Genomic DNA, 1,153,433 nt, shown 5'->3' on the forward strand with positions numbered 1-1,153,433 from the left:
ATCTTTATACAAACATGAAACCTAATCTGTCGAACGTTGTAATCCTTATTTTGATAGAACAAAATGGATCATACGTAATTCGATAAAATGATATAAAACGGAAAATATTGTGCATCCATTATTTCCTTATAAAACGAAAGAAACTTTTCGGACGATCTAATACAAGATTTAATTGTTTAGATCATATCAGATATTGAATGATATTACATTATCCCTTTTATAATAAAATGTCGAAGAATTCATAATAGATCTCTAGCCTCCAAGATTTCCTTCATTTCCAGTACCAGATACATATTTTCAACGTTTTATAGAAAATGAATATTAATAATTGCCTTATGTACTATAACATTTGAAATGTGAAATTTATAGTTCTGTTGAAGAGTTAATATTTCTATAAAAGTTTAGTGTCTCTATAATATGTTATATACACAAACGATGATAACGAAAACAATGGTAATACAAAACATTTACAATGAGTAAATACTATTCTGAGACTAGTGATGTTTTTATTTACTTTGACTCTTAACTTCTAACTCATTTTACATTACTGGAATATTATCAATTGCTTGCAAGTACAAATATTTTCCTTTGTTATGTTCCTGTCAATTTGATGTTACTTCCTACTTTCAACAGAAAAAATTCACACCAAAATTCAATGTTAATGTTTTAACAATTTTACGCTGTTAGACTCACTAATGTGTAAAGAATATCTAAGTACTTAAGTCAAGGTACACATAGACCAGACTGATACCCGCGTAATATGAATTTGAAACGCAAACGCGGTTATATCTGTTACACGACCATTTTGCTATGGCTATGTGTCGAGTTAGAGATAAACGCCAACGACGTGCAATATTAAATTACATTATCGTCTAACGTTAAAATTATCTGTACATGTCAAGACAATACACAGGAAAATAAACGTAGTTAATATAATTAACATGAAAAATTACGTCTTTGGTGTTTTAAAACCTAATAATACAATATTCTTAATTTTTTTTTTATATAAAGACCACCGATAAAACATATAGAAGATAAATTTCAACGAAGGTATCAGGAGTGAAATTTTAGCCTGAACGAATAATCTTCATATGTATTATCATTTATATTACTTGTAACTACCGCAAACAATAATTTTTCTATTATTCATCCAATAATAGATAACGATAAATAATTTAATTATGTTTCTTTGACTTTATCGATTTATCGAAATTTCATCTATAACGTAAACGTAATTTTAATCTTAAAGATTAAAATTCTAAGCTGAAAATTATCTTTTCGTTCGATGTTGCCATTAAATACGAGTTTCTGTTATTCTCTTGAACAACTAAAAGATATTAATAACATCGATATTCACTGAATTAAATATAAATTAATATTAAACAAGTTGTATTAATACAACAACAAAATTGATATTATTCGTCTTTACAAAACATTTGTAAATTTATACTTATACTTATCGCTTGAATTCTTCGAATCTACCATTTCATATTAACATACTTAATACTGACATAAAGATAAAAAAATCAGTAAAGATGAACTGTCTGGTGATTTTTATATCATTTCAATTACCACTACTTTAAATAATAAGCTTCTAACAGATCACTTGACAATCTGTTTAACAATCTCTTTCAGCAGCATATTCGTTGAAACTTTACACGCATGTATGTACGTACATGCATATGTATCATGTGTTTCGGGCAACATTCATGGACATATTTATTGTGCAATTGCATACGACACGACGCGATCATCAGAACAAAGAGTAACTTTTTCTTCGCTCTTTTACGACTTTGGTCATCGTTAATCATCCAACACACGAAAATTTACGTGCTCCTTGTTAGCATCGTTTTCACGTAAATGGTACCTGATGGTACTTATGCAGATCATCTGCGCTCTATGGATGACAAATGAAATGCATCGTCCTTTGGATTTCTTTTGTTTTTACTGACTCGTTTACCTTGTTCCAAGTGAAAATATTGTTGAACATTTTGCACAATCACCGACACGTATACATTTTTAACGTGAAAAATAAGCTACAAATGTTTATGTATTTAGATATGGACGATTCAGATATGCAAAAACGCACAGAATGCACATAATACACTAAAATATATAAAATATTCTGAAAATAAATTTCCATTTAGGTTCCATTTCTTTAATTTTCTTCGCAAAAATGTGAATTTGCATAATAGATACATATATCAAAATACTCAAAATATAAATTTTCATAATATATAGAATATTCTAACATAAGTATAGTAAATCCTCATAATATTTAAGTAAAATAAATTTCTATTTGGAGTCTATTCTTTTCTTAGTTATCCTTAAAAAATATAAATATCTGCAATACGTTGCTCATGATAAAGAAAGTTTATCTTCTTTATTTGCCTCAATTGTGTCAACGAGAGAAATTCTCAAACTACGGAAATAGAGGGTTCCCCTTCTCCCTTCATTTTCTGTTACGCAATTGTCAATAAAAAGATGCTCAGCTATACTTTCGTTTTCTCGTTAGTAACAGCCATGGATTTCATATTGTGTTCCTTTTCGTCTGCAGATATATCAGTGCAACATGGATTTCAACAATATCTATTTAATCACACAGTTGCTGAATAACTCGAAGCAATTCGTTTGTATTTTCTATGAAAGTTTCTTGATGCAAATATAGAAAGCGAAACGGATAATTGAGTGTTTTATCTGTTCGTTAACATAACAAACTTTTATGTAGAGATCAAGATCAAACTTACAAGAGTCTTAGATAAGTTCGGCCTGCACGTGAATACGTTTTATTGTTGATAAAAGATATATGAGAGCTAAATAGACAGTAATTTTTAGATAATTTTTTAACCAGCATTTCTTGTATACAGCTGAGTACAAAAGTGTTCGACCACATAGATTTATTCGCTTAATATTCGAAAAGCGACGTGCAAAAGTATTTTAAATAACATTAGGTATACAAACGTTACAAGTAAAATGAATGGTACATTAAATAAATAGTATTAAATATCTGAATGCCACAGCCAGAGCGTATTAAGTCATACTTTTTAAACTTTAGAGCAGAGCAAATCAAAATTACAAAAATCTTGCACATATATAATATGCACTTAACATCATTTTTACGCTATTATATTAAAAATTAAATGATTTAAAACGAAAATGTTTTTACCATCGGGAAAAGTAAAAAATTTGATACGGGAAGCACGTAAAATGTAATTTTAAAAGAAAGGTTGACTTAATACATTCTGCTTTTGGAGTCCAGATATTTAATTAGTACGTAGTTACATACGTAGTTTAAAGTTTGTAAAATATCGCTTTTGGAATATTGCACGCCATGGAATATTGTATATATTTCCTAAAGAAGGAATAAAGTAATTGGATAAATACAGCTCGTGTACATTGTAACCATGAAAATGCAAATTAAGCTTCTGGAAAATAACTATTAATCGTATTACGTTGTGTCACTGCGTGAACAATAAACCTGCTGGCACTACGTTGAGTCAATTGCACGAAAATTTTCCATGTAACGCAATTGATAATTACAATGGTAATTATTTACTATTTCAAAGAGAACACAAAAGGCGCACAAACGTGAAAACATCGATCACACGGTTTATCAAGAGAAAAGTAAATAACGAGGAAATGGTCGCTGCACGAAGCAACTGCTTGAAAGCAACCGGTAAATTACGATGATTTATTTCCACACCTATCCCTCATAGAAACGAAATTACACTACCACTGATAAATATCCGGCTACTTTGATCGATTTTTCGGAAAAGAGAATTTTTGTACCAAAGTACAAATTAGTAGTAAATCAATAACTAAAAACATCATTTCGTATTTTTTAAAAAAATAGTGTAATAATAATAAATAGCGTACAAATTAGTGTACCGGTAATAAATCTAAATCACAGATTTTGGATCTAAAGAAGCCTTTAATCCAGTAACAGGTTGCCAAATAAATTACCAAATAAATTATTTACTAAATTACCTTTGCTTAATAAATGGTTCATATTAAAAATTACGTGATTCGTTGATATGCTAAGCGATTTTAAGTATCGCCGTATAAATTAATCTGAACAGTTTTTCTATCTATTTGTAATTACGAAATTAAATAACCTGAAGATGAGAACTTGTCGAAGAAAAAACAATTTCATAAGGTTTGCCCATTATGAACGCCAATTCCTTACTGCCCATTAACTTTCAAAGATTACTTTTGTTGCGTAATGATATTTTACAATATAATAGTAAGATACAAGATTACTCGTACAAAAACAAAGACTATCCTGCATCGATTCGAAATATTTCAAAATAATAAAATTAATATGAAAATACGCCGACGTTTCAACAAAGATACAACGAGTTTGCAAAATAGCCTGAGAAATTGGAGATAATTGTTTAAAAACAAAAATAGGATAAATACGTCGAAAAGATTCGCTGAAGTGACATATAAAACACAGAAAACTATGTAAAACTATGTAAAATCTTATCACCTAATTTCTTTCGCCATAGTTGTAAATCACAAATTTCCATCCGTTTCTCAGGATTTTGTCGATTATTGCTCGGAGTTCAAGTCATATATACGTATATTTCTAAATAAATTATATTAAAAAATCTTTCGTTGCTTTATTCTCTTATACATTTTTCTTTCACTCAACCATAGATACGATAATAATAAATAAAATTATTCCATAGTAAATTCAAATTTTTTCGCTCTTTATAAAATAATTTTAAAACAAAATTACTTCTAGTCAAAAATGAACAAACATCCGGATATTTCTACATAATGCACCTCTGTATAGGACAATTATTCGAATTCACTGAATTGATGAAAAATCACAATAGAAAAGCGTTTTACTTATTAACGTATACGGTTTATGCATGGACAAAAAAACGAAAAAAATATATATATATTTGCATATACAATTATATAAATATATATGCATATAATATAAATAATAATAAAAATAAATAAAATAATAAATAATAAAAATATATGCATATATAATTCCTGCATTCTAAGGTTTCATGGGAACATTACGTAAGAAAACTCTACGATAAGACGCGTCTTTGATTATAATGCACAATGTTATTGGCCTTTTTGGCGATTGAACTCGTCAAAGATATCGAAGATAATCGTTCGCAACAACGAAACGTATCGAACCACGACAATCTTTACACTTTCTTCTTTCTTTCACTTGGAACTTTGGATAATGGAGGATACTGGGTTTCGTGAAATACTTTATAATGTTAATCAATTTACTATGTTGTCCTATCGACTGGATTCATCAAGCCATTTATCAAAAACCAGTCGAGACTAGCTTATCTAACCATTATAACGGATACGTGGATTTTGCATCTCATTTTAGAAATGGATAGTACGTGTTCGGAGTGCTTGAATTAAAAGACCGAGAAGTTAATTGACTTTATGTATTCACTACTTTCATGATATTTTAATTAGAATTCAAGGATTTAATGGAACGCATGTTCCTCTGTTTAATTCATATCTTAATCTCTTCAGGAATGAATTTATTAAGACCTGAAGGATATAATTATTTCTTATCTTTCGATCGTATTTATTCCGAATATAATTATGAATATTAAACGAAGCAGATAATGCCCCATCCGAAGGAACAAAACGCGAGGATTTTATGAATCAATGGAACGACGACCTTGCGTGAAGTTTCGTACGAGAATAGTCCAAAGCAGAGATTTTATTTACTCGTTTCTTAAAAGTCGTAACCTAATAGTAATATAAGAAACCGATATATTCCAATTTTAATTTGTTTGACAATGTATACTGTACAACGTACTGTAGAATATAGTAGAATGTAATCTATATGGAGATTTCAATCGTCTCAATAAACAAAATTCCATTCACAGTTTCTGTAACAATACTGTTTATCGTTACAAAAACACATACCCATGGTCACTTTCCAATTTTCTTCATCCTTCCAGAAGATTAAAATCACAACTTGGTGTATGGCAGGCGCTGGTACCATTTTTCTGGCCAAATTAAATTTTCCGGGCAAATTGAATTAATCAAATTATATACCATTATAAAAACAGAGCCTAGATAGAAAATTGTTTGACCTGCTAAATATTATAGCGAATACTATATTTCGAATATTGCGCATATTTATGTTTATCTCCACTGGTTGATTTCACCACTGACACGTACAAATTTCGAATATCATTTTGTATCAAACAACAGTCAAGGGAATATTTTTTGTACAAGACATTGTACTTTCACTGCATTTCCCAACGTATTGTCTGCGTTCATTTCGTCCAATCAGAGCCGATCAAATTGCTCAGGAACGAGAAGATGAGCAAGAGTCGCGTAAATGTTCGTACGAACTGCGAAATACGTTTCGTGGAGAAAGTGGGAAACGTACCTACACCCGCAAGCAATCGCACAATCATCGTAATTCCTGGACTAGTCGTATTCTGTAATTTCTAGCAATTCTAGGATACATATATGTGTTTACAAAATATTGCTGTAACGTATGTTTTTTTCCAAAAAGACGAAGATCACTGAAAATGCAACGATTCATTGCAATAATTGAGAAGGAAGCGTAAACAGCGTGTATTCCTTCTGTTTGACCTGATTTCAACTCATTCGAATACGTGAATGAGACTTTCTCTGGTTAAATTGTCGCGTGAAGATACAAAGATATCATATACATATCACATTTTACGAACATTGGCTTGCTTAAAAAATACTAAGGATTATTTTTGAAACGAATGAAAAATCGAATTATCAAAAGAAATTAATAATTCGTGTATAGAAATTGTAATCGTTCGTTCATTTTATTGCACAGTTGTAATCATACAATTATAAGTAAAAATAAATAGAACATTTTTACGCGTAGAAATTTACCTACACAGGATAGCCATATGTAAAAATGCGTAAAATATCAAAAGTAGAGTGCCTATGTTTAATGAATGGAAGAACTTTCTATTTAAATTCCATTTGTTCAGTCACATTCATAAAAATACGAAATTGCATAAACGTCCGTAGTATAATTATCAATATTCGACAAAAGTAATAATTATAAAACAATTTTAAGATATTATAGTAATACATTATTGATTTATAATTGATAATTATTTCCTTAATAAGATCATGATTTTGTATGATGTATAATTTTGTATTATGGTCATATGTATTATGAATCAATTATTTACTAGAATGTTGTAGCATCCTTGATTTTTTCCTTTTCTTTATGATACTTTGCCTTTCGGTGTCTTAACGTTTTTCTTGTGGTGTATTAAAAAAATTGAAATATTATAAGGAAAGAAGGAAAATCAACGATGTTATAACGTATATGTTATGACGTATGTTATAACATGATAAAGCTAGAAAAAGATATTGAAGTAATTTTTGTGAGCACAGTCAAAGTAAAATAATATAGAAACATAATTAATAAATTGGGATACAATTTCAATTATTATAGATTACTCTAATCACTCACCGATTAAAGATTGTTCCACTCCTTCTTTAATTTTGCATATAAAACGATATAAAATTCGTTCAATAGTCGCATTTATTCTTCATTTATTAACTAGAACATAAAATTATACACAAATCATTAACTTAAATAATGTGTAAAAAAACATATAAAATATCTTAACATTTATTGTATTAATATCATTTTTAAAAAAGTACACAATACTGTACCTTTTGAAACAATAATAATATATTCCAAGTATTGTTTCCGTGTAAGCTAAACCATTTTTTGGTACTAATCTTTCAAATGCGTATGTATGCAAATTTTCTAAGAATGGCTATTTAATGTCTATTAACGTACACTTTTAAATTCAACTAAAAATTAAATTTAAAAATTAAATTGAAAAAACATTCGTCTTCTACACAAAACAGACAGTTGTCGTCGTACTCGTTTTCGTCGTCATCTTCGTTCTAATTTCACCGTACTGTATCCCGTTTAGCAATTAACTCGATGAATGACAGATAAGAAGAAATACGTGACTCTTGTGTTAATAATGATATGATCTATTGTGAATTTATAGCTACAGTTATACCATTGCTTCATTAACATAATAACGAATGAAAATGAGCAACGGCTGATTATTATTAAAAACTTAGTCATGAAATAGTTATGAAAAAAGGTTTCATGTCCCCATCAGAACAAGAAGTATGATCTTATGTTTGACTAACTTCACGTTTAAGATATCTTCGAAAATTCTAAAAACAATTCTTTAAAAAGTGTTATAAAATTTAAAAATGAACTTCGGAATAATCAAATTTTGTAATAAAAGAAGAAGGTTATGATACGACAAATTCATCCTAGAAAATTCTAGCCCTTAAACAAATTGAGCAAATTGATTTTTCATAAAAATGTTAATTCAGCAAAACTAATTTTCCTTAGAAGATTCTAATATTTTAAATAAACTGATCATACTGTGTTCTTTGGTTGGCAGTTACAAAGTTTTGTTACACGAAAGCTACTGGAACATATCATTACCACCCAATCGACACTATCTCAGAACAGATGTATTTTTAACCTTCCAAAACGAAAAAAACAGGTTCATACAAATCCACATAAAAGAGTAGTTCACCTCAATTTCTACCACCAATGTTAATTACTACATTATAATGAGTACATGAACTGACGGTTTTAATCGCAAACTACTTTTGCAATTATACAGACGTATGTAACAGTTGGCATCGGTACTAATTATAAGTACGTATACAAATTGTTATTTAAAAACCGATTAATCGGACTGCGATCTCGAAACAGAAATTCGAGATCTTAATTTTTCGAAAGAAAATATCGTATACTTTTTTATAACATGCATATTACGTTTATATTAAATGAGACTTATAGAGACAACATTGATAATACATTGTTATTCAGTTCGATTCATTAGAAATCGAAGAGTTGGTATGCTCTATTAAACTCAGCTATCAACTACTTTTCTTTAATGTAAAAACACCGTAACAGTTTTAAGCAACATTTTATTACTTAAAATTATGGCTAATAATTTTCTAGCAATATTTGCGCCTTTATAATAATTCACAAATTTCACTATTTAATGAATTTAATACAGAAATAGATATAATAGAGTCTGTACTACATCCCAACATTAAATGTCGATAATTTGAAGCGATATCGATATATTCGATATATCCGATTGCTTCGATAATTATTGTCATCGATTAAAACTAATCATCAATAAAATGGTCTTAAATCTGCTCTATTTATTTGAACCATTTGAATAAATAAGATGAATAAATTAAGGTAATTATTAATTAATTAATATATATTTAAAAATATTTGAACTAAGTTACGGATAAACTAAGCTGCCATGATTTACTAGGAAAAATATCAGACACCCAGTATAGAAAAGCATTTTGCACCAATGCACCGCGAGCTACTTCGTGAAGAAAGAAATAGATTCAAAGGAAAAATATGTTTTCACCGTGCGGGTGGGGACTGCACACCGATGCATAAAGCGCATAATCGTACACGCTTAGAATCTTTTGATCTTCTCTGTATATACACATAATGTATCTTAAGTGGATGTTTGTGTCACTGTCGTGAATACTCGCTTTCTCTGACAGTAGCGTACCTACGATCTTTCTCGACATCGATGCATCGATCTGTATTAGATCTACGATTAAAATCGATTTGTTAAATTTTATTTATTAAATAAAATATATGCAATGTGTTAAAATTAAGTTTAATTATATGGTTCAGAATTTTCTAATAAAATATTTGCAAATTTTAATGATAGATGAGATGTTTTTTATTTATTTAGCATTTATGATTTTATATTATTTTATTAATTGCGTGATTTTTAATACTTCTATATTTTTTATTGAATTTATTTACATACTTTCATATTTATTGATATTTATTGATATTCTTAAATTTTTCACATACATTGAAAAATTAGATTGGTCATTTAATATAGTATAATAAAAAGTATTCGTATTGTAATTTACATAATATTAAATAAAAATTAGACCGCAACGAGAAACAGAAGTAAAAATTCAGTATAATTTTTATATACGTACTATGCTTACCATTACGTTCCTGATTGGAGAAAGGGACACTTGTTTCTTATGCACGATTCAAAGCATATAATTTAGCACATGAACTAGAAATATATTTTTCAAACAAAAACAAGGTCAAGAATAAAAAGTTTCAAAATTATTATCATTTGTATACAAAATTTTATCCAATCATATTACAATATAAAAAATATTATTTTTGTAACAGAGAACATTCTTAAGTTAATAAGTTTTCCATACAAATATTAGTGTAGCATTTTATAATAATCGTTTTACTATATATTTCTTATCTTAAAAAATAGAAATTTTTATAGAATCACCAATAGTATCACGGAAAATGAAAACAAAATAAAACTTACTCGTATTCCTTAAAAGCATACGGCTTTTTTAAAAAAGTATTTTATTTTAAGATTATCAAAATTTTTAAGAATATATTAAATTTATATACATAATATTTCTCAATTCATCCAATTCATCCAATTCATTAATACCAGACTCCATTAATACATATAATTTTGCTGTAATTATTGCATGCTGACCTCTAGCGATGATATGTTACAAATAGAAGAGTAACATGTATTCTTTAATGTTTCCACATTTATGATTGATAAAACATCAAACTTTCTAAGTTATATTCATTTTCGAATTAATCAAGAATATCAAACTATAAGTTGTGTGTGTACTATATGGATTATATGTGTTAATATTGTCACCTTTCTGAGAAACAAAGACAGAGAAGACATAACCTTACTCATAATCAGTCATGGTATTATTTCTTTTTATTCGTTATAACCAATATTAATTAAATGTAAACAAAACGTGAATTACTTGCTATAGATTTTATAATAATAATTTTTGCCTTTGCTCAAAAGTTCATTCTACTGATTTGTTTTTTTATCACGTAAACGATTTGAAAAAATTGCATGATATAAATAAACAAACAATTATGCAGACCATCAAAGTTTATGTTTGTATTTCCTCATTTAAATACACCTATTGTTCTGTGTCATTAAAATAAATCAAGCAGTTTTGTACTTACTACTTAATGCATATTTTATATACTTCTATAAAACATATGCTGTGCCATTTATCAAGTGGCAATTTTAGTATTTAACAATGGATGGTAACCAAGTAATGGGGAGGAAAACGATAAAACTTATTATAAATACATTCTTATAGTGAATATCAAATTGAAAGATTATTGTGTAAACATTTTCACATGAAATTCAAGAACTCTGTTTCTGAATTTTTATATGAACAAATGTATTTATTTGTCAAGGGTTATATTCAGCCCTCATATCTACATTTCTTGTATAGAAATGTACAACATTTCTTTAACATTGTATAACATACAAATATTTTTCCCTTTAATTCAATTTTCAGGTAATTCTAATTGACAATTCATTTTTAATATCCAATTTTAATATCAAAGCTAAGTTTCACATATAACCTCATGTATACATTTACTTTGTCAAGAAAATATATACTAAGAAATACAGTTTTAAGTTCATCATTTATTATATCTTATGTATAGACTTCTATTATAATTTATAAGTTTTGTTTAAAAATATGTGTGCCACTAAATTTATATTCGTATTATTTTTTCCTTATTAAATTTGAAACTATTTTATATGAACCATGAAAATTTCTTTTATTAATATCTAAAATGTGGGAAAATAAAGTAACAGTCTATTTGAATTATAAATTTACATCAAAGTTTTTGTTACTTGTCTTTTTAAAGGTACTTAACTTTAATCTTTTTCAAAAAATACAACAAAAAGAAATATTATGAAGAATCTAACAACAAAACAATTACAAAGAATAGAAAAAAAGAAAAAGAAGATGGCTGCACTTCTGGAAATAACTAAATTAAATGATAAAGATAGAGAAGCTAAAATGCTTGCTCTTAAGAAAGCTGTTAGTATACTTGACTGAGTTATAATATTTTTGTTGTGAAGTTCATATGATAAATATTATTTTAGTCTACAGAAGCAGATCAGTCAAATGCAAATGATACAGACAGCAGTGAAGTCTCCATGGAAGATAATGTCACACGTAAACGTCCATGTAATGAAGATTTAAAAGAAACACTTTTGGAAGATTCTACTAAAAAAGAAAATGTAGGAGGTATAGAAGAATCAAATACACTTGCTAACAAAAAGCCTAGGTTTGTATACTGTAAAATGTTTATATATATATATATATATATATATATATATATATATATATTTAGTGTGATATATAAGAATATAAATTATTTTTATTTGGCAATACAGATTAAGTGGAGACGAGTATCTAAAATTGAAACAGGAATTAAGAGAACGTAAAAAGAAACTTAAAACAATACCTCGATTTCATTTAAAAGTAGCTGGTGAAAGTGCTAGCTTAACTATTAATGTTAAAAGTGAAAACAGGATTCCTATTTTTCTTAGTGATATACAACATTTATTATTGTATTCATTACATGGTCATCACTCACCCTATGTGCCAGCAAGATGGTGTCACCTTGAAAAATATAATAGGGTAATATAAATATTGAACATATATAATATTAAAAATTTCTGAAATATCGTTAAACATTAAACATTTTTTAAAAAGGTCACACACACTGTGGTTCTTGTTGTTGAAGGGCTTTCCCTGTATCATTTTATGGCTTATGAAAGTATGTTTCCACATATAACATCAAAGTTGGAACATAGGGTAGAAGTTGTAACACCTACAGCATATGGAGGGTCTGTAATAGAGGATCTTGCAGCTGTTCCCATAACCGGGATGCAAAGCGATAAATTACTTAAACGTATGTACATTTTAAAATACTATTTGTTATAATATGTAACAAGCATACATGGTGTATAATTTTTTAGAATATGGATCATTAGAGGCTGCGTTACAAAATAACAGTGATGTAATAAAATTATTACTAACTGTTTTCCCAATGCATAGAGATCCATCAACAAATGCGGAAAAGTTTAAAACAGAATATGGCCTCCCAAAGACTGATAAATTCCCCCGTACACTATTACTTCTATCTTTATGTCAAATGGTAGAAGAAAATTATCCTGTCCCATTAAAGGGTGAACTAGCAAAAAGGTTAGTACCAATAATAGAAATATTCCGAATTAAATTTATGCATTAAATAAACAAATATTTTATGTTTAGATACGGAAATTACATAATGACAAAGGATGTTTATGTAGAAGCTAATGAAAGATCTCCAATGTTTGGTCTAGACTGTGAAATGTGTAAAACAACTATTGGAGAATTGGAATTAACGAGAATATCTCTCGTGGATGAAAGTATGAATGTAAGTTCAATTTCAAAATTATTATGAGGAGGGTATCCAAATTCTATTAAATTCTTGTCACAGGTTATTTATGATAGTCTGGTAAAACCAGATAATCGTATCATTGATTATCTTACTCAATTCAGTGGTATAACAAAAGAAATGTTGGAAGGTGTCACAACTACGTTGTCTGATGTTCAACAAACGTTACGAAAGTTACTTCCCGCAGATGCAATTCTAGTAGGACAAAGTTTAAATTCTGATCTTCATACATTAAAAATGATGCATCCATACATTATTGATACATCTGTTATTTTCAATATTACTGGTGACAGGTGCACAACTTATTTTCTTTATATTACAGTTATATTCTCACAAAAATTTTCCTATGCAAATATTTAATTACAGATATCGAAAGACAAAGTTACAAATTTTAGCAAGGGAATTTCTTGGTGAAAGAATACAAGAAAGTAGTTCTGGTCATTGTTCAACTCAAGATTCACAGGCTTCTATGAAATTAGTGCAATTAAAATTAGCAAATAGTGTGGATTATGGAGATGCCGTGTTACTTGGTCGTTGCAACATGGAAATATTGAAAATGAAACCAGAGAAAAGGACAGATAATCAGCAATCATTAAAAATTGAAATACGGAAGTATGCTACATCAATTTTCAAACATGTAACGAAGGATCAAAAAACTGCTGCCATTGTGGGTAATGGAGAAGTTATGAACGAATATTCTAGATATTTAACTTCTTCTATCAACATTATGGATGATGAAAATTTCGATAAAAACGATCAAGTGTGTACCTCGACCATAAATTGAATTATTAAGGAATCAATTATTTGAATTATTAATGTCTACTATTCGTATTATCATAATTTTATTGTTATTACAGGTACGTCTTGTAGTGGCAGACAATAATAAACAAGCCGTCCTGCGAGCTACACAAATAGTCATGGAACATGCCTTTACTTTATGTCATGTTAGGATAGGACAAGAAAAATTAAAAAGTGATAAAATAGAAAAGACGTTCCGTACTGTAAATAAATGGGTACATAAATTATGGCAGCATATGGCAGTGAATGGTCTAGCATGTGTTATATTTGCGGGAGAAAATAATGCAGCAAATGGTGCTTGTTTTTTGAATCTGAAGAGAGAAATACCTGAAGAATATACAATACGCACTTAAAAATAAAAAAATTTATCATTTATATACTAATTTAAAAGGAAATTATTAAAGAACTATCTTTTTAGTAATATGAATTGTAAAGAAATGTATGACAAACTAAAAAAGTCTCGTACCGACTAATTTCCATTCGATAATTATTTTATAAAAATGTACAAATATTGTATTATTAATAAACTTTTTTATTCCTTGTAAATTTAATAAGTCTTTATAATATATATAAGCTCTATTGGATAGAGCACATACATTTACGAAATGGACAACGAATTAAAGAGAATGTCGAATTTAATTAGATTGATTTTCGTTATTTTCATCTTAAACATTAAAAATTTGTTTCTATAAAGACGATATATTATCATACAGAATAGGGGTTATTTGAAAAATATAACAATAACAAACATGATAAAGTTAGGAGTTACGAACAAAAACGAATATCTATATTATTTTATTTTTATACTACATCTTAATTTATCATATAGAGCGAATTAGCTATAATGAAGTAAGCAAAGTTTAATACGGATACTTTATACTTGGGCATTTTACCAATAAAAATATGATTTTGACTAAAATATAATCGCACTTTATATTAAAAAATATATGGTACATTATTTTATACTAACAATAAATTACAAGATGAAAAATAACCATAATTATTAAAACCAAAAGTAAAACGACTTTTAGTTTAGTATCTTTCAATTTTTCGAAATTACAATAAAAAAGCGAATATGTAAGCATTAGAATAATCAGTATTATTAAGATAATTCTGGAAATAGTAAGCAATATATTAATCATTTTTATCTGAATTGCATTGTAAAAAAAAAAGATCGCTTTACTAACTAATACTTGAAACTATTCTATAATGCCTACAGATCATATAACGTGGAATATCAATTAAAAGTTTAGTATGGCTTATCATAAAACTTTCCTTTATCCAATGACTTTTGCTTTTTCAAATATGTTAAATAAGCAGAAATATGTTGTCGTGGATTCCTAGCAAGCATTTTTTCTCGGAATAAACCTGCTTTTGGAGCTGTCTTTTTCTTTTTAATTGTTTCAATATCGACGACACTAAATTCAGTTGTATTTCCAGCACAACTTGGTAGAGTAATATCATCTTCTATGTATATATTCTTCATCTTTTTAGGTTTGAAACTGCACGATGGAGATAGGGAAGATTTTTCTTCTGATAATTTTCTCTTTTTTGATGATTTTAATGGAACATCCGATAAATTTTTAACAATGTAATCCGGAAGCTGTTTAATACCTTTTTCTTGTATGCCCGTTTTACTAAGTTCTGTTACCTGATTTTTGGATTTCGATTGTTTAATCTTAATTTCTTTTTGTTTTTGCATCTTTTCATTGTGTTCTCTTTGTTTCTTTTTTTTCATTTCTTTGTTGGCTTTAATATTATCAGCAGTACGTTTTAAATCTTTTAACGCCTCATCTCGAGCTTTAGAGAATGTAATCGTTTCTGGTCCCTCATCAGAATCTGATACTGCATCGTAAAACTGTTGTGTTTTATTAGATGCTACAGTATATTTTATATTATCTGTCTTCACACCTTCTAATAATTGCTTTTGCTTTTTCTTTGATGATTTTTGAACTGAAGTGTTTTCCTTCTGATCTGAAACATCACTTGATAATTTCTGCTTTTTCTTAGGAACCTTTTTAGGTGGAACTTCTTCATATTGCAAAGCATCATCTTCTGACAATAATTCCCTTTTTTTCTTAGGCAACTTTTCAAGCAATGCTTTTTTATCTTGCAAAGCAGCATCTTTTGCTAATAATTTCTGCTTGTTCTTAAGCAGTTGCTCGTTTGGAATATCGTCACCTGATAAAACGACTTTTTTCTTCTTTTTCTTTACTATTTTAGTCTTTTCATTTGTCAAATCTTGAACGTCTTGAACATCTGGAACTTTTTTCTCTTTTTTTTTCTTCTTCTTTATTTCGTTATGTATTTTTTCATCTTGACTTTCTGATTGTATTTCAGTAACTTGTTGATCTGACTCTTCTTGCATTTGCACATCGGTATTATTTCTTTTCTTCTTCTTCTTCCTCTTTTTCTTATTTTCCTTTTCTGTTTCATTATTATTGTCAATATTGCTAGTGGGAACAAATTGTTTAGCTGTCTTTAGTAATTTTGAATCATTATTTTCTGGGAAATCAGTTTCAGATAAAGTAGACTTAGTAACTTTTTCAACTATTGGTTGCTTTCGTTTTTTACGTTTCTTTTGATGATCACTTTCTAATATGTTCTTTACTACTTTAAGCAGCTTTTTCTTTAATGAATCATTTGGACTTGGTGCTGCTTTTGTGTTTTGTTCATCATTGTTTTCATTTTCTTCTTCACCTTGGTCATTCTGTTCATTACTGTTACTAGTATTTGTTAATTTTTTAAAATTAGCATTTAATATTGGTGCACTCTCATTTAATTTCAATGGTCTTAAGTATTTTGTTGTAGGTGTTTCACTCCCTAAAACTATTGTTGATTTGTTTAATTCTGGTACTTTAGATGACATTGGTCTTGAAAGATTTGTTTTTGTTGCTAAGTCAGTTAATTCAGATGGAAGACTTCTATGCATGAGAGTTTCATTGTTTTTTATGCTTCTTAATTTTTTTACATTTTGTTCTTCCTTTAATGTCAAGTCTTCGTCATTTTCCTCATCAAGGGAGTCATTTTCTTCAGCACCACAGGTTTTGACATTAAGTTTCTGTTGTTTAGATACACTTATTTTGGGAGTACTACATTCCATTGATTTACGAAGTTTTAATACTTTTGTATCAAATATTAGTTGGGAGTCATTTAATGACTGTTCTACACTTTTAACTGTAAATTCTTTAGAGTTTCGCTTTTGTTTCTTTCTTTTTGTTTCAAAAGATAAATCAGGGTTATCTCCCTTTTCATTTTCTTCTATCTGGGATCTATCTGTTTTAAGATTCTTGTTCTTTTTCTTGTCGCTTCTAATGGTTTGAGACATACTTAAATCACCAGATTTTCTTGATGTATTTTTTTCTTCATTAGAAGCATCTGTCTCCTTACTTATACTTTTTTCAGCGATATTTTCTTTATCATTTTCATGTTGTTCTTTCTGAATTGTTTCTTGTCCTATCCCTTCTTCATCATCTCTCTGATCTTCTTTAGTCTGCTCCTCATTTTGTAATTTATCATTTTCAAAACTCCCATCTTTATTCTCCTCACTTTCGTCTTCTTCTTCACCTTCAATTTCATCATCATCAACTACAAAATCTGCAAGATCTGACCCATTATCATCTGGGTCTGATGATTCTGTTTCTGATGCTCTACATTCATCTCCTGGTACATCATCATCAGAAAACTTTGCAACATCTTTACCATAAAAGTTATATTCTTTTTGGATATCAGAATTTATAGTGCTATTAGATTCACTATCATTGTCGCTGTTACTATCGCTTGTCCCGCAAAATAAAAACTTAGGTATTTCCAATTTATTATGTGAATCATCGGAATTTTGACTTTCATTAGAATCGGATCCCATGTTTGCTATTGTCGAAAAATTTCTATTCAATTTTTTCTTTGTTGCACTGTCTTGCTTTTCGCAAACTTTTTTTAAATCATAATCAGACTCTTCTGAATTTTCATCTAACTGTCGTGGTTTCATCTTTTCCTTTGAAGTATTTAACGACTGATTTGTCCCATTTTTCTTAGCAGATGTAACTATATTTTCATTACAATTAGATTTATTTAAAGATTTTAGTTTTTTTACAGTTTCCGCTGCATTAGATTCTTCAAGTCTATTTGCCCCTTGCACTGACTTATTAAGAGATTTTCGTCCTTTTGCGACATCTTCAGACAATTTACTTTTATTTAATGATAAATTTTTTTCCCCTTCAGTTGTCTCATATGATTCAGATAAACTGTTATTTTTTAACGATTTCCGGAGGGACGTATTACTGTTAGGAGTAGAGCATTTATTACTATCTTTCGTCGTAGACGTATTCTCACCAACAGTAATTGATATTTCTTCATCTTTTGTAATATTTTTTGTATCTTCTACTGTATTTCTATTTTCTTCTTCATCTTTATTTTCGTTTTGTTTCGTGTTCTTCTGTTTTTTTCCTTTGGGAGATTTATCCTTACTATCATTTAATTTACATTCATCTTGTGATATATCCATTAAATTATTTTCATTTTTTGCTTTCATAGAATCTGAATGTGCTTTTAATATAACGGTATCATCTGAATCATAATCAAAAGATATTTTCTCCTTGTTTGTTTTTAAATTTTCCGCGGCTAACCATGCCTCTCTATCGACTAAAACAAGATCACATTCGGCTTCACTTTCATTTTCAGTTGTCTTTGAATGTATAGAATTTTTGTCCATATCATTATTCTTTTCTTTCCATTCACTGGCTGAGATATCTTGAAATGTATGTGACACACTAGTATCAGAATCGTTATCATCAGCTTTTATATTTTCTTGACATTCTTCAGAGGTCACTTGGATAGTGTTTGTATGTTTTTCATTTGATTCTAATTTGTTTTGATATTGTTTCTTCAATTTTAAAGGATCAGTAGAATCATCCAGTACAGAAACTTTCTTTGACTGTTCTCCTCTTTCTGGTGCTTCTTCAACAAATTCAGCAGGAGTCTCTGTAACAATGGAAGAGTCACTACTTTTAATCACATTAGTTACATTAGCTTTATTCATATTAATTAATGTAGAATCCTCTATGCTCATATGAGCATCCGAGGATTTTAACAAATTGCTCGTATTAGGAGATAAATTATTTGTTTCACTTATATTTTTTAAAAAAGGTACATCCTCATGCTTTGAAATAGTTAAACGGTGAGTATCTGAAACTGATTTCACATCCACTAAATTTGACGAATCTATGTTACTTAATTTAGGAGATGAAATCAACTTTGTACAGCTTATATCATCATTTTCATGCACATTTTCTGACATATTTAAGTTATCATTTTTACTTTTCGTGTCATACTGATCATCAGTTATACATTGATTTATATCATTTTGTTCAGATTCTTCATTTTCATTTATATTTTCCTTTGTATTTGAGACATCCATTTCGATGTTTACATTTGCATTACTTGCATGAACATAAGCTTTCTTTGATTCTACATTCAATTCAATACCAATTTCTGTAGATTTATTATCATCTACTGTATTTATATCTTCTGCAAGCTCCATACTTTCAACATTATTGTTTGAACTTGCATTTGTAGATACTACTTGTATAGGACCATTTTTATCTAAACTTTCACTATATGGACTTCCAATGACTGATTCTGTTTTTGTACCTACTACTAAGTTTTGCATATTATTAGAATTGTCTTCTTCATTCATTGAAGTATCCAGACCTTCAGTTGGTAAATTACTAATTACACCAGCATTAACTTCTTTCATAGAAACATTTTCATTTGCTATTTCTAATGATTGTTTAGAATGACGACGTTTTGGCGATACACTCGTTTCAATGCAAGGATATTTGCATTTTTCTTCGGTTGACACATTTGCATTCAAATTATTTATAGATACGTGTTTCGGACTTTGTTGTGTATTAGAAATTGCATTCTTTATATCCTGTAAGCCAGTAACAATATTTGTTGTAAGATTCTCTTTATTATTATGACCATCAGGTTTTTCCATTGAATTATTTAAATCTTCAATAAATGTGTTTTCATCTTTATTTTGTGGAAGTATTTTAGATTCATTATCTATTAAGGATTTTGCTTCATTTGTATTATCTACAGGCAGTGTTTTGCTACTTTCTAGTATATTTTTATCTGATATTTTCTTATCAGTAAATACATCCTTTTCAATATCTCCAAAATTATTTGAAGAAACATTTTCTGGAGGGTCGTTGTGTGGTCCCTTAACTGTTGTAAATGTAAATATCAGTTAGTTCTTATATTAATTTTTATTAAGAAATGTTATTCTAGAACTTTTTAGTTATATAATTTTGTCGAATTTTATACAGATAAAGAACTATTTTTGCAATAGATTGCAATCTGATTGCGATTAATATAGAATACTGAAGTATAACAATAAATTAAACTTACCATCATCTTCTGAATGTTTTTCATTTATACTGTTACAACTTGTATTGAGTTTGTTTTTCGAAGTTGGCAATGATTCGTTTTTTGATGATGTCTTAGGCGAATTTTCTGCACCTACAATTCCATATGGAATCACAGAATTAAAATTTTTTTAGTTTAAATATATTTTCGAAATATAATATACCTGATTCTCTAATTTCAACAAGATCAGGTAATGTGCGATCTAATGTCACCACTGGATACTTCATATATTCTTCTTTTTCTTCTACAACTGGTTCTGACAGTAGCACCGAAGTTCGTCTTCTTGTCCTAATAGGTGTATTGGCTAATTCACTGTGCTGTTGTTTATTTGGCGTATTAGCTTCGGGCCCCACGGAACTAGCTCTTACATTACGTTTAACAAGTCTTGATGCTGATTGTGGAGATTTTGCTTCTGAACCGGCTCTTGTAAAACGTTTACTAAACAATAAGTATATACAAAACAAACATAAAACAAAAATTCATACATATAAATCAATCATTAATCATTACAGATACCTTTTTCGAGTATTTGTTTTATTACTATCATTGGAAGTGTAATTTCTAGCTTTCTTTGTCGGTGTGCCAACATCTGATTCTGGGATTTCATTAACATCTGAGGATATAGAACTTATTCTAGAACGTAAAGTTCGTCGAGTTTCATTGATAGCAGAATTGTCCATAGCACTGGCTCGTTGCCTTGTGATTCTAGAAGTTTGTGTAGTGCTAACGATGCTTGAGTCGCTTAAAGGCGATTCGGGCGAAGATTCATTTTGCTTAACGTTTGGCTTAATTCGGGAGCTGCGACGAAGTGGAGAATCAGCCGATATTACCTCGATATTGGCACGGGTTTTGCGACCTTATATTTTAAAGGGAAGATAAAGAAAAATATAGTAATACAATCAAATTTCGCGAGATATCAATTATTTACTCCAAGATGGCTTGAAATAACGTTTACACAGACTGTATATTACGTTGTTAAATTGATAAAAGTACAACATACAACTTCGAATCGACCGTTAGATTCGGCAACTGAGTGAACCGCGTGCGCATAGAAACCAAAAAATGAAAAATACAAACCAGGTTTCACATCTATTTCTTCATCTGATTCCTTTACAAGACGCGACATTTTTTTTACTGTTTACACTGTATAACAACAATAAGTCGTATAAAAAAGATAGTAATCAATAAGGGGTTACGTATTAACACGTGTTTATTCTCTGAATTTAAACTGACGACACACTCAACCTTCACCACATTGCGCGCGGATCGTCCGTTGTAGAAAATGCACTCAGAGCCACCCAGTGACAAAATTCAGCAATATTTCAATTTCTTCAATAAATCCGTTAAAAGAAATCTCTTTTAGGTAATTTAAACAATCAAAAGATAATATTGTTTAAATAAAAAAGTACACATTTTTATTATTTCTTTATTATTTGTATTGTTCTACTCGAAGTAATAAAACTTATAGTTTTTTAACGTAAAAATTAACTCGTAACCATTGTGAAAAGTGCGGGAAATTAATAAAAGAAATATGTAAATCAGTGCATCACCGATAATGCAACCAGAGAGTAGGAAATATTCTTCTGTAAGTTTAGTTTTAATACTATTTAGATTTACATAAAATAATGATTTGCTTAAAATCAATATTTATCAGTAATAACAAATAATTTTATAGTAGAAATGCATGTTTTAGCGAAAGGAATCACATGTGTTCGTAATATTGCTATTCGTTTTGTATTAATTCGTTTATATTAATGCATAAATTATTAATCTTTATATATTTATTTAATAGATTTATTTGAATAAGTTATATTTTAAAGCACATAAAAAATATATTTCTTTAAAGTACGTAGTATCAAGCCCGGCTAGCTCAGTCGGTAGAGCATGAGACTCTTAATCTCAGGGTCGTGGGTTCGAGCCCCACGTTGGGCGATATTTTTTCTTCCCTTTATCTTTTTTAAAATTATTTTCAATATTATTACGTTGTAATTTATACACATTCTATAACCTATATACAGTATTATATATAAAATATGCATCTATTTTCTAGTGTCTCAACATTTCTTTATTTTCTCAACTTCGTTTTTACGTTTCTTAGAAACTTCTGTGATTATAACCTGTTCTCATCATTTATTTTCATGCAAACACATATCCTTGATGAAAGGCGAACTGTACATTAGTATGCATGACAAATCATCTTAAATATATAATGTCTACAAGGACGTTGCTGCAAAAAAGAACGCGTTTCTACAGCAATTTATTTAGTCTTTTTTTGCGTGGTTGATCACCATCAATAATAGCTGGATCGTCAACTTCGAGCTAAAAAAATGCATTATCGAAAAGTACGTATATCGTAAAATAATCGGACTTGTAACAGTAATGATTCACATGATTTATCTTCTTCAATAATTTACATGGGGTATCAACATATAAATATTTACAAGTTGATTTGATTCGGGACATTTTGAAAAAGAAAAATCATTTCAGTTGAAATACTTTGGTGAATGTAGAACAAAATAGTGTCCGAAATTGTGCGTTGTGTGATTGACGTATGCGTAGAACTGAATTTTTTACTTGTAAACTTTGAAGAGCTGGGTACAAGTAAAAACGTGATAGAGATATAAATAAGAGAATATATGTAGTTTCTTTTTAATAGCATTTAGATCATAGTAGTTGTAAATAAAGATAGAAGAGTTTCAAATTTTTAGCAATATAGGTAAATACACATAAGCGAATTTACTTGAGAGATTGGAAAATGTATTTTATCGTGGAACTTACAGGTAAATCGATATTATAAGCAATTTAATGTAATTAGTAAATATTCATAGATTTATGGCAAATTTAAATGTGGAAACGTGTATAGGAAGCATATAATATAGAGAAACGTATAAAATATTGAAGATAAACCATATTATAATATTTAGTGGGACATGTGAGTATATTATTTTATAACTTATAATATTCATTATAATATATACAGGCGAATAAATTTAGGTTCCATTGCATTAATTGCGTTTATAAAAATGTGAGTCTGCATAAAATATTTATTGTTGGTACTAAGACATATTACAACGCAATCTAGTAATTAATTCTTAGCGAAGTAATATTAATCAAATGAATGTTTTTTGAGTTATCAATAATTACCATAGCAGTTTTCTAAATGTACTTATATTAATATTAAAAAGCGATCGATTATCGAATTCGAAGAGCCACTGTTCTTATTACACGTTATGAACATGTTTCGGTTATTCTATTTGTTAATTAATAATTCCAATATATATGAAAAAATACGTCTTAATTCTTACGATTCTGAAGTAATAATTTCAATAGGATAACGTAAATCAAGAATATTATACCTATATAAAAATAATATTATACATGTATATCATTTAATTTAAACCAAACTCTAAATCACGCAATACGAGACAAATTGACTAATACTTATTTATTTTTATTTCGAGTAATTTCATTTTATTTTATTATATCAGTGTTATAATTCCTAAAAAAAATATAAGAAAGTTTTAAAAATGTTTGCCAATAATATTGATAATATATCTATGGAACAGCATAATTTGAAATATTATTTACGAAATACTATTTACAAAAATATTAATATTGTACTTCTAACGTCCAGATAGGCCATTGATTATTATGTTGTGTTTTGTGTTTACGATCGTGTCTGCGCGTCTGACTCTTCTCAATGCTTCACTACTTAGAAAGCGTGAGACCAGCCAGCTCTTTATCGCCAAATATAAATACGAATCATCTCACGTTGCGAAATATCAGGTTTTTAAACCTGTAAGCTTATATTGACAAAATATTGGGATTTACAATCGATAGCTCGTGTTACAATATATTAAGACACGAGATCACCGGATCGTATTGCTAGATATTGTTATTTACTACTGAAAATTCGTGTAGCAAAATATTGGAATAATATAATACATTGAAAAATATGATATAATAAAATAAAAAATAGATCGGCAAAATAGACTTATTTTCGTTTCTTCGACGCATGATATTTCTTTCGTGAGAAAATTTATAAATCTTAAATTAAATGTTAATATAAAAATAATACATTAAATAACTGTAAGAGACACGTTTTAAAAATATCTATATCTCGATTACGCAACAAAACATCGGCTGTATTGACGTTATTTTAAAACGTTCAGCCAACCTTAGAATTCAACGATACAGCGTGTTCGCCGTCACGAAAAGGAATAACTCTGCTACAGAAATGCAAGGGGCTCGTTGCCTCGTCCATGAGGTATACGCCATCGTCATTCTTTGTCGGTTATCCTATGTTTTTTGTATAGTATACTATATAAGATACTTCGGCATAGCGTACAGTCTAGTCAAATTAGCCTTGAACACAACAAAAAAGAAAAAAAGAAAAAAAGGGAAGGTAGGTGCCTGAAAAAATTATGTTTAGGAACAAATTTCATATGCTTGTCAATCAAGATTTCTTGCAGAGAATTGATAAATAATCTTGAGATTTACCGGAAACAACTTTTTTTGTTGTGTTTTAAAAACACAAACGACAGAGTCAGCCTAAGAAATATTTTACGCTTACATAATAAATTAAATATCAACATAAAAGTTAGCACAAAATTTACAGATTATAGAATAAATTAAAAAAATATATATGTTGCCTTTTTAAGAAATTTTTATCAATACAATTTCTTCCATGAAGATATTTAATGTTCGAAGCTTATGAAAATATTTAATACGTTATTAAATCAGTTTCAGATTTATTTTAATAATATACATTTTTCTCATTTCTCTCATGCTGAGGTATAAATTCACTTATTCGTGTCTAGGAAGCTTTATCGATCGAACAAAATTCTTAGAAACAGGAAGACAAGCTTATGCTTCCTTTGTAAATGACCTAATATTAAAAAGTATATTTTCTTCTTCCAGTCCATAAAAGTATAAATATAGTTAACGACAGACTTCTGCTAATAGCTTCCCAATATGTTTCTTATGCCTCTCTTCTTTCTTATGACTTCAATCCACAAACGAGGATGAAAGCACAATCAATAACAAACTTTCGACGAACTAGCTTTTCTATATATCTTTTATATTTTCTTATACTTATCTTTATGTTTCTTCTTCATATCGTAATCTCATGAGAAAATGAGGAAGTGATAGCAAATTTTCTTCGTATCTTTTACAATTTAATTCTTCAGAGTTTAAAGAGTAATGGGACAATACATCCTAAATTAACTGCTATAATTTTTATAATTTTTCTCAGATCTATTGAAACTTACGATATCGTTGTTGGTGGAACCGCGCGATTTATATTGAAAATTACGTTTAATTTATTTTCCAAAATTTAAACGCATCATTGTCCGTATTGTTACATTATCGCGCTCATTCTTAAAAAAAAAAATCTCTCAAGAGGCTTCATTCTTTCCTTTAATTTAATTTAATTTAAAAAACAACCATATACATCCTGCTACAATTACAGATAAATTGCTGTTTATTTCTTTTACTCTATTTTGTATCGCTTTCATCCGATATAATTTAGAATAGGCTGCTGCACTTTTGATCCCTCGAATTCACCCAGAACGTCGTATTAAGGTTAAAGGCTTAGGGGGATCCCTACGTGACGTTCTGGTCAACTATTTCTGCCTTCCGTTTCGCTGCGGATGCTATCGACCCTGGACAACTTTTAAACCCCGGATCTTGTACCTTGACCTAATTCTGTCAGACACGTCCCCATATTCTTCGATCAATAGTTCTTTCCCATTTTTACGATACACGTTCGTAAAAAAACAAACAATTTTTATCAGACAACTCTTCATTTGCATATCTTAATATCTAGAATATGAAAAAAGATTTAGAAATATTAGACAAGTTAAAGTTGATTCGATAAGACTTTTAATAAATCGTATCATTGTTGCGAGAGTTGGAACATAGGCCAGTCACTGTAACGTTGTTTCAGTTAACTCTTTCGGAACAAAGATTTTTTAACAATAAATATAATAATATTTGTATATAATATTTGAATATTCTTCGATTTGGAAAAATAGAAATTTTCAAGATGACATATACGTATGTATAACTCAATTTATAGGATTCTAGTCTCATTTATCCTAATCATACTGATAATATCAAATTATTGCCAGTGTAAGGGGAAGTAATTGTAATTAAGCAAATAGGCAATTGCGCTGTGAGTTGTGTTCAAACGATTACATCAAAGAGGCTGTTATTGACTAAGGGAGCGTTCTCCACGTTCCTGGATTAGCGGTAATTTTAATTCTATTTAGGACCTAACACACATAATTGTTTATTTACCCAAAACATATAAATTAACGAAAACTCATATAATTATAGAATATTGCAATACTATTATTCTATATATTATCTTGATTATTAATGTATACAAACTCATTTTTAACTATAAAAATTGTAATGTACAAATGACACTACAAATGCAATCTTTTGTCGATAGAATTCAACGAGTAATTTTTCAATCTCTCGCAAATTGTTACTTATTTGTAATGTATTTCGAGCAGATCACTAAACCGTAGGAAAACAGGAAGCGAGATTTCAACGTAAACTTCCGTAGGAGACTGTTAGGTTTCTAAATTGTATACGTAATGCACAGAATGAATCATAAGGAAGTCCAAGAAGTTGCTGTCCTTATCAATTAATTTCCTTACCATACATGCAAGTATTCGTATCTCGATTTCCTTCTCCCCTTTCACTGTTCTCCACTCGTATTTTGTTCACAGTTTCAAACCATCTGTTTCTACTGATGTCACAAAGTACATCAATTCTATACATATTATACGATAAGAAATACGACTACTAAACGAAAAAGGAAAACAGAAAGAAAACACGGAAGATACAGCAATGTTTTAAACAAGCCGAATGAATAATTTCGTTTCTTTAGAATTAAATGAAATATATGTGGAAAGTAAGCAATCGTTCGGAATTTTTCACGTACATATTATAAACATCGATAACGAGTAGATTGGATGTTTAAACATTTATGGGAAATCTAAAGATGCAAAATACAAAAAATAATAAGATGATTAAAGTATGGTACTCGTTAGAGTTCTTAACGAGTGCAACGAATCTTTGCTCGAGGTTCTTGCTTCTTTCTTTACTTGTGTTTCTAAAAATAAGAATTTGCACAGACATTCGTAATCTGACAGTAGTTTTTAATTTAACAATTTTCATTTCGTTTTTTTAAAATCAAATAAACTATAGGCGGAGCACTTATTTAGAATTTATGAATATTTATCGATATAAAGATCGACTAATAATTTTAATTCTAAAATTAATTCAAGTCTACTTTCGCAAACAATATGATTTCGGTACAATATGATGTGGCGAAAAGAAAAAGATTTATAAGAATTGAACTTATTGTGTTACGTAATTCTCAAAATGAAAGTATTACCCAAACAAATCCGGGAATTTGAACACACGATAAATATGAAATTACGAAACTTTTTCAACGAAACTGAAAGTAACTATTGATATACACACAGGTATGTATGTACCTTTTTACGATAAGCGTTCTACGTCCCATTGACAAAGGTGCATTGACTCTAATCGTAGATGCATTGGCGCAAGGTTGAAGGCCAACAACTCGAAGAGTCGATTCAACGCAAATTTTAGCCCCATTTTTGGCAGAACAATTGATTTATACCGATGAGAACACTAATCTAATCGTTGCTGTCGACCTATCGTTTGCTCAATGGAATTCGAAAGAATTTGCTGTACGTCAGGTTCCCTTATCCCTCGCGTTGTTTGAAAAATATTAGGCCAACAACATTGAGCCAACGCTAGGAATTCTATTTCCACGAGCTCTACATCTTCGAAGTCACTGGCACTTATCTGGGTCATTAACACCTCGAAAAAGAAAAGGGGAACTTCTTTTCCCATTGATTTCACTCGTTAGCTCTAATATTTATTTATTTAAAATCGATCATTGATTTCTTAAAAAATTAATATCTTATGTAATAGCTTGATTTGTTAATCGGTTAACACACATTTATTTCCAACTTGTTATATAGACAAATTTACAACAACTTTAACTGTAGAACTAATTCAAATTTATTCCTCGAAACGGTATGACTTACTTTTAGGAAAAAAAATTGTTTTTAGACAGACAAATGTCATTAGTCTAATGTCAGTTACTTGAACTTTTTTTGTAAAATTCGTATTACGATTCTTCTTTAAGTTTTTGTAGGAAACGAATTCTCTACGAAATATCTTACTTGGAGTTAACAGGTATAATTATATTGCTTGAAATAATCGTGTATAATTGTTCTTTGTTTATTCTTGTCCTTTGTTCTACTTTCCTTGAGTGTTTTGTACATATTCCGTTATTAGTACGTTACCTAGTCGAAATAGTAAACGAAAATAAAATTCATTTTCTTATTTCATATTGAGAAGCGTTAAACCGTTTCCAATTAATTTCTCGCGAACCAATTGATTGTGAATTGAGTTGTTTGAAAGACTTGGATCAAAGAAAGAATAATAATTTTTATATTCTAAATAACAAATACATATTAAATATGCGTACCATATATATTTTTATAAAATAAAAAGAAACAAGGGGAACCTAAGGAATATTTAATTTCTTAATCCTCAAAACTTTTTGCATTTTTAACAACAAGTAAAAGAAAACTTCACTGTAGGTTCATACGTATAATAAAATTGTATTTGTTTAATAAATGTATAACTAAGAATTATGTATTCTATGTAACAAAATTCAAAAAATTTACGACACTGTATTTACTAGAATCTTTCGTATTTTTCAATATGTCCAATTCGTATTTTCCCCAATTATATTTATTTGCTTTAAAAAAGAAAAAGCCAAACTCACTCCTATGCAATAATATAATACTTGTAAACAAAATTAGATCGAGTATCGTTAGTTTCCACAAAATAGCATTCACTGTTATATTACTACATTCTTAATAAGAAAAATTCATAACAATCCAGCAGTCTGTAGAAACAAAGTTACCTTAGATTACATTATTTTTGTCAAAATGAAAAGTTGACATACGTCGTCCAATGAATCTCGAAAGGGTTAAATAAGAAGAAGAAGATCTGTTCATTGACGCAGAGGCAAATCTCTGTCGATTAAACTCATTCATTGCTTCCTAATCGTACAGCGAGTCATCCCCTCGTATTAATACTTCCTTTTTGCATTTTTCCATCGGCAAGTCGGCGAATACGAAACAGTGAAATTGTTTATCTAACTATAGCAAAAGGGCAGAGATGCCCGGCGTCTGCGCGTCGCGACGCGTGCTATGTATAGCCAATGATACGTCTGGTGGCCGGGGCATCGGTTCCTCAGTGCGAATTATATGTTCATTGCAGGCTTGGTCATCGGCCAAGACGTACGGTATTATGTTCGCATCACGAAAAAACGAGCTTGCAGCACATTGAACGATTCATCGGCCTGAAAACTCGAAGGTGCGCATCCAGCTTTTAGTCCTTGTTTCTCGTCTCGTCTCGTCGAATCGGTCGCCATGAGCAAACGAACCCTTTAAAATCCGCGACGGTGTTCACAGTTTCATTTTTCCTTTTTCCCGAGGAACAATTTCTCCCGTAAAACGGAAACGTACGAGGGAACGTTTTCAATGTAGATAACTCGGTTGATATCATTTAGAGTGAGTGGATCAGAGACAGATGGATTAGAAACGCGGCAGAAAGAATGCGAATTTGAAGCGCGTGATCTTGAAGACGCAATCGAAGGTGCATGTTCTTCGTCTGTGCTTGCAAGGAATATTCTTCCCGCTGGAATTTGTACCGATAGGAGCGTGTGCGTATCGCAGTTGCTGTTTACACAAGAAGGTAATTAATTGTGAAATGTGCTCAGTGTCGTCCTTTTCTTTGTTAAACGAACTTTCAGGTGGCCATTGTCTTTTTTCATTGAAACATATTCTTCTTGAGAAACGGTCGTTTAACGCGAACGAGGAAGCGAATGTTTTCGTAAAAATGAATCTCTAGTGCGTCACGTGCGATTGTTATGGTAGATTAATGATGTCGTGCAGTCATTGTGCATAGGGTGGAACGTTAATCGCGAAAGTGAACCGATTCCAATGTCCTTTCGAATGGCACGTGATCGGCAGATAAATATCGATACGCTTGTTTAAATAAACTGAATTTACTTTAGACAACAACTTTTACAGAGTTCGTAGAATATTGATGCAACGTGCCTGTCGAGATCTGTGATAAAAATTCTAGATAGGTCTGTGATAGCGAGTGAAGTAGCATGAAGTTAAATTACGCGGGAAATAAATTAGGAGCATCTATATTAACTTCTTTTCTTTCTTATTCCATAGAAATTATTGGTCTATCCGTGATCGTTTTATTATTGAACGTATCTAATAGTCATTTTTCATAAATTGTTCTATATAAAACAGATTTTTGGGATATAATATCTAGTGAAATTCTGATGAAATCAACGTTAAAATTTTAACTTCTATTTATGCACGTAATTGTACTTAAATATGAAACGAATAGAGCTTTCTAATATATCCATAAACACTGAAGCGAGCTAACCACTTCTTTCAACTTTAATCTCGTTATACTCTAGTTACTGTTTTAAGCTTGTTATAGTTTTTAAAAGGGCTGGTAAACACCGTGCTTTTTGGTTTTCAATCAACGATGCAACTCCTCTTTGACGGTTTAATTAAAATTTCAAGAAAATAGGAATTATATTTTTAATTACTTTTGAAAAATAATGTCGGTACTTGTACTTAAAATAATACCAATATAAATTTCAATTTTTTACGCGTTCCATGAACCACGACAATGAAAATATTTGGTCGCGAGAATAAACATTCGATTTCCGCGAAATTATCGTCTAAACTTGTTTAGCAATTATTATCAAGCACGATTTAATTGTCAATAATTATTCTTCCGATTATTTTAATCGCATCCACAATGTTTTCTTTTGGACTAGACGTTACTTCCGAAGATTAGCACAGTAAATTGCTGCGCTTCCACAGGTTTACCTTCTGTATTTGGGACGCTCGTTAAACAAGTTCTTTGTTAGGCGGTACGGAGGCTATAAATTCACTAGTAAATACGTACAAATGTTAAACGAACTTAATTAACAATGTGAGATACGATCGAATTGTCGCTAAAAAATTCTAGCATATTTTACTCTTTTTCTTTCTTTCTTTCTTAATTTTCTTTTTTTTTTTTTTCTTTTATAAATTTCTATAAATCGAAATTATACGAATATCCAGGTGAATTAATAAATAGAATTATTTTCGTTAAGAATCTTTCATGTAATTTTGAACAATAATATACTACTCTGAATATAATATCAGGATTTTCTAATATTTTTGTAGATTAGCAATTGTAAATAATTCCTAGAGAGCAAAACATAACGTGTTTTTACGGTTCTGTAAGCACGCATGAAAGCACACATTATTATTTCAGCTTGAATTCCTCTTTTACGGGTTAAGTCACGGATTCGTAAGATTGATGACGTGAAAGAAACAAGATATATCGAATGCGAATACTTAGAATCACGGGAATAATCGATACATGTTTTCAAATACTGAGGAAATATCATGGAAACACAGTGGCTTCTTGTGTCTAAAATTCCATTCACAGAACAACTGTATCGAACTGGAATTCCTTACGTAGGAAAAGATTTGAGAACCTGAAGAGTTTTTGTCATATGTTATTGCTTTCAAAGAATTAATATTTAATGTTAGAAATATTTGAAAAAAGCTAATATTTAATATTACGATATTTTTTAGGAATTAAATTAATCGACAAAATTTTATAACGTAAAATTATGACAGATTTCCAGAAAAATTTTACACAGATTTGACTTTATTAGTTTACAAACTATATATTATTTTTTATACATTTAAAAGGTACTTCGTATTTTTTCGTATCTTAAGATTTTACAAATTATAAACTGTTGTATTTGTTGCCATCGATTTCTATTTGTGGTAATTGATAGTCTATCGCAAAATGTAACCCGGCCGTTCCCCTACGATGACGGTATAATTACGAGGTATAATTTTTACGAACAGTTGTCTGATCACCGTAGGCGTGTACCACTTAAACTACTCAATGTTTTCCTACCTACTCGAATAGATTGCAAGAACCAGAAATGACAGGTTTATAAATACTTAGATATCAATATGTTTTATTTCATATCTTTTAAACGATTAGAGTTTGTATTTCTGGAACACGGAAAAAAAAGATTAAAATTCGCTAAATAACAGTTACGTTATAAAATGTAATATTATAAATAAAAAAAATATATATATTATTCTTTCTTCTACTTTTTAATATTCTCTCTGAAACAACTTAGCATTTAAATAACACTTAGATCATTTATTTATAATTCGATTACGGATATTTATGCGTGTACGAAGAACTTTAAGGTACGAAAATACGTGGATTACATATAGTACACGAAAGTACTTAAATATTTCATATTGGAGAAAATATATTTTTGTTTTCCTTTCATTCCTATAATTACGTTTATGAAATCATAAATTTTCACGAACATCCGTAATCTGCTTGTAACGCATGGATTGAAACAAATTTATCTTTCATGTAATCATACGATTGGTTACGAATGCTACAACAAACGTTAATATCGAAATAACTATAAATATTGAATTAACGATCAATTTTATCGTAATCGCCAACGAACGTACATTGAAGAAATCTGTTTCTGTACGCCGATCATAGGGAGGAATTGATCAGGTTCTTGGAAAATGACGAAGAGACATATCTCGAAAGCGATAAAATCGTTACTGTGGTGTATCAGTGGCGGATTTTGCGCACCGGAGCGTACACCCTCTTTTCCTCCTTCTCCGGCTGAGGGTGAGGGATTGGCAGAGAATGTAGACCTCCGTAGCAAACTGTACACCAAGCAGAGAGTATTGATCACGCGATGGTAGCAACGGTAAACTTTAAAGAGGTTGCTTCAGAGATTTCAAATGAAAATTTAATATTCCTCCAACTTTTATTCCGATGGAAAAAATTCTCCTCCCTGAGATCTTTTGAAATGTAATTGAGAATGAATGGACATTGGTTCATTAAACCATTAAGAATCCTGATTTTTGTAGTTCCCAAAAGGAAGTATACATATGCAACGTTGAGAAAGAACGAGTCCAAGACTTTTAAAGATAAACATTTGAAACATGATTGTCAATAAGTCAACATTTGTTTCTGTATTAAGAAATCTGACTGGTGTAGATTATAAAATGAAATATACGTATAGAATGTTGAAAAAAGAAATGACTAAGGCTTCGAGGGCTTCTAATTTTCACGAAAAAGAGTAAAATATATTTAATCAGTAGAGTTTAGAAGATCAATACTTTTAATGTAAAACGTAATGTGGAACTATTTACGAACCCTCGTTGCGTGGATTGTTTATCCTTCAATGGATTGAAATAAACGGAGTTTTATCGTAATTTACTTTAACTCGAACCAATAACTGTCGTAGTAACCTGTAACCCAATGATTCCAATTCAGAGTTAATATTAAACCACCCCAAGTGCCGAATAAAGCACCATTGCCAACAACAGCAATCAATCACAAGCAAAGGGTTCGCATGAATCATGTAGATTTAAATCTACGCGTGACAAGTAAAGCTATCGTGTGGATAAAATTGAGGCAATGTTAATAACAAAGCTTATTAATTGCTACGAAGTTCTACAAATAGCTGCATATCAATAATTTGTGTTCTTTCCTGTGCCTCTGTTACAGCTTATATTCTGTTTAACATATTCCGTATGCAATACTTTTGTGTCCTCGTTACTTTGTTAAACATCCTAAATTTTCGTTGTCAAATCGAATAATACAGTGATCAAAAATAAATACGCAGATAATGCGATCAGGCTTCTAGCATTTTCAATGATATTCTAATCGGGTGATTTGTTTGACCATTGGGATTACAGGGATATTTCACCATATGGTGTAGTAATACGTTAAATACATTAAATGATAGCCATACGTATATGATCGTATACGATGATTATATATAGTGTAGTAATACATTAACAGAATTAAACAGCTACACATGTATACATGATCGTATACGTATTTAGCAACAATTTAGACAAGCAAAGAAAATTTGTCCGACGTAGTGCATGTATATATGACACATTTTATTTAGAGAAGCGAAATTTCTGCACATGATCCTAAATACAATCAATAATAAAAATTACAATTAATAATAAATATTTTTATTCGTGTCTGAAATTTAAAACACTATATAGTAGCTGGAATATGGTAAATAGTAGCTGGAAACCCATGACGGGATCAACGTAATTTCCTTTGATACTAGTTGTTTCGAGGATTAAAATGACAAAGGATAAGCGAGCAATGAAACGCAAGCGTGAAATGGCGAAAAGTAAACGAGAGTTCTCGTTACATTTGAATTCCATCGATCGAGACTCGCTTTCCTCGAAGCAAAGCGGCTTTCACACGCGATGCGTGTGCGACTCGACAGGTGTAGCGAGAATAACAACAACGATCGCGCCGCTTCGCGGTTTACGCATGTTAGGCGCGCTGTTCTCAGGTAAAAACGTGAAATTATCAGGCGTGTGTCACATGTGAAAAAGTCGATCATTTGCAAGATATGTTCGAGCAATAGGCCAACACGCACGTTTGTAAACGAGGTGTATTTTCCCGCCGTATCACGTGCAATTTTGTCTTATGACTCATTGACGTGAAATTGCGAAAATGTTAGACAGCAACGTGCCCGACGTCGAATCTGCTTAGGTGCGATTACATCGATCGCGTTAAACACATTTGCATTCCGGGTCTCGCTATATCCTTACCGTGTCTCCCTTTTTTCTTTTATTGAATATTGAAACTCTTGCGAGATTAATTATAGTCTTTATATATTATATATAGTCTTAATAGAAACGTTAATTATAGTCTTTAGCTACTTCAAATAATTGTTATCAGTATATCTTATCAACCAAATGTATGTACAGTGGAACTCCGTTTATATAAACGAAATTGCAATAGTGTCTGAGTATCTGAATTTCAACTTGAGCTCTTATTATTATCTGAACTACCATCGAGCCTCGATTCACTTGAAGTCTAACAACAAGATATAAACAGTAGGGGCACGCGTTACGTGGCACGCTCTCGTGCTCTGTAATTGATACAAGTTTGCAATATTATTATGTATTTGACAGCGAATGTTTCATGGAATCCTCCTATGTGAACATGAACTCCCATTTACTGAACAAAACATTATCAGATAGTGGAGAGAAATAGATGAACTCGTGTTACACTTGTCCCCCGACAGGTTCATACATATCAACAGAGTTCTACCGTACATAAAAATAACTAAACACCTTTGTACAACAATAAAAATCGAATTTACTTTTCTAAATTATTAACCCAGGTTATTATTATCGATATAGGTATTTTAATTAAAACAATCGAAACATTCTCAAGCCAAGATCATGTACACAACAATTTTTAAATACGTACACCTATTAATTAATAATGTGTTTTACCAGTTTACGATCAACCGATCGTCATTGGAAATTATTTGTCTGCCGTACATCCTTCTGCGTTCGTATTGGTGAAATAGGATATTTTTAACGAATTGCATATTAGTATCAAGGTCGTTTCAAATGTATCATAATAGACGGAACAGTTGTGTAATCCTACTCCTTGTCATCTTACTGGAAACACTGTTTCATCGAGCGAGAATATAACTAATGTTGCAAGTTCGTGCTCGATGCGACGATTTAATTTACATCAGTTCGTTGCCACGTAATCTGGTTTTCAGCGATGTTGCGTTACTCATCAATACGTGTGCGTTTCTGCGGCACGTTTAATGTCGATATATTGCAAACTGTTTATGTTCTCGCATCATTGAGATTTCATAGTGATATAAGCTAGGGATGTCGTGTCTACTAACGTTCAAACAATGCGAATGTATTAATTAGGTTGTATTACAAAATCTGCTTCGAATGTAAACTCGAAATATCAAATATGGTAAGATGAGACGATAATAATCGTCACTTTCATATTACATCCAGATACCTTGATAAGCAATTTATATTAAAAGTACAACGTGTTTCTATAAACAATTATCTTTTTATCTCTTCGTTTTCTTCTTCCTTTTAATCATCAGATCTTGACTACTTTTTTCTCCTATTATTGTTGTTGCTATTGTCGTTATTTAAAGCAGCATGTGATTCAATAAATGTGATATCAATAAAAAAGTTGGAAAAATGTCCAATTATGTTATGTGATAGCTTTTCTGTAGGTTGACCGAAATTGCATTCAATGAAATTTGAGAAATCGGACAATACCCAAGGAGTATGATTTGAATTTATTTATGAGTTTATAAAAAAATGCTAATTCTCAATTTTTTTTTATCAGTATAGAAACCATTCCCTTCTAAGTAAAAGATATTTTTATGATTTTTCGATCGAACATAAATGGTATTTAAAAAATTTTAAGACATTTAAAGGTGAGTATCATTAGGGATATCATCATTTTCTATATCACTAGAAACTTTTTAACCATCGCTTTATAAATAGATAATGAGGACACGCCAACCATCAAATATATAGCTAATTGCAGCTGTCATATGACACTTTGCAAATGTTTGAACAGTAATATTTATTAGTTTTCCATGGAAACAGATGCAATTGTTCGTGACCTCATCGCTTTATCGTTATAGATAGATAATACGGTGCATTTTTAGCACTAAAATAATACAATGTATCAGTTATCAGATTTATTGCTCTCTATCAATATTTCCTTCCTTAAAGATTGTCTAACTTTATTATTAACTTTATCCATGAAAGAAAAATTGAAACAACATTGAATTTTTCTTTCAAACGATTGATATTCTTAATGAATTGATTAATTATGCTGTAATATCTGTAACTACATTATGCATAGATTATTATATATTTGTATAGATTATTATATAATATAACATAATACTTGTATGACGAATTAAAGGAGTACAAGCTCAGTATAACACAAGCAATTTAGTGATTACATCTGTTAGAAAACTCGCAGGTTTTACTTTATTTAACATTTTATATTATAAAATACATATGACACAAATGAAATCACAAATTTGTAGTAAAATAGATTAGAAAATAAAAGGTGCGAGGAATATTTCACTTATACCGAGTGCCCTAATATTTATAAACTGTAGTGTACATTATATATAACAAATCGTTTAAAAAAAGACATACAGTATTTTTCTGTGTAATATAGAATATTTCCTATTTTCAATTATCAAACAATTATCAAAGTGACAAGTTTCATATTCCTTGTGTTTTTGCAACTTGACCAAAGAGACTTTGCTATAAAAAGACTCTTCTATATTGACTTATATTTAGAGGGAAACATAATCATATATCCATTTCTTTTCATTTATTACTTTAATTATAATCTATTACATGTAATATATTTTACGTTGTATATTATAGGTCGATTGTTCTAATCGATTAAAAGTCAGAAGTTTATAACAAAGAAATTAATATCTTCGACTATAGAGTCCCAAATGCATAAGGAAATCCGTTTCTCCTAGGATTAAATCCAGTAAAATATTTCCACTAGAATGAAACTTCCCCTACTTTCCAACCACTTTTATGAATAATAGTACAAGAACTTCCCTTCGGAACTGGGTTTCTACCACTTTCTGTCTCTCTTCAACTTCTGCTTAACTTCCTTCTCTATCTCTCTCTTTCCTATTACGTGGCGCGATTTTTTCCAGGATTCCCATTAATGATGCTTCGTCTTTTAATGATCGAACAGCAGGAAAAAAGAATATCGGTCAGTGAGGTTTATTCCATTCTAACCTCTTGCAATGGGACGTCATACGTATATGACACATTATACCCATACCACCACGTGTGCGTGTCAAAAGATTAATCACGTGATTCCTTGTAGACAGGATGCTGGTGGTCACTTTTGAAACCACAAAAGCGCATCAACTTACTGCCAGTCGGTTCATTCTTCGAGTGTATTTCGCGCGGCACGTGTTTTAACAGCGACGCTAGTATCGGTTCTATTAATCCTATGATCTTTGACAATTACAGAGTTCAATATTTCTCCTATTTTCGAAAAAAGACTGATAGTTTTATTGCTGTGAAGGGGAAGTCTGATACATTTGTTGTTCTACAAAGAAATCAGTGGGTTGTAGTCGTTTCGTATTTAATTCTTTGATTGAAGTTGGAACTCGTGCTTGATAAACTGTGAGATATCGTCGTTATTGTCACAAGATAGCAGTGTTATGGTACGCTATGTTGTCGATCTTTAATTGTCAGTTATGTATTTATCAATTGTAAACGTTCTATGGCGGGAATTTAGTAAAATTACCTGATATTTTGTTAAGTGTGTTGTTAAATTTATAACTTTCTTTGATATGTAAATCTGTTTTGTGTTTCGAAGTTTGCGATGAAGAATCTTTAACCCCAGTTTCGATAGTTACACGTAACATTATACATATACATTATACATTATACATTATACATATACATATACAAGCAAGGAAGAAGCATTTATACACGGAAATGAAATAAATGAATTTAACGAAGAATTTGGCAAAGAAGGTTAACTAACAGTTAATATAGACTATCTCTATTTGTTTTTCTACGCCTGTCTTATGTTTAAGAGCTTTTGGTGCACAAAGAAACGTCAATTACAAATTTTGAGTAATTATGTATAAATAAAGAAGAAACGTTTACACGTATAAACTAAATAACCGAAGTTAGTAATAAATTTAACAAAAACTGATAATTAAGATTAAATATAGTGTCCTATATTTGCTATGCTACATAAATATTTTTCATATTCGAGATTTCTTGATACATAAAGAACCACTAATAGGAATTATGTATGCAAATTAAATAAATGAGTTTAGTAAAGACTTCGACAGAAGTTGACTATTAATAATTGAACCTTGTCTTTGAAAAACATAAAACAAAAGACTTTTTTCGATCTCCATTTTGAGATATATGTATGATTAATTTTAGCTGCAGCTGAAAGTTTGAAAAATCCCTTATTTCTAAGACATCTTCTCGTTGGGATTAAATTTAAACTACGTTCGCGAGTTATTAATGACATATGGACCGTTATCGTGTCGCGACTTGATGATATCGGAACTTCTCGACTGTTTCGCGTGTAGTGTGCTGTGGTTTGTCAGCGAATGGATCGTTTCCCTTACGTTCGCGTTCTACAGGAATCACGTAAAAAGAATCGATGCTGATCCGATAAACATGCGATTATTTGGATTTGGGAATAAACAATCGGACGAAGAAGCGAATGGAGAAGGTGAGGATGGAGTCCAAGAAATTATAGAAATTAAGAATCGGGGTTGAAGAAAGTTTGTTTCTTTTTCAGATAATTATATAATAATTATGTAATAAATTTATATATGCAACATCTAAATAAAGATTATGGAGATGTTACACGGTATAGAAAATATGTTTTGCACTTTGTAATACCGTGTGTTGTATATTTATGATGATAATAGTTATGGCAACAAATTTTGTATAGACAAAGTATAAAGAAACTAAGGAAAAAATATTATAATTTTCTTTAAATTTTGTTCAAACGTTGATAAATGTATACTGTTTATTTAATTTTCTATCATTTCATTAAAGATATTTAATTCTAATTTATGTTAGCAATTTATGCCTGATTTATAAATTAATCTCTGAATAATTTATAGCCTGTAAAGTAACTTGTGGAGAAAAATTTAAAGCTTGAATATTTGATATACATGTTCTTGAATAACAATTTGAATACTTGATATAATTTATAAATTATAGCTTAAAATTCTATATTATATTTTAGAAATTCCAATATAAAATGAATATTGAAGACAATGATATATGATCTAACGTTCTCTAAAAATGCTAGACTACTTAATTTTTACCATCATTACTATCACTAATTTCTTCCTATATATATACAAATCCAATATAATTAACTTTTAATACATTTTTGTTATAAATCGACTTTCTTGATCATAGCTGTGAAACGTTAACCGTAAAACATATTAGAGAGATAATAACGCGACACGTAGGTACAATCTTTTCGAAACAGTACCATGTTAACAGTTCGTAACAATTTTACGATAGCGGAATGTATAAATTGAATAATAACTCTGTCCTTTTGTGAAAATATAATTATACACCTAACTGTAACAAGCATATAAGTCTTCCGCAAGTCAGAGAACAAAAAAGACATTGTTCCATCAGGTACTGAATATCTTGGTTCGCTTAATCCGATATTAGGGACCTTGGAAAAAGACATGGTTTCTTCAAGGATTTACCGATACACTGCAATCCTATTAACAAGTGGTTCTTGCATATTTTGCCATTGTAAACCCTCAGTCTTCTCATACGACGATTCAATTCACGATGTGTTTTCAACGATGTTATGAATGTACAGCTTTTATCGTTTCTTGAATGTACCACTTTATGGTAGTTATCAAAGTACGCTACTTATCGTCGTTGGATGAATTCTTCGTTTAATTACTAGAACACATTTTCTTCGTGAATGTCTAATTCATACGTTTCTTTAATTCATTTATATCTGTCCAGAACGATAATTTCCAACTTTATATATTCTGTGCCTTAATATCTGAATCAAATATCTGTTGTATATTTATAGTTCATCTGTATTTAATCCAAGATTGTATAATTAAGTCGAATACATAGGACGAATGTTTGCTGTATATTTGATATTTAGATCTAATACTTGCACTGCATGTGAAATTTTGCGACATTGATAACGTGGAAATTTTTATTTGATTTCGTTTTTGCGTTATTCTTGTGTTATATTTTATATTTACATTCTAAATATCCAAAGATATTTAATATCTTCATAAAGATATGTATAATCTCTGTAATTATAAAACTTATCTTATGTACAGTGTGTTCCAATCTTTTTCCGGTCAAGCATTGTCAGTATATTCTGTGGGTAAAGATAGAAAAGAGTATCATACGAACATATGTCACCGAATATTACATTTTGAAGTCTATATTTATTATAGAAGTAGAAAACAGAGTGTACAACAGTTATCACTCAGAAAAATAAAAAAGGAAACTTAAAACCTAAAATTATTAAAGAATTCTAACAGAGGGACGATATATGAAATGCACGATAAGGAACACGCGTTATTACACACATATTATTATAAGAATAAAGTATGAATAAATCAGAAATATTTACGTCAAGTAGTAATCATCGAAGGTATCGTAACACTTTTATAACCTTAGCTTCAACGAGTAATGGACGAGGACTTAATGTAACATAGAAAACTTAATGTTACAAAGAGTAATAAATTCAATTTTTTGCCGCTGCCAATCTCGTATTGACAGGAATAGAAAACATTTTTAAATGGAATTGTAGCTGGAATTACAGAAGTATCATGCAAAAGTATTGTGTTAATTATACCTCTGATTACTATTAGATATAAATATTCCTGATTTATTTATACTTTGTACTGCAGTAACGCACGTTTGTTTCCGCTCATTTCGTCGCTTTTTGTTATAACTTTTTAACAATGCCTTCAATGACATACATTTATATGACTTTTTTCCTTATCTCGGTCTATAGAATATAGTGACAACGTTTGGTCGAAAAATCTGGGACACCCTACGTATAAAAAGATTAGCCAAAGTCTGCAATGTATTCATGCAACGTTTTCCTTTTTTCTTTTTTTTTCAACGCGTGTTAATTTAATTTCACAAAATTTCATCTCAAAAGTGCGTTGAAATTGCCAGTCGATCGTATCGATAGAAGTTTTTGGTCTGCGAAGGAGTAATATCTACCCTGTATTGAATATTTCCATTGAATAATATTTATTCGCTTTATACGACGCTTTTGAATATATATTATACAAAGGATAATATAATTTATTAATTTGTTTTATTTATATTATCTTTCTTGCTCCAATTCAATTCAAGAAGTAATATCTACCCTGTATTGAATATTTCGATTGAATAATATTTATTCGCTTTATACAACGCTTTTGAAGATATATTATACAAAGGATAATATAATTTATTAATTTGTTTTATTTATATCATCTTTCTTGCTCCAAGGTGTCTCGAACGTTGTTATCCAATTGTCTTATTTCGTTAAATTTAGAATTCTCTTAGACACGCGAGATTTTCTTCGCGTTGCTCCTAAAGGACCAAACAAAGTCCCTATATCATTGACTTTCTCTCGTTATCGACGATCATCGACTAGTTTAGACTTTGGTCATCGTCAATACGGTCGAGGAAATACGAAACAGATAATTCCGCTTCACCCTGTCGTAAGTTATGCTCTCGTTACATGTTCCAGCTCTTACCCTCTTCACATTCTTCTTTGACAGCTAATGCTTGTCCATTGTTTCGAAAGAATCCAATAATATGTTACATATTCTTCTCCGAGCAGTATGACGCGACTTGGGTACAAGAAAATAACTACAATGCAATCAAAGAGTTTCTCTTGCGTTGTTTTCTCTAACGTATAACTAAATTATAGTTTTTCATGTATGTCATTACATTTTACTTAGTCCATACGGTGTAAATAAAGTTGTATTGATTACTTAATTATGTTGTTTCAACCGATGAAATATATATATATATATATATAAATTAATTTCTTTTAAATTGCATTAGAATAAATTAAATTAGATTCGAAAATTTGTTGAGCACAAGTTGCTCATAAGACGACGGTGTTATAAACGGTATCTTTTATAAACAAACTCGTGGAAGTTTATTTAGTCATTTGTCGTTTGAGAAATTTTATTAGGATAATCGGATGATTTGTAATTTGTAAAATTTACTTGTAAAATTTCTTTCGTTAATCTTGCGCTTTTTTGTTCTTCTGTCGATTATATGAAACAGTCTATTCGTAAAAACTTACCAGATATGAAATTAATCAACTCTGTTTCTAAAAAAAAGACTCGTATAGGAATAAAAATAAAAGTTGTTAAAATTTGAATACTTTTTCAGTAGAGAAACAAAGTAATCTAAACATCTAAAGTATTACGTTTCCCAGAAAGAGTGTACAAAATGATATTTCTACTAAACTAAAGTAACTAAATAAAACAATAATGGTGCACATATAACTATTACAATATCACGTGAAAACATATCATTATCCTTTACGTTTATTATCAATTGCACCAAAAGATTAGTTCATTCTTAATTAATTCTCGAAACACTTACAATTTTCTTACTTCACTATCTTTATCCTATCGTGTTGGCAATTAAGTGATTACGGATTTTGCCATTAGGCGGTAATAACAAAATCTGCAATCACTTAGTTGTCAACCCAATAAGTTACGATATCATGAAACTCATCATTTATAATTATGACTGTGGATTTTTATACGTTTACGGACAATTTAAACGAACGAACACAATATGCAAAAATATTCAAAGCTGAATGAAAATATTTGAATCTAATCAAATCTACGTAGGTCCCGTTTTTAGAAAAGTAGATTAATTTTCATACATATGCGGAAGCTATCCGTAACAAATAAATTCGTATGTGCATGAGTGACGGATACCATGTATAAACTTCCGTTTCTTTTTTCACGTTAAAAAAAGGAAGTGACGCGTGTACAACTAAAGCGCGATCCCCAAGTCTTGACGAAAACCATTCTGCGTACGAGACGTTGATTATGGTTTCAAGGCTCTACGAGTCGACCACTCGCACGTTCTTATTTCGATCCGCCGCGCCGTTTTTTTCCATTCATCCTTTTCTTCGTTTCTTACCTACATTTTTCGCTTTCATGCGATACTGTCATCGCGTTCGGCTTTTACCATCGACGCTAGTAGAGCATGACGAATGAGCACAGACAAAAAGGTGATACCGAAAGCTGCGTGACACTCGAGATCATAGTATAATTCATCGTTAGGTTCCACTTTTTCACGTTGATACACTGGAACGTTCGGAACCAATGAACAGCTTGGAATTTTTATTGTTTCTTCCCACTCTTCAGCGAGAATTATGTTTCTAGAACTAAATACCTGTCGTTAGGTTCTTTTCCCTTCAAGTTCTTTTTAACCTTCTGTAAGCGCACCTCTCGAGTTAAAGATACGTCGTTTTTCTTTCGTTAAGCGTAAAAGGAAAATGTTGACCCCTAACTTTACAATTTTTTTGTAGTGATTACTTAATCCTGCTGCGATCTTTAAATTTTTATATCTAAATCGCGTACTTGTTTTAACAAACAAACGAACGTATAATATTCTCACAGGATGCGTAGCAGAAAATTAAACAGCAGTAAGAATCATTTCATCTTTCCCGGAAACTTCAGTTTATTAAAGGTAGAAGATACGATTGGGTCGAGTGCGACTCAAAGAACGTTGAAGGGTTAAATAAAGCTTAGTTTTTCACTGTCGCAACACTCTGTCAGATGCGAAAGTATGGGAACATTATACGTGTAGAAGTTTGTGTTTACTAATTCTTACTGAAGAATCGAAGTTAAGCTTGAAGTTGAAATTAAGCTTTGTTATAAACGCGACGCATCTTTGTCGTGTAATAATTATCGATATTATGATTGAATAGTAATAGAAGTTGACGACGATTAGACAAAATTAGAATGTATTTGCGATCGTTAATTTCTGCAGTGTTATGTGGGTCATAGATTGCCTCTGGACGTAAGGAAAGGGAATTATATGCGGGCGAAAATCAAATAAAGCCCTTCGAGTTCTTTTGATCTAATTGATTCAATTGTGAATAACAAAGTCGACGTATTCTCCTCCTTAAAAAGATTATATATCGAAAATTCCCACGTTTGATTTCATTATCCTTCTTTTAGTACAAACCTTCTAATAAAAGATTTATTTCTGGAAGTTTTGTTTTTTTTTTTTTTTTTTAGTAAAGATGCAGTCCAAATTTAAGTTTTATTACTTTATACCTCGAAGTTACTCGATATTCAGTGTAACTGTTTTAACGAAAATATAAAATTAATTTAGAAATCTAATAATATAAATAATAGGATCTTAATGAATGCAAAACATTTTGTTGTAATATTTTTCGTTCCTAATATTGCTATTAATATCAGCATCTATTATTAACATCATTACTATTTCATTACAATTTTTCTTTGTTTAAGCTCAAAAAATATCTTATCATAAATATTGTATTACTCTTTCTTGTATTTCTTATTTTCTGTCTCTTCTAAACATCGATAATGTTTAAATCGAAATTATATTTTTCAACTATGATGACATTAAACTAAAATAACACGTCAATTTCAATGGATACGAGAAATTCTTCAATAACATTACATCATTGAAAGATTATTTCATCTCATTCTACTCCTTATTACGATAAATTTCAAGATAATATCGAAGATTCACCTCTTATTGTTCCACATGATGTTACATAAGTAAATAGACTATTACTCTAACTACTCTTCGTCGGATTTATCGTTCGTTGTCGCTAATTTTCTCTGTAAACTTGTAAATATGTGCCGCGACCATGATTGACATTGGCATTTTGTTTTAAAGCTATGTACCTGCGTAGTGTCATCGTTATTTTTCTATTCCTACATTTTGCCAAACATTAGAAAGAGAACAGAACGAAAAACTATGTTGTAACGCACGATTACCGATGATGTTGTTCAATGAAAATAAGTAAAAGATATCATAAACAAATAATAAGAAGATATTTAATTGCAAATTATGTTTGAAACAAAATTCACATTTTTCCTATAGTATCGATATCTGTGTAAATATTAATATGTAAATTTTGACGAAGGTAAAATCGAATTCCATTTTAAAAATGAAGTTTTTACAAAACGTTTGATATCCTGATTAGCGTAAATACGAAAAAGACTTATTGAACGATCTTTTGATCTGAAAACCAGGCCAGAATTCAAGGAAACTTCTTTTTCTCTTTGTAACTGAACGGTCATTGACAGAACGAGATAGCACAGGAAGAGTAAATAGGCGACAAAAATTTGAAATAAAAATCCAACATGAAGTTCATTTTTCTCTTTTTAATATCTCCATTCGCTAAATCTACTTGGAATAAAATATGCAATATACAATATTTATAAATATTATAGCATTCATTTCTAATATTTAATGCTACCAGAAATATTCTTTTTGTAAGTTTTACATACTTTATATAACAAGAAATAATTTGTCAGAAATATTAAAAGCTCATGGGTATTCTGTTCAAAATTATATTTTATTGCATTATAAAGAAGAAAATATGTTAATTTTTCTAACATGACGTATGGCTCTTATTCGTTTGATACCTGAATCGTGTAATATACTTTTCTATATACGAGAAATTTTATGGATGAAAAATGTTAATTTTATTAACTATTCTTAAATATTCTATATTATCATGTCTATTAAATATTTCTTTTTATCAGAGATACGCAGATATAAATTTTTGATTTCATATGACTAAACATCATATGACATTTCTTTTGTTAGCTCATGATGCTTCTAAAACATTTCTGAAGTAAGAAACAAGCCTTTTTTGGAGTCATAAAATCGGGTTTCAGGTTGTTTTCTTCGTTCAGAGTCCAATTATTCCATCTACTTTTTACCATTTTTTCTGCCATTCTGTTCACCATACGAGATGTTGCAACGTAACGTTTTTATCATACAAATTCACGCACCACTTTTTGTCATTTACTGTGATAGGTTGCTCGACGAGAGTATAGGACACGTAATAACGAGAGACAATATGTATATTGTATACCGCAGACTTCGAGGCCACATTCGTTGCATACGCCTACGAAGAGAAATGTCGAAATATATCTTGTAAAACACCACATTAATTATATTTACGGTTCTGCTTTTTCTCTTCAGATTCATAATTAGCCAGCATGAATTTCAGCTTTGATTATTCTTTCTTTTTTTGTTGGTATCTAGGGAAAAAAAGAAGGTATACAAAAGTGTGTATTTCATAAGGAAAGATACATTAATAATAAGAAAAATTGTTTCCTTATGCTGACATAAAGATTTATTAAACGAGTAAACCTTTCAAAATATTTTTCTATACTTAAGAAATTTATTATTTAGAAGTATCTCATTAAATTAATTCTATTATCAAAGAATTATCAAGTATTTTAGAAGTTGCTTCCTTATATATTTTCAACTTAAGTAGTTCAATTATTCTTTTCGTTATGAGAAGTGATAAGTTTACATTTGTTCTTAATTGAGCAAATACTATCAGTGGAGTCTCAATCGCTATTATTGACAGTTATATCTATTATTGACTGAGCATTCGAGTGACGATACTGCAACAGTAGATGTATGAACAATATTATCAAAATAAATTTCATGATTATTGAAACTATATACGTTCATTTCGGACAGTCTCTTTCTAATAGAAAATGTTGAACACCATATTTAAAAGCTTTTAATTCCAAATAAATTTTATCTTCTCTTTTCGTTTTGTATATTACTAAATAAAATAAATGGGAAAGTTATGAAATACATATAAATCATAACAGGAAAAATTCGATGTCGCTTTGCATATAAAATATACAATTATTTAATCTAATAAAATATATTAAGCATATATATTGGAATAAATTAAATGTAATTTTTAAATAGTTCACAACTTCTTCTCTAAAATTTAATTCGCTTATTCTTTGGTTAAAACTAACACGAATTAAATGATACGCATAATATCGCAAGTAATTATATTATCGACGAGTCAACATCAATGAAGTGCTGGAATCGATAGTCGCAGAAGGTGATACATACGACCGGTATAAAAATGAATTACGTCTTTGAAAACACAGACAGTACTCATTATTATTCACAATATATGCTGATCGACATGCGTGAATCTAGTTAATGCAACCGTGAGAAATTAATACGTGCATCGGATTAGAAACATGAACTGAGATTTTTTCTTTTTACACCCGTCTCCAACACTTACTCGATACTATATCATCTGACGCATAGTTTGAAACGATTAGAAAATAGTGAATTTATAATTTATAAAAATTATAATTTATCAGATATATTACATATATTCATAGAGTTACAATTCTAAGAAAGTATAACTATAGAAAACGAATGTTTTATACTTGGAAAGTTTTTCAACTTTCCTATTATATTACTTATTTCGTATATTAATTATAATTATTATAATTATATTATTTGCTCAGTATATCAAATCATACACGAGCTTATAACTTATAAAGATTATAATTATAAAATACTATAGTTTTTTTTTTATATTTCATATAGATACTATTATGTAAATAATGTAAGTGAGAATCGAAAAAGAAAATTCATTTTCAATGTTCATTTTATATAATTTTGCCACGTTATTTTCAACACGATTAATTTTGCACTACATTCGTGTATCTTATGGTAATATAGACGCGTATGAAACAAAGAAATTAATCTCAATTGAATTAAAAGGTCGCGTTGGAGCTCGTTTAGCTTAATTATCCGTTTACACATGGATCGTGTTAAATTCAACAGCGTTGTTACGCAAAATTTTATTCAACAAATTCACCACGTGTACATCGGTTGTAGCGGACCGTGTATACATAATCTGATACAAGTAGTTTATCCAATCCGTATACATGCTTATTTCTTCTTCCATTGTTTAAAATCTTTTTAGAATCATATTTTTTAATCGATAAACACGTCTAAAATTATTCATAAATATATCATTCTATGTAATTTATATCAAATGAACGAATAAATAAATTATTTCTTCGGATATATTTTGAAATTACAAAAAGAAAAGAAAATAATAATAAAATTTTTAGTAACATAATTTCTTTATTTTAGAAAAAAGTAACATAAATTTTGTTTTAATTCAGAAAGAAACACGCTATCGTAGCTGTGTGTTTATACTCTCGGATTAAGATTAGCCTGAATAATTTAAGGGTTCATTGGCGCCCGGATTCTCAAGGTTAGGCTTACCGCCATGTGAATGATATTTTTGGGGCAAGACAGATTTTTACTAAAATTATTTGACCCCGGTGGCCAACGTCCCTCTGGGTTCTTGCCTCTGCTAGCTCTAATTTTAACGAAACCGTGATTCACAAGCAACGAAGAATTTTAGTAGCGTTCGCACACTATCCGAATTCTTCGTGAATCTCTCGTGTCTCAAGCTTCTTTATCTTTCATCATTATGATTATTACGAAGAAAAATTTACGTGACAATGACATTGAAATGATCAGAGATCTTTTTCAAGACACGGAGAATGGTAATTTCCTTTAATACATAACAAATCTAACTATCTTTTAATTGCAATCAAAATGTGAATTCCTATATTTTATTTTTAATAAGTTTCTTTCCTTTTACAATTAATAAGAAAAATAAATACTAATATCAATATCACTCTGATTCATCGATTGTATCTAATAATTCTGATTATAATTAACCAAAATAGTATTTTATTCAAATAAAAATCAAAATCGTAAAAAGACATTTCGTAGATAAATTAGTATCGTCCTCCAAGTTTCATTCTACTTGTATAACTATGGTGTAACCTTGGTCCCGGCCTTCAAAATGAAATTACTCGTGCACGTCTCGGGAATTGCAATCAATTAACGCGTGCTAATTATCCGTTTCAAATGCAAAACTATATTAACACAGCCTCAAGACTTCTGTCAATCACGTTTTGTTCGACATACAACAAAGGAAAGAGAAAAAAGAGAGAAGGAAAAATGGAACATGATGGAACATAAAAGTATAGTGAGACCTCTGATGTGTCATGTCAAAATTGAACAATGATCCGATTGTATTTTTGGCAATACTGTGTATTTTATTCTTTCTTTTTTAACGAAATATGTAAAAAGAAACCGATAAAAAATGACATGGAAATATTTCCTACTGAAAATACTATAATACTGAAATAATATGAATGCGTTATTTTTTAAACCAAACGTTTAAACTGTTAAATCATAAATATTTCTCCCAGCACTTTTGCTAGTTGCAAATTCTATTACATCAAAATTGATATTGCTGACGGAATCACTTTTTTACGTTTTAATTGATCATTGTAAATATACGAGTAGGATGTTAAATATTAAACAATGTAAAACTTACATAGTAAATAATTTTTAACTATAATTTGTAAGTAAATTTATAAATTTATAACTTGTGAGTTCTATGGCAATATAAGTATAGTATAAAACAATGCCGTATGCATCAAATTGCTGACCAAAGCAGTTTTCAATGCTTCGAAGTATCGATAAAGTGTTTCTTTAAGGCACAATAAAAATGTATTCCACGAGTTTGTTCACGAGATACTTTCTATCAGTGATAGTATCTTAGCTAATGGTAACTACTTATTCACGAAAAAGAATTCACGAGAAATTTATATAATGCAATCAACCCAAAATAATGTTACACAAATATATAATACTTATGAAATCATATAAAAGAAAATAGGATATATTTGTATTTGGTAAAGGTATAAAAATGATTTTTTATTTCAAATGTCCCAATTTTTGGGAATGGCGATCAGTTATTCAAAAGTAACAGAAGGTATTCCAGATATATTAAATAACTTCACCATTTTGTAACTTTTTTGTTTTTAAAAATATTGAAAAGTAAAACTAGAAATTACATCAACATCCGGAACACCCCAAACTTTTCATTTTCTAATTACTTATAAAAAGATTTCTCAAACTTCATTTCCTTCAAGATCATGAGAACATCTCTTTATGCGGCCACAAATATCGGCCAAAATTATTTGCTAAGAACGTAGTAGATTCGTTTTATGTAATGCAATAATCATAAAAATAGTTATCACAATATATGAATAATTATAAAAAATATTTACATATCTATATATAAAAACTATCCTCATCTGCAGCTTTCAAAATTACCTTCGGTGTCGTATCTTCCATGCCATAGAGAAAGAATTAAAAGTCCGAATCTACTTAGCTTGTTACCAGTTACCTTTTATGCAAATTCGCATTTTGACTTCTCTCAACTTAATCCTTTGCATTCCTATGTCGAGTGTGACTCGACGTCAATTTTTATCTCAGGAGCTCCTTTGTCGTGTCCCACCTTATTTGTGAAAGAAAACCAGGACTGCATCCTGGAAATTGTTTCAAGATATATCACACACTTAAAAATTACAAAATACAACAATAGTGTGAATAAAACTAGTATTTAAGTGAATTTGTTTCTTCCTTTATTTACTTAAATTGTCTTACTTTTTAGTTAAAGTAAATTTCAAATAAAACACTTAAAAACACTTGGGAGCTGTTGCTAACGAAATTGTAATAAAATTCGAAGTGCAAACGGTTAATCGAACAAACGGAATCCGAATAGAAATTTATTTCATCCATTGAATATTATAAGCGCTATACTCTGAATATCTCGTATAGTTCTTGCACATGATGTGCATATCTATGTCTTTCTGCACTTCTGCAGATTTCCTCTAAACGCATAAAAATCCATAATCCAGTTATCTCGCAAGCCAAATAAAATTCCCATAGCAGTAACATCCTTTCCGACGGTACGAAGCAAACCAATCGGCTTTCTTTTCCCCATCGATGTTCGACGTATCGATAAGACGGTGTCACGGACTCGAGACATTCCACGGTGCCTGAGACCTTTATCCGTTGTTTATAAGTAATTGTCGTTGCAGTCGATAAAACGTAACCGCATACATTTGCATTTTAAAACGAATCCCCCCCGTAGACTGACTCATTCATTGCAGCCGCACGAGTCTGATCGATCTGTCAGTCGAGCGAGGTTGTTCGCTCTGAAAGGGTTGCCGTGTCCACTTTGTTTCGATCGAATCGATTTGTCGGCAGAACAAGAAAACAGATCTTAACTTAAAAGATAAAAGTATGACAGTGAAGTTTCTTCGAAGAAAGTTTGTTTGGTAGATCCTTGCGTGAAGATGCGTGAAAATATGAATCGTAATCGAATATTGTTTTTATCGTGAAGATATAGGATTTTTGGAATTTCAGAGACTCGTTGCGTTAATTGAGAAATTTCTTTCGTTTGGATGACGTAACACGCGGATAATAGACGATTAGTGTATCGAAGAGTAAAAATAGTGAAAAGTAAGAATTTCATACAGCGTGTGTTTTTTCCGGAGTATCGTTTAAATATAAAAGCAATATAAAGTAAATAGATAAATAGTGTGGTGAAAGTAATATTTTTTATCGGACGATCTCATTATTTAAATACTTCGACAATATTTTTCCTTTTATTGTTATTCCAGACGATAAATTCCATTGGTAAAATTATAAGACAAACAGTAAAGGATAACATAATTTCAGAAAGTAAACAGTGAAGAATATGTTGAGTGTTGATATTTTTTAAGAGTTGCTCCTTACATTCCTAAAAACTGAACCTGACAAAAGAAAACAACTTTGCGAACCGCGTCATCAACATGACAGTCGTATGCAACGATGGTAAGATGCACATTTTTCTGACGCTCGTTTAACGAATGTAACATAGAATTTTTATCTTTGCGTTACTCGGCCATCGAAATTCTATGCTTGTTACATCGATAAATAGGCACCAATTGTTCCTAAGCAACGCTTCTTTTCACGAAGAACTAAAATATAAGAATTGCGGTCAACAGATATGTAGAAAGTTAACATCGTATCTTCACTATCGTAAAAAGTTACTTAACTTAGTTTCCACGTTTCTTTTGAACAATATTAAATCGTAATGAATTGATATTAAGAAATCCTGTCGCTAAGCCAATTGGTATAATTATAATGTCTATTACAGAGAAATTTAACGGCACGAATCTCGTACAGTAGAAATTTCATGTAAGAACATTACCAGTTCATGAATTTGTTTGCCATTGCACGTTTACAATAAGAACAGGATGCTCTTCTGGCTTTCAGACAAAATATTTCGTCTAAAGAAATAATTTCGTCGAACGTATGAAGAACACACATAAAATTTTGTCAGCTTTCGACATAACAGTCTACTAAACTCACAGCATACTGTAACTTTTCTTTACTTAAAATGTAACAAATTTTACATATCCTTCTTTCTATGCTTTGACAATTCTCATTTTTAAACGTGTAATATAAAAATCACTTAAGCATTGTTGAGAACTTGATTTTTCATTTTTATAAGTCACAGGATATAATTTTCTTCCTCGCTATTTCAATCAGGAATATAAGTACTGTTCATTATCTCAATGAAAAAGAATCAAGAGGTAATCAAACATAAAATGCTATCTACGGTGAACGTTGCCAAACTCTTGTATGGTTTAGATACTGCTAGATTTTTTCGTGTCTACATAGCAAAACATCATCGAGTTGCTTGATAAAAGCGTGAAAAAATAAAAATAGCACTCATTGATTCTTGGTCTAGTTGGCGAAATATGTGATATTCGAATAAACGATTCATCGAAGGTATCATAAAAATAAATATAACTATTATCTGTTTCTGGTTACGCATCGTTGCGACATAAGCCTATCGCATATTATCGTTTTATTGAAATTCGCACCTTGAAAGGATTGTAGCTTTTGCATTCCGAATTGTATAAAATTAAGAAGGAAAAGCTTGAAAACCCGTAATATTTCGAAATTTCTATGCCAAGGTTTGCAGTCGTAAAATGTTACGTCTATGAATTTATGTTGGAATTGTACTCTAATTGTTATTGTTTAAATGCACACTTTAACGTGTAAATAATAGGCAGTAATAATAGAAATACGTAACATCATTAAAAAAAAAAATATACCGATATTAAAATTTCCATAAATATCAATATTAAAGAAGATTGTTCGTATTTCCCATAGTTAAAGTAATAATAGCGTGTATAAAATTAAACTGTTTGATATCTAGTTTTATAATATCTAACTGCACGACACAATATTACAATTATTACAATTATTAATATTACAATTATTATAATTACAATTATAATATTTATAATATACTACATAGTATATATTACATTATTATTATTTTATAATGTTGCATAAAAAAATGTTGATCCAAACCGGTAAAGAATAAATAATAAATTTAACGATAAAATTTAATTAGAGTCTTGAACGAAATATCTATAAAATAAATATTAAAATCACATAAATTCTATAAGACATTTTTGATTTTCGAAAAACAATTGAAAGATTACTACTTTAAAGAACAATGCTGTACGAGTTTAAAAAATGTTGCGTAACATTTTCCTAACAAAGAATAAACATTAGTCGAACAAAGTCATAGCTTCCTTTGTATTAAAAGAACATCTAAAGACCAATTGTACTTTACTACCGATATAATCTTTGCAACGTAATTCCCTGCTATACTTTCAAATATTTCAAAACAAGGAAATTAGAAATTTTAATTCAGGTTTTGCAACCTGACCCCTGGAGTATCGAGTTTCTTGTGTGTTTTGTTGCAGACGACAGCTCACGATGCGCTCGCACCGAGTCTGAAAGGACACGACAAAAGATTCAGGAGGGTGTTAGGATTCGAATCTACTCCAGGATTATAATCCTACCCGTAATCGCGTGGGATTCGTTGAAAGAACTTACGATCCTTCGAAACTCGACGGAAGACATGGCTCAAGTTCCTCTTATCGGGACCGAGGGAAATGGATCGACGGAATCTTCGATTCGTAACATGGTGATTCTTGAGGTAAAAAAAATAAAAATAAAAAAAGGAATAAAACGAAAAAGTTCTCCATACCTTTCATGATTTCATGAATTGTGTGTATTGAATGATGTATGAATAGCGCGTATTCACATTTTCTATGCTTACGTATCCTTTTATCAACATCTTATCGATCTACTTTTTTAATCGTCTATCAAATGGCGTTTTGATTTGAATTGCATAAACTGCGGTAACCTCAGTGTAATACCTTTTTGCTTATATCGGATTTAAACAGAAAAGAAGACATTTTGTTTGCGCGTGTACGATACTATCCGTTGATGTTTGTTAATCAATAGAAAAAAGGGTATCGAAGAAGTTGATTCGATAACTGTTGCACTAAATGATTTCTATAACGTTATAGCTTGTTTAAGATTCTATTTTCTATTCCTTTTAGAAATTACGTTACATTCGAGAAACAGATTACGCGTGGCGTAAGTATTATACTTTTATCTAAAGGATTTTGTCTATATTAAAATTGTACAGAATGTCTTATCTAAAAATTTTCTCAGTGTTTAATGTGTATATGCGTGTATAATAACCTGTTTTAATCTTTCAAAACATCTAAAGCCTCATATCGTAAAATTTCATTCATTTTTCTCGTATTACAGAATTTTATCATTTGCATCACACTTCCATTCAATCATATACGTTACACAATAATTTTAAAGATCTACAAAGTCGCTCAATCCTCTCGTTCTCTAATTTGAATAGAGAACCGAATATGAGACTTCAACACAGAAATTTCGTATCTGAAAGATAAAGAACGCTGTTAAGAAAACTATAACAAGCGGCAGAAATCATTACGAAAGAAACGGAACTAGTCAGAAAAATCGAACGCTTATCACTATGTAACAAATATTATGAAATATTATGAAATATTATGATATTTAGTAGGTAAAACAAATTTCTCTGCAGGTTTCATCTTTTACATTCTGTTCGTAAAAATATGAATTCACATAAATATACGCATTCTGCTTATCACGCATCTCCTGAATTCATTTCTCTCATTTACGAAACCTGTATTGGTTCGCGTGATCCTGAAACACAATGAGAAAAATTTCTTCTCTTCTTTTTAATGTCTGGTACTGTATGTACATATCGCATTTAGGTTGGTCGACCCGGAGACACGTGGACCTACTGCGTAGGAAGGCAACGACTCGCCGAGAAATCGGAATGTTTCCGTGCTATGCTCCTCGGTCCTTTAGCGCCTGCACCAAGCGATCCTCCACCTGTGTTGAGATTACAACACGTGGACAAAAGGGCTTTCGATCATTTACTCAGGTAAACACAGTGTCGATAGTTATATTAAAATTAGAAGTTTGTGGAGATACGATTAGTTCGACTATGGTAGAGCTCATCTAAATTATAATAAATCGGGAATTTGCATTGTAATTCTAGCGGAAAGGAGGCTGCCACGGGAATATTTTCTAGCTGCTCGATAAGGAAAAAGAATAGATCTAGCGCATAGAGGACAAGCTCATCTGAATTTAGGCGAAATAATATTACGTAATATACACTGGAGTTTAAACAAGCGTTAGCTGTATTTGATAAATTTGGAAATTCAATTTTTTATTTTGTATTGTTTGAAATTCTTCGTAACTTTATAAACGTAATAAAAGAAGAAACACACGTAGGAGTAAATAACAAAACTATATCATTTTTTAATAGCATAATTATTTTATGTAACTTACAATGGGAGAGGGGAGGACTAAAGACAAAAGTGGTGATCTTCCACAGAAATCAATCATTATAAAAACATGGTTTAGAGAAGGATAACCTTTACGACGTTTTAATCAAAATCATAGAAACGTAGTAAGAAGAATTTGATAAATAATATCTCTCGTCGTTCAACATCTTAACTCTCTTTTATAAGTAAAAATAAGAATTCTTTTTATTAGAGAATCGAGTATTTTTAGAAAGAATCGCGATGCTATTATGGCAACGTCTCTGTACACATTGACGATACTCGGTACCATCGCTTACTTTTGGATTCTTATTTTAATTACATTCCCGTTGATAGTCCGTTGCAAACGAAGAATGATCACAGCTCGACGTCCGAGGAAAAGATGTAGTAGATGTAAATTTCGACAAAAATTCTCTTAGAACTTGTCACATCCAAATTAGCCCAAATCTAAGCGAAAGGTATTTGATAAAATAATTTCTTACCTAACAGTACCTACGATTAACTAAAGATTAGGGCAGTTTAGGAGACTTTAATATTTTAAAAATTCTTATTGGATAAAAGAGGAGGAATTGGTACAAATCTGAACAAACATGGCTGAAAAATATGGTTAAAATCTGTAATTCAACGATACAAATCTTCAGGCAACTGTTTTCTTTCATACCAACTCGAAGCACGTTCATCTTTGTGCAGATACCTTCTCGACGAGACGATCAATTTCCATACTGTGACTATGGCTAAATCAACACTTCATGCGGCTCATCAGTATCTTTGTCCAGGATTAGTACGATTGATCGTTGAGTTTCTCGAAAGGAGCCTAACTCCGATTTCCGCGCTTGAGATCTACGAAGGCCTCACTCTTTACGCGAACCACATAAGCTGGGATCCCAACTGGTCACCTACAGCTCCTCCGGCTCCCGGTGATGACGCTGCTGAAATAGGTATTGTCACTAAATTGGCTTTTTAGAATTTGGACAATCCTTGATTAATATTCCTCGAATAACACGCTCGAATCGCACGAGAAAAATTACAACGGAAATTCCATGGTGAAAGTAACAATTGGCATAACACGATAAAAATTCAAGCTATCTTTAAATTTTTAATTTCGAATCGTATGGAAATTTCTACGATCGTTAAATAATGCTTTAGTCAATATTTTATTATTCTATTCATTATTCTACGTTAATAATTGTTTAAATAACTAGAGCAACCAATTAAACCATCAACTTTTAACGCTGAAATTCGTCATATTTTTTAATAATTTGGTGACCGTAATACGTATGTCGAGAATTTGTAAAAAGGCGACAAATCTTTCAAACAATGGTTCCACGAATAAAACTTTCAATGCCATCAAGTATATCGCTAAACGAGTGGCATTACTGCCACTAATTGAATTAACCATGAAGCCACATTACTAAAACACAACCGACCTATCACACCCACAAAGTAAACACTACCGCTATTGCCACTCCTTGTAATCAACTTATCTTAAAAAATTCTACAAATTCATCCTAAAAAATATTGCGCACAACACTAATTCACCAGAAAACATAATTCCAAAAAACATTAGTAAATTCTCAAGTTGTTCAGCAAGATGAGAAAAGTTAGCCCATAGAGAGTATATTATTTAACAAATTCTAATATCTACTAATTTCTCCTACCATTTCTCCTTCCTCCAGGATTAGAACCTCGATAACTAAAACCTCGTTGAAATCTTAGCCGCAGTCTGTACGCGACTTCTTCTCGCTTGTTTGGACGTGATCGACTCGGATCCGGAGACGGTTTTCTGCCAGGAATACTTCCAACAGTTGAGTTCTACTGAAGTGAAAGAATTGGTGTCTCGAGACACCCTGAGGTTGACCAAAGAATCGATACTGTTCGAAGCTTTAGACAGATGGGCCATGTTCGAGTGTAAAAGAAACGGAGTCAAACCAACCGCTAGCAATAAAAGAGCCGCACTCTCGGACGATGTTTGGTATAGCGTCCGATATCTTCTTATGACTGACAGAGAGTTCATCGAGGGCCCTATGGCGAGCGGAATCTTTTTTAGCGAAGAGTCGGCTTATATCGTTGCCAGGATTTTGGGACATACGGTAAAACACGAGGAAGAGAGGGTACGTTCACACTTTTTCGCACTGAACTAGTATATATCATTGGACCAAACGATATATAATTGTTTGGGTTACATTAGCATTCATTTTCATGTGATAACAATTTTTGATCAAAGTGGTTTTGGGAAAAGATGTTTTGATTTTTTGAAGGATAGGAATAAGATCATACATATGTAATTGATATTTATTTTCACCATATTTAGATACTTAGGAATGAATTATTCTAGTCCAAACTGTTTTTGACTATTTGGGATTCGATAATATCTCTTAAGAAGATTAATTATTTTTTCTCCCCCTTTTTTCCTAAATTTCAAAAATGAACACTTTACTTTTTAATTGTCTGTCTATAACATGTTTAAGTAAATATTACACATATAAAATAAGGTTACACATTTGAACATTATATACTCTGATCTAGACTGTTTTTGATTATTCATGATCTAACAGTACCTGTTGAGAAGATTAAAATTCTTCTTTCCTTCTTTTCTGTTTTAAATCTCTAAAGTTTCATTTTTGCTGATATATTAAACAATAACTGTTTGTACATATTATATCTGGTACTAGAAAGAAATTTTATTGTTATAATATGGAATATGATATTTAGACAGAGTAGTGAGTAAAATATAATAGTTAGGTAATGTCTGATTCAAGTAAAATTAATTAGAATTTAAAAAATTGTCAATATTTATACATGTATAACATATTACTGTGTTACTGAAGTTTTATATAATAGAATTGTTTACTAGCACAATTATATACTGCGATTATCTTAATATCACTTTTATTTTCGAGCATTTCTTAACTTTGTAAAATATTCCCTTTTCCTACACCACCAGTGATACATATCTTATTTCGATTGTAAGTTTCTTTCTTTACAATCATTAAAGATGTGATCTATGTAATAATCATGTTTGATAAGAAGTAATTAATATTTCTTGTCCAAACTTGATAGAACTATTTCTGCTCGTTTTTTCACGTTATACGTGTATATTGTTAATTTTCCGCGATTCGATAAGAACTATATCGCTCGAGGTGAAAGTGAAACACACCTTCTTTATCAGACGTTAGTACTTATCTTGTTGCTGAAAACGATGTCCACGATCATTATCAGACAGTACTCTTTTATCTGACCATGGTTTATTGATTTAACAGTGCCCAAATCCCATTTATACCATATTCATTTATCAAATCACCTATTTTAGTTCTCGACTATCTTTTGTGTAATATACTGACATCTAAGTGTGGTTTTATGTGAATATTTTCTTATCTCTTTGTGCGATGTTCAACTAAAAGTCGAAGAAGATAAAATAAAGATCTTCGTATATCGCAAAATTTAATAAATACGAAATATTCGATAATAAGTTTCATTTTTGTGGTGTATTAACGTATCTATTTGCAAAGTGTAAAATGACGATTAGAAAATATAGGATAAATAACAAACTTGAAGATGCGAAACATAATAGCAGATATGAGAGACGTAGAAGAACGGTAAATAGATTTATACTTTCTACATAAATTTTTTGGACAGTTTGGATGATAATAATTAGTGCTAGTGATACCCAAATATAATATCCAATAATTTCTAATAATTTTATCTACAAAGATGTGAATTTCAGAATTTATTTGGGTTATATTTATATCATTTCCTATCATCGGATAAAATGATAAACAAACGTAGCGATCACAAAGGAGCGTTCAGACGACCAACATTACATATCGTTAATATGTTTAAGATTCTCAATGTCATCATATGTAGGAGACTCTCCAGGCGATCAATATATATTGTCAATACAATGTTGAAAACTTTAAATATTGGAGAAAGTATCGATAATAATATTGATCATCTGGAAGCTACTTTATACAATACTTCACATCATAAAAAGTCACGTTTACTTTGAAGCATGTTGGTACATATAATATTCCATCTCAATCAATTTATATTTAGATAAATAGACACAAAAGGTTTTATTTTTTCTAAAAATACGTGTAACTTTACTTTCAATAATAAAAGTAAAATAAAAGTTTCATTAATAAAATCTAAAATGAAGATTCGACTAACTTTCTGTTAAACATGTTGTGTAATTTTAATCTATTCTTTGGAATTGGAATTCAATTGAAAAATATATAACAAGTATAGAATTAATTTATAATTAATTATAAATATAATGTTTATAATAATTATAAAAGGTTTATTATATTCTTTGTCCATAGCTCCGAAATTCCGTAACTGGAACATTACCCAAGTTGATCAGTACTCCAAGGATGGGTACGAGAATCTGCGAGGACCAAAGCTACAAAATATCGAAACCAGGGAAAAAAGAATGCCAAGACAATCGGAAGAACAGGAGAAAGGAATGTGCAAATCAGGGACAGAAGACCTGTGCGAGAATCGGTAATTGTCTCGTACGAGTTCTCGCCTGTATTTTCGACTGAACGACATTGAATACGGGGCCAAGACGAAGAGGAATCGATGACATTGACAGATTCTTGAATCTCTCACCGAAAGCTAATTTCTTTCCTACCGTTTTTCGTATCTTTGCAGCATTACGTGAAACTTTTGCGTTAAAATTTTTCGAAGTTTCAACAGTATTATGATATGACACTGAGTTATGATACTGATTTAGGTACTAAGGATAACAATGTTTTGCGTTTAATCGATATTAACATTCGTCCGCTACATACTACTGAAAAATATAGTTTATTCTACAATTTCCTCTCGTTTTCGTGAAGTATTTTTTATTTTATTTTAGTTTCGCAAACAATGGATGCTATACGATGGCAAGAAAGCTGAAAGAGGCTGAAATCTAATTATTATACGTTTGTTAATGTCCCTTTCCGCTAGTTTATAGATACTTTCGGATATAACGTTCCTCCTCGCGAAGTGATATTTTCTGAGGATAGAAAACTGGATTTTAAACGATTCAAATATTTTTCAATTTTAAATAATCGTTTTGAAGTTTACATATTTTATTGTCTTCACATTTTTTATAGAGATATTTACTTCTTGTCTAATCACAGTAAATTTTAATTTTGAGAAAATATTGTAATGAATTTTGTACATTGGAACATTTTTATTGATTATTTGTATCTACTCTTTCTTATAAAATAATAACAATTATATTATTATTTTTTTAAACAAGTATTTATAAACCTTTTGGCAAAATTGTAAAAGTAATTGACGTAAAGCAAAGCAAAGAAAGAAACTAACTTAAAACTCCTAGCAATGGCTTTGGCAAGTACCATTTTAAAATCAATCAATTTAAAGAACACTGAAAGAAGATTGATCTTACATATTTTTAAACGTCCTTTGTTATCTTTGATACAAAATTTTACGCGTCTTTTACAAGTAAGTTCGCTAAAAATGTTTAAACAGTATTTGTAATTTTATTATAACGGAAACTAAAAATTTTATACAGGCTGAGCTACTATTTCTGCTATAATTTCTCATTTCTCTTCTACATTGATTCATATACTGGTATCTTCTAGAATAATAAAGATAGAGGGTACCAGATATTTTTCGTACAAATGGCAGTCAACCTGTTTAGTATTTTTAGTTTTCCATCGTCGCTATTATCTGTATCCTGTTATACGTTAACGGCTACGTTCGTTGTGTTCATAATTGCTGTTCAGAGTATATAGCGTTCAAATTGTAAGTTAGAGCGTGGAACCATGGCTGGTCCGTGTAAATACGACGTTCAATTACGCAAGCTTCGTTTTTGCAACAATTTTTCTATGCTTTATACCAAATTTTTATAAACAACAACAGCGATGCATTTTTCATGATCGTCATTACCTTTGAAATTACTGACTTCGAGTGAATCATTACGTCGTTCGAAATCAACAACTCTGAATTGTCCCTTTAACAACGAAGAATTTTGGAGCTTAATTAAAGGGGGGAAATCAATTTGGAGTTGGTGCGTTTAACATCCGGTTCAAATCTAGACAGTTGGTTAATTTCTTTAAATGATATCGATTCTTTTCATTCTAAATATCTTAACTATTTATAAAAAGATTTAGAGGACTATTATACACTAATAGATAAGTTACAGAGAGTGTTAAATATGATATGAAGAATGGAGAAGAAATGATACTTTATTGAAAAACACAATACAATGAAGAAGTTCAGAAATATCTAGAGATACTGTTTTTATCTTTCTTTATATATACATATACACATCTTACGTTCACATACCTGAACGCTTAAATAATTTCTTTATCAATTCACTAAATTAATATTACATACCATATTTTAACAAGTGACCATTCAACGTATATTTGTCTATTGGTAATTAAGTCAATTAATTTCTTATTACTATAGTTATACCAAGTGTCTAGATTTACATTGTAATTAATATACCATTGTTAACATCGAATTTTATTAATAAAGGCAATGTCGTGTCGTTATAAAAAACACGAGAAAGATGACATTATTGAAACGATGTTCGTCGTTTTCATAGTAATTGTCATATTCGTTTAACAATTACTACTAGCTAATGCCTTTCGCGAGCTAATGTCATAAATGGCCGCTTAGGTGTGTTCTATCGTTACCATTATACGTTAGTCATTAAATTTCGTGTTGCTATTTGATCGGTTAAATTTTATTCGCCGCGACTCGTTGTACTCAAATTACGGTAAGATCAAATGTTACTCTAACGAGTGTCGCTGAGTCTATTGTGTGTTAATGATTATTTAGAAATCGATGGAATATTGCAACCTGATTACTTGTTCGGATTGATTGCGTCAAATTGGTTGTAGAAACGACTACATTCATTTTGAACCACTATTCGTAGTTGCTTCTTCGAATATACACATGGTAAATCTTTCAATTTATTTTGTGCGTTTCCCATATAAAGTCTCTGTGAATGCCAAACAAGAAGTATCGATAGCTGCAAATAAAGCTTGCAAGTGTAATAATAAATTTAGTAAAAATAAAATAAACATAAGAACTTTACTGCCACTATATTAGTCCTTTTCTTATAATAAGTTGAAAAATTGTAGAAAGATAAGTTTCAAATTGGTTAAAAATATGGAACAATTTGAGAAGATAAAGTTTATGAATTATATACAGATAAATTAGAATAAATTTGTAAAAGAAATCGTTAAGAAAATCTAAATATTGAATGAAAAAGACACAATATTTTTTAATATTATAATATGTGTAAAATTTAATAAATCATACTTTTTCTTGATAATGGATACTGAACAACAGCTTAAGTACAGCTTGGTATATGTATAAAATTGCTTATTGTAGTAGGGAATTAATGTTAACTTTACTTCTTTTACAAAAAAGACATATACTTTCTTATTTTTTCAATTTTCGATGCTTTACTTTTTTTCTCTAAATGTAAGAAGTACAAAAGTGTAAAATATAGTACTTGTTAAAGATCATGTTCTATAGCAGTTGCATATAGAGTATAAAAAGTAAAATTTATTACAAAGTTGTTAATATTACAAAATGAATTTCGCAAATATTTTATTATTAAATAATTATATCATAATCTCTGTCTCCATTCATAATATATCTTGAATTTTTTAAATAAATATTACTTTGTTTATTGTTCTAAAAATTTATATATTCGGTATACGATTTTAAATTCGATACCCATTTTCGAGATATAATGGCGTCGTACATACAACGCAGTTTAACTACTTAACGTCAATATTGTTATTGTTATTATTAAATATTAGAAATTAATAAAGTGACGATAAACCTATAAGCAATTTGTCGAAGACATATAAAGATCTTATCGATTTTAAATATTTAAGCAAATAACTGTTGAGTGTTCTAACCTATCTCAGTGTGTTAGTGCATCATACATATATCTCATATTCGTGATATCCATGTTTGACGTTTCTATTCAGACAATATAAACCTGTATAAAAAAATGCATACAACTGGAGATTTTGTTTTGCACGGTGGTAGTGCAGAATTTGCAAACAGACAAAAATTATTGTTTGATAAATTGTCAGACGCAGAACAAGAATGTAGTAAAAATAAAATGGTCACTGAATCTACAGAATCTACACAGGATATTGACAGCGAATCAAACTATTCTCAAATCCTGAGAGCTGGCCGTAAAAGTCAAACAAGAAGATTTCGTGGTAAAGAGAGTATCTTTAAACGGCCAGAAGGCCCAGCACCACGTGCTATCAGTAGAAACATACCAGACTTTCACAAAAATCCTCATAAGTGGAAAAAATACAGTCTGGATGATGTGTCCAATGATGATATGACTGAGGAAAGTAATAGAAGGGCTGCATTATCGTTTTTAAAAGAATTGAAAGCAAGAAGATCAGTGGAAAAAATAGAAGAATCAGAGGGAAAGGATGCAGATGAATCTGATTTGGTTAAGAGGAGTCAACCCAAAATAATGTTTAAATGCAAGAAACAAAAAATATCAATGGCAGAAGTTGAATTTAAGAAACCTGAAAGTAACACAAATGAAACAGACAATACACCAGTTATCATTGAAAGTGATGATAAGCCAATCTTTAGGAGTAGTAAAATTATTATGCCAGAATACGTTGTTGGCCAGAAAAAGAAGAAAAAGAATAATAGAGAAATACATCGTGTGAAAATAGATAGAACAAAACAACTTAAATTAGATCATTTACAAGAACCTGATGAAGAGGAAAATTGAATATATATATATATATATATGTATATCTGATATTAATATTGTAAATTTAATTATAGTTTTCAAGTTCTCTGTATAATGTGACCATTTCATATATTTTATCAGTTAATGTATTTTGAATATAGTAGTAATAAACATACTGCACATCTTAGGTATAGAACATCCCATATTTTATAAGGTTTTAATTTTTTTCCTATGTTGACATGTTATAATAATCAGAATAGGCTCCTAATTTTGAAAAGTGGGAACGAAACCGCTCTGATAGGTTCTTCCGGGAACGATGCGATTGCGCACTAACCATCGCGGGTTTCGACTGTTTCCTGTCGGCTTTAGTCGTAGACTATTCAAAAGTCGCTAGTCAATTGCGACTATTTGCGATTTTCACGCGTGTGATGCCGACTAATGCACAAAATACAATCTATTGGACTTTGGTAAGTGATGTAATATATCCTTGAAAGATTACACGTTTCGCTAAATAACGATGAATAATTTATGTATACAATTGGAGGGGGAAGAATTCATAACCTGTACATATACTATTCCGTCATCGATTCAAAATGGCGTATTACAATTGAACGGAAAAACGTAGATAAAATCTTTATTTCATGGTGCTAAATCCGTCGTTCGTGTTTTTATATTTGGTGAATTTAATATTCTTGCTAAGAGAGCAAGAAAGGAAGAGGTTATGACACAGTTCCCGTGTGTGTCGTTTTAGGAAGTCCGTTACTATATTCATAATCGGGGTACGGAATTAATAATGCAGGAAATCGTTCTAGCAGCCTTCTCCGTGATATCGAGTCTACTCATAGTATTTGGCCTGGTGCTGCTGGGTAAGAACGATAGATAGTAACGTTTCGTTATTGCTGCGCTACAGAGTGTTTCGAAACATTGTTATCTGGCCTGTCGAGTAGTATAGTTTCAAAGTCGAAAATATAGTAGGAGAGTTTGACTATATACTTAACCTTTATCGTCACGTGTATGTGCAATTTCGACGGCTATTCTAGGTTTCGAACAGTTAAAATTTCTTTTGTTTTGTATCTTTCCCCTATAATGTATACTATCGACAAGGTATTTACTGTAGTTATGTCGTACATTGTTTGTTGTGTGAATTATATTTTCATCATACTATGTATTTATATAGTGTATCCAAATTCGATCTGTGATTTTTATAGGATCTCTTCTTTACATGCATCTTTTGTCTGTCTTTTTTAGGTTGGTATTTAGTTTGGAAGTTTTTCCTTTCAAGGTTCAGGTTTGTCCGGGAATTATTGGGTGGAATGAGTGAATCCTCTCCTGTAAATGACTTAAAGAATGGTAGATCTCGCATGAAAAAAATTCGCAAAGATTAAGGACACGTTTTTATATTTGAGACAAGAAGATTATTAGAAAGAGAAAGATCATCAAAAGAAGAAAATTGACCAAAGCAGAATTGTCTTTTATTTATATATCTATAATATTTTAATTTATCAAAATGTCTATAAATATACGCTGTGCTACGACAGATGATTTATTAAATATACAGCATTGCAATTTACAATGCTTGCCAGAAAATTATCAAATGAAATATTATTTATACCACGCTCTTTCGTGGCCACAGTTGAGTTATGTGGCAGAAGATGAAAAAGGCAGGATAGTAGGCTATGTCCTTGCTAAAATGGAAGAAGATTGCGAAGATAATCCACATGGACACATTACTAGTTTGGCAGTAAAAAGGTCACATAGAAGACTTGGTATTGCACAGAAGCTTATGAATCAAGCTTCCAGGGCAATGGTTGAATGTTTTGGTGCAAAATATGTTTCTCTACATGTTCGTAGAAGTAATCGGGCAGCTTTGAATTTATACACAAGCAGTTTGCAATTTGAAGTATCAGAAGTTGAACCAAAATATTATGCTGACGGAGAAGATGCTTATGCTATGAAACGCGATCTTAGTAGCTTTTATTTGGAAAAGAATGCAGCAAAAGAAAAAACAAACAAAGATGGTAATACACACATACATACTGGCAGATGCTGTGATCGTTCATAGTCAAATTGGGATGTTTACCTATAAGTCATAACTGATTCCACACGTCATTAATTCAGTACTGTTTGAATTCAAATCAGTATCATACATATGAATACATATAATATTTTTCATAAATAGATTTCCATGAAAAGTGCACGAAATAATCACGAGTCAAGCATCATGGCTTGAATGTTTGACATATTATCATTATGAAAATTTTGCAAATACTTAGAATATTAGTGTTCATTCAAGCCTTACCTGAGACATATGAAATGTTTTATATACCGCTAAAAAAGGGGTGTACTTGTTAATAATTATACAGCAGATAGGAGAGAGATGAAACTAATGCATGTAACGTATGTTCAATGCGGATTAAGTTAAAAAGTTTCTAACAAATGTATCACTGCGTGTAGTTAATCAATATATTGTGTTATTTAAGACCTACGACTCTTAATATAATAATAAAGATGATAAGCAGAGATGACAATGAAGGTTTTATCACTTTCTACCTGTGTATTCAATTAATCTTTATTGAACCATTGAAACTATAATATACAAGTAACGCGCCAGTATACAAAATTATCACCCAGATTTCACCAAGCAAATTAAGTGCAAGATGATACCAACTTTTTAAAGGAGAACACTTTTTAAATATTTATGCTCGTCATTCCATCTTTATATCTGCGTTACGTGAAACGATTTTAATTATCCCTGCTGTTTGTAAATACTTGATGCATTTCCACGAGTATGATTTTATGCTTAAAAATTAACGTTTGACGATTGCACGATTTTTAAATATTTTGTTCTTTTCTTTGTCACTGCTGCGTTGGTACATTATTGTATTTGTGTATACATTGTAATAGGAATAATTATAATATACATATATATGTATATATATATAAATATACTTATGTACACAGTAAATGTCCTTAAAGTAACATAATTGATTCAGTTCGAAGGACATGCTAATCCGATACGTCGATTAATTTTCCAATTTCATAATCGATCGATTATATATATATATATATAATTTATGCAATATTAAAGTTAACGTAACGGTAATCAATGAATCATCAATATTTAATGTTTAACCGAAAGTCTTCGCTGACAAAGACTCCATTGATAAAACCTTCCATAATCTTAAGAACAGTTTCCGATTGTAATATTGTTTCGGTGTAAAGAAAATTCCAGGTACGATGTACGATCAAACGAAATGACGCGAAACGATAAAGGCAATTGTGTAATCTGTGCGTTTCACATTCTTTTTTTCTGTTCGATGTAAAGAGAAAAAAAAAATTCATTTCACTTAATAGTACGTCACGATCAATCGGAATACGATTTTTAATGAGAATGTGACAAGCACCTATTGATATATCGCCTATGTATAAATTCTAAATATACAGTAAACTCTAACTGCCTGAAAAATGCGTTTTATCTTACAAAAACGTTCCACCAATAAATTATAATACAAGTCTCGTAAACGAGGTTCATGTTCACGCGATATGCTCCGATTATATAATCTCTAAAAAATAAACTATAAGCTATATCGTGGTGAATACTCCCTAATCGTAAGTGCCGGATGATCGCCTTAATTTCTTTTCTCTTTTTCGACTTTTCGATTTCTCGCTCGAACGATCTTCCGTTTTCTTTTTCCCCCTGTACAAAAGGAGAAAGACAAAAAGGCTGCGTCTCGAAAGGCGGAAAGTAAATACATGTTTTGAATGATACAATCGATCTTAAAGCTGCGACACAAATGTGCGGTTGTCGATTACCTTTCGTAATACCTAAGAATGTAGTTTTTCACGGTTAATCGGAGAAAATAATTAGTACAATTTATTAAATTTAAAAACAAATTCAGCAAAATCAGATATAGACGTTGTTCATAGTTTTCATAAATCTATATTATCTTTTAACAAAAGAAGCAGTCCTGCCGATTATAAAAATTATTTAATCCCTACGCCCTATGCCTCTAAAACTAATTTCTACGATAAGGGAACGATTCGATTGCTATGATGAAAGTTTTATAATCGGTAGGAGCGTCGTCGGCCTATGATAATCGATAAAATGACCGTGTATAAGGCGTATCGTTTCGTACTGTTTCCAAGTTATTGTTTCTGCATCGCTCCTGTAAAGGGAACACGCTTTGTAATCGAATTAGGTTATTGGAATGATTATAAACAGTCTGCAAATCCGATGCAATTTCTTTTTGTTATCATCAGTGTGTGTTTACGATTGATCGAATAATGCTGCTGGAAGAGCCCGTAAAAAGGCCTGACACGAAAAAGTCGTGACATGGCGGTAAAATGGTATAAAATTCGTTCAAAATTGGCCTCTAAAAAGATAGCGTTCCTTGCGTTCTTCGAATTTTATGTATAAACGTTAATGCCATAAATGTAGCTGTTATAAAGTATTCTCGATTAGAGAAAATTCCTTTCTTGTATCAGTGGCTCTTTCTCGCAGTATATATTAGGCTGTTGCGTTTGTTCCATTTTCTCAATATTTTTAGTCTCCTTTCATTTCAATCCAATTAATATTTTCATCGCAGTATAATCTATTGTAAATATGCGTCCAAATGAAAATGTTTCATATTTTAATAGAGTTTTCTCTTCACATGATACACACCTAGGACGATGATTAATACGCTGGCAACGACAACTGCGTATCAAGTTCGAAATGATCCTCGTTTTCAAGCAAACAATACACCGACGTCTCGAGAATTATTTCGAACACGTTCTACACGTCGCTTAATTGATTCCACACCTCTAGCTAATGAACGACACGGTTACATGGTTTCCTAGAAAAGTCTACGTTCTCTATATTCTCGAGTACATTACAAATATACGCTCGTCTCGAAGGAGCTTTTCCCTTACGTTCTATATACCTGTGGCTTTGGCAGTTGCGTATCTCTAAGTAACGATAGGCCTCGAGAATTCTTTATTGCGTTCAAGAGGGAAGGATGTCGTTTCTAGTCGGGCGAAAAAGCAAGTTGGCGTTTCCTCTCTGGTCCAAATTCATTTTCTCGTCGATTAAACAATCAGAAATTCGTGTATCTACGATCTACTTTGCTATCATCCGAGCCAAAAGACGGATTTCTTTGTTTATAGCTGTTCGTTAAAACAAATCTATCAATCAATAATTATACATATAATCATATATAATTTTTACCATCATTTATTTAATTTACTTTGAATTTCTCTTCATCGTTAAAATCTCTACGTTTGACTGAACGATTAAGCATCGCGATATTCTAACAGGTGAGCCGCTCTTTTCTATTAAATCGGCAGTGAATACACGCTACGACATATATTTTTATTTTCCTTCTTCCAATCGATCCTACTGTCGCATTACGTTTCTAGCGAACAGAAACTGTTTGATCATTAGGATTGTAGAAAACAATCCAAGGAACTTGATGGAGGCGTCGTGAATTTCACGTAACGTGACTTCTTCCTCGAAAGAAAAATAACAAATAGTTCTCAGCTCGCGTGTATCCAAGATATCTCTTCTTTTTCTCCTTTACCCTCTTTCGTGTCACAGATTAGGATCTGATCTTTGGATGCTCAAGGCTGTTGCGCGGCGTGAATCATGGCGACCTTCAAGTCCTTGGCCAAGTGAGAGACGTCCACCACGCTGTCGACCATTTCCTGAACAGCGGATACGCTTGGGAAGAATTGTGCCGCCTGTTTTGTCTTCGACACGGTCTGACCCAGAGCCTCGTTTAGAGCGTTCGCGCACTGTAGAACGCGTGTTCTCACGTCGTTCCTCGTCACGTTTCTGTGCACCGTGTCACCGATGTGCACCAGTCTATGAGCACTCAGCACCACGAACTTTCCATGCGCTAGGAACACCTGTTTTTAAAAGATAGAAAACGTTTCTGTTAATTTAATTTTATCATTTGACTTCTTTTCTCGGTCACAACGTTTCTTGATTTTTAAATCATAGGTTTTCCTTTCCCTTGTCTCGTTTAATATCAATGAAGCAATGTTATCCAAAGAATTAGCGAATAGCGTATGTTGGTAAAATATTTATCATCTTTAAAATATGTAATTATTAAAGAACTCTACTGTACTGTATTCTTTCTACATATAAATAGTAATCATACATGTCAATTCTACATATAAATAGTAGTATAATAGTAATTAATAGTTAAAAGGTAAGACAAGGTGATGAGCTAGGTGGAATTGAAATTTCTAAAAGATATGTATGTATGTATGTAAGACCCAACCGGAGCCTAAATACCAGTAAACAAACGTATAACATATTTTTATCCGCTGTTTCATCGCTATTTATTTTCTCGTACTCCCTTGAACCTAATTTCCCATTTTATCGTTCATCGATTTCAAATTGAAATATACCCTCAATTAAAACTACAATACTTTATAGTAGAAAGAAATTCTACTTTTCCTACTACAAAGATTCTCCGAATTAAAAATCATACTCTTAAATTTGACTTTTCATTTTGTTATCCCTTATTACCAATTAATCCTGTTTTATCCCGTAAAATGGAACTTCTCAATGCTTCTATCGCTCCACAATCTCTGTCTTCGAATCTTAAATTCTAACTTGAGATACCCTTAATCAAAATACTTCGAATATTGTAAAGTTATCTCAGTAATAATACTCCACGAGGCCTTATTTTTCCATGGCATATTTTCTTGGCTCATGGTTCATCCGAAGGACAATGGCCATTTAGATTTCCAGGTTTACGGTACTCGCCTTTGGTGGTTGGTTATGCTCGACTGTCTGCATGAAGGCGTCAATGGCGTGAGTCAGGTGATTGCCATGTGTGATCACCTGGGCGGCATAGAAAGCCAGCAATTGTTTGTCGTTGGGATCCATGGGTGTCGGTGTCGTGGGTGGCATTTGAATCGTGGCATTGTCCGACTCGGACACCAGGAGATCGTAATTACTACGTAGTTCCTGTGGCAGCGTTGCCCTCACTTCCTCGCGTTGCTTCGCGACTACCTCCCTCGAGTCAAGATTTACGTAATCGTAATCCTCGCCGGCGCCGCTGTTGTTGCTGCTACCGGTTGAAATGATCGACGACCGTTTGAAGAGCAGGGTCGAGTTGCCCTGTTTTAGACAAATTTTACAGGTTCGATTATTTTAAGGAATTCGATTACGAGCTCGGTTTGTTTAGGGATGAGAAACGATGATAAGACTGTACGTGTGATTTGAAAGTAGTTAGAATTATCTTGTGCGATGAAACGTAGGATTATGAATTAGAATATGATGGGAAAAATAATTGTCGTTGCAATGAAATTGAAATCGGAGAAGAGGCTGTTAGAAGAAAAGGGGAAGGAATTTGGTTACTGGACATTTCTGTGGAATGTCAATTAATAAATTTTTAGCGTATGTGTTTGTGCAATGCAATATTTGATGATGATATGTTTTCTACCGAGTAAATTAGTAAGTTTATTATAAAAATGGAATAACAAATTGATAAGAAGTGGGAAGAGTGATCTCATAATTGACAAATAGCGTAGCGTAGCGCGAGAAAATGATTGAAATTTTTGCAGCTACCAGATAGAACTCGTAAGATTTGAAAAATTTGCCTAAATAATGCGTTTTTATGTTTAGAAAAATACAGAATTTTCTATTAAGACTTAGTCTCATCCATCAAACGAAAGATCGTACGAATTCAAGTTTCTAGGGGCTCGAGAAAGTGTAAGTCAAAATTTGGAGAATTTAGATATAACGTAGTTCCACTCTTAAAAATGTTATTCTTTCAGATTTATAATCAAGTTACAAGCGTTACTTTTTCCGCGATATTTTTCATGACTTAGCAAAATATAATAAATATTGTAATAATAATAGACGCTATATTATGAAAAATATCAATGGACCGTCATACACCACTATGATCCTCAGTCTTCACCATATTTTCCTCGATGGTACTGAAGTTCCCGAATTTTCATACGCGTCTATGAAAAGATGAGAACGGTGTCGGCGTATCGTACGATTAAAAACGAGAGAAAGATGTTACATGAACAAAGTTCGTAAATGCCTTGTAAGTAAGATACGCAAATCATAAACGACTGGTTCCTCTTTTGATTCTACGTGGAAACGACGTGAATTTTGTATTCACGAGAACGGACTGCACTTCGAACAAGAACCTCGGTAAACATGACCAATCGATCGAACGATGATCCAGTCATCTATAATTTCGCTATTCTTGTTAGAAGTTTGTAATAAAATATTTACAACCCTCTCTTTATACAACATCATTTTCTTATTTTCAATCATACAATATACACCGATATCGTTTGGCGAGACAAAACTGAAACACCCTGTGTACGACGTATCGAACCAATTATACCAGTTAACCAATTAGACGCTCAAATGGCTAATCCTGCGTGCTTTCTCGCGTCGCGAGTGTCTTCTTTTTTCCCGATTCCACCAACCAGAGAGATCGTAATTTCGTTTCTACTCGATGCTCACCTGAATGAAACTTGCGACCTGACGAACGTCTTCCGTGAGTGCCTGAGCGCACGCGATCAGCTGATCGAGTGGATCCGGTTGCACCGGCGGCAACAGCGAGGAAGGTGGCCCGTTTGTAGGTGTCGGGGTATCACCACCCCCGCGACACAGTTTACCCGCGTCCCATTCCATCGCGTCCAGTTCGGACGCGGCTTCCTGCACGAGCTTGTCAGAATCGCGGAGAGCCTTGACCAGGGGTCGTAGCTTCGAAGCCAACCCTTTGTCCGGTGCTTTGCCCGCATTCCCCAGCGTGCCTGCGCAAGAATACAAAAATTATGTGTGTAGAGAAATCACGGCAAGTCTCTTGGGAGAATCCTTTCCGGCGTGGCTTCGTTGATTCGACGCGGACCAATTGTTCCACGTCGACAGCCACTCCGCCTCGAGATTCGCTCCGCTCTTCGTGAAACTAATTCGAGCATGGGGAGAGGAATTTTCTGTCGTCGTCAATGCGTGCATCGTGGATTTGCGGCGGTCGATGGGTTTGCAAGTGCAATTAGAAATGGGGAGCGTTTTCCTTTTGATGGATGTTGATCGTAATTGCGATTGTTGCGTGGGCGATGATGTTGAGACGACGTTAAGATTGCAGACTGGTACTACAATAGTTGTACATAATGTGATTTCCTTACTTAAAAATAGGTCGAACCTACTATTTCAGAACTGAAGGCTATTTGTTTGTTTTCAGTCGATTAAAAATATCATGTTAACCTGCGCAGTCTCAAACGTTTAAACATACCTTGAACAATTGACGAACTCTAGGTAGAAACTCTAGGTTTCAACTACTCGCTTCGTGTGTTTCATATATTTTGTATACTTTGTATATTTCTTCAAAGGCACATGCATGTTTCATATTCGTATCTTATGTCCATTGTACAGGAGACTGTATTCTTCGAACCATTTGTTAATCTAATTTACTGAACCATTTGGTAAAAAAAAATTAATAGAAAGTTGAAATTAATAGAAGTACAATTCACCTATTCTTCCTTAGATTCTGATAATAATATGAAAATTCAAAATTGATACGTATATATACAATGGAATGCACGTAATGAAAACAAACTCCCGTGAGAGACCAAACGAATGAATGGATCTTGTTAAGAATTAAGACAACGACTAGATATTTTTCTTCTCCGATCATCAGATTTTCAATTCACGTCGAAGGGGAACCGAATATATCTTCCTCGTGTCAAACAAATAATAACGAATTTATGAAAATTCCGTACAATATGTCTATATTTCAGCAAAGTGAGAATTACCTTCGGCAAATTCAGCCAGATCGTGCAAAGACGTTCTCAGCCTGAGCGCAGCAAGCCTAAGATCCATTAGGGTGGCGTCTAATCGTTGAGGCGTTCTCCATGTGGGGCTCACGAAACCGAGTAACCTGGCTATCGCTGCGGATGCCTCGCTCTGCAGCCTTTGCAGACCTTCCAAAGCGGAGTCCAACTCCAGGGGAAGCTCCTTGCTAACTGGAACGTCGTAGATCTGCTGCGTTTGCGGCGGAGGTGGAGGTGTCGGCGTTTTCGGCACGGGCGTGTTGTGTCGGGACGGTAAAGAGGATGCTGGAAGACGCGATCGAGGTACATCGTAATCCTGAGCAGCCAGGCTGGATCTGAAACGAGGCAAACGTTTTGTCAGTATAATCCGTGTATACAGTCTTCGTTCGTAAATACGATTTAGCAGTATGAATTATGATTCGTTCGCTAATTAGAACTTGGACATTACGATTATTGTGATATGTATAATTTTGTGTGCTGGACTAGATTGGCCGCGTAGTAGTGGCACACGTATGTGAATATGAGTGTGTGGGAGTATATGTGTGCGCGACGTCTCGAAACACATGAATGTAACTGTTCCGTTGGCAGTGTGGCGTGGAAGATGGTAAGACAAAGAAAGTGCTGAGACGCGTGCAAATGTATATCGACGAAGATCCTGTACATCGTTTATTAAATAAATCTAAAATTATTTTAATACGAATTCTAAGCGTAACCTTAGTGTTCCTTTACTTTTATTTCGGCAATTAAGATGCATAATTCTCAACAACGATAGATCTTCTATAGATCTTGGACAAAACGTGATACACTGGAGTCTCGATTAACAGGATGTGAATTAATGAAACGATCGATCAATGGGCCGGTCCTCTTTTTTAGAAAATATCGTAAAGCAGGAAAAAAGAAGCGAAAGAAATTGTCACATTGTGATCGAGGATTTTCTGTTCTGTTTAATATTAATACAATGAATCCGTTTATGATATCGATATTTATAAAGTAACTCGCAATAAATGAAAACAGTGTTATTCGATTATCTTAACAGCGAGTGTCATAATTGGTTCGGATAATCGAAGTTCCAGCGTAATTAACCTATTTATGAGAGAAATTCTTAATAGGTTTCTAACGAATTTTCAAGAGCATATTCAATCTTTGCTCTAAATATAGTACGTTCATGAATGTGAGATTTACGAACATATCTAGACGCAAGTGTTTGAAGATTCGAATTGAAACGTCGGAGGAAACAAGTTTGTTATTAGTTTCGTTTCGTTGTAATTAACTTTAATTCGTTATTAAAAGTTTATCGAATCAAATTTCAGGAAAGTTTCCCGAGTTTTAACTTGACGCGTAGATTTTCCATTAGCGTAGCGAGTTTCTACAACTTTTCATTGAGCGTAATTTCTATCATTTGCGGAGACAAAGCGAAACGTTTTTAAAATCGTTATATTTAATACGTTAGCGTGGAAAGAATTTATACCTGCGATAAAATTTCAGATTTTAGGATCGTTTTCAATTCTTAACCAACCGTTGTACGATAAATTCCTCGTAAAACATTTTACGCTAATGCAACACCGTGTGTATTCATTCGAGCGTAAAATTTCTCGTCTCTGTTTTGTCGGCCGCTGTTCTAATTTTTCACAGAAACAAAGAAAAAGAACTAGCCTGAATTTTATCGCTGAAAACCTAGCCATTTCAAGAGCCATCTAAAGCGTATTTCCATTTGGTTTCAACTCGTTTCAGTTTCCTATTCATTTAGCCATTAGGGGCCACACTCCCATCGAGTACTATTAATCAGTGGCAACGAAAGGGATGTAGAATAGAAATAATAGTTCCAAAGGAATAGTTCCAGAAGTAAGAAGCCTGTTATCCTAAGTACTTCGTGCTATTAAGTGATTAAATACAATTGATGTTATCAGTAAAGTCGAACGATTACGAAAGTTGGAAGACATTGAAAAGTACAACTTTTTCATGGAATAATGACAGAACCACAGTTATGTAAAAACAAAAAAAAAAAAAAAAGAAAAAAGAAAGAAGAGAAGAAGGTAACGAGAAAGTTATTTCTGCTCGAATATTAATTTTAGGTCATAGAGTTTTATTTTTCTCACTTCTTTTATTACTAGATGCTATTAATTAAGAGCAATATTTATTGTTGACAGTTTACAGCCAGAAATTACAATTATATCTGTTTAAACAATCTGGCATTGCTTTTAACAAAGGGAAATTTGTAAAATTTGGTTCTATATTTCTATAATCCAAGGGTGGATAAAAAGGGATTAATCGTCTTAAATTTGAACTTTTTAGTAAGACAAATTTCAGTGTTGGCAAAGTAGTTCCTTAAAGATATGTTTTATTTGTTATATGATCTATTACGAAAGAAATAATTTTCATAATAGAATCCAAGTCCTAGACCAGTTAAAGTCTCGCTGAATTAAAAAGATAATTTTCTACTGATAAAAATCGATTTAAGCTATCTAAAAACCAACGATCACTGATTTGGCAAAAAAGTTTGAGATCAGCGAAAAAATTGAGAAACAGTACGTGAGTCTTAAAAAAATATTGCGTATTGGAGCCAATATCAAAAACGATATTAGTGCAAACCATTTATGTACATAAAAAGTTGTTACTAGACAAAGAACGCGTAATACAGGCGAATTTCGCAATATTTATTTAAATATTTTCAATATACTGATAAATTTTTATACATCATTAACATATTATGTGACATGTATATCATTCTACACTGAACGATTAACAAAATTTTATTTTTATTTCTATTCCCTCTAAATATCACGTCTAGGTCTTTTACTTCGAATATTTCACATTTTTCCTCGCAAGCTATATACGTTCTGTATATTTTTACACATTTCAGTTTCCCATAAATGCATAAACATACACAGTACGTATTATATCGCTTGAAAATGATCGATGTCTTTTTTTTCTCCATTCTGTACAGGTGCCAAAGCGTGTAAAGTAAAATTTTTTCGACTAAAAGAAAAAAAAAAGTAAATTCTAACTGAAAATCGTAAAGGAGACTATGACGAGCGTCATTCTATTCTTTTTCCTAAACCGTAAATGGAACCGATTTCTCCGAAACTGCAGTAGGAATGACCGCTGTTGGCACCGGTCCGGTATTTAAGCTCGAGCTTCTCGAAATAAATCACTTCCTAGCAGCTGTATGTCTCGTTACGCTAGCGAACGTATAAAGTTCAACGTACTCGATGTTGATGCCTCGGCATAGTCATCAGATAGCTGTCGTAACGAAAAGGAAATGCTAAAACCTGGTTTAACGAAATACTAAAACTTCAAAAGCTCGAAAGGGATACGGTTTAATTTAAGGTGCACGTTCCATTAGAATGGATTAGCTACGAGTAAAGAATTTTAGGGTTTCTGGACGTTGTTCACGGTTATGCGAAGAAGTAAAATGCTAAATATAAAGATAATGGCTCGTGTCTGCTACTCACTGTTGAAACCTGTACAATGTACATAAGTTCTCTTTATTTAGACCCGTAGCGAATGTTTATGTTTGCACAATTTCTCATGATATTTGTGATCTAACGATGATTCTCCGTTATTTGTAAATTATAATTAACGATTATATTTCATATTCTCGTCATTTTGATATTTTTAAATCTATAACGAAGGAAAATTGTGTTTTTATTAGAAGATAGACGATTCTGCTCGGATTATTTATTTATTATTGATATATCGATAAGTCTTTGTGCCATATAAATTATATTATTAATTTTATATATTATTATCATATACGTTGAAGGAACGCGAAACTTGATTTTTATTTCTATTCAGTTTGCGAAAAAAAGAATAGCAAGTAGAGTGAGATTTTTGAAATATTTCAGTGAATTCTTTTCATTCGAGTTCGTATATCGAATAACATACGCTAGGAAAACTAAACAGAACTTTAATCGACAGAGTATACAAATTAAAATTCACGCTTATTAAACAACGACATTTTTTCCAAGCGAAGGGAACATATTGGAAATTTGATTTCTTTTCTGAGCAAGAGGTTTTTCCCTGTCAATTTCTTTTTCACTCTGCGGTATAGAAACAAGCGCATTTAGAGTTCAAAGAAATCTCTGCATTCCAAAAAATGGTAGAAATTTATGCATAGATGAATCTCAAGTTCGTTACAACATTATGTTTTAATTAAAAATTATTTTAACCGTTGTAACTTCGTATTTTCCAACGTTAGCGCGTTATAATTATTCTCCTCCGTTGAAATACACAATTATGCGTTTAATTCGTTTTAAACAACGAAGCAGATAATCCCCATTGATTTCAGTTTTATTTAAATGCAAATTTTCCTGCAATTATTGGCTGAAACAGTGATTTTAATGATAAATAACAGTGACAAGAGAGGAAATAGGGTCAATTTCCTATTAAAGAACACTTTTCCGAGGGATTTTCTAATAATAAATTTCACGTTAATTTACTGTTATATTAAGCTAGACTACGTTGATTAAATGTTTTTTCACTTTCTCGCGGAGAATTAATAGCAGCAGAATTTAATTAGATATCTTTTAATCTTCTACGAGCACAAAAAGGCTTCTTATTCTCTTTTATAAAAGAGACAGGAAAAGAATAAAAAGAAGAATATTAAAATAACCAGTTTTTAACGTTTTATATATGTGTCACCATGTAGTAAAATACTCCTTGTCTTTCAAATATGCAAGCCATTGTAATCTAATAACTTATTAACCGACTAATCTGCAAATGTGTATTTATTTTTAATAAAACTAACCTTAAGCTTTAGTGCATGTTTCCCTTGCAAATACATAGAAATGCACGCATTACTATTACTCAGTATTGAAAAAAAATGAAAAGTAACATATCCATATTCTTCTCACTTTAGCTGATTATTTTATCCAATGAAGAAACTTCATGGATTCCAGTTACGATTACGATATCATGTACGACATTATCTTACAAAAGATATTATTATGCATGTATTTTCGTTCTCAAGAAAAAATTCAATTATTTTTTCCTATCCACAAATAGATGAAAAATTTACGTGTCAACGGATTAACCGAAACGTCGCCTTAACAAACGATCCCTCTAAATCTCCAATGAGACGTACATCCCATCGAACAACAACGAAACAAAACATCTTGCAAAAGATATCGTGCATCTACTTTCACTACCATCGCTAAGCTTTTACTACAAAAAAAAAAAAAAAAAAATTAAAATGATCACACCTCAATGGAGTGATCCTCACTGATAACTAGAAGAGAAATTCCTTCCTGAGGAGTTAACCGAATCATCATTTACCAAACGATCGCCCTATACTATCAGACGCTAATCCTGTTAGACAGCGATAAAATAAAAGATCCGCTTGTCTAGCCATCGTATATCCTCTAGAGATCACGTACCGATTCGATCCGCTGAGGGATCCATCGTTGGTGAGGCTGGAGGCCGAGCTGCTAGGGGTAAGGGGTTGCAATGGTCTGGGCACGTCGTAGCAATCGAGAGGCGTCACGCCGGATCCTCCAGAGCAGTTCGAATTCGGCGTGCAGGAGGTAGGTGGCCTGGGGATGTCGTAGCACGAGGGTGCCGGACTTGGACTGCTCGCTGGCGATGGAATCACGGGGACAGCTCGTGGTGGCACGTCGTAACATTCGCTCGCGTCGCCACCGTTGTCCACGGAACTTCTGCTGCCAGTTGTGTATCGTCCTGCACACGCACATTCGCCAGAAAATTAATTTCAAGGCAAAATAAATAGTAAAATGTTGAGAATTTGGTTTCGTGATTGTAACGCGTTTATGTCTAAGCCTGAACGACTTCGGTTCGATATAACGTTTAGGCGTTTCCCATACTTGTTTCAGTTTCAGATTTTCGTATTACAGCGCCAACATGCTTCTAAACGAGATTTCCATCTGTCAGTAGAAATTCGTATTTCAAGTCTGACGTTTATAGGACATCTTTCCTTCAGATCAGACGTTTGTGGCGAAAGATCGCGAAGCAGTGTTGCTCCATACTCGTCGGTCTATTCTTATTGTTGTACATTTGTAACTTTTGTATACAGCGGTGTGTTTATAAATAGGGAAAGTTCTTATAGCAAATTCATAAATTTTGGAATTCATTTTTCTCGAGAACGTGGCTTCAAAGGTGCAAGAAATGTTATTCTATATTTACAATTTCTTATTGCGTGTACAACGATCTTTGGCTAATTGTTCATTTCTGTGCTAGAAATTAACCAAGTTCACGTATACTTGACGATCTTTCAAACTTGACGAGATTGGAGAAAAGAAAGGATTTTCAGTTTTCAGAGATTAATGCACGTTTTCACTCACAGACGTGTATTATCCTCTCTACAATCGATACTTATTTCCTTATACAAACGGTACCAGGAAATTTATTTTCTTACGCGTCGCTATATTATCTGTAGTTTTCTTATACTTCACACGACGAAATTACTTCCAATAGCAAGTATACACTTGCATAATTAACAGTGACCTGAAGCGATCAATGTGCGTACTTCCAAACCTCTTGCAAGACGAAAGAAAAACTCAAAAAACGTCACAGATATCCAAACTTCCGATTATCTAATCTAAACTGCAATAAATAACTAATACTAATACCAATAACGATAAAAATAATACTAAATAACTAATATTATAGCACGACTAATAACGTATAATAATTATTACTTTCTGAATGCAACATAATCTATTCGCTGCTAAATTTATTGCCTATTACAAACAGATACGATATCGTCAATTTATTTACTAAATATCCGAACAATCGAGATACCATTGTTCTCGGTAGGCGAATTTTTCAAACGGCTCGTTGCAGACGAACGAGGTTAGTCGGTCGATAGGAGAACCGTGACAGGATCAGCGATCTTTCACTTCACAGATTGGTTAAGGTCCCGCGAGATAGCTTTGTAATTTCCTACGTTAATGGTCCACGATCGCGGAATGTCCCGGATACGTTGATTCGTGAAAGGAACCAGCAGGCTATTTTTCTTCGATCATCCGAGATAAATAGCCTCGGTACCGGACACGCGAATACGCACAAATAAGATAGCACACGGTACATCTTCTTCTTCATCGTCCGTAACAAATGGAGTACAATAGCTGCGATTCCTTTCAGCGATTGTAGCGATTTTCTTGTATCGTTCGAATACAATTACGCGACAGTTTTTGATCTTGTCTCGACAAAACTGACTTGGTTGTTGACATCGTTTTGCTCGTAGTATGAAAATTATTTAAAGATCGAAATAGTTTTTCGCGTAAGAAACGCAATTTTCTTTTAGTTTATTTTTTTTTTCACACTTTATTTCAACAACTTTATTTCTCAAATACTACTTCTCTCAACGTAACGTAGAGAATTTTTATGATTTTGTAAAATGTCTGTTAAATATTGATAACGTAAAGTGGACTCGTATGGATTTATCGATTTATTGAAAAATTCGAAAGTCATATTTTCTGTTTTTTTATGGGGCAGCAGTTTTAAAATTCAGTAGGCTACGAACCAATCGCGTATCGTCAAAACATTTTTCTTCCTTTTTTTTTTTTTGCTTCTATCATTTTCGTATAACTTCGATTTTTACGATACTTCCTGGATTCATTATCTGTTCTTAAAGCATCCTCGTTTTCGAAGTTGACAGACTAACAAATAATAGAAAAGCTCGCGATCTGCAATTTATCTCAGCTTTGAATAGCATTCTAATAAGCGATTGCTGATCGTTTTATTTATTATTGCTACATGACAACTACGTGAAAAAATTACGATTATATTTATAAATATCCTGTGACATCCTTCAGTAAATATTAGAAAATGCAACGTAACAATCAATTATTTAGTACGAACAGAGAATTTCTGACAAAAAGTATACGATACATGAAAACTACCATCTACAAACAATAAATAAATAAACCTCTACACGTTTCTACAACTTCATAAACTCGTTTCCTATGTCTAAGGAAGTAAACGTATCGAAACATGAATTTCCTAGAGTTTCTGTAACGTTTTCCTCTTTTTAACTACAATTTCCACACAATAAATAAATTAAAATAATTACACCCTTCGGTAAATATTAGAAAATGCAACGTAACAATCAATTATTTAGTACGAACAGAGCATTTCTGGCAAAAAGTATACGATACATGAAAACGTCTATCTACAAACAATAAATAAATAAACCTCTACACGTTTCTACAACTTCATAAACTCGTTTCCATGTCTAAGGAAGTAAACGTATCGAAACATGAATTTCCTAGAGTTTCTGTGACGTTTTCCTCTTTTTAACTACAATTTCCATACAATTTCTTCAAAGCTCTTTTGCTTTGTAACCGAGCGTATGCTGTCTGTGTGTGTGTTCCGTATCGGTGCAGTAAAAATTTTTCCAAGTATTTCTACATTATTGATCTCTCGATATAACACCGATGATACAAGCTGAAAGTTTTTATCGTAAATATTGCAACATTGCGTATACGTACATTCACGAGTCGATATGTGGTTTTTCGAATGGAGATGGAAATCGTGTTCGCAATAGCGCCGTTTAATGAAAGAAATCGGCGAATAACATCGACGTGCTATCGATTCTCAATAAACGCTTTCTATGGAAATATCTTGTTTTCAACCGAATACCCAGCAACAAAAGTATAATGGCCGATTAAACGGATTAAAAAGATCGCTTTGTCGTGATATCTGTATATATCTAAACCTTCTCGATATACAGGATAAGCCAGCTGAAGAAAACCACTTAAATATCTCCTTTGTCGCTAATGTCATGAAAAATGCTTGTAAGACGATTTGAACGATTTCCAATTTCCAGATGAGAAAAAGTTTTCGATTGGCTCCTTTTTTTCTTCTAATTTTTTTTTTTCAAGGTCATTGTCGTATTTTAATATAGAAAACGCGTGTCCGTTCCTGTTGCATCGTGTCACGGACGAGAAAGTACATTTGAATATGCCTGAACCATGAGCTTCGAATGACCTTAGACACCAAGAGGATGATGACATTGTACGACGATGTTAGGATCTGAACTTACGATATGCCACTCTATTTGTTCGATGCAAATTACAAGGCGTCCGCTTCTTTATCAAATACTTGGATCGTTTCCCAGCATTTTAGACCAAATACTTTGTGTTTGTTTTTTATTCTTTTTCGTTCCTTTCTTGAAATTTGCAATTTCATAGTTACACGGAAGATTATTTCCCAATTTCGAGGTAGCGGAACTTCGTTGACTCGGCGAACAAGCAAATAAGAGTCGAGAGTTAAATAGACAAGTGACGGAAAGAAATTTGAATTGTCGCGAAATTGTAAATACATTTTTATTTTATTGTTACGTACGAAGGGCTGAAAGAAAGCGCGATAAAGTGAAAACTACGATGAACGTTGAACTTCAATGGAGAAACGTGTATATGCTTCTACAATAAACGTTAAATAATAGGAAAGAAACATTCGCTTTTATATCTATATCGTTTTCGAAGAAAAATGCCTTTGAAACAATTTTTCATCACTTTTCCACTCCTTTGTACAGTTACTCTCTGACGCAGTATCGAAATATAAGTATAACATTCCAGAATAAATGTAATAATTCTGATTGTTCTGTTAATGACAAAAACATCCGATAAACTGCTCTATTTTTTTATAATTTTTTCCATCGGAGATGAAGCGAGAAAAGTTATCAATTTCGAAGATACTAATTGAAAAATAAATCTTCTATATTTGGCATAATTTTATATTCTCTTTGTAATTTCTGTGTTCTATTTAGCGTATCTCTAAGTATGAAATGAGATTCGTACGAGAAGCATAATAGATAGATGAACAATTATTCCATTCGTTAAAATCGTTCGATACTTCCTGTTGCACACGCGTGCCAAAACAACATCCGGTGCGCAATTTTAATAAAACGTACGCGACCGTAAACGAGATTCTGTATGAAACAAGAAGAATACAAATATATGCAAATCTATTACGAAAATTATGAATAATGTTTATTCGAAACGAAATAATTAACATTATTCTCTAATATGAATTCTTTATGCAACTTTAATCATTTCATGATACTCAAATCAATATTTGTCCGTACATTTACTCGCGGAGTGATGTTAATTGAAAAGTATGCAATCGCGCTGTATCTCCAGTTTAGTTCTGTTTAACTAAAACGTTTCAATTGGAATTCGCGTTAACAGAACGATCAGAATATAAAATAACAGAGTAATCTCTGTATGAATAAAACGACGAGTACACTAAAATATTATAAAAATATTATAAAATATTACAAAATATTATATTATTAAATATTACAAAATATTATAAAAATACTATAAAAGAAATAATTTTATTCGAATACAAAGTATCGTTTGCTGGAAATTTTGTAATGCCTCGTTAAAGTATCAATTTATATTTTGTACAAATTTCTCACACACGAATAAAGTTACTTTTTCTATTCTTATTTTTATATCAACTTTTATATTAATCATAAACAATATATACGTATACGTTATTCGAATGAAAAATTAAGCAATATAATTTGAATAATTTAAATCAAAGTTACTCTTCAGCAAGTGAAATTATCTGTTTCTATCCAGCTTTTTATTTATTCAAATTACATTTATTAAAAAGCTACGTCATGAATTAAACATTAAATAGCATGATTACATGCAAATATATACGTAAGGACGTTTCATTTGAGAAACACATTTCCACGCAATTTTCAGCGTACACTCTATGAAACTATTGAAGTTGCTACGTCGCGAACGAATCGTTGGAGAATAAACCGAAGGGTTGCTACGCACCTGAGTTGTGTAAATGCTCGTTATTCGAATTCAAGGGTGAATCGTGCCTGGAGGGTGGAGCAGGACTTCCTCGGCTCGCTGGAAGATCGTAAAGGTACACGTCGCCGCATTTCTGTGGCGTTACCACCTGCGCAAAAAATCATCAAACGCTCGTTAATAATCGTTCAAAGATCAAAAGATTATCGACATGTACGTTGGGTTTTTCCTTGACACGTCGATACCTTTGTTTAAATTTATGCAAATTTTTTCATTACGAATAATTAAGCGCTCGTTTGCCATTTTCTCTTATTTTCCGAATACTTTGCGAACCTACATTTAAAATATAATATTTCTATAAAATATCTAATGTATATAATTTAATATCTAATAATATTGGCTTTTATCTTAGTCTTAAGAAAATAGAACGTCAAAAAAACACCGAAGAAATTAAGATTTTGTATCGAAATTCTGGTTAATATATCCAGATATTTATATTTATGGAAGCTATTCTCGTTATAATTATGCGCTGAAAACAAAACACATTTCAATCAACTGCTCCTTTATTTCTCTTCAGTTTAATATTTGCGACGTTGTGAATAGTAATTTGTGAAGATGATGTTTAACGAAACGATTATTATAGAATTAGTGTTACATATTTCGCGAATTCAACTGGTATAGATAAAAGCAGAACGTAAATCCGCTCTAATAATCCTAAATGGAAATATAACCTCGGGCAGCACATGCATGTATTCTGATTATCAGAATGAAAATGTTTTGCTGAACGTTACGAAAATGTTGTATATCTACCAAATCGATTTGTTACTAGTCCATTAAACCATTCGCTTAATTAAGCAATGAACTATGCACGACATATTGATAAATGATGTCTAAATTATATGAATTCATACTGACGATTTATTTCAGAATGTATATCTTTCATCAATATCTGGAAAACACAGTAAACTGAATTGTATAATTATATTATTAACGGTAAAATGGAAAAACTACATGTGCATGCATTATAGCGATAAAAAGATATATATTTTTCATCAACGGCAATGATTTATTAAGCTTTTTTTAATAGATTGCTTGAGTGGTCATTTTTACGGAAAGCCTAAAGTTAGAAGAATAAAAAACATTAGAAGATCTTTGGAACGAAGAAAAAATTGGAATTTGGAAAAATTCCTTTCAATCTGCTTATTATTATTAATTTACAGGAATACAAGAAACTCTTCTTGCGCTCAGTTTCATCGATAATTATGCTAGTTTATGTATTATTCATTATGAAATACTATGTCGCTGATTGTCAATACTTTAATTAATAACATCGAAAATATATCTATTCGCTAAAAAATAAAAATCCCGCTAATTTTTACAGGTTTCACGTGTTTACCATAAATAAAATGAAAAATTGCTGTTCAAGATTAAATTTCTCTTCTCATTTTCTTTATCACGCTGAACGAAGAAAAGATTCAATATTTATGCAATCTCATAAAATCACATAAAATCCAAAATGAATCAAGGTGAGGGAGATTTGCTTCAAAAATTGAAGACGATATTATTCCAAGAAAATGTAAAGTCGTTCGAGAGAAAATTGTTGGACGGGATCAGAGCGCAGCAAGGAAGAGAAAAGTCTGGCAGGGGAAGTATCTTTGAGAAGTTTAAATCGAGATCTGTCGCGAGAACAGGCGGATTATCTTCGTCAATTTAAACGGTAGACGTCTGCAGCGCGTTGTTAATGAATTTATCAAGGCGAGTGCCAATCAGCCGCTGCTCCGTTTCTCGATTTCGCAAAGTAGGCCCCGAGCAACTTCTTCAACTTTTTCTCCCCGTCGAAAGCTTAATTGCAATACCCTGTTAATTGAGTTTTCTCGCAGCAATGAACGGACCCCTTCGACACTTCGATCTCCTTCGAAATACAACAATCCTCCATCAGGTTTCCATGAAACGTTGCGGAAAATTAAGCGAAGAAATTGGAAATGTAAACAATAAGGTAAAACAGGAAGCAGAAAGCAAGGAAATAATTTATATGACTTGTATATTACTTTAATTAAATGTACCGTGACAGACGAAAGAAGGTTTATAAAACGAGAAGTATAAGACACCATAATTTTGCAAAATCGATTTATATCGAATAGAAGACTGCACTAGAAATTTTTTATCATATTGGTTAACAAAGGTTACTAAAATTTATAGTGTGTCAATTTTGAACTTTATTTCATCCAGTATGATATATTGACGAAACTAAGTCCGGTTACAGACTTATTTAAAGAAATATTTCACACGTAACGATCTAATGAAATTCGTAAGAAATAGAACTTTGCCATTGTGTATATATATGTATGTATGTATAGTTGTATCGAATCGGTGAATTAGGAACAGATTCTTTTTTCTCTTGAGTGTCTAGATATAGTCTAGATATTAGGTTGTTTGAAAAGTTTCTTTCGTTCTACGAGGAAATAATAAATGCACAACGTTTCTTGTTTCATGTTATTTTATTAAATTACGATCCATTCTGTTGCAACAGAACATACGTATTAATTCGATGAAATAATATAAAACAAAAAAACGTTGTGCATTTAATATTTGCCTATAAAACGAAAGAAACTTTTCGGACAATCCAACGCATAAAAATAATGGTAAAATTTGAAAAATTATCGTTGCAAAAATATTTAACAAGTAGATTGATGGGATTATCCAAGTAAGAGAACGAAATATTTACTGTTAGCAAAATTTACTCTTAGTAAAATGGATGGAACTGAATATTTAACAGATTTATGTCGTAGTATTTTTTTTTTACGATGTATTTATGTACGATTTTTATAGATGGTTGGAAGCATCGATAAAACCTAATAAATTAAAGAGCTGTGGGTGGAATATATTCGTAAGCCTAAATTTTTACGGGCTGTCGATCCATAAAGCTGCATTTGTAAAGTTGTCGACATTAATCTGCGCAACCTATAAACCCGTGCACCGTGAAATCCTTTTAAATGTACAGAGGCCGAATGAAACGTTAATTGAAACGGCCGGTAGTGTACGATTAAAATCTAGTTCGATCTGGAGAGAACGAAATTCGATTTACGCCTTGCGATTCACGTCATGATTTTACTTCCGATAAAAATCACCACTTTGTGTCGCGTTGTCTTTCGTACAGTTAATTGCGATAAGAAAAAAAGTGACGCGAAACCTTGCAGAAATTAAAAAACGTTTCCTCCTTCTTTCCTTATTTTCATTTCTGTTTTAAAGAAAAGAAAGAGATAATTAAACAATTGCAGAAATTCCAATTTTATTTACGAAAAATATAATAATTAGATAAGAAGATATTTTAACCAATAAATGCAATTATTCATGCCACATGTAAAAACGTATGAGAGACGCTTAAAACGGTAGATCCAAATATTCCACAATTAAACTTAAGATACATCTACAGGATGGTTGGTAACTGGTGGTACAAGCGGAAAGGGGGTGATTCTACGCGAAAAAAGAAGTCGAAAATATAGAATAAAAGTTTTTCGTTTGAGGCTTTGTTTTCGAGAAAATCGACTTTGAATCTTTGCTCGGTACGCGTGCGGTACGTTATAACGGATCTCACTGTAGATCGTTGTCTCGATGGAAAAATTAAAAAAAAAAAATTTTACCAACCACCAACCACCTTGTTTATTCCAATCTAAAATCAAGCACAATTAAAACTCAAGCACACACACCGTAATGCTACCGTACAAACAATAAAAGTCTACAGTTGACTCACAGTATCAACAAAAATCTTCAATTTCCTTAAAGAAGAAAAAAAGAAGAAAAAAAAAGAAACAAATCCTCGAAACTACTTAAATAAACAACTTAATTCCTTAAATAAAAACCCCTATGACGTATCAAAACATTTTGATTCAGCCTCAACGTATTTAGTATCCTCCCTCGGAATAATTTAAAGGCGTAGCCTGTCCCAATTACGTGAAACGTTCTGTATGACAGTTGCGTTAGTTTGTATCTGTGTGCTACGTGTGTACGAGTGGATACGCAGACACACGCCTGCGTTCGTTTCGACCGGTGAACCGCGATTCTGAACCAAGAGAAAATGCAATTTCGTCGACAAAACGCGAGCGGAAAAGAGGATGAAACGAGAGGAGAGAGAATGTTGTAGAGAGACACAGAGGGTAGGGAGTGGGATAGTAGAAGGATGCATCTCTCTGGAGCGCAATCTCCGAGCTCATCGTTCGCTGCTTTACAATAATAGAGGCTCTTCAATTCTTGCGTTATACATAAGCGTGCTACAATTTTTATTCTTTCTTCTATCGCGGCTCATGGTCCACGTGACGACTAAGACCTGTCCTCGTTGAAATACGTATATACCATGGATTATTAAACTTATGAAGGTATATTAGACACAATATGTTATACGAAAGAAGAACGATGCCTTTTCTTACTGTTTCTGGTTCGCAGTGTGTTCGATCGAAGATAGTCGATAAGACAGCGCGCGAAAGCAAAATGGTAGTAGCGTTCTTTGTCGTAGATGCGATAGAAAGTGGAACAAAAGACGGTACAGTTGGCGGGTAATGCTGTGGAAACTTTGTGGACAAAAGAGAGGTGCTACTTTATACATCAAAGCTGTAGTTTTTGCAAGTTGCTAAAAAGACTCGGTTTCATGCACTTTTATATCGTCAGTTTTATATTATATTAAGATAATCCCGTAATTAATAGTAAGTTTCTTTTTAATAGCTTTTATTTAAGTTTATTTACAGCTTTTATTTAAGTTTAGTAGGTTTATTTTTAATAGCTTCAATTTTCTACATTTCTACAATTATTTACAGAGGCAGATTTTTTAAGATTCTTCGTTCGATCCTTCGAGTGTCGAAGCTTTGTTTTTATTTGTTGCTTGTTAACTTGGAATTTTATTGCATTTCGTAAATGAGATTCCCGATCGAATGAAATGATATTATTGAAAATATTTATCCTGTCAATTTAGGACTCTACAGTTAGAAGTAGTAATAAATTCAGTTGATAAGAATCACAGTGAATATAGTAATAGCGAAAGAAAGTCAGCAATATTTTTAGCTGACCTCGGACATGCTTGCAAGTCTTTTTATCGTTCTAGCATCGATTGGCAAGGCTGCACAAAAACTCAAAGGTACAACATCTAACGAAAGCTGTAATGAACGTGGCATTACGGGCACAAAATTACAGTAGCTTTAACACGAGCGTGTCTATATCTATTTTTCTTCCTTCTACCTCTTTCAACTTTTCATTTAGCAGTTACAGATAGGATCTTGCGAAACGGATTTAGTCCTTGTATATTCACATTACGTTTAAAAAATGAACCATAAAATTGCTCTAGAATGTCTGAGAAAACATTTATTTAGATATAATCAACGATACGTTCCAGTTTCTACAATGCCATCGTATTAAATTATTTACAAGAAAAATCAATATTACGTAATATGCAATATAGAAATCACTGTTCAACTACTCGTAAGTCACACCTTCTCCTATTTGTTCAATTGATTGGAAAATGATACCTGCGATCAACTGCTTTATTTTCCAGCCAATTAAATAATTATCAACAGCAGAGCACAATAATTTCTGTCCAGGAACTTTACACAAAAGCCTTTGCTAAAATTCACAAAATACTTTCTAATTGTAAATTCTAAAAGAAAACAAGTCCCAACACAAGTACAATTCAAGCAAATCCCATAGAATATTCGGAACGTTAGCTCCAACCTTTATTCCCATTTTATTCCTCTAAAAATGAACATCAGCAAACAGAATAACATTTCAATTGTGATTCCTATATTTCATAAATTGAACGGTATCACTCTGAAGAACAGGAGAGAGATTGCCGATATTCTTTTTTTATTCAAGCTTATAAATAATCTCGTCGATTGCCCCTCGGTTTCTTTAGCTTATAACGCATGTTCGTGTTCTTCGCGTGATACTATAGTTTCCCGTATTGTATTCTTCCCGAGCGATATTAGAAACAGCAACCTGATTACCATAGTATGCAATACTCTGGTCTAGTTGATGTCTTTTCTATATCCTTTCACGACATTCGACGTTCCGTGTTTCCCATATTTAACGCTTAATGTAATATCTGTTTGTATCAGTTTATGCATTCCTGTTCTCTTCTAACTTACGTAACATAGCTTTTACTATCGTGCAATGAGGTTAACGTCCATTAATAAATAAATAAATAAATACTACTTCGTTCTCGTTCGATCGAATTATTCCAGCGGCTGTCTCAACGAGATATCAACATCTATCGAAGCTCGTAGACGCGACGAACTGGCAATTAGCGATTTTCCAGCCGCCCGACCCCATTGTTTCAAGTAAACCAACCTCTCTTCCATCAAGAGGTAGCCCGAGAGTCTTCGATCAGTCGAAAAGGAGGACAACAACAGGCGAGAGTCGGTTGCAGGAGGCCTAATATCCTGCCAGAAGTATCCATGAGAATGTGGGTCAGTCCTTATCGTTGCGTCGGCGTGCCAACCCTCGAAATAACAGACTGCCACACCCCTTTCGCCCGGAACGTAGCTCGGTTAACTCTCCCTAGGGAGGACTCGTCATCGATAAACCGTGATCGAACCTCGACCGCAAATCATTTCGGCCCCATTTCATTCACCGATCATGCCTGATCGGTTGCTATGGCGATACGTTCCGACGTTTCTCCAAAACGACAGAAAAAAGACTGACAAAAAAACGCCTGCAGAGTTTGCGTTTCGAATTCATTTCATACATCGAAGAGAACGTTTTTTCTCTGTTCCTCTCCTTTTTCTTTTTTTTTTTTTATCATTGTTTCATGCGCCAACAGCTTTGTATTTTGATCTTTTCAGCGAATATTTCGGTTGAAAGGCAAAGTGTAAGAGGATATGTTTCGTGCGCTATGTTGAGTACAGCGGGTGACTTTTTCACGAAGTTTAAAATTGTTCGATGTACGTTTGGCTCTAGAACTTTTTTGGCAACGAGATTAAAATCCGTTCTCTTTTTCGGATATTGATTTTGTACGAAAGAGATCGTAGTTTGGATTTAACATGGATTTTCTATTTATAATGAGTCGGCTTTGTCACATAGAAACTAGTTTAGAAGTGAAAAATTATACAAATGAGATAGAGTACGAGGTTCGTATCCAGTTCTAATGACTGTTCTAACGTTTCACATGAATTTGCTATATTATGTGTCGATGGTTTTCTTCCTTGAGGAATTTTTTCCACGATCGTATCTACGTCTATACGTATATACGTATCCGTACATCTACGTATGTACGGAACATAATGCAAGATTATTAGTGAATAACTTAACATTGAAATGCCACAAAAAATATTACCTTAAATTATCTTTAAGAAGTAAAATATGTCAGTGATAGTAGTATATTTATTAATTTCAGCCGGTCGGCCTTCGAACGAACTTGGTTACATTGCTCTTTATCTCGCTCATGTTACATTCTTCCAACCTGCAATCCCTTCAAGAATCTTTCGTTTCATTGCTTCTATTGCTAATTACTGCTATTCTTATCGCTAATTCTCACTACGCTGAATTTGTTCATCGTTTCGTTTCTCTTGGTTCTAAAATATACTTGTTAGTATGTATAATAGTTTGTACGAATGTTATAAATTTTCCATATTCTTTGAAATATATTCTCTCATTATCTTTTCCATTGTTTGTTTCAACAAATTCTCGAGATAAGTAAAATTTTTTCGATGTATTATACGTCGACAATATATGCATCTCATTATTTTACATATAAATGCTTCGTAAAAAGTCTGTAAATATCTCTATCGTTTCTGATATTTCATTCACTGCCTAGTATTTAATATTCGATTGGCGTTTTACGTAGCATTTAATTACTTTCACGAGTGTATTTTTCAAATACATAGCTGCTTGGTTACGTGTGATGTCGAATTACTAATGATATTCGACTCGACGGTTTCGTTAAGTGGAAATGCTGCTGACATTAAATAAAACAGGAAACGCATGAAACTCTCGGAAACAAGTTTAATCAAATATTAATGGCTATTTGATTGTATTTTCTCCCGATAAATTTAATATTAAATTCTACCATGGCTTGATATTTATATGTCCGGAATATCACCGATGAATTTATCTTCTTGTATTTTATTCTTCATGAAAACTACCTGAACTCAATTCTCTCTATCGTTCCTTCATCTTTCGAGTTATTACGTTTGTGTTAAAATAGTGTGGAGGTCATCAACGAACTAAATCAATAAACGTTTCACCACCAAATTATCTGCCACATTCTTTCGAAAATCTAACAACACAAAACAATTCCATTCTGTGTTAAAAGAACATCAAATTCTTGGGCTAACAATAAGAAAGTAAAATAATAAAAATAATATAAAAATAATAAACAACTTCTTTGTAAGTTTCCAAATAACTTCTTGCTTTTCCCGAACAAGGTGTTTGAACTGTATCATACTAACTACGAAAAATATTCGCACGTACTCTTTTCTCTTCAACGAATCTTTTCCCAGCTTCTATACATGTCATTTCCATAGTGTCCAATTGAATATTTATGTTCATATGAAAGTACAACTAAACAATGCGAAATGTAATATTGCAAGACTCGAGTAAACCGCTTGTAAACGTTACAATAAATACAATTAGCGTGCCAATATTCATCTGTATACTCATCAACTGTGAAACACATCTGCGAGATGATCAAAGAGTTGCGCGCTTGACTCTTCTTCGCCGAAACATCAGCACTAAAATACTAATTGAAATTTGTTCCTAAGTACCAAGGAGGATTTGTTCGGATTTAACGTTCAAAAAATATAAACTAAAAGATATTTCTCGGAACATAGAGGATACGTTCGTGTTCGTAAGCGCATCAAGAGGAACGAATATTCGAGCGTATACAGAGTGGAATAGACTCATCCGACGTACGTACGATTTTCCTGGCCGATTGCAAATTCGATCATGCCTCGTGGCTCGATACACCGTGACTCAGAGCCTTAGCCAATCTGATTACAACTGGTTTACACGAGAATCTCCAGACGAAAATGGAGCGCAGCTTTCCGAGAGGGTGCGTGCGAACAAAGCGAACGAAACCAGATTATCTCTGATTTTCGACTGCGTCCGCGGGCGGATCCATGCGACGAGCTAATTTACGACGCGGAATTAGGTGACAGGATGCATCGTGGGGGAAGATCAATGTCCGGGAGATGCAATGTCAAGTGGAAAAGCGGAAGAGATGCGTCGGATGCGAGGGTAGATTGGATCGTTGTTCGTTTGCGTCTTGTTTAGAAACGATTATAGATGTGATGATAATTGACGAATTGAGATGTGTAGCAAACGATGCTAGTAGCAAAAAAAGGACAAATTTATTATTATGGAAAATGATGGAAATTCTGTATGAAACATGGCGAAGAAAGTTACAACGGTTACACGGTATTGGTACGCACCCTTATTTTCCAACGAGGAGCTTTTTCTACCACGCTCGACATTTCATTTTCGCAGTATCAAAATTTCGTAGCCACGTGGAAGTGCTATTAAATGATTCGACATTTTTCATATATTTGGATTTAATTAGCGTGTGAGTACTGTAATGACTGTAACAGTGCGCGAATGTACACTGTAACGAGTATAATGACGTGGCTTTTTACACCCACTGTATAGGTAGTTAGAAACATAAAATGGTAATGACAAGCGTCCATTGGCACATTTAATTTAATTTCATCAACCAAGAATGTAATGTACGTTTCATGTATACTGGCAATGCTAGAAATTAAATAAATTACCACGAACCTTTTAGTTTCTAAATAGTTAATAATTTAATGAACGACGACGAATGGAAATTGTCTCCGAAAAGGAAGACTTGTAATCCTCGATAAAGAACAATTAGCATTAGCATGAATCAAATGAACCGTGTTTCAGTCGGAATCGCTAGCAAAGTCGGATGCGCTCATTCGTTACAATACACGTTCCGGATATTTATTCGTCTTGATGCGTTTACGTACGCACGCGTACGCGCGTGCATAAGCGTCGTAAATCTTGGTTAGGGTAGGGCCGTGGTCTCATGGGCGTTGCTCGTCATTTATCGAGCAGGATCAACGACATCGTTGGATTAGTAACTCCCCGGTGACGTAGAAGAGAGGCGGCAGCCGCGAAAGGCTTTTCAGCTTCCATTGTACGCCGAGCTTCTGACGAGCCAAGCAAACCGGGGGCCCTCGAGTGCCACTTTATCTATTTGCATGTTCAATTTCGTTCTTTGACGCGGCGACGCGAACGACAGACGCGACAGAATGCCCATTGTTCCGCCGAATGCGACGATGCGATCGTGTTCGTACGATGATCGGAAGTAGCCTGTTTTCGGAGATCGTTTCGAAAGCTTCTTCTGGGAAACGAAGTGATTTCATAGGGTTGGCACGATGATAGACAGGATGCGCGAATTCTACGGTTAATTTTAAACGTTTCACGCTTCATGTTGCTTTACGAGACGTTGCAGCTTGATAAATTATCAGGTTGTCCGAAAAGTTTCTTTCGTTATATTAGAAAATCATAGACGCACAATATTAATTATATAATAATAGAATAATAGAATATTAATTATATGATAATAGAAATATTACGAAATGGATCATACCTAATTCAATAAAATAATATAAAACAGCAAGTGTTGTTCATCTATTATCACCTTATGAAACGAAAGAAACTTTTCGGACAACCTAATAGTTGGCCTCTTAAATCGATACTTTGCCAATTAGCTAAACGATAATTGTGTTGTGTCTGATCTCGCGTTTTAGTACATTGCATCTTCTTTGCCAAACCATCCGAAAAACGTGCTTCTGTTATTCATAATTAATGAAAAAAAATCTTTTTCGCAGGATAAAAAGTTCGACTTCGACAGACATAATACAGCGTGTTTTTTTTTTTATTTCACATGACAGATAGCTTTTGGGGAAATTGGGTATGTTTTAATTGGAACGATACTGAGTTTTTTTATAGCAAGAAGGGAGCGTTTTCGATGGGGAATATTTTTTAATTGTAACGGCGGGCACTTTTTTTAATCGTCGACCTTTTCAGGGTTGAATTGCATTCGATTGCACTGAAGGGCAATTATTTTTATTAATCGTTGATAATAGAGGCACGTTTCCGCTGCTGTTTGTCTCGAAAGATAATACAGCGTTCTAAAATTTGACAAGGTTGGAAATAAAAACATTCGTCGTTTAGTTAATTGATAACTCGTTAAAGCGTCAAGGTACAGGCTTCTTATTGCGAAGACAGAAAGTTCTAGGATAAAATATCTTGTAATTACAACGAAGAGATAGATGTTTTCAATAAGGAAAGCCATTTCTCAGGGTTAATGTATCGCAATACAGTTAGAAAAAAGTAAAATATCAATAAGATAAATTAATAGAAAATAGATAAACTGAACGTTTCTATACATATCAGAATATTAGATATTAAAATAAATTTGGAGAAAAGAAAAGAAGACATTTTATGTGATAGATGTAAAATATTATAAAGATGTCTGGAACAGCGAAAAATTATATTTCAAGTATTTAAAGATTTGACATGGAAAAATTTCAAACCGTAATAGAAGAACCATCGATAGTTGAACGCTTTTCTAAGAGCAAAACTTTTCACCAATTACTAAATCTATTGCTCATTTTAATATTACAGTGAAAGTGCTTGGCGAATAACTCATAGCTGAGAAATGAGATGAAACCGTGAAGAATTTATCGCAACAACGCGGCGCCTGTCGGTTTCGTTATAATTGAATGCCATAATATAGAGCTTCTTGACCCAGTTACGAAGTTCTATCGGAAATTCCAAAGTTTGCTCTCCGTACATATTAATATTAGATACATCGTTTCACGTGAAGTGCTTTTTCCAAGCAGCTATCTAAAAACTTTTATCCTGCCTTCCGAATTAATTACAACAAATTAAGGCACGTAAATAGATGCTTCTTTCATCGACATTTCACTTTCATCATTTTTAAACGTGTCTTTATTAAGTTAACGTTTATTACTAAAAACTTTCGACACTTTATGGCGGATCAACGATTTAACCTATCAGGTACTCTGAATACTAGAATATGCTTTAATTAATACTCATTAATTGTACATATAATTACAATATATATAATAAACAAATTTCACTGTGAGTATATAAACTAACGACTACGATACATGAATTTTATCGAAATATACGAATTAATGGTAAATTGAAAGCTATACTTACTACCTTCTTATAAGAGTAACAAATTATATATTTAGATGATCCATTAAAAAGCTCAACGATAGCTCATCTTCTTTTTTTTCGATAAAATACACGATCATGTTAACGTGCTTGTCGTATGTCAGATATCACGATTTGAAATAATGTTGGTAATCTTTCTGCCAGTTTAGGACAACTTTCTTCATCCGACTCGTAGCTTAGAAATTAGATTCCTATAATCTTTTACAATTGCCAGGTACTAATATTGTAATTGTATATCAATACCTAGGAATTAATTCTATCGTCATAACGTTCTATTATGTATAACTTCAATTTACGAAGTATAAAATTACTGCAGATCCCTCCATTTATAATTTTGTCATTGAATTATATCCTGTCAAAGATAAATAAGTATCAGGACACTTTTGAAGGATAGTGTACGTCCAATTAATTTTCCCCTATCATTCTTGCGTATTCTGTTAATGTAGTTGCTATATCGATAACGATTTGTTTCATTTCCATCTACTCCGATGTAAAAATATCCTTTAAATTACCTTGAAATATTTAATGATTATTTAAAAAATCCTCACACACGCTTCTTCACACATACAGCGATCGGAAACTTTTAATCCATATCATATGTATACCGATTTACGTCGAATTAAATCTCGCATAATAGTTTGAATACGAAAGATTAATTCAAGTCGAATAATTCATAACCACAGTGCCCGCAGCAATTAAAAAATTATCTACGTTTACATACTTGATCAACTTGTCCCAGTGACAACCGATTAATACAACTGTCCCCATAATTATCTCAGCTCACTTTTCATATTTTTTAACACGCCACTTTTCTCCATCCGCTATTTGCTGAATCTTACGGATCGTGACTCGATATCGATGTCATCGTTCGAGTTTTCGCCTGTTAATTAATCGAGCCCAACCTTCAATTATCGCGTGTTTCCGCGGCGACTTGTTGGATACGATTTCGAAACACTGTCTCCGTTCGATCGTCACGAGAAACAGTGCGAATCGAACGAAAGACCAAGGACGAGACCCGTATCGAGTTATTTCTCGACGAGAAACTCGTTTCCTGGCGACTAAACCGCCGTTTCATCCCTGAAACTCGCGAACGCTCAGCGAAACGTAAACGAATTTTAATTTAGATTTTGTAACTTAAAAAATAGCAGTGCAAGCGTGGACACACAACAACATAGCTGCGATTCGGTGGAACAATGAAACGACTGCAAACTTGCAGATTTTGAATCAAATATACCAATATACGAAATATACCAAATATATGAAAAATACAAAGTAGCCGATCGCTCCACTATAAGAATTTTATAATTTTTCGTACGATGATGTAAAAGTCAGTTGTGTGGCTAATTCGGAGATTTATTTTACTTTGTCGGTGTAACAGCGACGTAAACGTCAAATTCATGTGCTGAAATTTTATTAATATTTCGTCGAGTCTACTCTTTAAACGTTTGATTACAAAAAAATTTTTTATTTGCATATAAAATTCAACAATATCATTTTCGACTAATTCAGTTTTAAAGGTAAGTCGAAAATGTTAACAATTGTTACAATCCTAACGTTCTAAAATGTTTCATATAATTATTCAATTTTAACAAGTTTTATTAAATGAGATTAGTTTCTTTTGTTCGCTGAGAAATCCCTTTTCTGCAATTATCGTAACACTCTACTCGAAAACTATTTTCTAAGAAATTTTAATGATTTAAGTGACGATATAACGTAACGATAGAACTTTAAAATTGGACATTTCACAGTTTAGTTACTTTTGTACTATTTTCTAAAAAAAAAAAAAAAAGAAAAATATTACTTCCCATGTTACTAAAATTTATTGCAATAACTGAAATCTAAAATAATTTCCATTTTCTAACTTATTTTGAACACATTCAGATTCATTAACGCAAATCTTTCAATTATATTAGCCACTACATTTAGATCTTGGCCTAGTGCGAAGCTTTTTCAAGGAAACAGAGTAAACGCTAAAGAAAAGCAGTTGTTTTCCCCCATGTTTCATTCGGAAGAAAATACCTAAGCTGAAAGTTTATGGAAGACTGTTTGCATTTGCTGAAACTGATAACAGCCGATAGATCGATTTGGAAGGAAGGCAACACCAAAGGAAACTTCTCTGTGCAACATCCTCTCTTCTTTTTAAGAAGATAATACTTTCGCGATCCGTTTTATGGAATCGGTTGAATAGGTCCGATAGGTTCGAACTGGATTACGAACGATAAAACCAAGGATAGAAAGAAGTTTCGGATGGCAAACGGAGTGGGAAGTAGCCTGGAAAAGGCGACGAATGTTTCATTTGTCTTGCTATCGGAAGAAAATGATTGGAAGTGTTTGACAAATGAAAAAAAGTTATTGTATTGCGTTGATTTTGTGAATATAGAAGAGGATCAATTTACTACGATATTACTGTTTTATTTAAGTAATTAACGTTCGTTGCTTCGATGCGCATAATCGTACACTCCAACGTTTTGAAAATTTCTTTCTGACATTTGTTTAATTAAAGAAAGTTCCCTTTTGCGGTAGCTTGTCCGAAAAGTTTCTTTCGTTTTATAAGGAAATAATAGACGCATAATGTTTCTTGTTTTATATTAATTTATTGAACACATGCGCGAATATAATGATAGAAATATAACGAAACGGATCATACGTAATTCAATAAATTAATATAAAACAGAAATTGTTGTTCATCTGTTATCACCTTATGAAACGAAAGAAACTTTTCGGACAACCTAATAATATTCGATTTCAAGCGATACGTTCGTGTTGCCTATTACATTTATTTCATTTATTTATAATAACTGTATAGTGGTCGAAAAAGGCGATATTTCTTTTCACGATGTTACGTTTGACGAGTAGAGAGAGCGAAAGAAATTTCAAGTAATTGCATTTACACCCTTTTAATAATAATAAATTCTAATAATAATGATCTAGTTGTCCAGAAATAAATTCTATCGTGTTCCATATTTAACTGGTAAAACTATTGAGTCTGTTGACCAACTTGGAAATTCGGACGAGTGTTATATAAATAGCGAGCGTCACTTTGATAAAATGATTTTATTATAAACCGCGGTGTACGTGAATTATTTCGATACGCGTACAATAATGTTAAGTTGATACGATCTTTCACCTTAAAATACGAATAGCAATTTAATCTTCTTCCGAGATTAATCAGCACCAACCTTATAAAAGTGGCTGACGCGAATAACAGTGTTTCCCAATTACAAGTTTCTCATTGGGAATTCCTATGTGTTATTTGTGACGAGGTGTTGAAATTCCCACTTTTTCAATCCCAAGAACATCCAGATATATTTTTCTAAATTTCTTAAAGTAAAATTTATTCTCTGCCTTTTGAGACGATGCGTCAAATGTCGTGACTTTTTAACAATTGTTATGCGTGAACGTTGTGAAACCTCCTTTGTCTACTTGCGAAATGCAGTGAGAAGTAAATGTAAAGGCAGACAAGAGGAATCCATTTGCAGAAATTATAAGGAGAGAAAACGAGGAAAAATTGTTTTCACGTGAATCAAGATTTATTGGCTTAAAGTTTCCAAAATAGGATTTTTATTTGTCAAATAAATCCCGTTGGACAATTGAAGTCGACGGTAGATTATTTTTTTTTTTTTTCAAAACATAGCTGCCATTTACTGTTTCGATAGTTTGATAAACGTTCGGGGCCATGCCAGAAACGTCAAACTCCGAAATAACAGGGAAAATCAAATTTAAAGAGAAGAGAAAAAGTGTCGGAAAGAATCCACCCGTCGAATCTTCAACGATGAACCCGAACTTCCAATAACGTTCTTTCGCTTTCTAACCAAGTCTCTGGCTCTTTATCACATCATACTCTTAGTTCTATTTGAACCAATCAAATATTCGTTCAACTACCTGCAGAAACATCATTTTTATAATATCATATTTGGTGACGTATTTCTAATAATAATAATAGTAATATTTTAGTATTTTTCCTAAATTAGGTTTTCAAATTATGTCTAACTAAGTTATATTTTATTAGGAATTGGGAGAAATGTAATTTGAAAGTTATTAAAATTTAATAGAAAAGAGCTGAGTAATTTTTGGAATTTGCGCAGCTTCTAAAATATACAAAATCAACACAGAGTACATATGTTCGTACAGAGCATAGAGCGATAAATAAAATTAAAAGCGAAAGAACTCATCTCATCGTATACGTATACCGATGCATTAAGAAAAATTGCACAACTTTCATCGTGTGGTAAATATGCCAAATCATAACTTTCCACGATGACAGAATTACTTTCTTTGCATTTGACGTTGCCTAGAAACAACACTGTGTACTTTGAAATATTATTACCGTAAATTCATCTCCTCGTACGTATAATCAAAGGAAATGGAACTTCAGTACAAATCTGTTTTTAATTAAACGATAAACGTACAAACATTTTGACTGAAAATAGTCCTATTCTCAATGGATTACGAGTGTCTTGCAAAAGGAAGAACGTATTTCTACTAAGGATAATTGAAAACAAAAAAACATGTTTTCACCACAATGCAAGACACACTCGACCATGAAAGGTTTAAAGAACCTAAGAAACATACACGAGTCATAACACACAGTGCAACATATAAATTTATAATTTATATATTTTCACCTATTCTATCCTCTTTCAAAATTATAAAAAAAGTCGTCCTACTATCGACAATCGTGAAAGAAAGAACGCTTTCTATACGGTCCAAGAAACGTTCGACCGTGAAATCGTTAAAAAAAAAAGAGGACCAAGAAACCGAATATCCGACGCAACACGACCCAGACCGCAAACAATTAGCCTCTTCTAGCCCCAAAACCTGTCGTTTGATACCCAACTTTCGCGTGATCCCCTCGCCCACGCCCCTCTGGTTACAAAATCGCAGCACACGCGACCTCTAACAGGTTGATTCGTCGATTTGCAGGGCCGCGAGTAGCGTGAAAGAGCGTGGTTCACCGACGAGTATACGCTGCTGTAGGCGTAGCAGAGAGGCCGAGAGTGACATTGACACGGGGTGATCCGATGTCCAAAAGATGGAAGTGTGGTCTATGGTCATGATACGGTTTCTGCTTTGCTGAATTAAAGCAGCACGCGATTCCGCTATTACTCTGCTTGCCGGCATGAATCGAATAGTACTATGGTAGTGGACTCGTAGTAGGGAGGACGAAGGGCGATAGTCGAGGTGGTGCAAAGGGAAGGGGGTTGGTCTCCAAGTGAAAAAGAGGGTGGACGGTTGGCCTGGCACGAGTGTGCATGGAGGGAGGGATGCGTCGGTCGATACCAGCGTCGCGGCGCTAACTGTGAAAGCTCGTATTACCCCATGCACGCGAGAGAAAGAGAGAGAGCACAGGGGGCGGGGAGGAGGGAGGGAAAAATGAGGGTTGGATAGAGGAGAAGGGAATGTTGGAAGGATAGAGGTGAAAGAGGGAGAGGAATGGAACAGATGGATGGAGAAAGGAGAGGGCCAGAGAGGTGAAGGAGAAGAGAAATACAGAGGGGTTTGTGTAGGTGGAGGGAGGGAGAGAGAGGGAGAGAGAGAAACGGGTATGAGAAGCAGAGGAGATAGAAAGACGGTCTCCATGGAAACGCGAAAGGAGCCTCTCTAACTTCCTGCACGAGCAGGACCTTCAGGCCTGTCTCAACTAGTGATAAGGATTTTTCTATTCCGCCCTATGTGCGGTTAGAGGGTTCTGCAGCCTGTATGGAGTGAATGAAACGCGAATTTAACACTATGTATTGTTTAGGGCATGAGTGCCACTTGCTTCTCTTCGTTAGGAGGCGGTGATACGCTTTGCTGGACGGCGGGGATGTTTGGGTGTGGAATTGGGTTTTAGGAGGAAACTGCACGAGTCTTTGTTTGGAGACGATATCGTATGTAAATGTATGATAGAGGTATGCAGATTACGGTGAAGCAGATTTGGCTTGGAATAGAATTGTTTTCGTATGGTACCGTGTGGGGGATAAGGCTAGGATAGTAAGTGTTAGACGTAACTTTGTTTGTGATAGATTTGCAAGTAGATTAGTAGGTGTTCGTGCATTCATGGCAAACATCAAAATATAAAAATGTATGAAACATAATGTGTAATGTAGAAAGATATGTGAAATATTTACAGAAAAGCAGTCGCCTTATTCAGCTTCTATCTCTTTAGCTACGTCCATAAAGATATTGAAACTACACGAACATCCACATCTACGTATTTAAAAGGATTACAGTTCTGTGAAATTAAACGAGGATTAATATCGTTTGGCGAAAATCTTTTATTAATGCTGAATAGGAGCTGAAAAATGTCTAACGAAGATCTAGGGCGATTTAAAAATATTCTAGTAGGAATAAGTACATTTTTACCGCCAATATTGAGGTAGATATTGAGAACTGATAATTTGATAATTATTAAAACGAAGGCTAAAAGTGTCAGTATATATAACGATACTAATCAAAATGTATATTACTCATAAAATGTTGATACAATTCGTTATGTACAATAATATTCATAAATATATCCCACTATTTCATATATCTGTATTTCTAATAATATTCGTCGAAACTTATTAAACTACGTTGAACGAACAGGTACATTTTTCTTAAATATTTTTGTGAAATTACAGAAGCGACAATGATACATTCTTCAACTATTTAAAAAGTTATTTTATACGAAACAAAGGCTCTATTCTTCGCGATGTGATAAAGATTTCGCAAACAACTATTATTTCACCCACATTTCTGAAGCGTATATCGATAATGACAGGTTTCACGTTACTCAACAAGTTCATAGCATCTAATCGCATCCAAGTTGCACGTTTCTCTGCGAAATCTAAATGCTAGGAAAATCGTGGGCACGTTAAATCGGCTGCTTACTAAACTCCTTGCGCGAGACTCGAAAGTCCAAAAGTTCTGGAACCGCTTCTCCCCTGCAAAAAGACACTTTCCTCTGGCTCGCTAATTTAGTTCTCGTAAAATGTAAATTAACCAAGATTTTACACGACCAACGACAAAGGAATTACCAAGACTGCCGAGCGTTAATTCCTATCTTAAAAACTTGTCGCGAGGCGCGATAAGGATACATCTAACAAAGGAAGAAAGAGAAGCTACTTTTGCGAAGTAGCTGTCGCGAGAAAGAACGTTGAAGAATTATGCAGAAGGAACGTTTAAGTTCAGTTTACCGTAAATGAGAAACTTGAGATACCATAGTACCCTTTGAAAATAAAAGAATTTAAACGACACTTTTCCTAGTCCGCCAGTCGAAGCATACTTATTGTTCTTCGAGATGCACTTCAAACGTTTAAAGGTATTCGTGAGGCATTTTTACGTATTAAATTTGAAGACAAGTAGTAGAAAGGAGTTAATAATATAAGGAAGTGGATGAGTCACAGAAAGCTTCGATTCTTACCAAGATATTTCTTCAATTTTTAAAACAGATATTGAAAATTTCAAAGATATTGAAAACTCACAAGTGAAAGAGGATATCGAAGAAATCCTACTATGAATTGTAAAATACATTTTGGATTATCAGAGTACCATTCAATACGTTCCACGAATCTTAGAATCTTATTAAAATATAAAATTCCTTTCGATCGAGAAAGATATTTTTCAATTAATCATACAAAATTACTTTCCATTATTTTCATTCTTTGCAGCAACTCGTTACAACGACCTCGCACAAAATCTAACACGTTATACATTAGTCCTATTTCCATCGTTTATCGTTCAAACGAAGCTATAACCTACGAACCACGTACATAATGTCACAAGCATCGCAAACGTTTTATCATCCGTCAATTTACGAAATGATCCGCTCGCCTCCTAAATCCTATCCAATCTAAGCTTCTCTCTGAAATATTTTCAGCCCTCGAAGCAATTCATTGTCGTTGTAATTTGGTACAAAATCTAACACCGTATCCATTGATTCCATTTCCACGTATTTATCATTTAAACGGAGAAGAACCTTCGGACCATACGATATCACAAACGTCCAGATAATTCCATCAACCGTCAAATTACAAAATCTCATTTTCACTTTCTAATTTTACGCATTAATTTCCTTTCCATTATTTATCGTTCAAGCGAAGCTAAACCTGCAAACCCTAACCCTAAGCGACATTACAAATGTCCAGTTAATTCCGGCAACCGTCAAATTGCAAAATTAACCTCAGCCCCTAACTAAACCCTAGTCCATCTAAACTCGCTGCTGGAATATTTTCGTATTGCGGGAATTCTACACGTTAATATCCATCTGCACTATGTATCACTGAAACGGAGATAAACCTTCAGACTATACGATATCACAAACATCCGGATAATTCCATCAACCGTCAAATTACGAAATGCCCGCTCTCAGCCCTAAACCCTATCCCACCAAAATTCCCTCCTCAAATATTTTCACCCCTGGAAGCAATTTGTTGCGCCATTATCACGTCCATCGGCGGGCCGTCTCGCGGAACATTTTCCATCCCCGGCCGCAGTTTAATCATTTTCCTGGCCGATCGATAGGAAGGAAGCACGGTTCATCATAAACTGGGAACGCCATATTTTCGCGGTGCCGTAATTATCGCGCGGTCGGCGGCCATGAATGCAACAGCAAAAATCTCCTCGGCTACGAAGCTCTTCTCTACATCCCGTGAACATCTATCTCGAACGAGAATCTCGATCGTTCGCCATCCATCGTGATGTTATACGAGTCGAGGACATCCGTGAGTCTGGTTCGTTGATCTTCGTCGATTATCTCAGCCGTTTAATTATTACTTTTCCAACCGGTGAGCAATTTATGCGCCTCGACGAGTCGATCTCTCGAGTCTTCGTGCAAAAAAAAAAGACGAAAAGGAAGGAAAAGGAAGAACACAGGGAGAAAGAAAGAAAGAGAGAGAGAGAGAGAGATCTCGCGATGGATTCGAATGGGAATGCGTCGATAAGAGCGCCGACCACCGGCCTCAGATAAGAAAATTCGATTCTCCATGTAAATTGCCTCGCTGGATAATAAGATTTTCAACGCGGGTCACCGAATCCCTGCCACCTTCGTTTCCACGGATAATATCGTTTGTTATCGCTTTAATAACCGGCCCAGGCTATTTCGTAAACTCGCGTTCGATGTTTTCGTAAAGTCGATTCCGAGGAGCGATTTCGGTGCAATGAACTTGAGAATGCTTGTGCTTCTTGGTTATGGGGAATACGAGATGGTGGATAATGTCGTTTCAGATAGAATTTACTTGTTTCGAAAGAAGAAAAAGCTTTCGTATCGTTCATCTTTCGACGAAGTGAATTTAACCAAGATATCGTAAATTTTTGCTTTTCAGGATTTTACGAAATAACGTCGTTCTTTATTGAGACTTTATATTGAACATAGTAATTGAAATTTTTATAAAAAATTTGATATCGTTTGTAAATATATTATTTATTTATTATTCTGACTAGGCAAGAGATAATTAGGTAATTAGATAAAAGGAATAATGCTGCTAGAAATTGCAAAATAAATACAAGTATTTCTCCTAACTCAGGAAGGATAATAGAAATATCTAGATTAATTAATAGTATTTTATTCTCGGAAATTTCAGATACTTTTATTACTTTCAATTTAACTTTGTTTCTTGATGCTTCTTCGTAGTTTGTATGTCTTTAGATAAGGCAACAACGATGAACTGACTTTTCATTTAAACACTGTCGCACAATAGTCGATATGATAAGAGTTGTCAATCACGCAAACATCTTTGAAACAGCACGAAAAGTAATCGTAAAAACGTGAAAGACTGTACCCATTATACTCTCGTTAGCTATTAGACTGAAAGTGGAAATAGCTTTAAATTTGGTTCACTCGAATGCAATGAATTAAACTAGTTATGATTCTTTCTTCAGACAGAAAATTGGTCGGGCAGCTAATGGAAAGGTGCGAATGAATATTTAAATATCCAACCTTTTTAAAATTAATACGTACAATTGCAGAAAAATGACTATTTCAAATATTTATATTACTATAATTTTTATTATATTATTATATTAAATATCTATTGATAAGGTTGGATCCTTGAAACGATATAAATAAAGTCTCTTGGACCAATCGTGTTTCCGTCGTTAACAAATTTTCTATTAGATTTTAAGTCAATATCAAAGAATCGTTATCGACACGTGTCATTTTTCCTTTCAATATCGTACTAACCATTCTTCCAATTCAAAATTATTTCATTCGTTGAAACGAGAGCCAAAGTGGAATACACGTATGAATTCGAATACTATAGCAGAATCTTATAATACGTGAAATCATCGTTCAAGTACAAATTAGATAAGATAGTAACGAAACGTGTTTTCAACTATGAAAAACGTACATGATGATGTAATGGGAAAAGCCTCTAAGAAATCTACTACAGGAAACAGATAATCAACTGTATAATTAGTCTATATTCTATTTTACTTCCTCTTACGCATATCGATCACAACTATTAAAACCTTATAATTCATCTTAATATCCTAAACTTCTGAGCAATCACATATACATACATATTATGTTGGCAACTAAGTGATTGCGGATTGGGGTGAATCGTGAATCTTAATTGGCGAAATAAAATTAAAGGAACACTAAGGTTACACTCAGAATTCGTATTAAAATAGTTTTAGATTTATTTAATAAACGATTTCCAGGATCTTCGTCGATATACATTAGCACGAGTCTCAGCATTTTCTTTGTCTCACTATCTTCCATACCAGACTGCCAATGGAACAGTTACATTCGTCTGTTTTTCGAGACGCCACGCACACATATACTTCCACACACTCATATTCACATACGTGTGTCACTACTACGCGGCCAATCTACTCTAGCGCACAAAATTATACATATCTCGATATATGATAATGACAAAATCCGTAATCACTTAATTGCTAACCTAATATACAGGGTGGTTGGTAACTGGTGGTACAAGCGGAAAGGGGGTGATTCTACGCGAAAAAAGAAGTCGGAAATATAGAATAACAATTTTTCGTTTGAGGCTTTGTTTTCGAGAAAATCGACTTTGAATTTTCGCTCGGTACGCGTCCGGTACGTTATAACGGATCTCACTGTAGATCGTTGTCTCGATGGAAAAATTAAAAAAAAAAAAAATTAAAAAAAAATTTTTATTCTATATTTTCGACTTCATTTTTCGCGTAGAATCACCCCCTTTCCGCTTGTACCACCAGTTACCAACCACCCTGTATATATATAGTAGAAACTGCATTCAAATAAGAATTATACATGGGGGAGAAGATAATACGTCTTTCTTGAAGCGAGCTATAGTTATCAGAGATATTACGTAAACGTTGTACGAGCTGTCACGCTTCTTAACTGCTTTATGGAATTATCGCTTACAACGAAACGTATATGGATAGGATATATTATACCGTCTCGGCGACGAGGGACTTTTATCCTCTACAGCGTGCTCCTCTGTCGGTTTTCCTTGCCAGCAGCCGGAAAACATGGAATATCGATTTCGAATCGTCACGTGTCAGCGTGCAATCGCATCGAAAGATTCAGGAAATTAGAATGGAGAAAAGCTAGGGTGGAGAAAGTGTCTGACTAATGCGGTTGACTTGCTCCGGTCGTGAGAAAAATGTTAAACGGAACAACCATACAATTTTTTGACAAGAGAATTGTCAATACATGTTATCTGATATTAGGAAATTTGTCATACGTGAATGATTTTCTTTCAATTTATCAAACGAAAAGAAAAAGAATATCTCAGGATTGTTCATTGTAATGTAAAATATTACGTGTGTTTTCTTCTTGTTTTATAATCACAGGCTATTAGTTAAATACGTTACTTTATTAATTCAATTATTCAGATACAAGAGGCATCAAACATATTATTCTACGATTGTTTTTATATATCGTTTCTGTGTCTGATTTTATTTTTATATCTACGTATGTGCGAACAAATCGAGTTACAGAACAAAAGGAACAAAATTTGTGTATATTTTGTAATGTGCAATATTAAATAATTGCAATAAGTGATTAAAGGTATTGATAAATGTATTGATTTCGATGTCGTTTTTTGATAAATAATTATTTAAATTTCAGATATTTTCAAATTTTCCGACACTTTGAAAGAAACGTCATTTGGTGGATAATAAAATTATTTTCATCCATAAGTATGATTTGAATTTTATTTAAACAGCCGGCAAATTAATTTACACACCTAGTAACAAGGAAACAAAATCATAAAACTTATAACTGTTTTCGTACGAAAATTCAATACTTCGGTGCGTCATTTATATTATTTCCAGTTATCAGCGCCGTTACTGTGTAACAGCAATAACTTGCGCAAGTCGCGTTTGTACAGATGACCATTTCAATATTTCGTTAGCATTGCAAATAACTTCATTAACATTCTGCAATTTACATGTACATATATCAATGCCCCTGAACACTCTTCTATTTTAGTCTTTTTAAAAGTCAATACAATAAAAATCCTAATAGAAAATATCCACTTTCAATATTCTATTTAAACCATTAACCCATATAATAATTTTCCCATTTTTCAATTACAAGAAAATCATTTCTATCGTATAGAAACCTTTGACTATCAACCAACTTTCACTAAAGTAACTATTAAATGATTTCTTAATCTTGTTATCTTTGTCCTCCGCTATTGAACCAACATACGCAATGAATCTATTAATGAAATTTCAAGATGTTTTACACGGCGCACACGATATATTTGTAAAATGTAGCGTTACAATATCATCGTATAAACCTGTGTAAATTAAAAAAAAAAAGCCTATCTGGTCAGAAACTTTTGCACAGCGCTGTAATATAAATTTAGATAACGATTCTCGGTTATAAATACAAAATGTTACTACCGACAAGATTCCGTTTGCTTCTAAATTACGAAATTCAATAAGATCATATTGTAAGCGAAAGCAACTACTCCAGATCGGAAGATAGTGGCTGTCCAATAATTTCCTAGGCAAAATGACGCAAGGAACGTGTCTAGAGAGAAAATTTATTTCAAATTTTGTTCGGATGTATCATTACAGCGAAGGGGAAAGTCGTGTTGTTCATGAAAGCTACCTGTTACGTTACAATCGTTCTTGTTGATCTAACCGATGATTTTAATACGCCGAATGACGTAATGACTCGAGATAGCTCGATAGGGATCGGTACGCGATCGCTACGCGTTCGATGAACCTCACCTGCGATCGATCCTACGCATTTCCGGAATCAACTCACCTACGTATGAAAGTCTTAGAATTTTTGCGAATAGGCATGTGCACGGTGTGTGTGTGTGTGTGTGTGAACGATCGAAGAAAATGCAAAGTATGTTTCAAGATTTTACACTATTCAAGCGCATAGGACAGGTCTAGTTTGATTTAGATTGGTTCGTAAAATAGTTAGAATAATCTTAATCCATAATAGATCGAATTAGATTTGCATTAGATTATTTAATTCTAATCTAGGTATAATATTTATCGATGACAAATTGAAATAAATATTGTACAACTAAGTAAGATAATTCGTTAACGTATAATTAATATACCTAAAATTACGTAACTGACCTCAAACTCTTATAGATCACCCAAGATCCAACGATATTGAGTGGTTTAGAAAATCTACTTTCTAAGCTACATATTTCATTATTTTCAATTGCTCTAACGTATGCTCTAAAATGTATCTACTGAGATTATGCGATATTGTAATAGGATAATTTCAATAGAAGTTTAATTGTTTCAAAGTGTTAAGGCTTCTAATATTCCTCCAGAATAATATTCTTCCATACCAATATTCTTCGATAATAGGAGAACTGAAGTTAAGACTCACTTCGTAAGTATAACGGAAAATATCTCTTGTAACAATAATCAGAGCCACGATAGTTTCGTTGCATGATCATTAAAAATTTCAGACAAGTTTTCCCTTCGAAAAGATACATTTCATCATAATAATGAAATACAAGATCATTTGGAAAATCCTTCGAAATGAAAGAAACTTGATCCACGAGCAACAAATCTGACCAAACACGAATAAAACACACGTTCTTTATAAATTACGGCAAAAGTATGAACCGACATATTATTCGTCAACAGAATGAAATATAAAATCACTCAGAAAGCTGTTCCAAATAGAAGAAACTTGTCGCACAAGCATCGATCCTCGTCAAACACGAATAGCATCGTGTTCCTTCTAAATTACGCGAAAACTACGAACAGACGAATTCACCAAAAAGAACGAGGCATAAAATCGTTCCAGACGTAAGAAACTTATCCCACAAGCATCAACCTCAACCAAACGCGAGAATACCGCGTACTTTCTAAATTATGGCAAAAATATAACAGATACATTCACCAAAAAGAACGAAGTGTAAAATCATTCAACAAATGCTTCTAAATGCAAGGAGCTAATCCCACAAGCATCAACCCTAACCAAACACGAGAACACCGTGTACTTTCTAAATTACGGCAAAAGTAGGGAATATCGAGCAGCGTCGATCTAATCACCGGTTCCAGTCGCCTCTGCAGCACCGTTTCTCTCCTGGCATCGGTCTTACAGCACCACCAGCCAATTCATTCCGATCTATCCTCCGCGTCGAACATCGTGCTACTACCGAGCGAGTAGATAATCCCACGCGAACAAGTTTCGCAGTTCATTGATACTGCCCCGTTAAAGACCTCGGCCCACGCCCAGACAGCTCCTCTATCCCCTTGCTCTCTGCTCTTTCTTCCTCTTTCTTCCTCACTAACACCTCTCCTCCTTTCCATCCGTCCACGGATTTTCCCCTTTCTGTTCCTTTTTCCATGCCATTTTCAGCCGGTGCAACGACAGTTTGCACGCTCGCTCGGCGACGGCAGTGACGGTTTTAAGATCTTGTCACCCCGGGCGACGAATCGGTTCCTGCACGCAGCATCCTTCGTTAAATCTCGGCCGAACGTCGCGATTGGAATCGTGAAACGTGTCTCATCCGGCACACGCTCCCACTTCCGGCGATCGAGACACAGTTGTCGCTCTCTTTTCTCAGTCACTCTTTTTCCATCCTATTCTTCCTCCTTTTTTTCTTTTTACTTTAGTTCTGTCGGATCTTAGCTTCGGGAAAAGGCAGAATTTTCTCGATGAATCCTCTTTCCTCTTCTCTTTCGTTTCTTTTTTCTGGATTTTTCGCTGAATATTCTCGAGAGGAGGGACGGAATAATTACGAGGATAAGGGCGAGGGTTTCGAGGGTGGATGGTGAGACGCGTCTCACGCACGTTTAGGAGCTGAATGTTTGTTGGAAGAGATTGTAGAGAAATGGTCCATGGAGATAAAGTTCCGCGGAGAAGATGGATGATTTATGGCGGGGTTTCGTGGAATATTTGGAAAATTCATGCGCGAATAAAGTATAAGATGTATGGCAGAGGATTCGCGGATGTTTTACTTATTTTGATTTTGTTGCAGATATGTGTACGAATGTTTTCCTTTGGAAGATTTTGTAAGATTTTTGTTTTGGAAAGAGATATGCTTTTAGTAAGATGGAGCTTTTACTAATTGCCAAACTAGTTTCTTTGCTACAGTTCTACTAGCTGCAAAGCTTAAACAAATTTTTAAGTTTACAGACATGTAGCGATCTACTTCTAGCTTCTAGAGAAGCGTGAAACGTCTAATTCATAATATAATATCTAGAATCAATTTTTTTTACTAATTATTTGTAGATAACATAATATGGATTTTGTGACAATAGGAAAAAATGGAAATAAGAAAGTCGGTTTGAAAGTGCACGAATCACAACCATTGCAGGTAAACAATTTTACTTTATACAAATATGTATTTCTCGCATAACCACACTTTCTACTCATTGTTGTAATATAAATGTATTGTTTATTACCGTTGATTTGATTAAACCCATAAAGAATCTTTACAATGACATATAAATATTTCGTTATAAATTTTCAAGCTTCAATGGCTAGTACAAATTTTTCTATTAAAATTTATCACAAATATATTTGCAACATTTGCTCTATGTTCTCCAACCATTTCTGAAAAAAAGCATCACCTTCTCCACCTTCCATTTACAGTTATCCTCCAAAAATTACACGCTAAGAACAACGATTACGATCTCCGTCAAATTACCGAAGGTCTTTGCATTCTTGTAATATCCTCATTAGCAATTTATTTTACCCGTCGTTTCCATGCAGCAACGTGATTCTCATGGTTAATCGTTGGACACCGTAATTTCACGAATAAATGTTAGAAGACACACAGACTTTTCTATTAAAATTTCATTTTGTTCACAATTCCGTCACGTTACAAAATTCTGTCACGCGTACTAATTTCCCTTCTCCGAAGCTCCTCTAACGAATTATTTCTGAAAAAGATCATGGTACTTTCGTGAATAAATACTACGAAGCATATAAATTTTTCTAACAAAGATTAACACAGTTTTCCTATATTAAACATTTATACATTTTCTCTAACAACGAGTCCTTTAATTATTCGTAAAAAGTAGCCCGGTAATATCCACCTCCCATTGAGGAATCCCAGAAATTACACACTAAAAGCCATAGCCATCGTTTCGGGCTAGAGTCAACGATAACGAAGAATGTTTGCATTCGTTCTATGTTCTCATTAGCAATTCAGTTTCCTCGTCCCTTCCACGCAGTAACATAATTTTTATAATACAAATCTTCCTATTAAAAGTTGATCTCTGTGCTCATTATTTCCTGGTATCAAACATTTTCTCACGTGTATCACAATTTTTTCCCTAATTATCTCCGAAGAGGAAATTCCCCCAAAATTACGTATGTAAAAAAAGAAAAAAAAAAAAAACTGTAACCATCATTTCGAAAGAAGATCAACGATAATGACGGATTTTTGCATTCGTTTAATATTCTCATTAGCAATTTATTTCCCTGGTGATTTCCACGGAGCAACGTGATACCGGTTGTTAACCGTCGAGCGATGTAATTTCGCGAGGCTTTTGGCCCGGTAACGCTTGTGTGTTCGTTTGCAACAGAAGCTGCAGCTCGCGATGGAAACCGCCCAACGGAGGAACGTCAACGGCCGCGTTGTTGTTCGAAAGTGAATTTAATGCGCGAAGTTAGCGTACGTTACTGGTCGTTACTGACCGAGGGAGCCGAACCAGCCACGATCTGGTTATTCTATTTAACGTCGCCGGAGCACGAAGCCACTTTCGCCTACGTCGTGAATACTCCTGTTTCTCCTCTTGCTTCCCCATGGTTACACTCAGCCGGCCACGATATCTGTCCGACACAACGAGATCTCTGCTTGATTATTTCTCTTCTTGTTTCTACCCGATTCTTATCGTACAAACTATATTCATTTTTTAATTTTGCTGTTTCAATTCATCCGTTTTAATTGGGACGAGACTTTAATTCGAACGTACAGTTAGTCCTTTTTCCTTGATGTTTTTATTTTATTGCAGTTTTATGGCTACGATGAACGTTTTAGTATAAAATGTTCAAGAATGGAAAGAGTCTGTTAACCTCGAAGACGTAGTTGACGAAGTTGATGTAGAAATTAAAGCAACGATATTTGTCAGGGCAAACGATTCCTTTAAAGATGATTCATAAACTTTGTGAAAGATAAGAAATCACATACTTCTCCCGTAATTTTCAAATAATAATACCATTTTACGTTGTCTTTTTTTCTGCCCAGGATATTGTTTAACTAAAGGAACAATTTCTATCAAATGTGTATATGTATATATAATAGATGTATATGTGAAATTGTTATATACGTGTCTCGTTCATGGATTATCGTACACACGATTAACAATTTGGTCCTTTGGCTACACGTCACACGAGTTACAAGCCCTGTAATTGTGCAATTAATGCACCCTTTAATTCCATCTAATTGAAGCACTTTAAGCTCTAAATATTGTCCTTTCGTTTTACCTCGTGTTACGAGAAGAGAAAGGGGACGAAGCGTAGGGGACACGTAGGAGAATCAACAGGCAAAATGGAGAGGGAAAAAACTGAAGAGGAAAATAGAGGGGAAGGAAAAGATCGAGCGAAAGTGAAAAGGAAAGTGTTGGGATAAAAGAAATAAGAGACCGTGAAACAGGAGGAAAAGAATAAAGAAGACGGCCAGACGGATACGCGCGCAAGTTTTGCATCTATTTTTACGAGAATACGAAGAAATGAATAGAAAAGAAACCCAAGTAGGAAGAAAAATGCAAAAAACAAGAACCTATACGCAAATGGATGGTTGAAAGAGAAGCTTTCTTTCCAGAAAAATAATTTCCATGCGCAGGTGCATCAAAATAATTTCACGCCTTTTCATTTTACCAAATATTTCGAACAATCTTGTTTATCAAAAATCCTTTGGAATCTATTTTTTGAAAAAAAATAATTACTTTTAAAGAATAATTGAATCAAACAGAATTTACCGACCTTAAATCACGTATTATATGTTTACAATGTGGAAATTTCTCGTTGAAAATTATTGGGATATTTATAAAAATGTTCATTAAGGGTTCATTGGAGGAGGTAATTGAGGCGTGTCGAATATCAGAATTAAAGTAGAATCGAAAAAGTTGTATAAAATTGAAAGAATAGTTTGAAGAAAAAAGAATAAGCGAGCGAATCGAACGAAATTCGGACAAATCGACTTTCTTTCGAAATCTGATCATATACAAATGAATAATCTGAGAAATACCAAGAAAATCTCTTTCAATCTTATTACCTTGTATAAGCATCCAAGCGTTATAAAACCTCTTTCCAAATTTAGCAGAAACTTTATCACTGAATTATTCTCTTATCTTCGCTGAGTAATTTCCGGTTCAGTAAAATCTCATAAAATCCACTTCCTTCGAACGATTTAAAATAGAGTTACACAGAGTAAATATCACTTTAAAAGCAATCGCATACTGGTACCCGCTTAACACGCTGCTCCGAATTGCCTTCGCAAAGTTTATTCACCCAAGACGAAAAAAACGAGGAGACAAAATCCTACTCTCAAACCAGATAAGCAAGTTTCGAATGATTCATTACGATCTTCCGCGTTTCATGCGAAGAAAATCAGGAAGAAGAAGAAGAAGAAGAAGAAGAAGAAGATAACGAAGAAAAAGAAGAAGACTAACAAAGGGAAAAAAAGAAGGTTCGAAGAAGAAGCAAAGGAAGGTTGTTTGAAGATACTTAATAGAAAACGCGAGAGACGGACCAGTGAAAGAAATAAAGCTGTGCCGGATGAACGCGCAAGAAATGGAAAAGAGGAGAAGACGGCAACATTTTGAGACAGTGATAAAAGAAGAGACATCAAGATTTTCCAAGAAGGAAGGAAGTCAATAAAGACAGATACACAGGGGGAACGAAGAGAAAAAGCGCGAGACGAAGACAGAGGCCGAGTCTGACCATGGATATGTACACGTGATGAAACGCGTCCGCCCTTCTTTGAGCTAAACCGCCCTGCGCATTCCATCGAGATGACTCCAGGGACCCCACTTTGTGTTCCCCGCACGACGGAACGTGTGCGGGTGTTTCTCCGCGCGATTATCAACCAACACCAAAAGTGACTCTGCAGAGTGGTTGGCACAGTATAGGTCGTAGGTAATAAACGAACTTCGAACAGGTACTTTGGATCGGTAAGTGCAAGTTTCTTTTTCTTTTTTTTTTTTTTTTTTAACGAGTGACCACTTACGCGGGAACTTCACGAGCGACATTTTGCCGTGCGATATCGCTGCGATCGAATGTTTGTCTTTGTTGTTCTTAAATAGGAAAAGAAAGAAAGGCGTACACGGTCGAAGGCGAATCGCACGGTAAAATGTCGCTCGTGTGCGTTCAGCCTTAGATGGGGTTATATGTATCGAGATTGGTTGCAGCAAGAGATCGTGGAGATTTTTAGATCGATAGGACGCGGTGAATTGACGTAATGTACGCGAGGTTTGGTACAAGCGACGCGTGGAATAATTAATCGCGATATCATGCCGGCAATTATCTTAAAACTTTCCAGCTTTGAAATTTAGAGCGAGACCTTCGTAATTTATGAACTTGAATATTTTTTAGAACTTGGATTACGCGACTTGAAATTGTGAAATCGTAGAATTTGAAGTTTCTTCAGCATCAGAATCGGAATTAGAAGTTTTACAATTTTATGGATGTTCAAATTTGCGATTTTACTCGTAATTTATGCTTTCGCGATTTTGGATTTGGAAATCTCGTAATTCTGTTGTTTCGGAATTTCAGAGTCCGCGATCCTCTAAATTCTGGAATTTGAGAGTTCGCCACTCTGTCTGTTTCAGAATTGGAAATTTTACTCAAATCTCAGAATTGGTAATTTTGCAAATTTTCCAACTGGACGTCTTACGATTGTGCTGTGTTTGAATTTGGAATCCTGCGATTGAAAAACTAAGAAACTTGCAATTCTGTTAATTTAGAACTTGAACTGTTGCAATTTTTAGCATTTCGAAGTTTGCAATACCGCTATTTTAGAATTTCTAGTTTTATCAGCTTAAAATCGGAAATCGTGCTATCTTGAAATCTCAGAATATGAAATTAAAGATCTGCGATTTGCGAAATGTCAAACGTTCAAGTTTCAAAGACTCGAATAGACTTTGAACACGTTATAAAACACGGAATTAAATAGCACGTAAAACATAAAACGAAGGTTTACTTTCATTCCTTCAAATTGTAGCTTCGATAGGTTTCCCCTTAACATTATCGATCCCTGGCCGTGGTTTCAATGGTCTGCGATGAACTAAAAGGCCGATGTTCCAGCCTGAATCGACGTTCAAATTAGAATTGGCTACGTTGAATAGTTTATTTCTAATCGAGCGTCGGATCGAACACAGAACCGCTCTTTTCCAATGGAATAAGAACGAGATGGAAATAGAAATGAAAGAAAGAGGAGGTATACAAGTGGCGTCGGGGACTGGATATTGTCTGGACTTACGGACATATAAGGATACTGGTGGTCTTTGCACGCTGAGCGAGACAAGGGAAGCTCCATGTAGGGTATCCTGTAGGATCGACTTCTCGTAAATCGTTCCAGGGTGCAACGGTATGCTACCGTGAAAAAAGCAACTACTGGAAAAATGTTCGGGCTCTATTTTTACCTGGACATTTTCAAACGCGTCCCTCAGGTATACGATGTACAAAATGAATTAAGTGTACTATCGTTCATAAATATACAGACACTTTAGTCAACTTGTGTCAATGTCACTTGGATGTAAAATATGATAAGAAGAATATTTATTGTTTTCTTACAAAATCATCAAATAATAAACTTTAATTATTTGTTTCAATATCCGACGTTGTATTAAATTTTTTTTTGTTAAGGAGTTTTTATTAAAATTTTGTAAACACCACTGTTCAAACTACCGACGATGAGTTTAGGAGAACCTGAGTTATGTGATCTGTATTTTAGAAATTAGACAGTCTTTTTCAAAATAGTTTGATGTGAATGTGGCATAACTTGTGTCATTCTTGGATATACAAATATTTCATAGCACCATCTACTAGTCTTTTAAAGATTTTATCACGTTGTAATAATAAAATAACAATAATAAAAAACCATTATTTATTAACGTATATTTTAGTATAGCATGTGCATGCTCATATTTCAAAGGTTGGATCTATCCATTGGAAACAAGTAGAAAAATGTTGTGCAAATGTAGATTACATATGTTGGTCTTCAAGTTAAAGAAAATTAAAAAACGTTCGGTGTGTATGTTTTTCCTAGTTCCAGTGTAAGTTATTGAAACGTTTCTTCCCATTTCGTTGCTTGGAACACGGCGTTAAACTTTCAAATTACGTTATCCATAATGTGCAGCGCCGTTTACTTCCTTTAACGAATACATTCGTGCTTCGAAGTAATAACGTGTATTTATGACATCGTTTGTACAAAGTAACTTATTTGCTTCGTTATTCCTCAGATAGAATGCAGGAGCGGTAAATTTCACGATAGTCTTTAAAAAGTAATATTTCTAACATTATCGCTAGATTACGTTTATACAAACTCACGCTTTTACGAACACGATTAATACAACAGAAATAGAACCTGAGTAGAAATTTGTTGCATGCGTCACATATTGCAACGAATGTAAAACAACACCAATGACCGACCAATGAATGCATAAATAATATATAATCATATACAGAATAATACTAAATAAATAGAAAACTATCCTTTCGATATTTGACAATATTTCATATACTCTGTGTATCCTTGAATTTCCCACAAATACACACAAACAGCCACAGTCTCGTTCAATCATCTATCCTTTCGATATTTGAGAATATTTCATATACTCTGTGTATCCTTGAATTTCCCACAAATACACACAAACAGCCACAGTCTCCTTCAATCATCGCCATTCCGTGTCTCAATTTAGTCTCGATCCAACTTCTCAACGACTCATTTATGCGCGATACTATACCCCCGTACAAACAACAATCCCGAAACGACTCGTGGAACGTCTTAATCTCGAGGAGTGAGGTTCCAAGAGAAGGAGAGAGAGAGAGAGAGAACGGTGGTCCTCAGGAGGAGTAGATTTCGCGCGCGATACCAAAAGAGCGGCGCACACGCGCGCGGAGTGGTCACGCGGCCTGCTGAATAATAAAACTAAAAAATAAAAAATAAAAAAAAAGAAAAGATACCGCTAGAAGCGTTTCACGCGGTACGACCCTGAGCACCTGCGCCTCACCGGTATCTGACTGGTAATTCCGTCGTGACAGGGCAATTTCGAGGAAGCTGGACCGCGTAACGTTGACCCTTAGCTGACGCGCCGCTCGTATTTCTGTCGACGCACATGCGGGCTCGGGCCGGACGCGTCCGTCCGGATCTTTGCCGGCAAAAAGCCCAACCAAACGCAGAAAGAAGAAGAAGAAGAAGAAGAAGAAGAAGAAGGAGAAGGACAAGGAGAGGAGGCAAAGGAAGAGTCGAGGAAACGCCAACTCCGGCAAGAAACTCGGAATCGCGAATCTATATCTCTGTTCTGCGGTTTTTGCGCCTCAGAGAGGCAATGGGGATGAGAAGAAAGAAAGTTTCTTCCTGTCTTACTCACCCTTTTCTCTTTAGTTACGCTTTTGAGAAACCGAGAATGCAACCGCGGATCGAATTGCAGTAATTTTTGGCCAGAGAATGGATTTTCTGTTAGCTGGCTTTGATGTTGATTTGTGTATGATGTTGTTTGATCGTTTGTGTTCGATGGTTGATATTAGCAATCTGTTTGGTTTATTATTAATCTTGTTAAGGTCTTGCAAGGGTTTATTATTAATTTCGTTTAAGTATTAGTTTTCTTTATTATTAATTTGACATTCATTTTTATTTATTTTTAATTTTATAATTGATACGTAATCGAAGGACATGAACAATTTCAATGTTCTTCGTTTGTTCAATGTTATTATTAGTCCTCGCTAGTCTTTAGTATTTACGTTAACATCTACTTTAACATTTCATCATCTTTATTACAATTGCTTAAATCTGAAATAAACACTAAGTTTGGAATTATTATTTCCACGATTATCTGCATTATCATTTCTATTTAATCATGATCAAACTTAATACACCACTGTAGATATTAATAATTCCATAATTCGCGTAAATTAACTATCAGTGTTACTCTTAAAAATTGCTACGATATTTATTTTATATTTACTTACTTGAAATTTAATCGATATTTGTATTGTATTGTATATAAAATTAGATAAAACTCTCTACGAGACATTAGTAATAATTATATTCTTAAATCTTATTAACTTACCAAACGAGGAACGAATTATTATATCCAATAAAATACAACCGATAAGAATAAAGGAATTGGACGTTTCGTGTTTATGCTACGCGAACCTTTTTACTTTATCAAACGTGTATCACCTAAATTGAGTCCAGACACAACAAGCTACGTAAATCCTTTTGCCCTTCAGCGATTCCAAACGTCGATGTTGCATACAGCTTTTGACATTCGCTGTGTAGCTATTTGTATCGGTATTTGAATAACAAATGTTTGTCGGTGGAGGCGTCCCTTTTGTTTCATTCTTCAGTCCTTCCACTCCCTTTCCTACCGAAATATACGCCGCATAAAAGAACAGGGCTGAGTTATGGCTGTCGGTCCCGCGGATAGAGCCTTCAGGGATTACAATCGAAAATTCAGCTGGTCGAAAAACGCGAATAAACGTTAAAGGATGACGTAACCGCGATAAAAAGGACAACAACTATACTTCGTTGAATGAAACGTTAAGGATACTTTATTCAGAATTGTTTTGGAATCAGGAGAAGGAAATTTCTGTTGATTCGACAAACCGTGATATAAATTGTTTCATGTTGTGAAACACCGTGATGCGGCTTCAGTCAGTAACGTTTTACGCTGAAATATCATTTTAATTTTTAAAACTGGTATGGTGAGATTCTATAGTCTACACTCTAGACGGTGTAAACGTTGTGATAAATTTTCTTTTTTAACTCAGCCACTTGCTCTTGAATTTCTATTTCTATGTTTCGTTTTTACTCTTGTTTCGAAGAGTGAAGAGAAATTTTAATGTTTCAAGGACAACTTTGGTATAAAAGTAAAACGAGGCGTGTCAATAAGGATTTTTTTATATTTTCTTCGAAGTTGTAGAAATTTTTTAACGAGAGTAGCAGAATTAAAGAACACATTGAATTAAATATCACGATAGTACTGAATCTAGTCGCTGAATTTTATTTAAAATTTTAAATCACCAACATTTTCCAGTTAACATTTAAGATTTTTTAATTACAAATATCTTCAAATTAGCTAGGTATGTTAATAACGGTTCCAGATTGGAAAATAAGGAGAAAAATCTTTAGACTATTCCTTAAAGTATTCAAATAAATTTCTATTCTATAACAGTACAAAATAAATATTTTTTACGTAAACTGTTTGTCTAATCTGACGAGGAGAAAATGTCACCATGTTATTTACAATTCATACTATGTACGCTGTTATGTTCTATGAGTGTAATCAAAACTAAAAATCCCTTTGACGTTTTTTCAGTAGCAGCTCGCTGCAGAGTTAGTTGAAATATTTGCATTTCACAAGGATTAATAATGTCCTGTGCGAGATGCTCGAAAAAAGACGAAACCGAATGATTCTCGCGTCCAAAAGCGCGAAATATGGGAAAAAATGTTTTCATTTTTCACAAAAAAAGCCTTCCAGAAAAATTATATTTAACAGGAAAGGTAAATTAATTGAGAAATAAATTATCGACATTTTGGAAGCTGACAGGTATCGTTTAAAAAATTCCTGAATTATTAATGCTACGAAGTAAGTAATTATACTAATATAAAATTGCTTTTAATGGTATAAAAATTCCGTAGAAAATTAACGAACGTGTGTTATTCTCCGTGAAACGAAACTTTACCGATAATAACTTCATTTTTGATTTACTAAAATCAGGCTTGTTCCATTCAAAACGATGAAATGACGCGTTCGAAGAAATAATTTTTCCAATCATCCGGTGTGATAAAAAAGATCGCAATGAAACTAGTTTTTGCGCCAATGCATGGCAAATTACGAAACGTACGAGCTATAATAATGAATGATTAAGAAAGTTAAGAGTAGCGAAATATTAAGAGTCGCGACCCTCCCTCGTGTCTAAATGCGTCTGGTATGAGAGGATAAAGTGAATTATGGCTAATGGTATGATGGATACTCGACCGGAAATTCAATAGCCAGAAAAACAACACCGACAATGGTATAACTGTAAACAGTTCGTCCATCGTATGCTGTAGGTATTAATAACCTGGAATGCAAGAGGTAAAATGTGCAGATAAAACGGATAACATACGTCGTTGTAAATTGAAAATAAAAGAAATATTTGGCGGATTATGTAAACAATGATGTATGAAATTCTAGGAATGAGAAATAAATGAAAATAAAAATCCAGGTGAATATTTCGAATATCTTTAATAAATCGACAACACTGCGGTATTTACAAATGTTTGAAACAACTGGTAAAAAGTTAATTAGTTTCGGCGCTTTATGTTATAAAATTGGAGCTATTCGAATCATTTGTACACGTTGATAATTGTATAACAGAAAATAATTTTTTAAGCGCTTCTCTATTTTGTATTCCTAAAGATTTTCTTTTAACATTTCTAAAAGTTTTCGATTAATTAAAATATTCAAAACGATGATGGTCGAGCAATGAAATACATTTGTACGCTTTGAACTTGGTCTTCTATGTAAACCTTTAAGGTAATCTTTTATCTCTCATTTTATTATGTATATATTTATTGTTACAATACATATCATTGTCTTGTGTATATTATTATCAACATATTTATTCTTTTTTGCATCAGGTCCTCGGGTTTTCATTTCATCCTAATAAAACTTGATACGTGAGTTTCTTTCTTAAAAAATTAATCAATGAAATAAGTTAGAAGCAATAAGAAGAACAGATAGATGATCAAAATTTGAAAAAAGGAAATGATTGTCGACTTTAAAAATATGACAATTCCTTAAAGAAATAGGAACCTGTTTAACGTGGATGGATAAAAGCGAATAGAACTGAAAACCACTAGATGCTATTAACTCGTAATCTAAGCACGTCCAGTGTAAACCAACATTTGCTTACAGCGCACATTTCAAAGATTTTTATTGCGTAACAAACGACGGATGTTAACCAACAAGTAGAATGAAAATATGGACCGTTAATCGCGACAATTGTTGCATATTTAACGCGTCCTGCTTTACATTCGTTTCAACAAATTACACTAAATTGTGAATTTATGTTCCGCGATGAAAATTCCCAATTAAGATTTTCATGCGTTACGTATGAAAAGTGAACGCTAACAAATGTAATTTACATACAATTCACTTGCCAATTGACCGTCAATTGACGTACGATTTAGTTAATTCAATATATCGATAGTTTAATATATTTTACTCTAGTACTACACTTTAGTTGACTTAATATAACAAATATATTAAGACAGAAATTGCTAAATGTTACATGTATGAACCACAATAAAGTGAATATTGAATTTATATTAGCATTGATTTATAGAATATTTACTTATATAGAATATTTATAGAATATCTACTTTATAGAATATTAAATTTGACGTACATTTCATAAGAAAGAAAAGGGAGAATAAACGTTCAATTATTATTTCAGAATAATTTAGATCGCTAAAACGAAGATACACTTCAAAATACAAAAAAAAAAAAAGAAAAACAGAAAGAAAAAATAGCAAATAGAACAAAAGAGGAAATAAACTAGTAAATTACCAATTACCATTCTCAATTATTTTTATTAATGACTACAATCACATATATTCTACAAATATATAAAAATTTAAATAGTATCAATGTACGTGTTTAATCTCGTACAGTTACCTTACCAAGTTAATTGGCAAATAATTAGATAATTCCTAAACGTCTGTTGCCTTCGGGAAGCTTAGAGCCTCTTCACATCGTGTTCTATTAATAAACCAAACCAAAAAAGGTGCACGTCAGAAAACGAAGACGTCAGAAATGGTGACAAATAAACTCTTTGCCCCTGAAATCGAAACATGTTTCTGCCAAAGCATCATATGCCGACGCGGACAATGGGAATTTCTTTCTGTTCTCATTTCATTTGCCTATCAACCCTTGCGACTGCACTTCTACCGTTCTATAACCGTCCCAACCATCGACCGAGTCAATCGAGATCAAACCTCGAACCTGTACGCGCCACCCACTTACGCGTACCTATACCCACTTGAAACCACACCCTCCACACGGTGTATCGAAAAAACCATGGAAAACAAAGAATTCATTTTCTATAACGTCGCGACGTGGTTTCGCCCGACAAGGCAAATCGAAGCAGATTCGACGAGGCCGATCGATCGGCTATATTCATTTCGGTAAATTGGCGCCGGTTGACAGATGCTAAACGATGCCAATGGCAGACACCGGAGCAAACGAATTGGTAGTCAGCTGATTCTGACAGATCCCCGTCTCTAGCGCGTACCAGAGACGACATAAGGGGGCACGATGGGGGTCTGCGGCGAAACACAATGGAACCGCCGCCATTGTGTGCTACGTTTCACGTAGAAGGTCGATCGATGGGACTAGGGCGCAGTGTAGGGGTGGACTTTATAAATTTCTACGTCTTTTCAGATCCAGAGCAAATTAATGCAAGATGGCAGCTGCGCGACGATAAAGCACGCGGTCGAGGGGAACAACGGGTCGAACCGTTGCGCCGATCGAGGCTGAACGAGTTGGCTCGATCAAGTATTTAAATGAACAATCGAAGAAATCGCGTGGACAGATATCTAGATGACTTTTAGAACGTATTTCTGCTGCTTCGATGAGCTTTTTACGACTTGATTGCTGATTCGTCGAAGGATGAACTTTTACTTTTGAATGAACCAAGTTGATCGACTTTCGATAATAATATCGAAGTGATTAGATTCCTGATTTCTTGAAAAGGAAGTAATTCGTAGAAAGAAATGGACGAAGATACTTTTTGTATGTGTTATCGTTACGCTATGTGACTGTCTTTTGAGTTAAATGATTATTCAGCTGACTGTGTTTTCATAACGAGCAATGAGGCTTTATACAGTTAAGCGTTAATTTCCTTTATAAGAAAACGACTTGTTTTTCGATTGAGTTTGATTAATATTATTCATAGAATAATAATGTAGTCTCCGAGCAGAAAATTCTAGCTATATTCTATCACATAAAATTTAATAAAAAAAAAATTCATACGTCGATAGTGAAACCTATGAACGTAAGTGCAATATTAAGTATCAAACGAAATAGTTATTATTATTAACGTGTATGTATAATACGGAATAACAATTATCACAAAATTAAATATCATGCATTTCTATTGCTCAATCGAACTTCTAAACCTCATAAATCACTATTTATTAAAAAATTCATACTCATTCGATCATATCCGATCTCGAGCGTTAATTTCCAATTAATTCTACACCCTGTGAACTCGAATTTCTACCGTTTGATTTATTATACGACGCTGGCGATTTCGCGGAGGAGAATTTTCATAAAATCTCGAGTGCTCGCGCATAAATATACGCACACGCGCATACTATAGAAATTTTCTATGCCCCATGAATTTAATAATGGTATCGTATAGCAAGTAACTTACCCTGTTCGGTTGAACGTGCCAGCTACGCCGTTTTCCATGCCTCTGTATGCCGTCTTCAGAAATGGTTAGGTCAGGTCTGCTGCCAACCAAACAGCCCCCTGTATCATATTGGCCGACCAGCAGTCTCAATCGATTTCCTGGACAGATGCCCTGAGCAGCAAAAGGAAAAAAGAGACGTATAGCAATAACATCGTACAACCGGCGGGAGTAACAACGGTTTAAAGTAATATCATCGGACTCGCCAAACTTTGTTGCGGCGTACATCCTCGTTTCAAGAAGATACATTGCTCCATACAACTGAAACATCAGTTGTTAGAGGGAATTTATCGTTCTATGAAACGTTCAGTGTACGCGGCGAATTAAATTTTTATCTCTGACAGTCGGTGTGTTACTTTAAATCAGCCGACTATTTAGGTGACAGGTCTATTCAGGGCTATTTTCTTTGCAATTCTTTGTAAGGAATTGCTTTCTCTTAGCAGAGTGACTATTTCATCGTCGTTCCGTCGTACGTATTTATCGTTAGTTGCTTTCTCTTTGTATTTGATCTGCGTTGGGACTAACTCGATCTTCAACGAAACTTCTTTTTAATGTTACTTTGATCCATTCTTTAATCGATAATTCTCTTTCACTAACTTTAACCCTTCACCTGCCAATAATCGTGGAAGATATTTACACGATAGGTTATTGAAACAGTGCCAAGACACGTAAAATGAAAATAATAATCAAAGAATAAGACTCGTACAATTTATAACATCGGACGTCTAGAAGTATCTACCAAGAAAATAACAATTTGAGAATAAAAATCCTATTATTCGGGATATAATAAACGTTCGAATATCACTTGCGTAATGTCTGACTAATTCCTGACTCTATCACACCCTGAAATTCTATACAATCCTTTCGTTAATTCGCTCTAACGAACAATTCTAAACATCCCAATTTGTTGGGCCAACGAGTCAACTTATCAAGCCCAGTAAATTACATTTTCTTCCATTTGACGAACCCATTATCTTTTGAAAAGCGCATTCGCGTGATAAAGCGACGGTCCGTGAAATCGATTTCATGTATTTGCCAACGATGTTCCACGAGCCCTGCTTAAACACGAAGCAAGAGGAAACGTAGACAGGAACATTGCCTCGTTGTTGACGATTTCACCACTTTACTCAACGTTCAAAGCGTACAAGAAATACTTGTCGAATCGTCGCCAGGAAACGAAAGGAGATTTCAATTAGCAGCGTGTACGGGCGGTGACGATTCCGTGAAATCGAAACGAAAATAAACGTGTTAGCCTTGCAGCTTTCCATCGTATTACGGAAGGATCTTGCCTTCGTCACGGCGAACTGGTAGATTTTAACCCCCTGAGGTCGTATTCAGCTTAGATAAGGGTTCTATATTGGTCCAAGTTCGTTTATTGTTGTAGCGTCATTGTGTATGTGTTAGTATAGTTAGTACTTGTTCGGTGTTATTGGACGAATAGTAACGATTATATTGGTTTGCAACTAAGTGATTGCGGATTTTGTCATGAGGTGATATTGACAAAAGCCGCAATCAGTTGCCAATCTTAGTTGCCAACTCAATAATATGCATATCTATATTTATGCAAATTTATATCTCTATGAACGCAATTGAACAGCCTTAGACAAATTGATCAAGGCTATTTTTTTTTTATTAATTATTCAGTCTCGTTGATACGATGAAGATATCTCTTTGATGAAAATACATTTAAAAAACAATATTTGTAAAATTACCATTTTACTTTGCTTTTCAATTTATGAAGTTGATCGATGTTGTTTCTGAACATGCAGTTAAAGAAATTAAATGCAGAAAAGAACAGAATGCAATTAAAGAAATACAAAGTAAACAGACTCGTTTCACCTAGTAGGTTTAATTTTACGGTATACATCTTCCACTGACCTTCTTTCTGTTACTTTAAAACACTGAAATCCATCTCTTTGTTTTCTTGAAAAATATTTTAAGCTTAGGTCACAAAGATTTTCATCCAGATCTCTCAACTGCTTCTCATAAAAATTTCATGTTTTTCATAGAAACTTTTAGCGATCGTTCGTAAAGATTAAATCGAGTATCTAGAAGAGTCGGACGAGCATTTTTGCAGCATTTTTGAAACTCCTTTAGACCGTTCGGACGTTCGATCTGCAATTCGACCAACTCGTCAAACGACCAACGAATTCTCGTTCACGCTGTCGATTTGCTAAATTCTACTAAAACGTGGAAAGAGCATTCGTTCGCTTGTTCTGAACGTACCTTTAGCGTACTTCAACCCGAATCGGTGATATTTCTCTCTCGTGGAGCAAACGACACGTTTTCGAGGTCTCGCGACAGCGGCAGCTGTCGAATGTCTGCCTATCTGAGAGTTTCATATTCGAATATGTACGAGAAAGGTGAAACGTAACGTAATCGTAGCCTGGCGACAGTGGAAAATGGGATCGTGAAATCTGAGGGCTGTTGGGGGATTTGGTGGGTAACGGGAAATATGGTCGGAAGTGGATGGAGGTGTTTACTGAAAATGGAAATATACTGGGTTCAGTGAGTAGGGGATTAGCTGAGTAAATGAATGCTGTTGACTGGTAAAGTTTATGCTAATGGATTGGTTTGATAATTTAGCGGTGTGACTATGTTAAGTCGTGGATTTGCTTAATTGTCATAAGAATATTTGCTCGTTTAGACCGGCTATGTTTTCTTGCCCTATATTCGAGCAGGTAAAACAGGTTTTAGTCGTATAAATATGATTTCATGCATCGAGAATGATGTCTGGTGGGTTCACAGGAAATGGGTTAGGTTTGTTTGAAAAAGGAAGCAGTAATTACCGTCTTTCAGAGGTGATATTTATTAGGATTTTTTTATCTCTTTCATAATAGTTAATTGTAAAGTTGCAAGCTTCTATTTGGTAAGTGTGACTTAATTCGTTTAAATGTGTGCTCGCACAGAGGAACTTTTCACTTAGATGATTGACAGAGACAGAGATTATAATGATCGAAGAATTGTAAATTAAGAAAAGACTTCCTTATGAGAAGATGTAAATTTCCTGTGGAATATGATGAAAAAGTTAGAACCGCTTTTAGAACTTTTTTTTTTTTACATATAATGCAAAGTCAATTTTAATTAATCCGATATATCTTTTATTCTTCCTCTAAACCTATAAAGATACTAAACTCCGAAAATCCAGATCGTTCAAGTGATAGACGATACAAATACCAATATTTTTTAATTTTTATTTATTAAAATTTACAATTAATTCTCGCATTGAGAATTTTCAGTAATTTTCTCTGGCGTGGCGCAGTGACATGGCTAATTATTTATAATAAGTTAATACTTATTATAGATAAGTATAATTTATAAGTAAGTATTATAAATAAGTAAATATTACTTAATTTAGATAACTAATTGAATCTAGCGTTTAGGTCTAGCGGGTAGTGTCTCTTCAGCCTGCGGATCTGGTCCGACGTATCAAGTAGTCCAGTAATTAGGGGGTTTCGATGTTTGTTGACTCTTTTGCTATATCTGTCGCTATATTTTGCTATTTCCTCTTTGACTGTTGGTATCATGAGGTCGCGATGTATTAGTTCGTTGGTGACATACCAGGGAGCATTTATAATGGATCTTAGCGTTTTCGATTGGAAGCGTTCAAGTATTTCAATGTTGGAGTACCAATATTAACAAAGATATTTCTCTTGGAAATCCTCGCCTGTGGCACATATATCACCAAAAATACGCCCCTAAAGTATTTGTCATTTAAAGAAAACACGCGTCTCTTTTCATATGTGAAACGCTCGGAAATCACGTTGGTTGAAATTGAAATAAATTGAAACGTGAAGAAAAATGAGAAACACAAACATTGTTTACGCGTACTATCTGCCTGTAATAAATACAATCGTGAAAAGTCCTTTGTTTTTCGAAACGTTGAATATTAATTGTATACCTGACTACTGAAATTCAGTATTTCATGCAAAATGGAGTTAACCAATTTCACGACCTAATACGTGAAATATTCGCTTGTTCCAAACAAACGGTTTAAACGGTTCAGGGCACAAACAGGAGCAAGCGAACGCATATGCGGCAAGTTCGCGTGTACCGGTGACTAACAACAGCGCGTTCATTTTCGAAACACCAAGTCAGTCTGTGTACCTAACTCTACAAAACTGTTCATTTGCCGTAGCATAGGAGTAGGAGGCGAAAAACGACAATATGCAGGGACAGAGGCTTGCTCCATTACGGATTCTATTGACTCTCTATCAACGGATACAAACAGCCTATTCCGAGCAGAAACTGTTCGTACACCCGTTATGTCGCAGGGGCGCATCTGCCGTTAATTTTCGTGCGGACGTGCGAGACAAATCGACTTCGAAGTCAATGACGTGTCCGGTGTTAAGAAGACCGAAACCACTTTTGTAGGCAACTTTCGGTGCGAATGATCGTGGCCTGGTTTCGACTCATTAAATGAAACTCGAGGACTCGTAAATCGTATCGTATATCAGAGGAAACCAAATAAATCCAATTGTTCCAATGGCTTGAAGTTTAACAGACGTGATATATATTGAGATTTAAGTAATATTAGGTTGTCCGAAAAGTTTCTTTCGTTTCATAAAGTGATAATAGATGAACAACAATTTCTGTTTTATATTATTTTATTGAATTAGATATGATTCATTTCGTTCTATTTCTATTATTATGTTCGTGCATAATGCAATAAACTAATATAAAACAAAAAAACATTGTGCGTCTATTATTTCTTTATAAAACGAAAGAAACTTTTCGGACAACCTAATACATTGTCTAACGATAATTTGCTACTTTGCGATGATTTTGTCATTTTGTACATATGTATATTTTGAGGCTTAAAGTATATACTAAGGTAATTCAAGCTATACCGATGATCAATTGATATTGGAGAAGCATAAAATAAAACGGTGATTGTTTATAGTAAATATTTTGGAAATATCTTCAATCATCTTATCTGTTAGATTTCAGATAATTCGAAAAAGATGTTGAAGCAATATTATTGTGTTTCTGACAGGAAAATTTAACAGAAGATGCAGTTTGTTGAAGATCGCAGCGTAATTCAGATCATCTTTACTACAGTGTTATATTTATTTGTGAATGAGTTCCACGTAATTTATCTTTATTTTCGCTCTTTAATCGTTATTTAGTCGGCTCTTATTAAGACATCGTTAAACTTAATAGTTTCAGTTCTTTACGTTAAAGACAACGGTTTTAATTGGCTCTCAGTTTCCTGTGCTAATTACTACATGAAGTTTGCAGGCCGCAACAACCTTTTATAAAATTCTTAAACATAAAAAGGAGAAGTAACGCCAGAAACGATTTCATGTCTCATTGTTTAAGATGGATACAATGTTTAAACAAAAGAAATATTGGTAAAAAAAATCAGTATCTTCGACAACGATACTTTTCAACATCGTTCACAATTTAATACATCGAGGCTTTTAACCGATCGAACAACACGTTCATGCGATTACACGACCTATTTTTGGTTCCAACTTCTTTTAAAAGTTAATCATAGAAGAAAGCTTCGTTATTGTTAAATATAAAAGTTGCGACGGGGCAAAACACAACGAACGAGATTAATGCACAACTTCGAAACTAAACGTACGAATTACGCTTTACGCAGAAAGTTGATAATTCAGGCAAGTGAAAGTTGAAATTTTATAACTGCTCCACGTTGATGCATTTATCGTGTAACGCAGTGGCTTGTAAATAAAGGATGAGGCAGTCGTGCATCGGGTCGCAGCTGCAGTTATTCGTAACGCGAACGCGAGTAATTTCCTCGTAAACTTGTAGTACATCGGCGTACCCCTGTTTTCCAATTTCCAATTCGAACCACCCCCAACAGTTCCTTTTCAATGAGCACCATATGCGTTATACCGTGCCTTCTGTCTACGTTGAAGGGATTGATACGGCGAATGATAGATTCTACGAGCAAGACGTTGCGAAACAGAATCTCCGCTAGAAGAAATACAACTGGATACAGAGATGCGTATTAATAAGTAGACTATTACGAATTTTTGTGTATTTAGAGTTAATTTGGAAAGTGGAAAATAGCACAGAATGCACACAGTATGAGAGAAATATATGAAATATCCAAAGTATAGTATAAGCTTTGTATAATATTGTATAGTATTTGATATGCAAAACAATTTTTTACCGTGTCTGTACTTTGTTAATTATATTTTCAAAAGTACGAATCTTCGTAAAAATCAGTGATCTACTAATACGTTTTGGAGAAAAACTTGTCTTTCGTGAATAGAGTTAGATGAAATAAATTTTAGAAATAATGTGGGAGATAAATTTTACGCATTTAGCGAACAATTTACCAAATGTCCAGCTGGACAAATTGTAAAGTACAAGTTAAACAATAATAATAAAAAAAAAGAAATTTAGCGAATGATATGCGACAATTAAATATATTATAAAAAATATAAAAGCGAAGAATATGAAGTATAACGAATCAATTTCTAAATTTGAAAATACCACAGCTGTCAATCAGGAATTAAAAAAATATATAAATATACGAATTTTCAATAAAAAAATTTATAGAGTAAAATGTATATACGATTCATTTTTTTATTTAATCGTAGAATACAAAAGTTCATAACCTTTATGCTGTATCTTTGGATGATGAATTCTTATGACTAATTAAGCTTTTATGTGAATTAAATATGTTTGATCGATTTAGTCGATATAGACTATTGACTAAATAACACGTGAGAATATTAGCCGAAAATAAAATATGCAATATTGTGTCATAAAAAGAAAAATCAGAAAACGCTCGTCGTTCGTATAAAGCGTTATTATTAAAAAACAAATATGATTTCAATAATCAGAAAGCCATTCTAAGAATGCGTCTTCGTCAAACGAGCTAAACGTCAGCAAGGAATGTACTTACTATACCTGTGTTTATGTGCAGTGAAACGTAAGAGCACTTCCAAGGATGACCAATGCGTTTTAAAAGCGAAGAATGTGAGTATAACGAATCGACAAGCTTTTAAAGTCAATGTTTGAAAACACCACAGCTGTCAGTCGAACATAAATTGTACTGCAATATACCAATATATCAATCGTTTTACTCATAGTTATACTGCTGTTATTATAGTATTAATCACATTACCGCTTCATTTGTGAAACGCTATATGAAGAAACTTTTTACGAAAAATTGTATGAAAGAAATATTACTACAATAAAATATTCGTATTATCAGTCATAGATACTAACGATACTCAATTTTCTTTTTTCAAAAATAATACAATTAATAAATTTGTAAATCTATCTATCTATCTATCTATCTACTTACAAAATAAACGAATTTATCTCCAAATTTAAAACAGTTCATATAGCAACACATAGAGACAATAACGCAAGACAAAGTTCGTATAACACAAATTATCGACACAATTACAGTGTACTGCTTATGCTTATGAACGGAATAAATCACAAAGCCTTGAAAAGCGACCGAACAAATTTCCCTGAAAAATTAACTTAAAAAGCTTCCACGAAAAAAATCACCCTCGAAGCTGATCTAACTCTTTCACGAAAAAGAATACGGTTCGACTCGGCGCACAAAAAATTCCAGTCGAACTTCCTTCCTTCTAACAATGTTCCGATAAATTCATCTTGTGACAAGTTACGACCGGTAAGAACCGACCTCGCTTAACCATCATCGTTTCTCCGCATTCCAAGAGCATCCAGCGTGTTGTCCGAACAGACATGACGTGTACTGCTGCTACGATGTAGGGATAGGTTTCAGAATATCATAGATAAGCATGGCAAGGAGATTGCCGTAGGTCGTGGAACCGCCAGACATCGCATCGTTTCGAAATTTTTCGAACAGATGTCGAACGCGGAAACGATTCTAGCTGGATCGCACTTTCGAGCTCGTTCTTACGGCTCTCCTCTCTCTCTCTGTCTCTCTTTCTCTCTCTTCTCCTAAAGTTGTAGATGAAGATCTTAGATCAGAGGCTGTAACGGTGCGGCCTAACGTCCCATTTCCGCGATAATAATGCCGTGTCATGTGCTAAGAGAAGAGGAGAGAAAGAAAGGAACAACGTCTTTGTCCAGATAAACGAGTCTAGTCGCATCGAGCAGCATAGCTCTTTCATTTGAGTTGCGACGTCGTTCATGCGACACTTGCATTGTCAATACATTGACTGCTAGGCTAATTTTATATGCATTTTGTCCTGACATGGAGAGAGGGGGAGAGTGGACAATAAATTGGAGTATGTTACACCATAGTATTTAACTATTAAATTATTACAAAGTATTTGCGAACCTTTTACTGCCAATGTTATCTGTCATTTACATTGTTGAGCAGTTTTTGATCCGTGAAATTTATCTTATTTTAATCGTTTTGGAGAATTTACTAAGAAAAACGTGAGTCACCGATGACCATCGTGGTAGTCAAGTTATTAATCTGCTCGTTTAACCTGTTAATCTTCAACTGTTAAGGGGAGGACGAGTTGACTCGTCAATTGAATTGTCCATCTCTTGTATGTATAAACTTCTTTATTTAGGAATCTCTCGTTCTTTACGTGCTATGTCGTTCGTTTTGAAAATAAATTGTACTATATGCAAGTTTGTAGAGACTGAAACGGATCTAATCGAGATCTGTCTTTATTGACATTTAACTCTGTGATTTTGTGAAAGCTTTCGATAGGATACAAGTCGCAAGCCGAAGTGAACGATACTAAATGAAATATATGTCACACTTTTAATAGATTTATTTGCTATTACGAATTATATATGTCTTGATTATAAGCGCCTTGGAACTATAAAACACCATGATCGATCTAGATCTGAGAAAATATTGAAAGGACCAGTATATTGGGTTTGTTCAGGATATCGATCTAAAGTATAAGATAAAAATGAGCAATAGCTGTTTGTAAAGTTATAGAAAAGTAATTAATTAATAATTACGCGTTGCTATAAAATCCTGATCAGAATTGAACAAATTTAATATCAAACTTAATACGAGAAGTCAGAATCCAAAAAGTGTTCAGTATCTGTATTTGACTTACAATTCGTTGAAACATTTAATAACTAAATAGATAACACAGAAATTCAATTTACATATACGTAATCAACCAGGTCACTGTTATTGAATATACAATTCCTTCGTAGCGAAACATTTGAAATGAGATGCAAGATTATTTTCAAAGATTTTAATAATTTCCTAACAACCTATTCCCTATTAACACTCACCTAACTTCTGTTAAGTGTTCTAAAGATTATACAATTTTTCTTTTTTTATTATTTAATTTGTACTTTACATTTTGTCCGGCTTTGCATTTGGCAAAGCTTATAAATTATACATATTCTTTATAAACGATATATATATTTTATTATCGTGGAGTGTATACATTTAAAATTAGATATCGCCTGGAAATTAAGTATCCACAACATATCGTGAATGACGTTGGGTCGCCTGATATATCATCGGTGAATGCAAAGAGAATAAATAATATTCTGATGGCGCCCATACTCTGGCTTGTGTGTTTCTTGTCTAGAACAGCTGATAAAGTCTGTCGGACATTGATAGAGCCACCGAGAGGCTTTCACGAGCGAACACATGTGATCTCGATGAACGCGGACGTTTACGTAAGTGGCTGTTCGATCGTCAACTAGGGCAATTGCGAAATCTTTTAAGGATCAGAGTGGGAAGCTGGTTAAAGAGAGCTTCGATGATGGACGATGGTTGAAGCTTTCTATTTAGCTATATGAGAATGTATGCTGGCTATTGTATGCAGATAGAGACTTACGCAAATGTGGAACTTTGATGCTGAATCGATTGACAAAGAATTGTATTACCGAATAGCTTGCTGGGAAGCTTGTAGGCAAAATGATAATCGAAGATTAATTAAAGATGAAATGATAATTAACTTGAAGATTTCAAGAGACGCGTGGGAACTGTTTACAAGTGAAACGTTCGCTTCTGAAAATCGATGTGTAAAAGACAGTTTTATAGAATGCAATTTCTTTCCCGAGAAAGATTATATACCTTTCGAATTAGTTTTGATAATTTCGCGATATATCTCTGTTCTTGGTTCTAAATTGAAAGTTAAAAACCATTAAAAAGAATAGCTTGAAACGTATAGGGAGTCACCATTCGTGATTTCTTATCTAAGAATTTAAGAAACGTTAAAAAAATATCCTATAGCTATGTATCGAACTCTGAAAAACCAAACTGATCAACAGCATATTTTGTTTGTATCATATTGCATACATCGATCATTTCAAAAAACTAATGAATTTCTTCTATGAATTTATTTATCGCATTAACTTGTAGATGATATAAAAAATTATAAACTGCAAGGTAATAAAAAGATATGTCTGCAATATTATTATACAATTTTTCTCTACTTTTCAATTTCATAGAGTTGATCAGTACGGCTTCTGAGCAGCTTCTACAAGACAAAAATATTGAATATTCTAATAATTAAACCAATCTAGAAATACCTTCATTTGTATTAGGTTGTCCGAAAAGTTTCTTTCGTTTTATGAGGAAATAATAGACGCATAACATTTTCTGTTTTATATTATTTTGTCGAATTACGTACGATCCATTTTATTCTGTTGAGATAAATATTACACAGACTTGGTTTCATGTTTGTATGAAGGTGCATTGTTATTAAAAAAAACACGTTTGCGAAAGAAAAACACTTTCCGGACAACTTAATAGTTTCGTAACAACTTAATCTCTTTTGACACATAATATTCATAAAAAAAGCAATTTCATATAGCATCAAAGATTCAACACACTCTCGCAAGAATTCTTCTTTTATAATCAAACCGTAACGTCAACGTATAATATTTAAACATTTATCCAAAACCTTAATGAACTTCCATTTCTCTAAGGAATTTTACGTTATACGAGGTAATTACACGGTTAATTAATTAATAACACTAAGTTATTTACGCAACGAGACTCGACTGTAAGACTAGTCTCGCCGTATTTTTTTACGTAAAATACTGTAGCCGAGTAAAATATAATCAGCTTCTTGTTGAAAAGTAAAAAAGACGGAAAGTTCCGTTAAAGAAGGTAATTACCTGTCTACCTCGCAGAGCGCACAGCCACCATCCCTCGAGGCCAGCGGTGTTTTGTTCCAGGACAGTAAGAACATCGCCCTTTCGAAAAGCAAGCTCGTCCGGAGCTTCCGCGATATTGTCGTACAGGGCACGCGCTTTCACACATTTTTGCTGCAAAAGAAATACAAAATTTATGCACCAACCGTTCATACTGTAAATCTTCATAGTTGAGAGTTGTTATTATTATTATCATTATCATTGTTGTTATTGTCATTGTCATTGTCATTGTCATTGTCATTGTCATTGTCATTGTCATTGTCATTGTCATTGTCATTGTTATTGTTATTGTTATTGTTATTGTTATTGTTATTAATAACAGATCAAAAAGGAATTTCTACAGAGTTCAAATAATCATCGGTGCTGAAAGAATTAATAACAGCAGTGGAACATTCAAGTGTGACAAAAAAAAGAAGGAAAAGGCATATGCCAAATAGATAGAAGAAAATCAGAAGATAATCAAAAATATGTAACAATAAATTAGAGATTGATTGATACAAATTTCAGATAAAACGATCGATTTGATTTTCTTTGAAAGAATAAAAACGACGCAAACTTGCCTATCAACATTCACAGAATTAGCGACCAACAAGCCACGTTTCCTCCTCTCAGAGATTGCAGGCACGTACAAAGCGAGCTCGTCCTTCTAATCAATTGAATCCCATAAAATCCTAGCCGTTTCTGCAACTCGAGCGGCTATTTCGGGAAGCAAAATGTCGCTACGAGATAGAACGAACGTTTCAAACGAAACGGAGGCAAACAATGAACGTGGCTCGCTTACGAGGAAAACCGCCGCCTCGTGTTTCACTGAGGCTTCAAGTGAGTTCAATTAAAGTGCCTCCGTGCTATGACAACGGGATCCTCGCCATCCATTTTTCAGGGCAAACAATGATGTCATGCCGCGACTTTGACGAATGTCGCCGAGGAAACGTGGCGCCTTGATGATCTTAGCCTAAATTAACGAGCGCGTCACACTATCGGTGTGGTTGAACCGTGAACGACCCCGTTTCCTCATCAATGAAAAAAGTACGTTTTGTACGTACCGTATGTTCTATCAAATGTTTATTGTTCTTCGTCGAACACATTGTGTATAGTTCATTCGCGATATGAAAAGAGCTTTATAATTTTTTGAAACTAGGAATCGGAGATTTGCAACGGTAAACGTGTAAATAAGGAAACATTTGTTCGCGGGATTCAGCTACGTATATTACGAAATGATTTTTAATTAAAAGTTTCAGGAAGTTCAGAACAGAACAGTAATTGCAAATTAAAACGAATTGTATTTTTGGTATAAAAACTTGTCTTTATTTATACGCTTGCTATTGGACGATAGATTTTGTAAAATGGGAACAAGTTAAAACAGGCAAAAATTGTTCAACTGTATTTCGAAATTTTTTGGCTCTGAATATAGAATACTATTTTTATCGATAGAAAGGTTGGTTTTGTAAAATTACAAAATTTATAATGGAATAGAGTTGTTCGATCATATCACGAAATTTTGTTCTGGATATGCAAATCTATCGATATTTTTACATTCAGATGAATGAAAAAGTGCAAAAAACTTTAAAACGAATGAGAATACTTCACTTACACATGCAATGAAATTTCTTGCTTTATGTAATTATATTCTATCGCAATATGATTTTTTTCCACAGAGCGTGAACGTTTCGATCATACACATATTATAAAAATTCCTTTTTTGGACCATTTTCTGCTATTTACTTTATTTTCTGCTTTTATTTATTCTACGTTTTGTTGCTTAACGTACGTGAAAAATCACTGGTAAACTCAAGTGATTACAATTAGTCGGTTAAATATTAAGAAACAATTTATTGCCAGTGATGCGAGTAACGAGTAATTGCTATCACAAAAAATTGTATAACGTATCGTTATTACGATTCAATGGAGAATTTAATAAACTGCTAATTATACGGTAAAAGCTGGAATCTACAATTTGCTGTTTCTACAAAGTAATTGGATATTATCGTGTGGCAGATAAATTAATGATACGATAACGATATGTTATAAGGAAAAATGAGCATTGAAAGCTTCCACTTTTTACGATTATCTACGTTTGCCTTTGACAACTTTTGAAACAGCAATTGAATAATGGAAACTGAATGACAGTTTGTCGGAATGATCAAAGTTCCTTTCAACTGAATTAACGGAAACCGTTGGAACGTTTTCAAAGCTTAATCCTCAATTACCTTGAAACATTCTCGGCTGAAGTTCAGAAAGCAACCTATGACATTTTAGTGTTCAAATACTTCAATGCTTTTCCGACTACATAAAATTGAAGAAAAAAGACTTTAATTTTCCATCATTGAAATAATATACATTCGAGTATTTATTTCCATATAATGTAAATCAAATTTTTAGAAATAAAATGAGACAAATTAAATGAAAATATAGCTACGACATATAAAAACTATTTTCCATTATTTACAGTTAAATTTCTATTTCTTCCTTTTTATCATGAATACTTTGCTCGAAGAAATTTAATTCAGAGAATTTCATTATGAAACAACAATGCAATCATTCGACTGTAATTCGCCAATTCTTCAAGACGCTACCTTTTATCTTCAACAAGAGAAGTAAAAGTAAAATCCATTAATTATTGCCCGTTCTTAATTACTGCATTCTGCAGCGTACTCTTAGAGGTATGCCGATAATTAGCCCGCAGTTTCGTCACCTCAATTAATCATGAATTAAACGATGACATTTCCGCAATGTAGATCGTGCGAGCCACGAAGACGATCGAAAGCGTAGCCAAAGGTTTTAATCAAGAAGTAATTAGTAGAAACCGCTACGTGAGTAACTGCCATGCACGAGTGATCAAACGTGATTGGAAATTAATCTCGAATTAGAGAAATTAATTTCCCTTCTAATTCAGCTTTAAATGTCTCTTGATCGGTCACTTTGACATTCAATTACGAAACTCCAAGATTTATACCGAAATTAATATATTGGATGTCGCTATCATATTTATTGATTTATTGTGATATAACTATATTTCAAAATCATCTCGAATTTGTTGAATTATTCGACACTTTATATATGTATATGTGATTCTTTTAAATTCACCTTTGGATAAGATTGAAATTATTATTTTAGCTGAAATAAATTTCATCGGTGAAGATATATCTTCCAGGTACACTAACATAATATAGAGATTAGCTATGAGTTTGTTAACTCTTTTTAAAACTCGTTTTAAAATCTACTAAATATTTTAAGGAAACTAAAACACCAGTAACTCACTATAAGGGAGCTAGCAAGGAAGTACGTGATAAAAAATTTCAATTTTGAATTTTTTAATGAAACATAATTGCTTCGGTAAATCTCATCGTCGAAAAACTATTAATTTCGCTGAGTGTATTTCATTTATCCATGAAATTAAAGACAAGTAAATTGTATTTCAAATCGAGCACAAATATATTACGCTATCGCATTAAGAACTGATCTTTAAATCTTTCTTCAATGTTCCAGAATCATTAAGCGTTACGAAAAACAAATATACTCAGTCACTAAGTACTTTCCATACATCAACCGATAATGATATTAATATTCTCCTACATACATCATCTAAAACCAGGCTAACGATTCAATGACTCAATTTCATCAACTCTCCCCTACATTATCAATGTGCAACGCAACAAGTGACATATGACGTCCAAGTAATTGAAATTCCACTCTCACATACTCTAAAACTTTCTCTGTTAATTAATATCCTGGCGAATATTTCAAGTTCACTATAGCCAGCGTATGATCCACACATCGATCCTATTTTAAGGAGGATCGAGCCGTGGCGAACCCGACGTTAAGTCGTCGAAGAATGCAGTTTAGTCCCATAAAAGGATGCTGGGATGCCAACGCATGTCAGGCTAGTCTGGCAGGTACACGCAGGTACTCACGACCTTTCGAACTGACAGCTTTCGGTTCTCAACGGTTAAAACGATACAAACCGGGTCATCGAGCGACTTCCGCAATACGAATAATTATATGCGACGAGCGAGCATAATTAGGCTTTCGATGTATTTTCGCGTAATAAATTTGGAATTCTATTTTACAAATAATTTTTATAATCTTGTAAGTTACGAGTTAATAATTGAGGAAAAGGGATTAAAAAATACTTTTTAATTGAATCGCTTCTAAATACTTTTGAAAGTTTTTCCTCCACTTAAGCACGCCGTTATCTTCTTTGTGTTTAATTTTCTTTGAAAAGTTTTCTTTATATATATACCATCGTCAGTTTTATATTAATTTTGCGAGCAGAATATACTTCATCTTCAAAATAATTGAAATCTCTATATCGTTTTTCCATCTGGTAAATATTATTCCAGATATTCCAAATGTTTAAAGAATAAATTTTCCATTATGTGCGAAAATTGTATAGGTTTTGAAATTTCACTGTCGATTCTGTTTACCACATTCTTCGATATTTCAACCCTTCGATTATACGAGCTTTCGTTTCAAGCTTTATTTCCCTGTACAGAAAACAAAATGTCAAATAATATGATTACTCTTTCGATTAAAAACAAACAAAAAAGGCTATAAAATATTCGAGATAAATTCGCCAATAATTGTATGAACAGTTTTTATTCGAAAATATAAAGACACTTTTATTGGTCGACTGCAACATCGTTCGAGGTATTTGTTACATCTCGAAATTAGCATTGTTGGAAGCGGAAATGGAGTTGATGGAATTGTTAATGTTATTTGATTATTTGAGCGGTAGCGTGAAATTAATGGTTTCGTGTAATTACATTTGAGATCTTTGTGCCGTGAACCATAGTGCGCTTATGACATCATTGCAATGGAATATTCCTTACGGGGATTCACGTTAAACCCCTTGGTAAGTGGGACTCTAACTTGACGGAGATAAGTGTAATTGGTGTAATTTAAGGTGCACACTTAAAACGTTTCTCTCCTTTGTTATGCCAGGTCAGTTTGTGGCTATGCTTTCAACGAGGCCCCTCGTAATTGCTACGTTTACGTTAATTAAAAACAAGATATTATCTTGGCAACATCTTTGGTGGTTCATTGACATCGTTTGGGAATTGCGAGAAAGGAATGAAGAGAATCACGAGATAAAAAGCTGTTAAGTATTGTTTAAAAGTATCTTATTAATTAATACGATTTATCGTGATACTCGGTTAATTAACAATCTCAATATATTCTGTGTCAATATATTCGTTTTTTTAATAGAAAGAACAAATTACAGATTTTAAAACGCATGGATATATTTTTGCGTTAGAAACACTTTACAATGATCAAGTTTTGCACGTGTGAAAAGCTAACAAACGAGAATACATACATATGAGAAAATTGGAAAATAGCTGTACACGCAGGTAACATGCAAAAGAATTCAATTTTTAAAATAATTCTTTAAACTTGCTTCACGCGCACAAGCAAGTGAAAAGAGAAAAAATATCGAGTTTTGTCGCTCTATAGGTGGAATTTTATTTGTGACCTTTGGAACTCCTCGCTTTGATACGAAATGCAGAAATCAATAATCGCAATGGACAGATTGCTTCGTATCGATACGATGATATAGCAGTGAAACGCAATAGTATAATAGCAGCAGACAGACTGGTCAACTCTATGTATTTATAAAATATCTAAATACGTAAAAATATATAAAATTTCCAACGTACAATTTTTGTTATAACATTCAGAGACCGAGACAAATCTCTGCTTATCGTTGGCAGAGACTCTACTCCTTTATTTGTTTATAAAAATATGAAATTCACAAGATTTGAGAATTTCATTTCGAACAGACGAATAAAACAAGATTTAAAAAATATATATGCGTAAAATAAATACGTCATTTTTAATAACTGTAACGTACTAATCCATTAAATTAACTAACTTAGCTAACAATAAAAATTAAAGACTATAATAAATATGTTATCTTCCATTCAGATGACACGTAAAGAAAAAAAAAACAGAAAAAAACAAGAATCTACAGCAACATCCCATTTTCCACGCACAAAGAATTACAATCAGAAACTGCAAGCTTCAATCAACTTCAGGTTCTGCACAAACTACATAGAGGCAGTGACGCGACAGACGAAAGTTCGTCAGTTCCATTAACGGCGTGGCGCGTGTACCAGCGTTGGCGGAGCATTAACCCGAAATAATCCCAGCGAATCACGTCGATCGGACGATGTAATTCGATTAAAATCCGCCCCACAGCGAGCGGCCCCCTATGCAGCATCATTGTATCTTCATAATGCAGCCTTTGTTAGCGAGCATACCTGTACCCGACACGGATGCACCTGCGCAAACATTTTCACGCGAGTCCTCGTGATAGCATCCACGACTGAGTCCGTGCTCTTGTGTTTCAAACGCACGCTCTTATGCATATTAATGTTTACGATCAAATCAAATCGATCAAAAATCGAGCAAAATAATTTCATCAATTTATAGTAACAAACAGGGAAATGCTACTAAAATATAGTATGTGAGTTAATAATAAGTTAATGAGTAAAAAGTATGTTTGCTATCTTGTTGAATTAGCTGATCATAAGGTCCAGGATCGTGATTATGAACTTGACCATTTACCAATAACATATCGAGTCAAGTAACTGATGTAGTTAATACGTCAGTGTATTGAGTTTCAAGAAACTAATAATCAATGGAAAATAAAATCAACGATAATATTTAATACGAAGACTAAAAGGAAAACACCCCACTGACCTCACTAAAGAAATAAAATAGCCGAACTATGGTATCGAAGATGGTATTCCGAAGATGGTATCCCGCTAGGGGTAGTCATGCACATGTTATTTAGCAATTAAGTTAGAAAAATTTACCAAATGTCCAGCTGGACAAATTCTAAAGTACAAATTAAATAATAAAAAAAAATATTTAATACTATACGATAACGATAATATGTTAAGACTTGCACAAGCCAGATTGTCACGCTTAATAATATTAATCGTCACAGGGTTGTTGAAGGCTTTCAGGTGGAAGCCGTGTCTAAACGGAATTTCTTTCCCACGTTTTGCAGCTAGTTTCTTCAAGGTCTAAAAGCACGCAACGAAAACTTTTTTCTTCAGATCTTGAATAAGCTACCTGTAACGTTAACGAAACGTCAGGAAGAAATTCCAGTTGGACACGTCTTCTACCCAAAAGCCTGGCACTGCGTTCCGCACAACTATTCAATGACCATTCAATTTATGCTAAATATCCAAAAGGTATCCTAAAATCCTAATGCTTATAACCATCGGTATATACGTATACACGGATGAACGTGCACATGACGATGTATCGTTCGCTTGTATTATTGCTACATCGTTCTAACCGTTGTAGATTGCAACGTGTTATTCCAAACACGAGGTCGTCTTCCCTAACATTCCCATTAGGGGGACCACGGCTACGTCCTCCCAACGACCATTGTGCGATGGCTCCTGGACAATCTCCATGCGAAGGATGAAATTATTCGCTGCTCCATGGCGGCTGGTATGCGTCCAGGAAAATGGTTTAACCCCTCGGAGGGTCGTGTGAGCAAACACACAGTGCTTCGAAAAATTCTGCTAGTTGGAATTTTCTGTGTCTTTAGACGTTGAGTCCTATGGGTTAAGTATGCAAGAAAGTCGTCATTCTTTACGTTCGTTTCGCTAATCTCGCTTGATAAATGAAATTTTAATGGAGTTGTTTGATTCTGGGAAAATTAAACGAAGTTGGTGGATAAAGAACAAAGACAAAAATAGGTCATATATTTTTTTTACGGTAGTAAGTAAATTGCGAATATTTAGATAGATATGTTGATCATTTGTCTCTTTAGAATTTGTAATTTAAATTGCAGAGATAATAGTTTTGCCAATGTTACGAAGTTTAAATTGGTGTCTCTCGTGTATTAAAATTAATTTATCTCTGTCAAAGAAGCTTGTTATACGGTACATGATGTAGGAGTATAATGAAACTTGTATTGACAGCAGCATATTGCATCAATGTTTCCTGAACCTCTTGCAGTCCTTGCGAGCTCAATATGTTACCAATTTCGGATAATATATTAAAAGAGACGTTCCATCGTAATACAGTCTCGAGCTTATATACAACGCTTTGCAATATTTTGTTGTACTTCGTATCAATAATAAGATACTGCGTGAAACATTGAAATAAGTGTGAGCTATGCTCTAATACAAAATATATGTATTGTACAAAATATATGTATCGTGCAAAATATACAACATAAAAATCGATTTTTGTAATCGTTATAGTAACGGAATATATTCAATTATTTTCAATATTGTTCGTCGAGATGAAACCAATCTTCTGATGGGATAATCAAAATTTGTCCTACTCGTTATGAAACAAAAATATTAGAAATTGATATTGAAAAATGACCATCATATTGGATGAAGAAAAACCAGCGATTTATTTAAATGATATTCTAGTCTGTAAATGAATATTCTAAAGTCAATTTACAAGTAGAACTCTTCATCAACTTAGATTCGTCCATGCATTATCTCCTTCTTCTTATTTCATTTCATACTTTTCGTTAAAATTTTCACTATAGTCTATAGATATAGCTGCGAGTTATAGTTGCTAGTTGAACTGCACCAGAATTTAATCGAGGAAATTTAATTAAATGTCGAAACGAATGTAAATGGGTAGGAAAGGCAGAAAACGATAGTACAATTTTTGTAATAAATGGAAGCAGAATATTGGAGAAATATTAGGTTGTTCTTGAAAATTATTCCACGGACAGAATTAAAAATATGAATATTAACGAATTAAGCGAAATGAATTTGAAAGAAAGTCCTCTTTTTTGCTCCATGTCCTGAATTTTGATTCATTAGGTCTCGAGTATATTTGCAAAGAATTCTTTCCAACTGGAAAAATAATGCGATAAAATTTTATGTTTAATTACTTTGTGTCTTCGCTATTCTAACAATGCTATTTTAACATAAATTTTGAAAATAGACACTCGCACGTCTGAGTGTTAATTTAACGCGTTCTTATCAAAAGAACCAACATTAGCGATTTATAGAACTCTATAAAATTAGACGAACGAGGTCATCTGAGAGATACCAGACGTTTTCTTCAAATAGCTCTATTTTATTAACAGAATGGAAGTCTCACAACAAACGATTCGAACAAATAATTAAACTTTGGTACTTTATCACAGCCTATTTACATTTGGACTACTCGTGTTCTACTTCACTCTTCGTGTATTTAGCTGTGATTAATAATAGAACTTATTCAGTATTTAGTAACAAACATTCGATGTATTCTTTTAATTCAAAGTTTATTTAATCGTTGTTATTTAGCAAGTATATTAAATCTAAATTACTAGAAGATACACAAAATCATAATTTAAAAGTAAAATTAAGCAGACAAACAGATGGGATATAAACAGCTCTTAAAATCCAGGCAAACATTTTTGATAGAATAAAATATACAAGACGTGTGTACCACATCGATAGTTCTTGCACTACGTAATTCATTACGTTTTAATAAACCCCAATATATAGCAGGACGCAGGAGGTAATTCAACGACTATTGTATGCCTAAGATATGCTGTATACTAACTTTTTATTAAATACGTATATATTCGCAACGAATATCTTATAATTTCTACATAGACTGATTTTCACATTGATCGCAAATTTTACGATGATCGTAACAATCGAGTTTCATTATAGCGTGAAAAAATTTCAAAATGTTTCATATAGCGCATACGATATGCACATCAAAGTTTTCTATAATAATTGTTCAAATATTTCACGAGCCAAAGTATCGTCTATGCACGAGCCAGAAATATATTCAAAGCGACTCGAAACGTTTCGCAGAGTACACCGCTGCCCATAGAACGTTGCATGGATGACGAACTAAATATTAAGATCGAAAGGTTTAATAAACCGATCCATTTAATAGACTACGCACCTGACTAAGTCCATGCAAAACGTTCAACACCGATGGAATTTAATATCCGCGAGGAGGCAGCCACTGAAATTCCAGATCGATGAGAACGGCCATATTTTCGAATTGATCTACATTCCGATCGCTCTCTGAACAAATATTTATGCGACCAGAATACGTATATAGACCGAACGATACGCGTCTACTGGTGGAAAAGGTGTTTCGGCGGCTCTTAGGTCCACTTCTAACGTTACGTACTCTCGTATATCTCGAATCTAAAGCGTGGGTCGATCCTAAGCCAATATTTTGACACGGGACCACCGTCATCTTTTCTTCGAGAGCTTGTACATTGACTAGGATTCAGTCATCTCGCGGTTTATGACATTAACATAAGTAGAGTGTATATATCGAACGACATACACGTGAGATGAGAAAAGGGGATAACGGAGCGGTAACTGAGTAAGTTGAATAATAACGTTTTGGATAATTACTAGACTGCGGATTTTTATGCGTTTATGAGAAAATATGAAAGTGTAAAATTACACAAAATGCACGATACAAAAAAAAAAAGAAAATATATAAAATATACAAAGTGTAGTGTTTTGTGTAATATTGGGTTGGCAACTAACTAATTGCGGATTTTGTCATTAGGCGGTATTGACAAAATCCGCAATCACTTAATTGCCAACCGAATACGTAGTAGATAAAACAATTTTCTACCGAGGTTCTAGTTTCTTCGTTATATTCTCAACGACGCGAATCTGCATACAAATTCGCAGTCTAGTAATTATAGTAGAACTTCGTTTAACTAAATTTGTTAGGGGATGAACAATTTATACGTATAATTGGACTTCGTAGATTTTCCTTACCACGTATTTATTATTTTTCGTTCGTATAAGAGGAGTTCTCGTTGAGATAAGTGAATTTAATCAGCAAAAATTCATTGATAAATAATCGAGTATTAATTGGTGTTTCGTTCCACTAAATGGAATGCAGATAAATGGAGTTCTACTGTATATTATGTAGAAGATGACATATGTCATGGATTTCAATGATCTTGATATATGTTATAACGTCGATACTGTCGATACACGGATGCACATTAATGACAATTCAACGTATGGTCAGGATATCTTGTAACTAGTAATGAAGCGGAAACGGGATGATTCTACGTGATAAAATAAATTGAGGATGTAGAGAAGAATTTTTTCCTACGAGCTTTTGCTTTTCGAGAAAATTAGTTTTAAATATTTGTTCGGCTATGTTCCATCTAATTTCGTTCGATTTTTATTCGTCTTTCGAAGAAATAGGAAATATCGGATGATGTTTAAAACAAAGATTTATTTAGTGTTTAATGAAACTGATTATCAGCATACGCTAGAGTGTGTTCGCAGAAATTGTCATCGATACAAGGAACAGAATGAGAAACATTTTCGACAATTTATAAGCTAACAAACTTCACTGTATACTGTCAATATGCTATTTTACAGTGTATTCTGTTTTATCCAATGCAATAAATATAAGCAAAGATGATAGTGATCTATAGTCTTTAAATTGTATGAGTACCAAGCAAGTATTCAAAGTCAATTTCCACGACGATACAGCCTCGTATAAAAAATGTCTGTTCTACATTTTCAATTTATTTTGTCATCGTGTAGAATCATTCTCCTGCTGGATTCTCTTGTACGATTGAATTATTAGTGAAATTTTACAAATCAGCAAAGATAGTAAATTTCTTTGAACAAGAATAACAAGCTATTTTATAAATTGAAAATTATTCGGTCCTTCGTTCCTTAGAGTAGTCTACAACCTACAATTTGTATCTTGTCAATTTGCCAATATCATCGTAAATTATTCCGCAAGTGGAACCCAATTGCATCTAGCTGCCGCTAGTCACAAGGCATTCTGTGCATTGAATTGGTCCAATTATTTAGACAAACTGAAACAAAATCTCGTTATTTCTTCGACATGCCATATATATTGTTAAGAAACGAGTTTGTCGTTTGTTTTTCTTACTTTTACCTTGGTTCGATTTCATCGGCGAAATTATTTAGCGACTGTGTTCCATATGCAAATGTGTCTACAGCACTGTCGTCAGATTTTGTATTTTCCTTCTCGCGGAAAAATAAATCTCGGGACTTTACGAGGATAGAGAACCATAAATACGAGACGGAAACTCAGCTAAAACTAGACCAAACAACCGTGCCCCCAGTTATTTGTTCGGCTGGCTTTATATGGTAAATCACGCGAGGCTTTACTTTCGCGCGTTGTCCCTCGTTTTATGGATCATCTTTTCTCTCTATTCCAAGCAATATAGTACAGCTATCCGAAAGATTTTTGCTTCCGTGAAAACATCAGAGAAACGGGTTTATTTGTTTATCGTCCATTGGCATACATATTTACAAATTTTACGTTGTCAGCTTTTTATTACATACGAGTATATGTAGTAGTATGTATTTATGTAAAACGATACGAATTTTAAAATGTACTTTGCTTTTGACACCTTACGTATATTTTATTATTGTAGGTTTCTGCATAATCGTACTCGCCTTAAATGCACAAACATTTTCAATCTCGTTACTACTGTCGTATAATGAATGAAAGAATGAAAGAATTTGATTAAAATTTTTTAATTATTTCCTCATTGAATTCCTATTCTTCAATCACAAAAAAGAAACCAATAAAAAGATCGTTACATAACATCGTTAAAATTTTTTTCAAGATACTACACAACCCAGAAACTAGTATAAAAAGTCTCACGGTGGCTCGATAAATGTTTCTATTGAAATATCAATACACGAGAATAATTATTCAATTATCGTACAAATCAATAAATAAGTAAATTCTAACAGTACCAACAATTTCATTTCCAGAAACGAGAAATCAGAATAAAATATCGTACAGGTGTTCGAGAAATATCTACACCGAAATACCAATACTCTAAAACAATTATCTCACAAATAAGAAACACATAAACCTCTGGATATTACAAAAAAAATTCCTATCGCTTCAAAAACCAAAGCTGATAAATGCTACGAGAAACGATTCTACAAGCGGTATTTATTTTGAAATGCCCACGCATGAAAGCAATTATTCGAGTATGTTACACATAAATTCCAAAGATGTCCACTCGAATAACCTCGACAAGTGAAACTACTTATGAAAGGAACTTACGGATGCTCGAGAAACACCAACAACGCAACGATGCGAAAAACGAGCGCGCGAGTAGCGTAACAAGTGCAAGCTAATTATTTCACGCTGTCGGCGAAAAGCGCATCGTCGGCGCGGTTCTCGAGCGCGGCACACCGGCGATAAGGCGGGTTCGCACGAGGGCGGCGCGCGATAAGCGTACGGATTACACGCTGGATATTACGCGACGAATATTTTACCGCCGCTTTCCCGCTCGATTTCGTATGCAAAACGCCGGTTGTCCCCCGCTGTTAGAGCCGTTTGCTCGACCCATGGCAGCTCGTAGGCCAGGCAGGCTCGTCGTGACTCAGTTTCCGAAGTGTATTTGATCGAGAGGGCACACGTGCCGGATCTGGGGCTGCACAATGCTCCCGTGTCGACCGAGAAACTTGTTCAAAACCGTCCACGAGCTCGACGAACACGCGTTATTTCACCCTCCCTATAATAGGCGCAATTTCCCGTGTACAAAATACACGTGCGCGGTTTCATAAGGGGCTGCAAGAGTTTTCGCGACAAGGAGCCTGAATAAATTTGAGGGATGTAAATATTGACGCGCTCGTGCCACTGTTTTAGTCGTGTCTCTCGTCAGCTGTGCGAAAATTTTAGGATTATGCAACGGGGTTAAAGAAACGATAAAACATTGGTGGTGAGAATCGGGGAAGTTCGACGAGCAATTGGAAGAAATACAGCGATACGTGGGCCAGAGAGTTTGATGTACCCAGTGTCTTGCGGGGTTTTTTGAAGACGTGACAAGTGTGGAATTTGGAGATGGTCCGGCTTTGGTTTGAAATTAAAATGTAAAACGTTTGCAGGAGATACTTACAGGAGTTTGATGGATCGAGGAAATTTTACTTTCATATCGTATGACGGATACTTGTTGCGATTTGATATTTTTATTTACGTAAAGCTGATCTAGACGATAGATAAACAGTTGTGACGTTTTTCAAATTTCTATAAGAGAATATTATGATGTACAAAGTTTACAAACACGTTCGAATATGTAATATAGAAATATTGCGAATCTTCGAAAAAGAAAGTTAAATTTTTTCAGGGATGAAGTTATTGAAATCGGAGAGAGATAATTTTTTATCCTGTTTCTCTTTTTCTATCCTTCAAATGTAATTATTTAAAACATATTTATTTGTAGATATTAAACGAAACACGTGACGTTAAAAAGTATTTTTGAACGTCTAAGAAATATTGAGTAACACATACGTATATGACCATTGTATTTTTGATATCTTTTAGATTCGTGCACGAACTGAACAAAATTTCATTTTCCTTATCCTCCTCTAAATTCATCAGCTACTTTTCCTTTACAAGCGAAAATCAGTAACCGATTAAGACCGACAAATCGATCTAACATCGTCAAAAACCAATCTTCATCTACATCAGCCAGAAATTCTTTAATCAATCATTAATTAATCATACTTTAAATAATTCTTCTATACAAAATTACCCTGCCTCCGCAAATAAACCAACGAACTACCTTGATACGCGTATTCCACGTTAAAACCACCCCTAAGTCACATCTTTAAAAATCCTCGCTGTTACAGCACCATAATCTCATCGAATACCCGGTATCAATATGGAAAGAAGGAAAACGAGAAGATCCCTTCGCTGCAGCCAATCCCAGGAGCCAATCGAGGGATCTTTAAACGACGTCTCATCCCAGAGTCACCCCCGTGCTCGCTAGGGTAGCGACACGGGACGCGTTTTCCTGGTAGCCGAGCGTGAGCTTGTAAAAATCTTCCCTTTTAATCTGCTTTTCGGTCCACAGCGACATCGACATCGACAAAGGTGGCCCGATGACGAAGAGCTGAGAGAGCTTGCGCACAAAGCAGGCCGCGCCGGTATCGTAATACCACAAAAGCCACACAGCCAGCTCGCGATAAGTAGCCTCATACCGATACAGATTCGTCGAGGCGTGTTTAACTACAGGGAGGGTTAAAATCGCTTTGCGACACGTGGCCGTTCACGGGGCAGAGCATCATCGCGAAACACAGCCCCTCTCGCCTTCGACTTCACCGGGCTGTTCGACCATTTTCGTTGTCATCGTGCGTCGTCTGAACGATCGGTCCTCCCCGTAATTAACGTCCCCTTCCCCATCCCTCCTTCAGCTTCCCGACAACCTCTAATTACGCTCTTCCGCGATGAGAGAGCCTTGGATAGAAGACTGATTAGAAATTGAGCCCCGAGAGCTTTTCCACCCCTTTCTTTGATAAGAGCACGGCCCAGCCACTTTCAACGCTTTACGATGGAAACTTTTTAGCATTTATTCGCCGTTATATACTTTGGTTTCCTTTTTCCAAGGGTTCGGGCAGGCGAAAGGTTTCCAGAGACGATTCAGAAGAAGATCGATGTTAACTTTTGCTGGCTATATCGGTTTTCCGAGATCGTGGAATCGAATGCTTTTTCTGATAAGGATTAAACTATTTTTAGATACTCTATGTTGTTCCTATTTATCTGCTTTCGTTTTATATCTATCTTATTTGTTTCTTTGGTTTTGATTCTTCAATCTTGCCGCTATTTAAATTTTGTATACGTATAAGAAAAGCGTAGGAGATTATCTGAGAGTAACGTAAAATCTGATCAACGTATATTACACAATTTCCATCCCTTGTAGTTTGAAGTTTGAAATATCGATTTTATAGCTACGTGAAAGTAACTCTTTGTGAAACTTTTAATAGAAACTCTTTGATACAATATACTTAAAAGTGCGAAAAAATAAGAACTTCGTACTTATCATGCAGAAATATCGCAAGCTTATTCGATCTTTCTTAGTAAAAGGAAAATCGCATATCGCGTTCAAAGATATAAATTACGCCATGTATAAACCCGAATACTTCGATAAACTTTAAACTATTCGATGGAATACCACGTAAAGGAACAAAATCTGCGTGTCCAATGAACCGTGCAAACGCACATTACTATGCCACTTCAGATAGCACTTTCTAGCATCTCATCCTACACACTTAAACACGCTTATACAACGCTATTCGCGAGTGTCACTATGTCACTATTACTTTTGCATCCGCTACTCAGGCGCCGATATACGTTCGATATACAAGGTGTCTCGAGTTTTTCTGAAAATATGATACCAGGCGAGGGCTAAATCCTGCTAATTTTTCGCTAAAATTGTCTACAAGCGAAAATAAAATGGCGCGATATCTAATGGCCTTTCCCACCTGATATTGATGCTATAACTATCAACCTGTAATGTATATTTAAATATATTAATCACATCGGTTATAATTCAAACTATACTACATAGTATACTACATATATACATACTATACAAACTATACTAACATAAATAATATAGAAATCATTTGTCTGTCCCAGTAGAAGTTAATATCAATTCTACCACAAACATTTGTATATTTTTAGTAGTGTAAAAACAAAAACATCTATAGCCATCTCTTGGCTAGGTATACTCTTCCATATTTCATACAATATAAATGAAACGAAAGCGAAAGAATATTATATATTTCTATCTTTTACCTATTCCTCTTAATCGTTCCCTTCCCTACTTCTGTATTAGGTTGCTTCTTCCGAAAAGTTTCTTTCGTTTCATAAGGTGATAATAGCTGAACAAAAATTTCTGTATTATATTATTTTATTGAATTACGTATGATCCGTATTACGTATGATGATAAACTAATATAAAACAAAAAGCATTGCGCGTCTATTATTTCCTTATAAGACGAAAGAAACTTCTCGGACAATCTAATATTTCTATTTTATTCGTCCTTTGGCATTTGATTTTTCAATTTCCCTCGTATTAGTCGAATCACTGTATCAAACGAAAAATTCATCCAGTCCATTGAAATTTATATTCACTTCATTGTTACGATAACTTTCCAACGAATCGTTAAAATCGTCAATTTCCCTCCTAATAAAGTACAAACTTACGTTTATGTGAAATCTGTTTCTTATTCTCGTTCACAGAGTACTGCTATCATATTGTGGAAATAGATTAGCTACAAGGACACCCTGTAGATATATAAATTTATTTCACCGTCTTCGCATCCGTCTTCGAGCCGAGTCCCGTTACGGCGATAGTTTCAAGTGGACTCTCGCAGAAGAGTGTACACGAGTGTCTGCAAGTCTGTAATCCAATTACAAGCAGGCTCGTAAGCTGCTCCGTGTAGTCCGAGAATCGTATAAGTGCTGTTTGCGCGTAACGTTGAAGCTAACGCATCGATAGGATGAGAAAGAAAGAGAGGGAGAGAGAGAGAGAGAGGGCAACGAATAATAGGATCGAACTAATCACTTGTAAAGTCGTCCGGAGAGGATTTGTCGTGCTTGCCGATTTTTTTTCGTGATTCAAGCGCCGTAAAATCCACCATCCAGCGAAAACCAATCCAACGTCTGGATTAAGCGTACGCTCGATTAATTTAAATACCGCAAAATTGATCCACGTTTTATACTAAATCGCGTACTCTGGATGTATGTATAAAATAAGCAAACAGATCGTTAGAGAAAAAAATTTCATTCTGATTCGCGTGATATGTCATGTTGATCGTTGCATAAAGATAAATGTTCTGTATTTGCAAAGATATTTTCGTTTTTAGCGAGAGGAATTAAAAAGCGTATTTTTCAGTCGAATGTTTTGCACGAATTGTTTCGTTAAAGACGAGTGCGTTTGTCATATCAGTAGTTCGCTGACCAGAAGCATAATTTTGAAAATAAATTTCTATACGCGTCATTCTTTAATAAATTTATATACGGCCAGCCCTTTATCAATTCGTAAAATATTCAAAATCACGTGCAGATTATTAAAATCGGGAATTATTATTTTCACAAACGATAAATATTATTGCAATACTTGTTATTCGATATCAATAATAAACGATACGTAGCACGTGGTATTTTTCCCATAAACTGTAAAAGGTAAAATACTTGTTATAACACGTAGTAGACGCAAGAAAATTTAAATCCTACCTTTTTCATAAAAATATCTAAATATTTCAAAGAAAACTATCTATTTACGTCTTACTTTCTTTTCACCGTCTAGTCACTACGTATCTTGCACCTTTCCTCGCACTTCTTTTCTTCAATTAACGTTAACACCGATTACCAATCCTATGTAAAATAATCACATTGCAATGCCCAAGCATAACGTACAATGAATGTGCGTGGAAAATAATAGCACGGAATAACGTAGAGTAAATAGTAGAATATACAAATAATAAACAGAGCTTCCTTGTACGTATGTTCTAAAATCCTCGTATCAATATCTCCATTAATTTAAAAGACACAATGCAGTAAATGATACAAAGAGAGACTTTGATACACTCGTTTCTCCTCCATTCCCATAAATTCCAGCCAACGGGATCACGAGCGCGCACGCGATAATTCAATTCCACAGAAATCGAACAACGATTCACTTTGATAATTACAGACGTTACGAAAGAGCACGTCGAACATGACAGGGGAATGGAAGGTAGCAAGTCGAAAGGCTGTTCGTCAAAATGTGGCTGCACCAGGGGGCTAGCTATATTTCACGTAAAGATGCGTTTCTGACAGAATTAATTAGAGTGGGACCGCACGCTGCGTACTTTGGAAAAAAAGTAGTAAACGAAAACGAAAGAAGCAGAGAGAGAGAGAGAGAGAGGCGGAAGAATTGGAATTCCTGGTCGGGGGGTGGCGGACGTTCGAGCGACGATGGGGGGTGCTTTTCAGTCGCAGCACGACGAAACAAAAGCCCAAGCCATCGGAGAGGACTGATTAATGAGAGACGTGCGTGCAGAGAACGACGACAATTATGCGACTCAGGATACAAACTGCCCACGCGTCGTCTCATTGTCAATGGAGGAGCGTGTGTATTCTCTGCTCTCTCTTTTTCTATCTTTTAACTCTCTCACACTCATTTTTCAAGGAGAAAATAATCGTGAGACTGGCATCCATCGACGGTGGCCTGTCATTCATGAACACGCGTGACTAAACGAGACTTCCTCTGCTCGCTGCGATTTTTTAAACTCTCTGGAATGACGCATGGATTTCACATTCTTTTATCGTCGATAAAATGTATCAAATATAGGAAATTTGTCCGTGGTTTTATCACGTAGTACGTGAATATTTGGTCCTCGTTTTTCAGAGGATAACGAGGAAGAAATTAAAGACGTTCTTGACGAAGCAGATAAGGCTTGTAACGTTTTAATATCTCTAGGATTGCAAATTGTTGTGAATTCTTTGTGCTGTTACGATCGACGAAGAAAATGGAAACTATTGGAGGAAACGAGGAAAAAAGATGTTATAATTTCTTGGCCACGTATGGATGATGGTGTTCTAATAAATTATGTTTCGATAAAATCCGATAGGTTTTTATGCCAAGCTTTGAAAATTTGCGCTGGTCTAGTATCAACAAGTACAAAATTTGTATCGTGCGTTTATCTTCGATAAAATTATATCGTGTGTATTACAATATACCTATAAATATTAGCCGTATCTATAGTAACAAACATTGCTGACTGAATATCGATTTGGCTGTAATTTATGTAAATTTCGTGTCAGATTTCTATCGTGAGATATTAGAAACGTTTATAGCTCGGCGTAGCTATAAATCATATCAAGGGAAAATAACAAAAGCTACAGATCTATTTTGTTAATCGTAATTATGCACATTATCTTCGATAGAAATTCTGCATACGAGGATCGTAAAAATCCATCGAAAAGAATAAAACCTCGTGAACAAAATCGACAGTCCTTTCACTAGTAGCTATTTATGTTCAATTTCCCTTCACTCGTACAGTTGCATGTTTGAAATATCTGTTACTCTCGGCAGAAGAATTAGTAAATTTCAATATTTGGCGATTTAAACGTTTCACTTACCATGGAGAATTGCTGTAAAATTGGAAATGCAGAGATAGAAGTAACTGTTACGCAGGACACACATCTCCTGTGTTTAAAACCATAAATAATACATCCTTTATAATCGATACAAATTTAATATTAATTCGCAAGTTCCGCGAGACAGGAAGAAGATGCCATTCCACAAGCAGACATTTTTTTAATAGAAAACACTGGCCACAGAAAGATGTCTACGTTTGAAATGTATTCCTCAAAGTTTTCTTATAATCCGGACGACCGTAGTAGCGAAACCCAGGCACAGGACAATGGCGTGTCTGGTATAATACCAGACAGAGAATAATTTAAATACGTGAAACGGTATTCAGCCGGGACTCGAGGCTAGTTGCACCTTCTGTTCGCGGAAGGAGGAGAATCCGAGATTATACGGAATAGAGGGATGCTATCATCGAGAATTTCGGCCGGTGGAATGGACGTAGCTCGCTAGAATTTACATAATTCAATTCCCATCCGACGGAAGCTCGAATTGACGATCTTATCGCGTAGCTTCTCGGCCGAAGCTCGCCTTAAAGTGGCTGTCTAAGAATTATGTATCTATTCGTCTATCGAGCCAGCCGATTTCTCGTGAGAAGCTAACGTCCAGGCTTATGGCAACGTAATTTTCAACGAACCTGAAATTGTTTACTAGAAGCTATCACGTTGTATAATTTCTTCGAAGAAATCAAATTTCCATTGGAATAGAAAATGAAACCGCGACTAACAACAATAGCAAACGATTTTTTGAAGAAGATTATCGTTCGTATCGAGGCACGACCAAGCTGTAATCTCAAGAATAATAATAACAAAGAAAAATCACCTGACAAAGGAGCGCGTCATCGTTGATCGCAGAAGACAGATCATGAATAGATAACAGATAGATGAATAGATAATTCAGCGTAAGAACCACCTTGAGAGACAATTTATAGGACAATGAATCGATGCAAAACCTACTGCACTACTTGAAACATATCGAACTTTACAACAAATTGTAAACTTCGCCTTTGAGTCACTAGAAACTTAAAGAAAAAATAAAAAAATAAAAATGGTCCCTGTAACGTTCAAGAATCAAAATAAAGAAAAAAATTCCAGTAAATCCGAGGTAGACACCTAGTTAAATATTTGTATAAAAATGTTTCTTACGTGATTTTTTCATAACAAATAATAAAGAAGAAATTTTCTTGTTACCAACGTTATATCGTTTTCTTCGTTTATTCTCAATTTGCATTTTATTGAAATCTTGCTATCTTACAATTGATAATATTCTTATTACCGACATAATCAATTTTTATGATTGAGATTGTTTTATTTTATTTTATTAAACGAGCTCGTACAAGGTAAAACGATTGTGCGATTATATGATAAGTAGGATGAAATTATGGTACAACAAATTGCTTGATTGGAACGTTCGTCGAGGGTTAATCATAATAAGAGACTCATTTTCGAATTATGCTATTTGCACATCTCTATACGAAGTGTATCTTCTGCTCCGCTATTTCTACAACGATCAGAGGAATTTATTCAACAGGAGATAAAAGATGTAATAAATAAAAATGGCAGGAATTTCTTATTTCTAATTTTGCCTTCCGCGCGACCACGAATACCGTGGATGTTGAACGATAAGTAATAAAATGCAATAAAGGAGTTTATTTCGTGCACGATACAATACAGTGCGTTACCGATCTCCGCGTGGCCACGAGCCAAATAATCAGAGCGTGACAGTTAAAACAGAAAGAAGATTAGAAGTACGTGAGTACAGGTGTCAGCACGAGCCAAGCGCCAATAACCGTATACCAATACCAATAAAATAAATTTTCGATATTCCAAAATTAAAATTGGTCGGGAAATATATTGGGTTGGCAACTAAGTGATCGCGGATTTTGCCATTAGATGGTATTGACAAAATCCGCGATCACTTAGTTGTCAGCCCAATAGAAACGTACTGAACTCTGAAATTTGAAAAGCTAGATATGAAATTTCGTATACTTTTCTAATAAGAACGTAAATCTTACCTTGAAATTCATTATCATCGCATAAATTTTCAATGAGGAATGATTGTCCTATTCTACGATCTACATAGAAATTCTATTGGGTTGTCCGGAAAGTCGGTACGTAACGAAATTCAAGAAAAGTTTAAAAGCAATCTATACTTTCAAAGAATTAGCATTTTATTGAATGATGTATGTGCCATTTCTGTCGTGACATTTTACTATCTATCGTGAGCTTCGCGAGTTCTCCTTTAAAACACTCCTTTGGTAATAAATTACACGAAGTAGTTTCCTAGTTTAGACTCTAGCAACCGCAATTTTCTCCAATCAAAAATTTGTATCCTTGTTTCCTTGAACCTTTCACTTTGTCATTTATTACAACTCCATGTTCCTTTACTTTTATCATTAATACGAAATATATTTTTTATGCCGACATTTCTACACAAATTTTCACACTCAGAAATGGAACAATCAACACGGCCAAAAAGTGATAATCGCGCGAGATAACAAGAGGTAGGAATTGGATCGTGCAATTGTCGTATGATAAATGTAGAATGGAAACATTACGGACAGGGAGTTGTCAGCATATCGTAGGTAATATATCTCACGCAAGATAAAATGCAAACTTTCGTGGTATATCTACGTCGCCATCCTACTCTAATCTAACGTAGATATTATCGCTTAAGGAGAAATTATCCCAGAAACGCGAAGAGATAGTCTTTAATGAGAAGGGGAAAAATGGGTGTAACAAATGCGTTTAATTTCTTGTCTGTCAAAGGACAGATCGTTTGAAATGATCAAATTCGTGCAAGACTGTAAAATGTAATAATAATTTTCAATGAAAAAAATAATACCTTTTGTCCAAAAGAAAAAGGAAATCTATTTTTTTTGGAAGCTTGTTACATTATAATTCTGATGAAATAATAAGTAATTAACTATACCTGGATAAACGTTTAATTAAAACACGATCAATACATTCAGACATTATACGGACTTTCAAACAAACGCGTTTCGAGCTAAGTGTTTTATAAATTTCGATACTGATATTTTATTCAATTATACTCGTACATAGCTTATTAAGACATTTCGATCCTGATATTCTATCAATTTCTGTACAATTCGTATTGGCAAATGAAAAAAAGAGAGAAAAAAATCGTAGGATACCAATTAATAACCAGCAGGAAATTCAGCGGCATTACACACGCGTTATCCGGTGTCCAAGCACTCGTACGGTTTATTTAAGCGAAAAATGAAATGGTCTAACAATTTCGCAGAGAAATGACGAAACGATGAAGCAAAGGGAGGGAAACAGAGGGGAAAAGGAAATGGTAGAGAAAAATTAAACTCCATGAAATGTGTGGGAAAAAATATAAAGTTACACGGTTGGTATACGCGTAGTCAGGTGTCCAGTGGCAGAAAAAGAAACAAGGGGAGAAAAAGAAAAGAAGAAAATAACATAGAAAGTAGGAAACAATGAGATAGAAAGACCCACCCTGGAATTAAAATGGCTGTATAAAATACAGGAAAAATAGCGGCCGCCTCGTGAAGAGTAAAAGTACTATCCTTTATATGCCATCCGAGTGTGACATCGGTTAAAGTACTTACATCTCCAGTTTCGTTCTGGTACTTCGTAACAGATATACATAGCCGTTCACACGCGCAAGAAGCATGTTGAGGCGAGTTGTACACCGAGTACCGTTCATCTTCTCGTCACTCTTGGAGCACCGTGCACGAAGGTTAACGACTGTCGAGATTAAGCGTGGAATATTTCCTAGCCTTCACGCTTACAAAAATTTCCTCGATAACGAACACTATTTATACTAATGACAATTGTAGTATATCTGCTTCTACGCGAGATGTGATTTTAGAAAAATACGTATCTAATAGAGGACAAAATGTTATTTATTCGTGTCCTTTGGACTGGAATGAAATTTTGTAAAATGCATTTTTTCCAAAGATTATGAAGCAGCAATAAAGTAAATCGTGCAGTGAAATACTATTTGTAACCTTTATGAAGCAGAACAAAATGAAATGCTATTATGAATATATAATATATATATATATAGTATTATGAAACGTACAAGTATTGATTTAAATCGTGCTATGAATTAATGAACCGTAATAATTTTAATGTGTATATTAAAAATACAATTGTACAATTCCGTCTCTTGCACTTCTGATTTAATCACGAATAATAAACTCACCAAATTCTGTTAACAAGGCAATAAATTCTTGCCGACTCTTTGTAAAATTCCTTTTATATCCTCTTTAAATCTTCCTTATAATTTTATGAAAAAAGAAATAACGATTCTCGTAACGCAAGTTGCAAGAAGTATTTTCGGGAGCACGAACAGAATTGAATGAACTCAAATGAAGTTTTGGATCTCATTTATGACATACGTATATATATATGTGAATATTATGTGGAAATCCACTTTCTAAAAATAGCCTCTACAATACTAACTAAGTAGCCTTCGGTATGAATAGAGATTATTAACCCTTTAACCCTAACGACCATGTCTGTCGTGGGCTAAGCTAGATATACACGACGTTAATGATACAGTTATTCTAACTGGTCGAAATATATAATTTATTCGATATCTTATCAGAAAATACGTGTATATCTTGTATTATTATCGCTTACTGTAATATGTATATGTGGATAAAAACTAATTTCATTGGAATGCTTGCATAACTGATTTAATCTATGAATGAACGTCATGTTTACTGAATGATTCCCTAATCGTACAATAATTTAACTGTAATATGAAATTATAGAATTTCATATTTATTCATAACTGAGGACTATACGAGAAGAATATAAATTCGTTTCTATTGATTTTCTTTTTAATTTTAACGTTAAGGCGAATAAAACGGAATATTTTAATAGCATACAACATCGAAGAGAGCAACAAATTATCAAATGCAAATACATAAGAATATAATAGATGACAGGCTCATAAAGTTTTGTGGAGAATCAACAGTACAGTTATAGTTATGTTATAACGATTAATATTTTTGAAACATTTAAAACCAAATTTTAGCATGTTTCATCACACTATCGAATGTAAACGTAAATTTTGTTATATAAAATTAATTAATATTATAGTGAATTTTAAAACTACCATATAGGAAACGAAAAATACGACTTAGCTTCCCCTTTTAATGTCATCAATTACAAGAAGTCGCAATTAACCTAGTGATGCGTTGAAAGTCAATATAAAATTTCAATATTAAAATTTTCTCCAGAATTTCCATCCATTTACCATATGATTCTCATAAAAAAAAAAACAACATCCTGGATCGATAGGAAATCTAAACAGCCTCGATCTAGCCGTACGCATTCTAATATCGTGCCTCCCTCGAAATTAATTTCGTGCTGGGTCCCCTAATTTTATGTAAATCGGAAAATTAGACGAGCATCTAGCCGCGTAGGAATTAGAAAGGCATCGATGATGAGTCATCATGGACGCTGAGAATGCCGTCGTAAAAGTGGCGTCGTGACGACCATACAACAAGGGTGAAATGAGTGAAATGAACAAAGACGCAGAGGATCTTAATTGTTATTTCCGGGTCAACAATTAGGGTTTAAAGTCATCGATACTAATCGCGCCGATTACATGCAAATTAAGATTAATTTGTCTTTTTATGGCGGCTGATGATTCACGAACGATGAAATAAGATTTGTGAGTTAAAAATAGGATTATGTATCTTTTCCGATGGTATCTCGCTGGGAGTAGCCATCCACATGTTATTTAGCAATTAAGTTAAGAAAATTTACCAAATGTCCAGCTGGATAAATTGTAAAGTACAAATTACATAATAAAAAAAAATGTATTTCTTCTTTCTGAATTGGATTAATCGATGTAATATAATGCCTTGATTATAATACGATTTGATATAGATAAGGTTTATATAGATAAGCTTCGAAGCTACTTAATCGTGAATCAAAATATTAAATCAATTAGTATAAAAAAATTCTTGGAAATTGGATTATGAATGACTGCAGTGATCTAGCTTAACACGCTTCACTTTATTCTGTATATTATACTTAAATACTGAAAACCATTAACAACCTTTATCCTGTTAAACGTAAAATACGAAATAGAACGAATTACTGGAAGATTAAGTAACTTTTTAATTTATGATGGTTACTTATGATTCATCTATAGCAGATAATAAAGACTGTAGAATATTGATTGATCGTTAATATAAATTTTAAGTACTAAATTATCTATCTGCACGAAAATCTTTTAGAAAGTAGAAATAAATTTTATAAACGTCGAAAGTTGGGAGAATTTTAATTAGAAGAAATAAAGTAGCTTCGTGCTATATTAGAGAATCGAAAGTATAGGAACGTGATGTTTATAACGGACACGCATAAAAAATTATTCGATTAATTCTTGCTAATAATGAGAGAACGGATTCATTATTGCCAGTAACAGAGAGAATCACAATTTCTCTAACAGAGAATAATTAAAGCTTCGCCAGTTGTCTGCTGAAACGAGACATCGAAGTTCGAATCAATACTCCTATAGCCAACTGCGTCACGCATAAATCGCCGCTTAATTTGAATTTATGACATCGCGAGGGTGAACAAGCGATCCCATAATAATGCCTTCACGCCTTATGCTCGTGGATGCATCATCGTCTATTTTTAAACGAGCTTAATTTTCTTCTTACATCAAATCAATGATCCATAATGAAGCGTATAATTGATTACACAAGATTTTTAACCTTAAGTTTGAAGAACAGAAGACGTATATAATTATATTTAACGAAGTAACTGAATCAAATATCGATTAATTGAATAATTTTCATATATATTAGGTTGTCCGAAAAGTTTATTTCGTTTCGTAAGGTGATAATAGATGAACAACAATTTCTGTTTTATATTATTTTATTGAGTTAGGTTTGATCCATTTCGTTCTATTTCTATTATTATGTTCGTGCTTAATTCAATAAACTAATAATAATTCAATAACAATGTTCAAGAAACATTGTGCGTCTATTATTTCCGTATAAAACGAAAGAAACATTTCGGACAATCTAATACAATAGAATTTTGTGTACACCCTTTCTTTTATAATTTAGATCGACGGTATGCGTAAGAGATAATTCTATTTTAGAACGATAAGTTAAGAACTGACAATTCTTGATTAACTAACGAAAAATTCTGATTTAATAATATTCAAAGTAGGGTTAGTTATCGTATTATTATTTTTATTCTATTATGTTTTTTCTATTATCTACACGGTTTACTCGCAGTTACGTTTATCTAGCAATAACCATTTCCGATATTAAACACAATAAATTAACATAATTGTTCATTAAACGCAAGACACCATTTCCCTTGCTCGTACATAATTCAATAAAATTTCCTATCAAGACTAATTAATTAAAACTACCGACAACAAACATATATTTACTACCTTGTACGAAATAATTAGACGGACAAATCTAATTTATCAAAATCACTTGGAGATATCAAAACGAATTAATCGACGTATAGAATTCTCTAAAGAGAAAAGCTCCAAGTCAATTTTTTCATACCTTCTACGATTTTCGGTAAGCGGTACGAATATTATGTTAGCTACAGTGGCTAATTGCATTTGTGCACATCAAAGAAAGTCACGTGAATTCATCTCTCTTTCTCTTGCAATTTCTTAGGATAAATTGATCAAGCCAAAGCAGCATAAAGCGGTGAAAACGGTCCAAGCGCAGCCTGGTAATTGAATATGCAGTGATTAGATCGAGGCGTTACGTTTCTAAACATAGTTTACAGAGCTCTGGGTACATCGATATTGAAATTATCGTGCTCGTTACACGGCCCCGGTCATATCGTGTCATTAAATTATTACCGTTAACCAAGCTCGCATCAGAATGGGCTTCGACGCATGACTTTACGGACTCGTTCTCGACATCACGCTAGAATAATTGCGGTCATTTTCCGATCCTCCCGTCGACAAACATTCGCGCGCAATAACGCATAAACGCGTGATAAATTGATCCATGGTAAACAATTAATCCTTGCTGATGCTCCTAGATATCTCGTGGAAATCACAGGTTAAAGATCAAATTGTGTTTATGATAATCATGTGTAAGTGTTTGGTGCAAGTGAAGGTTCGAATATTACGTTCGATATCAACACTTTATGAATAGGACAGCATTTTTCATGAGTACACGACCTGCGTTACTGGAAACGTTTTTGGAAAATGAAATTATTTTGTCAAATTGTTGTATCTGAAATAGATTTGTTGAGACGATAAGTATGAAAATTGAAGGACACTCTGAAGAGTCTCCGATTTTCATTTCATTTATATAACATTATTCATCAAACAGCAATATTGTCGAAAATGACAACGTGAGTTCGCGCTTGCTATCCATATGCAGATGCGCTTGTTACAATAAATAGTAACTAGAAGATAGTTCTAGATATAATCGATGGATTTAATTTTTGTTTTTATCCCTAGACCATGTAAAAAAGTGCAATAAAGGTTTTTCGGCTCAGAACGGTGTGATAGATTTATCCAAAGAATAAAATTGTAATCCTACATCTAAATAAAGATTCATGTAGGAGGTCAATTAACACTTTAACTGCCACGCCGAAATCACAATGTTTCGCTGAGGACGCCACGGGAGTATTTTTATTATTCAAAGCATATAATGGTAAAATAATAATAAAGTGACGATGTAAGACAACATTCTTCCCCGATGGACCGTTTATCTTATTGGTGATCACGGATGACCACCGTGGCGCCTTGGTAACAGTTGATAGCGAAATATTATAACAAGGTTTCGTTTATTTCAACAAATCATTCGCATTCGTTATTTCGTCGTAAGCAAAACGTGCAGAATATATCGTTGAACCGTGTAGAAGATACTAGTAAACAGTATTTGCTCATTCTATATATAATAGTAAGGTATGTTCATTCACACTTCTAACTTCAATTATATGATTATAAAGCAGCATTTACGATTATTTTTTAAGGTATGTTTATAATGATATTTGTAGATTATCCCTCAAAGATATGGATGCAAACACAGTGCACCGTTAGATGCAAGATTTGTCCTCTTTTTTTTTTTTATTGACGTTCTAATAAAAATGTTTAATCGTTCAATGGGGCACTTTTTACTTCAAAGTATCTTCTATATATCGGTTATATTCAAAATGCCCTGACTGTCAATTTTCATTCAATTTTTACAATTGTAACAAGTTCAAGCGCTCCGGTCACCAATGACCACCGTGGCAGTCAAAGTGTTAATGCGTTTCGTCGTTAGAATGGTAATATATTCGTAACGAATTAAAGAAAACTACAAGATTCTGTAGTTAAAATAAAGAACAAGAATTTGGAAGGTTTTTACTATTTTTATTATTATTCGTGTTAGGTAAGAGTTTCTCTTTTCCTTACGATCGCTGATAATTGGCTTGCCTGGCTTTAAACTCGTTAGCATTTAGGTATTAAAAGATGTATTAAGATATCGATACGGAAAATTTAATATTGTCCTTGATGCTATAAGACGTCGAAACTGAAAATTAGAATTGTAAATCTGGTATCAAAAACATGGTAATTAGAAACTAGCAAAACTATCGTAAATCTGTTATAGAAGCATCATAATCGAAAGCCAAAATATTTTAATCGATGTTGAAAATGATCTAATCAGAAATCAAAACTTGCCATTACAATATTAAAGATGAAAAATATAGTAGAATTATACATTATTTATATTACCATATATATCATAATTAAACATACTACTGTTTCTTTCATCTTAGCAAATACAAATTGTTAAAGCGATCGCCTAGTAACGATGAAATGATTAATGGAAACGATAAATTTCATAACAAAAGTAATCCCATTTTCTTGAGAGCGTTCAAGCATTGCAGCATAGTCGAATCTTTAAGTAATTCCACTCGCAATCTTCAGCCGCCAAGTTCTTGAAATCTCCAGAGGCGACAATTCGTTTCTTATCCAATGGGAATCGTATATCACATGGAATCTAGAAACTCGTAATCTTACTTTTGCTCAATTCGACTTAATACATCGAGAGAATACGATCATTTAATCAAAGCGATATCTTGCCGAGCGATATTTCTTTCAAGAGATGATGTGTATATATGATCAGGATGACTAAAAAAAATCTTGCAATGTGTAAATTACATTCAGATACTTATCGTAATGCCACGTTATAAACGTCATGCGATAAGTTTATAGCACTGCCTCTGTGTGCAACCTACAATTAGGATCCGCTAATTTTCAGGCAGTCAATAAATAAATCACAGAAGCACTTTTTGACTCAACCGGTTTTCTTTATATTTAATAAAGAAATCTTTTTACCTTTCAAAGAAAAAAATATCGATGTTAATATCTATTCTTTTTACTTCTGGATATTATACGTAAAAAATTCATTTTTACTAACTCGAAGAAATTAATAATAAAACCCTTAATATTGTACAAATTTCAAACTTTAGTAAAATCCATTCGTATTTTATCTTTTTCACCTTTCAAGATACGTCTTTCCCAAGTTTATGGAAATCCTAAATTTTTAACGAAGGTAGAACGAAAGCTGCCAACCTCTGCCACAATATACACTCAGTTTATGCAAATTTCTTAATTTTGGGAAACCTAGAAAAGAGATTCTCAACATCTGGCATAATATACGTTCTACGTTTTCCCTCCGTAGAATTACGATAAAAAAATTCTCTTGCTGGTATTTGAGAAAATTCATTTTCACAAAAGTAGAAAGAGAATTCTCAGTCCTTAGCCTAATGTACGCTCTTCGTTTCTTTCGAATTACGAAAACTTTCGTCCCCGTGAAATCCATAAACCTTCGATTTCCTTCGAGTTCCCACGTAAGAAACAAAGATATCGCTGGGTGAAAGAAAATTTTCAAGGCTATATCGTTGTCACAGTTAGATAATCGGCTAACGGAATTGCAAATGCCCGGTCAACCAAATAAATCCGGTCAATAAAATAAAGTGGAGCAGCCAGCCAGGATTTTTTCGTCGGTGCGATCGAGCCAGAACAAAAGTTTGCCCACGAAAGAGTTTCTGAAATAGACGCGACCTGAAAGAGACCAATTTATTCATGCTCTTTGACATTACAAGTGCGCAACCCAGTTTCGGGATTGACTGTGCAAGTAGTTCAACTTAGGATATTCTATTTTTACGAAGTATCACCGTACGATCCCGTACTGGGGACGCTAATGTGTCGTCGTTAACCGCAATTATGGCCTAGTCGCTATCTGAACGATAAACGAGAATTTATATGTTAACAACGAAGATAGGTGGCGGTTTCTTTCGCGCGTGTAATATCGTTCCACTTTCGTTTGAAACGCATTGTGCGTACAGCAAAGCGTGAATTAAACGCGACCATATCTTATTAAGTTCATCGGTTGAACGAACGTTAATACGAAGTGCAAGAGTATAATAGAGAAACTCTTTCGACGATAGCTTAAAAGTTGGGTTAACTGAATATAACTCATAGTAACAGCGACGTAATTGATACGAAGGGTATGTTAATGAGCAAAGAAATATCAAACGGTTATGCCCTTGATCGTAAATCCGAAACATAATAAAGGTACGATGATGATGATCGTCGTTTAACTACGTATATTATTTGTCACTTATTTGCATATGGAGTGACGGCTGGTGTTGGTGTTTTACGATGGTACTAAATCCTCGTAATTAGCTAACAATGAACGTTTCTCATTTAATTTAACGTAGGCAGTGAAGTTTGATTCTAAATAATTGGGTGTATCAAAGGCAAGCGGATAATAGTCGAATGATTCTGACGAGATAAATATGGTACATACACAAATATATAAAATACAATATGAATCGGTAGCAGTGACGAATATCGTTAACTATAAGAATCTTAATCTTTCGCAGGCAACCTGAGTTTGCAATCCAACACGTTTGTACCATTTTCTTGCAAATTTTTTTCTCTACTCGATACAATTTTGTATATTTCATCTAACGATTGTACAATGTGGTAGAAACACCGATAAATATCTCGGAATTTTGTCAAAAATTTTTCGATATTTTTTTTTTCGGTAAATTTTTCTAGCTAAAATTGAAATTACGATATAAGCTTCACCTGATAATCCCTAAATTCTACCTAATGTCCAAACTGAGGAAACAGCCAACAGATCTCATAAAGGATATAACCTAACGAACACGAAGATGGTACCCTGCTGGGGGTAGCCACCCACATGATAATCAAACAGCCAAAAAATTCTACCAAATGTCCAAATTGGACAAATTGTGAATGTAAAGAATTAAATAAAAAAAAAACCTGATAATCCCTAGATTTAAACATTAGATTCAGCTACATACATACAAACATACGATAATCATTTATTATTCACGTTATAGTACCACGCCAGAATAATTTACTTATAATTCTCAATGAGAATTCATTGTAACCTACTACCAAATAAAAAAAAACTTGATAATCCCTAAAAGAACAACAGCACATCCAAACCAGCTGGCTGCTGAAGCGAGCAAAACTCTCATAAAAATAAGACTAAAAAGAAAACACCCCACTGACCTCACTAAAGAAATAAAATAATCAAACTCGAAGATGGTATCCCGCTGGGGGTAGCCATCCACATGTTAGTTAGCGATTAAGTTAACAAAATTTACCAAATATCCGGACAAATTGTGAAGTACAAATTTTTTTTTTATTTAGTTGTTTACATTCATAATTTGTCCAATTTAGACATTTGGTAGAATTTTTTGGCTGTTTGATTATCATGTGGGTGGCTACCCCCAGCGGGGACCATCTTCGTGTTTGTTAGATTATATCCTTTATGAGTTGTTGGGTGTTTTCTTTTTAGGAAGTACAAATTAAATAATAAAAAAAAACCTGATACTCCTTAAATCATCGAATCACGAGTGACGACAGAGAAATTGGAGCATCGTTCGCTCGTAAACGGCGATAAATTTCTGCGATTGTCAAACTGACCAACGATACTCCATAAGGATGGATTGTGCTGCAGGCTCGCATGCGCATCTTGTAAGGACTAAGGACCCTTGTGAAACAGGAAAGGGGTTGTCGAGGACGTGAAGGCTTTCAGGACGAATGGATAATCGGGAGTCTTCCCGCGTGCTATCCCCTCGCTGCCGAGTAATAAAAGACCGAGGTCCTCCCTGTTAAGAGTACCTTTTCGTGCCCACTTTTTAAACGAGGGCGTACCGCACCGTCGAATATGAAAGAAGAGAGAGAGAGGGAGAGAGAGAGAGAGAAGAGACAGTGATCTCGCCCAATGAAATATTTAACAGCTTCAATAGCACGCAAATACGTACATTTTCGTGATTCGTCACGAAAACGTTCCTCCAGTAATGATTTCGTGTACGTACATATGTATACGCTATACTTGAAAAGTTTCCAAATGAAATATTTGTCTCGTGGATAGGAATCTTGGATCTTTTTAAAGATATGAAAGTACAAATGAATGTTTGTGCGAGGTTTTACGTACAAGTGAAGCCTTTACATAAATATTTTAAATTAGTACGTAACAAATGATATGCAATTATCAGTTTACCATTATACGTATTACTAGACTGCGGATTTTTACGTGATGTTACATTTTTAGCGAATATATTTGGCCAAAGAAATGGGACCTAAATGGGGATTTGTTTTCTCAGTAAATATTTTTAGCTAGAAAAATTTACCAAATGTCCAGCTGGACAAATTGTAAAGTACAAATTAAATAATAAGAAAAAAAATATTTTAACGAATACCTTACTTCGGACATTTTCTATATCCGTTTTTATCGTATCTATGCATTAAGTATTCTTGCATCTCTAAAATTCTTTTCTGTTTTTATTTATTTAATTTGTACTTTACAATTTGTCCAGTTGGACGTTTGGTAAATTCTTCTAATTTTATTGCTAAATAACATGTGGATGGTTAGCCTCAGCGGGATACCATCTTCGAGTTTGTCTATTTTATTTCCAAATTTCCTTTAACAACAGAAGTCTAGTTATTATATTTGATATCGATACGATCATCGACTGTGTATAATACGATAATCAAGGTGCATAATGAAACGCATAATTAAACGAACACTATGAAAAACTTATTATTCTATGAAGGGATTAGAAATTATAGCGCATGTACACGTGTATCCTATGGTTTTTTTTTTTTTTTTTTTAATTTAGTTGTTTACATTCACAATTTGTCCTATTTGGACATTTGGTAGAATTTTTTGGCTGTTTGATTATCATGTGGGTGGCTACCCCCAACGGGGTACCATCTTCGTGTTTATTAGGTTATAACCTTTATGAGATCTGACCTATGGTATCAAGACAAAATCTAAAAATTTGTGAAATCATTCGAGACGCGATGTGCGAGAAGGAACATCAAATGTGACAACGCAATAAGAAAATCTTCTAATCCGCTTACGAAAAACAAGATATTGCGAAGTACATGGAATTCGTCTGAAAAGCGCGAGTATGAAAAGCGAACCGAATCTTTCAAACGGTAACGTACATGCCGGACGTTAAAAACGTCTCTCGAGCAAGGAAACACGAGAGGAGAAAAACGAACTGTATATTTACAGGAGAAAGTGTGGCTAATTACGTGAATTTTTAGAACCACGCGAAAAATGACGTTACTACTTATGTAGCCGTTAAAAGTTCTCGGCAACGTTATTAATTAAAGTCAACTGTGACGTTTTCGGTCCCCTCTCATTCAATCCAGCGCGCCATTAATTATTCCTCTTAGTTGCGAGCCGTGGCTCGTAATTACCATACAAATTCGAGGGATTTAATTGAGGAAAAGATATATCCAGCGTCGGTCCAACGGTTTTGAGGTTTTTCAGACGTCGACACGAGAGGAAGTGCAACTGAAGAAGGTGGATGTAAGGAAGAAGAGAAAAGGAAGAAGATGCACACGCGTCGACGTACGAAACTCGCTCTGTCGCGTAACGCGGCGTTGAAATTGCCGATCATTAAGAACATCCGGTCGCTAAAACGGCGGCGGCTCCAGTTTACCAGACCAGTTTCTGCGGCCCGAATCAATTTGCAGAAGCCACGTGTGTCGCTTCTTTTCCCGAACGACCGATCGCGAACCACCGATACAGTGAAAGATACACGCACGATAAATACCAATAAATGACACTCCTAATAAATTATTTTCATCCGTTGCCTGGCTTTCCTTTTCCGTCGAACGTACGATTACTTAATTCCTGTTTTTACGATCGAGGATATTTTTTAAAAAACAAGTTTCATTAGATCGTTTATATGTGTTTATACATTTACTTCAGGATGTTTAGCAGTGTCAAAATACACCGTTCGCGACTGGAAAATTGCCTAATGAATGGAACGAAAATCTGATTGATTTACAGCGTAGTGAGATTACCTTTTGAGACAATTTTAAAAATATTAGTCATTTTTTTTCTAATTTGTGCTTTAGAATTTGTCCAGGTGGATATTTGGTAAATTTTTCTAACTTTATTTAACAATATGGCACATGAATTTTCGTTACTCGTCGAAATGACCATATCTACAAATGAATTTACCAAATGTCCAGCTGGACAAATTGTAAAGTACAAATTAAATAATAATAAAAAAAAATCTACAAATTGTTAGATCATCTATGGATCGGTGGATGTCCATGTATAAGATGTTCTTTTCGTGTATTGTACTATCGATGTTCTTCTTTCCAACTGCGCAAAGTACTGAATACAAGTAATATATAAAAATAAATGTAAAATACACATTGTTACATTTAGTGAAATAATTCTTCATTTACATTCTTATCATCTTATCGTATATTTCTTACGTTCGGGAAAATACGAATTTGCATAGATATTCGCGATATATTGTCTTACTATTGTCTTATTATTCTGCCAACAATTCTGCTATTTTTTTTTTTTTTTTTACTTTTTGTTCCTGCTACGTAAGCTTATTTTCGGTATATTTAAATGCGTATCGTTTACAGGTGAGCGTGTACTAATTGCTGAACGAAGAAAAAATTTGGGTGATTAGCATTGAATCGGAGTTCTACCTTTTGCGTCTTTGTGCGGTCGGAATGAGAATTACTTACATACGCATGGAATTCTGGATATGTGAGAAATCTTTGGATGTATATTTTGATGTGACTTTTTTTGTAACTTTAAAAACCGTATTTTTTATAAATAGAACGATTTTCAGAATTGTTGTCTCATCTTTCCATGGCAAGATATTGAACGACAAAATACCTAATATTAGCTATACTAGAATCGCTAGATACATAAATTATCAACAACATCAATCGACAAGTCAAAACTTCGAAAGACTGTCATCGAATTTGATGCATTAACAAATATTGCCACAGTGAACGAACAGAGGAATGAAACAATTTGTACCAGTAACTAATAACGAAAATCACAAAAATTCGCAATAAATAAAATTTCCTTTTTTCCTTTCTATTATTTAATTTGTACTTTACAATTTGTCCAGCTGGACATTTGGTAAATTTTTCTAACTTAAATATATAAATTAAACGTACACTTTTAGAAAATAGTCCATTGATTTTTCCCAATTGCTGTCTTTGTATCAGAAACGTCCAATATAAATCTCGAAACTTTCCAGTCAACAAATGTTCTTCGACTGATCCTTTTCAAACACCCACACAGTTGAAAAACAACTCTGAGAATGGTCGGATCGTGACGTCATCCTGGTCTCGCTTGGTACTCATCCTCGCATCTCTGCTGCAACCAGTCTTTGTCTAAATCGATTCCAGATGTTACCCCTAATTCTATCGAAGCCACAACCGGAAAAAAGAAAATACGTGCCGCAGGGAAATTCTAGGACGGTCAGCACGTGTCGCAGAGTGAATTTCGACAAGGTGGACGAAGAATAATGCAGAGAAAACCGTTCTCAGAACACTTAATGCACCCAGTATAGCGCGTATATAAGTAGCCGGCTTGAATGGACCCAAGTTCTTCAAAGTTTTTGCAACCGATACCACGTGCAGCACAAATGTTGCGTTCAACCCGGTTTACCTTCTAATGTTTCCGTTTCTGTGCTTAGAAAGATATTAAGAGCACCGGACGCTAGTATATGATTTTACGTTACCGAGCCATTAGATTCAGTTAAAATCAAACATACGATAATCACTTACTATTCACGTTATAGTACCACGCCATAATAATTTATTTATAATTCTCAATGAGAATTGATTGTAAACTACTTCCAAATAAAAAAAAAATGTTACCGAGCGATATGCCTGTACGACTGATACTACAGCTTGGAAACCAACGTGAAAGTTATTTTTTGTCTTTTTTTTTTATTTTTTAAATTTACTTATAATTCTCAATGAGAATTGATTGTAAAAATTCTAACAAATAAAAATTTTTTTTAATTAGTTTGTACTTTACAATTTGTCCAGCTGGACATTTGGTAAAAACGTGAAAGTTATCATACTTTTAGTGACTGGTTTAGCGAACTTGGGATTTTAAGCTTTCACGATAGTTGGATGACATATTTGCGATTCTTAGGGTTTCGGTCGTGTTTTCAGTAGCGCGTCGTGCTGTGTTTCGATGTTTTGTAAATATTCCAGGTCAGTAAAAGGACGATTGAAAGCCGAAGAGTCAACAAATATTTTTCAGTGAATGTTTGGAAAAGTATGAATAAATGTTAGGTTTTAATTCGCAAGAAGTAGTGTTTCTTCCTACGATATTTTTTTTTTTTTGTAGTTGTTTACATTCACAATTTGTCCGATTTGGACATTTGGTAGAATTTTTTGGCTGTTTGACTTCTTACCATATGAATAGAAAATATACGTAATCTTATTTATAAACATCGTATCGTAAAACGATGAATTTCGTTCGGAACGAGTGATTGAACGTTTACGTAAATTGAAAGTCCGATGCATTCTAGTCATCATTCATTATACAAATTACTAATCTTTGTCTTATTCGATGTACAGTTATTTGCGCGACGGAAGTCTATAACTTACAACTTGACACTTGTGTCCATACAGTTCCTATACTTGACAAATTATTATACAATATTATACTCTGTATAGTCATTTTTCCAGTCAACTCATTTCTTCCATTATTTAACTTCCCGATTAACTTCTAACAATTCTAAACAAGCTATACAGCTGTTCCTTATTTCCACACAAATCTCAAACTGTAGAAGCAGAAAAATTAAGAAAAAAGAGAGGAACAATCTTTTAACCAACTTTTCAACTCCAGTAATTTTGTTCGTTCTTTAAAATCAAGTGAAAATACGCGATGCAGTTCACGAAAGTACCCCCCCCCCTCTCTCTCTCTTTTTCTCTCCAGTAAAAGAGCCCTTGACCATGCAACAAGCAGTCGGTGGACGACGAAAAGGGCTTAACAAGTTAAAACCTCTCGTGGGAAGCAACTTCCCAGTAATTGCGTACGATTCGTCATTATTCTTCGTGGAAGGTCTCCGAGCGTTTAAGGGACCGCCTTTAAGGACTTCTGTAGAACACTGCGACAGAAGACCACCTACGCGCGTCTCGTGTTACGTGTATTGTGGCGTAGGACGACGGTTCTGTGGCCTATCCTGGTCTATGTCGGCCGTGTGACTCGGTCGGACCAAAAGGAAAAAGAATGCCGGGACGCAATACCTGCGAAGACCAAGGACAATACGCCTGCGAATTTCTTCAAGACCTCGCCCTTTAGTCACGCCGTGAAACTGGACACTTTTTCGTCAACTCCAACAAGTCATAAATATTTTTTTTTATTATTATTATTATTTAATTTATACTTTACAATTTGTTCAGCTGGACATTTGATAAATTTTTTTAACTTAATTGCTAAATAACGTGTGGATGGCTACCCCAGTGGGATACCATCTTCGAGTTTGACTATTTTATTTCTTTAGTGAGGTTAGTGGGGTGTTTTCTTTTTAGTCTTCTCTCTACGAGAGTTTTGCTCGCTTCAGCAGCCAACTGGTTTGGATGTGCTGTTGTCCTTTTAGGGATTATCAGGTTTTTTTTTATTTAGTGGTAGTTTACAATGAATTCTCATTGAGAATTATAAGTAAATTATTCTGGAATGGTACTATAACGTGAATAATAAATGATTATCGTATGTTTGTATGTATGTAGCTGAATCTAATGTTTAAATCTAAGGATTATCAGGTGAAACTTGTATCGTAATTTCAATTTTAGCTAGAAAAATTTATCAAACGTCCAGTTGGACAAATTGTAAAGTACAAATTAAATAATAAAGAAGAAAAATTTGTACGATATTTCCCTGGATAAGAGGCACCTGTTAAATTCAAAATTTACTTCCTCCTTTCAACTAAGAATCATGATATTCAAAAATCAAATAGTTCACAACGTCGTGTGAAATACTATTTTCAAACTAACACGGTAAATAGCTGTGTATTACGCACGACTAAAAAATTCATACGATGAATTCTTCAAGAGGAAATCTGTCGATAAAGGACGGCCATAAGTCACACATAAATACGAACCACGAAGCATTGGACCGATAGTCGAAGAGCGAATCGAGGATTTCACCAGCCAACATTTTCTTCCGGTTTTACTTCGATTCCGCTAGAAATCTCCCATTCGTTTTATCGCGGTACTAAATATACCACGAGAGCGATGCTTTTTTCCTCGTCAACGTCTCGATAGCGCGCTAAAGTTTGAAAATATTTCTGGAAAATGCCAAGCTCTCGCTGAGTTATCGACACGTGGTTTTTCTTCGCGGATAAAAGTTTGCGGGTAATCGAGATTTCAGGGACTATGCAGGCTACTTTACGAGCGAATAAAAATTTAATTCGTCATTTAAAATGATCGTGAGAAGAAAATAAATAACATATAAATTATATAAATATCCCACTCTTGCGTTGAAAATCACGTAACTTACAAACATTCTGGTTATGAAAACAATACAAAAGAACTGCTATCGAATGCAATGAGGTAAAATTTTATTTACCAAATTCATCAGACAAGAATAAAAATACTCGTAAAATAGAATCAAGCGTGATTTTTATCACTTGCAGTTTATAGCCTTAAGAAATCCTCAAGAACTTTCTTCTGCTGATAACTCTGAGAATATATTTTTTATTTTTATAAAACCAAACAGTTAGCGAGAGATTGTTAATGAAATATTTCACGTATTTTGATCAACCAAATCAATTTTTATAGAATTACACATATTACAAGATTTACCTGTCAAACGATCCTTTCATGAAAGGGCAAGCTTTTCTACAGCACAGAAAGAACAAAATTAAAAGTTCGGATAAAACCTCAATCCATCATTTTAATAGACGTGTAAAGCGATTTATTGCAACGTTCATTTCCCAATGAACAGTCCGAAAAAGATTGATACGCGTAGATCTAAACCAGCCCTTCGTGCAACGTAATTCATTTCCATTCTCTGAACGACGTAACGGAAGAATTTCAACAAACAGAAAACGCCATCCGAATAATAAAGGCAGCTGCCTATACCTGCAAAGATTTACTTGAAAGACCCAGATCATCCTGAACAAAATTACACAGCGCTCACAATACGAATTCCGAACAGGCATCTCCGGCGCACGCTAAATCGGCAAAAAATGATCATCTGTCATTACACGATTTAAAATTTCAGCAGCAGCAAGTTTACACGACATTGCTGATAATAATAACCGTACGCCGAATCAACTAATAAACTTTTAATCATCCCCGGTGTATCACCCTGTAGGTAGACGCGTTTCGTGTTTTATTTGCTCCTGCTGGTCGCTCTGTCAAATTACCGGGGCAAACATTCGTCTGCATAAACATTACGTCAGTCGTTAAAATGCATATGAATCCTTGGCGGGGCCCGTAATGCATAGGTGGAACGTCGAGCCCCGTAACAGATCGTGACAATGGCCAAGCCGCGACTGCACGCCGTCATTTCACCGCGAAAATCACACACCATTATCGAGTATCACCGTCGGTTCTGGGCCGTGCCGTTTCAATAATATCAATTTGTAACGCGTTACGGTAGAGGCGTGTGATCAATCCTGGACACGTCGATTTATAGACCGTCTAATCACGGCAGAGAATTTAAAACCCTTTATTTGCTGGTCGCCAGAGAGATACAGGTTACATTCTTCCACGCCTTTTCGTGGCTGTTCGATTGTTAATTCGCGGTTGGCGCAACAGAAATAAAAGCGACCGCGTCGATTCCAGAAAAAGATCGCCAGCGATATATATCGTCAGCGGTAGAAAGGCTTGGTTTAATGTTTCAGAGGCGTGTACTTTTTGTCCGCGGTTTTTATTCCACGATGAAGTAGATTTGAAGTGGCTCGGATGATAAGGCAAGCGATTGAATGAAATCACTTGTTTCGGCTAGTTGTTTGGGTACGAAGTTTTTAAGAGATCGTTAATTAGCTGGCTGATGATAACTGGATTTTCATGTGGAGAAAGAGAGCGAGAAGAGACGAGAAGAAGGTGAGAAGAAGATCGAAGCAAAGCATGAAAAGGGATATTCTGTGTACCATCTTTTACTCGTTACGGCAAGACCCAATGAAGTTCAATTTATTGCGTAGCTTGTGTTTTCTTTCATATTTTCGTTGCGTAATCCCTTCACATATATTACGATCTAAGTAGAAGTTTATCAAATAAATACAGTTTCGTTTCATGTTCGAATTTTCCGCACGCTATTGTTTCGCGAAAGAAATAATCTCGTCATAAATTAACATATTTTTGTAAAATCAATGATCTTACTTGGGAACGTTCGAGCACGTCATTATATTGGATTGACAACTAAATGATCGCGGATTTTGTCATTAGGTGGTATTGACAATATCCGCAATCACATTTTAGCATAGAGGTATAGAAAAGATATGGAACATGCATAGTTCCAGAAACATATTTTTTTATCAACAATCGTTTACATCGAAAAACGGAAACAAAATCTTAAAGTTGAAGTTTAAAATGTATTTCTTGGAATATCTTCGTAACTATTATGAAAGGATAATACGTAAGCATATTGTCAAATATGAAATTCAAGCATAAGATGTCAGGGTTATAATATCGGTATAGAATCTGTTAAAATAAATATTTTTGGTAGCAGTGAAAACACTTTAAGAAATTGACGAGGATACAGCAAAGATTATCTAACAAGGCATAGCTGTCCTGCACTTTAAGTACATAAAGCGACTTTAGTTTTATTAAGGTTTAACACATGCTTTTACATGTCTTTATGTGTGTGAAGGATGTCGTTGTAAACTTTAAGACACACAAATGTGTACAATGTACAAAATAAATACCAATCATTTCGAGTATTATCCAATTTAGGCTGATAAGAAACTACGCGATAATATTACAAAAAATTTTAAACAAGAAAAAACCCGTATAGAAACTTTTATAACTATGTATCTTCTCTACATCGAGGATAATCCACAATAAGAACACTGGATCGTTGAGAACTCAAGTAAACTTTTATCCTTGAATATCCTTTTTTGGTGTTTCTATTTTTCTTGAAAAAAGATCGCCAACCATAGCATAATATAGTAGAGATGATATCTACGTATAGATAAATTTTTACAATTTTTCCAAAGTTTTTGAAAGCCCAAAATAGCGAAAAAGATCAAATCTGGATATACAGGGTGGTTGGTAACTGGTGGTACAAGCGGAAATGGGGTGATTCTACGCGAAAAAAGAAGTCGAAAATATAGAATTAAAATTTTTCGTTTGAGGCTTTGTTTTCGAGAAAATCGACTTTGAATTTTCGCTCGGTACGCTATAACGGATCTCACTGTAGATCGTTGTCTCGATGGAAAAATTAAAAAAAAAAAAATTAAAAAAAATTTTTATTCTATATTTTCGACTTCTTTTTTCGTCCCCTTTCATCACTCCCTTTCCGCTTGTACCACCAGTTACCAACCACACTGTATAAGCGATCGGATTTGTTTAAAAAAAAAAGATGTGAAAAGAAGCTTCCCTTACGAAACGTCGATCGTCCAAAGATCTGTCTCATGCACAAGGCTTTCAAACTGTATAAATCAATTCAAAAACAACTTTAATTGATATTAAATGAAAACCAAAGGAATAGCACGTTAAAAGGCATAAAATGATTCACAAAAACAAAAGGCGATATTATCGATATAAAAACAGGTGCACGAGCAAAGATGTTTGAACAAAGACAAACAAGATATATTTACGTACATATTTATTGGCGTTTTCCTGTTTTTAAAGGATCCGTCGGGCACTTACGCAGCGTTAAAAGGGTTGCATTCTGACAGCGTACATGATGCGCGTAGCAAAGTATTACGTTACAAGGAGGAATGCACCGGGAAGGAATAAGAGAAAAACAGCGATGAAAGGGGAGAAGATGCACGCGATGATAAAAAGTCGATGGTAACCACTCGGAATCAATACTTCGCGATGCAACATCGCTGTATACGCATGTACGTTCGAACGGTTCTATCGCGACGCACGGTATCGATGTAATCGTTACCCTTCTTTTGGTTTGACAGCTGACTGCTAACTATCGTGTACCTTTCTGTCAGCCGGATAATATTTTTTTTAATGGAGTCACGTTTATTATGTGTTCAAGCATGCTAAAAATTGAAATACATTTGATTTTCGGACAATTACACGATGCCACTGATAAGAAGCGTTTCGATTTTCATGGTTTTAAAATCGTATCTATGTATTTTGACATATTGACGAAACATTCGTTTCCTATGGAATTTGTTAATTGTTATATTTCTTTTAGAATGGAAGATGCGTTAGATATAATGTTACAAAGATATGACAGAAGAGAATAGGCACGAGAAGGCAGAAATAAATTTATAGAGAAAAAAAGAATATGGAGTTTCTTGTAACAGCTGATTCGACGATTTAGGATATTAATTCAGTAAAAGTAATTTGATCTTCCGAAATAATTTTGGATCTATGCGAGCAGAAGCGAAATTTCGCTTTTGAATAGCTTTAAAATATTTCAACCTTTAACAACAACATTTATAATTAGCTTGAAAATTGATTAGGTAGCGAAGCGAAAATACTGATAGGTTTGTCCGAAAAGTTTCTTCGGTTTCATGAGGAAATAATAGACGCACAACGTTTTTTGGTTTCGCGTTTGTATGAAGGTGCATTGTTGTAAAAAACGCGTTTGCGAAAGAAAGACATTTTTCGGACAACCTAATACTAAATACATAAGCCTTTTGTAGCTAAAGATTTACAAAATTTGAGATGAACAAATAATTTACTACGGAAAATTAAATAATATACTACAATTTGACATAAGTTACTCGTTTCAAGTAACTCGCTTTATGAAAATGCTTGCCTTTTAATTTTGAATCTGATTACTAATCCTAAACTAATTGTGGAAATCAAGTTACCAAGGCCAATTACTGAAACGTATATTCCATCCATCTTTAATCGGAGCAAAACCTTAAATTTCATTCCGTTAATCACATTACAAACGTAGCATCTTATCAGAGGAAAGTAAGAGTAAGGAATGGAAATGATTAAGTGGTTCAAAGTAAAAGAGGCTTGCCAAGCAGCTTCGTGAAAGCGACTTCATTTACCCAACGCTGCAACTATAAATTCACCATTGAATACTCATAATTTAAAATTAGTCACAACCACACTGGCAATCCTAAAATATTAGCTATTCGAAGGATTAACGTGATTAATATGTACTCTGTTGTAACTAATTCCCGTTACTCGACGACAAAACATGGGTCTGCCACAAACTTACGTAGCTCTTGAGATATTTATTTACCTTGCATCAAACGTAAATGTGCCTAATAAAGACGTATATTCCAAATATACAAAGAAAGAAGGGTGTGCTACCGAGAAGCGAGCCCTTGAAACTTTCCAAGAAACAAACGCAAGTCCTACAACTCCTCTCATACTACCGTTCATAAATACGAGTAAAGCGTGTACGAGTAATGCGGGCGAACTGCGCTTTAATTACAAAATTACGATAATTAACTGTAACGATTTTATCCTTTATAATTATCGCAGGTTAAATATAATGGAATATTATTGATCGAATTGGTCGTTAAAAGCCAAATTCTGCAGAACTATTTTGATATTTGATAAACTTCCAATCTCTTTTATCTCTGAATTACAAATCAGACTAAGAACGAAACAAGCAGAGAAATTTACGATGTTAAAATATTCAAACGATATACAATAATAATACAATAAATATTGCGAAGTACACATATGTAGATTACTACAGATATTATTCCTGTATCTTCTGATACATTACATAATTTAAATATTCAGTCCGTGGATTCGATGACAAGCTATTAAGTACCGCTTCTAATTATTAATTCGTCATTGATTTGTACACTCTGGTTAAATTCAAATATTGTTAACACGAATGGATGAAAACGTCTAATGGTCTTGTTCGACGAAAGATCTTTTCCCCTAAACCCTCGAAACTAAAAACAAATGAGCAGTTTGTCCAGATTTCTGTCACAGGTTTCCATTGGGGTTCCAGGCATCGTAAAACGAAGCACCATGGTCTTCAACGTCGTTAAATCGAGCTAATGTGTTTCTAAGCCTAGACATCTCCGATTTCAAAGCGAAAGCAACGCGAGAGTTTTACTCGTTGTTGTTTCTCTAATTTTGAAGCAGCGCCGTAATCGTGTGTAAACACAAGGGGCTGTGCTACTGGGTTTCATTCATGCATTTGTCGTGACTCTGTCCCCCCCTTTTTTTTTCCTCGGCGGACAAGTGTTCGTGGGAATCGAAGTAGGGGGTTGCACCTCTGTTTCTTCCCTTAAAAAAAAGCGGGGTCACGAATAACCGAGCAACGAAACTGAGACGCTGCGTAATTTTTTTTATGCATATAGCAAACAGGTGGACATTAATTGGGCTGATACGTCGATGTCGGTGGGTTGTGGGTCGATTTAGATTGTTTCAGATGGCGACAGATATCTCCAATTAGTTTGAAACGTAAGATAATAATATTTTGATTTTTATTTCATATTTTAGTTAATTTTTTTGATATCTGTTAATTGTCATTTGTACTTTGTACGTTTATAATATTAATGACAATTGGAATTTCAAGTTTTCATATTTCAAACTTTTAAACTTTCAAACGCTTACATCTGCAATTTTCAGATTTAAAGATCTGCGAGTCTTCCATCTTAAACACTTGAGAATATATCAGACATTCTAATTCTTTTTTGCATTTATAGCGAAGTATAGAACAAACATTTACTGATCCAGTTGTTTGCCCCCTGCGATATAATATATCGTGTAATTTATCAGAGGCGAAAGCTAACGCCATCGCATTAATAGTGTTCCGTGGCCTGTAATAAAGTTTAAACAAGGTTCTCATGTAAAACGTTCGGTGATTTTCAATTGCGGTCGCATCGAAATTAATATCATTATTGCGAATTTCACGGTGCTATCGAGGCCAGAATTAAGCGAACCACAGGCATTTCTGGTAACGCAGAAACAGGTATCCACCGTGTGACGAACCGGATCTCCCTCGATAGGACTTCCGGTTAACCGAGCCCTCTAGCTTCCGGCGAGGAGACCGATGACTCGTGAAATCGAAGGGTACTAGCGGGTAATTCGATAGAATCCGTTCCCCTCGAAAGCGAGAATAATCGACAACTTGACTTTTTTTCCTCCTGCACGAACACACCTTTCTACCATTTCAAGATTTTTGCAACACATATATGGCTAATAGTTCCGATGAATCATTCGATGCTACTAACACTATGAAACTACGCAAACTTAAAAACCTACCCATCTCTATCTTTTACCAGTTAGAAAATATTTCCAATAGTTTTACGGCTACCACGTAGATGTAATAAAAATAATACTTCGTGAAATGACCATGCAAATTACTATCCACGATATCATACCCATAACAATTTCATCGAGAATTGGATAAAATTGCCGCCAGCCATAAAGCCAATCATGATATTGCCACGTTATAATTCAACCGTTCTACCATTAAACCATTAAAACCATATTATAATTGCCAGGCATAAAGAACAAATCTTACGACGAAGTTCATTACTTTTCTCCGTTTAACCTAACAGACAGAAACACGAAGAAAACGGTATCTGAACAACATCAACAAGAACGACAACAAGATTCATTGAGCAGTAACGACATTCGTCGTAAAGAAGAATTCCGCGTTCCCACAGATTTCGTTCGCGGGTCCATAAATAAGAGCAACCAGCCGGTTCGCGAGTGAGAGCAAGATCCAGTATCCAGGTTACACCTTGAAAAGTAGCAAGCGCGCGTTGCTTATGCGCGAGGCAATAAATTCTTTCGAGCTTCGGCAGAGGGAAAGAGATTGCGGTCTGGTAAACGTCCGGCGGCGGCTGGTCGGCTGAGGCCAGCTTGTAAGTCGGTGAAAGAGTTAAGATTTTACGACTTGTTCGGAGCTGGCCGCGCGCGAACTTCCAAGCCGCACGCGTGTGTGCGCCGCGGCGATTACCATAGGCAAGCTCGTAATTTCTTTCGTCTATCGTGTAAAGGCTTGTTCCTGAGTCGACTCGAAATTAGAATCGATACGGGAACACGTGTAAACTCGGATCTACGCCAACATTGTCCCATCGGGGTCGTGTGAAAGTACGTTTATTTAATTTTTCTTTGTACGTCTGTACTTTTGAAGTATGATGTTTTACTTGATGTTTCGGAAGGTTAGAAGTTAGAAAGCATATAAAGTTTATGTGCTTTCTATGTATACACACGCGTACATTTATAAAATAAAATATTTGTAAATACATATATCCCTAATGTGGGCATTTCGGTTTCTAAGAAATTTCTTAATTTCGCTATTTTTCTTTTTGATACTTTTACGTCAAAACGTATGGCAATATTTTGAATATTGAAACTTATTTCATGTACAAATTTTTAGTTACTTGTTGAATGATCACCATTTTGGTTGCCTGGATGAAAACTGTACGTATGTAGATACATAAAATACTAACGCGTAATTAATCTTTTCAGTGGCTAATATTTTATATTTCATAGCTAGTATTGTAAATATATATATATTAATTTCCCTATAAACAAACGTATGTACAACGTAGTATATTGTTTTTACGTCAACTTCGAAGCACTATTTGTAGATAATTAGACCTTTTTATGCTACAAAAAAACAACGAATATAATGTGTTTTTTATAAGGTACGTATCATATGTACATTTTAATTGACAATTAATTGAATACAACAACTGTAATTAGAATATCGTAGTTTGAATTCATAAAGATCAATTACTGAATTACTATAACTGTCAAGCAGCCATACGTATTAGTAATATCTATAAAAATACACGTTCAGCGATCATATCTGTCAAATGTTAATTTTGTTAAGAAGCCAGGATGATAATAGCGAGCTCGCAGAGGTTAGAATAATTAATTACAATTGTCCCGCTGCTCTCTGTAAAACGAGATTGTCTGCAGAATACTTACCTTTTCCTACGTGGAAGCTAACTCGAATTAAATTTCATGCAATCAAATGAAAGTAAATTAAGGTGAAACTGTGTTTTTCGTGTTACCGTTTCACACGGTAACTAAATTTTGTTTAGATTCGCGCGAACGTAATTTGCAATTTAACTTTCATTATCGAACAGTTAATTTCATCGACGACAATGTTTCAGCTAAAAAGGACACAAACATAAAATTACCATCTTTCTCGAAATTTATTTAACGATTCCAAAAAACTCGATGCGCACTAATTACAAGATACCCGAAATCTATATCTTTCATACGACTTTCCACTTTACATCAACGTAGAAAATTTCTGAAATTAAACATCAAAAACTTTCTTAAGAAGTTAAGAAAAAAATATCGGTTTTAATTAATCGAATTCCGATATGAAATCCCAAGACCGCCAAAGAGTCGGAAATTTATGAGTTCATTAAACAGCAAATATTTGTTTCGCAACTTTCTTCCCTAAAGAGAAACCGATACCAGACGTACGATCGAATGAGTCACGATCCCGGAGCGTACATACATCCGAGAATCTTAATTCACCGGTTTTTCTTCATTGCATAACGTTCTCGTCTAAAATAATCACAGCTAAAAATAAATCTGACGATCACGCCTGTTCCATTCGCGATAGGTTTTTATTCGCGAGCAAAAAAGAAAAATCAATTCCGCAAAAATCCTATCCCGTCTAGACAACCTTCCCTCCCGCTGGCCGCTTATTAATATTCATCTCACTCGCGGCGTTCTCGCGCGCGCGATCCAATCGATCGAATTCTTCTCCTTCGGCAGCCCCATCGAATATCAATGAGATCTGTATCGATAAGCAAAGGAACGCGACACTGTGAAATCGACCACGTAATCTTCCCACTGGAATTATGCTGGAAACGCGACATCGCGGTGCCTATTGGACCTAACCTAAACGAGGAATGCCTTCGACGAATATCATTAAGTCTAGGGGATCGTATGGCAGCCATGTGAACTTTAAAAAGCAAGTGTTGCCTTTCCTTGCATAATGTAGTTCTCTTGAGCGAAACAGAAAGGGGCTCGCCCATCTCATGAAAAACATTTTGACGTTTTTTACGTATATTGTACGAGTTTTCAAAAAGATATTATTTTATTGTAGGTTATTGGAGAATATTATGCGTAGAATTTAATTACATCGTATTTATATTATGCACATATATATACAGAATATTATATTATATATGCATTGTATCAAATTCTAAATAAGTTAATCAGACGTTAATAATAATAATTCTAAGTAACAGAATATTAATAATCTTGACAGAGTTCAAATTATATTACAATTTTCAGATACCAGTAGCATCAGTATGTATCTACAACGTAACATATTTTATTCTGATATTTAATACATAACGAAATAAATTTTACTTTAACATTTTCGATAGCGTACGATTACGCGATACAACTGGAAATGAGTATCTCTTGGAAAGACGTGATTAAATTTAATTATTGTAAAAATAGAATTCTATTAGCTTGTCCGAAAAGTTTCTTTCGTTTTATGAGGAAATAATAGACGCATAACGATTTCTGTTTTATATTATTTTGTCGAATTACGTACGATCCATTTTGTTCTGTTGAGATAAACACCGCGACATTTCACACACTTGATTTCACGTTTGTATGAAGGTGGATTGTTGTAGAAAACACGTTTGCGAAAGAAAGACACTTTCCGGACAACCTAATACATCGTGATTAACTTTGGAGAACACATTAAATAAATACCATTAATATTGTCGATATTAATATCGTCGAAAGTGTATAATTTATTATTGTTAGTTTGTTACATCTTGGTCATTTTTTAGAAATACAGCAAAGAATTATTAGTATCATTAACGATATAAATGTTATCAAAAGCACGCGCTATAATATCCGAAACTGTGAGCGATTTAAAAAATCAGTTGCAAGTTTAGTCGCAGACAAAATGTCTCGGCAATCTTATCGCTCGAATTCGTGCGACTGCATCACGGAGGACGTAAAATCGGAGTTATAAAGCGACAGTCAAAGTTTAGAGGAGCGTCAGAGTTAAGTGCATTCCTGGATATCGCGCTTCCTTGCCGGCATCAAGCGTAACCATTGTAAGAGATTTACGTGAAACTTCCGAACAGTAGGTTCGATTCTCTGGAAACTCAGGAAACGTCGCATCTTTTCGTCTTCGAGTTATTCAACTTATTGGATTTTCGCGTTTATCTCACTGGTTCTACAAACGATGAACGAACAACTCAGCACTTCTGTCACCTAAACTAACGATGCATAGAAGGTATTTTAAGGATGAACGAACGAGCATAAAATTAAGATTGATAGAGATAGAAGAAATATAAAAGGAAGACTCGCTGCAATGTAAGTTTGTTATATAACGTAATTAAATCATGAATTATCAGTATCAAAGAATTATCATAATTGCAAGTTTCTACGCTTTAAGATGTTCAATTATCATTCTAAGGTATTCAAGTATTATCTCACCGAAGTATTCATAAAAATTTCATTTCCATTTTACTTCGTCTCCGTAATATTAATTTTTATGAGTGAGAAATTCTACAAGACGACAGAGCATCCGCGTTGACTGTCGTTCCATAAAGTTCTTCTACCAAAGATTCTCATTGCCAAGAATTTAACAAATAGTATGAAGTCTAGTGATTTTACAGGAACCGAGAACACAGTTCTTAATATTTAAACTGCGAATGTTTATGCAATTACTTATGGAATTGAAATTCAAAGGTGCAAAAATTCACATGATGAATTTTTAGAACATAGTATTCGACATTACAATACCTTGTAGGTGAAAGAAATTTAAAAATACGTTCCATCTTTTTAACTATGTTCGTATCTGCATAAAAATCTAATTAATCTTAAAAATAATAATCTTTCCTCTGCAAGCGATACATAAAAATCAACGGTGGATTCCTTCCTCCATTATCGAAATATCTTCCTCATAATTCTTAAAAATAACCTCGCTGAACATCGTTTAGCTTCCAATACCTTCTCCCCCATCCCTTATCGATCCAACTTCTCCTTTCGCACGAAAACTTAGACACAAGTATCAAAGATGTTGCTGACTAGAAGCGCGGAAAACTTTCGAAAGCGAAGTAGCAACGCGTACCGGAGGCTCAGACACAAGGATCGATAAGTTTGTTCCTACCAACGACGTTTAAAACAGCCCTTCAGCCCTTCCCTTCGCAGCTTCATCATCTCCTCGTCTTTCTTAATCTCTGCTCAGGAACGAAACGCTTCTTGTCGTTGCCTCTTTAGCCGCGACCACAATGGAACAAGCTAATGACAAAGTCTCGAAAAAAAAAAGGTGGAAAGAAGAGAGGTAAGGGAGGTAGAGCGAAAGAACTAATCCGTCAGTCGTAAAATCGATATCGACGTCGTTTCGTGTTCGCTGTTCCACGTCGTGAAACGACCACTCTGGTAAGCCAGGCTGAATCAACAGAAACGAACGGGCAAGGACTTGTATATGTGCGTACACGCGTGGCTTAATCCACCCCTTCGGTCTTCTACTTTCTTCATTTCTCCAGTTACTCTGCCTTTCACTTTTCTGCCTTTCTTTTTCCACTCGTTTAACTTTTTTGACAATTTTTTACTTCCCCGTATTTACTTATCGATCGTTTCGGTTTCTTCTGCACTCTATTTTCGTACAACGAGTTTCATTGACTTGGTAAATGGGAGGATAAAATACTTGTTCGTGACTAATTTTGTAATTTTGTATATTATAAATAACAAACATTGTTTTTAAATTAGTTACTTCGAGTCAGTAACTCGAATGAATGAACCATGAATGATTTAATTAGTGATTGGTCATAGCGTTATCTAAATGTTTAGTTTCTAAGAAAATGTAATTTCTACAAATTCTAGGAAGTATAATTGGTATAACATAAATGTTTCTAATTGAATGTTTGAACGAATTATTCAAAGGTACACGTGGTTGTAAATATGAAATTTATATCTCATTTTCTTCTACAAATTTAATACTAACAAACTCTTACAGTTTAGATAGAACACTCCTGATGCAAAATTAACTGAAATAACCAAACTATTTACTCGACTGAAATCTCACCTACACAAGTAAATTGTCGTACATTTCAAAGAAATGATCACAGAACGAACAGAACTTGGAGAGGAGATTGCAGCTGTATTTAATAAAAATATAAGATAAATCAAATGTATACCAACAGACAAATCTTGTGTTTTTGTATTACCCGTAAAAACACAAATATTCGCTTATTAAACCCAATATCTTCTCCCTTTTCATTGTCCTGTTTTCTGCTTCCTCGAGTGTTCCACCCTTTTTTTCATGAACGCGCGGTTCATTGTTCAAGCCAACAGAATTATTCCCATCCATTTTACCGTTCGCCTCGATCGGTGATAGCTTGAAACGAACGCTTACCTACCGATCGAGCTGATCGAACATGATTGGCGAACATGGAACAAATGCTTTCTTCGATATTTGTTCTGTCACGGCTCGACGTTTCGATTTGTAGTTACAGCATGATGGTAATTGCGCCGTTAATCGACGACAACGGTATCAAGAGAAGTTTACGAGAGAAACCTTTTTGTTTTTGAGACAACTGATGATGAGATCCAGCTCTCGTAATTTAAATTCTATTGTTTACACAGTGACCTATATTATTGGAGTTAATTAAATTTTTTACACATTGTAACAGCTTTAAAATTGTTTGATCAAGAAATTGGAACCTTTTTTAAATAGAGAAAAAATTAAAAATGATATATATATAGTGCGGAAAAAAATAATATAAATCAAAGGAGCAGAATAAACTATTTCCAGTCGAGACCTAGTTTTCCATGAAAATAGTCTTTGAAAATTTGCTGCGTATGTAACTAAGTTACAATTCGTCGAGATAACATCAATTTTCTTTTAAAAATTATCGGAGTCAAGGAAGCATAAAGAACAATTTTATCGACAATATTTTATTTTATCTAATTGTGAACTATATAAGTACGTATATATACAATGGATTTTTAGAATCGACTTTCTCGGAAACTAAAGCTTCGGCGAACGTATTTTATTCTGCGCTTTAAGTGCATCATTGCGCAAGAAATCATCTTCTTGTTCGTTTGTACAATACTTTTAACTGCACCTCGTATAATACAAACTATCGCGGACTATATTAAATTCTTTCTAATGGTTGGTTTCTATCTTCTACTATCGATATTACTTGCGAATGTCCACCATCCCGAAGTTCCATTAAAATATTTCAAACCCGTCAGATTTATTGTGCATCAAAATATCTTGTCCATTTGTCCAACTAAAAATGTCCAATTTTTTTTCAAATTTATTGAAACTCCGGATTTATTATAAGAACAAAAGCAAATTCATGTTCAGCCCTGTATTAAATTTTACATATCAGTTATAATCCCTTGATAAATACAACATATCCACATATAACGCGTTTCGATAACCATGTAACAGGAAATATGCGGACGAAAAATCTCAACACCTCGTGTGCACGTTTCATGGATTAATCTCGCGAAACTCGTTACCGAAAACAGAAAATATTACATAGATAATAATCGAAATGATTGGAACAAGGGATACGCGAAATAAACGAATGCTGACAAATAACCAATAGAAAGATGGTACGCGCTGCCCACGTGCTTCATGTATTTAAATTGCGTTTAATTGAACGTCATTCAAGCTTCAATAAGGTGAATTATCTATCGGTATCCTGCAGCAATTCCCAGGAATACCATTCGTAATTTATTCTCCTTTCCTGTCGTGGCTTAATTGGACGAGCAATGACGTCCAGCTAAAACCAAAGGTCGAGACTACCCATACCAGTCGACCTAATGACAAGCGATAAGTGCGCGCTCGCTGCTCGTCTCAAATTGAATTGCATCCCATTGCTGACGAGCATTCTCGGAATTATGTGCTTTCGCGAAATAGAACTGCAAACGCGACTCGCCAACTGTTACACGCACGGTTCGTGTTTCGCGTAACCCCGAAACCCGTTCAATTAAACGAATTGCTGGCGACGAATGGCGAGAATGAATGGAAAAACGTTCATGTTCGGTTGAATAACGTCAGCGAAACATGTTCATTCAATTGGACAATTTCTGGCTTTTATTTGTTGTTTTGAATTTGAAATTCTAAATACTTGTAAGAGGGGACAGGGCAGTATTTTTTATCTCGTTCTCATAGTAGAGACCCAAAAGCAAAATTCCTTACGGTCGACGTGGGTCTTCGATCCCGCGAGTATGGTATATGTTGAAGTTGACACGGTAATTTTATCAGTTCCGTAGCTCCCTGTAGCAAGTGATGTAGCCAGGATTAGATAAAAATTGATTAAAGCGGTGTATGTTCCTTCTCGAGGTACCAGCTTTGGACTCTGGTTTCGATCTCAACTACACTTGTTGTTTCGATTCGAATTTTAATTTGATATCACGTAGCGTTATAATCGTACCTCGAGAAACAATTTGATATATTTCGTAGTTTTGATATTGGAAGTATTTGGTAGAATCTTTTCTTTCGAGGGAGGGGGGCGGGTTCTTCTGTGTGAGGACTTTTTTTTATACTTTACCTAGTACTTCACTTTTAGACTTTAAATAGATGTTTGTAGTTCTTTAACACGTTGACTGCCACGCGTGTTTTCAAAGAAATCTCCATCAGGCCACGCGTACAGCAGTACCAAGCGTTTTCTGATAGGTGCTCCGATCGATATTTTAGTAATGCGAATCGCTCAAGCGGTGGTCTCAAGAATGATCTTTCGTTTCATTTGTTCGCAACATTAAAACCACTAGCTGTTGTTGAATATAACGAAAGAAAGTGTGGTATAGATTATTCCGACCAAATGGTTTCTTATGCCACCACAAATAGAAAAGGAATCAAATGGTACAGAAAACTTGGCATTCAATTCTTTCTGGGAATTTCTGTTGCAAACGCTTTGACGGTTTACAAAATTGCAACAAGAAAAAATATAAATATTAGAATATTTAGACAATTATTAGTTGCAAAATTATTAGGGTTGTCTGAAAATACAAAAAAGCCTTGTCTTCGACGGAGTCAGCATAATATCGCCGTTCGGAAAAATGATTCCGGAAGAAGCATTAGACGCGCATGCAAACTATATTATGCAAATAAAAGACGTCGAATGGACCGAACAAAAGCACAAAAGAATTTGAAGAAAACAACAACTTATTGTCCAAATTGTCCCGACCAACCTCAGCTATGTATAGAATGCTTTAAAGTTTTACATTCTAAATAATTTTTTTTAATAAACCATTTTCGTATTTCTATTTTATAACAATTCAACTATTATTACAATTAGGTGTTAATTAACAATTTATTATTATGGAATATCTTTTCAAATACCTACGACGATCCTTCGCAAGTAGTCAAATAAGCGACACCCGAATATGGGTTACGTGACCTGACCAGAAACTTTGCTGACACCCGAATACGGGTGTCGTGGCGGTCAACGTGTTAAGTAATTATATTTATTAGCGAGAACGACTATTTTTATCAATTTGGGCTATCTCGATTCGATTAGTCTTTTTCAGTATTGGTAATACTGTAATATCATAATAGGAATGATATATTTTGAATGTCATGCTACGATAAGAGGAGATTCGTATCGCTTAGATTATAATTTCTAGATTTTAGATAGAATACAAATTTCAAGAACGACCTCTAAAATTTAGTCGAGGAAATCGAAAGATAAATACAAAAAATACTAGAATATTTCATAAGCCTGAAATTCAGCTGTGCTTGATCAAATGGAACGTTTTAGAGACAGTAGCTTAAATTTAAATTTAATTAATTAATTTAACTTTATTTATTGTTTAATTTATTAATAAATGTAGTAGCTTAAAAACACCAGGCAATCGCAATAAAATTTAGAGTTCTAGAGATTTGTATCTCATTTATATTTTCGATTATATCTTATGTATAATAAAAATTAAGCTTTTATTAAAAGATATTTATTCCTTTTTAATTTTCATATTCTAGAATATTCATTCTACTGTAAAACAAAGCTGAAAATATTTTTACGTAGAAATATGCGTTAAAATTCTTTACTACGCTTCACACGAATGTCACGAATTCTTAATTACATTTAACGCAGCGCATCTACGTGACCAACTTACACGGTTCTCTCTTATTAAATCTGTCAGAGTTAACGAAACGAGAAGAATTAGACGATCCCTGACAGTAGTGAATGAAATTTCTTAATGAGTTATCGTCCCACGGCTGTGAAGCTTCGTAACAACGGTAGGTCGTAAAGTCCGATACCGAAATATTCGTTGGGAAATGTGGGTGAGACGAATCTGACCTTCGTCAGCCATCACGAAAGATCAATGCGTCTTAACCCTTGTCGAGAAACTGATCCCCATGAAAATCTCATGAAATTCCTGTTTTTTTCCAACGATTCATTCGTTTCAGCTGCTTGATGAAGTGATTGAACGTTGAAAGCAGTTAATTAACTCACCGATTAAGTAATCAACTTCAAAGCATAAATCTTACGACTTATCTTACGATTTATATTTATTATTGAAATTATTTTTGCATGTAAAGCACGAATTTTTGCTCATAATATTGTTTCTCATTATAACTCGTGATAATTTTCTTAGAAAATATCAATTTTGCTACATCTATGTCTCGAGTGTTTAAATTGATCGTAGCAATCATTTACAATTTTGATAATAATTCATGCTTTATCTTGTGCATGTAATAATTTGAACCTTTTACGTCTCATTGAATAGAGTAATACAAATTTTAATTTGTTTATTTAACAAATCGCAAATAATTGTATACAAACCGAATGTACGTAAAGAACGAACACCTCGACTCTTAGGAAAATACAGATTTCTAGAGAAATATAGGTAGGAAACACTTACTCGGAAGAACGTTATATTAACACCTTTCGTGTTAACATTCATTATCATCCTAAGACAAAGATTTTATGTTTCTCTTGTTGCTCTGCCTTCGTTTCTCTACCCAAAACCCGTAATTTAAAAAATTCGTGAGAAAGTAGAAAGTTTAGATAAATAATACTCATTTGTACAAATGCGTCAATATCCGCACCTTCGAAGTTTCTAATTACCCCGTCTCCCTTCTTAAAATAATCAGAAATTAATATGTTAAAAAAATGCAGTTATATACTTTCTAAGCTAAGCTGCTTACGCTTACGTATTTTGCTGAAAATTTAACTATTCAAAAATATTCAAAACATAATAGTTAACATGCAAAAATATGCAAAACAACCACAGTAAAATACTCGTTATAGTATTTATGCGATGAAACAAATCTCTACTCAGCTTTCTCTTCTTTAATTACGTTTTTCTAAATTTAAATTTGCATGAATATCGACAGTGCACTAATCCTTTGAAAAAACATTTCTTTTCGCTTTTATATATATATATGTAATAAAGTAAATAATCACGCCGAGAAAATGACGCAAGAAACGCCAGATGTTCCTAACCGCTGTTTCTAACCGCTGTTTAAGGGTTGGCACCATATCCTCCCCTAAATATTACCTCGCGATGACTCGAACAATTTCGCCAGCTCACAGACGATACCTAAACGACGATAGAGCGTGTCGAATGTTTCGAAAGTTCGCGAGATTGTAGCAAAGGGAAATGATATTTTTCCTTAGAGTCAAATGGGGTGGCGCGGAGGAAGGCAATATTTCTCGGTTCGTATGGCAGCAGAAGGGACCAACATGGAACCCATCGGTGAACTGCGTGCACCTCACCCTTGAGAGAATCTAATCTTTCACAGAGAAGGGAGGACAGTCACGCCAAGGGGCGGTGGATGTCTCCCGACCCTCTTATATAGACTTTTAAACTTCGTAAAAGGGAAAGCAGAGACTGGAGGAACTCGCGTGCAAACAACGTCAGTTTATTTGACTGCTCTTCCTGTCGAATCTCGCGTGGTAACTACGATTTCCAAGAATTTAAACTTACCAAGCCCTTTGGGCCATTTAAAAAAAAGAGGAAGAAAAATGACAGATGCAATCGTGTTTCTTCATCGTCGAAGGATTTCTCAATCTCGAAGTAGGAAAAAATAAGTACGTACGTCGTTTCTTGATTTGATCCTACGTTAAATACCTTCTTAGTATGTTAAAAACAAACCAAAATGTTATTCCCTTGCTTTGCTTGTTTATAAAAATATTCCGTCTTACAATATTTATATATATATGTGTGTGTGCGCGCGCGTGTGTGTGCGTGTGTGTGCGTGCGTGTGTGTGCGTGCGTGTGCGTGTGCGTGTGTGTGCGTGTGCGTGTGTGTGTGCGTGCGTGTGCGTGTGTGTGTGTGTGTGTGTGTGTGTGTGTGTGTGTTGGATAAGATAGCAGCTGCACAGACTGGTAAGTAGAATATCCTGAAGCTTGGAAGAACCTTAGAAACGAGATTCATCTCTTCTGGAATTACCCCAAATCCGGACAGGGAAAATCGTAAATTTTTCGGGATTATTCAGGTGGAAACACCGTTAAGCAGTTCCGACTGGGACACCAAATCGAAACACGTAAGGAGAGAGTGTGTGTTTTTGTTTCTCACGCGGGTGAAGAATTAACGAGACAGGCGTGAATGAATAGCGAAGACAAGGGGAAATCTTTCAGCGTGCCTAAGAAAATAGTCGGACTATACGGATAAATAAATGCGTTGCTTTGAGCAACAAGCTTGCGGCAACTTCCGCTTTAAGAAGATACAGATTTGAATTTCGAACCAGTTTATCCCTGTCCGCATAGCGACGCGAGTTTTCTCTTTCTTCTGCGTAAATACGCGTATGAAATTATTCAAAAATTCCTCTGGAATCTCGCAGTGACAAAATTGAGTCGGTATACTCGGCCACGCTACCGAAACAGCTCAAAATCTCCCCTGATGTACGTTAGTGAGAAGTAACCTCAGTTTCCTCGTATGGGATTACGTTAAAATTTTATGCGCTGCGTGTGCATGCTTCCTTCTTTTCAGGCATGATACAGTGGAATTCAATTTCGTGCAAGCTACTAGCAGGAAAGTTCTAAACTCGTTTATTGTTAAGGCGCTAGAAAATTCTGCGCATCTCGCAGTAAATTCTACTCTGCAGATTAAAACATAGTACTTTCTGTCTCGTGACTATTTTCGGTTTTAATTCTTTTAAAATTCAAAGTGCAAAATGCAAAATTCTAATTCATATTCAAATTCAATAATGCGACCCTTATTTACGAATGAAGAGACGCAAAAACTGTTGGATTTTACATGCTAGAAAGGTCAATTTCATTCATTTGCGTATTCTATTATTTATAGGAAAAATTGAATAGTCCAGGACCTTGCAAAATCTGCACGAAAGAACTTATTGCTGAGAAGAGGAAGAGTTTTTCAGAAAAGGATTCGCGAAGCTATTCGGCTATTGCCAATTCTATGAAAACACACTGGCTTTAAATTTTTCATAAATTTTGCTATAAACTTTCGCGAACGACGTAATATTTGACCAACTTGAATACTCGACTCATGCGCGTACCTTCGATTAAAATTGGCAAGATTCTCAGAGAATTCCATACACGTAATAAAAATTAATATACAACACGAGATACAAAAACAAAATTCATTGTAATCTCTGTGAGGCAAATATTATATGATAAAACAAAATTTCTCGTAACGAGATACGAGAACGAGGCATTCGTTTTAAAAACATGTTGGAAAATGTCAGATTTACATGGAGTACCTTTACACTGTCTTTCTCTCTGCCTTTTCTCTCAATACCACATTTTTCATGCGCTTAGCGAATGTAACCATCGCGTGTGCCAAGTCCAATAGAGGTAGCCAAATTAGCAAATGTAAATTAGACAAAGTCGAGCGGCTCTGCTCCATCCATTCTCTCGTCGACCGGTACTAGGTTAATTTTCTTTCCTGGCCCGCTGACCGTGGCAGTGCAGCTAATTTAAAAAACGAGGGCACTAGGAACGTTTTCAACCGTGGTACTGTCGTTGCTCCGCTCTTGGCCGAAGGTGGTCCGCGTGTTCCAGCGATCCGGCAAGTCCATCGAGGCTAACTGCACTTCGCGGAGAGGAGCACACTTGGAGTGACGTGCTTGCAGCGAATGTTCGCGACGACCTCGTTCCTTTTCATCTCGGTCCTTCTTTCTCCTAGATCTCCTCGTCTTTTTCTTTCTGCTTCCACGTTCACCTGGACACTTTTTTCTCTTTAATTCGCTGCACGGTTTTGCCCTGCTGTTACACTTTCGAGGACCGTCGAGGAAGCTAGTTTATTACGTATAAAGAAGACCAGTATCGCGGTGCCATTTCCTTTCCACGATTTTTCCACGATTTTTCCACGCGCGCGATTATTTTCGTTGGAATACGCTGATGTATATAAAAGGATAGCAACTTTTTCAATGCTATTAACCTACATATGTCATGTTCGCAAAATCATTTATCATGAGCTACGAACGCATATGTATGTTCTCACAAAACCATGCGATACAATCTATTTTAATATCCGATAATTATTGTTGGAATTTTCAGCGATAACATTTTCGCCACCGTATTTTTGGTACGCGAGGGCGGAGGTCCCTCGCTTCGATCACCTGCACTTTATTGCGCTGGCTTAAGGATACCGAGAGGACGAAGGAACCAAATCTGTTCGGAGATAGCCGCCAAGACCATAGTTTTAGCGACGATCAAGTACCAAGACTGATATTACAGTTCTTAAAGATAGCATAAATTCGCTTACATATAGTTTCGCTTCATAGGTTCACTTTATCGTCTATGTACTCTTGATACGTACTGTTACTTAAATGTAATATACCAAAGAGACCCAAACACTGGACTACACTCAAGTAAAGTATATTCGAGTAAAAGCTTCAAATTTATTCAACGCCGTATATCCTCTGTCGTGAGAAATCGGCAGTCCACAGCACACGCTGAACGTCGCACGATTCAGCACCGGAAGAGTTAATATGATAATGAAAGAATGAGAAAAAAATATCGTGTACTTCAGGTCCAGCAAGCTTTCACTGATACGTGTTGCGTTATCATGTCCTTGTTTCGTTTTCTCTTCCGTCATATGCCTGCTTCTTTTCATCTTTTTCCTCTCCACCCTCTGTATATATGTGCGGGTCGAAAAGAGCGGCTGTTGAGAGAGAGGAGAATCGGAGCGTGTAGAGAGGACATCAAACGGACGAGAAGAGAGGAAGAAAAGGGATGGAGGAAACAGTGCGGGTTAAATGCGAAGCATCGTAGGGGTTAATGGTTCCAGGGATGCTGGTGAAACGATTGTCCACCCTCTCTCTCTTTTCTATCTATTTCTGCTTCTTCTTTTCTCTGAAGCTCGTTGGCTCTCGGTCGACGACCGTGAGACACGTTTGTCATGCTTGAGAACGAGCTAATCTGGGAAACGAGGAATTGAACTATCGGACGAAAAAATGGGGCGAATTGAACCTGCCTTTCTTCTGCCGTTTTCTCGCACGAGGAAACATGGACGTGAGGATTTTCTGCTTGAAAAAGTACTCGAGTGATATTTAGAATCGAAAGGATCTCCTAATATGCTGGTTGACAAAAGATTGAACGATGTTCGAGTTCGATAAAATCTTTTGTATACTGGATATATTATATAAAATAGTAACAGCACGAACAAAGTCAAATCTCTCAGGAATGTAAGGTAAGTTTCAGGATAAATTTACCTCGGTACTTTTATACTCGGAATTCCCTATTCTATCGCAATCCTGCGTAAATAATCGAGGACTATATTTAAAGAAAAAAAACCCTAAAGAAAGTATCGTATTATTTCTTTCTATCCTACAAATTTTATATGTAACATTTTTATTTAGGTATTGCTTGAAATAGCAATTATAATATAAAATTATATTATATAATAAAAAAAATTATATGATAAAAATTATAATATAAAAATAATATATTGTAGATGGACAAATTTGATAGGGCAATCCGTGTATTAATTTTTAACTTTTGTATAATGACCGATGTGCAATATGGATTGAATATGATCGGCTCGATTTCGTATCGAGCTTACAAAGTTTTCGTAGTATCGATTGAAAACTGAATAAATGTTTCTTGTTCGTTTATCTAATCTTATCGTCGATGCTTGCGTACCATATCGAGTTTATTGTAACAATCTTCTGGATCTACAACGTTAACCAGTTATATGATTTAGAAAATAAGTATTCTTGATTTTTTACTTTTTTCGACTAATGTTATTGAAATAGTAACGGCCACTGTACGATAACAATGGATGGCACTGTTTAATTGAGATACATCGTACGGAAGAGATAAAAAGATACATTACTCTATGATGAAACGATATCGCTATTTTTCTTCGTATTTTCTAAAAGAAATAAAATTTCCAAGAAGAAAAATTTATTCGAACATCGTTAATCCTTTTATGCTCAACGTTGCATAGGAAACGATTAACTATTCAACGCGATAAAGCTATCTATTCTCGATAAAACTGGCCTCAAATTCTAGTGCATTATGTTCTTTTTACAAAACCGCGTGTTTATATATATATTTTTATTATTAATAATGGATAAAGGAGAATTTTTGTTATAACCAGAAAGAATCGAGATCAATTTACCTATGAAGGTTAATTAAGAAAAGAATTAAAAAGACAATTTATAAATAGTTCGGGAAAATTTTTCAAAAATTGGTTCATACTTCGGCTCTTATATTTCTCGTTACCATATTTATGCTTTCATGTATTCGTCTCATTATCATGAGCTCTACTATGCTTTTATGTATTACCGAAAGTCGGATAAACTGTTAAATTTTAAGCAATATATAACATAAAATCAGTGTTTGAGGCAAAACTTTATCGCGGCAATTGAATCTCACTAAAAGGCAGGAATTTAAAGAGAAAAACACTGCATTCAAGATTAAAAGATTCCGCCACTGATGATCAAAGACAGAAAGTAAGCTCCGATGCTAATGTGGATTTACCACGGTATAATTAAGAACCTAACGTAGAAGATCGTTCCCCTAAACGCAAAATGTAGAGCTACTCGCGAGTTCGAAATTCTCTGAATCGTATCCGACTTTGTGATCATTTCAAAGCACCCAGAGCACACAGAAAAGGAATTAATAAAACGCGGGGCGAATTTCCACGTCGTATTTTCGGCCCAATGCTCTCGCGAAGTGGTAGGAAAAAGGAGCAAAGGCAGGTGCTGGCCAGTTGCCTGACCTGCTTGGACAGCATATCGAATGGCGGGCCAACGTAAAAGGATGAGAAATTGAAATGTCCTCGAGATAGGACCGCGATTGAAACTCGCCGATCTTCTAGAAAAGAAAAAAGAAAAAAGAAAAGAAGCACGAAAGAGAAAAAAAAATAAAAAGGATTTGACTGTTGAAGATTTGCTACAAAGAGAAACTTGACTGTCATTAACGATCACTAGCCATTCACGTATATCTTTCGTGACTTTTTTCGAATTCGAGCTTTCACATAGCGATCGTCCTTCAATCGATTAAACTGGTTTATGGTCATTTCAAAGTTCATGGCCGCGAGTGTCGTTCGAAGGTCTCCAAAAGCCATCGAGCGATACCGTAGCTTGCAGATTTATCTTACGATCGGTCGCGCGCCATGTTATTGAAAGCGCTTGTCAGGGAAGCTCTCTCGAGTTCAATTAGTCCAACATTTTGAAACGTTGCCCGTGGGGTGAGTCCCGATCGTTCGATACGATAGACCTGATTAAAAATCATATTTTCTGGCGAGGAAATTGCGAATGAAAAATTGATTGGCAAGTTGCTGAGAGATAATGGTGGGAGATAGTATTTCATGGAAATTGGAGCTTCAATAAATAGAAGCAAGGTTATTTTAAAATTTGTCGAGCGTTTTACATAAAATTGTACTTCTTTACTTTTTATAACTACTTTCAACGTGTTTGATAGCTTATTTATATATTTTTCATGCGTTTCATATATATTTACTATTTTATTTTCTTCCGATTTTTGTCAGCTGCTTCTTCTAAATCTCGTTCATCTTCAATCCTTCTATACTTAATCGTAGATCCGAATAACAGTTATCACTAATCAATATTTCAAACCATTATTCAATATTTAATTATTAATACCAAAACTTCGATGCAACAATGTCAAGAATTTTTCACATTTATCATATCTACACGATAAAACACGTAGAAATGGCATGGTTCAAGAGCGATTAAAGCTTAATTGCTTAACATGAAACACCAGACAAATTCCATTTACCGGTCATAAGTAAATAAAATTCTCAATTATTCCCAATTATCCTCAATTTCTCCTTTTATTCTACTAATTCTATTAGCCTGTACTTTCTCCGCTTTAAAGCGACGAGCGCAAATTTTTCCCATTACGATCGAATCAAAACTCATTAACATAAATTATATATTCGCCGAGTCGAGTAGGATAGAAACGCGTGAGGCTTGACAAGAAAAATTGAATCAGTTTTTCAGGGACAGGATCATTGACCTAAGAATAACAGAGACTATCCTCGGTTAAGACAGATATGAGTTACGCGTACGAACCGTCCATGATTTATTTCTTCCGACTGCGCATGTTCAACAAGAAAGATGTTCCTGTTAGAATCCTTTTTCGAGGCAGACACGCTATTGGTGGCCCGGAATCGAGGATAAATTCGGATTCTCAAATGCGGTACTGTTTTATCTGGAAGCGTGGAGAGGCCGTTAGCTCTGTTGCTTTCAACAAGTTCAAAGACATCGAAAACGCGAAATTCATTTTTCTCGAGTGCAAGTGCAGTGACCTCCGCTAAGATTTTCACCAGATAATTTTTATTCGTGCGTGGAAGTGCTGCTTTGTGTTCGAGAATAGGTCAACTACTATTGTCCGCCTTTGTATCACGACTCTACTTATCACAGATCCACTTTTTACAAATTTCTCAATTCTAGTGCCAGAATTACAGGTATACTTTGATACTCTTTGTATACTTTGTATACTTTGTATACTTTGTATACTTTGATTTAGTATCGATTAATCTGAACGAAGAAATTCTTAGTACGATGTCTAATGTATCGAAATAAAAATTCGCATTTTTCTCTTTTCAGTGTTTCAAAAATTTACGTATTAGTCACAAGTCGTCATTCCTTTTTTCATCAAGGAGATCTCGGAACGGAATGCATGGAAAGTGAGTCCCAAGTGGGCCTGCAGCCTCATTTAAAACATCAGTCCTAATGATTATTACGATGATCAGTCCTAATCAACTCAATAATTTAATTTACGATTTCGTTATATTCTGACCCGCACTTTAGATAAATATTTCAATTATTTTCACGTGCGCGTTTACGTATATTATTTTATTGTATTACTTATACTATAAATAAAAATAAATAAAGAAAAACTCATTAATTTGATAATTTCTTTGAAGGAATCGTTAATCGGCAACCTTTGTACGAGTCGAACGCAAATGTTTAAAGATATTTTCGTTACCTGTGATTAATTTCACCGAAATTTCACGTATCTCGATTTAAACGAAAACTGATTTCAATGAAAGAGTATTTTATTTTAATACTAAATTGAGATAACGATATATGGAACCAGGATGAGATAACACATCGTCTATATACTGCTGGCAAAATATTCAAGCACTACCTTTATTGTTTAATATCTTTAGATTGTCAAACGGTTCTGTTCGTAACATTCTCACCACGAGCCATGCCCACACACGGCTTATCGTGTTTTCACAAAAGAAATACCGCAATGTTTCGCCAATAAAACAGATAATAACACAAGTAAAAGAATGTCCAACTAAACTGGTCGTGGAAGACGCCAACGTCTTGCGATACATATGAAACTTCTTGAAAATTCAGTTGCTATAGTGAAACATATGTAGACGTCATTTATTGCAACTATACACTTAATGAAAAATTAGTATTCAGCGTAAATAGGAATCTTAAACAATTAATGCAACACATGATCTTACTAAATATTGTAGCTTATCGATATAACGAATAATTGACTGTGATCAAATACTTTCACTTGTACGTTTGCAATAAATATTTTCCAGCGTCTAAATACATTTTCAGACTCGTTCAAATTCTACGAATATAATAACCGAGACTGTCTTACAAATAAAACTTCGACGTGTTTCGTGTTGTACACCTGATACGTTTATACAAATTTTCTACAAGTGTTCAAATATTTTGATAACATTTGCGAGATGTATGTCTTTCGCAAGAAACATCTTCTAACTTCTAAATACATTTTCAGATTCGTTCGAAATTTACTGACATAACAGCGACTGTCGTGGCTGGTTGCAGCGCAAATGAAATGTCATAATGTTTCGCATTATACACGTAATATATATTTACAGAAGATTTCTACGAGTTTTTAAATACTTTCACAAGACCACTGGTACATCGATTTAGAAAAGATCTTCGGAATTCAATGATCGTGCCAGCTGATACACCCGAGATATAGAGAAAAAGGTTGTCTTGTTTTAGCCTGCAGCTAAAACTCGTATCGTAATCACGAGACTTCACGACATCGCGTGTAAACGTTCTATTTATATGCGCCGCTAATTCGCGTCGAACGAATCGAGAATATGGAGAAGGAAACGTGAGAAAGAGAGGAAAGCAGATAGAGCGAGAGCGGCGGCAGAAAACGAAAGAAAAAGGGATCAGGATGATGGTGGAGGACGTTGGAGGCAGCAAAGTGAAGAAGAATGAAAAAGTAGGACCGCCTACGGCAGGTAACCGTGCACCTGCTCCATATACGCAGGGTGCGTCAGCTTCGAGATGAAATCTCGACTTTCGAGCTGATCACGCGAAACAGATTACATGTAGCGGATGGTAACACGCAAAATCATTGAGTCCCTAGACCGGAATAAAGAAGTTTATTAATCAACGCGTTCGGATTTCGTATCGGTTACATCGCCATCTTGCGTGATTACACGTACGATACGATGCATGCTGTTTAAATATTTGAAGGAATCCGAGCGTGGACGGGGAAACTGCGATGTTTGATATTCCGCTCGCGACTAAAGCTAGGAACAAGTGTTTTTGCGTTCGATATATATTGTGTCTTAATAATTAGCGTTGCAATGATTCATCCACTGGTGTATAATAATTTTCTGTAACGATATATGAACATCTAAAGAGAATAGAGGGAAATAGAAAAAAATTCTTCAATTATTTAACAACGTACTGCTTCGATAATGTACATATCTATCATAACATTTGGTATTCTATATTTTATATACAGGGTGGTTGGTAACTGGTGGTACAAGCGGAAAGGAGGTGATTCTACGCGAAAAAAGGAGTCGAAAATATAGAATAAAAAATTTTTTTTTTTTTAATTTTTCCATCGAGACAACGATCTACAGTGAGGTCCGTTATAACGAGACGCGATAAAGTGCACGCGTACCGAGCGAAAATTCAAAGTCGATTTTCTCGAAAACAAAGCCTCAAACGAAAAATTTTTATTCTATATTTTCGACTTCTTTTTTCGCGTAGAATCACCTCCTATCCGCTTGTGCCACCAGTTACCAACCAGCCTGTATAATGATTTACTATATAAATTATGTATTGGATTGGCAACTAAGTTTTGTCGTTAGGTGGTAATGACAAAATTTGCAATCACTTAGTTACCAACCCAATAGCAAGTATACTATAGTAATCTCCCAAGTATTTAAAAACGTTCTACATTTTTCACGGATAAAAAAGTATCGTTCGAAAAGAACATTCTGCAAACAAAATATGTTTGTCGAATAGCTCTATCATCGTAAAAATACTACAGCTGGAAAGAGAACCAGGGAATAACATAAAATCAACGAAAATAGAGGAAGCATTCTGTGAATGCTGAATATCAGGCGGCATTCGAGCCCGGCACCCGGTCGATTTTTAATTTGATGTTTAATTGGACACGCAGATATACTCGTCGCAAAATGTCTTTTTCACAGTACGTCGACGGTACTTGTCGAATAATCCTATTGTGCACGAGCTGTACCGACAGCTGTCAGCTTTTATCAGAGCGGTGTTTATGCCTCCTGGAATATTTTATCGTAATTTAAATTTACTGTAAGCCTGTGTATTCAGCGGGAATCGTCTGCTGCCAACATCCAGCGACATTTACATATCGCGGAAAATATTTATAACAAAAAAAACTCGCATCGAATTTCTATTGGAATCGTTGAAAGCGATGAACGTTCGGATGAAAAGAATAATTGCGAAAAAGAAAGATATTTCAGATCGAGAACTGTAAAAAAGAAACGTACGAGACTGAAAATCGAGTAAACGAGAAGGAACGTTCGAGATGAAAGATTCTCCGTAAAAATATTCTGGATGAAAAATTGCAAAATAAAACAGAGATTCAAGATGGAAAGTTGAAAAAATATATTTAGAATGGAAAATTTAGAAAGGAAATATTCAGATTCAGCGAGATTCATCTCTCGAGATGCTTTTTAAGTATCACGCTGACGCACCCTGTATATCCTCTGACAAGTCCTGAACACCTTGAAATCGTAGCGTGTCAGCCGAAGGTGGAGAGAAACACTCGCGTGTACGAAGAATCTTGAAGACCGTGGGAACATCGTCGGAGATTACGTCGTATCCTATGTCCTCGATCTTCTAAATTACAACGCTCTCTATCCCTCGGCCCTACCTCTAGCGAAAACGACTTGAAATGGAAACAAAGATCTTAAATGATCTTGATAATTGTTCTTGCACTGTACGAGATAATTACTGTGAGCTTTCTGAGACAGTTAATCGTTTCAAGGCGACTTACATTTTGTCTAAATTAGAAGATTCTCTTAATTTTGGAAGTATAAGACTTTATATCGATATAAGCATTTCTATTATTGAATTCAGCTAGCATAATTCGAGATTCAATTGAATTCGATCGAAATTGAATATTTGCAACCGTTTGGTTTCTTAGATGAGTGTAACGATGCTTCGATCTCTTTTAATCCTCTATTCGTATCAAAGTTTTATTCAACTTTATTTTTCTACGTTCACGTATATTTGAAATTAATATCGTAATATGCAGGTCTAGAATTTTGTTATCATTTATATAAATACGGACTAATTAAATAAATAAGAGACGTGACTGTAACAAAAATCGGAAATAAATAGCGGTAGATACTTGTATGAAATTTTGTATATTTTTCTTCTAAACAAATTTCCTACACATAAATTCCTTACTACAAATCTGTTACACAATGCCAAAAATATTCCAACTTTTGTTATAAGACACACCGAAAGCCAACCAGCCAAACTTCTTAAAACTTTCGCACAAAGTATCTACCCTAAAATTCCTGGCAAGCGAACCAACAATTTACATGCAAAATCTTCTGAATTTTCTTTCACGGTATTCCCCGCAACAATTCGAATTTTCCTAAAAATCACCAACGTACTCGTTCGAGAAACTCGTCTATTTACATTCGGCTTATAGACGACGTCGTAGAAAATACACTTGTTCCCGTCATACTGTTCCAACCTTTTCGTAAAGCCCGTTACAAGCATCGATTGGCAACTGTCGAGAGACCAAGAAACTTCGTTCGTCGCGACGTCGAAAAACTTGGAAAGAAGATACAAGACCATGGGTGAAGAAGGGCAGGAGAGCAAGCTCGAGTAATCGAGATCGAAACGGAGAAATAGGAAAGGAAAGAGACAGGAAGAGGAGCGACCGCTTCTTGGCAGCAGTGTGTCTTGGGCCGGAAGTTCTGTCCAAATATTTTATACGAGGGTGCCAAGGGGGTGGTACAATGGACAGGTCAGTGGCCTCGCTTTAAGAAGATTCTGTCGTGTAGGATCTTGCCACAAAGAAAGGAAGCTGCTTTTGTCAACCGAGAAAAGGACGAAGATTCACGAGTAACTTTCTTTACTGAATCGCACCTATTTCTATATGTCACCGCTTCAAATGCCTGAGAACCAACGATTCAAGCGTGTAACACTCGATAAGGTGGGGTGTATTTCGTACAGGTATAGTATCTATATCGATGTTTGGGGATTTGAGGAAATATGCTTACTTTGGAAGAGAAATCTTTGTCGTTTCTGTGGTTTTATAGACGATGATAAATAACGAGGGTATTTCGTGACGTTTAGCTATATAACTTGTCATCCGAATCATTCTACAAGCAGAAATTTCTATAATCGTAAGATTAAAGATTCGAAGAGACGAATCAATTTCAAATTCGATTTTGGTTCTTTCAAATATAAATGTGATATCATCCAACTTCGATCGAGACGAAATATTACATTAAAAAATATAGGATGCATAAGTAAAGAAATTATTATCGGTTAGAATTTAATTTGTATCCTAAGTCAATGAATATTTTGATAAATGAATCGGTATAGAAAAGAAACACATATTGAGGCACTAAAGTTGATGTATAGTTAACTAGGCGCATGTATACTCGTGTTTACACATTCATCAATTACTACCAAAGTATAGAATTATGTAGACTATGATTACAACCTGTTTATTTCATTAGACAAATTCATTGAAATTGACTCGTTCTTTTTAAACGTGTCAATTAAGAATCATAAATTTATTTGTCATTATTTATTATTCTTTTTATTATAATATATTTGAATATATTCAAATAATATGAAGCTTAATACAAAGTTTATATTTCGACAATCGAATCTCGCTTCCGAATTCCTAAAAATATATATCTTAGCAGGTAAGGTATCAATTTCACGGGATATAGTCTCACGTCAAGATAGCAAGATTTAAAAGCACAGCGAGCAACTCATCTCATCGCTCACGACGCAACGCAAGGGTTTGCTTGCTATCCGGCTATCCAAGCTGCGTTTACGCGGCCATAAACGAGCCCGGAAAAAAACGTATAAAATTTTTTAACTACGCTGCAAGTCGCGTATCTGTCAAATACGCGTAGTACGATCGATATATCTCTTGACGATGACAGATAATATATCTTCCAATGCCAGTAATCGTTCGTTTCACGTGTTTGATACGACACGGCTTAAAGTGTTAACCGAACACAAACGAACACATAGCTTATCGCTAATGTCGCAATAAAATTGATAGAAGCCCTACCTCCACCTCCCTCTCTGTTCTACATTTTTTGTATACCTTGCTCGATATCCTCCTTCGAGGAAAGAAACATCGGTATTTCTATTGCTAACAGTTAAATCACCGTGTCAATACAGTCCCCTTCAAACCTTTCCTCGAATCACTCTAAGTTATTATTTAATATTAGTTCTAGCACATTCGTGATTTGATAACACTCGTGGTTTTCCTTTCGTTCCGCAATTTTGCGATACGAGCGTTTCGAGGATTGCGTCTCGCTTGATGTAATAGAATGTGACTGAAATAATGAAAAGCTGCTTCCTACGTGGCCCTTTGAAATTTAAATTCGTTCTTTATATTCCCTTTACACACGGTGATTTGTGTGGAATCTGGCAACATTATTCATTGTAGAACATGGTATGCAAATTTGGAAGCATCGTATACTCTAACAATGACATATAACTTCTGACAGCTTCGATGTTTCAAACGTTACAATAAGCAAAAACATCTATTTATGTATACCAATCATTAATTGCTACTTCTCATTAGAATGATAATCCCTATAAAGATATCGCACATTTGACGCATTTATTAATTATTTTACTTATTATTGATCTTATCATCGAACAGTTTATACCAATTGTCTAATACCATAACTGAACGATGTTTCTTTAGTCGCAAACGACTTAATTGTAAGATTCAGTCGTAGAAAGTCTCGTTACAATAACTTTTTGTAATAAGAGCAAATTGCAGAATGTTGCAAAATGTGGCAAATTGCCCTGTTATTGGATAATCTATACCAATTATCAATTTCTATTTCTCCCTACAGTACAAAACTATTCGATCGTTACTTTATTATTTCTGAACAAATTGAAAAGCAATTGTGAAAAGTTACGTCGAAATACCATTCGTCTTAACCTTAAATCGCAAGATATCGCAAATTGATTCGAACGTGCTATGGCTCGCCAAGTATTCCCTGTTTTGGAGTACAAGAAATGTTTACAGCGTACATCCACGCATCTGCGTGTGTGGAATATTACACCTGTAATAACAGGAAACGAAACGAATTATCAGAATCGTGATGTATGCGTGACTCCATTCGACTCTCATTCATAATAATAATCACATGTTAAATTCCGCGGCACCACTTTATCTGCTTTTCGTCTTGCTTCTTTGTGCCCACACAGTGCCCCTTCATGCATCATTCATTTGTTCACCCACACTAGCCGCGAGCACGGTATTACGCTCGATGAATGACAAAACGAAGGGCAACGATAATGACAGTACACACGGGACTAATAACTTTTACCGGTCACTTGCTTTATCGCGATATTTTCATTTTGCAATCTAGACGCAATCGAGACTCGCACGAGTCTCGCGATTGAACCATGAAACGTGATTTCACGTAAGAATAGATGAGATTCTCCGGAAAATAAGATGATATCGCGTTCATGACATTAGAAAGAATAGACAAATCTCTTGGGATATAATTCTCGTATTTGTCAATTGAACAATGGGTAACCCTAGATGGGATTTCTTGGAAACTAGTGGAAGATAAGAATAAAAGTATATTTCTGTTTTTATAGGTGTACTATCTTGTCAGGATTATGTGATTAATTAGTTTTTATCCACGAGTCGTATTGTATATGGTTACAAAAATGTTATAGATTACGATATGATCGAAGTAACACGTTTCTGTTAAGAAGCTTTCAGACCATTTAAGTAGCTATCGTATTGGAATTAATTGAAAGAGGATGAAAGGAAAATGTAGATATATTACGGTGTAAAGAGGAATGGCAGTCTCTAATTTTGACTATCGTGGCTCTACTTAGTATAAATAAAATTACATAGAATTGTAACAATTTGTACGTATGATTATTTCAACATTTGAATTATTCGAAATAAAATATCTGTATATTTGTTAGTTATAAGTAAAACGAAAGGCGGATTACTAAAACTGTTTTACAATAATCTCACGATATTAATCTGACATTTCTTCGTTTTAGCAGTGTACCGCGCGATTTTATATACGCGAATCTTTCCTTTCGTGATCGTAGGTCATATTTAAAGCGCTCAGTACACGTACAAACATTTCCTAACGCGATTATTTTGCTAACATAAATCACAATCTACGAAGTCGTGTAACTGCAATAACGTAAAAACCTTGCAAAAAGTTGTATTCTTTTTTCCTGTATAATTGCGCACAATATATTAATATATTCCGATAAGAATATGTCGTAAAAAATATCAACGAATTATCACTAAATTTATGAACCGCGCAATATAAAATGAGCGCATTAAACAAATATTTACGTTTTGATAAATTGTCTCGACTCCATTGCTCCATTTAACTGCAGCTTTTATTCGAAGAATTTCTTTCGTAATTTCCATTTCAGAGAAGCTACATAGATAATTAGCAATTATAAATAAATAAAAAATCATAAATTTCCACTTCAATTGGAAAATGAGCTGTTTATTCATTTTTAATTTCATTTCGTTTCGACATGTTCAATATCGACCACGCTACACGATGATGCACTTACGTCATGTCGTACGTATGTGCAAGTAGCGCATCTCGATGCTTCGCTATGCGCTGCTTGAAATTTCATTCCACGAATGACTTTTGCTTTCGCAACAGATTACTTACATTAAACGTAAACGTGCGTTCTATAATCGGAGCGGAATTCACATTTTTTAACCTTCCTGTATATCCACGTGAAACCGAGATCTGAGGAAAGTATTGAAATATATTTTTAAAATCATACAATTTTCCTTGCATAATGCAACATTTTTTTATCGTTCAACTAATCTTCCGATCAACTGACAAATTTTTATAGTAAATATCTAATAATTTGCTCTAAACGATATTCATACGCCGATTTCTATTTTCAACTATCTCATCAGAATATTTTTCTACTCAATACCCAATTTTATTGGAAAAGATCCTTTCGAAGTATTAAAATTTCATTATTCAAAAAACACGTCACATTTGTCATTCTATATGACTTTAATTTAGACAAATAACATTTTGCTCCCGCTCGCTTCATATACTTTAATCCACATCGTTTGGAGTTTTTAAAACACTAATTTTTTTCAAGCAAAAATCTCGTGTCAGTTCAAAAGTTGAACGATAAATAAATAAATTTACGACCTGTCAAACAGGAAATCACGAGATTACAAATTTTTCAATTTGCCGGCCTTATATGATCATCGTAATGTTCCGGTTGGAAAATTAATGGCTAAATTCTCCTGGAAAATACAGCTTCCTGACGTTTACGACTCAACTACGCCAATGTTCGCATGAAGAAGACGAGCTTGTATAGGTATAGATCGTAACGCTGGAAGCACGCAGGAAATTGTCGCAGAGGTTAAGTGTCAATAAATAAAGCCAGCCGTCACGAGGCAATCAGGCTAAACTTTACGTTCTATTCTTCTTGATAGCGTTTGTCTTTCTAGATGCCGAAATCAATTGTGACGATACGTCGAATATTTCCTCACGCGAAGCTCTTCTCAATTTCTTCAGTGATAGCGGTAAGAACAAGCGTAAAGCAAATTGTGGAATATCTTTGGTTGAATTGAAACAAGTGTAGCGTAGATTCAAAAAGCAAAATTATGGAAGAATGTGTGAAAAATAATGATTACATAATATTTAACGAAAGATATAAAAGTAGGAAAATATTATATGAAAAACATGATGTATTTTTATTGTTACTGTAAGCTACAGATGTATTATAAATTATAAGCACGATCATTCAGATTAATTGATATATTTTATTTGTTAGAATGTTGTAAGAATTAATCTAATATTTTCACAATTAAAGATAATCAAACACTGAGGCTTTTAAAATTCTCTACTAGATTGCAATAAAATAAAATTCGGACTTCTTTGAGGAACGTGATTTCCATAGCTAAGGGTCAATGTCCCTGAAAAACAGATCACACGCATCTATATAACATAGTAAAGAACTGTAAATTTCTAAATTAGCAGCTCGTATAAATTTATCTAGAAAATCCTAACTTGACTTAAATATTGCAAAAAAGATAAAGAAATAAACCTTAGAAACATAGATTCCCTTCATATATATATGTAGTATCTAAATGGTCTAGAGTAAGGACAAGAAAGGATGTTCTATTTGAAGTGAAGTTTAGTTTTATTTTAACAAGCAATACCCAATGCAAAAATTGACTACAATATCTTCGTACGTCTTATTCTAACACTCGGCTCATAACGTCTGCCTTCCCAGGTCAAAAAATGTTGACCCTCAACCCTCGCACCCTTCTCCCATTCCTTTACTCATTTAGCTTTGACGTGACCAAGGCATACACTCTTACTCTCCCTCTCTCTCTCTCTCTCTCTCCCCCTCTCTTTCTCACTCCCCCAGCACTCTTACAATTTTTAGTTTATACCTTAAATTTACAACTTATACTATCCCGAGAAAACTCGAACTTAAATATATGAGCGTATAACCCCCCCTCTTTTTGATATTACATACATATATATTAGATCGTTCGAAAAGTTTCTCTCGTTTTATATGGAAATAATGAATGCACAACATTTTTCGTTTTATATTATTTTATCGAATTACGTATGATCCATTTTGTTCTAATAAGATAAAGATTACAACATTTGACAGATTAGGTTTCATGTTTGTATAAAGATGCGTCGTTGTAAAAGACGTGTCTCTAAAAGAAAGACACTTTTCGGACAACCTAATACATATATATTAAAAATCTATATAATTAGTGAAAAAAAAACGAAGATTGTTTTCAATTATTATCAATATAAAATTGCAAATATAAGATTATGGCTAAATCCATTAAAATGCAAGTAGACTTGTTTGCTGTACAAATTGCTCATTTAGACAGGCTATTCTTCGTTGTCAGAACAATGAAAGGTAACGCAATCTTTTCTGAACGTGAAGCGAACTGTATCACGATTTCTTTTCGAGCAGAGGCATTCAAATGATCTTGTTACTCAAGATCGATCAATTACGATTACGCTTTGCCGCTTTCAAGCGGCAGGATAATACGATCTGTCCAGGGACAGTATTACTACCTGGTGAAGTATAAAGTTACCAGATCCATCAATCGTTCTTTACAATATCGTTACTCGTGTTACACTTCGTAAGACAAAATTGTGCTTAGCCATGAGACTCGAAGCAATTTCAGTTATGCGCCATGAAATTACGGTACTTCTCCATTTATCTAGTACACTACGATCATGGAATTCCATCTATTATTTACAGTATTGGTATATTGAAAAGGTATACATGCTTGGAAAATAATAAATTGTTCAAACAATATAAGTTCAAGGTTTTAAAGAAATTCTTTAGCTATATTACAATAGCCAATTTAAATGTAATTTAATATTAAATAAATTTAATTTAATTTAATATTAAACTTTAAGAGTAATACGGCTTTCCTCGATGTTGAGTATCTAAAATACTGGAATTAATTATGAGAGGGGTTTTACAAAAGAAGAATGAGAAACTTAGTAGAAAGATAACGAACAATTATAGTAAGCAATGGAAAATACACCTAATATAGGCAAGTACATACGTATAAAAGAAAGAAATATATTCCTTTTTTTTTATATATATCTTTTTTCCTTACGTAGATTAAATCTATTCTTAGTCTTCTATCAACGAAAAATTTCCTAATAAATCTTACTAAACGTTGTAGAAGTGAAAAATAATTAAGATTGAAAGGCAGCCAGTGAAGGAACTTACAAATTAAAATAAGATCCTAAGAAAAAAGTTAAACGTGATTTAGTCGTATCACGTGCCGCTCTTATATGTCAATTTCAAGTGGGTGCCCGCAGAATCGCATTGATAATTATCGAGCATCTCGAATTTCCTGCTAACCCCTATAAACCCACTCCATATTAACGAGAAATTAATTTCAGTAGTTATACGTATACTACTGATCGATACAGATTGAGCATATATCCAATATACTTTCTAAACTCTCTCTTGCGTGTTACACCTACCACTAAAGTATCAATTTCTTCGAGTTCCAAGTCTCTGGGTTGTTAAACAAATAAAATATTAAATCGTCGTAAAAGTACACATCGATTTCTATAGTACATTTTCACGATGAATAAACCGGTTGTTTGTCTACGCAAGCTTTTTAAGGGACAGAAAGAGAAATAGAGACAGAACTCTTCTATAAAATATAACTAACATAGAAACATAATAAAACTAAATTCAATCGAGTTCATCGCTAGCGATACAACGTAAAACCTAAACTTAAAACAAATTCTACAGCTATGATTTTTCTAAAGTATTATGATGTCGTATTCGAGAGGGGAAGAAACAGTTCGTTTAGTTTTTTTCTTTTTTTATTTAATTGTTTACATTTACAATTTGTCCAGTTTGGACATTTGGTAGAATTTTTTAGCTGTTAGATTATCATGTGGGTGGCTACCCCCAGTGGGATACCATCTTCGTGTGTTCGTTTAGTTGTATATTTCACATTGTACGTCACACGTCTGTGTTGTTCGACTGTCGAAACGAGAACAGTTGATACAACCCGTTCGGTGGTTGAGACATAACACAAAATACGTTGATAATAACATTTTTCACGATTAGTAGGATTTCGTATCTATTCTAACATATAACACAATCCCAGAAAGGGCTCCATTTAGAAAAGAAAATTTTAGCGACATAATCACGATAAACGTACGTCAGTACAGTATCAATTAAACTTCCAAAAGATTACGTACAATACATACTATGCAAGCATGTTTCTAAACATCTTCTACGATAAGCACTCGAATGCTACATGAGTCACGATATATCGTCAGCGTTTCTAACGCGACATCAGTGTGATGCAGGTGGTTAAACATCTCACAAAGTTCCAATCGCTTAAGCGACTGCCAACCTAACTCTGATCATCCCTTGATCCAGCATATACCTGCCATATCTTGCATTTAACACCCACGATGGCGAACAAACTATTGAACTAACAGCAACCGAAAGTTCGCTAGATTGCACGCGAAGTTTGGATAAACGCGATTCTTGAGACCGCCTTTAAATCGAAGAAACTTCCTTCCGCCGGCAAAGATTCGCGAACGAGGAATTCTATTAAAACTTTTTCATGCATCCGCGGTACGGTTGGCGAAAACAAGTTTCACGCGTATAGGTGTACCTGGACCGGAAGTAATCGGGAAGAGGCACGAGCATCGAGAAGAATGACCACGGAGAACGCCACGAGATTCGGCAATTTCGAGCAATGCATCGATCTCGCGTGCTCAGTTTCGCTTTCGTCACAGCCTTTCTGTTTCGTTGTTCCGTGTGCTACGTGTGTATACTTGAAACGGAGCAGAGCACGTAGGTCTGTGACTACTTGTTGCTAACTAAACGCTCGGCCGAGAGAGCGAAAACAATCGCGCCGCCATAAAGATTTCTCGCGAAGCAATGGCGCAACAAGCCTTCCTATGTCCTAGAGCTCGTATACGCCGCGATACCGACGTTACCTTTGTTCTCTTATCGCCGTGACACGGTAATGCATGCCGGTGATAAATAAAAAGAGCTTAAAGCGGTCTGTACCTCTGCCGGGGGAGCAACGCGATTCTAATTGCAGCCGAAGCTTTCGGTGTCCCCCTCGAGAAGAATTAATTGTGGACTTTGGGAAATGACACCTTTTTGGTGGTAACCACTGCTGTCACGGTCTTGCTACGGCGTTTTTATACGCAAGAATTTATTGCAAGAATTATTGTCTTTTCCTCTTTGCTCTCTCCTCGCTTTATCGAATTTTCTTCGCAGCTTGTGTTTCGTAGGGAAGAGAATTTAAGATAGTTCGAATGTAATTGGAAACACGTTGAGAAGAGTGTGAATTATTCTTGATAGCATCGTAATTATGTAGTGGAGGATGTAAGGTGATGTAGAATGAAGTTCTATTGCAAGTCACGTGAAATTACTCTCCTTTAGGTTATTATATTTTGTACAGAGAATTTTCAATCCTGTATTTTTGCTTTGGGAAGAATTTGTATGTCTATCGAAGAATGTTTCAGATGAGCAATTCGATGAACTTTTGTACGATACAGAAACGTTGATAAGTATCATAGAATTTTTTCGTATTTCTTGAAGGTGTAGAGCAATAAAGAGATTAGACTTCGATATGAGCGACTCAATGTGCTTACGAAGTATCAAAAGCTATATTTATCTATGAAGGGTTAATGCTCTAAAAAGCCAGTGTTCGAGTAATGGAAAACGTTAAAGTTTTTAAAGGTCTGATACTGACAACAATTTGCTTCGTAATTCACATTGAATGATTCAAAATTATCGCTCGAAACAAATACTGTGGTTTTTAACACAGTACTGTTTAAAAAATAACTACATTTACGTAACACTGTACGAAAAATTTTTGTAAAAATATTGAACACTGTAAATAAAAAATATTTGTGTATAGACAAATTTTTGTTTTCGTTTAGACTGAATACAGCCCTACGCGTTTTTATGAACCAACGCGTAAATATTTGCCGGTTCAGTATGTTTCCCAGAAAGTATGAAACATGATTGGAAATTAAAAAAGAGGGAGAACGAAGGGTGCGTTTGAAAGATGTCTACGGTCGTGGCATATAGGGGTTGCTTGCCTGGAGTCCGATCGATTCCGGGCTTCTCCAGCCACCCCAACCTGGGGGGTCCTTTCTACCCTGGTCAATGTCACGTTAGATTAGAAATCCACCCGCGCTTTTGCTCCAATAGCGAGGTTACGCTATTCCGCAAGAATCTTTCGAAATACATTTCATTCATACACCATCAACTACCTTTTGCCACCAATTTTCTTTTCAATGAAACTAAAAGATGACAAGAATTACTTAAAACATAGGAATATATTATTATCAATTTAAATATTGCTTTAAGATTCTTAAAATAAAATTTGACTCCGCTAATTTTTAATTCCCTGACCCTTAAAAGTAAGAAATTTATTTAAATTTTATTTTATTTTTATTAATATTATTTCTAATGTGCAAAAAATACGTTTAGGCAATAAAAATTTAGGCAATAATAATAATATTAACTTTACTATAATATTGTTATTAAAGAATTCCAAATATGAAAAATAATAATAATAACAACAATAATGCTACAATTTTTTATGTATTGGTTTTAACAAATACTACTTACACGAAAGTTACAACAAATAATAAAATAGACATCGGGTGTCAATAAGAAAGAACCGTCCTGGAGATAAACAAAGTTGTACGAAGTTTTCTCGATCTTGGAACTGAAGAAGAAATAAATAAGAAAGCATTTAAAGTTTGCGACATAAGCGAAATTTACGCAAATCCTACTCACGTTTCGAGAAAATTGTTACCAAACTAATTTCTGCAAACTTATGACCAATAATTCTACTGAGAAAACATAGAAGCTGCCTTAAATTGAATCGCAACGAATTCAAATTACCTCGATCAATTCTTTCGAGAACTAGGACGGACGTTCAATCGATTCAAGACTTTCCAACTCTAAATTGATGATTTATGCGATTTGCATCAAGGTCCATAACCATACCAATTGACCGTATAATTTCGTGAACATGTGCTATGGAAATGTTCTCGAATCAAATTATACTACTACACGATTCATGCAATTCGACAAATACCAAAGCTTATATTACGGCTTATATTAAGCTAATATTACAAATGTTCCCTAGATATTAAAGTTTTTCTTTAGAATCTTTAAATTAAAAACGTATTTCGAATTGAAATTTTTTATATTAATATATCTACTTTAATCGTATCAACAAAATTTCATCAGTTTTTCGTGATTACCTCCACAACACGAATGAGTTTCTAATATAATTCTTCCGTCTTAATAACATTCGAATACTATGCATATCTGAAAAGAAACTCTATAATAGTGCGTTTCATTTCCTGTTAAAACCTCGAACAAAGTAGACTATGAGAAACTCAAATGTGCATCTAAATAAAATTATCATAAATTTTAGATTCTAAATGTCATCATGCGTAATGCAATTGTTTCCTAGAAAAAGCTGAAAGTATATACCTATCATATTTAATATAAAAAATACAGAAATTCTTAAGAACAAAGAAACAATTATTTCCTAAATCGTTTATCCTCAATTCGTTAAATCGCACTACTAAAGGACTGTTAACTAGACTGCGGATTTTTATGAGAAATTCGACGGTGAAAAAATGCATAGATAATACGTAATATAAAGAAGCATAGAAAATATCGAAAGTATAACACTCGTCACAACATTTAGCAGGCAAAACAATTCTCCGCTTAGATTTCATTTTTTAACTGATATTCACAAAGATATGAATCTATATAAAACATCCGCAATCTCGTAGATCCAGTGAAACATCCTCCTATCAGGATCGAAAGCCACACCAAGCCCCGGAAACCACGTTTTCGTGTCATATGCTTCCATGTGACCGGTAGTGTGTCCATAAAACGAGGAAAGGGCAGTTCGTTCCCCTTCCATTTCGCAATGGCCATTCTCTGGACGAGTAGCCGGCGGATAATCAGGAGTGCAGCTAACGGTGAATTAAAACACATTAAGACAACGCGATTAAGACACTCAGCGGGGGCTGAAGAGGAAGCGAGGGTGCGTTTAAAGCTGAAAACCATCACACGCCACGACCACCCCTAATTACGCTATCGTTGGCGAAATCTCATTAGGAAGTGGACCTTGCCTTTTAGAAGTTAGATCGGTCGGTCGTGTTCGCAACGTTAGACCGTCTCACTGTAACGCGATACTCTCTCTTAATGAGAACGTAATGGAATTCTTTCGATGAAACGACTGGATAATGATAACCATTTAAGTTTAAAGAAAAAAAGATTTACCTGGTAACGATAAAATATTACGTACCGGGTGTGATAAAAACGATAGTGCGACGTTAAGATAAAGTAGATGGTAGAGGACGTTAAGGAAGAAGCATTTACGAGTTGAACGGTATATAGGTCACTAAAAAGTGGTTGTTGAAAGAGTAAAGGTACTGTAGCACCGGTACATAGTCGTTGAGCAAAGTAAAAATGTCATATAAACGCGTGGAAAGAGAACACTCGACGAAAAGAAATACTTCTTACGTGAAACGTAATTTTCCGTCCCTGTCGTGTATGCAAATTACTTCTCTGGCAGATTTTGCGCTTTGAAGCTATGAGAAACTAAGTCTGCAATATATTTTACGGTCGTGGAGATTATATAATTTTCTGACATAAGGTTCAGGCGATTCTTTCTGTAGAAAGTTTTGTTAAAAAGTAATTATTTTTGAAACTACGCTAAATAGAATAGCATATTCGATACAAATAAACAATGAAACATAAATTGCTAGAAACTTGACTGAAAAAATGATATTTTTGGAACTATGTAACTTCGAATACTTTCTTTAGAAAAGTGTTTCAGTTTGAACGATATTGGAATTGAGAACAATTATTACGATGCTAAATTAGTGTAAATATAAAACACGAGGAATTTTGCAATAAATAATACAATAATTAATTAATGAATTAATGCTTTCTGCGTCTCGAAATGAATACATGTTAGCCTTAAATCTACGTAAATTAATTTAAGCTTATAAAAACGAGGATATTGCAGAAAAAAGTTAGTAAAGTAACACATCAAAGAAACATATTTTTATAAAGACTGATTTCCCCTCAACTTAATAATTTAACGAAACGTCAGATTCTAACATTGTATCGATCAACCAAGTTCTTGTCTCGAAATAATTATCGTTCGTTAAAGTACTTTAAAATGTATGGGAATATCTTCCTAGATTATAATCAACTCTTCAATGTCAACCTGGATTACTATTAATCATTCGATCAACTATTAGTAGTTAGACGTTCTAATTCTAAGGCGAATATATTATGCTGACATAATGATAGAGTGACCCACCGTATATTTAATTCATTCCCTATTACTTTCACCTACCATAAAAATCCATCATTATAACGCAATTAAAAAATTTTTCTAATAAAGATCTTAATTAAAAATTGAAAATTACTACATTCTATCATCCGTCTTTCAATTTTATATTGAATAATTCTTTTAAGTTAATTAGATAATCCTAGCAATAATTAACAGACTTTTAATCTACCAATAATCTATCTTCATTTAAAGCAGAGGATCTATGTATATACATTATCTGATAAGAAATGAAACCTTCTATTTCCAGCACTTCGTTAGGACCGATTTCTTCATTGTGATGATCAAAAGGCTGTAGTTAATTAGCACGTAACTTATAATTAATCAAATGCATACAATTGGAATTCCTTAATTATTATAGGTAATTCAACGAAACCATTGTGCAGAAACAGTTCACGAACAAAGGTATCGAGCAAAAGGTAAACGTGAGCGATAACTGACTCCATGGATTATTTCTTATATTTTCCCGCAAGAACGTCGTTTGTAATTTCTTCCCACAACGAGACGGGGGAAAAAGTCGATGAGGAATCTGTGAAGCGCGTGAGGATTTCAAATTTTTTCGGATTACACCGTAAAAGAGCCCGAGTATCGGCTTCTTCACAAAATTATTCGGACAAGCGGGACGAATGAACGAAATATTAATACTGACCCGAAAGTGGGTCGAGCACCGGTGCTTATTCACCAACATACACGTCGAATCTATCAAAATTAATTGGAGAAATTTTACGATTCGTAAAACCGTATCTTCGTTCATACAGGTTAAGAAACATAATCGACCAATAACATTTACTCTATTAAAACTTACAAAAAATATACAATTAATCCCTGTGTGTATTTATACGAGTTCTATATATCGTGAGTTAAACTTAATGAGAATTTTTTCAATTTATTTTATCATAAAAGGGGAAATTTTCAAAATTGTATAATTTCTTTGTGTATTTATTCAACCTTAATTTTTATTATAAAATATTCTCTTGTTGCAATAATTCTATCGTAGAAATTACATATTGGAAATATCAAGTTTTTGTGAAAGATATTTGGACCGGGAAGAGGTTAATATACTTAGATTTGTAAAAGTGCATGTTTCGAGTCAGGTTTTTGACCCAGCTCATTCTTAGACACTTTTTTATGTTTCTCCCGTCTATTTCATAAGTTGATGATAAATCCGTAGTAATTATCATTTATCTTATCTCAAGAAAAATGCGTTTATGGCGCCAATAGTATAGATTACGAAAAGAATTTAAGACAGACATTTGACCGTGAGCTGAATGTTAATATCAACACTTTGACCATTCAAGTTTGATCAGATAAAAGCACGTTCTATTTAGTTTCATATTAGAACACGTTCTTACAGTTTTTAAAAATATATTGAATCTTATAAAATATTGAATAGTATCTTATAAAAAATAACAGTGAATTGACTTACACAATCACGATTCACAACTCACCGTACATGTAATGTATACAGCATCTGTTTCTACAATATTTGTTTAAAATTTAAATCTTAATCAAATATATGCTCCAAAAAGTCCACTAAAATATACGCTCCAAAATACTATTGGGTTGTCAACTAAGTGATTGCGGATTTTGTCTATACCACCTAATGACAAAATCCGCTATCACTTAGTTGCCAACCCAATACATACTCCGTTTGATACCATTCGATATTATTACAAACTTAAGGCGGCTATTCATACCGTATACTAATTTTCTTATTAAATACAAGTTTGTAACAAATATCTTGTAACTTCTACTATATTTTCCGATCGATTAAAAATTTGTTTCAATATACGTAATCATAGCAATTTTGCGTCTCGTTACAGTGTTACCGAAATTTCAAACTGTGTCATATCATATTTTATATAATTCTATACAATATACGTACAAAATACGTATAAGTCTTTTATAGTAAATTTACGAGTACTTTCGTGAGCCACTATACGTTTGAGCATCGTTTCAACACAAATCGAATGAAGTATCTCAAATTCCATAATTTCTCTCCTCTGGTTGATACGCCAACAATTAGAGGCATTTCTGTTAGGACAAACGCGCAGGAACGAGGAATTTAAATCACAGTGTACATATATTCAGCTGTCGAGCAGCGGCTAGTAATACGTTTTCGTCGTCAAAGAACGCAAAAGCCGGCACACAAAGCTCGATGCCACAGAAGTCACAGTGTTCGTGACGAGGAGGTCGAGAGCGGCGTCGTTAACACATAACGTGATCGTTAACCACAAAGCAAGCGCTCGAAGAATAGTAAATCTACATCATTAAAGTCCTCTGTTCTTTTCCATCGTAGAAATAATCGCGTTCATTTCTTTTGCGTAGAACTGCTCTTCGAGATGATTCGTTATTAAATTTCGTTTCGATGAAGTCGCAGCTGAGACAACTATCGATGAAGCATATAGTATTTTGGAGAACATTATATTTGACTGAGATTTAAATTTTAAACGAATACCGTGGAGAATCTAAACTTAATCTAAATTCAAGTAGCTATATGTTGATATGTGAATCATGTTGGTGTAAGTTAGTGTTGTGATACATCTGAGGAACGTTCTTATACTGGAACAAATCGAAGTATACGAGAAAAATGAAATACTAAAACAACATTTTCTCTGTTTTATTTTTTGAGAAATCTGCGCTCGTTGAAAGTGACAAGTGCAGCTCCTTTTGTGTCAATATCGTGGAATTGAAAAGTTTGTGTGTTCAATTGTAACGAAAGGATAACATTTTTCAATATCGAAATAATATTTTCACGGCCGATTATATTTTATTTGAAACAAATACACGTTTAAATCTTACGTAAACTTTACGCTATTCTATTTGTTACGTTGTCTAAAATTAAAACGAGTTCATAAGATCCAATATCGATTTCTATTTAAGATAAAGATGAAAGTTACTAATAGCTAAAACCAAAGTTTGTTTTATATTCAAAAAGATTGATCAAACGATTAATTAAAAATCCTTATACTAAATGTCTACATTATTAGTAAAGATTTATAATAAATTATTATTATCTAGTGTTCGAAACAAAGCTGCACTTCATCTTTCATAGCGCAGTTATTGTTAATATCAAACCAATTTTACTTAGTTCAAAACTTTTGTCGGATATACATACGTATATATTCCAGTATCGACCGATTGTATTCGAGCTTCCTCAAAATTACCAAACTGACCCCATTCTCCTTTTAATGCGATCTCATGGCTCTTTAACGTGCCTCAGACATGCGACATTAATGTCTTAACATTGCGAATACTTTCCTTCATTTATCATACTATCGACGTTTCATCTTAATCTTCCCTTTTTACACCGCGATCACGTCATTTCCACTCTTGCGAAATCTGCTGTGATCGTTTTGCGTGGTGTTTGCATGAAGCAAACCTGATAAAACAATAGTAGTAACCAAACTATAATTCGATAATATGCGCAGGCTTTATTTACCACATTATTTATCATCAGATTTATTTATCACATTATTACCTGATACTAAACTTCCCCTTATATAAATCATATTTTTCTAAGAAATAGAATCGTACGAAATAATTTTTGAAATATACAGTAGAAATAATCTTAAGCCTTAAACTACTGGCACGAAGGCGACTGACTTTACGTATTATAATGTAAATATTTCTTCATCTATATAATTAAATATGAAGATTTCTTTTTTATTTATAATTCTTTTAATTTTCTTTACGTGTCATTTTTCTTTACGTTCGAACGTATCGTTCCCGTTTTATATAATATTAGGTTGTCCGAAAAGTTTCTTTCGTTTTATGAGGAAATGATAGATGCACAGTATTTTTCCTTTTATATTGTTTTATCGAATTGCATATGACCCACTTCTATTACTTCAAAATAATTCTATAAATATAAAACAAAACAAGTTGTGCACCTACTAATTCCGTATAAAAAGAAAGAAACTTCTGGGACAACCTAATAGTTTACAGTTAACAATATAAGAATATGTGCTTTTTATCGGAGAGTAACAGAAGCTTCGTGTTTGTATTGGTGTTTAAAAATATCTAACGGAAATTTATAGTTATCTTTTCATTCTATAAGATTAGTCATTGTTTATTTAGTTATCTAATTATTCTTTATGGTTATGCGTATGGTTAGATCTATCATCGCATTAGACCCATAACAAAAGATACTGACCAAGCATCTCGTATCAGGTAACGTTTTCATTACCATTTTGTTTAACTCGATGTTTCCGTATAATAATAATTAACCTTCCACGTACGTTCATATCGGTATCCACCCACACAAAACCACCAATTAGCAATAATATAGTCATACATGTACGTACAATACATATACATAATCATATCGGGCGTTGCAAGTAGTTGTGTAAGCACGCTTAATCGATACGCAAATAAACATATGAATGATTAAGAAATTTCTGCGAATCACTTCAACGTATTTATTATACTCTGGATCATTGAGCAACCAACCGTATACATTATACATACTCGTACGTTTCCGTAAATGGCAACGAATGTGTGCCAATGTATCTTTCCTACGTACGCTTTCGCCGTTATCTTAAATAGCAATTAATATCAAGGCCGCAAATAGAACAGCAATAGTTTGTTGCTAAGTTAAGAGCCAGTTCCTTTCAGACTCCAGACGTTGGTCTAAAACTGGAGGGTGATTCAGTGAAAAGATCTCTTTCTCATTGTTCTCTGCGGTTGATGGGAAGTAAGAAGGTTTAAAACAGTTATTTAAATATCAAGGATGAGAGTAGAGAGTTTTGTACTCGATGTAACAATAGTTTTACTGAATGGAATTTCGAAGTTCAAGGTTCACTCTGACAATGAAGACATCTCGATAAATAATTCCTCGACTACTCGGCGCGGTTTGCATTATTAACACGATTGAACTTATCGTCCTTCGAAGCCATCACTGGTTAATACAAAATTCAGAATGGTTATTTAAATATTAATCCTTGCGCTCGATGAAACATTTTCGTAAGTACAAAATACTACCTAGACAAAGTCTTTTCAATAATGTTCTTTTGATGCTTTCGAGATACAATCAAGAAGATGCGAAAACAAAAGTTAATAAAGTAATTTAGTAAAAATATTCTTGTATTTACGCGACTAGTTCTCCGAAAAGAGTGGAAAGGTCTCCTAACAAGTTTCGTGAGAAAGTTTCAATGGCACCGCTGGTGTTCGCGAGTTTGTCGTCGTCTCCAGTGCCAAAGGTTCGGATAAAAGTATTTTATTGGATTTAGTTTTATTATATGGAATTTCAAGAATGAAAATTTTGGTGATCGATAACAAGGTTTTAATGGATTCTTAACAACAGAACTATCAAACTTGTCAATGTGATTTTCAGATTTATTATATTTTTATAATCATGAGAAGTACATATGCGGGTCCTTTTGGCAAATTTAATTTGAATTCTTATTAATATGAAAACATGATTATAATATAGCTATTTCTCTTCGTCATAGCATTTTAATTATAATTATTTAAATATACTGTATATAAATAAACATTTTTCAAGTTCGTAATTTTGTTTAGCTATCTCTAGAATTTTCTGAAGAATTTCTCAACAGAGAATTAGCCTAACAAAGTATAAGGTAAAAAATTCACATTTATATTCACAAATGCAAATAAAATCGTACTATGAAATTTGTAATTTCGTAGTTGGAATTGCTGAAGCATGTCAAACTGCTAATAATTGAAAGTTACAGAATCGATAGTGTAGATCGATATATACCGTGATTACAACATTAATTCGAAGCATTACTCTGCGCGAATATCTGTTATGAAAATCACGATCGTGTTTTACAGGGACTGCAATGTCATTCAAATATCCTTCTTGTGAGTGTTCATCAGAAACAGGTCATCTTTTAATATTTTTCTAGCAGATAAAGAATACGAAGCAGACGTGTTTAGACGATTTCAATGGGTGAGTATGACACGGCAAAAATTATGTTTCATTTTTTCGAAGCTGCTGAGTCATTAGCATTTTTACGACCGAATGATAAACAGTTTAAAACACTTTTATGGCTCTTTAGTGTATCCTAAGTACCCTCCAGTTTCTTCGAAGTTAACAAATAAAAAGTTATTAATAACTATCTTTTAAATTTAAGATAAGGATAAAACAGAAGTAGATAAAATTTATCCCTAGAATAAACGAATGAGTAAAGAAGATATGAAATTCATCTGTATCTAACCTTTGTTCATGTATTCTGTATTCGTTTGCACTATTTAAGCTTATTTTTAATAAAATTAAATAGAATCTATTCATAGAATAAATTCGCATTCGTTATAATAATTAAAAATATAATTATATAAATATAATTTTTAAACATATAAATGTAATTTATTTTTTAATTAAAGTCAGCTTATTAGCATACTAATTACTTCAACAAAAATATTTTAAATGCTACAAAATGGAACTCCTCTGTCTCAAACAAATTTTCTATATAGAAAACGTCAATAACAAGTACCAAACAAGTTACATAATTAAAACACCTGTTTAACTCTTCAGAGACGTAACTACGAAACAAAAATCTCGCTTTCATAGTACAAATGTGAAATACTAATGTGACTATACGAGATCAAATTTATAAAATCGTATTATCGATTTTATTTCGAAAAGTACGAATTCTGTTCGTAGCCATGCAGAGCGAGCAACGCGGTGTCGACTTTCGAAACAATCGATAAGAGTCTGCCTCAAGAATTCTCTGGCCACGTACGTCACGCACCTTTCCACGAACGATAAACCTGAAACGAGCGTGCCGTTCAAGTTCGACGAAATCCGCGACAGTGAAACCTGTCGAGGAGAGAGGCAGTAGTGGGCGTGTTTCCAGTCATCCAGAGTACCCGGAAAATAGGATGACATCGGCAAACGGAACCACTTCCGCTCCGCTACAGAAATCGGGCGAGATTAAAATCAATGAGTCAAATATAGAATTCTGAAAATGTTTGTCACAGGACTCATATTTCCAATGCGTGGGAATCTTAGTCATAATATTTACATTCCAAGTTGATAAAAATCTTTGATTAAATGATATTGTACATTTATCAGAGATTTCAATCAGCGAGTTGATAATATACCAGTCGAAAATTGTAATCAGAATATTTGTAAATAAATTGGCGGATATTTAAATAATTAAATAACTGATATTCTAGGTTCGTTACAATTATTTTGTCCTATACTTTATATTTGTTATACATTAGGTTGTCCGAAAAGTCTCTTTCGTTTTATAAGAGGATAATAAACGAACAACAATTTCTGTTTTATATTATTTTATTGAATTAGGCGCGATCCATTTCGTTCTATTTCTATTATTATATTCGTGCATAATTCAATAAACTAATATAAAACAAAAAACATTGTGCGTCTATTATTTCCTTATAAAACGAAAGGAACATTTCGGACAACCTACTATATTCTGATATTCTAGATAATCAGAAGTTTTGACGAATTACTTTGTCCTGTATTCTTCTACGTTACTGAATGATATTAATCGAAAAGTCGATATTTCAGGCCGATAAAGATTTTAATTAACGAGGCAATGAAGGATTTCACGAAGCCTACAATCTAAAAGGGCGGATATTCTAGATTAATCAATATTTCAAATTAATCGACGAATTTAATATATTATTTCTTTCTATATCCTTTCATCTTTCTAGGAAATTAATAATTTTAGTCGAAAGATTGAACCAATATATCAAACGCGTCAATGATTCGAAACAAAATTTTTTGTTCTGCGTTCGTCTATCTTACGAAAAGAAAATCGGAAAATGTAATATTTTATAATTGGTTAGCCACTTTGACCAGAGAATCACAAAACTCTTTTTATTATTTCGAGTTATTTAGAACCGCCAATAAGTAGATCCATGTGGGCAATCGATACCAATAAAGCCAATGATCGCGGTTTGCAGTGATTACGCTTTTCTAATTGGAGCGGAATCGCGCGAAGAGGGGCGTTTGCTATCAATGCGATGATGCTGTTGATGGAATTTATGGTAACGTAAGCGTGGTTGCGGTTAGACCGAAATACACCTGAATTATTTTCCATTAATTGAGAATATTCTATTATTTTGATAAGAGAGGCAAACAAATGTAGGTAATATTAACTATCTAGCACAGCAAAATCTTTGAAATTGTAACATTTTTTACGAATGATTAATATAATCGAAAAATGTAAATGGTCGTTTTCGAACACAATACGTATGTATGTTTCCATTATGTATTATAGACATAGCCATTATGTGTTTTATCTTGTGTTTGATGAAAAAGAAAAACACACGTAGCTTATATTGATCTTAATGTTAATTGAACTGGTAACATCGATAATTGTTACAATTGTAGTGTTCACTTATACGGTTGTTATGCTAATAGACTGGAGCTCAATTGTTTGAAATAACAAATATAATATTTAATAAGCAAGTAACAGAATAGAGAATCAGAATATTATAAAAAAAATATGGAATAAAATTAGTAGTACAATATTAACCCTCCCTCCATAGGCAAATCGTGGATCGTTTATGTTTAAGTCTATTCTTATGTTTCTAAACTTACGAAAAAACTTTATAAAATATAGATAAAAATTTAGAAAAAAATAAGTGTGTAGTACCGCAGTTTGCCAAAGAAGAGTTAATATTACTAATAAGTGGAAAAAAAAGATCATCAACAAAATTGAAATTACTAAACATAATCAAAACTTTTCATATAATAATAAAATTTGCCACGCTCATCACGGTCATCACGAAATGATAAAAAGTAAATGATTTCCACAAAGAAACGACTATTTAATCAAATAAACATCTGTTACCTAGAATGACGCCTTAAATAATTTTGTTGGCTGGTAGGTGGAAGGAACTTCTTTTTTCCTTCGTTTAATATTCTTTAACCGAGAGTTTCTTTGCTGTGTATTAGCAATAAAAAGCGATACACAGGCAAAGCTATTGTATGCTCAATGTCATTCTCTATCTTTCTATCTTTTTCCTATGACTGTAAAATATTACTTGTACCTATTTGCCTAAAAACGCTCGTTTGCTTTTATAACCATTGTGAACAAGTACTACTAAAAACTACTAGTACTACTCGCTTTTTTAAGCTACCCAATTTGCACTATCATTCCAATCGTTTATTTAAGTCATATTCTCCGCCATATAAATTTGCTATCATGATTTCTACATATATATTTTTACTACTATTTAAAAACATACTGCTTAGTTAAAAATTATTTAAAATCATGGAATTATTAAATGTTCATTTTTATTCTAAAAGAAGACCAGACAGCTCTAATTTTTAAAAGAATAAGAGTGGAGTTAAGTTACATATTAAATACGGAATGTCAGTGGAGTTCATATGTATAACCTCAAATATGTATAATATATCAAAATTTCTGACGTTATAAATTAGATAATAATTTCTATTTAGAAAAAAAGATCTGGAGAGATCTAATTTTCATTAAACTAGAAATTAAGATCGATATAGGATGTAGATCGTTGATAAAATCTAACCTCAACTGTATATAACATATAAAACTTGTACGTAAATATCAGAGTATAGAACATGAAATATAATTTTCTAGGTACAACTATTACTACATACTATACATACGTAGCTTCCTACGAAAATGAAGAAACGTTATATGTACCTGCTGGCAGCTTTCAAGGTCAATAACCATTTTAATTAAATATCACATGCCGCTTAACTTAACCTTAGCTTAAATTGCAACCAGTTGCAAGAAACGGAATTCTAAGTACATTCTATGAAATAAATACGATGGCTCGCGAGGCAAGGAACTTGAAACCCGTTTACGATACGCCAGTTACGTATAAGCGACACACAGCGGGTTCGCACGTTTAAAATAATCCAATGGAATTCGATTAATCGGTTCCCGAGACATTATCGATGAACTAACCTGTCGTCCAGCACTAATTACCACTGACGTTTATTACATTGGGAAGGACCATAGACGTGAACGTGTAATATTGACATAACGTGATGTGCGATATAAAGAACTTTTTGTTCTCACAAGACGATGTTCTTGAACCGGCAACTACGAACCGCAAATATTTGTCTTTTCCACGCCATCTTGACAGGAATGGCGCGTTGCCCCAACCTGTGATATAGTACTGTTATAATAAGCACCAATAATACCGATCATTTCGAACATTTTCCATTCGATTAATCGATATTGTCAAGGGAATTGGAATACTTTGGATAATTTGTACTGTAAATATAAATGTTAGACTGAACACTACTAATATCGATAATTTTCATTTGATTAATCGATATGTAAACTGATATACGTATTTCGAATAATCGATATTACAAAAAAGATTCATATACTTAAAATAATTGCAAAATATTGTACTGTAATCGTATAATTTTATCTCAAACGGTATATTGATATTGGTAATAAAATTTTTATATTTTAAATAATCGTGGAAATTATACTGTGAACTTGAATTCGTTAAAATAAGCACTATTAATATCGATCATTTCTGACAGTTCGCATTCGTTTAATCAATATCCCAAATATTTCGACCAATCGTCGAGTCTTATACAATAATTATTGTATTCCTGTCTTCACGTAACGAAGAATACATAAGGTTATTCAACACAGAATCTCGCAATCGGTATTTGGCGGTTACCACTACTTTCGACTTCGCACGTTAGCAAATCGATATAATCGAACATTGGTTATGTATCGTGTTTGTGGTATATTAATGCACATCTACGCGAAATTTTCGATAAAAACTGACGAGTCACGTCAAAGGCGTTTCACAAATTTCTCCACGCTGACGAAACAAGTTTACGTTACGAAACGAAAGAGACACAGAAAAAAGGTAGTAGAGCAAAAATCCGAATGTATTTGACGCGTAAGAAAATTCCTGGAACAGACATAAATACAACGTCTCTCGCGTGTCACGGAAACAGAACGTTCGCGTTTCGCCATCGTCAGTAAAAACACACTGACCGTATCGAAACAGGCAGAGACTTTCAGGTTGAAGGTCACTACGCGGAACGAGTAAAATAAACCAAAAGTAATATTCGAATCGTTTTCGCTTACCTGATTCAAAGTCGTAGGAATAATGTCAGGGGTCTGTGGTAACATTTTGCCAGTGATCTGTAGTCGACTGCCCCTCGAGTCAAAACGATCTTACAGCACACGCGATCGGTAGCATAATATCCTGACCAGAGAACGGTAGAAAACACCTTGACAGGATACACACAAGAATCGATCACGAGCGACTCAACACTAATCGTTTATCACTGACCGATCGTCTTGACACACTACTTGTTTATCACCCGATGGTCCTTTTACGTCTTTTTTAATATAGTAAACTAATCGTTTTAGCGTTAGTCGTTTACGAAAATATGATTGATTTTTTCCGCGTCGAAGAATAAGCAACGAAACGAAGGAACGCTTCCTCTCACTACGAAATCATGCGCGAGACTGACGGGTCCGGGCGGTGTAGCTAAAGCCGAGCGTAACCGAGCGATCACGAGAACAGCCGAATAGCTATCATCCCCCCGAACACGACATATACCGACACTATGGTATTTCTGAAATTTAATCGCTATCGACTACCGATGAAGGAATTGTCATGGGAATGATGGCCTCAATTCGTAATAGATATTGATATTAATCAAGTTTTTCATGAGTGGGAAAAGTATTTTCTTTTCAATGAGGGTTTGTTTATACTTTAGGATTAATTAATTTGAAAGTTCTAGGTATAATGATCCGTTTTAATCCATGTTAATGGAATTAATAGTATAGAAAGTTGAAAATGTTTATACTAAAAATCTTTTACTATAGTAATAACAGTTATCTATTCTATTGGCAATTTAAAAAATAGAGGAATAGTCGTAAAACATTTTTCTTTTATTATTTCATACGACTGGTTTGTAACTTTATATGTATAGATTTATAATATTTGAATTATTGTATTATTGAAATAAATAACTTTTTTATCACTTTAAACTTGTATTATAGTAATGTTTAATCTGAAATAAGAAATAGTAAAACATTTAAAAAATATATTTTATTTAATATTTATTCTTTCATTAGAAAATTCCAGGTTTAATTAAAACATGTGATATCACGTTTTATGAAAGTATCAATCAAAATTTAATTTTCTCGTTTCTTTAACTTCTTGTATTTTAAATGATTCTTTAAATGAACTGTTTCCCTGGTACCTATCTATCCATTATTGCAAATGATAGCATTATAAACTGTAATTAATATAATGTAATGATATTATAGAGCGATAACTTTAAATAAAATTACATACGATGTACTGTAACTCTTATCTTCGATATGCTATAAAACATAATTCAGTTAATTATTCAATACAAAAAGCAGTATGATTATTTCATACTTGCTTATATAATTTGTTCATATTTTATATAATGTTCACATTATTATATAATTTTTTCATATCATGAGATAATAAACTCAAGTATCTTCTCAAATTTTTAAACAAACAAAAATTTATATCGAGATACGACTTGATGATCTATAAAACAACATCAATATTTAAGTCTCCAGATCATAATGTGTACGCGTTAAAATCTAATAATTAAATCGTTTCATCACAACACTTACTGTCAGTGAAATTAGACACTGTAATGTAATTCTTTACTTTTTACTTTCTACTATTTCGCTCTATTCATTTTACCATAATACTCTGCTAATTCACAAGCTGTAGGTCTGTCGTATAATTCTTCGTCTTTGTAGGCTCTATTATTTTTTCTGTTCCTCCATTATTCCATTGTTCTCCAACATCCCGCCCGGGTTAAGGACGAGAAACTGTGTCACATTATTATTACATTATCGCACATACGTTTTAGCAGGTTGGTACGAGAATACAGGAGGTTCGCGAATTAAAACCTGTCCGATACAGCAACCGCTACTGTACGCGTACAGGTACGGTTCGTTCTACGAAATACGACTTCATTTCTGAAGGGGGGAAGACTGGTCCGCCATCAGAAGCTCGTTTGTATTCACTCTGTAATGGTTGCCTCGCAGGACGCATAATAGTCGTATCTAAAGAGTTGCCTTGCAGACGACAAATTCCTTTCTCCGGCTGCTTCGGCCATACATGGAATTTAAACGCCGCCTCCGCGAGACGAACCTTTGAAATTCACGGAAACCTCGTTGAAAGATCAAACACTCTCGTGGCTGACATTACGAGGGGTCGACGTGAAAGCGGCGAATGGGGCAAACTGGAAGGACGAACATAAAACAGGACCACGAATCGGCGAAACAAAAGGGCTCAGTTAAAAATATCGGTTACGTCAGCTGGACTCTTCTAACGTGGGGACCATTAAGTAGGTTCTCTACTGAATCGCTTTTAAAGAAGTATGTATATTATAGTCGTGATTAAGGGTATTTATGTTGAGCTAGTATTTCGGTTTTTCATGACTTTGTGCATTTTTGAAGCCAATTTCGAATTGTTATAAATGTATAATAATAAATATTGATAAAGCGTACATAACAACAAAAGTTTTAATTAAAAAGCGGTTAATTAAAACCGGTCACCAACTGGGCTCCTAAATGAGAACTATTAAATTAATCCTCTATTAGATTGTGCTTAAAGAAATGTATATGCTGATACAACATACATGAAGCGCATTTATGAATTAGTAATGAGTTATTTCACAAATTTAGGTATTTTTAAGTCAGCCTATTATTACTATAAGTATATAATAAGGACACAATAGTTTCTGATTTTTGAATAACTTTCAATATCAATTGCAACATAAATATTGTGATTTATCAATAATTTAAAGAAATTTTATTTTAGAAAAAATTTGTGGAATATTTCAATAAATAGCAATTTTGAGTTATAATCTAATAAATTGTTTAATTCTAGCTCATCTTACATACACTCCCCTCTCTTTAAATATATCCTTTTTATATTTGTAAGACATTAAAAATATTTAATTGGAAAAAAGAAAACAGTAGAAGTTAAAACAAATTGATACATTCAATTGATTAAATACACGATACTTTTTGAATAATGTATTTCATGATAAAGTTTGTTATTTTGAAAAGGGATTAACAAAGAACACTTTTTCCCTTTTCGTTCGTTATACAGAGATGCAGAAATTTAAAATAAATGTAAAATGTCATTAAAATTAAAAATCTTTCACACGAAACGAAGTAGGACGTAAAAGCTCCAATATTATTTTACGTTATATTTCTTTCATTTGTCCTCCTTTCAAGTAAATTTTTGCACTACCGAATGGAAAGTCCATGAATCTTTTTAAATCCTGACACACCTGTTTAAAGTACCATAAGAACGAAGGTTACATCACGAGGTATGAGTCAGACAAGTAATTCTCATTAGTGTCGACGAATTTCGTTGTCACAAAATGAGTCTTCCACTATGGTTAATGTATCGGAAATGAGTACAGCTTTTACCAAACATGGTCTGACCAAATTTTGTTTCAGATTCCATTCAATTATCACAACTTGTTTGAAGTTTCATTCATCCATGTCATTAAATGAACTCTTGACATTGTCAAATCTCGAGATATACGTCGCACTTGTAGAAATTTCTTGTATTCACGTATGATAACGTTCTATTAAGAAAGGTGACGATGACTAAACTAATTAGGAGAAGCTTTATTATATACTTTATTAACTATCTGGGTATGTAATTACTAATTAATAATAACGGAATATCTGTAATAGTTCTTTCTTTCTAATATAAGATTGTTATTCAATCCTCAAAATTACTCTGATATTATTACGAATGCTTCAGGAAAATATAATTTCTACTTTTACAGTTATTCCATCCAGTTACTCCACTGTATTTCACTCCATCCTTACATATGTTCCTTTTTACTTGTTCAGTTTTTATAATCAGTCAATCACAAACCATCTCCTCTCTCCTTCTATTAATGTATACATTTATATTGCATTTATTGTACTTCAAAATATTCCCTTAACATAAGCAATCTTTACTATTCTATAAAACATAAGATATGCTAAGTAATATTTTAATACAATGTAAATGAGGAATTTAATAAAGGAGATAGTATCTATAATATTCGTTTTTCTAATTTTTATAATTTCATCTTTCCTTGTACATTCTCTATTTCATATCAATATATAAATCATATCAATATTGATATAATAAATAATCTTTGTTATATTGTAAAATGAAAAATATTCAGATTTTGATAAAACTTTTTCTGATGAATCTAGAACGAAAGTAAACTTTAACATAAATAATATTAAATCATCATGGAATTCATGCCCAGTATCATTAGAGAGATTCTATAAATATCTGATATGTATTCGATAAGTATCTGATTAACTTCGATTTCTCAAAGAGCATTCGTATATCATGGCTTTTCTCTACTTTTCAATTGATGCAATTGGCCAATATGTGGATTCTCAGTGGCTCAATTATATTTTAATAAATCCTACACTAAATGCTTCAAAAACCAATTAAACTCTATCTACGTGTTCCTTTCTATTCACACAATATCCACGATCGATCAAAGTTCAGAAATTTCACTTTCTTTCATAGATCCCATTTTCTATTAGCAAACAATCGTTCCCAGGTTATCTGCTTTACGTAACCAAGACAAAAGATAAATTAATTACAGAATCTTCACGGATCGATACAAATTCACTTCCTACTCACTTTCTACGTCCTACGTTAATCCGTCATAGAAGAATGGTATTATCCGCCGATCATTTTCAAAATAATTCATCCTCAAATTTCACGACATTGTGGAGACCGGGCACTCGCTACTAATTCCAATGTCTCATTTACGTTTACGTTCCTGGCTCGCTCATGATAGCAGTAGATACAACGACCGGTCGATGTATCTATGGAAGAGCTGGCGCCGCGAAAGCTCTAGAAGGCTATCCATAAAACATGCTCACTCGAACGAGGAGAAAGGAGCGAGCGAAAGAGCGAGCGAGATGAAAAGGGTAGCTCTGACGAGAGAAAAGAAACCGAACGTCTTCTCGACACGCTTGTCTTCTGTGGCCACCAAGAAGCGTTTAGCCAAAGGGAGTTCGTTTACACGGAGGGTGTAACGGAGGGACGTTAAGACAGAAAGAAAGATGGGAAAAGAAGCTGTTGAACAGTTACGGTCCATCGTCAAGGGAATATCCACTTAAACGATCGATCATATGGTATAATGTAGTTTAATCGTGTAGCTCTTTGGATGTTTTGATATCGCATCGTCTGTTCTCGAACCTTTTTAATTTCCGATTATGTTCATATTTTCTAGTGAAGCTCTAGCTTCGGTAAATATTTGTGTACTGATGAATAATAACATCGAGGTGCGTTAAATTTTAATTAGGACATAAATTTTTGTAAAAATACCTTGTTTGTTAGGAATATGTTTTTTTTTTGGCATAGTTAGAACATTACTTATCTGATTCGAAGTACAATATAACGTAGTATAAAGAATAGTTGAGAAATAGTTACATAGTGTGACACACGTTACATAAAGGTTCGATTCTTTAGTAATATGTAACTTGAAATATATGTAATGCAAATGCTATGAAGCAGATCTTTGTAATTCAGCATCGCAGTTTTAGAAACTTTAATGCTTTGCGTATTTCGAAAAGTACATTTTAATAACATGATACAACGTTAAAAATTAATTTCCTTAATCGTTTGTCAGAGTAAAATTCTTCACTCGGAAAGTGAAGAAATAATTATAATCATAACATTGGTGTTTGTATTGAAATTAAAAATACGAAGTACCTTCCCATAGAGCGAGAAGTTTGAATATTCACACGCGTGTGTAAGATACTATCTTTAAGTGATTTTAAGTGGTAAGTTTAAAATAACTTTAAGGAAATCGACGTTCACATTCTACCGGTACCAATTATACAAATCAGGCTTCCCATAAAAATCGTAAAACTTACAGGAAAAGAACGAACATCGCTAATCGCAAGAATTTATGTACATTGAGCAATGTCCTTAGATAATACCGTCAACATCGATACAGGAACTTATCAATTTTCACATTATCAAAGAAAAACGAAGCACTTCCATAGAATTTTAATGTTCTTTCATTAACTAGAAGCGATCAAAGGGGATGCCTTTGCGGGAAGCAGCGTCAGACGCACAAAGATGCAAACAGACACAAATTACGCGGTGCTACGCTAGCTACGGCAATTTCAGCTTGTTTCCTTTTAAAGTCCCCCGCCCGACGGCTTTTTGCGTGCCCTTTGCGCCGCGGAATAGATCCGCGAACCGACTCGATCTTCCTATCTCTCTCCATTCATAAAACATAACCTTTTAAACGAGAACGAAGGGCATACCTATCGGTGACAGAAAGACTGGCCGGAGAAAAAAAGGAGCGAAACGGAAAATCGAAGAGGAGAAAGAGAACGATAATGAGTACAAAACGGAAATACGGTTCCTCGATGATGAGAGGGAGCGAGTTTTCTTGGCGTTCGTTTTATGCGAAGATCGAGGGACGTCAGACAAGAGGTTAATTTTACCGTAAGACAGAAGAAAACAAAAAGATAAAGAGAACGAAGGAGAAGGAGAGTAATAGGAAAGAGCAAAAAAGATGTACTGAGAAATATACCGCGCGAGAGGTACATTTCCGTGAGTTAATTGAAAGTTAGATACATGCGAAATACAAGTTGCTCGAGCATCGAACGGTGTCAGGGGTCGTTAGTCGATGAAATTATTTCATCTCGATGGCTCGTTAAAACAAACATGGCAACGGCGATGCACGCTTTGTGCCGTTGGATTGGAGGAGAATTAAGTACGAAAGGACATGACAAAAAGGAGTCGAATGGTTCCACTTCGAGCCCGAGTCTTTCCTTTCTTACGCCCTGTGTCTTGGCACGCATTAATTCGTACCACGTTTCTTTGGTATAATTGATCCACATACCGATCCAAGTGCTTTTAGGCACGAGTGGTCTCTGCGTTTTCGAGTGGACGTCTTCTTTTTTACTTTAGCCCCCCTACAGGAACGAGCCGGCCTTATCCGTGCTCCGATTCTACGCTCAACGCTAGGCTATTCGACTGGCGAAAAAATTTCTAGCCAGATAAACGGACAACGCGTCCACGGACGCTTTTAGCATTATGATTTTTACCAGGTTGAAATGTTACACTTTGATAAATGAACTAGATAGTCGAGTTTCGGTCTGACTTCGCGTTACTGCCTCGATATTGAAGTGTTTCTTTAGTACAAGTTCGTTGTTGATGCAAGATGATGTATAGGAGAAATATACTCGACCTATGATTTAATGCGTGATTTGAATAAATGAGACTTACTATATATTCATGAAATATAACATAAGTTATAATTTTTTGTAATAGTATATGTTCGAGAATTCCTTGAATATAAATGCACCTAAACTTCTAAACGCCTGTGTAACACTATCAATAAACCATTGTCAGTTAAAAATGAGAAGAAAAATGAATACAGACGATAAGTGGTTACTTTTTTACTCTGAGAGAAGTCTAATAACGATAGAAATCGTCGTTTATAGAAAGTTTCGTACAATTAAAATTTAGATATCCGTATGTCGAGATATTTTTCAAGCTTAATTTTCCAGAAAAAGAAAAGAAAATCTTACATTAGAAAACTTCGTTCTACATATTCGATCATATTTTCTATGTAAAATTGTTCTATTTCCATACTAATGTGACATAAACATAAACTTTCATATTTGATCAATTTTATTTATTTTAAGAAAGGTATAGAAGATATCGCATCTCTGGAAATAGACTTTCCCGAAATTTCAGCTTGACAGGAACTGGAACGCATGTTACTAGAATTTCAAGTAACAAGTTCATGTGTAGTGGCGAAAATAAAAGTGGAGGATAAACTTTAATTCCAAGCTGCTTGGTTGGCACGCAAGGTAAAACCAGACGCTGGAATCTTGGTAGTGCAAATCAATCTTATTGCTAGTCTCGTCTAGTTTGTTTCTGGCAAAAGGAATTCCTGGAATTTTATCAGTGGCGTATTCAGAAGGTATGCCAGCTTGTAACAGCACCCCGGAAATTTTCCAGTATCGGAATATCCGTTTACGTCTGTGCTTAATGTTTCTTTCCTTTATCATTGCACGAACAGAAGTTTCACAGGCAACTAAAGAACACGATCTCACTTCGATGTTTTAACTTCAACTTAATTTTAACGATTCGATAATAAACAAATAGTTCCGTGATATGAATAAGAAATCCTTACCAAAATTCTAATTTATTCGATTAGATTTCAATTCAACTTTTATTCCAATAGTTTTTATTTAATTTAGTGTAGCTTTTTCTCGTCATTTTCACACGATGCTCCTTTCTCTCGACCATCTTTATTCACTGTTAAGTTCCAGAATAGCAAAATGAAATGCACCGTAAAATTGTTCTATGAAATAAAATGAAGTGAGAAAATTTAAAACGAAACATGCAGTAATTAACAAGTATGAATAGTACTGTGTATTGCCTAAGTACGTTACTGCATTTTATTCGCAACCTCCTCGAAAAAAATCGTCGAAACCGAAGTGGATTCCCGATCGTGAAAGAGGGACGGCGATGAAAATAGATCTTCTGGTTTTGCCTTGCAGATTCCTTCAGGTGCACCGAAATTACATTTACCGAGGGAAACGTTCCGAGCAGAGATAGCATTGATTATCCTCCGTTTGTCGCGTTGCTGGACAGCTTCTGTTCACTTGACGAGAGAAAAAAGAGGCACGTACTTCCAATTATGTAAATTAACAGCGGGTATATAACGAAGTCATCTTTTGCATATGTATGATCGAATAGAAATAAGAAGAATCGAAGGTTCGGTAAAGAAAGATTTGACTAATCGTGGGTGTCACGTTTATTTTTTCCTTACTTTTAACAAACAAGTAAAATCTATGTCTTCTATTGTTAGGACAATTTTAGACGAAGCTATTGATCATTTGAATATAGGAAATATTATAGAAATGTCCCAAGATCATACGTACAGTTAATTACAGTGTCGAAAATACATATATAGAACGTGAAATATAGAAGAAAATACATATTTAAACGTGAGAACTTCAGGAACGTGAAGGGGAACGATAAACTAAGAAAAATGTCCTGCAGAGATTTGCTTGCTTTCGCTCCATTTTGAAGAAGATCGCGAAGAAAGAAACAAAAACGTTTTCGTTTTCTCACTTATTTATTTACACTTGTTTATTTATGTTATCATCTATTCAACGAAGATGAGATCGAATCGTAGCTGCAGTGCGTCAAATATGACCTCAACAATTCCTTATTCCAACTATAACTGTCACTGTTAAATGTAATGCTTGCGTTACCACAAGGGGCCAGCATTTTAAACAATGTCTTCATTAAATCTTATCTCAATAGATATTAATCAGTAGCATAAAATTCTCTCTAATTTACAAATTAAAAATTCTAGTTCCTCATATATATATTTCTTGTAATTGCAATACTAAACTCGTTCGTCTCTATCTCTTTATCGTGCATAACAATTTTTTATCGCAGCGTTATTAATTATAAGATATTAAGATCAAACGTATACAATTCCTGCGATAATCCATCAGCTTATCCTTCCTCCGTGAGAAAAGAATTACGAGCTGTTTTCCGGAGCCAGAACAGAATTAAACGACCTTAACAAAACACGCAACGAAGAGCCGCGTTTTCCCTCTATGCATTTATTATAATTTCTTTGCTGAATGTGTAATGTCCCGATCTTTTATACGAAATAACAGCTCTTCCCCCGACCCGTTCCCATAAATTTGCTCTTAGATCATCCGTGCAATCAACCGTGTGTAATTTACTTTGGACTCGCCGTACACGGTTTTATTATCAACCGTCCCTTTGTAATTTGTTATTCGATAAAACACAGGATGGGAGGAGCTTTTCCTTTTTCTTCGTGTCCATCGCGCTCTTACCACCACGAAAACTGCAGAAATTCCCTTTTACCGTAATTATCATCCGCGAAACCTCGGGGCTCAAAGTTCTCTTTCTAGTCGTCGAAAAAACGCGAAGACGGTTTTCACAATGCGTTATAAAGCGCGCGTAACATGTCCGCCGCTCGTTACAGTTTGCCCAATAAAGAGCACAAAGAATATCCTTTCACGCGGATCCATTATGGCGTTCGTGAACGCATTGAAGCCTCGTTTCGCGACGCTTAAAAATAGACGGTAATGGTTTTCGCGTAAAGCCCAGCCGACTCTTAATTATTAACACTTCATAACAATGCCCGTAATAAAGTACGTTCACGTGTACGTGTCTATATGTTGATTATCGCAATACGCGCGTTGCGACGAAATGTCCTGAAGTGAAGGAATTGTTAGGGAGCGTTTGGAACGAGTTTAAATTTAAACGTAGACGCCTGGAACGTCTCGTTTCGCGCGGATTTTAGCAACACTACCGTTGAATTCCGCCAGAAGACTTTTAGGCAACTAATAATAGTATTCGGACGCTTATGAAGATCTTTTCTTTAGGTGTTTAAGGGCTTGGTTATTTTAAGTTACTGTCTACAGGGTTGCAGTCCTCAGACTTGAGACAATGTTAGAAGTTACCGCGAAGTAACTGTATTTTTTCTTTACATTGGTACAGCAAAGTCAATATGAAAATTCTTCTTTGAGAAACAATTAATTGTAGCAGTATTTTACTGTCTATGGATTACAAAATGTAATAGAAATACAAAAAGTTTGAATTACCAAAAGCAAGAGATGTTGCCTACATTTGAAATGTTCGAAAACTCGTTTCTAATTAAGTCTTAATTTTACTAAAAAATGTATGGCTCGCTGCCAAGCCCAACTTATTCTTTTATTGATTAGCCTCGTTAAATTGCAAATGCTTAAAAGAATTATCAAATATTTACTAAGCATCGTATATATTTATCAACCTACGATAAACCTAATTTTCGTTACTATTTAAATTAATCAAATTCTACATCCTCCATTGTTAAATACATTAAATACGGTTAACAATATCTAAATCAGTACACTTCCATTTACAATATCTTCGGACTATTCCGAATATGTAGCCAATTATAATCTACGCCACAAAATAAATAAAATTCTACTTTATCGTACAAAATAACACTTTTAATAACACTTATTATCTTCTTCAAATATAAATAATTGGTTCAACGGTCGTGCTAATCTTACCACGTATGCACGTATATTGACACGACAAGTAAGCAAGAAAATAACGAATATAATTCACATTTACTACATCAAATTATTTTTCATCGATAAAATATATTCAAATAATTTCCTTTCAGATCGCAATTATAACCAAGCGTATGATTAACGTCTTATTGATGGACACGTTTATGATGAATAACGACCTATTATCATTTATTGCCACGGGCATTTAAACAAAAATGAGGAAGAAGGTTGATCGTTTCCCTCAAATTGTTTAATGTGAAAGAAAACACTCTCGATATCTACGTACCATAATACAATAAGTTTTTATAAGACCCTAATGGACGTTCCTCGTCGTTGGTATAGTATTAACATTATCTTCTGATATTCAGTCTTCTATCAGAATTTTATAAAATAAAATTTAACAAATGTAAAAATGAAGCACTTAAATAGAACTCTACCTTGTTCTACATTTGTTTTCTATTAGTGTGATGACAGTTTTATGGTAACAATCGTGTAGTACATACCATCGAATTTTATCGTACAACATTCGATGCCTCAATAACTTGTTATGGTAATAAAAACTTATCGTTAAACAATTTATTAAAAGATTAATTATTCGCTGTGCAAACAGAAGGAAAATTACAACAAGTTTTATTATCGTTCGACCATTGTTGTTCGAACAATGAAAAATTTCGGAAATTTCTTTATTGTCGACAGAAAAATGAACAAATAACACAGGAATTACTTGAAAATATTATAAAAATTGTCACTGAAAGAGCACGCATTTCTAAAGCAGCTAGAGATGGCCATTTCGTCATTATCGTACTTCACAGATAATTGTAATAAAACGATAAATTATTGATAAACGACATATCTATCTAATTTCGTTTAAAAATTCTTTAAACACAAGGTGACAAAACTTCGTTTATATGGTCATGCATATATGCAACTACCATCAAAAACATCAACGAAACTATCTCCAGGCCGGCTCTATCTATTCTACAAAGACGAGTTTCGCAGCAGCATGGTACTTAATCCGTCGATCGAAATAATCTCATCGTGTATGCAGATGCATCGTTTCGTCAAGGAATCGGAAAAGTAACGAGTGCACTCTCTCTCCGCAAAAGAAGAGAGGCTCGCTCGAGGTGTTTTGAAACGTATGGAGGTTGCCGAAGGAACGGTCGAACAGATATTCCGGTTCGTGAATAAACTGCCGATGGCAAGGCCACAACTAACGGCCGCCAGACTGGCGTCGATAATCCTGCTGCCGTTTTGCACACACGTTCAACAATCCACGCACCGTTCCACCTCCGCTTCGCGCGGCTTCCTCTTTCGCCCTCTTCTTTTATCTTCATCGCACGGTGTATCATAATTCGGTTTTACGACGTCGGCGACACCTTCGAGATCGCGGTTGCGATCCGCTCGAGAAAAGGCAACGTGCCCTCCGCTACTTAAAAATTTGTGACTCGCGTTTCACGGACATCTTCATTCAAAACCGATTACCTACTCAACTTGTCGGTTAATTAATTCGACCCGCAGCGAGTATTTGGTTGCTTCCGCCATGATTCCGGCATCGTGATAAGTCACAAAGTGGATTTTAATTCAATTTTACTGTCAGAGACGCTGTCAGAGACGTTTTCATGGCCACGTTTAACGCATCGATAAAAGGAACCCTTTTTTGGAGAAGCTCACGACTCGAACAAGTTTCTTCGTGCTCTTTCGTTTCTCCTTTTTCTTTCGGTCATTTTTTCGGCAGATTTCTTGCTGGTTTTTTTAGCAGGTTGCAAGAACAACTTCATTTTGCTAGCGTGATATTCTTGTTCCAGTTGTTGGTATACTTATACCGATCATCATACATTTTGTATTTTCGATCGATTTAATTAATTTGGTTAAAGATAAAAATTGATTTATCTGTAAAAAAATATGTAAACTTCTTTCTAGAAGATAAAGGTAGGATGTAATTAATTTGTGAAATTAATACCAAGGGAATATTGAGAAATTATTTGCGTAATCGGCAGGTGTGTAGTTATCGGAAAAATGATATCTAGTGAAATTCTAAAAATCAGCTGCAATGATTGCATTGGCAAATTTTTAATCATTTGTATTGTCACCGCTATCGTATTTCTCAATATTCGATATTGCGGATAAGATATTTGACCGAGCAATTAGCTAATGTTGAAACGTCAAGATAACCATACTGACTCAGATCACACAAATATATCACGTGAATGAGATATGATTGAATCCGCTTTCGCGATAATTGCACTCGAAACGCTCAAACATACTCTCGACAAGATCACCTGTCAGAGCAACTCGTGAAATCAATAGGTTACATGAAATTTATGTTTTAAAATACAAAAAAATGAAGATGATAAATTATAACGAAAGAAAGTTACCATTGGATATGATCGCTATTAATTATTAAGATGAATAAATGGTTTCAAGAAAATGTACGATATAATAAAAAGAGAAGAAAACGCTGAGTCCTCCGTGAAATCAGGAGGTTAATGAAAAATAGATACGAGCGTTTAAAATAAGATTTTTTAAATAAACCGTACTATCGATACAGATTTTATTTGAAATATGCAATAATAATAGAGCAAAATTAATACTACATGCTTTATTTGAATATTTATCAAATCCAGATACAAATTTAACAGAAACTAACGAAAGATGAGAAAGAAAAATTGTAAAGATCCTATATGTCCAACGAATCGACACCCTTCAAGGTACTTGAAAATAATTGTAAAAGTGGTATGAATATTTTTCATGCAAAAATTGTATCGTTTAAGGCATCGCTCTACGAGTAACAGCAAATCAAAGGATCGAACAACTACATCAAGAAAACGCAGTCGCACAACGAGTTGTAGAAAGTACTTTAGATAATCTTTGCGTTGCATATTTTTTTTTTTTTTTTTGTTTTAATGATTTTGCAACTTCGACAATTATTTTCTTATGGTTATGCGACGAAGATATAAACTACATGATTTATAAATAAAAAGGTATGTTCTATGAATAAAGATTTTCATTTGATTTCCAGCAAAATGTGCCAAGCTTCGAGATCGACCGTAGAAAGTTCAACATCGATGTCGAGGACACGGTGAGAGGGTGATAAATAAATTATAGTCTTTGTTGCAGCCACCTGCATATTTTGCATGGAGCGTCGTAGCGACAGATCCTTTACAATCTTGCATTCTTTAAGATCCTCATTCCCATGCCATTTCAGTGATTCACAGAATACCTACTACAGTCGTTAAAATTAACACGTTACTTAATATAATAAACACGCATGGATTTCGAAATACAATTAAATGTACTGAGAATCGCTCGTAATTATTCTATATTAACATGTCGAATAATATTATACTCATCGTGCATTTTAATAACATTATATAACATGCATTTTATGATGTTAGAGAAGTAAATGTAGGAAGAACTAATGGTTCACTTGGAAGACAGAAAATATTTTTCATGTACCGTTTAAGTGAAATAAGTGTAAGAGAAGATTAAAGTGTAAAATTTAGTACAATTAGTATTTTCTGATTCTACTATAACTTCTTTATTCGAATACTAGTCAATATAAAACATATGTAGAAGAAGATATTAACTTCTCTGATTTTAAACACTAAATACCTAATAAAGTCGCAATTATCAATTTTTACATAAAATTCGAGTAAAACTTGTCTTAAACTATAAAGATTGCCTGTGTTAGAATAATTATGAGCGTTATTGCGCATGCATCGAACTAGAAAGGACTTTCTTCCTAATTCATAAGTATTTAACTTTTGAACCACAGTACAAGAAGCAGAGAATCAATAAAATCATGCAGATCGAGGTCGATCTGTTGTAGATCGCGCAAAAAAAGAGTCTGCCACTGTCGCAGAATACGAGAAGCTCGCAAGCAAGCAAGTCCGCCAAGAAAGAAAAAGCGCATAAGATCTCGATGTAAAACGTTGAAAAAGAACCAAACGCCTCTTTGTATATGCGTCAAAGGATCCAGTTCGCAAGATCTAAGGAAGAATTGCAAATGCCCATCGACGTGCCCAATGCTTTCAAAATATGATGATTGTTGCTGTATAAGAAAGAAGGTATGCAAAGCAACCAACTTTAATCAACAATAGAAAGGCAGTATAGTCATCCATTATTTCTTATAAAAATAGTAACTTCGTATTATAATTCAAGAGAAAAATAATCTTCATACTAATAACATAATTTTAAGAGATTAAGTTTCTATTTTAGAGAAATAGAAGCAAGAAAGGAAATAATCCAAAAAATAATCCAAGAAACAATCCAAAAAAGAATCCAAAAAACAATCCAAAAATTAATCCAAATTCAAATCCTGGAAGAGGAAGATCGACACGACAATGTCGCTGCAAATCACCTACATCAAAGTTAGGATCAATTAAATAACATATATATACATATATAAATCCTCCTTTATATCGCAAATAGAGTAATATTTTTATAATTGACATTTAGTCCAAAGAGAAACATATTTGCAAGAGGACTATCCAATTTACGTAAGAAGTTACAACAATTTGAACTTCCTTTCCGTCGGTATGAAAAACTAATATACAATGGTAATAATCGAACAAATATGGCTATTAACATTTTTGTTTCAAACCTAGACATAATAGGAAACAAACATGCAGAACATGCACCGACCGATGCCATTCGAGAGTTTCTTCAAAGAACCGAAGTCAAAATACGCCAGTAAGCATTTGCGAAAACAAATGAGTAAGCAGACGGTATTATATTATTGAAGTAAACATATTTTTTTTTTATTTTAGGAGAGGAGGAAAGTGAAATTCTGCAAATAAGGGTAACAATGAATTGGTATTTCTGATAAATGTTTCGTTTGTATTTGCTTACAAAATCAATGTAAGTGCTCGAAGACTCGATGAACAGGCGAATGGATTTTGTCGTGCTGGATATCTCTCGCGTGTTTCAGAAACACGCTGAATTATACATACAAGAAGGCGTAGACGAACGAGCTGACCCACAGTTATGATTCGTAGGCTCGAGGCGAGAGAAAATTGTTCGTCACGAGTCTTTTGCATGTTGCCAGAACATTCGCCAGCATTGTAACTGTATACAGTTACAGACAAGTGATTAATAGTGATCGAAAAACGCCTGTGTAGTATCGCACGACAAAAACCACTCGTTTGCATCGGGACTGAGAGATATCTTCGATTTACGAGCTAATGGCTTGTACGCTTAATAATTAAGTAATGCGAATATAAATTATAAATCGATAAATCATACGAAGGTATTAAGCAGCGTCCAGTGAGAATCATTTTTTGCAAGACCTTTGACGAACTAAGAATCTGCTTTATGCTAAGAAAAAAGAAAAAAGAAGTACATCGCCAAGCGGAGCATATAATATGAACGACAAGAACAATGAACAATCTATTTGATACTTTTAATTACGTCAACCAATACTATTCAATCCAAGATACGATACACAAAAATACAAAAATGAAATTAGTGTTTAAATATTAACGTATATCTTTTATTTTTACGATATTAAATAGTCCATATGCATAAAGAAGTTTCGTACATATCCGTAAGATACTGTTTTATAAGTATTCTAAAATCTATAAACCTGAGCTTTGAGAATTTCAAGATCGTTTTTTTTTTCAAATTAATATTCTTCTAACAATTAAATCTATAATCTGACACGCTACATCTTCGCAGATATGTCATGCCGCAATTCTGCAAATAAGTATCATAAATAGGTACAGCTGAAAAAATATAAAACTGTAATATCTGTAACAACAAACTACGTTTTTTATATCGTGTGTATTTCGTCTATAAATATAGTAAAATGTTCCATGTGACTCGCCCAAGGCAGTGATCGTAAATGAAGAAGAAAAATGTCATGATTATTTCTCATACATACTCGAATACATATTGTATGTATTCATTCATCATACAAACGACATTTTATTAAATACCTACACTATTTATACTGCATCAATCATCCTTTCTCCATTGAAACGAAATAAAAAAACATCTCTGGAGCTTGTTTATTGTTAAAATATATGTATATCGTCGGTCTCTGAAGCACCAAGCTTCAAACATCCTGCTTCGATGCGAAGTTCTGTGATATAATGAATCGAGACGACGCTCGCGGATGGTAAATTAAACTATTACGTAACATACTATATTATCTTCAATACATTGGAATGATCAGTCTCTTCTCACAGAATTGGCTCTCAACCGCTTCTTAAACAGATCCAGTTGATTGTCAAGCCAAGCGAGGCAATCACATTTTTACATATGGCATGAGATATTTAATAAGAGTTTAAACAATTCGATTAAATAGGTGCTATAAGCGCCGATAATTGGCAAGTCTAATAAGGTATTTATCTCAATACCATCCCTGGTTCTCATTGTTAGGGAAAAGATACGTATACATGAAAATATAAATTCACCGTGTACTGCGTCTGTTCGCATTACGTAACTGCTTTTCAATTTCAAACTGTCTCAAATCTGCTCTCTGTAAGAAATCTTGACGTTCTAAATATCCGTCTTTACCTTTGTTGTGAGTACTAATTTCTTCCTCTAAATTTTCTTGTTTCTTATAATTGTCCCAATCCAACTTGGACTTTTCTAAAGTACTAATTTTCGCCTTTTTTCCTAATTGACCAAGGACAGAAGAAATACCTCCCAAACCAGCCCGTTTAAAACCTTTACCCCTTCCGGATCCTCTTCCTGCAGGAGGACCAGGGTTTCCTGTTTTCTCAGAATTTTCAGCAGAAGATAAAGATAGTCTTGCTTCCGCAGAGTCTATCGAGACTTCTTTCTCAACCTTCACTTCTTCACCAGCAAATTCAAATACCTTAGTTATCTTTACTTTTTCTTCAACTTTTGGCTTTTCTATGGGTGGTGATTTCTCTTTTGGTTTATTTGTCGCGCTTTGTGGCTTAGATTTAGGTACCGTTGCTTTAGAAATTAAAAACACAATAATAGGTAAAATAACAGCAATGTACGTATAATTCAGCAATGCTAATCAATTTATGGCTTAAATTATTTACCTGTATCCTTCATGAAGTCAGCCCAAAGAGAGTCAGCTCTCTTTTTCTCTTCTTCTTCTGTAAGTTCTTTTTTTTCTTTTGATCCTTCTTCTTCCTCTTCCTCTTCTAGCTTTTCATCAACCTCATCTTCTACTTTTTTTCTTGTTCTTCTGTGCTTCTTAATTTTAGACTTTATGACTTTGTTCTTTTTTCTTCCTCTTCTCTTTGTTGTTTCTCTTTTGTTTTCATCATTTTCATCCTCAGGACCACTTTCTGCATCACCTTCAGATTCTACTTCAGACACAGGCTCACTGTCTGCACCATCAGGAACATAATCTTCATCATCTTCATCAGATTCAGAAGGCAATTGATGTTCCTCAGTCATACTTATATAATTAAAACTTTACTTTTATGATAACTATAAAGAAAGCATATTATGTATTTATCGAATCCAATCTAAATTAATCAACACAGTGTCGTTGTTTAATGTTCCATTATATTAACAAAGAGTTATTGAAAAATTTAAATCTATATTATTTGTAAAATAAAATTTTAGATATACACTTACTTTAAAAGCTTTCACAAGAATTTATACAGCATTTGTTAATAAAAAAAATATAAACTTTTGGACTCAAATAATACACAAACTATTGTTTTCACAAAATAAACTTCATCGCGTTTCGTATACAAATATACAACCTAACCTCTTTAAAGTACGCAATTCCATTAATAATCGGAAGTCAATAACTTAGTTATTGATTATGGATATTTTGGTACTTACTTATTTTCTCAAAAACACGACCGATCGTGCTAAAAATTCAGTTATACGATGAGCTACCTTCCGGAACGTTCGTTAGAATATTCGGAACGTTATCTTTATTTCGTCGTTTGTCACTTAATCGTTGTATACTAAGAAACTTTGAATGAAATTTATAACTATTTTAGAAACACACAAATGAAACATTACCACACGTGAGAAAGTCATGAAAAATTAACAACCGAAGAGTACGAATCGACACACGATTCGCAAATGCGTTCGATGCATCTTGCCAGCCATATTTACTTGCTCATCGAGCGCCCTCTTTCGTGAAACTCTAAACTACAATATCCTGCGTGAATTTGCAACAGTATATGTATGTATAAATAAATTGCGCTCGCATTAGGCAAAATATTATAATTTAATAAGAAATAAACAATTCGACTTTATTATAAATAAAGTACCTTTTAAAAATTTTGCAAGCAACTTATATTTCACTCGGACAAATGCAATGTCGACATCTATGTGAAACTATGTCGATAACTGTAGGATACAACAGAAAATCAACGAATAATTTCGACTTATCTATCTATGTAATATTTTCACTTTTCATGTCTAGTTACCACCTTTCTTTATTACAAATGATTTCTTGATGTAAACTTAATATGTATCCAAAGAAAAATGTTTATTAAATTTTACATAATTTCTATCAAAGGCATAATTTCACTTCAATATTATTTACTTGTAACCATTTTTTGAAAAATAATAATTTAATAACAATTTAGTGGAATATTAATAATATTTATTTACGTATAATTATTTTTAATCATACAAACGTAAAAAATATTTATCGATACAATTATTATATTGAAATTAATCATATTGTAATCTCTTAAAAATATTTTTGAAGTATTTTTAATTTATGATATTTATTATGATATATTTATATCTTTAAATATTATCATATACCTACAGTATATTGTTTCAGAATTAATTATTAAAATTATATCTGAGAACTAGTTTAATATTTTAGTGAATAAGAATATACCAATAAATCAATGTATTTTCATGAAATCTGAGATCACAGTAATTTTTACACTTTTGAAATTCCGTCCTATACAAATGTTTAGTTACAAATATCTTGAGAAGTGAACATGGTCAATTACATGGAAAGGAGTCAAATTGCTAAGGAACTTTCACGAATCTGTCGAGCAATAAGTCAACTCCTGCTTTAGGATAAGTAGGATCAACTAGGTCACCGCAAACCTCGTATTACAGGATCCATTTCGAATCCTCCTTTCAACGAAATGGTCGACAGCCCGTTCACGAGGATTTAAACCGGATTAATAGATCAATCGGCCCTTTCCTCCTACACGAAATCTTTGCAAGAGGAAAAAAAAAATAGTAACACTGAGTAGAAAACAGGAATAGAAAATTAATCTCATCACGAGACAAATACCATTAACTTCATTTGATGATATAATTAAGATATGTATCTAGGATATTCATAAAAATTTGAAAGGTAATCTTTTTTTAAAGTAATTTCCAATTAAAAAAAAATTCGAAGCAAAATTAAGATTATGATAATAAAGAATATAGGAGATGATTAAAGATAGTTTTATGCAATGAGAAATCCATCGTGAAGAATTAACGAATTTTTCTCACTAAATAATTGTTGTTAATGAATTTTGTTAAATAAATACTTTACTAAATTTTGTTACGATATAAAAAACTAATAGTAAAAATCGAAGGATATAAAATAAGTTTTCTATCATTATCTTTAAATCTTTCGTTCAATGTATAAAATTGGCTTCATTCTATACCATTCATAAACAATGAAATCATTGATTGAAACAGTGACTTACGAAAATTTAATAAAAATTAAACTATACGTATTGCAAAGATTATCAAACTTTTACCAAAGAATTATCTTCTAATGAAATAAAAAAACCTTCACAAAATATTCATTTCTGAAATCAGTCTCAATTACATCTAACTTTCAATTCATGCATTTAATTATATTAAATAGGATTTTAGGGGACAATAACTGTTTAAAAAAACGAGACGGATATCCGGAAGAAAAACATTCGGAGCAAAGGTCAATTCCATACGAAAAAAGCGCTATTCGTGGATATGCGCTTCAAAAGAGGATAGAAGAGGAAAGGATGGACCAGGTGGCTGCAGATGACGCAGAACTAGACGATTGGGCGAGAACTTTGAGGAAAAGCAAAAGAGGAGGCCGTGGCCAAGCCGAAGGAAGATGCTTTTACTGTTCAGAAAGCTCCGCCCGATTTTCAGAGGCGTCTCAAATCTCCCTCTTCCCTACCAATGTTGCTTTTCTTTTCTCTTTCTTACGTTTCCTCTCAGCATCCTTCTCTTCATCCTCCTCTTCGTCCTCCTCTTCTTGGCTAACAGTTTTGACGTACAATTAGTTTCGCGCGAGCGTCGCGAGCTATCGTGGCATTCCAATAATACAGATCGAAGAAAAAATCGAACTCGTCGGAAGAAAGACAAAGGTGAGGTGTCCCATCTTCAACCCTTGCAAAGTTTCAACGCTCGAAAAGGAATTGGTGCTCCGAAATTCTGCCTCGATCTCGTTATTATTTTTCTTTTTCTTTTTTCTTTTTTACGAAACAGTGAAGAAAATTACAACATATTCTTTCCCAAGGATTTCTTTACGTTCTATGTGTGCCGAATCTTCTATTGAATCTTAAGAAATCATCGCAAAGTTTCACACGCGAAAGGAATTTCTGTTGAAATTGACCCTGATCTTCTGCTTCGAGCCCGTTAACATTTTACATCAATGAAGATTTTACATGATTTTAAACGAGTGAAGATAGTTCGTAACTCAAGAGTAATATCTTCTTTCCCCAACAAGGCTATCTTTAATTCCGTGTATTTACGTGAATAAGTTAGAATCTTCTTTTGCTTTTTTTTCTTTTTTTAATCTTAAGAAACTCGTTTGTTAAGAAACTTGTTCCCTGCAGATGCTGTTAAATGATTAAAATAGCTCGTTACGACATTGTAAATGCAAGGTTCGAAGGAAATTAATATGCAAGGATTTGCATAGTAAAATGAGGCAATTAATAATTGCAGAAAATGCCACGCAAGCGACGTGCTTCGACGCCGACGTTGGAAGTCGATGAAGAGGAATTCGTTTCGGAAGAAAAGTATAGTAAAGACGATTTGGACAGTCGTGCGCCAAGAAACGCGGCGAATGCGAGGGAACGGGCTCGGATGAGAGTACTCAGCAAGGCGTTTTGTAGATTAAAGACAACTTTACCTTGGGTACCAGCTGATACGAAGCTCAGCAAATTGGATACCCTTCGTTTAGCAGCTACTTACATTGCTCATCTTCGAGCGGTTCTGCGAGATGACGGGGATGCGCACTCGGAGACTACCAGATCCTTATCTTTGGCTTTGGTAAGTTTTATTTGTGCAATTTAGTTTAATTGTTTTGATAAACGACTGAAAAGATGTCTATGTTAATCGAAACGCGTGTGATAGAATTTGATGTAACGTAGCGTAGTATGGTTTTTAATTTATTACTTAGTGTGTTCTGAAAGTTTTCCACTGTAATTGTTTTTTTTATTTTTTTTAATTTTAATGTAAGTTATTATTAGCTTTCTGCTTTTTCGTGTGTATTATCTTATCCACTGTCTTCCTTTTCTTTTGTGTATTCTCCACGATTGCTTCGCAATTCAGGAAACAGTCGTTTCTTTTTACTTTGTAATTTTCTTTATTTGCTTACTGTGTTTCTCCTGCTTCTCTCAATACGTACGATCAATGTCTCATTATTTTGTCTGATCAGCTTCTAAAGATTAGTTTTCCACCGACTATCGCCCTTTTGAGTGTCCTAAATAGATTGTAGTCATTAATGTGGATATTTTTACTTCTTATGATTGAGGAGTTTCAGTCGTAAAAGAAGATGATCTGTACAAGTAAACATACAAACCGAAGGATTTTTGAAGCTCCGAAGTATTTTAGACAATACGAAATTGTCATTATTTCAGAATGGGTTTTACAAGTGAATGTACTAGAAGATACGCGTAAGATGACGTGTAACACGTGAATATGTTGATGTTGATAAAAATATGAAGATTTTTATTTGACTCTGTGATCATTTGCATTGTATACATAGTATACATAGTATTGTAAAAATTAACAGATTTTTTTTCCTTTTAATGTTCAAAGTTACTTGCCTTAAACATTGTTATTATACGAATTTTGGAACTACATTAACCATCTAAAAATAAGCGGAGCAAATTGTCGAGTTTTCTGCATAATTGCGATTTTCAGTGTCACGATTACGAGTTCGTAAAATAACAGAGAATCCAGGTGGATCCAGTCGGCGTCACAACGCGTCGTCTTCGCAGACACGTTCTCTGTTTACGTCTCTCCAGGTGGATCGAATCACCCTCAAAGCTTCTACCCGTCTTTAGTTAGTTCCATTATTTGGAGAACAACCGTTTATTCCTTTTGCATTACGGGCCAATCGAATTTACATCCTTCTTCTTGTTTTTACGGCCGACCAAAATTGTTCTTTAATAAAAGAAAGATTGAAAATAATTTAAGGTAGCATAAAAGAAATTATGGTAAAAAATTGTTTAACTCCAAATTGAACGTTCATTTTATTAGAAAATCGTCAGATAAAATTTGTAACGCGCAGAAGGAGAACGTTTTTCAACGATACAAGCTTCTCGAGTTCGGTTTAACGTTTCTTCGATCGAAAGAATGGACAATTTCAAAGGAAGCTTTGACTAAATTTTTTCTCAATATTTTTTAGTCTTGGCCGTTTGCTCTTCAAGGTGGGAACGCTTCTATGTTGATGAACAACAGTTGCAACGTATCATCGTCAACGTCATCTAGTTCTAATCAGTACCGTGGTCAGCAGGGAAACCATGAGATCCAGAATTTCCATCATTCTGGACATCAGAGCGTGTCACTGCGTCATAATCACGAGCCACAACTTTCCTATTTCTAATACATCTGTCAGTGAAGACATTAAAGAGAATATCGTGAGAAATAAAAGAAGAACGTTTTGCTCGCCAACGAGAAGTTTCTTCGTTCACAAAAGTACTAATAATCGAGAAAATCTATTTATTGCAGGGTGCCTTATTATTCTGCTATTTATTTATCTACTCATTTATGTTTGAAAATCGATTATTATAATATATAGATATCGTAAATATCATTGTAACCAAAGCATAAGTGCTAGTCCAATAAAGTATTTCTATAAATTATAAACTACGATGATTATATATTTTCAAACTTCTTCTCCCGTAATTAATTTATTTAACTTGGAAATGAAAATCTGAGACGTAATTTTATTAATAAATACGTGATTATGATGATATTTTACGATTAACTTAACAAACGTGTAAAAGTTGGAGAATTTTTATGCCAGTTTAAATAAGAGTTTTAATATGTATTTCGAATAATAAAAAAAGATAGGAAAATATTAAAACTAATCGACTGATATTGAAATTAATTTTCATTTAATTGAATTTTATCTAAAAAATTTAAATGACGCGATAATATAGGAATAATATGATAACTTATTCGAGAAGATAGCGCGATAATGTTTCATCTATAATTACTTTCATATACTATATTACTTTAACGTAATTAATAATTTAATATCACGAAGTCGAGATTTCGTTTAATCTCGGAAATTCAAAAATTTATCATTAAAATAGCATTCCGTGTAATTCCGAAGATATTAATTCCGCGGAAATTTCGAACTGTGGTTGGAAAAATTTATGCTGTTTCCGGAATGGAAACAGAGGAAGGACGTGGTAAGAAAAGAAGGATAAAGAACGTCAAGTTAAATAAACAGCCCGAAGGGCTTTTTGTATAAACCCAAAACTAAAATAATATATCTCGTTCCATCTACAAATCGACCGAGGTTGGGCGTATCGTTTAGGTCCCTCATATGTCAATACAAACCATCTCTCGAACTTTGTGAATCATATGTTCCTTTCCATACTTGCGTGAACGTTCTCAAAGATGTTTTGCGCATTGTACTATTAATGTCCATGAAAAATGTATCAACTTTCCCGTTTCGCTTCAACATTTATTTCATTGAGGACATAAAACATTACAGAGTTTATGAATATCATTCTACGCAGCTTTGCTTCTTTCTTTAAGAGAAGTTAATAAGTACTACGGAGAATGTGCGAGAATGTTACTTAAAATTATTAAAAATTCTAGTAAACTTGTAATGGACGCACCAATACATTTACGACGTGTCTATGTTATAAATTTAACGTTTCATAGGTAAAGAAGAATAAGGTGATGAATTTTAAAAAGCTGCTATGACGCTATTTCAGCACGTGCATATTAATTTGAATCTTATTTCCAAAACGAATAACTTTCAACGCTATTTATTAATAGTGTCGTTATCTTATTTTGTGTTGAATTAATAATATTGAATATGATGTGAAAGTAATAAAAGAATTTAATACAGAACTTCATTGAATATTATGTATGCTGTGTATCGTCTATGTTAATATTCTATTTTTTAAATTCCTGATATACCTACGTAATAATAAAAAGTATTGTAACATAAACGAGAAATAATACAGAATTGGCACTTTATTAAACCTCGAGGTTAATATTCTGGAATGCCGACCACCAAAAAATCAGAGTGTCTCTTACGTCCTCTACGATATTCGTCGTCTCAATCGTCGATTACTCAATCGTCGATAAGGATGTCATCTACAATGTACACCTCGTCTATACTATGGAACGTCACGTTACATGCTCTGCAGTACCGATCATTCAAAAGGTTTTTATTACGCCCCCTGCAATTTATAATTTTGCGTCGAGTGCAATTACTAGTTCGTTTGAACACGCTCCGTTTGTTTAAACAAAATTTTAGTTGGTGTTTGATTAAATAAACTTCTGGATCGAACTCCTTTATCTGAACGTGAACTACTATTATGTGAACGAGAAATTGTAAGTAGTAAGGGGAACCAGTAAGTTCTTATTATATAAATTTTAGTTATACGAAGTATTTATGATTGTCCCGTGACAGGTTCGAATAAACGAAATCCACTGTATATTTGATTCAAACACGGAAGTTAGAAACAAAAGTACTGTAATTGCGACGAAGAACAGAATAGACGCGACATGAAGTACATCTGCGTGACCCACGATTTAAAGGTTTGTGTATATATTTATGATTATGAAATCGAAAATTATTATACTTCGTTGTTACGAAGAAATAAAAATTTCTTCGCATCTAGTATATTACGTGCCGATTAATGATTGATTAAAACAATAATTTTGATTAAGAGCTACTACGCTCTTACCTTTCTAACCACGTAATCAGAATCATCTTCGAAATTATTAATCGCATAAACTATTTCTTTATTTCTACTCTGATTACCACGAACAGATGTGCTACGAATAATGATCGGATTCCATCACTCCATTTTCTACCCATTTTCTAACTAATTGAATAATTGAACTAAAACGATACTTTAACATAATCTTATATTAGAAAATAAAACAAGGTTGTGTGTAAACATATTAGACTTGTATATTTAGTAAGTAATTGTCGAGTAACGTTGTATACTTGAAATGAAATTAAGAAAATTTATTAGTTATAAAATATAAGGATATATAAGGATTAAAGTAAACATTAAAAGACGATTCCTGAGAAATCTGCAATTATTATTATTGGCTTAGCTATTGTAGTATAACTATTTTTCTCATAAACTGGAGCTTAATACATGTAAATTAACACGGTTCTCGAACAAAAACTAGTACCAAGGAAGCGTAAATATTGTTTCAGCTTGTAAAAAATATAAAAGCTAGAATAATGACTAGCGTCATTGACTAGTGCTATTGCAGTAAATTAGTGAATGCGTCACGTCTATTCTGTCTTATTTTATACTAAATTGATACCGTTGGCAATAACACTAAAACAGTGAAGAAGAGTAGAGCAGACTCTGAAGCTGGTCTAAATTCTAGAGCTTCCGGAACGGAATTATACGTTTGAGGATTTATTCATTCCGTTCTTTGTTCGTGATTTTAGATTTTGTAAAAATGATATTTTATTGTGATATGAAAAATCGAATACCCTACTACATTTTTTACTAACAATTTATTCTGTGTTCAATTCACGAAAAAATGTTGAGGTTAATAGTATCACGTTTTCTATTTTTTCAATCGAATGTCAGTATCTCACGTGAGATAGCGCTAGTTCCTTGATCCATAGCAGAAGTGGACTTTTCTGAAATTTTTCAAAAGATGGCGCTCGCTACAAGTTTTCTCCATAAAAGATTTCGAATATAAAAACCATACTTATATCAAATGTTAAGAAGATAATTATAAACGATCGTAAGCGCAAACGTAACTCTTTTAGTCAATCCTTTTCTGAAAATTTCGTTCTCCTTAGGAACGATTACAAACACGAGTGCTCAATTAAATGATTCTTAAATTACGTAAGGTAAATTGGTATTGTAGTAACTGCACTTTATCCTTTAAGCACTCAATCGATTATTCTGTTACGAAAAAAATAATCGAGAAGCAAAAGGAAAAAGGTTCGCGGAACGGAAATTCCTTCTGTCACGGCACGGAAATCGCGTTTCAAATCCTCAAGGTAAATCGCAAACATTACGACACGATGCGTATGTGAATCCTGAGGCGGATTCCTATCGACGATTCAAAAAAAAAAAAAAAAAGAATGCATACACGCATCTTTCTTGATTGCGATCAAGGCCTCGAAAAGTCCTCGTCGCTCGTTTCTCGGAAATTCTAATATTCCCTCCTTATGAGTTTCTTCACTTATATATGTATATATCGATAATAGATAAAATTGTTTTACAATCACTTTAGAATGAACCTAATTTAACGATAATACTATTTAATAATATCAAAGGTACTCTAACTTCAAATAATAACATCTAATAATACTCAACATGAATTTGTTCGTATTAAATAACTACTAATTTTTTATTTTTAATTTTTCAAAATTTTTATTATTTAATAAGTTACCATTCTATCAATGATATCCCATTCCCTGTATTACATTACATAGATATAATCATACTCTGATCAATATAGTAACTAGCAATAGTTACTAACTAATTTAGCTGAATTTAGCTATTTTGTTGACAGACATTTTTTAACAATTAGAAATGATCTATTTCGTCGAATCTTATTATGCAATGTTATAAGAATACTGCAACAAATATTATTTTTATTTTTCATTCAAGTGATAGCCGATGTGTTATAAAATATATTTTTTACATCTGATTTTGCTTCGATAGGTAGACTCAAGCACATTAAACAGGTGTGACTTCGCACGTCGTAATTAGTGTCGCGTTAATGATGGTCGCACCTTCTCTCGTTAGAAATTCAAATGGCTTAACACGTAGATATTTCTCTAAACTCATCTTACGTAAGCCGTTTAGAAAATCCCCGTTTCGATCCATTTGAATAACGCGACTCGCAATAACCGCAGGATACTCTTGACATCGTTCTAATTGGCGCCACCTGACAATACCTATGCTTTCGAAATATGCTCTTCAACTAGCTTTAGAAATTAGCTCAAATCGATTCAACCAATCGATGTCCTTCTTCTTGTCTCTTTTTTTTTTTTTTTTTTTGCTGTGACTAATTACATCATGGTCATAATACCAATTTAAACATCATGCATCGAAGCGTACGTGCCAACTGTCGAAGGCTAATTTACGTATTCGTCATTTACTCCTTTTTTTAATAGCCTGAAACAGGAAGAGAAGACTATTTTTCTTTCCTCTTCTTCTTCTATAAAAAAATGTTTGCATATTCATAAATACAGATTGCAGGAAATATGATGAGTCACGTTGTTCATCTTTTACGTGCGAGTAATTATAAAATTCAATATTCCATCGATTCACTCACGAGGATATAACAGCTGTATATGTAACATTTTTTTGACATTGTATTTTACATATATATACAGGGTGGTTGGTAACTGGTGGTACAAGCGGAAAGGGGGTGATTCTACGCGAAAAATGAAGTCGAAAATATAGAATAAAAATTTTTTTTTTTTTTTAATTTTTCCATCGAGACAACGATCTACAGTGAGGTCCGTTATAACGAGACGCGATAAAGTGCACGCGTACCGAGCGAAAATTCAAAGTCGATTTTCTCGAAAACAAAGCCTCGAACGAAAAATTTTTATTCTATATTTTCGACTTCTTTTTTCGCGTAGAATCACCCCCTTTCCGCTTGTACCACCAGTTACCAACCACCCAGTATATTATATTATATTCAAATTGTTTTGGCACATAAAGACAAATATTGTTAAGATGTATCTGTAATGTAATTGCAATTTACTCATGTTCATTCTTATTAAGGAAAAGATATATATATATATACATGTATATTTTCATTGTACTCTCTTTCCTTAATAAACATGAAAATGAGTAAATTGCGTTACATTTTCACGGTATTTGTATTCAAGTGCCAAAAGAATTCTGAGAGCTGTAATATTCGATACTTCAGTTGGTATATGTAGACTTTTGCTACTGACCACGTAATATAATAATAACATTTGTAACAGAGAAAAGTATCCGCTAGGAGGCATTTCGTTCGGATAATAAAATATGTAGATAGCAGAACGTTCGGAACGTACGGACGTTTTGATATGAACTCCACTGTAATTCTCCTGCTTCAAACTTTTTACGTATAACGTCATTATAATTGTGAATACAAACGTGAACGACAAGTTTCTTAAACGATCGCGCGTGGTAGATGGTCCTTTAGAGACGGGAATACGCGTTACGCGCACAGTTCTTTATGCGGATAGCCGCGCATACAGGCGGCGCGTTTAAATTCAAACCGTTCAATGGTCAATAAAAGTTTATTCCTACACGCGTGGCAATGAAAATTTATCGCATGGCTGTGATATCATGCGAAACGAAACGCAGGTGCGCCGGATCGTTGCCGCGAATTCACTTGCGGTTTCTACAAAAACACAGAAACGCGTAGCCCCTTTCACGCCGGCACACCGCCGTTAAACTGTGTTCTTCGGCATTTCTTTCTTCCTTTTTTTATTCTTTTTTTCTTTTAACTTAAAAACCATATTTTCACCGTTATTACATAAAGATTCAATCTCGACTGTCACAATTCAGCGGTTCGTTCTATTGTTGAAATATCTCGGAACGAGTCTGTATGTTGGCCAAAACGCAAAGAAAACGACGCCAGAAATAAAAGATAAGAAAGAACCTTACGTATCGTGGAAGTTTACGACCATTCGTTATTCCTGGCTTTATTCATAGCCGAATCATTTTCCAATGAACATTTTACTGTTACTGCTCGTCGTTTCTCCGGTTTCACGTATGCTGGAAATTTTGTATCCGCATGAGCTCGCGTTACGAAAGAATTAAATTGGAAAATGGTACTTTCAATTCCTTTTCTTTGTATTTCGTAGTTTCGTGAAATTTCGTGACGTTCCTTCTCTTTTTATTTTTCGATTTATTTCTTTCTCTTTTGCGACCGTTTTTTACATTTTATTATTCGATTTTCATCGAAGGCGTATGGAAAATCGTTTGGAAGATTGACATTTTTATAAAAATGAAAATAAACGTTTTTAAATTTGCTTTGCACCAAGTTTCGTCAGGTACACTGCCGTCCATAAGTCATCAAACATTTGCATACTCCGTGCAAAATGATTTTTACAATGTAGATACTTTTAACATTGCGTAATCTTAATATTTGAAACGTAAATACTAACTTTATTTCCTAATATAAGCTATTTCATAATATAAAATGTGTACTTTAATTGTAACCGTGAATAACTTAAGGATAACTAATAAAATTAATGCAAAAAGTCGTATCTATATTTTAATAATAATCGTCTTGCGTAAGATAAGCGTATGTCCAGCGATTTATAAGACAGAAGCGTTCTCGTTATGAAAATGTAATTACATCGGACGATGATAGGATACGAATAAAAATAGTAAACACTTGTCGGAAGAATTTCCTAATATTACGATAAAATTTAGATGACAAAACTTTTGCGTAGTATCGAGATTCGTAATGGTAAATTTACAAATAATTATCAGGCCTGAGGAAAGTAACGGAATTAAAAGTTTCACTGTGAAAGTACGTCATCGTGAATAATATATTTTCACAAGGCGAAGTTTCCTCGAAAAGCAACGAACGGAAATTACGCTTTGCAAGTACACTGTTATCGTGTCCTGAGAAAAAAATGACCACTGATAAGAACACACGTGTTCGAAAGACGAAACGATCGCTCCCTCGAGTCGTATTAACTGCACACAATCGAGGAATGTCGCCTTCGAGTGCAGAAGCACCTAAAATCGCGAATATATTTCAAAACTCGTGAAACACGATTCTACGTGGCTTCCGTACGCTCCAATCGTAGAATTCTTAGCGTAACGAATAAGAAATGAAACAACAAAACAAGCTCGTACCTGGTGCAAGATTAACGTTAACTTAAAGAAACAAAACAAAAAAAAAAAAAAAAAAGATGCAGATACGTTGAAATAGAAAATATCGTGGAACTTCGAAAAAGATTAAATCGAGGATAGAAGTTGATTGAAAATTATCGAAAGGTAGATCCGAAATTAGGTCGTCCGAAAAGTTTCTTTCGTTCTATAAGGAAATAGTGGATGCACAACATTTTTCGTTTTATATTATTTTATCAAATTACGTATGATACATTTTGTTCTATCAAGATAAAGATTACAACGTTCGACAGATTAGGTTTCATAAAGGTTTGTATAAAGATGGGTTGTTGTAAAAGACAGGTCTGTAAAAGAAAGATACTTTTCGGACAACCTAATATTTATAGAAACATAAATTTCTTGAAGTTTAATTATGATTATCGTAAAGATAATCGACATTAATAACAGAGTACGAAAGTTTATTTTCGTATCTTTGGTTCTTATTCTTCTATCGTTATTGGAAAATTCATTTTTCTACGAGAGACTGTGTATAAGCTGAAGCTCGTTACGTCGATTCCGATATGCGTATGTACGTTTACGAGAAAGGCTTAACGTGCAGTTGCATTCGATTGAATCGAAAATCAATTCCCGTGTATCGTCGTCGTTTTGTCGACGAGGCACGTCCCAATGCTCTACGATACATCCAATCGACTCTTTGCAATTTAATTACCAATAAAACTAAAAGATTAATGATTTTGATAATGGTCAATTGGTTGCGGGAAAAATGAATTAAACGATAAGTTCATCGGCAATCTGTAAAATGAATCGGTTCGTATTAGTCGAATATAAATCAATTCTCCGATATAGCTGCGTTTAAAATTATTTAATTTCCCAATAAATAACCGAATCACGTTTCGAAATTTAATCGAGCCAAATAAAGATACAATATTATTTTAGAAATTTGTGATTTAGATTTGCGATGTGAAGTGTACATAGGCGAAATTAAATTCCAAGTATTTATTAGATAATGTTAATCAATAGTCGTGTTAGTAATTATTTAATACATATTATTACGTTCCTTATCGATTGTAAGAATTATTTACGCAAAGTGCGTAAACTTAGGTCCTTAAATTCTTGTGATTAAAAAAAAGGTAATTACGAAAAATCGATGAAAGTTTGTTTCAAGTAGTATGCAAAATTATTGTAATTAACGCAGGAAGAAAAATTTTAAGAATCAGTCCGATACATTATTATAATCTACATCAGATGCGATGTTCGAAAAGTTTGTAAATATAATAGCGGTGTAGGTAGAAATTTATGAATTTCTTACTTTTAAAATAGAAAATTCGAAACAGATATTTGCACAGAACTAATATGGGGTAATTCCAGAACATTGTCTGGCTAAGTACATCAGTACTTAAATTATCCGACCTTATCAGGTTTACACGCCATTATCGTTGTCTGATCTTTCAATTTCTTCTTTGTCTAAACACGAGTCGTATGTTATCCATACTGTATTTGAACAACGAAACGATATTAGTGCACAAACATAAATACAGAGTATTCTCGAGAGCAGGCTGACTAAACGTACATAACCAGAAATTAATAAAATAATCATGTTTATTTTGAAAATTATTCAATTTAAAAATGATTAAACGTTCGATTTCTAATTTTCGTAGTAGATATAACAGCGTACGTACATACGTAAAATTAACCGGATTTTCTACTGCGTAGTTGAGCTTTCCAAGAGCAACATATGCTAAAAATTTCTTTAACACAAATGGAAAAAACAAGCCTTACCGTTCCGTAATGAAAAGGAGAAGAAAATGTATTGCAATTGGAAATAACTTGTAAAAGATGTTATTAAAAGTTATCCACAGATTTGTTAATATTATTATTCATAAAATCCGTATTTCATAATATGTTGGTAATGATGCAATAAGTATAATCTTAAAATGTCATTTCTTACGTCTCATACTTGAACAGGAAAGATAAAAAGATACGGAATTATCAGCGTGAAGTGCGTATGTGCCATATATTATTGGATTTACATTAACTATCCGATTCGTACATAATTATCAGTATCAGGCATCGAAATTTAGTAATTCTCTTTATGGTCCTAATGACTCGTACCGGTCATAAGAAGGCGATAATCGAAAACGATCGTTTATTTTTGCTCGATAATGCCCACGTGTTGATAAATAATATCAAAATACATCTAATACTACATGTTTGCGTGCACGTGTACTCGATGATTTTGATTTCTAGAACGTAAATTATCCTGTTGGAAATTATCAGAAATATACTATCAGTGTAAGAATTTTAAATTATCGTAACTCGCTTAATTATGATTTTTTAGCAGCTTTCTATTGTGAAAAATGGAATATTCTTCATTTACATTTCGATAGAATATTTTCAGAGTATTGAAAATTTGTCGACAAAAACGATTGAAAATGTTTAAATGGCGTTTACAATTTTTTAATTATTTAGCACAATAAAACACGAACATTACATTTTGTTCGTAATAATTAACAGTACTCGTAATAAATTTTCCAATATTGAATATCAAAGTAAATACTTGTCGCGAGAAAATAATCTAAATCGGATTAAGTACCTAAATATTATACGAGTACATAAATACATTAAATACATAAAAAATACATAAGAACAAAAATAAAACAAATAAATACATTAGTATATACAGAGAATCATGAAATTTGCAAAAATGTATTACCAGCACGGAATAAGAATTGTTTCAAGTACATCTGCAATTTTCTTTATTGCATTCAATACGACAAACAAGGTAGCCATACTTGTAAATAACTACGAAGCAATTTTAAAATGCAAACATTTTCCTGTTCAGTTTATTTATAGTTATCGTACGAATATGTAACTCGCATGAAACTATGTGTCGAATGTCAAGCGAATTTTAGTCGCAGCTTTTAAGTACGCTTATTGTGAAGTACGATTAAGATATCACGTCGACCCAGTATGCAAATCCAAGTCACTGTACCACAAATCTTATAAGCGTACTGTTATCGTTCTTGTTAAACGCGTGACAATTCTATGCCAAGAATAAATTAAATCGGTCAAATGGTTGTATCAATAGACTATCAGAAAATTTATCAAATGTTGTATATTTCGACACGTTAACACATTAAACGATATAATTATACGCTTTTACGCGCGTTTAATCGTGTCTCAATTTCTAATAATTCCTCTTAACTGATCGAGTAATTCAACGAATAAATCAAAACATATTGATATAACTCGTCAGTATGTTATTAAATGAAACTTAATCTCGAAACGAACTTCATTGATATTTTAAATAAAATCAGCAGTAGCTGGCTATAAAAGTCGCTCGGTAGAATAATTATCTTCGAATTGGCAATTTAATATGATATTTACGATTTTCATAGTACCGAAAGATATTAAAGTCAACATTTAATTATTGTAATGAATAAAGATTACATTTAAATCAAATAAATATTTTAAATAAATCAAACATTTCACGATAGCATAAAGAAATTATAATCTGTTTGAATCTATTTTTTTTTTTTTTTTTTTACTCAAGTAAGATTTTAATTAGAAATATAAAATTACTATAATGTTAGAGGCGAACAGGTGTTTTAACTTGGGGAAGTAACAGTTATAAAAATGGTTTGAAGTACGGTTATTTCCATTGTGAAAAATAATTCTCAAGCTAACAATTGTGCGATTAGGTTTTTTTTTTCATTAAATAACTTTCACGTCGTAATTACGTCAAATAGAAGAGAGACCGCTTCTTTTATGCTGAACGTTAGCTTTGCTCTTATTTCGGAGCTCAGCTTTTCCTATCGCAGTTAGAAATACGAGTGCTTCCTTCCTGTTTGTCTAAAAACTTCCCTGCCAACGTGATAAAAATTTCAATCGCTTAGTGAAAAATCTGCTGTTATAACTTTCGAATAATTTATCGTTATTTGAACTTTATTCAAAGAGTTTAAGTTAAATTCGGAACAAAATTATCGATCGTAATAGCTTGGTAATAAACGATAATATAAATCGCACGTTAATCGACGATCGATTTTCAAATGGGAGAAATTTCTTCCATTTTGCTTTTAATCGTCGATGAACAAATTTTTGAAACTTCTTCATGTACAATCTTTATCACAGTTAAACTAGATGAACGTAAAATATTGTCAAAAGTTCCTTCGATTCTTTCAACTTACAGTACACGAATTGTGTTGGCAACTAAGTGATTGCGGATTTTGTCATTACGTGGTATCGACAAAATCCGCAATCACTTAGTTGCCAACACAATAGTTTGTCTGTATCTGTTCTTAAGTTCAGTCAACTGACATTTCCCACAACATTTCTCTGCAAGAATTATTAGACACTAGCGGATTATAATTGGAATTATTTTTTCTTCTATCAAACGACCGTATAAACTGCTTGAAATTCGAAAGTACCCTGTAATCTACTTAAATTGTCTACAAAATTATTCGTCTCTTAAATAATTCTAATTAAGCCCGTTTTCAAAATAGTTGCCAAATAAAATCCTATTAAAAGTAAGCGCTCTGTAAGCTACTTAAATCGCTCGTCGTATAATTTTGCTCGATTCAGAAATTCTTGAAATATCTTTCGAATAAAATATTGTACAAAATACCCTTTAACGCTTACCTTCTTCTGATATATATATTTTTCACCAATTTTCATCTTTAGTCAAATAACATTTGATAATAATATATGATAATATTGTTTATGCGTGTTACAAACAATGAAATTATTTTTCAATTAGTATTTTTCAAATAGTATTCGCTCTAACGTGAACTGTTCGCTATTTTGTTGCCCTATCGTCGAAACGTCTAAATTTCGAAACATAGTAACTACGTCGACGTTATTAGGTATTTAAAATTAAAATGCAGCAATGATTAAGATAAAATTGAATCAACACGTCGTATGCGTCACTAGCAGAAAGCGATAACTTGCCTGAAGCTCTAGCAAAATCGTTGGCTCGTTCAATAATTCTGATCAATCTGAAAATTCCAAAAATAGTTGAAAACGTTCAAACAACAAAATAAAGGAAACTTCAAACAACGCAATACATTTTCTAAAATCCCATTCGACGTTCGTACTTACTTAGCAGGTATAATAAATGTAAGGACGCGTAATTTGCATAACGACCTCACCTAAAGTCACGGTCGTCTCGTGCAGCAAATCTTATAAATATCATGTGCAAAAGGTCAGACATCGGTAGAGTCGTGAACAATCGTGTTGCATTGGTCGACAATGCCGCTTACAATGGGTGTAAAGGTAGAAAGTGAAGGCATTCATTGGTCACAATCTGCTCCCCGAATCATTATACCTGGATAAACCGCTTACATCATAATCAGCATCTCATTATATCTTCCCTATTACTCATTTCGCTTCTTGAGTTTTCGTCGTGCATATTCATGAACGACCTTTTATGACTGTCACCCGCGTGTTTTGCTTCCACTTTCGTCCCAAGGTTCGAAAACCAACGTGGCTACCATGTCAGCCAGGTTTCTCCATTTCCACGCGTTTACCATCTTAGAAATGATAAATTATAACAGCTTTATATTAGAGATTGATTGTTTGTAACTGTGGAATTTCACTTGCTTGCAAGAGGCAAATTATGATTCATTATGGTCTCTCACTTTGATCTGAAAATCAAAGACCTAATAATTACGATGTAGATCGCTTGCTATCAGTGTAATGATATGGCAATATGTAAAATGTAAGTAATGATATACAGCTACATATGAGCATAATAAAATTTATGATTTAGGAAATATGCATGTATGATCTATGTCGCACGAAATTATAGACGCTTAATAATGGAATTGAGATATTATTATAGGAAAAAATGGAGAAACTTGAGGCGTAATTTTTAAATCATAGCGTTTCCTTAAACATGTGGTAAATAACAAATTCGATGCTCGTAAAGATCTGTGATCTAGTAAAGTAAGGGAAATATTTAAAAATACTCGCTATACTATATAATTTAATTATGTAGAATAAATTTTGAGCGGAATGGAGTGGAAAAGTTTCGAAGGTCAAGATTTTAAAGTCAACAACAAGCATGCGTCTACAAATAGCACTGAAATTACAATTGCAAATTGACGTTATTATATTATTACGTTTGCAAAATTATATACTGTACTTGAGTTAAGTTCACAATTTATGAAATATTTGCACAGGACTGTTGCATACGTTTTCGAAAATGATAAATTTCTCTTTTAACGGACACTGTACGACGAGATAAAAAAATTTAATATGCTCACAAAATATTGAGTTTTATCTGTATAAATAAATACGATGATTTACGATGCGGATTCAAAAGCGAAACATAAAATCAAATTGTCGTAACTCAAAAACAAACGTTTATCCCATTTATAAACTCGTGTCATCAGACATCGTAACAAACTGTTCATCGATTCGCAGACAGAAATTAACGTCTATTTACAAGGTTTACTGCGACTTTTTTGCATTCGATTTTAATTATCCGACATAAATAATTTTTAAGGCTCGATCCGCTAACTACCAGGAGGCGGATAAAAAGTGCTTTACCGCTTCATCGAAGTATTATCTTTATCACGATCTTAAAATTCGTTCCTTTCTCAACACTTCCATCGTACGTAATAATTCCTAATAAGCTATTAATTATAGGCTCGGTGACTCGACAAATCTTCTCCGTATCGTATAATCACGATCATCCTCCAACTCTTGCTCATCTATCGATAAAAAGGAAACTAATTATTTATTTTTCATCTATAAATACACACGATATTCGCTAATTAACGCTAATAACACTGTGTAGTAATGCAAAGAGAGAATTATAGCTACCAGTTGATCACTGCTATGGTCTTCGAATTTTTATGTCCTCGCGTTCAACAAGTAAGAAGACATTCGATAACTTAAAAAAAACTTTGGCATGACGTTGAAAAGAAATACGTATATATTAAGTATTACGTTAATTATTATATCAAATATACATATACATATTAATTATACATATATGTCAATGATTCTTTCATATTCTCCTCAAACGTAAATAATTTTATAACGCTAGAGAAACAGTTGGTAAAGTCGTAAACAACGTAAAACTCATAATAGAAATGGTAATATTCGTAGCCTCGTTATCGCGCAAAAGTCGCGATAAATGTTTAAAAGGTCTATTTGTCGCATTTCAAAATAGCGAGTCTTTATCCCCTTCTGTGTTTTTCATAAATCTACCACTTAGAAAAAGAACGCTGACGATTAATAGCGTGAACGATAATAAGCACCTTATGTATTTATAATCTGTATAACGATTAATGCACTTCTTGCAATCGCATAATTAAAGCCTATAAACAATTTTCGTAATAAATTCGCGTTAACGAACTCTCATTCCGGTTCTTACCGGTGAGGCGGAGTAAAACATGCCCTAGCTGCGCTCGTAAACCATGCTCTTGTACCATGATCGGTATGGGAAAGTACGAGTGTATACGGACAAATCACATTTTCAAGAATCCTTGCCAGCTCGAGTTACAGGCGCGGGCAGTTTGCATGAAAATTTAACGCTCGAAAGCGTTGAAATGTCGTCGGAAAACGCGGGTACCGCGATCGTAAGACAGAAAATCGACGCCGATAGACGGGCTAGGCTTGGCTTGGAACAGCGGCGAGCGCCGCTCTGAATCGCAATTACAGCAAATGCAAATTACCGTGCGGCTCATGGCCTGACATGAACTGGTTCAACGTGTCATTATTGTTTATTAACGCGAACGCTCGCCGTTTTTATCGCCAACGAGATGCAACGTCGTATTAAGAATAACAGCGAGGCCATATAAGTACGTCCACTCGAACAATAATCCCACGCTCCAGACTATAACGGTTTCCGTGCAGCCGATAACTAGGAAAAATCATTTGCAACTTTTAACGTGGAACGACGAATAGAACGACACCTGTGAGGATGCCACGTGTTGGCGAAATTCGAACTGAAAATGTACACGGGTTGCTTCTGTTTCTGTATTCATAAGCATCTCACGGGAATGTTTTTGCGATAGGATTGGAATTCTCGACGATGGGGCTTGGGATGGAGTTTGTGATTTTTCTTCCTTTTTTTCTTTTTTTTTTTTTTTTTTTTTAGAGGTATTTTAGGTTCTATGTTAATGAGTTCGAAGGATATTTGGATATTTCAGGAAATCTATGAGGAACTGAAATTTGAATGATATTTTTAGAAATCTTTGAATTAATTGTCACTTGTCAGTGGAATGTAAATAGATAGATTTAAGTTTCGTTAAACTTTTTCTTGGACTACTTTCACGATCGCTTTCTCAAAGTGATTGTGAAAATAGTCTGATATAGTCTTCAAACCTCGGGAAATTAGCTTTAAATTATGTATATTACTTTCTAAGTCAGTCAGTAAAAGCGAATCCACTGACAAAGATTCTGTTGAGACTTTAATATTCCGTTTCGCTTTCTAAGATTCTGACTGTTTAAGAAATTTCAACAGATCGATAAGTCACAGAGTAATACATCAATAGATACTGCACAACGTGTTACATCGGTATGTGTATATGTTATTCAGTAACCACCTGTTCCATCGGAAAGCCATCTAGAGAAGAAAGATAACCGAATAGTTGAGATTCGGACCGAAAGTGTTAAAAGATTTAAAATATATTTTCATTTGGAAGAAGGTCGTAAAAAGTAGCGTAGAAGAGTTAGATTACGTCCGATTTATTCGAATTACCGATCCTTTTCATTTATAAATTAATTTTTTTTCAAACAATTTCTATTCGAACCTCACAGAAGCCAAGTTAGTTGATTTTATCGAGGTTAATCGCGCGTTAACGTTAACCCAGATGTGTCTATCATGCTTAATTTACTTGTAATTTTATTTTGCGATTTCTCAACACTATTCGCTGTCCAACATCATTCTAGAGAGATAGCCATCTTTTAAGAAACAAACTAATACAGAATTTAATCAGTAAATTGGTAGATTTTCAGCTTATATGAAAGAAAACCTACGTTATTTCAAATATACCAGAAAAATGTGAACATGTCTGAATTAATCGTGTATTCTCATACGAAAGTTAACAGATCTTCAGAAAATTGAATCGATCGGCTTAATTTCCAAGTGACTTATTTATTTTCAATCAAAAAATTACTTCTCCCACGCTATATTAAAGAAGAACAACGTTAACGATTGATACGGACGTTTGTATGTTCGTAATAAGAGCATAATTCAACGAGTTAAGAACGAATTTCACCGATTTCTCACGCTAGCACCGTAACTATTTCACAGTCTCCGAAGTTTCCCTTCTGCTGGGAATGGCGCTCGTGCAATCGGACCGAAAGAAACGCGAGACTGAAAGTCAACAACAGCTTGTAATCGCGCGAATTAACGCGCGTGAGTGCCGGCTGAATGCGACACGCGAGTGTCTATTCTTAAGAACTCCCATTGATATGCAAACTCAGCTACGGCGTGGCGCGCGCTAGATAAGCCTTATCAGCGCGGCCTACCTACTTACACGCGTAGGAGCTGCTGGTTCATGTATTCGTGGCGATTCAAACAACTTCGTAAAGCTTCGATTACGTTAATTAAGTATCATAATTTACGATCATTTTCTCTGTTCTCGTCGTAGTAACGACCGTGTTGCCCCCTATGTCGATGATCTTTCGTACGAACCTTATTAATAGACTGCGGAATTTTGAAATGCATTTATACGTAGGAAATTTGAAAGTGCAAAATTCCACGGAATGCACATAATATGAAAAAATAAATAAGATATAAAAAATATGAAAAAAGAGAATAAATATAAAATGTCCATGAAATATCCTTCTCTGTGACACGATGGGTAAAGCTTGCCGTGAATTTTCCCGAAGTTCTATCTTTTTAATTATATGTTCAAAGATATGAATTCGCATAGAAATACGCGGTATACTTATTGGCAAGTCGTTAGCAAACTATGAGCTTACTGTCTTTCTCGTTTCGTAGAAACTTTTATATTGCTGTTTGAAAAACTCTCTGTTCTCTATTATCTTTGTTGGTTTGGGATTTTGGAATGGCTTTCATCAGGTTATTATCAGATACTAGTTATCATGATGTACTTCAAGTATTATTTGGGATTAACCGAATAAATCAGTGTTTTTTTCTTTTTTTGGTAACTGTAACAAAGAATTAAACGAATCAGAATATGTTTTCCTTATTATAAATATGTAAAAATCTTTCTTTATGCTCATAATTCGCGATAATTAGACTTAGACATTCTAAGACAGTCCTCAGACTTGCTTTTTAATATGTTGAATACCGCAAGAGAATCGAAAAAAAGAAAACCGAAAGAAGAGAATGTTGGATGTCGCATTTAAATATATGTCACGTTCCAAACGGTAGTGTAATATATGTACGTTAATTATTATGATTTATTTCCTTTCATATGTTTTATACTGCATGGTTTACGATAGCCAATAAAAATAAAATTTATGGTAGGGATAAAGATATCGGTTCTAAGGAAACGTGTGTACAAACAAAGTTTTCAGGAAGGACCAACAAGAATATTATTCGTACTATCTTGAGCTTTCTGCGACGAACAAGGTCTACGCAGTAAAAGTGATGACATGTGCCAAACATCACGTGCTGTGTTTGCTTTTATATTAACTTGTAAATAAAATTTACTATTTTTCTATAATGTTCAAGAGAGATACCAGAAAGGATCATAAAGTGCCAGAAGCTATTAAAACAAAAATGAAATATTCTTTATTTCGTGAGAACGCTTCCTTTCCATTTATAATTATAGAGAGATAGTACTATGGAAAAGTAATGATAGTGCTGCATTCTTAACACGCATTCATCCGAAGAAAGTTGCGCATATTTTTGTTATCTATTGTTAGATACCAGCCTTTTACCATAACCAAATCAGCAAGCTGTCCTAACTACTTTCGAAAACGTGTTATTCGTCGCTCCATTAATTATCCTCTCAAACATCAAATTCCCATCCTCGATTAATCAATTACACATTTCAAATATCCGTCTCTCACTAAAGGTACGTATGTTCACGCAAGTTACGGAATAAAGAGGGATGTTTTATTTTGACTTTTATCAATATTTAATGTGCTTTCAAAGAATTCATACCGTATCATTGATAACGCGGCAATTAGGAATTTATTCCATCCGACATATTCTAATAAGTACACTGCTTTGAATATTTTATATACATATTTGTGTATTACGCGCATTCTACAGATTTCTACACTTTTAAACTTCCCTAAGACGCATAAACATCCGCGGTATAAGTATCAAAATAACCTGTTTCCCAGCCGGATCTCGACACGTGAATACCGGTAATCCAGAAAATAGAGAACGTGTTAATTTACCCAGGAGAATTCGCTAAACACGTGGAATTTCTCCGTCGACTGTAATGTTTCACGCGCCAGTTGCCAAAGAGGAACGGAAATAGGGAACATAATCAGCGATTAGTAATTACTTTAACGGCACTTTCTCGTCCGGTTGTCCTCTCTCGTTCCGCAAGAGACAACACGGGTTCCTCGTCCAGAAGCAGCTTCACGTTCCGTCAGACTAGAAATCCGAGGCTGTTGGCGAACGAAGGAAAGATACAAAATCGACGAAGGAGAAAACGAGATACGTGGAAACGAGGTGACGTAAAATCAAACGTCGAGCCAAGCTACGGGGTTCGTAGCGTTCCGGCTCGTAAAGTAGCGGAAGAAACAGGCAATTCGTTTGATTTCTTCGTGCGGCAAAAAGAGCGGGAGTGCGTTGCACGTGCACCATCGCAAGTGGAAATTTAGAAAAATTGTTACTAATCGTTGCAAACAGCGGAACTTATAGATATTTATGAGAAACTTAACCCGTTGGGTCGTGAAGGCTCAACTCGGTTTCCCAATCTCTTCGATGGTAAGTTTCTTTATTTAGAAATTCTGAAGTTTTTAAAATTATTCTTTAGTTCCAGTGGAAAGTAACTTGTATCATATTTTCATGTGCAAACTAATCTGATTCTACGTGATTCGACTTTGTTAGTTATTTGTGAATCTCTTTGACGTAATAATTTCTTTGTTTAGGGATCCCTTATTTTTTATGCATTTTCTATTTCTGTTAAGATTAAACGATATTACAACTAAAGACGCAGAGACTAAAAGTAACTTAGTTGAAATTTATTTGTTTTTATCGATTATGCGATTATATTGCTGGTTAACAGATCTCAAAAAATGTGTAGGATATACATAATTGCAAAAATATTAAGTTAGTCGGAAGTTCTGTCGTTTTCGATCTTTTAATGGAAGGAAATCAATTGTTTTGCCTGGGATTTCCATTAATTTAATCTTCAATATAGTTACGACTATTGCCGGCTTATCTGGAAATTTATTTATTCCATTGATATTGAAAATTTTTCATTTGCCTTATTAATTAATTTTGTAATTAATTAAATTTTCTTATTAAATTTCATTGTTGTTCCTCCAGAGCCTCTACAGCCTGATTGAAACTTTTTCTTTCCCATGAGTTTTATAAATATTCAGCAAACAGCCAATCTACTTAAAAATGTCTGTGAAAGTTGCTTTCGTTAGAAATTCTTTCTCTTTGATATTCCTATAAAATAAGACGACTAATTTTCTCATAGAATTATTTATTGAGCTTTTCAACAATTTTTAATATCACTTTTTATATCACCTATATCTCATACGTTTCAACTATCTCTGATTTCTCTGATATCTCTGATTGATGAGAGTTATCATTGTAAAGAATTGTATATAAAAGATTGTGTATAATTGTACAAAATCCGGCCTTTCAGAACTTTCAGAAAAATATACAGTACATCTAATCGTTATAATATTTAGCGAGTTATATAAATCATTATTTTTATATAATAATATGAAATTGCATAAACAACCACGGCTTAATTTATCGTGTTTCACAGCGGGATTGTGTAACGAAGAACACGAACGAGTGATTAAACTTCAAAAGAGAAGCAACCAAAAAAATAAAGAGGAGAAGGAACTTGAACGTGAACTTCTGGCGAGGATTTATTTATCGTTCGAACAGCGACGTTCGATCTGAAATATATGAAATTTAATATCCTTAACCTGCGCGCAGGTAGCACCGATATTACGTGTTGCAATAGATCGGTATCATCTGTTAACAAGTTGAATCACCGACGAGAAAATAAATCTCGAGGTCTTGATTTATTCTTGTTCTTTTTTTCATTGTAAAGAATTTGTTTCTGGTTATCGACGAAGGTATGTAATTGATAAATTGGCTTTTCAGTCGAGTCGCCCGATGTATCGTTGCGCTCACGAATGAAGCTCGTTTCTTTGTCGCTTCGATACACTTTATTCAACTAGAAAATGATAGTATCGGCGATTAAACTCGGAATAACACCGGATGTTTTCAAGATAACGCGCCTCGAACATGTGGAACAACTAATGGCTTGAAAACAAGTCGTTCAACAATAGGGTTTTTTAAAGCTGATATCGATGTTCGATTGCATTCAATGACGTTTTAAATACCAAACATTATTTCGTGCTAATTCATTGGATTGAAAATAAAATGATTTACATTTTCTTTTATCGTATCGTATGCAAAAGGATTGTGTTTTAAATCTTATGAAATCTTTTATCAATTTACGATATGCTCTTGTTTAAAATTATATTTTATTATAATAAAATATTGATGATTATGTTTCAATGAAATATAAATAACAAGTAACATAGTAATATAAATATGGAAATTAAAGCAAAAGTATTAAATCTAGATATAAATACGTTTCTTTATGTGTATATATATAAATATTAAATCGATCGCCTGTTTGAAATTTTTTTAATTGATTTTACGTACCTTGCAAGGACTTTGACATAATTTAAGTAAATGAAGTCTGCTATTATACTTCTTTTTTCTCTCCATTTTAATTTAATGCTTACTCGTAATCGAAATAAGTTTATCCCGTTCTTTATGTAACAAGTATGTTACTCCATCGCTCGAAGAACGAGTACCCGCAAAGTACTCAAAATTATTGTAATTTCTTGATCACCTTACAATCTCGGAGCATCGTTCGACTACTTCATTTATAAGAAAACTATAGAGTCGGTGATCCGCAAAAATAACATGTATCTAAATTATAGTAATCTTTAGTCCATTTTCATTAAAAAAAAAGAGAAACAAAATAATCGTAGCAAAGAGTAACGAGTGAAAAACCTTCGAAAAAAGAAATATAATTTTCAACACAAATTGCTTTTAAAAATTATGATATCCTTGCCTCGGTATCGCGTACAACCACAATACATATTCATTAAAATTGCAGTATCGATAATTTCCAAGAATGAGGATAGCTTAAAATATGTATTTCTAAAGTAAATTACTTATAAGAATCATTATACTTTAACTGCAGTTCTTCTATATGCTCCTAATAAACCTTCACTTCTCTACCTATTTTCTAGAATTGAATATTGCTCGTTCTTTTCTCCAAAATCTCTCTACCAAAATTTTTCAAATACAGCAACTCTTATGCATTAATACTCGGATTCCTCAGTGTTTGAGAGAATATTGCTTTATACGTTTGTTTTTAATAGAGTTATTGAATTGATCGTTTCTTTAACAAATTACAACACTTATTGTAATTAGTAGAGACATAAAGTTTATTTACTTAATGCACGTAGTTTCCGCAGAATAAGCGATAAACTAAATAAAGGCAGAATTTAAAATTGCAAAAATATCCGAACAAACAAGATACATTGAAACTATATAAAATATACGCATGTACAATTTATATATTTGAGATATATAAAATTAACATAGAGGTGTAACTTATCCATTATCCGATTATTTCTGCGATGCTGTTTACTATGTGCGTTAAATCAAATTTATCTTTCAACTAATTACAATGATACAACAATTAATTCAATAATATACTATAATAAACAAATATATTACAAACCAGTAACCTCTCAAACAGCGTGAAGTACAAATCATACTCCAACGAAATAAAAAAATTCTGAAGCTACAATCCGGCAATCTCGAAATCACTCTATCAGAGCCAAAGATATTCTATTGGCTACCTAAACGAATCTACAACCCTTCCAAACACCGTGACGAAACAGCAATCAAATCGTCGCTGAAACAGGCATAAAAATCTGGAGAAATAAACAAACGATGCTGGAAGAAAAAAAGGGAAAAATGTTAATATAATCCAATGAAATCGGATGCATGACCTTTTCGGTGTGGGCTCCGTGGGAGATAAGGACACGAAGAATGCACTCGGCCGATTTGTGTCTCGGGGCCGATGGCGGAAGGGGAGCTGAGTCCTGGTAGGTGCGGCCCTGACTGTCGGCTCTCTCAGCGAGCGAGTGCAGGTGCGCGGCCGCCAGTCTGTCGCCAGGGCCCCCACCAGATCTCCATGGACCCTTCTTCGGTCCCACTGCTCTCCTTGCCCCTGCTGGAGGACCCAGAGATCGCGGACCCTTCCGACTGCCCCCCCCCCCCCCGTCGCTGCTCTCCAGCCGAGGGAAGAACGAACGGGGACCCTGCGGCACCTTCTCTCTCGCTTTTTTACAAGTCAGACCCCGTTCGCCTCTCGTCTCTCTGTCCGTTGTTCGTCCGCGTTCGCAACAGGTAGTGCGTACACGAGGGCCGCCTGTGAAACGAAACCGCTCACGCCTACCGCGCGCCTCGCGGATTTGCTTTTTTTAATGAAAATTCGGACTTGGCTAACCGCTAACGCGTTCTCTCCACCTCTGTAACCGGTAACCCTTGCATCTCGCTAAAGACGGAATGTCGATGTGCCTGATCACTAAGATGGTGTTTAGGTCGCGGAGTTGGCGCCTGGTAATAGCTTCAGGTGGATTCTCGAGCTTGATGGATTTATGAGGGAAAGTTGGCTCGACCCCGCATTTTTGGAGAACAGGAACGATAAGGTGCAGTTGAGATGTTTCCTTTTTTTTTTTTTTTTAGGATGATGCAAATATAAGGTGTAATGGGTAGGATAGGTTGTTGGGATATTAATCGACGAATATTTATGTTGAATACATTTGGAAGGAAACGCGTGACATTTTGTGCACCGTGTTTCTTTCACTTTTCGTGCTAGGCTACTGGGATTTCGTAAGCTGTTTGGGTATATTTAATAAGGATATGATGCATGATGTTTTAAGCAATTTGGCGGGGGAAGTGTTACTGCTGGTAATAGCTGCTGTTTGTTAGAATTGTTGGGCAATTCTTGTTTCGATGAAATCAAAGCCTTCCATGTCATTGATGTATTATGTAGCTCTTATATGTGAAAATATTCAGCGGTAATATTTGTCAATGGAATTAATGTTAATCGTCACGAGATTCCAATTGGCTCAATTATCGACATTCGATGTCTACGATGATAATTACAATCCCAACTAAATCCCATACAGGGAGATTATGATAAATTCATTTTTATTGATTGTTAATTTTTATATTACTCGACAGCTAGAGAGTACAACAAGTAATAAATCCAGAAAGTCTTTTAACAAACCAACGACATAATTCATTCTATGACGATTAATATTTTCGAAACCTTTAGAAGAATGGAAATATCATGTACGTATATGATTTAAAAATCAGTAAAAAGAAGTTACGGAATTCAGATTAATTTGGGATTGATGTAGAATTCATCAACAACGATCATTACTAATTAATACAGGATCAAATGGTATGGTATTAATTATGATGGAATCATTATTAACACAAAATGAAAATTGACGTCTATTCGATTTTAAACTTATTCTTCTGTAAAATAAGAAAAATACGACCTGTATGGTTTTTAATTGCGTCTTAGCAAATAACTTTCGCTATTCAACGCATTTTTCCCAATTCTTCCCATCGATAGACGCGATAACGTATAATATATACGTCCAACCTTAGGATATCTCTACATCAGATATTAGAGCGAACGAGTAACTTTGTAGGCATGTCGTTATCAACAGGTAGCGGGACTACAGTCTATAGCAAAATAATAAGACTTCCAACAGGTGGTAGAGGCTTGGTTAAAACTGCGACTAAACCGAATAGATTAATGGCGCGACGGTTCGCGCGCTGACGACGATAAATCGAGGAGGACTCGTAAAGGTAAAACGTTGGAAGATGTTGGGTGGCCATGTAGCAAGGTAAGAGCCAGGACACATCTGAACTCGTCATGACCTGTGCGTGAGCTGAAGAAAAGGAACTGAAAGAAAATACTGGATTCTCCTACGCTTGAAAGCGGACCGAGTTTCGGCCATTTGAAATTCCTCAGTGGCTTAAGCCGCTACCTTATATTACCTGGCGCTCGTTCGAAGCCAGATTTCTGGATAAGGAAAACAAAACACACCGCTGTTTTGATGTTCACAGACACTGATGCTACGAAATATTCGCGCGGAATATTCACAAGGCGAGAGATGATTCATATTGTTTAAAAAAGGCATAAAGACTAATTTTATTATATTTAATTTTGACTGAAGCGATAAAACGACTGCTCGATAACAGTTTTAAGCAATATTTACGATTAATATCTTCGCTTGTAATTATCGAACCAAACGCGTAGATTATAATTCAAAGAAATGTGAATCACAAATGGAAAGATATCAAAGGTGGATAAAAATTATTTTTATGTTCCGTATCTAGAACAAATACTTAGCATACACTTTTTTGCGCGGGATGTTAAGAAAAAGGATTTAAGACTTTAAAAGTCTTTGGTACTCGTAAAATATTGACACGAAACAATAAATATATCAATCAATGAGGAATACAGCAGAATTATTAAAGAACACGTTTATAATTTATCATTTACAATTTATAACGTAAACATTATATGCAAATAGGAGTAAGACACATTTCAAACCTTCTATAAACAGGAAATAAAATGTTATTTATGTCGTAATTTCTCATTAATATCGGTGATGACTTTTTCATTACAATATTTTCCTTGACATTTCCTTAATCAGTTTACATATTTCCCGATCAATTTTTTTTATTCGTATTTATAGCACGTTACGCGATAGTGGTTGAACCATTCGCAAAGTTACATTTTATCTCGAAGGGATTGACGTTGGGTTCTTCATCCGAACAAAAATTTTTTACTCTTATACACAACATCCTGTATATAAATATACACACTTAAACGTATGATTACTTAACACTAGCCTAAATAATATACCACAAAGATCATAAGATAAAATAATAGAAGGTTCAGCGTTGCAAGTTTATTATTAAATATAATTAAAAACCATGAACCAACTGTTCAGCGTTTAAAAAGATTTCAGTATACACATTATCTAAGACGATTATCATAACGGTACGCACAATTTCTAAATCGCTCCTAGCAGTTTCACACACAAAAGTTACGATACTTCAAACTTCCTCAAACATCGGTCTATCAATCAGAAACAAAAAAGAAATCTTAGATACATCCTCAATAACCTGTATTAAATTCTAGCCATCCAATCTTAACTAAACCCTATATCCTCCTAAACAAAATTCAATCAGCCTTTTAAAATTCAACACCTGTACGAGCTTGACCATCATTACGGTTCCCTCGAATTTTCCCGCGAAACCGTAAAGCCCTGATTATTTCCAGTAACGTGTCTTCTTATGATGCCACAGTATCCCGTTCCTCCCGTATCGAATCGATAATTTTTGCGTCGTTCTTTTTCCTCCCCACTTGAAGTCACTTGGAGCAGACCTCGCTTCCACGCGTGAAACAGGGTGTCCTTCGAGAACGCAACAAGAGCGCCACGCGATGAAAATCACGGACCGCGAGCTTGGTTCCCTTCTTTCCATCGGTTCTGGCACACGGGAAACCGGCAGGTGTCGGTCGTCAACACTTCTTGCGCCGGTCCAGCTGTCAACGATCATTTTCTTTCCTGGGTGAATTTTCCGGCTCGGGTGTGCACCACTGGTGTACAATACTATACAACGGGGTGAAACGCGATTGTCTGAGAAGACGACACGCAAAGAGGACGTGACTCAACATCCACTTTTACAGCCGGTTGCTCATTTCGGTCGGTGAAACGGGTCGTCCTTCGAGGAGGTCGGACTGGCCAGAGCAGAGAAGAAAAAAACGGCTCGTTGCCTTATGCAGTGTCAGAAACAATGGGGGTATCTATGGCGTGACGAAAAGATATCGGTTGATCTTCGCCAACCGTACATAATGACATTGTCATGCAAAAATAAGCGAGCCAAGGAAAGTCCGATGAAAACGAAACGGACTATTCGTCGTTTATGGAAGTCCATGGACACTGATGTTTACAATGCGACACTATCGAATGTCTCAGCTGGGTGACAACACTCGAGAATTTTCAGCTACCTGGCCTGCTCATTCATCGAATTGTGTTCCAAGTAATTGTAAAGAACTTCCGGTGAGAGTTTCGACTTTTCCATAAATCATTTATTAAGAATGTCAACGGGAATTGTCTGAGAAACCAAATTGTAGGTGTATCTGACTTTACGACACGTGATACGCGTGGTTTATACTAAGTCTTTACAAAAGATAAAAATGTGCAGTCATTTGAGGCAAGTTATGCGCACATGACGTTTAACGGAATCGAAGGATCCAGGTTTTCGAATAATTTGGAAGGGCTATGAAAGGAATGAAAAGGGCAGAGCATACAGAAATGCCTGTTATGGCGATATTTCCCCAGGCGATGTAATTTACGTGGCGTATTCAAGGTTTTAATATACGAGTGTCTCGCAGATGTGCAAAACCATTTGAGCAAACGATTCTACCTAATTGCCCGATGTGTTGTTTATGATATTGTCATTATTATATTGGTATTGATTTGAAGTTCAGATGAACGATGAGGCTAGTTATCGCAAAATGAGATCCAAATTGCGCGTTATAAATATTTGTGAATGCGGTAGACACAGCTCAGATGCAGCTATGTTAATAATGTTTTGAGAAACAAGCTCTGTCTGCCGATAAATTTAACAGGTTTGTAATAATTGGAACGATAAATAAAGCACATTTGTGCAGAATGTATGCACTTGCATTTGAAAGATATTTTTTCAATCTTTATGTTACATCACAAATGTAGTAATATTATCAGTATTTTTTCAGAATGAACAAATTTTAAACACGAAAGCTTAAGATGAAAGAAAACAAACTAGAGACCGATGAATAATTTTAGCATTAAAAAGCCAAACAATTCGCTAATATCATTATAGTGAGGCAATAATTTATCGAGTACTATACACCTATGAAATTTAATATGAATTATATTACCTGTATCTAATATATTTAAAATTTGTTGTCCCATTCTTAGCACTAAAAACATCAGAGCTTTATCTTGCTGATACTAATCTTAAACAGATATAGTTCTATTATTAAATCTTAGCAACGAAAAATAATTAAAAAATATTATTACTTTAAATAAGACAGATTAAATAACACTCTTACCCTATTTCGCACGATATAAAACAAATAAAAACCATTAAGTGTTTACAATAAATATTTTCCGTTTTAATACCTACATAATAATTGGCAAGCTGGCAATTAGTAAACTCGAAATATATTATACCCTCTAATTGATAACCTTCAAACATCAACCTTTTTCTTCTATCTACAAGTATCTTAATCTGAGAGGATCTTAGTCTCGTAAAGAAGAAATAATGATACATAAATCAACAAATAAAAGATCAACTTAGAGACAGAATATACGAATAAACACGTTTCTCCATCCATAAATACAATCTACCATAAACACATCGGAGTAGGATTTCGAAGCCAAATGAAATAATTGCCCGCAATTATGCTAGCGCATGTGAAAGGATGGATCGATCCCGTTGCAAACGCAAACAAGATCGAGCTCGAAGGTTTGCAACAGCTTTGGCTACTGTTTAATTAAACGTTGCCGGTTGTACAGCGTTTTCAGCGAATTCGTCTTTTTCAACTGGCCGTGCAGTGGCAAGCCCGTATAATCTTTAACGAGCGATAAGTCTCGGCCGTGGATGGCGTGTAATCACCAAAACGGTCATCGTTGTCGCTTGTGACGGGGTTTCACTGCACCGCTAGTTCCCGATTCAGAGTGCTGGTGTACCTGTGCCGCGCACCTGTACAAGCCCAGCTTTATCGCCGTATAACCAGCCTGCCACCTGTGCGGCAGAGATGGTCGCACAGGTGTCTTTTAAAGCATTTCATTAATTACAAATAGGAAAGCCGCGTGCAATCCTCGTCGAGAGCCCCAGTGTGTCTCCGCTTGGGCAAACCGGCAATTCGCAGGACACCTGGCCGAAACATCACGGATTTTCTGCTGACGACCTCGACGGTCCCCCGAAACCTGCTCGTTTCCTGGTAGACTTGATCGAAAGGTTGCAATAAAACAACTACTGCCAGAAAGGGGGAGCGCGCGTTTAACTGCTGACGAACCAGCAGAATTACCTTGGTACGTTATTACCAAAAAAAAAAAAAAAAAGGAAAGATAGAAAGGAAAGAAAAGGAGAAGGAGATACAAATTGGCAAAGCATGATTCGAATCGAATTAAGCGAAGAGAATTCCTGCTGGAACGAATTGGAATTATTTCGAGGAAGAGGAATCTTGTTGTTGGTTTCTTTGTGAGAGTTTTGGCAGTCAGGTTGGCCAAGAGATTCCAATGTCAACTACTATTCGCGTATAATCGATCTAACACGTAGCTACGTGTTTTAGGTAACAATTTACGCAAGGGCATCTATACAAATATAACGGTACACTCGAGAATCTCCAGGTGCTGCGGCAGCCTAACACCTGGTCGAATATTCGAATTTTCTCAGGGACCCCTACCTCACCGAAAGTCCAAGGTTTCCAGGACCCCACTGAGTGCAGATGTAGATCAAAAATGTACCTTTAAATCCGCGTAAGGACAACGATGTTGCAAGAACATCTGCAGCCAGAGCGTCTCGGACTTTGAACGTTTTGTCGAGTTATATAACAGAGCTGCAAACGCGTCTGACGACACTTTACCGCCACGTGTGTAGTAAATTACGCGTGTGCACGTAAGTATGTGACATTAGGTTCGGTTTGGAGAACGCTATATAAACCTGATCGTCTTATTGATCGGTGTCTGGACGAACGAAGCATCGCTTGTCACGTGTCGTGCCAATGCGTCTTTCTTTCACCGGAACGTATTAACGCAGCTGTGCCTCGGAGTAGAGAAAGCTGAACGCGCCAACTCGCACGGAAATCTCCCGAGAGCCTATTCGAAAACAATTTAGATTACTTGCTTTCATATTGACTGTTCCCTGCATGTTTAAGAAAAGTAATTCTATCGTAACTTTGAAATTTCAGTCGTATAATTACCGTGTACTTTTAAATGGCAGAAAATTAATTAAGGTCAGACACTTTATTAATCACGTCCGGTAAACTGTTATTTTCGTTGCGTTAAATATTTTTAATTCTTAAACTCTGATTTTTCAATTCTTTTTACCTTCAAAATTTTCCAAGTTCGTTTGATCGTCTTCTAGTTACTTCACCACAAACACGATCAACGTCAGTGTCACTTGGAAAATCGGTAAATTTGAAGAGCCATAATCGTAAACTTCATGTTTTCATTTTCACTGTCACTTGTTGTCACTTATCACTGCCCATATTTAAACGGCTTAAGAAATTAATTCACGTAACAAAACACTGAACACTTTTACAACTGTTACAACTTGCAACTGAGATATAATTGCTCTTGATTGATAATATAAAATACGAGATATCTCGTCAGCGATATTTTACCGCCCCTAGCGGAAAGATACGAAAGACGAGATATTTCGTCATCCGTCTGCAACGTGTTAAGGATTTGACAAAAGAATTTTTGATTCCTTGAATCGATTTTACACCTTGTAACTACGTAATTAATTACATTTACCTTTTTCATTAACTTGTGGTTTATGTATTTATTAACATTATGTTTAAATGGAAACTATCGTGTTCGGCAATTTAACCCTCCGCGACCAAAATTTTGTTTGCTTATGAAAACAAAGAATTCTCTCTTTGAATCTTAAATTTGCCAGTTAATAATTACCATAGATAGAAAATGTTTATGGTAACACAATAACGTATTAGTAAAATACAATAATACAATAATAAATAAATTAAATTAAATTAAAAAAGAATAAACGTAAAGGTATATCATTTTTATTACACACGATATTATAGGCGATTAATATTAAAAGCATTATACAGCTTTCCGACTTTCCTATTTAACAAATCACAAATAATGTATAAAACTTCTTTTGTGGCGTAATAAGGAACAAAAAATAACTAGTCAGAGATAAACGGGTTAAATGAATGTGACATAATTCCATACTTAATATGCAACGTTAAACGTGTGACCAAGAATCGTGAGAAACGTGACAAATACATAGATTGTGGCTTGTATTAATCAATACCAACCATTTTTCCACCGACAAGAAACTCTAGTACAAATCGACATCTGCGATCTCACTAAAAACAGGATATTACGTTTTTTGAAGCAGCACAATTACTTGCATTGTTAATGTATCGTGCACATTTTGTTCACATTTTTGCCTGAAGTCGAAATTAAGTCTACTTATCGATTAAGTAACACATTTTTCTGCATAGTTATCGAGGATAAAAAAGAATGACAGACCACTTTGCAGAAAATTGCGTAAAAACTCGTCGAGAATATTCTTATCAAATTGAATGGAAACCTCGAATAACACACATTTAACATTCATGAGAAAGGACAGCTTTTAAATTGCACTATTTCATAAGTTTCAAACGTTCGATGTTTCTTAAACGCTTGTTTCTTAAAACGAACGTAGAATCCTACTTTACAGTTAACTCAACTTTGACCAAAAATTCGAGATCTTCATTCGATAGTTATTGACCTCGTAAAATTACGATCGAGAAATTCCTATCTTGATATTCCATACAAAGAGGAAGACACAGATAAAGACCGCTTGGAGATAGTTTCCAAGAACGTTTCGAGGCCTCTGCACACCTGAGGAGGACTTACGAACGGTGTCGCCTAAGGCGTGTTCTCCAATCTTAGCAGAAATTCGAGCTCTCCCTCGCGGTCGTTCAACAATAAAACAACGGCGTGGGGTCCGTTCAAATGTACAGGTCGCGATGGAACAAGGCAGGAACGGAAAACAGGCTCCCACGAATCCCACGACACTCGTTTTGAGCCGTGAAGGAAAGGCTGCGGGTGTCCTGGTGGCTCTTTCGACTCAGCTAAGTGACAGTTTCGAGTTGTTATTGTGCGCGATCAAACGTTACAAAGAAAAGATCGATTCGAATGGATAATACGCGAAATAATCATAATCTCGAGATAAATGGCGGATACTTAAATTATTTTGTACTCCATAACGGTTGGGTGACTGGAATTGCCATCGCGTACAATCGTGTGTTTTAGAGAAATAGTCAACTCGAATCACAACACGCGAAATAATCATAACTTTGGGACTAATGGCAGAGATATAAATTATTCTGTAGTCCATAAGACTTAGGTGCAATAAAAGAGAAATAATATAGTGTTCTGTAATAATATAGAAATAATATAGTAGTAATAATATACTTTTCTAGAGTGTAGTACAGTTTGTAACTGTTAACCATAATACTGGAATTCGTAATTGGTACAATATGGATGCGGGCAGATTTATGACCACCTGGCCATCACACGTGTGCAACAACGGTGACGACTGTGCGCATTCGTCAAACTTCTACCGTTATCATGTATGTAGTTTAGGTTCGGTTCTCTGGGTTCGATAAAAACTAAGAGTTACTTTTTACAACGTTTCTTATAATTTTATTTTAAAATTCAACAGGCCGCTGGCAATATACAGACATACGGATTAACATTATCTGCCACCTGATTATTCAGTTATTGGTGATTTATTTTTGCAATATATGCAGACACATGTCCGCAGGGAATATGTATACGGATTAAGATAAAATCGTTGCCGTGCTAGAACTTGCTCTGTATCTTACAACGTCGATTCGTTCTCCAGCGAATGATTAATAAGTCGATCCATTTTTCTTTTATTGCAATTCGATAGAAAAAGCAAATAATCGTTTCAGTTGAAATTCCTTTTCGTTACGTTGATGTTCACTTATAAATAATTGTTCGCGCGGATAATTCTTATTGAGAATATTTCAAATTCATAAAAGAAAGTAATGAAAAAACCATTTGTAATCTTTAATAATTTTAGCGTTGCTCTAAATAATTTATATGCTTTTAAGATAAAATATCACTTTTCGTGGTCGGACTATTTTAAAACATTGCGATGCGTCACGAAACTACAACGTGACACGCTATTATTAATTATTCGTAGACTGCGGATATTTACCCACGTATTTATGAAAAATTTAGAGCCGAGAAAATGTACAGAATGCATATATAGTACTCGATATAATATTATATAAGGTAAGACAAATCACCATTTACATTATTCCATTCCTTTAATTGCACTGATAAAAAAGCAAATAAAGATTGTAGCTGATTTCCTGATCTTGTAAGTAAAAAATATGCATAAACATCTGCGATCTAATCGTTAGTCTTGCGTAAGCCACATAGATCCCAATGACTATCCTTCATGCTGATAGTGCAACATTATCAAGAGCAACCAGGCTTCCCGTGCAATTTATTAACCGGCAACGAAAAACGAAAATAACAACTTCTCTGCCATCTCCATGAAACTCTCGCGACACAAATTGAGACAAACAACTGGAGTGCGCGCTCGTGTGCGCGCTTCTATGGCTTCTAGATCGCACGCACACATTCAGCCGGTCTGTCTCATACACAGCACCGGCCGACTTATGAATGGTATCTGCACACGTTCCCACGTCACTGAATGAGTCTCAGGTCTCTCACGTCCGGCAGGATTATCGTGCCCGGTCGCGTTCTTCGCGTAAACCGTGCGAGTCTCCTTTCACGTTTCCTCCCTGTTCTCTCGTGTCTGCTTCTGCTCTAGTTCTGCTTCGTAGGAAGAAAAAAGAGATTTCGACGGCGCTGTAGAACGACAGCTTCAGGGAAGAGAGCAGAGAAGGAAGAAGAAAGAAAAAAGCGTGCGTTGCTCTCCTAACTCTCGCTGGGTGCATGGCGCACGGTAGCAATTCTAGTTGCATAACAAGTCACATTCCGCGAGTAAGACAATGCCAGTTTGCTTCCCGGAAGTTGGTACACGTTCAGAGACCTGAGAAAAAATACATGTTTATTGCCGGTTTTTCGATACTGCAATTATACGGTCTGATGTAAGGCGCCGCTTTTCATTTGAGATTGTGTTGATTAGGCTAGGACTTGTTAGGAAACTCTAGCAGCTTGTTTTATGATTTTATAATGAAATGGTAACTGAATATACTATTTTATTAAGCTTTTTCCCCGTTAACTTATTTTACTAAATTGAGAAAATACGTATATATATTCGTGATGTGTGTATTTGTAGCTTATAGTTATACGTAATTTGATGCAAGTCGACTCTTTTTAGGTATTTGTATTTATTTCTATCGATTAGACTGATCCTATTGGAAAGCTTCAGAGGTTTGTTTGAAGATTTCGTAGAATAAACGTCGATCGTGTATATTATTTTACGAAGCTGAGAAGATATGAATATGTAATGTTCGTATTTTTATCCTATAATTCGACGTAAGGTGTCAGATTTGAATTAATATTTAAGATTAATTGAGATTAACTATTAACATTAATATTGATATTAATATTAACCGTACGAGTAATATACTATGTACATATATTAATTCACAAGGCTGAGAAAAAACATATTTGTGGTTGGTCTCTCGATCTCACAACTAACGTGATGCAAGATACTATTTTTCATTTGCGTTAGTCGATATTGATCAGGCTTATCTTAATAAGAATCTTCAGAAGTTTGTTTGAAGATTTCATAGAATGAATATTGATCGAACATATTGTTTTACAAAGATGAGAAAGTACGTATTCGCAGTGTTCGTATCTTTATTCTGTAATTAATTAATTAATTTAATACAGGCGGCCAAATTTAGTTGAATTTACATTTAATGTTAGGATAGACTTCAGACACTTGAGACGTTTGTTTTATGATACAGGAATGCTAAATGAGTAGACGTATTAATTTATAAAGATGGGAAAACACGCGTTTGTAGTTAGGTTTATAATCTTGTAATAATTAATTTGATGCAAGGCGCCAGTTTTATTTGAATTAATATTAGTTAGGTTAGAAAGATGGGAAGTTTGTTTTACGAGGTAGTAATATTAAATGAGTACATAGATTAATTGCAAAGCTGAGAAAGAATGAATTTTACGTGTAGTTTCATTTTATAATTAGTCTGATACACAATGTTATTTGAATTAATTGCTGATTCGCTTAAAATTCTGAATTATTAGTCAATTCAATTGTTAATAATGTTATCACATTAATGCATTAATAGATAAAGCGATAATCGTACGACTTTAAGTATCTATAGGATACTAATTAGATGGAAAGAAACTCGTCTGAGAGGAAAGTATCAAAACCAAACTACTGTAAAACAGTTTTATTTATTCCATATAAAATGGTTGAAATAAATGTAATTTTCTTTCACCTATCTTATCATGCAATTATCTGCATCAACGTAAATCAAGTCTATAATAATTTCATATTCGCATATAGACCGATAACTGTTACTTCTATAACTTGCAGCAACTTGATAGCAGCAGTTCATAACTTGTCGCGTAATATATTTTGCGGCTGATTACAACAAAGTCTCGTTTTCCAAAAAATTGCTGTTCCGTCTCTTATCAACGACATTTCACGCTGAAAGAATATCCCACATAATATCTAAAAATACCACATTCTGAAGGAATACTATATGATAGCGACACGTACTTAAAAGACTTATTCTATAATCTACAATGAGCAATCATTTTCCACAAAGATCGATCTTTTGAAACTTCTCTTTTTTCTTATCACCATGATAATTCGCAAGGGCGACTAGAACCATACGAAGACATCCCGTTTAATACCATTATCGCGGACAACGAAAACGCATTTGAATAATAGCTTTTTCCACAATAGAGGCGCCTTTCTTGCAGCTCAGGGTCTAATCCTGCAGCTTTGCTGGATGACCACGCGTCGATGCAAACATTATCGATTATACCGTAAACCAGGTAGGAGGGGGAGGGGGACGTTGCGGAAAGAAAATACGGATTCCTGTCACGTTCTCCTGTTCGGCGAAAAAAGAAGTTCGCGCGGGGCCTGTCGGTCGGCCGGGCGGTTCCGCAGGGCCGTAGCACAAAACAGGTGCTTCCAAGAAAAACAGGTGTTCGCTCGTAGCCGTCGCTAGTCCCGGAGCACGGCTTAGATTGCGGCACTGACAGACGTGCCGACCGTCGGACGAACGACGGACACCTGCACGCCTCCGATTGTACGTAAGATCGGTCCTTCGGAGTCTCCTTTTTCCCCTGTCTCTCTCTTCTTCCTACAAAACCTACGCTCATTTCGTTCTTTCACGGTCTCCGGTACCTATCTCAGGTCCCTTTCTCAGATTCTCGTTGGTCCTTCCGTGGCTATTCGAACAGCACAGAGGTGGCCAGAGGACGGTGGTAAGGGGAAGTAGAAGAACGAGGTACAGAAATCGTAGGAAAATCTACGCGGAGACGTGGTAGAAGAGGGACAGAGTCGAAGCTCTCGAGGAGTCAACGAGACTCGAACGAAGACGAAGAGAGAGAGCGCGTGATTACCATAAGCGGGACGAAGACGCTTGCTTTGGCGCGAGCAAGCGACGAACGAAGAGAGAGATTTCTGAAAGAAGGAAGAGGAGGAGAACGGGCCTGTCGTTGAACGAGGATAGCTTACGTCGGCGCGTTAAAGACGGAGAAAGGCGCTTCGTGGGACGAAACAGAAGGAACAGGCAGACGAGGCATGCGAACGAAACGAAGATAGAACGACTGGCTCGGACGAACCGACCAGCTGAAGAAGGACGAAGAGATTGGGTTATGTCGGAGGCGCCGTGATTCAACCGAACGCGCAGGTGTGCCGCAGACTGGCCGGCGCCTCTCTGGAATGCGCGACCCCTCTCCGCGACTCCCCTCGCCATGCCGCTCGCCTCGTCGGCCTCCACCCCACCGCCTCGCTCGAACCACCACTACCGACCCTCGCGGCTTACCCTCCTCCGCGACCATCCGCGCGCTAGCCAACAACACACCGCTTCACCACTACCAGTCGCGACACACGATCGAGACCGCGAATTGCTAGCGATGGAACCGATTCTCTCGCGATCTTCCAGTTTATTAGAGGGCAACTGGAGGTTTTTACAGGTTCTTTTTACCGCGTTGAGTCTGATGGATGATTGGATGTTTTCTGCCCTTGGATGATCCCTCGGAAGACTAGATCTGGTTGGCTAGATTGGAAGATGGATAGTCGAGGATGTTGCGAGTGTTTGTAGGTTATTCGTTGTGTTCGGATAGAGATAGAGATGTTTCTCGATGTTTTAGTTTTACGCAGCTTCTTCGAAATTTTTAGGATTAATTGCACTTTGAGAAACGTCGCACTGTTGATGCTGATAAATCTATTTTTCTTTCGTTGGAGAGCAGTAGAAATATTTTTGATAATAGGTCTGCCCGAAATCAATCCTTCGCGATGCAATATTTCGCTTAGCTGTAGAAATTTTCCATTTTATTTTTATACAGTTTACTTTATTCGAGTATAGTAAACGTCTAGCTCGACCGTGAATGTATTCGACATTCTTTGAAAATAGGGACTTCGGAAAAAATGTAGGGCATGCTTAAACGATTGATTGATAGATTTAGAACGTGCACTTGAAACAATAGACGTTACAATAGGTGAATTGAATATAATGCGCGGTGATCAACAGCTCGTTGGCGTTTGACTACGTAATTAGGATGATGCTTATATGCAAATTTTTTATTACTCGAATTCACTCGTAATAATAGCTAGATGAGAGATTCTGAACATCTTGGTGAGTCATAGTTTTGAGTCACAGCTTTTAAGACGAATTCCAAAACCATAAACGCTTAGTCAATCTTTGCACAACTACCAAACAGTTATTATTAAGGTCAAACAGTGAAAATGATATCTCCTAGTAAATTGTTATCGATCTGCTAATATTATCGTTTTGCGTCCATTTTTTCAAAATTTTTCGAAACTGTTTGAGATCAATGGTAACTAGTGTACCACAAAATATTTTTATCCTTTGTCTCATCTTCTATATAATCCCCGTACCAATTCCATATATTATATGTATACTCTTGCAGTTTACGATGAATAAAGTTCATACCAATTTTCGTATCTTAACCGAACGGATAATACAAAATACAAGCGGTGTTTTCAAAAAGAATTCCACTAATTCCAATACAACCGCGACGTAAAACAGCAAAACCACGTTATAGAATTTTCTTGAAAATACAGAAATACAGGAAGCATCACCCCTCTAATTCCCATTTCGAGTGAATCGAAACCAGCTGTATAATCGCAAACTTTCATCTCCCTGGATGCACCTATTTTCCTTGAAGAGCACGGCGCACCTTTATTCGTGTGTTGGTTCCTTGAATGAAGGTTCGTGGAGTGCTCGGCTCGGTCCCATCGCTAGAGCTGCGGGTCCACACAAGAGTAAAAGACACGTTCGTGTTGCATGCGCGGCTGTGTGGCTTCGACGACGACTACGTCACGTCCTCTCATGGCAATCAGTGCAGCTGGCCACCAACGCGTTCCCACGGGGCCAAACCGACCAGGCCGGCCAGCTTCGGTCGCCTTTGCGAACGCGCCTTTTACCTCTTTCTCTTTCTTCGTTTCGCCCCTTGGGCTGTCTCCCTTCCACTCGCCACCTATCACGCTCGTCTTCTCTCCTTTTCTCCCTATTTCCCTCCCTGTCTTACTTTTCCTCCTTCTCTCTTCCCTTTCTGTCTGTTCCTTTTCACCTCCGCTTCATACCTTTCCACGTTGTTTCGTGAAGATTACTCACGCTGGTGCAACAACGTTTTTACGCGGCGCACTTGCCGTGTAATTCCAACGGTTCTACCGGATAGAACGAAGCCCTCCAATGCGATTTGATGGCTTTTTGCATGACACGGAGATTCGTTTTCGAAACGTGCTGCCCGATGATGATTTATGAAAGGATCGTTAGGATTTTATTGCTACTTACGGGACGGTGCCCAAGCATAAGCAACGAGCGGAGCTTAATGGACTGCCGCGCGTAACTGACTGTTCCTCCTCGACCAGATAGTCATTAATTAAATATCTATCGTAAACGATAGCCGCTGATTAAGAACCCGCTAAAAGGCTGATTCTTCTCCGAATACCTGACTTCTGGAATATTATTCGATAGACATGCGACGATTATGAAAATTTTAACCTGTCAACCGGGCCGTTTCTTAATTATAGGATTAAAAGTTGGAGAAGACAAATCAATTTTGGTTCAGGTTGGTTTTAAATTTTGGAAACGTAAGTACGATTATTTTGGGAAAAATACGATTCACGAAAAGCTAGAGCTAAATAAAGAAATTATTGTGTCTTGCGTTCGAGAGATTGACTACAAGTTATAATGAAATCATTGAGAAATACTATTATCATGTACGCGCTTTGATGAGCAATATACCGAGCAAGTTGATAGAAATCAAGGGTTAATTGCATTCTTTTATTCATTCAAGAGAGACTCACTTATGTTTTTTCGTTGTTGAAATAATTTTCTAAGTAAGATACGTAATATGCAGGATATCCTGTGTAATTGTTGGTACTATGTAAAAATGTAGATTGAAAATACGAAATAAAACTTTTCTATATAAATATCTTCTTAATTATCGAATACAATAAAGACGAACATAAATAGATACAATTAATTAATCCACCGCGAGAACCATTATCACGCAGATATTGAAGGAAAATTTCCTGGGAAACAAAATCTTGTACGAAAAGATTTTATTCTATACCTTCAATTTCCCCTCTCTAATAGAACTAATAGAACTTCCTCCTCAATTGTACTATCAATTACGAAACACCCTCATATAACTATAAACATCCGCGTATAACGATGATTACAATTCTTTCACTTTTATAATTACAATACTTGCTATTAACTAGATATACATTTTTTATTAATAATATGACAAATTTATTTTTCAATCAAGGCATCGTATTTGCACGTGCCTCGGTTCCCACGAACGGTTAATTTAATTTGAAAGGAGTTTCATGGAAAATATTGTTTTTCCAGCGTTTCTTCACGTGTTGCAGCCCATCGCTCAAAGAGCCGCATTGCTCGTTTCAATGGAACGCGTACATGCATTTTAAATTTAACTCGGTAAAGTCTTTAGCGGGCACGCGTATCATTAAAATGTTCCGCATGCGCTAATCACCAGACACACGAACGATTGACGTTTCATTAAAAATATCCGCACGCACGATTCCTCTTTGCTTCGTTGCAACTCTATTCCCGTTGCCGCATAGAAATGTATATTCAGCATGAACTTTCATTTCCATAAAGGTTACACGATTCCGTAGAAAATTTTTAACGTAGACAGTTAAACATGTGCATTCTTCCGCTGAAATTAGTCCGTTTCAGAAAATTAGAGATTTTAAGATTAAACTCATTGTTTCTCCACTTGTAATTGAACATTTTTCCAAACTCTTTTCTATTTCCGATGAATTTTATTATTCCGATGTATTTCTATTTTGTCGAATGACAACTTCATAATTTAAATTGCAATATGCAGACAAAGATATCTAAAACGTATGAAATTTCTGATCAATATATTGGATACATTAGAAATTGATGCTTTTTGAAAAAAATAGAACAAAGTATGAAAAATATCATATATAAAAATGTGGCGGAAAAAACACGGATAATAAATCACGCGACAACGAAACCTCATACAAAAGACAAAAGCAAATTATCTTGACGCGTATACACTTGTCCTCGAACGGTACAATTAACGTTTCATTGAAAAAGCTTCTTTGCTTCGCAACTCTATTCTCGTGGCGCACGGAACGAAACAGCACAGAGAAACGAACACGGGGGTCCTTCCTCGTTCTTTTTTCCTTCCTTTCTTATCGCCTTCCTCTTCTTTTTACCTTCTCCCCTCTCTTTTCCATTTTCTTCCTTTTTGTTTCTCTCGCATTTCCTTTATTTCTACCGACGTACCTGCTAGCTAATGCAAGAACATGTTACATACGTATGCGAGAAGCCCGCTTTCGAGGCTTTCTTCTTACAGAATTCGTCGCCACGGGCGTGCTCGTGGTAGGCTTTATACGGTGTTCGAGATGGAGATGATCAAATGAATTTATCGTCGTTGTTATATTCCCCTATGTAGTATCGCCAGGCTCATATAATCACCATACAGGACCGCCATGGTGGTTCTGTTCGATGGACAACGACGCTGAATGAAAAACATCCGTTTTTGGTTGACTTATTTCATTGCGAGAAGCAATTGATGTTTCAATCGAGATGATTCCTATAAGGACTTTATTTGAATTACAATCTTCACTTGGTAACCGATAGATTTAATTTTGCGAGATTGGAATACAATTTTTCATTGGCTATCGTTCGAGAAAAGCAAATAATTAATAGGTCATGTTTGTCTTTATGTTAATTCCGATTCAGTTGATATTTTTAATAAGACCAAATGATAGTCTTGCAAGGAAAGCAAAATAGTTTGTTAAATGAAATTGATACATGTAATTTGATAGGAACATTTTTAATTAAAATTTAATTTTTTGTAAACTGTGTAGATAGATGTACATGTCTGAATTTTCGACTAACAAAAGGCTATATGAAAATATTAGTAAGATGAAATTAATGCTTAGATTAGTCGCTTATACATTTGTCGTTTATTGTAAAATATTATTTAATATAAGAATTCTATGAGATTCTAACATTCATCTATAGTTTTATTGTTTCGATATTAATATCACGATAAGGTCACTTTGCATTATATTCATCTGATTAATCGTTACGCGTTTTACACAAAAAGCTGTTCTGTATAGTCAAGAGGAAAATGTAGAGTTGAGAACAGAGGTGGTCCTTGTGATATATACCGTTATCGATCCGAAGTGAAGTAACGTTGAGTGATGTTACGAGGGTGGCCGACGTACTTTTGGGCTTTTCATGACTCGTATCCAAATTTTGATACGCGAGTCGTGCCTCGTTTTCAAGAAATATGATGACAAGGGTAGAAGGGTTACCGTGGTTAATGGAAATCTATGCTTACCGTACTCGTTCGTTTTATCTTGTTTTTCTTCTCACTTGGATTTACGAGATAACGATGTTTCAAAGAGTAACAAAATGAACTTTCTTTTACAATTTTTCGACACAACAGTATAATAATAACATACAATGTTTATTTAAATCGATTTAACGAAGTTTCTAGTCAACTGTAATAATATTGCAATTTAAAAAAATTATTTCAATTATCAAATTGACTATATGAGTACGATGTTAATAAATATTTATTTAAATTAGAATACGAGGGATATGTCAGTAATATACGTAATAAGTGTGTTTAATTCTTGTTCGATACAGGGAACAACCTATCCCTATTTTATTACATCTGTAACACTAGAATCTTATATTACATTTATAACACTAGAATCTTAGAGATTTCAGTCTACCTAGGACCTCATTAATGGTCATTTTGATAGTACACGATTTTCTTTACTGTGTGTATCTTTTTAACAAACATTCAGATATATTCTACAATTTTCTTCATTAGCGTCATATTCAATTGTCTTTTACTGATACATAACATACATTGTGTAATAATCAATCGTTCTATTTATATAAATTTCTAAAAATTAATGTATATATAATTCATATATTTTATTTCAAAATGTATACACCGAACAGTAAAGTCGAATTACAAAGAAATAATAATCTTAAATAATTACAAAGAGGAAATTCTCTTAATGAAATATATAAATACATTGATTCCCTTAATTTATTTTTCATCGCGCAAATTAGAATTTATACACGAATTTCCAATTTCTCGATAAGTATAAATAATATAAATAAAAATGACAACATTGTACAATACTTTTCGTACATAATATTGCAGCGATAAAACCTAAAACATCATTGAGTGCTTAAGGCAGAACATATGGAGATATAGGGAATGGAAACGACAAGGTCAAGCATACGGGTCCCTAATGTTAATTCGGGGTTTTCCCAACAAGACTAATCTTCCTAATTTACAAAAATACAACGCCCACTCTCTAGTAGTTATTTTTCTTTTCGCTTAGTTTTTGTTAAGCCCTAAATTATGGGCCATTTTCTGTGTACCTGGGCTATGTACATTACGGCTGTTTTCGCAGCCACTCTTAGCTTCCCAATCAGCTGCGTATATTCAAGTTAAAACCATATGGTGTACTGTGGATTGTTTTTTTTTATTTAGTTGTTTACATTCACAATTCTTCCGATTTGGACATTTGGTAGAATTTTCTGTGCATTGTGTGCCGAAAATCGGCAAGAACGTCTCGTCGTGTCGCAGTGAATGAGCAAACCGAACGTTCCTCGTGACCAACCATGTACCTTGGACGGTATTTGGCATATCTGAATTACCTGATGCATTTACTTGGAAACAATTCCCAGAAACGGCAGAATTCCAGGCTTCGTATAGATTTCACGTTGAACGGTCCTCGTAAGTGACTCGAGACCAAATGAATTTCACGGCGCGGCAACGATGACCGTGAAAACGGACAACTGTACACGGACAGACGTGCAGCATGCACGCAGGTAGCGAAGCACAGCTTAAGCATTCATTCGGCAAAGAATGAAAGGGGAATAAGAAACAATTGTCTCGGTCTTAATGGGATTCAACTGGTTTTCTGGCTTGGGCATCGCACAACTGTGCGTTGGAAATAATAAAATTCAATGTCTAGCCGTACAATGAGCGGCTCTGTTCTCCATGGAACGGCCTCCGGTTCCCGTAGCTAGGTGAAGAAGCCATCGACGTACCTAGTGCTCTAGATCTTGGTTAAACCGGAGAACAAACGGCCCTCCTAGGCTCTTACAACGAAAAACGGGTCACGAAGCGTTTCTTCACCGTGTTAATGACTAGGCCGTGGACACGGGTGTGTTCTATGCACGTAGCAAATGCGCACTCGTCACTTGACGGATATTTTAAAAACCGGCGGCGAGGTGTAGTATTTTCGCGGTACGACCCGTTTGAACAGCTGCGCAAATAGCGGATCCTCGCCGCGACGCGATGCCGCGATTTTTGTCTCCCGTTTCGGAGCCGAGTGTATTTTTATTGCTCGCCCGATTGCGAGCCACTCTTTATACTGGCTGAAATAATCGGTCGTATAAATTAACCGGTTATTTTCGTGTCTCGATCTCACGTCGAATGACAAAGAGATAAGTGACGTAGAGAATGTCTGTCTATCCGATTATTATTATTATCAGGTATGAAAAGATCCATTGATTAGTATACTACATTTTTCTATTAATATCACAGTACTTCTATGTACTTCTGATTACACTTTGTCCACCTTTTTTAACATCCGTTCGAAGGTTTCAGAAGTTTAGTTGCTTGGTAACGTTCTTATTTTAAAGTTAATTGTTCAAAATTTTCTTAGTCTCGACGAAATATTCGAAAGTGAAATTTCATTTGCACCTAGATATACGTAAGGGTATTATAGAGGCTTTAAGCTCTTAAAAAGTGTATAATTAAGATTATATTCATTAAATGCTTTCTCGGTTAATACAAGATAAACAAAAATATAATTCAAAAGTCTCAAAATATTATTTGAGTCAACAATGAAACAATGGAATGAAATTTCACTTTCCCTATTTGTCTACTGGAGTGGAGAAAATTCGTATGTACCTAGCTACATGTGTACCATACTCCATACACTGGAAAAACCCGTACGTACATATACATAACCCGTAAGTACCGTACGCTCTGTTCTAAATAACAAGGATAATATTTAAAAACACTCTCTGTATATTTGCAGCTCTTCCTTACCTAATTTTTTTTAGATAGATCGGTCAAATTGTTAGATATCGATCGATGGATTCATTAAGATCTCTCGAGAAAAATCTCAGATCAGTCAACGTTCGACTAATGGATGTTATTAGTGGAAAGGGGAGGTGCTGTCCTGATTTGTCTCCATCATTCGAAACATCAACGTTCGTGTTTCGACAGTGACGCATAACTTAGTTTCTATTTATCTGTTTTCTAATTAGCGACCTATTGGTACGTCGCGTCACTGTGGGAGCAAACTTGTAAAAGATATTCTCTTCCTGACATATGCACGTTTGAACCGGTTACCACGAAGTCGACCGTGTAAAACCGGATATTGAAGGATTTTTTGAGGAGGAAAAGAAGTCGCACATGATACTTAATTTGTAGCGTGTATGAGGTCACGTATGAATTTAAAATTAGCTTATCGTAACTGATCGTCCTTTGGCATTCTTGGGAATATAAACGCCTCAATTTTGCTATTATTGTCATCTTTGTATTAAGGTATTAGAGCGTTAAAGCATCAACGAGATAGCAATATAATTAATCATTTTTTATCGTTCTTTCATTACCGTTATTTTTTACTTTCTTATAACGAAGAATGATTATTTATGATACACTTTGAAATTCTAATGATATTGAATTCTGCAAAATATACGACGCTATAAAAAGATCCATCAATTCGATAGCCGTATATTATAATATAAATTATTCCATTTTATCATAATCGTTATTTATTTTCTCGTATCAAAGGCATAAAATACAAGAAAAAGAATCCATCGAACGTAATCAAAATTTATTATTCTCTACAGACATTTTACTTATCAAGTTATAACGAATATAAAATTAGTTAGTAAAATGTGAAAAATACAAGTAGAACATAGAGAACAATCAAGTCTAAAACACTTAATCTCTAAAACAATGAAAATCACAATGAACGATAACCAAACAACTTAAAAGCTCATTAATTCAATACAATTACCAGATTATAACACGAAAAATTCCATTTTGTTGTCATCGTTTATTCCCCATTATCAAATTATCGTAACTAAAGTATTTTAAAAGTAGCGAAAAGACCATTCCTTGTAACAACGTCCACGTCTAACAACATTTAAATTGTGCAGAAGACACCAAACAAAAAGCAGACGATAAGAAAGAACTTAAACTCTCCACAGTTGAAAAACGCCCCTATCGAATCGCATTGCAGCGAAACGCGTTAGTAGATCGTAAAGGAAGATAGTATTGGATCGTGTCGTTCCCGATTCCACGATTTCCCTGCGTATTCCCGCGATCGTGACGGCTGAGAAGCTCTGCGCTTACAATTAGCACCGCGTCAGAATAGAAGAGGACAGAGATCGTAAAGTGGAATCGCGGCTGAACGAGGGAGCGACGAGGAGGAAGAGAGATGAAGTACGACGAGGCAAGTGTGGGTATATAGTTATAGCCGGCGTGGCCCTGATACGATGTTACAGTCTGTAGGCAGTCAGGAATCGGGAGGGTCGCCCCACAGCTAACACGTGCAAGGCGCACGTGCACTCCGAGAGACCACTCTAGCCTCTGGCGCACAATCATCGGATGCCAAGATACACTCCACGGAATAATTTTCGTGGGGCACTCCCATGCCTTCCTCCTTCGACTCTGTGCATCGCGAAAAAAGAGATTTACCTACCAACCAGAACGGGTTTCGTCGATTTACCTTTCGACGTAACTCTATTTTTATTTTTTTTTTTTACGGCTCTCGTTTGCGAGAATAGCGGGATTATTCGCCGGGCGAATACAGTTAAATTTTCTAATTTTAGTCAATCAACAACGATACTACTGCTTTTGACAATTCTTTAAGTTTAAACTTAAATTCTTTAAGTTTCAGATATGTTTCGAGGAAATTTGGTAAAATATATTTTAAAACGAAAGGAAACTAAAATCGTTAAACTTTATTGTATTGTTATGCAGATTAACGAATAAAGTCAGCATGAAATTACGATAGCTAATCTTCGAGTAGATGTTGAGGAAATGTGATTTCATTTTGAATAAAATTGAAAAAATTTGAGAAAAAAATTAATTTTATCGCTGACTAGACAGAAGTAACTGGATATCGAATTTGCTTGAGAAATTGTCTTTGATTTATAGGTCAATTATTAGATTCTAAAGCATATGAAAAATAGTTCCGAATCAGTGAGGATAAATTTGAATACTAATGTATTCGAATTTCTGTTTAGAAAGAAGATCGGATATTATTGCTTTTTATTGAATCAGACTGTACCGAGTGTTTTCAATATTCTTCGATATTTTAATTATTTTTTCACGTTGCTACCAACAATTCATCATTCAATTGTCCACTGCAGTCAAATCAATTACTATCGCTTAACACAACACCAAGCTTTCAAACGAATCTAGTACTTTCCAACGAATCATTGATAATAAAGAATATTTCAAATTTATTTCATTACTTTGAAATGCTTTATTTTTCCAATAATTCTTCGTCTTTCGTGTAATTAAAATTACGATTAAATTAAAAAATGACGACTCATTTATCGGGACAAATAAATTAAATTGTCCCCTGTTTATATGATACGTTTCAACATGCTATACAATATCTTCTACTTATCTTTGAAACATTAAGACCGTAACCTTTAATATATATAATCTATATAGTCATCCATACCAACGTGATTTTTTCCCAAAGGAGCGTTCATATTTTCGCCGATTGCAAAATCAAAATACCTGTAACTCTTCGTTGCGATAAATTTAATTGTTCCAATATCAGAAACACCCAAGTTCGGACATAATTTGTGCAACTACATAACGACATATACCCTTATAAAATCATAAGATATGGAAATCTAAATATCACAGCACCAATATCTACCAGATCCATCTACTTTAACCACCAGCCAACCCCCTGAACATCAGAATCCGCAAGCTTCATCCATCAAACATTTCCACCAACCGTATCTCGTTCGATTGCCCCGACCATAAATCCAACAGTGAATCCTTCATTTTCCGCTGATCGCGCAGCAGAGACGAGCCACAAACGATAAAGTCTCTCTGGTTTCCTTGGTTTTTTCTGAAACGAAAGAATCGCCGGCGGCAGCCTTGCACGCGCGCACGCCTCGTCGGCGGCGTAAATTTATTCGCGCGAGTGTACGACCGAGCGTGTGTACGAGGTGAGTACCTACGCATGCTATCGCGACGAGCGACGGACGCGATGCGGCAGGAAGCACACGATTACCGGCTCGCTTTGGGGTCGTTCGCGGCCGGTGCGTGCGCGCCAGCTGCAAGAGATGCGAGAGCAGTTTCACCGGTCCGCAATCGTGCCGTCCCGATTTCCAAGGGGCGAGCACGCGAGTACGCTAATTATAGGTGTGGGTACGTTCTCTAGCCTTTCTTCGCGACAAATCGTACTTAGGAGAGCGCATCGTACGGCGACGACCGATCTTATAATCGTTGGATCGAACAATGAGAACGTTGATCTATGATCGAGTTTATCGACGAACCACGACTCTCGTCCAAGTTTCGAGCGATAATAGATGGACTCCTGGGCACACCTGACTTCGTCGTTCGGCCGACACTGCCGCGTAATTACGTGAAATATCGAGCTATCTCGGGAATTTTAATGGCTGTACGTTCTGCTGTGGTAGTTTGTTGTTGGTGGCTTGAGAAGTAATTCGCGTGGAGGTGTTTCAATAGCGATACCGTAAGATGCTATCGAAGAAGAATGTTCAATTTTATTTATATATTATATTTATATTTGTTATATCATTATATCGCACAAGTGGACAAATTATACGGGAAATATTTTTTTCGTTCGTTCTGCCGCTAAGAGTTTGGGAAAATAGGTCAAACTTCGTTTCGGGGCGTCACCTCTTGCTTAACTATTTTTGCGTCTTCCGATAGTAGTCGACGAATAAAGACAAAATATAGCGATTTTTAATTTGCGAATCCATTGGTACGAAAGTTATTGACAATGTATGAATCGATTTGTCAAACATCATTTCGTATAAGGGTACTGACCGCCTTCCGGCTGCCGGAGAAATATACAGGGTGATTCATAAATGCAGGTTCACGCTTCAGTGAAGAAATCTATACAAGTAGAAGAAACGAGTAAAGAACGTCACATATGTTCGATATACCTTAGTTTTTGAGTTATCGATGATTAAAGAAAATATGCGAAATGACCGCCTCGTATCTCGGCAGACGCTACTGCACGAAGGCACTCATAGAATTGAGTTCCGCACTCGCTCCAAAATACCACATATTCTTCAAATAGTCCGAAATCCATCTGGTACGAACATTATATGTAAACATTAGATAAGGTCTGTACGTAACTCGTACAGCAACGTGTGTCCACACACGAGAAGGCCATATCGAATATTTTCTTTAATCTCTCGTACTCGAAAACTAAGGTATACCGGACACGTGTTCGTATGACATTTTTTACTTGTTTTCTTTCCATAGATTCTCCTACCGAGATATGCACATGCATTTATGAATTATCCTGTATAGTCCAACCAATATTACACCGATAACACTCATAGTGTGAACAAAGACTAACGCTTTACGGCCTGTCTTCAATGCATAAAACGGAATATATCATACACAATACATTACGTATGATGCAGACATTCTAATCTATTACCAATTCTGAGAAAGTTTAAATTTTATTTATATCGCAGAGAAAAACTAGACGATAATTTATGAAACGTATACAAAATTTTAGTTCATGTACTTTGACCTTAAAAATTGCAAGTAATGCTTTGTAGAACTTATTTAATAATTTGGCGAACTAATTATTCAAACCAGATAGTGATCGTTTATTAATCAAAACTAGATCCTCCATTACTAATAAACCGATAAACCATTGTTATACAGAGAATGAAGATTTATAGAAAATAGAAATTCGACGAAACTAGGTAATAATTTATAAAATACCGTGTAGGAAACATTCCTCCTTCTACTTCGGCCTTAAGAATTCCATACAATATTCTTGCAAAACTTCTCGATAAATAGTAAATAGTGACCTAATTACCCAAACGGAGTTGTAAACTTTGATTAACCAAATCGAAATCCTCGAGCAGTAAACTGATGAACCTCCGTATAAAGACATCGCAATCTCTCCTAACGTCATACCGATCGCTCCATTTTTGAACGCGCCACATACTCATCTCTCATTGTTAGCGAGCGTTACGTGACTCTGAGCAATCTTTGTTCGCGCGATAGTTTCGTAAACGAAAAAAAAAAAAAAAGAAAAGAAAGGAACGAAGGAAAGAAAGATTGTTCCCAGCGGCAACCGTAGTTTACCGCTCTGGTATGCGGAAAATCGGTACGGATCGTAAGCTCGATCGGACGATGCGTGTCTTTAGCGTCGATATAATGGAAACGAAACTGCACCGTCATACGTCTAATTACGTAACCGACCTTTCAGCCTTTCGTTTATCATAAAGCGTTACGAAATGTTTTTGTGCAGACTCGACCTTCGTATCGAGGAGAAACGAGTATCTGCGCCAAAGATCGTGCGTCTGCTTTTTTTCTTCCACGTCCGATCCTCAGGCGCGAAGAAGTGCGTTCGATCGACCCGTATTCGTACACGTCGGCTTACGTTACATTCTCGCCTGCACTATCGCACGGTAGGTACTTACATATGTATGGACATGTGTCTATATATAGACATAGACATATGTAGGTACTTATGTATCATTCATTGATTCGTTTGGTGAGAAGGAGAGGATACCGAAATCCATGGACTTTAAGAATTTTATGTACTTGAAATTAGTAAATGGTTGTCCTTCGAGCAGGTTTTGAGAAAACTTGTCGAGATTTCGATCGAATAAAACTTAAGCGATAAACTGTCAGAAATTAGTAAATAATAAAATATTAGAATAGTTGTCGTTCGAATAGGAAATTGATGTCTGATATGTTTCTTTAAAAAAATGGAAAGACATTAAAATTCATGAACTTTAAGAATTTCGCCAATCTTGAATTAAACAGACGAAATCAAAATCGTAGTAGTTGTTCTTCGAGTAGATTTCGAGGAAGATCTCGTTTTAATTTGGTAAAATTGATAAACTGTCGAAAGTTAATGAATAATACAGGATTACGATATGTAGCTATTCTTCTAATAGGAAATTTAATTCCTGCTTGTTTATTAAAAAAAAAAAAAAAAAAAATAGGAAAGATGGAACTATAATTGAGAGGATTTAAATATATTAATAAATAAAAAATTAACGATTGTTAAATTCTGAAATATATAAAAATCAGCTTGGAATTAATAATGACAAGTTTGATATATTCGAACTTCTACTACACGGAACATACTCGTACTAACTTAATTTATATTATCACGAAATACATACATACAAACGACCATTCATTGGACATCGTCTGCGTGATGTTTGAAACGTCACTACCTCGAGAATTCTTCAATCATTACGTGACTCAAGTGTTCACGAAGAAAATCATCAAAGATCTAAAACAATGGATGAAATGAATTCTTTTCCCTTTTCTTTCAGATCACTTGGATTATATGATCGTTGCGATAGGTGTAACACCTGGTGGCTTAATTAAAAGAAGTGTGAGACGACTCGATAAAATCGCATCGCGACGCACCTGTTTATCGTAAACAGTCTTCTATCGAATCTCTGTCTAGTTAAATCTATTTCGATATTTATCCAGATTCAAAATTCATGTCAGATTATAGATAATTGCGTCACCACGTTGAGTTCATTCATTTGTACGAGTGAAGCCGAGGTTGGAGTAAAGTACATCTTTTATCGAATATTTTCCTACGATTTCTTGTCTTTATAAACTGTCTTGGTGTTGTGAGACGGAGAAAGATTATATGGGAGATTCGTTAATATTCCCAGTATTCTATCTAAAGGATAAATAATTCCATTGAAGAGATTTATACTATTTATCGTATTAGATGACGAGTGTAGCAAACTAATCGCAATTTATATTATATATTTTCCTTTTAACGGTAATGTTATTCAGATTCGTTCAGAATTTTAGATTCTTCAGTGTTTCAGATTCATGAAAAATTCAAAGCATTGTTATTTAACATTAGGAGTACTATTCGTGAAATATTTGAAACTTCTCTTACACGTTTAAAACTATTGACGCTATGTCAATATTGATGTCATCAATAACGAACTTCGAATTTAAAATAATTGCAAAGCGACATTAACTAGCCTCGACAACGTACGATCACATCGTAATCCAGTTTCGTAGTTTTCCTACAACGTCCTATCGATATCTATGCACGGAGCTAAGCAGAAAAATCGTTGGCTGTAAACAAACAACGTAGACAGCGTCGAGGAAAGTAGCTGAAAAAAGAAAATAACAGAAAAATTGTGTCGAGTGGTTTATCGAAATCCGACATAGATATCGCGATTCGACTAAACTTCGTAGAATTTCGGTTCACCTGTACCGAATGTGTACTTACAAGCGTAATCGCGATTCCTTATCGCGGTACCTAGATAAGCCGATTCTTTTGCCACGAACGGAACTCCTTCAAGTGCGTGGTCAGTACAGCTGACCGAAACACCTGGACGAGCGTCGATCGATTCCGTCAAATCATTTCCTTTCGGTGAATCACTAACCAAATCGCGTACACAATCGTGCACCTCCGAGTAGGTGTGACTCAATTTCTTTCGCAGTCACGACCATCTTCTTTCTCTGCTAGTGCTCGTTCGTTCGTTCGTTTTGCATTCTAGCACGTAGCTTGTTTTCGCGCCACGTAAATTTCAACGATTACATTTCACTCGACACGTGCAGCACTCGAGGCTCGCGAAGATGTTCCTTGTCCGACGGCGGTGAAGTTTCGAAAGCGTACGCTATTTCGAGGACCGCGAACGTTTATCGAGATACATAATCATTTATTAATAGGATGATGGCTGGAGAAACGTAAAAGGACGTGACATTTACCGAGAGACGTATTTATATGTATGGGTACCTGTTAAGTAGTTGAGAATTTGGAGCAGCTAGCTTATATAAGTGTGATTCTTCGCACTCTCCAATTTGTTGGATTAGGTTTGATTTTAGGACCGTTATTCGTATCGTTGAAAAAGTATTAAGAGACATAAATGGTTTTAAGAAAACAGTGGACTTTGGTTATGGAGGTTTAATTTTAGAGTATTATGATTTAAAGTGGATTAGAATCAGGTTTCAATCGAAATTTCAATCAAAGATATTTTAGTTTACTCGTTGCGTTATAAATGTAATCTTAACGGGACAATAGAGAAAATAATACAATAAAAACAAATAAATATGGAAACAATAAAATGAATTACACGAAAGAAAACTTTACAGGACACGAAATCGGAAAGTATATTGGTAGAGAAATAGATTGTTGAATATCTAAAACTAAAAGATTAGAGTATTTTTTGATACTCTATCTATCTAGCATTTTATACGTAGAGATTCTTTTTTTCCTTTATGGGAATTGATTACTAGCAGAAAAAATCATTTAAGTAAGTACTGCTATTTACTTGGACGTCATACATGACGTAAACGTCGAGTGACAAATAAGTTGCGAAGTTCGGAAGGAAGAAACACGAGGTACGCAGAAGACTAAAGAACGCTGGACAAGTTGAAGTACAGTAAAAGCAACGTCGACATAAGGTTATAGATAATTTTGTATATACTGCGTCAAGAATCACATAATGATGACATGTTAATTATTCTTGGAATATGTACTTACCATCGTATTTACGTGATACTCGTTCGTTCGATATTCGTTCGAAACAGTCCACAGAACAGTTAGCTTAAGAAACCTCTATATTATATGCAAATTTCTTTTCATACAAGCTACTTAATTTTACATTCTGCAATTTTAATTACGATATACTCGCGTTTTTAATTTACTTATTACTTATTCAATGAAACTATTTGTGTACTACATAACAATCTTTAAAGAATAAAAATAATTAAAGACAAGGTTGCCTCATACAGAATGCTCTGTGAACAACTGACATACACGAATGCAGCTTGCCATTTCATCATTCACAAGAATTTATGTTGAACTCTCTTGAGAAAAGCCTTCATTGTACGTTTCTTTCATTTTTAATATTTCTTTACTGTTCGTCGTGAGCCTCTTTATCGTGATATCTTGTCTTTTTCTTGATTCGTTTATCTCGATAAAGCTTGTCTGATAAAGTGCATCTTCGTGTATATACACGTACACGCGATTCGACCGCATGGTATATAACGAAAAATTACGTAATAGCTTTGTTGTTTCCCTAAAAAACATTTTATCGCTTACGCAAACCCATTCTCGCGTAATTAGTTCAGGTGTTCTCTCGTGAAGCAGCAAATAATTCGCTTACTTGAGATACGATATTCTGTTTACGTGCTTAGTCGTGCTACTGTACGTGATTCTTTTGCGTATCATATGCGTTAGCGAAGATTTGCCTTTTTCGCAAATTCTTCCGACGAAATATTTTTCGGCAATTATTCGTCGGAAATAATTAGTATACGTTTATTTTTTGCCATCCTTATTTATTACATTTTTACAACTAAATACTACTCTTTTTAATAATTCGAAGTTTACAAAATTTGTACAATTATATATTAGTTACGATATAATAAGGTATTATATAAAATAGTAACAAATGGAAAGATAGATACGTACTTAATATAATGAGAAATATAGTGTCAAGTAAGTCTGATTAAAAAATAGATCTATGTATATCTTATCAAAAACACGAATGGAACAAGGATGAGAATAGATTCACAGTACATATGAACTTTTACGTTAAGAAAGCTTGCTATCGTTTTTTGAATCTCGTTTATCTATCGTATTACAAAATACAGAGCAAATGTTCATACTCTTGCACATAATAATACACGCACGTATATTTAGAAACAAAAAGTTTTTCGGCTTCTTCAACAATTAGAGATCTCCGAAGATACCACTAAACGGAAATATTTCTAAATAAATAGCTAGCTAACGTGTTAATCAAAGAGACCAAATCGATGTGACGTTGTTCAGTCAGCTGGAATACCAAATATTAATATAACCGTACTCGCGTATTTTAACACGAACGTTGAATATTGCGATACGAGTATCGCATATGCAGCATAACAAACATAGCGTCGCTTTCGAAATTCCTCTGGTTCACTCCGAAAACCGACGTGTCGTGAATGTCGTTCTCGGAAACGGTACACCGAGGAAAATCTATGATTTTTACAAAAACAGGCCACGTAGCCAACGCCGTGATCGTTCATGAATCATTCATAATGCATGAGATAATAGCGACGAGCAGTTTGAAGTCACCCGTTGACGAATGCGTCCGCAGCGGCTGTGCGTTTCCACGCGCAAGACCGACAAAGAACAGACGCGTTTCGTTTCGTCCCATTCAAAAGGTCTATGGATTCCTGGTGAAATCGGTAAATCACGAAGGAAACGTGGCTTTTTGTACGTCGGACAGGTAACCCTTTCTTTCTTCCAACTTATGGAAAATGATTCTTTTGTGCCTAAAAGATAATGCGCATACTAATATAATCGGTACTTGTACGTTGCAACGAATATCGTATTGAAATTGGAACGGGGGACGAATAGAAACAACGAACTATTTTATTGGTGATAAGAGGAGAAGTCGAAGGGATTGTAGCAACAAAGAGACAGCTGCTTTCTGTATGCCTATATTTTTGATCGTACATATGTCTTGTAAAGAAGAATATACGGGGAGTCCCAAACTTAAACAGTCAAGGGTTTGCCAGACTTGATTTACGGGAAAAAAGAAGAAAGAAATGTTATATAAAGTTTGTCAATAAACGCTTTGTTTCATGGCTATACACAAATATTGTATGCATTTTCCATCACAGCACACAAGAGTTGGGTGGAAAAAAATAATTCTGTGTCGTTAATAATTATGGAATACAATAATACAATAAAAATGCTCATCTGGTACTTTTAATTTCATATTTCAAAATGTTGCCCTTGTGTTCGGACACAAGCAAAGGATCAACGAACAATTATTGACCTTCGATAGCTGCGTCGTTACCTACTTCATGCGCACAGTATTCCTTTATTTCTCTGCGACAGTGCGTTTATTGACAAACTTTCTATAACATCTGTTTCGGATTTCTGCCAGCAGATTAGACTCTCGCAGTTGGGACTTTCAAGTTTGGGACGCACTCTACATATGGTCCTTAGTAGGTGGAAAGTCATAAGACGTTATAAAACTATAAATTATAATTTATAATACAATTCCATTATGAAATCACATGTATAACGAACCAGACTTTACACTGAAACCAAACAGCTTCAGATGTATCGAACCGATACAGAAGGCGAATTTAAAAACGATATCGCTTGATTATGTTTTAGTTGAAACATTGTACGCGTATTCATTACTTAATCATACTAATTACAACAAATTTATTTATACTTTATTGAGTACTTCTTCTCCTTTCTTTGATGTAAAGGGAAAAGTCATTACTCGTAATTTGTAATATTTAAATTGTATTTTTTAAAGAAATTAAAAAAAATATCCAATAACCGATGATTATATTTAAAGATTCGATGGTATCATATACAACGGTTCAATAGAAATATTTAAACTTTATTACCGACGATATTAGTTCAGTATGAATAAATCAAATAGCATCTTCTTCGGTTAAATTATATCAGTTAATTTATTTATAGTACAATATATAAGTAGAAATCATAAAATTATAATCGTAATATAGTAGAAGATAGATCGTATATTCGACGAACTATGATAGCAATTATAATTCTCGAATCGAGGCGAAAATGTCATTGTGCAAACGTCAAACATGCATAATGCAACGTAATATATTCGTCGTTTAATTATTCCAGCCGAATCGAATGAAATCACATTCGATACACGAACGATACAATTTAGACAGAAATTAAACGGTATAAACAGAATCGGTATGTAGAATTTTCCGTGTCTTCTCTGATAATTAAGATACGATAATGATATTCTACTAACAAGGGACAAATATAATCCACCATGAGTCATTCTATATTTTACATCGTAATAACCGACCACAGAATGTAGGAGGTTAATCGTAATTTCGCTCTCCTCCGCGTTGTGATTTATGTTAATTACCCGAAGACAGGTGAAGCATGGGATGCGTACGTATAAATTTCCTCTGTCCCATTTTCCAGTGGTACCGCAAGTGGCACCGACTGTCAACGGCAGCAGAGACGACCAAGCTGTTTTTATTCTGGAATCCCCGTGAAATGACGGATTTCTTCCTTTTCAGCTAATCGAGGACGAATTGCGAAGCAAATAAAAGGGGCGAGGCGCGATCGATGAATTCACGCTCTGATTGACGCTGTTCCAAAGCGTACAACGAAACTGCATTTCGAGTATTCGTGTTGGATCGTGTTTGCATGTCACAACGATTCTCTGCATTCGATTGGTGATTTTACGTCGAAACGGTACCTGGATCATTCGCTCGATTTCTCATTTTTCTTTTTATTTCCATTTTTACTTCCATATGACGTTCTTTCGACGGATCATTTTCTCCGACCTTTTTGCATTTTGCATTTCCCCAACATATTTGCATATCGCAATGATCTTCCATATGATTCGTAATTTTACGACCGAAACCTCGATTTTTTTTTCCTTATTTCTGTAAATATAAAGTTCTTTCGAAAGATCTTCTTCAACCTTTTCGTATTTTACATTTCCTCGATATATTTGCATACTACAATGATTCTCCATTCGATTCGTGATTTTACGTGGAAACGGTACCTCGATCGCTCGTCCGAGTTTTCTTTTTATTCTTTATTACTCCCGTATAACGTTCTGTCGAAAGATCATTTTCTTTTTTTTCGATCATCTTGCATTTCGCATTTCTCCAATATATTTGCATATCACAACGATTCGTGTTTTTATATCGAAACCATACCTTCATCGTCCGTTCGACTTTCCTATTTCTTCTTTATTTTTACTTTTTACTCCTGCGTAACGTTCCTTCGAAAGATCATTTTCTCCAACCTTTAACGACACAAAGTTTATCCTTATTTGCATTCATGACTGTACCATGTGCAGTTGAAAACTACAGCTTGATCGGTCTCGCTAACCAGATCGCGTTTTATAAGATTCGCCACGATCGTTATATGTATACGAACAAGTATCTATCTATCTCTGTTACCAACGCGATAGTACCATCGAACGACACGCATTCTCGTTCCCTCGGAAAAGTCGTCGAGCAATTACTCGATAATTTATACGACTCGTTGGTGCACCTCTTCGCGGCGTAAAATGGCCGATTAACTTGTCCAGGCTCGAAAAAGATTTATGTAATGCGTGCACGATTACGGTTTATTTAAAACCGTGCGTTGCGCGTTCTATTGCGTCTGGTCACGGTTAAAAACATCGAACTGATATCGGCCCCGGAGGAATGTCGCAGTTATTTTCGATCCAATTCCAGTTCAGTTCCTCGTTACGTATGAAAGCGACTCGATTGCAAATTGTATCGGGTCGCAGTCAATGGCACGTCATCGATGATTTACATAATCTAATTTATAGTTACGTGTCTGGCTCTTATCTTTTGCTGATCTTGTTCCAACTCGAGTCATCTTACCACCTTTTTTTTTAACCTAGAAACCTTGATACCTTTTCTTTTATTCCTGTTACCATGATATTTCCTTTCAGTGTAGCAATGATAAAAATATCGTTTAAGTAACGTTATGGTAAAGTTCAAGCTTTATAAACGTTGATCTAACGGCATTGGTGTTAAGTACGTGTAGTTGATATAAATCAAAAAGATAGAAAATATACTTAGCTCGTTATCCTGTTATTTACGTCTTCGTAGAAACGCAATGACGCATAAGGAGAAGGGCTAGTAATTAAAAGGCAAAGGTCTCGAATGACTGATGGCTAATATGCAAAATATTTCGAAAAGTTGCGATGCGCTGACATTTATAAAAGATAGTTACAATCGTATCGTATCGTATTGTGACAAGCTGATATCTAACAGAGATCAGCAGGATCAATTCGCAATCTTTCACGGTAACTTGATCTATAGATTTGAAAGGATTCGTAACGGAGAAATTTTATCATGATTTTTGTAAAATATATACTTCCCTTGCGTTATGGATTTTTCTCTATATAACTTTCCTCTTATCTTTTTTTTTTTTATTTCTCTGATACAAGTCTCACACTATAATTTTCGGTGTATTATTATTGAAGTACGCTATCTAAAATTTGAAATCTCCATGTATTTCATAGAAATGAAGAATTTAAAGAAAAAATCAATTTGGAATTCCCGATACAAGACACTATCGAAACTAAAAAATATCATTGATATTTGTAACATTAATTTGAAATTAATAATAAAATTAGTAGGTGATTTATTATATACTCCGGTCATGTTTTTGTTTAATTCTCATAGAATTGATATAATAAAGAATTTTACAAAACGCAAATCGTACCCACGACTAAACATAAGATCTTTACTTTATGAACCAAATATTGAAGCGTGTTCTCACGTATACCGTTTTCTTAAAAGATGTAACATCCAACTTTAAGCTTCCTACAATTGGCGTTTAAAACCTCACGCGCCTCGAGAAACAGCAAACTTACAATACAAAATCTTTATGTAAAAGTTAATGTAAAGCCATACAACTCTTTACAAATTTTTAGAGACTTAAGAATAGAAGAAAACAACTGGATAAGTAATTTTTCACTTTTGGTTACATAGTACGTTTTAGTACATCTATATTCCCAATCGACCAGTTACATAACAAGTATGTTACCCTGTCCGCCGGGGTTAATTTCGAATGACACTCGAGCTATCCAGAGTCAATGAAGATCCGGTGCTCGTGAGACGAGCTACGTGTCCGGCATTCGAGTGATTTCCTCGACTCGCGTTAGTATTCCGTAGAATTTCCACGTAACGCGTTACTATTCCGGTTTCTAACGGCGGACATTGAGCTTTTTTTTTCTCGTAGGAAACTGCTCAGTTCAGAGTGTAGATTGGCTGATCGTCTAAACTAAACGACGATCCAAAAACGTGTCCAGCGAAACGACGCGTGTAAGTGAGACCCACGAGCTGAAAATAGGAACACGGGAATAATTATCTCGTGAATTTCAGTGGAAACTGAACGTTTCGGAGGGTAATTAACGATCGAGCAAGCGGTCGATGTCGTAACATATAAATCGAGAGTATAGTCTCGTTCCAGCTCCCGAATCATTTCAAGTTTGCGTTAATAGTTCATTCAGTTATTTGATATATAATTTTATCGAATTCGAGCCACCTGGCTTCAGGTGGATTTCTAATGGAAAATGGATACTGTAAATGGCATTGAGAGAGATCGCGAAAGAAAGGAAAAAAAAACACGAAGATAACAGTTATTGTTCCTTCGAGACAAAGAATAGTTGGAAGAATATTAGCTTCGAGAAACTTGGAAGGATATTTCAAGCGAAGTAAGATAATAGCTGCAAATTAGTAAAATGGTTTCAAGCTGCATTCTTGATCACACGCAGCTTGGAGTTAACCATCTTGACTAGCAAAAAACGAGGATAAAAATTGAAAAAGATACTTCAAATCAAATAAACAGCAAGTAAGTAAAATAATTCCAGTTAAGTAATGATACACTGGTCGAACGGAACGTTTCCAGTCGACGTTTCTTTTATCCGTGACTATTCGACTCGTTAGAAAGCGTTGGAATATAGTAATTTACTTATCTCCCTTGGAACTTAATGCGAAGCTACGTTTCTCATGCTAATTAAGCTCGTAACATATCCAGATAACCCCAGCGACTATAAACGTAAACGCGGTTTTTCGCTCGGTACACGTGTAATGAGAAACGGAAGCTTAAATAGAGACGCCGAAGGCGATCGATTGTAACAATTAATTAACGAAATTAAACGAGGTTAAAAGCGGGTGCTCGCGGTCGTTACCGGTAACTAGTGTTCTCCGACTCGCGATCCCGTAATGACAGATAAAGGAACAGCGTGCGCGGTATCCAGTTTCAATTACCGGGTACCACTTAATACTTTGCTTACGCGTAATAGAGCCACGATACCGGGGAAAAGTATAAATACACTTGGGCTAAAATGATACTGCCGGGCAGCGGTTTCGTCAGTTTATTTATTCCCAGGTCAAGGGAACTCCATTTCTTAAACTCGAAGGTCAAGAAGTCAATGAGATCCGGTTGCTCAGGTATGTAACCGCGCAAGTGCCCGAGTCTCACGGGCGTTTCGTTCGATTTTATTCCCTGTAATTTTCCATGGAATCTTCGTGCCGGTTAGCATTGACTCTGCATCGACAAACACCAACGATCTCTTCATCGAGATATCGTTCACGTTTGTCGAACTAACGACACTGATTATTATACGCGATCGTCATTGCTCGATAATCGTACGTACGCACCAACTATGTTAGAAGGTGGATTACTGCATTGTCAAGTTATGCGTTATTGTTTCGCGTTATTGCAAAAGGACAAAGATAAGCATCGAAAATTCCATGGTTTTAGTTCACCGCTCGTATGCAGATTAACTTACGCAAAATCGTTGATGGTATCTGGTCGAGAAAGGGTGATGATTGATTTATGTCGATTAGATAAAATATGATTTATTAATAGCTTTTTGCCCGTGATACAAAAAGCTGCTATAAATTGGAATAATTTTTTGTAAGATTTGTTTGATGGAGTAATAATGACTTTGATTATAGCTGTGCACTGACAGCAGCTGAAGTATTATGATTTGGCATCGAAATAAAAAGTCATTATACGCATAATCTGTACGAAGTCTTCGGTATCTATCTAAAAGAACAGCGAAAAGTTGGAAGATATTCAACAGTCTGATTTAACTTTAACTTCGCTTAAAGCTATAGTAAAAATATTAATTTTATATTTAACGTCGCTTTATAAAAATAGAAGGTTTATATGTAACGATATTTTCATACTAGCTGTTACTTATAATACAATAGAACTGATGTGCGCACAAGTATACTATATATACATATATAAATAATTATAATCAAAATGGTATGCTGAACATGAAGTAAGTACATTAATACCTTTCGACTTCAAAGAAAATCAACTTCAATCTTGCAAAAACACCCATACGTTCTTATTAATCGCAGAAAGAGAGAATCGAAACCCATCATTTTATGTTAAAAATATTTACCTAGGACTTGAAGTGCCTTTATCTTGCCATTCCATCGCGTTAACATGTCAGAACGTCACGGCGTCTTACATGCTACTTAGCGCTTTAATTACATCCACAATTCTTATTACCACATCATTTTCTATTTCTCCTCGTTATTCTTTTTTGCTCGTCTCGCGCTCCACCGACAGCTAAACGGAACATCCGGCGCGCGTCGTCGTCTGCAGCTCCTCGATTAGCAAAAGCTCGCGAATTACGTATTTCTTCCACGTTTACCGTTAACTCCCATATTCTTCCTCTCGATCGACTCGACTCACGCCTTCGCTTTTAGCCGAATGGAAAATCGCGGCTTCCAACTCGGCCAACTATTCCATGGTATCTAAAATCTTTATCACGACGAGATTTCACGCGCAATGAGGCGCGCTCCGTTACGCTTTGCATTTCCGATTATCACACTCGCATCTCTCTCAGCGTTCTCCGTTTTATACTCTCGCCGCGTGTTTCTCCTCGGCATAAACTTATTTTATCCGCTACAGCAGTATATTTTCTTCTTTCTCGTTCTTAGAAATTCTACTTTTCTATTTTTTTCTTTTTACCTATTCGTCCAACATTCGACAAAGTTTGCTCGCGAAGATATTCAATCTTCTTCCTCGTTAGACATCGATGAAAAAACAGCTTTACCATGAAGCAGCTTTCTCACGAAGATCTCATCCTTTTCCGATACTAGATAACGTTATCTTCTATCTCCAGAGTTTTAATTTTCTTTCTATAGGAGAATGTTACGCGTGCTTGTTACGCGAGATGCTTCGTAACTGCTAGCTTCGATGAGAAAGCGATTTATGCGAGAAAATGAGATGTAAACACGAATAAGATTTTGTATATAAATTTGTTTTAAAGATAGGAGATTTTGAATGTTTAATAGATACGTGAGTATTCGAGTGTAACTGTGCTTGACAAATTTCATCGCGATGTGTCATACTCGTGCATCATTTTCGTTCGACGATCGAATGTAAACGTAAAAATGTTTCATCTGTTTGATTTTAACGTAAATATCGTTCATCTCTATTGAGAAATGTTAAAAACGTTTCCGAAATTCTAGAAATTTTAATCTTTTTCGACGTTCTTAACTGATAATGATTCGAGTGTACGGAAAACTCAGAAGTATATCTAGTTCGCTGAAATTCTACGAACACCTCTACTATGTAAACGAGTTCTAAAATACACAATAGCAGATGTGAACTTTGCTCTACATTTTGTATCATGTTCAACCCCGGGTTCTTTCGGTTCTTCACCGCCGCCGTGAACTTTGCACGGACATTCGCTACGTTCATAAACATAACCATGAGGCAAGCTGGCCCACAGCGAATTATACTCAAGTGCAAACGTACCTAAGTTTGATATATATTCATAAGCTTCATATATATTCTGACACTAGAACCTTGTTAGCATTTTTCGTTGAGTTTTTTTAACTACCATAACGATTAACGAATTACTTCTTATTGAACTCTTTACCGAGGTTGAATATATTAGAAGATATAGGAAATAAACAACAAGTTCACACTGTATGTATGTAATTTTGTGGAGATAAAATGATATTCAAGACTGTTTCATTTAAAATCCTATGCATGGTGAAGTAATATCAGAGCAGCTACAGCGAAATAATAATTTTTACAAAAGTTGTATATCTGTCATATTCAAAAAAAGATACGATACTGTGATATATTAGTACATAAAGGTGCCAAAGAAGGGAAACCAAAGAAAGACAAAAATAGATACATCCGAAGTTCTAACATCAACCTTCCTCGTGTCATATATCCATTCTCTGTATATCATATAGGAACCTTCCTCGTATCCTCACCGCCGCGTTCGTGCAATCAGTACCGACTCACCCTACGAATCAGAGATCTCCCTCGCCTCCTCCTCCAACGCAATTTCACCGAGACGTCTCGTGGGACTCGTATCCGAAACGTAGCGCATAATAAAGGACTCCGCTCGCTGTGTGTCCGTAGCGCCGGACAACGGATGGGTTCTTGTCCCGGCGACCGGTAACGAGACGCCGAAGTAACCAGAGAGTCACGAGGAGCGAGAGCGAGATCGACGAACCGACGATCGGAGGAAGAACACGAGAGCGTGGAGTCGTATGTATACGCGCTAGCACGCAAAGTCAAGAAGGCGAAAGAGTCTCGGCGCTGGGCACCTCGCGCATGTATACATATATGCGTGCACGTACATATAGATATGCTATACACGCGCGTACATATATAGAAAACCGTAGCCGGAATCATGGTGTACAGGTTGGCGGTGCACGGTGCCGCGAGAGCTCGTGAACCATGAGCATGCATGAGAGGACGGTGGTTGTCGTCGATGATGGTGGTAGTGAGACGACGCGAGTTGGTGATGGTGGTGGTAGCCGTGATGGCTAGTGGCTGGCGCCGCCGGACGTTCAACAATGGTCGTGTCTCCCCTTTCCCCCTCCCCGCGACCGCGTACAGCCGCGCAGCTCTCCCACCCCTCCACCCGCGCCTAGAACCCTTAGCGCGCACCCCCTCCTACCCCGCCGCCACACCGCTATGCCTTTGCCCCCTCCCCTCAAGCGCCGCCGCCACCAGTGTCCCTCTCGTCGTGGGCAGCTTTAGCTTTAGCGGCGTCGCCCTTCTCTTCCACGCCCGGCTTGTCCCGCCGACGCCTCTGGTCCCATGGTCGTCAAACACCCCCGACTACGGTTGGCTTCGAGCCGAACGATTTTCGCTGGAACAAGCTCCATGACCGGGGAGGAGGTGACGGAGATAGCGAGCAGGCGTCCAGCAGGAATTCCTGGCGGCGTTCCTACTCGCGCCTTTCCGCGAATTATTCGTCGCCTCGGCTCACGATACGTGTACCCGTCCGCTTCTGTCGGATTTTCTTCCCTCTTTTCTCCTGTTTGTCTTGCCTCGTTCTTTTTCACTGCTTCTTCGGTTAGCTGCTGGCTACAGCTTGTGAATGGAATATAAGGGATGCCTTATAGGGGGTAACAGAACGTCGTTTGGAAGAATGACGAGATCGATGGTTTGGGAACGTGTTTGTACGTACAATATGGTGTTCGGTCGTGGTACAGGATTTTGGGTTATATAGAAGTTGTGTACACCTGGTATGGCTAAGGAAGTACGGTTGAAGTTCTTAGGTAGTTTGTATGACTTTGGGCTACATAATACGTATGCGATCATACCGCAGGAAATTAATCCGTGAAAAGAATATATTAATAGAAAATGATATATCATGTGACACATTTTATACGTTACTATTTTGGTATTTCCGTACTGATTAAGGAAGCTGAGTGTTTGCTTTGAATAGTAGCAATTGTTTCCATTGGTTGTTTAATAACTACTGTATTTGTAGCTGTACATCGACGAATAAATTAAATTTATGAAACGAATTACCTACGCGATATCCTGCCAATATGTATATCCCTTTTTATTAAACTACGTACCAAAATAGATGGCGACAATTACAAGATCTAAAGTCTAAAACAAAAAGAAAAAAGGAAAAATTAGGTAAAAGAATCTTCAAATATAAATAAATATTAACATTCTTCTTTAATAAACCAATCTAGCCGATATTCAGAACGAAGCATCGATGCGACACGAATACCACTTTATACTTCGCAGTAAAATAATTTTTCTAAAGAAATCGACGCTCGGTTCACATGTACCGGCAAATAGCCCGCGCAATCGAGTACAGTGCAAACAAGATTATCGTCGATTACATTATCTCCGATCACAAATAGCGGCCATTTTTTTCAGTCGATTGAAAAGAAAGAGAAAAAAAAGGAAAAAGAAATTACCTATGCATAAATATTTACCAAAAGTGCATATATAAATAGGTCAGATAACAATTCGTTTCGTGAGCGATTCGAGTCCAACGCTATTTTATTCGGGCAGCGATTGCGCCGTATGGATAGTGGAGGCGTCGCGGGTAGAACGGTACCGGGTGGGGGAAAGCTATATAAGCGCGCAGGTGAGGGGCGGAGGCCAGTTGATTTCGATCCGTCGAGCGTAACGTGTACGTTACAAGGAGTACGCTGCACGCTCTTTTCTTGCGCACTCGTTGCGTTCGGAATAGTCATCAGAAAATTTCTCTTCTCGAATTAACAAACAGTTCGATCAAGGCGATGTTCAACGCGAGTGTAACTATCTTGCGATAACACAGACAGCCATAGAAATAGTGTGTGACGTTGGTGTTGTAAATCGTCAAACTTCACCGAAAGGAAAAAGGAGCGGCATACAAAAGTGGACGGAATTAGAAAGAAGAACGAAAGACCAAGATCGCGCGAGTCTCTACCGCTATCTCGTGCGCTTACTTTGGTGGGTTGGTTCGATCGATAAATACACGGGGTGCGTGCACTGGCGTCCGGCAGATAAGCAGCCGTATATTTCGGAAAGTGTGCTGCCCGATCGAATTAATCGACGACCCACATCTTTTTCGCCGCTTAACTGCTGACTGTGTGTTTAGCGAGCGAACTCTCGCGTCGACTGAAAATCGACCAGAAGTAAGAAACACGCATATACGCGTACGACATGAAGGCGATGGTGGTAAGCCCAGTGGGCGGCAGAGTACCGCCAAGTCGAGGTGTTCTGCACAGCAGCCTGGGCATCAACGGAACTCGTCGTGACCTGGAAGCAGAAGAAGTGGCCGCTTACCTAACGAAGCTGAGATCCCTGGTGCCTGACATGCCGAGGAAACGGAAGTTATCCAAGCTCGAGGTTATCCAGAGGGTGATCGAGTACATCTGCGATCTTCAGACGACTCTGGAGGAAACGAACGTTCATCACGAATCCACCGTAGCGAAAACGACACCGAGGCAACCGTTGCAACCGTTGTTGAATGCTCCGACGACCGTTCCAACGACGACGACAACATCGTCAACATCCACGATCACCGGAATGGTCGCGGAACGGTGACCTGTATCGGCGAACGAGCTCCAGTGAGGTTCAGGTCGCTGCGAGCTTCTTGTCCTCGTGGGCTGACGGCTTGACCTCCGTGTTTCGACGTCGCGGGATTGTTCGAGTCATCTTCGGGGAGTTGAATCGAGAACTCGGCTCATTGTGGTAGCGTTTCACCGAAAGAACGTTGCTACAACCATGTTTTGTGCTCGTCTTCGACTGTATAGAGATTTCTTGAAGATTTCGAAGGTCCAGAAGGGAAACAGGGATGAAAGGTATCCTGATGTTCAGGTATTCGGGAGAAGAACGGGACTTTGTCGAGCGTTTCGAGAAAAGAGCGAGGACATCGAATAGGGATGCGCTCGACGTCTCGAGGCGGCGCGGCGCCTGAAGAGAAGAACGAAGACGACGTGAAAGAAGGACGACGAAGCGGGCCGATTACGGCCGATCTTAACTTCTTTCTTCGAGTAAAGATGTAAATACTTGTACATAGAACTCACCGCATTCCTCGCACGAGACTCCTTTTCTCATCTTTTAATCGATTCACTTCTTTTTTGATCCACCAAACTCTCTCCGCCTTCCGACCTCCCTTCTCCGATTCTTATAATCCTCTCCTAATCCGAACTGTGTTACACGTGTCTCGTTTCTCGATATGGTGAACGACGATCGCGTTGATCTTTTTTTTTTTATCATTCTCTTGTTACTTTGTTTCGTAATTCCGAATTGTAACATATAGGAAGATCGTTTCTTCCCGTCGATTGATTTTATAATATTGCAACTATTCGTTTCGACAAGAAATTCCGATCGATTTCGATAGTTTAGTTCGAAATCTAGGAAATTTTTCTATAAATGTTCGTTTTAGAGGAACGAATGTATATTTAAGGATCGACGAAGATCGAAATCGAATTGATCACCTGCGTTTTAATTGTAAGTACCACCCCCTCGTCCACAACCAGTCGTGAATGGATCGCCTTTCCTTTTCTTTCGTAGTTTTCGCGTGGAAGAGAAATGTTTATCATCGCGTTGATCAGAGCATGTATTATTTTGAACTCCCCCTTGTAGATAATAAAGCGAATTTATTTGTATTATGAATTATTACATTAATCGCAACGGTCGATTCTATATTATTATTATATTATATTATATTATTATTACATGATTATCATTGTTATTGCTTTTCATATTATAATTTAGAAATTTTCTCCGTAATTATTGTATATTCGCGAAGACTGAAAGGCTGTAAAGTGTAAGTATATTTGATGTGTGAGCTGGTTATGCTCGCTCGCGCGCGAAATAAAATACAAACTGTGTCCATACGATTACTTTTGTGTATACTGTTTTCTCATCAACGATGATCCCTCCCCTTAACAGGTTAGTTGATTAACAAAAAAAAAAAAAAAAAAAAAAAAATCGTTTAAGCTGTAAAAAGCGTATAAAGAGGAAAATGCAACTTGTAATTTCAACTAATTATATCGTGAAATGTCTTTTTTTCTTATAATGTAGAACAATGTTTGTCTTTATTTCGACTAATAATTACAAACAAAATTAGGACTGTTTCTATTTTTATGCTCCCCACTGTGCGCAACGCTGAGAAGAAATAAGAGAAGAGTCGTATATTTATGTAAGTTGTTATCCAACAGAAAATCTCAGCCTTTCGAAGGAAACTAAAGGTAAAAATATAACTTGACAATATATTTCCTTCTTCATAAATATAATGTTCCAAAGCACGCAGCCTTTTCGTAAAATATCGCCAATAAATTCATATACACCTTACTTTTGCCATTCTCCTCCAAGTTTTACCCTAAAAACTTCTAGCGATTACGCCAGCCCTTCTACCCAATCACCAATCCGGGAGATCCATCTGATACCATAATCCTTTCACCCTCGGTCCAACGCATACATCACGCTAAATTGCCCAAGGCGTTCGAGTATAAAGTCTTAATCATCGATAAAACGATTCGAATAGGTGATATATCCCGCGCGTTCGTTCCTGCCAGCACAGGTGCCTATTACAAGAAATAGAATGGTCCAATAAAGGTTTCCTTGGTCGACGAGACGCAATGGAAAAGCCAACGAAGTTGTTGGCGAATAAGGTGTTCCGGGGACATTACCTCGAAAAAGGGACTGTTCCCGACAATCGAGCTCAACCCGTAACGATCCCCATCGGCAATTTCTTCTCGTTAGGTCGCTGCATCGCTTTCAACGATAAATCCGCGAGCGTCCCGTGAAACACGCGCGGGGTGGGCTGACTTAAATGGACACACGTGTACGTAATAATCCGTGCACACGTGCGAGGAGGAGGCGGCCCTTCGGATGGTCGTCCTCGTCGAGGCAAGGAGAGGACAGGGCTGGTAGTGGTCGCACGATGTATCGTTGTAGGAGTTCGCTAAGTTCCCGTATTGATCGTGTGTCCCCTGTCCCGGGTCGCGTGCGCGCTCCTGGGAACCTCGAGACCACGGAATACCCACGGGAACTGATTCCGTCCGAGCGCGTGTGCCCCCGGCCCGGCTAGCTCTCTCATCTCTTCGACCACTCGAGTTTGCTTCGTATTCATACGGTGAGATGGGGAGGAAGCACCATAGGGAGATAGAAAGAGAGAGAGAAAGAGAGAGATAAAGAGGGTGGCGGACGACTAGTCGACGCAAACCACCAGGCTGGATATACGCGTGTATACGCGCTAATAAACGAAAGTGGAAGCTGACTCACGGCAGCACAACCCTCCTACGCGGGTTAAAAGAGCTGATCAATGCTGGGGATAAGGAGCGAACTCGTACTCCGCAACCGTCACCTTGCGAGCGTGTAACGACGCTTAAGTGACCGATATGACTTCTGCTCGCCCACGCGTGCTTCAATCACGAGATACCGAGGAGGCGGAGAGTTTCATAGGTTGGAGGCTTGAGGGGTGGATTCTGGTTGTTATGAATTTGATGATTAATAAAATGTGAATATGGTCGATCAAATGAAATTTTTAATACTATTAAATATTAAGAACGGAGAAAGCTAATTGAATACGTAGTCGTAAAGATACAAGCGTAGAAGTATTTATTTCAATTTTCTCGGTTATAGTACGTGATATAAATGAGTTTCTGCAGCTACACGCTTGTTTTCTTTCTTTTTATTCATCTTGATTCACTCATTTTACTCATATTATAAAAGTGGTAAACACTAGTGCGCGGTTTTGAGACATCATGCTTATCGGGGAAAGAACTTACATCGTACGTGAATCATAAGACTGGGAAAGTAAATGCCAAAGAATATAATGCAGCAATTTAAAAAATGCCGTCGTCATTTGATAAAGTTCGGTAGTACGGACTGTAATATTCTTTCGCAGCTCCTGTACATTCGTTCGAAAGAATTGCAACGAAATTTGCAACGAAACAACGAGCAACTATGCACGCAGTCGAGGTTCCTTTGAAGCAACTGTTGTATATGTGTACCTGTTTGTGTGTATGCGTGTGTATATGTATGTCTGTAAAGGCGAATTCTACGATGTCGTGTGTTACAAGAGAATCCTTGTAATCTTCTTTTTCTCTAAATTGACTCGAAGCAACTCGTGTTTTATTTTTAATACGTTCGCAGAATGGCATACTGTAGCCCTTTAGATTTCCTACTGTATGAGAAATTGTAACAAGGTAAGGACAAGAACTCAAGACAAATAACTCATGGTACTACTAAACATGAGTGATCAAGTATTCCTTGATAGAGTCTTTATCCCTGGCAAGCCATGCCGCGTTCAATCTGATGGATTCGGCGCTCTGTTGGACCGTTCTTTCGGTTCCCGGTGTCGGGTGGTTCTTGAAGAATTCCTCGACATCTTTGGCTCGTTCCTCGGTAACGAAATTCTCCGTAGTGAATTTCACCAATCTCGAAATCAAGAAACCGCCACCGTATCGATCGAGCAGGGTCTTCCAATTTTCCTTGAAAAAGTCCCAAGCCATCACGCGGCCTTTGTAAGTCATTGCCACCGACATGATAGCAAACACTGTATCCTGAGCTCTGACTTCGTCGCTCATAGCGAAATCTAGAACCTTTGCCAACAAGGTTTCATCTTTGATCGCACCTAGCGCTCTCAGTATTCTGTCTTTCTCTTCGTGCAAATCTGCTTCTCGATAAAGCCTCAACATGGTTTCATAAGTGTCGGCATCACCAACAGAAAGTACAGCCCTGTAAACAGGGCTGCGTAAATCGGCAGCGAGTAGCGTGGTGCCAGAAACGTGCAACTCGAATCTCTTTTTCGCTTCTTGTATAGTATCCTCGTCGTTCAATGCTGCCATACGACCTAGAACAAGGGATCGTAGAAGGGTGTCCAGATGACATTCGTTAGGTTTAGGATCCCAGCCTAGTTTGTTGGTAATGTCGCGCATCAAGTTACGTCCAAACGCTTTAAACGAATCCTCAAAATCCAAATGAGATACGAGGACTCCGATTTTTCCTAGGCTATTGACTATACTAGACCATACAGTGAAATTGTCTTCATGTTGAAACGCTTGCATAAGTTGAAGTACTTCTACGGTAGAAGCATGACCAGCTTGTACCATAGCAAATAGATCGTCCAGTAGACCCAGTCTATCTAAGGGAGGTAACGCGTGATCTTTGACAGCCGGTAACAAGAGAGACAATGCTTCAGGGCTATAGTGAGTCCTGTAAAAACCGATTGTTCCAGGGTTGATCTTTACCCAGTGATCTTCAGGAACGTTTTTGACTCGAAACTCTTTCGTCTTCTCGTCGAACAAAGCCTTAAGTACACACTCCTCTGGATTCTTCGACGTACTTATGCTAATTGGTATGATCCACAAACTGTTTCCGGTATCCACGGAACCATCAGCTAGGAATCTTTCCTGAGACAGAGACAGAATTCGATCACTGCCTTCTTGACGATGTTGAACTCTGACAACAGGGAATCCTTGCTGTTCGGTCCAAGTGGACATCACGCTGCGTACGTCCTTATTGCTGGCTTCCTCCAGAGCGTCCCAAAGATCTCCAGTTTCTGCATTGGCATAGCTGTGCTTTTTCAAGTAGAGATTCATACCCTTTCGAAAATCGTCGTCTCCAATGTAGGAATGCAACATTCGAATAACACATGCCCCTTTATTGTAAGAAATGTCATCAAAAATCTCATCGATTTCAGAAGGGTGACCGACTGGTACCTCGATTGGATGACTATTCTTTAAAGCGTCAAGCTCTAATGCTCTGATGTACGTGTCTGTCACAAATTGAGTCCAAATATCGTATTCGGGAAACAGATGGGCAACGCATAAGAATTCCACAAACGAAGCGTATCCTTCGTTTAACCATAAATGCGTCCACCATTCCATGGTTACGAGATTTCCAAACCATTGATGCGCCAGTTCGTGCGCTACGACTAAAGCGATCCACTGTTTCCGCACAGCGGATGTGTTTTGTGGATCTACTAGAAGACAAGTTTCTCGATATGTAACTAGACCCCAATTTTCCATAGCTCCGGATGAAAAATCGGCAATCGCGATAAGATCAATTTTTGGGAGTGGATAAGCAATTCCAAAGTAGGTTTTATAATATGGCAGTACTTTTGTCGCTACTTCCAACGCGAACTGTCCTTGTTCTTTCTTCGATTTCGGGGTGTAAACGCGTACTAGTACACCATCGCTCGATTTGTCTTCTATGTAATCGAATTCACCAACTACCACTGCTACTAAATATGTCGACATGATTGGTGTCCTCTCAAATACTAAAGTCTCGACCGATTCATTCGTTACCTTGCTTTTAATAGGCTAAAACAAATAAATAAATATTTCTTCTAAAATTATGTATATGTTTAATAATATTAATGTTTATTTAAAAAAGAAAACAAAAGAAAAAATAAATAAAACCACATGTGCTAGGCGCTGCTTACCATATTGGAAAGTGCTGTAAGACCTGACGGTACATTTAGAGTAATATCAAACGTGGCTTTGTGTGCTGGTTCATCCCAGCATGGGAAGCAACGTCTAGCATCTGTTGGCTCGAATTGAGTTACAGCTGCATGTTCAACAGTTCCATTGGTCCTGCAAACACATAAAAGATCCTTGTTATTTTAAAAATGCCAATCATTGCTTACCATATTTGATAAACCAACAAGTGACATATCACGAGGAAGCACAAGTTGTATAGTAAAAGTAGCTTTTAATGATGGCTCATCCCAACAGGGAAAAAGTCTACGAGCTGATGTAGGACATAAATAAGTTACAGCATAGTACTTATTTTGTCTACAAAATGTTAAATTCTTATAATAAATGATAAAAAAAAAAAAAAATGTATAACTCTTATAATAAAATAAATATTTGATAGAATCATATTATTATAATTCTATACAAATTGTAGTACCCAATGTATTTGCTTCTATAGAAACCCTTCATTTTATCATTAATTTCCCCAACGAATTCCAAGCTCAAGTATCCACTTCTACCCATTGGTAATTTTTCTTCAAATACCAAAGTGGCTGTTTCTTCGGGTGAGCAAACTTCGATTTGTTTTGTTGGAATAACTTTTCCATCATTATCATTAAAAATTACGCTCTTTATATCAATGTCCAATGAATTTAAAACAATAGTGTCTGTAGATGACTTGACCTGCAAATATTAAAAAATCATAATTAATAAAGTGACAATAAAATTAAAAGAACGTAACATTTAACATCTTGGCATAAAACATCAAATCAAATATCTTTCATATGACTATCTTATCATGTTCTACTTTTACTAATCATACACATTTTCAGAATTTTAAGGACAGATAAAGCAAGATAAGAAAAATGCCTTCAAATTTACTGTCATTCAAGGTTATATTAGAATTTGTTTTATATATAGCGTATAAATTTTGTGGTTATGTTTGCCATATGGTCAACATTTTTTGTTCTATCATTCAAATTACAAATTTACTAGGAGCCACGTGAATAATTAATATGCCAATGAGTGATCTAGATTGACTGAGCTTACGTCAATGTGCACATCCTCCTTGCCGTCGAAAACAAAAGTTTTCAGATTCGGTGACAAAACGATATTATAGTGGTAAGGCTGAACATCTGTGGGCAGCCGACGAAATGGCTTTTTTTCTACACTTGACATCGCTCGATGTTGAACCGCGATTCGAAAAATCCTTAAATATCGAAATGTCTTAAAACCCGTTTTGAGCTTTTCCTTTTTGCCGACTCACAACGCGAAAGTATGCACTAACACGCAACGCCTCAAACCATCGCAGACGCATGCGCAATATGCATGCTATACACAAAGATGCGAATAAAAATGGAACTATAACTGTTAAAAAGAACAAATCACGTGCTCTGATGTCGCCATGGACGTAAACGCGCAAATTTTGATTTTAATCCATATCCTATATTCTAAAAATTTCAGTGTTACTGTTTTATTCCAACTATATTAATTTTTAATTCCTTAATATTATAATTTTCCTATTTTCATTGAAAACAAGTCGTTGTTTCACTTTTTACTTGACTTAAATGTAAATATTTTGTAAAATTGTTTAATTAACTGTACACGCGCGTCCGTACTTGAAGTGAATTGAATTAGAAAAAGATATAAGTTGCATAATTTAGGTACAGCTAGAATAAACGGTTAACGCTTGCCTATGATTATGTAATATACAGAAAGGAATATTATACTAGGAACTTGTTTAGGTATATTTTACAGTAATGAAAAGTAGATTTTAAATTAGCCGAGTATGTAATTGTGTTTTAAGAATAATTTGTCAATAATATGGCAAATAAAAACTCAATATTTGATATTGCTCGTAACATGAAAACTGACAATATGTAATTGATGACTTTATTTATTTTGCAAAATAAATATAAAAACTCACTTTAAGACTCATATACATATTATTAATTAAAAGGATTACACAATGCAATAAAATATATACAATGTAACTCCAGCACCAAAAGAGTACGATAACGAAATCCAGGTGGGTGTAAACGAACACGTATGAAAATCCTATCGAGTAGCCATTCTGGTTGCATGTTGTATATACACAGGCCAACGTAGATCGGCCAGTTTCAGACTTTTGTCTGTGGCGCGAGGCAGTAGTGGGGCTATGGGAATAGAGAACTTCGTGGGAGAAGTTTGTTCTCGCGGATGAGTTATTCGAGGTAGTGGTGGCGTGCGAGAGCACCCGCCATATATCCAGGAAGTCGCGATAGAGAAACCCGGTTGCAAAAGATATTTGAGATATTTCACTGAATCGAGAACGTGTAAACGTTCAGCGAGGTCTAACCGGGGATAATATCGGCGGAGCGCATAGCACGGCGAGAGCGCACGGCGCGAGATCTTTAAGCGGTGAACGGGAAGACGGTGGTGTGTTTTTCATGGCGATCAGTTCATTAGGAAAGTATCGTACGCTGCCACCGATGTACAAGATACGGGAAAGGTGAAGGAAGTACTGGCCGGACCTGACCTGCCCGAGAGGAACACCACGAAACATAGCTTCTCACATATACACACACACTGTGCGTCACCGCCCATATGTGATGTGTTTCGTGCGTTCGAGCGAATGAGTAATCATGTACTGTCAAGACAAGGGCTCCACCGCCTCCAAGAGCAAAGAGGGTAAGTTGACGCCCGCGAGATCCGACTATCACAGAACTAATTCCCCGGCTGCTCCCCCCCCCTTTTTCATTTTTCCGCAGCCTTAGACCGTGTCCTCGACGCTTGTGTACCGCTTTTCGTTTTTACCCTCTGTTCGTGTTTCATTGCGAATTGAATCGTTTCTCTGGTTTACACATGTGGACTTGGTAAAACACAATCGAGTAGTGTCGGACAGAGTGTCAAAAGTTGCGCGATTATGGGGGCGGACATTAGTCCGACAAAGAGAGACAAAGTGACAGGCGAAGAGAGTGCAGCAAAGCGAGAGGCAAGGAGAGCGTGTCGTTTACTAACGAGAGGGGTGGGGGCGGACAGTATGTATTTCGAAGAGAGAAACGATCATGTACATTCTTGGCGAAGCTTTTTATCGAACTTCGGTCGCGTAGACGAGTTTATCAGATGTGAGATTGTATCAAAGTTGTGCATCGTCACCTCGAGTGCTCTGGATATTGTAGTGCATTTCCATTGCCGCGAAAACGTTACTCGTAGAACCGCGACAGATGCGTGAATGGAGAAAAGTGTTTTTGTGTACGGGGAAGCATGCTGAACACCGTGAAATGAGATGTGGAGTCAGTAGTCATTCTAAAGATTATCAACGTAATTTATCTATCGTTATTTCACACGTTATAACTAAACTTTCTTTAGTTCATTGACCTGTAGTAACAACACATGTGCGTATACGCATGTATGTACATTGTACGGTGTATATACGTTATACATGAGATACACATAAGCATACACATCATGTATTTATGTATGCATATATATATCAAACTTCTAATTATTTGTTGCTTCCTAACAATGGAATTCATGTTTATAGAGCTATAAGATATTTGCTCTTAAGATATAAACTATAGGTTTTTAAAAAAAACTTATCTTATATTTGAAAAAATGTATGATCACTTTCAAATTCTCATTATCATTATGTATTAGCATATCATTGTTTCAATATCATAATCTGCTAACAATTGTTCATGTTATGTATTAATTCATGAATTTAATTAGATATGAATTTTCTTCAATAGAATAACTTTGTCAATGCAGTTGAACAACTGGTGCTATTATCTTTTCGAATTGAGCATACATACTTATATGGTACATAAATTAAGAAAGAATGTCGTTTGTATTTGTAGAAGCAGTTATAAACTCTTCTGCTCTACTATTTCATTGTTTCAACGAACATACTGTTACATGGTGGTAATCTTTACTTTATTTAACAGAAGAAAAAATATTGTTATCTATATAAACAAGATATATTCTTCTTTCTGAAAGAAGTGTTCATTGATAATATTGTCATATATATATAGCACTTTATCCAAGACAAATATATCTTACACATCCCTGCCACTATTAATCATAAGATTGAGGAACACTGGCATTGCACACTGCATGATGTCATCACACATGTAATAGTCCATAATGTTTGAATTATTCTGAGTTTCTTGGTTATATATTATAGTACGCCAATGTCTGAATTTATATATCTTTGTTTTGATTTACAGTTGCTAAAGATTGCGCTTATTATGCACAGGGTCTGTGACAATGCGGGAGAAGAAAGGAGGTGCTCTTAGCAGAGTACAAAAGCTGAAAAAAAGGCTTAGCCACAGCTTTGGAAGACTTTGTAAGTATAATCAAAATTATCTAATGTTACACAACATTGATATATTATGTAAAATACCTTATAAAATAAAAAGATAAGAAGAGTTTAATACCTATTACTTAAATATAGTACTTTTTCATTATATAAAGATAGGTCATAAAAGAATTAATGTCCATTTAGACACTTAAAAGGTTCCACAAATGTAATTTCATTATCATTGATATTAGTTTTGTATTGTAAAATAATATTGCTTATCGCATGTACTTCCAAGTTAATTAAGTAATTGCTACTCTGATCTTTATTTACATTTTTTACTTTATCTATTTCTTATATTGAATTGTATAGTAAAGATTGATAAAAAATGTTTTTAATATTAGTTTCTCAATATTATTGGTTTGTCTATTTTAGCAATATCAAAAGAAGAGGCTGATGATGCTGCAAACAGGGGTCAACTGCCATATAATGGCTATTCCGAGGAGTTCCTAGACCGTTTAGAACCAAACGGCAATATACCTGCAGATAAGGATCGTCGTTATGGTAAGTGCAAAATTTATTTATTATAAAAGAAAGTATTATATTTTTTATAATATATGGTATGACTATAAATAGTTTAACGAATAACTCTATTTATCAAACTAAGTTTTTATAGTGCACATTGGCACTTATCAGGAAGCTACATACCATCTTTTTTTTGAAGTCATAACATGTTAAATAGATAACTGTTATGAAAAACATTTACATCGGGGTTTGATATCTGTGGTAAATATTTGTTACTTTAGTAGTTAATAGAAACCAGTAGTATTATTAAATTGACTCATTAAAATGTATTGTTTACTAAATATGTATTGCACATACACTAAAATTTTTATGTATTAATAAAATATTGAGGGATTATAATTCTACGTGGATTCCTGTTGCTGTTATTTTAAAGAAAGTTTTAAGGACGAAATTGGATGTCATAGAATGGACAGGTGTGGGCGACCATGAGAGAGTGCATCGGCAGCTTTCCGTTTCTAGTGATTCCAAGCTTCTCGACGAGGATATACGTGAAGAAGCGAGAGTAATCTTAAGACCTCGGCGTCCACCACGACCCAAGTCAGAGGTCTTCCTTGGGCCAGATCCACCTCCTAGAAGAACCAAGAGATTTTCAGCATTTGGGGTAATGCCAGGCTCATATTTACTTATATTCTTTCAACATTTTAGTGTTAACAAGTGTTTATGTTTATATTCGCAGGGAGATTCTCCTTTCGGTAAATCCGAAGCTTATATAAAACTGGAACAATTAGGGGAAGGATCGTATGCCACAGTGTTCAAAGGCTATAGTCATCTTACAAATCAAATGGTGGCACTTAAAGAAATTAGACTACAAGAGGAAGAAGGTGCTCCATTTACTGCCATCCGCGAGGCAAGCCTTCTTAAAGAATTGAAGCATAGCAATATCGTTACTTTACACGATATAATTCATACGCGCGAGACTCTTACTTTTGTTTTTGAATATGTTCATACTGATCTATCGCAATATATGGAGAGGTATGGAAGCGGTAATGGTGGTCTAGATCCACGAAATGTTAAACTATTCTTATTTCAATTATTAAGAGGATTGGCGTATTGTCACCGCAGGTAAAAGCACGCGTACATATAAATTTAAGATTTTCGAGTTTAATATTAATAACTAATTTATCGTATGTTAATTTAGGAGAGTATTACATAGAGACGTGAAGCCGCAAAACTTGTTAATCAGTGAAATAGGAGAACTTAAACTAGCAGATTTTGGTTTAGCGAGAGCTAAATCTGTACCGTCACATACGTACTCACATGAAGTTGTGACATTATGGTACAGGCCACCTGATGTTCTTTTGGGTTCCACAGAGTATTCTACCTCGCTTGATATGTGGGGAGTAGGTTGCATATTTATGGAGATGTTGACTGGTGAACCAACATTCCCAGGTGTACGCTGTACGTACGACCAACTTGATAAAATATTCAAAGTATTGGGTACTCCTACTGAAGAAACTTGGCCTGGTGTCACACACCTGCCAGGATATAAACCACATAGACTGGGATTCTATCCTCCACGAAAATTGGGTCTTTCATTTCCTAGACTCTATGATATTGCCGAAGGTGATAATATGGCATCGTCGCTTCTGCAGTTAAATCCGGATCAACGGATTGGAGCTGAAGAAGCGTTAAGGCATCCTTACTTTGCCTCTCTTCCTAGAAAACTATACGAGTTGCCTGACGGTAAGTTCAGTATATTTATTAAAAAAATATATATTTATCTTACTGGAACTGTAATTTGTCATTGATCGGATATTATTTCTTTACAGAAGTATCGATATTTAGTGTTGAAGGTTGTCATTTGTATACAAATTCGAGGCACGGGTGTGCAGATTCGCGTCACACAGCCCTTAAGACTTGAGGTTAAAAGTAAACGTAAAGAAAAAAAAAAGTAAATAATAAGTAATTCCCAAATTCACATGTTCAATGAAACATTCATTCTCATACAGATCAAATTCACACAGGCAACATGCCTTAATTCACCTACACGTTATTTCCACGCGCGTCAATCGCTCTTTCTCAGGGCTGCTCTACAAATTCCAATCATCGTTCACACACATGTTGATATGTGCACACACAAACATGAACACATTCATATACATAATTGCGACATTCGTATTTTTGTTTCCTTTTTTCCTTTCTTTTTTCAAGACTAGTACACATGTATCAAATGAATTAACGAAGATAAATTATTAACTGGCGAAGAAAATACGAAAGTAAGCTATCTGTGGCTAAATGAAGTAAAACGATTTTATGAGATTTGCACGCTCGATTTAGAAAGCAAAAGCACGCACGACCCATCCTCGCACTTCGTCCAAATACTAGATTTAGATTGATACCAATCAAAAAAAAAAGTACTACACCGCCTTGTGTCTCTTGATCCCAATCTGAGTGAAGTCTGGAGATGGCGGTTTCTGGTTAGAAAAAATATAATAAAATAATTATAACTTAGAAAAATTCTGGAAGACCTGTAATACTTTATATGAATTTTATGCTGTTTTTGACTTTACCGTTGGTTGCTGAGACAGTTGAATATATTGGTATATAACGAAAAAAAATCATTGTTCGAATTAAAACTAGTTGTTAATTATATGACGTGATGATAGAAAATAAATAGAAGTTTAAGAAAATAAGATATCAATACGAATCAAGTGTCGTAGCTACCAACACCAAGAAACACGGCAAGACTAACGAAAAAAAACTCATCGTTGATGATATCGACGGTAGTGATCTAGTTGTAAGAATTAATATTAGCATCTAGGGTCGATCAAAGTTCATTATCGACATTTACAAAGTAGTATCTATCAGTGATAGTAAAACAAGAACGAAGTAATAATTATAGACGTAATCAAATCCAATTTGTTCAATCGCTCATATATTTAACAGCCAATGGTGCTTGAACGAATTGTAGGAATAAAATGTTAATAATTTCGTATTAGTTATTTAGAATGGACCGTTCGGCCAATCTTGTTTCTAAATGGTTTTCGATGACCATATATCTAAACGAACCAACTTTAATAATGTTGCAATAGTAATATAGGATAACATAAAACGGTGTTACAGTCCTTCCGAGTTTTCTCTAAGCTACGATGATTATTACGGTAAAATATTACTCCTTTAGTAGTTACATTTATACCGATTTTTCAGCACACTTATAAAAATATCAACGAGGCGAAAGCAAAAAAGAAAAAAAATTGAAAAATATTTCGAAAAAATTTGAGACACGTTATTGCTACTATTATTACTTATTAAAAATTATTATTTGAAAAAAGACGCGCAGAAGGTAGATTGTATATAGAACAACAGGTTCGTATTATTGATGATGCTGAGATAGCTGAGCTGAACTAATAAATGTGACTTTGTAATAAATTAAAGCGTAGTTCGGTACACTTCAGACCCTATTCTTTGTTAGGTTTTTCCATGTGCAGCAAGCCACAGGATCGTTTAGACTTTTAAGTGTAACATAATACAAAAACACTTATATCTGTAATACTTGTTCTGCTTAAGTATTAATTTTATACACATTTATTTCCTTATAATTATATTTTATTTGTAATTTTTCTAAGAAATTATTGATATTCAAATTGCTTCAAACCTGTACTGAGAAAGATAAAGAACTATGTTTTTGAAGTACATGTGTATGTTGACAAATTTATACCTTTTATATGTTATTCAGTGTACCACGGAACTAGAACCTTTATAAATTATTTAAATATTTTTTAAAAACTAGAGGTTTAAGTTTTGTCTTGTTTTACAATATTATACAAAATGCTTACAAAAAGAACGGAAATTTAATTTTACTTATTAAGAGGAGTTAATTATGCATTATTTCGATCCTTCAACAATTTGACCTAATTGAATTTTATAATGTAGTATTAGTCGCATAAATTTATGTTAATCTGATATACAAATAGTTAAATACATTATTGCGAGAGATCTTTTAAGAATTCACGTGTTCATAGTTGCCAGTTCAAAGGCGCTAGTTTACTAACTGACATCACAGAGGGTAACATGGCTTTGTTGTCATCTTAAATGCTCCGCTGTGTTGCGTAGAGTCAAGTGATTTCTATTAATATACTTAATCAAATTAATGAAAGCATGGCACGCGCTTGAGTAGGTTACTATTTTATTCATCAACCTAGATGGACATGTCATTCTCTCTTAACGTTCGAACAAAGTGAAAGCTATGGCTGGTGCTACACAAGAGGTTAGAGATCCTCTGTCTACAGACAGTAAAGGTAATAAATATTTTTTAGTAGTTTAATTTTATGAAAAAATGTTTACACTTTCTATTTTTTAAATAATATTCATATATTACACAAAATCACAATTTGAAATAAAAACGTGCTTTTAACGAATATAAATTGTGTCACTGGTACCATAGAATATATACACGTCATCGGGCAAACGTTAGGGCAAACAAATTATCCTATATTAATTTTTAATAATGTGACATTCTTGTCGTGAGAATGTCATAATATTGGATTTTTACTTATTATTTTAGGGTGTGCGACTGTAAAACCAACGATATCATATGAAGAAATTGCTATCAAGCTTTTAAATGAAAAGCTTTTATTAACGGCCTTGGAATTACACGCAGAACTATGCGAAGCTGGAAAAGAATTACCTATTTTAAGAGAATTTTTCTCAAATCCCAATCATTTTGAGAGTCAAAGTATTAAACCAGAACCATATACTCCTATGCGTATGTATAAAATATATGTTAGAGGAGTTATTTATTTTTCTTATACAAATTTGTAAATAATCAAAATAAATAAGAAATCAATAGAATTCAATACAAAAATTTAATATTAAAATAAATTTTTGTCATTGTATTTATATTGTAATAATTCTTCATTTTTATGTTACAAAAAGATTAATTAAAAAATATAAAGAAAATTATGGTTAAATATTAAAGCTTGCTTATTTGTTCATATGTACGTATATTTGTGTGCATATTTCACTTCTTGAAGTAAATTGTGTATTTAATTTCGTAAAATATTACAAGAGTAATACAATATCTAAATTTTAATTTATTAGCTAGGTCCTCTAGTCAGGCTACTTTAGACTCACTTGATATGACCAGATACTCAGAAGATGGTGCAGGTGTTGATGAGAGAGTAGCAATTTTAGAATTTGAATTAAGAAAGGCCAGGGAAAGTATTTCTGCTCTTCGTGCAAATCTCACTGTAGTAACAGGTTTCTTTCAGTTTGACTATTACAATTTCATAACATCAGTTATGACATAAAAACTGATATTTATTTTAATATTTTAGAGTCAGAAGGGACTACACCTGACAAATGCTCTGATAAGCATCTTGTTACTGGAACACCCATAAAACCTCATGAACAAAGAGCTATAAATTTTCTTGTTAATGAATATCTGTTAGCAAGTTCTTACAAATTAACATCAATTACATTTAGTGATGAAAATGGAAATCAAGATTTTGAAGATTGGCAAGATGTAGGGTTGAATATCCCAAAACCAGCAGAATTATTACAAATATATAGGGAATATATGAAGGCAAATGGATATGATAAATTACCTTCTGTAAGTGTTGGTGTGCAAACTGATTTCTGTGAATTAGAACCAGAAACAGAAGCAGAGAAGGATGAGTTCAAAGAAATGGTTTGTAGATCGTATTTATGAGAAACTTTACCTTCTGGTATAATGTGCTGTATGGATGATTTGTTAAAAAATAACATCATTAACAGGTAAAAAAAGTAGAAGAACTTAAACAACAGACTGCATTATTAGAACAAGAAAGGTTGGACTTGCAACAATTTATTGCCACTTCGGAAAATCTATCTCAAAATCCAATTAAGGTATAAACTAAATTCGTGTACAAAAATATTAAAAAGATTTATTTTCTAGATTCCTATTATAGATGTATTTTCTATGCAGCAAGGTAGCAGCGGAACGATACAAACGATAAATTCGAATTCTACTACTCCAGATAAGTTTGAACTCCTTGAAACTCCAGCTCGTGATACGTCGACAGTGACTCAAGAAGCCGAGGAAGACGATAGCGTTTCTGTTGTTGTTAGTCTTGGTGAAACAGATCCTGGAGATAAAGAATGGACTAGAATTCAATTGCCTAGGGTGGACGTTACTGAAGGATCATCCATCCTTCCAAATCCGCCATCTAGGTATTGTATTTTTTCTCAATAATGTGCATATTTTTTGAATATATAGAAATATTTTATAAAAAATAAGTATTTTTCAGACATTTACCATTGAAATTTAAAATGGAAGTAATATCACATTGTTTGGTAAATGTTCCAAGTTCTGTAATATCGGCAGCAGAAGAAGTTTTCAAAAATGGAGTTACGCGCGATACTCTCGTTCATATTTTAGCACAAACGTTACCTCGCATCGTACCCAATGTTATCTTAAATAAACGCGAAGAGGTAATACCATTAATGTTAAGTGCAATTCGACTTCATAATGACTCTACAGAAAGGGAAAAATTATTACAAATGTTATTCAATCTAAAGAAAAGGCCACAAGAAGATGAAAGGCAATTAATTTTAGCTGGTTAGTTATTAATGCAAATTATCGCTGATGATATAATCATTTTAAGTAGAAATGTCTTTTTATTTATTCCTTTTAATACTAGGTTTCGTTGCTATGGCTAAACTTGAAGATGAACCAATGGAAGGTGAAGAAATATTGACCATTTGTTGGGAACAAAGTCAGCATAAGTATCCTGAGAAAAGGTTGTTAGCTGTTGAGTGCTGTTCTGTATTAGCTCCATACATGTCAGTTGGGATAAGAAATTCTTTAATGCTCTCCATGCTTCAGCAAATGTTACTTGAAGATAAAGATCCAACAGTTAGAGCTAGTGTAGTGAGAAGTCTTGCACTGTTGATAGCTTTAATGGATGATCCTGATAAATATTTTCAGGTGCGATATAAAAAGAGAAGTTACTTAACGTTTAATAGAGATCAAAATGTATCATATCCATGATATTTATTTTTACAGTGTGAAGAATTAGCATTAACGGCACTTCATGACACGTCATCTATCGTCGTTGACGTTGCATCCTCTTTGCTTTTACCAATTTTAGCCCAGTGGGCACTCTGTCTTAAAAGATTACAAACACATTTATTACCACGTATAATATCTAAAGTAAAAAGTCATTTAAAGTCTGGGTATTCTCAACATTCGCCTAACAAAGATCATGTTGATGAAGGAAGAATAGTATCATCAATCGCGGTATTACAGTATTTACTTCCACATATGGTTATTTGCATTGCAGATACTGATTCTGTTAGATCTTATATTGAGCATGGAACACCATCCGATTTACGTGAGTATATCGTATATTTGCGTATAGAAAATATTTAAATAATTGTGACATTTTAAATTTTACATATGTTTTATTATGCAGCTGATGTGTTCCTGAATTTGTGTCATTCCAACATCGTTAATCCAAAGCTATTTTATAATGGAGATGTAGATATAGGATCTCTTCTAAATACGTTTTTTGCAAATACATGGGAGAATGATTCATGGGGAGAATTAGAGTGGTTTACAAACTCACTGTACTTGATATTTTTCCTTTAAGTTCTCAATCGATACTTTCATATACTTACAATTAACACTTTCAGAGTATTGGACATTTTGGAAATGGTAAAATCTGTTGAAAGTACACAGGAGACCATTTTAAATGCTCTTTTAACATATATTCATTCTTTGTGTTTGGGTTTTGGGAGATATATCACGCAAACGCGGGTAAACTTGATAGTTTAATGAAGTTTGATTATTATATTATATCACGGACATAATTAACAACCTTCTATCTTTTAGATCCAACCGATAGTCGTATCCGAAGTAACTGAACTTGAGCAACAATTAACGACTCTTGCAACAGATAAAAAAAGTATGAGTTTGACGTTAATCCCAACATATTTAATTATATTGTCCACTTTAAACGGTATAGATGTTTCTAAGTCTTTAAAACAGTTCCTTGTTGCTTTATCTATGAGTGGCACCAGTATTACTAGTTTACAGATCGGAATCATTATGTTATGTACTCAGGAACATATGCAAGAATACGTCCTTAGTGGTTTATGGGATGGTTAGTTTTATCAAATAGTTTTGATAGAATTTTGTTGTTTTTTTAATTAGAAATTTAGTAATCAAGTTTTGTTTTCCATGCTTTTTTTTATAGGGGTAGTGCACCAAAGACCCATTGTAAGATGTGCAACCGCAACATTATTTGGTTGTGTAATAGCTCACGTTTCCGATCGGTTAGCAAGTGCTAAGGTAGTTCCTGCAATTGTTACGCTCGTTAATGATCCTGATATGTAAGATATCTTTGTAAATATTTCGTTTATTTCAAATTAACTATTTAATACTAAAATAATAATAATAAAACCATTTAATTAAATTAATTAAGTCAATTATCTATTTTGAAGCAATATGAACATTTGTCATAGTTAACATACTTCTAGAACTGTTCGATCTGCTGCAATTCCTTCTCTCGGTCGTTTAATAACGGAATGTAAAGTGAGAGAGATGCGTGATAAAGCACGCTTAACTTTAGAAACCATTGCTAAAGAACCTCAAGGTGTTCCGCCTACTTTAGCACTCCCACTGGTTTCAACATTAGCATTTATTGCCCCTAATTGTCCTCAAAATTATATAGAAGATGGTAAGATTTTATAAAAATTTACATTTTTAATATATAACACGCGAAATTAAAGTCTTTAATTCTGTATAGTTATAGCTACCCAATTAATGGGGATAACTTCATCAGCGTTGCAACAAGGTCGCAAGATCGATCTCATTAGTGCTTTGGTCGAAGCATATTCCGTCTTGGTTTATTGTCCACTGAGTAATCAGTGTGTTTCTGGCGCGTTACTGCCGGGATTGAAATATCTTGAACAATTGGTTAATCAATATTTACCTCAACAGAAGGAAGCTGTTCGGTCACTTTTGCGAGAAGCCGAATCTCGGCAGGATCTTTCAAAACCAATGGAGAGGTAAATACACAACCTGTTTATTTTGGAAATAATTTTGCAGTGGATTGTTTATTGCCGTTTTCTCAGGTCCTTATCAATGAGTTCTGGCCTCTCATTATCAATGGCTACAGTAAATGTAGGACAAGGTGTAGAAGACATGAGACAAAGAGTGAGCAAAATATTTCAACAAAAGACTAGTTCACCAAGTATGTCAAGTATCTTTCGAAAGAAGTAAGATCTTTTTTGTATTCATGTTTGTACACAAATATTACTTTTTATCATTTCAAAATTCTATATTCCCTTTTCATTGTTTTCAAATTTTATTTATTCATAATTTCTGTTGTACTTACCGCATGTATATGTATTATACGATTAACGGTACAAGCGATGCACAACATTTACACCAATCAGGATATAATATTATGTAAGTATTACTCATTATAATCGGAATACATATAAGTTTGAAGACAAATATTATTGAATATTGCTGTAATGATGTGTGTGCCTTTTAAAATGTAATTTTAAATCACGTGAATTACGAAATCTAACTGTTTGGAGATAGAAGAAAAGTCAATAGTATATTAATTTTGTTTTTTAACTGCACAACTAAGTATAACGTTAAATACTAAAATAGTTGCAATGTTTTATATCGTCATTTTTTTCAAGGCATTGTAATAAGTAGAATGTTGTTATAGTCTGTTATTTCATATTTTGTGACCTTATAGTATATTTATTAAAATGAATCTCACCACTTACTAACGCCGATAATTTATGAACCGTATAACGTTATCGTGCTCCTACTAAAAAAATTTTCAAATATGTTCTGCCATAACACGACTACGAATTTAAAAGTAAAGTTTTAAGAGTATTTGCTATATCTTAAATTATATAGAAAAATAATTATAGGTAAATTAACTGTGCAAGAAATCGGTTGTGATCATTAAGCGTTGAATGTCGGAAGAGACAATTTCATTTTGTATTACTGTTTGATATTACGAAGCAAAATAGTCTTTATTCTTATCACGTTTAAGCATTTTGTGTGATATTATAGATCTATTACAATTAGGACATATGTATGTATATTTGTACTTAAATCGGTTACATAAATATAAATCGGGTAATATTATCTTCTTCACTGTAAACGAAAAAAAGAAAAAAATTAATCAAATTTATTTAAAATAGATCATATCTTGTAAGAATATTTTATTGTATCTATATATATATACAATTACATTTCCCGTATATACATATATGTTGATACACATTACATGTATATAATCCATGTATACGTATATATGTATATATATGTGTATATACAATGATCAATAATTTACTTCGTATCTCACGATCAATGTATTATCGTTATTTTACATACATATATGTACATATATACATCCGTATACATGCATATGTATTTACGTTTATTAAATATTAAATACTGTAGCATATATTATTACCGTGCAAAGAATAAATTTTATAGTATATTTATTCTAAATGCATTGTCCTAAACATATTCGGTTTTCTTAGACATATTAGAAACTCTGGTTATGTTTGTATGAACCGATGACTCGCCAACTGTTGGCCACAGTACGTTTTATTACGATATAACGCGCGAAACATTCAATAGCGTCCGAATTAATTAATCGATACCCTGAGCAATCTAGATAATAGTTCTAAATCTAATTTTACTTTGCGTGGACAATTTTCCCGCCGTGATTCGTAATTTTTACACGGGTTAGATTTGGGGAACTTGCTTACGTCTAAGAAACCTTCGGTGTAATACTATTTATGTACATGACTTTGAATTTTAACGTGACATTTTAATAAAAGGGAAGAAAGCTTTTCAGTAAGCTCTACGTGAGTAACAACGATAAGTGTATATCTGTGAATGAAAATACATAGTAGTTCTCTTTTATTATGCCTTGTTATTCGAACGAAACAAAAAAACTATATCACAACTATCGTATGCGTATGAACTGCGCAATAAATTAAAAAAAAGTCAACCGTTGTCTCCCTCTTTTTCATATTTCTATAACTACGTGTTTTTTGCAATATGAACTCTTGTATTGAAAAAATGGTACGATATAAAAGCTTAAATTTTCATAAATTAAATCGCAGTAAAATAAAAAATCATTACAATGCGAGTTAAATAATAAATACGTATCATTTTCCTTCCTTACTTTCTTTTTTACTCTGGATTTTAACGTTCCTTTCGAAAATTGACTTCATTCGTACGAAATAAGTTCTTCTTCTAGGATTTAAGGAAAAGAAAAAGAAAAAAGGAAGAAAATTCGTGCTATACAAACGCCAGACTCATTTAACGCGACTTTTTAGTGATCGGTATATAATCTTCTCGTTCCGTACGTCGCTTGTTTAATTCTCACGAAGACAACATTTCTTGCTTCGTCAACGATAATAATACTAAATAAAAATGGCTATCTATTCGTTGAGAGGGTAGTAATATCAGCAAGAATTGAACAAATTTATACAGTGCTGGAGCATGCCTGATTGAGAAGCGGCCTGCCACAGACACGGTGTGTTCTGTATCTTCGATGAGCATGGAACGAGTTGATGAAATACTCTCAAATAGTTTTTTTCCTCGTCTCGGGGTTACCAGCGAATATATGACAGTATTCTGCTCTTGCTGATAATGCTGCTAGTACGAATTCTATTCAAACATAATAGAGAACAAAGTAATTACTGTTAGAAAGTCAAGACAACTTTCTATCTTAATATAGCAGCTTGGTTTAAGTAAAACATACCAAAATTTACTGTTGTGTCAGCAAAATCGATCTTTGCATTCTGAAAAATTTTATCAGATTCTTCCGTTGGCGTACTTAATGAGAGTTTTAAAGCCTTTCTTAATTCCATTTTATTGATACAAGATAATGACTTGGTACCACATACCTATTGATTATGACGTAAATAATACGTATATGTAGCAGATATATAATTTAGAAGATTATTTTTTATTGGTACTTACTTCGAACGCTGTTTCGATTTTGTCTAGCTCCGAGTTTGCGGTTGTTGTAGCTAACACCGTGAATAAATATTCTTCCAAATCTATTTTACCATTTCCATGCTGGAATAGTTATAGGATGAGTAAGTGATGTGTTGTGTATAACAAAAAGTGAAATATTGGTTATATTAGAATTATACAATGAACTATGTACCTATGTATGATACACAATGAGAAACGTTTATAAAGAATGTTTGGAGAATTACAAACGGAGCATAGCTATTTTAACACATCGTTATAAATGTATACAAAATTTAATTAAGAGAGAATATGACAAATGATACAGACCCTATCGTGTATCCGAAATAATTGCTGAGTAACAGGCTCTTTTTCATCTATTCTGAGGATTTGCGCAAATTCGTGCAAATTAACTTCTTCGTTAAATCTCTCTGTTTTCTTCTGAACTAACTCCTCTTCCGTTTTGGCCGATACCAAACTGTGGAAATATATTGCAAGATTAATTATATAATATATATTTGTATTTTTCTACACACATGTATTTGGTTTCAACGACATACCCGAGTTTGTTACGAAGTTTATGGGCTTCCACTATGATGGATGCTCGTGGTATGTTTAGCTGATGAGCTTTGCTAATAATTCGGCAATCGTCATACGTATAATCTGACACGGGAATCTGTAATGCCCTGAAAAATAAATAAAATTCCATTTTTAACAATGTACTTTAAAATACAGATTTCATTTTCATTTCTTTTTCTATTAAGTTTGAATTCATTAGATTACTTATAGATTTTAGATTAATTTTCTTATTAGATTTTATTGTTGAACATGTTAGTAACTTATGAACATTCGACTTAAGTCAAACACGGACAAGTTAAATGACTTTTCAGTATTGAGAAACACTTGTTTGGAGTAACGAAATGTACTCACTCCGCCATAAGACGTCGCACGTTATTTGCATAAAGCTTGGGATCTGTTTTCTCCGCTTCGCTTGGTTTGTAAACAGGGAGGAACTCTATTTCACAACTGCTATTCAGTTGTGTCAATGTAAGCCACAGTAGCTTTAATCTGAAATTAAAATTTTTGTAACTTAACATTTTGATAAACAGAATGTCAGGAGATCTTCCTGTTTAATTTCTAAAATATTCAATTTAGTAATTTTAATTACAAAAAGACATTTAGAATAAGACGCTTACGCCCCAGGACCTTCCCACGTCCATGTTACGGTGTCCAATTTGTTAGGATATCTGATGCAGACTGGCTGAACAGGAACACCAGGATAAAATGCACCTGATTTGAAAGTAATAAGGCACGATCGATTTGTACAAGTACCTTCCGGGAATATCATCACCTGTAGAAGAAAATTCTTAATTTGATTTAAATATTTTCTAGTAAGGGATCGAAGATAAGACTTTATTGTACAAGATTCAAAAGATTGTACACATTTTCAAGCGAGGTATTTCTTAAGATGTTTCTAATTAACAAATAATAACACTAATACCGATGCTAATTTTAATTTTTGTTGCAGATGAACGATTACCTTGCAAATCGATTTAGAGCGCTATATAATTTTAAAAAAATTATACGTAAAAATTATATATAAAATTATAAAAAAAATATACGTTTAATTTAAAAATTATACGTTACGCTGCTGTACTTGAAAGATTTATGCGGATCATAACATCAAGAGTAATTTTTAGAAAATAAGCGACTGCAGCGAGTTCATAAGCTTATTTTTAATAAAGGTATTATTTTTATGAGGGCTACCTGTGGCCAATCCTCTTTTGAAGTAGCTCTTTCGATAATTTCCTTGATAGTATTTTGCCGTGAATTCGGATCTTCTCTCCAAACATAGACCGGTTGTGTATAGTTGATAAGCTCTGTGAGTACATCATAAAAAAGTGCATAATGTAACAAACGGAAACGTAGTACTGCTAAATCAATATTTGTTATGCAGTTTATATGCTGTAGAGAAACCTACTTTCTATAAATTTTATTTATGTAGAAAGAAGAGTTAATAAAAACTGCGTATTTTATAATACTTTTTACTTTTTATCATATTTTCTGTGCTATGTTTTGAACCTGAATTTTCTTCTTTTTATTAAAAAAAAAAATTTCATTTCTAGATAATATCGTGGCGAATGGGACAATCCATAAAGAAGTTATTATTAAATTTATCTTTTTTGGAAATTCCTTCCAATTGATAAAAGATACACTTGAAGCGTTATTTGTACAAGTAACCATTAAATTACCAGTGATATTTGCATACAATAGGCGTTAAAACTTTCATTAAAGCTATCGATAAAACAGTTGAAAAGTTTTAACGTTTATGTTATCGAATCGTTATACTATTATGTCTTTTTATTACTATAGGTATCGGTAAAATATTTCTTATTGAAATGGTTGGGCATCCTTTTGATCAAAGTTCGAAGACTTCATGATTTTCCAATTAAACTAATAGAGGTTTTCAAGTGTGAGTCATATTCTTTTACAAGATAATGAGACGAAATACAGGAACCGAAAACTCAAAACAGAAATATTCGTATCGATTCTATTTATAAGTAAACGAGACTGTCGATATAGTTCACAGTAATACATAAATCAATTTTCACGATGAAAACAATCGAAAAACTGTAAAATATCAAAACTATGCGGTGTATTGAAAAAAAAAGAAAACTTTGAGAAAAAGGAATAAAGAGCGTTTTAATCGATGTGGGTTCTAATATTAATAGCTTCGATGTAAAATATAATTTTATACAGTCTTGTAGAAATACTTAATGAGCTAAATTTGCACCACAACAACGTTAGTTAACTTAGTTAAGTTAGAACAATGAATGGCAAATGTGTATACCACGAGGTGAAAGAAAACTTCAAATGAATAAAAATTTCACGCCTACGAATGGTGTGTTCGAATTGCACTACTGTATCTTATATCTCCGTTATATTAACGACAATCTTTCATCATGATACGATACTTCTTCCTTTTTTAAGTTTTTTAAATTAATATACAGGGTGGTTGGTAACTGGTGGTACAAGCAGAAAGAGGGTGATTCTACGCGAAAAAAGAAGTCGAAAATATAGAATAAAAATTTTTCGTTTGAGGCTTTGTTTTCGAGAAAATCGACTTTGAATTTTCGCTCGGTACGCGTGCGGTACGTTATAACGGATCTCACTGTAGATCGTTGTCTCGATGGAAAAATTAAAAAAAAAATTTTTTATTCTATATTTTCGACTTCTTTTTTCGCGTAGAATCACCCCCTTTCCGCTTGTACCACCAGTTAACAACCACCCTGTATGATATTTCCTTATCATTTCTTTAATTAATTTTTAACCCATTTTCAACAAACGTAAATAATTTACACATAAAAAATTAAATTTCCCTCTCGTAAAAGAATTAATTTCATCTTTCTTTCAATGACAATGAAATATTTCTACTTTTCTCAATGAATTAAGTACCACGAAGCATCCAAGTCTCTAAATTTTCTCTTTAACGCTCTAACGTAACCCCTATCATCATCTATATCAAATCCAATTTAAGCAGAAAAACCTCTAATAGTTTGTGCGTTATAAGTTTTATGTTTCATCCTACAAACGGTTAGTTCAACTGTTTTCGTTAGAACCACCGATCTATCGAACAACCGCCATTACGGAAGTGTTGCGACAACCACGGTTAGTCTACCGTTAACGGAGAGGGTTAATCGTGGAAAGCGAGCGTGAAATCGTTTCAATAATTTGCACATACTTCCGATAAATGGGTTCAATCCTGATTCTCGTCTTACGATGATCGAAGGGAACCCGGTTATGTAGACGATCCCTCCGTCCATGAAGGTCGAATGGGGTGCAACCACTAAAATCGGCGCTTCCGCCCTCGTCGCCTGTCTTCCACGCACAATGATTCTCATTCCTCCTGCTTGGTATGTCAGCCGGCCCATAAAACACAGCCAGGGCACTATTTTGCTGCAGGTTTCAATCGAGCATGGTTAACGAATCCCAATTACATTAACGCGATTTCTTGCGTTCTATTTATTTCGTCTCGAGATTTCAGCCTCGAGAACACATCGTTTGGACGTTAGACGCTCTTAACGAGCTCAACGTTTATTTCTTATCTTTCCAAATTTTAATACAAGCTGAATATTTGTCATTGATCGCTTATCAATCGAACGTTTGAACGGAGTGGATTGTTTAAGAGATTATCGAAGAGCTCTCTCGAAAAGTGATAATTTCATATTTTTCTCTTTTTGTTCGTTTTTGTTTTTTTTTTTTTTTTCATGCAACGTATTTTTATACAAAGGAATTTCGTTGGTGACAAAAAATTTAGAATTTAGGATGAGATTCGTTGATCTTGATTTGACTATTTGTATTTCATTGGCGCTACAGTGATACTGATATTGATAAGGCGAACATTGTTTCTTTTTTCCCGTTTTCACCGATAAAAACGGAAGAGAAAAGAAGGATACTATATAAATAAATTTATGAATATTTAAGATAATCCTTTTTGGTATGAAACCCCGGTTCCAAACGATTTTATTACAGAAGCATTCTGGAGGTGTTGATAGATCGTATCATAGAAAATTTAATATCGTACAAATTTTCGCAGTTTATTAGCCAAATAACAAAGAGTCGATAGCCAAAAGATCGAAAAAGATGCAGCTTTTTAGAATTTCGCGGCCTGGATTTTTACATGTAACGTTGCTCGAAGTTTCTGTGGGCCACGTTACTCTGCTCTTTTCTTCGAATCGACTTTCTAAGACAAGGTAACTTTACTGTGGAAATCTCGAGCAGCATTAGCGACGTTGAAAATCATCGTCTCGTTATATTAATGGGCTCGAAAGCATGCAGAAATTCATTGCGTATATGTATATATGTATATCCAAAATCGTCGCGTGCTCGTTCGCTCGAACTCTCAGTTGCATATTCTACGGAAGTGATTTACAGTTTCGTCGATGCAAATATATAATTAGCGCCAATTAACGTCTTGAATATTGTACCAGCGTAAAGTTACCCATGACAAGAACTAATGATAAACGTAAATTGAAAGTTAGCTGGCGATAATTTTAGCATAAACAAAAGTTTTCTTTTTTGGGTAATATAAACTTCGTATCATATCGCATTTTTCGATGGTGCACGGTTCTTATAGCGCATTGCATCAAAATAGACAGAGCTGAAAATATATCAAGCACTTTTTATCTCAAATAGGTAGAGCTGTAATGACCTATTATAGCAGAAAATTCCACGATCAGGTTTATTTGCACAACAGTGAAACTTTACGGCTTCAAGAGCCACGTGACACTGCAACGAGAAAGTTTACGCAGCCGTGAGTTCGTTACTCTACGAGTACCGACAATTTTCATTTGTTATATTATTACACCTAGGAAAATATACTTCGGAAAACTTTTTCCTTTTTTCCCAAGCAATTAACCTTTTCGGGCTCTATGTTGCGAAAATACGTAACATCGTACTTTGATAAGTTGTTGATTAATGAAACAATAAATGTAGTTATCTTTGCAGTTTGTAGTTAATGCACGGTATATTCCTTATTATTGTTCAGTATTGTCCTAATCATTAACCATCCAGTGCACGTGTTGGATCGTAGCCGATTAGGTCGTGCCATTTTTTTCTCATTTCTTTCCATTCAACTTTCTTGGAATTTACTTTTCACTCGTACATTGGAGGGTTAATAAAAAAAAAATAATTTTTTCGAAGATTCCAAAAAAATTCCCGAAAGGGTTAAAAGGAGAAGAATGAACTTTTATGTTGTTTTATACGCAACGATTAGGTACATCCAGTTTTGAGATTACTCTAACACTAGAATTACTGATTTGTAATTGGTGTCCAAAATAATGTTTCAAACGATAAGTACTAGTTACCGTGTTCCTTCAAAAATAATAATATAACGTTTATAAGTTATTGAACGAGGATTAAGACTTTCGTCAAAAATATCTGCATGTTCTTAATAATTGTCAAAATAAAGAATCTGAAATTTGTCGTTTTAATTTGCCGATTTGATTAATTCCAGTGTTAAAGTATAGACAGAAAGAAAGGAAAAGTTAAAAAATAGAATAATTAGAGAATAAAGGAATGAATAAATATACGAAGCGGTTGGTAGCGTCAAGCATTAAAAGTGTAACACTTTGAACCTCGCAATGGAAAATAATGTGTTCCAACTGTGTTCTAGAACGTTAAATAGTATCAGTTAATAGCATAGGTATGCCCATTATTCCATAGCTTGTTAGTGACGATGTAGATGTTCCCATTCACCACATATATATGTACATTTCTCTGTTAACCTAATTTAGATAACTCTGCTTTTTTCTGTTTTCACAACTGTGCATGTGTATACAAATATATAGTTTCGCAATTGATATGTCTACTATGATTAACATTACGCATTTCCAAAAATTTGAAGAGCAGTATGATCCTGTATAATTTTCAATACATGTAGGCAAGTAAAATTGTTTTAACGACATGATTGAAAACTAAATCAAACGAAATTTTTACGAATTGCTATTTAAAAATTCGCTTTTTTTTAGAACCTTAGTTTTTTAACTTTGAACTAAATTCTTTGGTCGTCGGATACAAACTGCAAGGACTCTTGGATACTAATGAAACTTTCCAATTTACGAGCTTCTAGTTCAACATATTTCTTTGCCAAGTATCGATATAAAATAGCGAGTATGAAAGGATATGTTCGTATTCAAGTATTTAACTTATAAGAATAAGGTAGAGGATCTGTAGATTTGCATATGTATTATAAGACGCATAAAAGTCGTGTTCCACCATTTCATGTTTCTTAAAATGAGCCAAGCAAATGACGTACTTTCTTTTTTTATTTAAAATTGTATTTTAAAAATTCTCCAATCTGTTTCGCACAGTATCATTGTTGCGTCTTTCAAGAAAGGAAATAGAAAGCTATGACCTCTTATGTCCAGGCTATTATTAATGAAATTTTACAAGTCACAAGTTATTAACATAACAGCAACAGGCTCGAATATCAAACAAACGAAGTTGCACATCTAAATTTTACAAATTGCCAATCAGTTGATTTAATGCAAAATTATAAATTTCCAAGAAAGACAGAAATCTATAACCTGTAACTTATGTCGATTCACTAATGTCATTATATGCTTGGTAAATTATCGTATTGAAGGATTCTCGTTATTATTAATCTCTAATACCTATCACAGTCCTTAACATTTAGTTGTCAATTAAAAAAAAAAAGCAAAAATTGCAACAAATTCGTAAATGAACTATAAAATTATAAAACAATAGTTCTTTAGCTTATTTCATTGTTTTAGATGCGAAATGTAAATTTTAATAATACTAAAGAAATACCACGAGATGGAACAACGACTCTGGTGGCTTGACAGAGCAAAAAGTAGGAGACCTACTTCCGAAAAAAGGAATGCGTCCGATCTCTGCTTTGGCGACGATGCTCGGTCCGCCGAGGTAAACAACCGGAAGTGCATCGAAGAAGCTTGAATGCGGAGCTAGGGCTAACACGGGGGCATCCTTTGTTTCCGCTTTACGACCTTTGACCTTCAGGTGATGAAATCCCCCGCAGATGAACAATGCTCGTATCATCCAGCAGATTATAATTCTCATATCTCTGTTTTTTCCATTTTTTTGTTTGTAGTAAATATATTTAAATAATATTATTTGGTATATATAATTCTACTAGTTGCTACATCGTGCAATCTATATTTCCCAATTTACGATATTCAGAACGATTGTAAAATTCAGTAGAATTTCGTTTACAACATGCATTATTCGACAACGTCCTCTATTTATATCTCTTTTTCCTTTTCTATCAAATGAAATTTAGTAATGTAGAATAGTCGTGGATATGCATGTATAAATTTATTATTTTCCTTTTGGTAACCGAGATTCTACTGTGCTGATTACAATAAATTTTTTATGAAATTATTTATAGCCAATAGTTAAACTGATGTAGAAATGAGGTTATGCATATTGTTTCGATTAAAATCGTTATTCGGTTGATTGGAGGAAGATATTCCAGTAAATGGCAAAATGAATTCGTTTTGTACACGTAATATTTTTTCGCACTTATTGTAACATGCAAAGCATTTTAACTACTCGATATATTGATATTACAAGACATGCATGGCCTTTCTGCAAATTATTTTGAAAATTTTTGCGATAAGAAAATAAGGGTATAATAATTTTCATTAAAAGAAAGACTTACTACGATAAACAAAATACACATTTGTTAGCATCTACAAAAGATAACAAGTGCATTCGTGAAACAAAAATGTTTATAAAAATTGAACAAAGTTTTGGAATATTTATTGTATATACGTTTTATGACCAGTTGAGATTTCTCCTACAATATATAGAGGACAATTGAACTACTTCCTTAAAGATTACATTGAATCTGAAGTCTATACTTTGTTACTAAATTCTTTATCAGGAACTAGGCACCGGCGATGTATGTTAGATCTAAGGAATCGTTTATATTGATTATTACATGAATAAAGAAAATCATCGCGTGTACTTTGGCTTCACCGACTACGAGTCAAGCTTACAGAAAAATGTTTACTCGATCTTTATTTCAAATATCCGATGAAATTATTTTATCAGTCTACTTTATAACTGAATTTCTCTTTTTATCATAGACTTCAAATATATTTAAAAGACTCCGAGAATTTAGATTTTAATCGTTCGTAAAAAGCAATTAATAATACCAATTACAAGTTCGGAAGAAAATAGGTTTTTGTTTCATTTGAACATATTTTTAGTACTAGCTATTCACATTCCTTTAAATGTCTATTATTTAATTAGAAAAGTAATGTCAGGATAATTAATTACCTCTGGAGGATTGATATTTACAAATATATATTTCAGAGGATTAATAACCTACATGGTATGCTACACCTAAAAACGTATAAAACATAAAATCAATATTCTACTTCTACATCGTGCATGGAGGTTTGCATTTCCAGTTAATAATAAATGCCAGGTATGTATCTAATATTTGGCGTGCAAAGTAAAATAGCAGCTAGGATAATCATTGTTTTATGCAAAATGCGATTACATTTGCGTGTGAACTAATATTTGTCAATAATATTTCTCCTTTTCATGTATTCTTACGGAAGATTTTATTATTCTAAACAATGTCCACGTGTGAAAGTGTTAATGAAAGTTGCAATTCAGTTTGACACACTTTCTGCTATGGAAATCCAAACAATTATGCACACCCAAATAAATGCTCCTATATGATTACCATAGTAAAATGAAACAAATTTTCATGTTATAGCCTTTCCCTCGTCATTAATTAGAAATGATAAAATTATAATATAAAAAACTAAAATATTATCAATATAAACGTAAATATCGCTTCCTTTTCATTGAACTAAATTCCAAATATCATTACCATGTTACGAAAATTTAATTATTTAAAATTTTAATAAAAAATAACGAAACCTATAATTACAATAAATAATCGTGGGTACAATTTTCCATTGAATCATATTCTACATTCATTAAATTTTATCAAAAAAAATAATAACTAATGCTTTCATTTTTACTATAAAAATAATAGTATAATCAATAATACAAATTTCTAATCGCGATTTAATAATATAGCAGTACCATTTATCTAAATAAAACTCTCGAATTATTTTCAAAAATCTATTGTACATTTCTATGCGAAACTCGTTTGAAGTATCGTTCGAATTGTGAGCAAAGCGAAGTGCAATGTCACTTACTACGATTAAATGTCGCAACAATCGAACAATCGAAATGATGACACACGATCAACGAAAACATCTCAGGCAAGCGTATTGTGAATTACTTCGATTCGAAGCTCATACCGAAACGGACGTGAACTACTTATCCGACGCATACTTTCTCCCGTTACTTATTCTTTTTATCGTATCCTCGCTCGTTTCTTCACCGCGGTCATTCACGCTCTCTCCCCACTGGACATCTTCAATCATTTCAAGTGTATGACCATGAAATAAAATTCTTCAAGGGATTTCCGCAATTTATCCTCATCATTTCGTCTGGACGATAATACGCCTTCGCTAGGAACCATATGCTTATCTCTCTCTTTAATCATGAAAATTTTAACAGACATTCATTGCCTCAGTATTTCTTTCTATTTGGTTCAGGAAAATATAAATTATAATATTAGGATAAAGACTACATGAAAAAGTGTTACATAAGGAATAAAAGAAAAGAATTGAAAATGAAATTTTCTGTTGAAAATGATCTTAGTTTGAGATTTAGAAACTTTGTATAATTTCTAGAGGAACTTGCGGATTTATTAAACGTTTGGTATTTTCCACGTCATCTCGATTGCACATTGCTCATCTTTATAGTGATCTAAACTAACTTACGTATTATTTTTTCTTATAAACTGCATCCGTTTGTCATAAATTCTAATTTTGTCTTTGTGACTCCGTATCGTTACGTCTCATCAAATTAAAATTTATCTAAAAATAACGTCTGACCGGATAATTCTTAAAGCTCGTGCTACATATAAATAAATAGTGAATATGCGTATTTTTTGTATGACGGCATGATACTAATGTTTCGACCTAAATATAAGTTGCTGTGCGAGTATGAAGCAAATGAAAGTTAAGACTGACAAAGAATGAAGAACGCGTGGAGAAACATGGTAGGTCCATTTTTATTGATTGCATAATTTTAGTATCTTTCGGTAGTTGGAAGGTAGTATTTTCATGCAACATTTGAAGAAAGAAACTCTGGCTCAAAAGTATAAGCTTCCTAAAAACCCACGATAAATCCATAAAATTTTATGAAGAAACGTGCAAGCTATATAACAGTAATTATTATTACGATTAGCATAATTAACATTGTGATAGTCAATATCTTTAGTAGTGTTCAAGGAAAAAAGAAACGATCTTGATAATATGAACTCGATTAACATAGTAAATTAAAAAAAAAAAAATAAAAATTATTCAATTTTCTTCAGTGATTTTCAAATGCAATGTTATCATAGACATATAATCGGTACAAGCTCTGAAGACTGAAAGCGTGAATATATTTAACGTCATCAAATAAATTAACATATACAAGCACACAAAGTAATGGAAGCAAGCGGAAACTCATCATTTTACATGCATAAGAATAGAATAAACGAATATATGGTCATTAAGTGAAAATGAAGTAAAAAATAAATAAAATGCTCGATGCTCGCGGATAGCTGTGACTACAAACTGAACATCAGAGAATGAGATGATGCGTAGATGATATATATGCATATATGCAAGGAAGAAAAACGTAACGGTAAGTTGATGTATCTTACCGTCTCCACCCTGTCAGAGGTGCGCGACGAAGATCTTCTTCGGACAATCCAAGAAGACCTAAACAAGCCAGGAGCCAGGCCATGATCACCAGAGCCGTAATTGCGGCCAGTCTGAATGGTAGTAGTGCTACCGTCAGGAATGCCGTCTGAAACATGAAGCATTTCCGCTTCAACAACCACTTTCAACGTATTACAGCGGTCGAGAGAAGAAAAAACTGTCAAGTTCTACAACCCTCAGAGAAAGATTGTACGTCAAAGCGTCGATTTTATGCTCACTACCTGTTTATCATTTTACCGTTTGACTCTTTGTAGTCTAGCACCTGTTTATACGTTGTTGGTTAATTTTACGACAGCTGTATCGTTGATAAATTAACAATAAATTGTTCACAATTTGATAAAATTAAAGTTTTAGTTGTTTGCGATTGGTTGAGATTTAAGTATGATTCGTTTTCATATTCGCGTTATATTACACTGTGTTCTCTTAAATCGAATAAAACATATGAGACTTTAAGACTGTAAGACATAATAACTGTAAAGATAAACTCTTCAGTTTGGTAAAATGTAGAGTTCGGTTGGGATTTGAATAATTTTTTGTTTTGATATTCATGTTGCTTTATTTTATGTTTTTCTAAGTAGATTGTACAGTGTGTCACTCTATTTTTATTATAAATTAATGATTATATAATTTTCAAATAAGTTTCAGATATTCGTATTTCAGTTGAGTTTTGGATATGATTTATCTGAAAATTTGAATTGCATTATTTTGCGATTTTCTAGATAAACTACATAAAGTATGATTTTAATGCATTAAAATACATGCATGATTGCGATCCAATATATATATATATATATGTAAGCAAAAATTTATTAAAACTATCTTTCAAAGGTGCAACAACATAGTAAGTTATAATAATTACATGTTGAAGCTGATAACGTAAATCTTACTGAAAAAATTTCATATGAATTAGGAAGAAAATGTCCATTGAAAATCTGAATCTGTATTATAAGATTGTTCGTAGCATATATAGAACTGAATTACATCAAATATAATAATAATACGAATGTACAAAATTAATGAAAATGGCGATCGAAAGACACGACATATGGACTAGAAAACAATAATTTTATTGTAATAAATTAACGAGATTTCCAAGGAAAATAATAATTCTCAAATATTTTAACAATTTCCTAATGTTACGTTCCAGTTTACTCAAATTTTTGTAAATATCCTAATAATTACGAACTGGTGTGTAATATACTACTCCAGTTTATGTGTATTTCAAAACGTCAAAACTGGTCGATAGTTTTAATTTGCTACAAACACGCGTAGCATAAAATGTTCCAAAATTTTTCAAGCAAAATTCAACGTCGAAGCGAGCGAACCCAGAAAGCGGCAATACGCTGGATGTAGGTCATTTGCCAAATCGTTTCTCAAGGAAGAAAATGTTAGAACAGGTCAAAAAGGAAGGGTTCGTGGTTCTTTATTCGGCAATTACTTGAAGGTGGTGCTTCACGCCATTTTCAGTTGTTGACGGTGACTTAAATTGGAGGATGGACAAGTATTTCGCTGATAAGGCCAACAAAACCTAGATCAGCACATTTTGTACATTCATCGGCGGACAATGAGTAACGCCACAAATATTCGATAGAGCTCGTTTTGCGTGATAATCGATAAACTTTGATCGCCTACCTTCTATGACAAGGAGCGATGAAAAGGACGACGACCTTTTGTGCTGATTACTTATATAAAATTTTTTTAACCTCCTTTCCATCTATTTGCAGACTTTTATTTCACACCAATCATCATTACGTCAGATTATCATTGAGTCTCATTTATTTCGTTGTGGTATTTTCAGAACTTCCCGCATTTCTTAACATTTCCAAATTTCTTTCCAAGAGAAGATACTTCTTGTCGTAAATAGATAATTTTTCTTTCGATTTGTAAACTTACATTATCGACAAGTAAATAAACATCTTTTCTTTTTTTAAGTTAATCGAGCTTACGCTTTTTGCATGGTTGTTCGATAATTTAACAATCTAAGAATTTCGATAACTTTTTCGTACGACGCCCTGTATCTACAATTTCGTTTTAACATTTTTACACGTGAAATTTGCTCCAAAGAAGGTTCATGTGCAAAATGGATGGTCAATTAGTCGATATCCAACGAACAAGTCAATTTTGAATTAACCGAGTGAATTTTTCTTTCTCGACGAGAAGAACTACTTTTTCCTTCAGTGGGCCAAGGCTACGGGACTGTAGATGATTTAGGATGCTGTCTGGTTTGGCCGATAAAGAGAGGAACGTAAAGGCGTAGAAAGACGGAAGGGAGAGCGAAGAGTAAAAAAGGAGAAAGAGTACCGTTCAGTCGTTCCGTTAGGCTCCATCTCACCTGTTAACTTCATTTCGTCCGTGTATTACAGACAGACGCACATGTATTTACATAACACGCACACAAGAAACTTTCAAGATCGAGGTTACGACCGAGTAATCCTTTCGACACTTCGAGCTTCCTAACAAATGAAATTCCTTTTCACGTTCTATTTCAAAACAAGAAAAAAGATTATGCATAGATTATTTTTTTACAATTCTTTTAGCAGATATTCCTCTTTGTAAGTTGACTTTTAACGAATACAAAAGGCCTGAGTAATTTAAATTGTATTTCAAGTTTCACTTTTTCTTTATGACGTCGGCGGTAATTAAGTGCAGACTTTAATTGGCCAAATTGTTACTATGCGACTGGTAATACTAGATGCGATAAATGTTTGAATACAATGTAGTTGATTAAATGGACAGTGTCTTTATATTGTCCATATTTTTTGTAATTCGATATCTTGAAGAAGAGAGAAAAGGGGGAGGAGGAAATTACAATTTTTAATTAAATTTTTATTTCTATCGTATAAAAAAAGTACTCGATATAAAGTTGAAGTTATTTATAAAAATGGGATAATAAAGTTATTGATTGCATGTTTAAATTAGTGTTTTAGCAATTTGTTGTTCTAAAGCATGTTCCCATGACCATTTTTGACCTTAAAAAATTGTTTCATGTACATTTTTAGCAAGATAGGTATGCAATAGTCTCTATGAAAATATATTCTAAGTAGGACGCACACTGAATTTAGAAGCCATTGGATTTTGAAGTATGAAATCATGAGATTACTATATGTAGGCATACATTGATGAATCGGTGTTCAATGCCCCCGGCTTCTTGTTTAATTTCTCATCTATTCATACATAATGTATACATCATCTGTGACTTTGAACACCAAGGCTATATCCAAGTAACTTCTTTAACATTCTATCTTCCTCAGAAATCTGCACATTTAATCTCTTGTCCTCCCACTAGAAATATTTCTGTTCTATATACGTCAGATTATGGAAAAATGTAGATTCGTCTTATTATTAGAAAGAACTACCTTGATCATAACTACCTTGAGAAACTGATATTGTTTATACTCTCTACGATCTCGTATATAGTGAAATAAATTTAATGAAATTATGAATCTAAAAAAAAAGAAATACATTTTACAGTATTCTTTTTTGCATGACGAAATAATAATGTGTAATAGTGATGTGTAATTTTAAGTAACACGAATTTTAATATACTTCAACATGATCATTTATCGTGAACTATCAATATAAGAACATGTACGTTTCTTAACTTCTTACAAACTTAATGTCTGAGAAATAAATTACGCGTGTATATTAAAATTATCTATGAAAATTTCGAAATCTTTAAATCATGGATTTTGTTGAATAACTATTCTACGAGATCAGCGTTTTCAAAATGATTGTATTTAGGTCACTTGCAAGTAGCCTATAACTACACCTTTTATATTCTGCTCTTCTTTGTTCGCGTTGCATATTACTCTCGAATATTATACAGACTAGTAGATCAATCGAAAAACTGAAAATGTGACGGTGAAAATTGATCTGACAGTTTCGTTCATCTGACATGTTCGATTTCTCGTCCCCCTTCTCGCTTAAAAACTTTTCAAAGAGAAAGATCGGTGAATGTTTACGAGGCAAAGATCATTAGTCTATTCGCTTTCAGCCGACTCGAAACTATCGTTTTTGCATTTTGCTTTTTGTCTTCTGTTCACGAAAACAATTTCCGTAAAGTTACGTTTATGAGAGAAAGTAAATAATAAACTTTTAGTGATATTGCAGACTGTGCAATTATAAATACAAACCATACATTAAGTCTTGTCGTTTTATCATTAGAAAATATTTATTTGCTTGTGGCTACCTTACAACCAATTATTAGACATGTTACTAAGTTCCATAGAAGACGCTGATAGTGAAATTCACCACGTATGTGCACCTTTGATCGTATAGTTTCTTCTCTTGAAATTTTCACGAGATACGTATCTTTAAATGATGGAAAATCTTAACCTAGATCTTGAGAGAAAATAAGGAAATAAGAATACTGATTTTTATCTCTTTAATTACCTACTACTATTATAGGTGTTGAAAGACATTGAAATCTTCGATAGATCAACAATGCGATGATAAAAAAATTTTATAAATATATCTAAATGGATGAAAAATATTTAAAGTAATTTTTTAAATAAATCTATCGTTTGCATACTTGCTCGTCTTTGAGATAAACTGTTTTTGTTTTTGTAGTTGCTCGAAGGTTGCAAAGTACCGAGACCTCGTCCTATTTCTAAAATAAAGTTTAGGCTAGTATTGTCATGTTGATCATGGATGATTTAAATTAGAGACCGCATTAATGTTTTCAAAAGTTTGAAAGTTTTGCTTTTTCGCGATTTTTGGTTGGTTTTTAAATGTTTATATGCCTTAAAAATGGTTACTTAATTATTAGATCGGTACTTTTTCGACTTACGATAAGGTTTCCGACGACGCATGGTGAAAAATTTTGACCATTTTCGATTATTAAAATAATTATACTTTTCTAAGCCGAGGCTGTCATGCCATCGTTCTCTTATACCAGGTCATACCTGGTAGTGTACAAATCCAAAGATCCAAATGTCATTCGGTAATTAATCATACATTTTTTTATAATTTTTCATTTTTTCGAAACTCTTGTTTGAATTTTGCGTTGCTTAAAAAGATTAAGGTAAAATGTAGTAATAAAAACTATTGGATGATATTCTGGATACTTGGGAGAATATTAAAAAATCTTTTTGGATTTTTCAAACGACAAAAACCTAAAAAAGAACTGCGTGGGCTTAAACGACTTAGTATGCAGACGATGTTTGTAAAAATAAGACGTTGGGTTAATAAATAATGTTCATACATATATTTTATTTTACTAGAATTTCATTTACTATAATTTTATTACAGTAAAAATTTGCTGAAACCTTTTCATTTTGACCTACATTTTCCATAAATATAACGAGAACAAATTCTTAGGGTACATTTCTTATAATGTTCTTATAATTTTCAAACAAAGATACTTTGCCTGAAAACGAACATTGGATGAGGCTGCGAGAACCATGATTTTATAAGTGTATTCATGGTCAAATATTAAGTACAGTCAAAGACATAATTGATCGAATGAGGTCTTTGCTAAATTAACAATTAGTATTCGAAAAGAATGAGCGGCATCTACGTAAGACTTCGTTCAGAAACTTTCAATGAACTTCTCAATGTCGTGCAAGGTATTTGTACGAAATCTAGAAGGTTGTTCATTGAACATCGTCAATGATACGTATTGTATATGCTGTAATGAGACGGAAAACACGTGAACGAAGCACGAAGCACGAAGCACGAATTTAATCTACCGTGTATAACATTACGTTGTGAATTAATGAACTCATAGCTATTTGGGTTGACGGTCAGAAATTGTGTCAAGGCTCTTCAGGACGATGAAGATGAGGAAAACACGTGATTTAAATGTTAGAATTTTCAAACGTGTATCGACAAGGAGCTTTACATGCCGTATGTACCGAATCTGTATGTACATACGTGAAACATATCATAAAACATGAGAACTTTATGAGAGCGACTAATATTTTTGCGCAACCGATAAGATATTTCCAAAACATTTGATAGAAATATGTATATATGCTATAGACAGTTTTTACCAACTCTATAATGATTTTCCTCGTACCTTTTAGTTATGTTATTTTCACAATCGGCGTTATTGAATCAGAAGAAACTATGTACATAGTTCTACGTATATATACGCTGTACATATAGATATGCATATATTTAAATGTCACGTGTCTTGTGATCAAAAATATGATGAATTTTTAAATAAACCTCACGAGTCATTTAATTGCAATTAAAATAATATTAGGATTACCTAACGCTTTTTTATTAAACTTCCTGTATTCTATTAGCAATGACGATATTTCTCGGCATGAAGTATTAAACTCTTAGATAATTAAATGCTATGACTATATTTGCACAGAAATATTTCAATACTCATTTATAGGTGTTAATACTACATTTTTGTGTTTTTTCTTTTCTAAATAACCGGAAATGTGAAGATTACATGCATAATTCGGTGGTTCGATTATTACCATCAAGCATAATTTTTCTCCGGTATAATTTTTATAAAAAAAGGGGAGAAAATTCTAGGACTGCTTTTCTGTCTCTCTTTTTTGCTCTTTGTAAAGAATACGTTCCACGGAGTAAGTTCTCTGCGTACTTGTGACCCACATTTCGCGCAGGCGAAAGACTTGCTCTTCTACCAGCAAAAATTGACGAGAATTGTTTTTCCAGCCGTTTTACATCGCTCATTTTCTTCACGTCAGTATTTGGCGCGTTTTTGTGCAACCGATCAAAATTTGCCAAACACGATATTAATCGATGATAAGACAGAATATCCTTTCATTTTACTGAAGTCTTTTCATATCTTTTATCTTAAGAAAGATTAAACGACGTGAAAGTAAAACGTGAAACGCAACGATGAAATTGCGTTGAAAAGTCACCGGTAATATTTTTATTCGTCTTTTTCTGTATAAATTATCTTCGTACTTCTTATTTAGTATTTATTTTTAACAATTTTTAGCCTCGTTTAGTGTGAAATCTAGTTTATTCTGTACTTAACTAGGTGAAAAAATTCACAAAGTATACATTGTAATGATTCTGTTATAGACTATTAATACACATATATTTTTACTTATAAATTTTTAATAATCTAAAAATTTACAAATAAAAGTTAAAAATTAAAATCAACATATATTTTATATAATTTAAGTTGTTATCGAAGATGAATTCATTTATTAGATACTTGTTTTAATTACATGAAATTTAATAATTCGTTGCTTCTCGATATATACATATTGTGCCAATTTATATGGAAAAAAGTTGCAACCGGTAAATACCGGAAGCATATCGTGAATCCGATAGAGTATACCATCGTCAGATTTTCTTGTCGTAGTTAAAGAGATTTTCTTCCCGACTGAAAGGATATTTAGAGGCTTCGGAATTCAATATCAATTACATATGCGTTGCCTGAATATTTTCTGTTTACTATAATAGGACACCATTTTACAGACTCTAAATAGCTGTGTCTTCTTTATATTTATAACATATACACGATGTGGTAAAATGTTAGTAAATATTAAAAATATCTTTCCTATTTTGCAACTAAAAATAATACAGCAACTTGTAACTGATCGTAATTAAGAGATTATTATATCATATCATATATTACTTAAATATTATTATTAAAAAGTAAATTTTATCGTCTATTTTAACTGAATTTCAATCTTCAAATTTCTTATTTCTTACATTACATAATTAATCGAAACCAGGCTTTATTATCACTTCATATAAATTATTAATTTTATTATAAAATTTTTGCACGTGTTGTAATATCAAATTATTTTAAAGAAAATAACATCAGTAATTTATCTTTGACATTTAGAAATACAAATAAATAAACAAATACATCTTATCTATACGAAGCAAAGAACAATTTTTGAGAAATACACTTTTTTCTTGTTATGAATATAAATACCTTTTTCTTGTAATTTGAAATGACCAACGTTGTGTCAACTATAGAATCTCTTTGCAATATTCTATTGCAATATCTTTTCATACTATCGAGTTCCTGTTGCATAATATCTCTGCAATAAACGTACAAAGGTCAACGAAAAGCCTCTTGTACGGGGACACAACTTATTGAAATTCGCACTATTGAAAAAAAAAACTTTTATTATAATTACTTTGTAATACTACGTTATTTCTATTTACGCTGGTTCCGGTATGTCCAGTTCAAACGGAGAAAGTTCGATTCGTGTGCACAGGCGTCATTTGTGCGAGAATTAAAATGGTGTCAAGAACGATGATATTACGTTAAAAATATTACATCTTAATTTATCATTTAAAGAAAAGTACAACTTTTAGAAAAGAAGTGTTGCAAGAGGAATGGCAAGTGGAAGCTTTATTTTTTGCAAAATTCTAAAATATGTTATGTTTGTGAATATAAATTAACAAAAATAAAAAATCAAACAACTTACACTTGCAATATTATATACGTAAAATAACGATGTATCTGGTATATACTATTTATCGCCTATGATATATGTACTTATTATCGGATCTTCTTTTCTATATCTAGCTGCCACAGAATTTTTCTTTTTAACCATATGTTCATCATCGCACCTCTTTTCTTATTAGATTATGACAGGGCAATAAAATGCTTCTTTCACGATATATGTGGTTATTCATCGAACCATCTGCGCGATGCAATTTCGCTTAATGTACGCATCAAATTTAACGGTACCTACCCTAGTGGATAAGACCGAATGATGCCGTTAAAATTGTTACAATATGTATCTGCATCATGCTTTTCTTATACTCCTAAGTATATAAGATAATATACAGATAATACGCGTAGCAATGTGACTAATTTGATAAATGTTTCTTTGGTAATGGTTTACCCATAAATTATAGAAAATTGTATTTCACACTGAATTTAAGAAAACTCATAATTTGGCACAGTAGTTTATAAAATGTGAAAATGTATACATTTTATACTATAGCGGAAAAATATAAAGGAATATATCGTTAATTATAATTTTGGTTGACCTACATATACTTCAATTTTCTTTTTACGATGTTCCCTCTTTTTTATACTAATGTTACTTCTTTTCTATCGTAGATTTAAATGGCATATATTAATGATATTTTTGCATTAGTGCTTATTATTAATGTAGTTTTTTGTTGTCCTAGCAAAGAAATAACGTTAAAAGACGTCAATATTATTAAGAATTATTAATGAAAATTATTTTATAGATAAATGTCATATAGATTTTATGATCAATGTTAAATGTAAGCTATCCTAAGCCAAAAGATAAGGGTTATAATGATAAATAAAAAAAACATGTTTTATCCTTTATGACAAGATAAGAGACATTTTTGAAATAATTTGTTGTTTGTCATGAAATGTGAAAATACATAATGTTTGATCTTGAAAAGATATATAGATACATAGTATTAATTATTATTTTGATTGGCATAAACAGATTAAGCTGTGCCTATAATATAGCGTCATACTTAATGTTAACACAATTTTAACTTATGTGCCTAATATTAACGTTATGGCTATAGACAAAGTATAGCTCTACTAATAATATCTTTAAGAAATGAATGTTCGTCATTTCATCATATGATAGGATTCTATTTATAAATAAACTTACTTGTCTAATCAGTGCACTTTGCCTATGCTATAGTTATCGAGTAAGAAGATCATCTGTCAATTAGAATCCAAATTCAACCTATCTGTAACTTATCCGTATCTTCATCTATTTCTCCGTCTTTTTACAAAATATTTTTCACTACTACGATAGACCTACGATAGAGCAACTTTTTAAAACGATTAATTTTATTATCAGCCGGTCATTTATTTCACATAAAAGGAAAAGACAGTAAAAAGAAAAAATTTCAAATGCAGACTTTGTACGTGGTACAAAACGGTTTTTAAACACGTAGTGAAATCCGGATGCTCGACAGGTTTAAAAAGCGAATAAGAAACGAAACTAAAAGAGTCGTGGAATAAAGAGAACGCGATCTTTTAACTTGTTTCATCTCTGACGATTGCGTGATATATACGGTCCACAATGTAGAGACAGTGATGCCCGCATCAAATGCGATGCAGCACGCTTTCTGAGCCTCTTCTATTAAAAAAAGTCTCATGGTGCGTTTAAGTTATGCGCCTGCACGGGTCGCTGTAAGATAGTGAACATGCGTGCTAATTACCACGTCAGACGAATTTTTGAGAATTTGTGGCCGGAAGCCATAAAATCTTTCTATTAAATAGCTGGTTTTTATACATTTACATATTTTTCTACATAGAAATTCAAGAGTACAGATAGTATGGAAAAATATATTTATATAATATCCATAGTATTCGTAACAATTATATTTATGACCACAATTAAAGAAACCAAAGTTAAACAGTATCTGTATTATTGGCTGAATATTAATTACAATAGGTATTCCACTTTAGATATTTTATAGATACATTCTTGTATATTTTTTGCACTCTTAAATTTCCCATGAAATCATAAAAATCCGTGGTTTACTTATAATATTTATTAGATGAAATACTTCTCTATTTATGTTCGATATTTTTAATTATGTTCCTATAAACATAATTAATTCGTAGAAGAATATCTACGATTTACTTCTGGTATTCAAAAAAGATTTTTACTCTTAAAACAGAATGTAATACTTGGAAGGAATTGTAAGCATTTCATTGATAATGGATTGCTTAGGATTAAATTGCTCTTCGATTTTTTTTAAATAGGTTTTGATTAATTTAATTGAATTTAGTTATGATCTTCAATCATTATGCGTATAACTCAATGGAAAAAATGGTACGTCAGTAATAAAATCTTCAAGCTATATTTTCATAGAAAATGTTTTGTATGTTTAAAAATATTTAAACGTTGATGAAATAAGCGTTACTATCGTCATGAGAAACATTTGTATCGTTTCTTTCCTACGTAACTACAAATTTTACCTTATTTTATACAGTTACATAGTTGAAAAAATGTATTTGTATTACTTTTCCAATCAGCCCTTCTATTACCAAAAAATTGTATTAAGGAGGTAGATCAAGTTACGAAACGGAAGAAATAAAAGGAGCAATAATTTTTACATTAAATTCTATTCTAATTCGTTGTTCGATTTTTCTCAATAAAAATCTGTCGAAAAATTAATTTCCTTTCGGCAAAGTGAAATTGCTCAGTGGTTTTTGTTATTACTGATTATGATATTAAAATGCATAACAGTTGAAAAAGATGGTATTTTGTAATATTTATCAATGTCAATGGTGTGTCAATGAAGAAACATTTCATTGTTACGGTAAATGTATATCGAGCGATCGTATAAACGATCGATGAAATCATTGATTTGTCATTAACGTTTGACGAATCGTACAATACGTCCATATAAAATAATATAAATATTAGTCACAGGTATTTCACACAATTTGATATCGATTTTACGAGGAATTTACATTTTAATCTACTTTTGCTTAGCTAAAATATTTGTGGTGAGGGAAGTTCAATAGCTCGTAAGCTGATTTAGATGAATCGTAGTGTATTTGAGGCTGAAAAATTCGATCACATCCATAGCGAAGTTGTATCACTTCAAATGACAAGAACAGCTAGAAAATGTCGATAACTCGATAATGTCAAGGTGTCAAAACCGTGTGCACGTAAACGCGAAAAACTTTAAACAGTTTTTGCAGTTAGTCTTCGCTATCATAAAAGGAAACGATATTTTTGAATCTTATCTTTTACGACATTTACTTTTTCTAAAGCAGATCATGTATGTTATTATTTATATTCAGTCAATTAAAATTAACCGATTTCTTCATTAAATGTCAATAATTTATCTACATTAAATTAATCAAAATCATCTATACATTTTATCTATATATATTTCCGAGTTCAAAACAAGATCTTTAAAAGATCGACTTTAATTCAGATAAGGCTTATAACACAACAGATGATACTATTTATGTATAAAGGAGTTCATGAGAACTTACGATTAATACGAAATACGAGCATTTCTGTCGAAAATTATATATTCATCGGATGTTCAATACCTACATTCGATGATGGCTCATTAACGTTGTTAAAATATCATGAGAATACATTTTCGTTAACACAACGAGTAACGTTACGCGGTCCATGCGTAACCAGGTGATTCAATCGTCAAATTTCGCCCCTAATCGGAAACCGATCATTACGTCGTAACAACGATTCGAACTTTACGTAACTGTTCGCGACACGATGGCTCCCGAATAAGAAAAACACTTGAGATCGAACATTTGATGATGTATCCGTGACGTAGAGTTACGTCGCTTCAGAAAAACTTCGTTCTATTTTTACGAGCCAGATGGTAGCCGTCTACCAAGTTCATCTACACACAGACCGGCATGTGCAACATAGAAAGTATAGAGTGGTAGCCGAAAAGTGACGGACGTAAACGTTGTTGGAACGATCGCAAAATTCCCCGCCCCGCCCTTAACAACCCCCTGAAACATTCGGGTCCAACGCGTGAACATCGATTCCATGGAGCATTTTAGCGTGCAGGAAGATTCGAAGAACTACTGACCTTGAGCTTGTCGTAGGTTGTGTCGAGCTCGAGACGGTGCACGAAGGGGTTCAGGATGTCAGCGCTGAGGGACGCAGTATCCACGTCCTCGTGCTTGCTCCGCATTTTTCCGTTCGCCTCATCCATATTCTTTTTTCCGAGTGTTCACGAACAGAAAAAGAGAGAGAGAGAGGCAGAGGATACGAAGGAGACAGAAGATTGAAGAAAGATATATACGGAGGGATAGCAAGACAATAAACGCGGCTTAGTAGCCTGACGTGTCACACACTGCAAGTCGCGAAACGTCGATATATATCGGTATGTGCGAAACTTTCCGGCGATATGCTTGAGCTTCTTGACACTGTTTATAATGAGGTACGAGCAGAGACAGACAGGTAAAAAAAAAATGACGAAGAAAAAAGAAGGGAGCTCTTAATCAGCCGTGGCGAGACATGATCGTACGCGAAGGGGTTGTCGGTCGACGATCTACTGTGCTCGCGGTCGACTCGACGGGACGAACCGGCCAAATGCTCTCCGACCATTACCGAACCCCACCGAATGCATGGGGGATACTGTCGGATGCGTGCGCATCTTGCCGCCTAGTCGAAAGTTCCTTCGGGTATCTCCGTCAGACTGCCCCTGTGAAAGCGAAGTGGCAGGAAGAAGCCGAGTCAGGGCCGCTATCTTCGTTCCTAGGTGCCCTTCCCTTTTCTACGTTTAGGTTTCTGAAGAGCTTACTTCACTTAAGATAAGTTTACTTTTAAAAAATAATCTTCTTTTTTTTTTTAGGCGAATAATTTTATATTATTCTTTTTTCTAAATTGAAATTACAAAGTAAAAATTAGAAATGTAGTGCATTTATATGCTGTATCATTTAATCTTAAATATTTTGTATAAAACTGTATAATATTTAATGCTTTTTTATGTTTTTTACTGTATACTACTACGTGAATGAAAAATCTCATAATAAAACGTCATTTTATTAATCGTAAGACATTTAAAGGAATCAACAGGGCCGGCGTGACTTTTTGCGGGGCCGGGTTCAAAAATTTTGCGGGGCCTGAATACAGATTCAAATCCTACACTTAAATTTTACAACGAGGAATTATTTATTTACAAATGCTGTTACATATTATATATTTTTTATAAGCAGTTTTTTAAACAAATCCGAGTAATATTTTTTCACATCCATAATTCGCTTTCAAGGGGCAAAAAATTCAATGAAAGTACAAAATCTGTAATAATGTGTGACTTTTGCAAAAAACTATTGATATAGTTTAATTTCTCTGAAAAGTACATTTCAAGTACAGGATATGTGGACTTTCTGGAGTTACACTGAACTTTGATGATTTTTGTCACTCCTCTAAACTGAATCGTCGCTACTAAAAAAATATCTTGCACCTGTTAATGGTATTATCATTTTGTAAAGAGTTAATCAAAATTGGTGTTTTTTAATTGAGTAATTTTCGTAAACCGGGGACAGAGCGGGAGAAGGTAAGACTCACTTTTGTAGGGTTCCGCGCCGAAGGGGGCGCTGCGCCACCCTAGATGGTTATAGGGGTCGACACGTCGAGGAGGTTCTAGGATCTCCTCGGACTTGCACAACGGCCCAGGGGATGGCGTTAAGAGGTCTGGTCCCTCCCAATGCCCGAATTAACTTAGGAACGACTCCTCTAGAATGGGAAAAGACGCAGGACTGCTCCGGTAGTAATTCGAAAGAGATCCCGGGGCACCCTTGTAGGCCGTCAGGCGGACCACCGTGAGATTTTAGTCAGTCCGACACTATTCCGCCGCTTCTTAGAAGAGCGGCAGGGTGTTCATGAAGATTTCCCCAAGTATAAAAAAAGAAAAGGTTATGTTATGTACAGATAAATTAAAAAATGTAAGCGTACGTTAGTGTCAAAATTTTTAATCAAACGTTTCGTTTAAAAATGTTAGAAGTATAATCTAGGAAGGGAAATAATCATGATAGAGAATAAATTTTAATACTTGCTCCTTTGAATTAAATAGTATATTTTTGAAACAAATAAATAGCCGTGTTAAATTAAATATATAAAAAGTTTTAAAATTAGGTAAGGGTCTAAAACTATTCGATGTTCATGGTTACGAGAAATTCACAGAATCAGGGAAGTAATTTTTGACGGAGTTAACAAGTGATTTCTGACCAATTCAGCTAGAAGAACTATTGGAAATTAACGTCTAATTAACTTACTTGGTATCTAGTACATGAAATACATGGACTATAATAGTTGCCCAATAAAAGTAGCATTTTATGAAAAATTCTGGAACCTAATGGCAGTTATAATATTTTCGATATTAAAAACAATCGTATATATTTTTATAATTTTGTTAATGTTAATAAATTCTGCTTATAATGCTCTTATTTAGAATTAAAAAAATATTCTTTTAAATTTTATATGTAGGTAATTTAATTTTTAATAACGGTGTTAAGTAAATAATTTTTAAGTGTGTCAATTGTTAAAATTTGTAGTTACTTTTTGTGAAATGAAAATTACTGCCACTAAGATACTGTAGTAAACCCAATTGTAAGAATGATCAATAAAAGAACAAAGACGAAGGAAACAGATACGCTTTAAAGTGTAGTTTATAAATCAGAAGTTTTTCCATACCTTCGTTCTCAAGGTATCGAAACTTTAAACATTAATGATATAGAACGTTCTATAGAACGAGGAAGTTATATTCTCATAATCGTGTAAATAAAAAATTTTGTTCCAGTTCAAGGCACGACGATAAACCAATCTTTCAAAGACTACTAACTTATTCTAAACTAAACTAAGTAATCTGAAATATTATTTAACAATAATTGAATATTTCATAGATACATTTATTATTATCAATGTAGTTAAGTAAATTATACATAGGTAAATAAAAGATAAATATAATAAATTAATTCTGTATTTATAAATATAATAAATTTTCTGTATTTCTTTAACACTATTTTTATATTTTCTGTAATTTAATATCGATGTTTTTGCATTTATATATGTATGTATATTTCAGATACAATGGTTGTGCTTCGCTCTATTCTAATCACAATTAAACGGAAGAAAGGTTCTTGTTTCTCTCTGTTTCATGTAAGCTGTGCTTCTGTATGAATAAATGAGTTTACACAAGAGATCAGTTTTACGAACTTTGTGAAAGAGATCTCAAATCGTCAATGACAGTACTATCAATGCCGCGATTAACCAGTAATCAAGTGTTTTTTATCTAAATAATTATAATGATAATGTAATATATTGTATCTACAGAAATAATTCGATTCATAAAATGAAACAAACAATTGCATTAATTGCATAACTTATCCGTGATGGTCAATTACAGTTACATATTTAATAAAAAATGTTTTATTGTCTGTTAATCGTTTTTTATAGTAATTTTCTTCACTAGAGTGTATTGATAGGTGCAACAACGTTTGCATATGAAGTAGGAAATTGTGTAAATCAGGATTTCTAAAAATATGATTACTTAAACAATATCTTTACATGTCCAATTATTATTTAATATAATGATAGCAAATTTTGGATTGATTTCATCTATCTGTGTTGCGAATTTTGTATTTATAACACATTGGATACATCAATACAAAATGTTCTTCGCGGTGATAACATTAGTGTGAATCAGCGCTCTCTGTTTCTTTTACCAGAAGCTATTAGGACATGTCCAAAGTTGTTTAATAACCTATAGACGGCATGGCAAAGGAAGTACATAAATGTTTGATAAATTATTTCTCACAGTTAGAGAAAGTAGATTGCAAGTGGAATGAATTATCCGAGGAAGCTAAGCGGCCTCTACACGCGTTGAGAAATCAATCAGAGCAACTCCGACTCGTCATAAGGTAACGTTAACTTTCTATTTTTTGTCACGAATTTTATCACTGATTCAGACGTAATGCGCATACAGTAGCTAGAGTAGAAACTCAACACATAATTCCGAGCTACGTCGATATTTCAGAGAAGTAGAAATTTCATTGATCTACCATCAGATGTCGTTCTGTTACAGCAGCGAAGTTGATGATGCAGAACTCTGTAAAGTAGATGAGCTACGCGAAAGATTGATTTTTAAAATTCTTATGGGGATCGACAATGAACTGACATTGCTGTTCAACATTTTAATGCGATTCAATAACATTAATCAAGTAAATAAAATTTTCATTTCTACATTCATATCTTACTTGTTTGTTACACATATAACCTTAATTAATTCTTCTTCTCTTATTGATTACAAAGAATTGAAGGTAGTACACTATAATTTATATAAAAAGATTAATTTTCCCAGAAACTGTTACATAATATCGCATATAAAAATATGTAGAGATAATTATGTCAAAGTAAAAAATTAATTAATCGGTGATGTGATAGAATTATTGAAAATGTTACTTTAGGACTTAAAAAATCGTTTAAACAATCTGGAAGATGCACGAAGCAAGGTTTCGCTAGACGAGGGAACAATGAAGGAATTAATCAATGGAACACCCTATAGACCACGATTAAATTTGCTCTTGGAATGGGCTATTGAGGCTTTCAATTACTACCATGAATTGTATCTTTTAATTGGAAATATTTCTCAGATTTCAATTTTACTGTATCTATGTGTAGATTTTTCTTAATTTATAAGATCTTTAGATATCTTTTGATCAATGGAAATATGAAACAATTCAATTACAAAGATGAAGATACGATTGAAAATTTAACGAAGTCTTTCGTCGAGGACAGGTTTAAAAGGGCGCACATCGAACGTAAGTGCCTGGCTTTAATTAGCATTTTAATTAATTAGCAATTTTGTCGTTAATTTGCATTATTTATTGCAGGTATACTATATTTCACGCAATTCTTAATAAAAGAGTCTTTACGTTAGAAATTTTTTTTTATTGCGTATAACTATTATAAATCTTTATAAGCAAATATTTTTAGAGCCTGCAATATTTTATATATAATTAGAATAAATAAAAATATCTGTATTTATATTATTTCTTCAATGACCTCATCTTCCTGAAATTTAAAAAGTTTCTGCACACAGCAAACCATAAGTATACCGAGTGAATTCGCAAATATGTGTTTTTATATTTGTATACTTCACAAAATCAATATATGAAAACCTAATTCATACAAAATAACGAAAACTAATTGCCTGCGGATTATGAAATCTATAGTGAAATAGATATTACAAGTAGTATAACCTGTTATATAAGTTCACAGTCACAAACTGCACGGCGTGTTCTACTTGTCTGACTCAAAGCAAGTTTATCTACTGAAACGACGAATGTATGTATAAACTTCTTTTATCTGCAGGTGACAGCAATAAAAAGATACCACAACTTTTCTTGCGTGAACTAATGATTCACGATGTCTGATATGTTATTGAAATGAAATTTCAATTAAAACTTCGCTAACTTTTTGTTCTATTTACTATACCAATATGTATGTGAATTTAAATTCATTTCATAAAAAAGGAATTGACATGGAAGGTTTGATATTCCTTTTTGTATTAACAAACATTCTGACATGATACAAGCAAAATTTGATTGTTCCTTGTCCCAACTAGCAAATACAAAGCCGCTTCGCTGTCTATCGGAAGTAAAGCGTGCTGTTTAATCGAAATGAGCGTTAGCTTGAAACAATATTAACGATAATTTCATTACTGTCGCTGAGGTTTACCCTCTTCGCATTACTTATCCATAACACGAGCAACTGGTAATTGGAGGAAACAACCACTTAGCGAAACATAATTCCTTCGCGAGATGAAGTAAAGTCCACAACAGAAAAAATAATAATTACGTAATTCATGACTTTTTTCTGTTAGACATGTCACACTTGGACACTTTCTTCTACATACGTATATATAGAATAGTAGAATTCGTGTTACTTATTATCGATTCAGTTTTTGTAAAGGCCAAATGCTTTTATTTAATCTTTCACCGGAATTTCCAATGTAATTACCTACCCAGATAAAATCCTATGCATTCGATACACCTAATCTGTAAAGTCTATTATAAACTACTCACCTGTTACGAACTTTTCCAACTTAATAAAATTATTATGCGTTTCTAAGTATTTGGAATCCTTTTTAAAAGTTCCTCTTTAAAAAATCCTCTTATTCGTTAATTTTTAATGAAGAATTACTTAAAAGTATAATGCAAGATAATGGAAGATAATGCATTAATTGCAAAATGCATTTATCAAAATCACATATATACATGTCTATACGTGCGGAATTTCATAAGGAAGAATTCCATTTTTCCGTAATATTTCAAACTAAACGATTGTAATATCAGGCATCGTCTCGTGTCGTGTTACGTTTGCGTTTTAGCCCTTTGATCAACGACAAAGACGCGATGACATTGGTTATTCGCCACATTCCTACGATCGGTTTGCCGATCATCGACCAATCTCCTGACAAAAGGGGCTCACGCATATTCCGGTCTGTAGGACACGGACGCATTGGGGCGCCGGCGCTTGCTATTGATTCTGTTGAATATCGTGATTTCAAAAGTTACCATCGTAGTAGAGGGTGCCACAGTAGCTCACTGCTCCTCGAACCATAAGGAGGCCCTCGCGCTTTTCTTTATTTCACCCCAACAGGTTAGTGACGAGCTTGCAATGTTATTTTCTGACTAAATGGCACAATTTTTTTTGTTAATAATTTTGTATGAAGTCGATATAGATCGTATTACGTTGTTGTTACGTGAGATTATTTTGTGAAAACAACAGGGTCGAATCGTATTTATTTCATTTCTTTCTCTCCGGACTTTTGAATGAAAGCACATCAAATTACGTTCGTACGAATAAGTTTCGTTGAATGAATGCAGTTCGAAATATTTGGAAGATATTTCTCAAAGCCGTTTTCAATTGGGAATATTACGTAGGACGAAAAATGTCACTTGACTAGTGCGCTCATGACGTCAATGGGAACGATAGTTATAGTGCATGTTACTCGTGTAAAATTGCCGCCCAACATGTTATCGAAAATATTTTTAAAAAATGATTATATTTCACTTGATTTTTATTAAACAAAAGCGAAGGAAGTTGTATGAGAATTATTCCTCTTAATGTCATTTTCTTTTCCGAGTAAATTTTTATTCATCAAATTAGCGCAAATCGTTCGGTTGGAAAACTGTAATGATATTCGATCGTTGATACGTCACAATCGACATGGAAGTAAACATTTTCAACGGCAAGTGTTCTCGATGTAATCATACTTGCAGAATATTTAGTGACTCGCAATTGACTGTCAAGTTTTCTTGTATATGAGGTCAGGGCCGTGGTAAAGTCGCAAGGCAAACATCTGACCCTCCTAACTAATTGTCCTATCGATGAAAAAAACGACGTGTGCCAGGTTCCTTGAGTAGAATTATTAAGACATTTTCCATCAAGTGCTTTTCTCACAGCGTAGAGAGCGTTCAAATTAGTAAACGGGAAAATCGCGTGCGATCCTTTACACATCACTTGCTCTCCCTTATCTATTGTTTACTTTAAATCCTCACGACTATGTTATAATTTACATGTGATATCTATGTTACATAATCATATGAATTTGCTGAATATTGAGTAATTATTCTTATTTATTGTTTCAATTGTTGGAAAAAATAGACGTTTTTAAAAATGATTAATAAATCAATAAATATGTAAAATCAATGAATATATTTAATGAAAAACTGTAATTGAACATTCAAATAACGTGTTGAATGTTCTAAGCCATATTTTGTTTTTCAACAAATATTTTATTGAAAACTATGATCAATGAACGAGTGAAATAACTAGAGGTTCCAAATGTAATGTGTCGAGTTTATGGAGCGTGTTCTTACAAATGGGACTGTAAAAGGCTGTACTAGTCGTAGTCCTTGCTTGTACTTGTTAACACCATAAAACGGAACCGAGAACCGAGAACTGTGAACGCGTGTGGAACGAAGAGTAATTCAATAATTCTTTCTGAAACGAGCCTAATTTTAATTCCAGAAATGTATTCATTTCCTTCCTTTATGATTTTTTCATAATTAACGTAAAATAAGATGCTGTAATAGAACCTTTCCGACGAACAATATTGGCATTTTATTTCGTTAGTACCGTTGAAACACAGGATATTGAATTTTATGGTATACAAAAATTTTTAAAGAACAAAAGTATTTAATATCTATTAGCTGTCAATTAATTATTAATTGAACTCAATATTAGCGTAATAAAATTAAAAACTACTAAATTAAATAAAAGCTGAATAATTATAGTTTGCATTTATATTTATCTATGTACTAAAATTGAATATCTCAAACACGAATACTTTTAATTTTTACGTTTAATTTTTTCGCCGAAATTTGCATTTATTAAGCGACTAAAATTTACTACGTTTGTATCTACAAATTCATTCATGTTTATGAATACGTAGTAAAAGTTATACTTTTCTGTTTTTCTCTCTCTTTTTCTTCCAACCTTCTATTGCTATTTAAATCTTCGAACCTTTACATCTTTCACATTTGCTGCTCTTTTTCCAAGATTACAGACATTCCTCCATAGGTATAATAGTAATTAATATTTATATGATTATAAAATACAATAGACATTTTAATTTCAACAGGATGGAGTCCATAGGCGCGCGTGGTATTTTTGTTTGATCTTTCGAAGAAAAGAAAATCGTGGTCGCACAATAAACAGAAAGAATGGCAAACACGGCCCACCTCGTCCGGCGGCAAAGTTCGCGCGACTTGAAGCCCCAAAAAAGCGTCGACAAACTCGAAATGAAGGAAATGAGAGGAAGATTAGTGGTGGACAATAGAAAGACTAACACCACTGCCAATTACGGGGCCACGAACGCAGCCTTTGAGGACTCCAGTCCTAACACGAAGGTAATAATGTCAAGCAATAATAATTTGAAAAATATTATAAAAATAATACGTCACGACAGGAGGAACAATTATAAGAAAAATAGAACTTGGAAGTTAAATAAGTAATATAAATTGCTTGTAAATTTAATTACTTGTATTTGTTAATTTATGACTAAAAAATGTTTGTTACGTGTGAATAAACGTACTGTAGAGAACATCTGTTATTAACTGAAATAAGTAATCTGGTTATTATTTGTGATTGCAGAACAACAAAACGGGGAATGAGGGCGGGGGTAGCAAGCTTGGAAGTAATGAAGGAAAACCGATTTTCCGACCAGAAGCGGGGGAAGATGAAAGAGAAAACTGGGATAGTAAGCTTACGTTTCTATTAGCAACCGTGGGGTACGCAGTAGGGCTTGGGAACGTATGGAGATTTCCATATCTCGCGCAAAAAAATGGTGGAGGTGCGTTGATTGTTTTATAATGAAAAAAAAACATATTTTTAAAAATTGGTAGGGCTCTGGAATGATTAATGAGTTATTTTATTATGGAAATTCTAAATATTTAAAATTCACTGTTTTCTCTTTGTTCGAACCATCCAAAACAGGTGCATTCTTAATCCCTTACTTTGTAATGCTGGCAATCGAGGGTATCCCTATATTTTATCTGGAATTGGCAATTGGCCAGAGATTACGAAAGGGTGCTATCGGTGTATGGAATCAGGTGATTGTTGAAAAATGTATAACTTGCATCCGTCAAAATAAACTTACGCTTACGATACATCATACTCTCTAACAGGTTTCTCCATATATGGCTGGTATCGGCGTAAGCAGTGCTGTAGTATCTTTCAACGTCGCTCTGTATTACAATACTATTATCGCCTGGTGCCTCTTTTACTTTGTTCAAGCAAGTATTCATTCATCTTTAAATAGTTGCTCGCTAAAAAATTGCTAATCTATAATTCTTGACACTTCTATAACGGTTGCCAAAAATTCCCAATCAAAGCATAATTTTATTATATCGTTGGGATAACATAAAACATTTGTGAAAAGAAGATTTTATTAATGCATAATTTAGACTAAAATAGAATCACACTGTGATACAACTCGTATGCTAATTTTTTTAGTACTTATATCTAACTATAGCTAATAAATAAATTAACGAATAAATCATCTCCTCTCTAGAGTTTTCAATCACAGCTACCATGGGCAGAGTGTCCTAACGTATATTTCCAAAACGGATCATATGCGCCTGAACCAGAGTGTGTGGTACGATTGATCGAATTAATTAATGCCTCCGTGCTTAATCGGGATAATTGCGCTATAACCAGTGATTGCTTCTCAGGTTAGCAGTCCCACACAGTACTTCTGGTATCGAACGACATTGGCAATCTCCGAAGATATCAATACCCCAGAAATATTTAATTGGAAAATTGCTCTGGCATTGGTGATCGCTTGGATTCTCGTCTATATGTGCATGATCAAGGGAATCGCGTCTTCAGGGAAGGTATTCCTTTAAAGTATTCAAACTTTGACTGCATGATTTTATGTAATTATGTGTAGGATTATATGATCAATTTTTCAAACAATTTTATAAATCGAAATATCTTTTATAGGTCGTGTACGTGACCGCCACATTTCCATATATCGTTTTGATCATATTCTTCTTCCGTGGCGTCACTTTGACGGGGATGTCTGACGGTCTACGTCATCTTTTCACTCCAAAGGTACGATTTTTCAATTTTTATCAATAATAATATTATTAATATGAAAACCACAGGGGGAAAATATGATAATGAGATACATTTTATAGCGGGATTTAACAAAATTTATACCTTCGGACTTAACAAATGGTTCTTTTTCCAATGGTTGTCATATTAAAGTATTTCATTTTAGTCATCAGGTAACATAAAAATTAGAACATCGACAGATATAAATTTATCATGTTAATCTTCATTAGTTCCCATTTAATCTTCATATTATAATATGTATTAGTATTATAGTAGATGAATATTAATTATTATTATTAATTTCAATAATAAAATAATTTGTTTAGTGGTGGAAATTAACTGATCCGGTAGTATGGCTAGAAGCGGGCACTCAGATATTCTTTTCCCTCGGTTTGGCATTTGGTGGTTTAATAGCTTTCTCTTCTTACAATCCCGTGAATAACAATTGCTATCGAGACGCTATCATGGTCAGTTTGACGAATTGTTTCACTTCGATGTTTGCCGGGATTGTTGTGTTTTCTATTATTGGTAATTATTTTTCTACTGATTTTTAAATAATAAATACGAAAAAGGATATATTAAATACATATGTATGTGTATTTGTTGAAATATAGGTTTCAAAGCTACTATGGTTTATGAACATTGTTTAGTGGAAAGGAACATGACGCTCATGAATGTTTTTGGTCAGATAGATAAAATACCGGATGAAATACCAGCAACCGGTACACTTTTGAATATTACTACAGGGAATGGAACGCTGGATAATTTAATCATGCCAGAATTACCCGAATGTGATCTCGAGAAAGAGTTGGATAATGTAAGTTATAATAATGACGATCAGCCTAATTCTACTATTACAGAATTTATCTTCAATTGTTTTAGAAGCTTAATCTTTTTCTAATGATCATTTCAGTCAGCATCTGGCACAGGTTTAGCGTTTATCATCTTCACAGAAGCGATTAATCAATTTCCTGGAGCACAATTCTGGTCCATATTATTCTTCCTTATGTTATTCACATTGGGAATCGACTCTCAATTCGGCACTCTCGAGGGAGTCGTTACAAGTATCGTGGACATGAAATTGTTTCCAAATTTACGAAAAGAAATTCTCACAGGTCAGCGATTATTAAAAAAATAGCTATTCATTAAAATAGTTAAACGCGACTAAAGTTAATCATTTTCAATATAGGAGGTATTTGTTTGGTTTGTTGCACGATTTCAATGGCCTTTGCTCACGGTGCTGGTAGCTACGTGTTCGTATTATTCGATAATTTCAGTGGAAACTTTCCTCTGTTGATTATCGCCTTCTTTGAATGTATCGCGGTGTCATATGTATATGGTTTGAAAAGGTATATAATAGATATAATAGATATAATATAATTATATCTAAAATATAAGTAACGTCTTTCATCGATATTATCTGTAAAATCATTTGGATTGTTGGCGTTATTTCGTTAATAGATTCGCCGATGATATCGAGCTAATGACTGGCAACCGTCCAGGCCTTTATTGGCTAATTTGTTGGAAATATCTCAGTCCGTTAGCTATGTTGAGCATTTTAGTTGCCTCGATCGTGGAAATAATTGTCGATGGAAGTGGTTATCCAGCCTGGGTTGCCAGCAAAGGTATTACGGAGAAACACGAGTGGCCGGTTTGGGCCTTGGTTCTCATCGGTATCCTCATTCTCGCTTCTGTTCTTTGGATTCCCACAGTTGCTATTTGCAGGTGATGTTTTCGTATTTTTTCAACTTTTTTTTTATTATAAACCGCTAACTATAAACTTCGTATTTTTCTATTATTACAAACAAATTACTCGATGATTCTATTTATTAAATTGTGCGATAGAAATTAGTAGATTAATCTAACTATTTCCTTCAACGATACGCGTTTTTTTTTGTTAAAGATTTTTATGGTTAAAGATATTTAGATCATGATAATGGAACAAAATTTCGATTCTCTCCTAAGAACATGCGACCTATAGTCAAAGATTAATTTCACGTTTCAAATATTTCGTAATATCCGGAACCAGTTTATATATGTATTTTAATATTTCATATTCTCACAATTTTTCGTCATTCATTTCTCAATTTAGACTTTTCGGAATACTCATAATCGAGGATAACGAGAAAGCGTGGTTCCCCGCAGCCGATCTGAAAGAATTTCACGGAATCGTACCACACGAAGTTACACCTGCTGAAACTTTGTTATTCTGTATAAGAAGCGATGGCTCAGAGGGTCTTTGTTGCCCAACTGGTGGACCCAGCGATGACGACGAGGATCTCACCTAGGAATGGTTATCCTCGTATATGTTGGATTAACGTGTGTTTAAATGGTTCATAGACAGAGAAACAGCATTTTTTAACTTCATGTCGAGGTTTGCATCGTTGGAAATTAATTTAAGCGTAACCAGGTGTTATGATTACCATTTTTCGTCTCAATTTAAATTTAACACTTGACATCATTTAATTTAATTTCGAGAATATTTAGAAGGGTACATCGTGTCAATTAATCTGGAAATGACGTTTATATAATTCGATTTACATTTACATTGCGGTGTTATGATGAACTTCTTTTAGAAGATATATCATAAAACACGTTTGAATAAGGGAGAAATTCGAAAGTACGAATTTAATATGACGATTAAAGCGCAATTAATTGCTCTTCGTTTTTAGACGTGTCTTTCCGCTGATTCTCGAGTCTCTGAATCATTTAGCGGTACGTGCGAATGTCAATATTAATTGAGAAGGTAAAGTAGAAGCGTTTAACATTTTCAATAAGTAATTTCCAATATGTGGAAGCGAATACAAAACGGATAAGGATAAACATTAATAAGAAACTGCAAGTTCTGTTTTTAATATAAACTTACAGTTTCTTTGATGATGCAGATATACGATACATCTATCGATACGATATACTATCATTAGATCTATTAAATTCCATTATTTAATTCGATTATTATATTCGATATATCAAAAACTTGTAAGAGATAAAATTTTGTTTTTTACACATTGCGCGATAATGAAAAAAAAGGAAAAGAAAAAAGAAAATATATCTATTCATAGTATATACAGCGAATAAGAAATCATTTTAAATTAAATATAACAAAGTATTTCAATCGTCTTCTAGAAAGAAAGAAAGAAAGAAAGAATCCTATCGAATAAAATTTCATAAATTAAACCATATGTTTCGCAATAATTTAAGAGATATATCGTATATCCGGACTATTTAGCAATGTAACGCGTCATTTTAGCATTTACAATATACATTCTTAAAAGACAAGTTGAATCTCTGCGACAGGTTGCAGATCATAATATAACTAGGATAATATTAAAATTAGACTCGAGAGAACTTTTACCGCTTAGCAAATTTTAAATAATGTGAGACCTAAGATTAGAGTAGGAACCGTCCAATGGGCGTAAAGAAGGGGACGTTCCCGAATCGTATTGCTTCTATTCTCGTTTTTGGTGAAGGTATTAAACAGCGCTATTTCGCTGATTGATTCTCCGTTAAGCTCTTACCATTGCGTACTAATATTACATGAAAGTTATATTACGAAGGTAACATCTATATTTCATTGCAAAATTTACGACGAAAGTTCGAAAGTAAGAGAAAAAGCAATCAGATTAAGAATTATATCAAGAAAAAACCTTTCCCAAGGTGTGATCAAGTGTGCTGCATTCGAATAATTAATATTCCATCGTAGCCTTCTTAAACGAATATCAGTTACTTTAACGGTATCTCTACATACATATCTTACGTCTCGAATTTATAAACTTTGTTTCTTAGTATAGCCGAGAAAAGAGAACGAGAATTCGAAGGGCAAGTGAGAATTGATCAGCATGTTTGTTTGGTATATCGCGTTGAAAGTACCCCGATAGGAATAGAAAAGAGAAAAAAGAGGATCGCATATCAAAACGACGTATCAGGCGAGAAAAAATTTCATTGCGATTGTAGCGTATGTTCGTCGATCTTGTCGGCGAACGTTCTAACGTATAAGGACAATAAGAAAATCTTTTAAGACTTGATATTGACGAGGAATCGTACGACAATAATGAGATTCGATTAATCGGAACTTTTAATCGATTAAAAAATTCGATAATAAGATAAACGTATGCACTGCACTTCTTGCACATTCACCGAGGCCTATGAAATCGAGAGCTACTGCATCGGTCGAAGGAATAGAGAATTTCGTTTTCATATATTTTCTTAACGTACTATATACGATGTATTTTATATATGTTACGGTATCGTTTACGTTATTCCAATCGTCTTTGTAACATGCAAATGAGATAGCATACTTTTTAGATCAATTTTACACTTTAAAGGATCTCTTTAAGGCAAAAACCAAAAACGATGCAAATCTATCGTAAACATTAAAATCCAGAAATATTTCCGAAATTGGTATTTTACGAAAAAGATAAACGAATCCATTCCTTCGATAAGAAAATCGTTTATTAACAGAGACTAGAGCAGTAGTGAGATACGCTCTAATCGCGTCTATTTGTACTTCGAATCTCTCTATTTTGTATGCGCGCTTTTGGGTATGGTCTTAACTCTTTTTGACAAATTGTTGATCACGAACTGTCACATGTTTCACTATCATTCTAATGAAACAGCTTGAAACAGAAGAAATTCATTGTAGAAATCGCGCACAGTATCGGAAATAGGTTTGCCATCATCGGTAAAGAGAAGAAACTCGAACCTTTATATTCGATAAACTAATAACCACATATACTTTTGATTTCGAGTTATTAACATTCGCATAGGTCGTTTTTCTCTTGTTTCCTCAGAAAGGTGCTAAACTATGATAATATAAGAGAATTTAATACAAAATGATATATATAAACAAAATCGTTGATAATATTATATTATACTTGTTAAGGTCCTGTTACCGACTTAATAACAGTCCCGAGGATTAATTATGTTGCTCCTGAATCGATTAGTGATTTACTTGTATTCGTATATTATATTATTATTATTCGTATGGAATAGTTCGATTGTAAATAATTGTTGAAGTGTCTTTTAAACTCTAAATGGACAATAACTTGCGGGACAAGGAGCTGCCGCGTGAAACATGATGAATCACCACTGCAATGAATAGTACAAATGTTTCTTTCACTATCATGTGTTTCGTATGCATTGCCTCGAACTATGAAACATATAAATCTCAGACAATAATTCACACGAATTAATTTTATTTCTTCGTATCGTTATTCAAGATCTTGAGCCTGAAAGGGCTGCGTTGGTGTATGCAGTGCGCTAACATCGTTTAATTGTTAATCCGTAATTGTTAATATCTTCGCAAATTATTTGTAAATGCGAAGTGTTACTACCTATCGATATCGATAATAAAAGAAACTTAAGTAAATAACGCAAATACGAAATGCAGTAAGTATTATTTGCCTGAGCAAAACAATACGTAATTAGCAGACAATAATTAAAAGATAAGAATTTAAAGCAAGAAAAAATAAAATACAATTTATTTAGCGCACTTTGTACACTTATACGCCGATTTGAGTAGTTTAAAATCCATTTATAGCATTCAAGGCTAAGTGAAGAACGTTGTTTCATGTCGATGTTCGTGGAGTGCACGAAAAGGGTCAATGAAATGTATCAATAATAATTATGAACTATTATGTGCTTAATCAAGGATAACAAAATGGATTATTAATCTTAATATCTTAATTTTAGATAATTTCGTTTGTCGTTCTCCTACATATCTCATTGTGTTTTCAAAGTGTAAACAAGGAAGTCGTGTCCATCCATACTTAAAATACAATTTAAGCGTGAAAGAAAGGTTGATATATCGGTCAAAGAGACACGAGCGTAAGCTGTGAAGTCAGATTTTGAGGATGATTCGTGTTATATTAAAGTTTTAATGATACATCGTATCAAGTAACCAAAGTCGATGTAGCTTGCGCAATAATAAATAAGATATAAAGATCAGGTACGGACGGTAGCTAATGTTATAATTATATATAAAGAATAATGAGTATATACACACTGATATTACGCATACATAAAACTGTACATATATATATTGTTGTCAGTTGAATGTTAAAATAAATACCGGGCGTAAATGTGGATTTCTTATTATATCGATTTTCTTAACTTTTTAAGAGATAAAATTTAGTTTTAAATTCAGAATAATATATTCATATTAATAATATTAATATATAATGTTATTTTAAAATTTACATAAAATATCATTTAAAATAATATTCGCAAAGTATTATTTTATAATTGATATCAAGATCTTTTCATTTTGATCACTAAAACTAAGGATATAAAGCGTTTCTTCAGTAAATAAAAGTATTCTTCAATCTACCATACAAACAAAATACAAAGAAATTCGTACAAAACGAAAACATTTCGGAAAAAATTCAATGCTGTTGCAATTTCTTTATAAATAAATATTTTTATGTAATTTCTTGGTTATATATCGAACATCTGCCAAAATTCAATCTTTGGAACACGAAATATGTTAAGAATATAGGAAATAGAAATTATTTAAATTCACGCCGCTGACAATAGAATATTATACAGTAAATCATAAAAACTATCATAAAATGCAGAAAATATATATTTACGTACTTTTTATGTCAGTGATCAAATCGCTTCGATGAATCATAGTTTTCAGTTTCCTAAAAATTTTTCTTGGTTTCATTACACTTAAAACAGGCGAAACGAGATGTAAATGCGCTTTAAAGAAATATACACATATATTCCGTTTTAAAGAAATGCGTTACCGGTAAACAAGATACGAAACAAATGAAAAGGTATTTTTGAGTTAGATATATGCAAAGTCTAAGTAAATGATTATGATTGGTTAAAAATGTGCGCGAAAGTATGCCACCTGGTAGTGAAACAGAATAGTAAAAATACGCGCGAAAAAAATTAAAAATTTAACAGTATCTAGTTTGTATTAAGTTGTATTATTTTATTATTTATTTCTCAAGTAGTATATTTCTAATTACAGTTTATAATATTTAATACACATTAGTATGTTTAAAAAATATCCATTTATACTAGAAAAAATGCAGTAGTCATTTTAACACATTATATGTACTATTACAAGGAGAATATTGATGCCCAATAATTACATAAATTAAAACTAATATTTTAGGAATTATCATATTAAATGATCTCTTACTCTGCTATAGCAGAAAATAATTTCAGATACATGCATATGTACTTATTCACATACATTTATCAACAGTTCATCAATAAATTCCATAAATTTGTAGAATACACGTGCTCTTGTAGTTTGCAGTGTTTAAAATTAAAATTATATTTTTCTGCAATTATTGATTTCATTTTATTTTATTCCATTTCATTATTTCTGATTTATGCATTAATTATAACGCAATTATTATAAATTCAATCATTCAATATATGATAAATTCTAACCTTAGTTTTAATTTGTATCTTATATCTATAAATAAACTTATTATTAATTACATGTTTGACATAAATCTTTCATAATGTTTTTTATTTCTCGTTTCCTAAATAAATAGTTGTTTTTGGTAATAAACTTCATATCTGCGTGAGTTTATCAGAAAAAGGTTATGCTAAAAGTTTGTTTCACTCAATTAATTCGTACACGAAATATGAGTATGTTTATTCAATGCCTGAATCCTTTAATTGGGACTGTTAATTGGGAGGAAAAGGATGAAAATTATGATTATCATCAAGAAGTTGCTAGATCAGCGTTTGCTGATATGTTACATGACCATGAAAGAGTTAGTACTATATATTATATAGTTTTAAAATAACTTTTTACTTGTACTGTTTACAAAATATTTTTATAATTACAGAATCAGAAATATTACCTAGCTCTTAAAGCAGCGATTGAGAAAAAACATAAAGATGGAGAAGAAGCTAATGTACTTGATATAGGAACTGGAACTGGTTTATTGTCAATGATGGCTGCAAGATGTGGAGCAGATAGTATAACAGCTTGCGAAGTGAATATTTTCACAAAAATTATTATGCATTGCATTTATAAATTAAAAAGCTTTTATGACCTGGCGGCATTTTTTAGACTTTCATACCAATGGCTAAATGTGCTATAAAAATAATTCAAGAGAATGGTTTTGAAGACAAAATTAAATTAATACACAAACGTTCTACAAGAATGACTATTGGAAAGGATGGTGATATGATAAAAAAAGCAAACATTTTAGTTACTGAAGTATTTGATACCGAACTTATTGGAGAAGGAGCACTTTCTACATTTCGTCATGCTCATGAAAATCTCCTTGAAGTATAATCTCATCTTTAGTTAATACAATTTTGAATAATATCATTTAATATATATGCATTTTTACTTTATTCAAGGAAAACAGTATTGTGATTCCACATAGTGCCACCATTTGGGTACAAGTAGTGGAGAGTCCTACTGTGTGCTCGTGGAATACAGTACATCCCATCCAAAATAAAAGTAAATATTTACTAAATACCCCATGTTCTGTAAAATCTTGTTCTGGAGCAGCTGCAGTACATGATATACAGTTAACACAATTTCCCGATAATGCGTTCAAACCTTTATTACCTCCTCAGCCTATCTTTAGGTAAATATATGTTACATATGTATGTAAATTGTTCAAGATTGAAAAGACCTATTAAAAGGTCGAAGTATAAAATGAATATTTTAGGTTCGATTTATCTGGTAAATCAACTCTATTATATAATGAAAAAAAGTGTTTGCATGTAAAACCAACTACAAGTGGTACTGCACATGCTATTTTTATGTGGTGGGATTTAGTTATGGATGTAAATAATGAGGTATGTAATCATTATTTATTAAAAGATTTTAAACCTGTCACTAAATAGTCTTTATGTAGGTTTTGTTAAGCAGTGCTCCAGTGTGGGAACATCCAGATACAAAAATTTTACAAAATAAAGGTTTCAGTTCGCAAGAAATAGCAGATGCAATACCCTGGAGAGATCACTGGATGCAAGCTATTTACTATTTACCCGTTGAAACCTTAGTTACTGTTAACAAAGAAGTTAGCTTGATTGGATATCATGATGAATATTCATTATGGTTTCAATTAATAAATGAATCAATGTAAGCTGCTTTAACGATCTTATTATTTTGTTTTAGTTGTTTTACTTTTTCATAAGAATAAATACAATCTTGTTTGCAGAAATGAAGCACCAGATTGTGAGAGACCTGTTTGCAGCTGTAATGTACACGTAGCTTATTGTAGAACTCGTATAGGACAATTAAATGATCATATACGAAATGAAAAATATATCAAAGCTCTAGAAAAAGAAGTTACACCTGACACAGTGTGTTTATGTCTTTCAGACGGCTCTCTATTGAGTCTTGCAGCTATTCAATTAGGTGCAAAAAAGATTTTCATCTTAGAGACAAACTTTTTGTCTCGAAAATGTATCGAAATGTTTGTTAAAACGAACGAGCTATCCGAGAGAGTAGAAATTGTTGAATCAGTAAACGATTTGCCTCCTGAAAGTGCAATTAATTTAATTTTTGGTGAACCATATTTTATCACTTCAATCGTACCTTGGGAAAATCTTTACTTTTGGTATCTAGTTTCAAGGTATTCGCCTCAAATACAAAGAATTCCAATCGCAGCAACAATAATGGGCGTTATAGTTGAATTTAAGGATTTGCATAAAATACGAGCACCTCTTGGAGTTTGTGAGGATTTTGACTTATCTATTTTTGACAAACTTATACAAGTAAGTACAGCAACACAGATTATAAAATGATGAAAGTTTAATTTTTATAATATTTAATTGTAATGTTAATTTTAATTATAATGTTTATAGACATCGAGTGACAAAAGTGATAGTTCTGTAGAAGCTCAACCATTATGGGAATATCCTGCCAAAGCATTAAGTTTACCTTTTGTTATTAAAAAATTTGATTTAACGCAAAATGTCAATGAATCTGAGAATGTTAATATTTCAGAAAGTGTACCCATTTTAACGTAAGAGTTTGTGGTATTTTATGTTAATGGTTATTACAAAATCGTGTTTACATTTTTTATATTTTTTGTTAATTTAGAAGTGGAATGTGTAATGGTGTAGCCTTATGGGTTGATTGGCAATTGAATTCCGAAATCACAGTATCATCAGGACCTACTGTAGAAGTACAATTTGGGAAACGAATATCATGGGATCCATTTACAAGACAAGGTGTACACCTATTTAAAGACATAACACAGGTTACACAACAAAGTACTGTTTTATGGTCATTTAGCTTTGTACCACGATACGGAAATATTACATTTGATTTTCGCATCTTGTCAAAAAATATGAAATAATATGATGTAATATTTATAAAAATATACTTTCAAATTAAAAATTTTATTCGTTTGTCTTAATTACCTCTTTGTTTATTTTTTAAATATGCTTATAAAAATTACATATTTATTATAAAATATTTCCTTATAAAAACTATTACATAAAAAATGTTATGTAGATTCTTCTGGCAGTATACGTAATTGCTTAGCTAGTCTTCGTCCTATTAGTTTTGGATAAGCTTTCTGTTTAATTAGAAATTCTTTACTTTGATGAGTTACAGCACCATTTTCTAGTTGAAACCTAAAATTTTCATAATTATATTCTCTTTCTATATAAGATGTAATCTTATATTACTCGAATAGAAATCTTGCCTGCAGAGATAATGTAAAGGTCCAAGCATTTTATTTTTTAATTCTAGATCACCTTCTAAAATGGAAAGAGCAAATGCACCAGTTTCAAGTGTAGACAAACAACCTTCAGTTGGTTGTGTTCTAATAACATATTCACTTGTTGGAATACCAACTAATTTACATGTTCGTAAAACACACAGTGCTGGACTTGAATGATATATTGCCTGTCACAAACAGCTTCTCCTTTATTCATTTTAGTATATAAATTGGCTAAGTTACAAGATACACTACCTTCGCTTGTGGCCAAGTTCCATCCAATAAAATAAGATTATAAGGTTTCTGTTCATTAACTCCAACAGGATTTAATTTATCAAGTGCTATAGCACCCGGAGATGGGTATAATAATATAGTATCTTTGTCATTTAAAATTTCAGTTAAGCCTTCATGTTTTGAAAGTGGAAACTTTTTTCCTCTAAAATAAAAGAATACCATAGCATTATACATAACTACAAATTTTAATATTATACATCAATATTTTAAATAAATCACCTATAAATTACACATTTTCCAGGTTCTAAACCAAGAGCAAGCATAGGCGCAGTTCGTAAGCAACGTTTTGCTTCAGCTGGATGTTGTAAAATTATTATTCTTGATGCAGGACATACAGGATGCTTTGGTAATCCCGGACACCAACATACTGGCACGGGCCTTCTGTATATAACCCATTAATCAATTTTAATGGAATCAAAATGATATGTGAAATACATACAGATATATATAATTGCTTAAACATAACCTAATTTCATATTTATACGAACTTGCATTGCGAACACTTATCTCTTGTCTCTGGAGGATCAGCAAGTATTTCTGATAATTCTTGCCACACAGTTTCTTCATTCATTCTAGTTATGATCTATAAAGATAAAAGAAACGATCAAACAACGTAATAATTGATAGAAGTACATGCATAACGAAAGACAAGATAGTATTGATAGTATAAAAAAAATATATATATATACATATATATATATTAACGTTATTGTTTATAATAACATAATAGTTTCTTTAATATTAAATATCAATAAAACAGCAAATTAAATATATTCTATAATCATATTTCTTTTTACAACAAATAATTTCATATTTTTTTCCTATTGAATAATGAAAGTTTAAATTTCGCGCCTTTGTAGAATCGATAATCGATAGGATAACAAATGATGCGAGAATCGCAAGCAGTTCAGTTTCCGGAAAAGTTTTTTAAGTTTGAAAGTGTCGGTTAAGAGAGTCTTGCATTTTTATTGCTGAAAAATTAAACAAAACGATGAATAAAGCAGTGTAAGTATTTTGTATTCCATGTTTTTATTTCTTTTTAATGGAATTAGTTTCTATTGCGTCCAGTTTTTTGGGCTATAGTCATTAAAGCAATGATATAAGATGCTCTTTAAGAGATTTGATTTGTAAGCAAACTGTACCTTATTTCATAATATTTAATATTTTATTTTATAAATATTTGTGTTTTTTGCGATTATAATCATTCAGAAATATGAATTAAAAAATTTTCTATAAATAACAAGCTAAATTTAATTGAAAATTATATTCTATTCAGTTTAATATTTCATTATTTACATATATTCTAACAAGTACTTCCAAAATTTTTGTTTAGGCCTATCGTTAGCCCAGAAAATCTTTACAATATTTAAACTGACGGTTCATTGCACGGTTTTGGGCGGAAGGAGTCACTAGTTGTACCTTGAAACAGGAATCTTGCTGTTGAAAATTGTGGCGGTAATGGTAAGTATAATACTAATCATTTATACGTATCGACTACGTATTGTTTGTGCATGATTACTAGTTTTACTTAATCCTGCTGCGTTCTTTCAATTATTGTCCATCCAAGCGTATTTCTCTATCGTTAACAAATTCCTTAAACTTGAGGAAAATATGGAATAATTGTTACTGATATACGTGATTTTTTATTTTAATTTTTTGATAGAAAATTTTTTAAAACTGTTTGTTAAAACAAGATTGATATTCAGATATAAAAAGTTTAGGACTGTAGCAGGGTTAATTAATATTTGTAGTTCAATGTAGATAACTAAAAGTCCTAAAGGAAGTTCGAAAAAATTTTAAATAAACTGCAAATACTTCGTAACTCTGTTATTAGCTTGAAAGACGTTATAAACTATATCAAGGTTAATTACACGAAAGTGATTCTCTGTGATTGCTATCTTATTCTACGTTATGTCGATAACGTTGGTAACGACACTAAAATAGTGAAAGCACACGGTTATGGTTTGATTTCTGTCTTCAATTATTTTATTTTTTAATGATTTTTTGTAATAAAGTGTGACAGGAAAACTATCAAATAGGAAATGTTTAAATTCGGATTTTCGGAAAATAAACAGGATGAAGGTACTTTTATATATTTCACTTCCCTATAGCTAATTAAAATTCTCAGCATCGAGAATTATTTTTGAGGTTATACTTGCGTTATACTTCTGTATATATATAATTGTTGAACGCGATCCAAGTTTTCGTTGAATTAGTGTTTGAAGAATAAGTTTACGAAGAAGAAGTGAATAAAGCTATTATTTTAGTGCGAGATGAAGATACTAAAAAATCAACACTCAATTGGATACCTGCCTCAGAGGTGGAGGTATCGGAATCGGAATTGCAAATCGAGAACCGATATAAACCTAATGATTACAGAGAATGTCTGTTTTTTCCGGATTGCAAATTAAAATTAATTCAACCTGAAAGGGCGTTACGCGATTTGCAAAAGTATAATTATACAAATATTCTAGAGGCAGAATCGCAACATTCTGATCTTATTCCCGCTAAATACGAAGGTAGACTATATCTAATTTTTCTTAAAACAATATCATTTATTTTCTAAAAAAGTTTCGTCACCATTAACGACAGTAAAAAATTGTTGAATTGTTCGATTTCTTGTATAAAGGTGGCTTAAAAATCTGGGAGAGCAGTTACGATTTAGGCCAATACTTATTAAAAAATATCGAATTTCAAGATAAATTTGTTTTGGACTTAGGATGTGGTACCGGTATTATTGGTCTAGTTGCTCTTCTTAAAAATTCCATCGTTCATTTTCAAGATTATGTTCGTATTTATCATGATATGTTCATGATGTGACTTATAAAATTGATTTTACGATTAATTACCATTGCAGAATGTAGAGGTAATTAAAACTGTAACGATCCCGAATGTTTTATTGAATCTTGAGGATCGAGATAGCATATTAAATAGGTGTCAATTTTTTTGCGGTGATTGGGAATCGTTCACAAAATTGCGTGATTCTAACAATGGGGATGAATTCGTAGAATACGATCTGATTTTCACAAGTGAAACAATTTATAATCCCGATAATCATAAAAAATTGTACGAAGTTTTCAAACGTAGGCTTAAAGCGAATGGCGTTGGGCAAGTACAATTATTATCTAATCTTGGTTTCGACTTTTATGAGAACACAATATAACATTAGCTCACGTGATGTTCTTAGGTTTATTGCCGGTAAAAGTTATTATTTCGGTGTCGGTGGAGGAATGAGGCAATTTCAGAACCTAATAGAGGAAGATGCTATTTTTGACGTTGAGATAGTGTGGAGAAATAGAGAGGGTATTTTTCTAAACAAGCAACAATTATATATATATATAATTTATTTATATATGTAGTTCATTTATATAGTTTAAAATATATGTAGTTATATTTGTATATTATATATATATATATATATATATATACATTTTTAGGATTACAAAGAGAAATTCTAAAAATTACAAGGAAACAACAATCTTAGGCTGATTCAGAACTTATTATTCTAGAGGCATTATTCTTTTTGTGATTTGTAAAACAAAAAATGTTATTTAATAAAAAATATTCTTTCTTGTATCATCTACGGAGATAATCTTTCATAAACCCATCCGTCATCTCCCCGATGGAGTAATACATTGTCGATTTTTTCGTTTGGCATAGGCCGTCTGAAATGAATTCTATCGTGTAAACGATCGCTTTGACCTTGCCAAAATTCTACGGAATGTGGAATAATGATATACCCTCCCCTAAAAATTAGATTAGATTATTATCGTACATGATGCGTTTTTAATAATTCATCGAATTACCAGCAGTCTGGCCTTTTAACTTCACCCTTTGGGAACTGTGCCAGTAATTCTCTTTCTTTCACAATAAGCGTCTCTCTACTAGCGATCACACTACTTTGTTTACTAGACATTGATCCTATTTGACACGAATATGGTCGTGTTTGGAAATAATGATCCGAGTCTTCTGGAGAAGTTTTTACTGCTCTGCCTTCCATACGCACCTAATAAAAAAATTTGTTCAACATTTTCATTAAACATAATTTCTTACTTTAATGGTATAATAATATGCTAATAATTTGTAAACGTTAATTTAAGATAATATTTTATTTCTTCCTATAGCTAACGTATATTGGTATAACGTCTCTTACGCCTCGTCTCAAAGGTTGCCAATAGAAGTACGCCGCTACATTTGAGTTTTGAGCCTAAAAAAATTGTTAAATATAGTACTTATACATATCGTTACAACCGTTGCAAATTGAAAATATAATGTACTTACTATATCGCGACCTTTTTTACTTTCGTAATTCGTATAAAATTTGAAACCATCGTTACCATAATGTTTTAGTAACACTGGTCGTATGGACGGAATTCCATTTCTGTAAAAAACGATATTGTAGGAAATATCTTATAGTAGGCAATGCCAAGCGATTTATTTAGTATTACTTAGTAGCTGTGGCAAGAAACATGGTGTTTGGCTCCATAATATTCGGGTTCTTGGAGGCTTCCTCGAACCATGCTTTAAATTGACCAATAGGCTCCTTGCTAACAAGTTGTTCCTCCGTAAAAGTTTCGTCTTTGCCTTTGTACCTAATTCGCATATCTACAAGAAGTAAGTAATTAGATATTTAGAAGTTTACCTTCAACTTCGATTTCGATGATTTTTTAATGCGTTGTAAAACTCAACGTTTTAAACTTTTCCTTTTTCCTATATAACTGTAGATTAGCTTTAGTTTCGTTTAGAGATATTCACGAAAGTTATCAGCACTATTATAGTGAATTCTGCCTATAATTATACGTCTGTGGTAGCGTTTGCTTCAGTATTGGTTCTCGGTGGCCTTGTAGTGGACAGGTATAATGATACAATCGAAACCGAACTTTTATGTTTTGTTTAAAGTATATGTAAACGAGAGTCGGGCGAAATGTCTGTAATATTTTATAATTGAGTAAGAAATGTCTGCTATATTTTATAATTCAACTAAAAATGAATAGCATTGATGTATTGCGTTTGGGTTTGGGCTAATATTTTTAATTTGGTTGTCGCAAAGTGAAATAATAAAAATTTATTCTTTTCGTAAAATAATAATATCAATGATAAAATAATATCAGATGTGCATGAGGGTTTTAAATTCACCCGATCTTCGTTTGTAGACATAATTCGTAGAATTCACTATTGTGTCCGACAGATTTTTACCGAAAACTGTCAAAACTACTAAACTTCAAAATACTGATTTCTACAATATATTAAAAAATTATTGAAATCGATGAGCAGGGCATTGTAAATAATTACCAAAAAATGTTTACTTTAAAATCGTGAAAGGCTTTCTCTTAATAGTTACGTAAATGGTGATAAAAAGAAATTCTCTTTTATAATAATAGTAATTACAAAAAATAAATTTATACCTCCGATGTCAACACCGAACTTCGTATCTGCAGTAAGCTTTGAAGATGACATGATGCTGATGCTACTTAGAGACACTTCACACGCCAAGTGTTGCAAAAATGTAAACTTAACAATAACAGATTATGAATAAGTATAACATCGAACAATCTTATCAAACCGTGGAAAATATACATATCAGAGAAGTAACAGAGCTCATATCCATTGTCCTTGTTCTTCCATAGTACAGTGCTGTCCCTAGCGGTCTACTACTGAAGGTCCTATTTATTGGGTTGGCAACTAAGTGATTGCGAATTTTGTCATTAGGTGGTATTGACAACCCAATAGTTTCACCAAAACGAGGTATAATCGCCATTGTTTCACGTTACAAAAACTTTACCATTACAGTTTTACGGAAATTTATACTTTTCTATCTGAGATAGATAAATATGAGAATAACATAACCGCGTTATGTTTTATCGTTTATTCATGCAAAAGTTAGAAGTCTATCACAGTTGACCTTATCGTCTATGGTAAAGAGGTTTTCGATAATCAATATCGATGGTTTTTGTCCGTGATAAAAAAAGGTTTGTGTCGGTAACTGTACAATGGCAGTTCAGAGAACTTGTGCACTTTTAGGATAGAGTGCACTGTATTATTCGGCCATTTACTTTATAGTAAGACGAGTTTCTGTGTGTTGTTATACAGGTAGATACTGTATGCAACACTATAGAATTTTATTAGATGATATATAAAATCATTACTTGTAACAAATATCGTTATTAAAAACACATTTTGTGACCTTTCAAGAACACTATCGTAGACATAATGTGAGGCCAATGCATACAAATGTACGAAGAGAGAAACATAATTAAATGATTATGTCACGATGAAAGTAAAATGACATCAAAATCTAGTTTCATATTTTAAGGATATAGTATATAATTAATAGTTAATTACATATAATAATATATAAAAGTAATAATTTCCATTACATCTCATCACGTTTTTCGTACTACGGTTGTACAATGGGTGGATAAAGGTACATACCTATACTACTAAAAATCACGTAACTAATGATATTTCCATCGAGTATAATACATGATTTGTTGCATATTGGTATTTTTAAATTTTTCAATATATTTTAGGAAACTGATATTTATTATTAATTCATTGATTGTACCAATAACATATTATCCTTGTATGTTTCGTAAAATAGCTTACGTTTTACATTCTTGTAGTTAAAAAATGTTTCACCATTTTCTCTATAGACAAGCAGGTTACTTAGTAGGTTACTAAGTAGGTTACTTAGAATATTTACTGAAAAATTTCCTCATACATTTATTACTAAATTACCAAATTAGCAAAATATCATTGGGAACACCATACGATCCATAGTTTCATTTTTATATGACGCGTAATTTAAATTTTTATATAAGTAGAATCCATAGGAAAGAAACTTTTACATTTCTAATAGGCTAGGATAAAGTATTTGCTCCAAGTTTTTATTAGCAGTCACGAGACACCGCAACGAGACTTAATTAACTTCTTGAAGGTAATAAACTGTTTGAAGCATTGGGATTGTCGACAATACAATTAAAGCATTCGTGGAAGCGGCACCAGTCGATAAATAACTGGGAAAGAAAGAGAGAGAGAGAGAGAGCCCGGTAGGACACGCGAATAGTATCGGAAGGTGAGATCGTGCCGACGACGTCGCAAAAAGCGGATGACGCCGGTATTTTTAATGGAAAGCCGAAGGCAAGTTGAATAGAACAAGCTTTTGGGTAGGGAAGCGACACTCAGTTTCTTTGATCAATAATGAAAGTTCTCTCTGTCTCGGTTTCACGTTCTTCTTCGTTTCACTGTCTTCTTTGGCCCCGAGCTATTGGCCCTCTTTTTCTCTTTCTTCCACCACCGACGTTCTCTATCTTATCTTATACATTTTTAACCCTTATTCCGGCTTCCCCTTCCCCTTCGTGCGAAGGAGGAGGACGAAACGGTGCACGAAAGCTCAAAGCGAAAGCCAAGTTCTAACAAGCCTCGAGCCGAGCACCCAACGCTGCTGGCCCTCTCCCTTAAATAATCCACTCCCCGATCCATTCGTACGAAAGCCTTTTTGTAAAAGCCTGGATAGCCATCATTCAGCGAGGAGAGAGTCTTAAAAAATTTGGGACTTTCGTCGGTCTCTTCGCTCGACAGAATTAAGGATCACGTGCCTGCAGATGGTTGAAATTCGTCGGGAAATATTTCGACATCGGATTAGATGGTCGTCGAGCGTCTTAAGCTGCTTCTTTGATACATAAAATGACATTAGAATATTCATGGAACCGAGGTCGCGGTATTTACTTACATCTTTTTGGGAAGAGAGAAGTCGAACGTGGGAAGTAAAACAGTAGTCGTAACAGTAGGTAGAGGAATTAAATTCAGATTGATTGGAAAATACTTCGACACGGATCAGATATTCGTCGAAGGTTTCAAGTTGGTTTCTTGATATTTTTTGCCGTTAGAAGATGGTAGATATTTTACATTGTTTTAGAATCTATGGTTTTACATGCATGTTTGCATTCGTATTTATATTTTTTTTAGGGCAAAGGGAAGTTGTAATATGAACGTAAGATAAATGTGAGAAGAAAGACAGTAGTCGGCGGAATTAAAAATCATGTGTCTATAAATCGTTAAGATCGGTCGTAAAATATTTCGTTATTGGACTGAACACTCGGTGTAAGGACGAAAAGCCGAAGATCCAAAATCTAAGCCGATTCTTTGATAGTTCTTTCCTAGTAAATTGCGATTCAAGTGGATTTCTTAATAATCGTGGAACTGAATCCGTGACATTTACATGTTTTTTATCGGAGAGAACAATTGTACGTAAAAATAGTGCGAAATGTAAGAGAAAGGACAGTGGATGTGGGAATGGGTATCTAAATTTTGAGCTTTCAAAGAGGATGCGAAAGATGTTTCTATTTTATTTTATATTTCGAACTAAATAAATACCGAGAAAGAATATACAATATGAAAATGAATATAAAAATGATTCAAGTTATTAAACTAATATTCAGATACATGTTCTTTCATTTACGACGTTTATTCAACCGGGACGTATAAAAATCTTGGAGAACTCTTTAAACAGGACATCGAAACGTCAATCCTTTTCAACGTCGATTCAAAAACTTTAATTAGTATTTACGGATCGGTGCTCGTGGAATCGTCTGAATGTTTCCGGCGCCATGACTTCGGCCCTTGTAAATATTGTAACAAAAAGGACTTCCGTTTCTTCCGCGATGAACAAGCCCATTGTGGCTGGTTTCCTTTGACATTAGCGAAAAACGAGGGAAAGGACGGGTTTCTTGTCTTCTTCGACCTAATAAAAACCTCAAAAAGATCGGCGAGACTACCATCGTAGGTTTCTCGTCTTTTCTTTCGCGGCTTTCTTTCTTTCGTTTCTTTCCCTTGTTTGCCACTGTACCTCGGTCAAAAGCTTACGGAGAACAGAGGGGCTCGGGACACGGATTAGTGTCCTTGCGTAGGATCCGGGTACGCTAAGCAAGCGGTGCGCACGAGGAGGACGAAGAATACGAGAGGAGGGAGGACGAGAATTCGTACAAAGCGAAGGGCGAAGAGGAAAGGGGGTGGCAGGGCGCGGAATAATGCTTAACAAGCCGACTTGAAAGGACGGCCGCCATTTTGAGTCAATACTTGAAAGTCTTTGCTCATTAAGAATATTTTACGTCTCCCTCTTCCAACGGAATCACTACCCTCCTCTGGATCACCCACCCCCCCTACCCTCGGTTCGACTTTCTTTTTCCACGTTTTTTCATCCCCTATCCCTCTCTCCTTCTGTTCCGCGAGTCCATCCCCCCGATAGGAAGGGAGAAGAGGAGGGGGAGGGGATGGGAAGGAGGAGGCAAGCGGGTGGTTGCACCCTCGAAGATGGAAGTTATTTACGCGGCACTCGGAGCACCCTCCACCATCGCAACCCCGTAACCATTCCCTTTCCTCGTCGCGTTTCTACGCCGGCCTCCCCCTTTTTCCTTCGGTAAGACGCAGCAATACTGCTACCCCCACCATTTTAACCCTCGCGCTTGCTCCACTCTTTTCTTTCACCCTCGTTCGTTCTAGTCGCAGTTCCACCATAGACTACCGATGGCCAGCGCAACCCCCTCAACGCGGGCTAAGGGAATTCCGACTTTGCCGCTGGGCCCACCTCTTCGTCCGACCCACCTCCTCGACCCTTTCAACCTTCACCGACGCTCGCTCGCTCGCTCGTTCTCTCGTTCACCTCCGCCTTGCAACTTTCCTTCGTGTAATCATCGTCCCATTTCGTGGCGTTTTTCCTAATTCCTACCCAATTTCGCTTTTAGCATTTCAATTTATGGCCGCGAACCGATTTGCTAGACGTGCCGACCCTCTCGGATCGCTGGATTACAAGAGCAAGGGAACGACGAGAAATTTCGATGGATAAAATACACCCGCTCGGTGAAATGTTTCTTTTTTCCACCGCGTGTTCTTTCTCTTTCGTTTCGTTATTAAGGGCGAGGGGGAGGGGGGCAGTAACGTTGACGAATTCGACTCGCGTATTCGATGGAAAAATTGAATTTAACAGAGAGAGATTTGTATGGAAAAGGAGAAGTTTGTCTTCGTTTATTTTTTAATCTAGAAGCTTAGGACTCGTTGATTGATTGATAGATTCCTTTTTTGGTGTTATCTTAAATTACATTTTTCGAATTAAACTTTATCGGTCGTATGTCATTTTTGACGTGACATTGCAATTTTATTGGAAAAGCCGTGTGTCACGTAGGCAGCGACAAGATCGAATAAAAATTCGATTCAGTAAATTATATACAGTGTCATCCAAAAGTATTTGATTTTAACGAACGTTCCAGAAATATTATGAAACCATTTTAATACGCGTCCTTACAAATGATAGATATTTTGTTCCATATCAGATTAGCAAGTGTATTGCATTCAATAAAATCTCACGTGTTTATGTACAATTTTTAGATTTTAAGTGAACATTTGTAATAGGCTCGAAAAATTATGTTACAATTAATTACGTTCTTCTATTTTTATTTTATACTTACATTTTAAAATGGAGCATCTATTCTCAATTCGATGAACATTTTATCTTGTACAATCGATATGGATGATCGATATATACAGTATAACACAATGGAAAGATGAATTAAAAAAGTAATTTTCTTTCTTGTAAAATCGAGGTAGTCCAAACGTTCTTAATTTGCTTCTAAAAATAATAACGTCGTATTACCAAACATTTTAGATCTTTTAAGTTTTCAATATTTATAGGGTTTGCAATAAAACAGGAATATATAAAGTATTCCTTTCAGGCAATTAAACCGTAACACCTTGTGCTCTTTCTATGCTAATTACGCGAACATCATTCGGATGCAAATGAGTAAATATAAAAACAATACAACAGAACCATTCCATGGCCGTAAAAAACAGCACACTGGTACTATTTTGTATAGCCGTTCGGCCTTTTAATTTAGCAATTTATGGCGTCACATGCCATCTCGTGTCGGAGTGGTCTATAGGGGATGTTGTGTCAGTGCGTGGTCCGATGATTAATGGTTGCGTTCTGTACGGTGCCACTAAATTTCGAGTTACGACAACCGTGTATGGTACATACAATTATTCATTCAGATCTAGGTATATGCTATCGTCATTATTTGATAGAAAAGTATATGCTTGTGAAGTTTTTTGTTTCTCTATATTAATGGGTCCTAGATTATTTACTTGCAGATCGTTCTATTACGATTTCATATGAAAATAGTTTTAAGGAGTATTTAGCCAATGACAGACTGACAGTATCTAGATTTACAACAAAATAGATCATTTTAATATATCAAATTTGTTGGATTTTTTATTTTCTGTCTTCTCTTTTTCTTTATTTACAAATTTTCAATTTCCTTTTTCACGAATTGAACTTTTATAAATTACTTTTATAAATTAAAATTAATTATTTTTAATTTTATAAATTAAAAATTAATTTTAATTTTATATTTACACAGGAAAATTATTGGGTTTAGCACACTTAAATATTCTTTACTTTAGACTTACAACGAACTATTCTTTAAATTTTGAAGTAAAGAAAGAATATGTCGCTATATCTATGTCTTTTGCGTAATTCATTTTTCCAAAAATATGGCGATCGGTTGTATAACGAGAATTTCCTCTACCACATCATAGGAAACAGAGTTATACGAAGTATATGTATCCGCGTTGTAGATTGTACAAGTCGGCGTAAATGGGGGTGCAGTGTACATGAAAAAGCAGTATATTAAAATCGTGATCATTAGTTTTCGAAAACCATTAGGATATTAAAACAGCTTACAACGCATAGTTGGGAGACATTTTTCTTCTACTTTGTTCGTTAAAGTTAGATTACAATTACGATTAGAAAGAACCGTTTTATGCTCTTACAGCTACGTCGATAATACGAAAATTGTTTCTCTTGTTACTCTCACCAGTAAAACATTGAAAACGAAAGAGTCTGCTTTATGAATAAGCTCATAAACGTTCGCGAAGCCTCTTCCTTTTTCAAAACAAAAAGTTTTGCTATAAAAGTAAAACTATATTGGAATCTCCTTGGCTGATCGTACCATAAAAACTTTCGCAGTGCAAAAGACTTTGACACAAGGAGTATAATCATCAACTCGGTTCTTTACAACGGTAAGAAAAACGCAACAGTTCGATACGCAGCGGAACCAGTCCTCCTCTCTCTCCCTTTTCGCGACATTCGTTAGCCGTAACGAACTTTCCGAACAAAAAGGCTTGCGTGTCGAGTTTTTAAGTCATCGCGAAGGTATTTTCGCCTGCCAGGCGAACGGTGCATGAGAGAAAAGACAATGGGACCGATATAGCCGGGTGCTGGGCGAGGAACGGCGCGCGGGGGGGAGGGCTGACTGTAAAAATAAATCACGCGTGCAACGTCGTCGTTTCTCGCTCAATTGTATCAACTTTAACCCCTTTTATTGTATCGCTTTTTTTTCCATCGTTCTCTCTTCGCCGTTTGACCGGATTCGCATTCGACCCTCACGGTTTCTCTTTCTCCTGGTGGCCCGCGAGCGAGCGAGCGAATCAGGTTCGAAGCTCGCCCGTGCGAACACAATCGACCGTGCACGAACGCCAGAAAGCGCATATAATAAGCCATAGAGAGAGAGACAGAGTGAAACAAAAACTGGTCTCGCTAGGTAAAACAATAGAGGGGGTTCTTCGGCCGGGGAAAGAACGACAGAGGAGAGTAGAGATGGTGAACGCGCGAGCGAGTGAAAGAGCGCGCGCGGTTACCCGGGTCGGCGAGAAACAAGAGGGTGAGAAAGAGAAAGTAGAACCGCCGCGGAGAGCAACCCCATAGAACCGCGGCACGACGTGTGTGAAATTCAAGAACCTGTAGCGTCAAGAAGAACAAAACGACGGTGCCAGCTGCACGGTGCATACGTTATTAGTGCGTCGTTTTGTCCTTTCGCTTCGAAATTTCAATATACCTGTATCGGCGCGCCGAAAAAAGATCATCATAACTCGTGAGACGGCAGGCTGGCTAAGGCGCGAGTGAAAGAATTCCTTCGTTCCTCTTAGCGAGCTTCGGATCGTTTCTTCTTTCTCTGTCTCTTTCGTCTCTTCTATCTCCGTTACCGTACGCTCCCTCTTCGTCCGCGGTACCCGAGAAACAGGTTCCTCTTTATTCGTCCTGCTTATTATGCAAGTTATTGTTTTCGCTGAGACACGAGAGCTCCGGGAGTGGTACTGGTTCAGAGGAAAGAAAAAAAGGAAACAAGTCCTCGAGTGATTCTCTCGTTCGTGCATCTCGTTCTCAAGGGTTGTGCGAAATAATTATCATAACTCTGTATCGGTAGTCTGGTTGAAGTACCCTCTCTAGCCTCTCTGCTGTTGCGAAAATCTCGCAGACGAGATTCTCGTGAGAAACGGGGAATAAATTCAAAAAAAAAAAAAAAAGGAAAGAAAAAAAGAAAGGAAATATTCCTGGATGAGGAGGAAAAGCGCAGGGAATTAATGGAGTGGTATAGGTATGGCAGGTACGTTAAAGTTCTTATATGATGATGGACAGTGGTCCATGGCGCAATACCCCTCGATATACGGTCGAATGCAATGGCGATCGATGGCAGATGTCCAGAGACGACTGGAAAGAGGATTTTTTTTGCTATGGGCTCCCGCGGACCCGTCCAGGTGTCCATTGTGGGTCCGAGCCAGGATTCTCAACCCTTAATCCTTAACCCTTTGGCCGCACGCATCCGCTGCCAAGCACCCATTTACCGATTCTGAAACAATGCCGACCGGACCGCACCCCGGATGCGCACGTTTATTAAGTAATGTCCCCCTCTGGTTTTGCGTCCAACAGCTGCCTTGCCAAAAAAACCACTGTTGCTTTTGTCTATCGCATATTCTCATTGCATCGACGACGGTTCCGTAAGGATGAAGCGCAAAGATCGTTACATTGGGACGTAAGATTTCGCCTCGTACGAGCTCTGGTCTGTTATTATTCTTTATAAGCATCTAACGATAAGTCGATATAGATCTAGATATGTTGGGTAACACCTTTTGTTAATATATTTTTTGCCAATGAAATTTAGCATAATATCAAATGATTAGTTTCATTGTCTCGCCGATCTGCACCGAGTTAGATCTGTTTCATACTGGTATCAAGTTTGAGGAATTTTTTCGAAGACCTATTTATCGTTTATGTATAGTTATTTAGTTGGGGACCAAATGATTACAATGATATTATAATCTTGTAGAGATGTTAAGTTTGAAAAATTGTATTTCCTTACATAAATCTATATGGTTTTTTTCTATACCGATTTATTCTATACCGATATATAGCGAATGGATAGAATAATTCACTTACTTAATTTTAATTTTAATGCTTTTCTGGTCGGATTCAAGTGACTTGTCTTCCTGACGTTTTGGTCAACCTCTTTTCTTCGTGACCCTTTTACCTTCTTTTTACGTACTTTCTATATACACGAGCGTATAGGTAGTTACGAGTCTTCCGTCGATTTAATTGATCGTGAAATTATTTTCTGTTCATCAATCATCGGAGATATATTTTTGCCTAAAATACTATGTACATATTCCTCGAATACCCGTTGTAGTTTTATATTAATTTAAAGATAAATAGTACATATTTCACGTAAGTTATAAAAGCAAAATTTTCACGGTACACAAAGATATAAAAATATAATGTAACGACACAAAAATCTAGTACATTTCACACGTTAACAGAAATATTTCTTAAAATATCACGCATGATATTACCTGTGCCTCCTTAACGAACACGACGAATAAAAAATAATTCTCGAATAAAGAAACCAAGTATACTTGCTTTTCTAAAGTTACCTTCTCGGTAAGTAAGGTTATACATCTGAGCAAGGTCCAGTTCTCGTACCATGAACTGCCATAAGAGCGAATTCGTATGGAATCTTGAAAGGGTCATGTGAAACCTGACCGAGTCCATGAGCTCACCCCACCACGTGGTCGACGAAAGGGTGGTCTTTGCCATTGGAACCAGTCCTACGTTCATGCAAAATGCAAGAGGCCAGTTTCAAAACGACCGGCCATCATATCTCCACGTTATTACGTCTCTGAATTATCCCCGAAGAGATAGTAAAAATCGGGAAACGAGTCACGAGTTCATTGCATTCTTGAAAGTCGTAACGAGCAAGGTAAACGAGAGGGAAAGGGACAGGGGAAAGTAATTGCTAGAGACGGCTGTGGAACAATCAAGGGAAATTGATTTCCAATGTTTCATTTAACGACTTTAAAGTGTTCGCTTCATTTAGAAAGTCGCGTTGCTGTAACATGTACCGTGTTGTGTTGTATCGTGTCGATTTCTTAGAGGTGATTTCTAAGATTGCTCATTTTGCATTGTTATTTGAGTGTGATTATTGAGTGATTAAGGAATTATGTAATTAGTGAAGAAGAAAGATAAGTCTTCGCTTCGAAATCAATCGAATAGAAAATGAGTAACTCGTTAACATACAATTTTATGTAATTATATTTCTTTTTAGATTTTATAAAATCAGAGTAATTGAAATCAAAATTCTATGTAAAGTTGCTGAGTTGTTAAACTTGATTGGAAAATTTGTTGAACAGCGTAGAGTCTTTGATTGCTTCTCGATGGTGTAGAAAGTTCGAAAGGGTTCGTCTTTCTAAAATTATTGTTATTACATTTCTCGTTGAATTTTTATTCTATTTTTTGGTCGTTTGTTTTGTAAGAGAATACTTCGATCTTTTCGTATAGCTTAGAAACTTTCAGTGTTTAACAAGTTTAACATTTTTCTCTTATTATAGTATTATTTATATATCAGCATCAAAGAAACAACTTTGTGTAATTTCGTACCAGCTAATATAATTGCTTATTATTATTCCTTTCTTTAACATATTATACGTACCCGGTATTGTTGTATATTTACTGAATAAATAAGATTATAACATTGTAATAAAATTCGTGGAATATGTAAAATCGAAATTGATCATTGGAGAAGGACAATCATTTTGAGACGATCGAAAAAATTCTTTTAACAAGCAAAAAGAAAATAAATTTTTATTTAAAAATTTTTCTTCACATCTTCCATAATAATAAAAAATATTTTATATGTATTTTTCAAATAGAAGTGTCTTTTTGATATATACTTACCAAAAGTAAAATTATTATTGAACTTCTTTGATTTGTAGTTTTTTAATTTTGTCTCTTAATACTGGAACGAGAATTTGATTTCGAGAGATTCTTTCAGTAACATTGCGCCAATTAATTTTAATTAGCTAAAAACTTTTTGGGTCGCCATTTCAAGACGATGACCTTAATCTCTACAGGATCAATTAGTCGCTGATTAATTTTCGCGAAGTATCCTCTCGGCCATTTCCTCTTCGATTGTCTGTGAAATTATCGCGCGTAATTCAGACCTCATAATGATCAGGTCGACTTTCTTCCCCTCGACTTCTATAAAGTTGCAGCCCATTCCAGTTCGCGCCTAATTACAGCTAATTAGGACGAGATTCGAAGGGTGACCCTCGGTTTAAGGTTACATATTTTTTTTAATAAAATTTGATACGGAAAAGCGAAGATAAAAAGGTATGGATGATAAGTACACGAAATTAACGTATAAAAAAATTAGTGAAAAAATATTTTCGTAATTTCCAGATAAATAATAATCACTTTCGATATACAAAACTTAATTAATAAATTTAATAACTTGAATTATATTGAAACTAATTATAATAGAAACTACCTATAAAAGAAAATTAAAAAATCTAAATCTAAAAAAATAATGAATTAGAAATAATAAATTTCAATAAATTACAAATTATCGATTCTACCAAATTCTTCTATTAATTTCTATGATTATTTAATATTTTTCCCACTTATTGTTCGAAGATCGCTCAAATTTATCATCCTTATCTTGATAATTTAATTCCTCTAAAACTATAGCTTGCTTTATCGAATATGAAAAGCGACGTTGAGCACGATCTAAAATATTCGTATTAATTATGAGATAATTCCACAATAAATCATGTTTTACTGTACTGCCAGAAATAGATCGTTCCACTAATTAACCATAGCGGCTTCATTAACAGATCAAATTTCCAGATTTCTTTTCTAACTATGAAAACTATGGCAAAGATCCAATTTATTATTTCAAAGCGTTTAAAAATTACGGTTAATAGATATTTCTTCAGAAATCGTTCAATTCTGTGCAGAAATATTTGAAAATTGTTCCAAGACGCGATCAAGATCTATGATAAAGAAGAGAATCCTGGCAAAAGAACCGAACGAACCAAGTCAATTATTCTGGCGGAATAATCTGAAAGAAGCGAATCTTAAAGGCAAACTGAAAACAGGGACAACAATTGCAAATGAGGGTGTGGTTGCTTAAAATGTCGGCCGCGAAATCGTCCGTTATCATTCTTTCTTTTGGTTCGCGGCTCCTGGGGGGTTGGGCGGGAGGATGGGGGAGGTAGATCCCACCCACCCTTTTGTACGTCGAAGGTATGGAGCCATTGATTTTGAATATGTAATCTGAGGCATTTTATTATTCCATCGTACTTGGAAGTTGGGGAAGGGGGTGGCGTTCCTCTGTAGGCAGGGGCGGTTCGACCTCCACCGCCATCGACCTTCGTCCCTGGTCACAGTCGAACACAGAAGGAGGGTGGGGTGAAGACGAGGGGGTTTCGAGGGTGATTCGATTCTCTGCCACTACTACTACCACCACACTCGCAAAACCAACACTACCACTACCACCACCACCACCACCACACCACCACCCTCGAGTTCTTAACGCGTGATTGAATATTTTTTCGCTGTGCGCGATTGGTTCGTCGTACCAGTGGCAGGCAGAACAAACGAGTCTGGAGGAGATGGAGGGTGCTGGGGGAGGGTGGTTGGCGGTGGCTGCAGCCACCTGTCAAGCAAAAGAATCGCCATGGTAACCAGGCCCCGTCGCCATCGGCTGAAGGGACTCGTTCGACGAGGGGGGTGGCGACCCGGTCTCGCAGGGGTGCCCGCGGGGCTTATATTGAATTTTAAGGAAGTTCCTGCCGGCGGAAAAGATACATGCAGCCGTGGGGGTGGCTTCTCGCGGAAAAATGTACTCACTGGTTATCCACGATTTCTATAATTTTTATTCTTCATGGTGTTTCTATATGATCTGACGAAGTTCTTTCGTTCTCTGTCAGTGATACCTAGTGGTCAAGAAAAATGTATGTTTTTATCCTTCCATCGAAGTCTATAACCTTTTATAATTTTTTGAACGATTATAAGTTCAAGATGTCGAAATCGATGGTGAAATTAAGACATTATTTCATTGGATTGATCGGATTATGAGAAGAAGATTGGATATATTTCGTTGTAGCTGCTGAATCATTTGAATCATGTGCCAAGTATACACAACAATATCATTGTGAAAATCGAGGAAGCTCGTCTTCCTTCTTCTGTAATCAAAGTGCTGGTTGGTGATGTTAAATCACGCTTGCGATTGCGAATGTTCTATATTTTCAGTACTCTTCATATTTCTCTTCGGTTCCTCCTTTTGTTTTAAAAGGAACAATCTCCCGGAGGAGAGCGCTCGTAAACTTTGTACGCTTAGCTGCATGGACCTTCCAGTAGAATCAAACAAAGGGCGCGTACAGCTTTCCGCTATATTTTTCACTAAAAATAGAAAAAGAGGAGAATGCTTGGTTTTAGGATGAATATAATTACTTTTAGTAAATTAAAATCTTTGTCACACTTCTACTTCGAAAATGTATCGGTCATCGTTACATCGCGAATTGTAATAATCACTTCGAATATTAAAAAGTAATTTAGTACGATAGATTTGATAAAGGTATAAATTATTACAACATTTCATATAGAAATAGTTAAAAGAAAACTTTAGTATATCATTCTAGTATATCATCAACTATGGATTTTCTATATTTTTCGATCTTTGATTTTACAACTTCTCTTTCTGCATTACTCCATACATGTACATCTCATTTATTATCAGTGTACCTACACGCGTATATATTTCACTCAATTTACGTTTCTAAATTCAAATTGGATACAATGGTTTCCATTATATTTCGGATACAACATAGTTTCCAGAAGCAGCGTAAGATACGAACAAGATATATTTCGCAATCTCTGGAAAAATGATTCAACCTTTTTCCGTGATATTTTCAATAACGCATTATCAAAAGTACTGCACGATACGTCGCGATTCATATATTTTCCTCATTCATATACAAAATATTTTATAAAGTTTGAAAAAATGTCCACATCTTCCCAAATGAAGGACCATATATTCCAACTCATTACACATGCAACATTCGTACAAAAATTCGCCTCGTATGACGATACCGATACAAAATTCTCCTCCATTCAAGAGATTGAAACGCAATATTCGAACGATGCAACTCCGTTAAAAGGAAATCATCACCATTGAACCGGTTTAACCGTGAAGAAATCACGGTAAGACGCGGAAATTCACTGTCTGAATTCGCAGGCTCGGTCGCGGGTGTAGCAAGTGGAAAGAATTCACAGCCCCAAGGGTCGAAAGCGAGCGAGAGAAAGTGAGGACTAAAGAGGAGCTAGGGAACGAAGGGTGGTGCTCGGTGGGAGTCGGAGTCGGAGGCCTCTGTAATGATCTTACGGCCGTGGTAACTTTTTTAATCAGCGCCCGGTTTAATTATACGGTCGATGAGGAAGGTGCTCGTCCTCCTCTTGCTCTCGCGTCCCCTTTCTACACCGCTTCGTCCGCTCCGTCACTGCCTCTTCGAGCTTTCCTCATCAATCCCTCGCGCAGACCCGGCCAGTCGTCCTAACTAGGCACCGACTCGCAAACAAGATTTGACTTATTGCGCCCGAGCGATTTCTCCTTCGTTCTCTTTTGCCCTTCGCGGTGAACCCCGACAGAAAATTTTGAAATATTTTTCTGTAATTGAAATGCTGCTCTCGTGATCACGTCACGATCAAGGAATGTCGATCGTGATGATGGCTTCGTACGGTGGATACTGTGAAGTTGTTCGTATGATATCGAGATGGTTTATTATCGATAGACGTGAAAGTGCAGGTAGAAAAATTTGTTGCACATGTTGGTTTTTAATCTTCAACCATTGCAACAGATAGAGAGATAATTGCAATGTGTAGGAAAGTAGCGTATATTTTTATTTGCAAGGGATATTCATTGTTTTGCCGCTACTGATGCATAAGTTGCATTTTGCCAGATTTTTGGTAATGCTGTTGACACAATTATTACGATTTCGTATTTATTAAATACTTATCGATGTTGAATCTTCGTGGTTAAGAGAAGAATATCGTGAAACACGCGAAGAATATTCTGATACGTTGGTATTTGATGAGGTTACTCATTGATTTTTTAAAATTGGTTTGTACGAATAAGGGTTGATAACAAAGCTGGATGCAAAGATACTTATGGGAAAAGAGTACGTTACTACAGGGGAGAGAAAATGAAATTTTAGTGGCAGCGACAGTGTTAAATATTTAATAGTATTTTACGTTATATATTTAGCATCCATTTTCTTAATAAATATTTACATATGAAAACATTATGTTCTTATATTTTAAATATTATTAAGTACATAGTTAAATATTTAATAATACAAATTTTCATCCGAGCAAGAAAAGTTGAAAGTAAAAAGAATATCAGGAATTTGTATACGGACCTTAATAGATCATTATATTAATGAGGTTTGTATTCGAGTAGCGGGAAATTGCGATATTCTTTTTAAGCCTTTTTGCAGCCTCACTTTCAGAATTAAAAAAAAAAAAAATTTCATAATTGGAAAATTTTAGAATTGTTTTAACATCTTAAGTTATAATTATTGTCGGAAAAATTTCATTAGAAATATCACATCTTTAAAGAACAGTTCTCTGATTTATTTTTAATTGTCGTTCTAAAAAGAATCAAACATCTTTTCATTATTTTGATATCATATTCATTATACTATTTTATCATTATACCATTATTCTATTTCTCAGAAAATGGCAAACATCTGTTTTCAAAAATTCTATTTTACTTATTTTCCATTCATTTTATATTATACACCTATCATATATATTTGCATGTTTTTAAGTTATTAGTTTCTACTTATATTCCGTTAAATATATTTCCATTGTAACATGAAATATTTTCCAAATTTTATTGACCATTGTCAGAGATTTAATAATTAGAATACGAATAATTTTCCGAATAGAATATGGTGTTTGTATCGTCACAGAATAAACGAGGGTGGTTGGGGTGGGGGTTAGAGGGTGGTTCCTCGACCAACGATACAATTCAAGCTCCTCTTCTGTGCAATGGCGCCCGTTTGAGTTTTGTGTTCCTTAAATGCTCTCGTTAAATCTATTTAATTAACTCATTAATCGCGGTAAGGAGAAATTGGAAAACTCGTAAATACATTTCAATAAAATAACGAAAACCATACAAGAATCATAATGTTGTGACTCTATTTACAACTATATCATTAAATATTCTACGAATTCTTACGGACACAGTGTATTATTTTATAATTACAAAATATTAAGAATATTTAGTAATTTAAAAGCAGTTACATTACAACGATTATCTCAAAATTCTCTAAAAATATAAATCTAGCATAAGATTAAATTAAATTAAAATTAAATGTCAGGAGAAAATTAAGTGATACGATAGCGAAACAAGTTATTTGTTTATATAAAAGTTACTACTTTATTTATAAAAATGACATCATTAGAATTAAAAGCTAAAGGAAGTCCTTATTCTTGATTGAAATTCTTTATTGGAACGTGTCAAACATTGACTACTCTTGATCTTGTTGAAAAGGTAAAGGCTACCCCTCAATGATATTCGATGTGAACCTGCGGATGGTTTTACCTGGTCGCGTGCCACCTACCTGCTGCGCACCGAACAGGTACGATATCGATTCTATTGGGTATCGAATCAATGGTGCGAAAATAATAAAAGGTATTGATACCTGTTGCTGGAAGCCCGATTTGTTACCTGCCTCCCTTCCATGCACTGCCAGGCAATTTAACCATTTCCTTCTGTCGAACAGGATATATTTGTAAACAATATTCATCCATTACCCCTATTTTCTTCAATAATTTAACGTGCAAGATATATATGTAAAAATCGTATATGAGATGCATGATGAAGATGACAAGAAAGATTTTTTACTTTTCAAGTTTAGTTATTTCTGTGTAGCGTGAAAAAGTTTTAGGTTTAGTTTACGCGTATATAAGAACACGTAAAAAATTCTGAAGTGGTATTTATAAATTAGTAAGATTAGTAGGTAACTTAAATGATGGAGAAGAATTTTTATTTGTCAATTTAATGAATTATAAATATCCGCTTTTATTTAAAAACAATTAAAAGCAAATAAAATAAAACGGTACAAGTAGTATTTTTATAAAAATAAAAACGATGTAATATCGTAATAGTTTGCAATAAATATTTTCGATATCAATTAAATTTCAACGAGCTCGTCTGGCTCATTCTGAAATTATCCATGCATCATTTTACTTTCCTCGAGAATATTGAAATATAACAGGTATTGAAAATATTTTCAATTTGTACCGCATAATTCTTTGTTTGTCTCGGTATTTGCTAAACGAGATTCGCTCTTACATCGAAGGGGCCTCAAACACTTCCCGTCTTCAGCCACGTTGTTAAAAGTACGAGCTATAAGCGAGCGTAAAATGAAGTTTTAATGGCGTCGCGTTCAATTCTACCGGTCCTCTCTCCCCCCATCGTCTTATTTTGTTTCCTCTTTTTTTTTCGGTGGGGGTCGATAATCGCCATCGTCACGTTTTATTCCGCGCCGGCTACGGTGGTTCGGGTTTACGAAGGATTTTCGAGGTAAGCGGTGTAAAATCGCTTCGTCGACATTCTACGACTTCCTCCCTGACGATGGTGACGACGAGAGTTAATTACGCTGTAATTAACGTATAAGGTAATCCAGGACTTACATTTCGTTCGAACAAGAGACCGGGATCGCAATTAATGCGCAGCCTTGTAAGATCTATCACTTTGTAGGGTTAGTTTCGGAGGGAACAACGTTTTAGAGTCGTAACGATTTCGATTTCTGTCGATGTCTCTCGCCCAGGTCGTGTAAAAAAATGTCTATGTATTTGTTAAGTATATTAAATTTATTTATTACTTTTAAAGTACGACATCGTTTCAAAATAACATTAAAGAATGGGGTAAGTAAAATATTAGTGATTCTATACAAAATGATTTTGCATTTCTTTTATACGATTTTATAGAAAATATTATAGAAAATGTAAAAAAATCTAATAATAGCGTTAGATATTCTTCTAAAAATTCTACTTATAAACATTACAATTTAAAATTATTTGCAAGTATAAATGTTTATTCGAGCTAATAAAAATGAAAATGAAATTTACGGTACTAAATGCAAAATAAACTATAATTACAACTATAAATATTTTATTATACGATTGTATAAAGATTTTAATAAAAAATATTGAATTTTAGTTGTAAAATTTACAAGTGACAAAGGATAGCTTCTCACTTTTCAATTGAATCTTCGGGCAATGTTATCGGCTGTAAAGCCACCCTTAATATGTTTCAACTACCCTTCGCTAGAGGGTAGGCGCATCGAACACGTTTTTGGTTAAGGTAGAAATTTCCCTTATCTGTAGAGACCTTTGCGGTTATAGATTCTTGTTTTACCACACTCAGTGGCTCTCAAAATTGCATCCCATGTTAATTTTCACGTTTGAAGGTATCTCACGTATTAGACGCGTCGCATCGGCTCGCTTCTAAACGATTTATGTGCGTGATAAAACAGTCACTTACGCGTTGAAAGCAGGAAAATTGCTCGTATAAATTCGAATTTACCATCTTAATTGCTTTCGTTTATCTTCCAGCGAAAGTATTTCCACGCATTCAAACGATCGCTAATACGTAATTATGCTTTACGGAAATGCAATCGTGATAAAATTATGTACGCTATTAGGTATTAAAAAATCATATATTTAATTATCTGAAAATCTTCTTACGTCTCCTCTTTTGTATTGTCTATCAATTATGGTATATATTCTAGCTTTAACAATAAAGTCTAATCCTTTCAAATAGGATCGTGATTGTCGAAATCCGGGATAAATCTATTTTAGTGTGTCTAAACATATATTTAAAGACAATAGTCAAAGAGTTAAGTCATTTATTTTTTGTTATAGAGTTAAGTGTAAATATAAATGAAGTGAATATCTTACAAAAGTGTAAAATATAAATAAAATAAATATCTTGTTGAAAATGACAATGCTCGCCATCCATATGCAGATGCGCTTGTTACAATAAATAGTAACTAGAATAGTTCTTTTGTCTTTATCCCTAGTCCATGTAAGAAAGTGCAATAAAGGTTTTCCGGCTCAGAACAGTGTGATAGATTTATCCAAAGAATAAAATAATAGCTATTGTCATCTACCTCTGAATACAGAAATAACAACAAGTAATGGGCCCAGGTTCAATAATTAGTTATTATTTTTATTGAAAATATTATTAATAGTAATAATATGGAGGAGCGCAGAAGATAACCTAAAAACAAAAAAAAAGAGTGCGTGATCGTTGATTCATTCATTTCTGACAATAAAAACATTCGATGTGTTTTACTTTATTAGCTTTAATAAATCTATTTTTAGAAAGAAATCCGTTTTTTTGATAACTGCATTATCACGTAAGCAATTATATATTCGATAAAGCGCTCTTATGATTGAATATCATATTCATTATATGATTGAATATCATAATCATTATATGATTGAATATGATTGCTTGTAGTTCCGCCCCCCCCCTATTTCTATTTCTAACAACGGCATGTGGTTTGACTCTGTTCTTTTTCCTACTTTCATGCCAATTATCTCTTCTGTCGCCTCCTGGTTGCCAATCACATAATCTATCACTGAGTTTCCTCTCTCCCCAATATATGTCCACTTCTCCCCTTCTTTATCTCTTCCATTGACTATTATCCAGCCTCTCTCTTCCAGTTACTTTAGCAGAGTTCTTCCTTCCACGTTTATTGTCTTGTCCTTTGATCGTCTGTTTTTTTCTTTTCCTAGATCCTCATTTATCGGCCCTCCCTCTTCTCCCGTTCTTGTATTTCAGTCTCCGCCGATGATCATCACTTCTTCTTCTCTTCCGTCTACTCTTTCCTCTATTTCTTTCCATGTCCCTTTTGTGTCTTGATTATAAACTACCATTACCCTATACGTCTTATCATTGTACACTATTTTTCTTTCCACTATATTATCACTTATTTCTTTGTATTCTATTTCTCTCAGTTCCTTATTTATACCCGTTATTATTCCCCCATTTGCTCTTCCTTTTTTCCTTACTATCATTGCTGCCCTGCATTTCCAGTCGAATTTTTTGGGTAGTTTATATTTTAGTTTTTCCCAGTTATCTTCCTCTATCCAAGTTTCCGTGAGTCCGATTACGTTGAATGTCTTCAGATATTCCCACACCTCTTTGTCCTTACTTATTAGCCCTGCTACATTCCAGAAGCACATTTTTATCCCCTTTGTAGTCCCCCCCTTTTTCCTCTCTTTTCATTTTTCTTCCCCTCCCTTTCTTTCTTCCTCCAGCCTCTGCTCATTTTCGTTCCACCTGTACCATCTATTTTCTATTTTTAGTTTCTTATATCCAATCCTTACATATTCGCCCTTTTCCCTTTTTACTCTGGCTATTCTTCTTATTTGTTGCTGTACCTCCCTTTCTTTTCTTGTCAGGTCGTCATCTACGTATATCCCCTTTTCCAATTTGCTTTTCTCCTTCATTACCCTTATTTTTTTCTCCATTGATTTCATCGTCGCCACTATTATTGTGTTTTTGTCCCCCACCCTTATCATATGTGTTCTTTCTACTTCTGCCCCTATTTTCATTTTTTCTCTTATGAACTCCTTTACTGTCCCTTCATTGCTTCCTTCGTTCCAGTCTACTCCTTTGATTACTATGTTCCTTCTTTTCTCTCTCTCTGCTCTGTCCTCTTCCTTGATTCTTCTAATTCTGCCCAATGGTTCCTTCTTTTCCCTTTCCTACTCTTCTCTCTTTCTGGCTCTCTCTCTCCCTCTCTCACTTCTTTCCCTTTCCTCTTTCATTTCCCTCTTCATCTCCTCCACTTGTTTTTCGAATATCCCTTTTATTTCCTTTATCATTGCTACGAATCCTCTTTCCATTTTCTCTATTTTTTCCATCATTACCTCCATTCCTCTCTCCCTGGTTGGTGTCTCTTTTTCTGACAAGCTGTATTTATCCAATGTGTTTTTGAAATCTGCCTTATCTTCCGTTTTACCCGCGTTCCTTGGTCTTCCTCTGTTTGACGCCATCTGTCGTTTCCCTACCTTACTTTATTTGCCGCGCTTTTGACTTCCTAACCTCTTCTCCTCTAGTTTTTCTAATTTGTATCTCTCTCTCGTTCCTGACTTCTTCTCGCTTTTCTTTCATTTTCTCCTCGTTTCTCCTTTGTACTTCCTTCTCCTTTTTCCCTTCACACTTCACTTTTTCCACAGAGCTCTCCGTCCGCGTGTTACCCTCGCCCGAACCAGTCCGAAAGTCCCTATTCTCTCCTGTAAAAACAGTTATTATTTTTCCGACGATTGTTCGAGCAGGCAGATGTATACTGAAAGGTCGTTCGTTTCTTCTCTCTCTTTCACTCTTTCTTTTCTCTCTGTTGGACTTTCGTGTTCGACAAAATTTGCATACACGGGAACGAATCGCAGGATCCGGAAGGACGTCAGGTAGCGATGCGTCACAGCTCGCGCGTCGCTGTGTGCGTGCATACGGTGAAAATGAAGTGGCCCAGGGCATTAATAACTGTACAAAAGGGCCTTAAGACCGGGGTGGGAAACGTGGACCACGATGCATAAATTAAATCGAAACGAGTTCCGCGAGACAACAGATCGAAAAGGGTCGAAGCCTCCGTCATTTTCTGCTCGTCCAGAACACTCATAGTACGTTGCTGTTTTCATTGACGTTCGCTAGTAACGATTCAGATGGCAGTTTCCTGCTATTAACATATTAATGAGTTCTTTGAACGTAGTTCTTTTATGAATATTTATTGTATAATGGTTTTGAGAAGATACTGGGAAGTTTAGAATATGCGAACGATACGAAAATATTTCGACATTAGTAGATTATATCGTTCGAGATATTGAGAGAAATAGGAAACTAATCTCGATACTAAACGAACTAAGTAATTCCATATTTAAAATAGACAAGAGCACAAAATATTCAGTACAATTGATCTCGTTGTATGTATCCGGATTTAATTTGGAAAAAATGGATTTCTCCATTTTTATATAATTAATACAGCTTATTAGAATAAAGTACACTCAGAAAAATTGTGATCTAGTCCACTTTTGCAACACAATGTAGCCATTTAACTCATTTATGATTATTTAATAAAAAAAGAGGAAAAAGTACTTTTGTTGTTAACAATTCCACATCGGCGCAACAATCAGATGAATTTATTATCGAAATAAATTAACTGATCGGTATCTACTCGAAAACTAATCAGAATATAATTTAATTACATCGGGGATCCGTGACAAAGTCTGGCCCTTGAACGCTGTGGATGAGAGTCATGTCGTGTTGTAACGACTTTTGGGCGGAGGATTAAGCGCGATGATCAGCATCGATAAAGACACAAATCCCCGAGGAGGGCAGGAAAGAGAAAGGAGCAGAAGTAGGGAGAGGAACGTGTCCACCGGTGCTGAAGAATGCGAGGACATTACGATGCTCTTATTTTTCGATCCCCTTCGGTTGTCGTAAACGAGACAGAGACACCATCATTCCTGATAATCCTTGTAAATTGGCACGATCGTTCCTCATCAAGTTTATTGAATTAATGCGCGATCTCTTTCACGATATTGCAGCTTCAGCACTCGATGATCTTCCTCAAACGTTTCAAGAATTCGTAAGATTTTTCGCCATAATTTCATCCTTGTTCGTTTGAAGTTTCAATTTTAATAATAATCCTCGATTTAATTCATTTTACAGTGAATGCATGTTCTGACGAACTATCATTTTGATGAATTTACCACAGGCTCACGAAAGCATTCAAACATTTGTAGACACTTTTTATGAATATGTTACGTGTGTTGCACGAAACATTTTGAAATTTCATCGGCATTGTTATGGGACCGACTATCATCGGAAGTTACAAGATATTTAGTACAATTACGCTCGTATATTGCTTAGAGATCGTAAAAATATTTAAACAGTGAACTATCCGCTATATTAGCGAACCTCGATATTCAGCGGAACTATCTTCGACGCTTATTACATGTTTAACATGACAATTCTTGTCGTATACTATTTTTTTTTTGCTAAATAAATGTTTCGTAACATAACATTTCGTAACTTGGACCTATACGTTCAAATTGGTTTCAAGATTCACCGATATAATCATGGCAATCGAGTCTCATTACAGTGCAGTACCACTGAAGTTTCAGAATGTTTTATATAACATATACAATGTGGACATAAAAGTTTTCTGTGTTAAGTGCTCAAACACTTTTGTGTGTCAATGTATATAGATTCCCACAAGAACATGCCTTTCGATCTTCAGATGTTTCATTCATCCCAACGACGATTCGTCGAAACACGCATTTACCGTAACCTTAAACTTACAATCAAACGATAATTTAATTAACGGGTTTATACGATACTGATCTGGATAAAAAGAAAAGATAGAAGAAGAAAAATGCTGCGTTTTTGCCGTCGTAGTAGACAAAAGCATCGGATGTCATCGGATCTTTAAGCTGTCGCTGTAACTCATCTTGTAACTTTCACCCTGGTTGCCTGTACACTACCCTAGACAGTTTTGTTCCTTTCTGTCAGGCGGAAAGCAATTGTTTCGACCTGGCAGTTTGCAAGAGAGAAAGAATAAAGTACGAAGAGTGGTCGGTAGGTGTGGAGGGGCGGGAAAAGAGAAGAGGGGAGGTGTGGGGGACAGAAATTATAAATGCGCGACTGCCAGCGACACCCCATTACTCGGTTGGGGCCCTCTTCTTTTCGGCGCCATTGCATCGAAAATACTCGCACGACCGAAAACAAAAGACGAATACTGCAGCCTCCCTTTCGAGAGTTGTTTTTTCGCTCGTATTAATGCGGTACACGGTGCAGATACACGGTTAAAATATTAAAACGCGCCAGAATTACAAGTAAAACGAAGCGCGCCGCATGACGACGAATTTTGTCAGGCAAACTTTCTACCCTTCTCGCGGCCGGTGCCAAGAAAATCCGACCGGCGAAGATCACGAGCGTTTACGTGCCGGGGACAAAGGGGTTAAGCGTCAGGTCAATTCGCGACTTTAATTCGGAATGCGGTTGAACAAACAGTTTCGCAGAGAAGAATAATATGCTTGCTTTTGTTCGGAAAATTGGTTAGAAAAATTTATCGATACTCGTACAAATAATCTATGTTGGATAGTAAACGAGGTTTTGTTTTCGGCAGTTATAAATGCAAATATTTTTTAAATCCAAATAGTTCGTAATTATATGATAGTAGTTTGTATTTATATGAAGTATTATATTTCAATATTTAATATTTAGGTATATCGAATCAGAATGATTCACTTATTGTTATACAAATATTTCTATTTCAACCTTTTACGCAGGGACTATATACGTGGAATGTATCCGTATGGAGCGTATACGTTATTCTTTATATTTTAATTATTCATACGTATGTTCTTCAATTAAATACACATATATCTTTGCAATGTGTGTGCGTTCAAAAAGCTCGCAATGTTAAACTGATTTATAATTTCGCGTTTCGTTCAGTGTTCGTATATCGCAGGGCTTATACGATAAGGTCAGGAGACACGACTGTTCCCTTTTCTTCTCGTCTTCTTTTTTCCATTCGCTTCAACCTCGTAAATCCGCGTCTATGTTGGTCTGGGGTTGAGCGCGCACTCCGACGCGCATCGATCCGAGGCGTCGCGTCGCCTGCCTCTCTTTTTGGATCCTCGGCATGTGTTTCCCTTCGAACCTACCGACGAACACTATCTCCATCACGTTCTTTCCCTATCTCTATCGATGGAAGTTGCAACTTGCAATCGACAAAATCTTAATTATAACATTTTTATTCTTAGATTATTTTAGATGATATGCAATCGAAGCGGAGTATTTATTAATAATCAAATTTCAATCAAAATTAAATCAACTATAGATACTATAGCCTTTTTAAATAAATAATTTTAAATAAATAAATAAGTAATTATATTAAATTATATAAATAATATTTTTTACTTTTTATTAATACTAAAGCTGTCAAACTTTGATGTACATCTGAATATTTATCATTTTGTCTTTAAATATTAGATATTGTGATCAACGAAATGTACTCGTTTGCTCATATATGTAATATAACTTTTTGAAAAATTATACTGGAAAAATTTAAAATATTATTAAAAATTTTACCTGTTCTTTATGTATACAAATATTTTATACGCTTATGGGGCTGAAATAAAATCTCGTATGAGATTTTAATCGTTTAATACGAAAAGAAATGATTACGATTATAATGTGATAAATGCGAATAAGTATATATAGTCACGGTTTTAATTTAATAGAAGTTAACGTTAATTTGGCTAAAAGTGCCTGTATATGGCAATTGTAAAAAAGGAAATAACTGTGAAACCGAGCATTTTGACAAGTTTAGTAGTTCTATTATTAAGTACATGTGATAGTTATTTTGTTATTTACTAAAACAATAATCTTAATACTCTTATTAAAAGTAAAATATATTATTGATAAGAAAACCTAGAAATAAGTATAGTAATCTTACTAAATAGAAAGACTTGTATTTTATTAATACTATCAATTCCAAAAAGATTTAAACTTGGTGATCGTTTAAATTTCTTTTTATAAATTCAAAAATATTTGGATTTGATGATAGTTTCAACTTATATTTAAAAATTTTCATCTCCTCAAAGACTGTCCCTGGTATTTTTCAATTTCATTTCGAACAAAAGCCGGTTCAACTGGTCCCGAGGAAGGACTTAACTTCATTAGCATGTCGTAACTTCCTTGGTATTATGGTAAATGTTACCGCGATGCTTACTCGGTGATTTCCCGTCGTCGGATTAATTTAATACAGACACACGGATTTCAAACTAATTTCTTATCCAAGGAACCGAGATCTTTTCAAAGTTCCCGTTTGTTAGATCACTCTAAATTGAACGGAGTACGGAAGTCTCGAAGATCAAGTAAACCCATTTTATCGCTTTTTCATGTTACGGCTTACTGGCGTACTGCGAATTTGCAGGAACATTAATTCTAACGTAGAATAGAGAGATCGAGTCTATTTCACGTCTCTGTGAACTATAAACCCGGAATTTCTTTATTAAACGACGAGTTATTTAAACGTCTGTACAAGTACGAAATTTTTGGTGACTAACGCTTTGATAATTGTTTCATGGTACCGTGAAATTTTTTAACACAGTATTTTATCTTGGAAAACCAATGTAGGTAATCATATTTTATATAAATAGGTACAATAATGAATTATCATTTAGTTATGAATAATGAATTAAAATGTAAAATTGAAAAATGGATGAAAAGATTGAAATTCATAATATGTAATAAAATTAACGCGGTATATAATTTCCCCAATAAAAATGAGCTTGAGAAATATATAAAATTCTGTGCAAATAGAAAGTGTGAGATCTATCAATTTTAAACAAAAGACTTTATCTACCCCATGAACTTAAACAGAGTTGCTGTTAATTCTGAGAATTACCATTAACATCATTGTATACCTACACGTCGATCATTAGTATTAGAATACTTGCTGTATCATATATTGCTTTCATCTATTAATTATTTTATTAAATCTATTATTTTACTCGCATCATATCTAATATAAAATACAAAATAAAATATTTATTAGAGTTTCCCAATAAATGCACAACCATCAGCTGTCCTAATGTTTCAGTCATTCATAAGTCATATTGGCCAATTGCATAAATCGAAAAGTTCAGAAAAGTGACAATATTACAAACGTTGTTTCTTAAATTTTCCTTAGAATTTCCCGTTATTCACGTTATCTTCCCGCGACAAACGAACTTATGGAAATAAGTATTTGTTTTTTGAAAATTGAATATCAATTGTGTGTACTTATGCAACGAGACAAAGAAATTAATAAAAAGTGGAAAGTTAACCAGCTTAGCTTGTAAGTGGTTCTTTTACATCAGACAATATACGTTGACGGCGTGCCAACAACGCGTCTCCAAACGATATCTTGCTCGGCAGCGATGAAATGGTGGAACGATGGTCGAATCGTGCGAAATACTTTCTATTCTCGAAGTCGTCCGCATGAATCAAGTATACGGTAATACCGGGTGGAACTCTGCTGGAATAACGTCACATTCTCTTCCTCTCACGTGAAGAACACGGGGAGGAAAGGAGTTTGCAGAAGCGGGGACCGGTTTCTCGTATTTCCTGCCTCTTTCTCGCATCCACCCGCGATCAATAGCGTGTATTCTTGACGCGCACACATTGTATCCGAAGAGAATGAGAGAGCAGGCGCCCAACCGCTCCTACAACGAAGACAGAGAGACGCGAACACGCGCGCACACTCGCGTGCCGAGCTCGTGGTACATGCGTGTGCGTTCGCGAGGGAAGCGCACACGTGTGACGGAGAGAACGCGGAGAGGAGCAGACGGAATATGCGAGCACAGAGACGACTCGCGTAAGCTTCAATCTTCGCCTTCCATCGCGAGAGAGGCGAAGAGGGTGAAGGAGAGAAGGACAGGGTGAGACAGGTAGGGGCCAGGGTGGAACGAGAAAGGGAGCGAGAAGAAAGACGAAGGAGAGCTCGACCAGGCCGAGGGGGTGGCGGCAAGGAGAAATAGAAGAACTTTTATCCGACCGGCACCGAACCGAAAAGCTTTTTCCAGCTTTCGAGCTTTTACACACTCGCGCTTTCCCGAGCGACGAAAGGTCGCCCCAGATGGAAATCGCTTCAACTTCTTCTCTATCTCTTCGTGCACGCGTGTAGTATGCGCGAGTGCTATACGTGATTCTACGTTTTTTTCTATTACGTGGCTTTTTTTTGGCAATCTGGATCGGGGTTAATGTTCGTTCGATAGTGCATTTCGGGCATGTTAGGTATATTCCTTTCTCACTACGTACAGTGTGTACACTATCGGGGACGTCTGGTGCAACTCGATTAAAAGATTAAGACGAGATCAACTACTCCGCTAAATGTAAACTGAAAGAAAAAGTAAATCTGCATTGGTCTATTTCCGTGCTTGTCTATAAGAACTACATAATCGACGTTTAATGGAATCTATATAAACTTTTATAATATTACTAAGAACATATATTTCAATCGCTTCTAATATCGTACAGACTTAGTCTATTACTTAACTCAGATATTAGGTAGATCATATTTTTTATATTGCATATTGCGCTATTTTTGTTTCCTATTGACCTTATTCTTTTTAAACTTTACACTTTACTCTTCAAATTCATTTTAGAAGCAACGATGATACTTTGTAAAAGAGTTTTCACGAACAAATTCGACGCACGAAGTCGAAATAACGATCGGTGCAGGTGGTGTACAGGCGAACTTCCTTGGTATTCCATAAGACATTGTTTCGGTGTTTTCTCCGGTGATTTATTGATAATCGGCATAACGGGCACGATGCCGGAGACGCTATAACGATGCCACTCCATCTTGGTTCGCCCTGGCGACGCTATTCGTTGCTCTTTTCTCTTCCTCCTTCGAGTTTTTGCCTCCTTCCGTTCGCGCCCTCGGATGTCGGTGATGAATGGATCCTGGCGAACCTCCAGGACAGGGAGAAGGGAAAAAAGATATCCCGGCCTATGCGGGAATTATTCGAAGACGAAGACGTCGTTGTCGGGGGTGTGAAAGAAGAAACGACAACACGGGCCTCGAGCTGCCTGAGACGGACAGGGAATGGGGAAGAAGGTCTGCCGACGACGTCGGGCTTTCGTATGATTGATCGAAGCCACTATAGTTTACTATAGCGGATGATCGTTAATGATATCCATCGACGGAGAACCTGATCCATTATTAACGTTGTCATCAATATCTTTTCGCGAGCATTTTGCTTCGCTGTATTTCCAACCACGTTCCATGCAATGGATCTCGTTTATAATTCTCCATCGCGACAGCCGATTTTTACCCGACCTTTGTCAACAATTTTCCGTGAAATATCGTTGTCTATCGTTAGTAAATTTTTAAATTATAGATTTGGTTAATCACGTTCGTGAGTTGAAAATTACCGAAACGAAGGGAGACTTTGTTCAAAATTGCAACACCACTTGTACATTCTGCGCTGAATATTATTCAAGCGAAGAAATTATTTGCCTGAAATTATTATATCATATGACTCTGTTCGTTTCAAAAAGCGGGGTTTAATTCATTTCATTGGGCAACGTTTGCTTGAAAATTTCGTAGCATATCTCTCTCATCAAATAAAATTAAAGTATTTTAAATTGGGATGAAACCACACTTTCAGAAGTAATACGATTAAAAATGGAATAAAAGATACTAACAGAAATTCATGAAATTTACATTCAAGTATTTTTATTCGATGATAAAACATTTTCCATTACACGTTTAATTCTGTACGAGCAAAAAACGAACATATAACCGAAACTCATAATATTTAGGAATAAAAGAAACTATTTAAAATTCTCTTAAATAATTTTAACATATGTCGGTGCTCCGAATACCAGGCTCATTAGCATCTTTTTCTCGTGGAATATCAATGGCTACCGATACGTGTCATTTTCTTTCTTTTCCGCGTCACTACGCACCTGCCCCGTTCAGGGCGCAGGTAAAACACACGTTGGATGTTTAAATTAAACGTGGGAAAGGGATGGTGTGGCCGTTTTGACGCTCTTCTCACTGAGAAGGTCGCATAAATCAGCATACATATGTTCGTTGAAGAAAAAACTTGAACGTACTACGTTCGAAGACGAAGGGTATGTTTTCCTTCACAGGAGTTTCGAGGGCCTTTCCATGGCTGGGAAGGGGGGGCAGGGAGAGGAGGTAAACTGAAGGGCTGGAAAAGAGCGAGAAAAATTCATCGCTTGAATTTTCCATTTCCAAGAGCGTGAACCCCTTCGTGCGTTTTCGAATAATAGTCAATAGTGTTCTGAGGGGTGAGGCAAGTGGGTATCAAATGTCATGTCCCATCGACATGATTTCACTTGTTTAGCTTTCGAATGCGTACTACTGCTGTCGAGATTTGATTATAAAAAATAATTCATTTTTTTTCACCTGTGGAATTATATTAACGTTATTTTGTGGGTGAGATGAAATTTGTAAAATTCTATTTTGGAAAGCGGTGAAATCATAATTCTATTTTGCGTTTGAGAAGTGAAATTATACAATTTTATTTTAGGATTACATGAAATATTATTTTATTTCATTTGACGAAAAAAGGCAATAATGTGATATTTCCAATTTTCTAATAGCATTTTTAACGCTAGAATACTTGAATATCAGATTATAGTTTTTTAAGTAATTTTATCGTTAATTCAACGTTTATCGTTGTACGAAGTATGATATTGCACTGATAATACGACTGAGTACTTTTTAATAATAAAAATAGTGTCCGAAGGCACGTGACAATCGTCACTAATAAATCAAAATCGTGTACATTGTAAAGTGGTGTGACAAAGGATTCGATAGATCGTATATCCTGGGACCGCAAGCTCCGCGGTTTACAATAGCGCTGCGGTACAATAGTGACGATACAAATATGCCTTAAACGTCAATTAATCAATCCTGGGCGAGGTCGAAGGTCGAGAGCGATTCGACAAACTGAAGTGCAGTTAGGAAACGCAGCCATCCTGTTGCATAAAAGAACTACTTACAGTTTGTCAAAGCTGCATCATTTATTTCAATCTGTTATGAATTTGATTCTTTTTTTTGATATATCACATATCATATTCGTAACTGATAAATAAATAAACGAGATGGATGTTTATGCTAATTGATATTTCAATAAATATAATCAAAGAAATAGAACCAAGGCAAAGATTTGTTTCATCCATCAAATATTATAACGATCACTGGTTTGGATATTTTGTACGATTTCACATATTCTGTGCATTTTTGAATCTTTAAATTTTCCGTAAATGCATGAACATCCGCAGTCGACGAATAAGAAACGTAACATTATCAACTTCGTTTTAAATTTGAAGGAAAACAATTCAGATTATTCGACAAGACGGATAAACGAGGGTTCGTGTTTCTCCACTTTAAAAACAATTATTTGCAGAAAAGGAACAAAGTGAAAGGAAACGGGTCAAAAGGTATCGGAGGATGCTTAGTTAAAAATCGATTGAAATCGGCATTTCACGGTGCGCCTGTACAATGGTGTTTTCATTTCTCCGATCCTTAATGATGCATTCTTTTATGCCAAGCTTCAGTTCTCTTATTTTTTCTTTTCGTCTCCGTTCCTCCGACTCCGTTCCACCTTTTTCTTCCCTCTTTCTCAATTAAGGAAGCTGAAGATCGCGCGCCGACGCGCTCGTTTAACCTTCCATTTTTCCAGGGACTCGTCCTCTATTTATTTTCTTAGTAAATTACTTGAGGACGGTCCGGGACACGGCGAAAAGGGGTGGCCGGCCGGGGTGAATTGTCGGAGGGGGTGGCGGGGTTTGGCCACGAAAGAGAGAGCGAGAGTGAACAGTGAGGAGAGGGAAAGAGAGACGGACAGAGTTTAAAGACGTCTACACCCACCTGTTGAGACGCTCTCATAATTAATTCCATTTCATACCGCCACGCGCTTACTTTCTTCGGACCACGGTGGTAAGAGCAAGAAATCGAGTAGGAAAAGGATAACCAGAACGATAGACTGCTTATCGCACAGTTTAAGCAAGTCTATTCTGCACGTGTTCGTTTCTAATTCTCAAATTGCCTTAGGGTAATTTCTGTTAATAGGAAAGTTTTATCCTTTTCTTTGTTACGACTACTCGATAGCCTTAACTACGCATTTTCCGATTATTAGTCAAGGCAAAGGAATCAAACTATTTTATCATTAATTTACAGCAATTACGTCATGAATTTTATTTTATTCGCCTTGACTGATAGAAATAAAAAATTTAAGAATAATAAAGAAATGGTAGTAATTAAATATTCTTCGGAGAGTATGGTATTCCCGAAAAAAGTTATACGATACGTTTATTCGTGTCTCGGATCAAAGTATTTAAATATTTTAAAACCGAGATATTAAAATATGATGTTACGTAAAAACGAAAAATAAAATATCTTTCACTCGTTAAACGAGAAAGACGAGTTAACTCCTCATTCGAATAATAATTCCTTTTATTTAGAAATTTCCTATCTTCTTACATTAGTTTCGTTTTTGTTAAAAATAAATTATACTTACATTTCCAAGGACTGAAACTGACCTAATTGAAGTTGGTTTGCCCTTATTGGAATTTTCGAATTCAAGGATGTCTCGATTAATATGTTAAGGAATGTAATATTTATTGCCGGCAAAATTACGCGATATATTTATTTTCTTTATAATAAGAGATAGGTTAGAGAACGCGAAGTCGTCGTTAAGAATGAATATCATTATACAAAAGTTATAATTCAACAGTTACATTTAGATTTTCCGGTTAGTTTTCAGTTATAGAAAGAATCACTCGAGACTCGGCGGAGAAACCGGGCGCACACGTACACAGAGAGATCGGTTTTAGTTTAGACGGAGTATAGTTCGGCGGCAAAACTTTCTTTCGCATCCATTCGGTCGCGTTTTAATCTTTCTCCGGGTTTGGAAAGCCGCGGGGCCGTCTGCTCCTTCGGGTAGTTTCATTTCAATTTCATCCCCCGTCTCGTATTCCAGCCATCTCCAAACCTCGAAGCTAACGGAAGAGGCAAGGAATAGATATCTACATTATGCTGATACGAACCAACTACGTTTCATCCGCCTCCTACCCACGATCCACCCTCGTATCTTTCTGGCCAACCCCCTTTTTCCCCTTTCTTCCCCCGTGTTTCTTCCATCCTTTGGTTTAATCTTGCCAACTGCGATATGTAAGATTCTCTTACGAATTTACATGATATATAAGGAAGAGTGTATCATATAGTTTACGAAGAAAATAGTCCCCTTTCGTTAACTATAAAGTTCTTTTAAAGATAATAGGTTCTATGTAAATATGAAGCATTGGTTTTTTAAATAAATATATATGTAATTTGTTTTAAGTTAAATTATTTTCGATCATATTTTTTGATATCGGTTATTTAGATAGCATATATCTCGTACTTTTTATGCTTTTTAATTAATCCAGGAATTTATCATGGAAGTTCATTTATGTTAATGCCCAGAGACGAATAAGAATTCGTTTATACAAGTAGATGGTTAATTTTTATTGTTTAATAACTAGGTACGTATAATATATTTTAATAAACTGCGCATAAACATAACTTTTAATAATCCTACTACTTTTTATTGATTATTATATTATATACTTTATTACAGCACTACATATAGTAAGTGACGTATCAGTCTATCAACTTTATGCCTGATTGATGCAATAGACTGTAATAGAGATCCTCTAATTGTTTTAAGTAGTGAATATTATACAAAATTAATCCTTCATCATACCTCAACTCTGTTCCATACATTTACTTGCCATTAAAGCTTCGCTTTGAGCCAAAAAAATTTACGTTAATGCTATTAACAAACACTATTTCAGCGTCAGATACGCCAGAAGAAAGCGCGAGAATTTATCGTTAGAATTCAGTGCGCGTATCGGAGTTTAGATTCCCGTGACTCTGTGGGGTGGCATTAAGAGAAAAACAGGATACGTAAGAAAGTAGCCATCGTTCGGCTAAAAGCGGAAAAGGAAATCGTTCCCCGCCCCCGTTGACGCTGGGGGGTGACCTTCTTCCTTCCTTTTTTTTCCAAGTGAACTCATGCGAAATATCGATTCGCTATGGCAGCATGGAGCATATAAATAAGAAGAGTTTTCCTGCGTGCACACGCGTCACTGGCCACGCCACGTTCTCGCAGCCCCTCCAGCCCATTTCTCTGGCATTTACGTCACGGCACTGGGGGGTTTTACACCGGAGATGGGTGGAGGGCTGCGCTCATGGAACAGAGGATGAGCGAGCTTCACCGTCGAGAGGGGGTGAGAGGGATGCGAAAGAGACGGGCCAGAGGGACGGAGATTATGCTGCAGGACTTCTGGGTGGGGGGAAACCTACTGCCTACGAACGAAACATCTCCCTCAAAAACCACCCTCGCACCCTCTCCCGTGTCCCTTCTGGCCTGTCTCGTTCTCTCCATCGGTCGACCCTGTACATCTACCTCTGGTATCGATTCACTCGCGATCTTGCCACTGACGACGAGATACCTTCGCCCTGACAAAAAAAAAAAAAAAGACAAAAAAGGAAAGGAAAGGAAGAAAGAGAGAAAAGGGAGGACCGATGATAGCGCGATAGGTGAAAGTGAACGGCAGCTGTACGTCCTTTCTACAAAGTCGGGTTCATCGATCTGGTCAAGGATTACAAATATTTGGACTTCTCAGAATTTAGAAATTGAGACAAAGTTTAGAGAACGAGAAAGATTGAGAAATTCTTCTTGCTACGATATTCGAGAATGAAAGTGACACACTCCGTTCGAAGAGGTTAATCAAATATCATATGTTGCAATCGGACAAACCAACTCTCCTTATCCCAAAGCATTTCGCGTAGTTTGCAATTACCTCGAATTTGTCGCGGAATGCAATAACGCCGGGTCTCTACGATCGCGATTGCGTAGGATTACCGTCGTGGGCGACATTAGAATCCTCGTTTCAAAGTGTCGAGCAGTCGCGCGGCATATTGTTAAGCGACCCTTTCGATGCCGATGTTCGAGGAAAAGTTGGTCCTCGGGTAATAGAGAGAGAGAGAGAGAGAGTGAGGGAGAGAGAGAGGGGGGGGGGGAGAAATAAAGGAAAAAAATAGGGACACGATCCGCGACTCCGGAATTATTCGATCTGTGCTTCGAGATTCGAGTGGAGAGAGGGTCTGGCACAAGGGTCAGAGGTTGAGGATGTTTTGGGTGACTTGGAAGGGCAGGGTGGCGTTCGCGTGGCTGCTTGGAAGTTTGCCGGGTGGAGCATAATGTCTCTAATGAATCCTCAAACTCAAATTAAAAGTTCGAAATTGTCGGCAGTCAGCGAATGCGACACTCGATTCCGTAACAATGCAAAGTTCGCTGTTCCTCGTGTACCTCCGGCTCTGTGTTGCGAACGAGAGAAGAGGCCCAAAACAAATTATCGGCTGTCTCGTTCACAATACGCCTTCGAGGGGTTTCCGTGCATACCCCGACTATAGGAAAGAATTTCTCTTTCTTACTTGACATCTTGTTTCCCTTGCGCAAAAGAAGAAAGTACTCGTCTCATCGGCCACGCTCTGTCGTGCTTCTTAATCCAGAACAAATTAACTGAACGGTTCAGACGACGATTCCACTAACACTTCTTTGCTCTGTCCTCGTTCCGCGAAAAGCGTTTCGTTGGAACTTAACATGTATAAAGTTGTTGCTCTTTTTATTGTGAAATAAGGGTACACGGTTTTCTTTGCTGTAAAACGATTTTATTCGGTAAAGAGATAATTGTTGACAATCGTTAATGTAAAATTTATATACATCGGTGTATACAGATTATCAGAAGAGATTGTTAATTATAATAAAATTTTACGTTCAGGGACGTCGAGCTTAGTAAGGAAATTGTTTGTTCGAATTAGTTTAGATCTTGATGAATTAAGAAATTGTAAGTAAGAAGTAATACCGTTAAAACAGATTACTATTTAATTCGTATAACAAACTTCCTCTTCGTGTTAAATTATTGGCCTTATCCGTTGGGCAAATAATCTTCAATTACTTAACTTTCGAGTAGGAAAATCGAGGAGTTCAACTCAAATGTTATTCTTTGCAAAGTACTTCAGCGTTAAAATTGTTTGCAGAGAGCGTTTAAACCTCTCATTATGTACATATTTTTAATAATTTGCTCCCATCTTTATACCTTGGAAGTTAGCACAGCGTTAATTTTTATATTTTACATATTTCAATTATTCTAGGTAAGTTATTAAAAAAATTAATTCCTTGTATAATTACTTGTAGTAGTAACATTTTATACGATAAATAATAAAACTAGCGGTACAAATAGTAACGTAAAAATTACTACAATACCGAAACTCTATTCAAATTCGTTCAAAACACTGTCAAAGGAGGTAAACCGCCAACAGTAGATCGCAATTAGACCTGTCGCAATTTCTCAATAACCGTACATCCACAGTGCTCTAAGAACAAAGAAAAATCGCTAGTCCCAGCCACCAGATACAAACTATCAAACGACCATGATTTCTTTCATGTCCCGCTAACAATAACTCCCGACCAACAAATGCTTGGTCTGAAAAAAACCCCGCCAGTTGAATCTCGATGCCTTACTTGTCCGTTCGTGGCCCCGCGCCGCTAATAATTCAATAAATCGCGTCGACATTGTTGCAGCGTCGGCTCGCTGCGGCTATGCGTATGTTTGCCAGCGCGTTCCAAAAAGAAAATGATTACCCGTGACTCCGCGGCCAACAGCGTGGGTAATTTTCCGCAGGAAATTTACCGCGGTACATCATTACCTGCTGCAGTCGCCTCCCCCCTCCTCTTTCGTGTCTATGTTCACAAAGAAACGAAGCGTGCGAGCAGGAGCAAGTAAGAAAGAAAGAAAGAAAGAAAGAAAGAGGAGGAACGCGGTTTGTACCACCTCTTTCTCTCTTTTTTCCCCTTTTCTCTTTTCCTCTCTTCCTTTTTCTACGCGTTTCCCCCAATCATCCCTCTCGCTCTATAGTTTCTTCTCGCTCTTTTCTCCGCGAAAAGCGAAAGAACGTCGTTAGCTCGCGTACCGTACCGGCTTGCCTTCCACACCATCGTTCCCCTCTCCGTATAGACGTCGCAAAAGCTAACGGGGAGAGGGGAGGAGGGTGGCTAGTGGTGGGCGTTGGTTGCCGAGGGTCGTCGTCGACCTCCACCCTCTCTCACCCGGTTCCCCTTGAACCGCCTTCCATGCACAGGCCCTGTCTCTCTCTTTCTCTCTTTTCCGCTCTTTCTCTCTCTCGTCTTCTCTCTTTCCCCTCCACCCTTCCGGCCTGAGCCGCGTTCAGCGAAGAGAGGGTGGCCTGGGGTGGGATTGTGTATTCGAGATAAACCACCCTCCCCGTCGACGGGGCGCTGCTGCCACGTGTGCGCCGACCATTTTGCTGAAACATAATGTAACTCGGAACGATGTTAAAATATGGCGCGGCCTCGGAATTACACGCACCCCCGCGTGTATTAGAGAGCCACCAACCACTTTCATCCCTTCCTCCTTCACCCGCTCTTATCGGGAATGGATTCTGGCAGGTTCACTTCGCGCGATTGAATATCAAGCAAAATGGAAAGAAAATGAAAAATGTTTCCAAAGCATGGATGATGCTTGTTCAGCGCCTAGAGACAGTCGTCTCAGCGAAATGCAGTATCTACTCTCTCTTCCCTAGTCTGTTTGCTTCGATGTACAGGTATATCTCGTGGCCGATGTTTGTCTTTAGTTCAAATAATACTTACAATATTTCATTGTTAAGTTTACGTTGTTTTCGCGTAACAATTTCGAAAATTTATCGATCGAAATAGATCTTCAATAATTACATGGGCGATGGTACTTTGCACGATTTGATCGATTAAAATCTGTCGATAAGTTTCTCTTCAACTACGTACGTAGTTGTAAATCCGTCTCGTATACGTAGTTTAAAGCTTCGCTCGAAATTCATTCGCGTTGTCTTAAAGGAGAGAGGCGCTTGTTCGAGGGCGAAGTTTCGAGATGAAAAGCCAGTAATGCAACGGGAAAGACATTGATAACAAGCTCGGTTGCGTTTCGACAATAATATCGCGCGACGTGGTTATTTCGTGCATGAACGACAAGAGCGGGCTGGTTCGAGCCGGCGGACGGCTCGTTAATTTTCTATAATTTCAACGAAAACGCGGTCCTTTTGCGCCACGGCGCGCGTTTAATTTATAATTCTAGCACATGCTCGGCGAATTAAGCTTATCGTCCGTCCCGGTCTCACGTGACGGCTGCGTTGCTCGAGAGAGAAAAATGTCACGGTTATGATTGAATATTTATAACGAGACCGTGTTACGTTTTCGCATCGAATCTCGCCCAGGAAACTCGTCCTGCAGAAACTCTATTACAACGTCGCCGTTTATTTATGTACCATTAAAACTTATAACGGAACTTTTCCTTCCGTGCCTGCGACCATGTAAGAACTGTCAGAACTTCGTCTTGTGACATTATGAAATTACTTGTCCGTTCTCGTCGAAAAGCGTGCCGGATCCCGCATAGAATAAACTTAGACCGTGTAGATGTGATTAAAAACTTTATCGCACGACGACAGTTCGTACTTTTTTTCTCCCCTCTATCCACCTCAACTTTTCGTTACATCATGATTTTATGATTGAATTTGTAAACCACACTTTATTCCTCTCTTGTACACGCGGCGACACTAACGATTGCAAAACGTATATATATTTATATCTTTTTCCTTCTTTTTTTTTTTTTTTTTTTTTTGAAAATCGATAGAACAGCTGTCGAGGATTTTTCTACGGAAACGGAATCGGTTATGTCGCTGGACACAATCACGTGTCACACGTTCAGAATCGTTCGTAGAAATGTTGGAGAAAAATATGTAGGTTCGATATATGTCACTCGCGCGAGGTACATCGAAAAGTGCCGAGGGGATGCACCGAGCGGTCAGTCGTTTTGCGAGCTACTGACCACTCGCAGTTGCATCCGCTGCACGAGATGCATTCACACACACATGCGATCATCTCGTCACATACTGCACCAACGAGAACGAGGGAATCTGCATGATGGGGCAAACACTTGGCCGTAATTCGATCTCCGGGATTAATTGTGTTACGTGCTTGGACATCCGTGCACCTTGGTTCCCGGTTTTATTTTCACCTGGCTCTGCGTATTTCGAAAATTCACCGGGCGATCAACTTTTAACGAAGTTGACGTACGAAAATTACACTAATTTAATAATTAATACATTAATTGAAGAATTAAACTTACAGACGATCGATAGTAATCGATGAATTATTTCTAGTACGACAAAAATGTTAAAATATTGAAAATAATCGTATATAAATTTTTCAAAATATTAAATTTACGTATCACGTTGAAAGAAGATTTTCCTGGTGTATACTTTTGATTACAACGGTTAATTATCTAATTATTTTAATGAGCGTACGATTTAATTTTAATTAATTATTTTGAAAAAACTCGGATACAACGGCACACTCTCGTCTACAAAATATACACGTAGCAATATCGAGCCGCGTGCAACTATTTTTTCGACCGAAACGTCGCATAGTCCCGTAACGACTAGTGGACCTCACCCCTTTGCCGCGTCTTTGAATAATTTTTTTCTCTCTTTCCCTCTCGCTGCTCGCTCCACCCTCCTCCCCATGAGTCTCCGGGTACGAACAAAGGCCTCGAATAAATACAAATAGCACTTTCGAACAACGGCCAACGAGGTCTCCGCCTATGGCGTTGTCTATCACACGGCCCCGTCCTCTCTCGTTCTTCCTCCTTTTTTTCTTTCATTTGCTATTCATTTTCTCACCGATGCGTCGCCCGTGTGCGACCCTCTATGCGTTTCACGGAGACGTTTTTCGAGAGAACGACCTATAGGTCGAACGAGACGGATCCCCATACTATAATTGGCTTTCTCCGGCGTATCGATATTGCATTATGCCTGCTGATTAGCATACTCACCTCTCTGAAGATCTCTTTCGTCACGCGCATAATCGTCAGGTACGGGAGAGCAAAGGGTCCTCGGGCTCTTTGCCACGGATGAATGAATTGTCTCGTCTGGAAGCTGTGAATCGTCGTAGAATGTTCCTAAGTTCGTAAAAATGAATTTTAATTTATTAGTTATAGATTTACCGTAACTAAGACGAAGCAGTATTTATCTGAGCTGCGTTTGTTGGATTTTAAGTTTGGTGACGATGAATTCCATTTTATTTTAGTATACTTATCGTAGTTAAAATGTAGTACTGTTTATTCAAATTGTACCTGTTGGAACGAAAATTTATTTTGTAATCTAGTTTACCGAATTTTAGATGAACTTATATTGTGTCAACTATTCTTAAATATTAGTATAACTATTGTGAATGATCGCGATAGATTATGACTGATGAAAAGATTGCTAAGTACTGGAATAGACACACGTTGTGTTCGAAATTAATTTTCTGAACACAAATTCTTAGAATTCTCGATGAGAAACTATAGAACCAATTGCTATCGTATGAACTATCCTATTATCTGTAATTTATACAAACATTTATTTTATACACATATATATACAAATATATAAATTGTTAAATAAGCGATCGTATTTGACAGATCGTGATTTGTTCGTAACAGTTTCTAATGTTAAGCGTTCGATTGGTGTTCTTTATTGTACGCTTTTGTTTTCTCGTCTGTTGCTTTTTTGCGTTTCTGTTTTATGCAAATCAAATACGGGATTACGGTGCCAGGGACGGCTGTACTTTTGCCAGCCAGACCTGGTTTTGAATAATTCCCCTAGAACCCAATGTCACGGTGTCACCTGGGTGAATGAAATCCGAATAGCCATGAGACAGAATGAGACGCTTAAAATTACGTTCAGACCGTGACGCAAAACAATTCTTTCTGTTAGATTTTCTAAACAATACTATTTTTACAGCCTTTGATAACATTCTTTCCAATGGGTAAATACTGTTTTTATTATTTGAAAAATATTAATATCATTATATTTATGTGTAACAAAAATTTATTGGTTCGATGTTTCATATTTTCTTCGTTATCTATTGAACATTTTTGAAATTGCTATTTACAATTACACAAGCGTCGCAAATTTTATTAGTCATGAAGGATAAAATATCACAAGGACGATTGATTGATCGAAGCTTTTTCTTTTTCATAACTTAAATTACTGACTTTTGGAGGATATTAAAAATCATATTTCGTTCCTTTTAAGTGCCATATGTAATATGCAATACCGAAACATGTACCGAACAAATATCGATATTTCAACAGCGAGAAAAATAATCAAAGTACTCGCTGAAATTACATTATATTTCCAAAAGACATTAGAAATTCTGCTAATAGTTTAAACCAAGCGTAAGACCGATACTAGGTTACTCACGTAAGAACGTGCACCTTGTGGAAATTCCTTTCTTAACTGAGCACAGTTGGTGCAGTTTAATGAATATTAATGCACGTATTACTTGAGCGAATGGTTACACCGTCGTCCCGAGGGTCTCGTGAGCTCACTGTTGTTACAGACGAGCAGCGAGAACCTCCCAGTGGCAGAAGTTAATTTTGCACGGATAAGGAACCATAGAAGAAAGAGAACGACTGTATTCGTCAATGAATTTGCGAAAAGCTACGGTTCGTAGTGGTCGTAAAGTTTTCAACGGGTCGAAGGTCGAGCCCGTTTTTAATTCGAGGTCAATGGTACTCGAGGGAGATTTAAAACTCGGCCGAACGATGGGTCTGTTGACCCCTAAGATTTTTTACTCAGGGTGGCTGAAATCGGACCACCCTGTCATTAGCATACAAAGGCTTGGTTCTCCGGCCGAGAGTCCCGCACCGTGGTTAACGACAGTCATTACGTGAGCCTGGCAGCTCGTAAACTTTCCTTGCGGTTCTTTAAAATTCGTCCCTTCTCTACAACCACACTTCCGCATTCACCTTGTTCATTTAACGTTTATTCGCGCGTTATCGCTCGTTTCCTCTGTGCTGACCCTAAACGCGGAATTGTACGATCACTTTAACCATTGAATGACTCATTTCGGCTATGCTACCATGAATAACTAACGAATTGATGCTTAGACGTTAATTTGAATCGGGTAATATTTCTTCTTGTATAGGCGTTAGAATGTTTATTCCTTTAGAATTTTATTAAGAACCCTTTCAGTTTAAATTCTAATTCCTTTAATCGAAGAACTTAGGAAAAGAATTGATTCTTTGTGAAAAAAATTGGTATACTAATATTAGAAATAATTTAAATTTTTCGCAATATACTCCGAGTAATTTTATTTTTACTTTTCTCAAATTACTTAGATACAAGTTACTGGTAAAATATTTTGAAGTCTACAACCGAAACTTCTAAAAATTTATAAACTATTCAAAGTGTTTGCACGAACTTCCAACCATTTATTAATGCAGTAAATGAAAATGTATAAAAAATGTAACTATCTTGAATGAACAATATGTAACTATAATAAACATCTGGAATATTTCATTTAAAAAGAAGTATCTATATTTTATTTCCCATCATATCGTTGAGGATATTAAACAATTTTCTTGTAAATAATCAATTCAAGATAAAGAATTATTTTGCGCAATGTCCGCGGTGTTTCCTGAACAAAGACCTCCATACCCATTGTACTCTAGAAATTCAATACCTGAAATGATGTATAAGTATAATACACTACGTGCACGCACATTCAGTACACAATCTGAATGCGTACGAAGGCCATGTTGAGAGACATTTCGCCAGGAAACGCCAACATCTTGGAAGAAGGAAGACGTTTTTTTCTGTATTCCTTGGTCTTTTTGCCCCCGCTGACTGAAAAGGGTTGTAAGTAAAAGAGAAACGGAAACGAGGGAAGGTTTTCGAAAGAGGAGGAAGAAACGATCGCTGTTAAGACGTGTGGGAAACTAGCCTACGGTATGCAAATGTGCGGCCGAAGGGAAAAGAGAGGGGCACAGGGGTACTCGGTGCAGAAAAACGCTAACCTTCAGGTTGGCATTGTGTTCGCTTCTTATAATGGGCCAGTGGCACCGATCTTATGTAAATCGTCGCTGTGATCAAAGACGTGCCAGTTTCCTTCTTCCTCCTCGCTTTCTGATCTTCTGATGTATTCCATCGATTCGATGCAACGTTGCTGGACTCCTCGACTTAGTTTTCTTTGCCCAATGAAAAAAGTGTAATTGGTCTTTACGAGCGTTTCATTTGCTTCTCACTCGAGAACTCGTTGTCTTAGTAACGACCCGCTGCTCGAACCGGTAGATTTTATTTTTACTATGGACCGCGGAATGGCTGACAGAAGATACGATTAACGGAGGGGTGAATATATTTTGTAAAAACGTTTATTGTATTGAAATGAACATTATTCGATTAACATTTATATCTTGGAAAGGAAAGGGTGGTTATGTTATGTTTTGATGTTTATAAAGATTGCTCCTCTTCTTGATAAGCCAATTGGATGTCGATATCTCCTAAACATTCACGAAGTTCTTCGAGCACTGCCATCTGAATTTGATCGACGTCCTCTGACGGACAATATTCGTCTTCGCTGGATCTGTGAACAAGAGCAGATATTCTTCACTTCATGTGCTTTCTCATCAAAGTGTTCCGTTGACCAATATATCGGCAGTTATATAAATGTTTAATATATAATTGTTATAAATGTCTATTATATAAATAAATATATATATTGAAGTTCTTTAGAGAAAGTAAAATAAAAGATGGTAGCTTGCAAATAATTCTACACTACGTATAATAGAACACTATGACTTGATTTAAATTGATTTTTACAATTGACGATTCCAATTGTAAAATCTTGTAGAACTATTTTGTTACTTGACAAGTTCTTTATCTTCCGATTCTTTAATTTCTGAATTAGATAGAAAATGACGTTCATAAACAAACTTGATACTGATACAGATGATACAGAGGCAGATACAAATATCGATATTTAAACAATGAATGTATGTAGTAGACATATCTACTGTGCATTTTAACAGCTAACTTAAATTTCTAGTCTGCTGATCCCATGAAAAATGATTATAAGTAAGTTTTAATTATTTATTTGTTATTAATTTTGGTTAAAATCAAACGTCGTTGCTATAAATCAAGCGAAATGTGTAAATAATTATGAACGATAAAGTACGTAGATATCGTAAAATCGACTGAATAATGAAGAAATTGCGATGGATAGTGGAAATAAAAATAATCAAAGATTTGGTGAAATATAAACATCACAGGATAAAATGTACATTTAGCGATAGTAAATAGTCTCTTTTCGGTCTCGTAAACTCGCTCTCTCTTCTTGTTTCTGTTTAATCGCCGTCTGGCAAACTGAAAGAGAACCTCGGTGCCGTCCAGAGGCGACATCCGGCGGCGTTTCCGCGTCTTTCCCGGAAGCTAGGAGTGCTGGGGGTGGAGACCAAGGGGTCGTCGAGGGCTGCAAGTGGGCCGAGTGGGATGAAATCGATTTTTTTTCTGCCACTGCCGGAAGTCTGAATGCTATTTCCTTAATTTTATCACGAGATGGCGCCAAATCAACCATTTACAGATTATTCCATTATTTTTACCCACGTTTCCATTGCATAATTTGGTTTATTAGATATTTCTACGAGATGAATAAGTATAAGTAATATAATTTTAAATACTCTATCTTCCTTTTGACACGATGAATGCTATGAAATATATTTCAGACTGTAGCATAAATGGTATTAGAAGAAGAATTATTGTAATAAGTAATATACATTGATATAACACACTTAGGTGTACTTTTCTTAGTTTTGAGTATATAATGACATTCGTGTTTTATTTTCTTATGTGAAACGGTTCAACCATTAATAAAATTTATTGACCTAAATAATCGCGTAGGTGGATGATTTAGAATGACTATATTTCCTAACATACAGCGATATCATATTTGCAGAACAAATTTAATTAGACTAATCAGTTGAACTGGCTTCAAATAACAATGAAATAAAAGAAACCTCGTTTTAAAAATTATTACATACGAACGTAATGATATACGAATACGAATACGTAATGATAAATCTAATGGTAATTAATATCTGTAAATAGACAATACCATCAATAATGCATAGTGGAACTAAATAAAGCTATAGCATAAAGCTATGAACTTAATCACGTTTTGCCAGAAGAAATCGTAGAATTCGACTCTAGACAAGCTTCAGAGAGTCCGTGGAAAGATCTCCTCTCTGGCGATGATCTCATTAGTATCGTCGCGTCTCGTATGTTTCATAAATCACAATTTCCCGTGGCATGGCGCGTTTATTACGAGAGCCGGCAAAATTGAGAAACGGATTACCGTGTCTCGCCTTAATCATCCGGCCAACTAGACCGTAGAACAGAGATAAAAAGGAATAATTAGCATCTGTCGCGGGACATCGAAGACAGAGACATCTGACAACGAGTGCCGAAAGGTCGGGGATTTGATTTTGTACACCCCTTACAAGGCCACCCCTTGCCCACATGGGAGGTGGGGCTTCATGGTAGCAGAACGTCCATGAACCCACCCTTCGTCCAACCCAACCATACCTCCCCTACGATCCTCCCTTTTTCTCTATTTCCAGCCCTCCCAGCATCTTCTTCCACGCCATCTGCGACCCTGCCGTTCTCTACCTTCGATAGAGACGGGCAGCCTTGGAATTCAATTTTACGCGTTTCAAAAACATTCCGCGGCGCGATTATTATCGATGGCTATTTTTGTTACCATCCTCCTTTTAGTGATGGACAGTTTCGTTTATTTTGGGGAAATGTTTGGGGAAGATTGCTTTGTTAAGTTTGCTGCAGGCTATGTTAACCACTTAGCTGTTTTTAACGACTATACGCATCATGAAGAAATGGCAATACTTTGCCATGACGAGCCCTGTCAGTAATAAAATTAGAAAATGAAACAGTCATTTAATTACAACTTAATTCTATATTGTAACAGCCACACATATTCTGTGTTTGACGAGTATACTCGTCATCGCTTACATTTTACGGCACATTTTAGGCACACACTTTTCAAAGTTTTCAAAGAGGTCGCTACAGTTAACTAGTTAATTGATCGAATGTATTATTCAACTGGGTCACTATAATAAATAGGATTACGTAGTCTGGCGTGGGAATTTTAGAAAATAATGTTAAAAGAATCGACAGGTAAAGGAAAACATTTATCGCGTATGAAAGAAAAATAAATTTGTTGAGAAATCGGTTTAAAGTAAGAAATTCTGAAGTAGAAAATTTCCTTTTATAAAGTAGCTAATAGTTTTGTAGTTGTAGGAGTTTTTAATAAAATATTATTTATACGTGCTGTTTATTATCAGCTTGAAACAGCTCATTTGAATTTTTACGTTATTAAATACGATTGCAGTAGAAAAAGGCATGAATTTCCATTATAATTTAGAATGTAAAAATTCGATGTATAAGAATGTACTATCCCTTCATACCTTGCAATTGTTACTATCGTAGGAGGAGTCGGCAAAGCAGTCAAAAAGGATCTGAATGTTACGCTGATTAATCGATTGAGGTCATTAGGCGTAGTAACATGGTCTGGCAAATCAGTATCATCTCTAGTGCACCCTGCATTGTGTATCATTTTCCAATCAATTTCCGATTGCTTGTAAACGCTGATCAGTTCGCGATAGATTAATTCCACTGCCTCATATCTGAAACACAAAACAGGTCAAGGTTATAATATTTAATCGTACGTAGTAGTTAATTGAACTGTTTGCTTAGTATGAAATACACAAGTAGATCTCCAATTATTTTCTAGGTATTTCGTTAAAATTTGATTGCAGCATCTTTAATATTGATGAATTTATGGTAAATTTTATAAATCGAATTTGCCTGATTATAAATTGATCGGTCGAACTTAATTCATATTTAAAGTTTGTATACATATAATCTGGTCATTGTTTTCATGTTTCCAGGAGAGAGGAAGAGTACATTTTGAAAATATTATATAAATGTTAAATAAACGACGAAAACTAATACACATTAAATAGCGTCGTTCACTATATTTCTTTACTTCATACAAGAAGAGTCTTATTAACTAATCTGTTACATCATTTTTATTATTACAATGATACTATGAAAATATTATCTTTTCAAACATTATAGATAATTGAAAAAAGAATGTATTGCATTTAACGGTATCGTTACAGTATTAATGCAAAATATAACCTTACAGTATAATAACTACAAAGTAACGAATATCTAACGAGGAATATTGGTCAATGATTTGGGAAAATATGTTTACGAAGAAAGTATAACGAAGACTCTACGAGTTCGACCGAGTCACAAAATTCTAGAAAACAGTGCAAGGGCAAGCCGTAAATTTCGTTAACGCGTCGTAAATAATGAAAGCAAACAAGGAAAGGGAAGAAGGAAAGGGAGAGGGAAAGGCCGAGCAATGGAAAGTTTATAATGCCCGGACGATAACACGTGGCTGCAAAAGTTGAGGCATTTCCCGAAGGCACGCGACGAAAGTTAACACGGCCACGAGACCAGTTCCGGGTGGTCGTAATTTGTACTCCGCTTTCCTCCGACCCCTCATCCGCTATCTCTTTTTCTCTAACTCTTTTATACCGCTCTCTCGCCTCCCGCTCTCGCCCTTATCTGATCATAAGTTTTCCTCGTTTTCTGCAGCTGCAATTCGTCCTGCGGCTCGGTCTACACGCTTTCGTTATCAAGGCTACTGAGATTTCACCGGAAGATTGCCGATATCTATGTTAGTAGATTACGATTTATTCGTGAAACCGTGCCTCATGATCGTTCTGGCTTGACATACTTTTTTTAGTTATCGTTATACAAATTTCCGCCATGAAAATGGGGAACTTTGACATGAATCGCTATTTCGAGAAATATATCCACTTAGTTGTTACACGAGGCTGTTACCTTTTCTATTTTAAGGCGGATAAAAGAAAGTTTAAACCTAGTACCTGTACACTGTGCAAACCTATTCAACTATTCAGGAACTTCATCGTTTCGGATAGAAATTCAAAAGTTCCAGGAGTGCGGTAGGAATCCAAGAAGTCCGATAAAATCAGTCCCACGAAATTTCCGGCCAGGTACCGACCAACAGATCAAACTTGAAACAATTACGGTGTAAGGACGATCGACAAGACGAACATAATTGGGCCTGGAAGTCTTTCTTGGGAGGACCAGCTGCGTGTCTAGAAGCGATGTGCCCGTTTGCTAACGCGCTAACTGTTCATAAGAGAAGACTATCGCCGGCTCTCGCCCACTTTTTCCTCGCTGAATATTAATTATTCTCTCGAAAGGTACACCTGCCCTCACCCCTTGGACCGGACATAACCTATACATGCCTGTATATGTGTATCACGGCTCATGATTCTCGCCGCAGATTATCCTAACAGTTGTGTAACGAAGTCGGTAACAATCGGTCTCTCCAGGTTACAAAACCGGTCCCCTATGTCCTGCGACCTGTTATTCCCAAAAATGACTGAAATTCTTTAGAATACCCCATTTCCTATAGAATGCCTATATTTTTAGCATTATGAAGTTTTCTGTAGGTTTGAATCTTTTTGCATATTATATCGATCACTTGAGAGCTAAGTTAAGAGAGTGATTTTTAGAACGATCATTGAGAAACTTATCACAGATTTATGAAATTTCGTGATTATGTTAGGGCCATTCGTTTTAAGATGATGTGCAGGCTTAAACGATACAATAATGAAATTTTATGATGAATTCAGCAAAATTTTTGGTATTCTTCGTTTCTGTGTTTCGAGCTCTTAATTAGAGAGCTTTTCGTGGATTGTTTAATGGGAAGTTTGTATATAATAATTTTATATATAACAGGAAGAACGTTTTATTTCTTTTTTTGTTTTTGCTTAATTATTTGCTACAAAGCGGAGGAAGTATGAGTATAATATCTAGCTCTTTCTGGTAAAGAAATCTTAATTTAGAAATATAGAAAGTTGAGTTGATCTATTCTGTAAAATAAGGCATATAAAAAGGTTAACAGAATGATTAAATAATGAAAAAAAGAACAAAAGTGATTCACGATAACGAGTACTTAATTGCAAAGCATAGAATTATGATCTTCAATTTTAAAGCTTCCTTCGCAACAAAGTTCTACACTTGCGTCATAGAAGATCAAATTAGATAATTCAATTATCACACAGACAATTAACCTACAGTAATATTTAAAAGCGAAGCCAATTATTATTATGAATGCAATGATCCTTGTCACAGGATCATTCTCACGCGTCCCACACGACGGCTGCGCAATGCAACAAAACCTTTATCAGCGATCATTTTGTTTTCTTATGTCTATCTCGAAAAGCAGATGCCACAGTATAGAATCCCATCCACGTTTTCACGCTTCTAGCTTTATCTCTATGATTCATATTTTTCGACGCGTAACCGGTTCTGTTATTCTCTGTCGTTATTTTTTCTATTTTTTTTTTCTTAACGCGGGTTCCCAGCCTGGAAGGTCGCGGTTCGGTTCAAACACGACAGGAACACACCGAGTGGAGCGAGTGAAATACAGAGAGCGAGGCGAAACATTTTAAATGAGACAGAGACAGGGACAGAGAGAGAAAGAAAGAAGGAGAGAGAGAGAGAGAGAGAGAGAGAGAGAGAGAATGGAGACGATAGAAAGATGAAGTGGATAACGAGGAAGGAAGGGAGATACGAAGCTGGTCCACGGTGCCACGTCGAATGAGTTAACGGACAATGGCGGTCCACGTTAAAAAAATAAAGAATGGTGGTGAGGAGGGGCGAAGGGTGGGGCCCTCATTACGAAGGGCGCCCCCGGTGTATTTGTCGATAAGGGGGCCTATATGCAAATGGTCGTCCCTCGCCAGGCGACGGAAAGAAAAAGTTTCCTTCTCTGTTTCGCCCGTTTACTCTGTTTCCCTCGGTGCACGAATAATGCCCTCTCTGACGGTGTACCAAAGTAGAAAAAGGGGGGTATAATGTATCGTAATCAGATGATCAATTATTAAGAGCGCGGCAAAAAAACAACGAGGGTTGACATACGACTGACAGGAGTGGAGCGTATCCGGATGCGAAGGGGGTCTTCGTCCTTTTTTCTTCCTCCTTTTCTCTTTTTCTCTTTTATTGCCGGCTCGGCAAACGACCGCCTCTCGTATGTAATCGATACTCTAAATTTTAGAACGTGCATCGCGAATTTCATTTTCGAAAGTCGACCATTCGTAGATGTTGTCTTTTCCAAGAATGCGAGCAACTGTGTTAATCGAGTTTATCAGCGAGAATAATGGTTATAGAAGAGGATCAAACGTCGTTTTTATATTTTTTAAAATTTTTGTTATAAATGTTTATCACTATAATATCGTATCTTATTAATATGCCGTTACGCAGACACAAACCAAGTTATTTATATGCAATAATTAAAAATCTCTAATTATACGTTTAAGAATATATTAATAAACTGTGTCCAATTACAATCTTTTTTCTCATAAGGAAATAAAGTTCTGGTTATAGGAGATTAAAGAATTCGTTCATCGTAATCATTGTTATACTTCCCACGAGTCCACGATTAATTATTATTATTCGTTTTTTTCTAAATAGATAGAGTAAAAAGTTAATTTAAAATGGTGTCCGTATAATGTTGTACGGAGTAGCACGATGTTGCAATATTAATATTGCGTTTAAAGAAACGATACGTTATTTGAACACAGACATGAACAGAGCATGTTAGATGAAAGATAAAATAACAAACTTCCTGATAATAGAAAATAATTGTAATATGAAAAACATCGTTCGTTCAACAACATAAATTATAAATTATGCTAATAATACGTCGTCATATGAAACAAAATGTATCTTTCAACTCGTTTCTAATGTTATATTTCCTTATTATTTTAAGATTCCTTATATGTAAAATTATTTGAAATTATGCTTTTTATGCCATTATAAAATTATTTGAGATATTATTTTATTACACAATTTTAATAATTAAATCATCAAAATAAACTGTTCTCCAAGTGATCAAAATCTCTACGCAAAAAATACTATCCTAATTTTAAATATTACGTTATAGAAGAACAGCTACTGTTCTACGAATTGAATTATACAAATAACATTTACATGAGAACGTACACAGAGAGATACGTTACAACGTAGGTAGAGTTTTTCATCTTCCGGTTCGGAAGATTCAACGCGATATGAAATCGTGCGCATGAACAAACATGGTTCAGGAGAAAACCCGTCCAGGACATTGTTTAGATATGCATAATAAATGTATCGCTTTCTTCGGATCTCCAGTGCATAACTGAGCAAACTTTCTAGGCATGTGCGTCGAGTACGTTAGGACAATACTCCGATATCGAGTTACCAATTTTTAATGGATGTGGATCTGGTAGCGATCATGCGTGTGATCGGAGGTAAAAGCTCATCGAGGCTGTTTAAAACACGTGCCTGTTATATGCAACGCTTTGCTTTGTAATTATAATATGCTCCTTTAACCGTACAGTGTTAAAAGTGTGTAGAATGCGTGAGAAATTTGGTAAAAATCAATCTGTAATAATATAGATGAAAATTCTATGTAATTTTTAATTAAATCATTGTTGAATATAAAAAAATTTGTTTCTGCAAAATGGGTTGTAGTAGTGTGGGTAAAAAATTTATAATTTCAATTTTCGCTATATTTATAATTTAATTTTAATTTGTGAAAATTTTAGTTTAGTACAGTTTTGATGTACAAAAATTCTAAAATGTAATATCATTTTGTTTAAATTATCTGTATATTATGATACTTATGTTTTATATTTTAGTTATTGATAACTTTAAAAATGTTAAATTTTTAAAGCGATGTTGATAACATGTAGATACGAACGTGTGAACGTAGAATCCTTCGTATTATTACTTACGTTTTTGATCAGTGACACGATTTTTAATATACAATCATTTCGAGTTAATCCCCGGGTTGTAGTTTTCTTCCTAAATTTAATGAGATATCTGAGCAAGTTAATCCCATAGCAATTTCCTACCATCTTCATTATTACACTAATCACAGTGATTCTGGTAGAATATAAGGTAATTATCGTCATTTTAAACGCGAGGAACCGTGACATTCCCCCGAGATCGCGGTGAATAATAAATCACTCTATAACAATTTAGAAATACAACTTTTCTAGTTTCATATCAATTATTTAAATCTTCTCAACATTTCAGATTACCATCAACCTATTTTTCAGTATTTTCATACTTTTGAGACACAATTTTCTAATTTTTTGTTCTATTTATACACCGAATATTTAGTACAATTTAACTAAAGTTTGCTTCGTATACAACGCGATAGAAATTTGTATTCTAATTATTTTACATATGTATATATTATTTTAATCTAATTATTAGGTGAAATCTAATTATTAATCTTACTTTATAAACTTTATAAATTTTTTTTCAAGCTAATATACAGTGATTATCGGCATCGACTGTTAAACTAAAAAGGACAACGATGCGTGCCCGATACTGTGTGGATGTACCTGACTCGTGGCACGTGGCTCTGAAAACAGGACAATTTGCTGCATACTCGCAGGTAGCACGAATATATTTGGGGTTGCGGCAGGTATACGCCTATATATCGAGGCGATTGTGAGGGGTGGCTTTGCCAATCAATAGATATTCATCCCCATCGAACCATCGACACCATTGTCGATACACGATGCATTCAGCTGCAGTGTGGGACACGCAGGTTGCACTTTGATGTACCGTACACCGAGTTAAACAGATCATCCACAGATCGATCGACACAGGTTCTTATATTTTCCAATTACTTTTTTTCTAACTTAAGTATGTTATCAAACTACTAGAAAATGTGATAGTCCGCTAACGCTATTGTTACCCCCTAACCCCAATCTAGTAGCAGCTACTTGCGCTAATTATTTTTCATACAAATCTCTCCAAATTTCTACGTTAATGATATAAAGATCTAAAATTACTCGGAAACGACGAATGTCCAATTATCCTGAAAAATTATTACGTAATAATAACAGTTTCACATGGAATAATACTTTTTAAATGTAATGAAAGGGGAACGAGAGAAGGAAGGGGAAAGATCATTGTCATATGTTTTTATTCTCCCAAACCAAAGACTAATTAGCCAAAATTTGCTTCCTTATGGCACTGCCATTGAACATTTCAATCTGGCAACGGAACTCCCTTAGGCCCCTCGGCACGAAATTAATTAATTAACGGTCGATTCGACATTGACGACGACTGAGAATACGTGTCGTGCAAAATCGTCGTACGAACGGTTTCCCTGCATTGGTACGCGGAACGAGAGAAAGAGGGTGAAAGAGGAAGAAACAGGGCGAACGCAGTGAAGGGAGGCTGGTTTTAACCTCTGCGTGTCCCGCTGAGCGAAAATTTGCATACACGTTCAGGACTTAATTAGGTTACGCCTAGAAAACGGGTTGAAGTTCACACACTTCATTAGAAATTCCAAAGGGCCGTTTCGTTTTGACGTATGCACCTCTCTGCTTGTTTTTCTCCCCGTTCGCCATTGCCCCTTGGTTCCTTCGCATCCTTGCCACGATAATTGAATGCAGAGCCTTGTGACGGCATTAAAGATTTATTTTCATCATCGCTGATGTTTCTTTTCATCCTCGATATAGACCGTAACTAGCAGTTTATTTGCATGAATTTTGCTCGAGGGAAACGAAGCAACCCTTCTTCTTCGAACGTTTCTTGATAATTACACAACCGAGATAGAAGTTAGTACGCCGTTCCGAAAACGAAGATAAAAGAAGCTCAATCATTAATGGTACTTCGCGATGGTATAATTAAAGAATTTTGCGGAAAAATTTCCGTGAAACGACTTCTAGATCGATAAATAGGACGAGATATCGGTGATGCGAAATTTTCGCCGGCTAATGTCCCCGTGAAATTTACATGGCTGCCAGGCGAGAATATTTAACGAGACGAGAAACACGAGTAACATGATACGATGTGAACCGCATCCGTGGCGCACGTCGTCGCTATTATTGCATTTGCATTTGCATAAAACCGGCCCCTACTAATTATAAATTTCATGCGGTGTAACCGTGTAAGGGTGCCTATCTTCCGGATGGACGAGACACGAACAACGTGATCCTGATGCGCCTTAAATCAGAGCCTTATGCAAATGATATCCTGCGTGCCCAAGCATCAGCTGTCTTAACCTATTCCTAGACACGATCTCGTAAGAAATAAAAATGGATCGACCGTCATCCTTTCGTAGAAGGGTCATAGGGCAAAGGGTCTCACGAGAAAGGTATACCAAGTTGGCAGGAACTCGATCTCGTTTCGAATCGACGCGGGAGCAGAACTCTCAACAGAACGGTGTCTTAATTGCGAGCGCGATCGACAATTTGTACGGGAACGGCTTAACGAACTTTCCCTTTGTCACTCGTCCCTATCGATCGCGGTTGAATACCGTCGGGGAGTCGGTGGTAATAATTTTTTAAGAACTCTTCACTTCCTGGCTCCGTCTCCACCCCACCTGCATCTCTGCGGTCGCGATTCGTACAAATTGCAATTTAACAGTGGCAAGAAGGAACTAAAGAGCCAAAGAACCGAAGAAAGAAAGAAAGAAACCGGTGGCCGGTTCTTTGCTTTCCCCGAGGAATTTTATCGAGAGACGTAATCCCGAGGAAGCAGGAGGCGCGGGGTCGTTTAATAACGTAATTAGCCCGAAGGATCTTGAATTTCTGCGGCGGATCGGGAATAAATTAATGCAATTATCCTTGATCGGGGGCGACCGCGAGTGGACGAAAGGGGTGGAGTAGTTCAACTTCCTCCTTTCCATCCCCTTTTTTTTTCTCTTCTCCCTTGGTCGCGACACAAGTCTACCAATGATTTCGCCTTCCTCGTAACTCATTGTCGCCATTCTATTCTTTCTGAGAGAGTTCCCCGGAGTTTTAAACCGACGAAAAGCGAGCCCGGTTTTGGTCTACGTTGCGGACGGAACGCTTATTAACATCTCATCGATTCGACTCGGCCAATTAACTTACTTTTTTTGTGCGCCGCTCGAAAGCTGCATCCTCGAACTCGTTTTTAAATGAATACTCCACGGAACCGGCCGCCCCGCGGGTGGTTTCTTTAGTATGCTAAATATCCCGCCGTACCGCCCCTGGGGAAAAACGTAAGTTCCTAAAACGCCTGACCATCGGTTAACAGTCCCGTTCTTTACGTTCTTTTCTTTTTTGCGAATTTTTTTATTTCTATTTTCTTCCTTTTGGAGGAGGTTTTAGCTTTCCGTGGCCGAAGCGCGTAGTTACGGTCAATTATTAAGTTAACGACACACGTCGACGTAACGTGTTCCCTGAATTGCTTCACCTGTACGAGACTTTCATCGTAAATATTCCGCTTTGTAAGTCTGATATTATGCAAAACGATTCTCTCCTTTTTGCGCTTGCTATGCCGCTCGATAGACAGATACACTTTGTGAATATAATTTTTTATGAATTAATAGTGCTGGGTTAAAAAGCTTCTCCTTGGTTTGTGATCTACGTGTTTCCTATGAATCTGTAATAATCTTCTTTACGGTGACTAATGATTAATTAGGTGAATAATTATTAATGTATTAAGTTTTTTCTTCTCGATTATTTACTAATTTTCCCTCATTGTTAGTAGTAACTTTCGTGCAGAGGAAAAATGTTTCTAAAAATTCAGCATGTCTGATTGGTTTTAGTGGTTTAATATCAAGGCATGTGACATGCAATATTCACGAACTTGTGACCTCTTACGAAATGAAACCATTATTTTTGCACATCGTTTAATTCGTCACACCAAGTGTTTCGAAATAACGCTCTCCTTGAAGAATTAATGGGATTTTTAAATCTTTGTCACTGCTCTATTTACGGAAAATATATTATAAATTTTCAATAATGATATCAAATTTGTTTGATATCAAGCAAATTTTTATAAGAATATATTTTCGATACCTTACTTTATTAACTATACTTTAACTACACTATGCGATATCCTATTGTTCAATTCAGAGAGACACAACCCATATGCTAACATTTAAAAAATTTTTCCTCCAGAATAATTGTTCCATAAATTAGATATTTCTTTCCTGCAATATACAGGATTTCCCATAAATTTTCTCTATAAATAAAATCCACATAATCATGTATGTGCGCGCACAAGTGATATCGTATCTTTCGTTCTTTTTAAAATAATCTATAAAGACAGAAATAAAGAATTGTTCAAAATTCATACCTTATACATGAAACGAGTATGAGAAAGCACACAACAGAGGGTGCACAAGATATTCCATAGCGTGTATAATCCGCAAACTTCCCGCCCTCGTCTTTGGACACTGATCTGATATATGTATAGAACTCTAGAAACGATTCTCTTGAGCGGTAGATCATCGGTTAGCGACGTGATCTCGCACGAATTAACGGGCCCGCATAAGAAAAACGGTGCTCACATGCACGACCGTGTGAGTCATGGAAAAAAAGAAGAGAAATAACGAGAAAGTGGGAGAAGGGGAACTAGTATAATTCGTACGAAGGGGCACGTCTTCCGTTCTTCTTTCGTGGATGGGTCTAGATTCTCAGGCACGGCCATGTGCAGCTATGCAAATGTACATAATGTTCAGGAACGTAGTCTATTTTTAGTCACGCCCTATAGCACCAATTTAATTTGTGGACCGATGTCTTGATGCTTGATGATTTATTAATTCGTATGAAGTGTATATAAAGTAGCATTGAAATTTGAAGTTAAGGAAAAGGAGATATTTATATGTTCTTATGCGCCTATAGGTTTCAGTTTTAATTTATAACAAATTAAAATGCATATACTGAGATATGCGTTAATAGTTATTACATTTAGTAGAAAGTATCAGATTGTTTAAATAATTGTATTTTTCTTTCTTACAGATCGTTAGCTTCTTCCTTAACAAATTTTCTTATCCCAGTCCTCATACTTCAGAAAATGAGTGGTTTAAAGAATCATTATTTATCGCACCTTTCTTTATTCCTGATTCCAAGCGTCTTCCTTGAAGTATTCGTACTAATATCATTTTACTGTTGAACACACGTGTGGCACAATTTGTAACTTCCATAACATTAACCAATTCGTTTATAATCCCGATCCATTTCACCGAACAACGTTTCCTGTTCCTACCCCTCAATTTCTCCACCTCAAATATCAAAAATCAAGCAAGGAGAAACTTAACAGAAACTGCTGATTTAGATCAATGTATGTTATTTCGATGAATTTCGTCGAGTGTCGTGGTATCGAGAACGCAGCGCGGAAATTGGAGGAATCGACGCGACAGATGCGCCTCTAAATCACGTCCCTGGGAAAGAAAGAGCCCTCAAGGTGGCCGTGCAAAGGGCCCATTACGCGAACCGGCCCCGGAACAAGAAAAAACGACACATTGTGATGCGATGTATGCGCAAAGGGTCGCGCCGTGGGACTAGAACAAAGCACCGCGATAAAAACTGGGCATAAATCCGAGGGTCCGACCATCCGAGGATGAGGAGGAGGAGGAGGGGACGGCCAGGGGGGCCAGTGGGGGCCCTTAACGCTTTCAAACCTGCTCCAATACTTTCAGTCATCCGCGCGTATTCGAGCTGCGTTTCCGCTCGTTTCTTCGCTTCTCTCTTTTGTCTCTACCGCTACGTTTGCACACGCGATCCGCGCGATCCTCCAGCGCGATAACGATTCGCTGCGATCGTTACTCGCCGTAGCTTTTGTTGCCTTGGTGTGCCTCCTTTTACGCTGCCTTTCAACCCGCGAATCGCGAACGGAATTGTTCGACGAGGTTTTGTGAGAATTAATTGCAAAAAAGAAAAAATGAAATAAGTGAGAAGAATCGAAAAATTATTGTGACGTTTGGAAAATGGAGACTACTGAGAACAGTGGGAGAAATTGAGGATGACGTATATTATCGAATGTAGTAGTTGAAGTATTGGTTTGAGAATTCTTCGGAACTTCGCTGTTGTTTAAATAAAGTGGTGTAAAGGTAAAAGTGCAAAGAGGAAAAGGTTATAGACTACGGGTATGAATGAAGTGTATAGGGTTTTTTCGTCAAGTCCTAAGATCCACTATTCATAAAAGACTTTTTGCGCACCTTGAAGGTTCCACGTGGTCCAGGCAGGTCTACAAGGACATGGACCGGAAAGGAATCAAGATTCGTGGGATCTCGAGAATCGAAAACCGGAATGATCTTATCCCCTCTTGTTAGATTTGCACGCGTCTGGTCCAATCGTGGTTCCACCTTGGGCCTGAAGCGACCAGTTTTCGAGCAACTCGCGTTCGGTAAACCTGTTATAATATATAACCTCTGATAATCGTCGCGAAAACAAAGGATAATATTTTTCGTTATGGTGTGGTACATTTTTACAACATCAAATAATTCGGGACGATTTTACGACGTTTAACGTGTGACGTAAAGAAGGTGCGATAAAACTGATACATAAAATAACGTGTTATTTACGTTGGTGCTATAATACAGAAGTATTCAACATGTTTGTCGTTGGGAGGGTGTTTCGCAAAGATGGCCGCTGGTACGTCGATGGCCATGCTACGGGGATCTGGAGCATTGGGGCAGTTCGAGATCTCCACCCCTGTTCGTAGGGCGCAAAACTGCGAAGGGTGGTCAGACGTTTCAAGAAGTTTGTGTCCTTAAGTAGGGAACGTTTTAACACGCTGTTTCGAAACATGTGCCATAAAAATACTACAGATATTAAAATATTTGAAGGGCATCTTCCGCGACATATATTACCGTCGCTGCTACTTTAATAATCCGTAATATCAATGATTTATAACAATTTATAAATACATCACTAGGATAAAGTACTTGCAACTTTCTTCAGCAACATCGTTGCTTCGCCGTGAACGATCTTTCGTTTTTACTAGCGATAAAAGAAGTGATGCTCGAATTGCCCGACTAATATCTTCGTTATTTGTTGCATGGATGGCAAATATTTCCTGGAACGCGTAAAAACAACGTCGATATTAAATACGCGAGTTACGCGTGGAGATAGCGAGTCTACCTGGTTAGCCGGGGCTTTCATCCCTCGCGATATAGGGAGCACGTCTCGAGAGAAAGAAGGGGAAAAATAGTACGAGAGGGAGGAAGATAGAGAGAAAGAGAGAAAGCATAGCCGCGTATGGATTTGCTTGGGACCGTTTCAAGGGTGAGGTTAGACCAGGGCGGTTTGAAAATGATGAAAAAGCTTCTTGCGTCACTGTCAGCCTCTGTCACCCATCCCTTTCGCCCTCTCCTTCCCTCGTCACCTACAGAAGAACCTGCACCCTCGCCCCTATCCATCTTAATATTATTATTTCATTCCGCGAGCCCGTTTTTTAGAGCCTTCTCTCTTGCCCTTCTTTCTCTCTTCTTCTCTTCTTCCCTTTCCTCTCCTCTCTCTTTTTCCCGATTTAATCGTACGAGTACGAGTTCGACCTCCGTTCCCTTCACCGTGAAAACCACCTACCGCCCTTACCCAGCCCTGGAACCAATCCACCCCCGTCAGGGGACACCCTCCACCTTCCGGAGCACCATCACTTACGGATCAATAGGGTATGGAAGATAAACGCACCTAGAGGGGAACCAGAGGGGCTGTCGGTCGAAAGGAGGAGTAAAAAAGAGGAAACGCAAATGGTATCCACGCTGACTCTCTATCTCTTGTCAACAAGCTGTGGGAATTGTCTTGTTGCTGATGCTGTCGCTGTGGCTTGCAGTTTCCGTGTTAGTCGCTTTCGTGTTTGATGTAGCTATTATAGGACTAATGGAATCGTTGATCAATGGGTATAATATAGTACTTACTAGGAACAAATTTTTTCCTTTTTTCTATGTCTAGTTAGTCTTACGTCTACTTTTTTTTCTTGTTTTATGCAGAACAAAATATGAGAATAAAAACAAAAAAGGTTGTTGTGGATGTCGACTTAATGTAGTTTCTTCGCACATTGTTTTCATGTTTGATGAAGTTGTTGTGAAATTGATGGAATTATCGATTAAGAGAATCATTGAACAGCTAATACGACATCGTTGTAGGAGAGAATCTTCTTTTATTTCTGTGGTTACTTTTTACGCTTTCCTTATTTAAATATTTTATACAGGATAAAATTGTTTTATTTGCTGACATTCTCGACGTGGTTTACGCTTTTTGTGCTTTTCACTTTCGTGTTTGATGTAGATATTCCGATACAGATGGAACTATTGATCAATGAATATAACGTATTAATAAAAGGAAATCTTTTTCCTTTTCTACAGTTGTTTTTTAATTTTCTTCTTTGAACGTTCTGTATCGTATAAGATGTGAAACTTGTTTTGTGATGCTGATGTACTCGCCGTAGTTCGTAATTTCTGTGCTTGTCGCTTTCAAGATCAATCGAGTCAGTCAATACAGCACGATAACACGAAGAAGTTTCTTCTCGTTCCTATAGTTATTTTTTACTTCTTATATATAAGATGTTTTAATAATATTCCAAATATCGAGTTCGCAAATTGGCAGATGACTCGATTATTTGGTCCTACATTTTCCTCGCTATCTTGCTCATGAATATTCACGAGGTTGCAGCAGGTTTTTAGATTCTCGTTAAAAAGTATCGATGTTCCTCGGCTGTGGTGGAAGAGGACCAATCTCCGTATCAAGACGAGCCCCCGAAAATATATATTTAGGGCGAATCCCGTGACGTTATCGCGAGTATCTCGCATAGAAACGAATAGGAAAGGGGGAGGGAACCTTATTCAACGTCATTTCTTTTATCGATGAACCAGATGAAGCCCGAGTTCTCTCCTCGAAGAAGGAAATCGTTAGGAGAGCGACATGCAAATTCGTTCGAAAGTTTCGCCCACCTCTGGCTCTCTAGCACCCTCTGGGCAAGAAAAGCGGGACAAGGGTAGGCAGAACCCTCGAAGAAGGCGAAAGAGTACGCCGGCGACGAAGAAGAGGAAGATAAAGAAGAGAAGGTGGTCGCGAATGTTTTCTGTTTCTGGCTGCTGGCGATTTATGCGCTCGAAATCGTATCGCCCCTGGAAATGAAACGACGAGTAGGAAGGGCAACGACGCTTCCACGCAAGAACTGCGGGTGATCTACGTGAGATGTTTTGTCTTGAGAAAAATTAGAGATTAAGAAAAAAGTAGAGAGGCTAAAATATTTTTAAGAAAAGCTCTTGAAGATCTTTTTCTTTGCTTGTCTTCTGGTTTAGAAGCGACTAATACGACGAATGTGATACACATTTTTAGATAGTGGTAATTACGCGAGTGTATAAGTTTGCAAAACTTCGAAGAGAGTTTTGTGCGAAAAATATTAACTTTTGCTTTGATTTCGTAGACGTGAAGTATTTTCGTATTATCCTGTGATATATATCGAAGAGTATAGGATACGATTGGAATCTCAAAGTCGGTTCAAAGCTTACTTGGTTGAACGTTCCGTTAGCATCGCAGCGAAGATCAAAGAAACAAGTTCTCTTTGTCTTCTGTCGAGGGTTACTTCGAAGAGTAGCGAATATTAAAATCTGGGAAATGAAATTTTGAACACGCCTTCAAATGTTCATCTGCAAATTACTATCCCTATATATTTCATCTATACTTGCTTCTTTATCAAACAAGAGATACGCTATTCTTTTCGTTGTTTATTCACTAATCGATCGTATGATATTCAACCAGATACCAAATAAATCTTCGAATCACCGTATGAATTCGCACAAATTCGTTTCTTTTTTTGTCGATTTCGAGACTGAAAATGCGAGAATCAGAGAATCAATTGGACTCGTCGTAAAAATAAATTTCACGACGGAAAAATGATGCTCCTATCAGGTGGGGGGGGGGGAGGGGGAGGTTGGTGGAACTCCGAAGCATTCAAGGGCTGTTTATAGATAACAAATTCTCGCGGTATCCAATTATTTTGATATTCCACCCTTCGCATAAATCTCGTAAAATGCGAGATAACGCAGTTTCGGTCTGCGGGCACAAACGCGAAATCGGGCGCGAGCCTCGTTTTTCAAGCTTCGTGAATTTTTATCGCGCCGCGGCACTGCGTCCGGTGGCGTGTGCCATATTTCCCCGGTCACCCGATAGATTTTAGGCCAAGCAAAAATATTGTCAAGCAAGATAAAGTACAAGGGAAAAAGTAGAGGACAAAACAAAAAAAAAAAAATATGAAAAAAAGGAGGAATAAAAGGACAGAAAAAAGAGAGACAAAAAGGATGAAGGAAACAATGACCGGTCGGTTTCGGATCACCGCAGCCGCCTACCAACTTCCACCTCCTCCTCTTCCTCTTCTTCTTTCCTCGTCTCTTCCTCTAGCTCCCCTTCTCGTTTTCGTCTTTCTTTTAATCGGCCGCGTGCCGTCGGCACAGGGGCGGATGGCAATATTCGAAGCGAACCGAGCCAAGCCAGTTTAATATCAGCAGATCGAGGCACAAATGAATATTCATTAAACACATTTTTCCGATTTTAATTACATCCCCTAAGCGGATCTGGCCTGGGCTTACGCAGCGGTTCCCTTGGCTTCTCTCTGCCTTTCCTTCTCCACATCCGTCTCTTTCCGCGTTTTTTTCCTCCGCTACTTTCTCTTTCGACTCTGCTCCCGCCCTTTCTTCGCCTCTGCTCCCGCCCTTTCTTCGCCTCTGTCCATCTCTACTCTACCGTTTCCGACCTTATCATTCGTCGTTTCATTCGCTGTCCCATTCTCGCCTGTTTCCTCGGTCTCTTTGTAACCTATACGCTTTTTAATGAAATCCACCGCGGTGCAAGAGCAGCGAATGCCATTATTAATATCACCAGCCTTATCTTTCAGCAGTAACGAAGAATTACTTTGTTATTAATTCCAATGTTCGGCTCTACGCGGTCCGTTATTCGAGTTTCGCTCGTCGAATGAAATTGACGTGGTCAGAGTATCGAATTGAAACGCTCATAGTTGGGGAATTTTCTTTCGAATCGCAATTTAATTTACGGAAGAAGAAGATAACGAGAAATGTCGAAGTGTTAAAGTATAGTTGTCTCTTCGTTTGATGTCGTCGATTTTGTGCCTCGATAGTCTAAACAAATTTTCTCCGTTGCTTAATGCGAACCAAGTGTACAATTTCACGCTATTTGGCTCCTACTTGGTCTTCTAATTTATCAATTTCGATAATTCTGATTACTAGTCGTTGAATTCTATCGTTGCATTTCTTCTTTAACCGAAGTTTATATTATATTAAAATGCAATGTGTGTTATTAATACCTTTTTGAAGCTAATAGTCGCAAGGTTCTATCATTTTTAAAGTCGCAATATAAGTAACATTCGAAAAGTTACAGATATTTTCATTCAACAGAAAGGTAGAAAGTTGTAGATCGTTTCATTCGATAATTAAAAGTGGCCTTTCGTTAAACGAAATTCCAATCGGCCATCGTTTGTCACGTAAAATTTGAACTTTTCATACGTGTATCTCGTGCATCCGGCAGAAATCTACGTTCATCGCAGAACACGTAAAAACCTAACACCAGATTATCTAAACGATCCATTATTCCGGTCGCTCACGAAACATTCTCGCTCGCTTCGAGGATGCGCGTGCATTCAGGCGACGTCGTAACGTCTGAGGAAACGCGACGCGTTCATCCTAAAGGGGCTCGTTAAACAATCGTTCCGGCTGTTTTCAATCCTTCCTCTCTTCTCCAGACACCCCCAAATTTTTCTTTGTGCCATACCTCTCCCCCATTTCTCGGCTCACCCCCTTATTCGCCGTCGCACACAGGATCGCGCACATATGACGCGATGGCGAATGGTGAATCGAGCACGCATGCGCCCGACATCGCGTTTTTTTCTCCTCTTCTTTTTCGTACCCCACCCCAATGGCCAGTTGCAAGACGAGGGGTGGTTTGGTGGTTGGGGGTGCGGGTCGGCGAAGTAAGGGTGTTGCCACGGGCAACGCTAACGAGCTCCATGAGCGACGTTAGATAGAGCAACACACCCCCATGGTACCCTCGGAATTCCCCTCCTTTCCTGCTGCTGCTGCTGCTGCTGTTGCTGCTACGACAAACCCCGTAGAAAGTTGGTTATGTATAAATACTCCCTCTTACGTGTGCTACCGTCTATGCAATACGCGGCGGAGGATGAGAGTATGGCAAAAAGAGAGAAGAAGACGGAGCTTGTGGTTCGCCTGCACGTCTATTCAGACCACTTCTTCTTCTTCGTCTTCGTCTTCTTCTTCTGCTTCTTCTTCTTGCGCTGCTGTTGGCGTTTTTTCTTTTACCTTACAAGCCGTACAGACGTAATTTAACCACTTTCGCGTGCTCTTCGTTTTTCTTGTCGTTACAGCCTGCAGCTTTGTTTCCCGCTGCTTTATGTCACGCCTCCGGTTTTCTCCGTTCTGTTGTTCTTACCGACACGCGAAATTGATCGCGCGTTACCGTGTGAAATTCAAAGCACTCGTTCTCTCGTTGGTGTCCGAACTGGTTAAGTCGTTTCCCGGCGAGGCGAACGGATTTCACGCTGGATTTTGAGGGAATTGTTTTTACGCAATCGTCCTCCGTCTCGTTTCCTTAACGATGCATTTTTACATATAATGTACGTTGTTTTGTCTGTATATGAGATCCATTTCTCATTATATGTACTTTGGAATTAAACTATTGGAATACGGAAACATCATATTCGTAATATTTATAGTTTTTTATAATTAATCGTCGGACGATTATTGTATCGTAATTGCATCACAGTGTACAGAGTTCTTCGTTTTTGCTCCAGAATGATGAGATAGAAATACGCCTATTGAGTTCTATTGTTTTTCTGTGATGAACGCACGTAAATATGTTGTTAAATCACATTTTCTATGTTAATGTTCGTCTACGTTGACAGAGTATTATAAAATTGCTTCACAGTATTATTCTTCCACTTTAACCGTTTTATAACAGTTTGTAAGTAATTTTATGCTACCCTTGCTCTACCGCAACAGTTTTAAAATAACTTCGAAATAGCTTTATACCATTGTTTATTCACTTTATAGCTTCATAACAATTTTTAAACTGTTTTATACTACTCTTTATTTTATAACAGTTCTATAATATTTTTTAAATGTTTTTCTTCCATCTGTACAAACATGTTTCATCATTTTACGTCACTTTTTTCATTTTCCGTTCTCTTCTCCGTGATGATTAGGTGATCTTCATAGGATAGACGATGTACGTTAATAGATACTTAAGAATTCGCGGCCGAAGGAATTAATTTGAGTTAAAAGGGTTCCTTTCTTCAGGAAGATGTTCAGGGTGAGGATCACGCTGCTAGGGGTGAATCAGCGGGGGGTTTACCGGCCGCGACGGGCTGTGGGAGGGTGATTGTCGGAGCGGGAAGGCAATTACGTAATCAAGTAATTAGTCCCTGACCTCGGTTAACAGGTTTCACCGTGCCATTCAACCGTCCTGATTTCCTACAGAATCTCGGTTTCCTTCCTTTTTCGCTCCTTCGTGAACGATCCGCGCTTTAATGCGCGTAGCAATAAATTTCCACGATCCGAAATTTTTCTCTTTTCTCGATTAGTTTCTCTGATACATACATTTCTCGCGTGGTTATAATTTATTAATCGAAAACCACACGAAAAAAATATGCTGAATCTATTCCTGTTGATTTTCTGATTTTCGTTCTGAAGTTCTTTGATAGGAAATAATTAATGAAAAACAAAAAGAAATAATCTGTTATCTAAGACATAGAGTCTTTTAGAAATACTTTATATATTCACCAAGTTTTACGACAAAAATGAATACAACCAATGTTGTAATAATCAATAGTTCGAAATGTTTAAGAGTGTGCTAAAAATATATATTTAATTTCATTGCATTGAGTCTTAAAACCGTCCTTTGTAACAGACAGAAAATGTGATTTACATATATCGTTCTTTTTCCTGTGATCTTCGTTTAAATATTGTCCAAATATGAACATTTTTAAAGAATAATTTAACTTTGCTTTCTTTTTTCATTTTTCTCAGACGTATCGACTTCTTAGTCATTCGGAATAAAATTGATACTGTTTTGGATTAGGTTCAACTTTTTAGTATATATAGACTAGAACCTTCGAGTAATTTGATTATGTTTTCCTGTGGTCCTTGGATATTAGTTACTATTATTACATATTAGTTGGTGTTAGTGCTGTGTCTAGAATTTTTATATGAAATAATAAATAAAAAAGAAAGACAGTTTTCTATTCAATTAACGCATCACTAACTCATTAGTGATTTTACATTGTAAAGCTATTTCGACGACTTAATCGTTCTTTCTCGTTTTACCGAAAATGGAAGAAACACGCGAGGTCAGTGCAATAAAACTAGGAAATGAACGAGCCAGAGTTTGCACAAATTAAAAGATTCCTTATAGAACCATTCACGTTCCGTTTGATAACCAAGAACGGACGAATCATAATGCGACGGAACGAACCATCATAAAATAGTTGCGTGTCTACCATGACAAAGTAACGCGATTTTTTTCGTGCGAGGAGTGGAATTCATGTAGAAATATTTATTGGAGCGAGAAATGTGTAGACCGTTTTTTCTCTCCTTTCCCCCTCCGATACGAAAGTTTTGAGCAAATTTTTAAAAGCACGATAAAAAGACGAGAAATGAGGTAACGAGAGGACGGGCAAACGAGTTTTGCGCAAATTGGAGAGTTCCTTTTCGCAAATACAGTTATGAGAAAATCGTTACATTTGAACTGCGTATACTATACATACGCGATAAAGAGAGGAAAAAAGAAAAAAGGAAAAAGGAGAAGAAAAATTATGTTCTCACTCTTTGTGGAAACGCGTACGGTTTTTCCTAATGAGATATTTTTGTGCTTTAGAGGGGAAAATGAGTTTTTAGCCTTATAACGTGAATTATGATTTTTGAAATATCGAAGAGAGTCATGTCGCTGTATCAAAAATATCGATGACCATATATGTACAGATATAGATATATTCATCTGTCTTCTTTGCGTGGAATAAATGATTTTTTAGACTGAATAAAGAAATATTGATAATTCAGGTAATTATTATATGATAAGATTTGTAATATATGACTTACGGCATAAAATATTTGTGTGTGATGATTGAAAAAAACGTTCATACGATAATCAATTTTAAATCATTGATCAAGATATATATGTGAATTTTTATCATCCCATTATTCTGTTAGAAAAGGCACTGTTTGTTTGAAATTATACATATTTTATAACCACGTTCCTCGTGTGTATTAATAATAAATAAACGAGTGAGATATATATCTATATATATCTATATAGTATATAATATTCGTGAAACATAGCAGTTTCGTATATCAAAGACTGTACGAGGAGAGTTGCCAGAGAATTTAGAATATTTCATATCTTCTTTGTTCTACGAGGAACATTATGAGCGTCCCGTCTTCATCCCAAGAAATGAAAAAAAATCCCGCGAGCACACGGGACAAGAGGGTGGCTGCAGAGGGGTGGGGCTTGACATCGAAGGCAAGAGAACAGACGGAGGGAACCTTACTTATTGCTATGTTTTAATATAACGATGCTATAACGATGCTTCGTCTGCTGTTACGTTTATTCTGATGTTGCTTCCCCCCTTCTCTCTTCCCATCGTTCTCTTCTTCCTGGTTTCGCTTCAATAATCCATTCGTGATACTTGTTTTCCGTGTGTTGGTAAATCCGCGACGTCATCGTTGCCCGACATACTCCTGCTATTCTTGATTTTTCGCTGCAGTATCGTTCGATCCAGTCGCGTGACGATTGCTCGAGCTTCCCATTATATTTCCAGAGATCAACCCTATGTATGCAGCAAATATTTCACAGTTTGAACGAATACGCTATAAAGTATCGATGGACGAATGAAAATATCGCGTAAGTTGCATTGTTCGATTGAATATTTTCGAGCTTTCATAATTTAGTGAAAAATTAGGAAAACCAGATCAAATTTTCTGTTTCATAGGTAATAAGTATCCTATAGAATGTAAGATTTATTCTATTTATTGTTTTTACATTTTTTATTCATGATATAGAAACTTTCGTCATTTAATAGAAGAATTACAGAAAAATAATGAAATTTTTCTATAGGCAAAAAGATTTTACATATTTTTAATACAATTCTTATCAAGAGAATAGATACTCAGTTGTATAAAATTTTGTCATATGTAAAAGTTCACAATTATTTTTTTCAAATTCTAATTCCCATTAGTCATAAAATCTTGTTTTGTCCGACATACTATGGTAATATTATATTTTCGTAAAAATATTAAATGATAAATAGTCGTGAAACGTTAACGATGGCACTCAATGACGATCGCACTTCATGGCACTCGAGTTTTCAAATATTTTGTCAGAGAATAAATTATTTCTTCATTCGACGGTTGTCTAGCGAGGGCCGTATGTCTCCGATGAGTTGCAACTGTGAGGGTGCAGGATTGGAAGGACGAAGATAACCCGGCAGCGAAGAAGAAATGATCAACGAGGAGGAAGAGTCACAGGCGGCGGAGTGTTCTCTCTCGATTATTGTGCATAGCACAAAGCACGGTTCTTTCTCCATTTCTTTCTCTTCTCTTTCCTACCGTCAACCTCCCTCCTCTGACTATCCTTCTGTATCAGTTTCTCCACTCGGCGTCCTCATCTTGCTGGATAATACCGGCTTGGATATAATAATACTCCCGCGCAAAACACAATGCGATATTTTCTCTTGGTAAATTATCTCTATGTTGCTTTCTCAAGCTTCTGCTCCTTTCCACCTACTCTGCCTTCCGTCGTCTCCCTTTTGACGATTACTTACTCGCCCTTTGCCCTCCTTTCTTGATCCTGCGATTTGTCTCTTGGCAATACGTCCTCTACCGAATGCACCGTAGATTTTGTTTAGTAATGAATTGCCAAGTTATTTCACTAGAAATACTGCCAATTGTTTGATAGACAATTGTGAAAAGAGCGTTATAGAATGATCTGTGTATATGTAAGCATGAACGAAGGGATTGGTCAATGAATAATAGTCGAAACGCGGAGAAAAATGTGAATTGAATTAAACAAAAGTTCCATTCTAAGGATTTGTAATTGGAGCGTTTTGACGTTTATAGTTTAGGTTTTTACAATATTTATTGACAAAGAGTACCTATCTATAGAAATGTAGAAAGATACGATACACATAGAAAAGTAAGATTATCAACGGTGGAATTACGAAATTTTTACTACTTTTGCAATTATTAAAATTATTCCACGTGCTTTTGATAAAATTAATATTGCCTTTCATGGAAACGTGATTACGTGTATATACTTTTGTTCTTTGATTATACCACTTCCACTAGAATAATTTCTGTATGATACGAATTGTAATAATTTACGTACATGCCACGGATTAACAGCTCTAGTTCTCCGTTGAATGCTGATTATACATTTTTAAATAATCGAACATGTCCAATCGTCGAAATAAAATCGCGAGTTATTTTTCTCCGGAAAAAATTTCAACAATACACCAACAAAATAGAAAATGTACGGAAAGCAATTGTATCTTTATCCATCGAACGATCTTTGAATTTTCACCTCTTCAGTTTCCATGCATCAACGTACGTCGATAGTAATGCACATATAGAATTGTACATACATACGTAGATATATTCTATGCGCTCCGAATTCTTTTATTTTTACAGTCTACGCTGCACGGCGTGAAAGCAATCCGCGCGAAAGCGGAAAGCACAAACAATCTGGCGCGTTCGCGGATGACAAATGTTTTCGTTCCGCGGTGCCATCGAAGTGTAGCACTTTTAAATCCAATTCCTATAATGCCCGCCTCCCCCGTACACCCCTCATCGACCATCCCTGCGTCTTTTGCTCGGTCTCTAGCCAAGTGGAGGCGGCGAAAAAGGGGGGTTGCGAGCATGGCCGCAAGCGCGTCCAAACAAACCTAGACCGATGGATTTCAAGCGCTTCGGCTTTCCAGGGATTTGAGGAAACGGGCTTGTATACCCCAACCGGTCGCCCGTTTTCCGCAGCGTGGAATCCTCGCTCCGGAAAGAAACGCGATGATTGTATGATAATGCAAAACCGAGCTTCCCCTAAGATACATTTTGGCGGATTGAAACTGTCTAGATCCTCTAAGACAGCGCTTCCCAACCTTTTTTCAATTGCAATTCCTTTTTGCGATAGCCGAATAATCTCTGATTTCTCTATATGTTATGTTTCTATTTTTTCATTTATTAAAGATTAGTGTCATCGTTGGTGGAATATAGCAATGTGACTATATCAACACTAGAACTATTTCCTAAATGTGTTATATATAATAAAATTATAAAAATACGACGAAAGGAATTTTTATTTTTATGATCATTGGAAAATAACGCGATTATCCATTAACCACTGTATAATTTAACGATTGCTAGTATAAGCGTAATCCATAATATCATTTTTTGTAAATTCCATAATTACGTGATTAAGTAACTATATTAATTGCTGATTAAAATAAACGTTAAAAATGCGCAACTAAAAATAACCACGATAACCTGCCAGAAAAAGGGTCACGATTCACAAGTTGATAATCAGGGTTCTAAGACGTACGAATGAGAAACTCGACCAAATTCGTAGCTCTAATTTCTTTTTTCGAATGATATCCAAGATTGTAGAGCAACATTTCATTCCGGGGACAGAAGGAGGAATATATAAATTTTCGGGGCTGGGAATTTCAGCTGACAAAGCGAGTAATTTCATCGTCGGACGCTCGGTTCCTTTGAAACGGACATGGTTACGCGCGAAATTACGAAACCGTCGGAGTAAAACGTTCTTCACCGACTGTAGAATATTTCGTGCGCATTTTTCCGACATACTCCACGACAATGTTTCGTCTGTGTTCGGTGAATTTCTTTTGCATATAAAAGAAAATCGGTAACAAATACAGAAAACGATATATGTGTATCTGTCTGTTATTATTGGCGTTAGTTGAACTGTAAATTCTCGTAAAACGAGAGATGTGATGGTTAGAACGCGTCGAATACAGTAGAACAATTAAATATCAGTCTCGAAGAAACCAAACTCGGCTTTCTATGCAGTTATCGATTTCGCCATTACCTAGATACGTAATTCATATACAATATCTCAAAACAAAAATCTTATTTTCATAAATTTATTTATTATAATAGGATAGCAAGAATGATCGCAAATGTCGAGATAAATTTTTAAAAATTTCATCTGTAATCGTCAATTTTTTATCCGTTCCATTTCATGGAATTAAACAACATGGCTTCTGAACGACTTATATATACATTCTTATGAGTGCAGCACGCATTTCAATCTTCAGGTATTCGATTCGTCAGAAGGACAGTTCTTCAGAAAGTGCATCCATTGTAACGGCAATCTTAAGCAAAGGATCGGCCGGAAATGACTAATTCCGTTGGTCTTCTTCGCGATGTTACGGAGTCGGTCGCGTGCAAATCCACGAGGAGGAAGAGTCACACACAGTTGCTGTCGCAAAATAATCCCCTATACCGGCTTATTGATCAGATCACAAGTCGTTGGAGCACGCCACCCCATTTCGTCTACCCCTCTCTGCCCCGGTCTTCCCACCTCCCCCTCCCCTCAACGCTCAGAAACCGGGCATTTTTATTCGTGCAGTTTCACCCCCCTCGTCCTTCCTTCCTTCCTTCCATCTCGCCTCACCTCCCCCACAGCCGCCCTCTCAACGACACTGGGGTGGCAAAGTCGTGAGAGCGCCATTTTTTATTTCACCTACGTCGAGGAACGGCCGCATGGAGATTCATTAATAACAAGCTGCGGCGGTTCCTACGAGGATTAGAGAGAGAAGAAGCGAATCCTCGATTGAGGGGTGTAGGGGTGGAGGGAGCGGCCGGAGGGAGGCGGGCTCGTTTGTTAGGTGGGATCAATCCTCGAACGAATATCGGGGGAAAAGGAAAATTGCACGAGTCGAAATATTCGATGGATTAGAGGACACGTGCCAGCTCACCACGACTTGCCGGCGAGTCTGAAGGAAATTGCTAAGAAATTTTAATAAAGGTTCCCGTGGCTCGGTCGCGGCTGTAATTCAGGGGGGTTGCTTTATCGCTTCGTGCACGGCTCCGTTTGATTCCGTGCGTGATTATCGACGAGTGTAATGCTCCTCTATGTATGCGAATAAAAAAAGTTTCTAAAAGTAGTTCGTCTGGGATGAAACCGTAAGTTTTAAAATGGCACGCTGTCGCGTATCGGGAATTCCAGACATCTGTAATTCAAATACGAGAGAAGCCGACGCGACCGCGCAGAGTCGGATAAGGTGTTTTATTATGCGTCAACATATTACTCTTCTCCTTCTTTTCTTTTTTTTTCTGGTCGGCCGTTTACTTCTCCCGCTCCGCCGACACTTTTATTTGGTCGATCCTAAGGGTTGGTCTCTCCGTCGAGAGAAGTGCCTTAGGGTGGGCCGTCGCTGTTGCAACGAAGAAAGAGGATTTTTGGTATTTTTCGCGAGAGCAGGGAAACAGAACGGCCGGGCGGAAAAGGACAGATTATAGCTGGTGGGGGTCGGTTAAATAAGGAACAGAAATAAATAGGAAGGGAAGAAAAGAGCTCGTTAGGGGGTCTCCGTGAGTTTCTGAGTACCCAACTACCCGGCCAAACCCTCCCTCTTCTTTCCCTTCGTTTCTCCTTTCCTTCCTGTTCTTCTTCTTGTTCTGCCTTCGTCTCTTCCTCTCGCTTTCTCCCTCTCCCTCTCTATCCCTCTTTCTTCTTCTCTGTCACTCTATTCCTCTACGTTTCACAGGCATTCCGTGTCATTCCTTTTGCATCCTCGCTTCAATGATATTTTTGACGTTGCTGTTTATTCTTTTTATGATTGTCACGCCGAGACAAGCTTATCAAAAGATTTGTACCGGAGACTAATTTGTTCAGGGTAAAAATGGCTAAAGATGATGCTAACACATTACTTCACTCAGATATGTAAACTAGTATTGTTTCATAGGATACAGCTAACAATTGTATATCCAAATTAAATTAACTAAACTAAATACAAAGTAACGATTGATAGCGTATTTTTATATATTTATGAAAAATGTTTAAATGTAGAAATATACAGAATGTACATAGTATACAAAGATATATGAAAGATTCAAAACATGATACTTGTTACAATTCCTAACAAGCGGATCAAATCTTTTCTTTAATTGTGTCACGAAAATACGAATTCGGAAAATTGGGAAGCTGAGTGAATTATTAAAGACAAACCGTCGTACCACCGATCTGGAAGTCAGAAGAACTCTTTAAGAACTCGTTTAACAGGCTATTAATCGTTTCTGGGGGCTTGAAATTTTAACGGGTTAATTTTTCCCACTATACATGGGGTGGTTGGGACGCGAGAGGGCGATGCGGAGGATGCAACCCTTTCGTCACGGAAAGGAAGGAAGGAAGGAAGGAAGATCGTCGCCCTGGCAAAGGGTCGACCAGGTTTTGTCGGGGGCTTTCGTCGGTGAGTTTAACGGGGTTTTGCTGGTCGCTGGATCGAGGGTTTAGCCTAGGTGGAAAGAGGTGGTTTAGCGAGTTACGAGCAATTGCCCACCGCCATTCTGCGCCATTGCTTCGTTCTTTAACCGACCAGCCACTTTCTCACCCCCTAAGACCGGTCTCCTATCCCCCTTGCGTGAGAGGGTAAGCGCTTGATAGGAACCGGTGAAAATTGCGTGATTAACCGAAACCATTTCCCTACCCGGTTCATCAGTACGCTCCTGCGACCACAAGGATTGGGATGCCTTCGGGTTATTTGGCCACGGACAATCCTGAAGGACCACGACGTCATCCTGTTCCAACCGTGTTTAGAGGATTGATCCACTAGTGAAGGAAGAGGGTCGTACTTACTTGGTTGGAACGAATGGAAGATCGTCCAATGTCCAATGAAGTTGTCGTTCGTTTCGAACGATCTGTTTTGCGGTTTTATTGTCGTCGATACCAGCGATCGATGGACGAAAAGTTATCGCAGGGTCAAAGGGGACGAACCCTTGAGATTACGTTATAAGTCGCCATGATAGTAGGGATGTATTGCGCGTGAGTGGAGTAGCGTTTGTGTGTAATGGAAGGTAGTGATGTGATGTGATGTGATGTACATAGATGTTTGGAGGAAACGATGGAATGACACTAACATTTTGTTACATTACATTACACGTTACATGGTGTTATTATTACGAGAATAACATTACGTTCAGCGAAGTTTGATGTAATTTTATACGTGAGAATAAGAGGAATGATTTTCTCTTTCTTTCTTCTTACGTTGGTTATTTTATGTTCATTATAATTGTATTTATAGCAGGTTAGAGAATATTTTGGTATACCTGTTACGTGGAATTATTAAATATCCTTATTTTAAATTACATATATGTGATATTTATAGTTTTTTATGATTCTAAAGTAGCTGCTGATATGAAAATATTTGTCAACGATGTCTTTCTTACATTATGAAAATAAAAACGACAATGAGAATACCAAGGTTAGTGTTCTCTCGCTTCATTTTCCTTTCCTTTCTACTTAAATTTGCCGCAGATCGAATTATCCGGCAGTCGCGAAATTACGCGAGCAGAATCAGCGCGAGGAACGAAACGAAGCGCAAAGCTTAATGTGGATAATCCGCGGTTGATTGGTTCAATTAAAGGTGTCCAGACGGGTATAGACGATTCAATAGTACACACTTTGATTTTTGTCTCCTTATACAGCGGCGAGATATTTGTTCACAAACTGTACATGAATTTACATAGATTTACATACATTTTTCTACAATTTAATTTTGTTTATAGAAAACCATCCCCTTTTTGAATAAAATAAAAATATATTCCTAAGACACTTTGCACTAAGATAATCCTGCTTTGCAATAATAAAACTATATAAATAATATTTAATTATTACGTATTAAAAAGTACCTATACCTATGTATATTTTATTATAAATCCTAGGTTCTTCATCGAAACGATGATAATTATTCTTTTGTACCCATCTACATTAGACATCTACATTCTACATCTAAATTATGCGAATAATATCTATCGGTTTTTAAAATCATATATAATAAAAATTTATATATAGATATACATCACAGATACATTGATGTATAATATTTACGTTAATATCGTTAAGGGATAAAAATTCTCATATTATTACAAAATATCAGTTTACAGCAATATAAATTTTCATAAAATGTACACACCGTATATTCAAGCCCTATTCTCAAAAAACCAAGAAATAAAAATAATATTCAGCTAATAAAAATCGAGCGCTGACCAGGAATACAGTAGACAATAGTCGGAAAAACAGTTGACGCGATCAATAGCAAAAATAAAAAAATGTTAACGAGCCTTCTACCGGATGTTAGTGTATTTAAGGTAAAAAGCATCGTCGTCCACGTTTTCCTTGGTGTTTCTCGATCGGCCTCATTCCACTGTCTCCTCTCGAGACATAGCTTAATAGTCCTGTCGCTATCTTGTATTGTAATCAGAGGGTGATAGCATGGCTTCCTGCTGCTGCTGCTGGTGACCCAACACATTCGCACGGCATTAATATTTGATCATGGCTGGCGGGGGTATGTGTATGTTCGTTCACGCAGAGAGGGCGGGGCGAAAGCACACGAAGAAATGTTACCAGGCATGAGGACTATGGACATTCCTTTCCGTTCGAATTTTCGTAATTTTCGTTCCTCGGGAAAATTCGATTTTATAGATGTCGTTTTAAAGATTAGGGAAAGTTCTGTACAATCTGGAATTTTATAATTGTCGCAGAAATTTGTTATATTGATATCTTCCTACTAAACCGATGTTTACAGATTTTTTAAAGTAACAAAATATATAGTAGTTTGATGCTCTAGTTTTAAATTCAATTAATTTTTATTTATATTTAAAAACGAAGTATATTATATCTTAAGGCGTTGTTAAATATGAACTAATACAGTTGTACGTAAGTTGCAATATAATAGTTTAAAGTACATTTTATTCGAGTCAGAATATTTTTCTAAGCGAGAAATCTGTAGCTATCCGTTGAGGCACGTAAATATCTTACTTTTAATTTATTATTTTCATTTCTGTAAAAATCTAATTTAGTCAATTATAAAAATTGATTTAGAATTCTCTTAGTAATTATCCCTTCAAATAAAAAGTATAGCCAAATAATTCGATGTAATAAAAAATGTACTGTTTATTATAGGTAATTAAAGCAACTTGCACATCATATGCTTTCATTTCCGCTAAAACACTTGCACCAGAATAATTTCTTCAAATTGTACAATTACCATTATCATACATTTCCTTCAAAATGAAGTCCAAGAAATTGCATACCGACAACGATTATTGCTGTTATTTTCCTTAATATTTATGAGATTCTTGTGTCGAAGACGACGATGTAATGTGAGGATAATCGAAGGCAATATTCATGGGCTGTAACACGTGGCGCGTCTATGATCTGATTTCAGCCCGTTCCCTTCACGGTAGCGACGGTATAATGTAATCGGAGTCGCGCAAGCACATTAGCTCGAAGCCACGGCCTGGATATCCTACCGTGTTATGGACCGTTCTAATTGTCCCTTAGGAGGCAATGTTTGCACAGGCGAAACTTTTTCTCCCGTTTCTTCTCGTGTACACAAAATTATTTCTCGATCCGTCAACGAGAGGCGAGTGTAAATATCGAGTTTCGTCGTGAGAGGGAAAGAGTTTAGCGTGGAATTACCAGGTGGAGACAATGATTGAAAACGTACACGAGAGAAAAAGCAGCAGAAAGAAGGAAGCATAAACCTTATGATTCTCATCTTTTGTCAACATGTATAATCAATAACGCTTTTAATATGGTGCATTTTTCTATTAGTTATAATGTACTAGCGCTCGTTAATTAAAGTTTTTCCACACTCTTGACCAACAGATATCGTTTTTCTGTGAGAAGAGAGATTTCGATTCGCTGGTTGATCGAAACGCAAATATTTTCTCTATATCGATCGTTGATATAACGGAACACGCGGTTTACACGGTTAAAAAGTAAGGAAAATATTTGGCGAACCTGACGAGATTATTCGTGCGGACATATAGATACGATACTGTATCCTGTTACTGAAACACAATTATAAGGGATGTTAGACGCGTTTTAGAATATTGGCAGTAAAATACACGAGGAAATAATTCCATACAGAAAGCTAAAGGCTATAAAATATCTTTTTGAAGGAACGTATAAGTACGTCTATAGTCTGAGAATTGCTAGAACATACTACTTGCATTAGTACTACTCCGGCATGATACCGAGTATATACTGTACGTGATAAACATCGTTGTTCTTGAAATTTATTTTTACGAAACTTATTTCTTTCATAAGTTCTTTCATAAGACAGAGATCAAACGAATCCAATATTTATAATTAAGGAAAATATTTTTAGTTTACTACAAAAATTATTAAGAACGTTTCTGTATCATTGTGACATTCTATGTTTGTCCCGTAATAAAAATATTAAATTAAATCAATTAATTTTTGTATGTAAAAATAGTTCTTTTTCTATTATTATCTTGTCGGCGGTATCCTCTAACATATTATATTCGGTTTTTATAAAATGGAATCATAGATAAAATCATGTATCCTAGAATATATTTTTGGTTTTATCCTAAATCATCCCGCGTTAATTTTATACTTTATTTCGATAATTGGTTATAACTCGGCTTGTTTACGTTCACAGGAGCGAATCGTTCGTTCTCGGCAGGATGACGTTAATTAGGCTGTCCCTGGTCCCTACTCGAGGGTCGTTTAGGTATCACCCCACGATTATATCGCATCTCCAGAAAGACAACGTTTAGCAAGCCTACCCGCTGCGACTTTTCTTGCCTATAATTGAGGTCGGCCGTACCCATTTGTCTCTACATTAAAACGAGACGATCGTCCGGTCTCTTCCGCCTTTGTTCTATTTACCTGCCTCATAAAGATCCTAATACACTTTGTTCTACTATAATCAGGATTGAAAAATACCCTTTATTTGTTGGTGTAGAATATTAGAATATTAAAACGCAAAACATTGTTTGATATTGTTGGAAATGAATGGTAGGATAGCTATAGGAGTATTGTACTGACTGCTTGAACGTTATGTCTGTTTCTAATTATGGTTAAAAAGAAATAGATATATTGTAAATCGTTGGAACAATTTTTATATTTTTTGGTCACCGATTTTTTACATTTTTAACAAATTAATTAGTAGATATGCAACAATTTTTATATCATTAACCAATATTTTTAGAAATTTATATATTATACTATCGTATTGTCTGTATTAACTTTATTATATGGACTATGGTGCGTTTTAAAGATCATTAATTACATTATGCGCTATGTACTATTAGAAATATTATTAACATTCAACAAATAATTCAGTTTTTACAACTATCCACTTCTAAACTCCAGTCACAAACAAATACCTCCGTCAGAAATTCCACTCTACCAAAAAAGAAAATGAAAAGAATCTCCGCCATATCATAAATTCGGCACCATAAAGGACTCATAATATATTCCTTGAACCTAATCATTGAAGGGGAAATTTTCGACTTTTTGGTCGGCGTGAAGCTTGATCGACCGGTCAAAGGAAATCTGCGACTTCCAGCCATGGAAGCGTGCAACATAGTCGTTGTCAGTTAGTATATAAAGAAACGACAGAGGTGGCGAGGATGGGAAGCCTGGCAGACGGAGCATAACCGAGTCTTCTGGCGTGAGGTGAACCATGAACGAGGCTCAATCTGCTGGAATCCTGAAGAACGGACATTGATCCACTTCAGGACCGGCTCGGCAGCAAATCGTCTGGAAGATCGTCTTCTAAAAGGACCAGACACAGAGACCGTGGCATGCCACGCGTATACACATATACACACATATATGCATATATATTTGCTGAGCTGAGTATATAGTTCCGGCCAGAATTTCTGTGCACACATAAACACGAGAGTACGTCGATCGAGCGTGAGAACGTCCTTTGCCAGCCCCCGATTCTTCAAGCTTAATTGGTCCGCGAGTCAATTTGAGAACCGAAAAAGGAAGAACAGGTACACCGCATAGACGTGGCTTCTTCCGCTCGTGGAGATCTCCTGTAATTTAGCGTTAGACGATGGAACGTTCGACCCGAGTCAAGGTCGGTTCAGAACAGAATAGAGCAGAATGATCAAAATGATACGAGCCGAAGATTGGAAGAAGTCTATTATCGGGAAGATCGATCGTTGGAAATCGATTGGATGGTATTTTTCATCCAGAGTTAGAAATTTAATGGATGTCTGGAAAGCACGTAAGACTTGTTTTAATATTGAGTTAATTCTGATGTAAGAAAATATACCTTCCGTTGCACGAAGAAAGCTATTACCACCACTCTCATTGCTTGATCGCAAATTTCTGTATTTCGAATTAACTAAAATAAGTATAAATATTAAAGTAATAAGATATACGAATATTGAGATAAGTCTTTGTTCAGTGTATACATGTTTATCGCATGAAAATTTATTCAGAAAATTCTAGTTTTCGAAGTAACGACTATCTCTATCTATGATCTTAATCGATGTCTCTCTATTAGTCGCCCAATTTTCTTGAGATACAAATGACGTTAGTCGATTATGTGTGAATCAAGTGGACAGTACATTCTTCATAAAACGATTGCTTGGATGTTATAATACTTCACTGACGATGGAATTTACTGGGTTCTTACAGAATCCCATTGTAAATAGGCATACGACAATATATATTTTCTAAATCTAACTGACTGATAGTTATTCTACGACTTTATTATTAGAAAAAAGATCTGTCTCCGAAAAACCTAAGCTTGGTATTTAGTTAATTTCTATATGAATATCTTCTGTTGCACGAAAGAAACTACTATCACGAGACAAATGGAAGAACGATCTTTGATCACAAATTTCTCTTTTACCTACCAAATGAATCGTTCAAAAACGCCTTCGTCGAACTTATCCGCCTATTACTCTCTTCCTGGATCAGCAAATCGACGTTTCGCCGAGCAGATTCCGGGGAAGTCATCTAATACAATTTTCCAGGAGCGTTGGAAATTCAAAGGATCGGAAAGAAGTCGCCGAGTCCGCGTCTCTTTCAGACGAAAGATTAATTGATACGTCTTCGGTGATCCCTGATGGAGTTTGACAGTAATCGGTTCGCAGAGGCGCGCCACTTTGTGAGTCGGTTTTTGCCGGCTCATCTTGTCCGGGAAAACCTAGGGGCAGGGAATAAAAAGTGGTGTAATCTAACAGACGATTGGTTGAGAATGGGCCCGGTGTCGGTTGAACGATTTTGCCTGCGGGCGACATGTGGACAGGCAGCAGCAGGTGATTCCGATGTAACATGAAAGTGTGAGCGCTCGTCTGCGTATATACCTGGCTTGCGTGCATTTGCACGCGACCACACTGCACCCACGTGTCGTTCTTCAAACCTCGTGCATCGCGTTGGAACGATAGCGGGCCATTAAGCGCAACGAATTGCGCTGGACAGTGTCCAGCTCGGGAGCGCCGACGAGAGCCGGTCTTTCTGTCGAGATAGCCATCTTCGTATGGAAATTTATTTTTACGGCTCCATATAAGTAGTCACGTATGTTGAAAAAAGAAGGAGACGAAGAAAAACCACGTGCACGTGAGCGAGGTAAAGGTGCTTCGTTAAGATAGATTTATGTGGAACGAAAAGCTTTTGGATGCTCGAGTATTTCGTTAGTATATATATCTTGTTTATCTATTTATTTGCTTATTTTACGTAGTGGCTATGAAAACTATATTCGCGCATCATTGTATTTATTACGTAGCATTTCGATACTAATTAATTAGATCCAAGCGTATTAAATTTCATAATGACGAAACGTATTAGATTTCAAAATTAAATATAAAAGCGCTCCACTGAAAAATAAGAGTATGAATTGAATTTAATTATAAACAGTAGGAGATACATATTATTTAAGAAAAAGAGAGAAGATAAAATTCAATTAACGCGGTCCAGACATGTACAAGCTACTTGATTTAAAAATCCTTCAAAATGGATAGATAATTTTGTACGAAAGGTTACGAAAGATGTAGCAATGATACAAAATCTCATAAAAATTAATTTTTACGATTCAATCAATTTTATCCGTATCTTCGCGATATTTTCTCTTAGTTTTAACTATTAAGAAACGTTATGCGCGTTTCTTAGCTCTCTGATAGGCCCTAATGGCAAGCCTAAAATTTGAGTCAATAAACGACTCGATCGATTTTCGATTAATCAGCATACGTGGAGTCACACGAGCGCGAATCAGCCTTCTCACCCTCCGTGGTCCCCTTTTCGCTCTCTGGTTCCTCTTTGTTGTCTCGCGACAAGTCCAGTACACAATCAAGACGAGCGGATACTGTTTACGAAGCATCGCATCAACGACGACAGGCTAATGGCTTCAAGACATTAAGTTAATTGCTCGGCACATCGTACCTATGTACTCGCATTTGCGTGTGCGACGAGCCCATCTTTCTTTCCCTATCTGCCTTCCGCATTCCCTTCCCACCTTTCTTCTGTCGTCACGTAATGTTCTCCGTAATGGAAGCATCGTAAAGGACATAAGTGCTTCCAGCGTGGACTTTTCGCGGAAAAGAGCCTCATCTTCCTCGTCAATATTCGATCCATTAAAGTGGAAGTTTTCAGACAGGTCGTCGTACTCGCGGCCGTTCATTTGAATCTAACCCAGCGCGGCTTGCTTCGAGTTACAGAAAATATTTTTCCGTCCCGTTCACACGGAGGGATGATTTTGTCGTTAACTACGGAACTCTTGTAATTTCGCATATTCTTAACGCTGTCGCAATGTATAAAATTTACGAACGATAATAATAATAATAACAACAATAATTATTATCATGACTTTAATACGCGAAAGTATTGTACAAGATGAGAGTGAAATTTGATAAAATGTAAAAAATACTGTGTTAAAGGTAGTATACAAACTTGATAAATTAGTTAACCGATAATATATTCAAATTGTGCAAGCACGTTAATAATAATAAAAAAAAAGAAAAATAAAATTGTAAAAGATTTGACAATGTATCAATAATAGAACCAGAAACAAAGGACACGACAATGTAATTAACGAATTGTGTCGAATAACGAACGAATTAAGGTATAAATTGAAAGTAATGATTACGAGAGCAGAGAACATGGATGAAATGACGAGATAAATTTATGATATCGTTAGTATACTTGTAAATTGAAAATATCATTCGACGAGACATAACATTCTCCTTCTTATACTCGATTTGCTTTTCTTTTTTATTTCTGTCTGCGATCGTGAATCGAGACGGAGCGAAATTATAACTCCCGTACATGGGGCGTACCGTTTAATGGATACTTCAATTAAAATTGGTCCAATCGGGGACGGGTTAATTAAAACAGTATTTACAAGAGACATGAAATTTAATAGAAAATTCTTCCGTTCATCCGGCCTGTTGAAAGTCATAATGCCGATTATGTAACCGAGAAGCAAGAAAGCAGCAACGTGGCATTCATTAATTCGGCGATGGGACGAAGACCGCGACGGAGCGGGTTAATCGTTATAGAAGAAACTGCTGACGAATTCACGAGCGAGCCTTATAAATATGGATGCTTTCGAAGAGCTGGCAAGGCCCGCTGCTATAACTTAACCTAGAATAATTGTAGAATTATTTCCCACGGAGCCGATCCAGAGCTACCCGGAGATTTCCTACTTTCGAACAATTTTCTTAACGACGCGACGCCGAGAAAATGCTGTTGAATCGAGTCACTCGTAATGCATATTAAATGAGAAATTTTTCGTCGTCCACGTCTCGTTAAGGAAAATATGCACGCGATCGACGATGTTTTGATCGTAACTTGTTTTTCTTTATTTCTCATTCTTGGCTATTGTATGTTTTATTAAATATTCAAGATATTCGAATAGAGTTAAAATATAATTTTTATTGTATTATATTATTTCATATCTACGAACGATTTGATCAACAATCTACTCACTGCAGAAAGATAAACAGATTAGACAATAGAAACGTTAATTTATACTTCTTATATTAAATAAAAGGCGATTAAATTTTAGGCGAAGGAAACGATCAAAGAATAAATGGGTATAATATAAATATGAAATAAATCATACGATTCGTGAACTATAATATAGTACGATTTATGCAACCTATAAAATCTACATTTTATTTATATTACAACATAACGGTATATAAATATTTTAACTCGCCCGAATGTTAATGTAACTTTATACTTCATCCTCGCCAAAAAATATAACTCAAGAGTGGAAGCAGGGGATGACAGTTTCGTCGCTGATTTTTCCTGCTCGTCGAACCGTCTACGTGTATTTACATAAAAGGGCGAGTCGTTGGAATTTTTAAATCAAATTCCTTATCGGACAAGCACGAGGTCGTGCAAAGGAGAAATTGTGGGGGTGTAACTGGTACAGGATGTAGGGATGATGGCACGGGAAAGGTGAGTCTCTATCCACGAACAGGAAGAGGTAACGAGCTCGTTCCTCCACCACCAATTCCCCTGAAATACTCGCGACCCCCTTCTCAAGTGTCATCTTGCTCCCTCTTCACCTCTCTTTCTCTTTTTTTCCTCTTGTTGTTTCGTTCCCTTTTTAAATCTTGTTTCTTATCCAAAAATTCTTCTCACGTTTCTCCAAACGACATTCTTGTGGAAAACGAGAAAACGATAGGAAAATGTAAGCTTTATAAAGAGACATTATTGTTAACACGATGACAAACCATAGTGATTTGATAAAATATAGTTGGCATAACATCTTTAACATAGTTATTTGAAGCAATTATATATTTAATATTTTTAAAATTTGTTTCGGTACTTTTTATTCTTTTTGTTCCCCTTTTTAATAATAAAAAAAAAAATATTAAATCCTATTGTGACTAAAAATATTGCTTTCTTATATTTGTCAAATTGTAGCTAATAGTGTTTGCTTTCCAATTTTTGCTTATTTCTGGCAATTTCCATTAGGTATATTGAAATATGTATTAAGGGTAAGCATGTAATTATAGTGCAATATCTTAGGTATAAGGAAACGGTAAGAGTATATGAGATTGAAAAGGGAGGGACAAAAAGGCAAAAGGAGGGGTTACCGAGGACATAAATCTTCGAAGCTTCCTTATCAAAGGTGCTCCGTTGGGAAATGGCGGCAATCTCGGACCTTTTCGTTCTTGAAATGAAGAAAAGCCGATCTCAAAGCCGATATGCCTATTACGTAGCTACATCTCATTCGACGAAATATAGATGATTGCATCAGAATTTCACGAATCTTTCACTCGTTTATTTTATATATTACCAGCCCAACATTTCTTACAATCTATTACTTTCTACAAGAATGATATATCAATAGACATTCTCATCCACATTTACCTATTTAAATATTTAGTAAACTATATTCATTTTATTCGATTCGTTACTACATTGCAGATTGATATATATTAACTTTAGAAGCTTATATACTAGTATATATATGATATATTATATTGGCTTTAGAATCTTATTGGATACAGTAAATGAATATTTAATAATTTATTCACAAAAATTCTCTTTTATTCCTCTGGAATATTTGTCTAATATTCTCTACTTAGTTAATATAATCAAGTATGATTTACCACACAATTGAAGCATACAATAACAAAATAATAGACAAATGGATAAAAAGATAAATTTAGAATATAGCTATAAACATCGGTGAAAATCAAAATTAAATTTTCCAAATACTCTTTTTATATCTTTAGCGGCTATTTGTAGGAACGAAGATCTCAAATCTCCGTCGTTTTCATCAATTTCATAATTCCTGTATCAAAAGACATGTTCCTCAACGTGACACAACTCTATACAAGTGCTTATCTTCGCTCAAACTTAAGTTACATCACGGTTCATAATATTCGTCGAACAATGCATTTCTAAAACAAGCTAATCCTATGTTGTTCTAAATAACATTTTACGATTTCTAATTTTCAAACAGCAGTGACCAGGATACTGCTCCGCTATCCACGTTCTGGAGCGGCTGACGCGAGCGTCGTTAAACTGGCATTGAAAGTACTCATCGATAGAACGATCATATTTTTTTTTCTTCTCTACTTCTTCTTCCTCTTTCCAGTCGTCCGTACGACGACACGAACTTTTCAGTAGGCGTAACAGTCGCCGTTATATAATGTATTCGCATGCATATAGTGACTGGTCGTTATCGTGGTAGTCGGTCGTTCCTTGAAGGGCTGTCAGGTGAGAGAGGGCCCTCGAGCGTAGGGAAATAGGAGTGCTATCGGGGTGAGAAAGGCGGGACGAGCGGGTGGACGAAGGGGAGCGGGTGGCTGAGGGAAGAAGTGAGAAAACACAGAGGGCGAAAGAGAGAGAGAGAGAGAGAGAGAGAGGAAGGGAGGCTGCTGGCAGAGAAAGAGGAGAGAAAGAGGAGAGAGCTCTCGGCTTTCGCGAGTATTATCTTGTCAGCGTGGATAACGACACCTCGGCGTCGTTCTACAGCCCTCATCAATTATAAATCCCGGCTACCTCTTACTACCAATCGCGATATCCCTATCTCGGGTCCCGCAATCGCAGATCGAGACGTCTCATTATCTCGCTAGTCGGCCATTGCGGTTTCGTCACACGCCTCCGCCCCCCCCCCACTCATGATGGAATGGATTGATAGAAAATATGACAACGTGTATCGATGCGGATATTGATACTTTGTAACGTTCAATGTGAAATACTTATCAAAGGCTATTTTGATCAACTTTGATCAATAAATTGAAAAGCATGGAAAAGTGATATTACAAACTCTATATCTACCGTTTTCTACCATTACGTATGCCATTCTCTTGAGAATTGAATATTAATCGCGTACTTACGTAATGGAATTAGAAATTTCATAAGAAGCGGATGAAAACGATTGGGGTTGCACGTTGTTAAAATATAAAGCAGTTTTTTAGTAAAAACGGTGGATGTAAGAGACAAGAGAGAAATAGCAGAATTACGAAAGTTACTATTATTGCTGGAAATATTAGATTCACGCATAAATTAATTCATTGTGTTTAGATTCGTCCGTTCTCTTATAATTATTTAAAATTGAAATATTTTTCCAGCACTTGTATTATAGTAGTTTTGATAGAGTGCTTATTGTATTTACATATTCTAATATCACTCATCCATCGGCCATTTTCTCAATTTTTTTAGGTTGTTTTCCTAATATCAAAATGACATTCTACGTATATTTTGATGTTTATACTAAATTAATATATGATATTTTGGAAGAAAGTGCAACAGCATTGCACAAATTTATTTTCTAACTATTTATTAACTAATAATTTAAAAATACTAATTAATGCAATAGAATTCCATTTTTATAATGATGTTAAATATCTACAATAATATAAATGATATCGTCTTTAAAATAATATATATAATTTCATAAACAGAAATAACAGATAACTACAAATTCATTGTTTCAGTTTTATAACACAATAAAAACACTTAATTTTATTTATAATTAATTAAACTGTTGTCCCTAAGTTTTAGGACATCTTCTAATATTTAACACGAACTACATGCCATTTATTGCTTTTATTTTATATTTATTATATCGTAATTGTACAATGTAAACTACTAAATATAGTAATAATATTCGATAGCGTTTTTCAATAAATGTTACGAGTGGATGTCCTAATATCTGTGATCAGCAATGTATATGGCAATATTTTTACATGAAATAAAAGACTCAACTTTTGTAGTATATTTTTCCATCACAGTGAGACGCGTTCGTGCAAAGACTTCAGTTTAAACAGATAAACGCTTGTACCCGCTAATTGTTATTAGCAGCGGGCATGTTCTTTACGAGGAACGGTAGCCAAATTATTTGGTAGCCGCTTATAGCGGTCCTTGTTGATTCAAGTTGTTGTATAAACGCGCACAAACAACACCATAAGTAAGCAGTGGACAAAATTGAAATGCCAACGCGCTCGTTAAACAGCATCGTAATGTCCTCGATGTTCAGCCGACAAGTGTAACTAATTACGAGCCGTGTTTATAGAATTCGGTATACGTGCGTTTCACCGATGAAACGTGGAATTCATACAGAAATGTCTGGCTATCGTTCGTTCAATTTATCGTTGTTTGTTAATGTATAAAGAGTCGTAATAATAGTTTGTCATGACTTTGTAATACAAAGACGTGTCGTAACTTTTAAATGAAGTATTTCATTTGAAAGAGAAAGATATTACGTTGCCAGAAGTTGTTCGGTCCTCGCTACATGTGACTTAGTCTTCAATCTGTCAAAACGGCTGGTTTCGGATCTTTCTGTTTTACAATTACTACAAGTATGAAAATATTATTGGCAAAATTAATACTCATTTTTATGGAAACGAAATATGATTATATGTAGCTCATTTATTTATCTTACATTATTTTAATTGACACCTTACAGGTTAGTCGTGTGCATCTTCCTATATTGTGTTATACTTACGTAAAATTGAAAACAGTCGTTTGACAACTGTTAACGAAATTAAAAATATCGGAAAAAGTACAGAGGAAAAAGAATTACAATTACGAGTAAAGACCAACCACTACACATTAGTTGTAGTTAAAAATTGCAATTAAGTTCCTCCATAAAATAAAAATGTTCTTCGTTAGAAATACGAATTACAATATCGACGAAGGTAAAGCTTGGCGCGTCTGTAAATTCAGTAAACCGCCAGCTATGAGTAATCCTTTGAAACAGCTTTTTTTTACAAAATTCCGAGCACTGAAAATCGTCAAAAATGTCGAGTTGCTCCGTGTCAGGGTGGCTGTTGACGAAGCGGCGAAAGTCGTGGAATCGTTGGAGAATGTACAGCTTTTGGTTATTAGGATACACTAACGATCCCCTCATTAAGAAAGTCCAAATGAATGGACTTTGTCGGTGTGTTTGAAACATAGAACGATTTTCATTGGTCGTCGCGAAGAATTCTTCGGCCCTTTTGGCCATTTCTCGTTGGAGAACGAACGAAGGTGTAGCAGGTCCACTCCCGATGGACAAAAGGTGTTCCACGTAATGAAGGGTTCTAGTCCGCCTAATAAAAAGTCTGTGCCACTGCACCCGCCTTGTCCTCGTCTATTCGACTGATGGGTACGATAAATACGTTCTCTTGTCGCAGGAAATGATCTTTCTCCCCGGATGTTGTCATAGTTATCAAGCAGATACTTGTGGTTAATGACGCGAACGATGACACTTTCAAAACTTTGAGAAGTTTTCGTTTCAGACAGTCATTGCGTCGAACGACGATTCGCAACACTTTGAGATCAGTTGTACTGATTTCTGGGGTTCCGTGAAATTGCGAATTTCATGGCGCGGAGTCGAGTGTGCTTTTGCGGATATAAGAAATATTCTATACTTCCTACCTCCGAGGACGCAATTTCCGGACCACTTATGCGAAAGTGCGCGCTGGTTATGGGGTGGGAAATGAAAAATCTGAATACGAACAAATTCGAAAGTTGTTAGATTTTCGAAATTTTAAAACCTGTATAATTTCATATTTATTTTAACACCTTCGAAAGTGAATTTATTAGAGCTGAAGCAGGATAACGATTTTGTATCCTTAGGAGAAAAGTAATAGATATACATATATATTACACGTAACGATTCAATATCAAGGTATACTGTTTATGGGAAAATTTCATATAGAAATATTTATTTACGATAATTGTTGTTTAGTAAAGTCATGGGACTGATAATTTTGCTATGAATATACATATTGATATAGGAGAATTGTAGCAAATTCGAAACCAACGTAACGGCTTATACATTAGATTTAACAATAATATTAATTGTATATTTTGGAAGTATATGCTTCAATAAAAAGAAGCTAAACTTACATATCAGCATTTATTAGAGGGTTATGACGAAGGGCATGTTTATCGTAAAGAAATACAAATCTAATTACTTGATAATTTTCCGGATGGGTAGATTTGAATAATTACACGTTTAGTGAAAGCGAAATGCCATCATGTTACGACACCGTTGTGACATAGTTGTCTGTTAGGTTGCCTAACCCTAGGAGCAAGCATTATGTATATTAGGGTCGGTTAACCCTTTAACGGATACCCTGAGCTTGGCATTCATCAGAGAACGTCTGGTTGCTCAATTTTAGGTGCAAATGGGATGTGGTATTCTGTCTTCGTTATTCCTAAACGTTTTACACGTTATCTTAAGTTTAACTTGATACTTGATACATTCCTATAACACATAAATAATTTAACAAGAAATGAAAACCAAAAATGTTCTGTATAATTATACCAATTACTTACAATACAATGGAAATAAAAAAATTACTTAAAAAATAAATAACAAAAATTGTTTAAACGTTAAAAGTACAAATACTCTATGCGTGATTATCATTTTAACTTTCCTTTCTTTTTTATCTTTCTATCTTCCTAAATGTTAGTAGGGTTGAAATCTAGAGGGTTGATACCTCGCGAATAGTACCATGCAGGACCGAGTGAGTCGCTGGCTGTAAAAAAAAGTTACCCCTTAAGAAAGAATTCTACCGCATCGATGCGATAGAGGGTCGAAAAGGGTGAGCTGTTTTATCGACCCCTAAGCTCGTTCACGAGCTAGTGTCATTTATGAATTCACCACTAGATCGTTCTGACGTGTCAAGAGTTTTCGAAATCAGGTTTCAAGGGTTTATTAAATTATCTCGCTTTTATTTTACGATCTTTAATCGGAGGGAAATAATTTTAAACTGATTAAAAGGTAATTATCTGATTTCGTTTATTACGAAGTTTTAGATGTAGAGAAGCTTTTTATAGGAATGATTAATTAAACCTCAGAGGAGGTCATCAAGTTCCTCCCCATTGTTTGCTGAGGTAAGTTTAAGGACGTTACGTGATTGAATTTTAATAGACCATTTGAATAGACCCTTTTAAGGGCACAACGTAACCAATGTATTATGATTTTGCGGAAGTGAGGACATTATTCACATTTCTATCAAAAATTCTATTAGTAAAATATATTAGGTTCAGGTGTTGTATTAAAATCGTTTTTTAAAACATTCGTACATTGCAATTAATATGTTTTGTAATTTGTCATTATTAATTTTCTAATTTGTCATTTATCGTATTAATCTGCCATATGTACCATATTATTTATGTCGTATGGGCAATTGGGAAACAAAGTGAGAAGCAATTTATGAAACTTTCAAAAACAGACATATAGCTTTATAGAATCAGTTTTGATAAATAAATTTCAATTAACGTTATATGTCTACAAATCCTGCCTCTAAATTGAAATTCAGAGATCCATATATTTGATATATGACAATTTTGTGCTTCGTACTTTACAGCAAAGAGGAAACATTTTTAATGCTTATAGTTAGGAAATCGAATTTTACAGTGAAAAAGAAAAGACCAAAAATTGCGACATAATTAGGAAATTTCTGCCTTGAATCTTTCCTAGAAATTCCTTCTACGAATCATGAACTAAATCTTTGTTTAATCCGTAAAATCCGAAATTGAAATTGAAATAAATTTCCTTGGAAAATCAGCGCACTGCGCAGCATACATAAAATCATTCAAATTCGTAAGAAATCTAAATTCTACTGAAGACAACAACGCAGACTAACACGTGCGAACAAAGGAAGAAAAATTGATGTCAAAATCACGATTTTAATTTGAGTCAGCCAAACGTGTGAACGTGGCCTGCGAATCTGTTTTTCGAACGTACCGTACGGACGTAGTCCGCGAATTTTGACTTTTGTCTCAGATCCTCGTTCAAACGCCGCATTATGCAACGTGTTTAAACGACACTTGGAACTTTCACCGCGGATCGAACGATGATGCGAATTTTAGTATTCGCGATTTAAATGGCGACCGTTCCTTGGAATGCAATATCACAGGGATAATAACTCTTGTTTTATTCGCCGGCACATGGTGCTCTCCTGTTTACGACTATTATAAAATACATATAGATATGTACATGTACAAGTGTATCAGGAGGCTGTTCGTGTCCGTTTCGCGGCGGATGTATCGCGGCGGGGGCAGAAATATCTCGAGCGTGTAATAAAGCACCGAGAAAAATGTCGAAACTCGAAACCGAGACGAAGCGCGAGCTGCATAATGTACGAGTATCATACGTCACAATCAACTGCACGCGGCGCCAAACGCTTATTTCTCGCGATGGCGCTGCCACGCTATGAAATTACACCAACTTGACTTACGTTCGGGAACGACACCCTGACGCAGTCTGAAACTCTGCTGGCCTAGCCGGGTAAAAATAATTTTCTCGTATATTTAATGCCGTATTTACGTCCATCGCAGCCCCCGGCTGGATCTGTGTTTGCCTGGTAATGAGGATTTCCCAAGGGGTTAACGAGAAACAACAAGGGGTGGTAAGCGTGTTCTTGATGAACGACTGAAAAATTTGTATTATCGTATCGTTTGGATTATTGGTTCTATTTTAAATAATAAATAAACGATATATAATAAACGACGAATTACGTACGAAGATCACAGATGTAATATTTAAATTATATTTCAAATCATTTATAAAAGTAATATTTTAAAGTTCAATATATCGTCAGCCACATAGAAAATATTTTTCCATCTGAGTTTCTTTATGTATTTTTGTCATTCTGTTGGGCGTTTGACAAATATTAAGAACATGGTTTACGCAAAGTAACATTTGTATTGATATCAACTGATTTTTTTTTTTTTATTTTTTTTTTACATCCATACAACCGTTTAACGTCGATAATTTCTTCATAGTTAAATCTTGCTAAATACCATAAAAGACAAGATAAATATTTTTCTTACAAACATGAAAATAATTATTAAGCTTGCGATAAATCGTTCATTAAATAACATTGCTTACCTGCATAACAAAAATCCGACAATCTATCGTTAATAAAATAAAAATCTCAATAATTGGTTAAGTGAACACCCAGAAGATGTTCTTAAAAAATCGACTTACGTAGCCTAAAAATCCAAACATTTCGATCGAAATTCTCAAACAATCTCTAAAATATGTACTCGACTATTCTGTCTCAGAATCAGGTCTCGCGTGTTAAAACGCGAAACAATGTATCCGCTACTAAAGCGTTCGATAATCGTCAGGCGAGCCCTATCTACCGAATTCATCGAAAATATGATACCATATGCTAATAACTCACGCATGGCTCGTCGTGGAAAAAAGGACGCATAGGAGAAACGAGGTAAGAAATTAGGGTAGCAGCGGTTAGGCTTACCGCACGGGTCGAGCGTATTATGCCGCGAGGACGAGTATAAAGGTACTGGGATTTCGCATTGTGGTCGCGTTTTCACGACGTTGGAGGAACAGAGAGCACACGTAGTAGATCTCGCGTAAGGTCAGGCAGAGGCTTTTAAACGATCGTGGAACGAGACAGAAGCCAGATAGGGTTGCCTCACCGGATGAGCGCGAGAAGGGCACCACAAACGCGATATGTACCTGCGATGCTGCTGTCCGATCGAATCAGCAGCCGGCTCGTTTCATCGGATATTCGACGTACAAAAGCAAACTCCGCGACTAGGGAAGCTCGAACAACGAGCCACGAGCCGCAAAGTCGTGGCCTGGTCCGGGATCGGTTTTCTTGTTTACCTTGGCATCTGTGCGCGGCGGGCACGCTAAGCCGCGCCAACATCTATGGAATTTGTTCGAAGGAGAAAATGTTCTAAGCAATGTATTTCTTCAACTCGCAAATGCCTTTGATTCCTCTATTTTTTCCATAACTTTATTTTTTTGATAGAGTTAGATATATTGGTCAAGCACGTTGCATAACGTAATAGTGGAAAATGATAGATAGGGACAGATAGGGACCAATGATGACGCTGCCCTTCTTAATTGAAATATTCTATTGGGTTGGCAACTTACCAATACCACTTAATGACAAAATCCGCAAAAACTTAGTTGCCAACCCAATAGATATGTCGCGTGTTTTTCATTTTTTAAGATGCGTAGAAATATTTGAGGTTTCTTGCGTTTTCTTTACTTTTCAAGTAAAGTTATATTCTACAGGATGTTACGGAGTAACAAAATAACAAAGAAAATAATAAAATACGAGTTTCTTCTCAGTGTCGAAATTGTAGATGGAATATTTTGGTTAAGAAGGGCGAGGTTGCGTTGTGGAGAAATTTCAATGTATTGTTTTCAATAATAGATTCGTTGCTCAAATATTATTCGAAATTGGAGAATACATGGTTAATAACATACGATAATAACAATGCAACTTGTGTTACTAATTTGAGGAATAGAATTTGTGGACATCTATTCTTACAAGTAAGATGTCAACACGTATATATTGAGATATGCAAGGGTTTCTTTAGGGTAGAATAAAATTACATTTTATATATGTGAGTTTCACTTGTTCATAATATTAGTTTATATTATTATGTATTTAATAATTTTATTATATGAAATCTCTGTAAACGATAAAATTCATAAAAACCGTAACAAACTATACATTACTTTATATGTAACAAACATTTCAAAGGGAAACAGTTAGAACAACAGTAAAAAGATTTCTTTATTTGTGACAAATGGCACTACCAACATGTACGCTTTATTTGGCAATTTTTTAAGATGCTTTTAACTTCGAACAGAGAGCTCCGTTACTTCGCAAAAAAAGCACGGCTAAAAGTGAAAACGACAGAAGCTTCGACCTTTCGAAAACACATATTTCATACCTACCGTGAAAGCAGTATTTTCACGACAATTGCGTGCACAGGATGAAAAAAACTCGATTCGTCGGTAAAACAAGCGACGAGCAAACAGGGTCAGTGGAATAGGAATAGCCATTGGCTTTGAGCTACGAGTTTGTCGATTGATCGACATCGGCTCCAAACCCATCAATTGGTCGAATTCGTCCCCCTTCTGGCGGACGGGGTGGACGCATTTCGATTTCCACCCCCTGCGTGCGAGGGTGCGTTTGTCATCAAACGGCTCGGCCATGCTTGAAATTTCGTGCGATACAGCCGTGGAATATCGATATTCCCTGCCAGCGTTCCCGGATTCCTCAAGGACGACATCAAAGAACGTTATTCGCGACGGATTACATTCACCGGTGGAACATACACGCGTTACTTCCTATCTTTCTGATAAAACTCGATGCTCTACGATCTTACCATTCGTAGAATCTAAACCGAACAGTAGACTGCAGAGTCTGTCGGTTGTCCGATTCCGTTTCAATCGACCACTGTTTCGTTGAAACGAGAACAACTGCTCGGTAGAAAAATCGTTGACATATTTCATGATTATGCCATTTTCGTTCGATTAAATGCAACATTTATCGTATATACATACAGTGGCTTACGAAAGTACTGGAACACTTATCATCGAAAACTTTTACGTACATGTTTTACGTGCTATGTAAATCATTTTGAAATTTCATTGGCGCTGTAATGCAACCAGATTATCATGGTTGTATTCGCAAAATTTGAAACCAGTCTAAAAATGTATGCTAAAATTGCGAGATATTTAGCGCAAATATATATATATTTTATTTATTTATTTAGTAAAAAATTAGTATATCATGGACAGCCATCTTAAACATATAATAAGCATTAGATAAGGTGCCACTGAATATCACTGGGTATTAATTGACATCCGATATTTTGAAATTAGGCCCATAAGGAGCATAGCGGGAAACTATTGTATTTCATTCTGAATAACATTCTGCCAATTTCGCCATTCACGATCTCCATTCGATTTATCATTCGCCGTAAAGACAGTGAAAGAAACGAACGACTTCCAATCCCTGCTCCATGAACAAGATCGACTCAGCCAATTTCGATCTTTCAAATAGAAAAAGACTTAAGAGTTTGAAACCAACAGCTCACACTGTTCTTCCGTCACGTGGTGGGAAAAGAGACTTCCGTGAAATTGGCCTCGATGTCACCGAGAGAAGATAATACCGAAGCTCGACCGCTCTCTCTCCTCACTACGATGGCGAGCTCTTCTGCTCGCGCGAGAATCTATGCTGGCATAGCGCATCGTGATTCTGGTTTCGAGAGAATCCCAGTCTCTTACCCTCTCTGTCCCACCCCCGAAGAAATAAATCTTCGGCCCGGGGCTCTACATCACCGGTTGGCAAGCAATTTGGGCCCCGACGATAACTCATACATGCATCGATAGTACCTGTTCCCCTCTTTTCCTCGCGTATCTACGCCGTCGCGCCTGTGTGCGCGTTCCCGCGCCTGTATACGCATAATATATTATGTATGTACGTATATAAGCCGAGGAAACCGACGGAGAAGATGCACGATGATTCGGTGGCCGTGGCACGATCTTTCGAACGGGCGGAAACGAGACGAGAGCATCGAGATACGGCCAGGATCGACGAAGAAACGAGACGTCACGGTAACAGGGAGGAACGAGCCGATGGAGAGAAAGATCACTGCCAATTTTTACGCGGATCTCGATTTTGAATCGCGTCCAATCGATTAGCGGCAAACGACGATAAGTTTTTGGCTTCTGAAAGCGATCATGCGTTGCGGTCTGCGATCGTAATTATTTTTTGACTACTTTATGGGTAAGCTTTACGTACGTGGTTCTTCTTCCAATTAGCTCTGTACGTGTTGCTGCGCGAATGTTTATTGGGACTTTGTCGTTTTGTAGGTATGAATAGAATTTTCATTGATTGTTAGTATGTTTGCTTTGGATAGGATTGATATTTGGTTTGTATGAAAGTTACGAGTAGGGAGTTTAATTAAGCGATTGATTTGCTTAATTGGATTTTGTTATTAGAGACATATTGCTGGTAATATTAATCTGTAATATGGAACACGATTATTCAAATAAGTTAATCTTTATAAAATATTAAATAGACAATTGGTTAATGTCTTGATATATTAGCCTTACGTGACACTTTATCTACCAATTACCTTTTTCGAGACTTAATTCTTAAGAAAAAAATTTCGATCTTCACAATCTCAAGACTTACATCGTCCCATTTCCTATATAACAAATAATTAATACTAAAAAGATTCGGACAGATTATTTTGAAATTAAAGAATTGGTAAAAGTTATTATTTTTACTAAGAAATAGAATTATCTATAAACACTTAACTTAAAAAAACACGAGTATTTCTTTTATATATATATTTTTTTTTAATAAAAGCAGACTATGCTAAAGATATAGAAAAAATATACTATCTCTTATTAGTAATATCAGAAAAAGGAAATTCCGGCATTTCTAGTGTTAAATTAATCTTACATAAAATCGTAGATACGTAAAATCTCGCTTCCATAGCGAGCGAACCAAAGAATATCGGGAGTCGTCTTTCGTTCAATACGCTCTCAACATCCGCAAGCGCATTTCCGGATATGGTTTGTACGTTACGTAAGCGTATCGCTCGGTTTCTTACGTAAGCTCTGACGGTACATAGGTAGTTTCGTACGTCTTTGCATATAATTAGAAGAGCATTGAATCGCCCCCCATCGGACGTCTTTTCACCATGAAAAAGCAGGATGGGACCACGGGGGTAGGTCTGCCTCGCATCCGAGTCACGGGGTCGTCGATTCTCGCTCTCTTCTTTTTTTTTAGCCTTCACAAAAAAGAGGTCTCCTTCGTTCGATGAAAAAAAATAGGGTTGAACGTTCCTTTCCTAACCGGCAGGTACATGCCTGTGACGTGTTCTGGAGCATATGCATATTACCTGACAATGGACCATCCGGAAGAGGGTAACTGAATTAGGCCAGTGCCGTACGAAACCGTCATCCTGTGTGATCGTGGAAATAAAATAATCAAGGACACTATATTTTTGTTATCAATTACATTGCATGAAATTTCCGTAATACTGTTTGGTTATTTAAGTAATCCGAGTTAACGGAAGTATTTGAACTCGTTGTATGCAGAAACATATTTTCCTCCACTTTTTACGCATACCGGATCGTTTAGATCCAATACTAATTTTTTGTTACCGTAATCGTTCAAAACATCTGAAATAATTCTGAAATATTTATAAATATCCTCGTTACATCGTATGATCGTTTATTAAGTGAAATGTTTGAAACCTTTTGTAATAAAAATAAAAAATCCGGAGGATACAGATAGAAGGATGAAATTTCGCTCGAATCCTCGATGATTTAATTCGCCCGTAGTGGGCGGATATATTAAATCACATAATCAGAGATTAAAAATAAAAGCCAAAGAACCATACGTATTATGAAATTAAAGCTTAGCGAGGTTATAACTAGGTATTTAATTATCTGAGTGGTAAAATTATACAAACTGTTCTTACATTTCTTAAAAGAAAATCTTATTTGCCCATATCTGGTGGCCTATATCCTAAGGAAGAGACGAGGGAAATCGAAGTTACGGTCCTGACGGAGCAACCCTTTCCTTTTTAGGTCCCGTCTGCTTCCTTGAAAATCATCGGCATAAATTATGCATGCAGGTAGCTGGTATTGTGCGACCGGTTACCTCAGCGGGGCCCGATGATAAATTATTGCACATTGAGAATTTCGGGACTAACGAGGGTACGAAATTTGAATATCGTTTCTCGCGCTTTTTATTCTCACGTAGCTCTCTCCTTTTCCCTCCCTTTCTTTCATTTTTTTCGCAGCCCTTCGCGCGTCTTTGCGTTCCTCTCTTACTTGCTACGCGCAGTCATCCCGCTGGCCTACCTGAGATCACGTCGGCACAATGACTTCCTGATTTGATTTATCGAACGATTTCTCTTCTATGCGAGAACTTGCATTTATCAAGCGACTTTCTTTCTGCCCCTGGAAGCTTGTATCCAACGTGATGAGACTTTTCCGCGTCGAAAGTGGGACAAATCGACGAAACTTCAGGGCCACGTTTGTTTTGTGTTAAGCTACATAAGATACAGACAAAAACGTTTAAACTGACTTATAAGCTCCTGGGTTCTATAGAAGACGATTGGTAACGATTTTAAGTTTCTGCGCGGCGTGACACAAATTATTATATAGACCATTTATCTATGGAATGATCTGTTATTATTATTCGGTATTCATACTCCGCAAATTCTTACGAGTAAATCTTTTCTTAAAATTATAACAGAACTTTAACAGCCAGCATTCGTATTACTCGTACATCGATCTTATTAAATAGACTGAAATACCAAAATACAATTGATATAAGATAACAAAGAGATGAACTTTCTCATAGTTCTTATATCATAAAATTCTTAATTTCGTTTCCTTTATAATTACATGCGTTGAAATTCTCTATTCGCTTCCAAAATACTGTACTTAATATAAAAATCACCAAAATACTATGCGTAACTCAAACCCAACGTTTTCTAATTTTATGAAACGATATTTCAACTAGCGATACAGTTCGAATAATTAATATTCATCACGAATGTAGTTCCTATTTCGACCATATTATGAAACAAAGGATTAAAAGAAACAAGAAGGAACTATTATCGTATAATGTTATCTATACGATTTCCAGCCAAACATCTACAAGTCAGCAAAATAAGCCGCCAAAAATTCCGTGGTCAGGATGTGGTATTCGCGAACAGAACGCTTCAAAGGGCCACCGAACCGAACCGCCCATCGGTGGAAAACTACACCCTTATAAACAATCGAGGGCCGGCTCGTTGGAGGGGTGGATAGGCATTATGGCCGCCAATTCGGACCCAGTGCCCCTATCACGAGTGAAAAAAATAATGAGCTTCCTACTTTGACCCCACCATTGGAAATTTTAGCCGCTATGGAGCACCGTACGCGCGAATCGGTTGGAAAGAGAAGTTTGAAGGCAAAATAGAAACCAGGAACGAGACTATAGGGTTAAAGAGAAAAAGAGACGATTTATTAGAGAGAAGAGAAAGAAAAGAGAGCGGAAGAGGAAGAACCCCATGCGAGTGATTTGCATACACGGCCAGCCGGCTGCACGATGTGAGTCAGTTTTATCGACGAGGGGTTAAGTCGAGTCGTCTCTCTGCTTTAATGAAGTGGCGTTTCAACGACGAACTTTTCCTTTTTTTTTTTTGCTGTACTCTTTTTTTCACTGCATGGGCTTTGTAAAAAAAACCCTTTGTGGTGAACACAAGGGATGTTCCACAGTCGGAATAGTGCGAGTTTGAAGTTGTTGTGTCATGTCGGTGATCGGTGATGTTGTACACGATGTAACCATATTACACGATGAAAACATGAAATTTATTTTCACCTGGGGAAGAGTAACCCGTTTAAAAAAATAACTGTACACGGTGTTTTGAAATTATTTCAAATCGAGTCGGTTAGAGATTAGAAAATGACAAGGAAGAGAGAGAAGGCTACGAGTACAAATATCAGCAATTAACGAGAGCGCAATTGTTTTCGTTAATTTCATTTCCTTGCTCCTGGTTATCTTTCGTACGTGCACGAAGGATATTCATTTAACCCTCATGCTGAGAATTTTTATTGTAATGAAATAATTGCGCACATATACAGCTTCGTAATAATTCCGTAAATCAGTCTACTTAATATGTTTTTTGTTTTTCAAGTTAACAATCAGATTAGTATTTATTAAATTTATGTTTCTACGTTTTACAAAATTAGCAATTAGATTTTGAAAAGACAACACTTGCGTTCGAAATAAACGAAAATCATATTATACAGCAATAAACATTCAAACGCTCGTGCTCTTAACAACAACGATTAGTCGGTCCTTGATCTTCCATTCACCAGTTCCTACTTTGGTCACAAAATTGGGTCACCATCTTTCAAGAACGAGCGTACATTTATTCCTCGCAAATTATTGATCGTCGAAAACAACCATTCTGTCTCACAAATATGTCGAAGAAACTGGGCCACGAATATTCCTTGTTTTTCTCTACGATTAAACTCAATCTCGTCTACTTGACATATACTACGGTCAGTCTTCGAACAATTATAAAATTTTTCGTACATAATTATGCAAGAAGATTTATTATCGAATCAACCACTTCACCGTTCGTACGAATCGTGTCTCAAGATACGTCACGAATGCTACTACAATACGACGACACTCGGGACGTTTTTCTTCCGTTCGAGAATTCTCGACGCGAGATCGCGAGTGGCACGAAAGCACTTAGCGGCGTTTTATTAATTACTGGTACGAGTTAAACGAAGGAGAATCTAGGCTGGATGGAGGCGAGAAGCAGCAGCCATCTTGACGCCTGCGTGGAGAGGCGCCGCGACGCTCTCTTGGGGCGTCGTGTCACGGGGGCGGAAAGGGGATGTGCTCTGCGCGGAGAGGCCAATTCTCGGAAAAAGTATTGACTAGAAAAAAAGTGACGAATGTGGCCATGATTTTGATTCCCGAATTTTGAAACAAATTTCACTTCCGTATTTTATTGAGCGTTTTTAATTTCCAGTCGTATGTTTAAAATAAAATTATAAAATCTCTAACGATATTTCTATACAAGTTTTTAAATTTGCTTTCAACAAAAATATAACGTAAATAAATCTATATTATATATTTCACTATATTTTAAATCGCAATTTCTGAATTTTTCAAGAGTTCTGAATTTAAATACAATACACGTATCATGATTGCTACGAAGAAAGATTAAGTTTTCTCTAAGAAATTGTGAAAAATTAAATATCACGTGTAATAATAGCAATTTTCTAGTAATTTTATCGATAAATTTCTTGAAACACGTATTTCATTTTGTTATGATACTACGGCAATCGCTAAATACAGGAACAAAACAGGAAGCGCTCGAGGTTTGTGTATCTCGATAACAGTAGAACGGTGGAATCGCGAAAACAAGAATATCTTTCCGTAGAATTTGATTGGAGCGTCGAAAGGCTTCCACATTTTCCCGAATATATTTGCGCGCACATGTAAATATTATATTATACAAGCTATGCATGTACGCGTGTATATTCGTCTACGGTAGATATATCGTATATATAGGCAGATGGGACGCAGACGCCGGCGTCGCGACGTTCGACGGTACAGTTCCCGTCGGACGGTCCTTCGAGATGGTAGGATTCGGTCCCGGATCCACTCTCAGTCCTTTCTACGCCTTCGTCCTGACACATCGTCCTTCCCCCTTATTCTTTTCTTGCCAAACTCGAGGCGAGCGGCACATGAGATTGTGAACGATATTCAGTGCCTGTTTATACGCGAATATAAAATGATTTATTCCGTCTCAAATGAAATCCTACGAAATTAAAACTTCCAACGCTCACGATATTCGATTTACATTTATTAGAAAAATCTGATAGTGAAGTGATTTTTCTTTTCCTTTTACAAATAACTTCTAACCTTATAGATTAACTTCCTCGATTCGTAAAATATTCGTTTCGTTCGATTTTACTTTCATTTTATCGTAGAATCCCTCGACTTCGACGTTGAAAATAAGACACGATGATGTTTTCCATTTTCGCGTATCGTTTACCTACAGCGAGACGACTGGTGATACGCAAACGGTTGCGCGTAAATATTATGTTACAGATCGAACAAAGAACGTTGTTGTCGGACAAACGATGTTTTTATTTTTTGCCCGTGTTCCGTTACCGAGTGTTTCCGAGGGAAGGCAACAGCTGATTGTTTCCCTCTCACGGTACGTCGAGCATCCCTCGCCTCGAATTAATTACGTCACCGCTGCCACCTCCCCGCGAGCAACCCTCCCAGCGCTCTTAATCATCCTCCCTTCCTTTCACCGTCGCTCATTCATTTTCACTTTCTCTTTCAGTTGCGTCGTACTCCGCCCGCATCGCACATTCGCCGCCGTTATTTACCTATTTCTGTCCGCGTTCCGACGGTGTTTCGAAAATTGACACGACCACGCGTTCGTTTCCACGACAGAATCGACGTGTTCGCGACACGACGTTGCTGACTCGACGCGATGATCCACGAGAAAACGAAGATCGACAGGTAATTCCTCACGGCGACTGTCAACGGTAAGTGTTCTAGAATTTCTCTTTTCTATATTACTCGTATATATTTGGTACTTGTTATTGAATTATGATGTCTGAAACAAAAGAAAAAAAAAAGAAAGAAATAAGACACGAAAATTAGATCGTCTAAGAGTCTAGATAGATAGTCACGATCTAAACAAGATTGCGCAAAAACGATGTTAAAATCGATGTTAGTAGATGTCGATCTTCCCTACTCCAGCCGACTATTGGAATATTTACGATGTTTATGAGACGGAGGCTAAACGGTTATACTTTTGCGCGAGTAATAAATACGATTTCCTTGACGGGGGGCGGAGCGAAGAACCGGGCACAGAAATTGATAAACGCATTATGGCTGAGTTGAAGCGGAAACGGAATCTTTAATTTAGAAACTGGAATATTCCGGAGGGAATATCACGAGGACGCTGAACGGTTGTGATCTAAAGTAGATCATTCACTTTGCTAGTCACTTTCTTAGTTTCGTTTTATCTGATTTTTAACCACTGACTCTACGGAATTTCTCTTATATCGAATATTCCAATTAACGAGCATCTTCAAGGGAATTTTAATAACTATATACAGAGCGAAGGACATTTAAAAATATCGAACTCGTAACAATTTAGATTTCTCAATAACAGCCACTTACTTCCAATCGATCTGAGTGATATGATCGATTAGTTGAAATTAGTAAAGTCCAATTATTTTTAACTGTTTGCAATCTATACTCACGAATAGAACAACGATTATTCACAAAAGAAAAATTCTATCTTCCCTTTCGCTTATTTTCGTGATTACGTACGAAAGTTAGTCAATTCTCTATTACCTCTCACTTTCGATATCACTTTCGGCCCCTCTGCATCGAGATTTCGTGTTAAACTGACACGTTTCCGATGACAGGAATCCGCGAGGCCGTTTTGTCGACTGTCGGGTCGACAGAGGGTGGGGAGGAAGACACCGGTTGCACTCATCAAACCCCCTCTCTCGCTACCCTCTTTAACCCTTTAACCCCCTCTACCTTTCCATTGTACTTTCTGCATGTGTAATTGCGATCCCATACAAGCGACGATAGGGAAGTAGACCATGTACCATGTTGTTGATACGATAGGCTCAGTTCCTTCGCTTCTACGATTTTTCTTTCGTTTCTCCAATATATGTCGAGTCTCTAAACTTTTATCGTGGTTTTTACAGATTTTGCAAAGCACTTTTAAACTTTTGAATCATTATCATATGTTAATATATATAAAATTAAGTCCAATTTTATTAATTATAAAAGGTTTTTAATTAAGTGTAATTAAAGGTTTAAATTAAGAGTAATTTGATGTTGTCAGTTTTACGTTTGTCTCCGAATATTCGTGCGGTTCGAAGGGTTAAAATCAAGCTCTAAGGTACGTTTCTAAGCGTTTTCAAATTTTGCAACTATCAATATACACTATATATATACAATAAACAATATACATATATCACTATATACAAAGATTAACTTTAATGTTACCGATTAAAGGAGATTTCCTAATCGAACATAAAGTAATTTAATTTAAAAAGTGATTACGTTCCCTCAGTATGTTCGTGAAGTAGCCCTCGAACAAGAATTAAGACGAAACTCTAAGAGATTCTATTTTTGAATGTTTATTGAAATTTTCATAAAATTGTTTAAATATTTCCAAACGTTTGTTACCATTATACGTGAAAGTTAAATTTTATTATTTTCTAAAGATTTTTAATCGAACACAGGCTAATTTAGACTTATGAGGACACGTCTGTCCCCTCGAATATTCGCACGGTAGCTTCGAAGAAGGATTAAGATGAAATATAGTTCCTTCGTTTCAAATCACGGCATACTTTTTTCTTCCACGGTGTTAGGTATACACGGTTCGCCTATCCACTCTCAACCCTTTTTTCTTCGCAGAAGGCGGGCGGGATTCACCCTGCGGGGCACCCCGTTGTCGCACCCTTTGTATACCCGCTCGAATAATGAATTATATTTTTCTTTTCCATCGAAGCATAGATTATAATATTTTTTACTATCTATAAAAAGCAAACGGGAGAGAAAGAGCCGTTGGTTGTTCGGCTCTGTTCCCTCCCTGTGCTTCGTGTCTCACCCTGTGTCACGAGCGAGCCTGTCGATGGGAAAAAGGGTTAAAAGGGGGAGGTATGGCACATAAATAATCAGAGCGACTCTTCCTCTACCTGGCCTGGCTTTGCATACGCGCTAACTAACTAACCAGCCTGCCGGTTAACAGACAGCCAGCCAGGCAGCCAGAAGAGACACGCGAGCCCACGACATATGCAGTGGGTTGACCCTATCTGTGTTTAATGACCCGCTGATATGCGGCTCTTTCACTGGCGCTTTCTCGGCTCTTTTTTTTCACTCTTCTTCGACCTTTGTGCTTCCCTTTGTCCACGGTGTTTTACGCGTGTTATGGAGAACACTGTGCCTATAAAGTGCAGAGTCTACTATTTATTTGAGGCATTTCGTGTTGTATTTTGGCAATGAACTTTTAGCTGCTGTTTCTTTCTTATAAAATAGTTGTTTATATTGTAGTTTAGATTTTTCAAAGTTGCAGTTTAATTGCTTTTTTCGATCGGGAAGATTATAATTATATCTTAAGGAGTATGGAAGAATTAGGAAATGTAGAATTACGAGCAAAATAATCTAGAATAGTAATTTGTAAGTTCCACGGTTGGAATTTATTTGACATATTAATTATGATTCTCAAACAAGATATTAGATCATCCGGTAAATAAGGCATTCTAATCGACAGCTAAATTTAAAATAATAGAACTCTTTTTCGTGAAAGAGGAATAGAGGAAGATAGAGGAAAAATGGAGGAAGCATAGATCACTGATTAATTATTAATAGGTAGCTTAATTATTTGCATGGAATTATTTATGAAGTAACCAAATATTATATTGTTATACATTTCTCAAATATATACATACGTATTGGGAATATCCTAATATTAAATTGAAATGTTAATAAGTGCTCCAGTTATCAATAAACACTCCAATTACCCAAATAATCTATAAAAATTCATAGCTACAATATATAATAGTAAAACTTTTTGTAGAATATCTACATATATATTTTTTTTGACTGCAAATAAATAAATAGTCAAATAACGTGACTCAGCTCGAATAATCGTCACTTTGTCCAGTTCGTTTAGCAATTCCCATCGAATCGAACGATTTGATCGTGACCAAACCTAAGCGTAGCTTGGTATTAGAGGTAAAAGGAGGATAAAAGGTGAAATCTTTTTGGTAAACGGCATTCTGGCTTGTATCCCGTTTCACACATGGTGCCGCGAACCCCTTTTGCCTGTATTCTCCGTCTGTGGCAGGTCGGAGCAATGTTTTAGATCTTATCCCCGAAATTATACGTCTGTCTGGCTGTCTGCTCCTACTCCAACCCTCAGGACGTTGGCACGCGGTATCAAACGCTAATCGCATGCCACGGCCCACCTCCTCTTCCTTCTCCTCCTTTACCTTCTACCCTCTGCCCTCCTTTCTCTTTATTCTTTCTTCCTTTTCTTCCTGTCTGGCCTGCTTTACGTCCTTCTGCCTTCCGTTCTCTATCCCGCAGGATAACAGAACGACACCGCCTGCCCCGCGTCTTTCGCGCCTCAGAGAAAACCTGGACGTGAAGCCTCGCCTCTTCGAGGGATTTCGAACATCAGGAATTCGTTCTCGCGTTCCTTCTTCGCGCACTGCCGAGCAAATATCTCGATGTACATGGTTCGGCTTGCATTGATACGTACTTTCTTTATATGTTCTATATATATTCTGGATAAATTTTACCGTTTAGAAAAGAATTAGAAAGGTAGATTATTTTTTAGAAGATGATCTATGTACTTTTTAATAGAGATTTAGATTGACAAGTATAAATTTGTAAATTATGTAATTATCTTTTAAAGAGAAATGTTCCATGTCACGAGTTATTTTTCTAATATTCGCATTATTAATCTATGTAGAATACTTAGATACAGTATACATAGGACAACAAGACACGATGGAAATGATTAATTGTTGCTGTTTTTCGATTTTTGTTAAAGATACTTTTATAGTTCTAATAATTACGAAAGCAAAAAGTCCAAAGTTCATTGGATTAGAAGACTAGTAATACCAAGTACTCGTATTACAGTGAGACAAGTGGATTAATGAAATTAAATATAATGCACTTAAATTAAGTTAAATAATTGAAACTGAGTAGTGTGCAAAAAATAAATGAAGTTGATGATAGTTTTATTTTGCATTTACTAGAATATCTATTGTCTCATCTGTATTAGTTAGAATCAGAATTATGTTGAAATAGAGTTATGTCTGTATCAATGTAACGTCTGTGTTAGTTACTTTAGCTACACTTTCTGTGGACCACCATTTAGATCTGGTGGTTCTATTTGTTATTCTGAACTTACTTCTCCGACAAGTAGGGTAGCTAAGTTTTAACAGCGCATTACGCTAAACGTATTAAAGTCACAGTTTCGCCGCGTTAGTTGCACTTTCATTCAGTAATTCTACGCTAACTCGTAACAGCAGAGTGCTATGCAGATTAGTTAGGAGGAAAGACGGAGCGCAAGCGCGGCCATCGCGCAGGACTAAACTCACCCCTAACTTCTCGTCCTGCGTTATTATGCAACAAGTTGCTTTACTCATCCTCTTTCTCTGTCTCTTTCTGGTTTCCAGTTACCCACAGTTATTAAGGGCGTCGCTTTCATTGGGCAACATTCCAACGAAACGTGCGGATATTTTATACCGTCCTTAAAGACGATGGTTGATTGTTCCTGTTAATCTTTCGCAAATCACGTCCTTTCTGACTGGATTTCCCGCATAGAAGAAAATTAAATTATTTCAATTATTTTGATTTTCTGCGCTAGGAACGATAAGAACTTTCATTGCGCTTCTTTTCAAAAACAGAGTTAACTTTTTGATAATTTTATTAGCGAATCTTACGCCTTATTTGGAATTGTAGTCTCTTACTTTCTCTCGTTTATTCTTCTTTTCCTTTCATATGTTGCAGTTTGCATATAAACATTGTAACGTTGAAAGTGATATCTACTTCTTCGTTTCAGAAATAAAACGATCTAGTATTGAACTTTTGATAAGAAATGAACAGTAAATACCTATAGTATGAACATTAAAAATTGTATACAGTTACAACGGTGACCTCTTGCAAGATATATCTATTTTATTATTTTTGCCATCTTAATTTCTTTGCAATATGTTTCTCGGTTTAGTCATTGATAATTCTACCATAAAGATCTTAATGCCATCTTTTCTCATCTTCTCGTTCCTGTTATTTGCCAAAAACGATCTATCCCAGTCTGATCTAAACCAAGTAATCAAAGCGCTATTACGTAACATTCCACGTTGTTATAGAAAGACATTCCGGGATGGTTTCAAGATTACACGTACGATATTTTCATATTGTGAGAAATGTCTAAAGAAAACCTGGAACAGAGAGAGGAAAGGAAGAGAGAAGAATAAGGATAGGAAGATTCCAGAAGTAACGTATTCGAGTCGCAATAACGAGGACGCCCATTTGAATATCCCGCCTTCCTTGCATTTTATTCTTCCTCTCCACGGCTTTTTTTGCCTGCTTCTTTCGTACATTTCGTCGTTTGCTTCCGATACCCACGCAACGCGGCTGCTAACGCGCGCTTGTTCATGCGTGACAGCGATACGCACGTGCACGGAATTGTTAGCATGGAAGCAGTAAAATTAGAGATCGTAAATTCCTTTCGGACGTTCAGACGTCGCGGAATTACGGTTTACGAGGCATTTTCGTTAGTAACGTCTAAACTATGTTACTAGTAAATCTGTGAGGTAATTAAGATCTTTAAAATGTCTAAAAAGATTCGTCGTAGTTTCTTGAATAGCAGATTTGTTACATATTGTTTATTTGTAAATTTTATCGTCCTTCTTGCAAAAGTCAATAGTCTTCTGATATTTGATTCGTTTTCCAGTATTAAAGGTCTTGTAAGTTGCTAAAATAACTAACTACGATAATATATATGTCGAAATTAATATAGAAATATGGAAATTAGAAATATTATATCTAGAAATATTTATAATATCATTGTAATAGAATGTTATTGTTGATAGCCCGTTGATGGGTGAAAAATGTTACGAATAAGTTTCATTTATACTGGCAATTATTTTTCATAACGTTATGATATTATTATTATAATTATATAGTGTTAATTCTAACGATGTCACCATTCGTTTTATAGTAAAATATTTGAACCAATATACAGTGTTCAAAATATCAAATTCGTGTATTTAGAGATACTAAAATTGTCACTTGAGCACGACAATTCCTCGACATATTGTTGTAAAGAATGCTGTTACTCGAAACCATTTTTTCCCCGAAGCACGGCCATTCTCGCACAACTCAAAATCGTACGGTCGATTAAAAAGACAGAAAAGGGTGTTTGCTGATTTATGGGAGGACTCCCTTTCTAATATCTAACCCTTTCGACAAAGGTCAGGGTGGATACTCGAAGAACGGAGGGTTAATCGTATGCATTTTACGGGATTTCTTTTTTCCATCGCGGGCCTCTTTTTCGTGTTCCATATTGCGTTACTTCAGCATGCCTGAGCAGAGCGTGACGCGCGTGTAACTTCGCAATAAATCGCGATTATCAATGTCCTTTCCGACTCTTTTATTCGATTTCACCGCGTCCATATGCAGATACGGTCGAGTTATATGGACCGTGAAAGCGGGAAAAGGCACGGCTGCGTTGGTAACGAAATAAAAAAAAAATCAGAATAAAAAGAGAGAGAAACAAGAAGAGAAAAAACGTATTCGTGTAAAGTCACATTTTCGAGGCCGCAGCGCGCTTTCACAGCGTAGCGGATCTCGCGCTCGAAAAACGTTGGGGTTACCGTGATGTATGATAGTTACCTGCCTGCTGAAGTGGTGCAAATATTTGCGTCCTTTTTATAACTTATACAATGCACACGGACATTGTGTGTTTGTTTAAGCGCAACGACTGTGTCAATTTGAAGCATCGTGTATCAGGTTACCATTTTATTCCGACCCAATTCCGACTTTGTGGTTTTAACATCGACTCTACACAGGCTGTAGCCTTCTCGAGAGCTTGAAATAACTACCTTACTTAAAATTGCTTGCACTATCCTCGTCGAATATCCTTGTCGAATATCACCTTCGAATATCACCGTTGAATATTTTCATAAATTAAGCGCGTAATTTATCGATCGGCTGCAGAGTAACCAAAAGAACATTTTTTCGGCCTCAGGCAACAATTTTCACGTTAATGCGTACCGCTATCTTTCGATCAGGTAGTGGATCATTACGGGTCTTTACACGCAAGGGAAATGAGTGTGCACAGATTATTCGCGGTGGCGTTAATGATCGCCACCGCGCACTTTGCCTCGCAGCCAAGCCGATGTAGCCTGGAATGCTTACGTCGCGACGCGTTTGTGTAGCCAGATACATGGAACCCGGTTCTTCGCGTCTTCTTACACGCGTAAGCCTTCTACGAACGTATATATTACATACGTTGTTCAATTTCACGACGTCTCGCTTCAATTCAGCCGACGGATTTTCCACCATTACTCCAGCGTATTTCTCCTCTTCCTGCTGTTTCCCCGCCCCCTATACCACCCTCCTCCTCCCCTTTTAGTTCTCTCTCCTCTTTTTACCTCCGTCTTTCCCTTGGTTCCTTACATATCTTTTGGAGTGAAGCTGTGTCAGCTTCAGGGACGGCGCACCACTTTGTGCACGAAGACAAATTGGAAATATCTTGCCGCGAAATATAGCCGCGGTACCGGCTTCGACTCACCGGAATATATGGGGCGACAACGGTATATCCGGTCGTACCGGCTCGTTATTAAATATCCGCCCTCTTCGTACACCGACACGCCCGGCACCCGCCGATCCTGTACACCTACGAGCCCTCCGAACCGGTTACCAAATGGCTCGTGGTGATGCTTCTGTTGCGCGATAACGAACCTCGAAATTGCCCTACCACTTTCCGCGATGAATTGATTTTGCTCCCGCACGTTCTGCTGCGGATGAATTTACTTCCTTTCGCGTGTTCACTTTTTGTATTTTCTATTTTCTTTGTTTGTTTGTAGGTCTCGTTTTTTATTTTCCTAGATCGATGCGAGGAATTGGTTTGTTAAGTGGATTATGAAATAGGAATTTAACTAGGGATGTAGAGCACCGATGTGTGTTTGTTGGTGTAAAGTGTAAGGATGTTTCGAGGTTAGAAGAGATAAGATTCCCTCAGTAATTTTTAGGAATAGGATGGATACGTAGATCGATCTCGAGGTGGATGTAAATAGAAAATGAGAAGATGAAACAGAGACTAATACGAATTATAATATTGTTGTGAAATCTTAATTATGTTTTGTGAAAGAAGCAATAGTCGTCAGTAGGGAATAAAATTATACGTTCTCGTCGAGTTTAAATATCTAGAAAGCAATCTAAAATATCAACAAGTACCTAAGAATATTTCTTATTTTTCTGAATCCGAGACAAAAACGCGAATAAAGAATTTCTTTTACCCTAACTACAAGTTAATAGTCGCATAAAACCTTTTCAGCTTATCTTTCATTACCAACCTTCATTTCGGAAACCAATATCCCTAAACATTAACTTAAACAAATCACAACGATTCATCTCAATTTTCAACAAATAACATTGCATTTAGAAGCTGTGAAATGCGAAAATATAGTTCTTCCTGACACGTACAAAGTGATAGCCATCAAGAGAATCATTACAGAATAATAAAGAAAAGGCTTAGCGATCGCTTAGGCACCGATTCGGCAGATTAAGGAGGAATAGCCGGATAGTTGCCGATCGTTTCAGGGGAATAGGGTGGAAACTACGACGCTGGCATAACCATTAATATCGTCGTCCAATATAATGCCGCATTAGAGAACAGTGGCTGTGTAAAAGGTCCCGAGGGGTTGCGTGGAAATCACCGTAGAGATGTTTGTGCTCGCAACGGCGGCAGGTAGTCGGGTCGTGGGTCAACGTGTGTTCACACACAACAAGAAGGGTGCTTTTTCTCTCATCCACAACACCGAATCTTTGGAAGAAAAATCAGGGTAGCCCGATTAAAGAGCGATTTCCGGAAACGAGTCAGGTGTTACAGTTACACAAAGTCGGCTCGTTTCGTGTGATTCGTTTCCCTAACAAGAAGGAAAACACTGTTTTTCATCCTTTTGTCGTTACTCAAGCGCGATGCACGAGATGTTGGCAGACTCCTTTCACCGGTAGCTTCGATGTATTTTATTTTAACAAGGGTGGCTCGAGCCAGACTGCAAACGTTGCGTAAATCTTCGCGACATACAGTGTATAGTAGGAAGAAGTCGATTGATCGAAGATACATTACGAAGATACATAAGTATTTGGACAGCTAGTCCAATTTCATCGAAAGATTTGTATTTTTCTTAGATTTTCAAAGTTGTAATAGAAGTTCTCTAATGTTAATTCCCTACCTCTTTTTAACCGACAAACTGTGACATCAAATTCTCTGCTAAACTTAAACTAAAACAGAGAATATGACTACATCACTTTAACTCCATATTTATTTGTAACGAACGATTCACGTTTTACGAAATCTATCAACAATATTTAATACAAGTTCGGTCTAGGCAAGGCGCCCATATGTTAAAATTTACAACTAACGTGGTAGTTTATTTTCTATGTCTTATGTTGCACAAGTTTCATGAGAAAAATACAACAACGATTGTTATAATCAATATTTATCCCTCTTATAAAGAAGATGTATCACCATACAAAATGGTTCGATAGATTTTGGGAGAAATATTACTCTCCAAGATCAGAGCCACGTTCCTTCTGACAATTTTAAGTAGTAGACATGGACAAAATTCGTGGACCGTTAAATGAAACAGAAAAATCACTATGTACAATGTTCAGCATCGTAAAATCAACCGTTCGTTGATATTTAAAACGTGCAGCAATGGAACCAAAACTGAAAGAGTTTAAATAATAGAAAAACGAACGACGTGAACTTACTTAGGATAACCTAATATTTATGAATGTTAATGTACGTTGAAGACCATATTCTAGCAATGTGAAACCATATAAGAGGAAGATTCACGTTTGTGGCGAGTTGGAGTTATTTTAAATGTCGGGATCGCAAGTATTCGCGGGCTCCATATGCCCAGGTAGACAAGCGGACGTGCCACCCTATTGGAAATGGTTACGCAACCCTCCTAGACAAGCACGATCAAGCGGGTGAATAAGAGAGACGAGCAGAACGTGTAGAGTAGGTAGGTAGTCCCGATGAGAAGAGGATGAGAAAGCTACCTACCTACTGAACTGTCGGCACAATGACACCAAATAGGCGGTTGATTGCACAATACGCCGATGTTTATCGACCCATCATCGATACGTGCCTCTTGTGTGCGCGCACCTAGATGCACGCCTGGGACAATCCGCGCGAGCGCGCGCGCGCACACCGAGTCAACAACCGAATGTTACACCCAATTTAAGACGGCCAATGCGGACGCGTTTGATGCGCATTAGAAAGCGAGAGAGCAGAATTGCCCTTTCGAGGATTTCATTCGAACGTCAGCGGACACCGGTCCTGATCGGTCGATGACATTTCGATCGGAGAAAATCGCGCGTAAAGAGGAATTCGGATGAACGAGATGGTTTAAATGTAACTGGTGCGATGGTAGAAATTATTTGCATATTTTTTACAGTCGAGTGGTATCGATATTTTTTACGATAATTGTCATAGGATTTGTTCGTTTTCTTTCTCACGTAATAAATTAAGATCATCCTTTCATAGTTTCAGTTTTTATAAGTCTGAAAGAATTGAGATATTCGTAAGCAATTTCTTTACGATTCAGTGTTTATAGTTGTTGGACAATTTTCTTTCTTCTTTTCATATTGTTACGAAATTAGAATCATCTTTTAATAATTCAGTTTTTTAAAATCAATCTGAGTTATTGTAATTATAATTGTCATGGGATTTTTTCTGCGTTTCTTAACAAATTAAAACTAACTTGTAATGGATTAGTTTGTCGAAATTGAATTCTTTAAAATTTGTTTCTCTTAGGCGTCAAGATATTGCATGTCTATCGTATAGTCATATTACTTTCTTTTTAACTTTTCCGAAGTATCGTAAACAAGTAGTTGAACGTTATAATTTTTTAAATAAGGCTTGTTCTGCTACTGCAAAAATGTATTAAAGTCGTATGAAGAAACGCAAAGAATACATATTTTCCCATCTGTTTTACATATTTAACGTGCGCCATTTTTAAACATTTAAACTATACATCGAATCACTGTAGATTCGCAAAGTATCAGCATCCCATAAGCCAAAAATTTGTTATAAACTTTGAGAAAAAGAAAGTGGTAATCTCGAATGTTAAGCCTCTTGATGCCAGCGATATCCAACAATTTAAGCTTTCGAGTGGACGGTCATATTACAGTATTCCATTACGTGTATTAAAATGTCCGACGTAAAATTCAGAAAGTTAAGCCGGCTGAGTTAAATCTCTTCACGGTAAGCTTGAAAACGGACGACGACTACGAGGATGAGGAAGGAACAAAGTGCATGGTGTATGAAGCGAGTGGTCGTCGAGTTAAAAACTTTCTTACGCCGTTGGCATGCTCCTTTTCTTCATCCTACACACGACGTCGCATCGTGTAAATCTCGCTCGAGTGAATTAAATCCACTTGAAGGAAATCTTGAAATCTCGCTATCGGATCGACAACTTTTCAAAATAAAAGAAGGAAATTCTTGCTACGTAACCAAGCAGCTCGCACTACTCTAACTCATTGAAGATCGAAGTTGCATTAACGCAATATTTCGTTTGTCATTCTTCTAATTAATTTATATCACTGAATTCTATTCAACTCACATTGAAATTTTGAAAAAGAATTTTAAAAATTTTACCAATATCTGTTTCGTTATCCATCTAGATCTTACAATTTTATGAAAATTGAAGAAGTAGAATCGAAGTATTATTATAACATTTTGATAAACTCTCTTAGAATCGTAGAAATTTCCTTTGTATCTCCAACTTCTGTAATGCACTTGTCTGATGTATTCTGATATGTCTATTGTTTTAATATATATTTTGCAATTTGACAAAACTTACTTTATCACTTTTTCTAATAACGTTTCGTTTACGCAAGTTTCACGTGTCGTGTCACTGTTTAGTCTTTAATGGGTCAAAAGATATGCAGAGCGAGAAGCAAACTACGATACGTGTTCTCTTAACGATAAATCAAACATGCGTAGCGTTAGTCTCGGTAACTTTTCCGCATCTTACAGATGGAAGGTTGCAAAATCAGCAAAAATAAAAATGCAAGAAGAAAGAAAGGGAGAAAGAAACAAGAGAAATGACCGAAAGATCGTCGTTAACGTGCACGGATTCGGAAAACGGTCGATCACAATAGCCCGGAATTAAAATCAGCGTGCAAGTTGTCGAGCAATGAGCCATGCTCGGCGAACGCCGTGCCGGATAACCGAGAAAGAAAGAGTGCGCCATGAGGAGAAGGAGGGTGAGCTCACAAGGGGGTTTTGGGGTTGGTCGAGGGTGGTGTGAGTATGTGGGGGTTGAAAGGCGTTGCCTGGCAACCACCCCCGGCTCTGCGTAATGGCCGCCACACACGTCACACACATACTCCCCCTTCTTCTTTTCTCCAACCAACGTTCTCTTTCCTTCTTTCAGTCACGTTGCTCGTTCCTTTTTCTTCCCTCTCGTCTTCTACTCGGCCAAGACACCGTTTTTCCCCGCATAATACATATCCCGCGCGGCCAACTTGTAGGGTGTAGGGTGTAGGGTGCGCGGGGGTAAATTCTGAAATTTTGCCCGAATTGAAAATTTCCATATCTTATACTCGTGGCGCGAGACTTGCTGCTTGCTGGCTGCAACCAGCAGTCGTTCTCGTCTTCGCCGTCTCGTAGTCGTCTTCGGCACAAGTCGCGCGACAGCTGCAATCGAATCGAAAAATTTCCCAAAGCTACCGTCCGTCTTATCCACCGATTCGCCTATTGCCGGAACGCTGGTAATCGGCGGAGAAGTGTCGCGACGATTTTCTGGTTTTCCAGGGAATGCTGCCGCGGCGCCCCTAAATGCAAGATCATCCGAGGAAATGTGGAGCAGTATGGTTGTTACTCTTGAACGATGTTGAGTTGAAATATTGTTATAGGCATGACGGCGCGGCGTTTAAATTGTTCTTGGAATTTTTAGTAACTGTATCTCTATATTCGTATCGAATGGCTGAATCGTCCAACGGAGAAGCCGTTTGTATTTCATAAGTCACATTCTACTTATCTTCTTATGAAAAAATTTATGATTGCCTAACGATAAACAAAGGTAGCTGTAGAATGACGAAGGCGAAAGTTCACTTGAGACGATGAAATAACTTTTTATTTTAATACACTCGAATAAATAAAATCCTACCAACAACACGTGCCGTTTGAAATCAAGCAATTATTGTCCTACGATTTTCTATTTATACGTTGAAATATTTATACAGCCATGCTTTCATCAATATCATTCGAACAAATCATTCCAAAGTTTTTATTAAATTTCACACTGAAATCCTACACGTGTAACTTAGAATTTGTCGCGTATAACAGATATAAATAAAGAAGTAGGTATTTTGAAAGAAGTCAAAGCAAGGCAACGATAACATCAAAACGTTGAAACGAGTTCATACGATTCCGGGCAATCCAAGCTAAATGGATCACGATGAAGATGATCTCTCCGTGACGGTCGGAAAGCAGAGGCGAAACGGGAAGCACAACACCCGGAAGCAGGAAGCAGAGGGTCGCGAGTCCTTTAATCGGATGTCGGGGCACGTGTTTCGCGGTGGCAGTACTTGCAGCTGCCAGGACATTTATGCAAATCGCGCCTCGAGCCGGCTGAGCTTTCGGCTTTATGCACTCCGTTTTAGTTGGCGAATTTGCATCCGTTGAATCGACTCGCTTTTTCTCTCTCGCTTTCCCTCATACCCTCTCCCTCTCTCTCTCTCTTCTATCTTTCTCTCGTCCTCCAGTCGTACGCCCTTTCTATTTTTACCTTTTACTCGCGACATATACCTGCGAGTACGCGTACGAGCCGCCACGTAACGCACGACAATATCGGCCAATTTGCATACGAGACGCGTCGCTACAGGCTCTTTCAAAGTTCCCTTTTCCTCCACACACCAATCAGCCGCTATCGGGACGAGCTCGTTCCTTCTCTCGTTGGCCTTGTCTATCCGTTGAAGTTGCAGGGGGTGAAACAGAAGAGGTAGCGTGCGGTTCAACGAAATCGATTGTTTGCGCAAAAGTAACTGGAACGCTTGGAATAAAGTTTGTGTACAATTTGGGTTAAACTATCTGGAAAATATGGTACGAAGTTTTGGTTTCGAGAACAATGAATTGAAGATTTGTAAAAGTAGGATGTGATTAAACTTTATGGGAAAACGCGGAATTATGATTTCTGGGTATTAAGATTAGGTTTTGAAGGAAGCCAATCGAACAATCTTGGCCGTTCTCGTCTCAAATGTTTGTTTAATAAGATTCACATACAGAAATGATAGGTAAATTGTTGCAGTAATTTCAGTTGTACTATGGTTCCGTTAATTCGTCAATTTCAATGATAAAATCTATTAAGTTGAAAGTCAGTTACTTGAAAAAAGGTTCAGTAGAACAAAAATTATATACATTTATTATATACGTTGTATATGTATAAAATATTTAAAAATCGAAGGAAATAGGGATTAAATTATAAAAAAGTAGATGACCGAAAGAAACAACAGATATAACTCGACTTACGATCATTGGATACACCGTGTACCGTCTACTCTAATAGAGTTACAGAAATAAGTCTGGCGTATTGTAAAATACATTCAAATTTATTCTAAATTCTTTTTGCTATCTTAACATATCTCAGCCAAGCAACATGTTTGCTACAAAAAAATTTTGAAATTTCCCTGGACCTCGCTAATATAGTCAACGCAAACCAAATATTCCACCGAAACCACTCTCGTAAAGTCGATCGAATCCGTGGTCGTAGGATAACTCTCGTGGAGCATCCTGTAGCCGGCGAAAAAAGAGTAACCAATCCGCGTATGCTTGGAGTGGAATAATATTGTCATGCAAATACAGCTAGTCCGCGTACGTATGTTATTACGTACGCGCACACGCAAATCTTCTAACGTGCGTGACACACGTGGCTACACGATACGCGCGAGGACGGCTGCTGTGCAGTGATTTGCATACACCTATGGAGAGTATGGGGTATGAAACAGAGAGAGAGAGGCCACGAAGAGAAAAGAGGACAAGAAAGACGAAAAAAAGAGAGCTTTCGCTCAACATCTACCTGATTATTCGTTTCGGAGACCTGGAGGGTTCACCGATGGCAAGAGGGTGCGACAGCGACAGAGTAGCAGAGAGAAAAAGAGTGAGAAGAGAACGGATCAAGGACACGGGGATCATAGATCGCCGGGGATACGTACATATTTGCAAATATATTTATCCTGGTTCGACAGGGCCGGAAAGTTAAAAGGGCAAACGACGTACGCTCGATATTTCGTCCGAACTCGTTGAGCCACGGCCAATTTAATGATTTCGTCCTACTCTTCGTCGTGTTGCCGCGAAGAAGGCTAAGGGGCGTGCCACCGGAGAATCTAATCTTATGCCACGCCGTGGAAGAAGATTATCCTATTACTAACATTTTTTACTGGTTTTGCTTTAGAGCAATGAGGCGAAGTAAAAATTTTAGTGCTAACTATATCTTTCGTCCTAGATGTGTGAATCTCAAATAGGTTTACAGGCTAGTAAGGGTAGTATGAACATTGAAAGTGTATATAAATTTTGTTACACGCTATGGGAAATAATCGTGCTATTACTCATTTAAATTTGTACAGTTTTGTTTTTAGACAATAAGGTGAAATGAGTATGTTTGAAAAATTCAATAGCGTCAGTGTGTTGAACATATACTTCGATTTTTCTTAAATGTTATACGATAATTTTGAGTTGAACTGTGGAAGAGGAAAATGGGTATGTGAACACATAGCTGATACAGGATCTGAAAGATTCCTATCCTAGTCTCGAGCCCTATTATTCGAAACCCGGGGACAGCCAATCAGGTGACGCAGGTACGCGCGTTTCTAGAACGAAAGAAGGGGTTGATCCTCGAGGTCGCAGGGTACATGATGGGTTCAAGAGTTAGTTTCTTCTGGGACATCATACGTACATCACGGTACATGGAACATAGATATATCCAGTAGTGCGATATAACATATTGGTATTCCATATTCCTCTCTCGCATCGACTAATATTTCGACAACAATCAGTGTTTCAGTGTTTGCATTTATCGAGTACATAAATTTCTTGAAGTTACAAAACACCATGAAAGATTCGAAAGTATATTTCGTGTAGACATTAGACAATCTCGAAACATCTGCGTTAGGAATAAAAAAATTAATCAGACAATATCGAGGAGTTGAAATTGTAATCGACGTAAGTGCCACAAGTAAAAAAGGATATTTCCAATAAGGATGTTAAAATGCATTTTTCTATTAATTATGACACATCAAATATCACTTGAACTCTATGGACTTCCAGTGTTTATCATTTTTGCACATACGGACAAGTGATAAAAGTCTATTGTATCAGTTAAATTCATTTATCTATACTTTCTCAATCATATTCTATAGTTGTCGCTTACATTCGTAGTTCTGTCTTGCGATAGTCGCAAAACAGATTATTCTTTAGCACTTTCTTCATCGCATGCCCCATCGAATATACTTCTCTTTTCATTAAAAGAATCATTTCTTTATTTCTTTCTTTCTTTTTTTTTTTTTTTACCTATTATACTACCTCCTCGATTTCCGCAAATACGCCGCTAAGGAAAACGTAGGATTTATTCAAAATTTCCCAGTAGAAATTCACGGGGGTCTACAGGTGAAATAAATTTGATTCGCGACACAATCGGATACGCGGGGATCCGCGAGGCGTTTCCAAAGAAGGGGCGGTGGGAAGCGGGTCTCCTTGTTCGTACGTATTCGAGACAGCTCATTCCCTATCTGGCGGTGAAATCAAATCTCCGAGGGCGAAGGAAAAGTGACAGGCTCTCGTTCGCGATCGAAGGAGGCGGCGGAATGCGTGGAATTTCTGGTAACCCGTCAGCCCGGCGATTTCCAGCCAGTCACGTACTTACAGACCAGCTCCGCAACTTCTGACAGATACAAATCTTCCCGAGCCGTTATTTGCAGTGGCGTGGCGTTAACCCCGGCGCTCGTGTGCACTCGACAAATCTCGATATGGAAAATCCACGAAACGTATAAATGTAGCTGTCAGTCGCAGCTTGCACCCCTAACACCTTTATCCTTCGGCCTGGTTGCCTCTTGCCGATGGCGTGGGGTGTGCTGCTGCCTTCCGAGTGTCTGCCGTGTACACGCACGCGTGTCGACAAAATACAGTCTGCCGTTTCGTTTACGATAATACAGACTCGTGAATTTTACATTTACGAGTTAAATAGATACCGTGTAAGTTCGCTTTTCTTTTTCTAATTTCAATTTATCGTGTTACGTTCTGTTTAAGTTATTGGATAGGGAGGATTATTGGTATAGGTGAAGAAATTTTTGTTGATCGGAGATGGCTTGACAGGTTTTGTGTATGAAGAACGGCGTTTATTAGCGTTACTTCTTCGTTTGTTAGTACTTCTTTATGCTGTGTTGTTGGGTCTTTCATTCGTATATTAAAATGAAAGGGGAATTATTTTGGGGTTGTAACGAATTAATTTTGTCTTTGAGAAGTTATTGAGAGATTTATGATTTTCGATCTTCGAATTTAGAAAATAAAATGAAGATATCGTCTTTCGATCGGAGATCTTTCAATTTTATACAATATGTTAGGACATGTACATATTTATCGTATTAATAAATATACACACGTTCTAAAAAGTATATATTTTTGAAACAGGCGTAAAATCAAACTAGCTAATATGATTTTAGAATACTTTTACTACCAATAGATATACGTACTTATTAAAATTTATAATTTTTTACCGGAATATGTATATCGTCGGTTTGCTAAAAGCGCCACAAATAAGGCAAATAAATTTACCACGAAATCTGGCAGAAATAAAAAATATTCAACGATTTAGCAATAGAAACAATTTTTATTTCCATAATTTAGTTACTAGCCTTTGAATTTCGAGAGTCTTTCGTAAAATATTATTCTCGTGTATTGTTCATTACCAAATAAAGAGGTAGGCAACCCTCTGAAAATTGTTCTAGTCCAATAGTACAGTTATATGGAATAAAATTAAAAAGACAAATCTGGTACGTCCGTTAATACCAAACGCAAACTACAATTAAACAAATGATACTGTCGCAAAATAATTTTTCTTCGTTCTGAGTACGTTCAAATTCCTCCGTAACATTTGGTTTCCTATACGAGACGCGGAAAGCTCTGATTTCACGTGGCGTGTCATGCATCGCGTGTCTATTCTGTGGCGTCTACAGAAGAATTTTCCAGAAAAAGCTCGCAACTTTCCAAGAGTGGCATCGAGATATGAAAATTCCTGACATCCTATATTCGGGCCTTGGTTGGTCGGTCGTTCTTTCCTTTTTTTCCATGAGCCCCCCTGGGGCCTCGATTCTGATAGGGTTGCCACTGGCTTTTCCATATCCGCATACATCGACGCACACCAACAACACGTAAGTACACGTACACGTTACCATCACCACGCGCACGCAGATACTCCAGCCACCCTTATCACATATTTTTGCATATCATGCCACTGTTCTCGGAACCACACCTTTCCGCGGAAGGTCGTAAGATAGAGACAAAATCGTTGGAGAACTAGAGAATGAACAGGATCGGAGGATGACGCGAAGACTCTGTTTCCCTTGTAAAATATAACCGTGGATTTTAATGGAAAAAAGTATTTGCTTGCGTTTTTGCAATATAAATACGTTTCTGGTTGTGGTTCTTGATGATGGAATGTTTTTTAGTCGTTTGTGTTTGTGCATTCAACGTTGATTACCAGTTAATTTAATTTAGTTTGTAATTTTCATTTGTGTTTTGTATCTTATAGTAAATCTTGAATCTTATAGGTTCAGCGATTACACGAATATTCTTGTTACGTTTTAAATTACGTCGTAAGAAAATTACCTTTCTTTTGAAAATTCTCCGCTTCTTGGCTGCTAGTCTTACGATATTAGGTATAAAGTTTCATAATTATGCACTTTGTATTACAATTCGTATTTTTTGTATCGACAATTTATAGATATTTATCTCAATTCAAAAGATATATGTAACAGATAAGAAAATTGCTGGGGCATACGTCGAACATTCATCGCATAAAAGCGCTCTAAAGAACGTAAACCCAGTTATACATGCCTACTTTCCAACTGTGTCTACGCTTTAGAAAAGAAATCTGCATCAGCCATGGACCGACGAAGTTTCTTTATACCTTTAAATATTCACAGACGAGAGTTCTTTGTCGACGGTATGAAAGTTTTCGTGGCCAAGCAAGTTTCTTGCTTCGACATCCACTCGCTTATAATCGCACACACGTTCGTTTCCTTTCGAATGGAAAGGGAAACACCAGCGGAAAAATTATTCTGAATCTTGTAAGCGTAACGTCCGTGCCTGAGGAAACATTGCGTTTAACTTTTCATCTGCGAGCTCGAATTTCGAGATCGAGCAGCCTCTCGAAAAGCTGCGAGATAGCGGCTAGCACGAGAAGGCGCGAGGTGGAATTGTCAATTTCATAGTCGAACGAAGAACTCGTATCCAGCTCGAAAAGCGTATTGCCTACGGTGCCAAGATACCTTGGCCAAGCCATATTTATATTATTATTAAACATTGCAATGTGCTGTGTATGTGTGTGCACGGCTCATGCATACGTTCTCATATTCCAAACCGAGCTTCCGCCCCCGAAGCTTCTTTCTTTCGCGAGATATTCCATTTGCGCGCCACTCTTTTTATTTCATCCACCTCTTTCACGACTATAAAAAATATTGTTTCCTGCTGAAACGAAACTGTTTGATCAACATTATGACGTATCGTTATAATACTTTCGTATATGAGATTTATGCTTTATTGGTATTAATTCACATATGCTCGAACATCCTTTGTGTTGTTTTTCAAAATAGTATCAGTTACCTTGACTCGTGATATGAATTGAATATATCAACTATGTTCTTGTATTGTTGTCAATTGATTTTCAAAAAATGGCTATCCGTTACAAAGAACACTGGCTAGCGTGAATAGCGTGAGAGAAATTGAAAAATATAATGAAATTATCTTCAAATCATCCCGTTGTTCTCTCTACGAAATAATAAGACTTGATCACTGAACAATTACATTCACTCGACTACTACCTACGGTTTAATCGGCTACTCGATACTCGAAAAGATGTATCGCTTGCCCTACCACACGTGGACACAAATTAGATCATACGACAAGATGCTAAGTGGCTGATATATTGGATTATCGGCTTCCCATATATTAAACGACCCAAATTTCACGTTAGGTTTGGCAGTTTCAGAAATTTCCTCAAATCCTAATCCTACACATTGCACGCAGAATCCTTCCCATTTATATAGCGAATACCTGCCAACTTTATATGTATACCGCATATATACATACACATATAAAGGCAGAGCATTGATATTTTTATTAAAAATTCAGCGAATACGAGCGCGTAGTCTATATGTACGAGGCGGTATTCACGAGTGGCAGCCGGTCTACGGCAGTGCGCTATTCACTTGAGACATTTCGCGGCGTTGGGTTTTCTCCTCGTGTTCCAGGCCGTCGAGGACGAAAAAAGGGCGGAGAGAGAAAAGGTTTGGGTCGCGGAAGGGATAAGGGGTAGCGAACTGGGTGGCAGCGGTGGTTTCCGGAATCCGAGCGGGACGGGGGTGGTTTTTTCTGTTCGTTTCTGGCGGCGAAATAGGAGGGCCGGAGGGCGAGAGCGAGAGAAGAGTGTCTTATACCGCGGGTGCACCGGCCTCTTATATGAAATACTTATACCGGGGGATATTCAGCAAGCTTATATTCGACTCGCATGCAAATCTCCTCCATACTTGATTTCTCGTGGATGCGACGCTCCGGGGGATGATGGCTCGTTTTACGCGGCAACCACTTTTCCTTCTCTCTGCTGCCTCCTTTTTCCCGTCGTTAAGTTCGACCAACGCTGGTATCGTGGCTTCTTTAAAAAGGATGCGCTCTCTGCCGCGTGTCTCGTGAAAACGCTTGCGCAGCTTCGAGGAGCAACGTCATTTTATCCGTCACACGATTCCGATATTTGTTCCTATGATTTGAAACGAATTAACCTTGGAATTGTGGTTGCGATCTTCTTCAATGTTTTATTATGTCATAGTTGTTTGATATTCTTAGCATGCAACTCTTTAGAATATACGTTTAATCTTTTGAGTTCAGATGCAGCAGCATGAATTTTTCTGAAGTCGAACGAAATACAATTTTATTTTTGCAATTTGTTACAAAATTATTGCATAAATTTTTTATGTGTAGATCTCTTTTATAAATATTTCAAATTATTATGTTTTATGATAATAAATCAAAATTCGTTTAGGAATAAGCAGTTCCTTCTTGCAAAAGCAACTACAAAATCTCAAGTAACTTAAAATTATATTGTTTTTACAAATACGATCAATTGCTTCTGTAGAAAATATTCTGATATAATAACATCGGTACGATTTCAATCAACTCCGATGATATTCAATTTATACTCCATCAATACTCGGAATTCTCTAAAATCCAGCAAAACCACTGTACGATTCAATTGTATAACCACGAATAAAAAAGGATACAGAAGAATTCGATCGAATGGTAACGAGGTAAGCACGACATCCTGTTTCTGGTGGGCCGGTACGTCACAGCCATGATTTCTCGACTATTATGGCGAGGCACATGCATCGTGGGTGGTACAATTTTTGCTGGGAAAATATGGCGACCCTCTCGACCTTAGGAATAATATAATCTCGCTATTTTACTTCAACTACTGTGTGTACCACGGCCAGGAAGAATATAGGCGGGTGGAGCAAATAGGATGAGGATGTGTGGGGGATGAAAACAGAAAAAGAGAGGGGGGACGTGATGTAACGTAGTACCCGGAGGGTGCGCGGAGCAAGGGTGGCAGGAATACTGTCGGATGGGGCGCGATGGTCTAGCTTAAAGTACCAAGACACACTGTCTAGCTACGAAATTGTTTGGCGAAATACGCTGGGACTTTGTCACTTCTTTCCGGCTACATTTTCCTGTGCGCACGGCAACGCATATTCCATTTCGAATAACTTCCGAGTGGAAAAACGATGGTTTCACTCACTCTTCGTGGGAAATGGTTCTCGAACCATGTACTTAATTCTTTGATAAATATATAGTTTCTAGGTTTTTGTAGGTTTTATTCGAATCATAGCGGAACGTAACATTTTTAGTAGAATTTTGACTGTTTTTCTTCTATCGAATCGTTAATGAGAGTAACAGTGTTTGATGTGAAAGAGACTAGTGTTATTGTGAGTATATAGCGATATTATATCTTTATTGTATTTTTTATTATATTTATATTTTACTATATTTTTGTTATCTTGTTATTTCTTCATTCATTGTTGTAGAAATATAAAGAAACGTATAATTATAGATTGAATATTTTTAATTATCGATTGATGGATTTGTTATTATCAGTTTTATCATTAATATAACGAACGTCAAGTGAATCGTTATTACACAGACAAGAAATCATATCCTTTTTAAACGTTGAGGCAAAATACGCAGATATAAAAATAAAATTATTACGAACTTATATATTTTACGAATATATTAAGTATCATTTTCTATCACCACAGAGAGGGAATGCAAAAATAAAGATATTTTACCTACATGTATAAAATGTTGAATGCCATATTCTTTGCTTTAGGTTTCTTCAGAAAATCATTTTCTTTTTATGAAAGAAAAACTACATTTTCTTTATCTTTCGTTCTCTCGAATCGAAAATCGTAATTTTTCTTTCATCCTGTCAGGCAGCGCAGGATTTTCGCTGAAAATTCAACTATCGCGATCGAAGTTGTCGAAGACAGAGAGGTGAAGGGTGCGGGACGACGTACGGATCCTTCGTCATGACGTTCGTCTCTCTAACCCCTCTGCTAGTGTATGCGCGTGTGTTGCAAAAGAGGGCTGGGTCTTAGGAGGATAGAATCCCGTGGGAGGCGTCTTGAAAGATAGGCTAGATAGTGGCTGCGAAATATGTATGCCTTCAGGATTCTGTACCTTGAACCAGCGAGTCTCGAAGAAGCTGCAGGAAGTCACTTCGCGTATCGCGAAATACTTTGCACCAGGCTTCCTTTTTATGCCTTTTCTTCTTGATACGCGAGGCAATAATGTTCCAAAAAATTTCACGTTGGCGCATATGCAAGGGAAAACTTCGTTGAAATATAATATCATTAGAGTAAAATTATTTTTAATAAAATAATTTATAAGGAGAATGCAATGGCGAAAAAGTTATCGTGTATGGCCAGTTGAAACATTCGTTTCTCTGCTGAGGTTTATAAATAATTGCAAATATTTTAACATTCTTTTAGTAGAATTCTTAATAGAATATTTCAGTAAAATTTGGTGCATTTTTATTAGAATTCTTATATGTTACATTCTTTTGATTGTCTATTAGTGATTTTAAGCAATTGTTTGAATTATCGAATAATATGAACACAAGTGAAACTATTTGTATTCTAATAGCCGAATTATTCACGATACGGAATACTAAGGGGCGATAAATTACCGCGACTTACCCCCGTTTACTTAACACACGACGCATCTATCCACTTGTGTTCATTTCTCGAACGTCCCTCTGAAATAACATCGCGCAGAGGAAAGTCCTGACCCACCTTAAGAAGTTCCGCAAAGTACTTCGCAGTAACTTTCACTCTCGTCGAATGAACTTACCCCGAGTTAACGGTCGAAGTAACGAGGAACACTTTTCCTCTCTTGCACCAGCCGTACGGTGGTGTACAATAAATCTTACGCGTTACGACGACCAACAGAAATCGTTGAATAATATTTGAGCGTAAAAAACGAAACTATGCATTTAAACAATAATATTCGCAATTTCATTTCTAGATAAATACAGAATTCAAATACTTTCTAAATATTGTAAAATAAAATAAGGTAAATAAGATATGGAACTCGATATCTATGTTTATACTAAAATAATAGGAAAAGAAATTTTCTTCCTTATTCTTTTTTAACAATTTTAAAGTAAAATTTACTATATAATCGTGAAATATTCCATTGAAATTGATTTTTTTACTTTAATTTAAAAATCATTGCTACCTAACGGAAGAGTCGTATTCAGGAGATCCCAAGTATCGCGACTATCGATTTTGCGTTTCCAGTAATTTTACGTTTCCAAGGAGAGAGACCAGGCCGAGGAAGACGGGCGAACGTGCGTACATATATACACATATGTGTATTTATATGTACGTATGTATGGTACACGCGTATGTATGTCGCCTTATGTACCACGTACGCCCCCCGTACGTACGAATACGTGTGTTGTATGGGGTAAAAAGGGGGTGACGCCGCGACGCCATGACAGATGCGTATATCTGTCGAAGAAAAAGATGGAGTCTGAAATGCTTCGCGTGTACTAAAAATACTCGAATATTATCGCGAAGAAAAATATCCGTAATGTGCTACTTTAAACCGTGCAAAATATTTCAAAAAGTTAGCCGTAAGATTTTTACGTAAATCGGTGATTCGTCAGATTTAATGTAATGTACAAGTTTTATTGTTGAATAGCATTGCAATGTTTTGCAGATTGTAGATATAGAGGATCAAAAAGGGGTTATTATCGTTAACTAAATATTTATATTAAATACCAAAGCTAAAAATTTATATTTACTTGAACCTAAAACTTCAAATTAAGATATACTCCACCGAAAATTTTTTTAAGGAAATGTACTTATAGTTTTTTTTTTTTATTATTAAATACGTATTTTTTTAAGCAAATTCCAAATCCGACAGTAGCTAAACTAATTATCAGTTATCGAATATCCTGAACAATTAATATTCAGTACAATAGATATTTCTCAGATTCTACACGTAATACAACCGTTATGATGCGACATCTTAAAAAGTGTTCCCTCACGTGTGACAGGTTTTTCATTTTTAACTTCGTAGAGTTACATGCCGTAACAGCGATCCGTGGTAATACAGTAGAATGTCGACGTTGAACCGTCATGGTGATACTTAAGAAACGGGTACAGGATATATAAGGGATGAGCGATGATGCTTGATATTAGGCAGGCACAGGACACGTTACCCCGCGAAACTTAAGTGTAACACAGAGTTGCGAGAGCGGGAGAAGAGCGAAAGAAGAAGGTGGAAAAGGAGATAGGTGAAGGAGCAGGGCGGGCGGGTGGTTGGTAAGGATATAAGATAAGGATATACGTGTGCATCGTATCCAGGATCCTTGATCCTTTATCCCAAGAGAGCTCACGCTGGAGATGGAGCTTTTCGAGTCCTCCTTTCAACCGAGACTACGTGTACAGGTCGTTCCAACTCTAAGGAGAATATGACACCAACAATCAGACACCAGTAGCCAACGAATAAAACTATTAAAATTCCACGAAACTCGCTAAATATACAGAAGCTAGAATAGTTGACCTTCAATTAAGTACAACATTTTGTAATGCAATACAGCAACAGTGATGTTTAAAATTTAGATGATTATAACTATAATCATCCACTATTCGAAAAGACAGAATGAGCAAAAGATGTAAAGCGAATGGAAGTAATTCAGCGAACGATATGATAGAGCCTACTGAAACAGCCTGTAGAATCAGCCATAGAGGTTAACACGGCAACGTGATGCGAGATAGACCGTAAAAGATTACTGCGACATACAGTGTGCTGCTTTCTCCTCCATCTCTTTACGTCTCTAGCATCGCCTCGCGATACTACCCTCTCGCGCTCTTAACCCACCCTATCGTCGAGTTCTCCTTTCTGGCGCATCCCGATCTCCCATATCATATTATTCACGGTGAATCCCTTTTCACATTCGCCTCCTCTTGCCTCATCGTCTTCTCCTTCCTCCTCGTTTTCTTCTCTTTTGGTATCAAGCTGGCCATTATGCACGTATTATCGATACTTTATGGACATCGATGCCAATGAAACATTGAAATTTCTCGGCCGCACACATCCCCTCTGCTCTCCTTCTCCTAGCCTGTCCAAGACACGCAGTTTGAATGGCAGCCGAGTATTAACGACGTGTCGTGCAAGCTTCTAGCCTGAATTTATGGTCCCATATCCCAAGGAGAAAATTGGAACTGTGGTTTTCAATGTCGGCCGCAACCAATGACGAGCTTTATGACGCGAAATATAAGGATTACTTGTGTTTCGTTATTCGCTCTTATCTTATGGAGTGGTGAATTGTCGCAGGAAGATGTGAGTAGAAATTTAAAGCAAAGGCTTCTACCGTTAACACTCTGTGATTCTGTTTTTAAGAGAATGAATTTTGTCTTTAAGAATTTAGATTTTAAGAGGAGAAATTGTTTGCAAGAGAAAGCAATTGAGAGACTCAAATGGTAAAATATAGAAGCGTAAATAACGAAGATTTTTAATACAAATTTTCAGTAGAATATTTCTATCTTGCAGTAGTCCTAAGAGTTAAAAGAAATCATTCTAGCCCTTCTATTTTGTCGTATTCTGCGCAAAAACACCCTCAAAAGGGTCTCATATCTCACAAAGACAATTTCTTTGTCATTTAAGATAGTATATGGAGTATAATGGACTACAAATTCTCATTCTGAAAATTGTATTATTATAAGATACAAAATTAATGAAATTATTTTGCTCGAGTTCCAACGAGAAATTCTACCTTTTTTCCTAACCCCAATCTTTCTTTTAATATTTTATATCCTTATTTATCCTTTAGCCTATAGACTTAAAAATTTGCAAATATGATCAAATTAAAAATACGTTGCAAATCCAACGTTGATTAGATTTTCTGTCGTCGTAACGATAAAAATCTTCAAAACCCATATTCCTCTTTCGTAACAACTGGAGAAGAAGAGAAGACAGAAATAGTGGAGCATAGTCCCAAGTTTCGATTACGCTCGCATCGTTAACAATTGCGATGTAAGGCATCGGTAGCGAGCGAGCGACCGTCTGGCAAGTCTCTCAGGGAAACATTTTAATACGTCGATCCTAATGGCTCTACAGAGTTTCACAACCGTTTCCATCGTTACGAATGCTTTTCCTGTACACACATGACCGTCCCACGAAACGTCGTCTCCTCGAGCACGTAAGAACACTAAGGACCTTGTCGGTATAGTTTTCTCAAGGGTCGTTCGTTCCTCTGAAATTCAAGTCGAAGAGTACCGGCTCTCCCTCTTCCGTACCCTGTCCTTTTCTAGCTCGTTCGAACCACCGTCGCCTTCCTTTCCTGTTTCCTGCTGGATTCAGAAACGAGGGCAGATACGGAGCGTCCAAATAGGATTTTGCGTATTCCGGCAGACGTCAGGACCATTACCAGGCCAAGAAACAGAGGACAAGGAAAACCCGAGCGCGCTTTGCTCGGAGGCAGACTGGAAGACACAGAAAAAATACAGAATAAGGGAGTGACGCGAACGAGGAAACGGGGAACGATAGACGAAACGGCGAGATTGTTATTTTTAGTATTGCCATTTCGGCTATTGGTATTTGAGTTTGCTTTCTTGTTATCGGCTCATCGTTCTAATTTCTTATAATTTAAACTACTGTCGTTTACGGATTTTATAACTTTTTGGTTATTATGGATCATATATAAATATCAAAATTAAATGATGCGTAAGCAATGGGGAAGTTGAAGGATAGTTTGACATTTTTAAGGACGAAGGACTTTTTAATGCTGTTGTTGTTACCTATACTATATATATGATAAATTTTGGCTCATTGTAAATGCTACAGAGATAATATCTACATTTGGATAGGAGACTCGTTTATGATAGATACTTAACAAGTATCGAGCAATCTTGTAAAAAACGAACGCGAAGAAAGAACACAAAGACTGACATTCTCTGACTACCTTAATTTTCCATCCATTTTTATACATTTATCTCTCGATTTTTATGCATCTATGAGAAAATTGAAAACTATTTAAAAGAAATAAGATGTAACACTTGTTGCAACATTTAATAAGTAAAACGAATCGCTACTTAGGTCTATTTTCTTCAATTATATTCACAAAAATATGTACGAATTCTATTCTCGAACCAAATTATCTAATTTCATTCCTGAAACCAACGTTAATGGTAACAAAAACGGTAGCCACCAAACAGAAACCTCAGGCAGCCACGAAAGAAGAATGGAAGATGAAGCAAACGGGGGGGGGGAGAGTTGAAGAGAAGCCATCGTACTTTCAGAATAGTATTGTATCATCGTCAGAAACATATGTGGCGAGCAATAAGAAAAGAAGGTGGATTCTTAGTAAGAGATAGGCGGATCTCTACGTAGAAACTCGCTGACTGGATCCTGCTGACTGATGGTAAAACTTGAAAGACGTTTAGAATTGGGTCGCCGACTGGGTGAGGGTGATAGTGGTAGCTCCAAGAGGGATGGTTAACATCAATGAAAACGAGGAAACTGATAGATGCAAAGGAAAAGGGGAAAGAAAAATTCTCTGTCTACGATCAGACCAATATAATATACGAGTTGAAAGCCACGCTTGAAAATGTATACACAGTAACCTGGATAGGGTGATCGGTTCGATTCCAACGAAGCGTAAGCTGGTTCTCCCGAGAATACCAAACTCTCTTGTATGTCGTGCACGTAGATGTTCGAGACTCTGACGACGTCTTTCGGCCTGATTGGCAAGCCGAAGGTTCGTTATTTGACGACCGTAGATTCCTCGTTTGAAAAGGATGGTCAGTCTGGTCAGAGAAACGAACGAACAAAATCGTGAATCTTTTTTAAACTTCCAGGGACCAAGGGATGAAACGTTTTATTGAAGATGAAGCGCACACGGGGGATGCCACTCCGAGTCAAAGAATTATCTCGAGAAGTTTAAGGCCGAGCGAACGATCAAAAGGGCTCCCGCTCGAGGGTGGAATTATTTGCTTTCGAAATTGAATAATGGAACCCTTACGTTTGCAATATTTGCTCTTTTCTTCTTTCAGATCCGACGTAGAAGTTCTCTGTTGAATAAGTTTCAGTTTCGCGAAAGTAACATGCAACTCGATTTTTAATAATTAGAGAACCTTGGAAAGGATTAGAACATTAGAAAAATTAGTTCCTCTTATCGATAATCTAAGAATATTTTTGTTATACGTTAAAAATAAAAATCGCAGAATTGTCTACTATGTAGATATATTTGATAATGAAGATAAAAATTCTCATTAATTCTAAATCAAGATCATTTGACCGATGCCGGTGTTGATAATAATTTTTCTTCTAAAATCTGTATTCATAGTCCACCGAATGAATTTCCAAGATTTTATTCATAATGCAATAAATGAAGGATATTTCGCTAAAAGATTTCGCACATCTTCATTGTAATATAATTGAAATTTTGGGTCAAAATTTAGAAAATATCTTGACTCTAATTTAACGAAAATTCAATTCTCCACTTCGTCGATCGGAATTCGAATAGGGCAACATTTTTCGAAAATCGAATAGAATTTTGTAACGCAAACGTTGACTAGGAATTTTTGCAAGAGTTCCCTCTCGTAGTCGAGCTCCATTTCAAAGGTCGCGGTGGGATTTAATTGGCATGAATAATGAATTCCGGTGTGCGGCTTTTGCTGGTACAGAGATGTACGTTGCCTGCTGGCTGGCCGGGGTTAGTTGAGGGTGGAAGTGGGGGCGAGAAGCGCAACAGGTTCCACTTAATTATTGAACACTATAACCGACTGGCACAGCTGCCACCTCCGTTTTTGCACCCCTCACAGCGGCCCGTAATCAACCACCTGTCCGCGATTACGCGAAGGTTAAGGTCGATCGTTGCCCTCAAATCAATGCAAAATTTCTCCTGATTGCTACACTTTTATTATGTTTACGATTACGTTTTACGATGGAATCACACACAAAGGAGAAAATTTGACAAAGAATTATCAAAATAAGTATAGTCTTATGTTTTATTTGTTTGATGTACAACGCTGATATAATTCATTCTACAAAATTTAACGTTGAATATTTTAGTTTTAGATTTATGGAAACTTTATAACGAATCTTCAAACGAAACTAAGTCTTATATATCTTCTATTCAGCTTAGATATAATGCACAAATGATTTATTTTAGAAATGTAATGGTGAATATTCCGGTTGATTCGTAGAAGTCTACGTTATTTTTCATCTGTCAAGGAATAGAAATCGGATTCGTCGAGCTTCGTAACCGAAGAAAAGAAATATTTCGTATTGGAGAACGTCTCGTTTCACGTTGGCAGCAGTGCACGCGGCAGTACGGGAAATGGGTTCAGAGACGCTGAGACGGTATTGATTTTCTATCCGACGTATGAGAGATGCGTGTTTCGGATGTTCTCCTTGCTCTTTGTTTTCTCCGTTCTCGTCTACTTACCATCGCAGCGCGTTGCATTCTTCAGAATGCACTTTGATAAAATATCTTATTTACGAGTTTAGAAAATACGACGTCGGCCGGAAGCGAAGAGGTAGATCTTCCGGCGCTACGCTATATACTTTTCAGAGTATTTCGCAGACTTTGATGCCAACTGAATTCCCATGCATCTTGATAACATAAAAACGTACATAAAATTCTTCCTTGATTCTTGAAAAATTAGTTTTTAAAAATATCATTCTAACAAATCATCTTAAAAAATAACAAATATATTGTAATGGATATAAGAATATTATTTTCTTTTGAATTGCTATACACCCGTTATTATCTCTTTCTGGCATATACCCCATATTATTTTTCATCTCTCCATTCAGAATAATTCGACAGTTCGAAAGAATAAGTTATCGTACGTCAGTTGGCGTACAGGCACGCGAAAAATGGCGTCCCCGTGAAGAATGGATTTCTTCTTCTTCTTACGAGGGTTTTTGCTCCCCGTAGAGAGGGTGGGTGGCTCGTGAGACCGGCTGACGTTGACGAAACGCTATTTGGAAACAACAACTATCGAGAAACTCGCGATATGGGTAAATACAGTGGCTGCTGCAGGCGGCGTCTCTCGAGTTTTCCTCCATAGACTTGCGTACACACGCGAGATCCGTCGGTGTATGTAAATTCGCGAATACGCGGAAGTGCAATGACACACATGCTGTGTATAGAAGGACCGCTTCCGGCGCCCCAAGGGGGAGCACGAACGCGAAAGAAAGAAAACGCAGTTCACCCGCTGGCTGAACTTGACAGATTCGAGAAAAGTTGAAAGAATGTCGTCGGTCTGCTCGCGAATCGTTTCAGTAATAGAGCGCTGAGAGAGAGAGGAAAAAATCCGCGCAGAAATTCGCACGACGGAGATGTTGATGCATAAACGGTACCTAACAAATGAAAATGTTGGCCCGAGCTGAGAAATATTTTTCTGTTTGCGAAAATAAACTAGGGAAACGCGGTTTGTTAAAATGAAATCAAATAACATTTAGGAGCAGTAGGAAAACAGGAGCAAGAATTTTAGCTGTTTTGCGAAACTTCTACACTTTTTGGTACTTGTGAAATAGTTTTGAGAAATTAGGAGTGATATTATATGCAGAAGCCAATATGGTATCGTCAATTCCATTCCTTTTCGATTTGAGTTTTTCAACGTCGCGTTGATTGTAGAAATGAAATGTATAATATATGCGTATATCTTTAATGTTACACCGTAGACACAAAATTGCAAGTGTTTGAAATTTCTATATGTTCTAGCATTTTTAAAACACCGCTGCTTTTCGATTTATCAATTCTTTTGTCCTAATAATCTGATTTAACATATCTACCATATTCGTATAATCTAACTTAAAAGTTGAAACTGTATTTTACCAGAATTAAGGCATCAAACGCTTTGACTCAACAGATTTAACGTTTCGGTAACAATCAAATAAAAATAAAATGACATAACAAAATATTCAAAGACGACGTAAATCTCGCTTAATATCATGTGCAAGATTTATTCAACAGTTATATCCTCAGATTTCGCAAAAAGATCAAGCACGACATAAATCTTTAAACACGTGTCATATCTTCCACGCTTGTTATCCAAACAATTTACTAACAAACGACACTTTAACCTCTAAATTTTCAATGTTTCTCGTAGTAAGATCTTCCGAGTTTTCTGCGATCGTGTAACGCGAGAACGCAGCGTTGGTAAGCAGCCGCAATTTTGCATGTTTTATCGTGGCGCGAGAGACACGCAGTGGAGTGTCGAGAAGAAGAGGAAACGATGAAAGGTCATGGGATGCGTTTTGCCTTGGCGAGAGGAGCCCGCGGAATTAGCGAGATTTACACGCGACATAAACGCCGCTGAGGGCGTCGTAAAAGTTTTCAGATGCTGTGCTCGGTTGTTGTGCGTGTGAGCGTCCGACACTTGGCTCCACGTATGGCGTCGGGAAAACGTGTCCTACGTGAGACGTTCGACGTCGCTGCCTCCGATCCCTGGGAGCGCATAGGTCGGTATCACTGCCGGAACGGTAACGGCCCCATAAAAATTCGGAATCGCGCTGCAACGGCCAAACTTTCGACGTCCCTTACGAGCGCTGGGATAAGAGACCGTCGTAGACCAACGGTTGGAGAACACGCGATGTTTTCATTGATCGATGCGCCATTAATTTCGGATCGTAGTATACCAATAAATTTGAATTCAAGGTGGATTTCTCGGGAACTCGGTAGTTGGAACGAGTTTTACGAGTGATAACGGTGTATTCAATTTTTTATGTGAGATGTAATCTTGTGACCGTAGTTTTAAATGTAATTGGGTGTCGTTTTTGGTTGAACGGTAGTTGTTAGCATAGGAACATGGATAACATTTCGCTTAAAATTATAGAATTTCTATGGAAAATAATCTTTTATCGCTTTATATATACTTGTTTATATATACTTGTTTATATATACTTGTTTTTTCGCTATTTTATATACTTGTAAGATATGAAGTATTTGCCTATATATATGCAAAAATTTATAATATACGATCTGTCATATAAAAACGAGCAGAATAAGATCATAGATTATTTAAAGCTGTAACAAATATGCGATAAGTGAAAAAGATTCAGAAACAGTATTATCGTTTTAGCTGCTATATGAGCGCTTAATATGTCTGACTATGTGTGATCTGTTCTACTAGCATCGTACAAAATGGACTGCAGCAAGTACAGTGCTACTTCTTTAAAATGTACTTACACTTTATTATTTTCTTTGCATATAGAAAGATCAACTTTTTTATTTATACATAAGATAATATAGCTGGTATTAAATGATCTCTATAATATTAATATTTATTATATAGTAGAGACGTGAATTAACGATATACTAGAAGCGAAGAATTAAAAAGAAGAAACGATAAATCTCGTTTAATACTAGCGGAAGCTTTTTCGAAAAATGTTCGTCTACGTTTATGGGACACCGTAGATGTCGAGGGGTTTGGCACAGAATGTCTCCGCTATAGCGAGCCATTTGTTCCTGCCCTATCTACATCCACAACGTGCTCAGCGTTGCTCGATGAAACATGGCCGCTTCGTTCCCGAAATGGCACTTTGCGAAAACGAATTTTCTGGTTTCCGCAATCTTCGATCGCGCCTATATGCTCGTATGGATGAACATGTGGGTCGATCTCGGCATAAAAAGAAGAAGAATAAAAGACACAGAATTAAATAATAGTTTTCCGTATCTGTAACTTAATGGGTTAATTCTATTCTAAAATAACGAAACATCAAAACATAAAAATATCAAACGAATATAATATCCGCAAATATGTAATAATTTACTTCATTTTTCTCTACACTTATGTTTGTATCTTTCCAAAAAAAAGTTTTCTTAAAATCCAATAAATATCATCAACCTCTCGGAAATTATATTACGAAAGTACTTAACATTCTTAAAGTCGTATTACAAAAGTACTTAACGCCTTTGAAATCACGTTAGAAAAATTACATTGTAGAGCTTGCTCACTGCAAACATTACTTCATCACGATATCAGACCTCTATCATCTGCACCTTCAGTTTAGCCAGCAGATAAACCCCTTTACCTTAATCGTCGATTATTTTCGTCATTTACAGCGTCGTCTTATCTTTGGTTGGCCAGGTCGAACCTAAAGATCGACGTCATCGGAAAAGGGATACGATAGAAGAAGCGGGAGCAAAGAAAGAAGGAGGATACTATGGGTGGGTGTTTCTCGCGTCACGAAGATTATCAATATCCAAACTGCTATCTCTCGAAGGCGCGTGTACACATCCCGTCTACATGCTAAAGAGGCGGTATCTACGAGGGTGTAAACCCCTTGGTAGGCGCATAAACAGCCCTGTAGATTACACGACCATTGGGCCTGGAGCTTCTCCAGCTCGTCAGCGCCCGACAGCCGCCTTCATCTCGTGTAAAATCGTTTCGTGGTCGAATTCAAACGCGTGTCGTCGTACACGAGAATCCATTAGCGTGCACTCGACGAGTCGGTCGATTCCCCCGATTCATCACTCGCCATCGTTGCACCTCTACGAAGAGATGAAATAAAATTGCAGCCAGTTATTGAACCGGCGATCAATCTTCTTCTTTCTCGCGATGCACGCACTGTGTCGATGTTTGTTTAGGCGAGAGCTCGACGCTATTCGAATCGAAGCATGACGCCGCGTATCGCCACGGATTTGCCTTTTAACCTATAAAATTAAATAAAGTAGGGAAATAGCGACTTATTTTTCGTAATGGTACCGCTGCACTGTAGAAACTGGGCTTCCCAGGGGGATTTGAGATAAAGAGTAGAGGTTTTGTCAATTCTATTATGCGAGGGGTTCCCTGAATACTGGGGAAACTGCATAGATATTTGGTAGGAATTCGCGATACGGAGTGGAGATTTCATTAATTCTATCATCGTCAGATTATCAGATTATCATCATACTACACGTCAGAGACATTGAATAAATATTTCCTGACATATGACTATACTGAATGTAAAACAAAGCGCTTATGAAAATATCTTCGTATATAACAATTGTTAATTGTTAATTGTTAGTAAATATAATGGTAATATGAAAGAGAATATAACTGTAAGCATAGTAGATTATTTAAAAAAATATAGAGCCCTTGAACATTGATATCAGACATTTTATGAACGAAATCTGTAAATTAATAAAACCTAACTACAAAATAATGATAAGATATCCAAATTGATAAAAGAAGTTTACGAATCTCCATTCTCAAAAAAGTAATTAAATGCTTCCCAAAGATACATTTCTCCTTAATAAATCTGTCTAAAATTTCTCACTTTCGATGAAATCGGCCACGACAGCACTCTAATCAGTTCCATATACTAAATCAAAGTTCGAGCATTCCGAAATCTATCGGACCGATGGAAATTATCATGGAGACCAAACTCGGCACTTCTTCACGATCTAACGTGTCCGTGCGCATTGAATGATTTCACCATCGTTTCCCATTGGCCACGAGTGCGATAAGGGCAAGTAAGAGGACTGCTTTCAACGTTTCGAGCTGGCAGTGGCTGTAGCTGGTGTAGTCGTAGGGGGTTGAAGACGGCTGCGGATGCGAGATGGTCGCTCGAAGACAGCTACCGATAATAAATCATACGATGATACATTCTATCGTTCCATTGGCGAACGCTCGCCTCATCTCTGTCCTCCGTGAAAAGGAAGATCCTGGAGAGAAAGCTCGAGCTTTCTCGAGAGAGATCACCTCTGCTGCCGGGAGAGAGCTTGCCTCGTCCTCGCGAGCAGGCAATCTATCACTCTTGGAACCTACTACCCAGCATCCCTCGCCAGCTCAACCACAGAGACCCTCCCACGCGTCTACTCGCGCCTCCGAACACCATCCACCTTCCTTATCCTCGTTCTTTACCTTCATCGGGCTCTAGACACACTGACGGTCTCTCTCGCGTGCTAAACTTTATTCCTACGTGGCGTTTTCTCTTCGATGCTTCTTTTCGAGAACGTTTTGATTCGAGCAATTGATACTTTGCAGTGATTGAAGAATAAATTCTTGATTAATTAAAAGATCTTTGGCTGAGATTTGGTAGTTGATTGTGCGCTATTTTTTAGAATAGCTTTCAGTGGTGGTATGTATGTGCCGAGGTTACGTAAGTCGTCGAAGGGCTATGTTCCTTTTCTTGTACTTTTAAATAGTACAAGATTGTTATAATTAGGTTACGGATGTTAATGCATTTATGGGAAGTTTAGATGTCTAAAAATGTACAGAATATTGAATACTTGGGGCCTGAATTTTAAATAGTTTCACAATTGTAAGTAAATGCTGGGTTAATAAAATAGAATTTATAAAATAAAATATAATATAAAGGATAGTAACTAAACGCTCTACCGGCATGAATTAAGTCGTTTTATTCTACGTTATAGAATAAAAATTGTTGTAGAATTCTAAAAGATCTCTCACACGCTAGAATCAGAACAATTGTATCTTTTAAAATATAGTATTTTAGTGATAAAATTAATTTTAGGGATACTTCCACATAACTCTGATCTTCCTAACATAATCTCCCTTATAATTTCTTATAGGGAATAATATATTTAATACCGCGTAACTAAATATCAAACTAAAAATAACAAACTTGTAATTCTTTCTTGAATTTTCAAAGCAGAGTCGCTATTTTTATAAAACGATATCACAACGAAAGGATGGAGAAAACATTTCGTGTAACGAGTACAAAAATGCACGTAGAATATCGAAGGGTTTCACGATAAGAGACATCATGTAAGTTCACTTGTTACAACGATAAGAGGATCTTTAACAGGGAGAAGAGCCAGGGAGAATCTTTCGTAACGCCATCGTAACGAACGATTATGCAACAAAAGTTCCAGGTAATTGGGGATTTGCAGGGGCTTTACACTTGAGCAACTTACGCTCTGAGTAAGCATGCGAGACACGTTAACAAATGTTGGAATAAGCAGCTTGTCGACGCATGCAGAAGAGCGATGCACTTGTGATTATTTTTTGAAATGGAAATCGCAAGGATCTAGCGATATTTCCTTCTGCAAATGACAGTGTCTACTTCAAGAATATAATTAATTTTAGTAGAAGTTAAATGTTCAATGTCTTGTCCAATAGAAATATGAGTAAACTGCACTTAATCTGTCAAATTAGCGAATATAAATAATTACTTATTATATAAATAATTTTCAAATGATTAATTTCTCTCACAAACACACATATCCACTTTAGATTTTTAATTCCTTGTCTTATAATATCGAATCAATTTTCTCTTGATTCGACAAAAGAAAATCGTGATTATAATTCTAACTTCAATTTTAGTTCTTCAGACTGAGAATTCGTAATTACTAGACTGCAGATGTCTATGTATTTATGGAAAATTCAGATGTGCAAACACGTACAAGATGGACTTATATAATAGATTAAATATATTAAACCAGATATATACAAAATACAATTATATAAAGTACTCGTTATTAGTTCTCAGCTTATTACTTTTAAATTACGTATACAATAATTTATTCATATTTTGCATCTGATACACTGTACCAATGAAAAACTAAAACATAGTTTATCATACGAACTTATTTTTTATGCACATAAATTATATACATAATTTATCAATATTAAAGAAGCAACAACATTATGAGCATAAAACTATTGAAAACGTAAAGAATTTCTTTTATTAATCAAAAGTATTACGAGGATGCCATATGGATCAGGTCTTGGGGATGTTATGATCTTCCACTCGGCTGAGTTCAATATTTTTTATCAGGACAAAGTCAAGTTCCCATTCCTCTCCTCTCTTCCTTACACTGTTTCTTTTGCCTTTCGACGCAACCCACTGTTTCATATCGTCGATTTTCTATAAGACTGACTCCAAGGCGGTCTAACGCGTCAGAGTTTTCTGCATTCGCGGTAATTTCATAAGGAGCTACCATCCGAAACGATCGCTTCAATCTTTCTCCTTTACCCTGTTCTTTCTTCTTCGTTGATGTGTTCTTAATTTAAGCGCCGTCCACATTCCTGGAATTTGAACAAAGCTTCTTTTTTTTTTTGGTGCCGCGATAAGCACAACACAAACGAGTAATCGAGATTGGGTCGAGCAAAGCGGGTGGATTTTATTTTCTGCGGTTTTTCCATAGCGTTTTGTCGTGGTTCTCTTGAAATACGACCGCTTTGAAATACCTTTCATTTGATTTTAGCCCGTTTAGTACATTCTGTAACATGGATTTAAAAAATTTTATACTCAGTTTCTTCTCTTCTTATTCCTTAATTTCTTCCGGTTCGTACAAGATTCAGTATCATCTTCTAATTCTTGTTAAATTTCAGAAAAAAATAATTCAGTATTGAATTTTTGTATAAATTTTGGAAAATTTATACGACTATTTTAGAGTATCGAGATAATATATATAAAATATACTACTCCTAATAATTTTTGTATTTAAGAATACAAACCATTTTCCATAAAGGTTGAAATTCTTTATCCACTTTTTTTTTTACAAGCAAGTTTAAAACTTGATACACTGTCAATCAATTTCATATCACTACAATTGCTCTTTTATTTTTCTTTGACATTATATCTCTTCCATCTTTTTGAACATTCCAAAGTATTGATTATCATAATATTGATTATGATGTTGAACTTTTACAAAATATCGTAGGTCTAACACCTACTTTTAATATACAATTTATATTTTCAAACATAAACTTGGACTGTTGAGTCTTATTCTATATCGTAATCAAATTTCTCCTACCAGATCATATTTTAATAAGTTTAAAAATTCAAATCAAACAATACGATTGCTGCAATATTTAAAACAAACCCACCTTTCCCAAGAATGACAAAACTTTCTCCAATAATTTCAATGATTTCAGCTAATTGAAAACAAAAAAAGAAGAGAATACAACATAGTTTATTACATTTTTTCCTTTCTAAACTTCAATTGTCTTCTCTCTATTATTATACAAGCGACAGTATAAAAGCATAAACAGTTTCTCACAGAAGAATGCCACAAAAACTCGTTTCTACTTAAACCTCTGGTTTTGTTGCAACCTCTTACAAACGCGACGTCGGTGAAAACACGCCTGCATATGATACATTTTATGGTAGACCAGCCACGGTGAAATAATAGGGAGTAACGTATAAAGTTTCGCGTGGTTTCTTTCATGGCACGTCATCGGGAGGATTGCACAGCCTCGTCGATGTCTCCTCCTCCTCGTGTACGTTAAGAGTAATAGAATTTTGATCGAATACAAACAATCGAGCGGGTGGCAACAGGAAAAAGTCGCTCGTGGGAATATGGAGAAGACTCTCTATATACCGTTCATCCAATCATCGCGCGGTTCCGCGTGTCTCCCTTCATCTCGCCACTTACTCTTTCATCTTTTGTCTCTCCTCATTCTTTATTGCATACTTTGTATTTTCCTCAATATATTTTCCGTTTTTGGAATTTGACGCTGGCTACGAAAGCGATTTGTTTGAAATTTCTATGGTTTCGTACGTTCTACATTTTTTTCCCATTTACATAATTTACGTAATAGATATATGTAATAATTTGCATCGGACAAACAAAGCTTCAACTATGAGATCCAATTCCTTAAAAATGTTTGATAAGTATATCTTACTATGTAATTTGCCAGAATATCATTCACGATGAATGAAACTTTACTTGGAATTTTTCTCACAGACTCTCGATATTAGAATCTCGTTACGAGACCTATTTAAATATTAGGCTCTCAGAAAAGCCAAACTGATCAGTTTCACTTTTTATCAATTTTTCAGTTATACGAGTACATGATTAATGTTTTCGTACGTATAATTCTGAAAAAACAAATTACTGAACTTCCATGAGTTCATTTATTACAAGAGGATGATATGAACAATAGCAAACTTCAAGATAAATTTTGAAAATAATGTTTACTATATCATCGCTCTTTACTGCTTTCCAATTTCTTCATATTCCACCAATGTGGCTTCCAAGTGGCTCATATATCGACTTATCTAGAGAAGAACGTAAACTTTATATCAGTTACTTGTATTTAATCACACACTCGGATATATGTTGCTATGTTGTTCGACAGAATCCATACAAGTGATTTTCTACATCATTTCACCTTAAATCTTTATAATTCATGAAATAGTTTTTCATTTAACGATCAATATAAATCAGTTTTATATTATACTATATATACTATCGTGTATCTCATTCTTATTAAGATACATAACTTCCTAAACATGTGAAATTTTTATATGATCCAGCGACATCCAATTATTAAAATCAAGTCCTCCAAGCATAAATACAACTTCATTCCTAAAACTTCGCGATATCGAGGTCGCGTAATAAATGACAGAAGACCTCGAAACGAACCGTTCTCCTCCCATTGTTCCTATCAATATTCCTGCGGAATCCAGCAAGAAATCTCGATGTACATATTTAGCAATTCGGTGTTTCACGCAAGCGTTGTTCTCGAAACGTACCGCGTCTCGTACAATCGAGTTCGCGGATTGTATCGTGGAATCGCGTGACACAGCATGACACGCTGTACTACGTAAATCATGGATCTTCGATTGGAAATGTGCACGTGTAACGGGGTCTCGCGATCGTCAAGGTAGACTGACGTTTCTCTTATTTGATCGTTGATTGTCATGCGAAACGCCGCACTTCCTATTGATTGGGGCCATTGGGGGTTCCTGTCCCCATCCAGTTCTCTCTTTCTGATACCGTCTTACGCGTGTGTCTTCGCCGTTCCCAGCGGCTGCGGAAGAATACGCCTGGCCTCGTGTGCGTGCGTCCTTGTACGTATCGTGGTATCTCGTGACAACAGGGGAAAAAGGAAGGAGAAGAATGCCGGGACAAATTTAGGGACCGTTCGAATGGAGATGCCGTGTCGATGTTACTCGCATTTGCATTCCGACTTTCGATACAAACCCCTTTGTCCCAGACCTTCTGCCTGGTCGTTCCTCTGTTTCCTATCTTCTTTGTTTCTTACCTTTGTTTACCCTCTTTCTCTCCTTCTTTTCTTCTTCCGACTTCGTTCCTTTCTTCTTTTAACTTTCTATTCAACGTCGTCCTCGACTGTCCTCGTTCTCCTTCTCAGTTTGCGGGGTCTAGAGTTAACTACCGGATGAAATTTAACCGAAAATCTTCTTTTCCTGGATCTTCACCCTTTTATGATTTTTTGGTAAGGTTATGCACATTAGCTGCTGTAAGTATTAGGACACCTGGTTGTTACATTTACTGCAAAACTCTAGCAGATTTTACTTTATTTAGTATTTTATACCATAAGACGCATATGAAGTAGGCAAAGTAACAGTTTTGTAGAACAATACGTAGAAAATAACAGCAACGAAAAGTATTCGATATGTGCTATCAGTAGGTGTATCGATAAGTGTGCTAGTACTTACGGTGATATTGGTACTTTCTTTCAATACTTTAAATAGTTTTCAATATCATCGTTCGCGTCATATATACGTGCACTTTTTCATTCTCCCGTACACACGTATGTTCCATTTAAAATCCAGTTAGGCTGCACTGAAATTCAATTGCAGCAAAATGTAACATTTTTACGCTATCGAAAACCGTTTCTCAAGTAAAAAGCTACGTATATCTAGGATCGAGAATTTCTCGTAATAAAATTGAAACAAGTACGCGTTCGAAATGAGCCAGAAAATTTCCAGTGGAAAGCGCGATAAAAGCAGGTCAGCGAGATTGCCGCTAGAATTTCGAGTTGCAAAGAACGACAAGGAACAGAGGACGAAGGGAAAAGAATAATGTAAGAGAGAAAGCGACGAGGCAAAGAGAAAGAGAGAGAACGGGTGAAGCCGGAGTGATATGTACGGGGCACAGGTATGCGGGGTGAATATTTCACGAGGAAAATTCAGTTACGGGCCGAAGATTCTCAGGACACGTAGAGCTCGTCCGACGGCGTGCAGCATTTCGAAGTATTTCAGACTTAGTTAGAACGTTTGCGTTTCTATTTAACGTCCGATGCCTTCGAATCCGCCGCGAGTTTCCTTCCTGTTTTCCCCTGCGAGCATACACTGCATTTTTATACGTCACTGACGATGTGGGATGTGACGCGCACTCCCTGCTCGCGATAGCTTTTACGATGACGGGCTACGTTGAAATATTTTATTAAGATCGCGAACAAACCTGCACGAGGTAACGCGTTTCTGGCGTTTTGAAAAATTTAACCTAATGTGTGAAGTGCGGCAAAGAAAGATGAATTTTTTTCTAAAACCACAAGATTCTTTACGATTGACACATTGTTGATTTACACGCACCTATGGACAATTTAGAAATGCATAGAATGCATATAATATATAAAAATATATAGAACATGCAAAGTAGTTACTCGTTATGATATTTAGTAGATAAAATATTTCTGGTTAAGTCCTAGCTCTTTCAATTATTTTCATAGAGATATGAATTTGCATAAATTGCATAAATAACAGTCTGCTGATTGATTATTGATAACTATTCGTTTCCTGTGTAATTTCATTATGGTGAACAATTTTTCATAACATCTGGAAACTAAAGCTTAAACGTAATTAAAGAAAATTGCTTCGTTAATATAGAAGAAATATATCGAGTATCAGAGGCACAAATAGAAGTTGGTATAGTGTGAAAAAACATTTCATTATTATAACTATCTACTATATATAGATATCTCAGTTCTTTAAACTTCGTAAAATTTTGGAATCTAGCTATAGAAAGAGAAATAGCAACGAAAAGAATATCGAGCAAATTCTTGGAATTCCTCCGCATAATCGCAATACGAATTTGTTAAAATTCAACAATGTTATCAACTAGATGGACTAAGACAAAAATTACGTATGAGATATTCGTTAAGTCAACTCTAGTCCTTAATAGCTTAAACTTCTTCAAACCTCTTCAAACCTCGCCACTACACCAATCGTTATCGAGATATGGAAAATTGCCACAATTTCACGCGAACTTTCCTCCTCGAGAAGGAAGAAAAAGGCGCCGTCTTGGCGTCGTATTAATATCCTCCCCACCTATTATAAATCGCTGACATCGGGGCCGAGTCGAAAGTAAAAATTCTCGTATCTCGGTGTGTGTACCGCGAGCGGAGTACTCTTTCGTGCGACGCGGTAGCGCAGAATCGAATTCTTCGCCTCATACGCGGGTTCCGGGCTGAAGAAGGAGGGTCGATGGAGGGCAAAATGGAAAGAGGGTTGGTAGCTGAGTCGACGTCTTTCACCCAATATAAGCGTGGAGTGCACATAGGAGAGAACGAGAACGAGAAAAAAAGAGAGAGAGAGAGACAGAAAGAGAGGGACGAAAGGGAAGGTAGCAGGAAAATAGACGAGGATGGAAAATGGAAAACCGGAGGAAGGCGCGGGATACGAGATTTCGTATGTCTGGCTGTCTGTCCGTCCGTCTGAACCTGGGGGTACATCAGCAGCCGCCAACGAAAGAAGAACTTGGCAGATAGACGCATGCCGCCGCGCGGAAAACGGAGCAAGGCGGGGGAGGGGAGAAAAAGATAGTACGGATAGTACGGATAGGATAGGTAACCTAATAGAAAGGGCTGGCAGGGGAGCTTGAGCCGACGTCATTGGCAGAAGGCTGTCGACTTGTCTGTGAGAGCGGTTTAAAGTCGAATTCAGAAAAGCGAAATCCTCCGGGGTTATCTGTCCTTGCGACGTGGATGCGCGTAACCTTCACGCACGTGCACCGGATAAATACCAGCTCGTATCATGCTCGTCTTTCCTTCGTTCGATGACACTCTGCGTGCCTTCGTTTTCTTCTACAGTCGATTTTTACAAAGAATCTTATGTTACATAGATATTGGCACATTATTGTATTTATTGTAGTTGATAGAGTCCAAGTATATTAAATGTCGTGTCATTTAGTAGGTGCTTCTATGTGGTTACAAAAATCTAATACTACGGAAATGATATGTAATATCTAATAAAAAAGCGCCATGTTAGAAAATAAGGATATGTGTTAATATTGTCCGTAGCTATCGTACATGTAGGTTTCTTCGAAATGTGAATTAGATTTCTGGCGGTCCTACTTTTATTTCCTAAGGTAAAAATAATTTGGATCGGTAACCTCGAAGCGAACGAGTTATATCATTTTTTATAGAACGAATTGTGTATTCCACAATGGTTTTATGAACGTACTTTCTCAATATAATATACTAACAATTTGATGAAAGAATAGAATTATAAGCAATAAAAGAAAATATTCAACGATTCTTAGTACAAGCTAGAAAAACAATCTTATAGTATCCTATAGCTAATGACGTTCCCACAAAGACCCACAACTCATCGTTATATCGCATGCTCAAATAATCTAAGGCAAATACCGTGTCTTCCTATTTCCTATTCCCCTCGAAGACCTGTTTCATTAATTAACAAAATTTTATGGCCCCGAAACGAATCCATGTCCACGTACATGTCAGACGGAAAATACTTTCGAAGGCACCGGAAGAAGAGGGTGACTACGTTGGAGCATACGAGTTTCGCGTCACCCTTAGACTCCATCCTATTCCGCGATTCTACTCACTCATCCCACTTTGCTCAGCCCCTGGGAAGCACAGCGGGACTTCTATTCCTCCCTTCGCATCCCACAGTACCCGACTCTGACGTCCCGACATCCGCAGTCCTCGCCTCTCTCTTTTCTACCTCCGTTTCCTCTCGTTTCGCGTGTTCTTCCCGCTCTCTTTCGCTAACATCGTCCTCGTGCAGCCCCTAGTTTCTTTCCAGGTCGTCGTAGCGGCGTTTTCCCTCTTCCCTCGGCCCTCGAGCTTCGTTCGTTCGTCGTTTTCAACCCTCCTCTCTGCGTCAACTCCTCCCGCCTGCTTCTCGTTCGTACATCCAATATTGTAGATATGTCCCGGTCTCGTCTCGAGAATCGTGAATACGCGCCTAGCGACGCGACGATTCGCACAGGTGTGTTACCGGTAGACAGGTGGAAGCGCCGTCCTTTCCCCGGGAATCGTGGAATTTTCGTCGATGTGCAAGAAACTGCTCTTCATAGGTAGAAATTGTTTAAATAATACGACTGTTTTTACGTGTAGCTGACCGTAAGCTTCATAAGAGTCGTTTTGCAACTTCTTCGATTGCTTCTTGTTATTGATATTTTAAAATTACTTTTGGTGGCGATGTAAAGAGTAAAGCTAGTATTTCGTGGAAGTTCCTGAATTGATTGGTTTTCCAAATTTGAGAATCATTGTCTAAACGAAAGTAGGATTTAGCATTTTTATGATGGAAATCCTTCGTGCTGTAAAAATTGAAGGAAGTTTAGAGTTTTCATTCGAGTAGAATTCTTTGTCAAAGTATAAACCAAGGAAGAGATAAACGTGACAGATAATAATAATATATTGCAATATTAATATTATTTACAATATTATCTCGTTACTGATGTTAGTACTATTATTACTAATATCTTTATTAAGCATTTACACATTTACAGGAAATTTGAAGATGCAAAAATACACAGAAACGTATGTAACATGCAAGGATCAAAGTACCGTGCCTATCATTTAGATATTTAATAGTTAAATAGCTAAAACAATTATCTAGACTTAAATTTCAGTTTCTTTATTATATTCATAAAAGTATATGAATATGAATTTGCATAAATTTCCGCAGTCTAATAATTATATTAATATTAATTTACCGTCATATCTTATTATTAATCAAACGATAAAATCCACATCTATCATTCTCTTCACAAAATCCATAAAATTTGCAAAACGGCGGTTCCCAAAAAATAATCGCATCATCCGTAACACGAGCAAAACCATCCAGCGAATTCATCGGAGCTTAAAGCGTAAATTCGATTGTCACGCTTGCGAGCTCGAATTCCACGAGGATTCATTTGCCCGGAGCGTATCATCCCCTGAGTCAACTTGGTTCCGTTTGCTCTATATTCGCCGGCGCCACCCTCTCTCATTTAAGGGTGCACTCGGAGTCAAGGTCGCGATGAGACGTGAATGAGGGAACGAGCGAGACGAGCTGAGGCGCGAGAACGAGAGGGAAACGGACCGCGAGATAAAGAAAGGGAGCAGTGGGATGAGTAAAAGCGAGAGTAAGCGGGGAAGATGAGAGTCGAAGCGAAGCTGGAGCAAGGTAGATTCCCCTTATAATTAATGTGTAAGGGTAGGTCATGGTACGACCGCCCGTTCTCTGCTCTTCCTTCCAAGGGAATTAAATTACATCAGCTGATTCGAGAGACAGAGAAGGAGAGAACCGGATAAGGGGAGGAGGACAAAGAAACCGGAGAGCCATTTCCTCACCTTCCTCCTACCATCTTCGAAGCTTCCTCTTCCTTCTGGACCAGCTACGCTACCCCAGCAACCACTTGTTAAACGGTTCCATTGTCCTCGAGACTGTACTCGCGCGAGGATGAGCAGTTGATCAAGGAAACTTTGTCAGGGATGTCGGCACGTTTACGTTGCAGCTATTGTCCACGTTCATCTGGTTCCCCGAGCGTGTTTTCAGGAGAATTTTAGTCGTTTGCATGATTTTAGAGTATGAATATTAAGTAGCAGGGTTGGTATTAGCTCTTTTCAATTCTCTTCCGTTTCTTTTCCTTTATTCTCTCTTCCTCTGCCTTTTCTCTCTCCATTTATCTTCCTACTCATTTTGCGTCTATGAAAATTCATATTATACTAAATTCTGGTCTTTAAAATAAAGGCCACTGTTTTTTATATTTTTAATCCATCATTCAGATTTTTAGCCTTGCTGCAAATTGCTAACTAATGGTTCTTGTAGCTTATATGATCTACTTAATCTACTTAATTATAACAATCTATTTAAATGAAATAATTAACTGATGAAGTAGTTCATACTAGTTGGAAGAAGGCGCAACTAGTTAGTGTAAAAAGAGTTTCATACGGACTGATTTATTAGTATTTATATAGGTTGAATTAAGTTCAAAGTCTATGAGTTTGTTGAAATATAAAATCGTTTTATGATCATATAATTTATAATCTTCTTGTAAATACTTTCTCTATCTATTTACCGAGACATAGTATATTTCCTGGAATGTCACTTTGATGATGTGCTCTGTCAGCAAAACTTGTTAGTCCACGCAACGATGTGCCCACGGATCAATCAAGAAATATCATCATAAAGAATTAATACAAATATCGTAACAGATAGGAACAAATACCACGTGGAAACCCAAAATACTCGACAACAATGTATTATTATTGTCGCTTAGTTTTTCAGTCTTCTTGAACATTCAACTCGTACCAAACGTTCTACGCATTTCCACCCTATCTTATTCTACCGCCATTCTTCAGCCTTAAATATACAAAAGCCCTCTCGACCCAAAAACTAAAAAGCAACTTCCTTCTCCCTCTTTGCCCCCCAAAAACATCATTCTCAAGGAGATCCTTTGAAATTTCCTCCCAAACGGATTGTGGCTGATGGCGAGTTTCACGAGGGGGTTGCAAATCGAGTCTAATCAGGGGCGAGCTTAGACGGATCGCGTTCGAAATTCAGGTCCACGGATCCACCTTCCGAGAAGGATCCTTTCCTGATCGTCGAGAGGATCCTTTCTACCGCGCGACACTCGTTTCGCAACATGAGATCGCGGATGGGGAAGAGAGAAGAAGAGGAGTCGCTTGCCAGAGGAAAACTCGCGGTAGATGCGAAAGGGGAGGGGGTTGCACGTTGGTAACAATCTCGGATAAGGAATAAAGCTCGCGAGGAGGTCGGTGATGGGGATGTGTTGGAGAAAGAACGTAGGGTTTAGAGGGTGCCAGCGGAGGCGGATGCGGTACGACGAGGGATGTACGGAAAATAGAAAGAATTCAGATCACGGGACGTGGCGTGGAGCGAGGGGAAGAAGGGGATGATGGTGGAAGTAAGCGACGAGGTTGGTTCTAGGAGAAGAGAGGAACGCAAAGAGAAGCGAGGAGGAAAAGAGGAGAATGTGGAAAAAGGGAAAGAGGGTAGAGAGGAGAAGGACGAGAAAGAGAAAGAGGAAAGGAGTCCCTAGAACGAGAATGGAATCAATACGTGGAGGCAAGTGTGTGCCTCTGGTCCCACATGCGTGTTTCAGTGCCTGGGGAGGCCAAACACGCGAGTTTCCACGCGAGGGGGTGGATAAAGGCAGCCGCCCCCATCTCCACCTTCTTCTCCTCGTCCTCTACTTCTCCAGTCCAACCCTCGGGGGCCACACGCGTGTGCGCGCGTTAGCGTGTGTACCCCATATACGAGGAATTCGATGGTATCGAATGTTATTGGAATTTCTTTCTGCTTGCCTCCGAGGAACAAGCAGTTTGCTCAAATATTGCGAGAAATTATTGTCGCCGACTTTTTGCCGCTAGCTTGGCGGAAGGAATTCGTAATTGTCGGGGATGATGGTATCTACCACTTCTTTCTCTCCGATTTTATTTAGCTTTGTAACGCAAAAGTTGTGCTTTTTATATCTTTCCTTTTACGTAAAATTTTATTGCTGTGATAAATTGTAGCTTTTCTTCGTTGGTTCCTTGTTGCTTGAGGATGTGTAAATATTGCAGACTATTTTAGTTCGGGCCAGTAAGATCTACGTATAGTGGTTTACTTTGTGAAAATTGTTTTAAAGAATTGTTTTATACAAGAAACAAGTATTCTGTGGCAATACAGATTCACTACGTTATATCGTTTCATATGTTCGTCGTATTTAATAGTAGATAAAATTGCACCTAATTTCCATACAATTGTTTGTAATTTAACACCTGATATGAGTCCCTGAAAATCAAAGTGATCCTCTAACTGTTATGTTACAGAATGATAATGAAGTATTCAAACATGATATAGTTGGAGAAGAAAACAATCTGTTAAATCCAAAGATGATGGTTTCTAAAAAATAGATGACAAATCCTTAAAGCTTCATAAAATGATAAAACTTCAATAAATAATTTCATGATATAATTTCAAATCGACTCAAATTGTCCGCACAAACTACCAATGAGAGTATATCGTTCTTATCTGCGTCCTTAGATTTTTATATATTAAATTCCGTGAAACGTTATTATGAAACTTCGTTTCTTTGAAAACGCGAACAGATGTCAGGGGTCTAAAAGCAACTCACGAAAACTGCGATTGAACCACACCAGGCAAATCCTTGTGCGAATTCTGCGTGTAAATCCATATGGATCGAGAGAAGGGGACTTTGAGATTCAGAACGAAACGAAACTCGATATCTCGGTAATACTTCAGAAATGACTGAAACCAGTAAATGTCGGAACTCGTTGTATGCTTGATGCATGTGTTATAAAAAGACGAGCTCATTATTCATGCCATACGGTGTGAAGTAGAAGCCGCAAAGAGAAATCTCACAGAGACACTTCGAGCAGTACACTGAAACATATGTGTTTGCATTAAAAGAAAAAAAATACAGATCGGATAAAATAATTCAACAATTACATAACTTTTGTAAGAAAAATATTGTTAAATCGGAGGAACTAGAAATTTCCATCCTATTGTTGAATATAAGCAAAACTGATTGATTTGTATCCAGATTTCGCAATAGAATAAATTTCTGTAACAAGTATTGACAGATTTATTTTTAGATTCTACAAATAAGATAAATATATCTTTCTTATATTTTATCACAGTGCATTTCTTTACTTTTTTGCATATGAAGATACTGTGATAAAATCTTTACTTACAATTCGGCAGAAAATGAAATTAATTTTCTTATACATCGTTGCTTTGCATATCTTATTTTTTAAATATGAAGGTACTGCGATAGAATTTCTATTTGAAACTTGGCAGAGAATTATAATTATCAATCAGAAATTATTCTATTCGCATTCTATGCAAATTTTCATTTAAAAAACGATAAACTATTCGAGGAACAGGAAGGATGAGGAAAGCCCTCTACGCATCTTCTTGTCTCGCCAATAAAAATGAAACTCCCATCACGTATGATCGATTCTTTCTGCCTTCATGGGGCTGCAACATCATTTTCGTCCCTTTGCCGATCTACCCTCCTGCTTATCTGACAGGATACGTACGAATACTATTCGTATAAGCAGACTGGAGGAGGAAGACAAGGATGCTCGGAGGGGGGAATATTCTTGACTCTATCAATTCTCCACGGGAATGGTTGGCAGCCACCCATGAACTCTTTGACGTTGTTGATTTCCCTCGGAAGTCTGCTGGTTCGTGTTTGATTCCTTACATTTGGCATTCGAAAAAATATCTGATTAAAATTCCAGAGATCAATACCTTTTCATTCTACAAAAAACAATGGAATCCACTTGTTATTTTTTTTTTTTTTTCGTACCTTCTTCATTGGGATTAGAAATCTATAATTTATTCCCGAATACTAATATTGAGACTAATGTTAATTAGTATCGGTACTTTTTGAGCGTATAATATTCTTTAAAAACGTGAAAAATGTGAAATTAGGAATATTTTTAGAGAAATCCTGTAAATATTTCAAGAAATTATTTCAAAGGATCATACTACCATTTTTATTTTAGATATTTGTTATACTATCATTTGTAATATTTCAAAACTCCTTTAAAATAGGAAATAGAAAAGATTTCCAATTTTCCTATCCTACGAAAGATACGCTATATTTATCAAAAATATGAAATTAAAATAATCGTTCTTGTCATGACGAAGTAGTAGTATAAAGTACATATATCTTGTTGAAACTACTCACGTAGAGATTTTTACTCCGAATGAACGCGCGTGGTGCAATGTTGTCTGTCGAACTAGTCGCTAATACTACTTAACTCCATCACGTGCAGATTTCGTAAGTGCGTGCGCGTTCCGTGGCGGAGAACGCGTGACGATACACGACGAGAAATCCTATTTAATTCCATTCCGCTCGCCTTTCGCAAAGCTGCACGGTATTTACGGAAGTACGCACAGCGCTTCGATAATTCCATTTGCCAGGTCCGTCTGCACAGGCACGTGGTCCATGGAAATCCTGCTGCATTTAAAGCAGTGCACTTCCGAACGCAATCAAGACACGAGTCAACAGCCGTTGGATTTTAATGAAACATTTATATTCTTTTAGTTACGAATTCCGTTATGTTTCGTAAATTATTACAATGAGCTGATAGACGTTTATTTGTTAAATGCAACATTGACGAATGGTATAGGTACATACATACGGAAATTGCTTGTTCCATTTCGAATTTCATTGACTAAAATCTTCTTTGCGTTTTCTCAAAAATGATATCATTAAGAATCACTTATCTCAATATCTCCTGTACGTGCATTGGGTGCTATAATTTATTGATATTTTGCTATGAAATAATATGAAATTTCTTCCCAATAATAAGAATTTCTCTTCTATCGTTAATAATTTTTTGAAGAAATTTATACATGTATTATATGTTATTGATGTTATACATGTTATATATATACGTATATTCACGAGAATCTAGCTTCTGTTGTAATATCTTCTAAGAAATTAAGATTATTACAATCAAAATTAATTAATAATAGAAAATAAGAAATTAATTCATAGCTTTTCAATGCTTTCTTTAAAATCCTTTACAAATCACATACTTCACATTGCTCCACTCTATCAAGGCATAATATTTATTTGATCATTTATTTATTGATACCGATTTATTTACTGCAAGACGAACACTTTCTGTTTAAAATTCATTTTGCCAGAAAGCCGTCAAAAGTTTGCTCGTGTCATAACAATGTAAAATCTAAACCATAATTTCTCTAAACCATCTAAAGCATCTCAAACAATTCTACAAGAGTAACCAAGCACTCGATCAAGTTTTTTCAACGTGGCAGACGTCGACACGGTGTACAATGGTGAATTTATTCAGCGGTGATTCGTTTGCATCTGCTTAGACGCGAAATTGTTGTCAAAGGGCGGGGGGAAGGGAGGCGTGTAAAAACGCATACGAGTCGCGTAACGCGTTAGACGAACGATAGAAAGAGAGAATACAGGGGAAGAGTCCTCCTGTGGACATCTCTGGAAGAAAGGCACGGGGTTGTCATGGCGACCGCGCTGAATTCCATAGACACACGCATCCCCCGGGCAGGGGTGAGTTGCACACGTTCTTCGTTCCTGATTGGGCGTTATTTTTTTCCCGATAAGGGTGCACATGGCTTTCACGGAGCCCTTTCGATCGTATCTGCGTGTGAGTGCGTGCGCTCCAAGAGTGTGGGTGGTCTCGAGATTTGAGATTTTAGGGTGGATGAATTTCTTTGTGTCACGTGCGCCTTTAATTCTTTTGTGACTTTCCGTGACATATACACCTACTTCTTAGTCCATAGATCTTGGAGTTTAATCTCGTTTTCCGACAGCAAATCGATTTATATTAGCTTCTATAGTATCGCGGATATTTTTCAGTGAGCTTTGAGAATTTTTATTCGAGCATTCTTTAAAGAACCTTTTATTTACCGTAAGTATTGAGATCGTGACTCTTTTACTATCAGAGAATTGAGTACCTTGTTAAACGACAGATTCATGTAGAAGTAAGAAAATAAATAATAAAACTTCGTTGCTGATGTATAGAAATAGTATTGCAATTTTTCTGATGTAAATCGTTTACACGCTTGAAAATTTCTTGTAAGAAATCTTATAAACTTATCTACATTTAATTTCGATAAAATTTTTAATTCTCGCGTAAGAAATAAAATTATGGGAAACTTGTCCTCAAGAGATGGAAAACTATGGATCTCTACTATAAAACTTACTATAAGAAATTTTCAGTGAACGATATTTTTGTAGCTTTGAATCAAAATAATATCGCGATATTCTGGGAACTACGTACGCGAACCTCAGTTTATGGAAATTTGCAATGTAGAATTTAGAAAAAAGATTTTTCTTTTATAATATCGCTCATATCATCAATCTGTCATTAACTAAAGACTTATATCTTCAGAACTTAAACCTTCAGAAAATTTTCTGTAAACCATATAGAATTGATAATCAAACCTCGAAACCTGCATAATCCTTGATTCGAGCCACATCTAAAAACATGTGTACATTTTAAATTTCCGTTGCCTGAACCACAACCCGCATCAAACAAAGCTAGTAAATCCAGAACTGTTCATTCATCGATACCTCAAAGCCAAAAAACCAAGCAACCTAGAACGAATCTTCGAAATCAATCAAACGGTCCTCCTCGAAGCCTCGAGGACGCTAGCCATTCTTCAGCCGGCTGCGACAAGAACGAGCGTTCAGTTCGAATTCGACGGATAGGGAAAGGAATGATGTCGGTCCATTTCGCATCCTGTCGCTGGTAAAATTCCGCGGATGCCGAAGACGGGCCGTGGCACGAAGGCGTGTTTATTTGGCCGGAAGTCCGTTCATAAATCTGGCTGTTTTCGAGTCTCTTCTGTGAAATATGATAATAGATGCGAGAGCGATGGAGGGCTGTCTGGCAAAGAAGGTAAATCCCGACGAAAACGAGAGAGCCAGAGTCCGCGGACTAACCTTCGTGAGCACTTACCGCCCCTCTTTTTCTCCATTGTGAGCCCACAGAGGTTGAAAGTAACCGACGATATCTTCGTTCAACCCTTTCTTTTTTCGTCTCACTCGCGTAACTTGCATTTCTCTGTTACGTCCGTGCCTCTGTTGGATTCTCAGGCATAAGTTTCCCTGAGAAAGTTTGCGGATTACTCATGCGGATGCCACACCGTGCAACATATCACGAAGTGAACTCGTTGGATAAATATGTTTCGTGGCTTCTCGTTGCTTAGCTCTTTCTCGCGACGTTTCGCCACGTCTCTTTCGACTTTCCTTTCCTTTTGTAATGCGTTTTAACGTAAGTTGTATTTCCGATGAACTCTGTACGTATTTATCTCTTTCTTGGTCTAATCTTTTATAACAAATCCAAATAGGTCACATTTTTATAAGGCAGAAGTACCGTAGTGAAAAAGTTTCATACAGAATTCTTGTGAAACTTTCATTTTATTCCTCTGATAGAATACAAAAGCCAACAAGAATCCCTCAAAGGATTATTTCAGATTATATTTACTTATATCGTATTTACTTAATATTTATTTAAGTTTGAAGATAGAGAATATATCAGCCTGATCATCGTACATTAAAAATATTATTCAAGACCCGCATCATGTCGTCATGAAAATCGCACAAAACACAATAACATTTGTTAACAAGGAAAACAGTTATATCCTATGAAAGAGTGAGAATTTTTAAGACGATCGTACATGTAAACACAACAATTATTTTTTATTCGCATCATCAATCCGCATAACCAAAGTAATCCTCTACATTCGCAAGAAATGGTAACGACTACAAACACCATCTTCACGGTAAAAAGAGGATATAACAGAATTTCACGCGAGAAGCAGCATCATCTTTTCTTTTTCCCTCTAATATTCCCGACAGCACATTCAACCTCTTTACCCTTTTTGTTCTGCTCAAATATACATTGCCGCTTCTTGTTATCCCTCTCCATCCCTCTCATTTGAAGGAGAGCCGCGTTAAGTAGAGGCAGGGTCAGGTTAAGGTAGGTCGTGACTCATAGCTCCTCACCTTGGTTAACCGAGCGCCTTCGTCTTTTTCCTTTACTCTTCGCGATCTTCCTCCATCTTTCCAACGAGGGTGAGCAGAATTCCTTCTTTCTTTTGTTCTCCTCTTACTCGTTCCTCTCGTTGCCATTCGTTCCGCAATCTCTTTAAGACTTTAGGACGCTGCGGCGGAGGGCACAAGAGGCAGATGAGGTAGAGTATTAATAAAAACTCGCATCGCATCTTATCATCCCCCGAGCGAGCCCTCTTAGCCATCGCCACCACGTGGAAAATGCTCACCATCGCCACTTTCCCTCTTTATCTCTGTCACTCTTACCCTCGAGGAGAATATTGTTTAAACCCACGGAGACTTTACCCCTCGTCGTTGATTTACGCGACACGATTCGCGGTTATTTATGTATTAAAATTCTTTCCTGATTTTTATGGAATTCGCATGTCCCTCTCACAGATCGCGTTGAACGCTGCGTAATATTGACGTTGACACGCGGGACTGACAGTTTGACTCGTGATCGATGGGGTGAAGTATTTGTTGCGGGACTGTTATTAGAGGGATAAATTGGACTTCGATGAAAGAAAGTATGTAAATTGGACGGAGGATTGGTTCCGGAGGTATTAGGAAGTTTTTTAAAAATTTGCTGTACGAATTTTGTAAATTAAATATTTTGATTATAGTACGATGATGTGGTTAGAAATGAAATTTATCGATTGTTAACGTTATATAACGAATATTGATTTAAAATTTATTATAAAATTATGATATCGACAAAATCTCTATAAATACAGAATAGTTTATAAATTTATTTAACATATTTAAACGAAGAATAAAGATTATTTCTCGTAAATCCTACGTTCACCATTTAATTAATTCCCCACGTAGCTATAATTCCTACAAACAACACAGAAAGTCCTCAGTAAACACCTACGCTTTTTAATTAAATAATTAAAATTCATTCAATAAATAAACTCTAGAATTTTCAATTATTATTGCTACATATGTACATATATATATCAGATAGTACCAAAGAGTTAAACTAACATTTAATTTAAAGATATTGATCCTCTGCTATTTACAATTAAACAAATTTCACAAATCTTCAATCCGAATCCATAAATCAGGAAATAAACTTAATCCTCATATATAATATAACAAATAAGAAGAATAACCCCGATGTATCTAAAATTAACGAATTTTGCGACACGCGTGTAGGTCGACTTTAACGGTCTGCCATTAAGAGAAAGTTTTGGCCAGAAGTGGGTGGCGGTTTACGTCAGGTGGGATGGACGAAACCGCGTGGATGATGACAAAGCCAAAGGGGTGGATGGAAGGTAGATTAAAGCGAGTGAACGAACAAAATACAGAAAGTGAGTGAGCGAGAGGGAGAGAGAGAGAGAAAGAGAAACGTGAGGGCGGGGAAAGGGGATAAATGTGTGGGGGTAGTTGGCACGGGGTGGAGAAAGTGGGTAATGGAATTTCGAGAGCGAGAGTCGAGGACAAAATGGCTGGCACGCTTGGTGCTTTCAGAGCGAGAGAATGAGAGAGGGTGGAACGGCTGTGCAGTCGGAGGGGTTGTAGGTTAATTAATTCCGGGACATAAACCCACCCCGCTGTCTACCAGCGTCTTTCTCTCTCGTACAAACTACGAGCTGTCGTACTGCATAGAGAACACGGCCTCGCTTCATAAACTATTATCAAGCGCAAGGTCGCGCTTAAATTGTGCCACTCTGCACAGTTTAAAGGGACCGAGTCAGAAGAATGTTTAAACCGGGACCTAATAAAATTCTGGCAAGAATGAAAGATGGGGTTTTCAGTGAAAAATTGCTCGAGTTAGTTGTACGCGTTGTGGTGGGAATATTGAATGAATTCTGAAACCGAGTGTTTTTTTTTTTTTTAGAACTTCTTATCTCCTTCTTATTCATGTTTACAAAATGTTAATCATATTTGTTCTTATGCTTTTTAAGTATATTATAGAAAAATAACTTCTCTATTCAATGTTTTGCATATAATTGATACCAAACATGGATATCAAAGATGGTTCTTTTATAAATGATGATCGGAAAAAATTGTAAATTAATTGATACCAATGGCAGTTAAAATAATTGAAAATTATATATCGATATAAAAAGTTGGATTTAATATTTCAATGAAAACTTACATTGTATGCTGCTTAGAAATAATATAACTGAAAATATTTACTTCTTTTGTTTCAAATTCTACAGATTCATTATAATTTTATTTATATAGAATATAAATCGTTTTGCGTCTCATCTGTATATGGGATATGAATTTTAAAAACTTTCTACACATACTTTAGCTAACATGTTTATAAACGATTTCTTATTAATTATTCCACAATGACAATCTGAAAGAAAATAAGAAAATAATGCGTTTCAAAATAATTAAACAAAAGCGACAGTCGATTAAATAAACTGAAACTTTTAAGACGGTAGGTTTTGCACCACCGATACACCATAGCTTTCTTCGAAATAGGTCCAACACGACGATTTCCCATGTAAATGTATACGAACATTCATCAGAGGCCATTGTAATGCCGTCTCGCGCGCCGCACGCAAGAATTTATTTCGACTTGGCTCGTTTATTGCTTATCATGGAATCCTTGGAAAAGCGTCGATAGTATGGGGCACCACGCACGATCACTACATCGCTGACACCTCCCCTTCCTCGTTTGTGATTCAATACGTAATCTACGATGCTTTCGTGGCAAAGTTGGCGATACTTGGCGATAAATCGTTTCGTATGCGAAATACCTGAAATTGCTTTTATAGCAGGTGACAAGAATGTAATTATTTTTTTTATTTTCTTTTCTAGATATATCTTTAACAAATAATTACAGAAATCTTTATTTGTTAACATTTGATAACACCATGAAACGATATTTAATTAAAATCGAATGTATACTGCATAATGAACGAGGTGATTCAATTTTCCATACTATTATTCGATTAAGTTAATGTAATTTGATATAGCGATATATATATATATATATATATATATATATATATATATATATATATGTATGTATGTATGCAATATTAAAGGATTCTACAAAACAAATAATATTTCTCTGAATTTTGTGTTTCAGATTCCAAGGGATTGTATATTTTTCCTATTTGTGGAAAAACACCAAAAAAAAGTAACCTGATCTCTTCACCAGATGTGATCGGTAATTATATTTATTTACTTCTACATAAAGAATTTGTTCTAGCATACTCGTACCCAGATTCGTTCATTTGTTGCGATATAAGCCATGCTTGTTTGATAAATTATTGTAGTAGCGGCAAAACGGGTTAAATATTAGAATATTGAAAGAGAAAATATTCTATTCGTCGAAAATTTATCTCAATCGACACATAATGCGATTAAGTTAGAAATTATTATCCAGCTTAGTACTGATATATCTCACAATACCAAGATAATTTCTATTATTCAGAGCGAAAGTAAAATTAACACGTACATGTCTATTCAGTTTTCATTATATTAATAGTTATTTTTATAGAATCTGTTTGTGCTTTATTTATGAATTATCTAAAAGAATCTACCCCGTAAATGTCGTAATCTTTAATTTACATCGTATCCCTATTAGCATTGTATATCTTTCAAATTACATAAAATTACATACTGAATCAGATCCGAAATATTTATACATACCAGGTATGTAAATATGAAACCGGAATTTTTGTATAGAAAATACACGTTTATTGTATGAAAATGATTAAAAATATTTTATTCGAAGTATTACCCATCGCTAGCTATACATTTTTCCCACCTGTCTGGCAATTGGTGGATGCCACGCCAAAAAAACTGTCGCTCTTTTGAGGCAAACCAGTCATCGAGCCATTTTCCTACATTTTCGTAAGAAGTGAAGAAAGTGCGTGTCCCATCGATGCAAATAAATAGTAATCGAACGGAGCCAAGTCTGGCGAGTAAGCCGCGTGCGAAAGTATTTCCCAACTGAACGCTTCGATCGTTTCCTTGGCCGGTTTTGCTGTATGCGATGGAGCATTATCATGAAGCAAAATTACTTTGTGTTGCCCTTTTTGATATTCTGGTCGTTTTTCACGCAAAGCTTGATTCAAATCGAGTTGTTGTTGCGTTTGAGCGTCATCCTCATCCAACAATGCTTGCAATTCGCTGTCTTGAAACTTTTTCGGTGGTCTTCCACGTTCTTCGTTCCTCACGTCAAAATTGCCACTTCTGAATTTTTTAAACCACTCGAAGCACTGTGATTTACCAAGAGCATGCTCACCGTAAGCTTCGACAAGCATTCGATGCGATTCTGCAGCAGTTTTCTTCAAATGGTAACAGAAAATCAATGCTGTCCGCAAATCGTAGTTTCCAGGCACAAAATTTGACATGTTCAACGCTATTACAAACTATGCTGTTGTACGAAACTTGTATTGTTCTGAGTCGAAAATATTTGTGAGATGTCAACAAAGACTTTTGGCATCAATGACGCAGTTTAGTGATAACTACATTATCAGCTACGGCCATCTATAGGCAAATTCCGGTTTCATACTTACAGACCTGATATATATGTATAAATCTCACGATTTCTTAAGAAACACACTTCGAAGCAGGCTTATCAAAAACTCATCACGATATCAAACTCATCCTTGGTATTTTCCTTATAATGAGACGAAAATTCCTGAAATTTTCGGGTCACGCTAAATTTAAACAATTATCCTCCTGTTCATAAATATGCGCATAAGTTCCATTGATGGGGCAAGAAACACCACCGCGTGTCGATATCATTAGGAATACTTCAGCCCTAATTGGATTACAACGAATTTCATCGACAGACTTTGGTAATTCGATTAGCATCTCAAACACCAAACCCATGTATCGAACAGCCATTTCACCAGGTGGACGGCACCGTAATTATTCAGATCGCGTTTGTCACGCGGACAATCGCACGTATAACGCGACCCAGAACCCGTTAATTAAATGTTCTTTGTATCTTTTATCAATTTTTAACCCATCATCGATTACGATCGTCCGCTTTCGTTTGCATCTGCGTATCATTTATCGAGCACCTGCTTTGCTCGACCTCGTGATACCTTGGTCTGATGACGATCGAAATCGTGTTTCTTATGGTAGCATTCACATCTGATAACTTGGAAAAATTGATATCAATTCTTCTATCGTGCATTTTTGAAGTTCATGGCCCTTTTTGCGGTCTTCGTTTAATGTAGTCTGATTTAATCTTGAAGAAAGGTTTCGTTTAAAATGTTGTTTCCATAAAGAGCCAATGCGATGGGTCGTATCTTTAATTCTCGTTCCACGCACGAAACTATCAAAAAGATGAAAATGATCGAGCTTATTCCTTAAAACGTCAGCATTTACTTAACTTTTATTCTCAATTGTAAATTGCACTACAGTTACTAGTTTTGCAGACTGATAATCTTTAAAATCTTCAATATCAAATGGCTTTGGCGAATATTATCATTAATAATAATATTACAACTGAACAAATTCGTTATTGAAAAAGTGATCTTTATCGTAAGTTTAAAAAACATATTCAAATTATTTGAAATGTTTAAAAAGCATCCACGTACAATGTGTTTTGTAGTAAGTATCATTGTCAAGAATTACTGTATATAGGCACAGAAACGAATCGAAAATATAAAAAAAGGTTACTAACACAGAGTTCATTTTCAATAAGATGAATATAAGTTTCGTCTATATTGAGCTATCAATAAACATACCATGATTATCTATAAATCAATGCAGAGAAAATTTGCATTTTCACAAAGTTCTTTCAAAAGGATTATCCTACAAACTTACAATTAGTAGCTTAGCAATTTAGTCAAGTGCACGTACGCCCGAATAATCATCAAATTCGATTTTCTTTGAAACAAAGCTACGAGTCAAACAATTTTATTTTGTTATTTATAGAAAGTTATTTTATCTTCGATTATACCGCTCACTGTTTTCTACGTGCGCTGTTCACAAAGAAAGGAGTTAGACCACGTGATCGACGTTGTCAACGAATGTGGCTGTCGTCGAGAACGAAATGCTGCGCGTTGCGTGAAATAACGTCGCTCGAGGACCGTTAGCAAGGCCCTCGATAATGGTCGAAATTTGCATAGGGGACGTTCGTTCATTATTCAAATCGAATTATGTCAGCCGATTGACACGTTCTCAGGTGGTGGCTTTTGAAATTGGTGACGCGACCGCCGGGGGTCCTCCACGCGCGAGACGTCGTGAGAGAGTAGCGCATTTGCATACGGAATTGAACTCTTCCATTCGTCGACCCCCCTCGTCCGCGCTCCAACCAAATTCAGGAACAACCCGAGAGAGAAAAGAGACCGACACATTTCTTTCAGACGCACTCGCTGTACGGTGGTTGCTTAGAAAATTATACCTACGAGGTTTTGGTTGTCACGTGGTGGGTTTTCGATTTGAATCGTTTTTGCATCGTGTATTTGATTCGAAGGAGAAGGGTATGAGGTGAGAATTAGAGAAAATGGTAATTGATGACATTACATCTAAAGGAAGTGAATCTGCTTGGTTAGTTTCTTTTATTTTGATGAAGTTGATGGCAATGATATTACATTGATTACAGTGGTTGAGTTTGATAATGAATCGTAGAATTTCTTTTAGGTGGAGATGGGATATATTTTCCGTGAAGGATTATATATTATCTCTGGAATTTTGGAAATTTATAACACAGAGCATATCAATATCTTATTAGATACATCTTAAGATTAGATTTTACTGTATAAATTGGTAATATTATCATAAATCGTAATTGGTCAAATTTTGATAAATTGTGACAAATTCCAATAGGTTTCCCAAATTTGGTAAAATTTATATTACGATCGAAAGAAGATATTTTAATAAAATTAAGTAACATAGAAACAATCTATTTGAAACGTGAAACGAAAGCGGTATTAAATTTTCTTATAAAACTTAAAACTTATGAACGTAAACTCTTTTCTTCGCAAATAATGTTCAGAAACTTCATGTTTTTTTTATATATTTTCTTATGTTTCTCACATATATATTGTGATATGTACAACACTATATAACCTGAAGTAAAGAAAATTCTGATAAAAATTGAAAAGACAAGCGAGTATAAAACGAAGAAACGAAGAAATCATTACGCTCTTCCGATCCTTCATGTCGTCTTATACCTTTAACACTTGTCAAGTAATCTCCGCAATATTAATTTGTGTATTTTAAATATCTTTCGTATAATCAATCTCGTAAGAATATTTCATTCGAAATATTCATTTAATCGTCACAAAGTTCTTAGATTATTCCACCTCTCCGATATATCAACGACAATTTAATTTCCTATTGCACAACTGTATTATGAAAACTTAAGTAAGAATATATCTCAACAGTTTGGTTTACGAAACGTATCTCTTACAATGAACTAAAAGAACAAAAAAATCGAAAGAAATTACCGTCATCGTGATGAATTTGCAAGATCGTGCGACTAGCGATCTTTCATCTATTGTCCTGCTTCCAAGAAGTGTCTGCATGATGTTAATTAATGTAAGGGAGCAGCGTAATAGACACACATATAATACACGCTTGTCTGATCTCGATCCGCGATCTTGATATCATTGTTTGTCTGGAATTGCATATTCAATAGCTTCGAGAAACAATTATAACTGTTATCTGTCTTAAGCTTATTCATAGCTGTCTCAATCCCATTCCGCATTTGCAAGCGCGGAAAATTCTAGATACTGTATACTCTATGCTTTCGTACAATTAACCCCTCTTTCTTACATGGCAGTAACTAACTATTTACTCAAAGTTTTCTCTTTCTCTATTTTAATCGTTATTGCAAATACGCATTATAACAGTGCAATCAGAAATTTTATCGCGTTTATAGGAAATTATCGAATAAGAACAGATGTTTTAAGTTTGTCCGAATAGTTCGATAGAAGATTTTGATAGAATTATTAATGGTCGAATGTTGTTCATTATCAACAGATATGTTTAAAACCAGCCACAATTTTTAATAATATTTTTCTAATATCTTGAAGAATATGTCAATATTTCAGTTCTAGTAGAATTTTCTTAATATGGTAGTATCTTTTATTATCTTATCGAATATAAATGAAAATATAATAATAAAGAAAGTGTATAAACGTGTTATGCAAATAGTGAGAAACAATATTAAATAAGAAAATAGACGTAAAAATTCAAACACTTTAATTATCAATTATGATATACACGTAATAGTTTCACTCGACCATTACAATAAAACGTGATTTAAAAGATACGAATTACTAGATGCATTTATAATCTCAGGAACTAAAATTCTTTTCGATTATTAAAACAAACAACGTTATATATCTCAGATAAGATTATCTATTTCCAATTTACTTTAAACGTTAATACATAAAAAAACGAATTTAAATCTTGATTATACTCTTATTATAGGTACTTGGAATAATCCTACAAACTTTTATTTGTAAAATTAATAGATATGAAATTCATGTTTTATACAATTCATTTAAGAAATCATTACGATAACTACTTACTATATATCAATAGACTATAACATTATATGATTGCTATTATTAGTAGCTAAGATCATTGATTATTAATATTCTCGGTGAATTAAATTTAGTATGGTATTATATTACATTCAATGCAATAGCAGATCTTTAATTTATTAATTTTTCACTTTCGACTAAATAATATTGCGTTTCAATGAAATCTGATTGCTTTGACATGAGTTTAAACTCTTTCGTTGTACGATTACCATTGTCGAAGCGAGCCTAGCATACTATTTATCTGCAACACCCGCGCATTACGTTCTATCAGGAAGTAGAGAGGCAAGCAGATACGTTGACACGTGCATATATTAGGAGGCAAACATCTGTCGGTGGGCAAAGCGTGATAGACGGCCCTAACAGGGTCGTACAATAGTCGAATGGCACCTTGAGAGCTTGGAGGTCGGTACACCCGGAAATGTTTCAAGGTTACGCGTGAAAGATCTTGGAAAAATAATTTATTTCATCATTGTCAGCCTGCCTTCGATGTTGATCACTCGACATGAAATAAAGTGAAACTTACTTTGGAAAGAGATTTGTAAATAACGCTTTTGTCAGTAATTTTGTTTAGTTTAATAGATCCGAGAGATTTAGAATAATTAAATAATTTGTCCATAATAGCTTTGGAAATTGTTACAACTGTTAAAAATAAAAATACATTAAATATTTAATTTTTGTGGTACAAACTTTTGATATTATTTTTGTAGAAATAAAAAGAAAAACATTTTAGTTGTCATATATCAATGTTATATAATAATAGTATTATATATATTATAATACCAATTTTTTTAGTACCATGATATAATATTTGTATAACTAACAGAAACATATCATTCCAAATTCAATAGTTTACTCAATTCATTTGTAAACCAAATTTTCCAGGAAAAGATTTCATTGTACTAAAATATTTTTTTAGACGAATAAAAGATAATGAAACAATAGAGAGAGAGGGTGGTGAGAAATCACATAAAAATTAATTGATAATTATGATAATGGTTACATAGTAAAAAATTATCAACCTTCTAAAATAATCGTCAATTCTCATATTTATCAAAATTATAATAATTCTATATTACTTTAGATTTCGAGTAGATAATGTTACGCTCTAATCACAGAGATAATTAACGGAAGCGTTTCGCCATAAACAGGTAGATGGGAGATGCCTAACGGGACGGTAGAAACTTATAGTGCCATTTATTCTACCCTTTTTCTTACAACGTGAGATACGTCGAATCAAATGATTTACATATAATAACTCTAGTTGCCCATCTGAAAGAAATAGCTCCAATTATGCGTATACTCAGGCACGTATCTGCAGGGCATTAAAAAAAGTTAACTAGTACGATTTGATTACATTAGAATAAATTAAAATCAAACTCTAAGAACGATATATCATAAATGTATCAAATACAATGTTTTTTTTCTTAAAATATCAAATTACTTTTAATGCTTTACTTCGGTAATTAATAGTTTCTCTATTACCGACGCGTATATTGTGTCTTAGCAATTGTTACAATTGTTATATTTTTACTTCATCGATTGTTTATAGTTATCTTGGCTTGAAAGGAAAGGTTCGATACTATTACTTGTTAATTTTTAATAATTGGTTCGTCTAAATAACGGTTAACAACAAAGAGTGTAAGAGAAGTATTGCTCATAAAAAAGTACATCACCCCTGGGTCGTATTGCACAACGATACACTAACAATATTAGTGAATTGATAAAAATGGTATATTATGGATCACAAATTTCTTCCCTACATTTTTACAATTTTTTGCCAAATTGGATAATCAAATAATCTGTAATTCGTTCAAAATTTCATGTGCAAGGTCACTTATTAATACTAGTAGCTTGTAATTTGTTATTAGTAAAAAAAAACAGGTACTCTTTTCAGCACTTTGTTTAAAGAAGTAGGAAATATTTATTTCGATCTGTTATGCATTAACTTTCGATGCGGAAACTACAACCGAATCCGTATGGCATTTCCTCGAAATGGTATTTCATTTTGGTGGAACAGATCCTCCAAGTTGCGAATCATTCGGAGCTAAATTTATTCCTCGAGGAAGACCAAAATCCTTAAATTTACTGCTTCGATCTTACTTCGGTCCTTACAGAATCCCCACGGTAAACGAGATTCGATGAGACCATGTACCAATGAGATCGATAGTCTCTCCCTACGGATAGTACTGGCTTCCACGCCTGTAAGCATGCAACTGGAACTACTCTTGCGTATAGAGATCTGTTGCCTGAAAGGATGCTGCCATCTTGTTCAGTTGCGCCGGTACGATCATATTACAGGCGTTACAGAAAAATTCTATCGCGAAAAAATTATTTGAAAAATATTGTGAGAATGATAAACGGTACGTTTCATCTTTAATCGATAATTTTACGGAATAGCCGGAAATTTGATTTAACGTATGTATATTAGAAATTTTATATTATATCATATTCTGAGATGTTTACAAAGTAAAAAATAAAAAGCAGAGATTTCACTCGCTTCAGTTTCTAAGAATTTAAATAGATTAAACTTGTATAAATAAAAGTTAATCGGCGTCAAACTTCTCATATCGTTACAGGACTAAAAATTCTGAAATCAAGTTTCCATCTTTTGAAACTTCTTTTTTCACCAACTCAAATAAAATATTACTTTTCAGTCGCATCGAGTGCAATAAAATATCTTTATTCATACAATATTCATTTTTACAAGTAATCATTATATGGTACGTAGTAGTAATATGTATGCAATACCAACAGTAGACATGCTTTGAAAATATTTAAAAATTCCAACAGAAAGCTGAAAAGATAAGTAACCAAATATTTCAACTAAATCTAATCTGTTCAACGACAAAGCAAACGATCAACCTATAAACCAAGTCATCCCTTGAATAAAAATTTGTATAATCGTGTAATTTGAAAATTGATAAAAACTAATATTTTATTTTCTCTAATAATTTTCGATAAAAATGGAACAACGAATTAAAATACAACGTGCCCATACATAAAGAAACTATCGTATTTGTGAAATTGTACAGTTGATAAATTAATTCCACTTCTCCAGTTAACAGGTTAAGCAACCAAATCTCACGAATCGATAGATGCCAATATATCAAAATCCATACACGAATCTTCGTTGGAACTGCAAGTTGTTGCACAGACAGGGTCTAGACGCGGGGCGCAACAAACTCGGTTAACCCCGAGTTACGATTCATCCCTCGACTTTTCCTACGTTCTTGGTGCTCGCGTTCACGAGAAGTACGTGGAAGAAGGCGGATGAATGCTCGTGGCTCGGCAGGGATGTTAAATCGTGCGGTAAATTCGCTTGCATTTCACTCTCTGCCGAAGCAGTCCCAAGTAATACGTCGTCCTCGCCGTCGTCGTCGTTCCCGTCGTCATGGAAGGCGTAAGAGGAACTTGGAGCTATTGGAACGGGGTCGAGTCGAAGGTCTGGAGGACGACACGAGGGGTATGGGCGATAGAAGTAGAGGGTGGGTTCGAAGTCTGATCAGTTTATAAGCGCACATTGAGTTATTGGTAGCTCATCTGCCCCGTCGATATCCGACTGGATGGCTGTTCTCCGTGCTCTCGCTGGCTCTTCTCTTCTGCCACGAAAAGAAACCTCTCGCGGACAAAAAAACTTCGATTCCTTTGTTGTTTCGTGTATAGATAGACGATATTAGTTGTTTTATTCAGCTCGAATTATATATAAGAGGCTGAGAATTATGAAAATACCGTAATAGATTCTTTTGTAAGCATTATAAATTATTAAAATGATTCATGTTTTGTATTTGATAGAAGATATAATTGGGATACTGATACAAAAATTGATGCGAAGATATGAAAATTATTTTTATGAAGATAAAACGGTGATTACGTCAATGAATTATTGATGTATAGAAAGTCGTTTTAGGTCTGTCGTGTTTAGATCGCGAAATGCGTTCTTGTATAATATTTTCTGATTTTTTAATTCATAAATACAAAAACTGTCTGGCAAGATTTAATTTCCTCGATATTAATTTATTCTGCTGCAAGACAAAACTGTAACTGTAATTCAACCTAATAACTCAACCAATAATTCGACCAAATAAATAAATATATATCCACGTTATTTATTTGATTTGCTGTCATGAACAGGATTATTGGAAATAGATATTATAATTTCATGGTTGCTATTAATATGCATAACACACGGAAATCATGAAAACGTGACATGCCGGATACAGCATGCCGGAATCAGAATTTTCTAATGCCTAAGTACACTATGCTAATTTCGATACTTTATCATAACGTCACTCCAACCGTGATAGTTTTCTTTCTACTTTCTCGTTTACCACTTGTCCATATCGATAAGCTATCAGATGTCGTTGCAAGAACCCAATGAAGTGCATCTACTTTACCAGACCAATGATCTACGGGTAAGAATTGCAGATATCCTGTCTTGTACGATCAATCGATCGATACAAAGATGACCATATAGTAATGAAATATTCTGAAAAATTTTCTGGTTTGCTTTATAAAATGTTTTTGAAGAACATAACTACTCAAAAAAATAGAACATATTTTAAATCAATTTACAACTATTTCCATGTATATAATTGTCATTATATCGATAGAATAATAATCCCTTCACCAAAATGACAAACAGAAATGTAAAATATTATTATTAATACTTCACTAACGGGGTACTTTTAATATTTCGTTCTACTCGGTCGTTCGAAAAGTTTCTTTCGTTTTATAAGAAAATAATGGATGCACAACATTTTTCGTTTTATATTATTTTATCGAATTACGTATGATCCATTTTGTTCTATCAAGACAAAGATCACAATGTTCGACAGATTAGGTTTCATGTTTATATAAAGAGGTATCGTTGTAAAAGACGTGTCTGTAAAAGAAAGAAACTTATCGGACAACCTAATATATTTTTGAAAATCAAATGCAGATACCGATATAAAAACTTAACGATTTATTAAAAGATTCCAAAGGCCCTTGATTGTTATGTGTACATTGTTTAGTTAATATCATTTAAATTGCATATTATTGGAGGAACGTATTATATCTCATATTTGCACATTGTAATGTGATTATTTCATATAAGACATTACTCAACGTGTCGCGTCGTTAAATTGTTGACAGAGAAAGACTTTCTTTAAACGAATTATCTAGTAGTTCCAGTATATTTTTCAAACAAGTCTCGCCAATTATCCAGCCTCGGAAAATATCCATTTTCTTATCGATAAAAACCCAGACAGATGATAGGAAATAATTTTAGCCAGTTAAACGAACTTTCGAAGCCGTTTGTTATAAACAGTAACTCTGACATATTTGTCGAAAAATTACATTTCGAGACGCGTTGCTGCTACTAAAGTACTTTGTCTCGAGTCGATCGCAAGATAAAAATATCGAGAGATAAATAAAATATCGAAAGATTAATAACTCGTGGCGATCTGCTAAATCAAATCTGCGAGGCACGTAAATGGAGCACGATCCTCGAAGCAGTTTCTTATTTTTGAATCGTGACAAGATACGAATGTACTTGGACTGATTAGATCTTTGACAAAAGAGATCAAAAAAGTATGTCATATGTCGCGACTGAGACAGTTATTTTATGGAAGAAACAAAAATGTACGAGCGAACGGCTAAAATGAAGCATATTATACGGGCAAACAGCGATATTAAGAATTTTTTCGCCCGGTGAGATTGCTGAAGCTGTACATAAAATAGAGCTCGATACATTAGCTCCGCGATTACGAGTATCGATACGCGAGGGGTGACTCTTCCCGGTTTACGAGGTCATTTTTCTTATTGTTTTCCCAGACTGACGAGAAAAAAGAGGAGAGCCTTATTCCTGTTTCTATTCTCGTACGACGTAGACGTATAAATTTCACTGGAGCGTTGTATTGAATTGCAAATATTTGATTGAATTCGACTATAATGGGCGGGAGTAATATTAATATTCTTCATTCATCAGAATCCTCGTATTTATTCCATTAGTCTTTTTCCTTCATAGAATAAATACGTCGCCGACGTACGTAATACGTACTACAATGCCACTTACGTATGCAAAACCCTCAATTACTTAATATGTCGTCGGCAATCGATCAGTTTCTCACGAATTTTGCTACGTAACCAAGCCCAGACAAGTAGAGACCAATATACATACATATGTATGTAAAATAGTCGTAGCTTAAATATGAACTCCAATTTAGTTTCTTATATTCGGGCTCTTCATTGTCATATAAAGAATTTTGTATAAAATATGTATATGTATCCATTATGAGATTGCTGCTAAAATATATTTATTATGAGAGGTCATTTTTTCCAAAAGTTTACTTTAAATAGAAAATACTAAAAGAATTTTATTACTGGATAGTACTTACAGCAAAGGATTTTTTTTTTTTTTTTTTTTTTTTGAAAATTTGGTTTATTACTATTGAGATTTTATTACTATAGGGATCTTTGATAAAGTTCTAAATATCTAAAGAAGATTAGTTGGCAGCTCAATTTATTCCTATGTAAAAATATCATTTCCTTCATTCATTGAACTGAAAAGAAATCGAAGAATACTGATAACCTTCAAACACTATTTAAAATAAATCGATCCTCATACCTGTTTATTGGATTGGGGAATTCCCAATGAAAAAGTATCTTTCATTTGTAATCTTTATTATTAAAAAATAGGATGAGATAGATTTGATAAGATAAGATAAGAGAGTTGTGAAATCCTTCTCGATAAAAATAACATAAGTTTACCAGACAATTGTGATAATTCCATCCTTCTAAATACTCATACTTCGTTCTTCTCGGATACCTCAGATATCTCGATATTGTCGGTTTTCTATCCAGTCAACGCTACGTTACGACATAACAACTAAAATTCTAATACATGTTATAAACTCAAAAATTGTGAATAAACCGAGCAAAACATCTTACAGTCGCAACAAACGAGAACATCTTCTCGTTGCCTTCCTAGAAAATGAAATCGAACGTATTAATGTGTCGATTTCAGTTTCATCGACGCATAAGTTTCAGTAGGGTGAATCCGATGTTTACGATGCGCTGTTCTCGCTCCACATTGGCAAGAAAAACGCGAGAAAAGATGGAATGATAGGTTTGTGCGGCAGCAGCCTCGTGAATCCCGCGGATATAACTTCCTATTACCGAACCGTGGCTCCGCGATCCGAATGGAGGTTGGTCGGGGTTTGAGGGGGTGTCCCGTGTGCCAAAGAAGAGGCGTGCATTAGGAGATTGTGTTCGACAGTTGTTTACGACTAGCACCTAACCACCTTCTTCCTCGCCTAGCCTTTTGTGTCTCGAAGCGTACGCTTGGATCTACGCGCGCGAGGGTTTCTTTTATCTCGTCTCTAGCTCCGTGTAGCTTCTCTTCCTCTTGTAGCTTCCACGGTCCTCAGAACCGTGCCAAGACACGGCAAAGGCGTGTATTTACATCGTTGCGCTCGCATAACTCTGCCCGACAAACTGGCGAACCTCTTCGTTCTCTTTCCACGATCATTTCGTTCCTTCGTCCTCGCGAAATCTCCGGTAGTACTTTTGCAAATGTTTTCTATTGTATTTCGATTTCTTCTGTTTGAATGTTTGAAGGTGGTTCGTACTTGTTAGCTATGCTAGCGTTAGAGATGAGCTCATAGCCGAGGACAAATTTATTATCAGGGCAATTTTACATAATAATTTATTAGATAATGGTATTAGTGAGCTGACGAGTTACAAATTGTAGATTATATAGATCTCCCTTTCCAATTTTATAATTTTACGTTCAACAGGATGATTAAACGACCTGTTCTGAAACAATGTTGTATGATTTGTTGTTTCTTGAATTAACACGTTCAAACCAGAGTAGCCCACCGGCGGGTTACAATCTGCATTTTTATCTGGCACACCTTCTTTTTTTACCATTCTCGCCATTTATGTTTCCAATTTTAATTTATAAAAATGTAATTTAACGAAAACGGATAAAATGCAAGTGTTATCGGCTTGGACCCATTAATGTTAAGATATTCGTAAATATATCGACATTTGTTATGAAATTATAATGGCTTACAAATATTTCTAGCGCTAGTAGTATGATTAGTGGATAGACATTGATTATATGTAGCTCTTTTTATTTAATTCCACTCTGATGATTGTTATTTGAACTTGCGTTATACAATTAAAACAATTAAAACGTTATTTCTACATATAATCCTATACGATTATATCATAATTCATAATTATTTTTATCATCAATACTTGAGCAACCTTGCCAAGCAAATTATAGATAATATCTCGTGTTTCGAGTTACTTTATCAAAAAACTAAAGCCACGTTACCAATTGTCAGTGAAAGTAAAATACATGTCTCGTAAACATTTAATATATATGGTAATGTAATAACGTTGTGAATGTAACAATTGACAGCGAATATAATAATTGACAGTGAAGGATAATTACACTATTCAAGCCTTTTTACTATAAATAGAACATAATCAATGAATTGCAGGTTAGAAATATATTAGTTCCGGCGACAGGTTTAATTTCCTTCTTCCAGTTCCCATGTCCTCGTGTCTCTGCCAGCAGATTACAAACTAGCAAATCCTATCAATATTCTAAATTGCCTGATATGCAGACTGTACATAGTAGTCTTACTGATAATCAACTAACTGGTCTAGGATGGTTTTTCTTTTTCCTCCTCGTTTCCTTCTCAACCCTCTTCGACCATTAAAACACGCTTATCCTCGTAACAGAGTCGAATAAAACTCGCTCAACGCATATATCAATCTGTTTTATTCAAACTATCCTGTTGAGCATATTTAAGAGATGTTTCGCATGACCCAGTTGATAGTGGAAATGTGAGTGTTAAACGTAAACGAACGTCAAATAGTTGGACTAAGTAGTTAAAAGAAAGTATTGAACGATGTAGGTGGCAAGAAAATAGAAGACGATTTCATTAGTGAAAAATAATTGTATGATAAGTAAAATATTTTTTGAGAGCTGACACTGAGCTTGTAACAACGAGATTTCTCACTGTGTACGATTTTATGTTTTATAAATTAAAAATAGGAAACTTAATAGGAAGATGGCGAACAAATGTAATTACCCATATAATTATCAACATTTCCACCTAGAATATGAAAAAACCGCATTGCAAACGTAGAAAATGAAGGAAAACGTTAACTTCCAATATGATTGCCAATATAATTATCAATATTTTTAACTTAGAATACGAAAAAATTGGATTATTCGTGGGAAATAACTTTAATTAATTCGATAAATTGTTTACCGTAAACGGTGAAAATCCGCAGAGTTCGTGTAATAAATAATGTTTGATGATTTTCATCTCTGATATTTATCATTGCAACTCCTCAATTTCCTTTTTCTGTCGCCGAGGGAAACGTTAAAGGGAGCCAGATTACGGAGATCCTCGTTGCTCGATCACCGTTGATTACGATTTCTTAGTTCGTTACGACGACTTGAATCGAATGAATGCGCCGGCCACAATTCAATGCGTCATTGTTTGACAGACATTGTTCCCTCGACAGTCTCTCTGCTCTTGATCTTTGGCGTGCTTTGTAACCCTGTCTTCCCGCCAAATACATGCGCCTTTCTACGCCTGACCATCGTCAGGTTGACAGTTGATACCTGGTAGCGTTAAAATCTAACTGGACTTTGTAAACATTTAGATACGAATGATAAGAATCGCAAGAAATTTAATTTCAAGACATCGATATTTTGTGAAAGTGTTGACGGTGAAATTGATTATGCTTTTCTATAATCTCATATCGAACTTTCGATAAAAAAAGGAACGAAATATTTTTACATATGAAGCGGCCAATTTAAAGTATATTTTAACTCGGCAACTTATCTTACAAATAATCTGCGTATGTTTATGCGCATTAAAATATTTTTGCATATAATTAAGCAAACAGAACCTGGATAGTATATAATTTGTATCTACTAAATATTATAGTAATTAGTGTACTTCGAATATTTTACATATTTTTGCATATTATATGCATTCCATGAATTTTTATAATTGCGAATTTCTCATAAATGCATAAAAATCCACGGTATATTTATAAAACTAGTTATTTACAAGTTACTGAAACGTTTAATTACATTTCAATAAATGAAAGATAGATCATTCGATCAAATTATAAAATAAGCAACGACAAGTAGAACGACATACGGAAACGAAACAAAAGTAGATTTTATCGATCGTGGATTGGCAGGAATATCGAATCAATTAAAAAAAAAGGCGAACGATCGAGGCGAATCGAAGCGGCACCCATAAATAGATGGTTTGAATGATAAACATATCGCGATATGGCTTGATCAACAACTTGCTATATGGATTGAATAGTAAGGTCGATATACAGAAAAAAAAACCAACTGAATTATGCATGTCATCCAATCTCCGTTATCAGCCGTGCTAAAGATACAGTGCAATATTGTAGTAATGCTAGGTGCTTGATTTCAAAACTTGTTAATTCGAAAGTTTGCTTTTATTCCTTCCAAGTGGAGTTTAGAACTTGGTGATAAATATCGATGAATATCCTGAATAAAATGAGATGAAATTAGCTACTTCCTTGCTAAAGAAGGCGGTAATTTATAAGAATTATGGTAGATTTATAGTAGTTAGTTAATGACAGTTTGCAACACATATCCGCATGTAATTATAGTATACAATAAATTTCCGACATGTCCAATTGTTGATTTGCAACAAACGATTGTATGAAATACGGATATTCCAAGTTAATTTAATTTAACATTAATCTCTATGTAATCTCTATGTTATTAATATTCTTTGAATATTCAAGAAAGTGAGAAAACATATATTTAATGCCAAAATCAAGTAAAAAGAATTTTAAACAAAGTAGTTTTTATATAGGATTTATTGTTAACATATCGAATTTAAAAGTTACGCTTTTGTAGAAGACAGGAATTCTAACTCATCACGTTCTTTCACCTGTGATCTGCGAATAAACGAAATAGCGTTTCTAACGGCAGGAATAAACGGTGCATAGAGAAGTTGCACTGGCGAATGAGATACTGCAACAAGCCGCGGGTTCGTTTATCACTGGTGCGCTCCAGATGATCCTCAAATTTATTGAGGCCGATATCGAGAAATAGTTTCGCGGAGCCATAGGCATTTTCCAACGAATAACGGCACAGAAGAGCAGCCATACGCGTAGTTAGATAAATTAACGACACTATTGGCCTTGTACGACCAGTAATCAGGAAATTTTTACGCGTTTATTACTGCGTGTGCGCCAGACTGGACTCGATTAACTCCTAAACGAAATAATCGACCAAGAGGTAACCGAAATCAACGAGAAATTAAAGATTGCGTAAATGGTAAATATAATAAAAAGGTGACTAAAGACGTGGTACGTCTGAATAAAAATGTTATTAGAATATTAGCAATCCGGTTAACAAGCTCATTCGTCTTTCTCAATTAACAAGTTGATCAATTTTGCTAAGCGTTAATATATTACATTAAACAGAGGGAATAAGATGAAAATTGTAAATCAATAATATTTCTTACGTTACCGCTAGTTATATTATATATCATTTCGTCGTCAGCATTATTCTTTTTTTTATTATTCAATTTGTACTTTACAATTTGTCCAACTGAACATTTGGTAAATTTTCAGCATTATGAGCAAAATTTTTGGAAAACATGTGTTGTATAAACATGAAGATTCAACTGGAGTCGAAAAGGTCTTTCCATATAACGTGATATTATAAATTTTATAAATATAGGGAAGGTATTGAAAAAGATATAAACAGGACAAAATGAAGGAACGATTTTCGCTGTTGAATTTTTCCCTTCAGTCAATTATGGCTATATACATAAATATCGTTTGCATTATCAAAAAGATTATAATTCTGAGAAACAAATTATTCCTGTAACGCGTTTTGCTAATTTTGTTCGAATAAGATGCGAAGAAGCATTTCCATGTTCTTATCAGAACGCAGAATTATTCGAAATTCTTTGATACTTGTCGAAATAAGTAAACTGCAGGAAAGATTATGCACAAGCGATCAGGAGATCTTAAAATTCGTCTCTTAACATGTTAATGTGTACAACTTCTGATTTTCTCGCGCATACGTTATGTTCACCGTAATTGCTTCGTAGAACCGAATGAATTGCGCTAGCGGCAATACATTTATGATAACGGAGTAATAATACTCGTGATGTCGTGTCATGAGCAAAGGTGGTGGTCATCGGATTAGCATCTGTCGGAATTATCTCAAATAAACGGGTAATTAAAAAGAAATATTTAATTCTATATAATTTACTCTTTAATTGTGCCCCTTACGTGGATGATCTTAATTGCCATCGCTTATCGAACGTTGCACCTCGCGATCGACATAAAAAATTCTCGATATTTGAGCAACATTGTATTGAAAGAAACTCATACTTACACGCGAGCAGGTGTCCTTCGTACGAAGATACAAAATTTCTCGATAAGATTAACAATTTAGCGGCGATATATATAAGGTATAATTAAAAGGCATATTGATAACGGTTTGATACTCCAAACCAATACTCCTGCACCAAAATGCTTCGTAATGGATATTAATGGATTTCAATTTGCTACGTTGAATTTCGATTCTTTAATTTCGCAATGAGACGCGTAGCAATATGTTTAACATATTACTCATTGTAGTATCGATATTGTTATCGAAATATTTTCTAACAGATGTTAGATTACCCTGATTAAAATTTTCATTTTATTAAATGGGACATTGATCTGTCAAATTCTAACGAACATAGAATATCGATACTTTCATGGTAATGGAAGTTGGAATGAATTTCAGGTACGTCTTTGCCTTATAGCAGAAACTGCTATCCAGGATATTAATTTTTCTAAATTGGATTTTGATTCTTCAAAATTTCAGAATTTAATTCTTCGAAATCTGCAACGAACGTGTCAGTTTCATTATCTTACTTAAATATAATTAATCTTATTGTTTTATTATTCTTTGTCATTTATAGAAATTATTTTTCTTACTTTATCGTAAAACATATTTCATATACCAATGATAGTCATACGTTTCTTTCTCTCTTGTTCCTAACTTCAAACCAACATAAGAATGTTCTTTCTTATATTTACATTTCCAACCAACCTCGTGGCCCACCTACGCGAATTTCACATAAAAGGGTTTCATTCATTAGCCTCTTCGCATATGTAGATCAGTCTGCTTGGAAGGTTGTTTAAACATCGATCTACAATAATAGGATATCGTTCGCTATATGATTTTACATTTGTTATCCCGGATGTAACACATTGTATCTAACTGCGACTATAAAGAATGATAAAAACTCTTGTGTTATTCATAACGAATAGTTTTTATACGGGTAAAAAAAGTACAGTGTAATTATTGATTAAATACGAACATGAATATTTCCTGCATTTATTCACCAGAGCATTTTTATAGACATTTGAAGAATTATTTATGAACAACATTCCGTACGTCGCAGTAATTTATACCTGTGTGCCTCATATTTCTTATATAAGGTGTCTATTATCTAAGTGTTTTCTGTCACACGGTGCTAGATTCTATGAACAGAACTAAGAAAAAACTTTCATACAAGTAAGAACTCATAAATGTTTCATTAAAAAGAAAAAGATGAGAGTATGAAAAAAAAAAAAAAAAAATAACAGATCAGTTTTCTTACAAACAATATTAAACTCCACGGTGGATACGACGATTAAGATCATTTTCTTGGAGTTTCAAGATTATTACATATATACACGAACGACTAAAAATTTGGAATTTTACTAGTTACACTCGTACTAAATCTCTTGTAGATTTCTTCACTAATTTGCTATTAACTCTATAGATGAGTATAACAAATTCTTTTATTTCAATAGATTTGCAACGAAAGAGTTTTCTAATTCTTTTAGTAGAATTTCGAGCTAATTTTTCGATTTAGATTCTATGGTATACGTTGTAATAAAAAACAATTATTATTACTCCTGAAGGATTTTAAAGCACTAAATTTAGCAAGCAAGAATTATTAATAGTACGAATATTAAAGATTCGTAATGTATTCATTGCAATAAAATGCCATTGACACGAAATTCGTATCATAATAAATATACAACATTAGCATTCATTGAATTTAAAGGATATCAACAAGAAATTTGTGTTCTAATAAATATTCAACACTTTGAAGTGAAACATACCTAAGCATCGTCAACCTGTTCCTACGCTTTAAAAAGACAAGTCTAGTGGTGTGTTTGCTGTTTCTTATCTTTGGCATAACATTCTAGTAAATTATTTTATGAACCTATGCTTACAGTAGCGAGCAAGCAAATGTTCCAGACATATGTAAATGAAATGAAAAATTTCATAATGTTACAAACAAAATTATAATCGATAAAAGCACCGAATAGACATGTTACATATAAAAAAATAAATAATCGTTGTCGATTTGGTAAAAGATATTTCTACAGAATTTATTAATATTAATATACTTACACAGCTAACAGTTTTACATTTTTGTTTGTTCGTCACAGAATATGTCACTTTCTTTTTCTTTTTACTCATAGAATAAACTAGCACCATTTGCTGAAAAAAAAGCGTGGGACACCCTGTATTTACATTTTCTTTTAGGATATTCGAGACGTTGTTTCATCGGAAAACATAGTCGCGTAATAAAACGTAACATGACAATTACTAGATGTTTGCGATAGCTTGTTGAAGTGGCTGGACAGCCATTAACTTCTAAATTTTAGGTGTGGCCCCCAGATCGGTTGTTAGCGGTAAACGTAACGAGAGATCCTCGACGAAGATACGATATGTTGAGTAAATACCGGTCGAGAGTGAAGTAAATGAGAGTGGTTACGAGAATATTACAAAATGAAATGTTTCCAAAATGACGTTCGCGTCATTATCATCGCAACCATGTCATTAGCCCTGCAATTAATTATTAAATAAGTTACAATGTTCAGGTTCGGAGTTTTTATCGCGTGTTTTCATTACGATATAATATTAAGTTTATTTCGTGTATAATTAACACGTTTCAGCAATCATCTACAACGGGAGGGAAATCGTGAGACAATTTTGCTGGAAACGATCGTGTCAAAGTATAATTGTTCCCTTAATTTCGATGTTTGTTGAAATTTCATTATGTTATGATTATGTACAAATTGTATACCGTAAGAAATATTTGATAAGTGTACTCTGAAAACAGTTGCGGCTTATTAAAGGTAACCGTGAAATTGGTGTGAAGTAAATTTGCTTCCTGAAATGGCTCGTTAAAGGCGCATGCCAAGAAGAAATTATTTTTTGAGAAATATTCAATTTTCGAAATATTCTATTTTGAATGGATAGCTACATTATTTTTAATAGGTAAAACAGATTTCAGCCTATGTTCTATCTCATTAATAGTTCATAAAAATGTTAATTTGCATGAATATCCGCGGTTTACTTATTGTAATGTAACTTAATATATAATATTTATAGCAAATGAAACAATTGCTATTTCAATTCCATTTATTCTATCGAAGTATGAAATTACATAAAAACTCTCGATCTACTTATTCAAAAGCTGCTCACTTAAATCACTCACGTTAAAAAATGTAACCTTCAAAGTAAAAAAAAAAATACAACAACGTCTGGAACTGGAAAGATAGCCTAAAAAGATGCACGAACTGGATACATCACGTATACTGTCAAAAGATCGCCATCGGCGAAAATGTTCGCACAGTATCGATCGTATCGATCGTCGATCATTATATGGCGTGATCAACATGTGCACGCGCGAGTCTACCTGAAAAGACAAACAGATCCGTAGCTACGCAGTTCGTGCATTCGAAATCGATTCGTTTTCGAAACGCATCTGCCTCTATGCCGACGTTGTTTGTGTAATTTTAATCGAATGATTACACAGCACGTGTCCAGATAAGAGGTTGCTGATTATCTGCCGGTGAAATTGCACTATGTTCCATCGAGAAGCAACGCAACCGGCAGTTAAGCCGTTTTTGCGAATTGGCAACGTCTTGTTATTTCGTGGCTATTTGATTTCTGGATTAAGGACCAACGATGATTAAAAATTTTGCCAGAACTCGTAGAACAAATTTTTCTTGGAATCTCTGCCTCGATGAATCCTCGTTTAAAATTGATATGATCGATGGATATTCACATTTGTCAAGGGAATTAAATTGATATAGTAATATTAATTGCTTTGTACAAAGTCTTAGATGAAAGAGTAATAAGAGTAATAGGTAAAGATAAAAGTCGAAAGAGCTTTTAATAATATATTCTGCTATATTAAATGTATAATACTCTTGTATTAATATTTAATTCATTCCATTCTCGATAATTAAAATTTGTTATGAGCATAATTCGGTAAATTTTTAAGTTGCAAAGAAGCTATACAATGTTGAATGGAAACAGTTAAATTTAACATTGGATTTGTTAATATTTCAAATTGTTCACGCATATAACTCTGTAATTGTTTAATCTGCGAACGAACTTCGTCGTGTTAAATATGATCTTTTTAATATGATGCACGTGGTAGGTAATATTTAGCATAATTTATAGATATAATTTTAACATATATATACGATGCAGACAATATCTATTGCTATTTTTTAAATATGTATAATTCGATATGATGATATTTCAATAATCTTTAATTGTCTACTACTATCAGCTATCTCATCTGTATCTTATTTTGTTCATATATTTTAATTAACATATATGATTCAGTAGAACGTAAATACTAAATGATGTATAACTACATACTTGTATTTGCATAGAAAAGGTGGAAAATCCCAGGCCCGGGTAAGGCGCTTTTTTTTGTAATTCTACAATTTATACATAATCAGTTATATAATAACTTCTTTACTAGGTATCGCATACGTTATATCTTTATTACGCTATAATTTGCTAAACGACGCATGACACGAAGTAAAGGACAACGCACATAGGGAACACATTGTGCAAAGATAAATATAGGAAGATAGCAAGAACACTCTTTATCATTAATCGTAATCTTCCGTTTTTATGCAACATATTACGAGCCGAAGTAATTAAGCCCCTTGTAACACACAGGAAATTAAATTTTCCTATATACTGTCCATTTTCACATGCCATTTTCGTAAAATACATCTTTAACAATTTCATCGCATACCACATGTTACTATATCGATAAGTTTCTATACCAAAATGACTGAATTTAGATTTTTAATTTTTAGAAGATTTTTTGAGATTTTTTTAAATTTTACGTGTTTCTAAAAATATTAATCACGAATTATCTTGGAATTATATTTCTAAGAACGACTCAGATATCTTAAAATAACTATTTAATTTGTCCTCAGTGTCTCTTATACTATACTCAAACATTTTTATGTTAATCAAATCCTTGAAATATTACAAGTTTATAAGTAAGTTTTTTAATACTGTTCCCGATCTTTGCAAAATTTTATTTTGTACAATATTTCTGACAAGATTATTTTTTGTATAAACACATTTCTCTCGCAGCTATTGTACACGCCAATTTAATTATACATCGATTTCTAACACCTAAGGGAAAAAATACTTATCTCCATTATCAACCTTAACTTCATTGAACACAATAGCACTTTACCTATCTATCATGTCGCTTACTCGCCTCAGTGTGCTATTACTATAAATTACTATTAATTATGCTCTGTGTCAGTAGAAAATACAATCTTTAACACGATCTACAATTTTAACTTTCTAACAATAATTTCTAGCTGGTCTAGTTTTCACGATCTAACGGATCTTTATGGAGATCTTCGATCGATTCTTCAGAAACTTCATAACTTCCTGCTTAAGGAGGCACAAGTACATCTGCGATCTTTATGTTGAAGTTACAAACGTCGGAACGTTAGTTGTCTAATTTGGAAGCAATCACGAGAACTGTCTTACGAACGATTAAAGAAACGATAGCCGGTCATCGATAATATCTCGCGATCAGGGACACTTATAAAAATCGATTTATACAATACAAGCAATCTTCGAATAACATGGCTAAATTGCTTCTGTACGATAACAAATTTTACAGTGCTATAAAACTTGACTGTATTTAAATAATTTATATCTATTTCGATACATATAATTATTCATAAATAATTTATATTACAATACATATAATTTATAATCTAGTGTCTTTAAAAAATGCCTGATATTCTTAAGAATATTATCCTCTACTCTTATGAAAAATCGAAAATTTATTGATATTGTCGACTTGAGGTATGGCAACAAAATATTAATATCGTCTTCCATTTAATAGACAAACGAGGAGATGCCATTCGCCTTCTAACAGTCGCCATAGGTAGATTTGTTGTACGCTAAAAGATTAGCTTCTTTGAACCATCTAATTTAAGAAATAAAATACAGTCGATATCTTCGTTGCTTTTTGAGGAAACATCTCGCAACATTATGTTACAGTCACCTTGTACTTTGACAACAAACAAAATTTTATATGCATAAAGTCTCACTTCTTCAGGGGCTCCAGTAATTAATCCACCGGAGGCTTAACGAAAGTTGAACAAGCCTTTGTTTTTATTGTAAATCATGCCACGTTTCTCTCAAATTTACCGTACAGAGAAAACGAAGACATCCAATAAAACTTTTTTCCACGGATATACAGGTACTTTGGAAACATTATGAGTAGGTTCACTGTAGAAATAAAGGTCCGTAGCAGACAAATTGAATGGCGCGCGAGCACGCAACGAATGGAGATGTTCGTATATGCACGTGGGCGTGTATAAACGTTCGGTCAGTGAAATCGACGACGTGCAAACCTAGAGAACACGATGTTTAGAAATACCACACGAACAAACAGACGACGTACAGCAAAACGAAGAGTCCGAACTGTTATCGAGGAAATGGAATATCTCGTGTATAATATATTCGAATCGAAAACGTTTCTGAAAAGGCAACCAGTCGCTTTTGAAATTTACCACAGCGGAGTTTGCGAACGTTTAGAATGTCGTTTCGTAATATTTACGTTGGCAACGTGTGTAGAAGTCGTGGGCAATCCCGAGGAGGAGCAACGCGTAATTTAAGCAGGAGAAACATTGTTCTAGCTAGATAGCTGGATAAAAAATTCTGTATATTTTATGCATTCAATGCACCGCCAACGCGAAACATATTTGTCGTGCTGGCGACAAGTGTTTTCTTTCGCCTTCTCTCGATTGCTATGTCGATAAATATTCCGTTATTTTTGCGTCATCTTTGACACGGTGTATAGACGTTGGTAGCAGTCTTGGATATGGTATGATGATCGAGCTAAGCGTGTTATCCTTTTGAATACATATGCAGGGTTGTTTCGCGCGAATTGACTATTTTAACGTTAGAAGTACCAGCGTTTTGTCTGATCTTCGTTATTTCTTCGAGGTAATCATCAGACTAAGTAGTTGGTTATAATTTTAAATACATAGAGATTTACATATTTTTCTGAAGTCAAAATACTGCCAATGATTGTATTTAGAGATAGAAAATAATATTTGTCAGGTTGTCAGAAGATCAATTTAATTCAAATGGTATGAGGTAGTATTAAGTAGCTTCATTATTGAAGCTGGCATAAAAGGGTAATGTCAGAAAATAATTCTTTATAACTTTATTAATTAATTTAATTAAAAAACGAGAAATAGAAAGAAATTCGGTAGACGAGATATCGACAATGTCAATATTTGTCGAAACTTTAGATAGAAGAAAAGTTAAGTTACATATAAAGAATATAAAGAATATATTTCATAGGATATTATTCCAAAATAATTTGAAATTGAAGTTATTCGCATACTAATGTGATACAACTTTCAGTCTGTAAATATTTTTTTACCGATACTTTTATACAATACGTTACAAACGGACATAGATTGTCTAAAGGAACTTAAACGAACACAAACGTGTGTACAATATAATGCTTTATTCCACATAACACGAATATTATCACACGCGATTGAGATCTCTTTTATTAAACGCCTCTTTTCTTCCACTTTATTCCAAAGCATTCGTGCCATTTCATTTAAGAAATCACATTTTTACATCAACCAACTAAACTATGGCCATACAATTTTCTGATATTTCCCTTATTAGAGTGCGTAATTTCTATCCGAACGCTTCTGATTATATCCAATTATTCTAATCTCCGTACAAAACTATTCATCTTAACGAGAGACTAAGAAGAGACTAAGAAGACGAAAAGTCGGAATATTCTTGTCGATACCAATTAACCGAAACGTCCAATTTAGCGCAGATTCTATTCGAAGCGATTCGCGATACAAACGGGAGAAACGAAAAAACGTAGGGTTTGCTCGGCGTGTCGTAAAAGGATCGACAGATCCTAGAGCATACGCGAGGAAGATTACGCGCGGCGTTCTTCACGATGCCTGCAACCCCTTCTCATTAGAAACTCGTAAAACTCTCGAACGCGGTGTGGTCGTGGATACGAGCGAAAAGGATGAGATGGGAGACAAGAAAGAGTGAGAGAGGCAGAGAGAGGCAGAGTATACTTGACGAGAGAGATATGAAACGTAGAGTGAAGAGGGAGACGAACGTGGAAACCAGTTTCTTGGGCGTTACTCGATCCAAGGAAGAACGATTTCTTTCCCACGTGGAAACGCCACGGATAAATATACCTGTGGCTCGAGCTCCTTTTATAGGTGTGCGCGATTAGTCACTGGGAATTCACGGGTGCACGTGTGCTTTCTTCTTCTATCGTGGCCTGTTCTGTTCGCCGCGAGTATTTTTAATTATTTCTTGATGGTCGCCGGACGTTGTTGCATTCGATATTAACAGCCCTGATAAATCACTGATGTTACCTTCTTTGGAATACGTTGATACGTTAATAGGAATTAAGAGAAGAATGATTTTTGTTTCCCGAGTTAACGAATAGAGAGAGAAGATGAAATTTGTAGAAGTTGAGCATGGAATTTTTGAGATATCGGAAGAAATTTCATTTGTCAACTAGATTTCTGAGAACGTTCAGGTGAAACAATTGTTCGTGATCTTATGCAATCATGATTGACAAGGTACGTTGCTGGATTAATGAGAAATTGGTATTAGTTAAAGTAATATGAATTGTAAAAATATATTATGTTGTCTATACCTTATTTGTTTTCTTTAAAGTTAGTATGATTTTAAGAAGAAACACAGAGATTAGTTACTTGTTAAATTTTCTTAAACAATAGTAACACGACGCCTTTGTTTCATACAAGTAAAACATGGAGATTAATTTATTATTAAATATTTACGATATGGTGAGAAAGATTTGATTCGTTAATTGATTTTAAAATTCTTCTAGATTTTTCTTAGTTTCGTTCGTTTTATGTGTAAAGAAATCTGTCTCAAAACAGCCTTTATATCAATAAAGTATCGTTTATATTCTTGCTAAGTCTTCCAAATTTTTATATCGAGAAAAGTGAGTTAATTATATTATATTATATATATTATATTAACTATAAGAATAGAATACTAATTTTTCCATTTTTAAAATACATATTTGTACACCTGTCACGTCAGATAATTTGGAATTTACGAGAGTTCTTTAGAACGACAGCCACCATTAGCATCTCAACGAAATATTCAAGAATAATGAGTTTCAATTTACTATTTTTACGAGATTCGGATGTACCATATTATTTCATAGCTTATGCAAATGCAAGAAGAAATGACGGAATAATAGTCATCGTGATTGCCTTGATAAGATTCATAGCGTAGAGCTACCTTTCATTCTCGTGTGAAAATTCCACGATCAGATGCACCTGTGGTTCGCGACCCCTTCTTAATTGCATACGAATAGCCGGACTATTTACATTATTACTTAGGTTTCCCGTTTTACAAGCGTTCTTTGCGATAGATCACTCCGCATAACATTCTACCCGCTTTGAAACTGATACAACTTTCGATCATATTACGAAAAACGGTAAACGATAGATTCATATCTCTTTTCAATTTGAAAATTTCTCAGCTTCTTAAAAGATATTTAGATAACATCTTGCTTTCGAGCTAAGTGAAATCGACTTGCATAAAATACAAGATTATTCTATCTTTTGGAAGTTCCTGTCATTGGTATTACCAACTTACATTACTACAGATATTATCAATTTACAATAAAGTTTATTTAAAGAGACGTGAATGTACACAGGTTCATGGAAATAATCGAATTCGAAGACATCTTTTTGTAGACACCTTTTGTGAACATATCAAATATTTTGAAATTCCATTAATATCGTTGTGAGATTCGGCAATCATTAAATTGGTAAAGTTTGAAGTTAATCTGAAAACAAAAATCATGTTTAAACAGTCGATTATCCATTGTATTAATAAAACTCAATATTCAGAGAGACCATCTTTGTCACGTATATATCTAAGATGGTTATTTATGTCGTACACTAATTTTTTACTATATGTGCATATGTTTGCAATAAATATCTTGTAATCTATATGTACATTTCCAGATTGGTTTTAAATTTGACCAACATAATGATAACAGTTGCGTCTCATCTCGTGCCTCGTGTTAATGAAATATCATGTTTTATACAACACAAACGATACGGATATAAAAGATTTCTATGGTGAGTGTTCAAATACCTTCGTGTGCCCAAGTAACTTCCTATTAAACAATCGATGTACCTCAAAATCATATTCTTCAGAAGAAATTCCGCGATAATTTTAGTCTACTTTGAGTAAAAACTGTATAGAAGAAAAGCAGCAACACAATTTAAATATTTCCATCATATTGCAAGCTCTTCGATTAAATTGAACAATCTCAACGGAACCAATTTTCCGAGAACAAAAACAGTCTGCTCGCGCAAACACAAACCATTTAAATAGTGAACATCGCAATTCCTCCATCAACCAAAATCTAATTCCAGCGCGAAATACCTACGTGGACGAGTTGCATGGAACTGCAATAAAACATGCATAGCGGACCGGTAAATGGGGTCATCTGCCTCGCGATATTCACAGTGGCTGGCCTCTGCGCGTTTCCGTCGGCCAATTCAACGTCCATTCTTCTTCGACGTTTCCGTCGTAACGTAAAAAAGCGACGTAACAATAAAAAAAAAAGAAAAAAGATGAAAAAAGAGTAACTTCGGTAGTGGGAGGAAGCGAAAGAAACAGAAGGCAAGAGGAGGAGACGTCAGGTTCGTTAACCCATCGCGTACACGGGGCATCCTTGCAGAAATGCAATTCGCCAGCTGACGATGCGCTTAACTGCAATGAAATGATCGTGATGCAGGACGTACGAAGAAAAACGAGAGAGAGAAAGAGAGAGAGAGAGAGAGAGAGAGAGAGAGAGAAGAGAACAGAGGCGAAAAAAACAGGAACGAGAGAAAAGGAAATAAATAGCAGTGAAAGACGGTAAGGATAGAAATAGATATAGATTCTATCGGTATAGAAGCTATATAGATATAGATATAGAGAATAGGATGAAGGAAAGGGAGGAGCATCGATGCATTCGATTTTTAATTTCTAATTATTGCGTAATTACCCTGCACTCAGACCCTTCGGTCGTATCGTGTGTGCAGACCTTATGTCTCGATAGAAGCCCTTAGTTATGGGTTGCGATAATTGCCAATTTCCATCGGGTGTTCTTCTAGCTTCTATTAGCACTCGCGCGTGTGCTGTTCGCATCTAGTTCTCGTAACCTGTGCTCACAAAGCCATGGATGCAGCGTCGAATTTTTATGGTTCTACCGGAAAGTTGTTCCAGTGTGGTTACCCGGGTCTAATCGATTACACGTGCTTTCATTTCGCTGCTACGAATGGAGGAATGTCAGTTTTATCGGCTCGAATGGGCATTCGCGTTGCTTGAAACAAATGTAGATGTAGCTTCATTCAGTCGTAGCGAGGCTGCGATCTTTTTCTGGCATTTTTGAATTATGTATAGAGAACACGGAGTGTTTCGATGTTATAATGTTTAATGTTAGACGATAAAACTTGATTGCCGGCTAGTAAAAATGGAAGAGGGAAAGAATTGTAAATTTATAGACGGAGGAAGGAAGAGAGATGAGCGTGGCGCCTTCAGAAATCACGTAGCCCCAAGAGTAATTAGAGATTCAGCACGGCGGCAATCGAATGATAAAATCTGCATATCTTAGTCACGACCGTAGATACACGTTTATCATAGACAACTTTTATTTGTGCGTCATTAAACTGGTAGCTCCTACTGTACGTAACTAATTGCGTATACCATATCCGAGAGACGAAATTAACCGCGGACGGTTAAAGACCGAATAATAAATCAAGTTGGCCAATTATTAAGCCGAACATTTTCAGAGCGTGGAAAGTAAGCTTCAAGTATATTCCTGCGAGTTTAATTAAATAATTTATCATAGCCGCGCAACACTATAGAAATTAAAAAGTCACGGGCTATAGAGAGCAAAAGTTACAATTTCTTATTTTCATTCTTGTATACTCTTGTGATGTGTTTAAACTAAGTCGTGGAATACCAATTGTTTTTATCGAGTTCTACCATTAGCAATTTTGTTAGATTTTACTTTACAATGATTACAGTTTAGTTTGTGAGATTAATGCGCAAATATTATAAATTAGTATAGCAGAAATTATATAATAAGTTCCAATCGTTTTTTAAGGCTTTAATCTTATATCATAAATCATTCTTTAAGAAAATATATCAGATTTCGAACCTTAATATTTCTATCGAGCACAATATTATATAAGAAATCTTCAAAAATCTTTCATTTCATAAATTCCTGTTCTAATTTCTAATAATTTTTCAATTATGTCACATCGAACATTGATACAATCATTGAATATTATTTACAATGAATAATCCCTATACATTAATACTTCAAGGAACAATACACGTCGTCGTCATTCAATGAATCGAATTCTTCTTAATTTCTCAGAAAAAAAGGATTAGTTTTATTCTCATTAATATAACGAAGAAAATACTTAACAATGTTTGGTACAAAGTAATTCTCAGCATATTTTTATTTACATTACTTTATTGAAACGATTAGATACTTCCAAGTTCAGTTAATTTATAATGTCCGAAATGTATTAAAGCCTTAGTCTCTTATCTAGGAAATTTGATTTAACACTTCGTTAACTATTTTTGCGGAATATACACTTACACTAAATATCTCATAGCTCCAACATACATAAATATCATCAATCATGATAATCGAATCTCATAACATTGCTAATGGAACTTCAAAATATCCTATATAATACACATAATACACCACTGGCCATAAGTATTATAAGACTTACTCGCTATATCCATTGGAGAACCGAAACAAAATTTATTTTTTATTTAGTACTTGATGCTATAAGGTACACATAATGTAAATAAAATAGCTAGGAATTTATGTACATTTATAACAAGATATCTAGAAATTTATAGTAATAAGATACTTAGCTTTATAACAAGATATCTGGGAAATAAAAGCGAGAAAAAGTATTCAATTTGTATTAAATATCAGTAGGTGTTCTAATATGTACTTATAGCCAGTAGTGTAATATTCATAAAAGGTTTTTACACTACGTTCGAATATATTCGTGATCTACCTGAATTGCTATATACATATATCCCTACACCGTGCCACAACATCCTCAATAATTTCTTCCAACTATTAACCAACCTCCTCTCCATTTACCCCCACATCGAACCCAATTAAACCAAGCTGAACCTCGATGTGAGCGTCGCTTAATCCGAGACGGGCGCAAATCATCGGGATCGCAGTCGGTGCAGGCAATATCCACTTTGTAATCCGTGCACAGGCCGGCCGTACTGTGCACGGATGCACGAGGAATCGCAGGTAGATGCACACCGGCAGCCCGGATTCCTAGGTGTGCGCATCTCCACAGTGCGCTCATGCTGCACATGCAACACGAGACTATCTGATTCCACGGCGGAAGTCCTGTTCTTGCTCAATAACCTAGGCGATCCGCGGAGAATAATAATTGTTCCAGAGGGGTCCTGGTCTCTCTCTCTCTCTCTCTCTTTCTCTATCTCTATCTCTATCTATCTAGCTATTTATCTTTCTCTCTGTGTGTAGAAATACAGCAGGTGGAAAATGCTGGTTGCGGCAACTCGTCTCTGGATTTGTGGCCATCGTCGTGGTCGCTCTTGTTGTTTGCCGGATGCGAAATGAAATTTCTCGATATTTGCGCGCGATGGGGTTGCTGGCGATTTACCCGGGGAAAATTCAAATCGGTTTTGTTACGATGAACGCGGAATACGTGAAACGAATCCGACGATCCTTATCAGGGACGCGGGAATTATCATAATTGTAATTGACGTCAAGTCGGTGAACTGCATTCGATTCTTTGTAGTTTAATCAGAGACTGAGGGGAACCACGCCAGGTCTTTTAATAATTTTGCTTTATTGACCAGAAACGGAGGAGGTTTAATGAATTGCTTGAGATGCTCGTGTACAGTGATATGTAACAGTGCACTCCCCTAATATAAAATGAACTACATCGTATTTTAATTTCATTAAAATCCTTGTCACTGATCGTCGAAACTGATAAACTTAATATGAAACGATCTAGTAATTAATATACAAGATAACATATATAGGCTGCAGACGAAGTAGTTGTTGATCAATTTTATGTTACAAAGTTGTCTGTAGATTTTGCGGATAAACCTGTGTTTTTTTATCTTCCTGAAAATTTTCAAGATATGACTCGTAATACTAATTGCAACGTTATAAATAGTAAAATATTACATGCTTTAGTAACTGTACCTTTGGCTTTGTCAATTTATCAGGTAGTTTTAAGAGATTTACACCCTTGGACAGATAATCTTCGTTACGATAATGTCATATTAAAATTCACCTGTTTAATCGGAATGTGACATTAATATCAGAAACTCAACAAAGATCAACTTGTCATGTCTTCCTTCTGTAATCTTCGTATGCAAAGCATCTTATAATCCATTACAAGATCTGTAATTAAGCTTTCAAAAAAAAGTCAAAGGCAATTCGGTTTTATCTTCGATAGCACATCTCTTTCGTGGAGTTTGAACTAAAAGTAGATTCTCATGTTCGATGTAATGATTCTCGTGATTCATTTAATCGAAAAAATGACAGATAGTCATAACGCCTTCGGACGGCTCATAATTTTTGGAAACCGATTCGTAACAGCTCCAGATGGATGGCCGATAATCGAAATGGGATAATAAATATCTTTCAAATTAGCCGATCGGTCGCAGGTGTATTACAGGTGCAATACCTGTCGCCAGGAATGACCGTGCATATGGGGCAGGTGATCTTCTCGAAGAAAAGTTCCCTCAGTGATCTAGAATCGATCTTGATGAGTTCTTCACGGGCTAATGCATCGATAACGAGCACCGACGCCTTAAATTTCGTTGTAGTCGTCGTTTCGACTTCGATTATCCAATCGTCATCTCCCTCTTCCTCTTTAACACCCTTTGAATCCGTAAGGTTTCTCACGATTAGCTACGCACGAGTTGTCATATTTTACTAAAGTATTATGTTATGTTGTTCCAAAACAATTTAGATAAAAATATAGGGGAGGATTCACCCTTTTTGGTAATTGGAATTTCAAATTCAAAATTTCTGTTATGTGCGTGATGGGTCACCTGCTGTTGTGAAATACGATTGTTATAATTGTCTAGGTTGTGTTAGCAGAATGTGTTCTGTATATTTAACTTGAAGAATATGAAAGAAGAATACGATAAGTAATATCTCTTATTTTTGGTAGGAAAGTAATTTTAAAATTTAATATGTAGTTGTACGCATTACCAAAATTTTCTTTTTATTTGTTTTTGAAGGTGAAAAGGTATTGCTCCACCCTCTTTGTAATTTTAGAAATATTACTTGGCACAGTATTAAAATATTGAAGCCAGTTGCAACTTTGCTTTTTGCAAAACTTCATCAACTTAAAAGCTATTTTTAAAAGGTTCGCTTATATACAGGGTGGTTGATAACTGGTGGTACAAGCGGAAACGGGGTGATTCTACGCGAAAAAAGAAATCGAAAATATACAATAAAAATTTTTCGTTTGATGCTTTGTTTTCGAGAAAATCCACTTTGAATTTTCGCTCGGTACGCGTGCGGTACGTTATAACGGATCTCACTGTAGATCGTTGTCTCGATGGAAAAATTAAAAAAAAAAAAAAATTAAAAAAAAATTATTGTTCTATATTTTCGACTTCTTTTTTCGCGTAGAATCACCCCTTTTCCGCTTGTACCACCAATTACCAACCACCCTGTATATGTATATGTATGTGGATCTAATGGAGTGCTTTCACTTCTTCTTTCTAGAAAGAATTTCTATAAAATACTTCCATTTCTACTTGTATTATTAGAAACACATATATAACTAGCAGTCTGCGTATCTTCATACATTCGCGAGAAATTTAAAAATGCAAAATTGCACATAATACACGGAATAAAACATTCTATACACGTAAACAATTCAAAATACAGTATTCGTCACAATCTTCAGTGAGTGAAACAAATCTTTCCATAGATTCTATTGCTTTAACTATGTTCACAAAAACGTGAATCGCCATAAGCACAATCATACTGAAATACTCTACACTTTTCGATAACTCTCATTCTCGATTCTTCGGGTTTCAACCGCGTTATTAGTACGTTGCACCTTGTGAAGTGAAGTGGAATTCACAAAACGTTGAAACAAAGAATCAGGAATATGTCATCTAATCATCGTGAAAGTATAAAATCTAAAATTCTTCCAATTCATAACGATCTTTTCTCCAAACACCCTTCCTAGTTTCACACACGACTTTCACTCTCGTTTTAAAGTTCCACCGTTGAATACTCGAAATTCTGCAACTTTCTCCAGCGCGCATTTAAAACCTGTCTCTAATCGCAACAAGGTAGAGATTTCGAGAAAAAGTTCGTAATGGAAGACGGAAGTGAAACGGGACGAAACAGAGGCGGCGACGGACGGCGCTAATTATCGATCATTATGCGCGCTGTGGGCGGGTAATTGGGATTTATGTTCTCCACGATAATCCACGAGTAATATGGAAGAGAGGGTGAAGGAGTAAAAGCGAACGAGGGCGGCGAAAGTCCGACTTAATGTACCATAGGTTTCGTTTAATTGTTATTTACGTGAAACGATCACGCTATTCTCGGGATCGAAAGGTGGCAGGAGTGCAGAACAAGTGGAACAGATAGAGATAGGCAGGTAGGCACATTGTTGAGAGAAAAGGAGAAAGAGAGAGAAAGGGAAACTGGCTGATTTACTGAACTAATTCGCGACAATTATCAGGTGGAAGAAATAGTAGCCCGAATCACGCGGATCTGTAAATCTTTCGAATGCCTCTCGCGACTCGTGTAATTCGACTGTGTGTGCACGCACACAAAGAAGATTTCGTTGATATCGCAGAAAATAACGAACGAGGATTTTTATTTTTTATGACAGGATTACTTACGAGAAGAAATTATTTTGATGCGTGTGGTAGATAGTGAGTTGGATATTTCTACATTTACTTTAGCCTTTTAACTATTTCCGCGTTTCTTAGGTCTTGCGCGCGGCAATGGTTGTAATTTATTATAATAAGAGGAGAGGATGTAGCTGTTGTGTTGTTGGTGCGAGGCAAGATGATAAATGGAGAAATGGAAAGACGTGATTTTGACGATTTTTTTGGTTATGAATGTGTTTAGCGATATTTAAAGATTGTTACGTGAGCGCGGAAGATCACGTACAGAAGAATATAAATGGAAAGAGACTCTTACGTATTTATTACTCGACATACTGCAATGTAAGCACAATGCAATATGTCAGCAGGAGATCTTTAAATAATTTTTCACTAGAAACTTACGTACAAGTCAGGGTACTATCGAATACATAATAAATTATTCAATATTTCTGATATTTTTGAGATGCATTTTGATAAAAAAAAAAGTACATTAAGGATTGATTTCAAATTGATATTTAAGAATACATATATGTAGATTTGTTATAAAGATTTATCAAGCCTGGTGTGAAGTTTTTCTTCCTAACATATTTGCTATACAAAATTTACAATATTTACAATAAAAAATTATCAATTTACATTATCAACACAAGATTTAGAATCAATACAGATCATAAGAAATAAGCTATGGAAAATCCTGCAGAAATATCAATTTATCATACATATATATATATTGTCGATTAATAATGCTGATAATGTCAATAAACATCGAACGGCATTAAGTTTCAATATTTTTCCGATATCAAAGTTAATATATAATATTTCCAAAATAAATTAAAATTAAAGGAGAGGTCACAGTCATCGATTCTGATAAAATTTTTTCTGTCGAATCTAGAGCAAAAGATAAGCCATATTCTCTTTTTTTAAAAACCATTTACCTTTAAAAACCTCTTAGCATAAAGAATTTGTAGACGTGTTTGGTAACAATTTTCAATGTGTAAAACACATCGTGGAAAACAAACCTAACTTTTACATAATTATCTTTATTACTTCTTAAATTATTACATGTTTGTAGAAATGGAAATACAGCCACTTCATTATCTGTATTCTGAAGAAAATTCAAGGGTACAGCACACGAGTTGCCCCACCATATCAGAAAGTATTTTATAACAATCCTCGTCTCATCAAATTACAAAACAGCAAACAGATAAAAGAACGAACGTCTGATACAATGATTTCGCATCGTTTATACGAAGCGTCTGCACCTTACGCTTTTTTCCGGTTGCCGTGTCGCCGTCAGACGAAATGCCGGAAGTTTCGATACCGGCTATTCGCCGGTGTAAAAGCCACGACAACACCGAGCAATCCACCGGGCAATAAAATCGGCGACGAGCAGTGAATTCGTGACACGACGACCATAAAGGGATTTATGCGCACGTTCGAAAAGTACGGGCGACGAGGTCGTCGACTACACGGCCACGACCACGGACAAGAAGAAGATACGATAGCAAACGATAATGATAGCTAGTCTCCTGTTACTCTTGCCCTCCAGTTTCATCATAGAATCTTGCAAAAGTCTCGACAAGCATAAATTTTGTCATAAATAAGCATTGCACTTTGCGAATGTGTCCCGTTTATAATCTAGAAAAATCCTCAAAATCACGTCTTTTCATTTCTCTACTCGTTACGCAAGTAGATACAGACGATAATTACGAACCTGATAATGGTTGAGCCAACTAAGCCAACCAATCACGATATTTGCGATGTAGAAGGAATATTAAACGTTTCTCGAGAATATTTATGAATTGAAATTATCTCGACTAGAAGTTGCTTGTTCCGTTTAAACGATTAACAGGAGTACAAGTCGAGTGTGGCTACATGGCGAAATACGGTATGACGTTTTATGGCTTCTAGGAGCCTGACTGAGGAATATTGTTCCCGGGAAGTGGACCTGGATGTGGTTCGTGGTTGGGAGAATGTAGAGAGAGTTGGAGATTTTTGTGTTAGAGTGTGGAAGGAATTATGATGCAAGTTATGACGAAGTTGGTGTGCCTTTGGTGTATTTCGATGTTTCGAGTATAGAACGATCGATGGAAAATGTAGTTACGTGCGAATGAATTTTTATCGTTCGAAGAATGAAAGGAAAATTTAGTCGATCTTTTGGAGACATCGATAAGCTCGAATTCTTACGAGATACTTTATTTAAGGCACTATTCGTAAAACCAAACATATTTCTCTCCTTCTTTATCATCAGTATCAAAATTCTAAGAAACTTTTAACAAAGATTATATAGGAAAAAATCAATTCTAATTCTTCTTTATACGCAACAAAAATAACGACAACGATCTTTATAATCTAAATCGAACATAAATCAAGAATTTACAAACTTACAAACTAACAATAAAGACAGACTAATAACACTTTGGCAATACATTTAGTATCGTTATTACATTTGTAACGTGAAACAATCGATTATCAGATGTTTTCAAATGTTTCAAAGAAATTCGAATATTTGAAATAAAAGGATTCGATCAAATTCAACTGGAAACCTAACCAGCCCCTATATTCTCCATATTGAAGACACAAGCAACAGTAATAGAGGAAACAAACGCGAGAAGAACATTGACATATCGCGTGTTATCGAGAGACAGAGGAACGGCATCCTTTCGAAAATGAAAGAATCCCGATGGCTTTTTTCCTGCTTTTGTTCCGCGCATCGATTCCGTCGAGCATTCGTATCCCGACAACTATTTTACAAACCACCATTGAAACAGTGCTGTGTGGATCTACGCTCTCTGTGTGGATCTACGCTCTCTGTGTGGATCTACGCTCTCTGTGCGGATGTGTACGTGTTTAAGATCCGGTATCGAGAGGGATGACGAGAGAGCGAAGAGAGAAAGGAAAAGGGACTGACGCAGTGCGCTGGAAGGATCAGAAAGCCAAAGATCCCGAAGACAGGCACAAAGGGCAGACACGGCAAAGAAATTGCATCGCATGCTAAATCTCGGACGTCAATGCAACCGCCTAATCAATCTTCAATCGACACGATTGATTCTCTCCCCTTTCAACCGGCGACTACTTGATCTCGACGCCTCTCTTCGTCGACGACCTCTACCATCTCGACGTCCCCCGGAAGCTGCACCTCTCTGCTCTTAATGCACGCTCGTGTAATGCTCGTCGATAATGACAGGAAGGAGCGTGAGTGGCAAAAAATATGCAGATAAAGTCTTTACAGTGAAGACTTGTTTGATAGATTTTTATAAACTTTTAAATTCTTAATAGAATTCTGGTTTGACATGAGGATAAATATAGAGCATTTCACAGAACTGGTTTAGTGATATCTTTAGGAATGTTTACGCGTACAAAAGAATCTTATGGAACAATATATGGATAAAGAGTACTTTTAAATGTGAAGATGTGCCTGATGAATTTTGTTTGGCTTTCAAATGATGGATGTAATTTTAGTTTGACATACAGACAAATATAAAGTATTTCGCAGTACTTGTCTAGCGATAATTAAATTTAAAATTGTTATACGTATAAAAGAATATCGTAAGGCGATGCCAAATATTGTTGAGGGGAATATACGCAGTGGAAGTGTTCCTCTAAACCTTCTGACGATTTTGCTTTAGATTTTTATCGCAACTTTGCAACAACTACTTTCTTGTACGAGTATTATAGTGTGTAGTATAAATAAAATTTATTCACGATAAGATAAGGACTTTTAATGGGCAACAAATATTAAATGAATCTTTCAGCATATCACCGTAATGAATAGAAAGTTGAAATTCGAGAAAGGATTAGATAATAATTCATTGATAATAATTCATTGAAAAAGAATTTTTTGTCTAGCGGTGTCAACTTCTAATGGCCTTTAAGAAGCCTTATGCAGCTTTTTTTTGTTACGAATTGAATTATGTTTTTAAAATTGTTTCATACCTGTACGTATATTTTATATCGTTAGTTCTTCTCGTTTAAAATCCATCTTACACTTAATATAACAATGTGTAACTATATTCAAAATAACCATATCTCTCTTTCATTAATCCTTAATAGCATCTTTTCGATCCATCCAGTAAAATACAAAATCTTTAACATTTAATTCTGCATTGTCCAATAAAGTCGTTCGTGGTAGCAGATTGAAATTTCACGCGATTCAGTCTCTCGAGCCTATCGATATATTCTACACATACTCAAATGCAAAAAAAAAACAAAATCGAAGAAATTCTTTTCTCTTTTCAATAAGTCACAGGGCACGGTAGCAATTCCTGGGCGATTTGACGTGAAATGGTTCGCGCCTGTTCGTCGTCGATCAGCAATTGAGCAAACAGCGAGTGTTAATAAAACGCGTCGAACGCAGCCAATCCGATTACGGGCTTGAAATGTTCACGTATCGAGGCATTCGTCGCCCGGCTCGAAACTCATTTTAATCCCGTTACCGGCCGCGTGATTTACGAGCTCTCCATGTAAATTGCCTCATTCTCGAATGTCTAATAAAACGTAGAAAAATCGTGCAAACTCACCGCGCCGATTTCTCGCCCTCGTAACCCTGCAGGCTCCTGTGTTCATCCAAATAGTCGAAGAGGTTTTCCAACTCGGTGAGCTGTTCGTTCCTCGCAGCGGTCGTCTCCTTCAGGATCTGCAAGAGAAAGGGGGAACCGGTCGTCAGGACACGTGGTTACGATTCATGGTTAACCGGTTAATTCGATGTAAAAAGGATTGATAGGCGCCACGAGTTATTGTCTCGAACGGTGACTGGCTGAGTGTCTATTCGTGAAAATTTTTAAGAAATTGAATATCTTGTTCCGAATAGAGAGGCAAGAAGGCGTGGAAGCGAAAGGAATCGCTAAAAGAAAATATAAATATAGTATGGAATTGTACTGTTGGGATGTTTATTCTGACCTTTTACTATAACCTATCACCTTTATTTTCTTCGTGAATATCGTTATTTTGTAATAATTTCTTATAGCTTCGAGCTTTGGATATTGATATCGATTAATATTTTTCTATTGGAAGTATCAAGGGAATTATTTAAATTCTTCTTGACTTTCAAAATTAAAACTATAGGATAAATATCTTTTAGTATTTCTTTCATGTGTCATAATAAAGGAACATATCTCGATGAACTTTTACCGATTAATTTAATTGGTTAACTGATACGATACTTTCTTGCTAGATACACTAATTTCTTTACTTATGGCTCTCCCAATTTTCAACCTACTCGTTCCATTTCTGTTACAATTAAACTATATAATACATGAATTTGGAAGAACCGACACTGATTTGATTTTATTAACATCTAATTTCATGGTCGCCGACATTTTTAGTTAAAAGATGATCCAGTTAATGGGCTGAAAACTTCTTGATGAAAATCAATCTCAGACAGCCAACCTAGTTATTAGGACTATCATCCTTGTTTAAACATACGGATATTCAAATTGCAGATTCATCTACATCTCGTTCTACCATTTCAAGTATCTTCACGTTTCATTTCCATCACTGTCTCCTCTCTTGCGATTTCTGCACAAATTGTACGTAAAACGCAGAAAGTAACGGATAGCTTCCTATAAGAGTTCGCGTAAAGACAGCATAAATTTGCAGCGCGTCGCGACGATGGCATACGTTATACACATATGCCATGCATAAAAATGGTATCCATGATACGCCGACGTGATTTACATAAATATAGTACTCCTGCCTTCCATTACGTCACTACGACGACATAAGGAATCTCTCTTTTCCGACGAGTTCTCCGGAAGCCACAAGTGCGTGGAACGGAAAAAAATCGACGTCAGAACTGTATCGTCAACGATACGAATAAATTCAAGGATTCACGCGTAACGCATCGATGAAGCGTGTCCTTCGATCTCCATCTTTTCTACATTTTTTCCATCGATCAATGTGATTTCTTTTTTTTTTTTTTTTTTTTTTTGTCATCTCCAGTTCGATTTACCTCGCCGAGTAATTATACAATATATCGACGTCATTACGCGTTTGATAAGTTACGTGATATTTAATACTTGACTTTGATGAATTAGCGAATTTTATCTCCCTTTGATCGTGATGAATTATTAATATTGTTTTTCATTCTTATCTTTTCACAAAACGGTGTGTATGTGTAATAGGTATCGTTCTGGAAAATCACACGGGAAATGACGAGGAGAATAAGAAATAAACGTCTTCTGCATTGGGGAGATCTTTTTAAATAGAACCTGTATTGTTGACGTCATCTTTTAAAATCGATGGATGAAAAGTTGCCTCAGATGACAATATGTAATGAATTAGCCTGCGTGTTCTCTATCTTCCTTTCTATCTAATCTACATAAAATAGACGTTACAATCCGACATGTGCTAATGCACACTTCGTCGATCGTGTGAAAGAGACCAATGCTATTTCCTTGACCCTTACATTCTAGAACATGAATTTCTTCTCTCTAATGGGAGCTGTATTATAGTATACTAAATCTGGCGTTAAATTCCAAACTAAATGAACTTCGGAAGAAAATCTTATTGAGAGCGATCATAATCAAGTATTACAAACATTTTCCTTCGTAAAGGATTCAACGAGCTATAACAAAATTTTTGTAGTGAGCTCATCTGAAATCATAGTCAATGGTACCGACGTTTGTATAGTTGATACCAATGAGTTTAAAATTCGTTGAGAAAAAGAAAATATCTTATTACCTATTTTTGGTGGAAAGAAATATACAACATTGCTAATTGAGTTTAATGATACAACACGATAAATTAAGGACAGTTTTTCTGCTTTCTCAAATATTATCCAAACTTCAGAGAAATATTTCATTTGCACGAATCTGATACGTGTTTATTTATTTCTTCCTCAATCAAAATTACCCGGCGCCGCAATAATTGAAACACAACATCATACGAGACTCTCACAAACCAAACTGACTAACTTTTTACATACGTACACGATTAACATTCGATTCTCAAGAAACAAACGATATACTTCCGTAAGATGACATAAATAATGGTGAATTCCGAGGTGAATTTAACTAATGATCATCTTTTTCGTACTTTTCAATTCGACAATTTATCCATTGAGAACGTGACCTGCGAACGTGCGAACGCTACCTATGAACAATCTGACAACGTGCGAACGTTGTCTGCGAACGTGGCCAACGAATTTTGATTTTTGTCCTAAATCCTCAATGAAATGCCGCACTGTGGAACGCTTGGCAAAACGAAAGAAACAGAGCAAAGAGAGATAGAAACGGTAGCGATGGTACGGGGTTCGCGACAAAGCGGGGCATGGGGTAGGAAAAAAATATCGAAGGTAGCGTCCCTCGAAAATAAAATCGGTTTTCCGATAACTGGTTATTTGCTCGCACAAGTGGCTCGCTGACTGGGCGAGCACATCGGAAGCGGTTTTCGCGTGTAATATTATCGAGTTATCGGCGGCAGAGGGGGGCATTGATCGGCTGCCGGAGGGACAGGGAGGAGAGGAATGAGACGGGTGGAGGAGACAGCCAGAGAGGGTGGAGGAGGTGGAGTAGGTGGATGCGGAGGAATAGGGTGGGTGGAGAGGGCTAGGCGAGCGTGCACTGCACGAGCACAATATATCCGCGTGATTACAATATGTCGGGGCTCGAGAGACCAATATCAACCTGAAGTCGGCTCAGCCAATGCTAATAATCCCTATTGTTGGTGCCTCCACTCGACTGCCTCTCGCGATCGGATACATCTTGTTTCGAAATTTCGAATTGCCTCGTCGTTGCGTCCACCTACCGATCTTCTCTATCTTCCCGCGAGCGTCCTCCACTCTGTATCGTGGAATTTTTTTCCACGCAACGTTTTGCATCGAGGATCGCTGCTGAAATTGTTTGACGTGGGCTTGAGATAGTTGTTTTGTGGAGTATTAAATAGTTTCCTTTTGAAAAATGCGTGTCGTTGGAGGGAAGTTTGAAGGTATAAAGTTTTCAAGCTGGATTTTGTCAAGTCGATAGTCATATTGTGGATCTTCTAAAGTATTAAAGTAGCATTCCCATTCGAAAGAGTTTAAATACATATCAAGTATACCAGTCGAGTGTACATTAAATATAGCAACTTTGATTTTAAATAAATGATGAAGGATAAAACATTTATGTATTTACGTATTAACTTACATCAATATTTCTCAACTACTTTAAAATAAAACAATAGAACAAGCTTACAAATCAAAAAATTATTCCTTTCTACAGAACGATTTTATCAGAAAATTATGACAAAGTATTTCATAAGAAAGATGAAAATTAATTCTTCCCATAAATACATTGCACATTTGATCTCAGGTGTCAAGTAACCACTTGAACTTTGATAAAATGTGTAATAATGTAACGATTGGAATTAATATCAATAGTTAGCGTAACAATCGAGCAGCAAATTGCAACAATTTCCTTATAATCTGACCAGCGATTGTTGGACAGAGATTGCATTAATTGAGCAATCCGTTTGTTACATTGCAGTGCGTGCCGTTAAAAGACGGGCCATAATGGTCAGGTATAAACGACGAAAGAAACGAGACTTGTCCTCGACGTTTATCCCTGGCGTCGGCAAGCCAGGCCTCCTTTCACACGTCCCACACGAAAGACGACGAAGCTCGATCTCTTTCAAAACAATTACGCATTCTTCAACGCCAGTTCTCCCACGTCGACATTATCGTCTTGCTGCAATGTTCTCTCCAGGCTTGCCTACACTATTTTCAGAAAAGACCACGGAAGGCTCGACGTTTACTGCTCATCATTCTTACCGAATTGTTTGTCAAGAAACAGATCCCTTTGTTGTTAAATTACTTTAATTCGATGACCTTTTAGAATCTTTATTCGGAGTAATTTTATTGTTATAGGGTCTCCATAAATACACTTTCAGTACTTTTGTAGTAATAGTAATTTCTATTAACAACGAGTCTTTTGTCTGTTTCAGATTTTGAAAGGAAAATGTAGAACTCCTCGTGCAGATGTTACAGCAATGTAAGTATAAACAATGTGTAATAATATTATAAAATTTTTATAAAAATATTAAAAACAAGTATTAAATATTAAAATATTGTTATTATTAACATAATTAAATACTATTATACGATGTACAACAATAGTTGCATGAAAGGTATGAATACGAAGTTTTATGTTTAGATCACAAATTCTCATTTTTTAATAAATAGAAAGACGTATATTGTTTTAACAAAATTTCCAGCAGAATATCCTCAATGTCCTCAAACTTAAGAAATTTATTAACGAAAGAAGAATACGATTGAGTCGAAAATGATCGGAGGTTTAATTATTAATTGCATCATAAAAAGAATATAAAGAGAATTCTATTTTATACGAAGATTAATAATACTATTTTCCACATAGTCTATATCTTATCAAGAAGTGATAATTACAATACAATCAATTTCACCAACGCACTGGCACAAAACGCAAATATAATTCATACAAAATTCCACCCAAGTAGTCATCTACCGTCATATTTCACGTGATTTAATTACAATTTTAAGAACCGAACATTAATCTCCATAACGACTAGACAGAAATTTCGAAGATACCAACCTTCACCGGTCGAAATGATCGCAATCGAATATCTCTCGTTTAATTCGCCCAGCTAACCATACCAAAGACGATACCTAACGCGTTCATCCACCGTGTGCATATATGTAACTACATCGTCCCATTTTCAGTCTACAAATTGAGCTCGTTAATCTCTTTCGAGAGTCGCGATGTGATTTTTTATGGATGTTCTCCGGTTGTAATCGCGGGTTCATATTTAATTCCAGCTGCGTGAAGGCCAGTGTTTCGCGATACAAAGACCTACTATCGAGTAACGTTCGGTGATCAAATAAAAGGGGTGGCAATTTCCGGCGCGCGTAACGAGCAATTGAAAAGCTGCAGTACGAGGGTTTAATTAATAACGATTAATTCGACCGATCGGGTTTCTCGAACGACTTTTAAAGGTACATAAGGATTTAATTGGACGTTTGTATCGTACTTTACAAAGACGCGTGTTCGATCAGGGACCAGTAATTTAAATTCAATCTATTCCGGATCGAGTGTCTTGGTCACGCTATATCCTCGATTACGAAAAGGTGACTTCGATGCTTATCGCGGTGAAACGTACAGTCTGATAAGAGCTGGTCATTGGCTCGTTAATCAGCACGCAAGCCGATAGTTGCGAGAGGCGTGTTCAATTAGCTCCGACTATAATATTAATGAATATTAGCGACGGTGTACAAGGAGAGTCGGTCGTGCGTTTCGCTGTCAGAATTTTGCCCAAGGGCTGGAAGCTTCACTGCTCGAGCTCGGTTCCGTGGTTGGTAGCACTAGCCAGCCATTAAGCGTACGAGCATGCGAGCTCTGGTGCATGCGATACTTCGTTTCTAATCGTGGCTTTATTCTGAATTATACACGGGTAATTATTGACTGTGCTCGCCTTCGACTTTTACAAGGTAACGAGGAAGTGAGTCGGGTAAATTAATTCGATGTTTCAGAACCAGCTTCTTTAGCTTGGTTTGTTTCGTTTTAGGTTTCACGTAGTTATTAGGAGATGTATTGAAATTATTCGAAGGTTAACGAACGCTTAAGAGGAAAAAGTTTCGTAAATGAATGTGTCTTTTTATATATGCAGGCCACGAGGAAATGATATGGTTTGGCAGACAAATAGTTTATATAATTACGAATTTATATAATTTTATAACTTATACAGTCCTTATTTAAATTGTAAGGAATTCATATAATAGAAATGTCCACTGATACTCCCTAACACCTACTTATAATTGTTCGTTCCTATACCAAAGGATACGTAGGTCTCAATACGTAGGAGTTTATATTCTGATAAATAGATTCAACTGGTGGGAGTTCATTTAGTCAGACAGTAACTCAGATTTCGTTCAGATATAGATAGAGTTTATAAATAAAATTCCACTGTATTAGTATAAATATTATAGATAATATCATAGGTTCGTTATAAATTCATATTACAAAAATGGAATTTTTAATTAATAGGCAACAAATAAAATATTTTCAGAGGATTAATGTAGATGTTTATCGTTCAATAATTAATACGGAAAGCAATAAGAAATAGTTTAGATTAGTATTAATGTTATACTTCCTAGATATAAAATGATAACGTAAATGGAGTAACGCATGATTATGGAGCTATTTATAAGCTGGTGAATTTATAAGAATTAAATTACGAGCTTTTGAATTACATTTGAAAATCTTGAAAAACTTACACGTTATTCTCTAATGATAACAATAATAACCTCCTCGAGAATTCATTCTGTATATCAAGTGTCTAAGTCAGACTCGTGTTTTTTCATGAGATTACATGACCATTCTGAGCTGTATAAATTATAGTGTTATTACGTTGATGTACTTAGTTGAATAATAAGCGAAGATGCTGATCGATGCTAATGTATGGTAACTTTTTTAAGTATTTCATTGTACAGTGCGGTTGAAAAATTTGGAGGAAAATTAGAAAGAATACAACAAAGAACACCAATTCCATAAAAATTTCAACATAAGCTTGTTATTCGTAATATCATCCTTCGGTTGTTTGGTTAATATAATTTACGTATAAATTAATATAAGATCAAAACAAAACATTAAAAATAATATTTTTTTAATTGAAAATATCTAAGTAAGTAGTGTAATTCATTAATTTCACTTAAGTCAATCGAATTAACTGCGAGGATAAAAACTTTTTCGTTACTTAATACGATCCAAATACAGTACTATGATTAACGAAAATAAATCAAAATAAATAGTCGTTAGAAACACGAAACTATAATTTTTGTATAGAAGAGATGAGATAAAAAAATATGTAAAGAATTCCATTGATCATTGAAAATTTCACAATTTCTAATCTCATTAATAACATATCAAAGATACGAAAATGTTTACATCGATTGATTTCTCGGAATCGTCAAAGTTTTAGCAGATAGAAAAGAAACTGTTAGTATTGTGTGTTTACTTTCACTAAGCGTATGGTTATTTCGACAATAGCTGTGTGGGAAGTAATTACTAGGTATACATTACGGTTCGATGCACGACGAAAACAGCGGTTTCAGTATATCTGGCAGTAAATATTGTTGAGTTAGCGGCAATTGTGGCTCGGGGAGGCATAATACCAGTACTTATACCCGGTATGAAATAATTGTTACGACCTGCAGTCTGTATTTTTGCGGTAAACAGTCACTTCTTGAGTTTGTAATTCAGGAAGGATGCCCATTGTCCTGCTCGAGAAATGTATTTTACAAATTGAACCTCGTTGTGCTTTTATAACTATAATTTTTGAAGTAATGTAAATTTAGAAAATCCTCTGATTTTTTGATAAAAACGTACAGGTTACATCATAGCTTATCGAAGTGTGGATCGCGTTAAATATTAAAATATCAGAGTAGCTAACATGTTCGTTAGAAGACTTTTACACGTCGAGAAGACGTAGGATGAACAATTCAAAGTCGATTCAGTTAAAGATTATGCGAGGTAATTCCCACAAACTAGAAATAATAATTTATTTTTAATTTCCCTCAGCTTGCAGATCAATTAGCTTCTGAAACTGGATCCTGTTCCAGATATTTCTTAGCGTGAAACAATTGTGAATAAATGTAGAAACATTTAACAATAAAAATATAATATCTTTTTGTATTTCACTTTAGATCTTTCATTTATGTTTCACTTTATGTAGATAAAAAGTCTCTTAGAAGTCTAAGAAGTATAAAAGTTTCACTTTGAAATTTTCCCTTAATTTTGTAATTTTTCAAGCGAAGAATACTCTCAACATTTAATTAACAATAAATCACAGCACTTTATACTGTTCAATCAGCTCCTTCTTAGTTTGAAACTCTATCAATTTTGCAATTATCGACAACTAAAACGTAATAGCTTGTACCAAAGAAGTTAAAATGAAAGATATCTGACAAAATATATAGTGCAAGGAAGAAAACAACATTCCATGCGTGTAAAAATCTTTTAAAGAAACATTTAAATGGCTAAAAATCACTTTAAAAATTATTTAAAACTATGAATTGGTAATTTCAGCCATTCTGGTCGAACTACGTACGTACAATAAATTTTTTACCAATTCTTCCAATACGAACACCTTGATGAAACATCGTGAACTCCAATCGCTGCCAAAACATCAAGTTCTTATTCGGCCATCCAGATCATCGACACAGAAGGAAACTATTTTTGTAAAAATTTCAACGACAAAGAAGAAAGCAACGTACAAAAGATCCTTTTATCAGGTATGATATCATAAATGAACGATGTTCCATTTCTCACGCAATTAGGTATCTCGTGATCGATAACAATCGAGATCCAGTTAGATCAGAATCATTGCCGGTTACATGGAAAACTACCGATAGTCAATAAATAGCACGTCGACGATCGTCGAGGCGCATGCAACCGCGTTTCCCTTTGCTATTTCCCACGTGTTTCCCTGGCTTTCCTTCACCCAGTGCCGTAGGATGGAATTCCACCGGTCCGGTATATCGACTCGCTTGTTCACGTTTATCCCACTCGTGATCGGCCTACACGCGCCTAGAATGCACTGAAATAATATGATTATGCTAATGAATCGGGGCGCAGAGGTAAAAGGAGAGGAGGGCTTGGGATTCCATTGAATTATTCCCGGCTAGCTCAACACTAGCTCGCTATAACAATTATCAACCACGGTCCATTCATCTTGATCGACTTTAAAAGACATCGCGTAACTCTTATTGTTACCACCAACATAGACAATCTTGTTTCTCACGTCTCACTTTTCTTCATCTTTCTGACTCTCTTCCATCTTCTCGTACCAATGGCGGAACACGGGGGAAGGAATGTAATTTACGGGACGATTTGTAACGTATCGGTTGGTGCAACTGTCCGACACAACGAACAGGTATTCAAAGCAGCAACAGGGACGACAGAGCCGATCAGGACAAAGTTGCAAAGCTGGATCGGCGAATTAATGCGAAAAATTCAGGCCAACCTTAGAGCCACGCTGGCCTTGAGGCACTCCTATTTTCCCTCCCTGGGAAAAACTGTATCGATCCCGATGGAAACTTTCTCCTTCGATTCGCTCTGAATGTCAGGACGGGACGGGACGGGACGGGATTCTTTCCAGTTCCAGTTTGTCTGTCACTTTCGTTTCTGGAAGTTGGAACGTTATCATGTGACTGGTGGTTGGAAACTTGAGACTTGACAGAGATAGACTTCAAAATTCAAATTGGGATTTATGATTATCTATATGTCCCTCTTTCAACAAATAAACTCGTGGAAGTGAGTTATATATCTCTCGAAGAGTTAAACAGAAGTTATGTGCAATGGATGGACCATGGAATTCAAACATTCACAGAACTGGAGTCAACTAGTTTAGATCCTCAAAGTTTTCATGGTCAGTATTATATAATTATCAAAATTGAGCTTTTAAGAAGAATAACCCTAATGATTCGAAAATATTGCAAATTGCCTTCATTCCTATCGAATTACACGCTGTGTGTTATCGATATTTTTCCACGACAGATACTGACATTATATTGTATATTATAAATACCGATAGCACGAATGTTATATTGATATCGGTATCATAATAATACAGCTCATTGAGTATCCTATACAGTACCCTAATTTCCTACAATTTTACGTTGGGCACAATTACTCCGCAACACTCATTTTCCAAGCTTCCCCAACTAAATCTCTCCCGCTAGTCGGATGTCCTCTAAAATCAATTGAAACCAATCTAATCTCATTATAAAATTTTGTCAGTGCCACCAATTCATCCAAATGATTCGAAAAGCCACTTACCCGTCAACGTGCAAATCTCTAACCCTGAAGTTACATATCGCGACCGATATTGATACGAAAATTAATTCCGCGTGAAAGGCACGGCATAAGAACTTCACCCGAAGCAAGTGTGTCGTCAGAAATTAGGCAACGATGAGAGCGGAGAAAGTGCCACGAAGGTTTTAACGAGGGCCCTGAAAATTGCGGGCGGATAAAGGTTAACCGCATCGAGATCGGGGTAAAATGGAGAAAGGATCGTTATAGCTCATTAGCCTTATCGTCTGTTGATCGTTTAACCTCACACCTTTCCGCTGGTCCGTGGCCTGGCAAAACATCTATCCATCTATAGGAATATTGGAATTTTAATAGAACAACGTTGTAGTCGAAGCAGGCGCGCAGGGTAACGCGATGCCCTAATTGTGCGATTAAGCCAAGACGATCTCGACACAATCGTGGCCCGAGATTCTGGCCGTCACGAAATCATCTTGGGCTCAATGAGAAAAAAGTCGATCTTCGGCCTCGTATAATAAACAGGGTCCCGTTCTGACGTAAGACAATAAATTCTGCAAACGAGCGAGCTGGCGCGCGCCAACGAATAGAACGAAAAGGTCGCCACACGACCAAACGATCCTCTGCTATTCCCTGCTTGATTTACTATATACCTACGAAAGATCGTGAAGATTATCATCGCTGATTCGACAGACAAGTGAAATAAATGTCAAGACACTGGGACAGAGGTCCGTGGAAATCGGCGTTAAGTTTTCTTTACACTAATGACAGCTTTCTCCGATCCTTCTGTTTTTCCTGTTTTCTAATTGTACTCTTCTAGCGAGGTTCGTAATGCTGGATCGAGCAGAGAAGCGAATTATCTGTGTTTGGAAAAGAGAATTTTTGTCTTTCCATGTTATTCTTCGAAGAAGATTTTGTGTTTTATACGAATATATATTATAGAAAGAGGAATTATATGTAACATATTTTGTGATTTGTAAAAATCGTAAAGTTTTGTAAGATAATTCATAGAAGAGGGATAAACTACGTTTTTGTAGAAGAATAGCTTGACGTTTTATTTTACTCGTTCATTGTTAATTTTGCATAAGGTGGATAGTTTATAGTTTTTCTATTTTGTTAGTTAACTGTTAGTTTTTTGTAGAACAGAAGAACAGAGAATAGTTTGGGTGATTTTTTTAATACCACTTGCATTATTCAACAAGGATGTAACACTAGATGAAGAAACAAGAAATAATTTTTCTTTAAAATACTTGTTATGATAAATATTTAGAATTAATTTCTGCGGCTTGTTGACGTAGAAGAATGTTTTGTAGAATATTTCTCATTCCGTTAGGATTACCTTAGAATTCGAAATCAACCTGAACGAGATCTATCGAATTGAAATATACAATTTCTGTTTACTATTACCTGTCTTAAGATATAAGACGATAAATCACGATACATGATTTTTAATCTGTAATAAATGCAAGAAATTGTTAATGAGATAGAAAGGAAAAGTATTTTTTCGTCAGTCAATATTCGAAATGTCATTTTACACGCATGAATTGTCAAACATATTAAGACCGACGATCGCATATCTATCATGCTGGATTTCACTAAACATTGCCGAAGGATCGTCTTATTAAAATAGAGCCTCTATAATCCGATTTCGGATCGAATCTCGAGAAAGCTGACAACGTTCTATCCCAGACCTTATACATTTTAAATCGTCCCTGGGCGTACACGTTCGTCATTTTTGCCGTTTCATTTCCTTCTTTGCTTTCACTCCTTTATATCATCATCTGTACGAGTTAATATTTACATTTATTTCAAATAAACCCGAATATTGATTCGTAACTAAATACGTCGGTCGTTTTAGGGGTAAAACATATAGCAATTAATTATTTATGAAATCGTACTTATAAAATTCTATTTTATTTTTGTAAATTAAAACTGCACTTATCCGTTAAAGTAAGATAAAAATAAAATATATTCATTTTAAGAGATTACGTGGGTGTTGGTGAGATTCAATTTTCCGCAATGTATCACAGCGTTAAAAGAGTTTATTTATGGCACGTTTATTTGCATCTTAAACGTTAGTTTCTTTAAGAGCATTCCCTTCCAGGCTGTAAATCATAAGTAATAGTGCCTGTTGGTCTCATTAGGACTCCCATTCACATCAAAATATAGCATATTTAGTGTTTGCAAATTTAATGATTTTGAAGGAAACGATTAGTTAGCCAGAAATAGCAAAATGAAATCTTCAACGTGTACAACGCAGTTCATAAATCATTTTCATGTTGCGAATTATGCTTTGACACAAATATTCGAGGATAATGAAAAGCAAAAATATACGTAAATTTCCGCATGAGTAGGTACTCATTTCAGATAACAATATCTTCTATAATATATTATATGACATTATAATGATCAAGTATATCAAGTAGATTTGTAAATTTGTCCTATCGTATTTAACCTATACTTACCTTACTGTATAATATAAATGATAGATAAGATAATATAGATAATTATTCATGAAAGTGTTAATTCATTAAAATGTCTACGTTCTTTCATATCTCTTGCGTAAAAGCACAATTATTCCAAGACATAGTCTATATTTTTCTCAGTCGTTTCCTTCCGTTAGATAATTTTTAATGCCAATTAATCTTAGCCCGCAAAAGAAACCATTAGACGAGAGGACAGCGTGCTGTCTCCTGTGTAATTGCACGACTACTCGACGACAGATTAATTGCAAGCGTCTCGTTTGTCGTTATTCGCCGAACACCACGGCACGATCCATATTTATGCGTTCAGATGATGCAACAGCACGTGGATACGGATGCCAGTTCTCTCGACACACCTGGTTAGTGGCAATTTAGTATAATTCGTGTCCGGGAGTTTGCAACTCGCCCGCGTCCATCTTCCAGACGTGTTCGTTCTCGTCCTGGCACTCGTGGCTATCTTGTTTCCAAGTTAATATTCTCTTTCGTATTTGTGCGACGTATCTAAATTCCATTGGAATTGGTAATCTTTGGGACTGAGAAATAGTAAATTTAAATTTTACATTAATGACCTATTTTGAACAAATCGAGGCCAAGGTTAAGGGTTGACAGTCTACGTTTATCAATTTGACTTTCTCAGTCTTGTAGCTCGATCGTAAATCAACACAACCCACTTTGACTATAAATTAACAACCTACGTTCGTACCAAATTAATGGTTTACTGCGAGATACAATTAATAAAAGACGTATCGATTGTTAGCACAATCGGATTGGGATTATTAATGGATTTGAAATTAGTTGCTCAATTTGTTCTCGAGATGATAAACAAAGTATCATCGTTAATTTATTTCAGTTAGTACTTCAATTGTTCATTTTTGTGTCCTTGTAATTCCTTTTGATATGGATATCCTTTAAATTCAGATTACATAATAGTAAGATATATCAATGTCGAATTAGCAATTGATTTCAAGTTGTCATATTCCATGTCGCGTGTATCGATATTAATCCACGACGGCGATTGAAATTAAAATTTTCATTGCATTCTTATTCAAATACTTTTCTATTCACATGGAAGCAGTACAAGTGTAAAAAGGAATCAAGTTTCCAATTCTCTATAACCCAAACGTTTTTGGCTTAGAAAGAAAGTAGAATTATAATCGATCACAATTTCTTGCTCCGATTTAAAAACGAGGAATCGATAATTACCATATATATTATAAATAATATTACTATCTTTCCATATCTACATCTTCCAATATAAATTCTATTCGAAAATTCCGAACTTTCAATATCCTCGCGTCATTGAACATGCAAACTCACTTCGTTATTTAAATTACTAGCCTACTTTGAATAACCTACTTGGAGTTCGAATTAGCGGTCTACTTCGATATGTAATCGAGATCCAAGTTTGGTGTCGAATTGACAGCCTAGTTCGACTTTGAATTCATAGTCGGACGTGATAGTATCCGACACGTGAGGCGCTTTCACGTGTTTCCGTGAACCTTCGATCAGATCACACTGCCTGTCCGCTAATTTCGTTCGCGCGTGGGACTCATTGACGGATAATTGCGTTCTTCCACCCATGTGGGCGTTATTGTTGTGTCATTACCATTATCGTCGCGTAACTGTTAAATGGTGTTCCATAGAAAGGGATCTGAGAAAGAAACCTGGTTTTTTCGTGGCTCCTAGGTGTACCTGGTACGATAGATAAATATATGGTAAGTAACGTCTAAGGAATAGATTTTCAACTATTACCAGCACTTTTTACTATGTTTTAACCTTTAGTAAGCAAATAGTTTTCTTCGCAATTCAAGTGAAATTTTTTAACATTTTACAAAAGAATTTTATTTCTATTGAAGAATATTGGGCTATTATAACAAAACAGAATTTAAGAATATTATACTTTAAAGGTTTTTGATACTGTTTTGATGAGCTACTAAAATACTATAGAAGATTACTATCGAATAAGATAAATATTTCCTTTGAAAATTCACTGAATTATAATATTCCTCAAATTTTATATCGCTATCTTTTTACCAGAAAAGTTTCCAAAGAAAATCACAATATTATCATTAAATACCTTTCACCGTAAAAGCGACTCAGGATCAAATTGAGCAATCACAAGCAAATAACAACCTAGATAAAGTCGTTTACAGATACATGTCCCATAAAATTAGTCTCTCAAATAAGTCATCAAAGACAATATGATATACAAACATAGCACGATATTAATTCATCTATCTAAAAAATACACCAAGCTTATAACATCGATTAAAATGAGAAGAAATATATATGTATGTATACGTATATATTTTATTAATTCCGCTATCACACCATATAAAACGCGCTTATATACATATTGCTGAAGGGCAAGCGTTAATTCACGGTTATTACTGCGTGTCCCGTTCATTCCCGTAAACTAGAACCACTTAACCGGTGTTTAAATCAGTCACAATTACGCGGCTTGCCGGGAAAGCAGGTACAGATAACGTTTCTGAAATGAGGAGCGAAATTATTCAACTTATGCGCCGGTATCGGATGATTGGCTCGTATTCCACCGATATATGTATACTTTGAATCACGAAAGTATTCGAACACTTATAAAAATCTTTTATAAACATATTATATGTGATGTACAGAACATTTTGAAATTTCATTAATATTGTAACGAGGAACGGCTATCATGATAATGTTGGTAAAGTTTAAGGCAAGGTTGAAAATATATACGGAAGCTGCAATTTTCATATTCACGAATGATTTCTATAAATATCTTAACACACACCGTAGAAAACTTTCGTGGACATATTATACGCGTTACATAGAACATTTTGAAATTTCATCAACGCTATATTAAGACACGATTGTCACGATTAGCTATATTGATAAAATGTGAAAGCAATCTGAAAATGCATATCGAAGTTAAAATCTTCATATTCTTAGAAGATTTCTATGAATGTCTGAACACTTGTCACGAAAAACTTTAACGCATATAATATAGGTACATATGTGTTATATAAAATATTTTAGAATATCATCAGTATTATAATGCGACACGATTGTAATAATTACATCGATAAAATTAGAAATCAATCCGAAAATGTATATAGAAGTTACAAGATATTCACTGCAAACATGTATTTGGTAAAAAATTAGTATGCAGCATGCATAACCATAAACATATAAATATTAAAGATAGTCGTATGGAATATTGAAATTTATCAACAGTAATTGATTATTTCGATACTTTTGTTATATTTACGGACTATACGTATATTTGCATATAATTGTAATTATTAATACTATCGTTACAATCATTACTAACACAACTACGACAGCCGTGTCACATTACAACACATATAATATATTATTTATGTACATAGAATTTTTCTATGGTAAGTGTACAAATACTTTCATGAGTCACTGTACCTACACACCCTCGATTTAATGCTCAGTCTCAAAGGCCAACGAAGCGTGGAATTTGCTTGACAAATGGCATGGAACTAGCACCAGCACGGGCTAGTACGTCCTTGAAGGAAATCGCGTTCCCCAAGTTGGCGATACGTTTGGCCGAGCGATTAATGTAAAGCGAATGCAACGGTCGAATATGTGACAGCGCTGCGTTGATACCATGCGAGGAATCGACATGAGCGAGGAGTGAATGCCATTTATGAATCGGCGGAAAATTGACAGTCACCGTGTCTCCGTAACGAGCGATGGAAAAATATGTATATGCGTGACGCGTACGCGACGATCTTAATGTTTAATGGAGAGTTAAGCGGCTTAAGTATGGCTGGACGTTTCGAAATGTTATAGTGATCGAGCATATATACGTGGAATCGTAAGAAGCTTGTTTTATTTAAGGATATACCAAGATTAGAGTGAAAGACAAAGGTACGATGGTGTGATGGAATTAGCATTTGAAGTATTGTATTTTGTATTTGCTTGAAATGTTCGGCAAATGTTAGTTGAAGAGTTTGTGAAAATGGGGAAAACTATGGTTTTCAATTTTCTACATTCAGTGTTAAAAATTTTTTGTTTTCTGATGATTAGAATCTTTTCCGTTACTTTTTATATTTTCGAACCTTTACAGTTCCAAATTCTTAAACACCGAATTATCAAATACTGTTAGATTTTCGAGTCTTTAAATTCTTTAATTTTCAAATCCTCGAACTTTTACAATCAGCAAATTCTCAAAATCTTATATTTTCATGTTTTTAATTCTTCAAACTTTAAAATTCTGAAATTTCTAAGCTTTCAAATTCTCAAGATCTCATAGATCACCAGATTTTTAACCTTCCAAATCCTACAATTCTCGAACTTTTAAATCACAGCCATCTCTTAAAAATTGATATCTATTCTCCAGCTGTACATATAATATTATAAAATAAAATCAAATTTTTTTAATTCTATTATCCTGTATCCATTTCACTAGAAATTGAGGCGACTCTTACAACAACAAGTACACATTTGCATATCTATACACAACAGGAGTAACGAAACTGCCTAAGACATGTAGTACATCGAAATGGTTAAATCTAACCTCGAGTTACCTTACGCTCTTCGAAGAACCTTCCAGTAAATGTTCGTTCTTTTTAAAAGATTGTGATAAATTTTGCAATTTAACGTGCGTACACGCGGTGTATGCCGCGAGGATAGGTCGCAAATTCGAGATAAAGTCGCCTGGATACACTTTATCGTCGGTGTTACTCGATACATACCGTGCCGATTTCAAACGGAAGCACCTGAACGGATTTATGCGGCTTTCCTTCGCTCGTTGCGTTCTCTTTTAATTGCGACGATCACAGCTGTTAACGTAAATTGGCAAAGGTCGCAATTCCGCGAATTATAAGCCAAGTCCATATACCGCGCTACGGCATTACGCAACGCGACATAGTCGGACATAGCGGAGGTTTAATTGCGATAGAGAAACATCGCCTAATAAGTAATAAGTACACGTTGCTTGATTTCGAAGAGAGGAAACTCGCTTGACTAATTTATCGTGCGTATATATTAATGATGCACGTCACACGCACAGGTAATTTATTTATAACATGAAAAATCAAAAATATGTTATACGAGAGCAAAGTATTATTATTTGATTAAATAAGAAGCTCACCTGACCAATTTATCGTGGCTGTATGTTAGAATGTGTGTGTGTTGTTTTTATAACCTTTTTATAATATGTGAAATCAAGAACATGTTATAGATATGAGAGAAATTACTCGATTAGTAAAAAGCTCACTTGACCAATCTATCATGGATATACATACGTGCATTAGAATGTGTGTAATAATCTTCTTATGATATGAAGCATTAAAAACATGTTATATGAGAGTAAGGCACTATTATTTACTAAGTGATAAGCTGATTTGATCAATTTCTCATGATTATGTATATCCTTATTATAACACGAAAACCAAACGCGTGTTATATAAGGGCAAAATATAATAGGAAACTAGTATAAATAAAACTCCGACTTTATTTTGTTTGTTACTTTCCAATTCATAATAATAATAGAAATAACATGATATGTGATGATAATATTAAAAATTCGAAGAAATATTCACAAAAATTTTGAAACTTTTCTATCAGTATTCCAAATATCTCCCCTATTGAAATCTTCGCTCTTTGCCAAATATCTCTCATTTAATAACATTCGATTCAATCATCTAAAATTGTCCTTTCAAATATCGATCTGTATGATATTACAGCATTATAACATCAATAAACCTATAATTTAACCTAGTAACGAAAAAATTTAATTTAAAATTTTTATTGAAAGAAGGAAGGACTTCGAACTTAAACCAATATAAGAATCTAATTACTTTCCTCTATTAATTATCTCTGCAACATTCACTCTTCCATGTTCAATCCACGAACCTGACATCACGGACTTATATAAACTAACCAAGGAATATAAATCATATCACAACATCTAAAAGTGTAATACGAAGAGTAAAAGGTATAAAAATTTTATTTACAAAAATCCAAGCTTGAAAATATTAAACCGATATAAAACTCTAATCGAACCATTCTCCTCAACGATCTCCACAAATGCCACTTTTCTAATATTAAATCTCTAACAATCGATCGAAAAAAACATGGAACAAAAGCAAGCAACGCGAAAGTCGATGAAACACAGCTCGGAAAGTAGCTTCTCGTCGCAGCGTGATACCAGTGCCGCGTATAATTACAGTAAGCGCAAATTAGCGTTGAATGAAATTGATTTTACAAATTATGCGTTGTTACGTCATCGTCTCGTATCGTGACCGGACGAGCAACGAGCAACGTCGTAATTCTTCTCGTTGCACGATGATCGCGAACGAGCAATTTAACGATCGCGTTTCCACGGGTTAGAATTTCGAAAGCGTTGGATAACTTCACTTTCGCCGGGAATTCAGCGACGATGGCGTTTTGAAGCCTCTCTCGATCGAAAATCGTGGCGGACTTGTTCGTGGTGAACGCAGGTGGCGAAGGTGTTAATTAATTCGCCTTTGTTCCACCGCCTCTTAGCGGCCGGATCGCTGCCTCGATGGGATCGTTAGTCATCAAAAATTCAACAGCACCTGCGAGCTTCGAACGCGCGATCGCGTTATTTATGCGCGATTATGCCTCGTGCGCGCTTATACGCGCTAGTGAGTCGCGTGCGCTCATACAGCACTATGCAAAAGTCTGAGGCAATGTTAACCCCTTATCTTATCACATTTCTTTCAAAGCGAATGTATGTATTTGTTCGCTTTAGTAACGTTACTTTAAAAAAAAAAAAAATTAAAACTTATTACTCGTAAAACTTATAATGCAGAGTTTAAGGGTTTGTAACAAAAGCAATCCTTATCAACTTTTCCTTAACTTCGAGGAAGCAGAGAAAGATTTTACTATTTGTAATTTTTGTTTGATAGATTGCAACGCTCTTTAAGTAAATATTCGTCATATTGTAGCTACGTAATCGCAATTTATCATATTATATATAACGAACGTATATCGAATTCTTGTTGCAAAAGTGACATATCTCGTCATATTATACAGAATGTATATCACGTTTTTGTTATAAGAAGTTGGTTGTCTCGAGAAACTTATTTTTTAATTTGTAACTAAGATCTTTGAAGTTCTTCGAAGTTACAGGTTAAAGAATCAAATAAGAAACACTTGACTTTGTTTTATAAATACTATTTCTTTTTTCGATGAATTTCAGTAGCAAGAAAATACGTTATTATATTAAACAAAACAGTAACTTTAACAAAGATATGTCGCCGTTGATTGTCAAAATGAACTATTTGTAAAAAGACCTCGCAAAAAGATACTGAGAAATATTTAATCTAATATCGAGGAATATTTTCTTTAATATTACGATCATAACAATATTCATCACATCTTTTTTAATCATGTTTGAATTAAAGGAGACATAAATGTATTTATACATAATGATTGACCTCTCAATCTTCCTCAAAAAGTTGATGTTGATTTGATAACACTATCTAAGATTTCTTAACGAGTATTATAGAACTAATTAACATGGAAAAAAAAAAACAAGAGAGGAAGAAAAATAGCTAATAACAATGTGAGCTGTTGGGTGGTCCGAGACTTTTGCACGTCACTGTATGTTCGTGTTTATCATCGTTTCAGTCGGTTCAATTATAAACAGCAAGCCATTAAATTAAATTATTTATGAAGCGAAACAGTAGGAGATAGCGTGTCTAGCTATTCACGAGCATTCCTCGCGGCTAAATTGCTAGATATACCGGTTACCAATTCCAACTGTTATACTTTTTGTCAGGAATAATCGGTATCTGGAACTGTACACGTACAACTCGACGATGGATTGACTCCGTGAGGATCACTTTCCATAACTCGATCCTCGATCTTAACGTGCTCGTTCATTCCCTTCGTGTAAGGGACGAATAGACCGCGAAATTAGCATCGAAGAATTCTACCATCTTCTTTATCCAGGCAATTGGAGTAGCTATGAAGAGATAATTTCGCAGTACATCGTACATTGTACATCATCAAACAAATTACAGTTACGATTACAATATATAATTTTTTAAAATTATTAGGTTTCAATTTACTTCAAAAATCATCTTTTTAGCTCTGTATGTAAGACTGAATTAAAAAATAGCATGTTTTGAGAAAAACGCGTTTTAATTATTTTCAGGGAAGAGTGAACTCAACAGAGAATTCTTGTAGCTCATTTTATTTATCGTTTATTTTATTTTTTATCATATCATTTTATTTTAAGAATATCAAATATATCTATTCGTGGATATGCATGTTGGCTGCTATAAGATTAATTTGTTAAGAAAATATGTACTTTCTGAATTCTGGTGAATTCGCCTTCACTGCTCGGAAAATCTTATACATTATGTTTTGAGGTTTTATTTTACAAGGTATTATTTTTCGCGTCGTTTTTCAAAGTTTTCTTTATTTCTCCATTTATTCTTATTTTGTTTCAGCGAATGAAAAACGTTATGAATTATTTTCGTGAAAATGATAAAGATTGTGAATTATTTTCCTAAGTATGGCAATGGTTGTGAATTATTTTTACAGGAAACGTGGCTCGTTTGGATTGTTATTCATGATTGATATTAACATGGAAAACATGGAGAACGAGAACGAGATACGTATTTTTTTGTACAAAAGTGAACGTAACATCGAGCGCGAAAAATTCAAACTACTCGATTTGCGAAATTAGGGCAAATCGCGTTTCTTTTTCCCCTCGAAGACAGAAAAAGTAGCGGAGGAATAAAATTGAATGGATAATGCACGTTTCGTTTTTCGCAGGTGCAACGATACACCTGCAACGTGCAATCACAATACTTTTCCCAACGTAGTAATTATTTTCTTAAACGTGTGCACGTAGAAACAAAAAGTTAATTTCTTTTCTATTGAAAAAGAAAACTTCTCACATCTGTATTGAACAAACGATTCATTTTTTAAATTACTTTCACATCGCCAGCTGTTTTGTATTATCGAAGAATAAGTAATTTTCTTTCTGGGATAACATAGTCAAAATCATTAATTTGAAGCGGTTAATTACAATAACAAGGGGTGAGAACTATTAAATTAGATAATAAGTTTGAAGTACAAAATACACATCGACGAATACAAATAAAACTTCTATACGCTGACAACCTCGTATTATCGATCCAAATATTATCACAGTTTTATCGTTTTAGGAATTTTAGGAATAATTGGAATTTTATTTTGTCATTTATGATTGAATCGTTCATATTTAATATTATTCCTTTATTTGAACGATTGTCTAATAATTTCTTTGAAAGGCTGGCTAACAGTAGAACAAAAATTTTAATTAATTCCTAGACTGGAAATCTAAAATAAATGAAAAATAATATTACTTTGAAAGATAATATAAAAGAAAAGTTTTATTCAAGATGAATAATAAAAGTATAATCCAACGAGCAAAATATCTACAATTTACCATCGTATACATTGTAGCCAAAACTCAAACATTTACTTAGTGTTACCCTATAAAAACTGACAACAGACGAGGATGATATTTGTTCCGCTTATTAGCCAAATCGATTAACTCAGCAAAACAAGACGCGAAAGAAAAAAGTTGATGAAATAATAAAGGATATACATCAATCAATGCTCTGGCATTAAAGTTTGAAAAAGTGGAATTAACCACTTTGGCCTGTAAATAGCTGTTTTAAAAGAAAGAAATTTTGCTTTATAAGTATTATGAAATTGTAAAAAATAAAAATATAAAAAGTGGTTATTGCTCACTGTCTTTATTTTAAATCTTCAAACTCGCGTTTCCATTCGTAACGGATCGAAGAGGGCGGAAGTAATTCGAATTCAGAGCAACAAGAGCGCGTTTTACGTACGAAAGGCGGTCTGGTAACGCGATTCCATCGGTGTATTTTTTAATTACAGACTGCCACGCGTACGCCATCTGAGGCTGGGTGGGTTAGATAGGATCTAAGAGTTGGCAGAGACCAACCGTTCGAACGATCTCGTAGATTTCATCTGCGGTAGAATTTCGCGGCGAGAAGGGAACTCGTTATTTATTCGCGACGATACGAGGCCAGGCCTGCACCGATCTTTGCCGGCAGCGAAACGTCGATGGATATTCATGAAAACGTTATGCAATTAGGATCGCTGCAAATGAGAAAAGGCGGATGGAAACGATAAATAATTAGGACCTGTCAGTTGAAAGCCGCCGACAACCTTTTTCCACACTTTTGCTTTTCCGTTGGCTATTAGTTTAATAGCAATCGGGATTTCACGCTCTCTGTGTCAGTCCGATTAGGCTTCCAGTTTCTTCATCGAGCAAAATTGTCCGGAAGTCGTTCCATTTTTATCAACTTTAATATAGTTAAACGTAATTTCTTGCGATTCTAATTAAGAAAAGTTGCAATGGAACGAGCTTATACGAAAATGTTCATTCCGCGATACAGCGAGCATTTAATTCAAATTGCCGGTATAATTTGTTTCAAAGATAACTTATTTATTACCACTCGTCGCTTTTACTTTATGGAACAAAATGTAGATATCTACAGTGATCTGCTGTTGATGTATTAAGAGACGATAAGACTGTGTAGTCGTGTATGTGTTTACATGCATGTACACTGATTTATTGTACTTTATTTGAATAGAAGAAAGAGATTTATATATGATTTATATCAATAGTTCGACACAAGATGTAGTAATGTTTTGTTACAGATTGGTAAAAGGAGATTTATATAAGATCTACATCCAAGTTCTTAGACAAGATACGTATATACGAGGTATAAAATGTGATACTGAAGTTCTGAAATTCTTTAGTTTCCTTTACCTCAATTTATGGGTTTAAGTTATTTAGTAAGGTAATACGATATCCAGATTTTGTTATTACTTGGAAATTAAAGAATGTTAAGTGGCATGTTAATCGCAGTTCTTGAAAAATACGAGTAAAAGATCGTACGTACTTTCTATCTAAAGCAACGAATTAATAAATCAAATCACTAAATTCCAACAAAGAATAAAAATTCCGATACTCAAAATGACGTGTAAAAACATATAATTTACTTTCACCTCCAATCCTTCTATGATTTTGTGCAATCACTAGCAGACGCATGTACTTATTTTAGAGTTTTCATTATAGAATCTTACTGTAATTCATCAAACAGATAAATTACTCACTTTCACCGCAACATCACAATCCACAAAAATGAAAACCTGCTTCGAACATAAATACTTTATCAGAATTATCTTTGTCATAATACTGAGTAATAATTATTAATAACAGTAATCACAGCAATATTTTTAAGAGCATACTTGCATTAATATCGGAAGAGAATTATTGTAATTTTTTACTGCTTTTAAATCTTAGATTACTGTTCCAGTGTATACCTATATTAATGAAATAAATAAATAAATAAATAAAAATAAAATATATATCACAAAGTAATTGCTTCCTCAATTATTAAAATTGTCTCTATTTGTCGTTAAAAATAAAAAGAAAGCAAGATTTGTGCGCATATACTAAATGTCTTTAAAACTATTCCCCAGTTATAATTATAATTCCCAGTTATAATTCCCCAGAATAAAACTATTCATTTATACTAGCAAGTATACCTAATAATAGATACCTATATACTAACTCTCTTTGATACTTAACGAAGTAACACAAAATAAGATTAGGCGAATGAAATTCTTTACTAATAAAATCATGATATAGGAAATATTACCAAAACATATATCATAACAAAATTTTCTATATTTTGTTCCATCATACACAAAAAAATTCACAAAGATATTTTATTCTCAATCGTAGATGAAAACCAGAATTTCTTATTAATACTTCAAATTCTATTCTTTCTTAACAAAATAAACCAAAAAAATACTGCGTAAATAAAATTCCTTTTTGTAAATGAAGATATAGTTCGATATTACAAATATCGATGAACCTAGCAGAAGTTTTCAATTATTAAAAAGGCTAGCAAAGATATTCCAATCTTAGCCATCTGTAGACCAAAACTTACTATCAATCCACTAAATTTTATTCACATTATTTAACACTGTGGAACAGATCAAAGCTAGTCAAATAAAATCCGATATTACAAATGCTGTTAAATACGAGTAATTGGATATGTGAATTGAAACGGAGCACACTTAGTACATTTCGAGAAAAACGGTTTCGAAGTTACGCTTCACAAGTTTTAAACACCCAACGTACTTCTTATGTTCGACATTACATCGCCTTTTGGCGAAATATCTGTGACCAATGCGTACTAAAACGATCGATAGAGACTGTAAAATTATACATTACTGTTGATTGAATTTTGATCAAAATGAGCTATAAAACCTTATTCGGGGTTTCCATGCAATTAATAAATTATAATACAATTTTTTATATTCATATCTCCTGTCATACTTTTTAAAATATTCTCAAATATATTCCATTTCCATTCTACGCTTCAACTAAAACTTCACCTTAATCCTCCAAATTTTCTTCTACACTTTTAGTAGTATAGTCATGATTTACTAAGTATTAATTTGTAGCTACGTTATATGCCTGCCAATTAATACTTAGTAAATCAATCTATGAAAAACACGGTTCACGGATGGGGCGAACGTGTTTCCATCTAGCTGCAGACTCGGCTTTACGCCGCGATTACGCGGGCCACGGTCGCCTCGGATATTCTGCCTGTGTAATAATACCCTGCGAACCGGGCATAATTGCTACCCTCTGTGTGGAAATGGCCATTCTCACTCGAGATAATCGTGCAGAGTCGCACGATTAATAAGCGATAAAGTCGCTGAGCCCTGCCCTTCGCCGCCCACCGCTTCGTTCATTCTTCTTCCCGTTTCTCTTTCCATCCACCGCGATCTTTTCATCCTGACCGAACCTCTCGAAAGCACGACGTGCACTCGCGTCCTCGATAAGCGTCGAAACATCATGCACCTGTTCGATGACTCTCGAGGAACACGAGAACTCTTACGAATTGTCAGGTTTGTAATGACGCGCCAAATAGATGAAGTGTAATGCGTAGAATTACTTTAATATTTGATTTCTATTAGCTGATGCGTAAGCTTGGTCTTGGGCTTTCTGGTATGACGTCGAGATTGGATGCTGGTTCAGATGAGAATTACCGTTCGTCATCGTTGGTTAGACTCGCTGCTACGATATATAAGACGCTCTTTCGTGTGTGATTTTTAACACTAGAACGATCGGATCACATTGGCGAAATTTGATTAAACGAGTTGATAAAATTATTATTAGGCTGTGGATTTCGTGAATGTATGGAAAACTGAAGGGTGCGAAGATTCATAGAGTACACATAATGTGCAAAATATATAGAGTATCTATTTATAATATTTATGATAAATTTTTGTTTACGTTTCGTTTCTTCAATTATGTTCTTAAAAATATAAATTTGTACGGTGGAACAAAATGGCACTTATATAATTCGATAAATATATATCAAGTCGAAATGTGAATCGGAATGAAATTTCCGAGCAATCTAATATTCATAAATATTCGCAATCTAATTATTATTTTCACTAGCTGTGTGTTTTTGTCCTTGAAAGAAGAGATGTGTTTTTTGAATATTTTGTTTAAAATAATAATATAAATATCCTCCACACGTATTTATACGAAAGTTCGCGGAATTAATGTGATTTATATGAATAATAATAATCTCCAGAAGCAACAGAATAATATCAATTTTTCCACCTCGATATACTTTCCTCGCATTAGTTGCCAACAAAGTGTAATCATTGACAAAAACGCACAAACGAGTATACATTATACGCATACGTTATAATCACACGCAGTTCTCGCGCAAAGTACTTCGGACATTAGCTTTCCTTCCAATCTCATTCAACAACTTCCCCCGAGAAAAAGCCAGCAGAACAACTGACGCAACGAGCGCACCATCCATCACAAACCGTGTCGACATAACCGTTGCAAATCCTAAAGCACGCACAGTGTCTCCCTGGTTCGAAATCACGCAATTAGTGGTTCTATTAGTAACGAAGACCAATTCCCTTCGCGGTGAGTGATCGATCGCTATTCTACTATCGTCGCCGTTAATAAGACCAGGACGTTGTCGCAAACTTTTCTATTCGACACTATGATGCAAATAAGCAGTCGAGAACATTGCGGAATTTGGTTTATTTCTAGAATCATTTTTCATATTAATTTGATTCTTTTATATTTAAGAGGAAAAATATTATCAAGGGTACTACAGCGTAAGATATTATTCTATGAAATACGATGAATGAATTCATTTCTATATTTTTAGAAAGAATATTCCTTTTACTTTGATTTCATTGTCTATTGAAATAATTGTAGTTAGACTGTTTGGAATTTTTCAACTGTATACACTTTTATATTAATCGATTACGATAATTATTGAAACTTTGTACATATTGTATACCGATATTTTTCGTAAAAAGCATCGAAAAGTTTTGTTATATCGACTTGTCACGATCACAATATAAATGTGTAATTCTTATAAAATATCAAAAACTGATTATAACATAAGGCAAGCATTAATTCCATTATAATTGAATATTTGATATCATGGTATGTCTATAAAGCTTCTTACGGATCGTTTCCTTTAAATCGTCGCATGATAATCGCAACAATTGTATCAAATTTTTTCAAAATGCATTCGTCAAAAGATAAGAGATAATTAATCCTCGGCATCGTTGAGGAAATACTTTCTTCACACTGAGAAGTCAACCGAAAACGACTAAGATAACGGTGTCAAATTCTTGGATATGGCGGATAATATAATTGATTGCGTTTCCTCGATTGATTTATTCCCGATGAACGAAAAGGAAACATAATTGCCTGAGTCGACGTATGCACCGGTCGACGTGTATGTACCTTTTGAACAAGTTGAAGTTGGCGTGTTAGGGTAATTGCAAGATTAATGTGTTGTATATAAAGTAGATTTTTCGCTCGCGCCCGAAGAACGATATCGATCGATCGATCGGCCATCGATATTGATAAATAATATATGTTATTGAATAGGGAGATTCTTGTCGGTGCAACGTTTCTTGAATGCAACACTTAAAATTAAATAATATGTATAAAAATCGTAAAAATAAGAGAAATGACGTTTTCATCACGATGTATTACATACTTTTGCTTTTTAGATCATTCATAATATACAAAAGTATTTTCCTATTTAGAATCTAATATCTAACAATATCATCAGTACTATTAATCCATATACATGTCATATATTCACCTAACAGAACATCTAGACTATCATGTATCTCCTAAATTAGTAGATTTTCTGGATTTTCCAAAAAGGCACTTAGCAAAAGAACTTTAGTAAAATTCCAAGAAAATTTTAGACACCGTTGGAATAATCTAAACAAACCAAAAGCCTTCATATCTGAATAAACATCTAAATTAAAACAACACAATACCCAAACTATCAGCTCCTAAATTAATGTTTCTTAATTTCGAAGAAAATTATCTAAGAATTCCCTTTGTGAAACTTCAACAGCCTTTTAAATTGCAACAGAAAAATCTAAATAAACCAAAGGCCTTAACATCTAACAATCGATTTACAATCACCTCTGCAAGTAATACCGTCTTTCCGTAACCGAAGTAAACGCTATTATTCAGTCTCGCGGATCTGGCATACCGATACCGTGGCACGAACGAGTACGGTGCGGTCTACGTGCGATTTATGCGTCGACTGTATCGAAAACAGGTGGTTGCCTAATTAATTCCACGCGATCGGCTCCGGTGTAGCGCGCGAGGCGTGCGAGAAGATAAAAGGCAAAGGAGGAACGCGGCCAAAAGAAAGGGGCGAAAGGGATCAAGCGCGGATTATTCAATCCGGGACGAATTATCGGTATCTGAGCGATGTATCAGCGTCGAGCAAATTCGAGTGATACACGTGGGGGCACCGTTATCGTGGCCAGAGCCGTGCGTATCCGCGAGCCGGCCTCTTTAAATAGTCGCAGGCCTATAGGAACGGGTTTGGAACAGGGCTCGAGAGACCAGCCGTTATCTCTCACAGAAAGGTATTTCCTGCGCGTAGGTACAACGATCGTGGCAGATAAGGCAACCGTATACGGGATACAACGCGACAATGCCACGTTTCGCAATGCATGCGCGATCCTTCGCGTGGCAATTTTCATCTGCCTGAAGAACAACGTGGTCGTGGTTGATCTTAGTAATCGATGAATTGGCTTGGAATTAAGAAATTTTTTTATTCCATCGAATGGTTGGAGAGTTGAAATGGTAAAAGATGTAATTATCCAAGTACAGTAGAGATAAAAGATCAATATTTTTATGAAGAAATGCATTTGTACGTTTTGAAAGATACGGTGGAAAACGTATTATATATTATAGGTATTGGAGTATCTAATTTATTTTAGTTTTAATTTTGGTTGTTATAATAATAGAGATATGGTCGTAAATACTAATCACATAGGTTGGAAAAAATGCGTCTAATGTGGGATAAATAAACAAGATTTAACCAATCGAGGTTATTTTTTATCATTTTGTTCTTTTGTTCCCCTTGGAAATTTGTTCATTCAACACCAAAATTATTTTTCATTTCAACTCCTCAATTCTTTGGTGTTCATGAGAAATCTATCAACAACACGCATCGGAAAATACGAATATGACGAGTAAGAAGAGAGATTGAATTTATCATAGGGATGGAGTAAAAAGTTCGCAACAATGTAATTAGTGGAGATTTTATTGTTTGGAAGATACGATTTAATGGAATTAAATTGATTCTATAAGGTGGAAGAAATTGTAATAGATTTGTGTTCTTTCGTATTGGAAATTCGAACGAAGCGAGAAAATGAAACCCGAAGAATAAAGACGACCCCACATATATAAAAATGATAAGAAAGGACCAAATTATTTACTTGAAATGAAATTGGACTAGCCGGGTTATTAAATCAAAATTCAAATTTAGATTCCTTAGTTATAAAAATCTATTGTACATCATCTGAATCTCCTTACATAATTTTATATATTGTATAACTAATAATAATAGCAGTAGTAATTTGACAAGTGAAAAATTGTAGATTACAAATTTCTATTTTATAATTTTGTTAATTTAAATTAAGTAAGATGATTTGTAATTTGTAAAACTCTTTTATTTTATTCATTTTATTCATTTATTTTATTCATTTTAATATTTCTTTTATTCATTTTAAACTCCGATTGTATAAAAGAATTTATTGATATTTGTAATAATAAAATTTCACTAGTAATATTAGTCTATTCGCACAAGAGATCGCTCATCCATCAACAAATTTTCATCTTCTTAAATCTTCTAATCTGTGAAAGAACTAAATAATTTCACGTGGGACGCTCCAAAGGGCACGTGATGAATAAATTAAACAGTCTCCGAAGAGACTGACGAAAAAACGAAGCATTCGATTCAATAATAAATTTTTCTTCGTCCATGTTTACCTATTTAAGGGACAACAAGTGTCCACTGGGAAGAGATCCTGTCACAGCCGGCGGCAGTACGAACGGGAATGTTAAGCCGGGTGTGCCGAATGGCTGGCATAGCTACGAGTTTGCAGAAATCGTAGATCAAAGCTCGATTAGTCGCGGAGACACGATCGTACCTCGGGCGATATTAATCTTTTATGTAGGCACGCCTTGTTTCATCATATGAGCGAAGGAATAAACGGGAGAAAAGCCACCGGTTATATGTTATATTGTTTGCCGTCAGATGAGACGAACGCAAACGAAAGAAAAAGAATATCAAGGCACCGAGTAATCGCATACCTCGTGCTAATAGCCGATATTATAAGAGAGAATTAAAAACAATCGGGCATTGTTGACTTTGGTTGTCGTTCATTGTATGTGTAATTAGTCGACGAAGATTAGCGTTAATTAATGATTTCGTATTTAAGTTCGTTTATCGCGCATACGTTGTTCGATATATCATATTTAAAGTTTTAAAATGATACGCGTAAGCAGTAAAAAAGTAAAAACTAATTTTTTCAGCGTGAAAGGATGCAAGTTCTAAGTAACATAATTAAAAGGTTATAAGTGATAGAAGAAATTTATTTTAGCTCCTAGAATTATCGAAAGATAGAATTTCTATCGTAAGTGGTAATTAAGCGGCGAACAATAAAATGAAAATGTAATTACAAATTTATAAATAAATATAACATCTTTTACCCTATTTTATTTCTTGATAAAGGTAGTAAACGCAGAAAATCCAAGATATTCAACTGATAAGCGATGTGAGTGGCGAAATTTGCAGAAATACGTGTTCTTTTCCTATTGGAAATTCTTACTTTTGATTTATATTTTTATAAAGTCTCGAATTGTGTGAGACAGTCGAGAAGAAACTGTCACATATTGTCTTATTTATTGATAGGAGACATCCATTAGTTCGAAAAGAAGGAAGAAGGTTTTACATGTAGGAGATATAAAATAGGATATAAAATAACATAGCGAGGTGGGGACAAAGATCAAGGCGAGGTACGAGCTCGTAAATGTTTAAGTAAGACAACCGAGACAAAAGATTAAAAGATGCATGAGCATTATTGGCATACATTATTATTCAATTAAGAGTTAAAATAATCATACGATGATGAGCAACTCGCAATAATTCAAAATGACGTAAGTTCTTAGATAGAAATAAGTTGATGTATATTTAATTTACGTTATAATAAGAAACTATAAAGATGTTGAATACTGTATTGAAATAATAAAGTTGTCTTAATAACTACATAATTGAGTAATTAGGTATGAATTCGTAATAGTCGTAAATCTTGAATATATGAGTACAGAAAACATAGAAAGGGAATATTTCCGCATTATTTAGACAACAATTTAAAAATTAATTTGGTTCGAAGAAAAGAGAGACTTGTTTCCTGCATAGCTTATATTGTATTTTCAAATTAGTTATTTAATTATTCCTCGAATATTCATGAAAAATTAGTTATACGTTAGGTTTCATAATCCATACTGTATATGTTGCAAGTAAGTTTGATAGAAAGCAAGATTACTGAAATAGATGCATAAATATTCTTTTTCGCCACACGAGCAGATAATATAGATGAAAAGATAAATAGGAAAATATGTATGAATCGTGTTCTATTCTCAATTAGTTCAAGTACTCTGATTAGCATCAGAATATTTGAGTCAGATTTCGACGTGTCACCTTCTACACCTTACTCTCTGTTCTCTTAATTACACTTTTTAGTTCCGCTACGCTCTTATATTACTACTTTTCAGCTAAACTTTTCGAACAATAATATCTTATGCGTTCTTTCATAAGATTTCTCTCACAAGATTTTGGTTGAGAGAACATGCTGACTATTCTGAAAGATTTACTTTTCGCGATTTTATAGTGATAGAGTTGCTGGCAACATGTGGCCGGCAACAAGGTCTTATTAAAAAGTTCAATTTACTTAATTATCTTTTTCCATTAACTGTATTAAATGCCTTTTTTATTGCATATTCCAGTACAATCTTGGTTATTTATGTTGTTAAAAAAACTAGTAGCACTATGTATATGTTTTGTACAAATGCTCTTTACACTATGACTTTGCTACGACCAAAGTTTCTTTTCAAAGAATATTTTATTTCTCTTTTATGTAAATAATTCTCATTAAAATCGAAATTATCTGTTACCTAAATCTAGATTTTGTTGGTTAACAATTATAAATATGAATAAATATGTAGAAGAAATACATTTTTTTTATTTAAAAATTAGTTAAAAATGTGTTCCAAAATATATTGGTTGATTTAAAATGATTAATGTTTTGTAATCAGCTAGAAGTGCTGTCGCATAATGTTTTAATGCACGTGTTTCCTACATTCCGTTATTATCCTCTCAATATTTCAGAAGCTGATTTGCCATTTTAACTTCTTTTCTTTCGATAATTTCCTTTAAATAATCCGTACAATATGTATATAACACCATGAAATTATATAACAATTTGTTTTCATTTAACAGTATGTGGAAACCTTTCTTTTAAATATATTCAGTTACCATTATAAGATTAATGATACAGATTGTAAGTAATTTAACATTTGCACAACATTATCTTCCAATATAAGATATTTCTTAAGATATTTATATAATTTTACAAGGAAAGGATAAAGAAAATTATTTGTTATTAGTAACATTTTAGTAAACACTATAGAATTATATAAATTGTAATAAAATTTCTATGTTTGTTATTCGAAATCATTCTTGACGAAAATTACATCGAAACAATTATTTGACTATTAATAACAGTTCCTTTCAAGAGAGATAAGATTCCGGCAACGTTATACAAAGTTATCATCCAGCAATAGTCATAAATTCTGATTAACTATTTAATAAGAGACACTGCGATATCGAAATATTGATACGGAAACAGACACACCCTCTTATCGCGATCTCATACAAGGAACTCATATGCCACATAAATTATTACACTCTTACGTTCTTCATTGAGTAATTTTTGCAAAAATTATGTGGCATACAAAACACATAAAACAAACACGAAATTACGTAAGAAACATAAAAGAAACAGGCTCGAGGGAAGCGTATTTATCGTTAATCGTGGCCCATTATACGAACGCTAGTATGATTTACTAATATTCCTCTATTAAGGAAATTCAATGAGGCAAGCTGTAAAGCAAAATTATTAATGAATAGTCAATCGGCGTGTTACGTGATCAGTCAAATAATTATGCTTTTCTATCGTACATAAATCACGAGCCGATTGGAATTTCACCGACAGACCAAGACTAGATCGATATCGATCTTTTGCTTGCATGTAGGTTATTTCATTACGCGATTGAAGCACCCTTAATGTCCTCGTATTAAGTTTCTATGGTCGGTATTTTCCAAGCGCGTGGCAGAATTTATCGCCGCGTCGTAATACTAATTCGTAATACTAACCTCGTATCGGGAAACTCGAGAAAATAACCTGTGGCCATAATATTAGAACGAATCTAAATTATACGAATCGCCGGAGAATCGCTGTAATTTCGATAATATGGTTTTGAAAGTGCGCGTATAACGAGCCATTGTTTTTTTATGGAAATTGAGATATATGATCGGAAGAAGTGAATTCATTCGCTGGAATTCGAAAATATTAATGAAAAATAGACATTCTCTTGCCGAAAGGAACGAGTTACGTAAAAGTGCTATCGTGTAAAGGTATCGTTATTTCTCTAGGCTCTTTCTTATCGTAAAGGTGATGGCTGTTAAAATCTTATTCACTTGTTAGTTATTCATTGAGTTAGAAATTTTACTTTTATAGATATTTTTGTGAAACTTCATGCTGGCGTCACGAGATGTTTAAATACTCTTTGTGTTTCTGCTCGTTTAAAATGTTAAGTTAGAAAAGAGATTAATAAATTTAAAAAATATCTTATCTTCTTTCTATCAGTGTATACAGTAAAACAATCTTTTGTCTTAATTTATTAGGTACATTGAAATTGAGAAAAGAAATTACAATCTCACTAACAAATCCAAAATGATATAAAGGCGATTATAAATCTAAACTAATTGAATCCATATTAACTTTATACATATTTTTGTACTAAAATACATTGTACAATTTTATACAAATAAATTGTACAAGTTTTAATACTTAAATTATTTAAATTCAAATGTATTTAAAATTTCTACCGATCGGAGAACTCTAGTTTAATTTACAAAGAATATCTCTAATACTTCTAACAAGTATTTAACAACTTACTCAACTTCGGTTTATCAAAAATTATTCCATCAACGTATCGATAAAAATTGTTCAAATTCTCTAGACTAAAGGCTCTAAAGCACCATCTTTTTTTAAGATTCTTCCATCTCACAAGTCACAATAAAGCTTGATCCTTCCACGCATCCTTCCTTACAATAATAAATAGATCAGATCAGGACAATTCACCGAAACCATCGTATCACTATTGACTACTTTAAATCTTACACGCAAAATCATATCACCATACACGAACAGCTGATGTATGTGCCCACAATTTGCAAATATAAAAAATTTTATCCTCTTTTTAAGTCGTCTCTTACGAATTTCTCTCTGCTTTATTACACCGCGATAAGGGTTAATCCTTCATGGACAAACCGAAATATTTCTCCTGTAGCCACCATCATTCAGTGCGGACGCGTTCCCAACTTTAAATCATCGTGCCATTAAGCGCATTATTACCATCCGCCTATTCCTCACCGCGAATACGTATCCGCGATAACGATCCTTGTAACGATTTTTTTACACACGTGCCACTCCGCGTCGGCGAGAGAGTTACGACACGTTCAAATTACGTACTCTGAAAGATCACTGATTTTCTTGCGATCGTGTCCTTCGTCCTGCACGGATAATAACTTAATCGATGTTTCCATTATTTTTGAGAGCCGCGGGCAACATGCGTCACGTTCGAACGGATTCACTCGCGATTCGCTTGGAATCGCGTTATTAACTGTCGACCGCGAGAATGCTCGAACTGATACGTAAATCGTTGTCAATTGTTTCCCGCCGTTTGGCGTATCGCGGACTACGTTTTTGTTTTATCCCAGACTGTATCTAGGAAATTATGCGCGTTTCTTTCAACGATTATGGCACTCGCGAACGCATTAAGAGTTTACACGGATGCTGGTATGTTACGCTCGCAACTGGGATCGTTTAATCGAATGAAGAACGTTTGAAGAACGACGCTTGTGATCGGTATGATAAGTGGGAGTATAGTGATTAATGTGGTACGTACAAAAATTGGTACCTTCGTTCTTTTAGAATGTTAATCTAGACGTTCATGATTATTTGGTTCGTGATAAATCGTAACAATAATTTTATTTAGCTTTCATTTGGGGTTTATATCGAATACAATAATTAAACATCGATATTAGTGTCGATTAATTTCAAAGAAAGAATCGTCATTCTTCGGTGAATCAGAGTACCTTGCAATCATCGTACTGGGCACCAATAGGCACCTTCCTATTGAAACGTTAATATAGATGTTCTCGATCTTTTTGGTTTATGATTATTTTCAAAATAATTATACTTAATTACCCTTGATTCGAGGGCAACATGGAATGCATTAGGTAAATTCCTATATTATTATCGCAATTATTATCCTTCTGGAAAGATGATCGGTATATTTAAGTTAATTGAAGTAGTGATGATCGTGGATGATATTTACCTATATAGTCATTTCACAGTTCAGGAGAATTTTCTAGGAAATGCAACATTACATGCATATATTGGATCACTCGGAAAGTTCGTTCCAATGTTTAAGGAGAATTAACCTTAAAAATCGGAACGGACTTTCCGAGCGACCTAATACGTACGTATAGAATACACATTTTTAAATTCAGAACAATGATAAATTAATGTTATATTTAGAAACTGATGTTGGCAGTTACTAATTGTTTAAATGAAAGACAAATTATACTACATCCCTATAACGTGATCAAAAATTTCTCTTAGCGAATATTTTGTTCAAGATTAACAGATATCTACTGATATATTTATTTCTACATACATATAAATTATCAATTATTACGGAAAATCAAAGTATTATGCTCTACACAAAGAATGCATAAATTACATAAAATTACACTCAACATGAAATATTATCCAAATTAGTTTAGAGAACTTCCTCGAAGTTATTGTAAAATTTTCTCTAGACGTTATTTAATCATATTTAATTTTCCGATATTTTAGACTATAAAATAATGAATGAAAGAAAATTAAATTAAAGTAAAACAATCGAAAGAATACCATAAAAGAAATTAAAGAAAATAAATAGAGTAGCAAATTATTAAAGGATCTCCAAAATAAATCTAACTCGGAGAATTTAAACGTTCAAGACGATTAGCATAGTTCAAAGTGACTCTTGGCGAACTCATTTGAAAATTATTTTCCATTCGACGTTGTAATTCAAGTCGAACGGAGGTAACTCGCGTTAATGATCGACCGAAGATCACGGCGCGCGGCGCGAGCGTTACAGACGATGATTTGCGGCAAACAGCGAGCCAGGGAGTAGAACGTCTCAATTAGTCTGGATGTTAATTAGAAAAGAAGCCTAACTATGTGTATATATGTGTGTCTATGTGTGAGCCGCTTTTCACGAAGATGTAAAGCGTGCAATTAGTCAACCATCTTCAATTACATTCCGGTAACAAGCATTAGGCCGGCGAGTGGCAATTAACCGTCGACAATGAGGCTGACAAATGATCGATGTTGTCGTTCTTAATGGTTCACGCTCGCGGTGATCGATCGTTTCGCCACGACTTTTTCGCGATTTAACGAATAACCTTCCACTTACATGCGCGCGTAATATCCTATGATTTTCGACTTCCAAGTGAGAATCGAGTACAGGATCGAGTATAGGAATGCGAGATTCTCAAGCAGGAAAAGGCAATTTTAACAGTGGAACTAACTATCAAACCTATCGAAATTATGTATTTCGGACTTTTTATGTTTGTAGTTGAGAAGTTGGAATGATAAACGGTGGATAAATGTCAGAGGTGAAGATTTCTAATAGGCATAGGAAACGTAGGTATTTTTCTTAATTTTTCTATCTATATTGCTAATCATTCGAATGTTACAAACTTTCATCGTTTGGTATCTACATACGATTTAGATTTAGAGAGAAAGTAAATGGTTGACTTCTAATAAATAGTTTTAATAATAATGAATAATAAGGAATTTTTATCTCGATACAATTCTTTTTATCTTAATGTCATTGTATTTTATTATCATTTTAATAATTACAATATTCATTTTTAAGATAAAGATTTATTTTCATCATACCACTTCAATTCAGATCATCTATAGAATATTAAATATAGAGAATATTAACTGATATTTAGATACATGTTACGTACTACGGTAATTTTAGCGTTCAATTCCTCCGTGAAAATTTGTACATTGTTTCAAAGGTATTTTACGTGTCGACGATAGCGATTAATCGATTGCTTAGAAGGAAATCCGTGCTTGCGCATTCACGAATGCCGGAAATGGTTGATTATCCACGATGGATTATTAAAAGAATCACATGAGAATTGCGAGAAAAATCCGTGTGCATCAACGATGTATAACGTGAGAATAATTTGTAACGCTAATTAGTAATTTCCGGTATCGATAGTCGCGCGGTCATTAATTAATACTGGTAATTAATTATGTCTTCATTACACGCTCGATTTAGTTACATGGTACATAATACAATATCTAGTAAAATAATCAATTTTTCTACTTGAGGATATGAATTATTAAACACAAATTATAACAAAGTCTTTATGTCTAAATTAATGAAGAGAGTTATGCACCTAACGATATTATCAACAGAATTTACTTAGAAATAATATAGATCGTAAAAGATAGACAGTATAAAATACCAAACAACAAATAAAATTCTACATTTTCTCGATAGTAGAATTAATATGCAATATACATTAAATAATAAATACTCAAACTTTCTAAAACACGGAATAGTTCAGAAAATTATTACTTTATTTCAGCATTTAGGAATCTCATGTGTTTCGGCTGCCGAATAACATAGATCTTCTTGTGCTTTAAATCATCGAAGCCCCTTTTCAAATGTTTCAAATATTTCCAATAATATTTCAAATATCTAAAAGGAAATACATTCTCGTTATTTGTATAAACTTTATATCTACGATATTTTCGTCATTCACGAAGCATCGATCTATTACAGAGTTAAATATAATCTTTCGTATGTTCATATTTGGATTTTCCAAGAGAATGTTTAATATAAAATTAAAACGAAAAGTCACGTATACGAATTTTTTCATATTTTGCTCAAATTAAAGATATTTTTTAACGTTAAAAAATATAATTGGGTTGACAATGAAATAACTCAGCATGGTTAATAACCATTAATGGCATAATGATGTTATATTTAACAGAATCAATTTCCTACGGCTGATTGATCATTATGTCACACACGCTATTTCTCACCATCATTTACTATCTTAGATCAATATCCGTGAATCCCTGAGCTTTTAACCTGTAAGTACTTGATGTATCGAATGTCCTCGTACTATGCCACTAACGGTGACGTGATTATTTATGCACGTGCAGAATAATAAGCGAAATTGGGGTCAATCGAAATGGCACCCTGTGAATTTGCAAAATGCACCGTTACAACGCTAATAGCGTAGGGTGTCAAGGAAAAGCGATTATAGTATCTTTACGGTTTTTTCAAGATTCTAGAAAAATTTAATAGACGTTAACCACTTAACGTACACGCCCATGACGTATATGGATGTAGTCGATATACTCGGCGCTTAGCTGCCTTTGATCTTTACAGATTCAAGATATAGTATAAAGTACACTTACACACTTTGCAATGTGCAAAGATTATTCATCAAGGAAAAATGTTTTATTCTCATGAATGGGTATAAATATCCTTGATATCATTTTAATTTCGTTGTTATTCTTTTAAGAGGTATTTAATTTTTAAATCAGCTCAAGAATTATTAATCGATTTGAAATAATTAATACTTTATGATCATTTTATTTTATTTTCTCATAAAGAAATAATTTTTTTAGGCCATTTGTTAAGTGACTTTTTCACGGATTGATTTTATACTCGTATTTTTTGATATTTTGTTTTCAGCATTTCAAACGATTAATACCCATTTTTAACCTGTTTCGGTCTCTTTGTTTCTTCTAAATAAACCCATGTGTATTCCATAATGTTATGAACAGAACTATATTTGTTTCAGCACTTTAAATAAAATGACCTAGGAAAACTCATAAACAATGAGTAATACTATAAAAGAAATATCGAAATATTCATTTACATACAGTTCCTCATAATATATTCAGTTACTCATTACGACGCTAATAAGTCAGTTTTATATGCAATATTTTAGATATATTACGTACGATAAAATTAATTTAGGTGCTGTAATTACATATATTAAGACAAACTATCTGTATAAACAATTTAAACAAGGAGTTTCATCCCAACGCTCATTCAAGAAACCAGGAACCCAGACTAACAATTTATGCGAAACTTTCTCATAAAATAGTTTAGTGGCACGGAAGTGGAACGTGAAACGCACAGTGTGTCCCTTTGCAATCGAAACTATGCAAGACACGTAGTAGACGGTTTGCCAGTATGCGTGAGTGAATTGGCGTGATTGCCATACGACGATCGTGGTCGTAGCTTTAAAGAACGAAGCGAACGAGGAAGAGCAGGAAGAGCCGAAGACATATGACGCGGTATATATCTTCTGTAATCACGTATGCACGTGTACCACTTGTTGATAACAAACGTTTTCCTGCAAACAATTCTATAATGGCGAACAAGTAAATACATCCCCATAAATACGTTCTCTCTCTGATTCTTCTTTGCCTCCTTTTGAATAACGGATCGTACGAGCAAAGAAATCCATTTGACTGTCCATGACAGTTCGTTCGTCCTAATAAATTATCGGCTTGTCGTGCACCTTAAGAAAAATGTCTACAATCGAGACGATTGTCCGACCGTTTTCCTGATGACTGTTATAAAACGTCTACCCGTGGGCAATACGTTTTGACGAACGTTTTAATGTTCTTCTTTGACTGTGGTTACGCCGTGGAGTGATTCTCGATGTACTATAATATAAATCCGCTACTGCCTTCTTCTGGTGTTACATGTATTACATCTAGCGATGGGAATAACGTGATTCGAAACATATTATTCGCGTAGTACGCGCGTATGAAAGGAATTGGTTGAACGAGTTTCGGATGTCTGTGTTGTTATGATAATAGCTGAAATTATCGTTCTTTTTCTCTTTATAAGAGTGAGTTTTTATAAGAGAATTTTTAAAGGTAAACGCTGAGATTAAATTGAAAATTGCGTGATCGAGATTTTTTATTAATTGTTTCATTAGAATTGTTATTAGCTACTATTGTTAACGATTTTATAACTTAATTGTTCTTAATTATCGATTAAATATTTGAGCATAGTTAAGTATGTTATTGAAATTAGTAGTTGAAATTTCAAGACATCGAAATTCAGAAATCAATATACTACACGATTATATATTGTCGTGATCGATGATTTTCGTAGAAAATATATGTTGTAATTCGGAAATAAATAAATAAATCTCTCAAGAAACTATCAGAACTTTCATAAAGAATTTCAATGTCGAATTTTAATCTTGAGGTCTTAAACCTTCAATATTTGAATCTTCAATGTTAGGTGTTCGATCTTTAGATCTTCAATTGTTGACCTGAATCTTCTCGATTTTCTACTTATAATCTTCCAAACAATTAAAAACAATTCTAATTTTAAAAACAGATCAGTGAAAGCGATTCAATGTCGCAATATTAAAATACTACAATATTTCAATAGTAAAGTATTTCATTGAAAAAGAACGGAATCAAGTAGCCATCACTACGATGTCCATTGTTACGATGTCTACTAGCAATAAATAAAGAAGCACAAGGACACTGAATGTATATAATGTAAGTGTATACACAAAGAACCGCATCGCTTATTAATATATTGAGCTAGCTGTTTTGTCCAGGAACAGATGGAGATATTTAAATGTCAATACCTCCTGGATACGCCGTCGGCTTCTTTACGATCGGTCGTTAGAATCGATGTAACGTACGTACGTACGTACATCCGGCGTTTACATTTTACGATCCCTTCTTCGTTTTTCTCCTCTTCTTCCTCCAATGTACTATCTACCTTGATCCTAATGTCTGCCGTTACCGTTTTTATTCGACGAGATCGTTTGTCCAGCTGCTTCACGATGAATTTCACTTTTAATCGTGACATTTTATCCTTTCCTTTCGTCTGAACATTATTAGAAATATAATGTTTTGAAACTTGAGCAAAATATTTAAAAAGAGATTGTATACAATGGCTGAAAAAGCGTATTCAATGTATAAAGCAATTTACTTTTGGTATTCAGATATGTAATAATTAGTTGGTTTTAAACATGACAAATGTTCTATAAATCTTTTTGGTTTCTTTTTTATTTTTTTTTTAAATTCTATCGAGGGTGTTTTAATCCGTTTGTAAAAATATTAAAAATGTATTTTAATATGAGAATGTTTTTATTTCTAAATTTAACGTAAATGTAATTTAATTTATCTCATTTAATCTAAATATACTTTAATTTGATCGTGAGAAATTAAAAGAAATGGAAGGTCAACATTAAAATATATTTTTTAACAAAATGAATATGTACTTTGTAAAAATGAAGTTCTCTTTGACACAAAAAGCAGGTTTAATTTCAGATCTTCATTTAGAAAAGTTAAATTTAATTACTTCTCTCCATTTAATAAATTTCAGAAAAAGGGCATTCGTCCATTTCTCGAGTTACACTTTCATATGTTCTCACGTATTAATCTTCATGGGAGGTTTTTGTACAAAAAATTATTATCGCGAGTTCTTCCCAAGCAATTTCGGTAAACCAATTTTCTTCCATAATTTCATGACACACTAAATCACATCACAAATCACCACATTACAACAGTAATAGTTACGAATATTACTAATCTACTTCATTCCACTTCTCCGATCTATCTATAATTTTCCCGGTCGATTCGTGAAGGAATTTAATTACATGGCCCTCATCCACAGTACAGTCGGCCATAATCGTCGTGCGTTACATAATCGCGGTGCAAAACCTAGGACGTAAAACGATTTTAATACGCTTGATTGTATGTGTGAATATAATTAGTAGTATCGGGAATTATTTCGAAATTAGCATAAAATATTCGCGGAGAAAAAAGCGACACTAGTAGCCGTGATACCATTAAGCCGACAGAAGGAGAAGAAGGTGGAAAAAAGGAGGCAGAACCGTAGGATTTATTGTGGTATTAGCGTTAATGCAGTTCGCTGATTATTGCTCAGCGATGATAAAAGATAATTGCATCTCGTCGAATAGCACAAAATTCAAGATACATAAAATGTCAAATTACAGTTAATTATATATAATTATCCGTACATGCTGCGAATACTTGACGTGAACGCAAAAGATGAAATTTTTAATTAATACTTCTGCGAAATTTATTCCACGTGAAAGACTGTCATGCGGATTAGGATAAAAATCGGTAAGAGTCATATCGTTAAATGACTTTACGAGCTCGGTATTTGATTTAATCCAGATAGATTTTGTAAATTTAGCTTTTTATAGAAAAATAACTCTTTTCTTATCTAAATGTAGTCTCATAAACGACCAGTTTTATCAATAGATAAGTCAAGTAGCATTTCGCTTTAATTGGAATGTTTATATCTTTGAAACACGTTATGTATGTTATACGATTTGATATACGATATTCGAAGGTGAGTAAAATAAGAAATTTATGATATCAATGTAAAATTATTGATCCTAATTCAGGTAGTTTCATTCACAATTACTTCATCTGACTTTTGCTTGTTTTAATTTTATTCTGTAGAATTTCGAACAAATCTGAAAATATATATAAAAATTGCAAGATATTTAATACAAGTACAGATATGTATGTTTCGTAGAGATCACAAAAGTATTTATCAATTATCTATAATATTAATAAACTTCAATATTTAGTGGGACCATATTTGACACTTGGAACAAAATCTATAATGTTATAGAAAAAGATATTCACAACTGCACAAATATTATAATGCATAGAAGTAATGAAAAATTATTCGACTGTACAAAACGGCGGAAAAATATGAAAATCGCATCATATTAACTTGAAACTCTCTATATCTTTTTTAACAAATCGCCTCTCGTAAGATTTTTAAAAATGTCGAAAAAATCAGCCACATGAGCAGAACTTTTGCTTGTAATTCTCGGTACCGTCAAATGATACGTTTCCGATCGTTCAGGCTGAAATTATGATCGCGGCCTAGAAAAGCGATTAATTAACGAGTTGGAGGACTCGCGTGACTCGATGAAACTCCATGAAAGGCGCAGCCGAGGCGGCGAAGGCGCGGCTTCGTTCGTTCTCAGACACTTGCCGGCGTGCCATAAATTAACCATAACGATAAAGCAATAGAATATTTTTCGCAGCGGTCCCAGCGTTCACCGTACGAACATGTTAATAATATCGGCGATTTGTACGCGTCGTTCATGGTTAATACTTCATAAAATTCCGACCGGCGATTGCAACAGTGACGATTAATAAATTCGTTAGAACGCAACTAGAAACTGCAGTGGCCGTGGTTAAAATCAATCTCTGATCATTCACGTGTAGTTTGCGCTTTCGATACGGTACTTCATACTTCAACCTGTTCTACGTACAATAATGACGGACTGAATTTTTCTAGTTCTCGACTAAATAAGAGGATGAAGTATCTGGTTCACGATTAATCGACTGGTGACAATTTAATCCCGATTAAGGATCAAATGGAATGTACGTTTAACTGGTATTAAGATCCTATTTTAAGATAGGTTAAGATGGGAATATATAAAGAGATTAATCTAAAATATTGATAATCGATGATGGAATTTGTTGTAATTCTGTGAGGAACGTAAATTCCTGTAATAATGTTTATTTCTTTTATTTATATATTTTCTCAATATCGAGAATATTGTACAATACGAGTTGCTTTGGAACTACATTGACAAACTCCGTATATTGAGAAACAAAAAGTTATGATGTTGTAAATAATATTTTTTAAATTTACCTTGGAATATTCTATTATTTGTTCTATTATTTCTATTGTTATTTCTATTAATCCCATATTAATGCTATCTTCCTACAATGAAGTCGTGGAAATAATTTTATTTTGAAATTAAGAAATAGATAAAAAGTAGACTTGATCAGTTTGGCTTTTGAAAGGCTCGTACAACATTCTAAAAAACACGAAAGATTGCTATGATTAAGTGTCGTTATAGTTTTTATTATAGTTTCAATAAGTATTTCATTTTATCGACTAATTGCTTTGCTTATAAGTAAACTTAATACATAGCAACGGGAACTAAAATCATATAGAATATAATAAAATTTATTGGATTGATTTTGTAGAATAATTAATCCTTACGAAATGATCCATCTGCGAGACTGAAATGAAATGTCATTAATGATGAACGTGAAACAATGACCGCGGATCGTGCGTAATAAAAATTTAAATAAATCAATATCACGCTTTATTATATAGAAAACATTAATTATACGCTATTAAAGTTTTCAATCAAGTATTTCTATACATGCTCTGATAATTAATTACTCTCTCCGATTCGAAAGTTCCACTGGTATTACACACAGCAAATCAATATCGTGTAACGTTTACACGGTGAGTAATGTAATTAATCAAACCAATAATAGCCTCTATTAGATTTCGAACTCTCCTCAGACCAATCTCGTATTCATTAGTGATTAAGGATAATCGCTAATCAAGTAAATTTTTATATATCAAAGATAGAAATAAATATTAAAGAAATGATATAGCAAAGATAATATATATTTATGTAAGCGTAATACATATGCATATATAGCTTATATTTTTACTCATATCATATCATTCTAACAATTTCTCATTATAAAAGATTGTTAGAGAATACATCCAACAATACTGTACATAAGTTCCTTCGAGAAATATAATACATCTGGAGAAGTAAATAATTTCCAAGAATGTCCATCAATTTGATACAATAAACCTACACTTTTTTTTGACTCGAAGAACACAAAAATAGCATATTAAGATTTTTAATCTTTCTAAGTATTTTAGTCCTCTCTTTTTTGTCAAAAATTTGGCATGAAATTATATCAAAGCATTATGATTTCAATCATCGACATATTCTCGTTGATACAGTTCCTTCTACCATTCTTTCTCTATCTCTAACTTATTATTGAATTCTTGCTCTTGTGTTTGTGTTCTTCCAATATGTGTTCTTCTGATTTAGAAAAAGGTTAAAATTTTTTAGTTATAACTTTTTAATAAAAGTTTCCAGAGTGGTCTTCAATTCCCTGCTCAATGTTGACTGTTGCTTTATTTTCTCTATAAAATTCATATCACATATACAGTTTGATAAATGCTCTTGATTTGATCTCTCAGCCATTCTTCTACCATTTTGTCAATCTTCCAAAAATTTGCATTTATTGAAATATACTTATATTATTAAATATATTATTAATACATAATTAGGCACATAAATTATTTATTACTAAATATATTCAACACATATTGGTTCAGAAAATAACCAACCAAGAAACGACATGGTCTTGACAAATAGAAAACAAAGCTTCACTAAAAATACAACCTGAAAAAACGTCAAAACTTACGGAACGACCTAATATCACACGTAAGGTTCCAGTAGCGTAAAGTTGTCTAGTGGCGAGCGAAGTTAGCGGTTCCATGATTTATGAAGCCGTAGAGCAGGATATCGTCGATGCTAGTGAACTCTCACCATGAGATTTTATGGTTCGAGGTTAAGGGGGTCCGGGTTGGGGTCTAGCGACGCGTTGGTCCTCTTCACGATCGTCCTCATTGTCTATGAGTCGGCCACAAAATTTAGCTGACGTGCTCCGTGATCTCGTAAATTTACCTAACGATCGTCTTCGTTTCTTCCTGGCCCAACGTCCAGTCTATGCCGGTCATTCTTCCGGTGAGGTACGTTCATCATCGACCGTGTGAACCGCCGGGGCAAATGCATCAGGATAATCAACGGTGAGGATGTTCGATGACGAGCCAACCAATTTATAATGTTCAGTTTGTGGCAAGGTTGGCGAGATTGTTTCGAAGAGAATAGAGTAGAAAATGAGAAAATATTATGTAGAGGAATGTGACGCAAACTAGAGAGTGCATTATCATTTAGTGGAAATAAAATGTGACTTTTCGAGGAAATAACCGGGTTATTAATAATAAATATTATTAATAAAGGGAAGATGATGCTGATTTTTCATATAATTTATGCGCAAGATCTGTGGTAGAAAAATTCACGTTATAGGACATTTTAGTAATTTTAGATTTTTGATATTATATGATATACGATAAATCTATAGAAACGTGTATATTTAGTAGCAATTTTTTAGTATTAATGTAGATTAAATAATTTCAAATTAAAATTCAACATTCATACCTCTCCTCACAAATGATTAATGTTTCTCCTATATTATATCTGCTTCTTTACCACATACTATCATATTTCATGTGCTAACAAGAAATAAATTAACACCATCAATATGAATAGATTATAACAATACACCTTTCTTACAGCCATCGAAGTTAAAGTAACAATTCATTAAACTTCTAAATACCCACACAGAACAATCTCTCAACGCCCACGCAACAGCGTCTACCTAGAATTCAGATTCTTAAGACAGTATTTGCACTTTCGTCGAAACGTTTAACAGTAAATTCAATTGGCTAACGGAACGCCCATGTACAGTTTGTCGACATGAAAGAGCCAGCCTGGTTACGTGAAATCACGAAGAAGGATAGCTTTATCAGTCATTAATCGGCATTGAGAGTCGTTAACGTTTCAGCACGAGCTGTTACTCGTTAAACTGTTCTAATCAGCCATCCTCAGTAAATCATAGAGTTATTTAAATGATTTGCCAAGTTGATTAAGTTCTATGATCGTTGAATTCTGTTGAAATGTTTAGCAAAAGGAAGCGATTTGTAAGGAAATAATGAACGAAACATATCGCTATTCCTTTTACAATCGCCTGGCGTCTTTCTCTTACTTCTTTATTTAAATTCCATCGATTCGAACAATGTTTTATCGATCGCTATTCTTGAAAAATTAATTATATAATTTTTCACTCGTATGAAAATGAGATAGTACGAAGGATTTTATAAAATAATACAGAACATGTTTCCTTACTATTACAAACTTTAAAATAACTGATCGAGAATAAATGTACGTTTAGACAGACTCAATTTAAAATACGTTCCCTTACTTAATCATCGAAAATAACATCCTTCAACAACAGCAAAATGAGCTATTAACGTCGCTAATCAATTATGAAACTTATCATAACCCTCTGAACACTCTAACTAGTTGTAATTAAAATAATACCTACAATGAATATTTAAAAGACAACAAACCCACCACATATACGAATAAATCTTTTAAAAATGTGTTCAAATTGCACGCTATATTTTATCTCAAGATATCAAATTCACGAAATACCAGTTGGATTAAAAAACTGGAATGATAAGAAAACTGTGCGACTGGTTTAAAGCCCGAAAGGTAATCCAGTTTTCTTAATTGCATTAAGCACTATAAAATCGGTTGTTGTACAACCACGACGATCTCATGCAGAGTGAATGCTCTTTCTTTAGTAAAACTAAGGTATAAACGAATATTGTTTCATCGATTGACGATTGCTCGTCCAATCGCTCCAGAAACGCCTGTTCAATCGTTAAAAATGAGTTTACGAAGAAATTACTCGATGATCGAAGCAAACACGAATAAATGATCTTCCCCTTGCTCTAAATATGTTCTTGCTCGTTTGGTCTAAACGCACTTTGAGGTGCGTGTTCGATCGAGGGTGATTGGCATGCGTTTTACTTGATTGTTTAATTAATTTCACGCCGCGTGTGCAGGCGTGGGTACACGCTCGTCCCACCGATTACGTCAGGTAGCACTTTTATTCACACGCGAGTTTATTTTTAACGAAGGCTTCTATTCTAGAAAGGATGGCTCAAGTACTCCTTCTCTTTATTTGTTTCTGTCTTTTTCTCATCTTTATGCGTTAAATTAACGTTTTCTTGCCTATACTATTTGTTTTTTTTTTTTTTTTTGCATTTTTAATAATCACATGCGTTAAATCAATGATGTTAAGTGGCAATTATTCTATAGCGAACGAATACTGCAAATAAGAAATTTATGTATTGACGCTGGTGAATGTAAAGATGTTAAATAGTTTTGACATTTTATTGATTTCATCGAATGGTAAGCCAATAAATGGTAATTATCGTATTTGTTTTCGACGTTTGAAGTGCATGGGAAAAGATATTTTCGAAATACTTCATCATCAATAATTTATAAATGATTATTATAAATTATATATTCTTATACGTATCTTAGCATAAGATATATTATTTGAAAACAGAAAAGTAAAAGACGTTTGATGCTACCAATATAAAATATATTTTTTAAAAGAGAAAAAAGAGCAACGTAGGATACTATGTACGAACCTTTTTTTCAATTCACGTAATTTTAAATTACAAACAAATTGTAGGGAATAATATTAATGAGTTTCAATGAAAGTACCACGTCAAGAATGCAATAATCAAGATAAAAATTTAATCTTAACGATGTTGTTAAGTTTTAAATACAGAGAGCGTTTTGAATAATTGCAAGTAAGAAAAATTTGTAAGAAGGAAATCAACGCAACTTTCCGCGATGGTAATTGTGCACATCTTATTGTATTCAATGTGTAATTTTATCTTCATCGTCTACAGTGTGCAAATTTCGCTGATTCTCCCTTCTTTCTATTTTTAATCATCGCTAAAGTTCGAGTAATGATTTCAAGCCAGTGTTTTAATGAAACTTGTTCTGACGTATAATCTTTTTATGATATCAAATGAGATATGTTTTCTATAAACGGAATGGCATTTCATAATTAAATATACATTTTAATGTTTCTAAACGAACATCCTCTATAAAAGGGAACAATGTAATTCAAATATAATTTCATTATACTGAATGGTTTGTTGCAAACCCGTATTATCGTTCAAGATCGATCAATTTTATTCTTTACTACAACTAACAATAATATACTCACCTTCTTTCCCATGTTACATATCTTGCCATAAACTCACTGTACATACAGTATATGATATTTTAATATCTCAATTTTAAATCATGAAATAGTTTAGAAATATAAGATATTAAAAAAATCCCAATTGTCCTTAGCGTAATTACGAAGAACTCCAAGATTTAATATCTTTCAAGTTGCTATGATAAAGACGTCGTTATTTATCCTGTACTTTACCGTAGTTATATATTTTTGTTTGAAACCTTTTCTGCTATCCTTATTTAAAAATAGTAGAACACATTATATTATCTTTCCCATTGTAATCCAAAAATGTACAACACATACACTACACGATATTACAATATTTCAATCTTATTTTGTAAAATAATCTGGAAATCTAAACTTATTAAAAAATGTTCCAGACAACCTTTCGCGTAGTTACGAAACATTTCAAGGACGATAAATCCAACATCGTTTAATTTACAATGTTAAAACGCGTGTTTCTGGTATTGGTCGCGTTTCGCGAAACTGTGATCAACAAAAAACGTTCTTTTCTCTGTTAGCAGAAAAGTTTCTGTTGCGGTGTGCATCGCGCGAGATGTAATGGAATTCGTTAGGAATTTAATTTCGAGTTGCAACGTTCCTCGACGAGAGCGTAATCGCTGTGGTTCGAAGCCGGAAAAATCGTTACGACCTAATACGCCTGAAAAATATACGGATTTTTTACCTTTCTTTTCCCAGCCCGCAATAGCGTCTGTTATTTTCAATGGCCACTTTCCATTCTCTTTTATTCTCCGTCGAGTCGGTTGCCTCTTTTCTCGAACCAAACGAAAGTATACTTTAAAGAATTTTTTAGAACTATCTATATATTATACGCATAATGAAACATTCCTGTACAATGATTTTCAATTAGATGTATTTAAATGTAACACTTATCGTGAATGAAATATCTTCCAGTAGGAATTTTATTTTAATATCATCGTACTGCAATAATACCATTCTTTCTTCTCGTAAATCATTTGTAACCTATAATAGTATCATCTATTCGATAATAATAAAACATTTAATTTCTCTTGTTTAACTTTATCAATTTTTTAATTTAAAAAAGACGTGATGCTGTGAACTTCCACCAGTAATTTTATTTATCTTGGTAAATATTTTGTCAAATAATTTGAATCCTGTATAAGTTATAAAGGATTTTATTTATTGCCATTTGCTTTTACTATCAAGACGCAATAAAGATAATACCAAAATCGAGAACATTAGGAATTTAGAAATAACTGTATTTAGAACGACGTCTGTTGAAGGTGAGCGAACTGAGAGGGGGAACACCGAATTCCAGTAGCCGTGTATCGCTGACTGTTTTAACGAGACGATGTTGTCTATCGTATTTATCGTTTCAACCAATCTTGTATCCTCTACTCAAATTCCTCGTCAGTTACTTAATTTATTCCGCTCTTTACCTTCTTCTTTACTTACTAATTTATATATCACTCATCTGTTAACATAAACTTTAACGTTATCTTACGATATTCCATAAATTTAGAAGATTACGCAGTTAAATAAGAATTCAACACATCAAAAGTACGATTTTTTTAATAATAAACATCAAAGCTTTTACCCTACACATCTAAGTAATCGTTGCACTCACCGAATGAATTATTATAATGATTGTCCATAAACATCCCCAATTAAAAAAAGAAAAGGAACTACACGAGATACAAAAATACGTAACGATTCCTTAAAACACGTGAACACCATGCATTCGCCGATACCACACGCTCGGTATTTACACAAGAACCGGTGAAACGAAAGCAAATAAACGAAGAGCAACCCTTACGCTGTGTAAAACAAACGTTCCACCCTCGGCGTTGCTTTTCGAAATTGTGCGGAACACATGGCGCGAAATAAACACGTAAAACGAACACGTTAAACCGCGTTTCTCCCTTCTTTTTTTTTTTTCTCCTTCTTCTTCGACCTTTATGCTACCGTTGACCGATCTCGTGAAAAAATAAAGGGACAAATAAATAATATCGAGAAGGAAAACGGTGGTGCTTTTATGGCGTTCTGAAACGCGAGTGTGCGCGCAGCGGGAGTTCAGGAATTTCGATGCTTCTACCGCGCGTCCTTTTATCGGTTTCAGAGCAAGATAACCGTAAGAGGTTGTTGGAGTATTTATTAGAACTACCAATTCTCTGCGAGAATTGTTCCTGTCCGAATGACGTTCTTCTCCGGATTATTGAGTCTCTGATGACATTTACTGACTACCGTACTCTGCTAGTTAACAAACAAGTAATTTTTCCCTATTTTATACTTGGAAGTACTTGGTGTAATTTGATGACTTTCAAAGAATGTTTTTAAATCTATATATATATATATATAGATTTTTAAATCTATTATTTAAAAATAATAAATTTAAATTAAAGATTTAAAAATATATATATTCCATCTTAAAAATGTTTCTAAATTACTGTACTACAATATTATATTAAAGATTATTAATAAAGGAATTATATGTCGAGGTCAGATTACTACTATTATTTAATAAGATACTATTATTAATATATTATTCATATATCAGTGCAGAGATAGATTTTTGTCTTGCCAGTTTTAAACCATTTTTTTCTATCATCACAATTTTTAAGAAAGTTGCGTATTTATTTAATTTTATCTTTGACAATATAAAATATTCGTGTAATATAATTTAATTAACCGTTGGTTACAAAGCTGCATGCCAACGATGCTCATTAGTATGCCAAGTGTAATTAGAATCACAAGAATAGAGTTCCGTTGCATTTCCTTTCTCTGGTTTTTCTTGATTTTTCCCTCGATGATCACTATCTATAGAAAAACTTAGACAATTTTCTCACAGAAAATCAACAAGTTAAACATACAGAATTAGAATTAGATGTTAACCTAATTCAAATAATAGACTACCTATACCTTGATGTAGAAACAATAGTATTGCTTTATTTTAATTTCCATAGACACCAATTTCAAGCTGAATTATAAACACGATGTACCATATTTCCCAATGATATCAAATTTTCATTGCACCATACGAATTTCCGCTTTATTATATTTTCAACACCCGTTACGTGAAGAATATTCACATGCCGTGGACGGTATCCACCTGCTAGTTCCGAGCCAGTAACCCTATTCCTCTGGTATCTGGAATCTAGAAGCCTCTCTAGACGGGCGAACACTCTCCAATTTCGGGGCCCGTCCCCTAGAAGAAGAAAGGGACCCTATAAAACGAACTCGGTGCGTTTTAGCTGCCCTACGAGGTCCACGCCGAATGCTAAGCCTCTTAAATCTCAAGCCACGTCTCTCTAGCAAGCTTCTTTCATCTGCTTACCAAAGATCTTCTTCGAGATTGGGGTGTTTCCCTCCTCCTTCCATCTCTTTCCTCTTCTCGAGGATCACTAAAAGTGCACGGTATAAAGAATACTGACACGGAGAAACGTAAGTCAGAAGATTTAGTATGCAGGATTTTTTTCTTCCTCTTTGTAAAGAGACAAAGATGATGGTGTGGAAAATACATTGTAAATTTTCGGATTAGTTAACGTTCCTTATAGTTTCTGATTAAAAGTTACACTTTGTTGTCAAATGCAATTGGTGATCGTGTTTTTCAGGTATTTTAAGAAAGTTGAGAATTTATAATGTGATTTTCGAAAATAGAAATAAAATTAGCTTTTAGTATTCTGATGGGTAACTTGCTATGCTTATTCAATTATTCGTTTGAAAAAATTATTTTGTACAGATTTTCGGAACTACATTTTCTTCTTTTTACTATTCTTTTCGCAGAAATGATTCTTCGATCGTTCACCACTATTTTAGTACAAACAGAAAATTATTTATCGCACAAATAATGATTATACTTGATAATATTTGAAAGAAGATCCATATTAAGTCAATACGTATTTAATTACGTAATAATATATATCATCCTTGTTTGAATTTTCTACATTTTTCCAATTTAATACCTACGAAAGAAATGTTTACCAAATACTGATTAAATAAACTCCCTTCTACCACCAATTACTTATAAAATATCACCTCATATGTTCGTCAAATTCTACCTGAAAAATCCTCGCGACAACAAGAATAAAAGGAGGAGAAATAAATAATCAAAAATAATAATAAAAAAGAAGAAAGAAAGAAAATGCGTACACGACATACAATAGAGAAGATTTGATCAATTTGGATGATGATTTTTCGACGAGAGAAAGTCAGAAGCAGCGTCTATATGGACGATCGGTACCGATAAGATTTCAAATCGTTTTCCGGTCGTTGGAGGATTCTTCCGCCGCTGTGAAATCGTCGATCGTTCTCGAACCACCGCTGTTAACCGGACTTTTACGATTCGTACCGCTACATCCAGAAGACTGGCGGAAGATACAACGTACAAAAGAGCAGAACGAAGAAAGGAGAGAATCGTACGGAGACATTTCCGTGGCGTTGTTTGTATGGCGTTCACGATAGCGAGCTCGTACACGGTAACGACTCCTTCGTGTTTCCGGTACGCGTGCCTCGCCATCTTCGTCCCACTTCGAGAGCAGAAACACTCGACACAGTACCATGTAAGTTTGTTTAATCAATTTATCCTTGGAATATACACTTCCTGTATTTTATATTTGTCTTCTTCGCACTCGTTTAACAATTGCTTTTATGATCGTGCTATCCAGAATCTCGATGGTCAGCTTGAGAACTGACGTAATATTAATACGTTGCAAATTTATTCGAGATTCGTTTACTCGTATTTTTAACACGCCAATGTCAGGAATATTTTATTTATTCTTTTCATAGTTTCTGTTTCTGATCCAGGTGATGATCGTAAGAGTTTTATGTTTGAAGTATCTAAACGAAAATTGACGGTATTGGTTCATCCATAGATTATACAGGTGTTTATCTATTTATGGAGAAATGAAATGTTCAAAGGTGTACAGAATGTAAATGATATACTAAGATCTATAAAATATGTACAAGATATTATCGAGAGTTATAGTTGTTATATTATCGAGAGGACGACATTTTTTACTTAAATCTCATTTTCTCAATTATGTTGATAAATATAAATTTGTAGTAAAATTCATAGTCTTGCAATCAATTAAAGTAAATTGGAAACGCTTCAGTTAAAATCTGTGGCAATTGACACAATCCAAATGATAAATCCAATTAATTGTATTAGAGTTTAATACATCTATTACAAACAAAACTGTCCATCACGTTCTTTATTAATACTCCAGGATGGAGAGGAGAAAAATATAAATTGAAATTCCTTTGGCTAATATCTAGTACGCCAATCTTCGATAATTATGCCAAACCACATGGAATATCTAATTGTTAGAATTTAATACAGGTACTATTAAAATCCATTTTATTAATTCAGCAAAAACACAGAAGGAGACATTGGTGAATTAAATATCTTTTAATTGGAAGCTAACGCGTCAATCTTCGATAATAACTAGCCCAGACCAGAAACATCTGAACTATTAGAATTATTGGAATTCGATGCAAGTGCTATTAAAACGATTTTTATTAATTTTGCACGAGTAGAGACAGAAAATTTCATAGACTAGAAATATAAAATCGAAGAGTAATTGTTCGATAACCGAAGCAAATCAAATGAAACGTCCAATTATAAGAAATCATCGATCGATCAATCAGAAATATGTAGATACTATTAGAAATAGATTGTCTAGCGTGCAATACTCGATTAATTCCATCACGTCGGCAAATACTACAAGAACATACCATTTCTAATAGATAGAAAAATATGCCCGATGTCCATAGAATCTTTCACCAGCAATTACATAATCGAATCGACGATAATTGTTCCGTCTAGTTAGCAGAACGCAGAGTCACAAGACATTCCCCTTTAATTGCATTCAGCCAACAAGACTCTCTTCGATCGACGCATAATAAAATAGCATCCAGGCGCGTTCGCAGACCCCTCGATCTTTCCTCTTAAAGAAAAGGAAGAAAAGAAGATGGTAGTAATGATAAGGATACATTCCCGAGTTCGTGTAAACATACCATAAAAGAGGTGGTAATTAAATATCGTCGATGAACCGAAGTGGACGCGCGGCAATCATTGAAAATTCTCTTACTAAAGAAATCAAAATGGCCTCCGTGAAATGCTGATGGCGTACAGGTTCGGACGAAGAGAAAATTTAATGAATGTCGCGTACTGTACGATCAACATTCCCGATGTTTCATTCGTGATTCGTTCCTCGAGTATTTCTTCACGCTACCGTCCATAAGAAATTAATATTTCATAGGAAATATCCGGTTTTAGATTACAAATAGCCGGACATTTTCGATGTTTCCTTTTCTGTGTAAAATTAACGTGGATATAACGTGGTTATTATACTCCTTGAAGACGAAGATCACTTGCAATACAATTCTATTCTTCTAATGTAATTTCACCGTTCACGTTTACCATTGCTTTTTTGTTTGAAACGATCAATGAATAGATTAAATGATCATTGAATGATCAAGCAATATACGTACGTAATATAAAAATTTAATTGATACATTCTTTCGTTAATGCGAACCTCATACAGAGGGTTTAAATGACATTATTGTACAAAATTTCAGAAAAGAAATTGCTACGTATCTCAGTAGACATATCGTTTATGAGAGTTGAAATTTAAAAAAAAAAAACAAGATTTAATTGCTTAAAGAGGAGAAAGGCTCCTTATCTGTACAGGAATTTCGTAATCGGTTCGATGTCGATATCAATTCACATCGTACAACATGAACAATCCTTTGAAAAATGTTCAAGCAATGACATTTTAATGGATTCTTTGTGTTCGCTTTGAATCGTTGCAATTAATCGAATCATTATATCTTGACTGGCATATAATATAAGTGCTAAATGCAAGTTTCATTTTTAATTCAATTGAATTATGCATAATGGAATTGTATAATGAAAAAGAAACAAATTCCTAGTATTCTTGAGTATTTTTTTGATTTGATAATAGAATTCTAATAGACAAACGGGGAATTTTTATATGTGACACCGCGGTTTAATTATATGCGTCCATAATTATCCAGAATGCATCCAGAATTATTTTAGAAAACACGCTTTCCGAAGCGAAGACTCTTCAAATGATTTTTCCGGTTCCGTTGATCGCACGCAGCGTGAAAACAAAGCTTTCACCTATCCTTTTTCCTTTATTTCGACATTTACGAAAGCCGTTTCCCGTTTGCTCTATTACCTTGGCGCAACTTTCACACAATCAATAAATCCCAATATTTTTTCTCTCAAGAATCCTTAGCATCATTTGCATCCATCGACAGTCATCTGTACATGTTGCGCGTTTTGCTAAATCAGCCACGCGCAATGAACTCTCTCAGCATTCCCACGCATGAATATCCAGCAAATATAGGTTAGAAAATGAAGAAAATCATCGTGATAAACGAAAATTTAAGTCAGTTTATCACTGAAGAGTTTTCGAGAGATCAAAAAGTCCAAAAGCAGAAATAATAGTATTATGGATAAAATTACACAAAAATGCATCTCGATATCAAAAAGATGATCGTACCGAAAGAAAATTCCTAAACCTTCGATTTAAAATCCTCGTAAGTCGGAAACATTAAAAAAAATGAAAGACAGAAGGAAACGAAATTACTAATAAAAAAATCCTGTCGATGACTAAAATCACACCGAAGTACGTTTCAACAGAGAACACTCGAAAACGATTGTACATATGCTGGTCGACTGTTTTGATCCATTTCAACGAGTGCCATATGCTTTCGAGCCACTCGTACCCCTTTTTCCTCTCTTTAACGCCCCACATTTCGAATTTTTTCCATCAACGATATTCCACGGTAAACAATATCGATTTCGTTATTTACCCAACAATTCAGAATCGTCCTCCGGTATCAAGCTACGAAAGAGGCGAAAAAAGAGGAGAAGTGGAAGAAGTGGAGGAAAAAAAGAAAAAAAAAGAGAGAGAGGAGGAAAGTATTCCAGCGCGGACGAGGACGAAAAAGAGAGACAGGTATTTACACAGCCGTGACTTGAAATACCCTGAAGCCTTTCGTATACGCTATTTAACGCTATCGAGTTCCCTCTCCGCTCTGCTCACGCCCCTCCTCTCGACAGCTTCTCTATCTGTCGGCCTAGAATGCACCGCATTAGCTTATACGCGACTAGAACTCGGCTTCGAGGAGCTTTATCCAGGGCCCGAGATAAGTTTCCACGGGCCCCAGGTCCCGAGTTTCGTTGTGGACCTGCCTTGTAATCGACGAAAAAAGAAAAGATACACCGAGAACAGGGAAAAGATACCGAACATCCTATCCTACTATATTGCGTGTAGGTGTGCCGTGAAGCGTGTGCGCGCGTAGAAAAAAGCACGAGGCAACCTCGTAGACACGGGGTGCAGGTCAGTTTCGTGTCAGCTGCGTTACGCTGTTGGTGGCGGTGCATACGCGTGGTCCTCTGTGGTGCAACCTTTTCCGGTCGACTTGCCCGGACGCGGTATCCAGACGTGAGAGTTCTACGAAGTTTAGAAGGTAGGAATTCAGCTTTTTTAATCGCGCGGAATAATAGGAGGAAATAGTGGAGGGATTTAGAAATTTATAGCGTTGTATATGTGTAATTTAAAGCTTGGCGAATGAGAATTTTATGAGAACAAAGAAGAAGTGGATTAGTGATTTGAACCGACAAAAATCTCATAGAGAATAGTTCGATGTAAATTGTAGACATAGAAAGATGGTACGAGAATGTGGGAATTTATAATTTTACATTTGAATAATCGGACATCGGCGAATGAGAATTTTATGAGAAGCAATTAGAGAATACAGATTTGAATAGGCAGAAGTTGATGTAATAGGAATTTTTGTCTTCTTTGGATTTCTATTTGTTGAACGCATTAACAACGATCTTTCATAAAAGATCTACAAGTTCCTGAACCGTATTATCTTCTATTCTTTTTATAACATACGAGATAGGTTGCTGATAATTTATACCGATGATAAAATAGTTGTCAGTCAATATTCAGTTAACTTGTAAACCTTCTTCGCACTTCGTTGATCTAATCAAAATCTTTTTGCTCCTTTCGATTGATATATTGAACATTTTACTTGCAATAAATACACCACGATTGTACATATATATAATAAATAATAATTGCATAAAAACAAAGGAATATTACAATAACAAACGAAATTATAAATTCCTATTGCTGTTAACAATGTTAATCATCTATATGTCAATGTATTAAATTAATCGATAGCTCAAAATAATAATTAAGCGTGTACCAGTCCATTTTTATATCTACCAAACGATCCGAAACCAAATAAACGAATCTACGATAATTCGCACGAACAAAAAAGGGATGGAGAACAATGTACTCCTTGTCGGCAAAAAACAATTTACAAACGTTTCGCATGCATGGATGATAGACGTACGATAAAGATCAGCCTGCAGGTATTCCTATTCAACGCCTTAGTATGTATTATCTGTATAAAAGTAGCTAGGAAACGTTAATGGTTAATCTGCAGCTCTGTTGGCCGCGAGATGAACAGATACACCGTGTATATATCCTCACAGTGGATATAATTAAAGTCTCTGTTAGAGCCTAGCTACGCACGTTCCATCTCTCTCTTTCTCCCTCCTTTTCCCTCTCTCTCTCTCTCTCTCTCTCTGATGTAATTCGTGTGGTAATCATCGCTATTATTAACCAATAACCAGTGTAATTAGGTAGGATGCTTGCCTATACCTGGATGGCAGGAGACAAATGGACGCCCGTTACGCGCTTTATGCTCCCTCTGTGTCTCGGTCAGACGTGACGAATGGTGTACATATGTATATTCATTATTGTCGTTTCTTTTCCGTCAAATGCCGCGATAGCCTTTTCGTCAGCGGGATTTCGATGGTAAACAAATTTTTCCCTGGAGGCAAGCTTAATCGATAGGAATTTCAATTTGATTTGTCCGAGTCGGACTAGAGAAGATTCATCTTCCAACGGTATTTACTGGTTGATTTTTTACATTGATTTCCACCTGTACACGTGAAAAATTGCTGGCCATGGAAATCCGTTTTGGTCAGAGTGAAACAAACCTTTTAACTTTTTTCGATTTTTTCTCCCTCCGTTTTTTCTTTTTTATTCTATTTTATTTATTTATTTATTTTTTTTTTTTTGTATATAAAGCGTTTATGTTGGGGTTTCCCGGGTAATGGAAGGAAAAACAACAGTTAGTTCGGAAGTTTAAAATGTTTTTGGAATGGGTATAGAGGTATCGATTGTATAAAGGTATCGAATAGATGAAAAAAAGCTTTCGATATAAATTTTTGGATGGATAGATTAAACAGATGACTGTGTTAAAGTCAAAATCGATTTGTTTCTTTTTTCTCCAGCGAACAAGTATTTGATATAAAATACGATATAAAAAATTTCTATAAAATACAAACTGTATATTTCTTTTGCAAATATGTTGAACAGGTCTTGTTTTTAAAGAAGCAAGTGATGTACAAGCGCGTTGCATCTAACAGGCTCGTTATATTTACGAACATTTTTGGTGTTTCAATAAACTACAATTGACGCGTATGTCAGAAAATTTTCCATATATAAGAGCGTAGAATTATTCTCCAAATTTTTAACGAGTTTGCAAAACCAACAAATATATTATACATATATATTATACATTCGTAAAGTTTTCAAGGCAAATCTCATTTTATTACTAGGTTGAATACAAACATAATATTCGAAATAATAAAAATGTTTAATCGAGATACAAAATGCTAAATCAATATTATATTCGTCATCGTAAACTGACTACAAAAAGCCTTATTGTTCGAACATATCCTTATTTTCGAATGAAACGTCTTCTTAACAGATTCAATATTTGATATGAAATCTTTGCGATCACATTGAAGTACTAAATGATACGAAATTTAATATACTTGAACCTAACCAATTAGTATAAAAAAATAAAAAATAAAAAAGAAAAATAAAAGCTATTACAGTAGATACAATGACGTACAAATACTATTGTCTACCGTGTTACGCTAGAAATTTCAAATATTCGAGAATCGATGCACAATATCTGCTCTCTCGATCAGCCGATGTTCTCAATGTCGAAGCGAACGATTTTAACCGCGAAACCAGCAGTCTGTCTCGACTACTTCTCCAAATTACCCCATAAACGGGATCGTTAGATGCACAATAGGTCCGAGAGCAAACTACTGGTTCGACTTCTCGATGGAACTCGCCGAGGGGCAGGTCTCTCAGGTAAAGTCTCGAGGGTCCAGGTATCTGGAAAACGTTCTTCAACACACACAGTGTAACCGAACCGTGGAAAGTTTGTGGAAACCCTGTGGAAGCGAACGTAGGGGATACAGGTGCATGGGTTGGGAAAAAAGCACTCGAAATCCCATAATCCCAGAGAAAGCCATTCATTCCTCTTTCTCTCTTGCTCCTTCTCGTCGTGGCACAAAAAATGCGAGGCGTGACCGATCCTTTCAGCAGGTTGATTTTTGGAATTAGAGGCTGATTAGGGATACAGGTGAAAAGAGCGAACGATCGCCTCGAACCGATAGAACGCATAATGCATTCAACATTCTGTAACTTTTTTTCCGATCATTTTTATTTACGGTGACTGGCTTGTTGAATTTTGAAGACGCCTTTGAGTGAATTTAGGTTGAAAGAATATTATTTTTCTTTTTTATTAGTACATCGATTAAAGTAGATTTTCTATATTATTTAAAGAATGAAAAAGTAACGCGAACAGGTGTAAAAAAACTATGTTACTCTAAAATATAAAGCTCTAAAGAAACATGAAACTTTCGATCTGCTTTCTTTTTTTTTTTTAACTATTTTATTCTATTGTATTCTATTCGCATCTGGTTTTTACAAAATTGGAATCAACAAACTGATATAGTAGATAGATATTGATTTCAGCGATTTTCGTTTTTTCTCAATTTTTAAAGCTTTTAATTTGTCAAGTTGTTATTTCAATAAAAGTTCGATTTTTTTTTTATAAACGATTACACGTACTAGGATGAAATTTAGCAAAGGATCATAAAATTGTATCGGTTGTATTTTACAAACTTCCTGAAATACTGAATGCGTTATAAAATTCTTCTGTTTGTACGTACAACATTGTTTCATAGTTTATATTTATCGACTGATCTCTCCGTGCAATCACGTACACACCGGATGCGTAAGAATAATTAAGCAATCAAAAAGATCATACGTCACAGCTGTACTTCGGATTATTTACCGTTACGAGCAATTACAAACACTGTTCCGTTGTTTAATTACCAATATACGATGTGGACGCAGTTCTGTCCACATGAAACATGCGTGCACGCAACGCGTTATACCTTCCATATAACTAATTGGGCAGGAAAATGAATCATATCCTTCTAAGGATCACGTACAAATTATACTGTTACCTTTCCAACATATTATCCACTTTTACGTTGTTGTTTAAACTAATTAAAATGGATTTTCCTTTATTTTCTTCCATTTGTTTCAGCTTCATGAACAGTGAAATATCAACCTATTAAACTATAATTACCACAACTATTCATCAGTACGTATCTATAAATATTCTTTCACATGACATATCAGATGCTAGTACAATTTCCTTCGAGTTTACCACATTTCGGGTCATTGAAATATTTATTGAATATTCCAATTGCTATTGAATAAACCTCTTTACACTTAGAAGAGGAAGACTACTATTTCTTATAAAAACTATGAAATCTACCTGTTGTTCAATCAAATAGCTCTTACGTAAAGCTAACAAATCTTCGACGTTCTTTTAAAGAAATGCGAACGAACTTATTCACGCAACCCGATTCCAACGAACCTTAAATCACTATTCTTGCTATCTAAATAGGCAACTTTCAAAAAAATTAATCCGTATTAAGGCTGATTGCAATAAATGTTAAAGCAACCATATGCTTTCTACGTACAAACCTAACTTTCAAAGAAATTAATTCGTATTAAGACGTAACCCGACACAGGGGATGACTGGCTGAACCGTTCAGCTTGGCCTCGTCGGATCGTTTTCGATTTCGACTTTTAGCGAACGATGACACAGCCGTTCGACTGGTCAACGTCGTCGTGTTTCGTCGTTTAAACGAAATCAATTAAGGTCGGCGACAGAGCTGTCGGCGTAATCCGTCGGCTGTTACACAGCCGATTCCACGCGACGTCGTCGCCACAGCGGGGTGCCAGCGTCCAATGGGCTTGCAGGTATTGCGAAACGCCGTGGGCATCCAATCATGTCGGCGGATCGTACCTTTAAGCCCGTCATTACGTCGAATTAGTCTTCCGGGCTTTCCGTGGATCGCGGCTCTCAGCTAGCTGTAATCCGGCGTGTGTTGCGTCGAATGGCAACGTCATCGTTCGATATTATGATAGCGATTCGTCCAGGGATGCATTTAAAAGCTGTCAGGCGATAAAACGTGCAGAAGTCGCGCGGTGATTCCAATTAAACGCATTGATTCCGTGCGAAGCTTCCGTGATCGATGCTTAGCGAGATATTAATATTAAACCGGCGCTTTGATGATTTTCTGCATATTTTTTTATCAACATTACTCGATAGAGAATTAATTTGTTTGTATATAAACGTAAAGTGACGTTAAACAATCGGAGAAACGGTTTATATTTGACATGGAAATTTCTTTTTATGAAGATTATCTAATGGAGAAATAGTATATTTGTTATTATATATAAGTTAATTTAGATATAGAGGAGAAATTATTTAAGTTGTTGGCATTTTAAAACTCGGTTTCATAACACCGGCGTTTTGGTGACTCACTGAAGGCTTTTCGACTAAGATTATTTTATTAATGAAGAAATAACGTATTTGTATATAAATATAATGCAATATTAAATAATCGGACTATATACAGGGAAAATATTTTGGAAAAGTTTGTTTTGGGTTGAAAATCCGGATGGATAATGTTGTTGAGTTTAACCTCCTTAGATAATATTGTTTTAAAGGATTTGAGATATAGGTATATTTAGTAAATAATTCAGAAGTAATTTAGAAAATGTTTCCGAATCAATTATTCGAATTCTATTTGATTGATCTTGTTCAATTGAAAATTTCCTCTACAATAGAAACCTTCTTTGTATTATTATATTTCATCTACGTAATATCAGTGTAATATAATAAAAAGAATATTGAAGATAACATTAAAGAAAAACATAAATTGAAGATAACATTAAACAAAAAAAAAAATTCTCCATTTCCATGGAAAATTATATTTTTTCTGACATAAGATAAGAAGATTGTTGCTTATATTAGTTTGAAGCAAAAGAACTTCCAAATTTTACTTTATAAATAGTATAATAAATAAGAATTAGATTTTTTCAACAATTATTTGATCTTAATCGAATTAAATATCCAGTTTTATTCAATTTCTTACAGAAATATCTCTCACTTCTGAACGACAAGAATCATAATTACCATGTAATGTTCTTTATCTGTGATGATCTATAGTAATTCTTTATTTAACCTACAAATTACGTGAAGAAACACGTTCTCGATTAAATCTTTGTTTCTTGCATTACCAACATTCCGGTAAAAATGTTGCAAGAACAATACAGACTATCCACTTCACCATGATCGCCTCCTACACTGCAAGCATAATTACAACCTAAGAACGACGAACGCCAGCCGGGCATAGTAAGCAAGCAAACAACGAGTAGTTCTTTGAATCAGTAAATTGCTGCTAATTTCACGCTCGAAAGCGAAGAGTGTTACAAAAAGGAAAAAAGTCAGATGTCTTGTCACGTGATAATCGAGCAGACTAACGAACACGCTCGTTGATCAACATGTAAACGCGAAGAGCTTTCAATATTTTCGATATTGTCCATCGATCTGTCAGTCATCTTGCGTTCATGTTCTATCAGTCAGAGAGCCAAACTATCCATGCGAAAGAATTTTTATTAAATTTCATAGACCACTTGGAATTAACTACTTAATGGACAAACTGACAGTTTAATGTATTCAAAAGCCGATGTATGAAAATATTACATAGCCACTGTACTTTGTTTGCAAGATACTTTAGATGCAGAAAGTATATAAAAGTATATAGAATGATGTAAAATATATATTGAACGTAGTTAGTTCTTCATCAGAGACAATTTGGTTCAAACCACTTGGTTCAAAGAAATATATTTTTCTACGATTAGACTTCTTTGATACAATCGATGCACTGTTGTTTCATATAAAGATTACTAAAATATAATATATATAACGTATAACATTCCACAGTTCCTTAATAAACGTTATTTTTAATTCATATAAATAGACATTAATTTTGCCAAAAGATATATTTCGACATATCTTGCGCGTTATTTATCTAGAACGTCGAAATCAAGTGACTAAAAGTGACTAAATCCCTCTTCAATATTTTAACTATATTGAATACTATATTTAACGTTATTTCATTAGCCCATTATAATATGCGTACTTTTTGACCACTCTACTCATCTTTGCAGAACGACGCAAACGTTACTTCACAAAATACAATAGTATAAAAGTAAAAAATGATCAAATGAAGCAAAGAATTAGTTTAAACGAAACTCTTTCTTTCCCTGGCCGAAGAAAAATCCGGTTTCCCGTAAAGGGTGGATGGGTTGGTCGTCAATTCCCACGTTCGACGCGCGCGCAAGAAGAGGCTGCTCAAAATTCTGTGTCACTCGAGCGATTCTTTTGTCGGCCACTTCGTTAATCGTTGCAGTAACATTCCTCCAGTTAACCGGAAACGCTTCACCCTAGCCCTTATTTTCCTCTTTTTCTTCCAAGAGAAAGAGACAAGCATAATAGCCGCGGTCCCACACGCATAATTATCGCCGACAAACCAACAGATCCTTATCGACGGCAGCGTCATAATTATCAGCGTGTCGGTGGTCACTTACACGTTACACGGCCACGCACATACCGCGCATTGTTTCGCTCGAATTCCGTGGTAATCGACTGTCACCCGACAGATGCTACGTACAAAGCGAAACGAACGAAGAAACGAAAGTAAGAGGAGAGTAGGTTGGTGCTACTGGCTAATATCGGCACCTTGTCACGCGATCGAAATCGATAACGTAGAGACAAAAATCACACGAGGCATTTCGGTCCAAGGCAGATAAATAACGGCGGCCGTGCGGTCTGACCATAATCGTCTTAATCTACTTGACGCGCTCGTTCGCCGCTCAACGCATGACTGCCTGAACTTCTTTTCCTTTTTTCATCGAAGCGTTTCAAGCTACCATACCGATCCAAGTTTCAAATTCTTGCTGCTACATTCCGGTAAATGATAAATCGAGCCAGCTTGAAAAATGGAAATGCGAAGGCCTAAGGTTTATACGGAATGGGAATTGAGTCGAAGTCGTGGATGTTGGATACCTGCATTTTAATTTTTATTTGCCGAAGAAATTTGAAATATGTTTGCTAGAGAGATATGAAAATTCTTTACACGAATACAGAAATAAATAATACAAATATCTTATTAATGTGTACGATGGTTTTGTTTCGATGTAATTCCAATATGATTTTGTTTTATCTGTAAGAATTAAATATGCGACATGTTGATATTTTATGTGATAGGAAAATTGTTGAATCGTAGAAGGTCTCGTAACGATTCATTAGAGATTTACTTCTTCAAAATTCTAAAATTTCATTGTTTAAATCTTTGAAGTATGTTCAATTAAAAAGGAAACGATGCAAAATAATTGAAAAAGAAGGTCAAAAAGGAGAAAATGGTGGACAATAGTATTCTTGCACTGTAATACAAAGTACAAACGATCTATGAAAACCTATATATACACAGTTCTGGAAAATATCGTAACTAACAATGCAAATGAAAGATCTGTTACGAGATTTTTGTAACTGTATCTCTGATTCGAAATTCAATCAGCTCCATACAACCAAATTAATATTGGATTGTTGTAGATATTTTAGTGCAGAATGATTTGGATCGTTTGTTATAAACTTTTGGCACAAAATGATAGAAATTTAAGATCTTCATGGCACTGATTCTTTACTAATTTTTTTTATCATAATTGATAATTTCCATTGACTATGCAGTCTATCTTTCACGGGCATCGCTTTATTCGATGTAAATCAATTTTGAAGCGATGGGAACATCGTTTTTCGGCGCGTTCAACCGCACGATTTGGTGGAAATTATACCCATGTGCGCCATCAGGGGCCTCGTTTGCACTGAATTGAAAGTTAATCGGTTGAAAATTTTGTGAAGTAGTCACCTGCTTTATCGACGTCGCGGGAAAATGCGGAATCCATACCGACACGGAAAAGCAAGCCCCTTGGCAAGATCGTTTTAAGAACAATATTTTATGATTACTTCTAACGCTTTGTATTTCATTAACAAATTGATAGTTCTTATACAAATTAAATATAATAAATATAAAATACTTTTTCTATATTTATAGTCATCTATGATAAAAGGATTGAAACTACGTTTAAGAACATTACCGCTCTAAGCACTGAAATTCATATATTAGAGATTATAAATTTTTTAATTCTTACTATAAAATCATTCTGAATATCATGTCACTTTTGCGTCATACGAAATGTTACATTAAAAAAGCAATAAAACGTTAGGGATACTTTCATTCTGAATTGCGTCGAATTCACCAACAGATGTCGCTAACGTCCAGTCTAGTGACTTTATACGATACGATCGATAAGCAAAACAGGGGAGTTTTCTTCTTTACCAACATAAGATACAGCACTAAATTTCTACAATTTTCAAATATTTTTAATATCGTAATATTTTCAACTAAAATACATCTGATTCTCATGAACCCGACACACAGACCTAACTAAATCTGAAACTAATAGACCATAAAAATTTGTTCATCAATTGCATTCTACGAAAAATATCATTTTTTCTATAACATTTTATTATTGTTTAACTCATAAACATCCCTCATATCGCTTATTACTATTTCTAAAAGATACGTCATACCGATACCTTAAAGTAAAACCAAAATCGCGAAAGCGCCTCATCGAAGATATGAAAAATCCTGAAACAACCCCTGTTCAAAAAAAATATCCACCGCTAGATGTCGGTAGGATGTCCAGATAGCGCTAACTAGTGGGAATTGCGTCGAGCGTTTCTCCCGCCTCGTCTCGAGGGGCTCGAGGAGAGAGAGCCATATTCCCCCGGAAAATCTGTGACAGCGGAAAAGCGTCGATGGGGAACCCGTCGAAAGGGGGCGGGGTTTTGGCGTGCGGCGTGTTTGCACCGCGGAAGAAGTGGGAAAAAGGCCGAGTAGCTCGCGCCTGCTCCGCTTTTTTCCTCTCTGTCGCTCCGTCTCGCTTCGCACCGCAGCTAGGCGGAGTTTAAAAAAAGATTTCGCGCTCTGTGAGGGGGGAGGTGGAGCCACGGACGCGCGGAATTCCGGAATTTCACGAGTCCTCGCGGCGGCGGGGGAGGAAGACGAGAGACAGTGTCGCGGATGGTATGGGAAGGGATGAAGGGGAAACATATATATCGGCCGTGTGTGTTTCGCGCGGTGGAACGCGGAGAGGGGGAGGGTGCGCGCAGGGAAAGTGGCGAAGGGGAAACTCGCCTGCTCCGGGCAGACCGATCGAGCTCGACAACAGCCAGTTCAACGTGTGCCAACCCTCTTTCGAGATACTGTCTTCTCGTGTTGAGTAAACCGCGCCGGTATCCCCGATTGCATTCGTCACGATTCACGTCGGATCTTCGCGTCGATGACAGAGTTCGAATCACGGTGATTTCTTCTCCCGATATGATTATACAAGACGTAATGCTGGTTATTTTAACGAGACGAGGAAAAGTGTGTATATATAACGTGACGTTTTGGAGTGGTCAGTGGAGTTCGTTGTCGAGTTTGAGCTAGGCTTTTCTCGTGTGACGGGAACGTGGAACGACGATGATTATCGTTTCGCGATCAACTAAGAAGGAACGCCGTATCCGAGGAGGAGTTCGTATGCAATGCGTGGATGGCTCGTTGCACTCAAGATCGTTCAAAGTTTCTTGGTTCGTATAATTATATCATGTCATGTACCTTCGAAGTGCTGTGGAAGGATATACGCGTAAGAACGAATGCTCAACGGACGAGTAGCGGCGCGATTTTAGATTTATTTGGAACGTATATCCGGAATCACGTGGTCGAGTGACGGGAGTAATGGTCGGCTAACGACTTGCCACTCTTTTGAAGTTTAAGATTTGATAGTGAACGTTCGGATAGGAAATGTTCATCGGGAACACCGTATGTTTAAAGTAGAAGCTATTTTCGTTTCGTTTTGTATCCGCGTGCTAGAGACTCGAAACTGTCCACTGAAATTTATGATGCTGTGCGTCTCACACATAAACACACACGGGAAGATGTACTTAGACACGGTGGCAATGGCTTTTAAAGGGAATAGGGCGACTCGATCGTTGACGAGAGGTCGCCTAAACCGGAAAACCGGGAAACGATTACGAGTGTGTAAATAGGTATTGCTCCCTTCGAGGCCAGTTTGCTTTCTCGTCAGAACCAAACTAACAACGCGTTATCGTCGTACAGCTGAAAGTGCTCGTGTGTACCTTGGCAGCCAGAAGTGATAACCGCGTTGTTAGCTGCAAAATAAGCCGCGTGACAAACACACGCTCAACGATAGCGACGATAAGAAACGTTCTACAACGATCAACCACGAGTTTGATGCACTACGTGGCGGACGTCTCCGAGTTTCCACGATAACCTTGATAAACTGATCCATAAATCAACTGATAACTACAAAATCGGTGAAACGAATTCCAATACTTTCAAAGACATTTCAGAATCACTCGTTCCTTTATATTTTCTCTGCGTCGTTCATTTTATCGAAATACCTCCACTAGCAAAATGAACGAACGCTGCTTTAAAAGAAGTCGAAAGATCTAAAATTTACTCCAGTCGATATAACCAAGATTCCAACACGAGCCTCGATCGCCTAATATGATCAACACTTCCAATTTCCTCCAAAAATCACGACGCTTTTCCTCCAGTCACGAGCATATAATCGCAGCGTGAAGAGCGCGTGACGCGTGCTGGCTACATTACAAAGTCCTTCTGCTCCCCACTACCACGCGGTATTTCTCGCGCATCCCCTCCATCGACGATATTTCACCACCCCTACCAGGAACTCCGGCACAGGGCGAACAAGGACGAAGACGGACGATCGTTTTCTGCACGAGACCGAGTGGAACGGAACACGTGCCGCGTCGGTGGGGGTGGAGGAGGAGCGATAAAACTGGAGGGGAAACGTGGTGGCAGCACGACGATAGGGGAAGTCGAGGACTCCCCACCAGTGGTTACCACTCCCCTTCCACCAACCAGGGGAGCGCGTTCTCTCCCACATAACGGCGCTAACCGACGGAACCTTTGTTGCCCGCCACGCTCGAACGGTGTCCCGCTCGAGAGTTTGGACGCTGGTGCCGCCCAGCGGTGATCGCAAGAACTTTCAAAGCGCGATGGTGGGGACCCCGCGGCTAGTAGTGGGAGAACCGTGGCGATAAGGTGGGGGTAGAACGTAAAGGAATTGGTGGGGATGAATGCAGAGAACGGAGCGAGTACGAGGACGGGGGCATGTTGCTCTCAGAACGCGCAGAACGTCAGAGTGGGACGAAAAGGACGGGTGTCTCTCGCTTTCTCGCTCTCTGTATCTCTTTCTCTCTTTCTTCGTTTCTTTCGATCATTTGTCTCTCTCGCTCACTCCTCGTGGAGAGGCAGAGAAAGAGAGGCCGATGGCGGGGTGAGAGCCGGCTTACTACGCGGCGAAACGCTACCACGGCGTTCAGTCGTCAGCGATCAGACCGCCGGGCAGTGTGAACCTTCCTGGGCAGTCTCTTCATCTACTACACTCTTCCTCTGCTGTCCCTTCCTGAACATGAAGCAGTAATCAGCATCTGGGAAAGCCGGAGTACAGCTTCCGTGATCGGATTTGCCTGATCCGTTCTACGATGGTCGTAGACTACCACGATCTTGAAGAAACATCACGCGTAAGGGAACCATTGTAGAAGAATTTACGCGAGAAATCGCATCCAGTGGTGAAAGAGAAGATACACAATTGGACACGCCAAACGAATTGGAGAAGGTTCAAGGAGACAGACTTGGTCTCAGACGATTCCAACTCTATCTCTTTGAATCTACCCTGATACGAGATTCGTCGCAACCGGTGACAAGCAATCGAACAATCGAAGTCTTCGAGAACGCTCGGCAGTCGTTCGATAGCCATACTCGAAGCTAACAGATGTTCAAGAAGATCTTACTAAATAAACGGTTGTCGCGACTGAAATCACCAGAGACGATCATTGTGGGAGCATTTAAAATCGCAAAGAATTCCAGAAGACGTTGGATATCGAGAAGTCGCTTCGACAACGCTCGAAGATGATACGCAACACTCTGTTCCAAACCGCAAGATTCTAAATCCCAGCGGAAGTCAATGTTCGCAATGAAGTTTCGTTATTCGAAATTTCGACATTCGGCGAGTGAACCAAAAGAAAAAAGAAACAAATTATCCCTTCGTAGTGAGATTATTGGGAAGACACGTAGGGCTCGTTCGAACGGTTTGTGCTCGGCCTCGCGTCGAGCCACGTGGTGTTCCGAATCGCGCCAACGATCTGCGCTTGATAATCTTCGGCACGTATACGTTCACTTTGCGAAACCGCGGCCTGAAAAAAAAAAAGGTGAAAACGATGGCGAATCGACGAGCACGACGAGCCGTCGCAATTCCGAAGATCGGTGAAGCCGTTCGAAAGTAGAATTTCCTTCGTTGCTCGTCAGATATGTGGTGCCGTTCGATTGTTACGTAACGAGCATCGAATAACGAAAAACCGCTCATGCATTGGCGAGTCGTACGGCGAGATTTTTGCACCGAACCGTTACTCCTAGTGCGGGATAGTGTAAATCTGTCGGGGAAGATCGACCATGCACCGAGGAAGAAACATATGCAAATGTGTGATTAAATTTAAAACAAAGTAAACGGCAAAGCAAAAATAATTGAGAAAAAGTGGAAGGAATAGCAACACGATGATTCTTATCGTCAACGAAAGTAGTTGAGGAGTACGAAGAAAACGTTACGCTTTACGGACGTGTTAGCAGCCGACGGCTCTTTCGCCAACAGATCGTCACAAATCACCATTGAAGAACAAGTGAGGTAAGAGTCAACACCGTAAATAAAGCCGATGAAATGCCTTCACGAGATTTCCCGTTCGATCGCGTCCGATCGGTACTCGAACTCGTTCCCTGAATTATCCTTTATACCTGAAGAAGCTTCCTATTCGCTCCTTTCGATCGACCTCGCGTTCATTTATGGTGAAGTGTAGATATGAAAACATTATTTGATATAATACGATCTTTCGCTATTTTTCCAATCTTGAAACGGTGATGCTTTTTGCGAGTGAAAAATCGGAAAGTGAATATAATTCACCATGATAAAATTTTATGAGATCGAACAAGCTACACAGTTCACTACTTGTCAGATTGTTGAGACAGAAGGCAGTATGCTACGCTTCTTCCATATTTACAGCGAAACTTCATTTATTGGAACGAGATTTTAGTTAGTGTCTGGCTAGGTAGCGATTGAATCTACGTGAATTCCAATTACGTAAAAAATCATTGTAACAGGAAGAACCAGTGAACATGTCTATTACATGAGCTCCGCTCATATGAACTGTAAGGGTTCAACTAAACGAAGTTTTACTCAATAACTCGAACCTACTGGTCGTCCAACTGTCTCTATTCAAACCTATTACACGAATTAGCCTTGAAAGTGGTTTTCACTCAACCTACGAAGGTACCATTAGCTAAAGCGATGCTATCGAATCGAGAGATTTTCGCGAGTGACATGAACCTTCGACGCTTTCAGCCTCGATTTTCCTCGATAAACACTAACTTTCTAGTACTGGGTAAATTTGTTCGTACGAACGTGGAACAAAGTTCGAAGTTCCCGAAGGAGTTATCTCGTGATTGGTACGGTAGACAGAGGAAACAATTTCCCAATCGATCGTCCACGGGATAGATCCACCTGTTAGGCAAACAGGCTGACCGCAAATCTGCAGCTCGAGAAGAGAGTCCACCTGTGGAGCGGTGGTGTCTCGCGTGTCAAAAAATTTCCTCGTATTCGGACGAACAGAGGAGCACGTGTTCAGGTAACCGCGCCCTCGGGGTCGCATTGTATCCTCGAAAATAGCGACAGAGTCGTTCCTCTTCCTCTCTCTTTCTCTCTCTCTCTCTCTCTCTCTCACTCACACACACACACACACACTCCCTTTTTCTTTCTCTCGATGGCTCGTGTGGACCTCTTAATCCTGCGTTCGACAGAATTGGGAAGTCAAGTGCTCCATTCAGCTTTCCGGCTACCTCAAGGGAAAATCGAGGTAGAGTATTATTTAGTGACGCATACGGTTACCTGTTCGAAGATCTTGGAAAGATTCGTGGCACTCTCGGTGTAAGTTGATTATGGCTGTATTGTGTCCGGAAGATCGAGTTGACTTGATAGTGTTTTATGTTTGGAAACTGAACAGGAAGATGGGATTAGATAAAGTGGTTCTTGAGGTTGAGTAGATTAGGTTTGGATAAATTTGGAGGAAAATGGGTTTCTTCTAGTTGCATGTTCGATAAATACGGGAAACTGAATGTTACGTTCGAGTTACGAGTAAAGTGATTTCTGAATTTGTGGATAACTCGGGTTTAGTCAAGTTCGAAATGAAATTTGTTTCTTTGGATCGTTCGTTTGATAAATTCGAGAAATTATGTGTTGCGTTTGAATTAGAATTAAGAAACCGGTTTTGGGTTCGACTAACTTGGGTTAAATTAGATTTGGAAGAAAATTGTTGTTTGATTACGCGTTTGACGAAAAGAAACTAAGTGTTATATCTGAGCTGGAATTTGGTAAAGTGATTTCTGAATTCGAATAGTTTGAGTTTAAATAAAAGAAAGAAGATTGGCTTCTTTTAAAGGTAAGGAATTAAGTGTTATATTCGAGTCCTTTACGTTTAATGGGATGAAAAAAATATTCGTTAATTTGAAGCGTGTTTGTCTACATCTTGTGAAATTCTGAAACCCGTGTGGAATTTTAAGTAGAGATTTTGGAAAAAATATTCATTAATATTATAATAGAAATTAATTCAAATTTTTAAGTAGCGCATTTGTTTCGAAATCATGTAATCCACGATATGATGACGTATCGTCGAAAGTGTGATAGCATCAGCCTACTGTAGTTACAAAAATTGGCTTCCAAATATCGCATGATTTCGTACGAACATCACAAAGGAAAAATCTGTCTTCAAACTTCGGAAATTAATCAAGTTTCTTCAATTTCCTAATTGCAACTGTACTTCGTCACATCAACCAGATATTTCTTACTCGCACTTATTCGCTTTCACAAACAAAAACGCATCTTTCCTGTATAAGATGGATGCGTATTCGCGGTAAAAGATTAATAAAACCTTCGAATGACGACTAATGACAGCTATTCACTGAGTACTCCACGATAATTAATATCAAGTTCTCCAATCCATTATTCGAATTTCATTCAAAACTTCAGTAAAACAAATCTCATACTCAAAATCCATCTTTCGGTTTCGCGAAGGTCTGATAAGAAGAAGTCTCGGGGACGTTGAAGTTCGGATCGTTCGTCGAGGGAACTATCAAGAAAAGTATTAATCACACGCGATCAAGTCGTTAGAGACGGATATCGCCGCAATATTTCACGGCGTCACGAGGCTAGCGCAACAGCCTCCGAGCGTACGCACGATTTTTTATCGTCCTTGTCGCCGGGACACAAAACCAGGCAGCTTCTATAATTCATTGCGGTTAGAAGCGTTTCGAAATCGCGCCTCGACGTCTCGAATGCGCAGCGCGGGTATAAATCTTGCTCGATAAGTCGTCGCCTGATTTTCGTGCGAGCAGTGGTTCGAAACTAATCGAAACTCTTGACAACGTTTAGTTAAAAACAAACGAGTTTAGACCGTGCTTGCAATGGATACGTGTTCTGACGAACGAAACGTCTGACGATCGAAAGCATACGCTCGTAAGAATTTGCAGAGGCTCACGAAATATATTATGTGTGTTGTGCGGAATAATTTGAAATTTATTCGGTATCGGTAAAGTTTGAAACAAATCTGAAAATAAGTATATATAGAAATTAAAAGATATTTGTTACAAGTATATATTCCGCAGTGATCGCAAAAATATTTAAACAGTCAATCATTTTAAAAAGTCTCTATACTCAGTGGCACCGTTTTCTTACTTTACATATCACATGCTTGAGATAGCTGTTCACTAGTATTTTACTTAATATCTGTCTGCAATAAATATTTTATAATTTCTGTATCCATTTTCGAATTAGTTTCAAAATTGATCAATATGGTCATGACAGTCATGTTCCATGTACGTATACGTTTTCTCTGGTAATTGTTCAAATACTTTCGTGAACCAGTATGTACGGTACACGGAATAGACAGTTCGTTAAAACACTGTAACCATAGCTTTGAATATATGTTTGATCATGAGAGCCCTGGCCGTCGGACGCTGAACATGTTCAACGCTTCGCTGCGAAGTGAACTGTAGTTGCTCGAAGATTGACTTGATTTACGATTGCGAAGTAGGAACGTGTATTAAAATGTGGACGTGAACGAAAGTGAACGAGACTCTAATTCGAATGGTGGAGCTTTGACTTGCCAAATGTAAGAGTTCGTCTGAAATATTTTGTTTGACTTTGTTTGGTGTAATTAGTTTGAAGTTTTTAGGTGTTCCTTGTAGGGTAGATGTAGGATTATGGTATATTTGGTTTGAAGTTTCTACTGTTGTACAAGAAGTCTGAGATAGTTGTTTGGAATTATATGGTTGCAGGGGGATGAGAAAAGAATTATGTGCAATTACGTAGAACGTGCATTGCGTACAAATTCTGAAATTGACGAAGTCGAACATCGAGTAGTACTGAAGTAACTAATGATTTTATCCACCTGTCAATTTATCGAGATTGTTTAAATATCTTTCACATAAAAAGGAATTCATTTCTTATCATTCTGTTTGAATGTAAAATAACAAATGCAATGAAAAATTCACACGAACACGTAAATGACAATGAAATATAATCTAAGCAAATATAACAAATGAAATTAACTTGTGACTTATCCTTTTGAGTAGAAATTACGAACCTCGTCCGTGTGAGTCCTCTGTTTCAAGCTTAACTTTAATAAACTATACGCTATTATCGTTCAAGTGATTCGTTACTATATTTGAAAATACATGGATAAAAATTATCATAGACTTCAAGATTATTAATAAAGTTCAAATATCGTAAAATATTATATAACTTCAAATATAAATTGAATTAGTCGGACAGTTACAATAATCATCTTGATCGTTATTTTTTTATCGTTCGAAACTTCAATAAAATTCGTTTCCAACTCTAATCGCCAAGCAACAAATACGACAAAGGAAAAGACACCTTAAAACAAATCGCGCAGTAACGCGAACATTCTCCTGTATTCTCAACAATATACCAAACGTGAACTAACAACAGAACTCAGTCGCACTTCTTCCATTTCCAATTTCCATATCAAAACGTTCACCTCCTTTCTGGCACTCACTTCCTAAAATATGCCCAAAATGCCACAGCTTCGTTCATCTTCATCGCTCCACGCAAAGTCACGAACACTTCTGTTACCCAGTGAGTAACCCAGTGAAACCTGGTAGGTTTAAAAGTCGTCGAGATTTAAGCACTCAATCGACCAACCACCTCGGAAAGAGAGAAAAAGAGAGAAAACGAGAACGGTAGTATCGAATAGCGTCGTGAATGAAATCGATGCGATCGATTCGTTACGCGGTTCCTGAGTAATGCGTTCCAAGAAGCGGGACAATGTGTCTCGGAACGAAAATAAAGGCTTAGACCCCCAGAAGAAGACAATCGCGTTGCTCGTGCGCGCGCGCTCGTCGAACGTCCCTTTGGGTACAAACTGCGGTTCGGTGGATATACCCCAGAGGTTCTGCCTTCTCCTGGGCCTTATAGGGGCCATTATCCGATCGTGGAATTTGAGATCTGGCCCTTTCAGCCGCGCGTCAAATTATCCCTGAGCACAATGCGCCCGTTGATTGATATCTTCAGTCGTAGCTGCTGTAACGTGGCCTGGGCCCCGTCCGTTCGTTCGACTCCTTTTGGCCTCATCTCACCTCTCTCTTTCTCTCGTTCGTTCTCTTTCGTTTGGTCCCTGTTCTTCATCCAGCGGTTTGCTCTCCGTCCTCGTCGTATCGAGTCGCCGTTCGATTTCCTCATGTTCGTTTTAAGGCCTGTCCCGCGTAGCGGCCTCGTACAAAGCGAGCGCCGAATATTTCTAGTCGTGGACCCACGCAGTCTTTCTACTTGATTTATTCTAAAACCTTTGGCTTTCTTTCGACCCAGCCACTCCCGACCTGCGGGCCGCGGGAACAAATCCCCTTACGAAACTTTTCGATTACGTTTACCTCGCAGTGTACCGTTTTTGTTACGTCTTCGAGGTAGGTTGATACTCCGAAGTATAGTTGAGAGGATAGGGTTGAAGTCGTGGATGGAAACGTGGAAATTTGTTTTTCAATTCTTTGTAAGAGGAAGCTAGTGTAGTAGTATTCTAAATTTGAGAATTTTTATATTTTCAAATATAATAGTATAGTATAATATAGTCCTCCCATGCTTGTTTTGAAATTTGGATAGTATCTGAGATTGATGATCCTTTGCGAAAAGAAGGTATTATATTACAACATGTTTGAAAGTTTTCAGTATTTCGACTGTGAGTGTGATCTCATGTTTTATTTAAGTGTATATACTAACGATCATTTCCTATCCATAGTTATAAACGTTAGAGCTACTTGCACAATGTAACGAATATCTTGCCAGTATTAACAAATTCTATTGTATAATAGTATCAACTTTATCTTATAAACTGCAAACCAAATTGATAGTCCAATTAACATAAAATTGTCAATTCACTGATATTATTAATGAACAAATTACCGTATAAGAAGATTCAGAACTTGATAGAAATGCAAATCTATATAAATGTCATACTCAGAAATATAAATTCTCGAGTGCTCCTTCGAAACGATCAACTTCGTTCAAGTGATTCAAATTTGATACGAATAACCGTTACATCAAATTATTTCCAATGTTTTTTTTCGTGATTCTTCTTTTGAGAGATCACCTGAAAGATTTCAAACAAAATAGGCTTACTGTTCGCGAATTAGACATCTGCGATAGTATCTGTATCACCTGCAGCTGCCTGAGAAATGTCTCGAAAGCGACACCCTAATCGTTGGTAATTACGCATAGCCGAATTAGGTAATTACTCGAGGCGCACGGTCATCAATTTATCTCTTTACTTAGCCCATTTTAACTCAAATTGGTGTAATTAGCACGAGTCGGAGCATATAATGCCTGACTCCCTGTACGAACTCCCGTGCCTTTCCATACAATTCATCCCCTTTTATGTAATTCTCTTTATCGTCCACGTTCCTCGTTGTTACCTCGTTTGAGTTTGTCTCCTCTGTCAGCTTTTTGCTGTCTCTATATCGCTTATAATTTCTTTAACGTCACGTTTCTTCGTGGTGCAGAATTTGTTCGTTCTATGTTGTTTATTTTCTACTGCGCGATGAGAGATTGAAATTATGATAAGTTCGTGTGTTTTGCTATTAAGAGCGATTATAATTAACAAAATATTCACTTCGTTACATCCTAACTAAACTAATGGCAGAATATTCGCTTAATTATGTCTTAACTAAAGTTGTTTCATCATATTTGCCTCTTATAAATATTCATGTACGATAACATGTAACGTTCATTATGATGAATCTAAGATGAAACTTTTGCAAGAAGATCACGTATATTGTACAATCACGTGCATTTATCTAATGATGAAAAAGAACCACTTCGAGTCATATAATACAACATATAATAAGCATCTAACTCTTACATCAAAATCATAACTCGCCCACAATTCGTGCAGCAAGTTGTTCATAATTTTGTCAATGAATTTCGCTACCTACATAAACACCTTTGGCATGTTTGCTCAAACAAATATATACCTCGAGCGAATTCTTTCTCCGACTCGATCCTCAGTCAGCCTAACCAACTCAACTGATCAATTTTCCCCCGAGTTCTCGCCGAGCCATACAAAATCGAAGAGGTTGTTCCTGCTCGTCAAAGGGTCTCGCGAGGAAATCTTCCGCGAGACCTAGCCCTCTGTGCGTTTTTTTCGAACAGCTCGACTCTAGCGGGCCATTTTTCACGGGCGCCTCTCGCCTTTCCACTCCCCGTGTTGGCATTTGAACCGGTCGAAGGGACGTCGAACGACCGGAAGCGAGTTTTCCGCGCCGTCGCCGCCGCCAGCAGCGTCGTCGAGTGGATTTTTCTCGCTTTTCCACTGGCTGCCGGCGTAACGAGGTTACGCCTTAAGTATTTGCTCGTCGATTTCGCGACGATGGGGACTGACTCTCTTTTTCTCTTCCTTTTCCCTCTCGACACCCTACGCCATCGAGGGCCTCGAAAAATTCACCACCCGGAAAAAAAGTTCTACGTGACTTTTCCTCTGCGTTCACCCTCTCCCACTCGCCTCGCGTTTCAACCCCTTGTCTACTTGCTTCTTTTCATCTCCACGGATTTCAACGCCAACTTTTTCTACTCTTCTCTCCTTCTCGTTCACTTCGCATTTTTCCCACTCTTCTGCTCTCGTTAAGAGTTGGAAAATTTTGGTTGGACAGAGACAAAGAGAAAATAATAGAAAGGCAAAAGAGGGATAATCGTCGGACGGGATTGTTCCGTGCCACAAGCGAGAAAAGTTGTGTCGTGCATGACCGGTGACGGGTATTGGACGAGAGTAACGGCGCTGCACTTTATTGGATAATTTAGTGACGATCTAGAGAACGATTTGGGGGGCTAATGGGATCGTTATTGCGTGGGCAGGCCGGCAGAAAAGTGATTTTTGCGTTTACGAAGAGGATAAAGACACGGATGGACTCGGTAGTCCGTGGTGTACGTTTGTGAATGAATGCTGGAACGTCTGGTCATTTGTGATCGTGGTTTCCTTTTCTTTTTCAAGAACACGCGTATGTGGTTTCGTGATCTGTCTCTTTTCGAGACTTAATACATTTTCAGAAGTGTCTTTTTAATGTTAATTCGTTTATTTTGTTGAAAAATTAAGATCTCTATGTAATGTTACCGATAATAAGAGATTCTATTCTTATGACTTTTGAATGAAATTCTTTAGAATTCCTGCGACTTCTTTTCGGAAGATTCTCATATGTTAAATAGAAGATTTCACTTCTTTCAAAAGCTCAAATATTTCATGATGTAACTTTGACATTTTGCGCAATGAGATCAAGTCCGAAAAACAGAACAATCATCGTATACTTCGATGTAAATTGTATTATATATTTCTAACTACACAACAGATCTTGGAATATATACATATTTCATAGAAAAGAAACGATTTTATTAGAACATTGCATATGGAAGATATGAAATGTTCGATACGTTATCGTTACATATTCATCATCGTGAAAGTATCGATTTCGATTTCATTATCTTCCGACAAATGTCAAACTTTGCATCGAGAATGCGACCGTTTTTGAAACAGAATATGATGACGATATATCTTGAAAGTAACCTTTTTCAAGCGTGAATGCCGAAGGTGAAAGAATCCGATAGTTTACAGGTGTGTCGCGGTAGCATCGTCTATTCTTCACATGCAGCCCTTTCGAAGCGACGTAGGTCGATACCTATGCTTAAAATTTTAGTAGGGCTACCGTTTCAGGTCATGCATGGCGTATAAATATTGTGCATAAATAAGCACGGTTATTTATGGGAATTTTATGAAAATTCGTTCTACCTTCTGCATAGGGATAGGAACACCGCTTAAAGAACCGTTAACTATCTGACACGTGGGTTATATATTTCCCAGTTCGAATCACTGTTAGTTTTGGCATTACATGGTTAGATTTACGAATGTATAAATGTTAAAATTCATATGGCATTTTTTATATAGCAATTTTTACATCAATTTTTCCGTTCAATTCTCCGTTAGCTTTGTCATCAAAATTTAGGAATATACGTATACAGATAAAGTTTATATAATTTTCTATATAGAAAGTATTTCATACTTAAGTTTTCCAGTTCAGATTACTACTAATCTGTCATTAAAACAGCTCAATTCTACGAATGTATAGATATAAAAACTTTGTATCAAATTTTTCAAATTCAAAGTTCTCACGTATGGAAGTTCATATAGATAGAAATCCACGCGATATACCTTTTTTTAATAATACGGACTCGATAAAAATTCAAGCTTTCTACTTTTGAAAACGGCTAAAATTAAATTTCCCCACGTATCATGTAAAACCTTGTACACGCCTCTTATACTCTTACGCTCTGTAAATTGTCAAAAGAGATTCTGAAATGAAATAAATTGTGAAACAAGGAATATATTAGTTCAAGCTGATTGAATAGAAGGAAATATTGAGTTGAAGGTATCCAGAATTCATTAATCGAGACGATAAACGGGGCAGGGTTCGTGAGAAACGAAAGGATCATCGCCTTATGCTAATAGGTGAAAGAAAAACACCCTTGGGGAGTTTTCTCACGGGATGCTTGTCGTCTAAGGAATATTAATAGGTGCCCCTCCCCCCTCTCGACCCATCATTCTCCGACACAAGGAAATTTCCGCGTCGAAGGGTTAAGGGCGAAGCTGCTGGACCATCTGTGTACCTACTTGGAAACCTTCGTTTTCTGACAAACCTTCGCACGTTCTATTAGTATGCCCGCGTTATTATAATATAATACGAGGTGGATCCATCCTGACAATATTTATTCTAGGGGGAGCAGGTAAAGGGTTGACACGGCCGGAATTTAGAAAAACTGCCTTTCGATGTGGAACAAACAGTTGCATAACTTGAACCCTTTCGTGCAGCCATTATTTCATGTTTGTTATTCAAAAACTGAAAGTAAACGTGCGTTTGTTCGTTTAAATGATTTTATGGAATTGTTGGTGCGTTTCACTTTTAATGGAAGTTTTAATGATTTTGAAGTATTTTTTGGTTGGTTGGATTTTTTATTAAAAATGTTTAGAAGAGTTTTGTAACTAATCTTATGATAGTCTCGAGTTGGTTGATTTAACGATTAGGATAGAAAATTTGTGTTTTAGAAATTTCAATGAATGATGTGTGAAAAGATATACAGATAAATAAATAATGACGATAAATCCTTCGAATTCCTAAAAATTCGGTACGTACTGAAAATCTATAAATTTTCTAGGAAGATTATAAATTGGACATTTTAATTATTTTGATAATTCTACAAAAAGAAAAAATATATAAATACAGATCATTGATATTTTAAGCAATAATTCGTATTTTTCTCTCTCTCTCTTTTTTTTTTTTAAATAGATAGCTACGAAATTACGATTTAACAACGTTAACGTTCAATAATTAGCAACGATAAAGAGAATTTAATACCATTTTATCAATTTTCCACGATGTAAAGCGTTTAATGACAGCGGCGCTTTGCAACAGCAAAATAGCAGCGATGCCATTAAAGTGTTTAAAAATTAATTAATGTCACGAAGTATCGTAAAATTGAAAAGAGGGGAAAGCAATTTTAATTACCTGCAGTAAAAACATCAAAATAACGGAGAATCCATTAAATGTTTCAATTAATTTATTGAACATTTGTCGCCGAAAACTGCATTAATGACTAATTATCAGTAATACAAAAGAAACAATTTCACATAGCTTTTTGAAATCTAAAGACACAAGGGAATCATTTACATCTCATTTTTCACAAAGATTACTGATTACTGCTGGATATTACCAAACGTTGAATTATCACAAATATACGAAGACTTTAATTAAAACGCATTAAGACAATAATTTCAAATATTATAAAGAGATCAAAAGTTCCCAAACCACGAAGAAAGCTACATTTTTAACGATCGTATTATTCACCATTGAATTAGATTGCAAATATTTTTTCTTATTACAACAAATTACGCGCAAATTACAGAGCAATAAATAGATAGAACCAGCACTTTCTACCTTTTCATAGACTCAGCGAACTATAAATTTAAATTATGTATTAAACAACATGACAATACATTTTGCTATATACTACATATATCGTATTTATGTACGTAGATAGGACATTTTAACTAAGAAGGACAATATTCCGCAAATATTCAAAGATCAAACAGATCAACACCATAACAGTGGTTATCAGAAAGTGTGTACAGAAAGATTTTGCAACACAGAAATAAAGTTCAAGAGCAAAATTCAAGTAGCTTAAATCAATTATCCACCTATTATAATGTATTCTATAATAATATTTTCGATATTTCAAAACCCAGCTCGATCGATAATTTGATTGACCACGGCAACATCCGCGCAATTCACGCGCGATCGAAAGAGAACGGAGGCAGAAATCCGCGCGATTCTCGAGATCTGGAGGCAGCCCGATCGAAATTAGCCGGGTCGTTGCACGTCGTAGAACAAAATTACGTCGAAGAATCCGCTGGCCAGTGCCCTTTCCTGGGGCCTGTTGCCCTCCCCCGTCGACATCATCCTCGTCTTGATGCGATTATAATGAACGCTCGGTTTACCGTGGAGCCTGATAACCTAACCCCGAAGAAGAAGACGAAGAGAAAAAGAAAAAGGACCAGGCAGAAAAGAGAGAAGATGATGAAGAAAACGAGCACAAGGTAGAGGGTACAAGAAGGAGGAAGAAGAACAAGAAAAAGTTGGGAATGAAAAAAAAAGAAGCAGGAAGAAAAAAACAGGAGAAGAAAAAGCAGAGAGAGTCGAGCAATAATATGAGAAGGCGGGGCAGGCCGGAATACGTAATGCGCTAAGAGCGAAGCCGAAGCGCGTCTTGAACGGAGCATGAAATTGGCTTTTCGGCTGGGATCGATTTGCGACAAAAAAGTTGTTGTTGCTGGTTGTTGCAGCCGCGATGCGAAAGATACAATCGTGCCTGCCGGACCCGACGCTGTTGCTAATTTGAATTCATTTCGTGCCTCTGTTATCCAACAGTTGCTCGCATCTTGCGCGCGAACAAGACGAACATACATTGTCTTGATCTTACGGACGGTGATGATGCGCGTGAAGACTGAATCGCGAGACGAATTTTGCTTCTGAAGTTCGAAATGATATTCAGATATCACTGATATTTTTGATCTGATATTTTTAATGGTAATTAGGGAATCTTTATGTATTTATGCGGAATTTAAGTGTTTGAAAGTGCACAGGATGCTCATAATATGCAAAAATATACAAAATATATGAGGCCTTCGTTATGATACGTTGAGGGTATAACGAATATCTATTCAGATTTTATTTCTTTAGCTTTGTTTGTAAAAATATAAATTTGGATAAAAATCTACAGTCTAATAAGTAGGTAATGATATAAATATCTCCATTTCAATCGGTTTGGGAAGAATCTTGCTTTAAATATGATTGACTTGGTGCATTCGATGGCGCGAAGTCTCAGGTTGCTTTAATTCCAGATTCGTTAGGTTATAATAGTGTTAGATAATGAATATTCTATAGTTGAAGTCTTCGTAAACAGCTGAGAGAAATGATATTCTCTTTCGACGCTGCAAAAGAAAATATAGTAAGAACGTGTCAATATTATTCATATTTTATGATTTGGGAAAACAGGAATATTACCAAATTAGTATGTTATTATTATTGAGCAGAAGATTCGATTTTAAATTGAAGTTTGAAATAACGTTCATAAACTACCATATTTTCACTTATATTGTTCAAAATTATCAAACATAAATGCGACACTCGAATACCCGCTTTTAAATATCACATATGTACATTTTGCCAAAAAACGTTAATTCGTTCGGAAATATCATACGTCTCGCTGGAAATGAAACGCAATCAGTACGATTGCCAATTTTTCTGGCCGTTCAATTTACATAATAACGATTTTTCCATAACAGGGCGAAAGAGACCTCGAGCATGTAATTTCTCCGCGACATTATCGTTTCTTCATATGCATTTACGTCAAGAGACGAAAGTGATATTCGGCGACGCTTGTTTTCTTCTCTCTTTTCAAATTCGCCGCGTTCTCACTGGACATGCCACCGTGTCCCCGTGATTTGCGATAGTGGGTCACGATATCCATATGATTGAAACCCCGGCTCGTAATAATAATAATTATTATTAAGCGGCAGCGCATGGGTAAAATCATACACTCATTTCCTGTATCTCGAAACGAAGGTTCGAATTATCGCTTGTCCGACGTGGGCCAAACAGTCGGCAATGATAAAAAAAAAAAAAAAAAAAAAAATGAAAAAAGAAAGAAAAGGAATGAAAGAGGAGAAAAAGAGAAATAAATCATTCCGTCAAAAATACGGTCGAAAAATACCGAAAAATCGTGGCGATATCGTTGGACCGTCATTCGATTGACCAACTTTTTGCGCATTTACAGGCTGTTCTTTTTTTTCCTTCCATCCTTGCCATTTTTCGGTGAGCCAGTATCGAGTACACTTGTAATCCGAGAAACTCGTTACAGCTTGTTCGAACACCGTTTCACGCGAAAATAGGCGTTGTGCAGTGAATTTCTTTTTTTTTTTTTTTTGATACCCCTACCTGTTATCCCTTCTCGACAGTAACGTATTCGTTTCGTGCAGTCATGTTGATCGACGACTTTTCTCTGTTTGTTTCAGGTGTGCTACGCTCGGTTGGAAGTGTGCTTGTTGCTTAGTGGCGGTATTTGGTAAGGATCCCCTTCCGTCAAATTGACGGGAAAATCGGAAGTGTCGATTTCGATCGCAGTGCACGAATTCGCGGTGATGGAATTGGTAATGAATTTTTTTTGAAAATGTCTATGGTCACAGTGAAGTGGTCCGTGATTTATATTTTCGTTAAATGTTTCGTTCAATTTAAATTTTCAGTCGCACATGTTTAATATGATATATATATATATAAATAATCGATATAATATTTCAAGTTCTAAGAGAAAATAGAAAAATCATACGTTTGATCGACGAATATTAAAGGAGTGCTTTCTAACGGCCGGATTGCATAAAATTTGAAAAAATACCTGGTATCTACAAAACCGTGAGCGGTCTACGGTTAAAAAGTTTCCCCATAAATTCGTCACTGTCAGAGAAATGATATACGCGGACTGAAATCTCGTCGAATTATCTCGTTCCACTTATCAGGGAATACTTCCAAACAAACCACGGTCTGGCGGCCACGCCCCGCTCTAAAAATCTCCCCTTTGAACAAACTACCAAAAAACAGGACGCACAGACACCCGGCTATCTCGAAAAAAGTCCACTTATCTCCATTTACACTGCATCAACGGATTCTACAAAAATCATTGCTCCACCTCCCGCGGGCAATAAAAGTATCTACACTTCCGTTCCAACTACCCCCTAGACACCGTTCTCACCGTCATCACACGGGAGGTCCTTAATGACCAACCCATACTTCTCTCTCTAAACTCTTCCACCAAACGCCCAACGTGTAACAATAACAAGAAAGAACGAAAAGCAGACATACAAAAACTATAAATCTAATATCTTTTCATTTTCCAAGATACATTGAAATATTTCCAGTTGTCTATGTTTTTTGCCTTTCGAGTAATGTTCTATTATACAGGCTACTACGATTTAATGACTGCTGACTGCATAGTCTTAATTGAATGGAGAAAAGGAAATGCAAGATGTAAAAAGACCTCGACAACAGAGACAAATCAATTTCAAAGATGTAAAACATCGTAGAATTTATTTTCAGCAGAAGTAAATGAATCGGTGCGTTAGAAATGATCCGAATAAAGAAATTACCATACCTAATTGTGAGAGAGTTAGGAACCAGATTAACTCTTTCCGGGTTAACAGGTTTATTATGTTTATGAAAATATGAATTTGCATAAACAACCGTTCCTTATCCTTCGAACGCACGAATTAATTATCGAAGCAGGTATTCTATATCTCGAACCCATTACCTCTTCTCGTGATCCCCAGAAATTCTCATCCATTCAGCCCCCCGGCGGTACCACTGGTACCATTTAAAAAGAAGAATGTCCTATAAGAACACTCTAAAATGAACGAAAGACAGGCAACAGAGAGGATACTAAAAAAAGAAACAAAAAAAAAAAAGGAAGTGTAAAGAAAAGGGAAGATGTTTTCGCGCTTCGAGGGGTGGTTGGGAAGGGTCTGTTACGTCACCGAGAGGAGCGAGGCGCCGAAGAATCCAGCAAGACGATACGGCCCTGCCCTTCGCCGGGCAGATAGGGTATAATCATGGCGAGTTTCGTATCTCGAAGGGGCACACGGGAAGATGGTCCAACATCTGCCGCTGCAGGGAATCTCTGCCCACATGCTGGCCGTCGTGCACGTACGTACGCACGCACACGCGCAAAAAGTGACATAGCTACACGCTGGGACGTCATGTAAATTCATTCGAAACACATGGCAGGGCCGAGGCGGCGTTTTTCTCGTGCGCGCAAAAGGGTTCTTCCACGGTGGAATCCGAGGAGCGCCGCACGGGGGGCTCCGGGTAAAAAAGGCAGACGATAACTTCGACTTTTAGACAAGGACCACTCTCACTCTCTCTCTTTCTCTGTCTCCTTACCTTCTCTTTCGCCTTCTCGACCTCTGTCTCTGTTACGAGGGACCACCGGTTCGAATGAGTCCACCGGTTAGCCGCTTCTTTTTTATTTAATCGCCTCGATCATCCAATGCTCGGGGTGTCCGATGCTTTGCAATTTCGGCTTAGCGAAAATTTAGAGGGTAAAAGCTTCTCTTGAGATATGATTCACCTTGGAGGGTGGTGGCTATTGGATTTTGTATCGGGGTATTATTTATGAGAATCTTGGTATTGTTCTAAAAATATGGCGAGAAACTGTGGAAACTATTTTTACGAATTCTGTAGGCGAGTGATAAATCAAGGATATGTTGGATTAAATAGGTCAAAGTTCGAATATGATTTATAGGATTGTTTATAGCGAGCATGAAAATACAGCATCTAATAGATGTAACTATAATCAATCGCGCGAATCCTGTTGAAGGTGTATTTACGCGAGAAGTATTTTTTGAACGATTTCAAACAGAGTACTAATCATAAATAGGTATGGGAGACGTATTAATCGGAATTAGCGACGGACGTTTTCCCTTTCTGATTAGATTTTTAATAAACATCAGACGATCTTCTCTAATTAACTTACCATTAAAACTGAGCACACGATACAATCATTAAACCGAATAGTGTGCAATTACATGTACAAGTATTAAGACAATTAGCTTCAACGAATTATACATCTCGATATCAAACTCATCATCGAATAAAAAATTTCTGAAAAAATCCACTAAAAATAATAATAAAATCCAGTAGAAATCGTAACAAGATCTAACGAAAGATCTAATTGGTCTATCCAGTGATTTTCTTTTAACGAGTCTTCGATCTGATTGTTCCGCGACGTTAAAAGAAGAAATAAGAGAAACCTAATAAAAAAAGACCTAATAAAAAATAGAATCACCGATGTAAAACGCAGAGAAAGGAGCAAGTAAACCAACAAGGAATAAAAATACACCGGCTCGAAATAACAGGGCATTCGGGTAACGAGTGTTCCTTCGTCTAACGAGGGTTCCGTGGAAATCGTTAACGGGGTAATTCTCGCGTTCCGCGGCTAATTACACGCCGAAACCATGAAAATTCCACCGCTCTTGATTCATTATGCTGCCACGAAGACAATAATGGATCGCCTTTTGTTTTCGATTCGTCAAGTTCAAAACCGGGGGAATTTCGATGCGGCTACGAGATAGGCTGGCTCGTTGAAACGTTAACCGCCGCGCCGGAAAACCGCGGCAAGCGAAAAAAAGAAAGAAGAGAACCAGAGGTTAGATAGACAGAACACAGGAGAACGATGGAAAAGAAGGAAAGGGATACACGAACAACGTGTACAAGGAGAGGGACTGTGTGGTGAAGGGGGAGAGGAGAGGGAGAGAGAGAGAGAAAGAGAGAAAAAAGAAGAGAGACAGGGAAAATAGGAGTAAGCTCGCCGCGCGCGGAATTGCAGAACTGCCTTTAATTAAAGCCATCAAGCTAGTTGAACAATTATCATTAATTATGGACGTTGCTTGGCCGCTCACACGAGCCGTCCTCGTCGTCGTGGCTACCTAGAGAGAACGGTTTCACTTCGTTCGCGTGCACGGCGTCAATTTGAAAAGAGGTGGTTGTAAGAGGAAAGAGGGAACGAGAAAGGAAAAAAGAAGAAGAGAGATAAAAAATGAATACACGGGAGATGGGGAAGGAAAGGGAAAGAAGTACACACGGCCCTGCCCTCATGATGTATTTTCATCGACGCTCTACTTTGTAGCGTCTTCCTCTTCTTCTTTTTCTTCTTCCCCCCTCTCTCCCCGCTTTTTCCTTTACCTGTTAGTCTCAGTAACTGATTTAAGAGGTACAATCCAATTTGAGATAGCTAGCAAGACGATTTTTACCGCTAATTAAAGGTGCGTTAATTAAAAAAGTACAGCCCCTGGTTTCATGCTCGAATCGGCCTTTGATCGCTTATAAATCGTTGGATCATTAGCCAGCTCGGTTGCTCGCGGACGAAGAAAACCCTTTTGCGGTTCGTGCGCGACGATCAAACGCGGGAAGAATAGACGATTCTTCTTTGATTCCCTCTTTAAGCGGTGTGAAACAATAGTACGTAGGGAGAATGAGGAAGAATGAGAAGAAGGGGAGAAGAATATTCCGTCAGAATGCATGGTCTTGAGAAATACAACGATTGTTCAGAGGCGTTTAAAATTCTTTGAGATTAGGGTTGAGAAATCGTCGACTGTAGATTCTTTCCTCGAGCGACGAGAAGCAAGCGTAAAAAAAAAAAAAAAAAAATAGTGTCATAATAAAAATGACGATTTACGTTCTATGTCATTGTTATAAAATTGGGGTCAATGATTTCAATGATCTACGCACTTCGGACACGTTTTCTCGCATCTTAACGACGTGAAATATCACTGAAGAATGTTAATCTGATGTTTTCAAAGCTATACATATATTTCGAGTTTGTCTTGCCACAATCGAAATAAAGAATGGAGTGGATTCTATTCGATAGGAGTTATTATAGTATCTGGTTATTGTTATATTTTATAAGATTCTGACTGAACGAAACTTCTCTATTATTTGAAAGCAATTTTATTCGTTGGACTAAAATGTGAACAATTTTTTTGGATTTTCGAATCTTTATGTATTAAGTTGGTTACTTTGGTTAGTTCAAAATCATTCTAAAGTTAATATACAATATTAGTTTTCATGGTATCATATTTATCTTCATAGTTAGCCGTGTTATTTTTATAGCTAAATAAAAACAGAAATAGAATATAGATATCCTATTTTGCAACAGCATAGCGCAATTTTTCTTCTATTTCTAGCTCTAAACCGTAAAGATAAACTTGTCCTAATCCATTAAGCGATAATCACAGTCATAAAAATGCTGGAACAACACGCTAGACAAAATTTTCTCCTTCGATAGTATCTCACTGTTTATCATCGTTCTCTATGTCTGTAATAAATAGATTTAGACATACACCATTATGTTCATGTATAGTCTTTAACTTTTACTCGATGCTAGGGTAAAGTATCAATTTACTTTTCCTTCAAACGTCACCTAGAGAATATAAAATGAAGTATCTACATTTACCCATTATGCCAACTAGTCTTCAACGATCGTTAACTTGGCTTAAGAACACCTTACTCTTGAAAATAAATCTTCCCTTGTCCGACTATGGCTATTTTACTTCTCTTTTTTATATTTGAGTGCGTTAATTGAGAGATTTAAAAAAGAAATGGTATAAGCGAACAATTTTTTGACAGTTAACTTAATTCCAAGTAAACTACGAGCAAAGGTAAACTTTAATGGAAAAATTTGTATACTTCTCATTACTTCATTCACGAAATTACGATTAACAATATAAATTATGCTGCTACAGGAGAAAAATTGAGAAAATAAATTGCCAATGAGAATATTAAAAGAAAGCGAAGATACTTGAATTGAATCTAACTTCGAATTTAATTCGGTTTCTTTAGAATTCAGAAATCCAAGGGAAAGACGCATAGGCGATAAAATTTGTAATTTAAGATAAACTCTCTAGATACCTAAACAAAGATATTAGAATAATCTAAAAATAAAAAATCTACATGTTTCGAACACTACCGTACGCACTTCTAAATCTTTAAAAACTCAGAATAAAATCCTCTAAATAAGCATAGATACGAAAAGATATAGGTGTACCATTTTTCCTTGGTAGAATTCTTTATTAATAGTACATTTCTCCAATAACCAGAGATTAAAACTACAGATACTTTCGTTTCCTAAACACACCCAGAGAATAGCCACGATTTCTAAAAAGAAAGATAAGAGACGAAACGGGACGAAAAACAAGCTTCCCTAACAGAGAGAAGTCCCTAAAAAACAGGCTCGGTGGCTGACCACGGCTAATCTTCTCGCGCCCCATAATTAATTACGCGTTATCTGGAACAGGTCCCGATTACGGCGTGTGTCTTAACGGGACAATGGTGAACGGGGTCCCCGATAATGGGCCAGATAGCGTGTCCTTATTAGGAAAAATTTAAGGTTCGAGCAGCGTGTTTACGAGCTGGCCCGGCGTTCGGCCCGCGCCAACGACAGAAACCGAGCCATATTTCTCCATGAAATTTAACGAACCTCTGGCGCAATGGGACACCATTAAAAAATTCCTCAGCGTCATATGCCATCGTGCACGCAACGCCGATAAACGCCGCCGGGCGAACGCAGGCCGACTACAGAGTAAACGAACAGGAATGATAATATTACCAGACGTTTCACGCAAGCGCCTTTGCAAAAGTGCCATCGGTGAAAAAAACTAATTTATTGGACTCGTAGCATAATTGTAAGCAGGATCGATTTATGAGGCCGTGTACGCGTGTCCCGTTCGATACCTTGCACATTGGACACGCTGCGTGAAAGAGCTCCCGCTACGAAGTTTCGCGGTAATTTTCTGTTTTGATATCCATGTTTTGATTCGTTTCTTTTGTCGCTAGTGAAGGGAAGTGGAAATTGTTTATGGGTAATAATGGGAACTTCCATAGGATAGTAGGAACGGCACGTTTGGAGTTATAGTCAGGAACGTTGAGAATTCTAGCTTTGACAAATTTTGGTTCAGTGATGTGGTTACTATTTGTTACGAAAGATGTCTATTATTTGTTAATCGGTAATTTTTCTTAAAATTCTAGGTGTTATTGATATTGTACTTAGATTTTTAAGAAAACTATACAAAATTTAATTTTGCTCGTGATTGATCCTATATCTAAAGATTCAAAATATGTCGACCAATATCAGAAAAAGGCAAGAACACTGTTCCTTGTATAAAATAGTTTATTCTCTATAGATCCACTATTTTTCTGTGAATATTATTTTTGTTCTTAGTATTATAATTAAAATTTCAAAGAAAATATGTTGAAAAAGATCAGAAAAATATTTCTTATACCAAATAGTTTCTCTATAAATCCATTATTCTGCTATAAATACCAATAACCTTCTTTGATAATGAAGAGATAAAGATACACCTGTATTATGACAGGATATAATGTTTCCTAAAATATTCATGAAAATTATTATTTTAGATCTCCCTCGATATAAACGAAGAACGTAAATTTTCGTAACGTAGTCGGACGGACGTTTCAATTATTTAAGCTGACAACGAGCGCACTCGGCCGAAAGAGTTGGGAAACTCGAAAGTGCATTTCGTGCACGTAACGAACTTAAATAGACGGATCGTGTGCACCGGTTGGCCCGCGAGTATTATCAGATCAATAATTGCCAAGGAGGGCCGAACTTGCCGAACTTCGGGCCGCGTTTCAAGCTAATTCCTGCCTATCAGACCCGTGTCTGTCACCCGTAGCCTTCTTGGAAGGAAAAAACGAGAAATTGGTTTCGCGTCATGGGGGAAAATACGGTTGCCATGTACCTAGCGAGACGAACCTCGGAAATTAAAATCATGAAAAATAAAGATTCCAGGTGGATTGAAAAGAAACATTTAAATAGCGAAGCTATATAAAATATTTAAAGTTCGAGTGAAAAAGTCGAGAAATTTGTGGAGTATAAAAGAATCGTCAAAGCTGCGAAACCAGTGCAGCTTGTATGTAACCAAAATTCATGTCAAAAATTTTCTACAAACATATTTCGACATATATATTTCTATAAATTTTATGTCAATTAAAAAACGATGATATCAAACCCGTATAAGGTGATTCTTTTTAAGAAGAAAAACACGGAATATTTTAAATTTATGAAACACTAATTTCCTATCTTACGATGAGCTTCAGATAACGTACATTCACTATAGCTCCATTACTACGTAAATTATTTCATCCTCTGTGCATCGTACCGAGTACATTACAAATATTAAATGAACATTTTGTACATTCTTGTATACTATATACATTCTATATAATTTTACAGGTTTCAATATTCCACGTTCGCATAAACATCAGCAGTTTATTCATTATACTTACGCGTAAATAAGAAGCGAAGAAAAAAATGAGTATTTCGTAAATGAAATAACTACTACAAGTCGACGACCTATTATCCAGAAGGAAATTCTTCGCGAAGTTAAATTATAATCTCCATTCGAACCACCGAAGCTTATTGACTATACATTGAACAAAAACTCGAAGTACCTACGTCGATGAATATGAAGGTATAATCTCTCAGCGAAAAAATACTGGCAAGGCGCAACACAAAGGTACAAAAAAACGACCTCCCGCGTTAAAGGGGTTAAAAGGGACGGGCAGCACGTATTTCTACGATCGTGCCGGGCAACAGGAGGAGCAAAATCGACGACGTTTCGCGCATAATTAAGCAGTTCTTGCGGGCGTATTTCAGGGCCGCGGTGACGTCTCTATCCCATGCGGCTCGCTCATATCGCGGCGTTTACTCGGATTTACATCGCGCATACATATGTATGGAAGAAACTACGATTTGTATCGTCACGTTGGCCAATTAAGGGGCCGGGGTCGTTAACGAAGAGAATAATTAGAAAGCGTTGGCAAGCCGACCGGTGCGGTGGACGACGTGGTGCACGTCCACCTCGCTTTTCAGCTTCTTTTTACTTTCTCAGCTTGGCTTGGCATCGCCGCGAGCCACGTTGGTACATGAAAGAAAGAAAGGAAGAAAAAATCGTAGAGAAAACGAGCGAGAAATGTAAGGGGGAGGGGAAATAAGAAAGAAACGAAAAATTCGCGCTCAGGTTCTATAGGTGGTGTAAAGACACGGGGAATTAATATGTCTACCACGTGTATTTGCATTCGAAATGCCTGAATATGAAATGGACGCGCCTCCAGGCGGTCATGGAATATCCGAGAAACGGGCAATTAAAAGGGGGTAATTGGATAGATTCCTTTTCGTAGGACCACCCAGTGCATATGTGTATTATCCGCTGTTTCTATCCGTGAGTATAAACTGTTATAGATGTTTGAATACTTCACAAAACAAATTAATGTAATACAATTTAGACCTGCGATCGTATCTGGGCAACTATATGCAGTTAACACACATTGATGAAAATAATGGGTAATATTAAGTAGCGCAAATATAAGAGCAATAATTGAAGATCAATGAAAATTGATTTTGCAGAAACAACTGAGTCGAGTGACTTTAAGTGGGTTTGCTCACTGTTGGGATCTTAGAACGATTAAAATGTTCATCCATGCTCTAAAACTTTACAGAAATTTTGTGAAATGTCTAGCGAAATGCTATACGTTCAATAATGTTCAATAATAGACCTGACTTTTGTTATTATCGAACCTTATAGGAATATTTTGTTACGTGACAAGCATTTTATCTTTAGATCTCTGAGTGTTCGAATTATAAGTCAAATTAAAAAGGATCTTTTAGATACAGAAAGACTCATAGGGTAATACAACTAGTCATATTTAAATAGTAACTATATATAGTAAGAATGGGTAATTTAACATTACTGGCCTGACAACTCCTGACGACAAGAGGATAGTGAAATTATTATTTCATATTATTAGTTCGTCATTGACAATCTGTATTCTTTGGTACCACTCGCATACTGTTATTACAAATCGACTCGAATCAATACTGCTTGAGAATTACTAAATATCTAGAAAGACAATTCTTTATGTATTATGTATAATTTGGTTCGATTGGCGATGAAAGATATATACGAATTGTAGCGACGAGTTTATTATAATATTTTAGAAGGATAGGAAATTATTACTTCAGAGTGTGCTTTACGAGTTATTTCTTTGTTCAGACTCCCGGAGATTTTAATTTTGATTGGTTCGCGCCGTGATGGTTAATTACTTCCTCGAGAAGGATTTTAATTAGTTATGGACCTCTTTCGACGGATACAATTTCATAGTTTCTTCCCTTCGAATCTAATCAGAATCTAATTTACCCAGTCTATTACATCCCCTGACATCAAACTGTGATTTTCTAACAAACGCCAGTTGCTTGACTGATTAATATCACTTTTTACGCGTCTTCGAGTTCATTTATAGCTTTACGTTATAAAATAATTAACTATATACGAAGAACGTGTTATGTAAAACATATTACAATATATATAAAACTACGAAGGACATTTTATATGAAATATATCAAGCTTTTTCACTTTTTGCTTATTATTCGAACAATATAAAAAAACATCGCGAACAACAAACCTACAGTAGAAAAATTGTGCGCAGTGTTGCGTGAATATTAATCAAAATCCTTTGATTTGTCCAAGCAGATTCTTTGAATAAATTATTCTAAAGAGGAGACAATCACGCTTGTGCATTGACCAACAATCGATTGCAATGTAGATCGGTGCTTCTTATCTGTGATCGGGAAAAATTACCCGTCATTAATTCTCACCTAGGTCTTTCAAACCTATCATCAACTATTGTATAATGAAATTGCGATACAATTGCATTTTTTCCGAAACATCTACTCTCAGATATACACACGTATACTACCATTTTTAAGTATATGGAGATTTGAGACGATTTTTATCAATTATACAATGAATTTTAATGAAACAATAATAAATGAGAAGTTAAATACACAGAGTTTAGAGAGATGTTAATTTTTAAATATTATTGCTGATATTAATCATCATAGCCTGTCATTTCTAACTTGATAAAACGTATCCTTTAACAAAACGTGCCGAGGACAATTAAAAGCCGAAATACCATATTATCTGACACACACAGACGCAATTTTTTACATTGCTTTACGATAACTTTAATAAACCTTGTACTCGTCCTGAATTTTCTAATTTCATAATTAAATTACGTTCTATACAAAATAATTTTCGTTCACATAATTTTGAGCGGTACTGTACACACAACGGATTTTTCTGCTCCAAATACTAAAATACCATCGATCAGATTCACGACTGTTGCTCGACTACACGCGACTTTACAAAAAAAAGCCAGCATGCACGGCGAATTAATCGTCTCGATGGTCGATTCGCGGGCCGGGGATCGGATTTGTTGTTTTCACCGGTGGTGCAGATTTTTTTCCCTGCCGGAGACACGTTCGCGAATTAATGGTGATGGTAGTAGTCGAGTGGCGGTAGCGGGGAGGGAATCAAGCGAGGGGAAAAAATTTGATAAACCGCGCCTCTGCGGTGGCTTTTTTTTCCCTCTACTCTCTGGCTCTCTCTGTAAACCGGCCAGTTGATATTTGCCATGAAAATCGTTCCGCATGTCGGCAAACAGAACGCCACCATGCGTTGAATCGCCTAAAAATATATTCCGATTGGTCGATCGGTGTTTCCCGAAATCGCGACCCGATAAAGAGCAACGGTTTGGAGGAAAACGACGAGGGGAGAGGAAAAGAACAAAACAGAAAAAAAAAAAAAAATACGCGAACACCGACACGATTTTCGGAGGCTGTAAAAAACACGTGTTTGCACGAGGAGCCGCGGTTGGGCCCCGATCAGATGGCTACAGGACTGATTTGCATGCGACCTTTGCCTCCAGGTGTTCCAGAATTTACATACGAAAGGGTGGCGCTCACAGATTTCTCCCCCTCCTGGATCCCAATTTCTTTCTCTTTCTCTCTTCTCCGTTTCTCTTCTCCCGTTTCGTCTCCCTCTGTACCTCTATCTTCCGCTTTCATTCTCGCATTCTCTCTCTTGTTCCCTACACGACGGATCTGTTCAACCCCCGGTGTACGCATTTATGGGTTACTGGCTCAGCGTGTCGCGTCGTTAACTCGCCGTTAAATTTTCGTTAACGTCGCTCTTTAACCGGTAAGCATTCGCCGGCTGCATGGAAATTACGATCGGCGGAAATTAATAGCAAGCTTCGTACAATGTTTCCACGTCGATGTTCATTATACATGTAGAGTAAAAAGTAAATTTGCGTTGATGTTTTTACATGTGGAACATTATGCAAGTAATGTTCTCAAAGATATAGTTGGATGAGACTGTATTTGCAAAGTCAATGATATTTGACACAACGCTGCATACAAAATCGAAATTCTTTCGCATTAAATGCATTAAAGATGTCCGATTTGATAAAATTATATTTGACCAACTATCGAAAGTCGATTATAATACTGGCAGCCACTTGAAGTTCAAAGATATTCAATTTGTGAAGATGACACTTCTCCGTAATCGATTACTCGTTGAATTTAGTTTCCGTCAAACATACAAACATTTCTACGATATTTGTTGTACCAATGTGTGACTCTATACACAAGAGCACAGAAGCTTCAGTTACTTGGAGAAAAAGAAAAAATACTCAAGAATCGCGGCAAATTTACACAAGCAAATTTGATCTACTAAGCGAACTACTTTGCTTCGAAGCAAATAACTTCTCATCGATATTCATATTTCGATTGAATTTCAAGAATTCAAGTTACATAAAGAAAGAAGAAAACAAAGCTATTAGATGTAAAATATATTCGTGACAAACCAGCTGAGGCAATATTTTTTATCGAAAATGATCCAACTGTAACCAGTGGCAAAAAAATTCCTGCTCTCGGCTGAAACGAAGAAAACACACGCCGACGTAGGCGGATTCCGCGAATAGTTCGCGAGCAGAACGACGATTGAACGACTGAAAGGCCGTTATAAATTCAATCACGCGCACGCCGGGCCAGAAACGAGCAAACTGAAAAGAGTCCCATGCAATTACTTGTGATTATGGATCGGTATCGCGCGCGATCGAGGCCGCGGCGAATATCGTTCGCGTGGCACGTAACGAGCGTTTCCACGCGAGCCATTGATTTATTTATCTCGGAACGCGAGCGTAGATCGTGTTTATCGTTCAAGATTATCCATCTCAGGTCGAGGCGGAAACCGTTTCCAGCTAATCGCATTAATGTTTTGTGGACAAGTCGAGTGTTACTACGTTACACAAACAACAAACGTGTAACAAAAAAAGAATGACTTTGAAGAATTAGATTCTTTAAAAATGAAAGTTCTTCAAAATTCTATTAGATCCTAGAAGAGTGACGTTGATTTACCTTGTTTATCGCCTTCTTATTTTTTTTTTTTTTTTACCAAAGCGTCCGATTCTCGGAATATCGAATCGCGATTTTTTCCACCGCTGGTCCCGGGAGTCCGATTGCACAGTGCCACAAGTAAATGACAGTCTTGTCACGAGACGGCTTGTTTTTCTTTAAATTGTCGTTTTCTTGCCGACTGACAATGAGGTAGTTGCAGTTCTTCGAAATGCACATTAATCGCGTGCAAACATGCTCCGATTTCTTGCCTCTACTTTCTAATTTACTTTTTCAATCTGCAACTGGTTATTCGATGTATCGGAAAATTATATAGGGAAGTTTAATGTGTACACTTGCGCGTCTCGTAAATTCTTCTTTTTCTGAATATGGAATTCGCGATACAAGAGTATAGAGTACTTATTAGATACGTGAATGAACGTTTGATTATAGTGGATAAATAATTGTTTTAAAAGTACAGGGATGGATAATGACGATTCTTTCTAATGAATCACAGTGAACAAATTTAGAAACGAAGGCGGAAATAATATAGCAGTTAAGTCTGAAACAATACCGATTTCGACTACTGTCACTCTAACTTCATGGAAGTTGTAAGAAGGATTTTTCTACTTGGCGTGATATTACAATGTCTAATCGTGAAACGGGCTATAAACTAATTCAACAAGAATATTCAAAATATCGTTATAAACTTGTAGCTCGACGAACTTCTCGTGCATCTATAACGAAGTAATTATTTTTCTTTTTATCACCCTGATTCGCGAGGTCGCAAGATTTCAACGTAAAATTCTTTTACATCAGCTCTATTATCCCTCATCGATAAGAAAATATTTTCTTCTGAACAACAAGATCAGCAGCTGCAGAATTGCGCTTATCGCAGTCCTCCTTTCTCCTCCTTCTCAGAGTCATCCAATCAACTCAATCTTCCATACATATATGAATCAGATTTTCGTGATTAGACTATGAATATTTATATGTTTGTGAAACATTTCGATTCTTCTTCTGTACGAAAAAAGAAAAAAAAATAAATGCACAGAACATGTTATAAATTCGCAGTAAAGTACTCGCTAGAATATCCAAAGACAAATCCGTATTTATATTTCATTTGTCAGTTGCGCTTATAAAAATCCAACTAGCGAAAACACTGGCAAACTATTCGCAATATATCCTCGCGTTAAATAATAATAACAAATATAATTATTATTATGAAATATATATATATATATATATATATATATATTTTTTCTTATCAAAAACATGAAAAGTTTATAGTCAACCGAACCAATTCATAGAACGATATCTATGTACATATAAATGTGTCATGTGATTTTTGTCGGTTCAGTTTACCCCCATCCTTTCCCCTCTTCCGTTCCCAGCTAATCACTTAATCTGCCCCGGAACCTCCCCGGTGTCATTGCGCCTACGCGCGCGTATGATGGCGTGCGTGTGTATGCGTGTTCCGCGATGATGAAGGAGAGGGCCGGCCGGCAGCCATCTTGGCTGACGTCAACTCATGCCGAGCACGCAACCGCGAAACACCGACTTCCTCGTTGCGATAGCGCCTTACTTTTTTATTGCTGCCTCTCTTTTCCTCTACCCGACCCTCTCTGTTCGGCCACTTCTTTTACGTCCCCTCCGTCTACACACTATGAGGTGTGCTCGTATGTATCGCGTACGTACACGTGTTTAGGTTGCGAAACGAAGCGAAACACCCCTCCCGCGATATCTAAAATGGCGGAATTTAATGGACAAACGCTCGGCCGCTATTCGCCAGTCGCTATGAAAATTAAGGTAGGCGGCGGTGGCGGCTGATCTTTATCGCGGTTCGTTCGGTTTCCCCGTCGTGAAAACGGTGAGAAAATCGCGCGCTCCTCGCGTCACTGAAGATCCGCCGCACCTGTTCAACGAGGAAAAACGGTACCGAAGAATCTAGTTCCTTGATGTTATTTGAACTCTTCGTATTGGTCTTTGGATGGTATCGCGTTTTAATCGTCGACTTTTTGGTATCACCGGAAAATAGACAATGATAGTTTGTGTGAAACAATAACACTAATGGTTTGAGTCTTTTAATGTTAATTTCTCAATGATTCCAGTATCGTTAGGTCGTAGACGATTTTAATAATTTAAGTTAAGTTTTAGTTAGGTCGTTTAATTTTAGGATATTTGATCTTAACTTGTTTTGTATATTTTAAGGAATAAATGTTACTGTTGGTCTCAGTGAGGTAACACACAGAACATACATTAAAATGAAATTAACATCGAAGGGAAATTCAATTTATTGTTAATCAAAGTTTTGTGGCGTATCTAGGAGCTTACAGTATTAATAGGAGAGTTAAATCGAGGGTTAAATACGGTTGACTAATAATTTGTTTAATGTACCGTGTAATATTTGCTATATAGCATTCGCTAAACTGAGCATTTTCTACTGTAAACTGCGAGCACGTGGTGTCCGGCTAGGGAGGGCTGAAACCACTTTTATTTCTATCTACTTGTTATTCCTCGTTGAAATCTATATCACTTCGTGTATTACTATTTTATCAATTTGATTCAATCCTATATCACCTTTATTTTTACATATTATGTTCTAATATTGTCTATCGGTATCTTTAATCACATAAACAAGAGTCAACCCGGTTCGTCTTGATCGACGATCTATGATAAATTTTTGATTATGTAAGAATTACACGCTAGTAGTGAAATATTCACGATACTAAAAGACATTGCAACTTTGTTTACAATAAGATAATTACCATATCGTAAACCATATCGTAATTCATCTTAATCCGGAATGAAGAAAACGGATGATCTATCGACAAATATTTCCGTAATGTCGAAGAACTTTCCTAAGAGCTACACTGTCTTGCCTGTTCTAATATCGTTGCAAACCAGATGTTTATAATTCGTTGGTCAGTTTGTTTGTTAGTCGTGCTAACCAGAGATGAGCCAGGTACATACATGTCGAACGAACAATGTGCAGAGTCTGGAAGTTGTCTACGCACAGGAAAATGTAGATATGAAGTTGTTTCAGTAAGCCGTGCTGCAAATACAATGAGCATTTTTTTTTAACTTTATTCTAATTTTTAACGTACTCATAGCTGGCCTCAGAAAAATAAATTCTCTAACAAGTCTATATCTTACTATTGCGTTAATTAGTTATCATTTTTAGACATATGCAGTTGGTCGAAATTTCCTTTATTAGGAATTTCATCGTTCGTAATATCTTAAAACTCGCAGACAACGTTGTTTAAGTTTCATTTTCACTCTTATACTTTATCTTTAATTATATTAAAATTGTTACATCCATAAGCAAGACGATATCCTACATTAAGTTCTTAATTAAAGGATTCTAAAAGAGAGGACAACATCCTAAAAAAGTAGAAAGTAGCGTTCAAATTAATTCGCAGGATAGAAATACGCAATCCAAGCATTTCGGATGTGTGGAAATTAAAATTCCTTAATAACAATCTACGAATAAGCTCAAACCGTATATTATTACAGATTCTTTTAATTAAGAGCCAAAGAACTGTAATCGAGAAGATTAACATTCCAATAAAGTCAATGTGAACGCACACATTAAAGCACCTGAAATAAAAATGCGAAATATAGAAAATAAAAGTTCCGAAAGTAGAAATGCGGAACCCTTAGTATCTCAGACATATATCGCTGTAAAATTGAAAAGGTTGACACATTCAATGAACTTGCATCGTTCGACGATCCTTCGATTTGTACCGTGAAGAACCAGTTTTAAAATAGCGAAAAGGATAAGAGGGTGGAAGTAGTGAAGTAAGAAGGAGTAAAAAGACTTGCCACAGCGGCCGCTGTCGTTGACTCCGATAAAAATTGTCTTTTTTGTAAAAACATCACGATTTATTACGGCGCCTACTGCTCGTCACCGATCGAAAACCTGCTCCGGCAAAAAGCAAAAGAAAAACAAGATCAATAGCCGGCCACGTCTCGCTAATCCGAAGTGAGCTCGCGTTTCGTTTTCTTCTTTCGGATGATCACGCCGGCGAGTGGTCGGTTAACGCGCGAAATGGAACGGGTAAACTGTTCTGGACGCTGCTGCACCTTTTCCAGCTGAATATTAATTTTTTATACAATCGTTGGATTCGCGTCAATAATCACGATAGTAGTGAAATAACGCTGAAACAGCAGAAATTGTATTTTCCGTGATCCTTTGTTTTTACACGTGTACGTATGTTTCAGAAACTTATAACTCTGTAATATCGGATGATTAATTTCATCGATGTCTAAATCTTCGGATAATGTTTTAACTTCTTCTAGTTGACAATTATGTTATTCATTATCTGAGAAAATTGATGACAGACTGTTTACTAAGAAACAACATTGGTTTTCACAAATGTAGAACTTTAGATTTATTAAATTAAATAGAATCTTAGTTTTATAATAATATTTCTTGATTTATACGATATTTAATAATGACGATTGTACTTTACAGGGAATCTTAAAATAGCTTCAAGAATACAAATACATTTGTGAATTAAACTTTCATTACAAAAAATGCAGCAATTTAAGAAAACCTGAATCGAATCTGATCTATTCAATTTTCTAATACATAGTAGAAATTCAGTTTCGCTTTATCTCGAGAACAGAAAATGTCCAAATGTCAGATTTTCATTTTGCATTTGCTGTGATTGCATTTTATCTCAAATTTCTAATAACGAAACTTGCAAATTAGGATTTATCAGGACTTATAAAACTTCCGCAGGGGAAACAAACGATTTGTACGTCGTGCTCGAATTAGTATTATCGTTCTGTCATGCCCTATCGCAGGGATTACTGGTGCTGACTGTTACTTGTCTACTTTATTGCCTACTGTGCCGCCGTGCTAGCACTATAATATGCTAATAGAGGGATGCTAGCCTCCCCTTGTAACGACGTATCCTGTTTACGAGAACCGACCCCATGCGTCCCTTTCGCGTTCGCAAGAACGTTACAAAGATCTTAGGAAGACTCGTATGAGCCCACTGCTTAGCATGCTTGTGTATCGACAGGAAATATCTATTACAAGGGATGAAGTCAAAGATGTATGAATTGACGAACATTTAGAACGTCATACTTCTCTACAAGTTGGCATTCTACCTATTACTTTGATAATTCATAACACTTTTCGTGATGCAAATTCCACACAAGTTTTACTATTACATACTCTTCCTTGTTTTTTGTACTTTCCTCCCTTTACTTTTTCACCGATTCCTTGTGATTCTTTCCTTAAATATAAGATTTTTCTATACATTTCTTCTATTTCTCAAACAGAAATTTCTCTAGAGATTTCATTGCGCCGAGAGTAATTAGCAATTAAATCATCACCTTGTCGACGACTCTTGCTTTCAATTTACAATTGAAAATAATTGTAAAAAGGAGACGCAGGAGACCGAAGATAAAAACAAAACTGTGTGACGCAAAAAAACAGCGTTGTGAAAAAAAGTTCATCCTATCATTTCTGCGCGTGTAACTCTATCGAAGTCGAGCACGGTCGCGTTTAACCGTGGAGCTGTAGCGTCGATCAACCGTATCGACAGAGGAAACAAAGGCCGGGTACTTGTTCCGCATGCCGGAAAATTTCGGTCCGATCTCCTCGTAGGAAACAGAACGAATCGAAAAAACTCCGGTCAGGAAAAAAGGAAGGGGTAAAAACACGGGACAAAATGTAGGAAAAAGAAAGAAGAAAAAATAGGGGTGAAATCAAAAGCGTCTCGCGTTGTTTGCACGCATGCAGGTTAAACGGGGATCGGTCGCGCGCGCACGATCATCCAGGCCGGACGATTGACCGAAGCGGAGCTGGGGGGTGGTTTGGGGCTTGGTTACGGGCGTGGTGCACACGATAAAAATGGCGCTACGTCGGGGCGAGGGTGGCCTCTTTTATTCTCGCATAAATGCCGCGTGTGTGATGCACCCCCAACAGACCGCCCCGGTTTACTCTGCTGAAAAACACCGTTTACCTTTCTCTTTCTTTTCTCTCTTATAGCCCAGTCTCCCCACTCTAACCACCCCCTGTACTTCTTTTTTGGTAGCGCGGGAACCCTCGCCCCTGATGCTGTTCTACCCTTCTCGTGATTGGGAGGCACGAGTTTCCCGCTTAACCCCCGAACAGCTTATTATGCGACAGACTCGGGATAGATGGATGGCACGAGAATGGTTTCGGGATTGTCGGAGGGCACGTCGGCGACAGATCGAAAGGTTTTCGAAGGTTTCGAAGGATTGCCGCGTAGACGTCCAGTGACACCAAAGGATTTCCTTTGTTCAAGCGTAGGGTTGATTTTGGATTTGTATTTTCGAGAAACGAATCTCTCAATAGCCTAACTGATCAAGTTTCTTGCCGTTATTGATTTCACGTTAGGTAAATATAGAATTAATAATCGACATCTCTTCGTAAATTTATCTATCGTAAGGGAACAGAACGAACAATCGCAAGTTCCAAGGGAAATTTTAAAAAATAGTGTTCGTAATTGTTAGTTTCCTATGCGTTCTGGTTTATGCATCCGGCTTGTAAATAATACAAATAAATAAAACACTATGATCATATATTAGTAGACCATATAAAGCCGGGGGATTCTATGTTATAAAACAAAGAATAAAAAAATGAGAATCAAAGTGTAAGAAACTTTTTCGATATAATTAGAATAGTCGAGTCTCCAAACGGTGCTAATAAAATTACAAAATGATTTACAAAATGTTTCGTATAACATACACAACGTGATAATAAATGATGTCTATAGGTGTTCGAATGTGAAAAGTGTCTATAAGTGTTTGGTAAATCTATGTGCGTATTACGGGCGATGTAACGTTACATGTCAGGTGCAATGTTCTATCGAAGCGGAATTACATCGCATAAAGTATCGATCGGACGAACAATGAACGATTCCGTTGTAGAGTGCCGGACGTGGAATCTGGTGCGGTTTAATCTCGCGTTTCAAAGAGCGCTCTTGACGCTGTCATAACAATAAGTCGAATAGGGGATGCGTAGGAAGGTGCAATCAATAATTAAATAAACGACGAAGGTCGCCTCGAAGCCCGACGATTGATCGCGTGATGGGCCTAATGGGCGAGCGTTATGGGGTTTCGACGTTCGTCAAGCGCGCCAGGGGGACCGGAAACTTTCGTTTCTTCTTCGTATCTGACGAAACTGCGGGTCGTTCCTTGCTCGTGACACGTTTACTTTGGTATAAGCTGCTTCTTCAACATACTGTCTTATAAGAATTTTTATGAGAGTTTTATATATTTGTGTTTGATGAAAAGGATTTTAGATACATAAATTGTTAGAAATTAAAGAAGCATAGAAAATATTATAAAATTGAATCCCTGGTTGAATGATATTATTACAAAGTTGAACGATACAAAGATAAATTTTCACATTTGTAAATTTTGCATTTATATTCGATTGAAAATTATTATCGATCCGTTGCTTGAAACGTTTACCTACTTTTATTTCATGGTTCTACCTTCTTTATATACCCAAAAACGATCTTAATAATTTTTCCGAAACATCAAATATATTTATTTGATGATACAATATGCAATCACTAAAGTAATAACCAAAAGACCAATATTCAAACCAAGAAAAACGATGTACTATATTGCAATTTGCAAAGAAAAGACAATATTTCTCGTTCAAAAATATTTCATTATCCCAGGAAAAAATCGCTAAATTCTGTCATTCGCAACTCATATCCTCTGGACGAATTACAATCCCGCTCATTGCTTTGGGAACGCGCCATTCATCGACGCGAGACAGCTAGCGCTCGTGCGGTCAGTTCGGGTGAAAAAACGAGCGTCGGAATGAAAAAAAATCAGGGTTAGGCAGTCGACGGTGGGTATATAACACGCCCCTAACAATTCCATTTCCGGATGTGATAAACCGTACGATCGCGGCCGCGCAGTAAACCGATCGAACCGGACGTTACAGCGCGACGATCTCGCCCCAAAATTCGGATCGTTTCACGCGACTGTGGCTGACGCATTCGCGTGAACATGCGTGACCTCGCCTCGACAACGATATACCTTTTCTACGTATTCATCCTGTCGATTATCTGTTGCTCTGCATTTTTTTCGACAATTCGATTTCAATAACTGATGTTGGTAAAACATATGTTCTTTTGTAGAAGATAATTGAAGATTTTACTAAGTTTTTTTTATTTAAGCATGAAAGTTCGTGCGAGGAGTATCTTCTTCAAGAACTATGTTAATAAAATATTACTTTCAAATGATAAAGTTTGAAATCATAAGTGAAAATAATTGAAATTCCTCGAATATTCACCATAGTGTTGTAAAGATTGATAATAGAGAACATTGAACATTATATCAAACGAAAGATCATAAATTAACATTCAATTTTTACAAATTACTTTTATATATGCGCTTGTTAATACAATTTAGGAAGAAATTTTTTAAACGATTCGTTTGTTTTCTAATTCCGTTTATGATCGAAGGAATTACATCTCGCATTGACGAAAAAGGGTGAGATTTGACAAATTTTACAGATTCATTCAAATTTGCTACGGAAAATGAATTTCTAATTGCGATCGTATCATTTCAAAATAACAAGTCAACAGTAAAAAGAGAAATATTTTGAAAGATCTTTTTACGATATAATTCTACAAATTTTCTATCACGAGTCACAAAATTTTTACCATCACACTAAACGTGTATTTATAATTTTACAACAAATATTCTACGACTACTGTCTCGACAAAGTTTCATACTCAATGTCCTCACTGCAATACTTTTTCCTCTCGCATTTTCTCTACACATATCATCGCTAAAAAGGATAATATTTACTTTCTAAACTATACACACGTTAATGACTACTGTGTCTCGTAATAGTCGTCTATTTACCAATTTCAACTTAAATATTCACAATACAGACGCATATATGTATGTCAAAGGAACACACGTTGCAATACCTATAGTTAGAGAAACAGAGATAGAAAAGCAGGAGCGCAGGGGGTGAATAGTCAGAGTATGGGTGAGATGACTATGCAATTGCATTGGCCACACCGTCACGTAGCCACGTTTACGTGGATGCCGGTAGACACGTATAATGGCAGTGCGCGCATCGTCGATAGTTATTGCTTTGTTATTGGACTGCCTGACGCGCAGCCGGCCGGCACCGAATGTTGGATTTCCCTTTATTGGAAATTTCCCGCGTCCCACTTCTGCGATTCCCCGATTTCCCGTCCGCAAATATAACTGGCGAGCCGTCACGCGTGCGATTTCACCCTTCCGCCCTCGCTTTCCCCGTTTCTCCCTCTCGATTCGCCACCTTTGTCTTCCTCTTTTCCATATCCAATCGCGTCGAGTCCTCTCGATCTCGCTCGATAAGGGGTGGATATAAGGACAGTTTCGCGGTTTATGGGAGTGAAATAAAATGAAGTTGGATGTTTGGATAGTTGGTTTAGTTACGTGTGATTGATAGTATGGTGAATCTTAGTCTTTGTCTTTTCTGTTTGGAGTTATACTATCTTTAAGTAAATTTCATCTTTCAGGTTTTTTTATTCAGACTCTGGCATCATTAGCTAGTTAGTTGGTGAATTATTTTGATTAATTTGATTAATTAGACATTTTTTAAATTGAAGCTTTTTTAATATGTAGAATTTTTAAAAGTAAGATTATAGCTGTAAGATGTAATTCTTGTACATCTTGTTACGATACGGGAAAAATTAGTTGTAATTAATATAATATCCTGGCAATCTGAAACAATCAAAAATATCTTCATTCTCATCATCATTTGAAACCAAAAGATATGACGGTCATTTATTTGATGTTCTTCATATTGATACCACAACCCAGACAAATAACAAGCCATAATATTCTAGCAATCTCAGACAATAAAAAAGGCCTTAATACGCGTCATCGTTTGAAACCAAGAAATCGTTTGAAAGACACGACGATCGAACAATTCTACTTTACGTTCCCTTAAAACTAGGATTTAAAAACGTTATTTGTAATAACATTAAGTTCACTTCCTAAGCGAAAATCCATCTTCTTCATAGACCAAAACGATCGAGAGTTGATTTCCTCCATTTTGTGAAAATCTTCCGACCGATCCAATCACCGATGCAACGAAGAAGAGGGTGGGGTTGCACGTGGCTTAATTGATTTGATTTCGAGGGGTTTTCATCCCACTTTCGCTGTGTACGACCCTGCAGCCCTATATTAACGTGGCCCTTTCCCCCCACTTCATGGTGTTTCCCCCCATAGTTTTCGAAAAGGTCGACCAGGGTTCGAACATCGATAAACTCGGCGGCTCACATGCTGAACGATGGCTTCCATCTTGTCATTCTTTCCAACTACGTGCAGCATTCATCTGGAAGATGTATTGCGCGTTTAGAGTATTTGATATCGTCACAGGAGACTCTGTCATTCGATAATGATAATCGTGTCGCATTTACGGGTGCAGATATCGTTTCGTCGTTACGTCATTTAAATAGGATTAAATACGTTTTATTCTGCCAGTGATCTTCGGGATGACCTCTTGGCGATATTAATTAGAAATTGCAACATTAAGACGATTGCAGTGGTTGCTTATTCATTAGTAGAGCTTTTATGAAAATTTATACGTTTATGAACACGGCTATGTATAATTATGTATTTATGACACTCTCTAAAAATTGTAACGAGAGGCTTACGTCGGATATTTTACCATATTCTTGCACATTATGTGGACTATGTATATTTTTGTACATTTAAATTCCTCATAAATGCAGAAAAGTCCACGCTCCGATATCTCCGAGATTTCCGATATCTCTTTCCGCAGATTATCAGTAGGAAATGTCACTTATATTATTATTATTAATAGTGACCATTTATGTTATATTTAGTTGTCCTATATTTTATGTAATTTAATAATTCTAAAAAATTAATTTCATCTCGTATAATTTGCTAATTCTGAGAAATTAATTCTTAAAATGAGAATATCAATAGTAATAATTTATTAGATTTGTAAAATTTAAAGATTCTGAGTAAAAGTAATTCTTGTTCTTGGAAGTGTCAACGATGGATCATATGAAATATTACACATCACTCTAAAAAAACCCAGTTTCTTCGTGTCTTCTAAAAAACGAAGGAAACAGTTGCAGATGATTCTTATTAGCATTTGCCTATCTACGCTAATGCAGTTTTTTGTTTTAATCGTAACTCGTTAGCAGTTCATCGTGGTAATCCTTCGAAAGGGTGAGTCACGATGGCCGGAAGTCGCCAAGGATGATTCACGAATCCGTCTGCTTGCAAAATCAGCACGAAAGCGATTTTTCTTCCGGTGGACTTGGCAAAATTATATCTCGCGGAAATATTCGGTGACATCATCGTGCGTATAATTCGCCTTTTCGATTCGCAACACAGCGATTGGTCCTGGTTTCGTCGAATGGAAATCGCCATGTGTTTGCAAGAGCCGCGAAATTTTGCCAGAAGACGCGTTGCGCAACCCATGCGAACTTGCGCAACGATATTCGCGAAATGAAACATCGTTTCCCAACGATCTCGAAATTGAACGTCCAACTGCGGTTTAAACTTGCATTATTCGCAATTTGTTGCAACAGAAGAGCGTCCGTAATAAATACCGATTTTATGATGCAAGCAATATCTCTATCTATAAATCAAAATTTTGTCTTGTAGTGTATTCCCCATAAAAATTCCGCGCTAGTGTTTAAGTATGAATTATTTTCTCTTGTCTGAGGAATTGATACGATTTCTTTCGTAAAATAATATTTTGCCAACATCTTAAATTGAGAAATTAAAAGAGAAGAATATTTTTAAATAATACTTATGATTATTAAAAAAAAACAATCCTTCCATTAAAATTAACAAGAAGAATGCATATAAGTATACATGTTATCAACATTTTAACGACGGGATGATTTTACCGTGAACGATGATTATGTTCAAATTTTTCAAACGATCAAGATATTGCTATAAAAACATCAAAATACATACAGAGAATCTTTTCTATTAATATTTTTACTATTATTTGAAAAATATGATACCTATATCTCATGTTTATACATTGCAAACGATTATCTCATACAGGATGTCAACTGAGATGCTCCATTGCTAATATCTTAAACTATAGAACAATTAACAATTGCAATATCGCGATCAAATTATTCTATAACAACTATATTTAAACACAACATCAACCATCTGAAATCCTCCAATACCTCACACCTCTGCACATCCTCCAAATCCTCCGATACTCTCAACAAATTTCCCCAATTCCCGTAACTCTTTATAGAGAACCAGAAAGAAAATAACCTCCCCTAAGAACCTTCATGCCAATTCATCTACCAAAAGGAAGACACGAAGAACACAGGTTCGCCTTTGGTGTTGCAGCCAGAGTTCACGGAGTAATTTTCAATATCCACCTTATTAGCTCGGAATAATATCTCGTCCCAGGAGCTTCGCCTCTCCCCAGGATTACACGGTGCTTGCTCGTTTCCATCGGCGAACGTGGCTGCCTCTAATACCGCTGCCACTCGAAACGAAATCTTATCCATATTTCGTGACTCGAAACACCGGGGATTGCGGACGACGAACACGCGGGACGGTAGGGGACGAAGATTTCCGCGAGGGCGAGCGGAAACGCGAGGAATCCGCGCGTCGAGGGGAGCCAACGGCTCGGTTTCCTTCGTCCCTTCGACACGAGCCTCTTTCGTTTACGACCACGTAGGCGTTTTTACGCGCGCATCCTCGATTTCGTTCCCGGACCAACCGGGTATTAAAGTTCTGTTTTACGCGTCAACGTAACCCCCCGCCGTCTTCCGTTTTACTCTATTTCATCCTGTCGGCGAATCTCCTGTGTTTAAGGAACGAGTGGGATTCTTAGATACCCTTTGAAGAATTTCGTCATTTTTCGAGGAAGAACAGCCCCATCGAGAACCTTGGCTCTCGCTTGCCATGCCGAATATATTCCTCACCACGTCGAGTTCTCTCGACAAGTTTGATTGCCGCGAAGCGTCGGCGGATGTCAGCGTTTGGTTCGGACAAGATGAACGAGCTCCGCTTGAAAAGCGATTCGAATAAGGGGCGTTTCGTATGGGTTCACTTTCTCTCTCTCTCTCTCTCTCTCTCCCTCTCTCTTTCGGTTTCGTGCGTCTCTCTTTTTCGGGCCTTCGAAAGAGTGGGAGACTCGAGGGGGTCGTTCCGTTCGTTTGGATAGGATACTCGCTACTCGAGTGGCCTCTGTAATAAATTGGGAATCATTTTTTGAAGGTGACTGGGTGATAGTAGTAGCCATAAGAGGAATCAATTTTTGAGAAAGTTCTAGGTTTTACAGGTTGCTTCTTGATTAGGTCGATTATAAATGATTGATAAAGAATTAAACATCAGTGCAATATGTTTTGAAGATATTTATGTTTACAAAAGAAGTCACTATAATTATGTTCAAAAATAATTGTAGTTTCGCATTAATGACTCTAAGAAGCACCACATTCATCGATATACATACGTTCTTTGCAATTTCTAGTTTTCATCAGAAGTTTCTAATATCTCGAAACTTGGTTTGAATAACCATACACATAATAGATAGAGCATAAAAATTCCTAAGCAATATGTTTCTCATATGATGAATACAAAAAAACAAGCTCGATTAAGAAGTCATTTGGAATCATTAAGAAACACGAAGTAATAACATCTGACCTATACGATCTTTCATACTAAATTTCAACGTGAACATAATTAAATAAATTGTAATTTCCAAAAGAAGAATCAAAATTAAAAAAAAAAACTTTGAAAAGCGAACCTCGAAAGTAGGCACTAAAAGATTCTCAAAAATATTCGTATCTCAATAGTCCAACACAAGACCACGACGAAACTTGAAGCAGCTATGAAACACAGCAAGCAGTTAGCGTCGAGCTCGTTGTGAAGATCATCGAAAGATTCTCGAGCTACTATTTCTCGAACTGGTTCGTCCCATTTGGCGACTACCCCCGTCCCCCATCGATATTTCCTCGTCGGTAAAGAGGAAGGATTCAGAGCGCGAGGCTCGTAACGCGAAGCAATTTCGCGGGGCCGAGCACCTTGCTATTCACCTTGAAACCGGTCCACGCCGAAGCTGCTCTTCGTTCAGAGGCCAGGGCCCGGCCGATCGAATCGAATCTTCATGTCCGATCTCTCGTTCACCCGCAAACGAGTTCCACCTCGTGCGCGGATGCGAGAATGATTCGCGAGTACCCGTGTTTACTTGCCGAGTCATCTTCTAAATTGCAGCGTGTTACGGGCCGTGTGTCGATCGTGGATCGATATTGCGATAAAAAGAGGAGAAAAACATTATTGGCCGGCAGCGGCGTTCATCGTACACCGTTCAAGTAGCCGCGAGCGGGTACCGATGTCTAGCTCTTGGCTTCGCGCTCGTTTCCCCGTTATTGCTGAGCTGCGCAACTGATGCCACCAATAACGTCGATATATCGTAAATTGCATTCTAATTAACCGTAAATTTCATCGATGTCCAGGTACCTTTTTACGTGTTCCGCGGAAATTAAGAAATTCTGAAGTTGTTTCGTATTTATTTTGACCATGTACGTTGATAGTTTCTGGCTGAATTGCGTTGGCCTGTTTTTTGGAATTTGACGCAGTTCAATGACCTGTTGGTAAGGCTGATTTCTTTTCCTTCTTTTTTCGAAAAAGACAGGCATCGATCTAGTATCTTTTACGTAATATAGATTTTTCAGACGCAAAAGGTCAATCGAATTAGTAACATGTTCTAATTAACGTTAAATTTATTCAATGTCGAGGAACATGTTTCTTCGCAACGAAAAAGATTTAAAGTATTTGACGTATTTGATATAAATTCAAAATTCTTCGAATACGTTATCTAATCTCTGAATGGTTTCTAGGAAATATGAAGTATTAATTTGTTATCTGTCGAATGATATGACATTTTTAGTGGCTGAATTATGAGTCGAATCATTTCGAATTCATTTTGTATTTCATAGAATAAACGATTCTAACGTTGAATAACTACAATGGTCAACGACCGATTATCTCCTTGAACGTAAGTCAAAGGAAAGAAAAATAATATTAAAAAAAGAGTGTACATTGTAATTCAAGAATCATATTTCATCTCGTTGATAGAATCAATATTATAATAACAATTTCGAAAACACGACGTTCTAATCCTAAATTCTCTTAACCTCGAAATTCCAACAATACTATCTCCAACCCTTTAACTTTTAACCAAATACACAAGCTCTCTCTCTCTCTCTCTTTCTCTCTCTCTCTTGATCTCTATAAATCGGTTCTGTAGAATCTAGAGTTTAGAACCACGTTGTTTGCCAAAATAATTTATCAACGTGATTCGCCTGGAAGGGTCAGAAGGAATCGCGCGGCGAGCAGAGAAAGTGTCACACGAATCTTTATCACGAGTTCGGTAGCGCACAAATTGGCCGCGCTATCCACGCCACTATCATTTAACATCGTCGTATATTACGAGCAAAGTTTGTTCGCGCGAGCTCGAGGCTCCCCGTTCCTTCCTCATGCTGTTGCACTCGAAAAGTTCGCATCGGTTCGGTCCAGCATCGAAGAGGGAGAAGAAACGTGCAGAGAGGACCTCTCTGTTCGGGAGAGAGGAAGAGATCGGCCAGTCGCGATATATAATGCCGCTGGCATGACAAGGCGAGAGCAATTAGATGTCGCCGGATGCAGCTGCAGGCGATTGCGTCATCAGAGTTACTTTGCAACCTTGATCTCTCCGGAGGGGTCTCCGTTTCCCTGTCCCCCACCTCGAAGTTGCTGGCCTCCCTCTGCCAGGTCTCAGCGGCCACCGCCTCCTCCTTCTTCTTCTTCTCTTTCTTCTTCATCGTTTTCTTCTTATTTTTCTTCTTCTTCTTCTTCTTCTTCCCATTCTGGCCTCCGTTACATTACAGCCCCCTCGATGACGTTTCTCGCGTTTTCTCGGTTTCTCGGTGAGATACGTTGGCCAACAGTCCGATGGAAGGAGGAAAAGAGTGATGACTGGTTAATAGAACTTAATGATTATCGCTGTGTTTGTTATTTCTAGCGGAAGGACAGTGAGCGTAGTTGGATCCTCAGGTGGGAGGAATAATTGATGAATCGTACAATGTACACACGTGGCGGTTTAGTACATCTAGAACGTAGAATCTTCTCATCGTTTCAGGTTTTCCTGATAGAAATACCGTCGTATTTTCGTTTACAATTTCGCTTATGCTTGCGTGCGGAATTGCACGTTCAAGCCGTACAATATATGTTATATTTGAAAGCGCAGCTGTCACGTTGATGTCTTTGAAATTCCTGCGTTTTGCATGATTTTACTCGATGTCTCATACGCGAGATTAATTTTGCCAGTATTTTATTGAATCTTTATTGAAGTTCTAGATGTTTCTTCTTCAATATTTTTGCCCAATTACTTAGTCCACTATTCTCGATACATTTAACGTATCATTGAATTAATTTTACAGTTACAGTAACAGTATTAATTTTACAGTTAAGTACACCGACGTGCTTGAAATAGAATATGCTTTGCAACAAATATAGGCCCAAACTTGTTCTTAAAGATCACATGGGAAACGATGAAATCATTCGAAAAAGTAATCGGTGTAATAATATAACCAGACCATTTTATTTGTCGGTAATAATCATACAGCTGATGAGTTTTATTTGCTGGTAATTACCTTCGGATAAAAAAGGGGGAATAGTTTCTTTCTTCCAGCATTCCTCTGAAATACATTGTAAGCAAGTTAGAAACAAAGAAAGACACTTGTTTCTTTAAAATCTAAAAACTCTCAAATAACTACTCGTTAGCGAATATAACTCTTTACTGATTAATGGCACGAAACGAATCGTCTGCTTTTTTTAACGTCGAAAACGCTATTTTAGAAAGTTGATACGAAACGACCAAGTCCAAGTAGAAGGATTCCATTTTCTCCGACAGTTGCGTGTATTTATTAGAAACACGGCGTGTAAAATAGAATTAACTCGTAAATCTGACAGTCTCATGGCGTGACCCGGAAACGGCCATCCAACTCGTATAATTTAGACGCCTATCACGCCAAGAGTCATTAAACAGTCCTCTAGTAGGAGTTCGAGATAGAAACAGGTGCGATTCTCGCGAGATATCACGAACTTAGACGCGTTCCATCCCTTTCTTCTTCTTTTCGTCTTGCTCGATTTTCCATTTAGCTACGAAACGGGACAAAAAAGCGCGACCAAACGAACGAATGACTCGGTTTTTGCCGCGCGCTGATGCTCCTGTGTCGTGATCCCCGCGGCGGAATCGTGGGACTCGTTAAACCGTGCCTTCGCTCAGGTTAATTATCCTTCCAGGCCTTGTATTTACTCTGCCTATGGGATTTTCTTGCCTGCTCGCGAGGAGAAAAAAGAGGAACGCCCACGGGGGGCCAGATTATCCAGGTCCTTTGCTATCTTCCTCCTATCAGACACGAACTTCGCTGATTCTTTTCTGCAACTTCTCCGTCGAAAAGAAACTCGACCACCTGTGTAAGTCGTAAAGGATTTCAGGAGCCAAAGTAGTGACCGGAATTGATATACGAATTTATTGTTTCTTTACTTGTTGCTGTTTCAGGATGGAATTTGACTCAAGTCTTCTTGTATCCATTCTGTTGCATCTGTCACTTTCAGCTTAATCATATTTAAAAAAAAAAAAAGGAAGATCGCTAAGAATTTCCTTAAGTTTGAAGAAGATATAGGAGAGTCGTTGATTCGTTAAATTTTTCAGTTAGAATGTTAGAAGCCTGTTTGTTTGACAAAACAAGATTGCAATTGGAACGTAAAAATTCTAAGATTAGGAATAGAAACGTGTTCATAGAATCATCTCTCTCAGAGAAAACATCTAAAGATAAAATACGTAATTTTTCCTCGTTAAAACTTCCTTTTCGTTTTTTTATGATTAATATTCGTTCGTGTATCACAAGTGTCACATATATAGTATCGTGTTATAAAGAAACGAGAAATTTAAAGACCAAGAGATCGAGACCAAGTAGGCATTCACCAATCACATATGAACTGGTTGTCTGGTTTGCTTGTCCAGGCTATAATGCTTCAAACTGGTGATTGGATTTTTTATAGACTACCTTTGGTGTTTCTTAACACGTTAAGTACGAATCAGTTTATAAAACGTTTAGGTTAATCGGTTGTTAAAAAGTTGGCCCATCAGTCCAGAACTGGAAGATATCACTTAACTGGGTAATAGAATTGGACGATCACGTTCGAAAGCGGCAGTCCAAGTCATAAAATTTCTCGTGAGGACTTCAGACGAGCTAAAAGTTCCTGTATATCTAGTCGTTGGCAAAGTCACGTAGGCGTCCACCTAAATAAGGCTACGAAACACTTTCGACGTTAACCGTTCACAATTTGGAATTCATTAAAGACGCAACGTGACTCGATATTTTGAGTAGACGAGTTTCAAATTAACGATTTTAACGCAACAACCTGCGATCTTATCTGAACGAATAAACAACCCAGGAGATTTCTCGAAAAAAGATCTATAAGATAGAACGGTGAATCGAGTAAATGGTGTTTCAAGTTTCAGTCGTATTTTTTTAAATGTTTATAAGCTTCGATATTTGGTGGGACCATATATGTTCCAATTTGACTGCTATCATTTTCAAGGTTAGACTTCATACGCAGCCTTAAATGAAATTTCAAAACGTTTTATAAGGCAGACGTAATATAATCATAAAAATGTCCTATAATAAGTGTTCACATATTTTCTACTACAGGTCTCTTCCTACGAGTTTTCCTATAAATTTCCTTTCATTTCGAGTCCCCACCCCATGGTACTAAATTTTACGACGCTATTATTATTTTTAAGAATCATCGGTTTCTTTATAGCTGGCGGTTAAGAAAGAGCTGGTAGACGGCTCAGCTTGTTCGATGATTTTCAGCAAGCTTTCGTCATCGAGTCGATTCTGGCGACATAACATAGCTCTCGGAGGAAAGGACGATGATCAGGGTAGGGGGAGGACGTATGGATGCGGGCGTGCAACACAGTTTTCTTAAGGAAGGAAAAAAAGTTCCCACGGGTCGCGGAGAACTGCGGAAGAGGGATGTGTACGGGAGCACGTGTAGCGTGGCTGCGACAGCTTAAAGCCAATTCACACATGGCCGTCCTTGTTTCGTGGTTCTACCGTTTCAGATGCGTGCACGTTACGCGTGTTCCTTCGGTATGCAAGTGCGACTGCTAGACATCTGTTTGACGTGTTTGTTAGGCGATCTACAGTCATTCGTGAAGAGGGTTTCCGAGATGAAACAGAGACCCTCCGATCCTACGAGTCTCTCGAGTGCTTCACGAAATTAGGAACGCCGGTGGAAAAATAATTCTTCGATAGAAAAAGGATTTTTGAGATTCTTCGTTAGAGTTGGTTTCTGTTAATGAAAGTACCGGACAATAAGAATTATAATACAGTGTCATTCAGAGGATATTTTCAGATTCAATAATAATAATAGCAAGGGATAATTTCCAAAACGTATCTTTTCATATTTCGTAGGGAAATTGAATTGTTTGTGTTTAGTCCTAATGTTGTTACTGTTTTAGGTTTTCAAAAAATCTTTAAAGAATCCTGAAATATTTATTAACGTCTGTATTACTTTATGCAATCGTTCGTTCAGCCATATCTTGGAATATCTTTTAATAAAAGTTAAAATTCTGTTTGAAGAAGTGCAAGGGTAAAATTTAGATTGTCTATAGAGATTCAATTAGTAGGAACAAAAATTTGAAACGGCATTAAAAAATGATGTATACAAATGGGTTAATCTTCTGTTCACCAAACGTTTTCTTTAGCTAAGCTAAACTATTAACTCTGATTCTTTGTGAAAATTTCTGTTAAAACTCATAAAAGATAAAGAGAAAAGTAACTCAGTATTGATTCGAAGTTCAACGGCGCAAAAATAGAAAATAGCAACTTCCTTCGTAAGAAAACAAAACACGTGTTAATCTGTCGTTGCATAAAGACCATCTATCTACATTTTATTTGACTTGATTGGTACAGCGGAAAGCCATTGCTGCCAGCTGTTTTGAATAATTAATCCAGCAACATCGATCCTCCGATTGCGTTCTTCAATCGAGCAAACAGCGGCGAACGGATCATTTCTTACGTATTCGGGCGAAATTTGGTTTTTAATCAACAGTTTTCTTGTAACTGTATTTTTTAAATTGATCAAGATACTGACAGCAAAAATGTAGAAATAGAGTGGGAAGAAAAAATTTTAAGATCTCTCAAGACGTCAAGTTCCATTTTAAAATTGCCTTAAAGTACATCAGTTTCCGTATTTGCCTCTATTTTATCAAGAAAATAATCGAAGCAACTATTTAACGATTGTTCATCTGTGATCCCACTAGATGCAACACAGAGAAACAAAGAAAATTGTGTGTAAATTACCAGACGTCATCAGTTTTTCTCCACGCCAAATTAATTATCTTTTCGCGGTGATCTTTGAAAAGACCGCCACGAACACGTATTTACAACGATGGTCACGTCGCGCCTCACATGGCGAACTACGAAACGGTTTTATGTAAATTCTAATCGCGCAACAGTGATATCATTCGACTGACTCACTGGCGGCGGTCACGTTGATCGGACTAATGCATTTAAGTGCGAGCAACCGGCGGCCAGTACTATTAATCGTCCGGTAATCGAATCGCTCAATTGACTCGATTTTCCTTTGAACGCTGGATCGTCTATTGTGCACCGCCTCCTCTTCCTCGGGTTCATCAAAGGTGCGCCACGCGATTTATCCCGTCACGATGATATAACGTTCTATCGATATTTACGGATCTATGCACTTCCTTCTTCTTGCTTTTTAAAAGTTTCTTTTTCATATTTAAATATATCGTTGTTTCTCTTTGCTGAATGGTCAAATGGTTATGTAAAATAAGGGAATTGTGAAATATGAGAATACAATATGTGAGATGTGGAGTTTAGCCGATTGTTTAAGCTGTCTCTGTGACGTTTGTGATATCGTAACGTTTTTTCCTTAAATTTGGAAGATTATTTTTCGTGACAGGAAGAATAAATATATACTGTGAGTAGAATTTGATTTTAACGTTTTGAATGCTTTTATAAAAAAATAGCTACAGGTATATACAGGTAAAATGCTATTCTTCTATCAATCTTTAATTTCAAGAACCGCCTAATTCAACAACATCCAATTCAAATAAAAATAATATTGATAGCATATATCGTAAGATCTCAATAATCTCGGAACAATATCTAATTCGAAATAACGCTAACTTTTTTCATATTCTCCCATAGAAAAGCATTAAATCTATAATTAAAAACACTTATACACAACTCAAAAAAACATAGACGTAAAAATATCCATCAACCTCTCCCTTTCACTTCGCGATCTCAATCAGCGGATACCAAAAACATGAAGGAAAAACACGTTTCTTACATCAGTATTTCGATTACTCAACAATATCTAAGAAACTTCCCAAGAAAGACTTTTTACACCGACTGTTCCGTCGTCATTCAGTCCAAAGACCGACGTAAAAAACGAACAAGAAAAATCTATGTTTTTCCCTGCTAGGTAGCAGCACGATCTCGATCACGCTCTCGATCCCGATCACCGGCGATCCACGCCGGCTCTCCTTCCTGTCCCGTCTCCCTTTCCTCGACGTCTTCTTCGTCTTCTTCCTCTCGGACATCGTGTCATTCTTCACCGCCAGGGGCGTTAGTGTCGCCGGTGGACTCGGAAGAAGGAGGGGAAATCAGAGGGCCGTGTGTGTCTTCACCGTCGTGTGTGTTTCTAGCCGGTGCCCCTCGAGACTCTTCAGTGCTTCGCGGGCCTTCGTGGCGAACGGGTTTCACGAAATCGTTCCAAGTCTCATCCAACACGATACTTCTCTTCTTTTTTCAACAAATCAAACTCCAAAACCGACAATCCAAAGAGTTCGCGTTGGCCGTTCGAGTGTTTAGGATTCGCCGCTGTTTGTTAAGACACGAGCTCGAGTAACGTGTGTCATTTCGTCCAACGATCTTCGTTGCGATCGGGTAGAATCGGTTACTGGTCCTTGAATGGGAATTTATCGGTACACGTTCGCGAGATCCATCGTTGGATCGATCGAGGATCAAAAAACATATTGTTCTTCTTGTTCTACGTTACGCGTACAAGAATAAAATTAAAGAATAAAAGGAGACTCGAACGAAACTTGGAATAAAAGTTTAAACAGAAATATAAATTTTCCGAATAGTAGTTTGAATAAAGATCGAGACTTCGTACCAAATCGAAGGTTTAGTACGCGATATTTGTGATAATCGGGGCACTCGATTTCCTCCGTGAGCAAGCAAAGGAAGAACTATCGGTGTGGTTTAAACAGTGTTTAGTGTGAAACAGTGACAAAAGTGATGAAAAGTACTCCAGTTGGTGTATGCCGAAGAAGATGAAGAATTCGTCGAAGAGATAGACACAAAGGAGATTATACGAATCTTCAGTCGGTACGATATGTACTCATATATGGTAGAGATCCAGCAGCGAGGTATAGAGTTCCTACGTAGTGTTCAGAAAGTAGGAACTTCATACCGTGCTCTTGGACTTGCCGAAAGATCGTCGAGCAAATTGTATAGCCGGCCGGATATCATGTACTTGCTATATATTGTGGTGTCGAGTGAGAGAAATGAACGAAACGATGCGCGGGGGATCGATGATGGAAAAGTACCGGCGGACGTAGTCAGAGGAGACCCGATAAGCACCCGGGGATTTATCAGCGATCGCTCCATCAGACGACCGTTCCAGGATGCTGATTTTGTCGAAGTAAGTCACGTTGCGAGAAACGAGCCCGTCCAGAGAAAACGTAGCCTTTTCCGCGAACAATCGGCTCACGTTGCCAGCCAACATCGCTTGCGTATCCAATCACGCTAATTTTCTTAAGGCAACAATTCATTCCACAGAACGAGTTTCCTGAACAGTTCAGATGGACGTTTCGAAGAGTTCAGAATATTTGTTATATTGGTACTTTCCTGTTGTCTTTTCTTTCAATTATTAACCAGAATGATAATTTAGAGCGAACTAATGGAAGATTTAGAACGATCAAGGTAATAGTTCAAGTTCCAGTAAATAATTTTGTAATGGTTCTTCCTATTTCTTTCGATTAAGCATTTCATGAAATTCGTGTGATGAAAGATTTGGAAGGATCAAAGTAGTATTTCTGAAGAGACGAAGCAAGTAATACGAATCTTTTGTTATATTGATATTTTCTTCCTTTCTTTTTTTTTTTTTTTTTACTTTGAATCGTGGGTTAAAATAGTAGTTGAGAGTGAATTAATGAAATTAGTAAAACGAAAGATTTGGTATAACCGAAGTAGATGGTGATCGATAGAATTTTTGAAAATTTCTATTTATTGGTTCGAGAACACTCGGTTTTGATAATCTTAACAGGTCGATTTCATGATTAGCAGGAAATCTAATAATTTTGCTTTAACAAGATATTTTTACTTAAAGAAAGATTTGCATTAGAAGCAAAGCAGGTTGAAAAACGTGCAAAAAAGAAAAAAATGACTAAAGAAAAGAGGAGAGAAAAAAGAGGAATTGGTTATACATATTTGTATATCCAAAAATAGTGTGCTGAGGTTCCTCGGTTACCAAGCAAATATGCGATTTCAGGTTTCATTTTAGACACGAATGGTGGATTTTTCTGTAACCTTCTTAAATAGTCGTTGAACGTATAAATATCTTATTGAAATATTATTGAAGAAAAGAAATAGCATATTTGGAGCACGGATGGATTTGATTGGTTCGAACGGAATTTCAGAACGCGAGCTATTTTCGTCGAATCGTATGATATGTTGGAAGGTGTAAGAAATCCGTCTGGGGAAATCGAGAAACCGTCACGATTAATAATTACCGATTAATTATCGATTCGTCGCGTCGCCTGACTGTGCACCACATGACCCTGCCTTTTACGCGAGCACCGCGAAATCGAGGCTATCTTGCGTATCGAGCCGATCACTCGCGAGCATTTTTCTTTTTATAAAATTACACGTGCAACTTAGTTCCACTAAATATTCAAATATTTTTCTAAATATTTGTCAAACTATTCTAGAACTATTCTATTTTGGGAGTTCATTAAATACGTAAAAGAACGAAACGTATAAAAATATAAATAAAAAAAAATCGAATATCTCTTTTTCATAGAATAGCAAGAATAATATGTGTTTTGTAGAATATATATGATAGAATCTAACTGAAATATATTTAACAAACTCAGAATTTAACAAAAATATTTTGGAAATGCAGTATGATACTGTAAATTGAATTGAAGGAAGCAGATAAAATTTATATTTCAGAAAGCATAATAAAAACACGCTTTTATCGGTTAGATGCTCTAAATCTATTGGAAGAATAATGTTTTACGAAATTTAAGAGCTATGGTAGGAAAATATTTTGGAGCTGGTTATTGGAGAAGTAAATACGGGATGCAAATATTTACGAGACAGATTTCTAGGAAGAGACGTCTGCAGCGTGCAACAATCTCTATATGTATGGCATTGGGTTTTCAAAACTTTACCGTGAACTACTATGTAATATGTACCAATTCTCAATGTCTTATTATTGCATCTCGGATCTTTAATGTTAAAGAAAATTTTGTGTAATTATTTTACAAATATGCAGAAATGCAATTTTTTTCGTCTAAACAAAAGCCCGTTTGCAAATGTAAGACATAAGAATTAAGAAACGAATTAAAAGTAAAGATCGTAGATTACGTTACACGAGCAAAAGAATTAAAAATATGTAAAAAAAATTCACCACTTTGGTATCAAAAGAGCTTTTGGTGAAAAATACAAAATTGCCAATCAACCCATTTGTTCTCCATCAAAAGCTAGAAATGGAAGAAGAAAAAGACGAAAGAAGAATTCGCAACAGAGGAGTCGAATAAATTGCCGCGAAATCAATATTTCCGCACGAAGAGGCGGCTAACAGATAAACGTATTGACGATTCGCACGTTCTCGATAAGCCGATATTTTTCTTCGATTAACGATAACACCATCGATCTACCATCCCCCTGGCCAGCTACACTTATCATGTAGTCGAGTCGACCAATATTGACAAACGTCAGATAGAGACCTATCTGACGATTTCGAGTATCCACAGTGACTGGAACAACAAAAATCGCCTTCATCCATCATTTGAAAAAATCAACATGAAAATATAAAAAGAAAATAAAGAAATCTTTTTACCACAGCTTTCTATGTATATAACTACATATATAAATTGCCTCTACACCTTCTATATTATATATCATGGGGTAGCCGAACAACCATTCGAACCAATATTGGTCCCGATCGATGTTTGCATGCGGTGACAGGATTATGTTTGACTCAGCGAATCAGTGCCACGGCCATTTGTCACCTCGAGATTAAATAGAGAGCCCAACTGTCTTGGAGGAGCGAATGGGGCATGGTACAAGGGTGATTATTAGGCGTCCCTACCTCCAGCCCACCCCCATGAGGTTATGTTCGCGCCTTCTTCTCCTTTTTTTTTTCCTCTACGCTAGTTAGCAGCGTTACAACCCCTATGGAGATAAGACATCTCTCGCAGAGAGGATCCTGGTCCCTGGTCGTTGAATTAGCATGCGTCGGTCGCGATGATATTTTTCACGGTGAGACACGTACGGTTTCCTCGACAAATTGTCGCTGTTTATGGGCTCCAGATGGATATTTACATGAAGGGCGAGTCCGGCCCAGGCGCTTCCCGAGTTCTTTTCTGAACGTAGAACGTCTCTACTTATTTCATCGAAGTCACCTATGATCGATATGGTTTATTTCGGAGACACTGAAATTTCTTCGTAGCGAAATTTTTAAGTTAAAAAAATGACGCGCGATAGTTAGTAAAATTGACAGTGTCTTTTAAAAAATTTAGGTACAGATACGTGTTCTTTTTGATGGATGTTAACACATGGCTGGTTTATTTCGCGAGCATTGGCGTTTTTTTGATAGCGAGACTTTTAAGTTTCGTGAGTATTTTTAATATCGTGGGAAATGTTTGATATTGAGCGAGTAGAGTATGATATGTGATAATTAAATTTGGCGTCGTTTAAAAATCTTGTAGATTATAGATTAGGTTATAATTAGGAATGTATCTGAACCTTTTTGTTACTTCGTTAAGGTTCATAGGTATTTTAGTATTTTGAGATTGAATCACGAAGCAATTTTCGAGGGAAGATAATGAAGATATCCACGAAGAGATTACGACGATGTAGACACTCATAAAAAATTTTAGTTCAGCTTAGATACGGTAAAGAACTGATAAACTCAAGTATTAACCTAATCCAAACCACTTTTTACTTTATCTCGTACAGTTGCATTTCTGGTTTTATCCTTATCCCAAGTGGTTCTAAATTATCGGATAGGCTATTTAGATTTTTATCATTAAACAAGGAATGAAAAAAATAGTTGATTTAATTATGTTTTTATAAATCAAAAAATAAAAATGTATACTTTTTTTAATATTTAAAAATCTCTTACGAATCATTAGAATTAATCGATAATAATTTGTTCATTAATTCGCATTACTCTATTCTCCAAAAAACGATTTCTGTAAGCGACCAAAAAATGATCGAAAAATCACAAAATTACATATTTTAAATCATTAACATCGATATCTTTCCCAACCTAAAGAATAGAAACACTAAAAATTATTCCATTCGATTGAAATCACAAATAAATTTCTTCCACTTAAATTACTTTCAGTACCCTTTCATTCAATCGGATGCTCTATTTTTAATGCCTTACCTTTTTTTCAACATTTTTTCTTCGCATTTCCACACGTGACCCAACTATTCTCTTTCCATCGCTTCTTTTTATTCGTCTCCTTTTGTTTTTTATTTCGCTTCAGCGTGACATTCGAAACGGTACGACATTTCGAAAGTTTCGATGGCACAGCATCTGCCCGTTTTTCCATGCGTTGCGTATACGAACGGCCCCAGCAAAAATCACGCACGTGAAGGTGGGGTGCATAAATTATAGTGAACGCCATCTTTCTCCCATGGCGTGCCGATTGGACGAACGAAAAAAATATCCATCCCTCGTCCGAAGTGGCTCCTACACACGGGCCACGATTCTCACCCCGAATACGCGAAACTATCGTGGCCGTGCGCGCCATTTTCCTTGCGCGATTTCCACCCCCGTTTTCCGGCCGTGTGCATTTCCCGAACAGCATTGTCATGCTTCGATTACTCGAAACTTAACCGGAGAAAAAAGTATATTGGACTGCTTCAAATCGGTTGTGCCAATTACATAAATTTTTTTTTCCAAAAAGAAAAATATTATTTAAATCGTTGACCTTTTAGAATACTCTACGATCTTCAAGTTTTTATACTTTAACATAGGTTTCATTTTACAAACATAAAAAAATGTATAACATTCTAAGATGTTTCATGCACACCAATAACAATTTTTTGATATTTCGGCAAAACTTCAGATATTGTTTTATCGTTAAAGAAATATATTTATGATACTTTTAATCGGTGGAAAAATAAATTTGGGTCGAAAATGATCGAAAGAACGCAGCACGGTGAAGTAAATTTTAATCGTGGTAGTTATTTTTCTGTTTTTTATTTCTTTGAATATATCTTCGAAAATTCTTTATTGTTCTCGTGTAATAATCTGAATAATTTGTCAGTGATAATTTTAATTTTATAGAATTTGATTAAAATGGTCGATCTATTGAAGTGGTTCATCATTTTTGTACTATCATGTTCTTAAGAAAGAAATTGTGAGTAATTCGGCACGATTAAAAGTGTATCGACGAACTTGATGGAATAATTTACATTTGTAAGTATCAGAAATACTTAAGAGAATAAAAACACTAGCTCTATCATTTCCATTAGTATGTTGCTGTTCGCGTGCTCGAGTACGTACGATTAATCGCCTCCTTTTCTTTTACTTACTCCGATCAATGTTTTTCAAATCATAGGTTATTTAATATTTATTACAGAATTGATAGGTCGACGTTTATCTTAATTTCCTTATAATTAATACTTATTCTTATCAAAACCTATTTAACTGATACGTTTACCAATAAAGTATGAAAGTAACAAAATAAGAATTGTTGATAATGTTTTAATCGTTCAAGCATTTTCAAGCAAAATAATTTTCACATGATAAAATTATGTGAAAAAACATAAACAGATAGTTTAACGTTTGGCTGAAGAATTTTGTGAATTGCAAAAATTTTCAAGTGTCGCTAACAACGAAACGTTTAAAGTTATCCCATGAAATTCGTCGTAATAAAAGCATTTCCGTGAAACGATCTACTTGTTAGCTTGGAAACGGGATCAAAGTTTTATGTATTCTATCGTATCGGTGTATAACTTTTTACGGCGTTGAAGCACCATTATTGAAAACGGTTCTTCGATCCACGTGACTGTCCATTTCGAGGAATTGAAAACAAAGATATCAAAGGACCGGTTATTTGCAGCAAATTTTAAATAATTTCTTTCAAAATTTGTTCTACTAGCGGTTAACAGTAACAAATAAATGCGTTTGATCAAATAATTTTTACAAAGGAAAATTCAATGGAATGCAATTATATGAAAAATAACAAAAATAAACGACAAAATTTAGCCGCAAAAATCGTTTTATTCAAGTTTGTTAAATTATAATAAAAAATATTATTTTACCGCTATTATATTTCAAATAGAAAGATACTGAAATACTGGTTAGATTAAAAATGGATATTTTTAATCACTTCCAGTCTTCTCATTGATCAGTTTTTACCACATTTTAACATTTGTTTTTGCGATAGAACTCCATTGCAAAATTCAAAACGTTCCATTTCTTTCCAATGGATTCGTAACTCTCATAAATCTCAATCAGAATCATTATTAACTGAGAAGTTGAAATGACAGAAAATGTCGGTGAAGATTTTTAATAAAGCAAAAAGTGGATTTCTGTTCATTTTGAAACGTGCATTATTTATTACTCGAACGCTAATGGATTTTCAGCATTAATTACGTTTACATATTTAGAGGAAGAATAAATGGCAAAAAATGTATTGTATGACTTATACAGTATGTACATTTCCATCTTTTTCAATTAAAGTCTAGCTGCGATAGTTCTAAGAATTAAGATAAATTATTTTATCATTATATCTTAACTTAATACATTTTCTATCGTCATTCACGTCGTCCTTCGTTTCTTTGATCACTTATCTATTTATATCTCTACCATATCAACTTCTTAATGCTTTCAGATTTCACACGTGCTTGCAACACTGTACTATATTAAGTTATTAACTAACTAAACTATGAATTGATAAAACTACTCTTAAATATTGCTTTATCTCTTCTTCTTCGCAAAGACACGCAGGGACTATACAACTTTTATGTTATTGCCTAAGAGAAAATTTCAATGCCAGAAGAGTTGGAAACGTCTTATTCGTTTCCAACTCACGTATACATAGTTTCTAGTTGATCAGCTTATTTACCAGATCGGTTAACTCCGCAAAACAAAAAATAGAGAAAATTGTTGAAATTATATGAAACAAGCATCAGTTAAATGTTTCGGCACCAGAATTTAAAAAAATTTCATAAAGTGGAGTTAATCACTTTGGCCTGTGAATGCCAGTTCTCATAAATCTTAACCAGGCCAATTCCTAATTCCCATGGGTCCCTTTTTCATTGTCTACGGTACGTGAACTTCGTTTCTTGACCCTTTCAGTTGCGGGACAAGTGTCACGTTCCAGAATGTTGCAACCGTGAGCACCTGGTGCAATTGCACATTCGACGAAAATTGCGTCGCATTGTGTACTTCATGACGCCGGTACGCAACAGCGTGTCGCAGCAACTTTGGTCATTGAACTTCGCTAGACATGTGGTTCAAGTCTCGCGTGCACAAGGTGTCCAGAAACTCAGGATGCTCGCGCAGAAGGTGCGCGAAGTGCACCCCACAAGACGAATGATGGCCGTAGGACTATTATATCGACGAGATTGAATGTGTATGGACGTCGATGGATGAGAAACGTGTCAGAGAAATGTTTAGGAAAAAATGCCCCGAATAAGAACTTAGTTATCCATTTCCCACCAACTATTCTCTGTCTGTCAAAACGATAACGTTCTCTAGTTATATATTTTCATGATTATTATTAAACATTTAATAGATTTTTGTCATTGAAAATTTGAAGGAGATTCATATAGTGGTGAAAGAATAGCATTGAAAGAGCATGTCAAGAGTATTTCCGAGATTGGATCGTGACAGGAATTTCATAAAGAATATTTTCGTAGTAATTTGCTATATCTGCAAGCTCTAGATATAAGAATATGCTTAAAGATAGTTCTCGAGGCTTTTAAATATAAATTCGTACCAGACAATTTTTAACAGATCCCAAATCACAGAAATTTTATAAATTAGGAATGAGAAACTTAGTTTCTAAATGGGAAGATGTGATAGAAAATAACATTTACATATTTTCCCTACTTTCCATCATTATCTATAATTTATCCTAATCAGCTTGAAACTCGACAATATCTCAATACTGCTTCTCCAAAATTTGCCTACTTAATTCAATAAATTTCACGCAAGCAGTTGAAACAAAATCGCAGCATATAATTTTTCAGAAGTAGCTATTACATAAAAATTCGAAACATTTTTCTCGAAGAATAGTAACTTCGATTCTGATAAAAATACGATGATGACTTCGCAGAGACATAGATTCTTTTAATAAAGAAAAATCACGTTTCAAATGTACGAGCGCAAGTTGATTCAAAGAGGCAACATCTTAGCGATGCTTGCCAGCGGAATCGATTCGAAAAATCAACACACCATCGAGAGCAACTGAAAATCAAAAGGTTGTGGAGCGAGTGAAACAGCGACCACCTATGTTAAACCCGTTCACATTCCGCGCGTACTTAAAAGCGTCCGATCGATCGTAATAAGGGCCGAAATTTATGGGGACGCGATAAACTCGACGATTTACGGCGCCATCGTCGTTAATAAATAACAAAATCGTCGAGCAGCGCGGCCGTCTGAAAACACAAAAGGCCGGGCCAGCGCGAAGTGTAATTTATAAATATCGCCCGGCCAATTTGTTCGCGTCCCCGAAGCGATAATTTCGCGTACCCGATAACCCGCTCGCATTGTGCGTCGATTCATAACTATCGTCGAGTTCCGTCGTTCGAGATATCGCTGACTGGACACCGTACCTTTCGCTTTCCTTCTTTTCTTTTTCCTTTTATAACGTCTTGCTTTTTTTTTCCTTCTTCTTCTTCCTCTTCTTTTTATTCCTGGCTCTCACTATGGCAACGACACGATGGTCTCAGAAAACTACCATAAGTGGTGATACGTTGTGTCAGACCACCGTGAGGATATGGAAGATAGCGTACATTAAGGATGTCGAGTGTCATCGATGTTCTTTTATTATTTGTCTTGGAATCTTCGTAATTTTCTTTGCTTCTGTTTCCTTTGAGTGAAGGGGTTTCATTGTTGAATTTCTTCGTTTTATAGAAGAATCTATAGAATGGGTTTCTGGATGTAGGGATGTAAGAGATACGTTCGTTGTATTAAGAATATCGTTATTAAAAGACACTGCTGCTACTAAATACAATTATGGTGGTTACTATTAATAAATTAACTTTAAATAACTTTAAATAACTAATAAATTAACTAATTTTTATATTATCATTTGTAAAACATTAGATTATTATCATTGTCGAATAATAGACATTTCATAAATAATAATGTAGAAAAGATATTTTATTTAATTTTTTACTTTTCATGTTAAACTTGTTACCCTGCTTTAATTTCTATTTGCAGTTTCATTTACAGGGATTAACAAATTTATTTGTTTAAACGTATTTCGGCCACATTCGGATTAGCAACGTGTCGAAATATCTGTTCGAACAACGCTAAAACATTTGATACGGATCGGAAAAATCGACAAAATCGTTTCGTTTATTCGTTTGAAACAAACGAGCTCATAACAGTGGAGTATCGCTACGGACCCTAAGCGAGTTTATAACACCCTATGCCGCAATTGACGTAATTGCCAGCACAAGCAAATCAAGTCGCGTCCGCCGTCGTCGCGTGCACGTATTCGAAATCGTTTCAACAGGTCGATGATCTTCCGGTTTCGTTAACAAAAATTCAAAAATATTCAAAGCTTGAAATGACTTGTAACAAAAATATCAAAACTTCATTATTAGTTGCCGTGAATAATTAAAATATTTATGTGATTGTTTCATATGGTTTTAAATATGGGGAAACTGTAACGAAAATCGTTAGAAACATAGATTTAACTTTTGGAAAATGTTAAAGACATTTTCTACTTCATCTAAATAATTTTTTAATCCATGAATTGTTTTAAAAGACCCTATATCAGTTTCATTCCAAGAATTAAATAAAAAAATTAAATTAATAAAAATATCCTCTATTCTACTTAAACAATTTTTTCGCTCATTTATTTTACATTTAGTTCAATTATTCTGAAAGAAATTGGAACGGTTCCGTTCTAAGAATTTTTGAATTTTCAAATCGACAGTTCCTATAAATCTGACGTAATCAATTCGATTAACAAATGGGAAGATACAGTGAATCGTGTAAAAATTATTTTCCTTAAGCGTACGATATTTTTAAGAAACTATGCATGCTTGAAGCTTTATTTGAAAAAGAACAATTAATATTAAAAAGTATTAATTCAAATATCATTCAGGACACTATGAAGAATTTTAATTCTATTTTATTTTATGTTCATCAATTTCAAGATAATTTAATATACAAATTTCGATTATACAATTTTTCTTCTAAATTGAAGTGTATTATACCATGGTAAATTTGTCTGAATTTCAGTGAACTCGAAATTTCTCTTATTCTACGTTAAATGCGATCCAGTATGAGCGTACATTCGTAAAGTGCATCGTTGCCCCTCGCAGGAAGTCAAAGCGGCTATAGTCGCATCGTGGTAATGGAAATCGTAAACATTAATTAGCAGGATGACCCTGGTCTGTGAACGAGAAATGGAATTCTGAACTGCAATACGTGGCTTGTGTGACGTAAATCCATCGATCGTTGATCACAGAGCATTAGATTATACGATATAGAGCACAGTTTACTTTGACAAAGAGAAATATCAAGCAAGAGGATGAATACTACTGATTTATTCCCCTTGTGCTTGTCCAATGTGCGAATATATCGGTGATTATTTAGTCGAGACTCGAAATAAGAAATGCAAAGCGAATTTTAGTATTTGAAACTTCGTAAGTGATGCATGTTTGATAAATGCATTTAATTTACTTTCTTGTATCAATTTGAATTTTGATAAGTAATCCAGATTTATCGATGCTGGTTTTTCCTTTCCCTTTAATTACTCGATAGTAATTCAGAATCTGATAAACGCGTAACATTTATCGAATGAAGTAGGGAATCGAGATTTGTTAATTACTGTTTTATCTTTCCGAGAGTAATAGAAGATAATGCTGAAAGACAGTTTCGATAAAACCTTATATTCCACGATCAATAAATTTGTCACTCAGACAGCAAATTAATAAATGCCGTTGTCAATATTGTAATACTTCATTCATTGTTATCTTATTTTATTATCTTTATCTTTGCGTGTTTTACAAAGTCGGTATCGATCCAATACAATCATGTACACAAGCAATAAAAATATTACGTTTAATCGCACACAATATTATACTAAGTACTAATTAGAAGTGGAAAAGTATGAATGTAATCAAACGAGTATTTCAACTCTAAAACCTGTTATTCATTAAATATTCCAGATTAAAAAATTATTCCGACCTGTAATACGCGGCTTTGAAGATTTATTTTTAGCGTCTTAGCTCGAAATTCCTTTTTCATTGCACAAATAATATAAATACGGATGAACTTTAAGAACGATTTAAGAAATCGGTTATTCGACCGTCTCGAACGTTTTCTCAATAATTTAGAAAGCGATTTTAATTCCGATTGTCACGATTGTATTTCGGTGATACGAGCCAGGGCAGATGCAGCCGGGATCATCTCTGAATAATCGATCGCACCCGAAACCGGCCAGAATTTATAACCGACGATCCCTCTTCGTCTCAATAAACTTGTATAATCGTGCAATATGGTTATATATCGATTCGCCATAAAACAGACGACTGCTCCATCCCGGTGAAATACCGCGAAAATAACTCGCCACGTTTCGTTTAACTCTCCGCAGATCGCCGCGATAAAATCGCCTATAAAATTCAACTACCTGTCGCGTTCATGTAAAAAAAAAGGGAGGCAGAAAAAGAAAAAAAAGAAGAAAAATAGAAACAGAGGAACGGAACGGAAAAAAAGCGTACGCGCGTACAAAACTACGTGACGTGTGTCATACACACAGGTCGATGGGTGTCACGTCACAGTCGATCTGTACTGTGCACACCGTGTTCAGCAAATCGTTATACAATCAGGAAGAAAGTGATTGTTGATGAGTAAAAGAGCGTAAAACGTACGATGCGGTTTTTCCATCTATTGACTGTGTACTACACAGCGTGTAGTTTCTTTTGAAAACGACGAGCTATAATTTTTTGCGTCGTAAAATATTAATAAAGACGTTCGTATCATATTAATCATTTGAAAATTAGAGATTCTAATTTATAGAGAGATTATAGAGGAAGTCCATATTATTTTTAATAGGAGAAGAATCTACATATCGTGTTTCTTAGAATAATAAAAATATTCATCATCTCGGCTTTTTACATATTTATGGGAAACTTAAAGACGCATAGAATACACGCAATACGCAAAAATACAAAAAAATAGTCAACAATATGCAAAGCACAAAAAGTTAAACAAATTCGTACCTAGACTCTATTCATCTAATTATTTTCGTAAAAATACGAATTCACACAGATATCCATAAAATTACTTATCACCCTTTTAAAGCAATACTAGTCAACGCAAACTACTAGCTAAGGTAGATCTATGAATGGAATAAAGTTCAGATATCAACAAGTGACTCAGTACCAAAGAAAGTAGTTTTGCTCTTTACACTCGAATAACGTTATTACGAAACGAAATTACTCAGAAGTAACTGTGCGGCATATTACGCGAACGACTCTTACAAACAGTGGAAATTTCTAAGTTTTGCATGAATATGATACTTCGGATTAACAGGATTTAGCACGCATTAAATCATTTCGAAAACCTGCTTTTAACGCACGCTGCAAATAGTTTAAATTGTCATTTCTGAAAGTCAGTTTGTACACAACATAAAATGTGTATGGAGTATAAAAAAATGTATGCGACAAAACACTGGTACGACCTGCAAAAATTCATTGCATACTCCTTTTTACGATTGTTTAAATGCTTCAAACACCAATAGAAAGAAAAAGAAGGAAACGTGTAACTTATCAACCATTCATTGTTAAAGACGAGACGAAGAGAAATATTATCGTTTTCTTGGTCTCGTTGTTTTCGCCTTTAGCTGCATTTAATTGACTCCGCGGTTTAACTGTGCAAATGTTTTGCCGACTGCTGTTGTTTTCGCACTTGCGGTTCGTCGACTCCGCGGCTTTCGTGACGATGCGACGCGACGCGGTGCGGCCAAACGTTTCGTTATTCGACGCGTCGTATTTCCGGGAGAGAATGCTATCTGTCGCGTACATTCGTCCATTTCGTTTCTCGTATTGTTTTTCTTTCTTCAATTTTCGTTTCGTTATTTTTCTTTCAGTTTTTCCCTTTCGTTTTAGTTGCTACTCTCACGATAATGCTCTTCGTCACTCGATAAACCTATCGCCTTCGTCACTTCCCGTAGTCAGATTCTCGATACCAAATGGTCACTATGAAATTTGGAAACTTCAATTGTGACTTACAATTTTTCAAATGTAACATACAAGCTGCCCTCGAATACATCTGAACCTGTTTCGTAACAAAATAGTGACGAATTTTTTTAATGATATACAGTTAGGGGCAAAAATAAGAGATCAAGTTGTGGAAATAAGTATCAATGAAGTCTCGTTAAATATGGTTTGTTTGCACAAAAATGTAAATATCAATTTCAATTATTTACTAAATAATCTGCTACAGTACTACAAGGATATATAATAAAGCTTATGTAGTATATGACAGTAATGCTAGTTTCTTTAAATTTCATTCATATCTATTTGTCTCCGACTGTATTTTAAGATCAATGTTATTCTTCTTTTTAGATCTAATAACGAACAGCATATACTTAATGTCTTAATATAATCTCAGCCGTCGCAGACTCTAAATAATAATATTTCTTCAAAAAGATTTCGACGACTTAAAAGAAATACGAATTTCTATATCAAACTTACAAGATGAACAAGATTACAGTCTGAACGATTAAAAACCATGCACTTTCTCACAAACTATTGTCATCTTCGTTAAAGTTTTACTACAATTTCAACAATTACTTGTTTCGTTAAATTCATGCGCTATAATTCAATTCCGTGTTCGGAAATATCTAACCGGACGGAAAGAAAAAAATAAAAAATGGAGAACGCAGTGGAACGACATCGCAATTAAATCCGCAAAATATGGTTGAGCGCGAATTATTAAAATCAAAACGGGAGGGGGATGAGCAGGGGAGATAAAATTTTTCAAACGAAACGCTGCTTACAACGCGGGCGCGACCGCGGGAAACCTTCGGAATAAACGAATATTTATTTCCGGTTCGCCGACTGGCGTTTTAATTTTAATAAATTCAATTAAACATCTTCCACAAACGAACGAATTTCTGTAACGACGTTTTCGCTGCACGTAAATCGTTTCGACGGCTATATTTATTCGAAATCGTCGCGGAGAGCCGGTATCATTATGAAAATTTATACACCGGCACGAAATGATTTTGCTAAATTGCTTAATTAGTAAACCGTGGTTTTAAAACGAGTCCTTCGGCTACGTTCATATTACGTGTACGGAAATTTTCGGTAATTTCGACTGTCGTAGCCAGAAATGTCCTAATTAAAGATTATCACTCAACTTCGGAACCCTGCGTAAAGAAATTGCCAGCTTTATTCATATTTGCGCGTGTCTTGCGTAAATTTAATATATTTTGTTTATTTAAATAAACGTCAACGCACGATTCGTTTCGATAAAGTTTAATGTATTTTGTGTTTTTATCGAATAGAACATTTGTAGGGGATTTTTCAAAGCTGGTACTTTTAGTGGAGTACCAGTGATTTGATCGATGCCCTCGGCTACTCGTTTGTTTCTGTTGTAATCTGTCTTTCTGTGTGGTCGATGATCATCAAACGTAGATATCAAAGGGGACGGTTCGTTCCGCGATCTATGGCGGAAGATCTTTATCTCCTAGCGGACCATTCTCCCATAGTTATATTCTTCTTATAGACCTGAAGGGTCTTTAGCGGAGACGACTCGAACTTGATGTCAGAGATCGTTGCTATCCTTTATACTTTATGCTGCTGTTATATCTTTCATTTAATATCAGCTTTCACACATTTATTATGTTAACCCTTTTTAAATGTTATTTATGTATTCTCATTCTCGCTTATCAAATCGTCTACATAAATTTAACTGGTTCTTGCTATTCCAATCGCTTTCTTTTTGTAGTTCCTATTCAAACAATGTTATCTTAGCCTTTGACTATATTATATTCCCCTTCGTTTACAATAATATTCTTGTTTCAACAATTTCATGTATCTAATATTTCTATCTCTGTAATTTCATGTAAGAGATGATTTTTCTAAAATGCGTTATTTCCTACGATTACAAGGTAAATATAAAGTTACATTAATACGCACGACTTTCTGCTACTTATTTTCGAACTTCAAAAATCTCTACATATTTCTTCGATTTATTATATTCAGTGTTCTCTTCTTGATAAAAGTGCAATTGTTAAACAATTAATTTGTAATAAATTCTGTTCCAATATTTTTCTTAAATTCATTAAATCATCCAAGGTTATCGTATACATGTAATAATACGTATGATATAAAGGATGTTAGAACGAACGGCTCTAAAACTTTAAAGGCTCCTAGTATTCACAAAGGGGAATAAAAATATTTAATCAATATAGGCATTAAAATCAATACTTTCGGTGTAAAATATAATTTTATATCTCTCTGTATGGATACTTGTACACAAAGTTTAGCAAGTAATATAACAAATCCTTGAACAACGGGTATCTATAATTAACAAATTTTTAAGCAAAGTTATATTACATAGACTGTGTTACGGAATAACAATGTTGAGATACATATCTCAATAAACAACTAAATATTTTGATCCTAACGAAGGAAAGCAAAGATGACACAAAGTAAACGACGAAACTCTAGTTTTCTTCAATTTCGAAATGGTAGATAGGCTATTTTAATTAAGAAGTGCAATATTAAAATCTTAAATAATTATTTGTTAACATCCTGTATAGAACTTACGTATGTACAACATATATACTAACTATAGTGGCTATAAAAGATATTTATTGTATATCCTTGAATGAAACGCTCCTTTTTTTAGCAAATTCTACATTTCGTCTTCGCAGTATCAATTTTTTTTTATAGACAAACGAATCTCAAGTGTACTCGAAGTGCACGAATAATTTTTGTGACCATTGTATCTACGCTCGTATTTAATGACATGTTTCTTTGCCGCTGGTGCACCATATTCGACAGTTTCTTCTTGTTAAAATCTACGTCATGATAAATGAACTGCCGATGGCCGCTAACCACGCCGGAATGCGGCGACGTCCGCTCGAATAATCACAAGATAATTACTTTCCTGCACACGGTCCGCCCAAACCGCTCAAAAGCCGGATCTCCAGTGTTCCCGCGGGAGTTCCAAGGATTCACGAACGGACGGACGCGTTAAACCGCAGGAAGGAACGGTCTTTCGCTGGCCCGGATACCTAACTCGCTTAAAACTTCTCTAAGAACAATTCAGTTCGTAACTTTTGCAAAATTAATTTCTTTTATTTCGTTCTTCCTTTACGATTCGTTCGAAGTCTTCCTCGTTCTTTGTAACAATGTGTGATTTTTAAATAAAACGCTGATTTTTGTAATAAAATTCTCTATACCATTGAAAGCTTAAATTAAAAAAGCTATCATACTATCATAAATAGTACATTATGCTAACTAGGTAAATGGATTGTGGATATTGATGTGTACTAAATTCATAATTTATGAAATATTTTATGTTGAACAATCGTTTAAAGCGAACTTCCGCGCCTTTGGTTGCGAATAACGTTATAAATAATTTCTATTGTAATTTTTGTACATTTCCTTCGTCAAAATCTAAGATTTTGTAATAAAAGAAAGAAAATATGGAACGAAATAACAGGAGATTAAATTAAACGGAATAATGGAACGAGCTCGGCACGAAGTATTCAGAGTTTGAAACAATTTAGATATGAAGTGGCAAGCACGAACATTGTATTACTAATTTAGTATAAACTTCGCGGAAACATTTCATTCCCCATCTTGAACAATCACTCCACTTTCTATTCGTAGAAAGTTAAAAGCAACATTCTTACCCCCTGTACAATTGAACTATGACTACTCGCGAAATTTTCCAAGTTATCAAGGTTAATGAATTTTCTCGAAAAATTCACTAACAATAAATCTAGTACATGTAAATTTTACCAATTTTAAGTCAACCGATTATCTTGATATACGTAATAACGTAACATTGTAACATAGAAGTTGATAATCTACTATCTGTAACTTATCAATTCATTAACGTTATTGGTTGGTAAATTATCGTGTAAGAGTGTCCTAGTATCCTTAAGCCCTACCTCCACTGACAATAAGACAATAACAGCAACTTATGGAAACATTTTGCCCATTTTGAAACAACATTATCCAAGGAACATCTGGTTTTTGTATCAGTTTCAAGCCTATTTGTCGCTAGCAACAGATATATGCCATTTGTTTCTGTTTGTTTACGTGTTGCCGGCTGCTTCCTATTTTTCTTTTATTTTTACCGCTTCGAATGGAAACAGTCAACAAACGGCAACATTATTTCCTGGTAACGAAAACACGAAGAAACTTTGAGAAACATTCGGCAACAAGCGGCGTCTTTTTCAAGAAACACGAAACAGTAACAAAAAGTTTCTCGTTGTTGCTTCAGTGGAGACAGGGCTTTACATTATCAAAAACTTAACCCAGTAACAACCACAGAACCAACCCCAAACATCGTTCAAATTTTCATCCCCAGAAAAGAAACGAATGAATTTATAGAGCGTGTCCACCAGTTCATCGAGAGGCTGGTTGTCTGGCTCCCGCCTTGTCCTGTTCCTGCACGCCTCTCTGTTTCCTCTTCGTTTCCTCTTCGTCCCTTTCTTCCCCCTTTCCTCCGACACAGGATCCCAGCTTCGGTGATGGTAACAACGGAAAAGGATCCGCGCGCGTATGTGCAGGCGCACGTAACCGAGGACAGCAATATCGGGGGTGGGATTTATGGGGCATGACGGAGATTTACAACGCTTCTCGCGTCCATGGGCTTCATGGATCGCTGGATCGTAGGGGGACCATGTTCCGCTCGCTTTCGATCGTTCTCGATCTTCTTTTCTGTTGTTGTTGGTACGCTCTCGGTGCGGCCTGTGGCTCGCTCGCTGCACCTGCACCCACGATCGCGCAATCGAGAAACGTCAGATGCGCCCGCGGCCGAATGCGAATCGGATTCGGGTTCAACGAAACGCGTGGGAGGGCCCCGCATGGCAGAACGTGCCGCTGAATCGTAATCGACTCGGTTACATCGATGCAGCGCCAGCCAGGCCGGCGTTCTTTGTTCCTCGTACGTGTCGTTTTCGTAAGTATTTTGCTGGAAGAATTTACCAAGATGCTGAAGGCCATTTTCCTCATCTTGTGGTGTGACATCTATTGCCGTTAAGTTTCTGTAGACTGTAACAGTTCTGGGTCATAGAGATTGTCATAAAAGACTGGGTCTTTGAGAGGTTAAGAAATAAGCATATAATGCTATATGCATATGCATCATTTAAACAAAGATATCCTTTTTATAAGGTGCACGAAGACTTCTACCAGTGACTGTATATACGTTATTCAGTACCATTGAGAATTTGTTTATGAATATTTATGAATTATCCACTTTGGTCTGGCCTTAAACAATGAAGAAACTTTTCCTAGTAACAATATATAAAACTAGGTACTAGGAATCGAACGAGATGAACAAATTTCATCACGAACGAATATAATCTGCATTTGCTGACCAATAACAATCGACATTCCAAGCTCCTTTCAACATTTAATATCACATTCACCGCATCGAATTTAAGCACGAACAATTGGCAAAAGACAAACTTGTTACACAGCTTATAATTCAAATTTTATATTCAAATCTTATAATTCGAATTTGTAATTCAAACAATTAACACGATTAACGCGCTCTATCGTAATAGAACAGATCTTATCCGCGCATTTCAATCAACTTCTTTCAAACGAAATGAAACTCAACCCACAGTTTGCGATTGGAAAACTTGGTTTGGCACAGCACTCGTTCCGTTTCCAAAGCATTCAGACGAGAGAAAAAGGTTAACCGTACCCCTTCAACGTAGCGATTAATTGGAAAATCATGCGTTTTCTTGGAATTAATGGGAACGAAAGCACGTGCGGCTTCGTACGGTAGTGCAGTTAATTGGCGCAGCTCGAGACGCTTTTATTGAGGGTATTAATTTGGGAGAATCGTAAACAGACGCGAACAACGGCCGTTTCTGGATATTATTCGACGAAAAACCGCAACGGCTAACACTCCGCCCGCCGGTGTTTTTTCTTTTTTCTTTTTTTCTTCTCTTCTCTTTTCATCGACGCCGATCGATAGCTAATTACGCGTTTACTCGCGTCGAAACGAATCGCCCGCGGACGAAATTAAAATGATTTTGACTTCGCGCCGACAGTTTTTTGGCCATAATAAACGGAAATAACGAATAGTCCTCACCCCGGACGTCGTTCAAATAAAAATGTACGCGTATGCCTGCTGTCTAGCTTAAGCATATCTGTTTTACTAATATGTACGTGACTTCCGTTTCTTCTGGTTTCTCATCTTTTCCTAGCTATGTTTAGTAGATCGAGTGTACGCGGATAATGAAAAGATCCTTCGAATTTAGTTTCATATAGAACGGATTAGAGTGATTTGTTTAAAGGAACTCGCTTTGGTAGTCACATTCTGATCGAATAAATGAATTTCATTTAAATAGTTGAAAAATAAATTTCTTTAAGAGTCAATGTTTTATTAAAAAAAAAAAAAAAACACCCGTTCAATCTGACACGATATGATTTGTTTGATTAAGAGATTGTAGAAAAAAAAAATGGGGATGAAAGAAATAAGTAGATATAAGTATGTATATAACGAGAATGAAATTTGTATGATGTATATGATTCACTGGTATAACATACCGTGAACTCAACTAACTCGATAGTATATACATATTTAATGCTCGAAGAATACAATCTCTCTGTCGAACGAGACCGCCCCATAAATCAAGCAGCGAGTATTTTCACGATTCGTTGTCCCATCGTTCCGTCAATTCTCCCTCCCGCAGTCTGTTTCGTAAAACCACCCAATCCGGATTTCTCCGTATTTACAAACATTCGCGCGACACGGCCACAATTCCTGCTCATACAATCCATCATACACTGCGAAGAATTTGTTTCTAGTCTTTTTAACTACACCTCGTCGATCCGCGAATAATTAATCGAATCCTTACCGAAGTTGATTGACAGCCGTACAGTGTGTCATTTAGCAATATCATTCACTTTCTAAATAAATTATTCATCATCTTTATAGTTTAAAAAAAGAGATGAAAGGCTGACGTCAAAATGATGGTATTTGATGTACCGTGGTATTTAAATATAAAGGATGTTTCTGCAGCTGCTGATAATTTCAGTAATCATTCTATTAATAGTTTTATCAAGCGTTTTCAATAAATGTCTGTTCTGTAATGAAGGTATTTTTAATTTCAGTATAGTTCTTATAACATCTACATATTATAGAAATATGACGAATATAATTTAAAAGAAAATAAAACAATAACGATAAAGTAATATTTGAATACAATGGACGCTAATAAAAGATTTTTTAAACAGATCTTTACACTGTATTGTACATAGATATTTTTTATTCGTACATTATTTTCATATTTAATTTACACAATTTAATTAATTGTTTTTATATTCATATTTATATTTGCTACACGAAAATATGCACATTATTTTCCAAAGGTTTCTCAAACGTTCAAAAAGTGTATCTTTAACAATGATTCTTTATCTTTTTTCCTCGAATCACGTATTTCCAATTTCTATTTAATATTTATACTCAAATTTGACATGTTTGTTGGAACAGTCCATCAGTCAACCCTTGCTCGAAACTCGTTCGCTCTCTCAATACCAACGAGATCGTTCGAGAAACTGCGATCGAGCGGCAAGGTCGAGCGATTTGAAAGTGGCGGCGCGCGTGCACACTGCACACGTGGACACGCGTCGAGGCAACGCCTCGCGTATATCTGCCCGCGAGGACGGGTTAGACACACACCCGTCGATCCAGTATGTAGATTTGTGCAGGTGTCGCAGCGTTTGCTCGACGTAGTTCTCAATTTTAATCGAGCAAAGGAGGGAAAAGAGAGAACCGCCCGGCTGACACGGCTCGCGCACGCGTATACGCGCCACTTCAAAACCGCCTGACACCGCTCCATTCGTCGATGTTTCTTTGCTTCAATGAGAAAAACTCCACGTCGATTCTATCCTAACCTTCTACAATCCTGTATAACTCGATAGTTGTATTCTTATGTATCCATAAAATTCATTTTGTTTTTTTTTCTCTTTGGCTTATTATCATATTGGTTCGTTAGACGAACATACATGGTATAATTAGAAGCATATTTTCTCAGATGTTGGTGTGATAGAGAAAGTTCCAAGTAGGAAGTTTGTTTAGGTTTTGCGCATGTCTAACACAATATTATTCGTGTATATTGTTAAAAAATTAAAATAGTTTCTGAAGCGTGACATTCTTCGTGTTAAATAACATAATTTCATTAGATAAAATAAAGATATTCTCATTTTAGGAAGTAGTTCGCTTTTGCAGTCAATTTTTGACAGATGTCTCAAATTAGCTGATTTTTTCAAATTTCTATCTTCTTCGATAAACCGGCGATGTATTCCCGCGTTATATCGTTGCGTTGTAGTAATCTGCTGCGTATCAAAATTGTGGAGGAAAGACGCGATAAATCATATTTTCATTCTTTTACAGGAAGATTTTACAATTTGATATACTCTCGATAAACACCATGTAAAACTTGCTTTCAAATTTCCCTTTGAGATTAAACTTTTCGCCTATCTTCAAAAACTTTGAATTTTGAGAAGTCGTCCTCCTTTTAGCTGTAGCGTGTTAACTTATTGGCTTATTAATATCGACATATCGATTTTCAATCGAACCACGAGTATTACTAATTTTATCACAAATTTATTTATACTATTTGTAACAATTTCCTTCTTCTGGCAGAATGAGATATTTTAAGAAACTATAACCTTTATCGTCGTAAGAGAAGAAAAATTCAGCAAATAAAAAGCTACGGTATTACATGTTAGATTTCGTCCATTGCGAATTGAATGTTTTAGTCTGCTAATGAGAAACTGAAATTTATTCAAAGATCAATCGCGAGATAGTGTGTCGCTTAACACCTATCACACCTCCGATCGTACCCTAAGGATTGGTTAATTTATGAGAGCGATAAAAGTTGCATTGCGTTTAAAATCTGATAATAGTATCAGTCTGTAAGAGGTGTCTCCGAATATTTATATTTAAATCAAATTATTTGAAATGATATAATCATTTCTCTCACATATAACGAGTAATGTATCCATCGTGGAAGAGAGAAAACTATTCTAAACATAGTGAGAATTATTTTTCCAAGATACGAAAAATACGTGTTCCCTCTATAACGAAGTAGACCTTATGACAATAATTTACTTCAGTCCAATTTATTGGAGATATAAAGCTTATGAATGGAACGTAACATTTTAAGAAATACAAATTTTTTAAGGACTCTTGAACCAAAGAATTCCATTGATTTTTGACTCGGCTAATTCCAAGATAATTGGAAGAGTTTTTACTCTTCCTCAAATTGTCTGCGATTGGAATAAATATAAGCAGTAAAGATTATAAAAAAAAAGAGAAAAAATACGTCCCATCAATTAACAAATAGATACCAGAATCATAAAAAAATACATGAAAGAAATTACAAGTCCTTTAAAACCCATAAAATCGAGGAATTCCATTCACTTTTAGGTTGAATAATTCCAAGGTAATCTGAAACCTTTTTGTCTCACTTTCTTAGTTTCTCTTTTTCAATTTCAATAAATTCAGCCGTCATTATTTTTTAAATTATAATTAATGCACAAGTACTAAAATTATATTCAAATTTCTGCAATAATTTACTTCATATTGCTTATTATATTCGTTTGACGTAAATTGCACCATCAGAATATTGAAAAATCGTGATAAATGCTACGCCGATGTAAATGGTTCGTTGTTGGCCGAAGCGACGACAATTAACAATTTCTCCGTAGCCCGTCAAGTATGCTTATTAATAAACGTTACTTCATGCCGCGCATAAATTATTTTGCATGATCATCGCTGCACTCGTTTAGCACATCTTTAAGGCGATCGACAACTGCGTGAATCATCGAAAAACCGAGCAACACCAAACGTCTAAGAATACGAATGACTCGACTCGATGCTTCTTTATCGTGTATTCTTCGATATTAACAATCGTTGCTTTCTCTCACATACGATTTTTTCACTGCGATTAGTGTTGTTAGATCATCGTTTTATAGTAACGAATGATACGAGACATTTAGAAAATCGTTTTCGTAATGACAGACCTGTTAACGATAATTTTAATGTCTCCTTTTCGATTCAAGTTAGACTATCCTTTGAATTTATTATGAAATTTTTCACAGATATTTGAACGAAGGATGTAACAGCCACAGAGAAGTATTATCTGTTGGCATAATTGAAAATGGAGAAGTTGACACAATCGAAAATGGTAGGAACGAGAAAGACCACTCGCCCACGCGAATGTCTATCAATAGAGTCTTTCGTCAGACCCATTTTGCAATGTGGGATCATTATGAGTTCTGAATTATGTCATTTTTTGTGTATGTGTGCTCGTATATCGAAGAGTATAATTAGTTAGACGCTGTACACTATGGGCCAAAAGTTTGAAATCATTAATTGTAAGTGTTTATAGAATCTAAAAAGGATTTAAAAGAAAAGAGTTAAGTTATAATTCTATTATCTTGAAACATTTCTTTCGTAGAAATTTATTAAGTTGAAAGAAATTACTATTTATGTCTGCAGCACTGACTTTGTAATAGTTAAATAAAATTGATGGCAGGTTTGGCATGAATACAGTACATACAACTGGGAAGTAATTCCGAATATTTGACGTCCTGTATAGGTATTGCTTTATGTCAACCTTCAAGTTGTAAAATTCTCATTTTGAACAAGAATTTATAATATTCAGTTCATCAATGAAGTTTCATTAAAAATTTTAGTAATCTCAGCAGTTAGAATTTTATGAAAATGTCAATTATTTAATTCTATTATTCCAATCCTTATTTTTACACGATAGACAAATATTTCTAAAAATTCTATACTCTTCTTATCGATAAATATGAACACAACACAACGAAAATATCTATTTTATAAATTAAACAACATTGAATATCCTTTCAGATTTTAGAATCTGCTTTTCAAAGCGTAACAAAGCTTCTTCAAAGAGAAATCTAGTATTCGTCAATTGTTTCCAATAAATTGCTTGAGAAAAGACACGATCGTAATCACGAATTTCATAGATAACAAAGGAAAATAAGAAGTCGTATCTTGCGACGATTTACGGCGCTCGTCGTTGTTCTGGACGAAAGTACTTTTTACCACACGATGCTCAAAGTTAATGTGCAGAATTAATTACTCATGTTACGACAGCAACAGCGGCGATATTGTTTCAAATACGATTACGTACCAAAAGGCGATTAAGAAACGGGAACGCAGAACGTCATTAATAAGGGTGCTTCGATGATTAACAAATTATCACACGGGCCGATCTTGACGAAGTTGCAACGCGGTTCGTTCTTATTGGTCGTTAATGCATACGTTGTTGTACATCCGTGATATCGCTGCATCTGCGTATTACCGTTTTTATCGAAAGGAATCTGGTTCATTTAACCCTGGAATTCTATTCAATATTTGTACAACATGTTCTACTTAAAATACGAACAAGTCGAGGAATAAAAAGATTTTCGTATAATAAGCAGAAACTTAAGAATTTTCTTTCTGGCATAGTAGCTTTCAATATTTACTTTACGAACACTTAAACACGAATATGTCGTAATCTAAACACATATTATAAGCAACATAAATTGCATCCTTATTCTTCTTTTCATTTCGATAATCTCCGTATGTGAAAATCTGGAGTTGTAGAAAATTTAGCCACAGAAAAATAGCTGAACTTTTCAAACTTGTATTTTCTCTTAACGTTGTTTGGATAGTGATTTGAAAATTTGACTTCGGATAGTAATAAAACAAGTTGAATTTTACAAATATGGTTTTCAAATTATAAATCACTCAACTATTCTCTTTAACATAAACCTATAAAGTTACACAAGAAATATTTATAATCTATAACTTTTAATTTATCAGTGCACCATAGTTTACTACCGTCGACTTTAAATTGTTGTGCAAAAGAAAATACAAGTTGCAGCGAACAGTATTCGTTCGAAAACCGGGAACTTTTAAAACGAATAAAATCGTCGACGAGAACATCTTTCTGTTTCGTCAAATAGATAATGAACATAGATAATGATTCGCGTAGCAGATTGCAAATAACGAACATTTTCTCGATAATCCCATTCATTCTGAAACGTAACATTTGTCATGGATAATGACCGATTGTTAAACATGAGCATTCGTAATCTGCGAGGAATCCTCATTATGCGGTAACTAAAATACCAACGACTTGCGTGAACAATCAAGTCTTTTCATAGATAGCCATCAGTCCTTACAGCTTCAGACAAACAGAACGATTTTTTCTATTCTGACGCATGACGTGATTTGCTAGTCATTAATGAGAGTTTAACGAAATGACAAACATTCTGCATCATTCTAATTGGTTTAATGACATAATCACAGCCAATAAGTAGCGCGTTTACTTCGAGGCTTGCTCGTTTCTTATTTATGCATCGTAAGTTTCTTATTTATGCATCGGTTTAGTGCTATCAATCGACTTTTTTTTAAACCTGATTGTGATAAACACGTTCTTAACAAACATAAAAACACGTAAATATTTAAGAAGTAAAATAGCATTCCTAGAAAAAGTAAAATAGGTTTTTTTTTTAAAAAGTGAGAATTAACTTCCTCGAGAATCGAATTAAATATTAATGAGAAAATATATTAGCTATTTTATATATCTTATCACACTACGTAGTTAAACTGGATCGTTCATATCCAAGTTTAATTTCTTACTGTAGCAAGCCCAATAAATCACATAATATTCTACGATGTTTATCAGTGTCTACATTATACGACTATTCGTTAAGATAAATATTTCAATACCATAAAATAGTTAAATTATTTTCAAATATTCCCAACTGCACAACCTTGCATATATCATAGTTAAAACTATAATTGCTACTTCGTAGAAATTACTTACTACAATGGTTATTTCTTTTATCGTTTATCGTCAAAATCGTGAAACAGGACTGATGAATTCCTTTGCACGATTTAATAATAATAAAGCTCTTGATAATACAACTTTTCGATCGAACGCCATTCATTAAATTAAAGTCGAATACCAATTTGATTCAATTTGTTCTAAATATTTCGCCGAAAGATAAAATCGATGCGATTCGTCATACGATCTGTTAATTCGACCCTTGACATACCAGAATATCGAATCGCATTAACGAATATCACATTCTCGCTCTAATTTATTCCGTCAAAAATCTTCCGCTACAAGAAATATTATTAATCGTATAGCAACAAGCTTCGAGCACGTAATACAAGAACGGCACAACTAAAAGAAACGAAGAACGAAAAGTAAATGGAAGTAGCGTTATTCCATCCGAAAACCGACGCAATAGATCGCGGTTTCTCTCTGTGCTGAGAGGTGAATGACTTTTGACAGCAGCCCCTAGATCGGCTCGGTCAAATGAGAAGGCTCGACCGAAAAGAAACCCTTTCTCGGGGCAAGAAACTCGGAGAGCATCAGATGGTGCCGACCAACCGATGCCCAACTGCAATGCGCCTTTGACATGTGCAAACTGCAAGTGTACACTTGCAATTACTGGCATGCGAGCGCACGCGCCTGCTTGAAAGAAACGTGCGACAGGATCCACGCGGAAAGCGCGAACACGCCATCGCCGGATGCGCTTACCCCTTTCTCAGATTAATGTCCACCTTTGCGCCGAAAAAGTCAGCGTGACCGGTTCGATGACCTCTGTCAGGTTGACGGAAAGCGTAACACAAGGCCGCGGTCAACGAACCCCGCGGACACCTCTCCCTCCGGATCTCCGATGCTCACTTCCGTTCCGATGCCACGAGGCCTGTGGAACGCGCATCAGCGTCGTTGCTTACATGATAATTCGACCGAGCAGCTCTCTGTCACCGACCGACTGTTGTTACCGAGAATTTCGAATGCGAACTTTTTCTCGTCATCGAAACGTCGTTTTACACGTTGGGTGGTCGTTACCGAACAATCGTGTTTCCGGTCGTCGAACTTTCGACGACGATCGCGGTTACTTGGTCTCTTAATGTTAAGGCGAAACGATCGTTGGATGTCTTGTCGCGATACAACGCGAAGAGATTATTGGAATGCCATTTGTTGGCAACACTAATGCACCGAGAATAGTCAGAATTCTAAATGTTTCGCGGATTCACAAACCGTCCCTCGATCTTTGTTCCTAAACTTTGCTCGAAATTTTAGACAACGCTCGATCGATCCTCCGCGGTGCGCGGTATTTTCGAATTTTCGTTACAGTCGGATCGTGCTGATCTTTATCCGATGAGTGCTATTTTAATATATTTGCAGCAATTCAATATTACATTACCTACATCGTATTGTAGTATTATATCCGAAATGCGATGTCGAGTAACGTTCGGGTTAAATGAACTCGTGCTCTAATGAACTATTATACGAACGATCGATAAATCACTCGTAGAGGATCACGTTTCGCAGAGAATCAGTGAACTTTTGTTATACTATACATACAACTTCAGTTACGTAAATTATTATAGCCCGATGGATTCAAATAAAGTTATACTATATTTTCTATAAATCTGTATAATACATATCGATTTTCAGACAAAAGCTTCGTAAGGTATCGCTGTTAATCTTAGAATAAACATCTTCTTAACGATTTTAAAATGTTGCATGTTCGATTCTATTGTACTAACCAAAATCCAAGTTGAGTATAGTTAAACGAAGAATAATGTTGCTTTCACGAGAGTTGGCGAATGATACAACAGAAGATTGATATAGAAGAGAAATGGTATGTGTGAAATTCCTTTAACCCTTTCGCTACGGTATTCTTGGAATTGGAAGCATTTTTGGCATAGCAGCCGAAATTTTTGATAACGCCCCGTAAGTAAACTAGATCGATGGCGATTAAAATTTCACTCTTCAATTTCTTCTTCCACATTTATTAATTGAATATCTAGTTTAATCGAAGAAATGTCAAGTCTTCTATTAATTAATGCATTTTCGTTTGGATTTATCAGTGCATGGAGAAAGAAGGGGAGTAATGGTAAATTAGTATACTTATGAACTCTGAAAGATTTCTGTACTTTGAAGAAAAGTTTTCTATTTCTTCGTAAAATCTTTAGAAGCATCCTCAAGATATCCGACATTTCACACTTACACAATAATGTTTTAACAGCGTATCCCGAAACAGGCTCGGGGAAATAATCAAGTACCACGATATAAATCTTGTTTCACATTTCAAATTCATTTTTATTTCTGATACAAAATTGAAATTACGCGTGTGTTTTGTATTTGATACCAGAAACTCGAGAAGTCTTGTGAATAACTATTTTTTATATTATCCATATTGAACTCTTTGCTATTTTATTACACAGTCATATAGAGTTTGTCATATGTATATATATGTATTATATTTCACGATAATATTTCATCATTATTTTTTGAAAAATGATATAACGGGAAAAAGATTTCCAAGTTTCGGGATAAAACAATTTCACGTGCCGGTGTCGGATCGTTTACTTTAAAAGCCAGACCGTTTGTTCAAGGCTCGTTTTCAATGCACGAGGGACAATTCGATTTTTAGGTATTCGACAGGGACAATGAAAGCGAAGCTTCACCCTTTGGCTTTATGGATACGTATTATATTTCGACGATTAAACAATGTGTAAGCGCTGAGAGAGCTTGTTCGGCCGTCAATAAACGGTATATCCGCGATGTTTGCTAATAGGTATTTGCGCGTACGAGCCGATTAATATTCGTATCTATATACGTATTCTATTATCCTCGAAATGAAAGTTCTCCATTTGCCGGCTGCTCGCGTAATGAATTGCTGTCTGCCTCGAATCTCAGCGAACATTGAAAGAATGCAAAAAAATCAGCAGCACGTCTGGTAAACATGGTCGCGAAAGAGATAAAAATTGATCGAGCTTATTCCTCAAACGGACGGCTTTATTAGAAATGTCTCTTCAGTTCTCTCTAGTTTCAGGTCTATTAAATGATGCACGTACTATACAATTACAATTAACGTATGCACGTACTAATGTACATACTGTGATTGTTTTAAGTTCAAATAAGCGACTTCCATCGTTTATTTCCTTAATTGTAAATTAAAGCGGTCATGCAACAATCTTTACTTCAAATAACGAAGTCGATTATAACGTTAGTCAAGTGTTAAAGAAGCTACAAATGTTTAATCCAGGAGTTGTAATGCAATGATCATTTCATTATCTTTTTGCACCTTATTACTCAACACAATCGTTATTCTCTCTGTATCTTATTTTTAAGTACAATGATTTTCATATAGTAAGACGATACGATAATCGATGTTAATGTTCATTTGAAAAAATTGGAATTCCTCCAAGGATAGGAAATTAAAAAAGAAGAAACTTTCTTTACATAATTTCTTAGGAAGTTCTTAAGAAACTCTCATATTACCCTCTCAACAAATGTACATCAATGTACATCAGCCTCCTAGTTTTCTTTAACCCTTTCCTTAAAAATTACTCTACATGCAATATAAAATTATCCAATCCATCCAATAAAAGTCCAACATAAAAGCAACACAAAATTCTACAGAAAGAAGAAGACCGAGAAAAAGAAACAATCTTCGAAATGTTGATCCATACAAAATCAGATAACGCGCAATTTCAAGCCTCGCAAGTAGCATTCCTTGTATTCGCATGAATGGAAGCTTCGGTATACCAAAGCGAGAGACGTCGAAAGGGTTCTGAATCATTTTCTCTGTACAATTACTGGTGGAAACGCATCCTGAAACGGTGTTTCACGTAACTGCGTGGATCTGACGGCATAACTATTCTTCGATCCTATTAAGAAGCGAGGACACCCCTAAAACCAACCCCCTCTGTCCCACCACCCCTGGGGAGCTTGCGCGTGACCGTTTAACGATCCGCGGCCATTTTGGACACATGGCGTCGGCGTCGGCGTCGGCGTCGCTCGTCACGTCACCCCCGGTCTGTGCGGCTTATCCGGAAACTGCGAAGAAACCCCTCGTTCTTATCAGCCATAACAGATGGCGGTGTTGGTTCTTATCCGGTTTTTCCCAAATATTTCTGCTCCCTTATCAGTTTCGTTGTTCGGGTAAGAGTTAACAAACCTTGGCCCTCTTTGGTGATCTTTGATAACATGCCAGAGACTTTTTAGATTGTTTGTACGTTTGACTTTTGATTAGGGGTTTGCATGAATTTGACTCTTTTTAGGAAGTAGAGTATAGTTTAGGAAGTAGGTTTTTATATATTTTGATGATAGAACTAACGATAAGAGAACGGAAGTTAGGAATTTTATTTTTCCTAACGGAGAATATGCGGATCATTTTCGTACTAAATCCCTTAAAACTACCCGACGAATCTGTAAAATTTTCTAAGCAATCGACTTTGAAATGTTCGATGCGGTGAGAAAAAATATATTCAATCCCATGGCCAGATAAAGGGGCAGTCTCGTGACGTGAAATTAATCGGTAAATTTCAAAATTGCTTGGTCTGCATTCGTATAGGAACTATTAAAAGGGATCATAGTGTATTAAAAGAGAAAGGAAAGCGAAAGGAAAACGGTATTTTGAAACGAAGGAAGTATTGTAATTATGAAATATTTTGTAATCTTTATGAGGAATATATTAGGTGAGAAACGAATAGTTTCTTAAATTACTTTTAAATGGTGTTTAACGACCAGAGGCTTTAATAACCAATCTTGTGCAATAACTTTCTCTTGACTAATGGTCTTATTTATCAGTTGAATATTTCAATTTCACAAATAGAGATATTTTAATTTCTTTCTAATGACGGAACGTTATTTCCATCGATTAAAGTTACGACATTATAAGTTCCACAGAAAACTAGTCATAACATGGTTTATGACAGTTTTGCGTTTACGAGTTTTTCATCGACATCGTTTAATTCCACCAATGGAACGAAGTGTATTCCATTTAGTTACTCGTTGTTAACTTGGATTTCCTAACAATGAAATACAACATGTATTGTCAGCCTTTCTTCCATAAACAATATCTATTCAATTTCATTTCAAAGACAACTTCACATTCACAATAAAATCGACACAACATTCTTACCAATGCAATACTAATCCTACCTTTTGCTTCCAACACTTCTTTACTCACGTTCTGTTATAAGAAAATAATTGCGTTTATCTATCTGTAGACCATGCAATGGCCAAAAAAAAAAAAAATATTTGTAAGAGAATTAAATTTACATACCGTTACATACCTTTATTTTCCCACGAAGACTCTTCTTTATTAGATTTTTTACATTTCATTTTCATAGTATCATATTTCTGTAATCATATGAAGATTCTACAAAACGATACGAAATTTAACGTACTTGGACCTAATTAATTGATATGTAAATCCTATAATAAATTCAATATTGTACTTGTAATGGTAATTTTTTTGAAGCCGCTATAAATCTATCACAAAGTTCTGAAAATCGATCGTTAAATTTTTCAACGATCGAAACAAACCAATCGATTATTCAAACAACCCCACAATTTTCCAAAATTATCTGTTGCGAATAATTTTTGCCTGAAGAAACGCATTGAAATCTTCCATTATTAATTTGGCATCTTACTTCGATTAGACTCTCAAGGATCGCGATATTCCATCGAAAATTACGCGCGGAGAGGCTGGCAAAGTGTTATTAAATAGGATCGACGGTTGATCTTAACGACGTGCTGCAATTTCGGTGGTTCGTCGTAAAAACAGAGAAGTGGAAGGGGAAAGGGTAAGGCTTGTTACGCATAAATGTCGCGGTAACAGCGGTATAAAGGGCGCCTTCGCGGCTTTATCGATTTAATTGTCGGAGGGCTTAATTGTAGGGGATGAAGGAACGACCTTGAGAAGGGTCACGCGGGCCACTTCCGTGAGAGAAGGTAATTACGAGAATGACCTACCTCAACGAGATTCCCCTTGCCAATGAAGAAATCTTCCCTCCGCGTGATCCAGTTTTCGTCCGGCCGTTTTAAAGAGGCTCGTGTGTTCCGTGATTACGGAGGGTCAATGAAGGAAACGGCTAACGGGTATTTTCTTGTGATACGAAACATTCGTATTTTTATGTATAACGTCAGTGTATGGATATTTATAAAGTAAGTTTATCTTGTATTATGGACTGGAAATAGGAATTTTGACGAACAAGAGGAAGCTTTGAACCTTACATTGTACGATTCATTTCAATTATTTTATGGGTAGTGATAGTTTCAAATGAAAAGGAAAATTCTTTAACTTTTATCACGTTAGCTTCTTACTTACGTTGTTGAACGGATTTCGGATTACCAATTTTATATCAATTTCAGCTTAATGTTCAACAAGTACAAGTTGCAAATCGAAAACTATCCCCAAGAATAACAGAAAGCAGCAACGTTGACATATTATCGTATGGTAAGCTTGCTTATGATTTCGAAGAAGGTAAACTTCCACTCGAATCTGCTGAATAATATACTTAGAAAAGATCAATTACTACAGTCAGATAATAATGATTCGCGCATTAACCATTTCAACACAAAGATGAATTCCATACAAACGATTTAGACAAAACGTAGAGCCCATCAGCCACCGAATCAACGCGAACTACATCAAAAACCTCTCAGCCATTTGCAGACGCCTGGAAACTCATCGAGGAAGAGACGAGCACGAAACGAAGATAACCACGAGCAGAGAAAAACCTTCCTGAGTATTTTAAAGAACGAACGTCTAGGAGGACGAGAAAACGAATACTTTCCGCCGCGTAACTGGCGTGTTTCCTTCGATGGGAAATCCGTGAAAAGTCACGATTGAATTATCCTACTGTGCCGCTACGACAGAGCAGTCGATGTAGCGGTGTGCTGTGAAGGAGGACGAAGAAAAGGAGAGAGAGAGACTAAGAGGAGGGGATGGAGGAAACAGCCGGGTTGCTGGCTGGCTGGCTGACACGGGGTGGAAAGGAAAACGAGAGAAAATAAAATACATACCCGGCCATTGGCGCGACTTCGTTTCGTACATTTTATTCGAGCCAATTGGATTTATTTATGCGGGCGGTTGCCAGTCTATGGTGTGGGGGCGGGGGAGGTTGAAATGTCGCCGCTAGAACGTGCAGCCGGTAAAGCAGTTTCGCTTCTTTCCACCCCCACCACGCCCTTTTGCTGTCCAGGATCGCACGCTTTATTGTATATTTAATTCCACGTTGTTTATCTCCGTCCTGTTTCGAGGCTTCGTATTGCCGCAGCCTCATGCAGATATTTCAACGGGGTGAACGTCGTTAAGTGGAACGAGCCGAAGGCTGGCCCGGAACAGACGAAATCCTCTACGAGACTCGCCGTTATTGCTCCACGAATTCCGATAACGATTTACGCGTGAAAACGATTCCTATGTGCTTCGTTATTTTGCAACGAACGAATGTAGGTCGATGTACCTTAGCGTGGTCCTTTTTAGATAGCTTAGACGTAGCGTTATCACTACGATCGAGTTAAAAAGTATTCTTTTCTCGTTATTTGAGATGATTTGTTGACGATAGTGAATTTCATACAGTTTCGTAAAAGCAGCTAGGAATTTCACATTGGATTATGTAACTGTTGCGTAATATTGCAAAGGGGATGACTGCTAAACACATATCTTTCCATGATATAATATCCATATTTTACAACAGAATATAGCAGTTCATAGAATATTTTCAAAAGGTAAAGGGTTACCATCGCCATCCATATGATTTTACATCACGTAATTGAACATTAATCGCGTACCTGGATAATAAAATTCAGAACAGAACAATTTTATTTGTAAAAAAACTCCAATTTTATTGGAAGAAAGGAAGGGAGACGTCAATGACGTCTAGACTGGAAAGACACAGTACAAATAACCTATAGGTATACATGCGTATGTTCCATCAATAATAGCTTGATATTAATCACGAACGAAGCAAACAAGGCACACTTCTAACGGCACTCCGGTGCATCGAGTGGGAAAAAAGCTAGAACGGCTTTAATAAATCGCATTGCTACTCTCTAGAAGGTTCGTACCGGCAAGAAAAGTCAACGACTATAATTCGACCTCGCCGAAAGAAAGGGCATGCCACAAGAAGGGAGAAGGCGGGGTACTGGCTTACTTCCGGTTCGTCTATTCGCGTCACCATCCGGCACGAGCTGCATTCTCACGCTCATTTGCATAGCCGGCTACACATCAATATTCAGGGAGGCCGGAAAACGGGCCCGTTTTGCATACTGGACCCCCCGCTCGTGTCATTTCTTCTTTCGTTGGGATCCCGGTGGGGCATCGCGACTTCCATCCTGAGAAAAAGAATCGGTACCGAAAGGATTCGACCAACCTTGATAAGCCGATCAATTGATATTCAAACGTGTCTTCGATCAACCGTGGATCCTGAATGACCTGATATTTATAATTTAATCAAAACGATTTTTCGCGAGGTCATGGAAAAATTTTATGAAACATTCTTCCCGCTATTAAGCGTTGGAGCATACGAAATGATATGTCTTTAAAATTTGAATTTGATAGCAGGAAGCATGTAACATTATATAACATAACTTATTAAATTTTATGCTTCTTTTGTACCGAACCACATAAAGAAGAAATTTACTACAAACGAGGAATATTAAATGTTAAGAAGATTTACAGTAAAAGTATGAAAACTTCATCGTTGGTCGTTATGAATAATCAGAATGTTCGTGTGATTTTCTTACGAGGTTAAATTTCTTCTTTATGAGATTAAATTTATAAGAAGTGATACGAAAATTGCTGAAAGTATGAATGTTACACTCGAGGAGGTGACCCGGTGGATTTCATCTCGTAGATCGAAGATTTTAGTCGGAAAATGTCAATTAATTGCATGTATAGTAAAATGTTTAATTTTAACAAGAATGATATTTCAATAAATTATATTAAATAGTAAATATAGCAGGAGTTCCTTTAGAAACTTGCGTAAATATTTTATACTTTTTATTCAATTACAGATTAAGTATAGAATTTTATCCTAACATTTTAGTATTATAATAAATTTTTTATAACTCGTACAATCTTCGATTATTTGCTCATTATTCATTGCGAAATATTTATGTCTAAGAATATACATCGGATAAAAGTATTTTTTGCATTTCATATGTAAACTATATCAAATCCTGCAGCTATGTAGCACGACGAACTTCATTTTTAGCAAACATACCTTTAATCCGTCCAACATCTTGACCCAAAAACTCGCTTCCGTCTCCCCATCCGCAACCTTGCTCACTAAATCCCCCTTTAACAACATTCCTATCCCATCTCTCTCCTTTCCATCCCAAAAAAGAATTACCATAATCAAAGAATTCTACCATCTATACCCTACATCTTCAAAATTCTTTCTCACATAAACATCCTGCCTGAATCTCATCGACATTGATCATCAATCAACGAATAAGAATCATCAAACGTGGCACCTTCGAATCCCACCCATGGTTCCTTATCGTACGAAAGGTCTCCCCATGTTTCTTTCTTTAGACGTCTTTCTACCCCTCTTTTTGCACCTTTCTACTGCCCCTGTGTTCGTTTAGCTCGCGATGAATTATTGTACAACAATAGATAGAGCGGACGCTGTCGCGTTGCACACATATACAGGGTGTCCGGGAATCACAAGTGAGCAAAGGATAATTCTTCATGGAAAAAATAAGTGGAAAATGTAAAATAAAGTTTTTGTTTGTGAGGCTTCGTCTTCGAGCAAAACAATTTTCAATTTTCGTCGAGTACACATGTATTAATTCTTTTCAACTTGACAAATTTTGTTTCTGCTCGTGTTTATATTATATTGCTATAATACTTCCAGTTGATCAGTGCTATAAGTCTCTTCTATCGTATTTGACTAGAACGATTTCGTAAATAAGGTAGGGCTATGTATTATGTTTAAAGATCAATTTTATCGACGTAGAAAGTGTCTTAAAAACATCGATGATAATATTTATACATACAGTCCTTGTAGTGTACCACCTGTATCATTTAATTCTTCTACTCTCATAATTAATAATTCTTCCTAATACTCCCATTATTATCAGTAAATATACATATAATAATACATTACTGGTTTAATAAATCCAACGTAGACAGAATTTCGTAAAGTAAAAACTTAATGTTACAATCGATACACGTGTACCGAGCAGATTATCGAAATCGCTTTTCTCCAAAACGAAGCACCATACGCAAAAATTCTATCCAACATTTTCGACCTATTTTTTTTTTTTTTTTTCATCATAAATTACTTCTTGCTGTACCTTCTTCAATTACTATACGCCCTGTACATATACGCGAGCATACACACGCGCTTGTAAACTTGTCTGCCGAGGAAGGAGGGCGGGTTGCGTAATTTAAATAATTCAGAAATGACCCTGACCCCAGTTAGGCCGCGGGCTGACCTGCAGAGCCGGCGATTACAATCACAATGCGGCGTCGAGTTCTCAGGGTAAGACAGGTAGCACGGCGTGCCCGCATACATTAGATCGAGCGAGGCATCTACCGTGCGTGCACACGCGGACAGACTCGCGTTCGTGTCCCTGCACGCGTGATTTTATGCACGAGAAGCGCTAACAGCATGAACGGGTGAGTCCGCGTTGTTGGCCCATAAAAGAGGGTCCAACTCTTTTTCCAAAGCCAGCTCCAGAAGCTGGCACACATTTAACCGGACCGGCCGAATTAGCATAACGACGTCGTACGATATTTCGTTGCGGGTTTGCCACTGAAAATCCCACGGTGAGGACGGATATCTTTTTCCTTGGCTACGATCGAGACGATCCGAACGAATGCTCGTTGGAGGAACGGTCGCATGGAAATTCGTGAGAAGTCGTGGATCGGACGGATCGACGTTTGCGGATCGGCGTACAAAGTGGGTCGCGGTACGCTCCAAGGGATCGCATGGAAATTCGTGAGAAGTACCCGGGTACAGAGGAGAGTTGAAGGATTGTCGGATGAATGGACGAGTCACGGTTTCGCTGATTTACTTCGTGAATTATTAATTGGAAGATCGTGCATTGTGACATGGATCCGTAACGATCGCTATGAACGTTCCGTGCTACGGTTTGGTATCGTTTGAAGATCTTGAAACGGTTTAACGGAAGAAAAATTCTATGCTTGACTGTCGAGATGTATCTTTTGTGCAGATGAGAAAGGTTCAACTGCGACTGCACCATATTTCCAGGAGGTAATTATTCTGAGATATCAAGAGAAATGTCTCGAACAGGATGTATCGATTTGATGATGTAAATGAAAGAAGTTTATAGAAGATGAACCAAGTTTTTCTGAAGCGATTTTCTTAAAATGTTAAGATATAGCGTCTTGCAAACAAAAAGCATCGATTTGATGAGGTTGACGAAGAAAACTCGTAAAAGATAGATAAAATTTTCTTAAGATGAGCGTGTTTTATATAAAGAATGATTACTAATTCGTTAAAATCTTTGTGATCACTTTTTCACAAGTTTCCAAGTATTTTACATGACCATCATCGATCAAACAATTTTAATAGAAACTCTTATTACTCGACATATCGAAACCATCTAAAATCATCTTCGATACAGATCTGTAGAAAATCGCAAGAATTAATACCGCAAAGAACAACTTTAAACTCGGTGTAGACATACAACCAACGAATCATTTCCTCTTATCCAAGAACAAGGGCAGTTGACAATAACACTTGTAGAAGATGAATCAACCCTACATTACCTACAGTACATTATACAGAAAAAGATTAATTACTTTAGTAAATTTGAATAAAATAATTATTAAATAAAAAAAGAGAGAAGGATAATATTAATATATTTTTCTACGATATTTAGAAAGTTTTTTAACATGGGTAGCAACCAAAAGATCCTATCAAAACCTATCATCCGGCCGATACATATATCGAAACCATCAGAAATCCTCTCCAATACAGATCCCTAAATCGCAAGAACCAACAGCGCAGAGAGCGACTTTAAACCGATTTTAGACGTATAACCACGGAATCACCACCCACCCCATTTCCCCTTCTCTAAGAACAATGGCGATTTGGTACCTCCGGTACAGCGTAGCGTATACCGTTTCACGTGATCGATGGCAATCGAACATCGGGAGGATGGATCCGCGAGGATAGAAATTTGCATCCACGATGCTGGAAACCAAACACTCGAAGGGTTGAAGGCTGGCATGCAGATGAGCCGACGTAGCCGCCCTCGAAAGCGGATGTTGGCAGTCTGCAGCTAGGTAGACAATGGGCCAGTGCCATTATGTCCGTCGAATCCTAAAACCCCATAGAGTCGTTCTTCTCTGTCTATTATCCCGCTGGTGGCAGGCCACATTGTGTATCCGGTCTGCTACGGGACCCCGGCTATTGTCGGCCCACCTAATTATTCGCAAATCTTCCGCTCGTTGCCAGTACATATCCCGCCACCCTCTCTGTCTCTCTTTCTCTCTCTCTCCTTCTACTAGTTTAGTCTCTCTTCTATGAGCTGGCTCTCAGCATCGCGAAATTCCGTCTTTGGCCCAGGGGCTCGTTGTTCACCGTGTGTAATTCAGCTCTAGTTCGAACTGGCTTGGCTTACGAGCGATCATCTAGGAGAGTAGGAAAGAGAGAGAGAGAGAGAGAGAGAGAGAGAGTGAGAGAGAAAGAGAGAGGGATTTCGCGTCTTGCCTCTCGACGTAGCCGCAATTAAATCGTGGGACCCCCCATTCTTCGAATCCGGTTCCGACCGATCTGATACGAGATGGCAGCGTTTAACGCGCCGATCGCGTTTCAGACCCTGTTCCTTTATACTTTTTCGTCTTTTTTTGTTCAGTTTAGGTGAGTTGTGAAGTCAATTTGCTGTTGGACCAGTGTTACGGTTGCACGGTACAATTTATGCAAGTATGCGTGTAGACTTGTATCTTGTGTTTTGCAAGCTATTTGCGCGTTTATAAAATTAATTGATTCTAGGAAGTGATAAGAGAGGTATGTTAATCATTAGATCGAATGATGTAGGTCCGATATTTTAAGTGCACGGATTTTTTATGGAATCGTACGATACTTTTGTATGCGATCGTTTTGTGGAATTATCAAGACATACGTGTATGTAATATAAAGCATAGACATGCAACCGTGCTCGTAAGTATTAGGACTGGTTAATCTGATATTAAAAGTAGGATAACTAGTTAATTTCATACGGAACGTGATAATTCATCCAGATTATTAACTAAACGAAAAATCGGTTTGAATTATGTATTCATTTATAAAATGTACGAGACCAAGGAATGAGAAACACAATGAGGCGTTTAATAATAAAAATCTAAAAATTTATCAGCGACGGAGTGAAAATTATATAAATATTTTTGTAATTATAATAATTATAATGAGGAGAAATTTAATTCTAAAGTATATACCCGATGGGGTTGTTTTATATATTTTATGATTCCAAACGAAATAATGTTGAAGATTTTAATAAGTCAATTTTTTCTAAGTCTTCTAATTACTTACGAACGATGAAAAGATAAAAATATTGCACTTTTTAACAAAGCAAGTGTAAGTAATATGATTTGCCATGCATCTCTGTGTACTCACCTCAGGATCTGTTGAGTTAGGCCGATTGAAAGCGTAGAGCGGTGCGAGTTTCTCGTAGAGATTTATACGATCATGTAGAGATTTGAAAGGATTCTTGGTACTGAAGAAGTCCAAATCGATGTCTAAAATATATGGTGTATTTCGCTCGGGAAGATATTGACGCAAAGCAGAGCTAATTGCGGTAAAATCATCTTTCTGAAACACAAAAGTTTCGATTTCGTTAAAATTATATTGACACTTCTACTATCCTGACCTTTATCGAATAGAAAAAGTGTTAAAAAAGATTCTCGTCTTCAAAACGATATTTAAAACTATCTACAAGAGGATCAAAATATTTGTCGAGGAAAAGATCTCTATTATTTCTATTATGTCCAAGATTTTCATCGGTGCTCTTATATTTGAAATATTTCTTTAAAAATAGAATACATTTCATCATTCCGTCTCCAACATTTTATAACACTTAATGAAAACACTTTATATAACGAGATATGAAGCATTTTATAAAACCGTTTTATAAAAGCAACAACAAATTATACAAATATTTTGTTACATTCATTTTATTCTTAATAGAAATACATTTTATCATCACATTGTACCAAATATATTATACTTAATTTTTTCTATATTTTATAAAAACATTCAATTACAACCATTTAATTCATAAAAAATATTTGCACACAATCTAACAAATCCACCATTTCATTTTTTCTTATTCTCCAAAAAAGAAAATACGGAAGAAAAAGTACTATAAATCGAGAAACATTCGAATCGATCACAAACGATCCAACCACTATCCATCACACGCTCAACCCTTATTTTGCAACTCATTGATCGCAATTTCGAAAGCCGGCATTTCTTTCCCGCAGGGGAGGTAGAGACTCTAGGCCAGACCAGACGGGTTGGATATTGTTCGAAACGAGGCTAAACGCTGGCCATCGTTGCAAAAAGAGGGGTGGGCTTTTTGTGACGCGCAAAAAACAATGACTGCACTCGAATTAATCCTGTTAGAATTGATACTCGTCCCGGCACCGGGATCGCAATTTGCATGCGTTCACAACAATGAAACGCGAGCGGCGCTCGCTGCCATGCTCCGCGGAGGGGTTGCGAATGTCGATCGAGGGGGTGGAGGTTTCGAAAGCAAAGCCAACAACGATCACTATGGTCAGCGGCTCTCAAACGTTTAATACGGGACCTTCGATAGGCCGGCTGTCGTGTTTTTCCTACTGCTGTCTCGAGTGATCGCGTAATGAAATTTAATTACCGTCCCCGTTTTTTTCTTTCCTTCTTTTTTTTCGTTTCGATCCTCGCGCCAAACCTGTGGATGAAACTGATCAGAACCGGTGCAATGCAATTTTATCAAGCGTGACAGGGGCGACGCTATTTAAAAAGAATTTAGGGCATTGACTTGTTTTTTCTAATATTATTTTGATTAAATATCGAGTTGTTCTGAAGTATTCGTGACGATTTATCGAATATTTATAAGCGTACAAATATGTGTACATACTTGGATGATATAAGTTGTTCAAAAATTTGGTATAGTTTTTTGTTTTTATGAGAACCGTATGTTAATTGTATGTTTACAAATTTAATTTTTCTTTTAGCTGTTTTATTTATGTATTATAAGTTAATGTATGAACTGTTCGGAAGTCACATTGGCCAGTCGTATAAATTAAAAGTAGAGGATAGCGATGATGTTATGAAAATTATTTCATTAACTTTAAAATTTATTATTATTTATGCCACTTCCTTATGATGAATAAATTTATGGAAATACGTCGTCTTTTTCTTGAAAACTGTACATTAATTATGTTCTTGTGCAACGAAATCCAGAAATATACAAAGAGTAGAGATCAATTTCGTTTCTGGCAAGTTCATATACATATAAACATATAAAAATCAAAGTGCCCTCCTACACCAATATTAATCGTTCGATCTTTGAAGGATTAAACGCTAATTATATACTGTGATACTAAAAATAAACACTTGTCAGAAAACGTAATTGATCAGTTTAATTTTTGAGTGGTTTACATATTAACTACTTCGATCAGTTGATCACGTCTCGCTTGAAATTTTACAACGTGAAATAATAAATATTTTAGCTACATGTTAAGTGAAATTAAAAATTTAATCCACTTTTACGAAACAGAATATACTACTTTCCGATTCAGGCAATATTTTACTTCTTCACATATTCATAGACATTTATATTCAAATTTATTATATATTCACTGTTTGTAATTTCAGATTGAAATAATAATTAACAATATGGAATATAAAACAATTTAACGTTAAGTTGCTACCACATATCAAAATATCAGATAATATTTCATTGCAATTGTATTTATTGATCTACGAATTTTATTACCTAATACAAACACAGCATACCGTAATTAAGACCCTACAGAGAAATTAATACCGAATACGTTCAAACGCAAGTTTACGCGATTACTATCGCCACTAATAAACAAATTAATCTGTCGTTCCCAACAGTGTAAAACGCCCGAGTACACGAAAACTACCCGCTAATTTAACGAATTCCATTTATTCTTTCGAAAATATTCTACGACATACCGTTGACAAAAGATTGGAGAAAACAACCCTTACAAATCAAACCTTTCAAAAACCCACTCCAAACCAACAAAGAGTCACTCTATTCTTTGGCAAATTTTTTCCCAAAAGTTCCTGCTAAAAAAGAGCCAAGTGTTCCCTGCAAAAATCCGAAAAGCATGCACAGCGAAACCGCATTGGGCAAACATTAGAAGCACGCTGCAGAATGGTCGGTCCTCCGTATGCGCATTTATTTGCATTCGCCTAACATCAGCTTTTTGGTTGCCCTTCGCTCCTTCTCCTTGCAACAGAGAGCAAGTTGGAAAGAGAAAGGATAAGACGAAGAAGAAGAAAGAGGAACGTCCGGACTATTTTAGCAGAAGAGAGACCGATTGAAAAAGGTGTGTTCGTTTCTTCTTTCTTTCTCTCTTTCTATTCTATTTTTTTCCTTTTTTATTTTTTTTTGCTCTGCTTGTCCTCGTGACAAAGCACCGTTCTTTTACGCTGAACTACCAAAGCTCTTTCTGACTGAAACCCGTTTCCCGTTTATGCGAACCGAACCGGCCAGGGTGTTCCTGACTGGGATCGAGGAAGGACAAAGGACTCTTACGGAATCCCCGTTGCGCTTAAACCAACAGCTCTGGCACAACACGCGTAGACATTTCTGTGACGTTCGCACAGGAAAGAGAGAGGCCAGTGTACGATGTTTAAATATTCTTGTTATATCGGTTTCCTTGCTTCCTTCGTTTTCGACATACGAGAAACCTGTTAAGTTTGATTTTTATTTTACTTTGGTTTGGTCTTTGAATTTCAGTCGTTTTATATTCTTGTTTGTTCTAGGTTTTACATTTGGTCGTTTATTGTAGATACAGTAAAATCTTGATTATTACGACGGTCCTGTAAATTCGAACTAATATTATTAATGAAATTTTATAAGTAATTTTATAAGTTACAAGTCATAAGCATTGATAAGTACACTTGAATGTTAACAAGTCTGGCAATAAAACAGATTAAATTTTACAAATTATAAATTTTCTGATTATACAATTTGATGAAAAATCATGCAATGATAAAGGTGATTTACCAATAGCATTAGTTGGTAAATTATTACGCGACAGGGAATAAAATATCGATTAACATAATCATTAACTGGTTGAACGAAAACTTGGAAATGGTACATACATTATGAGAAACATTGAAAACAAGAATAGAATCATAAAAAGATAATTATATTTTGTTGCTATTTAATATTAATATTTATAATATGACTTTAAACAAATGATTTTCTCTTCTATGCAAGTAAACTTCTGTAGTTTACGAAACTCGAAATTGAAAGTTTTTGCGTCGTTGGGAAGAAAGAAAAAGAAATGGTCGAAGTGTTTTGTATTTCAAGGCCCCGTATCGTGCACCTCATCTCAATATCTATCGCGTTGAATTTTGAGTAGCGAAGATGACACAGTGACATTTATATCGATTACTCTACGATGTCTCTACCATTCTACGATCTTATATTTTAAAAGTACAACCTACACAACCTAAACTAAAACGTACAGCACCTATTCTAAAAATACAACTTACAAATAAACATCAACCTAACTCACCAAAATTTAAGCCATACCTAAAAATCGGATCCGCGGTCAAAAACAAAGATCCCTCGATCAACATCGTCTACCCGTGTCATAAAACACCCACGTAGTGTAAAAACCGCGTGAAATCATCTTCCACGAGAAGAGAAACGCAAAACACGACAGGAAAAAAAACGAAAGGAATAGAACGACAGGGAAAAAAGATCGGGCAAACAATCGTGGAACGCGAGCGTAACGCGAGCAGAGGCGTCGAGACGAGTCATTCGGGGAATTAGGCAAAAGAGCCGCGGCCTCGCGAGTGCTCGTGAAAGCGCAACGAGGCCGGCGACACCGTGCCACTTCGGGTCAAGACAATGCGTCGATTTGCATACGGCTCTGCTCGGCTTAATTGCGCTCGTGGCGCGCTGTCGCGATAGACGGCCGTCTGTTCGCTTAATGCGCGTGGAAATGCCTTCTTCGACTTCGCCACGCGTTCCTCTTCAACCATTCGCGTGCTCGCGAATGGTCCCCATGCCACACGGCCGAAAATATCTGCCGAAATCGAACCGACGGATTATCGCGTTATTGCACTTACCAGAGAGTGCAACGGCCTCTCTTGGATTCCAAGCGAGAACCACGTAAAATTAGCAGCTTCTCCACTCGTGGACCACACTTCTTCAAATCGTCTCGATGAACGAGTTTTGCATTGGGTTTCAAGTGAGGAGAAAAAAAAAAAAAAAAGAAAAGGAAAAGCAAGAGGAATATATAAGGACTGCAGGAGAGGAAGATGATAAAAATATTGTTATCGTTTCTCTGATTTTAATGTCGCTTTATGAATTAACAGGAGAATCCTAATACGCGACATGCTGCCGGTTGTGGTACGAAAAAATCGATTTTGGCTTTTTCATGCTTTTTTATAGGCAATAGTAACTATGCTCTTTGCAATGAGGCTAACTTCAAGTTTCTTCGAATAATAAAAGTAGAGAATTGTTCGTTGCAATAATTTCAATTACGAAACATTTGTAATTGGTTGCACGAGCTTCGCTGTTCAAAACTATCGTGAACTACGTATCCTGGTCGGTCTTAAACGACATGCGTAACATAGCTGAAAACGAAACAGATCTCTCTTCTAGAGTGCATAACATTAAGTTTTTTTGCACGCTAAAGTTGTTAATCTTTTTTTATCGGAGTACGTCACATATGCGCTGCTCGCAAGCCACGTTGATTAACTCCATAAACTAAGAGGCAAAGAAATGTCACAATTTATAAAGAATTTCCTAGCAACTTGTATTTATTTATATCACTTTCTTGCGACGGATAAGCTTCTGAAAGTGAATATGTAATCCGTATCTCCCAGAAGATCGAGATTAATCGCGTATCTAGATAATAAGATTCAGAAACTTAGAAAAAGTGGAGTTGACCAGTTTCAGCTTCTCAGAGACTGACATATATGTAATGTTCTTTAGTAAAAAAAAATAAAAAAAAGGATAACGTGCGAGAAATTTGAAGTTAGACGCTAAAATGTACTCGTATGAATTCCTGTTGGTGTCTCACAGGGCTACGCATACATCGAACGATCGGCGATTGCCCACGTGAGACACGGGCTGGATTGTTAAAGGGATAATTCCCGACAAACGAGCAATACTTGGAACAGGGAAACGGGGCGTCCACGTATCTGCCCGGCTTATACGTCGAAATCATTAAGCGCGCGATTGCGCAACAGCTGTAATCCCCTATCTTTGTCACGCGATTTTTCATTTGCATCGGTGCCTCGCCGTGGCTGTTATCTCGCCGCCACGCACAAGCGTGACGAGCATCGCCAGCGCTGTTCTGCAAATACGTAGTATGTGTTCGATTCTAATGACTCACTAGATAGAGTTAAGCAATTCTGACCGCGATGTATCATCGCGAAGAAACAAAGAAAAAGCTGCCCGGCCTGACTACGATAACAATTTCCCTGTGGGTCGTATCTTCTTTGCATTGTCGTATGACTTCGTTACACCGTTTTGATGAGTAATCTATTGTAATTTGAAATAATAGAGATAATGATAATAATGTCAATGGTAGTGGTAAGGTAGCATGAGTCATAGATATGTTTGGTAACATTGTAGAATTCGTTAATTGTAGAATAATGGATTCCTTGGAAAAAGAGTGACTGTATGATATTTTTGTCGATGGTGTAATAAATAGATAATTGTTGCCTGTTCATGTCAATTTCAAATATGACAAATGTTCTACAGGGGTAATGTGATTTCAGCACATTAATCTACGGTTGTAGATTACAGGTTTGAGTAGGGACAAGTAGAACATAATGTAATAAATACATAATTGTTCTCTGTTGGTGTCAATTTCAAGTATAAGGAATATTCTAGAAAAGCAATGAGTTTTGAAGAAGAGATAGCTGTAGATTATCTGTTTGGATAGGTATAAGTGGAACATAATTTTGATTAAGTTAATTAAATTCAATGCTTCATAGAAAAACTGGTTCGTTGACAATCCGACGAGACAAATTTCCTTGAATTTCTTTGTTAGAATTTTTATTTTTAATATTCAATATACTACAATATTTAATATACGATTCTATAATTCATCGAGAACGCGGACGAGTTTCCCAGACATTTGTTAGATTTTTGGAAGCTCGGAATAATAAAACAATTAATCCTATATAATATAAGCGATCCAGTTTGCCTGCGAAAGGTTAAATTCCACGCACTGCACTTTAGCCCTTGGTGATCCGAGTCACACGAGACATTCCGTCGCATAGCGGTTCATTCTCGATAAATCATTTTCAAAAAATATACATTTCTTAATTATATCTTCATACTTTTATTATATAACCAAGTAGAAACACGTATTAAGATATTAATGCTCTTTTATAATTTCTAACGTACGACCGATGCTTTAAACTATATATTTTAAATTACGTTTAACTTCTTCTTATTCTTCGATTAATTTATTCTTGGAAATTTATCGAACTGAAAATGAAATTATCATCGAAGCCTTTGTACGGATATTCCAGCGGAACGAAACTTCTCGTTATATAAACTCAGACAAAAGATCGATATAAAATTATCTATTCTAAACATGTGCTAAAAATATGTTTACAAAACAACTTGTAAGACACAGCTGCAAAATCATATCTATAACGTAGATATGAAATACGAAATTGTTATCTCTCGTAAAGTGTCGATTATATTAACGAAATTAGAATTAAGCAGGGAATTGCAAAATGAAAACAAGCTTTATTCCATTCTAATATAACTCTAATATTCTAATATAAACTGCGCAAGGAAGTTAACAGCTCGCCAACAGATATTTATTGAGAACAAAGGTGGGGAGTGATCTAGATCGCGGCCTCGCGATTTGGTTCAAAGATCACTCGCGCGTCTTAAATCACAGAGGAGGCCGACGAACATCTGCACGGTGGAATTCGAAGATTGCGCAAAGCGTGAAGAGCTTCTATCACCGTTAAACTGGGACAGGGAAGAAGAGAAAAATTAATCACGGCGCTTCAAAGAAGCACTCATTGCCGCGCTCGCGATACTCCGTGTCTTCAATTCAAGAAAGCGCTAGATTCATCGCGAAATGACGTTTTAATGATCGGTTGATTAAACGACACAATTCCTGGAATTTGTTGCAATGTGTTTCTTGGAAATTAGAAATCTTAGCTATAAAAAGCAACAACGATTTATCGATCTGGATCTATATTTTTACATTTTCTTTAAAAAATCAGAAATATGTTAATGTGTATATGTAATTACAAATGTATTTGGGATGCTCATAATTTTATTTAGATATATTAAAATATATTCATTTGAGTATTTTCATAGCTGACAATTATGTAATCGTGGAAATTGTTATCTTATTTATTGGAAATTTTCTGGATTATTTTATACAATATGTCGAAATTAAAATTGCGATAGCTAGAAAAAATGTAAAAATCTTTATTAAGTAATATTTCTTAATAGAAAGCGAACGAATGCTCAGTGAAAAAATATAAGTTACACACGTAATCTTGGAAAGCCTAACGTTTTGTAAAACTAAAATGCAAATTTCGAGCGCTAAATACAGCATAGTTATCGTTAGAATAACTATCGCTGAAAGTACTATTATCTAAACTAGACTAACAATTCTCAGTTTATAGTAACAAACAAGTCTTATTTGAATGAAACAATGTACATACATTCCTATTTTAACACAATTTCACTTCCTTGTGCATTCTTATTAATATTTATAACTACATATTATAATATATGTATAATAATAACCAAGATGTTAATTATTCAATAGTTAGTCTACGTTTTACCCTATGACGTAAGTGATGCCAAACACTGTTCTATCTACATTAACAAATTGCAGATTTTAAGCGTTTATTTTTAATTCAGCTGTAAACTGGAATCCTCGCGAAATGTCGAATCAAAACGCAACCTATCAATGATACGATTGAAACTCGAAGAATCACAAACATATCTTCTAAAATTGTATTTCATCTTTTCTATAATCTATCTTCACGACTGTATCAATAAAAAATAATTTTGAAACAATTTCGACGATAAAAAGCGCCTAAAAGTCAATAAAGAATTCATGTTACATCTCGTCCTTTCGAAGTAAGTACAGACGAAGCATTAAACATTAAATACTGGCAAAAAACATACAGATTGGGAACAAATCGATCGACAAAGGGGTAGCATGATCCGCCCTCTTTGAATCATGTAAATCGCGAGGAACAATAGATGGACTGAAGAAAAGACCGAGGTGTGACATGTGCGCGCGAAATTCGAATTCCCGCGCGCCTCCTCGTATAGCGCTGGTATTGTTTTAATTAACACACCGTGAATTCTCGCTGGCTATTCGCAGAACTAATTCGCCTTGTGCGAGAACAATACGTCACGATCGACGTTGCATCTGCCACGCGATAGGTCGCACGCAGACGTCGCCTCGCACACGGCCGGTCGTTGATTGCAAAAATGGAATGCTATGCCGGCTGGTCTGTGCACGCGAAACACCCCAGAAATATTAAAAAGGGTGTTGAAATACAGTCCCGCGCCAACGAATCTGTCGACGAGTTTCAAGAACAAAAACCTCTCCATCCTGTGAATTAAAATTCTAGGGAGGTGGGGTCGGTTCTCAGCAATAGAGATTCTATCTTCCAAATCGTCGTCAGATTTTTTTTTCTAATTTTTATCAAGATATTAATATATTTCTCTGGTTTTTTATTAATGTAATTTTACTGATTGAAAGAAACGTCGAGAGGGTAAAATTGTCGTGGTATTTTGAGAGAAAAAACATGACTTCTATAAGTGAGAAACTGATCCATGATAGAAGTCGATTTTTAGTGACACAGATCTAACTGAAATATTGAAATTACTTATTTTATACGGATCTAAATATTTGTCATATAATTAATAGAATAGAATTGTCACATTCCGCAATGAGTACATACTTTCTCTCATATTGTTCGATCATCGTCTTCTTATACAACCTGAATTCAAATCATATTATTTCTCCGAATAATATTCTAATTTTATAGAAGCCACAAGAAAATAACGACTAATCTACGGACTTAGCATTTCTTACAATTATACTAAAAATTTGTCCTTAGTAATCTTAGTAATAAATACTTCAACAAGTTCAAAAGTCTACGGTAACAGATCCGAACTTTTATGAATGTAAAAAATTAAACGAGTGAAAATTGTGTAAAGTTTTGTTTAATTTTCCAAGCATTATAATACATGGTTTACTTTGAGTATTTTGTATATTCTTATACATTATATCTTTACATTTATGTATATTTAAATTCCACACAAATGTATAAATATCTACGACGTAAGTATGATAAATAGGCTGCGAATATTTGTGCAAATTCGTAACTTTGTGAATATACCTAATTTAAAAAATGAAACGCGCGTAAACAACTCTTTTACTTATTAACTATAACAAATACTTACTTTGAATATTTTATGTATTTTTGTGTATCTTTGAATTTTTCATGAATAACATCCGCGATCTAATTACAATGAATTATTGCCTCGTCCTCAATAGGTTAAAGAAGCAATGCTCGGAGCAAGAATTCACGGTTTGAACATCTCGAACGCTGAATGGTGGCTGAGATCCAGCAAGAAACCGAACGTACAAACGGCCGTGACGAGCCAGCACGTTTCCTAGCTGGACCTTAGAAGCCGGGGCCGCTGTTCAGTATGCAAGCTCGGTGTGGGCGCATCCGGTAGACGCCGTAAGCTCAGAAACTCACGTTGCATTATATATCCGGCTGTCGATACGAGCCAGCACGCGTCATCCCGATGATAAGAATAGAATAATAGAATTTTCTATGAGCCTGGCGGCGGTGGCCAGCGTAGTCGCCACAGCCAGAGAACCGGTGACGTGCCGCAAAACGAAGAAAATGCACGGGGACCTTTTCCGGTCTGATGATCGACGACAATCCGCTACGTGTCTTCTCCGTTTCGCGTATATCTTTCCTGTGGATCTTAACCTCGGTCGTTGCTCGTCTTTTTTTGTCTGTATGGCGGCTGAAATCCCGATAAAATGGCGTCATGGGACAGGACGTGTCGCGCTGCCCCGTGACACAATCTCGTTTCGTCCCGTGAAACGTAAGAGCACCCAAGGTGTCAGATAATCTACAAAGTTGCTGTCACCGTCAATGTTTTACAGTTTTTCTTATCTACCGTGTCAATTTGTCGCCATCGTGATTGATGTTTGAATTCGTTTACCATTACACATCTGTGGGGTTTCTCTATTTTTGGTGAAATTGCGAATGTGCATTGGAAAGTTAAAATATCGTTACCACGTTACTACGTACATCGGTTTTCTTCATTTCCTAGGATTATATTCTTATTGCATTTAAATCGCGTAAGAATGTGTTTCAAAAATAAATCGTTTGGCTTAACAAGTAGGCACTAATGTCATTAAAACTATTAATGCTTTTACGACAAATCTTTTCAAATTCTTCACGGAACAACCGCGAATCGTAATTTGATATACTGTGCAGAATAATTCTATTAAAAGCTCCGGAAATAAATTGACCGCGCTGCTTCACGTTGAAGAAGTAGGTAGATAATGGAATTATTAAGTAATTCAAATTAAAATTAAAATTCTAATGGCACATATATTACTTCCATGTTTTTTGAGTTATTTCTTCTAAAAATACATTAATGAATTTATAAAAAAACAAAAAACATATTATAATAAGCACACGATAGATTTCTTAGGTGCTAAATGATTTTTTTCATCGCTTATAATTAGACTAGATATTTATACAAATTCGTGTCCTTAAAAATACAACTATAGAAGTAGAACCTAAAAATATATAGTTATCGTCTTTTAAATATTACCAATATTTTACGTTGAATACTCTGCATATTTTTGCATATTGCGTGCATTTTGCATATTTTCAGTAGAAATATATAACATTCCCATAAATATAAAATATACAGATACATAAAGATCCACGGTCTATCTATAACATCCATAACAAAAAGAACACTCTCGATCTTTCGCATCAATCGAACCACTGCTACTTTTTATAATCTACCTCCCATTACGATCGTCTTACCGTGAAACCGACTGAAACCGAACATGATCGTGCATCGCGAATTGGCTTACGCAACCGTCTATCCCGAGATCCGCGATTTCTTTCTACCAAAATAATCCTTGCTGTCATCGCATCGAATGACGACTGGCAAAAAGCCCGACGCCGGTAGCGGTCGTACTACCGTCCAATTAACAAGGAATCAATAAAAGACGAGGCCTCGAAAGGACAGCGCTCGGTTCGTTCAGACGAATGCACACCGGTTCGTGGCGATTGCGCGACTGGTAATTGCCGGACAATTACCGTAGCGCTGACGTATTTACTCGCATGCGAGAAGAGTCAGCCATTGTTTGTTTGCTCGCCGCTAGTGAGCTCCTAATTACGTGCAATGCTCGCGGGGACAACGTCGACGCGCGATGACCCCTTCGCAGCTGTTCCTTCACTGTCTTTCGCCTGATGTAATCGACTGTTTTCACCTTCAATCCTCCTGCCCCAGGCGGTCTTCATATTTTTCTATATCTCTAAATCGCGGACGATTTTCATATCTTTCTGTTCAAAATCACTGACGAAATATATATCCTGTACGGGTTATAAGGTACAAGGGAACTCTTAATGCAGCACGAAAAACTCATGAACATGAAAATAGCGTGGCTCGTTGGAATTAACTCGAATAAGTAGTGGACAGACAGTGGAAATAAATATCAATGAGATATAATCGAACTTGTACTAGCGTCATACACGTATATACTTGAGTTTTATTTCTTACATATCCTTATAATACATAGATTATTTCAGTAAATAATTAAAATTAATATTTACATTTTTGTGTAAATAGGCCGCATTTAGCGAAACTTTATATCCATTTCCATCACCTGTCTGTTTATTTTTATCCCTGATCGCACTTATTAACAAAATCAGCAGGACGCGTCGTCCAAGGTTGCAGGGCTAAATGAAACGAAAAGTTATTAGGAAGGTGATCTTCGTAAAAGTACGACGAATAATGATCGACAATGCTCTGTTTGAAAGAATAGAAAGATTGGAAAAATCGGTTAATTCACGATTCGACTTTCTATCTCGTCATTCTCTGCGATTTTGTCTATAAAAATTTGATGAACGATAATCGATGAAGATTAAAAACAATCATTTTCTTTGTGATCTTCTGTCTGATTTTCTTTGTAAAAATTCGATGAATTACTCATACGTGATTATTCATATAAGATTATTCATATAAGATTAAGATATGGAAACTAAGAACAAATATGTACATAGAACGTGTATCTTTTGTCTGTCGAGATCTTTGACTCTGAAACTTTATTATTATCTTTGTCATTAATCGTATACATGATCACCATATGCGACAGTGTTTCATTTTAAGCGATGAGTAATTTTCGAGGCATTAATGAGTACTTACTGATTGTTTCCTTTATTGTCTTATGTTGGACAGAACAAAGATAATTCCATTGAAAGTTGATCCTTTGTTATTTGAGTATGTCTTTCGATAAGGTGACTAACAAAGAAATCTTCAATTATGAACTAATTAAAATTTAAAAACATTATTGATACAGCAATCTTTATTTACATATTACTCATTTGCTGCATCAGTAACGCATCTCGAAATTTGTCACTTTGCATTAATTAGCACAGAGAGAACGATTCTTACTTGTAAAATATACACATTCTTCTTCCCTAGAAGCATCGCCATTTTCGTGATTATAGCACTCGACGAATTATGATAATTGTAAGTTAGATGTCGTATTGTTAGTTTGTTAAAAATAAATGAAAAGATGACAATCCTATCGCCTATTGTTGATTTGCCGTAATCCACGATTTTGTAATTTCTCCATTTTTTCAAATAAGAGTTTCTCGAGACTACAATTCCGTCTTGATAATTACGCTGTGTTTGTTTGTACTGTTATACTAATTAAAGATTTGTAACTTTTCTAACTTCAATACAATAAAATCACGTTAAAAGGCACACGAAATTACGACCACCAAAAATGGATAACATTTCTTTTTAAGTCACGCAACTCGTGTTCTGGCTCTAAGAAGAAAAATACATTCTCCAACTAAACAAATAACTGACTTTTTGCCGAGTAACGGAGGAATAAAGCAATAACGCGGAGACGAGGCGGAAGACGATTCCATCAGGCCGTATCGAATCGAACGTCTTAACCACGCGGCGAAATCGTTGAATTGGGTGTTTGGAGAACACGAAAACCGGCTACGTTTCCAATGAGTCACCGATAGAGGCTCGTTCGCGGGTACCTGGACCGGTTGCCTTGTGTCTTGGCGCCTTTTAAACCGATGGAAAACACTTGTTAACGCTTGCCAGCCGAATAAAGTGCTGGCTGTCCGAACTAAACGTAGATACGCCCCTTATACGCCCGTTATCGCTATCATCTGTGACTGCGCTCGACCTTTCTTTTATAGCTCTTTTCTTCTTCTTTTCCGATAGCCCCAATCTTGTTCCTTTTCTTCGTTGTATTTACTATACTCGTTGCCTTTATTGCGTAAGAATGTTCTGAACACGTTGGGTAAATTTCGTTGAATTTAAAGATTTCAGTATGGCAATATTTTTATTGCGACGTAACTCAGATTTATATTGCAGGCTTCAGAGAAATCAGAAAATGTTGGCTTAAAGAAATACGAACATGACTTGGTATACAAAATTTGGAAGTTATAAGATTGCGAATTGTCGTTCTTTAATGTATCAATGGCTATCGATATTGCATTTCAGATATAAAGCTTTGCATCATTGGCAGAATATCGATTGACAGGATTGAAGACATTTATCATGAAATTAACAGTGGCTATAAGAGGTATTTACATTTCATTGTATTTATTACATCATTTATATACTAATTAATTAGATTCGAGTCTAGTATTCGTATCATTTAACCCCTTAACCTACGATTTACGTTTTGAGCCGCAAACGTAAACAAGCTATTATACAGGGTGGTTGGTAACTGGCAGTACAAGCGGAAAGGGGGTGATTCTACGCGAAAAAAGAAGTCGAAAATATAGAATAAAAATTTTTCGTTTGAGGCATTGTTTTCGAGAAAATCGACTTTGAATTTTCGCTCGGTACGCGTGCGGTACGTTATAACGGATCTCACTGTAGATCGTTGTCTCGATGGAAAAATTAAAAAAAAAATTTTTATTCTATATTTTCGACTTCTTTTTTCGCGTAGAATCTCCTTTCCGCTTGTACCACCAGTTATCAACCACCCTGTATATTATATCTGGCCCGATCATCGTGCTACGGGCTATGCCCGTAATATTTACGTGTGGCCCATCATCGTACTACGAGCTATGCCCGTAATCGTAGGTTAAGGGGTTAATGGCACTTTCATACGACTATGAACAATTGACACTATGAGAATGTAACGTATATTGAAAGCGATAAAAAGACACTTCGCTAGAAAATAAAGATACGTACAAATATTGTTACAAAAACTTACGGTCCCTATCCATAGTACGTTTTTGAACTCGAAGAGTAATACCATGCGGATGTTGCGATCACTCTTAATTAGTACGTTCGATGGTTAGTGGTATGCGGGACCTGGTTTCTTTCCAGGACGATTAGGACGGTCGATCCTCGATCAGGGAAAGACAGCGCTGCCTTAATTACGCAAACACCGTAATTTCGCCGTTTAATTGGAACGTTCGGATGCTCGGAACGCGACGGATACTTCGATGGATTAATTAGCGACGCGACTGGTGGCTACGCTCGAAAGAAACCGGGCCCTGACCAGGCTGCTATGGGAAATCGCGATTCCACAGAGACACGGAGGTGTTGAAAGTGTAATGGATCCTCGTCGGCTGCGAATACGCGCGGCCACGAATAATCTCGTTGATCGATTATACCGGAGAGCCAGGACGACGCGGCGTTTGTACAATCTCACATAATTGAATTGTAAAATGTCACCGCGACGGTGGCCGTGTTTGTTTTGCAGGAAAATTTGACGTGTACAGGTAACTCGTATAAAACCATGTATTTAAGCTCCTATATACGTAGATCTAATAACTTTGAATTTATGAAACAAATTGTATAATCAGAATTGTATTTATTAAATGCTTCCATAATGAACACAAAGTAAGTATTGAAATCAGAATTCAAAACATAATACCTATTTAAATTAATAAAAAAGCGAAATCTCTTTTTTCCAATTTTGATCCGCGACCCGGACAACATTCTATGTACTATACGATGTTGCTCTGTGATCTAAACTAATAATAGTAATATTGAAAATCATCAATACTTCGGATGCACATGCAGTGATATTATTATAAGCCCATCTCACACACGAATTCCCTTTAAATTTGCAATAACTATGAAAGGTATTTGTATATATCCTTATTTTCTAACGTAGCGTCTCTTTATCAGATTCTAGCTTTCATTTCTATAGTATCAAACATTTATAATCACGTGAAAGTAGGTACTAGTATCTGATACGAAATTTAATATACTTGGATCTAAGTGATTAATTAATCACGTAAATACTGAAACATACACAATGGTATGCAAATATTTATTGTAACCACTGTAAGTGATTCTACTATATTTGCAATTTTTCTCCACAATATCTCTTGCGTACTTCTTGGAGCACGTGGCAACAAAAAGTTCCTGGTTGCTGCTTCGTCGAGAAGCATATCGAAACAGGAAACACGTCGATCAATATTCCCATTGAAAGAAACCTAGATACCTGTGAAACAATCCGCGACAACGTTCACCGCCAGAAACAGCGGTTCGCTCGTTCCCGTGAAAACGATGCAAGATTTCGCGGAACGCGGTTGCTCGGTTTGTTTGCAGCCGCACGGCTCGCGTTTATTTATCACGGAGCATGGGCCACGATTCCGCTTGGCCCTGCTTTCGATCCGTTTTTCTCGGCAGTTCCGGCTGATCCCGAGACTACTAGAACTACTAGGAAACGGTGTGCGGCCTCGTGAACGGTTCGACGTGGCCGGCCCGAGCCTTCACCGCCAACTTTACGTTTATATGCGCCCGTACACGACGCTATCCCGATAGCGGGCCGGCCACACGTCACCGAATCGTGATCCTCGAGAGGCCGAAGACGATGTTGTGTCCCCCATCAAAGCTAGGAGCACTGTCCAGTTCGTGAGCCGGGCTGCTTCCTGCACGGTCGACCGTAAAATATGAAATACCATTCCTCCCTGCCCTTTGGTTGCTGGAGCGTTGCTGCCGTCGCTATCGCTCCACCAACCGGTGTCTTTTTCTGTCGACTTCGACTAGGAGGAGTCGAACGAAGAGACTGCTCGACTTTGTTCTTCCACGATATGACGAGACGAGGAACGTGTTACGGTACCTGGTGTACCTGGTACGATACCGTACTAACTGGAAAAATCCAAATGTCCCCGACACGAAAGATCGTTTTCGACCTCCCGCGAAATCTGGCTGCTCGATCTGTTCTGCTCTACTCTCCTCTCTCTCTCTCTCTTTCTGTTCCTCTCTCGATGATAATAATCGGATTACGGAAATCCTTTGGAGATGACGACTCACTGGTGTCTTTTTTTTTTTGTAAGCTGAATAAAGCTAGGTGGTCCTTTTCAGGCTGATTTTGTTAAGGTAGGTAAGGTAGGGTTATTCGAGTCAAGTTAAGTAATTTGGCTTGTAATTCCCTAAGATTTTAAGCGATCTATTTGAAATTCAGGCTATTCGAATCGTCGTTAGTGGCGTGATAAACGCCAAGGGAAGTATATCGTGTACTTACATGGATAGATGGGAAGATCATAGTTTTCTACAAGTACTAATCAAAGTGAAAGAAGTTTGTTCGATGTTAATATTTGTAGTTGTACTTATTTACTTTCTAATCGTTTTTGTAATTGCAATAGTATTTCAAATGTGACCATTATAAATGAATTCAAGTGCATGTCAGGACTGTTTGTATCGTCTACGAGGGAAAGATTTCGAATGAACCTCGTCACGGTTTAATCTGACAGGAAAACGTACGATATGAAGGTGTCGTTAACAGCATAACAGGCCATAACGTTAAAGGAAAAATACACATGGATGCCGTTTAAACGGCAATTGACACTTGCTACTCTATATTCGTAAAAATCGACACACGTTCCGATACTTTAAATGTCACGTGCCACTCAAGTGACGTTTATAAATCTCGATCTGAAAGCTGTGACTAACTAAGTTAAAGTATCATTGGCGGTTCCATAATCACGAATTGCTATCAACCATGTCAAAATCTTTTGCTCTGTACAATAGTGGAAATGTTACACGATATGTTTGCCGACTGATGAGTCATCGATATCTCGCTTAAATCGATTCGACTCGCGTTTGCATCAAGGGGTATTCAGTTCTGTAATGTACCAATGTATTCAATGCTAATACCGAAGAGGAGAATTCTTTTCGTCGAACGTGTTCTTTGGGAATATTACAAGTTGTTAACAATATTCCGAATTATTAACGAGTTATTAAATTTATCGTATAACGATTACCATATTCATGTACTATCATATCTTCAATAATTTTCGCATAAATTTTAACTACGACGAATGTAAGATTTTTATTTTCAAATTATGCAAATTATTCAAATTATTCCTATTAACGACAAACAGAGAATCTTTTTTTTTTTAGAATATTACAAATTATTAACAACGTTAGGAGAAATGATTAGACTTAAAATCATTAGATAAATTTCCAGTATGCTGAATGTAGAACTTTCTTTCAATTGTATAAATTTACGGATTTACATTGTTTATATGGCTCATAGAAGTATACGAACGAAACCGGCACATATTTTCTATGCTCTAAATTAGGCTCTTTCTAGGACAATTTTCAGTAATGAGACGTTGTCTCTTGGATAACAATGCTGATTGAAACTAACGAGCGATGATTCATAACTTCAATTCTGATATAATAGTGCAAATCTAATGGGAGATTGGACGTCTCACAGAGACTAATTGACATCGAGATAAAGAATTTTTAATTTGTCATATCAAAGGATTATTAAAAATGTAACATTAAGCCTAATAATAATCGACCATCTTTAGAATCTTACTATTCAACAGTAGGTAAACCAAATAGTTCTTCGACATTTAATCGGATTTAGTCAATCAATGATAAATTCAATTCATAACATTTACGATTGTAAATGTAAACAGAGTACATATAATTCATTTGAAAATTTACAAACCTATATAAACATGCAATAAAACGTATAAGAAATATGGTAAATTTAAATAAAGATAGAAAGTCATCATTAGATATTCTTAAACTCGGAAATTATTTAAAAGACAAGACTTTCTTACAGATAGAATTCATCTGATCATACGTACGTCGATCAAACATCGATGTTTTGAATTATTGAATCCACATGAGTGGTTCGATCGCGTTCATGCGAATCAAGAACACGCTCGCCAACAACCACTCTAATCGACCGATCTGAATCGTTCTGCAACGAACCACGATAAGCGGAATAAAATTCCGCGGGATTTAAGGCAACGCCGCTGCGAGAAAATTGTTTGCCTTTCTCGAAGCCACTTTATCTCGTTGCGGTATTCGCAGAATACCAGTTCGAAACCTTCACTTTCTGCGATCGTAGATAGAACGGAGGTTTGAAAACGACACGTCACGACGAGACGAATTATTATGTTCAGAGGCAGCGACGTTTCCATCGAAAACTAAAACATTACGTTTCTTCTTTCCTTCGATAGAAAGCTCCTATCGAATATCTTTTATGCAGAACGTTGTGTTCCATTCTTTTTATTCTGTTTGAAATCTTTTAACAAAATCTAATATCCTAGAATATTATTTGTCTTTGGGTTCGAATAATCTGTAATTTTATTCGAAACAATGCGATTGATTAAAATCTGGAATTATTGAAAATTATGCGATTGAAAATGCAACACTCCCGTTATTATATTTTATCAAAAATTATTTTATACGTTGTTAAAAAAGACAAGAGTAGAAATTTTGATTAGATAGCGACTGAATGACTAAACTGCAAATTTACACTTTTATAAACGTAATTAGAGAAACGCAACTTGCGCAAGAATTTGTTTCAGTCACTGAATATCATAATGAGCAGGTACTATGCTTTTGATATTTCATATATTTCGTATATCTTATTATATATTTTTATTATGTACATTCGTTATGTGTATTTTATATCTTTGAATATCCCATATATGCATAAGTAATCACAATTTAATATGATTCATTTTTTAAAGTCACATGAAGCATTGAAGATATATACATATTTATACATCTTTGAATAAATCAGTGTTGAATTTTGTTATGACACAGAGTCAAATGATTTGTTGTCGATAAAATGAACGATTAGTTTCATTGTTCAGCATACACGTACATAAAACAAGTGATTAGGAAAAAATTGACGAGCGTCATTCTTTGGCAAGCAGCTCGAACAAAATCTTGGCTAATAGTTGGCCAGCGATGTTTAACGACGAGCATTTACAATTCCATGCGTCGTACTTCGCGGGTTACTTGGATTTTAATGATCCTCATTTGTAAACGGAGACATCTCCCATGGAAATCGGTAGCTCTCTACGCGTGCGCGTTCGATCGTGCCGGTCATTCTATCGATGACAAGTAGCGATTTAAATGTCAATCGTGGAGGCACACGAATGGACGTGCCAAGTTTTTCAAAACTGCGTACCTTGCAACATAACCATGGAATTAACATTCCTCGTTGATCACAGCGAATGTATCCTCTATCAGTTCATAACAGCTATTTTCTTTTTTCCGCAAACGTTAATTAAATTAATTTTCTAAAATCGAGTGCAGTACGGCACAACCATTGAATGGATATACCTGATATTCTTTCAGTTTCTAGTAGCTCTTTCCCTCGCTTCAAAAATCAATTGCGTTAATTTTTGGTCAGACTTTTCAATATTCAAGAAATTAATATTCACTATGTTGATCAATATTTTTATTTTCTCCAGCGATTATTTTTTTATCTTCGTGTAAATTAGTCAAATTCTTGTTTGCTTTTTATACGAATGAATGTGTACAAGCGGAACTATATATAATGTATGAAATATATAATGAAATATGTACAGAGGAATGTGAATCTTGGAAATTATAGCAAAAGCGTTCTGTATAAACAACATGTAGATGTCTATTGCACTTTGCGTAGAATGACGTTGAAATACTGATTGAAGAGTTTAATATGTAATCACTTGTGTAAGAATATATGCATAGAACATCTAGTTCAAACATTTGATAGATAAAGACATATTTACTCTTGTTTTCATGCAGGAACTGTGCAATATTTTTAAAAATCCTAGAATTGCATCTAAATCGAGCTGTTTTAATAAACTTTCTATATTTATTATTTCAATACTACCGGTTTATCGTTACCAGGGTTTAGCAACATACTTTTTATCATTCTGTATCATTTTCTAGATATAGTACTAGTATTATTATGTAATAATATCGCTTCCCATTTTATTACATAATTTTTATATAACAAATAATTTTTTAGAAAAATATTTATTAAAGAAAAAACAACAATTTTTTCGATTTTGTTTTTGTATCGTTTCCACGACTCAGAGTAGAAGAATTCATGAATGTTCTATTAAGTAGAAAAGGACTTCACGGTCGGACATTTGGCAGCATATTAACATTTCCGGGAAACACGCATTGCATTTAATACAGTTACAAAATTTTAAAGCTGCAAAACGTATCAAACATGCCAACGCGCATATGAAATATCCAAAGTATAGTCAGTATTTATTTTAATATCTCAACAATTCTCTGTTTAGATTCTATCTTTCTTCAGTCACGTCTGCAAAAGTACGAATTTGCATAAATATCGCACATACAATATACAAATATAAACCATTTACGCAACAAAAATTGTCAAAAAAATATCCACTTAAAACCGTTCACGAAGTCTAAGCAAGTATATGTAGATATTCTGGCAGACCTAAGAAGATCAAGATAGAAACATTTCCCATCGACTCGATTTAGGGATCCGTAACAACAAAATGGATCGCAGTTATTCGAGCGAATTAAAAATTCTCTAAAGGATCTAAAGTTCGAGAAAAGGTTCTGTTGCACACACGTACACATTACGCTGCTCTTTATTTCCTTCTCGTGTACGGTTTAGCGATCGCGGATAACACGATGGCTCCGGAATGGAGATCGCAGGCCTGTCCTTTCCTTGGCGCACGGACGCGTCTGTCATTCCTCCGATAACGAGCAGCGACTTAAAGTCTTTACGGTGTCATACGGGCTTAATGCCACGGGCACGGCGACGGGACGTGAGCCGAGATAGCGAAGGCGCTATTTAATTAACGATAATAGCTCGGCTTAACAAGAACTCCGCGGCATTTTCTTTTCATTGTCTTTCCGTAATGCGACGGCCTCCACGCGGACACGTTTCTGTTTCTTCTTTGTTCCTCGCTCCTGTCGTCGTGAAGTATCGCAGTACACTGCGACCGATTTGTGGAATTCTCTTATAGATTCTTGGTATTATAGAGTATCGATACTTCGTTCTTAAATGTTTTTGTTTTAAGCAGTTATCTGTGCTCTCGTGTGATAGTTCGCGAGACGATGATATTTATCGGGGCTTCGGGTTATTACATAGTGTTTTTCGTATCATTAGTTTATGAATTAAGTGGACTTCAACAGAGAAGAGAAGAGAAGAGAGAGAGAGAGAGAGAGAGAGTTTTGCGAGGCAGTAGAGTTTTACGTCTGTAGATACGATTACGACATTGTATCGCTGTTGATTTTTTCCTAAATGTTGATTATTTGGAAATTGTTAATGACTCTGTAAAATTTGCACATATAAATAGAATGCCTGCGCAGATTTACATTTTTGCAGTCGCCTTATATCCTATCGAACTCGTTATATTTAATGAAAAATTCGAAGAAATAATATTTTATAACACACACAAGTCGTAAAGAAGACGACAGCGTTATAATAAGATAGCACATGAAAACGAAAGCAGTGAAACGCATTCAATTTAATATTTCTAGAATTTCTAAAATTTTTCTGTCGCAGTACTTCGTTGATGCTTATCTTAAATTACAATTTCATCGATTGTGTCTCTCTGAAATAAACGGCTCAGATATCAGTAGATATCCTAATACTTATGGCCAACAGTGTGTGTCAAGGTCAATACCATTGCAGCTGACTCTTCTATATTAAATAATTATCTTATACCTTCTTCCATCATGGAGGTGATCTATCCGTGGATGGAAAACGTGTCGTTCGATCGAACTAGCGACGCGCTTGCAAGAAGGGAGTTGGCCAGCCGCGCGCATAAGTCGGCCTGTGGACGCGTTGCAGATACGCCGGTGCTAATTGCAATTTATGTCTCATTGCAGCGGTCGTCGGTGCGCCACGACAAAGGACCGCACCGCGGGCGGCCGTTGCTGCGTTAAAGCGTTTCGAAAGAGAGCCTGTGCCACCGCGGTTCACGTGTTACAGGCGAACACCGCCATGACGTTGTTGTCGTTGCTGTTGTTGTCGTTGGCTGCTGTTGCTTTTGCTTGTCGGACGGTTTCACCTGTGCGTCCGCGCGAATCGACTTTACGAGGCCGGCTTTTGTCGGAATCAGCGCCGCGATTCGCGTCCCCGCTGCGATCGACGGCTGTGAAACGCGGACTCGTTCTTGCTGCCCATCGACGCGACGTTCTCTGCATGATAAACATCCCGTGGGACAGAGTATTTGTGTACCAAGGGTACGTCTGTAAGTGATTTCCGTTTGATTTGCTGATTTCGAAATTCGTTGCAGTAAGACTCGTGACGAAAGTGATTTTTTAAGTTCGCTTTTTGCAGCATGCTCTGCGATTGGAAATATAAAATGTATAGGGTGGTGACTCGTAGAAATATTCGAATACTTGCTGCGAACATTTTTGATGAATATATTATGCGCGTTGTATGGAACGGTGCGATATTTCGTTTAAGGATGCTACCAGATACGACGATAGCGATTGCATTGGTAAAGTTTGAAACATGGTCGAGAATGCACGTGGAACGTGCAAAATATTTCTTTCTTGGAAATATGCCGAAACATTTTTAGCAGAAGAAGATATTTTTTAAATCAAACAAGTACTCCAATTTTATGTATACTTAGATATATACGTAATGTTTCAAAACTCGTTACGAAGAATCTCTGAAATTGAAGGAAAAGATACGACTCTATTTCTATGGTACGTTAACATTAAGAAAGATAGGTACTTCTAAGACTTCTAAATTGTTTACCATTAATCGTACAATATTAAATAGCAAATCTATAATTAGTTTTGTAATTGACAAAGAAGAACTATAAAAAAAATTCGGTTTCAAGTATCTAGATTTTAAAAGAACGATTCTTATCATGTTTCTACATCCGCCTGGAAAATAAAAAGGAAACAAAATTTATCATCTGTTCTTGAATTTTATTCATATTCCGATTGGACACGTTCAACGTCATCCAGTGTCATGTCTACAATATGATACCGCAAAAGCGATGTCAGCGACTGAAATTCATCGAGAGAGCCAGATAATACACAATACCCAAAACCACTATGATTTTGTATTACCATAATTGAATAGATCTGCAGCGGGATTAATGAAGTATCAAATCTCCCAGGTCGGCGTAAACAATGCCGCAAAATCTATTTAAACGATGCTCGATTAAATATCCATTGGCCATCGCTTAACTCTGTTCAGCCAAATGGAACCGCGTATATCTCTTCTTGCAACAAAGACGTTACGCATCGTGTTGTAGAGCAAATTAAAACATGGCGCAATATCGTCTCGTTCGTTCAGCCCCGCTGAACAACACCTTATTTAGAACGCTATAACATCATTCACGTCGACAAAGAGAGAATCATTATCAAAAGTTTCGAAGCAAAAGGTAACGAAGTGTAATACTGCATGATGTGATCGAACGTATGTCTTTGTTTGTTTAATTCTTTGTTATTTATGTACAGTTTGTTTCTTTTTATTCGATATCATTCTTTTATATGTGCCAGGAATTTTAGACGAAAATGAAATTTTCTGATGATAATTGAGAGGTGCGTAACACGATAACTTTTTCCAGCAGAATAAAAGAACAAAAGAATACATATCAATTTTTTAAAACAATAAGTCTAGTCGTTATGTTACATAATCCCTATAAATGTATCTATGTATGCTGACATCACGGAAGAAGCATATTTAATCAAAAATTATAAAATTGTGGACGTCAGGATAAAGATTTTGAAAAGTTAAAAGTATCCTTCGTATTGCAGTAACTTACGGGACGATTCAATCTCGAAACTTACAAGATTGAAAATTCTATAATAAACATGAACTATCTATAAACCATCTATTCTTTTCAAACTTAATTTCAGTATTCAGTAACTTAAAGGATAATTTAATCTCCATGTAAAATACCAAACTTAAAAAACCTCCTAAATTACAAGATTCGAACTCCCATCACATCTTCAAAAAAAAAAAAAAGAAAAAAATAGCCAAAAATCAAAACCTATTTCATCGATTCTAACGTCCAGTCTCTTTACTTTGGTACGACGATTACCATCGAAAAATAAAATTTCCTTTGTCCACCAATAATTACCCCTTTCGTTTTCCTTCTTTCCTAGTTCTCTCGTTATTCTCTGCCGCTCTCGCCTTCCTCGGTTCTCGAGGAACGAACGCCGAAACGCTGGTCGATAAAGTACAAACGCACAATGGACGTGGAAGCATAGAAACACGTGGCGCATAAATCGCGCATTATGTGCGGCTCTTTGTGCGCGACGAGAGTAAATAGGCTGGCGTGCGCGCGCTCTCCGGCTACCCTTTCCTTTGGATTTCCTTTCGCTTGGGCTCTGACTGTTGGTGCAGTTGTTGCAGCAGCCAGCAGCCGCCGCCGCCGCCGCAATAGACGCCGGCCCGTGCGGCCATTACGCCGACGCGGCCGTCGTCGTTTTTCGCAACCGCTCCACATCGTGATTTCCTCGAGGTGCAAAGAGCCTCGACGACAGCAACGAATGCCGTGTTCGTGTGCTGCGCCTACCTCCGTGAACCTTATGTCGCATTTGCAACAAAATCCGAACGCTGGCCGCCGATGCAACTGTGCGTTATATGACACTCGATCACGAGGGTTGCGACACGTGTTACTGCTCAACCTTATTGGATATTGTGTGTGCTAGGTTTGCAGGATTTTTTTAATTGTTATTGCTATTTCTTCGTTGGCAAACCAAGCGGTTCATGTTGCAAGAGTGCCGTTGAGGTTCTTTATCTTTATTGAAAAAAGTTTCAAATATTGAACTCGACACTTGACGCATGGATATACCTCAAGCGTTATCGTTGGGATATTTATAGAAAGTCGTATTTGTATGAATGGGATCTAAGTAGAAATTTGTTTCATTTACTAGACATTATAACAAGTTCATTACTCTGGATATTTTACTACGATTTACACTAAGATTTCTAAGTACCATTTCTTTCAAGTTTTCGGAGATAATATTAAATCATACTAGTTCTTAAAGACACGGTGTTTAAGTACGCAAATTATTCATCGCGTGTGAATAATTCTCAGAACATAGATAGCTAAAGAACAATCAACAGTTTGCGATATAATGGGCGAGAAAAACTGTTTGCTTACGAAAGATTGTTATAGGTTATTATAATAAGATTGTCGAGAGATAAAGATATTCCTTCTGTACATTTGCGCAGAGATTGCTTTCGAAGAATTGGTTTTTGTTTTTATTAAACCATGGTAGCGCGTCTTACATGTTACGGGTTATGGTTGTTTCTTGGAATTTGTCGTTTGTAATTCAAGGAGAATAGGAGAGCATTGCGATTAAGAGATCATTTGAGTCGTCAAGTTGAAATTTATGCGCAACGAACGTCACGAGGAGAAAAAGTAATATGAAAGCGATCAACTACGTTCGAATCACCGACCGTAACGTTTCAAGCTTTTTCATGACATATACTATATAGTTGCAGGCAATACTATGCAATCCTTCGAATCGTAGCTTGCCACTTATCGCGTTAATTTTGTAATAAAGATAGGAAACGCGATATTTCCGGTTTCACTGATGTCTCCATACTTCGGCGATGACATCATCCATACCTTGAAATATTATGACACACGTACATATAAATTACATTGTAACATACGAAACTTCCCATTTTGTTCCATTAAGTTTCTAAATAACTCTGTTTTCTTTTTTTTTTTTTTCTATAAATATCGATATTTTTATACGCTACTGGACAGTTACGGAGATCGTATATTTTCGATATTAAATATAAATATAATATTTTTATCCTTGTAGATACAATAGAATTTTAAAGCTGAGAATTTGTTACTTTCGTTTATTTCTATTTTCGTAGAATTTCTTAACATTTACGTACATAAACGTAATCGTTTCAGAATTCAATGTAATTTTATGAATTGTTGAAAATCAGACATTTCATATATCACGTAAACTAATATAACGTAATAACAAATTTCTATATATTCCGTACTAATATAACGTAATATATAATTAAAGGACATTTTACAATTTCATCAGTTTCGTTTAAAAATTGTCTTGATAGCATTGAACGTGAAATAAAGAAAAATATTATAAACATTACGCTTCGATGTAAAAAATCTCATTTATCTCTCATCCATCAGATCCATCAACGGTCATAAACTGTTACGAGCACAGAAGAATGAACGCGGTATTTACGTATTAAACCAACGAGATACGACACGGAACGTTGCTTTTCGAGGCTTTTTTGGGGGATTACGTGGAAGTTTGTGGTTCGACCGGTTTGGTGTAAATGCGGCTTAACGTTTGGCGGCGTGTAAGTCTCTGTCCTGGTTAGAGGTACTTAATGGGGCCCCTTACATCCGCCCCTCCCTCTGCCTCTAATGATCTGCAGTACCTCTAATGTGGTACTTTTCAGCATGAAACTTATTAACGTGAAACCGCGCCGGTTTCGTTCAACGTTTCCTGAAAAGTACGGAGAAAAAGGGATATGAGAAAACGAGGAAGAGAGAGAAAATACAGAGATCTTGCGTCATTACCAGAAGTGACTCCTCTGCTTCGTATCTATTTCCAAATAGCTTTTTCTGAAGTCGAAATGTATGTGTGGAAATGTACGTTTCGAATTTTAGGCCGATTTCAGGTTGTTACAGAGATTGTATCTTTAGATTATATTTGCGCTGGTTCATGAAAAACAAAATTTCTTCTCGCGACATTAATGGTATAAAAAATATTGGAAAGATAATTAGATTCTATCGTGAAAAGTATCTGTGTGGTTTTATTATAAAATATTGATTATGTCAAGTACCTGAACAACTTGTGCTTTTAATCGCTAGGACATTGATGTTAATACGTTTACATCAAAATCTTAGAGAAATTAAATATAGCAAACACGTTAATATTCAAAGTATTCATTATAATATTTAAAGGGTAGAACAAATTTGTGTTTACGTCCCACTTCTTTAATATTGTCGTACTGGGTGTTGCATATAAGCAATCAATTTTAATAAGTTGGTAATTAACCGATAAATGTGGTTGTCTTTATTAAAACTTAAAAATTCTAGTGTATTATGATCTCCTTATAAAACCATTTCAAAAAGGAATCTGCGTAACTAACAGTTAATAAAGGAATAATTTTTCTCACAGACTAAAAAAGATTCCACGTTGAAAGAGTTGATAATGTTTGGAGAAATACAAATTTGTACAAACACATCCGCAATGAGACACGCCACCTTTTCAATAAAATTAGGAAAATAATTTAATGCTTAGTTTCTAACTCACCCCCTTGTATAATCTCAATTTGCATTTAATTTGCAGTTTGACGAACATATCGTTTGAGAATCTGTCGAGTTTATGTACAATAAAATTTGCAGATAAACGTAACTGCAGAATAAGACAGAACGTCTCTATTAAATATACACCCATAAATCTCGCATGAAGATTTCAATAAACGTCAGTCAGGAGATCTCCCGCATAAAATTAAGAAGGAAGAGCGTAGGTGACAAACACGTTAGCCATTCTGAATACGAACAGACTGCTCGTTCCCATGATCGGCTTAGGACTCTTAAACATCGATTACTCGAAATCTCGTAGGCGTAGTCGCGTCGGAAACGATATAAATCTCTCCTAACTTTAAACTCGTAACACCTTTCCCGAGAATCAAAGCGAGAAAAATGTTTCTCGTTTCGGAGCAATCGTAAAACCATGAACTACGTCCGCGTGACCACGCCAGGAGATTGGGAACGAAATTAGGAAATCGTGAAACGTAGGATAATTTTAGAAAATCGTAAAACTAGGCAACTATATTGATGTTGAGTAAATGAATTTTAAATTAGCCTATTTATAGCGTATTTTAATTGTAGTGTAATAGAAAAAAGCAAGGAATGTTAATAAAATAATTTAATTGATCAAATAAATTTTTATGACTAAAGAAATAAAATTCGTTGAATCTTTTTGCGACATAAGGCGTTATTTCCTAATTGGTAGACTGTGAATTTCGTTTATAGGAAATTACAAAATTTAACGAGAAAAAATGCACAGTAGTATACTGGCAAAAAATATACGAAATATTTAAGATAGAATGTTCGTTATAATATTTAATAAGCTACAGAAAATGTCCATTTAGGTTTTATTTCATCGATCGTGTTCAAAATTTGCGTAAATTTTTCGATCTAGTAATTAAGTACCGATGCAATTCTGTAATTCTAATTATCATCAGAATATACTTGCTGTTTTTCTTTATTCTCTACTTAATTCCTTACCTAATACATAGAAAATTTATATGAAGCTATTTTATATTCCTGCATATACGAGGAAAGGTATTAGAAGATTTATGTATGAAGAAATATACGTATGACAGAAGTAAAAGTTTCGTGATTAGTGATCGAATAGAAGGATAATGTTAATGGAAATTCTAAGGATGAGAATGGTGTAAATTAAAAAAAGAATTGGACAGACTGAAATACCTCTGAAAGTTTATTACTAGAAAATGTATTTAGAATGGCAATGAAATAAATCAGTAGTTGCTTACTGATCTCATACAAAGCAGCATTGTGCAGAGCCCCGAGTAAAGTATATTTACTGCTTCAAATGAAAGTGATGTAGTACGTCAACTGTATAATGGCTCTTACCTACACGGGAACATTCATCTTGCTAATATTTATGTTTTCGTAGAGAAACTTTATTAATTAGCCTATTGTTAGTTCGAAATGGTTCAAACTTGTACGTCTTTGATACTATATTACATTTGTTTAAGACTTTCTATAATGCATCTTAATCTTCATCAAATGATGATTCATCTTAATAATTCATCCTTCAAAATGGTATAAAATTAGCGTATATTCTTCATAGATTTAGGTGTACAAAATATTTCATCAGCAAATAAACTATTTTATTTTATAATATTACACTTCATCCTTTCTTTTCAAATTTAATAGAACAGAAATTGCAAAATTAATATTTAATTAAAAGCATATCAAATAATTTCAATTTCAACATGGATTTAATTCAATTTTCTATACTTCGCTTTTCCATAAAAATCATACTCTGTACGTAAAAGGATTATAAGAAAAATAAATTAAACTAGAAATTATTCGATATACATATACACGTAGATTTTTTGTAGGGAATTCAAGTTTTCACGACTAGTTCGTCACCGTTCTACGAAATTTTAAATTTTTAAACAACTTCTCCAATATTTTGATTTTAATTGCTTTCAAAGAAAATTTTAATGCATAAAATAATGAATTCAGAAGGAGTGGACGCGCAAGCGCCACGCGCAAAAAGTGTGACGAGAACTTAATACCTCTCGGTAAGTGGATTGTTCCCGGTTGCTGAAACTTACGTAAACAGGTGTATACTGGGTCAGTCAAACATCGAGCTGTGTTCGCACTTGATTAAATTATGCAAATCGATCGGATCGTACGTGTCCGCGGGCCGGAATGTAAATTACGCCTGGAAATACTACTGTGCTCGCAGTTTCGGTGCCTTGTGAAACGGTTTCTTGCTAATTTATTGGCCGATCGATTGTCGAACAGCCGTCGATCGAACTGTCGCGTTGCTTTATATGTCTCGTGTCAGGACATACTCGTTAACCAATCGTAAAGAGTTTATTATTTGCTCCTTTCTTCTGCGCCGTGACATTTTAATACGACTTTCAGTTGTGCAATTATCCGATATTCTCATTCAATGCAGATTTTATTAGAAAATATAGCATTCTGGTAGGTTCTAATGAATGGATGGATTAGTGAGCAGAAAATTTAGCATAAAATAATTGTGAGATATTAAGGTCAAATTCAGAGAGAAATATCAGACCATGTCAAACATCTCGTTAAAAAATTAAAGAAGACAGTGACTTAATAAATAAACTTCTCAAGTTTTCTAATTCGCACGAAATATTCTATTTTTATATCAAATATAAGTTTAAAGTAATGAAATCTAATCTTCGATTGATATTGTTAATTTCATTTTGCACTCTACATTCTATAAATCATTGATTAGAATCGTTAATAACCTTTTTTGCACAGAATATCGAACACAAATTGCAATAATAATAAATATCCAAAATTACTGTAGCAACTTATAACTCTAACCACCAATTACCATAAACGTCAACCCCTTAATATTTCAAGCCCAAAAAATTCTTTCACCAGGATTTCAATATACGCATCGCTCTATATCCTTCTATACCGTTGTTTTATATATTTTTCAAACAAACCTTTATTATCCACTAAAATCTCATAGTTTCAACGAAGATACTAACGAAGAAGTTAACTTGAAGATATCCAACGTTCAAGGAAGAATGACTAGGGAAGAAATCGAGGTAGGTCCATGGTAAAAATGCCTGATCGTAGACAACGTCGTCGTGAAGATCATATTATTATGTACAACCACGAGATACCCGTAGCGTTGGTATGCATGGGGAAGCCGATTGGCCGAGAGAAAACGCGCGTACGCACGCACGTACGGCGCAGCTGGTTTGTACGCGAGCTTGCACCGTAGTCAGAGCATATTTATGGATTAGCATACAATGGTGGTGTTTATTAGAGATTCCTCGAAGGTTCCCACCTTCGACGCCAGCTCCGTGCTTCTCCTCCGTTCCCGAGAACCGTGACGCCCTCCTCCTGGAAGCTCCGTGTCGAAAACCGTGCTCGAACCTAAGCCCCCCGATCGTTCGAGCCGCTTCCTTCTTTTCCTCTTTACGTAACCGCGTTTCTGACCGCAACATTGACCTTGTTTTCGCGTCACACTTTTGCACAACTGATTTTCTTTCGGACGGTTCGTACTAAACAGCTTGATTCGGCCCATTGCCGTAGTTTTAGAGACGCGAGGTGCAAATGGAAGGAACTTTAGTGAACAGTAGACTACCGATATTTATGCAAATACATATTTTCACGAACGCAATTGAAGAAATGGAATATAAGCGGAGGTTCGTTTCGCTCGGTAATTTTCCGTTTTCTAATTTCTTATAAACGCATAAAAATCCTCGGTCAAGCGATTAGATATGGTAGTTTGGTTGTGAAAGATTGTTCGATTTTTCGTGGACAATACGTATCGAGGTAATTTGATAATAATATTAATTGATCGTTAATAGAGTGTGGTTCTATTGATCTATTTGTTAGTTCTTGGATCGGAGAACTTTGGTAATTTGCATTTGTGTGATTACATGTTTGTGTGTAACATTTTGTCGTTTGGGTATCTAGTTTAATGTAATCTCTAGTTTGGTTATTCGATAGAGTTTCGTAGCTTTATGCTAGCCACTCGAATTTTGTAGATAGATCTTGTATGAAAAAATTATACAAGACTCATATGGTAAGTTTATTGTAATTATTTTCCAGCTTCGTATCTCTCTTCGAAACGGATAAATACTTGATGTTCATTACATACATATATGGACGTATGGACGAATAAAATGCTTTCCAATTTTCATTGGTTTTAAACTTTCATATACAATTTCTGTAGTTAGATACAGAAAAAAAAACAGACGAATATGTTAAAAGGCCATTTATTTTTCACGTCACTTTTTATCACGATTTTCTGTATCATATATTCTTCCACACTCAATATACACTCGCACGAAACAAAGAAACTGAGGAATCCAACCTGAATATCTCCTGAACTACGAAAGCATCCTATATACACTATCGACCATAAGTCACAGGCCACCCAACACACTTAACACAAGCTTAAATGGATGTTGTAATTACAAACTGAACTTCATGCTTATTGACGAAGTTGAAGATTACATCGCAATATTATGAAAATTTATGATATAGGTATAAAATTATACGGGAGCGGTAGCAATCTTTTAACTACATTATACGAGACCCTATTGTACTCGCGAACCTGTTAACCATAACGCTGCTGGTGATTTTCCTTGAATCGAGCTCCAACGCGAAGCTAAGCCTGATCTTGGAGTGGCAGCGCGGCAAGGAGTGCGAGCATCGTGCGAAGACGCTGAAGAGAAGTCCAAAGAAAGCGGCTTCCTCGGAAGCAGGCAGCAAGAAGGAACTGTACGGTATTCCAAGACGAGAGATCCCGAAGAAAAGGGGAGCCATCGGGCCAGCCAGTCGTCGCAGAATGCCCGTTTTGGTCAGCGGAGCTTCATTCGCATGCAACTTTGTCCGCGGCTCTTACTTGGAAGTACGTGTGACCACGTCGCAACCGGTACCAGGCGGCTGCTGCTCCCTATGGCCCGCGTCTTTATTTATTTCTTATATCGTCGACGAGCTTCATTCAGTGGTCTCGGTCCGAATCGCACGGACCCAACGAGGAACCAGAGAGATCATACCGCGCGAACTCAGTTTTTCGTCATCCTTCTGCCAAGGTCCAACTCGCAACTGGCACTCGTTTTCGCCCGGTTCGGAAACGATCGTGTTAAGATGACTTCATATAGAACGAGTAAGGGTAAAAGTCGTAGTTAGTAAGCTGTGTTTGTAATTTGCCTGTGTTGGATGGTGTTTTATAGGAAGAAATGATTGTGCGTATAAGAAACGATGCAGTGGTTGTTTTCAGAAGTTTCGTTAATGTTGTTCGTGATCGATTTGTACAGTGATTTCTTTAACGACACCGGCAGGTGTTATAGAAATCTGATATTTTTCAGAACAAGAAGAAACTACTTTTTAGGGGATCCAATACAGGAAATATTGATCGATGATCGAGTAGTCATTGTTCTAAAATTATTAAGACTCTAATGAACGCCATACGAGGTAGATTTAGGAGAACGTTAATTGCGGTGATTTGTACACTCGATTATTTTATTATATAGAAGTTTGTCAATTTTTTTTATTATATAAAACTTCTAATTAGTTGATGTATAATATTAATGTATAAATGACTATAATTTTCTAATTAGTTATCCTAATTGATATACAAGAAATCAAGTTCCACTTTTGTTCAAGTCTTCGAGGGACAATTTTATTTCTTACCTGTAGGTTGCGTGAAATTTACTTCTCAGGTGTTAACGATCAAAATGATCTGTGACTGAACCGAATATGAACTCTTGAAAAGTGCACAGTATGTTGTATACGATATGATGACAAACAAGGTGACAATTAATCCACGTGAAACATATACCTACTTTAGAGATACAAATGGCTGTCAAAAGCTTTCAACACGTTAACAAATCCTAAATTTACCTGTAATGAATTATTTATATATTAAAATGTCCTATATAAATCCAACGAACGAGTAAGAATATTCCTTAAACAACGAATGACGAAATCCACAGTATTGAAATTTACAAATGTTATCCAATGAAACATATTTAAATTCTGAAGCAATAAGATAAACAAGATGCGATTTATTTAAATAACATTTAATTAAATCATATTTTGTACAATATGCGAATGCTTGTGAGTGGCTGTACCTAAATTTCTGTACGTACATCCTCGGAAAATCAAAGTATCATACTTTCTCCTTCATTTGGTTCAAATGGCGAATTTCTCACGATCATCTCATGGATCGCCTCAATTAAATTCGCATCAAAATCCATTTCCCCGCGCTGATTCATTACCCGTGCACGCTTTAATTTCATTCGGCCACGCGGTATGTGCCGGATAATTTACCGCCTCGGCCTTTTAACCTGGCAGCCTTCGAGCGCCGGTTTGTCTCTAACACCGTGCACAACAGACCTACGTACAACGTACAATGTACACCCTAACCACTCGTCGATCCGGATTCCCGATATCCCGAAATTATCGAGACCCGTTATGTCGTCCTGACTTTCCCCCTGTCCATGTTTTTCTCCTTCGTCCAGGTCCACGCCTATTTCTCACGACATTATGGTCGACATTCTCTCAGAAATACAGCCATAAAACGACGGAATAAGATGAAAGAATCTTATTATTAGCAGGTCAGTGTTTCTTGTACAATAATTCAATAACAAATACTATTTATGAAATGATGAAAAGCAAGTTGTAGGTTGCATGTTACGTAAGGCTTTTGTTGTATAAATAAGTTTTACAATTTAAGTTTTGTAATTTGTAAAATTCATATATAAGTAACTCGTCCTATGATCAAACTTGGTGCAGTTTTTTTTTTTAAAGAGAATTTATTACCACTAACAAGTTATGGCTCGTATAATAATATTAGTTCGATTGTGTAAAAGGATTCAGACTCTTTCAATAAAATATCTCTCGCCTGACTCGATACACATTCTACGTAAATCGGTCGGTACCTTGTTAACCAGAGAAGACGAATTAACTCAAAGTATCAATCGTTTAGACAGAACAATTTCTTTATTCGCGTATCTCCTATCTTTCTACGCGTGTCGTTCTATATTTGTTAAATAAATTATATTCTCTTATATCTTCACTGAAATATACATATTTGCAAGCACCAACATTGGTTTAACCAAACTCAATGTGTCCTTATTAATTTTTAATTCCACTTTAAATCGTACAAGTTTCTGCTTAAGAGACGATCAACAGATTAATTATTCCACCAAGAAGCATAATATCGATAATTAGTCGCATTAATAACACGACTGAAGCACGCGTGGGCATAAGAACGAACACGCGTGCGCTCGCTCCAGCTAGCTCGCGACGTTGGTGAATGTCGTTGTAACGGGTGTTCTAAATGTCAGCCACGTTCCACGACGAAATTACGAGCCGACATTTTTTCTAACTTTCAAAACCGTTCGACGCCTGCACGGCCGACTTTAAGGTCATCGCAGTAATTATACGCCGGCCACCGCTCGTTCGATCGGATGACGAGTTCATCGATGTGTTCATCCCTTCGTTGTACATTTGAGAGAGGAAAAGAGAGAGACAGAAGGATCTAATTGTGCAACATAATCGATCGACGGATCACGGTTTTGCCGCGAAGATGAAGAATTTCGTGTCACGACTGTGTGATAGCAGCGTATATTTATATCAGTGATACGACGAATTATCAGCGACGACCAATCACATTAGCTGTTTCGAGTGTGCGGTTTGCACTGTTAAGGGATCATTTTGTCGGGTTAAGGGACGATTTTGTTCGGTGACCAGCCGACAACGTACGTGTGCTTTCGATAAATGAAGCTTTCTGTGAAATTGCTTTGCGATAAAAAGAGGTTCGTTAGGTGTTGCTTTTCTATATACAATGTATAGGTTGCCGTATGAAACCTGAACGTATATTATTGTATACAAATACATACTTACTTACGATGACAGTAGAAACACATTAATCTTATAAAACGTAAGTGTATTTATCAAGAGGATTGAATAGATACATAATTATATCTTAGAATATATAGTTGTTAGCAATATGTTGAAGAACGTCTAGTACAGAAGTTATTTAAATTTATATTAACAAATTTTCTCTTATTCGCTGCATGTTAAGGAATGAAGAGTAAAGTTCATGTGGTCCATGTGGACTTATTGAACGTTAACGGTTAAACATCGTTTTCAACGTGCTGATTTGCTGTGGTGATCATTACAAATGATAACAATTATATGAGGGGTGATTAAATATATTTGATCAAATCTGGTCAATTAAATTGCCAGTCACATCGACGTACAGTTTTCGTTTAATGTTACGGTGGCAACATGAAGTAATAAATGCATCATAAAATGAATAAAGAATTTTATTTTTTTTTAAATAAATAATATCAGTCCAATGTTACAGATAAGACATACCAAAGATGGTTTTAAACGTATTGAATGAATTGATATATGCATATTAATTTTTTTCAGTAAATAGTTTCTCAAGTATTTTAGATTGTTTTTCATACACATATGTTTTACGCTAGTTTAATAATACTACCCTTCCTCTAGAAATAAATTCTGTATTTATTGCTTAAATCATATTAATGCCGAACGAATAAATAATATGTCATGCAAACATAACATTATTTCTATATCGCACGTTAATAAGGTTCTATCAGAAATCAAGAGAGTCAATGATCGTAAATGTCACAGGTACTTGACATCCGAATAGCCAGTTTTATCGTCCAATTAAGAGTATAATTCAATGTAAATTATCAGTTTGCCGGAAGTTAGAACATAATAACTGTAATTTCACGGCTAGCATTCACATAATGGTGAACTTTTATTATCACCGTGTATATTAGCAGACCCCTTATCTCCAATGCAACACGGAAATTACTTACTTATCTTAATTATTCAGCCGCGTTTGATAAGTCCTTTCATGTACTCGACCCGCTTTGGCGATAGTTTTTGTTATACTTTTCCCTCGGCTGGCTCTGACATTTCAAACTTTTCACGCGCCATTTGCGCTACCGTGAACGGACAAATTGCAATCAAACTGTTTCAATGCAAATTAATCGATTCTTCAAATGGAACACGAGTTTCAGATTCGATTCCACCCCTTTTGTCTCAATTTCCTAGAAGATTCTCTACCGAACTGCACAGCTAACCGAAGAATATTCCCCGCGTTAACCCATTGATCACATTGATAATGCAAATTAGGATCATTATCACGTAAACAGCAATAAATTGAATTTTGTTTGGAAAGATGCTATAAAGTACATTGCAAACACGAGATTTTAACTTTTGACACTTCCACTGTTACTGATGTATCTATACATTTAATTATCTTACTTGTTATTAGATCTTAATTGTAAGTATCTATCGTGTTTTTAAATCTACGCGTTTGCGCAAAGAGATTGAAGAAAAGAAACGACACAATAAACAGTATGTTAAGATAAGTACCATTAATTAAAATCTCATCTTTAGGATAAGGAAAATCTAGGAAAGAGTTGGTCGTATCTTACGCAATGAATGTGTTCATTGATACAATGTAACACTAGTGGCAACACTAATGAATTTTCAACCACATTATGGTTGTAATTAGCTTCTCTGATCTGATAATTAAGATTGGAAATAGAATGAAACCCTCTTTTTCGCAAGACAAACAATTATTTAATAAAGGGAATTAAATACAGGAAAATTAAATTAATGGAACAGGATGATACCATGGAAATAAAATTGAAGTTTCAAATACAATCTTTTAATTATGTTCAGATGAGTTTTTAATTATATTATCAATCAAAGGTTAAACCTGTAAAATGGAGAACACCTGTCGTCGAAGAAGGATAATATTGTCTAATGAAAGGTATATTCTCTCGAGTGTAACACGTGCAATGTTACAAAAATTATCCTTAGCAAGTTTCACAACGGAAGTTTTTAATAGAAGACAAAAGGATCGTGCGATATTAGAATATTCTTAAAAACGATCATATGTGAATGTATGTACACAAAGAACAGTCAGAACGTCATGAGAAAATCATGAAAGAGTTCCCGTTGTAAAGAACGATTCTAATTAAGAAACCACATAACCTATTGTTACCAAGAAGACAGATATATGTAGAACAATGATAAGAAGTACTATTATGTATCATATCCGCCTTCCTTTATTTCATCTTACATCATAAAAAGAACTCCTGCTAGGTCTTAATTCACCAGTGATTTCTACCGCATATACATATGTATATCCATAGACATTACTGCGAACGTACCTTTTGTGTACTTTTCTGCTACTACTCTAGCGACTTATCATCCATGAATTCATTCCAGAAAACTTTTCTATTGCAAATTAGTTTATATCAAAACCGTGATTGATGAAAAAAAATAAAAAAATAAAGACATGGTGCCACAACTTTATTTTATAATAATGGAACATTAACGATAAGTAAACATTTAATTCTATAATATTTAATTCGGGACTATATATATATATATATATATATATATATAAATGGAGCGAAAAAATTTAACTGAATGGAAAGTTTCAATGAAATCGCTGACCCAAAGATTTTGCACTCTTCTTAGAGATTCGAAATTATCTTCCTTGAAAAAGGAGTAGAGCCTTTAAAAAATAAAAGGAAAAGGATATTTCGAAAACTATTATGCATTTGACTAAAATACGATATACTATATATTTATTCTATATATTTACGAGCAACTCGAAGAAATATACCTGCGCAAAATTTTAACTAAATGTCTGACTCGAAGGTTTTCCACTGCCTTTGTTAGAAGTTAGCTCCGTTTAAAAAGACATACAAGACGTTAGTCATAGGCCGTGATTACTCGTTAGTCAAGCAGAGTTTCCATCACAAGAAGAAGCATACCAAAACAATCACACAGATCGCCAAAGAATTTTACAGTGAGTCCTATATATTCTGTAATATATATATTATTATTTTGTGCTCGTATATGTAGCTATATCCATGTCAGAATTGGAGGGACGTAACGATATGAATAACATTTCCAAGATAAACATAAATAATCCGTAACAAAGGCGGTAAGATAAACGGTATCAGTGGCATTCGTTACAAATTCTCGTTTCGCGGTTCCGCGGCGAAAAATCTGTCCTTTAGTCCGTGCGGCAACGACAAGCGTGAACGAGGCGTGCCTTAAGGCAACAGGCCAACGGGGCGATGGAATGCAGAGGTGAAATTAGTATCGCTGTCGCCACAAGCGCTCTCTCGCCAGTTACGAGCTGCAATTCTTTTTTTCCGCCTCTCTTTCTCCCCCCTCCCTTCTTCTCTCTCTCTCTCTTTCTCTCTTGCTTTTATTTCTTTTCAGCGGGGCAACGTCGTAGCAGCCCCGGCTGTGTCGACGATTTCCAGGGAAACCGCCTGTGGAACGAAGAGGAACGAGCTGCCGCCGTTGAATTTATTTGCCGGAGAAAGAAAGGGAGCTTCGAGCTCCGTACCGCGCGGTTCGTACGTAGCATTTTAATTACCGCGCTCCGTCCCATTCCGTACGCGTTCTGACGCGGCGCGCATGCGCTCTCGCCTCCGAGCAACCGTAAAAATGCGCGTGCGCGCAAGCGAGCTCGTTTTCTTGCGCCGCGCCGCGCGCGAGGAATTTGACGTTAAGTTTAATGCAGAATAGTGCAATTTTGTGGAATGTATGAAACGCTAAAGAATTTTATAGGTATAAGTACTATTTTATATGTTTTACTATGTAAATATCTTTACTAAGTACATAACAGCATTTTTGTCGATTGCTCGATTTTTATGCAACTTGGTATAACTAAGAATAGGTACGCGAATATACAATAGTTATGAAAGAAAATAACCTGTTAGGCTAATAGACTTTCTGAAAATAAATATTATGAGAATCAGTGTATGTCAAAAGCATATATTTAATCTTAAAATCCAATAAAAAAAAAGGAATCCTAGTTGTATGGGAGTATGCGATCGACTAACAGCGTATTGGATTTTTCTGTTGAAATTGTTCCTCTATAAAAAGAGGAAACTGTAGATTATCATGATTTTCGTGCGATCTTCATTTTCAAAATAATAGAAAATTACGAGAAATTTGAAGATAAACTGACATTCGTTCATTCAATAAATTTTTATTTCAGCCGCCCTTTTATTTAAGAAATTCTTTTCTATTCTTTTAACATTTCCTATATCCAAAAAATACTCGCTCAGTTATTTGTATATTGCTATATTCAAATCCGTATTTTATTCCCATATCCCGATATCCAAATCCCCTGTTATCCCTTTGTCTCTTCCTACATCCAACAAGAATTCACTCAGTTATTCGGGAAGGAATCGAACATGTCAGATTAGATTAAACAATGTCAGTGCATTAATTTGTACAAAGCTCAACCTGGAAGTTCAACTTCTTTCCAAAACATCATTCTATAAGAACCAATAAAAATTCTAAGTCTCTAACATTCTGGCAGAAGCCGCCCTCTTCTTCGCGCAGATCGTGACAGGTGTCATCGAAGTTGGTCGTCGCGGATTTCAGAAGCGCGTTTGTCGACTCGCACGGAGGATGCGTCAATATTGACGTAGCTCTTGCGAAACGAACACGTGCTCCACGGATGTTCTCTCCACTCCCGAAAAGACTTTCGCTATGAGCCAAAGCAACAGATCCACGGAAAGAGACGAACAGACGCAAGGAGCGAATCCAACGCCCGAAGAGAAACGACCAGAACCAAACAGCAGGTTGCCTCGAACGCGTAGGATCGTAGTAAGCACGGTTCAAGTGATGGACAAACAGAGGAGAACAGGGGATGATATCTCGAGGGTGAATGGACCGGGTGGAGGACATGCGACGATGTGTTTCTCGAAGCATCCTCGAAAGGGCTGCTTTGAGAATACGTGATCTCGGCCAAGCCCGTTTGCGTCAATTTACGATGAATCGCGTTTCAGTTCGAGGTTCACACAGAACATGAACCAGCCTGGTTAGTCTGGCTTTAACGTATGCTATCTGTTCCAAGCGAGTCGCCTCTCGGATGGTGATGTGTATTCCGAATGTGCGCGAGCGTGGATCGTGGACTGCGTCGCGAAATGGGACGAAGAGTAATTGTCGTCCACGCTAATGCGTTGTAAGGTGAATACTTAATTGACCGTTGCTCGATTAGGTGGCGTGTTAGCCGAAGAAGTAGACCATTATTTGTCGATTCCTAGATCGATCAACCTATTCAAGGGAATCGGTTTAATAGTTAACTGTTATCCTATTCTAACGTTTTAAGGTCGGAAGGGTTCTTGCGTTGGCTGCTCCTTTGGTTTGTGACGCGTATTTTTAAATTCATTTGTTGATAAGAATTATATTAATTTATCTTTTACATGGAATTGCTCCTGTATTGATTTGAAGCCGATAAATTATTTCATCTCAATCTTTTTTTCGACTTTAATACATGTGTGATACATATCTTTTTATGTTGTAGCTTAATTCAATAGAATTATGCCAATATAGATACGTTATTTAAAAAGACTCCAGAACTTTGTTTATCTACATTCGTTGAATCTACCGATTCTCTACATTATTTCTGGAAATAATGTAGATTTCTGGTTTTTCGTTTATATAGTAAGAGTTGCGTTTGGATAAGTTCATTTTGGTGAACATTAACTTCCATTTCAATAAGTGCAGTTCTACTCTATTTATGAACATCTTTGGAACGTAGCTCATTGAATATGAATTAGTTCAAAGAATTTTAATTGTTAAGAGTAATTTGAAAGCATTGCTATCGCTCGATTAATTCTTTTCCTTTGCTTCTATTAAAGTACACATTTAATTTAACCGTATGTGTAGGAACTGATTCCAATTTGACATCCAAACAGTGCATATTTCTTCGAAATTTACTTCGTATTTCATAAAATACTAGCGCTTAAACGCACTATATAAAAAATTGTAAACAAACGACTCATAAAATCTGTCCAAGTGGATGATTACATTAACAAGCGTATAGTAACAATAAATTTCGAAATTATTAGTTTACGAGATAGAAAGCGTTTTCGCTAGCAAAAAGTCGCACGATAACGCGAACGATTCGAGCAAAAAGTTTACACGAGAGTTTCAAGTCGGACGCGACGATCCGGTAGAAACTCACGCGTGCGTGTTCGAAGATTTCAAGCCTTTCCCTTATTTGCCGACAGCAAATTTCAATTCGCCGTTTCAATTCACGCAGCGTGGTAACTGCTATGCATACGCCATATATGATAAGCCATTACTCGATAAGTATCGGATAAATGTGCAATGCGGTTTACTATTCTATTATTGGCTCTCACTCTGAACGTATCTTAAAACATCGATCGATGAATAGCATTTTTGAAGCTGTATTTATCGCATCGTTTATTTCGTTTTATAAATAATAGACGATTCATAACGGTAGAATCCAATTTTTCCTTGTTACATGATCGAATGCAATTTGAAACTCTAAAGTACATGAAATATGAGAAATGTAAATGGATAATATGTAAGTACGTGTGTAATAAAGTGTAATTCTAAAAGATCGCTGTAAGTAATAGCAACATTTTTAGTACCTATAAATTAGGCACAACGTATCATGTAGCGCGAACGTGAGACAGTCTAAACTAGATACTATATATGAACATACCTACAGCCAGGTGATTGTAATACAAGAAAGAGTATAATGAAAAATAGTTTACAAGGGAATGATAGTAGTAATGATGCATTGAAATACGAACGGCAAGTCAAAGATAGAACAGTTGTAGAGATTTATGGAACATATAGAGAGAAGCAGAGTTACATGAATCTAAACAAAAGAGAAAGTTAGATACAAAGCAAATCCTGCAATATAGAAAGTTCAGAAATATCTATTATTCTGGATTCTACGTCTATCGTACTTTAGTTTTCCTAATTTGCATTTAACGATCTTCGGCATAATTTGAAACTACGGAAAAGAATTCTATAAACGCACTAAGTTTCTTGAATTGTAAGAATAAATAGAGCACCAGTAAGAACTATAAGAAGTGAATGGAGTAGCGATAAGTAGATAAAATAAAATTTAAAGGAACATATAATATATATGGATGTGTAACTTCTAACGATGAGTCACATGACATAAAGGATTTTAAATGTCCCTCTCTAACGTCATGTGATTTAAAGCCTACATATACTTATATCCCCAGTTTATTTGCTCCTTATTCTGTCATCGTCCTTTATTACTATTTATATCATCCCTACGATCATTGAACTTCCAATTTTTTCTCACACGCTTACACAAATCTTAACCAACAATCAATAATTAGATTGCGTTTCTGCAATTTCATATTTTTGTTAGCATAAATACTACTATATGTTATAACCATTACTTTATTCCAGATGTTCCACATATTTTTATGCATTACGTGCATTCTGTATACCCTTGCGCCTTTAAGTTTCCCAAAACCATATAAATATTCGCAGTTTACCAATAACAAAATTTAATCTAAATATAATTCTCGTCAAAACTCTGCAGCCAAGAAAGAATTCCCAGAACCACAACAAAAGCTACATCACACGTAAACGTTGCAGATAATATTCATCTAAACGTTTCGCTGAAGTTACGATCTCCGATCTAAAACATATCATTCCACTCGCGATTTTCCCAATTTTTTCCACCGATTCGTATCTCAGAAATCGAGCAGGGAAAGCGTAAAAGAGGGAAGAAAGAAAGAAAAGGGATGGGGGGGTGGCGGGAGGAGAAACAGAAAATCCGAAGGTACAGGATCGACGAACACGTCCGCTACGTAGCCGAGATCTACGGCGGAGAAATTTCTCTGCGTCGTTGCCCATTATCGTATCGAGTATCGACCGCACGCCGCAATTTCTGCCCACCGGGTCACGTCCAGCCGCGAAATCGGTATGCGGAAGAGAAAATATCGATGTTTATCGCGATGCGGACGGTCGCCGTCGGTGCCCCGACGCGAACCTAATCTACCGACGCTGCGCGCCACTAACGGTCCGCCGAGCCGTGCACCGGTGCCGTTTCTTCGTTTTTCGGCACCCCGTGGTACTGTACGCAGCTGGGAAGGCACACCGCAGAGTACTGAACTCATACGACGAATAACATGGGAGATTGATATCCGTCCTGTGGTTTAAATCGACAGACGTCACAGGTATCGTCAAAGGTTTGATGATGATCGGTAATGGTAACGTTGTTGGAACGTGAGGGAGACGATGGAGTTTAACGTAATTGTGAGGTATTAACGTTTTTGAGATTTGGAAGTTATATGCAATCTTCCTTGTTATTAGAGTCATATATCGATATCGTTTCTTGAAACGTTCGATGATAATCGGCGATGGAACCGTTGTCAGGTTATGAAGAGGGTGATGGAGTTTGATGTAATCGTAAAGTACAAACGTCTATTAGGTTGGGAAGTTACATATCGGTCTTCTTCGTCATTAGAGTCACGTATCGTTGTTACAGTTTCGTGAAATGTTTGACTGTAATCGGCGATCTTAGTCTTGTGTCTTGCACAATCACCCTCTTTCGTTTGTACCTTCTTAGCAACACGACGACAATTATTGTATCGGTTACGTCAATCTACTTTTACGATTTAAAGTAAACTTCACAAATACACACCTTTCGAGTTTTAATGGAAAAGGTGCGCGTGTCTTAACGAAAGAATGAATGTACGGATCATTAGTTAGAAGATAGGCCGAGATCGAATAGTACAATTACTTTGTACTAGATAATAAATTCGTCATATAAGAACGAAATGTTGAAAGACTACAAATACAAGTGTCATGGCAGGATGAAATTGTCCATCGTAATCAACTTCATGCTACTAAAACCAAAAGCTTGTATCAATTATTAAATACATCTAGTAGTAACATCAGCAACTTTCTTATTTTGCACGTGCACCGTGTTAACACACATTCCTCCGTAACATCGATACTGGCAATCCCACGAATGGGACTGTTCGACGTTCAAGTCTCGTAGCAAGGATTATATCGAGTTTCGATCCAGCCTCTCTCGCGTATATCGTATTCTTTCCTCTCGTCCGCTTACGGGAAACGATTCCACGGTGAATTCATTTTTCTTATCTCTAGCACCGAAGGAGGTCGATCGGTCAATTAATTACAAAGGAGTGATCACTGGATAATTAATGCCGCGACTAGCATATTCTCGAAACGTTCCACTCGAACGTTGGGTGGCCTATACACACCAAGTATCGTATCTGTTTCTGTGTACAGAAAACCTGGGCGCGGACTTTTTCCTTTTACTATATCACCCGCGAGTCGTAAGAAACGCAATTATAATATAGTGCTAGCCGTACGGCGTGTCCGCTCCTCTTTTACGCTCTCTTCTATCTCTGTATTCCGCTCGAGCGTGAGCGTACATGATCGTGATGAAACGCCATCGACGTCAACCTTGACGAAACTTCGCGCACTTCGCATTTTAGATGCAATCGAAGGCTACCTGGCGTGATACCTTTTAAGGCGATTATGCGAGGAAAGATCGTGTTAAATCGTTTCTTTATCGGAAGATCGGAAGATCGTAGATCGGCAACAGGGTTTAAAGTCAAAATGGAGCTTCTCTTTACATTCACGCAGCATTCTCAAAGCCTTCAAGTTCTTCCGTTGTAAAACATCGTTCGCGAGTCTTCCACTTCTTTCCCCTGGTCTGTCCAGCGATGGTAATCTCAGCATGGCAAAAAAAGCATCGCTATTTTTGATGCAGCGCGCTAATCATTAATTAGCTGTTTCTTTAATCAGCGATCGTCTCCGGGGCGTTTCGACGGTTCTTGCTAGCGAAGAGCAACCAGTAGGACGGTTATAGCGAAAGGAAAAGGACGAACAACTAGGGGAACGAGGACGTACGATGTGGCGAACGAGGTGGAATGCCGAGGGGCAGCCACTCTGGAAAGGGCCGATTAATTTTTCGTGTCGCCGACATCGGTCGTTCGATCCTCCTGCTTTTTCGTGCGATTCCGCTCAATGAAGATCGACGAAAGACGGATCTTGCTTATGGTGGTCGTGTAGGAACGCCTGCCCGCGTCGTTAACAGGAGATCGATGGTTTCGCGTAACTGGCGTTTCGCGGCGATTCATTCTACTTTATTGTTATTGCTTCTCGTTGTGTTGCACGTTAGAAGATCGAGATCGGGACCGTTTCGATGGAACCGATGTGCTCCTTTTTTTTTTTCTCTATCGTTATTTATCATTAAACTTCTTTTAAATTTTGTTCTTGTGCAGAAATGGTTTACTTTATTTGTAAAAATTGTATTGGACATAGGATCGTAGAGAATTTGTAGATAAGAACGATTTGGAAATTATCATTTAATTTAAAGTTTAAGGATTTACAGAATAGATAATGTTCCTATTTAAAAATGTTACATATTTATCAATGTTCTATCGACGTCGAACGTAGATATTTTTCACTCATGCAATAAAATTTAATATTATCAGACGATTTATGATGGTGTATCAAGTAGCTTAAGCATCATCGTTTATACCGAAATTGACGGGTGATTTATTGAACGAAAGTTGTATTATTCTATCTACTCTGTGAATTCTTTTTCTTTGTTCTTCTCTAATCTCATAGTTTAGTACTTCACGAATATTTTTAAAATTTTTTAATCGTTGTTCAACGCTGACAATTTTCCATCCTCTAATAGTTAAGGGTTAACTTTTAATGATGCATTAAAATGACAAAGAATTCAGAACGAACTATGCGGACAATAATTATTTTTCGACATGTTTGCTCAACCTTAAGACTTTTTACATTTCTCATATCAAATATACAAGATACGTTCCCCTGAAGTAATTTAGAAACACTTTTACAGTAGCGAATAAGACGATGTAGGAATTAAACAAACATACAAAAACAAGTATTTTTAACTTTTGTGTTACATATGACGACATTTAGCATGTAAAATGTACGATACACTATATTTAACAGCTTGTCCGCGTCTCTTTCGGGTTACACTGTAAAAGGGTTAAACACAGTGGCAAGTATTCATCTTCTCTCAACAAACATCATCCTCCATCACCATCTTTCAAACAACCTTCGCTCAATGCTATCGCATCGAAATCGAACGTACAGCGTCGCTCTTTACATTTCGTGCCTGACTCGTCCAACTATCAGAATTTTACGTACTTACGGAAATCTTCTATCACGCGATTTACTAGATATAATAACTGATGCAAATTCCTTGTAACGCTTGGGCCAGCGATTTCCGTTTCTAAAGATATTTTACGATCGGCGTCGTTTATTTCCATAGCGTTCTGTCGTCCGACGCAGGTCGCTTGATCACCGAGCGGACGCGCTGCTATCTTCGCGGATATCAGTTCGAGCTATAAAGTCGTCTCACAATTACGAGGCGTCTGACAGGTGTATAGTGCGAGGAGAAACGTTAAGAGGTTCGTTGGGCGCAGGACAAGAGGCTGAAACGAAGTAGCGACGAGAAACGGCCGACAGGAGGAAGAAAAAGAAACGAGTGATGGAGGACCGGCGTGGAAATGCGAAACACGCGGAAGACCATCACGTAACTACCGGGAAATGATCCTGGTGGAAAGCTGGTCGCGATCGCGCGCTTTCTGCCATAGGTTCGCAGAAAGTCTTTTGATTAGAAATTATTGCATCGTCAGAGAATCCGCTCGTAAAATGCCTCGTAATCGACTGAATGATAATGTATCCTTGGTTTCATCGGCGGCGTTTTGTTAATTTATACGTGGAAACTATGTTATCGGATTTACGAATATCTTGCCAGCTATTTTTTATTTTTTATTTTTGCGATATATGTATATGTATGTATATATTTTGTAATTGCAACTTGTGATCAACGTTATCGAGGTGGGTCGTTTTTAATGATTATTAATTACCTTAATTACTTCTAATATATAATAATATATAATAAAGAAATTTTCAAAATATTGAATTAGTCGATTAAGTCACCGAGTAGCTCATAATTGTAATCTATAGGTTGTACGTTCAACTATTCAAATTTCAATAAATTTTAATAATTACATTACGTTGCAATATAACAACTAGACTGCGCGACTGAAATATTTACGGAAACTCGAAACATGTAAAAATGCATAGCACGCGCATAAATATGCAAAAATACAAATGTTATACACCAAACTGTAATACCGCTGCAAGTCTACTTTACCTTTCATTCTTTAGTTACGCCGATAGAAACGTGAATTTGTTCAGTCCGTAATGTAACGATAACGTATAATAATATAAGCCATGAAATTTATAGTACTCGTAAAAACCAAAAAACCAAAGAAAGAAATTCGTACAAAAAACAAGCATTAATTCCACGGGAATCGTCGTAAACACTCTCCCGAAGATCCACATCGGGCAATGGAAAATCGAATGATCTGCATCGTGAGAAAAAGAGAGATAAAGGCTACCAGATCTAGAGAAACCGACAGAAGATTATCCAAGGAAAGGGCGTGAAAGTGGGCAAGCGAGAAGGACAAAGAGAGACCATAGGAGAGAAACGACAACGATGAAAAACAGAGAGGGAGGTCGCAGAAGAGAGGAGGTCAGCGACCCGCACGGAAATAGGATCAAAACCTTAGGTAAACGTAACTTTTCCTGCGGGAAGGGGTCGGAGGGTGGAGTGCAGAGAGGGAGGAGGGGGCGAGCCTGGTTCGGCTCATTCGGCGCGTTTGGAAATCCGCCAAAGAAATCCAGGAACGGCATACGTCGCGTCGTGGCGAGCCGCGGGGAAACCGCCACGACGACGTGCCATGCTTCTCGATCCATTAGCGCGTACTGCACTGCCGGCTAAGGTAATTGGACAGCTTCGAGGAATAATAATACACGATATGTATCATACGAATCCGGACCTCGAGTCTCGATTAAACGTAACGATGGTCCATGACGCTGAAGCTCGCGCCACTGACTTTATGGATCACGAGACTGACTTATTTCGATTAATGATGCAATGGGAAATACCGATGTTTGGCTTTCATATGTTTGATATGCAAGTTTAGACGGTTCACTGGCTACTACGATTTATTTACGATTTTCTATTGGCTGCTGTGAAATTCGCGAAGTAGATTGTTTAACACATGAAACAATTGAGAAAAATCTTTTGGAAAAAGAATCTAAGTCTACGGTATGTGACATATTTTTGGTGCTTCGAGTTTCAATCGTGTTTTCATCAGTACGTTGAGTTTTGTGCATAGATCGCAACGTACCGATAAATAAAATTAAAATAAATAAAAGAGCAATCTAAAAATCGAGCATGTTTCTTGTTAGCTTCGTTCACGCCTAAGTAGGTCATCTTCCTTTGAATGTAATTGAGTGGATGCATTCAAATGTTAGACGTCAGTAATGGGATCCATGAATCCTGCGCAAAAGCACTTAAGCAAAACCGAAGAAGAATTCGCAAATATCGCGAATTCCATCCTCCGCTTCTGATCCTTAACCCCATTCTATCGAAAAGCACGTTTGAAGCAGCGAGAACGTTCAGAGGGCAGGAAAGACGAGAGAGTACGAAGCAGGTTGCACGGTAGCGGCTTATCGCTTGGTTGGTATCTCGTTGTACCGAGAGATGCTCCGCGGGTAATCTACATCGTCCAGGAAGGAGAGAGCCCAGTGGTACGAGACTCGGTGGCCGTGTACAACACAAAAGTAGAAAGTCTTTCTCGTTCGATGACCCGCCACCTTCTCCCTGTCCAGGAAGACCCCGATGCCACTGGCGTGGCTAAGATTCCTCGTGTAATATAGAAGTCGAACATCAGCCCTCTGGCCACTGGTGTTTATTCAGGAAGAGTTTTCTACCACTCGTAGATAACCGTGTCTACCGACAGTAACGAAGTCCATACGTTTTCAGCACTCTGCGCTATTCCGACAGAGAGAACGAGACGGAATAAAATAGAAGTAAAGGGAGAGCAAGATGGAAGACGAAAGAGAGAAAAAGAGAGGATCTTCGCTTGGGACCTCGCTCAGCTCCGAGATTTGCATGAACGTTCGGGTCCTCGTGGAGCACGTAGATACGTAGATACTTACGTACGACGACACAGAGTCTGGCACGAAGGAAGTCCTCCAGACCAGGTCGTAGCCGATGTCCAAGGAAATCAATGGAAACTATATTTGGATGTCGAGAAATAAATTGTAATCACCAGCGCGGCGTGGAACGGATCGCGGAAGGTCGTCGCGTATGGGACGTGCTCGACGTTTATGTGACATTCTCAGCAGCGAGATTTATAAGACGCAGCGTGGACCGCACCGGTCTTCCTTCTGGAAATCAGAGAGAGAGTCTGAACGATTTTATGGCGGCCACTTTGTGGTCTCGGAGATACGCGTGTCAGAGAAGCGTCTTCCGGCCGACACAGCACCTTTTTCTTGGACACCTTCGATATTCTTACTTCATCTTCTTGTGACACACCGTGTTTCGTTATGGGTGTCCTCGTGCATCGAGAATGACTCGAGTAAATCGATGTCATGTATGTTGTTTGTTCGAACGACACGGCTTGACTGATTGATTTTCGGGGTTGTGTTCGTCGTATGATGAATTGCCTATTATTTATTCGATTACAGACAACCATCGCGGTTAGCATAATTAGCTTTGTTTCGAATTTCAGTTCTATTCCTTGGTTGGTTAGATCATTAGTTTGCGATAACAGCGATTAATGTTGGTAGTTAATAATCGAAATCTCTGTAAGCTTGCATCTTGTTTAATAAATTTAGGATAAAGATTTCAACTCTTTCTTAGAAATACGTAACATGTTTAAATACTGTGATATGTTTAGATCAGAATGAGATAAATTATAATTTAAATTTATCTACTTCGAGCTACGATGTACATATAAAACGTTAAAGAAGGAATCGCGTGATCATATTTCGTTCCATTATTGTAAGTCCTTCAAATTCGTCTCTTTTTTCTCTCTGGTTTCTACACATTATTATCTCTAGAATCATTTACTGTAATATATTACGTGTTCTATTTCAACGAACAAGTGAAACACATTGTAACGATTGCGGATAGAAATTTTAAAGAATTCTTCATTTCAATAACTGAAGGACTTTTGACCTCTTTCTTATCTCACGTTCGCCAATTGGCAAATTATTTCACAACAATAAATCAATATCTTATCTATTTATAGGCCTTAAGTAAATCTTTCATTACTTTCAACTTGTCATATTATCGATCGTATGATGGTGGTAATTGTATTTAAAACCAACGAACGAAACAGCATTGCGTTTCTCCGATGCAATGTTCGCCTTCTGACCACCTTCCTATGGGCTACGATATTTGCATAAAGCGAGAGGTTAGCGTTTACTTATGATAGATGGATACCAAGTAAGTACTCTTGTGTTCTTCGGAACATGACAAGTGGAAAGTTCGTTAATGAATTCACCGTGATAGAAATGCCACGTTTCCCCTCCGTCCACGAGGAGATCCCCGCGAGACACGATCGTGTAAAATGCGCGAAAAAGGAAATCGATGTTGTTTAGCCAATGCAAATTTGCGTTGCACTTCTTAATATTTCGTAACCAAGTGAGAAGATGTCGATTCGAGGCATTTAGAATCGCGAATTGATTGGATGATGCTTAACTATCGGCTGTGCAGTTATTAATAAGTAAATAAGGTATATTTCGTTTCATTGTATGTGTATAATGAGTGACACTAATGATTAAAGAGGATGACGCTTTAAGAGCTAGGAATTTTTATATCTTCCATTTAAGGAATTTATCGCTTGTTTGCAGTGAAAATCACATTTAACTGATGTATTTGATAAATAATATTTTTCGTAAAAATAACACCGATTAGTTTCGTCTCGACAAATTAAGAATTATTAATTAGTTGCAAGGAAATTTTAGTTTGTAATTTATAAGAAGCTTAAAAGATAAGCAAATTTCTAAATACAAATCTACGGTATTCCGTCTTTCCACTTTTTTCTAGCTGCGACGATATACTGTCCTACAGAAGTTTCTAGTAGATTACATTTTTTTAAAGATAGTGATAACAATTCGAAACAGATACTTTATTAGAAAATAAAACTAGAAATCAAAGAAGAAGAAAGATACAAACTACCGATATAATTTTCGGATACAATTGTCTTTGAAATAAACGAGTAACGGAAAATTCTTTCGCGTTAAGGCATTATACAATATTTTGTATCTACCAATAACTATCGTAATACTTTCTAAAAATCTCAGAAGAATATTAACACTTGCCAGTGGCTGAATGTTTTTCGGGCTGTGGCAAAATATTTTTTTTTCGTCAAAAATGTTTTTTGTATCGTTTTGTAAAGAGGAAATAATATATTAAAATTAAAACAATCTTTACCAAAATTAATTATATATATATATATATCGGTTAATTCAACAGCAATTTGTTAAAGTACGTCGTTACTTATACGAATTTACGAATCTATCCCAACATAAACAACTTCTAAAACTAGCATAAAGTAGCCATTATATTAATAATTCTAGCTCGGATTTTTATACATTGATGAGAAGTCAAATTGAAACAGGTGCATAGAATGCACATAATATACAAAGATATACGAAATATGCAAAATGTAGTAGGTCAAATGTAAATCAAGCAATCTTCTGCCTAAAAATACAATTTTTTAAGTATATTTCATATATTACAACACATTATACAAATGTAAATTTGCATAAATATGCGCGATCTGTCAATAACAAAATTCTCTCACGTGCCATCGACCCCATCAAAAATTTCCATCACGATATTCCAAGTTTTCCTCGAGGAAACTTCCTTTACCTCTATTACCATTACAAAAATCTAAAACCGTTCGACGAAGCTACTTGAGATACGTCTAATAATTGATGTACCTGCCGCCGAATACCAGTCGAGCGACATCATTCGAAGAGAAAAAAAGAGACGGCGGATTTTGCAGGAAGGAAGCGGCGAGAAAGAGACGCGAAGTCTGCGCGAGTCAGATGATCGATGATCGTCGCGTTGATCGGCCAAACCATCGATCACTTGCGACCTCGCGTCATTCGACATTGTGCATCGATTGCTGCAACCTCACTTCCGGTACCTGAACAATAAACGCAGACATTCTCGAGACTGCGAGAGGTGTCCATAATGGAGAGACGATCGCGAGATTCGTTTAGGAAAGGCGCAAATGCTTTAATGGCGTTATTAGATAAGTTTGACTGCGTTTTCCTGTAACGTGGTTCTCTTAGAACGACTATTGTTTAAGAGTTAACTCGAAACGATTTTGTGGAAAGGAACATGTAGTGTTTGAGTAAAGGAAATAATTGAGTAAAGGTTTTGGATTAGGTTTTTCGAAAGATTAAAATGAATTCGAGAAATATTTATCATTTTATTTTGAAAGCTACTATAGGATGAATACTTTTCTTACGTCTCATACTACTGATAACAAAACAGTCCAATATTAAACACGAAGTAACAAAATATGTACATAGAAAGTAGAACTGAAGAATATAGTAATGAAATTTAGCATCGCAGCAATGATAGAACAAGATATACAGGGTGGTTGGTAACTGGTGGTACAAGCGGAAAGGGGGTGATTCTACGCGAAAAAAGAAGTCGAAAATATAGAATAAAAATTTCTTTTTTAATTTTCTTTTTTTAAATTTTTTTCATCGAGACAACGATCTACAGTGAGATCCGGTATAACGAGACGCGATAAAGTTCACGCGTACCGAGCGAAAATTCAAAGTCGATTTTCTCGAAAACAAAGCCTCAAACGAAAAATTTTTATTCTATATTTTCGACTTCTTTTTTCGCGTAGAATCACCCCCTTTCCGCTTGTACCACCAGTTACCAACCACCCCGTATAATGGTATTGGATGAAATAGGATTTTATGATTTACATATGAACGTGTTAAACGTTAAACGCAGAGGATAAAAGTAGCTTAATACGGTTAGTAATTCCATGCACTTGTTTTATTTAATCGTCGATCAAATTTGTACATTTTATTTATTGATAATATCTGTCTTGAATGCAAGATTTTAATATGCTATCTTGATCATAAGATCGTAATTTTCAATGTTACGTTCGATTCTCATCTTTTTGTTTGAAGTATTTGCTAATTTTCGCACCATAAAAGAAGCGCGATATAAAAAACGATACCTTTTTATTGGCAACGAAATCCGACTTTTGAATTATGTAAACGATTATAAGAAAAAAGCTTTCAATTTTTGAAGCGGCTATCAAATAGCTTCTTAACCAATCTTTTACGATGCAACGAAATATTCCTGGGACTTTTTAATAGATCTGACGACAATACCACGATGCAGACACAAAAGGATCACGATGGTATAGATCGCTCTACAGACACGTAGAACGAGCGAAATAAATGATCCCAGCTGCTAAGGAAATGCAACACAGTTGCGTGGCAATTCGACTATTAATTATGTCAAATAAATGCTACATAGTAGCCAGTCCCACTGCTCCATCCCTAATGAATTCCGTGGCTAAAGATAATCGAAATATAAATCTCTTGACTCGTTTTAGAGAATAATGGCGAATTCCTTCAAAGTACCATTAGAATCTTCTTTGATTAAAATAAAGATACTACGAAGTATAGATAAAATTAGAATCCAATTTAATCCTTCCATTGTGTTCGGGACTATATGATCCCATCGCGTCTTCAAATTACCGTAACCTTTTGTATTCAATTATACCGCAGCCAGATTGTTTCATTTTGTATATTATTATGGAGAGATACTTTAAGAAATAAGAAGCAATTTCTCGTTAGATTTATCAAAAGATGAACAATCACAATTATTACACAACAATAGATAAGATAAAGTTTAACGTATATGATGAAAGGCATAAATTCGTTTAGAAATTTTAGAATTTTTCAAAAGATTATCTTGTAGAGAAACTAAAAAAATTGTGAACCCACGATTTAATATAATCTTTTTAAAAAACAAGTCTTATACAGACAAGAGGAAAATGTTGTAACTTCTCCTATTCACTTATTGCTGGTGTTATAATACCTCTAAACTTTTAAGTTATTATTAGAACATATTATTCTTCCTATAAACTAGAAGAAATCAATAATAAATTTTCTATGAAGAAGAAAATTTACAAAGTTCTATTTAACATTTAATTACAATTTCACGTTCACGCAACAATACTACCAAATTTAATTTATTTGAACCGTTAAGTTACTCATTCGAGTTACTAAAGATGCCCCAAATATTACTAGATAGTACATTTAAATTAAATAAATATTAAACCCGATATTAATCCTTCCTAATTCTCCCTAGCCTTCATAATTAATATCGCACCAAGTAGCTATGATTTCTTCGCTTTTCCCACAAAATTCTCCTTTCCATCAACCCCCATCCACGTATCGTACTGAAAACTAATTTTTTCCGAAATACTCCCTCAACATTCGTACTAACCGTTAAACGCAATCCGTTGCACTATCGACATTCGCCCTATCGCGGGATCCCGCCGGCACGAAACGGAAACTGATACGCTAGAAGGAAGGTGGTGCAACGCCTGCAGCTGACCCACTTTAACAGCTTCTATATCGGCGAATAAACAAGACGGAATGCTACCAATGCTATGGGGGACTTTCACTCGGAAGGCTCGTTCCTCGTTCAGAACCGGGACTAACCGCGCGGCGATCGATTGTTTTCGAAAGGTCGCCGCCCGGTCCTCCATTAACCAGTTTCCCATTAGTATTTAAGTTCCTCTCTTTTAGAATCGCTTAAAGGTCAGGCCGATGGACCGATCGTTTTATCATTTTTCAAAATAACCTCATCATCGTCGATACCTCTGTGCCTCCTTCTCTTAGCGTCTGGATAAACTGCGTGTGGGATAAAAAAGGGATACAGAGGCAGAGAGAAAAAGAGAGAGAGAGAGAGAGTGAGGGAGGGAGAGGGAGAGGGAGAAGGGAAAATTGGGGGACAGGAACAGACAGGGCAGACTGACGGAAAATATTTACGTTTCATTACGTGTTCCGTGGAAGCCAATTAGCACGAGTCGCCAACGCGAAAAACGTGAAAGGGAGCTCTTTGTGTCCCTTCGTTTTACGCCGCGCCGGCTCCATAGACTGAAACATACTCTCCGGACGATTCGTCAAGGTTACGCAATGCCGCAGAAACGATTGGAAATGAAATCCTTTCGTTCGAGGCCGTGTCTTGATTGTTTCAGATTTCGAGACTTGCCGCCAATTTTCGAAAGTTTAACGACCGCGGGACAAGGGAAACCGTTGACTTTGCGGTTACGAAGATTTGTGAATAGAGTGCTCTCCAATTAGCAATTGTTCTTCGTCCATTGTTTTGAGCATTCGAAATTCATTCAACTTGACTACATTCTTGGAAGTAGAAAGAAGTATCTATATATATATATAAATATATTTTTTATTAATACAAATGATCATTTTAAATCTTCTTCACTACAGTTTTATTTATCTTCTTCTTTTATTTAATCTATAAAGTTGCTTTACGTAGTTCTAATATAGAATTAATGTACTATATTATTTCTATAAATTCTAAGGTACTTGATCTTCTGGTGTTTTCATATCACAACATATAAAACTTAGAAAGTAAAAGTGCGAATTCAGAAATTTAACATTCCTTTATACCATATTGTAATATAGCACTAATACAACAAACAATGTTGTCGATACGTATGTATCTTCTTAAGCATTTCTCATATTACCAAATATGAACACAACAGTTGTTAGATGTACAATAAATCGATACAATTTTACTTATTCTCTCTTTTCGTTTCATTATTTATTACAAACCGCTTTAAGATAATTCCAAGATATCCGGTCATTATTTCATATTATAAAATGTATGTAGAGATACTCTTGAACGTAGGGGATCGCATTCTATCCCCATTTTTCACGTGAGAGTTCGACTTCCTATCGAAAGACGTCTGTTTTGTCCCATAAGTACTGGAAGAATCGTCTCGCAGGATATTTTCGCCGTTCGTCCAGCAAAACATCCGTCACTGCGCTCGGTCGTTCCATAAATCTTGAAGAACGTTCGGTCGGCGTGGCGTACGGCAAGAAACGAACGCCGGGTCACCGGATATCGTTTAGATGCTCGCTCGGAACGCGGGCCGTACGAACAGAGTAAAGAAAGAACCGCGTTGCTCGTATGTCACTTTCCAACGGAAAAAGAGAGCCAAGACGAAAGCTGAAAAGCTTACGGAGATCGCGGTCAGGAATTATGTGAATTCATTAACAAACGTGTCATGCAATCAAACTGCTATTTACCAATCGATTAATTCAACGATCTGAGCGATTTACGGCCACGTAGCTGAGCTATCGTCGCATCGCTGCTTGCTATGCGTTACGTTTCTTTCTCCTTTCCTCGTTTCTTATCTCGTCTCCTACGTATCTGTTTCCGTCATCTTCTTTCTTCTTTCTTCGTTATGCTCCGTGATAGCGTCGATGTACGAATTTTAATATTTTATATTATTATAGTAATTTATATATCATTAGAATAATATTTTGTTAGAATTCGTTGTAATCGAAAGAATATTATTATTATATATATATATTATATATCGTTAGTTGATAATTAGCTATTTTTTGTACTGTTGCTAAATGGCTGAATAATTATTAATCGTTTACCTCAAGCTTTTTATTTTTCAAACTCTTATTCTCAAATAGAACAGCTTTGTTTTATTACACTATATCGTTTCATATCTAACAAGCGTAATAAAAAAGAAGACTCGTGTTGGATTCATCGGTTCGTTTTTTAAATTGTATTAGATCCATTAATTCCCTTCTTGAAATTCTCTCCCCGTTCTATAACTACGATGGAGAAACCACACAAGGAACTTTATTCGCCAGCAAAACTGCTTAAGGGGTCGTGTATCGTCTACTATCGTTACATCGTATCGAGGCGTAAACGTTATTCCTTCGATGCAAGTATAATTGTCGAGTAAGTGATTGTCGATGGCCAGAGGGATGATCCTTGAAACAACCGAGGTGAACACACTGGCTACACGAGGCGTTTTCATGCTTCTCCTATTCGTTTCCGTGAATTAGGTAAGAAATCATGCGTGTCGTGGTTATCTAGACTTTATAGCCGCGAAATAGGGCTGGACAACGTTCATGCTTGAGCGAAAGGCGTAGAATCGAACGATTTGGAAATGAAAAGGATTATCTGACAGGCATTGTCTGCTATAATGTGGAAACTAATCCATTCGTTTCGTCGCAAATAGCATAGTATTAACTTATTGGAAAATTTTAGCCATTGTTGGCTAGAATCATTAGCTATCTAGAAATATTTTCTAGTAAAAAGCGTTAGTCAGGAATTCTGTCCTTTTGTTATTCAGGAAGATTTCTTTTTTGGAATGAAGAATTTTTATTTTTCAGAGTGTTTTACATTATGATTATGTAACATAAAGGACTATTTTCTTATTTTGTAAAGTAATACAGTAGACAAAGAATTATATGAAGTGTATTTTCTATACATTGAAAATGCGTAAATAATTTATCTACAAAAAGTTACTTTATAATTGAAATTTTACATAAAAAGGAGACAAGAAATATAATTCATTTCATCCAGCTTGCTCCTCTAACCTAACGTTGGCTAGTAGATTGAGCAAATTATACACGGACACAGTAGTATGAACCGTTAGCGAATCAAAGTATGTACAATACGTAACGGTATAAGATTTTTTACAGATTAAACGTAATATCTTGTTAGTCATTTTCATATATTATTATTTCACCTTTCGTTTAGCATGGTATGTCATTTTTCTATAATAATAATATGCAAGATACCAACAATATCCTAATACATTTTAACATCTATTCCAAGAATAATCGTGTAAGAAAAGTTACTGACTAAATGCAGTAAATTACGTTTAATACCTAGCCATAAATTTTCTGAATATAATCTCTTCGATATACGTAAACCGACAGGTCTTGATTTATTGCTACGTTGATACATTATGCATTTTCAAAACGTTTAAACAAGATGGATATTGATCACTCTACGTCAATAATAAGGAAAATAAGGGATTAGACAGTGCATTTTACTATTGTTGCATGATTATTGAACACTGTGTGTTCGTACTGTTTATATATATTTTTAATATATTATTTCCACGTCTGCTATAATATTATTATAATTTCAAACATTGCTGCTTATTATCTACTTATTAATATCCTGATATATTTCTCCTATGTGTCGCTAACTATGAAAGATAATTTTTATGAAAATAGATCTTCAAATTCCCTCTAAAGGCAATTTAATTTAATTTTAATCCATTTCTTAATAGAAAACCATGGACCGTATCTCATTTTACATTATAACAAATTTTCCACTGCTAGATTACACTTTAATATCCATTTTTCCCCTAATTATAAAAATCTATATAAAATCCTACAATTGCTAAAGTTTTTAGTAATCTCAAACATACCACTCCCTTCCAAATATAGAAATTCAACCGATGATTTCGGCTGATTGTGAGTCGCCAATGTGCATGTGAGTAGTCACTATAACGAATGATACGACTGTAGCTAATTAATTGAGAACAAGAAAAAACAAGAAAAAGGAGAGAAGATCATGACCTTATATTACAAATTCCAAACCAGCTGACTAGAAACACCAAGCACGTAGCAAGTATCTCATGGAAAAAAGTATTGTAGTCAAGAATAGATTGATATTAAACTATTCTCGTGGAACTTGGATCGCAGCTTATTTCTAGCTGGCACGCTCGAAGCGTTAAACTCTATCTTTGTAACAAACACACGTTGCAAGTAAATTTTTCAGCAGCTCGATTTCACAGGCCAAGGTTATTAACACCCGATGGTTTCCGGTCGCTCGTTTCGCGATTTTATCGAAATAAATGCTACGTTTTACCACGCAACCGAACCACTTTCGACCGGGAACGCTTATTTGAATTTTACGACGAACCGGGTATTTTCGATTTTACAGTAATGGCGTCCTCGGTTGAGATACCTTGGAAATGCATCGTTGCATCATCGATATCTTCTACACATCGAACGCACGATCGTTTCTGCGGGATATGTATGCGCTATGACTAGTTTTAAAAGAATTTTTTCCTCCTGCTGCACCAGCGGCGGAGGCGGCATGATGCAACCGGCTGATTTTACATTTGATGGATTTCTATGGGTACTTGTACGCTTTGTGTACCAAATCAAATTCGATATTGCTAGTCGTTCTTCGCCGATCGAACGGTGGTTTCGTATACTTTTAATTCACAATTGAATTCGATACAAAATATCTGTTCGAAAGTTTCGCAGTAAAATGTAAGAAATGTTCGAGAGCTATCTTTGTGAAATCAATTACAATTCTTTACGACGTTTTATTATAATTTAAGTAACGTTATAATTTGTATTTTTTTTTAAAGAATGAATTGTTTCAATCCTTTACAGGTTACCAGCGTTCATTCGGTTTCTCATTTAGTTTTGTAACATTAAGAGTATCAAGATAAACGATATCCGGACGATGGTATTAGATGGAATAGAATGTACCAACTAAGATTGAATATATTTTAGATAGTATAGATTAGTACGTGCCAACTGATGATTGAAGATTGATATACTTTTTAATCTAATATTGTTTTATTACAAAACTCTGGATATTTCTCTTTGGCTACTGTGTTTAATGGCCAACCTGGAACAATATGTATTTTACATTTCATATTGCAGTATTTGATTTATTATATTCATAGTAAATAATCTTATCCTCTTTCTAATATGCTAGCTGTTAATGGATGGCCAGTACAGTTATCAGATCAGTTGTTCTTATTATTTCCATTTAAAGACATGAAGTTTTTGTTTCCATAGTTTGTAATTTTTCTGTGCTCAATGATAGAGAACTTTCTAAAATAAATTTAACAGGAATTTCTTGTAATTTTCTGATTTCTAACTTAAATTAAGGAAACAAATCGAGTGTTTTTTAAGTCGTCATTTATTAGCCCCCTGTGTAATCTCGTTGAAGTTCTAGCAGATTACATGTTCGTACGAAACAGTGATTTATGATCAGTTGCTTTCGATTCTTATTGCATTCCTTGAATTCCACACTTCATCGGCACGGTTCTTTTCCCTAGAATGCATTTGAATTTCAGCTCTTGAGGATACTCGTTTTATATCACCAGTTTCATTGATCTACAATATAAATCTGTAAGTACCAATTTTCAGCGAACATTCGTTTCATATTCTCTCAGTAGACTTAATTTTTTCCATCATAAATATTCAAGTAACTACTTCAAGAAAAACTCTACATCTTTATTTATGTACATCCATGACCTGCAGACTGCTATTATTCAGAAATATTCTAAATAAGGAGAGGTGCATATCATTGTACCCTTGAATATACATTATGTTTTGGTTTGCAAGGTCTAGAAATAAAGGAACTAATAAACAGATTTCTATTTATGTTCTCTATAACCTCTAGCTAAAGCTATAGGGTTAACTTGTTTGGTAATGTCCTTTTGTTATAAATATATGAGCGATCGATTCCATTGTCTAGTAACACTAAGAGAGTAAGGAGCTGAATCAGCATAAACTTATACCTTTAGTTATTTCAATATACTTTTCTATTACAAATTCATTCACTCGTTCTTCAATCAGTCGACCTCAACCTCAACAATAAAAAATGTAGCATACTGTTGACGAACATATCGTTGAAATTAACTATTCCAATCACATCAACCACGCCTATATGTGCAAAACTAATTCCATTTTCTTGGCCCAATGAATACATTCATACGATACGTTCAAGCAATACGAATATACTAAATCCTATTTCTGTGGCTAATGAATGTTTACAGATTCAATATAATTAATATTTTGCAGTAAGATTATGCGTTGTAACTTAGAATATCCATAATCCATAAAGTCACCAAAAACTTATTTAGTCCACGGATATACACTGGCATATTTAATATAAATTAGATGCTCTTCTCTGCCTTTAGTTTCTAGTTATTTTGTTATTAGGTTGTCCGAAAAGTTTCTTTCGTTTCATAAGGTGATAATAGACGAACAGCAATTTCTGTTTTATATTATTTTATTAAATTAGGTATGATCTATTTCGTTATATTTCTATCATTATGTTCGTGCATAATTCAATAAACTAATATAAAACAAAAAAACATTGTGCGTCTATTATTTACTTCTAAAACGAAAGAAACTTTTCGGGCAACCTAATACAAATCTGTTCTTTCATTCTTATCATAAGTGCTTTAAAATGTAAAATGCTAAGTAAAGGAGAAACTGTTAGATTTTTCGAATAAAGAGTATGTATAATATTTATGGTCGCAATAAAACAGCTTTTACATTAAATTATTAATTAAACAAATTTTAACGCTTTAAACAATATCGATAAGTACGAAAAAACAATCCACATGAGAAGGTTTAAGGACGTAGAATCACGCAAGTCGTCTTCCACCAACTCTCGTCCCACACTTGCATTACAACACCAAACATCCTCAAACCATAGCAAACTCGCTGCTAAATATTATCCGCCGCGCATTTAGCGATTCAAGACCAACTCACGATCAATCTCACCCACTATATTCTCGACACAAATCATACCAGTCATACACAGCATCGACAATACGTCCCACAACATTTTGTCGATGACCGCCCACTAGATGTACCGGCATAAATCAATCTTGATACACCAGCCACGAGCGACAGTGAACCAACCGGAAGAAAGAAACAAAAAGAAAAGAAGAAAAAAAAAAAAGAACAAGGAACGAAGCACAGACGACGTTCCGTAGCTCGTTGCCTGTCCGTGTCAGGCTTCTCGAGAAGCCGCCACTCCAACACGCATTTATCGATACACAGACTCATAAAACTATTCCAACACTTGTAGACATCTTTTATGAATATATTATGTGTGTCATACGAAACATTTTGAAATTCATTAACGCTGTTACGAGACTTACGTAACCAACAATGATCTTATTGATGAAGTTTGAAACAAATCTAAAAATATACGTAGGGATTCGAAGATATTCAATATATATATATATATATATATATATATATATATGTGTGTGCGTCTTATGTGTGTATTTCGTATAGATCACGAAAGTATTTAAGAGCTATTATTGATTTTGTTAATAAATATCAATATTATAATATAATACTTACTACATTCTTGAGATAGCCATTATATTAGGATAGCTATGTATACTAATTTTTATTGAAACATACTTTTAGCATCTTGAAACTTCTATAGTCAGATTGTTTCTAATTTTACCAATATACTCATGACAGTCGTGTCATTATAGTACTGATGAAATTTCAAAATGATTTATATGACACGCAGAATATATGCACAGAAATTTTGTATGATAGATGTTCAAATGCTTATAGAAACCTTTTACGAACATACAGATTGGAACTTCTATATACATCTTGAAATTAGTTTCAGATTTGACCAATATAATCATAACAGTCGTGTCTCATTACAGCGTTGATGAAATTTCAAAATGATTTATATGACACACATAATATACACGTGTAAGCTTCGTGTAATAATTTTCTGTGATATGTTCGAATATTTATAGAAATTCTTTATGAATATACCAGACTGCAACTTATGTACATCTTTCAATTTGTCTGGAATTTGACCAACACCAATATCGACATCGTCGCCTCTCGTTACAAAGTTAATGAAATTTTTTAATGTTTCGTATAATACGCGCAATATGAATGTAAAAATTTTCTACGCCAAATATTCGAATACTTTCGTAAGTCAGTGCACGTCGAACCGATGTTCGGCGTTCTTCAGCGTCGCCCGGAGACGTGGCACGATCGGTTCTCGTAGTCGGAGTTCAGTCGTTGAGATCGATGGAAGGAAGCCAGCTGCCGCGGCAACCGGTTGGCGCCGCTCTGTCGAGCAACCTCCAGTCAAACAGAATCGGCTCTAGCCAAGTCTCCGCAGGGGGTTCTCTGGCCACGTTACGCGCATTTAGCACACAATGCGCGATTACAGCTTCGCGAGCGGATAATGAAACGATTTCCGCGATACGCGAATAATAACTTTGGCCTGCGGGACCCTCTATCGCTTTGTTTCGCCAACCGACGGTAACTTGCCTCCATGCACCGGCTCTTTTCGTGGATTACGAATTATTATTAATTGCGAACATTATGGAGTTGAGCGTGTATCGTGATATTTTTATGCTCTTCCACATTTTCAGTCTGATTATTCGTTTGAGTTTATCGTGTTATTCCCGCTACGGTTCTTTCACGTGACAATTCTATTCCTTTTCACAAGTAAAAACAGCTTTAACGTTTGAAGAAAAATTTTAACACACCATCATTGATAACATCAACAACGATTCTTTTAGGCTTTCTTCAAATTTGAGAGGCTTGTTAGCACGATTGGGTCTAAAATGATTGAAAGAACATAGAGGAGTTAATAGTCGACGACTAAGTTATTTAAAATGTTGTTGTCCGACTAAAAGTATCTAATTCTATTGACGCAATCAGCATGTCTTTAGTTTTATGCGTTTTAAGAAAGTTAGTTGGAAAGCAACGGACATAGCGGGCAATGTTGCTAAAACAAATATTATTACACAAAGTAAAAATATTTTTACTGAAAAGATATGAAGCTTCTGGGGAAAGATTGTCATATTTTAGTGGCAGCGAATGTGCTAATGGATGGTTATTTGTAGAAAGCGGTTGTAATGCGGTGCGATTTTAGATTATGGTTTCTGCGAGACAAATGGAATATATTTTTGTACTTGTAAGCTATTTTAAAAGGAGAAAGAATTTATGCTATAATTACTAAGTTTCGAGTATTATACCTTGTTTTAATCGAAAAAATTTAATCGAAAATTACCAAAAGATCCAGCGTTACCTGTTCCCGACTCTTCCATAATATATTTAAAATTCTTATCTCGACATGTTCCTTTTTCAACAATTTCCATTGCACTTTTTTCAAATAAAAATAATTTCTAAAAAAATAAAATACATATAGTCATCAACACCAGCCCCATATATCTTATAAAAAATTCATCTGTATCATCTCTATCAAAAATATACTATACGCAAAGCAATGTCTCCTTTTCATCTAAAGCAAAAGGATACAGGTCGAAACCTATGAAACGACATTACAAAATGATGGTACGGGTGATAGACAAAAGAACAAGATACTCGCATCGTTGGACGCGACTCGCCAATGAAAAGCTCTTCAAAGGCAGACAAGTCACGGCTGAAAAGTCGCGTGCTTTTTTATCGTTAATTTATGGGCATCCGCGCGAACCTGCCATTTGTATTATTGTACTTACGACTGAGAGCTACTAATGGAAACTCCGTGTCCGCTAACGCATCGCGGATTAGACGCGAGATAGAGGCTGCGTTCCTACCGGAAAGAGCTGCGCTCGCGATCGTGCCACTCGCGTACACGATAAACCGAAATAGGTGTTCGAGCCTAAGCGCGATCTAGCCAGCAACGAGCCGAGTCTAATTTTAATGAGTTTCACTTTTTTATTGCGCCGGGGCAGTATCGGTCTGCTCGTTAATGGCCACGCTCCGATGCCGTTAGGATTTTTGTACAGTCATTCCTGCACCACGGGAAGCCGTTTGGCCTGTTAATTGCGTAATTACCTTTAAAGGAGAATACGGTACTGGCCGAGCGTTTTCTTTTATCACCGACCACTGGATATTTGATATTTTCACCTCGAAGCTAGAATAAGGAATTTAGGATGAAGGGTTTATAAATTGGTGGTGTTTCTCAGAACTATTCTTTATGAAATAATCAATAATAACTGAAACAAAAGTTTTGTCTGAATTTTATCTTTGCGATTCTTGATAAATCTGTTATTTATTTTATATAAATTATTATTTTTTTTTATTTAATTTTTTAAGTATCTGAAAGAATAAATTAATCGTTGGTTATAATACTTTTTAAACGTACATAATTTGAGTTGGAAGTACGAGTTTAGAGTTAATTTCTTGCCTTGCGATTTATTCTTTGTCACAGTATGCTCAATAGGAGGTAATGGTTATTATGTGCTAGAGCAAAAGCATTTATTAATATTCCGAATCTATAACTTAACCATAAATACCATTCTTATTTGTTAATTTCGATTTGCGGTACGTATCATGAGCCAGATTCGTGCATTTTTTATGTTTGGTCCGTATTATAAGTCTGATATTATGGGACAGGGAGTTGAGTATTTAGTATAAAATACTATAATACTAGAATGTCTATAGATATTCACTAGTTGATTCTTGAATGAGTAATTTTTATTGATATTCGATATAAAATATTAGGTAATAGTATTTCGTAGTGCTCGATACTTTTAATTGCAAAATGTATGATACGTTTAATAGTAAAAACTCCGAAGAAAATACGTAAGTCTAAAGAAAACAGTACCTGAAATCCTTATTTTTGAAATACGCAATGCGTTTACACGAATACATGAAAACACGCTTAACTTTTATAAATATGTATTCGAAAAAATTGCATTCCGTTGGAAAAAAGCTAGAAGCTCCATACGTATTTTGAAGGAACTATGTTCTTAGTTTAATAGCCAAGCCATTGTTCGTCCGAGAGAAGAATTTTCTCCTGAAGTTTAAACCATGGTCGTTAAAAACGTAACGAGCCGTTTCAAATAGAAAACAACAATTGTTTTCGTACAAAGAGCACGATCGCGTTGATTATTTCTTCTTCGGGTTTTACCTTCGTACAAACAGTACGCGTTCCCGGTCTGAAATAACAGCCACGAACTCTAAACCCAGTCCGAAAACACCTTTCTCCGCTCAACTATAATATAATCGCACCAAAGATTCCAAGTTTCGCGAAAACAACTTCACCGACTATTTTGCCGTTTCGATCTCCTTCTTCGTTCACAGAAACTCTATGAGAAGAAAACAGCAGAAAAGACCACAGATTCATTGATAAAAAGAAAAAGATCACAGAATTTCCTATCAAAAAGAAGAAAAACATCCAGCTACACAGCTCAATACCGATCCGCTCAATAAATTTGTCAAGTTACAGTGAACGATTTTATTGCGCCAACTAAGTAAACATAAGTAAAGTTCCGTGGGCTTATTAAATGGGCACGTTATTCATACGAGACTATAGTAAAAATTGGCAATGTGACGATCGTTTTCTCCAGTGCAATATACCTTGCATTATATTTTCCATCAAATTAACCAGACACGGATATAACCAATGAATTTTACATCCTTCTAACTGCACCGGGAAGGTAAATATTTCAACAATCAGGCAAAAAACTCGAAATTTACTGAAACCACTTTACACATAGCATTTTATGACTCAGGATACGTTTCATTTCGACCGAATGCTCGCATAAACCGGCAATAATTACAAGCTCCGGTTGCATACAGAAATGCCTATGCAACGTTTCTTAAATCAACCGTACGTAGCGCAGAGAAAGACAGAAAGGGGTGGTGCGGCTTGTTTAACAGGTGAACATTACGTTGCCGACGATTTCTTCTTTCTCTGTGCGCGGAACTCGTGCGACTCCGCTCGAGATATTAAATTTTAATACTTGTACTGGAACATCGACGGGACATCGTAATTCAAAATTCAATTACCAGTACCGTTTCCCTCCTTCTTTCTGTAGCCCGCTGGTTAAAACACTGTCTCGAAGCGACGCGAACACCGCAGCGGTCGTCACGCTCGTTTTTCCATCGGCGCGGCCGCTACGAGGTTAATGAGAGGTAAGTGCGCCACGATCGGTATAATGAAATAGCTGCTGCGATACGAAAATAATAATCCGCGTCGTGGCCGCCTACCAAGATCGAGAAGCTCGATATTAATACGCCATAAGGTTTAGACAATTAGGATAATACCGCGTCCGGGCGAATAATTATAGCCCCGCCGCTTCGTTCCATCCCTTTTCGCTCGAGTAATGGAAGAGGGAGAAGATGCGCACGGCCCAGACCCGCCTGTCGACGCGGTGTTTAATGACATTTAATAATCTCGCGATTCGCGGCACGGTAAACGCGATGTTTGCCTGTAATTACAATGTCCGCGCGGTATAAACACGAACGATACCGAGTTTCCTTTTTTCTGCACACTGCACCACCCTTCACGGCGACACTCCACCGCAACCGTATATAGGTACACGTGTGCGCAACAACGGCCGAAATTAAGCCGGCAGCTAATGGCCAGACAGAAAAAGTTCCTCGCGGTCGAACTCTTTTGTTTTATGCGCACACTTTCGCGCCAGCTTGATGCTCCGACATTAAATTCACCGCGATACAGCCGGAGACTTTTTGGCGTGCTTTAATTTCGGCTACCGCTCGCTACACCCGGGCACAGATGTTTCGACATCATTTTCGGAGACAGCTACTTTCTTTAATGAGAGGTTTCTCGGCTTCTTATGCTTCTCTTGTGATGGCGGACTAGTTCTTCGGTGCATGCACAGACAGCAAAGCATAAGGGGCGTAAGGACTGTGAATTTGGCAGATGATGCTTTCGATGTTTATGTCGTGATAAATAGATAAAGAGGGATGATGATTTCTTAGGAAAATGAGAAACGAAGTGCGTACGAAGTAATGGAATGGAGTATCTACATGCTCGATCAACGATTTTAGGACAATTGTCATACCGGTTTGTCGGAATTAGAAACAGCCAAGTAAGATAAAAAAACACCAGGAAATATCTGACATTAGATATTTTATATACGATAAAGGAAATATAAAGTTCTGACAAACTATATTAATAATTTTATTAGAAAGTACATGAAATTTAGAATTTACGTAAAATTCTTAATTTTTATGAAAATGGAAAGTGTTTTAAGATATTGTGTGAGGATCTATATATATATATAGATAATGTTATGGCAGGAGTCGAAATTTTTTCGTGTCAAATGAGGTCAGTACATTCTACGATTTAAAAAAAGAAGAAAGTTTCACAAATATAAAAATAACGATATTGGACATCAATAAGAAACTACTTCTGAAATTTATCTCGTTAAGAGCTTCTTTTTTTATTAATCTTCGTTCAGTTTAATGGATACTTGCGTGCGTTTAGCAGAAAAACTTGAAACGTACTATGTACATTGAGGTAGTAAGAAAGTATGCTATCAACAAACCAGACGGTTATTGCAGAAAAGATACTATACATTGAGTAAAAAGTAAACTATTTAGTGAATATCAAAATTACGACCGTGTAATATATTGAAATTAGTTTCTAAACGCTTTCATTAGATTTTAAAGACGGAAAAAAGGATTTTAATTCTATATATTTATATATTATATTAATTAATACAGCTAATATGATAAACTGTTTCATTTAATTAGTTAAAGGAAATAAATAAAGAAAAGATATAAAAATAAGCGTAGTAACTTCCTGTTGCATGCTTTCTTAATTGGATAATTATGTTATGTCGTGCGTTAGGTGAATCATTATAATTTACTCTTTTAAATAACTAAATAGCTTCAAGGTAATCCTAGTATCCTGGCACTGAATTTCCACGTGCATCGATTAAAATGGAGCTGCTCGAAGGAAAATGACGCATTCCGTTTCTAGACAAGAAGACAACCAAGACGAAAACCTTGAGATTCGAAAAAGTGCTAAAAAACAAAAATTATTCCCAAGCATCTAATTATTTTATTTCGCGGAGAAATAAACACGTTCGACACAAGCATTTTTTACTATTTCCAAGGATAAAAATTTCTTTAACGCGTTAATTTCTGGTGATTCACCCTGTATATTTGTTTTATGGTACGTTAAACGCGTATAATCGCTTGGAAATAATGACCAATGAAGTAGAAAATTGACGAAGGTTTACCATATTTTACCCAATCTACTTTATATTCAATAAAATCATCAACACCGTAATCACCGGCTATATACTGCGATAAATAAAAATATATTAATACTCCGGCAAATAAATAAAAATTCACCGTTTATATGCTGCAAATGTTTACCACTTAAAGCCTATGCACCTCATATGATAGCTACTAAAGCTATCAACATCAAGGTAAGAATATATTTATGAATAATTGATGATTTTAAATAAAATTCCACAAGAAGAATGTTTTAACGAAACTTTTCTGCATATAGTAGAATTTTACTACCTACGGATTTCATTTGTCTCGGTTAGTGCTCGATTAACTCAACTAATATCGATCAAATCTACTTGTCTGATCTTGAACTTCTATCGCGAGTGAAAAATACTATGTAGTGAAGAGAATTGGCGAACACGTATTACAAGAACTGTTTGACTCCCGACAAGTTCAGATAAATTGAATTCTGACTTGTTCGCTTCCAGCCATTAATACACCATTAATAGACCACACACATTCTAACTAAAACAACAAAAACTCCTCGCTACTGATCGTTGCTAACACTACCGAGATGCACACTCTTCTATATTAAACAAACTATAAAACAAATGTAAATATTTGTAGCAACAAATAGGAACGTTCGAATAAAGGATTGCAAAGAAGAGTTGGAGTTTTATCGTATTACAGAAACCGATTTGATCTTAAACGATCTCGTAATTTTAATAGCATTGTTATGATTAAAACTTTTCTTCCGATTTATTGAAAATCTGTATGAAATATTTCTATTAAAAAATTCGGATTTATAATTTGTTTATTGTATATTCGATCGACCCTTACCTGTTTAATTCATTTTCATATTCTTTTCACAATGAATGTATATGTACCTCAGTCAATGTGTCCCCCAAGGTTGAATCAGTAAAGTAATAATTATAGAATGAACTATGAAAGAACGAAATTTCTTATGAAAAATAGTACAAAACTATCGCAAGAGATATGCATAATTCGGTTATGCCTGAAATGATTCATTATTCGAAGCAGCAAAATTTCAAACCGTACACGTAACATCGAAGATTGTGTATGCAAATATACAGTTTGAACCACGGTATAATATTATACGGCATGCGTATCATATGCGCAACAGCCTACACCGTTATCGTCGTCATTGCACGTTCACTGACAAAGGAATTATGTGTAAATCTGTTTGGCCACGGAATGTCGTTAAATTCGTCACATTGTGCCGGCGGTCTGGCTCGGCCTGAAAATTAATGAAGGATTCGATTGTAGCGATCGGCCTTTAAGCTCGTAGCTTGTATTATTTACGAGAATCGGTAGCCTTATGACACATCTATATCTTCGGGTTATAGTAAATAAAGCGTAAATCCCGCCTCGTTGTGTAATCACCTCTCGTATGTATAACCACAGTATTTTCATTACTTCTCGCAGAATGTGTATGTATATTATAAGTACATACGTTGATCTACTAAAAGAGTGGGTGTACCTTCTATACTTATTGTTAGTTACAGTTTTATTTCGCTATGGACACTGTTTTGTAATCTTTACCTTCCCATTATTTCCAAGCTAATCCAACGAAATTTCCTACATTATTTTCTTCTGATATCTCACATTTAATATGTTACATTTAGACGAAAAATTTGTGTTTTCGAACCAATTAATACTCAAATTAATTTCCGCTACATTCAGTCATAGTGTCATTCTAGTGCCGAAATTATTTTACAAACTGTATCTTCTCACGCTTTTGGAGATAATCTAACAAAAATGTCTGTATTATTTTACATAACAAATGTAGCGTATAAATTGAAAAAGTTGAAGTTGATAAAGTAATTTGAAAAATGAATAGAACGTAGTAAATAGATTAATAATCAATATTCATAAGGAAAATTTTATGTCAACCGATAGACACTCGACTTAATTTCAACTTACAGACTATGACCATGCCGAACTGGCAATTTTTCATTCCTCTTATCAGTTTCTTTTCAACGATTCCGTTCGTTCATATAAAAGATCATCGGGGAAATACGTTCGACGGTTTAGAATTTTAAGCAGAAGCAGGCAACCTGTATATAAACGACGCCGTACGTATCCGGTTATATTTAACAAGCACTCCTCGTCGACTAGCGAACTGGTTTACCACAATGTTGAACGCTATCACGCGGTATCATTAATATATCAACCGATACGCCGCGCCGATCGAAATTATCTCGAGCATGGAGCCTGCGTGTATTCGCGAAATACGATGTTGCCGGACTGGCTTTCGCGGTCCACGACGAGGATTTTACTTTAGCCACACGACGAACTTTAAAATATTCCAAGCATAAATACGAGGAACGTTTTGCGCGCAAACGATGAAGTTTCGTTATTTAGCACGTCGAAGAAGAAACTTGGAAATTGAGTCTGTTTGGATTTGAACAGGGATAAGACGGCGAAATGTGGAGTGCCAGCGATTGTTACGTGTAAATGGGATTCGAAGGAGAGTTGCTCTCTTTCCCTCTCTCGTTGTTGTTGTTGCCGAGGAAAAAATATATATTGGAGGATGCATAACGGGTATCGATTTGCGATATCAGTCGGTCTTTAAATCAGAGGAAATCGAGGCAATACGGTGGCGTATACATAGTGACCGAACCGTAATCGGTTCTACGTGGAACTCGTCTGTTGTAACATTTTTTCAAATATACGTAGCTACATACATACATGTACTTACGTATGTGTATTTAGATAGGAGCAATCCGTTTCAAGCCAATGTTTCAATGAAAAGTTACTATTTCACTTAAATAGGATAAACGTAGTAGACAAAATGAAAAATTGAATTTTAATATATCGTACATGTAAATTTGGAAAGCATAAGCAATCTAACATACAAGAAAAAACAATTTCTCGTTAATTATATTGCATTCTATAGCGTTATATAGCATTCTACGATTTTATCAATAAAAACCATTCGTCGTAACAATTTATTCGTTGCAGTATCGTTCGTTTTATCGTACCCTACCTACGGTGTAATGCTACGTATCGGAGTAACACAGAATGAGTATAAACATAAAACAAGTATAGTAGGACGTTATTTTTTTTATATCTTCGTATTAATTATCCCGCCACGGGCATAACACGCATAACGTATGTAATTCTCCGTACCATATGACCGATTACAGGTAAATTACACAACACCGATATCGAACCTGTGAAAAATGTTCCCTTAATTACTACCTTCCAAGGATCAATTTAACACCCCATTAGTCTTCCGACCTCGATAAAGCCGGCAATTAAACCAGCATACAATCGCAGCTCGCGATCATCACGCACGTCCCAATCAACATTACAACAACGATATCTCATAGCCAGGTTAAAAAGATTCTCGACAAACTTCCTGGCACAAAGTCTGAAATAATCGTAAGTACATATGTAAATATATACAGGGTGTCTCGTTGTATAAGAGAAAAAGAGAAAGGATGAATTCAGCGGAGCAAAATCAGAAAGAAGGTTCGTATATATCCCACTTGCTTCCGAATCGCACTTTGTTTTATGTGAAAAAAGCTGCTCACTTACCTTTAGAGAAACTAATCGAAGCGACTATCTCCAGTTTCGATATAACCACGAATACGTCTTATCATAGATTGTCCAATTTCTCTGAACAAGTTACATGGATGTATAAGCAACTTTGATCAAGATATTAACAAATTGTTTATGTCGATACTATCAATCGGCGATTTGCGAATTACAGATTTTCAATATTCCTATATGTAATAATTAAACCGCGGATTTTCATACATCTATGAGAAATTAAAAGATGCAATAATGCACGTAATATGCAAAATTGTATAATACATACCAAGTATAATATATACAAATATAGTCCTCGCTGTAGTATTTAATATGTGAAACGTGTCTCCGCTTGCGTTCTGTTCCTTTAGCTATGTTTATAAAAATATGAGTTTGCATAAACATCCGCAGCCTAATAATAATCGAATAAGTTTGAGCCCGGAGAGCGAGCTGGTGAAGAAATGGAATCTGCATGACGTGTCTTTGCGTCAAAAAATTAGAAAGACGATTGCGGCATAAAATAAGCTGTAACTAGAAAATTATATTCTTCCAAATATGATATATGTTTGCATGAGTTTTTTCTTATTTTAATGCGCCGAATGCACCTCTGCTGTACTTTACACATACAAAAAGATACCGTGTATATATACGATACAGGTATACGTAGTTTGTTTGGTCAGCGATCACCCACCTTTAAGGAGCGGAGACACGCGGTCATTATGCAGCGAAGAGCCTCGTGCAAACGTTTCTCTCTTTGCCAAGAGACCAGGTTCGCATCGCCGACGTTAATGCGAAATCTGAACTTATCGCGCCACTAAGGACGATATTTACGGTTATCGGGGCTGCTGCACCGACTGCTAAACGCCGTAGATCTTGCTCAACGCGCGAATCCACCGCGACCGAACTTCCCGTATCTGAGACCGTAAGTGTCGCCTGGTGATCGTGGTTATTAAGTCGCAGAAAATATGGTTTCGCTATACGGGTGACGAGCAATAGAACAGAATCGATCGGACTAGTCGAATTAACGACGATCGTTCGTGCGACAACCAGTCCGGTTGAAAGGGAGATGAACGACAAGATCAGGTTAATTCGAAGGTAAATGTGCGAGCATTGGGAGGTGTTTTTTTTATTGTTTTTTAGAAGGGGAGAATATTAGAGATATTATCAGAATATTTGTTATTCTATGTGAATCGTAATATTAATCGTTTTGAAGTCAGAGCATTCGACATTTCATCTCAACCTGTTCGTATTCAATAAATTATTTTCAACATCTGTTTATAAATCGAATGAACTTTCATGATTTCGTAATTAATGACATATCTGTGTCGGCATGTTTCTACTTAATTCATTTATAACACGAAAGAATAGGATATTGGTTGTAAGTAGAGTAGGATAGTCGGACACTGATCCGATCGAGCGGCAGTGCAATTGTACGTGGACTGCTGGTCGAAAAATAAATTTGAAATAAAAGCACGAGCGTTATGGAGGATTTATTTTAAAGACGTTTCACCGGTTTAGCGTAAAGAGTACATACAGTAATTTAAATTCTTCGATGATATATGTACCGTGAAGCATATAGCTAACTAAAATTCAACGTTCTCATTTATTTTCATATATTTTTACAAGTAAATTGGAATGAAAATTTGTCAGTTTAATTAAATGTATGCGATCTTCTTACATTTAGATTTGATTTGAAGTTCTCTGAAATCGTGCGATGAATTTTGAACGTGACTAAATTTAAAAAAAAAACCGTATTACCAGGAAAGAACAGTTTACTCGAACCTACAAACTGGTACTTAAGCGTAACTCTTGCAAAGATGCGCATCTTCGCAAACCAATCTTACTACCCGCAATTACATTAATAACTACAAAAATACAAAACAAATTATTCTACACATTCCCCAAACCGTACATTCCATGAAAATTACACGGTCTTTAAGAAATTACGGTACGTAATGGACACTCGTCTTTAAATCAGCGTTCGAGGAAAACAAAAATGTTAACGCTTTAATCGCAGTCACTATGGAACTTTCGAGTCCCGAATGTTATTTTCGTCCCGTCGATGTTCATCGATACGGCTAATTTCATGCTCGAATCGTCTTTACATCGTTATTATAATCAACAGATGTACGGTAGATACACGCAGTGACGGCTCGCGTGACTTGGCCGCTATTTTTTTCTTTCTTTTTTTTCGCGAAAACCGAATAAATTGCTGACGAACCGCTGCGCGGGCTACGATAAAGACGTTTGAGATAAGTGTCTCTTGGTTCGGGCAGTGATAAGAACACCGTGGAACCGGTTGTCTCGATGGCAGTGTAACGGTGAAATGGACGGCACCGAAGGAATCCGAGTTCGTTAAAACGCATATCGGTCCTTCGTGATAACATTTTCGTATTTACGCGGAACGGCATGCTCCATCACTTATTACAGTGCTCGCTTATATCACGCACTCTTAATCACCCTAGAAATTTGCATATCGTGATGCTAGTTACTTGGAATTTTCACGTATACGTATATTTAATCGAACTTATGATCAACGAAGTATTATGGGGGACGAAATATACGCGAGTTATGAAAAATCACGACTGATCACAGGGTTTTTATTTTTTAATAAGAAACAACGTGATAGATGTAATTTTATATAAAAATCAGGGCTGATCGATATACATAAATACAGGGTGTTCCGCGTGACACGACTCGCTACTTTTCTGTCATTTGCGTACACGTAGTGCGCGACATATAATAAAAAATGCTCTAAACTATATTTTAATAGCATCGAGCGTATTACAAACGACGAGAACAAGAATACCGAAGATATTTTCTTTTCATAGCGAAACCAAGATCACCTTGGATAACTTAAATAGGACCACATGCTTTTTTTATGAGTATGTATGAGACTACGACAAATTCAAAATGTATAATATAATATTTTTATTAACTCAATACCAGATTTACCGCCTTCGGCAATTCAAGATTCTGCTCTTTTGCAGAAGTTTAAACGAGTTAATGTTATTAGAGTCGTTGGATGTACGACTCAACGTGCTGTAGTAATATTCTCTTTTTGAAATGTCAGTAATTCTGAAATGTTTCAACGAATGGAATATTATTTCCACTAAAGTAAACCTATGTATTATTAAGTTAATAAAGATATCGTGGAATGTGCTTTCTGAATTTATCGTAAAAACCTCTATCAATTTCACGGAGAGAGACATGTGGTTCTACTTACCCAAATTGATTTTGATTTCGCCATGAAAACAGTATTTTCGAAATTTGTAGTACGTTCGTCGTTAGTACATCGCTAAAAACATGTTTTTTTTTTTACATGCCCGCAAATGACAAAAACATTCTATATGGTACAGTTGATAAAGACAAGGCAAGTTTCTTGGGAATTTATCGTAATGTTAGTTAGTTTCAATGGCGTTATAACAGAAATATTGATAATTAGACGAATAAGGTGTGTAAGAGGTGTGAAAATAATATATTGAAAGATTTGGAAAGTTAAAGTTTCGATGTACTTAATGGTGTTTCAAGTTCGAAGCTTTTAGAGGAAGTTCGTAAGTAGATTATGAAGTTGAATTGGGTTATTTGGTTACAGAGTACTTAGCTGATTATTTCATCGAATTACGTTACGGCATCGTGCGTTGTATTTCAGGGGAATGGAATTATAGTACGAAATAAAATAACATAAATATATTAAATAATTATTCAATAGAGAAGTTGCTGTAACTTGATGGATTCTTATAAACGATATTTTCCTTTGTTTTGAATTTTTGTAATAACGTTTGTAGTTTTCAACAGCATACTACTGTCTCTATTCTATCATTGGACTTCTCGATACATTCATAAAAATTGGACATGCTGTATTCATCAATGTGATTCTAAAATATTTATAAATTTTCACAAGTTTTTCATCAAGATTTCATTAAAATTCCGGATGCAAATTCTCACTAGTTACAAATCAATCAATTATACTATAAATCAATGAAAAAAGTGTACATGTATCTAAAACATATCGTGTACAAAAATATTCCAATAAACCTTGAACAGAATCCCACTAATCAAGTTTTTATCTTACTTTTTCAATACACTGGCGTCGTTATACGATGCTAGTGAATATCAAAGACTGTAAAACCGGCGAAAATAGCGAGCCAGAGTAAATTACTCGGGCACCGGTATTAAATGCACGCACTCACCGAGCCGCGCGATTTTGATTTACGGCTAATTGCTCGCTGTTTTTCCGGACTTCTTAACGCGTTTTGCATCTCATGAATGACAAAGTCATTTTTACGGCCGACACCGCGCTCGTTAAATTCGCGTCCGAGCGAAAGGATAGTAGAGCATATCTTCGCGACGCTGTTCAAACTATGGATCGTGTTTGCGGATTCACGAGGACCGCAACACTCGAATCCTCAATCAAACTCGTGCGAAACTAGTTCAATGAACCGACCAAAGACACACTGGTATTTGATCTCTTCAAAGTTTGAAAAATTTCAGGTGCTAGAACGTAGAGAGCTCGTTTCTCATTCTGAATTTTTGGAATGTATGTGAAACGTTCGTTTGTATATTTCTCCTTTATTGCATACCAGTGCCTTTCTTGCTTGGTAATTTCTCTGTATGATTTTGTGAATATGTAACATTCTAAATGTATAATAACATAATCCTGAAATATGTGTCATTTTTACTATTTTAAAATGTCGATACATTGATTTTTTTACCTTCTCTTTTATCAGAATTTCGAACTATTTGAATTTGTATATATTCGTGTAACTACATAACACGTACGATCGTTTCCGTATCTTTAATGCTAGTTTCTCTGGAAAAGATAATATTCGCGAAGAAAATTATCTGCACCCATATACCGAACAAATTAACGCATAATTTGCAAGTTCTCGTAGATTTCCTGGCGTCACAGTCATTCAATTTTTCAGCCAGAACTTTCCGCGCCTAACTAGTACCCACTAAACCACTAATCGTTATCGAGACAACTTCTATTTTGCACATTAATCGATCTACGTTTTTATCGATTCATTTTATTGCGCCTACGGTATCGTTTATATCACCGCAATAGACATAACTTGTTAGCGCGCGCGCGTGTGCACTCACTCGTGCACACCCTTGCCGCGTGTAAACGCGAATTTATTCGACCCGGTAGCCACCGTTTAAGACGCACACGCGAGTGTTCCACACCGGAATCGAACTTGTTTTCGAATCACTGTGAAACCTTTACGGATTTCCGCTCGTTTCACCGGCGAATGCAATTTCTTCGAATGTTGGAACGTTGCGGCGCACCCGGCACATATCTTATGGATGACGTGCGTCATTTGCTCAAGTTGTTTTCATTAGTCTTAATCGAATAGTAAATCGAAGAACGAATTTTTAACCTACGAATGATGCTTAAGTAATTGTATTTTGCAAGATATGAGAAGATAAACCTACGCGTAAGGTTATTGGAAAAGAAACGACGTGAAAGGACGAGCAATTAGACTGGAATTGGTTGTTCTTTAAATACCATATTTTAGAATTTCATCTACACGCGATAATTATTACGCCAAAATTAGCTTTTCTTGATGAAAATGTATAAAATTCATCGTAGGATTGTTGCGTTTGCTTAAATTGGAAAAATAAATTCTCAAATTTCGGTTTCAAGTTTCTAAGCTTGAAAAGAAATGGCGTAGACGAATAAACAGATAGACTGCAATTAGGTTCTCATTGAATGTAATCGGCTTAGTGTGAGGACTTTATTAAATAATTTGAATTTATAAAATGTTAAACTTCGAAGGTTAATTGATCGGTTCCAAAAATAATTATTTTTATCCTTTTAAAGAATACTGGTCTAGATATATGTATACACGTTTGATTTTTGTTTAATAAGATACGAAAGCTAATGTTTATATAATCATTTTGAACTATGTTCCGATACTGATTACATACACATCCATATACCATTTGTCTCGTTTAATATACCAATAGATGTGAAAAGCTTCTCGATTGATCTCGACATTTCTTATGCTTCAGCTTTTATTGCCATTATATAAATGTTACTGTGTTAATGAATGCAAATTATATTAATATAAAAACTGAACATTCATTGTGTAAATTTATTTGATCGAAAGACGGTGCATATATAAGATATATTTATTGCGGAAATAAAAATCGGCATAATACTTCCCAGAAAATTAAAATACTATACATATTTAAACGTAATTAAGACAAAGAAATTAATTAAAAAAAATAATCAGTATCGCGAAAAACATTCGTACGACTTAAAGCTTCTAATAAAATTTATGCAACATTGAATACGTACGACAGTAATTACATTTATTTTCATTTATTTTCAATCCCAACGAAAATATGTTACCAATTTAATAAACTTGATATTAATAAATAATTTATTATAATTGCAAAAATTATAATAAAATTCAAACAAAATTACAGATTAATATTAACGTCAGATTACGCGCAAAAATAATTTTTAAAAGTCTTGTATGGAAGTAAGAAGAATAATATTCAAATTTCGTGCTGTGAATCATAAAAGAAAAATGTCTTTTGTCGTCGTCGAGTCATTGTACTCCGATGGAGAAAATAAATCGTATTTAAAAAGAAGCGAAACGCTAGTGTCGGTGTGCACGAAAAATATAGGATGTGTTGTCAGAGCGTCGATCTTTGCACTCTATGCGGGCATCATATATCACCTTTTGCACCGTTTTAAAGCTAGGCAAAGGTTTCCACAATGTGAAACTCGAGAATAACGTGAAAAATATCGAATGAAAAAAATAATACTGCTGAAGTAGAAACGGACTGTCAATGTCAAACTAGAGTACCATACTGTCGTGCGTCCAATCTTTTCTAAAAATTATGAACTCGACCTATGATGTCAACCGATTAGTTAGTAATATTAATAAAATTATACATTAATTATGTCATGTATATTAATGAATACAATATACACAATATATTAGGCAATAAATACATTTTCGTTTTCTTAAAAGAACACGTACAACGTTATTACTTTCATACAAAATTAATCTAATCTAAGCAATTTATTTTAATTTGCCATATGGCCTTTAATTTCTATATTTTTCGAAATGTAGGTATACGTTAGCGAAGGACGAACAAACTTATTACTCGACTCGATGACATTATAATATATGCATTCATGCATTTATGAAAGATTGCAACGTGCAAAAATACGACATGAAAAAATACTAAAAACATCTAAAATATAGTACTCTTTATAACATATTTGAACGAACCAAATTTCTTCTTCGATTCTATTTCTTTGCTTCTGATCAGAAAAATACGAACTTGCGTAAACGTTCCCAGTTTAACTACAGTGGTTAATACGACTGCAAGTAGTCGATTAAGGCAGACAAATTTTTAAGAAAATAATAAAGTCAGACACAAACTAGGAAAACCAAGGAAAAGTTTCTCATCGACAGCTTTCATTTTACTACGCGCAGCCTATTAAAATTGCAAACGTTCACAGTGTCGCCGTTCGGACTACGCGTTATCTCGCGAAATCATTATCCCGCGAAACCGCAGCCTTCGCGGCTGCCTCCGCGTAATCACTCGTTTCTCGCGAGAAGGACGTGGAGAGTGAAAGAAGGAGAAAAAGAGAAGGAGAGACGACGGTGTTCGGCCACTTCTCTCCATGCTCCCGAGAATAATTTGTTTACCAAATCTGCGGTCTGTGTACGTGCGCGATACCGCGGGAAAAAGAGGAAAGAAAGACGGAGGCAGCGAACGTTTATCGCGGTTCACCGCGACGATTTATCGGCGTCGCCGTTCCTATCTCGACCGGCTTTTGATTTGAACTCTGACCAACGCGCGCACGAGTATATAACTCTTGAAAACGGCGAAATCGCGAAACTATAACCAACCTCTCGTTCCTCGCCGTAAAGAGTCATCAAACCATCGATAGTTGGATCAGTATGACGAATATGCTGTTGGACGTGCAGGCTTTTCGAGTAAAAATGTATTGGATATTCTGTATCATTAAATAGCAATGTATGTGTGTAGAAGTTTGTTATTAAAAATGTAGAGTTATAAAGTACGAGCACGTATGATAAGATTGTGTAATGGCAGAAATTATTCTCTTTGTGACACTTTTGACGAATGGCAATGACAATAGAATTTTTGTAGAAGAATGTTTTTTCTTTTTTCTTTTCTTTTTGTGAAAATGTGAAATTATAAAACATGCCGCATGTCTATACGTATATGATAAGATCGCACGATGGTCTAAATTATTTTCTTTGTGACATTTTGAAAGAATGGTAAAGATAGTAAGATTTTATTAGAAGAACCGTTTCTACAAATATTTTATCCCTAATATTATTCTTATATATAGCAGTTTCTTCCAATAAGATCCGATAAATAAAATGTAGTCCCCTTGACGCGTATTTTTGGAAGATTGAATATTAATTGCATACCTGTGGAATAGAACGAAGCAGCATCGCGTAAAAAATTGTGATCATCTTCCGTTACGAGATTTGTGACGTTAATAAAATAATAATAGAATGATAAATAGCTATGATATATACTAATAAACGAACTCGAAAAAGGAGATTGCTCTAGGTCTCAACTAGTTCTAAATTAATCATATTCGTTTAATGATATAATTATAGTGATTTTTGTTTTAAAATATCTATAGATATAAGCACGTAATCATTTCTATTTTAAGAATAACTATTTACCTTGATGATATTATAACATGAAGACAGATAAGGATATAACTCTTTTAGATTAACCTCATATTAATTTAAATATTTATGTTGTGTATGTGCGTGTGTGCGTGCAATGACATCGTAGGTTTATACGAAACAATTACATGAAAAGCTTCTTAGGATATTTTAATTGTATTATTTCAAACGAACAATAATTATACCCTTTAAATTAGACTTTTTAAGGTAAGAAACTAAATATCAGTATTACATCCACTAATGTTTACTTAGATTCTTGAACAAAAAATAGGTGTAATTTTGAACAATACGATGGTTAAACCTACTGAACACCTGCTACCTAATTATCATGTTAAAAGCATAAGTGCTACAATGCTGTGAATGGATCGGAATTGTTTGGAATTTTGTTCCGACGGTGTTACAATGAGAACAAAAGGCAATCCTTTTGGATAGGCTTTTAATATTCATCGGCACGTTACTTCTTTCAACGGTGATGAATATATATTGTCGTTGCAAGTGCGTCAAACCGCGCATGATTTATCAAGCATTGACCGCTTACGAATATCGGGAAGTGTGTTGTGCAAGCATGCAACCGCAGGATACTTTTATGGGTTTCGAAATCCCATGCACGCTGCCAGGAATTCGAAAAACTTCCATCGCTTTGCAATATTGCGCAAGACATCTTGTAAATTCTCAAGTAAGAATTCCTCCAATTTCACAATTTTGCCATAAAATCAACGAAACAGAATGTGGCGGCGCGTTCCAACCTGTTAAAAAATTTTGTTACGTTTTCACAGTGGGATGAATGCCTATTTCGCTTTGCAGTGTCTTTTGACAGATAGGTACAACGGTCTATATAAATTCCTTGACTTTCTTTTCGAATATCTTCTTGTATTTCAATATGACATACAATTCAATGTGAATCAACCTTTCACTCCACAAGCATTTATGAATTCCTTCCTTTTCTTTTCCAATAACATTTTGTATTTGAAAATATCATACATATCGACGTGAAACATTTAACATTAGGTATTTACTTTCGGAATAACCTTTGACTCTACACGCGCATATAGATTCCTTAAATTTCTTTTCCAATACCTTCTTGTTTTTTAAAATACCATACAAAACCACGTGTAACATTTGAACATCAGCTCAATCATGAAACGACCTTTCACCTCGTAAATACCTACCTAAGTTCAATTGTTTCTTCTAATGAGTTTCTTTATTCTAAAATCAAATAGAAAATTACATACACATACGCTTAAACTGATTTCATTTCGAAAACATTCTGTAACCTTTCATTCCAAAAATATGTATAATTTCTTTGATTTTCTTTTCCAGCAACTATGTAGTATTTTAAAATATACAATGTTACGTGAAACGTGTGAATATGATTAGTTTTGAAATAACCTTCCTAATTTTGAAGTAAACTTCACAAGTAGATGGGTATAAATTCTTTCATTTCCTTTTTCAGTATTTTCTTGTATTTTTAAATATCGCACAAAGTCACGCGAAACATTTAGACAAGATCAACTTCGTAATAAGCTTCCACAGAAATTAATCATTACTGTTCCTTCAAAAACATTAAACCATTTACTAAAAAAGAAAAAAAGAACAAAAATTTCAACATTCATCGCGTTACTAAGGAAACTAAGGAACCATTTAACTCCTCAACTACATGGTTATTAAAATATCTCCTTACCTGTGTATTTTCTTTTTAATATTCTTCCAATGAAGTCCACAAATTATATACCTCCGACGCTGTTACACGTTAAGCTAAAAAATCATTAAATCAAAGTTGAACACTTTTAATCACCGCTACTTAAAAATTCATCCCATAATACCATCCGTGATTCGCCGAGCCGAACAGTGCTCACATCATCTAATAACTCTTATACACACCTTCTACATGAAACTTTTACGCGTCCCCATCCAATCGAGACTCGTTTACTGCGGATTGTAATCGCTATATCTGTTTTCACACTTGATACCAACGTTAAGCTGCGTTCTCACTGAAGCAACAACGAGCAACTTTCTGTTGCCTATCGTAGATAAATGCCTTTAAGTGTCTTTAACAAATATCAAACTATAGATAATATTTTCTGCACAGTGGATTAACAGAATCAAAGGAACATTTGGATTTTGTTTCGGTTTGAAAGTGGCACGTGTTCCTACAAACAAGTTGTAAATGTAACAGTTAATCGAAGAAGACTTGATCCTTACGGCAACGTTTATCGTTATTAGTGATAAAAAAAAAATGGAGAAAATAGTATGGATTCGACCAAGTCTTAAAGAACATCACAGTGGTATGCTATGAAGAAAAACGACATATTTTAACAAACGAACGATGCCATCGAAACTTTGTAAGATTATTAAATTCGAATCTAAAATATTTACTTCGGCATTGATCCCATTATTACAAGAATGTTAACACATTTCGCACTGTAATACCAAGAAATCAATTTTACTGCAGTTCGCGCATATTCTTGGAAAATATGTCAATGTCTATGGAATAAGAAACGTCGACTCGCGTCAACAACTTGTTAACTACACCTATCAGACAGCAACAATGCATTGTGAAGCACGACGAATTGTACACAATGAAGGAACATTTTCTTCTATCACTATATACTGTCACGCGTTTCTTGTTTTTCTTTGCTGCTCGGAACAACATACACAGTACGAAAACGTGAATAAACCTAGTCAAACATTCGACAACAATCAGCATCTTTTTCGAGAGACACGAAACATCAACGGATCGTTTCTCATTGTTGCTTCAGTGAGTGTGCAGCTTAACATTTTTTCTGTGGCTATGTAGCCAGTTGAGGCCAGGCAACCAAAACCCTCTATCAAACCACCTAACTCTCAGTTATTCTTATCGCTGTGCCTGGCTCCTTGTAAATATCCAGAGGTCCATTGTGCTTTCTTACGAGTGCATTTCTGGCGCACAATTAAGCCGGACACGAGCTACGTGTAATGACTCTCTCTCTCTCTGTCTCTCTCTCTTTCGCATCTCGCTGCCACATATGCGTGTACCTTACGATTGGCTATTCGCAGCTGCACGCGAAAACGAGATATCGTAATTGGAGAACGTCCCACCGTACGATAGAACCGCCACTGAGAGACGTCCGAGCCAACTTTACGGTATCGTGCCGACGCGATCCTCGTTTCGCCTGCATTTTACACGAGCCGTTTCTCCATCAGGGACTTGTTTCACCTCTGACGAGTATAGACAACGTTGTTGGCCGGGAAACGTAGAAACAGGCCGTGTTTGCCAGACTAATTTTCACGGTGATTTCGCCGGGAACGTTTTTCGGCAAAGATCGGAGTATCTGTTCGAATCGTAATGACTAGTTTGAACGATTAAACTGTTGTTGATGGTGGTATTAGTAAATAAACGGAGTTTAATCGTCGGTTCAAACGTATTGGTCTCGAATCGGCTCTTCACGTGCGATCGCTAACTGAAGGATGCAGTAAATTACGCGGGTATTTGCAATTCGATCTTCTTATTTAGATTTGGTTTTGTCTCCTGTGAATACCCGTTTTTGTATGCCTGGTTCGACTGTATATAATGCTCGTAAATATCAGAATATTTTGATAGAATTTTATTAAGATGTAACAGATTTTTATTATATAGGAAAAGTTATAGCGTTAAGTTACTAATAATATATCCATATTAAATTTTGCGATTCGTCGATGTGTTCGTTGCTTGTACTGATTACAATGATCTCTTTATGAATTTAATGGAACGACTTTATAAAAATGTTTCATAAAGCTTGATAAGTACAAGTATCAATTGTATCTGTTATTGCGCGTTAATTCTTAAAAATGAATTTTATCGTGTCACGATAACGTTTAATATTTAATATTCAACCGGTATCGATAAATGGTATATCGATGTTTCACGAAGGAATTTTTTTCAATTAATACGAGTTAAAAATTATAATCTACGATATACAAGTGTAACAATAATAAGAACCAAAATTATTATGGTAATAAAATATTTGGATTTCTTTGTTAACTTTATTCAAAGAAATTTCAATATCAACATAATTTCTTTAAATTAAACATAAACTTCAAATTGAATTGTTACACATTTACAACACGAAATTAAATTATTTTCACTGAATCCGATAATCCAGTAAAATATATAACGTAGCTTATGTATATATACAACATTTTCGTTAGTACAGATTTATTTATAAAATACTGTATTCCTTGTATGCGATATCGTATGCGTATCGTATGCGATTATGTATGCGATATCGTAGGTATCAAATCTAAATAATCTAGGAAAAATAACAAGTTGGAAAGAAAGTAAAAATAGTTGGATAGCTTACTTCATAGGAAGCATCGCAGTTATCTTAATCATACACGAATGAAGTAAAGTGGAACGAGTCGTGGTTCGAATGCTCGCGAAGCTCGTTATAATCTCGCGGTCAGCTCCTGTTTATCTGTAAATGCTTGACGCCGTGCCAATTTAGATACCGGTTGACACTAACCGATGCCGTATTTTACAGTGTTGTTCGAGAAAGCTTCCAAATATACCCAGCCGACACAATATTTTCCTTATTTTATAATGATAATTTTCCACGATATACCAGTTACCATCGCACGCTTCTTCCAGCTCTCGTTGAACGACCACTAGATATAGATTATAATTTTTAACTCGTATTAATTGAAAAAAATTCCTTCGTGAAACATCGATATACCATTTATCGATACTGGTTGAATATTAAATATTAAGGATTATTAGGAATTCTTTTGGTTTTAAACAGTAACGAATGAGATCCAATTAAAAATACCCTTCGCGTCTAATGTGTTACTTACTACCGGATAAATGTTGTTCACAATAAACGACTACAAAGAGATTAAGGAATTGCAAATAACGTACGTAGGATTAATAAAAGGCGACCATAATCAGGATAAGATCTGTTCCGTAAGTAGGAACAGATTTATTTCACGCCAAAATGAACAAATCCTAAGATTTTTTAAACATACAGAAAACCAGTTTCGTACAGAACCTTTTACGTTCTTTTTCTACACAAAGCTTGAGTGAATTACTTTGAATTCCATTCGAAATAACACTAATAAAAGGGGAATCAGATTAGCCTTCTTTCGCGTGAATATACAACGCAGAAAACCGATCGCGTTATCTAAAGTTAGATATCCTCTGGTTGATTTCCATTTTTCAATGTTCTCGCCGGCATAATTGAACGGGTAAAATAACGTATCCTACGGATACGAATTGCAAATTAATATCATCAGCATAGAAATCTCGGGGATCTCCCTTCGAACTAGAAACTTTCCTCGCGATCGAGCATTTTTGTCAAATCGCGAATTAATATCGTTGGCACAGAAAATCATTATTTCCTGCCGCAACCGTTAACCGTTTCTACCGATTCGAACGCGTTGGTAGAAATCGGTTCTCCTGGTCGTTTTCGAATCGCGAACTTTCCTCGGCAATCAGCATCGACGATATCTCTGTAAACAAATTCTTCATCTCGCGCGATAGACGTTTCCGTAATTGTCTCGAGGAAGCAATTTTCGTCGATCCATCATGAATCGTTGGAAAGCGATGTTCGAGATTACTTGTCAGTGACATTTTCGAGTTATAGTTGCACACGAAAGTATTGCAACAGTTATAGACACCTTTTATGAATATTCACGTGTTCCATACGAAACGTTTGCATTAGCACTGTTACGAGAATCAATTATCATGATTATATTGAGAAAACTTGGAACAAGTCTGATAGTATATATAGAAATTGAAAGATATTTAATACAAGGACAAATATATATTTCGCAAAAATCGCAAAAGTATTTAGACGATCTATTATTTATTATATTAATAAATCTCGATATTCGGTGAGACCGTGTTTAATACTTGTCGTATATTCGAGAACTCCTATTTATGTTGTATACAATTTTTTACTAGACATATATTAATAAAATATATTTAATACATTTGCAATAAGTATGTTGTAATTTCTATACTCATTGTCAAATTGTTTAAAAATTTTACCGGTGTGATCGTGAAGGTCACAACAGTGTTCAATGAAATTTAAAGATGTTTTGTATTTTTATGTTTTAAATTCTCTATGATAAATGTTCAAATATTTGTAGAAATCTTTAGTAAATACAAAGATTGGAATTCCTACATAAATTCTCAAAATGATTTCTTTGAACAATACCATCATGACAGCCGTGTCTCATCACAGTTACACCGTTGATGAGTATCGATAAAAGTTTCCTATGGTAACTGTTTAAATACTTTCGTGAGTCACTGTAAATTCACCGATTGGGCCTTTCGATCGAGGAAAATCTAGTCAAATGACGAAGTTTAGGCATCACTGATGACGATAATCGCGCAGAACAGCGATGAAGCGATCCTGACAGTCGACGGGCCGGCACTTAACGTTGATGGGGAATTGATTGAAATTCTATTTCGCTTGGACGCTCGTAATGGATGTTTCGTTTCGAACGTTTGTTTTCTACGCCGAGGAGAAAGGAACGTTCGATGATTTATGTCGCGATTTCGAGAGGGAGAGAGAAAAAAAATAACTACATAAAAAGAACAAAATCCGCGCACCGTTTAGTTGCGCTCGAACCAGCGAAACTGCTGAGTAACAGAGTGATTCCTAGCCTGCGTGTCTGGCGATTTAAATTTACCACTTCGTTCTGTGATATATTGTGAAATCAGTAGTCGATAATCAATGTTGCTATCAATCATAATTAGCGTCTGTAATGGACGAGCGAAAGGTGGATTGTTCAGAGAAATGTTTCTTCGTTCTTCGTCTCTTTGTGCGATCGATGCGCGCACCAAATGTTTCTCGTTTTACTTATTGCTTGAAAATCTTTCTTTCGATATTAATATTTCGTTATATACTTAATAACAATCCAATAATTATTTCATTATACACATATATAACAAAATATTTATTGTAAGTTTGTGAAATGATAAAATAAGGAAATTTTCGTTAGCGTCCGATCAAATCAATACTTATCGATTGAATTCATTTATATGAATTTCTATATATGCACGAAAAGTCGTGGTCAAAATCATAGCGTGAGAAACATGAACTATAATTATAAAAACTGATCATCTTCCAATGAGTTCATAAGATACGGTAAAAGGTTCCACAGCTCTCGTCAATTTATATCTTTATTCGAAAGTATCTTTGATTTTTGCCTTATCATCTTTCAGTGCTTTTTTAACGGGATATATTTATTATTTAAAATATTAGATAATTGCTAGTACGTTGTCGTTATGATAATTATTACCATCGGTAAATTCGTTTACAATTATTTCGCGTTATTTTCGCGTATCTGTTTAATTAAGTCGTGAATTCGTAAACCTGATGCCTAAAGTTGCTTACGGTACGTACAAATCGTACGATATTCTTTGCGACTGCATCTACCATGAAATATTGCCCGCGGCTAATTCAGAAACGGCATTAAACATGGCTAAACCGAAAAAAATTCAATCAATTGCTTGCTGACACAAAACAACTTACAGCGACTGAAATATTGCCGACATCGTCAATCACTCACGTACTCTCAGCATTCTGTTACTATTTAATGCGACAAAACAAGCAAAAACCATCTAAAATTATTCGAACTACATTTCCTAGAGCCTCTATCGTCGAAGCCGACTAATCTCGCAAAATCAACTACATAAATCGAATAATCCACGTTCGGGGGCAAATGGTTTTCGAGGATCGATAAAAATATTTCGAACTGTCATCGTATAGGGTAAAAAGCAGTCGCGGGTTCCTCGTGTATCGCACGGCTACGGCCGTGGCTCGTTGAAAAAAGCGAATTACATTAGTGTAGTACACGCGAGAGTCCACTATGTTTTCTGCGACTCGATGACGACCACTCAACTTTCCCAACCTGGGTTAAGCGTCAATTCTTTCCAAGCCTAAAAACCATCCGGACGGCCAACACCATAGATAGATGTCTAGCAACGTTCACGTTCGTCTCTCGATGAGTTCCCAGTAACCGCGAGGTCAACACTCACATCGGGACATGTTTGGTCGATGAGAAAACCGGGCAAGAGGAAAGAAACTTAATGACGGAAGGATCTTGGCCGAATGCGTTTACGTTTGCCACGTACACCTGCGCATACCATCATTTTCTTTCCATCGCAAACGAATTCCCGGATTAGGCCGAAGGAAAAAGGATCTCTTAGATCCGATGAGATGCGAATGCATGTAGATCCGATCGAACGTGGTTCGACATTTGCAAATATGAGATGTACGCACCTACATACGTGTGCATAGAAATAGTATGTATTCGAACATACGTCGTAAATTATAAGTTTGTGTGACGTTTAAGATAAGAGACAACGTCAGATATTATTCTGTTTATATTATTGTACGAAACGTCTATTTGGACGCTTTCCAATTGATCCTACGTGTAGATTGCAGTAAAGAATATATTAGTTCCTGACAATATGGTTTATGTACATAAAATTAAATGTTGATTTATACTATTTTGCTTCGCGTATTATTCGTTTGAGATAGCGTTGGAAGTTTGCCAGTATTCTCTTTGTAACGGAGCAATGAATATGCATGAAATTCGTGTTATTTCTCTCTTACCAGCCTAAACTTACTATTTTCGTGCTATATAACATTAACTTGTAATGACAATGTTGCTAATCAATGCGCTACGATCTTTAATCTTCTAAATTTTAGCGACGTTCGAGATATACGTCGTAGAAATCAACGAGTGAAAGAAATCTCTTCGTACAATCTATTTCTTTGATTCTGTTTATAGAAATATGAATACGAAGATAGAAAATGACGACAGAGAATGGTAAAAAAGTAATCGAAAAGATGGTGTTCAACGGTAACGGAAAATGAAGTGTAATCGATATTATTACATTTATGACAAATGAAATATAATTGGTAATATATAAGAATACAGCAACTGGTATATGGTATTTAAAGCAATAATTATTTTATAATTATTGTAAAATCCAGAATCAATCTGTTCATTATTATATTACTCGATTAATAATTACCACAATTAAGTATACCAACTATTCACGAATAAACCATTAACCATAATAAATCTAACAAAATAAATATACCCAAAGTTATTTTATAGATTCCCAAATTTAAAACTTCTGTAACGTATAATAGAAGGGTAATAAAATTCACGCGTTAAATTTCTCGATAGCTTGGACCTGGAGGCGCATCGAGGCGAAGAAAATCAATCAGTTTATACTTTTTATTAATCGCATGGCGTCTGCTGTAGGTCTGCCAGAGTCCATCGACAGGGATCACGCGACTACGCGAGAGGCTAGAATTAAGTGTCGGGATAATAAGCATGAATGACCCGGCTGTTAGCCAGGTATTTGGTTACCCTGCCCTCAGGGAACATAGGTCAGCATCGTCGTCAGCGATTTTAGGGCGACTCGCCGTACCAAGATGTTGCTGAATCACGCGAGAACGACCGGCCGTACGCGACGTTCGTAAATCAATTTGCTACCCGGTGTTCTGCTCGTGATCCCGTACGATGCTTGCGCTCGCTTTCATCGCGACAAAATGACATCGATTAGAAACTTAATCGATACGCCATGAGAAATGTGTGTTGGATAACATTTTTTGAATCACAAGGTATATAAAAAAATGGATTTTTAGGGAAATTAGAAACTTTTAACAGATGGTTCTGTAATGAATGTGGAGAAATGTTAAAATTTTTGTTCCTTTCACTTCTAAATTTGACGAAATATCGTGATAATAGCTTTTATATAACAATTTAGATAATTTTTTAATTTTTACTTTTGCAAAATTTTATGTGGTTTTCTTTGGCCACCGATATTCATAATTATAGTTTGGTACGTCCGTATGATTTTTGTATCCATTTAATAATAATACCTAAATTTGTCAATTAATTTTCATTGTAAAATATACTCTAATCTTTCTTTCTCTTTTTACGTTAGAGTTTGAAGAAGAGAGATATTTGAATAATTGTTTCTTGAAAGATGAAGGGAAATGTTAAGAGCTTTCCGTAATATCACGAATTAAATCAGAGTTAGAAGGTTAAATTAACTTGATAAGTTTTTCGCCAAAGTTTATTATTACGTCGTTGTATCACGTTAATTAATTGACGAACAAGAAAGACTGGAGAAAACGATCTTCACGCAAACAATGTTCCGCCCCCTTGGCAGATTGTTATACTTTATATAATCTCGGAAAAGCTTGACATTTTTCAAAACAATATCTTCCATAAATCGTGAATATTGTCGAAAAAATTTGATCACAGACTTGGAAAAGTAGTTACCGCCTCTTCCCCTTTTGTTTTCCCTTTCATCTTCCCTTCTACTTTCCCTTTCATGTTTCCTTTCAATTTCCTTTCACCGTTTCTTAACAGATGAGCATATATCAAAAGATTGACCAATCAGACTAATAAAATGGTCATAAACTGCTTAGTATATTAAATGAATAACCTGTGACAAAACTCTCCATGCCAGAAACATTTGCCTCTCCTATGGAATTTCAGCGCGTCGCTCCTTGTCCCTAATGAGAATCTAAATATTTTCTTAAATCGAAAGTTTTGCAAAACTGCAAAAGTATAATTTCAAAATACATCAACACGTTATTTTGTTAATTTGTATGGAGATCAAGCATCGTTTCTTATTATTTTTAGTTGACACTAAAAAAGATTTTCATGATACATTTAACTCAACTACGAAACAACAAATTAAATATAATTAATACAAAGAAACATGTAATGCCTAATTGTTTCAAATTACAATTATTACTAGTCTAATCACAGATCAGTTACGAGAAACAGAAGTAAAACGTTCTATCAATTATTTCCAAGATGTTCCCACAAATCACATTAATATAAATCCCATAAATCACATTATAATCAGCCATATTATTAACATTTAATTTAAAATATTGATAATATCATTGATAGGATAAAGCCGGTATTTGAAGAAAGAATTGACATTGAGATCGAAAATTGACGAATTTTTAGGTACGTTGCAATGTAATCAATATTCTATCAACATTCCGTAATTAATTAATGATCAGATTTCACTATTTCAAACCATATTCGCAACGTCGATTCGATTGCAAGTACAGTGGAGCTTCTCGTATCGGAAAATAGCCGGATAAAAATGATGGGATAATGGAACTTCTGAACAATAGACCTAATTTATCTAATACCACATTTTACTCGTTCAAATAAAAACCAAGAAAATTATCAATTTGTTTCAACATTTCAAGAACCCGTATATTTCTGGCCGCTAAACTGTATTTTCGGCATGAGACAATCGACATTCCTATCATTTCCATTTGATTTTTATGCTCCAATGTAATGATCATGTAATAACAGTATTTATAACAGAAAAACGCATCTGTTACTAGTAGACATTCTGTTAGGATAACAAAATATTCCAACAGTAGAACGGGAGACTGTATTGTATTTAACAATAAAAAAAAAAGTTAGTACATAATCAGATAAAGAATATCTCGTAGCCTACTACAAATGGGTTGTCGTTACGCGAGCTATAATTTTATAATCAAAATATATGTTGTCAAAAATAAGCAAGTATCCAGATATCTTTGAGCAACAAGCAACCAGTGGATATCCAAACGAGACCATAGCCGATCTGCAAAATGATCCGATAATCGTCAAGCTTCGTCCTGCGACCGTTTGGTTTCGCTCACATTTCCCATAATCTTTTGCTCAACTCTCAGCCCAGAAATCATCTTGTTGCGGATGAATCTTGGTAACAGTGAAAGAAGGTGGCAACCACGAAAGGTCCCGTTTGTTACGTGGCATCGGCATCCGATCTCGACGATGAGAAAAGAGCAACACAGTTGAGCATGAGCAGCCGCTTTTGCGCAATTTCCCTGTGGCCAGTGCCTCGTACAAGCGGCGACGTTAATAAGGTGTTAGCCGAGCTCGCGCATAATCGAGGAACACGGAGCATAGGATACGACGACGTTGCAACAAAGCGACGGTGACGGGTGCAGACGAGCCATATCCGGGACGTCGGCCAATAAAATTAATCGCTTTTGCTACATCGCCTGAATAATTTATGCTCGCTGCCGTGTCTAGGAATTGGCCGATCATCGTTCGGGACGTCGTCCGTGGCGTTCCGCTTGCGACATACACGGTCTTCATGGAACACCGAGGCCTCATTTGTATTCGTCACCACCACGAAAAATCATCTAGCCATCGACTTGATTATTTTTTTGGATGACGACTCCAAGTAAAGATCAACGGACGGCTCGAAATACAGATCGAAGATCAATGACTTCGATCAATGACTGGGAATTTGACGAACAAGATTTATGAACTCTAGTACGCTATATTTGAAACTTGAAGTAAAGAAGAGGAAAGGTAAACTACGACCATCGCTTAGGTATTTGAGAATTTACAAATCTTGTTGTTTGTTTGGAAGTGTAATCTTTGGAACAACGAGATAAAGGGAAGATCATTCTCGATAGCGAAGAATCGAAGATCTGTGAGAACAAGATTCGTGAATTTTAATATGTATATAGGAACATTGAGCATAATCGAGATAAATTCATTTGCATCTACAACGATGAGTCAGAAGCTTGAGAATTCGAAAGTTTTACGATATTTAATATAGTTTCCAAAGTTAGGGTAAAGACAAAATCGATGCTCGCAATGACTTGAAAAATTAAACAATACTATTTAATAGAACGCGCAGGAAATTTATTACGTGAACGTGTTAGAAGTTTGCAATATGGAATTTGTAAAATGTTGTGTTGTTTGAAATATTAATGTTTTCGAAGTTATACCGGAATAAACCAAACTCTCGTAAACTTAGATTCTAGAAACAAACTTTTCACACATTTAACCAGATAACAAACTATTATGTTGATTTAACTATTGCACAAAGTTTCTTGGAACTTCTTGTGCAACCAGTACGAGTCTAGGATGGTACTTTTGCGGATCATTCACTTAGAACTGATGTCTTTTTTTATCCTGAAAGTATCGCGATGGCCGCATGTCGTTGGCTCGTAAAAGCTGTCTACGTGCCAATTGGAAGATGCTTCCGTTTAACGTCTTCGTTGTTAGACAACAATGCTTCCTTCAGTCGTGGTATGCATTATTCAACGCATCAGGAAATCTGCTTCAGCACTTGAAGAGATTGACTCTTCCTCCGTAGATGGTTTCCATTTTCTGGGTATTTTTCATATATTATCGAATCGAAGATACAAAAAAGTTACGTTCGTTGAACGTTGTTGGTATTTTAATTGTTTCGCTTTTCTAGTAAATTGACGATACGATGATATGATATCGATACATGGAATATAAATTGGAAATCAGAAAATTTTCAAAAATTAGTTGATAAAGTTCGCATTACGTGGAATACATACGTAAAGTTTTGCAATATTGAAATATACCTCGTAAGAAATTATTTGCTGCCATGCGATGCAAATTTCATCGACAGTAAATGCATTCTACTTGTAACGTAACAGGTCGATGGGTAATAAATAGCATTTCATTTCTACATAAGGAATTTCATTTACTTCTTATCATAAGCGAAGAAGGTATTTCACCTTATGCAAGAAAGATTATAAATATTTTCAATCTCTATCAGCATTTCTTCCACTTTTAAGGCTATCCAACACTCTCTCAACGCAAGATTCTTTTCTATCATATTGTTACAAATAAAGGAACAAACAAGTCAAGATGCGTATGAAATACCAACTTCAACGTGGCTTTACCTCACAAAACTCATTTTCATTTTAACTCGGCGCAACAAAAATCATAGATCGTTTCCATCACTTTCTGTTCACGGCGAAATGAACGCCACTATACAGGATCCTCCAAAAGTCCTGTAACGGTTAAATATCCCAAAAACAAAAGCATTTTTGAAAAAAGAAAATGTTTCAGACGACAGTTTTCAAACCTTAAAAGTTGTGTTGCATGGTCATATCCGTTTGAGTTTGAGCCAAGGATCACGCCCACGTCGAGGTTAACATGATTTTTTTAATGGTATACCCTATTTTTTGTCACACGATGTTAGAGCAGGCGGCGAGATCTTCCAAAACACTGGTTGATGACTTTCTCTAGATAAAAATTATCTGAGTTATAAGCATCGAAAGAGGTAGTGACGTCGGCATTAGCATTATGCAGGATGTATCGCGCGGACGTTGCGTATTTTACACCTCTTTGTATGTATGCATGAGTCTGTATCGTTGTGCTTTGTATGTGTTTGGTTGAGTGGTGCTTAATTAATGAGACGTTCAATCTGATGTCTATCGACTGTTTGACGATCCCTTCAACGCTACATACAAAATTATCGACTACATTTATTGTAGTAAGATCTTTTGAAAAGATCTCCAGTCGTTAGCTTTAACTGTACATGATAGAAAGTAGGCTGTATCATTAACGAAAATCACGTTAACCTGGACCTGAGTTTGATCCTACCATTCACGGTCAGACGAATATGACCATTCGGTAGAACTTTCAAGACCTTAAAACTTTCGTCTCAAACATTTTTGTCAAAAATACATTGTTTTTCAGGTAATTGTCCGTCCCGGGACTTATGGAAGACCTTGTATAACTTCTCCTTCAACGAAAAAAGGTATCCAACGTTAAGAACGCGTCGACGATCGCGAGGTGATTTCGCGCGATGTTTCAGAAATTCCATCCGGCCGTTAGCGAGATATTTATGCCGAATAGCCGACACCTGGGCCATCAAAGTTCGTAAATATGCCATCGATCGCAGATTGAACGTCCCTGGCGCGGCGATGGTAAACAGCGAAGATCGTCGAACCTATCCAACCGAAGAGTAAAATAAAATTCAATTAACACGGTTGCGGCAGGGTAATTTCAGAGGCGCTGCAACCGCGTCTTTGTTGCCGCATTAGCCAACGATGGCGGCCCATCTTCCTTGAGTCTATCTGGTTTCCTCGGCTCGTATCATCGACGACGTGTTTTGCTGCCTTTGAATCGGCCAAGTATTACAAACACCTGCCGCAATTTACTGTAATCCGCGTGCAGTGGTACGTCTGTTTTCCACGTCATCAGCGTTAACGGACGTTTCGCGGTTGAAGCGCGAAGAGAAACCGGTTTTCCCTTATTTTAACCGCCTCAAGTCTTCTATATTATATACTACTGTTGTGTATATATATATATATCTATATATACATATATATATATATATATTTATATGCGACTATGCGTCGCGTATATCTCACGAACACCGCATCAGTGGTGTAATTATAACATTACTGGGATTTAGCGGCGCGCGATCGGTAGTGGCCGCTTGTTGGAAGGCCGTCGCGCTTTGATACAGAGTTGATGCGTGTTTAGCCGGTTAACCTTTCGCAAGTTATGCCATTTTGATGCATTGGTAGCTTGTTTCGCCGTGGAGGATCGTGTTTTCCACCGTGGAAGTGGTAGCTAAGCCAATGTCTTTATTACTATAAACGAATTGTAATCTCGCTGCTTCGTTTTATCCTTAATTAGTTTTGAATTGCTTCAGCTATTTTATCTCTACTTGTTAATACGATAGTGCGATCATTGTAATTGTTTCGTTCTTAAGAAGCGTATGGGGAAACGAAGTTTCTCTGATGTTACGGAATACGTGAGAATGATCGTAGCCGTAGAAAGTAAATCTTTTTTTTTTTCAAACAAACTACGTAAATTTCTTTGTATTCTTTGCTTTTGGAAAGGCTGTTCGTAAATTTTGTGAAAGTAAAATTTGTCTTTATAATCTGGATTTTCTAGCGTTAGCCTCTAGCTGGTGTTAGTTTCTAGTTTGTGCACTTTTTGTTTTAATACGCAAGGGTGTGAACTTTCATCATTTTTCCTAGCAAACACAACGTTCTTTCTAGAACGAGAATATTTCTTTTAATCTTCCACTTGAAAAATATAACGCTGGTTATTTTCCTCCGAACCAAGTACTTCCTGAACCTCGATTCTTCTAAGCTATTTCCAGTTTTTCCTTGCTATAGTCTCTATATAAAATAATGAACTGGTACTGAACTGAACTTCAAGTATCATTTTTTCAGATACATAATAAGCTAATACTCGAGCGCTTCACCAAATCTCTTCTCAGTGGATTTATTCGTTTTATTGTGCAGATGACTATATTGGTAGATTGGAAAGATCTTCTCTTCTATTTCATTGCATAACAGCTACATTGTACATTGATATATTGCTTTTCAGTAGATATTACGCTCATCAACCTCAGCACACGTAAATTATAATCGACATAAGTGCAAGTCTATCGATAATTATCCAACGCACAGTGTTCGACGATTAATTGCTTCAGTCGAGCGTTAACACGTTCGTTGTATACGATTCGAATTCGACTACGTAACAAGGATGATACGTACACCAAGTAAGTAAGCGAGGAATGTGGGCGATCATTTCATATGTGGTAAAAAATGGCGAGAACAAAAGTGGAACGACGTGCGAGTCTCTCGAAATCCAAACTGATCAACTCGACGGTTTATTAATTTTCCAACTTCGTTGCTACGCAATTTTAACGCTCAATCGTGAAAAGACAAATATCACACTAACACAACAATCGTGAAAAGACAAATATCAAACTAACACAACAATCGTGAAAAGACAAATATCACGACTAACTTTAAGATAATTCATACAAAGGATATGTTTCAAAATGATTTATCAACAATGATTTATCAACGCGTACATAACATTACGATTGCTGCTAATCCAAGGTCCACCTGATTATATACATGCGACCATAACTTATAAAGGATGACACACGTCCTTAAAAACGGAGAAAAGAAAATGAAAGAGAAAAAGATGTGCAAACAACAAGCGTCGAGAGAAAATACTGAAATAACCGTAGGAAATGGCTCGTGACTGAAAAATGCGTTCAATTTTCCACGAATTCTGTCATTACTCCGGGGTGAGATTCGTCGAGAGGAGAGTTTCTGTGTAACCTGGCTACGGTAGCCATTACGAACAGGATTAGCCGTTAAAGAGGCAGCGTTTAGCAGCGCACTCATAAATCACGTGGAAGCGACAAGCAATTATAATAACTATCGTCGGCTATAGACGCATAAATAAAATAGTAGAACCCCTCGGCTAGGTAATGAGGCGTGCGAAACGGGATGCGAACCAGTTTCTCGACTCGTTAATCGCGACACGGGCAAACAGGGAAAGGTACTTTCACGGAAAAGATCGTCGCGACCGACGAATATTCATCGAGTGTCATTTTTTTTCAAAAACAGTACGGATATTAATTTCATATTTTGAGAAATTGGAAGCAATCGGTTCAATAAATTTGTTACGCCGGTCGATAAATTACGAGCAACCCTCAAAAGACGATTATTAAATTGTTCGAAAAATGCATATAAACTCTGTAAAAAATATTTTGTACAGAGAGATAGAGAAATAGAGAAAAAGAGAGAGAGAGAGATAAATTCTCTAAGGTGGTCTAAGAATTACAATGGGAAATCAAATAATAATTATTAGTTTCGAAAAATTCATAGTATCTCTGACAGTCGATTTATGCGACTTCTACCATATACTGTATATTTACTACCATATTTTTTCTACCATATACTGTATGCTATGTTATCTACTATGTATTTTTGCAAAATATTGCTTCATAAGAAGGTTGCTTACAACTGTAATTAACGTCTAACTAGCCATTAATTAACATAGTTACTTAATCGAGCCAAGCGACCCAAAGTAAATAAGGACTTCAACGATTATATTGGCTGTAAACTGGTTTGTATTCTTATCTTATAACATAGTAACCGCAAGACCATTACCGTGTTTGATAGTTTAAGATATTATAACTTTTTAATAAAGTTTCAAATCACCTATGTTTATGTTGCATTTTTCGTTTAATAATATCTATAAAATACGCTAACAAAGTTCGATTATTAAACGTTAGGTCAGTTATTAACCTATCAGCCATTGAATTGGAAATACTAACAACTCGATAAAAATCACTAATGGAAGTTCACAATTCTTTTAATTATTTAATTCAATAAAAATAACCACAGAGTACTATCCTTATATTATCTTCCACAGTGATCGTAAAATAAAATTAGAAATAAATATCTTTCCACTAAATCATCGAAATCGTTTAGAAGAACAATCCAGAGAATGCTCTTCTTACGAAGTGAAATTAGAAATAAGTAGCTATTCGCTAAATCACTTAAGACCATTGAAAGAAAAAGAAAGAAATGCAGTTCAAAGAGTGCTACCAGTGTTTAAAGTTACTCGTCGCTCGAGTCTCATATTGGATCGCCAATCGCGTCTCAACGCCAACTAATATTTCGGTCAAGTATTTTGAAATGCCAATGGTAATTGCTGCTCGCTTGTCCATGCATAATAGTTTTTATAGTTCCATTAATTTCGCCGCAGTGTGTCGTCGCTCATGAAAGGACGCCTTTAGTTTTTAATACGAATGTTGCGATGATTGGCAGATCGATTCATACGAGCGTGAATTAGAGACAATATTTTATTGCAACGCGGCTTCTCCAGCGATACGTTATTGCTTCATGAACGATGATTCCTGATCTTTAACCGTGCTCCCGCAATCATTGCGAGTACGAGCCGGTGTTATTTACGGGCCACATAAATGCCAATTACGTATCAAGGCTCATAATGTGCATAGTCTGATAAAAATTCGATTCATCCCGCACGTTTGAAAAAGGGTTGGTATAAAAGATAAATTATGATGAAACGTTTTGTAGGTACTTGTCCGATGTATGCACCTTAATGACTTGTTTATTATTTCGTTATTACTACACGCTATTTCAAAATAACATTTGATTAATATGTATATTACATGAATTATATATAATAAACATTCTATTACACAAGTATAATATTCATACGATATTCAATACATATTTAATTCCTTACGCTATCATAATATCGTATATCGTGCGCTCGGATGAAATTGAAATTTTTCCATTTTTAATTCCAGTGGAAGTACAATGGTGTCCAAGTGGAAACATTTGCACATTGAAATGTTAAGATAACAAGGTATTGAAATAGTGAAACCTTTACGCAATGAAAGTTCACACAGTACTGTCTTATTGTATCAATAAAGATATAAACACACCCAGCATAAGCTGCTTATAGATGAATAGTAAGTTTAAAACAATTCGCGTCAATGAATCATAAGCCATTCCCATTGTGTGTCTCAGAAAATATTGTACATTCTGAAACTCTAATTTGTTCAGATAAAATGAATGAGAAAAAATGAAACTCGAATGAAAAATACATCATCTTAACCGATGTAAAAGTACATTCTAAATGGCGTAGATATGGAAATGTACTTCACTGTAATAAACATTTCAAAAGCGAATAACAGTTACGGCGGAATGGACTTAACCTATTAAGCAGTTTAACGTATAATTAATAACCAAGAATATCCTTGGATAAATATATCATTACGCTTGAAATATTCACAAGTCACCATTAGTTAGGTTAGCAAGTTGACTGCCACGGTAATCATCGGCAATCCGAGTTCGCTAAACTCGTTAGAACGATTAAAATAAGATAAATTTTATTAACTAAAAAATGTTCAACGATGATATAGATGACGTTGCCACAAGAAACATATGCAAATACGGTATAATATTTTGGAAAAATTAAATGTTACGGTATATTTCAATCTACTGTAACCCTCCAGATAAAATGTATAAAATTCACATGACGATCAACATGTTAACATTAACTTTAAAACTTCACATTCACCAGCCATCAGTCGATTCTCCCCAAAGATACGCGCCTAATTTCCAATTCTATTATCCAGAAACTACAGTTTTATCGATCGACTAGCATAAATTTCTCTCAATCGAGCACAAGTATAACACAATTACGATGCAACAGCACGTGTCATCGAATGTTTGCCAGGGAACCACCGCGAGGTAGGATCGTTGCCCTGTCAGCCCCTGTTATACAGCACGAGATTAACGATAACGTGACTATGTTCTGTCACCTAAAGCACATATGCCGAGTTCCCGGAACGATGCTCCACGTAGTACTTCGTTCCTGGTAAAAACGCATTAATTAGATTTCCACTTAGCTGCCCTTCCTACGTTGCTATCCAAAGCGAAGCCTGTAAAGCCTCAAGGTCGCGGATACCTCATCGACGCTGGAATTCGAGCCGAGTTTCGAATTTCGAAGCGGAATGAACGCGAGTAGCTAGTTCAAGCAAAGAGGTGAAAAAGAGAGAGAAAAGAAAGAATTGAATTGAAGACTCGAAGAAGAAGAAGAAGAGCAAGAGACGCTGAAGTAGACGTTGCAGGGAGTAGAGAAACTTGGTGAAAGATGTGGATGAATAAAGTCGATTGTGCGGAAGACACAAAACTGAAGTAATTAAGAAAACTGATAGATGACATAGGTAGCATAAAAGGAGATTTTAGTAATTATTTATAGAGCGACGACCTCACCGATCTCAATGATCTTAAAATATGTTCTCGGTGCTAACATTCTGTACAATTTTTCTCTGTTCGTGTTAACGTCGCTTGGTTTTGCTCTTCGAGATATTCGCAAAAATCTTCAGTTCAATCTACGTCACGGTCACACTTCGTTCTGAAGTAGACAGACGCCTCACGGTGTCCGTATTTTCGCGTAGTTCGACCTAACTTATTTTCGATAATCATTTTCAACATTTTCTACATTTCGTATAGGAAAGAAAAATCAATGGGATAAGTTCGAATGAGAAAATTATTTGGCTACCTCGTGCTACTGTGAGATAATTTAAGGTGTTACACAATAAGACAGACACGATTCGTATTAAGTTTTATGTTATCTCAGCGTTATTCAAAATTGGAAACACTTGAACTATGACATTGAAAAAAGCGACTATTCGATTATCAAAATCATACTGTCGTCGAACCAGAAGCCTTTACATATGTCAGAAACTACAGCTGGGTGATACCTATAGGAAAAAATTGATCAGAATGTTGATCTTGATAATATATTTCAAGATCATTGAAATCGGGAGTTCGTTCGCTTTGTAAATAAATTACCGAGATTTTTAATAAAATCCTTGTCATCGATCGTAATGTAGTTGGCGTCTACAATTGTAGCTTTATTTCGGAATAGCGCTACGAGCTAAAATAAATTATTCCAGCGTTTGTGACTTCTTTCTTTATATTTCGCATGAGATTTACATCCATTTTAATTAGAAACTGGCATTCAATCTTTTTACACTGAAATCCTTTAGCTATTTGAATTTCTGAATTGAATATGATAGTGTATAATTGTAAAAAAGAGAAACTAAAGAGGAAAATAAAGGAATGATAGAACAAAGAACGAGAAGTAACATCGCTAAAGAAAGGAAACTGAAAAAGTTCTATCTTTGAAGAGAAAGAAAAATTCTGTAGAAAAGGGAGAAACAGAAAGATCGAAGAGAAAATGGGGATAGGGAACATAAAAGAGAAATACTACGTAAAAAGTTGCAAAATAAAATCGCAAGAAGAAGACAAACTGGTAGCAAAAGGCGAGTGCAATAAAAATGTAAAGATACAAAGAGCAACCGTAAATTGGGGGAAGGAAAAGTAAATTAGCGAATCTATTTCTGTCAGCAAGAGAAGTACAAGAGAAGTACAAGAGAAGGAAATGGACGGTTCAATTGCAAAAGCAAATAACAAGAAAAAATTCATTAAGAGAACGCGAATCGGATCGTAGGAAGAGCGCACAAGATTGATCACAGAGATAATAAAAATATAGAAAAACAAACGGATAGAAGGAATTACAGAAATAAAAGAGGAAACAAATACAAGAAGGCAGACTTCTCTCTGAGAAGGGGATTACAAAGAACATGCGAAGTAGCCAGAAACGATCAGGAACGATAGAAAAGGAATATGAAACAACCAAAAAAGGATTTTCACAATTTAAATATGGAATATATATTTATGCAAACACATAAAATCATTTGTAGCTTCCAATTGGAAAATTACCGGCAGTCGTAATTTCTAACAAACGTTGTATTCGAAATTATTCGTGCGGAAATTATTAAAAAATAATGAAATACTCCTGAAACCTAATAGTTGACTTCTTGCGTCCATTACGCGATTAAGCATAAGAGAAAAAGGAGAGCTGCAGACGGGAACGAAACGCGTGGAGAGGGCAAGGAGCCACAGGGAAGGAAAGAAAAAACATGGAAAGACCGCAGAATGTGAAAAACGAACGAGCAAAACCCGGCGTAAAAATACGCGGAGGTGAAAGAAGAAAGCGAAAGCACGGCAAAAAGCGACCGATGCAACAGCTAAGAGGAGGGAACGAAACAAAAGCAACAACTTAACATGCACGGTGAAGGAATTAAAAGAAGTAAGAATACAGGAACTCGAAGTGAAGGGCCTGAGGAGAAGTGGACGAGGAAGAAGACGAAGCGGAGGAAGAAGCAGAAGTGGCAGAACAAAGGGAAGAAAGGTACAAAATAAACAACTTTGACCAAGTGGAATAAGAAGTGAAAGTACAAGATAACGTATCTAACAGGCAGAAGAATAATATAAAAAGAAGCGACTATCTAAAGCGAATAAGAGAATGAAATAAAAGAGTAAGATAGAAAGAAAGAATGACAAGATCGAGGCTAGAGAGAGTACGTAAGTGGGGCCAAAAGTACATAGTGCGGCTCGCGGACCGCCATAACCTTTTATCAGTTATCTAATTAGCCGTTGCATTTAATTAGCGACCCGAGAAGAGGGCCGAGGGAGATAGAGCAGGCAGCGCGCGAGACCGACGTACGGTTCTCTGCACAGTCGTACGTAATTTTAATCGGTGTTCACGTCAGATAACGACGGGTCGACGGATGAGCCGGCATTCGCCGCGTTTGCAATTAGCCGTGTTTTTATTTATTCGAGTATCTGGCTTCTATTGCGCCGCGCACCGACCGCCAGAAAGAGAACCAGACATCAGCAAAGGTTTCTCGAGTACGTATCTTCTTTGATTTCGAAAGATCCTCTGATTACAGCGTTGTTCGTTTTTTGTTTTCGATTCAAACTTTTTAGAGTTATTACGCAGGTTGCTTGGTAGGATGATGACGACTAATTGAAAGTAAAGATTAATAGTTGGAGAAATTGTTTGAAGTAATTGCACGGGGGTGACTTGTGAGAATCAACGAGCGTACTTATGGAAAAATACGTATATCTACATTGATCGACTTCCTATCTTCTATTTTCATCGATTCTCTAAATAAATCTAATTCTTCCAGTTTTTCTACTTTCTGATATCTGGAGGAAGTAGAAATCCAACTACTGTATAATATAGATGTAGCCACAAGATACGGTATTCTACGGAACTTTAGTTGGTAATACGATCCAAAAAGATAGGATAACAATCAAAATTTCCGTCACTGAGTCTCATCTTTGAGGTTTTAATCAAAGAATATTAGGATATTCTCGGGTAGACTGTTCGATTGTCACCAACTTTTATTTCAGTTCTGAATTTTTATATAGTTTCAATACCATACTTTATCTCTAAGATTTAGATATACATCATATTCCAATGAACTCACGAAAAAGTTCGCGCATTTCGTTGTTGGCACGAATTACAAAATCCTCTACATCTGCAACCTTGTATGAAATTTCACGGAATGCAAACCTCACGACGAACCAACTTCGAGAACGCAACCTCTTTCATCGTTATCATTCCAAAGGCATCGTTCGATTTGGTAACGCGAACACGCGTAAAGAATAGAACGATCCATCGCGAATCCAGCACGATGGACGCGATTGTTACTCGTTCGAAGCAAAAAGAAAACGTTTACGTAACGATGGACGACTTACCTTCGCCGGATCCTCGATGAAGCTGCCGATGGTCATCACGTGTAGGGTAACCTCGCGCGTGTTTTCCAACTCCTCGAGAGCAGCGTAGAGACCCTCGCTGACGAAATAGGGCTCGGGGCACGTGAGCCTGTAAACGATCGGCAAATTAGATAATGAACAGGAATGCGTCAAGTTGCATCCGTCGATGGCGAAACCGCTATGGACTAGGCTAAACGCTTCTCTACGTACAACCCCGAACGTATGTACGTACGTTGGATAACGTAATTAGCGTTATGTAAGCGGTCGAGCGAGTTTGCTTCTTGCGAGGTTTATTAATGGGACGCTATTGGAATAACGAAATACGTTCTTTATTGTTTCATGTAAAAGTTACTGTTAGAATGACTCGAAAGGATTGGCTGTTATTGTAAAAAATTTGAAAGAGTTATGGAAGTTGTAAACACGAGGAATCTGTCGATAATTTACGGTGGTTAGGTGATAACTAAGAGCGTCGATAATTTACGAGCATATAAATACGGAAAGCTTTTACGCGAAATTCTTGAAAAAATAGTCGTAATTGGGAGTAAAAATTTGGAAGCTGTTCTTTGCTTGTAATATTTCACAATATAAAACCTATATTTTTAACTGCTATTATATAATAGAAAACAGTCGAAATGAAAGTTTTAGTTGAATTTAGTAGTATTTCGAGGTAATGTTATACATTACCTAACATAATTAGTAATTTATTAGGAAATATTCCAACATTTTAACGGATTTGTGATAATGGTATATGAATTTTATCCAAATGTACGAATTAATGACGAATTAATAACTAGCAGAAGTATTGGGCTGGCAACTAAGTGATTGCGGATTTTGTCATTAGGTGGTACTGACAAAATCCGCAATCACTTAGATGCCAACCCAATAGAAGCTACGCTCACTACGTCATTGAAGAATTGATACAAACAAATTTACCAATGATATGTATATATATACAATATTTTAATCTTCAACTAACTTAAAATACAAAATATATTTTTATAGATCGTAACTACTATAGTTTGAATACTATATTACTATAGTAGTGCATACCACTATATTTCAGAAAATAGAGACAGCTAGGGACAGCTAGGATAAAAGTGCCATTAGGTCTGTATGTATATCTTTAGTCGAAATTTCTATAGCAATGCGACTTACACGTGAAATCCTCTAACAGTTTTAACTCTAAATAGTAAAGAGCTCGTATATAAGGAACGGCACAACCAATCCAATTTAACAACGTCTTCTCTAGACCGTCTTTCTCTAGACCATAAGTGCAAATAGAGCATAAGTACAATTACATATACCATTGTACAATTATTCAGAAAGCCCGTAAAGTACAGTCAAAATCACATTTTAATTTCAATTACTAAAAATTATCGCTATAATGTTTCACAATGGATGTTGAATTTCTAAATTAACACTTATTTTCCGGTACTTTTCTTAGCCTCATCTCCAGCGAAACAAAGACGAAGAATCCATATCTATGATAATAGCAACGTATATCTTTTATACGTCATACACGATATATCGTTAGAGGGATTGATCAAGTTACGCAGAAATCATGTCGATCTACTCGATTAATTAAACTACATAGAACAACGACAATCGTAAAGATTACTTTTCAATACCTTCTTTGGAATTTACAATTACTTATGCTTCTTCCTTACGGTAAATAAATTTACAAAAATAGGTTTTCTTCTATCAGATGTTAGACACCAACGATGTACCTGAATGATGTGAAACGAACAACTTTATATGAAGCGAGGTTGTTGATCTTTCGCTTCTTAGAGGTTCAAATGAGACATTGCGAGTAGAAATATACGACTTGCAATAGATGTGAAGACAAAAAGAATCAAGCTGGTCGAAACCACATTCTTAACTATAGTTCTTGTAGGAGCCTTCGTTACATAAAAAACCATGCTTCTTGCCCTTTCTTTCGCAAAACCGCAACAACATTCTTGCGAAGGTATATACACGAGAGCATCGATATTATTGCCAAGGAGGAACGCGTGGTATCATTATCGCGAGAAACAAGGAAAAAAGAGAAAGGAAGGTAAAGTGTGGAGCGAAAGGGAGGCGAAGAAGGAAGGACTGCAAGTATCCTCCTCCGTTCAGCATCGTGCACCAGGAGGTTCCTCGATTACGCGGCCATTCGAAATTTTCGAGGCTCTTCCGACAGCGGCGAGAATCACCCTCGAAATTGATGTTGCCTGGCCACGCGATCTCTCCGAGCCACTCGAGCCTCTGCTCGATATTTCTCGCCTGCTCTATCCCCTTTCCGCCACTCGAACAAGACGCTGCGTGAACATATTTATTACAGCTGCCCGTGACCCCTGCAGCATACTTTATTGGTTATGGCCTCGTAAATAGGATGTTTTGTCGAGATTCATCTCGCGTTATGCTCGTTGTTGCTCGCGATGACTTAATACCGGAAGATTGATTACGTATGGAATGTTAGTGGCGTTGATGGTCGTACAGAAATTTCAACATCATCTGCGGAAATTTTATGATATTCGATGGATATAAAAAATATTCGCGCATTGTTGTATTTATTATAGTATCTGTATATTAATTACTTACGTTACATACATTAGGCACTTTTATATCACTACGAATGTTTCATACGGTACAGATGAAATGTACAGAAGCAGATAGAAAGGAAACAATTCGTTGGAAAGCAATGGAACGTGCCAGTATATTTTTTCGTAATTAACCTTCTTGGGGGTAATGGAACATTACATTTAGCAGGAAGATTGAGAGCAATAATGGATTAAGCAAAATTTCTTTCACGAATTTATGGCATTGATTTAATCCAATAAGCTGTATGAATCGTTCGTGAGTTTTAGTAGGCTAAATGAAAAAATTATTTTGACACGATTATGTTAGAATTTTATTAATAATTTGATCTTATCTTTCAATCACGTTCTCGCAGACCTTCAGAAACGATAAAACGATCATTTAACGATTTGAAATACATCAGAAGGTAAACGATGACATTAGTAATATAAATGTATCAAATAGAAACGAATTACAGTTAGAAATAATAAGAAACGAAAACATAAAACGGAACGTATAGTATCTTTATAGCAGTATCGTTTAAATTATATTGTATACGGACTCTTTGTTAAAATAAATTCCATCTCTCATAAAACATATTAATTCATCGTTGAAAAACTTCCAACTATACAAATAATAATTTTCTCAGAATTAAACAAATTTACACATAAATCAGTATTCAAATGGTAGCTCACTAAACTACTTGTGTACCGTAAAGATCAAATCGCATTCACTAACTCCGCTAACTAAATAACCCTTCAAGTATGTTTCTTAATGCGCTCCCATTGGAAAATTTACGGCTATTAACAAACGTTCACAAATCGAACAGCATTAACAAACGAGATAGGGTCGTTAAGTCGTTGGAAATTGACCGCTAAAACGATAAATCAACAAATGTAACGATAATAAACGAAAACGCAGCGCGCACTTTCGCTTGCAGCCTTTTTAAAACATGATCACCCGTTTTCAATTATCGACTACGGAGTTACGCTTCCAGCAAACAAACGCTCCCGTCTCCTAGGTAGGGGCTTTGGATCCTTTTCAATTAGAAACGGAGTGTGAAAATTAATTACCATCGCCCAAAACCGGTCCAGCCACAAAATGCTCCCACGCGATCTTTACAAGCCGCCGCGGTTCCGTATAATTAACAATTTATACGAAGCAATTCACCGGTGGCCTTTCGCGTGGCCACGTAACCAATAGATCTCTTCGATCCTCGAATCGATCAATCGCCCACGTGGCTCTCGGTGAAATCACATTCGTTTTAAATACCAAGACCTACGGACGGTTTACAAATTTTCTTAACGATACCGTATTCTTTTTCTTTTCTTTTTTTTTTTTTTTTTTTTTTCTTAAAATTAATTGTTGCTTATACTAGATAAGATCAGGTTCTGTTGATTTTGATCATTTTCTTTGTAGGACTTTTATTTTATTTTACGCGAGACACGGATGATTAATACGACATTTAGTTATTTCAATGAGAAGTTGAAACGTTACAAGTCCCTTTCATTTGCTAAAACGAGAATAAGATTAAAACATGCTAATTTTAACTTCTCATCACATCTTAAAATTAGCATGTTTTAATCTTATTCTCGTTTTAGCAAACGAAAGGGACTCGTAACGTTTTAAGATGCCTGATAGGAAATCGAGGCGAGAGTTCACGCATACCAATAGAAAGTTTCTCGCGATTCGTTTAAGCTTGAGATATTTTTTAACGTTAGAAAGATACAACTCAGTCGAGGTTATTGGAAAAATGTGACAGATTTGACATGTTTTAATAAGATTATTTCCTAAGTAGAAAATTGTTATAAGCGTGAAACTAGAAGTTAATACAGAGAAATAAATTTCAATTGGGTTGGCTTGAATCCTCGCAGAAATTATTCTGAAGAGAAATGAAACAACGTAAAAGGATCGAGAATTTTTAAATAAAGAAACTACTATACGTACTATATGAATGAATAAATTAACACGTCCTTCTCGTTCAACGAGTTAAGAAAGAAGAAAATGGAGAAGGTAACGATAAGCAAGGCTGCTTTTCAAATTTTCTGAAAGTAATTGAAATTACACGAAGAATTATACTAATCGATTGTGGAATTTACACGCGCAAAGTGTTCGAAGATTTAAGAATCAAGAAGCTTAGATATTTAATAATTTAAAATCTCGAAAATATTCGAAAATGTAAAGATTCAAGAATTTAATGGAAGTACCGTATAGAAAAAGTTGCATGAGCAAGGGAGTAACGAGGTTCGAAGAAAAATTTCAGCACATAAGGAAGAATTTGATTAAATGGTATATAATTATTCGGAGGATTCTTGGACCGTTCATTAAATTCAATCTTTCCGCGTAACGACTTCAACGCCTATAATTTTCAATGTTCGTAATTGAAATTCGTCCGGTTATCCTGTTATTCGATCGATTTTATAGCATCGATGAATCTATAATTAAATAACAAGAAAGGTAAAATTGAAATCGAGATTTTTACATGGCCATTAATTAAAAAAGTCGAGAATTAATTATAAGAGGAATATACCGATCGTAAAATGCGTCTGGAGAACGAAACCGAGTGAATAACCATTTTTCGAAGTCTTTGCGATTCTCCAGCACGCTAGTGAAATTAGTTTTATCGATTGAAAATTATCGTCGCATAAACGAATAATAGTTTTCTTTCTTTTTCTCGCCCTTTTCCCTGCCTTTTTGTCTGTTAAAGGTCGGCTTATTAGTTAAATGTAATTTCGATTTAAATAAGAATCGCCTCCCACGATGAAGCATCTAATAAACACCTCTTAACTCTCAACATATTTCTCAGTCTGCCGTAAACATTTATATTCTGCGAGAGTAATTTACAAACGAGCATCGCGACCGAGGAAAACGCAACGCGAATGCCACTAACGATCGCACCTCGATGGCTCATTAATTTATTCGTTGCGTTTCCATGAATCATCACCTCGCCACCGCGTGTTTGATCATCTCTTAACGAAGACCATTGTGCGAAAAGTATTTGTTAAATATTTTTATCCGATAGATTAGTTGACATTTATCCTTGATAAATATGTATAGAATGGATTGTTTCATACTGTTTCATTTTTTAATGAAACGTTTGTTCTGGTAGTTTCTCCTATCATCAATTTTGCTATTGTCAAATTAGATTTCAATTAGACCGCGACAATTTGATTTAGATTTCAGTTAATCTATTAGATCGGTTAATTTTAAGGTATTTAATTTTCATTTTTCTATTTTAATATCTTACGTAATGGATGTCGTAGACACTAGCTATATGGAGTACGTAAAATATACGATATAACGTAAATTAAGGTGAAGAATAGGTACTGCAAAATTCGGTAATTTATAATTCAAACTCCCGAGCGTTATCCGCGATGCAGTGATAGGGTATAATGACAGACAGAGTGTAATTTGAGGATATTCGATCAATGAACAGTATGCACTTGAATAAAACTCGAATGGAAATCTCTCTAATCGTAATCTAATAAAAAATAGAATTTTTACAAATGATAAAGAGCAAATTGTTTCAAATATCCATCTTTTCAAAATATGAAAGAGTGAAAAGGAATTATATATGGGATTATAGAGAAAAATTGCGTTATGAAAAATATAAAATATTACATACTGACATTGCAATTGTTAGTGAGATATATCCGATATATGGTTTTATTGTTAGCTGTTCATCTTAAAAATCCTCCGTTATGATAGTCTCTTATGAACTCGAAGACACTGATGTTATCGTACACTGGCGAGCATGCACGTCCATTATATGCCATCGTTCAGCCAGTTCGGATAGCGTACACAGTTCCTCCAGTCCTTATTTATTAAATATTTCAATCAAGTTGCCGGGTTAAAGAACTCCTACTCCTACGATAGCAATAGTAATAATGATAACTAGAACGCAGACAAGAGCGTACGATACAAATGACCACAAATCTGTAATTTATTTGCCGAGATAAAAGGTTAGACGTTGCAATATTGTGAAACAGGCCGTGTGCGTAATGATACTAAAATGGGTACGGTCCATGCTTTATTTACTAATGCTACTAAAATAGATACGGTGTTTCGCAATGCAGTGTGTGTACAGTGTGTTCCATTTAGTGTAAACATTAAATTCTTTCTCTTGGAAATGTCTGTATAATTTCAAAATAATTTTGGACAAGTGAAGCGTATAATTATAAACTAAAAATCACCAGAACATCGCTATTATAATAGTTTCGAGAAGTAACAAATATGTCATATTAAAATGAATAATAAAAATTGATATTGATCCTGTAACTAATTAATTTTGACATTATGTGATTTCTAAGTTACGTATCTGTCTATTTAATATTTTTGAAGTATTAGTTTAAATTATTATTAAATTAAATATCACTGAAACAAATTGATGTAGGACTTTGCGTCGAAGTATCTTGTTTGAAAGTTGCTGAACTTTACTGCACAATCAAATATTTCGCTACATCATTAAAATTAGTAACGAATTAACATCTTAGCATAAAAAACTTCACAAAAAATTACCAATTATGTAGGCTGTCCCATTTATTACTACCATTAATTCACTAAAAACTCGCCTTCAAAAACTACTTCACTCATATCCTTCATATATACGAAGATAGTTGTACAGTAAATACAAAGTACAAACTAGCCGTGTAACCACAACAACCAGGTAAAAAAAACTCGAGGCTTCACCCGCTTGATGGTTGACGACGATATACATATATAATATAATTTAATAATTTAATAATACCATACAGGTTGAATAAGAAAATATAAAATTCAGCTGGAGCAGGTGTCACGAATGATAGCCGCTCGTGCATTTAATTACACCGCGGTTATAGAACCTAAAGACAGGAAAACTAGACAGTGAAATATTATTACGAGAAGCAATTAAGGGATCGGCCTACGAGCTTACACGAAAGAAAAACGAGTCATCGCTCAGGAATTAACTACTTATGCATCGTTCGTTCTATTAATTACTTATAATCGTACTTGCAACACTTGCTAGAAAGTTCGATATATGTAGATTGAATTTCAGCAGTGGAATCCCATTGCCAGGGAAAATGTGTCAAAAGTTTTTAAAATTGGAGGAGATTGAAAGTGAAAATGAAAAAATACATAGCGATGGGCATCGAATTGAAAATTGTACGATACAATGAAAGTTCGAGTAATTTTTCATGTGATTTGATACTTAAAACCTTCAGAGTATCGAAGAATCTCTAATCTTCAGTCTCAAGATATTTTGACTCTGAATACCTTTCGAACACTCGAGAAGTCAACGGTTATTCAATATCTTATATAAGATAACAAAGATAGATATAAAATATTAAAGATAGAATCTAACAATATAAGAAATCATATTACGACTATTATATTTATTATATATATTATTATTATTATATAAAATATTAAAGGTAGAATCTAACAATATAAGAAATCATATTAAGACTGTAAGGTTTTCAAGATTTAGATAGGTGAAAATGGTGCTGGTTATGGAATAGAATAAGAATGAGACATTCAGTGGTACGTTCGGAAGAGAAATCAGGAATAAAAATGTTTGAAAAGTAAACTCACGCGGACGTTGATACATTACAATTATATTACAATGAATTTACTGAAATAAAATTCCTAGAAACGTGGATCGTGTTTCCGATTACGTAACCGAGGCTTGGTGGCACATAATGAAACGATGGATGGCTCTAACGACGCTCGTAAACACGAAAGTATTAAAGATAAATTCATAAATCATTTTATGCTAATGTTCAACGAAACATGTGTCCCGTTTGTTAGATGGGCGTAGAATCGTAGAAAAAATATTTCCTATATGTCACGTGTGTAACGTTGAACACTGTTTCGAGCGCCGCATAATTGGCGTCCCCACTATCTAATTATTATTCCAAGCTATTTTTATAAGCGCTGATGGGACTTTCTTAAAATTTCTTTCGAAGTTTAAGAATGTCCCCTGTTATTAGCAGGATGCGTTAATTGCTAGGACGGTTGATGTTCGGAATTAATTAGATTCAAACGTGAACGTATCGTGTTAAAATGTTCTACAACTGCCCATAGGTATTAATGGTGTTCGTTTCTAAACGATGACGTGGCTGTCCCACTGTGCCTACTTCGTCGACACGAATCGCAGGCAGAATCAGCAAAATTGCTAATAACATGAGAATCATACGCAGAAATGAATATCTTGTGTAAAAAAAAACCAACAGTCACAATGTTATATCTCTTCTTTTCCGTTTTACCTATATCATTTCTATCTACGTGTGTTTTTCTTTCTTGTACATTGACACATTCGTACCAAATTCACCATTATTAATTAGTAATTATTATTTTTGTATATTGGAGTAAGAAATCTTCTTTAATTTTTATTTAACAATAAACGAAGGAACGACGTTTACGTCGGTCTGTATACAGATCGTCTCCATGAGTCAACACTACGAACGTCAACCCGTCTACCGACAGTGAGATAAAGTGCGATGGTTTTACCAACATAATTACTCGAAGTCAAAATTTGGAAGTTGTTCTATATTCATAGGATGTGGGCGTTCGACAAGTAACAGATCGAAGTATCTTCGTTATTTAATTAGAAATGGTATGAAATAGAGAAGATGATATCACATAAAGAAATGTAAAGAGTCTTGTCCATTTATGGTTATCTCTTCTTTTCGAGAAGTGCTTCAGAGTACCAGGAATATATCATTAAATCATACATAATAGAAGAAAAATAGAAATAAATTTCTTTATAATGCAATTAATTGAATTTACAAGTATTTTATTAATTATATTATATCTGTATATCAAAGCATTTTTTAATAAAATTTCTCACAACTGAAAAATAGACAGACAAAGAAATATACAGAGCTCACATTTCCCCTTAGTTAGAGATAATTCGAAATCGATTTCATTTCACGAAACCAGATTCGCTTTAAAAAATTTAATTCAGGTTTTAGTTCTCGAGCTTCGAAGCATATCTCGTACGCAAAAATTCTAATCGATCCTAACGGCGCGCACGATGATTTGCAATAAATTTCACGCGTGAAGCAGTGAAACTGATTCGCACGCACGATCACCCACACGAAATCGCAGAAAAGCATGTGGGCGCCTCTATCAGCCACGCATGTAAGTACGAACGAACTGGTTTCTCTGGCGACACAACGTAGAATTTCGTTAGTCTTGTGAATGACGGCCTATTTATCCGGCATCCTTTCCAGGTCTTCCTCGAAAAATATATTTTTCAGCCATCTCGTCTGTCGTTCGCCAAGAGATTGTATGAATTTCATGGCAACAGGGTCATCGACTCTAATGCAGTTTCGAATTTACGATAAGGAATCTGAGACGTTGAAGAGAATAAACATAGTGTTTAATCCTGCAATTTGCAATATATAGATATAATTGCGTAACAGCCACGAAGACCCGTTTTTTAAACAGCCCGAAATATATATACCAAATGTCATTTTAAATTCCACATTAACGACATTTAACGACAGGACACACCAATCGCTGTTCTACGCGAAATAATCACGTTACACCGTGTAAACGTGAGGTACAAGTATTTCAAATAATATGTAATATTTTAAAATAATTTTAAATAATATAGAAATGGTGATCGAATCATTTTCAGGTATCCTTCAGATCGAATCATTTTCAGGTATCCTTAAATTTCTGCATCAATGTGTAGGTTAATTTAAGAGATACAGTTTTAACAAAACGACTGTATAACTGTATCCTGTCGGGGAAAAAGTATTAAGGAAATATAGAATTTTAGATGAAAACCTCGGTAATCGTAAATTAGTATTAAGAATATTTTTCTGCTGCGAAAGATTCAATGGCTTGTAAGAAAATCTAATTTTCTACAGTACATGTCATATCGTCGATTACGATCAAATTTGTATGGTTAATTGTTTATTATATAATTAATTACAAAATTAAGAAAGAAAATGTCTTATTACGAAAGTATCGTTGGTGGAAAGAGACATACAATGTTGTTCATTGTTTGAATATAATATTTAAATATTGTTCAGATATAATAATATTTCAGATAGTTGGTATAATTACGTATATGGATTTTAAAACATTCTGATTTAATATTAGGCGAGGAACGCTTATTCAGAGAATTAGAAAGTTCAGATTATTCAAATTGGGTCTAAATCTAGTAAAGGACGATTAACATAATAATTTGTTTCGAAGAACGCTAACATTTGGGGAAAGTGTACAGTTCGTTTCGGAAATAATATGTATGTCGCTAATTTGAAAATAAATGGGATTGCGTGGTGAGTTAATGTAGGATCAGTGCCGTAAATCTTTTTGATGTTGGTGCTTCATCATTTTAATCACTGCTATCTTTCAAATTACTTGCATACCGACCAACTTAGTCTAACTTTTTCAATCTTATACAAATTTTCATAAATGTCCAAAGATCGGGCCAGATTCTTTGAATTCTCTACAGAGCTCAAAACAACTTCTACATTTAAGGAAATCTAAGAAATCTTAACAATTTTCTAAACATTGCAATGCGTTATCTCTTCCACAATAATTTAAAATTAATCTGAAAACTGTGAGCTAAAAGAACTGAAACAAGCAAATAAACATTAGCAACATTCATTGAGAGACTTTTTATAAAAATAGGGATCTGCAGTAGATATACAAATGTCGAGTGTATTTTTTAATCAAACAGTTGAATAATTCTAAAATTTGTTTCTTTTTTAAATCTAAAATGATCAAAGTTCTTTAATAATCACTATGATTAGCAATTCAAACATGATTGGCTCTTTTCCAGATAGCTTTTCAATTCCAGCGAATTATTCCCATTAAAAAAAAAAAAAAAGAGAGAGAGAGAATAAAAAATGCCATCGCTTAATTTGGATGAAATTAAATCTAAAAATCATAGTGCAGTCCAGGGAATCATAGAACGCTAAAACGTACACCAAAACGCTGAATAAAAAATAAATAAAAATGCTTCACCTTTAAAAGTAACAAGTAAACATCACGCCCATATTACATCGTCGATCGATTTTTATGATCCTGACGCAAACACCAGATATTCTTTTTAATCTCACATCCAGGATCGTTACCAAACACAGATATTAAATCGATACCGCACGTGATTCAACGAGGCGCAGTTCGTCGTGGGTTTCGTGCTCGCGCGTACAACTTTGTACGCACCGTGTCTGCACGTTTCGAACTAAACGAACATTTACTCACTGCGTACACGTTACCATTAATCTTCGGGCTCTGCCACGAAAGAACGGGGCCTGCTTCCCGATAATTCGTTAATCGTCGCTTAATTACGCCATCGATCGACTTAACGATTCACGCGTGCGCCGGGAAACGCGGTGAGGCTGGGCCCTTTCGAACGAAATCACCATGGCCCGTCGCTTCGGCTAATTACGAAATCGCTTCGCGTTCATCTCTTTATCAATCTTTGCTTTTCTCCTTCGACTCACGCGACACGTCTCTCTTATTCACTGATTTTCACATCATTTTTCCATTCGCGCGGAATATTCCTGTCGCAGGATTAAAAAGGTTTAGAAGTAAAGCGCGGAATTTTTTGCGTTTATGAGAAATCTGAAAGTGCAGAAAGTGCACAAAAGTACACTAATTTATATAAAATAAATTTCTGCTTAAGTCGCATTCTCTTCTTCATAGAAATATGAATTTGCATAAATATACGTAGTCTATCGATAACTGGTGGTGCCTAGAAAGTAGAACATTTGAACGTGGATATTTTGGAATTCTTATTGGAACTTTCCTAACCATTTTTTGAACGAAAACTATTCGTGGAAATTTTTTTGGAAGAATTGCTTACTGTGTGCATGTCCAATTCTCCAATGATATGCAATGTATTTTATTTATTGGTCAATCTTCAAGTGGTACTGTTGGGTTCCAAATTACTGAATTCTAAGGTATTTAATTTTAATTTCGCAGTATTCATTTCATACGATAAAAATAAGTAACTGCTGTTTATTATGTAAACTATAGAGTAAAAAATAAAATTAAATTAACCGTGTTACAATTTTAACTTATGTTTTATTCATTATTAATTGAATTAATTAGATATCATATTTCCTATCACTTTTGAATAGTTTACCATTTATGTTCCTTTTATCCAATATCAGTACATTCCAGATATATTTCATAATTTCGATATAATTATCCATTAACTAATTTTTCTTCGATATAAAAATACTGTAACTCACTTCATAAATCAAACTACTTCAGCTTCGTGTTTTTCGAAATTTCGTATCCTGTTTTACCAGTTTCACATTGCAACCTAATATGCTTCTTCCGCGAAAGGATTATATCAGGACTCTATCGTGATCGATATTAAATAAAATACTGAAACGTTGATAAGAATCTTCCAATCATGTTTCTCCAGTTTTACATTGCAACCTAATCCGTTTTTTCCCTCAAAATGATTATATCAGAATTCTGTTGTGATCGATATTAAATAAAATATTGAAACGTTGATAAAAATCTGCCAATCATGTTTGCCAAGCTGTCAACAGGGAAACACGCGTTTAGATACTTGTTACTTGGATTGTCAATATTTTTTACGTAATAATTTATTTACTCAGGGATTTGTCACTTCAAATCTATCTTTCCAGAATTTACTAAATGACGCAACTATCATAAATCCAATTCCCAATAATTAATTTTTAATTCTTCGATTAAAGAAATTCTGACCAAAAGTAACGTGATATATTAACATTAATAATTAATATTTCCTATATAGATAGAATATATATTTCGAGAATTAAAACGTGTTACTTATCTTGTCATTAAATATAAAGATTAAACAATTAATCATCCATTAAACAAGTGCATATGTTTATAATTATAGTTCATACAGCAATAAGAATTCACTTACTTCCAAGTTTTAATTCATAGGACGAATATATTGCGACTTTACGTTTAGATAAGTAGACAGAAGTTCATTTAATAATAATTTACTACTAACGCACGTGTTGCGTCGACACGACTATTCAATTAATACTGCCAATGCAATCGTTGTCTTTTAGATTTTGTATTCTTCTACAAGTTAGTAATTAGACAGAAAGAAGAGAAACAAATTAGAGGATAATGTATAGAAACAAACTATTTGAGATATATTATTTTAAAATAAAGAAATTTTTTACAGAGGAAAAATACGTCTCTAAGAATGAGTATAATAATAATGCAACAAATGCAGTTCTACTGTAATTAATATACTGTAGATTTTTATAGAAATTTGTATTTTTAAACAATCAAATGGAATCTAAGTAGATGTTTATTTCACCCATTGAATATCATAAGTACTATAGTTTCAATATTTTGTATATCTTTGTATATTATGTTAGTGCATTACGTGCATATTTGCAATTTCAAATTTCCTATAAATCTATAAAAAAAATCGCAGTAATAATTAATAATAAATAATATCTCAAAACCAAACTATTTCAAACTGATAAAAAGAAATTTAAAAAATAAAAAAAGCCAGCATCTATCTATCCGTCTTATCAAAATCGCTATAAAAAAATTTCTTTGACTCATTCCTGACGATATTCCCCTTTTATCGCAGACTACGTGAAATTTATTTGATGCTCATCGTGTAACACGCGTGTGCCGGTAACACAGCATTTAAAGCATCACGTTAGCCAGAAGCCGCGATGCGGGTAGTATTATGGAATCAATTTGCTAAATGGACAGACTAGAGGGTGAGGATAGACGATGAGGGCGGCAGAAACCGGCAGAAAAACGACAGAAGACCGATGACGAGCAGTAGGCCGAGGGAAAGACGCGAAGAAACGCAAAATAGGCAGAACACACAGGGGCAGAGAGTCAACACGTGGCCGCACCCTGATTTCACGCATGCGACGACTCGTGCAGAGGAGGAAACCGAACGTGGAGTCGCTCTGCCTCCTCTGACCACGCGCGCACGTGAAACGCTGCGGCTATGCGGTCAGGACTGATTCATAGGTTCTCCCGCGTCACCCTAAGCTGCTCGAACTGCGTTTTATTAACGCGACGATGAACCTTCAAATTGCATTACACTGGCTCAACGAAAGTATTTGTACGATTATCGTAGAATATTTCTGTATATGTATGGCGTATGTTATATAAAACATATTGAAATTTCATTTAAACTGTAATGAGACACGATCGTTACGAGTTACGATTATATTGGTAAAATTAAAAACCAATCTGAAAATGTACGTAGAAATTACAAGATATTTACAAGCCCAAATATATGTTTGGCAAAGATTGCAAAAGTAATTAAAAAGTTAATAACTCGTTTGGTTAATAAGTCACGATATTTAATGGGACCATTTTTAACGCTTAATGTACGTTTGAGATTACTATTCACGTTGTATACTAATTTTATATTAAAAATACGTCTAATTATTATTTGGTATATAAAGAATTTTTAAGTTTGAATAGTTTGCACAAAATGTTTCGATTCAATGATTCGTCTATACTTAATTGTCAGTAGGCCCTGACATACGAGAATGTCTAAACATTTAACGTATGTATTTTCTACAAAACATTAATTAAGATAATTGAATTTAGATAGAAGAAAGAGGATACATGTGATTAAATTCTCCAATTGATTCTTAATTCTTGATTCTCGATTCCAAATTCTTAATTGATTAGCTTATCGACGTAATACATTACGTTTGAATACTATTCGTTGCTATACATAGTTCCACAAATCACAAACCTGATTTATACTATCCTAGCAAAACAAGCAATCGTACAAATTTCTAATTCCGGATATTATCTGATATTTCATTTGCGAGATTCTCTTCTGCAACTGTGTCGTACTTCTTACACAATCGAGAATAATTATTATGCTATAACATCGGTTAATGGAACGATCGATTACTAGAACATCGATCAATGGAAAATTTGCGGATGATCCTTTGTAAGAAAGATTGAAAAACAAGTGAAAACATCGAACGAAACTATCACATTTTTATTCCAGATTTTATGTTTCTACTTAATGTCGATATTTATAAAATAGTTAAAATAAATTTGTTTAATACGAAAGAAATATTATATTCGATCATGCGAATAATACCAAAGATCCAAACATATGTAACGATTAATTTACATTTATTAGTTGGTATAATCGAGATATGTACTTCAAAACTTCCTCCACCAGCAATTTATCTTCAATTCACATTTCAATCCTATCATTCGACCAGAAACTTTTCTCTATCATTTAATTACACACTATATTAATTTCAATATTAAGGCCAGCGAAGAAGACGAGTCAAAGTAACCCAATTAGTTATCTCGATCGTCTACCAAGCAAAGCTTAAGACTCCATTATTCCCACCCAGACAACCGTATAACCAATTCGTTTTCTCCCGGCGTGGCTCTCTTCGTGTTCGTACGCCCGCTAATTGTCCACATATATTGTTCTACGCGTAAAATCAACCACGCACACGCGTGTATACCGCTATACCTCTCGGTCAACAAGCCGGCATCTTAGGTGCAAACGCCTCGAGTGTCTACCGGGTGGTCCATGAGACGGATCTTGTAAAGCAAAATGTCAAGTCCTCGATCTTCCTGAACAATCGATCATTTTAGGTTGCATCACGAACGCCGCGATAGAGTGTGATGCAATCCATCGCATCGTCTGCAGGACGACAATCACGTGTAACCAACACGGGCAATTTCTTTCGCTGAAATTGATTCCTTTCTTGCGACCGATCAATTTAATTGATATTAATTCGATTGTTTTAATCGTTGATTAAAAGATATCCGCGAATCGTATGTGTCTATAGAAAGAAAAATGTATTGGGTATGATGGATATAGGTAATTTATTCGTTCATAGCGATTCTTTGGAAATTTCTGATTTTCTTGGCGTTTTAATTTATTGAAAGATTATTTCTTCGCAATAAAACTTTCCGTGAGAAATGATATTTTAAATATGAGGTAAGTCCATAGTCTATTTCAGATGAAAATTAAGATAAGAATTTTGTAAACCGTAATGTTGCTCTCCAAGTATTGTTTAGAAACACTATATCAACAAATTGTTATATATCTTTGTTTCGTCCTTAAAAACAGAAATAAAGCAATTTCTGTTGATAAAGGTAGAAACACTTTTAAAGAGAGAATTATTATTTTTGTATCAATTGTCTAATTAGCGAATAGATTTTGTGTTACGAAGTTTGGTAAAATTAAATTTTTTCATTCATCTTATTTTCTTAATGAATTGTTTTAATGAATAATTTAATTATCACTTTAATAAATTGGAAGCATTAAAATTTCTTGTCTTTTCCCTTTTGTATTACATTTTACTTTACAAAAATTCCCATGTTAAGATATAATTCTCCCAATTTCTTTCTATCAGATCTATCAATTTTACCGAACCACTTATAAAAATAATATGTCAACAGAAAAACACGAATATTCCTTCCAGTTAACACAAATATACACAAATTAGTCTACAAATTGTTCAATGGTTTCAATGTATCTATATCCATGACACACTATAGAAGGTAGTATGCGTATCACGAGTTCATACAACTCACGGCAATACAAATCGCTTGATTAGACGGGCATACCGTTCTTGATTGCACATCAGCTCCGATGTTAATCGATCGACAAAAATATTCGTCTGTGGCGCCGCTCCAATTTCTACCATCGTTTCTCTGACACATTTTCTCAACCATTTTGATCGTTGCCGCAACCTGGCCGATTTGCCGGCCGCGAAACTTTCAGCGTTCTCGTTAAACAAACATGACGCGCGTTAAGCTGTGAATTAGCATTTTTATTATGCCTCGCGGCCTCTCATTGGCCTTTATTGCTCCTCCGTCAAGTACATCCTGTTATCCTTGAGTAAAGTTTAGTTTTCGAGTAAAGTAGAAGAAGCATACGACGCAAAAGTGTGCGATAACACGGGGTAGAATCGTTGAATGTGTATACGAGCGGAATCGATGTGTTCATTTATGATTAAACGTTAAAAAAGCAGTTGAAATAATGATTGTTTCGCAGGAGTATATGACAATTTAAAATACTCGTTTAATATTATCGTACTATTAATTCAATGTTATTAATTGGAAGTATTCAATCGCGAATAAATTTCAAGGAAGCAAGAATAGGAATGAAAATTAATTTGTAGGAATTTATGCCGCTTTCTTATATTTTGGTTGAGTAAGAATTTAATTTAGTTGGAAGTAATGAAATTTTAAGGAAATGTTATATTGACTTACACGGCTATGATATAATTTCATTTAATGTTTTTTAATATTGATAAAATTATTTCTTCTGATCGTATCACTTTAGAATTGACATCGAATTAAGAGTGAAATACAATTTTCACATTATTGGAAATATTCAACTGAATAAATTTTAAGGAAACAGTTGAAATGAAAAATAATTCGCGAAAGCATACGTCGATATTATTGATTGAACAAATTTTTTGAAACTCAAATGGAAATTACTTTTCTATAAGTAGGATATACCTACTGTATATAAATAAAATTATATTTTATCTTTCATCCTTGTAAGCAAGAAACAAAAATACGTTGGACATAGTCATCCTTATTTATTTCATCTTTTCATTCGAAGATTTCATTTGAAAGATACACTTTTGTAAATTTAAAGAGACAGAAAATATGTTGTTTAAAACTTCGAGTTATGGGAACCTACGTCGTACAAGGAGCAGGGAAATTATACATTGTAATAATCTTATGATCTGAATAACAAGAAATCATTTAGTTTCATTAATCAGTCATACAACCCGAAAAATGATAATTTCGAAGAATCCTACAATCATTGTGTTTATCATCTCCGGTACAAGATTTGAAAAGCGATAAGACAATACAAACAAGAAGATAGGACCAGGAATAAAAGAGTAAAGAAAGAAAACTGAGAATACGAGTAAGAAGGGAAACCTATGAAAAGCGCCTACGGGAATAATAAAATCGATGCAAAGTTATCGTGAAAGAATCGTTTAATTGCATTATTAAACTTTATCGCGTCCCTGTATCATAATTATAATGTTATTTCAAACAGGCCTACTACTTAATTAAGATCCTTTATCGATCATCTTTAACAAGACCCTTTGTCGATCGTCAGTTCCAGCATATTAAAGTATATTTGTTACATATGATAAATCTAATCCTAACCAGATATTCAAGAAAACCTGACCTATTTATAAACAAACAGACCGATGCTTTCATTAACGAAATAAAAATATAGTTAATTTTTAAAAAATAGATCTAAACTTTTCTACTCGCAATCTTAAAACTTCAGTTTCTAATAATATTATATTCTTAATAATCTCAAACTTCAATTGTTCAAATATCCACTATTATCAAGACTTTAGTCTTTGAATTCGCAGTATAATTCCTTAGCAATCATAGAATCTTAGTAATTTTGAATTCCTAAGATAAAATTAGATCGAAAGTCGTTGTAATTTCGAAACTTTAACGTTTTCAAATTCAAGCTCCTAATCGTCTTCGAAGTTTTAACATTTCCTCGCTAAAATATATTTTCTAAATCTCGCTATTTTCGATTCCCTTTAATCAAACTTCCAAGAGTATTTCAGTTCAACGATATTTCAATGATCTAAAATATAAAAATCAGTATTTTCGTAGAAAAATGTCACTGGCTCCGACGCAACCGCACCGTGAACGTTTACAAATTAACTTGCAAATGGTTGGTCGCTCGATCAAGTGGAATGGGAAAGCTCGGTCGTAAGTTTCGCCAGTGGTGGCGGCGACTTGGCAGATAATTGCGTTCTGGTCGGTAGAAAACTTGTTATTCAAAGGAAAAACAAACCTGCTATCCCTGGCCGCTGGATGGCTCGCAATTAACACAAAAGCGAGCAGCCAGGAAATTACGTTCCTTCACAGCGTCTTTATCGTCGGACAGCATGCGTTGCAACGAATTGTCAAGCGATTAACCGTCGTATGGAACAGGCCATGATGTTTTCGACTGACAAGTCCTGTGGTTAATTCAATTAACGGCCCCTAATCATCGACGCGGCTCGTACACGCTTGAAATTTTGTGGAATTCCATCGACTTGAATGGCTTACGAAAGTGTATGTATTCGAACTCTTCTCCTAAAAAACTTTTATGTGTGTATCGCGCGTGTGTTATATAAAATATTTTAAAATTTTGTTAGTAATTGTAATACGACACGACTGTGGTGATTACACCGGCGAAATTTGAAACCAATAAGAAAATGAATACAAAGGTTACAACCTTTATATTCATAAAAAGATTCTGCAAGTATTTGAAGGCTTATCGTAGAAAATTTATATGTAAATATATCGTAGATATGTGTTAATGAAATTTCATTAGCATCATAGTAATAAGATACATCCGTCATGATTACATTCGCAAACTTTGAAACCAATCTGCAAATGCATGTAGATATTACAATAGAATAAATAACCATTCAGAACATGGTAAAAAATGTCTAACACACAAACTACTAAGAGACTCGCGTATACAAGTATTAATTTCGAACTTTCAGAATAATCAACACTCGCTTGATGAATAGAGTTCGTTGTGAAGACTTGGAGTATCTCAGATTCCTTTTTACAGACGTTGTTATAATCTTCGATATGGTTAATCTACAATATGGACATGAAGGTTCTTTATAGTAAGCGTTGAAATATTTTCGTGAACCAGTGTATGTACACGTTACTTTACTCGAATAACTTTCCTAGCAAGAAAAAAAAAAAAACAGACTAATAAAATTATATTTGTATTTTATTTATTCTATTAAGCTTATTACGCTTATTATTATATTATTATATTATACTTCTTATATTTACCAATGGAAATTTATTTTGACATTCTTGTTGCCAAAGATTTTGGTACTGAATATTCTTCATTATTGTACTTATTGTTATTATTAAAGTTGTTATTATATAGTTTTATGATCTCAGAACATGGAGTTCCTTTTGTAAGATAATAATAGATCAATAAATATAAAAATATCCTACTATTAGGTATTTTTTAAAGACCTGTCATTTCGACTGACTTTGGTAGAGATAGCTACGTCTCAAATGCCGGGTAGTTCTGGTGTTAAGGATCCTTTATAATACAAGAATCTAAAGAAGCCAAGAATTAAGTACCATAAAATAATGAAAATTACAACTTTTTCACGATCTGATATCCTTTTCAGAATACTGTGCGATGCCGCTAATGTAAAATGCATCGTCTTCGTCGGCAGCTTGTACGTCGTATTACACGTGAGATCGCGATTGCGTTGGTGCTTTCTTGCGATCCGGCCATCGGTAATGTAACGAGTGTCATTAAGCGACGTTCACTTAATTCAATTATTATCATACCGCGCTCTATCTTCGCGTTCCTACCTCCCCTACTTGGCCCTTTTTTCTCGTCCGGTTCACCCGTAGCCACCGCGCGCGTTCCGCAATCGTGATTAGAGTCGCGGACTGACTAATGCGGCAGGAGAATTATTCTATTAGAGCGAAGGCGCATTAGAGGGCCGCCAGAGGATTTTTCTAGGTTCAGCAGCGACTAATAGGATGCCCATTAGCCACGCGGTACGGTCAGCCATAAACAAGTCTACGAGGCAAGGAGACGATAATGTTCGCGAGGGTGTTACGCGGTACAACGGTAATTCGCGTTTCGTCCGACTTGCACGTGTGACCATCACGCCGTGCCAAACCTTATTAGCCCTTTCGTTGAGTCGCAGTTTCGTACACGAGCTGCAGGGTGTGTCTGTTATGGCTTTGTATCTAGGGTGGGTTAGGATTAGAGTTTCTAGTATGCGAGCTAGATGCATTCTCTGATAAATATGACAAACGTTTAAACAGTTTCTTCATGTGTTTGTGCCGTGTTATTATTTAGCATTCTCGTGGTTGTAGATTATTGTATGATGTTTTGAGATTCTGTAATTTTGTTGCTTATATGCTTATTTTTTTGCTTCGTCTAGGGACAAGAATTGTTTCGTTGGAATATTTTCGTTGTTGAAAGAAAAGATAAGTTGATACTTGTATTATACCGTATGTCATATTTCTCGAAGTTATTGCTGCGTACGTTCATGTAACTGTTTATAAATAATCCATTTGTATTTAATATATAATAACACACTAACAGTAAAGTAGTATAAAACAAACGATACTGAATAGCTTTTATCAATAAAATCGAGACACTGTAACAAGAACACATGCTACCGCGATCACAGCCTATCCTTCTCACGAATGTAGATTGATTATGATTTCTATCAAAGAAAATTTGTCTATAGTTAAACATATATCGCGTACAAAAGCGAAATAGATTAATTATCTATACGGAATGGTAATTTTGCTTCAGACTATGTGCATGAAACGGATTTCACAATAATACAAACAGATATTGCAACGAACGAGAAACGACAAACAATTACGTTCAGTCTAATACATTTTGCTCCATTAAATACACTGATAATTAATACAATATCATTTCCACAAAAGCTACGAGTTCGTGATAAACACATCCAGCAGTATGAACGAAAAACAGCAACGTGTAATAATATTCCACAATATCGCGTCCCCTTTTAAAACGTTCTTTACTTCATCAACGAAACCCTATTATCCCCGAAGAAACAGGAATTCGCATACAGGATGATTTACGCGTTCACGCAACCGACACGGCCTGTTATCTGAAAATCGTAAGCGGCCATGGTTTCGTTATGTATTCAAAGCCAACGAAAAGAATCCTTATTGGCGTGCGCTGACTCGGCGCAATTAAAGTTGGCGCTCACTCGGGTTTGACCCCGGAATCCGGCACGAGCACAATGCGAACCGTCAATTATTGAATAACTATAATGAACGGCCGTATAAATTGTGCTCGTTAAGAGGCAACGAGTGAGCAAGCGGAAAAGTATAGCGCGTGCACTAACAATTCGCTCTGGCTAACGCCTCGATCGACTTTGACATTAGCGCGGTATAACCGACGCCAACAGGCTAACCGTAACCTTTGCGCCAGCCTGTTGCCGTGTTTTTCAGGAAATGTTACCCCACTGACACCGATAATTCGATATTTTCGCAGAAAACCTGTGTCATTTTCTTGCAAGGAAAATTCACCTTGTGATTCACTTTGAATGATGTTAGCGCCAAGAACAATGTTCAGAAGACACGGATTATGACAATCTACTGATCAGTAACACAAAAGAGTAGTAGCCAAATTAAGTCGTATTTTTCTAAAAAATTTAATTAAAAAATCCAATGCAAAACAGAAATATGTCACAACGGAGTAATATTGGGTTGGCAACTAACCACCTAATGAAAAAATCCACAATCACTTAGTTGTCAACCCAATATTATCGGAAGAGAAATATTACAATTTTGTTGAAAATTTGTTAGGTAGTAAATTGTAATTATTTTACATGATAATGCAATTGATAAATAATAGCTACTATGCAATTTTAACTGTGAAATTCAGTTGTACGACTTGCTTGCTTCATCATGGAATATTGTTAAATACGCTTCTAACAAATAACAAGGAAATAACATTAATAATTAACAAAAGTTTGAAAAACTCCATCTCAGTCCACATCATACAAGCCTAGACATAGATCTAACACGAAGCACGTCGATTACTACACATTCCTCTTCTTTCAAATAGGATAATCAGAACCGCAATTAACTCTTGTCAAATCAACTCCTCGTAAGAACACTATAACCAACTATCATAAATTAGAACGCCATCCAAAGCACATGACGTCCAGTCTGAGAAGTCGTCAGGAGGATTAATCCTGCCCATAATAACCGTTAAACGGTTTCAACGTTGGATAAAAAGCGGACGACTTTAATAACTTAATTTACACCTGGCATGATCGTTCTCGCAGCGAGATCTCCTTCGGAAGAAACGTAAGAAATCTGATAGCGAAGTCAACGGTTGCCACTTGCCTAAAAACGCCACGAGCGACTTGGAGCTTCTTCGCGCCATCGAAATAGAGAGAAACTCGCGTCGCGGCGAGTAAATTGCGGTAATCACGCGGCTGGATACCTGGAAGTGCAACAAGGGATCAACAAAAAGAGGAAACTCGCGGCCTAGAACGAGGGAAAGAAAAGTTGGTCCTCGGGGCAAATAGAAAAGCAAAGAGACGAGCCAAATGGTTGGACAAGGCCCACAGGGCGGACAGAAATCATAGAAATTAACGTGTTGCTTGGCCAGAAAATGGGCAATTTTGCGCTAATAGCAAACATTTCCCGCGCCCGTTAAACGATGTCGTGATATCATGAATGTAAACGGAACATCGGCAACCGAGTCGTAATTCTTCCGTTTGCTCGTTAGCCGATAGCGTGCCATGCCTAAACCGTCGCGCGCCTTTAAACGCTGTTAATGATGTTTTCCAAGGTTCCTCCGTCTGATAGCCTTCAGCTACTTACGCGAGGGATCGAACGGAATAGTTCGTTCCTTGCTTTTCTTCATCAAGGTAACAGACCAACGCGCGCGACAAGATGTGTAAGCTTCGAGTTGTTGGATTGAGAAGTGCGTATTATAGAGAAGAGAAGATGGCTAGATAAAGGAATGCGGATCTGGTTGGTTATTTCTGTTAGACTTAATGCCATCATGAAGGTAAGCACATGTATTGGCGGAAAGTACCACGTATAAAAATAATTCGTGAAACATTGCGTGACGTCGGCGTAAACGCAACGCAGAATACGATTGATCCCGAAAAGCGAAAAGCACAGCGCAAATCGATCGATCAACGTGAGAACTTAAAATCTAAAAAGACCATACAGTATCGTAGGCGATAGTGAACAGTACTTTCCTTGCTCTTGCGCGTTTCGTTAGTATCTTCTCATTTTGACGATGTTCTTGATCTTGACAAGTTTATCTTGATTCGATATATAAGATTCGAGTTATTAAAATGAAAAATATGTACACACGTGGTTTAATTTTCGTTTGGTTCTTTTTCGACCTATCGATAAACCCGTAACTTTTTATATTGTGATAAGATGAAGACACGATAAGATATGATAAGAGTATGTGTTTGAACGAGCTCAACATTCGTAAACTACACTAACAAATGCATTAAACATTAGGAATAAAATTCCTGAATGTGAAAATTATTTCAGCCATCGAACAGACCAAAACGACGCGACGCGACGGATATTATTTCTCCATACGAGTATAGCAGATACTCGTGCATCTAAATCTCCCAAAAAGTCCATCCATCAACCATTTTTTGCGCTCCATCCATTACCACGAAAATTATACAGGATTTTTACATTCCACAAATAATCAATGCCACGATAACCAGATGAATTACTCGCATAAATCGCGCGACTCTTCATGTTCGTTGTTCAATTAATCCGCATTAGACGATGGCGGAGGGAGTTTTCAGCGGAATAAATTGAGACGTTAAATGTATAAATTAGAAAGTAACGATACACGATGCCACCGGCGTGATGTCCCGATAAATTGCATCCGTTTATCGGTCGCGACTAATAAATCCGTAGAACCACCTGTCCAATCTCAAGCTGATCTTATCGTTTCAGTTTAATAATATATTTTAATAATACATTAAAATTTTCTATCGATCTTCCCCTCTGCGTTATCGATAAAGCTGCATTTTGTTGCAGGCTGTAATTTTATCCCTTTTTTCGTTTTTGTGCAATTAACTACGGTTCGATCAATTTAAAAACGATCGTTTCATTCGGTGAAGTTGCTTGTTTAACCGGTGGATAAACGTCCGAGGGGAAAGGGCGTGGATTTCCTCGTGTTTGCGACGGAAACCATGCGTGGAATCTCAGATACGAGGTTGGCACGTTGTTTGTCCCGCAGTGACTGATTTGCGGTATTCGCGAACACGTTTCTCGCAGGTTTGCGAGAGATTACGGATAAATGCAAGTTCCCTTGCCAAAAATACGGAATCAGCTACACGATAAACTGTGTAGCCCAGACGCGAACACGTCCCGTGATGAATCGTGCTTCTGGATGCTTCGGTATTTTCTTTTTTCGAAATATTCGTGAAACTGCTCGTGGGAGGAAATTTGCATAGGATCGATAGACAAAAGCGATAAATAAGCTTGTAACGGTTATTTGTCTCTTGAGAATCGAATACTAATCGTGTACTTATGTAATGAAATTAAGAAATTAATAAAAACTGGAACTGATTAGTGCGACTTCCAGGAGCCTCATATGTTGGTAATAGAAAAACGATTTGAAAATTAAACAAATCTTCTTTTTCTTTTAAAATTGAGGCTTGCCAAAAATAATTCGAGAAATAAATAACGTCACGAAACGAGCATTATCGTCTAAGAACAAATTAAGTGGAATAGCAAATTACTTAATTAGCGGTCTCATTACCTCTGCTTAATTTTCATTCTTCGACTCCTATTCACGTTAGACATCTTAAACCAGCGAACGAAGAAGCTCGCCATCATCAAGACGAATTATGCTTGAAAACCAGCATTTACCACTGTGAGTCAATAAATACACAGTCTCTTTCAGCGACGACAACGAGAAGCAAAGTCCTTTAATTAGTAGCGTCTCGTCCTGGATTTTCTTTAAAAACAACAAAAATAAGAATAATCGAAAAAGGAAGAAACTAAAAAGGAAAACGCTGCAGTCGAAGAAGATATATTATAGAAGAAAAGAGAAAGCATTCTTTGAAGCGTCGTTTCCGGGGATGCAGGCGTCTGACAGACAGAAAAGGCAGCCTCGGGATTCAGTTTAATATCACGAGTTTCCTTTCACACTCGTCCAGTGGGACGTTCTCATGCGGAGAGTGAAAAACGAGTAATTCTTTTATCGCAATATCCTGGCGGAGCTGAGCGAGAAACGCGACGAAACGAGGGTTGCGGTGGCTAGAGGGTGGAAGCATAGAAAGATACGGGAAAAGGCCGGCTAAAAGGTAGATACGGTGGCTGGCAAGTTCGCCAACTTTAATACCTCAAGTTTTCTCGCACGTATCTGCTCCTCCTTCGCTTCCTTCTCTACGTTTGCCTCGTTTTTATACTGCGTAGACAGCCACGTTGAATTGGAAATGTGTATATTACCGCGATATGCAGATTGCTGGATGTTTGTGAACGTCTTCGATGCTGTTTAGTGCGTGGATGAAGTTTTATAAGACGAAATATCGATAGAGTTGTAAGTGTAGGTATAAAGGATAAGAATATCGTCCAAATTTGTATAGTTTCTCAGTTAATAGTTCGATAGTAATATTATTATGGGAAGAACGTTTCTTTCGTGCCATAATATTTATAAAAATTTATAAAAGTTACAAAGACTGATATTAATATTAAAATCACCACAGAATTAAACTAACAGAACATTCCGTCAAAAAATCGTCAAGAACTCTTGAACAAGAAGTTGTACTCACGATCAGAACCTACGCCTCCGTTCGTAGGTGTTAGGACAATCCCTGGTTTCATATTAGATGTGATAATTAATTTAGATTATGAAAGAAATGATCGATCGATTATAGTTTTATAAAAATGCGTTGAAACTCTGTTTATAAAAGTTAGAGAAGGAACTCTTGCAACACGAGCAATTATTAATTATACGTGTTGACTGTCATAATGTACGGATTGCGCGCGACATTCAGAGAAGTTTACCTAATATGAATCGAAACTTAGGAACAAACAGGAACGAATAAAATATAAAAGTTATATATGAATTTTGTATATACGTTAAAAATCTCTATCTGCCTACGTGCAAGTTTCAAAATAAATAATAATTTCTAAAAGTTTTAATAATTCCCTAATAGTTTTTATTATTTATCTCACTTCTTGTAAGCGTCTTAGTATCTACGAACGTGTATATACACGTTATATTCTCATTCAAACTGACATCAAACTCCTGGATCTAAGCCAAAGTCCGAGTTACACATCTTCTGATCGACGTCGATCCATCACAGTCACAGATCCGATAAAAACCCGCATATCCACCCCTCATCGCCCCTTTTACGCCATACGACACGCATCAATAGCAGACGCAAGAACAACGCATTCGCCAGAAAGAAAACGAAAAAGAAACGAACAAACGAAGAAGACTAGACGGTAGGAAGAAAGAGGTTGCTGGCAGGTTCGAAAGAGAGAAGCCGCGTGGAGAGGCAAGAGTTGGAAAGAAGCGAGGGCCCGCCGCTTCAAAGGACTATAAAAGGCTTAATCCTGGCGGCAGGAGTTATGTACGCTTAGAAGGGACGCAGATAGAATTGCGGTGGTTTATAGACGCCGTGCCCTCCGGTATATTGCAATGTGGTTAGCGTCCTCATCCTCCTTGTCCTCCTTCGTCCTCCGTAGCCGTGCCTCCTCCACCTCTTCCACCTCTTCTTCTCGTTCGTGGGGTGCGCCGACAATGTGACATGCAATATGGTAATCACCGTGGAACGCTCCGGGGCCCTATGTGGATGCTGGACGTCGTGGCGCGGCCTCTGAATAGACTTCCCGGGGCTCACGGGAAAGGAAGTACGACAGGCCAACGACATACGTCCCCTTCTTGTCCCCGCCGCCCTCCGTCTACGCTCCGTGGCACACGCGGCGTATGAATCACTGACAATTTTTTCGTACCGGCGAATTGCTTTCCTTCGCTACTCCAAAGATACCAATTTTTGGGTACACGGAAACATTTTGATATTTGGCTTGGTATAGATAAGGCTATGTACGTTGAGTGCGAGTTCTGACGAACCAGAGCAACATTTTTCTTCTTCGTCTCAGGATATACAGTTGGACTAATTACTAAAATTGCGCAGCAAAAGCACTAAAAAATATATTATATTCGGTGCAAGGCAGGTGCAATCTAAGGGAAAGAGCGTCTCTGATTAATTAATTACAAAATCGCGACTTCAGAGGAATCATTATGTAGGTTCTCATGAGTGTACGCATTTCGAGCATCAGATATTTCAGAACACGCATAAACTGTAACCACAGCTTAAGGTTTCTTTTTCCATCCCCAACGCCGAATTATCACGTAGCATATATACACTACCTTTCTTAAATATTTCGACACTTTCAAATTAGTGCAAATACATAAAATATAGGGTAAGCTAAAACTTTCTCGTTTTTGATATTTTCTCTCGTCGGATTTAAAGGACAGGATATTGCCTCATTCTATCATTGTACTAAGGATTAATGATGTATCATAATATACCATCACAAGCTTGATCAAAGTTTGCAAAGCAAAGTTCAAGATTGAATTTTAAGGTGTTGAAGTTCAGGTGACTCGATAACCCTAACCCACTATATATTTTATCTTCGAGGTCAGTGGTTATCAGAAACATAAACTCAAACGCGCACATGCACTAAATCAAGGTAGTACTTGAACATATCCTACAAAACTTTTACGTCTATATTTCAACGAGACACGACTATTATATCGATCAAATTTGAAATTAAACTGAGCATGTATATAGAAGGCACGCGTTAAATATACATTCAGTAAAAAATTAATATACAACACCTAAGCGTATAGTATCAAAATAAGTATTATTTCTATATATACCAGTATTTTCAGACTTGTTTCAAACTTTTCCACTGTACCTAATCGTAACGATCGAGTTCCGTCCGCAGTGACAATGAGATTTCAAAATGTTTCGTATAACACACACAACATATTCGTAAAAGGTGTCTGCAATTGTTCGAAACCAAAAGTTCCTTCAGTCTATATAAATGTCGCAATCGAGCGTAACAGACAAAAGGGATGGTAGCGCGTACGGCCGCGCCCCTTTGCCTAATACGAAATTTCTATTTGCCTCGGAAGTGGAAGCCAGCGAGTGTGGTTAACGATGTATGTTTTCCACATTCCGGCGAGTAAGGCTGCACGCGACGCATTGATCAGCCTCCTTTGTGCGTTTTCGCGAGCAGACCGCAAAGGAAGACCGACGATATCGGTTGGCCGTCATCTATCCTTTTACAGTACAATCGCCGGCGCCGCGCAAAAATTAAAAGGAAGTCTCTTAATTCGTGTACCACAATTTTTCATCGGTGGCGAGGACCGCCAGTAAAACGAACAATCGCATATCCGGGATTCGAGCAACGCCACCGACCACGACAATGAGAAGGCGTTCCCGCAAAGCCCGCGGAAAGCAAGCACGCGACACGGGACTCGAACAGACAACGCGTAAGTACTTACTTATACGCCATCTGCGTATGTACGTTCCTGGGTACACGTGGTGCGTGAATCACGGGACATTTGTAGCCGCCAGTGTGTTACGCTTCTCCGACGGTCGCGACCACGCGAATATCCAAGAATGCGAGTCTCTTGACTAATTTCGCTGGTATACTTAACGATGTATAATATTAGGTTGGCGCGTATGAAATACACTTTCTTTGGAAATTAAATTTAACGGATCAATAGAAACCATTATCACGTTCGTAGGATTGTATTATTTTCAATTAAAATGAACAATGAAATGAAGAAGTAACGTTGTAGTACTACAATTCCACACCATATCTGGTTTATTTCGAGCGTTGTACATATTTTACACACTCGTTATGTGATCTCATCGACGACGGATAACAGCGTCGAATGTATTTAAACGTTGTCCTATCATCGATTATAAATATACCATTTTTATATATATTTACTATAATAAGGTAGGTGCATAAATATTGAATTTTACGAAGATCTGTATTAAAAATATCTCGATAGACGTTAGGAATAATCAGAGAATTCTTGCGATCTTTTTCTCAATTATCGATTACGTTTGTTATATATTCATTATATTAAGATTATGCATAAGCGAAATGATCCTGCGATTTCTTTATATGACTTTAGATTTAGATATGAGTCTAAATTCCACTTGGATAATATTGTATTGCATAATTATTGCACAAGAAACTGTAATGAGTTTAGTCGAAGAATTTTTAAATCCTAGAAATGATAATTCTTACGATTTTGAAATAATGAAACGTATAACTATTGCGACTAGCTGTGAAAGAAGTAGAATAAAGTTAGTCCATGTCAGACAGATCGAAAATATAATAAATTAAATCAGTCTAGTAGATGGTTATAAATCTACAAAACAATTAATCATTGATATATATTTATCTGATAACATTCATCTAATCTATATACGTATGATATATGTATATTCAGAAGTCTTTTTACGGCAGCTGTTTTTTAAAGTTTCCTTTATCCGCCATTAGATGTCCTTCTCAAATTTGAAGGGAACAACCGTACCCTATATAAACAAAACCAAGTATTTATCAAATACAAGCGTACTAAATGCAAGTGTAATCCATCGTTTATAAATTACCAGTTTATAAGGTATTAAAGACTCTTTATACCAGGTAATTGCAAAAATGAAAGAACTCTAGATCTCCGTGACCGACGTGCAATTGTTCGCGTAGTGGAATATCACGCGGCGAATCATTTCTAAGATGTTGCTGGCGATGTCGCAATGGCGGATTTACCTCATCCACCAGCACGACATTTAGATCGAAAGTCCATCGAATGATCTCGTCTCAGGATGATTAATTCGACTCATTACCAGTGAGTAATCACTATTATTATCCACGTGTTCTATGTAGCCCGGTTTTGTTCGCCCACGAACCTAGCTGGACCAGCGCACGCAATAGTACGGAAAACGGTGTTTGCGAAATCGATCAGGAAGAAGTAGCCTTTCACGGGAATCCGTCTGATGGACGAGACCCGATCAAACGCACGCGTGATTCTTAGAAGAAGCATCGTTAACTGAAAAACTATTGACGACTCAAACTAACGATGTTAAGTACAAGAAATTTCGTGTTTTGGCAAAATTTTTGCTCCTCTCGTGAAACACTCGAAGACAGAACAGAAACGATATATGAAGAAGAGACGAGAAAGGAAGATAGGTATAAAACAACTACATCGTCAAATATAAATTCCTAGATTTTTAGAGATTTTTCTACGTGTTTTTCAAAAAGTTCAAGGATAAAGTAAAAATGATGCATAGAATAAAACACGAAGGAGGAGAAGATACCTTAAAAAGATATTCGTCGAGCAACCATCAAACATCGAAGAGAGAAATGATATGAAACAATAGTGAAACGACTGTAAGCAATTTTATTACTATCAAAATATTTTCGTGAATTGGAAACGTAAAAGTTGATTAATCGCAGTATAACAACGTAAACGTTATTTTTAGATTTCCATAATTTGCAATCATAGAACCAAATATACGAACATCCCTTTATCAAAGGAAAGATTAAATTTTGATAATTAGGATGTAAATAAATCAATAAAAAATTATCTTGTGCGCTTGATTACTTAATAGCTTAATTAATATTACGATAAAATTATGGAGCAACATTACCAGATAAGCAATATATAATATGTACATGGAAAAAGAAAAAGCACAAAACAATTTCATGTATGTCTGTATCTATTTGTAGCAACATAATAACAAGATATAACGTTATAATAAAATATTTACGATGAATATAAACATTTCAATTCTTGTAATACGCCTTAATACGTTATAAACTCCTAATGCCCGTCCAGTTTACTGTACACGAGCCGAGCACGATGACGATGGGAGGGTACATACACGCGTTTCTGAAGGATGATTCTGCGTTTCGTAATAGCCTTTCGAGACCTGTCACACTACGCCACGTGTACGGCTAAATTTATTTGCTTCTGTTCGTCGTATATTGTACGGAAACAAATGATTGTCATTATAGGTGTAGAATTGCCTTATTGTCTTTGAGCATGAAAAAAAGATTCGACCGATGGGATTAATGGACTAGGAGTTGATCTCTGATCTTTCGTTTGTCGGATAGTCACTCTATTAGTTAGACTATTCGTTTACGACCTCCATTGTTCGAAATGATAGAAAGATATTCTTATTCGAGTAAGAGAATTTCTTTTCATAATGGGAATTTAAGCTTTCGATGTTCGAATACGTAGGTGTGGTTTCCCAGTATGTGATAAATGGCCTATCTGTACATTTTATAGTTACTTTTGTCAGCAAAATAGCTTGTTTATTGTAAATACACAATTTGATTACATTTACTTTTATGTTAGAGGCAGATGGATCATCGATGTCAATTGTAATATTTCTACAACGGGAATCTGGGCATAGTTCAAACTATGAAAACAAGTTTCACTTCCATGAAATATATGTACAGGTTTTGTACGTAAACTAAGAATATTTTCATAAAAGGATAAAAAAATTCATTATACACGAAAAGACATATCAAATACTGATCGCGCATGTTGTAGAAAGTTCACGAAGCTTATTTTACAAAATTTTCTGTATACCAATAAATAAGAAACTTCTACGTACTAATTATCGTATCTTGCTGCTACTAATCTTTCAATTAATTTGAAAAGAATAGGATTCGATAAAGGATCAACGATTAATTCTTACGAGTGTTTTCGTATTATAAGAATGGACAGTCACTTAATGTATGAATAAAACAGCAACTAAAACCGCAAATTTACATTTATTAATGAACAATCTTCAAACCCTAACTGCTTCGTAAATCATATCACCTTCCTGTACTCTTGTACGAAACAACGATATGGTCTATTAGGCATACAGCGTAAACGAAAAGGCTTCTTGTCACTAGCTGTCACCGATCGACGAAACTCGCCGAGTACCTGTGTCCCGGTAGAACACACGGAGCCAGAACACAAAAGTCCCGTTGCGGCCGCTGAGGAGCGCGTAAGTCCTTTAAGCGTAGTTAGAATAACAGAGCACAGGGGTCAGAAGCACTTAGAGGAGCGTGACTAGAGATGAATTTATAATGACCTTCTGACATGCAACAAGAGGCATCGCTTCCGCAGAAATTCACCAGAGATTATCCAACTCTCCGTTGCTCGAACGCAACAAGATCAAACGGCGGCCGGTTTGAAATCGTTCGTCCGATTCCTCCAGCTCGAACACGCTCGCGGAAGTACGTCTCACTTTCTCTCTCTTTCTCTCTCTCCCTCTCTATCTCCCTCCAACGAAATAAACAAGAGAAAACAAGCAAGACAAAAAGAACATCCGAACGATCGAATCGCGCGAGCCATCCAACCGTTGCATCGTCGTCGACCACCATAACCGTGATCGAAGATGAATTTATAATGACCAACGAACGCGTAGCGGTTGACCACGTGGACCTAGGCGGAGAGGAATAGCTCCCAAGGGAGGATGTATCGCGATGATCCCGAGAGACCGAGATCCTCTTTAGCAGAGAACGACTCTCCGCTAAAGTCAGTCTTTGCTCGCGAAGCTTTGTGGCTCCTATACACAAGATCAGATTCATACAAATGCAATCACGACGTAGAAGTCGCGGCAGATGAGACTTCGATGCAGCGTGGCGTACGCTCGCGAGACGACCGCGCTGACTGATCGTGAGCATTTTTCAGCGGCTCACGCGGTGCGAGATCCAATCGCGTATTAACGTCGACACGACCGGAACACCCGTGGTCCGATTCGCCGACGATGCACCGGCTGCCCGATTTACCCAAGCGCAGTCCCATCGCGGACGTGTATGCATGCGAAAGGTCCCGGTGCACGCGATGAACGCGGATTGCACCGGCTACCGCGACTAGGTTGGGCTTCTAGCTTTCTGGAAATTTCTTGTTTGCGGTGGATTGATAATCTGTTCACGGCAGTCAGGGTTGACCGGAGTAGATAAAAAGGATTTAGATATTGTAATCTGCAGCGCGTGCACGCGATATATGTTAGAATTTTATCAGAAGGAAAGAACTGTAATTATTAATATAATTAATTCCATAAATTGAAAAATGGAAGAAAGTTGATATTAGGAACATTATATTCGATGACTGATTAGAACAATGGCGATCAACTAGACAAATTATTTAAAAAGATATCAAAATGTCCCTGTCATTCGTGTAAAAAATTGTCACATTAGATAATTCTGACGCTTGCATGTCAATGAATAACTTGCGTTCAGATAAAATTCGAAAATTTCAAAACGTCTTTAAAAGCTGATGTTTAAATTTTTCAAAATGTGTCATTCATTTATTTACCAAATCGATATACCTTGGCACGTTTCGTGAAACAAAAATTTGTTTCTTAAATCGAAGTTTTCCTTTCCACATAGAAGCAAGTGGATTCGATTTTGAAGGGGCGTGTTCGAGCAAGGTCTCTCGCAGAGAACGCGTGCACTCTCGTATCTATATATATATAGATATATAATTGCAGCAGGACACGAAGGCGTGATGGATCGACCGAAACGTAGGAGCGTGTAATGTAGCGTGAGCCGCGGCCTTTTACATGTCAGTAACTTGGTCCGATGTTGGCGAGCTTGAAGAATGACTGCCGCCAAGGTATTGGTTTGTTTCTTCAAAATTTCGACAGCTGATTAATACGATCGCGAGTGTTTCTGAGAGGACGATTCTACCGCGCAAACGCCGGTTCAAATGATATTCGACACTTTGTTCGCGTATTCTAATAGCGTCGTTTATGGCGAATGTAACTTATCACGTCGTTTCGCTTCTCTTCTTCGCGAAATGTGAAGGACTTCGATGCCAACGAATAAACACGGTCGCTTTGGACCAACGAGAAAAGTAAGCAGAAGGACATCTTAGCTGTTAAGAGTTGTCTTGGTTGGTGGGATGTCCAACTTCTCATAGGTCAGCTTATTTATAAACTAAAATAAATCTTTGTTTTATCCATAAGTTAGTTGTAAGAATTGAAAGTGCTAACAAAACGAATAGGCACGAAACTTACTCGAAAATATTTCCACCGGAAAAAGACTTATTATAGGAAACATTCCTAATGCAATCTATTAACATAAATTGTATCATGAAACATGTAATTAAGAGATAAAAGAACGTGGATATGTAATCAATAGATAAACTAAAAGTTTAACAGAAATGTATCATCGTTGTTGTCATATGCCTGCCTTATGACTAAAAATATGTCAAAAACATATTTCGAAAATATCAAAATAATCCTTAAGTCATACCAAGCATACTTGCATCTCGATACCGATACATTAAATATCTAGATATCAAGATTCATACAAAAAATGAAACAATGTAATAATATCCATAAACCTCAACAACGATCTTCAACGATAAATGGCCAAGAAATTAACAATCATAATTTCATCGATCAATACTCTCTAATAATTTCGTTAAACCTTTCGACGAGATAAACGGAGAACTTTGGATGACTTTCACAATCCACGTTAAAAAATCTTAGAAACCGAGCAGGCCGCTATCTGATGCACCGAAAGAGCTCGATGGATGTTTAAACCATCGTCGATGCACCTTCAGCAGTTTCCTGATTTAAACAATGACTGGCTCTCTCTCCTTTATAGTCGACAGACTATCGGAGTCATCGGTAATCACGTTGTTCCCGTCTTTGCGCATTCAGAAGCTGATTAATCCTGACCGACGTCGGCGAGGAGAAACAACCGTTTCCACGATTAATCATCCATTTGACAAATCATCCATATTCGAATGTATTTTTCTACCGGTAAACTGAATGAACCAAACATCGCGTCGTTGCGTTAATAATAGTATTTGACTATCTGGATACCATTTAATCTTGCTCGTTTCGATAATGCACGGTGTGATGATTTTTGACTGTGCGAGACAACGTACGAACGTGATCGTGTTTCTACTACTTGGTGTTATTTCCATGACATATTATTATCCAAGATGCGATTAATATAACGCGATAAAATATATTTTAGAACAAGTGACATGGAATCTTCGACGAAATTTGATTTAGTGAAACATGATTAAAGGATATCGTTTTATCAGATAATTCTATATACAGTGCGAATTTTTCAAATTGTTATTGATGTTTGATTTTGTGAGATATAAGGTTTTTTGGTTAAATGAAAGGTATCGTTGAATTCCAGTATATACAGAGAATATGAAATAACATAGAATTCGCGCTTAATCCAAGAATTTACAATGCGTTTAATCACTGAACATTTAGGTTAATTTAAATACTTTACCCTCATATCACCCTCTATATCGATTTGATAAATCACTATAAATGTAAAAGGGCAATGTCTATATTCTACGCGTTATTATTTGCGAATGACGTGAACAACTATTTACTCCAATATCCAAACATGTCATTCTTTCATTTTCAACTCGAGAATCTGCAAACTATCTACATTCTCTTTATATTTATTTCGTATCATACCTCCGATGAGTACCAAGGTCGATCGATATCAAGGATAAAATTAAACTCAGAAAATGAGCAAATCCTCAGTCTACTATCTTCTTCGAACACTCATACAACGTCCAACAGCCAACATCCAATACAAAGACGTCCGCAAACTCGGCCATTTAATTAACCTCGACCAGCACAAGATCAGAATCAAGAGCTTTCAAATTGAAAACGCGAGAACCATCATATATCCGACAGCTTAGTAAATCTATCCCCTGAGAGAACGATTCGCGGGCGAAATTCAAGTTTCACATGGATACTCGCCCACTCGCCAGCTAAATCTGGCTCAGGTTAATGGCGGAGGGGGGAAAAATGAGCATCCTGACAACTGTTCGACAGAATAATCGTAATTTATCCGCGGAGTTACTTGCCGTCAGGATCTCTTTCAAACAGGCCAAGTCATGAAAATTCATAACCGCTTCCATCGTCATAATCCGACGCCACTCGACGAGATGTCACCGTTCATTTCGTAGTGCCGTCTGCTCGTTATCATCGGTCCTTTATTCGTGTCTGTCAGTGAGCCGACTCGAGCCATCGTTTCTGCTGAATCTACGAGCGGGACGAGCTTCGTAAAACGTCTTCGAGTTCCTTCTCATAGCTTTCGTGCTCCTCGTTTGAATTCGTACACGCGGACATCACGAGCATTCCGAGGCTGAGAAAGAAAGGAGAATGCTAGAAAACCGAGGAGCGTTTCGCCGTCCAAAGCAACAGTCGTCCAAGGGGTTAAAGGTTTAGTGGGCGCGTTTGCTGTCGATTCCAAGTGTATCATTGAGACTTGATCAAAGTGTGCCTCGTGGCTGTTGGTTGTAATGGATGTTGGGTAATTCTAGACTTCCTAATGAGTTGCTATGATTGCTTTATTTCGTTTGAACTGGGATATCTTGTTGATTGCCTGCGAGAGCAATCTTTCTTTCACGACTTGAATCTGTGCGATTATGGTGCGTTGGATGATTTTGTAATGAATTTTGAATGAAGTACAGACAATCACGGAAGCGTACATACACTTGTAAGTAAGAAAAGTAAAAGTAAAATAAGAAGTAAAAAAAATTATTTTACAACATTAAGGTTATATATACTTGCACGTATTAATTTTATTTTGTATATACGCAGATGTAATAAATTCGTCAAATATACGCTCAAGTTTAATTAATGTAAGATTTATGGCAAAAATATTACTGGAGCTGATGTTTTGTTATAACATGTGAAATTTAAAAAAAGCACGTAGATTTTTATAACCGACTGTACATCCTGTTACGTTTCTTTTGTTCAGCTGAAAGTACGAAGATTAACTTTTGTATTAAGCTTCACGCAACGACACGCGAAATGAATTAAGGTTAATTCATATTCCTCAAACACTTTCCTCAAGAACTATTTGGAGAGAAGCGTGAATTCATAGAACACGGTTGATTCAAAGGAAGAAACTTTGCATTGAGAGTAACATGGTATTATGTCACGACGTCATTAGTGTTTGAATACGATCTAAACATAGAATTTAGTTTTATCCAAAAGGATACATTATTCGACAAATGAAGTTTCTAACGTAAATGGCATCAATGTATCATAATGTAAGAACTACAAAAAGTATCGAAAATGTAATAAATTTCTCGCAACATGTATTGAGATAAAAGTTCACCGGTAATGAATAAAACATGCCAAGTCAAATGAACGTTATTTGTCGATTCGGAGATTCTTTGTAACGCAAAAGTAAGTAAGTAGTAGGTAAATATAAAACATTATCTCTGCCAACATCGAATTATGCAACAAAATTTTTCTGAAAGTCACGTTCCAGTCATTCGCGTGCTATAACGAAAAGAATAATTTACCAAGTTCTTCATTTTGTCGACGAAGCTATCATTTTTCCACAACTTTCTTCTACTCTTATGCAAATCACGTCAGTTTTCTGTTGAACTGTTCGTCATATTCGAAATGATTCGCATAGAAGCGAATGCAAACGACGCTGGCCCGTAACTAATTTTCCACTTCGTTAGAAATCGTCCGATTTCTATGCGATCGTAAATGGTAATCACTGGTGAAGCAATTGGAAACAGCACAACGTTGCTGGAGTAGCTACCTCGTTCCGAATGCCAGTGACTTCTATGGTATTACGCTTAATCGAAAGAACCACAAAACCAAAGAAACGATTGTTATCGTTGTCATGTCATAATCGTAGGCAATAGGCGACATTTGATACTGAAATAGAAATATTTATTGAAATGGAGATTGGAATACGTAGAAATTGGAAACTCGATAGTGATATGCGACATTAGTGAGAATGTATTGACGAATAGTAATTGTAGACAAATTTTGTTTCATCGTGTTTGGTCGAAGAGAAATATTCGCATTATTTCTAACAATCAAATAAATACAAACTATTTAAATTGTAAGTAGAGAGGAACTAGATTTGAGAAACTAGAAACAAAATATAGTTTTGATTACATTTGTTTTTATTTTCGAAGGATGGTCAGATCAAATTATAAGGGCAATTTTCATCAAATTTTGACTGAATACTTTGTAATAGATATTAAATGAATCAAATATACATACTGATTTTCTATAAACGTTTTCGAAAAAATACTACATGATGTTTAACAGATTTACCAAAACCTTACGTACATATAATGATTCGGTTTCTTTCGATGGATATGTCCCGTATCTAGTGTAGCCTAGTAGTTTGTTAGAAATTACTATCCAAAGTTTGATCGAACTTGCTTTCCTAGGTCCTGAGGAGGAATGTCAAGATAATAAATGATCGTAATTAAAGTGATTATAATGAAAATAAGTTTCTGCATCTGATCATTAATCATCACTCTACATCAAAATCGTCTGCCTATCTTTTGTAATTATGAAAGCAAGCAATCCGAAACTCATCAATATAACAGATTTAATAATACATTCTAGTGTCAAGGGACTGGAAATTCGGAGAATTTTGTCCAATTAACGTTAATCTGAGAAGATACTTTTCTAGAATGGTACGTACAACCGAATTACTTGCTATCCACACTAAATCACGATCTCTTAGAAGGACGATGTTCCGGAAACTATGGTCAACACGTGTCGCGCATAACGTTCAACGAGGTCCAAACGAATTGGAGACCCGAACCGTGAACATTAACAGTCCACTCCTTCCATCCGCATTCCTCGGCTAATTTTATTCTCTCGTAAGCGGCGTTCGCCAGTGATACCGCCTCGAGAACCCTGAAATTCACGCTCAACTCGTTTCTTTTCTCACGTGGTCTGTTGCTCCAACGGTAGGAGTCCCCTTTTGCCACTCTCTGACGAGCGGTTTACTCGCCTCCATAAAATTTCTGCGATCGCGGAGAGGAAGGTTTCGCGAGCGGCGAGAGAGACCGCAACGACAATCGTTTCGAACCGGCTATTCTCACGCCGTGCACTGCGGAACTCTGTTCGCCGCCTGTGTACCGACTCTCTCGAGTGCCGACTAATGAACACAAAACATGTCAACAGCCGTGGGAAGTCGACGGAGCGGTTTCGGCCAGCGTTTGCGCTTTAATCGAGCAGCTTGATGAAGAACGTTCAAGAGTCGGTGTATCGCAGGCAATACCACTTACGTGTTCCGCATGAATGTACAACGTATATACTGTATAGATTCGTTGGTTTTGGACATTGCTTCGAATATCGTATTTAAATTGTATTTCATCGAGTTTTTGATATATTCGCTGTACACAAATTTTGTATATTTCGTGTCAGAGTGATGATATTCTTCACAGTTTGCTAGGAGTGTCTTTTATTTCAGGAGTCAGGAGGTGTCTTTTATTTCATTTTAATGAAAGAAACAAATTTTTTAATGTTGTATTTAGTTAGCACTATATTGCTGCCGTAACACTAAAAATCTGAAGAATATAACGATTCCTTTAATTTACATATTTCGATTAATACCAACATTGTCGGTCAACCGATGACTCTTTTGGAGTTATTATAAAGTCTAATGCTGGTCACCGGTAACGTCAATTAAATCCAACGTGTTAACGTATCGTCAAATATTTTCTTCTCTTTTGGTGAACTGTACTAATTGCAGATTTTAACAGATTTCTGGCGAACGAAGATTTATCAGATTTCTCGTAATTGAGGAATATTTTCAAATATAATGACGTCAATAGAGGCACAGGATAAGCACAGGTCAGGCAAAGGTTGTAAATATGTCGAGATGCTGTTAAATTATTGGAAAATTTAGATTTTATAAGTACAGGATAATAATAAACACGAGGAGAGTACGATATGAACAATACTATTCACAATTAATAGAAAGAGATATTGGAGAAGATGTACTTAAAATGTTCGCAATTTCATTAGTTGTTAAAAATTTGATTCTATATATATTTATAAATAATAATAATACCTCGAACAATTTATACATATAACAGAATACAATTCCATTAGTTGTTAAAAATTTGATACTATTGTTTAGTCGTTTTCCACTTGGGAAGAGACAATAAGTGAATATTCAAAGAGCACAGAACCGTTTCTTCACTTTAATTGTCGCTTGGTACTTCGAAGATTAGAATTATCTATATACAGTGGTCTATTCATAGCGCAACCCGCAGCCAACCTCACAGTATATTCACCTCCTGGTTTATTTGCCGATATAATTGCCATCGAGGCGAGCCATTCTCCACACCTGGTGAAGTGGCCCATACCTTTGATACTCCGTGGTTGGACCTCACACACCAAGCCTTCGACCCACACGAATTTAGCGTACGATCCACGGAAGCATGCAAAGAATTACTATACAGGACGTTTAATCTCGCCTTCTGCTCTCTCGGTATTCCCGAAAATTTGTGGTTCGTTTTGACAAATATCTTAAATTGCGAGCTAACATGGAAACTAATTAATTTCTATCAACTGCTAGAAAGAGATATATAATAATTTAAACAAAGAAGAAGTAATAGAATATTATATAAACGAAAACTTTGCTGCAGGTACTATACTTGATATCAAACGTCGATACGTTTCATTTGAAATAAACATAGAAAACAAGAGTATAGAATAACGCATCATTTCAATAAATTGGTTACTTTTATTTTAACAATAAGTTAGAGGAAACAATGTTATTTTATGTTAAAATCAAATAAATATAACAAGATATGAAATAGAATAAAAAATTATTTCATTCGATAACTAAATTATGGATTAATTCGTTATAAGAAAAGTCATTCTCTCGTTCAAATAAACTCACTCGTAATTATTTCAAAATAACATCTTGCTAAACAAGATGGTAAATCGTTTAAATAAACATTCCTCAAATATTTCAATTCAATAATACGCAAACCTGTTCGACGTATCTAATAGCAGAACGTTTTTTTTAAATTATAAAATATCTTTCAAGAAGCGCGCCATTAAAACTATGAATACTAATAAAGGAGAATATTCCATTATATGACTATAATTTCCAATAATAATCAATTATAACCGTCGATAAGTAATTGCTGTCATAAAAGAATATTTCAATATTCCATTACAAAATATCATCATTTTCCAAGCGTACCGCGAGATTAAGCATGGAAAAGCTAACCATAAACGTGTTATTCAAATCGTACGACACGATATACCGCAAGGATCTAGGATCTAGAATGCGCAACCGCACAAATGTCGCAACGATTCCACGCAGCCAGCGCGCATATTCACACGTCGTAAATCCAAAGAATAGTAGCCCGCGCATATCCCAAGTGCAACCGGTCATCTGGAAGTTCGTAAGTCACTTCAATCAGCTAGTATCGCCGGACATATCGCGAAGCCAGCTTCGTTAAGCACAATGCATACGAATGCAAGAAATATCAACCACTGTAGCCCACCTAGTGCTCAGTCATGCGATAAATTTCAAGCCGTGGCAAACGTAAAAGCGAACCGAGAAATACTACTGCAAAAGGAATCGCCTGACAGAGAATGCCCGCTTCTAAGCAGCAGCCTTTAAAAGTTTACGGCCGATCTTTTATATCTTTTAAGCAAAAAATAAATTATTCTTCCAAAGAAAATTATACGAAAAGAATAATATTCTTGCTCGTTAGAATAGGATAGATATCTCCGTTGAAAAGGATTCTTCTTATTTATTAATAGTAGTTTCTATGAATTATCATCTACGTATCTCCCATTTTCGTTGTCGTATGCTGAAGTATCTTTTTAACAATTGATGGATTTTTTATGATTCTATGAAAAAACAAAGCGCTCAAGTTACAATTATATTTTAAGATGAGAATTGGATTATTTGCAATAAAAAAAAAGCTAATGTTGGAAATTCTCCGTTTTGAGAACGTTTTTTTCCTACTTTAAGGATTGCTATTTTTTAAATATTATCTGTTCAAAGGAAGTTTCAAGTTGACAGGGTCACATACACAAGAATACAATATATCCCCTTCAAACTTTTCATCTCCAAAAGATGAAAGAAGAGACCAATTGCTCGAAATAAACACCAACAGCAGATGAACGCTTGTTCTTAGCATCCAACAAATTTCTGCCAGTATTCACAGTCTCAGAAATATATAAATCGCCGTAGAAAATCGACGCTCCACATTCTGCTAATAGCTTATCGAAAACCACTGACATTTCAGAATTCCATGGCAGCGAATAAGAAAGAAAAGCAAGAGAAAAGAAATAAAAAAAGAAATTCTCAGAGGCTCTACCCGCTATATTCCTGTTCGTTCTCTTAACTAAGCTACCGGTCTCGCGAGCAGATATAGACATTAAACGTAAGTATAGGCATTGGAAATAAGTCGTCGTGCGCGCACAGCACTCACAGCAAGATTATAGAGTCGCGCGCGCAATAAAATAGCTTCGCACATGGACACGCACCATGTTCTACGTATGCGCGGTAAAGGCTTCCGGGTCATCGGTCGACGAGGACAAGACGAACCTCAGTAGAGAGGTCCTCGAGGAAAAGTAATGCCTCTTGTACGAGAGCGTCGAGCTTACGAGAGTCAAGGAAATGTAATAAGCAACTGGCAGACGTACCTACGTACGTTACTGTTCATCATTCTGGATGGTGAACAATGACGTTTCACTTCTTCCATCAGACGAGGACAATTTGTCCGGCAAAGGATCCCATCTTCCTTGTTCTTGGAACGGGAACGTTCATACGCGTTCGTTTCTTCTTGTGGGAAACGAGTCGAGGAAACCATTGATGTTTTGCGAATTCGCGTGAAATTATGAAGATCAGAGGCAAATTGTGGAATAAGAAGATGGTAATGATTTTTTTTCTCATAATAGCAATGATTTGTTTCTATTATGAGCGAAGGTAGTAATAGATGTTTTGTGAAATTGTAGCTGGTCAATGAGAATAATCGAGGGAATTAGCTGGGCAATGAGTCGAAGAAGAGATTCGTGTTTTGCGAATTTTGACGGAATTAAATATTAGTAATTTTGCAGAAGATGAAAAGATATTACGTTGAACAATCAAGTTTCTGTAGAATTTCGTGTAAATCGTACGAGTGGGCAATTTTCTTATATTTCAAATTTCTTTGCATTTAAAACCTTCAAGTATATCAACCTTATGGAGGATTTTATACTTCCCTAGTGAAAGATGAGAAGCATAATCAATACGTAATTTAATAAAACAATCGCTCAAGTCATAGTTCATCCGATTTTCACAAAATTCTCCAAAAGTGTTGAAAGTTACATACGAATCCAATTCTATTACGAACAGAAACATGTACGCTACCACTCAAACATATCCGAATGTATATTTTTGAGAAGATATACGTAACCTGATTACAAACCCAGAGACAAAAATATCGACAATGATTTTATTTGTTACGATCATTACACAAATTGATCCTCAAGACTCGATTCTCTCGTTAGCTGAAATGACATACTGATACTGCAAATAAACATATTCGCTTCGAAATAATATGATTTACCCTCAAAGCTACAATTTTTACGATTATGAAATGACATGAACACAAATGATCCCTAAATATTAAAATAAATTTTGATAAAACAACATTTGTCACGTCAAGTTTTTCAACTTATGATTAATTCGACATCTAAGCGACTCGGATAAAAGTGACAAAGAAAGTTACAATCTTCGGAAATAAATTAGCTACAATTTCATCAAGCTTCGTATCAACAAGCACGTAAAGGAGTCGAATGACGTGACTAAATTCCTCGTAACGATAAACCGCGGAAGACCAGTGTTGGTTAAACGGCGGCTACCTATGCAATAATCGTCCCCCTAATTGCATCCGTTGGCGCGGCTTCTCGTCGAGTTTCCCCGAACGGTGGATACCGGCGATTTCTGTATCGCGAGCCGTAAAGCATGATCCTGGCCGACGATAACCGACCATAGTATTCAATAATCTTGGAGGCGCGGGCCGTTGGTCGGCTGACCGATGATCGCGGCCCAGGCCAAGATTAAAGCAGACAGTGATTTTACGTCTCTATGAAGCGCCGATAAATCCGCATCGGGGAGGCAAGCAGACGAGGGTGCTTTAGCCAACAACGAAACACTCGCGAACCAACCGAAAGAAAAAGGTGAACAAAAGGAAAAGGAGGAGGAGGGGCAGAATAAAGAAGAAGAAGAAGAAGAAGAAGAGGACGAAGAAGAAGCTTCATTCAGCCTCCTCGAGGCTCGATTATCCCCTGCAATCGAGATGACCCGTGGTGCCTCGACGACGACCGTAACGATCAACCTGGATACGCTTCCTGCAACCTCGGTAGGTGGAAAGTTCACGGCAAGAGATAACTGATTGCTTTTGCCTCGCGGATGGGACCTAACGGGACGAACAATCTGCCTTAGACCCGGCAGGGTGAAGCTGTTTTCACGAAAAAAAAGATAAAACAGGAAAAAAGAAAGAAAGATGGGCCTGTGCATGCTTGCGTGGTAGATAGGCGTTCACGAAGAGGAGGATTCGGGGGAAACGAGCGGTTCGCAGCCTGGTATCGGGTTGCAGCGTGAAAATTGGAAGATCCGCGTCACGCGTGTCGGCGGTAAGCGTTGACAAGCGGTAATTTCCTGGCATTAGCTTGGTACCTACGAGCTGTCGAAAAGTCGTGAACGACAGCCGCAGGGGATGTATGCATCTTTCGAGGCGAAGGAATTGAAATTTTTGGTTTCGAATGTGGAGGGTGCTCGTGAGGATCAGATGATAATAACGAGTCGGTGGCAGAAAATTTTTGAAAAGGACGAAGAAACTTGGACCAGCGTATTAGAGTTTCCAATAACTGGTTTGTAAATTTGGAGTATGACGATTGGAATTGTGCGAAGTTTGCAATTTTTTATTTACACGCAATTGTATCGCTGTTGCAGACGAAAGAATTAGTCTTATTCTGATCGTCGCGATTGTTAGATGATATTCATCATATATTTAGATATTCTAGTTTCTCATATTTTAAAAATGAAATAAAATTGAGATGTAATAACTACATAAAGAGTTCGTGATAAAATTAAAATAAATTAAGATGGTCACTACATCAAAAACAATAATTAAATCAGCCGTACGGCAGACACTGACATTGGTCGATTCTCTCAGTTTAAAGATAAAAAAAGTAATGACGTTATAAACATTTTTGTCTATATGATTTATGCTATCTCCTTATGATAAATGAATTTGTGGAAGTGTCATCCGTTTCTTGAGAGATCGAACATTAATCGTATGCCCGAGTAATGAAATTGCAAAGCGTACAAGTAGAATTGATTAATTTGATCTCTGAGAAACTCAAATATCCATACTCTTTCAAATAACCTTTATATTTATCATTTTAGATATTTATCTAAATAACATCTGTTAAAAGTAACATTTAACATGTTGAACAAACGAAGCAGACACAACATGGGATTTTAGTGAGATTAGTGCAAGCCGACGATAAACGATGTTGATACGTCAATCCGTTTACCGAAATCAACAATGGTTGTTGCAGTAACCAATTCCTGATCCTCCTTTCTCTATCGAGATCTATCGATGTCGATACACCGAGATATCCCGGTAACCAAACGAGCATCGTGTATCGCGATAAACTCGTTCGAGCCATTGCAAAGCAGGAATAACAGGGTTTCGCGATCGGCTTTCCGAACCCGACCATCCACCACATCGAAGTTGCATTGCAACTACGAAAATTCGTTTACAATATTAATTGTAATACGTGTAACTTTTGTTTAACGATGAGTATGTCACACGATAAATGTAAAACCGAGTCATTAAAATACCGTTTTAATTATTTCTGAATTATTAATCATTCGAATTTCAAATTCCATAAATATCTTTCTTCTTATTGCTTCAATATAATCGAAGAGATATTATAGACTTTGTAGATTTTTGAAAAAGAATTGGTCAAAAAATATATTTTTACTACGTCTTCGAGATAAGATTTTCATAGTCAACATTGAATTATCAACGTCAATATTTGCCTGACTGGGAAATAATATTTCAAATACAGAATTCCAAGTACACGTAAATTCTCAAAAAGAAACACGGCACATGTACGACCGTCTAAATTTCTCAGAACTTTTGTTCCCACGCAGAATTCAAAGATACAACGAATCGTGGTTACTTCTCCCAAAAACCTTGAATTCTAAATTCATAACTGTTCATATACATTTCAACATACATGTATCATAATAGCCAAACAGATCAATTTTTGTAATATTATTAATGTCGGAAGTTATTATATCATTTTAGAGGGATCATCAAAATTGAACACTAGAATCTTCTCTAATATATAACTACTACAATTTCTTTGAAATATATACATAGATTCATAGAATCCGAAGAACGAAAGGTACATTGTTAGTTTTAAGAAATCATTCTCTTTCATCCACGATCTTTTTCACCTTGTCAAACTTACAGGTGGCTAGGAAATTGCCTAGTAGTGCAACACAAAGGCGTACCAAGAAATTGTTCTCTTTAAAATAAAAAAGGAGCAATTGATTCGTTGGTTCAGTTTTTAATCAGTAGATGTAGACGAACGACTACTTATAAATATGACTATCTCAGTCAGTAACCAAGATAAGCGTGTCGTCTCCTTAATTCTGCTCAACTAAACTCGACTACTATTTCATTCTGCCTTTTTTATTTTGTCGTATAAAATATATTCTTTTACTTTGTATTTAATTTAATCGAAATACGTCAACGTAGATACGTCATTAGTTACGAAAATATAAAAACACGTTCAAATTATGAATACCTTTGGAAAATAGCTTATCGAGTACGGAATCAATTGGGGAAAAATATCGAACGTTACTTAGACTACAAGGGATACAAATCCATCACAGAAGACGATCCTATTACCAACCATTAGTATAAATCGACAACTTGCATCTCTTCCTCTATCCAACCTTCCAACCACAAACAACAAGTACTAACATCCTCTTACAGATAATATCGGAGGTATTCAGCGATTTAATCGAGTGGCGAGTAATTTAGAAACTTGTATAGATACTAACCATGTGTAGATGCTAAACCTTCACCACTCACTACTAACTAGTCAAATCTGAAACTCAACCGTACCGAATACAGACACTTTCAACGCACTAAAACATTTTATAGTAAGTGACTATTATGGTAAGCTCGTAAAAGCCTTTTTACGTACAAGCACAGTTTCTTTTCTTTTCTTGTTAGCCGCCTTATCGTTCTCGTATCATCCGAGCGGAGTGTAGAATTTCGTAAATATTTTGTGGCACACGGCAATTTTTCTCGGAAACAACGAACCGCGTTGGTGTTTGTCTATTTATCTTCGACTGTTTGCACGCCCGCATGCTGCAACGATGCAACACACTCGTCACGGCCACACAAGCGCGCGAGTTCACGCTCGTGTTTGTACCGAGAGCACGGAGCGGAGGCCAGACAACGGCATTACGACGAAGGTGTATTGCAACATCCAGGTGTTTTGCAACGCGCGGCTCGATAGTCGATACGCCGTTCGCGCTCTTATCGGGGTGTCTAAAACCGCATATAGAAGCGCATTCAGGGGCCGTGTAAACACGCGTGAGCGTCCTCGAGATTCCGACTCCGGACTGCGTAAAAACCGACCAGTCTCAGCACATACGATAGCCCTCTGTGTAAGCACATGGTATTCTGTAACATTCTTCGCCTAGTCACCCCGTTCCTACTACGTCACAGCGATTTCTTCTTGCTGAGACATTGCTCGCTACTTTTTTTCTTCGACAATTCATTCAGCGTTAACGTGAGAATGGAATGAGGCTGAGAAATGAATGGCAACAGAAATTTTTAATGGCCATTGATAGACGAGATATTTCCGTGAGTTCATATTTTTATTAACAGAACCGAAGAATAGAATTTAAGTATGGATTTATAAAGAGCGTTTTAGTTTGGATATTTTATATGTCTCTGTATATTATGTGCCCTTTTCACGTTTTTGTGCATTTGGATTTCCTGTAAATATATACATATTCACAGCCCGGTGGTTATCAGTAAGAAGAAGGTTCTATTTTCTCTGTTTATATATAAATATTTTACTATGTAGACATATAATGTAATATGGTATGGCAGTATGCAATTAGGTCAAGGCACAGCTCCTTTCAGATTGTAATTACAAAAACGTGCTAGAGAAGAAAAGTGAATTCTAAAGTCGTCAGGACCACGTTTTTTCACGTATGTTCACAGTAAAACGTACGTATCATACAGCTGCATAATTTTTCAGACAGAGAAGTATTACTTATATATATACATTATTAATATACATTCTGTATATTCTACTTTTACATGTATCTTATATTTTGTTTCGCGTTTTGGCACAAAAAAGCGTTTTGATTTCGTAACAAAGTATCGGTCTACAATTATATCACAGAAACGATCATAAAACTGACAACTGTCTTACTTAAGTGATAATCTTTTTCAAAATTTAACATTCAAGAGCAACTGTGCTGTGTGAACATAATGATACCATCAATGATGCGTCGAAAACATAAATAAAGTTAATTCGTTTAGAGAAACATCCCAAAGCAACAGGTAAATAAATAAATATCAAATATTTTTCGCGAGATTTAAATGTCAATTCCTTTCAATATTTAATATTCAAGAATAAATCTGCTGTATTTACTTATTGATACTACCAAGTGTGTATCGAAAACACAAGTGAATCTAATTCATTTGAAGAGACATCTGCTATATTAAACAAAAGTCGAATACTTTACTTAAACGTCGATTTCTTCCAAATTTCACACTCGAGAATAACTATGCTCTATACTATATCTAGTTACACATTCGCGCCATCGACTATTCGTCAAAAATACAAATGCTGAATTGCTTCGTTTAGTTAAACATTACTATCTTGCGTGCATAACTCTACGTAAGTTAGAGGTATACAATAAACGTGTATAAGCAAAAGGAATGCGTGGGCCCTAGCAGAAATAAATGTTGTAGCGCGATGTGTCGCTCGTTGTTAACCTATCATGCAGTTAAGTTGAGAAATTAATACCAGGCACCGTTGAAGGATGATTGACGTGCGCCGCAATTCCTCCTGAACGTACGATAATGTAATGCAACACCGTGCAAACAAGATAGGGTACCATTAGCTAGGAGAAACATTACAAACAATTGCAACATCCCTTCGATACAGAATTCACCCGACAGCCGCGCTATTATTTGACTAAAACGCAAACGTTCCATCGGGGAACCGTAAATGCAATCACGTTTTTGCTGTTTCATAGACATTTACCTGGTTTGCCAACACCGCGTACATCGAACTGGCGGAGATGAAAATTCGTTTAACAACGAAATCGTGTACAGAATGGAGTAACGATCCAGCCAGTGAACGTGTACTGTTCGTTTAAGTAACAGAATGTACCGTGTTTACTTTATTAAAAATTCCCGTCTAACACGACCAATCTACTTTTCCCCACTCTTTTCACAAATTTAAGAATTACGTTATTACGTAATAATATAATAATAATAATAACTCTAGACATTCTCTTCTGAACATTCGCTCACGATCAGTCAGAAAAGTCTACGTACATTCGACTTGTCACGGAATCCTATACATTTAAATATCAGTACGGAATGATTTATGTCAATGTATTTTAAGAAAGAATTCACAAATTCTAAAACATTTAAATCACAGGAATCTTCGAACGAAGTTACAGCAGAGATTACAAAACATTTGAGTCTATCAATGTCTAATAAGGTGTTACATATAATGTTAAAATCCAGCTCTTTTATAATTTCATGGAGATATAACAGGCTTACGTACACTTTTGTGAAATTTTATTTCATACTTCTTTTACTTCTTCTTTCAAGTATGTACAATAAATTGCGTTAATCTTTAAATATATATCTAATTTCAAGTAGCCCTGTACGCCAATCTCACTGTCGTTTCAATGACATAAAATTGAGATATAAAAATGTACATATTAATAAGAATTCTTCCACTTTATTTGCGAGCTTAGGGAACTTTTCAGCAGCGGAAAAAGTACGATTGAGTTGAAAATGATTCAAAGAATGTAACAGGACTACTAATACAAAATTTGATACCAAAAATTACTAGGTCTAACGTTTTTGTTATATTCCAAATTTAAGAAGTGTATCACAGACTTTTGCGACTGACTGTATATCCAAACTTCTATCCTGTCTACCTACATCCTCCACCACAATAAAATTCCATGGTGTTAATCGAGACGATCTAGCCACGATCAAGAAACGTTATTCATCCGCCAAGCTGCACCTAACGAGGCGCCGGTGTCGCGAATATTTCAACGAAAGAATCGCGGATTAACCTTTGCCAACCGATAAATTGAATCCCCATTAATAGCTATAGAAGCGACCGTGATATATTCAACTAATAGACGGGTCAGAATCTCTCGGCGAGCCAGATACGATCTTATGTTAGAAACGCGTGTAACTTCCTTCTTTCTTCTCCATTCTATTATCTTGATTTCCCTTCGTCGTGCCATCACCTCTTCACGAATAGAGCCATTACAAGATGCTTAATAGATAGGCCAAACACGCAGAATAAATTCAGGAAGCTGACCGAAGAGCGAGAACACCTCCACAAAAGGGATTCGACGCGTTACTTCACGAGCTTGAAGATCTGTGGATTGTTCATTTCGCTGTGGTGATTAAATTATTCAATTTTTAATATCATTTTTAAAAAGTTTATTATGTTTCGATTGGTATATATTTCTACTGTATATTTGATAGGATTCAGAAAGAGTTATATATGAATTTTCGTTAAATAATGAAATGATGAATTGAGCAAAAGGTGTTCTTATATTGCTGGAAATTAAATGCAGCAACCGAAGAAAAAGATGCAAAATTGATGGATCAAAGAAAAGTAGTTTTTAAACGAGATAACGTTCGATCTTACTTATGAAGAACCAGAAAACATTGGTAAATCTCTATTGAAATGTTCAATCTTATTCATTTAATTCACGAGAGAATTGTCTGATTATCATTTATTCCACTTTTTATAAAACTATTTAAACGATTACAAACTCCACACGTTTTACAGAGATTTGCAAAAGCTACTTGAAATAATATCGTGTTACAAACTATAAAGAATATTTATAAAAATAGCTCGCGAATCTAGCCGATAAATAGTAAAAGAATGTGAACGAAATAAATATTCAGCACATTATTCAATGAAATTCTAACCTTACATAAACGCACAGCCTTGTAATTATTCTTCGATTTCACTGCAAACTTTCCAAACGATCCAATGTTTTGCTTCTGAAGAAATTTCTGACAAAATATTTTACTTATATGAAATATTGAGAGTAAAGGTGATATGTACTCAACAAACTGAGCAATTTCCTGTCTAAACTACATGTAAACACGAAATATCCAATACACAAATGTCCAACGAATTTCGTTATATTATCTGACTCTAATTTTGAAAAAGAAGAATCCTTCCATTCTTGTATTATCAATACGACACATTGTAATATATTAAATTAAATTATTATATATTAAAAATAAATATACCTTAACCTAAGCACATAGTTCTACTCCCAATATGTCATAATTCATTAGCTTATTATCTTGTTACATACCAAGACGCGTTTAACCGGAACTTCCGCAGAATTTTCATAATACCTGTTTTCTATATTCGTTCTTGCGATTTCCAGAGCCCATTAACTTTACGATGAATAATGTCAAATAAATAACTAACCAGGGCGGGCAACATCATTGCAAGCTATTATGGCGCGTTGGATGCGCGCGCATGTGTGTCCATGCTCGCTATATAGCTTGCTAGCACCGTTACCAGTGCACCGCGATTTATGCGCATAATTACGCCACGGTAATGGTTTAGATTACACCACTTATTGCGCGATTAATAACGCCGTCGCGTTAGCACGCCGCGGGCTGTGATTTTGCTTGGCCGTCTCGAACATCCCCGGTTCTTCTTCGCGGCGCCACTGAAAAATCTATGATGAATCTTTGAGAAAACAAATGATGTTTAGAGGTTAGAAGTTTAGAGGTTACTTCTATAAAACAGATTTGAAAATTTGAACAGTGGATATTTTCTAAGGGACATGTACAGAATTATAGATATTATTTGTAGATAAGATTCTAGGTAAGATTTGTGAACATCCTAGTCGAAAAATTCATTCTATGTTATATTTTGTTTTTCTGTTATTAACGATTCTTATATTTATCAAGCAACAGTCTGGGAGTTCTTTAGGACTAATTCTTAGGACCCACTTTCGAAAACGGTAATTTTTCAACGTGACCGCAAAAATGTGATACTATGGAAATAAGATATATAGAATTTCATAAAAAGGCGCTTTATCGGAAAATAAAAATATGTTTAAATACTTTACATAACCACTTTATAATAATTATTAGTTTTAATTTATACGTGACCGTGTAAAGCCATTCTTGCATATTCGTAATTAAAGGAACGTACATTAAATACAAAATTCTTGAAAGTTCTGACTAATGATCTCTTTCATACGAATATATCTCTTAATGTAGGTAGGCTCTTCACTATCTTAACGTTTCAGATATGGAGCTGTTAGGAAGTCTTTAGTGATGAATCCACTAGCAGGCAGCTGGCAAAACGCACCGTCCCGTCTCCTGCCTTTTCTTTGTTTCGTTCTATAATGTATTTTGAACATTTCCGTTGTCTGCATAGTACGACGTTGACTTACTCGGCTCGTAATTACAGCTATTCTTATTTCGTGATCCTTATGTTATCCTGACCTACATATCCTCCACGAAAGTACTTACTACTTAAATTACGATATCTTCTATCGCTGCTTCTCTCTAGTCGCCAAAGTACTTAAAATTTTTGAAACGCCCTAAATTTATTTCTTCGAATTTATCAGCCGAATCTGTGTAAATATCTAGACTTTTTTGAATCACGTAGATTCTCATAAAAATCCTAAAAATAAGTCAAAATTTTCTAATTGTCTTCGTTTGTCAAACTATTGACAATCCAAAACTAAATCACCAAAGAATTAATCTCTGTTCCCAAGAACAAATCGTCCCTTGTCCCATCGCCACCTTCGATCATAACGCTGCGAGACTAACTATCTTCAGTGAGCAACATTGTAGTGGTGCGATGAGGGTTGGACAGCGCCCTTTAAAGGCAGCGCTCTTTCTTGCGTAGAAATTTATCGTCGGTTAGCTGGTCAGGTGCAGAAACGACGCGGCGCCGTGCTCGGTTCAGGGCGTAGGTAGCTTCCTCAGCCTCGGACACACGTACACGGTACTCCGTAAATACAGTCTGTTGAAAACAAAACTGTCTCCCTCCCTCGCGATCTTTTCCTCTCCGCTCCATCCTCTTCCTGCCTATTTCGCTGTGCTCCCTTCTCCCTTTTTCTCGCTGGTTCCCGGCCATCTGCAGTTGCTACACGTGTGCATTATACGCGTGATGCACCGCGAGAAGGTAGAGAGAAAGGGAGAACAGGATCGTATCTCATCTGCTTCCCTTCTGGCTCTCTTCTCCGTTCCATAGATATCGCTCTCATACATTTTCATTCGGTCTTAGCGCTCGTGGGAGGAAGAGAAACGATCGAAACAAGACGAACACAGAGACAGAGCGAAGGGAGGAAGAACACAAAAGTTCTGTCCAAGAACGGAGGACGAAGAGAAGAGAACCAAAGTGGAGTCAGGGGGATGAGAACAGCTCTCAGCGAGAACATCTCTACGAGTTTCTCCTAATAAGGGGCTCGTCTTATCGCCGCCACTAATCGACCTGGCCTTACTGGGACACGAAATAGACTCTCCGAAACCTGGTCGCCGCTTTTCCCCGCAGTACAATTTGTTATTTGCCTGGAAACGGATGGTCGTGGGTATCGTGTCGCGGCTGTGATCGGGGACGAATCGTGCCGTAAGGCTTGAATGGGATACTGCCCACTTGGTTCGATATAGAAGGACAATGACGAGGTGTGTGGTAGAAAGTGACTATGGCAGATTGCCCAGAGAAATTGGCTGGTAAGTTGGTTGTAGTGTTAGCAAGTTTGAGATTGGGGGATACGAGTGAGAAAGTTCGAGAATTTAGCGATGAAAGTTAGGGGATTAGGTAGGTAAGTGTTACGATAAGCGGCTATGATAACAGAGGTTTGGAGAATGCGTAAGGGAAAGTATATGATACAGGAACCACTGTATATTAGGAAAATGGATAAATTAATTTAAATTGTCTATAATATTACAGTAACATTTTATAGTTTGAGGAAAAGTACGAGAACTATTATCAGCGTCTTCTAACGTAGTAATGTATTAATTATTAATATTATTAATTATCGTCTATAATGTTCGAGAGGTTTAAAGAATGCAGAAGCAAACATGGGAAACTTTATAAGCTAACTATTCAGTATCATCAATTTTCTTAATTTGATGATAATTTTAATCCCTCTGAATGAGCTACTTTAATAATTCTCATTTTTTTCCAGGAACATATACAACGGGCATATACAGATTATAGATTGTAGACTTCTGTTTTCTTCACAGTTTTATAATTTTGCAAGTCACAAGCAAAGCTGAATTGACGAAGATAAGATCAATTACTAGGATGATCTTCTGACATGTAATTATTAAAATATATTTCTAAAACTAGTTTTGTTATCCACTTTGTTGTTATTGTGCAAAGGAATTTATTAGTTTAGCAACTCGTAAAATTTCACTAATAGTATCAATTACTAAATCTCTAAATAACTGAAAAACACATATTCATACTCTGAACATGTTTTATACAACATGTAAGTATTTACTTACACCTGTCGCACTTATTAATCGTAGCATGCAATGCACTATTGCCAAGGTCTCTTCACGCAGCAATCTACGTACTCATAGTTAGGTCTATCAACTCGCATGAAGCATATCTACAAACACTCCAGAAACTGGCGACACATATTCAAAAAAAAAAAAAAAGAAGACGACACTGAAACGGCCAAGTAGAAATAAACGAAATTGAAAAAGCAATCAGAAGAAGGTACAACGATATAACGTTGAAGTTAAGTCTCAGTGCACATCAATAGTACGCTGTTCATTGCAGCCACGTAGGCTTGTTATAACTGATTTATGTTTAATATAATTGCGCCAATATTCTGAGAACTTGTCAGCTATACCAAAAAGTGTCGAGTGATGAATGATGCTCGACGCTGCCCGCTACACACAGCCCCCTACCAGCAAGAAGACGATGACGACTAACCGAGAGAAGCATATTGAGAAAAGTAGTTAGAGAAGAACAGAGAAAAGTGAGAGAGGGCTCAAGAGGATCGCAAGACCCGTTGAGGCAGAGTTTCAAGCTTCTCGCGTCAATGTTACATCGCATGACGTCGAAGACCTCACGACGTTGATGGTCGAATAGTTCGTCAACAAAGAGAAGATAGCAACTTCTGACCTAAGCTATATGGTAGGCTGGCTCGTGCACAACTAGCTAGGCGTAATCGTAATAAATCACGAGCGACGATAGTCGGTCAGCTTTTCTGCAAACATTCTTATCAGAACGGTTGCTTGTACGAGCAGCCATCTAGAGGCACGAGCAGTTCGGCAGCGTCGCGACTGTCTGTCGACATCAAAAGCCAGTCTTGAACAGGCCCGACGAGTCCGTCCAGCGCGCGTCAACGATGATAAATTGCTGGCCTAGCTCGAACCTCTGTGTGATCTACACAGAGGCATCGGCGCCCCGGCGCCACTCTCGTTTCTGCAACCCCAGGATCTTGCCTCGAGTGGGAAATTCAAGAACCATCGCGTAATGCTCCGTTTCTTTCACTCGTTTCGTGTACCTGTTTCACGAGATACGAATCTCGCGCTACGATCGTGAATCGTTAGCGTTTCCACGAAACCATCGAATAAATTGTCACGGTGAAACCGAGCCGCTGCCTGACTTGATCTATCGCTCGTAGAAACTTTTCCAGTAGCTACGTGTGGTACGTTGAGTAGATTTTTCTCGCGCCACAATTGACAACACACGCGTCGCCTAGCCTCTACTCTCGCTAGACCTCCTGCATTCATGGCGTGTTAAATTCAACTTTATGATCGTCTATGCGTCACTTCTCGCGCGGTTGGCTAAGCTTTTCTTCGTGTAAACAAACGTGATGCAAGGGTTCGAGAGTTGAGCAGGCCTCAACAAAGACTACTTTCCTGAACCTCGCGTGTGTCGGTCTCGGTGCAACTCGCGGCGATGACATCAGGGGTCACGCGGCTACTTGACCCGCGGCTGTTTTCCATAATATGGTCAATTAGCGCATGTCGGGCCAGTGTCGAGTGGACATTCTGTCTTTCGTACGGGTTTCTATGGGAATGAATTTATCACGGAATTGTGTGGTTCTTAATTTGTTCTTTATTAGGTCGTGTTTGCTAGTATACGTACGTTAATCATTTTGATAGTTTATTACAAGAAGATTATTATTGCCAAGAATAAATTGCATATAGCCTTTGTTTGCGATATTTATTGATACTTATGAGCTATTTGAAAAACAAACAGAACGGTATCTCTTGAAAATTTTGTATCTTTTGCATCAGAATGCGTGGCTAGTGTTTAGTTTCTCAGAAATAAAGAAAATATACATGTTCGAAATTAACGTATCCATCATAGGTGTCACCAACCGTGTATCCAATGACTGATACGTATACACCATCGATTCTCATCAAAACACTTTTGAGCTGAAAAAAAGATCTTTACGAGCAAAGGACTTTGCTTGTGTACAAATTTTCAGCAACCTCATCTAATTAAATATGGATGTTTTAACTTCAACGTAGTGGAACAGCTCGGCCCCTGTGTCACTTATACAATTAATGTCTTTTTTGACTTCAAACGAGTATACGATTTATAATGATATCTTGTAAGCAAAATGTTGAATATTCGTTTGTTCCTTTTCAATGCAAATTTGACATTTCAGTATAAGAAGATTTTCAATTTATGTCGAATTGTTTTACAAGCATTGCATACTTCGTATGCAATTGACATCCATGTACAAATTGCAATATGGAAATGCCTGTATGTATTTTCTTCATAACCAGCTCGTAGGCGTATGCCGAGATAAGACTAGAAAATGTCCTTTTTCAACTCATATTTATACATTAAGATAAGCTGTATTTTAACTCTATTGCAATCCTCGAATTTTCATATTTCAACCTTGTTACACAATAAAAAAAACCCTATGGTATTCGAAACACATATCCGGACAAAAATATAGCCGTTTGTGCATACTCGTATCCATCTCCGCAACCCATATCGTGAAGAATTTGAACACGAACGTGAATGTATTGTAATGTTACAAATTAAATCATGATATATAAACACGGCGTTACGTGAAGTACGACAAAACAACAATCTCATTCGCATTAAATACCGTAACATGTATAAAATTTGTTCGAAAGAAACGAAGATATAAAGAATATGGAAAAATATATATTGCAAAGAGAAAAACACTCGTTTATATTTTATAAAAGATCACATACATTCTCACAAATACACGGCTAAAAATTTTCCAAATTTCTATCAAAAATAACGAATCGGGCATTTTGGCCACTTCGCTAATTCCAATATTCAACCTAAAAAGATACACTTCTTAGAATAATTCAATTGTCTGTAAACTTTTGAAAATGTTCAACCACCTACGACGAATTTAATTAACACTATAGAGGATACAACGCACGGTGGCGCGACATTATCAATAAAATGTCAACCAAAACGACTAAACGTTCAATTTAGCATCAACAACGCAGAGAAAGCAACGCGTACAATGTATCGAAAGGCTTAGCAAGTGATCAGCGGATCGGGTAATGAGTGATTAACATTTCATCGTTAACGAACCACTCGTTACCTGGTCAGCCGGTTCAGCTCATTATTCGACGAAATTATCAAACTGCTGATGGCCAATATCAAAACAAACTACATGCACGATCAGCAGTACGTGGACGTGACGTTTACAACGTTTAAAATCGTGAAACGAGTTATCCCTCTTCGTATACGTTCGCTATGTTAATGAGCCTCTCGTTAAGAAACAAGAAAGCGGTGGAATGCGCGCGATAACTGACATTTACGAAACAACCATACGAAACGAAAATCGATACGCTGTGGCATTAACGAGCCATTAATATGTCATCATTAACGACGTGTTAGAAACTACATGAATAGGCGCAACCCTTGTCCCGATTAAGAATAAACCAGAGATTGACTTTCCCTGCAGCGACACGATTTCGACGTGGTATTCTCCTTATCTACGTCAACGTCGTGTCTTGTTCAAGATTTCTTAGCGCTAGCCGGATGTGGGTGTTTGTTCGTGGTATTAATGAAGCTTGTAACGTGGTATGGCTGGTTAGGAATGAACGTTGAATCTTCTGTTAACCCTGTCACGGATCTCTTGTCGTTTTTGACTCAAGTGTTAATAAATTCTCATGAAGAGATTGTTGGTGGTATACCTTGACGTGTAAATTGATTCTGTGCCTTTCACAGTGATATTTAAATTTTATTTATGGTTTGATCATGAAATAATTTCAAACCAAATGACAGATAATGTTTCTTTGATATTGTTATAGGACAGTAACCTATTAGAAAGCGGTATACGCTTAATGTTTTGTTATCTCAAGTTTATAATAAATCTTCGCTTTTCTTAAGATTCCATATAAGATTCAAGATAACAAGGCAAAAATGTGAGTTGGGTTAAAACAACTTTTCTGCATAACACAGTAAAATTAAATGTAATATAATATAAGGGTCTTCTATAGATATTTCAATCAATCATTTGACGTTCACAATCGCGACATATACAGGCACAGCTATACGATTATCTTAAGTATTTTTGCTTAATAATTTGGCTTATTTTACATCTCCACAATTCACAATTAAGGTTATAATAACTATATTACATTTCATCACCGGTTATTTTTTCTAATAAAAGAATTTTACTCGTAGGTAAAGGAAAATTTTTACGATAAAGAGTTAAAATTTGGAAATTGATTTACTTCGTTGACAAACTTAAGAAATTCCATTAATTTTCAAACTTTCTTCCTATGATTCCTCAGAAAGTTACTTCAAAAGACTATGCATTTTCTCTCCGTAAATCGCTACTCAAATCCTAATCGAATTTCGATGTCCAATTTCTAAAAATTCGCTGCGTATTCCAATATTCCATTGCCTAACAATTCTCTTTACAAGCTTCGATGTCCAAGCAAAGTAGCAACGTTGTACACATTATGCGAGAGCGTGTATTCCCCTTTGCCACCCAGGTGAGCGATTCCGTTTCAATGGTTACGTAACTACGCGTAGAGGAGACGTTTTCGTTCGAGTCAGCCAGAGAATTCGATGTTCGACCGATAATTACATGCAAAGAAGCTCGCGCGCTGGCTACCTCGCGGAGACACTTCGGCACGTAGCGTAGACGGGGCGGTAATGCGTATGGACAATTTGACATTTGCAAATAGGGCATCGCTTGTATTCAGTGGTCGTATCGGCGAGCAGCCAGCGTACGTGCAAATTACTCTGCCGCGTAGGCGGAACAACGGGTTGATGCAACGTGAAGCACGAAAGTAAAGTCGCTGTTGTGGCCATGGAATCGGAATGAAAACGCTTTGATTGCTCGATTCTCGTTCGAAGCAGGCCACGAATGGATACAACAACTTTTATACGATTAGTACAAGCAGTGTATATTGGAATATTAGCTTTAATCATAAGTTTTTCTTTTTTATTTGTTATCAAGCAGATGATATAGAAGAACATTTTTCTGCTTTTTTGACCTGTTATGACAATGACAAACAATAAATTTATTTCACGGATGAATTATTCTATTTGCATACAAAACTTCATCTAATTTTCTTAATTTATATATTATCTAACTTTTCTTGTCACATATGTACGCAGCATTTTCTAAAGTCAGTTTTTCACACGAAGGTGGACAGATGTCCGGCATCGACGAAATATTTCGCCAATACCTGCGCGTTTCTGTAGAACACGGGCAAGATTGGTAGCGAAAGCCTGTCCTGCGGGGCTTATCGAAAGTTATTTATGTCGCATACGGTAGCTACTCCGCGTGCACGCGGCAGACTGCACGCGTGCACGTGCTACCGAAAATTCCGTCAACACCCACGCACGGCCCAAGAGCACCTGGCCGACGCGATAAAAACACCGAGGAAAGAGAGAGTAGTCGGATCTTGATAAACTCGCAGACATCGCGAATCCGCTGATAAATCTGTGGCAACAACTTCGCGAATTTTAGTTGCCTTATTTTATTTTGGTGCTTCCGTCTGTTTAATGTTTCTATCTGCGAAGAAATTACCAACAAACATACAGTAATTTAAGAAAGTGAAAGTTTTAGAATACAAGTCAAATCGATCAATTGTATCGAGATTAATAGAAATAAAAATGAGAAAAATTAATCAAACATTGCATAAATGATGATTAATTTTGCTTTAATGATGATTTTTAGAAAATTAAGCTCTCTTTCAATTTGTAAAAATCAATTTGTTCGATGATTTGTAAGTGTAGTTTTATATTGTAAAATAAAGATTTTGTTTTCCTGCGGAAACCTACTGGGACTTCATTTAGTAGAATGAGTAAATTAGTGCTGAATTAACTAAACTCCTATACATTGAATCCATTCATCTGAACTCCTATTATTCATCTCGACTCCTATTATTTGCACGAGAAATCACAGGTAGGGGATACAATTGGTTACCTCCTATTATATCAACTACAGTTGTATGAATTGTTTATTCCCTGATGGGTTCAGATAAATGAAATTCTGCTGTAAATAGAGATCAAACATTTCCCTTCTATTGGAACTAATATATTTGTCGATTTTATACATATGTATTATGTACATAATACTATTGCAAGATGATAAAAGGAAGACGAGATTGTAAAAATAATTCAGAGGTGAATGAATTAAAATCATAAAGATTTAAAATAAGATTTGAAAAATATATGTTACGATATGTAATTCAACAGAAATATTAAATGTTCACCATATGAATCAATACTTAAAATTGAAGCTCGAATATAATAATAAGGAAAGTTATTGAGAGTAGGCATCTTTATATAGAAATTACGTTATAAAATATAATAACTCTATTAGGGGAGGATTAAGAGATTCTTTGCCTCTCAAAGTACGATAAAAAGATTAAAATAACTAAGAAAATCTAATAAGAGACTTTCAAATCTTACTTCCATTGTTAATAAAAAAATCCCAGTAGAAAATCCCATCTGTGCCATAAGTACATGATTAATTTTTTATTACATATAGGTTATTTGATTATCCAGAATCTTTCAAGAAAAAACCTCAGATCCGAGGTCCTAGAGAAACTACGTACACCTAGATCCTATCAAACGCAACAGCCTGCCCTTACAACTCACATTTTTCTGCAACTTTATCAGCCAAAAAATTACCATTTTCACGGACTATCTCTACTAGCAGCCTTTTATTGAGAATCGATCATCCTTCGTCTATTTAAGAAGATTCCACGGAAAACACGCACGGCGAGGAATTTCATCGAGTCGTAAGCTTGAGAATGTATCGGCGGATCGTCAAGGTCGACAATGGCAAAGGGCAGGGTGCACGATTCCCAATGAATCCACGATGCGTTGAATCGCATATTTACGGGACACTGTCGCTGGACAATTTCGTTTTATGACGAGTATCTCGCGATGCTGTATCCTCCTGGAGGAAACGTGAAAGAGGAAAAGAAAGAGCAGATGGAAAAGAAAGAGGTGTCGGAGCAAGGAGGGCTCGAAGCTCGCGGGTAATGGAACACGTCGGTGTTGGCTATCTAGCCGCACCCGCCACTAAATCACGAGATATTACCGGCATTGTGCTCACAATCAGTCGTAATACCCACCACCGACACGATACGACCCCGTGTCAGAATATACCACGATCGTCTGGCTTGGTTACCGTCGATTTCCGATTATTATTCGTGGCGGACGATCATCGGTGCTCTGGCACGACGGTTAGCAATTGCACGCCAGCCTCGTTCGGCCATTCGTAAATCCGTACCGGTTTTCGCGAAACGAGACGAGAAACGCGCCGCGAGAAACGGATAAACAAGTCGAGAGGATGCGTTTGCGCCGGGTCGAAGAAAAGTAAAGGAAGATGAGATTCGATTGGAAAATAAAAAGCCTGACTCGGAATGCGTTCGTTGTTCCAAGACCAGTTCTCCAATAAGCAAGTGAGCGGCTGTTCGACGTTTTGACGTATGTACGCATTTTTTGAGACACGTTTTACTAAATGCGAAGAAGTTTCTTTTATTAGGATACGTTCCGTGAATGTTTGTGTATGGGGGCAAGGGATGGCTCCTGAACTGGTTTTGGTAGTTATATTAATGATTCGTTTCACGAACTTCATTTCGTTCAAAAAGCAGATTGCAAGGTAATAAGTTGGTCACTTGCGCTTCAGGGCACAAGGCGGGTCTTTGAGCCAATGTTGGTAGCTATGTTAATGATTCCCTTGAGAAACTTTATTTTAACAACGAAACGAATTATAAGACATTTGCATTGATTTGAAAGATTTCTATCGTCGGGTTATCGTATACGTTTACAATTTTATTTGGAGACAATTGGAGATAATTCAACTGCGTGTTTCAGTCATTGAAATATTGGTTATAGAAAGAAGATACAATATCGTCATGAGGATTATGTGTTGCTGAAAATTCGCAATCCAAACGAAAACCAACCAAGAATGATCCTTCTGCAACTCTAAGTAAAATATACTGAATTTATTACGCTTATTATTACTGTAATTTCTTACAACAGCGCGATCACGCGATATATTATTAAAATAAAAAAAGTAATTTGTTTATCAGGATATTAAGCGTTCCATTCACATTGCTTCGACATAGCCAGAAATATTGTCATAAATGAGCAATTTTCTTTGAAAGGACTTGGAACGTCAGCATATTTTCTCCGTAGAAAATTCGTGTGTACGGTTGCATCGTTGACGACGATGAAGTGCGTCATAAAATGGTAACGAGGATCAGTATCGTGATAATTAAGCAAAAGGTCGAAAGTGAGAGTGAAAAGTTTTACGAGCGAGGTGACGCAGATACGCATTTATCGGACGGCAAGTACGAAGTTCGTCGCAATGAAATTCATGGAATTCAGGAGGTCACGCCCAAAAAGTCTACGAGTGCCGCGCGTTTGGGTATTCTGATGATAGCAGGGCGCAGCAGCTGCGCTGATAACGTCGTATGATAAATAGACGCATTCGCCGCACGTGACTGGTTGCTAATAAATTCGATGACGCTTTCCGTGTGCCATCGTGCAAGGACCGTTCTAAATACAAAAATGAAACAGAAAAAGACCGGCGGAGATAAAAATAGAAACGTTGGAAAACACTGAATTTTCGTGCAATTTAAACTTGTCACTCAAATATAATGGATTGATAATTTAGCTGGTCGATACTAAAATCTTTTAGAGGAATAAGTGAAATTTTTGATATATTAATTTTCTTTCTATAATTATGAGACCCTATGTGATGCAGGCGATTCTAGCGTAGTAAGAGTGCATAGTATTTAAATTTATTTTCAGATTTGATATCAAAATTTATTCAATGCGATAAGTAAAGTAACATGATTTTCACTATAGTATATTAGGTGAAGTAAAAAGTTCTGAGCGCTTTTTCGCTTTATTTCGACGATGAAATTAACATAGTCAAGATTATTCGATTTAGATTAAATATGCGCCGTTTTGTTCGATTACTTTTGTCCATTTTGAAGGCAATTTCATAATTCCGCGGTTGAAGAAGTCCTCGTCCCTATTGGTAAAAAACTTGACCAGCTCATTTTCACAAGCCTCTCTTGAGGCCAGTTTTGTACCATCAAGAAAATTTTGCAAAAACTTAAAAAGGTGATAATCGCTTGGTGCCAGGTCTGGACTGTACGGCGGATGCGATAGAACCTCCCAGCCAAGCTCTCGGAGCTTCTGACGCGTCGTTAAAGATGTGTGCGGCCTGGCGTTGTCTTGATGGAACACAACACCTTTCCTATTGGCCAATTCTGGCCGCTTCTGGTCGATCGCCTGCTTCAGTCTGGTCAGTTGTTGACAATAGAGGTCCGAATTAAGTGTTTGCCCCGATGGGAGCAGCTCATAATGGATGATTCCCTTCCAATCCCACCAAACACACAATAAAACCTTCTTGGCCGTTAATCCACGCTTGGCGATCGTTTGGGCCGGCCCACCGCGATTGGACCACGATCTTTTTCGGCTGTTGTTCTCGTATGTGACCCATTTTTCATCGCCAGTCACCATCCGCTTCAAAAATGGGTCGATTTCGTTACGTCTCAACAAAGAATCGCAGGCATCAATTCGGTCCAAAAGGTTCTTTTGCGTCAATTCATGTGGCACCCATACGTCGAGCTTCTTCTTGAGACCAGCCTTATGCAAATGGTTCCAAACGGTTTTCTGGCTAATCTTCAGTTCCTGGGCAATGGAATAAGTGCTCACATGCCGGTCCGACTCGACGATTTCCATGATTTTATCCACATTTTCGACGATTGGCCTACCAGAGCGTGCCTCATCTTCGACGTCCATATTACCAGAACGGAATCGTTGGAACCACCGCTTTGCTGTTGCATTCGATACTGTACTGGGTCCATAAACAGCACAAATTTTTTTGGCCGCCTGCTCCGCCTTTTCACCTTGGTCGTAGTGGTACTGAAGAATGTATCGAATTTTCTCTTTTTTTATCTCCATTTTCGAACGCTGTAACACACAACTGGCTTCACCGAACACAAAACTGACAAAGAACCTTTTTGATGCGTAATATCACCTTGAAATCGGTGTATACTATGACTCGATGCGATGTGCACATCGTGAGATATGGCTCACTAAAGACATCTAGCGAAAAACGCTCAGAACTTTTTACTTAACCTAATACATTTTAATCAAACGTTAAGTCATTGATTAAGTTGATACGCGATCTTTTTCAACCTAAAAGTAAAGTGCTAATGTCAGACGTAATTCTCATTTTTATCGAAATCCTATAATTCTGAATTGAGTTTTTGAATCTTTAATTCTCGATTAAAATCCTCGAATTCCCTGAATTGAATAATGTGTGCTATTTTTTTCGAAAAATTCTGATTATATCTATATGGGTATGTATAATATTAAGTATACAATAGTCAGTGCATTTAATATAAAAGTGGATTGAGTTATTAATGGTCAGACCACCTGTATAATAGCTTGCGTTACAAAGAATGTGGTTTATGGTATTTTCTATGATACGAGGATTGCATGGAAAGGTGGTACTCACCGATTGTACCAAACAGACTCTTTATCTTCGTCTACGTTGCGCTAACAGTGATAACTGTTATCAGGAGGCCGCGCGGTTGACAGCAACCAGACAGGAAAAGAGAAAACATGTGCACGTATAGGATGTTTCGTCAACATGAGTCAAATTTTTTATGATATATTACCGAGCAGTTTTACTCTAGAAAATAATGAAGAAAAAAGAACAAATAATTTTTCTAAAGATTTTCCTCTCTGAACGAAAGCTTCCTAAATTCTTTATTAAATCTCACATATATATTTCTGGGATGTTCTCGAAAATATAAAAGATTTCCATATTACCTTACATAATATTCTAAATTCGGTATATTTAATAATATACCTTACATTGTTAACAATTGAGTAACTCGGTGGAAAAAATAATACAAGAACATTTTTGTCCATAAATGAGACAAGTACAGGAAGTGACACGTAAAATTCGTATCAATCTAGAGAATTTTGTGATTTTTATTACGAAAACCTTCACGAGTACATGTAAAACTTAAAATATAATTCTCGCTAAATTGCACAATCAAATTTCTATTTTTGCTATAAGTGTTATTTTTCTTCTGAAACCTCTACTTATAATGTCTAAGCTTATTTTCTCCTTATAATGTCTCGAGCTTATTTATATCCTTATTCGTACTATCCTTATTTACGAGCTTCAAACAAAAACGTAAGAAAGCAAAAACAAGTCGATCAAGACGTTAAAATTAACGCGATTATATTATTATAGTACCATGCGATTACCTTGACACGATTAAATATTCATAAGCAGATTGGTACCAGTTATTCACCGAATTATTCGTCGGATTAATTGCACGTACCATGAAACAACGCAAAGGTGTACTAGTGTAAAAGGTGTACTAGTATCTTCGCCAATGTTATTAGGAATGGCACGCTTTTCCGGCGGTTGCTTAATAAAAATCCGCCTTATTAGCTGTACCTCTGGCACTCGTGAGCGGATCTTACAGAAAAGACTCGCGAGACGAGGCAAGGCGAGGCGAGGCGAAGCAAATTTATTGTGCTCGGACTTATATTGTCCCGCAAGAACAAAGAGGCAACACGGACAAAGAGGATCGTACTACGAGGAGAGAGGAAAAGAGCTCGAGAAGATGGAGACAAAGGAGGAATTTATTATTATAGCAGTGGACGTATCATTGGTGCCATGAAGAAATTAGACAAGAGCTTCGAGCTGCATCCGAATAGAATCGGTTTATCTCCCAGAAGGATCATTTTTTGTTCAAACGATTTGTAACGGGACATTGATTATGTCCGTTCTTTTCGAAAATGGGAATATTAATCCTATTCATCTCTGGAATCATTTTTTCGTTTTTATAACATTAGAAAGCTTTATGCTGAAATACGAGATTTGTATTGTCTAAATGCTATATCATAGTTGCTTTTAGGTGATTATATTAGGTCACTTTTCGTTGTTTGAGACGAAGCAAGATTAGTCAGGACGATTGCGTTAACCCAAAATTCTAATTGGATATTTTTTCATTCAATTTATATTATTGCATTCTGTTATGTAATTCTTATTAGCATTTCTTCATCCATCTGGACATTATATAAAATTTAAAGAAATTGCAATACTGTAGTGAACAATTTCTATTTAAATTCTGGTGAATTTATTTTATAATTTCCTTCTCTTCTTTTAATTTATATAGTTGATCGCATTGCAAAGTTTGTACATCTATTATTTTAATACTCCCAAATTTTCATTTCTTGTACCTTGACAAAACAACATCATCGTATCAAATCATTTTGTTTATGTTTCTCAATAACGTTACATTAGGCAATTAAAGGCAATTAAATTAATAGCAAAGGCACCCAAAGTGCCTCGTAGGTGATGACATCATTAGATGTGAAATTGTTATTCTTTGATTTATTGAATTATAAAATCAGACATTTAGCAGTGTAGTATTACACTAATATTTTGATGCAGTTTTTAGCTTCTATTAAAAACTTGTCATTGTCGTACACTATAAAGACATAGATAGAGCACTCGCAAGAAACGAAACGTCTGAGATAACATTTTCGTTAAAAATTCCTGGAAAAAATCGAAGAAAGTTATTAGAAAAAGTTTCGTGTTTGAAGCCCGTCGATCGTTAATTTGCAATGTATTTCGTTTGAGTACGTTGCCTGGCTAATAGAAATAAAATTCTCTTCTTGAGGAGAGTAAACTAATACCAGTTGCACAAGTCGATCGCTCGTTACGACCGCAACGAAATCCTGTTGCACGCTATTCAGACGAATAATTACGACACATCGCGCGACCTTAATTCCATTATAATTGGAGTACGCAAAGTCTGCGGTTGCTCGCTCTAGCTCGCGAGTGCGAACGACCTCGAGCTCGTCGCTGACGCCACAGCGTCTATCCAGCTGCGTCGCGACTATGGTCGAAGGCAACAATACCGACTGTGAGTCAGAATTGACGACAATGAACAATAAAAATTCATCGTTAAAGCTATTATGTGCTTATACGTTTGATAAAGTGTCTTTACTATTTTATAATTGAAATATTTCAAACTGGTCGATGTTACGTCTTACTTGTCATTAATACAAAAATATCTCAAATTTTTGCCTTTTTATTGGCTACTAAAATGAACAATTTTTGATAAATGAAATACAAGTTCATTTTTAACGTCTTTGATATACGAGGATGTGGTAGAAGATTCGATCACGTTTTAAAGTTGGACATTTTTAAGAATAAAATAGAAATTAATCTTTGTCACTTTTGGTATTTAAGAACATGGTTGTAAACTACCTATCTGCTTGAAATAGAAAATAGAAAATAGAAAATAGTTAAGGATCAATTATGATATTCCCAAAAGTCATTTAACGAACAAAGAAGGCTCAAATCCACCATATGTATCATCTAACAGCCATTGGATCCTTTCCATCAGCCTCGACCTACTAATTAGTCTAATGCAAATTTCTAAATATACTATTTGTATATATTTCTACAAGAAGAGCATCAATCGCAATCACAATCCAAACATTGCACTGTCCTCTAAATAATTCCTCACGGAATCGCTAACCGAGACACCTAATCGCAGTCTAACAAACGAAAGCGATCGAAATTATTTAGATATAATTAATAATTGACCATCGTCAAAGATAAATCGTCTTTATTAAAGGGGTTGATGCCTTTGTTTCAATTTCTCAACTAAATAAAATTAGCGCCGCTCAACGACCGATAGAGAACGAAATAGGATAATAACCTGGCGTATCCTCATTCGGTGGATTTATAGGCACGATCTCAGATTCGAAATAATTGATAGAAGGAAACCGCAATGAAACGAAACGGAATGGAATATCGGACGTTGGCCGTTCTACGAACGAAGGGAGAGTATACATGGGCTACTCGATTAGTTGCCGCCTTGCTCAATGCGCTGGCCACGATTTACGATTCGAACACGTCAGCCAGACCATTATAAACCGCTCAAATACCGATATTCGTCGGTTGCATGGTCGAAACGAACGGTAATTGCCGGTCAAACTTGTGATTATGCTACTACGTCGTTAATGAGTTTGTCATTTCCATGCGCATCGACTTCCGTTCGACGATATGTCTTGGATATAGATTATGTCCAATGTAGTTAGTGAAAGACGTACAACGTTGTCTTAAAATTGGACAGGTGTTGCAGTTTATATACGTATTTCGCGAGTCGAATCAGTAATTTGAAAAAAATATAAGGGGAGAGAGGAAGCTCGAGACCTCGATTAGGAGCATAAGATGTCAATTGAGAATTGTTTCTTCCTTCGTAGTGTCTACTACGTTCAAACAAATTATATGTAGCATAGAATATATATGTCAAGTAGATTTGAAAAATTCCAACACAAATTTGATATTAATGAGTTTTGCAAGTCGATCGATTCACAAATGACTTTTGCAGTTTGAGATTTAAATTCTTGTGTAATAGATAATGACATATAATAGGTATCGCTGATTAACCCCTTGTCTTATAATATCGAGTCACACTTATGATACAGATTAGATATAATTCCAATTCAACGAAGGTAGATCTCGTTTGCAGTGGAATTTAGCTCGAACTCTGACTTGAGAATTCTTCAAACTGGAAATTACATAATTACAATTATGTAAAGTTTGTAAATATTTTGTGCCAAATACGTAGCAACGTAGCAACAACGAAAATCTAATGTCGCTAGCTTTTCACGCTTCGTACTTTTGTAACTTGCTAATTGAACAATCGATAAGCGTATCTATTTTCGATAAAATTGATCCCAATTTTTAGTACAGTAAGTATATCTTCTGTTCAAAATTATCTTAAAAAAAAAAAAGAAAAAGAAACGAGTCTATCGTTAATGTAACTATTAATAAAAAACAATGTTTCTCAGAAGCTAAAAAAGATTCAATTCCAGGATTAGAATGCCAATGAAAAATATTGCGAAGCAAGAGATTAGAATTTCAATTTGCAATCTCGCTATGTAAATATATCTCTTCCAATAAGTATACGTATCACCGATTTCCTGTGCCACGTTTCCGGTGTCATTGCACGACGAATTCCCGCCTCGAGTTACCCAAAGTATCCTCTTCTCGACTCGCGATACTCGAGTTCGTGTTCCCGCGCGAAATCGGCAGCTGCGAGCGCAGGATGTGATCGACGAGTACACATATTCGTATCGAGATTCAAGTATGTACCGACAAAGATAGCAGCGGTAATGGTTATCGCTACGGTGTCACTGAGATTACTGGGAATCGGAGAAATTACAGAGCACGCAGTGGAGAAATTTCATGTACTGGGAATTGTTATGGGAATTGATTCGAAGAAAAGACAGCAGCAAAGAGGTAACCATTGACAAGATTGTTATATAAACGTGGATAGTACTTTCCTTTCTCTCTTTTTCTTGTTTCATGTGAATGATACCAAGGTATCGGAGGTGTGTAGAGATATTGGTACCAAACGGTATGATTATTTGGAAAATGCAGTACTCAAAGGTGTTATATGATAATTTATACCGTATAATTTCACGTGCAACTTCAACATGGCAATGCAAATGTGAAGATGATGTACCTGATGAAATTATTCCCAAGATATCAGAAGAGATAGAAGAATACGAAGTCATTTCTTCAAAATGCATCATGTTTATCATAAACCCTGAAATGGCGGCACGACACGGAAAGGGTAGAATCTACATATAAGAAGACTATGTAATTACCTGAATAGAAGCAATAAGAAAAGATGTACGAACGAAGAATCGAAGTTAAACTTGTATGTGCTAATATATGCAAATTTGTACAAATTTCATCGTAATATTGGAAAATGATCATCTTAGCATTCGGAAAAGATGTGCTATATATCTATCCTATGGAATATCTTGACACATTCCTGCAGAAAATTTAACAGATTCTCTTAAAGATAAACTAACGAATATATAATTATATTTTGATGTCTATATTGATTTTGCCAAAAACTTTTATATCTTTTCACGACCTGTAAATACAAAAAAAAAAAAAAAAAAAAAAAAGGAGAAAACTAAACCCCCATCTTGGTAGTTTTAGTGTTAAACCGAAACAAAATGTTCATTTCCATGACAGTATTTCCTGGTAAAATACAGCAAAAATATAATAATTCTCAGTCAACAACAGTCGACTTAACAATTTACATGTTACGAGAATGTCTCTAGTAGGAAACAAGTGTTCTCCACGGACGACCCTTTTCACGTATGACTGTTCCCTCAACTTCTGCCGCTGCGTGGTGCATTTTACGCTCGAGACTAAATAATTCCGCAATTGTACAGAACAGGAAAAACACGCGCCGTGTTGGAACAACAAATCCTCGTCGACTGCACCTGCGTACCCGCCGCGTCGCTTTACATAAACTTCGATTCTCTTTCGTAAACGCCATTGCGTTACCATATACACATCGCTGAAACTAAGTGCATTCTCTATTTACAAATACCTAGATACATATTTAGGCCTGCCACGGCCCCACAAATATTATTATATTCTTTGCGAAAAATGATATTTTATTTTCATATTTCGTATTAATTATAATTTACTTCTCCGTACGACAATTCTAACGTAGATCGGTTATCGTTAGCCCTGGAAAATTTGTGATATATGTTAAAAATAATATTCGCGTTCCCGAGGATATTAGCAGGGAATTCCGAAATATTTTAAGCAACTAAATTGTTAAGTACATATTTAAATTGTTACATATCATCCACGCGAAGAAGATATTGATGTAATTTGAAACTTTAATTATACAACTCGAGACTGGAAAGTTAACATAATGCTGCTATCGAATATTGTACACGAAGCTCATGTAGCTCAAACTTTCCTACGTATATAAAGGATTGCATAAAAATTTTACCCAGACTACATCGTTAGTTTTCACTTCTACATTAGCTTGTTTTATGAAAATGTTGAACAAATGTTTCCAAAAAATTCCTTCGAACCGACAATGCCTGTATGAAAAACATGCACTGCGAATAAAAGCAATGAGATTAAATTTTAAAAGTTCAGCTATAAAATTACCATAAAAATACCAACAAATAAAAGACGATAAAAATACATATATCGCGTTATATCAATTTTTACAAACTTTTTAAAAACCACTTTTATTATTATAACGTGAAACAAATATTTTTTAAAAATTCTCTCATATTAACGATGGTCGAAAGAAAATTTGGTTAAAATTGGAACATACATATACTTCAGTATTAGTAACTGTTGCTAAATACTTCTCATTTATTCTGGCAAATATATATTTTGTATATCGCGACTATTCATTACCTTTATAAAATAGAATTTCGTTTTCTAAAAATTGTAACAAAATTATAATAAAATATTATCTTTTAAATTTTCATTCATCCATCACTGTACACGCATAGATATGAGATTTTCATTTTTTCCTCATTCTTCCTTAGCATACGTATATACTAATATTTTATACATCTTCATTAATATTAAAAATACAACGACCGTCACGTTCACTTCACACAAAAGTGTCTACACACGTTCGCAGTGCATTCTGCGTTTCGTATACGGATCTCTATACACACGTGTTACGACTGTGTGCGTTGGCCAGATGCTGGCTGGCCCTACACGGATGGAGATTGCGTGCGGTTTCGCGTGGATCGTCTACTGATTGACGTGAGTCGAGACCACAAAAATGAACGCGGCCAATCGTGCGCTGGTCGTGCGCGTTTGAACCACAGCTATTCCGTACGCGGAGAGTGCGCGTTTTCTCTTTCTCTATCGACCTGAGTTAGAATAATTCATAAACGAAGGTATCTTCGAGTCTACGAATACCGATGAAGATAATAAATTGAAACGATTAGAAAAATAAAACGAAATGTAAGACGATCTTAAGAAACTCATAGAATTTTATGTTTATTCATGAAGTATAACATGTTGAGAACATAGACACGTGTATGATGTTCGTATTTAATTTCGTATTATAAATAAATTTGACAGTGCATATAGTCTGTCTAATAAATTTATTAATCCTGTGCAGATCATGAATTTTGTTATGTTTCAACTTTGCTCTTTCAAGTAGTGTAAAAATGACTTTTCATATTTTTAAGAACATTTTTAGCACAAAATTAGAATATTTATATTCTCTCTCGTTTATATATTTTACTTGAATTTAAGAAATCTTCTATTCAGTCAAAAATGGTATAAAGAACGTAGAAGTTTTACATTTTTAAACCAATAATCATAAAATAAATAACGATGTATAGTTTGTAATTTATTCCCCGACTGTTATCGATAAAATGTAGCGTAAGTAAATATCGGCCACTGTTTATACATTTTATAGATCTTTGCAAAATAAAGAGCGACAAATTTTTACCTTCGTAAACTTATCCTCAAATAAAGTACCGTTTCTCGTACCTTATACTATTTCAAATATCAAATTTAGTTTATCTGTCGTAAAACTCAATTGGACGGTCAGAAATTGGCGATAAATTCAAATACACGTGTCAAAAGTCCTCATTTTCTTCCTCCTTCTTACGTATCTAAACCATGAACATCCACTTCATCAAACTTAGCGTGCAATATCAGCCTCGGAATAAACCGTAGTCTTCAACCATATAGCAAAATGTACGCATACGATCATTTAATAAATATAGATCGTAAAACGACAAACGGCGCTTCTGATAACAGAGCACAACTGTAAAACTTATCAACATTGAACGTTCTACGTTCGTATAAATTTCATCATTATTACCGTGCTGCTCTTCACTACCCACGAACCAGAATATTTCCATTCGCTAGCTGAAACATTTCTTCTCCACACGCGGGTATACTATTTTATACGCGGTTTATAACGATAAAAAGAAACAGAGCCGCGTAACAAAGTATTTTAGTGCAATAAAAATCGAACTCGGGATACGATAAAATAAAAGCGTAACAATATCGAAACAATAATTTTTATAAATCTAAGTATTCAATTTTCTGTACTTTGAGTTTAATATTGTCGTTTGCATCTTATATGTACTTCGTATTTGTGTAATAATTGAAAATTTCAATACGATTTTATGGTTGGAGAACGCGGTGTATTATCGGTTAATAAAGTTTAATGAGAAATACATTGTATTCTGGGAGAGGAGAAGAGTGTGTCGCGAATACGGCGTTGAACGTAGCCGATCCGAGATAAAGGCAGATACGGCAGATTACAGATAACGCGAGACGCGTGCGTCTCTGGCAGACGATGTGAATGCACCCTTATCTCCCTTCCCGCGACGTCGTTTACAGCCACCCACTCGTGCAACCCGATTGCAATAGCCTTGAAGTTTGCAGCATGGAGAACCAAGGTCGCTATTTACAGCGGCTCGCGCGAGGAAACACAATCACTTTCGAATTGAGCGTATTCCGCTCGTTGCATGTACAGGGTGACCAGGAAAATGGATGACCATCGCATCGGATCGGGGAATGAGTACCCAACTACATGTACTAGTGACTTCGTTTCGTTTGAAATTCAATTTCAATTTTCATTTATTTCCACGGTAATTCGAGGATTATTTTGCACAGAATCATAGTGTTGCGTTTCGTTTAACTTACATTTTCTCTGATTCTTGAATACATATTTCTGCATACAGCAATATTTCTCTAGTAAAAAGATTCTTTCATGTTTCCTTTGAAAGTTTATTTATAGCTTATTATTTTACGAGGTGCTGTTACTTGGGTACCGCCAATATTCTTTTGGTATTCTTACTTCACAAGAAATACAAAAGTTCTTCATATTATATAGAAAAGCATAAATATGTGTCATATATATATAGATACTATACTATCATTCTTTAATTCCTTTATCGACTATATTTAAAAAAAGAAATTAATATCGATAGGACTAAAATGAACGTAAGAAAATGAGTATAGTAAAAATTTCTGTTGCATACATTTTTATCCTAAAACATGATATCCAACTAACAATAAATGTCACATAAATCACTAAGATAAGATATACTTTCACACGTGCAATTCATTTTTCAAATCGTAACACTTCATTATCTTCTTTTCTTCCTAATTCCGAATGAGGAAATACAAGATACATAAGGACGTACATTTCTAAAAAAGATTTCCACGCAAAAGAAAGCAAGAACAGGTGATAGGAATTACTATGTACTAAGTACTATACTATGTACCAAATTTTTGGATGATTTTACTATATCACGTTGTATAGTTTGCCGCTCGGTATTTGCGCGATCGTTCATCACGCGACCACAGTTTGTCGCGCGTTGCAGAATCATCGAGTATTTTAGCAAATTACGGCAATTGGCTTACAACATTATTCTCCAATAAAGTCATTTACTTATCGGTGTATCCTGTCTATCTCTCTGTTTGCCCGCTTTTACCGCGCGTTCTCAAACCAGACGTACTTTATTGAAGCGTATAAAGTTATGCGTTTATTAATATACAACTGTCTAGACGCGAGTTGCCCGTCATATGACAATTTTTCCACCCCAGTAATGACGCTATTTAAAAACGCGAATAGAAAACCTGAATTAGGAAGAGGAAGAATTTATTACAATTTTGAAAATTAATGTGTACTCAAAATTTAAATTACATAATTTAATCACACTTGGACGATTTGCTGAAATTCAGATACTGGCTCGACGTTTAAGATTATCTAAGACATTTGCTTTTTCTTCGAATTTACACGAAGTCGCAGTAAGTAACGCTAGAAAACTCGACAGATGTCGAATTTTTGATTCAACATTATTTACCAACAAATATTAAATACTTGAGTTAGTCAACTTCTCAATCACATAAAAGCTTCGTTATAATTATCAACTTGAAATTTCAACGCAAAACTGTAGAAGCCATTTCAATTACAACACTTCTTACAGAACAAAATCCTACTTCCAAAACACCGCAATGAGATTTCTATTCTAACCAATTTCCACCATCAACTTCCTACGATATTTAATTCCTCTGGAATTTAGAATAGTTCTGGAATTTGGAATAGGATGTTCCATCATTCTTTGTGACACCGGCAAACAGTGCGTTACGTATAGTCTAGCTTCCCGAATTTGTTTTCGCTTGCAATTCAAAAATTAAATTTTCAGAATCTACATCAACAAAAATTTCTAGGAAAAACTGGTTACTGAAATTCCGATTAGATAAAAAGATCTGACAATTTTCAATCTCCTGTATCCGCCTCATCCTCCCGCCCACCCGATATCCTTTCCCTTCCATCCAGTCCGTTTAATCGCGCTCTATCGACTATCATAATTTCCAGCCAGTTCTCTCAGAAAGAGAGCAGCGCTGCGGCGTGCGAGGTGGTTGCACACGCTTGGCGTTCGCGCGCGTGCATAAGCGGCAGCTTCTCGTGCATTGTATTAATATCTCGTTGTCAACGATGACTGGCTGGCGGGTCCGGACTGATATACTGCCGACACACCCGTCACATTGCGATATGGCAGATAGAGCCTCGCGAAGCCGTGCCTGCGAGCTCCGGAGACCGTGTTCCAGCGATACGCTTCGCGTCTGCTTCGCGGTTCCATACATATATATGTATATATAAATACATATATATACACGTATATATACAACGATGTCCCGTGGAATGGCATCACGAGTCACAGCGGTTGATACTCTCGTGGACCCTGATCGCTTCTTCTCTACCGTCTACGGAACGAGTGAAACGAATGGGGAGAGTGGAAAGAGGGAATTATAGATAGAAGGAAGCAGGTGCGACGAGGAGAAAGGATATAAGGTGAAGATTGAGTGGAGGGAGGCCGAGAGGCGGAATGATATGCGATGGAAGAGGCGGTCGTGGAATGGGAGAAAATCGTTTGCAATTTATGATAGCCTCCAGGACATTGTTGTTGCGTGAGATGGTGAAGAGAGAAGGGAGCGAGGGGGGGAAGTTACGCGGCTACTGGAACTGCCAGTCGAATAAGACGATCGCCTAGGATGCTTAAAGACTTGGCGTTTTCAGGTTGATCATTTTTGAAGATGGACCTATTAAGAGTATTGATAATTTATTTTCTTTATATATTTGTTTGTGGGTTGTCTTATTGTTTTATCGGAGAAATTTGTTATTAACGTCACTTTTTTTATCTAGCAACGTCATATCATACAAGTGTTGGTTGGTTGAATCTTAAGGAAGATTTGAAGAATGATCAATGAAATTGTCAATGAAGTCGATTTATTAAATGATATTTAGTGTGCGACTTTGTACTAAGGTTAGATCATTTTAGACTTCAAAACAAAGATACAAATCGTATATTAATTTTACAAATCAGCCATATAGCAAGACAGTCGTCGATCGCTTGTGACACATAATATCAATTTTTCAACTCAATAATACATAATTTCAATTTTTTCAGCTCAATTTTTATTTTTATTTCAAATTTCGTTGAAGTTTATAATATCGGAAATTATCGGAATGAAGAGACGTAGGATATGTGTCTCTGCGATTCTCGTATTAATCGGTGTGTCGAAAGCCATACAATAAATCGTAATGTAATGTAATGTTAATGTCCTTCATCAAAACCGATTGATTAACCGTTTGCACTCCGAATTTTATTTCAATTTCGTTACCAGCAGCTTCCAACGCTTTTAAGTGTTTTATTTGAAATTTACTATAACTAAAAAATAAGACAATTTAAATAAATAAAAGAAGAAACAAATTCGCATAAATACCAGTTTTATTCACACTATTGTTGTATTTTGTAATTTTTAAGCGTATGATATATCTTGAAACAATTTCCAGGATGCAATCCTGGTTTTCTTTCGCACGTTTCACAAAAAAAGATGGGACTGAAAGAACATCGAGTGGAACTCGACAAAGGAGTGCAAAGGGTTAACACGAATATTTCTTGTTTCATCCGCATATCTAATTCAAAGCAGAAAATTCATTCCAATATCCCTCCTTCCAATTTTAATCACGATTTTGCACCCTAAACAACACAGTCCGACAAATTGCACGTCATATCGGCATAGCTTGTCCACGTCACGGCGACTAGTGTTTACCTGCGTGTAAATAGTCGGTGAGACGAAGACGTGCGACGAGAGCGAGCGCGCGACAAGCCGTTAATTATTAAGAAAATCGATAGGGGAAGAGCCGTCAGGATGACGAGCTACGAAAAAGGAAAGGTACACAATGAGATCGTGCAAAAGGGCCGTAGTGGATGGACGTAACGTGAGAGCGATCAATCATACTTGCCGATTTAAAGACTATCGGACCTCACGCGTTACGACTAGCACGGAACGAATAGAACGATCGAGTAAATTGACGAGCGTGTTGCTTCTTAAGAAACGTTCGATGATGAAATACTTGCACGAGAGAGAATGGACCAGATACCAGGATGATTCTGCGATTACGAGAAATGAACGTACGAGGCCTTGTCAGTGAATGTCTATTCCTTTCGTTCTTGATACGAGAAAAAAAAAAGGTAAAGTAAGAGCAGAGACTTGGAATACATGGCAATCGTAGTTACACTGCCAACTGTTATGTATTAGAAAACATACTAGTTATACTTGTTGGAAAACTTGAACAGATCTTACTTTACTTAGTATTTTATATTATAAGAGACGCATATGATGTAAATAAATAAAATAACAACTCTATGATCAATTACGTATTTTAAAATATATTAGGTGATTTATTAAATAATTCAATTTTTCACACATATACGAGACGAGAATGAATATCGACGATTATACAACTTTCTTCCGGAGGAAAGTCCCACTTCGAATTTCATGTTAATTCAATTACTTGACTAGAAAAACTTAAAAAAAAAAACACATTCGTCAAATCGTTATAGATGCTCTTCTCAGAAAGTTCCTCGATTCATCATTGCTATATTTTTCCTTACTTTCTGCCATCTTCCTACTACTGTAAGTATTTTACGATTCTCCCTTTTATCGTAATAAGTTCCATTATTTTAAATTCAATTCTCAGCAAAAACCACGTTCCTCGTGGAATGTAGCCTGATATCTCCTTCCACCCTTAAATCACAAAAACAACGAAGTTTGCTTCGTTTGCAACGAAGTTCTTCTAAACGCGCGGCTCTATAATTTCAAATGTTTCTTCGGACTCAACAAAGTTTCCCGAGAACGTGCATCGTAATTGAAGAGCTCAACGCGATTAAAGCTAAATCACCACCTCCAGTGACCGTAACAGAAGAAAAACGAAGGGAAGGAATTCGTTCGAAAATACAGTTTTCGCCCCATTACCGATCAGCTCGACGCTCGTTTCACCAGCCAGTTTTCACTTGTTCTATAATGGCCGAATGATAATTATCGTGGAACGACGACGATGTCGGGCAGAGCGCGAGCGGCGGCAAACGTTTGTTTTTACAAACGAAACGACGTAATCATAATGGGCGACTTCCACCTTTGGTCGAGCTCTCCTACCTTGGCCGAATTCCATCGAACGCCTACTTCCTGTCGAGCCTCTGAATACAATCTACCGCGTTTGCGTGCCGCGTTTTCTCTCACTTTTTCGCTCCGTCTCGCTTCCACCCGGTCACCTTTCATTATCGGTTGTCTCTTTTTCGCGCCATGAAACTGTTGTCCCGTCCGCGTGCACACAACGCGGACCTTTGAAATGCAGCAGAACCTTTCACGCGTATCGTCGATCGGTTTGCACGTGCACGTCAGGGAATATCCACGGATTTCTTCGAAATTTTCTAATTTTTTTACACGATTCCGATTTCGAGAAATCGAATGCCCGATGGAAATTGTATACGTCGTATTCGTGGTGTTAGAAGGATAGTACAAGTTAGGTAGAATAATGAATTTGATTCGGTGAACGAAAGCGAGGGGAATTGTGTAAGAGCAGATTATGGAAGTTGAAAATGTTTCTCTCTTTATTTGTTACTCTATGTATGTTGTAAAAGGCAATTTTCTAGTGTTTTTTAATCGTACAACGATTTTAACGATACATACTACGTCACTTGCATTAATAAAATACAAATCTCAATAATTATTATTTTGTGTGCATAAATTTTTACTGTATCTATATATATATATATATATATATATATTTATAAAAAAATTTATGTTTTGGTATTTAATATACTAACTTAATAATTGAATAGCAAGAATTCTTATTCAAAATATTTGCTGTGGAATAAGACTAATAATAAGTATATTTATTAAATTGTCTAAATCAGAATGAGCTTGATGAAAACGTTGAGAAATTAAATAAAAAATGTTTAGGATACGAATCAAATAAGACTATGAAGTAGACTCTTCGCCTCTTCTACTAAAAAGTAAATACCGAGATACGTGACTAACTACAAAAGTACTAGTTAATTTGCATTTTATAGAATATAGTGCTATTCTCGCAATAATTCTTCAAAATTTGGAAAACGATGTCATTCATTCTGAAACTATACTTCGTAATCGTCATATTCATAATTTTAAACGACAATATCATTTAAAACGACAACAGATCTCGTTAAACAATTACAGACACAATGATTGCACATTTCCACGGTAATTTCCAGAATCTTACGTTTGTCTTTGTCCGTAAACCAATAATTTCTCGGCTGGCAAAATAGGGTTTCAAACACCTTTCTTCGTATTAAATTGAAAGGAAGGAGTCACGAGTCGACTCGATGTCATTTGAAAGAAGAAGAAACGACTAAGGAGGAGAAGAAGGGCTGAGGGAAAAAGGTAACAGAGAGTCGAAGGAAGAGAAGGTTCGTGGAGAAACGTTTCTTCCCACGACGTGGCCCCAGACATTTGGTCCAATAATAACATTAATTTCGTCTACCGAGGAAACCTATTGTTCGGTTGATGCGTCCTACAGCGGATGCCCTTTTATTCTATGTTACACGCTATGATGCAGGTATAACTGCAACACGGCGGGAATGTGTAAAACGCATGTCGGGTCTATGGAGTTTCCACCTGTTTCGTTCCGTAGCTTCCCTTTCTTTCGTTTTCCCCTTTTTCGAATTCTTCTTCCTCCTTAATATTTTATCGATCTCTTTCTCAACATCACAGACAACCGACAATCTTCTCATTAATCGTAAGAACATTCACACACGATGGTGAACTTTTACCTTTACATATATTGCAGCGAATCGTTGTATTTGAAATTTAAAGTTTGTATATTAAGCTTTATTAAAGTATGAAACTTGCACGAGAAAAATAAAAATAAACGATAATGAAACGGTATACGATACAAAGGGAAAAATACACTTTCACCTATGTAGTTTACAAAAGATCATTCAAATTCCTGATATATTCTATGAAAAGTTACGAGTTCTACATTTTTCATTACCTACTCTGGTAGTTCTAGTGTTCAAGTATCATGAGTTGTAAGGTGAAAATGAAGAACGAAGTTATATTATATACATACAGGTAATTGAACACTTATTAGATTTCTACGATTCTGCGAGTCAATTTATTTCACAAGCATAGTTCTATACTCCGCAATATACTGTAATTTTTAGGAACGTTAACTTAGATGATTCTGTTACAATGAACTTCCAAAAACGTTTCTCGATACGCGAAGTATAAAAACCTTACGTATATGTATCTACCAAATAAATACTTCCGAGTTTGATCAAATTATTATTAGCAATTCCCACTCTCGGGACAGCGTATCCAAATAACCGAGAGAAACTGTGACTATCAATTTTAATAAACATGCAGATAATCATTAAACTTTTTTATAATTATTCATTTCTCAAGATACCGCTATGTTGTTTCAGCAGCAAAACTAAAGTTGAGACAGACCATCGATCTCTACAAACATCCAAGATATTTGCAACAAGTTTGCACGCCAAACTTTTACGATCGATCACTCATCTACCAGGATTGCCTGATACTTTAATTACCGCTAAGCCCTTACAACAACACCTTAAAGACTGATTTAAAAATGGCCACTTCTAAAAAAGGTGCAAAAACAAGAAAACCATCGAAGAAATATCCAGGAACGGCGTTACGATTTCGAAATCGGCCGAAATACCGGCAATAAATCCGGCCGAACGTTTCTACGAGGAACGATTGCGTAACAACACAGTTCAGCGACTCGAGAACCACGATCTCTCTCTATTTCTCTCCTTGGCTCTCCTCTCTTCTTTTCCTCTACGCCCTAATCCCATTCTCTCTCTTTCTCTGTCTCTCTATCTCTCTCAGGAAAGTATCCCTGAGCTCGAATCTAGATAACGACAAACAAGACGACGAAAATGGGAGGAACGGGTTCGCGTGAAAAAGCTGACGCGTTATCATCCTCGACATCTGGCTGCGCCTTAATTATTTTCTCCAATGAGATGCCTGGGCCTCGAGAAACACCGGAAGCAGCGTTACGTGTATCCGCGAGACGAAACCGCCGTCAGCATTCCACTTTGTCGCCAAAACGTTGGAATGCGCTTTCAAGCATGTGTGTTTTTCACGCGTCTTCTGTGGCGGATATCAAGAGAGTCTGGTTGAACACAGTTGGGAGACAAGAATTGTTATAGCCGGGCAAAGTGATTTATAACCGTTTTATGGAGTAATAAAGAGAGAGACTGAACATCGTGAAAAACATTCAGACTGTCTCGGTCTGTTTGATCACTGACATGACTGATTTTTTTAAATGGAAGATATTTAAAGGAAAGATGAGGAAGTGAACTTACGATTATGATTTATAAACGATTGACATTTAGAAGCAGTAAGGGGTAATTAACAGAGCGCTCTTTATATCTCATAATATATTATGATGTAACATAATATAATATTATTTAGAGAGAAAAGGGTGAAATAATTTATAAAATTAATGATTTATATGTATGACTGATTTTTTAAGTGAAAGATATTTAACGGAGAGATGAAAGTAAGTTGATTTATAATGCAAATGGTTGGCATTTAGGAGCTAGTAAAATAATTCATAGAGTGTCCTTTGTTTTAACGTATTTTGTTTTATCGTGATTTTTAGTGTGTTGTTTTATGTGCAAATCAAGATGAATTAACTTCTTATGCGAACGATTGATATATGGAAGATAGTAAGTAAAATATTGCCATTTTGTTTATTTAATACTGAAAATAGTTCGTGTTTGCAGAAATATTATTCAATGGGAAGATAAACGTGAGATAATTTATAATTTGAATAATTAACTAGGAGAATTGATTTAAGAGGTAGTAAAGTGATTAACAACGTGTCCTTTCTCCTGCCATGCTTGACACAGTGAGGATAATAACTTATGATCGCTATTGAAGATAATTACTTGATATTGAAGATAATAACTTAGGATTGATGAATAGACGAAATTTAATTGTATGCTTCATTTGCACTTTATTGGTCACATGAAATTCGATACGATTATTACTCAGATATTTGTATATGTACGGTGTAACGAATTTTTCAATAGTATCACAAGTTATGATCATATCGCACGTGAGTCATATGTCCACCGATCGACAACTTGAACGATAGGTATCTAAATTTTTACACTTATCATTGTTCTACATCATCGATCTAATCTGTGCTGAATTCTTGTTAACATTTTGTCGATGGCCATTTTTTTGCTATTCTAGATTCCAGATCATAAATCAGACACGATCAAACTTACAAACGTGATACAACGTCCGTTGCAAGACAAGTAAAAACACAATCTTCGAAAAAGAAATTCCTGCAACTTTGGAAAGTTTGACAAAAAAAATGTATCGACAAAAAGACTTTCTCGCTTCGAAACTATCTAAATTACGTTTTATCTATTTTCAACATCCTTAGAAACAGATAGATCTACCTAACGTCATCCAACATCAATCTACTACTCGGAACCGGTGTTCAACTTTGCCTCGAATCAATTCACATATTCCAGGAACAGCTAAATGAATCGAAGAAAGCAATAAACTGCTCTCTCTCTCTCTCCCTCTCTTTCTTCTTGCTGCACGTACACGCGTATCTCCGCAAAGTTCAAGTACCTATCTCGCGGGATCGAAGTAAAACGAGCAGACCACCGAATCGATCTCTCGGACGTAATAGCTCGCGAGAGGTTAACGCGCGACTTCGAAATCGCTTCTTAGCCCGTGAAACGCGCTTTCGAATCACAGAGTAGCGGACGAATTACAGATTCCATATACGTGCAACGGCAATCGCGTTTTCTTTTTTTCAACAGGCGTGCACACGCTTATCGCTCGGCCGATGCAAAAACACGAAAACACCGAGCACTCGGGGATTCCGCGGGAACGCCGCGCCGAGGCGAAACCGTAGCCTAATGACTACCTGCATCAAGCCTCCCTGTAACACGAATATAAACGTTCCTCTCTCTCTTTCCTAAGCTCGTCCGCACAAGTCCCGTTTTAATATTCGCATCCGTTCCAATAGAGCCCCCGATAGAATCTCCGCGATCCAGCTTTTTGCGCGACAACACGCGTTTCCGACACGCAGCGATAGACACGCTCTCTCCTCCTCCCCGCTTCTTTCCCTTTTCCCTGCTATCGTGGTATTTGCTCGGTTACTTCCGGTATTTATATTTCACTTTGACCACGGCCAACGTTACTCCACTCTCGGGCGTTTCAACGAAGCGAGGTTTCGAATTATTGGAATAATTCAGTTCGCGTGTGTACCGCAGGAATTCGTGGCGTATGCGCGAGACGAAACCTCGTAATGGTAGGTGTGTTTGTTGTGTTTTTAATGGGAAATTGATGGCAGCGAAGATGGTCAGGAACGTAACAATGAGACGGTAATTTTGCTTCTGATGTTATACTCGAGGGTCAAAATTTATACGAGCAGTGAATTTTAAATAAGAAATATTTACGACGTGAGCGTTGGTCGAGATAGGATCTGTGGAATTGCCTTTTTTTTTTGGTCATAATTAATAATAAAAGGGGAATTGGAAGATTTACAGGAGCGAGTATGGAAATTGCTGTTTAAAAGTCTAGCGGGGTAATTTTTCAGTTTTTCTGAGATTTTTTATAAATTGTATTTTAATTTGATTTGTATAAAGAGTAGAATGCCGAATGTGAGTATTGGAGATTTTGAGCCATCGAGTCATACAATAATTTCTACTCTGTATTACAATCGAGAAATAGATTTTTAACATTACATTAACTGTAATTATTCGTAATTACTAATAATTATTATTGTAAATAAACTATATAGAATGTATCAGTATAAAGATTGTTTTCGCCGACTTCTAAAATCCATAGAAAATATATCTACATCGATGTTTTCCACGAACGAAAAAACGTTCTTCCGTATTATCAAATAAATTACGATCTTTGAAATCACTTTTAAAAAATCATCCGCCTCGACGTATACGGATTTAATCCTGTTATTAAGATTTTCCACCACCGTCTTATATAATGTTAATAATATTTCGAATTCTTGATATTGAAATTATTTTATTAATGTCATTAACGTCTACATTAAAATCCTTAATATAATAACATACTACGAAAATCAACAATACAATACTGCCGTGACACGTGAATAAAATAAAATATAGTTATATAAATGTAAAAAATACGAATATATAAATCACAGAGAAATATTCAAGTCGCATAGCCTCACAAGGGGTAACTACGAATTCCAAATTTACCTATCAGTTTCCAAAATATCAAAACACTTACACTGCCCCCCAAAAAAACCACCAATATGCAATTTGATAACATATCAAACAACGATAAACGCTCGTGCGAGATATTAAAATTATATTCGATGAATATTCTAATGATCATATCATTAAACCAGAGGAAGACTGATACACAGTCATAGGTGCGTTTTACGACTTCTCACGAATTAGTTCTAAAGTGGTATAACGCGTTTCTTTCGCAGGTACGGACGTTATTACTAGCGTGTTTTTCGCGGGGAACATACCTCGAGGGTACGACTGTCTCTCCTCTCCTCTCCTCTCCTCTCCTCCCATGGTTCGCTCCTTTATCGTGTTCGCCAACACCGCCACGCGTATTTCACTTTAGTCGCGGCTTCTTACGCTGACGATTATCCCGACAATTTATTCGCCCTAACTATCGCGCGTAATCGTTCATTCAATTACCATTCGACTATCGTCTTTATAGTTTTTCCGCGAACGAGACCGCCGTGTTTCGCCTCCCCTTAATGGGAAACCATCGCCTCTTCGTGGCTTCCGTTTCGTCTCGCGTCTGTTCCTTATATGTGCCTCCGCTCGCGCGTTGCTTGAGAATGGCGACGATACGTCGGCAAGGGCGAAACTTTGTTATTCAGTACGTCACAGTAATCGTACTACGTTCCTAGCGAACAACTATTAGTCGAAAACGAACAGAATGAAATTTTGTCGTACGATGGCCAAGTTTACGAGAAAATCAAGTTCGAAGATTTAACACGTTGCCTGTCGTTTTGCCTGCCAGTATGGTAGACTCGACGATTAATCTTTTTGCAGCAATTTAATGCGTTCGAATGTTAAACGCGATTTGATTGTAGTTATTAGGTATGCCTATTGGCATTATGTGTTATTATTATGACATTAGATTTAATTATATTTATTTAGCAGAGCTTTGGTAGCGTAAAATAATTTCAAGTTGGATACAAGACCATGGGTTTTCTGATATTACGTACGGCTGTAAAGACATGGGGCAAAATTTCAACGTTTCTAAGAAACGGACACGCGTTTGAGATGGCCTACTATATAATATGCTTCGAGTGAGTTTATGAATGTTTCCTATATGGTTTGATGAAACAAACGTAAATGTAAAACAGTGTAGATATTTGGTATTGTGTAAATTACAATTACGATTCAACAGTAGATAATCAAAAAGTATTTAGTCGTAAAAAGTCGTCTGATCGTTAACCCTCTATAGCCAGAATTCTATTTACTGATATAAAAAAAGAAGATAATCAGTTAGAATTTTCTATGATCTATAACTTGAGAGCTTAAGAACGTACAATTATATTTACATATAGATCGTTTGGTATTAATATAAGGGTATACTAATAACGTAAAATTCTCTAATAACAGACAGATAACATTAATCTTAGGTATTATGTAAATTATATATATGTAAGGTATTATGTAAATGTATATTAGGTAAAATGAATATGTATCGTGATAAAGTGTTGCAGAGGGTTAATTAAACGAATTGGTATTTATGAAAACATGCACAAGATACTACGTATTTGGTTAAAACAAGATATTTATATATCGAATAAATTTGTTTTTCCTACCTTTAACCGGAGATCGCAGGAGCTCGATTCCCATTCTTTTGTCGAAACAGGAGACACGTCGATTGTAAAATTAACTACTTTTGTACGACGATCGAATACTAAATTGTGCGTATTTAACACGGGGAAAGAGAAAACTGCGACGTAACGCGATGTTACCGAATCGAAATCCGAAACGGAACTAACCTTCGTCGCTGCTCTACAAATCTTACAATTACGAAATCAAAACAATTGGAGGGCAGAAATGCTTCGGTTTGACTTCTATGGTTTTTGTTTACAACCAATGGCACTGAACTCGTTTAAAATGTACCTGAAATCAAACATGTTCAAGAGTTAACATTCGCTTACGATAAAGTAATATTATAACTTTTAATACATATAGTAACATAATATTCTATTAACAAAGATACTATTTCTGCTTTATTAACAAACTTCTTTCTACTATATTTAATCTGTTTTTAATTGTTACTTTATCTAAATTATTTTGTCCAATATTTAATACGTAAAACTTTAAAGTGCTTATTCTGCGATGCAGATTAATTTGCTTTGTTTATATCCCGTTATAAAAATTAATATCAACTATATTCGCGTTTAACGATATCAATGTAAAATATTCATTTTAAACAATCGCTGTTCGAAGATAAAATTACTTAATAGCTATTGATATATATTTCAGCGTAACGGTGTAGAATTACCGGGTTTCGTCCAGCACACACGTCAGAAACGCAGGTGTACGGTCGAGAGCGAAGAAAAATCTATCGATCGATAGGTCGTATCGGGAAAAGATCGAGTACGGGAAAGGAAACGTGATCGAAGAGGTTTCATGATCATAAGACACGATATACGAGCAGCCTCTGGCTTTTGCCTTCTCTTTGTTTCTTCGTCTATCACTGTCTGATACAACACTTCACCCTTTATACCTATCGGATCTTCGATCTCGATGTAGCCTTAATAAATATAATAGTAACCTCGCCGTTCAACGTCTACCATACTGTCATCCTCTTGAGTAATTTCTTCCTGTTGATCGTAGATAACGATATCATCATTTTATTGAGGACCAGCCAAGTTGATTGCCATATTTCGGCCAAACTGATAGCTACCGATTAATTATGTCAAAATAAACCGTTTCATGCCATAAGGATTGCATATACATATGTATAATTTCATTTTTTCTGAGTATTCGTAATGGTACTTTGAACTACATTTTTAGTCAACATATATATTTTATAAGTTACTTGGACGTTCAACACGAATTGATATTTTATATAGGTAATACAAGTATCTATTGTCTTTATAAATTTTGGATTCATCGGACTTTCAATTGATCGGACATTAATTCACTGATCGACGATCTGGTCGTGGTTCAATAGTTGAAGATTTCTTTTGGAGCGTTGTGTTAGGTTGTCCGGAAAGTGTCTTTTTATCGCAAACGTGTTTTTTACAACAGCACAGCTTCATACAAACGTGAAACCGAGTCTGTGAAATATCGCGGTGTTTATCTCAACAGAACAAAATCGATCGTACGTAATTCGACAAAATAATATAAAAGAAAAAACGTACGTCTATTATTTCCTCATAAAACGAAAGAAACTTTTCGGACAACCTGGTATATATTGTTAAGGTTAGATTTTAATTAAGAAAGTCGAAATTCATGGGAATATTTGCGAGAGACGACAAGAGCAGCACGAGCTTGCAAAATTGTATAAAAGTCAACAAAGAGGAAGAAAGAATGAGATAGGCAAAAGGAGATAATATTGGTTGTTAGATTAAAAGAATTTTCCACTATTTGAAGAATTGTGTTAGATTGAAAGAATTATTAATCTACAAGATACAGTTATATTTCAACTGCAGCCAGAAGTTTGGTGTTCTTTTATTTTATGTTATATCGTGTATCTTGAAAATACAGTCATCGATAGTTTAAATCATTGCATTCACGGTATCATATACAGACCTATTTACTTGCACAGTAGCCCCCATGATATAGCGAGGTCTTAAATTAAAGCATTAAGCTCGCTGATGCAGTGACCCAGGGTCGCATATCGTGAAAATATACTTCTTTCAATTTATCTCAGAATTTATTGGGTTTTATTAAAACTGTATTCGATACCTTATCTTCCTTTCTCTTCTTTATAAAATGGATAATCAATAACTGGTGTATTACTACCAATTTATTGTTTCTTCGGATAATTCTGGGGATCCTATTATGTTGTTAAATTGTTCTCTAGTACCAAGAGATCGGTAGAAATTATGAGCTATAGATCAGATGCTATTATTGTATAATAAAGTTATATTAAATATACTCTTTAGTTTTAAATCTTCTGACAAAATACGTGATTCAAAATACTGGTAATAAATGAAACGTGTCTTAACGAATGATACTAGAATATCAAATGTGACGAATGCGTGTATTTTCTATATACGTCTGTATCAGAAATTGTAATTTCTAGCGACAAGGTTTACAGCAAAGAACGAAAAATTGTGAAACTTCTACTACGTAAAGACCTTCGATGTTGAGTAATCGATATCCAGATATATCAAACGAGTAAACTTGTTCAAAAGATATTCCATTAATGTTAATGGGACACAAATTTCATCTAAAAACATCACTGAACCTTTTTTGGAAATACAACATGTAAATTCACAATTTATGAAAGCTACGCCCATACAAGAAAGATCAAAAATTTCTCTTCGAGCAAACACAATTTCCCTCAGAAAACTCTGCCCGATATAACCAACTTTTCATTTTTCCAATACTTCGAAAGGAGAACCGTGAACGAACATCAGATACGAACGAAACGCAGTCATTATCACTACCTAAAAGGGAGAGACAATGGCAGTGTCGTGACAAGAGCGTGAAGCTCTTTCACCGTAACGCATCCTATTCCAATTTCGCCCGTATCTCATTATCGTTGATTCCGCAGATGCTATCGCAAAGAGAGAAAATGAGAGACAGGGCGAGGAGACAGGATCGACCGGCTTATGCAAACGGAATAAGATCGGGCAATACCTTCGGCGGCCTCTCCCTTCCTGTCCCTTTCCAGTCTCCTGTGAAACGTGTCCACGCATTTAATGCCGTTGCACACGCACGTGTCCTACGCGGCCGCATAGATCCTGGTCAGGCGGCGCGTTCATTTCCTGCTAATTAAATTAGTGTATCGGCCACTGTCCGGTGTCGTGCGCGACCCGTCCAACGAGCCCATCTCTCTTTCGCTCTATTCACAGTGGTAAACCGCTCTTTCGCTCGCTCCAGCGAGTTTAACGACCCCTTTCGCCTCAACTTGCCTGCCTCCGCTGCCTCCATCTTCATCAGTCCTAGCCACCGATTCCCAGGAGTCTCGTATCGGACGCGACTGTTGTTCTCATTAGGATAAAACATTGCAGCCGAGCCGCTCACCGGATCAACCGGCGCGCACCGGTGCGATAGTCGTCAACGTTTTGACGAACCCGGCACACCTTGTCAGACCTTTGCGTAGGCGGAATTCCAGGTGATCTCTTTGGACGTTCTGGTAATGGATGGTTTGTTGATGAGGCATGATAAGTGCTGATGGATTAGTCGTGTGGATAATTTTAGACACTTTTTAGGATGGTTATTGTGGGCTTTAGGAGGTTGGAATTTAGGCGAGTTCAGATGATTTGATTAATGCGGGGATAAAGAAAAAGGTACGTGAAAAAAGATATATGTACACGATGCTGCAACCAGGGAGACAGACTTTTATTCGTATATTTACAAAGAGGTCGTTAAAAATTCCTGAATATCCATTGATTCAATTATTATTTGTAATTTAATTACGAACAGATTATGTTAACTTTTGGAATTCTTTAGGAATTATTTACAGCAAATTTTGCGAGGTTAGAATTCCAGTGAGTTTAGATGAGCTGATTTAATCGTAGAATTATTAATGGCTGAAGTATAAAGTTAGTATTAAATAAATTTGAATGAAAGGTAAAGAAAGCTATATAGTGCAAGGTGAAAGTCAAGCTTTTATATGTATATAAATATTATATGAAAAATCATTTAAATCCTCAAAAATGCAGTTTCAAACTTATAAATGTATACGAACTATTCTGTAGTGCTAGTGTTAATGATGCTTGACAAGTCAAGATGATAAATTAGTCATGTGCCTAACGTTAGAAGTAGGTCTGTAAGCTTGGAATTTAAATGATTTCTGAACTATTTGATAATGGATAGTTTATTAATGACGCTTGATAAGTGATACTGACGGATTAGTAATGTGGCTACCGTTAAGAATTTTTTAGACGTGATTACTGTACGTTGGTAGATCTGCATGATCTTGGGTAATTCGACTAATGATATTTGATAAGTCGTGATGATGGATTACGTGACTAATGCTAGCGGTAAGTTTATAAGGTTGAGATTTAGGTGGTTTTTGATGACTCGATACGATATTTAGTTATTAATGACGCATAATAAGCACGCGCAATATAATCGTGGTTTAATTATGTAAATCGTCACAAATATTTTTGTAGGACTGATAATTATAGGTTTAAAAATTTCGTAGTTTAAGTGAACATTGAATGATTTGGTTGACATTGTTGAGAATTGTAGATCTTAATCATCGAAATAAATGTATAGGAACACTTAGATTACACTTAGAATTGATACCAAAATAGTTTCAAATTTATTTAATATGTGATTTACAAGATCTTCGTCGATACACGTTTGCACGCGTCTCAGCACTCTCTTTGTTTCACCATCTTCTATAGTTGCATTCGTCTTTTTTTACGAGACGCTGTGTACGCACATACTGCCACACACTCATACTCATATATGTGTGTTACTACTACGCGGCTAATTTAGTGTAGCACATACCTCAACAGACATTTATTAACGATAAATGATAACGATAGAGAAACATTAGGAATAGTTTTGTATAACGTGAATAAGCGTATAAATAGATATATTGTTTAAATAATTAAATTTTAATATAACGTCTATAGTTTCCCTTTGGTTAATTGTCTGCAGATACTGAAGTACTCACACATAGAATAATTTCAAATAAGCTTAGTAATGGATAAAAAAATTGTATAATGGAGTTTATAAAGGCAGTAATGGATCTGAATGTCGATACCGACCGAGAACGCGGAGAAAAACATACGATAGTGAATATAAAATCGGAAACGAGCCGTTAATTGGATTACCGGATGTGTTAGGGCGACCACGTCGCTGCGCCGGAGGTCAGGAGTTCTGAGTAAAAGGCTTCGTTAGCGTGAAATGAAGCACACCAGGAAAGTTCGACAGCATTAGTTCTTCGTGGAATCACATCACCAGGGTGTTTAACCAAGAACGTGCGATCGATCGTTACATTTTCTTACGAACGACTAACATCTTTATAATGAACACTTTGATAATCTGTTTACGAAGAAAATAATTCATTAATGACCACTTTCACTTAAGTTAATCTCTTGTGTTTTGAGATTTCTTTTAGGCTACCCACGTTAAAATTTCTTTGATAGAACTTCGTTTATATGAACTCCATTTCTTTAAACGAAGTTATAGCTTGTTGAATTCACATACGTAGACGTGAATTCTTACTATATGAACGAAAGATCGTAGATAACAACAAGTTGTATGAACTGCTCGCCCTCCGATAGGTTGAGTTAATCAATCAATCTTGGCTGATATAAAGGTTATAAAGGATCGTAAGATAGTATTCCTCCAACTTGGGTCTAATAATCTTCACTGTCATGAACTGAAAGGAAATTTGAAGTTGGTACGAGGATTCAAGTACTATGACCATAGTCTATCGCAATTATTTATCAATACCGTAAAACAGGAGATCAAACAGTCGTCATTAAATTCTTCTTACAGAAACTTTTACCTAATCTTAATATTGTCTACACGAAAATTAATTCGTAAAACAAAATTTCCAACCAACGACGAGTACTCCAGGAGAACAAAATACATATTTGCCATACTATAAAACAAAGGGTGAAACACTGACAATCAAATAATTTTGACAGAAACTTTAACCTAATCTCAATTCTGCCTACAGAAAAATTATTTCGTAAAACAAAATTTCCAACCAACGGCGGCTACTGCACAGGAACAAAATATCATCGCATACCGCGTTTCTTTTTATAATTTTAGCCATACTTGGAGCTCAATATTCGAGAAGCCAGTACCCGAAAAAGGAGAGCATACTCCCATCCGCATTCCTACGCGGGCAACCATTCTTCAAAGCAACCGTACAACCATGAAACTCGGCGCACTATCATCAAGATAATTCCTCGGCCAGGCATCCGTGGAACGCATCGGCGCAAACTGGACGAAAATGTTTTTTCGTCTGATCGCGAATCAGTCGGCCAGTTTTCAGACAGATCCGCGGCCCCTAAGTGGAACGACGTTATCAGGGGTCATGATCGGCACGAATTAAATTTGCAGAGCACCACTGACAGCCCTGTTAGGAAGGGACATGAGTTCGTCGGCTACACCGGAAGTCGCCAAGTAGGGAAAACTTGGCGCACCGGCCGAATATAATGCGACGAGCCGGTGACAAGTATGGTAATGCGACGCGGGTACAGACGTGCTTGGATTTCAACGTCTACGGTGCAAGTTGCATCGGACTAAAGTCTCCAAACGTCTGAATTTCCAAAAAACTTAATTGGATGATTGCTTACTTCGCTGTGAATGCGTCACGCACTCGTGTTCATAAATTGTTGCATAATCCCGGCCAGGCCGTGTAAAACGGACGCGAGAACGCGGCGTTTTTCAATCCACACGTGATCGCTAATAATCGACCCGTTGTAGCAACGCTTCTTTTGTCAACGTAATTACGCAGCGGCTTGTAAAGCAAATAGTTTGTACAACTTATCTGCTTTTTTCTTTCCAGACGTCTGATTGTAAGGTGATTGGTAATTGTCAATTGGTAATTGGCTGCTTGGTTTTTGTTGGATGTTTTACGTGTATCGAAGAAGACTCAAGTGTGACGAGCAACATATTTCTCGAATACGAATCTATTTTCATACAAAATATTTACTTTATGGGATCAGATTAGTATTCATTAGAAGAGATATTTCATTTTTTATATCTTCAAAGGATTTGTATTACACGCGTTGGTTTTCAATCCCTTGAATACATGTGCAATTTAAATATAAAATATTTTTACATCGATTAATATTGATTTATATTAAACCAGGGAAGTACACTTTCGTATATACACACATGCAACATACTTGATCTTATTACTAGCGACAAACGTAACAGCCACTCAGAATCTCAGAAGCTATAAATTGAGAAATAAATTAGAAGCACCGTTTTTTAAAACTGTAGAATTTTCTACTGTCTATTCAATCTTCTTGCGATAAATGAACTTGTAGAAGTCATTGCATTTTGAGAATTTATCGTTAATCCGTATAGAGTGAAAAGTAGAAATGAAGGAAAAGTGGAGTGGATTAGTTTGGCTTTTGAAGAAGTCACATTGCGTAATCGATAAACTTATTCACTCGTTATTCGTGCCTTTATGATCTTGAATTTTATGAAAATGATAAAATTTATCGTCCAGTTGATCGGATTAAATCGCGATGCAGTATGTAAAGCATCGCACAGTTCTTCTATTAAATCTGATATACATCAGGCTTTTCAGAGCCTCGAAAGCTATCGGATTAGGTCGAAGGATATAAAGTGTAATCCAACCGAGAAAGATTTAACTGGCTTTCATACCAATTACTATAATTCAACGTAATCGATATCTTAAACAACGAATAAAAATATTCTTCGTGGCATTAATGGGCGATAGGAAATTAAACACAAGTACCTATATGTCTGTCGATAAATCTGCCGATTCCTGGTTTAGAACTGGAGAACGTCGTCTAAACATTCTTGCTGATCAAAAATTAAATATGCATAAGACGTAACGTACCTACATATTCGCGTGACATTCACCCATCACCATACGAACACCGTGACGACTCCGTCGAATCGCAATGATACATTAATCACTCGCAACAATCCAATAAATTAACGGTGCGCGTAAACACCTTCGTGTCGTACAATTAATAAGAACGTCGTCCTTGCACACTTCAAACCTACCGTTATCCGCTAACGTTCAACGTTTCCAGACCTATTAAACATAATTTACGACTTCAACTATCCGTTCTCCGCTTTAGAGAGAAAGGGAGAAAGGCAACGCTAGAAGGAATAAAAGAAAAGAAGAAAAAAAAAAAAAGAAAGAATCACGAACAACACTTCTCCACGCATTTCTCGGTTTTAGATGATGATTTTTTTCTGCCAACTAATTATCGTCGAAGGTAAGTATTTATCGTGAGATTCCAACGCGAATGCATAATTAGCATGACAATGAGTCAGACGCGAAGAAACCGTGTTTTACACGCACCGATAAAAGAAGTCGGAACGTTTGACGCCAAAAGATAGATCTAGCTTATCTCTGGATCCGTGTCGCTGGAATTCAAATAAATCTTTCACTTTTTCGCGATAAAACGTTTGGCCCGCGCACCCGCCCGACACCACTTGGATTTATTCTAATTCATAGAGACTCGTTGCCGCTAATGATATTCCGACCCACGCCTTGACACACGTTAATTACGTGCTCGTGACGCTCGTGAACAATGTAAAGCACAAATTGGCCGGCTAATATCGGCCACAGCCGTACACACGAATCAGCACGTGTCCGGCTCGTGGCACGAAAAAATCCAACGGCGTTCATTTCTAAGAGAAATTTGTTGGTTCGATGGTGTTTCGCGATTTTTAACGTGTTTCGAATATCTGACGATGTTAAGTCATTTTTTACGAATTACGATGATAGGGGATATAGTGCAGAAGTTAAGGGAGTTAAAAGTCTGTTAATCGGAACGTTTCTTAATCAGAAACTTCTATAATCGTGATATTAAAATTCAGTAAAGTCGAATTAGTTCTTGTAAATGTAAATATGATATTAACTCATCTTCTGCGGTTAACGATAAGGTACGGTATGTCGAGTAACAAAAGTTATTGTTTTGGATAGTGCCAAGAGATTTTGTAACATTGATCGAATTTTTACGTAGATATACAATATTTTTAACAATTAATCGATTCGAGTTATAATAGCAAAGAAAATTTCAAACGGAATCGCTGCTCTTGATATTTTGCATCTTCGGATAATGAAATGATTATTAATCACAAGTATCAATTTAAATGTTCTAAGTTCGAGTTCCCTGAGACTTAAAGTTGACATAACAGTTTAGAATTTCCTGCTGTCGTAGATAAATTTCTTTAATCGATTCTACCAATATTCTCGTGCCAGCCAATAGTCGCAAACTGTCCGACCTAAACAAGCTTTCACACTTCCTCCTGCCATTCGTCGCAAACTCATTCGTCCAGATTGCCAGAAATTTATGACACAGAACAGCATTGAAAGCAGCGAGTAAGTCGTTAAAGCCCATCAGAACGCAGTTTGCTGCAAGATTTATAGGACTTCTGACTGCTGTCCAACTGAAGAATACTACACTTTACGATAGATGAAAGAGAAAGACAATATCATTGCGAACACGAAATATATCGCTTAGATGTTAGCTTTACTCGAAAAGAAAAAGAAAATGAGTGATTGCTTTTAACTGGAAATAATAATTAACTGAAAAACAGTCTTTTGCCAAACTTCATCGCGATTAGATATATTTCACAGCTGGCAAACTGGTAATGTAATAACGTCATCTGGTAAGGACAACTATTTGGCAAAAATTGTAATTTTCAGGAAGCGAACTTTAAGCGTGAGACATTTATTAGGATGGAAAATTATCCTATAAAATTATGTTTTGATAAGAGCAACGTTACGATTCAAAATAGAGCTCCAATCCTTTTTTCAAATAAAAATTTTTAATAAATTTGTAATAAAAGCAACGGACAAACAATATTTTACCGGAGACCATCGAAACCTAAAGACCATTAACTAAAGTACGAAGGAAAATCAATTTCTTCATAATTAAATAATTAATTAGTATGTAATCAGTAACATTTTATTCCAAAGCAATTTCCTAAAAAATACACGTATTTTTCAATCGTATCATTCTCTTAGCAAACCAACAGTATGTAACTCAAGTTTTCCAAGTTTCAAGACTCGATCCTCAAAATTTTCAAGGTTACTATTCTAAATTACCATCTAAGCTCTAAAATGAAGCATTAATTCTCTACAGGAATGTAATCCAATTCCTCCCATTACCCGTTAATTCTTTTTCTCTCCCTTTCTCCTCCGATTTCTTTGCAACGTCGGCAATAATTTACATTTGCAAGTTCCAGATGCGTCTCATACGATCGTAATACGCATATACAAGATGTATATGGAAGCCACGGGCTCTGGTCGATCGCCGGTTATTGATGACTTCATCCGTAGCCTCTTGCTGCCACCAGGTGGTCAGATTCTGATCCGTTTCTAACGGACGAACCGGCGTATCGTTGGCAATCGAACATCAACGAGAGCGAAAGGGAGAACGAACGACTCTTTGAACGAATCGAACGAAAGAACACGACGAGAACAGAGAAACCACGATGGGGAGAGAGACCCCGTGGTTGGTTTTGGTTTACGGCGTGGCGATGTTTGACTAATGCTCCGCAATTTTGGCTTTTGTTGGTTCGCACGGGTCACCCGCTGCGATCAGCCAAATAGGAAAGAGGCTGGTTAACCAACCCTCGGCTCTCGGGCTCCTGCGAAGCCACCCTGATCGACGACCCGCTGAGAACGACGTTTAGGAAGCGTCGATGATGTTAAGGGTACTGGTATCGATACGATTTTTACGCGTAATCGTCGACTCGATGGTTTTTTTTTTTATTGGTTACCGACGTATAGCCAGTGCAAGAAACGTAAGAAAGTTATATAGTAAAATTGGTCAAGAGTTTAATGTTGTTATATTGCTGATATATCAGTCTTCTGCTTTTAGTATTCGTTTTAAGTATCGTTCGCTTATTGGTCGTGGAATACGAATTAACTTATTCGAATTGTTAATTTATTGAACGTAATAGCTTTATTTATTTAGAAATCTCCTCTCTTTTGACGTGTCATTTTATTTTTATTAAAAACAAATTATATCTTACGCTTGATAATTCTTCCTATTAATTATTCATTTCTACTTATAGAATATCTATAGAATTTCTGATTAAGGAACGAGGTTAAAGAAGAAACTGCTGTTGTTTGAAATAAAACACAAGATAAGGAAGGAAAATATTACTTTCTAGTTGTTACAGATTTTTTCATCGATCGATAAATGTAAATATATGTGTAAGTAATGGAAATTAATTAGCTGGAATTATTTCGTTTACAAAGTACATGTTTATAGTCATTTTGGAAAGTGTTTGTATACTTTATGAAAGTTCTATGAAGCTTTTCTGCGATGATGGTATATACAGTGTAGATATTACACAAAGATAAGTACTATGTATTTAGAGACTATATCATTCGTAATCTTCTGCATGCTGACATTTCTTGCGCGAATATTATTAATCTACAAGAAAATAAAAATTGTTAAACCCGACTTGTCAGTAGAAACCATCTGTCTTCGTATCGTCAAAAAATACGTCTACTTATCCTCATTCGTGAATATGTATAATTCCAAGGTATCTGACGTAAGTCACGGTAATGAACACAGCGTTAAGACGATTACTCAAATGACATTCGTGATTGACTTTGTAATTGAATCTCCGGCTACATATATATTCGCGCAAATTGAATCGAAGAGATCTAATACGTATTTGGCAAGTTACATATCCGGTCTACGTATCCTGAGAATTTAATCTACTGCAACAGGTACTCGTCGTGTTACATATCCTAAAGATCTAGTCCAGGCTTATGCAAACTAAATTATATCATACGTATTCACTGATTGCTTTCTATAATTCTTAACGCAGTAGAAGTTAAAGGATAAGCTTCATATATCTAACAACAGTCTACTGTAACGATCATTTTGGTTTCTTTACTTTCTTATAATTTTTTGTTTAAATCAACGTTTCTTTATTACAAAGGATAGATAAACCTTACAAAAAAAAAAAAAAGAAAAAATATCGAAATCCTCGACTCAATAGAGAAGTGATAAATTTCTGATGAAAAATTCGAAGAGATTAGTATGTACATTTCTAACAAAGTATCCAACAAAAGGGGTATAAACTAACGAATCTTTAATTTTCTTGTCAGACGTACGATCGAACCAATGAATTATAAATAATCTCAACTTCCGTCTATGATATCCAGATGAATAGACATACAAATTCATGTGGAGACAAAGTTGCGGCGCCACAGTAAGAAAATATTCATTAGCTACCCTCATCTTTAACCTGCATAAATTTCATAAGATAGAGACAACAGAAACGTGACGAAACTTTTTATTGAGTTTTTCCTTCTTTGTAATTATAATTCAATGCCGACAGTGAGAAGGAAACGTCTCTTTAGTAAGAAGATTTACATTATCACAATATATTTTGTTACTTTTTCATATCTTCTCATTTATTCCTTTATCTAATATCAATAAATTCGTCCTTATTAAATCTAACCCTACTTTAGTCGTAGAAAACTACCGACAGATACCTTAATATTGAAAAGTTGCGGGAAGACTGTACTCATACGATGAAAAATGAGAGATATGAAAATAAACGTTGTTTCTTAAAACAAGTATCCGTCTGACAGGAAAGAATTATGAGCGAGGATTAATCATAATTTTGCAACGCGTAATATATGTTAATTCTTTGAAGAACAAAGACCGAGCAATATTTGAATGCTGCTGATACAACATATGATTGAATTTAATTTTCCATCATCACGACATGTACTTTGTATCTTCAATAATCAACAAAGATTACCTTATTACTTTTTCTATAAAAGTGTCTAACGATTCTGTACAAATTTTATTCAAATTTCACAACATGATTTAAATAAACGCAGTTCTCTAATACAATCACAGATATGCCTACATCGATTATATAACGCGACGAATTATTTGTTAAAAAAAAAAGTTGAAAAATACAGACATGAATATGAAACAGAAATTAAACATTCTATAGCATCCTTTTTTTCCAGAAAAAAAACTCATATAAGAATCATTTCTATTAAATATAAGCTCTTCGATTATACGAGATAGACGTAGCACGAACTTCGCGCCATTGTAGTCGGAAGAATAAAATAATATTCCTCGCTGTCTTCATCCATCCTAGCTATCCCATAGCACAGACCATAACACGGTCCAAAACGCAATCGCGACGAAGTCAGAGAAGCGTGACGATCGGGCATGCCTTCCTCGATCGTTAAAAGGGAAACATACAAGAATCGGATGAGACGATGGAAAAAGGGAGGCTCGCTTCGGAGAGAAACGAAGAAAGACGGGGAGCGGACAATCACCGGATGCCGGAGGGCCGCGCGAACGCGAGCGCAGGTGTGCCTTCGCTTATACGGCGAGCGCAACGACAGCGGTATTAACGTGCCGCTATATCGATATCGTTATAATATGCAAATTCGCTCGTACGCTCATACAGGTATACGAAGAAGCAAAGAGATCTATGGATGGAGTTAAGAGGAACACGTGTTATTCTGGCCTCGAGGAGGCACCCGAAAAAGGAGATCATCGATCGCGATCCGTTCGACACACCGTGACTTCTCTTTTCAATCGAAGATCTCTATTCCACGCGTAAAAGGCTCTCGCGTTATTTTCCTCCGCGTGCCGCTTGAAAGTTGTCTTCATCACTGCGAGCCTCGTTCGGCACGCGACGCGTGTTTCTCGCGTGCGTGATTCCATTCCAGAAACTCCACGATGGAAATAAACACTGCTGATGTTGGAAGAAAAGTCGAAATTTGCCGAATATACATACTGTACATTGAGTGAATAACTGGTCAATGAATTAGCGTCATTTACAATTTGCGACACCTTTTTGGTTTTTTTTAATAATTTTTTTAATCGCTTGAGAGGAGTCCAATAGAATCAGTTTCTTAATAGGCTGAGATTTTTTTCTTCAAATTTACGAAAAATATATTATCTAATATACTATCCCTTAGGATCGTGTTAGTGAAAGAATTTATACGTATTCATGTCCTACCATAAAGTATAGTTAAATAAGCTACCAAGAGGTGAATGCATGGAATCTGCTTGCGAATATAAAAATTAGATATTTCTAGTTAAATAATAAGGTACACCTGTTATATGTTCAATCTATGCTTTGGGTTGTTCGAAAAGTTCCTAACCTTTTCAACCATTTCTGACAATACGTTCCGATTAGAGGAGAAATTATTTATTGCGAATTTTTATTAGGTAATGAAACGGTAATTTCTTTTTATAAAAATATTATTCCTAGTTGGATGCTTGAGTACATTGAGAACGTATAAGTTGTTAGAGCCCGTAACTGTGAGAGAAATCACATATATATGTTTTTAAAAAATGAAAAGTATATAATATCGAAGGAAATTGAAATATTGAAATCTCAGGTATAACACGATTTTATTACGAAGGTCCTTTAAAGGAATCTTTTTGTACAAAAGGACAAAAGATATAATTAAACAGAAACTTGAAAATTGAGAGATAAAATTGGAATATTAGACTTGTGTTATGAATATCCTTTGAAAGAATTCCTTCTATAAAACGAGGAAAATAAGGAGTATAGTGTTGTAGAAGAACTTCAATATTGGAAACTGAGCTATAAAACAAGAATCCTGAACTTTTATTATGAAGTTCTTTTGGTCGAACTTTTTGTACAAAATGAGAAAGGGTGTAATATTCGAAAGGAATGTTTGGAACTGATCCATTAAACAAGAGTCTTGAAAATATATTGTGAAGTTCTTCGCAAAGAATTTTCTGCATAAAAGAATATTATAAAAGAATATACCTTTGTACAAAACATGAAAATATTAAATTGGCCTTTACATTCATCACGCAGAATGCTCTTTCTAAACTAACGAGAAAAGTGCTACACATTCTGATACAAAATTCTTACTGAGTCAAACTCCAGGTTACTCAGCCCCGCTTTTATCATCGACAAAATCTAATCGATACATCGTACAGTATAATCGCATGCAACCAGGCATTAATCATCAACCCTGCTCATTAAGGTGAGAAAAAAATCTCATATATAACAACGACACGAAGCAAACTCTACTAATCTTACTTCAGTGTGTTCATTCACGACACGTCAGCTTCGAAATGCCACATATTCCTCGCACGAATTCCCGAAGCACAGCTTTCTAAGCGGTCGTGGAAAAAAGGGTCACGCCGCAACCGTGACTCGTTAACATCATTACTCGTACTATTCTCTGTTCAAAATCTAGAGTTGTATCTTCGAAACGAACGACTCCGTAGCCGAGCAAACAAGTGATCTCAGGCAAACGTACACAATATCCACGAGCTTGGTGTACGTGGCAGCGTACTCTCGCTCCCACGGTATCTATATTTTCAATCGTTATCTTAATGTTCGTTAAACGTCCAGTTACTGGTGCCAGGGGTGCGCAAGAGAGGAACAGAATTACAATAGGCAGCCAGACACAAGTCCAGAGGCTGCTGCTAACAACTCGCGCGAGACTCGCTCCCACCGACGCGATGCGAGGCTGCGCGCTTGATATTTAAAAGAAACTGAACGCGCGGTCCGTTCTGGTTAGCCGAGGCACCTGGATATAGCAGATCATCGATCGCGATATCGTTGTTCAACCTCCTTCGAATCGAATACCTCTTTATTTACCGTCGATAGATCACACGCTTCCAATTCGCGGCTTGTAGCTCATAATTCAACAGAATCGTTACAGCATATTTAATAATACCCGAGTCTTAGCGAGAAGCAAGGGGGAAGGAAAAGGACGAAGATGAATTTCTGCCTTCTGGCGGATCGAAGCCACGTGGCCGCTTTCCAAGAACCTTGTCACCTGGTCTTCACGATATCGACGTTCAATTAACGGTTCAGCGTGAGAACAAGACCGTTTTTTAATATTCTGATTTTCAGAATCGAATATGCATCTCTATGGGATTGTATCGTGGAATTACTAGATTTCAAAAGATCGGCTTGAAATGGGAAATATAAATTACTCGGTCGTTTAAATAATGGAATTTTTTTTTTTACTTCATTGGTAAACTTTTGGTTTTGGAAGTCTTCAAAACGATATTATTTGGTAGAGAACTTGAAAGAGTTAAAGAGATACTACAATAATTGAAAAGAATCAAAGTGTCAGAATTCGGAGCTATCGTTATTTTTCTAGGATTATGTATCCTAATATCATGTTTAGATTTCATTGAAAAAGTCTGTCAAAAATTTCTCTATCAAACGTATCGATGAAGTATTATCGTTAAAGTGTCGTATGATATAGAATTTCAAGTGCAACAGAAGACGCGCAGGTCCGATAGATGTGCAAATTAGGATTCGAAGTTGGTATATACCTTCTGCTCGACGCATGACTATTCTATTAATCCGGGTGCTAGACCATCTGCATATTATCGCTAATTCTGTGGCTGCCGTTGCCATTAGAGAGTTTCCATCGTTATTACGAAATCGCAGTTTCCTCCGAGTTCCATAGCTAACCACCGATCCATTCGAATAGATCGCCTTTCCTAATAAATGTTTCCGTGTCTGGGATACGTATTTGATAGACAGTCTTAGTGACGGCTCTACTAATAAGTCCTAAGTGAAACAGACATCGTTCCTTTCAATATCGCCTCTCTGTTTCTTCCATCTCAACGACTCCTACCGAAATAATTGAATCTTCTGCGCGTTTAATTTTTTAAATAAAGAAATATGAAAAGTATGAAAGTAAATGTTTCCTCGGTCCTAGCGTTCCAAAATAAATATCATTTTTTTTAGAAGTTAATACTTAGCTAATAAGACTTAGATAATAGAATAATAGATTAAAGAATAGAATAATACTTAGATAATAAGATAATACTTGATAAGCTTGCATCAAGATATAGCGCTTTAAAGCGTGTATTTACCTACTATAAAAAGAATTCATCTGTCACAATGCGAAGGTGAAACTTGGCTTTAATACTCTGAACATTTCGATAAATCGTTAGTTAACTTCTCCATAATTTACACAAAAGGATTAGTTTCGGTTGACATATCCATCGCTGCGTGTGATCGAATTTTTATTACAGTAGATTCCACTTATAGCGAATATATAAAATAAATTTGATACACTACGAAACTTCATGAATTATCATTTATGAATTACGAAGTGCGAGTTATTATAGTCTGGTCACGAAATCTTTTTTCAAAATTTCATCATTTCTAATTTGTATCCTAATTTCAACCACCTTAGTATCGCATGTTGCTTCAGAATTGAATCCATCTCGATCAACCACTAATCATCCTATCCTTACCACTGACGAATTTTTAAAACCTCTCTATTGCAGCCCATCAAACACCTGCGCTACGTATCATTATTTCATACGCAAAGTATACTATTCACGTCCCCTAAGAGACGCATTTCCGCACACGTATCTTCCAGCTTGGCACGAACGAAATGCCTTCGATCTACGAGACAGCGAAATTGCTCGGATTCGACGATCGCGATTGCCTTGTCGCCTATACATACTTTGTCGGCAGGTCGACCTTTGCTCGACATCGTGATAAATATATTAAATCGAGGCGAGTTCGTGAGCGACGATGACTCAGTTGGTTGGCGGCCGATTGTCGAGCAGCGTGGTTGCTTACTTTTCTGCCTTCTTTTCCTTCTTCGCCACGCTCGCGAAGAAAACCCCTTGGCCGCCGACCGATCGGTCGGCTAACATACATTTGCTTTCAAGCAACACGTGTTGTTTCTGGACGGCAATCGTGATTCATCTGGTCGCTACTAATCGACTTCCGTTAAATCAAACGTCCCTCTGTGCGCGATTCAGCCGCGCAATTGGCCAATACCTGGCCGACACACGCGGCTGCACGCTCGTATCTCGCTGAATGGAAAAGGCCGCTTTGCCTACCTATGGTTTCAAGACCGAGTCATATTCGCCGCTTATAGGTCTTCTTTCGCTTGCACGTATGTAGTTTTCTTAGTTATCCCGTTTCGAGTGTAAGTGTAGATGAATCGTTTTGTTCGGTTCTTCTAATATTGTAATGCTACACGTATAACTGCAACAATGGAAATATCTACATTTCTTCTAAATCTCTTACTGTAACGTTACATTCTTCGCTGTTAGCGCAACGATGCATGAGAGTTTTGTCTTTCATCATTTTTTATACATTTCATACTGATCACATAGAAATACATCTTTTCCATATTACAATTCTGTATATTATATGTTTAAATGTACATTATTTATTTTGTACATATGTACCTTATATACAGCTACAAGTAGGTACATCATATTATATACATTTTCTGTATAAAATTCTTCTACTTTTTGTAGTTACATTATATATAGCTATAATTATATAAAATTGTAGTGTTTCGAATTTTACGTGCAAACAGCGGTAGAAGGTTTCGGTTTTTTTGTAAAGAAAATATTTTATTTTTAAACTGAATATAGTTTTGGATACCTTGAAGATAACGGAAGAATAACAGGAGTATAAGAGGATATGCTATGTATACTTATACATTTATACATCATTAAGAACATGTTAAAAGCAGGTACAGAAGTTGGGTTCCTTTCGATGTATGAAGTCTGCCAATTAAATCTCAGGATAAACATTATTTCCGCAAACAGACTCGAATCTCATTTAGGCTCATCATATCAAGACCAATTTGTCATACCTTCATCACTCGCTAAATAGCATGTATCGTTAATTGGAACATCAAATTTTAGACACGCGAATATTCCTGCACTAACGATCTCTTCAACTAATAAAAAATTCCACTGTGAAAAATTACTTTTCAATTTACATATTACAATTAGGAACACGTAAAAAATATGCATACGTATATATGCTGACATCAACAGCTCATACGTATTCATCTATTATCCTACTAGGAACAGTGATAATTTCGTTTTATTTGCTCCAATTAATCCATGTTCTTCCTAGAAATTAATTAAACCAGTCAGAGCTCAAGAATTCAAACCCAAAAGCTAAAAGAGAGAGAACCAAGCAGACGAATCAACAGTCGGAAGAAGAGCACAGAGATTTGTCGACGTGTTACCCAAGCGTCTCGTTCCATCAGCGTTTTTAAATAATTGAACCGGCCAGGAAAGATGGTGGCGCGATGCATTTGCATACTGCGGCCCGGTCGAAGCTGACCGTGCGCGGCCTCTGTTAATTAATTAATACTAATTAATCACGGATGACGATGGATCGACGATAAAGCGAACGTCGAACATGCGCGAGCACGGTGTCGCGGGGCCAGATTCTTCTCGTCCCTCTCCCATTGCCATTCCTTTTTGCCCTCCTTCATTCCCTTTTCCTTTCTTTTCACCAGTGGACTGCGCAAACCTAATTACTCGGCCGTCGTCCCATCGCGACGCCCGCGTGGCGAGGCGGGACGAAGCCGAGCAGAGTGAAAGACGACCAGTCGAGAAACGTTCGAATGACTAATTACCCTCGAATCCATAGCGGTGGAACAACGTTTTCGAATGCTCGTTTACGAATGCGGTAATACCTGCTTCCGTTGCCTCTGTGTTACACCAACATACACACACTTGGGTGCACGTGGAAATTTCGTTCGTTTGTTGCACCGTATAAACGTACAGGTGTACGAGAATGGGCTTTCGAGACGACGCCTCGCCACTAATTAGCGGCACCAATTAACCAACAGCTCGCTCTTGCATCCCTTCGAGAGCTTTTCTCTGTCTTTTTCGTCCTCGTCTCTCGTGCCCTCTCGTGTCTATCTCTCTTCGAATAATTCGGTAGTCGCGGTTCGGTCTCGTGCGCGCTTTTCCACCCGTTTTATCTATCGATCTTCGTGACTCGACTAGGGCCACTCGTTTTTTCACTACCCCATTCGCCGGCCATTTTCATTTTGCCGATTTTAATTTTCACCTTCCTACATTAAAACCGAAATGAAAGAGATCGCGCTATTTTCCAACGTTTTCCCGGCCCCAACCGTTTCTTTGTTCCACGCGCGCGCTCTTCATTGGGATGCCCATCGTCACGTGGTAATCCGTTTCACTGTGAGTGTACCCTCTCGACGAGCTATTTTTTCCTACGCTTTTCTTCTCTCGTGGTATGTTTTGTCGTTGCCTCGTTGTGGACGAGCGAGTTCCAATCACGAGGAACACGTGTACGAATTTGTTCGCGTTGATAGCGGAGGAAGATATATCACGTGATTTTTAATGAAAGATACAAATTAACGGGCACGTCGCTGTGGTTTTAAGATGCTTCTAATGTTTGGTCGTTTATTTATGTTTCGTATGTAGAAATGTTCGATATTTTAGTAATTATTTATTTGTAATCAGAGAATAGGTTTCTTCGTCGATCTTTAATATTGCGATGAATATAATTTATTTATAGGATATCCTTTTTTTTCAATTATATTACATCTAGTCCTGTTTTAGAGCGACATTCTTAACAAATATACCTTCCTGACTTAACATTACACGTTTGTATGCCGTAACATTCAATAATAAAAACAGATTGTCTGTCACATAAAGAACGACATAAATAAATGGAAAACACTCACGGTCGAGCATACGGAGCATCGAGAAAAAGTTGCGGGGCATAAAACTGCATAATACTCTTCAATCTCCACAAATCAACTCTGTCAGAGTGAGAAATCGTCATTTTTGGTCCCCTTTACCGAGCATTACGTATCCCCATAACCCTGTGAACCCCATTCTTCAAACATTCCGCATAATCTCCAATCACAAAACGTCGACTCGTCTCTAAGCCAAGTCTCGATAAACCAAAATACATACAATTCGTGCAAAAGACCTGACAGGAGTGAAAATGAAAAGGAAACGTAAGAAAGGTTTGCAAAAAGAAGAAACGAAAAAGAAAAGAAGAAAGCGAGGCGAGAAATGCAAAAATCGACTGTGAACCGAATGAAAACGTCGTGCAAACGCTGAACCATATCTCTGAATTCCGACAAAATTTCAACCTATCTCCGAGCTAAATCTCAACATACCGAAATGCATTCAAAATACCAAACAAAAGAAAAGAAGCTAAAAATAGAAGAAGAAAAAAAAACAGAAGAAGAAGGAGGAAACGAAAGTCACGGGAAGGCAGCTGTAAATGGAGTAAAAAGGTCCTGAGGCTCAGCCTTTAAAAATTTTAACCTACTTCCAGATTAAGTCTCAACATACCCAAATACTTGAAATTCACGGCGAAAGGTCAAACGAGTACGAAAATAAGAGAAACAGGAGAAAAAGAAGGAAGCAGGAGTCATGAAGAATGCAAAAGTCAAAGGGGCAGCTGCAAGCCGAGTGAAAACGTCGTGAAAACCAGAAGGCGTTCCGCGGACGCATTTAAACGTAATTTCCATGAAGCCTGCTCCGTATAATTACGCCATTAGGACCTCTTTAGAGTCCATTTAAAGTCATAATCACTCAACAAGTCGGCCCCGTAGCGGCGTGCTTTCTCGCAGCGATTTTACCGTGGGCCCTCGCTCTTCTTCTTCTTCTTCTTCTTCTCCTTCGTCATCTTCGTCCTCGTCTACCTTCTCATCTTCTTTCGCTTCTTCGTGTTCGTCCCGTTCTGGTGCTTGGTTTCTCGTTGGTTTCTCTACTCGACGAGAAACGGAGACAACGTTGCCAGAAATCTTCGTACGATAATAGGACTGACGTAAATCATCGGACAATGGCAGAGTAGGCAGTAGAGGTATCCCTTTTCCTCGTCCCTTTATCCTGTCGTTCGGAGTTGCGCGAATGCTCGCATAAACACGCGGTATAAATCAAACGCTAGGGTATCACGGGATACCGCTACGCTGCGAAATGATTCCGCCCAAGGCTCTTCCGTTTTCCTCTTACCTGGTACCATCGAAGATAGAAATTGTCGTTTTTTGCAGCGTGCGTTAACTCTCTTTGCCCCTCTGTGGAAATTTTGTTGTTGGAGAAATTTTAACAGCGTCGTCTCTTAATCGGAATATTTAATAATTATAATATTAAGAATTTAAGGAGGCAGTATCGCGAGTTAAATAGGAATTAAATTGTTCGAGTTCCGAATCGTGAAAAAATATAGGGATCGATAAAAACAAATAAATAAATGATAGAAATAAATTAATAGAATTGATAGACAAGTCAATTTTAGTTGGGTTGCTCTAGTCCTCGTAGATGTAAGTATGATATAACTTAGTTTTAATCGAAATAAAAAGACACATTAAAAGATAGAGGCTCTCGAAATAAAGAAATTCGTAAGCTTGTGTTCTTTGGTTTAGAGCAGAGAGTAATTTGAGATGCGTATGCACATTTCATTTAATTATTTTCGTTAATGTAAAGATGACGTTTCTTGTTTTTATAAAGTCCCTGGACAGTCTTATCTTAATTCATACCACGTCAGATACGATCTAGAAATGCCCGCCCCTTTTCCTAAATATTAGAATTGTTAATTAAATGCATACACCAATTTTCTCGTCGTGTATTGATTGTTAAAAATCAGTTTCATTGTACTATTCGTTAATTACAAATTCTGGTAATATCACGATCAAATTACGTTCTGTAACAAATAACCAAAAGTTCGAATACCTTTTAGCAGTAGTGTACATACATATTTGTCAAACACGAATGATTTCGCGTTGATTTCACCTATCGGGCAATAAATTAACACATAATCACGATGGGTGAAGATCACGGGGCTCACGGGACTTCTAAGGTCGAGGGATACACGAAAAATCAGTGAAGGCTGGCCCAAAAGGTTAATTGAAGTAAAGAATCGCTAGTATCGCAATTACTGTCGACTTTCAGCCGTTCTCTTCCCCGATTTTTCCATCCAGAGTTTTACCTTGAACGGGACTCGAGAAAGACCACGACCGTGAACTAACCGAGCTTTCTCTCCTTTTTCCCTGTATTACGACGAGAACGAATAAGAGGATCTACGGCGTAGGATCCAGGAAGATTTCGTCCAATTCGTGCGTCTGAACGATTTAATATCGTTGAAGTTATTATCTGTCATTCTCGTAAATTTTGTAAATATCCAAGATACAATTCATCTTAATTTACTAATATATAATTTTTTAGTATGTGTACATAAAAATTGCAGATACGAGAAAGTAAGACGTGTATTCATGTGAGAAAATAAAGTGAAATATTCAGAGAAGTAATACAAATTCAGTTTCAAATGTGTAAATAGATAGTAGTAATTCTTGCATCTCTTTATGATTCTATGATTATTCCAGAATTTGAAAGGACTAACATTTTCTCTACTAATTAGCTGCCAATTTTTTTGATGACAGTTTGCAAAACAAAATTAAATGCGAAAGAAACAAAATTACTATTTTACGTGACTGTTGCGAGACGTCGACTATACTTATATATTCGATTATTAGATAATCGGCTTTAGCAATTTTCACTCATATATCTTAGTAATCTAAGATGTCCAACATATCTAATCACACATTTAAGATATTAAAATAAATTCTTTAATCGTGAATAACCAAGTTGCTTACAGCGGTTAAATCTAAAGGCCCAGTCCTCGCCGTATTCTACGATCTATTCTCGTATCTTTAAAATCTTTAAAATAATAGCTTAGAAGAATGTCTATAAATAAACAGACAATATAAATCACAAAATTATATTGTCCACTATTTTCCAATATGATTACATGAAATTCCATAGTCATAAAAATTACCCTTTCGCGAATGAAAAATATACAAAGAAAAAAAGCCCAATTATACGATGTATAACTGTATAATTTTGTGTCAATTTTTAAAGCAGTATATACAATTATTACGTAAGATAGGATTGCGAAAGCACATCCTCGTATCGTGAATCCGGTTAAATCTCGATGACCAAATGAGATAGAGTAACAGAAAACACACGTACATATATACGATGGTCTGTCTAATGGTAAAGCAACGTCCTTCGCATAACTCCGTGATCATCGCGGATAGTGATGGATCACTAGCGATGCACGGACGCGGGTCACGGTTCGTTACGATTTCTCGCGGCATTTTCTGCCAGAAGGGGCCAGCGAGAAGGTAGAAAATATAATTAGCTGGAGAAAGAGGGAGAAACATTTGAATGATTCAATGCATAATGCGATTCGATCGCGTTGACTCTCTCGGCTGGCACGTATATATCTTCTTAATGTCACCGTGACGTAAACCCGTTGTGTTTTCAATGCATTCGTTTCACACGATTGTTCGTGGAAGTCTCGTAATTAGATAGGAAACCTTGCTAGCAGATCTCTCACGGTTATCGAAAACGGCTTTCGACACCGAACGATCGAGATTCGAACGAAACAGGAAACATGGAAATCAGAAATTAGCCACGTCGTTGTCGAGATCTCGGATTAGGATCGTTTGATGAAAATGTTATGGATATGTGAGTGGGAAGTACGCTGTGTTTTTTTTTTCTTTTATAAATATACTCTTGTAAATGGGGAACAATTATTCTGCGATATCAATCAGCCTTCTAAGTATCGTTGAATGGTGTTCTTCTATGAGTTTAAGTATTAACAGTAAAACTTGAAAATTGTGAAATATAAATAAAAGAGCAGTGAAAATTGGACGATGAAGGAGAGATAGAGTATCGATATTTAGAACATCCTAATTTTAATGTACGGTGAATTTGCAGATTTGAAAATGAGGAAATTTGACAGAAAATTGAAATCTTCGCAATTTGGAAACTGAAACGTGGAAAGTTTGAGAATTTGGAGATTTGAAAGTTTGGAAGTTTGAAAAATTGAAACCTCGGAACTTGGAAAATTTATGGGTTAAAGAGTGAGAGATTCGGATGTTATGACTTCGTTCACAGGTAGAATTTGTCATATTACTACGTATAATTCTTCATATTCACATTTAAAATCACAATCGTTTTTTAAACGACCAATTTCACGACATATTTCAAGCTTACGATTTTCAGAAAAACATAATTAATTATTTTGCAGAAAGTAATAACCGTAATTATCGTTCGAACGTATTGGACGTAACTGCGCGATGTGTGTACAATTGAAAAATGTTAATCGTATGGTAATGGTAAACGAAAATGGTTTTTGCAAAAACGGTTTCCCCTGTTATCGTTGAATTTTTCATGTAATAGTGCGAAATAATTCCTCAAAATGATGCAATGGAATAACGCCGAAGGCACGCGTGTCTCGTGAATTGGTAGCCATTCGTTTTCGAACGGTCGATGAAAAATTTTAATTGAAATTTGCCTGAGGAAAATTTGCAAATGACCAAATAATGAGTCTGTCAATCGCGGCTTTGCTTTTTTGGACAGACAGACAAATAACATGGATATTAAATCATTCGGCCATAATGTAGTTTTTAAAAAATAATTTACATTTGTATCTTTATTTCTTTGATGAAATCCTTTATTTCTGCCTCGAATGATATATTGTTATAATAAAGCGTCAGAATTTATTATAAATAAAATAATATTGTGATCATAGCATTTACACAATTCTTATTTCGTATTTACACTATCCGCAAGTAATATTAATTAATTTATTACTTGCGACAGCATATTGTTACTGCAAAGCATTGGAATGTATTTATTAAATAAAATTATATTGCTTGCGAATATAATATTTGTATAATTCTTGTTTTATATTTTTACCATCCATTAGCGATATTGATTAATTTATTTCTGTCATGCTACTGCTTTTCTCTTTTCTGTTTTGTTTCAAATTAACTGCATAACAGAAGAAAATTTACTACGTTCAATAAATTTCTTCGAGCGAATGGATCATGATGGATCGGTTGGTTTTACCTATTTGTTCATAAAAGAATACGACGAATGCAGAAAGGTAGTAAATTTTCGATAAGACATACATATAAATAATCAAATATCATGGACCTCGCCCACGTAACGAGAATTTTATCAGATATCCATGTATTGTACTCTCGTAACGATAATAATCTCTCATGGACAGAAGATGCATCGAATGTTGCATGCATTCATTATTCATTTCCGCTGGGAAGGCCGGGCGTTTGATTTGGAATTAATCGAACGGTGTATTCACAGTTCGGAAATTATTTTGATTTAATCAAACTTGCTTGATTTATTCATAGACGATTGAACGTTTCGCACGCGGGCAGTTGAATTCAATTTTCTTCTAGCTTGGTGATTATGTGGAAATTTAGGATCCCGGTTAAATTACTGGCGTTTCCATCGATCGTAAATGTTTTTTAAATTAAAAGTAAATTTTACAGTTACAAACGTTTATCAACACGAAAATCGTGAAAATAGAAATCGTAAGAATAAATTAATTACTCATGAATGACGTTTGTGTGTCGCGCAAATGTTACATTAAATTCTTAAAACATTTATAATCCACAACTATTCTTATTATGCCAATTCCTTACTAGAATTTTATTTTTGAAGGCGCAACAAATACTAAATTAGTTGAACATAAAATTTTCCATCAATATTATAAGAGATATGAGAGACTTTTAGATTATTTAGTATCATTTTCTCTACACTGTATAGATTCTGTAAAAAAAGTTCAACAAGAATTAAAAAATTATTTGTCATTATTACAATGATCTATAATATTGATGTATCACCAATTACCAAAACTTCGACAAAATTATTCTGCACAAAATAGCCATGCCATGCCGCAATCGCTTGGACAAAGAATATGAAAAATCTACAAACCTTTAGAAATAAATCTTTTAACCGTACAAAATATCTTATAGAGAATTAATAAACGATGGACCGTGTAACACTTAATCGTTAAGTCCATCAAGTTCCACGAATACGCCTCGAACAACAAACAGGATACTTTTCATTGAGAGAAGTTCTTGAGAAAGGAATCCGTAGGCTGATTCTCGATGAAGATGGCAAATCTACGGTGAGATGTATGATAATCAGCGATCATACGGCAGCGTCTATGCAGCCGTGGATCTTATCTGATGTCTCGTATTGTGTTCCAACAGCGGTGATAACCTTTCGCGAGCGTACACGCGTGTCTATTGTTTATTTTTCGCGGGAGGGCCGATTCATAACGTGGAGTAATAAAGTCCTTGCCCCTTATCTGATAGCCAGAGTCGCTGCCGCGGCGATCGTTTCATTGTTTGCGTTTCACCAAACGAAATATCCTGTACCGATGGCATTGTAGTCTCCTTACGTGCCGTTTTCCACGCTGGAACACCTTTTAATTTCATATTTCAACTATAGTTAATTACAAATTCGTAATGTACCGAAATTTATCATGTACAGGATATTTCTGAAAGAATGAAACCTACATTCTACATGAAAACGTAAGTAGAATGATACTTTTGCGTACGAAGCTTCATTTTTAGATAAATTAAAGGCTCATATTTATACATATTTGCATTTGCATTTGTATTTGTACACGCTACTGTAATTCATAAATCACGCTATACAATTGGGAGAATTTAGAGAATTTTTATGGTGCATTAAACAGTCGCCGTAATTATATTAGTTCAGCGATTAAAGGTGCTTCTCGATGGAAAGTTTCAAGACATATTTTGAGGATTTGATAAAAATTAGAAATTGAAAGAATAGATACGGTGAAATTACAGAGGTTACGAGTGATCTAGGAATCGCAAAGCAAGGATACCTTTGCTTAAGAAATGGAATATAAATAGCGACTCACAATCGATCATTGAGAAGATAGGAAGCAGGATATTTCGAGAGTACAGTCATTTAAATGGTACCGTGAGCTGTAGACTCAACATCGATGGATTTTTACTTACAAATCCGTATTATGTGTTTCGTGTACCACAAGAAGAACACAAGCTCAAGGATAGAATCCTTCTTCCATTCGAACACATAAAAAGAGGAAATACTGTAGAAAACGTCCATAGGGCACGATCACGTCGGCAAAGAAAATTGGGATTATTCTCAGTTATTTTTACACTGATTCCTTATCGAGTTCTCTTTTAACAAGAAAAATTATTGAGTAAAAAGATACTTTAATAATTTAACATATCCGAATAGCGATACGAGCATCGCAATAATAGACAGAAACATGAAATGAGATCACGTACTTTACTTTAAAATAAAGTTTCACGCTCTCTACATCCATTTTTGATTTATTTTTTCGTGTAGCTTTTCTGCCTTTCGTGTTGCGCCATTACTTTGGAAACATCCAAAGGAAACGATTTTAAAAAAGTCACTGAACCGATCGTCGTTAGGTTGTAATTACGAGCAACGATACCTGGTAATTGCTACACTCGTAACATTTACCACGAAGAACCGTGTTGCAAGGCTGCTGCCACTTGAACTCGTTAATCGGCGTCATTACAAGTGCCGATGGCAGTTAAAGATTATCGAAGCTTCCGGATATAAGATGTAATGGGAACGTATAGGAATTGGATCGGTTACCAGGTGGAGGCGTGTATGTTACTTAATATGAACTGGAAGAGAAAATTGTTACTTAAAACTGTGGTTGAACAGATGTACACGAGTTTCTTTTCCTCGTGGAAGGTTACTCGTATCTGTACCTTGTATCGAAAGGTGTTTAAGAGTCTTTTATTTGGCACCAGGCTAAAAAGCGGCATTTTATATCGTTAAATTAAGTAGATATTATAAATTGATGTAATAATTATTGGTCTTTGAAAATTAAGCTAACGGTTTTGGATGTAACGTATATTATATTATGCGATATAATTAATCTTGCTATCAAGAAAAATATAATTTATTTCATCGTTATTTGTGGGATTTCAATAAAATTAAACGCTTCCTCTTATTAAGATATAAAAGCCGATAATTTCTCTTTCGTGTCGTTCAACTTTCTATACATAATATAACGACAAATTTTTAACGGAGAATAATCAATATTTGTATAAGAAGACAGTTTTTCAACCCTCACCATTAGATGATAGTAACGTAAGACTATGAATCCTTATGAATTGTTTACTGATAATTTTTCCAACACATGAAAATACACTTTACCATCGTGAACTATTATCAATGTGTTTTCTTAATATTCCAGCGCAAGGAGCAAATTCATCCATCTAATGAACGAAATTATTTTATTTTATCCCATGACACTAAGTAAATGAAAATAAAACAAGACTATATATATCTATATAATTACTTAGTTGTCATTATTTCAACCCATAAAGATACATTTTCTCTCAACACTTTCTTGGAAGATTATGTGTCATTTTCAATGCGACAGTGACCTCTTTCGTTTCAATATCGCAAAGAAATGATACTAATGCATTTTATCTAACGATACTAAACAGATGGAAATAAAACTAGACCACAAAGCTACTCGATCATTTAACCTACATAAAATACAACCTACTATCATCAATAATCATCTAACGCGATCGCAGACTAAAGCACATTTAGTGCACTTTAGAAAAAAAAACAGTTTTTAAGTTGGACGGTTCCTCAAGTTTCACTTAACGCGTTTCTTCTTTGTTACAGCATTACGTCGCCCTCCAACGTAATATCTGCAACTTTTGTGTATTTTGAATCGATCAACGGGGATTAACCATAGTTAAATCAACTTTGACCAAAATGTTCTATAGATGGGCATGCATACAGGTTTTCATACAATTGATACCAACATCTTTCCTCAACTACCCTCTTCAAAGGCCACGCGCCTTTTCCTTCGTTTGGTCTCTTTTCAATGTCGCAAAAGAGCGACGTTGTCGCGTCTTATCCAACAATGTACTGTACCAACAGCATATTGTTCGTCGATTTCAGATTTCAGAATCGTAACGTCCACGGGTCGAACGTTGTGTGCAGCAGCCTCGTAAAACGTTGCGTGCCGGCACGGTATCAAATGCGCGAGCTCGAACACTGAAAGCTCGTTGCAATCGGCAATGAGATCTCTGACAATCGGTGACTTTGCGCTGGGCAATTCATTTCGACTTATCTGATATTCTACAGCCCTTCCCCCTCTCTCTCCCGCTTTCTCTCTTCTATTCCTCTCTTGGTACTTGAGTTCACTACGCTATTTGCTAGGTGCGTTTCACGCAGATAACTCTTGGCGCACGATCGTTTTTTCCAACAATTTATGACCGTGCAAAAGCTTCGTGGCGATACTCAATAAAGTCCACTCGCGGATCAACGCGGATACGCATAGACATCGGCTGGTTTCTGTTCCTTTTTTTTTTTTTTTCATTATGTACGCCGCGTACGGAATTTATCGCCCAACCGAGGGATCGTGGCCTCTGACGAGAAACAGAATTATCGCACACAAGGGTAAGGCGATTGTTGGACGATGGAGACGCACTGTGTATTAAAATAGCCGTCTGTCTCGACCGCGAAAAAGCCATGGGACGAGTACGCAGACTAACATCATCTAGCACTTAACTATCCAAGTTATTACACCGACTCGTGAAAGTATTTTCACACTTGCCGCAGAAAACTTTCGTGTCCACATTGTATGCATTATGGAAAATAAAATATAGTGAAATTCTATTAGCACTATAACGAGATACGAGCGTAACGAATACATCGGTAAAATTTGAAACCAATCTGAAAATGTATAAGGAGATTAGAAGACATTTATTGCACATATATAAATTATTATGTAGCACGAATAGAAATTTTAAGCATATTAGCCATCTAAGCATGTAACAAGTGTCAAATATGCGTGAATGTTAATAAGACGTACGTTACGCACTACATTTAATAACTATGATAAGTGGACACTTAGTAATATTCATGTAATTAGTTGAGATTTAAGCGAACTAGTATTAGCCCAACATTATTATTAATCTAATACAATAATAATGTTAGTTGTTATTAGTTATTATTAACCTTATATTATTATTAGTCGTTCAATATATAATAATACAACATAATATAATAATATTATTAGGATAATGGGAATAAGATAATAAAATGTGTGGAGAAAGTTTTGAAGATTAAACACACTTCATGTACCTATGTTTAGTACTGTTCGATACATCATACGATACGCATAAAGAAAAATGTGATTAAACTCACGATAACATTTCTATTTCTTTATTTCTCGATCTGTGGTATATAGGAATTCTAAGTATAGCTACGCATAAGTAAATGGTAAAATATTACAATATACATTTCGAACCACTTTTACAAACTATATATTGTATTAGTAACCCGAATTTTTCATTTTCTGACTATATAGTTACAGAGTTATCTACAAATCCGTGCACTTTCGCAACAATTATCTTAAAATAATACCATACGCTGTCGCAAGATACGAAGCCAATCCTTAGCCGCCTTTACATACACCAGACAATATTATCTAGCTATCGCGGCACTAAAGTCGACAACAAATTGCACGGATCAATTTCGAAAAAAGCTTCGTAACAAACGATACGTAGGTGTGGACGTGTACTAATTTGCAATTTAACGGGATTATCTGTAGAATGAAGGTGAAAGAACAGATATTGGCTTGTCAGCCAATATTGGATCGCCGGAAAACGAGCATAGGAAGATGAACTTCGATGGCAATACATGCTCGGAATACCATCGCTCTTCGCGAGTTATCACGACAACGGTGTCCAATGCTAATATTTCGAGGTCGGTGAAACGAAGTTTGCACGTTTTCTCGTAAGAAATTATCGTGCCGTGACTACGCAGCTAGTGAGTTACGTAAATGTAATCGCACGCCACGTAATATCTCGGTGTGGAGAAAATATTTGACAGAATAGTCTGTTAATAACGACTTGTCGGCAGTCGTGATTTAACTTCCTTCTCGTCGTTTAGTGGTCCAATGGTTCTGCTATGCTCATACACTAGCGCGATATCTCGATCGATATTTCGCGCCTAGATCGTTCCAGTTTCGCTTGAAACTTAAGTGGATTAATACGAGAGAATTTAGTCGACATGTGGTAGTAAGATGAAGTATAATACGTCGTACGCAGGTCACGCCGTCAGTTCCTAATCAGTTTTAATCGCGAGCACAAGATATGTTTGTACTTTCACTCGAGTACATAAGTTTTGCAAATTTGTTGAGATTCTAAATCGAAAAAGTTAGACGAATGATGTAAATAAATGATAAAATATATACGTGTATGGTGCTCTGTCTTGAATCCTAGGAAATGGCTCAGGTTTTTGTTGAAATAAATCTATGAAAAATATTTTCGAAAGAAATCTAGAAACTTGATGACGGAATATCGGATAAAGATCTTCGCGTTAGATTGAGAGATATTTCATTAGCAAAACTTGTTTTTTTCCTCCATATCCTACTAGAAACAGTCTTTTAAAGAAATATAAACTGACATTCTCTTCTTCATTTCAACAATTTCCTTCTAACTATGAAACGTAGGATTTTCTGATTAAGTGAAACAAACAAAACTACTAAATTCATCGATTAAACAAGACATACCTTCGCCGATAATTAGATCAATATTCGACAAAAGCAACATGTAACGACAATTAGCACACGGTTAAACCGCGATGCCAATAACTTCGATTTTAGCGGATAATCGGCGTCCACGGGAAACTAGCTAATTTAGCAAGCAGGATATCCTGTCGATTGGCATCCGGTGATCATTCGATCGGCCAATCTTCTACAGAAATCAAATGACGAGGCGAAAGCCGACCAGAACGCGCGACGCCATAAAACACGTCGTGCTAATTAACGATTAACCATGACCAGGATTCCTGGCCGGCTGGTGAAACTGGTAGCTGTTGCTGACTCGTGTAACGCCTACTACGCGTCACCCGCGAATTAAACCGGGAATCAGTGCGTGATGATTAGAACGTCGATGGGACCTGGCGCTGTACCGCGCTGTTTCGATTCGCCGCCAACCGTAACCGTGGAATCACGATTCCTCTTTTCTCTTTTTTCTCTTCTCTCATTGGCCCAACAGGAAAGAAAGAAACATTTGTGCCATGATCAGATCAGAGTTGGACGTTATTCTAATTATATCGAAATACTAATGTAAGATAATATCCCGAAGAAATTCATTTTAATAGAACATCTTATCGTCGAACGTTGCCATTGAGAATGGAAGAGGAAGAAAGGCGTAGGTTTTATATCCGAAAGAACAAATGTTTATTAGTACGAATACTAATCCTCTATCAATGCATAGCACGTTTGAGAAAGTATTCGATTATCAATTGGGTTTCATTGGTTTGGTCAAATTATTGGAAAAGGGAGCTGCATCCATATCGCAGCTATCTCTTCAATTATAAATTTTACAGTCTTCACATTAGGATTTGCATGAAATTAACGGATTATACAAAATTTCTCTTTCAAAGTAATCTTCTATCGTTCTGATATACGTTTCGTTAACCATACGGAAAATAAGGAAGAGGTTCAAGATTTACATAGATCAATTAACCGAGGCATAAAATTGAATCGACGCTCGTCCAAGCATCTTCATCGTCGTAACGATGATAAAGTACATCGTAATCCGTGCAAGGGCATAAATCACCAATTCACCGCGACTAATTCGTTGAATGTCTTCGACAAACGTTTCGCGGATACCGCAAATAAGCATCCTTGGCTGTTTATGAGTGAAATCAGAGAGTCGAAAATCCCTCAACGCACAAATCCCTCAAAGGCACACAGCCCGGTGCTTTACCCAATCACCGATCTATGGCCTGTAATCAAGCAGCTACGTTAATTGAATACCGATTATGAATTACGATGCAACAGCATGATGAACCGTAATTATCGACAGATTCCGCGTTTCAGCCTGTCTAGTATCGTAAACACCGAGCAGACTGGAAACATCTCGAGCGGACGTGTATTCGGATGCGACGCTTTAAAAGTCGTTCGTCGACGAAGAGTAACCACGTTTCGAGATACCAAGTCTTCGAATTAATCCGTTCTGCGTTATTACGCGATAATTGATAAGCTTTCGTGAAGTTTCATAAACTAATTGGACAGAACGATACCGTGATAGATCGATGATTGTTGGTGAATTTGCCATACGATTGAATGAGCCGTACAATTAAATTAAATCCATTAAATTTCGTTTTGTATTCACTCAGCAACCACATTAAGGTAGAAGAAATTTACTGTAAATTATATATATTTAATTTTAACAAGAATCATAATAAGAATATCAGCACCTCGTTACTTTAGCTATCAGGAACGTGTAGAATATTCGTACGATTTTCTTGTGCAAGTATTAACTTAACAATTAGAGAAGATTAGAGACGTGCTCTATACCACACAAACGATTCTCACAGATTACACTTATCTGAATCGTCACGGGACAAACGGACTATATAATTAGACTTCGTATCATAGCCAATGGCCAATTTTCCCCGCTATGTACCGTCTTCCGTTTAAGAGCTGGTGTTCAGATTAATGGATCAGAGACTAATTAAAATTTTGTTCCAGTAAATGGAATTCTACTTTATATATTCTCCGAATCGTTTCTTACTCGTCACTGTATAAACATTCTTTCGGTTCTCAATCACTCGTGTACACGAATTCTCATCCTTACAGACACAAGACAAACATGTTCGACGCAGATCAATGATAGATACAGCGCGGACCACCGTTTGTCAGTTTGTTAATAAAGCAGGTCGCTTGTCGACAATTAAATTTTAGTAGATATCGCTCGGATGTTTCGTTAAACATTTCGTACATGATCGTAGAACGCGATGGAGGGTGATTTCGAAACGCCACAGCAACGGGAAACAACCAACGTTGCGAAAGGTGAAATTAAAAACCGGCAACGGACGAAGCGTCTATTGCACCTGCATCGACGACCTGGTACCAGGCGAAACGGTCGACGTGCCGAGTGGTTGGTAGTCCTGTTTTGACAGATCATAATTTATCGTGCGCTCGTAAAACCGATTCCACCAGCTACTTTCCCTCTTCTTCCTTCCACGCAGAGAGATTGACCTCGAGTTAAGCAGACGAAAAGACGTTCGAACTTCAGAGGGGAGTTTTTGCCAGACGCAGGATCTTCCCTCTTCGTCCTTTTGCATGCGATAACTAGCATCCGGGAACCTTCTGATAGATCATTCGATTTTGTAGTCAATGATAGTCCATGTAGATTCGACTGATTTTTCGATGGAAGATAATCAACAAGATTCCGATCTAACACGCGGGCAGTTGTACATAAGTTAGATTTGTAAAGTATCTTAGATCTTGACATAGTTAGCGGATCTAACACCTTTCTGGAATGGCTCTTCGAATTCAGAGTAGTATGTTAATGATTTCCGTGGTGTATACTGTTTATATCGCTGGTTATCTTTCTTCTTTTACTTGTTGTAATCAGAGAGTATAAATTAATGAAAAGATATACGTGTGGGTACATTTCATACGAGAATAATTACATTTATAATTAATTTGAGAACCTTGAATATTTAACAGCCGAAATATCTAAAAAGTTTAAAGATTCGATATACGAAGAAATTTAAGATAAGAAATAAATGTTCAAAGAATCGGAATAAAAGGTCACAAAATTCAAAATTTCAAAATTTAGAATTTGTATCTCTTTAAATATTTTGAATACATTTACTCGTACTACAAATTTATTATATATTTATACTTTCTTATACTTGGATCTATTACTACCCTCTGTACAATTTTTCACACGCAGATGCAATAGTCGTTACTTAGCCACGAGCATTATGTATCAGATCGTTGAAAGACTGCACTTTCTCAATATTATCTCTATACTAAATTTTTCTACGTAAAATTTGAAAACTCTAGGATTATTTTCACTTTTTAGTGTACGTACTGCCCAGTGACTGTGAACGCGTTTTTCCCGTCATCTCGCGGCACGACAATGCACAGCCTTACAATGCAGTCGTTGGCCAACAATTCTCGGAGCAAAAAAGGAGTCACAGCGTTGTATCATCCTCGTTATGCTCCAGACTTGGCTCCAGTACACTATTTTCTGCTCGCCCGGCTTAAATTAAGGCTGAAAGGCGAACACTTTACGAACGCTGCCGAAATTCAACAAACCATGAAGACGGTGCTCATTGCGATCACGCTCCACGTGTTTTCCGCAGCCATTAATATACCCCGTGATTAACGCTTTGTACCAATAACCAAACCAAGACGCTGTGAACTATGAGTAATTAATTTCCTCGTGGGATCTCTATTTATGTAGAAATTGATCGTAAAATTTCTCTTATCGCCAAGGATTCATGCGAACGGTACACGCGAAGTTAATGGAATTCGAATTAGCATTGCAAAGTAACTCAATATATTTTCTTATCCAATCACATTTAACAAGATTAACCTGTTTACAGATTTATTTACGAAAGATGGTTGTACGCTAAGTACAGGTAATTTTCGTAAGATTCTTTTTTACAGAAAGGTAAGTACGACAACAGGACAATATCGAAATGTGATCCTTAAACGCGTAGTGACATATTGCCATTTGGTAATATGTCTATTTCTTCTAACGTAACAGGTACATAACGTTGCACACTGTGTTCCAATACACGTATACATATTTCACGTGTTAATTTAATTTGAAATAAATGTAAGTGAACAAATTGAAAGTTTGTGCGCAAATAGATGATTTCTTGGCTCATTGATTTATCATCAATATAAGTTGACTGTCCTAATTACTCATAACTATTGCCTTCTTTCATAATGCATTACATTTTGGCAACAAACTACGATATTTTTCCTAGTAAAAAGATACGAAAGTAAAATGAATTCTTTTAGTTATTATTTTTCTATGATTTTGTACGTATAATGATTTTCCCTGCACATAAATTTACCATTTCAAGATATTTTATCATTAAGCATTACATTGCAACATCATGCATTTAACGTTTAAGTAATTATTGCACTTTGAAGCTTCGTTATTTCGTACCAAACTTGCGAAGAAATATTCCGTCTTGTAATTACATAGAATTTGCTTCACTAGCGTAAGCGAAAATCGACGAAGGAAAATATATCACAATTTTATACATGTATCAAAGGTAAGTTACCAGTACGCATTTATTAGTAAATTTTCCTACACAACGAAGACAATAAAACGAATAAATCCCGACATGTAAATTTTATAAATTGTAGTAGGTCGTCATATTTGCATATTAAAATATACATTAAATAAATACGAGACTTTACTCGGTGAATAAATTTCTAATATATAACAACTGTTCTCTTCCTACGAATAGCTCTAAAGTATACTAATAACACTAATTCTACCGATACTATTAAAAGTGATAAAATTTTATTAGTAGATAGTTCCACGTTCAACAGACTTTAGGTCATCCTTTTGCCTGCTGTGTCACAAAAAATTTAACGCGTTTCCATACATCCACCTAACATCCATAATGTCATCGACAATTCATGCGAACCAACAAGAAATTGAAATAACACACGTTTAACTAAATTATCCATCTGTCACGATTTTTTCACAGTGCATAGCCAGTCATTATGAGCCCATCTATAGTCCACGGCTAGTTCTTAAGCAGAATGCATCTCATAACCAGGACTTTGAAATGGACGACGATTTTACGAGCGGTTGGTCGTCAGTGTTTTATAACTACGCGTGTGCATATTACACGCGGCCAAAACAGGCACCGTGACGACGGTGTCACGACTGTCGTGTATTAAATTTTTACGTTTCAATTAGAAACCTAACTTACGTGGCTGTTAGCTGGAATTTTCAAAATACCCAAAGGGAACCCCCGTTGAGTCACTCAGAGAGAAGGCAACGTACCTCTCGTTTCTTCCTCTTCCTCTTCCTCTTCGTCTCTCGACGTTCAACTCCCTTTCGCTCTCTAGGTCGACTATTATTTTCCGATTTCTTTTTTTCCATCCCTCATATCGTTTCCTTTTCTCTCTCTCTCTATCTCTCTTTCTTTTCTCGTTGACAAAGGATAGTTTAAAGAAGGGAATCCGGTCGCGATTTCTCGCGAGCAATGTAAATTTTTACGTTCTAATTATACGGCACGTACGTCCCTGGAATTCGTAAGGGCGCTGTCCGGACTCGAGATGGATGGCCTCAGTTTTTTGCGGCACGGTGAACGACCAGAGCCAAGGAGGAGGCGTCTGGAGCGCAAGTTAACTTCCACTCGGACGATGATCCCGGTCGCGTGCATGTAAAAGCTTCCCTGTCGATTTCGTGCGACCTGGACATTTACCAGTGTTTTCTTCGGGTATTCTTTCAGCGAACCTTCCCGTTTGTTTGTGCATTTCTTTCTTTTATCGAAGGGATCTAAAACTCTATGAAGAGGTTGTTATTATTCGTCATTTTTATGAATATAATTTAAGAATGGAATCTAAATGGAACCTAATTGCTTCACGCATTTTATCCAGTATATCTATGCATTTTTGCACCATCAAATTTCCCATAAATGTATAAAGATCTATAGTCCAATTGTCTTTTTTATTATTTTCATAGTTATTGTACTGTGAGTGTGTGAGTGTATTGTATTATAATGTGTAGATTTTGTTATCACTTAATCTACGGTGTTTTGCAAAAAATCATCAGCATGATTAATTTTACGACAGTCAATATTTTCCTAAATGCCTTTACGTGATCCAAGCATAACATAATCCGTAATTCTTAGATTTGTACTTTACTTCTTGTAGTTTATGTTACTTCAACGATCATATGAAATTCTTATTTATACAAGATGAATTCCTGTTTATATTATAATTCCAAAGATCGTATTATATGTAAGTACTATAATCTCTATTGCTACCTATTATGGTATTAGCTATAAAAAATAATTATCGAACAGTAGCTGGTTTCTTTATCGAGGCAGGAATTTATGTTTCAGGACGTAGCCAGTCTGAGAATACCTTGTGCCATTTTCAGATCCGGATTTTACGCTGGATTAATTTACGCGGACCGCGAGAAGGGGTGATTATTTTTCCGTGTTACGATGCATTAACGAAAATACGCGGCTCAGACATTGTAATTGCAAATGGTCCCTTCTATTGTGAAGTGTCCATCGCATAAATCACGCCCGCTTCGCAATTCTGCTTTTTATGAAGCTCGTATTTCATTGCATCTCGCGGAATGGATTCCTCTTGTAGAAAGAAGCTTCGTAAATCAAAAGTATAAAAACTGTACGGACCATAATAATATATGCCTCATTTACAACTTAATCAACAACATCGTAGCTTACCTGACAAATTTGTAACTCTACAGGTACAATGTTTCAATTCGGTTATCTGTTCTTTCTTCGGAGAAATTTTTTGAATATTGCAAACTTCCTGTTGCACTTGCAAACAACGAGCAAGATTTAGAGAAAAAGAGGAAAATTATGTTTGAGTAATATTATTTGCAGGTAGAATAGGTAACGTTGAATCGTAAATGATGAGCAATAGCTTGAGTCAAGCATCCTTTTGATTTATAATTTATATTTTTTATGATAAACACCATCAATGATATTTATCACGAAAGATATAGAATATGAGTTAACATTAAATAAAAATTAAGTGACCTACCCTAAATTCGATCAAATGTTTTTCCAGTCATCTACCACCCTTATGATAACCAGTTTCAAGTTAATAAATATGAACTACCAAATTCATCAATATGGTAGATTTCGAATATTTTGTTTAGAAAATAAAATATAAAAAAAGTAGAAAATAGAAATACCTTTAGCAATATCGATTTTCGTAGATGACACAAAACTGATTAGAAACTTATATGTAAACTTATTTTCATAACATGTATCATAATCATATCACGTCATATGTATTAAAGATGGATAATTTTAATATTAAATTTAGAAGACCCAAATTCCTCTCCAAATATCCGCGTACGAAATAGGAAACCTTCAGAAAATACCATTATCCCCTGTATTACCGCATTACCGTTTCCCGCATCCCTTAAAATTCCTTAAGAACTACAATATTTCAAACCACCCAGTATGCATCGACATCCTCCACATCTCCATAAACCACGCGAGATCACGCCATACAGAAACCAATAGACGAAACCATATTCAGCCTCTTATCACGAAATGCGAAGATTTCTCATAGAAAGCGAACCTCTCGAGAACTTTCGCCTTATCCACCGTTCAGTTCGATTCAAAGGAAACGTCAAAAACGCGTTCCATAAATTCCGGTGTCTCGTTTGTCGCCGGTGGTGAACGTAATAACCGGCAGCGCACGAGTGGACGGCAGGGTTGTTGCATCCGGCAAAATGTTGTTACTAATCTCGATCGTGCTCGCTATAAATCGTGGCTCCGCTTTTTTCCCTCCCCCTCCCTCTCCCCTCTCCTTTCTTCTCCCTCTCACTTCGTTCCTCTTTCCACATCGAAAGTCCACCGTTTTCGTTTCACGTCCGTGGCGCGGTAGTTCGGTTTAGTGCATCGGAAATATGTTAGCATTATAAGGGCGTACGCGCGATAAATCACGCTCACCTTAAAGTTTATCGCGCCGGGACGCCGGGTATATCGCGGCCGTTCCCGCGTCGAAGCCACGACGATTAAGTTTTTGCGAGCGTTGGTGGTCCGATCGTCCGCGCCTAAGCGCTTTCACAGGACCAAGCGGACGCAACGCGCGCGCTGTGCTCCAGCTCCTTCGGATTTCCGAGAGATAGTTTCACCGCGAGCACGGATATTTACGGGCGCTTAGAGGCCCTGGGTGTGGTTAGGCCGTAGCACGTAAACGCCGCGGCAGCAACGCGCGTCCGCCTATGGTAAAATACGTATATACGTGGGATATTACTCAGGGAAAGGGCTATCGGAACTGACGTCTCGCGAGGGATCAGCGTTTCACACGGACACCATTTACATCGGTTCTCGACAGCTAGTGGCCAATTGGGAAACTAGGGCTGCTCGCTTTTGGTTAATTGGATCATTTCACATTCTTGTTGCGGAGAAGATGCAAGTGGAAACTGTTAGTTTCTTTATCAATTCGAGAAATTTTATGGGGAAATTAGTTAGGCAATGGAGTCTTAACTCTTTTCGGTACAGCGAAGTAATTTTTGTATCTGTTCTATTCCATAATTTCCATGCCACTGTATCGTCGATAAATATACAGGTATTTTGTAAAAAGTAGGAAACCTTCCTTTTTTATGATCAATAAAGGTGTAAGAAAAGCTGCTCTTAAAGAAGAAAATTTGTCATGTTAATGTTGAAACATTCCTTGGATTTTGTATTTGAAAGAGCTGGAATGTTATCATCAAATGAAATTACGTTGACGTTATCATGAGCGAAATTACACTTTGAGATTTAAGATCGAGTAATTAAGATCGATTAAGACTAATGTTAGAGTAATCAGTAAAGAGAAGGATATTACCTACTTTGAACTCTTAATTCCATTGTGTAATTATAGCGCACAGAGGTTTATCCCTGTTGTCTGCTCAGTAAGTAGAATAAGACAGTGGAATAAGAATGTATAATTACAAGCGACCACATCGCTTTGGCAGAATTGAATTCGTTGAATAAAATATGCCTACCATTTAAAAAAATTAATTTTATTTCTTACGATACATTTTTGTATTACTATTAGGTCGTCCGAAAAGTTTCTTTCGTTCTATATTATTTTATCGAATTACGTATGATCCATTTTGTTTTATCAAGATAAAAATCACAACGTTTGACAGATTAGGTTTCGTGTTTCTATAAAGATGCGTTGTTGTAAAAGACGTGTCTGTAAAAGAAAGACACTTTCCGGACAACCTAATATAATATCACAAATAAAATTATTTTTCAATATTTTTATCTCAAAGACAAACAGAAATTTCAAAAGGTTACGCTCATTATTAATTGAAAATTTCGCATTATTTATTTTTCATTAAAGTAATATTTGTTGATAGATTGTAAACATCTTATATATTAAATACAAAGCATAGCTAAATATCTGAAATAATTGACAGGAAATCGTGGACGATATTTAAATGTATATGTTTCGAATTGTAACAAGCCATATGGATTTGTTTTGCAGCTCACGTGACAATTCAATTTCTCGAACGAGTGGCATTCACGAGCTTGGTTCGTGTAAAAAGCATCGGTCAGAAATGGACCAAGCACAGCACACAGAGCAACACGCCTTCTGACAGCAATTATTGATATTTATACGTACCCGTAAACTGTCAGCCAGAATTATTTACGATGAAGAGTCTGTGGTGAACACTAAAATATGTTTTACTGTCGCAACGCGTCGACACTGTGTCGAGATTCTGTGGGCGTCGCAATGGTAACGCGAGTGTACTCACGGAAAGAAAGATATTATTTTCGAACTTAAATCAAAGTTGAAAGGTTGCCTTATTAAAGCGAGCATAACGCGCATTCTTTTTACGAGCGTTGATGCTGGATATTTTCCGCTCACATTTCTCTGAATTTTTCCCGCATATTTTATGGACACATTATCCTTAGATCGAAGGAAGATTCATGCTTAGTTGGCTTAAGGAATATTTACCATAATTTTTCTAATGATCTGCTTTTAACTGACTTTGTAATTTATCACGAACATTGATTACTAGCGTGAAATTTATCCATTTCAATTTTGTAGATTAACAGAATGTACACTTTCCTGAAACGCGTTAACTTTAGCTTTAACGTCAACCGAGAATTTTGTACTCCTCTTATTTATTAACATCTTGTACATAATCAATTTACGTATTAAATATTAAAAAGTCGAGACATAGAGTGAGATGATACGCAGACAAGAAATTGATTTCAACGAAATGAACGTTGTCACCGATAGCATCGGTATTAGAAAAAAATATTCAATCATCGTGGCACCTTCGTGCCGCTGTTATTTGCCACAGACGTTAACACGCACGAAACTAGGTGCCATTATTATTATGACCAGCATGTTGTTCACATACATAATACGAAACTGCTCGATCAACGATAATCTCCAAATTTCCGGCGTCGTCAATCCTGTCAGATCGTGGAACCGACGTCAACTTGACTACCCTCGGCGAAATGTTGGTACACGGCCCTCTCATGAAATTCAATGACCTCTAATTACAATGATTCGATAAAGATTGGCCCGCTAACAAGGACATTTTCTTCGTTCGACCAGACTTCCTGTGCTACTAGCGCTCCCGAGACGATTCAAAATCACCATGTCGTTCTATGGCATTGCTTGTACGTGAGTATGACTGCCGCTACGACGAGATATCGTGTAAGGAGATAGTGCAAATTAATATAATTGAAAAAAAAATTGCTTATAAAAATTGGTTGAGTGTATCGACAAGATATTTAGGATCGATATTACGATCGAAAATAATAGGGGAAGTGTGTATTTAAAAATTACAATACTCGTTTGTTGAAATTGATAATGGGTAAATGTTTTCATTTTTTGATGTACGTATGTTGATATAGTTATGATCGCAGATATACTGTTCATTGGTTCATTTTAAGTATTTAACTTGGGATTGAAGCGTTTGAGTTTTCAAAAATCGAAAGAATTCTTCGCGTGAAAAATTGTATATGTTGAAGTTAATCGATAGAAACGATCTACTTTTGAAATAATACAAGATCAGAACGATTATTATTATAACGATAATGATATCAGCGTTAGAATATTCAGGATTAAAGCTGTCAAAGTGCACTTGCTCTTACGGTATATCCAATTTTGACACTAACAAAATTCTAAAAAAGAAATCTAAGATCCAGAACTAATAATTTGTCGACTTAGCAATATTATCAATTAGCAAATTATCCTGCACCATGTCCCAATTCCATTACTGCAGAGACCACGGTGTAGACACTTACTAGTAAAACAACGTGTAATTTGCGAATATACAAAATAACTGTTCGCTAAAAAAAAAAACAGCGCCAAGCCTATAAGAATATTTTGAAAAAGGCCATCAGCGAAATTGCTCATGAGGAACATCTCATCTCGAACGCGAGCTGGCACAGATGGGGCGATTATTACTCCGCGTGGTAAGGCGAATACCGTCGGCGTGAAAATTGCCGATGCAAGAAGCGTGCGCGTCGCGCAAGAATTAAAACGCGATCCAATGCCTCGTGTGTCGCGGTCAATTTCGGGTAATGGTGATAAATTACGGCGATGATGGTTTCAAGTTCTTTCAGCCGTGGTACCAGGAATCACGAGCAATTCGTCGATGCCAACCGATCGTGGAAGCCGCTTCCCGTATCCAGGCGGCGTGCGTCGAACGCTTGAACACGTTCAGGCCGAAGTATCGTTCCGTGATCGCGCGACACTTCCAAAAGCCCGATGAAATCGGCCGTAATTGCACGTAGGAAGGCAGGTGATCTGAAGAAAAAGGGGGACACAACATCGGGACCGTCCAATTTGCGCTCGCATCTGCCTAACGACAGCCGGCGTTGACGAAATGTAAATTGACCGCCGGCGGATCGCCACCAAAGTTAGACGAGCGTTGATCGACCGGTACCGATCGTTTTGGGCAAAGCGTAACGAAATCGAAACGGCTCGACTTCGATGCCGATCGCGGACCGATGAGGAGGATGTTTCCTGATGAGGAGTCCCGAAACGATGGCTAATTACTGGACGAAGAAAAATTGCGCGGGATCGCGATCCGATAATGAGTGACAAATTATCGAAGTCTCTGGGTGATGGTTCGTGTTATAATTAGTCGGCTTTATGGGTTTCAAGACTCGAATATATTGTAGAAAGTAAAAAAGGACAGAGGGATTTAAGTAGAGGAAAGAAGTACAGTAAAACTAATCGAAAGCGTTAGGAGATAGGTAATGCATGTGCAGTAACTGGTGTTCATAACAGAGAAGTTTATTGGTTTTCTCCGGTATATATGATTATCGTTCACATTATAGATAATAAACGCTTGCATTTGGCATTTAGATAGATAGATTGAATCGACAATTCATGTAATAAAATACTATCATAAAATTTCGCTAATAAATGGATTAGATATCCTATTTTCTTTTTCTTTTTCGTCAGCGTTGAGTGAAGAATTTCTAGCAAGTTATCCAAACTTATCTATTTTATTATTTCCTATTATTAACACTCTTAATCGATACTATTATCGAATTTATATTAAAACTTTCGAAAAAATCCCATTAATTACTTCGTATCTATACGCTTTACATTATACAATGAGGAAGATAAAACACGAAAAAGTGATCAGGTTCCGCCAGTACGTTCACCTCGTTCCAGGTTAATTAAAGCACTTAGCGACTTGCTATAAAATCACGAAGAAACCATACCGGCGTTCGTAAATTAATTCGTGGTTCTGATCAGCTATTAACCGATATGCTGGTGGATTCTAAACCTATATACTTTATGCTGCTCCGATGTACATACATTTTTGAAAGTCGAGAAATTGTTGCGGGTGCAATGGCAAGCAACGATAACAGGGCAAAGCAATGAACTTGAGAATATATGGAATTGCTTTTCGATCCTCGTTTCTGTACGGTGACCACGAAATATATGTGTATTGAACGGTGAGATATGTATATTGGCACATAAATATGTAATTTTCAGTTTCTTCTTTTGGCGTTCTATCTGTACTTGTGACAAATAATTGGAAAATTTTGTCTTTTTCTAAATATATTATATAACAATGACTGCCTTAATGCCTGTTTGTTCGTACATGTATTGTATGTATATCCACTTTTATGAAAGTTAAAAAATAATTATGTTAAATAAGAATGAAGTTATAATACTAAGTGCAAGTATAAGTGTTAGATTTGGCAATATTTGTACGAAATTCATTTTATGAATTTTTTTTTTTTTTTTTGATCAATTAGGAGAATTATGGTCTTAAAAAATTTATGCGAGACACAAAGATTATGAATAACTAAATGAGAATTATAATCTTAAAGATTAAAACTTGAATGGATCATGAAAATTACAAGAAATTCTTACATATTGATGCAATATTTTCATTGTAAGAAACTAGATAAATATTTTATCCTCTACATAACAACAAATCCTCTACGTTCCAACAAAAATATTTACATTCCTATGTATACTACAAAAATATATGAATTATTACAGACAGAATAATAAATATCAATGTTCCTCCTCGTACGAAACGTACTCATACAAAAAGCTCATAAACATTGATTATAAACCATTTCTAATATGAATACCCTCTCCTCGACATTTACAAAATGCCTCAAGATTTCAATTACACGTTAAGAAAACCATTTCCTATTTTTCCTATATAAATAGCCAATTTTACAAGAAAAGTTTCGACTAATTTCAGTCACGATGTACATATGTTAATCAGATCCAGTTATTCATAAAACAAACGTAACAGTTATTCATAAAATAAATTCTGAGTTTCTCGGAGTTCCAACAAAATTTACGAGGGAAATTCACGCTGTTAGCTGGCAACACGTGGCTATTCCACGCTGTCTTCGATCCCTGGGTGACTCTCGATTCAGCGAGAGATACCACCAACGGCGAGCTTTCTTTCTGTGAAGATTTTCTGCGTGAAGGGTCTGTCAGCGGACCGAATCTATTATTACGCCTGTCTTCGTTGTAATTAATTATGATTGCGGCGTGTGCCTTCGAGTACGGAGTCGTTCCCGGTTCATCCTGTCGACGCTATGGCTCCTACGCATTCGTGTTTCTTTCGTCCTGCTCGACTACATGAACTCGAGACCGACAACGATCTCTCGCTGCTTCATCCTCAAATTTGTCACTTTACATTTGTTTTGCTCTTAAATCGAAAAGATATTTGAACTTGTGAAAGATCAGGGATATTCGTTGATATGTTTTTAGTGTAACGAAGATCTTTTGTGGTAGCTTCATTTTATTCATTTTAATGAATTATTTACTTACAATTAATTACACGATTAAAAAGTTATGTGTAATTTTGATTTACTTTGTTCTTTAAATTATTTGACTAGATTTTAATGTTCGGAAATGCTAGGACGCTGGAATGGTTTGGCAATTACGAAATCTCCAATTTAAGAGAATTATCCATGATCTGTATGACGATTTGTATGGTTCTAAAAAGTGAAGCGTACTATTATACGTAGATACAAGTACTTATAAAAGTGTGGAGATTCGTAACAAAGCACTATATATAAATCATTCCTAGAAAAAAATGCTCCAAACATCGCTTTATCGAGAAACATCGCGACAATACCGTTGTAGCTACTTTCACAGATGCAAAAACGAACAGAGTATTTTCAAGTGACTTCTCGAACGAACTTGGCGCGTTATAAGCTTTCGAATAAGCCTCTGAGGGATTCCGCCGAAAGTAAAGTGTAATTCCATTGAAATTGATCGAAGTTTTTAAAATGATACTTGCAATTAGAAAATATGAAAGGTTTAAGATAAATTAAAATTAATATGGATATACTACGTAACAGATATTAGATATTTGTTGGGTAAAATGAAATCAATCAAACTTCTTAAAATATCTACAATTAAAAAGTATAAGGAATTTAACGTAAAACAGAATCAATACAGATATAACACAAATATATACAACAAACATACATGAGTATAGACACATATAATGCACGTAATATGCAAACATATATGTATAAGATTTAACGATAAGCTATGGATAGTTCTCCTCGAAATCAATTAAATACTCGAGTCCTCAATTATATTTCCACATTTATAAATACCTGTAGAAGTACTAATTCTTTCTCTTCCTATTTTACCTAACATACCTTCTATGACGTATCTTTTTTCCTTCATATAGATACATGTATGTACAGTACATACTTCGTGTATCAGTAGTACATAATTGTACACAGCAAACACAGAGCGATACAAGTGTTTTAAAGCAATAAGGTAAATTAAAAATAATAAATCATATTAGAAATTAAATCAGAAATAATATCCCAAAGACTATTTACACGGCAAACAACAATTTAAAGAACACAAGCACAGCGCAATCCAAAGAACGATAAAATACAATAAAAATGTCCATAATAAAATATGATGGAAGGTAATATACAAAGCAATAAAGTACGATTAGAAAATGAATTCCAATGTCTGTCGTAAGATCTGGACAAGTAGCAACGAATCAAAGGTCGCGAATGCATGATGGTTGTAGGCCAGGTCGTGAAGGTGCAGAGTCGTTGAGTACGTCTTCGAGTGGGTTCCTGGAATTAGTTCTCCACGTCTTAGGTGTAGGATACGGACGTTTCTCCTACGGGCATATAAGTATATACTGGCTGGCAACAATGGCGGATTCCAAGTGGCCCTTAAAACGGCTCTAATAATTTATATGCTTAAAGGGGCCTGGGCTGCCTACGTGAAACGTAGACGCCATGAGACAAGGGGTCTACGAAGAGAGAAGCGAGTCGTGCTCAAGGGTGGCTCGGCTCCGAGATCCGCGGACGAGGACCCTTCAGCAAGGAGAATTGCTGCTGTTGCTGCCGCCGGGGGTCCTGTCGTCTGTCGTCTGTCGTCCGACATCGACCGAACACAAGCTGGTAACCCGTTTATGAGCCTTTCGTTTGCGCGATTCTCTATGCTTCCATGACTCCTCGTCAATCCAGGAATTCAGAGAGTTCAGAGTTATACCTGTTTATATTTATTTACTCGTAAGATTTTGTGTAAAGTGTATGTTGGAGATTTAATAGGAAAGAGACATCTGATATGTGTAGAAATTAACATAGAAATGTAGTGTTTTTTTTTTTTTTTTTTAATAGAATGATTCAATAAAATTTATTTCCATTTAGCAAGGAGAATTTTATGATTGAAAAATTCTTTTAATCGTTCTTTTAATAGTAAGTAATATTCTATAAATGGTATTTTATTAGTTGGCCTTGAGATATAAAAACTACTATCTACATAGACAAAAATAACGAAAATAAAATGTATGAGTAAGGAAGATTATGATCAGCATGGAATTTTTTAAACAAATTAGATATACTAAGTAAATAAAATCACAATCATAATTCGAATCTGATGTACAAATAGAAGTGGCATTAATAATACCAAAACCCCGTCACATAACACTTCTCTTCCACAATTTTCACGAGTCATCAAGCATCCAACTCTTAATTAACAGTTACGTGACACTTTCACTATCACCAGGACTAAAAACAGATAGAATTCAACCGCCTCTTACCAATCCTATTCCATCAAACGAACTCCCATTTGACGACCAACACGAATCACTCGTTGAAATTCAACTGAATACGATATTTTCCAATTCGTTCACGTCCGGATGACGATCGCCAACCGATTTGTTGAATCATCAAAGATTCAAGGAATAGCTTTCAGTGGACATATAGACTGAATCGAGTTGTTGGTTGTTTCGTCGTGACACGGATTCGAAATTACACGGTCCAGCGTCGTCGTCCTGGTGAATTTTCGACGTTTTTACGAGCGTCGAGGGCATGGTCCACAGGATAACGGGAGCACGGGGGCTAGGGTCGATAGGAATGTTTTATGCAAATCAAATTGTTTGGCGAGCCGGAACGCTATCCTCATCGTCCGATGTATTCCAGTCATTAAAATGTCGATCCAATCTTCCATGCGTACACTGGTCCGTTCGCTGCTCGTCCAAGATATTTTTATCGACTGCCGCAGTGATCATTACACTTGTTAATTAATTAATATTGCTTGACTACGCTGTTTATCGGCCGGGCCGTAAATAATCGGGATGCGGTTTAGATCGAAATGCGAATGGAACGAGATGCGAAGAGACGTCGAATATGTTACACGTTGCTTATGAGGGAGAACGAACCTAACTAAATTTCTATATTATTTTTGTATTAGATTCTTGTGATTTATATAAATTAAATTAGATTCTCTTATGATGGAAAATTTTAGCAAGATTTTTGGAAGTCTCTAAGATAAGGGTTGTTTCATATTCCTAAAAAATAAATTTCAATCTATCGGCACAATAGTACTTATACATTGCGTATTATTATTTTAAAACGAGATGTAGAAATGTGAAATAAATAAATAATATATAACATGATTAAACAGAAGCACAGGGCAGATTTCAATGAACGAATTTTTTTAATCACACGTTGCACTATGACTTTATTAAATTACGTTTTACAAACAACTGTTATTTTCTTTTCTAATTGAATAATTACTACGTAACTTCCTGCAAACTACAATCAGTTTAATTCTTTCTCCACGCTGTATCAAACACATACGTTCCATTAATTCGTTTGCAAATTAATGTACACCGCTAAATATCTCGTAAAATAATTTGTAAGAAATAAACCGTATACGTCATTAACCGAAATTCTATATGTACATTAGGTGTTTTAATAGTAAAAAAAGATGTTTTTTTATAATCACAGAGCTGTGCCCATCGATTTGCATGACGGAACGTTCCGAACATAATTTTTCGAGAATTCGACCGCGCATGAGGATCCATAAAAGCGAGCAGAAAACATGCACAAGAAGCCGCGTTCGGAACAAAAACGATGCTGCAGCATTCATTAGGGGGTACTCGTTATGTAGGGGTCCTCTTCCTTCATCCCACTCATTCGTTGCATCGTCTCGCGCATTCGTAACTCGAATTTTTGCGCGCGGGACAAATTACGTCAGGCTCAGGCTCGGGCCATGTGCATCGACGCTCGAATCCGCTCGAAACCGACCGACCATGAATCTTCGCGTATGCACATTACGTTCATAAAATGCCATTAAGCGATCGCGATAGCGAACGCAACAAACCTCGTTGTAACGTTCGTAATCAAGAATTTGTCGAATTGAATCTCATCATATAGGTATAGAAAAATTAATTGAAGTAATCATTACGAAACTGAAAATTGGCGAGACGAGAAACACAATGCGGAGCATCTGACTGGTTATTATTAATAACTTGGTTATGTTTAATAACTTATTAAACAGAAGATTTGTAGAAGAGCGAATGAAGCATGGGTTTTAATAGTTAATTGACAGTATTGGAGTATTTAACCGCTTGGTGTAATTAAAAGATCGGTGACCTGAAGTAGTTAGGAGGCTTACATTAATTAGATGATCTGCTCAAAGTGGCGGTCGTTAGAACGAGCAATTACCGCCTTTTTGAGTTGAAATAATACTATTCGTAAAGTGAAACGTAGTACGCTATCGACCATGTAATTAATAATGAACTACGAAAATATTTCTCAATGTGATCATCTTTTATAGAATGTAAATTTTCACGAAACGATAGTTATCTTCATGATCATTTTTCTAGTTTACATTTTAATGCTGCTATTTATTTACCAAGCTTCTATATGAATTTTCAAGATATTCATTTTTTTTCTAGAAGAACGAACGAAAAATGAAGATCAACTGTTTTGAGATGTTTCATATGTACACCATTAATAACGATAGGAGCGTAACGCATGAAATTGTAACGCAACCCCATTTCGGTTCTTCCATAAGACACTTCGCGAAAAAAGAAGCGATGGAACGGATTCGGGTCGAAAATAGTAGGGTCTGTTTTGCCAGCGATACGCGCAATGAGACGTTGTTTATTGAGACAAACGATCCACGGCGTGATAAAAAAATGAGTCGTAGGGGGTCGAAGGGCAAAGGAAGGGTGCACTGGCAATATTTCGAACGAACCAGCGCCATCCGGTTATTAATCCACTCACTGGAAACCCGATGTTTTCGTCGCGTTCACCAATAGGTCGTTGCTCGTTTCGTCAGTGACTCTCATTTTGCCAATTTCGACAAACGCATTCCATTATTTGTCCGTACAATACTTCACAAGTTATTGAATGTGCGAACATTTATTTTTTTACTTTTGCATATTTCATTCGAACGAGATCGTTCAATAGTTAAGCATTTCGACATTTTATCGTGCCAATGAAATTGCCTTTTTTTTTATCGCAAACATCTCTATTTGTTACGAGGAATACGGACGAACATGGTTCGAATATTTGATGATATCGGAGGTCTTCTATACATATAATATTTAGAGCCATAGTCTTTCCTTGTTTACCTCTGGGGACAATATTAAAATTTCGTAGAATTATCAACAACCCCATAGCTTCGTCCTAACGTTATCACTAAACTACGAGTTTTTATCCATTTACAGGAAATTTGGTGCAAGATGAAAATACGCATAACGTGCAAAACTATAAAAAATGTTCAAGCTAGAATACTTGTTACAATACTTTACAATAATTTAGATTCTATTTTATACTTCTATTCGTAAAAGAATGATCAGTAAAACCCACAGTTTAATTATCGCTAACTAAACTATGCCTCATAATGCCACATGACATCATCAACCAAACCTTCGAGCAACCAAATCGGCTGTTTCTCAAAATACAAGCAAGCTTCGAATGCCAAGTCTTCTCTCTCGGTGGCAAGAAAATCAACTTAATTGTTGAACACGCGTGTAGACGCGGCTTAAGTAAAACATCAGCTCTAACGAGGGGATTGGAGGACGGGAGAAGGCAGACCCGCCGCGCTGTCGCTTTCATCGCATCGACGAACGTCGGTTCCTCGTGAAAGCTGTCATTGTGCTGGCTCATCTCGCTGAATATGCGGGTCCTACGCGCGAACCAGCGCGTGTGCATGCGAATGCACATGCTACGGCCAGCTTCTTGGACCGGCAGCATGGTTTTTTGCTCCAGAAATACGGTCCCTGCAGTCAGTCACGGCCACGCCGTGTATATCCACGTTCACAGCTGTCCCGTCCGTCCTTTTCATCCCGCTCAAACAATAACAACCATTGTCTGTTTGCTTATATAACCCCCGGACCACGGTTCGAATTAAATTCTCTTTCCCTTTCTCTACCGTTGCTGGCTGGTGGCCGCGTGAACGCCACGCGGAGGATCCGAGGTGAAATTTAGGACTAAGATTAAGGTCTAAGAGCACTTCGGAGGATCCGTATCGTGGAAGATGCGAGGATATTATTTTACACTTGGATTTTACACGTATCAGGATTTTATATACACCGGTTCGCGAGAGTATTTCCCTGTCATTTTGACTTTTCGAATATTTCGTTTAATTATATCATATTATTGAAATACATTAGCGATCATTCCGTGAAAATTAATTTCGATTAATATAACACGCGATCATAATGATAGTGTTTCGTACGTATAAATAACAGTGCATAACACGTACAACGTACGTAATAAAATAAAATAAATTAGAGCAAAATAAATGATAAAATAAAAGATATAAGTGTCGAGATTATATTAGTAAAATTTAAAGTTAAATTAAAATAGTTAAAATTAGTAAAATTTTTATTTAGAAAATCGTCAAGTTTCGTCGAATGTTGCAACTGCTCAGGAACTTAATCTTACGTCTTCGATGGCAGTTTTCATTCGTGCGAATTTCTGGCGAATCGAGAGCAATCTCATACGATTTGTGGAGTATCGATGAGACGAAAATCGGCGCGTTTTCGCATCGCTGCTCGACGAAAACGGGAAAATTGGTAACGAATGATAATACCACGTTATATTGTTTCCACGGCGTGGAAGCTTATTGGAATTCAAGGCGTTACACGTCTCCACGATAAATACGGATGAGCGATTCATCGTTGATGCCTGAAGGCGCGCCGGCGATATATCATATTTATTAATGGAACGCAACGTAATACGCTTTGCCGAAACACTTTACGCGTTTGCGAGCTTGACTGAAATTTAAATTAAAAGCCCGCGATCGACTCGCGTAGATGGTTTCATTGATATCGAGGCCGCTTTCACTTAAGGTACATACGTTTGTATTGCAACGCGATGGAAATGGTTTCCTCTAATGAAGGTACGTGACTATTTAAGTACCATTGGCGATATTTATGGTGTTAACATTGTGCAAATAGAATTTTGTTTCACTTATGCGTAAGAAGAAAAGACAATTATCATTAAATACGGTTTTTTAATTCAATCTGAAATGTGTAGATTAACAAGTATTCTGAAAATATTATTTGAGAATTGTTCAATAAAATAAATTTTTTTAATACGGATATACGCATATATAATCGCGAATATTTCTGCAACATTCATACTTTTACATCATACAGTTTCCATTTGCTTCTTTTTATGGAAATGAATTTTATAAACATTTATTTCTATTCGTATTCTAATCGGAATTTAATATTTAATCGCTTTTAGTACTAGCAGATAAAATAAAATTATTCATTATCACAATATTCCAATATTACTAAAATACAGAAACTTAGATTACAATGACGATGACAAAATTGTAGTTTTATCGTGTAAAGCCCCAGATGCTTGTTACACGTAATATTATATTAGGTATGTTACGTTTATTACGTCTTTTAAAATTTCTTAGACATATAAATCACTTCTAACTATGTTATTTCTTATAACTATTTCAAATACAAATATTATCTCTTATTTGCAAAGATTTTAAAGAGATGCCTTATAATTTACGCGAAGATCGAAGATTCCGTTTGAAGAAGTCGTCGAATTACCTTACATACATAAAATTGATGCATAATAGATGTATGAAAAATTAATTTTTACGTACAAAATACGAATATCCCAATTTATTTTATTATTAGCTGCACGAAATTACTACAAAGGAAGAAATATTCACTCTAGGCCAGTGCGTAAATTACGTAAAACATTGTGATTTTATACCCACATATTTGAGAATTTATACTTAAGAATATTCAAGAAGCTATAAAATTCAACGAAGAAACTGGTTTATGGAAGGAGACCGTTAATGAAACACGAAGAACATGCCATAATTCGAAAAGGCCGGTTCAAAGAGGTCGCGTTTGTCTAAAGTACCGGCCACGTATTAAAGAACAACCTGTTACATCGGTTGAACGAATTTACAGAGACAAGCCGGTAATCGAAAGAGCTAACTGAAATAGAAAGAAACGAAGTTGCTGGAGTGAAAATGATATTTTAACACCGATGATCCGCGACTCGTTATTAAATCCGAACGCCGGAGTCCTCTCGTTACTCACGCGAAATACCGGTTCCTGGTATTACTACCAACGAAAACGTTTCTCGATACTTTCGTTCCACTCGAAAATATTTAACGGTAGCACCGACGATTTTTCTTCATCAGCTTGAAGTTCTTTACTAAGCACGTGACACGATATAGTAGACGTATGAATAACGAAAAAAAGACACACGATTTATAACGCACGATGATTAATGTGCTACATTATATTATATTTACGGTCCATTAATAATCGTAGTCTTTGAGACGCGGAAAAATGTTTCATTTACTTAAATTAAACGAGGCAAATTCAAAAAGATTATACGAGGCATTGAGAGGAAAAATGGACTAACCAAATACTCAAAAAAAAAAAAAAAAAAAAAAGAAAAAGCTGAGGAATTCGCTGTTTGACGCGAGTGCAAAATATTCAACGTATGAACTGAAGTTATTATGTTTCTTGGTTTTAATTGGAGAAAAGCAAATTTTTGCGTGATCAATACAGTCTAATGGAACAAGTTAATACTACGAAGTATAATTCGGAAAAAAACGCCTTATGAACTACCAAAAATAACAAAAACGACAATTAGTCTTATTTTATCTTTCGCGTTAATAAATTACATCTCCAAAATAACGTATTATTATATTCAAATACAGTTCGTGATATGTCTAAGAAAATTAACATTTATATCTCAACATCGCTGTTATACGATTAAAGCTATCTCCGTCAAATAAAATTCGTAGACTTGAATATCCCGAGACTTTTAAATTGCAATTCGGATATCGCAATTCATCTCTGGCCCACGTACAATCATCCTAGAACCACTCTGTGCACAATCACTTCAGTCACCACAGAAACATCCGTCCGATCTGTACGAATTCAAGCTCTGTTCCCCCTAAAAAACACCCGTCATCAACCACCGTGCTCCATATTCACAGATCGAAAGCGCGAATCAATCGACAACATCCTCTGGCGAAAGTCACTTCCATCCATTGACGATCGGATTGCTTGCAGTACGAATTGCCGAGGCGCGATTATTCACCGATATTACCATTTGACTGTCCAGGATAACGGTCGATTGATTTAGTGTCGGAATCGAGGTGATCGCGCGATGTGAAGCGGGATAAAGCGAGCGAGCGGCTGCGACAGGGATGAACGAACTGACAAAAAAAAACAAGGAAAAAAGAATACAGTGAGAGCGAGAGAGAGAGAGAGAGAGAGAGAGAAGGAAAAAGATAGAAAAATAGGAAGAGAGAAAAGAAGAGTAAATGTAGGGGACACGTGTGCGGGACGAGGAAAAGGTAGCTCGTGAAATCTGCATATCACGACCGCGAGCGTTCCCCGCGCGCGGATTAAAAAGTACGGACGCGCGCGTTTTTTTTTCTTCTGCGCTCTTTCCCTCCCCGCCTTACTCGAGCGGCGCGCTTTTTGCGACCGTTATTATTTTCAATCTCTCCGGCTATCAAGGGCGCGGCTGTATACAACGACACACCCTCTTTCTCGCCGTACAAAAGGGGTGGCTTGCTCCTCGGTGGCGAGGGCCGACGAGAGAAGAACAGAGGCCCCGGAGTACCGTGGTCCTCGTCGTTACACGTTAGCCGTAGATATTCTTTCTCTGTTCTGACCAACGTCGTCCCCACGAACGGTCTCACCCGCTTCGTCCAGCAGAGGCGAGGGTTGTCGCTAAAAAAATTTTTTCCCCGCGATTCTATCTCGCGACGACCGCGTGACGGGATTGTCGAAATGGCCTGGCCCTATTGTTCTGTATCTCGTGAAACGAGACGGACGACGAGGGCGCCGGCTGTGGAACACCGTTCTTCCTCTTTTACTCTCTCTTTCTCTCTATCTTCTTGTTTCTTTCTCTCCCTTTTACTGCCGCCTTCTCTTTCTATTCTACTTACTCTCGCTGTATACCGCCCCGACATGTGGCGAATGAAAGGAGCCGGGCAACCGTCGTATACACGACGGAGACGATATTTTTTTTAAAACCGCCACGCTTTGTTTTCGCGCTCGCGCGACCTTTCAATATCGTATTGTAGTATTAAAAGTACGCGCTGGAAATGATGGCGTGACGTAGCCAGTCAACACCGTGCAAGCAACCGGCACACAATTACCGTACTGCCTCTACGACGATGAATTTTATGCCGGCCAGATATTGCCAATTCCCTCTCTGCACCCTACTTGGCAACGCTTTTACGAGAGTGCGCCGCTTCGTAAGCGCCGCGGTTGCATCGGCGACGCACGATGGCATTAATTGCGGAGGCGGTTTCGAGTACGGGATATCGGTGGATGGAACGAAGTTCCGTGAGATGATAGTAATAAGCTGTATAAGTGAAGTAGATGGGTATTTGGGGTGTGTTTTGATTTGGATTAAGTGTCAGAGTGGTTTCAGATAGAAGCTGGTATTAGAGTTATGGGATGATTATATGGGCAGATGGATTTCTCCGTGGTACATGTAGGTTTATACGTTAATTGAAAGTATTTATAGGATATATAAATGTATAAATATGCAGAATATATCTCATATGCAAATATATATATACAGAATGAAGAGACGCGAATTTAAGTTTTAAAGTATTTAAGTTTCATTATTTTAGACAGAAGCTGGTATTAGAGTTATGGGATGATTATATGGGCAGATGGATTTCTCCGTGGTACATGTAGGTTTATACGTTAATTGAAAGTATTTATAGGATATATAAATGTATAAATATGCAGAATATATCTCATATGCAAATATATATATACAGAATGAAGAGACGCGAATTTAAGTTTTAAAGTATGTAAGTTTCATTATTTTAGTCGTGTTCGTAAAAGTATATATTTGTCTAAAAGATTCGTAGTCCGATGATAATTGACCGAATGTTATTTAATTTGTTAATTATTAATTATTATTGAGTAGCAAATAGATTTGAAATCATGGATAGAACTATTACACGGACGCAATAATCTATTTATTTAAATACGTGTAGTTAATTGCATTTCATTTCAATGAACGTTGAAACGGAGAGAAGAAAAGAATCCTTCAATAACCTCGATCTTAACGCAGTTCACAGTAGCTATATTCTTTCACTCGTATGTAGTTTTCGTTATATTTACCTAAGTCAATTGCAAGATTCAATTGAATCATATCTGATAGATCATTTACTATCGAGTTTGTATTCTTAACTTCTAACTTTATTGCTGCTGTGTGTCGATCAATAGGCTGATCGAAACAAGTACATTCAGTTAGTAACTACGACATACTATGCTACTGTATACTTATGAACATTTCCTTTATCCTTATTATTTACGTTTCAGCATATCAATCGAACTGAACGAGTAGTTTCTAAGAATATTACGACAAACGCGTCTCACAGTAAAAGCATTATTAATTCTTTATCGTTGAATTTTAATAATCTCCTATTTCAAGTTGATTTTCTGAAAAATTCGCTTTTCCTCAAATCGATATAACTCGACAGAATAATATGAGAATACAAATTAAAGAATAGTAGACACGAAAAGTCAATGTGAGTCAGAGATTGATCCATCCTTTGCTATCAAAGAATTCATTCAAAGAACAGAAAGTCAGCAAAATATTTGCTATCTGTTTCATCTACAATTTTCTTTCTTGGATAAAAATCCTAGTAATCGTGAAGTTTCACAACTTTTCTCACTTTTCACCATTTCGTTCCAATCATTTTTTACGAAACAAAGGAAAATCCTAAAATTTGTCGCTTTCTTGTCAAAATGATGAGAAGTACATTAGCTTCTCAAGCTTCCCCAATCGATTTTTTGTTTTACAATTAGTGACAAAATAAAGCTTTAGGAAGAACGATCGAAATCAAACAAACAAGGTTTGAAAAAACATCATCAAAGTCTTCAAGTAGCAAAATCCTCCTGCAACATTTATAAACGATAAAAGAGCCCAGTATCCAAAGGTTAGTCGACTGTAATGAATCCATTTCGCCGTTTCCAGCTCGATCAAAAGGAATGGCCATTCCAGAAGCCTGTGTACATCCTGGAGAATCGTGTTAATGAACCACGATGCACGATCATAAACCTCGAAGTTACAGAAGGCGCGAGGTTCGCGTGACGCGATGCTTGTTTCGCCTCCCTGCTCGTATATCGGAATAAATAGTAAACAACAGCGCGATCGGCGCAGGATCATCGGTTTGCGAAAAGAGGATCGCGCATTTCCAGGTAACACGTAGTTTGGTTTCGTGCAACGGCGAGAGAAAGTCGGCGAGAGAAAAAAAAGCGGACGATCGAGGCGTGAGAGATCCTCGCGCGGGTACTTTGCCTTGTTATCTTTCTGCACCTGCAGCTGGCTACGGAGACCTTTTATCGATCATCGTCCTTAACCCTTTAGCGACTAATGTTACACTGACGCAATACGCATTTTGAAAGCGCGTTAATTATCGTTATCGCTACTGAATTATCATTATTGCAGAAGGTGTAATCATTGGCAGAACACAGAAATTTAATGGTAAAAAATAATTTAGGGGAGTTCTGTAAAAAAATTTCTAGAAAATATTCAATCGCACGCATGAAAATTCTTGCATGATCGTATGTATGTTCCACTTTCGTTTCGATAACAAGTGCACGCTCTCATTGTAAATGCGAGCATTGAGATTCCTACAGATTGAATTTTCCTGAATTAAGTGACAGGGATAAAGAAGTATAGGGAGAGGGTGAGAGGGAGAGAATGTGCGGGTGCAAGGATAAATATCGTGAAAGATGCATGCACGAGTCAGGTTCTAGTTAGCCTTGACTGACTCCTGAGATAGTTGCAAGAACAGAAATGCAAGTAAGAATTAGTTATATCTGGTTTTTATGTAGTGTTGGATATTACGTACGATATATAAGCTACTTTATATTTATATTTTTTAATAATATCACGTTTACGAAATTTCCATGTGTCATTTTACTGCTTAGTTCTTAACGAGGTAACGATGAGAGAAGAAGGATACGCAATCAAGCGTCAAGTATTTACGTTTGAACTTTAATTCTTTAAAGTTACGAAGTTTCTTCAAATGTATTTTCTTTATTTACGCACGTTTTGGTGAGAAAATACAATGCCTGTCAATGCTGATAATATGATTAACGATGTGAAATATAAATCTAATTTTGCGATAATAAATAAAATAAATAAATAAATACGAACATAATTCTGTTATTCAATTATTTACTAAATTTTATATAAAAGTGCGAAGTTGGTCATAAATCGTAATTAACAGTGCTACAGAGTATCACAGCTGGAGTCTTCCATTTCAAAAGGGGAAACAAAATTTTTTTCCACGCATTGATGAATAAATAAACACACGTGAGGAACAAGCAAAAATTTCCGAGCCATCCTCTGATACAGTTCTCACGCCACCACCTGCAACATTTCGTGTGTTACGCTCATTTTTCATTCTCTAAATCGGCAAAAAATAGACTGCCGATAAAGAAACACGTCGAGTATTCCTCCTTTTTATATCTTTATCAATCCGTAAGGGGACTACATCAGCTGTTAAAATCGTTTTAACATAGTCTCGTTACCAAGATAATATGTATATATAATTCTTCGTGTAAGAAATCTGATAAACTAATGATTCAACTAATTAAAATGAAGAAACACGAATTCAATTTTATTCCTTAGTTAATTTCACGAGAGAGACACGAATAAGAATATTTATAAGAATTCTCTATTTTACTCTCGCCTAGCGTATTAATTAACTTCGATATATCACAAACTCTCAACTATCAACCTCAAATTATTCTCAAGTGATATTCTTCGATTCCATTATTTTTTGAAAAATGTTCAAATTACGTTCTTAAATTATTTATAATTATCTTATAATGGTTCTAGCATAACTTCCTACTTATAATACAATTCTAACGCAATTACATCGCGCTAAAGAAATTATATTGCATTCTTCAGTAATTCTTTCACAGTTTATTAAGTATTCCTTTATCAAACAAGTTTCTTACATTTCTGACAATAAATGCACAAAATATATTTCATTTCGTAGATGAAATTGCAAACAAAGGATTACTGTAACAAGAGATTAAAATCTACAAATCTTCTACGATTGTCAATTGTGAATGATATAATTTTTAGAAAAGTAATCAAGAGGTCCTTGAACCTTCTCTCTGGACAGGATTCAGTTTCAAACTTCAAAAACGAGATAGATTACACAAAATTGATCTACCCGTATTGTTTGCAGCATTATGTGATATTATGTCTAAAATAGATCACTATAATAAATATAAAATCACTACAATTATACAAATTACTATAATTCCTTTTCTATGCAAGACAAGGTAAAATACTCAAACCAAATATTTCCACTGTTAAGATTTTCAAAAGAAGCTGATCTTCCTCCTAAAGTTATTTAACTCAACCTATGATTTCAATCTAGTCACTGATTACTCATCGTATCTACTAATAACCCAAACGATCAATAAAAAGAATATTTAAGGTGCGAGATTCTGGACATCGTATCTAGTTGAATATCTCACGCACTATACTAAAAAACGAATAATCACGATGTCCGAGTCGTTACTTTCGAGAAAGGAATGTAAAGTGCAATTTCATGCAATCGATAAATGGTAAAAGCTGTGAACGCGACCGAATGGTTAAAAAATTGTGTGAAAAAAAAAATTGAACGAGTCTCGACCGTACATATTTTAAACGAACACATCCGACCGAGGTCGCTTGCAATTTTTAGACAGATTCTACGTACGTACATGATGGCTAAACAGATGTGTATGCGAGCGCGCGTCTCTCATGCGACACGCATCCGACATTGTCGAGTGAGCCGAGCAATAATCCATCATTTATATTAATTGCGCCCCGCGGTACGTCGCGCCTCTGCATAAATGATATCGCTGTGTTTGTACGGTCGCGGCGTGCTCTCTTCATAAATTCTAATTAAGTTCGCGCGATCGACTGACGGAATCGCGCACAGCGCTGCTTTCGGACGAGCCCCGGCCTCTTCCTTTGTATTCGTGCTGAGGCAAATGAAAAAGTTTATGTGGACAATTGACAACAATATTAAATAATATTAACATGATGTTTCAGCCTGTTAAATATTCAATCGATATAATTCTGTTGCAGCGTTCGCGTGAGGCTCGGTTTCTCCATGGATATGTATCTAGAATATAAAATTTGGTGGAATTATTCGATATCGAAATCAATGTTACAATTGGAAAAATTAAAAACTAGTTATGCATTGAATATGAAAATGAAGAAATCCTTGAAACATAGAATTGATCGGCTCGATTATTAGGTATCAGAATTTGTATTTTAATGGGTGTTGCAGTGAGTCTTGAAACTACCATTGAAAATCCATATTGGATTTTAAGTTAACGTTAAAAAAAGATAGTTTGCGTTATTATCGAAATCAAGAGGGGAACAAGTAGTCAGATTTACCTACAAATCAACTAAATTATTATTTCTATCTATTATCTATATTCCTAACATCCTTTTGCCCATAAGTATATCATCTTCATCATTATCCTTTCAATACCTTCAAATTTCTTCTACTTCGTGTACTTATACTTCAATCGAATTAAAATGCTTTTCCTATCATTTTCGATGCGATATACAATCACGAGTCAACGATCAGTGACGAAAATTGTCTACTGATGTCACTGTGTAGTCGTCGGTAAAATGCAATGTAGCCCGGGCACACGGTGTCCCTTCCGCGTAAAAATGCCAGACCGAATCAAGGCACGAAAGTGCAGGCGCACTGGAAGTTCGCAATTTAGTCATTACTGTTCCCGAAGCCTTCAGTGTGATGTATAGCTTCCCTTCTACCTATGCAGGTTCTAACTGAGCCCCTCCTATCGCCTTATCAGCTTCCATATCGGCTTAATAAAGAGGACGTCGTTTAATATCGCAACTAAACTGTAGCCCTACGATTTCTTCGATTTTACACGCTCGAACGAAGTGCCTTCAGCTACCAATAAGTGGCAGTTAGATAGCGATCTGCATTGGCAAACGGACAGAAAACCAGCAACATTGTCGTAGACTATGAATTATGGCGAGGATCCACCGGAAAGATGGGCTAAGTTACACTGTTCTCTGCTATGCTAAGTTAAAAACTATTTGCTTCAGTGCATAGAGTCGGCGACAAGAATTAATGGACAAATAATGGAAATACGTATGAAAAAAATTTAATCGTATTAGTATTGGCATTCAAGTTTTATTTACTATATAAATTCTTATAGTACATAGATTATTTAGTACATAATTAAAATTGATATTTACATTTTTGTGTAATCATGCCGTATATATAAAATTGCCATGAATATCGATATATTTATCTATTTTCATTACCTATCCGTTTATTTTTGTATCTGACTGTACATACGAAATTGTCTCAATCAAAAAGTAAAACCTAATACAATTTAGCTTATCGAAACCTAAAACAAATCGTAGTTTAACTTTTGCTTTTGGAAATGATTTCATAGATATGCATGCGTTGAAGCGAATATCTTTAAATTTAGCATAGCATAGTATAGTCTACCTTATGTTGCCAGTAGATCCCTGGCTTAAGGTACGCTCTTTGACGAGCAGACTCGAGAAACTTGCTATTGTGTAATTGTACGTTGGTTCACCCTTGCATTACGGGGTAATCGTGGCTGCATACTTGAGCAACAGATGCCACAGACGACATCATGATTTATGGGGCTATATCAACGATCGCGTACCATGATTTTCGTGTTTTGCACAGTACAGAAGATTTCATGTCTCTTAAATGAACAATATTGGCCGGTTTGTAATGGGACATGTCGCTAGGTGGACGATTAAGAGAAACATCGTCCGTTTCAACCAATTGCACTTGGCAATTAATGGCCAAGAGTAAATTAACGACTGTAAATCATGACTGATAAGTATCTACGTTTTATGGGCAAGGCATGACAACGGCGATTCGATGAAATTCTCTGCAATAAATGTGTCAACGATACTTCCGACTGTGTTATTTACCGTGTTATCGATGCTTTTAGTCATGGTATAATTAGTTGCGAAATATTCTATATTCATTAGATGCTTCGTTTTGCCTGAAATGAGAATTATACGATTACCTTGAGATCCGTAGATGTTTCTAAAATGTTAGTTACAAAGCATAATATTTTGTGATTAATATAAATATTATGAAAGTTATATCAAGATGTAGAAGAGCATCTACACTTTTATTATCACAGAAAGTTAAAGCACAGAACTTTTTCGCACATAAGATCCATTAAAAAGATACATTTCCGTCATGATCACAGGGAACAATATATAATAATACGGTAATACAAATACTATACTATCAATTACATGCTGCACTATAAAAACCACTCAAGATTGTTATCTAACGTTTCAGAAATCGAATGATTAAAATCTTGTTGAAAGCGACCAATTTGGTAGATTCCGTGTATCTCCCATTCGAATCAGTAAAAGTACAAACGTATTGACGCTTCAATGTAAATCCACACTTCCTTCAAAATATAAAATATAATCATATCGTCAAGATTTAATACGTTTAAAAGTACCAAATACGTGCATTCTACTCCCTAGCATCAATCACACCGAGGCTGCATAGTAGTTGTGTGCATAATTCTACGTCGAAACTGTACAAGTTGTGTCTACTGAGGCTTTTCGTCGTTTTTCAACGTGTCTCGCGCTGCTGTAGAATCACATTGTGCACATCGTGCAACAGCAATATCTACGATTCATTGCGAAGATGAAATATAACAAATGCGATCATCATCTACACCACAACAGCATCCTTCCAGTTATCTCGATGTTGTTCAAATACAATGTTCCTTGTTCTTGTAACACAACACCGCATTAACTCGACACTTGAGTAACAGATGTTACGAATACTGGCTGCCAAGCTCCATAAAAGCGCCGGTAGCATTCGCGATTAGGAGCAACTAAGTATACACTTTGAATCGTATATTCAATATTCCATTCGTATACCTTTCAACGTTGCTCTTAGCTACATATTACCAAAGTCGTCTTAGCGCCTCCTTAGCCAAATTTACGGGCGTTCCATCAGATTAAGATGAATGAAATGTTGCGTAGCTACATATTGCATAGTATAATAAGCACCAGCTGCTATTTATGGTCCTCTTCGGAGACGGATTAATTGATAACTGATTATTAATGACAGATAGAAAGGGATTCTGAACTCTGAACATTGAATATCAAACAATTAGGTTATTATACTCGATTTGGTAATTTTGGACAAATTTTAGGCAGCATAAAATAGTTTAAATTCACAAAATGCGAATCACGTGATTATAACGAATCTGCATCTGCTGATTATTATTCGATAATATTTATGGGATGATCGAGAATTCGCACGTGAACGTAGGTTTTTCGTACGGAGGAGCTATTTTTTTAATTCATAATTCATTTTAATATACAACGTGTATCTTCAACAGAGATGTTAGAAATTTTTAGCAAATCAATTGCATTGGTTGGAAAGATTCTTTTATGAAATGAGATTAGTCATACTATTTTATTGTTTATTATGACGTAGGGATAAAAAATGGTTTTATTGTATAAAAACGTTATACGTGTATTAATCGTGACGTTAAAAAGATTAAGATATCCTTAGGTATTAAAAGAATCTATTGAGAATACACAGAAACAGAGCAGTAGTCGGAAACGCGAAAGGGGTGGTTTTCGGAGCTTGCTAACTATCGAAACGCCAGCCTTCCATGGGCGTAGATTGTCCTGATCGATTATCCAATCCACAATGTCTCTTCATGGGGAGACAAACACGCCTCCTTAATTAATTAACTCCTTTGCCTTGCAACATCGAGTAACACTCGCAAACGTAGATCAGGATCTAAATGTAGAAGCGAATCGAATTCGCTCTATAATTTAATCTCAGCTTGCAAGTGAAAAACCAGTAAATCCGATTTAATATTTTAAAATTTTTCGTATATTGCAACATTTAAATAACGAAAACAATTATGATAACACGAGTATCGGAAAAAATTAATAGCTCTTCATTTGGATTTCCAAACTTTTGGACGTAATAATTTCTTTATTTGTGGATAAATATATCGATTTAACATAGATCTATTTCTACATAGGTAGATCGCAAATTTTTAAGAATACAAAAATGTACGGAATGCGCGTATAATGCAAAAGTACATGAAATATTCAAGGTAGAATACCCGTTATAATATTTAAAATGTGAAACAAATTTCTGTATTTCGTTAGATCTACTGCTTTAATGGCGTTTGTAAAATTATGAATTTTTCCGTCAACACTCGCGATCTCCACACATTTCCCTATTTGCTAATGCGTTGTTTCGTTTCCATTGAAACTAATCGTATCATCATCATTTATATCTTAACCGGATCAAAGTCGATCCGGCCAAAATAATCTTGTCCTTATTAATCTTCAATCTCACTTTTATCATAGAAATTCCAAAATAAAAGACGAAACTTGTCAACAGACCAATCATAACGATAGGTCCATGGGATATCGCACGGATGAACTTGAGAATCGCTGCGATTGCGTCGGCGACCGAGTCACAATGCTGAGAAAAATAAAGGGAAGAAGGAGGAGAGAAGGTGGAAGAGGTTAGGAGGAAGAGAAAAAGTGTCGCGTACACCGCAATTCCCACGGGGCGAGGACCGATTTAAACAACACGCCTCGTGAATGTAACTGGTGAAACCACGGACACGAGCCTTCTTAATCCCTTCTCCCTTGTAATTTGGCCGTAAGGAAGGAAGACCTGGCCTGCCCTCGGAGCCGCGAGTCGTTGCGCTATCGCCTGGCCTCATTATAGTAAACACGCCATAGAAAATAGTTGTCCTGTTAGTCGGCTGTGAAATGATCGATGGCGAGCCGTGACTCGGCAACGCGACGCTTCTCGCGTCTTTTTAATTACAAGCTGCATTGCCAGGGATATCACGTCTGGTCAATACTGGTTATTGTTCGGCTTGAAACATACGCAACTGTTCGCACATGTAGAGCTCTGAGGAGAAAATTAAATTACGTGTAGAATATAAAGTGAGTGTAGCTTATTGTAATCAGTATTAACGATGAAATTTAGTAGTTTTTCATAAAGAACGTAAAATTTAAGATGTTTGGAATTTTTAAATGAAAAAGAAATTTACAATTAAATTGATTAAGGTCTTGCGAGGTTGTCGCATATTTGGTATGGATAATAAAAAATAATATTTGTCACGTATATTTTGGGATCTTTACTTTGATCTCAGTTCTTGTTGTTGAAAGAGTATGAAATATTATATATATATATATACGTATATGTGTTTCTTCATCATTATTATCATGCGCGTTTGATTACTTTTCTCAGTAGTTATAGAATATTAATTTTTAAGATACAGTACGTTTGAATTATAAAATTCCAAATATAAATACATATTTCAAGATATTGTCATATTTTATATAGCGAAGTTAAAGTACACACTTCGAAAAAAATTAAAAGATAACTATATAAATAAAAATACAGATTTTATCAGAATTTATCAAACCACGAATCATTTGACCGAATCTAAATACCAATAACATAATTAATCACAAAAAGTTTCACTAAAAATTGACCATATGCTTCTAGACATCTATATTAATACATTTAGAATAGGGATAAATGAACATTTTAATTGCAAGATAAAATTGCCACTTTTTAACCATTTGCATTACAAGGCAAACTAAGTTATCGTATATTTTGAAGATTTTATTACAAATCGATGCTAACATTACAGCTACCGGAATGGTCAGAACGAACAGTTCGCAATTTTCTACAGAAATTTCATAACACGATCCATTTCTTGACACGTGTATGATATTTTCTAAAATATACGTCTCGAATCTTACTTTCTTTCATTTTTCATTTCGACTCCTCTAGTCCAACTTTCGCGCTACAGCTCTCGATAATCCCAAGTTCTTAAGAAACGTTACACCGATATATAAATTTAGCAAGTGTCCGATGACTTATGGACAAGCTTGTATACACTACCGGTCATAATTATCAAGACACCTACTCCGTTGCATTTATTAGAAAATTGCAAAAAGTATTACTCTATTTGGTATTTTACATTAAGAGGTACACGTGACGCGTACAAAATAACAGATTTATAGTAAAATAAGTAGAGAGGATAAAAGCAGTGGAAGACACTTAATTTGTATTAAATATCATGAGGTGATGCTTATGGCCGGTAGCGCTTGTATTAAACTTCTCGATGTAATTCGCAAATATCCCAAGCGTATCTCAGAAACATCCCATTTCAGAAGCTGTAACTCTCCAACATAAGAAGAATCTGCGGGAAACGAGCAGAAGCCCGAACGTCACTCTTGGCCGGTGTGGTTGCTAATTAAGCAAGGCGGAGAGAAAATCGACTGAGAACCACTATACTCGCGCTAGAAGGCAACGAGCGAGTCTACGCCAGGTTGTTTACTACAAAGAAGGCAAGGCGTGTCGTTGAACCTGGCTGCGGAGAGTAGCAAGCACGAGGCGGGCCAGGCATGCCTCTGCCTCTTCGTCTCGAACTCCTCTCGCTCGCTTTCAGCGATACGTTCCTCGCTTCTTTTCCTTCTTGCCAACTCTGTTGTCCTTCTTCCTTTTCTTGCTTCTCTGCAGCCTCCAGAAAGCCCCGTTCCCATCTTTCATTGCCAAAGCTGCTGGTCAGATTCCCGCTTGTTAATATCGTCCGACCGATAAAGCGATCGCGATTACTCGCACCGGATCGCGATATCGATGTCGATACGGATACCATTTTTGGGACTCGATTTCGTTTCGGCCAGCTGCATTACAGATCAGCGCCGATCGTGCCCGCGATTTTATGGAGAGAATGATTGCTTTTTTTCGTTTCATTCTTCTTTCTTTCGTTTTTCTGTTTTTTTTTTCTTTCTTTCTTTCTTTTGTCCTTTTTGGTACACGCGTGCGAATGTGTAAAGGTTCGTACGAATGTATCGATTGGCGTGGTTGAGATGAAATATTTGGAGAAACTGCGGGTTCGGTGTTGTGGTCTGCGAAACCAGGTTATTGCATCGAGTGAAGGAAAAGTAAGAAAGTCGTATAATTGTTCGCTCCAAGCGATGATCGTATTTAATGCTCAGTTATATCTGGATCTCATTCGAAAATCGTGATGGGTTATTTCAGAGGTAAAGTTCTGTAGATATATTTTTGTACATAGTGGCTTGCGTAAGTATTTCAAAGTTTATCATAGAAAAGTTTTATAGGGTATAGCGTATGTACATTAGAAAACATTTTGGAATTTCATTGGTACTGTTATGATTACGTTGGAAACGTTCGTATTGCAAGCTAATGAAATTTCGAAATGGTTGATATAACGCACATCGTATATCCATGGAAAGTTCTATACATTTTCAAATATTTCGACGAGTTACTGTATCTGTTTTTAAATTGTCGATTAACGAATTTACACCCATTGATATAAAATAATTTACTCTCTTCATAATCTCACTTGAAATCCTCACTTAAGCGTCTCTTTCTCTTAATTTCAAAATGTGATATTTTGAAACAAATATCATAATTCACACTTCTCTGTAACAAAAAGAATCTCTAGCTTTCAGCTTTAGAGTATTTCGATCTTTCTAGCTTTAAATAAATATAAGGGTCGTTTAGAAACGACATTGATCAGCTGCATAAATCGGAAAGTACAGAAAAGTCTCTGAGAGACTCGCAACGAAAAACTCTCTTGTTTATTACCATAAAACTAACAGAAAATGTAAATGTCACAAATAGATTTTCAATAAGCCAAAACTTTGGAAGGTGTGCTAGTGTTAATCAATTTAAAAGACGTGGTCGACGTGGTTCGAACTTCGAAAGAACGAACGGATAGTCACGGAGGATGGTCAAAATTATGGGAACGATATCACGGTCGTTGCACGAAAACGGCCTGGAAACTTGCCAGTCGGTCCATCTTGCGTGTACATTGCACTTGTTGCGACGGAGACGTCGTGGAACGCCGCGATGTATCCTCCATTCTCTCGATTTACATTCAACTTCTCACAAGAGATGAAAATTCATTGAACGCGTGTTGTATTACATTTTTGTCTTACTTATATTGAAACGATAGTTTATATATAAATATAAAATTAATGGAATTAAATACATCCCCGTTAATGAGCATTGGAACAACATGGAATAAGAAAATTTAATAAATTCGAAATACCATTTAAGGACTATTAATCATTGTTTGAAAGCTTAAACTGCAAAAAAAAAAAAAAAAATTCAATATTCAACACCGTAATAAAAATCTTACAAGTTACATATATGGTTGTCTCGAAAATTTCTTTCGTTTCATAAGTAAAATAATAGATGCACAACATTTTTTATTTTATATTATTTTTTATCCATTTTGTAATAATAGGATAAAATGGATCAAACGTAATTCAATAAAATAATGTAAAACAAAAAATGTTGTGCATCTACTACTTCCTTATAAAACGAAAGGAACTTTTGGGGCAACCTGATATGGTAAAGTCAAGTGTCTCCTTTCTTTGTGTGCGTCGTATCTTTGGACCATTATTTGTATTATTAGGTCTTTAATTAGTATATTTGTATTAGATATTTAATTATATTTTAGATGTCGTTATTTAGTTGCACGTTGTAAACGACACTATAAATCAGACTTATGCTCTAGGTTACTTAGTTCGTCTTAAAATTTTTTAACGATATTTATTAAACCAGAGAACTGCATAGACACCAACATGTAATTGTTAATCCATTATTTTATTCTAAAATCTTGCAAATAGTTTTCACAATTTCATATCATGTATTTTCGATTGCCAATCTCTGTCACACAATTACAAAATTCTAAGTAGTCAATTATTTCTTTGGATCAATTATTATTATCATATTCTGTATAAGACTAGCAGGTGTACCAATGCTTATAAACGGAGCTATATATCACTAGTATGAAAATTTGCACCAAGGCACTTTGTTTTTCATTTTTGCAGAAATTATTAAATCGAACGCAATTTAAAATGATTTAATTAAACAAATTTTTTATAACTATAATTGTCTCAATAAATATAGATACACTAGCATTCGTTTCGTTTTAGATATAACTATTAACAATTCTCGTACAAAATTTATACGATTGTCTACCACTTAATTCTACTCTCGTGAAAACGTTTGGCTGTTCCGTACAGCTGTGTGCGATGAAATTTTAAAGATTCTAATTGACAGCCGAAAGTAGGCGCTTTACTTTATAACAGCAATTTCAACTTCCAGTTATTTAGGCTGAGCCTCGTCAGGCAATAAATAACAAAATCCCGGTAATCACTCTGTTAAATTCAATGTTGATTAAATTTAATGAGCTAACATCCTCAAAGCCTGCATGTAATTCGTGCAGATTTTGGTATCAATTACACGATACCGTATGTTTCATCAGGCATTACAGATTTCCCGAGATAGCATCTGATTAAAAACTCTTATTTACATAAACACACTCGCAGACGCAAGAATGCGTGAGAAACACTCGTACTTGATCAATGTAGAGGAGAAGCTTCTATGGTATATTTTTTGCAATGTTCAGCTTGGAATCTTGCAACCAAAATATACAGTCGATCTTCTGCAACAGCCGCTTCGTCGCGTGTTCCCAGATGATTAAAAAATTCTTGTTACAAATTTAAAAGTGATTGAAATCGGTATTGACGCGAATCAATCGATACCCGGCGAAATTATAGTGCAGAAGATCGAGGATGATCAATCCTTTGGTAACTGACGATTCCACGCGATCAGCCCTTCGAAGAAAAATGTATTGGGTCGTGTGTTCTTTTCGCTCCTGTTTTGGTGACTCGTTATTACACTACCTAACCTGTTACTTTTTATTAAAATAAGTCCGCGCAAAGTATATAGTTGACCACATACAATGTAGACACGAAAATTACACTCGATGGTGTCGTGGTAGTTTTGTTGATTTCTTTACGTGTGCGTGATAAGACATGGAAATCGAAGTTGAGATCGTAATTTAGATTATAAAAAGAGCGAGCAATTTCGAGATACACATGTTATTGCGTGTATATATGTGCTATGAGTGTTATATTTGGTATGTGATGTATATGTGTCATGGTGATGTATACTGGAGGATGTATTATAGTTTATTTCTCATATAATTCTTACCTTAACGAAGACACAATGGAGACGTTTATTAAATGGAAGTAGATGAATTATGGATTTGTTGAATTTTAGAATTCTACTTTTTTTAATTCATTTTGTAGATTCCAACAAAACTATTACTTAATTTCATTCGCCCCTCTATCGCGTAATAACTATTTCATATTTACTGCTTCACGATTTCAAACATTCAAGAATACATAAATTTTTTAACCTGTCTGGCTGCTATCTAACATTAGTCTATCGTCGTGATCTCAGACTAATCAAACTGATAAAACGTCAAAAACAAAAAAAATTCTCCAAAGAATAATTCTAAACTTCTCAGGGATATAAAAAAAGGCCGTATCTCACTTTTACATCTGAGCAATTAAAATGGCAAATGATGCAAGGGACTACAAGAAGAACAAAACAATTTCTTCGGTAACGAAGAACATAAATTCCATGAAATATTCCACGACGAAAATTATAAGTACTATGTAGAATAATTTACTTTAGCTTTGAAGGCTATCGTAAGATAAATCCTTTAACTCCCCTAATTTACAAACGTAATAAACGTAACAAAATCGAATGAAAATTATTCAATAGTACTCAAGTAACAAACAATAGCAAGTATAAATACCAAAATTGGCAAAACATCTTTCGTTCTCATCTGCAATCTTCATCTCTGAAATCTACGCCATTTGAACGTCTTATTCGAAGATTCCAACTATATACACATTCCAAAATCTCACCAAACGGTATCCTACCGCTGATTTACTACTTAATCTTCGTTCAAATCAGTTTTTACCTTTTTTAATTCACGTAATTTCATTAAGAAACCAATTAATCAAAAGTTTCTATCTATTCAGCAGGTATCGTCCAAGGACCAACGCCTTTTCCTCGAAACGATCGTCGAGGAGCAATCGCGAGCCCTAGAACGAGTGGTTCGCGTGTCGCTGACTGATTTCGTCGAAAAGAGCGTGCGTTCGAGCGAAGGCACACGCACGCCTCGGATAACGAGTAGAGAACCAACGGGCACATCCTCATGGACCGACGAATCCGTCGTTCGCGTTCGGCCCGCGTACGGGCCGTGTGGACCGGATTCCGGGCCGTGCTTTGACCGTTGCTGTAATAAAGGGCAATCATCGGCCATTACGGCTGGGCTGCTTGCTGACTGGACACGCGCGTGCATTTAAGTTCGCGCTCGCGCTCGTGTCCAACTTGGAACGCGAGAATGTAATGTATGCCGTGTACGCACTGATTATTGCGCGACGAGCGTGTGTCTTGTAATTTCGAAGTTTTGTCAGAAAGAGAGAGAGAGAGAGATGCCTCACCAGGATGAATTTGTCTCCCGACAGACAGGGCTTTTGCCATTTCTTGATGGCTTTAACGGAATATCGTGGTATGTGCTTTTAGCGGTTGATTCGAAGAAGATATGGTTCGATGGTGGATGAATTTACTGCTTTTTAGAAACTGAGGATTTAGATATTTTGGTTGGGTCTGGTAAGAAGAGGAATAAGAAAAGAATACGAGCTTAGGAATTGTAGAAATTTGCTGACTATTTTTGCTGTTGTTAGGTTTAGGTAGCCGATCGTAGTATATGGTGTTATGTACCTTTTGTATTATTCCATCGAGGATATTTGTTCGTATCTATTTGAAAATAATTTGAATAATATCTTATAATAAATATTGCGTGAAAATATATCATTGGTTAATAGCGGTAACTATCGAGTATCGATCAGTTGAAAATATATGGAAATTTTACTAACATCGAATTTTAAATCTAACTAGAAACTTATTAATCAATTTATCTTCCACGTTGAAAAAAGAATGATTAAATTGTCAGTAATGAAAATTAATGCAAATCTGTAAGTATATTATCGATCAAGTACATACATACATATCCATTATTTTATTTGAATACTCGTGCAATTATCAAATAAACATCAAAAACCTAAACCCCATTCACCGCCAGAAACATTCTCCCCAAAATCAGTATACCTCTCGAAAATCTGCTCTATTCAGATGAAACAACGAGTCCTTCGTTCATCCTCGATCAAACAAGCAGCAGCAATCGCTTTTATCCGCCGACCATCCCTACTGGTCGCATCATTTATGCATGGGGAATGGCATGCACCCTGTAATTACCCCGAATAACGTAATACCAGACGAGTGTAAACATTCGCGTGCATTCTATGTACTCGTAATTAGGGGAATAAAATGCACGAATCGCTAATTATACCGCTGTGTACACGCCTTTGCAACGAGAGAAAGAGAAATAGAGATGTAGCGTGGATAGAGCAGCATAGTGCACGTACGTGCGCGAGATCCTGTCGACGGTGCATCCGTTGATCCTGTCACCGTCTCTCGCAGGATCGTCGATTTCCGCGAGGCTGATACGCTTTTACCGCGCCGCGGTGTGCACTGCCGATATTAAATGTTTGCAGGCAATTTGAACGTAATCGGTACCCGCGATCCCGTTTTGCAGTTATCACGGCCTCTCGGAGCTGACGTGTATCGTATTCCAGCGAGGATATCGAGCGTTATTAAAACGCCTCGTCATCCAATCGGAGGCTTCCGTTCGAGTAACATAGACACAAGTTACGAACGATAGAACAGAGGTTGTCTCTTCATAGGTTTCAAGATGAGACTTTGGAATTTAACGAGGAAGGAATTAGAGTTCCTTTTGTTGACGCGTCTGTCGTCTTTCTTGACTCAAATATTCTGCGTCATATGGTCGCTGGAAAATTGGCGCACTAACGGATAACGCTTTAAAGTAGGTACAACGTTGCTTATCGAATGTAAAAAGTTTAAGAATTGAATTCAAATTGAATTACGAATGACATTGGAAAGAAAGAAAGAAAGAAATCTAACGGAGGAAAAATAGAAATTACCTCGACTAAAAGCTTAATATCTGCTTCAAAAATTCCTCGTCGTATAACTTTAAATCGCTTTGCCAGTCCTATTCTTAACGATTATACAAACAAAGGTATTGAAATTTCTTCAATATACTGCAAGAATGAACTAATCGCAGTCATAAAACATAAGTCATTTAAACTTATCATCACTGAACACCTATTGTATTAGTGCGTATAGAGTTGCATCGATGTATCAAACAAATTGCGCTATATTCACCTTAATAGCATGAACCATAACAAGCGTTTAGAAACGGGTACATCTTTAATCGCAATCGACTAATTTTGATAATTACTCCGATAGACAGGGACACCATTCGCGTTACAAACGAACGTAATGCATCCCTTTTGTTTCCTTAATGGTGATCCATAGTTCGAAGCAGTGACCGATATGACTTTTTAATTATTCCCACCGGTCAATGGATGAAAATATAATTATTATTCTGTCGCTGTATCTCTGTACAATCCTGCATGCCAGCGCAATCAACTGAAATACACGACACTTCATGGTAATTACTAACGTGGTTAATGTGCATTGCAAGTTGACTGGCCCGTTTATGCTCGTGTATCTATCATCGTTAAACGTTTCGTGTTCCACGGCAATGTTAATACGCGCCTCATGATATTTTTGCCTGACCATGTCAACCGCGAAAGGTGATGTTTTTGTAAAAGGAGACTCGTGTACGGTACAATGTAACGTTTAAGTGAATTGCGAATGCATATTTTTATGGACATTATGAAATGAAATGCACGCGATGCTGGGTTATTTTAATTAGAAGTGTGAGCGACGTTGGGCGAGTGACCTACCTTTCCACGTAATTACTGTTTCAGATATTAAACTCCATTTTAATAACGTGTGTTTTCAAAAGCAGCGCTAGTCATGATACTTACATATTATGTATTAAACATTTTTTTATTTGCAAATTTAATTAACTTTGTGATACATTGTAAACTGCTGGTTGTTATCAAAGCGTAATTTAAATTCATACATGTTGCATATATTTATGTGAAGATGTTATCGGCATAAAGCATTAAGTATTCCTCGAATATGATTCTTCTTAATCATATAAAGGCAGTGGGTATTTTTAGCATTTTAAAAAGTTAGTTAGTTATTCCTCGGCTAAATACTCCGTGTTAGTTATTCCCCTGCTAATTTTTACAAAATAATATTCACCATTACAGCGAAATATTCCCCTTATGAAAACATATCGCGCCAGAGTATACAATTATAACACGTATTTATTAAATACGAAACCAAAGAGATGGTAATTTCGATAGGTGAAACATACGACTAAATGAAAATTCTCAACCTTTTTTTCTTTTTTTTTACTTGCACTTTACGCGGTATGATTTTCAGCCCTCCATTTATTTCACTCAGTCGTACGACAGGAACAAAAACCCAAGGAACGAACAGTTACGAAGGAATTACTCTGACACGTAACAGACGCGCGACATCTTGTAAGCATCGGCTGTTACGCGTTCCGGTGCGCATTTTACGCGCGAGTATACGGCACGCGGAACATCAATAAACCGGCAGCGGTCGACTCAACAACACTCGGCTGGCGCGATCATATTTTCGCGGCGATGCGCCGTTTCTCCATAAATATACCCTTCTAAGTGCATGAACCGATGCGGCTAACGAGCTCCTGTGGAAAATGCGCGCGGCCATTGATCAACCGGAAGTCAAACAACCGTGGAAAGGGACATTTTCGTAAACAGACGCGCGGTATGAGACGCGCGCGGCCGAATGCCAATAATCGCGATCCCTCCCGTGGAAACGAGCGTCTCTAGCGTCTCTATTCGCGAACCGGCAATTTCCCGTCGGATGCTGGAATATTTTCGTAACGAAATTAACGGACCACCGCGCGAATGGTTCGGCCGTGCGGGCGATAAACGTCCGGCTGTACTTAACGCGATGAAATATCAGCAATGAGAGATCATTACGCGGGATCCTCGCGAAAGCGTAATCTCGCCGGTGCGTGATTTAACGATCGACAAGATTTACATCGGGTCGAGGCGAGCCGACGTGTTATTTATTGGGTGGCGGATGGGGGGACCGCGTAATTGTAATTTTGGACCCGTGGAAGATGGAACGGCTCGCGGACCGCGATTTTATACAATCAAGGTAGAGAAGATTGGTTAGAGCGAAAGAGTGGTGAATTTTAAGGTAAGAAGTTTCTTGCGTTATCGACGGTGTCGTGGAAATGGATCAAGAGGGAATGAAACATTTTCATATGAAAGCCGCGGAGGAAGAATACGTTAATATCCTGTAGAATTATATTCCACAATTTTCTTTGATTAGTTTCTTCGATACTATGCATGATCGTGTATAATATATGATCCATAATTTCTATATCTAGTAAATAATAAAAAAAAAATTCAATAATCAAAAAGATCTGTGGTGTAGGCGCAACACTTACATGGAATTAAGAGAAAGAGTCATATATAGCAGGATTCTCTAATATTTTCCTATAAAACTTAAGAAATCTGCACAAATTAACGACGATCGACTAAAATTACCCACCGATATATGTATACCTCAGCATTCTGCATCTAAAATGATTATGAATTAATTACGTTGTTAATTAATCTCGTGTTATCAAAATGGTCGTCTTTACCCTAACGTTACTTTACGTTTATCCTAACAGTTATATCTTTGGCTTCTACAGGACAATAAAAATTGTTAACACTGGAATAAAAAAGTCAGATAAAAATATGCCTATCGCGCCTTTTTCGTGTAATCTTCGAATGTTTATGATGTTATTCACTGGATATCATAAATGTCTAAAAATAGGCATCGTGTCGATAGCAGTTTGTCTTCGTTCAACGAGGGGATTTAAAAGGCGAAACAACATCGGTTCGTCTCTACTATGGCATTACGAAAAAAAAAAAACAATTTTATGTCACCAAACAAACAAGTTCTACTGGCTTTTTATAGTCAGTCAGTAGATTTAGACCGATGTAATTTTTACACTCAGTACAATCAGACGCAACAAATTCTACTTATTTTCGTTACTACGAAAAGAATATTATTTAAAATCACAAAGATTTACCAGAAACACATAGAAAATCTACAAATTACATAAAATGAAAATCTATAAAGGACACCTCAAAAAATTGTTTTTTCACTCGATATTTTGCGTTAGCATGGTTCGAAGTTCAAACATGGGGTATAACCTTTCGTTGAATAGCTCGAGCTTCCGTGAAGCTGCTTTCCTGGGAACGTCCGCGCAGCTCCCCTGGAACCGCGTATAAATACACATCGGCCAGGGTACATAAATATATCATGGGATCGTTCGCGGCGAGATAAACGCGCTTGGAAAAATTCGAGCGCGTGCAGCGTGCTGAAAATTTGTTATCCGAGGCGCGCGCGGTAACCGGTAATTTATGCGCGAAAAACGCGTCGGCCAATCGACGGCCGATTCTCGCGTCGAGTCAGCACCGGTTAACAATTCCGTTCTGCGATAAGCGGCGAACGCTTATGATACCTTCCTCGTTTAGCGCGAATATTTTGCAGCTCAGCCCGTGACGTATAATCGTGAAACATTTACAAACGAAATTTTTATAAATAGCCAAAAAATAGCAATATATTTTCGTTTCATATTCAGTTTTCTGTATGCACATACAATTCTGATTCGTTCTCATTTTATTTCAAGGAAAAGAGTGAACACGTCTTTGCAATCTGTTTAGAAATCTATTGTGACTTTATATTCAAATTGTCTGTGTGTGTACGTACGAATGTGATTCTATACTTGGTTTCATTTTAAGAAAGGAAGTGAGTTTTTTGGGGATTTAAAGGCTGAGGTAAGCTCGTAAAGATCGTGTGGTAAACGTTATGCACTGAAGCGTATTCAACATCAATTTTTTGGAGAATTTATGAAAAAAAGAATAGTGTAGTAATCCGGCAATTCGTCAAGATTTACCCAGCCTGATCCGTGCTTACCGTATGTCTTGTTGTTGCGACTGCAGTATATTTTATGAGATGTTTTTATTAAATGTCGTTATTTTGAGTACACACGTGTTTATAAATATCCGGAATGTCGAGAAACTAGTTTAGAATCGATGGGAAAGAATCTGCATATCAATTTCTATCCATAATGTATAATCTACGCCGATCAAATAACAAGATTATTATACCAACTTCCATGCTTTTTCCTTATTGTACTTCCGGAACTCTTACCTGCAACAGAAAAAGATTTATATTAAAATATTTCTGATAATATTGAAGTATTTTATTAAAATTTATTGAAAATAATATATGGATGATTAAATAAATGCTACGGGGAAGAAATATCGTTTTATTTATTTATATTTCAAAAGACACAGATTAAAAGTATCTACGTTAACGTTTCGAATTTACTTTGTTATCTCGTATTAATAGGTACAAAATTATTGTACAATTTATGATGAATTAGTATCTGTGTTTATAGATGGATAAAATACATATAGTCGACAATGAAGGTTGAAAGAGAATAAATCTTATACTGTAAAATATCGCTGTATGAATTTTAAGGAAGATTTGAGACCAGAGTTAAGAAAGCGCTTTTAAAATAGCCACGTGAAATATAAATAAACGGAAATAATCGTAAATTGATTCTTCGTTAGAAGTCTAAGATAATGTTGAACAGCAGAAGCTACATAATAATTTACATTAGTAATAAACAAGAATTCTTTCTCTATTTCATATCTTTTTAGTCATAACTGATTTAGTAACTGTTTCTTAGCATACCTTATTTATTCAGTTATACTCATCCTCGACACTTAGTTACATAGCATACACGCTTAGTTTAATATTATTACATAAGTGAAATTGCCTGTTAAACATCTTTCCTTGACATTATCTCACCTTTTCTCAACATCGACTCCTATCTTTAAAAGGTTCTCTCGCAACATTCCTGCTACCATAAATCCCCACGAAATAGAATCATTTATTAAATATCAGCAATGTTGTTCCACATACAGCAACATCCTCTTACAATGTTGCAAAACATCATATCATCGTGTTTACAATATCCGCAAATATTCATGCAGTACGCAACGACGAAACTATTTATTCAACACCCACGCTCGCCGCAATCCTCCAACCAGGCAAATCCACAGCAACATCTCCCGTTATACCAATCTTCATCGAATACGAATCATTGAAATCGATCGCTTTTCCGAAACGAAACTCAGATCAGTACACCTCACGTATTTACAATAGCTCATGAAACATTCGAGCGTTTCAAAAATCTTCTATGAATATATTAATGTATCTGTTATACAAAAGATTTTGTAATCTCAGTAGCATTATAATAAATACGATTATCGAACTTACCGTAATAAGAGGAAACATCCGAAGAATGAAAATAAAATTCATCGTCGTTACTTTACATTTCACGGTATCCGTTTTTCCCTAATTTTCTTTTTGCTATATAAAGCTATCTCTTGCTAAATATTTTAAGGAGCGAAATTTTCTAACCACGCTAACTCTTAATGTCTTATTAAAAATCCTATTTACTAGGGTTGATTCCTTGCTTCGTTGACAATACACGAATACACGTACAACTCGAAGAGTAAAAACGTTTCGGTAGCTGAGGACAGACATACCAGACCACGAAGGGTTACATTTCACACGAGCGACCGGCACTCGCGTTTACGCGAAACGCCGATCGTTTTCTGCAAAGCAATGCTCGTCGTGCCGGAACAATCGCTAAACATCTTCACCAAACATTATTCCACGTTCGCGATCGGGTCTCTCAAGCAACGACAGAATCTCTCGAAAGGATCGAAAGTCCAGCTCGCCTGAGACGCGTGTATCGGCAAAATCGGCGCTCGCATCGATAACGAGGATCGCATACTGATCTGTCATCGGCGGAGATTTATGGGAGTGACTACGGGGAAGTTGATTTTCCAGGAATAAGATCGCCTTTGCGCTTCCACACAACCTGAAGGTTCCCGTAGAGCGCGGTTTCTCTCGTCTTTGTGCGAGAAACAACCGCGTCGGTTTCTGGCCTTGTCCTCGCCGAGCTTTTGTGTTCCTCAAACGCGATTAATTATTGATAACGCGTTATGAATCGTGGGAAACAGGATCCCCGCGGTTTCTGGACAGCACGTCGCCAGGAATAATTCATGTTTCGCGCGCATCTGCACCTCTCTCCTGCGAACAGTCGTCTCTCGGCTCGGTTTCTAGCCTTTTGCTTTCGTTTCTCCCCTTGATGCTTTCTTTCGCAGATTCTTCGAGGGCGAGCAACGGATAGATACAAATTGCAAAATGTTGCCGAGGACGGTCGTACCGACTTGTCGGAGTCGTGGAATGATCGTTGAGACGGCGACGGTTTTTCTTACCGGTTGTTGACGTTGCTTCTTCGAGAGAAACGTCACCTGTTTCCGCGTAATGTGATTTCGCTTCGCCGCCGCGGCAGTGGCTTTCGCGAGCTGTAAGGCGATTTTCTAGAAATTTTCTCGAGAACAACGTCGATTTTCATATTGTGGTATTCTTTCAATTTTGTTGAACGAAACGTGTGTTTCGATATCACCGTGGAATTGAAGTTGAATTTAGTTGTATTTGTAGTGTAATTGTACGTTATGACGATAATGGTAAAAATAAGAGGAATATTTTTATATAGAGAAATTAGAAGTCTCTTGTATTTTTATAATAAAATAAACGTGAATTTTGTAAAATTTCTCTCAATTTGAACTGAATCAATTTCTTAGTAGTGTAAGGAGGCACGATCGTCATGATTATATTAATAAAAGTTCGGTAGTGTACAGAAGCTATTAGGACATTTACCGCAAACGTATGTACGTGCGTTCAATACAGCTGAATAATTGTTTTAAATAATGTAAAGATCATCTTATTAAATCTATTGAGGCTTATTAATATTGTACACTGGATAATTGATCGTTGAAATATTTTTGTATGCGATAATAAATATCTCGTAACTTCCATGTACAATTTCGCATTGGTTTCAAACTTTACCGATATATTCTCGATAGTCGCGTCTCATTACAATGCTACTGAAATTTAGAACTATTTTGTATAAAATACGTGATATATTCATAAAATTTTTTTATAGTAAATGTTCAAATAAATAGGTCATACCTAAATTCGATATCTAATTTTCACAATACAAATCAATATATACGTATATATACATATCTTTACTTATAACTCTTTTGGTTAAAAATTTTCATACAATTTCCATTTCCTTTGCAAAGTTCAAATGTGAAACTTTTGCTTTACCGCGTTTGTCAGTAAAATTTTAAACGCTACCCACAGTGGCATGAAGTGGACAAAAATCGAAATAATCGTCGTGTAATTTCGATTTTATTATTCGATATCATCATGATAATATATAATATATACAAAATATAATATCAATCGATAGAGAATTAATAATAAACGATTTCTGAGTGGCTCTTACGACAAATGGAAAAATTGTTCCCGACATCGACGCTATTTACTTGAACGTCATCCGTGTAATTATACGAAGAAATAAATATTCAAGATAGTTAAACTATGCCAGGAATAGTACTAGCAAGGATTTGACAAACATACTTTTACCCACTTCGAATCCCCTGATATCGACTTTCAGGAAAACTGCACATTAAACTCATTTTTTATAATTATCTCGAATCATTGTTCAAATGCAACACTGTGGTTCATGAGAACGTAGCTTGCAAACATGCGAACCTAGTCCGCGAACGTGCGAACCTGATCTGCAAACGTGGCGAACATGGCCAGAGAATTTTGATTTTTGTCCCGAATCGTCACTCAAATGACGCACTGTGCATTGTCTCGAATCTAATCGAGCTGTATACGAAGGTACGACACTCGTCTCTAATGAAAATCCACTCGAGGCTCTCCCGGAATGGAAACAACTGGTAAGGAATCATGAGTGAAAAGCAAATGAAATGTCGTCGGCTCACTTGAGTGAGAGTATCCGCGAGGGACGATTGAGTTAATGCGACGTTGTTTCGCGGAGTGATTCAATTAAGAGAACGTTAATTAATTAATGCGAAGCGACAGATAGGAGTTTACCCAAGTCGTAGAGACTCCTCGAGCGTCGTCAGCTGAGGAGGACAAAAACCGGAAAAGCAGAAGCCCGTTCGCTCGGTTTAACGTAATAAAGAATTCGACGTGACTACCGTAAAGACGAACCAGACGGAAACCTTGTATAAGATATTATTTTAATATTCATTATTTTGAAATTGTACTTCGCGATTGCTCGAGGTATAAATTAGCAGTTAGAAAGAAATTAGCGTATTAGTTGCATCTGAGAATTATCTGCAGAAATTACTTATGTTATTGGTGAAGCTTGAAATTGTTTTGTAAAAGTAAGAGTAAGAAACAGATGGAAATATATAATTGACGAGAAACTATAGACAGCATTGTGATAAATTTTATATTTTAATAATTAATAAAGTTCAAAATGTGTTACAGATACACCTAATTGCGTTATAAATACACTGAAAATATACATTCACACTTATTCCCTAACATTAACTGCAGAAGAAGATTAAAAAAGAAAAATTATAAAATTCAGATTCAAATACTATATTACGTACGCTATCGTTCATAATTATCTATACGATTTCGATATTGCTTGAATAATTTAAATTTTAAACGCGTACAGTTTTTAACCAACGATACAATCACACCACTGTTCATTATTCTAATCAAGAACCTTATGTGTCGATAATAAAGCAAGGTATCCTTATTTAGCTTTAACGATAAAAATGAAGTGAAGTATAACAGATGTAGATAAATGATAAATGACGAGGAATTTTATTCCACATATCAGCAATCGTAATATTTTTATAAATACAGGTATACATGTACTATTATATATATAGTACTAAAATTCTTCGAAAGCACACGATACAACTTGTATAGTTTGTAACAAAATACTACAACGTACTCTAGCAAATTAGCTGGCGATTCAAACAAAAGCTTAAAAGATATCGTTAATCCAACGATATACTTTCAAACTTGTAGCTACTTCGGTACATTTGAAACTTGTTTCTACATAAAGAGACGTTTCCCGTTGGAACATTCTTGTAGCTAGCCAAGAGGAAATCCCTTCGATTCCAGAAAACGAAAGATTTGGGTGCAGCCAAGCAGCATCGCTTCCACCGCAATTACGCGAATTAATTTTAGCAGTTTTAATCCATGCTCACGAAGTTTCCGCTGCTTAATCCTCGGTTCTGCTGTGGTGTGAAGCATAGCTTTCGTAAAAGTTTTCCCAACTTTTTGTGTCTGCGGAAAAATAACGCGACTGAGAAAGATTGCGGAGATGACTACTAAGGGAAAATTTTAATAAAGGACACCGGTTGCATATGTGGTTGGTATGAAATAGATCGACTGATCGTTATTTTTATTTGTAACGAGAGCGAATGATACCGAAGGATGTATATGTTTTACTCTACATTCGCTCAAAATTCTTACTCTAACTATTGTAAGTTAATATTTTGAACTTTCGCATGAAAAATTAAAGTCATTGTTGTTTCTCGACGCATGCCCTCGTTCAAAAGTCTTAGAGCAATTCTTACATTAGATACAAAAATTGAAATTGCTAAGCAAATAATGAAGAGACCAAGAAATATTATTTATCTAACAAAATTGTACTAGTGATTTTACTAAAACATATGTGCAATATGAAATTCACAATTTACGTTAAATGTCAAGGTTTTACGAACGATAGGAGACGTCCTAACAAATTCGAATGGCAGTATACGTACACAATAATATACGAATAATAAAATAACATACACCGAAGTTGCATTGCTTTAACTTTGATCTTTTCGAAACTTTCACGTATTAAAGCAACAATTACAGTGTAGAGAAAATAAATTTATCAAAGAACCCGCAAGTACATCGATTAGACAAATAATACACACCGAACGCAATGATCCAGCACGGAACCTATCATTGGAGTAACAACAATTTCATTCCGCGTCGAGAATAAACTCTACCTTCTTTACGTATCACCTTATCGTTCCCTGTAAAACTGTCTTTGAACGTAACCAGATCCTAAATGGCGGCCAGATACGATCTATACCGTTGTAACTCCTTAATGGTTCGCACGTATATTCGAAAGACGCATTCCAGACTCTCCTGACGCCGGTTTCGCCGCTTTTTTTCCCTTCTCGATGCACAGATTTATTCACAGCCGCGGCTAATCGCGCTATGAGATATGTATGACCTTTCCCCGCGCCGTGAGACGTATATTTACCTCGATGGGCCATTAAACGATGGTAATTACAGCATTTAGTAGACGGTAGTTCAGCAATCGTAACGAATCGCACTTCTCGCGATTTCAAAGATACCTAGGCATAGTACGAGCAGGAACCCCGAGGGACCTCACGATGGATCGTTATCAGTTAAAGGGATCCACGAAAAGGAATGAACGTCCACGAGGCTGTGCACCTCCTATCTCGATCATGAATCCAAGAAATTCAACGAGAAACCACTCTCCACTCCACTGGTCCCCGTTATACCGTTAAGGTTACCTTCGTTCGCTGTTATCTCGCCACCATTTAATCACATTCTAATTGCACGCTGTTACCGACATATTACGACCTCCTCGTTAATTTTGCCACTTTTTATCTTTTTGTCTAGAAGAGCTAGGCCGGTCAACTTCGGCGATCGACGCACGATCCCAACGTTATTCGATTTTACGATCCTCTTCTGCCTCTCGTTATTAGTCTTCTCATATCATGATAAAGAATTCCTTTTTTCTTCTTTCTTCCCCCCCCCCTCTCTCTCTCTCTCTCTCTCTCTCTCGCGAGAATTCACAGCGTGCATCTACCTTTGGAATCTCCTGCATTTGTCTCGACCGATCGTCGTTAACGAAGAGATACCTGGTGACACTTGCACGTGGGAGCAGTTAATGAAGAAATTTTCCCTCCCGATTCGGAATGGTTGACAGTAAAAGTATCGTGAATCGACGTTTGCTTTGGGTAGAAATTCTTGGATTACGTTGAAACGAAGATTTATTGTCTCAGAGTTGCAGATATCTATTTTATTCTAGCTTTCGAGGTATTGCATCTTCAAAACACATATATAAATATCGTGACATCTCCTTAATGATCATTGAATAACACGTAACTAATGTATTCAAGGTAATATCAATTCGACAATCAATAAGTCAATAACATACATCGTCATTCATATAAATATGTTGTAATTTCAAGCGGTTTACATAATATATGAACAATCAAACGTAATTCTTCGATCCTGAACTCGATTGCTAAATGTGAACCTCTCGAGATACGTATATAAAACGTCCACATGATAAATTAAGAGTTCTATTTGAGAAAGTCGGAGGAGAAGTAGTACAAGTGGGAAAATAAGTGTAGCTAAAATTAAACATCAAAGGATACTATAGTCAAACATCAAAGCATATTACTATGCGTAAATAAATATTCATAAAGGTTTGGAAATTTGCAGAAGATCCTCTATACAATCAAACGCCTTACTTGCCGTTTCCTGTATTTATCTCTTCTTTTGAAATGAGATGCATCTGCACAACATTTCCATTCAACCCGCCATTTAAAAGTATATTACGGCGTACACATCTTCCAATAACAAAATAAAAAAGAAAGTAGAATAAAGTAACAAATAATTATACACATTATTTTCCACTCAGTACTTTCACGTTCGACGATGTTATCTAACATTTGAATAATTAAGAAAATGAAATGTTTCACGAAAAAGTAACCGGTGATTACCATTGGTGCCAGCAGCGGATTGCCCGTTGGAAAGAACAAGAAGGAAGAAAAGAGAAGCACGGAGGAAGAATAGGGAGGAAGAAAGGGCAGAACGACGCTAGGACACGAGAAGTAGAATGATGAATTGCAAGGCGCGGCAATGAATCAGAGGCCAGCGACAGGCGGTACACCTACCAACAATGCGGGGCCCCCGTTCTTCGGGGCCCACCAAGGTTGTCCGCAAACACCTTTCTCCGTGTACCCTCGAAGCTGTGTACCTCAACAATCACCGACTATTTCCTGCTCTTGCGATTTCGTCTCATTATCACAGCTAAGTTACCGGCGTACGTTTCACGATTTTGACAATTCCGTTATTTAGAAATCATAAGGAGATCGTTTTGTGAACGATTTTCGGTTACTCGTTGATTTTTAATTGTATCATTTTGTCGATTTTGAGACAGATTCGTTTGGAAGAAATTTCATTGACGAAGAGATTTTGTCTGAGTTTAGTTCTGTTCAGTTTTGTGTTTGATATCAAACATATATTGGAAGCGAATTACTTATATAAATTGGAAAATAGAGAAGAATATTACAAACATAATTTTTGCTACATTTATGTAAGAATTTACTGTTATTTGTATCACAAATGAATCTATGCAGGCAAGCTATCTGTCTGTTAAAAATTGAACTTTAATCGTCTACTTTGATGATGAAGTTGGGGGATTTAAAGAAGTGCAGTTAATTAATTTGGGATTCAATCGATTTAAAGCCATTTAATTTGAGAAAATTCTTGTCTTGTCTTAGATTAACAGACTTTTACAACGTGATCTTTTTAAAATCAGTATACAAACTAACAATCGTTAAATGTTGAAAAACATTATAAAATGTAACAACGATCAAATACTTTAAGCCAATAACAAAACATGTCGTCGTTTCGACACTGTGAAAGTTACACGAACATTCTTAGCCTCTAATAAAAGTATCAAGTACCCAGTGACTTATGACTAAGAGTGTACATACCGGAAGAAGCGACAACGCGAAGACTCTTAACACAGCGTCTTATAGTTGCGAGGAGCAAGTGGGTGGCGCCGATGTAAGTAATCTTCGAGTTCATCAGGGAGCGGGCGCGACCGCGGGGGCAAGCAAGCGATTATGACTCGTGTGTGGCCGTTCGGTTCGTTTTTCTCCTATTTAATTAACATTAAACCAGGACTCCCTCGATCGGATTCACCGCGATACACGCACCGGCTACAAATCGAATCTAAATTGCGTCGCATCAATTTTCTGTGGTGTCGGTGCGCGTACGGAGACGAACACAAGGAGGCAAGAATATCTCCTGGAGTGCACGATTGGATTTATAAACGTTCGAACGCACTCGGTGCCAGCCACGATGGCGCGAGCAAATGATAACGGCCGAGAATTCGTTCGATGGTCTTTCTTCTTGGCGTTTAATAATTTTAAGCGGTGCTTAATAATCTTCCGTACGCGGTAATAAGACGGTCGTGAGGCTTTATGGATCAATTTCTGTATCGAACACGTATTATTAGTTCGGCTATGGAATTGTTTTATCATTTATACGCTACGGAGAACATGCGTGAAAGATTGTTTATGGTAGCTGTTCGACATATAGATCGATCTTTGAGTATCCGGACGCTGCGTCTACCGCCGTTACGATTGAAGAATGGCTACAACGGCGTTGCAACGCATTTGATCGCACTATCTACTTCCTTTCGTAAGGTAACATTAATTCGATTAGGAAAAGAAAAATTCAGACGATAGTAATTGGAAGTAGTCGCTTCGTGGTTGTAAAGAAGCGATAGTGACTGATACAAGTGATTATCAATCGAAGGAAACTCTAACCGTTAGCGTACAGCAAAGTACATGATCACAGCAGTTGGTTGAAATAAGGTTGAATTAATTTAAAAGTAGGCTGAGTTATGATGAAAATACTGTAATAGAATTTTGTACATAATCCAGCAATTCTGGTTAAACAGGTTTTAAAAGATTTCAAGCGGAATAGAGTAAATAGGTTTGGACACTATAATTGATAACATGGTAATTATTATGTGATAACTTGATATTTATTGCTATAATTATTCGTATCTTATTCGTATACGAAAATCTTTGATGCAATCGATATTTTTATTTACGTGTATTATATATATCTGTCGATAATTGCTCTTATTAACCGCTCTATATTTAACAGTATTGGAATACCGATCTTTTGAATCTGATAGCCGAGGAGCTAGTAAAGTGGCAAGATCAGAAATAAATCTAAATTCTTGGTGGGTAATTTTCTATGCCCAGTTGCATTCAGGATCGAAACAACGGAGGTGCAAAGAAAAGCGATAGCAATCTGAAACGAGCAGATCAAATCGATAGCTTGAGAATTCCTCGTGCTCTCAAATTATCGCTGTTATCTTTCGCCATTAGAAATTTCATGGTGTATTTTCATGTAGAATCGAAATAACAATGTTACAAAGGAGAATAGCAGTGATGTAAGACAAACAGAGCGAATCGATCGCTTCAAACTTCCTCCTGTCTTCTTATCTTTGTTATTCTTCATCGTCGGAAATTGTATGGTCCATTTTCGTTTAGAATAGAAACAATAGCGTTGCAAAGAACTTCATAACTCCTCATATTTTTAGACTATCACTGTTATCATTCGTTATTAGAAATTTCGCAGTCTATTTTCATTTGGAATAGAAATAACAGCGTTGCGAAGAAGAACAGCAACGATCTAAAGCGAACAGACTACGTACATCGTTCGCTTTAGAATTTCTAGCGTCTTCTATGAAATTATGATGCTGCCCTATCTACCGTTGTTACAAATTTCATGATCTATTCTCGTGTAGAATCGAAACTAATAAAAACAACATACCATTTCTTTCAACGTATGTAAATTCATCATTTATGAATGTAATTAGAAAATGCAACTTAGACAGAGAATTGTTCGACTAAGCGCACTCTGTACTATTTTGTACCAAGATTCCATTAAATTTTCCATAAATGCATATAAATCTACAGCACATTGACGATCGAGGAGTAATTTCTCTGTCCTATTTTTGTACTGGATCGAAACAACAGCGATGCAAAGAGCAACGATATCGATGAGAAATGAGCAGAGTCCGAACTGCTATGACACAGACTAACAGTAAAAGTGTACGAAGCTTATATCGCTACGAAATTAAAGAGGAAACCATGCGATTCCAGTATGAAACTATTACTATAATTTTACTATATATAGATATAATAATAATAAACTTAAGCTCTGCATAACTTATAACGACGTATCAATGAAGATAACGCCATCCTCATGCTATCAATCTCAATTGTTTCAATAATGTGTCAAATGTCTCCTCAAACAAAAGTAAAAGTAAACCGATGTTGTTCTTAACCATCGACAAACAATTAGTGTCAACAGGATGATGCAGTTGCTTAAAAATGCGACCTTCACGCTGTGACTGCGTCATCCGATGCAAACAGGAGGATCACCGACTAGGATTGAATGGAAACGAGTCTCATCTCTTGTTGAAGATGGACGGTTAAAATAAAGGAACAGAAATGGAGGACGCTACTATGTCGCGCTACCAATGCAACGACGGAAGCGTTCGTCGACGGACGAGCGTCGTTCGTGCAGTTAACAGGAAATCACAGTCCCACTGGAAACGTTGACGTAACTGACAGGCGTAACGTAGATGTCGAACGTGGCGTAATTATAGTCATCGATAAATATGCAATTTATTCCTTGTGAGCATGCTGGTGTCTGTGACGTGCGTGGAAAGAGAAACCGCATCGAGATGTGGAAAGATAAAGATGATTCCTATTGATCTGTTCTTCAGATGTTACCTTTTACAGATGTAAAGTACAGATAAAGACATAATATAGACACAACGACGTATAAATACTTTATTTTTTCGACGTTAAGAAATATCTGAAATCTGAACAAGATACGAAAAGATTCTTATCGATAATCTGGAAATAGTCGAATCTGTAAGCGTATATAGAATTAACGAGATATTTATTGTAAATTTAATATTGTATATTTAATACAAAAAATTAGGACGCAGCATGGGTAGTCTTCCAAGCATATAATAAGCATTAAATATAAGCTCGCCAAATATCGAGATACTCGTTAACGTATAATATCTGCGAAATATATGCTCCTATCAAATATCTCGTAATTTCTACGCATATTTTCAAAAGTTTCAAACTATGCCAACATAATTACGATAATCGAGTTTCATAACAGCGCTAATGAAATTTCAAAATGTTTCGTATAACCCACGTACTGTATTCATAAAAGGTGTCTACAGGTGTTTGGATACTTCCAGGAGCCTGTACACCATTTTTGCATCTTTAATATAAAACGCACAAACCTTCGCAATCTAGTCATACGCGCCATCCACGTGACAAAATTCGTTAGCCCGCATCCTTTATGTAAATCTTTAGCGTGCCCCGCAAACAACAGGTGTCGAGCGCGCAGTGTGCGCTGCAGGGTCGCGAACCGAGTTGGTCTTTGGAGGGCAGCTCGCGGGACAGGCCGATGCATCCAACGCGGAGAAGAGCAGAGAAACAAGAGGAGTACAGCGGACGAACAAGTTAAAAAGAAGAAAGAAAAAAAAAAGGATTGCTTGGCGCACTGCCACGAGAAGAACGTAAACTGATCGCGCAATCTGCCGGTGCGCGCGGCAAGTCAACTCCGGCCACGAAGAATTTCAATCAGTAATAATATCGCTGTGCTTTCTGTCTTCCCTGCCCTCCCCCACCCTTCAACCTTCTGGATCCCTTCAACACGCGTTTCCTCCAACGCATCTGCGCTCGCCTCTCCTTTTCTCCCTCGTTTTCCGCCTCGGTCAAGGGATTCTCTAGCCGGGTCCTCATGCCGGTTACAAATGGCGTCATTATTCCTTAATAATTCGAGATACCGACCGACCAGACATTTATTGTCCGCTGGCAACCGACCACAGCCAAAGAGGATGATAACTCTTAGCGGCCGTTGGTTTTTTGTAGAGCCACGCTCTATTGGCGCGTATTTATTAGCGGACCGAGCATCCCTTTCGAATCACGTTGCAGCAAGACCGTGGACTATTTATACGGCGGACCGGATACCAGATTACAAGCGTTGCGTGTCATGGTAATTGAAGTTCGACGTTTTCGGCGATTCGATTGCTACCGCGAAGATAACGTCCCGAAGTAATGAGACTTCGCCCGAGAGGAAGAGAAGTTGGGCTGAAAAGTTACCTGGTCGAGCCGGTTGGCTTCGAAGAATCCAAGTTTCGAGGAAGTTTAACACGCGAAGTATTTCGAAAGGCGAATTTTTGGTAAGCCGGAGTATAAATTATGGAATTACGTAGGGACTGGTATCGTTGCTGCATGGATAGCAGGTGTTGGAAGTATGCATTGCAAATTTCTACAGTTCAATCTATTAAGAATGAAATTTTTATTAAAGTCGTTTGTTACAAATAGAGACCATTCGAGATGTTGATCGAAATTTAAAGGAATAAGAAAGGGATTTTACGAAGGTTCGAAAAATGTTTCTAAATCGGAAAAAAGACAAACTTCCGTTTGACTCGTCGTAAAAGTAGCTGATAATGTTTGATCAGTTTGTCGAGCTAAATTAAGGTCAAGTATAATTTACAGTGGTCCGTATTTTTAAAGAACAAGGGTGAGGTTTGATATTCTCACCATCGTTCTTGTATTTATATAATTTGAAAACGAAACAGGGTATGACGATTCCTTGATATACAGGTATATCCTATACCTATCTCGACAACTTGATTCTTTTAAATTGTACATTTAAGCTTGATCTAATAATCTAAGAAATGTCTCTCCGGGTTAAAAGGAAAGCAATTTCACATATGTACGTTCTTAATAATTCAGTTTAACATACGTACAGATACATACGCGCATACCTACCATGATTTGATTCCAATCGTCACGAATCTCTTCAAAACACCTAAATATTACCGCAACACAAACTTAGAACCCTAATTACGATCGTTTCCACTGAAATCCCTATTAACTGAACTTCGTTCCCGTTCAATTACGATAATCACAATATCAGTAACAAGAACAGGTTTCAACCAAGAGACAGCATGACACATCGTGATTGGATCGGGCCCTAAGAGGACAGCCTTTCCATCGATGCAGGCCGATGGAACAAACGGTAACAACGTGTCGCAATTACCTTCCTTGACACGAATGTGTTTCAGAGCGGCAAACAGTGGTCTTCGTGGGCGACGCGAGCGGAAAACTGTTCATTGTTGCCTGTTATTACTATTCACGGCACACTCTACGGATCGCATACACTGCAAACGAGTTTTCCCGGGTGTGAATCAATAAGAAATCATTGGACCGTGTAACAGAAGAGAACACGTGACAGGTTGGCGCCAAAGACAAGATTTTCGTTTCAGATGCTAATTAATTAATATGGTGTCAAACGATCATTATTCGCCTGCGGCAAAGATTTAATCGATCGACGTTCGATTGCGAGACCGCGATCGTTTCGTAGCTTTTTACTTTTCGTGGCCGTTCCTTTTACTTTCTACTTCCCTGCTCTTTTTCTTTTTTCTTTTTTTTTTTCTCATTCCTGGTTTCTCTCTGAGACGAATTCCAGTTCTGTTTGCGCGCGTCCACAGGTTAGCCGTTGACTTTTGGCAAAAATATTTGCCGAACGATGTTTGCGCGTTTATGGGACGCTTTGTCGACGCGTTAATGAGTTAATATTGAACTTTTCGTCTCTTCCGAGGCGTGTTTGTACGACGAAACTTCGAACGTCGAAATTATTTTTTCTGCCCACGGGATTTCGTGTCTCGGTTTTTTGCTTGGAAAAATATTGACACACGGAGGAAAATCTTTCAAAGAATATTTACAAATTTGTAGATCGGTTGTATTCAGAGATCTAACAGTTTTTTACCATCAAACGTACAAGAAGGATTTTTTACGCTTTACGTTAAATAGCGAATTATTTATAAATTATTTAAAAATGCCTATCAGATAGCCGTAGCACAAATTGAATGAAGTATAAAATACCATTAGAAAGCACACATTACGTTCATTCAAAATCACAGAAACTGTAATAAAAACAGTACAAACGACGCAGCATTATCGAATTCATTCGAATTAAGAATTTTTTAGCTCATTTTATTTTGAAACTACAGGAAGGACGGTGTCGTGAAAGTTAGAAGAATTCTTCTCTTGCGAATGAAACCTTCCAAAAAAAAAAAAAAGTATTAATAGTGTTGAAACATGGATAAGTATTCTTCTTTGTAAAGAATGGCAAAAATGCTTAAAGAAGAAAACTCGTGTTACAATAGTATCGTCTCTTAACTCTTTAACCGGTATCATTTCCTTAGCCAGAAACTTCTATAATTCTAAAATTGAAGATTAATAAAGATAGAATAATTTCACTTTTGCGTAGATCGACTTCAATCTTTGCAAATATAAATATGACATATGTGATTCTTAACGAAAATTACAATACAGCCTGTTAAGAAATAGATCTACAAATAAAACAATCCCTATACCTACAAAGAGACTACTCATCTTCCCGATTAACAAATGAAATACAAATCTAAACATCAACAAAGGAAACTTGTCTAACATGTCGAACACGTTATAAATTAATTAAAGCAACGTTCACCGCGCATTCCAAAAATAGAACTGAGTATCGCCGATAGAATTCCATACCACGAATCACAACACATCCATTGAAAACAAAACGACATGTTCGGCAATCTCTATCTCGTTCCTAGAATTCCGGCGATTTCAGGAGTCTATTTTAGCTCCGATAGGTGGAAACGGCTGGCAAAAAGAGAGAGAGAGAGAGAGAGAGAAAGAGAGAGAGCCGTTGTATCTCTCGCCTACGAAAGTATCGAAGGCTCGTACATACCTGTTTCCCGTTACATGCATAAAATATTCGACGTCAATCCTTGGCTCGGCGCGGCTCAACTGAGAAAAAGGCGGGCATCGAATAAACGAAATAAGACAAGCAGAAAACGTGACTCAACGAAAGAGGGGAAGGTAGGAGAGTGGAGAAGAGGAGAGAGTTTCGGTAGCAGAGAACGAAGAGAAGGAATACATAAGTAAAGTCCTTGCCGAGGACGGGCAGAAGATATAAATCCGCGATTTTACAACTGAAACGACTGACGTTTATGCTCACGGGCCAGCTGCATCTCGTTGGATCATTGATTAATATCGATCGGCCAGCAATAAGAATCTCTCCGTGGTTCTGGCACCTGTTACGCTAGGTTCTTCCTTCTCGATCAGCGGATATCCCTGTTTCTTCGCTCGTTAAACGTGGACCAAAGTAGCCTGATAAATCTCGTGATTGTGTCTATTAAACGATTCTTTTCTACGAGCGACGATTTTATTGAAAATAATCGCGAAGAACCTGACACGACTCGCGTGTGTAAAGCGTCGCGACAGAAAAATCCTAATAATCGGCTGGTTTTTCCAGTTTCAGGTATCAACGAAATGCGAGCCGATCGGCTATTAGCAATGCAAATTATTATAAAACTCGTAAAATTGGAAGATCTTAGAAATTTATTTTTGTTATAGTTGTCGAAAGGGTACGCACAGGTGTGTTTGAGAAAATGTATATCGACTTTTATTCGGATAGAAGCATAACGACGGCTACGAAAGTTATTGGCACGCAATTGTTTCTGTCATAGCATTTCTCTATATACCTGGCTACAGAAACTGTATATAAATCTGTTGCCTCGTATGGAATATATTCCATCGTTGAAGAAACGTTATTAATAAACATGACTTTTCGTTTTTATTCCACGTAAGAGTTTTTCTTAGAACAATGTACTTTTGGATGTCGAAATGAGAATTACAAAATTGGAAAATCAAAACCTTTTCCAAGTGCAAGTGACGGCAGTTATATGTGAGATTGAGACAGTTAAACGAAGCACACGTTTTTATATGGATTTGACGGTTTTGTAAATTGAAAAGATTAGTAGGTGAAGTATTCTGTATTTATGCTTGGAATACCTATAAAATACAGAAACATTTAATCCAATTAATATAGTTTCAGTAATGTAATCAATAAATTACAATCGCTGTCAATATTTTCTCGCATCGTGTTCATTTAAAAACACAAAACTAGAGAGAACCACTTGAAACCGCAAAATAGTAATTCTAACAACAACGACTATTTGTGAAACAATCCTTGAACATCGTTATTCAAGCACAAGCTCCATTTTCAACCTCGAACGACAGCAACGTCGTTCGCATTCCGTGCAAGATCCCGATTTCCGCATCGTCGAGTAAAATTCCGCGCGCGTGTCATCGATAAATTCCATTCGAACCTTCTCTGGATAATCCAAACTTTATTTCCTTCGCTCGCTTTCCGCGTTCTCGTCGCGAAGAAAAGTTTACAGAAAAAGAAAAAGGAAAAAAAGGAAACGAAGAAAAATGAAGAAGACGAAGAAGAGAGGAAAAAGCAGAGAATAGTGTGCTCGCGATGATAAATATCCCGACGTTTCATTTCCTGGCCGTAATAGGTCGTTCTCTCGCGAAGATCGCGAAAGATCTCGCTTAGAGTTCTCCTTCTCCCGTGGACGTTGGACGTTGTCTTTCGAAGAAACAACGTGGGAGACCCGTGAGAAATAGTTTGGTGAATCCGTGTTCTATAAAACCAGCCCCGGCTAATTACATTCCTCGTAGCAGCTTGCGGTGTAGGAGAAGACCCTAGAGAAAGGATATAGGCAACCCTAAAGGGATTCGATTCACGTTGTAAGTCAAGGGGAGAAAAATCTGGTTCGATGCTCTAGGCCAGGGGTTTTCAATCTAACTCGACGTTAGAAATTCTCAAGTTTATCTTCACGATGTTAGTTGTAATAATTCTATTCAAAAGTTCGAACTATCTCGTATATTCTATGAGTTACGCTTCTTCCGTTTAAATAATGTCGATAGAAAATCGTCGGACTTTCTTCACGCATCAAACGTAACAAGAGTAAACATTCGTCAAACGTGTATCGAGTTTCACAAAACTCACTGGCTGGCTTGAAAACCCGTTCGCTAGAACATCCTGTTACGGCAGCGAGCCTGGGAACAGGTGGCAGGCCTAAATTCGAACCGTAGATTAGAATACTAATCGAACGCCTGTTATCTCGTTTCTAGCACGGTTTGTATAGCTCTATACGAGAAGGAAAAAGGAAAAGAAAGAAAGGAATATGTAAAAAAAGAAAAATAAAACAGCAGAGGAAACGAATCGGTGAACTGCGTAATCGAGCCGGTGATTGACGATTCGGTCTCCGATACTTTCTGTGTCTCTTTCTCGCGAAACGAATCGTAATGATAGCATGAAGAATGTACACGGTCGTAGAAGTCGCAGAAATCGTGGAACTCGATTCCGAAGGCGATTCATTGCGATTGGCTGATGAATATTAATGAATATCGTGGCACCTGTTTGCCTGTAAAAGCTACTATTTACGGAATCGGTCAGCCAGAGAGGTGCACTAATTTTCGAACGGTTCGAACCACTTTATCGGGAACGATGCGGCGTAACACGGTACGCACAGAGGCAATCAGTTGTAACCAGCTTGCTGCGGTCATAATTGCACGACTACGTTGCAACCGTGATACGTAATATTACAGTTTGTCGACAGTTTCGGATAGACTGGCCACGTGGCTCAGCCGCGTGCAATTTCGGTCGAGTAAATATCGCCGCGAAATTACGCGGTCGTCGCGTTTCTGGTCTCCGCATCGCGTTATTATGACATCGTGGACACGGTTATCGGGCGTGTATAGATAAAATTATGGCAACTCTGGCAGAATATTCGACGATCACCACTTTCAGAGATTAACTTTTGTTTTAGAGTTTTTTGTTAAAGAGATGAGATTTCTCGTAATATAATATTATTTATGGCGAACAGAGGTAGAGTATTCCATGAAACTGGGACCAGTGATATCTTTGAAACGGTTATAAATGGAAAAAATGTTGAAATATAAAATTAAACGATACAGAATGAATCATATACTTGTATTCATTTTATACGCCTTTGTGCTACAGTATGTGACTTATGCTTTTTGTTAAATTGTATATAGTCGAGCAACTTTTTCATCTCCTATAGAAAAGTATTAATTAAAATACTACCATAAAACTGTTAATTTCGAAGTGACTACAATTTGAAATGTAAATTATTTTACTCTAATTCCATATGAAACTTATGTTTAAGTAACACGAAGAAACGAATCTTCTATGATGTCTGATAATATACCGAATTAATTTATCCAACAAGAAACGCACTCTCCCCCAAAAAAAAACAAAAAATAACTGGAAACATAAAATAACACTAACGCTAAGAATGTAACTTTAACTTGACGAAATTAGTACAATCAACTAAGTGCAACAATTTATTAGAATATTTTAACATATATCTAAAGAGCTTAATGCTTCCGCTTCAAATAGCGAATCTAACTGGTCCTGATAATATTTATAACCGCTTGGTCTCAAATGACGTCAATGTATACATATAACGATAATGATATCGTATACCAATGATGAGCTAATCTCAATTAAATCGCACGCCAAAGGATTAAGCAATTGCCGCATGTCATATCTGACCAGTTTTGATAAATCTCATCAAAAACTGCATCCTGGCTCCCGGAAATCCTTCTCACGTTATACATAGTAATGTATCGAGAGCGGATAAATTAACCATCTAGATCGAGAGATTTGCCGATTATATGACGGATAAACGGTGGATGGCACGCGAGAATGCGTGGCCGTATCGTGCGTGTCAGCAACGTGTCACCACCACCGAGTACCGAGTATCCAGCATCCCGGGTGCGATCCTCTCGAACAAGTCGAGCGGGTATATACCCGATCTTCCTGGAGCAGCGTAATCGCTAGGAGGCGAGGGGCGTACGCTGAGGGCGGCGTAAGAAAAAAATGGAAAATGCTTTCTCGCTTCGTAACGACGTCGCGGACGCGAATCATTAATCCTCGCTACGTGGTGCCGTGTACCTTGTAGCTGCTCGTGCTTATGGCTCCCTCTCTCTTCTCTTCTCTTCTCTTTCTCTTACCTATTTCCTCGAGAGAGAGTGAGAGAGTCCTTGTTCAACAACCTACGGGGCCGTTGCTTCGAGCAGGGTGGTTGGAAGGAAGAAACACCTACGACTTTTTTCACCTTCTATCTCCGTTGAACACTCATCCATCCTTTGCCACGGCGCCACTTCCCTGGTCTAGGCCGAACGAGGAACACCCAACAAATTTTTCTTCAACCGCGTCCTGCTGTATCTGCACCGGTACACGCGCGCGTACAAACGTTTAGAGCCTCGAGGAGGCGCAAGAGGAAGGGTCTTCTACGATTTCTTCCTGCTTTCCCTTTGCCCCTGCGTAGTATAGTTCGTCTACTAGCTGATCTTCTTACGAGCAACAGCTGTGAATTGTCTCCTTTTAATTCTTTTTTGCTGGGCTGAATATGTGTGTAGAGTTTGTTTGTAGGCTGAGGAAACAGCGTAGAGTTGTGTATCTTAGAGGAAGTGATACAGTATTCGATTGTTCGGACTTAATTGATGTTAGGGTATAGGGTATAAATGACAGTAGTTTGGGTAATTAATTTTCATTGAAGATATAGTAAAAATGTATCTAAAAAAGTGGTGCTGTTTTAAATAAAATATCGCGTTTATAAAAATACATTTGTTTTGATTTTTTTAAGAATTTTATAACAATTTTTTAGGTCGCCTAACAATGATTCGATTATATTTACAAATCAATCACGGAAATGTATTATTTGTTTTTTGTTATGTAGTATTTTATTACTATTGTTGTATATAAGGTTTACGTGTCATTAAATGAGTAAGTAGATGGGTATAGTATGATAATAAGGCTGGCAAGGCTGTTGGTGATTTTTGTCAAAGCACTATGTCGTATGCGACATAAACATAGAAAGCTGAAGATAATTGCATGGTGAAAGTCGAGTATATTACATGGGTATTGCAAAATTCTCTTTTATGGTGTACTTTCTAAATATATAAAGTATTTTTTATATGATAACTTCTGACATTTATATGATCTTTGAGTCGTTGTCTGATCTTTATGTAAATCGACAGACTTTTCTATTCTTTTTTTGTATAACCATATGGAGTTTTTCAGGTGAGAAATTGAATAAAACTTTATCACTCCATAATCACTTTCTCTTGTACCTTCGGTCAAACAGGCAACTAGAAAACGTTAGAAATCCACAAAATGCCTATAAAAGATATAAAAGACAAGGACTTATAGATTTGCGATAAATATATTTATAGGGAAAATATATTTTCTAGTAGAATAATAAGATTATTCTATAAAAGTTCCACTTATTTTGTAGATACAAAAAGAACGAAATTTATGATAGCTATTATGATTATCAAAAACATAACTAATATTTAACAATTGACAATTCGGCATTTTGTCTCCCTTTTCCCAAGAAGCTCCTCAAGCATCAATCTCCCATTTTTATTTTCCACAATCAAAAAAGGAAGCTCTATTAAATTCAAAAATAATGTACATGTAAAAATAATGTAGCAAACGTCAACTAAACTCAATACTCAAGAAATCGAATAACTCGCCGCGTAAAACCGGTGTGAGCACAAATGCTCACTATGTTATTTATATTATTCTATTTGATTTGGAAAAAGATGAATTCCTCCATTTTCGTATTTGGTATAGTGACTATTTTGTCACGAAAATGATACGATGATGCATATAGGACCTCGCATAAGTATTCCGCAAAGAGATAATTAAAATAATAAAAACGAAGGTACTATTCTTTGCACTATACTTATTATTTTATTATTTAAACACTAGTCAAATATACTATACATAATCTAACAGATGCTGATACACACGATACCTACTTCGTGATGAATATTTTCCAAATTACTGTAATATCGTAGAATAGCTTTGATTGGAAATCGGCTGAAATTAGAAAACACCGTGTACGTCGTCCTTTGTGGTTTGTTTACATCTAAGAGCGCCTATGTGACTAAAGTGACCTAGTTCTTGCAGAGGTATGAGAAAAACGATAAACAGCGTTAGAACAAAAGACGATTTCGGTTTTCAAGGAGAGGTGACGGAGAGGTCAGAGTATGCGAGTCGAAAAGCGAGTGTGTTGCGGAGAGCAGAGTTGATCGAGACGTCGAAGCATAGAGTCGTTAGAGTTGAGTTGCGAGTGTTGAGTGTTAGAGTTGCTAGTGAGAGAGAGAGAGAGAGTTACCAAATAGTTGTCAAGTTATTTGATGTAAATACGAGCGTTGCATTTAGTTTTCCTGTTAATCAAACATCGTTTTTCTGTCTAACTAATATCTGTATTTTCAATCCATTATTAATAAATTATAATTAATCGGACAAAATTACACCTTTAATATATTCCGATATTACATTACCACGAAAATAAAAATTGCTAATCTGACAAAAACCCAGTTACTGATTAATACATTTTATTCATTAACGCAATAAACCTACACATACGTAGAAGAAATGTAGTTCACTCTACTTTTGTCCTCAAATACTCAAATATAATCCACGACTTCACGTTTCTATAGAGTCTTCCATCACAGAATCTCTTGCTCCAGCGCCTCGTCGAACCCATGCGGTTAGGTTTACTTCCTCCATCGAGTAACAACTCGAACATCGAGGATGCCAGCATTCTTTTCCTTTTTCCCTTCAGCCGTACACGCAGCCGGTCGTTTCGTCGAACTTTCTCTAGCCGAGAAACGCCTAGCGACTTTTTCTCCCTTCTGTCTTCCTGGAACATGCGGTCGGTGCGTTCGACAGAAGAAATCCAGGGTGTAGCTACGCCCTCGCGATTCCCACACGCGAATTCACTGGCGCGTACAAGCGTTATCTTCTCACACTATCCAGAAGGTTAAGCTCTGCAGAAGGCGTGCCGCCATTGGTCACTGTATCAATGATTTCATCGGAACCGGAAACCGGCCGGAGGTTTTCAATAAGTCAACCTCAACCACGTTTGTTGCACCTGCAACACTCTTGGTGGCCCCGCGATGTTTTCTTTGCTACCTGCATGCCGCTTGTGGCTGAGATATCGCAACATGCACAAACATTCGGATACGGTTTGTAGATTAGGCAAAGAGTGGATAGGATGTGGATGTAGTAACGCTATTTTCTTGCATCTTTAGCGATATGTGTTCATTAAAGGAAAAAAATATAAGATATGTTATAATTCAGTTATTTTTAGTTCTTTAGCTCTAAAGTTTAATATACTTTCAACCAACCGCATATTATCGGAAACACGTTTTTACTGAGTTTTGGAATTCAACATGCATGTACTTTTTCCAATTTTTGGAAGTTCGCCAGAGTTATTTTTTAAAAGATTTTGGGCTTAACGAGTGCTGTCTTCTTCGACTATTGAAATACTTTCTTCTAGGCAAGAAACATCGGTATTATAAAATCAATAAATATTGGCTTATCATTTTTTCCTTCGTGGTGTTCGTATGCTAATGTATTAATTTTCTACGAAATTCAAATTATTGAAAAGTAAATTCTACTAATTTTTATTGCTTTATAGTTTGATTTTTACACCACTACAAACTCCCATACATTTGTGTCTATAGTTTCTAAAGGCAATTTCTGAAGATAACTGTATCTAATAGTTTAAAAAGATCATTTTAATACGTATACTCATCCTTATTATTTTCCATTGCATTTTATATATGTATATATTCCTTCTCTGTCTTATATCCTTTTTAATCCTGCATAACCTATCGTAAAAGTAAAGTTTGTAAATTGAACATGAAACAAACAACAATTTATCGAACGGTAAGTAAACGGGATATTTTTCATATATAAATTACTTTCGTGCGCGCTTGAAAAGGTTGCCGAGGACAGTATCACACAGCAAAACTGAAAAAAAGAAAATCGGAGAAAAAAAGAAATGCTATCTACAGAATGCTAATGTCTTCATGAATATGTATAAGAAACGAGTTCTTTTTTTTCACCGTCTGATAATTGCATTCTCGCGATGCAACATTCTATGTGCAAGGCATTGAGATACTTAAGACGTCGCTTAAAATCGCTCGTGACGTGGTTCCAATCAGAAATCCTGTTGCAAGAAACACGTCAGATATGCTTACGAACTCACCGAGTGACAAGCTGAAATTGTAGCTGCCAGTTGCAAATCACGCTGTTTTGAAAAATGATCCGCTCCGTTTCGCCTGGCACTGTGTTTCATCGCGAGCACCGAAGATACATCAATACCAACGCATTAATCAAGTCTGAATGAGGGGAACAACTTACACCAAGAAAACTTCCGAGGACCTCTGGCTGAACGTGCAGGTTGTTCGATCAAGAGAGAAAGAGGGTCTTTAACCAAGCATCTGGACCATGAAATAGTCATTTCTTCGCTCAATTTGAACAGCTGAACTCTATTTCTAGAAGAACCTTCTTCAAACACTCCACATCTACCGGCACTTCAGTCATCTTAACGCGTTACGTACGGCTCGCGTGATATCTCGTGTTTAGCAAGCCGAACGAACGCCGAGGTCGGATCACGAGACACTTTATTTTTCCATTTTCTCGTAGATTACGTTAATCAAACTTCGTAAATGTCACGTCACAAGGTCTTTTTTATGGCTTAAATATGAACACGAGATTAAGTCAGGAATATTAGAAGTTGATAAAAGAAAGCAAACATTGTATTTTGAAAGTATAAATAGGTTTAATTTTCATCTTTTACGTTTTTACGGTACTTTCAAGTACCGTTTTTATCGAAATACTTTTGTACATTAAATATGTTTAGGTTTCAAGGTTCTGAACTTTTCGAAGATATTTGAAAATATTTATTTCTTAGAACATTATGTACGCACTTATGCTTCAACGATTCTAGGAAATATTTATACTTAACACTAGCGTTATTCGAACAGTCTTGTAGTATTTAGACGGAAGACAGTGATATAGATCAGAAATAATATAATTCAGGATGTAGAGCGTTAAATAGATAGTCACCCAATTATAGAAAATGAGCACAATGAGAAATTAAACATGGACAATAATCATAAAAAAAATTAGTTGACGGTGAAATTTATCTTTTTATTAACCAAAATCTTTTGCTGAAGAGTATGAAAAAAATTGGTACAGAGACTGAATATACAATACTATTAGTAATTATTTGTGTCGCGTAATAGAGAGAGTAGAATGTCTGGAACAGGTATAAGAAAAGAATTCTGAAAGTGAAACGAATCTATAATATAAGAAACATACGGACTCTCGTATTGAGAAATAGAACGTTCTGTCGAGTATGTCATGTCACTGTCATTTTCTCAGTTTGAAATACTCACGTATGTCTATAAACAGGATTCAGACATCAAATTGCGAAAGTGTAAAGAAGAATTCGAGTATTAAAAAACATACGTAAGTAAATTATGAAATATTAATGACACGTGTATTTAACGTTGTTGTTTGCTCTTTATATAAGTAATTTCAAATATCGACTTCTAAAAATGAACAAATCTAAAATATAGTAAAATCGAAATAGTACATTACTTTATAATTTAAATAAACAGATTAAAATATTGCTGACAGGTTATTAGAAACTTAATGGAAATTATAGGTTGAGTTTTGCAACTTTTGGAAAAGCTGGTTGCAATATTCGATCAACATTTTTTCAATAATCTGCATTCCTCTTTCGCTATGAAACAGAAAATCCTTTGGATCAAATTAATTTCAACAAGTACACCAAGTACATACTTCTTCTAAACTCATCAATCTCGTTCCGTGGCAACGTAAACAAAAGTAAACCACGTCAAAGCAAACGATCCTCTTTGTTTCACTGGCGTTCCACGAATTCGCGTGCATAATCGCAAGCACGCATACGCTCGCGAGGAATGACGATACGATGATCGTTATGCGGATTCTTGGGTCGCTTCGCTTTGAACTTTCGATCGGGCCGAAAACGCCAGTCGCCCGTTATTCCTCCTCGACGTCTATCACGTGTTTAGTACGTACACGCAGGAATCGCGCGTGACAGCACGCCTTCTTCCAGCTGTAATTCGCCGAGCCACGGCCGAATCTCGTTTTATTAGGATTTTAAGATGAATTGAAATGCAAAGGAGTATATATAGAAACGAAGGACACGATTCGTCATGTCGAAGCATTCTGAATTTATAATAATTCGGTAAGAACCAGGTTCGAAAATCAATCTTCTGATATTTCGACATAATTATTTCTCTGATATACATGCAATAAAGCGAGAAACAGAAGTAGTCTGAAATCTAAAGTTGCATGATTTCATCGTTGGGCGCCGAACTTTTCAAATTGACTTCGTATTTGAATTCAAAAGTACGAACTTGTAAAGACGAATATTTAAATTTCAATTTTCCAGTGTGAATTTTCAAATTTCGATCTTCAAACAGGTATCGTTCAATCTAAATTTTTAGGTATGAATTTTTCAATATGATCCTATAAATTTGAATTTCACTTTTGATTTTCGAAATTAAGTTATGAATACGAATTAATCGATTAAATTCTCGTACATCGTAACTACACTAGCTGTATCGAGCATAGATCGAATCTAGTCTCGTACATTGACACCAAAACCCCGTACTAACGGGTAGCGTGAACGAGCCATAAGTCAGGCCGTTAACAAGACGATCCCAGGCAGTGGTTTCCGCGGTTATTTGCATCGTGTCCTCCTCGTCCCTGAGGTCACGATTTTCCTTTTTTCCTTGCGTGTGCGCGCCTTTATGACGCATCGGATGCTCTTAACGAAGTGAGACTCAACCGCTTTTAATTAATAGTCCGACCAGGCGCTGATCGAACGTTTTCAAGTAACCCGCGCAGTTTATCGAACAAACGAGCTTATTCAGTGCAACAGAACCGCATGGAAATCTTTCCCATATGCCGGCTGGTCTGCTTGTTAATGCGTGTATTATATCTATTACGACGATACACCGCATATGAGAAGCGTAATTTATAGAAACAAGAAGCCGTTGCTAGCGAGAACTCTTTGACCAACCAAGTGCTCGCGTGCATTCGTGTTTTAGAAACACCAACGAATCTTACAACACTGTAGATGCGTTGAGAGCTATTCATACTGCATAAATCGAACGTTCAGAACATCGTTCTACACGTATCTGTTTTTCGCTGATTTTATTAAACACTTTGAGTTATGAATTCACCGTGAAATTGAATGTTATTACGTGTAATGTTATCTCGATATAATACTCTGAAAACAATTAGAACTTCAACAACCAAACCATCAAAAATAAGGAAGTTCCAATTTCCAATTACTTAACATGAAACTTCACTATCAAATCACCAACGATATCCAACAATAACCTCTTCTAACTATTCTTTAGGTGCATCCACACTTCCGGCATACCGTCTCACAAATTAACTCCACTCTCAATCATCGCCGAGCCTCTATCCTCAAAATTTCCTCACGGAAACATTACAATCTATCAGCCTGTAACTCCGATCCATTCTCTACGCGAGACTCTTTTATGTCTTCAGACATCCGATACAACTAGCCTCTCCGCTATTCAACAGCATTAGGGAACAAACATCTCTGCGCTATTCTATATTTCGAGATCATCATTGGCAAAATACCGCTGGCATCGGTCCCTTTGTCGTTTGATACAGAGAAACGTTAGAAAGTTAGGCTATATACGATGGTTCGCGGAACTGTGATCGTTGCGATCGGTCGAATTCTCAATTACTCGTTTCTGTGCCCTCGAGAAGCGCAGCGCTGGCTTCGTATCACGAACAGAACGGCGCCGAACCCCGACGGATATGCTAATGCAACGTTGTTTAACATATGCAGCCGCTAGCAACAGGCACGTATAACAACGGCTTTATCATTAAAGGTAACACACTACCCGCGCCGTATCATTCGTAGCGCAATAATACATTCGTCCTTAGAATAGTTCCAGCTTCTCTATCCGCGGCTGCAATGCCGTGGATCCGCATAATCGCGCACATATCGCCTATTCCTATGTACCTTGCTTATGGTGATCCTCTTGGATGAATTGGTTCTTTTAACATCGCTATAGAGCTACTGGTAATGTATTATTAGGTTGTCTTTCTTTTGCAAATGTATTTTTTTACAACAGTGCAGCTTCGTACAAACGTGAAAGCAACTCTGTGAAATGTCGCGGTGTTTACCTGAACAGAATAAAATTGATCGTACGTATTACTATTATTTCCTCATAGAACGAAAGAAACTTTTCGGACAACCTAATATATCGAAACGCGCTATACAAACTGTTTACGATTTTTCCGGCCACGCTACAGAAATTTATTCTGCAAATAGAAGCAAGAGTAGAATATTATAGAAAGTTTTTTACTTATAGCTTTGTAATACGGCGTATGGAAAAAGACTTCGTGCGATATTCTTTATTTTCATTCGTTGATCGTTATGCAATTTAGCTGGAGGAAGTGCTGTTCCAGATATCAGCGCGTGTTTAATATTGAATGCGTTTTTTACGATTAGTACCTCGTTAAATAAATTGAATGAATTTTTATGTTATTTATGATCAGTATCGTGAATAGTTGTCGAAAGTAAGGGTAATTTAATTTTAACGTTGATTTATATCGTAACGTAAGCCTTCTATGTACATATAATTCCATCATAAGTCTTGGAAGATTTATTTGTTATAGTAAAATATACAAAGTTTAAGTTACACTGTCACGATACTCTGATAGGATACTGTATTTTCATTTTACTATCTTGAACTCATCTTTTCTTCAACAAATTCGTATGTAACCTGTTAATTTTTGCAATTTGTACTTTAAATTTCTCTAATTATTATAGAAGTAGAAGATAAATAATACGAGTAATACGTTGGACGCAATAATTGCAACTAAATATTTATAACGAATTTATATATGTATTTGAAAATACATATATATATATATATATATACAGAGGAAAAGTCCTATAAATAAATAGGCTTAACTAACCTATCATGTAATATATATAGTAGATAAATTACTTAATTAACCTACATATTAAAACAAGAAATCTTTACCTACCCTACCGTACCGTCAAACAGACAATCTCATTTATCAACCATCTCTATTCGTTGTAAGTGGCATCGCATGAATTAGCAAATAGATTTCCAATGAGAAGCTAATCAAGCCGCAACGATCTACCAATATACACGGTACAGGCACGAAATAAAACGGGCACGGAATAATCAGGATTCAAAACGGGGTACCTCGACTTCCGGCACGCGTACCTATTGCCACGATCCGCGGCCCACGGCAAACATACCTGAGAAGCAATACGTCGTTGACAATACGTGACGATTATTTCTGCGTGTCCCGACAACGATTTCCTGATCACAGAACAGAATGTAAATCTCCGTGAAACCCGACCAATTAATATTAACGACGTTGCGGGCTCGCGCGATTTCACCTGCCATTAAACGATCTAATCTAGCTCGAGCTCGCGTCTAGCCTTATGGGATCGCGTCCTGTCGTCCACGTCTCCTGTTTCCACCACGTGGAACGTGTCGTGCGAGTAAATCAACCGCTTTGACCGCTAATTCCTTCGTCTTCGTTCGTGGCTGCTTCGTGACGAATACGTGCAACGATTCCGAGCCGCTTCAAGTACACTAGAAGACTTGACAGGACCTTTTGTCGGGACAGAAAAAAGTATCGTGGAGTGCATGAAAGTACTGCGTGAAGGATGAAGTGTTCCGGTGAAGGGTGGACGTTTAGTGTGAAGTGGAACGCGCTTTGTAATGGTTCTTTAAGTTTTTTGGAGCCGTCCTCGTAAAATGGAATGTTAGATACTCGAGGAGCTTTTTTGTATCGATGCTTTGTTGGTCGGTCGTTGATCTATGTATAAGAACTGTTGTTCAGCAGGTGGTAGGGATGAAAAACGATTTCTGATGCGACGTAGAAGAAATGTATCAGCTTTAGGATTGTTACCTATGGTTATTGAAAATTATAATTATTTCAAGGAAATCTTGTCAAGATATAATTTTTGGTCCCTTCGGAAGTTTCTTTATAAGCTCGTGCGTAAGTTATCTGGGTTTGTTATTAAAGAAATTCGTATATATTTAATTTAGATACTTCACGGCTTTGTCACATTTTCTACAAGACGTTTCCTGCGTTCCTGAAGTCAAATACTCGGATTAGTTTCAATAAAAGTTTAAAGATTCGCTACATGTATTACGTATATACGAGTTATATATTTAAATTATTGATAAATTAAAAACGTAACTATGGAAAATCGATAGGTTTTCTAGGTTTCAATTTCTTTAATTTCAATCAAAATTAATTAAATCTACAAACATCTTAAAAAATTATCAAATATAAAAATCTAATTATTTATTAAATATTTACTTCGTTTCATTAACAGAACGTAGTCTACGTTAATAACAGATATGTTTAATATTTTCAAATTCCACTGGCGAACTTTCCATTTTCATTCCGATCCGCCTCATCGATAATTATTGACAAACTTAAACCAGGTTCCCTCGGCGAAGTTCTCTGATTAGTTTCACGCTGGTTTTATCGGCCAGATATTAATTACGTGACAGAATTAATAGCCGCGTGGCTTGAAAGTTATAATCCAGAAATCTCATCCCTAAATGGACGACGGATACCTGATGGCAGCTTAAAAGTTTCCTGTATGCTCGAGTCAACCGCAGAACTTTCCTCATATCCGAGTCGCTGATGATAAAGAATTTACTCGTCCACAGATCTTCTTAATTGTTGCGTGAAGAATCTTTGCATTAAAAGACCTATACATCTCTGTATACTTTGAGCATAATGTCTTACGATGAGAGTACGGTCCCTGCGCAAGGGACAGCATAAACGTCGCCATGGTGTTTTGTGGAAATGATTTGTGGATCTTAAGCTGCACGAGCTTTTCTGAGAAACGGTGTTTGGAAGAACAATATTGGAATGAGATGAATATTTAGGACGATTACGTGTATCTGTATCTCTTCAACTTTGGTTTCTGTGTAAATTGTTGGTTTTGTAAATAGTTTCAATTAAATATTTCCATAATTATATATATTTTGTAGGTTGTAAATTTAAATGTAATCAATTTTTAGATTTAGATTTTTTTTGCATAATATAATCTTTGGATAACAATTTTGAGATATATTTCAAATTTAAAATTCACAAAGTTGCAAAGGGGATAAAAATTTAAATTTAAGAAGAATAAAGACATGCTACTACTACAATGATCATCATTTTTAACTTGAATAATTGTTTAAAACATGGGTTAATTGATCACTATTATAACACGCATGTAAATTATGTCATAAAAATATAAATATAATGAATTTGATATAATAATCTTCATAATATATATAATTTCGAAATATATAATTACTGATATCTCCAGTAACACATAAACAGATCATATAAGTTATCATTTACAGCGATCGTGTACGAACTACAGAATTTAATTAACTACACGGAACTCAACGTCCTCGTTAATAACTTCAAATCGACTGTGCTTGAAATCATCCCGTTTTATAACAGACATCCTTATCGTTAACTTTTCAAGAACGCTCACCATGTGATGACATAATTACACAGAAAACTAATATTATATATCGTTCAAAGAAGAAAAGAGAATACACATAAACATGAAGCGGAACGATTCAGAAACTATGTATATAGAAACACATTCATCGAAACTCTGAAGAAGAAATGAAAACGTGTTTTAATCATTTGAATATTATTATTCATCTCGTTTCGGCTATAACTCACCGCCAACGTGCACCAGTTACAACTATGTTAATTAGAACTGGCTGCAGAAGGTGATGTCTTCGGGCTCATTTACAGGATTTGCGAGTTCTGTTCTTAGATTACACCGGATCCTTAATCATCAACAACCTACACGAAAAATAATGATATTGCCTGCATATGGAGAACGCGGTAGCCAGAGGCACGACGTGTGTTTATGAAACTGATTTAATCCGATTCAAGTCGGCCAGATGAAGCCAGCTTGTCGTTTTATACACTCGACAACTATTTCCTTGCGACAGAGTCGATTGCATAAATCACTGGTAATGAAGAGAATAGAATATTTTGTAAATAAGCAAGCTTGTTAACTAGTCGTTTTAGGCAATGAATAAAATATGAAAATGAATATGTTGTTGGTAATTAGGTTGCTGATGTTTATGCAAACTCACATTTTTTTATTCTTGTGAACGTAACTAGAGATAGGGTACTTAAACAGAGATTTATTTCATCAATTAGATATCAACGTTATAGCAAGTGTCATGGTTTCGATGTTTAAGAGCAATCGAAGTAATGTAGGTAATATTTGAAAGTAATAAATATATTTCAAAGATAGATTTTATTTGAAGATTTGTTTCCTTTTCGAGTAATATACTTATAAACGAAATACACTTAGAAACGAAGTTTCATAAAAACAATATACGTTATTTTATATTATTTTGTGTAAGTAGGTTGTTCAAAGAAAACTAGAGTTAGAAGCAGATAAATATTATTCTGCAAATATTCATGAAATTCATATCACGTGGAAACAATTAAAGGAGCGATTTACTACATAGAGATTTGCCTCGTCTTTTAAATCTAAATGACAATATTTTATCTCTATTTTTTACTCTAATTTTTACTCTATTTTACTCTATTTTAGTATTGATTTACTTCAAATTAATTATAAATTCATAAATTTCCACAATCTCCGAATAATCATCTATACCAATAAAAATTATCCTCAAGCTTCCTAAGGTTGTTCAACAGATTTTTCAATGCTATTGTACAATTACCATATTTTTATTGTATTTAAAGATAAAAAAAAAAGACGAACTTATACTTTCTTTATAACTACCTCTTCAACAACGTAAGGAATAATACGGAAGAACTCAATTAGCGATGAAAAGTAGCGAGTAAATAAAAAATAAAGTAAATAAAAAAGACATTAGGTAACTGTAGGGTAGATTTACAACGAAGAAGATGCAAAAAAGAAAAAATAGCAAACTGAAAAAAAGAAAAGGGAAATGTCGAGATTAATCGTAGGGAATGTTACAAGTTTCTGAGAAAGGAGCCGAAGAGCGCACGGACAATTAAAGAGATAGCGTCGAGAAAAAGGACGCGATGCTAACGAGCGAATTAACCCTTTGCATATTGAACTTTCCTTTCCAAGGCAATCGTGTTTTCCCGGTGAAAGGAAAACCGTTTTATTTAAATGTCATTGTGCGACTGTGATTTTAATGAGCTCCGAATGCCGGGGATGCCACGGATAATAGATGTTTTATCGATTTTATAACACAAAGACAAATACCGATACTCGCGATTGCGATCGATATTAAGCTCAAGTTCAATACGTGATTGGGTAATACACAACTGAACTAGTTTATTTCTCTTTCGTAAACATTACGATACTCGTTTCTATGCGTTTTATGCAATTCAGTCTGGAAGTTGCTGAATTAAGTTAATAGTACGTAATACGTTCTAACGTGTCTGTTCTTATATAACTAATTAAATATAAACGATTAAAAACCAGGATAGAGTTTAATTGACACAAAGTCTCTAATAACACGACGACTAAAAAATCCAATTTTTTGAGAAGTAAATAAGCTTGTATCATGTCGTATATTACATAAAATGTTTGGTACAACGCATATAATATGTTTGGAATAATTTTTCACAAGTTCTTGGATGCTTTCACGAACCTGCCATTGAGATTTTCGGCTAGAACTAATTTACAATTTAGAATAAAATTCTGTACGTTTAGAACAGGTAATATGAAAGAATGTGCTATTTGTATTACTCCTACATCTGTAACAAACACCATAGCTAAACTCTCCTAGATAGAAAATGAGTTCTTGCTACATCACACATCCATATACGTACGCTGTAAACTCTGCCCTGCCAAATAAAACTATTACCATTTTTCTGATAAGCATGATTTATTCGATCCACGGTTTCACCCGTGTATACTCATCTATCGACAGCCAGGGTACGCGCGCGATGAATCAAACGTCAAACAGGATTCATAGTAAACGAACTTACGTTACGCAGTTCGTGCGATCCGCGCGGACTTTACGAGCATGCGGCCACCGACGGATTTCATTGCTGCGGCTAAATGGCAATAGAATATTTTCAATGGTGGATCTCTATCGGTGGCGCGATCTTCGAACTAGCATCTCGCCGTCTTTTTCATCGGCCGATTGACAAATCATCGGTCGAACAGCCGCGACGTCGAGGATTTAACGGTCAATGAAAGGCTGAGCTACAGCTGTCTTCGAGACGTTCCGAACTCGATGGAATTCGAAATGTTCGTTCGAAAAACTTGCCAATGAGAACATCTTAAACTTGATCGTGGATACTCATCGGCGTAAACGAACGCGCGCTACTGTTCACGCAGTGAACCATCGGTGAGGAGTATGATTATTATTCGAGGATAATTCGCATAGACGGTTGAATCGTTCGTTGAGAAATTCTCTCGATTTGTGCATATAATCGTTTCCACGCGATTCATTGTAATAAGTAAACTGGAAATATTCATGCGAATTTATATTTTAAGGAACAGGTGTAAAGAAATGAAATTTGAGTGAAATGTTTCACCCTTTAAATATTCTAACGATTTTCAATATTTTGAATACTTTGGATGTTTCTAAATATTTATTGCGTTCCGTAGATTTTTGATTTGTCCTTCTACATTTTTGACTTCTACATTTCCCATAAACGTAGGAACATCTATAGTCTAACTGCAAGTTTTAAGAAAAGATAAGATAGCAGATGGGATCGATGCCGTAATTGTTCAGATGGTAGAAGCATTGGCCTGGTCTACTAGGAATGGATAACTTTGTTCGGTGTCGAGCAGTTTGTTAGAGCAAGTGGTTGGAGTTAATGAGTCGCGTGAATTACTAAAGTGTATTAATGACATATTCTGGTGTTCGAAAACTTTGACAAAACCTTGTTGTTGGAATACTTACTATATAACAATACGTGGTACAGGCGAATGTAAAAGGATCCATAGTCCATTACAAGTTCAAACGATTGTAGCAAATAATTCAAATTTAAAATAAATATGTGAAATAATATCACACAGCAATAATTTATAATGAAATTCGTGTGTCTAGGACACTTCTTATTATTCCAATCGTAACTTTTAATTTGTTTAATCTAACTTCTAGATTCCACGAATAAAAAATGTTCGAATTACATTAAATAATAAGAACGTGTCGCGTTAAAGAATATTCAGACTTGAGATATCCGATTGTTTCAAATTATAAACTAATATTTTTCAAGTTGCATTTATATTTGAATTTTATAAAATCTTCCAAGATCTCGCGGTCAATCAATTTCACACGGTCTACCGCATCAAGCTACTCTAAGCTAACAGATTGTAAAACTGAGTGGTTCTAGAGATACAGATATTTGCTCGTTTGACATTAAGATCTGTTCATATTGGAAAAGAATCGATACTCTTGAGTGATTTTATATGTTTTTTGCTATCGAGGAATTGGCTGGGAAACTGGAGAACGTAACAGTTGTACAAAGTGGTTGGGATTAATGGTTTATGCGAAGTAGCGGAATATACTCGTGAACTGGCTGCTGGGAACTTTGATTAGAGCATGCATTAGTGAGAAATAAAGCAACTTAAAGAGGAACTAGCGGCGTTCATGTCGGTAGAATCCTGGTTTTACTTAGAGCTCGGGGAAACACAGAAGCTTATATGCTAAGTGAAATTTTAGTATCCACTTTCTCACGGTGTCTGTTCATATGTAAATGAAACGAATAGAAGTTGAGATAATCGAGTGAAACATAAAACGATCAAAATTTTGACAATGTTTCTAGGATTTTCAAGTGACATATTTAACTTAACTTAAAAATACTTAAAACTTCTAACTTACTTAAAACTTAAAAATGCTAACTGATAACTTAAAAATGGTTTATCGCACAACATACTGATTACATACATAGAGATAATCGATATTTATAGAATTTGATGCTGAAGCTATCGATGTATAATAATAGACACTGTCGTCCATAAATTGTTAGTACGCTTAGGACAAACATAGGTAGATGCAGTAATTATAAAATGAAATTGATATTTATTAACAGCGTGTAATATAAGAAAAACTAAATTATACTGCATTTTCTTAATTTTACAACAAATCGATTTTATTGATGCTTATGCTTAAAACTAGCAAATATTCGGTGAAATTATATCCAACTATGTTGTGTAATTGAAATAATATAATGGCAATAAGGTAGATATCATATAATCACGTTTTTATTTCAATAAAAGTCAGTATTCATTTTATCAATAATAATTTTATATAACGAATTCTAATAAATTTTATCAAAAATAAAATAGATATACATCATCGTATTTCTAGTTCAATAAAGGTCTGTATTAAATTTAGCAAGAGCATTTGCATATTATACATAGACGACTATAATTAAAAGAATATAACAAACATAATTAATTTCTATTTTGATAAAAGCCAACATTAATTTGACCAAAAGTACCAGTTTTAATAATCGAAATGTGAAACCCGTTGCTTTGATAGATTGGATAGCGTTAGCGTTAAAAAATTAGTAAGATCACTGTTAAATTCCACGATTTGAAAGTTTCCAAGCTGAAGCAACAATTAATCTGAAAAGTTACGAATAACACCACAATTTCAGGATCGGCGGTAACGATTTAAAAGTTGGTTCTAACAAATCGCAACTACACGGGAATCTTCAATGCTGGATTCCGTGATCTCCAAGTCGTCAATATCGAGCTTCATGACTCGTGGCTCGTTATCGAGTTCTAGTCACTTGAAAGTCGTCAATTATCGAACACCAATTACACAAGCGTTGTCAGTACTGGATCCCATGATTTCAGTACTCCAGGTCGTCGATATTGTATCCCAATTACTCGAAGCTCGCCGATAGTTACAGGTATCGTAGATATATATCGGCAGGTATCATAAATTGAAGACTATGATAATCGAGTAGATTTATCTCAATGTCTACAGTCTGTTTCTTTCGTTGGATCCATCTTTTAATTAAACCCAATGAACAATTTTCCGTTCTCTATAATTTTCTGTAATTTGAAAATAATTTGTACGCGTTCTATCCGTTTTCAACATATTAATATCTATAACTTTTCATTTATTAAATCCAACCAATGGAATAGTATCAGTGATCGAGAAAAATGAAATTGAAGCGTTCAAGTCGAAGGAGATACAGACTATAGTACGTACTATAAATTTATAAAACTAGTTTTAGGAAGAATATTTTTCTAAAGAAAGTCCATATAAAATTGCAATTGCTTTAAGTGATAATTAAATTCAAATTTTAACTGCAACGCTAGTTTCATCACATTTCTTGCTATGTCTTATTTTGAATAAACCACTTGTTCCTTAGCTTCTGTCAATGTGATACTTTGAGCCAATTTGGAATATTATATTTACTAAATATATTCGGTAAATAAAATTGAGAAATACATGATAAAAGGCTACGAAAAGGCAGGAAACAATTTTTAATTAATTTAATCTTTCATCAATATGCTGGCGTTTTAGACTTTCTTTACTTTCGTCGCATTTCATTGATTGACGAATGGACAATGTACCTAAGATTTATTCGAATCTTCGAAAGGATCGAGTGACACGAACTTCTTTTCCACTAGATATTTGTTCGCTTTTGTTAAGCTACCACGTGAACCTGATTGTAATACTACCTTTATACCGTTAGTCATGTGAAATTACCTTTAGCTCGCACCTTACCTTCTTGGCGCGGTAGAAATAAATCGTAGAGCAGCGTAGCCGATGCAACGAACAAAGGAATTTCATCACAGATTTATCGATTAAGTGTCAAGATTGTTATCGGCGATAACTACAATCACCTTGCAATTTGCTTATTTACTTTTGTTGCCATAGGAAAGAACGTTGTCAAGGCATAAATCGCTTGATTTTCTGCGCGCTAAAACTCCAATCAAATCAAATTTTATTGGTATTAGTCGATAACAATTTTTCTTATCGGACAATAAATAAATTGCATTTTGTTATGTAAAATCCGAGGACATAGACGGACAAAACAAAGATAGGGAAGATAAAAGTTGTAACGCTGAGCTCAGTGACCAGGCGTGTTTCGTAACGCAAAAGTTGTAACAGTTTAAAAGTTTTCTTCGCTTGTAATTAAATCGTTAAAATATAGTTATTTGCTTAAAGCTTATTTCGTTAAAGTTTCTGTTCAATTTTAAACAATCCGTCAGTTTCAAGCTATTAAATTATGGATTTATAAACGCGAGCGTGGTGCTTTGGCACTCCGTGGAGCGATAACGTAGCTTAAAATACCTAAGTTCCTGGACGCACTCGTAACGCTTTCAATGTTAAGAAATTTTAATACGATTTTGTTAATTAAAACATACGTAATGCTATATTATCAGTGATTTAAGTAAAAATTTTAGAATTTAAATATCTGTACGTATATCAATACAATTTTGTTAATAGTTCGAACGGTGATAGGTAGAAATCTCAGCAGAAAATAATTAACAGTAAGTTAGCTACACTCAACAGCAAGAGATCTACCGTATGAAGCCAATCGAATCAGGATTCTTGCTGTATCATCTTATCCTCGATATTTGTAGAGAGCGTTTCACGTTGATTATTGGAATTCATCGATCCTCGTTGTTTCCGGTGTTTCGAGTAAACAACACTGGATTCTTTCAGCTATTGCCCTTTCGCGTACGTTACCGTGTAACGTGGCGAAGAATTTTCAATTAGCGAGCGATAACGAAGAGTGTCTTCAGTGTCTCTCACACGCTGCCAATTAGCAGGCAGAGAACGCGCACCGGTTCGAAGGACAAATTGCCTTCAATGCCCCGATATATTCCATCTCGTGTATAATGGTATAAGTCGAAGAAACGTCAGCCATTTACGGTTCAATTAAAATACCATTGGTTTTTATTTGCCATAGAAAAATCGTATCTCGTTGATATGAGAATATGAACGCATATATGTACCACGTATGTACGATATGTCGAGTATAGCGCGGTATGAACGAAGGAGAGAAACAACACGGGTGATTTTGCATAGCGAAAGAGTCTGGCGTTCCCACGATGTGGAAACAATTAAACGAACCTGTCCAATAAAAGTGCAAATTGGTATTTCTATGCGGTTTTCAACTTCCTTCTGGCAGAGTTGAATTACTGCCACGCTAAAGAATATTTTTGTCGGTATACTTATTAACTCTGGAACACTAGAATCGTAGCAGGGATAACTATAGTCCGAAAATCGTATCGAAGAAATCAAAATGAAAATTATACGAAGAAATACCTAATAAAAGAAAAGAACAAGAAGTTCTGCATATATTTTACAAAACATTATTCGAGTTCTACGAAAATGCACTGATCTAAATGTATAAAATTTACTATGAAAAATTGCGAATTGGTCAATTTCATCACTCTGATAATTTTAATGTTAAATTTAAGACATCGTTGACACAGAGTCGAATTAAAATAAATTGATTGCCTCGATAACGATAAACACATAAATTATCTCAAAGAAATATACGTATTTGTTTCTTTCATCATTTTTATATTTTGTTATGGTTGTTTCATTCCTGCCGTACTTGGATAACCGATTATTTTTGTACTAGAATAAGTAGTAATATTTAAATCTATTTATTTATGTATATGCATCCAAAACAGTACTATCCTCAAATGAACCTCCACACACACATAGCTTCAAATACAAAATCTTTAAAAAGATCTAGCACCTTTGCCCGGACAAGATTTTCGAGCAAGCACCATCATCAAAAGTTTCATCATCGTGGTCGTAATATCACCGGATGCGTTCCCATCCAGGCGTGAAAGATTGAAAGGTTGGTTTCTTTTGGCACGCGAGCGGCACGAGCGTCCTGACGAAAATTAGATTTTCGCGGACCATCCGCGTGGCTAGCAGAGTGACTAACGTCTAGCAGACACCTTAATCAAGATACCATCCGGTCGGTGCCGCGTTCCCCTGTTCGAGAACTCCATTAACATATTTCACTCTTTAATTCACTGGCCACGGTGGCACACCACGCGTTTCACGGGGTATTAGCAGCGAGACGAGCTGGTAGTTTGTTAAAGATACCGCGTCACTTCAATCAATCGTACTAAAGTGCTGATTTATTTGCGAAAATTCGCGACGTATCGATCGTGAAATTCGTAGCGAAATTTAAGGATTATTTAAGGATGATATATTTGATTATTAAGGATGATCTTTATAGAATAAATATTTCATTGATAGCATATGTATCGTGACTTTAAATCATTTTTTGCCATTTTATCTTTATGACTATTGGGGTAGCTTTGTGGTAAATTATGCTATCAGAGTATTTTGAAAAACTATAATTTACAATTTGAATAAGATAATTTATCTCTACGTTGCTATGAGGAAATATATGCATTATCGTTCAAACGTATCAGGATACTTATTCATTTTTGATCAGATGTATTTTAATCAGAAAATTATTGACAAATATGCAGTATAGAATATTTAACGGACAATAAGAGAACTGGCTTTGGTTTTTTGATTTTTAGAAGCATTTATTTCGCTATGTGATTCATTAATTCGTTTTATCTGCAAATTCTTCAATTTCTAAATTAGAAGTTGGATTAAAGAGATTCTTCTGAACAATTGAAAAAGTTTGCAACGTTAGTGCCAGGTCCAATCGTGTTTAAATATTAAATAGTAACAATAGTAACAAATAGTAAAAAAGAAAGGTAGAAAATGCTTCTTCTAATTATTAACTCGCCATTAATTTGAACGTTTTTATAAAAATTCGCATATTCCTGTTACAAATTGATCAACGTGTCTAGATTCCTATGAGCAGCAGTGTAGTTGTTTTAATTTCGAATTGGAACAAGATTTTATTATCTTTCGTTTATCGCGTGACACTGCCATGGAATTTCCAATAAAATCGGAAAATTCGATCATGCTGAATCGCGATCGATCATAGCGATCGAGACGAGTTACGGTTGATAGAGAGATCGGTCAATAACGGTATGAATAATATTTCATGAGAACGGTAAATTGTGATTTATCGTGGAGGATAAATGCAATTTTTTAATTGTCCATGCAACCTGTAAATCATTAATTATTATTACTTATCGCAGGCTGATTAGATTTATGGGACCTCGTTTAGATGTAAATTTGTAATACATTTTCCACGGTCACGGACGATTAGATTTCCTCGTGCGAAGTGTAACAAGTGCCGGGGCGTAAACCATCTGTATCAGGTACCTGCAGGCTGTACTTCAACTTCTAAAGAAACATGTAATTTTGAAACGATCTACGCTCGATCTTCCTGTTGAGAAGGACAATTAAAAACAAGAAGAATAAGACGTAAGTGTAAAATAAAATGTACAAGTAGAAACAGTAGTAGGTATGTAAGTCAGCACGTAATTAATGTAGATTAAATGTAGGTTTGTAGCATTATTGTTTGTACCAATGAAGAGAACGAAGCGAAGTGGGGAAAATGTGAATGAAGTGAAATGAAGAAATATACATCAGCATATACCTATGTTGATAATGAAGATTGGCGACGAAATGAATGTAAACACACACAGCCAAGAATAAACGGGCAATATATGCTTCATTCGTATATTATGACAGATAATTGGTACAAAAGTTTTAAATAGTCTAAAGTATTTGTTTACATTTAACTGAAGATGTAAAAGGATTGGTACTTTACTAACACAAAATTGAGAGTACACATTGATATATATACTATATGAATGAATAAATATTAATATTTTATCGAATAGTCTTTCGCTTTAATGATAGCCTGTAACGTGGCTTGGACTCGATCAGTTGTTGAATAAAGAAAAATAAAATTTTGTATCATTCTGCAGAGAATGGCTAGTAAGCGAAAAGACTGAAACCTTTCAACGCAAATATTAATTGTATAATTGCATTTTGTAGGAAAATTTGTTCGCGAAGTGAACAGGATTGTTGACAGAACTCATCCCACCGTGAAAACAATTATAAATACATATAGGTACAAAGGAATAGTTCGTAATAAACATGGACGTTGGAGAAAAATATTATTGTTCGACATCGATAATAGATTTATTTGCAAACAAATCAAATCAAATTCAGGAACTAATATAAAAAAATGTATAAGTATCAAAGAATTGAGAAGAATTAGGAAGAATTAAAAAATATATAACCGAGAAAACAGTTTGAAGAACCTTACGTAAAGAAGGGTACTATGGTAGAGCGATGAAATTTTCAAAATTTAAAAGCTATTAATTAAATTTTCGAAGAAAAAGTTTTACATATATTTAGAACGTTATCTGTAACAAATCATTTGATCAAAATTCTATACTACCACAGATCTACCACTATCAAATCAACATGAAGTACATTTATAATTCTTAAAAAGAAATAAAGATAAAAATTATGATAACGTACTCGATAAAAAAAAAAACATAATTTAAGAGCGTCATTACCATCGAATCATCTAAGTGGAATTATTTCGCTATTGGCGAATTAACGCAATCAACACACGGAAGTGGCATTCAGCCGGTCGAGGTCTGCATTAAAGCGAAGAGAAAAACGTACAGGGCGAAAAATAAATCGCGAAAGGTTTCCTTGAACGTGGTTTGCAATTCAATTAGCATTCGAACATTTTGCTCGAGACCGAAATGGCCGATAAAGCCTCGCTGGTACGTCCGTGGCACTCGACAAATCTCGCGCCGCTCAAAGCGGGCCGCGTGTCCTGTTAAGATCTGATTTACAAACCAAAATTTAGTGCGTCCTAAATTAAAGCGGCAAAACGATATTCATCGCGTCATCATTTCCATCAATGTCCGGTAGCCTCCTGAGCCGGTGAATGGCTTTACTAAATCTTCGTGACAGTGAGTTACAAATGGTCCAAGAAAGACCGCCGTACTCAAGACATTCCTCCGACACGTATCGAGTCCACGATGGAATCAGAAGCATCTTGTATACATCGATAGAATTTTATTTTATACCGGTGGAAGCTTTTTTTAACTTGCTGAAACGTGACTCGAAAATCTCTGATTAATCGGGTGAGTTTATAAAATGAACGGGTACAAAATATATTGTAACGTTATTCTATAAAGTTTTTATTACGAATCAAGACAGACAGAATTTTAATTAATATTATTTCTGCTTCTTATAAGGAACTTCGAATATTTTGATTAATCGAGTGGGTCTATAAAGTGACTAGAAAATAAATAGTAGTATCACAAGTTTTATGAAGTTGTTTTTATTAATTAAAGTTAATATAATTCTTCAGACTTATGATCATTTTTATTCAATATTATTTAAGTTTTTATTTTTGTAATTTCCAAGTTGATTAATCGGATAGTTTATAAAATGCATATAAAAAGATCATGGTGTCATTTTCCGAAGTTGGTGGAAAAAATACTAGATAAGAAATTTTAACCAAAAAGGATATAATTTGTGTAACAACTTAAATTACACGACCAGTAATCATTAGACCGAGAGTCTTATGTATTTATGACGAATTTAAAAATATTTATGAAACGGCACAGAATGCGAACAATATGCGAAACTATATAAAATATGCAAAATTTGTAGTATCGCTATGTTTAGTAATAAAAATAAATTCCTGCTCAAGTTCTACAGTAAAACTGCATTTATCCGACAGGATCGGAGGACAAGACGAGTTGGATAACTGGATCAGTCGGATAATAGGAATCCACTAGTTCTCTCTTCCTTCGTTGTTTATCGTCCGTACGATCGGAGTTGATTTTCATGTAACTGGATTTTGCTAAGTTGAAATTTGTAAATGCGAAAACCTATATTCGTACAAGCCATACATCTCGTGGCATGGAGTCGGGAGTAAAGGAGATTTAACAAACGAAAAAGTATTCGCATTTCAAGCTTCCTCTGAGAACTCATTTTATTCAACGTACATAAATACAAAAATTAAAAACGCGAGAGACAATTACGCATTTGACCAACGAAAAACGATTCCATGAACGTACACGTGGTCGAAGAGCGTAGAAGCTGGGATACGCCTTATGTCGTCTTACGTTATTTCAGACATTTCTAACAGTTGGAAGAAAGATGACTATATGGAATGATCGGTTTTTCACGTCTCGTGACACATAGCATAGTTATAGACACACTTTTAGCTGCAAAGGCAACGGTGATAGAAGTTCGACTTACAGAGGTCTGGCTATTCTAAATTCGAATTACAGAGGTAAAATAATGGACATATGGCAAATAATTCGAGTTGAAGCAAATTTCATTTCGGCTCGTAGAGGTTTTCGCAGCGGAGCAGAAGGGAACGAGCAAAATTGCAGTCGTATAGAGGTTGGAGTTATCGAGGCTTCACTGTATTTGCATAAATATCCGCAATTTAAATCTAGTAACCAACGATATACATATGTGGCATATTCTACCTACACTATAGTTACCAAGCATCGTATTTTCTTTGCGCTTCATCGGTGACACATACGCGCAATTCCACGATGGCAGAGATATTAAGCCGAGCAGAGGGAAAAAGAGAGCAAAGGGAAGCAACGTTGACTCGGTGACTCGTCGCCAACCGCTAATTGAGGGGAAATTACGAGCCAGCTTATTATGAAGAAACTATTCGGTGCGCATCGACGCGAGCAATTTCGCGCGTTCCGTCAAGAGGCGGAATTATTCAGGCCGCAGGATGTTCGTCGTGCTTATCGTTTCGGTCGTTCGCCAGAGATACACACCCGACCGTTGAATAACCTAGACGGGAAATTGATGATATCTTGAAACTGTGCGGGGTCCACTCCCGTTCTTGATGTGCGGATAATCTCGTCCGCGGCTGTTGACCCTTATCTCCAATGAAAACTGCGCGTCGTCAAAACGTTGGATCTTATTCTTGATTGCGAGATTCAACACGATACCTGACGATCCACTTATTACCTATTCAGGTAAATAAGTACTCACTTACTACTGTGTCTGCTTATTTTTACGTTGCATTATTAATGTCACGCCCCTTGCGCAACCGATGCAATGGCATTCGTATGATATTATGTACGAGTTGTAGGAAAGATCTTTAGGAACACGTTGATTCATATTATAGCGGTCATTATTTTAATATGATGCAAATAGTGGTGATATGACGTGAACATTTTTTCGCGGTTGGTTTTTAGTTTATTTTCTGTTGTATTTTTTATCTATTTTAAGAATGAAATTAGAAGAAAGTGAGGGTTAAAAATAGGTGGTAGAAGGTTGTTGGGTGTAAACTAGAAGGAATTATACTTGAAAGTATGGAATTGTAAGAGTATATGTAATCTTGGTAAAATTCTTCATAAATTTCGTGATGTTAAAAATTAGGAGGAGCAGTTGTTACTATATAGAACACCTTAAGATTCTATAGCAAGTCTATGCAGGATCAAGGAACTTCCATGTGGATGATTTTAGAATTTAAAACAACCTATTCTTAGAGATGAGGACATCTAAGACTAGACTAGACGACATCAATGTTGTGAAACTACTTACAACGACCTATTCCAGGATTGTAAAACCTAAATTTGGACGACCACGGAGTAGGTTGGGTGATGAACCTAATCCTGGACGACCCACGGATCGAAAGTTTAGCCTAGTATAATCTAGGATTTCTAGTTATCTTAATAACAAACGACTAGAAAAGTAACAGTTCAAACGTCATTTTCTACCATTATTGTATAAGAATACAAAATTAGTGAAAGATTATTCATTATTCTTCCTTCCTTTTGTAACGATAGAATAGTAAAATAGAGTAGAAAGTATTTTTAATTACTTTTAAAATACTTACGATAATAGAATATCCCTAATTACATCCGTATTTCCATCCTTCTCTTTGCTATGATAAATTAGAATTTTTAAGTACACAATATCTTCAAAGACACCCTAACGATAAAAATGCCACAATCCTACGAAAACTTCACCTCCAATAATTAGTTTTTGGAAATAGTAATAAATCAATCAATCTAATTAACCGTTCAAAGAAATATATACGCACATAGTGAATTCACACTAATTCAATTAGCCTTAATCCAAAGGATCAAATAAAAATTCTTGCCGCACGATGACTGAAAAAACACCGACGTATATTAAAATAAAATATACTCGAGAAATATAAGAATAAAATATGGCTACAGTTTCTTTTCAGAAAAACGCGGACATCATTTGCGTCAGTCAGCAGTTTGAAATTTTACTGGCGCGAATTGCGCGAGCATTAGTACGCACGCATTAATTTCCAGACGATCGTGGTCTCGCGATTCGTCCCGTCCCGTGATTATTTGTACACGTCCAATCGTCCACGTGATCTGGATTTTTGAAATGGTCGTTTTGACCAGCAGGCTGGTTGGCTGCCAAGTAGCCGCTGTTGGGACGGGTTCAACAGCCACCGCGCCGCCTGGACCCGTCTGATTTGGCCTCATTTACGACGAGGTACAAAAATTCCTGTAAATTGGCCGTAATTTAGCGTACAATGGGACGAGTTGTGCCAACGGTTCAACGCTTGGCCCTTCCACTCGCTGTTCGCGTTGCGTCGAGAAATTTTAGGCTCCGCGTTACAGTACACACGATCGCATTTTTCACGGGTTCCTTCCATTTCATTCAGATTACGATTCACATGCGAAATCATCAATTTAATTCTTCCTCGACCGGTGCCGATGTAACTCCGTTTTTTTGGCTGTCGATTTTTATCGTGGTATAAATTGTGCATTCTGAAGGAATCGATAATAACCGATTGGGGATCGAAGGAGAAAATATATTCGATATACAATGGCTACAGGAAGTATTCGTATACCACTGTACTTATTACGGCATTTATAATATATCATAACTCAGACCCTACTGCTATTTTTCTTTTTCTTTTTTTACGTAATTTTTATATTACGTATTAAAGAATTTCCTTCTATAAATAAATAAATAAATAAATTTCATTCATTCGTTGCATAAATTTTTATGCTCTAATATTAATTTTGACCATGTCGACTGGAATAAATATCATAAATAAATTAAAGTGGTAAAATCCCTTTGCAACGATCTATATATATAATACTTACCTATGCTTACGTCGATTTCTATTTTGATCAAAATGGATTGTATCTTAATTTTTCCATTCGAGTGTCGATATTTGCAACTTCATTATTACCGATGTTAGATTGGCATAATTCACACTATAACAGAAGGATGATACTACTAGATTAGGATTCTTTTAAACATCGTCTACAAATGTCTTTACGTACAACCAGTGCAATTATTATTATCAGTATTTTATATTCATATCCAATAAATCATATAGCGAACATTATCTTACATCCTCTATATGCAAAGCAAGCAGAAGGACGAGATAAAATTGTAATTTCCTGGAGAAAGATAAAGGGCGGGACAAGGAATAGCGGTACATAATTAATAGCGACACGATTTTACCGAGTTACGAATGAACGTTCGTGGATTCATGGATAATGGTAATCAGCGATGATCGAGTGGAAATTCACAGTTCGCGTGAGAAACGAAAAACAAACGGTCGTTGTTACGGTGGAAGCGTCGTGATTACTATTAATTAAGAAATTAGTAAGCAATGTAAGAAACAGGCCGGGAACACGAAAAGATATTCCCGACAGACAACTTAGGACTTAGTGCCGCCTGAGCAGCGTACACAAGGCAAATTAAGCGCGTGCATTTGTCCGTGTCTTTCTTCCATTTCCGCTGCATTGCGTCGCTTTTTTCATTAACCTAAATAATTTTCTAGTGCATATTTTGCAATCATTTGATATATGTACGTTAAATATAGGGTAAAATCTTTAATTATGTATAATGCATTATATAAATTCTAGTTAGGTGATATTTTGTACTGAATTTTCCTGTAGAAATATGTACTCGTGTGTTTGATTAATGCACGTTCATTAACCTAAATACTTTTCTAGACAAATCCTTCGCCACTTTTAAATATACGTGTAATTTTACTGCAGTCATGCATTCATTAATCTAAATGTCTTGAAACTTTTCGACATATGTGTGTTAAATATTAGACGAATATTTTAATTCCGTAGTAGTAGTAATTATATTTTATAAATTAGATAAAAGTATCGTACCTTTTATCTTCGCACGTAGAGTAGTGTTTACTAATGCATCAAGCAGTGCAAATTTTCTTAGACTTTTTCTTTCATTGTTATATATTTACTTTTAATTTCTAATTCTTATCTTTCCAGAAACCTTATGTAACAATTGCCATGAAACACATCAAAACTACCTTTTCAAACTTCAACTTACAAAATAGCTACCACATCGAAATTATCTCATCACAAGAAACAAATTTTTCCCACAATTTGATGCGCATACGGTAACGTGCAAAAGTTTCCAAGCAGATAGATTTTTCACTTTATATTTCAAAAGCAATGTTTTACAAAACTTCATCTAATATCATGTAACTATATGTATAGCGATATTTATTTGCTGCATTTCTACTTGCCGCATTATTCTTCCCCGTAGTATTTAAAACTCTATTAGATATCTTTTTCCGAATACGAAGTAAAATGTGTATGTAGTCAGAAACTTTTGCGTCCGGCATCACTGTAATGACTATCACCGTTCATCGCATACAGTACAATTTCGTCTGTCCGAACTCGGCGGCGGAGAAACAATTTATATAACTGGAATTCCTGTAAAACGAGAATTCTCTTATTCTCTCCACCGGCTATTATTTTTCGTTCGCATAACAGAAATTCACGTTCGCATAAGTAGATAGAATCGGCGAAATTTCAGTTAATCGGGCATTGACTAAAATTTCGTTGCAGTAAGCGAAGCTGTACGGTAACGTCAAACAAGAGTAACACGAAGACTCCGATAAATCCACCGGGCGCATAGTTCACGAGAATCTCTCTGTGACCGTGCAAACGATTCCCGTCGTTCAACGGAACGGCGTGGCGATTTAATTGCAAAACGATCGCGAGGATGTCGCGGGGAGACGAGGCCATCGTATTTCGGTAGTGACAAATTGAAAACACGTGTAAACGGACAGTGTCTGCAAACAAGGGACACGTGTATGGCGGGTACTCGCGAAAAGGCCGGCGGTGACAGCCGCGAGAGTTTTGTTAATCGGCGCAGACCATATAACGCGCCGACGTCAAGATAATAAGCGGCCGCGGGGCTAAAGGACGAAGTCGAGGTTGAACAAGCCACTGAATGCAGGAACCAACCACGGAGAGGAGACCAACGCTAATTGGACCCGAGCTAATTTCGCTTTTCGAAGTAACGAGGAACCGGTCGTTGGCCAAGTGACATTTTTAGTGCGTCTTCCAACCAGCTGACGTAATAACTCGCGAATACTACCTGGCGATGTTCGATCGTTGATTTAAGTTCGGTGCCTCGGGATTCACGCAAATGATGGATGGGTAGAGAAATTTAGAAGATGAAGATGGATTTGAGAATGGTTTATGAATAATAGTAAGAAACAGGTTTCGATGAGATTGAGTTGATCGAATGTGGAGCTCGGTAGCTAATAGCGTAATATATGGTTTTGCATGGAAATGCTTGTTTCTTATTATTGCTTTTGGTAAAACTTCAACTGATAGAATGATTAATCCAGAATAATTGTTATAAGATTATTTTTGTACCTATTTCACGATTTTTAACAACGTTACTCACGCTTAATGTCATTCTCTTGTGTCTGGGTAATTAGAATAATAAACGAATAATAAATAGCAATACAGAAGTTTATGTATTCTTGTTATATTTTGGATACAGTAATATCGAGTACATTGAAAATTGACACATTTAGTTTATATCTCAAGTGGAAAATGACATTTTGAGGAATATCGTAAAAGAAAATTCAAGAAGATCTGTGTTAAAGATGGTATGAAATGAAAATGAAATTCTAAATTTACTGTTAACAGGATAAGCTATTATGGTCTAGTTAAGCTCAGAATATAGAACATATAATTGTTTGATCTGAGCTAAGTGAAATTTGAAAGATAAAAGTGGATTTTGGATTGCTTTAAAAGGGGTGATAGAAAATAGACTTTGCTAAAATCTAGTTAACGTGACATGGATCTTGTCGTGTTAATGTGACCCGATGCAGTGACGATGTTCTTTTTTATTTTTAGAACAATTCTGTACTCTTTCTGTTGATAATTAGATTTTCTCATCGTTCAGCAAAGCAAACTATAATAGTTGCTTTAAATTTAGGATCAAGTCACGATGATTCTTAACTCTTAATTTGATCAATTTATTTCATTTGAAATTATTTCCACAAAATCAAGTAGAAACTGTTATCTTAAAACTTTATTCTGCACTCAAACATTTTCCCTCATTTCATCACCAACATATGTCTAAAGAAATTTAGTAAATCTGACAATTATAAGAGTCGAAGATCTAAAACGATTTTATACCCATAAAAATCACTGGCAATCTTTGATATTCTGCAATCTGTTAATAAATTGCTAACTACATCGCTATACTTCAAACTCAATTGCATACATAAATCACTCATTATAATCCAGACCTTCCTTTTATCAGTTCATAACGTGATCCGCAACAAAAATTTCTCTAATCAATTACAAGATTCAAGCGCATAATCCAATAAACGATTCGGCGAAACGGACTGTCAGCTTTCTTTCCTTTTCTTCTCGCATCGACCATTCTTTCTTAAAGGCAACGTAATCCTCTTTGGTACGAGAGTGTTAGAGATAGAAAAGTACGAAACTACTAATGATTACTGGTAACACCTGTAATACCGCATTCGTTACCTTCAGATAGCTTGGATAATTTTCGATATTAGCTTGGCATCGCGTGATTCGCGCTCATACAGAATACGTATGTATTCCTGCTGTCTACCTTTCATGCACTGCAATGAGCCAGCAAAGACGACCGATCGCCGATTCGTGCGGCCTTGAAGCTAGGAAATGCAACGCGGAAGTCTTCATGGTCCAGAGGACGGTGAGTCATTCGTTAGATCGTTCGTGATCTCTCGTGATCGATCGGAACGAAAATTGTTCACTCATTCCGTGGATATTAAGCTTGGGAATAATTGCATGACTGTAAACATCGTTCCAAAGGGGTGCATGAACTTTCGATTAGTTAGGCGAACCAGAACAGATGTACATGATTCGGAGGAAATTACGCTGGTATCCGCGGTATGAAGATTGACTTTGAGTGAAATGCATCTGCGAATTCAGAGGAAGTTTCTGAAGTTTCGAGGTGAAGAGGTTTGGTATAAACTCGCGATGCGTGTGGAATAACGTTGCTGTTCGAAGTTGCCGCATGATCGAGCGAGTAAATGGCGAAACTAGGAAGTAATATTTAATTAAAGGTAAATCCAAGGTAACTGAAAAGCGAGGTATGAAACCGTGCTAATGCGAGAACCAAGAGTACTCTATAAATTAAATCCCTAGTTTTTAAATTATTTAACAGCCATAAATATTCGCCTCTAATTTCTTTGGCAAGATGACATAGGTAAATTATTCACAAATATCATTTTGACATTTGAATACGTACAAATGATATAATATTTATCTACAATTCTGTGATTACATTCGGAGTCAAATTTTACCTTCTTAATTCGAAATGTGTACTTAGCCATTTAAAAATAACCACGCGGTGATTTAATCAAGATATAAAACTATAAAAATGATTCCAGTAAATATACTCTCCAATTAAAATCCCCATGTACATCCAGTTTCGTCACGGTTCAAAACTACAATCTGCGAACAGTGAAAATATCCTCCCCTCCGGTACGCGAACCACCCCCATAATCGACCAGCTTCTTTCACAAAGCATACCAACTCTCTATGGCCAGCTATAAAGCCAGTGTCTCAATGTCCCGTCAGAATTCGCTTGAGCCAAGATAATACTGGCGCCAAGTCATCCCCTTTGTACGTTCTCCTTTTTCGTGCAGCGTAGCTGGTCCGTGTTCTTTGCCATCTTTCGCCGTCGCAGGGACCATTCTCCATCTTTCTTCCTCCTTTTTGGCGCAATGTCACAGCAACGCATGCATTCGCCGCATATAATTGTCCGCGGTACACATTGTCTCGTTCCATCGAGCACTGTCCTTCTTCTACGCCTCGTATTCGCCTCAGATTCTGCCACGGGCTGCGAACTCGTTGCGGAGAATGGCCGCTGAAGCTCATGGTATTTTCGGCCTCTCTATTTATACCGGCCAACTGTCAGTGCTCGGGCTCGTAGGTGCCACAGGGTTCGGGTCAGAGGACACACCCCAGGGAAAAAGAAAAAAATGAAGAAAAGGACCACGGCGTGCCGGCGTCTTCGTTAGCCGCCGCTGTCGGCTCGTATAAACATTCGACCGGCGAACTTGATGAACTACTTGCACGAGCGGAATTAATTGACCGAACCCGCTCTGCCTCCTGGGCGCCACCGTGGAACGCGCCGCACTTTTGTTCCTTTGATTGCCTCACCGTTCGTTCAGGGGCGAACAGTTCCTCTTCTTTTCTGACCACTCGCAAAATCAACTTTCGGAAGAATTTTCTGGTACAGTTGATTTAGAAATACATACGAAGTGTTCTTCGCAGAGGTAAGTTGATACATTTGCTGCTATTAACGCATGATTTACGTCGGTGCAGTAATGCAGTGCTTATCTAATAATAAGTAAGTTTATGGTTACAGTGAACGCGGTTCCTAACGAATAAAACGACTGAAGCGCATATATTCATAAATACACTACGGATATTTATGCACTTATGGGAAATTCAAATGCGTAAACATGTACAGAACGCACATAATATATTATAGGTGTATAACATACATATCAAACAAAGTACGTGCTAAATACAAGTTAGATGTATAACTCACGAGAAGCTACATGAATTATTATTAAGGGTAGAGTAAATCCTTGCATCGATATCCAAATCGTTTCTTCTAATACGGAAAACGAGGAACAATTTCTAGAATATTTGACGAGGATAAATTTTGAATGGCAAAGAGTGATCTTCGAAGATCAACGTATTATAGAATAAGTTAATGAATTCGTTTCGGAATGGGCTACGTACCTGGCTAAACGAGAACGTATATATAGCTTCATTAAAAAAATACAAAGATTATCTCAAGATCTCCGAGGCACTGATCCCTAGACAAAATTTGTCTTTGCCATAAAACGTCCCGTGTAAAATTTCACAACCACGGAGGCTAACTTTCCCACAGCGAGTCGATCTCAAGCTGCTCCGCGTTCTTCGAACGCTAGAATCAACGATGAACGAGGAGTTGCCTCTTTTTTCCTAATGATATGTTAATAACTACAACTTGAAATTTTTCGATTACAGTGAAAAGTGTTGGCAACTGCTTTCCTTGGCGGAAAGGCCGACTATTGTTGGTTGGTAGACCTGCCAGCGGAACGCTTATTACTCGTTTCAGCAAATGCGTCTCTAGGAATAACCTTAATGGTATAGCGTGTGTACGCGCGTGAAGAATCTCGATACTTTATGGCAGTGATTATCGTTTAGCCGTCCCCGTCGCGGCCAAATCGCACTACCGGCTGCGAGTCGCCTCTTATTTTCGTCATTAAGCTGTGACTAATATGCCATATTACCGTGACAAAACTGGCCAACAGCCGACAGTGTTCTGTCGGTCCGTCGCCACCGACTCGGGTGACGCTGGAAAAACTCTCGTTACACGGCCAATGACGAATTCGGGGTGCGAACATCTTCATGGTACATTGCCTCACGCGAACATTCTCCGCTTCACCGAGCTAGAGAAGCTCTCTAACAGAGAGAGCCCTTGGCTCTCTCATCGTGGACATTTGTATGTCGCATGACTAGAATCAAGCGGATACTGATTCTCTGAGCCGATACGTTGACACGTTGTGTACGGAAGACAGATATCTTCGTCTTGGTATAGTCAAACGTCGTTCCTTTACGAAATAGAATACTTAAAAGAGATACTCAATCCCTAAAAGTAATATGTTACACCCGTTCATACCTAAAAGAGATATTCACAGATATATCGTTTATTATATTTTGTCGTATTCCACAGACGAAGTATATGTCCGCGCCTAAATTTTTTATTATTTGAAACTTTTCAGAAATATGAATTGATTTTGAGGTACTTGTTAATATCTCTACTATATTATAAGATCGTATATTTTAAATCAGATTTCTAAATATATTTCTAATAGGGATACAAATTCGCAGAGAAGAAACTTCAGAGCGAAATTACTTTTTCGCAGAGAATCGTCGTGTAATGTTTGACGAAGACACGTGAGCCGTTTATAGAATAAACTGGATAATTTCTATTTTTAATATTTTTGGAATTGTAATAGCAAAGTACTTGATAGACGTTCGTTCTATTTGTATAATTTCGTCAAGTTTCTCTACTCTTTCTTTCGTATAGTTGACTGATTCGAGCAATAAGCGGTTCATATATGATAAATAAATGACTGGATTAATTTCCAAATATGTGCACGCACGAAACAATACACGCTTGAAAATGCTCAAGTATACTTAAAAGATGTAACTCTGATACAAAATATGCTTGAACGTTTCATATTCCTTTTTCGCGGGAAATTACCATCTTCGCTATCCTTAATCTACAAAAAAATATATCTTTTTCCGAGTAAAAGAAAAATCTAAGGAAAGTGCGAGATAACAAAACCAAGCATCGATAATAATCATTTATACGTTGGTGAACGGGTTGGCTGCCATTTTTCTTTCCGCAACGAGAACATACAGGTTTAACGAGGCGCCGAACGCGATGAAGAGGACTAATATAAACGATCCGAGAAAATAGAGGCCGATCAAGCCAACGACTCGTGATTGAATCTAGTGAGCTGTACGCAAGAACAGCGTTATTTTCCAACCAAGTGAAATAACAAAATGAGCAGAAGGAGGAAGAGGAGGACGAGGACGCAGCGAGCGAGGCGATGACTGCACGTGCTTGCGCTTCGGTAGCAAATGAGTTCTCGTCATCGTTGATTTGATGAAGTCGAAGGAACGATGGGACGAGGTAACGAGAAAACGAAAACGTTTCCAAGCCGAGACGGGGCGGTGTAACAACTTCACCTTCTGGAAGTTTTGCTCGGTATAACGGGCACGGATTTCCTTCATGGGAACGGGGATCTCCATCATACGCAAGAATGTAAACACGGCAGGAAATCCAGGCAAACGAAGACTAACTAATCATCTAGACTTCCGCCATTTTGCTTCATTTTTCTTTTCGTTCGCCAGTGAATCCGCTGGTTCCGTTGAAAGCTATGATTTGATAGTAATTGAATTAATTGCCAAGGGCTTCCCGGAGCATATCTTTAAATTAATCATCCAACTCGTTGATTCTCTTGATGCTCCCATTTGGCTCTCGGGTCTGCCCGTTGGGACGCATGGGGAATCAACCAACCTTCGACGTAATTTACTTCGGGGGATTCTTCGTGCTTCGACGGCTGACAGAGTTTCTTCACGAGTCTTGCTTGTCGATGCGAGCCAAATTAGCGGTAATACGACATGTTGTTTCGTTCTTTCTTTGCCTGTTTTCCTGTTTTCTTGATCTTAGTTGGTGCACGGACCGCATTATCTTTATTATATATTTGAATCAACCGGAGAACCAATAATCCATATAATAGGAGTTCACTGATTTTCCCTGTTAGTTATGATCCTTCGTTCGTACAACAGGAGTTCAACTTCAGATAAGTGGATTTAATTGGCAGAGTATCGCTTAATCGAACTTTAACTAAAATTTCATCCCAACAAATGTAGTTTTGCTATATAATAAGAATGTGTAAAAATGTGGTTGAAAATGTAATTGGTGTATCACCGAAGATGTAATTTGTAAAAGTACGAGAACATATTATAAAATGGATAAGAAGATGGTTAAAAATACTATTTAAAAAAAATATAGAAAATTCATTAGAAAATTATCAAGAAATTATCAAAAAGATTATCATTAAGAAATTAAGGGAAAATATTAAGAAATTATTGAAGATATTGTTAGAAGACACACGATAGATTTAGAAAGTATGAAGAATTACTAAAAAAAAGTCACTAGGGACGTAACGAAACACCACATTTTGATAAGAATAATCCTGTAGTTGATTTTGGATGGATAGTAGAATCATAATCTTCAATTATAGTAGATGATATTGAATTACATCATTTCTGGATCGTCAATATCAAATTTCACTAGTCAACAATCGTCGAAATAGAATTTCACAATTCCCTAGAGCGACCGATATCGAATTTCGCGTTTCGAAGATCACCAATATACCATGTTTCGTCACTACAAAATCATTGACATCGAATTTCATGACCCTATAGTCATTGGGTTTCGAATTTCATGATCCTGGGTCGTTAATATCGAATTCTACAGTTCAATGAGCCGTTTCATATGCACATACAGATATCTAAACCTTAAGAAGAATTATTCAATTATCTTACATTATCTCAGAATTATTCGGATTAAATTCAAAGTCTTCCTTTCGATGTTATTAAAATTAAAGATGTTAATCATTAGTTTATGCTATAATTTGAGTTTCGTTGAAACTATTGCAAATAAATATTTTTTAAAACTTGTCTCTTATCCTTGTTAATTCATTCGACTTTAAATAATTTCAATCACTTTGTTAATACGAACCTGTTTCGATTGATTTGGAACATACTGTGGAGTTCTGAATAACGTTAACGTATTTTCAACTGTTTCTTAACTTGAAAAGCACAACAATTGTTAAATTATCTAATTCTACTTCCAATTTTGCACTTGCTATTATTGGCCCCCAATGTATAATCGCGTGTACTTTTTGTAATCTTTGTGCTCATATTTTATAATAATAATAATAGCTTCATTATGTTCGAAATAATAATTAGAAGATAATTAATATCCGCTGGAACAATATACAATTGAATTCAAACAATTTGAATTCCAGCAACTTGGTTAATTTGAACGAAATATTTCAAAATACAGTTCAAAATAAGATATCTCCAAACGAATATTTCAACACATGGCAGAATATTACGTAAACGTTTTTTTTTTTTTGGTGTAATTGAACATAGAAATGCCAGCTGGAGAAAATGAAAACATTCTATAATTTGTAACCTTTAATTGACTAATTTCAACTACTTTCTTTCATTCGTATTTTCCTCCCAGAAAGAGTTGTCGCCAAAATTAATAGAACAACGAGATCAAAGTAATTCTTCATATCTGTCGGTTATTCACCTCGTGGCTTTCGCGTTCTTCTTTCTCTCAACCAAATTGCACTCCCCTCATACCAATCAGTCCGCGAGTCCCTGAGATGCTAATCACTCGACAGAGATCGGAGTTCGTAAAAGCGTTTCGCAGGCGTGCCAGCGACGTTCCCGCAAGTATGTCAGCTTCATAGAACATAGAATCGTGTTTAAAAGGGAAACAAAGGATTGCCTGCTTTGATGTCGAAATGTATCTTCGATTCTGTAATTTCCTGGTTAAAAATAGTTTCAGACGACCCATTCTCATGGGAAGCAATTATATTCGCATTTATCACATTTCATGCGTGTTTCTCTAATTAACATGTTCCGTGTATAGTAGATATGGTAATAACAAGTGCCTTCAATGTGCCATAATAAATGAAATAAGACGAGTAGAATCTTTTTAAGTTACAAAACATGTATCGAGGAAAGCTTTTTCAATTAAATATATAAAATAGCACTTTATGTATTCATAATAATAGTAGAATTTTGTTCATAAGTAAATAATATAAAAAGAATCCAGATAATATTGGAAGAACAATTTTATAGAAATATTGTTTATGGAGTATATTTTATAAATATTTCCTTAATATCATATAAAAATCTCTACATTATATCTACATACAGAATCCCTGTATCACTGTAGCTCTATTCCCTTATCATAGAAATAATTAAAATTAAAATGCAAATAATTTAAAGCAATGATTTTACTAATGTAACGCCCAGTTTCGTATTTAAATTGTACCAGAAAGTCAAAATAAGAAAAAATTGTACATGGTTTATAAATAACTGAAACAAAAATAAGCAAAGAATGCACTACAGTATTCTACAAAATATTTCTCCGTTAACAGAGCTACCCACCAGTGTTCCTACATGTATCAAGCAAAGTTATCTTTATCTCATTTCCTTCAGAAATACGTCTGCATACCAATACATCAAAATTACCCTATATTTATTCCCTTCAACGTCATCCGCGACGTGCCACAGCGCTTTTCCTAGAGACGTTGCGAACGACACTGTCGAAAATCTCTGGCATGTTGCCTAGACGTCGACACGCCAGCTTACGAAGAATTATCTAACTCGATTTACGCTGATTTACGTTACGTAATTTTTGTAATGCGAACAGAGACATATCTAACTACAAGACAGAGAGTGTAAAATTCATCTGCAATTTTATAGGACACCATGAAAGATTGCTTATTGTATCATTGTCTACGTTATAAAATTACGATAAGTGGGAACAAAGCTATGTACACAATTTTATTTGCCTCAGTACTTGCTTAATATCTTATTATTTCTTATTATTTCTTTCCCTCAGTTTTGTGATACACTTTTAAACTATCACCTCTAAAGCTTAACATATCTTTTTTAGAAATGCTCCAATGCTGAAACTTAAAAATTAGGAAGTATCTCTTGTTGATGGGAAATCGATTAATTAACAGAGAATTTATTAACAGATTTGTTCACAAATGAATCTGTTATACAATAGAAATCCGTATATAAAAATGTTCCGATTTCTATATCACAATTATTAAAAGAAAAGGAAAATGTGTTTTAGAGAACGATGAAAGCAAGAGTATTCATTTTTCTCATACTCGCAACATTCAACCGCTGACGTAAAATTACATGTTCTTGTAAGTTGTAGCGAGTTATCGTTACGGTAGAAAAGAAAAGTTACGATATATTTACCACATATATTAAGATTGCAGGAAGATGTATAGCAGCAGTTTAACCTATGAAGGATCATAAAAATCTCATTCCAGGATTCGTAGTTTAATAGATCTTTTTCCTTTTCTTCAAATACAAGGTATAATTACCAAGAAATTACAAGTTGTGAATGTGTTAATCGTAGCATACGGTGCTTCCATTCGTCAAAAGAATCTCCTCTTCCCAACATATCGTACTATTTCAAATTTACGCTAAAATATTTGCTGAAACGTCATTCTGTTCATTGAAATAAGAGCAAGATCGGGGCATGAAAATTGTGTAAAATATAAAATGTTCAAATAATATATCAAAAAATACGATTTCGTATTCCAATGGTTCAATTTTCTGCTAAAATATCTATTAAAGCACCAAATGTGTTTTCATTCATCGAAAAGAGTATGAGTTTGCAACATAAAAGTACAAAGATCATCGTAGTGTTAACTAAAGTTAATCTTTATATGCAGAACATCTAAATAATACTAGTCGAACAATATCGTCGACCAGTCCAGGAAATACGACTTTATATTCCAATTAGCGAGAGTGTTCCCTTTTCCCTCTTTCTATCTCTTTCTCCGTGCACGAGGCGAAAGTCAACGATTTCTGGCGTTTCATTTGTCCAGGCTGACAGTGGAAAATCGTTGATTCTCTTGGATCTATGAAGAGATCTATAACGTCGGACGTGTCCCGCTCTCGGTTGACATTCTAATGCAGCACAGATAAATTGGATTGACATCTCGGATAGGCGGGATTGGCCTGGCTCCAGCGTCGAATACCTTGATTAATATACCGGTAATTAGTTAGCGGTGCAACCGCGAGTTACAGATATTATTATGCTAATTACGCCGGCGACGTTGAGTAATAGACTGCACGTGAAGCAACGAACGAGAGGCGAGCGGCCCACGTTTCTGCCATTTGCACGGCCGACGTTCGGTTCAGCGTTCCGAAACGGACCGAGGAAAAAACGACGACCTTGAAGGAAAAAAGAATCGAGGATCGCAGCGCGAAAGCGAAAGGGTGAACGTTCTTCCCTCAGTTCGTTCCCGATATTCTCGGTGATACCGTTGCTCTCGTTCAGACGTTCTATTGCCAATGGAATTGACGATTTTCTTTTCGATATTTTTTTTTTTGTTGTAAATAAAAATATTAAATATCGAAGGAATATAGATAATCGATAGTGAATTCGAATATCGATATTCGGTGGATAACGAGAATTAGCCACTTTCAATTGATATTATTGGATCATAAGTTTGGATTAGATTTGTGTTAAATTACGTGATTTTAGAGAGTTTTGGAGAGAGTTTTAATTTGTGTATTCCATATTTTATACGTGGTAAATACTATTTTGATGGACATATATTATCATAGCATTACGTATATTGATATACATGTATCAATATATTATCATTGTAGTGCAAAATAAAAAAACTGTGGATTATAAAATTTAGTACGATATTCTAAAGTTTACTTTGAAACTGAGTAAATTAATCCCCGAACTATTGCGAGTGATATATAATTCAGTGATAACAACTGAAAATTAAGATATGGTTGATTTCGAATATTTCTATTTATAAAGCAAGAGGAAATTATATCTTCCTAAAATTGGCTAAATCTTTTCCGTATATGTTATAAGCTACTGTCGAAAGTCCTTCTAAAAAAAAATCCTAAACAATCCTTGATATCTTCTCCTTGTGTTTCCTACTCATAAATAAGGATAGGTGGATTGCTCACAAGATATCCAAAATCCTGTCCAAAAATATTCTCCTGTGAGCAATGACTTTTTACGTCCAGAAAAGGAATATCTTGCAGCATCCATAAGATTCTCCCACCTCAATGAATCAAATGTCCAAGCAATAATACCATCGAAACTGTTCCCAGAATTGTCCCCTAAATACTTTCAAGCTCCTCGAACTTGAGTTGAACCGGTGCAATGGAATCGCATGTTCGCGAGTGCAGTAAGTATTAGGATCAACGAAAGAGAACAGGCTATCGCGAGAAGGGAGACAAAAATGACGGTGGCGTTCGAGGGGACCGCGAGACTCGAACTTCTTACTCGAGTTCCCGCCGCTATTTACGATCAGGGCAACGAGGAGGTCGGCACTGGGAGGAACAACGAGCGAAAACGGCCAAGCTGGAAGGTAAAAAAGGGAAGGTATAGAAGGTGACGAGGCGCGGGTTCGGATATCGAGGAGAGACACAGCGGAGAAGCGCGAACATCGAACCTTAGACTTTGTGAAAAGAGACGAAAGCCGGAGGCACAGAAAGGGAAAGAAGGAAGAAACTCGATAGGGTGAGAGAAGAGGTGTCGTTAAGAGGCAGAGACCGATGAAAGAGGTGGAGTAGGAAGAGAAGAAGGTGGAGAAGGATAAAGAAGGAGGAGCAAAGAGAACATCGGAGAAGAAGAAAAAGACAAAAAGGTGAAGATGGACGCAAGATGAATCGACGATCGATCGAAGAGCAATCGATGAACGGGGTTGCCTCGCTTCACGAAAATCCTCGATCCTGACCGCGAGATCGAATTCCATCGGGGACAGCTTCGGTGAGATCCAGCGGCCGATCATCGACCACAGGCCCCGGTTGTTTCTTGTCAGTTGCGCTGCCTCTGATCGGATTTCGAGCTTCTTAGAAACTTCGCACGAGTATTTTCGCCCTCGCCATCGTCCCTTATACCGAACATCCAAAGGGACGATGCAAACTTAACATTCTCCCTTGTATACCTTCGCTAATGCAACAATAATTACGCGGTTTTCATCGTGTAATTAATGGGCTTCCGCGTTGAATGCCGGATTCTTCCCATTGTTAAGTCCATCGTGTCGGTAAGTTGAATCGACCCACGGCTGCCCGGCCGCTTTCATTAATTCGCTTTTGTCGACGACGCGCCGACTGGACGCGCTCCGTGAAATAGACGCTTTACTGACTCATTTAGTAGGCGAAATGGAAAGAATTCGCGTCGTGGAATGTTAGTTTTGCGATTGTAAGATGTATTACACTGGTGTTGAAGTTTGGTGTTGCAGCACCATACGTGGTGTAAGTTTGTTTAGATATGTGGACCATGAACCGTTTTGATCTTTCTCTTTTCTTTTTCAAATTCTTTGGTTAATGTATCTTGTACGTTATGCAGATCTCTGACGACCTGATGTTCGAGCTGACTCGTTTCTGGGTGAAGAGGAAGAAAGAGTTTACGTTGTGGAATGTTAGATTTGCGATTGTAGGATGTGCGTAATGGAAATGGAAATTGGAGATCTGTACGTGATGCAGATTTTGTTTGCTCAGATACTGAGGTGGATCCCGAGGTATTTGGTTTTTGATATTAATGAGCGTCTTAGTTACAAAATTCCTTGGATTCCGTATCTTGTGTATTATGCAGATTTTTCACGAAGGTCTTGCTGGATGATTCATCGTAAAACGTTTTAGAACTGTCATTTCTGTGAATTTTCTTATGTGATGCTTCTTAAACTTCGTTTTAAAAGTCTTGACAAATTTTGATAGAGAATTTAATTTGTTTGTTACAAGATTTTCATTATTTTTATTACAAAACTACTTCTTATGTTACTTTGTTTACAATTATGCAATTTTTTAGTATGAATTGGAATGTTAAATGTAAATAGTTTATGCGTACAAGAACACAAGAGTATAATTTTTTCTATATTTTTATCTCAAAAGCAGAAGAAGTTTCTATAACTATAAATAATTCTATAGCACTGTTTTATAGTTTTTCAATAGTTCAGTCATCGCTTCGAGGATTAAACGACCTTTATACCGTTCGCTATAAATACAGAACAGGAACTCTATTTTTGATAGAGCAATGTTTAATTAATACCTTGCAAGAATTAATACCGTGCCCTTATACCACTTTTGCCACGCTCTATCGTTCGATGAGTCTATGTAGTTATCTCCGCTATAAATCATCTTCCTGTAAATGTCGTGCGATGCATAATTCATACACTCGTAACTTCTAGAAAATTATGGTCACCAGTATCCGATATTATCCGATGATTTCAAGCGTATCATGACGATTGTTTCCATCGATTGTAACTAAATTTTCCGAGAAGCCCATCCTTTAAATTTCTACGATTTCTCGCATTGATTTTACCTTAAGAAATCATAACAAGTATTATTACTTTAGCATGACAACATATCTCGATGAATATAGAACGAACATATATTATCAATACTAACACAGTGTATTGCCTCATCTGCAAAGTGCACCACGATGGAGTATGTTACGCAAAATATGTCGTTTCATTTACTACTCCCACACTACTGCCATTTCTTATTAAATTCTTTTTGTCCTCTTTATTATCCGTTTGTCGCTATCAACTTACATAAATCTTAATATCATGAGTTCTTCTTGAATGAAATACCATTAGAATTAAAATTAAATGCGAAATATTAATAGGTGTCCTAATACCTATTATGGTTAGCTGTGTATTTTCTATCCAAGAGAAGAGAAGTACGAGAAGTACAGGTTCGCGATCTGCGCTAGCGCTGTTTCGCCAAGATGTCACGTCTTTGCGGGTAATTCATTCGGATGCTTTTCTCGCGTCCCCCGCTTTCTTGTTCCGCTCGGTGTTCCGTCCCGAAGCTGTTCGTCGGCGGCGAGGACACAGCGGACAGGCACACGTGCAAGTTTTGCGCGATCCCACGGATGAACAAGAAAAGCACCGGCGTTATCTTCGAGGTGATCGAGGCGGACGTGCCGACACGTACGGACGACGACATTTTTCGTGGTCGCGCGTTCGCCTGGTCTACGATTGGTCGCGCGATTCGGTGTCATCGTTCGCTCCGAATCCTCTTCGCGTAATCGAGTTATCAGAGGTAAAAGCAATTATTCTATTTACTTAGTAAAATGTGAAACGAATGTGTGAGTTTTATGGAGTTTTAAAACTTATTGTTTATGTTTGCACTTTATTTATGATGTTGATGAATTTTATTGTTTATGTTTGCATTTTATTTATGAAATGTTGAATTTTATTATTTATCAAGTTTGTACTTTATTCATGAAGTTATAATTTGGAATTTGTATCTGAAACTATTATTTCATTTATATCTTCAACACAGAGCATTCATTTATATGTATGTGTGAGAAGTAACAAAATAACGAGACTTGTGTACGTGTACTGGTCGTGTATTACTATTATTTCTACGCTAGGATACTATATGTATTATCATTAATATGAGACTAATATAGGAAAGTGGGACGACATCTTGTTAATAAATAACCTTTGTTATTTAGCATATTTCTAATTTTTTAATAACATAGTCGAGAAAAAGCTTTTTTAAATCTTCTCTCTCTATATATTAGGTTGTTCGAAAAGTGTTTTTCTTTTACAGACGATGCTTCTTTATACAAACATGAAACCTAATCTGTCGAACGTTGTGATCTTTATTTTGATAGAACAAAATGGATCATACGTAATTCGATAAAATAATATAGAACGGAAAATGTTGTGCATCCATTATTTTCTTATAAAACGAAAGAAACTTTTCGGACGACCTAATATATACAGGGTGGTTGGTAACTGGTGGCACAGGCGGAAAGGGGGTGATTCTACGCGAAAAAAAGAAGTCGAAAATATAGAATAATTTAAAAAAAAGTTTTTTTTTTAATTTTTCCATCGAGACAACGATCCACAGTGAAATCCGTTATAACGAGACGTGATAAAGTGCATGCGTACCGAGCGAAAATTCAAAGTCGATTTTCTCGAAAACAAAGCCTCAAACGAAAAATTTTTATTCTATATATTCGACTTCTTTTTTCGCGTAGAATCACCCCCTTTGCGCTTGTACCACCGGTTATCAACCACCCTGTATATTTGTAGCGGCACATGCAAGATTCAGATGCGAGTCAATGCAAGATTCAGATGCGAGTCAATGCAAGATTCGAATCGGAAGAGACTCATATTGTTGTGCCTTGGAGTGTCAACGTTGTTTTGGTTTGCTAGGTTCAAAGGTAAACGAACTCCGGACAAAATATTATCGCTGTTATTTGTAATCGTCAACCGGAGTTACATTTAGATTTTTTATAATAACAACTGTAGTTATAAATAGACGAACGTGTGCTCTCTAGGAGTCAATATAGCAGATCGTTATAGCGAGTCATACAGTCGAATAGCGAGCGTAGAGGTGAACAGTTTCATTGGGCGAGGAACGATTACGACCGACATACACTATCTCTGTACTTGTATTTAAAGTAATTTTAATATACACTGACTATTACAATTTTATCGCTCGTCTGTTTAACAAACCAACACGTTTAATATCCATCTCATATATATTATTGTCTTTACAAAGAATAAATCTGAAAAGTTCTTTAAATTGTGAAATAAATTAATGCATAAATAAGAAGGAAATTTCTGATGGATCATAAACGTATTAAGAAAGCATTGCTTTACAAAAATGGAAAATAGAAAGCAACTTAAATAAGGTAATTTAGTCAAGAAAGTACTTTAATACTCTCACAACCCCAAAATTGCCCCGAATCGACTAAAATCGACCATGAAACAGCCATTAAGAAGAATCTCGTCAAATTTGTACGGATTACCTCAAAATAATGCGAGGACAATTTTCGGAGAAACAACCTTCGATCGATGTATTTTTTACCAAAATTGCCTTGGTATTCCTATGATCGGCACCCGATCGATGAATTACGTTTAACGAAAGGCAATTTCAGAACGCTTAACAGGATGCAACGGCGTTAGTTTTTTTTTAAAACATCACTGGTACGCGAAACCGATGCCAATACGCCACCGGTAATTGGCTTTTAATCGGTTCTAATAACTAGCCATCAAAATAAGTTCGCCGAAATGAAGCGGTAGAATGAACTGACGTTTATTTGCGATCGACATCTTCGTCACATCACCGACACCATCGACGTTATTACGATCACCATTGCCATCATCATCGTCATAATCATCATTATCATCGTGATCGTCATTCCTATGATATATATAAATATCGATTAAATATAGTGAAATTTTTAGACCTAAGAGTTTCCGATAATTGTGTAACGAATAATCTTCCATTCTTTATAACGAAACAAAATCAAAAGAAAAATTACATTTGAAAAAGATATACTACTGTTCAACGATCCGCGAAGGAATCAATCATACGAAGATTAACGTCGACAAAGTAGATAATCCAAGGAAAGGAATCCTATCTACCCTTGCCATCACTATCTCGCTCCTTTGATCTACCAAAAATGATTGACACCTTTTATACGAATAACGAACCCAACATCTAAATGAATTTTAGTTTCCCTTTCGCAATCGAACGATCTCATAGACATCAATAGCGCCGCCAAGGTATCTATTCCAACGAAATCGAAACATAGATCGCTTCTCATCTCGCATCGCTAGATTAAGAAGTTCATTAACAGAAAAAAAAAGAAAAGAAAAGAAAGAAAGACAGTAAGAAGAAATTTTTAATTAGAATTGAAGCACGAAAAGTATGTCCCTTTTGGTTGTAATAATTTAACAGAAGCTACCGACATCCAACCAAAATCCCTTCCGTGTTCGCATCACCAATATTAATAACTTCATTAACAGGGGCAAGAAAAATAAAGGGAAACAACTTCAAACGAGAACTGAAACACGTATGAACATATATATAGAATATGTTCCGTTGGCTTTTAATAATCTAACGGAAGCCACCGACATCTCTTAAAGCGGAGAATCGATAAAATCGACAAGCTCTTCAAACACGAAGGCAGTTTCATCCTCACGGGTTGGCGATCGTTTTCATGCGGATTGTAAATCGATTGAACCGTAACACTTCGTCAAATCGACAAGGAACAACGAACAGAGACGAGCAGGTAAGTAGTAATACTCGAAGAGTAGCCAGCTCTTCGCGATCGTGTTCCGGGAGCGGAGAAACCGAGGATGCTGGCTTCTCTGAACAATCAGAAACCTGTTTCCAGAGTGGTACCTCCGGCTGGATCCTCTTTCTCTCCTCTATACCCTTTCGTTTCGTTACGTTCGTTCGTTCTTTTCAACCATCTCCCTTCCTCTCTCTTCCTCCGTTACTCTTCTGGGGAGGAGGTTAGATGAGGATCGCCGGGCGTTCATCAATCATCCATTGAAACGTAACCCATGGCGTTCCATAATTAACGACCCCGCCACGAACCACGAAGAGGTCCCACGCCCATACGAAACACACTATGTTCTGTCTGCGAGGCTACATTCTCTGGATAACGGCGCTGGGAAAAAGGTCACCAAATTTTCTTCCAACCGACTGGTAGCGTGAGACGTAGCAGAGGAATTTTCAGTGATAGCCACGAGAATCGAAGATTATGCTACTCGTTGTGGTTCAGTGTTGCTTAGGACGTGTTATCGGGTGTTTGGTTGGAAATTTGGAATCGAGCGGTGAGTGAGAATTTTGTGGTTCTGGTGATCGAACGTAACTTCAGATTTTTCATTTAAATTCTTCGTCCAAGTTAATAATAAATTCGTCGTATAGTATCGTTTGGAAGTAATCAACGATATGATTTACATAAAAGTAAATGCCGATTCATGATCTTTCGTTTGATGTATCCTTCGTATTAGATAGCGTTGCAAGTTTTCTAGTATTTTCTTTATACATAACAGTGTAATTGAATCACGTTCGACAATTTGAATCATGTCCGTGTGTGAGTTAAAATTCGCTAATTCTGTCACTAAAGTCGTATACAAAGAAGGCGATACTAATAGACGTATCATTCTTTTATTTTAAGTTTCCTGTTAGTGATACTTGTTTCCAAAACCAGAAGATAGACAATAAACAATGTTATGAAATTTACTATAAGAAGAATTTTGTTAATGTACGATTTAAATTTTGAAACAGAAATAAAATTTGTTTAGCAAGTTTTGATAACCGTTGTACGTGATAAGCCTCATTATGATAGTAATAAAATTGTACGATAAAACTATAAAACTATGTATATCAACGTTTAAATATATATTCTTAATATAAAACAGTGGTTAAATAGTGTTTAATGCAAAATTGTGTTATAAAACTTGCAACTTGAACGTTATACTAACGAAATAGTGTATTTTTAACTAAGCATTATTCAGCTGTCTTATCACACCTTATTTAGCGGAAAAGAAACACTCTGTCCGTATCCTATCGACATAAAATAGTGTCTAAAACGTAAAAGGAATTTTCAATTATTAAATATAAAAATGACACATTTTCATATGCATAAACTCAAATAAAAATCTAAATTAACCGATCACACTGCAGCTAAAAAGTGTCGTGACAAGAATCGATAGTAAAAAAACCAAACTTCTCCGCCTGTTAACTAAAACTTCGTGTTTTTGAATATACGTTTCGCAGGACAGTGGCACGAAAAATCAGACTTTCAATTTATCCGATGAAAAATCGAAGAATGGTCGAAGTACAGTGTAATCGAAGTGAATCAGGCAAGAAGAACTAGAATGGCCGGTGGTTAAAAACAGCTAAATGGATTCGAGACGCAGTTTCCTCTTTCGAAGGAAATTGCTGTCACGCAAACAGAAACGTTACAAGAAATCTTTCCCTCTTAATCAGCCGTACGAGCTGTTTACAAGGCACCTTAAGCCGCTCCCATCGTGATTCCGTCGAAAATAAAGCACATCGATAATCCGTGCGATTGCGCGCTCGCGCACGCGGTTATTTAAAGCGGAACACGTAGACAGGAAAACGGAGGTTGTGGAACGGGGGCATGTTGCATTTGCGTCGAAACTAGATTTACAACGATCAAGAAACCAGTTGGAACCCCTTTTGCCAGCTGCAATCACGGTCACGTGATCAATTTAATTATCACCGGGTTCCGATGCATAGCTTTCGGCTGATTGCAGCCGTGAACGACTCGATATCGACTTCCGGTTGCTGGGTGATCGGCGCGAGCCGATGAAACGAAAGCGGTCAAACGGCAGTTTGCAACTCTGTCTTGGTAATTGCGCCGATTGATAATCAGTACAGTCCGCACGTTTATGCATATTAATTTTTTATAAACGCGATTGAATAACGCTTAGTAAATATTATAATGAGCTCTATACTTATTTTAATTAATTTTTATTAAATATTAAGTATTAATATCGAATATTCTTTCTATTAAATATTAATAAATAATCTTAAATATTATATTCAAAGTATGTGTAATAGTATTAATGTCAGCATATTACAGTCTTCATAAACGCACAGTACAGTGATCAGATTGTACGTCTGGTTTAATCGTGACTGTGCTGAAATCTTCTTATCATTATCCGCGGAAACTTTTAAGTAGTATATACATTTATGGTCAGACAAAAGAGTTAACGTTGATTGCATACAGATGTTATGTGACAGAACGATCATCTATGGACCTAAATGCATGTAACCGTTGTTTGAGAATGCCTCTTCAATGTATTGAAAATTTCAAATAATATTGCAATATTCAAGTACAAATAATTTAATAGTACGAATTATAAGCACTTTATATAAATCTGCCTCAAATGGGTTGTAGATTAGATCAAGATATACGTACATAGTAATTCAAAACGGTGTGGTGTTTCTCTGTTAGCGTTCCAAATATTTTCTCCAAATTTTTGCAATATGACTTTTCGAGACACATGATCGATTAATGATTCCTTGTCTTTGATTTATTATTACGTTTCGCATGACAGCGGCAGGTGATCTATCGCATACGTATTGTACTTCATTCGAGAAACGATAGTCTTCAATCGTTGAAAACAACGTTTACTATAGGTAGGAATTGTATAGTAAATTAATTGGTTTAATGAAATGGTAACAAGAGAGCCAGAAAACAAGGTGGAGTTTAGATATTAGAGGGCTGCAAACGATCTAAAGTTGGCTGAGAAACTAGCGTGCGAATGGGGGACAGCGTGAAGCGATAAAAGCCGGATAAATCGTGTTGTTGAATCGCGATGACGGTGAAATAACGAGGGCAATATCGTGCGCGATAAACGAACCGAAAGACGCAACCACGACGAAATTAAAGAGGCTCTTCCGTTTCGGTGCCCGATTCCGGTGGAATCTCTTAATTAAGCACGATTCGATCGGGACCGAGTAATTAGATCGGTCGATTCGACGTATAAAAAGAATTTTAATGGAATCCACCGGCCGTGTCTTTCGGCACTGGTACAATTAACGCGTGTGACTTGTTGCCTCAGTGATTAATCTTCCTCGGCTGGATGAATTAACAAGCCTCATCAGTGGAAGACGTGTTCGTTAAGTATTGGTACCATTGACGGGGGAATTATTAAGAGAGCTGAAATGACTGGTCTGTAATCATTCACATGAATTATCAAATGCAATCTTTTAATCACTTTGTATGTTTTCAGTGTGCATACGTTGCTATTTTTTAAAACTCGCAATGTAAAAGTATATTATTGCAGAGAAGGATATATTTTACAGTTACGTGAGAACAATTATATAACGATATTAGTAATTAATTTATTTGCGTATTTGGTCGAGTTGAAATAATTAATTTGCGATGACTTTTCTTTCCTTCGACGAAATTAGAATCACATCATGTCACAGTAATTTAAATTTATGTTACTATAGACAGAGATATATTTTGTTGTAGTGTGAAACTAATTACATCACGTGATTAGTTATTAATTTATTCGCATATTTGATTGATTATTAAAAGAAATTGAATTTGATCAATCAATTAGAATGGATGCGATGATTGAGCAAATTGGGTTTTTTAATATAATTGCGAAGGCACTATGATTAACAAGTAGAAACAGAACGATTTGAGAGTTTGAAGAGTAAGAATAGCTAGCTAAAATTGCGCGAAGATTAATATTTTAATAACGGTTTGCCACTTTCAGTGCTGTTTATGGCAAACTTCGACGCCATTTTTCTAGCCGATATCAAATTTTCCAAATGGGTGGCACTCATTTCAGTTATTAGGAGATAGAGTATTATAACATATAAGTAACAGATACCTTTTTAAAATTAATTTATTAACTAATATACAAAAGGGCACTCAGATAATACGAAATTCTAATCACTGAAAGTTGTTACAGACAATTATGTTAAACCGTGAGCATTAGCAATTATTAAATATTTTATCAAATAAGAACGCAGTAACAAAGGGTATAATTATCGATGCAAATGAAATTATTGCAAGTAGAAATGAAAGAAAATTAACTACGGAAGTCTGTGAGCAGACTTAGGATAATAGATCTACTTTAAGTAAACCTGTTGATGAAAACGGAATTGTAGAGATTAGAACGAGTGCACATAGAACAATTACATGTAGGATATATAATTTGTTTCCTTTATGGAACGTTCGCAGATAAGAAACCAAATCGAAAATGACATTATAAAAAAACGAATAATCTAAGAAGAAGTTATTGCAAATAAAATGATTAGAAATCGCATGACAATTAATCGATGACCTGAAATACAATAATTACAGATAAGAATGAATTGGTATTGTCGTGACATGACTATTAACGTGTACCAGTAGAATTGCTGTAAACGGAATAGCCGTAAGTAGAATGGCCGAATATAGAACGACCTGAAACGGAATTCTGGTAAATGGAACGACTCTATAAACGATTTAACTATAAACTAATCAACTGTAATTGCAACTATCTTAAATGAATTGATCATAAGTGAAATAACTACATTTAGCAATCTTAAAATAGTTTATTATCCATGACTTTCTGTAAGTTGTGTGACGAGTTCTATGTATTAGTCGAACAACTGTACTTATTTGTAATATTTCTAAATAAATCTATTATAATTCCAATAATTAAAAATATAGTTGCAGTCAGAATTCTTACAAATACTGTAATCCTTAATCCAGTGGCTACAAATGTGATTATATCACGTGAAAGAATTCTAAATGCAATTATGACAAACGATTTGAAACTTCTGTAAACGACTTCGAATGACTGTGACTGATCAATCAAGTACGAGGAAACAACAGCCAGAGGATAGTCATCATCGTAAAGCAAAATTATTGCAAAGAAAAGTACAGCGAGGAGAGAAATCTCAAATGGAATCTCAGCGAATGGAACTGTAAACGAACGATACTGTAGGAACGGAACCATCGCAAATGGAAATTTCGTTTCAAACGAAGGAAATCTCGAATGAAATATGACGTACTAAGAATAGTCACAGGATCGAAGGTACCGTATATTCAAATAGGTCCCTCTAGTCAAAGTTATCAGTGAAGAGATTGAAGATAGTCCAACGACATCGTGTACTTTCTCCGATGTAAAATGCTCTCTGTCGGCTCTTCCTCTCTTACTCCATTTTTTTCTCTCTTCTGTTCTCTCCTTTCTCTTTTTTTTTTCTCCTTAGCCGTGATCTGTTAAACATTATCATCGTATACGGAACTCAGTGGGAAGGAGCGGCATATATTACGAAACCGGTAACAGACTAATGTCATGAAAACTGGCCAAACGGGTTAAAAACCGGCCGGCTGACCGTCCCGGACTAAACCGGCGCCAAACTGGGCCCCGAACTCGTTGTTCTTGGAAAGCGGAGTCTCATCGGTATCGAATTAAAAATTCCTTTAACGCCGGTGAACGATGAACGCCTCTTACCGATCTTTCTTCGTCTCTCTTCCGTGACCGAAAGAATTCTTCCTGAAGAAGGGTTGTAATAACTGTTTGAGATATTTCGCGCGATTTCAGCTAATTAAATAAAAATTAATTTGCAGTATATTTGAGTCCTGTAGATGATCAAGAATTTCAGACATTTTTGGAATTATGAAATCGACAGCTGGTTTGGCGCTGTATTCTTAGGTTAAGGTTCTCCGGTTCAAGGTATCTCTGCGATGTTGTGAGACAATGCTATTAAGATTTGCTTCTCCACAGATTTTTGATAGTGTAATTATTAGTTTATAATTAAATGTTATTGCCTATTATCAGTAATATATAAACTGGAGAGCAAAAAAAAAAATTGCTTTAATCAAAAGAAACCGCTCTTTCATAATTTAAGTTGAAGAGCAATTCCGATATCAAAGAGGAAGAATGAAATATAGATTAGAAGTGCTGCTGAAATAGTTTATTAACAGCAAATGATGCTAAATGATGAATATGAATGTTGTCAAAATTCATATTTTCTCAGATACAATTACAGAAATGAAACCTAGATAGAAATTTATTTTACCTCCAAAATATTATAATAAATACTTTATGCCTTATATATAGTATATTTTAGCACATTAAATCACCCCATAAACGATTTCTTAACTTACTCATAAATCCTCTCGACTTTAACCACAAAGTAACCACAACAAACCTCTGAACCATCAAAAAATCACTCACTTCTCAAACTTCTTTATCCTTCATAGAACGAAGAATTATCGCTACGTGGTACGACATTGACGCGGATGATGCATCTCCAAAAGCTAATCCCTACTCGATTCCATCGACTTCCATCAGGAAACACACGAAGAGGATCGTGTACCTATTAGAATCCTCAAAGCTTCGCCACGTGAATGGGAACGCGCGTGGAAGTCGCAGTAAAAGGCACTTGTGGCTTGAAGAGGTTGGAAAAAATCGGTCGTTCGGATAAACGGCGTCCATTGTGCACACTCCTGGCCCCCTGTGGAACTGACCGATATCTGGACCCTCTAATAGGGCGGATTAATGGAGCAGGATGTGGGGCAAAAGGCGAAGCTGGACCGAAATGCAGCGCAGGTGGCCAAAGAGAAATGGATGGAACGAGGGAAAAGAAAAGACGGTTCCACTTGAAGAAAGGATCCTGGATAGCAAAAGGAGGGGAGGGCGGGTTGAAGAATGGAGAGGTCCTCGAAAGCTTCGTCCATTCCGACTGACAATGCCGTTGCGACTGATATCGAGAACGGTTTCTCTGTGGCTAGATGTGTCTACGTTGATATACTGGGTGTTCTGGTAGGATTTTTTAGTTTCCACAGGAAAATAATTAGATTTTGATTAAGAGCGTTTGCTTTCGTTATCTTCGTGTAAAGGAACGTGAGAGAAATTTACATGTTTTAGAGTTTCGATTCGATTTAAATGCGGAGATATTTTTTGGAAAGTATAGAATTGGCTCTTCATTTCTCTTGCGTTGTATTAGGAAGATTCTATGTCTGCATTGAAATTAAAAATATTTCGTTTGTAACACGAATATGAGAATCATTCTGCTTATCAACTGAGGCACAGACCTGGGTATTTTAGCACTTACAAGGTATACCTATGACATCGTAATAACTATTTTGTTCAGAGTTGATGAACACAGATGGACAGTGCCAATGTAGTAAATAAGTTACGCAAGAGTTTCACTAATTTGGCAAATAAATAAATATATATATTACAAAAGAACAAGAAGTTCCAGTTTTGTGATATGATGATAGCGATGCGTAATGTAACATATCTCTATTTTGACCAGTAGAATTGGAAGTTGTATGACAATGTTAAATATCTATTTTCTCTTATATTCCATTTGTAGCTAATTAAGCTTCATTCGCGTAACTACAAGAAGAAAAGAATACATTGCAAGATATAAATAATTTCAAGAATAATTATTTAACTACGGTTGAAAAGTAAAGGAACGATTAAATGATAAGAGTTTCATAATCGAACACCCAGTATTGAATGGAGCGGATACAAGTATCAGAGAAGCCAAAGCCCGGCGGGTATTATTCCGCAAATCGGTTGTAAGATGTTTGAAGAAACGATTGTTTGGAATCGATCCTACGCCGGAGGTTCCAGTGTTGAAATGAAACTCTCGACGTCTGATCGAGACTCCATCGAGAAGCACCACCTCATCGGTACTTTCGAGCCCCTCCACAATAGTATAATAGAGCCCATTCAAGTTAAAAAGGTTCTTCACTATTCTTACGCGATTCCGCTTTAAGTCTTACCTGACTTCGGTTTGAATACTTATACTCGACGTGCCTTTTTTCCCTGTCAATTTCAACAAACGAAAAGAAAAGATACCATCCGCTTTTTGCCTTTCGCTTTCCATTACATCTGACGGTAAAACATTTTTGACGTTTATGCTGAATAAATAAATAAATAACAGAAAGGAAACTGAATTTTATATGACAGGAAATTTTACATTTTACAACAGATCAAGAAATTGACGATTTTCAGAATGAGCTATAGAATTAATTTTAACTTTCGGAATTAAGTTGATGTATATGAAATATTATTCTGATAAACAAAGCTTCAACTAATTGTAGTTTCTCTATAAAACATTATATCTATTTAATTAAAGCAATTTCCATACGAACTAATGCATTTTTCCAATTAATTTCTAGTAAATTTCATTACCATTTATAATAATAATCGACTCTAGGATTTTTTAGAATGGACCTGTTGCAATTCTAAAATTGACAAAAAGATAATTTATGCATCAAAAATTATCTGAACGGAGCGCATGGTATCATTAGTCTTCCTCTTAAATGCTTGTGTTTTCAGCCACTTCCATGCCACTTTTTACAAATTTAAACTGTCACAAAACAATCAATATTTTGATTATTCATGATGCTCAAAATGAAGGTTCTGATATTTTCATTATGCATCCTTACGTGATTCATAAGAAGTTTCTTCTTTTTTAGCGTCTTTGACCATTCCCATTAGAGCAAAGCTTAATGCGTGCTATCAAACTTCAAAGGAGCGACATATTATATGCATCACAGCTTAATTGAAATCCACTTTACATGATTTTTGAAAACATAATTGAAACAATAACTGTCCCTTTATTAATTCGTATAGCACATCGCGTACCTGTATCTTCAAGTAATACAACCAAGTATCACAGTTCCAAGAAGGAAGTATAATATACAACAAACTATCAAGCGCGATATTATGTTAATTAGGAATCATTATCTCACTAACACGAGTCGAAGGGAGCCATTTAATCGTATGTAAAATGCAGCTGAATAACGGTTTGCAAGGCTATCAAATCGGCGGTATAAGCTCGTGTGTAAACTTGGAGAAGGAGAGATCGTCATTTTCTGAAGTTTATGTCTATAACTTTGCCGGTATGACAAAACGACCGTGATTCTGCTCGCGTTAAAGGCGGATGTGCATGTCGACTTGCCAGAATGTGTAACAAAATAGCAAACTAATTTCCCCCTTTCTTTCTCTCCGTCCCTGTTATCGTGCATTATATGTGACATCAATGTTAGCGTATCGACTGACGTAATTCACGGTTCGATAGAAAGCACCAGATACGCCTGGTCATTAAGATAATAATACAGAAAGAAAGAAAAAGGAAAGAGGGAAGAAAGGACGAATAAGTTAACGAAATGATATTTATTTTCAAACGGAGCAAAGCGTGTTTGCGATAAGGTTACGAGCACGGTACTCGCGATGAAGATAAAATGAGAAAGAAAGAGGAAGCTAGTTGAGACGTTCTCTTTTCTTTCTTCTTTTTTTTCCTTTCAAATAATTCCTAGCAGATTCCTGAAATATCTATCTGTAGGACATTCGACTGTTTGTTTTAGTTGTTAAAGGTAACGTTTAATTGGCTGCTAATATCATTGGATCATATCTTCATTGGATGTTACAAAAATGTATTTATATTTGATCTTGCGTCGCTAGGTCTTGCGACTGCTTCTCTTTCAATCTTCTAACGGATACTGTAGATGTACAATGAATAGGCTGGTGCGTTTGGATGGTTTATTGTTCTTGTTTTTTATCTATCGAATATTCGCTGGATCTTCTCACTTACAACGAGGATTTGACAATTTTTACGTAGCTTTTCATTTCGTACGTATCAAGACGCGTCTACTGTGGTACGAAGTATAATTGATCGCATAGCATCTATTTTGACGATGTAACTTTTAGCCGCTACACTCCGCAATTGGATGCTATACGTCATTATTGGTTTTATTATGACTTTATAGATTAATAGCCTGCTTTCTATACCTGGTATATATCTTTCCTTTCGATTCTTACTTATTGTATTATTTTGTGTATGTGCTGTTTCGAAATTAGTTTGGAATCCAATGTGGAGTCCCGGGTATTTGATAATTTTTATTTGCGGTATTTCGTTGTTTCGAAGTGTGATTTTTAGAGCGTCTCTTTTACGGAGAATGAAAGAAACAATTGCGTTTGTTATAGTTGACCTTCTATTCTATGCTCTACCAACCATCTTCCCAGCGAACTTATGTGGCTTTGTAAGATCTTAACTGCTTCCTGTGGATCTTTATGTATTGCTATTATTCCGGTGTCATCTGCGAATGTGCATGTTGTAGTGTTTAGCGTTGTTGGGATGTCTGCTGTGTATAAAGTGCAAAGTACTGGACTCAGTATGCTTTCTTGCAGTATTCCAGCGTTTATTACTTGTATATCCGAGTACGAATCTTTTACTTTCACGTAGAATGTTCTGCTATTTAGGTAAGATTTTAGTAGTTGGCAAATTGCGTCTGAGAAATGCTGTTTCATGGTTTTCAGTGAACCTTCGTGCTAAACTTTGTCGAACATGTTCTCTATGTCTAAAAACAGAAGTATGTAGTATTTCTGACTTTCCAGAGTAATCACAATTTTGTCAATTAATCTGTGAGCCTGTTCTGTTGTGGACTACTTTTCTCTAAATCCAAACTGGCAATCTAATATTAATTTCACAAGGATAAAGATAATATTGGTAGGATAGGAACGAGTCTGTACGAGAAGAATTCGTGAATGTTTCTATTTGATTTCGACAGTATTGTTATTTTAGGCAGTTTCTATGTGCTTGGGAAGTAATATACTTTGAGTATGGCGTATAAACAGTATTGTGATCATTCTGATAGCCTTGTCTGGAAGTTCTTTGATTATTTCCCCGCTGGTTAAGTCAGAGCCCGGGCTTTTATTAGTTTTGATTGTTGAAATTAGTCGTTTTATTTTTCTTTTCGTAGTGCTGCGTATTTTACTGCCTGGTCCCTTGTTGTCGATGATGTCACATGTTGTTATTATTGCTCCTGTTGTCATAACGCCTGATTGAGAGATCTGATGTAGATATTCTGCAAATGTCGAGGCTTGTTCCAGATAAGTCGTTGCTCAAGAACTTGTCTCCTTTTCTTATTGCTGGTGTCAGCACTATTGGCCTTTTTAATTTTTTCGATACCTCGCGTAATGAATAATTTGTGATCTTCCGTCTGGTGTCAAGTTGGAGACAGATCTGCTAAATTCTTTATTGCAGTGTTCTTGTATGGGTTTTTTCAACTTCTTTCGTAAGTGCATTTAGCTACATTTCATTCTCTCTTGTTTTATACCGTTGTCATTGTGATATTGCTTTTCTTTTTGTTTTATTTTTTGTATAATATAATCTGGGTATGATAGACCGGTTTGATTTTTAACGATGGCGGAGATGGATGACCAAGCTGATTCTTGGATTATTCGTGTTAGAGAGTCCGTTGCGTTTCCAATGTGTTCAGGTTTTCTTTTTTTGATAGGATTTTACAATTTAGTTTTTTACTAATCAGTGATCTAAACCTGTCCCCGTCTGTTTTTCTGTGTTATATATATATATGTCTTTATTGGTATTATTTGCTTCAAGTTCAATGGCAAAAAAGGAGAACGGTTGCTTGATGTCGCGTTTGACTATGTCATTTCTTGCCTTGTCAGAGTGATTGCACTGATTTCATTCTTCAGTGATTTTATTTCTCGGAATATTATCTTGTAACTTCGATCTGTTTTAAGTTGATAGATGTGAAAATTTGCATTTCTGACGGGTTCACTATTTTTCTGTAATGTTCTCGCGATTTTAGCTGTATTTTAATTATGTTAGAATTTCATTAATTATTTGTTGCTCCATTAATCATTACCATGGTTCAATATATGGTTAAAATATTCAATATATGGTTCAATAATTTGTGCCTGTACGGAGAGAGGAAATGGTTTTGATATTTCGATAATGCTAGTGGTGACAGTTTGAATGTCGTCTGGTACTGACAAGACATTGTCCATGTTACTTATGAGTATATCTTTTGTTCCTGTTTCTGATTATATGTATGTGCATCTGTGATGGTATCTATCGCGTTTACGTGTGAGTAAATTTTCCTTCTTTTCTATATAACTGGGTTTTGCGCAGAGTTCGTTGGCTTATTTCTGGTCATTTCGTCGTTGTGATCGTTTATAGTTTTATAGCGTCCGACAGATTCTGCCATGTGTAAGTTGTTCCCAGTTTTCAGACGTTAGCTGTATCGGTGGAATTTCTGGTTCGGTTTTCATGCTGTTGTAGATGCACAAACATGAGACTCGCATCACGACAACTCTAATGGTCGTTTTGTGTATACTTATGTTTGTATGTTTAACTTCTGTTTGAACTACACTGGTGATAGCTATATATACGTATATAACTGACTGGTGGTATTAAAGAACGTCTTATCTATTCGGCGACTTGACGAAGACTGGTTGAAACGCGGTTTTAAAATTTGCGTTGGCGGATCGGTTCACGGAGAGTCCATTTTCTTATCGTACCGAGTTTACCGCGGATGCCTTCACGTAATTGCAGATTAAACATAATTTGTGGAGATGCGCGTAGTAAAAAGTAGGAAGCAATTTTCTTTCACGCCGGTAAATTAGATGAAATTGGGCCCATATGCCAGACGATGAATCTTTATCTGTTCTTTCCGTAATTTTAAATGAATTGCGATTCGAGCCCAGCTGTGATAGGAAATTGTATACGTGTACTGTTTTTGTAGCTAAGAGGCTATTGTAGGTAGCGTAAGAAAGAATCGTGAATGTTGGTTAAAGAAGTATTGAGGCAAAGGAAAAGGTATTTTAGGTTCTTACTTGAGTAGTTCTTCAACGATTCCTCGGATTTAATTGGAAGACGAGCGTCTGTGAGAGCTTGATCGTAAAGAAGTGATTACAATTATGTAATTCTTATCTAAAAGTGGAATTCGGAATACTAATGACGTATGCATTGAAAATCACACATTCGAGGTTGAAGTAACAAAACTAGGTGAAATAATTTGCAAATACTCAACGAAGATACTTATAAATGTTGATAATAATAATGAAACGTTAAAAATGTTTATAACTATTTAGAATGAGCTTCATTATTAAATTTGTACATCGTGGCTTTTGCTGGAACGATGACGTACATAATATGACTATGTAATTACTTCAAGATCGACCAACTTGAAATAGAGAATTATTAATTATACTACCACTCAGCAATAAACAAATTTTGCCCTTTTTCCATAGTTTGGTTAATAGGTTTTGAATTTTGAAACTCTCTAATAAAATACCGATCGTGTATATTGTTTACTATTAACACGAAAAGGATTGAAATTTACTTTGGATTATGACATTGCTCTTATTAAATAGTATAATTCTATCTGATAATTTATAAAAGCGAAGATTTTTTAAACATGTCGCTCTCTTAGTAAACTGACGACGTATGTTACAAAGACACGACTGTCATTTCTGCAGACGTCATCATTATAAATAAAACACGATTTCAGGAACATACGAGTATACGTATAAAATATATACATAATATCGTTTATCTGAAATTAAAAGAAGTAACTTACATTAAAAAATATAAAGGTGTGATGCTTAATACTTGATCCATTTGTTCCATGAAATATATAAACTAAGAGTCTCGGATTAATCTATTTCCATGAAGTTACTTACGCATCGAGCATTAATCATTCGCGGTACGTAGGAATTTAATATGCACGTAACGGAAATCTATTTTTAAATCTGGGTGCATTTAAGAATACATTACGCCGAAGGTAGCGTCGAACGTTTTAATGCCTCTGAAATGTATCAGGCTTCCATGTCCTTCAGCTTTTTATGCTTCTTTTATCGTACTTCATTCCGTAGAGTCTCGCTTAATAGTACATCCGCTCGAGAAGCTTTCGAGCTGACAATAAAGATATTGAACCCTTACGTTTCAAGCAGACGATTGCTACGGTATTAATTCACGATAAAAGCGCTCCTCCTTCGTTTCCCAAACGTTTCGATCGTTCCTATTATTATGACGAATGCGGTGTCCGTGAATCGCGTCGCTCTTCTGCGTTATCGTAAAATAATTCATTTAAGTATTAAGCTCAAGTATTAGTTGGTAAAATTACAAATTATACATTTATGAGCGAGCATGAGTTGGAATTAGGAAAATAATAAGGAGTAAGATCGAAAATAATTTAACGACTGGGATCAACATCGTATGTATATTCTTCAAATTTTATGCAAGTTATTCTCAGACAAAATTAATACGCAATGACACAATTGATGCATTGTCGATGGTATTGTCGGTTCTGGTATCATTCCTTGATTCTCTTGAATCCATGTTGACAAATCGATTGAATTGTAAGTTAGATGAAAAAGATCCTTCTAAATATTTGTCATTGTGATTACATGAAAGATCCTACCGTTTACGTGATTTACATGATATTAGAAAACGTTAGAGATTTATCCTCGTTACTGTAAAAATGAAACATTTTGATAAATCATTTAATAAAACGAAGTAAAAGTGTGTGGATTATTTGCGGACAGTGATATATATATATATATATATATATATATATATATATATATATATATATATATATATATATGTGTATGTGCATGTAGCAGGTGGGACATCAGCAAAGTTCTAAAGTCAACTGGAATTTTGAAATATTTATGTTGTACCATTGATCATTCAAGTACAATATTTAATAAATTTACATATTAAACATATAAAACTAAATTTCTTAAGTTTAGAAAATTATATATATACGTAAACGTGTCCTATTGTATTAAACTTGAAATCCATCGATATCAAAATACATCGCTATTTTACAAAATAAATTACAAGTATCAATTACAACTTATGAATATTCCTGCCAGCGAAATTACATTTTACCACCCCTAATCACCCATCTTCATACTATTCCACTTTACCTTTATTCCAAACAGTGATCCTTCCAAAACCCAATCAAGGAGACATCGACGCTTCCAACAATCTCCATCAACAACTACAGAGTTCCCCATCGAGTAAGAAACTTAGGGTTGAGATTTATATGGCCATTTCGAACAAGAGGAAACACAACAAGAGGGTATGTCACGTGTTTTCACAGAATAAAGAGGTGTATATTTTTCTGCGCGGGATAGCAAAGCCAATGTATCCCTTGGATATTCATTGACGTTTATTGCATTGATATTAATCGATTAGGAAGGGTCCCATGTATCGATGCCACGTCTCTCTCCTCTCTATTCTTCCTCTCTCCTCGACCGAGATGCTACCTGCTCGTACAGCAGGGGATGTTTGCGGGCACTCGTAGTTGTTTGCGCGTGTTCGATGGCGGTATAAACGGGAACGAGCATTGTTTGATACAATGGACCAGCTTTAATGGATGTTTCTCGCAATGGGAAATCGCGCTGCGAGCAGGAAACGCATTTTTTAATGCGGCCAACGAGCGAGACACTTGTACAAGCAGCCGAGTCCGTTTGAAATGTAATCGCGCGCAGGGATGAAATATTCACTCGCGCGTTTCGATGTTGGCAAGAGGGAAAGGGTTGATCGATTCTGACGAAGCGCAACCGTTCGAACTGTTTTTATAAATGAAAGTAATTTGGGGATGAGTCTGATAAAATTGATAAAATTGAATGTTCTTGCGAATATCTCTGTACATCTTGAATGGAAACGGTACATAATGAAATTATGATTAAATTATTGATTATACGAGTGAATTCTGTTTTTAATAATTTCCTGAAACTGTAATATGACGCTGGCGAATAAGCAGAGAAAGAGAGAGGTGGATGTTACGAAAAATGTAACAAAATAATGTAGATTGAATGAAATCATTAAAATAGATGAAGTATGAATTGTAAAGGAGAGTGGATGCTAAGGGAATGATTATGAAAGCAATAACAATTCATTAATGACAATAATTTTATTCAACTTCATTGTCAAATTGGTTCGTTAAAGTGGAATCACAGATCGTATATTTGAGAGACAAAGTTTTATCTCTGATCCATATACTTAAACTTCATATTGTTATAAAAAATAGTATATCAATTAGGAATTCGAATCATATTTAATTCCTGGGCAAATAATTTACTACGCTTTTTAAGTTTCCAAGTAATCTCGATTTAATGTTTTTATACATGATATACATCTTTTGGTAGAATTTCTTATTGTAGAATTAAAATCGATCATGTAATAACATCTTCTTATCAAGCTACACAGTATATGCAAAAATTTACGTTGTAATTTACAAGTGATCTTTTTTATCGTAATTATCTAAAGATCACATTTTCAAGTGTGAAAATTATGCTTCAAAAATAATAAATGTATCAATAGTCATATTGTATTGTATTGTATTGTCATATCAATATTGTAGCATCGTGGACGAGGGGCCTGGGGAGGTTGGACGAGTTATAAACAAACGCTTGCGGAACATGTGCGTGGTGGGGCTAAGACAAAAGACGTGGGGGCCAAGACAAAAGACAAGGGGTTGTTAAGGGGCAAAAACGAATTAACAGTCATTGTGAGTTGAGAAGTCAGAGTGTTGCTAGCGTTGTCGCATGTGTAGTTTGCATGAGAAAGAGCGTTGGATCTGTGGTGACGAGAGTCGCAAATTAACTATCTAGTTGTCTTAATTATAATACGTAATTGTTATTAGTTCATGTTAAATAACCATCGTTTTCTGTTTAACCAACATCTGTTTAATCCATTTATTGTAAATAAACTAATTGTAGCAAAGATCCTACAATATAGTATATCACATACTAGTACAATAGATATATAATTTCCGATGTAACATTTACAGGAAAAATATACGAAGATCAATCGCATTTGCCGATCTTTAACCTTCCTATCTGCATCCTCGAAGCCAACCTTCGTCTAAATTGATTTACCATACCACAAGTAACCACATTAATCGCCGAAATATCGCCATTTATACACTGTCCCCTAAAACCTAATACCAAAAGCATTGCTGCACGGTATATGAATAAGTGGTTAACAGGCATCGATGTCAGCCCGTTTCTATTTTCTCGCGGTGGCCCTTTGAGATGCAGACTATCGAGGCACGTAAACGATGCACGAGCACGGGAACGTGAATCGGCGTGCTCCACAGGTATCGATGGCGTATCAATGGGGTCCCATTGTGAATGCCCTTTCCTCTCCCCTCGACGACAATGAGGAGAACGGGCTCGCGTAGAGCAGGTAACACGTCGAGAAACGATTGTGCCACGACAGCGATTGATACGATTCCGAGCGAAATCTCGCGGAGCCATTGTTGCGTTTCGTCGATACGACTTACGCGTGTCTCTCGAGGGCTCGCGAACCAACTAAAAAAGACCGATTCCCCTCGCAAAGAAGCTGACACAATGCCGCGGCAAAATGATAAAGGTAAGAGCGAGGGAAAACGGTGGAAAAGATACGCGACGAATGGGGAACGGGCAGAAACGTAGGTTCGTTCAGATGCTGAATGTATCTTTGGGGTTTATGCGTTTTGTGTAATCGGACGATGAAAAATATTAGGCTGATCGTGCGTTACAACAAACACGGAATTAATTGAAAAATTGCTTTAGAATGATTAATTATGGAAGAGTTGGTGATTTTAGTTTAATTTTTGGGGTGTGCTTTATGACGTTGTATGATGTTGTATGAGCATTGGAAATAGGATTAAAAAGAAGGGTTGAAACGTTGTATTAGAATAATTAGATTTAGATAGTTTGTTGTATTTTTTAAATTTAACTGTATTGTGTAATTGGAATATTCAAAATAGGATTGATATGATTGAGAAATGACATTGGGATTAACTATAAAGGAATTAACGATGATAGTTTAGCGCTTTTTAATGCTTTAAAGCTACTGTTTTATTTTCTTTAGGATATAAAATTCAAACTGTGAATTTCAATATCGTAGAAAACCTTTGGTCCATTGTAACATAATTGAACTCGATGAATTTTGAACAGACGAGAATGTTCGTCGTTAAAATGAACTATAGGTACTGGGCGGTACTGTGCGAGCAAATTGGAACCATGTTTCAATTTTTGTCGTGCTCGTCGATAATTTTATTTCACTCCCGGGAATACTCGCAGGATTTTTATTAACTGACCATCAATAGATGAGTTCGATCTTTTTGATCGACCGTATCAAATTACGTATTTCGCATATAAACCACCGATCTTGCCCTATCCCTAATCTTACTAGCTTTATTTTAGTTACTTTATAGAGTAGAGAGCACAAATTAAAATTAATATCCTAAAATGAAGTGGCCTAACTTAGATTTAAAGTATTATACATTTCCGTACGAGCCAACGATACTCGTTGAAAACTAATAATATCAAGATTGTAAAAAGTCATTCATTTTTCCAATCCTATATTTGTCTTGTATACAGTCAGTCGCGAAAGTCTACGCAGAAGTTTAAGTAAAAATGTTAGCTCTACGAATTTTGTTGACACACTAAGACCCGTATTGTTAAAATTTTAATACGATTTGTTCACTTTTATCTTTATAAAAAAATGGAGGGGGAAGACATAAAATACAATGTTATATTTACATGAAATCATCAAAATAGTAGACTGAATATTATATTCACATCCCACTAGCAGATCTTGGACGAAACACTCACTTTCTCTCTTCTCTCATTGTGTCTAAGGTATAGGTCTGTTAGATGAGAGCCTTACTGAAGAGTCCACACTATTATATTCACATCCTGTACGCTCCCCCCTGTCCGCTACGTAAGCATCGATAACGTCCCCCTACTTCGTCCTGATTTTTGGTGTCGAAAAAATTAAGGATCTTATAATTTGTAACGTAATTTTACCCCAAAATTGCTATAAATTGAATTTTCTTTCATTCTTCTTAAAGATACATTAATAACAATTGCATCTATAATATGTAAATATAAATAATCTCTCGTTTTTAGTTTTCTTTGGTAAGTTAGATACATAAAATTCGACGAGTACTATACGTAGACCTTCGTGACTGACTGCAGTTAATCATCATACAGACAATGTTAGATCGTTTCGTATCGAACCGTACTTTCGACGTTGCGTTCGATTCCACCTACAACCAGGTAAACTAAACATTTCGGAAAATAAATTATTGCAACCTACGCAATACACTATTCGGATTTTACGGTCGGATCGTTATTTACGGCATAAATTTAGCGGTGGCCGGGTCGGTCGTGGCCGTTCAATTAAGATGGGTACACGGGACTGACAGTTTACAGTCCGGCGTAATTGACAAAGTTTGTTAGGGAATTCGACGGAAGCGAACCGCGCCATGTATCGGTGACAGATCACGCCGAACCTTGCTCTCCCTCGTCCCAGTGATTGAAAAAGCTCTGTATTTGCCGGAGGAAATTTTATATTCGATCAAAGCCTGGCTGACCAGCGAGACAGGTATCCCAGGAATTCGATTAAAGGGTGATCGAATTAACGTGACAACGTCGATTACAAATCTATACAGTGCTTTAAAATTTTTCGGGGGCTTGCGAAACGAAAGTTGAGCGATTCCGGAAAAATTTTCTGTTTGAACACTGTGTGATTATATCGTGATGGTTTGGTTTCTTGTTTCGTTGGTTGGTTTCTGTTTATTCAAAGCTATAAAGTCGTAGAACGTGGTCATGCAATCGTTGAAAATGAGAAAAACGTATATGGGTTTGCTTAACGTATTATTAAAAACTATCTCAATATGTTTTCGCATTAGAAAAATCTTCATTTTATATGAGCTCGTCAGGAACTGAAGTGATCACTTTTATTAATTTCTTAATTTCATTAGATAAGTAAATTCTAAAGTAAGCTTACAAATCTCTGTATTCTGGATTAGTTATGAAATGACACAACGTAAGAAGTCAAGAGCAATAACTAATTTATCTAAAAAGATTTACATACACAAAAAATAAAAAAGAAAAGAAACGATAAATTCCCTTAAAGAAAATTATATCAAAGAATATTAAGCTTCTACAAAAGTTGTACTATATAAAATATATCTACGTGCGAAGAAATATTTAATACAAGATCAACAATTTCTCTTTTTCTACGATTCGCAAATTTATTGAAACAGCGATTAATATAACTGCTTCTAAATGAAATATCATTAGCCATAAGGCATAATTTGTTTGATCGTGCAGGATCTCAAAACAGGACGCAATATACCAAGACATCTATCTCATCACCTCTCGATGATTTAATTTATTACGCCACTCAACGCAACATCGAAACGATTTACTAGCCAAGATTCGCTATTAATTCCCCCGTATCCAATCTTCCGAGCCGTGTGACAGTTGTTTATCAATTAAAACTCGTTCGCTCGTGAAAATACGATGCTGTGACACGGCTACTTACACGAGCCACCGCTATCGAAGCTATCCCGAAATTTCAATCTCCAACGACGCCGTTCGATCGACGCAATTAATGCGACTGCCTTTAATTATCTTTCTCGTCTCCTTCAAAGGAGAAGAGGAACCACGCTCAGAACAAGGAAGGAAAATATCAAAGGAACACTGAAAGAAACACGAAGATAAATGGAAAGAGAGAGACCAATCTTGGCACAGGCGTGTAAATAAAGAGGTTTATTTATACGCGTGCAATTAACCAGCGAGCAGATCGGCAGTCGCAGATGCAACTCTGCTCGAAGTGCATCAAGTAGCTACTTATCCACAGCGGTAACTGCGCTGGTGATAGCGTTAATAGCGGTGCGTGTGCGCTCGACTAAAGGTCGTTAATGCGACGTTATCCAGGAAATAGGGCGTCCGTTTTATCGGTCCCGTCGTTTCGTCGCATTTTTCGGTGGCCACGCTGTTATCGTCTGGTCGATAAAACTTTTGCCGTGATGGAACATCGAGAAATAATGTCGTCGTTGCTCAGTCGATCGGTTTTGCGGCGAGTATTTAAAAGAGGAAGCGTGTTTCGCCATATCGGGCCACTTTTAGTCGATAGATAAGTAACACGATTTTTAGATCATCGAAGAATACGTGTTGACGTATTGCTGGGAAAATGTCGATGATAGAAAGAGATGGGATGACAGGGTTGGTGAAAATACCAGAGATTCGATAGTTTATTGCAATGGTATCGTTTCATCGGTTTATTTTAGTAGGATGTTTGAGGAGAATGTCGAACCGGTGGTTTTATAAGGACATTTTTGATTTGTGCAGGAGTGGATTGATAAGATCGATGTAAAGTAACAGAAGTAACATTCCTAAGAGACATTGCTAAATGAAGATATTGGAGTGGTAAACATTAGATCGTGGATATTTAGGTAAATTCGGATTTATAACTATTGATATAAGTGATAAACATAATTATGAATAATGATAAACAGTCAAGATCCATCCAATTTCTTTCAAACAATTTTTTAATCGTTCAGTTGTATTTACAGTTTTTAGAAATATCGGTTGCACGACATCAAACTTTGAATTACTTTTTTGGGTAGTAAATGATTGCGAAATTATGAATTAAACTACAGATCGTACTTTTACAAATATAGTTAAAAAAGTTGAAAATAAGCAATAAGTTCTACTTATTTAAATATGTTAACGAGTACTATAGAAGTATTAATTGGATATTTTGTATATTCCTGCATGTTATATTTATTTCATATATTTTAACACATTTATACTTATAATAAATGGATAAACATTCGATATCTGATAATTAAATGAATAATTTAAATCGATATAAATTAATGTGTTTCTTTGCAGAATTCCTCGATCTAAAGTTTTCAGCGTGTTGATTGTTGAAAATATATATATATATCTTCAATTTGAAGAGCTACTTAATTCAAAGAAAATGAACGATATAAAGAATTAATAATTATTTTGTGCAATTTACTTGCAATTGGATAGAAAATCTTGAAGAACGATCATTACGAAAGGCAAGAAAAATACACGCGATTAACGCAAAAAGATAGTGGATATAAATTTATAACTACGTCCAAAAAATTTCGAGAACGAGGTCAAATAGCACGAGAATGCCCCGCTGTTGTGAATAATAATGATTAACACCTGTTCGTTAATTGAAACGTGCCAACAACGCCTGTAAAGCTTTCTGCTTCAATCACTGTAATTATGTATTTATAAACGCTATTTAGCATTCGTCGGAGAAGGTCTAAGGCTTTTCCTCGGCTAATGAGTCTTCGTTATACACGCGTTAAACCTGTCGTCTAATCGCATCTGAAATGTTTTCGAAAATAATCAACGCATCCTTGGCAAGTATATTATAAATACGTAGAGGTATTTACATTCATCGTGATTATACGGATGACATGAGAAATTGCTTCTTTGATTTCGAGACTATAGTTTAAAGATAAATTACTTAATTAAACATACTATGAAATAGATAATAATATTAAATTGCTGTACCGTGTTAAACAAAAATTATAAATAATACCAAATTATCATCGCAAGAATATTCCCGACGATAACATAATTGACTTACCGTACAATTCTATGCAATTATATACAAGTATGTGCGATTCCGCATACTTTAACATGTTGGTGGAAACATAAAATTGCATTACTCATATAATATTGCATTACTCATTGAAAAGAAAGAAAATTCAAAAGTGGCTAAAAGGGTGGAAAAATCGAGGAATCTTTAAACGGGCCGACTGGGACAGGTCCCGTAACATCGTAGCTTCACGCTTTCATCGGACCGCTGGGTCCGGAGCTTTGATCCGCGAGACAGCTGGTAAAACGGCCGCGTAACAAGAGGAAAATAGTATCCGGTATCGATTAGAGGGGTGCGACGAGATTTTCCGTGGCAGCGAGCGACGCACGATTTCACGGGCGTTAACTCGAATCGAGGCGAACCGTCGATGGCCGGTCGATCGCGACAAGATAAATGACCGTGCGTCCGGCCGACCAGCAAACCGGCACTATTCTCCCAATTATGTGGCCTCTCCATCGACCCCGGTGTCCACCTGTCGCCGGGAACACGCCGTGATTGATGGACCACACGCGAGCAGTACGTGCCTCGCCACCGCCTCGATCTTTCCACCACTCTTCCTTCTCTCCTTTTCTTGCTCCACCTTCGACCGCTCGGCGTCGTTCAAGACTGAAATTTCGCGAACGCGTGACGCTTTAATTGTCCACTTTAATGCCTTTGCGTGGTCTTTGATCACGCGATTCCACGTATTTAAGCGAACCGTGAACCGATTCTGACGAATCGTCAGTTTCAGACGAATTCTTCAAGCTCCAGCCGCGAGCCACTCGGGGCATTCTTTTCACGCGGTATGTAACGATGGTTGTTGACGTTCTTCGCGGCTACTAGGAAGTCTGAGATGCGTCGCGGAACTTTTTAGACGTTACGTAATTTGAGATTTCTGGATATTAGTCGAGATTAATAGGAATTATATAATTAGTGCTTCGGTGATAGCTGGCTGAACAACAATACGATAAGAATAATACGGTATTCGATGTAAAAAAAAAATAGGAGTAGATATAGAAATGAACGATATTTGTATTTAATATTTTCTCGTGACATTACAAAGAACGGAAACATTCAACGTGGATATAATTATAACCCCAGCTTGTGTCTTATAAAATAGGTGTTGTAATTTATTAAACAACAGTAATTCTGAAACCAAAATTCTTCAATCTAATAAATATCTAACAGGGAGTAAGAAATTATAGGAGGATAAAGAAAGTACGATCAATAATGGAAAATATAAACCGTTGCAAACGGCAGTAAGAGATACAAAATATCTCTGCAAATTTACCAAACTATCCTAATCGGTGCGTTAATTATAAACGCTCGATCCCGTCCCTGATTTCTCTCACAAAAAATCCCAATCCCTATAAAATAAATCCGGACAACCTAACTATATATGAGCAAATAGTAGTCCCAAAAATAAACCGTGGCTACCGTTCAATGATCAAATAATGGCCGTAAAAATATGAAGAAACCGGATCGGAGTAACGAGGACCGCGATAAATCAAAAGCAGCGGGATGAAACGTTATCGGTTCCAGATCAAAGAGCTTAACGATCGGATCGAACGCAGCGACGTAGGCTTGGCCAATTATCAGTACCACGAAGAAACGGAACGGCGCGGCAGCAGCATCGATGGCGACCTCGGTTGGGGATGTTTAATTAATTAAGCCGGTCGTTAAATATAAGTCGCGTGGTAGTCAGGGTGTCTAATATTTCTTTGACTTTACGATTTTGCGCCGCGTGGACCAGAGGAGTCCCCATAGCCTATTGGACACTCAATGGGCGTCCCATAGGTACCAAAGTGAAAAAGAATACGTGGTCGTAAGGTAGTGAATGGAATTAGCTTATTTTATATTTGATTAATATTTTTAATATTTAAAAATCTGATAGTAAGTTATATTTTTCATGTTTCACAAAAAAGCGGTCTTAAAATTCGACATACGTTGTTAATGAATTTTACATTAGCAATTTCTCATTTTTTATTTGATTTTAGTTTTAAATATATATATATATATATATATATCTTTGTACAATATTATGTCGCTGATTTGTCAAAATTTACAAAACTTCGTAGATTTATCGGTTATTTCCAGAAGGCTTATATTTTCGGATTTTATGGTCTTCTTAATTAATAAGTATATTAAAATATTCCTTGTTAGTCATAAAGCGATTTTAGTAATAAAAATAAAGTGTTGGTTGCTAGAATAAAAAAAAACAACAAAGATGTACCGATACTCTGTTCCTGTGATTTTCATTTGTCATGCTTCTTATATTTTGTCAAGCGAATAATAATACGAAACAAGTAGAACAACAAGAAAGTAATATTTCAATTACACTATAAGATCAAATTATCAAATTCACTCATTTCTCAGACAACTTTCTAATAATCACAAAGATCGCGTTCTACGAATGTAAATAGACTGGAAATGTTGATTCGTTTACAGGAAATTCGAAAGTGCAAAATTTCATAGAATGCAGAATGCACATAATATGAAAAAATATATAAAACATCCAAAGTATAGTGCTTTCTATAACACTTGATAGGTAAATCAATTTTCTACCAAGGTTCTACTTGCTCTTTTGTGTTCTCAAAAATATGAATTTACATAAAAATCCGCAGTCTAAATATAAATAAGCAAACTGACTAATTAAACAGGTAAAGACGAGTCTGATAAAACGGTGACATTCTGTTGCGGCTAAGCACCGTGGTTCCGTGGGTACCAGAGTGAAAAAAATACGCGATCGCAAGGTAGCGGAAGGAAGCAACCTATTTTTGTGGCTGAAGAGCCCGTACGATGGGACTCAGCGTGGGGTTCGTTTCTTTTTGGTCGGTGATACTAGATGCCCCGTCTAGGGGAGGTCTTTGACGAAGACGAAGGCGAACACGACGATGGGTAAAGGAAGTTCGAGAAGATGAATAAGAGAAAAGAAGGAAAAAGGATGGATCGAGCGACGAAATAAAGAGAAGGACGTCGTCTGGGTGTTGGATTACTCAAGGCCTACGGGCAGTGGTTCCTTGAAACGTGCAATCGAGGCCCGCGGGTTTCGACAGTCTTCTTCCTGGGAATTTGGTTGCCAATTGCACGACGATGAGTCTTTTTTTAGGGTAAGGACTTGGAGAGCTACGAGGAAGGATATTGGTGTGAGTAGATGTTTATACGGTCGATGGCTCGAATTCGTTGTTTTCGTTGTCACGTTATTTCTTATTGCATATATCCATCGCTAAATTATTCTCGTCGAATGGCACAACAACTAAATTGCAACAATTACGACAGCAGAATTGCTTAACCTTACTGTGGCTCGATATAACTCAATTTAACCCGAAAACGTAGATATATAATTGAATAAGTATCATTGGAATATAGTTAATGATACCAAAGATAGTGTTTCGATATTTGATTCCAGTATGAAATATATTTATCTGTGTTTTAGTAGCTTTTGTGTATTTTACGCTTTTCATAAATAGAATATTTTAAAATTTGCGAAGAGGATATCCGGAAGGTATGCAAACGTCGATAAGAAACGTAGAAGAAGAGCAGAATTAAATAATTAAATCTACACAACGTACGTACCACTAACAATGAATGGAATCGTGAACACTAGTCTTTCATGAGTTTAAAATATGAATGATATCCGTAGGTCTCACGACTTGTCTATTCGAAACACTCTGAGAAGACTTACGAGTAAACGGCGTTAAGAGCCTCTGTAACCGCTCGATACCGGTACCGTTTCGAGTCACGAATCGAGAAACGGAGATCGATAGCCGGGATACTCGCCAATATTCCTGGTGCCGATAATCTTCGCGCAATTTCGCGGAGCCGTGAAGCCCGGGGCGGTCGGTTCGCGGCGGCGAAAACAGAAAGAGCGAGCGGATCCGCGGTGCAGGATCACGGAATGGTTAAGAAGCGTTCTCGTAGTCTTGGCTCTGAGATCCAGCCACCCCGTCATTTACATATTCATACCCTATCGGTTGATCTCGATCAACGATGCCTGATAAAACAGTTTAAGCGCTAATGCAGCCGCCGTGGTGCCCAGTTCCAGGCTTTTTCTCGTCGCGATAATCTCCGTTTCGTCGGGATTTTCAATCGACTGCCATCGCTTTCCCCTGGCCTGGAACCACGGGAAATTACCAATGGAATAGTGGCAGCTTTGGAGAATGGTGAAAGGAAACGCGGCCAAGTGTCGCAGTGTGTTCTTCGATGCTTCGAGGGATAGGATGTTTACCCACGTGCGCCAACGACTACACCGGGCTGGGAGTTAAGATAATGTTTGCTCGAACCAGGAATCGACTATAGGTTACCATCGACTACCGTGCAGACGCCTTTTTTTTAGCTGACGTTACCGTGCAAGGCGAGGAACTGTTTTTTCTAGCGAATTATTTTTATTACACTTTCCTTTGATACGCGGAGCAATTTGTTGGAGATTTTAGAAGTTAAGTTAAAGAGCTTTTAATTGAGACCGAGGAGCGAGATTTAGATTGAGGACCGAGGGCGCAATTAGTTACGCGTGTGTGTGTTAAGTTAATTTTAGAGACATTTTTCTTCGTGCTTTTGTTCAATATTTACGTAGAATCGAGCGAAGGGAATATTTGAAACGTGTCTTTTGAGTTTATATCTGTCCGTAGTAATTTGTCGTGGCGTGAAACAGATATCGATACATAGAAATAATAGAATTCAGGATTTATCTTCACTTCAACGAATTTTTCTATCTACGTGTATTCGAAAATTTTCTGACAGAAGAGTTAGCAAATTTAGAATATCGCAAGCTAGTTATGGCAGGTGAATTTTGCGAAGCGAAGAAATAACGTGGTTGTATGTTTCAAATTAACTGAAACGTCAATAATACCTCGGAAAATTAGTACCAAATTAATAAACAACTATCGATGGAACCCAACAAATCCACCGCAAAGGAAACTCAAATCTATTTAAAATATCTCAAATAAACCAATCAACGATATTTGATAGGAAAGTTTGTAAACAAATTAAGAAGCTACGGTAAATCTAACAATCCAAAGCACGATATCAAAATCAATCCTATTGGAACAATTTCATACACACAGAGCCCCCGATGAAAACAACGAAACAGGCCTAAAATTCCCGAATAAAATTAACAATCAACCATCGATAAAATCCATCAAAGTCTCATCGCGTATCAAAACGAAACACTTCCGTGTAATCATTAATCTGAAATCTGGAAAACGCTGAAACACTCGTGCAATCCGGAACTCATCGTAAATTCCTTTCACACAGAATCGTTCGAAGCTGTTCGCTGCAGTTCCGCAAAAATCCATCTACCCGTCCATCGATCTGAATATTTCCATCGGCCAGGATTTTACGCAGGATCGTTTCATCGATCGACGATTCCCTTCCCATCTATACACGTGCTTCCCCGTTTATCGTCCCGATAAGAGTATCCCGAGGAGAGATAGTGTCTACCAGAACAAGAAGCATTCCGTTGGTTCGAGGAGAAGCCTGGAATTCCTGGTCCGTATCCATTTCAAAGGACAATGATCCGGCAGTGCCTTTGTGCGATCCGCAATGGAGTGGTTGGACTGTCGTTGATTACTGGCGAAGGAGCAGCGCTATGGGTGAAAAGCTATGACAAGGGTTGCACGAGTGAAAAGAGAGAAACGAGAGGGGCTGGATGAAAGTTTGGAAGAGAGGAGAATAGGGGAGGAGGGGTGGTTGCTATCAATCACACAGGCTGGATGAAAGCCACGCGGTCGGCTCTGTGTCACGCCATTGTGAAATACCAGCCGAAATTCGAGCGCGAATCGTCCGAAATTTTGGAATTTTAATTCAACGGCTAGAAAATCGCTGGCTATTCGACGGATCGACCGGTATTGTCTGCTGTCCGCGACACGTACGGATGCCTGGAAATGATTATTTGCTGGCTGTATGGTGTTTCGATGAGATATGGCTGAATGGAAATTTCGGGGGCGAGCCATAGGTACGGATTGATTGGTGGTAAATATTCGTGGAAAGATTTGTGGTACTATTCGTATTAAAATCTTGTAAGTTGAAAATGGGAATTGTTTCGTTTATGGAACAGACTGTTTTTACGATGCTTGGTAACCGCGTTAAAGGTTTTTAGTATCGGTAATGTACCAGTATATTTAACAACGTGATTTCCGAGATTTTGTTCTTACTATTATTTGGACAAATTCTTACGTCTCTTCTTTTAGAAAGATCGAATCCCGTAGTTGGTTTTATTCGTTCAATTGGGGTTTTCCTTTATTAGCGAGATTAGCGTTTGATCAACATTATTAACATTTTTTTATATTCTTCTATCTCTTTTAACATTTTTTACGCTCGTTAAAATTTATTATGTCTTTTATATCTCTTCGCGTTTATTACGCTTCTTCAATTTTTAAAACCAATGATAAGACGGGGCAGATGCAGAAGAAGTAAACAAAATATTTCAATCGCGCAATAAGCTTTGCTTCGATGTTCTTTTGAAAGATTCAGTTCGCTCGTTTCTCAGACAATTTTTCGGCAACTAGAAAACCACATTCCACAGGTACAGATAGAAGAACTGACTAATTAAATCGAGAAAAAGTATAAAACGAAGGCGCTTCGTGGTACCCGGCGTTTAATTTGCGTTACAATCCAGGATTACTGTCAACAGCTTTTATTATACGTTCTGGTCGTAGCATTTCGCGAATCGCTTGGTATTTTCTGCCCTAAACGACAACACGTTTCCTCCTCGAACGACATTCCGTCTTTTTATCGTTTCCTTTATCGCATTCCCCTTATATCGAATTCATGACCAAGAGATGCATCGGATAGGATATTCCATGGCGTGTCCACCGTGATGCCTCCAACGGGCATCATCCGTATTTTTATCAGTGTCTCCCGCAGGATGATGACACGACGTCGCCTCGTGAAATGACAGCAATTAAAATTCCATCGTTCGCGAACGTCGAAAATCGTCTTGTAAACGAGTATCGTTCGATCGATACTTGTCGTCGATGTAATCTTTTCATTAATGTACATTTTTAAGCAAATTGGTCCAATAACGACGAGACGGAATTCGATGATCTATACTCTGTACCTGTTAAGTAGACGACGCTCGAACTAGTAATAGGATGGTTAAAGAACGATCTAGTAATAAGATCTACGGTAGTTTGGTCCTTTGCAAGACGACCATACACTCTACACCTCCTTCTTTATCCTTTCGTTCACGCTGCATATTTCTTCCTTCTTTTGTCAAGTAATTCTTCCTTTTTCGCGGCTCGTTATAACTTTTTTGAAATTTCATCAGCACCTAGTCACGAAGGAATCTAATACCAGGTCCTAGATTTTCATGAAGGCGTCGTGTTCACATAACACGTGCAGCCGAATATTATTTTACCTGGACGTAGGAGGGGGGAAACGAATTAGATGTCCTGGGGCGAACAGCGGTCGGTTTCTGGTTACACATGGACCTCCTAAGGCTGTCCGGGTTAATAAAACATTGGTACCAACGACAGTAGTCCCTTTATTACGAACGTGTCGCATGATTTTCGACGGTTTCGCCAGTCTGCCAAGAAATACACTCCGATCAACATCGTGCTGTGTCAACGGGATATTTTAACTGGTAAAAAAGCAACGTGTTTTCAAAGGGATAAAAGATTCTTGTTTAACCACTTGGACTAGCCAGGATTCTATTTTCAGATCTTTTGAAAAGATCTTTGAGTCTTTGATTATTGTATTTCATTTACTTGACGAAGTGAATTTTTGAGAGATTGTGGAATTTTGTGCGAATACTGCGCGTATTCTCTTTTATGTAAAATATCAGCGACGACTAAGAGCTCGTAGAATTATATTGTTAAAAACAGAAATATATGAATTGCTATTAATTTAGAATATTACAATTTACATTCATGCGTTAAAAAATATATTTTTCGATCTTGTAAGTAGGAGAGAATCCTTCCCAACTTTAGATATTTTCGATTAATTTTGTCAATAGAATTAACTTTTTGTAGTATCAGGAGGACTAAATAAAAACTGAGTGTAAAAAAGTTTATTACTGATCGGAACTCCACCAAACTACGATCGCTAATAACAGGGTATAAAAGATCCAAGATAAATGGCCCAATCACACCGATTATTTTGGCAAAAAATTTTATCAACAACATCAATTTTGCGCACATCTATGCTACTGCCCCAAAATTGAGTATAAAAGCAATTTATTACAGATTGGAACTTCGCCTTTAATTACATTGTGACCACAGTGTACAGAAAACACAAATGACTTTATAAAACCAATTATTTTGGTAAAAAAATTTCTGGAAACAATATATTTCTCCTCCATTTATATTCATTAATAGCAACAAAATTGATAGGATCGTGATAAAGAAAATGGGATAACGTTGATCGTGGCCACTGTGATATAATATGATGTTATAAATTTAATACACATTTTTGACCTACCTGCTCATTTACATATGAATAGATCGCGATCAAAGATCATTAAGATGAAACAACCGCTCGATGTTGCTCAGAGCGAAAGATAAGGGAGGCAAGATGGTGCGAAGGTTTCGAGCAAAAATCGAGAACGATTTATACCGACTCACGGTAGTCGATCGATCGATAATCCAGCATCGATCGAACCCTTTTCACGAGCCAGACTTGGAATAATTGAGCTGTATGCCCGAATAACCGAATTAACGATATACCTGTCCCTTTATCTGAAATGAATCAACGAAGAGAAGAAAGAGTATTCTCGTCGCGTCATCGAACGCGTCATCAATTATATCGTCAGCAACGCCCTTCGTGATGAGAACGTGCAAACACATATATGAATATTTTCATATATCCTTTAGAATTTCCATTAACTCCTTTATTCTTCTCTGATCTCTATGATTAATTTTATCTCGATTCTACTAAAACACTATTTGTCGTTAGCAATTTCCAATGTTTATTGAAACATTATTTCTCGTAAAAAAAAAAAAAAGATGAAATTTACTTCTCAAGTAGAGAACAAAGAAAACAAAAGTAGAAGAGAAAACAAAAGAACAAGAAAATAATTTACCAAGGAGAAGAAGGAAGACAAGACTTTCGAATCAAACTTCTCGTACAAATCCATCGTTAACGAATATGCACCATTTAATTTCAATCAAATAAGCAGGTATTTCAGAGAAATAAAAATAAACTGATCTCGACAAGGGAATACGTAATTAATCTCACAGCTTTCAAGAAAAATACTTGTCTCGCAGTTCATTTGGAATGTGTAAACTGAATATAATAATATATCGGGCGATATAAAATTGATACCTGTGGAAGATGGTAGCTTTTCTGTCGAAATAAAAGAACACATAAATACATGTAATCATCGAAACTTGAAAGAAAGATCAATGAAACTGCGATATTTTGCAAGAAATTGCCCGATAAGGAGCGTCGTACAAAACGCCCTTGCCGCATTTAAATGGGGACCAGTATCGACTAACGGAGCCGCAAAGTCCACTTAGTTGTTCCGCACGAACGGACCCCGAAATGAGAGGCCCACGAAAGTGTCCACCTCCTTTCTCAAGGATCCATTTACTCTCGTTGCTCGTGGTACAACTTCCACGCATCGTCTCCTTCCCACAATGAGCCACCCTTCGTTCTTTTGTTTTCTTTCGAAAAGGATACTGTCCATTCAGCGCGAATGGTACACCTTTCAGCGTATAATGTTAAAAATCGTTCGAGAAAGGCGCTAAGAATAGGATGAAGGATGTTGTAAATAGTATTGTTCTGTATAAGAAAGAAAGTGATATTTGAATGAGTATCACGGTAAATAACAATGAGATCTCAGGTGTAATAATGTCTGAAATTTTGTTTTTCTTTTCAGATTCGTGTTTTCCTTTTTGCGTTGACGGATAGTGGCAATTATTATTATTTGTATTGCGTATATTATAAAGACCATGATCTTCGTATGTCAAAGAGTGTATTGCAAATTTAGAAATGAATTACAGGTACTTACAGAATTACAGATAATCACAAATGGCACACAACGAAAAAGCTAACTATTTCACATGGAACTAAATCTTCTCGGTCGAATTTTTCTACAAGAGAGAGACTTCCGCAACAGTTTTCCCGCCAATAAATAAATAAATAGACACGATGTCGTACAACGTATAGTTGAATATATCAGCTTCTTATCGTGCAAGTACATGTACTCTATCAGGCGTGAAGAACTTCGATCGACGCCGATAAAATCTATACGTGTTCGAGCCTTTCTCTTTGTTCTTTTTCAAACGTAGTTGCGAAGTTAGGTTTTCAAGCCGTACGAATCGGTTCCACGCTTAACAGATATCCGTGACGATCCCTCGACCGCTTTACACGACGCACCTATCCAAAGGTACATAGACGCCTCCAGTAAAATCCATGACGTGCGCGATATTCAACGATGATCTTTAACTCTCCCTCTGTAGCTCTTCCGACATTACCGCGCACCTCTGTCAATTCAAATCCAAGGCTATCGCGTGCTTATTTCGTTCGATGACGCGTACGATTCTTCAACGCGAAATTCATCGCAGCTGGAACGTGCTCTATCGAAGAATCTTGAAGAATAGTTAGTAAAAGTGACCCGCTATTGCCAGAAATTTGTCACGCTTTTAGGTGGTCAGGAATCTTTCGATTGACCTTTCGCATTAATTTTCTGTTATTTTCTAAAGAATTGTTTGATAGACCGTAGAATAGAATTGACGAGGGATAGGAAATTGTAATAAATTATTTCTTTTGGTATTTAGGACAGGCAGTATGGTTTAGAATATAATGAAATATTTATCCAAATAAAGAATATCGAAGTCAGAAATTCAGTAGAATCTTTGTCATTTTCGCCAGATTTTGTCTACTTTTTTAAAACACGCGATAATTCTGTTATTATATGATTCTGATTCATTATTCCGTCATTAGATTGTGTATATAAACCAGATAAACCGCAAGGTTCAACCAAGACACTTGCATCTAGCAAGCTTCTCGTCAGCAGCGATCCCATGATAACGTCAGCAGCAATTGAAAAACAAAATAATTCCCTTCAGGTGGAACACCAACATTAGACCAAGTCGTAAAACCCTCCCTGGACAATTTACGAGGCAGCAACTCTTGCAGCTGGAGTTGTTTACCGCGCCTTTTTCGCGTATACATCGCGGTACAGTTATTTCCATTGGCAGTACCGCGCTGCAACTTCATCTTCAAAGACGAAGACCGTTCGAAGAGGTCGGGGAGAAGTTGTGTAGTTTAATTGTTTACAGACGCACGAGAGGCCCACGGTGCCCGCAACGACTACACGGCCTCGTACGATTTCGCGAGGATGCATTTTGGCTGCCCTAGAATTAACCTGGCGTGGGGCCCGCAGAAAAATTGCAGGGTAGCAAAAGCTGGGGAACGCGGCGACCGTAGGAGATGAAGAGAAGAGAAACGAGGATATTAAGTGTGGGAAAGGCGAAGCTGGCCCACATGACGCGAGGAAAGTAGTCCTCGTGATCCTTTCTAAAGTGGGAATCACGTTTCTTTTTATTTCTTTATAATGCACATTGCTTTAGATATTTTGTATACACACGATCCGGTCGAATACACAGACGGCATTCAGTTGATTTCTTGCGAAAAAATAAGGAGAAGGTATAGAACAAGATTTTTTCGTCCGAGCCTCGGTTTTCGAAAACATCTAATTTAAAAATGTTTCGAGTGAAGACATTTTGTCCCATATTTTCTTTCCATTTTTTCAAAAGGAATTACCTCATTGTTATTCGGCCCGATTCTGTATTATGTGCGTTCTTATGTGCATTCGCCTGATCTTCACCAGCAAATATCCCACAAATATATAAATATTCACAGTCTATGATTCGATGAATTCATTCAGTTTTATTAGGGAAATTTTTAATATTTTATATTCCGTAACTCATGGTTTTATAATATCGGATCGAATATCCTACTGAATTAATATTCGTGATGCGGATTATGGATCAAATTCAACGAAAGAAAATTGTAACTGTACCTACTCTGAATTTAATTCTAAACTACAAGGTTATCGGATATCAATTATGGATATCAAACTACTGGATATCAATTGCGTATAAAATTTCGATGTTTCGTTGCACACATAGAGGCAAAGATTTAAAATACTTCGGATATGGGAAATTTCGTTCCTCGTTTTTTAAAAGATTTCGTACATGCACGAACAATGAAACAACATTGTTTGCAGTGATTTAGATCTTTTATTTTTGCAAGAGTACATTCTTAAATTTCTTAGGTAAAATGGTAAAATGCTGAAGATCTACAGGTGTTTCAGATTTCTCAGGTATATTTGGTCGATGTTTATGTATTTTCCTACAATAAATCCTTCAATACATAGGAAATCATAAAACATTGCAAGGATCGTTTTCAATTATTTCGGACGATTCCAGATTTCTCTTATGTACAACATATATTTTATTCTAGAAATAAACGAAGCCAAGGTATTACGATTTTACGATATTTAAAATCTTAGGAAATAAAACTTTTTTTTAAAACATATTAATTTCGTTAAACGTACGAAACACACCAAACTACCAATATCTCTTCATACTTTCGATCTTCGGGAGAAATCGATTCAATCTTCGATTTCCTTAAGAAAAAACATCCCTAAATATAAATTAAAACTTTCGTACACGCTTTCAACGATAAAAAAAGAAAACAATCTCATTGCGGAAGTAAACTGAAATATTCAAAGATTCGAGTCGCGTCATTTTTAACGGTTCGCAGAGAGCAAAACGTATTCGTGACCGAGTTACGACGTTTCGATTCGCATAAATCGACACTTGAGTATCGTTCTGGCTTTGTAGCGTGATATACACGCAGCGGTTGGCTCTCTTCCTCTCTCCCCCCTCTTCCTTTCTGTCGTTTGCATAACGCGAAATTGCCACTGAAAATGGCCACGCGCGGTTATTATTGAAATTTCTCGCGGTCACACGGACATGACCTTATTCCGAAGCGCAGTTACGCGCAAGAACGGGAACAGCTTCGGACGGAACACGTTCATCAATGGATCGTCATCTTCCTTCGAATCGGCGATTTCACCTCGATCGGACCATTACCACGGGTTATCGAGAGGCTGCGGTGGATTTCGCATGACGACTGCCGTTTGTCGACGTCGTGGTTTCTACGGTTTGATTAATGAAACGCTTGGAGAATCTTTCAATCGTCCGAACCAGCTACCTTTTTTGCCTGCGAAATCATAACCAGTAGCCGATTCGGCGTACATTTGGAAAGCGCGTAGTGAAAGATAACGTTCTAGCGACAAATTAATGACAAATTATTTTTGGATCTTTAGTAGGTTTGTTAATCACTTGGCTTGGGATTTAATCGACGTCTGTTATCTGCGTTTATTTAATTTCGCAATATTTGACTGAGAATAATCTTTGACGATATAATACAATAAATGTATATCGCAGTTGTAATAGAATAATATTAAATTTGCATTTATTAACCATTCACTTCAAATTTAATCGATGGTCGTAATTGCGACGACTATTTAATTTTATAATATTTAGTTGAGAACAATCTTTGATAAATGTATGTTTCGGTTACAGTGAAGTAATATTATATTGCACAGATTAAAAGGAATTAAAATAAATCGTAATCATTTATTCCATAGGAATCGAAACATTGTTATGTAGTAAAAAAACAAAGTATTTTGTTGCTGCCAAGGGATTAAGAAGAAATAACAAATTCATCAAGTTCTTTATTGCAAAATAAATTTTGCGTAGAGGACAATTAATATAGTAACAGTACACGTGATATATTTCGAAATATGAGAATTTAGTAACATACGGCAGACGCTGTACCAAAACTTAATATAATATGTTAAATGATATAATATGCTTAATATTTTTGTTATATTGGAATAATTTAGAGTACCAGAAATTGATAGTTGAGGAAACATAAAAGTAGCATTAATGATAAATTTAATGGTCGGTACGTTGACCCTTAATTGAAGAATGTTAGAGATTAAAGTTCGATATGGAAGGTAGAATGACTAATAGTCAGACAGTACGAGATAGTTTACGACAAAGTGACAAATGGCATTTTCAAAGAACATTAATGATCCGTGAAGAATCTGATCTAAAATGTTGAAAGACTCCTGAGACGATAAAAAATAAACATTCAAGGAAAAAGAATATATAATATTCGTGATAAGTTCATAGTAATTTGTCTTGCAACATTACGACTAATCTAATGCAATCTGTCCAAAACGTTCTTAGATACAAAATTTATACTCATGTTTATAAATATATTATAAATACGAATAAATATATTTATATACGTGTAAGGAATCATAACCTCGAGATATATTTTGTTTTACTTTCTATTTGCTGGCAAGCAAAAAAACAGATAGGTATTTTCAAAGGAACGAAATTACCCATAAAATTCCATTCCACCAGCGACGATTGCCTCGGATGCAATCTAATTTCTAAAGTTCCCGATGAAACCTTCTAGTTTACGAGCGGCCATTCTTTAACTTTTACGTAACGCACACGCATCGTAAGAGAAACATATCTACGTAACTAATGACCGCAACAGTTTTATGATGAATGCACAGAGACGTCGGAGCGCGCGGAGAAAGGAAAACGGTTGCTTCGATGAGACAAATCGCATTTTCTCAACGACACGTTGCCATTAATTGACTCTTCCATCTCATCTATTGCATCCATCGCAATTCGAGCGCTCATAAGTATCGTAGCTCCCGCACAGTAATCGCGAAATTGACGTTTCAATTAATTCAACGATTACGAAATCATGAGTATACAGTTCGAAGGAGGTTTGCTAGATGTATAACTTTCGTTTTGCTTCGTTTCTAATTATGAACGCGTCTCTCCGCGTCGATCCTGCACGCTCGATGAGAATTCCGGTAGGATATTTATAATTTAACGTTTGATGACCCTACGTCATGCGTTTCACAGGGATTTTGATCGATGATTATTGACAAACGAGCGAAGGATAAGCGTTGCGGAAACTAATGTTACTTTCTCTGTGCAGATCTTTACGGGCACCGATCGCAAATGGAGACGTAGATGAGGAAATATAATTGATACGAGCTTAATGAAACACGAAGTCGGTTTTAGTCATTAATTCGTACGCTCATTCGTCTTGTTGCATTCTAATTGCGTGTACGATGGTAATTTTTTACTATTATTTTTTCCTCCTCACGGTTTTTACACCTCGCGAGATAACGTCGATACACGTAATTTCTTCGAACATGTGTCTTTTTCGTGATACATATTAATATAGATCTTTCTTTTCAGCTGCGAAACAATCATGGATAACACAACATTCTCTTCCATACAGTGACAAATATTCGTACAATTTCATCGCTATACTATACTCTTCACGATCATAGGAGTACAAAATCTATAAGGTTCTATTTCACATCACCAAAATCCTCAACTCTATCCTCAACTACTGCCCAATTATAGAGAAAGGAAGAATTTCTTAAACAGCCAATTTGTGGCAAATTGACCTGAACTTTTAGTACTTGTTACATTCATTACTAAAGGTTGTATATTACCAAGTATATTATTGGCTTTCCTAGCAAGATAATATATTATTTTACTGCTTTTTTCCATTGAATCAAGAAACGAAATGTTCACAACTACTCAGAATTGTTTGCTTTAAAGAAACTCATTTTACACTTCGTTATTACTTCCCCATCAATTTATATTAATTATATATATCGCGAGATTATTCAAACCCACAATTAGTCAAAAATTACATTCCCTGAGAATCAACCGCACAACTTGCACTCGATTCACTTTACACGATACTTTCCAAACGATCGACATCGATGGTCATACACGTACCAGTACCGTATGGTTGCGTCACTCGAAGCCTAACAATTCCAAAGCTTGACAATCAAAATCATCGATAGCAAGCAACAATCGCAGGCTGAAAAGCCCGATAGGCGAAGAATCATTTCCATGTGCGTTACCCGGTAATAGTCGATCTACAACGCGATCGTCGATCGCAGTTTTGCGGCCGGCCAAATCGAGCTAGGTCACGGTGACAAATGGCCGCGCGATCAGGATCGCGTGTGATAAATTCCTAGCTCACGGTATCGTTGTACAGCTCCGACGAGTCCAGGAGCAACCGGTTCCAGATCACGATGATATAGGTTTACCCGGTCGCGGAGGATCGATCGATATCGGCCGATAAATCCCATTATTAATGCGGTCTATCGCAAGAAGTTGATAAATTGCCGACGAAGGGTGAACACGCCGTGGCCGCGTCGGTCTCACGTTACAAAACGATCCCCCAAGGCCGCACGGAGAGATTTATCCGGCAACTTCCTCATGATTTTCGCGATCCTATGCATCGCGAGGTCCGCCTAATGACGCGAGCTTTTTTTTTTCCTCGTCGTGTGGACGCCGAGACCGGTGTCGCTGGTTCGACGGAAAATTATCGTGCTTGAGAACCTGCACGATTTTTAACCGAGGAGTTTTCTGTTGGCAGGATGAATAGGAAATTGATGGCGAACGATGGACGTACAAGAAGAGGAAGGGCTGGAAATGTGAGACCCAGAGGCGGATGGCTCGTTGAGATTTATGGCGGTTCGGTGGAAAATAAGAATTTAGAATTTTTCTTCCTGGAGTACGGGTGGTGGTCTCGAGTATGATGTAGAGTTGGAGTTTCCTACGTGGTGATTGATTCTTGTATATTTGTTACAATATTTTTGAAACTGCACTTGCAAAATTTCGTTTGGTTTACTTGTTAAGTTCTAGGTCGACGACAAACAAATTTTAATCGATATTTTTCTTCGTGAATTTTAATAAGTTAGGGTGTCTTTTTATACGCATAGGTATGTATGCTTGTACATTATCTATCTATGCATGTACCCATGGATATGAATATTCGATATAAATTGAACCTGTTTATTTTCTAGGAATACAACTTCTTCTTGTAAATAATAAATAAAATATCGTATCAGAACATAGACATCAAAATCACGCGACATCGTTATTTCAATATTCTTCCCTTCCCCTCAGAATCTTAAACCCTGAGAACCAGTCAGCTCGTTGAAAACCTGCTGCAACCGGAAAGGGTTGATCATATCCTTCCATCTGCGGCGATGTAACTCAATGAGCTCATGCTGGAAACAGACTGTCACCAGAACAGTATCACCGTTTCACCGTTATTACTGTTCGTCGAGACCTGTTCCCCTCTGCCTCTCAAAACACCTTTCTCCGTTCTTTCGAAACAGAAACTGACCTGAATCGCGGTGCATCTATCACGAGGAAGAATCGCGACGAGACACGTACCTATACGTCGTTCGATGCACACACCGCGCCGGTGGTAACGTTGGTGTACACGGCTGCCACATTCTGTGTGTATTCTCTCTCTCTCTCTCTCTTTCTCTCTCTCTCTCTCTCTCTCTCTCTCTCTCTCTCTACCTCCGTTGTTAATATTATTGCATGGCGCAAGCCGAGTTCTGCAGCCGGCTGCAGGTGCGTCGCTTCTCCACGCTCGATCCACCAAGGAGACGTTTCGGTGTGCATTGTGATCGAATGATATAATAAAGGCTGAAGTCCGTGGGAAACGGAGAACAGAACCACCTGACGCGTCGTCGGCTACGACGTAGAGAAAGCCGCGCCGCAGGATAGGCCACGTGACCGGGACCGATGCTACGACGCCGTAAATACCGATCCCGTCGGAAACTGTCGAGAAAACGGGAACGAAACGTTCCCTTTTAAGAGACGTCGCCTGACTGGGCGTTTCAATGGATTTAGGATGGCGTGGTTTCTGAGGTGTTCCGATCCTCTTCCACTTCGTCGTGGGACAGTGTCGGTGGTTTGACTCGATGCATATTACATCTTTCGTTGTGTAATTTCTGATATAGGTTGTTTTGTACAACGAATGAGTTTGTGTTGAAAGGTAGTGGATCTTTCCGAAGGATAACGATTTTTGATATCGTAGAATTTTGATCGAAGATCATGCGGCAAAGATACAATAGGAATCGACCTTTGTCTTAGTCGGTAGCTGAAAAGATGTATTTTGATATGAAATAGTTGGGGATCGTAGAATTGAAAATATGTGATAAATGTTTTGTAAGAAACGAATAATATTAGTTTAATTGTTATGTTACTTTAGTTTAATTAACGTTAGTCTATATAAGTAACGTTATTAATATTTCTTAAATGTTCAAGGAAATGATAAAAACATATATTTAATCTTAAGAACAAAGGGAACAATAATATCGATGTAAAATTGATTGACAACACGTGGAATTGTAAAATTGCTTTTCTATGAAACATGAGCAATATTACGTATCACGGTTTCCATCTGTGACCTCCAATTGGGATTATTCAGTCTCTCCAGTTTTGGAAATCCTCAATTAAAGAGTCATTATAATATAATGTTTTGCGTCAATTGTATGTATGTATCACTTATAATAGTGAATTATTTGGCATTGAATATTCGATACTTTATGCGTCAGCAGGTGTGTACCGTTCTAATAATAAATTGCAAGATAAGAATAATATATACATGTAATTGACGCATATAAAATGTCGAATATTCAATAGTCAATAACTATATAAAATGAAATGCATCAAACTAATCCTCGCATTAATTTATATCAAATTACGATAAATGATAGCACTTATAATAAATCAATAAACATCTAAAACTCTAGATTGTGCTTTTAAGAACGTCCCGTATAATATAATGACTGGCAGATTAGTAAAATGGTGACGCAGGTCAACGCCAAACGTGAAAGGACTAGCGCCAAGGAGGAGCAGTCAAGTCAGCAGATCCCACGTCCACGAATTGTTCGAGCACGGTGTCATGAGTTTACGATACGTCTATCGCTGTTAAGTGTGCAGATGCCAGGTCCTAACAGTTCACATGGCCATCAAAGATGCAGACCCTTCTCGCCCATAAAATAATTTTTAGGCTCCTGACTTGAATGGTCGACTACAGCATAAAAATATTAATTAATGCGTTATCAAAAATAACCTTCTCCGAGGTCTGAATCATAAACCCGATCATCTTAACGTTTTTTATGTCGTTGAAAATTAGAAATTATTTGACAAGTATAAGTATCTAACGCGATTGGCGATTTCTTGGGCTAATTTATTTACGTGGATTAAACAAATTTAGAAGTTTTAATTGAACAGTATATTTGCAATTAGTAAGTCTCACTGAGATTGTCTCAGCGAAGATTAAATATTTCACTTTATAAAAATATTTGTTTAATGTTATTCATTCGTAACGCTATGAGAGATGACTAGTTTTTAACTTAATTTTTATGCGAAGAATAACAATACGTATAATTTTTCTTATATTTGTAGGAAAATCCAATAACTCCGAATATTTGAAGAGTAAAAAGGTAGTAAATAATTAAAACAATGCGCAGATAGATAAATAGCTAAACACGCATGTATATTATACATTAACAATTAACACTCGCATGGCGTTAGTGTAACGTTGTCCCACGGTGTGATATTACATGAAAGAATATTAAGGGCGTATTGTAATTAACATACATTTTTCCATGCTTTAGATTCGCTACTTTTTATAATTTTATAACTTATAACAAACAGTCAGAGAAAATTGCAGGAAAATTTCTAATCCATTTCTCTTTAATTCGATTATTGTACCAACGATTGTATCACATTTGTATATTTATACAAAACGATTTTATTTTCCTTCAAACTACATAATCGAACTCTAATAATTACTAAGGAGTATCTACTTAGCCATCTAACGTCATATTCAAATCTCGTTGAAGTCCATCCTAATAGAAAGGCGAATACCTCGCATATATCTAACGTTGAATTAACTACTACAAAACGAAGAGTGCAAAAGCGTAAGCCTAGCATCAACGCGGAATCATTACGTCGTTGAATCGAACAAAAATCTCTGTAGCATAAATTGCAGACTTGACTGGTTCGTCCATCGAGCCTGTTGCACCAACCGTTCGGAGACTGTCGAAGTAACTTTTATGAAAATATAATTATTTCAATAACTTCCTTGATAACGTTTTCATCATCATCATCATCATCATCATCATCGCCGACGTCATCGTGCACGCACGTATTACTGTAATTACGCTGTCAAACAGCGACAAAAGAAAACAGTTCGAAATGGAGAAAAAAAGAAAGATCGAAATAAAGAAAGGAAGGAAAAATACACGACAGATGATGGAACGATATTAACAAACAGATGACAGCGGTACCTCGCTGCATCGTCAATTAGGGATATCATTAACGAAGGAAAGCTGATACAAGTGCAGGGAGAGGAATGTGTTACGAGAATGCAAAAGGTGATAGGGGAAAATTACGGTGCGCGATCAAAAATTAAAGTCGCTCTCCTTGTTATTACTCGTGTTCGATGAGCGCGTTCACGGAGTAATTGAACTCGTGGCTGAATGTTACCGCAAGCGTAATAATATGAAAATAGATTGTGAATTGGAAAAGAGTACTTACGCACGTCAAGGAACGTTTATATTTCCTTCGATAATTGCTCCATACTGTATTTCTGAATAAAAATGCAGTTGGCTATTTGATGTCATACGTGGACAATGAAAGAGGGAAAAATAAATTAAAATTTAATGTTGTACACAATTCTGCACTAATTTAAAATGTAACAGAAATAATTTGCGTTAAACTCCTGGAAATTAATAATTGCGATACATATATATAGATAAATTCATAAGAATGATTTGTTTGAAATACTTAGGAATTAATCGAGAAACTGCAGAATATTAATAACTGCAATAAGTAGATCAATAAGACACGCGAAGAATTAATGATTTTGTATAAGCAAATATGTTGTATAAGTACGTGTCACGTGTGCGCGCCATGAACAGATTTTACGAAAATCTTATTAACACGCTGGTACGATACGTGCAATTATACGCGATAAAATATTTTCTGGTATTTTTATATACGTGTACAATCACCATATTCGCGAATATCTTTCATATAATAAGATACAATGATATAAAAAATGAAAAGAATAAAAACTGAAGAAAATAGCGTCGCAACTTTATCAAGCATAAGAAAAAATAAACTGAAACAAAACAAATTTAATATAACATAGCATAACATAAAATTTAATATCATCCATTAACTAACAATTCGTTAGATTAAAATAACTCTAAAAAACCTATCTCAAAGCTTTCATATTCGGCAAAGCGATCACTCGAAATTCACTATAATAAAAAAAATTCACCACTCTTTCCTTGTGCAAAACATATTCTTTACACGGCCATATAAGAAAGCACAGTTAACCATGACAATAATCGTTAGAAATACACACCAATAAAACGATCTCGCGAAACATGTTTCGCAGGAGTATCCATTTTTATACGAATAGGCAAAGGAAAACGGAGAAACGTCGAACGTTAGTGTATTTTGGAGCGACTCCCACGAGCTGGGAAGAATCGACCTAAGTAAAAGAAAGGTGCCAGTACGCCCCCGCTCGAGAACAAGAGTCGAAAAAGCCTACGAATTATTCCAACCGTCTGCTCGCAACGGGATATCGAGGTGATATCCTGCGGGGCACGGCGTGGTGCCGTGCCGCTATCATCCGAAGCTTTCACCATCGTCATCATCATCGTCATCTGGCAGCTCCCTATTCCGATGGCCGCTGCCCTTAATGGATCGATTCGTCATAACTCGTTTCAACACCTTTACCAACTTCGACTATCGATCCCGATGATCTTCTGCGAGCACCATTTTCGTCGAATTGACGCGATCGAGTTGTTAGATTGTTGAAGGTTGTCTTTAATTGCGTGGCGAATTATTGTGGAGTTTGAGAAGTGTGAGACGATCTCATTTGTATCTCATTGTTCAATGAACTCGATAAATTCGAAGAATTCTAGTTCTCGAGATTGGCAACTGATAGGTAGATTGGGTTATGCATTTATAGGAAATTTAAGGATGAGAAATGCGCGGAGTGTACGTAATATGGAAAATGTGAAAAATTATCGAGAATTAATATTAAAAATTCGTAGTTATTAAGATCTAATGGAAGAATCATCTTGAAATAATATAGAAAATATAAGAAAGACTAAAAAAAAAAAAGAAGCCAACAGCACATGGAATTCCCAAGCGGTCACCCATCCAAGTACTATCCATGCCCAACACAACTTAACTTTGGTGATCAGACGAGAACCAGTGGACCTTGTGTGGTATGGCCGTTGGCTGTAATACTAGGAGTATTACCTCTATTTCTGGATAATTATTTACGTACTTTTTAATAAAAGATATAGAAAATCATAATAAACTTTTCACAATCTTTATTATAAATAAAAAGTGAAGAATAAAATATTTCTCGTCTACTATGTACCTAAAATCAATATTTAAACACTAAAAATATACTTTTTGCTTATACCAATTCCTCCAATCTTGAAACAAATAGCTTCTCCCAATTCAAATAACATTCACCCTCGTTTCAGCCATCTCGTATATCAAAGAAAGAAGAATAATTTCAGTGCAAGTTTATTTCAACAATTGTATAATTTCTTTCACAATCCATCTATTTCTTTTCTTATGAACTCCGAGACAGTCGAATAAACATTTTCTTAAATTAAACGTCGCGAAATCCAGATTAAGGTTAGCAATTAGAGTCGATACGTGAATATATCTCTCCCTTTGCTGATTCTAAGCAGTGGAAATTAGTTCACATCTTTTAAAAACGTACTTGTAGATCCATCTTCCTCTATACAATCACGAAGATGGAATATACAAATTGTTATTATTGATTGAAAATCTCACATTTACGAATTGGACCATATCACCGAATGACGAAAAGAAACAACGAAATATGTATCCAGAATTGATCGATCCATATGAAGGATACCAAAGAACAATCATTCACAATCATAACAATCGTAGATAATAATCTTTATTATAGCTGAACGTTAACAGTTATAGCTTTCGATAAGACGCCTGAGTCGCAACTGAGCGCACGTCGAAGAGAAAACAGTCAGGGCCTACTTGAGGATACGTGATCCTGTTAGGGTAGCCTAATTGGACACGCTACATATTTACACTCTGATCTTGTGAAAGGTTACCACTGGACTTTGAATTATCTTTAAACACCAATTCAGACGCGCCCAGTAATTTAGTCGAGTAATTTAGTAACCGATCGTGTGTCACACGAAAATTTAGTCGAATAGTTCAGTAGAACGATCTAGCGAAGAAGATCCAAGAAGAAGCCAATTGAATAGATCATAAATTAATAATCCAGGTATACAAATTTGATCGTTGTGACCATAGTTAAAATTCTGTTTCTCCTGAAACAAATCCTTACAGTTTCCACGTAAGCTCGATCAGGAGAAACATAACACGCGTGCGTGTGAAACGCGGGCTTCCGAACCTAAAAAAATATCCACGCGCGATTCGGCTGACACCTGGTACAATGGTCGGCAATTTCTACGAGTAAACCGCGTTTACATATGCATACAAAGCGGTGGTCCCAGCTCGACAATGTGCGACACAGGCGGCCACTGCATCAATTCGAGAAAAGTAAAAACTCCAGTGGCAAAGACGACTATGACGCGGTATGGTTTACCGCACGTCCATAGAAACGTCATTGGATAGAACGTCGACCATTTATGTAGCCGCCTGGAGGATCGGATTAATAGCCGTTGTACCTAGCCTGCGGGAGCGGATATCATTCCTTGCACCTTGTTTCCCGTTCCTACGCGAACGCTGACAATTTGCAAGGCCAAATAGGGCGGCTCATTTAACCGGTAGATTTATTCGCCGATTTCTTGCGAACCTGACGATCGAATACTATACGATAGCGGGACAAGAAAGGAATTATTGGGATTTTCGTCGAGCGTACATGTTAATGGTGTTAACTCTGTGTGCGTTTAGAGAAATAGCGGCTTGGCCGATGATTTCTGTAAGGATAATGCGAAATTGGTGAATATATATAATATATATTGGTGAAACATAAATTAGTGTAATTTTCGAGCGACGATAATAACTTGTTTTTTATTCAGGAACGAATAGAGTTCAGTAGTAGAGTATTCGGAGTATTCAAAAATGGAGAGTGACAGCATTGGACGTAGATGAGTACACAATGATTAGAAACAGTAATACAAATAGAAATCAAAATAGAATTTATCTTTTCAATGGAATACCTATATCTAATGCATATTTTTAATATCACACCCTGATAGCAACTACGAGACTATACTTTCAAATGTCATTGTATATATCTACAAAACTAGACATCTCGCTGTACTTTATCCAATATTTAACTTTCTTATCAAATATCAACTTCGATAAAAACGAATCAGTTACGCTATACGATACGTATAGCGAAAAATATATTTTAGGATCGTATGTACCAAGCTGTACATCGTGAACACGCCATCAACCCTATCCTTCCATCACTCTAATTCAGCTTCAACTAAATCTTCGTACACGTTCGAAAGTCACGGAAAGCAGCTCACAATCACGGATTTAAGCACGCCAATCGTGGATCCCTTTCGGAGTCCGGGAACGTTCGTTATTCCTAGTATGCGCGAGGCGGTATAACCTTACGTAGCGTTCCTAACTTGGCAGCAACAATTCGCTACGCCAAATAGGGCCGGTTATTTAATGCTCGTTGGACTTGTTTATTCGATCCGTGCCGCACAATTGAATTGCGCCCATTAAATGCTGTCGGAGAGACAGCGAGGAGAGCTTTCCGCGGCGTGCACACGCGGATCGTCGCTTATTCGCGCGTATATTCCACGTGAAAATTCAATATTTTACAGAAGCAGATAATCTAGACGGTTACGCGGGGCTCTGTATTTTCTTCGAAGCGGAATGCTGTTCGTTCTCCGCGTGTACCATTACCCCATTACCCGGGCTATGAAGACGTATGGCTCTATTTTCCAGGCTGAAACTGAAGGTACAATTTGCCCTGTCAAAGAAAGTTATTATACCGACGGTGCAGAAGAACGCGTTGCTGCGCCGTGATTTACTGTAAGCAAGGATTATATTATTGGAAGCGTGTAACAATTTGCCAAAATAAATGGTCATTGGTAACAAATAGGTGATGTGCAGGTTAAACAAATTTTTAGGGTCAGTATGGTTTTATAGATAAATAGAAACTCTTCTATTAACATATAACTGAAATATGATCAGATTGTTATTAATAGTTATACTAATATATTATGCGATATACGGAGTATCTGAAGGTTCTCATAAATTCGTATAAATTTTACCGGAGTCAGTGTTATAGGTAATAACAAGAGTAAAATGTTATTTAAGGAAAAGTGTACAAGTATTTTATTAAAACGTTGTTTAATGAGGAATTATACGATAACACTGTCTTTCGTACTGTATCGCAACGAATTAATTATAAAAATCAATATTACATGGAATTTTAAAATAGAATAAAGAGAACTCTCATGGTATTGTCTTCAATTTATATACGTTTCTTATTATAAATTATGATAATCAAGCCCCATTGCAATTTATAAATTGTTAATATTACTGGTTAATTTTATTTGTCAAAGTGTAATAAAAGAGGATTATATGTATGGGTATATATGTACAACTTATATTTTTCGAATATACAAACAATAAATACTATTGATATAAATTCATATTGAATATGAATTAAATTTTCAGCATTTTATGTGAAAACAAAGAGGAAATAATTTTTGACAAAAATAGGATGGATATTGATGGAAAGAAGAACGCATAAACGTTTCCCGTCTTATGGGATATCAATTACATCCTGTTATCGCCCTTGGCGCGAAAATATCATTAGAATCAATAACACCGACTAACCTTCCCCCAGGGTCATCCCTCTTAGCTTGTGTATTCGCGATTCTGCACCCTAATATTTCCCTTCGTGGAACTTCCACCATGGTACTATCACTCAATAGCATTGTGTCTTGTATTTGGCCATGCTACAAAACTTTTCTTTATCCTCTTTCGATCATTCATTTCTTTACAGCAACGTGACAAAGATATGCGGGAAGATTAACAACACTTCAATGATTTAAAAATTTTTTCCAAAATAGAATTGATTAAGAAATAAATCATATTTAGTGGAGTCCTCCTACTATTTACTCCTATTTTAGAATTAAATATTTTGAATTAAGTATTTCTAAATATTTTAATATTGCAATCAAATATGTTTCGATTCTTCGTATCAGAAAATTTTCTTAAAAAACTTTAAACATACAAAAATATTATGAAATAATTGAATAAATGTTGATATTAAAATGAGTGTGCTAAAAACGAAACAAAAGACAAGAATTATTCTAGAACGAGCATTAATCGAAATACATTTTCCATTAGCAGAATACAAAACTCATAGCGAAAGATTATACCGTTTTCATCTCTTAAAATACTCCATTGTTCTTGTTTCTCCAAAGCATCAGAAACCAGGAGCTTGCTCTCTCCATATCTTTCGTCGGTTTAGTGGTAATATTTTTTCGGTATGACCCTCAGGAGCTGGCGGTCTTGTCAAGTTGTTGGAAGGACACGCGAAATCCGGCGTCGTCGCAACAAGGAAGGGTGGAACGAGAAATTGGAGACGCGTACACGGGGAAAAATATATACGTGGCCCGAAGGTCCAAGGGGCCGCGACGTTGTCTTCTGCAAGGAGGATTTGCCTTCGAGGAGGTTGCGGTCGCTACGAGGGAAGAAACCACCCCGCTAAGCCACCATGATTCCACGAGATAAACCCCCATATTATGTCGCCTGGGATAATACGAAAAACCCACCGCGAGATGCGGTCCACTCGTGTGTATAGAAGTATCTGTGTACACAGGGTGGCGCCAAACGAAAGAACACTGGATATAGTTTATGGAGTAGACTGAAGTAGTAGTTTATGTAGTTTATTCGATTGAAAACATGATTCTTCGTGGAAGGATTGTAATTGAAAATATGTGTTGTTCATTGGGAATTATTATATGACAAATGTAATTTTCGAAATACAAATGACACATCGCATTGTATGTTTTTGTTTTCTTGTTAATTTTATAATTCCACGCTACGAACAGGTAATGTTATTTAGGAAAATAATTTCAACGAAACTACTGATATAAACATTCCATGAAATAAAATAAAATAACATATTCTAAATTAAATACGAATTCATTTTACTAACTGGTAGTGGTTTACATTAGTATAATTAATATTGTAATATATAAGACAAAATAAAAAGGGATCATAGCTAATTCTTGTCTCATTTACAATTTAAAAGTCGCTCATTTTTATTGAAAAAGCTATAACAGAATTATAGGAACATTTAGACAACACTTCGCATCTTGTAAAACACATCGTTCGATGTAATCAGGAGTAACATATACGTATCACTATCAATAATTCAGACAAGTAACTTTAACATTAAAACAGATGAGGTATATTTACTATATTTAGCAGATTACGTAAAACTTCATATCCAAACATGTGTACTGTTTCAACACGCAATGAAATCGCTTTAGTAAACAAGCCTCCAATTACCCGAAGAATGTATTCGAATCTCATTTCACCAAAAGTCCGGTATTTTAGTGTCTGAAATCAACTGCTTTCTTTCGTGACACCCTGTGTGCACACATATCCGTGCATAAAGATTTTACGGGCGGCGTGGTCAGGACGAGGCTTACCGGAAAGAAAAGAGCCTTCTGCAGTATCCCAAGGAACGAAAATAACGAACGAGCGTAATCGTACACCGCGCGTGTTTCCTTAAATTGATTTTAAAAAACAAGCAAAGGAAGGACGGAGTAGCATACGGAGCTGAAGTAGCAGAATAAAAAAATCAGGACGAGAACGAAAATAAAGAGGAGGAAAGAATAATACGAGAAAAAAAGGACGGAAATCCCATATTCCCGGATTCGGAGACAAAAACGTGATCGTACGGGCCCGGGATAGAATTTATGGCGCGACATTAATCAGCCAGAGGTACGAACGATTCGCGCGAGCTGCGTTAATCGGAGAATAATTTCGCGAGCAATTTCGCCGAATTAGTAATTTATTTTACAGCCGTTCGGGGAGATACGCAGAGGCCTCGTAAAGCGGCTGCAATAAAAATCGAACGCGAGCCCGCACGAAAACAAGCGCAGCCCCGCGAAAGAAGCCCAACAGAGATGCCCACCTAATCGTTGTTTCCTCGTAACGTTCGATCGTTTAAACAACCAATCGTTGCACCTTCAACGATCCACGTTCAACTTTCGTCAATATTTCGACTAGATCATTTCAAATTTACAATAATTTTTTTTTAATGTCTACTGTTTTTAAGTGTCGTTGAAATTTTAAAAGATTCTTCTTTGTTATCTGTCGCCACTTTTATGTGCTGATGCGATTTAAGGAAATCAAAATAAAGCTAAGGTATTTGGGCGAACATTGTTTTCTTTTTTAATTTTATCGTGTTCTTGGTTCTTATGTTTTTATGTTTTTGATGTAAAGTAGAAAACAACACAATAATAAAATAATAAAGTAGAAATACAAGCTGATGAAATGCTTATTGGCTGTGTACATCTTCAACAATAGTACGAATGGATTGCGAAAGATAGCTTTTGCCCAAAATGTTTTCTGTAGTAATTCGCCATTGTTCTTGACGCTTACCCTGAAACTCTCTGTACTTCAGAAGTCAAACTGACTCCTGAAGATTCCATTTTCTACAAATTTCCAACCTTTAGCATTATCATATTATTTCAAAAATCAAATATAATTTATTCCGATGTATGTAATCAGCTGTGCCTCTATATGATCCAATTAGCAACGGAATCAATATTTTACACTATCATTTAACATTTCAATATGACTCGAAATATCCAAATCCGCCTAATAAAACCTGAAATAAATCCATTAGAAAGAAACAAAAAAAAAAAAAAGAAAAGACAGATAAAACAACGATAAAATATGGTATGGAAACAGACGAGAAAAATTTCTTCCGCGATCTAAAGCGAACTCAAACCGAAAGGGCAGTTTATCGGCGGTGAAGAATAGAAAAAGAAAGCGACGAATAACCGCGCGGCCATAAACGCGTCCGTGGTCTGGCAACGGGTGGCTCGTATTTAAGGAACTTTAAGGAAGCAGCAACGTTTCGACGATTTTTCGTTGCTGTCTCGGGGACTTGGTGCGTTTAATTAAGCCGTAAATCGATGCGGCCCAGGTCCCACGTTTATTGCGGCCCTAAACTATATCAGCTACGCTGAAAAAGATAAAAAGCACGGCCTGAAATTTCGAAACCTCTCTCCACAGCTCGATTCCGTTCCCATTCGCGAACTCGTTCCTCGTTACGATTTTTGCTTTACTCCCCACTAGTCCATCTATCTCTCTCTATCGTCCTCCGTTTCGACCTTCTTTATCCCTTTCTTTTCCCTTCCTTTCCTTTCCAGTGAAACGACCCGTTTTTATCTCGACAGCCACCCTCGCGATCCTCCTTCAGCCCTCTTCTCCCTCCTCTGTAACGTCGCCACGCTTGTTAATGACCGAAGAAGCTCGTAAACAGGGTCGTGATCACGGTGGTCCTCGGAGATCACTCGTTCGTGGTCCTTCTTTCCGCTTGGCCCGGTGTCAGCCGTGTTTAAACTTTAACGTCCCCCGTTTCATTGGCCTTTATCCTCACGTGAGGCCGTCGTTAATGTGACGATCAAAAGCGCGCTTTGTATCGCGGACCTTCGCCTTGTTTTTCGGCTTATCGACGGAACACACGCGCAAATAGTAGCTTTTAGCTGGTAGAGTTTATCGCTTCGAAGCTCCGTGTTAATTACGTGTCGTACGTGCGCGGTGAGATTTAACGTTTCTCAACTTATAGCATTTTTGAGATTAAAAGAATTCTTGGTAGACAGATGGAGATGGTTTTTACGAATATGGAAGAAAATGAGTGGTTAGGTATTTTGTACGATCATTTAAAAGCTAACGTTGTTGTTCATTTATCGCTATGCATATCTGCCAGATAATAAAAAACTGTAAATTAATGTAGGGAATGTACGTGCACAATTTTACGGTTGGCCAGCGATTGTTCCTGTTTGATTGTTGTAGCTATATTCGAATGAGTCTTCCATAATGAAGAGATTTAGTTGCTGCGTTAGTGTAAAGTGAATGAGGAAATGGGTGTATTTAGTAAAACTGGGACAAATTTGAAAAGAACAAGAAATACGTCATGATTCTGTAGCAAAGAATGTTTCTAGCATCTCACTTTCCATACATTAATAATTTAAATATCTCGGTAACAATACTTGCTCTATTCCAATAAACGACAATCATTAAACGAACGTCTATTCTGAACTAATCTAAAATCAATTATTCGGTTATTCGGAAGATCTGCAGCATTTTTAATAATTGATAAGTTCTATCAAAAACCTTTGGAAAGTATTAGCTTTTTAAGAATATGTATTAACGAATTCTCAACCTTTAAGTTAAGTTTGAATAAATTCCGCTTCCACTGAAAAGAAACGATACGTATTTTACTTTAAAAGATATAAATTTTACAAAAATATGCTTTCTCCAACTCCTACTGAAATTTCTCTATAAACCTTGCAAACGTAATATTTCCATGCAATGCCTAATCAACGTCCGTAAAAAACTCCACATTCGATTTCTCTCCGCAAGCAGAAGCACTTCTTCCACTTTGAAAACGCTTTTCCCATCTTTCCGGCACGAGGAAGAGGAAGGCGAACAGAAGCGACTGAAAACAGAGAAAAGATAGTAGGTGGGGATAGAAGCAGAAAAAGCGAGTCGGAGATGCAGGTCGCATCCGGCGCAGCTCGTCGCCTTCCACTCCCATTTGAATAAAAGCAACGATAAGCACATCCTTAGAGTCACTCGCAGTTCTGAATTGTTTCCGCTTCTTAAATCCCCGACAAATTTATTATAATAACTACCCTTAGCCGGCGGATCCCGTTTTTCCGTCTCTGTCCTCTGCGCCGCCTTCGTCCCTCGTTTCGTTCCTCTTTGTTCCGTTTCCACGCCAGAGATACGCTTCCCTCCTCGTTCAACCAATAGCATCGCCTACATCACCGTAATCCTCTCTTGGCCGTTTTTCCTCGCGTCGCGTCTTCTTCTAGCTGGTTTTTCGCCGCGAGAGAACTCGGCCCTTTTCTTCGTGGCCGCGAGGCGAAAGGAAGGATCGTTTCCGCGAATAATGCGTTCGTTCTCCGCCACGCGGTAGAGAAACTCGGGATAAGGTACGGATACGGGGGTGGCCGGGGGCATCGGCTGCAATATTCCCGATGAAAACATTACGGCAACGAGTTTCAGACTTCTTACACGTGGCCATTTTTACGCACGCCTTGATCCTTCTTCTTTATGGATTACGTAAGATTACGTATGAAATTGCATTTTATCGTGGTTGTATGCACGTTGATGGTTGGACAGGTTTGTATAATAATAGAAACTGGGGTTTCACACTTAAGAAGAACGACAGAATTGTAATATCATTTTTGAAAGTATTTCGAGATTTTCAATAGCGCTATTCGTAGTCGACATTATTCTTCCATTTGGGCAATAAATAAATAAAATAAAGATACAATTTCAAAATTTAATTAACCTATCTATTCGCATTAAATCTTAAAAAGAGAATGAAATTTGGATGTTAATTTCAATGATTACGCGGAGACATCGGTGGCAGTTCTTGAAAATTACTTGTATCTCTGTATAATTTGATTTTTGTTAAAACTTGTTGTTCTTAATATTCCATTTTGTAATTTTCTTTTCGTCTGAAAATTTTTATTTTTTAAATCTTAAACAGAGGATGAGTTTTGGATGTTAATTTCAATGATCACGCGGAGACATCGGTGGCAGTTCTTGAAAATTACTTGTATCTCTGTATTATTTGATTTTTGTTAAAACTTGTTGTTCTTAATATTCCATTTTGTAATTCTCTTTTCGTCTGAAAATTTTGATCGGACAATTGACGGCTGGTTATTACCTCTTACACATTTATCGCGATCGTTTTATTTCGTGTAAATACTATACTGCGGAAATAATTCAGTTATATCTATGCGAAGAATCGAAGAATCGAATTTTTGTAAAGGTCCAAGAATAGATGAAAGTAATTGATCTGAGTAAGTATGCAGCTGCGTTTATGGGCAGATAGAAAACAAAGCGTAAATCTCAAAGCAATCAAGGTCTTGGTGAATGAAATATGCTTCGTGGAAACGTTAACTGTTATTACGAATAGCTTATGCAGTTGTTTAGATTGCAATTGTTCACAGTTTACCGTAGAGTAATAGCTTCTCCTGGTACTACTTGCAGTGGCATGATGCAACACACATATGGTACGCATTTACAGAAATAAACGTTTCTCCTAGAAATTCTGACATCGTTGCACGATTTGGAAAAATAACCCTAATATTACTCTTATATACAATTGTAAAATCATAACTATGTAAAAACTGATACATCTAATAAATTGTTTAAATCATATAATTAAGTCATATCATTAAAATATGACTTGAAATTGCACGCTATTTACATATTACCGAGGCTTAAGAAAGATATGAAAAAACTATTCCTGCGAAAAAATTTCTTCCAAGCTTTAGAAACTCTCTAACCTTGTTTTCTTATCCATAAATAAATATTAATAAATCGTCGTAAAAATTTGTTTACATAGTTTACAAATATTTCTAATAGGATAACAAAAATCCATCTATATTCTAAGTCTGTATTCTATATTAAAAATTATTCTCAAGTTTATGTTTTAACATTTTCGTTTAACGTACGATATAGTAACTTTTTTCTTACTTCGACTACAGTGTATCATCCCATTAATTGCTTTGGCAACACACTTTCACAAAATCATTTTACGTCACGCGAGCGTTAAGAGTTTTTGTAAAAGCGACGCGAGAGACAGCAGGGAAATGATAAAAAGCGTTAAAACGGTCATAACGATGAGCAACTACGAGAAACTGGCGCAACGAAAGGGTTCTTTATTGTTTGTTTCTCCAGCCGGATCCTCGTTTTAAACGACACGACGGCAAAACACGAGAACACAACATCTCAGCTGTTAAAATACCTTTCTTCTTCGGCCATGCAACACGCAGCGTCGTTAAATGATATTGGACTTTTTTGCTGAAGAGCAGAATTTTCCAAGTTTTACGTCGGTTTTTAACTAGAGGGACTTTTACAGGATAATCAACCTTGGTAATGTACAGATTTCACAGTACTTTTAGCTGACGAGCGATATCTTTTTTCAATTATGTTTACGAATCGTTTTGCTTTAATGAAAGAGCAAAATTTTATAATCTTTAACTATGTATATTTCTGAAGTAAAACATATTTTTACGATTAGGCGGTTGTCTATTAAAAGAATATTGTTGATCTTTGAAATTTACAGCCATTGAATTTTTAATTTATAAGAAATTATAAAAACTTTTTCCTGTTTGATTATAATTTGAAAGATCACATAATATATCAAGATGCTTCTACGTTAAAATTATGTTAGGTTTATTAGAAATAAGAAATTCTTCATACAATCTCTTATATTCCTTCCTAAATAAATAATAAATAAACGAGGCTTTGATATGGATACCCATAGCAACAAATAAATTCTTCCAATATCCAAACTTCGGTCTAACTTCTATATTCGTAATCTATTTTTTTTTTTTTTTTTTGTAAATGAATTTTAAAGTTCGATTCGTAGAAATTGAAAAATCCTACGCTTTTAAAGTAAATAGAATTGAAATTACGTGAAATTACACTCTGAAATATTGTTCTGTAAAAATGTTAATTTGATTAAAAAATTATACTTGAAGATTTAAAAATTGAATCGGTGAAAGCCAAATTTTACGAATAATTAAATTAAATCTAAATTAAATTAAATTGGAATTACAAGGAATTATACTCTCAAAAATTAGTATTTGAGTACTTCTTTCACTAAAATGGCTTCCATGGACAAAACGCCGAGCGAAACCACATTCTTTTTATTTGTACACGATATCTCGAATATACACAAAACCTCGAGACCGCAAGTAAAATTATTCGGTGGTCGAGTTTCGAAACGTTTAATTCACTTTCCCCGGACTGTTAAAAAGATAACATCCTCTCACTTGGGCGCGGTTCGACGACGTTACGACAAACAAGGGATCTCAATTTTTTCCACGGTATATGTCCACGTGCATACCGTTTCCGTAAACGAAACCGGAAACAGTCTGTATACTCATTTCAGCCAAATAATGGGCGTTTCAACTTGGCCGCCTTTGCTCTTTTGAAACGGCCCCTTTCACTCGGCTAAATGCATGCACGTAGGAATCTCTTTCGCTTCCTTTTTACAGGAATTTTTGGAGAACCTTGAGAAAAAACGGGGGTTGCGAAATATTGCCAAGAATACACGAATGACGACCACATACAAAATTCTTAGAGACGATGCTTTCAACAACTGGGTGTTCTTCTTCTTATCTTTCCTCCAACGATGATTCTAACGAAAATGAAGTTACTAATGAGAGTTGCAATGCTTTTTCTAAGGATAATAAATTGTCACGATTTTTTGAAATTACTAAATTTGTCTATTACTCTTATTGACGCCTTATTCCAATATTGCTGCAAATATTATTTATCTAATTTGGTCAATTTTCTGCAAAAGTAGCAGTTTCACGATTTGTATTCCTTCTATAGGAGTCATTAATTAATTATACATAGAGGAATACTTGTTAAACAATATAGTTAAATAATAAGTTTACATAATATTCCTCTTTATATAAAGAAAAGAACAAAGTAGAGAAACAAATCTAATAATTTCTACAGTAAAGAGTTTTAAAATAAAAAACTAAATCTAATAATTATAAGTTTCTGCAGATTCATAAAATCATACTTCAACCGCAATCGTTCCCTTATGTCAAATTTTTCCGTTGGAACCTCCTGCAACACCTGTCACATACACTCCTATTTCGACCTCAATCATACTAGAGGAACCTGTCAATTTTACGCAACACTCGTAGCAATTATCCTGACATGAAATCATACTTCAGTGCTTCGTGCATACTTCACGTACTATACAGTTCGCACGAGAAATTGTAATTCTACCCTGTTGGTTTCGTTCTACCCACTTCCATCCATCCATTTTATACGGTGAAAATGTTTTCTGAAACGCAGTTACGAAAGGCGGGCCTGTTTCAGTTGGATATGACGACGTTTTCGTGACAAATAAGAAAGCCAGCCCTTTCTCGTTTAGTCGCGCAGTTTGAAAAATCGGACGAAACGGAAACAAAAAGCTAAATAGAAGCGAGAAATAGTCGAAGATGGAACAAGATAAAGAGAAAGGAAAGTTGTTCGACGTAGCGCACGACGTCGCGCAGTTCATTTTTAATATTTACGTACTATTATTATATCTGTCGTCTTCTTTCTTCCCTTTTGTCTTTTCCAATGTATAACAACACGTCTAACAGGTTAATAGCCATCTGCGCGGGTAAAGTGTTTCGTACCACGTGAGAAGCTATAGAAAAACCGATATTTGGAATTCCTAGTGAAAGTGGTAAAAAATCGATTGTCTGATCAGTGTACAAGATATTATTCCGAAACAAATCGTGCAATTCGATGTCGGAAGCCTTTATAACATTGAACCAAGTGAAACTTATAAAAACCTCTTTATCGTTAAAACTCTCTTTTCCATCTATTACTTCGAAACTCCTCGCGATAAACATCGAAACCATCAAGTCCTTAACTCCGGTAGCCGAAAAAATGAAGCGTCAAACAGGCGAAACGCGTTCAGTTGCTTAGTCCGAGTAAAAAATATCCTTAGAAAGAAGTAACGTATCGAATCAATTGTAGAGCGGATCGCGTAGGGAGGAAGGAAGGTTAGACTGAGGCGCGAAGAAAACAAAGGGGGAATGGGATTACGCGAGAAGAAGCGCAAGAAGGTGGCGCCTGGTAGAAGGGGAGGTAGGCGAGTAGAGGCCAGAGGGTTCGGGGACCTCCGACGTGGTATTTACGACGTCATTTCCTCGCTGACTGTCAATAATTTCCCTGGGGGATGTGGAAGATACCGTGGCGGCTCTCGTGTGCGGTTTGCCTTCTTTCTTGTCCGCCTTCTCTCTTGGCCCATCTCCTTTCCAACCGGAGGACGCTTCCTTGTTCGCGTTTCGCGGCCTCCTTTTTTCTCCACAGGAGCAAATTGAAAAGCCAGCGACGCGACGCCGAGACGTCCTCGAGATACTGTTTCGCGGCGACCGAAAAGTAATATCGCGCAGATAGAATGAGATTGCGTCGGACCCGGCCGCGCCGAGTATACATTTTTTATAATTTGTTCGTATCGTTTTGGCGGAGCAATGCAAATACCACGGAGAGGATTGAACAACTGTGGTCTCGGTAATTAGCGACAAGTGTATGGAAATATGTGTGTGACGTGTTCTTGGCAATGTTACTGCGTTATCTTCTGCAATACCAAGATAAATGTAAAAATGCACCTGTCAACGCGTTAGTCTGAGAAGACGAATTAAATCGTTACGAATTTAATCGTTACTGGGATGCTTATAATTAGACGAAAGCTAATCTACAGCTTCTTTCAATTTAATTTTCCCAACATTACCCATTTGTTAATTTCATTTAGAATCTTTATAATCTGTTAATCGGAGAAAATCAATTAGCTGGTCAAACTTAATTATTACTCTTGTCCGATACGTAAAGTAGTAAAAGATGAGTCTAAAGTATTAAGAAGAATTATCGAGTAAATCTGAAAATGTCACAAACTTTTGTATATGAACCTTTTGTGCGTGTAATTTCCATTTAATAATCATCGGTCTAAAATACTGAGACCGCATTTAAACTAACCTCTATTACGAATACAGCCTTCTTTCATCGAAAATCGAAACTATAATTTTTACCACAAGGACGACTCGAAGAATCTCGTAAAAAAAAGGAAGATGCGTAAGAATTAAAAACGGTATATATACAGCCTCGTTAATCTTCGGCAAAACCTCAGAAGGAAATAAATCGTACGAAACCAAGTACGTAATTCTCGATCAATCCATCATCCCCCCGATACTTCCAGAATATTCCATTCTGTTGTCGGTTAAAATCTAAGAATCAGCTGATTCTAATGAAGCATCTCCTTTAACTAATTTACAATCAGCGCCCTCGTGGCGGTTCTCGCGAGGGGTGAAGCGATAGAGAAAGCCAGGACCAGAGTGGAGGAGGGGCGTGAGTACCTAAGTTTCCGCACTTTCTCTCTGTCCCGGGGGTTGTCGCCTTCATGACCCAGAACTCTTTAATTCCTCCAACCCCGATACCATGGTATCCCCTTTAACTCATTAGACTCAATCAATTATACGGGCGTACGGTTACAGTCTCTTTTCCCTTTCTCTTGGCTACTACCCTGCCTTTATCTCGCTTTCACTCTCAGTCTCTCGCGTTCTAGCTTGTTCGCGCCGATTCCACCGGCCCTCTGTCGTCTCGCCGAACAACCCTGTCTTAATCCCTCGACCGAGACCCCGAGTGGTATGCCGAGATATCAGGGTTTACCAAGGTAAACCTCTTAGCTGGCAAGCCAAGGTCACAAGGCTGACAAGGATCAGACGAGCCAAGGGAACTTCGTGAGATCGGCGAACTCAATGGATGGCCTGGTTCTGGTCAATCGAAGAGTCTTACCTGGAACAGAAAAAATTCAAGCTTTCCTTTAGTAGGAGAATTTAATATATTTGACGTTCTAAGATTTGGAAGGTACGTATCGAGTTGATAATAAAAAGAGTAACTATTCGACACGGTGTGATAGGCGAGGCAGAATGGATAGAATGACGATAGGGAAGATCTCTCGTGATGTACGTGTTTGTTCGGTTATTTCATAACTTGGAACGATATAGATAAGCTGATAGTGATTATTTGGGAATAAAGCATGTGTATCTTTTGTAGAATTTAAATTTGTGGTAATATCAGTGAAATATAGAAAATATCTTAATTTTGTTAGCAAAATTCGTTCGATCAATCTCTCTATTAATAAATGTTCCTATTATTTTGTGATTCTGTTAATCACCATCGAATTAAAATCTGATACGATATCACGATAACTTCATTATACGATAAATCGAAAAAATCAATCTTATATGGACTGTCCAGAAGCCATATTAATCAGTTCCATGAATTAAGAAGTACGGAAAAGTGATTCGTGTGATCCGTTTGCCTTAAATAATCCTACAGAAACAAATCAATTATTTTTTTCAGAAATTGAGCTTGAAACTTTATCGAGTAACAACCGAAGAAAAATCCGTTCCCCGATGTTAGACCATCGAATCACATATCTAGACAGTAAAATTAAAGATTATGTAAAAATGAAACTGATTTATTTCCAAACCAAGCAGCAAACTCGATCCGAAACGAAACTCTATTCTCTAATATCACCAGTCCATCCAACTAAATCACAAGGTGACTAAAATACACAAAGAACGAACTACGCTATTTGGGGGGGTTGAAGAACCTGTGACGACCTGCTGGAACCTCGCAACGTTGCCTTCGTTATCCTAATCTACAACAGGTACTCACACAGACACACACGTGTACGTACATCCACACAACCTAAAAGGAACGCATTATGGCAGGGTGGGCCATTCGTTTTCTCCACGTCCAGGTCCGTAATGTCGACCGATAAGGCTCCGATAATCCACGGTCG

The 1,153,433-nt window shown here is 35.8% G+C and overlaps 20 protein-coding genes, 4 long non-coding RNA genes and 2 other non-coding genes across 46 annotated transcripts; 17 read left to right on the forward strand and 9 right to left on the reverse strand.

Moving 5' to 3' along the window:
- Positions 1-10,581: 10,581 nt before the first annotated feature.
- Rexo5 (RNA exonuclease 5) lies at positions 10,582-14,739 on the forward strand. 3 transcript variants are annotated; one of them, XM_069113719.1, is made up of 10 exons: positions 10,582-10,801; positions 11,777-11,952; positions 12,018-12,202; positions 12,312-12,558; positions 12,634-12,832; positions 12,900-13,125; positions 13,195-13,339; positions 13,403-13,653; positions 13,727-14,120; positions 14,218-14,738. In XM_069113719.1, the coding sequence occupies exons 2-10, from the start codon at positions 11,824-11,826 to the stop codon at positions 14,509-14,511; spliced, it is 2,070 nt and encodes a 689-aa protein (XP_068969820.1). In that variant the 5' UTR covers positions 10,582-10,801; positions 11,777-11,823; the 3' UTR covers positions 14,512-14,738. The 3 variants fall into 3 exon arrangements, with proteins under 3 accessions (XP_068969820.1, XP_068969838.1, XP_068969830.1); XM_069113729.1 differs by lacking the exon at positions 10,582-10,801 and adding an exon at positions 11,309-11,418 and having other exon boundaries at positions 14,218-14,739; XM_069113737.1 differs by lacking the exon at positions 11,777-11,952.
- A 29-nt stretch (positions 14,740-14,768) lies between these two features.
- LOC138180084 (dentin sialophosphoprotein-like) lies at positions 14,769-21,849 on the reverse strand. 2 transcript variants are annotated; one of them, XM_069113556.1, is made up of 5 exons: positions 21,665-21,849; positions 21,104-21,443; positions 20,751-21,025; positions 20,570-20,680; positions 14,769-20,386 (listed from the first exon to the last, which is right to left on the reverse strand). In XM_069113556.1, exons 1-5 carry the CDS (start codon positions 21,711-21,713, stop codon positions 15,408-15,410), a joined length of 5,754 nt encoding a protein of 1,917 aa, XP_068969657.1. In that variant the 5' UTR covers positions 21,714-21,849; the 3' UTR covers positions 14,769-15,407. The 2 variants fall into 2 exon arrangements, with proteins under 2 accessions (XP_068969657.1, XP_068969667.1); XM_069113566.1 differs by having other exon boundaries at positions 14,769-19,138; positions 21,665-21,847.
- Positions 21,850-22,446: 597 nt separating this feature from the next.
- TRNAK-CUU (transfer RNA lysine (anticodon CUU)) lies at positions 22,447-22,519 on the forward strand. The gene has a single exon. It is a non-coding gene; the product is annotated as a tRNA-Lys (tRNA).
- A 584-nt stretch (positions 22,520-23,103) lies between these two features.
- Positions 23,104-64,191, forward strand: axed (BTB/POZ domain-containing protein axundead). 3 transcript variants are annotated; one of them, XM_069113785.1, is made up of 7 exons: positions 23,104-23,262; positions 23,296-23,367; positions 54,888-55,123; positions 56,247-56,419; positions 57,513-57,760; positions 58,539-58,933; positions 61,142-64,190. In XM_069113785.1, the coding sequence occupies exons 2-7, from the start codon at positions 23,343-23,345 to the stop codon at positions 61,361-61,363; spliced, it is 1,299 nt and encodes a 432-aa protein (XP_068969886.1). In that variant the 5' UTR covers positions 23,104-23,262; positions 23,296-23,342; the 3' UTR covers positions 61,364-64,190. The 3 variants fall into 3 exon arrangements, with proteins under 3 accessions (XP_068969886.1, XP_068969878.1, XP_068969894.1); XM_069113777.1 differs by lacking the exons at positions 23,104-23,262; positions 23,296-23,367 and adding an exon at positions 39,580-39,871 and having other exon boundaries at positions 61,142-64,191; XM_069113793.1 differs by lacking the exons at positions 23,104-23,262; positions 23,296-23,367 and adding an exon at positions 52,879-52,932.
- A 326-nt stretch (positions 64,192-64,517) lies between these two features.
- Positions 64,518-75,612, forward strand: LOC138180395 (U5 small nuclear ribonucleoprotein TSSC4). The gene is made up of 2 exons (XM_069114230.1): positions 64,518-65,999; positions 75,289-75,612. The coding sequence occupies exon 1, from the start codon at positions 64,816-64,818 to the stop codon at positions 65,569-65,571; it is 756 nt and encodes a 251-aa protein (XP_068970331.1). The 5' UTR covers positions 64,518-64,815; the 3' UTR covers positions 65,572-65,999; positions 75,289-75,612.
- On the forward strand, positions 66,913-68,060 carry vnc (GNAT family N-acetyltransferase vnc). Its single transcript, XM_069114244.1, has one exon. The coding sequence runs from the start codon at positions 67,040-67,042 to the stop codon at positions 67,592-67,594; it is 555 nt and encodes a 184-aa protein (XP_068970345.1). The 5' UTR covers positions 66,913-67,039; the 3' UTR covers positions 67,595-68,060.
- p130CAS (Serine_rich_CAS and FAT-like_CAS_C domain-containing protein p130CAS) lies at positions 70,055-232,913 on the reverse strand. The gene is made up of 9 exons (XM_069114216.1): positions 232,516-232,913; positions 138,337-138,486; positions 127,264-127,413; positions 86,076-86,202; positions 80,697-80,997; positions 75,304-75,656; positions 74,012-74,304; positions 72,287-72,643; positions 70,055-71,418 (listed from the first exon to the last, which is right to left on the reverse strand). Exons 1-9 carry the CDS (start codon positions 232,558-232,560, stop codon positions 71,131-71,133), a joined length of 2,064 nt encoding a protein of 687 aa, XP_068970317.1. The 5' UTR covers positions 232,561-232,913; the 3' UTR covers positions 70,055-71,130.
- Positions 232,914-247,808: 14,895 nt separating this feature from the next.
- Positions 247,809-248,432, forward strand: LOC138180411 (uncharacterized). Its single transcript, XR_011173297.1, has 4 exons — positions 247,809-247,928; positions 248,017-248,094; positions 248,166-248,250; positions 248,328-248,432. It is a non-coding gene; the product is annotated as an uncharacterized LOC138180411 (long non-coding RNA).
- Positions 248,433-249,857: 1,425 nt separating this feature from the next.
- On the reverse strand, positions 249,858-251,623 carry Yeti (yeti). Its single transcript, XM_069114259.1, has 3 exons — positions 251,338-251,623; positions 250,578-250,974; positions 249,858-250,485 (listed from the first exon to the last, which is right to left on the reverse strand). Exons 2-3 carry the CDS (start codon positions 250,939-250,941, stop codon positions 249,971-249,973), a joined length of 879 nt encoding a protein of 292 aa, XP_068970360.1. The 5' UTR covers positions 250,942-250,974; positions 251,338-251,623; the 3' UTR covers positions 249,858-249,970.
- A 2,100-nt stretch (positions 251,624-253,723) lies between these two features.
- On the forward strand, positions 253,724-256,788 carry HLH54F (basic helix-loop-helix domain-containing transcription factor HLH54F). Of its 3 annotated transcripts, none has more exons than XM_069132928.1 (3): positions 253,724-253,829; positions 254,410-254,736; positions 256,100-256,787. In XM_069132928.1, exons 2-3 carry the CDS (start codon positions 254,413-254,415, stop codon positions 256,295-256,297), a joined length of 522 nt encoding a protein of 173 aa, XP_068989029.1. In that variant the 5' UTR covers positions 253,724-253,829; positions 254,410-254,412; the 3' UTR covers positions 256,298-256,787. The 3 variants fall into 3 exon arrangements, with proteins under 3 accessions (XP_068989029.1, XP_068989022.1, XP_068989039.1); XM_069132921.1 differs by lacking the exon at positions 253,724-253,829 and adding an exon at positions 253,892-254,152 and having other exon boundaries at positions 256,100-256,788; XM_069132938.1 differs by lacking the exon at positions 253,724-253,829 and adding an exon at positions 254,134-254,224 and having other exon boundaries at positions 256,100-256,788.
- A 1,382-nt stretch (positions 256,789-258,170) lies between these two features.
- Positions 258,171-335,764, forward strand: Eip63E (cyclin dependent kinase Eip63E). 9 transcript variants are annotated; one of them, XM_069114653.1, is made up of 8 exons: positions 258,171-258,273; positions 258,353-258,480; positions 332,722-332,811; positions 333,199-333,327; positions 333,726-333,949; positions 334,025-334,410; positions 334,487-335,031; positions 335,118-335,764. In XM_069114653.1, exons 3-8 carry the CDS (start codon positions 332,733-332,735, stop codon positions 335,207-335,209), a joined length of 1,455 nt encoding a protein of 484 aa, XP_068970754.1. In that variant the 5' UTR covers positions 258,171-258,273; positions 258,353-258,480; positions 332,722-332,732; the 3' UTR covers positions 335,210-335,764. The 9 variants fall into 9 exon arrangements, with proteins under 9 accessions (XP_068970754.1, XP_068970727.1, XP_068970708.1 ...); XM_069114626.1 differs by lacking the exons at positions 258,171-258,273; positions 258,353-258,480 and adding an exon at positions 330,597-331,154 and having other exon boundaries at positions 332,693-332,811; XM_069114607.1 differs by lacking the exons at positions 258,171-258,273; positions 258,353-258,480 and adding an exon at positions 330,597-331,154.
- emc (Basic helix-loop-helix domain-containing extra-macrochaetae) lies at positions 322,216-322,599 on the forward strand. Its single transcript, XM_069119880.1, has one exon. The coding sequence runs from the start codon at positions 322,216-322,218 to the stop codon at positions 322,597-322,599; it is 384 nt and encodes a 127-aa protein (XP_068975981.1).
- Psa (puromycin-sensitive aminopeptidase) lies at positions 325,601-330,143 on the reverse strand. 2 transcript variants are annotated; one of them, XM_069114579.1, is made up of 4 exons: positions 329,535-330,143; positions 328,924-329,168; positions 328,658-328,805; positions 325,601-328,331 (listed from the first exon to the last, which is right to left on the reverse strand). In XM_069114579.1, exons 1-4 carry the CDS (start codon positions 329,661-329,663, stop codon positions 326,253-326,255), a joined length of 2,601 nt encoding a protein of 866 aa, XP_068970680.1. In that variant the 5' UTR covers positions 329,664-330,143; the 3' UTR covers positions 325,601-326,252. The 2 variants fall into 2 exon arrangements, with proteins under 2 accessions (XP_068970680.1, XP_068970672.1); XM_069114571.1 differs by lacking the exon at positions 328,658-328,805 and adding an exon at positions 328,454-328,604 and having other exon boundaries at positions 329,535-330,138.
- Positions 335,765-337,144: 1,380 nt separating the features above from the next.
- Positions 337,145-343,546, forward strand: LOC138180562 (RAB11-binding protein RELCH homolog). Its single transcript, XM_069114561.1, has 16 exons — positions 337,145-337,586; positions 337,853-338,053; positions 338,389-338,547; positions 338,625-338,977; positions 339,064-339,174; positions 339,254-339,498; positions 339,576-339,886; positions 339,969-340,255; positions 340,334-340,661; positions 340,743-340,896; positions 340,963-341,086; positions 341,162-341,432; positions 341,526-341,661; positions 341,809-342,008; positions 342,078-342,339; positions 342,406-343,546. Exons 1-16 carry the CDS (start codon positions 337,535-337,537, stop codon positions 342,551-342,553), a joined length of 3,342 nt encoding a protein of 1,113 aa, XP_068970662.1. The 5' UTR covers positions 337,145-337,534; the 3' UTR covers positions 342,554-343,546.
- A 655-nt stretch (positions 343,547-344,201) lies between these two features.
- LPCAT (lysophosphatidylcholine acyltransferase) lies at positions 344,202-369,680 on the reverse strand. Of its 3 annotated transcripts, none has more exons than XM_069114677.1 (11): positions 369,136-369,680; positions 356,586-356,731; positions 349,038-349,252; positions 347,063-347,175; positions 346,492-346,646; positions 346,226-346,363; positions 345,856-345,981; positions 345,626-345,773; positions 345,302-345,400; positions 345,081-345,225; positions 344,202-344,986 (listed from the first exon to the last, which is right to left on the reverse strand). In XM_069114677.1, the coding sequence occupies exons 1-11, from the start codon at positions 369,259-369,261 to the stop codon at positions 344,901-344,903; spliced, it is 1,497 nt and encodes a 498-aa protein (XP_068970778.1). In that variant the 5' UTR covers positions 369,262-369,680; the 3' UTR covers positions 344,202-344,900. The 3 variants fall into 3 exon arrangements, with proteins under 3 accessions (XP_068970778.1, XP_068970771.1, XP_068970786.1); XM_069114670.1 differs by lacking the exon at positions 349,038-349,252 and adding an exon at positions 352,684-352,901 and having other exon boundaries at positions 369,136-369,678; XM_069114685.1 differs by lacking the exons at positions 349,038-349,252; positions 369,136-369,680 and adding exons at positions 352,684-352,901; positions 368,628-368,730.
- A 3,083-nt stretch (positions 369,681-372,763) lies between these two features.
- LOC138180646 (uncharacterized) lies at positions 372,764-374,096 on the forward strand. 2 transcript variants are annotated; one of them, XM_069114707.1, is made up of 5 exons: positions 372,764-372,970; positions 373,138-373,270; positions 373,517-373,674; positions 373,758-373,870; positions 373,943-374,096. In XM_069114707.1, the coding sequence occupies exons 1-5, from the start codon at positions 372,825-372,827 to the stop codon at positions 373,987-373,989; spliced, it is 597 nt and encodes a 198-aa protein (XP_068970808.1). In that variant the 5' UTR covers positions 372,764-372,824; the 3' UTR covers positions 373,990-374,096. The 2 variants fall into 2 exon arrangements, with proteins under 2 accessions (XP_068970808.1, XP_068970798.1); XM_069114697.1 differs by having other exon boundaries at positions 372,765-372,970; positions 373,135-373,270.
- Positions 374,097-375,632: 1,536 nt separating this feature from the next.
- On the forward strand, positions 375,633-382,738 carry LOC138180681 (sodium-dependent neutral amino acid transporter B(0)AT3). Its single transcript, XM_069114750.1, has 14 exons — positions 375,633-375,713; positions 377,701-377,968; positions 378,213-378,411; positions 378,555-378,670; positions 378,746-378,853; positions 379,132-379,215; positions 379,292-379,453; positions 379,563-379,673; positions 380,003-380,204; positions 380,291-380,493; positions 380,590-380,791; positions 380,866-381,025; positions 381,138-381,401; positions 381,769-382,738. Exons 2-14 carry the CDS (start codon positions 377,783-377,785, stop codon positions 381,962-381,964), a joined length of 2,193 nt encoding a protein of 730 aa, XP_068970851.1. The 5' UTR covers positions 375,633-375,713; positions 377,701-377,782; the 3' UTR covers positions 381,965-382,738.
- A 4,289-nt stretch (positions 382,739-387,027) lies between these two features.
- Positions 387,028-390,020, forward strand: Art7 (arginine methyltransferase 7). 2 transcript variants are annotated; one of them, XM_069114728.1, is made up of 10 exons: positions 387,028-387,418; positions 387,494-387,643; positions 387,721-387,942; positions 388,017-388,249; positions 388,334-388,463; positions 388,523-388,749; positions 388,829-389,028; positions 389,239-389,387; positions 389,478-389,638; positions 389,716-390,020. In XM_069114728.1, the coding sequence occupies exons 1-10, from the start codon at positions 387,245-387,247 to the stop codon at positions 389,972-389,974; spliced, it is 1,905 nt and encodes a 634-aa protein (XP_068970829.1). In that variant the 5' UTR covers positions 387,028-387,244; the 3' UTR covers positions 389,975-390,020. The 2 variants fall into 2 exon arrangements, with proteins under 2 accessions (XP_068970829.1, XP_068970821.1); XM_069114720.1 differs by having other exon boundaries at positions 387,030-387,418; positions 388,829-389,387.
- On the reverse strand, positions 389,992-391,307 carry Dtwd2 (DTW domain containing 2). The gene is made up of 5 exons (XM_069114739.1): positions 391,123-391,307; positions 390,854-391,015; positions 390,596-390,776; positions 390,326-390,528; positions 389,992-390,254 (listed from the first exon to the last, which is right to left on the reverse strand). Exons 1-5 carry the CDS (start codon positions 391,203-391,205, stop codon positions 390,125-390,127), a joined length of 759 nt encoding a protein of 252 aa, XP_068970840.1. The 5' UTR covers positions 391,206-391,307; the 3' UTR covers positions 389,992-390,124.
- Positions 391,308-391,446: 139 nt separating this feature from the next.
- On the forward strand, positions 391,447-493,767 carry LOC138180725 (uncharacterized). The gene is made up of 3 exons (XR_011173364.1): positions 391,447-391,639; positions 391,968-392,095; positions 493,659-493,767. It is a non-coding gene; the product is annotated as an uncharacterized LOC138180725 (long non-coding RNA).
- On the forward strand, positions 392,553-395,179 carry LOC138180688 (histidine protein methyltransferase 1 homolog). The gene is made up of 6 exons (XM_069114762.1): positions 392,553-392,716; positions 392,902-393,153; positions 393,264-393,421; positions 393,492-393,742; positions 393,822-393,937; positions 394,072-395,179. The coding sequence occupies exons 1-6, from the start codon at positions 392,677-392,679 to the stop codon at positions 394,116-394,118; spliced, it is 864 nt and encodes a 287-aa protein (XP_068970863.1). The 5' UTR covers positions 392,553-392,676; the 3' UTR covers positions 394,119-395,179.
- On the reverse strand, positions 393,961-396,277 carry LOC138180697 (pyridoxine/pyridoxamine 5'-phosphate oxidase). Its single transcript, XM_069114774.1, has 6 exons — positions 396,040-396,277; positions 395,083-395,239; positions 394,916-395,015; positions 394,788-394,841; positions 394,441-394,640; positions 393,961-394,380 (listed from the first exon to the last, which is right to left on the reverse strand). The coding sequence occupies exons 1-6, from the start codon at positions 396,089-396,091 to the stop codon at positions 394,215-394,217; spliced, it is 729 nt and encodes a 242-aa protein (XP_068970875.1). The 5' UTR covers positions 396,092-396,277; the 3' UTR covers positions 393,961-394,214.
- LOC138180715 (UPF0489 protein C5orf22 homolog) lies at positions 438,734-947,861 on the reverse strand. Its single transcript, XM_069114807.1, has 6 exons — positions 947,713-947,861; positions 859,923-860,049; positions 753,995-754,189; positions 594,013-594,128; positions 441,811-442,029; positions 438,734-438,917 (listed from the first exon to the last, which is right to left on the reverse strand). Exons 2-6 carry the CDS (start codon positions 859,956-859,958, stop codon positions 438,785-438,787), a joined length of 699 nt encoding a protein of 232 aa, XP_068970908.1. The 5' UTR covers positions 859,959-860,049; positions 947,713-947,861; the 3' UTR covers positions 438,734-438,784.
- Positions 496,286-598,633, forward strand: LOC138180720 (uncharacterized). The gene is made up of 3 exons (XR_011173360.1): positions 496,286-497,080; positions 554,688-554,768; positions 598,412-598,633. It is a non-coding gene; the product is annotated as an uncharacterized LOC138180720 (long non-coding RNA).
- On the forward strand, positions 890,835-891,738 carry LOC138183288 (uncharacterized). Its single transcript, XR_011174025.1, has 3 exons — positions 890,835-891,239; positions 891,312-891,440; positions 891,533-891,738. It is a non-coding gene; the product is annotated as an uncharacterized LOC138183288 (long non-coding RNA).
- A 189,097-nt stretch (positions 947,862-1,136,958) lies between the features above and the next one.
- On the reverse strand, positions 1,136,959-1,137,077 carry LOC138186626 (5S ribosomal RNA). Its single transcript, XR_011174947.1, has one exon. It is a non-coding gene; the product is annotated as a 5S ribosomal RNA (ribosomal RNA).
- Between the last annotated feature and the right edge of the window lie 16,356 nt (positions 1,137,078-1,153,433).

Source organism: Bombus flavifrons, chromosome 1, assembly GCF_040668555.2.
Source record: "Bombus flavifrons isolate JBK064 chromosome 1, iyBomFlav1_principal, whole genome shotgun sequence".
In the NCBI taxonomy this organism is placed as follows: domain Eukaryota; kingdom Metazoa; phylum Arthropoda; class Insecta; order Hymenoptera; family Apidae; genus Bombus; species Bombus flavifrons.

What these genes read in the sequence shown, in the direction of transcription:
- Rexo5 (XM_069113719.1), top strand. Translation starts at nt 11,824, where the DNA reads ATGAAGAATCTAACAACAAAACAATTACAAAGAATAGAAAAAAAGAAA. An exon ending in TGCTTGCTCTTAAGAAAGCT is followed by an intron (nt 11,953 to 12,017) that starts GTTAGTATACTT and finishes ATATTATTTTAG; the next exon opens with TCTACAGAAGCAGATCAGTC. An exon ending in ACCTTGAAAAATATAATAGG is followed by an intron (nt 12,559 to 12,633) that starts GTAATATAAATA and finishes TTTTTTAAAAAG; the next exon opens with GTCACACACACTGTGGTTCT.
- LOC138180084 (XM_069113556.1), bottom strand. Translation starts at nt 21,713, where the DNA reads ATGTCGCGTCTTGTAAAGGAATCAGATGAAGAAATAGATGTGAAACCT. An exon ending in TGTTGAAATTAGAGAATCAG is followed by an intron (nt 20,681 to 20,750) that starts GTATATTATATT and finishes ATGGAATTGTAG; the next exon opens with GTGCAGAAAATTCGCCTAAG. An exon ending in AAAACATTCAGAAGATGATG is followed by an intron (nt 20,387 to 20,569) that starts GTAAGTTTAATT and finishes CATTTACAACAG; the next exon opens with TTAAGGGACCACACAACGAC.
- axed (XM_069113777.1), top strand. Translation starts at nt 39,658, where the DNA reads ATGACATATGGACCGTTATCGTGTCGCGACTTGATGATATCGGAACTT. An exon ending in GTAACATGGTGATTCTTGAG is followed by an intron (nt 55,124 to 56,246) that starts GTAAAAAAAATA and finishes TATCGCATTTAG; the next exon opens with GTTGGTCGACCCGGAGACAC. An exon ending in TGATGACGCTGCTGAAATAG is followed by an intron (nt 57,761 to 58,538) that starts GTATTGTCACTA and finishes TTGAAATCTTAG; the next exon opens with CCGCAGTCTGTACGCGACTT.
- LOC138180395 (XM_069114230.1), top strand. Translation starts at nt 64,816, where the DNA reads ATGCATACAACTGGAGATTTTGTTTTGCACGGTGGTAGTGCAGAATTT.
- vnc (XM_069114244.1), top strand. Translation starts at nt 67,040, where the DNA reads ATGTCTATAAATATACGCTGTGCTACGACAGATGATTTATTAAATATA.
- p130CAS (XM_069114216.1), bottom strand. Translation starts at nt 232,560, where the DNA reads ATGTTACCACAGACCCCTGACATTATTCCTACGACTTTGAATCAG. An exon ending in GCGCTCTGCGAGGTAGACAG is followed by an intron (nt 127,414 to 138,336) that starts GTAATTACCTTC and finishes TTTGCTGCTCAG; the next exon opens with GGCATCTGTCCAGGAAATCG. An exon ending in TCCCTCAGCGGATCGAATCG is followed by an intron (nt 75,657 to 80,696) that starts GTACGTGATCTC and finishes GCCTCGTTTCAG; the next exon opens with ATCCAGCCTGGCTGCTCAGG.
- Yeti (XM_069114259.1), bottom strand. Translation starts at nt 250,941, where the DNA reads ATGACTGAGGAACATCAATTGCCTTCTGAATCTGATGAAGATGATGAA. An exon ending in TGACTTCATGAAGGATACAG is followed by an intron (nt 250,486 to 250,577) that starts GTAAATAATTTA and finishes TAATTTCTAAAG; the next exon opens with CAACGGTACCTAAATCTAAG.
- HLH54F (XM_069132921.1), top strand. Translation starts at nt 254,117, where the DNA reads ATGAAGATTTTACATGATTTTAAACGAGTGAAGATA. An exon ending in ATTTTAAACGAGTGAAGATA is followed by an intron (nt 254,153 to 254,409) that starts GTTCGTAACTCA and finishes TAATAATTGCAG; the next exon opens with AAAATGCCACGCAAGCGACG. An exon ending in GATCCTTATCTTTGGCTTTG is followed by an intron (nt 254,737 to 256,099) that starts GTAAGTTTTATT and finishes AATATTTTTTAG; the next exon opens with TCTTGGCCGTTTGCTCTTCA.
- emc (XM_069119880.1), top strand. Translation starts at nt 322,216, where the DNA reads ATGAAGGCGATGGTGGTAAGCCCAGTGGGCGGCAGAGTACCGCCAAGT.
- Psa (XM_069114571.1), bottom strand. Translation starts at nt 329,663, where the DNA reads ATGTCAAGTGTAGAAAAAAAGCCATTTCGTCGGCTGCCCACAGATGTT. An exon ending in TATAGAAGCAAATACATTGG is followed by an intron (nt 328,605 to 328,923) that starts GTACTACAATTT and finishes ATGTGTTTGCAG; the next exon opens with GACCAATGGAACTGTTGAAC. An exon ending in TTACAGCACTTTCCAATATG is followed by an intron (nt 328,332 to 328,453) that starts GTAAGCAGCGCC and finishes TATTTGTTTTAG; the next exon opens with CCTATTAAAAGCAAGGTAAC.
- Eip63E (XM_069114590.1), top strand. Translation starts at nt 331,691, where the DNA reads ATGCGTGAATGGAGAAAAGTGTTTTTGTGTACGGGGAAGCATGCTGAA. An exon ending in CCACAGCTTTGGAAGACTTT is followed by an intron (nt 332,812 to 333,198) that starts GTAAGTATAATC and finishes TGTCTATTTTAG; the next exon opens with CAATATCAAAAGAAGAGGCT. An exon ending in ACTATACGAGTTGCCTGACG is followed by an intron (nt 335,032 to 335,117) that starts GTAAGTTCAGTA and finishes ATTTCTTTACAG; the next exon opens with AAGTATCGATATTTAGTGTT.
- LOC138180562 (XM_069114561.1), top strand. Translation starts at nt 337,535, where the DNA reads ATGGCTGGTGCTACACAAGAGGTTAGAGATCCTCTGTCTACAGACAGT. An exon ending in AAGGCAATTAATTTTAGCTG is followed by an intron (nt 339,887 to 339,968) that starts GTTAGTTATTAA and finishes TTTTAATACTAG; the next exon opens with GTTTCGTTGCTATGGCTAAA. An exon ending in CCTTAGTGGTTTATGGGATG is followed by an intron (nt 341,433 to 341,525) that starts GTTAGTTTTATC and finishes TTTTTTTTATAG; the next exon opens with GGGTAGTGCACCAAAGACCC.
- LPCAT (XM_069114670.1), bottom strand. Translation starts at nt 369,261, where the DNA reads ATGGATGAGGCGAACGGAAAAATGCGGAGCAAGCACGAGGACGTGGAT. An exon ending in ACGCATTCCTTTTTTCGGAA is followed by an intron (nt 347,176 to 352,683) that starts GTAGGTCTCCTA and finishes ATGTACTCACAG; the next exon opens with AGCTTATCAACTATACACAA. An exon ending in GTGCGACGTCTTATGGCGGA is followed by an intron (nt 345,982 to 346,225) that starts GTGAGTACATTT and finishes TTTATTTTTCAG; the next exon opens with GGCATTACAGATTCCCGTGT.
- LOC138180646 (XM_069114697.1), top strand. Translation starts at nt 372,825, where the DNA reads ATGGCAAAGGAAGTACATAAATGTTTGATAAATTATTTCTCACAGTTA. An exon ending in CAACTCCGACTCGTCATAAG is followed by an intron (nt 372,971 to 373,134) that starts GTAACGTTAACT and finishes GTTCTGTTACAG; the next exon opens with CAGCGAAGTTGATGATGCAG. An exon ending in TAAAAGGGCGCACATCGAAC is followed by an intron (nt 373,871 to 373,942) that starts GTAAGTGCCTGG and finishes TATTTATTGCAG; the next exon opens with GTATACTATATTTCACGCAA.
- LOC138180681 (XM_069114750.1), top strand. Translation starts at nt 377,783, where the DNA reads ATGGCAAACACGGCCCACCTCGTCCGGCGGCAAAGTTCGCGCGACTTG. An exon ending in GAATCGCGTCTTCAGGGAAG is followed by an intron (nt 379,454 to 379,562) that starts GTATTCCTTTAA and finishes TATCTTTTATAG; the next exon opens with GTCGTGTACGTGACCGCCAC. An exon ending in GTCATCTTTTCACTCCAAAG is followed by an intron (nt 379,674 to 380,002) that starts GTACGATTTTTC and finishes TAATTTGTTTAG; the next exon opens with TGGTGGAAATTAACTGATCC.
- Art7 (XM_069114720.1), top strand. Translation starts at nt 387,245, where the DNA reads ATGCTAAAAGTTTGTTTCACTCAATTAATTCGTACACGAAATATGAGT. An exon ending in TGTTACATGACCATGAAAGA is followed by an intron (nt 387,419 to 387,493) that starts GTTAGTACTATA and finishes TTATAATTACAG; the next exon opens with AATCAGAAATATTACCTAGC. An exon ending in CAATTAATAAATGAATCAAT is followed by an intron (nt 388,750 to 388,828) that starts GTAAGCTGCTTT and finishes TCTTGTTTGCAG; the next exon opens with AAATGAAGCACCAGATTGTG.
- Dtwd2 (XM_069114739.1), bottom strand. Translation starts at nt 391,205, where the DNA reads ATGAATGAAGAAACTGTGTGGCAAGAATTATCAGAAATACTTGCTGAT. An exon ending in GGAAAATGTGTAATTTATAG is followed by an intron (nt 390,777 to 390,853) that starts GTGATTTATTTA and finishes CTTTTATTTTAG; the next exon opens with AGGAAAAAAGTTTCCACTTT. An exon ending in CCTTTACATTATCTCTGCAG is followed by an intron (nt 390,255 to 390,325) that starts GCAAGATTTCTA and finishes TGAAAATTTTAG; the next exon opens with GTTTCAACTAGAAAATGGTG.
- LOC138180688 (XM_069114762.1), top strand. Translation starts at nt 392,677, where the DNA reads ATGTTTAAATTCGGATTTTCGGAAAATAAACAGGATGAAG. An exon ending in GGAAAATAAACAGGATGAAG is followed by an intron (nt 392,717 to 392,901) that starts GTACTTTTATAT and finishes CTATTATTTTAG; the next exon opens with TGCGAGATGAAGATACTAAA. An exon ending in AGTGTGGAGAAATAGAGAGG is followed by an intron (nt 393,938 to 394,071) that starts GTATTTTTCTAA and finishes ATACATTTTTAG; the next exon opens with GATTACAAAGAGAAATTCTA.
- LOC138180697 (XM_069114774.1), bottom strand. Translation starts at nt 396,091, where the DNA reads ATGTCATCTTCAAAGCTTACTGCAGATACGAAGTTCGGTGTTGACATC. An exon ending in TTTCTTGCCACAGCTACTAA is followed by an intron (nt 395,016 to 395,082) that starts GTAATACTAAAT and finishes CGTTTTTTACAG; the next exon opens with AAATGGAATTCCGTCCATAC. An exon ending in GGCAACCTTTGAGACGAGGC is followed by an intron (nt 394,641 to 394,787) that starts GTAAGAGACGTT and finishes TTTTTTTATTAG; the next exon opens with GTGCGTATGGAAGGCAGAGC.
- LOC138180715 (XM_069114807.1), bottom strand. Translation starts at nt 859,958, where the DNA reads ATGACCATCGGCAGCTTCATCGAGGATCCGGCGAAG. An exon ending in CTAACTCAACAGATCCTGAG is followed by an intron (nt 594,129 to 753,994) that starts GTGAGTACACAG and finishes TTTCTCTTGCAG; the next exon opens with ATCCTGAAGGAGACGACCGC. An exon ending in ACGATAGTAACAATTGCAAG is followed by an intron (nt 438,918 to 441,810) that starts GTATGAAGGGAT and finishes TCTTGTTCACAG; the next exon opens with ATCCAGCGAAGACGAATATT.